Source organism: Falco cherrug, chromosome 1 (genome assembly GCF_023634085.1).
Source record: "Falco cherrug isolate bFalChe1 chromosome 1, bFalChe1.pri, whole genome shotgun sequence".
NCBI lineage: Eukaryota > Metazoa > Chordata > Aves > Falconiformes > Falconidae > Falco > Falco cherrug.
The window spans coordinates 2,764,084-3,917,516 of NC_073697.1; the positions used below are offsets into that span (position 1 = coordinate 2,764,084).

Consider the following 1,153,433-nt stretch of genomic DNA (forward strand, 5'->3'; position numbering starts at 1 on the left):
TGGTACTTACTCAAATACAATTTTTCTTAATTGCCATATTTGTATTGTAATTTCAACTATTAAATCAGTCATCCAGATTTACAAACATCCCTTTCTGTGTTTGGTATATCCATAATTTATAGTCTCACTTGCTTCTGTCTTTATGCTATGCAATGCTTCTGTCTTTTTTTTTATAGCCTGAATCAAATGGGCTGACTCAACTATTAATCTAAGACATCCCACTCACCTGCAGAAGATGAATAGCTGTCGAAGCTTCTCCACATATTAAGGTTTAAACTTTGATCCTGGTTTAACAGCTCAACAACCAAACCAAGCCAAAAAAGCCTTGTGCACCAGTCTAGGAGGTATGACCCTATCTGTCAACAATTAATGATTATCCTAAATTCCTTCCTTTATCTTCCTAGCTTCAATATGTTCATATTCAGACCGTATGATGAACACTCTTGTCCCAGTTGTTTTACTTTACATGAAAAGTACTGCCTTACTAGTAGCCAGGAAAAATTCTGCACTGTGACATACAGTATACTTCTAAAAATGAAGATGTTACATACAAATTCTGTAATAAAATTGATTGCCAGTATTTTCATCTTCACACCTGAAGTACTGTGTTATATCTGGAATAATATGTCCAGTTCTGGACTCCCCGGTACAAAAAAAGATATGGAGAAAGAATTCAGCGAAAGACCGGTAATATAAGTAAGGGACTGGAGCCTCTGCCATAATCAGAGATAAATATATTGTACTAGTCTCTCACTTTGACAACTCTACAGTTAAGTGTCTCTCAGTGCCCTTCATTCTGAACACTGATGTGAGAAAACTATAATTCACATTAGGTTAAAAATCTAGCATTAAATTATTTCTACAAGAGATAAATTATTAAAAATATTATACAAACTACTGTATACTTTTAACAACAGGGAGGATAGCAAGGTGGCACCAATGTATTTTGACTCTAAACTATTAAGAAAATCTTGCAAGAACATGTATTTTATATATAATGTACTGTTTATATTAGCAATATATGCTATTAGACAAGTTCCTTTTGATTTTCTTAATGCTTCAGGGTCAAAGAGTTGGCAGGGTGCAATAGAGCTGCAGATCTAATTGTGTATTTTATCTACTAAAGGTACAGAATTGTTTTTACGTATCTGAGATTGATTTTTTTAAAAAATTCTAATTCTGTGGTAATTATTCTTCATATACAGTATAAGTGTGTATGTACTGATAACTGCCCATTAAAATCTTCATTATCATGTTACAGTCTTTATCCGAGTGGCTTATTCTATACGACCAGTGTAGACAACCTTATGAAAACAGACAGATGTTTATCTGTATATGTATCGTCCAACTGCTTTTAAAGAGGACAATTAATTTGCATATATTCAAGAAAAATAGTAAGTGTGACAGAGAAATCAAGATAATTAACATTCTCTATCAAAGGAATAGAAAACCTTATGAGGCCTGGGAGTCTGGATTTCTTTTCTTTTTCTTTTTGTTTTTTTTAAGCAAAATTCAGACTGAGAGGGGCTATGACTGCTTTTTTAAATACATCATTGGGTAACCACTTAGGAGGAAAAAGAGCTGTAGAAGACAAAGCATATTGTTGGCATGAAAACAAATGTGTAAGCACTAACTAAGAATAAATTTATGCTGGAAATAAGGGAAAAAAATCTTTACTCATCAAGGAAGTGATTCTCTGGAACATTCCAAGAACAATACCTGGTGACCCAGCAGATCACTCCTCATCCTCAGTCTTCAGTTTTCATATGTTTAAAATGTTGTGGGCTGTGGTCTCCCAGCCCTCCCAAACAGCTGTGACTTCTTGCTACATTAGCTAAATGTCACTTTAAAGACTACAGAGAAAGACAAAGGGAAAAGAATTCATGCAGTACAAAAGCAAAATATATTTTTAAAATAACACTAAAGCTGAAAACTTCATTTTTATGGATTTCCAACTACAGTTTTTCAAGCTTTTTAAGTATTTTGCCAGTTTGTCAAAGGTAATGTTGTCCTTGAGGATTTGCCCTGCAGTTTTATAGCTACTAGCTTTTCTTATTTACAACTGCATTAAGCAGGTCACCTGATAGTAGCATAAATGGGTATGAAGCAGTGGTGATATTTAGTCATTCCTAATAAGAATGCTGGCTAGGAGATATGTGTTCCAAGGGGCCAAGAGAATACCGATGAATTACGTTATGGAATACAAAGCATGGAAAACCCAAGCTATCAATTAAATTCTCACCATTTCAGTGGAAAGAACTGTAGATTATCAACAGGATTAATTATTCTGAAATGCTAATGGTGAAGTCTCTGGTAGACTATTAGCTCTTGTCTGTGTTACAGACAAATTTACTGGGACAAGGAATATGTTTGTGGGAAAAGGAGATGTTTATCCTACACTAGGACTGGCTTTTAACAGGGATGCATAGCTGTTTATGCCTATGTATCAGTAGCTGACACACCAGTCTCCTCTTTATAAATAAGCATTACTGTTATTGTAATCACTACTATTTCTTTTCCGTGGTTTGGTTGCATATTTCTACATAAGAGGACACTTGAGCTCCAACAGGATGCTGAGAAGCAAAAAACCTGAAGATTGCCTGAGCTAAGGCAGCTGCACTGTAAGGGCACTGCAATGTCTCGGTCATTCCATCTGTCTAGGAAAACACCCACAAAAAATGACAGGAGTGGAGTTACAGAGCAACTCAGTGCAAATCCAAGAAGGACAAAGGCTGTGTGAAAGCACTTTTATGTTCCACCTACATACATTTCTGGCAAGAAACTCAAAAGGATGTTAGCATCACTAGCTTGTTCTAATGTACAGCATCCACAAATTTGACTCCCTGGGGTCATTGTCTTAAAGAATAGTTTCCCCACCACCCACCATGTACTTGTATTTTCAGATATAGAAATGTGTAATAAGCACTGTAGTTGCAATTCTTAATTGGCAGTCTTTCAAGTGCAATTATATCTAAAAGATTGGCCTTTAGTCTTGCTACACTGCTACTTAAAATGCCTGATTTTTTTTTAATACACTGACCATATTCACTCATTTTAAATATCACTCTGACAGCTCTATACAACAAAAATCACTGGGTTTGAGAAGTTCATTCAATAAATGATTTTAACATTTAGAGTAATACAAAGTAGATATTTTCCCTGTAAAAACTTAAATTATTTGGTTCTTTCACCTAATTAGCATGAAGTCAAGGAAAATAAAGAACTGAAAATATACTTTGTCCTTTATCTAGCTGACTTTTGAAAATAGCTATTTTATTTATTTTCAACTAACTTTATCATGATTACCTATTTCAGAGAAGACAGTTGCTGGAAAGATATCTCCTGTGTTTTTTTTTCCACTTGAGGGCAAGACAGATAAAATATGGCTGCTAGTCACAGTCTTGCAGTTGCTAGAAGATCTGTATCTTGGCCAGATAAATCATAAATACACTATCTCTATGTTTCTTGAGTAATATTTACATTGGACTTTCAGTTTTCTTTAAAAGGAAAAAGGACACCTGCAGCCCTGAGTTTGAAGATTTGTTTTCCACCCTAGAAAACATATTTGAAGTAAACAGCTGATTTCAACTGGAAGACAATAGCTTTAATGAAACCAAAATATTCACTTCCAATATTAAAAAAAAATAAGACTATAAATTGGGAAAAGAAAGCATTGCTACAGATCCAAAATACCCTTTAAACATTTTTCAAGTCAGGAGAAACAGTCTTATTTGGGTTTATTCATGAAAATATAAACAATTAAAATATTGCTGAAATTTCTAAAAAAATACAATTTCATTTTCTTTAACAGCTCAAAATAGTTTACATGACTAATGCTCGGCTATGTTTACAGAAAGATAAACCCCAGCAATTCTGCAAAGTGCAAACTGGCACACTTATGAGTATGTTAATTCCTTAACATATCAGAATTCTTCAACTTATTACAATGTATTACAGGCCTCCATAAAATTCCAATAAACAACCCAATAATGATAAAAAGAATAAAATGAAGACGAGTGACCTCCTTAAACAGCATGTTCATACCTCTCTGCCTTTGCAGGGTAGAGACAAACATGTACACCAGCAGCTGAGAAGAAAACTGGAAGTTCTTCAGAGATAGACAGATGCATGTCTGTGCAAGTAGTATGGTAAGTTTAATTTAACATTTCCAAATCTTCAGAAACTGAAAGAGAATTTATCTATTATCCACAAAGTTGTTGTGGTTTTGTGTTATCACCTTCGGTTCATTTTCTCTTTTCAGAGGCTTTATTCTGGCATTTTTGTCACACTATGCCCAGTGCAAGATTATTGTGACACCTGTGTTATTTTTAAGCATAGGGGGAATGATAATTTTAATGGACAGTATGCATGAAATAAGGGATCAGCAATGGTGGTTTGGTTTTGTGCTGGTTATTCTGCATAATCCAGGAAGTACTAAGAAATTCAGATTTAAAATGAAGAACCCTAACAGGGAATGGGGGAGAGAAGAAGAAAATAAATTCTATATTTTGAAAGAGCAGGATTATATAAGAATGAAAAGGAAAATACTCTTAATTTGGTAAAAGTGATTTATGAAGTTTTATGAGAATCATTAACAGCCTCCTAACATACTAATTTTGCCTTCCAAATAATGTGTACAATGATGAGCAAGATATGTGGAACCACTGGTTTTACTCCACATATTACCATTCTGTTTCTTCTTAAATCAAATTGTTTAGGGACATAATGAAACTGTGCTAATGGAGTGCCACAATTAAAAATGAAAATGCCACTTTGCAGTTCTACTTCACACATTATATTTTCTATGAAAGTCTTAAACTCTTACTTCTTGTAATCTTATTTATTTCTTTTCTGTGTTGCTTAAAATAATTTCTCCCAAGGCAGACTCTAGTCTGTTTCAAGAAGTCTGCTGTTAGAGATTTTGACAGGAAAGTGGGAAAACTTAAGAAATAATAAGAATCATTAAGCCTATCTGTTCATCTGAGAACTGGCAATACATGATTTTCCTGTGATCACGTATGCTTGTTCTCAGGAATTATGTCTCTCTTGAAAAGCCATAGTCTTTATTAAAAGCACTCGTCACTCTGTATTCTACAATTTAACCATATTTAGCCATATATTAGATATACAGAAACATTTCCTCATAATGATTCCAAATGTAATGCCATGTAATGCTATTATGATATCCTCTTGATCAAAGAATGAATTAGCCAAGAAGACAGGCTAGCTGACTTGTAAATATCTCCAGCTAAGTTTAATATAGAAGCTGTTCTTGAATAGTTTCCTAGAAAGTATCAAAATGTCCTTCTTTTAGAGAGTTAACCAGTCTAATACTGTTTTACTCTTTTTAATTGTCTTTCATTCTTTACTGTTCTTGTTGACATATCAGTAAGAACAGACCTCACATCCTGGATGACATGATGCAAGTAGTATGACATAATGCCTTCAAGGCTTTAAGTGCTCTTAGAGTTCATAAACTCAGGAACAGCAGCTTAAACTTGTCAATGGTGAACTGATTCAGAGAAAACAGAAAGGGTTTTATTTATCTGCAGTACAAAGAGTAAGATGTAAAATGTAATATTTTTATCTTCCTTTAAAAACAAGCAAACTGCACACTGTGATAACAAAAATCAATAAATGATTATAAGATGAAAAAGCATGCTGAGAACCAAAATAACTGGGCAATGTTGTCAGTCTGGGGCATTTCATTTCAAGTTTTCCAGTATTTGACATGTTTCATAAATGTTCGAATCCTGGAATCATGCTGTCATAAGAGTCTCTGTTCTTAAACTTTTTATTTATTGTAAAATAAGCTCTGAAGTTCTAATGATTGTGAAAACAAGCTTGAAAATAGGACCATGAAGGATTAATAATAGAAACTGCTTTGAAAAGAGATGGTAAATAAAAAAGATCTGGACTTTTTTATTGTTTTCAGTGCCATGAGAAGTAAAATGTTTTCAAGAATGCAGGGACTTGCCTTATGTGTTGAGCAACAAGTCAGTGATGTGAATACTAGTAAACTTCTTCCTACGTACCTCTTACAGATGGATAGGTTGGAGGTTCTGTTGAGCTTTTAGGAAACAAGACTGTCTGAAATATGTGGGTATATAAACAATCTCCCACCTCATCCCAGAGCTTCCTGGTCCGATATTTTGCTTCCCTCTTCATCTGTTCAGGAGGTAAATTCAGTAAACCCAGGGAAAGCTCAGAGGATGAGGCTCTACATAGGTTTTTCTAATCCTTCTCCATTTCATTAAACTTCTGAATGTAACAGCATCTAGAATATTGAAGAGACGTTAAAGTTGACTGTACTGAAGCTAACAGCAAAACCGATTGTTTACTGCAGAAGTGATTTCTCCTTGCTTTGCAATTATTAAGTAAGAAAAAGGGTATTTCACAGATTAAAAGATACTGTGATCACTTCACATATTATATTTTCCTGGACAGTGATGATGATGATGATAAAATGGCCTTAAAAAGAGGATTTGCTTAGTATTATTTACAGAATACATTATTTAGATAGTACTGCAATTTGTCATAGAATAAGACATTCGCTTCTAATTAAAAAAAGTGTGGTCAGCTTGGAAACTGTTTGAGCACTTTTAATCTAATGGTGTATTTAAGAACAAGAGAAGGCACCACTGAATATTTTTATTGTCAAAGTATTCAACCTGTCACATTTAAAAACACTCAGACTCCAGAGAGCATTTTACATATGCAATAACTGCTGTCGTTGCTTCTGTTACCTTTTGATTTTTTTATCAATAATCCAACACAATATTTAGCTAGAATGTGAGTCCAAAGGTTACCCATAAAGAAACACAAGATTTTTGTAATAATTACTCACCAATTCAACAGAAGAGAAGAAATAATAAGTCTTTTAAAACCCTGAAAATTTCAATGATGTAATAAACCCAAGTTTATTAACAGTATACTTAATATGTTTTCTTCTATAGCTGCCAAAATTTCTTTTAGAAGTCACAGTACAGTATACTCTTAAAAAGTAAACCACCTGACCATAATCATACCTTTCTTGTCTTGGGAGATTCTTTTAATTAATTAATAATTACAATAATCCATGCTTCAATATTACTTTCCCTCTATGATTAATGAAGTGTTTCTTAGGCATTATTAAATTAAGTCTCCTAATACCCTGAGAGATGAGTAAATACTATTATTTCAGCTACAACATACAGAAGAGAAGTTAGGTATGGAAAGGTTAAATAACTTGCCTAGCACAGTGTGAATAAGGATAAACAGTAAGAAATTGGGAGTAATTCCCACCCCTAGAATTATGAAATGGGTTTAAAATCATGTGGATCATATTTCTTAATGTTATTTTTTAATTTGCTTTTGTTCTCCTGGATTTTAGCCTTCAGTTGTTTTTCTAATAGTTCTTTTTAAAGGTTCCTCCCTACAACCAAAGTCTAGAGACTTTTTTTTTCTTAAACTAGACAGAGAAAGAGATAGATAAAATTCTCACATAAAACTCATCCCCAGGGGCTTAGATTTCAAGCAGAGCAACAAATAATTTAAGATTGAAAGAAAAAAAAAGCAAACAAGAAAAAAATCCCAAGAATCCAGTGCAGCAGAACTGAAAACAAATAATTTCTTAATTTATTTTTTTTCTTGGATAGGTCCTAAAGGTGAGCTTTTATATCCACACTCAGGTGCCTACAGGAGCAACATCACTTTTGCCAGCTAATTATACACACAATAGTTTTCCTTGAGTTAATTAGAATTTAATTAAGGCTTAGAACAATTGCACACCCAGGCCATTTTTAGGTGTATAATTGAAGGGTTCTGGGCTGAACTTTAGGTTCCAGTTTCAAAAAAATCTTAACCTGTATCTACTGACTTTTACTCTTATCTTAATGGAACATTTTCCTTCCTCATATTTTTATTTATATTGCACTTGTCACCATAGCAGATTAGGGCAAATTAAATTCCACAATAATTCACCAAAAGCTGTGTGTTCTATTTTAAGATTAAGAGCAGTTGGTTCATTATAATACAATATTTCCATGTTAACTGCATAGTGTAGGAAATGATGAAATTATTTTACAACAAAATTAACACTTTTGACACCTATATCACAGAAACCATAAGTAAATGTGAAGTTAAATAATAAATGTTCTTCCTGAAGCTGTAGATTCTTTTTTATTTATTGCTTTTTCAGAATGTTCTCTAATTAAATTCACGGTTGTCTTCTGCAGTGTAAACAAAACACATGTAAATTCAGCAGGTTCATAATACCACCTTTGGCAGAATTGCTCAGCATGATGATGTCCTTTAGCCTCAGTATTCCCTTCAGCCATTCTAAGTTCTTGTGAAATGAGGAGCAGATAGCCTAATATTTTCGACCTCCAGCAAAAGTTTGAGTGGAAACTACATGAGCTCAGGCACAATTAAGGACTAATATAATTGTCTTCATATAGGAGAAATAAAGTGTCCTTTCATTGCAATACTTTTGTTTTATACTTGAGAGAAAGGCCAAAAGGAGATAAGGAATGATTGCTTCAATGGCCATATAGATCAAATATGAACTTTAGCATATAAGTAAGCACATATCTAAAGGATTGTGCTCTTTGATTTACTCCCGAACCTAGCACTGTCATAAATATAAGGTCAGTCTCCTTTTCAGTGTCTGAACCAGCCATTACTTCTTACTTTATGAACTGTATACTCCATCTCTGTACTGTACAGGACTAAACCTCATTTTTCTCTCTTTCCTAAATAATTGATACACAACCATTATCACAACAGAACTGTTCCACGAAAGTGTTTTCCAGTGTAGCCTCTCCACAAGCAATTTCACCTGCCCTTGCAAAATAGTGAGTGTAATCTACTGGGGCCCTTTTAAACTAAAATTACTTAAAGACAACATAATCCAGATGAAAAGCAGCAACATCTGGTGGTTAAAAAAAAAAAAAGTACATTATAAATACTTATAATTTCTTGAAATATATATATCTTAACTTGATTTCATTTGGGAAAACATGCTGTACATAATGACTGTAGAAATCAGAGCTGAATTCTTTTAATCACGATTTAAACAAACTTTATTTAGGGATATCATGATTATCTTCTAGAGTTTGGGGGGTGGGGGGAAAGGTTTGCATTTCAGGAACTTTTTGCAACTGGTTGATATTCCTAAACCATCTATTTGTTTCTTGAATGTATTTGTCAGTGGGGTTGAAGATCTTGCATTATTATAATTTTTTTTTGGTAGGGACTATGTGGCAGTGAATAGCAAACTGTAGGGGTAAACTCCACTGAAATCAAAAAGATTGCCAGCAGGCAACCTTTCAAATAAATAGGAAGACAATACACTTGAGTGAGTGGCACACATAGCACTCTCTTCTGATCTTTTCCCCTTCCCATGCAGTAACTATTGATTGTTTCTTCCTTTTTTTCTTCTTTCTCCACCTCTTTCCCGCATTGCTGTTGTTCCTTTGGTCATGCATTTCTTCCTCTGCATCATTCTGCAGAATTGTCTACTTCCTCCAAGCTTGGTGATTTACCAAAAGGAATAGTGAAATATCATTATACCTCCATTTTAGAAATTATTCTAATTTCACTGCATAAAGCTCAAACAGGCCTTCCTGTGATATTATAACATCACCATACAACTTGCAAAATCACCTACTACACTGGCATGCACATGTAAGCACAAAATATCTTTCCAAGATACAGAGATGCATGCTGCATAATGACCTCAGACAACAGAGTTAAACACTGTAACTTTAAGTTCTGTGAGTGCTACCATAAGGGAAATTTAAAAAGTGAAATATTTAAGTGTCTTTAAAAGTCCCTAAACCATGTTCTTACTATCCTGCTAAGAATTCAAATAATTATTCAGCTTTTAGCCATATATACATATATTTGGGTTTCTTGTTTATGTTAAAGTTTCTGCAGTAAAAATCCATGTGTGGAATGGTAATACATGTACAGCATCAATAACAATAACTCTTGCATTCTGCTAAAGGCCAAACCACTGTCAAAATGAGATTTCAAATTATGCTTTCGTCTTCTTTCAGATAAAAAAAATATCCATTTCATTTCTGTAGCACATTTATTGTCATTCGTTACAGCTCTACTGTATGTGCTACTGGTGCTGTTTAAGCATCATCTTTTACCTCATCAGCTAGAATGGGATATATGTACATATGCTCATAAACTATTTTACTGTGATTTAGCTATAATTTATTTCACCCAGCATAAGAGGAAAAGGTAGAATGTAGGACAATCTTATAGATGTATCAAAAGTCTGAACTAGATTTGAAGCTTATATATTTCTAAGGCTTTTCCTTAAAAACAAAAAAACCCAAAACTTTATATATAGCCCGATCTTCTCTACAGAGGGTAATATCTATTATTAACCATCAGTGTTTTTAGCATGGAGTTATGCACAGATGATTCAATCAAATTAGCAACCTCACTGTCTTGGATGTTGTGCAAATATACAGCGAAGATATACTTCAGTCCTATATAACATAAAACTGATCGTCTATAAACAGAAGGTGGAGAACAGGCAGTTTAGTTAAGCAAAACAGTTGGGATATAATGAATACAACCGGGATGTAATTAATAATTTTCAATGCATTTGTTTTCTTCTTTGCATAATTTATCCATTTATTTTGTTAACCCTTGATCAAGACTGATGGAGGAAAACTGGTAATTGTAATAACAGATGAGCACAGCAACAGCAGATACTGTGAAAAGAGGAAGGAGAGAACCAAGTCTGGCAGCTGGAACTGGTCTGTTGCTGTATATCATTCGAGTTGTAGTTTATATGCAGAGTAAATTTTTCTATTTTTATTATCATTGCTTTTCAGTGTTGCTAGATAAACTCAAATTCTTTGAGATTCTGCTTTAGTAATGTGGATAAAGACAAAATCTATTCCTAGGTTAACCAGCTTTTACCTTTCCCACAGTCTTAGTACACAGACAAATAAAGTTACCCTCCACAGTGTCTAGACAGCAAGGAAATGCTTTTCATGACTACCTACTGTCATTATGGAAGAAATCTGAGATACTTAAGACTTCATATAAACTACAAAGAGTGGTTTCAATGTGGTTTTTGCGGACAATGCAATTATTTCTTATTTTGACCAACTGTTGACATTAAGAGAAATAGCCCTCATCCTTTTCCATGTTATTAATATAAAAAAATTGCTATTTCTTTCTATGACCTACAGCAGATGCTCCTCACTTCGCAAACTTAATTAAGCTTCTTTCTAGTACCAGCATGCAACAAAAGCCATTCTGTGCAGCTCTTACAGTATACCAAGACAATGGCATAAAGGGATTATTTCAGAAGCACCAAACACAGCAATACTGGTCAGTTTAAATAAAATTATTAATCATCATATAAAGCCAGAAATGATATATAATCTGATGAGTCCTCATGGATTACATTAATTGTTTAAAACAAGAGGGGAAAAAAAAAACCTCAAACTGAGAAGCAACACACAAATAAAAGCTAAAAAGCTTTGATGTGTATAGGTAAAGGTACATATAGGTGTGTATAGGTATAGGTACGTACAGGTGTGTATTGTCTTACTTTAAAAATATGCTTGAATTCACAGTGATAACTCAATCAGCCCATTCGGTGTCACAGAAACCAAGATAGACCAGGCAATCAAAGACCACATTTCATTATTAAAGCATGAACTGTAAAAATTAAAATAGGTTAGTTAGAATGTCTGCTTTTACATGTTGACTTTTATGTAGTGGACATCTTGGAAAATTGTTGGAAGGATATTAATGAGAGAATGTGATTCAAGGGAGAGAATTATGTAACAATAACAGACCATTTCACAGGAGTGTTAGACTAACACTGTCATCTAAAGATTTTTCTGAATTACTCCTATATAGTTTAACAGCATTTACCAGTCACGCAGAGAAATTAGATTGTTCAGTTGAAAACGGATCCAGAAGCAAGAAAACAATGGCAGCCTTGTAATTTTCTACCACAGCATTTTCAGAACATCTATCATGTTCACAAAAAACTTGTATCTCTTAACAATTCTAAGCTTTTCCAAGACATGGTGGATGTCTTGCACAAATCTATAACATCTGTCAATACTCTCTGTCAATATGGATAATATAATTTCCATATTAATATCTGACATCATGGCAGCATCATTACCTGTCTGAAATACTTGCAAAAGTAAGACCAACCCAACCTTCAGATTTTCAATCCAAACATACTGAAGCCAGTAGTCCAAAATTAACTCACAAATGTGCCATCACCAAGCAGTATTTTCTCTAAACAATCACAGCCGTGAACATAAAGATCGATTCATAATGTGACAGTATCTTCATGAGTTCCCTCAATAATTCCATATACCTCAGTACCAAAATTATTCTGTATGTAAGACACTTAGATGACATTTTCATGATCTGAACTTAAAATCTGGAATTTCTCAGTCCAGTAGAAGTTCAGTAATTATGATTTCCCTATGTAACTGTCTCTGGAGCACTCTTAAAATAATGTGACCTTTCAAAATATCCTAAGTCATATCAAAATGGGAACCTAAAAACTTAAATATATAGCAAAAGTATAAAATCATAGGCCAATAGACGAAATGCAAGATGAACAATGTCAGGAAAAAGAGTACTGTATACAGAAAACATACATCAAAATTGACTCTAAAGTAACTTTTTTGTCTGTGAAAACGTATTTTGGGATCACTGTGGACAGTTCTTTGAAAATGTCTCCTAAATAATCCAATTTGATATCTAATTTGATTGGTAAACTCCAATTTGAAGTGATGACAAAACCACCACCACCAAAACATCCACAAACGAAAGCTGTCTAGATTTGCTTAGCTGGTTTGTTTGATACTCTAGCTAAGAGCTTGCCATGAGTATTTCACAGAACATTTAGTGACATGGTTTTGCAGTTTAAGCATGACAATTTTCAGTTTGTATAATTTCTGTCACTCAGTAAGGTTTGTCCTGCCTTTGACATATATGAAGGAACTAGAATTTCTGCTGTAGTAATAGGCTGTCTTAATAGCTGACATTTAGTTTAGTTTTGTTCAGAATTCATGTCACCTTTTGTCACGACCCTGTCTACACACATATAGCTTACTGGTTCTGGCCCTGGCCAGCCTCCACCGTGGCTGCACCCACACCTTCTGTCCATGTACCCCGTGCCCCATTTCAGCTCAGCCCAGGGAAGGGCTGTCTCTGGTCTTGCCTCCTCAGTGGACCTCAGCCCTGTATTGTAGGTACTTGTCTCCTGGATGTTCTTGTCAGAAGTACATGGTAGCCTTGTCTCCAGCTCTGTCCTTGGCCCCATCTCCTTTTCCTCCTGGCAGGGAGCCCTGGACGTCCCATGGAGCTGTTTCACCACTTGCCATATCAAGGCCTGGGTCAACCTCAGCTCTTGGCTCACCTTCCTTGGAGAGCAGCCAGCCCTCAGGGCTCCCTGGCAGTGTCGGAAGACTGTCGACCAACTTGTATAGATGCCAGGATTCTTTTTCTAGGTGTAGAACCCAGGTATTGAAGAAAGATTTAACACAGTCTAAGAAGTATTTGTATTTATATTTTCAGTTTCATTCTAGTTCAGCTTATTAAACTAATCCTGGATTTATTCAACTTCTCTCTTGAAGCTGAAAAAATAAATCACTATCAAATAAATGGCCACTGAATCAGCAGCAGATTTATGTTCACCTGTATTTGTTTATTTTCAGTACAAATTCTCCAGAAGTCACTATGTTGACCTGAATGTATGCACTAATCATATGTACTTAATAATGCACAATATTTATATGTACTTAGTGTACTCTTATATGTGAATATTAAACTATCTAAAATTTCTGAGGAAAATGTTAAGCATGTAGATGAGTCTTTAGAGTGTTTCCTTGTGGACCATGATAAACCTAGAAGATTAATTACTTTAGTGTGCCCATATCCTAGAAAATCTTAATGTCAGCATTTTTCCCCCCGAGAATATTCCTTTTAAATTGTTATTGCATTTTTTATTCTGTCCTTTCTCCAAGATCCTTTAAAGTCTGCTTTTGTTTTACCAGTCTCTACTATTTCATCATCTTCTCTGCAGTTGATACTGACCCTTACAATTCTACACCTTGTAAGCAATATAAAATTTGTTTTATACAGATAATTGAGCTAAAGCTGAATGTACAGTTACACCTTTACACAGTTGGAAAAGCTGAGAGCAGGGAGGTGGAAAAATAGCTCTTCCATCATAGTTTTTCGTATCTCATGCCCTTCTCCAAAATATAATGTATTTCAATATTTTCAAAGTCAAATGTAAGCAAAGCCCTTTTGCAGTATCTTTCATGTAATTCAGTTTGTAGTGTGTTGCTAGGCAGGTAAATCAGTTTCCTCAGCCTTTACTTGGTCTAGTCCAACAGTAACAGCAGAATATTTTACCTCACCATCTTCATTACACATACCCTGAATTTAGTCCATTGTTCATCTTCCTAGTCTTTGTATATAATATACTTATCCCCATTAATATGTCCAGAAAGATTTCCTGTGCTTACAAAACATAAATTGAGCAAATTTCTCTCCATCCTCCAGATAATGCCATGAACCCAATTAACCCTCTGAGCAAAAAGGAGGGGGGAAAGAAATCTATCTGAACATTAAATATTATTTGAATTTGTTTCTGACTGGACACACTATTCTCATTAGTTTTCAACTGAAAGGCTTTGTTTAGTTTTAATTATGTAGATATCCAGTTCTACTAACAGCTACTGTATGAATGTTAAAAAAAATATATTTCATTTCACATTTTTATAGGTATTGTACTAATTCTCTTCATAGAAGAATGTTCCAGATTGCACCATTCTCTAAAGATGAGTCTTTTTCCTTTTAGTCTCCTTCCCACTCATTTTTCTATTCACCAGTCAGATGTCATATAATCTACTGCCAGGTTCTGGGGAGGGAAAAAAAAGTGGACTAATCTTTTGTTTGAATCATTCTGGGAAATCATTATTGATACTAACAAATTTAATTATCTCTTCCCCAAATAGAATAATAGAAACATATTAAAAATTAGTTGCATACCAGTTATGATTGGAAACAAAGGAACACCAACAGGCCTATAGGCAGATATAATATAAATTATAAATATACTTCTGTAATTAAGGGATGGTCATGAGGTTACAGTTACTGGTCAGGTGGAAAACATGTGCCTTTCACACATCAGGGGAAATGGCTAGATGAATGGAATGCCTGTGCATGATCTACCACACAGCCTTCTTACTGCCTGCTGCCATCACTGACAACTTGGAAAAAGTCATCTTATTCTGTTTCTTCCTATCTTCTGTGACAGAATTTTATGTATTTCTGCAGACATTTTCAAGAATGCAATAGGAATATTTGATCTGCAGTTTTAAAATTAACAAAGCTTATGTTAAAATAAAAATACAGGGAAAAGGGAATGGTGGGCACAAAAAGAAAGTATAGAAAGACTTTTCACAGAGTAGCAGGGGAATGCCTAGAGCAGAAACAACGGACTGGGAAATGGACACAAGTCTGGCATATGTGACTACATCTGTGAATAAGGATGTTGTCTACACAGAATTCTGAAGGCCTTTGAAACAGTCCCCCACAATATCCTTCTCTCTAAATTAGAGAGCGATGGATTTGATGGGGGAACTGTTTGGTGGATGAGGATTTGATTGGATGGTCACATCCAGGGGGTAGTGGTAGCACGATTTCCAGATGGAGACTGGGGAGAAGTGGTGTCCCTGAGGGGTCCATACTGGGACCAATACTATTTAATATCTTCATCAATGAAATAGACAGTGGGATCGAGTGCACCCTCAACAAGTTTGCAGACATCAAGCTGAGTGGCGCAGTTGACATATCTGAGGGATAGGATACCATCCAGAGGGACCTGGACAAGCTCAAGAAGTGGACCCATGTGAACGTCATGCGGTTCAACAAGGGCAAAGAACAAGGTCCAGCATGTGGGTTGGGGCAACCTCTGTTACCAGTGCAGGCTGGGAGATGAAGGGATTGAAAGCAGCCCTGAGGAGAAGGACCTGGGGATACTGGTGGATGAAAAGCTGGACATGAGCTAGCAACGTACGCTCACAGCCCAGAAAGCCAATCATATCCTGGGCTCCATCAAAAGAAGTGCGGCCAGCATATCGAAAGAGGCGATTCTGCCCCTCTGCTCTGTTCTGGTGAGACTCCACCTGGAGCACTGCGTCCAGCTCTGGAGTGCTCAGTACAGGAAAGACATGGACATATTGAAGTGGGTCCAGAGGAGGGCCACAAAAATGGTTAGAGGCATGGAGCACCTTTGCTATGAAGAAAGACTGAGAGATGTGTCACTGTTCAGCCTGGACAATAAGGAAAACCTGATTGCGGCCTTTCATTACTTAAAGGGGGCTTATAGGAAAGATGGTGATAAAATTTTTAGCAGGGCCTGTTGCAGTAGGACAAGGGGTAATGACTTTAAGTTAAAAGACAGTAGATTTAGACTAGATATAAGGAAGTGTTTTAGAATGAGACTGGTGAAACGCTGCAACAGGCTGCCCAGAGGGGTGGTAGATGCCTCATCCCTGAGCAACCTGATCTAGTTGAAGACACCCCTGTTCACTGCAGGGGGCTTGGACTAGATGACCTTTAAAGGTCCCTTCCAACCCAAACCATTCTATGATTCTATGATTCTAAATGTTAGAGACCCCAAATGAATTGCCATCAGTATTATAGGTCCTGTTGAAATGCATCTAGCAGCTAGCATATCTAACAGCATTCACATTTAAATGGAATTACTTGCCTGAATGCTTAAGAACCTGGTTTTACTTGCATAAATGAGTAGAAGAAGTTTAAATTCTTTAGAAGCCTGGGCTTTTATATTTGTAAAAATGTATTCTAGTAATTATCAATGACTCAGACCTTATGAATAATAACCACTTCAGTTCAATGAAACCATTAATTATGTTTTAAAATTTGAAACAGTTTCATGGATTTGAATACTCCTATACTTTACCTAAAACTTTAAACTTTTGTTAAATTAAGCCACAAATTAAAAAAATCCTTAAAGTCAAACAAGCAAAGAATTGTTTTTAAAATATTTTTTCCAATTGATACAAATTTCTGATATTAATTGAAAAGTCACTTCCCTTAAAATCAGATTCACTTTCTAACAGCACTGCAACTGAGAATTGGTGACATTCCAGACTAAGATGTGTTTGCTGCTTTTTCTCAGCTCACTGTCTTTTGACAGGTTTTTGGTGTAGTTTCTTGCCTTATTTTCACTCACAATACATCGTACCAAATAAAGAGGGTTTTTTTGGTAAAGAGATCACCAGTACACTCCCACTAGAATTGTGCAGGGACATATGCTGTTTAGCATATTCATAAATTATCTAGGGAAGGAGATGAATTGCAAAGTAAGTTTGCTGATGCTAGAAAGTTACTGCAGGTAGTGAAAATGAAACCTGACTGAAATACTGCAGAGCATCTCATGCTATTGAGTGACCAAGCAAGAAATCCAGAGTTGATAAGTGATGAGCATGTGGAAGTAGCTGAAGCCCCCAGTTCTATATGCATAGAATCATAGAACTGTTGAGGTTGGAAGGGACCTTGGGAGGCACGTAGTTCAACCTCATGCTCAGAGCAAGGTCTGCTGTGGGATCAGAGGTCAGCTACAAGATCAGTCACTCAGAGTCACTACCCAGATCATCCAATCATTTGTCTTGCCTGTTAGATATTCAAGACAGGAATCACAGTTCTGTTGCTCCTCTTGGGATTCTAGGAGTGTGCTTCTTTTGTCGAACAATGTTGTGTTATTTGAAACTATTGTGTATGTTCTGTTGTCAAAAGGGTCTGACACAACATTGTAGGTTTAAAGTAGGTACATTGAAACTTTTCCAAATCTTAAATAGGATGTGTAGAATTTCCTGTAACTTTTTTCACATTTCCATTTGGATATTAGGGGGGTTGTCTCCCTTTTTTTAAAATTTCATCATGTATTCCATAGCATAAAGCACAATTTGCTACTCATTTATTTCAGTGAAACACTGACTACTAGTGCAAGCATTTCTTTTGAAAGCACATTTGAACCCAGTATGCACAGTGCCTAAATTCCTGTCAGGTCTCAAAAGTCAAAGTATTTTTTAGGAAATCTAACCACTTTAAATATCTGTAACTTAATATTCATAAAAACAGAAAACGTGACAAGGAGCTTCAATATGACACAAAGTGAAACTTCACTCATGTTGTTTCTGCTTTCACCAAACATCTTTTAGTTTCCAGCATCAATGCAATCTATGCCAGTCAATGCCATTGATAATCAGTTGTATTAAAATGTAAAAATGAAGGTCACATCAGTCTGTTTAAGAAAATAACTGAGTGATGTATGTCAAATGGAACGAACACTTCAAAACGTGGACTAAATGTTGCTTGGCAACAAAATGCTTGACTAATGCTGGGTGTCTATGAGACTTATGCAGTAGTTGAAACAGTGCTACTTAAAAACAGGAGGTAAAGCATGATAGTAACAGTAATGAACGCTTCAATAATTATTTAAACATCCCATACCTACCCATTACTACTGAAAAAACACAATAATTATGAAATTACAGCAACTTTAAATCACAGTCTATTTTCATTAAGATAGCAGCTGCATTCTTGGCAAGTATTAAGGTGGACATAATAAGAATTCTATTTTCTTTTATGTTTTAGATTAATTTGATTATTCAGTTTACAAAAATAACTCAAATAACCCACAAACATGAGCTCCATTCAGGTGCAATACAGGTAACTCACTTCTTATCCAAATGATCTAAAGATAAGAAACCTGTGAATAAATACAATATTCTGTCCAGCATTTTACATAAGATACATTTTTAGAGCACACACCCACAAGTTACATTTAATTTCCAGGCAGAGAAAAGAAATCAGGTCATTTTTAATGTCTTGAGCTGTTGGTATATTTGCTGAGAAGGTGCTGGGTCACCCATAACCAAAATGAACACTGAGTGAAGTTCTCCTGCAGGTCCAAATCCAAAGGAAAACATTTTTAATGGACAATTTAATTAATTTTAAATTGACTTAGCTCAAGAGATCAGAAAGAATTCACTACAATTTTTTGTAAGACATTTTATCTACCTTGCCTTCTAGAATTTAAGATAAAACTCTAGCCCTAGGGCACTGGGATAGCTGCCTGTGTAGAAATGCTAAAATTAGAATAGTTCTCCTAAAATGTATAATCTAAATTTATCTCCACAATAGTGAGTTTGTGTATCTCTAGCTGCCTGTCTTGAGATAACAAATTATGATCCAATTTAATAAGCTAAGAACATATTGAACAATTTCCCTCTTTAGAGTATTTTAATTTGGGTTAAAAAAAATCGAAGTTGCTTTTGAAATGAGATTGTGTGTGACTTCAGAGTAATGCTGTTCTATGGAGTCGTAAAATATATCAAAACACAATGTGTTCCTATAGATGGTAAAAATACGCTTTGTATACTGTGACACAAATTTCAGGGGGGTTACAGCCCCTGAGTTTATTTAGGGAAAATTGTTTTGCACTTCTTAATATCTCTTTAATATTTCTTCATACTTCTTTTATGTATGTCTTAATTAAGGAGAAAAAAAGCATCCAAATGCATTTCTGGAGAACCTAGCAATTCAGGGCTAAAATGGAAAAGCCATTCTTATCTAACGCTACATCATAAACTCTTCTACAGTGATACTTACCTTAGGTGAAGTATTGCAATACCTAGACACAGCAAGATCACTAAAACCTTAAATTTTGGTTTCAGCTCTGAACTTCTTACCTGTTATAGGTTTGTATTAGCCAGGGTTCAGAATTACTTTGATGTATTGTAGGTATTTTTGGTCCTTCAGTTGTTAAGTGACCATATGTAAGTGCATGTATATACAGCAGAACTATCCAGTCACAAATTACACACATCAGTCACTCCAACAGCTTCACTTCCAACATCAGTAGGGAAATGGAATCATCACAGGGAAAAGCAATAATCTGAGGTTACAGCAAATGTTCTACTCTAAATACAGAACTTTCTTGTCATACACACTAATCTCTTCTTTCATAGGAGAAGGAACGTTTTGCCTAGGTGTGTTACCCTCCTTGCTTGGGTCATTTTTCAGGCATTTCTAGCCCTGCACAAAGAGCATCTGCCAGCAAGATATATATAGCTTAAAAGTATAATGCACTTATTTATTGGCTGATGCACACAGAGATATCTAGGATTAAACAAGCTACTAGACTAAGTATTAATATACACTCTGGCATGATAAGACACTCAGAGCCTCCGCTGGCCAGGCAGGCACCAGCCTGGAGAGGAAGAGCCAGCTTCCATTGCCCCTGAAACAGATACTTTTTCACTGACTCTAGTTTTTTCCTTCAGGATTTTATACCATTTCATGCTGATGTTCTTCCTCTTGAAACCCTGAGCTACTAATGATCCAGTCCCCACAATCCTACTCTCTCTGCAGTTTTACCTTTCTTATCTTGCATACCTCTACTCTGCAGACTTCCTCGCAACTTAGCAGTTTCCTCAGAGGTCTGAGCCAAGGTTATGAAGCTGAGCCATATCCAATCTCGGTCGTCACAGGCAGCTGCACCCTGTGGAGAGTGTGGCCGCGGTTACAGAAGGGGTCACAGAGAAAGATGGGTATAGGTGCAATTCAGTTCATGACCAAAAACAGCAGGAAAAGTGGGCCTGACCTCAAAAAGCTGTTAAAACCACACAGTTTTCCAAAGCCTTCTGACTCCACTTTTATACCCTCCAAATCCTCAAAACAATCAATGCTATACAGCACTCCCCAACCTTGGTGTCATTTACCCCTGCACACACACTGAATCTCTTTCAAATGTGAGGAAACACCTTGCCCACAAGCCCAAACCTCAGGTTTCGGCATAGCTGATCTCTTACTGGATTATTGGATTCTATTATTTCTGTTTCAAATAGTGCTATGTGCACTACAGTACCAGAGATTAAAGTCCGTATGGGAAAACATGGTTTCATTCCTTTCCATTTAGAGAAGAAAAAGAGAAAATAATTATTTTTTTTTTCTCTACCCTCCATATGGCAAAGAAAGACAGTTTGGAAGTAATAAGATCTTTCATCCTTTCACCTTTTTCACCTCTTTCACCTTTAATAGGAGGCAGGGATAAGAACAAAAGGAAATTCTTTTTCTTTTGGCAGAGATGTCAGTCATCTCTGAGACGACTGCCTATGTGGAGTTGCTGCAAGCAGCATAAACATATCACTGTATTTCTTGCTAAAAATTTCTAGCTAGTGAAGGCCTGTCCAGCAGTTTATTTTCTCCTATTAAGTTCTGCAGTGCCCACCTTTGAAAACTCATAAGAGCTTGACCGTGAGGAGTTTAGCAGAGGGGAGGTAAGTTGATCGCATTCCCCAAAATACAGAGTTTAAAACAATCATATGAATTCCATCAGGTAGTTTTCATGCTGATTCACTGTAGTCAGTTCCGGTGCAAACAGAACACTGTGTCCCAGGTATACATGCCTGTCTGGGTTTGAGAGTCAGAATACAGTTTGGAGACTGAAGGAACTTTGTGCAGCTATTGTGCAGTTAAATTACCTTCATTAGATAGGAAGCAATTTTGCTTGTTTGTAGGAATATCTAAGACCACAAAAGAACTACAAAACAGACCAATTAATTTTCCATACCTTATCCCTTCCCAGTTTTAGCAAATGCCAGACACTTCAGACAAAGATAGTTGTACAGACAGTACTTTCCCAGAGGAAAACAGCAACTTTAGTTCATGTGTTTAGCTATTCTTATAGGCAATCAAATAATTATTGTATTACACTTTATTTTATGTCCATCCAATTAGGGTTGGTTTGGACATGAGTAAGTGTTTATTGACTAAATCAATAGTTTTAGCTATGTTACAGTGCACATAAAATAGTTACAAGACTAAAATCAGTTGTTACATTAACCACTTGCAAAAAATAGTCAGGCTAAGCTTTGAACTTAGATTGCTTCATTAGGTTATATTCAAATTAAGAAGTAGACAGGAACAAAAGGAAGTAATTTTTTTAAAAAAATTAGTCTTCCATTTCCTTTCCACACTTTAGATTAATTAGAAGTTGCCACTAAAAGAGCCAGACAGTACAATTAAGTTTTACAGCAACCATATTAAAGTTTTTAAAAATTGAGCTTCGACTTCCCCATAAATCCCAGGGGTACTTACAATTAAATTAGGCTTTGTCATTTGAAATAACAGAATGAGATACATAATATGCCACACACTCTCTGGTACGTGAACCCAGCTGATCAACAGAGCAACCTAGCATATTGCTACTTAAAAAATATAGCAGCAGAACAGCACTAGTCGTATATCTGGAATCACCACTCTACAGAGAATGTATGAATGTACAAGTTATTTCTTGTTCCTTCTCCCTGACACAGCACTGATCTACAGCAGAATGAATGATGTATGACAAATAAGTTATCAAACAGATTTTGCCTCTTTTCCTCTTCCAGTTGTGGCATATCAATGAAAGGATCCAGTTTCTTCCACAGGTATTAGGTGCTAAACAGAATGTGAACAAAACTCATTGCCAAAAGCCTGCATCGTATTTTTAGTTGACAGCTCTTCTCTTTATGGACACAACTGTTAGAATAATACTGTATTTCACAGACAATATCCACATTAATAACTTGTTAATGGAATCACTTTAGAAACTTGGTATGTCATTTGAGAATCTTTTGGGTCATTGACCAGACCAGAAGAGACAAATCTTCTTGCATCTGCTTTATACATAGTGGGCTATAACCTCTCTGAAATAAATTCATATGGATGCTGGAGTATATCTTGGCCTCTACAGCAGAAAATTAGTTATAGGAAAGGATCAAGCCAAAATGATGAGCCCAAGGAAACCAACACAAAGCACTCTAAATTCACATCAAATCCCACTCCCCTCTGGGAATTAGGTGACTTCACCTAGTGGTAGGAATCTTTGCATTTTCCTTCATAAAGACAGCAAGAAACATCAGATATTTCTTTCAAAATATGACCAGAAGATGACTGTGGGGATAGTGAAGCCCCAAATAGTATTTGTTGTTTCCAAAGGTTAAAGCTAGAGCTGCTTCTTTGTCTGATGAGATATTTCATACCTCACAGGAAAGTAATCTACCTTTCAGGCTAAATTATTCAGAAGTAAAGAGGTCTGAGATTAATACGCTCCTGTTATTCAATTAATGTTCTATTGATTAAGCTATTCAGTTAATATTAACTTAGGCATAGAGAGATATGAATGAGAGTTAAGCATGATATACCTGTGGTGACCTGATCATCACAAGCAAATCTAAGGTATGTCTCAGTGTGCCCAGAAATAAACCTTTAAGCTTCTGGACAAATGTAAAGAAATTGCACAGTGACTTCTGCAGTAAATTCTACAAACTTGAAACAAAGCAACAGTTCTGGATTTGAGAAAAGTAAACAGGACTTAGGAGAGACAATCTCCATCTTGAACAATTTCTAAGAAATCAGGAACTGGAAGTGCTAATTAGGTACTGTTTAAATACATTCTGATCTGGTTAGTTGGTTGGTCTTGGGTTGCTGGGGGTTTTGGGGGGTTTTGTTTGTTTGGGTTTGGTTGGGGTTTTTTTGGTGAGGGGAATGATTTTTGTTTGTCTGTGATGTTGTTTTGGTTGGGTTTTTTTTCTGAATCACTAACATTTATGCTTGTGATATTGGTCACGGAATATTTCTAGTGAATCATTTCCAAACTTTTGGCACTATGTAATTGCACATGTCGAGTGCTCATGTCCACAACCTCCACTCAGCTGCCTTTCTAGGCACTTTCCTTTTGTCTCCAGGTTATCAGGAAATAAGCACTCAAATCATGCATTCCTTGAGCATCACTCTGTTATGCATGCTTCAGAAACAACTATTTCCTGAAGTTGCTTTTGCTGCTAATGCAAAATAAATAACAACAGGGCACAGCAAAGGTAAGTTAGCTGCCTATGAGCTGTTAATATAAATTTCCCAAAAAGTTCTTACAAAAGGACATTTGCTTGCAATTTAGATGCTAAACATTTTAAAGACAGACGGTTGCAAAGAAAGTTTTCCAAAGCTGGCAGTGGGTGAGTGAAATGATAGCTAAAGACAGCAGAGATTCAGTGTGTTTGGTTCCTCACAATGGCATTATAGTCCACACAGATGCAGATACCTGATTGTTTTAAGTGGAAAATGAGAGATTTATTGCTATGTTACATATTTTTCCAATTCCATAACTTGGAGCACAAACAGTTTGACCTAGGCAGCTCTCATTCCCACAAAATATCAGCAGAAATCACTGATTATTGGTATTAAAATTTAAAGAAAAAAGTTATTGTGATCCCTTCTTCAACAAGAAAAATATAGAATATATGCATCTTTGTTTTCATTCATTTCAGTATGAATACTTGACACGTCACAGATTATGGATTTTTTAAAAACAGTTAATATCTATCACCCTTGAAATTATATTTATCTTATGGCATCTGACACATCTCTCATGCTTTTCAGTAGCTATTTTAATTTCTGTAGTCTCTGCGATGGATGGCAATATACGATCAGTAATACGGCACTTTCAAAAGAACCATAAACAGGCACTTAGGAACTCAATGAAAGATTATACCATTTTCTAGTGGACAGAGTGCTTAACTCCATTAGTGTCATAGGTTGATTAAATCATCCTACATCACATTTCAAATGCACTGCAACCAGTTAAGTCAGCCTCTGGTAGCTCACTACACCCTTACATTTGTATGGTCCTAAAGATGTGAAAAATTTTCTGAGCTAGCTAGCCTGTAAGTGAAATGAGTTATTGTGCTACAGTTATGCCTAACACAATTTGCTTAACACAATCTTCAATCAGGTGGACTTTGTATAGAAAATAACTGTGAAACAAGTCTTAATTGCACACTTCAGAGGGTTTTTCTGAACTATAGCAAGAAAGTAAAGGACTATGTGAACCAGCCAACTGGAACAGAGAAAGAAACAGGCTACACTCATTTTCATTCAGGTCTCTATTGTGGCCACATCTCCTTGTAACTTTAATATTTCACCCAAATGATAATATTGCCAAGAAGACACTGAAAAGGGTGAATTTGACCCCTAGTGTAACATCCAACTCAATCAATCTAGCCAGAACATTTCAAAAGCATTTCTGATTATTTGGTTGTTTGGTTTATTGCCACATTTCTAACACCACACAGATGCCACACTAGTATCAGAGAAATTACTGAATGCTTTCAGCAGTATCTCCAGGATTCAGCACATGCTCACAATGGCTGTTATTTATCACAGGTTCCTGACTGAAATAAAAAAGCAGGTCACATCTGTACACCCCAGACAGCAAAGATAGAAAGTTTGGCACTAAGAAATGTTAATTTTTCTGACAAAAAACCCCACCCAATTCTTACACTCAATAACCAAATTTTTATGTGGGCTAGAAATGTTTGGTCTCTCCACTCTCTCACCTCTTGCCATTTTGCAAGAATCTGTGAAGAATCAGCATCTAAGGCATATCAGGACACTATACCTCCCCTGCTCAAAACAGAAATAGAATAAATCCTGTCATTCCCCAGTCTGACTTGCATTTTCTTATCAGTCTTCCACCATTATCCCATTATTTTTTGAGGTCTTTGCAGTAGGATCGCTGGAATATACTGTATGCAGGCTTTTCATTCACAAAGTTCTTTAATCTTATTTTGACAGAAACTGGATGTTGCGATGGTTAAAATGCCATTGCTTGATTCACATAAATGCTTTTGTTACACCTTTGCTTTTTATAAGTAAAAGTTTGATAGATGCCAAGCATACTGGGTCTGGCTGGGATAGAGTTCATTTTCTTCATAGTAATCCATATGGTGCTTTTTATTTTACATTTGTGGCTATAACAGCACTGATAATACCCCAATGTCTTAACTGTTGCTGAACAGCACTCACACAGCATCAAGACCTCTGTTTCTCACTGTGCCCCCCCAGCAAGCAGGCTGCTGGTGTGGAAGAGTTTGGGTGGGGACACATCTGGGAGAGCTGAGCTGAACTGGGCAAAGAGCTAGCCCATGCCATATAACATCTCTCCTAGGAATAAAACAGGGAGGGAGTGAGCAGCTCACAGGGGCTTAGCTGCAGACTGGGGTCAAACCAACTGCAAAACTCCTTAATCTTTGCACCATATTACATAGTTCTGTATTTTAGCAGAGATGTTTACTAGGAAGATCTTATCCTTGGATTACATCATACCCTACCCAAACCCATCACATTCTCAATTACATTGTGGTAGACATATCGTTTTACACATTAACAGCAGAAATGAAAAGGATGAGGAAATATACAGGAAAGTGAAATATGCATGGATTAGATCCCTGATACCGTCAAAGTGAAATGCTATCATCCTTAAAGTTAATGACAACATTCAAATGGAGTTGAATGAAGCCAATATTTCAGCTATGAAATTTCCCATCATTCCTATAATTCTATTCAAATATTATTAGAAGCAGACAAATAGGGGGAAATGTCATGTCTACTGATGCTAATTCCTGTGTCCTGGGTGAGAACAAGTAATCATCTCAATTTCCGAGATGCACAGTAGCTTGGGCAATATTGGGATTTAGTAATATGATATTGCCTGACACATTAGTGGACACAAAAAAGTATCCGATCAAAGTATCAGTAGTCAAGCAGAACTATCATCAGGAAAGGACATTTTCATGTTTTATTTAAGTACTATTGTGTCAGTAGTGTATAAGGAGGTCTTGGTGGAAGCTAAGAATTCTGGAAAGTGTGTTCTTTGTGGAGAAAGGGCTTTATTCAGCCTGCCCATTTTCCCCATGATTTTTCTGGTTTTATGACTGGATGTGCACAAATGAATGTGCTGCAAAGGTAGTGACAGTTTCAGGGCAAGACTTTTTTAGTTTATTATTTACAGTTTGCACTGTGGGCCAGGAGAGAGAAGGAAAGAGAACTTGCATACCAAAATCAATACAAATAATAATAGCCTCTTACAAGAGAAGCCTCAGGGGCTGAATATCTCTGGGTTCCTTTTTTTACATAAATGATCTCAGTGGATTATTGTTTCAATGTTTTGTGCTGTCAGTCACAGTCAGCTACGAGCTCTCTTTTTGTCCCATGGAAATCTTCTCACTTCTGTACGCCAAAATAAAACAAAATTACATAGCAGCAGGTAGCCCATGATGGCTTTCCTGAATGTCTTCAGCAGAAGAGTGTTACAACAGAAGCAGTAACCCATGGTGTTCATAGGCTCTTTTTCAGGCACACACTCTGTCAGTCAATGCTGAAGCGGCCAAATGTGTCCCTACATTATGTCTGAACTTTCTCATTCCAGAGCAATTTGGGATTGTAGCTAAATTATATGTCTCTCTTTTTTTCACTTATTTTTAGCAAGCAAAACAGATGGAAAAACCAAAAAGATATTAATTTGGGCCATAAGAACATTCATATTTAATAACATTACTGTCAGTTTAATAGGCATGTGCATTAGGATTCTAAATACCTTGATATTAGGTAAACCAAAGACATTCAGATATCTCTGTATTTTTAGCGTGTGCATATAATAACAATACTTAGTGCCTATATTTTTCCACAGACATTTTTTTTTTTGCCTGAGCAAACCACTTACTTTTGTTATTCTACTTACTATTGTACTATGTACAGAGGAATGACAATTTTTCATATTTTTTGGCGTTATCATAATAGTTTTTTCCTATTAGTCATCTTCATTTGTCTACAAAAATATCCAGTGAATATACAATAAATTAATTTAAATGTTTATAATTTTTATAATTGTACAATTTATTTAGAGGGTACAAAATCTTGCATAAAATAAATTACATCTTTTTTTAAAAAAATAGATTACCATAACCCTGTTTACTGATTTATTCAGTGCTTATAGAGAACATGTTACAGTCTCTGCATTTTTGCATTTTTATTTTACTATTTTACTAAAACAATAACAGTATTTTGCAAGTAGAAGCATATTTTCGTTGAATTCCTTTTGATTTTTTTGTTCCCTTTCATACTCAAATAATTTAGGAACATAGAAGGGAAATTAGTTATGATGTCTGCACTTTCTGGATCCTGAAAGAAGCTGAGAACTTGGCATTTTGACTCATTTTTGACAAGTAAAAAGGTGTTTTCTCTCCAGGGATCTTTTCATAATAACTATTCTGCTTATTGTGCAAGTTGTGGGTCATATGCAACAATGGCAGTCTTACAAACCTACCTTAACAGAAAACGGACAGAAGAATAGAGCTTTTGACAAAATCCAGAAATGTTGCTGCGAGACAATAAAATAAATAAAACAACGACTCTTACTGTATCACCCACCTGTACATACTCACACAGTGTTACTTCTTTAAGATCACATCAGCTGCAGAAACGAGGAGTTTACTGCCAGCAGCTACACAATCAAACTAAAAAGTAGGGAACAGACCAGCACATCAAAGAAATTTTGGTACTTTTGCCTAGCTCCTCAAAGCTATTTTAATACCTAATTTCCATTGCAAGCAGTACCTTAAAAACAAACCCAAAAATCTTAAAGCAACAGAGGTCCTGAATGTGTTTCAAGAACAAAGGTAGGAAACCAAAAGTTCTAGCCCTTAATGTTGCAGTGTTTAAAGATGAGTATTTTCCTTTCTTCCTTAAAAGGATCCTTGCTTAGTTCTAGGAAAAGAAAAAAACCCAAACCTTCTTATCATTGCTATGTGACAGACTATACTGATTGATGTTTACGTCAGTGTCTGCTTTGGCAGAACTGCACAGGACTTTTGAAACACATGATGCTTTTTCTGTCTACATTATCATTGTAGCTAATTACGGAAAATCTATTTTTTCTTGATATTCAATTCCTCTTCCACTTACTGAAATCTTTTTTGCATGCAGTGTATTTTGTGCTACATTCAGGAGTCATGACAGACTTTCTGTATTGTTTATAGTAATCAAAATTACTAATGTTGTCACAAACTTTTCCTCTGCAGCACAGTTTGTATTTTATGATTATATACTATTTCAAATTATTGATACTTATGTATTTGTTTACATTTATGAGAAATCCAGTTTGTCATGCTTTGTACAATATTATGGAAGTTGTATGTACAAATCAGTAAAAGGTAAATGTTTTTTTCTGACTTAATGACAATATTAAAAGTAGGAAGAATAGCATTAATTTAGAGACATGATTTTAGCCAAGCTAAAACTAATGACTGTTACTGTAACTTAATTGAAATATGAGCTAATGGCTTTACATTTAAAGCCTTTAGTTACATATTTAACACAATAAACACAATTTTCTTCCAGCACTTTAATTTTTAAACAAGAAGTGATACTAATTTACCTTATCCCAAGATCAGAATACAGAATGCCAAAACCTTATTTATTACAGTAATATTGCTTTTAAAATTTTTGTACTCTTACCAGTAAGTTAGTATAACTAGGTCATCTCATTTCCTAAATCTGTAACACTTCAGGTTTGTCAGATGGGAATTTAGGAGTAAGAGAGGCACAAGAACAGAACCACACCACTTACTGAGAAGTCGTTTTCGGATGCTGTAGCTGAAGTCCAGTTTCTAATGTATCACATGCACACACATATGATCTGTACAGAAACACACACTAGTCAAGGCCTCCACTATGTGACTGGCCCCATGAACTTCAGGGACATCTGCAGATGCATCTCAGCCCACTCAGGGTTATTGTTTTCATTACTTATTGTTTACAACTGAGATGGTTGCAATGAACTGCCAATAGCTTTGTCAGCCCTATCACCCCAGGACAGTACTATGATGTTTTCCACATTTCAAGCCAATTTACCTGTTGTTAAACTTAAATTAATATCACCTTCTGGCTTCCTGCCTCAAATGCATTATAGGGATGTACTTGTCAGAAGTTCATCTGTACTTCTTTGGTTTTCCCTGTGCATAACTAAACCAATAGAAATGAGCAGATGTAGTTGAGAGCTTTTGGACAATCCTCTACCATAACCACTGTATTTGGTTTGTTTTCCCAGTCCATCCTAGAATCACCTGATGAGTGAAGAGGTGGGCAGATGTAGTCAAGATACCACTTACCTGGTAGAAATTTTAGCTGGAGTTTGCCCCCTGCAAAGCCTTTGCCAAATCAAGGAACAATCTGAGTAGTTTGAACTTATAAAACTATTGGCCTTGGAATTTGAAATTTTTTGCTAATAATTTCTTTAGAAAGTTCTTTTTGTCTTAATTGTGGGTGTCCCAATCTGCACCTTTGAAAAATTAATCTTTACTCAAAGGTCTAGATCTAGACCAGGTCATATTTTATATACCTATGAAAGAAATAGTTATAACAAAGCATCACGGTTTATCAACTCTTAACCTCAAATATTTTGCAACACAGCTGAGTGTGGCACAGCCATCCTCCCTGGTGGCTGCGTGACTACACGCCAGGTTTCAGCTGTTATTTTGCATCTTCAGTCAGGGCTTTCTATGGGTGAAGAAACAGCTGCTCAGGAGATTATTTCAGTGAAGGTCACTTGTGCGGACTCTTCCTCCTGTTTTGCCTGATTTTGAGGTACCTGTGAAGCAAGATTTCCAGGGGAGGTCTCACCCGCAGACACTGACCAGAGATATCTACAAGGCACAGACTCTTCCTACAGCTCACTTCAACTAATACATTTTGTATTCAGCTGTGCTTAGCAGACAGATGCCTTTTGCTGCAAAGGCTCAACAAGTGGCCTGACACAGCTTGTTAAACGTATGAAGTAAAATGGAAACAGGTACCATGCTAATTACACTGACTGATGGCATTAGGCTTTTCTGAGTTCTGGGCTATTTAGGATACAGTCCGCCCTGTGTGGGCTCCGCCATCAGCACGTACACACTGACCTGCTGGCAGCTGGGGGTTCTGGGCCTGGTGTCCCCAAAGGCGACACACAAAGTCAGAGCTGCTGCCTAACAGTTACTGATGAAGTATGCACACACCAACGTTTGGGGGGAGGAAATGGGACGGACACAATATAATTGAAATTTTATATATTTTCTGCATCAACAACCTTTACTTTTCCATTTTCAGCACTCAATGAATGTAAAATACTTGTCGCTTAGGACCTTTCATACTCTTGGTGACAACACAAAAGCTAATAGTGTACCAATTTACACTCTACCAGAAGAAAGACTTCAGAAAGAGCACATTTTAATCTAAAGTAGGAAGAAAACCTTTTTTTCTGTCTCTTCAAGACTTTGAGGTTTATGTATTTGCATTTTTGACAAAGAAAGATAAACACAATGACTGGAACACTTTAAGAACAAGGCTACTTGGTAACCTCATGCAGCTAGTTCTCTGCTAAAGGTTTTAACTTTTAACATTTTTTGTGCAGTTTATACATGAATGGAACTGAAGATGGTAGCTGTCTCCTCAGCTCCCACTTGTTTCCTGATGTCTAAGAGATACTGAGTTCCTTACCACTAATAAAGTGGGTAGCATTCTTATTTAGTCAATACCACGTATTTAGAAAGGTAAATAAATATTAGACAAACTGCCTCTATTAAGTTGTGTCTCTTAAGTAGCCTGCCTGCATGTTTTCCTCTTGGCTTACTGTCTGTCCTACTTTTACTCAGAGAGTTATTTCAGATAAGATTATAAACCCTTAGAGAAAACGTCTTCATTTCCACAAAACTAATACAATGAATCTCTAATCCTAACTACAGTTGTTTATTTATATATAACACAACAGTTTTAAGCTGAAACATGCAATTCAGCCACGGATGGCTTAGCACTATCTGTATATAGTATCTCTTTATTTTCACTCATTATTCTTAATTCTTAAAAGAGGTCTCGTGACATGTGGAAGCAAAGGTAAACAAGGAGAAAAAGTAAGGAAAGAAGCCTCACCTGAGCTATCCTAAGTTGACATTTATTATGATAGTTACATGTGATTACAGCCAGCCACCTGTAAATAGATACTTTGGTGTTATTATAATGTTTATTGTGGATGTACAATTCCAACTTAGTATTTGGGTACTCTTTGCTGGAGGAAATACTCTGTGCCTCAGAGATGACAGTGTCTGGCCCCAAACATGGGACAGATTCATACTTCCGTGTTGTGGCATACAAGAAGTTTAAGAAGTTTGTACACTTCACCCTTTCTTTTTTTTTTAAACACCATCCCTCCTAAACATTTTTTCTTTAAGATTTCCTCAGGATTTCCCATCAATTATCTACTGTTTTGTAATTTTCACTTTCATATTAAAATTTTCTTTCCAAACTTTAAAAGGGGTAATTAAAATTGCATAAATAACGAACACCTTTGTCTAAACATGATCTGTTATGGATGATTTAATACAAAAATATATTTAACAATAAAAAGTAAAATTAAAACTGAACAAATATGCTCTTCTGAGCAGAATAATAAGAAAACTGAACCTATAGAAATATGGTTGTAAGGTGGAATGACTGGATGTTTCTCCTTAAGGACATTGCAATGGGCTTGCCGTTTTTTGAATTACAAACAATTAACATATTATAGAAAGCAGTTTTCTTGCTGCACCACCTTATCTCCAAGTGTCAATAGGATCCATATCTAATTTGAACCAGTCTGTAAAGTTATACAGCGAATTCTTTCTAAATGATAAAATGTCACTTCTCATGACATTGGAAGGCTGCTAACAAAGAAACTGCATAACAGTTCTTTCTTATGCAGTTCTCAGCCTTTGTGGGTTGCTGAATTCAGAGGAAGATGAGTTCTAGAAGCAGGCACTGGAATTTGCAGATCTTTAAAAAAATAAATCAGCAATTCAAACAGTTGTTTAGATTTCTATACAATCTGCTGGCTCAGCCTTGCAAAGTTTGAAGTTCACCCAGGCTCCTGTTAGAAAGCTGCAGATATGCTATTGACAATTGCTTTTTTAAACCCCTACCAAGACATCATCAACACACTTTCATGATATCCTTCGTAACATTTTGAACTTAGAGAAAATATAATGAGAATAATAAACTATTTTATTTCCTGAATGCATTTTTTTCCTGTACTGTTATTTTTTCTTTAGCACAGTGTACTTGGTGTAAGTGCTACTCTTATTAGAGCATAAACTAAGTCACACAAAGCATATTCTTTTTTACAGGATAAAAATTCAAACTCAGTCATTTGTTGGAAAAAGTCTTGTAATGTATTTACTATTACCTCATTGTGACCATTTATAAACTGTGATCTAAAGTATTTCTTTCCATTTTAATTCAGACTATAATCGTAAGCATGAAAAGCATTGTAATACATCTCATTTAGCACAATCTTTACAGTGTATTAAGTCGCACTCTTAAGTCTAACAATCTTTTTTGGCTAACTCATTTGTGAGTATGGTTTCTGTAATCCCTACCCTTTCTGCCACTCAAATTACAGCAGGCAATATTTAGGTGTGTATAGATTTTCTTGAGAATTAAAACATTGTGAAGTTCTAAGAAAATGCTCAAGCGTAATTAGCAGAGTTATATTTACCCCTAATAAAGACAATTTTAATTAAAAAGAAAACAGAATATTTGAAAAAAAAAAAAAAAAAGAATAAATTATTAGAATGCAGTGGATATTGTACTTGAAAAGGCAAAAAAATAATTCCTTAGAATTTTTCACTATTTGTAACCATTTACCTTGAAGACAGGATGTCTACATTTCAAATGAAGATAGAATATCATTTTTTAAATGATTGTTTAAAAACAAGCATTTTTAAGTTCTGTGTTGTGTCCCTTCAAGCTCTCATCATAAAGGCTTCTGGTTCCTCTTTCAAAAATACCAGCACTAATGAATTAAGGAAAATTTTTGCTTAGGAAGCAGAGAGCTGGGCTAATAAATTGATATACTAGCTCATGTCCACAAGTCTTCTATGAGATCAGAAGCAGCACCTACGCAGCTTAAACATCTATCCTACTGTCAGATAAAACCCCCATTTTTCTCAAACCCATCTTCCCCACCACCTTTCCCACCACCTTTCTCAGGAAAACTAGAATTATATCACCAGTGATTACAAAAACAATTTCCTTGACTTTAAGAAGAAACTTTATTAAAATATCCAAACAATTTAAAAAAAAGTGGCTTTAAACACAGACTAATAATTTTTTTTATATTTTAGATTGAATATTGAATGAGTAGTCAGTATGAATACTGAATATTTAAATTACAAAACACTGTTGACAAGAAGGTGCCAAAAACATCTATTTTTTTTTTTAACTATTGTTTCTGAAAAGCTTCTTTCCTGATGAAATGGGAATTTTCAGGAAACCGGTTACCCATCCACAGTAAATCTGCTAAATCTCAACCGTGTCCACATATGGCATCTGTAATTACTAAGGCAACTCATTTCTTTATCACTTCATATGCAATGCCAAGAGTCCAAAATGCATCTGATATACAAGTAACTACATTTGTCAGATACGCTTTCAAATGAGCGTATTCACTACATACTAAGTATAAATTCAGTTTATCTATGCCCAAATTAAGTGAAAACAAAACATGCAATAGGTTACACACAGTACTAACTAGACTGCAAATGTGAAACTCAGAGATTGGGCATCATTGCAGATAAAACTGGAAACCTATGGGAAAAAGAGGATGATTGAACTATACCTGAATTTTAACCTTCTGTAATTCATACAGAAGCAAATTCAACATGTGCAAACTTCCACCCAAAAGAAAAAACAAGTGGAGGGTAGTGCAGATATCCGGCAAATGACTGTTGTTCTCAGCTTTCAGATGTATCACACGTTAGTTGTCTTTCTTACTTTCTCCCCAGAGCCATTTCTTTCCTATTCCCCCAGACCTAATCTTCCTTCAATTTTTACTCTTGTTATTTTCCTCAAATATTAATTCTGTACAATTAATTTAAAAGTAAATTTTGTCTGCTCTCTGTACTAAAAGTAGTTACAATTAACCTTTTTTCTGAAATACCTCCTTTTCCTTCACAAATTAAAGATGCAACATTCATCTACTTCAAATATATTAATGAACAAAACCTTATCCATTATGCCTGCCTGTATTTTATTATTTTTAAACTTGTAGTTATTTACGAAAGTACATTACTCAGGCAAAATGAAGGTAAGAGAAGGAAAGCTTGAATGCAGGCTGGGAAGAACTTTGGAAGAATGGTTGGTTAAAGTGATCTCATACAAGGTAAAGGTGACACCCAGAAGTTTCCCCACAAGACAAGAAATTAAATCCATCTTATATTTCTCATATTACAATAGTGTTCAACCTCTTGCACTCAGTTTTATGAATAAATGAATAGAGTACTTACAGATTCATATAGACATGGTGATTGGTTGAGAAAAAAGTTTCCGCACAATGCTTATGTAGCTTTCTTCCACAGTTCTGCTTATGTTCAGGAAGTGTCTCCACTGAGTGCTTACATACAACTGAAATGCGAAATATATCAATTCATGCAATTATTTCAAAGAAGTGAAGTTTTCCTAATTAATTCTGAAGATAATAAGTGTTCAGATATTGGAAATTTGTATTTTTAAAAATAATTTCCTATTTTAATCAATCTTTGCTACCAGAGGTTAAGATTTAGAATTCCAAATTCGCGGGGGACAGTTTAGAGAAAAGTAAGGGAACCAGAGAGTCTAGATCACCTTGATATAATAATGATTCAGTGGACAAATCATATTCTGAATTGCAATAGGAAAGAGTTTCTTGTTAGTCTCAGTTTTTCCATACATGTCTACTAGCAATATCAGACATTCTACCTGTTGCAAGAAAAGTTACAGTTAAATTTCATTGAGGAGCTGCAGTTCAAGAAAGATTTTAGATCAGAGACAAAAAGAATATAAAAGCATTACAAAATTTTTGGACTAATTATTTTATGTTCACAAAAAGGAATTTAATTTTTACTCAAAATGGAACAGGTGTTTTGTTTTAGACTCACTAGAAGAATTAAACAATAACTATGCATCATAGATATAATATATGGTTAATGTCATAATGCAGATTAAATATGAAATCAGAATGAGAAATTACTACAGCTGAAGCTCTGGCTACATTTGGAAAAAAAATCTTAGTTGTAAGGAAAGGAAGGCAGAGACCATATGAGGACACAGAGCCTTCATCTGCTGCAAGGGCAAGTCTCAGTACCTGTATCTGGAGTAAAATGAAAGCCAGACTTACACATTTCACATGATGAATCCTCTCATAAAGAGAAATTAGTAAGGCTACCCTTTTCTCAGCTCTTTTTAGTTTATCTAGGCTTACTAGATGTAGTAGTATCTTTTTTTCTTGACAAAATATGTTCCAAAGAGAAAGTATTTAATCCTTGCTGTTAACATTTAAAAAAATAAACGTTAAATCATACACATTTTCACATGATAAAGCTCAGGCTCGTGAAAATCTGTAAGACATACTAAAAGCCAAGGATCTTAACAGGTCAATAGTTTGATTTTGGTAAGTCATAAGCACCTAATTTTTTAGCCAGATATTTATACGTAAAATAATTTTATCCAATTGTATCCATCACCAAAAGATGACAAACTCTAAAGTAAAAGACAGCAGCTACTGCTCAGGATAACAGTGTATGAGATTTCAGAAAGGAAAAATCTTTTTTAAAAAATAGCCAAATGACAAACAATCAAATTTGCGTATAAACCACACTAATGAGGATAATATAAAAATTATACGAGACAAGTTAAATATAGGCCAAAAATATGTCATTTTTCAAATGCAACATTAATCAGGATTTCATGGCTAGAACTTCCAGTTTTTATTAAATGTTTCAAGTACTCTTACAACAAGAGGTCTTCTTGATTTCAGCTGGATAATCAAGCAGAAATCATCTTTAAGACCGTGTAATAGCATGCAAGCATAGTAACTCAGAAACGTTATTTTCTCATTGAAATTTCATTTCTTGAGACATTGTTCTTCTCTTGATTTTCTCTTGGTTTATTATGTTCTGTAAGCCTCTATTTGTATTTCCTTAATCAGTTTCTAGTTTGCAGAACAAAAGCCATTGTCAATACTAGATTTTTCTATACATTGTGCCATTTCTGTCTACTACTTAGATAAGCAAAATGAAGATAAATTGTCCCCATCTCAGGATAGCCTGAGATATAAGAAATTATCTTCTTTTTTTCTGGAATTTAGCTTTTGTTCATTTATTATTAATAAAATTCTCTGAACATTCTACAAATTATAAATGTGATCAATAAACCTTTACCGGTATTTTAGGAGAAAAGGTTAACTTTCCTTTATAGGCGTAAAACTTTAGGACATTGTTTGTAGCCTGTATTGGCAAAGGTAGCACAGGAGCCCGAGAGGACAAATGTAGCTTGGAGCATTGATGATGATTTTCAATGGTATTTTACTAAAAAGTTAGTGCATTAAAAGTTTATGGCAAGTAAGATTGCTTAGCGTATCAGGATACTGTATTATCCTTAATACATTCACGGAGGCTACTTGAAGGGCACTTTCAGTGCATGGACCTGTATACATAATACAGCTTTTTATTGTTGACAGAGTATAGAGCCCTGTGAGTATTTTTACAGTACATTATTTTTTAGAACCAATAAATTACTCATCTGAACTATCAAAGTATAAACATGATGACTTTTTGTCAGGCTTGACTATGATACTATTACAATGAATTATGGATTTTAGCGGTTATCTGGTTTTGATGTGGTGCAATAAATCATGATCACTTATGATTGGTTCTAAACTTCATATCAGTTTTTCATATAGTCTGTCCTGAATTTGTAAGGTTCCTCAGAGTTATAGTTTTAAAGATGTCAGACAATTTCAAGATAGCGTTGGACCAATTTACAATTTTTTGAAAAGCATAGACGATAAATAAATTTAAACATATTTTCAGACTTTCTTTCTATTCCATATACAATTATAAGAAACTCACAAATAGTGAACTCAAAATTTATACATTTTTGTTAAAGGACAGGAGAAAGTGAAATTTAAAAAATGAAGAAATAAAAATTGGCCTATATGCTTCAGTTACAGAGTAAATTGGCAGCTACTGGCGGATGATTAATCTAACAGCAGCCTCCAGAATTTTTAAAAAAAAACAACCAAAAAAACCCCCAAAACAAACCCAAAACAAATAAAAAAAAACACCACCAAAAAAAAAGGCTAGACATCTTTAGGCCATACGTGAGTATACCTATACTTCATATCACAAACATACCCCAGAGGGAAAAAAAATAAAAATCTCTTTATCTCACCTTCTTTACATCCAGTCTGTCGTCTTTTCCTATATCCTCTGTATTATGCAGAAATGGCATCACTGGATAAGGAGTTGAGCCAGTCCCCCAGTGGAACTAAGATTTTACCCTAATTCTCTTTCATCCTAATTAATTATTCTCCTGTTCTATTATCTACCACTGAATTTCTGGGGTTTTTTTTCTCTCCTGACCTTTTACATAACTTCTGTTTGGCAGGATGTATCTTTTTTTCTTTGCAATTCTTCTTCCTCATTTATCTGTCTTCTCTTGTGTTATACTGTACTTTGTTATGAATTGCTGCTGAGGCTAGGCCCTTCCTTCTCCACAGCGCTGAAGTTAGATTTAAGGGATACATCTGGTCACTACACTTGATGAAAGATTTTTTTAAAAAAATCTTATTTTAACAGTTAATTATTCATAATAAAAATAATTACTTAAAACCTTTTAAGAACAAAAATTGTAAAATTTTTCCCACCCCACCCAAGGCTGAGATTGTATGTATTTAAAATCTTGTATGATAATCTTGTATAAACTTGTCCATATTTAAAGTTATACTGGACACATAGGACACAAAAAGAGTGACTTCTTTCCCTTAGGGAAGCATTTGTGCAGGCACAAAACAAAATAGTTGTCTGCTTGTCTGGCATCTCAGAATTTGCAAGAAAACTTGTGTTTTTACCAGCACCAGTAGTATCCATCTCAGGTGTTTTGATGCTTTTCTTTTCAAAGAGTACTGGCTGACTCAGTCACCATGACAGTCTCATTGCACGCATCTGTTCAACACAGCTAAATGCATTGAATGCAGATTAGCAGCTTCTCAGTTACAGTTTATTCCTGCTTTACTTCTACTGTACATTAGCATAAGCTATCCATGGAAACGTGTTACCTACAGGTTCTGCAAAGCACAATTCTTTAAGGAACTAAAAAAATAGGATTGAAGGAAACCAAGTAAAGGCCTAACTCAGTGAATAAGCCTCTTTCCTGTTTCCTTAATGTGATTGCTCTAATAATCAGAGATACGTTCTACACTCCAGAGAATGTGTAGGCTGTAGATATGCCTGGATCCTACATCAAAGGGAAAGGAGGGAAATAAAATTCTTCTTAATGCTTCTAATACACGTACAGGGTGGGGTTTTTCTACTGCTAAGTTTGAGTAGAAAGTTGTGTGTTGGTAACCTTTTGAATTTTGTTTCATGCATTTTGTTTCACAGTAACAGAATGACAGATCTGCAGTTTTCACTTCTCTTTAGTCATATATTTCAATAACCCTTATGAAAGAAGGGTTTAGTTTATTGAAGAATCTCAGGAAGAATCCTCTCTAAACAAGGCATTACATTAAAATTTACCCCAAGGATCCAACTAGGTCAGAAATAGATATTAACCAACAAATGCTTAATCTCCTTAGTTACGCATTAAATCTTATTTGTTAATATTCCATCATTACAATAGGAATGCTTCTCTGTGTTGTGTCTTACCTTAGTCTTCCTTACCTTTGTAAGGTAGTAACACTCCTTGCTTGACCACTGCCCTCCCTGCCCCTCACCCACCAAAAAACCCCACAACAAACACCCAAAAAACCAACCAGTCAAGCAAAGGACCACAGTCACAAGCAAGGAGAGGAATAGCACCGGTACCGGGAGAGGAACAGCACCAGTACCGTTATGTACCATTCTCAGCTGGGAGTTAGAGACAGTGCAAGAAGAAAAAACAACTAGTTTCTACCTGGAGCCTGTTTCCTGGCAGGATCAAGCATAGCAAAAGGACTAGCGCAGTTAAGCACATTCCCCGTTCTAACTCATTCCACTGTTGAATACTTAGCACAAAACCACTGAGAAAACAAAACATAGCAAAAGGAAAACTCATCCAAGCAGACCCCTGCCTCAGCAGAAAGCCAGTCCATATGACCATTGCCTCCAGCCTGCAACTGATACCCAACTACAATGTTAAGCTAAACCATCTGGCTGCAGGGAATAATCTCTGCCGAGAAATGGCTGAGGCTATGAGCTTCTGCCTCCTAGTGAGCCTGGTGTTTGCTCCTTCCCAGCTGGAACACGAGCCCTGCCAGAGACCCAGCTGCTGTATGTCAGGCACAGGCTAAGAAGGCAAGTCAAATGCTCAGTGGGAGTGGATGAGGCTACTGTAATTATTGGCAAGCTATTCAACCTCTCACCTGTGTAGGCTTGAAGTCTGTTAGTGGTTCAACAGCCCGAGATTCCAGCCTGAGGAATGCAATGATTCTTTTAAAGTGGTAAGTGCCTGAACAGTCATTGAGCACTTTGGTTGTGGTTTAGATTATTCTACAGTATTTTCTCACACAGAATCTGCAAAATATTGTTTTACCAGCTTGAATGGAACCAAGTAGGACCATTTGTTAACCGATAGCCCTTCTCAGTGTTTCCTTAATATGATTTAGCTCTGTCAATACTAATTTTAGCAGTCTCCAGGATTTAACTCTGCATTGTCAGGCAGATATATGTAGATGATTAGAAATGTATGTGATACTTACAAAGCATAATAAGCACTTTTTTATTCTCTTCACGATGCCATCAGACTTATTGCAATTTCTTGTAGTGAACTGATGGGTTTGCAAAGCATTAATTTCACAAAAATCTGAAGCTAGAAAGATAGTGGAATCCAAATTTAATTTTAAAAATCCTGTAAAACTGTTTACAGTACCCCTGTTTCTTCATCCATATAAAACAGACACTGCAACAATTTCCCCAAAGTAGCACTCAAACATGTGACTTGCTTTGGCTCATGATTTTATTAGATTAAATATTTAAAGCTGACAATAAGCTACTGTCAGTAATTCCTTAGAAAGCTCAGATTTTATATTATGGTTTGTATTACCAGGACCTCTGATTCCCAGCCTGAGCCTTCCTGACATCCATTGCCAAATAAACAGCACCTGTACCTCTAATAGCCTCCAACAAAGGTTACCAGCAAAAATTGCTTGCAGCTCACATCTAAGATCCAGTGTGAGTTAAGAAAAGAGCTGAAAGATTCTTTAGCATTCTGTTGGCACTTGCAAAATATAACACATCTAAATCGCTATATTCCCTTTGGAAGAAAACATGTAGATTATTTCACAGTTTTCAGTGGCTATTGCAATATCTCAAATTCGAGTATAAAACTAGGAAATCTCATGGCCATGGGCATTGTCACTTCACACACTGTTAAAAGATGTTTACTAGCTCTTAAATAAATACAAATAATGAGATTTGTATTATACATAACTTTTGTATGCTGCTCTGAATTTTGTTCTTATTTGCTAGCAGGTAGCCTAAGGAATGTGAGTGTGCCAAATCTACTTCATCTCCAGCTGATGGATGCTTCTACCAGCTTTTCTTTTTCTCTGACTGGAAATAAGTAAAAAAAAAAGAACCAAACAACGCAACAACAACACCCAAAACCAACCAACCAACCAAACAAAAAAACCAACCAAGCAAAGAAACAAACACATCAACATCTGAATCCCATATGGGGGCACAGAAAACATCACGATGATTACATAGTTATGGCACATATGGAAACAAATTTAATAATCCATGACTAAATTAACTACTGGGTCAACGTATCTTACGGCCATTAGGGGCCCTCTATGGCACTACAGACTCACATTAAGAGCCTGGGCCAAGATTTTAGTTCCTTTATGTGTCTGCAAAACTGATGCAGATGGGAAAGGTTGTTTTTCCTCCCCTTACAAAAGAGCTGCTCCTGCTTTTGGAAAAATGTCAAAACCTGAAAGCACACCTAATAAATATGAGCCAGAACAGCAGCAGCCTTGTCTTCTAAGAATCTATCAAATGTCAGTTTAGGCCTGTAATGTATGGCTACTTCTTCAACAGGTCCTGCTGATTTCAGAGATGTGCATACATTCCCAATTGTACCTGTTGTGGAAGCTTAATTTTTTCAGACTGCGGCCTGAAAATAAGCTTATTCTGTGTGCGGTAAAAAGATTATATCAGGCACATCCTGGAAATCATAGGGTGAAAAATATGCAATGCATATAGATAATAAAATCCACTCTTTTGTGTTGCTTTTATATATATTAAAAAAGTCAAGAGTGATACTATTTCTTTATATTGTGTATCCACATGTACAAAAGGTTAATAACTGAACAAGCTCTAAACTATTCTAGAACTGTAGATATAATAAACAAACTTTATTATAACTCTATAAGGACTTCAAAAGAAGTTTGGAAACTCAAAGACATTGCAGAATGCATTAATCTCAGTTGTCAAAGGCATAAACATGAGTTTCCTGGCAAAGTATTTCCGACTCACTCATCAACACTTGCCACTACACAGACAAACAGCTTCTTGATGCTAAATTCAGCAGTGCTAAAGCTAAGAATAGATAGACTATGCTCTTTCCAAACCATCAGTGCTCAGAAGTTCTTGCTCAATTTGTACTCATCACCTCTCCTAGTCGTTTACATGGAAATTATTTCAAGTAGGGTGAGTAAAGACCCAACAACAAGTTCAGAATAATTAACATTTCTCCATACTGAATGGCAATGATACATTATGAAGAAGAGGAAATGCTCCTTCTCCATGAGTCCTTCACGGACTCATTAAATAGAAAATGTTTTGCAGATGAGCAGAGAACAATAATGCATGCAAGCACAGGAAGCAACAAGAAAGTACTGCATTAGAAAGTTTGAGAAAGGTTGCAGCATACCAGCAGCACAGCAAGCGAGGTTACAGTAATTCTGCTTTTTTTCTGTTACCAAAACCATGTTCTATCAGAACAGGATTCCATCTCCAAGCTATTCTTCATAAACAGAAAGCATTTCAGGACTTTTAGGGTTACAGTTATGGCAATGTGGACTGAAATCCTAGAGATATTAGACACACTGAATTCTCAGGGGTCAAGGTACATGCCTACCTAGCAATTTAGTACCTTAAACAATTTGCATCCAAGTTCATACAGGAGAAAACCAACAATGGCTTCCACATTTGTGGCCTTTTTCCTTCAGGAAATACATTGTAAAACCCCAAAAACAAACAACAAAAAAAACAACAAACCACCCCAAAAGCCCACCTCATAGAATAAGTAGGTAAATAAGACAGTACATTAACCATTAGTCATTTACAGGGTTTTTTTTAACTTGTCCTTTACACACACACCAGGAATCCACTGTGTTCTACTAACCATACATTTTAGCTGACAGCTGTTACATTTAGTCAAACTTGCTTGTGATTTATTAGTCATGTTCTCAAACACCCTCAGAGAAGCTCAAAGATTCATCTGAATGGTTGCTGAAATGACATTTGATAGTATAAGGAGTGTGTTGAACATATATAGATAAATCGGATGCTATGTTATTATAATGCTCTTACAAAACTTGTAAGATATTTTATTACTAGTAAGATGCATTTTATGCAGACAGTCATCAAACATAATTATCTTCGGAGGAAAAGGTAAAGGCCAAAGTATGACAGAGCAAGCTGATTTGCTGCAAAATCTGACTTAAAACATATTGCCCATGGAGGACTGGCAAGATGTTCTACAGCCCAAAGTCATAGGAAGCTGTCTTATCAATCAGAGTTAGTAAGTGATAGGGAAGGAAGCAACTCATATGAAACAAAACAAGCTGTTTATATTCAGTGCTTATAGTGTGAAGTGGTATGAAAAAGTTAATGTCATTTCTTTACTTGCTCTCCCTCTTTCAAGGCTTTTCTCTCTTTCTGTGAAATGTTTGTCTCTAGCCAGTAACTTCCATGGGTAGAATCTGTAAGAGTATCATGCATGTACAGAGTTGTATCTCATGTTTCTGTCCATACAAGCCTGTACAGAAGTGTAAGTCTGTATCATGCTTAAAGGGTAGGAATTGAAAATCTCTCTAAAAGACTGCAGAATTTTTTTAACTTTCACAGGCCTCAGGTCTCTAATATGTTCAATTTCTTCAATGCCCAGGATAATCTCTGTGTGTCCTCTTCCAAACATGCATGTCTGACCTTACTTATACATATAAAAGCCTTATTTCCTGTTAACATAGATATGGATAAGCATATGATTCAGTTCAATCTTTGAACAATTGTTCTCGTTATTACTTCCTGCATCTGCGGATGAATCATGGCCCTTGCTATTCCCTTGCATTGGACAATGAAGACTGGGAAGAGCTTTTAGTGTGGTTAATGGTCTAAGAATACAGAAAGAAGATAGAACTTCTGCATATTTGTGGATTTGAAATTTGCTGAATCATCACCTCGAATATGGCAAGGAAACGTGAGCAGTGAATACGATGGCAACCTAGGGGGTGCAGCATGAGAAATCACAGCATGCATTTTATGTAGATCTATTTCTTTAATTACATAGATTTAATAGTATTGCAAGATAATTATATATCAGCAAAGTAATAATGGTAAATTATATAAAATTGGCCTTTTTAATGTTATTGGCATGACATAACTGTAAGATTCAAGAAGACAAACTCTTCTTCAGCTACATATTTCAGTAACTTCATACTTGAAATTCTTTTTATTTTAGAAATTATTTTGGAAATATTCTAATTTTGAAGTTTAATGGGCAGCTGGGGTTTGGACTACATTTAGTTGGACTCAGCCTCCTTCTGAAGTTTGATCTGCTATAGCAGAACTGTTTTTAGCACTTTATAGACCCAACCTTTTCAAGCAGTTACCCAATAGATAACTGCATGAGGAGTATTTGCATGTATAATTATATATGCCTATCTACAATTGTATTTCTGTTTTGAGCACCAGTGTAGAAAAATTTAAAAAAAAAAAAAGTTTCTAAATACTTCAGGGAGAATTGTGCTCTTCTCCTATTGGAAATCTGTTCCGTGTAATTTCTTTACTCCCTGCTACCTCTTATATATCTCCATGTTCTCTGCTTGCAGCACAGGAAAGCTATTTTCATTTAGTTTAAAATTCATCTGTTAGCAGATAATCTTAATTCCCAGCAATATGGCTTACAGAAGCACTGTTGGATGTATACTTCTGTCAAGTCACGACCAGTTCTGCCCTGCTTCAGATCCCACCATTCAGAGCCAAAAAAGAAAAATAAGAAAATCTATGGTTCATGTGGATTCATAAATAAACCATCTTCAAAATAGTTTGGAAATCATCCTGTTCAAAATCAATTTAAATTTTAGTGTACAGAGCAAGGCTGCTAAACCCAGCTCTCCAAGATCAATATATCACTATTAATCAGCACTAGAACACATGCTCCAGAGGATGGAACATGTTTTGAGTGGTGCAATGTCTGCTGAGTAATGGTGAAACTGTAGGTGGATAATAGTAACTAGGTATCTTGGGACAATCCCTCCTCTTTATATTGTTAAAAGGAGAAAGGTGCAATAGAGTCATTAATCTGCACTAGCTATGGAGTCTCGCAATACCCGATCCATTACCAGAAAGGGGTTTTTTTTCACAACAATGATCTCTAATGCTACTAGCAACACTTCATTGTGTATCTCCAGACAAATGAATTATGAGCATACCATAATTGCACTAGTAATAAGAAACTCAACTGATAATCATACAATAGTCAAAATTACTTCTAAAGAAGCTTCATTTTAATTCAAAATTCATTAAGCTGACATAGATGGGCACTTTGTGTAAAGTACTTCTGCTTAATAATGAAAACAACTCCTGATTTTGACCAAGTCTTTTGCCAAGAGGGTTTTTTTTTCAGAAATTACTGGTTTTCTTATACTGAACATGTTATTCAACAAGATGTTGTTAGTAAAGTGGTAGATATTTAGAACCTCAGATAGACATTTACAGAAAAAATCCTTGGAATTTTGCCAGAAAAATATTTATCTGAGAGAGGAGGATGGAAAACAGAAAAAATCTAGATTCTCTTTGGTCACACTCCATGCTAAACAGCATCCTAACAGAAAAACAATCATTAAAGGCACATAATTAAAAACAGTTTTGATATTACATTATGTTATGTTACATTACATTATGTTATGTTACATGTTTGCCTATGCAACCTATGCTACGTGCCCAGTAGAATAGAATTTATTTTTTTTAAGCTTGAGCTAAAAGCATAATCTTTAAAATAAGGAAACTATCTATAAACACATCTGGTTTTGCTGGCACAGGTATATTCCTTAATGGAAATATCTGCTCGCGAAAGGAGCGGCAGCAGTGAAAAATATATTACAAAGAGAGTTACTAGCCAAACAAATAATTTAGTAATCAAAATATCTAAACAAGTTAACTCTGACACATTGAATATAATTAATGATTCTGAAACTAGATAGGCAAATGTACAGATTATGTCTGGTTAGAAATTAAATTGCCTGAAACCCTTCTGGAAGCTAACAAGTCGTAAAGTGTTGCACACTTTTTGGTTTAATCAAGCAAGTAGAAGTAGCTGTCTGTAAGTATTTATGGAGAATATTATTACAATTTGCTCCGGAGACAGACTGAAAGTACAAGGATCAATTCTGTATTGATGCATTCAAACTATATCTAGTAACTACCCTTTCAATGGCAATATAACTATCTGCTTCTGTTGATAATAGTGTTTCTTTTAACCTTATAATGAAACTCAGCCTAAGCATGAGATTATAAACCTGGTTGCATCTGACTGTACTGTGTAAATTAAGCTTAGGAAATTATAATATCTTATATAAATGCAGAGGTGGAAATGTTTAAGCTTAGGCAGAAGCCTTCATGGTTAGCAGATTTTGGGCAGGGACGGATTTTTCCTGTTCCTGAGAAGTTCTGGAGGTAAAAAAGTCTTCTGAAAGTCAGGCTGACAAGACAAAGAAATATTTTATTAGGAATAGTAAAATAAAAAGAAAGTTTAAAAAATGGATAAAAACTAACTCTTTCCCACAAAACACTGTTTTTATTAATTTAAATCTCAATGTAAAAAATTCTGGACAGTTAGCACAAAATAGGCATTAAACTGTAAAACTTAAAACATTAACTTGTCTCTAGGTTCTTTTCTTAGAAAATATATTGGATTTACTTTGAACTTGTACTTAAGTCACTAATAATAGAAGTAAAATGTAATGGTAGCTGGGATATGAGAATGAACTGAAGACTGAAAAGTCAAACACCAGTGCAGTTAGTGGTTTATCATTTTGTACGGGGTCTGGCCGAGCCCCACAGCAGCCCTCCCAGTGCTGTGCTGGTGCTGGTGGCTAGAAAGGCGGTGACAACACAGCAGCGTTGCGATGCCGCTGAGCAGCGCTGGCACAGCATCACGGCTCTTTCCAACCTGCCCCCCCCTCACCTGTAGGCTGGGGGTGGGCAAGGTCTTGGCAGGGGACACAGCCAGGGCAGCTGACCCAGACTGACCGATGGGATGTTCCATACCGTATGGCATCTGCTCAGGTAGAGAAGCTGCGAGAACGGAGGAGGAAGGGGGGGGGGGGCATTTGTTATTCACCATGTTTGTCTTCTGGAGCAACTGCTACTTGTTCCGAAGCCCTGCTTCCCGGGAAGTGGCCAAACATCACCTGCTGATGGGAAGCAAAGAATAACATCTTTTGTTTTCCTTTGCTTCTGCATGCCTGACTTTTGCTATTGCTTCATTAGACTGCCTGTATCTTGACACACAAGTGTTTTTTTCCATCTTACTCTCTCCTCCGAATTCTGCTGAGTAGGGGAGTGATAGAGTGGTATGGTGGGCACCTGGTATCCAGCCAAGGTTAACCCACCACACATTTCTTTTTTCTAGATTTGTGAGGGAGTGATAGAGTGGTATGGTGGGCACCTGGTATCCAGCCAAGGTTAACCCACCACACATTTCTTTTTTCTAGATTTGTGATGATCTTTTTTTTTTACTGAAAACACTGTTGCCTAAATGAGATCCTTTGTTCACAGAATCACAGAATGGTTGAGGATGGGAGGGACCTCTGGAAGTTTTCTCGTCCAGCCCCTTGTTCAAGCAGAGTCATTTAGGACTAGTTGCCCAGGACCATGTCCAGTTGCTTTTTTAATATCTCCAAGGATGGAGACTCAACAACCTCTCTGGACAACCTGGTGCCAGTACTCTATTACCCTCACAATAAAAAGTGTTAGCTGATATTCAGGCAGACTCTCCGGTGTCTCAGTCTGTGCCCATTGCCTCTGGCCCTGTCACTTGGCACCATTAGTAAGATCCTGGCTCCATCTTTTGTATACCCTCTGTTCAGGTATTTGTACATATTGATGAGGTCCTCCCATAGCCTTCTTTTCTCCAGGCTGAACAGTCCCAGGTCTCTGAGCCTTTCCTCATAGGAGAGATGCTCCAGTCCCTTAATTATCTTACTGGCCTTTCACTGGATTCTCTCTTGTACTGAAGAGCCCAGAACTGGACATAGTAGTCCAGGTGTGGAGTTATTAATAGCAGTTTCATGAGATTTGACAACTTTCACAGGCATAAATGCTTCACAATATTATCTGATCATTGAGAAGATTCAGGCTTTTTACCATCAGTAGCTTACCCAGCAGTTGCAGATTTGTACCATTCCACCTTTTCCTGTTCAGAAATAAAATAGAAATGAACCAGTGCAGCAGTAGAGCTGAAGCATCTAGTGTTGGGCATGGATGCCAGAGGTGCAGTGCCAGAGTTGGTACAGCAGTGGTCTCATCACCTGCCTGACCAGCACAGCATATCTTATCTGCTCCTGAGGCTAGCTGACTGTACAACCAGATCTGAAAATATTTTTATGTTGGAAAGGTCACAAAGACACTTTCAGAGTCTATTGCATCAACCTGAAAAATCTGGAAGTATATTGATGGAGGCAGTCAAGGACACTAATCCTTTAAACTGGGAAGGTTTAAGTGTCTTTGGTTTACTATGGCAAGGAAACAAGAAGGCTTTCTTCCATATTATTTGGGGAAAAAAAAGGGGAAAAAATATTCAGGAGCAATGGAAATATACAGGAATTAGGATCACCAAACCTAGCTCCTGTTCCTGTTTGCAACCATGAAAAACATTTATTTCAGAAACTTAGCACTTTCTAAGATTAAACCTCATAAGTTTCTTCCCCTGGAAGATTACCGTAGAATGATTTTCAACTCATTTGTCATTAGTTTTAACTATTGCTTCACAGAAAGAAACTCCTTATACATTTTCTCAGGGTTCCTTAACTTGAAGAGTTGCCTCATCCCCAATGGATTATAAAAGATACCCTTCTGAACTCCTACCCTTTACTTTGTGAATGTAGTTGTGTTCTATTAGACCCTTCATATAAGATATATTTTCTATTCCTCTTGTCATCGTAGCAGCATCTATTGAAATTTGAACTTGAACATCAGTAATCACAATTTCTACTTGATATTGTAATTATCAGAATAGATAGGCCTGAAACTAGAGTGTTTGGGTAAGAAAATCTGAATTAAGCTTTTAATATGCATATAAGAATAGATGAACTATTCTGAAAAAAATCCGAAGCACCAGCTTTACAAACTGTGGATTACATTATTAGTTGTTCTCTCTTCAGCTATAGACAGCGTATGGAAAAGCTGTGACTAAGACCTAAGTAATTAGTGAGAGACAAATTAGATGGCAAAATGGTATCAAAGGAAAATCATGGCTGTAATAAAATCAACTTCCATAGGTTCAATAGTGCATAAATGTATCACATGATCATAAGAACAGTGAGGGCATCAGCACAGGATGGCACAAAATCTGTCAATAGCGCTAATGAGCTCAGCACAGGTGCTGTTAAGTTGCATATTGTTAAAGTGAAAAAAGGATAGTTAAAACTATTTAACTTTTTGACATTCAAGCTGTTAAAGATGATTAAATGTAATGTAGCAATAGATATAGGGCATGTAAAGATCATAAAAAGATGAAAGAGACATGGCGTGATAACCCAACAGTGCATCAGCAGTAATGGCAGAACAGTATTAGTCTACATATTCTTCATACAGCTCTCTTGCTGCTCAAAATCCTCTCTGTCATGGACTAGATTGATGAAACTGAGAAGAACTTTATAAAGGTAGCACTTTGCTGCTAAAAACTGTTAACTATTTAATCTTTCTGTGACACTAATCCTACTTTTTTACACTGTAAATTCTTGCCTGGAAAAATTCTTCATTTTCTGTGTACCTAGAGACCTTGGTTGTTATACATTGCTTATGCTGTTTACTTGGTAATTTTGTTTAATCCGAGCTACTTATTAATCTTTCAGTTGACATGAACATGAACACCTGCCCCACAAAAAAAAAAACCAAAAACAACCACCAACCCCCCACAAAAGCAATGAACAACAACAAAAAAGCCACCATGAAACCAAAAACAACTGAAAAAAGACCATGCAAAGGAAAAGACACATAGGGCTGGATTCAGACATCTTTTTCCCTTTTAACCAGAAAGTTGCAGCCTGTTTCTGTGCACTGATTTGAATTTTCTGGACATCTATTTCCTCCTTAGAATTTATATTTGATTGAAAACACTATGTCCCTATTGAATTGCTTGAAACCGGTCCCCCAACATTTCTGCAAAAACTTAAAAACTTTAATGTTAGAAAATTATTTGCTCACAAAAGTTTAGTGGATGGCATACGTGAATTTCATAGATTTCTCCAAAATTAACCAGATCTTCTTTAAACATTATTAATTCTAATATGCCACTGTGGTAAACAGGTATTTTATAAATCTGTTAAAAGTCCTGTAATACTTCCTCAAAATCTATATATGTTCATGGACTCTGACATGAGTAGTCCATTTGACAACAACGGAATTAGTAGTGTAAAGGCACTCTCAAGAATCCAAGTTTTGCAGTGCCAGCCATAAATTCTTGTAATACTAAATCTCACTAAATACAGAAGGCATTTAAAGGATTGACCTTAAGAATAAAAATAGAGAACCAGAATTGTCTTCCATGAAGAACTGAATGTCAGCATTTTGTTTTCACTTAATTCTCTCTTAAAGCCAGAATCTTTTCTACCATTTTTTCTCTATGAAGATTATATCTGTTAGAAGCTTCTTCATTTCTTGTGTCCTGTTCAACCTCCTCTACCCCAGTATTTGACTTTCCTGTAAAAGCCCTGGTTACATACATATTTTCTTAGGGAAGCATGTCTGTTGTTTCCTCGTAAGGACTTGGCTGTACTGTAAATCACTGCCAATTTCAGCAAGTATTGTGATTCAGAGGGCACACTGCTGAAGGCTTGAAGGAACTCTGGTCTTCCACTAATTTGTCTGTGAGTCCTTGCCACATCTTCTTTCATCCACAATATTATTTTTCAGTACCTAATGGTACTATGCATGAAAGTGCTTTATTTTGCCAAGTCTAAGCAATGCATTACATCAGTGCTACCGGAACAAGAGACTGTCTTGTAGTTTCTGAGTTACCTATCCAGTTTAGCATGATAAACATAGATTACTGAGGGTTTCATTCAGGTTTTAGAAACAATGAATATTTTGAGTTCACAAATATATAGTAAATACATTCCCAAAATATGTTCTTAGAATTTCTTCTCAGAGGCCAGGGCCACTAAGACAAATCCTCCATTGCTGCCTGCACTTACAAGTCTTGAGACTGATAGAAATATCTACACAAAGAGGAAAAAAAGTCCCCAAGGAATATAGCAACATAGGAACAAGGACATGAAAATAGCTGTATGATACTTTGCACAATGATACACTGCATAAGGATTAAATAAACGTACAAAATTTAAGAGTATCCCTTTGGATAAAAATTCCAAGTTATTTACTTAGTCAATCTTACGGAAAAAAAGTCATTATAGGAACACTATTTCCATCATTTTTTGTTTCAGAAATTTATTACTGAGTACCACGCCTTTACTGTAGCTAAAGCAATAAGAGAGGGTTCTGGGAAATGGAAATGTATAAAACCATTACAGAAACATGGCCAAAGCATCTGGTCAGATAGGCCCTCTGATTGAGTCATGTCAGTCAACAGTGGTACAAAGGGTAAGTTATCTGAAAATCACAGCATTTACTCTAAAGTCAGTATGTATGAATAGCAAATGCATTTTACATTCCAGACCTAATTGTGTACACAACCATACAACTGTAAACACAAAAATGTAATTTCAAACTTAGAGTGGTTATTGATGTTTGCTTTTTATGAGAAATTAAATTTTCCACAAATGTTTAAATGTGTTGTACATGTTTGATTAGGTGAGTTTTATAGCTCCTGGGTGAAATTTCTGGATAAGAAATAATAGTACAACAGTATGATGTTTTAGCACACGAAATGCAGGAAATCCAAGTTTAAGTCTTTGTTCCAGATCCTGTAAACTCGGGACTCTTTCATATCTCAGAAAAGGTGTCTTTACCCAATAGGCTACTGCAGAATGGATTATGGTTTTGAGGGTGTAAAGGTATAACTATTTTGGAAAGATCTTGGATTTCACTTTGCTTTAAAATAAAAACAACCCCCCAAAAAAAATCTGAGGGCAAGTTTCACACACACAAAAAAAAAAATAATGCTTTTTTTCCCGAAAACACCTTCTTCCCACCACTACCCCATTCCAGCCAGTATTATTTACAATTCAGAAGAAATTAGTTTTGAAACACACGTGAGGGCAAGGTGCATATGCACAATTCTAAGAGATTAATCATTATTCATGCAAGTGAAGTTGGCATAATTACTTTCAGACTTGATTACTGCTCCTAGAAATCCACCGTTTGATACAGAAAAGGGTGGGAGGTTCATTAGTTTTCGTCCATTCCTAAAACTGTAGGAGTGCTTTGGGGTTGGCATAATATCCTTTCAATAGGCCATGATTAAAATATTACAGAAGCACAATACATGGGTAATTCTATATTTAAGATTGAGATGAGGTTTATGCTCAAGAAAGTATACAAGGACTTTCTTTAGTTATGAATGAAGCATATCCTTCCAAACATTGCATCTTTTATACTACAGTACACAACAATCTTTTTCCTGAGAAGTTACAAAATAAACCAGATAATTACTCTGAGTTAATAGAATTTAAAGAGATTCAGTACTATTTTGAATCATTTGTGGGTCCTACTGGTATTTATAATAGAATAACTCGATCTTTAAAAATAAATGTTTACTGAAAGTCTGTGCTATGGCAACCCCTTTCTCTTCCACTCCCCCATCCCCCATTCTCCCCATCTCTCTGCATTTATATTAAAATGACTGCTATTCCAAGCTTTACTTGGAATGAATGAAAGTTTTTTAAAGAATAGAGAGCAAACTGTAAAAAACAAACAAAAAAATAATTACAATTTTGCATCATTTTTAGAAAGTTATCAATAAAAACAGAAGGTTAGGAATTCACAGAGATCTTTTCTTCCTTCCAGAGATAACTATTTACAATCATTTGGAAATGAAGTAATGCTTTTCATCTGAGACTGAAACCTGAACTTCTGAAAATATCAGTATTTTAAATCAGTTTATTTTTGCCTTCTATTCTATATTCCATGTAATAAATTTCATTGTGAAGTAAACTGCAAAATGAACTTCTAGTTTAGTAAAAATCATATCTGAGCTTGCCAAGGTAAAGGCTATCAGCTGCAGAACGTGGAGGCTGGCCAGAACTAAATAGTAACTATCACTTTCATAATTTTTTCATGTTTCACAGGCTGTAATGCCACTGTTTTGCTTACAGCTCCAAAGTTACCACTTTGGTTACACTTTACTTTTTAGATTTACATTCTTATTAACTTTTAACATGAAAACCTGTAGTTTATGGTCTTTTCTAAGAACAATTCAAACAGTAGGTTAACAAACTAAAGGGATAAACAGAAGCTTGTTTGGACAGGGAAACTTACTATTGCTGTTGTGCTACATTTGCTTTGTTGCATTTTAACGTTAGGTGGCTAACAATGTGTAGCCATGAGATACTGTCCTGCATTTCAATTACATATGCTGAGCGGTATGAATCTGGATTATGTTTAGAAAGCCAGCCTCTAAGACTGGACCTACTTTCAGGCTTTATGTTTGAGAACAAATGTGCATATCATATGAAAAATTCAGAGCAGACCGTTACTATTTCATCAGCTGCCACAACAGTAAAGTATTACAGATATTTTACACGGGAGGACATGCTGCTGTTGTGCGCAAAGTGCTGAGTACAGTGAATTCTCCGTTTGTTTTATTTTGAGCGAAACCCATTTTTTGGTGTCAAAGTAGCCGTGTACGTGTTCACCTGAGGTGTTGGTTAGGCATTTCCATGCAAGAGTAAAACTACATTGTTACTACACATTCTAGGAGGGGGGAATTAAAATGCCATGAAATGTAAAGAGCTTGAAGAGTATGTGTTCCAGCTTCATTTGACAAGGGAGATTTGTCAAGCTGTCGATTGTACTGATTAACCGAATGACCACACAGTATCACTTTTTACCTTTGCTTTTGTAGACTTTTTTTTTCAGTAGTATTTTAAACCAATACTCACTGTTAAAGAGTTTGCACTGAAGTACATGAAAAAAACCCTCCAGATATTACTCAAGAACTGTTTACATGTATTTCTTGATGTTATTTTCCTTCAGAAATAAGAACTGTTTCACTTTGCACTTAAACTGCAGCAAGTGCACTCAGGGTAGCATACTGCGCAATTTAAGTATGAGATGCAGGAAGATAGAGAAAGGTGGTGTTTTCAAAATGGAAAACAGATAACACAGAGTTTATTTATATTAGGTAATTATGCTTCTTATTATCTCTTCCTTTTGGTGCCAGATTGGCTGTTACTCCACAGAGAATATAGGTAAGCACTGTATTTTCAGAATTACCAGTTTGTTATCAGGTTGAACGTCAAGATATGCAGAGCCTAAGCAAGGAATGTTATATTTCCATTGCTTAATAAATGAAATATCTTATTCCCGTTAGTCCTCCACACATTTATGCAAAAAAAAAATCGCTCTTTATTCCATAGCTATGGCTGCTGTCAGTTACCTCGGTGTTTAAGACTTTAGGAAAATTACAATTGCAATGAGCCAGCGGCTACCCAGAAGCTGTCTTCTAACAACCAGCTAACACACTTATGCCCGTATTAGCTAGTCATCCCACAGACCTAGCCGAGTACCCTTTTTAAGAATTTCTAATACCTATTTTTAGAGACGTAGCAGTGACAGACAATATAGGTCATTTCAGAATCCACGTCTGAAGTCATGTTGCTAGTGTTTTCAAATTTGATGACCTCAAAGCTGGTGGATGTTTCTGAACTAAAGTCAGCATTTCTTTTCCTTCTGGCCTTGCTTTCGTGCTGATACTCAGGCACGTTTCCTGCACGCTGGGAAACCTGCACTAAGACAAATTTTATAAATCTCTATAGCGGGTCATCATAGTTGTTACAGCCATAATGTGCAGCCACTCTTTGGTAACCCATGCACCCTTCAGCAATTAGAACAGTAATAATAAACAGAAAGGATTCACTTTTCTAAAGTCCCCAAAAGTTTTGACTTCTAGCATCATTAAATGGCTCAAAAAGATGGAAGAGGTCTGTAAAATAGAAGCTACAGGTCAGGAGCATCCAACCAGTGTACAGGTGTCTAACTAGTGTTCATTTCAAATTGAGTTAATTGCCTAAAGTGTTTTACAAGCATCTGGGAAAATTTTAGTTTCTTGCTGTTGTAGGCTACTTGATCTATGCTAGTTTATGAAGAGTCACTTGAGAGACACATCAGGTATGTGGATTAGAGAAATGAGAATTAGCTCAATTCTAATCAGTTCCAGTTTATCCCATCTCAAACTTAGTCAAAGTTTTAATAATATATTTTCATCCAGCACACTACAGAAGAAAACAATCATATAATTACTTAAAAGGTTATAGCTTCAAGGGGTCTCTCAGCCTCAAGGCCCCTTTGTGTCAGAGGCAACAAAATGCCTTCTAGTAAATATTTTACTAGCATGCTACGTGCAGTCTTATTTTTTGTCATGAACAAAGCACAACCTTAATTTCTCAAAAGGAATCATAATTCTCTTGTTTACATTTCTGTCACTCAAAGAAAAAGTTTTATCTTCCTGCTCTATTTTGTGTTAAGAACAAATTATAATAACAAATACAATTCCCCACTGACTTTTGCCCTCACTTTTTCCTCAATTCTTTCTTGCTTAAAATGCCTGTCAGTACTTTTAACAGTTCCTTCTATCTCCAACAAGACTGGCCTTAGGCTGTAGCTTGACAAAGGCACCCAGGATACCTCCATCACTTCATAGGTGGCAGCTGTCACCTTCCCAATGCTCCTTTTGTTAGGAAAGTGTGTTGCTATTTGGCCTCTTCTAGCTGTTGTAAAGTTGTATAACCAGGATGCTTCAACATGTTAGTATTAGATCATGCAGCCCTTTCACAGCTTAGAAATAACGTCAAGAGATGCTCTTAATATTATGTCAACTTTGTTACTTAGGTTTCTGGCACTTTTTATAAAAATGTTGAGTTTTAACTACACAATCATTAACGCAGGGTAAAATAAAAAAAGGTGCAAGATGTAGTGTTTAAAAGGAAATTATAAATGCCACTTATACCAATACTACCTCATTTTCCTCACAGCCACCCTTACCGTATATTTGCATTCTTGGAATGACTCACTATGTCATCAAACTTAAAAATAAACAACTCGAGGTCTTCCTGAAGATAAATTTAGTCTAACCACCTAATCCAGCATTAAGAATTCCAAAAACCCCATCCTAAATTATTGCAATTTCTCTAAGACAATGATCAATAATGCCTCATCAATGTTTTAAAAAAGAAATCTCAAAAAAAAAAAAAAAAAAAAAAAATTTGTGGAAAATATAATCATCCTTAGTAAAACAGTTTTCTAAATTAAAATAAGGCAGGTAATTTGAAAAAAGAATATATCCTTGTTTACATTTTTTTCCACTACTTGTGAGACAACCAAAGCTGGCAATGGTTGGAGACAGGATGTTGCCCTTAAAATAGTAGCACATAAGAAATCTCTATTTTCTCACTTTCCCACAGATACACTTAATTATGGGGATATTTAGCAGTATAATTCTTTGAGATACACTTCAGACTTCAAAACGTGATTAAGTTAATGATCCTTAGACTCCATCCAGAGCTGTTTTGTGGAAGAAGGTTCCTGTTATTTATACTTTTAATACTAGAAGCAGATTTATGGCTGCTTATGTTTTAAGGCCAGACAATTTTGTTTTATTATTTTATTGCAGATGTTTGTATTTGTCAACACAAACCTTAAAGGCAACCATATTATTGACAAATAGATGGCTTAAGCTCCTTGAGATCCATTCCATGAGGGTCTACAGACCAACCAAATGACTGTTTTGCCCATGCTACTCTAAACTACAAAAATCCTTACTGTTTCAGTTTAACTTTGAGTTCCACATTCTAATCACTTCCCCCCAAATTATTATTTTAATTGAAAATTAAAGCTGAAGCCCAGTCCTGTAAATCCTTCTGAGAGAATTCTGGCTACAAAGGCTCCTGCCTCCACTCCAGCTCCTCTGTATTCCAGATACAGTCAACTTATACCACTGTTTCTTCATTTAGTAACACTAAGGCATTACTCAAAAGTCAATAAAATCCACAAGGAGAAATCCATATTTGCCCATCTGTGCATTTGGTAAGCATGATGACAAACTTGTTGATTTGATACCATGGGGCAGGAGTGAAATCGGACTTGCCAGTGCAGTCTTTGTACATAACAGACTATGCTAATTATCTTGTAGGACCAAATTTAAATGTGAAGTAATAACTCTTCTTCATCCTAGGTGGGAAAGATGAAACCTTTTTGTAAAAAAAAGAAGCATAAATGAGTAGGTTCCACAGAACAGAAGCACTGGATTTGTAACACTTATTATGTGCTTACAGCTGTGCATCCTCAAGGGGCTGTATACGCCCACCTAACTGAAATAATTGTTTGATGACATCATTCTATAGGAAATGGTTTTCAATAGACACACTGTACTTCTGTGGATGTCATTATGGTATGATGCCATCAACACTGTGTGTTGCTGCAAAATCATACCCTCAGCTGTAATAAAAGCCTTAGAGAACCCCTCATTGCACAGCTTCAGGGTCTTTTTTCCCCCTTTCCAAACCATAATGAGTTACATGCCACATACAAGCTAAAAAATTCAATTCCCCTATTTCAAAAGCATAGGACACTATTACCTGAACTACCACATATTCTCATTTCCATCATGCTACTGGGATTTTAAACACAGAAAGTAGACACGATAGCAGGCACAATCTCTGGACCAGATCTTTGGCCTTCAGCTGTACGGGAGAGTTATTAAACTCACAGCAGTCTAGAACACCTCAAGCTTTGGCACATTGACATTTTCAGAGTCAGGAGATGAAAAGTAATGCCTTGTGGCTTCTGTCTTCTTTCTCCAGATCCTGTGTTTGCCAAATACTTGGATCATCTTAATTTACTGTCTTGTTTCTGTTAGCTTCTCCATTTAAGCCTTTCATTGGCTTTGGTCTTGAAACCCTGAAAAGCTCTTTAAAATCTGTTGTATCAGCCCTCTTTTTAGGTGTTTGGGGAAAAAAAAGAAAAAGAGGCTTAATTTGCTAGGCTCGTGAAGTATCTTGAGTGATTGAATGTGGCTTGATTTGTGGCAATACCTGTAGAATGGAAATAGCAAGGAGGAGAACAATGAGGGAAGGAAAAAGGAATATTCCTAAATTAAGTAATCAACTAAAAGACAAAGCTCTAGCTGTAAGGATGAGGGATTTTATGTGGTGTAGAAAAAGGGGACGTATCTTTACGGACTTGCAAAATTATGCATCAATATACTCCTCATTTACAAAACTTCTTTCAGCTGGCCTTGCTGACCTGCCCTATGGCTTTCATTTCTCATGCCATCTGTATAATATCTTTAATTAGATACACTGAGGCCAAAGCCTTACGCTTTTAAAGGATTAGACATTTATATAGATAATGACAACAACTGTAGTTGCATTAGGTAAGATTAAACACTTTTTCTGAAGAGACATAAGCTTCACATTTTATGGAACAAGAGAAGTTCAACTGACAGAAGGAAGAAAACTTCCCAAAAGGCAAATTATTCCATAATTGTTCACTAAGGGGATTCTCCTGCCTTCTTTAAAGTACGACGCTAGACTGCATCACAGATAAAATACCAGACTCCATGGATCTGTCTAAGTCTTTGATCCTATATTCCAAACACGAACAAGGACTATTTTAACTAACACTAACTTATTTCAGTACTTGATCTCTCAAAACTTTATGACTCTTCTTTTTTCTGCATTGCAGCTAATTAAGGCTGTAAGATCCATTGCCTGAAGCCTATTACTATTTCATTGCCTAACAGTGTTACACTGGTAGTAATAATTAAAAAGTATAATCATGATACTAAAGCCCCATAGATGGTATTTCTACCCATAAACACAGGTGCATAATTTGAGTTTTTAAATATATTTACCATAATAAAAGGTATTAGTAGTAATTGTAGTGCATTTAAAGTGGGATTAATGTAAATGTTAATTATGTTAGTCATGTTAATTTTTGGAAAAAATGGTAAAGGTCACCTCATTTTTCTCTTTCCACCTCTTCCTAAAAACTTTCTTTTGCCAGCATGTCATCAGCTGTTAGGTAGTTGCTTACTGCACTGATCAGGTGTAATTATTATATAGTGCTTACCTCTGTGGCTTTCTCACCTAGTATGTTCAGACTGGATCGGTATTATGAAGCACAGGACAGATCAGTTTACGGATCTGTAATCTGTACTGATCAGGGTTCCAGTACACGTTTTTTTTCTCCCAAATTTCAGGCACGTGGCCATGAAAACAATAAGAAAGCAATGTCTTACTGAGATCTACTTTTGATCTGAGATGCCAGATTGCATACAAGAGAGAAAATGATACATTTCTTGTCTTCAACAACAGGGAAATACATACATCTTGTTAAGTAAGCAAGTATTGGTTACCTGGACTCCAATTTCTCTTTATTTTAAAAAGTTCTGAACTCAAGAAAAAAAAAAAATATTGATAGAAATAGATCCTGCTTTCCAGGAAGAGAGATGTAGGAGGCTACAACATCCTTAAAAGACCAACTTTCCAAAATTTATGTGGAAATAAGCTGTCATGGTTTAGCCCCAGCTAGCAACGAAGTACCATGCTGTCACTTGCTCACTCCTCCTCCACTCCCACAGTGGGATGGGGAGGAGAACTGGGAAAAAGGCAAAACTTCTGGGCTGAGATAACAACAATTTAATAATTGAAGTAAAATAATGATGATACAATAGTAACGATAATGATAAAAATAACAATAATGATGAAAAAGAGGGAGGAATAAAGCCCAAAGGGAAAAACAGTAACACAAGTGGTGCACAATACAACTGCTCACCACCCACTGACTGATGCCCAGCCAGTCCCTGAGCAGTGATCAGCATGCCCTGGCCAGTTCCCTCCCAGTTTATATACTGAGCATGACAACCTATGGTATGGAATATCCCTTTGGCTAGTTCAGGTCAGCTGTCCTGGCTCTGCTCCCTCCCGGCTGCTTGTGCCCCTGCTCACTGGCAGAGCATGGGAACCGAAACCCCTTGACTCAGAGTAAGCTCTACTTAGCAACAACTACACCAGAAGTGTGTAATCAACATTGTTCTCATACTAAATCCAAAGCACAGCGCTGTACGAGCTACTAGGAAGAAATTTAATTCTACCCCAGCTGAAACCAAGACATACGCTCACTGATAATCTTTTAAACTGAGTTCATCATGCTTTTTCGTGTACTGTTAAATTTAAGAACAGTGTTAGTGCCCAGAAAGATCCAGGGTTGGAACAATTCTCTGTAAGTTTTGTTCAAGGGGCGCAGCTGATTTTAACCGCCCAAGATGGGAGGTGAGCCTTCCCTTACACAGGCCTGAGAAGACAGATGGAGCGTAACTCAGTGGCAAACAGTTAGAGGCATAGCTGAGCTTTCACAAGATGGAGCCTTTAAAAATAACAGATACAAGTTAAGGTCTATGAACACAGTAGTTTTCAGCTTAGTTAAAGTAGAATATAAAAGTGTGGTTTTCATTTTATACAGTATTTATTTCCGTTCCAAGCTATACCATCTTTGTGGTAAAACCTGCTGCATTCAGGTTAACAGTTTCCAAGATCAAGGATACCAGACCAAATACCACATGCAATTTATTTCATCTGAAGAAACACACCTTCTACTCAAAGCCAATATTTCAGTTTCGGTCTTATTAAAATCTGAGCAATCTAACATTCATAATCCAAACTATCTAATTATTACAACTCATCACCAAAAATCGTACAGGCAAAACAGATATACACAAACTTGCTAGTATTTCTTCCCCTTTTTCTGGAGTTAATACTCACCCTTCCTGTGCTGCCTGGGTACTGAAATGGAGGGGAGAAAAGGGCATGTGTTGTGGATGGAGTCATGCATATCACTCATAGAATAGAAGCAGCAACCTACTTTATTGATATTAAAAAGTGAGTTAACAAAGTTTAATGGTAAACGCGACAGTGGTTTAACAAGATTCAATAGCAAGGTAAACTTGATTATTTACTGTGTGGAGGACGGGGTCAGACAAAACTGTCAGTGAGAGCCTCCCTGAGTCATGAGGTTCAGAAAGAACGCCCTTGCTTTCCAAACTCCTTCTCAGAGAGGAGTCTAGGTAAGGCTGGATCCAGTCCTACTCCCAGACATGGTCAACGCTTTATGTCTAAACGATTATACATGTGCAATCAATCCCTTAAGTCACTTAGCTAAGATGTCAAGTAGCATGCATTTAATCACTTAGCAAGAACCTGTTGTGGCAAGGAATCTCTCAGTCTCAAGCAGTAACCTGGAGAGGTGTCCCTACTCATGGGGGTATCGTGGCGTGCAGCAACCGGCCCTGGGCTACCCACTGTTTATGGAGTAAAATGATTGCCTTGTAGTCATATCTGCATACTAGCAAGACATCTGGGTCACCGTTTCAGACAGCCGATGGCTACCATGTTGCCACCCGTCCCCCAAAGTCCAGAGTAAGCTGGGTGCTGCAATAACAACCCCCACAAAGGGCAGGGGAGCACGAGGGAAGCGCACTGCCAGAGCATGACAAGTCACCAGCATCTCCAGTTCTTTGCAGGATGAGTACGATGATGTCATTGGTTTCTTCCTCCCACGTACTGGAATAATTCTTGTACATATCCTAACAGGCAGCGTACCCTGCTCTTTCTTCATAGGTTTACAACTCCACATTATAGTAGTGGGTGTAGGGGGACCTGTTGCAATGTCCTGTTAATTCTTCACTAGCCTTCAAGTTGTGGTTTTCTGATAACATAAGTAGTGTTTAAATAAATAGAACATCACATCCATGCATACATCCTTGTTCTAGGTCATTTAAATTTCAATGTACAAAACCAATAATCTCACAGAGGTATTAAGGCAACCTCTTGCCACCAATATCAGCTAGCTAAGCAGTATCAGTTACCAATATTATTTTGCAGAAGGACATTTTTTTATATAGAGAGAGTGGTCTAAAATAAGTGGAATACGGAGATAGCGACCTGGTTATGTTTCGATGCTCTCACAGAAATCTAGTGTCAGGGCACTGAGAGCATTTCTGTGTCACTGGGGAGGTTTGGCTGGCAGATCTCAGGCCCAACATGGAGATAAGTGAAGCCAGCAGCCTTGAAAGAAAGAGAAGCTTCAGTGGAGACTCCCCATGAACAGCGCTGCTAATAGCTGCTGTTAACTTAGGCTTTTGGGCTTGCTCCTTGCCTGAATGACATTGGAAGTGCACTGCAACCATGCCCATGCCTGGCCGCATATCCTGACTCAAACCTTAGAACTGATCCCCCAGCTTCACCTCAGAGCTGCGTTATCACTATGAACTTCCTCAGAAATCCGATCTTTTGGCTGAGCCTGAATACTTTTGCTTGATCCTGCTCTTCTCACGTTGCTCAGGTACCATCACCTCTGCTGATAAGACAACTGCCTCTGCCTACCTTGCTATGCTCAGCTCCCAGCACCCCTTACCTTTGGAGCAGCCTGCCCTTGCTGCCCCTTGGCAGCTAGGTGTGAAAAAAAACCCACAAGATTGCACAGTCTGATGTGTTTGGGGCACCTGCTTAATGAGCAATTTAGCAGATCCCTCTCCCAGCCCAATCTAACGCTTAAACTAAAATCTGCAAATCTTAACTGAAGGACTAAAACTTAGGTTCCCTTTTTATGCAACCGTACTTACCACAAGCTAGCAAGTTCATCCTTCTCCCCTTTCTCTCCTGTATCTCAGTACATCTTTAATTATTCTCTGTAAAGTAAAATGGTTGCAGAGAGCAAGGTTAAGACAGTCCTATAACGTTATTATAGGAGTTAGAATTGGCGTACAAGATAGGATTGGCAAATTCAGATCCCTTTAGGCAGGTATAAGAAACTACAAGTGAATTATCTACCTTTAGCTAAAATGGGAAGGCATTTATTCTGTCTCTTGGGATTAGTCTATTAGATGGTCTTTAAAAATACCTATTGGATTTGAGTTTGCAGGCAGGAAGCCCAGAGCTCTACTTCTATCTTCTTATATTCCTAGTAAGATGTGTTTTAATAGAGCCTGACAATGTTTCAGATTTACGTACTCATGGGCATGCATAGGACCAGAATTTCACTGGTTAGGCAACTTTATCAGTAAAAGAATACACAATAATGGGCTTACAGCATCTCCAGGGTTAGATAGTAACTGAAGAGGACTTGTGGATATTTCATACGTGGATTTTATTTTGCTAGGGAAATTGCTAGGGAAGGACAGAAATTAATTAATACACTTTATTTCTCATATACTTCGCAAAATTGCCCCGGATGACTGCTGAGATTTAAAAGACGTCTGCAGAAAGTAACTTTGTAACTGTAGAACTGTTTCAGGGTCTTACGAATTTTCTTGCCAATACCAAGTATTGAAAAAATATCAAGTTATGTCCTGCAAATCACAAGATTAAATTAAAATAATCAAAATTATACTATACCATTAGCTATTATAATGAGAATTCCTTTATTTCTTTCTTACCGTCTTTAAACTTTTCTGTGTATTTTTGTTATTTTATAGAGATACGAGGACAAAAAAGTTACTTTTTTCAAAAATAACCACTTTTTGAAAAGTGGCAAAACTAACAATGCAAGACTTCTGATTAAAAAAAAAAAAACAACAACAATGAGTTGGAGAAATAAAACTATATTCATAAAAAATAATCACATTTCTAAAATGTGGGATATAAAAGTGTTTTATTTATTTTTGGTGACTAAGATGAAAGGTAGTACTACTGACAGAAATAGCACATGATATTTTTAGGTAGAATTTTATTACTGAAGCTGAGGTTTTGTCAGTTGAGCATACTTAGCACTAGTACAACTGCTAGTTACACAGCAAAGCTTCTTAACCAATTATGTTGCACTACACAACCCTATTTGCTTCTGCCAGAAGATCTCTGGTCCTTCAGGGCATGTGCTTTGAACAGCACAAACTAGATGTTTCTGTTCACAGTGGGAAAAAAGAGGTTTTAAGCAACTAGGTTGGGTTCTTGTTTTTTGGTTTTTTGGGGTTTTTTTTTTGGTTTTTTGTTTTTGGTTTTTTTTTTTAATAAAAGCAAAATAGAAGGATATCTCTCTATGGCCTTTTCAGCCCCTGGGAACTCTACAATCCTTGGATAGGTTCAGCCGAGTTTTGTCTTTGTATGGCAGTACACTGTTCCTGCTCCTTTTCCTTTCCTTGTTGCCTGTTATCCTGCACACCCACTCCAGCAACATGTATGGAGTTTTCTGTAACTCATAACGCTGGGTTTCTAAAAGGAAGAGGAATGGGGCTGAGGAGGAAGGTGCTTAAGTGCATTGAGTTTTGCTGAATTTTGGCTTGCTTCAGCACAAAAAGCTAGGTTTGAGGTTCGAAGAGATTACATACAATCAATCTCAAATTAAGGCCGTAAGGGTGCTAGGCAGAAAGCTGGAAGATTGGCAGGCTGAATGAAAGGGGGAATTAAATCAGCTTCTCAGTAAAAGTGAATTGCTACTTTGTGTTGAATAGTTAAGTAATAGAGAAGTGTGAAAGAAGATGAGGAAAAAGGTGAGCCCAGAGTTCAAAGATCATCCAGAGCTAGGGTCTCTCTTTCTCTCAGCTGATAGAAATACGTTGTCTCTGGTAGGCAGAGACTTCAGGCTCCTACCAGTCATCAATACAGTCCAAACTGGGAAACAAAAGCTGGCTTTTCTCACAGGTGAAAGATCAAAGCTCTGTCAGAGACAGGTTTCCCATTTTCCAAATAACTGACTTCCCCAGAAGATTAAATAAAGGGAAACTAGAAATTGAAAGGAACATATCAGATTCCCAGGCAAATACTTTTCACCCCTTCCTGCTCCATACCATGCAATATCCTAGGGTTTCCCTGTGAAAAAAAAGAGCTGTTCGTCCTTTACACTTCTCCCATCACAGTCTTTTTATGCTTAGTAGAACATTTTTCTGATTATACGTCTGCCTTTCATAGTGATCACAACACAGCAAATAGAGAACAGGTTTCTATTAGCAACTTCAAACACACACACACATCTTTTGTGGCAGAATCCAGGAGCCCTTCAAATACACTGCTAAAGACAAACCAACCCAAATTTCAGGGGAGTCTGATCTGTAATTCTGTTTTGGATTTCATATGAAACCAAAGCTTTTAGCAAGTCTTTGCATGTTAGCCTGTCAAGGGACCTGGTTTACAGTACTTTCAAGAATAATTTGCATCTATGAAGTCAGTACTATTTTCTTCAGCTGCAGGAATTGCCTTGGAGATTCCCCATCCAACTAGCAAGCAGATCCACATATTCAGTGTGTCTGAAACAGTAAAAGAATCTGTGTCAGCCAGCAGGGTCAGCCTCTCTTAACAAACAGCTAACCAATTTTAGCTAACCAACCTTTTGCAGTCCCATCTTTCCGAAGGCAGATACTGCCGTGATCAGCAATGTTCTATTGACCAGCTACAAGTGATGCTCCCTTTCATTTATGGAAGCTCACTGAAGAAAACTGCAGCACAGAAGTAAGTAGGAAGTGTTTAGAGACCGACATGGATTCTAGGGCGACTTTATAACTGAAATAGTGACATAACCCAGGAGGGACAAAATCAGCATCCCACAGTTCATGACTTTTCAGGTGACATTTGATAGAGCCTTCAATAAATGCTGCATATGTATATTAAAAAAACAAGGCCACTGTATTATTTTTACATCTAGTTTTATAAAAAAACCTCTTTTTAACATCCCTACCAAGCATTCTCCACATGCTCTTCCCGAAGAAGTGTCTTACATGAGTGAGTTAAATGCACTGAGCTATGCTGCTGTTAAACTCAGTGTTATAATTAGCCATTTAAAAATCGCTACTGTGTATGCATGTTTGGTCGTGATATACTTCTTTGTAAATATGTGCGCACACACATACAAAACCGATAATTATAAATAAAAAAGAGATAGAATCCTTTTTTTATGACATGCTGGAGAAAAGTAGACTGTGTGAATGACAAAGAAAAAGAAGAAAGAGAGAAGATAACTCTATTTTGGTATTTATTAAAACAGTTGTGCCTTTTAGTTGCCCCCTTGCACTTTACAAAACCGACATCCTTCTGTTTAGAAAAAAGAACACCAAAACCTGATTTGTGCTTGTTACCTGAGCTAGCCAAAATACATAACAAACTGAGATCACTGCTGTTCAAAGGAGATTAGGATAATAAATTCCAAATTCAAGATTGGAGTTTTGCTGATAAAATTCTGGGTTTTTTTTCTTTGAACGACCTGCCGGTCTCTGAACTGGTGTGCACTGGCAAGGTATTAGGGTGGTTCTGTGAGTCATCCTATTCCTTAAGGAAATCTTTCTGGCATGAATATAGAGGATCCAATTATCTTTCACCAAACATATATGTTATTACATCCAGAAAAGAGCAATTGTGATAAAAACCTAGAAACACTGTAGAGCCAAGTCAAAATAGTCACGCAGTGACAAGAATAAAGCTTTTGGTTAAAGCTGTATTTGTTCCCATTTAATGCACGCCATGTGACAAGGTTTTATGTTCACACACTGGTTATTCTGAACTGTCACAATGATCATGGGAGCTGGACCCCAGCCAGGAACACAGCACCATGACATAGCCTACATGTAACCACACTGGTGGTTTTTTCCCCACAAGATAACTGTTTCAGTGGGTTTTTTTATCCTGCCCTTTCCCTTGCTGATAATTTCGTATTTCTTTTAATGCCTAAGTCACTTAAAACCTCTTGTATTTGGTTTGTGTGGCAAGGTTTTGGTAGTGGGGGGGGCTACAGGGGTGGTTTCTGTGAGAAGCTGCTTGAAGTTTCACCTATTGTCCAATGGAGCCGATGCCAGCTGGCTCCGAGACAGACCCACCGCTGGCTGAAGCTGAGCCCATCAGCAATGGTGGTAGCACCTCTGGGATAACCTTTATTGGATGTGGCAGGCAACGTTGCCACAAGGGATGAGGAAAAGGCCGAGGTAATTAATGATTTCTTTGCCTCAGTCTTAAATAGCAAGACCAGCTTCTCTCTGGGTACTCAGCACCCTGAGCTGGAAGACAGGGACAAGGAGCAGAATGAAGTCTTCACAGTCCAGGAGGAAATGGTCAGGGACCTGCTGCTCCACTTAGACATGCACAGGTTTATGGGGCTGGATGGGATCCACCAGAAGGTACTGAGAGAGCTGGTGGAGGAGCTCGCTAAGCCACTTTCCATCATTTATCTGCAGTCCTGGCTAACTGGGGAGGTCCCAGAAGACTGAAGGTTGGCCAGTGTGACACATAACTACAACAAGGGCAGGAAGAAGGATCCAGGGAACTACAGGCCTGTCAGCCTGACCTCGGTGCTGGGGAAGGTTATGGAGCAGATCATCCTGAGCGCCATCACATGGCACGTGCAGGACAACTGGGAGATGACGCCCAGCCAACATGAGCATGGTAGTAAATGGAGTTACATCTGGCAGGCAACTGGTCACAAGTGCTGTTTCCCAGGGCTCAGTACTGGGCTCAGTCCTGTTTAATATCTTTATTGACTATTTGGATAAGGGGATCGAGCGCAACCTCAGTAAGCTTGCAGATAACATCTAGTTGTAGGAGGAGTGTTGATCTGCTTGAGGGCAGGAAGGCTCTACAGAGGGATCTGGACAGGCTGGATCAATGGGCCAAAGCCAATTGTATGAGGTTCAACAAGGAGAAGCGCTGGGTCCTGCACGTGGGTCACAACAATCCCATGCAACACTACAGGCTTGGGCAAGAAGAGTGGCTGGAAAGCTGCCTGGAGGAAAAGGAACTTCGCATGCTCATGGTCAGCTGAACATGAGCCAGCAGTGTACCCAGGTGACCAAGGTGGCCAACAGCATCCTGGCTTGTACCTGAAACAGTGTAGTCAGCAGGAAAAGGGGAGCGATCGTCCCCCTGTACTGGGCACTGGTGAGGCTGCACCTTGAATACTGTGTTCAGTTTTGGGGCCCTCACTTCAAGAGGGATGTTGAGGTGCTGGAGTGTGTCCAGCAAGGGCAACGCAGCTGGTGAGGGGTCTGGAGCACAAGTCTTATGAGGAGCAGCTGAAGGAACTGGGGTTGTTCAGCCTGCAGAGGAAGAGACTTAGAGAGGACCTTCTTGTTCTCTACAACTACCTGAAAGAAGGCTGTAGGCAGGCATGAGTAGGTCCCTTCTGCCAGATAACTAGCAACAGTACAACAGGAAACAGCCTCGAGTTATGGCAGGGGAGATTTAGATTGGATATTTTGGGAAAAAAATAATTTAAGGGGTGTTGAACCATTGGAACAGGCTGCCCAGGGAGATGGTGGAATCACCATCCCTTAAGGTATCTAAAAAATGGATAGATGCAGTGCTTAGCAACATGGTTTAGTGATGGACTTGGCAGTCCTGGGTTAACAGTTGGACTTGTTGATCTCAAAGGTCTTTTCCAACCTAAATGATTCTATGATAAGATATTTAAGAAGGAGAAAAAAACCCACCCTGCTGCACAACAAGAATAGCAGTAAGAGGAGTGAGAATGTGGGAAAGCAATCACTCTGCAGACACCAATGTCAGTGAAGGAGGAGGGGGAGGGGGAGGAGGTTTCCCTGCAGAGATTCCCGCACAGCCTGTGGTGAAGCCCATGGTGAGGCAGGCTGTGCCCTGCAGCCCGGGGGGGTTAATGGTGGAGCAGGTACCCGCCTGCAGCCAGGGGAGGACCCCACACCAGAGCAGGTGGATGCACCCAAAGAAAGCTGTGACCCTGTGGGAAGCCCCTGCTGGAGCAGGATCCTGGCAGAGAGGAGCCCACACCAGAGCAAGCTTGCTGTCAGGGCTTGTGAGCCCGTGGGAGACCCAGGCTGGAGCAGTGTGTTAAGAACTGCAGCCCATGGGAAGGACTCTTGTTGGAGAAGTCTGTGGAAGACTGTCTGCGGGAGGGACCCTATTTTGGAGCAGAGGAAGAGTGTGAGGAGCCTCGTCACCAAGGAGGAAGGAGCAGCAAAGACAGCATGTGATGAACTGACCACAGCTCCCGTTCCCTGTCCCCCTGTGCCACTGGGAGAGAGGAGGTAGAGAAAATCAGGAGTAAAGTTAAGTCCAGGAAAAATGGAGGGGGTGGGCGAAGGAGTTTTTAAAATTTGGTTTTATTTCTCATTATCCTACTCTGATTGTTTTGGTAATAAATTAATCTTTCCCCAAGTCGAGTCTGTTTTGTGCATAACAGTAACTGCTGAGTGATCTCCCCCTGTCCTTACCTGGACCCACATGCCTTTTGTTACGTTTTCTTTCCTCTGTCCAGCTCACGAAGAGGAGTGATAGAGCAGCTTTGGTGGGCACCTGACATCCAGCCAGGGTCAACCCACCACATCTCCCCTTCCTTTTCTGTTCCAAGAGTTGCCTTCATCATCTCTTCCTGTTGGACCCATGTATTTTTTTCGCAGTTTCCTCTTTTATCTACTGATACCCTTAGCTTTCACTCCTTGCTGCCCTCCTTTCACATAGCAGGAGAAGCCTTATAAACACAACTGGAACTATGCACCTCATTTTAGTCCCAACTTTGGTGCCAAAATGGTCTCCCAGTAGCAAGCAGATGGAGTGGGTTTTTACTTCTTTCCCTTTTTGTGGCTTCCTACTTGCATATGTTTGTTTGGTACAGAGAGAATCCTAACTGACTTCAGCGCGTCAGAGTCCTATTACTCTCCTTTGATGCACCGAGATTCAGGCAAGGGCATGTTTTCACAACAGTGGCAAAAGACATCATATGTGATTCAAAACCTGCAGACAATGGAGACGGTAAAGGTTCACAGCAAAACAGTTCTCAAATTTCATTACTATTTGATGTCTAGTTAAAGCAGTATTTCCCTATGATCCCTGGAAGCAAACAATGAGTCATTTTGGCAAATGAGGATGGTCTATATGGAATTTCCACGTAATTTCACCTTCATAGATTTTCATCTTCACTTTCTGAATGTTTCAGACCAAAGGTGTCAGGTAATGCAGAAAAACAACCAACTGAAAACATATTCTTATAAGGCTACGTTAACAAGCAACCTTGAAAGTAATCAATCAGTGCTTCTCCAGTCACCTTTGGTATCCCATATGTGCGGAGAATTTCCATGCAGAAGACAGCTTGGACCATCTGTCCTGATGTCCTTCTCTAATCCATCATTACTTTGCCGCTTATGTATAGTTTACAATATTATTTTCATGCCAATAAAATCTGTAGACCACATCATAAAGCTTTATTCTCTATATATTGATAGAGAAAGTGATAGCCGCTGGCAGACTTAAGCATTTTCATGATAATAATCCTTATTTCAGTCATAAACCTTTAACAAATTTTTTCATCCACTTTTCCTAGTGTAAACTAATAATCCTGAAAAATTCTCTCTACATTTTACTATTCATGAGCACGGAAGAATCTGAAACAATGGGTCCCTTCACTTCCAGAAAAAGTGAATTGCTGTCGACATGCAGAAGCCCAGCGAACAAGACTCTGTCTTGGTTCTGCTTAGTTAAAAACAGCTACTTGTGTTAACAGAATAGTCAAAATAGAACTAATGTTTACTTTTCACCAGACAACTATTGACCTTCCACAATATTTGATCTCTGATTACACATGTCTTCAATAGTAGAAAAGATAGCTAATAAAAAACCCATATATTGAAAACTGCTTGCCTGAAAAATATTTGCAAATTCCTACTGATGGAATAAAAAGTTAATTTAATTACTATATTACTCACTTTTATCCATGGTTCCACTTTTCGTTGTAATTTTCACTTCCATGGGTACTAAAACAATGCAAGAACACAGAAAAACAAAGTTAAATTATTTTTTTGTATTGATTAGAAGTCCTTTCCTGTCCCTTTCACTCTCTTAGTATTTATCTAATAATGAATCAATGAAATATTATGTAGTAGGGACTGTGATATTTATCAGTACGTTGCACATAAATAATTGAAATGAGGCTTCACGGGTTGTATTGGAAACAGCCTTCAGAAGTCAACAGCAAAACTTCTGTTGATTTTGATGGGAGCAAAACGGATCCCACGCTCAGCAACTTGCATCAGAAAGTTATCAAGATTGTACCACAACACTGCTACCTTGTGGCGTGACATAGAGCAAAATCATTATTGCTTTTGTGACACTCTTCTCACTTCAGGAACGGGGATGTCATATGTCACAAAATGCTAATGCCTCATCTTACACCTGAATGTATGATTCCCTTTCCATTGCAAGCCTTTACACGATAATTAGTGGAAAGCTATGCCCATTTTACTCATGTTAAGACTACAGAGTTTTAAAAAAGATGCCAAATTACTTTTCCGTTACCGTTCCAATTCATAATGTATTCATTCTTAGAGATGCTAATCATCTGGCAAAATTGTGTAATGCTGATGTTAGGAAAATGGATATAGTTTTCCATTAACGACCTGAACAAGTTTGGAACTAGTTTGTATACCGCAGATAAAAATACCCTTCCCTACTCCGTTATATTTATGTCTCATTAGTTTATGGACCTAAAGCCCTCCAGGGATTGTCACTCACAAATCCACCTAATGTTTATGAGCTCTAGATTTTGCATTTGGATCTCTAATTTAGCCAACAGATATGGAAAATCATATAGATAGAAAACTCCCTAGTGACGACAAAGCTCTAGGTTTTAATAGAGAGGGCAGAAATAGTATAAGCATAATGTTTAATATAAGCCTAATGCTTAGCACATTAGTGGTAAGCTAAACGTATCACCTAGGAGGAAAGACATTCACTGTATTTCTGATAAGTGCAACACTATTCCTTCCAGGACTGTTGGCTTCCAATGATACAGAGTTTAATATGGTTGTGTGTTGATCCCAGCCAGTCCCTGTTGAAGGTTTTTTAATGGAACATTTTCAACAAAAGCAAATGAGGATCAGCTATTTTCTAAAGTGGTAGCCCTAAACTTTGGGGACCAATGGGCCACTGTCATTTCTCCAAATTCTTAGAGGCCATCACACATTCTTTACCAACACTCTCTTTTTTTGCAAACCCTGTACAAAGAGCTCTACCATAAATTACAATAGGAGTGAAGCACACTACTCCAAAATTGAAAGCTGTGTAGGAGAGTGAAAATGCTGTACAGTTATTACTACTCTAGTCTCTGAAACTTCTATTAAACATACATAAATTTAACCGTTTCACTTTTCCACAGCATAACACATGGTGCAGTTGATGGATCCTAACACACGTAGAGAACTATCATCTTTCCTACTGGTACATATATAGCTTCAAAACAACTATTGAGGTACCTATGAAGTAAAATATAAAATCGGGTTTTTTCATCCGAAAAGAGAGCTATGTCCTAAAAGAATGCACATGCCTACAAAGTACAGTTTGGGAAACTGAACGGGAAACATGGGATTTTCCTAAGAGAAAAGATTTAGGAATGGGTAAAAAGATAAAAGACAGATATTTAGCAAGACTTTTTAAAACGATGGATAGTCAGCAGCATTATCATAACAGTAAATGCTAAATAAAAACCTCCCAATATATGCTACAATTCTGAAATTTGGCTAAACTAATAATGCAGTTTTATACTTAAATCAGCCTGTCCTGGCACGAGGAATTTAGTGAGATGGTACTGTCTCTACCTCATGATTACTTTGGCTTTAACTGTATATCAGATGTTTTTTCATGTCAAATAAAAAATTCAAACTAAATGGGAGGACCTCATAGAAACTGTTCTTTTAAGAGAGTATTATTTACTACAAAGGTGATATATGTTATGTTTGTATTCAGTAGTATTTAAAGATATTTTCCCAACTAAGGTCTCCTCTTCTTTGCTTAAGACCATAATGCCTTATTACCATCTCTTTACCCACCAAGACATAACTGAGTAGATATTTCCTGAGTGATTAAAGTTCATATTTTTAAAGGGCTTGAATTTTTACAGGGATTATTTTATTCACCTAGAAATTTTGAGGTAAAAAATGACATGCCTGGTAAACTGAAACGTATCACTTGTACTCTCACTTGAGGTCTGTGAACCAGTAAATAGATACTTACATTATTGTTCTGCCTGCTCTGTGTTAACAGGAACTCAAATATAGTATTACGACCATGATAAATATATTCTGAGTTGCATAACGTGCATAATATACACATCTGTACCATAATTCTTTGAACTAATACCAAAGCTATTGGATTAGGTATTTTATAAAAGTAGTATTTGTAATAAAACTTGCTGGCACTAGCAACCTAACAGCAGATGGGGTTTTATAGAGAGCACATAATGATGATTCATTGCAGTAAGTACTCATGGATCCCTCGGATCTTCTTTCAGTTTAGTTCTTCCTTTGGTTTGTACAGTGATTACCTGGCTACGTAATTATTTTAAAAAGCGAGTAAAAGTGATGTCAGCATTCTGCTAAATTATTAGTAGATATAAGCAAGCTTTATCTTTCGGAAGCAGAATTTTTCCTGTAATGCCACTTACTGATGTGAAATTAAATACCCACAGTTAAAATGTTTCACCAGATATGCTCTCTATTGTGAAGTCAGCAAGTGATCCTTGACTGATAAAATATATTTCAGAAATGTATCAGTGGGGAATAGAGGAAGACAATTTAATGATTAAAATACTGAATGGAGTTTGAAAATCTGGGACTGGTATTCACAAACTCCCTATGTGTCCCTAAGCATGCATATCTCTCTCTGTCTCAGTTGCTCCAACGAGGAGGTAAGTCCCATACAGCTCGATGTCACAGAAGTACTGTGAAAAAAAACACCAAAACAACCCAACATAAATAATTGATACTTTAACCTTCAATAAATTCTACTTCACTGTGTTGATCCCACTCCATCGCCTGATACAAATAAGTAAATCAGTTCCCTCTAATTAAATGCAATCACTTATCTCTAGAGGGGAAAAGTAGGAGGATTATATGAAAATGTTACAGTAAGCAAAAGTTCACTTGCACTCTGCATCCAGACCCTCTCATCCTTGAGACTCGCTTTTAACTTCTGAAGCAATGGAAAGTTTCCTGTTGAGCCTCGGCTCCATGAGTTCTGCGGTGGATGCTCTTCCAGACTGCTCCTCATCTACCCGAGTGCTCATCAGTTTTCAGCTCAATCAAACAGGCAGTTTCCCAAGGCAGCTTATACATCCCCAAAACATCTGAAGAAGTCACCTATACAAGACAAACTGTAACGGGAAGGACCGTCTCAAGCATATGTTGTTTTTCTGAAAGAAGTGGAAGACCTTAAATGTGGGGGGTTTGCAGATGCTTGTTTCACTTCAACAGATTTGTGTGCTACCTCTTGTGGGGCAGCGTTCATGGCATCTGTTTCTAGAGTGAAAATGTTCATAAACATATCTTTTTTTCCTCCAGATTAAACACCAGTACATTCTTTCTCTACTTCATTTTTACAAGCAGTTTTAATAGCATGTTTGAATTTATTAAACAGATCTTCCAGACTAAGCTTGTTTTACGTGTGAAAATAAACAATGGCAAGTATGAATAGCGCTTACCATTTTTCACATTTTATACACAAGGCATTAATCAAATTAAATGAAAAGGATTAAACTCGTTGCTAGCTTAAGAACACTGATGTCACCAGATTTAGAGGAAAAGGAGATTGCTCCCAAATTACTACAGTGGTATACTTTTCTGCTTCTGATTGATTCCCTGTATCTCGCTCTGTTTATCTCAGTATAGGAGCATATCACTGAATGAAATGGTAAGTCAATCACAGATTAAAGATTTTATCTGAAGACACAAGGAATGTTTGTGACTTTACCGTGAGAGTAATGTGTAAGAAGGAATACATCTATCCGGAGTCAAATACAAGAGGTTTACATAAATTTGCTCAAAATCATGACAGGTGTCATCCATATAAGATTCTTCAAGTTACAAACTTCTATCTGACTAAGAAAAGATTTTTATGAAATATATATATATTTAAGAAGTATTACAAGTTTAAGAAATAATGTTTTTTTTACTAACCAGCATCCTGCTCAGGTCAATAGGACCATCCATCTGAGGCATACGAAGCAACAGATAGGAGAACTGGAGCCAAAGTTAGATCAGGTTTGAGGGTTTAACATTATAGTTTTAAATCTGCAGGAAATCAGACATAAAAATAATTAAATTAAATATCTTCTGCTACTATCATACCTGAAAAAGCTTTTGAAATTCAACTGAAACCCCCTAAAAGAAAGATTTTCATCAAGAAGTAAGTCTGAGAAAAGAAGCCTATTAAAATTCTATCTACACCAACAGTTACTTCCCAAATATTCTAGATACAGCTGGTAGCGTTTCTTATTTTGAATCATAATTTTTCCTCCTGACTGATAAACAAACATAGTGTGATCACACGCTTCTGCTACCAAAGATTTTGCCACAAAGATTATCCCAACATCCCCATTTCATTTAATTCTTGATCTCACAATATATCCCCTTTTATTACAGCGTAACGAGCTCACTTAAGCTAGAAGTATTGCCAGTTTTCCAATGCAAAATAAACAGGGATGCACACATAATATCTACACCCCTAAATTACTTGCAGTTCAATGTACAGGATGCCCATAAAATGGTGCAGTACAAATCCCAACTAAAAGACTGTTCCTGTCTCACTTGAAAACTTCACAATCAAACCCACGTATACAGAGCTAACACAAAACCAGAGCTCACAAAGTGATTCCAGCACGACGGCTAAATCATCACGTTAATACCATATTAAAATATTCATATGTTTATTTTTGCATGAGTCCATTTCAGGAGGAACAGGAAAAGAAGTTAAGCTGAGGAGGGAGGAGAATAAATGATGAAGGCGGAGGATGAAACAGAAGTACATTATCTGTGGGGAGGGGAATGGGAGGCAACGGATCTGAGAAAGCAGCATCAGCTGGCACAGGGCACAGAAAATCTACTTAAAGCTGCTGAGAACTCTGAGCAAATCCTTCATAGGGTCCTCAGGACTGCTGCCTCCAGCTGACAGACCAGTTTCTGCTCAGAAGACTAAGTATCAACTGGCTCTAAAGCTCTTAAAACCTCTCCTATATATCTCTGGATCCGTAAACAGTGTGGCCAAGTGGAGAAAACATGGACCTGGAATACAAAGAGCAGCACTGTTATAGGTCACTGACTGCGTAAAGACTTTGACACGGCTCTTGGTAATAGCTCTCACTTACCTGCCTGTAAAGAGATCTGGTACTATGACTGGACTCATACAGGAAAAAGAAATAGAGTTAAATGTTATTACTATATATCAATAGGCAAAAGAAAAGGCAAAACAGTGCCTGAATTAAAAGGGAGAGACTAACGCAAAGAGGCTTTTTAGTGTTCTACATTAGAAAAAGGAAAAATAAAAAGTTGACCAGGTCGGATTAATTTACACAGTAATCTTCCAGGCACAGCTTCAGAACTCTTCTGCCTCATGGACTGAGCTTTAGGCCACAAGAGACTGACAAATATACAGCTGTGCTGCCAGAACACTGAGCATTCAAGGCATTAAAATTCTGAGGCTGACTTAAAAAAAATACTGGAATTAAAAAAAAAAAAAAAAGTAAACCAGATACTTATGGGGAAAGGGGTTTAACTTACTTATTTTTAAGCAAGTATCTCACGTCCCTACAGAAATCCACATTAACTTCATTTGCTGATTGACTTCCTAAATACCTGGCAGCCACAAAGTCACAGAGAACTCAGTGCAGGCATGGGACTTACATTCCTGTAGGAACACAAATTATATCCAGCATGGGGTTGTGAGTAGTTGTCTATAAAAACAGTGTTCCGCTATTGTCATTAAAAAGTGCACAAATTAATTCTTCTTCCATGGTAAAGAAATTTTTGGAGTAGCGGCTCTATGGAGACAATCTACATCCTGGAACCTTTTTGCATCGATTCCCTATACATGAAAGATCCTGCATATGTGTTTGCAGAACTGCTTGCAAACAAGCATTAGCAGAATGTGGTTGTGATTTGTTTCTACCCTCTTAAGAGAAACCAGTGACAATATTACCAGAAGAGGAACAGGCCACCACACGTAAGTCCATGTGCTCTAGTGCACAAGTCTCAGCTGCCCACCCTCAGCCGGACAGTCCAGAGTGAATGGGTAATGTTCCTTAGAGAGGAATGCCAAAAGTGTGATGTTTTAAAATTCTCCAGGGAAATTCAGAACAATGCACATTTTTGCTCTCCAAAACAACTATGACTCCTATAATATTTTTTACAGATTATGTCTATTACACAGCTTTAATCTCCACCACCTTCAACTACAAGTTTTGCCTAAACCATCTCTCAATAAGTCTAATTAAAAAACATGAAGCTATGCAGTTAGAAAATGTATCTACAAGCAACCAGAGAAAAAGGGATTTCCCCATAAATGCATGGCATCATCTTTGTAACTAGTGTGAAAAGGCATTTGTTTCAGCAGCTCTGTAAGCTCCAGCAAAGTAATGGTTAAAGATCAAAGTCCGCATCACATGAAGTGATTGTATATTTAACATTATGTCTTACAATGTTTTACTTTGTGTTTTGGTATGGACTTGACACTTTATTTTCCTATAAGTGTTTTCTGTGAGGTAAGCCTATGGTAGTCTAGCTGTACACTACTATTTGTAGGAGCATTCCATTCTACCCTTACCTTAGAAAAACATAAGCACAGAGTATATGAAGTTTGATAATCAAATAGTAAACCCATAAGTTTCTTAAAACAAAAATGTGCGTAATTGCTTTTTATCAATTGCTATTTTGTTTCCAGATTGAAAATATAAAATGTAGAGTACACATACTTTTTATTCATATCATAAAATCTACAGAAACTACTTAAAAATTTTGCTTTCAATAAAATGTCTCTTTGTAGTAATAAACTTAAACCCCTTCTTTGTTCAGGCTACTTTGACTATTTTTAGTAGTAGGCCTTTTTTATTTACTAATAAGAAAATTTCCCGTACAAAGTACTAGTAGAGCTGATTACAGCTAAACACAGATTAAAAGTTTTACATGTAGAAGTATTTCAGGATGTAATAACAGCTTCTTTAAAACTGCCTCTGTATTTGGGAGTGATAAAAATGTTCCCATTTCCAGTTCTCCTGCACTTCATGGTAAGAAACTGGTGATGCATTCTGACTTGCTGCTTTGGACAATTCATGTGTACTGAGCACAATCCATCACTGCAGAGGGATATGGGAGGTTTTACATCCCTTTCAAACACCGAGTTTTGTGGTGTTCTGAGTAGCAATTGCAGCGCTCTCACTCTGTTTGGCTAATAGAGATGTGTTCTTTGCTGTACATAACAGCTGAGTTTAGAAACTGAAATATGAAATTTCAGTTTATGAGGAGATATGTTACAATTTCTGGCAGAAAAGTCAATGGTAGCAAAAAGATACCATCCTATTTCAAAAATTTATGTGTGTGGTATATAGAAGTCCATTAGAATGTTTGATTCTTCCTTTTTTTCGTTTTGACAGATGCAATTTTCATAGAGAAAATAATCCTCTGAAGAAAAGAGATGGAGATGAATCTAGTGATTCAAGAATGTTTAGGAAATGTCTTGTGCAATGGGAGTAATTCATATAGATAGGTCCTTAAGGAGAAATCCTTAGAAACATCCATATGTTTAGAAAGACGTTATAAACACCTGTTATAAGAAAAGTTGGAAACAGGATTTTTTTTTAAAGCTACAGCTTATATTCTTGTAAAGAGAATTCCAGATTGTTTCAGGTCAACTGCTGTCCTCTGTTGCCACATGTTTAGTGTCCACTCTCAGCCAGGCAATATGAGCAGGGAAATCTCTTTCTGCAGTTAAAGGAGAAAGCCTGATCTCCACAGGAGGGAATATTAGTGCACTTCAGTTTGGTGCTTTCCCCCCTTCATCTTAATGTGTAACCTTAGTCCCAGTTCAGTTAAGCTGTAAGGTCCAGATCAATCCCCTTGTGAATACAGATACACTATCTTACATATTTCAAAGCATCCGGTAGCTGAGATCCACAAGTGAGAAATACAGTATATGCTTGCATGGAACCTATGATTCAGGAGGAATCTAACTCCCACAGAGACCAATAAAAGTGAAGAATTTAAGTACTTTCTTTGCTTCAGATCCTGTGAGTTAAATCATGACTTAGCTGAAATCTTCAGGAATTTCAGCAAAAATGTTCTCTATCTAAGTAAAAGATAACCACTAACTTCTCCACTGAAAGCTAACCTGCTCTGCAGCAGCTTTCCTTCCTGAAATCATCTATATCAGGATATTTTAATGTCTGTTTTTAAGCAGAACATGAAATCAGGAGTGTTATACAGCTGAAAAACCAATGGACATGCAGACATTTCTTCAGCATGTTACGATTTTAACTTTTGTTTTATTATTACTCTTGCAAGAAAGTACTAGAGTACACTGTCTGTAAAGCAGAAAGAATTTTAGACACTGTAGTTCTTGTAAAAAAAGCCAAGTAAGACAAACATCTGTCAGGAACAAATTGGGTATGACTGACCTTGATTTGGAGGAGGATGAGAGATGCATCGACTGAATAGCCACTTGATGTCTCTACTCATTGTATTTTTCTATGATTTCTATGAGGAAAGAAAGTGAAGCAAACTTTAAGCAACTGCTTGCAGTCATAATAATACTTCTCTACATCTAAAAAGCAGCTGTTGTAGTATTTGAATTACCATCATAAGGCACATGGTTTCAAGAAAATGTAATAAAAAAGTCATCAAAAGTCACCCATAACACAAAGGTTTTCTCTGGGAAAACCTGTTCCCATTACTTAAGATGTATTACTCTTTAGTGTGTGTATATTAAGCTGTTTATATTCACTGAATGTGAAATCTTTTCTAATTCTGGGCCCAAAATACATTAAGAGAATGCTAGGCTTGCAAATACAACATAACTCTGCTTTCTTGAATACCTGCACACAAATATAGGACAAAGTTTGAATTTCTTACAAAGGGACATTCTTCTAATTTCCACAGAGACAGAGTAAGCCACTCAAGCAGAGACTGTAGGCAACTGTTCTGCATCCTTTATTATGTGTCATGTAGGGAAGAATAAAGCAATAGATAAATACCTATTATCTCTCAAAGTATTTCTAATGAATATTCACTTATAACAGCTTACTCACTGGAATGTTCTATTCTGTTTATAAGAGATGCTCACAATGTGATTTATCCCATTACACAATGAGTTTTCTTACCCAAACCCACAATTAAACCGTCAGTGGTGGTCTTGGACTGAAAGGTCTTGTTTGAAAAGTACGGCTAATGTTTGTCAGACTCTGAAAACCCCGTCTAGTAGTGAGGGATATTCAGGTTTTGAAGTTAATACCGAGTTTTTCAGCCACTCCATTTCTGGAGCAGTCTAGAAGTCGATATAAAATGCCAGTAAATGGTCAGAAGCTTTAAATCCGTGACCCCAGAGAATTAAGAACCTTGGGAGGAAAGAGACTGTGCTCACAGTACCCTTTTCTGTCCCTGGGGGATTCACGGGAAATAAAGGAGAAAGATCTCACCAGCTCTGCTCCGTGTGCCGAGGACTTTCAGCGCAGGTTAAACTCTAAGCAAATCAGTTCTCTGCCCAATTTCAAGCTTTTTATTTCTTCCAGAATCAGCAGTAGCCTGAGGGGATCTCACAAAAAGAAAATTAGAAGGCAGTGTCTTGTCAAGCATGCAGGACAGGAAGGGGGAAGAGGGAAAAGAGAAGGAGGAAAAGAAAAAGGTGAAGGGTGAAGGAAAAATGTTACCAACTAGCTCTGTGAATTGTACACTACATGATCAATGTGAAGTACGCAAATGCTTCGGGAAGATACATTTATCAATGCATTTTTAAGGCATTTTTTATTTTTATATTATAGCATAATTTATATTTTTCATACACATAATTTTATGGACTAGGTTTGCCTGTCTTAAACAGTTTATAAACAGAAATAAATTACCTAATATAAACTGAGATAAAATACTTGATCATAAAGTTGAAAATTGCCTGATAATTTCAGTGGAGAACAAAGTAATATATACCTTAACTTCCCATTTCTGCACTTTATACTCACCTTTCTATCAATATAGTTCTTAAACAGAAAGTCAGATTTTGCTTTAACTATTAGAGTAAATCACATAGTATGTCAGAGTAAATAAAAATCTCTATTTTTCTTTTATTACTAAAGTACACAAACAAAATTATATATGAACTATGAAATAAATGCTTACCAAAATACCAAAAAGGTGTAATTTAAAGGGACAAGCTATAAGGAAAAAGCTAAAGAAGACTAAAAACGGGTTCAGCATCTTTTGTGTTCCAGGATTTTCCAAAGCATACAGAAAATGGCTGCAATAGCTCTTTATAGTTTTTATAACTGTTCTGTATCTTGATAGACAGACTCAGCAACATGGACAGTAGTACAAAATGAAAAAAAAGTTTTGGGTTTTTTTTTTCACTATGTGAAACACTACATCTATGCTGTATATAGCATGAAACACCTTTCTTAGGATCTTTTTGGATCTTCCTTAGATTTCACTGCCTTCCTGCTGTCTAACATGCAGTTACCTTGCTAATATTCACTTTATTGTGCAGAAAACTTTCTAACATACAACACACTACAAAACATTAAAAAAATCACCATTGATAAACAGGTCTGAGTAAAATGTTTCACCTTGCCAGTAGACACTGTAAGAAGCTCTGCTGTTATAGATGTGGTAAGCAGTTCATGTTACAAAGACCGTAAAACCAGTAAGAGGTTCCCTTGGTTTAAATTTACTCCACAAAGATTTGATCTTTCATAATGCACTATAGTGAATGGCTATCTTAGTCATAAAAATAAATATATAAATAAGTAACATAGACTTCATTTGTCAAATGAATTGAAAACTGATCAATGAACAATAAGTAGAGTTGCTCTGGATTTTTCCCACATTATCCTGCAAACTTTTGGAAAACTTGGTAAAACGATAAGGTATCTCATGGTTGCTGTCCCATAGTGCTTGAAACTTTTCTATTCCTTCCATGGGCCCTGAAACACTCAGCGTGCCTCTAAGTAGGCACAAATGCAAACTTTGCAGATCACTAAGCAAGATTTTGTTACCATTGCCCTTGAAGATCATCACAAAATAAGACAGAGGTCTCTTGGCAGGCATTTACACCTCTGTGAACGCTACTAGTAATTTTCATTATAGCTTAAGTTAAATGTGCATTTACAAAAATAAAAGCTCAGTGAGGCTTACTACTTGACAAATACTAGCTTTTTACTTCAAGTTCTTTTTGGTGGTGTAGACTAAAAAAAAAAAAAAAAAAGAAAAATGCTGCAAAACCTGTGTTACACTGTGAAAAGTCTTTTCCTTCACCTACATTGAACTGGAAATCATAAGAACTGCTGTTATGTCAAACGGCACCAGGGAGGGACAACAAACATCTTAATTTCTGAGCAAATGAGAGACAGACACAAATATTCCTAAAGATCAAATAATGGGACTAAAAACACGGACTTGAAAGTACCTTCTTTGGCAATGATGTGGTTTCAGATCTGATTTACAATACATCTTTTGATTATATTAAAATTCTTACTGAATGAAATTAGACGCTGCAGAGCACTGCATTATAGCAAAGTGATATACTTTATTTTATATATGTTAAATGAACGGAGCTCTGTTTTTGTAAGGAAGAATGAGTTCCATTCAGTTGTGCAGTATTTCAGGCTAATCTTCAGAAGCACTGATTAAGTAATTGCACTGTAAAAGAACTCATGTTCTGCTTCTGACTCCAAATGAAATTTTCTTCCTAGACTGAGAGAAAGTTTTTCGAAGAGCCTGAAACCTCTCCTAATCATTTTTTCCTCAGAGGTCATTTGAAAAGTTTTTGTCCTTGAAAAGTAACAAAGCCAATATTTTTCTTATTTAAAAAAAAATTGATTGTGCTCTCCAGCACTTTAGCTATCACTGTTTTTTGTGTCATGTTAAAAGGCTTTCATGGAAATTCTAATCCATCCAGTACAATATCACATAAGAATCGCATATAATCTATTATTTTTTTTGCCAAAGGGTATTTTGATTCTACTGAATGATGATGGTAGTCTTTTAAACATTTAGTGTCTTTCTGTATATATTTCACCACAAAGTGTAGACGGCGATTATAGAGAAGCTTAAAAATAGCACATAAATGAAATGGCAAAAAAAAAACCCCTCCATTAAATTCTTTTGTATGATTTTGAGGATAATGGGGAAAGCTAAAAGCCATAGCTATGTTTATGTTTTCCATACAGCCACAGGAAATGGCAGAAAGTCACACAGTCTCACTGAAGATTCCGAACAAAAGTGCCGAAATGGGGAGAAAGGAGCAGAGGAAACAATTTTGAAAGGCACAACACTCTAGATAACAATCACGGTAAAGTTAAGCAACTGTGAACCCCATTTTCAGGTGTTAGAACAGCTGAAAGCAACTATTGTTGCACCCCTGGTAAAGGCACTTCCATATATAGGCTCTTAATGCTTAATGGCAATTATTAGGATGGTAGATAGAGGAAAAGAAAGAACAAAAAATAATCAGTCCTTCAGCTACCTGCCCTTTAAGAAGCCACTGTTCTTCGGTGTGTTGATAATCAGAACGGCATTGCAGGGACATATTCCAACACAACAGGGCAGTCACCGCTAGAAGAAAAGTAATCAGAAACTGATTTGACTCAATAGACCAAATCCTTGCCCGATGTTCCTTCAAACCACTGGTCTTTTCAAAAAAACCCTCATTTGCTAGAAATGCATGTTCCCTCTGTCAAGTGAACATGGCCTACCTGCAGAAAGAATTTTCACAGGCTTATCTCAAAAATAATGAGGTACAAACATTTTGTTTTCCCAGAACAGAATTTTAGACGACTCTTTTCCCAGATGAAAAGAAATAAATGTCGTATAAAACGCGGGATGGGGAGGGAGGCGAAACCGCTGATAGGATTGCAAATGCTGTAATGAAGGGAACAGGACTTCTCTAAACTCAGACCAGAATCCTATTTAATCCCACAAGGCACTAACTAGGAACTAACTACCTGTGAGCTCTAACTTGTATTTTTACCTGCTAAACTGACCGTAAAGTTCTAATCCTTACATAATGGAAAATAACAGGGCAAGTGCAAACACCTGAGCCAGAGTAACTTGTCCGTTGCATGGATGGACAGAACTCATGCTTACATGTGAGCGTACACCGTAGCACCAGCCGGAATGAGACATGAGGAAGCACTGCGTGTTTACTGGAAGATGACTTGAGTGCTCTAAGTCCGTGGGAGAAACAATCGATCCAAGTACTGCCAGATACTGCTCATGTTTTGCAATACATCAAAACTCTTCAGCTTCATTTAAAAAAAAAACAAGCAATGAGGAAAAAGCCAGTGCAGTCACAAAGCAGCACACTATTAACAGGATATAGAATATGTGGAACGTAAAGGCAGTTCTAGATATTTCCAGTAACAAGGAAGGAAAGGGTTCTTTTAGATACACAGATGAAATACTTCATGCTCTTTAGCATTCTTCCTCTTAAAAAAAAAATATTAAATATATATATGCTATTTATTAATTTAGTTATATATTTAAAGCATACCTCTACGCTGTCTCTAAAAGCACATATATATGTAAATACATATAGCTCTGTATGTGCAAATATATAAATGCATATGTATATATGTATATCAATTTAGTTATATATTCATATCCACCTTCATTTTGAATCCTCTGGGTTTTAACAGGTTTTTGCTTATTATTTCTTCTTATCCTTAAGTTACTGATATTCTTCACTAATTATAAAACTAGTTTAATCTAATCACTTGTGAATGGCAGGGGCTGGAGAATTTGAGAAAATTTTTCCTTGATAAATGATCTGCTCACAATGAATGCAGAACACAGTCAAAAGCATTACATTAGATAAAATATATATGCAAACAATGTATTCTTTTTTATGATGGATCAAATCTTACTTCAAATCATTGACCTATACCAGGATATTGTTCTAAATAGAAATGATTTAATAGAACATTCAGCTTAAGATTGAAAAATACTAGTGTGTTCATAATTACCATCATATAGAAAATCACCCATAAACCAAATTGTGACCATAAATACTATGAACATATAAAAAAAATCTTGCCATTCTCTGTATTTGTACACATGAAAGATTCTAATAAGATTTATTATACAAATTATTCTGCATACATTGTACACATCGTGTGGGAAAATATATTCAAGCTATTTACAGAAATCAGAGATTGATTTAGGCCATTGTGATTTTCCAAGGAAAATGTCTTCATTTAAATACATATATACATACATACATACACATATATATATATGAATAGTAGATTGCGAAACTGAATAATTCAGTCAAGTATTATTGTTCAGAGACAAATTCAGAGCTCTCTAAATGGTCTATATTATCAGCTGGCTGCTGACTGTTAATGCACTCCATCCACAAGGCAGCTTGTTTTTAAACTTAAATAATTTATTAAACTTATTGGTATTAAACATTTTTTTATAAAAAGACATGATAAAATTCATCATGAAAAGACCCCTTATAATACATTATATTTTACAGGAAAAAATAATTTTTCAATATTTTTTCAGCTGGTTGTAAGATTTATAAATAGGACAAATAGATGTGTGAAATATTTTGCTTCTGTCTTGCAGTTTTCTTGTGCAAAGTTCTAAACACAAAAGATTTGAATGACAGTAAGCAAATTCTGACCTATAACATTATCCAAGAATCTGAAAATTATGTAGAGGAATAAATGTCTTGAAAAGTATTGCATACTCAGTGTTTTAATTTACATCTTCAATTTTTGCCTATTTTATTCTCACCAAAAAAAGACAATGGTGATGATGCAATAAATAAGGAAAAATCTTACTCCCTTCTTGACTGAAAAAAAAAAAAAAAAAAAAAAAAAAAGGTGAGTGATAAGAGGAAAAAACTGTCCTTTCCCAGCCCTTTGCCACATGTGGGTGTGCTCAGGGTTTTAGCTGGAGTTGACAAGTCACCATTCACTTTCCCTATCTCACTTCAAGACATCTCTGTTGGGGCAGACAAGCTTTGAAGCTTCTTTATTTTCCCAAGACGTGGTAGTCCAGGTTTGAAACAGGCTACTCCTGTCAAATTTTAAGCTTGCCACCCCTTGACTGGTAGCTATAATATTATGATAAGATACTAAAATAAATGTTTCATCTTTCTGTATTTAGTTAAAAGTAATACAGATTTTAATTTTTATTCAATTTTCAGACTTTAGCTTACTAGTAAGAGCAAATTTATCTCATGTTTCTTCCTGAAGTTATTATCAATTACTTATTTTGGACCCTTATTCATTAAGAACTGTCAAATGTAAGTTATATTTTACAGACTGGTTCCTGGTTTTGATAGTCATTATTGATCCATTCCATCCATTATGAATTATTTTCCACCTCGTACTACAAATGTTTTCTGTGTGTTTTCATCATTTGCAATCCAAGAATTAACCATCATCTGCTTAGCTGAAGTATTCACCATTCATGGTTTGCAACTGGTCACTTAAGTTGCAGGGATTTGAACACCTTCCAGAATGAGTGAAACCTTTAAAACAAGACTAATGAAAAGGGAATAACAACAAATCAAACATTTGTGTTTACATGGAATATTATGTTTTAAGATCATTTGGTATATAGCCAAGGGAAAGATCACTGGCACCAAAGGTCACAGAAAGCTCGGTTAATATGCTGGACAAGTACCAGTATATTTTTTTCCTACTATCATATTTTCCCCTAGACCCTATCAGAAACAGGAGACTAGACTAAGTGGATTTGTGCTTTGCCTTTACAGGTATTTTTGTGTTACAATTATACCACCACCCGTTCCCAAATCTTTGTGTTGAACAAATGCCTATGAGATAAAATCTCTAAGTATTGCTGAATAGCAAGTAATGAGTAAACAAAGTAAAACTAAGCAACAGGTAAAAAATGAGTAATTAAAAAGCAAAATTTCTCTATGATTTTAAAGAGTTTTATCTCCTCCTTTGAATCTGAATTATTGTGGTACAAATTAAATAATGCTGTGATGTTCACGTGCTAGTTCACATGAACTATCCATGGAAGAAGAAGTGGAAAATATACTGATTTCAAATTATTAAAGATGCTAATTTAATAAGCTAGAAAACTGAATTTTCATATTGCAATGAGTTTTGTCTTTTTCTTAGATAAAATGTTTGTTATTATCCTCTGGGTGGCATTTCTGTAGCTTCTGTTTTGATATTGAAGTTATTAAACTTGCCTTTTCTATTCTCATTACCAGAATATTTTATGGGTAAATCCACTTAAGGAACCTATTGTGCTTTCTGATCAAAGTGGAAAACGAAGCCAGGTTATAATAAGCAATTTAATTTTTAATGAGCTGATTGAGGCCCAAGGTCATAACAAAGAGCACAAAACCAAAAAAATACAAACAGCAACAAAATTTCTAGCACAGAACACTAATGATAGCACCCTACACATGACCTGGGCAAAATAGTATTTGGCAGAGTGTATCTAAAAGCTATCCCAGTTGTATTTTTTATTTTCTTTCAGAACTCTGACTAAGTCTAAGTAAGGTGTAGCATATTAAATAATAGAGAAGCACATAAAAATGCATGAGACTTGTTTTCTGAAAAGAACTTAGCTAGGATGTTTACTGAATTTAAATTTCCCAAGCTCAAGTTTAAATGCTACAGCTACAAGCTGAGCATTTAACCCTCTAATATCTCTTATAAGAGCTCAGAAGGTAGTTAACTACCATTCTGGAGTGTAATTCTGCCAGAATCCTGCACGTAACTTCCACTGAAGTCCTTGGGATTTGGCCTTTCAGTCTTCAGAAACAATAAATCATATGTAAGTAGAATCTTTACATAAACATGGTGTCCTTGCTTTCTTTGCAGTTTGTAAATTAAGTCATGAAACTTTATTATTTTGGAATACAGCCTTGTTTAAGATCTTATTTAGCATATTCTTCCATTTTTACTGAGGGACTTTCTTACAGCTTTCTCTAGCAGCAGAAATATTTATGCCACTAAGCCCTCTAGGAAGCGCTTTATGTCCAAGACACACATCATTTTACCCTGACAAAACTGCTACATGCATTGCAAGTAATGCCCTTATGAAACACACTCTGTCTCATTAAAGGAATATAAAATTTAAAATTAAATTAGATATACCTTTATATCTAGCAGAATATAAGCAATAGAGGAGATGTTAATGAGTTCTGCAGGTTCTACAGGTAGTCCGTGGATCAAGTCCAGCCCACAGGATGCTTTCATCTGCTTTACTAGCTTTTCTCTAGGGAACAGAAGCAACTGTTTGAGCAGTTAATTGCTGCTGGCATAGCCAAACACTCCATCATGGTACTGTCACTGCCTCTACTCTCCCAATGAGAGAGGAAAGAAGCAAAGACGGCAGACGTACCTTTTGCGTTGTGCCAGCCAAAAGTGGTTGGCAGAATGCAAGCCTGACCCCATTCAAAGAGGAGAAAGGGTATTCCTGCAGAGCTCCAAAATAGCGGTTCTTCCTAAGTGGTGACATCATCAAACACAGAAGGAAGCACATGCTTATGCCGGTACCACCTCGCAGAGCTGTGAGTGGCAATTTTTACGACAGTCAGAGAGTCTGAATGCAAAAACTGAAGTCCAGCTCCCATGGGTGCTGCACAGACAGTGACCCTGCTTAGAGGTTTTGCATACATCCTCAAAACACTTATATGTGACAATAAAATGTATTCTAATCCCTCCCTTTCTTCCCATTAATAACAACATATGCCATTTCAGTTCCACCAATAATTGGAAAATACAACAAATATAAGAGCTGGCTACCTGGTAAAGTCTTATTAGACAAGTATCTAACGCGTCTCAGCTGCCCTTAGGTTAGGATTGGAGGGCAGGGGGACAGCACCGTTACGTGATAAAGAGGCTTTCTATGGACCCATGAAAAAACTGAGAACCACTGACTTGTGTGGTCACATCTCAATCATGTAAACACACGCTAATGTGGAAAGCATGAAAATAAACGTCATGTTGTATCCCATTTTTGTATTATGTCATCCATTTCAGGTGTGTTGCAGAAGTGCAATCCCACTTGTTAACTGTCCAGGAGCTAGACATGGCCCTTCTCTCTCCTGGTAACAAGAACAGCTTGTCATAGCGAGTGCGTACTCTGAATTTTATCAAAAGATGTTGTTTGCTATTTCTTTGGATGTTCCCCAACCCCCCGCCTCTCACCCCCCAGTTTCCTTTAAAAAAAACCTTGTGGGTCGGTGCCCCTGAGATTTTGTCTACAAAATTTCTTATTTCCACTAAAATTGAAGAAGTAGGAAAAAGAAGAAGGAGGAGGAGAAGGAGAAGGAGGAAGAAAGAAAGAGGAAAGGAAAAGGAGAGAGGGAAGATGAGAGAGAGATTGATTCTCAGTGAGGGTGCTTGGTCTGTGGAATCCAAAACAATGAGGGAAGTGGAAATGATAGAAAATATAAAAAGTAGATAACAGAAGACTGAGGACTCAGAGCATCTGGAGATAATAGCAAGTTAACCTATGCCTTTCTATGTTGTTTCACTAGGAAAGGTATTGCGCAAAGAGGTGTTGGGATATGATTTCAATATGATAAACATGCAGACTATCCATTACCTGCACAGTGCAAGCTTCTTTACTGTATTCTATCTATATGTTATTGTCATAATGTGTTACTCTGCTGCATCGGGAAGGGGCATCATCAGTAACTCACCAGCAATCCAATAACTGGATTGGAAGACTGCTTCAATTTCATTCTTCTGAAAGTGCACAGAGATGGACACTTTGCTTTATACCTTTTGGGGGAAAATAATATAGATCAGACGACTCCAATATAAAGCACAAATGCATTTGTTTTTGCCGAAGTGCTGTAAGAAAAGCTTTACAACAGCTTTACGCTTGCTGTTGCAAAAGCTTTGAAAAACTTTAAGAAAATCAGAACTGATCAGTTTTGAATTGATTAATATTTGAATCAACATATATGGATGATATGTATTTTTATTTACTTTTAATTTGTGCTACATATACTCTGATTTTTCGTTTGTTCATTTCAGCCTGAATTACATTTTGCTTTATTTTGGGGGACTTCAAAAGAAACTCCTTTCCCATTTTGTTTGGGTAGTTATGTAATTGTGGTAAAAGAACCCAGGCGGCTTCCTTAGTCTACAAACCTAAAAAGCAGTACACTGCTAGCTGATATTTTCCCCTCCGATACCTTTAACTTATCCTGAACACTGGTCAGTTTTCAGGAACTGTACCTCTCTTTTCAAGCCCTGTCATGAATTTTGGATTGTCAGCTGAAAACACAAGCAAAACCAGCAGCTGCAGGTAATAAGATTTGATAGTAGCACAAATTACGAACAGGACAGCTGCCCAAGACAGTACTGGACATGATGGAAGTAGATGTCCATTAACATAGAATGTAGTCACAAAATGGTATAAATACACTTTAAATTAACATAAAGACAACATAACTCCTGAAAGAACTCTGGAATGGCATTGAATCTAGAGAAATCAATACCATTTACTAGAGATAAGAAACTCAAAGCTCAACCTATATTTGTCATTATCAGCCTACTCAATGTAGTCTCTGTACACCATTATATACTTCTTGCATGAACAAGAGAGTGACAGCATGCATACCTCTCCACCTATTACAGCACGTAAACTCAATAAACTCAATAAAATATTTTGGCAAGAGAAGTGTAGAGAAAAAAATCCTTAGACACAGTCCTGGGAGTGACAGGTATCTGTCATAGCCTGAAATTTGTAGTCTCCTGTGTTCAAAATGCGAGAGGTGACTTGTTTAATTTTTCAGTTCAGAATGTTCATTCTTTTACAAAGTCTTGACATTGAATCAGTACACTCAGTGATGTACTGCCTTTGTACAATACAGGTATGGAAAAGATCTGATGGCAAATCACATTCAAAAAAGCAACACGAACACCACGTGCTTTTTTCAGATTATCTGAAAGCAAGAGTCAATTTCACAGCAATTCAGACACCAACGATATCTATTACAAATCATCATGATGCAAACTGTGATAATTATTGTGGCATTTCTCTTCTCTTATGCTAGGAAAACCCTAGCATACCTAAACTGAACAACTCAATTTCTGTTTTCTGTAATGTGTTTTACCAAAACTTCAGTGTGGAGTTATTAAGTAACACTACAGACATGACCCTTTACAAATAGTGTCAAGTCAAATTACAGTCTTTGCTTGCTGACCGTTGACCTAACTAAAGGTTTTGACAATGTAAATTATAAGGAACCCTTGAAGCTTTTGCAGACTTGTGAATGCCCTGCAAATTTTATTTCTGACATATTTAAGTCTTCTGTAATAAGATGATGGTTAGAGAGGTGGAAAATAGCAAGATCTCTTTCATATCATAAACGGTTCCCATACCCCTTTCCATTTTGTCTCTGTTGTTCAGATGGAAGCACTCTGTGCCATTGGCAGAGCTATATTTATTCAGTTTCTTACTGATGCAAGTTGTTCAGTCTGCAGACACGTGTGGCTGATTTCTTCATTAGTGAGCTTCTTTTTGCTGATGACTGTGAGTTGGTAGCTCAGTCAGTCAATAACATTCAATTTACTATTGATGACTTTCCTTGTGCATACTATCCCTTTACTTTTTCTGTGAACTTAAAAGACAATGGAAGCACCAAACCAACCAACACAGAGGCATGAGCACGTGTCACATTTTTGCACTCATAAAAATTTTCGCAAGCCTTTTTTCGCAAGAATGCTTTTCTAGCTAGACATTCAGATACAGACATATCGTGAAACTGCTGCCACATTGCCAATTTTAACTCTTAATTTGAAATATTAGCATATAGACCATGTAGCCACAAGAAGATCAGTCCCCAAACATGCACTGGGCACTTGTTCTCAGAACACTCCAGCATGTTCGTAAGACACAGACAATTTACTCTTTCCACATGGGAAACTCCGTTTCAGAGGCAGTGCCTCTAGTGTGTCTGGAAAATTAAATGACTACATACTTCTAACAGCAGAATCCTTAAATAACAACAAATGTTGAAACCGATGTTCTGATCCCAAGAACTGGCCTAGGGCAACGATTAGACAATATGGCCCGACTCTCAAGTAGTCGTGATTACCTGCTGGTGCTGACTTCTGAGACAGTCAATGCAAACTGCAATATCCTTTGAAAGGTAACGAGAGCATGCGATGCAAAACCAAGCACAAGAAAGCAGTTTACCAAGCAAGAGATTCAGTATATTCTGGCTAAATCTAAGAGCCTATGCTGCCCTTCTGAAGTTTCATAATGATATTTTGTATCACAATGCCATAGACCTTCCCTTTTCCTCGAGTGGAATTGAATAAATTTTCCGTGCTCAGTGGGGTGACCAGAGCAAGGCAAGATCTTGCTGGCCTTTAGACAGCCTGGAGAAAAGTCCAATAATTCTTCCAAATGAAAAAGCTGCACAGAAGCCTGGACTGTGTCCTACTCCTGCAAGTACTTTCTCCTGCTATGATATCTTTCCCGTGACACTGATATGACTTGCAGACCAGGCCGTGGGGTTTTGTTTGGAAGTTCTGGGGTAGCCCAAAGGCTCCTAGTGACCAGCAGCCAGATGCCAAATCATATGTGAAAGTTCTAAGCCATACAGAAACGCAACACAATGTTCAGTAATTCCCTTGCAGCTTTTCTCCCTCCACAGATCAACCCCTAAGTAATAAACATTTCTGCTAAGAACAACAGAGCTAATGAGCTTTACTACACCATATGTCCATCAGCTAGGCCGTAACTACCTCCCCTGTCTACTGCTATTAGTGGCTACAAAGCAAGAAGGAACATTATATTTTTTACAAGCTTGAAGATTTCATTTCCCCTGGAATAACTCAGCTAAAATCCATACACATCCTTCTGAGGTCTGTGAGAAAACTCCCATAGTTTAAATGAATAAAGTAATTGTTTTATAAGATCAGACCATTGACATTTCATGAGAAAGGATTTTTATCCAGGTTTATTTCCTAACACTTTTCCGAGTGATGTAATAACATCCATGTCTGATGGATCTCCTTTTTTTTTAAATTTTAAATAAGTTCCCTTTTATTAAATGACTTGTCACACCAACTTAGTGACTGACCGAAAAGCTAGATTTTTCTAGTAAGGAATCAGTTTGTCTGGCAGTACTTTTAACTATAACTTTACCCATTATTTTCAGTGAAGTAGAGCCACTTAGGAAAGCAATATTCCTTCACAGAAGATATTTCAGATGCCTGGAAATTCCTAAACAGAAATACATAGAGAAGTTGAAATTCCGAACATTAACATTGCCACATTTAGTACTGTATATTTCATCAACACCTGTTTGTTCAGACTTCAAGATCCAGTACTTGCTGGATACTTCTTAAGTCATTGCAATACCTTTGAATACTGTTTTATAACACTTGAAAATTTGCAAAACGCTACAAAAAATGAAATACCGTTAATGACGGAATTTATATCTTTCAAAAATTAGAAAGACTACAGCTTTCATTTCACAAACAGTCAATACAACCAGACGAGGAGCAGGTAAGGAGCAGGGCTGTACTCGCTGCAGAACAGAAGCATTATTCATGCGAAAACATGCAGGAAATCAATAGAAAATTCAGAAACAGAATTCTTAGTTCCTAGTTTCATGTCAGTGTTAAACACATTTTTGCAGTACGTTGAATAAAAGATAATTGTTACATTCTTTAACTTGTATTGACTTGTGTTGACCAGCTAAATAAGTGGACTACAAAAACATGTCAACTGATGGAAAAATAATTTATAAAAAAATTTCCTCCTATAAATCAACTTACTTTTTGCATTAAACAATGAAGAGAAAGACATTATTTAAGTTGTAATTTATAATATCCGTTTTTAGAACAGGCATTTTTCACTTTAATCGCTCTATTCTGTTAAAGACTGGTCAACACTTCTTGTCTGATCAGATTTATGACAGATCTTACTGATAGCAAAGATTTGAGTGTGTATTCATTATGACATGATTTATAAAAATGGCATGTTACTTAAAAGTGTTTATAGTAATATATATTCATATATTTCCTGTTTTGAAAAGAGATAACTATTTGGACTTCAAATGTACTGAGAAAATGCTTTCTGAATCTGAAGCTACACTTTGGGAAAAATTACTTACATGAGTTGAAACTGGTGTTTGTTAAGTATAAATGATCTTCAGAGGAAGCATAATCCTCATTTTTTTTGTGCACTAGAGAGTGTCACACAGACAATAAAAAATTGTAAAATATATACCAAAAAGAAAACGGAAGATATCTAAGGAGATGTTTTAGATGAACCTTTGGAAACAACATTCATTTTCCAGTTCTACTGTAATCATATTATTCCATCAACTCTCCAGAAGCAAACCCTAATATTTTCCCTAGTTTTTTGGAATATACTCCCACTTGGAAGCAGAAGAGAAAAAGCAAGGGAGAGGGAATTCCTTACTATGATTCCATTTCATAAACAGAAACTAAAACCAACAAGAGAAACTTCATAATTCTTCCTTTTGAACTCAGACACATGGTGAAATAATAGATTCACACAGATTTTCTTTTGTATTAATTTATATCTTTTCTTTAGAATTTTGTCCTCTGGCAATGTATTTTGGATTGGGGAAAATGTTTTCTTTTGCTAAAATATTCACTTTTTGCTTATTGTTCTTGCAGTCAAGACGTGACATTCCATTGAAGGAAAAACCAAATGACAAAAAAAAAAAAAAAAAAGAAGAAGAAATCAGGGAAAAATTCATTCCATCCCCAAGGTTAGTTTTCTTGTCCCCTTTAGCTTTATCAAAGGCATTTTCATTACAATTGAACATGCGATAAACATTTATTTCTGGATGACTCCCAGCCACAGCCAGATTCTCTGAAGATTTTTGAAATTTTATTTAAATTAACAGCTGTCTGTAAATTTCTGTGAAGATCTCTTTTTATAAGGAACAAAAGTTCAATCGGTAGTGCTTTGGAATGTTCTACCACTGCCTAGGGATGTTCAGAGAAAAAAAAAATCCTTCTGATTCTTTGATATTTTTCAGTAAGGAAGGAAGGGAATCAAATTGCGCAGGGGAATTTTTAAACAGACACTTGATAGTCAGGGACAAAAAAGAAAAAAAAAAAACACCCCAAAACAACAAAAAACAAACAAAACCCAACACAAACTCCAAACCACATTAAAAAAAGAAAGCACTGAAAAAAGAATCCTACTGAATCAGAAACATAGAATCGAATAGTCTTTCTTACAATCTGCAAAGTGATGACATCAGAAAGCAGACAAGCAGTTAAAGAAACATAATCCTTCACATTGTGATGTAGAGATCTAAACCCAGCAGACAGTCTACAAGAAATTATCTGCTTCTAAAACATATATGTATATAGTAACTACTGCACCTTGAATAATCCCTCAAATCTAAGCACAGTTGTCTATTTTTTTTAAATTTTTTTCTATTTCATAAGTTACTGTATAACCTCTTTAATATTCTTCCCTTTTGGTAGGTGCTCCAAGATTTGAACTTTGAAAATGTCTTCTTTTCATTTCTTTCTGTTTTAATCAAACTGTTCTAAAGAATCTTTTATTCTTAGTCATTAAGAAAAACAAACAAACAAACAAACAAGGGCTCACTGAAAACGATATGGAGAAAGTAAGACATATATTAAATGTTAATAAAGAATTATAAACCTCTTTCTAATGAGCTCACATGCAGCTCTGTAGCTCCCCCTAGAGGCGGAGCTCCACCTAGGAGGAGGAGCAGTAAAAGAGGAGGAAGATGAAGGTGTCTTAACACCTGTAAGAACTTGCTTTAGATTGTCTTTTTTTTTTCTTCTTAGTGCGTGATACACTCTGTAGTGTTCCCTATTCTGTGAAGGGAAGAAATACGCTGAAAAACATCAATTCCAGTGGAGACAAAAAAAATAATCCCAGAAATCTTAAGTATGGTTTCTAAATTCTTAAATGTTCTTAATTATACGATACTTTGATACATTTTGAAAGACAAGTGTTGCAAATTTCGGTCTAAAATCTTATGTAAAAGTAAATTAAAAAGGTTTTAGTCAATAGCACTTTATCTATTGATTTAGATTTGTATATGACTTTGCCCTTTAGCCACTTCTAAAATGGAAAATGTAATATGTAAAATATATACACTTGTTTTGACATGAAGATAAATTATCTTATTTCTGTAATCTATCTCAGCCTTGGACAGATGCAGAAAAAATTCCTGGGAGGCAGACACTGGGTCTTTGAGGCAATGTGCAACATTTTGAAAGTCAGAACACAAATAACCTTGATATAAGGAACAATAATGGTCTCTGCCAATTTATTAAATTGCATCCCTTTTCTACTCACATAACTTCATTGGTCTGGGTTAAGCTTGAAGTGGCTCTTCCCTCAAGTTCTCAATTCATTAGCACATTTGGTCATTTAGTGACAGCTTTGTCTCTTCTTTACAAGAAACACAGAGCTGGGTGTCAATATATACATTTAATATGAACCTCTTATTTTTGTTATCTTGGAGATGTCTGAAGGGTATTTTGAATTGGAAAATAGACAGGTTCAATCACCATGTGACAGCTTTTGAAAGGACTCACACTTCTTTTACCACCTTTAAAAAACAAAACAGAGAGCAATGAAAAAAAAAAAAGTGCATATGAAATATACTGAAAAGCAGTTATTTGAAGGACCAATGTGTAGGACAACGACCAACAACTAATGAATGTGGTAGCTTGAAAATGCTTATACATGTAATGATTTGAGAAAAATCTTGGGGTAAGCAAGAGTGTTTCATTATACTCTGCATGATCATCTGCAATAGTACATTTTTCAATATGTTTTTTTGATATATTTGAGTCGTCTTAACAATATGCCATACAGTACTCAGCAGCGCAATACTCCCATTGTTTCAGAGTACATCTCAGCTTTCAATTTTAATTTTTTGTTTCTCTTGCTGATGACAGATTTTTTCAGAGGCTTCAACACAGTGGAAAGGTGGCAAGGGAAGAAGGGGATAAAAGCAATTAACTTGCTGAAATAATATAATCAACATAATACCGAACCGCAAGGGGTTTCTTATGTAGCTGCGGCATTACCCGTACCTGAGTGAGGAACCTCTAAGCTATCTGTTGCCACATCGCCAAAGTACTGATTGTATTAAAGATGCATCCCAGATGCTTCGTGCTCCACTGATGCAAAGCAGTCAGATGGAACAGTGTACAGCAACTGGGAAAGACACATGAAAAGAGATCCCTCCGAGTGTATATATAAATTCCTGACCTGATAATAGCGGTAGGTGTAGAACAATCACAGCCATTGTAATTACTCCTAAATCCGAGCCTGCTCTTTTATTTCCATTACTGCCAGGATTTTGTTATATACTCATCGCAGTATATTTAGGTATTACCACAGGGCCTGCTTCTGTAGAACAATAGGAAGCAACAGGCATTGCCAGTGCACTGAAATTTTCGACTAGCTGATCTCAACAGCTTGTATGAATGTTAATAGGGGAAAAGCTTAACAATGTTGTGGGTGATGTACATGTGACACTCCTGCAATTTAAATATGACATATTTGTCTGATGGGTTTTGTAGTGAGACTGAGAAACCTGAACTGCATGTGGAGACTCGTAGTATAAATTTATTTGCACGTTAATACACTTTTATCCTATATGTTTGTTTCAATAGCAATACTATCGCATTGGATCCAGCCAAAAGCTTGGGTACATTTTAGATGAATTTTCTGCTTTGATCTCATTTGAAGTTCATTGCAAGAAAACAAATCAAAAAATCATCAGAAATATAAATATACATATACATATGTATTTCTACATGCATAAAAATATAAACATACATTTTAGAAAACCTTAAATCATTCTCATTCATAGAAAGATCTTACTGTACGAGTACAAACATTTCTGCAGAAAAATGATAGTACGTACCTAGAAAACGTAATTTGTATAAGCAAGTTCTGAATTACAAAATGCAATAAAATTAATTTACGCACAGATAATATCCATAAATAGTGCCAGCTTCTTGCACTTCTCTATGACTATTGAATGTTTGCCTTGGTATGAAAATATATATATTTTAAGCGGTTCATTAATTCAATTTAATATATCATATTCTATTCTATATGTTATGTTTCTTGATTCTAAAGAATATTTATCTATCTATCTATCTATCTATCTATCTAAAGAATACATATTTCGTAAGGTCTACATGGCATAATACTTAAGTATGGACTAAACAATGTTGATATTTTCTAGAGCTAACATGATCATTAGCAGAATTTCCACTTTTCTCTGAACTTTACCAAAATGTTCTTTAATCCCTATTTTGCTGCACATCAAGCACTGTTCTACAGATGGAGATCAGCTCAATGGAAAAGACATATGTGCACAGGATTATAAAGAAATTGACCAAGGGGAGATGAAAAAGAAATTATTTCTATCCCACAAATGAGGAAAAGTTGTGATACTGCTGACTTTCAGGTGGTTTTCCTCACAAATAGGAGACCTACCTGAAACCCAACTTGCTATTGAAATAGCAAATATCTCACAAGATGTTCTTGTAACTGGCAGACATTTTTCATTTTAGGTTTTTTGAAGTTCTCTTAAAAAACTTTAAAATGTCAGTCCATATAATCTAAGGACAGTTGTGGAAGGATTAGATTTGCACACAAGCTCTTAGGGTACATTACAAACTTTAGAATAATGATACTATATGAATAATATGACTTTCTTAATGCAAGTAAAGATGAATTTACCACATTTTTACTCTTTTTCCAGTACAAAAATCCTGAAGTGAAGCTGACTTAACAAAGTGGGTGAAATCTGAAACAAAAATTCCTCTGATACCTCCTGGAAAAGTCATTTTAATAAGGATGTTCCACAGCCAGATACACACACACACATCTTAATCTAAAGTAAGTTTAGAAAATCACTGGATTTTTGGCAAGAATACCTTATTATTATAAATCAATGAATAAATATGCTGATCCATATGCTATAAGGCATAAATATACTATTTTCCTCTCTCAGTGACAGATACAATCTTTCTTCTGTATTATTCAATCCTTCTTCTCTAGGAAGGAGCATAATTTCTGGCAGGTTAAAAATGTAAGATGTAAATTAGAAGGACTCCAAAGCACACCATGAAAAGTGAGTAGCCAAAGACATAAACAGTTCTTGAAAACCTAAATAAAGGATAAAGGAAAGTTAAGAAAGAACTGGTGGAATGGCTGGATTTTAAAAGACCACAACATTCCCAGAAGCAGGTAAATGCTTTATTGTGTCACTTTTCTCCAGAAGACGGAAAAAGTAATGTACAAAGTTTCTGAACATTAGTGGTAAGAAAATACTGGAACAAACAGATAAATTGAAAAGCTGTACTTCATTAGGCCTGCATACGGTTATTCACGAGTTCTGCTGAAGCCTCGGAGTCATCTGGCTGAACTGCGAGCTCTAATGCAGTAGTTAACGGAAAAAGAAAAAGGCTGCAGGGTAGGAAGTCTAGTTATCCTGTGCTAGCTATGACTCCAAATTCATGGATACCAGCAGTCAGAAATGATTGCTTTAAAAGAAGATGATACAGAAAAATGTTAAAAACCATTTATGAATTTCTGTCTCGTTTGTACATGGTTAGTGCAACAGGAATATCTTCTACTAAGGAGAGCTAAAATACATACTTTCATAATATAAAATACAAAAATATATTATATTAAAATGTAATTGTTTATTTTCAAAATTTCTTAACAGTAAAACCTGGGAATGCTCATGGGACAAGAGGAAAAAACGTATCATGGAATAAGCCTTGGTTAACTGAAGAGTAGGAATAGAGAAATCAAATAAACTGTTTTAATTCTCTCCAGTGGTTAGCGCGTTAATTAGCATGTTATTTACTATATATTTAATCCTGTAAAGGGTCAAGCAGATACTGAAATTTGCAGGGGACATAGATTTGTACAAGCTGTAATGTCAGGATGGTAGGTGAGTGGAGAAAACAAAACCCAACAACTTACAATGCTCTTTGATGTCATTCTTCCCTCAGCACATGAACTTCAGAACTCATTATCCCATCTTGAAAAAGATAGGCAACGAACAGAAGGGGATTAGAACTGAAGGTTGCATATTGAAACATTTTTCTTCAAGGAGACACGATAAAGACTGTTAGTACGAGGGCATACAATGAAACCCTACAGAATGACAGACACCACGCAGGCAGAGCAGCATTTCCAAAGACTGTAACCTTTTAAGTTTCATTTTCAAGTATCTAAGGAATTTCAAATGCAAGATTTAAGACTTCTAATTTTTTTTAGGTTCTCTGGCAAGTTATACACAAGAAATCAGGTGTTCTTTTCCAGAAAGAACATGGAAAGATTCACTGACATTTAAGGGCAACAAAATGAAAACACACGGAGCCATTTATATAAATACATTTATATTTACATACGTATGTGTCTAAACAAAATGCATAATTGACTTACGTGACTCAGTGTGTTAGAAATTCATGGTAGAAGAGTAGGAATATACATAAAAGAACAGGATAAACCCAGTAAGATGTAACTATGGATAATGATATTTGTCACAGTTACCGTAAGAAAGGAAAAATATTGCGTGTCAGCCTTGTAATCTATTTAGTGGTGAGCTTGCACAAGCAAGCTGAATCCTCTGGCAAGTAATACAGGCAGAAACTCAGCAGACGACAAAATCCTGTACGCTCAGGGAAGGAGAAAAGGCACCTTCCTCCCTCCTCAGCAAAACAGCTTGTTTCCCCTCAGAGGTCACTACCAGGAATTCCTTCAACCAAATGACACACTATTTCACATGGAACAAATTGGTGACATAACATTTAACATGGCAAGGGTTTCTTTTTGGTAGCAAAACCTCAGATTGCTAAGATTCATGGAAAATGTAAGTGGAAAATTAATGTTTAAGGCTTGGAAATTGACTATGTTGGATTAGAAAATGAAAAATAAAAATTCGAAGCATTGCAGGTTAGCCATGGGGGCTGGACGTCAGGGGTTATCTAGTTCAGTCAAGAAGACCGTCTAGGTAGAAACTCATTTTTTGCTGGTTATCTTAGACTGATTAGGACAGGTACAGTGCCCAGCTGGGTGGTATGAAGAGCAGAAATTTAGAAAATGCAGGGCAAAGATATATTAATAGGAATAAGAAAGAAATACAACTGAGGCAAAGCAAACCACAATTTCACACAGGGCTATGGGGGATCCTTGGCTGTTCATTAGTGAGGGCGAGGTATCAGCAGAATAAATAATGACCTTTATGGGGAACTTACTATGCAACTATCCAGTATGATATTTCTCACTAATGGAAAACGAGAGTGAAAAAAAATCTTATGATGATGATGATGATCTGATCTAATACTCTAATTTTTACTTTCATATTATTAAAAGGGAAATTATAATCCTCTAATACAAGTCCTTGCTCTAAAATTCCAAAATGTAATAAAGTACCTCTCAATTTAAAACTTTAACATATCTATAAAACAATTTAGTATCTATTCTAATGCAGAATATTTAGTACCTCTTTTAGTGTAATATTAGAATATATGGACATAACTTTGACCAGTTTTATACATACGAAAGGTTTAGAATCTTCTAAAATCTTTAACAATTAGGTAAGGGAATATTAGAAGCTGAAAGGAGAACATGAGGTGAAAATACTGGTAACATGCATATCAGTACAGGAAAAGTGTGTTACATGCAAATTTGGTGATAAATACCATGAGTTAACACCTTGTTCTACAAATCTGACTCACACAGCCTTATTCTAAAACAAATAAAATTGTTTACTTAAAAATCACATTGATCAAGGTACTTAGGGACAGAAAGAAAGAGGTATATCTTAAATCTATTATTTGGGTAAAGCATAATCTGCACCTCTTTTTATTTGAGTACCTGAGAGAATGCAGAATTTCTCATTTTTGGGGGGAGTTTGTTCTTACAGTTGATCTCATCATGAAAAATACATACTGTATTTACATTTTAAACAGTTCTGATGGCTATCTCCAGGAAGAAAGACTACAAAGTCTTCCTTCATTAGACTGGAAAATTCACCAGTATATAGTATTTTCCTCTCTTACCAGATAACTAATCTGTTTAAATACCCATTCTTAGACATTTTTTCCAGTTTCCAAGCACTTAGGGATCTTTTCTCTAAGCTTTCTACTTTTCAGTTTCATTTTATTGTCTGGGCACAAGAAGCTGATATAACATTCTCCTATCAGCTTTATCTGTACCGTACATGTGAGAAGTTAATCTCTTGTCTCCGTACCACTACTCATTTCTACATATAACAAATGAAGAGAAAAACCCTTTTACATGGAACATCGGGGCAGGGGGTGGGGGGGACAGGACAGGACAGGGACTTAACTATCTGTTATATGACCACTTAATTATTTTCAGCATAATTATTTTCAAGTGTACAATCCCAATTTTGAAAGTCTCACTTATGTATCTAATTTCTCAGCATACAACCATCCAGGCAGCTGTACAAAAGCACTTACTTTTATCAGCCAAACTTTTAACATTCTGAAAGAAAGAATTCACATTTGTTTGACAGGACTTTATCTTCCAAAAACCTTCTGCCTTGAATTCTAGCAGTAATGCTCTGTATTCAAAGCTTTTGATCAGTTATGTATAGAAACCCACCTCACCATTCTATTAGCTTCTCTTTTGCAGCATGGGTCACGTTGCTTGCTTTTTTTTTTTTTTTTTAAGCTTTAATACTACATTCACTGCTTCCAGGAGTTTCTAGAGAATTCCAGGATTCCTCTAAAATGAATAAAGTATGTATCTACTTCTGAATTCAGTCCATATGAATCAGCTGCTTTCAAATATTCACCATAAAAATACTGCTTAATGTTTTCCTTAGAAACTAATTGCTTGGAAAATACTTCACCATCATTATGGAATATGAGTTTGGTCTCTTACTTCTTTCCAGAAAGAGAAAAGAAACAGATATTGAACATTTTATTTTCTGTCATTACTAGCAATTTGATTTTTTTAAACTTTTAATGGTGCCATTTATATATGTAAGGAGATATTCCTTTTCCCCCCTAATATAATGTAATACATGTTCTATTGTCCTTTGCTAAGCCAAGGATTGTTCCTTGGTCTCACTTCCACTGTACTTCACAGCTTCTAGTCCATATCAAATTATATTTGCCTTCCCACTTTTCACACTGTGATAGTATATATATATTTTTTTTCTAACTGGTGTCCTCATATTGTCTACGAAACAAAGCTGGGTTTTTAGATGCTGCTTTTTCCAATCGTGGTACAGTGGTTATGTGGCTAGTTACTAAGCTTCCTCTTCTTTAACTTACCTTTCGGTCACAATCTCATATCTATTTACACTATTATCTCCAAAGAACGTAATCCAGAACATGTTTAACTTTGAGAAATTAGCCTTTTTGAGGTATCAGCTCTCCATGTTGTTGCTAAGGTCCTTCCTCTGTTCACCAACAGTAAGTACAAGCAACGTAAAACCACTGGTCCCTAGGCAACTTTAAACTTCCATTACAATGATTAATTCATCTTTATCTAGCCCAATAAAGTACAAAATGGAATGAGTGCATGTAGAATATCTAGCTATCTATTTCCTAAATTGAATTCCCAGATAGCAATTCCACTTTTCTGAAAAAGGAAAGAAGTGAAGCAAGTAAATAAATAAATATTCTAACCATCTTTTTTCCCCCCATAGCTATAAATGAATTGTCTAAATATAAAATTTGAGGTTTAAAAGTTGAACATGTGCATAAATGTTTGCGGAGTGGGAAGTTCATGAGCAAGGGATTACTAGCAACTGAAAAACAAAGTTGTTCTGAATATCAGCATTATGCACATTACAGAATGTAGTTCCTCTCTGTGGTATTCCAGTTTTTTTAAAACTTCACTATATACATGGCTCCTGTGTGTATATATATATAATTCTGCAAACAGTTCATTTTAGCAGCTATTTGCCTACATACACTGGAGTAATACAGATACAGACCACAACTCTGTAAAACTTAGTAGTTTCATATCGAGAGTGCTGAATGTAAAAAGTGTAACAAGTGGTTCAATTCCTTGATACGAAGCCAACAGGTACAATAATTTCAGAAGGCAAACCAAAATAAACTCAAATGAAAATTATAACATCTACTTGAAAAGCAGTAGAAACCCAAATATTTTCTTTTCCACCTATAAATATCAAATATCTATCATTATATCAAAACTCCAGTTGTGACATATATTAATTCAGACAAATAATATTAGTAAAGCTCTCTTTCAGATATCTCTATTATATATGAGCTTTCATCTTTAAATTTTGCTTGTTAACATCAGTTCTTACTATTACAGTGACATTTTCCATTGCAACTTCTTGATTTCATAAGTTCATAACCCTATGAAGCCTTAAAGCTAACTTTTTATATTTATTTTTTTTCCTGAAGTGCGTATATTATTACAAAACACTCAGTAGGACCATTACAATGAAATAGTATCATTTACTCCAGTATGAGCTGTAGAAGAGGTTCCAACACCACGTAAGAGCAGACAGACTGGACCAAATCAAAGATGCCTCTCACCCAGTACCCCTCCCTGTCAGAAAGCTGTTGTCCATGTAATGGGATCTCTAAGCATATGCAAGTGCACAGTAATGATTTCCTTGAAAACTCTCCCAACACCTGGCACTACATGGCTGAAAAGAGCTCAAGTCAAAGATGTTGTCTATGTTTTTATACCCTTCACTGTATTCTTCTCCCTAAAAACATTTAAGCACCCTTAAGCTGTCGACATTCACCATGTCCTATTGCATTATATCGACTAAACTGGAACTTATAGCAAATGTCTTTCGCTTTTGGTTATTTCCCTATTCCAGAGAGTTAAAAAGGTTAACTTCATCTTCCCTTAGACCTTTATACCAATTAATCTTTCCAGGTGTGAGACGGTTTTTGTGCCTTGCTTAATAGAGTGTGAACCTTTATGTCAATATTTACATGGCCAGCAGGAAGTACCTGGGTGCCGATTAAAAAGTACCACCAGAAGAAGGCATGGTTGTTTGAACATCTATGGTACCAAATATTTTTAAAAAACAATGTATGGTGGAAAAGACTCAACTGGCAAGACACTGTATAAATATCTGCCCGCCATGCAGGACTGCCAAATCAGAGTCAAGTCATGACAGAAACTGCTGTTCTATTACAGAGAGGATTATAAGCATTAATTCACTCCAAATCAGGAAAAGCACGCTGCTCGGGATCAGCTGAACTTTTCTAATCCGGCTCACATCAGTTTCAGCTTCAGCACTTCAGACATGTTTTGCAGCATTAGACCACTCATCAACACGCTCATAAACACATCACTTTGGAAGTTTTTTGGTTCAGCTAAATAGCTCTGACCCAGGCAGCTGGACAAGTGCCAGAGAATCATGACAAATACAATGTATTGCCACAGTGAATGGTATTCAAGCATCCTCCACATATACATAAATGACTCTTTTCAAATCCCTTTATGAAATACAGCAAAATTTACCAATGCCTTTGACACAGATGAAGAAACTCTTCATGGCTGCTGAGGGACACAGGTGACATGGGGCCAGATGTGAATGTTTTAGTGTTGCAGTAATGATATATCTTCATGTTACATCTCTATCTTTCATAGAATAGAATCACAGACTATCTCAAGTTGGAAGGGACCCATAACGATCATCAAATCCCTGCTCCTCACAGGAGTACCTAAAAGCACATCGTATGACTAAGAGCATCATCCAGACACTCCTCGACCTCTGACAAGCTTGCTGCTGTGACCACTTCCCAGGGCAGCCTGTTCCAGTGACCGACCGCCTTCTTAGTGAATAACCTTTTCCTAATGTCCAACCTGAAACTCCCCTGATGCAGCTTCATTCCATTTCCCAGTGTCCTGTCGCTGGTCACCAGAGAGAGGAGATCAGCACCTCCCTCTCTGCTGCCCGCCTTGAGGAAGCTGTAGATTGCAATGAGTAGAAATAAGACTGTAAACAACTCCCACAGCCAAAGGCAGCTGCTCTTTCTCATTTTCTAGAAGCCACTGAACTCACCTGTGGTTGGATGTTTCCTTAGAAGAAATCATTTTCCCCTAACCAAATAGGAAAAGTAAGCAGTGGTCAGACCCAGACCTTACTATTACAATATATTCACATCACTTCAACTTAAGGGTTTAATTTAGGGGGAAGCAAATCATCTCTACTCCAACACAGTAGCCTGAGGGTATCAATATTTTCTTAAAAGGCTACAAAGTTTATTTCTATTTTCCAGTCTTTGTGATGGTTTTCCCCTCTTCCAGATCTGTTTATTGACATGCACTTCTTTTAAAATATGCAACATTAGCACACTTCTCCTAATCAGTTAAATATATTCACCTTTGGTTACAGAAACTAAAGAACAAGCCAAAGACTGAATTCTCTAGAAGCCCTTGGACCGGCTAAGGTAAATTCAGTGCTTTGTCTGTTGTGTCTGAAAAAGGGAAAATCCCTACCTTTTCTTGCTTTTGAAATGCTCACAGTAGTAAAATATTCCCAATTCTGGCTAGCTGAAAAACCTATTCATTAAATCTTCATAAGATTGTAATAATTAGGTAAGATTTCATAACATATTAAATGTTATCCACCCATAAATTTAACATGCCCTCATGGAGAACTCTTGATTCTTCATAATATTACACCAGCATATGATTTTTGACACAATTTAAAAACTCAAACTGCCTGATATATTCTTGCTAGTATACTCAGAGCTTTGCCTGACATATTTATAAATTGTGATCAAAAGCATTTCAGCTACCTGAAAAGAAATTGAAAAAGGACTGGAAACTTGCCTGTTCAGCTGTGGAAGAAAAATCCATCTTTTTTTTGTAAAAAGCCTCCTGCACAGATAAAATAGCTAGGGGTAGAAAACAATGTTTGTTTTGGAGAAACTTCTTACTGATGAGCTGTCTCTCTTGATACTTAAACAGAACTTGCTCAGGTTTGACTGATGCGAATATTTGAAAATATTAACACATGCGTTTAATTTTCTGCTGAGATCATTAGATGCATTTCTGAAATACAACATACTGCACATGACGCGTATTAGCAGCTCCATGTAATATTAGCAGCTCTTTAAGCCCTTAGAAGCAGGATTTTAAGTGTGCAGGAAGAAAACGGGATGTTATATTAGAATAAAGCAAGCCAGTTGTAAGGTTGTATCGGTGTTGGTGGGTGGCAGTGGGGGCTGCATTTTTTTTTATTATTTATTTAGCAATCTCAATTTGAAACATTTAAAAACACCGAAATGCCAAGTGTGAGGTCACAGGGACTTAAGTTGCTGAAAGAAGCCAAATGAAGGCAAGTCAACAGTACCAGATGAAATTTTAGAAGACGTAGCTTTGCTTTTTCTTTCTTTTTCCTTTCTGTTTTTATGCCTTTTTTTACTCCTGATATTCTTAATTTCAGCTATTTATTTGTAGCTTTCTTGTATATTTTTCAGCTATGACTCCAGAACACGGAATGCTATTCTGCTTGCGTAACTATGGTGAACAGTCAATATACTAAGCAGCCACTAAATTCATTATTAGCTTGACGTAGTCATGTCCAAGTCCTGTTGAGGTGGATCCACTTGCCTAAGGTATTAATTTTGATGGTATGTGATCAGTTTTGTTAGGGGTTTTGCCTTTTTTAGGTAGAGCTTCCTTCTCTTAAAAATCCATATATATAGATAGATAGATAGATAGATAAAAGAGAGTCTTAGTTTACTCATAAATATATTGCTTTTTAAGATCTGTGAAACAGTTGAGATTTCAAATTGTGTATTACAGTGTGTCAAAGTATTTTTAACTGAAAACGCTGAGGGTCTTCTCACTGCCTTTGACAAGTGGTTATAGGCCCATCATTAGTAAAGCAGTATCTTCATTAATCTTCCATATTTTGAAAATACAGTAGTTCATTCCAGTGGAAGACACTCTGTGCTCTTCTGAACAAATACTTGCCAAACACTCAAGAGTTTACAGATTAAAATAAGTCAGACAGTCAACTTTTAAATATTGCTCACAAAATGTTACTTCAAGTTGGCGGCACTCTTTCAGTCATGGAACACATCTGCCATTTGCATTTCATTGACCTTGAAGCTTACTGGTTAAAGATGAAACTTCACCTATTCAAAGTAAGCTGTTTAAAACATTAAAATAGATTTTTTTTTAAAAATATATTCCATTTTTAAATTTCCTACTGTTCTTCTTCCATTGAGAAAGCACTGTCTGAACCCAAAGGGATTTCCACATCTAGCTTTCATGCTTTTTGTTGCTCCATGGTAGTGACCGCTAGATTGGCAAATAAAATAATTGCCTTTGAGAGATTTCTTTAAGGACATTACGAGCATGAACTTCATTCTTTTTAAGTAGCTTCTTAAATAAATGCCTCAAAACAAAGTCAACTATTGATCCAATTCTTTGAATAAAAAGTTCTCCCCATTTGACAACAGGATTTACTACTGAAGACAAAACGTACATTAATCTTTCTAGTTTATCGTCTTCAGTTGACAAAGGTAGAATTACAGAGTTGCTGCACAAAGAGAGATTTGTGCCCTCTGTTTGAAATGACAAATCTACATAAATTCATTGACTGTCCTAGGATAAAAGCAATCTTTACATCTCTACGTCTTGTCACCTGAAGAGAAGTAAGGATATAATTTATGCTTTATTGCCCAGTAATATTGTTGAATAACTGTTTATTCTCTGAGCACATTTGTGATTTCCTTGTTTGTTTATTGTAGTGCTGTATTTTTTTCCCCCCTGGAAGCGAAAAAATTACCCAGAATGTCTATTTACTGTCAGGGTAGAAGGGTGGGAATTTTATCCAGGAAACAAACAAACAAACAAAGAAACAACACCCCCACCCCCCACCAGAGCATCTGGAAGAGTTGGTACCAACTTTACTGATTTTACGCTTCTGCCTTCTACCGCTGGGACATCTAATTCGAACCCTAATTTCTAAAGGGAGAAGGATGGGAGAGAAGACAGGAATGTCAATATTCTGTCTGTCACGTGTGTGTACAGCGGGATAAAAACAGCCACTGTGGGACAGAAACGTTTTTTTTCCACTGACAGCTGCAGGGAGAAGCTGAGCTAGGACGGATACTGCAGGCACAGGGAAAGGGATCCTTCATGCAGGCTCACCTCCGCAGCTCGCACCTTACATTCCCTTTCCTTACGATAATGGTAGCGGTGTACTTGGCCCTAAGGAACGGACAGGTGAGACCTACTGTGTTGCTCGAGTTGCATGTGGATTTGGGGGACGGGGGACGAAACGGTCAATAAAAGCAGCAAACAAAGGTTCAGCGGCCGTTAAGACAGGTGAAATAAAGCTTGCTCTGCACCGCTCAAGCATAAGCTACACCGAAACGTAAAAGCGCTGCACACAAAGTACACTGCGGCTGGCGAGCCGGGAGTCTCCTTGAAAACATGCTCCGCGCAGCGTTACGGGAGACACACGTACGTAAACACGCATCACAGCGGCACTTACACACACCCGACCGTGCCCGGAGGCGCCCGCGGCCACAGCCGTACCCCCGGGGCGCGCCCCCCCCGCCGCTGCCGGGCGCACCTTCCCGGCGCCGCCGCACCGCGGCCGCCAGGCTCCCCACGGGCGGGGGCCGCAGCCTCGCCGCAGCCGCCCGGTACGCGCCGGCCGCCCTCCGTCCCGGCCGCGGTCCCCGGGCGCCCCCCGCCCGGCTGCCCCGTCCCTGCGGCGGCCGGGGGCGAGGCGGGGGTCGCCCTCCCTGCCGCTCCCGCAGCCCGGCGCGGCGTCCGAGGCGTCCGGGGCCACCTCCGCCCGCTCCCCGCCTTCGCCCGCCCGCGGCGCGGCGGCTGCCCCGCTCCCGCCCGCCCCCGCTCCCGCCTCCCCGCGGCGCGCCCGCCCCTCGCCCGGCACCCGGCGCTGCCGCCGGCCGCAGAGCAGCCGCGGCCACGCTGCGCGGCGCGGAGGGACCGGGGCTGGCGGAGCGGCGTGCGGGCGGGGAGGGGAGGCCGGGGAGGGGGGAGGGAATGGGAAGTAGAAGGGAAGGGAAGGGGGGGGGTGCGTGCGGAGGGGGAGGGGGGGGAAATCAAATAAATAAATAACCTCCGCACCAATAAGAGAGGCAGCGGCTGCCGAGCAGGCTGGGATCGAATGGGAGAGGTCTTCCCTGGGCTGTATTTGTTTGTTTGTGACTGGAGCCGCAAAGTTCAGAGCCAAACGTGTTGCTTTCCGGCGGCGGCGGCGGCGACCGCCCCGCTTCACCTGCTCCGCTGACGGGGCGCCCGCCCGGCCGGGGCCGCCCCGCCGCTCTGCGGGCCCGCAGCCCGCCCGCCTCCCCCGCCGCCGCGGCCGCAGGACGGGAGAGCAGCGCGGGGCTGCGCCTCTCGCCCACCCGCCCGCCTTCCCCCCGCGGCTGCCGGGGGGCAACGGACAGGTGAGTCCCGCGTCCCGCACTCCTGCCTCACGCGGCGCGGAGGGTGCCCCCGCACCGGAGTCACCTGTCGCTGCGGGAGCCGCTCGTCTGTCAAACTTTGCCTCCCGTCGGCTCCCGCAGCCCGCGCCGCCGCCTTGCCTTCCGCGGGAAGGGAGCGCTCGGGGTGCATCGGTTTTGCGCAGCGGGATGCGGCGGGGGAGGCGGGGGGTCCCGCTCTGCGGAGCGCCGCTCAGCCCGTAGCGGGAGAGCGGGGTCACCGAGCCCCGTGTCCCCCCACCCCCCCGAGCCGCAGCGCGGCCGCGGAGGCGCCAAGTTCGGGTTCGCCCTGGTGGGAGGGGGCCCGTGGGGCCCGCGCAACAGGCGCCGTCCGGCGGGGGGCGGGCGGCGGGGGGCGCGTCGCCCGCCGGCGCGGGGGTCCCGGGCCCCCCCGTCGGACCGCTGCCCCTGCAGGTAACCCCGCTTGGTTCCCAGCGCCCCCGGGGGCGCGCCGGGCTGGGGACCGGTGTCGCGGCTGCTCGGGAGCGCCGGGCGGCGCGCTCCTCCTGCGGCGGAGAGAAACTTGCCGATCGGCGCGGGCGGCGGGCGCGGGGCTGCTGTCAGCCCCCTGCGCGGAAGGGGCGCGCCGGGGCGGCTGTGCGCGCGGCGGGGGCGCCCCCCGGGCGGGCGGCGGGGAGCGGGCTGCGCGGCGGGGCGCGGGCGCCCGGCAGGTGGAGCCGTGCGGAGCGGCGGCGGCGGCGGCCCCGGGTCTGTCTCGCCCCCGCGGCGCTGGCGGCCGAGCCCCGTGGGCGCGGTGCGAGGCGGCCCCGGTGTCCCCCCGCCGTGTCCCCCCGCCGCCGGAGCGGGGGCCCCGGTGGGATGCGGCGGGCGGGTGCGGGAGCGGGCGGGGACGGCGGGCTGCCGTGTTGACATTGTCCCTGGTCACGCGTATTTTTCTGCCGGTGATCGTCTGCCCGTTCGTCACTCCGTGCCGGGAAACTGATGAGATTCTAGGGGTAGTCTGTCTTAATTATCACAGAATGTATAAAAGCGTAATTGCTAAAATTATTCAATAGCGGTTAACAATTAAAAGATTATCCCGGTACTCGGCAGCTAGCGAGGAGCAGACTGTACTAATTGGATAGTTAATGACATTTAAATAGGCAGGCTTTCTCAAAATAGGAAGTTCCACTCTTCCAGGGAACTGAACAGGGTGTATAGAATATTTAATAATTAGACGGCAAGGGTTGGAACGCTTCGGAAAGGGTTGTGGTAATTAAGTTGTTAGCTTGGCCGGCAGCACTGGGACAGACTTTGCACGGTTCTAGAGCGCTGGCTGAGGGAAGGCTGGATTTTCCTCACTTTTCCTTGGATAGGCACATTCAGCTTACACACCGGAGAAATTTGTGTGAAGCCAGATCGAAGGGGAGGCAACATTTTACATACCATCTGCTGAAATCTCCTTCTATCTCCTGCTGACGTAACTTGACCGAATTGATAACGGAACCTGAGTTTTAAGTCACTTTACCGCTGGCTACTCGAGTTTTATGTCACTTCATGCCACTTTACACTGGCTGGAAATAGTTACTGTTTAATATTGTGAAGGCTGCATCAGGGATGGTGTAACAACAAAGTCCTCCTTTAAAAAATAAACAGCTGAAGTAGTGCTTTATTTTATTTATTTTTTCTCCCAATAATAACATGCCGGTATAAACACTACTTCAATAACAGAAGTGATAAATAAATAAACTTCTGCAGGGTTTATTTTATAAACTTATTCTCCACACCTATCATGTTCCTCCCATAACTTGAAAACATTCTATGAGAAACTCAGGCGGTAACTGCATAAACTTGTTGCGTTTTGCTTTAGAAGTTTTCTCAGTGTTATGTGTAGTAAAGTTGACATAAGAGGCAGCACAATGTGATCTTCTGCTTGCTGTGTTTTTTTTTTTCCCAGTGAAGAATTGTTTCCCACTAGCTTAATCAAAGATGTATACTTAAGGAAAACGCCAGAGTTGGAATTAAATAAGAGAGTACATTAACAAATTAAATGGGATATTCCATTTTAAGACCTACTGTAAAGAATAACACATAATTAAAATTGCAAAGTGTGCATGGGCTCTTACATACCTATGCTTTACTCAATCAGTGTTAAGTTTTGTCATCAACATAGTTTTGTCTTCCTTTGAGGTAAAAAAAAAAAATTCCAGAAAGAAATAATCTGTAACACTGGTCTGCATACTGAAAGGGCTAGGAGCGTGTGTCTCCCAAGTCAAGTCAATGAAAATGCTGAGCTTCACAAAAGTTATATCCACAATTGTAAAACCGGTCTGTTTTCTTCTTGTGCTGGATGCCACAGTTCAAAATCTTTTTGTGTTATACCCCAGTCTTGCTCTTTTCACTATTACAGATATCTTTCTCCAACACTTCCTTTATTCTTGCATGCCAGATTATTCAAATGTTTATGAGCATTGCTGCTGACTTCTGAACCTGAATTCCATGCTAGGCTTTCCCAAATGAGGGTTTCTAAAAATCAGAATAATGGAGCTTATTTTTTTTTTCTCTGTATAATAAAAAAAAATCTGTATAAATAAAATCCTATGTCATGTAAAAATGTCAGCTTGAGTGAAGATGGAGTTTAATATTAAGGTTGGGTTTCCTCCAAAACAAAGTATGACTTTCCACACGGCTGATAAATAGATAGCTGAATGTGTTATCAAAGATTTACAAAACACTGATGTCTTGACATCTGGATTTGTGGAGTGTCTTTGATAAAAAATGGAGTGTGAGAAAATGCTGTAGAGGGTTTTTTGAGAAGAAAAAAACCCCAACCCCCAAATAGAAGTAATATTAAAAAAATGTTTTGCATGACATACTGGATTGTATAAAGCTGTTTTGGGGAGTTGTGTTTGTATATATTTTATTATAATGATACCAGCACAAGTTTTCCAATGAAATGAACTCTGCTTGAAAAATCCTTCTAATGAAATACAGATAACTTTTTTTCTGTAACATATACGTATTTTTTTTCCCGATCTTTCCTAACTCTTTAGTGGTAAATCTATGCAACAAGATTCCCCAGCATTAGGAAGCATACTCTTCTGTATTGCTTCCAAACTGTACTGCTTGAAGTCTTTCTTTCACCCTAACATTTGCAATACTAACGTTAAACTTAAATGTCCTTGCTGGGTTGAAAGTACCTTTCTGCTCTTCTGACATTTCCAAAAGATACATACCAATGTTTTACATGTCATCTATCTAGAAACGTTGTATTTACTAAACTCACAGCTCCATATGGATAAACTTAAAAACTTTCATCTCGGAAAATACAGTTGTAGTATTGGGGGTGGGGGGTGGGGCAGGGAGGGAAAGGAGTTTTAAAATCCTGTGTAATTACCATACTCATATTGCTTGTTAACTAAGGGAATGTCAACTTCTGGGCACATGCCTCGGTCATAACAGTAAAATACCCTATGGCTGACTTTGAGGCTTCAGCATACATTGCAACTCATTTCAGGTAAAACAAATATTTAAGAAACGGATGCAAAATATTTGTTAAATCATTGAAGTGAACAGGCTATAAAATTCAGTATCTGAGAATATTTCCAGTGTAGCTAATAATAATTATGACCTGTGATAGATACCGGAATAAGACTTCTGGAAGCCAGTACTTCTGCTTTTTAAAAAATATGTTGGCTTCATAGAGGCTGAGGGATTTTTTGATGTTATAGTAGCATTTTACTGTATGAAAGATAGCAATTGAAGTTATAAAACAATGAATCCTATAGGCTTAGCAGAATCATGGTCTGCAAATTATCAGAATGACTAAAGCATTAAATTACACTTTTATTTGTGCAATAAAGATAATTTCATACAAGACTTGACTTGCAGTTCTGTTATGTTATGAATATGTTCTTTCTCCTGAAATTGCGTTCTTTCATTCTGCAGAGAAACTAAGTTTTGCTTGTGGACCTGTTACTTCTGAACTATGATGGATACTCTAGGACTAGGGTTTCTTGAGGACTAACATTTTATCAGACAGAGAAGACTGTTGTTGGTTTAGCACACACGCTGGCGCTGTTACGTATCCAAATGTGCCTATTTCTGTGTGAGAAGCAGTCTTTCATTTAACAAATCTTAGCAAGAGAGAGAATCTGTCTGCTTTACAAACTACTTAATTAAATTAACCAAGATTATCGAGATTTAATTTACCTAGTGCCTGGTATCCCAAACAATACATCTATTATGAAGTGAGATGGAATTTGCGAAGATTCTTTTAAAGCATGGACCTTGTTTTAACTGTAGCACGTAGAAAGATCAGCTTGAAGTATTTGCAAATACTTTTCCTCTGGATACAGCAACGAGTCAAAGATGATGTTAGTTTTGTTAATTCAAATTGCATCTGTGATCTTAAACTGTTGCACTAGAGGCAGTCTGCCTGTGAGCTCTGCTGAAATCTAGAACTCTTGAAAATGTCTCTTCTAATCACTGCTAAACGTTCCACTGTTAATTAAGAGGTAATGTAAGTGGAATCAAATGTTACAACAGTGTAATGGTGTCCTGTTGAATATAAGTTCCATGGCTAAGCTGACACACTTTCAGAAAACAAGCATATTTCAGCATTGTCTGTTCGATAGGAAGTGTTTCTGCAAAAGCCTTAAATAATCCCTCACAGATGAATCTGTTCATCATGTTTCTATTGTGGCAGTCTAATGAGAGCGGCATCACTTTCCTTTCATTAGTTGAATACGGGGATAGCTCACAGAAACCTGTAGGGTCACACACACGGTGGTTGTCTACTCCGGTTCTTGCCTGCATCAATACCCAAGACTTCTGCCAGCTGAAGCTTTTACTTGCTCTGAGGGGAAGAGAAAGCAGAAGTCAGCTGTATTCCAGGATGCGCCATCACGACCCATGGCTGTTCAACCGCTCAGATCTGCGGAGGGCAGCTCCCGGCCATCCCTTGTGTGCGATCCTGACCCGCAGGGAATATTTGGAGTAGGAGCATTGTGAACATAAAAAGGGATGAAGTCAAGCTGCTCTTCCCTTCTGATAGACACCTATGAAGTGACAGTTCTATTTATTCAGGAGTCATTCCATCTTTCAAGTAGTGTAAAAAAATCACATTGATTTAATCTCTGAAAAAATACGTGATAAATCATTCTGGCTGAATCACTGTTCCCACACTGGTCTCTACCTTTTTATTGTAAACCTGTTCTCCCTTGGGACAGGGTAACATCGCGATGTAGTCATAATGATGTTCAAAAGAACATGGGCCATTTCCAAGGGCCAGGGAGCAGGGCACCATCGGGGGAGGGCAGGCAGCCAGCAAGGATGGAGCTTGTATTTAGCCCCTTTCAGAGCAAGTGGGGTGAGGGAAGAAAGAAGGATGAAGCATGTGCTAATTGACAGTGCCCCTAGGTCACAGCAAGGGTGAAGCTTGTTGAAGTTTGGACTGAAATACCTCCAGTTTAGCTCTTGAGAGATGGTATTTTGGCAGCTACTTTCACTTTATGGTAGACTGGCCGTTATATGTAGAATTTCAGATGAAAGCATTTGAACTCTTAACAAAATTATCTGAAATTGCGCTGATTTATGCAGTGACAACCAGCTAATATTATGAGTGATAAAACCCATTTAAGCACTGTTCCTGCGGACACTACATACGTGTTTAATCTGACGACAAGTCCTGCTTGTATTTTTAGGACTACAACTTGATATAACAAGAGATATGAAGCATAAGCTTTTAACGGGAGCCAAGTCTGTTTAATACTTTTCTTTTTGGAAACTAAAAACTTTAATTTTGATGGATCTCTGGCAAAGCATCATACCTCAGCAAGTGTACTTAGTACTGTTGCAGTTATATGCTAACACCTGTAAATCATCAGAGTATAACTTGTTCTTGGACAGCAGAGATTGCTAAACCTATTCTTATGTTACACTGAAGTAAAAAACTACACTCAAAGAACATACAAGTCTTGCCACGGTGGTTTTTAAGTATTTCTGTTAGCTGCAGTGAAGGGGATAAACTACAGGGATGAGAATCAAAATGGACTAGCTGGTGGTCTAAGGGGAAATCAAGCTTTGGAGAGAAGAGGTGATAGTTAATACATTCATCTTTTTTTTTTTAAATATATTAAATTTCAGTAAATACGCTGCTAATTTAGGGTATGGCACAGGATAGCTTGTGAATTAGATACCATGGGTAAGAAGGTACTGTCCAATGACTTAAAAGTGCCTATTAATTTAATTGGATTTTTAGCTGCGTTTCAGATTAAACTGCACATGTATTCCTAGTCCATTGCCGTAGGAAGTAAAATATGTGCCTTTGCAAATGCAAGACTAATTAATTTTGCTTCACTTTGCAGAAGATTTATTGTGGCTTATGTGTCCCCAGGAAAAGGAATTGTGGATTGTTGTAAAGTGCTCTAGAATGGAGATTTTTTTTTTTTTCTTTTTTAATAAAGATTGACTAGTTAAGGCTTATTTCAGTGAAAGCTAGGATTAGCAACACTAAGGCACAGGTAGAATAAGGGTTAGATTTTACCACCATTCCTTAGACTCACTGCTAAATACTTCTAACTTAGTCTTTGCTCAGATACGCTTTTTGATTTCTCATGCTAAAAATGGGGAAGGAACTACAAAAAATGAGAGGAGACTGCATTGGACTGACTGGAAAACCAGCAACAGCTGTTACAGCAATCAAGGGGGGTGGCAAGTAGTTACTCTTTAGTAGGAACCAAAGGAGTGAGGAATGGATTTAACATAAAGAAGAAAAAGGGGTGATGAGAAGAGAGAACAGCTACAGGAAGCCTTAAAATACTGTCTTGTCAGAAGTTCCTGGGACAAAGAGGTTAGTCAACAAGGGGGGGAAATGATTTTTTTTTTTTTTGTAATTAAAAAAAGCCTTACTCTTTTTCTGGGTAAGAAGTTTGTCTCTTGAAGAGCTTGTAAGGTGCTGTAGGGGATATGGAGTGAGTGAACCTCAAACAGCACACAGATTCTTTGGGTTTAAGCCAGATGGGGAAGAACTATTCTCTATATGCACAGAGTTTACTCCATGCTGTGTGGACTCATGTTCTTGGAGGACAGGAAGAGCTTTCAGCAATTTCTAAAATTTTCTGCCCTTGTTTCCTTTATAATAGACTCTCATCCTACTGACTTTTCCTCTGTCTTTGTTTTCTTTACTTCTGTGATTGAAGAACATGAGGATCTGAAGATAAAATTGACCTAAACTGAAAACTTCCTGAACCAGTAGAATTGACTGGGGCTGTGATCACACTCAATTTCACACTGCTACTAGTGTCACGTAGAGTAATACTGTGAAGGATTCTGTCAATTTTTGGTTCAGCTGCTAGTTGTCATAATGGTAAAGAATCACAGAGAGAGCCACTATCGTCAGTCAGTGAATGAGAAACTTTATTAGAGAAAGGAAAACTGGTATTTTTTCTGAAGCTTTCTTTTTTTTCCCCCTTATTATAAAGCTTCACATAGAATCTTTTCATTTCCTGACTGAATATCTGCAGCTGATTTTCAAAAACTGTACATGACATTTGAAGCCTTGGTTCCATACATATTTTTCCTGTTGGAAAAGTTAAATTGTTCCAACTCTTTGGCTATTCATTTCTATTCTCTAACAACCTTCTCGGCTGAATTATTTAGAGGGCTGCACACACAACCAATCTAAACTGAGTAATTCTGTGGTGCAAAGGGGAAAAAAAACCAAAGCAAAAACCCCAAGATTTCTTTAACCATATTGAGTCACCACGCTGCCCCCAAATAGTTTTGCTGGTGCCCATGTGGGTGCAGAGTAAGGACAGGATTTTCTCCTCGAGGGAGGAGGAGGAGGTGGGATCAGCTTTAGCCAGCATTGTCACAAGAAGGATTTGTAGAACTTCTGCCTTATGCTTGATATCCCCTATACTCTGTAATTAGAAGGTTTTGCAATGATTTCATTATCATCTTTAATATTCTGTGTTCTGCCATAACAACTACAGACCTACTTGAGATTGCAGGACAGGACTCTCTCATGCTAGGTGGCATGTGCATTTAATGAGTAGAGATTCTGTTCTGTCCTTGTAATGGGCATAAGGTTCCACTGTTTGTCAAGATATATGCACTTGTGTATGCAGCATATCTAATAAAACGTGTAAGAATATTTGTTCCTATTTAGGACTTAAGAAAATGTATCTAAACTTTAAGCTTACTCATGTTTGGTTTTGGTGGTGGGGTTTTTTTTGTTTGTTTTTCGCTAACTCATGGAACGTTCTGCCATCTGTTCTTCATGGGCAATTTATTGGCTTTCAGATCACAGACTGAAAGTGCTGTTTTCTATTTATGTATTAATAACTCCTGGTATAGCATAAGTAGTGTGCAGCTATCGATTGTAAATAATTCTTTGCTAAGGAAATCTTTTATTGCTGCTTTTCCTTAGTCAACTACAATGACAGTCTCCACCCACCCAGCAAGTCTTCCTTTTTGCTCTTCTATTTTGCCTCATCTGTTTCTCTGGTGTGCCTGCATTTCTGCTGTCATTGTAGTTACCTGCGTTTACAACTAGTCATTGAATTCGCTGTGCGCAGCCCTGAGTGCTGTATCCTGAGCTTTGTGAGCGGCTCTCCTTTCCTTTCAGTCTTTGACTGTCTCATTGCCCTTCACCTCCCCACAGAAATGCTGCGAAATTGATGCTTCGGAAGCCGAGTCTGAGTCTCAGAAAATCCTTTTTGTGAATAACCTGTAAGCCTGGAAAAAGATCGGTTGTGAAATCTGGGTATCGGCCCTTCTGCCGTATCTTTCTTGTAGAAAGAGGAAAGCATGAGGGAAAGATGCGGTAACGCGATGGTATTTTTAAGAATAAAAATACGATCTATTGCCCAAAATTATACCTTCATTAGTGCAGGTATTATGATCCACTTAAGAGTGCTCAGCGGTCACACCTGCTCAGAACAACACAAGGAGCATATCGCTTGGGTTTTTCTGAAGGCAGGTTGAAGCCAGCGAAAGGGAAGTGAAAAGCTTGCCAACTTACCCAGTGAAAAGCCATGCACTGGGTGCATTGCTATAAGGCTCGATTTGGGTCACTATTGTGGTAATCCATCTCAGTCTTGCTTTTGGGAGGCCGCTTCCGAGTTTAATGTCAATTTACATTTCAGTGAATACCTGGTTTCAATTCAGTTTCTTCGCTGCAGTGAAGGTAGCCTTACTTATTACATGACAGCGTTTCTGAAAATGCCTATCATGGTTGTAAAATGCTTGCAGTGACAAAACACACAGTAAAATATAAACTGTAGAAAATAATATTGCTCACTGAACTGCCAGTACATTCAGCCTCAGTAAAACAAAAGACGCTCCTGAAGTGATCCTACATTTCCCTAACACTCCTTCAGTACTCCAAGATGATGAATGAATGTCTCTATATGTTTAAAGCCTCCGGAGTCTAGACTCTGAGGGGACCCTCAGCAGAAGTTTAAATGTCAGTAGGAATTTTTTTGTTTAAATGCCCTCAATAACCTCAGTAGAAATGTTGCTTCATGGGGAGAAAAATGCATCTCATAAGCAAGATATTTCAGGAATTATGCATTCAAACCACTATCGTGAACTTCATTTTTACAAACCATAATTATTATTATAGTATTATACCTGCAGTTCCTTGAAATCAATAATCATTATGTTATCTAATATAATTTTTGCAAGGAAATATACAAGGACAGCGTGTGACACACTGCAAAGTAAAAATTGTACATACTTTGTTCTCTGCAATTTTGCTACTGCAGCTTGCTCTCTGTTCCTCAGAACTCTGACAAATGCTACCAAATATACTGCATATTATAAGTACAACAGTGATAGGTCCTCAATATTTTATTGTTATCACTGCTGTGGAAATAACTAAACACAAGTATGTTTTATGATAATTTTAGATCACTGATAACTTAAAGGTTTACATAATTCAAGGCTTTTCAGTGTGTACAATGTATGTACTTTGACTCTGGCTATGCCTGCTGATGGAAAAACTGTTGAAAACATCCTTTTCTTCACGTTTGACACGATTATCACATGCCCTGCTCTTCTCAGTTTCTTTCGCAGAACTACTCTTCATGAAACCATCTCTAGCTAAAAGAAACATCACATTTACTCCAGGTATATAATCCTTCCCTTCTAACGGTAGTTCATAATTAAACCAAAACAAACCCAGAAAACAAAAAAAGTCCATTTGTCTCTTAAAAAATTGTTTTTATCTGTATGTAAATATTTTCTTAGCGTATTGGACCTGAAATCCACTATGAAAATGCTGAATACTAAACTACATCAGACTGGAAGCTAAAGTTTTAGTTTTCTGCTGGACCAGTATTTTTTCTTGGTTATTTTAATCTTGTCAACTTCTAGTTTTTCACATTTTTATCTGAAGTTATTCAAATGTAATTAAATAAAAGACTTGAAGATGTTCTTTAAGTGGAAGATTGCTAGAGATTTAATGCTTTCTTGTTGAAATTCACATAAGCTTTTCTGCACAGTTCTGTAAACTGTAATGTTTTTGTAAAATCAACTCCTAGTTGAACTGTATTAATTTAAAAATTAGCAACTGTGCAATACATCAGTTTCTTGCACATAAAGAATACTATTTTTGAAACAAAAATCTGCTGTTTCTAATTTTGTGGTTTACAAAATGGGCATTCTTCAATTCTACTTATTTATTTTGTATCACTTGTCAGTTTCAAGCTGGTTTAAAAAAAATACCCTAGGACCCAGTCTTGCTAATATTCGTGCATATTCAAGCTAGAGTTAAAAACATATAAATGAGAGTGTGCATAAAATAACTTTCAATGCTGTAGCTCCAATCTAAATCTAAAAATGCATAACTTTCAGACATCTGAAAAAATCAGGTATTTGAAAAAAATGGCATGATGCTAACACTTGTTTTCTTTTACATAGTACATTCTCACCTCTTTTGATAGTACCCATAATTTTGCTGTTAAAACTAAGATTATCATGTGGTTCCTTTGCATTGCAAAATATTTCTTACGACGCATTTGAATAAGTTTAGTTTTAAATCCTTCGTATTTATTTCTGGCTTTGAGTCTTATTGTGTCCATGCAGAATCACAGAAAGGCTTGAGTTGGAAGGGACTTTAAGGATCATCTAGTTCTAAGCCCCCTGGTATGTGCGGGGACACCTCCCACCAGACCAGGTTGCTCCCAGCCCCATCCAGCCTGGACTTGAACACTGCCAGGGATGGGGCATCCACAGCTGCTCTGGGCAACCTGTGCCCGTGTCTCACCACCCTCACAGTACAGAATTTCTTCCTCATATCTAGTAGAAATCTGCCCTTTTTCAGTTTAAAAATGGTAACTTGTTCTGTATCTGCAAGCAAATGAGGCAAACATTTTAAAATATTAGCTGGCAAATTGGAAAAAGTGTAAATTGCTCTCTACCTGAAGACCCTTTATATAAAGAGCAACATGGAAAAAAGTAATACTCTAGTTTTCCATTGAGAATTAGCTCTAAGGTGTGCACTACTAAGTAGATAATATAACCTGCTGAATACTAAAGGGTTATATCTCCATTCATTGCAACTAGAAAAAAATTATAAAATATATATGAGAACTTAAAATGCAGGAATAGCTGGTAAAACACTTAACTGAATTTCCTCATTTGTTAGCATGTGTTTTCTTAAATACTGAAGAGCTCGTTATTCTTATAAAATAACTTTGACATCTTAGCCTTGTCTGGTTCTTGTGAAGCATGTCTAGGTCCGATTTGGATTTAAATTCAAAACCTTTGTATAGTTTCAAGGTGATAAGTACATTGAAACCCGTTTTTTTGACTCAGTTGTGATTGTCTTATTGTCCCATTTATCCTCCATATTTTAATTTCCTATAATAAAGTTGGTAAAATTTTCAAGTAAATAATATATAACAGTCTTTAAATTGGGGAAGGATCTCTTTTTTTTTTTTTTTACTTTTATTTGAAATAATTTTATTTCTGATTTATTTTTGCAGTCAACTTAGCAGAAATTAGTGTATTAATTTCTTATTACTTCATTGAATTTTGCATTTACATTAACATTAAATCTTCATGCTTTAAAGTACATGTGGAGCTGATGAGAAACTTAATACTGTCAGTGAATTCCAGATTCAACTAATTTTATTTCCAGTGCACTTTTTTTTTTTTTCTTTTAATTATCTTTTGGACAGAATGTGAAAAGCTATGGAAAAAGTTTTATCGTTACTTAATTTTCTTGCCATTGTTTGATTATCTGATATACAGGAGGCCAGTGGAAGCCTCATTCTCTTTTACTGTGGATTAAAAGAGCTAAATATAACCTTTGTCACTGGCTCTGGAGAGCTCTTGCACAAAGTAATATTCTACTAAATTGAAAGCTTCTCATAGTCAATAATCACTTTATGTAATAGGCATATATCTTATCTCCTAGCTCAATTATCATATAAAGGTGCTTTATTGGGAGGAATTTGCTTAGGTAGGCCGGTTATTTGGTTGAAATCCAGCAATGTGGTGAATTAATTTCTTGATAGCCACGTGCAAAGCTTGTAGACTGTAGTGACTGGCTCTGTAGCCCTCTCGGTCTGTCAATGATACTTACCTATGGATTAATGGTAAAAGCATTACTCCGTTGGTTTGGGAAGCTAATTTAACTTTGCAATCTGAATGGCTAGCCTAAACAAGGTCTCTTGTTTGCTAGGTACCCTTTATCCCTTTATAGTGCCACTTAATGCTGATTTATAACATATTTTTCTTCCTGTTTGTCTCTGCTGTCGGATACTATGCTGAATTCAACGTACAAATGAGCTGAAGATGCTCTTTCCTAATAAATACGTACTTGTCACTGGCTACCTTTGCTGTATATGGTCTGGATTGTTCTAGATATAGCAGGTACGGTCAGGCGCACAATTTAATTCAGGGAACTTTAACAGAATGATCTAGTCTGCCTGGTTAGAGCGCTTTGGCTCTCTGTGCTTCATGGAGAAACTGCCTTTTGAGGTACGGTCAGAGGAGTGCCTGCTCAGTGAGGGGCTGCGGTCAGCCGGCCAGTAGAAAATGCCAGGTGTCCAGTGCTTTGTGTGAAATCTCACATCTCTTCAGGGCTCGAAAGGCTGAAGCAGGGCTGTACATCAGGAGCCAGAAATCTGGAGTTCTTTTTATGGGAGTAAACACCTGAGTGCGAGGAACTTACTCGCTCTAGGAGGACAGCAACAGCCACCGCAGGCAGCTCTTGGTGCTTAGGGCACTTGCACAGACAGCGAGAACGCCAGTTCTTCGGGCTGCCTGCCATCTTTTGAAGGGACTTCAGTTAATAACTCCTGTGTCCTCCAGAAAACAGCAGGTTAGTTTATTACTGCGCAACAAGTAGTTCTGAGAGGAGTGGGAATAACCAAAGAACATTACTCTGAAATGCAGTGAGTGTGAGAGGAGAGAGGAGGTCTTGAGTGTGCCATTAGATTGCTTTTGCTTTTTTTTTTTTTTTTTTTTTTTTTCCATTACATAGTTATTGGGTAAACAGATGAAATCCTGTGAGCAGGAACTAGAATCTGGGTCTCAACTCTAAAGTTTTAAAGCTGCTGATTGCTAAGGTCATCGACGCACAGACATTCAGTGTCAGAACTGGATATAAAAGATCTGGCATTTAGGCATTGTTAGCGAATGTCAGCTATTGTAGATGGAGAATGAATAGCTTTAGAAGTAAGTTTACTGAAGTATATAAGCCACCTTTCTACTATCACAATATTCTTATGTGCTTTACAAAAGCAGAATGTCTTTTTTTATTTAATGTGTTAGAGGGTGTCACAGTTAAAATTTCAGCTAGCAGGGAACTTGAATGGAATTCCAGGATTCAAACTATGTAGATCAGATAACTGTATTGTACCAGATAAAACACTGGGGAAACATTTCTCTACTGTTTTACTGTCAAGCGATAATGTTTAGCAATTTGCTAACAAAAAGAAAATTAAGACTGTGTTTGGGAGCCTGTACAGTGGCAGTCCTAGCAAAGGCTTCTAAGTATTCAACAAAATCACTTTAAAGAAAAAACGCTGAAAAGAAGATGTAAGTCTAAACTCCATACCGCTAATATGTGTCCCCCCTACTAATGAACGCCTTCTGTATTTTGAAAATGTATATTTGGGGGTGAAAATATATCTCCAGTTAACTCTCAGTCATGGTGCATACAGTAGAGTGTCTTACCTGATTTAATATGATCATTTGTTCTGTTACTGCTCATATATTTTTATTAATCTTTAAAGTATTTAGGTCTTAAAAGCTCCTTGGCTTTCTGCATCTGTATACTGATTTTTCTTGTAGTGCCAACATAGTTGTTCTCAATATTATCCCAGTGATGAACAGATTAAATTAAATGGCCAGCTGTCGTCTTCTGTACATTTTTCCTTATTTAATATTCTTATGAATATTCATAGAACTCCTAGATTCATTCTTTATCCAACTGTTTAACCTGAAACTAAGAGTTCTTTAGTTCACTAAAAACTTATTTGTGTTTGTTATTTGATGAGAGAGGTGGTATGGCTAAAGATTGGAATGCTAATTGTGCTGCATTTCTTTGTGGTATAAATATCTAGACATTTCTATATGCTTAAGCTTCAGATATAAAGCAAGATGATCTAATTACGAAAACAAGAAAGAGGTTCAGCTCATAAGCCATAACAAAAATGCTAAGTACTGTTTATTTTTCTTTGTAACAATAACAGGCTGTATGCTGCTTTTAAGATGAAGGAGTGTAGTCTTCATAAAATTCATCTGTCATGCTACAGCTGAATGTGTGTAAAGTAAAATGACGACTTGTATTTGTGTAGGGTATTGTGTATTAAAGAAGGCTTTTGAGGCATCACTATGCTATAACCAGAATTATTAGTATTCGTAAGGACAGTGGAATCAGATTTGGAAGTCTAGAAAAGGGTTAGTGTTTCAGATCATGCTTTTTTCTTACATGAACATTACTCTTTGCATAAGGGTTTAGTTAAATGGGGGAAAAAAAAATACCCTGAAACACAGCCAGCCTTAAAGTGTTGCCACCAGAAGTGTGCCAGCCAGTTTACTAGAAGCTTATGTATGTTTTGCAAATGATGAGTGAGGACTGAAAATACAGTGATTATCGCTTATAATCAATAAAAGGATCAAATACAAAGTGTCCTGGGTATTAATGAGACTGTTTACTATCCAAAGCTCCCTGCTTCACGTATTTTTAAAAGTGGCTTTTTCAGGAGCATTTGGAGAGCGGTCCCTAGGTACACCTGCTTCTGTCACGGGTTAGTTGTGGAATTTAATAAACAGGGAATATAAGGAAAATTCTGTTACGCTCTGTGAGGAAAACATCCAGTCTGTTGTAGGGTGGAATCCAAGTAACAGACTTATAGTTATGGGAAATTCTGATGTATTTGTAGGTACCTACTTTGGAATAGCCAGTGCATGTTCATGTGGAAAATCCACCATTATATTAAGTTCATCTTTCACAAAAATTTGTACCTCATGTAACTATTTGCAGTAAATAACTGAGGACATGAGGATCTAGAGCAAGAAAGTTTGTTGGTTCAATTGGAACTAAAAATATTTTACACTATCAGTTCTGTGTGTGGTGTTCAAGTGCATCTAAAAATATTTTACGCTATCAGTTCCATGTGTGGTGTTCAAGTGCCTAAATATAATAATATGTAATATTAATAGTTATAATTAATAACACATAGTATTATTGTGTATTGCATAGTTGGCATTTTGCATTTAAAATAGTTGAACATGGGCAGTTTTTTTTCTGAAAAGGTACGTTAGGATTGTTGGGTCAGGATTACGATATGGCACTTAAGCCTCCGGCTGTTTTGTTGCTTTGTAAAAGTATCCTAATAGCATTTATTGTGGATTTCTACTTTATTAGCAGAATCCCCAATGATGTTGGTATGTGCATTTGATTTTACTGTTTGGATGCAAGCTACTCGCAGTACCTCTGTAAATTGGTATAGTGTAAATACCTGCTTTATCTAGCGTCATGTGTATCATTTTGGGATCCTGTTCAGTACAGTGGTCTACAGCTCAGCAGATCTCAAGGAAATGACAAGCTGGGGCAGAAGAAGAAAGGACTGCACTTTCACTTGTTACGTTTTATGGTTCTAGGACAGCATATCTACATTCCATTTTGTGCGTCAGAGGTGAGCTTGTGTGTACTGCAGAACTGCAAGGCAAGATGAACTTGTACTAAAAAAATGTGCTAACTTGGTAATACAGGTGTACGAGAGGATCACCCTGTCCTTACACAGCTGGTAATGCTAAAAGATCAGGAAGACTGGAGAAGGAAACCTTGATGGATACCACTGGCTCCACTGACTCTCAAAGTGGTTTTGGGTGGGGAAATTGGCTGAAAATTTAGTGGTTCTGACTCAAGCATGTAGAATGAAACAAGGCTGGAGCATGCCGTGTTTCAACAGAGCTGAAAACTCAACATCCAAAGAAAGTGTTGCCAGATGATGATTATTATTTTTTTTAATCCAGCCTAGAGAAGAGGCTTAGATCCCAACAAAGGGGAGCTAGACACAGTCTTCCAATACCTGAAAGGTAAAGAGAATGGAGGCACTCTCCTGATGACGATGCATAGTTACAGGACAAGGCAACAGGTATCTAGTGCTTCAGGAAAAATTCTGTCTGGATACAAGACCATGAGAACAAACTCGGTAATAGGTTGCCCAGAGAATTGGTGGGATCCTTCTTACTGGATATGAAATCCAAGACTCGGCTCCGACCTTGGTAGGATTCTGCATAACCTAATCTAGGTTCTGCTTTCAACAGAAGGTTGCACCAGATGATCTCCAGAGGTCCTGTCCAACACCAGATTTTCTGGGATTCAAGACTGCAGTGAAAGCCTTATGTGTTCCTTCCAGATTTCTGCCTAAGGTGAATGAGGAAATTCCCTCCTTTCTCTAAGACAGAAAACACTGAACAGTAGCTAGAGTGTTGAATATTTTGTTTGCTGTTTGCAGTAATTCACGCTCATCTTTGACAAATCTAGATGTGACACAATGTTGGATCACGGTGAGCTCTAAAATAGATGTTGTGTGTAGTCGATCGTTCTGCAGTATATGCCAGTATCCTATCACATACACTTTATCATTATTTGGATACTCTTTATATGAGTATATTGAGGGGTGGGGGGAAAGGAGACAACCTTGATCACGTCATGTCCAGTTGCAGAACAGGAAGTGGAGACAGCAAATAGGCTTATAATCGGGTATTTTCTTATCCATAGAGCAAACTGTATATATTTATTTTATCCTATATCTCTGTTGCGGTTTACCCCCACCCAGCAACCAAGCACTATGCAGCCACCCACTGGTTCCCTGCCCCCCACAGAGGAAGGAATGTAAAACTGAATGGTTGAGATAAGAACAGTGTAATAATTGAAGTAAAATCAAAACCTGTAATAATTATAATGAAAAGGAGGAAGAGGGGGAAAGGAACAAAATCCAAAGGGAAGGGAGAAAAGTAAATAAGTGATGTGCAGTACAGTTACTCGGAACCCACTGACCGATGCCCAGCCAGTCCCTGAGCGACATAAGCGAGTATCGGTGGGCTCTGGCCAATTCATGTGTGTGTCCCTCCCCCAGCCCCCCCCCCCCCCCCCCATGTATATAGTGAGCATGGTGTCCTATGGTATAGAATACCTTTTGGCCAGCTTGGGTCACCTGTCCTGGCCGTGCCTCCTCCCAATTTCCCATGCCCCACCCCAGCCCTCTCGCTGGCAGGGTCTGAGGAACTGGAAGGTCCTTGATTTAGCATAAACATCACCCAGCAGCAACCAAACCCCTCAGTGTGCCATCAACATTGTTCTCACACCAGATCCAAAAGACAGCACTGCACCAGCTACTATGAAGAAAATTAACTCTGTCCCAGCTGAAACCAGGACAATCTGGAAGAATTAAGCAACTGCATGTAGTGACTCGGAGTCAGTATATATAACATTTGGTCCAGGACTGATGGGTAACTCTCAGTTTAAAAGAAATGTATTCTGTATAGTTGTAAAGAGTACTGTTTACACAGTGTACTACTCTAAGGAAGGAACAAGGTCCCTGAGCAGACTGGTGTGTACTCATGTTCCTGTGACACAAGAAAAACATGATTTTTGGTGGGGGGTGGGTTGGTTTGTTTTGAGTAGCTCTGAGCTGTGGTTTTATGAGTGGGTTGTGGTATTTTGGGGAGTTTGGGTTGGTGTTTTTTGTTTGGTGGTTGTTCTGAAAAAGTGTCTGAGGGTGTTTGAAGGTGAAAGGACTGCAGAGACGGGCAGGATTCCATCTTGTGCTGGCTGCCTGGGGTGGTGTAGGCTCTGCTTGTGTGGTGTGCATAGTCACCGCCTGTCTACAGCGGACTTTGGAGGGATCTTTGTAATGGTGACTGCATTTCCTCTTAGAAGAGGCTAGAATAACCGGATTACCCTAAAATGAACTCCATATGAACATGAAGGTCATTTTCCCACACCTTATCATCACAGCAGACTTTTCCTTTGGCATCCTAAATTTCAAACGTACTAAAACTGTTATAGGTGCATGTTGCGTACTGTGGGAAGTAAACCCGGACTAACTGTTGAGGTCCAAGCGGTGTGAAGCTATGTGTGAACATCTGAAGAATTAGAGTAGGCCTGGTAAGTTATTTGTAGAAATGGTTTTTGGTTTTGTTATGTGTGTGGTTTTTGTTTTTTTTTTTTTTAAAAAGAAACAGTATGTGTCGTTGCAAGGAATTAAAAATGAATGCGCTGATGAAACAAGCAAAAGATGGCTTCAAAATTATTGCTAGAATTAATCAAAGATCTTTTAAAGATCAGTACATTTATCTTTTAGGGGTTCAGATGATCAGCAATTCAATTTCCTTTTATCTGGTCTTTATTTCTTTTAATGAATGTTTTTTCTGAATTGGGGCACTTGGTTTTCTTTGTTTTCAGCCTCTGGAGAACTAGTGAAAGTGTGATTTATCCACTGTTTCTTGAATGGGTTAACTTAGGATGTGATTATGCATGATAATGTTCAGATGCATTATATGAGAAGGTATGGTCCTTTCATTTCCTTCCTCTGAAATTATTACCAAGTGGTTGACTGATATTATTAATGCATCTGCTGGTTATTTCTTATGTAAATGTCTTAGATCATCTTATATTAAGAAAGGCTTTAATATTTACTAGCCATGTTAATCTTGCTGCCTACTACAGCAGCGTTATATATGTACGCTTGTGTGTGTATATATATATATACGCTAAAACTAAACCTACTATATACAGTTTTATATAATTTGTGATTATTCCTAAAAGATGTCAACAGTTTCTGCCAGCAGTCAAAACTAGTAAAATCATGCCATATGCTTTCAACAGCCTGTTCATAAATTCTGCCATTGAGAGCCTTTAGTCAGTAACAAGTGATATACTTCATGAACATATAATCAATGAGCATTGAATGGTTCTTGCATAAAGCCAACTTGAGTGATTCATGTGAAGAACTACCACTGTACGTGCCTGCATCAGAAGTCCGTTTTCTTCTGCTGCCTCTTACAATTTATTATCGTATATCTGTAAAGCAGAGTGGAGTGATCCGATGTCTTTTGTCTGATACCATGCAGCTTTGCTGGTCAAATTCAGGAGGATGATACTATAATTTCTTTCTGACAGAAACATCCTGAGGGTGCACACTTAATCCATTGCAGTGAGAAATTGGAGTAACTTTTTCCTGAGAGATTGTAATCTGTTTGGACTGCATTAATGTTCCTCAGTTCCTCCTTTTCTATGTCTTCGGGAACTCAGATATCTGTCAGGATTTTGACAGAGCTGTGTATTATGGTCATTGGAGGAAAGCCTGAAGAGGATAGGCTGCTCATCCAGTCCTGATTGACTTAGCAATTAAGAAGAAAAAAAAAATGTTCTTAAATAAATGAGGTAGATGCTTAGCTATGGTGGGATCCAAATTAATGGTAATTTCCCAGCTAGTTATTTAAAAGAAGGCGGTTGTAAATCTGCTGCTGTTTAGTGGTTGATAGTGTTGTAAGTTGTAGAAGAAGATGGTTTATAGGAAGGGTTGCTTATCTGGGGTAAAATAGAAACCCAAAAAAGTTAATTATGCATGAGAAGTATTTTTTTTTTAAACAAATAACCCTGAAACCCCAGAGACCAGTTTGAAAATATCCTTCTGAAGATACAGATTTTATGTTTCTTATAATATAATATGGAGGTATCATATGAAAAGGGAGACGAATTTGACCCCACTAGCTGTGGACATGCATTGATTTATTTAGCGATGGAAAATAATTGAAAATTTTGTTTAAACAATACTGTTTGAAATACAAAATAAGAACATAGCTTGGCAAATATACATGTGACTTGCTTCAATAATTTTACTGATCTTAGTTGGAATTCTGAAAAGCTTATCTGCTTGGTTATCTTTTCCTTTTAAATGTAGAAATTAGAAAAAGTGTAGTGTTGTTTTTGAGGGGACTTGTTGCCGGTTTTATTTTTTAAGCAAACAGGAGAAATTCTATAAGTACATCAGGAGCAATCTAGACTGGCAGGCAGATCTGAAGGGCTACTTCAAAGTTGATTGAAACACTACCTTCTTTGAAGAGTAACAGATAGTTACTGTTTATCTGTAACATCCGAGGGCTTGAAATGAAAAAAACTAGTGATACTTTTACGTAATTCTGGATTTAAATATAAGGAAGTTCTATTAAAAAAAAAAAAAAAAAAAAGGTTTGCAACAGTACTGAAGAGACTACTCAATAAATCAGTTAATATAATAATTCTTTAGAATTGCTAATGTGACGTTTCTAGGTAACTGTGTGTGGAATTACTGCTTGATGAATCAACCAGATAGAACTCTAGTTAGGACTTGGCACCTGCGGTTCGTCCCACTGAATGTGGTGGTGGCTTCTAGCATCGTAGATAAAAGCAGTACATAAATATTTATAGAATAATCAGACACTTGTACAAAAGCTTTTTGATTATTAGCTTACTCTTACATGCAGAAGCTCTCTGAGAACTCTAAAACTTGCTCTCAGTTAAACTGCTCAGATGTCTGGTAGCCTGCACTGGAAAAAAAACCAGTTTAAACTTTGGCATATGCTAACAGTACTTATGCTTCAGTAACTCAGAAATTGCCAAGGATATGACTGTACTGACCTGGGTATCAGTTTAGTCGTTAGTGATCACTAATACCTTTTTTTTTTATTACTGCTCATAATGTCATGTGCCAGGATTTCAGGAAAAATGGTTAAATGTATGTGCAAGATTCTAGCCCCACTGAATTCCACAGGAAAATTCATAATAACTTCTTTGAAGTTGGACCCATGTATTAACTGTTTTTTCTCATATCTATTGTACTTTCACAAAGAATTCTCAAAATATGAAGATAGAAAATGCTGCAGTTACATAATGGACTTAATGTGGAGCACAGCTGGACTATTTTGATCTATTCATATTTAAGTTACAGCTGACTGCTAAATTGTAGGATGTTTGACTGTGGTAAGCTAAGTGGCAGTTACAGTGAATAATGTGCCTCTATCCTCCAAGTTCTCGTAGTTTCCTTCATCCTCTCTAGTTCTTCCTTTCCTTCCTTCCTTTTTCTTTACCAGAGGCTTGGCTTGCTCAAACAAATGACAATAATGTTAGGACAAATCAAAGGAAGTAATGTTGTCTGTTCATTAAATAATGTCAATCCAGACATCTGGGATAATTTTTCATGCTTTCAGGCAGAAAGATCAATCAGTAGTTGCAAGTTTTTGCTGCCATAGTTTTTCATTTCCCCTCCAGATTCTATTCTGCTAATAGCACAAATGTGTGTTATTGTTTTCCTTCTTTTGTTTGTAGGAAGAATAAAGTGTTTGGATTGCCATTGTAAGTTTCCTGAGAACTTGGAATTTTATTTTTTTTTTTTCCAAACAGAAGAGGTCTTTTGCCTAAACTTATTTATTATTTTTTGTACAAGTTAGCTGAGTAGGAAGATGTCTTATCCGTTTATCCATTAAAGTAGAAAAGATGACACTTATGACAAATGATGGATATTTTTGTCTAATAAAAGAGTTTAGGAAGCATACTGCAGTATTTTATATATATATATATCTTCTAGGACTAAATTTTTTCTCATTGAAGGAGAAAGACGGGTGACAAATTTGATCAGTCTTTTGTAGCTTTTTGTTCTGTAGAAAAGCACGGAAGGTGCCTAATGTTTTCAGTTTTTGATCTGAAGAGAGATGTTTGAGTTGTGAATTGACATCACTATTACAAGTATTCATCCTAGAATTGTCTGATACAAAATCAAGATTCAAATCCTATGAAGGGCCAGTGCTATCCAAAAAAAAAAAGACTGAAGAATGCAAAAATATGTAGTAGAAGAAACAACTGGAAAAACTAAATATTTTGTAAAATGTTACTCTAGGAAGCAAAATACTGAAGCCTTAATTGACTGTAAGGTCTGTCTCAAAGTTTGTACTGTTGCTTGTCAACAAAGCCAGACCTGCTGGGCGGATGGAATCCTCATTATCATGTACTAGTGACACCCCCACTTTTTTCCTATGTTCTGATTTTTTCACCTTTCCTGTACCTGTCTTCCTCACCCACACCCATTCTGTTACTAAATTCAGAAAACAGGAAGGAAAGGTAGAACTTTGCTATGAACATATTTATCGATTGTAATCGTAACAGTCATTCCTCCAGTAAGGCGTATCAAATACGCTTTCTCCCCCACTCAAAAAGCCAGCAATTGATGCACAAATACTTTGTTGTGGGTTTTTTGGGTTTTTTTTTTTCCTTCTGGTTTACCCTCGTGCAATTTTTTTTTATGAAAGAGGCTTTAAACAAAACAAAAAGGCGGGGAAGAAATGTTCCTTGTATTCGTCTTTCTAACATTAAAGATGGGATTCTTTTCAGACTTGAACAAAACTTTAAACTCAAATACAGATATATCTGATTAGTCAATATTTACAGGATTAGAGATGAGTAAAGTGTGTGTGTGGGGGGAGTTGGGGGGAATTGATGGTAAATGCAAGTTTGACAATAATGAAACCCTTTCATGTTGCCTACATGAAACATGGTTGATAACACCAAATTAAATCTTCCTCGCAGGACAAATATGATAAGTCCAAAGTCTGAATTACTTTTGGGCAGCTTTGGTTTTATACCTGTTTTGTCTTGAATGTATTGCCCATGATTGTGATATATTTCTTTAGTGAATTGGGTTTTTTGCTTATTAATTGTACACAAAGGAACTTTGCTTAGTATTCACTTAATCTATTATACAAGATTATGTTGCTCATAAATGCAATCTTGTCTCTATGGAATTTTTACAAAATACATGCTGTGTAGTTTAGGAAGCTTTGTTCTTCTGCCTTTGGGAGTAAATTGGAGAGTTCAGCCAGCAGAGGTTACTTTCTCAGAGGACGTAACAGGCATTGATAAGGTACTGTAAACTGTAATTCTGTAGTGACATCAGACTGCAGACTGACAGCAGTCTCTTGGGTGCAAGTGCCAAGGTTGTAATGCTTTCTCAGTGCAGTGACGGATGTCTTTAGAAGGTGTGTTTGATTTCAAAGGACATTTTATGTTTCTTTAAAGATGAAAGCACTTTTTACTTTTCTAATTCAAAGTTACGGCTGTATAATAACCGTGAATAAAATTACTACTCTTTTATGAGATTTATTGTTTGAATGTAAAGTCCATCTTGATTTCAACCTAATTACTACATAATTAAATTGGGGTTTTGTAAAAGGAGGCTGCCTGTTTTCTATTAATAAGAATTGAGAGCAAAATTATAAAAATTTGTGTTAAAATATTCTTTTTATTGGGATTTTTTAATAAGCTTAAACTATTCTATAGGCAGCCTTTATTAAGAATTGAAAGACAAGTAAAATTTCAGTTAATGATTCATTATTATTTTAATTATTCTCTAAATGTAAGGGCTCTTGTATGTGGTACACACAAGGAAACATATTTAGTCACAAATACTGTTCTTGACTGTTACAATACACAACTGTTAATAACTAAACGATTCCAGAAATAGTTTCACAAGTAATTTTATTTGCAACTTGAAAAAAAAAATGCAGTGAATGACACGATTGGACTCATAGAAACTACATGATCAGATCTTAGTATTTGAGAAACCAAGGCCTTTTTTTAGTCCAGCTGAGACAAAGCAAAAGGTAAATGGGTTTTTCATAAACTTTCCAAGTATTTATTTGACCTTTACTGCCATAGTTCATGTTAGCACATTACAATAGCATTTCCTGTTTACAGAATGTTTGTTTTCAAGGGGAAAAAACCCCAAACCCAACACCTAGATTTCATTATCACTTCTTCTTAAACGACATTCTTCTTTATTTGGTACCTAGTTTCTATCATACTTGTTGAGTAATGTGACAGTTTGTGGGTTTGTCTGAGCAGCATCAGGCTTTATACCAGGTCTTGAGCAACTTTAGTTAGTCTTTGCTTAATATTAAATAAGTATTTGTTAAGATGTTTTAGAAAGTTGTTTTTCTTCCATAAGAAAATATCTGCATGTTCTGACTGCTTCAAAATTTTTCTTTTGTTTCCATATCTATTCTTCTCTATGGGGCTAAAAGACTTCAAAATGGACATCTGTTGGAATACATTAATCTCAGTTCTCTATACCCTTTCTCAACTGTTTTTTGACATTCATCATCAAGCTGAAGACAAAGCTTCTGTGTATCCCTTTGATATTTTCATCTCCACAGAGAAGAATAACCTGTGTCAGACCTATATATCCTCCTAGCTTTTTGTATTTCTGTGGTGGTTTTGGTTTTTTGTTTTTTTTTTTTTTTTTTTTTTTTTTTAAATAATTAAAATGATGAAAATCTGTGTGTTCTGGCTCGGTTTGTCCAAAGCTTGGTCATAAACTAATTTTTGTAATATTTACTGTAAACTTCTGCATGGCAACTGCTCAAAAAATGAATAGCAAAGCATAAAAGGAAAGCAGATGAAGAGAACAGATGAAAGATTTATTGAATAAACATTCATTGAAAGAAATCAGTGAATGTAGACTAGTAAGTACTGGTTGCAGTGTAAACAGCTAGAATGTAATACATTCAAATCTGAGGATGAGAAATCTATTTTCTGGTATTAATAACATTTGTCCTAATCTTCTAGAACCAGCTAGTCAATTAGTGTTACGTTTCTTTTTGCTACCCTGGAAATCAAAAATTCCTTGTTACAAATATATTGAGCTTCTCTGTTTCTCTGTATGTGAAAATCTTAAACAGAAATTATAGGGGCACAAGTGCTCTCTCTATGTAAAAGTGTTTAATCTAATTTTAAGATGGAGATATTTCTAGAACCAGAGAAGAAATCGAAAGATGTCTTCACTCTCTACATTTAAGGTGTTGTCCCTTTTTGTCTTAAAAGATGATTTTTCTTGACGGGCAGCTAAATGGGAATGTATACTATCTCCTCAGAAAGAAGAAAGCAATAGGGTCTTAATTTAAATACAAAAACACAGGGAAAAAATAATATGCTCAGACATTTAGGCTGACTGGTTTTCATGGTACAGATTGCTTTTCAGTGCTAGGAAAAATCTGAAGCTTACCAGTGACCAACATAATTGTTAATTGCTTATTTTTAAATAGAGGTGGATATTTTTTTGTTCCTGTCACTTGTCACTAAGTTTATTACTCTGTTATAAGAATAGAAGATCTTACTTTGGGCTCTAATCTTCAAGTTGATTGATTGTAGGTGCTTTGATTGATTTGCTGTCCATCCCTTAAAATTGTCTGTTTTCAATTAAAATGCCACTTTTCCTCCAGAAATTACAGAGAAAGCATTAAGAATACTCTGAAGTTCAGACTGGGCTGCTTTTCAGATCTCAGTGGTTCCACTACCAGAGTTAACTAACGTTTCTGGAGAGGGAAGAGCCAGTCGGTCCTGGAAGCTGCACCAGTGTACGTAATTGCACTGGTGGCAAACATTGTATTCTGGCAAGATTGTTTCTTCTGTCCCAGTCAAGTATCCTTCTGTTTTGCTTTGTAACTACAAGAAATGCATTAAAGGCAAGTTTCAGTAGTGTAGAAATCGGGACAAGTAAAAGGAAAGGTGCTTACTGATACTTCTCTGCAACAGTATTTGTAGTAAACTATTTCTATAATCTAGATCAGTTACCAGCAAGCAACTTTCCTTTTGCCTATCTTAATTCTTCATTCACTCTCCTCTTCTGCAGTTATAAAGAAGTTGTAATAGTTTCTCCTTCCATTCACAAAGATTATTTTTTTTCTCTAGGCATACATGTTGATTTATAGCCATCCTGTACTTAAATACACGCCCTGAACAATATTCCATATGCTTAGATTTTCAGAGATGCAGAGGTCCTTCTTCTGCTTTAGTTTTCATTTATTTCACTGATCTGCAATCATTTATCTCTGCAAGTTTATACAGACCATGTCAGCATTAGTCATTTCCAGAAGATTTGTACAGCAGTGTAATAAATACATGGAAGTTCAATAGTTTTCATCTAATTTGTTGAACATGGTGTTTTTTTCCTTCAGTTACTATGTTCAGAGCTGTATTTTCACTCTCAGCATCTCTAACATGTTTTTCAGAGGGAGGGGAAAAACTGAAACAGTGCCTGACTGTTTGAAACTAAAAAATCGTTAATGAATTGCAATCATGCACTTCAGAATTTTTTGAAGGAGGAGTGACATCCAAAACAGAATAAAAAGCTTAACATTTTTAATAGTAGGAAGCTATAAAACAGAAACCTATGCCGGAGAGGATATAGGAGATGCTCATTAAAAATAGGTAATTTATCTGTAAAGTTTATAGGGATCATGTTTTCTTGGTTTAAAAACTTGTATGTTTCTTAAATCTCCACATGGTAAGGTGTATAGAACATAGAGGCAGCTTTCAGGATATTAAGTACAGTCATAATGTATTAATGGGCTGTCATAGCTGGAGAGAAAAGTTTTTTCATCATAAGGTAAATGAGAAATCAGTTAAAATTTGTTTTATTGTTCCATGAAAGAGTAATCTATCAAGTCAATTTGCACTGCTTGTTGCATAACTTGACAGTAATTAGGATGATAAAGTAAAAATATCTTTGCGTTCTGCCAGTGATTATTAAATCATCTTACATTTTTTACTTTAAATGATTTAGGTTTGTTTACAGATGTATAATAAACATAATATAAACTCCAAGCAATTTTATACATGTGTGGCAATTTGGCAGCTTGAAAATGACTGTAGTTCTTAATGAGAGGTACGCTTGAAATTTCTTTTGAAGATAAAGAATTTGCAAAAGAGTTTGAGAATCTCAGGTGGAATAACCATAAAGATGCATTTCCTAATAGTATTTTAATTGATTCCTGAAGACTGGAAGAATCACTTTTTTGTAAGATTTCGAAGAAGGTCTGTAGTATAGCTACATCCGTTGGGATTTGTGCCAATTTTAGCATAATCTTGCCTCTCGGGGGACTTCTAAGGAGGGCTTTGAATGAAAAAATAGAGCAATCTTTGTCAGCTGGTGGGAGCACCTCAAACGAAAAGGGCAGCCTGGAAGGCTGCAGTACCTGGTCAATGCAAGGCGTGACTTTACTTTTCAAAATATGGAAGTGTGGGTTGATTATGAAAATGAAGTTTCTGTTAGATGCACTAGAGAGCCTGGCTGGAACGTTGGAGGGGATAACCATAAGCAAATGTAGAATAAAACAGAGCAGAATCGAGAGTTTTAGGAGATCTGATTTCCAACAAAAGTTTGTCAGGATATTTGAAAGAACCTAATAGCAAAGATATATGGAGACTGAGTAGTGGATTTTTTAAACATTCATAATAAATAGATCACTGAAGATGGTGAATAGAATGTTTTCAATAAATTGCATGGGACAGAAGACAAATCAGAAGTAGCTGAGGATCAGAATAAAGCCCTCTCTATAGTAATTGTAAACCTAATAATTTTAGCTATGAGAGGTAGATGGATTATTAAAATGGAAAGTAATTGAGATTAGGATTGCTTTTATTTTTTTTTTAAAGGCGATTTTACCTTTATGTGAATGGTGAGAAGAAGAATAAAAGGAAGGGCTAATTAAGGAAGACAAAGACAAGGTTTCTCACATAAATGACTGTAACTGTGTTTATAGCTTTTACTGGGACCTTTGAAATGGGGTATGTCTTGATCAAAAATCTTAACCGGTCACCATCTGATGGGTGTTAATGGGAGGAGTACCCTCCACAAGCATCCTCATGGAGGCTTTGTAAGATGAGTCAAGTGGTGTGAATCGGAGGTAATTGCTGAATAACAGACAGAACTTAGAGAAAATTCAAATAAATCTGTAAGTTGTTATGAATATTTGCCAGCAGTTAGTGATAATGGAGGAAATCTGATAGCTGAACTTAATTTCAGTATCTAAGTAAGTCACACTGTAGTGCTTCATCTTTAAAATTAACAGTGGCTCTCTGCTAGTGTTGGTGCACATGAACATTGTCTCTTTACACTTCTGGAAAATAAGCAAGTAGACTTGGTGAGGGACTTTGAACTTCAGTCACAGTTGAAGTGCCTTCAAGACGCTAAGTTTTGTTCCTTGGGTAGTCTGTGTTAGATCTCTTTTTATTTTTTTATTTTATTTTATTTTTGGATCCTGGACTTGGAAGGATGAGGTGAATTCCAGAAGCCTGGAATGATAAGTGTGAATGAATCTCAAATTATCACACGTCTGATTTTGAGCAGAAAGTGGTTCCTTAAGACTTGAAGTGAGCCCTCCTCTGCTAAATCCAGAAACCATTTTTACTAGCTGCTTCTCTAATGTGTTTAGAAATTTTAAGATCTTTTCTGAAGACAGTTGATGTACAGGAGGTCTAGGAATATAATTTAAATAGTATAATTGCATTAATACTTGTCCTTATATTTTAAATAATATATAATATTACACAAAGGAAGAGAAAAGGTGTACTATAAACAGTATAAACTGCCTCACATGCACAAATTGAGCTGAAAGATTCATGATGAAATGCTTGAGGGAATATTCATTTTCTCTGCATGCTTCTGTAAAACTCCCATTTTTCACTGGCAGTTCCATATAAACAGAATGGCACTTAACAGGATGGCACTTTTAGCCACTCTCCGTGCCTCCTCTCCCTGGCTCTTCTGGCTTTTGCAAATAAAAGGATTGCATCTGAGCCAGGCAGTTTGTAACACTGGGGCAAATGGAACCTGCAGAATTGGAGATAATGAATCAATAAATATACCAAGTAACAAAACTGTTGTCCTGCCAGTATTTTCATTGCTGTTTGCTTTCTGCCTGACAAGTGGCCACTTGGGTCCATTCCTGCTACATGATAGGGAATAATAAAAGTATCTCTAGAGGTATTAATGTGACAAATCCCAATACTGGATAAATAATGAGACACCCATATTAATCCTTTATGACCTTTTGTAATAAAGCTTCAGTGTATATCAATTGGCATTTTATGGTGTTTTCTCAGAAGATAAAGATCTTTTCTCACTGTGGCATTTTACAGCAGTGACAGAATCCAACCCATTCAGCACAGAATAAACATGTAGTAGTTTACACTATTAGAGCTTTGTTGGCAATTTTAATAGCACATACTAGATTGAAACACTTGCAAATAACTTCCAAGAAAAGGAATAACCTTGTACTGGTTCAGTCTGTATAACATAGGTCTCATGAAAATCAGGGAGTATCTAACATCTGGTTTTACATAGTATCTAACACAGCTGTAAGGTCAACCACTTTCTTTGCTCATTTGTTGACTCTTTAAATGGATGTCAGCCTTAGTACAAGTCTGGGGGGCATACTGGTCTTCCGCAATCCCTTTAGAGGAGAGCTAGAAGAAAATACGTAAAGATTATGACAGAGGAAAAGTGAGAAATGTTGTGTCCTGCCGTGACTTTCTGTTCTGAAATACAAAAAAGGCAGCCTGGCTGTGCTGCGTTGCTGTCCAGCAGGTGACTGTTTGCTGTTATATGTGTTTGCTTGTATGTGGTGAGTCATATTTGGTCTGTATCTCTCCCTGCCCTCCTTTCCCACTATGCTTAAGATGTGATGAAAATGGCAAGTGATGTTGTTTTTGAGCATATAAATACACTTACTAATAATAATAATAAAGAAGCGCCAATGAGGCATTCTGATATATTCTGACATAGTAGGATGTAGTGATTTGTACACCAGGACCTCTGAACAGTGTAACAGTGTAAAACTGTATATTCTTCAAGAATAATATTTCTTGAAGATGTAGTAACTTGATTTTTTTCTGGAGTAAGTTATGAGGACTGAATCAAATGTGTGGTATTTCATAGAGTATAAGTAACAATGTCTTCCCATATCATTTAAGGTTTTTTTAAGAGGGAGGGAGGCAAGAAAAGCTTTTAAAGAGTGATGATTCTTTTGTCACATGGTGACATGCCCAAGGACTCCGAATCTTACTGATTCTGTAGATTGTATTGGTTTATCTTTTTAAATATTTGTAATCTTTAAATGCTCTATATCAGAGAAGACACCAGTTTCAGACACTGTTATATTAGGCACACAAGAGTGTAGTGGGAATTATTGACTCTGTGATAGTGATCAAAATTTGTGAAAGTAATTTGCTGCTTTCACAACTGAAATGTAAATATATTTCAGGCACGACAACTGCTCTTAGTACACTTACTTGGTACACTGCAAAGATGATTGGGGGACTGGAGCATCTCTCTTATGAGGAAAGGCTGAGAGAGCTGGGCCTGTTCAGCCTGGAGAAGATAAGACTGTGATGGGATCTTATCCATGTATATAAGTATCTTAAAGGCAAGTGTCAAGAGGATGGGGCCAGGCTCTTGTCAGTGGTACCCAGCGACAGGACAAGGGGCAACTTACTGCTTACTGCAACACAGTAAGTTCCTTCTGAATATGAGGAAGAACTTCTTTACACTGAGGGTGGCAGAACACTGGGACAGGCTGCCCAGGGTGTGGAGTCTCCTCTGGAAATGTTTAAAACCTGCCTTGATGTGACTCTTGTGCAACCTGCTGTAGGTGAACCTGCTTTAGCAGGGGCTTGGACTAGATGATCTCCAGAGGTCCCTTCCAGCACCAACCATTCTGTGATTATGTAGTGAAATACACATTTACCAATATATAAGGCCATCATGAAATGATGTAATCAATAATTAAAAAAAAAAATACAGTTTTGGGAGTTTCTGGAAGCTGTTGGGTTCCCTCAAATTTCAAAAATAATCTACAACATTAGTACTGCATGTTGATGTTAAGGCAATAAAATAGTTTAGTGAGGCACCTGCTGTATTTGGGAGTCTATTTCTGTTGAATGGAGGATACTGAATGTTCTAAATATCTTAATGCTTTTCTAGTGTTCCTGAAACGCTGTTTGTGTTGTGTTGTGCACAGTAAGGGGGGGGTTTCAAACTGAGGCTATTGAAACAAGCAGTTCCTGCAATAAAGAATCATAAAATGGTTTGGGCTGGAAGGGACCTTCAAAGGTCATCTAGTCCACCCCCCCTGCCATGGGCAGGGACACCTTCCACTAGATCAGGTTGCTCAGAGCTGCATCAAATCTGCCCTGGGGGCAGCTGCCACCTCTCTGGGCAACCTGTTCCAGTGATTCACCACCCTCACCGCAAAAAAAAAAATGTTCCTTCTATCTAGACTAGATCTACCCTCTCTTAGTTTAAAACCATTATGCTTTGCCTTGCCACAACAGGCCCTACTAAAGTCTGTCTGCATCATTCTTACAAGCACCTTTTAAGTACTGAAAGGCTACAATAAATTCTCCCCGGAGCCTTCTCTTCTCTAGGCTGAACTACCCCAGCTCTCTCAGCCTTTTTTTCACAGGAGTGGTGTTACAGCCCTCTGGTCATTTTTGTGACCCTTCTCTGGACCATCCCTAACAGGTCCATGTCTTTCATGTGCTGAGCACTCCAGAGCTGGAAGCAGTGCTCCAGGTGGGGTCTCGCAAGAGCAGAGCTAGGGGGGCAGAATTACCTCCCTCAACCTGCTGGCCACGCTTCTTTTGATGGAGCCCAGGATACAGGTGGCTTTCTGGGCTGTGAGCACAGCTAGCTATGTCCAGCTTTTCATCCACTAGTATCCCCAAGTCCTATCTCTGCAGGGTTGTTCTTCACCTGAATCTCTTCACCTCCCAGGCTGTATTGATACCATGGATTGCCCCAACCTACATGCAGGACCTTGCCCTTGGCCTTGTTGAACCACCTGAGGTTCACATGGACTCACTTCTTGAGCTTGTCCAGGTCCCTCTGGATGGCATCCCATCCCTGGCATGTGTCAACTGCACCACTCAGCTTGGTGTTGTCTGCAAACTTGCTGCGGGTGCACTTGATCCCACTGTCTATGTCATTGATAAAAATATTAAACAATACTGGTACCAGTACGGACCACTGAGGGACACTGCTCATTACTGATTTCCATCTGGACATTGCACTGTTGACCACTACCCTCTAGATGTGACCATCCAACCAATTCCTTATCCATCAAAGGGTCCATCTATCAAATCCATAGCTCTGTAATTGAGAGGGAAGGATGTTGTGGGGGACTGTGTCGGAGCCCTCACAGAAGTCCAGATAGATGACATCTGTACCTCTTCCCGTATGCACAACAATATAGCTTTGTTTGCTCTCGTTACAATAAATACTTAACAAATCTCATATAACGCATCCTATATAATACTTTATAGAAGTAAAACGGGGGGGGGGGGGGGGGGGAAGCTATCTAGTTAATTCTGTACTTGGTATTCAGAAGAAATTTAGATTTGACTGAAAATATGCCTACAAAGAATTGAAGACTTTCTGATGTTTATTTTAGTAGGTGGAATGATCCCAGTTGCAGTGTGATTGCCTTCCTAACCTCTTGCATGTTAAGGTTTTATAATAGCTAAACATAATGATCAACACAGGACAGAGATAGCGACCTGGAAATGAGTCTGGGGGACACACGCTGCAGTAGGGGATGAAACACAAAGATCTCCCTTCTCATGCTTAATATTACTGCAATTGCCAGGGTTTTGGTATAGATAGTCCTGTCATATTTCTGACTGTATCCAACTGCAGACTCCAAGACCATTTGGTTTGCAAACTTTATCTCTATTCCTATGTAATAAAATATATAGGAGAACGGAATACTTAGAAGTCAGATTTTTACCTTACCTTATTAAAGACATGTGTAGCAAAGATAGTAGCTGCTACACAAGTTAATATTTCATATGTCTTGGAACTCTAGCTAAAATTTCAGACAGCTCGGATATCTCATATTCAGCAGCAAAAGTATGCTTCTTACTGTACAAAACAAACAAATTCAACAGAACTGAGGTTTACCAGAGAGATCTTGAACTCTACCAAGACATCAATCTTTAGCAAAACCGGCACTACAGGTAATACAAAATTAAGTGAATAACCCCACAACACTCATTCTGCTGTCTTTGAAGGAGACTTACTGCACACAGAGCACATCTCTATTTGTCTTTAGCCTGTACAGAATAAAAGCAACATATAAATGATATATTGTCAAATTATAGTCTGCTAAGTTTCATAACCATTATGTTGTGTACTGTGTAAAGTCTTTCGTTTCTGCACATTTAGCATCATCCAAGGTTATTTATTTTATTATTATTTGGTGATAAACCTCAGGGCAAGCTGTGTCTCACTGATGACATGTACAGTGCAACGTTGAATACTCTAGTATTCTTGAAGCATGTTTGGTTCTGTCTGGTGATCAGACTCATAGGAATCTGGTAAAGGAATTAACCCAACTTAAACAGTCTGATCTGTTCAGGCTTTATAATACAATCTTCATGAAGTTGCTTGAGCAATTCTTCCAGGACGCACTTACAAGCAGGTTATGTTTTCTGTTTGTAAATAGTTCCCATGGTATTTTATAAGCCTGAATTCCAGGAATTTGATCTCGAAATACTCTAGTTCTTCATCTTTCTGATTTTCATAGATCTGAATCCAGACTTAAATTTTTCTGAAGTTAGCTAAACTTGTAGAGAAGTTGGAAAGGCATAATACACTACAGAGAAAATGTAAGCCTGAGGTCTGGGTTGTTTTTTTTAAGAGTGGTGGTGGTGGTGGAGAGTTTTTGGTTTTTTTTTTTAAGTACTACCAGTACTTAAAGAAGTACTTTTTTACTTTAAGTGAGGTTTTGTCCACTGCTGTGTACCTATGTTGAATATGTTTGTTGCAAACAGAAACCAGAAAAGTCCATATGAACCAATAAAATGCCAGTATCTAGGAAACTTTGATCATCCAAGACCTCTAATGAAATTTATAAATGTCAGTGGAAAGACTGCTTATTGACCCCTGTAGATTTTTATTGTTTGGGTTGAACAGTTTTCAAAATTGTACTATTTGATAAACAGTAACTGGTTTTATATGTCATAATATATAATTCCAGAATATTGTGCTGATATTCCAAATAGAACAATTATCTTCTTGGGTTTTGTTTAATGCTTCTGAGAATTGATATTTTTAGCTTCTTTATTTTCTTCTCATATTTTTTTTAGGTTGCTTTCTAATCTTTAATGAAATGTGCTTTATTATACATTCAACCTAAATGTTTATTCAAACAGATGTACATAATTATAAGTGAGAGCAAACAGCGGCATTTTGCTATGTTCTGACCCATTTGTGCTTTCAAATATAAGCTTTCTGTTGCATTTAGTTGATTGTTGATTTAAATATTGAAAGACATTAAAGTTTATTCACTATAGAGTACCGGTACTTTTAGTATAATAAACATTAAATAGTGTTCCCTGAATTTTTTAAGAGACAAACTGTAACACTGACAACTTTTTATTATTGCTTCTTGCCTAAAAAACCTCCCAGTTTATCCGATGTAGTTGATACATAAATACCCATACATTGCAATGTATTAAATGAAACATGATATTGCAATATACTTTCTGCTATTTACCATCTTGAAAAAAGCCCAACCCAACCCAAATGTATATAATATGCCTATCATCTACTGATAACGTTACTGGTTTATCTATTTCATTTCAGTTGTAGTTGTGGAAACATCTCAAAGAATGAGGTAGGGAAATAATTAGTGGGAAAAGAAGTATTTTGGACAGAATATGTAAAACTCCATAATGATTTTTGGGCCTAGGGGAGTGATCAGAAGTCCAGGAAAGTACATCAGTATAAAAAGAAAAACTGTTAGGGCATGGAAAGCAATTAGGAACTTGGATACAAATGTTGCAGCCTGGGGAAGAACATTTGTCTTTCATGGTGGATTAAAACAGCTTGAGCCATTCACGTACTTCCATGTTGTGTTCACGAGTGTGGAAAGTGACTGCATCTAACTCACGAAAAAAAATACCATGTTACTGAAATTAAATATTTAGGGTAGGCAGAAACAGAAATAATAGTAGTACACAGTATAATATAAAATATGAGATTCTTATAGTTGTTTTTGAGTGCCTTCTAATTTTTTTCTCCTATATCTACATTGTGAGAGTACACTTGCCTTTGTTACATTTATTCTGCAGGTAAAATAAGTCTTCCTTTATGGTATTATCAGTTTTTAAGTGCCTATTTTCAGCTTAGGTGGGTTTTTTGTTGTTGTTGTTTTGGGGGTTTTGTTGCTTGTTGTTTTTTTTTTTTTGGGGGGGGGTGTGTGTGTGTGTGTGTTGGTGATTAATCATAAAGTTCTTTTAAAATACCACCATGTGAATTGTGAGCATTTGTGCTTGCCAATTGGCATGCTTTGTCGAGTTTATTCAACTTCTTAAAAGAATTAACAATTTATTTTTTAAATTATGAAAATCTGTATAAAGTTGTGTCCTACAATCGAAAACAAAACAAAAAAAAGGCCATAGAATTTTGTTAAAGAATTAGCATTAAGTTGCTTTAATACTTTGCTTTAAGGTCTGTTCCTAGAGACCCCATCCTGTTCCAAGGCACTGTCTGAACAAACAAAACAGATTTCAAAAGATATTTCCTCATTTGTGGACAGTGAATCTAACAGTGCAGTTGAAAGAATTCAGGTAATGGTTATGCTGTACTTCTAAGTATCATGAGTAAGACTCTAAGAAAATTGATACTAATAAAAAATTACAGCATTCTAAACTGATTTGCAGTGGAGAACTCTTATAGTCTGCTTCCTGAAAATTTTGTCTGCGTTATTTCAGCTTGAAACCAAAATCGATAATCAGTTTTAGAAACCATGCCTAAAGTTAAAAAAGAAAACCAAGATTTCAAGGCTCACAATACAGTTGGGGTTTAGGCAGAACTTTAGTGACATATCTTTCTCAATTTAGTAATGCTTCTGAAATTTGGAATTATATGTATATGCTAAATCCAAATGAGAACACTGTCTTAAAATGTAAATCTGATTTTATTACAGCATTTTGAGTGCAGTTGAGTCAAAACATAGCTGAAGTTATTTACTAGCAATGCTGTTATGCTGAAGTTGTTTTAAAAGCTGAATTATTTAATTATTTTAATACCCTAAATAAGCCACAGACTGATACAGGGAATGTGATTGTGTCTCCTTGTATTCTGTTATGTCACTTTGTTTTAATTTCTGCCATTACAGCATGCTAATAAACAATATCAAGAAGAATGCATTTAGTATTTTGTGACATTTTTTCAGATGTACCAGTAACGGAGTCTTTAAGACCTTTAGCTAAGACACTGAGACTTTTTTCTGCAGTATTTGTCAGTGTTTGTAATCTGAAGTGGAGAAAATGTTAAAAAAAATAAGAAGCATTAGAAATAGTGTAGTATGTGGGTAGTAAAACCACTTTTCTTCTGAAAAATAAAGTTAAAAATTTACTGATGCATCAGTACAGTGTTGTCTAGGTTAACATTCATCTCGGCTGCCTTAGTCATCTTAAGCTTGCATATCTAACAAGTTCTTCAATGGAAGGAGGCAGACACTTCTGAAAAGGCTATTTTTCTTACCTCGAGAAACAGTCGAAGGAATTCCAAAGTCACTTATCATTTGATGTTGGAGCTGTTGTTGGGAGTCTTAAGTTCTCCCCCAAGGTCTACACATGCCCTGAGGTCCAGTGGCGAGACTCTGGCCAGCTCCAGCATGGGTACAGCTGCCCATGAGCTGGCACAGCTGGCTTGGGTTAGGCAGTGTGAAACAGCTGTGTTGTGAGACAGCTGGGAGCTCAGACCCTCACCCTCCATCTTTTCCTAAGTTACGCTGTAGGTAGGACTGTGCGTAAGCCTTTGCCTTGCTCATCCTGACCTCACCTTGCTGACTTGATGTTAGATATGCCTCATTACTGCAGACTTGTCTACTGATCACAGGGCTGTGATTTTTATTCTGAATCCTTGCAATTTGGGATCACGATATACAAATGTCTGTTTGATTAATATCTTCTTATCTGCAATTCTGTACCTGATTAATGGATATTAAAATACTTGGTTTCTAGTCAAGATTAAGTTGGCCCCCGTCGTTATTACAAAACTATATGATTGTGCATTATAACACGCTATTTATTATTTTTTTTCTTAAATACTGAGACTAATACTAGTGTTGAGCTTAATGTCAAAAAACCCTATGAGTTTGCAACATACAGATCTTTAGTTTAAGTTCACTGGTATTTTTCAGATTCTTAAAGGAATGAATGAATAGTAAAGTGCTTTCTGGAACTTAAGCACCGCTATACAACTTTTTTATGTAACCATGGAAAGCTAGCAACCACAGATCCTTAATATCTTTATTCCTTCGGTGCAGTTGCTCTGTCTTGCACTGAGGATAAGTGATGGATGTCTGGTATGGTTATCTTCTGGTATGGTTATTGTCCCTTACGAGGGTGCTGTGTAGCAGAGTGCGTTCTTTTCTTTCTGTTGTGTATTTCTCGGAGGGAGGGGGAGGAGGCCTGTTCCTCTTAATTAGCAAGAACAGACAATACTTTCTATATACTATAACTTGGGAACAGAAAGAATCCATTTCATGTGAATGCTTTTTTTTTTTTTTTAAGTGCTTTAGCTACCTTCAGTTATGTCAGGGTTTCTGCCAAAATTGCTATAGAGGAAGAAGGCTTTGAAATGCTGTAAGAATTCTGGTACTGCTTTTAATAAATGAAAATAGCTATCAGTAATGCATTATAGGACTTTCAAATCACTGCACCCAGGCTGTGATGAATCACAGTATGAAGTGAGGATAAATGTGCTGAAAAACACAGTGAGAGTCTGTTTGCTCCTGCCTTGTTAACTTCAATTGAAAATAGTGTTTTAGAAACTTGAAGTTCTTACCTTAATTTTCAAGATATACTATTGAAAGGGGGTTGTAAGTCACCTAATATAAAGCTTCATTGTAATGAGCAACTATATCCTCTGATACTGTTAAAAAATTCCCTTTATAGCTTTAATCCTGAAACCTTTGTGTTATGTGTACATGTATAAAGTGTCTTTCCACCTATAGATTAACTGTATGTACTACATATCTTTGTAGTTACAATATAGTAACGAGAGTGCTAGGAATTAATTCCTTTAGGTTGCAATGGCAATCAGCAAAGAGAGGAACTATGGAAGAGGATGCTTCCCTGTTGATGCTGGAATCCTATTACCTTTCAAGTTCATGGCAAACTCCATAGAAACAGAATTATGATATATTTTCTTCTTCATTTTAAGTCATTCATCTGAAGGGATTTGATTGATGCAGATTTGCGCATATTGAAATAAGTTCTCATATGGACAAAACACTTTATTTTGGACACTTGTGAAAAGAACTTGCCTGCAGAACACACTGCACACAAACTGTTATACATACCTGATTTTTCTGATATCAGAAGCCTGCTTAAATACTTGAAGTAGTAATTAAGAGGCATGATTGATAAATAACCAATAGCTTTGTGTCATCTATTGATATAACATACTACAGTACAGAAACATATTCATAGTGATTTCACTATGTCATGTTAGTGACCAGACCCTAAAAAAATAATTGTTCTATCCAGAATAACTAAAAATAAAATTACAAACTTAAAGTGGAATGTACATCCTGAAGTATAACTGATTATCTTCCTATTTCTCTGATTATTTAATGGAGGAAAGCCTTTTACTGAATTTGCTAAAGTAATTTATTAAAAGCAGACAAACTGCATTTTTTTAGGAATGCTGTCTCAATGATAATGTAGAGAGATCTGTACTAGCCCTAAGACTATGTCCGTGAAACAAAATATTCCACACTGAGCATATCATTAAACCTGGCTTGATCTTGTAGCCTGACTTGGACAATTTTTTTATTTGTGGACCAATTCATTCTAAACACAGAAGGTTAATACAATGAAGGGTGACATTAAAAGCAGTTCCATTGTTCTTGGCTTAATCATTATTGATTATACAAAAAGCAATCACAAGAAAGAAAAATAAAATCACTCTAGAAATTACTGGAGTTTAGATTATCAAAAGCTATGGTAACCCAAAGACATTCTTCTCAAACCCGAAGGGAAGGAAAAAAAACCCACAAACAAACAAATAGAGAAGCTGACAAGAAATTAAGGGTATGAAACCATTGTAAGGAATATGAATGTTGCAGATTACCCTGGGTTGTACCACTCTGTAAAACTGATTTTCATCTCCTTATCTCTAAGGATTTCAGGGGAAAAAAAACAACAACCAAACCCAAAGAACAAACAACAACAAAGACTCCTGAGTTGTTTCTTTACTCTGAGGAATATAAAAATCCCTCTGACTGGGTAGTACCTTTTTTCCCAAACCCATACATTACAATCCCATCAGAAGAGTTAGACATCTGGTGTGCAAAATGTTCTTTCCTACTTAACCTGCCAACAGTGGCACATACTGTAGAAACGACTTGATTATGATGTCAAAGCAAAACCACTTTGATGTAAAGAACATTCAATTTATAATCTCCTTTTTCATTTTGCAAGATCTGCCAACTCTAAAAAAAAAAAAAATAAAAAAAAATGCCTTTTTCAAAAAGGTTTGCTAATACTAGAAATATGAAATCTTGTAGTAACTCATTTTCTCTGTTAATGCAAATCAGTCCTCTTCCCAGGATATTTATGGTGCCATTCTTAGCTCAACATTGGTCTGACCAAAAGTACATGGGCTATTTTAGGTGCTGAAAGACGGACTGAGGGCAGAGAGATTTATTGCAGGTTCAAAGGTAGAAGACCAGGAAATAACTTTAGAACAGATGAAATACCTGTTAAGTACAGCCAGTTCTCTGGCTTCAAACATCAATTAGCAATCTAATGTTTTCCCGAGAGATTGATGTAATCTTATTTCAGATGCATTGATCTACTGCAACTTTATATGATTAACTAATATTTGATTTGTAAACAGTTAAATATAGATATCTTTTATAATTTGTTCTATCTTCAGCAAATAAATAGGAAACACAGGTAAACATGACCTGTTAATTTAATATTTAGATTAATAAACAGTATAAAAATTAAAACAGTAAAATTTAGTTTTGAATGTTTAATATTTAGATTTCTAGTTTATCAAGAAGAAATAAATATGCTGGAACAAATATAAATACACCAAAAATGTGGACTAAGAAAGAAGTCATTAAAAATGTTTTTAAAAAAATTAGATTAAATTTTCCTAATGTTATAATTTTAAAAGTTATGATTCCCACAGAAAGTTAAGCTTCATTACAGAAAATAGTAAGTATTATCACGTGTGGGTCTTTTGTTTTTCAGAATGGAAATAAAATTCATACAAGTATCATCCAGCACTTTAGAATCAAATGTAAAATATGTGTGTCAGGCAATTGTATCTTTTTTGGCACTTGGGATCGTAACTAAAAATTTTCTATGTTTTAGGATTTGAGATGGAAGATTTGTAGTTGACATGGGATTTTTTCTTTAAAAATAATTTGTCACCATGTTCATACAATATTTATGCTTTAATTTGTTTTATATTTAATGTAGTGAAGTTCTCTAATAAAATGCATGTATGAATGTGTGTACTCTGAACTAAGGGGTTTTTTTTTAATATTGAGCAAATTGGTGGCTTATTAGTCTATCCTTTTAATTGCACATTGCTAAGAAGAAAGCCATTATCATATACCTAAGTTGCTTATCAATATGTTCACGCATTTACAGTCAGCTCATATACGTAGCTGTTTAATAAAATGATCCTAAATAAGAAATTATTGTATATAGATGAAAAAGATACAAGAAACATGCCATAGCTCCTCATTAAATGTATTCAAATGTTTCTTAAATAGATGTGAAATAGGAATTTATTATTGTGAATGACTGATTTTGGAGTAAGAATGAAGGATATAATTTCATCAAAGATTAGTTTCAGATCAATGAAATAACTTCAGTCTGAAATTTTCATTGTGCTATGACTATACTGTTTTCTTTACATGGATTGATTTACTTTACAGCTCCTAATGTTCATGCTGTGCACTGGCAAGAAGACTTAGACTTATCATTTCATATGAAGGAGTTGGACTATGAAGATTCTTTCCACAGCTTCTCCCAGCAGTCTGTTCTATTTTCACTTATAAGTAGGTTGTTGAGGTAGTGGTTTTCTTGGACCAATGTTTTGAAGATTTCTCTCTTGCACAAACTCATTTGAACACTGGCTTACTATCATGAGGAAGAGAACTCAGGGAACTGTACTGTTCAAGAAAATAGTTTATAATAATGCTGTTTGCCTTGGTAGAAAAAAATGCTTAAAGGAACTTACAAAATAGATTTGTTTAAAAATTACTTTAAGTTCCTTCAGTGCTCATCCTTGTACTATTAAGGACTGAAAAATTAAATTATTTCACTCGGGGATTTCATAAAACTTTGTTTTTCATTCAGCTTCTTGGAATCTTTATTTCAGTCTCACTGCTTTCTTTTTAATTAGAGAAGATACAGGGGGAAAATATTTTTAAAAGGTAGTCAGGCAATCAGTGTTTACACTGGTTAAGGCAAGATTCAGTTGTGATCTTCTCTATAGCTCTTGCAGATCAGCTTTTCTTATTTTTGCATGGATACTGTTAGTGGCACTGTCATAGGGGACTGTGACTATGGTTGCTAGTCACGGACAGAGATTTGTTGTATGCTCTGCTGTACTGATAGCTCTAAAGACTAAGGGGTCGGAATCTGGAAGAAAGGGTGTTAGACTTTTCACATTAAGATATTCTGTATGGCATCAGTATTTGTCTCAATTATGTTTGTTCACTTGAAAATCTTGTTTCCTGCAAAGCATTTTATCCCCTAACTGTGTGCGTGTGTTTACACTGGATAAAGTTCCTTCATGGAAAGGGCTGTCTAGCATTGGGACAGGCTGCCCAGGGAAGTGGTTGAGTCATCATCCCTGGGGTTATTGAAAAGATGTGTAGATGTGGTGCTTAGGGACATGGTTTAGTGGTGAACTTGGTCATGTTAGCTTTACAGTTGGACTCGATGACCTTAAGCATTTTTTCCCAACTGGATTGATTCTATGATTTTATGATTAAACTCCTGATTGAAATATAAGATCCCTCACTGAGAAAGAATGACTGTTGAAATCATAGAGCAATTAGACCAAAAACAGTCTGCAAAAAATAATGCTGCCAGTATTTTAATAAGTATACTGCCAAAAAAGTTATCCACAAATGCAACGAGAGCCTTGGTTCTTGGAGAAGTTACATTCTGTGAGATAAGCGATTGAAAGATATGTATGTGGTACTCATCAGTTGTAGTTGCACATTTCAGAAGAACAAAGGCTGTATTGTGATGTGACAGAGAAACCTGCATACTAAAAGGATTTTTTTTGGAACATTAATATTTTGCCTTTAGAAGACTATATTCAGCAGAAAGAGAAGTTGTGATCTGACAGCATGAAGTATCAATCAGCTTGAATACTTTGTGAGAAGTATTAGAAGTATCATACTAAGAAAGTACTCTGAACCACCTGAAATCTCATCATTTCCTGGGGCATTCCTTTAAGGACTGTATTAACAGATAGGAAATGAGTGTTTATTAAGGGAAGACATATATATATATATATATGGCTCATCTTTTTGAAGTATAAATAAGAATTTGTAATGTGTGTGTATACTGCTGTGTAAAAAATGTGTATATATGTTGGCAATGAGTACTTTTGGTACCCAAATCACAGGAAAGATATCAGAGGTGCTTGAGAGAATGAATGCAGAGAGCAGATAATGCCAGTAATGCCATACTATTCTCTTCTCTCCCCAACTCCTGTTCCAAGTGATTAAGTGCCAGGTTCTTAAGTACTCTTACATGGCTGAATAATGACAGAGAGAAAAACAACTTTATTTCTTGCATTTGAAAACCCATTGTGGTGAGAGGACACTCCAATATATTTACTCAAGTCACCACATGGGTAGAGACAAAGCTATTTCAGGTCGACAGGCACAGGAATCCGTTTTAGTAGACGGTGTATATGTCCTGGCAAAACATAGATTTTTCCCTGCCTACCTTTTCTAGTAATGCAGATTAATAGGATTAGACATTACATTTTTTAAAAGGAAATTATTTATTTAATCTTCAATTTATAAATTTATGGCTTTTTCCCATCAATTGTTTTATACTATCATAGAGTAAAAGACAAGGAAGAACTGATTCTCGTTTTGATGCTTAATAACCTGACTGGAGTGGACTGCTATGTTTCATATTAAGCAAAATTTACACCAAGTATGCATTATTTGGCTATCATCTGGGTATCTTTACTAGAAAATGTAAGGTTGCCTCAAATGTAGTTTTGATGCCGAATCCAGTTATCATAAATTCATGGTTGCCTCCTTTAAACTTTTAAGACTGGATGCTTTTATTATCGACATTAATGTTAAATTCTCTTGGGTTTTTTTCCCCCTCTAAACTACCTGCAAGTGCTACAGATTAAATAATTAAACTTGTAATTTCTCCTTTCTGTACTTTTTCTAACTCTGGTGTATTTTAGTGGAGGTAATAAATACTGTGTAGCAGATTCCAGAGAGGGTTGTATCCATGATCCGTAAGTGTGACACTTATGACATTATCTGTGTAATTTTTAATGTCATTCTTCATGCATTCTAATATGCTCATTGCTTTCTTAATCATATCCAAATACAGGAGAATTAACAGAACAATTTATATTATTGTCAGTTAATTTAGATGCCTTTTAAGTGTGTTAGTAGTCTAAACTTTTCCTGCATTAATTTTCGATAGACTTTGATTCAGTGTCTATGATTTTATCACAAAATATTCTTGAACTGGCATGATCAGATTGGGGGGAAATTCCAAAATCAGCATGCTGCCAAGCACGTGTTTGTCTTTCATATTGTATGATAAAATCCATTTAGGTTTTTAGCTTTTAAAATAAATAACATCCCTATTAAAAAAGAAGTATTGATATTCTTTCTTGGAATAATGAACTCATCTTGAGATCACTGTTGGTAAAATAATATGGTGCTAAATGTTCATTATTGCTTTTCATGTGGATTACCTATCTAAAACACACATAGCTATTGCATCATTTGGAAGTAATCACAGCCATCTGGCTTTTGTAGACCAATATATGGCATGTTTTTAAGATGTTAATGCTAGGACACCTGGGATCCATGTTAATAAGTAAAGATTTTTACATTTAGGTCTATTACACTATTTATTTTTCCTTCAGCAACAATGGTTCAGTTTTTTGGTACTAAGTCTTTCTCTTTTGTTCCCCATCCCCCCATCCATGTCTGTCCCGTCCCCGTCCCCCCCCCCGCCCCAAAGTATTCAGTTAGCTGGTCTTCAAAAAGGGAATACTTACGAAAACAGTTTCTGCTGAACTATTTGTACAGTCAGTGTTCTTGCAGTGTTCCTGTATACAAGCCAATTGACTCCCTAATGTGAAACTGCATGAACTTGGATACATCTACTTCTTAGACAGTGAAAACATAAAAATAAAAACGTACATATAGAACTCTTAGTTATTTCAGCGTTACTTGCACATGAATTCAGTTTTATTGTGATTTCTGTTTTCTTTCCAGTGTTTATGTACCTGTATTTTTCCTCAGATTAATATGAAGATACCAATACAAAAAGTGTGAGCTTATGACTCAACAAATGATAATATTTTAGGCAAGAAGGCAATGCCTTGAGTAAAGATAGGGATTTTGTCATGGTATTAAACACTAATTGCCAAAATATATTTATTTTTAATTTTAGATTGATTGTGCATATTCAGACTTCCCTTGTGGCTATATATAGCCCAGTGTACATACGTTCCCTGCAGAATCCTGATTAGGCAACTAATATTTTAAAGGCAAAAATGGCCTGTCCTTAAAGAAGACTCTACCATTGAGACAACCAATTTTGCAGCTAATGTAAAAACTTCATAGGGATAGATTATAAAAAGAACAAAAATTCTTGCACTAATATATCACACTTGAAACTAATGATTAACTCCATACTTTATTGGATAATTTTAATGAATTTTAGTATAGCTTCAAGACATAACACATACAGTCATTTTCAGATTTCTCATTTTTATAGCCATCAGCAGACTATATCTTAATGGCATTTTGAAAAAGAATGATAAAGGAGTTATAAGAGTGGCTAAAATGGATTTCCTCATCCACATACTGTGGTATATGTGACTGGGAAATCTAAAGAACGTATAAAGCACAAACCAGGGTAAGTCAAACATCCATGAGTTAGTAATGCCCTATGTGATACAAGAACTCACATAATAAGATGGAATTGTACAGATACATGAGTTTGGCTATATAATGCCATTTAGCCTCAACAGGTTTTATTAACTGTAACAGATTATTTTGATTAGTAAAATATGAATAAACATGAGTATTTTTCTTCCAGTTGTGGAACTAGCATGGGTGTTCAAAGCATGTGCAGGTGACACCCACGTTCCATTGACCAGCCTTTAGCCTTTCTTTCTTCTTCTCACTGTAATATCTCCTCATCAGAATCTTGTAGACTTTCATCATCTGATCTTTACCTCTTACCACATCACAGTTTCAACTCTGAGCACAATGAGTCTGTGGGTTGGTTTTTTTGTTTGCTTGTTCGGGGTTTTTGTTTGTTTCTTGGTTTTTTCCCCACAGCAATTGAATTTTAGATTTTGGTAGAGATAATAAGCTGTCCTTCCCATTCTCATAATAGAGTATTAACGTGTTAATTTGTCACAATGAAAAAATTTAATTTGGTGCATTTCAATCATGTTTTAAAAAGCCTTATATGTGTATGCTGAGCTATTAAAATTAAGATAACTATTTAGAATGAACACTCATCTAAAAACTACCAAAACACTGGTCTGGTTCCCCCAAATTAACTGTGTTGGTAATTTTTAAAATAGATAAAACTTGGTAGTATGGGCATTTGAAGTAATGTTATTTATCACTCGGGAATAACATCTGTATTCTGCCTCTGATTCAATTTCTAGATTCAGTTTATGCAAGGGAGCTCAAAGAGTTTATGTCAACACAAACACAGCAGTGTATCTCTATTGGTACTTGGCCAAAACTGTCTGTTATGTTTTAATAAAAAAAGAAAACAACCTTTCTTTCATACACCACTAAAAGAAGTGATATTGATGGAGAAATATAATAATAACTAGAAGAAAATCTGTTATATTATTATTGATGTATTCTTTGAAGTAGAATAGACAAATCAGTGGGAAACAATTCACAGAAAGTTCATGTTGTGAATGATAAAGTGTGATTGAATAAATCAATTTTGCATTTTAAATAGAGTTGGGACAAAGGATTTTATATTCAGGTGGCTTTATATCCACCTGTTTTGATGTTATTCAAATGGTGCAAGGCTGCTAACTAAATTACTTCCTATCTTCCCCTCTAGTCTTACTACACCTTTTAAGTCTAAAAGAAAATGAGCTTGGGTGTTGCTCTTGGACAGCTGCAGTAGTATTGAACCATTCTACCCTGTTTTAATGTACTGGTCAATAAAACCTCACATTTTTGAATTAAGCTCTGTGAAACAGCTGGCATTGAGAGCAAGCTTGACTTGATTATGTTCTGAATTGAACAATGTTCAGGAAAATCTGCATTAGTTGTGTGACTTCTTTGTCCATCAAGGGAATAGCCACCATCCACTTTCTTACAGCTACTCTCAAAGATGGAAAAGAGAGAAGAGAAACATCCTCCTACCCTTTTTAAAAATGTATGAATATAAACTTGGTAGGAACTGGAAACTGAACAGGAAATCCCTGTTCTCTTCCCAGGCTGAGATCACCATAATGGGCACAGGGATAGTTTAAGAGTTCTACATTCTTTTCACAATATGAGGAGGTTATTCTTTTCTACTGTTCTCCTTGTTCAAAAGATTAGAGTGGTCTTCATGAGCTGGATTCAGAAACTAACCATTGCTGCCAAAAAGAGGTTAAGAACAGGCATTTTGCCAGTCTTCGTGAGACTACTTTCCTCATAGAAATCAATTTTTCTTCTTAATTCACAACTTTCACATTAGTGTATAAATGAAATTACATCAACATTTAGGAAAATTTAGGAAATATTGATATTATGAATTAGCATATGATTCCTCTATTACACATTGTATTTATTAGAATTAGAAATTAATTTAGTAATGGTTGTTTACTTGGTATCAACTTGTGTTAATATAGAAAAGCTGAAAAATGGATCAGGTGATTCCAAGTGAATGTGTGATAAAATGGTAGTTGAAATTAAAAAAAAAAAATATAGGACAATAATTGAACTGGGGAGAAACAAACTATAATTTCAAATGCATAGTAAGAGGCTTTAAAGGTATTGACTGTTAGGAAGGTATCTTATAGTCTTTGTGAATAGATTTCTGACAATAGTAATTGAATGTTTAAGGTAGTTGTAGCCAGGCAGATAAAAAGTTCTGACTCATGGAAAAATGGAAAAATATCATCAACTACATATGCCAAGTATGGAATAGCATGTGCATTCCTGGTCACCCAATGTACAAAATGCAGTTCCCTTAGTACAAAAGAACGAAGGGAACTGCAGAGACTGTTCAATTAATTAAGACTGAAGTAGCAAAAGAGCTACATAACACATTTCTATTTACCTAAATGCAGCACTATCTGGATATCTTTTCTACATTTCTAAAAGCTTGGTTTATATTTGAACATCAGCTAAAAATTAACTATCAGTAAGGTGATGCTGAAGGATAGAGGAGGCAAGTGGACAACTCTTGTGTTGGTGAAATAATCTAAGAATACGGGAATAAATAAGGACAGAAACTATGTGGAAGCTTTACGTTATTTATGATAGACTGTTTCGTTACAGTATTGCAAAATTGGCTTTTTTCCTGTGTGTACACTAACTGCTGTGTGATCTTTGCTCTTTCATTTGGATTTTTTGCCGTATGTACGTGTGTGTGTGTGTATCCCATTGCAAAGGTCACATTCCTGCCATATTTGACAAATTGTTCGTAAAGAACTACATGACCTTAGCACATGATCCTTAAAAAAGCCCTATTTACCAGCTGCATGTGCGTGACATATCTGCACCTTTGCATAGCCTACAATAACTCTTTTTACAAAAAATGTATTTTTTTACATAGCTTGAATTGTGGCTAACCAGACCTCTCATAAACAATTATGATTAAATCTATGTTGTGCTTTTATAAAGCCAACATCTGTCTGTATCTTATTATTATGTATAAACTGGGGATATGCAATCAACCAGGATGACCTGTCTGTGAAGTATAGCTGAGCTGTGAGTTCAGAGGGCCAGGAGAAAATCCTGCTGTATATCTTCCCTGATGGACCACTGAAAGCAAACAGGTGTAGAACTTAAATTACAATTCTGCTTTCTTCCTGTGGTCTTAGAACACTTGATCTAGATACCTAAGAACCTGCCCCCCAGTTTGCACTCAGTTCTGGGATCCTGTTTCTGAACAGCATGAAGGATGAATACTCTCAGTGAGTTTACTGCTTGACTAATTCTCAGTTTAGCCTGGAGTGAAAAGGCCTTCTTTAAACAATGTTCTAACAGAATATCCTTGCCATATCTTCAAATGACCTTTGCCTACCTGTGAACTGCTCCTACCTTGCCATTCACTTACACCTTACACCCATCTCTACGCTCAATGGTGCCTATAATTTTGTAAGCACTGTCCCACTGTATTTCCAACAGTGGAAATCTCTGCTGCCACTTGATGCCTCTGCTGCTTTGTATGGTTGCTAGACATTTCCACTGCTGTCCTGTCTATCCTGTGTATGCATTTCTGGATATGTGCATGGGAGAAAGAAAGATGGTTATGGAAAGCAACTGTTGATTCAGCCTTAGCAATGCAGATCTTCAAGATACAAAAAGTGTGTCCAAGGAGGATGTGGCTAATTTGTGGCAGCTGCACAGTAGGGAGTGCCTTGTCACAGGCATCCCTAAAGTAAATTAATGTGAAGGATCTGTGGAGAAAAAACAGTGAAGATCAGTGACCCAAATGACCCTTCATACTTGCTTTCTATGCTTTACTCTGCCTGTTTCCACACATCCTCCAAGTTTCCTTTGCTGCCAATAGAAGTCAGTAATTTTTGAAATTTTGGGGTGTATTAAGATTAATGAAAGGGCAGAAGATCCAAGTGTGAAAATCGGTTGCTTACCCTGTTTATTCATAAGAAGTATGATAAGGGAGGAATTAGTTCCTTTGACCTCTTACAGTTTTGCTTCCCTTTGACCAGTATATCTCTATATCAGTCCTGTTGTCTGAAGGGCAAGAATCATATGTTTTGCCCTTACTTCACGCTTCATGCCATATTCATGACAGAAGACTTTCACAGCCTTCTATAATTTAATTGCATGGTACTTTCAATTTACATATATACACATGTAGGCCAAAAACTATAGTTCTGATCATCTAGATAACACAAGCTATAGAATCTTTCTGTTTGCACTAAATTCTTGATATTAACATTTGAACATGAACATTTGGGAAAATCTTAAATCAGAGAATCACAGAGTATCTCAAGTTGGAAGGGACCCCTAAGGATCATTGAGTCCAACTCCCCATCTTGACCTAAATCTTGATCTAAAAAATGGCAATACTGGATATGCTACCAGGTAGATTTGTATGCACCTGTCACTGTCTCTATCACTGTTCTCATTTATTTTTACACTATCTTGGATGCCATCCTCCCCATCTTAAACGGTCCAGTCCCTGTTTTCCTTATTTGGAACCAAGTACTTCTTTTGGTAATCCCTATTCTAGAATACTTATTGTCCAGTCTGAGTTGCCATAATCTCTTCAACACACTTGGAAACAGTCTTTTAAAATTGTTGGTGTACTTGTTTTATGGAGATGACACACACATTTTTTTTCCCTTTGCAAATAGTATATGATAAAAAAAATAAATTGAATAATATTTATTTTTCTTAGAAGTCAAAGCTGGATCTATGTGGAAAAAACAAACAGCAAACAATCCCGCCCCCTGTTTTTCCAGTTGTCTAAAGGGAGAATTTTTCTGTGCATCTCGTTTTGTAACTTCAAAATGGGTACATTCAACTGATGGGAAAATATAATTACTGTCCTTAAGATAATTTATCACCAAACTACATTTGTGACATCAGTCATTATGAGGTCTAATGCATGTAATTGGCAAATGTGTTTGCATCTCATACTTTATTCTAATTGACATCTACCATATTGCTGCTGACAGCTTTTCAGCCCAGATGAATGCTGTTTGCCAAGAGCTATTACTACTTTGCTGAGGTAGTCATACATGGATACGTTATAGTGAAGATACAGAGAAAAAAAAAAAAATCACTATGCTTTTTTACTGCTCAGGTGTCTAGGTTCACTAGTTCTGAATAGCAAGACTTTGACATGCATCGAGTAGATTCTTGACAGTTTGACGATGTGTCACTTCTGAGTCTTTGTACAGTACACCAAAAAGGACCATTGAAATACTGAAAGGTTACTATGTGCTTTGGAGCACTGAATATAATTCATGCAAGATGAAACTTTATAAATTAAATCACTGAAGAAAAAATGTTTTACTAAAGAAACTATCATTAGACATTTTCTCTCTTGTAATAGGATTACATTTTGTCATCAGTACTCATGCAAAAGGACAATGAAAGTTAATTTTATGAGTTAGTGAAGGCCATAAGAGACCTTGTAGAGACATTAAATAGTCAGCATATCTACTACAGTGACATCCTGTCAAATTATAAATAGTGGCCTGTCACTTCGTGGACTAAATCGCAATTGCTGTTGTTTGTATGTAAAGGACTTGGGTAATAAAGATAAAATAATTGTAGCTCTAGTGAGATCAAAATGTTTCTGTTTGGTATCTTGGCTGTAATTATTAACCCAAAAATTTTTAGAGGAAAAAAAAAAAGTTAATGAAACACAGTATTACTGTATTAAAGTTGTTGCACAGTTCAGATATAATAAGTATATTGAAAGTGTAAATAACATTCAGTTGACACAATATAATCAACATTAAAACGTGAAAACTACATGTTTAGCCAGTTTATGTAGACATTTGTACCTAAAAACCAAATCTTTTGGTATGAACATTTGCAGTAATTCTTTTTTATTGTATATTAAGGCATATTTTTCCCTCTGCCAGAGGTCCTTAGAATTTCTTGAATATGAAAGACTACATATGGTACAATTGGACCAAATTTTAAAGTTAGATTAAAGCAAAGTCTGATTTCAGAATTTGAAGTGCTATTAGATTCAAGTGTATTTTAAGTTGCTGCTTTCTGTGTTCTTTGCTACTTCCAATAATCGAGAGCTTCACTTCTAAAAAATAAAATTTAATTTCATTTTAATACACCTTATACGTTCAGTAGCTAAAAGCCAGCCAAGAGCACTGTACTTGAAATATGTTGTTCACAGTAGATAAACTATTCTGAGTTCATGCAGATATATCTGGATTTTATTAAAAACCCTACAGTTTACAAGGGCATGAAATAACTAGAAACCTTCCAGCTTTTTTTCATAAAAGAAGAAATAATTTAGAATAACATTTTTAGTTGTAGTAAGCTTTAAGTGTTTACAAGTAAGTATTGTTCAAACTTCTTGGAGTGTTGGGTAGCAAGCCTTTTTTGCACATTCTTTTCTGATACCATGCTTATAATAAGATACTGATTAAATTGCTATTGCTTTAACTCATTCCCTTCCTAGACAGCATGAATTGCATTGTGAACTCTTCATGGCTTCATGACAGCTTACAACGTAATTATTGTTTAAAGAATTATCTATATAATACTTTCATAGTATCCAAGTGTGAGGTGTGTAGGCTTTCACAGATTACATGTAACTTATTAATAACATAAATATAAAACCTGGTGAAATTTCTTTCTTCCTTTTGGCAATTTCAAAGTCAAGTTTTTAAAACTTCTTGCTATCAAATCCACATTTTCAGGAAGCGTGACATCTAATTATGCAGCAGTGAAGACTTATGATTAAATTCTTCATAAATAAAGTGGTTTGATATTTTCAAACAATAAGCTTACACACTACTCTTCATCTCAAGCTGACTATTTTTTTCAATTTGATGCTTCTTCACTGTCATTTTCTCAAAGATCTTATTGGAAATAAGCTTCATATTTTTAAGATAGTAGTTGGACATAATTTTTCTACAAACTCTGTGTTTTCTGTAACATACACTTTACAAGAGATCTGTAATTATACTTATAGGAATTGAAATCATATCTTCCATACTTTAAAAGGCAAAAAATTATGCCAACAATAAATATGACAATCTCATTTATATAAAATTTTGAAAATGTGTTACTTACACTGTAAATAATAAATCCATAACCGAAGGGAATGCATTGAAGGTTGCTGTAATTATCTGCGTGGAAGATAACTGAAAAAAATGTGAGAAACCATCAAAGCAGATATTTCTAAGAAATCTAGGCAAATTTTTTTTTAGCATTGTGCTAGACAATATTTAGCAACCATTCTCGAACTTTAAATGACACATTTTCTTATACTTTGCACCATTCATCTATACCCTCTATGTGTCTGTTTCAAATAGCAATACCTATTTTTGAAAAGGAATTTAACTTTCCATATATTTTAAATACATGGTAAATAATCATGTTATATCATTTATTTATTTAAAAAAATCAGGTTTTCAAAAACTAACTCAGTAAACACACTGCAATTTTAGGTTTCATCAAAGAATTATTTTTTGTGTCAGGAAGGACATCTGGAGGCCATCTAGTCCAACATCCTGCTCAAAACAGGTATAATGACATCAGGATGGTTGTCAAGTCTTGAACATCCCCTTAATGGGTTCCACCACCTCTCTTGACAGCCTGTTGACTTATTTAAAAATCATCATGGTTATCACCCCTTCTCCCTGAGTATCTAATTGAAATTTCTCCTCTTCCCATTTGCGTCTGCTGCCTCTTTTCCTATCACTGTGCACTGCTGCTGGGAGTCTGGCATCATCTTCTCTGTCTCTTCGGATGAAGTAGCTGTACATAGCAATGGAGTCTCCCCTTAGCTTTCTGTTCCCCAAGCCCAGTTCTCTCAGCATCTCCTTGTGTACCATGCTTTCCAATACTCTGATCTTCTTGTTGGCCTTTTTCTGGAATCACTCTGTGTGCTGATATCCTTCATGTACTTGGGAGCCCAAACCTGGGCATAGTACTCCAGATGCGGTGTTACAAGTGTCAATAAAAGGGGAAGGATCACTTTTCTGGACGTGCTGCCTATACTCTGTCATACGTACTAGGGTGCAGTTGGCCTGCACTGCACAGGCACAACCACTGGTTTAGGTTAAACTTGTCCACCAGCACCCCTAGGGCCTTCTTTGCAGAGCTGCTTGCCAGAGAGGTGGCCCCCAGCCTGCTGCCCCTTGCTGCATAGGGTGTTTCTATCCCAGATGCAAGGCCTTGGCTCTTGCTCTTGTTGCACTCCATGAGCTGCTTCTGGTCAGCCCGTTTACCTGGCCTGTTCAGGTTCCTCTAACCTGCAGCCCTGCCATCCAGTATATTGACTCCCTCCTTCATTTCATGTCATCTGCAGGCTTGCTGAGAGCGCTCTCTGTCATCCAGGTTGTTGATGAAGACATTAAACTCAACTGGCTGCCAGCTGGACTTTGCAGCACTTATCACAGCCCTCTAAGCCTTGGTGGTCCAGCCAATTTTCCATCCACCTTTTGATCCACTTGTCCAGCCTGTTTCTCACCAGTTTCATGGTAAGGAGACTGTGCCAGAGGCCTTGCTACAAGGAAGATGCACAATATCCACTGCCTTCCCCGTGTCCACAGCGGCCAGTCACCTCACCACAGAGAGCGATGAGGTTGGTCAAGCTTGATCTGCTCAGGCAAGAAACCACTTCTAAGATCTGGTCCACAACTTTTCCAGGGACAGGGTTAAAGCTGACCAGCCTGTAGTTCCCTGGATCCTGCTTCTTGCTTGTATCGAAGAGGAGTGTGACAGCAACACCCTTCCAAGTCATCACAAACGTTTCAAAAAGGACAGGCAGCAGCCTCTCAGGTACCTCTGCCCGCCTCATGAACACCTCTGGGGATGTCTCCCACCTGGGCCCATGGACTTGGATATGTGCAAGTGGATTAAGTGATCCACTCCCCCTTCCTCTCCTTCATGCCCGCAGACTCTCTTAGGAGGCTCGGGGGCCTAGGAGGCTTGAGGAGAAGCCTTTACAGTGAAAACCAAAGGGAAGAAATGCATGGAGTACCTCAGCTTTTTGCCAGTTGCTTGTCGCTGGGCTGCCTGCCCCACAGAGCAGCGGTGACAGCCTCCCCAGAGCCACCTCCCTTGTCTGGCAGCAGCACTGGCAGCCTCCCCTCAGTAGCCTCCCCAGCGAGGACCGCAGCCCCGCCGCTTCTCGTGGGGCCAGGGGCCCGCCAAAACAGCGGGGGTGGCGGGCAGCCGCAGGCGGGCAGCGCGGCCTCCCAGCGCCTGCCTGCTGGCAGAGCGCTGAGGACGCAGTGGCCCTATAAGTCCTGTGAAAAGTCTTGCCCTGGTTCCCCTCCAAGCAGAGGTTGGTGTCGCACACTGGGTGCCGCTGAGACCCGGAGCATCGACTGCTGTTAGTGCGCTTCATTTTATTTTCTTGCTGAGGTGTAGAGTGCTCTGAAGAAGTAGGGATGTTTTCAGAAGCATTTTATAGGCCCTGGAGCTGTTCTTTTTGCCCTTTAAAGGCTTTTTCTTTTCAGCCTTAAGCTGCATAGTTGTAAGAGAGGCAGCCGGTGGTTAGGCATAAATTGTGCATAAGGAATGAGAAGTTCATGAGGGCGCATGCGGAGGCAGCTGCCACCGTCGGGAGGAAGAGGAACCAGGCCGAGGGAGGCTGCAGAGCAAGATTAAGCTGATGTGAGAGGCGAGCCTTCAGCTTTCTCGCTGAAAGGGTTTTAGGAAATGTGTCTAGGCAGGTTACCATTTTGTCGTGGGAAGAGAAATAACAGAGTTTAAAAAGCCCAGCTTTGGAAAGGGAAAAGGGTGGGGCTTTATTTTGTTTTCAGCTTGTTTGTTTGTTGTTTTTTGCGTTAAGATTCTTTTATATATAATTTTATTTATTTATTTTATTTATCTATTATCTTTGTGAAGAATGTAGGGTAGAAGCCCAGGCACATGCTGCTTGAAGATAAGAAAAATAAGTGAAAAAGGAGACCAGAATGAACAGATGAATTTCTGGCACTGTTTTGATTGGTATTCCTCATCTGGGATGCTATTATTACAGAAGCAGTAGAATTACGGGGCTGAATGTTTTTTCTTTGAGTCATTTTATATGTTAAGGGTGGGATATTGAAGAATGGATAGGCCAAAGAAAATCTTATGAAAAAATTTAATCTAGTACTTAAAATGAGGTGCAGATGTTAACATAGTCTTCTTGCCAGGGATAGCTGATATTTGTCATTGTTTTTATATGCCAAAGAGATGACTATTCCAAAGCCTTGTTTAAGCAGGGTGCTGTGTGTGGGTTGGGGAGATGGACTTCGGTGCATTAGTGTTAGGCTTACCTTCTTGTGTGAAACTTGCCTTATGCAACGTGCTACACTTTTGCTCATAATCCTGCACTAGGTTTATATGGCACATATTAAGCTTTGTGGAAAGTTGTAGTCCCTAATTTCCATCCTGATATTAAAGAAAGCAAATTAAGCTGATAGACCAGAGAGGACCAAGTGTTGAGAAGGAAAAAGAAGGGTGAAACTGAGCCAGAGTACCAGAGAAGCTGAAAAAATACAGGTGAGAAAGGCATATAAAATCATTCATTTCTATGAACATGCAGTTCAATAATTTACTGAGAGGTAGCCAGATCAATGTCCACATCCTTCACCAGTTTCTGTGACAGCATAAAGGAACACTAAACAATGTGACACTCACTATTAAGCTCAATTTGTTAAGAAGATCAAGTGAGGGATAGGCTGTCAGGGAGATTTTTGTGCACACATGTACAAATGTGGTTAACTGAGACCTGCTTCTGTTAGCTCCCCTGGGAGCTGGCACAGGTGAACCTGGGGAAATGAGACACTTGCTGTGAGTGGTCTTGGTTTCATCTGGTTTTGTCTTTGTGCGAGGTAAGTAGTGTACAGGAAACAGTAAAAAATTCAGGGGGCAGTATTGGAATCTAGGACGAGCAACACCTTAGAATGCAATGATTTAGCTACTAAAAACAAATTAATTACACAGAAAGTTATGCCTTCTCATAGAAAAAAAAATCAGTACAAATTATCTAACTGCAAGGCTATCTATCTCAACTAGAAGCAAAGAACTGTCTTCGCTGAGGTCTTGATTTTGTGCAGAGACCACTGCCTATATGTCTGGTGGTTTGACCCTGGCTGAATGCCAGGTGCCCACCAAAACCGCTCTATCACCCCATCCTCAACTGAACAGGGGAGAGAAAATATAACAAAAGGCTCATGGTTCAAGATAAGGACAGGGAGATCACTCAGCAATTACTGTCATGGGCAAAACAGACTTGACTTTGGAAAAATTAGTTTAATTTATTAGTATTCAAATCAGAAAAACAACTTTCCCCCTCCTCTCCCCTGTCTTATTACTGGGTTTAGCTTAATTCCTGCTTTCTCTATGTCCTCCCCCTGAGCAGCCCAGGGGAAATGGGAAATGAGCATTATGCTCAGTTGACCACATGTAATTTCTGGTGCTCCTTCCTCCTCCCCCTCTTACCCTGCTCCAGCGTGGGGTCCCTCCCACGGGAAACAGTTCTCTGTGAACTTCTCAAATGTGAGTCCCTCCCATGGGCTGCAGTTCCTCACAAACTGCTCCAGCTTGTGTCCCTTCCACAGGGTGCAATCCTTCAGGCACAGGCTGCTCCAGCCTGGGTCCCCCACGGGGTCACAAGCCCTGCCAGCAAACCTGCTCCAGCACAGGCTTCCCACAGGGTCACAGCCTCCTTCAGGTGCATCCACGTGCTCTGGCATGGGGTCCTCTCCAGGCTGCAGGTGGATATCTGCTCCAGTGTTACATCTCCCTGGGCTGCAGGGGCACAGCCTGCCTTACAAAGGTCTTCACAGGCTGCAGGGGAATCTGCAGGGAAACCTCCTCTCCCTCCTTCTTCACTGACGTTGGTGTCTGCAGAGTCCCCCCCGGCTACCGAAACCCACTACAAAACCATATGGAAACCCACTACAGTGTGATTTGTAAAACTGGAAGATATGCATGCATAGATAAACCCAAATATTTATGTGATGCATAGTAGCAATATATTTCAGAACTTAGGAACGATGAAATTTCAAAAGCTTAGAAAGTGACTGACAGTAAGACCTGAAGAAAGATCCAAAGAATTGTAGATAGTTCTCCTGACTGAATTTCCGTGAGGGGTCTTAAATTATCAAACAGTCCTTTCTAAGCATCTGTAAGAGATGGTTAGAATGAACAGCTAGCATAGATTCATAAAGAACAATTCAGACCTACCCTATCTCTTGAAAAAATACTGCAGCAGGCCTTAAGGGGAAGAAGAGTTACAATATAACTTGAATTTACTAAACTGCAGTTTTGGTATCTCACATAGCATTCTCTTAAGCAAGCTAGGGAACTGTGGTGTAGATAAGACTGGTCTAAAGTTAGCATACAACATTTTTGGGGAAGAAAAAAAGTTTTTTATTTATTCACAGTCCTTCTTTTCCTTAGTAACTAGGGGTGCAGGAGGACTGTAATACCATAAGAGTCTGTACTGGGTCTAAGGTTATTCCATAACTTTGTTGGTAGTTTCAGTCTTAGGTTAGATGGCACTCTTGCTGCAGTCATATTAGAAGGCAGAACTCAAGTTCAAAATAATCACAATAAATTCCAGAAACAATAGAAAATAATAGACATACAGTTTGGTAAGAACAAGTACAGACACTAAGCAGGAGTAATTAACTGTACAAATACAAGATGAGGAATCCCCTCTAATGCTTCAGGAAATAATATAGGGACAGTATATTCACCGTGCCATACTGTTATATGTGTAGTTGGTTCCGGATTTTTTGCTTTCTTACTGAAGTGTTTGCCCTCTCTTCGTATTGGTGATAGCAGAGCTCAAGGAATGTTGAAATGCCTGGTAGGTGTCCTTTGGCAGATCTGAAAACATGTAATGCCTCTATCACCCTTTATGAATTTGAGGCATGGCATACTACTTTCTACCTACCCGTTTACAGGGTTGATAGTCCGTGGCAAAGTAACAAAGGGTAGAATATCTGAAACTTCTAAACCACGATCAAGTAGAGCTCTTTCTCCACAGATCTTTCGGAGTGTAATGTGTAAGCATCCAGTAAAAAACCCCAAACTTGTAGGATCAAGTTATCTTAAATTTTCAAAAAGGACAAACAATACAATGTATCTAATTATTGATAGTTCATGAAATGATTAAAGAAGACTTAGAATTGGGTTTAATTAACCTAGGAAATGAGAAGAATGAGGATAGGTGTAGTGGAATGAAGCTGGGTGAATTACCATTGATAATATACAACTGTGGGCTGGCTTCAGAGGCAGCGGGTTGGCCGATATAGATAAGGTGCAGGTGTGGCTGGTTCTGTTAAGCGGTTGGGCAGCCAATGAAAAGACAGCAGCTGAGGAAGAGAGGGGAGGAAGAAGCAGAGAGAAGAGAAAGAGTGAACCCTGGATGAGGAGAGACTAGGAGAAGGCAGCAGAGGGACTGGCATGAAGGGTATGCTGGTATGTGATGGTAAAAGACCTTGTTGCAGCTTGATAGTTTGGAGAGTGCTGTGACAGATATGTATATATAAAACTGAAAAAGGACATCAGCATAAACTGCTGTCTCTGGTTTAGATATGACAAGAAGTAGCAGGGTTTAATTTGCAGCAAAGCCTAGATGCAAAAGTTAAGAAAAAAAGGTATTAGAAAAGTGAAAATGGTTAACTCCTGGGGTAGATTTTTTTTATCTGGAGAATAGTCCAGCTTTGACTTAAGAGAAATTAAACTGGCACTTGTCAGTACTGTTTTAACTGTGAAGCAAGATACAGTTGAACCCTTCTTCCTATAAGTAACCTTATAAAGATCCTCTTTATGCCTTATTCCTATCACTTCAAAAGTCACTTTCTGCAGAGTATGCAAAATAGGAACCAGGAGAAGAAATAGAAGTGGCAGCTTCTATTTCTACTGAAAGAACAAATAAAGATTATTAATTAATTATACTGTTAAAGTAAACATATCTCTTTATTTCATGTATTCTGTATGGTACAGTTGTTCTGCATGCTGAATGGAAACCTGGTTGTGCTGTTTTGGAAGGCTGGACTGGTTCCCTCAGTGGTTGTTATGTTTCTTCTCTCAGGCCACCAGATGGCTGTTTAGGTGTAATGGTAACAGCTGTTTGATTCTACTTGCCAGCCTTGAAACTGAAGAACTCTGGAATCACTTGGGTACTACAGGATTAAACAAAGACAAAATTTAAGTGTTTGTCTTCTATAATGTGGTAATTGCATGATGATGACTAATGGTACAGATTTTGCAGTAAATTATCTCTCAACATATTCTTACTACTTATTTCTAATAATTTGGTTTATTTTCTATAGGTATTTGTACTTACTCTGTACTGGTCATTTCCTAGGTGTATCTACAGAAAGACAGAAAATTAATCAGAGGAACAGAACACTCTCTGGATTTTCTTCCGATGTGCAGACTACACTGATTGAAGTATTGAATCCATTTCCAGCACCGCCTTCCTGTAAGTAGGCTCAATCAGTGTGAAACACATGGTATAAAATTTTGTTGGGTTCCAGGGTGATTCAGTACTCTACAAGGAAATTTGCTAATTTAGTATTCTGTCAGAGAATCACTGCCATATATTTATGTCCACACATAAGAAAGAACAGTGGAGGCATATCTGTCAGAGGATGCTTAAAGCCATCACATTGTCTTTTCTGAAATTCAGGTTGAAAAAGGAAAGTCAAGAGTCACAGACACTATTATCCAGTTTTCAGAGATGATAACTCTGTACCCTATGGGAAATGTAGCAATGAATTTATAAGGCAGGAAATGCAAGAAATAGAGTTGCAATATGAAGGGGCTATAAGTGTAGCTGTATTTGCTTTGTTCTTATCACCACCTCTCTATGTTACTAACAACCAATCATAATATCTTCAAGCTTTTAGATTAGTATTATTTGGTAGCACAGCTTTACAACCTCAGCACTAACAGACATAGCATACACTTATTGCCCATGGTTACTCCTGGTTATGTGCCTCACAGTTAATATTGAGGGACACAGAAAGATAATTCTGAGATAGTCAGAATGACAGTCAATGAGTTTGTTATGATTAGTACATATTGCATATTTGTTCAATTGCATTTTATCACACTGCTACAACCTGAGATATAAACCTCCTTATTGTTATGGGAGTTAATGGCTATTTTGAATTCACAAAGCATCCAGGTGTATAAATTTAGGTCTTCAGTTATTTGTAGCAAGTATTTGAGTCGGCATACTAGTTTTCTGGATTCAGAGTTATTAGATTTTACATACAAAATAACACCATGAAGGTTTTGTGATTAACTGGGGGGTGGGGGAAGAGAGAGACTGTTGTAATGGCTTATTTGATAGGTTGTCATTTTCTATGGCTGAGATGCATAGACTTGCAAATTCTTCTAGATGACAAAAACATACTGTATTGATTAGAGGATAATATACATATAATCTTTGTAAATTTGACTCCTTGAAATAATTGCAATGCAGATATTGATGCTAACTGGAATATTCAGTGCAAAGGAACTAAAATATGGGTCCAAAGTTATGAAACGAGAATTTTTATTGTATTGAGCATGTAACACTGTCAGGATCAAACAGCATAATTCCTGCAGTTTATTTTCTGTCGTATAATGATATCTGCATCTACTGAAAGGCTATTAAATATGCAGTAGTACTGTAAGTTGTTTTGTATGATTTTTTTGCTTGAAGTTGACTTTTTGCAGGGATCTAGGGATTGTAGCTTGCCATCTGTTGCTTAAATCTCTACATTTCCATTGCACTGAATGGATAGTCTTTTTAGCCTGGCTTCATGATTTAGCGATAGGAAGTGATGCTTATGATATCAGGCAGTGTAAGGTTATATTAGCGCTCATTTGTTTGTAACTGCACTCATTACGTTTGAACCTTCTGTGTGTGGCATTTTAAAAGATGGAAAGGTCTCGATACTATGTTTTCTAAAACTTACATGGAAATGCATGGCTGAGCAGAGGAGAGGGAGTCATGTCCTGACTGTCTATACTGTGAGTTCAAACATTACCTTTGTTGTGGGTGAAACTTCAGACAGAGCTTAACGCTTACAGACTAAAAGCATTCAAATACAGGTTGAAAATTTGTCAGAAACAAAGTATCGCATGTTTTCTTAGTGAAATTCCTTGCTTCCAACAGCTATGATAAGCAGTGTTTACAGAACTTTCAGCTTGGATACTCAAAACCTGATGCCCCCTGCAGAAGGCTGACGTTATTTATAAACACATGGAGATGTAGCTGAAGGAACTGAGCTCCATATAATGCCAGAGTACAGTCAAGTGAATTAAATGGTTACCTCTTGTTCTCAGCTTTCTGTTTGGTGTTTTAGGTATGTTTGTAATACTTCAGCATGCTTTTAATGGCAGAGCTGTTTTCCGGTGGTAACCATTTATGTATGCAATAATTGAAGTTCATACAAAAAAGCATAGTTCAATTTACCTGAACATGTAAATTGGCTCGTATTAGTTGCTTGTGTGTGACTGGTACAGCAGTATTCAACATGATAAGTTAGGAAGTGTACAGTAATTGACACATAATAATATTGAAACAAATTGTCTAATACATTAATTTCTTGGACAAAACTGGATCGATTTTAATTTGTCAAATTCTGTACTGCGCTCTCATTGAAGTGAAAGTATATTTATTAAAACAGCAGTGACTGTGAAGTCTGGTGTGTTAAAATTTGATAATTTCTTTTGTCAAAGAATCAAATCATGAGATTAACTCAGAAGTTGTTAAATTTAAAGTGCAAGGTAGTGGGAACACAAAAATGCTTTACGATGAGTTTTTGTCAATCTGTATAATTTTTCAGTTAAGCAGTCATAAATCAAGGAATATTGTATTTTTTGAGGCTCATTAAAGAGACATTATACATTAGAATAGTGAAGCAGTCAGCATAATGAAATGATGAATGCCTATAACTATCTGTATGTAAATGATGTGAGACAGATTTGCTGGTGCTACAGAGGAGAATAACAATCTATTTGACAGTTCCCTGTAGGTGCTACTTCTGGATACAAGTGACAGATGTTGAATGTAAACCTCTTCAACAGCAAGCACTTATTAGCACTCAGTGGGGAAAAAATGGCAATATAGAATAAGACAAATAGCAGATAATGCCATTTAAATAACTTTGTTCTTACAAAGCTTTATTGCCAATGCATTAAAATCTGGGAGGTCGGTTTTGTTGTTTGTTTTTCATTGACTGAGATTAGGTAAGAGAACATTTTGGAATTTAGAAATTTGTAATTTGAAACATTTAAGAAAATTAACTCAATATTATGGGAACTCTTGATGGAAAATATATGTATGTGCCCTTTCATCACCAAACTTTTTAATGAAAAGTTATTTGGTAAATATTTATCAAATCATTATTATCTGTGATAAATGTCAGTACTGTGTGTGTGCTGCCATTACTCGATTTACTAAATTACTTTTAACTGTTTCCTTCCCCCCCCCCCCCCCCCCCTTTTCCCATGACAGAATGGAAAACTGTTTGTCTCTCAGATTTGTAACTTTAATGGATAAAGGGCAGAAGTAATTAATGAAACAAGGTTAACAATAGCAAATACTTTTTAGGATATCTTATGGTTTTATTTCTAGGCCGTTTGTCACAGTCCTAGCCTGAGATGCTACTCCTAGAAGTATAAAATATGTGAAATTCACAATTGGTAATAATCCAACTCTTCAACTGAGATCAGCATTAAAGTAGTTTAGAAGACTATAAAAAAAACCCACTTGATTTATTTCTTATCCTACTTTGTAATAGATTAGGTTAGGGATTTATATTTCTTTAAAGTATGAATCTAGACACATGGATTGATTTTTCAAATTGTCAAAGCTTACTTTAAAGCTTTTTCTTTTTTTGAGATAGCCTATCCTTAATATTTTATTTTCAATCTGCCAGCCAAACTACTGCTTGAAAGGTAGAGATCGCACCAATGCTGAGTGATGCAGTATCTACATGTTTAGATTTCATATGGCCTTATGTCTTCTAGTATGATGAAATCTGTGACACTATTTGTGCTTTTTCTTTGTTATCTCTTGTCAACTGTTAAAGCTACCTTGTGTTGCTTGCACTAAATCTCTTGGGAACTTGGTGTTTCATTGCACCACTGCAGATTTGTAATCCCCTTTCATGGTGTTAAATTATCAGTCACATATGCATTGTGTCTGACTTACTGGACATGTTTATTGTTCCCCTGGCTACTGTGCTTGCTAATTTGTTTCTTTATTGCTTTGCCTTGAGTTAGGGAATACTCACCCTCTGTCCTGTGAATTCTTAAAAAGAATAGCTAAAGTTCATTCCTATGTATTTTTTGCTATTAGTTCTCACTGTTGCAATTCAAATCCAGGTGATTTTCCTCATGTAGCTCTTGATCTATGTTCATGTAGAACAGCTGAGGTTCAATAATGTAGAATGTGAGTGTCATCTCAATGGGGAGAGTAAAGACAGATTTTATGAGATGATATAAGCCATAATCTGTGATTGTAACATATTTCACACGTAGAAGGACTTTTTTTGGAAGTAAAGAGAAGTTCATAAGTCCAGGAAATGTATTTTGATCCTATTAACCTAGCCTCTTTAAATGATCACAGGGCTTAAAACTATTGGTGAATTTTATCTCCTCTTTGCAACACAAGAGTTATAAATGGGAGGTACTTAGTCACATTTAGATAGAAGAGCTTCCTGTGCATCTACTGGCTCAACATTTACTCAGTTTCCTTCTATTCCTCTTCTGTTCTCAGCTGCCCTATAATCTCTCTTATGTGAGATACCACAAATTTTTTAAAAACTGTTTTGCCTATCTGGTTGAGCAGACCTCTGAAATATGTTGAAGAAAGTGAAAACATCTAACATCTATCTTTACATGACAAATCAACAGAATTGGTCCATGTGCTGTACCTTAAAAAAACCCATAAATCAGCAACAAGTGTTCTATAGAAACTTCCTAAAATTATTTTTAGTAATAGTATATTTTTAAATATTTGTAATTTAATAATTTAAAATAGTGTATATTTATGTAATATAAATACATAAAATACAAATTGTCTATAATTTAAAGAATAATAATAGCAAAAACTATAAACGTTAATAATAGTTTGAATATTCTTATAACCCAAAACAGAAGAACGAAAACGGCCTTTTTCTTTCAACAATTTAGAGCTTTCATGATGCCAAACACAGCAACTGGGTTCAGAGATCACTGCATCTGAAATTAAATTCTGTCTGTCCCTCTGAGATTGGTACTATATGATCCTGTACGTTCCTATATGACACAGTATACATTGTGAGAAATTATTCTTTTACTGGCATTTCTGGTGACAACATTTATTTGATGAGTCAATGCTTAAAAGTTATTAATCTGTTAACTATATTTTGGTATAAAATGTATTACTTATAGACTGTATAGACTATGCATAGTGTCTAAATATATGTAGGTATACACAGTATATACATACCTATAAATATAGACTGCAGAAATATTTATTATATTTTGATTTTTAGGAAAATAACTAAAGGTTAATTTACAGTATAATGTAACTGCTTGTAGTACTTTGACAAAATTACTTTGAAATTATTCATTGAACTTCTTTGGCTAATCAGAAAGCATACTGAAACATAAATGTTTCATTACCTCATTACCTTTGCTTAGTGTAAATAATAAATATAATACAATGACATTTATGTAAACTGCTGAAGAATGATGCATATTTTTTTTTTCAAATGTAAGTCAAATCACCAAGGAAAAACCATAATAAAGAAAATTAAAATGAAAATACATGTATATGTTAGATTAAGACTTACTGCACTGCCATTGCATTTTAAAATTGATTTACTTCTCAGTTAAACTAGACTACTTGAGTAATTATTAACTAAGCTTAACATTAGATCTCATCAGCATTATTTCTTTTTATATTGGTTAAATCAGACTGGTAATCTACAAATAGTTAGAATTATAATTTCAAATCTAATGTCTTTGTCAGTTATATTTATCTGAATGTATGACTTCATTAATTGCAAAAAAATGAAAATCTCTTGGGTATTGTTTCCCTTGCTTAAAGAAATCCCTTTGCAGAATGTAATAAGGAAGTGCTACGATGCTCATCCAACTATTCAGCTATTTTTTGTTTGAGCTGGATAATAAATTTAAATGATATTGAATGATAGCTGTACGAGCTGAGTTCTGCTGTGTAAATGTGCCAGAAGAGTACAAAATTAAAATATAAACCCATGATACAATAATGTTTCATTAATGCCTACTTCAAGTAATCAAATAGTTAAACTATTTTTTGTAATCTGTAATTTTTGCTAGTGGCAATATTTTTACACAATAATACTTGGGGTTAACAGAACTGCTACAAACAAAGGGATTGTGGATTTGTCAAACATGAAAACAAAGAGGTTTCATGAGCCCATTCCAGAAGGCCTGGCCTCTCTTCAGGTTTTACAGAAAACGTGTAGAATTTTGCTTGGATAAGGGCATTCTGTTTGAACTGAAACCTCAATCTTCACAAGTGGTGTCAAAATAAAGAATAACAGTGCTCAAATGGGAAAAAGGGTGAGGGAAGGGGAAACCTGTCTTCAGGCAACCTGTTAAACAGTTGTATTGGATACATTTTCTTTATTTAATTGGTTCTATTACATATCATTACAATCCACAAATACAGACCTATGTATGGATCTGCTCATACATAGTGTCTGTGTTTGGGTTTTAATTTTTAGTTTTGAGATCAAACTGAAAAGAAAATCATACATATTCAGCAATAGATCCCAGTCATGCAGTGCTGTCCGGCTGCAGGGGGCCTACACATCAATCTAGACGAGAGTTCTCCTTGGACAGAAAGCTGAAAACTGTTCTTTGGTTGTCCCAACGTACAAGCTTAATTTTAGGGTAAAAATGAAAGGAGACTCATAGGGATTGGTTTGTTCACTGATGATTTCAAGATTTGATACCCCAGCAGCAGGAGTCACTGTAAATTGCCATTCTCTCCCATTTGTCAGTCTGTGCTTTGTCTTTTTAATGTGGGACACACTTTTAGAACTTCATTGCGATAGATGAAAGTTAGGAGAAGACTATGGAAAATAAGGATATGGAAATGAGTGTTAGTTTTATCTTAAGGCTTTTGGAGATTTCAAGAGTACAATGTATCTTTAGTAGTCCCAAAACAGTCTTTTGTTTTTCCATTTTGATATGTAGAAGAATTTTTGCCATAGTGGCTTTTTGTGGAGAGAAAATAGAAAGACAAAAAGATTTATGACTGTTACTGAAGATGCTGTGGGCTGAGCAATTGGATTGCAACATATTCTAGTTTCCTCTTTAGCCATTGTAAAAATTTTGACATTCAAAACTGAGGCTGAAGGTGAAGGACTGTGGGGAAGGCAAGAACTACAATTATAAGGAAATGCAAGAAAACAGTAGAAAAGAATAAACAGTGGAGAAAGTATGACTTTGGACACCATTGAAGAGGATGAGATGAAAGGATGCTTGAAAGGGAGAAAGATAATGAGAGAGAACTTATTTTTTCCATCTTAATTTTAGAGGCTGCCATAACCTAAGGCAAACTGTTTGACATTGCAAAGCAGAAGCAATTATCTGTTTTACTGAAATGATTTTCACCTGAAAGGGATGGAAATTAGAAAATGAAAAGGTGAAAAAACTGGCATAAGAATACTGTACTAGAGAGTATATATTTAAGTGAATCCAAATGAGATACATAATTTGGTAGCAACAGTAGCAAAACTGACATAAATACTATTTTTCTAAAAATATCTTCAAATATAATTAATGATATAGATGTATCTATTTTATGTCCTTCTATATTTACCTGTCTATACATCCATTTTTATAGATTGGTGTGTACACATTAGTAACAGAGTTTCATTACCCTCATTCATCTTTCTCTGGGGAAAAAAAATCCAAAACTTTAACAAAGTTTTTTCTCTTCACAATTGCATTTTATCATTATATCTGAGTGATAAACCTGTCATAGTCCCCTTTGATGCCAAAACGGCACAGAGTAAGTGCTCAGAAACGAATTTTGTCTTTAAGCATCAAAGGTATTTATTTCGTGCAACGTTGGGGAGCTAGCTGGTTCGCATCAGACAAACTAGCTCCAAAGTTTTCAGTGAAAAGTTAGGTAATTTACACAGATTTCCTGAGATGTTATGACATCTTTATGTACATACTCATTTGATTTTGACACCTAATCATTCTGTTCACAATAGGTGCGATCTAGGTGGAGTAAACCTTTCAACCTTCTTTGTTCAACGATTTCCTGACTCTTGGTCTCCTTGTCTCCTTCAGGTGCCCACCTTATCTTTTCTAATTATGCAGAGCACCTTCCTTTAACATTGTCAGTGGTACATTCCTTTAACATCATCAGTGGAACCTTTTCTTATTCAAAGACCTATTCTTGTCATTCAGAGTATGTACCTTTAACATCATCAGTGGAACCTTTCCTAATTATTCAGAGTACATTCCTTTCTCAATACAGAGCATTGCCCAGAGCATTGTCCCAAACTCATCCTGACCAATCTTTTTAAGACCTTGTTCTGTTTCACCTTGCCACATGTTCCTGTAGTAGCCTAAAATACCTCACTTTTCCTCCCTCTTATCTACTGCCCCAGACAAAGCTAGGTTGAATAAATACAGACTTTTAGATGTTTTGAAAATAATTTGAGAGGTAGACAAGAAAGACAAAAATTAGCTTAAATTAAAATGAAAAATATAACCTTTTTATTTTTAAGAGGAGTAGAATTAGCCTCTTTCGACTTATTGGAACATTAAAGAGTTTGCACAAATTATTTTAAGAAAAGTAGTTTTAGATGCACAAGATTCTGGAGTGAGTAGTTTACATAAACTCCCTGCTAGCTATTTTTTATTGTAGTAGATTTATTTCTATAGTAATTGGCTGAAGAAAACTTCTGTTTTGTGTTTGAGAGGATTTAATTCTTCATTTTCCTCTAGAGTAACCATGTGGCTGCACTTTTTTTCTGGAGAGGGTAGTAAAATTTTTCCTAAATCCTGTATTTTGCTACTCTATGGTTAAAGCTTAATTTTTTAATGGAGTATAATCAATAATTAAATATTAATGCTGCTAGTAGTTAGTGTCCATATGTTATATATATCTCTAATGCTAGTATCTACCAATTTTTGAAAGTGAAGACAAAAGCTTGGGAACAAAAAACTGAAATAACTTTCCTAGGATTGCCATTAGTTTAAAATGAAAGGTTAATTTCTGACTCTTTCTGGATTGTGTCCTATTGAGGATAGAAGAACTGATAGGTTCTTTTTCCCTCTGCTGTGTAAAGCAATACAAAACAGAATGAAAAACACGATCAGCATCATAAGTAACTACAAAAAAAAAAGAAAAAAAAAAAAAAACACCAAAAGAATCTAATTTCCTGATCTCCACCTCATTCATTTAAGTTCTTGAAAAATAATTTAACAGTGTGGTGATGGTCTTCCAAGGATAACAATAATCCTAGATAAATTTTCTCTCTGTCACTGCATTTCTCTATCTTTATCAGATCACTATTGTGTCATTTTTATTGCTAAGCGGATAATATATAAATATTTGAACAGGCTGCTCAGACCTACTGACTAAAAACCAGAGCTGAATATTTCTAGTTGTGGCAAAGGTTCCTTAGTCTCTTGTCCTGTTTCCTTACAGACAGGTTATAAGCATTATTACTATTTCAGTTTCACAAGTTCATTCGTGGAACTTCCTTTCCTAAACGTTCTGTTCCTTCTAAATATATATTTGCTTATAGGAAAGCTAGTAGAAAATGGAGATTTCTGCCTTACGGCCAACAAAATCTTGGATTAAATGGTTGGTAAAGGTATCTGTCAGAAATTGCTACTATCTACAGTCTGCTATATGAAGATTCTAAAGAAGAAGTCAGTATAATAAAAATGTATGACAGCTCTAATGATATCTATCACTTGGGTTTCAGTAAAGACTTTACACCATAAAAGATCTGCAAGAGAGAAAGGGAAAAGCAGTTAATATGACTAACATATTCATAAATGATTTTAAGAGCAAACTTATTTCTTAACAGAGTTGGAAACATAAGAGGTAAGATCATGATAAGGAATAATTTGAAGTTTATAAAGTAAACAAAAATACAAAAGCTGTTAGGACAATGGAATTTTGTGGATGTTAAAGTTGAGAACGCTGTGTTTTATAACATGGTATAGGTTAAACACTAATACAAACATTAATTTCATACTGTATATATGCGTGTATGTGTGTCCATATAGATTTAAAATCACTTTCTCTGTGGTGAGATTTGTTTTATGAGTAGGAAATAACACAATCATGCAAGAAAATATTGAGGTAGTGAGTTGTATTACTGTTACTGCAACAGACAAAACCAGGAATAATTCAACCCCACAAGCTTCCATAATTGATTTGATATCTTGAAGATAAAAATAAAATTTTTGAAAGTTCATTATTCAGAAACTCACATTAAAGAAAAAATTGGTTGGTTTTTGTTTTGATTTTCTGTTCTCCATATGTGCCTATCATTTTAATGAAAGACTTAGCTTAAGTTCCACAATCCTGTAGGGACATGGAAACTTATCAATATTTCTGATTTCACTTTGTATTATAACTGTTTTGTATAAACTACTTTGACATCTGACACTACCACTTCTCGAGCAGTTTTTCCAGTTGTTAGCAGCAAGATAGGAGCTCTCATCCTGTGTTAATGCTAAGCCATTTAATAAACAAAGTAGGTTCTCCTCTTGCATAGTCCTGTATGTTTCACTAGAAGGATAATTATTACTTTCATATTACTTTTTGGTGATGTAAGGATGAACACATATGTGTAGCGACATTGAGGCATGACAGTATGTATATGCACATGTGTACATGTAGGTACTGTTTCATTTGTTTTTCATTTAGAATGTAAATAGGGCATGAACAAAAAATAACATTATATCTCCAGCTAATTACGCCGTAAGTGGTGGAATCAGATTTTTTTCTTGTATTTATTTTGGGTTTTTTTTGTATTTTACTGCATTTTTTAACACATCTAATTAAAATCTAACTCTGATTTCATTGGGACCTGTTCACTTGAAAGTGTAAATCACACTGATTCATATGTACCTGTTTACATAACATAGTATGTATAATACTGTTTCTTAGAATTCAGTAAGACACTGTTATCTTGAACAATAATCAATTAACAGAGCTATACAACATGTATCACACATTGGCTCATCATGAGAGATATTGCTACAGCTTCTCACTACGCTTGGCTTAGTGCACCCATACAGTTTTTGTAAATTCTGTTAGTTTACAATTGTGTGTTTTAAGAGTCAGACCTAAGGCACTCTTACTATTTTCCCTTGATCATTGCACTTGAAAAACTGGTCTTGGTGAAGTCCTTGTCAAAATTAACTGTTTATAGACAGTTGTTTCTTAGTTCTTCAAAACAATTCCTTTTCTCCTCTTTCTCCTGCACTTCAAATTTGTGATGTTTTGAAGTTTTTAAATTTCTCAAGCATTAAGTTATTAAAATGCCTGTAAATGTTACATATTTCAAGTTGTAACAGAAAACTTCAAATGACTGCAGAATCTGTGGACAGTTATCAAATTTATTTGAATATAAAAAAAATCACTATAATTGGCACTGCAAAATTTTTCTGGTAGTGCTGGCCTACTGGGATATACTACATAGCTTTCTCTTCTGCCTGATGATTGTCTGGGCAGGATAATGGACCAAATTAATTACTAAGATTTCCTCCAGACCCATTTTCTATGGTTCATTTTCATGGTCTTTTCAGGCAAGAATATAACCATTCAGAAAGTACCACTGAGTTGCAAAATCTAAAACTGACTATAAAAATGGTTGAATTTAATATAGATGGATAAAGCATTTGCATTTTATTAAAGAATAAATACTGCTGTAGTGCCATTTACTTTATAGTGTATACATTATTATCTATATTATATTAGTCAAACCAAAAATACCACATGCTTTAGGTCCTATTAGACCTCTTGGGAACAGGATAAGGGTTTTTGTCCAAATCAATGATTTGGAATTGTCAGTAAACTGAAGGGTAATAGCATTAGAATGCTAAGGAATAAGGAGGTGGTTAGATGGTACTGGCAGCCATTACTTCGGTGGCTTATTATTTGTAATTAAACACCACTTGCTCAGAAATTTGGAATTTTCAATCATTTCTTTCCCTTCAAGATTTGTTTTTTATGATAACAAGTGTTATTGTCTATTAAATTGTCAGCATTAATTATTAATCTGGTGACCTATAGATGCAACTTGTCAAAGTAGGAGATTGGAAAGACTGTATATAATTAAGTTACACATAATGTATTTCTACTTTTTTAATGTATTTGAGAGATTTCACACTTTTTTTTCTTCCTAATATTTTGTCAAAATAAGTCAAACACAATCTCATCCACACTCAGAACTGCCTGTACACAATGGTAGCAGAACAAATCTTAAAACCCACTCTTCATGGTTGTAACCCTTGCAAAATTTGGTTATCAGCCACTTATAGTGATTCTTTCTTGATGTATTTATACAAATTTTATACATAAATATATTATATAACTGTTCCAAAATGTGCTCATATAATACAGTCATATTTTCATGACATCATAAGGACTCAGATCCATCAAAAACCCCAACAGTATGTGTGGAATCAAGGCTTTAAAAATGAATCACCAGACAGGATATTTTAGTATACAAAAAATAGAGCATGGTAATAGTAGTAGCTGACCTACTGTTTTCTGTTTACATGCAGATCATAAGAATAAAATCAAATTGCATTGACAAGACATACATTTTACTTTTTCATGAGCTGAAAGTTCAAGTTTGTTTTCATTTTTGAGCATTTCAAATATTTATCTATTTTCTTCCTCAAATTAAATGTTCTTTGAAAGATGAGTTTAAATTTAAAAGATCTACATGTCTTGCTTTAAGTTTTCCAAATATTTTATGACTAGAATTAAGATTTCAGATACTTTGGGAGAGAGGCACAAAAGGAATCAATTAGCAGTATTAAGACAATTTCATAAAATTTTTTTCTTTATCCTTCTGTAACGCTAACCTTTATGTCCCAGTAGGGTACAATATGTTGTGTTTTCTAACCTGTCAGGATTAAACCATGCAGTCTACTTTTTGGAGAGAATTAGAAGTAGCTAAAGAACTGGGGGGGGGGGGGGGGCAGTTTGGTATAGACCAAAGAGTTTGTCCTTTTCGAGTGCTTCCCTGGCAAGTACCTACATTGAAAATTTTGAATTTTCATATTTTTGCAAGTGACATGCATTAAAATATACGTGCTCTAGGATATTAATCACTGCAGTGGTGATGTAAGTTAGGGTAGAACAAGCATTAGTGGGAAGAGGGAGTAATTAAAATCAGTCTTCTGTACTGGCATTTCATTACAAATAATCCACACATTTCTAATTTCAAAATTAGGATCTTCATCATTGTTTTGGACCTGTATGATAATGATGATACTGAAGTTGGCATTACCTACAACCTGTAGGAAAAGTTGTTAATCACAGTAGTATTTATAGACTTCCCTGCAACTGATATTTTACTTCCTATGGCATGGTATGTATGAGTCAAGTTCTGGGGCCTATCTGTGATGGCTCCCAATACAGCAAATAAGGATCAACAAAATAAAGCGTGTTACCCTCCCTGGGAAATTCAACAGACCTCTTTAAACCCTGTACAGCTTCTAAAGGGAGTTCCTCTTGTCTTATTGCTCAGGCTCCATTTTTTAGTTGAAACATATAACATATCTCTGTGTATGTATAAGATGAGGTAACTGTCTCTTTAGGGAGATTCTTCCAGCACAATGGAGTCTTACGATCTTCTCAAAGTGTGTCTGAGGAGGAAATGCAGGTTTAATGACAAGCAATTGCATCTTCAGGCTGTGCTTCATTATCTGTCACTTTTTCATCACTTCACATTAGATGATGACAGTTTGGGTGCAGTGCTATTATTGAAGGAGTTTCTTGGAGAGAATGTTTGATATTTGAATAATCAAAGAACTATACTGCAGCACCTTTTTTCTGAGAGATTGTGTGATTTTCATGTGAGGTGACCCAGTCCTTGATACTATGTTAGATCAAAATACATAATTTTTTTGATCTTTAAGATGAAAAAAGGCAATATTGTTTTGACGTTAGTATGTACTTATCCAATATCTTAAGTAAACATTGGTTATGATTATTTAGAAGCTGATAGCTCTAAGAAGAGAAATTAAATGTGAGATGTTTATAACTATATTTATACTGTATGGGGTTAATTAAATGAGAGGCAAAAAAGCCTTAAACTCAAGAATTTTAATACCTTAAAACTGGTCGTATTATGCTGTATATGCCATTTTAATCATGGAAAGCACATTATCATTTCATATGATTTGTATGTGCATATGCAATTTGTATAATTTCATGTGTGTACCTGTTTTTCACAGGCAGGATTAGACATAAAGTTTTAGCCTAGACACTGCTTCTTAAAAAGCAGAACCGTAGTTGACCTGACTGTACCTAACTAATGAGGTTAGGTGGTGATAGAACTTTCAGATACGTAGGCTGGCCCACGTATATCTTCACTTTACCTCTCTTGCTTGGTCAGAGGGGTCTAACTCATCTTGTCTCTAAAGAATTTATTTATGTTTCTTCTTTTTCTTTCAACTGTAAGTTTTAGTGTAAATACAGTTTTCTATGTGTATTTTAATAATGCAGCTTTATGTTTTCTACCACTAGGATTTGGTGATTTACAATAAAATATAACTAAATCTAAGTTAATGTTACCTAATGCTGCATCATCATGCTATTTAAAGTAGCACATATGACTATGGTAGAATTGGATGTTACTCCAGTTGGAATCTAATTGGAATAATAATTTTTGTAATTTGGAGGCTTGAGGAGTGAGGAGTAAAATTCCTGTTGTTGACCATCAGCCCTTACATGAGAGGTACAAGCATCATATTAACTACAGAAAATGTCTGGTTCTTTTCAGTGCTTCTAGGGTTATTTTTGGATCCTGCTTACGCAACATTCATATACATTGATGTTAAATATCAATTCCATTTGTCTTCTTTCAGTAACTATGTGTACTTCAAATATGGAAAGATTTGAAAGAAAATAAAGCATACAAATAAAATACTTATATTTCTGTCTTGGAAAAGAACACCATTCTGATCACACTAACATACTTAGCTGTTAAAGGCAGGGAATCAGCTCCAAGAGAAATGGGAATTCAAAACTGTAGTAAGTTCTGGGCTGTGTAGCTAGTATGTATGTATTTGGTGTACTTCAGCCTATTGTCTTTTTTTTTTTTTTTCCTTGTATCTGATTCGTCATACTTAATCATGTCTGGTAGCTTTCAGTGAAAATATGTCACTGTAGAAAACAACATTTCTGTTGCAGGATTGACTCAAAATTTATTATCAAATAAAAATACATATTTTTTCTTGACCTAAACCGTCTTACAATGCACGCAGTAAATGTAACAGTAGACTGTTATCAGAATAATTATAAAAGTGTCTCTTGTCCTAGTAACTTTCCTTAGTGATTGAAAGATTATCTTCTGCTTGACATGGCCCACTTGCACACAACAGTTGTGTGAGTGAAGGAAATATGTACAGCATGTGAAGCCTTTGATTTTAAACAAGTAAAAACTGCAAGTTGTTTTCCTCGTAATGTCATCTATACTACACCTTGTATATTGATATATAGATACATTGATCTATATAGTCAAATACAGTTAGATATATTTAATTTTTGATTTGCATTTCCAATTATGTAATCTTTCCAACATTTTCTTTCATTAGTATTCCAGGAAGTCCCACATCTGTCTCTATGACTTACCTTCCCTTTATACTTAACCTTCTTTAATCGTATTGATGCACTTCCTAGTAAAAAAAAAAAAAAAAAAGAGGAGGATGGTTAGTGTCTTCTGTATGTTAATGCTTAGCTCTTTTTATTCTGATGACTTTTCACATGTTTTTGGGCCCATATGCCATCAGAATTTCCTTGCATCTTCTGCAGGCTGAGAAAAGTTTACTGACAGCATTCAGATTCTGGTTATACACCTGCTGCGAGCAGTATTTGCTGTCAGCTTGTGGTGTTGGTTATAGTATGACCAAGAGTTACGAGGTTTGAATAGTAACGACCTGCCACTGACTGTGTAGCTGTAGAGTTTTCTTGCTCATTTTCAGGAAACATGTACACTCCCCCTGATGTTTAGAGGTAGAGTAGCATTTTATATTTCATGGTTCAGCATGTAGCAGTTAGTCTTTGACTGTTTAAGCAGCACCACACCTCTTGAGATTCAGACTGCAATTCAGTCCCGGTGTTGTCAGTCAGAGAATGTGTTTCAAATATATCCTTAGCCCAGGGAGCTATATTCAGAAGATATCTGGATGAAATTCAAGAAATACAAGCAGGCCAGGAAAAATACCCACAACTGCAGTGCTATTTTAAGAGTTTCTTTACCTGACCATGAATTGTACTGGCAGGAAAGTAAATTACACTGATTATTTCTGTGTGCCACAAACTGGACTTCTCACTGTATTCAAATTAAAGGTAGCTAAGATGTCTGTATACTACATATGGGATATACATATGTACGCATGCTATTTGGTCATCTGGAGTCATTATAAAATTGAAGAATTAACAAAATATTTTTGTTGTAGTGCCATGAACGTTGTTCAGAGATAATACTGTGCAAAATCTTAATAAATGCAGTTTGAAGCAGAAAATATTATGGATACACTAAATGTGTGTATTCTATGCTTCAGTAGGGTAACAATACTGCACGGTTAACACTGCAGAATATTAAACCAACTGGTACTTAGACAATCCAGAAATGCAAATGTTCTTGTTGTTATTATGTATTTAATGGTTCCACAAAAAGATGAGTTTTCTAGTACTTTCAAATTTCTGAATAGTAATCAAGAAACATCCAGGAGACAGAAATTCCAGAAGAAGATACAAAACACAAAAGGAAATAGAAAGGTCCTGACACAGTTCACAGATCATAGGATGTATAAGTTATGTACCTGTACAGCTTTATAATCCTGTACTGTTACAAATACAGATTATATTTAAAAAGAAATTGCTTACATACAGAGCAAACCTGAAATTTGCTTAATTGTTCAGATTTTTGCATGTAGTAATTCCAAAATAGTCAAGAATTCATTTTACCTTTTTTTACCAGAACTACACTGTATTTTGTAATGATTACTGAGGTTCTGATTTAAAAGTAATTTTGAAGTAATAGACAAATCCTCTAGCTCCAAGGATAAACAGCAAACAATAATAATAGCAATAATATCAATAACAATAATGTAATTTGAAGCCCAGACAGATAATAACCTGTTGCCAGAAACTTTTAAAATACGTATCAGTCATCCTCAAGTATTAATGTGAACTAATCTATTTGAAATATCAGTGGATATTTATATTTGGTCTCAATTTTGTGGAGTTTGGTACATCTCACAGTATTGTAATAGTAACCTAGGCTATTTTTAGTTGGGCTGAGTAAAGTAATTAGACCAATATATCTTCTTGTCATTCTATGTTTGTTTTCTAATACCAAGTTCTAGTCAAATACTTACTTTTGTCACATGGAAGTATGATACATCTAGGTATCAATTTTTGTCCTGTCCCTGAACACCACTGGGCTGAAAGGAGCCTGAATTTGGTTTTTTGTACCTTCCCTTGAGATATTTGTGTTGAGTCTTCTGATTTTTCCTTTGTATTGTATAATGCTACATATTGTAGAATATATTGTCAAATTTCATAAAGAATTTTCTAATCACAAAGAACATAGGAAAACTGTATCTGTCTTTAATACTGAATTGGTCTCAATTTTGTTACAAGTGCTTTCTTGGCTTTTTTACATGTTTCAGGTGTTCTTGCTCATGATAATAAAACTGGAATTTATGCTCAAATAATTAAAGGCAAGTAATAATTTCCTAAGTATAGTTAGTCATATCAGGATTCTAAGTCACTCATATACTGTTAAAAGACTTACTATGGCTCTCTTCATTTTAAGTACTTGTTAAAATAGATAGGAAATACATTTTAATTTAAAATAAGATTGGCTAATGATTCATTTCTAAATCTATTTTAAAGCTATCAAGGTAATTTAATTTTTTCATAACAATTCATTCAAATATAGACTGTGAATCAGGTGTTGTTTATGGTTCTGTTATTCAGGATTTTCATTATCTCATTATCATGGTGGCTCAAGTACTTAGATGCTTCAGAGACTACTTAAAATTCTAATCTTGCTGCAGTCCTGTCAGACATATGTCAAGGTCAAGATTCTATCCAAGCTAAGGTGATTGATCAGGCTTGTATGTTTAATAAATACCATAAGACAATGGAATAACTGGCATCATAACCAGTTGCACTTGATTACCCAGTGTTGATGACCAGCCTCAAGTTACAGCTGAGCAGAACCACAATCATCATTGGGAGGGAGGAAAGGTGTAGCCTGAGACTATGAGCTTTGATTTAGAACTGATCTGTTCTTATAACCCTTCAAAAAATAGGTAACCCCAGGATTTTTAGTCTGGCTCTTAAGGAAGCAGGGTTGATAAAACATGTTTCCTATTTTGTCTAGTAATTTTTGAACCCATTCAACCACATGTCAAAGTGAATCAGAAGTCTTAGTTATATTCCTTCAGGTTTCAAAAAGTTAATGGCTGCGCAGAAAGATTGGTCAGACATTTGGATCTGCCTGCCACACCACCTGCAGTCCAGTTTTACTCCAGAGCAGCTTGGTCTGAATACCTGGTAGCACTTGGAATGCATTTAGTGCTCTTCTCAAGGACACTTCCTGGTTTAATTTCATCCTGAAGGATTTGCATGCACCAAGACTTTTCTCTAAAGGAAGCCAAAGTGTAAGTAGTAGCTGTGATCAGGAGATGAGCTTCAAAAATGCACTCCTGATCAAAATTAAAATGCCAGTGTGGATGCATGTTAAATACGCTAGATGCCTGTGAGGCAATTTATTTATGTACATGAGAAACTAAAGGCTGGGAGCATAGGAAGATAAAAGTCATGAGCAGGAACTGACAGATTCTGGGGTAACAAGGAGATACAGAGGACCTCAGTATTTTGTGCACAATCTGAAGGAAAGAACAGAGTGTTAAAATAGAAGAGAAGGATGCTTGGAACGCAGGAATTCATAGAGCAAGCTATACATAGGGCAGTTATTTTCTCATAGAGTTTGTAGTGACATTTTCCTTTATACTTTCTCAGCTTCAGACAGCATTCCTTAACTTACCTGTTTGAACAAAGTTTTTCCAAGCTGGTCTTTGCCCAGGTTCAGTCATGCTTGCTTCCTGCTATCCTGAATGACTCTGCTTTTATTTTTTTATACACATTTATACATGCTCCTTCTATCTGAGGAATCTGTCTGACTGTAAAAGATGAAACGCTGACAATCTCCTTACCATTATGAGGTGGATAAAACTTGGATGTGGCCTTTCTTTCCTGTTAGTGTGAATGCTCTGCGGCACCTGCACGGTACAGAAGACGCAGTAGCTGTGAAAATTCTTTCCTGGTTTTAGTTATTAGTGTTGAAAAACGTGTGCATTTTATTTTGGAAAATACTGATGAAACTGAACTGTAGGTATTACTGATTCTGCCTCTAATATAGGATAAATCCAAGTTGTCTTAGTTAAGACTGAAAAAAAAAAAAAAGGAAAACCATCTGCTTTTTAAAAATAGATGTTTCCTGAGGTTAATTTCTTGTGTACACTTCAATTCTACTCATATTAATTGTCAGGCATTCCAAGGCAATGTCAAACGGTAGCGTTAGGAAAGTAGCAAATTCTGTATATTTTCCTTTAAGGCTGAAAATTGAATCGCAGTACTACAATGATTTCTAAATCTTTTGACTTGTCTGTCATGCTTTTATTGACTCTAAATATGCAAATGATCCAAATGTGTGGTGGCTTAACTTTATCACCTATTTATGTAGGTTCCTACCTGTGTTTGTTTAGAAATAGAGGTATAAATGTGTACATATACTATCAGTTTCTATATAAGAATTAATATCCAATTCATCTTTTAAGTTCTTCAGATAAAGCCTGTGATTTTTTTGAACCTAAACTTTCTTGTTGTTGTGGGTTTACTGATTACAAAATGGAGGCATAACTTTCTTGATTTGTTGGTATCAGCAAATGTTCCCACTGAGTTAAAGAACAGGTTTTAGGGTACATGAAAACTACATGAACGCTTTGTTTTTTCCCCTAATATTGAATTATTGTCAAGATCCAATAATGCAGTCATGTTCTTCTGTAGATATGGTGACTTGTGTATCTTACTGTATCACATCACATGTTTTTTTTTTTTTTTTTTTTTTTTTAAACTGATGTGGTTCTCTTTCTTTTTTCTTTCCCATAAGGGTTGTGAGGAGTTTTTGAAACACATTCAACACAGATTTTCCTGTTTATTTTATTCATGCAAGTACGTTTCCATGGAGACAATTCTGGGGTTCATTTCTGCTGCAGCTCTAGACAGTCATTTATCTGTAGAACACCACCACAAATCAACTTTTCTGCATGTTGTGACAGTCCTAAGACGATTAGTTCACAGGCTATATCTAAAGTTGATTTCCATGTTTGCATTTACACACACAGGCATAGTGTGCTTCTCCTGGAAGAATAGTACAAAACCACCATTTGCTTCTGGCAAATTTAGACACAAGATTTGGGTGCAGTTACAGGTAGATCAATATTAGGGCATGTTGGAGTACTTCTGGTGAACAATCCTGGTCCCATGTTGTCACAGAGACCCAAGAGCCTAGCTTTTTCCTTCAATTCCTTGCTCCTTCCCTGACATCACAGCAAAAAGAAAACTGCAGCACTCCCAGCAGGTTCCATGCTATGGACCAATACTGTGAAGTTTGCTGCTGAGGGAACTTTGCCTCTGGCTGTAAGTACATCACTTTAGATTTTCAGCACAGATAGTGACTCATGGCCCTCAGGCAAAGTGGGGAAAAGTGGCCCAGGCTGCTTAGTCTTATCAAGAACAGATTGACCATATCCAATTTCACTATAGTTTTATCAATATTGTGTTTTGTAGTGTGCTGCTGAGAATATGTATTACTTGACATAAGCCATGTAGAGCATGTTTGAGGATATAAAGCTGGCTGAAGTAATATTGGTGTGCTGTACAGAATGCTACAAGTGGGTTCAGTAAAATGATCTGACAGGCACCCTCATATACCTTAGGTTAGGAACCTAAAGATTCCTGTGTGTTCAGTATAGTTCTGTAAACTCCATGGAGGGATTTATGTCCCCTGTTTTATCAGTATATTTTAATATAGTTACGATGTTTTGACTAAGTAACTTTTTTTAAAAAAGTATTGACTATTCACAGTTAAGTATACTTAATGGAACTGTGGATGTAATTTTGCTTGAACTAAGAAAAAAGAGTATTTCAGAAAAATTAAAGCTAAACATCAGAAGACCAAACACAGAACTGTAAAAGCGCAAGGAACTCTACCCGTTTGCATTTCTTTCTTCCAAATTAATTGAAATTCAGCAGAGATTAAAAAGTCATCCCTAGTAAAAGCCAGGGAGATAGCCAGAGCAATCACACTCTCAAACTTCCCTAAGAAATACCAAGTCAAAAAAAGACAAAACATTTTTGTTACACTTATTCATCAAATATTTTGCAAAATGAAGATATTTGCCAAAAACAGTAAATAGAAACCTAGACGGTAAATGAAACATCACAAAAAAGGAAAATAAAAAATTAATAAGGTGAATGCTGGTTATGAGATTGTTTCTTACCAGTGTTATTTAAGTATATTCTGGAAAACTTTTTGATGGGCAGATTTTAGTGGAACTCCTGTATACTGCTCGGCAACAATGAAAGCGTTGGGTTTTTTCACTTGTCGTTTCACTAACCAGCTGCTCCATGATTATTTTCAAGAGTGTAGTTTCCAAGCACTCTGGGAAGTGTGTTGTAAACTACAGAAAGAAATGATAAAGTTCTAAGAAAAATAGTTTTATTATCTTGCACTATTTGAAAATAAAATTTACACATGTGTAGTAAAAAAATAAGCTGCAAAGCTGAAGTGATATCTTTATGCTTACATTTTGTCTTCTGGATTTTCTGAATGTCTTATTTACTTTGTGAAATTTATGCTCATGCTACCTTGTAGCAGGAATAAAATACTTCATTTTGATTTTCTTAACCTGTCTCCAGTAAGCTTAGTTTGCAGATTTTTTTTTTTGGCTTCATCCATTAGTTTTTAGGCATTTTATAACTAAAACGTGTTATCTTTCTTTCCAATTTAAATGCTGAAAAGAAACTAGAAGGGTTTTGCAATCCATCTGTCTGTATAATTATTCTATGATTTAAATTGCTTGGTAATAGCAGTATTAGTAGTCTGCATTCCTTGAGGCACTGATAGAAAGCATAACCTGTCTTACTTGTGTAAAGTTGACCATATGTCATCATAATACATGTCACATTTTCCTTATAGTCTTTGGGAAATTGTTTTGAAGAAAGTAGAGATACTCGTGTTGCTTATTTTGTAAGGTTTAAATGAATATTCAGTATAGAATACCAAGTATTTTAATCCATTTTCAGATATTTGCTGTTTCTCTTAAAGTGTAATAATTGAATTCCATGCTTCATGGTTACAATTTTTCACTTTCTTTCTTGTTAATTCTCTCCAGACTGACAATGATCTTTGCACTTGTTAAAATGCAACACAAAATATATTTGGTATAAAATTAAGAGGAACAAAACATTTTATTCATTAATATATTTTACATTTGCATTATATTACTAGGATTACTTTTTTAAAACATAATTGGATAGTCCTGAGCTATTCATAAAGGTGATTCTTGCCTTACTTTAACTCTATGAAGATGAAAGGGTCTTACTGAAAAGGATGGTCATTGTTTTGTCATTAAAGCCTGAAGATGGAAAATTATTAGGTTATTCTAGACCAGTCTAGATGGGAGAAAACCAGGCCACAGTTTGCTAAACCCTGTGTCCTGGGAGCCCTAACAACGAATGATAATTGGGTAACTAAATTGGAAATAGATCGGGTTTGTAAGCTTACACAGTATCACAATATTTTCCGACTCATATGCATGGTCTTAACAGAACTAAAAAGATTTTACCATCTTTATAAGAGTTCTAAATATTTATACAGCTTACACTAGGAGGCACTTACAAGCGTTAAGAATTTTTAATTGGTTAGTATAATTTACAGAACAAACGACTGTTACATTGGTATCACTTGCTAAAAAAACCCACAATTTTTTGTTAGTTAGTATACAAACTTTGATTCTTCAACTAAAAGTTAATAATTGTTTTAGGCTTTATTGGAAGAAAGACGTATCACATGGCAAAAGGGAAGAGTATGGCGTATTTCCAAATACATATGTATTTAAAATTTAAAAAAAGGGAAATGAAACATAACACTGAAAGGCTATAGATTTAGTGGATTCTTTCTGATTTGTCACATTCTAAACATTCAGATTCCTGCAGTTTTGTGAAAGAAAGCAGTGATATATCAAATATATTGTTGGGTATAAATTACATATGGTTAATACTCTTATGAATTATGAGGTTTGTAAAGAAACTCAGTAATTAAGCATTTTTTCATAATCATGAAGTTAGACTGTACTAGAGTACTAAATTCTCTTGAAGGTAAAAGCTAAAGTAGAAAACCATAGACTAGCATACGAGACTGAAGTAGCTGATGTGAGTGTTGTAAATGCTGTGGTGGATGTGTAGAGAAGTGGTAGACACAGTATTGTCCTCTTTTCATTTTCTGTGCCTTTCACATGAGCTAAAAGCAGGTAAAATTTCACTGTCCACAAGCCACACTGAGACTTTCTTTACTATTGAATGCCATCTTACCATTTTTATACATTTAAACCTCCTCCAAAACAGTGATTTTTTTTCTTAAAGTATTTTTGACTGGGAATATATATTTTAACAAGGTTTTTTATAGATTGTTCTCAATAATTTTCTAGTATTGATGAGTATATTTACTAAAACTTGTGGACTAGCTTTGCCATTTAATATAGATAGCTCCAGTTTTGTATAATATTTTATTTCCATTTGGAGTAAAAAACAATTTTTTTTCTAATTAAGTGCTTATGGCGGTGGGGGAGCACTTTAACAGTGAGGACCTAGGCATAACACTGTCAAGAATTTCAGAATACAGTCTTAAGATAAAATGTCTGAGCAATGTATTGCAAGAGAGAACAGATTGAACTCATACTCGTTCAAGCCATTTCTTCAAGAATATTGAACACTGAGTAGGAGATCTAATGTATCTCGGTGTCTCATTACAATTCTTAAACAGATGTGTCATTTAGTCAGATCACTTTTAATGAGTGGATGTGGAAGTTTTCTAAAAAATTCCCTGCAGGGTGGTTTCATGGATGTGCTGTTACTACTGGACCAAGTGAGACAAAATTCTGATTTTTTTTGCTGCAAGTATGTCATATTTTCATCACAAAACTAAACACAAACTATGAAGATAATGCCTAGTGACAGTTCATCCTGAAATTTCTTGAAGATGTCAAAGAGGTAGAAGCTAGATAACCAAGGAAGGAGTGAAAAATCAATGATAAAGCTTTTTTGTATCTGTGCTGTTAGAGTGGATGTTGCACCTGTGGCAACAAAGTGAGCATTATAATTTCATGCCATTGAAAAAAAATAAAATCTCACTGAAAGTCACTTACTGACTTTCATTTGCTTTATGAATTTTGGAAATGGGTATGTATCATGTGGGTACCCATTGTATTAATGTTAAAACAGGAAAAATGGTTGGGGTTTGGTAACATATTTTGAAAAATTATTAATGTCTTTTTGAGGAAGTAGGGAAAGGTATTGTTTTGAGATTAGGGGCAAACTGTTCATTTTTCTAACAGAGATGTTATTATTAACTGAGTGACATAATTCCAGAGAGCTCTTGTTATCTGCTTTTCTAGCTGTATGGACTATCATGAATCTATGTAGGACTGCTGCTCACCCAGGGACAGCCAGGGCCTTGAGGGCATCAGAAAAGAATGGGTTTTCTATAGCATTGATGTTGTAGGTCAGCAGTATGGAACAGCAATCACTGTTCAGGTCTGGGCTCCGTGGGGCATTCCCTTCACAAGGAGAAGCCCCGAGTGAGAAATCAAGCCAGCCTCAGAATTGCCTTGCAGTCAGAATAGTTTAAAACACCTAAAGCACGATTTTTAATTGTACTTTCCGTTTTGTTATGTGCATGTCTAAGCAACAAATCACCGGTGCTACAGTGTCAGTGATGGCCTTGCATGTGTTGCTGACATGAGTGTACTAAGTGGGGTCAACTGATTAACTCAACGAAGGGTTCAAATCACATTTCTTCTGAATGCTGAAAATGGGTGGTTGCTCTGACAGTCTGAACCAAGCCTTCCTCTGTGTGTCAGAAAATGTCTCCATGGAAAGGGTATTAATTCTGTTAACTTTAATTGTGAAAGGGAAGACAAATTATCCAATTACTAAAGACAGACTTCCAGGCAATACGAAGTAACATGTTGATTAATCTAACCATATAGGGAGAAAACTTTTTTTTATACTTCAGGAGACTGTTTTGAGAGAAGATGATCGAATCTGTCTAAATCACAGATTTTTTAAGCTAGCAATAAAGTAATAATGAAAAGTTACCTGCAATAAACTCAACTAGCTAACATACATTCAGCTTTAATATAGTATAAAAATAAAGTAACTCTTTTAAAAGCAATTTTTAAAGGAGCTTTCTTCTCATGTGTCTTGAGTCCACTTTTTCTTAAATCATCATTATGAACACAGCTTTTGATATACAGAAGGAAGGGAAATATGTTGCATAAAAATATATCAATCGCCAGAAGCAGATTTTGTAGTGTCGGGACCACACTGTTGTTTTTGAAAGTTCACATTGACTGTAAAAACTTCCCAGTGAGTGGAAAAAGGCAGATGTCAATCCCATCATCGTGAAGGGCAGGAAGGAGTATGGGAGAACTACAGGCTGGTCAGCCTCTCCTTGATTCCAGGAAGATAATGAAGGATGCCTGGGGTGATCACAAATTCTCTGGGAAGACATTTTCAGATACATCAAAGACAAGAAGATACCTGGAAACAAGCAGCAAAGATTCAGGAAGGGCAAATTATGCTTCAGCAATCTGACTGAATTTTGTGATTAGGAGGTAGGCACAGTGGACAAGGAGGATGAGGGAGCAATGGATGCCACTTACCTTGACTTAAACAGGCCTTTTGATATGGTATGCCATAGCTGTGGTTCCTTTTAGGCAAATGGGAAAGAGATGGAGTGGTTGGGTAAACTACACAAGATGTTGCTGCAAGGTGTGTGGCAATCAAGGTGTTTTCCAGTGCATTGCTCAGAGCTGTCTGCTGCAGCCAGTGTTATTTAACATCTTCATCAACAACCTTAAAGCTGGGATGCGCTGCAACTGGAAGAACAGTGACAGATGATGCCAAACTGGGGGGGGGGGGGGGGGGGGCTGCCATTCAAAACGATCTCATGAAGCTGGAGAAATGAAATGAGCTGCTGGAAACATTGTGAAGTCTGATAAGGGCAAATGGGAAATTAGGTACTTGGAATTAAATAATCTTATGCAACAGCACAGCCTGGGTTTGGACTGACAGGTTTGCAGAAACAGACCTGAGTATCCTCATGGACAACAGGTGTGAGTCGGCAGTGCACCTTTGTGCTTAGCTGCATACTGGTCTGCTGTGGGCGAGTGTAGCCAACAGATCCAGAGAACTGATGATTCTTATTGATTCTGCACTTGTGAGGCTGCATCTGGAGGAGTGTGCCCAGCTTTGGTCTCCCAGATGCCAAAAAGTGAGTCCTAATAAACTCCCATCAAGCAGTAGGAGATACATGGTATGCCATATATAATTCATTAAAAATTTAAAATTTTAATTTTTAGTGTCAAAATGCATCAGGTGGGTATATTACTGACAACACATTAAATGCAAAAATCTTACATCTTTGATACCTTTTTGATACATCTGTGACTTAGAATCTAAATGCAGGAAGATACACAGCTTTTTAAAGTTATAGGATTTTTCTCTCAACGTTGTGATACATTCTTATAGAAAAGTAACTTAGAATCAATTAAATAGAAATATATATAATTTTCTAACTAAATCCCTTGAAGTTAATTTTGAAATGCATTATAATTCCTTTTTTAATGAACACATTATGTCCTATTTTAGTAATACAGGTGTCTCTCACTTTACATCTAACAATGCAATGTTAATATACAGATTTCAGAATTTACAAGTTCAAATAATTTAAAAGAATATTGTTGTATCTCCTTCTGGAAGGTGCTCAAAGAGTACATTGGATGGGTAGAGTAGGCTCTGAAGAAAAGAAAAATCTGTTGTTTTTTAATTAAATGTCTACTGCCAGATAATAGACGATCTCTCTATAGTACAACCACAGTTAAGAATACAAATTTCACTGGCTGTTTTTCATACTTTTCAGAAAGCAGTATTTGTAATTTGGTTGTATCTGTATACATCTTCTAGGTCAGTCTTTGTTATGTCTCCACTACATCAGTAGTTTCATATAGAGCTTGATTCTGGGTAGGAGCTAGTGATGAAGGACTTCATTGTTTTGGAGAATAAAGTAATGCAAGAAAAAACCGCAACTGTTTTCAGGGCATTTTTGTGCACTTTTGGCCTTGTTGAATGTGTATCGGAACACACATGACAAGAATTTTCTAATAATCTGTTTGTACTCTTGAACAGATACCTGTTACGAGCATGGACAAACAAATGTGCCTACCGTATGCAAGTAGAACAACAGTTTGGGGGCTCTACTAAAACAAGAGCATGTTCTTTATGTGATTTTATCAGTGTATGTTATGGTAAATGCAAGGCTACTTACCCACCTTTAGATATTAATTATGGGATCGTTCTGTTTGATGGCTGTGGGCAGTTATTCCAAGTTGGTGGGCTTTGTTTTAGCTTCCAGTACTCAGTGTTATGTACTACTTTGTGTTGGGAGGTGTTCTGAAGAAGGCATATACATTACATCCTAAAATTACATAGCACCCAAAGTGATGGAATAGTCTTTGGGAGAGCTGCATAGCATGCCAAATTAAAACCTGGAGATTGTGCTATCTGGATGCATGCTTATCTCCAGTGCGGATGGGTCAAGCCTGCTGACTTAAATAGTATAGTTACAGATTTGATTTCATAATGCCTTGTGGAGTTATCACATGACTAGCATTGGAAATAAATTTGGTTTTTGAAAAGGTCTAGAATCATGGAATACAAGGGACTCTGCCATTGCTAGGTGGCCCCAGCTTGAGAAATAGGGTTGCCACAAGCAAGCAGAGGCTATGGTCAGGAAATATGTTGTGTGTTAGCTTAGTCTTGGGCTAGTACTTCTGAACTCAGCCTAGAGGTCCAAAGCTGTACAGAACACAAGAATTCAGAGTCAAGATGTAGTTGTGTCCATGCTAATATGTAAACTTGCAGTATGTCTGAAACTCCATTGCTTTAAGTGTAATGTTCTGAATTTTACTGCTAGAACCTCTTCTTTTATTGTCATTTTATTCCTCTATTCCTTTTATAAATATTACTGAGTAGTGTCAGGCTTTACAAATGCTTCTAATGTTCACAAAGTAACCAGACTTCAAACTTTTCAGAATTTCTTATTTTGTAGGTTTTGTTATTAAATCGTATCTTGTTATCGTTATTTATTCACTCTTTGCAATTGTGATAGTGTGGAGATTGTCACTACAATTTTCTACGTAGTGAATTTCTATTTCAATAATTTCTATTTCTCCTCAAAGATACCTTTGCTTATAACCCTTTCTTGTATTAAGTTCCAAAACATACATAAGTTTTCATGTTTTAAGAAACAAGGGACTAAACTACTTACTGTGAAAAAAAAATTGTGGGAAACAGTCCAGACCTGGAAGAACACAATTAGATAGTACACTCTGAATTTATATTAGGAAAAATATAGAAAATATAGGAAAGATGAAAAACTACTCGTGCAAAATAGTTTGTCATAGTAATAATTACCATATTAGTTAGTATTTAAGGAATGTTCTTTCAATCCAGGTTGTGGCAACAATGACCTTCTTTGGAATGATTTGATGATGAAGCAGCATTTTTTAAAATATATATATATGCACTAGGATATGTCACAGGAATATTAAATGCTTATTCATGCTGACTGGGTTATTTAATCTGGGGATATTGTCTTCCTCTCCTGTTACTAGTGAGCTCTGGTGTGATGTTGCCACTTTGTTATCATTTTATCTTATTCCTGCTTTCAGTCACTGAAAATTGGCCTCTTTCCTTATGCAGCATCAGCATATCCTTTGTATGACCTTTGGAAAAAGGGTTTGCAGCTCAGCTAGCTAAAATAATGTGAAATGCAATGATAAAAAGAAAAAAAATAGGAAATAATATTATCTCACTCCTTAAACCTATAGCCTTTATTTTAAGTCTTTTGGCTTGCTTCCTTGAATGTAGTTACCAATAAATTCAAGAAGCAAGGATTTGTACAAATTAGGTACAAGTATATTCAAGTGCACAGTATATAATTTTAAGTGTTGTCTCGTATGTTATAACATAATATACCGGAAATAATTTTACAATTTTTGTGTTAGTATCTGAAAAGAACACAAACATTTTTATGTGTGCGTATTAAAACTTACATTTAGAAAATGAAATTATATATGAAATTTATGTAGGTACAGTCTGTTTTATGCCTTGTACACTCAAATGTGTTTATGTGCCTGTATGGAAGGTCTTATATGAAAGTTACCGTTATGCAAAGCACAAAATTGCAGTGGAGGAGCAAGAATGGTGCCCTGGTTATGTAGGTAAATTATCTTTTGAAAATTTTGCCCAGTTGAATGCTCCAGCTCCACTACTGTAGAGAAGTGCATACGTAACAGTTTTGTGCCATAAGCCTATTATATTCCAGTGATGGATTAGTGCTATGTTAGATTTTTGTTTGTGATTTTGAGTTTGTAGTGTGATTTTTCAAAATTGTGTGTGCTGTTTCACTTGAGAAATACCTAGGCTAGTGTTTCTGTAACATGAAAGTCTTAGAAATTGTTGCTCACTTGGAATTTATTTGGGATTGGATCCTTGTTTAACTGTTGAATTCCTAAAGCCAAATACATGTTAGAAATCATTGAGGAGAGGACAGGCAACAAACCACAAATCTGGGACAAAGATGGCAACACCACATTCACTAGATTGCAAGGCTGCAATTGTTTTGCTTACCCTGTTAAACCAATTACTTTGCTTGGGCTGTTAATCCTTTTCCTCACCTGACTTGTTCAGAGATCTTTTGAGCATTGGTTCCTAATACTGCACTGCATACATAGACAACAGAATAGTTACTCACTCCCTTCTAGGAAGTTTCAGATTGAAGGGGGTCAGGAGAAGACATCCTTGTGACTTCTGCAGTAACTGTCACTAAAGTAAGTACTGCTCAAGAGAGGATAAATGATCCTGTGACACCTTCGACACTTAAACTAATTTAAAGAGGAAAAAAAGTACACAGAAACCTTGATTGTTTAGAGAAAATTATTGCTACTTAGCTAAGAAAAAAAACCCCGCACCCTGTAATGAATTATAATGGCCTCAGTTGGGTGCGAACAGTGGTGTGCTAAAGTCTGTCACTTCCATCAATCTATGAAGCAATTTATTTCCAAGAGCATTAACTATAGTATGTGCAAAGCATAACAAGTACCGTAAACTTTTGAAACGTATTATGAGATTGCATTTAGTTCAACACAACTGGACCTTGAGTAAGGCAGCAGTCACTCAAGTGTCATTAGATCACCTAATATGTAAGAGAAAAGCCATCGAAGAACTCTTTTGCTGTAATGTTTCTTTATGAAGTTTTTGTTAAAAATTTAGAATTATTTCATGGAACGCTTACTGAAATAGTGGTTTTGCTCCATGATCCCCAAATGATCTCAGCGAGGTTCTGTTATTTTGAAAAAAAATGAGTGCAGAAAGATCGCACTGAGAAAGAACACCAAACATCTGAACTTCTGGTTGTGCAATGCTGTTATTTGAAATTAACCGTCCATCTTTAAAATCATGCCTCATTTAAAGCCAGCATGGTCTAAACTGCCTTCATTCACAAAGTATTAAATATATTTATTATTGGAAAAATCCTAATGTACTGAGAATACAAGTTTCATAGGTACACTTATGAAAATTTTGAGGACATTACATACACAGTAGCAGGTATTTTGTAGTAGAAGTTTTTCTCTTCTGTTGGATGCATACCAATATAGTCTGGCCATTCAAATAATCTGTAGTACTCAAAAGAGTTTAGAAAAGTTCTACAAGTATGCAAGAAAAACAAGCTATGGAAGCAACAGTGAAGATCCACAGCACAAACCCAGAAAGTGGCACAGTCCTGGGTGGTGTCTGACAAAGAACTGTATCCAGAAGAGGAAATTTTATTTAACCACCATTGTTACTGATCTGTATAGATTGTTTTGTGCACATATGTACTTAAATGAAATAGGATTTTGAGAATCTGTATTGGTACTTATTATAGGGATTTTTGATTTTTTATTTATTTATCCTGTAACACTTCAGGACTGGACTTCATGTTTTGAATGTAAGTAACATCGTAAAATCATATATTTACTTGATAGTGAAATTGAATAGGAAATAGCTGTACTGAAACTGAAAATTCCACTGTTATTTAAGTTCATAATTTACTTTCTAATTCAAACAGAATTCTAGTTGTATATGCTTGTAATTATACTAAGAAATTTGGTAAAGGTAAGTAAGGCTAAAATTGCTTAGTGTGCAACGGATAATCATCCTGTAATACAGAACAGTTTTTAACTAGGAAAAGAAGAAAACTCAGTTGTGATTTTGATAGACTTTCAGTGATATTTCCTTTTAGCTTTTCTGTGCTTAGTGCTTAAGTTCATTGTAGACATTGCATCTCAGAGAGTGATAATTCAATGCAAAGTTTGCATTTTACTCTCCCAGTTGAGCTGACCTTCACTAACTGCTTGTATTGCACTTGCGTGGTTCATATCATAGTGTCAGCAGAATCCTTTGACTGAAATACAGACCTTAATTCAATTGAGGTCATCTGTGATCTTATATACTCATTTTCCTCTGTTGACTGCATATTATCAGGTGAAATCAATATTAATTGCAAATGAAACAATCAGAATTCAACTATATAAAAATGTGTGTATATGTTGGATATTAAAATTATCAAAAATTGTTTTAGTCTCAACATCATAGACACAACTTCAATTTAATTTTTTTTAACGAATGTTTTACACTCAAGTTTTTACATGCCCAAATTCTATGAATAAATTTGGTTTAATTGTTTAGGGCTTAATCCAAACTGCATTGTGGTAACAGTTTGTTGGTAACAGAGTTGATGAGGATAACGACTCAATATTTTTCCACATAAAATGTGTATATTTTCAGAATGTAAATACATGTACACCTGATAACTTTAACATTTGAGCAATATTTGCAGTTTAAGCCAGTTCAATGACCTTAGCCAATGAGGTCAAATATCAGCTTACACTTTATAGTAGTGCAATGTGCATATTCAGGTAGCTAAGTGGAAATGAACCAACCCAAAACCAAGGCTAAAATAATTTTATGCATATGTCACTGAATTAAATCTTTGCACGTAGGGTTTAGGTATATGAGGAGGCTAAGATGGTTGATTATCACATTTTCAAGTTTTGGTGTATGATATAATTGCTTAAGGGAAAAAGTTATCTACTAGTGTACAGTTAAGTTGCTTAGCAGAGGACAAAATTTCACATTGAAGTGTGGTTTCATAGATGTGTTATGATACAGTATAAAAACCAGATATTGACTGTGATCTTTCTTACTGTATATTTCTCCGTAATGATGATGATAAGAATAAAACCTTCAGTAGCTGCAAATACAAAATAGGTAACAAGTTCAAGATGTATACTAATAAAAATGCATGTGTATTTTGGTTCTTTTTCTAAGTTCTTAGGTAAAATCTTTTGCCACAGGGTCTCTATTTAGTTAGTACGCTCTGCTGTTGAATGGAAAAGATCTTTTTTAAAAGCACAGGCATTTTAATATTGCTAAGATACTTTCTTTAATAAAGAGTATGCCTATATCTTTTGGTTAGTTACTTCAGCTGCAGAGGACATCATGCAACTCTTTTTATCATACATATATACTATCAACAAAGGCTTAAGCTTGAGACTGACCTTTCTAGAGGCAGATCTTCAGGGGCGTCCCTCTACTTTGTGCATTTAAATACCAGATACTAATTCCGTCGTTTCCTTTTGTAATTTTCATAGTACCTTACCTTGTGGCTGAAAGCTTGTATTCAATTAGCTTTGAAACTACTGTTCTCATTGGCATAGTTGAATATACAGTATTAATACGTATTTCTTCTTGATAAAGTAACTTTCACTATTATGCTGTATTGAAACACTGCTGAAAATTTTATCTGTATTGGTTTTTTTAGCTGCTAAGCATATCTGATGATTTAACTACAAATCTGTCCTACAAAATCTTGGTTTTATTCCTCCTATGGGGACAAAAATTAGTATGTATGCAGTTCTAGATAATAAGCAATTCAGCCTTGTACAGTGATCTCTTCTTTTCTAGAAGCTGACCATTGCACTATGATGATTCATGGTTTATTCTAAGTAGTTACAGGATATGATACTGCTTTATCATGCATTCAAAGGACATGGAATGGAATAGAATAATTCACCATATGTAAATGCAGAGGATGTGTGAAGTCTAGTGTGACTATTGAGGCATGGATATACGCTTTTACAAACTTGAAAATTACATTCTGTCTCTCTGTCAGTGCTCAAATTTTAGGAAGCTGCAAATCTATCATCTTACATGCTCTTTGTTTACATAGTTCCCATTGGTTCTTTTTTATTTTGGTGGAGTTTTTTCTGTTTTCTTTCAGCCATGCATCATCTGCTCCTAAATTTTATGGGGAAAAGTAATAGTAACTAAAGAATACTGTGGGTTTTCATCATTGTTTATTACTGTTAATTCCTTATTGCAGCTTGCAGAATAAAACCATAGAATATTGTACAATCATCACTGAAGTACATCTCTTAAGTACTGCAGTGCATCATTTCTTACGTGTTCATCTCAGTTCCTCAGGAGATGAATGAAAATACAACTCTCTATTTGTTTTCTTGGGTTGGAGTACTTTTTGATACAAAATCCCAGTCGTAAAAGAAATTTGAAATTTACTGTCTCCTTTGCAGTTCACCTTCTCTTTTCCCAGTTGTGTGTTACCTTGGTCTTTGATTTTTAAACATTCATGGTAAAGCTGAAATTACATTAATCTTTTCATAGTTTATCTCTTGAAATCCATTCTGAAGTATAACATTATTTTCCTATACTAAAAGAATTCCAGGCAAAACAAATAAAAGAAAACTTTTCACTAAGCTGCAATTTAGCTGTTGGTATATGCCAATAGGTTACGGGAAGTTATACTAAAGATAATATCCACTTCACCTTTGTGGCTAACAAGCTCTTAATTGCAGCAAACCTACTGCAATTTTTGAAGAAATTAATTGATTTTGTGCAAAACCTACTTTTGGAGTAGATTTCAAAGACAGAAGATTTTGATGCCACTAAGCATGGGACATGCATAGGAAAAGTATGCTTTCACGACAGCTGCTCAGTATATGGACTTTATTATTATTATGCTTTTGTTCTTTTATCTTACTAATAGTATGTAAAGCTTTAATTTAAAATTAAATTTTCATTAAATTTTATTTTATTTTAAAAGGAAGCTAGAATCTATATTGAAAACAGATTTTTAAAGCTATTAGATGTGATGCATTGTTAAAATTGAATTTATGAGAAATACTAATAGCAAATAGCTTCATATTCAGCATTGCAGAACATGTGCTTTGCTTGTATCACCTGAATGCAGACATATAAGACTTCTGTATTTAAAATTATGCTACAGAGCTACAAAAAAAGTTGCTGACTTGAAAGCTTGCATGGAAGGAAGAACAGTAATTAAATCTGTTATCCTCCAGAAAAAGTTAAGAGGTAAGATGTGCATAATCCTTCTATTGTATATGGAATGGAGAAACATGGGCTTAAAGGAGATTAGAGAGTGAATGATGGGTAAATGGAATAACTAAAAGCAACAAGTACTATACTATAAGTGATAGTTTCTGTGCAAAAATGCACATACATTTGCATTTGAAAGTTGAGCTTGGAATTCTTTTACTTAGAAGAACATTGTGGGTTTTTAAGCATTCACATAGATGAAACTTTGAAAATTAAATGTTTATACTGCTTTTATGTAGAAAGGCGTCTTTGCATCTTTCCAGTTTTTAGCATATTTCTAGACCCGTTGTTTCATCTATTATTCATATTTAGTATTCATAATTACTATTATGAATTCATGTCTTTTTTGACTGTGAGATTTTGAATCACAGTAAAGGAAGGGTGTTTTTTATATTGATAACCATGTTTATGCTCTTATAAAACCAAATTGTCACTGCTGAAGGGAAAAGCTTTTGGTTTTGTTTTATAAACCAAAATAGCTTAAATAGCTTTATAGCTTAATCTTTAAACTATCGACCTTTTAATTTGAGCACATATAAGAAGGGTAGTACCAGATTTGACAACACATTTCATATAATGAAGAATATTGATATCTAATTCTTTTCAGAAAATTTCAAAGTTAATGTATTACTGTCCTTAGAAATACCTTGATGTAAACTGTAAATGCTGACTTTTCAAAAATGTTAAGATACATTTTAAAGGTATATAAGCCCATTCTACATGACTGTTATAGAAGTACAGTTAAAATAATTGAATAATTACTTAATGAAGGTTCTTTTATTCATTTCTGTAAAAATTGTTACATGTGAGTTCTGCATGCTAGAGGCTCAACATAATATTTGTTCTAAATCAGATTTGTCATCACAGGGACATTGCAACTGACTAGTTACTTGAGATTTTCCAAAAAGTGCATAAATACAGACAAGATGAGCAGTAGTTCTACCCTCTGTGGTATAGCAGATGTTGAGATGATCCTAGCTTGGCAGGTTGGGACACTTCACTGGAACACTGTTGGGTCCTCCAATTTGTCCATCGCCAGGCCAGGTTTAGGTGTAAGAGATGTAAACCTGTAGCTGAATGAATCTCCTTGAAGTTATCAAATGCATAGATCAGAGTTAAATGGGTCCTAGGTATACTGGAATTGCAGCATGTGTAGATTACTGATGTAGCCTGTGTGCAGGTCTGAAACATCTGACATGCCTAGGAACAGTGCCTGGTCTGTAATGCAAAGTAAAAATATATAAAATTGCAGTGAGTCTTTTCCAAAGTCCTCTATGCTAAAATTAAACCAGCACCCTAGTGACTCACAAATTCCAAAGAGATGTTCAAAATCTGGCATGCATTGTCTTGCTTTGAATGACTTTAGGACATGGTAAACAAAGCACTTTTCCTAGCAATTTCTTTAAATGCACTTTACCCCACTTTGGAGAAGAATACTAATGTTGGTTATGATGTATAATATACTGAAACAGCGTTTGTAAATGAAGGTGATTTGATAGTGTCCTGAGCCTCCGCCATCAAACAATCCAGAAAATCTTTCCAAACCAGTCTTTGAGATGATGTTGTATGGATGCTGAGATTAGTAATGTAAAGTGTTTATTTTTACTTTTGCTTGGTAGCATGAGTGCTTTATAGAAATATAAATACTAACATTTAAGACATATTTAATGCTGTCTCTCTCCTCTTAATGGAAAGGATGTCTTCTGTACTCTGATTTTTTGGTGCAAATATTTCTCCTTGAAGAAATTTTGAATTTTTTGAAATTTTTCTCCTTGAAGATTGCCTGCAGTTGTAGCATAATTTATATCATTTCCTATTTACCTGTGTAACATAATTGTATAAAGTCATTTCCTTATTACACTTCATACAGATATTCCCAGTGTACACCTAATGCTTAATTATCAGTATTAACACTGCTTTTTGACACACTTTCTCCATCTCTCGGTGCCTTTTCTATATGCAGATATGCAACATTCTCTTTAATACTTGTATGTTACATATGTCATTGTTTTCCCCGCCCCCACTCTTTCAAATGAGTATGTGAGTTCTACATCTTAATTTTTTTTTTGTATGAGATGAATACTGCTTCTGATAACTTCTGTTTGCACCTCAGGCATTCAGTACCCTCTGGCTAGTCTAGATATTTTTTTTTCCCTAGTGTCTAACTGTCTATCACATGTAATTTTGTATTTCTTTGCATTTGATGCCTTAAGAATGAATTCTTTGGCATGCACCCATGGTGGTGAGTTACTCACCATTTGTTACGCACATGTTCTCCACTTGTAGATAGATAATTAAGCTCTTAATTTTTTCTCACCAGAGCTTTTTTTCATAAAGAAGTCTCATCTCTCAAAAAAAGTAAACAGAACCCAACCTGCAAGCAGACACCTTCTCCTAGTTTTGATGTCAGAATTTTCTTTTCCAATAAGATTTTTGCTAATATTCTTTGGAAAAGAAAACTTGATTACACATTGAAAATTAGCTACACCATTCAGCTTAATCTAATTTTCTGCTATTTTTATTCCAGAATCTATTGGCATTGTATTCCTTGTATTTTTTTGCTCAAACACTGCATGGTTCATTTATCCTGCTTGATATTACTTTGGTGTTGATTTCAGTTGTTGATGGGAAGAGGGAACCACATAAAACAGTCAGTTAAACAGGTTTAGGTATTCAGACTTCTAAAATACACTTGATTCTCAGTAATTTGGCTCAGTACACATACCTGAATATACCCAGAGAAAGCCACAAAGAAATATATGTTCTTGAATTACTCCCAGTATCTCTATTAGAAAAACGGAGAAGAAATTACCCAGATGTATCATTCAGTGTAATGCAAAGGCTGACATGAACTCAAGTAACAGAATGTAACTGTAAATGTTTTTTTAGAAAAGGATAGAGGAAAGTCTTATTTCCTTTAAGGAACTGATGTTCTTAGAAGGTGGTAAGAAAAAATGGCATTCTGTATTGCAGGTGATGTGTGAGATAGACTGAGAGCATCTGGAAGGCAACGGACAACAATAAAAAAACATTTTAGATTGCAAATGTATTAATAAGGTACCGAGCATCTAGACAAAGTCAGGATGTGGCAAAGAGACCAGGTAGAAATATGGACAGAAGTAAATAAACTGCCATATTTAGATGCTGTAGGAGTCTGAATGCAGTGAGTATTTTCTAAACACAGTTTTCTTAATTTGTGTTCAGTCTGGTGTTAGCCAAAGCCCGCTGTGTTGAGAACCTTCAGAAAGGTTAATTACTTACATATAAATAAGCAGTACTACTGACATATTTTAACTTAGGTTTATTTTATGAAGGGAAAATATGTTAATGCGTATTTTTAATCTTATTTGAAAAACTGGAGGTACAGTTTTGAGTCTTAAAAAAAAAAGCTGAATTCAATTAATTGTAGAGTTATGCTGAAAATACTTAAGAAATTATCATTTTATCTGCACTAGAAGTTTGGCCGACTGGCAAGTAAGTAGTAGTTAGTTGATGTTAAAGTTTAAAAAATACATAGATATTAATTTTTCAGTTTTCTGGTGATACGTAATTAATTAATGTTAACATTATTTTAATTAAAAATTTTTTAAAAAATACTTCATTCATTAAAGATCCAAGGTTTTTCATAATAATTTTGAAATACATTGTAAATTTTGGTATGTTTGCAGTTTATCTTTTCTACAATACTTTAAGTAGATTATAAGATTAGAATTGCAAATTTGGAGAAAAAACACATAAATGAAAAAACTTTCTGATCCTAGATTTCTGATTAATTTTAATGTATTTAAGTAAATAATTTGGTACTCTGGTCATACATGTTTCTGTATACAAAAAAATATGATTTCAAGGGTCTTGATAACTTAGTAGATTTGAAAAATAAAATCTTCTGGAAAAATACTTTTATGTGGGATTACATTTTTGCAGCAGTATTTTATGTGAAGTAAATCTGCTTGCTATAAGCATAGAGGAATACAGCTGAATTCTGTGTCTATTGAATTAAAATGTGAATTTTAATATAAAGAATATTTTAAGACTTCCATTTGAAGCTAAAAAGTAAATAAATTTAAAAAACAAACCAACCACCAAAACCATAACCAGATTGAATTACTGAATATTGCACTGATCTAATTTAAATCATTAAGAAACTGGAAAAAGTAACCTAGAAGGAGAAGAACAGTGAAAATAAGATCAGACGTTTAACAATTTTTAATGTAAAAAGTTGACACTGTTTATATAGTGTATGAGAACAAATACAGATTTTACAGAAATGATAGTGCATAAATACAGCTTTCTGAAAAAAGGATAGGCTTGTATTTTTTCTGCTATAGACTTCACATAACTTAAATATTCATGAAGCACAATAGTTTCACAACAAATCAAATTTAATTAAATGATGCATTTTCAGCACTTACAAAAGGTTTATTAAAGGTTTACTTGTTCATGCAAATTAAAGTGTTAGAGTAAAAATCCACATGAAACTTGGCCCTAACAATTAAAAAAAAAATAAAAAAATGGAAGATTTCTTGCCTCACTGCAGTACCTTGCCATGTTTAAACTGCTCAGCTTGTCATTTAGAATCTTTAATGAAACCAGGGAGGAGGCTATTTATTTGCATAATAGGACATAATTTGCTGTGGTGAGGTTTTAATTATTTATAGGCTGTCTAAAATATTTAAAATGGCATCACTAAGGAGCATGAAATGTTGGATAATGCTTTCATTTCAGGTTTCCTGCCGATTCTTTTATGGGTCAAGCATTTTATTTGTGATTAGCATATAAGCATAGTAGCTTTAGAAACACAAGGAAAACAAATTTGTTTGGGTATGTTTGCAACCCGAGCAATTCAAATCTGGCAAAGGTCGTTGGGAGCAATCAAAGGTACAGCACATGATAGAAAGGTGCAGCTAGAAGGGAAAAGATTGATCAGATGGGCAAAATAGACCTAATGTATAGTTCTACTGAAATACATCTTTATCACTACATGTTTACCTCTCCTCCTTTGTATTTAATTTTCTTCAGTATTTACCTCTGTTTCCTCATCATTTAGATGCAGTGTATTATTCCTGTAATGGATATAGCAAAGAAATATTTTTAAAAAAATAAGTTCTGTGTTGTTCCCGTTTGTAGCTTGTTTTAAATCACTCCAAAATATTGATGCATTTTGAGGGATTTCACTCATATAATACAGAAAACTGCCTGCTGTTGGAGTCGTCGTTATAAATTGTTGAAAGCAAGGACAAGAGGGAGGAATGGGAATTTCTGCTTTCAGGGAGATTAAATCATAATAGAGTTGATTTTCCCTGTGGTTTGAACATTCATGGAGATACATATAGACTATCAGGTGAAATTTAATCCAGTTTTAAAAAGTAACTGGACATGTTTCTCCATCAGAGATACATGCAGAAGGACATGAAGCCGGTATCCCAGACTGTGGGATAAATTGCATGGCTCAGAATTCTTCAAGAGAATTCAAGAGTTCTGTCCTTGGTATATATCATATGTTATAGTTGGCCCTTTCCTTTAGCCAGGTTAGAACCTTCTGGATGGTACCTTTGCCCTCAACCATATTGGTTGCTCCCCCAGTTTGGTGTTCTCTGTAAGCTTTTTGAGCAGACACTCTGTTGCCGCCTCTGCTAATAAAGATGTTAAGGAGGAGGTCCTACAATAACACTTGCTATATGCCACTCTTTGCTGTCCTCCAAGTAGTCTGACTCATGAAGCACCCTTTGAGCATGATCAGCCAGCCAGTATCATAACCACCTGCTTGTCATCCATCCAGACTTTAATGTTGTAACTTGGATACAACAATTTATTTAATCCTCCATAATTTAACCTCACCAGACATGCAGGGAATCCTGAGACTACAATTAAGACATTAATAATAGTTGCAAAAACCATAAAATTTTTCTTCAGAGAGCTACTTCAGGAAAAATAATTCAATACTTCCAATCTAATATATATATCTATATAAGATGAGAAAACTGTGAGGAGAACAGGTACACACTTATTTTGTGGAACTACTAACTATATGACATCATACAAGAATAAAATTAACATTTATGGAAGTATCATACAAGTGACTCAATTAGAGACAATCTATTATTAGAATGTTTATTTTCAAAGAAATTCTCTTGTTCTTCTGCAACTGCAGTCTCCAAGCAACTCCAGATTTTAAAATCTGAAACAAAGTTTTGATGTTTTCTGCCTTTATGTTTGAAGCCTTGTAGCGTGGCTTCCTGAATATCACATTTGGATCTTAAATTGTTTCACCTGAAAACTGTTCTTCTCCTTCTAGGTTACTTTTTCCAGTTTCTTAATGATTTAAATTAGATCAGTGCAATATTCAGTAATTCAATCTGGTTATGGTTTTGGTGGTTGGTTTGTTTTTTAAATTTATTTACTTTTTAGCTTCAAATGGAAGTCTTAAAATATTCTTTATATTAAAAGTTTTGTTTTCACATGTTATATGATCCTTTCAAGCTTATCAGCTTCAAGCTATTTTCTGATGGTTTTCTGCCATCTTATTAAAGTAGAAGCAGAAAACCATCTTTGAGTCAGCATCAATTTTATGTGAAGCTCTTTCAAAGTTCAGTTAAAGTTGTTACGTATTTAACAGACACCTCAGCAATTTTTGTAAGAGCTTCCGGGCTTTCTTTAATTACAGACTTGTCCTCAAAAATCCAGTTGTTTTATAGTTTAAGGTATGTGAACTTTTGATATTGGATTGCTCTAAGTATATGTACTCTCCTGTAGAAAAATATGTGAGGCATATGTAAAAGTAACTTGTTGGGAGTCCATTTTCACCATTTTTTGAGAGGGTGTCGTCTGCTGAAGGAAGATGAGCTACTTGTGTAATTTCAAGGAAATTTTTGTCTGTCTTCATCCACAACCTCTCAGGTTGCCCAGAGAAGTTGTGGATACTCCATCACTGGAAATGTTCAAGGTCAGGTTGGAAGGAGCAACCTGATCTAGTGAAATGGTTGGACTAAATGACCCTTAAAGGTTCCTTCCAACCTGAACTATACTACGATTCTGCATCTGTGACTCTTTGGTGAGTTTTCTGGAAAAAAATGTGAGCAATTCTGTTAATTTTCATTATAAAGCTATACAATTCAATCTTGATCTCTCTAAAAGCTTAAAAAAAGCTTTTTTGAAAGAATTTTAAATGTTTAATTTTATTCATAATACACTCTTCCTTCAAAGACAGAATTTAGAATCGCAATAACCACAGATATGCAGCAAAAGTCAGATTTGGTTGTCCTGATTTCGAGAATTTTTTCTCTACAGAGTAACAAATTTTTCTCTGGGAAGGTCAAAGAACACAATAATTTCTGAAAAAATCTGGCATATAAATTTCCCTAGTTTGTTACTGGGTTTTATGTTTTGGTTTGGGTTTGGTTTATTGTTTTTAGTTAGCCATGAGAAACATGTCAGTTGTGGCAGATCATGGACAAAATAGCAACAGTAGGAAACCAGCTGTCTTACAGGAGATGAGAGACTCTTTGTTGTAGCTGGGCAACTGACCCCAGCTTCTAACTCCAGATCCTCCCCAGCAGTCAAGAAATGTTTCAGGGCCAATTTCATTCTTAACTTAATGGCAGCAGTAGTTTTGGCTAAATAATTACACAAATTTAAGAAAAAAGAATGTACCAGGCATCAAGTTTATTGCTATGTATTTTTATTCTCTTTAAGCATACTGATACATACCCCAAGTACTTTGAATATTTTTATCATTAGTCATAATTAAGGAAGTTGTGATTACCCTGTTAACAGATTTTTTTTTTTTATTTCAGCTCTGCCAACTTCTTTCTAATATTTACTTCTTTACAATAAATATGATTATTCCAACAGACTTCTATACAAACCATTGTTGTTGTGTTTCCTGGCAGAGGAACTCCTCTGATGGTTGGTTGTCTCTCCTTAACATGCTTTTTTGGCTTAAAGACCAACCTTTTTCCCACTCTAGAGAAAATGGAATATATCTATGGCAAATTTGGCATCACTCAAAAAAACCCCAAACAACCATAGCATATTGGCAATTAAAAAAAAAAAAAGTTTGGAGGCAGGAAATATTAGAATGCACATTTTCATTGTTATAAGTTTATTAAAAATTGCTATTGCTTAACTGAAGCCACTCTGAAACAATGTAGATGTTACTTAATATATTATGAAATTTTACCTTATTATTGTATCTACACTTTCTCTTGAAAACCGTTAGTACTTTCCATATGACTTTTCCTTTCTTTGTCATTACTCTGCTGTGGGCTGTCCCATTTTTTTTCTTTTTTTTTTGGTGTTTGCATTCCCATTCTAACTTTGAAATTACCCATATAAAATTCTGGAACATGTACCATTAATAGGTAAGTTATATCTCCCCTTTCCCCTTTTTTTCCTTTTCCAGTGAAGAGATAAACCTATTTTCTCCAGATCTGATAGGGAAAAAAAGTATTCTTTTGAAATGAGAATCTCAGTGAATAACTGTTTTTTTTCCTGGATACTTTTGCAAACAGATACAAACCCTTGCCATAGTAATAACTAACTAGGCACTTACAAATACTGTTGATCAATAAGAACCTTTCTTACTAAAGATTTTTTTTTTTTTACTTCTATAGTTTGTCAAAGCGTAAGTTTTACATTTCTCATAAAGTGTAGAGGAATGCAGGCAGTGGGTTGATTAGCATTGATAACATGCAGCTGTGGCCTTGCCGCAAAGGCAGTGGATTGATTGACATGGATGATGTGCAGCTGGAGCTCCTTCCGCTAAGTAGTTAAACAGACCTTAAGGACTGTGGGAGAGGTGGTTGGATGGAGAAGGAGCAGTGTGGTTTGACCTCTGGAGGAAGGAGAAACAGTATGGACAGTAGAATCTGACTGATGGTGAAAGCCTTGTTGCAGCCTACTAGTTAGTGCTGCAACAATAAAGGATGTTGTCTTTTTTCTTATTCCAGTTATCACACAAAAATATTGTGTAGAATAGTTTTGACCAGCAGTATTATTGAATTTATGTAGTGTGAAATGGGTTGAATACCTTACACCTTACAGGAATAACAGAGCTTTGCACAATTTATTTTGCATTGCAGAAGTTGACAGTCATTCCATATTTGAAAACGCGAATGCTAACCCACACAGTTTAACTCTGTTGACACGGTGATGGTAACTTGCAGAAAAATTGAGCAGAATGGATACTTAGAAATATAAAAAATTCTAGGTTTAGTTCCAAAATTAGTTCACCTTACTTGACCAAAAACGTCTTCTCAAGTTGTATGGGAAGTGGAGCAAGAATTTTCAATGTGCTATTGCGCTATTTGCTTAACATTTAGGAAATCAGAGAACCAGGATGATAAACTGATATTCATTAACATATTCAGTATGAACGTAGCAAACATTTGCCTGCCTGGATTATTGTGACAGCACTTTCTCATTTATATTCCTGATTCATGTGACTTTTTTTTTTCTTTATGGATTTAGAGATTTGTTACTATAAAGTGTCACCATAATTAATATCTGATTAGGTGAATGTAAATCAGACACCTATGACAATTACAGTTTTCTGAAACCTTAGAGCATATGCCAAAATCAAGATCATGATGGCACAAACTAATACTATGGCTGTATAGAAAAGCATTAAAACACCAGCACTAGATAGTTATAAACTTACAATTAAGATAAATATTAAGGTTTTGTACTGTTAATTAAATGGAAGACATTATGCAGCTTTTAACTTCGTGGATTGATGTTCACAGGACTTTAAGTCCAGTGCATTTTTTCTTTTGAGATACATATCCAAAAAATTCACTCCTCTTTTCATTCTGTTATCACTTTGTTCAGAAGCACTATGTTGCTTTCCATTTGAGCCTTTGCAACAAGCTTTATTGTATTCTCTTTCCATTAAGGTAGCTTCATTTATATCAATTACTTCTTGTAAAAAAAAGGAAAAATGACATTTCATTCCTTTAGTTTTTCAGCTTATTCTGAAGACCAATTACTGCTCCTCCTTAAAACTTTGTCTGGAAAAAAACTTTCAAATGCGCTCATTTTTTATGCAAACCTCAAAATTGATATGTTAAAACTGTGTTTGTTCTGATCACATTTTGAGGTTAAACTTTTGCAAATGTAGGATTTTGTTTTATCTGAGCAGTACCATTAAAAAATCTGTTCTGTGTGAAAGTCCAGAAAGAGGGATTAACTACATCCTGAATTGTTTTGTTTTGATGAATCATAATTTGCCACATGTGAGAGGATTATAGATTAAAGGCTTTCTCTGTCTGGAGCTATTTCTGTTACTTGGTGAGGAAACAAATTACAGAAACAAAACCAATATGATATTACTTTGCATTCATATCCTTACTGAACATTGTACAGGGGCATAGAGATATCAACGATTAATTTTGATCGTATTTTGTAAGCAAGCTGCCTTTTGAATTACATAATTGCCAATTTAAAGAGCTTTCTGCAGTTCTTTCCCCTTATCTTCACTGTTTATATCAGTCATATGTAATCTGGTGATTCTGGGAGTTTTTCTCATTTTTAAATTGTTATATTTATCTCACCAATTCAGAAATTGTCTCTTCCTCTTCAAAGAAGAAAAGCAGGTAACTGTTGCAGAAGATTCACTAACCTACACTGATCCCATAGTGTAACATTTGATTGCAGAAAATATTTTATTAGAACTCAGTGAAGGAAATTTAACAGCAGCTTTTTTCCTGCCAAGAAATACACTCTATTGTCAAGGTAATACACTTATAAAGCGATCTATACCTATCTCACACTTCCAGTACAGTGTCAATATGCTTGTCCAAATGTTATGAACTATTTTTCCATTATTGTCTAAACATCTTTTAAGTAATGTTCTTTCCCTAAATTATTTAAAACAAGTTTCAATTTAGGGTTCTTAAAAAAATTAAATCCTTTCTAGTCTCTAATGATCGTATTTATTATAAAGGTCTAAAACTTGTTTCTGATGGCTTTATTACTATTTTATATTGTCATCTTTTCCCTGCCTCTTCAATTTTGTTTATCTAAAATTGTTTTGATTTGAATTTCTCTTCAAAGATTATTATAGCTTTGCTGTTCTGTGCTCACTGAACAGTAGTCATTGCTCCTCTGTGAAATCTCTGTGGACTTAATGTTGTAGGCAGATTTCCTACAGCAAGTCTTATCTTCTGTAGTTTCTTAATTATTTAAAGGCAATAACAGCAATGAAGAATACCATGAAGAAAGGAGATTACAGACACTGCACAGCGTTACTCTTAGTGGCTCTTTTGAAAGAAAGGTGGTACCCAAAATAATTGTACCTCCTGAATAAATCATAGAAATTAACTGTAAATAACACCAAGAAAAATACATGACTGCCAGTGTGACACATTCAGAAATCATGAGTCCACTCTAAATTTATTTTAATTTTGAAATTTAGTGTTATACATATATATGTATCTGTGTCTATATATATACAGGTAGTCTATATACACATACATATTTGTGTGCCTCTGTGTGAGACGGAGTATCTTTAGTTTATGCAAATTTTTATTTCCATTCTACTATTGAGAAAAAGAGGTACAGTTGATCCATGCTAGCAAGTATTTTTAATGAAAAGCTAATTTATATATCTTTATGGCTCTAAGGGTCTAGTCTTATCACAAATACGTTATCGGTATAGATATGTTTATCATTATCTGCTATCACTGTTACATGAACGAGAGGTTATTTTCTCATCTCTGTGTGGAGGAGAGTTTATTTGAATATTCTCTAGCAAAATCTACACTGTGTATCATTATTCTAAAGTTTCCTGGGCAGTGGAAGCACCTTACCGATTTATAAACTTATTTCTATAACCTGAATTCATATACCTCTGCTCCAGCGGTACAATGAAATATCAATTTAACTTTCCTGCAACAGGAAGGTGTTATACATCTGAGAGGAATTACTGTTCAGGGAAGGTGGCTTTTGGAGTTGGAGAAAGCCTCTGGCTGAAATGAATTCTAGTCTAAGTAGGTACTCCTGGTTGTACAGCGTGCATAGTGGATATAGTTGACATACCTTGTAGCCATCTTGTCATGTTCAGCTAGCAGCTAGCCCGTTGTTCTCTGCAGTGGATAAGCCCTTGTGGCTATTTATAGAAAATCTGTAGCATCTTTCTGTTGTTGTGGCTTTCACATGCCATCCTGATTTTGGCAAGCTGTGTCATGGGTATAGACAGGCATCAACTAACAGTGAGCAAGGAATGTAGGTGAGCTGGCTGTGTATCCCTGGTGGGCCATGCATGGTGGTTTTCCTTGGCTTTGGTGGGGCTCTTGTCCTTTAATTCACACCATTGCTGAACCTGGCCCTGGGTATAGAAGCTTAGTCCCTTTAATGCACCCTTGCAGTAGGTTTTGGTTACCCATGCTTCAGTGGTTTATAGCTACAGCTATAGATAAATACTGTCGTCCACTGGTGAGATGCGTACTGCTAACTTACCCGCTTGGAAGGCATAATTCTGCAGCCATAGTGTCACGGTCCATTTGGATCTCTCAAATTTACATAATGTACACTGTGAATTAAGCTTTATTTTATGAGCTTATTAAGAAATATAACAAACAATAGCAAACAAGGGCTTAATTCCCTTTACCCAGAGTAGTATCTCACACAAATTCACTTCCTGACCAATTAGCAAGGCTGTGTAACTTATAACCCATAACTCTTAATTCACGCACCTATGAGCGATAATTAGTTACCTAGCTGATGGTGAGTGTTCATCTTTCCTCCTCTGTCACGATGTGGGTGTCCCCTGTATCACACTGGGAAGCTGGAAAGCCTCAGCAGTCCAGCTACTGCTGGATCTGCTTCAAAAGCTTATTTGGGTAAAGCAATGCTTGACGCCTTCTGGCTGGGGAGTTTGGATTATACCATTTCTGTAAGTTAACAGATTCTGAGGAAACTGCCAGACAATCTATGCAAAGATGATTGCTTCAGGTGACAGCAACCTGCAGGTGAGAATGGCTCTTTCTGGCCGTGTGTCCTGCGTACACGCTGCTCTCACTTTGACGTAGTGGTGCTGCTCCCAGCATACATCAGGTCTTAGCACGAGCTGTGTTAGCAAGAATGCGAGCAGGTGTTGGAGTGAGCACTCGCTCAGTCATAGTTCCTTTTTCACTGATGTCAATGAAACAAAGCAATTCGGTGTCTTCAGCTCTTTGAATCAAGCATATAGTATCATTTCAGACACCTGGAATACCAAAGGAACCACACAGGGGTGGGGGAAGTGATGCCAGTTTATGGGAAATTAATACATTTCTGTGATCATCGTCATAAAAGGGTTCTACAGTAGAGTTTTAGTTAGGTTTTAGTTTACATTTTTTCTTCTGAAAAAGTGCTTTTAATTTTTCTTTGCCTTCAATTTCACTGATTAAAGCACTTAAACATGAGCCTACCTTTAAACATAGTTAAATACAGTGCTGCAGAAAATGTTAGCAACAAAATCTAGCAGTTTCTGTAACAATAGGAATCACAAAAACACTAAACTGAGAATTCCATATGCCAATTTGTTATTACTCAGTTCCTCTCCAAATCCCTTAAGCTGTTTCTGAGTACCTGAACTTTACTCCTTAGTTTCAATGTGCCCTATACGCACATAGCTGTAAAGCTTATACACCCATATGATATATATCATAAAAGCAAGAGGTATAGCTGTTAATCTAAATTTCTTTAAGGCTTCTTTTAAACAATGATTCTGTTTTTCTTATTTGCTAAATTTATATCCTGGCAAGCAAAGATATTTTGTCAAAATGTTAGTGCACTGCATCTTTCCAGTTAGATTGTTACGAAGTACAAAGTCTTTTTTTTTTCTACTGAAATGGAACTTGTTGCCATTTTTTAATCTCATAAGATTGCATTAGTTATGTCAAAATAGCTCACACTTGGAACAAAATAAAGACTTAAATAAAAAGGTCTTTATGATCCATGGCACAGCTAAAGTGGTGGCATAAAAACACAGTCATGGTTCTCATAATCTCTGGAAAGTTTAATAAACATTAGAACTGCTGGAGTATAAATTAATGTAACAGCAAAGAGTGTGCATATATATGTATGTAAGTTTACAGAAAAAGAATTTACAGGATTAGTGTGACTAAATGAAATGGTGAATAAAATACTTGCATTCTTATTCTATTCAACTTTTACATATTTATCTTAATGCTCTCTCTGTGAAAGTGTAAAGAGATGTGGATGGCAATATTATGAGAAAGATCAAATTATCTTTATGTGTAAATGATTAAGGTCTTTTTATTTTACAGTTATTCAATTTGTATTATTCTGTGTCTTTTCAAATAGTCTTTGTTCTCAGTATTAGCTGATAATGTTTTTGCACTATGCTTAGAGGATAATGACGTATGGAAGCTTATTCAGAGTTCACTGGCTGATTTGTCAGAGAATTGTGGCTTATATGCCGACCTGTTAGAGTGGGTTTAGAGTGCTTAGCTAACTAAACAAAACATAAGTGACTTGCATTTATTTGAATTAAAGCTCCTTATCAGTGTAACTACTGCTGTGTAAGATCTTTATGTGATCATGACTAAAAGAAAAGCAAGAAAATGTGTGTTTTAACAATAATTAAACGAATAGGCAGATTTATATTTTCTATTACTTACTCACTGGAACAGTTACAGTGCAAAATTAAGCTTGCATTTAAGCTCATATATAATTAACCCTCTTGTCATTTCTTAGTGGTGGTTGTAAGGATTTAATTTAGATGCAATCCTGAGAAAATATTATTTTGACATAAAACTCTATCGTAATTTTCTTTGTGAAACGTGCAGAAACATGCAGGTAGTCCTTTCAAGTGTTAAAATCTTTCAAAGAAAAAATGCCAAATATTTTATATTTGTGGGGAAATTGCTAAGTCAGACAAGGAAATATAGGTGAAAACAGGTATTTTATACCTTTTTCAGGAATATGTACTGCTTTTGGGTAAGGGTCCGTTTTGGTTTTTTTCAATTACCTGTTACTTTTAAGCAGTATAACTTAAATGCATGGAAAACCCATTTTAGTGCCACCTTATTGACTGGGCTGAACATTCACTGTCATGGACTTAACAGTTCAGTGCCACAGCGTCAGCCCACGTAGGATGAAGAGTCTCAGGAAATGGGGCTCTAAAATCAATTTAGTAGGTAGACCTTTGGATAGATCACTCAATGTTTCATCCTTATTTTAGAACCTGAGTGGATCCGTACACTGTTATTGATATTAAAAATCAAAATGCTCTTGTTACTCAAGGTCAGGTTTTTGCTCCATTCTTACTTTCTTCCACAAATACAGTTTTGACAATAATGCTAAAATTTATAAAACCAGAACGTAGAAAGACTACTTATAGCAATAAAGTACAATATGAGAAGCGATGAATAGATAACTTTATAATTCATGAGCTGAGGTAAGAAAATCTGGTTTTCTGCTCTTTCCCTTGAAAAATTCCACGTTTTTAAGCCATTTATCTCTGGAGACTACAGCAGCTATGCAATAGAGATCTCTCTGTTCCAAAAGTTAGAAATGCTTTTCCTTTAGGTTTTGCAAGAGACCACTCCCCTAACAAGTTTTTGAAAATTCATTTTGTATGAGCAATGTTCACATTTTTAGTAAGTCAATACTGCTCATTGTAATTACCATTATGAAGAAAATAGGTATTTATTAATGCTTGCCATGATGTAATCTGTTAGATACTTTCTACTCTTTAAATATTGTAACAAGTTACTGAAGTTATTGAATAACAGAGAGATATATATACGATTCACACAAAGATTTCTAAATTCCATTCCTTACATGGGCAATATTGTACAGTTGGATAACATGACATAAAGCTGTGTTAATGTTAACATAATCTGAAACTGGTTTTGCCAGGTTTATTAATGCTTATTTTGACAGTTAGAATATGTTGCCCCCTTATCAAAGATGCCTCCAGAAATATTACTATCCTCTGTATAAATAGTTTTATTAAAATTTAGCTGGGCTGGGAAACTGCTAGAATTAAACTTATGAATACAATTATTTCAGCTCCTCTGTGCATGTGCATTAGGAAAGTTTTTAAATGCAATTTCTCTTTTTTTTTTTTTTAAACCAGGCATAAAACTTAATTTACGTATAAAATTACAATGTTTACTTCAGGAAAAAATATTCATTATTCAACTTTTGGTTTCCTTCATTGCTTACTCTGTGTCAACCTGTCATATTTATTGTGCATTATGTAAAGACTGCTCTGAATACGAAATGGTTGATTCCTTAATAGGGTAAGCGTGGCAGTTGTCATGCAAGTGCTGCAGTACTTCATGAACATTAATAACTCTGTAATACAGATAAACATTAATAAACACATTAGTTATGAGGCTAAGGTCTATTTTACGAATAAGGAACAAAGAAACAGGGAAATTAAATGCAAAACCATCCTCCAAATTTAGTTAATGAATTTGAACTGAACAGAATTTGCTTTTTTACATTACTTCATATATGTTTTCATTCGGTCATAGTGAAGCTTCTGTTGATTCTAGTTGTTCTTCTGTTGCATTGTTGTTTCTCAGAAATCAAAATCCCAAGTATCAAGTGCACTCTATGTGCCCTGAAGACAGGAAGTAATAAAAGAAATAATGGTATATATTAAGTCTTCACTGGTACAAACTGTGCCAATGAGGAGATGACTGTAGAGCTCACTGGTAATCATTTTCCCTGTCATGGGCAGCTATTGATAAAACTCATAACATCTCACTGATAGTTAATTTATTCAGTTAGCTAATGCTGTGAAAGAGGTGAAATTTTTAGTGAAAGATCTGGAAATGTTCGCTAGCAGGGAGAGACCAGGACTTTATTATGTGTGACTTCTTTTCTTCAATATTTTCTGTCTGGCACATGATTTCAGCTACCATTAATGGCTGTGGTATCACACGCAGATAATCCAGTTCTCAAAAGTCAGTAGCTCAATGCTTATACTTGAGGACCCTCTCAAAACTGAATACAGTTGACAGTTATGACTGTGCGCAGTGGAGTTTTTGTATAATCCTGGAAAACACAAAAATTTGCTAAAGTCTTGGGATAATTCGAGCAGCTCAGTTTTAATCTTGCCAGTCTTGAAACTGTCATAAACTGTCTTGGAAACTGCCTTAGAATCCTCACTTTGAGCAGGGTATTAAAAATTAGGTGTTTTCCTATACCTTATGTTGCTTTGTATGTATTGGAAAAGTGTCACTAGACTTCAGTTTTTATTAACCCTGAACTTTATCTGTAGATTAAATTTTGATCTAAGAATATGACATATGACTTGTATTAAAAACAATTGAATTACACTTGCTTTCTTTGCTCAGAAATAAAACACTCTTTTAAATATGAATAAGAGATTGGATAAGAATTATGGTGATTGCTGGGTTTTGCATTGCCATGTAGGTGACTATATCCCCTCAATCAGTTTAATCAGAACTTAACACTAATGAATTTTCTTATGCTTTGTTTGTGGTTTTTATAACAGACTTTCAGAAAATACTGACTCTAAAGTGCCAGTAGAGTGCTACAATACATAATGATCTGCCACAGGCAAATAAAGAGTAATATTTATCTATCCTGAAGTTCAAAACTAAAAAAAGTAATAAAATAAAAAAAGATATAAAAATCATGTGCTATGTATATTTTAACAAGGATATTATGTCTTTTTTAGTGATTAGATAACCACTGAGGCATTTAAACTTAATTTTCCTTCCTTAGTTGATAAAACTTTTGATACAATTTTTAAAACATGTTCTATCACAGGATCTTCAGCCTCTTTATTTTTGTGTGCTTTATTCCAGAAGCTTTTTTTTTTGTCTGACTCTCTTAGAGTAGTTATTCTAGATCGCTCCTGTTCTACTCTTTACCATTTGTAGCCCTACGAAGAAAAGTCAGGCAAGAACTAAAAGATCAGACAACTGCTTAAAGGTGCTTAATTTTTATAACGTTTATGGTGTTTCACAAATTCCTTAATGGTTGCATTGCTCTGAAAGTGTATAATAATGCTAGTATTTATAAAGTACAATGTTACAAGCATCATATTCCTGATGCATGGCTATGACATTTGTGGTAACGAAACTTCAGTGCAGATACCTGCAAGAAATTACATGGGGTAAGCCAAAGCAGTTTTTTACATTGCAGTTAAGAGTATCGATTTTCATGCTACTGCATTAGGGAAAGAGTAAAAATATGTGTAGAGTTTTGAAATCTGAGATTTTGAAATATAAAGCCCATTCATACAGGAAACAGGAAATCTTTAGAACTAAATTGATTTCACTCTTCCAAACAGGAAGATTATATCAGATACTATGTGATAAGAGTATAATTTATGGTGAATAAAGTTATATTAGTTAAACCCAACAAATTGATGATAGTAACATGTACAAAACTATTTTAAGTGTTCTTATTTGTGTCACAAATTGTTTTTAAATAGTTTACTCAGACAAATGTCCAAACTTTACATTTAGTTTCACTTCTGTGTTAATGGCTTCTTGAAAATCTGCAATATCAAGACATATTGTGCATTAATCATGTTAGTAATTTATAGTGCCATATTTATAATTTGCTGTGTAACATAATGTAAATCACTTAAAAAGCTCTGATGAGTGATTTATAGATAGTATTTTGGTCTTTGTGGCATAAATAGGTAGTTACATTAAAAAAAAAAGTTAAAAGAGTATCAAACCCTCAAGTCAACCGTTTCAAAATTAGAAGATACTAAGACTGGAGCTGTTTTAGCAACTGTAGTTCAGCTTTCTGTGCTTCTCGGTTAGGGAGCATCTGTTGCTTTAGGAGATTCTCTACTTGTGAAGAGTGAAGGCTGGAGGGAAACGTACAGACCACTGAAAATCTAGTGAGAGCTGCCACCCATAGCAATCTGAGGTCATCTCAGCGACTGAGGCTGAGCATTTCAGTGCTGAAGAAAATAGACTAGCTTGACTAAATGCAGCAGTTATTAAAGATAATCTGTCAGAAACAGTGCCTCAGCTGCAGAAGTGTGAAGTATTAGTGGGGGGCAGAAATGAACATGTATGTTCACATCATTTTTCAACATCTGTCTTTTAGCTCCTCAGGGAATGTAAGGTTTCATGTTAATTCACCCTTTACAAGATCCTTTCCTGAATAAAAAATAAGTTTCAAATAGACCATTTTAAGATGCCTGTATTACGCAATCTGACTGTTATTTTACAATGGTAATATTATTTCCAAAATGTATAGAGGCATTGCAGTGAAAATTACCAAGCGTCCATTCACTGTGGAAGTTCAAATTTAAAGGATTAGAACATTATTTTTTTTAGTTATTCCTAATTTTATAGCACTTCATATTCAAAGCATCTTTTTAGGTGCAGTTGTAAATACTGAGAAAATGTAAACGCGCAATCCAAAAATCTTTTCAATGCATCTGCTCAGGTTCTACTCTTTTCCTCCTCAGTGCCTGTTCTTTCCATCTACCCCTGCTCTTTGGCCTTTGTACTCTGCGTGTACTTTCAGCATTCCTTTAAGTCCTGTGAATCTAGCAAAGCATTGTCATCCACACCCCCAATGACCTGGTGGGTTTTGCCTTTCCTTATCCCTTCTCTAACATACTGCTTAGTTGCCAGAACACACAGGATTTTATGTTTCTGGTTTTAATCCCAGAGTCCAATGCCTTCTGAGTCACAAGAAGAAATGTCAGAAAAAGCGAGAGCTTTCCGTGCACATGTAGAAAGTAGCATGCTTACCTCTTTCATGAAGAAAGAGTGTATTTCATCCGCAGCAGGATCTGTAGAGAGTTTGACTGACTTCCCAATGGATAAAGTAATTGAAGAATGTAAGAACTTAGCCATAAGACTAACTTCAGCTGCCAGCTAGCACCTATGTAAACTGTGTCCTTGGTATCACCGCAACAATTGCATGCTCCAAAGCACTAGTGCTTCTCAGGTGAACAATTTGTTTGTTTGGTTGGTTTGTTTGGTTTTTTTTTTTATTTTTTCCTCCAGACATTGGAGAAAAACATTCTTTTCCCTTGGATGAACTGAATTTTCTGAATAATGCCAGCCTTTTCTAATGTCTTAGAAATTAATACAGTTACAGTAGTTCAGATAATGATTAATGAAAATTGAAGCTTGTAAAGAATCTTTTACACAAGGACAAGTAGTTTAAATAAATTCTCAGCAAAAGGAGATAGTTTCTTATGTTGCTAACATCATTTTATTCTCAGAACAACTGCTTATATTCAGAATCTACCAAAAGGCATTATATTTTAACTAAACTTCAACAGGTTGTCAAATAACTTACAGTAATTAAGACTCCTAAAGTAATTTAAAATCAAATGGATCACTCAACAGTATTGGTTAGTCCCAACATAGAACTCCTTTGTCATGTCAGTCTCTGATATGTCTAATGGTTTTTAATCAGAGTGGTCCTCTACTTGGTCCTTGCACATCTGTTAAGCTCCTCTGATACAACTTGGTTCCCTACTTTTCCTATGACCTGTTGTGTATATAATTGAGATCTTTTCACCTTCTTTTTATGTTAAGTTTTAACAGTCTTGTTTACGCTGCCCACAAATCTGTTACTGTAGGACTGCAAGCACAGCCCACCCTTGGCAACCAGAGATGTTAAGACAAGGATGTGAGTGTTGAAGGGTATGTGTGAAGGGAACACCCAAAACTGTCTGAGGAGGTGTTTGCCTGAAACTGGTGATGTTAGAGTAAAACAAGCCTCAGATTGCTTAAATGGCAACCAGGGAACCATAACGATGTTTTTGAAATAAACAAGTCCACTTTAAAAGACATTTGTAAAAGGTGTAGCAGGTGGGAAGATACCTTGCAGTGGAAACAGTGGCAGTCAAACCTCTTCTGACACTGCTGGAAGTTTCCCATCACCGCAGTATGGGGTGTGACAAGTAGGGGCTCACACCTCGGGGGTGGGGGGTGAGGGGGTGGGGGGACTGACATGGGGTGCTTTTGCACTGGCATGTGGGTAAGCGACCTGTAGGGAGAGGCACAGCTTCACACAAAGCTAGAGCACTGCTCAGGCAGGGTTTGTGTGGGTAGGTAACCTGCCCTCCCAGGGGAGGGGGTTGTGCTTGTAACCCTGCCTGTGTCTGCAGTCCTGGAACTGCGGGTGTGGGTGCCCTTGGAACTCTGTGGGAGTGTTTAGAGAAGGGTATTTAAAAATTAGGTGGTGTTTATCAACATTTATAAAGTGTCTATTATTGTAGTTTATCTGTTGTATTGTTAATAATGAATATAAAATTCACTGATTGCTAGTTAATTATTTCTCATTAATAAATCAGAAAGCTGCTGATTTGCTCCTTTGAGCTATTATCAGCTATAAGCTGATTAGACCTATGTAAATTGAAGGGTTTTTCCTGCAACAGTTAGCGATTATTTTTTTTTTGCATTGAAATTACATCCTAGCAGTGGTTGCAATATGATTTGCTGTTTACGTCAGTCAAAGAAGCAAATCTTACTTGTCAAATGAAAACTTCTTAGTCAGTCTTAGCAGTCTAATCGGAGAATTATTAGCCCAGTTAAGTGATGTAACTTACAGTAAAAAATTACTCCATTTTTACAGCTTATTTTTGATAAAGCCAATTAACAATTTTCCAGTGTCTGCCCCATTTTTTGGGTTGTGCTTAGCATTCCACTGCCTTTTTAGGTCCTGAGGGCAGTGGCCCCGGGAGGTGGAGAGAGGGAAGAGAGTTGTTTACAAGGAGTCATTAACATTCTATAACTTTTAATTGTGATTGTTCTGGGGGATGTTGAAGTTTGTGTATTCTTCCTGTTCATTCTTCAATACACTTGGGGTCATTTTAATATGCTTAGTAACAATCTGGTTACTTGTTCTTTCGTTGTTGGTTGGTTCTTCGAGGTTATATCCAGAGTCACTGCATGCGGTATGTTTTATCTAAACTGGATACTTGCTTTTTATCTTTGTTGTCCTTAACACTGGCTTTGCCCAGCTCACGAGATTATCCTCCTTTGAGTGTAACTGACCACTGGCAAGTTGCTCATAGCCTTGGGGGGTGTGGTATATCATCCTGTGCTCACACATTTGTACACTGCACTTTTTTTCCCCAGCATCATAGATTATTCGCTGAATACAGAATAACTGCTCTTTATTACTTTCTGTTGGAAAACAGATGTGTTGGAATCAGCATTACAACACAATTGTTCTTATTTGTAGAAAATTGCTATAATAAGTAAAAAAAATGTCTAGGTGGGCCAAGACAAGTCTAAAATTCTTGAAGCTTCAGTTTTTCCCACAATACAAAGCCTTGTTAGAAGTGATGGTGACACCATACAGAAGAAACTGGACAGCGATCCTATATTGTCTTATGTGATTATCTTGTCATCGCTTTTGTAAAGAGTGAGGCAGAACTTCACAAAGTACTGTTATCGTTTGTGTCCAAACTTTTAAGCTGTAAATTTACACTATTTTTCACTTCGGCAGAAGGTTTATCCATGTAGCATTTGTTTAACATTTGTTTTTTTCTTCATGGTGTCTAAGAGGTTTCTGATAGTGATAGGATCAGCATTAATGGAGACATAGTCAGATAGCCTGATTCTGAACATTCTATGTCAACAAGCAATACTTCCATTTTTAAATGTCTTGTTCTGTGAGTTGCTACTGTCAAATAGGGATCTAAATCTGATCATTAATATTTTTCACCATTGATTAAATAATTTTGATACCATTTCCACAAAATTTGATTTGAAACATAGAATCAAATTATGCTTTCTTGGGGGGGAAAAATCAACTCATAAAAATAAAAGTTTTATAGTGTAGTCATATCATTAGCATAGCCAATGAAAGATTTTTATAGAGCAGCTACATAGTATTCTTCAGAAATGCCATGTCTGGACAATCAGAATAATCAATGACTAGCTGCTTCTCCTGAGTATATGCAAGCAGAACTATGTCAGTATCAGTCCATGTACGCATCGGTGCAACGGTTCCTTGAGCACACTTGTACTACAATAGAATGTGTATTACATTAGAACAGTCTTTTTTTCTAGCTTTTTTTACCTCTGTGTGTGGAGCCTTCTCTGGTTTTCTTCACACAGTTGTAGGCTATCAAACTACTTTATTATGCATGACTCTGTGATATTAAGTAAAATACAGCTATATTTTTTCAAATTCTTTTTCTAGCAGCTGCACTTGCCTCCATCAAAAAATAAAAATCTTTGAGCTTCTTCAAATAGATATTACATTTTCAGAGACTGGGCAGTGTCAAAATCTTCAGCAGCTCTCATGTTCTCCACCTTACTGTCCATTCCTATGCTCTTTTGTTGGGCATACTCCTGGTTTTACTTAGCATCTAGTATTGTGGAATATGTTTGGTGATATTTAGTGATAAATCTAGAGTGAAAGGTACATCGAAGTTGATTTTTTTTTTATTTTTTTTTTTTACCGCAACAACAGGCTGTTAGGAAAGAAAACTAGAATGTATGAAATTGAGAGATTCACACACCTTCCTCTGAGTTGGTAATAGCAAATGTTATGGTTTAACCCCAGCCGGCAACGAAGTCCCACACAGCTGCTGGCTCACTCCCCCTGCAGTGGCATGGGCGAGGAGAACTAGAAGGGTAAAGGTGAGAAAACCTGTGGGCTGAGACGAAGACAGTTTAAAAATTGAAATAAAATAAGAATTTTTATTACTATGTTATTATATATACATTACTAATAAAAAGGTAGTAAATTTTTCATTAAAAGGAAAATGCCTTGGATTTTATTTCTCTCAGTTAGGTGATGGAAATTAAAACAATTGCTCACCACCAACTGACCAGTGCCGCCAGTCCTGTGCAGCGGTCCCCTGGCCTCTTCTTCCTAGTTTTATTGCTGAGCAGATGTCATATGGTACGGAATACCTCTTGGTCAGTTGGGTTCAGCTGTCCCAGCTCCTTGTGCAGCCCCAGCCTACTCGCTGGTGGGGTGAGAAGCAGAAAAGGCCTTGACTCAGTGTAAGCGCTGCTCAGCAATAGCTAAAACATCCCTGCATTGTCAACACTGTTTCCAGCACAAATCCAGAACTTTGCCCCGTACGAGCGCCTATGAAGAACATTAACTCTACCCGACCCAAAATCAACACAGCAATTTAGTGTTGTGGTAGAACAGTCACTTCACCAGAATGTTTTTGAGAGCATTACCTTCATGCTGAACACCACTCAAGAGCAGCTAATCTACAAAATGAAACTGGAATTCAAACTCACAACAACAAACTACTAAAAAATCACATTCTCGCAGATTGTGAGGATCCATTCTCCCAGAAAACCATCTTCATAAAGAATTTTTGAATATTTGTTAATAGATATGTATTTTCTTGGCACTTTCTCAATCTGTTTGCCCGCTTAAAGTTTTTTTAGAATTGTCTAGCATTAAAATAGATTAGTAATAATATTACATATATGGCATATGCAAAACCAAAATATTAAATACAAAAATATAGTAATATTTTTTTTTTAGGCTCAGCTTGCAGGTACTTCCATTTTCAATTAATTTTATGTTATATTCTTTGAAAGGGAAATTTCTTGTGGGGTCTCTGCCATGTTTTTTATACCAACTCACTCAAAAATAAGAAAAATATAAAAATGTGTGCTTCTTGATTTTTGTCTAACACACTAGAAAGAATGAAATCATATTTCAGGCCTTCCAGTTACTTTTAAGAAAAGAACAGTTCAGATGAGTGGATTCACAAGGGAAAAGATTTTAGTATTTCCTTGACTCATTCAGCAAGACTCATAGTTGAATCCTAAATCTTTCTGAAAGATGACTTTCCACCATTTAGTGCTTTTTATTTCCTACTTAAGAACTGCTCAACTAAAAATTGCTCCAAGCACTAATAAAGCTGTATTAGAAAATGTGTTACGTATTTATTTATGAGAAACATGTTAATTTGGTTTGTATAACCTGGAATTGCAGCCAATTCTTTTATTCCTAAAAAATTTAAGGAGCTAGTAACAACTACAAGGACTAATAGGCAAATAAGCTAGCATAGAGAAGATGAATATGAGGTAGATTTCCACTGCTATATTTAGTTAATAAAAGGAGTAGTAACAAAATTTTCCAAATCTAACAGTCAATAATTACATTGGATCTCTGGCTTTATAACATAGTTGACAGTCTTCATCAATGTAGTATTGTCACATCATACATTTAATCTGTGAGCAGTAGCTGGCTGAAGTAATTAAATATTTTTTTTAGTAATGCATTTTTTATTAATTCCCTGTAAATACATAAGTCGTATAGTTCAGAAAGTTTGAGAATAACTGCCTAGGCAGTTGTGTTTTCTGAACTTCACTTTAAAGTTGTCAGTACCCTATGACTTGGGTAACTTATTTCACATCATAAGTTTATTTTCTGAATAGTTTGCCCTCACTAGGCTATAATTTGTCATCAACATGGGGTCATAACAAAGTCTGACATAATTTCAACACATCTTCTCAGATTGTCACATCATACAGATTTAAGAACTTTTTTTTTTTTTTCCTGAGAATTTTACAGCAGCAACAGAAATACTCGGCTACTTAACCTGGACAGAGATAGATGTTGCCAAGTATATTTATTTATTTTTCCTTTAATTCAGATATGATCTTAATGGGTTTGGGTGTGTGGAAGTTGCTCAGCCTTCTTTGTCTTACCTTTCACAACATTGTTTTCTCTGTTTCACTCTTTCCTTTGAGCTTCCATGGGAAGAAGCTGCCACTCTCTGGGATATGCCCACACAGATATTTTCAAGTTCACTTGTCTAATACTTTGGGCAGAGAGTTCATTCTGCTTGTGCGCTGAGCCATGAAACCACATGGCTGCAATTAACCCAGCACTGAAATGAAGTATGGTATCTTAGGCTCTGCTATGGGATAACGCCATGTGGTTTCCTTTGGCTCAGAATACACTAGAAAAACTTTGTAAACGTTCCCTTAGATGAACTGTGTGGTGTAAGGTACTTAAATCCTCCACACCTGCTGGCCATGCAGAAATCAAAAGTACCCTGAAGGGGGAAAAAAATCAGAGCTGTACAGGACTGCATAACTGAAAACGGAGACGTTTTGGAAGCCCAGCAGATTGAACTGAACCAAACCGAACAAAAAGGAGGGGCAAGTTATCTAGATGCCTATAATCCATCTGCTTCTGGCAAAGAGGTAATAGGTGAATGGTAAAGAAAATAAATTTTCTTTAAACTTTCCGGTGCTGTTCTCTCTACTTTGTTTCTTGCTCTTTATATTCAGGGATTTGAAATAAATCCAACATCACTGCTCTCTATTGAAGGCAGTCATCTTTTACAGACTAATTATTTTTAGAAGCTATCCAAATATTTTATATGATTATGGAGTTTGTTATTTTGCTTTCAATTCAAAACAAAAAGGCTAACTTTGTCCTTTACCCAACTTGAATTAGTTTTATGATAAAAAAGATTTCTGTCAGTAAGTAAATACAAAACCCCATTCATTACCGAATATGTATTTCCTCTGTGCCCTCCTTTTGGTAGTAGAAATTGCCATCTTGAAGGCAACAATTTATTTAAAAAAGCATCTGGGATTTAGGTTTTAACTACTGATGAGAAAAAATACCTAGTAAAAGTATCACACATAGAAACCTATCTTTGCTGGGTACGCTACTGAGGTGTTTAGTAAACAGCTTCTATTAGAGATCAAAAGACAAATATGGTATTTTATTTGGTGGAGGGTGCATTCAGGTGTCTGATTACTTACCTGTTACTTACCTATATAGTTTCATGTTGTTATGACTACATAAAACGTGAAGCTTTTTGTCTTGTTTTATATGAGATTAAATAAAGCCACAGTTGATTACAGTTTATAAATTGACCACACACCAGTTATACTGAAGGTTTACAAAAGGTAATGAATAGCTCATTGACTGTGTCTGTTTACTGTGCACTCTGCATTGATTTCTGGTTTGTTAGAACATTTCACACATCAGCACTGGAACCACTAGACATAGTGTTCTCAGAGGAACCAGAGAGTGCTATGGGTCAATAACTGAGCCATATACCATACATACCCTACTTAGTTCAAATTAATCACTATGGACCAATTTCAGTCCTAGCATAAGTGGGTAGAACAGCAGGACTTGTTTTTGATAGAGCTTTATTGACATACTAGGATATCTTTTTAGAAATTGGTATCATATTTTTGTTTGAGTTTCTGAAAAATACAAAGCCTTTTTCTGTATTCCTTACATTCCAATATTAGTTGGGTCCTTCATTTCAATTGATAATTGGTGATTTTGCATTTACTGTCGGGTTCTAATGTCAAAATTTTGATGTACTGAAAGCTTCCTGGAGATTTTTGTACATGAAAGGCCACAAAAGTCTCTCATAGTCTGGAGTTCAAGTGTTAAAAGCCAAACCGATCACGCTGACCAAACTGGAACATAAAATATGACAAAAAACCCCGTTTCCTTCATACCATTGATAGGAGTTAATTCCTTGAGCTATTCAGCTGATTGTCAGGATTTCCTAATACTAAGCCTCTGTTTCTTTGGTCAGAATATGCACATCTGATACTGTTTTGATATATTCTTCTCATTCACACCTTTGTCGACTGTTATGCCGGTCACTTCCCTTATTTATGTATCCAGGGACAAATTTACTAATGGGAGGTAAAGCATTTTCACTTAGTGTCCCTCTGTTTCTGTCACATCCTCCCATTTAGGTAGGAACTGTATCTGTCTCCCTCGCTGGTAGGGTTTTGGATGCGTCCTTAATAGTGCTGGCTTTGTGCATTCCTACTATGTGTATATGTGCAAGTCTCTTACTGAATTCTTCTTAAAATCTTTCAGTGTGATCTTGCTTAGCTTTCCATCAGCCTGATTTGCAATAATATTTCCATTAGTAGTTATAGTATATTTTCCTAAGAAGTAATCTTTTTTTATTTTTTTTTTTTTCTTGGAGGAGAAGAAAGGACTGTTTACTTTCTCAACTTTTTCACATGCAGTCACCCTAATTTCTTTTTTAATAGTAAAATAATAATCAAATCAAGTAAGTAAAGATATGTATAAGGTTGTTATCGCCAGCTTAAGAAAAGGCCTGAATTAATTAAGCTTTCTAAAGTTCCTGTGCAAAACTGAGGGTGTCAGAGGATATTCTTTATACCGATAACAAACCATACAACAAAGAGATACAGCCTCTTACAACTTTCAGCCTTTAAGTTTCAGAAGTTTGTTGAAAGCACTGATTGACTAGATTGTCATTCTTTCTGTTCCAGTTTGTAGTATGCTCATTTGGCGTTGAAAATGTCTGAAAGCTTTTTGTTTCTGTCATTTATTTTTGTGAGGCACATTCATAGCCTTCATTCAGTTTGGAGTTTACACTGGCAAGCCTCTGTTAGCATGTGGAGTTGCTGCGGTTGGCAGTAGTATTTTCATGCACTATGGAAGATTCCAGTCGGGTTTTTTGCCAAGTGAAGTGCCAAGTGAATCAGCAAGTGCGGGTGGCCATCACTCACCAGTAAGCTGGTCCTCATTCATGACGGGGGAGAGCTTTTAAATGACTCACTCGTTGTTCTTAAAGGAGGAGGCCAAGGGAATCCCTCTGCTGAGGGCAAGTAGTTTTTTTTATCACCATGGTGGTACAAAGGAAAGACAGAATAAGATGTCATGTCACAGAAAAAGCGATTGTAATACAAATTAGCTCTATAAATTTAACAAAAGGCAGAACGGTGTTTAGGTAAGATTTAAACAGACTTTATGTAGGTCCATGGGAAGGTCCTTCCCATATTTTTCTTGTGGAAGTCCTCATGATATTCCTTGATTTTATGCTGTTCCCTGATGATGTTAGGTGAGGACATTGTTTTTGGTGGTTGTTTGGGTTTCCTCCCCTCCCCCCCCCCCCCCCACTTTCTTACTCTTTCCATCACTCTTAAAAATCTTAGGCACACTGCAGAAATAATTTCTTCTGTATAATGTAGGTCTTTGTGACATTTGTCACAGACAGACCCTCACTTCACCTTCCCTCCTACTTCTTGTAGTCTTCCAACTGCCAAAAACTATTTTCTACTGAGTTAAGTTTAATGCCAATAACGTATTTTATGTTACAGTGACAACTTTTCTCAATTTCTTGTTTACCAATTTATTTTGTCAAATGAGAATCAGGGTTTATAATACTACCTGAATAACAGTGTCTCTCACTGAATATGCAAAATGAATTTGTAATTTATGATGTGCTGCAAAACATGTTGAGGGATCTGCACTTACAGCATAATGGCATTCTAGTTGGGAACTTGGATTAATATGTTAATGTTTTCTTAGTTACTGATTGTACTTTTAAATTAACACTGACAATATGGAATGTACAGAAAAACAGAAATCTGGAAGATCTTCCTGGAATTGAAACTGAGAATTTTCTAACTCTTAGACATAGTCTAGAAAACATATGTAAAACACAAGGGTTTTTTCTGCTTTTTTGACCCAAGTCCACTTGATTTACTTGTAGATAATTTTTCTTCAGAGATTTTTCTTTCCATTTCTTACCCATAGAATATCACACCCATGTTGTAGCAGACCATACATTCTACAGAAGTGAGAACTGAGACATAAAGCTCAGGTATTTCCACTGTACAATACAGAATTGGACTGGCTATATGACAGACAAGTAAATAGACCAAGTAGTCTTGAAATACATTGTTGTGATTTAACCACTCATAATTTCTATCTTAGCTTGTTACCGTGTCTGTATGCAGCAAAGGATGGTGTTTTTAAGGCATCCCAACTTTCCCTCCTTAATCAGATATTTTATTTCTTCTTTTATATCTTGTTTCTTCAGGATCTTGATCTTTTTGTCTTTGAGTAGGTGAAAACTTGTATTTATAGACAGCATTTTGGACAATAATATTCCCAGTTAATCAGAGAGGTTTACATCTAGTTTTCGTCAGTATCTCTTAACAAACAATTTTCAGAAGGTAAGAATTATATGGAAGTGGGAAGAACACTGAGATAATCCTGCCTGTCTGTTAGTATAAAAATGGCTCATTCTCTTATTTCAAGAACAGCTCAGTGCAAATGCGGATGTAGTTCTGCCCTGTAGCTTCTCCTTTGGAGAAATAGTTGTTTCCTGCTCTATGCTTAGATCTGAGCCCAAAAACTTACTTTAATGCGATGAAAATATTAGTATTACATTATTTCCATGTAATTTCTCTTTTAATATAAATTTTCACATGAATTCCCCATATCAAATAGCAGTAGAAGTTTTTCTGAAATTACACATATGAAAAATATCACATGAAAAATCTGATCTCTTTAATTACCAATGAATGTTACTACAACATTTTATTCGGTGAAATTTATGAGGGAATCCAGGTGCATTTTCCTTAAATATTGCCATAACATCAGGTAACACAATATAAAAATTAAACAGCTTCCAATTTGGTCATTCATTGGGTATTTCTCTTCTAGTCAAGCCATTCTCATTTGTTGAAATGCCAGTTCCTAATGTATCTCATAATGTCTGCTGGAGGATGAAATTACTCACAAGAGAGGGCCCTCAGAGAAGGATCAATGTATTTCTATTAATGTAAATTACCACTGATTAATGAATGTTCTAACCAATAAGGAATTAAATCCTTACTGTAACCCTTTTCTGGCACCTAACCTTCCTGTCAATTTTGCAAGTTAGTAGTAAGATTAATTTATCAAGTACAGAAAGCAGGAATAGTAAAAGCCTAATCAATAGTCTCTTCTCCATAAAAAGAAGTACTATTTTGGAGCAGAAAGTAAAATGGAAGTTAAGGAATATACTTTAGTTTTTACAGAAGAATGCATGTAATAGTGCTTATCCAAATCAGTGGAATAAATAAGTATTTGTATTTATGAATGATTAGACTTCATATAAGATTTTCATCGGTACCTGTATATGAAACATTTATTGTGATGTTAGAACAGTGTGAGCTCATGGAAATAGTCATATAGTGTTTGACTGCTATGTGTACAATTTCAAAACCATAGAAAACTACAATTGTAGACACTGAAATAAAATGGTAAAAAACCCTCCACGTCTATATGTACCTGTGTGTCAGTTTGGTTTTCACAGAATTCTTCACCACCTGAACAAAGAAAAAACATGCGGGTGTTGGTGTGAGTATATGTGTACACCACTGCACTGACAAATGTGGTTGATGCTTGTGTACTTGGATTGAAATCACTTGGAAAATGCACAAGAACATATACTTCAGGAAGAACAAAGATGACAGAAACAAGTTGCAATACTGTGAAAAAGCATGGGAGAACAAAGACTTAGTGTCTGTCATGAAAGAAATAGTTTGACAACTGCTTTTTAGCCATCAGACTAGGAACGAAGTCCCAAAGCTTCAGAATGGAAATAACTCCTACTCATACTGTGGGTTTGGCAGAAGAGAGAATATGCAATGCACTCTCCTAAGGGTGTATTTCTGGGCCAAATGCAATATTATTCTGAAACCCTCAAAGTAACCCAGATAATGATCTCCTTATCTGATGTTTTTTTTCTTGATTAAAGCAGAGGAAGAGAACTGAGGTCTGTAGTGTTGAAACCATGATTATCTGAGTAAAATTCTGCATTTGAGGGTTCAAAAAATGCATATCCTTTGAGGGTCAGGCATGTATTCTGTAATACATACTCATCCATCATTTTCATTAACAAATTATTTTTGTCAGAATACTAAGTAGGTATGCATCGTGAAACACAGATAGGTAAAACTTCCTTTATCACGCTGTATAATATGGTGTATGTCAACAGTAAGTACCTTGGCAAAACACATTGCTTAATTCATCATAGGCATCATAGTCATTCTTTTCAGTTTATCAGTTTGAGAAACAGTATCTATTTGTTCATAAATACTCTGAGAAGACTTTCCTGTACAGCTTTTTGACTAGTTTTTATGTCAAGAGGGAATTTCACACATACACGTCTGAATTGTTCTGTTTGGTGTTGACAAAACCAATGCAAGTGGTGTGTGGTTTGAGCGTATATGGAAGTCAGATGCCTGCTTGGTATACTGGATTTCACTCATTTCAAAATGATTTTTGTGGAGATATAACCACGTGACTGTTTTGCACCCACAGTACATATGTGGGTGAATAAACACATTTATAAAGCTAAAAACTATAGAAACAATGAGAATTGTTTTAGCTTTCTGGGCTGTTACGTTATTATATACTATTAAAAAAACTTCCTGTGCACATGGCTGAGAGAACCCAGAAATCGGGAAATATCCCCAACAGATGCAAATAAAACTAATGGAATATAGCTGTAGTGTGATCTTTTCTACATATTCTTGTCTCAATTTAACAGTTGAATATATGATGCTTAGTTTGTATATAAATTTCACAGTATAATTAATGTGTCTAATAATGCAAATAAAATACTATTTCTTTTAAGGTGAAGGTTTGATCTTTATCTTACTGATACAACTTCTTGTCTTTTAGCCATTGAGCATCTAATGATACTTAAAACTTTCAGAACAATTGCAAAAATGTAAAATGTGGAAATGTTAAAAGATCGGTTTTATTAGTATGTGAATGAAAACCAGAGTGACACTTTTTTATTATTTTATTGATTAGACTGCTACAATTTCTGTCTAATCACATATTTAGCAAAATTATGAAATGGCCAACACTCTAGATAGCTAAAGGGCATTAGTTCGTACACGTGTTACGCATCTTACTAATTATGTGAACTGAGAAACATAAATAAGGAAGCAGAAGCTAAGATTTTTTGATGCCTTTCAAACGTACTAGGAAAGAGTCTGTAAGTAAGAAAAGCTCTGATCCTCAGTCACCCAGGGAAAAAGAAGCCATCTGACAAGGGAACTGATGAGCCATACGTTTTCCTTTCGGTAGTTACGATACTGCTTGCCAAAAATCTCATTAATGTTTTGTTAAATAAACCTTTGAATTTGCAGATGAGATCAATTCTGGTGTCTGGAAGCTGATTGGACTGAAATAAGGTGCAAAGGTGTTCAGAAATTCAGCTTTATTAATAGCTTAAGGCAAAGCCTCTTTTCCCATTTCATGTTTCAGTTGACTTCTCAGTAAAGGTCAGAGAAAGGCATTTTGAACCTTCTACTTCTTTTTGACACTTACATGGACTTGTTTTACTCCTGCTATTTCTTTATGTATTTATTAGTAGTATTGTCTGTGTCATTTAAACATGCTGCAGTGCCAGATTAGAAATTACTAAAGCAATACTCCCAGTGAAGACACAATTGTATTTTCTAATTTTTCATGGGAACACTTTCCTCTTTATTAGCCACAAACTGCATTTAAAATTTGCTTTATATTTGTTTAAACACTGCCAGATACTTTGACTGTTTTTTATTAAAGTTGTTAAGTTTGACTACTATCCCTGGCCTTAGGAACAGAAGGTGATTCTTAAAATTTCTGGAGCAATATTCCATATCCTTACCTGATAACTGTAACTGCAATGCACAGGGCATTAGCTTCTGGTGATGAGTGGTAAATGCAGCTTCAATTTGATGAGTTCGTAAAATTTCTGTTTACATTAGAGTCTCAGCCTTCATCACACGTTCACACCATGCATATGTGTAAAAGAAAATAAGCATACCCTGCAAGGCAAGCATTGAAATGGTTGATGGAGGAGAAACGGTTTAGTCTGTTGGTTCTTTCTGTGCGCACATCTCACCTGACTGAGACTGTGACTGACTCAAAATGAATTTTTCAGGTAATGTCCACTACAGTGCCTTTGACTTAATTTTCATCTACTGAAGGAATATAATTTCTCATGTCTTATATTATGCATTATTAATTTTTTTACCACTTTTTTCTCATACTTTCTCAAAGTAAAATCTATAGGAGTTAACATTTTAATAAGAAAAGAGCTTTTTGGGAAGCAAAACATTTTGACTCTTAATGAGCCTTCCACTTCTGTTTTTAGCTGTATAGTGATGAGTAGGTATAACACACATAATTTGTAATGCCAGGGATTCCAAATTACAATAGTCACTTTGGAAGCAATTCTTTCTGAAAGTGTGAAAAACAGGGAAGGCATCAAACACATGAAAATACATGTGTTATGTATTGCCCAAGAAACAAAGATACACTTATGTCTGTTTTCCATAAGAGGAATGTAACAAGGTTTAAGAATTTAAAGGTATATGTTTTGTGTGATATGTTAAGTCTGCAAACTACAGTGTAAGTTCCGATTTTGTACCTTTTATACTGCTAAATTCATTTTTTCATTTCTTATTGTAAAAATTTACTTTTGTCTGAACAGTGGGGTTTTTTTTGTCCATGTAGACAGAATCATTGAAAGCTGTAGTTCTTCAAGGGCATGAGAAGTAACCTATCACATCCAACAGCAAAATCAGTGGACCAAGGCAGTAGAAAGAAGTTCAAATTCATTCTATAGCTGAAATGAATGCCTCTTAAATATGAAAAGTGTCACTGTTTCATATGTCATTTTGACTAGAAGACCAAAAATCTTATAATCAGAAGTGCTGAGCATTTATAACTTAAACTACGTAATTAAATATGCAAACTGTCTAATTTAGTGATGATCAGTCTTTCTTTCTTTCTTTCTTTCTTTCTTTCGTTCTATGGTATTTTGGTTCTTCCGTTACCTGATGGATGGTTTTATCTGTAGTTAAAATCACAAGTATTAACTTAAGCCAGCGCTAGCCTGTTTTCTCATGTATGTCCGGATCTAAACTGACACAGATTCATAGGCTGTAACAGTATTTTTGCTCTGGGTAACACAACTCTCACAAGCCAATAAAATATACAAATCTACATGGAGAACTAGAATGGGTTGCCCAGAAAAGTGGTGAAATCTCCATCCTTGGAGATGCTCAAAAGCAGCCTGGATGTGGTCCTGGGCAACCTTCTCTAAGTGTCCCTCACTGAGTAGGGCTGTTGGACAGTAATGACCTCCAGAAGTCCCTCCTCAGTTACTCTGTGATTCTGTGGTTAAATATTTGTATCTGCTTAGCACTATTTTCTTTAACCACAGTAGTGAGGGTGAACCTATACCTCTAGTATGTTATCGTTTGATTTCAGAATCTTGTATCGTTTTATGAACTCCTTCAATATTTAGCACTCAGCCGCCTGTGCTTTATCTCACTGCCCCTTCTCCAGACTCACAGTCATGAAGTTTCCTGTGTGGTATGAAGGAATTTTTTAGGACAAAGCTGGGAGTTTCTCTCACTGGAGGAATTTGTCAACATTGCTGTGCTGCTCCACTATTTGACTGCTGTAAGCACCAAGCCTCAGTTGTGAGATTGGAAGTTAATCAAGAAGTTTTCACAGTGCTGATATTACTAGAAAAATATATATGATTCATATCCCAAATGGCTTAAAAGTTCCTGGGACGAGGCACAGGAACAAGAAAAAATAAAATTATGTAGAAATGGTATTTTAGATGTAGTACTAGAAAACCTTCAGTTTGTGCAAAATATGTGATCTACATCTGGGCCCTGAACTACTTGTTTACAGAGCAAGTCCTCTGCTTCAGCTCCTGGTCGTCTGAACATAAGTTTCTAAGCAAGCAAACTTCATAATTTTTTAAGCAACAGATTTCAATTTCTCCCCTACACGTGAAATTTTCTTGGGTTGTACAAATCTGGTATTGCACATGCAAGACAGTGTTTAAAAACAAGAAGAGTTGACATATCTCTTCGATCAAGAATGTAGGTTGGCTACTTGAAATCACCCCACTGCTGGGAGACGGCAGCTTCTGCTATGAAAGAGCCTAGTTATTGCTACACAACAATATGTCAATATCTATTCTAGCTATGTTTATTTAATGCCTGTAGTGGGAATATTTAGAGAAACCTTAAGCAGTCTATAAACATAAAGTGTACTTGCAAACTGAGGTTCTGCTGCAACAGTTACAAATAACTAAAAATTTATGGGATTTAGTGGAGCTACACACCCAGCCTTCTGCAGGTCCTTTGGTAGTGTGAAGACCCACAAATATTCTTATTTTCATTATTAAATAAAATCCAAGGGATTAAGGGTCTGAACCCAGTGCAGCTAGAGACTCTGGTAGTCCCTGGGAAAACAAACAGAACAAACAGCCGAGTATAGACAACATTTTAAGTTCAGATGAATGGCCTGACATTTTCTCGTAGACTTTGAGACAGTAGCTGGGCTTGAGTACTGGAGACTACATCCCATTCTAGAACGGAGACATCCAAAAGCACAGAGTTTGCATGTTCTGTTCTGCTTTCGTGTAACTTATGTATAGATTGATGTAATTTAGTTTCACATTAATTAATTTTGCCTATCATTCATCATTACAATACAAGAATTGTCATTATGTAGTAAAAGTCTAAAGATGACCGACATGCTTGTTCCAGGAATCTGAGCAAGCATATATAATTTTATTAGGTTGTATTTGTTATCCTGGGAAGTTGTTGGGCTGGCAAGAGGGGTGACAACAGTAAAACCTGTTTGAGCTCTCTGTACATGTAGCCTGTTATTTCAGTGCATTGACAGCGTCATTACTGGTTTTGTGTGTAATCTATGAAGGGTTTTCAGATACTATCAAGGAAGTCTGTTCTGTCTTGTAAGGTAGTATATCATTTTCTCCTGTTGCTCATACAGTTAATGAAGAAATCCATCCTTCCTCCAGTGAAAGTAATTTATCTTTTTTACATCCTAGTATAACTCATTTAGCTCATATCAAGCTAACTTCATTCAAGATTCCAGTCTCACTGGCATTGTGTCTCACCATAAATACTTTACATATTTTTATTTTTTTGTCTGTCATTACTAATTTCTGAGATTGTTTGCCAAGTTAAGTTCAGTACATGTATCAGATCCTAAACATCTTCCTCCTTTCCTCAAATTACTGGATAAAATCTACTGGCTTATCACTGTATACCAAGTCATGGAGAAAAAAAGGAGTAACAACACTACAAAAGACAGTACATTTTAATTGGCAATGTAGATTTTGTATAACTTTATAGCATAGAAATCTACCTTTCCTTCAGAGCAGGACATTAAATAAGCAGGAAATATTGAAGATTAAAAATAAAATAGCTAATATTATTTTTTAATAAATACTGCAATGGTCAAATTCCATGACAAGTAGCTAGTGTTGTATTAATAAAATAGAGATATAAGCTGAACTGTTAACTATATTGCTATGTGTAATGGTATGCATTTATTCTTACAGAATTACCAAGTGGGAAAATTTATTTTATTATTCACAAAAGAAATAGATTCAGTTTTCCAGAAGAAATGGCTGCTAAGCATCAGCATGTTACCAGTAAACATACTATCAATGTGAAGCTCTTGATTACCTATCACGGACATAAATCTGTTTCCAAAGACAAATGCTGAGGACTCTGAATGACTAAATAGTGAACACAGGTTGTCTAAAACATTGGATGTCTTTGTGCCAAAGGACATTTTGTCACTCTCCTAAGTACATATAATTGTATGTACTTTATTTCTGGAGGCCACATTTCTGGCACACTAATTAAAATACCCATTAATACTTCTTTTCATAAAGAATGGGTTATTATAAAGTCAGTTACAGAAATCCATCCAGACACCTCCAGATTTCAGAATTAATTTCAAAAATGCTTTTCATTTTGTGTAGATTTTTTTAAAAGAAGTCTTCCCCTCAAATATAAATAGAACACATTTCTCGTGTGTGTCTCTGTTAAAGCACTGCTTTAATTACTATGCACAAGTTAATAAACAAACCTACCATATGCTGCCAAATTAGTCAAATGCCAGGAAAAGCTAAATAAAAACAGGGAGACAAACTTTTAATTACACTCTCTGAAAACCTTTGGCAGTAAGTAATATTCTTTACTTGGCATTCTGCTTCAGTGTGAAAGGGCAGAAAATATGACCCAAGCTAATATATCAAATGGTAATCAGAGAACTTTCTAAGAATGAAGGAAAAAAATATTGAGATAGAGGGAAATTTGGAGCACAGAATGTTGTTTTTTATTTATCCTCAATTAAACATCTTTATAAATATGCAAATGAAATGGTTAGACTTTGAATGGTGTTTGCTGAGAAGACATTAATTCAGAACCTAAATGTAATAAAATCACTTTTTAATAAAAAAACTATGAAACAAACCCCACACACAATTAAGCTGAAAAAAGTTTAGCTAATGTAAGTATTGGACTCAACGGAGCATCCAGCAGTGTGGGTACATTCATTGAGGGGGGGAAAAATCATGAAAAAAATAAAACATGGTAAAAGCATAGTTTCTTCTCCTCTCTTATGGCAGTAGAGGATACTCCTACACTATAAATAGTGTCAGTGAATTGAAGAGGACTGACCTAAGCCCACTGCTGCCTTCCTACTGAATCTGATTCCACAAGAAAAATGGACTATATACTTATTCCATAATGTCACTGTACCAGTAGTTAGGGTGGTCTTACAGCTGAAAGGAATGAAGTTCTGTCAGGTAAATGAAAGAACTGAAAGATTTCCCACAGTTGCTAGGTATTTGGACGATTATTGTATTACAGAGGATGTTGTGTCACTTTCTCATCTTTTTCCACATATCTAGAGGAAGACTCAATCCAGTATTAGCTAAATGTTTAAATCAGTCATCAGTGGGAATGATCTGCTTAACAGCCTACTCCCTTTTATTGTATTTATTTTTCATTTAATGTAAATGTCCTCCAAATGAAATTGACATTTAGAAAGAATATATGTTATATTGCATCCTATTCTACATCTAATGCAGTATTTTTCACTGCACAACATTGCTGTTTTAAACTAGTAAAATTTAAAGGCTGTTTATGCAATGAGAATGATGGGGGGAAAGCAACTGATATTATTCTGTTAGAAGGTAGCTGCATGCAGACTGTCTGTTGGGAATGGTTTTGAACCCATGTGACCCAGAACCATTCCCAGGAGTCAGTGGGAGAGTGGCTGTGTTTTTTTCAGAGTTCCAGTGCCTAGGAAAATTTACAGATGTAGCCTATGTGTTCATGAGTGTTGCTCATTATGTTAAAATTAGACTAAGAATGACATTCTTGATGTATTTACATCAATGACTTTATTCCTCTTGCATCAATAAAGCAAATATTTCAGACCACAAAGACAAACTGAAAAAAAAAAAAAAAGAAAAAAAAGTCTCCTGATATAACAGGTTAATACAATTGCATGTGTTATCTTAGAAGTATTGCTTTGTACAGATACATAAGCTGCCTGCCAACACGATATTTAACAACTTAACACCTTTGAAAAATTCTCCCATGTAGAAATAACATCAGCTGTGAATTCTTAGTCCTTTAGAATACTTGGAGCCAAGTTCTGAAAAAAAATATTTTTATAATTTGTCCTAATACTAGTATTATGCAGAATCACTGAATGGTCAGAGTTGGAAGAGACCTGTGGAGATCATCTAGTCCAACCCCCTGCTAAAGCAGGTTCACCTACAGCAGGTTGCACAGAGTCATGTCCAGGCAGGTTTGGAATGTCTCCAGAGAAGGAGACTCCAGAGCCTGTCTGGGCAGCCTGTCCCTGTGCTCTGCCACCCTCAAGGTAAAGAAGTTCTTCCTCATATTCAGATGGAACTGCCTGTGCTGCAGGTGGTGCCTGTTCTCCTCGTCCTGTTGCTGGGCACCACTGACAAGATCCTGGTGTCCCATTCTTTTGGCACTCACCCTTAAGGTATTTGTAGACATTGACATGATCCGCTCTCAGTCTTCTCTTCTCCAGGCTACACAGCCCCAGCTCTCTCAGCCCCTCCTCATAAGGGAGATGCTCCAGGCCCCTCATCATCTCTGTAGCCCTGCACTGGACCCTGTCCAGTAGTTCCCAGTCTGTCTGGAACTGGGGAGCCCAGAACTGGACACAGAACTCCAGGTGTGACTTCACCAGGGCAGAGTAGAGGGGGAGGATCACCTCCCTGGACCTGCTGGCCACCCCTGGGTTCCATTGGCCTTCTTGGCCACCAGGGCACACTGCTGGCTCATGGGCAATTTGCTGTCCACCAGAACTCCCAGGTCCTTCTCTGCAGAGCTGCCTCCCAGCAGGTCAGCCCCGGCCTGTACTGGTGCATGGGGTTGTGCCTCCCTCCGTGCAGGGCCTTACACTTGCCTTGGTTGAACTTCATGAGGTTCCTCCCTGCCCAACTCTGCCCAACTGGCTGAATGGCAGTGCAGCCAGCTGCTGTTATCAGCCGCTTCTCCCAGTTTTGTACCATCTTCAAAGTGGCTGAGGGGACACTCTGTCCCTTCATCCAGGTCACTGATGAGTAGACTGACCAGGACTGGACCCAGTACTGACCCTGGGGAGCACCGCTGGCTACAGGCCCCCAGCTGGGCTCTGCGCCCCTGATCACGGCCCTCTGAGCCCTGCTGTTCAGCCAGTTCTCAGTGACCCCACTGTCCCCTCATCTAACCCGTGCTGCCTGAGCTTACCTGTGAGGGTGTTGTGGGGGATGGTGTCAGGCTTGCTGAGGTCAAAGTACACAACATCCGCTGCTTTCCCCTTATCTATCTGGTCAGTCATTCCATCATAGACAACTATTAGGTTGGCCAGGCACGATTTCCCCTTGGTCAATCCATGTTGACCACTCCTGATAACCTTTTCCTCCACATGCTTTGAGATGACCTCCAGGATGAGCTGTTCCATCACATTCCCAGGGATGGAGGTGAGGCTGACTGGCCTGTAGTTTCCTGAGTGCTCCTTCTTGCCCTTTTTGAAGACTGGAGTGACACTGGCTTTCCTCCAGCCCTCAAGCACCTCTTCTGTTCTCCATGACCTTTCCAAGAGGATGGAGAGTAGCTTGGCAATATCTGCAGCTCCCTCAGCACTTGGGGATGCATCTCCTTGGGGCCATGAATTTGTGGGTGTCAAGTTTCCTTAAGTGATCTCTAACCCAGTCCTTCCCAACTAAGGGAAAGTAATCCTTTCTCCAGACTTTCTCTCTTGCCTCCAGGATTTGGGATACCTGAGGTCTGGCCTTGGCAGTAAAGTCGGAAGCAAGAAAGGCATTCAGTAACTCCACCTTCTCTGTATCTTTGGGCACCGGGGCACCTGGACACCAAGGACATGTCACTCCAACAAAAATTTGCATAGTTTTAAAGCTGAACTTTTTCCATGAAGAAAATGCTGTATTGAAAATCCTGTGGTTCTTACAAGTTATGCTTTGTTTATTCAGACAGATAATCAGTGAAAGAAGCACTCAGTTCAGTCTTGATTGCATTGTCAATAGAAACAGAAGTGGAATATTTCTCAAAATACTACCTAGGAAATGTGATTTGGTTACTCCACATAGATGTAACTTTAAGCTCTCAAATAATGGAGGAACTGTATTGTAAATAAACATCACTAGAAAAGTTAACACTTAAGACTGTGTTTTTAACATTATTTGATGAAACAAATACATGCAATGTCATCATTGTAATCTGAGATCTGTAAAAAAAGAATAACAGAATTGTAGTTTCCTTGAATGCAGTTCAGTTATTTCAATGCTACACTGTCTGAAATGGAACTAAATTATTGCTCCTTCATCGCTGTCTAAAAAACATTAAGATTATAAACAATACTGCAGCTGACTGGGCTATTATCTTAATAGGGTATTCATCAAAGTCTTTGCAGCTTCACAGTGTAATGTTTCTCAAACTGAAATCAGAGTACTATTATGTAAAATTTTAATTTAAATCATGTTTTATAAGAACTTTATTGAAAGCTGTGATGGTTTAACCCCAGCCAGTAACTAATTACCATGCAGCCAGTCATTCACTCCTCCCCTGCCTCGCCCCATAGGGATGCTGGGTAGAACCAGAAAAAGGTAAAATCCATGGGCTGAGATAACAGTTTAATGTAAAGTAAAAGATTATAATAATAACAGCACAGCAACAACAGCAAACAACAGAAAAAAAAAAAAAAACAAACCCAAAAAAGAGAGATAGAAAAGAATAATAGGAAAAAGAAAAGAAACTCAGGTGATGCACACTACAGTTGCTCACCACTGACTGATGCCCAGCCAGTCCCCAGGCAACGATACAGCTGCCCAGCCAGCTCTCCCCAGTTTATATATAAGCATGACAACCTATGGTATGGAATATCCCTTTGGCTAGTTCAGGTCAGCTGTCCTGGCTCTGCTCCCTCCCGGCTGCTTGTGCCCCTGCTCACTGGCAGAGCATGGGAACCGAAACCCCTTGACTCAGAGTAAGCTCTACTTAGCAACAACTACACCAGAAGTGTGTAATCAACATTGTTCTCATACTAAATCCAAAGCACAGCGCTGTACTGGCTAGTAGGAAGAAAATTAACTCTATCCCAACCAAAACCAGGACAAAAGCAGATCGTTACATTGATTTTTTTATTTGCTTTGTCAGGCTGATGACTTGGAGACACAACATGCATGCGCTATATGCCTTTCCTGTGTATAATGTTACACACAGATGGAAATTATTGTGTATTTTTTCAACCGATGGAGAACATTTCATGTGACTGTAATATCCACAGATTGGTGGTTGCTATACATCCAGAGTTCTCTCTATTATGGTTTGATTACCGACTTCATTAGATTTACACTTAACATTTGTTTGGACTATGAGGAGATACCTTGAAATTATTTTCCAGTTGCAGATGTGAAAAGCTAAAAAAAAAAAAAATACTTTATTCCCTAAGTGTATGGGATTTTGTAGGGGAGTCTGAAGTACTTGATCTATATATAGTTTATAAAAATGGATCAATCAAATTTGTGGGCAAAATTTCCTTGCTACATATATGTGTGTGATTCTTACTGATGACCAGGACAATTATTTACACAGGGAGAAGACTACCCTGAATCTGGAGTTTTCATAACACTTTTTTAATTATCACAGATGTATTTTATTATTTTTTTTTACATCATAAATGTTTTTGCTTTGGGGCAGATTTCCCCTTCAGCACAGTGTCTTAGAAAAACTTTTCCACATGCTGAAATTAATGACTTTTTTTTCTGACCGGTAGATTTTAGTGTTTTCTTAGCTATTATATGCAGAATAGATTTGAATGATACTAATTTATTTTGCATAAGATGTTTCTGATATCATATAGTCAGTAGTCACTAAGCAAAGAATATTGGCATAGTTTAGGCCCACTTAAAACAGCTTTACTGATCTACTTAGGAACAGAATCAAATCTGGGAGTCTCATTGTTCAGATCAATGTTTTTGCTTTCCTGTAGTTTAGTAGTCTATGGTTACAGTGTGCTGTTTCTCTATGACAGCTATATTTATCTAATTTTTTTCTCAAATGACAGTTTTAAATGCAAGCTATGAATAGTTTTGTTACCATTCTTAGCCTTATGAACAGTCTTTGTATCAGTGATACATTTGATACTATTATTAGGTTTCTGCTCCTATACTATGTGTATTCATCTGTAAAGTATCATTTTTGCATCCTAAATTCTGCAAATCAGAATTCTCTAACTGGTAGTATGTAGAAGAGTTTTAGCAAACCTACATTGTCACACATAGTTTACTATTGTGCACATAAAGGTTTGAGATTATCTATTCAGATCTGAATATCTGAATTACAAAATGCAAAAATATCAATATAAAATTTTATATATAAATATATCTGAATATTTTTAATATATAAAATATCCGAATATCTGAATTATAAAATATAAAATATCTGAATCTGAAAAAGAACAGTTATTTTTTAGACATGTATGAAGTTTTGGTTTGTTGTTTTTTTTTTATTGGATAATTTAGAAAACCTACTCCTACATAATTGTGGTTAATATCCATTGCATGTATGTGCATGCCATATTGCACTATAGTGTTAACTGGAACCCTATGTCGCACAGCAGTGGAACAGGATCATAAACCCAAGTATATTCTGCACTGATACTGGCTTTTCACTGGTTGAAACTCTTTTACTAAACTCAACATGATTGTGTGTTTTCTTAGTATGACAATGTAAAACCAGGGTTTTGAATTTAACCACCCAACTTTTTGTTGTGGTGATGAACAATTCTCTCATCACTTTTTTGAAAACATAATACAAGCTTGATCCAAAAAAATCCTTTTCTAAGATTTCAAGTTGTTTACTCTCACTCCTACATAATCAAATCTTATGTACATAGCTAAATGATTAGTTGCTTTAACAAAAAAATGGCTGTGCTTATATGACAGTATAAGGAATATGTTTTAATATGTAATATTAATATGTAATATTGAAAAACTACAAAACCTCCTGCATGTAATTTAGCAGTTGCTTAAAATTATGAAACAGTTAGGACAGTAAGCAGATTAGTTTCAGTCATTCATAATTATTGTTCAGTATAAAGTGAAACGCATAATAAATACAAAACAAAAATGTATGCTGATCTGTGCTTTTAGATTTATAATATGTAAAATAGTTTGGACTCAATAAAAAAAATTCAGTACAGGTAGATGCTTTCAAGGGTGAAAATAGCTATATCTATTTCAGGACAGCTGCTTTATCCATATTTTAGGAAATTTTTATATTACATTTCTGAGAGGAATGTGGCTTGTAAAACTTCTTCAGACTTCTCAAGAAACTCCTTTCAATAAAAACGAATTTTAAAAATTCTCCTCTATGTTAAAGGCTCACCTTTTCCCAAGAATTGGTAGGTACGATTCAAGGTCACAATTGCATATGTGCAATTGTGTGTAAGAATCTATAGTTTATATGACATAGTAATATTAAGATTCTGATTTTTTTTTTTTTTTAGTTTGTATTTAATTTTACTGTTCCTGTGCCAATGTTACAATTTTGGCTTGCTTAGCAATGCTAAGATGTTTCTTTTTGTCTGGGAGGCTGTGAGTTGCTATAAAAGTAAGGTTTTAAATATATATTGAAAAATGGCTCGATATTTAATAACCAGAAATCACTTATCTCACCTCTACACCGTGTAAAACCATCTGGTTATCAACTGTGCTTAGGGGTTCATAGTGTGAACACATAGAATAAAACTAGTTTCTATAGGAGGACAAGTATCCTTGTTGATTATCCTTATTCCTTATATCCTTATTCTGTGTTGAGGACAAGTATCTTTTTTTTTTTTCTCTCAAAGTGGATATATTTTAAATCTTATCAAAGATTAATATTAGCCAGACAGATTACTTTTGATTTCTTTCCTGCCCCTTAATGAAAACAAGCTGGGTTGCTTTTTCCTGTGATGCATAAAGGAAGATTGTTTTCCCTACATACAATCACAATAAATACATTTAAACTGAATTTTATCATTTAACTTTTTGTTCATATTTTTAGCCCAGCACATCATTGCAATTTAATTTAAAATAAATTATAATTTTATTTAAATAATCTCTGTAAAATGAATGAATAACAACAATTATATATTACAGAATATCCAATTATTATTTCTTTCAGTATTAACTATGTTGCAAAATAAACTGATTGCATTAGCAATTCTTTAATGCAGAACAGGGTCAATGTGCTTCTTTTAATGCTGAAAAAACCATGTCAAAAATCACATATTAAAAAATCATTCAATACCTTCTCTGACTTGTAATTGCAGGAATCAAGCTGGAAAATATATGTATTATTCATCAGCATTCTATCTCTCCATCTTTGTTGAAAGATCTACCCTCATCAGGAAACTGGAATTAAAATTAATATGCTTACATTGATTTCTCTGTATTCGTTTTTCTTTTTTAAGACTGTGATACTGTATTAGACGTAGAGGCTGGTTTTATTTCTAGATGGTAAGAACCAGTGACTTCCTAAGATGGATATAATATTAGACAAATATTTTAAGTACAATATCCATTTACTTTTTCTTAATTCTTTTGTTGTTCTGATACTGTGTATTTTGTATGATTTTTACAACAGGTCATGAGATCAGAGTGGAGCACTTCCAGTTTTTCTGTCATGTCTCTTATCCAGTTTTCTCCTTATATATTTTGATAAATCTTTTTTTTCTTCTTCTTCATTTTTAACTTTTGTAAAAGAGGAGTGTCACTGTCTTTATCTTTTTGTCTTTAACACATTGGCTTACCAAGATACCCTGATAACGGTCATTGATTATTCCCATACACTGTAATTTGCAACAGGGCGACAAAACCTATTTTATTAGGAGAGCACTGGAAGGTAAATAGGGTGTCTTGGAATGAAACATACTGTGACATGTGACATGATATATAGTGTACCCAGGATGTACATGAACAGTAACGTTAGTGGCTTCATTCCAGAGCCATGGGAAGTCTAGCTGCAGCCTGCCTTTTGGTGTCGGAGCAGGGCGAGGGTAATGACCAAGTTTGTTTCTTTTTTCCTCCCCCTCTTTTCTTTTTTCTTTTTATTTTTAGCTTTTTATAGCAGTCAGTGATACCAGTTCTCAGACTAACTTTTGCAGCCTCTAATATCTGGCGTCCTTGAGGTTTGTCATTTCCAGTGCAACTTGGATGGTCTATTGCAAGGAAGCCCTAGGTCTGTGAGATTAACGCAAGTCCGTATTACACTGGTGTGAACTGCAAATACATTTATTCTAGTAAACTGAACAGGAGAAGTTTGCGGCTGTAAAACTGGAGAGAGTGCTGTGAGAGAAAACCATAAGTAAGAGGTTACAGACTTAAAATTTAGCTGACACTTGCTCTTAGCCCTGTCTGTCACTTGAGGGGTAATCCTCAGGCTCAATTGTTACTAAAGGAGCCAGAGGTTGGACTGCTTCAATGTGGGTGAGTCCTTAAACAGCAAACTGATCACTTTTATTCTAATTAGACATAAGGTTTGTCAGAATCTGTCTAGAGCATATTTAATCTTTAAAGCTCTACCAAAACTGCTTTGAACTACTTATGTTTGTAAAATTTAATTGTTGCCATGGATTGCATTTCAGCTATGTAAAAAGGCAAGTGAAATACTGTTCTTGATTGTTTGTAAAGCTCATCAAATGTACAGATCCTGTGATAGTTTGACCTGTCTCAGTAGAATTTTCTGTCCTTCATATGATACTAAATTGCTTACTTTTTTATGTTGGACAGTGTGACTAACATTGCAACATATTTTCTGGCTCGATTACAATTTACCGATTGCATATCACTTACAGTATTTCCTATGGTTTTAGTGAGAAGATGTATGAAAAGCAATTTTTTAGTCACTGAATTTACAGTGACTTTATAGCACTTAGACCACAGAGCAAAAACTATGCCAGTACTGCAAAAGAACGCACTCTGAACAGTTCAAAGGCATTTAAGAACAGTCTTTCTGGTTTTCCTTTGTTTGAGTGGTCTCTATATTATTATGACCACGAGTCATAATAATTTTACAAAACAAAATAATATTTTTTTTCATTTCAGCAGTACAAGAAGTGGATATGTTTTGTTCTGTGGGTCATATTAGAAATAGGACTTCTGTCCTTTGTAAACCAGGAGACAGTAATTTCTATTGGGCGTCCTCAAAAACCTCTGAATTGCATCAGTCTTACATGCCATAAACCGCATTTAAGATCAGTGTCAACTGATTTTATTGATAAGACTACTTTTACGTTTTTCTCTTTTCTGGCAGAGAAGTTAGACAACTGGCAGCTATGTTAAATGAAAAAGAAGAATTAAGAGTACTTTTATTTCTGTACGTGTGATCTCTTTGAACTTCTGAAAGTGATTTCTGAGGTTAAGCAGTTCCCACAGATGATTGTTGCCGTGAGCTTTAAATATCCTGTGTTGAACAGATCGTGTTTTAAAGCAGAACTGGGCTGACAAAATATGTCAGTTTTGAAGAGCAGACATCAGAGTTCTTTTATTGTGAAACACTTAACCATTAAACTTTTTAAAGTAATTTTAAGTGAAAAGCAAAGATTGCCCCCCAAAAGTGCATCAGTAAAGGTTTCTCATACAAGGGGATTTTGTTAATTTCCAAACACTATATGCCAATAACACAAAGGTAAATTTGACATGCCGAAGCATTTAATGACGTCGCCTACACCTGTTTTCTGAACTGCATGTTTTCAGTTTTGCTTTCTCAAGCTTCCTCAACACAGTGCACACTTCTGCCAACCTTAGCAGGAGTTCTGACTTCACCTCAGCCAGCTTTCCCATTGTCTCTGCTAAAGATAGGGACAAACATCACAGTTCTGAACATTTCACCATGTAACCACAATCACTGAAGTGCAGCATTGTCATTAATGACACCTTATTTTTTGCAAACAGTGGTGTTTCACAGCTGGTTTTGAGATTTGAGAGGTGTATCATTAATACCTTTCTGCTCTGGCAATTCTTTGGTGGCTTCTGTCAACTCTGAACCACACCTTCTTTTTACATTTTTGAATCTGATCTTTTTTCTCAGTCATACAAGACTGCCTAGTAATCAAGGTCGCTGCTGCTGTGGTAGGTGTAGTTTTTCTGAGAAAACTGGATGGCTAAGGGGGTTGACTATTAGCAGCTGTAATGTGGAGTACTCAGGCATAGTCAAGGGATTTGAGATGTTATGGAAAACATGGTTAAGCAGCTTGTTTGGAGGACAGAAAGAGTTTTAAGAATTTCTGCTGCTTGTAGATGACAAGTGTGTGCTTTTCTAAAAAATTGTTTATCGTGCAATAAAATTTTATGGTAAGAAGTACGAATTTCCCCCTGAGTACTAATGCTGTTCTGGCACTACCTTCATTTTCTTCCTAGATGCTTATGAAGTGTGCATATCAGAGAAGTAAATCCCAAAACCTTAATTTCCACACATTTAGCAACAATGTTGATTTGTATTTTTCTTTCATACTTAAACAAAATTAACTATAATTTATGTATGATAAACCTGGAACTAAGATTCTTGACAGAACATACATTTTTAGAATGAAGTTGCATGTACAAACAGCGTAGGCACCAGAAGAAAGGATGTGATTTCTGTAGTCCTTTGTGAATATGGAAAAGGTAACTGGTTAGGCATTATAGTACTACTGCTGCAATAATATTTTAGTGGTTTGTGGTAGTAGAACATTTGTTCTTGAGTTCCAGATAAGAAGCCTAGCTGGCTATCAGTGTCAGAATAATTGTATCGTTTGACTATGACTGCTGTTTTGCATAGTTTGCTAGGTATTAGTTTTGGTTTTTTTGTTGTTGTTGACTATATTCGTGTCAGCATTTTTAATGTTTGCTTTTGATGATACATGTTATGATCTATTACACAAGGTGTAAAATCTCAGTAGCATTTTTGATCCATTTTTTGGCTTCAGATTTCTGCTTTTCTGTGTATTTGTTGATTATAGGTTTGAGACAAAATAGTTTTGTCCTAATTGCCATCCTCTGTTGTTTTAAAATGCCTGGTAGCTACAAAGAACTCTTTGTTTAGTAAATAAAACCTTGAGATACAGACTTTTAAAGAGCACATGTTTGTTTACTTATATCATCCTTAGTAATGTCCTTGGAATCTGGTGTATGTTTTTTTTCTTCTTTTTCCTGTTTGCTATCTGGTAAAGTCCTGACAGCCTCACATGCATTATCATTCTTTTTCCAACTCCTTGTAAATACTGAATTTCAGAAAGACATAAAAGCTTATTGTCTGTTTATTATGTTTTGAATCTGATGGGAGGGGAATGCACAGCTAACAATCTCTAGCAGAAGCCAGTTGTCACACCAGATTACATGAGAGGTCCAGCTCTGCAATGCTAATCATTATTAGTAAACAAGAACAAAATTATTGTCCAGCACTAGATTTTACATGGCTGATTGTGAAGCAGAATTTGATGTTTCATACAGAATCTTGTCAAGCTGAGGAGGCATGTTGCTTTTCTCATGAAAATTCATTCATTTTGTCCTAGTTATAAGCTGAAGAAAATCACAGGGACAGTTAGACTGATTTATACCCTGAAAATAACATAAAATAAGGAAAACATGCATGGAGTTGACCAGTTGTTCAACAGTAATAATAAGTGTTACCTTCTTGCCTCTTGATGAATGAGGTTTTATGCCCTTAGTAGAGAGGCAAATAGAAAATGTATATCCATTTTATGGAAGACTGTACAAAAGACAAGTTTCTTCAGGGCCTCTATTATGTATTGCTTTTATGTCCTACTGATAATTTCAATAGTATTAATAGCTCCATTTAACAATTATTTTTAATAACAAACTGAAACATGCATCTAGAAAGACAATTCTCCAGCCAAACAGTAGTGTATTAAGTAAAAAAAAAAAAAAAAAAAAAAAAAGCTACACTGCAGACGTAATGCTACTCTTTCCAGAGAGAAAATCTGCATATGTAAATTCAGGTTGTCAACAATAAATAGCACATTACTAAAATATTGAAGAAATTCTGCTAAGGGAAGCTTTTATAGAACACTATACCTAGGCCACAAAAACTACAGAACAATAATATGAAATCTATTCTACTGTACAGAAAAAATATATTCATAATACTAATTAGTATTAGTGCTTACAAAATATTCCTGATATCTCTTTTTTTCCCCCTCAAGTATTTCTTAGAGTATCTACTTTATTAGAATGTTAAAGAAATAGATAAATCAAGCAGTAATACATTAAGGAGCAATGCCAGAGGAACAAAATAAAAGATAAAAATAAACCCAACCACTATAATATTATGCCTATATTTCATTATAGTGGGCTTGGTATGACTTCAGAGTATTTAAGGTGTCTGCATGTACATTAGATTCCAGTTACTAACTGATTTCCTTCACCCTTACCTTTACAATTGCTTTCTGAATGTAAAGTTAGTTTGAAGTGTATTTCTTATGTAGTAGCGGTTTATAACAATTAAGTCTGTAAACTTGTTACTTTCTATTGTGTGTTAATGCCTTGATCAGATTTGCATACTAAGCTAGTCAATGAGCCTCAGCAATGGCTCCATTTTTTGTATTTCACCCCACTTACCTTAAAAGCATAATTGAGATATGTTTGGAATAAATACTCAGTTTTCCAATTTAGATATATTCACTAGAAAGATGATGTTTAAATTGGGAAAAAATAATTTTATAAACATGCAGTCCTGGAAGCACACCATGTAATTGTTTTTTATTTTTTAAATATTCTTAGCTTTGAATTTTGTGGAAATTGTCAATTTGAAGTGAGATTTTAAATTATTTTCACTTCAATTGCACTTTATGTATGAGCTCTAGACTAGTGTTTTCTTATTTTCCAAAAGAAAGTGGACTTCTATCGCTCCTTTATGTAGGATATATGCCAGTGGGAGAGAATTAAATTATTACATGTTCCTGTCATATTCCAAGCACAGCTGCCACTTTTATATTCATATTAAAAGTTTGTTCTGTGTGTGTTGTCTGAAAATTTATTTTCCATGAGCTTTCTACCTGTATTTATGTAGCCTTAAGTTTAAGGTGGATTAGATCTGAGGGGCACTAACTTAAGAAAGCACATGACAAATAAAGGCAAAGTTGCAAATAGTGATCAGATACCAAGAAATAGTTTGGGACTGTAAATGAATGAAAGAAATGTGCAAAGATTAGTAGACTAGAACAAGTGAAATGCAAAAATAAAATTAACCAAAAAGAAGCAGAGAAAGGAAGAAAGCGTTGTGCCTGCACAGAATATGTCAGCAGCATTATACAGTCTGGAGCACAGAAATTAAATCCAGCTGACATTACTCAAATCATAACTTCTCTCACTGCAGAAATGGAAAAGGGTGAGAAGGCTGTTGGGGAGTGAAATACAGAACCAACCTCATGTGACTAGGACCTGCAATTTTGCCAGCAGGTTAAAAACAGTCAAGAAGACTTATAATGAGAAGGTGGAATTTGTTGTCTTTACATACCTCTACAATTCTAATTTATTTGAATTAATACTGAACTTGCTTTTCCTTCTTTTTCCCTAGATAATAACTTCTCCAAAACCTGCTCAAATTCTTTTTTTCCCTCCAGATGTCAGAATTAGGTTCAGTCCTCTGCACAAAAATGCTCCTCACCTTTTCCCTGAACATTCCTTGGAAGCGTATCCTTAAGGGTTGATAATTTTATACCTTTTTTTTCATTCTCGCCTGTTTGTTGGTTTTTTTCGTACTGAACTCTGTCAATATAATCACACATAAATAATCTAGTAACCAGTTTATGAGACTCATAAATTGTAGAACAGGTGAAATCCTTCAGAACAGATTTTTTTTTCATTGAAAATAAGGTACTTAATCATTACAAAGTAAACCTTTATTCTAGTATTTAATCACTGGGCTGAGGCAGAAATTTTTAGAAGCTGTCTATCTGAAGTTTGTGAATAGCTTTTTCCTAGGGCCAGCTTTTCAAAACCATCAAACATACACGGTTGTAACTGATTCAACAAAAATTTTGATGTTGCCAATTACCAAACCTGGATACCCCAAAGCATATTACACAGAAATATAGACCAAACTGTTCCTTTAAATACCTTTAGTAATATTAGAAAACAGTGTATATATTTAAATTTTAAAAAGTCTTCAAGGTTGAAACTATTGTTTCTTGTGATTCTGTGATTATGTAGTGATTCTAGAAATGTCTGCTTCACTTGTGGTAAAAGTTCATAGTAGGAGACTGGTCAGTTGTGAGCTGTTCTTTGAAGTTTTATGTTTTAATAAACTCTGCTCAACAGTTTGTTCCCTAACAGTAGGAAATCAGTTGTGGAGGAGCCTTATTCACAATAACTGGATTGATGCAGAAGTGTTCTGCGGTTGTAATGTACATTGATGTGGTTTGAGTTAGCTGTATCAAGTGTAGTCCCTTTCCTGACGATCTGTTGCAAGTAATTTCAATTCTGTCCACCATTGCCTTAGTTTGACCCGGTGCACTTTGATATTCAGAAGATTCCTTTTGGACTTACTGAGCTATCTTCACAGCAGCAGTGGTTACGTCTCCTGAGAAGAGAGAGTGTCACTGAGAAAACCCCTGTGTTAGTTACCAGTGTACTTTAGAGATACTGTAGCCAATTTCAATGAAAAGATACGGAAAGGAGCACTCACTACTTACGTCTTGCATTACCTGCTCTTCTTACTATGAATTCCAATGCTTCAAATAATAGAGGTGACTGAAGAAATCTTTTTCATCGTGATTTTCTTCAGCTAAAGTTTGTGAAAAGTTCAAGATCATTTGTTGTGGTCAGTTGTGTGTGGAGGTACTAAGAAGCCAAAGTTTGGCTTTCTGAATGTAACAATGAGGCTGTCATGGAAGGACATCAAGAGAAGAGACTCTTGGTGTTCAGCTCTGATTCACACTGCAAGTTCTCATAGGTCTGATGACAAGGCTAATAGGCTGGGACTAGGGCCCTGCAAGTATAGTATAACATACAGTTCACATAAAGTCTTTGGCCTGTTACTACTAGTAATGGCAATACTATTTTTACTTAGGCCGTGAGGTACAAAAGCGCTTATTTTGGTTTCAAAATAATAATAAAGTTTATAGCGTAAAAGCTCAAATCTGAAAGTACTGCCACAGCAAGTGGCATAGAAAGTTCTGTCAGAAGTGGAATGGAGATGAGAAGGGCGAACGTTTACACCAAAATGGTAAGGACGAGATTCTGCTGAGAGGGGTGTGTGATACAGCCACTGAAGATGCAGCCAACATGTTGCAGTTAGCATCGGCAGCACAGACTGCTGTTACTATTGCTCTAGGTTTATTGCTGTATGGAAGTGTACTCATACACTTGGTTTCTTGGACACTTTATTATCTTTCAATACTGTTTTTTTTCTGGTTGTGAGCATCATACAGATTCAGCCAGGTTGTTGATAGCCTCTTCTCTGAATGTGTCCAAGACCTTCACAGAATCATCTGAGTAAGAAGGCAGACATCTTCATTTTATAAACGTAGACCTTACAGGGTGTACAAGGGTGACAGTGGGCAGTTGGGGTTGAAGGAAACATGTGGCTGACTGGAGGAGGTCAGTGGAGCCAGATGTGAGATACGCTGTGTTCCTACTGTGCATTATGTTCTAGTGCATTCCTAGGCTGTACGCGAAAGTCTTTATTTTGTTCATTCCAGAGAAAATTCCTCATCATACTAGTATTTTTCTAGTTGTGGCATTAGGATTCTGGTGTCAACCAAGAGACAGAGAAACAAGGTGCATGAGGCCTTAATGTAGTACTTTAGGGTTTAGCCCTCCTAATTTAACTTCTAACTACCTTTATGGTTACTGAATACATATACTATCTAAACCCAGAGTTTAGCAGGTAGCAAAAGAATACTTTATAAAGTCTACTATGGACGTCCGGTTTACAGAGAAACCATTTTAATACTATTGGGATGAATACTATATACATTTCTAAAAAAAGCTTTTTTACAATTAAAGTCCTTGATAATATGTTAATATGTCAATGTTAAACGGCTCTGCAGGAGCTGACAGGGAATATCATTTCGGAATAAACTTCAGTGATTGCTGTCCTAATCATTAAGAAAGAGAAAGGTATTTATTTTTAAGTTTAGTCACTGCAACTTGCATGTAGTATAACATTCTAACTAGATGCCTATCATAAATAAGTAATAAATATCATAATTTAAAGGACAATATTAAACAGAACCAATTAGTACTGAAATGTCTACCCTCTCATCTTAATATATAGTTCTTTATGTGACATTTAAAGTTTCTGTAACTTGATTCTCAATTATAATATGTTATGACCATTCTCATTAAAACCAGCTTTTCTTATAGCACTTACAAAGTTGGACTCCTACGGATAACCTAATGAGGGTAGAATGCATTTTGATTGAGTTACCACTAGGGAGAAATTTAATTTAATTAAACTGGTCTTCATTAAAGTATTAACGTTGAAGTAAAGTAATTATAAAGGCATGTACAGTATTAGAGAAATCGTGCTGTTTAAAAGATAGAGAAGGCTCATTTTAGAATGATCATAATTTTTTTTAAAAAAACCCCTTTGTTCCAAAAGTTATCTCAAGACTTCTAAAGCATTCATACCCTGTAAAATCTGGTGATACATATATGCCATTTAAAGCTAATGCTATTCCATCTAGTTGTAATTTCTGCCAATCTGCCTTTGAAAACAAACTTCTGTAGCACCGTTCTGTTTTGTACAAATATCTTCTAAAACTTCAACATAAAAACATGGATGTTGAATATATTTACATTTTGAAAAATAGATAAAAGCACAAGGAGATCTCAGGTTTTTGAAAGTGAATTAGTTTAGTCTTTGAAAATATACTGCAACACAAGTTCTCATAGGACACATTTTCTCTTATGCTTTCATTTTCCATAAATATAACACCCTATGCAGTTGTCAACCAACTAATGCATGCTCAAGGTACAAAGACAGCACATCTGTTTCCAGAAGTCCATAAGGAGGTTAGGGCAGTTTTCAGGTAAAGTGCAATGACATTCTTGCTCTTTTATTTTTATTTTTATTTTTATTTTCATTTTCTTAACCCCATTCACTGCTGTTGCTTTTTTGTTTCAGGGTAAATTTTCCCATTTGGTTGATTTCAGTTTGTTTTGGCATTGTGGCTGTCAAATACATGGGCAACAGCATGGGCTGGATTTTGGACGGAGCATCTGCTCTGAGAGATAGCAATGACTTTCCCAAGCAGCTGTCTTAGCTTCTCATCATGGTGAAGGCAAGCTGAAGGTTATGGAGCAAAGTTCTGGTTGCTGGTGCAAACAAATTTGCCCACCAGCTCAGGTATCTCAGCTATCACTTACTTCAGCGCAGAGTCCAGGTACGGTAGGCACCAATTGCAACTTTTGAGTGGTTACTTTTGCCCGAAAAAGGGTGATTATGGTCCACAGGAAACAGATTTGAGTTAGCTTGGGAAGAATTTGCTCTGGCCTTGCTGCCCTGCCTTACAATGCCTATCCTTGTGACCTGTTTGCATTGATTGATTTGATTTGCCTTTCTGTGTATGACTGTATGTATTGAGTTTGTGTGGCAAGGGATTGCTAGCTGGGGTACTAAGGGGTGGCTTATGTGAGAAGCTCCTAGAAGCTTTCATGTGCCTGATAGAGGTGATGCCCAGCCAGCTCCAAGATGGACCTGCTGCTGGCCAAGGCTGGGCCCATCAGCAACAGTGGTAGCACCTCTGGGGTAACATATTTAATAAAGGGAAAAAGCCCCACAAACCTGCACAAACAGATTGTAGCTGGAAGAAAGGGGTGAGTGTGTGAGAACAACAACCCTGCAGACACCAACATCAGCGAAGAAGGAAGGGGAGTAGGTGCTACAGGTGCTGGAGCAGAGATTCCCCTACAGCCCATAGTGAAGCCGATGGTGAGGCAGTCTGTGCCCCTGCAGCCCGTGGGGAGGTTAACGGTGGAGCAGGTACCCGCCTGCAGCCCGGGGGGGTTAATGGTGGAGCAGGTACCCGCCTGCGGCCCAGGGGGGTTAATGGTGGAGCAGGTACCCGCCTGCGGCCCAGGGGGGTTAATGGTGGAGCAGGTACCCGCCTGCAGCCCAGGGAGGACCCCAGGCCAGAGCAGGTGGGTGCCCTAAGGAGCCTGTGCTGAAATAGGCTTGCTGGGAAGACTTGTGTCCCTGTGGGGCACCCAGGCGGGAGCAGTGTGTGAGGAACTGCAGCCCATGGGAAGGACTCGTGTTGTAGAAGTTCATGGAGAACTGTGTCCCGTGGGAGAGACCCCACGCTGGAGCAGGGACAGGGTGTGAGGAGCCCTCCCGTGAGGGGGCAGGAGCGGCAGAGACCGCGTGTGAGGGACTGATGGCAGCCCCGTCCCCATCCCCTGCGCTGCTGGAGGGAGGAGGTAGAGACACTGGGGGTGAAGCTGAGGCCTGGTGAGAAGGGAGAGGTGGGGGAAGGTGTTTTAACGTTTGCTTTCATTTCCCATTATCCTACTCTGATTTGAATGGTAATAAGTTAAACTAATTATTTCCCCAAGTTGAGTCTGCTTTGCCTGTGACCATAATCACTGAGTGATCTATCCCTGTCCTTATCTCAACCCACAAGATTTTTGTCATATTTTCTGCCCTCTGTCCAATTGAAGATGGGTGTAATAAAGGAGCTTTGGTGGGCACTTGGCGTCCAGCCAGGGTCAAACCACCGCAATATAATATAGCCTTTAAATTCTTTGTCACCTGATACTGTCATTCTATTCAATTCAGACTTCTATGTTTTTCTTCAATATGTGGAATTTGAATAGAAGTGTATGTGTTTCTGAAGTGGAACCTCTTCTGTTCCATTTCCCTGAAGTCTTTATCTCATTTTGGCAATTAGATGTCCAACTGAATCAGCCTTCAACAATTAAAAAAAAAAAAATCATTAAATCCTCTTTGACAGATAGCTCCTGCATAGATATATGAGGTCTCCATAGAACACACATTAATACAAAAAATGAACAATATTCCTTTAGTCTTAAAAAAAAGATTAGGTCTCATTAGTATCTTTTGGTTTCCATTTTTTAATTATTCCTGTTACTCACTTTTTCCTTTACTTTTGTTTAACTTCTTTGCTTTCATTTTTTTATTTCCCTTTCTACTGAAATAGCATAGTAATTCCAAAATGCAAAAAATAGATAAGAAATTTTTCATACTTGGACCATGTAATAACATTTATTTCAACATGTAAGGTTTTTTTTTCCAGCATCCTGATATAAAAATCTGTTGAACACGATAAATCATATAAAGAGTGGCGTGGGTGGTAATTTGTCAACAAATCAGAGTTAGGTCCTACATCAGATGCTATCCTCTTAATGTGAAAGATGTGTAGCTGATATTTTTTTCTACCTTATAAATTAAAGAAGATATAATTTAGAGTGGTTTTAATGTATATCTAGTTAAATGACCAGACTAACTTGACACTTCTTTCCCTTAGCATTTGAGGCAATTTTGCTTATTAGAAAAGTGCTGGCTCTGTAGCCTATTTTCAGAGAGAGATGAAACCTATTCCTTTACCTTTTCACAATGGCATTTTCAGCAAAATTGGAAATTAGGTGTCAAGATTGTTACAAATTTTGAGTCTTCAGGGTGATCTACAGGGGCTTTAATGAAGATTGAACTTTTGTTTATGAATTCCCCAAACAGAGAACTATATCAGTACTAAAACACAGGTTTGAAATGATGATTCAAAAGGTTATAAGCTAATGTCTCTCTCTACTGCGGTGACTGTTCCCTGTTTACATATATGTGTATGTGTATGCCTACTTGTGTTTATGTTTTTGCATGTGTTGGAAGAATTAATTTTAGAACTTGCTTTCTACCACTTTGGAATTTTTACTTTCTGCTAAATTTCTCATGATACTACTTTTTAAAAAAAAAAAAAAAAAAAATTTCCCATTCTTTTACAGTTTTAAGAAAATAAAACTTATGTGAAATTTTCCAAAAACCCCCTTAAAAAATGCTATTTAAAAAAAAAATAAGATCTTTGTACTCATTCATGTTAATTCAATACTAACATTTATCCTGTGGTGTCTGAATTTATCTTTTCAGTCAAATTTGGATTAATATAATCAGTTTCTCCCCGAAGATTAAAATGTGAATGCAAATCTGCACAATACTGATGTTTTAAATTATCAACTACTGAACTAACTTCTTTTGCTTATCTCAAAGTACATGCAGGTCAATTACACTAAATCCCTCTTTTAACTATTTGAACTATTTTAGCAAACCAGGGGCATGAAGGATGATAGAGAAGGTCCCTCTGGGCATAATGGATGTGCATTTGAGTGTAGTGTGGTTTCTTCTTCAGGGGAATGGAAAGCAGAGGCAAAGTTAGAAAACCCTGAGGAGAGCTTGCCAGAATATTTGGAATATGAAAATCCCTTAAAACTGCATTGTCTCTCATTTCACATCCATTCAACCCCAGCTGAAAGTGCAGGGACAAGCATGATGGTTCAATTAAGCACTTCTGTTGCCTTGTGGTATAATACAGGCCTGACCAGGTTTTTATTCTTTCAGAACATGGCCTTTAAATAAAAACAGACCTTGAAATATACAACCGTAGGCCTTTCCCTGGATTTTATTTTTAATGGAAGCTCCATTTTAACGTATTACATGAGCTGTCCAATACAGCGTATTGTATGTTTATTCCAACTATTTATATATAGGTCTGAGAATTTTTGTTCTCTTTTTTATTTGTTGTAACACCTCCTGCTTTTTGCACATCTTAAATATAATCCAGACTTCACAAAATTAAAGATAGAATTGGTACTACTGATCCTTGTCACATATTTGATCTTCCTGCTTAGCCTAATAGGATGGAGCTGGAGATTTTACTGTATAGTGATCATTCAAAATAACATATTTTGTCCTTTTGGCAATTTCTTGTATTTTATAGTCTACATAACTCTCAAATTGCCTGAAGGATTCACTGAATTCCTTAAATAAGGTAGTTTTAAAATATTTCCTGATTATGGATTTAGAGTCTGATTCTTCATTGTCTTACAGTCTCTGTAGTAATATTAAACACCCTGTGTAATTTTGTGAAGACAGGCTAGATATACAGTGTGATCAAGTCAGAATATGACCATAAGCTGTGGGCAATGAGACTGTGCCTGTATATAGCTGCTAAATTCTGACAACAGGGAGGCTACTGCTGAGCTGCTACCGGGGGTCCTCACAGCGACCCCTACTTCATCTTTGAAATTTCCTCTGTGTGATTATGTCTTTGTTAGTAAATTAAATAGTTCCAAGGAACGTTCCTGGGCACTGGAACTGTATCACATGTACTGCTGAAATGTTATTACGGCCTCTGAAGTATTTTGGGATTGTGGCCTTCATCTTGCACCCTCACATTTGCTCCAGGTGCTGCATCACAGACGTACGGCTCTGACCCCTGGTTCTACCCAAGGGCTGGTGCTTGGTATCACTCAGGTCTGCCTGGTCACTGGCGCCCAGGATCTTGTGCTTCTGTTCTCTGGGCATGGATATAGGCCTTTGAAGGACGGATGGCTCCTCTGGTAGGCCTGGGAGGAGCCCAGCAGGGCATTATTTGGGCTGCCTCGACTTGTCATTGTCTCCCTGGGCTCATTTGTGGGCATGCAGCCTAGCTTTTACCACATAACCTAATGATATTCTTGAATGGTACATAGTTTTTGTTGTGTAAATTGCTTTGGACCAATACATGTTTGCAGTATATAATAGGTTGAAGGGACACACAAATTTATGTGAGCTTTTCATGAGTGTGAAAAGTAATCATTTTGAATCTAAGTAATCATACAAATTCATGTGACAGTCATTTGAGTGAAACGTGAACTAATTTATCAGTTTATTGTATCAATGGCTGACAACTTTACTAGATTCAAGATATAAACTCTTACATGCTGTGAATTTTTCTACTGAAAGTAGAAAATGACCTTCTGAACCCAGAGCTCTACAGCAGGCTTTCACACAGTCTAAAAAACCTCATGTCACACTTCTGCCAGTGGCAGATTCACAGTGGGGATTTGGTTAGAGTCTGAAAGTCCTACATCTGAACTATATACCCTGTTGGCTTCTCTGTAATAAGAACCTTTTCTTTTTGCTTTGTTATTAGAACCAGAGAAAAAAATACCCTGTTGCATGCACACTAATACACATACACAAACATTCATTCTCTCTGTCATACTAAAACTGCAAATTCCTTCTGAACTTTAAAAACCTTTCCTTTACTTATCCTTTTTTTTTTTTTTCCTTTCCTACAAGACTTTCTGGCAGTTTCACTTCTAGTGCGTATTTCCAAATATCTCTGCTGGTCAATATGAGTTGTATTTATGCTGACAGAAGCATAATTTTAGAGTCACAGATAGCACATGATGTTGAAGTCAGAGTTAAAATCATTGTGGTGGGTTGACTTGGCTGGATACCAGGTGCCCACCAAGCCGCTCTACCACTCCTCTACTCAGCAGAACAGGGGGGAGGAAATAAGATGAAAAAACTCACTTGCAGGTCAAGATAAAGTCAGATTAATTAAGAAATAGCAAAAGACAGGCATGCAGAAATGAAGGAAAACAAAAGATGTTATTCTCTGCTTCCCATCAGCAGGTGATGTTTGGCCAATTCCCGGGAAGCAGGGCTTCCATATGCATAGTGCTTGCTCCAGAAGACAAACATGGTGAATAACAAATGCCCCCCCCCCCTTCCTCCTCCGTTCTCGCAGCTTCTCTACCTGAGCAGATGCCATACGGTATGGAACATCCCATCGGTCAGTCTGGGTCAGCTGCCCTGGCTGTGTCCCCTGCCAAGACCTTGCCCACCCCCAGCCTACAGGTGAGGCGGGGGCAGGTTGGAAAGAGCCGTGATGCTGTGCCAGCGCTGCTCAGCGGCATCGCAACGCTGCTGTGTTGTCACCGCCTTTCTAGCCACCAGCACCAGCACAGCACTGGGAGGGCCAGACCCCGTACAATCGTTGAACTGACTAATAGAAACTCTTACAGAAGTTGTTTTAAGATCCCACTGTGATCACATAGTTAGTGTATGAACTTCATGGCTGAAAAAAAGTTAGCTCACATGATACAACTTTTAAATACAAACCAAAACAATGCGGGTGTAAGTGTAGGATCCTCTGAAGAAAAGTGCATACTACAAGCTTTTCTAGATGGAGATACGTGTGGGTCCTTGCCTTAGTACATTCCTGCTTTAGGGGAAGATGTTGCCATCTTCAGATGTAGGCATTCCTGAGAATTCTCAGTCCCTTTACACCAAAAATTCCATATTTTCACTTTTTCCTCTGATACTTGTGTTATCTGTGTTCAAACTAAACGCTGTTGGGAACATACTGAAACAAGCTGGAAAGGATATAGTGGTATCATTTTGCTAATACATAAAATTTGGCTGCCATCAAAGAACTGCTGATGCCTTGAATGGCTTCATTTAATGAACGTTTTCAGATGAGCATCTACTGGTTCCAGTGGAAGAAGCACTGTGTGACTTGTTGCCACTCTTGTGATTTGGTTTTTTGGTATTTTGTTGAAATCAAGTAGCATTTTGCCTATAGATAGCACATTTGCTGAAAGTTTAGATCTGATCTACTGTGGGTTTCTAAAATGATCAGATTATAGCTGAAAAGCACAACTAGACATATCTTAACTGAAATTTGATGCAAAATTGGTAAAATATTTTATATAAGAGATGCAAATTATTTCTGTGTGTGAGATGCACAAACTTGTAAGATTTTTGTAAAAATACACTATCTATATGGATTTGTTCAGGATCAGACAGGTGTCTGATATCCTACAACAAATTCATTAAAAATACAGATGTACCCCTACATTTCATACATAATTTAAAATTATAATTTTTGTTAAAGAAGGCTTATTTTCATTTTTAGTTTTTATGTAAAGAACCTTGAGACAGCTATCTTTTCTTAAAGTAGATTGGTGAAACAATAGTAATATGATTACTTCAATCACCTCAAATTACATGCTAGAAGATAATATAAGAAAGCATACAGAGTACTACACTATTGTTAGTACAACTTTACAGTTCTTAGTTGTTACTTATGCTGCAGCCTGCTTGTTCTCCAGGCAAAACAGAGCCATGGCCCTTCGTTCTTCCTGTTTCCAGAAAAGTAAAGGTCTCCCTGTGTCATACTGTTGTCTCTCATGCTAGCGAATGCAGGGATTACTTAATCCTTATTTATAACACTTCTGAAAATGTCGTACAACAAACCAAGCAAAGTACCAAAGTACAAAATAAGCACTGAATCTAAGAAAGATACTTCTGTAGTGCTTGGATCTAGCATATTAAGCCTACAGAGAAGAAGCAATTTTAAGGCTCGGTCTGGTCTCGAGTGGTTTAAACTATTGTTTCAGCTTGTTTCAGGGTATTGACCCTTTGTCATTTTGCATTGGACTTTCATGTCTGGCAACCTCCTGTTACTTGGTTGGGTTTGGGTTTGGATTTGGTTTTTCTGAGTGGCACCATGTTTTTCATTGGGTGCCTCAGTGGCTGCTTGGTTTTTTGTTTTGTTTTTGTTGTTGTTGTTTTTGTTTTGTTTTTTGTTTGGGTTTTTTTTTTTTTCCCATGCTGATGCAATCCAACTTGCATGTCTCTCAGCTTGTTGCTTCAATTAACTTCTCAGTGGACCCCCTGGCAACTTGCATTGTCTCCCACTGCTGTTTCCTATCTCCCCACTGCTTTTTATCACTTTGCTTGTATTTTAGTGATCACTAACCAGCTGCTTAGACTATTGTTTGAAGCACTAGTGATTCCCTGCTGCTTTTACCACTTATTCCCTAGAGATCTTCTCTTAAACTTAGATTTTGTTCTCTATCCGATTTTGATACTAGATTCTGGCTGTGGGACTGTATAACCCAAGTCCAAGGTACCTTTCCCAGAAACATTCAATCTGTTTAGAAGATAACTTATTTTTATTTGAATTTCAAATGTTAAAAGTGGTTAAAAAATCCAATTAAAAGAAATATGACTGACAACTATTCTTTTATTCTATGACTCTATTTTTTCTGTAGTTCATTTTTGTATTTAATTGCCTGTTGCTTGTAAATTATAACAATTTATAAGTAAACAAGTAGATAGCACTGTATCACTTCTCTGTTTTACATTCAAGACACGTTAAGTATATGTCCCTGCTTGCAAACTTCACTTAATCCTTTACGACATTAATACCTTATTTTTTAGAGTATTTCGTATTTTCAAAAGTTTGCAGGAAACTTACGGTCTTAAGGGAAGGTCGGAATAATGCTATGCATAAGTCAGGAACCGGAATTGAATTGTATAGATCACAAATATTTTAACATTATTTATTTAAAACATTATTATAATTACTTTTTTTTAAATTAGTTTCAGCTGCTCTTCATCATAATGTACACGTTTTTGAAGCAGCTCCAACAAAGAATTCCTCAAACAAACAAAATATAGTGCCTGGTAAAATCTGTTAATTGAGCCATTGGAGGTCTTTTTTTCTTTGTGTTTTTAATAAGATTCAGCTTCCAGGTGATGTCTGGACAATGGCTAAGGAGGTACTTCTCGTGTAATCTAACAATAGATTGATGCAGCCAGTTTTCATCCAACCCTAACAGGATTGTATGTGAAGTTGTGCTCAGTTTAACAGGTTTACTGTCAGCTTAGGCTTCCATTAGCGCATTTATGTGGAGATACTCATACATCAGTAATGGTCCCTGATCTAAAACAGGTAGATGTCAATGTGTTTAAGACAGTATTTTTGAACATCTAGTTCTATCAACTATTCTTGTTGTTACTTACTTCTTACACTTCATTTTGATTTGAGTTTGTTTGAGAGTGGACTCTACAGTGGAGTATGCATATCCACAGCACTAAGGAGACTCGTAATTCAGACTCACAAAATTTCTCAGAACTTTGTTCAATTAAACCTTTTTTCCTACCTACATCCTATTTCTACCAGTGAAATATACTCCTTTGTGTAACTGAAGTTAATTCCCCATCATATCTAAGTGTTTCCTGCTTCATTTCTTCTCCTTGTTCCTCTCTGAACTTCTCTCAACATCCATATCGTTATTGGATGTTGGAAGAGAAGACATAAGTGGAGAACACTTGAAAGAAACAGAAGGCTCAAATAATGGGGGCTCAAAAAGTCTTGCACTTACGACCACTTGTTTAGTTAGAGGAGTGTTTGAGGTTTTATTGTTTGTATGTTTTCCTTGGAGCTGTGAAAACAGATATGACTTTAGCGTGAACTTCAGCGTGGGCTGAGTGTGTTAACACAGCTACAGCGATAATGGTTCTGATTTTGATTTCAAAATAATGACATATCTGGAGTGAATCCACTGAAACAAGTGAAATTAATATTGGTTTACACCATTGCTGAAGGTGAAGTTAGAATACTGATTCTATTATCAGTCAGGCTGCACATTAAATAAGAAGAATGTGGACGGAGAATTACTGATTTTCTCATTAGCTTAAATATGTCAACAGATATGTGATAGGACTTTCTTACCAATTACACTAATGCAATTGGTGTATCTTACATTGTACCTTGACTGTAACAAACAAACTTAAATTTCTGTATGTTTTTCTTTAAGATTAGCCATACAAGTATATACTTTATAGTAGTAATATTTGCATTAAAACGTGCTGGTTGCATATAGCAAGTCTCACTCATCATAAATAAGGCTTAACAGAATTCTGATACAGAACATCATATAGAACACAAATTATACCTTACATTGTACATCACATTTTTATGGCATGGTTTATAATGAACTGGGAGTAGGAAAGGGTTGTAATAGATACCTGTTTCAGCATGGATCCATTGAACTGTTGCACTGAATGCATTTTTTTTTTTAATTATGTAGTTTACATATATTAGTTAGACTGAACAAATGTTCATAAAGCAGCTTTTAAGAAGACATTCCAAAAAACAGATGTCATTATTCACTTCCTTATACTGAAGTATAGGAAAGAATTAAAAACCATAGTGATCATACATATAAACACTGTCTAGGCATGACAATGTGACTTGAAAACAATATGTTTATATATGTAAGGATAAGTAAATTGAATACTATGAATTAATTTTGAAATGGCTATAATTGCAGAAATAAATTGGTAATTCAATAAAAATGGGAAAGTTCCAGTTTGGAAGAAATAGAGGGCATATTTAGTCTTTCAATGTTGCTATTATTATATAAATGTTGCAGAGCTGCTGCCAGGAATGATAAGCTACAGCCACATTTTTATCATGGTTCTTCTGTCTTGCCCTAGAAAATACAGTTTTGTCATATAATAGCCATGCACTGCAGAACTGCAGATTATCCCCTATAGTTGCAAAACAAAAAACTAGGATTCTTACTCTGGTTTTCCAGAATAAGAATTTATCTGTTTTTTTCAGCAGAAGTATAGCTTATGCTGCAGGAAGAGGAACAGAAAGTGCAGACAGGTGCCACTCCTCTAAAGGAAAATAGAACCAAGCCATCCGGTCTCAAGTAAAATCACAAAAATCAGAACTTTTTTTTTTTTTTTTTTCTTCTTTTTTTCCTTGTAGAATAAATGGAAAAAGAAACCTGCAGAACAAAGGCATGATAGTCAAGTTGTTACTTTGTTACTTTATTGGAGCAAGAGCAGATATTTGGATAACCCTAAGGAAAACTTACTTAGTCACTTTAAGAATTCTTTTGTCTGTGAAAGGGAACATGCAGAGAAGTTTTTGGTTCTCTCCTCCTTGAGCTTCAACTTCTGTCAATGTATCTCCATACATTAAGATAAAACTCAGCTCCCAACCAGTAAGAAACTTGTCTAGCTCAACAGCTAGGATTTTCCCTTTTTTTTTATTGAAAAGTGTTTTCTTGAGCACCATCTACTTTCCCAGTGTCATTACTCTGGAAAAAAACTCTACTGAATGAACATGGTACAAATGCCTCATCAGGACCAAGCTGAGCTGAAGATGCATGCAGCCTGCAACAGCCGAATTCTTTGTACTTATAAAGCAACAACCATTTCAAAGGATCTGTTTTTTGAAGATAGATGTATTTCTGGCTCAAATAAATTAGCTGAAAAAGAGCATATAAGAAAATCTGTATCAAATTACATACCTTTGCAGTTTCACGCAGATAGTGCTTTGATGGATGCTGTAGAAATATCTTTGAGTTTCATCAGAATAAAGTTGAGATAATGTATTTCATCTACACAAATTTTCATGATCAAAATTTTCTGTGGAACTGCATGATTCTTTTAGGTATGTGATTGCACAGTTATTTTCTATGTAAACGGTACTACAACATTCAGTTTAATGATTTTAATAGAATGCTATTTCCTTCTCAGTTTTGTATCTAGAAATTAAATAATCATAAACACTTCAGTATTTCATTTCACAGACATAGGTAGGGCATCAGCTTTAGATCTTTTCCTTTTTGTCATTCAGGTCACTCTGTCCAAAAGATGCTTCTCATTCCTACAGCTTGTATATGGACAGAAATAATCTTATGATCCTAAACTTTTAATAGCATACAGAGCATAACTGGTATTCTCTAAAACTTCGGGTCTAATGGTGGAATTTGCTAAGGGCAGATATCAGAAGATTCCAGCTGTTATTACAGAGAGTATTACCATACAAACAAGCCCTCCACCACTAGCAGCAACAGAAACAATTAAGAGACTGTTCCAAGGATGGATCAGGCTGCCATGTAGGCCTGGTGCATATTTCTACAGCTTTGATAGGTAAAATAAACCAATGTATTAGTGCTGTTCCTCTGTGGCAGCAGTCATGGAAGATAATCTAAGGATATAAGGGGAATCAAGAACTCAGACATGCATATTTTTACTCATATTTAATATGTTCTGAGAGTATATTTTACTAGAGTGGTTTCACATTTGTCTTGTGCACTTGTCTACTCTGTCCTCCAAGGTTTGGTGTTCCCTTTACAAAAGCTTGTGTTCCTGAACCCTAGCTAGCACATAGATAGGTTTATATAGCTGATGAAGGTGTTCATATGCTTAGGAAATGTAAATTTTATTTAAATTTCTTATAGATGATGGCTGAGACAACTTAGTGTGTTGGTGTATCTGTTTGACCCCTTGTCCTGGTTTCAGCTGGGACAGAGTTAATTTTCTTCTTAGCAGCTGGTGTAGTCCTGTGTTTTGGATTTGGGGTGAGAACAATGTTAATGGCACACTGATGGTTGTTGCACACTTTGGTTGTTGCTAAGTAGCATTTATACTAAGTCAAGGACTTTTCAGTTTCTCAGGCCCTGCCAGTGAGAGGGCTGGAGGGGCACAAGAAATTGGGAGGGGACACAGCTGGGACAGCTGACCCCAGCTGGTCAAAGTGATACTCCATATCATATGACAACATGCTAAGTATATATAAGCTGGGGGAAGAAAAGGAAGGTGGGGGACACATTTGGCATTATGGCGTTTGTCTTCCCAAGTAACCATCATGCGTGACGGAGCCCGGCTTTCCTGGGGATGGCTGAGCACCCACCTGCCCGTGGGAAGTAGTGAATGAATCTTTGTTTTGCTTTGCTTGCATGTGTGGCTTTTGTTTTACCTATTAAACTGTCTTTATCTCAACCCACAAGTTTTCTCACTTTTACTCTTCTGATTCTCTCCCCCATCCCATTGTGGGAGTAGTGAGCGAGAGGCTGCATGGGGCTTAGTCACCAGCTGGGGTTAAACCACGACACCTATACGTGTTTGAGAGTAAAGTAGCAAATTGCAGTAGTGGAGTACGTGGCACAGAAAATTCTCACATTCACCAAGATTCAACAAGTCATTTCATCAAAACTATTTTTCCAGCTTTTTGCCTTTTTTACCTTTGGCATGTTATGTGTGAAATGCTTTGACATTATCTGATAGAAATCATCATGCTTTCATTGGAATCATTGTGGCTTTTAAATACTAAAGATTCAGTTTTTATTGTAATTAATGCTCAATAATTAGTTGTATAAGAACCAGTGCATGACTGACATCCTGGCTTAAGAAGAAAACAAAGACAACCTGTACAATTGACCAAGGAATCTTTTTACCACAAGTGGTTATAAACTGGCTGATGTGAATTATTAAATGTGAAGCTTAAAGACATTTTAAACCCCAGAGTGAGGAGTATAAATGTAGTAATATATTAGGAGCAACATTCATGGTTTGCTTTAGCCAATGACTAATTTGCAAGTCTCTGTCTCTTTTACTAGGTTCTTACAAATGTGTTAAAATGGAATCTGATTTTCTATCCATCTCATGAGGTCCTGTGGCTGGATGATTTCAAGTCCTACAGTCAAGTCATAGTAAAGATAAAGGCCAAATTAGTCATAAGAACAGAGAGGGAGAGAGGGAGTTCTGCATCAGAGAATGGTAATGAACAGTGTCGAGGTCCCTACTAACTTGTGAAGGGACAGCTCAGTTTATCTCCAGTAATTTGGTCATGGGAAAGTCTCTAGTCCCCACAGAAAACCCTCTCTTTGTTCTGAGTCTTAGTGGACCCAGTGAACATAAATCATACTTTTTATCTGTGTGTGTGAAAAAACAGTCACTGGGTCCACAACTCGGAAGAGAGACCAATTTTAAATTGAAGGAGAGTTGAAAGATAAAAAAACCCCACATATTTGATACATACGATAAAACCACTCCTGTCCTACTGTAGAGTGAAAATGACATATTGATAATAGCGAACTTGAAAGGTGGCCCTTCTAACAGGAGAGAAATGAATACCTCTTTTTAAGAGTTGGGAAAAATGCTCGGAGCGTGCAGATGTAATAAAATGCAAAGACTGAGGGAGATGATCAAAAGTAAATGGAATCTGTCACCTGGCTATTATTATTGTATAGTTAACACCATGTTAATCCTTTCACATGAAGTTTTATGAACAAAGTGTAATCCTAGTTACTAGTTGAATATATCCTTTAAAACATCTGGCAGATCATTGCTTTGATGAACAAAACCACAAATCATCTTTATTTAAACAACACAGTAGTAATAAGAACTTTTATTAGTATTTATCACAAATAAATATTATGTTTATTATTAGATAACCTTAAAATCATTGCAAATCATATAGATAGCTCACAGCAACCTACTGATGTTATTACAAATCCATTTGGCTTGTAGGTCTTTCCTGTGGTTCTAAATACAGATCTGGTGTAAACTTTATTAGGATCTTTGGAGAAGAATTAATGAAGAGGAGTGAGACCTGCCCCTGTGCATAGGGGCAGTTAGAAAACTCAATTAGGTGTTATTAGTTACGGAAAAAATAGAGAGCTGCTAGGGAGAGGAGAAAGAACTGGCTGCTCCAGGGACTGCTGTTCTACTTACACAGATCTCTGCTTTCGTTGAGAAAGGCAGTCACTGTTTTCTGCCTCTAAGTCTACCTCCAGTGGCAGGATTGGGCTGTCCGACCTGGTGGTCGTTCAGTCGGGTTTTCTAGCCAGGCTCTGCCCTTTTCCAGTTTGCTGATGTACCTAAAGCAGAAGCCTGGTGGTAGGGATGTGCCAAGTACGGAAGGGAAGAGAGTGGGAAGCTGAAGGAAGCACTGTGGCTTTGTGAGTACTGGGGAGGAATAGGCGAGGTATGATGGAACAATAGTAGGTGTGGACGGGAAAAGAGGAGTCCTCCAAAAGCTTCCCACATCCCCCATCATAATTACAGTTCCCAGTGTAATCAGCTTGATCTCCCTTAAGCCCCATTGTTCTGGAGTCCTCTCTCTACTTCCCTGGTTGCCCTTGTACCCTTTCTACATCTCTTAAACACCTCTTCTGTCACCCAGCTCCTCAACATGTGTTTTGAGGCTACTGTCAACCCAGGTTTCTCAAGATCTGGACGAATCACTCCTTTCAGCTGTCTTTCTTTTCCTTTACTCCTAGTAGTTATCCGTGCTTATTCTAATATATTGATTTTTGACTGCATGGGGCATGACCACAGAGATAAATCTGAGGCATTACTGGACCTGGCCGTCTTCTAAGTGCAGTCTGAAAAAAAAAAAAAAAAGAAGGCTTGTTAAAGCACTGATCAGATTTTCCCTTGTGACTTCCCAGATTTGCCCAGATTTGTACTTTTATTCTGTTGCTTTGTTGTTTTGCTTAAAATTGAAGTTTGTATCTGTAGGGTCATATGGTCATTTATCTGATTAGACTCAAAATCAAGTTTAAACAACAACAAAGAAATTTTCTTTCCTGGGAGCAGCTAAAAATTCACAGTGAAGGAAAGAAGGAAGACCGTTTTAAACACAGATACTATATTCATTGTTGTAAGAAAATGAGTATGATTCCAGTTCAGGCCCAACAGTTTATTCTAGCCTTGATGTTACACTGCAAGAAATTATGCATAGTAAAATGAAGAGTCTGTAACTCTCACAGGGCTCCTAGCAAAAATATTTGGTAAATAAATCAAGCATTCTGTCATCTCTAAAGGAGCACACACAGGATTCTAACGTTTTTAATGTAGAGGAGTGTAACTATTTTTACTAAGTTCACTTTCCTTGAGGAAGCTTGTAAAGAGAGCAGTTGTACCACTAGAAAAGTTAATTTTCCTAACTTCCTAGAGAAAGTTTTACAGTTGTTGAAAGTAATTTTTGCTGAATTGTTGCTGCCCATTAAGAAATACAACCAGGTTGTGAAAAATCTGCTTTCTAGATCTGTTATCTAGAGTCCAACAGAATGATAAACCAATTTTACAGGAATACACTATGTGATTCCAGAATAAGTACATTTGTGTTGCAACATAATTCACGGAGTATCAACAGAAAAGCTTGTAAGACTAATGTGTTAATGTCATATCTTCAGCAATAAACCTAAGTGTCAACATGAAAGACTATTCTAAAAATAATGATCTAAGTAACACATAATTGGTGTCTTAGCGCTACTGGCAATTGAAAATGATGCAGGAAAACAGTTTTCTGACAAACCTGGTTACATTTTTTGCATAGCATAGAATAATTCTTCCATATTTAGCAACAGGAACTCAAATTAATCTTAGCAATTATATTGTCTATGTACGTGCTGGTCTTCCATGTCACGGTTTTGGTAGTGGGGAGGAGATAAGGGGTGGCTTCTGCAATAATATGCCAGAAACTTCTAATATGTACAATGGAGCCATACCAGCTGGCTCCAAGATGGATGGACCAACTGCTGGTCAAGGCTGGGCCCATCAGCAAAGGTGGTAGCACCACTTGGGTAACATGTTTAAGAACTGGTGAAAAGAAACTGTGGCAGAACAGCAGCAGTGGATGAGAGGCGTGAGACTGTGTGAGAGCAGCAGCCCCGCAGACCCCCAGGTCAGTGAGGAAGGAGGGGCAGGAGGTGTCCAGGCGCCGGAGCAGAGATTCCCCCGCAGCCTGTGGTGAAGCCCACGGTGAGGCAGGCTGTGCCCCTGCAGCCCGGGGGGGTTAATGGTGGAGCAGGTACCCGCCTGCAGCCTGGGGAGAACCTTGATGGCGAAGCAGGTAGATGCACCCAAAGAAAGCTGTGACCCTGTGGGAAGCCCCTGCTGGAGCAGGATCCTGGCAGGGCCTGTGGCCCCATGGAGAGAGGAGCCCACGCTGGAGCATGTTTGCTGTCAGGGCTTGTGTCCCTGTGGGGCACCCAGGCGGGAGCAGTGTGTGAGGAACTGCAGCCCATGGGAAGGACTCGTGTTGTAGAAGTTCATGGAGAACTGTGTCCCGTAGGAGGGACCCCACGCTGGAGCAGGGACAGGGTGTGAGGAGCCCTCCCGTGAGGGGGCAGGAGCGGCAGAGACCGCGTGTGAGGGACTGATGGCAGCCCCGTCCCCATCCCCTGCGCTGCTGGAGGGAGGAGGTAGAGACACTGGGGGTGAAGCTGAGGCCTGGTGAGAAGGGAGAGGTGGGGGAAGGTGTTTTAACGTTTGCTTTCATTTCCCATTATCCTACTCTGATTTGAATGGTAATAAGTTAAACTAATTTCCTCAAGTCGAGACTGTTTTGCCTGTGACCATAATTGCAGAGTCCTTACCTCAAACTACAAGCTTTTTGATCTATTTTCCCTCCCCCGCATAGCTGAGAAGGGCAGTGACAGAGCAGCTTTGGTGGGCACCTGGCATCCTGCCAGGGTCAACCCACCACGATGTTTCTATACTGTTTATACGGCAGGAAACAAATGTGCATGTTTTGCTGAAGGAACATATTTTGTGTTGCTGAAATTCATGTTAAGATTCTTAACCTACCTGGTTTTTAAATTAGTTGAGATGTGTTTATGGTATTGGAGTTAAAATGATGCAGTTTATAGTTTGAAAGTGGATTTGTAATTTGAGTGTGTCACCTGCGATGCAGATTTGATTTGGAAAATGCTCTTTCTAGTTTGAAATTCTGCCCAGAAATTCACTTTTTGCTTTCATTTCTGGTCTTATACTTAACCTGTGTAACTATACAACCCACTCCTGATATCTGTGCTCTAATTCTCTGAATCCACATTTTTTTTCTGAATTTGCATTCAGGTCTGGAGAATAATGATTTTCTCTGTGAAGAGCACAGATTTTCCTTGTGCTTGAAAGGCTTTTTTTCAAAATGCGTTGTCAAGCTGTTTCTTCAAACTTTTCCTATGCCCTCAGCTTTTGTAGTTTTATACCTTCAGTTGCCATTTGTCTTGCATGCTTTGTCTTCAAATACGTTGCTTAGAGAGCCACAACCAATGTTAGTCGGATTCTACTGACTAAAATTTTACTTCTGTATTTTGATATATAATACAGTGGGATGTTAGTATGATTTTGTTGGAGTGTAGAAGGGAGGTGCAGAAACCTCTGTCAAATTATAATATTCATACTGTAATGGGCAACTAAAGATTTTAGGAAGCTGGAAAAGGGTGATGTAAAGCTCAAGATACAGCAACTACAATGTTCAAGAAAGATTTCAAATCATCACTGGAACAATGTGATACATTTTAGAGCTTGAAAAAACTGTATGTTACAAAAAAATATATCAGAAATATATTTACATGTTGGTAGGATATAAGAAACTTATAATTGTCTTTAGATGATCTATGTCCAGAAATACTCTGTGAGCAGAACTAGAATCAGTCTTGATTGTGTATAAGCTATTTTAGTATCTCTGTTAATGAAATTTCAAATTTGTTAAATACATCAGGATGATTCCTCTCATTTCCATTTCTATTCCACTCAATACAGACATTATCAGATGCTTTATCAGACCCATTAGTTTTGAATTGAAATATGAATCAGCAGTTTTTATCAGTATGTCAAACTTTATTATCAAGACTGGTAATTATATCTTACCAATATCCGTCATGTCACCTATTAATGCTCTTAGTCATCCCTCAGATTACTTAATTTCTGTCTTGATTCCCCACCCCCACCCCCAGTGTGAGGAGTCCAATGAATTATCTTACTGCCTTATGTGAAAAGGTAGTGTTCGTGTTTTTTGGTTTTGCCTACAAAATTGTATACGGTAGCAATATACTTAAAAATCTGTATGGTTCATCTGTGACACTGTGTCTGCTGTAAAACTGGATGCAAATACTATGGAGCTCATTCTCAGAAGCATCTGAATATTTCAAGTTTACGTAACACGTATCTCTTGGCTGAGAAAGTATGGAGATATAGGTACTTTAATAGAATTTTAAAGCGTTGATGTGCAATTATGGTTTTGTCTTTTCACTTTCTTTTTGTAGTTTGTGTTTTTTTACACCATACTGCTTTCTTTTCAATAATTTCATCACTCCCTATGTGATAGATATTTATCAAAGTACAAAATTAATGTTACAAGTTGTGAGAACAACAAAAATGGATCATGACTATTATGTGTTTAACATTCTATTCTATTCTAAATTCAAACTTGTTTGCAAGCCCTTGCTGAGGAGAATAATTGTGTATCATTTCCAGGCCATCCACTCAACATACAGTTAACAACTATCAAGACCGGGGGGGGGGGCGGGAAAAAAGCACTTTGATTTTCAGTAATGGTCTTGCATTCTATAAGGGTACATGCTCTGACAGAAACGGTACAGGAAAGTAACTGTTCTCATGGAGTTTGACACCTTCTCTTAGCTAGGTCTATTAGATCCTGCTTTTCTAAATGCTGTGTACAAAGCAACAACACAGTAAACGTGTTAGAAATAGAAATGCTGCTTATTTTTCTCCACGGTCAATTCAGACATAGTAGTAAGTTACAGAAGTACAAAGTCAAAATGCAATAAAATTACCTCATTAGTTCTAGGCAAATATTTTTCAGTGAGTAACGTTTTGTTTGTTTTCACTAATGCTGTTGGTGAGATTGTTTTTACAAATACACATTTGTAAAGTTCTTTGTTCTTTTTTTGTTGTTGGAAATTTGATTTACTCATTTTTTCATATTTGAAATATATGTTGAATACAGACATTTTTAAGTTTTGATTTTTTTAAGGGGAGTTTTGGGTGGAGGAGAAATTAATTGTCCATTGTTTAAACATCATCATTTTCACCAGATTTTTTTAAATAATGCTGTAAACACTGAATGTTGATGCAAATACACCAAAAAATAGAAAAGAATGCACATGAACATGTGACACCACTTTTATTAAAAACGTTTGCTGTTTTTAAATCATCACTTTGCTAGCATGAGAATGAGATCTGTAACTCTTTGCCGCATTAGAGGTCAGGCATAGTGTTTCAGGGAAACAAAAAAAGGGGTTTTTTTATGATCCTTCTCATTTTATACTTGTAGAGAAGAACTGCTGTAATTTTTCTGGCATTAATATATAAAGCTAAACTGAAAGAAAATTTATGATTGAGAGAATCTTTGTACATGGATGTCTTCATCCATTCATCCATCCATTTTGTATTATTTTTATCCTTTCATTCTGTTTCTCACAAGTAGAACTACATAGCTTCTTGAGTTATGGTTTAACCCCAGCTGGCAGCTAAGTACCAGCCAGCTGCTTGCTTGCTGCCCACACCCCCAGTAGGATGGGGAGGAGAATCAGAAAAAGGTAAAACCCATGGATGAAGACAACAGTGGTTTAATAATTGAAATAAAATATAATAATGATAATTTTAATGAAAAGGGAGATAACAAAAAAAAAAAAAAAGGGAGGGGGGTGCTGGGGAGGTGAGGGGAAGTGATGTACAATATAATTGCTCACTACTTGCTGGCTAATACCCGGTCAGCCCCTGAGAAACAATCCACCCTCTGGCCAGTTTGCCCCAGTTTATATGCTGAGCATGATGTCATATGGTACGGAATGTTGCTTTGTCCAGCTGGGGTCAGCTGCCCCGCCTGTGTCCCAGCTGTACCCCCTCCCAAGTTCTTATGCCCCCCCAGCCCTCTGGCTAGCAGGGCCTGAGAAGCTGAAAAGTCCTTGCCTAGTATAAATGCTACTTAGCAACAACTAAAATTACCAGTGTGTTATCAAATTTATACTGATATTAAATCCAGAACACAGCACCATACTAGCTACTAAGAAGAAAATGAACCCTATCCCAGCCAAACCAGGACAGCGAGTTCACACTTCACTGATTAAGTGTTGTCTATGACAATAATGTCCTTGTGGGTCCATATATATTCACGTAGTAGACAAATTAATTTCCTTAGATGAAATTTCATTACAGCAGTGGTTGTTGCCATATGAGAACCCCATGTTTATCTATGAATTTTCTGAACTTCGGTAACATGAATAAACTTTATGTTGGTATTTTGTATTTACTATGAGTTCTAAAGGTTGAGTGAGAGAGATCAATTGAGCAGGACGTTTCAAATGTTTAATCTATATTTATTCTTCCTGAACATTCTTTCTGCAGAGCTTTTTTTAAACTTAGTTCTGAGTTTTCTGTGAAGAATTGAAACACGTATGCAGGAAGAGTTTGGGTATCTAATGTTTTCCTAATGACTATTTAGAAATGCAGATAGTTAGATTTCAATTTCTGCTCAGTTTTGTGGCTACAAAAGAAGCGATCTTTTGTGCATTTATCTGTCATATCTCCATCACACCCAAACCTTCCTCTTGAGTAATTTTGACAGAGCAACTTTGGCTTTATAAATAGCTAAGATTCAATGTGCGTCAGCAGGGAAGTGATGACAGAAGTCTCATTTTCAGCAAGTATAGCCTTCACTTGGCAGCATGCTGAAAGGAGGTGAAGGAAGTTGCTGCTTCATCTTCATACATGTCTATCTACTCCTTCAAAGTGACCAAACCCAATAGCAAATTATTACAGGCATGTCTGAACGGCTAAAGAGCTTGATCAAGCTGGGAAATAGATCTATTCTTGCCCAAAACAGCTTTCTTCTAATTTGTTTTAAAATTAGATTGATAGACACAGAAGGCATTTTAAAAGTGCATTAGAGACTGATACTGTATACAGTGTCTGTTAATTGTTAGTCAGACCACCTTGCTGAACTGGCAATTAGTGTTTTTCTTCTGAGGTATCTGAATGTTTTATAGCAGCTGAAGTTGTATATAAACAACATAGCTGTATGTGAATTGCAGATATCTACAATAGTTTTGCCCAAATAAAGAATCATATAAGGGAAAATATGTTGGCTTTTCTTTTTCCACTACTAGGCTGTGAGGCAGCTCTTGTGCTATGAAGCTGAGATGGAATAACAAAACTGTCACTTGGAAAGGAAGCTTCTTTTGAACATGAAAGTGCTTCTGAGAACAATAATTGCAATTCTGGCCTTAAATCAGAATGCACTTACAGTAACTGCATTGAAACACAGTGTTTACCATGAAGGATTGGTTGAGCTGGGGCTTCAGCAGGTGGCACTATTCATTCAGGATAGTTTAGTAGGAAAGGGCACGCTTTTGAACCTTGTTTTCATTCAGCAAAACCACATATTGAAGTTCAATGCAGATTCTCAGCTGGTGAAGCCAGCACAGTGCCACTGACCAGGGCGGTGACACAAGGCAGACTGGTTAAGGGTCTGCTTGATATTTAAGTTTGGAAAATGGCTGAATTCCACACTAAAAAAAGTGCCAGTTCCTGTACTCCCCTCATGTTGAAACACCCTTCTTTCTTAGTGATAAGGAGAAAAAGGCATTTTAAGAAGAGAGAAATTTCTCTTAATAATGCACAGAATTTTTAAGTGTATGTCAATAGAAGAATTATTTTAGTTATCATTGAGTTTTCCACTGAAAATAGCATTAACTCCAAACATTTGAGGTTTTCTTCAGGAACTGCTGTTACAGCTACTATGTTTCTTTTCAAAGCATATGTCTTTTTAATAGTTAAATATTTTTATATGTATACATATTATAAGCATGTCTCTACACATCCCTTAGATATATATACATGTACACTGCAATTTTGAAGAGTCAGTGTTCATATACAGCCTGCTTTCACTGGTAAAAAAATAAATGAAATTATACAAGTTTGCCTACACGTAACAAAAAAGTGTGAAAATAGCATTTGCTTTATTCAAAAGGCCTTATTTTTTTATTTTTTAAAATAAATATAAAAGACTGGCTTTGGTGTGTGCTGTTGCACTTCCTGTATTTGTGCATCATGTCATAAAAAGATCTCTGCATACACTTAGTAACTTGTCTGAAGAAGAAGCTTAAAATACATTTCATTTTAGCTAAATCAACATGTATCAAAATAGAGGCATTTAGTACATTGACCTAATATTGAAATTTTGCAAGAGTGCTTCCCAAGTTAATATTTGCAATCTCTTTGTAATACATATGGCACTGTATTGATTCAGATCCCATCACTTGCGTCGTCAGGCACCTGAGCCTGCTATATAACAACACTGACATCTGCAGCAGGTAAAAACCATACGGAATGTGTTTCCTTCTAGCATCTCACTTCTTGATCACTAGTTGAGTTGTGTGCATTTCTGTATTGTCTTGGGACACCAAGGAATGTTTCAGCTGCAAAGTAGTTTTTGGAAACATGCTTTATTTGTATATATATATTAGTATTTATTCAGTCTGCTAGACGGAAGTGGTACTAAATACAGAAGTGGGTATTTTTTATTTAAGATACACTACGGAGAATAACTACTGAATTGTATTTAGTGCTTAAAATGCTGTATTATAGCATAAACAGTAAAATAGCCTAATCGTATTGTAAGGATTTTATGCATATCCAGTTCAGCTTTGCAATTAATTATATCAGGTGAAAAATTCACATTTATTAGTGTTTTAAAAGCTTTTTATCATTTTTATTACTTCCTTAGCACAATTAGATTCATGTTATCATTCTCACATGAAATTGTATTTTAATTGTATACAGTATATAGAATTATGATAGGGAGTTCAACATCACTTTGGCAACAAACTCTACTTATAAACGGGTAAAATATTTCTTTGTATGCCATGTTTTGTAGAACGCCAATGAAATAATTTTAAAGAAATACCTGGATTTGTGCCAGTGAATATTAGGGAAAATATGTTTATGTATCTAGAATCTAGAACATTCTGATAGAGATCCTATAGAAATTGAAGGAAAATAAAAATTGATGAGTTACTGCAGAACCTTTGAGTGGCATGCACTAGCACTCTTGTTGTTCAGTTCACTATCAGATATCATATGGTTAGGTTTAGTCAACTAGGTCTTCTATGGCACTTGATAAGGATCCTTCCAATGTGTTTGAAAAGTTTCTCAAGAACAGTTTGTAAAGTAATCTGAGCTGTATTGACCTGTGCAGATCCTATTTTGTTGCTCTTCTTTTTTTCTGAACTTCACTTACTGTAGCCAAATCAATAGTGAAAGAACTCAGTAATTTAGAATATATTTTAGAGAATAGGATGGTACTATAGCTGAAATTTTAAAATATGGGCAAAATTCTTTCCTTAACATTAAAATCTACCCAAATGTCAGAAGCTTATAAATAGATCTGTCTGTTTAGTGTCTGTTGAAGTATGTCTTAAAAGTAGCTTTTGAATATTTTTCAGCACAGTTGGATTTTCAGTCCAAAGTTGTCTTAAGTCAGTAAGAACTTTCATTCATAACATTCATTCCATTTACATGTTTATGATCAGTATTTTGTATCAACTTAGTTTACGGCCTTATGTGAACTATACTTAGTGAACACAGATTCTTCATGCTGAAATGTATGCAGAAAGTTCAGAGTCAAGAAATCACAGCTGAGTACAGTAAATGGCACCTGGTCTTCAACACTTCCACCTCCAGAGAAAAGATGATTATCCACAGTTAGGTGCGGAGAGTGCCAGAACTCAGGAAGGAATTAGGTTTGAGGAGACGGCATGAATCTTAACTGCCTCGGGTTTGAAGGAAACAAAAAGGAGTCTAGGAGAGAGTTGGCTACTTTGGGTAGAAATGGGAAACTTATGGGAAAATAGTCTTTGAGAGTGTGAGTCAGGAATTCAAGTAGGCTGGCCATATACTGGAGCAAGAGATAGCTGATCCTAAAATAAGTGTTGTAATGTATGGTCTTCTTTCATCACTGCATATTAACATCTGCTGTTACCCTTTTTGCAAGTTGTAAACAAACACCTGAATTTGCATTTGTGTTAAAAACAGTATCACGATAAATGGGCATTCGTTTCCCAGAGATCAGGGATCAGGAGTAAAACTGTCTGGAAAGTGGCTTGGGAGCACATATGAAACAAAGATCCTGAAGGAACGCTTACACTTCATGGAATACTGAAACTTCCCCTGATACATGGAGAATTTCTGCATCTTACTGCCATGCTTTTCATGGCAGCATGGTTATCCTGGGAGCTGTGATCACCCTGGGCTTTCTGCTGACAGATTGTCATGAAAATCTCCGTGACAGCAGTGCTCCATGGTAGGGAAAGGGATTACAGGAAAATTCCACCCAGTCTGAAATAGGAGGTGCCTTTCTGCTGGACTGAAAGTCTCTTCTTCCCAGGCTCTGTTTCTTAAAAAATGATGCAGACTTTGTCTTGTTAAATATGCTTCTTTATTTAAAAGCACTGGTATTTCAAGCTACTGTCGCTGCATGTATCAGCCATACATTATACTATAACTAATCAGATATTTTATAATAGGTTTTACAGTTGTCTGTAGTTAGCCAGCATATTCCCAAAAGCTGTTGCATTATTCTTATTGCCCTGAGAATATAAAATGTAACTCCTGAATATGTCTTTGGACTACAAATAGAGTCATAAAAGTAAGACTACGAAATAGTTAAAATAGCCTATGTAGGCTTGTTTACCTATCTTTCTTTCCTTCTTTGGTCCTTTTTCTCTTGCTTTCATACCAGTTGTAAGAGACAGGTAAACATGAGCTTTATGCTTAAGGATAACAGAAAAAACAGATGGCAGTTTAATATAGGATGATAAGAAATCTGAAGTTTTGATTCTTATTCCTTCCTTTTTCTTGGTCAACAGCATGCCAAGAACAAGTCATGGTTTCCCTGTGTCACACCTTACTGGGAACTCATATTATAGCTAGAATGTCTGCCTACTTAGCTAAATAAGTAGTATAAGTAATAACTACTGCCAAATAAGACACTTTTAAACTACTTAGAGATATGTAGAAAAAATGTATCAAAGTATGTTTTCATTTGCTTTTTTTTTCTGGACAAGTGATGAATTAAATTGATTTAATACGAAATACATTTTAAGTAATGCTAAATAATTATGGCTGAAGAAGAATGTAATAGTGTACATGCACAATCTTTAGGTATACGTTTACTGCAACAACAATTTCTATTGTCCTGTCACTCACAGAATGCGAATCAGGATCAAGACCTTAGAACTCATTAACTGCTATAAATAAACATGTTACCATTGCGTACTTTTCTTTTAAGGATGCAACTGCTTCCACCTGCTATAGGACAGAGACCTAAGGTCAGAAACCACATTCCTTTCCTTCTAATATAACTGACAGTCCTCTACTATACAATATCAATGTTTCCTGAAAACATAAGAGTATTGAAACTTTTGTGAAAATGAGCAGCTTGCCCCCCCAATAATCTGCTTTTTTTTTTTTTAGATTTTTACTAGTGTGATTTTTCCCTATATTTTATAAAGCTAGACACATATTCTAAAAAACCCTACTACTGCAGTTCACTTTAGATAGTATGAATCACAACACTGTTTTCTTCACTTATATTTAATAGATCAGTGTATTTAAAACAGCCTTCACTAATTATTTCCATGCAAATAATTTAAAAAAAAAATAAATAAACAACCTCAACAGGGACTGTACCCAAACATTTAGAATACAGTTCCCGCTCTCTACTGTTTTCCTTTTTTCTAAGCATTCAGAAAAGTAATATTCCTTCAGCCTTGTTAGATTCCCCCATTCTCTGCCCTCATATTAGGTAGTGGAAAAAAGCAAAATATTTTCCTCTGAGCTGTCAGTGTCTTTGGCACTGTTTGATATTCCTCTTCTTAGTCATGTTCTTTAGAAGGACTTTTGGAGCAAATAGGTTTTCTATCCTCTTTAAGAAATCCACTAAACCTGCTATACTGGGAAGACTTTATGAGATTTCTCTTTAGCCTTGATGGTTCTTCAGCTTTGAAGTGTGACATATACAATTGATTGTCTCTTCACTACTTTCAGCTGTATCTGGAATAGAACTGAAGTAAGAATAATTGAGGAGTCAAAGTGGGAGAAAACTGGGAAGAGAGAATTTTGTCTCAACCACCCTCCATAATCTTCTTTTGCCCCTCTAACCTTCGTGACACAAACCAGCTCTTCCCTCTCAGTCTTCCCAACCACCTAAATCTATGCAATTTCTCCAGTCTTCCTTTTGAAATATCTTCCTTCTTAAAATACTAATCTTATCTAACAGCTTTCACCTGAAAAGTTACGTATTGAGGATTTACTACAGGATCCTAACCATGTATCTTTATTGGGTCGACATTCTGCTAATACTTGTCCTGTAGTCTTAGTACTAGGTATTTGGAAGTAGTATTAACCCATAGTCCACTTCAAGGAAGCAAGACTCATTTCTTGTCATTTTCATACACTTTTTTTGGTAAATGCTCTGAAAATGTACTGTATGTCTGATCCTGTAAAGTCAGTCTTCTATCTAGATAATGTAAAAGTCATGTCTGCTAAAAAATTTAAAATAGGAATACATAGAATTGTGCATTTTGCGTGCTGTCAAAACCAAATCTTTTATGCAATAATTCATGTCATATCAATGCATTGCAGTACTACTATCATTTTAAAACACATAGTATTTGAAGAAGTATCACAATTTAAACTGGAGAGACAAACTGCTTGCTGCAAAACTGATTTATGGGGTAAGCGTATACTTTAAAATACTATTTTAAAAATAAATTTTATTGCTAACTTCAGTAGCTAACATTCCCAATAGCATAGCAATTCAATTTAATTAATGACTGACCCATATATTGCTCACATTTAGTTTGTGGGACATTACAATGACATCATATCCCTATATTTTACTATTGTTGATATCTCTGTATCTATTGAGTGCAAAGATATATCAATACTAAGTACTTGTATTAGACAACTTTTCCACAAGAACTAAACACAAAAGATACAAACAGCAGCTGTATTTAGCAAATGTATAATATTTATCTGAAAATAGTATTTTTACTTTCATGTAATCAATTAAGCTTATTCAAATTAATCAAAAAGAATGGATAACATTTTAAAAAGAGGTCACACCCTATGTATAACAGTAATCTACTCCTTTTGAAAGTATCATTTGCTGTTTCTGCTACAGAATTTATAAAACACTTGCTTTGTAAATATATTTGCAACACTTCACCTTGTGCCCTTCTGTGTCTTTAGAGAGAACGTTATGATATACGTCATAGTGGACGACAATTAAGTGTGCATGACACACATCCTTTCAGGTCAGCAGTTTCATGTTAGTCCATTTAGAGTATAAAGGTGAAGCTGAAGAATAAACATGGAGTGCTGTCCTCTCCAAGAAAGCAACACAGCTTTTCAGGTGGCACTACAAGATGAATAGAAATTAATACTTTCAAGGAAGAGCAACTGCTGATGTTAATAAAAATAACAGCAATGAAATTGCCAAATGAAATTAGTATGATCACAAATAAAGTATACAGAAGCCTAAATGACAAACATGTTTTGGTTTTTATTCATGTTAGAAAGCCAGAAGTCTCATGGTTTTATGCAGAGGTATTTGTCAATCTTTTATCATTCACTGAAGAATTTTTAAATTGCCTAGGGAATTAGCTCCATCATTTCAATTGCTTGGAATGCTGCTCTGCAGCACTTTAAATCAGTGGCATGTCTAAAGTATTATTTCTTTGAACTGTGTGTAATATACAGGAATTCCTGCCCACCCACCCCCAACCCCTTACCCCCACTGCAGTTTACTGTTTTATTAAGTAGGAGAAGTGTAAAAGGAATGGAGACATGGGATCAATTTAGTAAGTCACATCTATGGTAACACTGATGTGCTTCCTCATTCATACACTTTGGAGATGACAGCAAAATTTGGTACAGGATTCTCACCATATTATCAAACCAATTCAAGATATTGTTGCCCTGCTCTACTGCTCAAATTGAGTTCAGTAGCAAAACTTCACTATTCTGAGGAGCCCCAAGTGATCTTGCTGCCACAGAAGAGTCAGTTGACTAACTTTCCTGCTCCCTAATTTAAGTTATGAATAGAAGACCTGAGCAGAGGAGAAAGTTCTTGTCCTATACATAGTTTCTGATGTGTTCATTGCTAAGGATTCCTCAATTCCAATGTGTATAGCAGAAGATAGGTCTTTGACATCCTCTGTTATTAATAAAATTATGTATAACATCTATGTTAATTGGTAACAGAATCTTATTCAAACCCAAACCTATAAATCTGCCAGTGGTACACAAAAGGAGAAACTAGACAGTGACTGGGATGTGTTAAGCTTAGACTATGTTTCTTAGTCTTGCCACTTATTCCTTCTGAAATAAATAATGCAACAAGACATCAACTTTTGAATTTAACTCAACCATTTGCCTTTTCTCCTTGTGTACTTATTTTTGTCATGTCACATCAATTTTGATTTGAAACTAAGCCTGAGATGCTGAAAATACTAGAAAAGTGTTTGTTCCCTTTGGAGATCTCAGTTAAGTGTAGAAATTGAGGTCTGTACAGCAAGAATACCTTTTGTGTCTTCTAAAGTAAATACTAAAGCCATTAAAGTTGTGGACTTACTTTTTTGTTTGCTTGTTTTTTCATGGTACCTATATCGGTCTGATTAGGAGAAGAATGAATTCCCAACCGCCTGCAACCTATTTTTTTTTCCAGTTGTATTCATTTCAAACTGTCCTAACTATAGGAAAGAAAGAAACTGATGGTTTGAATTATATTAATTAATTAAATACCTACACTAAAATATGTCTTAAAAAGTATGTGTATGTGTGTTTCACACAGACCTGTAATCCCATAAGTATATTTTTCAGCAATCTTCCTTTTTAAAGCTTCTGGTTTGCTGAGAGGAGAAACTTGTAGCAATTAACAGTTTTGGGAAGAAACTGCAATCTGCTTTCGTTTCTCACAGCCCAGGACAAAACTGGCAAACTGGACCCTTTTTGTTACACTTCCTGGGAAACTGATGTTCTGCAGCAAGGCATTTCATCATCATAGCTTAAAATTAAAACAAACCACGATCTTGTGGATTTTACACTCTGTAAACTTGAATTCATTTTGGAATTGCACTGGGCTATTAAAGCAGTGCAAGTCACTCTTCTTTCTCTGATCATTGCAATTGTAGTGTAAGCTGCTACCTATCCTGCCCCAGTTTGTTAATAGGGCTCCAGACTACTACATCTTGCTTATGGGAAATGTATACAACAAAAAATTGTGACATAACCTGTAAACATTCCCATCTCAGGTAAAGCTTAAGTGGATATGAGCAAAGGGAGTCTTCTTCACTATCAACTGGCAGAAAACCAGACAAATTATTCCCAGCTTTCTTCAGAGCTTCCCTTTACTCCATTTGTAACTCTAGGTTATTAAGGAACAGGTTTCTCTGGGAAAAGTACTAGCAATGAACACCTGCCAGAAGGACAATCCCAAATTACCTTGTTAGACTCTAATTTCAACCTAAAATTAATTTAGAACTTAGACACTTAATAAATCTCTCTTTCAAACCATCTGTTTGTTGTTCCCAAACAACTAGGGGTATGCCTGCACTGCAAAAACAGAAGTCCCAAACTGTTTAACCTAGCACAGCTTTAGCCAGGAAGGTTTAGACAGAGCTATTCAGTTCTTTTCCTCCAAAGGTGGCAGCGGAATTCACTGAAAACTCTGGCTCACTGATATCGATCCTGAAACCAGTTGAAAATAAGGAGAGAAGAATGACTCGTATTTTCAAATATTTCAGTTCATATCTCAAATAATTCCTGTTTTCCGTTCCTTCTGCACTGCCCCACATCATGGAAGACTAGCTTATTTTTGGATACCACCATTACAGTTTCTGATTGCTGGGCAAACTTTCCTTTCTGTGTGAGTTTTAATCACCAGTGCTTTTCTAAACCTTTACCATCACCGATTTTTAAATTACGCTTTGAAGTGACTTACGTTGTCACCTTTAGGCCAGTATTTCAGGTATCACATTCCTTAACCCTGCCTTTGACAAGAATAGAGCACTTATTATTCCCTATGTATGTATACATATAAATGCACATATTTGAAGTATTTACATATCTATTCAAATATTTCAGATAGGAGTACGTGTGCAAAAATGTATGTTAAAATTGTATATGTATATGTACACTTTTTTTCACTCTTCCTTGTTGAAAGCTACTTTATCTAAATGGTCTGACCTCTTCCTTTATGGAGAGCAGAAATTGCAGCCAGAAAGTACCCTGTCATAAATCTCATCTGAGTACTCAATTCTCCTCTGCAGAAGAGAGCAATACATAACTTGGAACTGAGCATCCTCAGGGACTGCTGACATTTTTCCCAGGAGACAGATTGCTATATGACCTAGTGTTGTTTAGAACACAGCCTCAGCTTTCTTTTTGCAGCCAGATGTATGCATTTTTAATGTGAAGTTTCTTTGCCATTAAATAGCATAGTTCATAATTTTGCATCCCGTCCCTCATATTCTGTGAGAACCATAAGCAAATGTGATTCACTCTGAATTTCTTGTGCCCTAGCTGTTACATCTTGATTGTCGTTAGTCTTTTTGCAGCTCCTGACACTCAATTTTTTTAATCTGTGGTTCAAGCTACATGTGATTCCTTGTAAATATACCAGTTTTTGTTTCTTTCTTCTGTGCCTAACACTTACCTGCATCCTGATAGTATTTTTTTGCTGTACTAGAATAACATGCAGGTTTTAACTCAAAAACAAATGTTAATACTGGGCAACTGTACTGATGCTTATATCAGTACAACTTCACTGAAGTGAATAGATTTATACCAGATAACACAGCTGAAGTATGGTTCTATTTTTATTGCAATTAAGTAATGATTAGCAAGAACTCATCTAGGAAATAATTGAAGAATATTAGGTTGGATACAAAGCTGAAATAGTTGTTTCTTTGATGACTAGTTTGAAAATGCCTACATGTACTGTTCCAGTAATCTCAAAGCTTTGTTCTAATACTGTCTTTTTATAATAGAGAAAGGTGCAAGTTAATTGTAGCTGAAAGATTTACTGTTATTGTTATAGCAAAAGCTGAAAAATGAAAAGCTATCATTAAAAGGTGTCATTCCCCTTTATAGAAGCAGCCTGTAATATAATTAGGTTTTAGATTCTGTTAAAGGCTGAGAGCAAAAGTCAAAACATGTGCCTGCCCACTCTTGGCCTGGTAGTTCATGATACCTGTTTCATGTGAAGTGGAGCAGTTTCAAACTAAATAATGTTTTCACCTCTGGCTGTGGGAGTTCAGCTCAAGGTCTAAATATTTTATTAGACATTAACTGAACATTTTAAATCTGTTTTTAGGTAGGTTTTTTGCAAGATAAATTACTGCTTTCAATACTTCTTACTATGAAAATAAGTAATTTAATATTGAAAGAAGGCTTATTTCAGTATCAGGAAAAAATTGTCAGAAAACATTGCATAAAGATTTTTTTTTTCCCTCCATGGAAAGAAGAGGTGATAGTTTAAACTAAATAAACATTTTACATTTTGTTATTAATGTGGTTGTTTTTTAAACCACTAAATACTTTCAATTATGGTGCATCTGAAATGAATGTTTTAAGAGTAAAACATGAAAACTACAAGCAATAAAAATAATAAATGCAATCATAAAGCAATTTCCTTGAATCTAACTAACCTGCACTTCAGATTAGATTGGACTTCCTTGGGCCAATCATGTATACAAAAGTTATTTTTTCCTTTGTCAAATGTGTTTTAAAAATGTGGATGTTGGCAATCTTTGCATCCTCGTTCAGCATATCTATTTGACATAGATAATAACATACTAGGCCAAACCCAAAAAATCCGCCATGACTGGCAGATGTTAGTTTTCAGCACTGTCCATTTTGGAAAAGAGACTTGGTTTTAAAAAGGTTACCTGGGTGGAACCTGAATTGATTTCAAGTTGATAATGCTCTAAAGCACTTCATTTGATTTTGCCTTTCATCAACTTGTGAAACCTGTTTAGAATACAGCAGCAAATTGGGGAATGCTATAAATGTGGAAACAGCAACCTTTGAATAGTAAGTACTTAAACCCATAGTTGCAACAAAGAGTTTCTAAGTAGTACAGAGGTGAAATGGATTTGAATGAATTGTTTGCCAAGTCATTTTGAACAGGGTACACATTTGGGAATATCAAACATTTAGTGGTCAATTGATAAACAAAATAAAGAGACACATTCTAACAATTTGAATTCTGAGATGAAATTCTGAGCCATGAAAAATTTATGTTTGGCATCCTTGTTGAAAAAGTATCTTTTAAGTAAGAATTTCTAATGTTCAGAAACATATAAGTATGTGCTTTTCTAGTATACAGAACTTCTCTTACCAAGGATTTGTCTTAAAGTAATGTTTGCTAGCTTTTCTATAGCAGTGCTTGTGCATCATTCATTGTGTACATTAACCACATTTATATTTTACTTTTGTTTCACTTGCACTTTTTGACAGCATGAAATTTTTTACGGTATCTTGGAGTTTCATTAGGAAATGCCTGCAGGCTACAGACTGATAGTCATAAATAAGGGAATATCATTCTGACCTTATCAGACTGCTGTGGACAAATTTTCTTCTACAGCAGTACTTGATACCTTTAATCTGATGTCTTTTATATTGAAAATTAGAATATCTCCTGGAAAAAGCAAAGCTGTCTTGAAATAAGAAATGTTAAACTAAATAAAAATTTCTGTGTATTGTATGGTATGTGTTTAAGGGCTAGCAAGATAATAATTGAGATATCCTGAGTTGCCTTGCAAGTACTCTTTAACATTTTTAAGTTACTGATATACATTTTTTACTCTGGTAACCAACCATAATACCTGCAGTAGAAATGAGTCCTTTTCACAATGTTGTATGGCAATGCCTCAGTAGAAGGAAATGTATAAAACGTAACACGCTATGAACAGAAGGAAAACTGTATGGGAATGACTGTTACGAGGTGTACGGTTGCGAGAGCAAAGAAGTGGTTTTGTTTTACTAAAATTCTTTAAATAACTATGCAAGGGTTTGGGATTTTTTATTTAAAAAAACCCCACACACATGTAAGACCATTTAAGCTAATTTAAAGCTAATAGTAGTAATACATGGGTTTCTTTATGCTCATAATTCACTGTTGTTTCCTTTAAATTCACCACAATCAAATTAATTTCTAAGCTCTGCTGTTCAATTTTTTTTTGGTAACATTTATTAATATTCAAGCAGCAAATGCTTTGGAGGCAGTACACTGATTGTAATCATTCTGGTAGCAGTCTTGATAACAGGTACCTGGTTCAAGGCCATAGATATTTTAGATTTAATTGAGTAAGAAGCATGGAGCTTCTATAACTCATCCTATGTGTCATTTCCTTTATGCAACATCCCTTTCCCCCCGCTTCCTCCATGGTCATTAGGAAAAATTGCCAATAAATATTGTCATTACATAAACTAGGACTAGAAAGAGGAAGAAAAATATCATGTTACTGCTGCAGTTTTTAATGTGTAATTCTAGCCAAAATCTAAGATGCGAGTTGTACATTTGATTCTTTTTTTATGACTGGGCAAAATTTTGTGCATATAAGAAGCTTGAAAATGCATTTTATAGTCAGTGCAATGCCACTGGTTTCAGAAATACTGTACTGGTATGAAAGAGTGGTCTAAAACATTATTTGAGATAATAGATTTAACCTTTGATTAACTTTGGTGATGTCATAAAGATTAGTTTGTCATGACCAGTTCAGAATATCATATCTGTGATAAAATATATACCATATCTATATTTAAATGTCCATGGAGCTGATTCCAATTAAATTAAACCCCTGAAATATACAGGCAAACTATACAAAAGTTTTAAAAATAATCTTCAGTATTTTGGGTGACTTATGCCATGTTTTCCTAGGAAAATACTAAAAATTTAAAATCTTTAGCACTGCAAAACCAACAGTGGGCATAATCAAATTTCTCAGATTACTGTGAATTCCTTCCTTCAAATCTATAGTGAATGAATCTCATTTAATTATGTGCTGCATCACTATTACTTGGTGAAATGAAAGCATTTTTAATATCAAAATGTGCCATCTTCCTTGTAGGAATTTGATTTTCTTTGCAGTTTCCATGTGCTAGGGACAGTGAACAGAAAACTAAGTAGAAAATCTCAAAATATGATTCCACAAATATGATGTTTTAATAAATCTTTACCCAAGAATAAACTGTTATGTTTTTATCTATCACAATGAGTACCACAGTGTTTTGATGAAAAATATAAAAAGAATATAATTTACTTCATGTGTTATTAAACAAACATGGAAACTTATATAGGGCAGCATTAATTCAAAACAAAACTGAAAATGTAATAAAACAGGCTGATACAGGACAAAAAATAATGCAATGTGGCATTTACAATTTTTTTTTTTTTGTTTCTCCTGTACTGAAGAAAAAGAAGTCATTGATTCTTTTTGTACTTGTAATGAGCTTTTAAATTTTCCTTGGTTTTGGCACACTATCTGTATGTGACATATATAATGCCTTAGTTCTTCTAACACTGACAGCTTCTAAGACTAGTTTTGTGATATTCTGAAAGTCATGTTGCTGCAACAAGCTATGTGAAAGTGGATTATACTATAAAAAATAGTTCCATAACATATCTGTAATTAGCATAAAAGTACTTCAGTACTCCTTCAGTTCAGGAGACTTCTGCTTGTAAATCAGTTCAGTCCTGAATCTGTTGTATATACCTGATTTTCTAAGTTTTTTACTAGACAAATAGTATTTAGTCATACAAAACTGAAAATTAGTAGGAAAACTATCTCTGTTTGTTATCCCATATGAGTTACAATTTTTAGAAACTGTTTACATAAAAAGATTTTGAGTAAGGGAATTCAGGACAAAGAAACATTGTGCTGTGTTGCTGATGTAGTAGTGCATATGTATATAATGTGTATGGGCAAGTGTTTGTAGAACATGTCAATGCAAATGATGTATTTTGTCCAGTAGTCCACCATACGGCTGATCTATTTTGTATAAGTACATTCAAAAAAGAAGGGTAGTTGGTAACATTCATAAAAAATACAGGAAGCACATCAAAACTCTGTCACTCACATTGATCTTGATATTTGAATGGTGATGTCAGGCCACACACACAGAAGTTATGTTTTAAATACAGGTTATCATTTTTTAAAATAACTAATACCCATACTAGTAAGGAAAGAACTGTGAACCTTTTTAACATAATTATAGCAACCTGTGTTATAGCGTGATCTCTTAAATATATGTGGCTGGTCTGTAGTTTATTTTCCTGAGTAAAATTTTTACTTTTATTATTGTAATTATTGCCTCAGAATACTATCCATGAGAAAGTACAGCATTCTGAATTGATTAGCTTACAGGAAGACAGTGGTGCAGTTATATATACAAGGGACAGAGAGCAATCCTACAGCAACACATATCACAAGCAATACCATGTTTACCTTACCGTATTATATATTATCTTAAATTGATCTGTTTATCTTAAACTGCTAAGGATATGCTGTATCAGAAAAATTATGAATGAAATTGCATTACAGTGATGACTCCAGTGTTCTGTAGGGCGGTATTAACTTAAAAAATGCCTCTCCTCCAATACCTACCCTTTATTAACAAACCCCTTATTTTTCAATATATGATTTTGAAATAAAATATTTAGGCATTTTCTCTATCCAACATTCTCAGTGCCAGAACTTTAGTCTTTATAGTTTATTTCAACACTTCCACTGGATCTTTTTTCCATATTTCACGCACCACATTATATCTTTTCATGTCTCAACAGCTTTTTTACAAGTGCCAATTTTTAATTTAGGTTAGAATCATTCAGCTGCAGTACTGAAGATTTAAGTTCAAGACTTATCATTAGGCTAACTTTACATTAATATTTCTAATAATATTTCTGTCATTCAGAAATATATCAGGTCACCATTATCTGCTGCCACACAGGCATAAATTTTACATATTTTACATAAACTTCACAAAAAATGAAGTTAGAGGAAAGTCATTCTGCTGTGTGGAACTGTAACATTACACTCAATGTGCTATGTGAACTTCTAACAATGGTATTTCTCGTAATTATTAATAACACCTTTAAAAAACAGATGAAATGCTAAGGTGTTGAGATTGCATACATATTTTTCATGTCTTGTATCTGTAGTTATCTCCAAATAGCAGAATAACATAGATTAACTACAGAAGTTATAGAAGAAATTGGTTGCACTTAATGCATCTGTTGCTGTGTTGTTACTCTACACACAAATGTAAGAAGAGCAGCTAGCTCCAGTCGTACATCTTCGTCTCTCTGCTCACTGCCTTCCCTATATGCATTATAAATATTATCATCTATCCATGCTTTGTGTTGGTTTCTTCTCTAATCTTTCAATGCTCTAGTTAGCTAGTAACCCAATGAGGCTGAAGGGGAGCTCCGAAGGGTGATAGTTAGGGACTGTGTGTGTTTCTGTGTTTCTGTGGGGAATGCTTCCCTACTGGGGATGACATTCTAAGTCATCTGCACTAGAGCTGTAAAGGAAGGGAGTAATAATGCAGCCAGCCAGAGAGCAACAGCACTGTGGAAACTGTAACTACTGGTCCCATCCCTGAAAATAGAGGCTACATTTCCCATAGATTATATTTCAAAAGGTTTGTGTCTGCAAAAACTATCTGCTAGATTTAAGCTTCTTAGAAAACCTCATCCCTGGAGAAAAAGACAAACTTCATTGTTCGTGCATTTGATAGAACTAATATATCTTGTCAGGCTTATTCTTTTTAAACATTCTTTATCAGTCACCACCTGATTCCACTGATTCAACCAGATCAACACTATGAGAAGGGCAATGCAACCTTATTATCAGGAGACGAAGAACATTCATATGGTAGAAGCAGCAATTCTGGATCATCTGCTTAATGCTAGGCAGCCTCAGGTGCGGTATTGCCTATTTTTGTGTACTTTTTGTGATATTTGAAGATACACAGAAAAATTTATACTCTAGAGTATCCATAGATATTTTCCCATGTAATTGCTTTTGGGGTAGTTTTCATCAGTTTTGTAAGGTGATTTAAGACATGCATAGAATAACTGCACAGAGTGGAATAACAGCAGTTTAATAGCAATGAGATTATGACTACAAATATGGTTCTTAGAGTAATAGACTATTCTTGTTATCAGTTATGAATGAAAACTTGAGACCATCGTTGTTTGCACCATCTCCTTGCATAGCATCTCTCAAGGCAAACCTTATGATTAGGGAAGTCATGCTGCTGATTATGGCATTGGCAATTGTCTTTCATAACTGTGGGTAAGGAAGACTATATATATGTACGTTCCAATGACAGCATGAATCAATCATTCTGAAAATGTCCTTTCAGAAAGAGACACTTAGAACAACCAAATCAGCTCATCTCTGGGTGGTTTTGCTTTTTTTTTTGTGTGTGTGTTTTTTTTTAATTCAAATAATATGTTAATTTCCTAACCTTTTTTTTTGTTGTTGTTGTTAATGAGAAATTTAAGCTGAAAGATGCAGCTTTACTGTTGTGAAGTTGTGGTGCCTTAACCCTGGCCTGCCATTGAGCACCCACCAGCTGCTCGCTCACTCCAGCAATTTGGGGGAAAGAATTGGAAAGGGAGAAGTGTGAAAAAATTGTGGATCAAAATAGATACAGTTTAATAAGTGAAGGGAAAAAAAGAAAGTGATGCGAGGGCAGTTGCTCAATACTTCTGACCAGCAGACTGATGCTCATTTCTGTATCCTCTGCAAATAGTATAATATGTTAATCAACATGGCATCTTTCAGGATCTGCACTTTTAAAATGAACTCTGTGCCAACTTTCTCATTACATTTTAAGCTATTTATGTAAACCTTGTCTCATAAAATAACAGGTATTTAATTCCGGGCTCCACTGAACTACAGGGTGCTTGTATATGGTTTTGTTGCTTCTGGCTGATGTACTCAGACCTATCACTTCTAAATATCTAGTCTATACTAGATATAGTATAGACTCCCATGCTGCCTTTGTACTCTGCCTTAAATATCTTGCTTCTTAGTAAATTCAACATTTAAGTTATCAGTAAATTTCCTTCAGTCTGTTAGGCCACTTTTTATTTGAGCTCCATAGTAAGCTGAAAGCAAATAGTTGCCAATATGGAGATCATATGTGGAAAACTTTAAAATTCTTCAGTATCTGAAAAAAGGTACAATAGATGACTTCAATACAATATTTTCTCAGTTTTTGAATCAGGAGACTGTGATTTTGCACTTTTATTTCCACATATTCATTGTAAATTTTTTTGTTTGGTTGTTGTTGGTTTGTTTTGGTTTTTTTTTTTAAGGGAGATCTTGCAATCCAAACAAATGAATTAATAAACATCTGCATAACATTTACTGCCTTGTTAGTGCTGCTCTGCTTATCACCCTTTTACATATAATGACTGTTGTGAACTAGATATGAAATATTTCTTAGGTGCTTTTACACTTACTCTACTTTGCCTTCTCTAGCCATTCAAACAATGTCAGAGCACACGGTGAAGATTACACGGAGCCATAAGAAAGAGTGTGAAATCACATTGGCTCAAATTAGTTGAAGCATGAATAGGGTGAGAATAATTAGCTTGGTACCCTAGCTGTATTTTAAGAATCATATTAAAGCTGGCTTGTACTACCACACTAAATCTTTCCAGTGCAGAATTGCACTGTGCAAGAAAATTTCTTGGTAGAATAGGATGCTGTACTGCCTCTTAAACCTCCTGAATCCAGGCGTGTAAAGAAGAGTCTTGAATGAAGTTGTCTCAGCAGATCAAAATTTTAAGGATGCTAGATTGTCTATTTAAGGTAAAGAGCATTGTAAAAGATATTTCCAAAGCTACTTTACCAGCCAGTTCAAGCCTCTCTTACATTTAATTAGAATCCTACCCAACAATTTCAAAAGAACCAATTTCACCAGGTGGAAGCCAGGCATTTGATAATAACTCAGCAGGAATAGCAAAGGTCTCACAGCCATGGCAGAGCAACTGTCTTTGTTACCTTGCTTCAAAACACAGCCTAAGAATGATTTACTGACCTCATCATCTGTAAAAACTAATTGAGAGAAATAGGATTTTCTAATTTTTTTCCCCAAGATCAATAACAGTATTAAAACCAAGTATGTGATATGTGTCTAGATGCAGAACAGTTGCTCAGCTGATAATAGTTTCCAATAATAAAAATCCTTTTGTTTGAATTGTTTCAAAATTTATTTTAAGAAAGAAGTTTCCATTGTCAAATGCTGTAAAAAATAACCTGCTTAGTTTTGGCCTTTTTGGTTTTGCTGAATAGCAAGTTCCTGCGGCCTTTCGAAAAAAGTATGGAAAAGTGTTGAAAAAAACCATTTTCTACTACTTTATGAGAATAATAAGTGTGCAATAGGATGCATATTATTTTACAATGGTCAGAAGAAAAGCCCCACATCAGGTATCCATATCAAGACATTTCTAGAAATTTCCATCCTCAAAATTTGACATAAAAAGGTAATATTTAGAAAGCTAATGCAACCTTAAACTGTTCTGCTGCTAATAGAGCTGATATAGTCAGATCTTGGCCTAAATGGGATTAGAAGTGAGGTGATCTCAAAACTGTGATGGTAAATGGATCTGTGAATTTCCCAAGACCCTTCCCAGCTTTTAAAACTCTGTGGGCTTGGCTTTCTAAACTCTGTGAACGTCAGGAATTCTCCTTGTTCTGGGCACTTTTCAATCCATAATTCTTGGCTCTAATGATGTATTTTACATAGGAAGGAAAATCTAGTATAGGAAACTGAGGAAAACCACAGCACTGACAACTGGCTGATTCTTGAAGCCCATAGGTGGGGTCCTGGGCTTTGAATGCAGCTGGTGAATCTGATATTTCCATTAATTCCACTGATGCTGTGGAGATCACTTTTACAAATTCTCAATACCAAATAATGAAATAGTAGTTATTCTATGCTTACTTTCGTTGTGAGACAATGCATTTTAGACTTTATTCACCAGTTTCCACTTGAAACGAATACTTCATTCTTCTTATTTCATGTCTTGGATATCCTATTAGTTGATATCTGTAATTCCTGAGCACAAGTATATGCTCCAAAATTCGAAAGATTCATTTTCTGTTCAGGCTGATCACCTGCAGCTGTTGAACTAGATGATCTGTTTTGAGTCCTGATACGAGCAGTAGGGAGGGAATAACCATAATATAGCTGTAGCAAGGTTTGGGTTTGGGTTTGGTTTTTTTTAGATTTCCTTTAAATTTGAAGGCTCCCAATTAGAGCTTGCTGATATATTGCCAAGATGATTATTCAAGGTTGTTTTTTTTTTTTCTGAAATGTTTATGATAAACAGTATCAACTGTGGAGAATCCTTAGTGAATAAAAATGAGTTCCTGTGCTTAAAAAAACACAAAACATTCTTGTAAGACAGGAATAATTCTAAGGATCATAAAGTTTTAGTTTGGATGCTTTGGTTTTATTTGTTAGATGGCACTAGACATTTTCTATGTTCTGGTAAATTGTCAGCTCCAATTGTATTGGGTTTGCATGGCAAATTTCTGGTAGCAGGGGGCTACAGGGGTGGCTCCTGTGAGAAGCTGCTAGAAGCTTCCCCCATGTCGCATGGAGCCAATGCCAGCCGGCTCCAAGATGGACCCAGTGCTTGCCAAGGCTGGGCCCATGAGCAATGGTGGCAGTGTCTCTGGGATAGTACATTAATAAATAATTAAGAAGGAAAAAATAATCTGCACCAGCAAGAGAGTAAGAGCAGCAGCCCTGCAGACCGCCAGGTCAGTGAGGAAGGAGGGGCAGGAGGTGTCCAGGTGCTGGAGCAGAGATTCCCCCGCAGCCTGTGGTGAAGCCCACGGTGAGGGGCCCCTGCAGCCCGGGGGGGTTATTGGTGGAGCAGGTACCGGCCTGCAGCCTGGGGAGAACCTTGATGGCGAAGCAGGTAGATGCACCCGAAGAAAGCTGTGACCCTGGCAGGGCCTGTGGCCCCATGGAGAGAGGAGCCCACGCTGGAGCATGTTTGCTGTCAGGGCTTGTGTCCCTGTGGGGCACCCAGGCGGGAGCAGTGTGTGAGGAACTGCAGCCCATGGGAAGGACTCGTGTTGTAGAAGTTCATGGAGAACTGTGTCCCGTGGGAGAGACCCCACGCTGGAGCAGGGACAGGGTGTGAGGAGCCCTCCCGTGAGGGGGCAGGAGCGGCAGAGACCGCGTGTGAGGGACTGATGGCAGCCCCGTCCCCATCCCCTGCGCTGCTGGAGGGAGGAGGTAGAGACACTGGGGGTGAAGCTGAGGCCTGGTGAGAAGGGAGAGGTGGGGGAAGGTGTTTTAACGTTTGCTTTCATTTCCCATTATCCTACTCTGATTTGAATGGTAATAAGTTAAACTAATTTCCTCAAGTCGAGTCTGTTTTGCCCGTGACAGTAATTGTTGGGTGATCCCTCCCTGTCCTTACGTCAACCCACGGGCCTTTGGTTAAATTTTCTGTCCCTCACCCAGCCAAGGAGGGCAGTGACAGCATCCTGCCAGGGTTAACTCACTACAGTAGCTTTATATAATTCAAAAAATGTTGTTTAAATGATTTTACCTAAAACCCTTTTGTTTGTTAGGTAAATTGTTAATCTTCCTGTTATTTACAGCTATTTTAAGATTTCACCGAGTCTCAAAAGTGTAATTTTATTTTTTACACAGTCAAGTTTGCTAATAAACTAGCACCAGAATTAGTGTACTAGAAAATTCTAGTGCAAAAAATGCTATACCCTCATCAAGGAAAGATTAAAAATATTTCCTAGATTAGGAATATCCATCAGTGAATTATTTCAGAATAAGATAAAGAGTGATCAAATGTCTAATATATATATATACCTTGTAAAGCAGGAACCATATTTTAGTAACTAGGTATGTAACTGACTGGCGTGGTTCCAATGAGTGGCTTCACCAAGTTATTAGACTTTCATCAAAGCCATGGAAATCATGACTCTATTCCCAAGGTGATCACCAGTGACAGGATTACAACTGTGCTCTGTAAATTCCTCTCTGACACTTTAAGCAGTACACCAATGTTGGAAAGCTTCTACATAAAGGAGCCAAAGAACATAATTCCAAAATCCCCAGAATCTGATGCTTGGGATGTTAAAAAAATATTGGATTCATGTCTACTTCTTTCATGCAAGGCCCTGAAATCAGTTTCCCTTTCCTGGATTTTCCAAATAGCTGGGATTTCAGTGAGTTTCATATGTGTTTGGGCTGTAGTCCAGCCCGGACTAATAAAAATCCAATTATGTGGCAGGTGGAGCCAGCTTTTACTCTGGAATATCAGGTCGTGTCTGCCTGATTGTGACGGGAATATCCTGAGCTGTTTGTCGTGCCCTTGTGTTTAACCTACTGGTCTCGGGAATTGATTTGTCCGATGCTTCCAGGGTCGCTTTTTGTTCAGCCTCAGAAGAAATTGTATCAGCATTGTATCTTTTTCTCAGTCTTTAGGAAGATCTGAATAGAGTCTTCCTTCACACCACTGAAATTACACGTTAGTAGTCAGGTCTGGCTAGTAGTCAGGTCTGGCTATAGCTAGCTCTGAAGTCTACCATATCCTTAAGGTGCCTGCAGATCATGGGTTGAGTGCTTGAAAACTATGAACTGAAACAGCTTGTGGCAATGAAGCTTAACTGAAAGCAGGCATGCCCCTGCTGAGAAGCCCTAAGGGGTGTTTGTTTAAGACTATTTTTGGTGTTATCTTTTGACAAAGGTTAAGCAGCTCCCTGCTAAGAGTGTTGGCTATTACAGACCATAGTTTAGGCATTTTATTCTTTCTTTGCTAACATGACTGAAGAAGAGAACCACCTAGCTGCCTAAATTGGACATAATTATCTTGCCAGAGAGACAACAGAAAAATTAATACTCCTAGACAATCAGTGAACAGCAATTAAATCCAAAGTTTTAAGTTTTTAAATATGAGAGATTTTTCAGCACGCTTAGAAAGCTGCAGAGAACTTTCTGGTGATTAATATGAATGATATTTTAATTATCTTTATGGATATATCTATTTTTTAAATACAGCAGATGATGTTTTAACTATACAGTTAGCAGGAATGCTGCTCAATTTTTATAAAGCATTCTAATATTAGAAAAGCATTAAAAATCGCTAGCAATGTTGGTGAATTTAGATGCATCCCTAATGAGTTAATTAAAATGACAGTGTTTCAATTTTAGTAAGAATTCTGTTTCTGTGAAAGAGATGAAAGTATTTGGGCAGATTTTTAGCATCTTACCTCAATGCCCAGTGGACATAACAACAGAAATTAAGCCTAACTAGTTAATACTAACAGAAAAAAAAAAAAAAAATTGTTAAAAGCAATAATTGCCATCTGTTCTTGTCAGTATTATTAATGTGCATAGAATGGCCTTTATTACAAAATAGCTTACAACTGTAGTGTTGACAAAACTTGTTTCTTTCAAAGTAGCTGGACTTGCATTAAAGAAGTTAAGGTGGGCAAACAAATTCAAAATGTTAACACAGCCTAATAGCATTGGTGTATCAGCCAATTTATAATTAGTTGTAGTTTGCAAGGAATGCAGATCTCACTGGAATAAAACCACAGTATCTGATCCTTGTGGATAAGGTTCTGAACCATTTATGTATTATACTTCCATATTCTTTAACTGGTATTCTTAAGCTGGCAATGTAAATTTGATTTCTTGTATTTTGAGGGAAAATTATTTCTTGTTTCAGTTCCCATCCTATGTAAATGTTAGGTCTTATTAGGTTTGTAAATTTAGTATACTCTATATTGCAAGATTTTTGACTCATTTTTCTAGGCCTAGAAGGACCAATTTAATGCTGTTAACCAACGTGATATTTTAGAGTTAGCTATTATCACTTTATTTTTTTAATGTAGTTTCCTAAGGCTCATTTGTTTTCTCAGGTTATCGCTAGATCCCTGCTTCTCCTGAGTTGCTTTCAAACCCTAATTTATGCAAATCTGGCAGAGGAGTAGAGGTCTTTAAAACATTAGATTCTTACCAGATTCATAAAGATTGGGGTTTAGATAAAAAAAGAGGGATTTCGCCCATTATTCTTTGTAATAGAGAGGGAGGGTGTTCTGTGATCTGAGGCAGGACTTGTGTTTGGCAGCAGAGCGAGCGAGTTGCATATGGCCAGTGCTTGTAGCTCATGGACCATCTCTTGTCCCGCCATAGAGAAACAAATGCTGTTAGTTCTGGGGCTCACTGAAGAATGTGTGCTGGAACATTTTTATTAGCACAAGATTTAAATAGACATCCCTATTCAGGATAGTATTTAGACAAATGTATAGCTTTAGGCAAATGTTTATACTGAGATTTTTCCCTTGCTGAAAAACGTTTGCAATACTTTCTGAATTGGGGCAATAGAAATTTGCCTCTTGAGGCAGTGAGCTCTGCAGCTTACCAAATTCATAGAGAGGTTCACAAAGCTATCGGTTTTGGCAATGAGATGGAGAGCCTTGGTGCTACGTCTGAACAAATAACAAAATCAGCCTTGTTGCTAGCTCTGCCCATTAACAACTTCTGTTTCAAATGTAAGGGAGTTTGGTCTGATTTGTATTTTTAGTGTGTGTCTGACTTGACTTCTATATGCCTGTTTTATTATCCTGGTCATACATTGCCATCAGTAATTAAAAGTTTCTTTTTTCAGCCTAAATTTTGTTTTAATGCCAACAGCTTAAAATAAATGCTTTTCAACAGTTAGATCTGTAACAGATCACCAAATGTGTCTTGAAATAAACTGCTCCTATACTCTCTTATATGTTTTCCTGTCTTAAACTTTTGGTTTTCTCATAGTACATTTAATATTAAATCCTTCAAATTGTTGAGCTTTGGGAGATTACCAACCACTTCAATACTTAGATAATAGATAATACTTCTTTTTTTCTATGATGATTCTCACAGGGCTATTCAATTGCTGTTCCTAAGGAGCAGTTTCAGGAACATTAAGTAGAACTATGGGATGTTCTTAGGTTTAATTCATCTCAAAAGTATTCCGGATTTAAGAACATATAGTTCAATATACAGAGAGACTGATGAGCACAGATGCTCCATGCTTCTATAAATACTTTCTCTTTGTATACCAATTTCAGCCAAACAAATAGAATTTCAAATTTCGTGACAGAAATAGCGATGTTTCTCTGTTCAGCATTCAGAATCTGTGGACATAAATATTTTCCTGATGACGACACAGAATTTATATATTCCTTTTGTATTTGTCATCTTGAAAGGCAGCACTAATCACTCACAGCAAAGTTTATAATTCTTAAAGCTCTGGTCTTAAAACTCTAACCAAGAACATTTATGTGATAAAAGATCTTAGAAAACTTTAGCTTATTGCACTGTTCTGTCTCCTTGCACTGGAATAAGAGGCTTTTCTTTTATTTGTGGTATCGAAATAGCAACTTAAGTTGTTTGATGTGGCTCTGTTGTATGTGTCTTGTAATTTCCATCTCACATAGTTCTTTTAAAACAAATAAGGTGCTTATTGGTCTTATTTATGATCTGTTTGGTTTTGATTATTTCCCATTCTGCATATAGTTGCCATACATAGGGTTTTGTGGGTTTTCTTTGACATGATTGACTTTCAGAAGGATTCCAGGACTTTGGGGGCTTTATTTGTGCCCTTTGAAGATTGTTACATTTTGTTACAGCTAAATTCATGATATAATTTATTTTCTGTGGGATCTTAATATTCTTATTGTCATCCTTTCTATAGAAGGTATGCATAAGTGTCAGGAAACAGCTGCTGACAAAGATGTTTTCAACACTCTTGTATTTGAATAGGGTTATTCAATTGCATATCAAGTTTTAAATGATGCTACCTCATCACAATTAACTGCTTGGAAACCAAAGACTAAGATACAAATAATAAGAATGCTCTTGTATACCTCAATAGTATTTAATATTTCATCTATCACAAATGAATGATTTTTATATTATTCTCAAGTATAAAAAAGTAATGGTTTATGACAAAAATGCTTGCTATGCCATCTTCGGGAGATTCACTTACACATTTTTGTGTCAATATACTTATATAGCTCATGGTTCTTGTCAACATTGATAAGAATCTGAAATAACAGAGATGCATTTTTAAGTAATTGTAAAATAATAATAATTAGAACATAGGAGTGTAATAAGAACAATATAATCCTGTTTTATGAACAGAATAGATGCTGAAACAAGATGCTATGTTTTACTTTTTAAGGACCTTCAGCCCCTGTTATGTATAAAATCCCAGAAACAACATGGTTGTCCTTGCCTGTAAAAGCTGACCAACCATTCTTCATTAGTAAATCACCATATTGACTTTCAAAAATTAATAGGGAAATAAAAAACCCTAAACAACTCCACACCCAAGAAAAGTGAAATGAAGAACAAATGCACTACTTTAACCACAAAATAGATGCTGATGGCATATTTGTTACGAAGTTACACACAGAGTAGATGTCAGTGTAGACTGATGGGTGTAACTGATCCTAATTATAATAGCATGTACGCAGGTTGTGCCCTCTACCTTAGGATAAAGCTTACCCCCACAGTAATTCTGTGCAGTAATTCTGTAATATGGTGCTATATTATTTTCTTAAAACCTACGGCATTTCTAAGTAGCTAGGCTTTATATGTTCATAAACCCATGTACTAAAACCAGCACAACTAAGAAGTCATGTGAGTTTAAGGCATACCCTGACTAGGGTCTTCCAAATAAGTGAAGATGTCTGTAAATGGAAATGCCCAGGTTTTCAGCTTGGAATTCCATTATAAAGTTCTTTGCCTAAAAGCTTTGTTCTCATGGTAAGTGTGACACAGAACCTTGGTTCTTTAGAGCAAAATTCTCTGCTTCTGTCTTGAAGACTAGGAATATCACTGGATGATCGCTAGATCTTGTAAGATCATCTTAGTTTTGATGCTCTTACAAGATGATCTAGTTTTTCTGGAAAGAAGTATGTCTGTAGAAGAAGTTTTTATCACTGGGCCAAATTCAAAATTAAGAGAGAAATATTGAATGTTTAACTTCTTAATGAATAACACATGTTAGACTAGATTTGTAAAAAATTATTATGCCATTTGTTGTCAGACCATACTTTTTGTTTCTTATACTTAGTATAAGTACAAAAATAATAAAAACACTTGCTTTTGTAACCTAAGCAGTCCCTTGTCTTCCCCAGGAAGCTCTCTGGTTGCTGGATGTTACTGACAAAAGTGAAAGAAAAATGATCAAGCTTTTTCTATTTAATAGGACATTAAAAAATAATTTAAAGTTTCTGTTTGGGCTTTTTTGTTCCTGCTGTCCTGAACTGGTCGATGGGGAAACACCCAGGAGGAGTCATCTCTGAAGACCAGAACAATTTTGTGTATTTTTAACTTATGCAGTTGTCCATTTAACATTAATTTTCTTTGTTATTCAAGTAACTTTCAAATTAATGTAATCAATAACATTAATGGCCTTTAAAACCCAAAGCAAGTAATGGCAATGGAAAATAAATATAGAAACCTTCTGTGTTTGGTATCAAGCTATCAAACTACAACTTTTTTGAAAAAGGTGGCCTCTAAGAGAGATATTAAATTCTTTAACCAAATATTGAAAAACTGTGTGTGGCAATAAAATAGAATTAATATTAATTTCCCTCTCTTACTTCCTTTTTGTTTCTCCCTATATACAAATTTATTTTCCCCTATTTTTTGTTGTGTATACAGATACAAACAACCCTTGATCATAATTTCTTGTGTAGTGTATGAAAATATTTGGCAGGTCCTGGACTTAAAATTATCACGTCAGCTGCCATTCAGACAGGCACAGGAATGCAATTTCATCAACACTATAAACCCTAATGCTTCCATTGTCTTTATGCAGCTGTCTTGAGCATCATATGTATGTGTAATTATAAATCTGGACTGAACATAAGAAATAGATCTTGGAGCAATTCCCGTATTTTTTGTTTTCTTCTTTTGAGTGTTGCAGTCACTTCATTTTTTCCCTGATAACTCTTTGTACAAACTAAAGTCAAGTAATATGACTTTTAGAGGGAGACATGGATGGAGGCATGATGTGATACTGAACCAAGACTGGAATATCGGTTACAAAAAAAACCCCAACAAAACCAAACACCACCCCCCCAAAAAAAAAAAAAAAAAACACACCGAAACCCAAAACATGTATTTACCTGTATATTTAGGTTTTTAAAACTATCCTTATTGTCTTATATTTCAATCATATGAGTAACAGTTTTAAAGGCTTCAGAAGGATACAAATAATAAAATTACAACACTTGCTGTAGCATAGAGAATGTGTCAAATTGTAGTGACCTGGCTTCCTACGAGATACCACCTTTACTCATTCCTCATCTCTAAGATATATTTTCTAGCTGCTAAAGTTTTCCATGCATTTTGACTAGGTTATAATATTTATCACTTGGCTGTCATATTTGTGCTATCAGTAATGTATAGATATATGTTCTTCTGTAAGTCTGATCCTCAGCATTTACATACTACTTTGTGTAATCTAAAAAACAAACAAAAAATCCCAAACAAACAAAACCAAAAAAACCACACCAAAACAACAAACCAAAGATGAAAAACCAGCATGACATTCAGAAAGGTTATTTTTCATTGTGTTGAGTAATGTTTTCTTTTTCCTGGTTTCTGTTGGAACTTGATGATTTTAAGTTTTATTTGAGATGAAAAATTAGGAGATGGGGAAAATGGCAAGAATTACTTCAATGGAAACCTTTTCAATTTACTGGTAAATTTATGGTAGTGTTAGTGTAAGGAGGGGTGGCTTTTTGTGTTTCCTTTGTTTTGAGACTTCTAACAGAAAGGGATTGAATATTAGTTATTGTATAATAGTGATGCAACTGCAAGTGTTATGATCATAAGGTTGGGTTTTTTCCGGAATTGCTATTTTTTTACCCTAAAGCTGCAGTATAAAGAAATTGTTTCCCATTATCTTAGCTTTTCAATAATTTAGACAGGTTCAGAAAACTTTGTATGATAGTATTTGCAAGTAGGCTTCTTGTAGTTTTTTTAAGGAAAAGCAGGGAATGGTTTATATGGTGTATTTATCATTCTTAAATTTTGTTTTCCATTTAATATGTAAACCATTTTCCAGGGGGAATTATAATTTAATTCCTTTGCTTTACACTTACTTCTTCATTTCAGTTGTAAGTCATCAGTGCATTTGGCAATTCTACAGCTAGTTTCTCTGTCTTGGTAATTTATGTAGATTAGAAGCAATAAAGATCTGAGAACTGACTCCCTTGTGACCCTTTTCAACACTTTACTTTCTAATCACTTTACTTTAATCAGTTCTTTATTTGTTCCCATGTTTAACCTGAATCTTTCCTGCTTTCAGCTTAAGATGAAGACTATCATTTGAGACATTATCAAAGGCTTTATGTAAATCCAAATTATGGTGCTTGTACTATCATTATCAATTTTATTCCTAATCTTCTCATAAATAAAAAATGGCTGGCTGTCAAGATCTTATTTTCTTTAAATGTCTTATGATGGTAAACTGTATTTGTTTAAAATTATTGACAGTTATTTAATGTTCATCATCTTTAAAAAAGTTATATGCTATTGTGTAAACTGAAATTTTAAGGTCAGTTCTCTCTGCTTGGTTCCTTTCTGTGCCACAATGTGTCATGCAGTGTGTGTGTATGTTCACACACATATATTGGCTGTAATGGGGCAAGCACAGCCATCAGTAGCAATTCTTCTGCAGTTTCAGTATATACAAAGCAAATTACCATAGAACTATTGAAGGTTGCAAGGGAGTTGTGTGGCTTTGGTCCTGACAGATCAGATGAGACTGATTATTTAGAAAGTTATAGAAAGAACTACAAAGCTTTTCTCCTCTGCTCACTGCATTTTAGGAAATGCATTTTTAAAAGCATGAACAAAACAAAACAAAAAACCCTGTCAGGTTTGGTTTTTTTGGTTGTTTTTGTTTGTGTTTTTTTTAAATTGCAGTACTTTTGCAGAAACTAAGGTAGCCCAAGAATAAAAATATTATTTTGTGTAGAATGGCCACTCTAGTAAGACTCTGTAAGAACTGAACAACTGTATCTACCAGTAGGAGACAGTTCTAGAGAGTGACCAATAGAATTCCTCTTCTTTCCTCCTGATTGAGGCATATGCATTTTATTTTTTTCTTAGGAAGATAATATTTTGAGATATTACTTATATTTACATGTATCATTTAATGACTGAAAAATTCTTTTTGCAACTACCACTGTATTTATTTGCCACTCTTCATTTTACAGAGGTATTAAGGTCATGCCAGATGTCCAATTTTTAGACTTTTTTAAATGAAAAAATCAATACCCTACTGAACTTTGAATATGAGTGATCTTCGGCTAAGCCTAAAACTGTTGCTAAAAGATATTAATATAATATGACCTATCGCTATTCATTTTTTTTCATTTCCAAATCATATTCTAGACAGTCATGTTTACAATAATATCTTTCTTACAGAATACCTGCATTTTTCATTTATAACTCAGAAAATTTAAGACAAAAAAATTAGAAAGCTAATGCAAAACCAGACAAAAAATTAAGAACTGAAATTAAATAGATATTCATAGTTTTCAGCCTAATGGTTAGTGTCTGATCTATCAGAAAAGATCCTTCTGTTGGCAGCTACTGAAACGGGTTGATTCTGATTAGTTCTGTCAGAAAGATTTGCCTCTTTAATCTCACCGTAAATATAAAAGAACTAGAATTAATATTCATCAAAATGCTGAAGAAGCTATGGATAAAATTTAAGATAATGGTTATTTTCTTATTTTGATTATGAGAAAATTAAATGCATGAATAGATATGTGTTAGATTCAGGATAGTCATGGAAGTCAGGATATTGTGCCACTTGTTTAAATGATTCTGATGAATCCAAAGCAAAAGAAAATGTAAAATGCAATAAAACGAATACAAGTTTATTCAAGCTCTAGGAATCATTAAGGAAACTATTAGCATTGTGGTATATACAATGTAAAGGCCAATATAGTTAGATACATGTGGACTTGAGGACACTGGCAGCATTCAAATTCTACTGTCTCACAGTCACCTTCCCTTACAGATCCTGTGATGCACTCTAACTATTAAATTAAATACTATTTAAATTGTTAAAGACTAACAATTAAAGAAATCCCACCAAACTGCATATTTAGTGGAGCTGTAGTTCAAAAACTGCCATTAAACAGAACAGATTCTTTCACATGTAGAGGTGCCTGATTTCCTGGTGTTTTAGTATGTCATCATAGAAAATCTGCATTCTGAAATACATTAGTATACTTTGCATTTCACAGTATGTAGAATGAATGCATTTGAGAAGAATAACATAGATTAACGGATTCTGAAATAACACTTCAAAAACTCATCAAAATATCTAAAGATGGAAGAACTTGGCAATGCTTTGGAAATGTCCTCTTGTCTACTCAGCTCTGATCTAGTTTATAGTGAGCAGCTATCATAGTAACATATCTAATTTAGCAATTTTCAGATCTACGCTGGCCCTCAATTCTATGAACATATTTTTCAATAGACCAATGTTAGAATAGGAACTTTGCTGCCCATCATTATACCTATTAATTGCCTTAGATAATACAAGGATGTGTTAAATTACTCTTTATTTACCTAGTAGCACACATTTGTATAATACATGTGCTCAAGTCTGGAACAGTCATATTTCCTTACAGTGAGAATGACAAAAGATTAGTCATCATTTACAATAAAAATATCCTTTCCTTTTGCTATAAAATAAACCCAAATAATACCCCAAAATGGAAGGACATCAATGACAGTACCAAATAGTAAAAGACACAGCAGGCAAAAAGTTAAAAAAATAAATGGAATTGACAGTGCTTTCAGTATGCCATTGAGCAAAAAGAGAATGTAGCTTTTATTAAAAAGACTTTCTTCCTTTTTAATAAATGCCCCAAAAAAGTGTTAATTTCCCAGGCTGTCTATTTTTCACCATATGCTTACATGATTTTCTATTTATTATCCTTCAGATTACAGTGTATTACTTTAGCATTCACTCTTTGTTTCCAACTGGGAGTATATGTAACTATCTATTCTGTGATCCCGTAAATAAGCAATTATCTACTCAGAAGCCATTTCAGATGATCATTGCTTGCACAAAAGGACTTGTAAGGCTAAAGGCAGACTGATTTTAATCAACAAACAAATGTATAGTATTTTTAAAAGTAATTTTTTTAAAATTCATGAAAAATGCGTGATCACTACATTTCCCATTGCTGTGTCAGAAAACATTTATTTTTGAAGGTTTGCAGGCAACAGAATACTTGTTGATCTAGAAGTACTTGCATGGTTGGCTTTTTGTTTCTTGATTGGCCTGGGATGACTGTGGAAATCTGCTTCGGAATGATGCCTCTAGAGCAAACTAAAATCTAACACTTGACTTCACTGTTTGTGCATATTTGAAGATTCAGCCCAATGTTTTCTTGTTATATTGGAGTGTTCAGTACCAGGTAAGTATGTTATGCCATGAATACTCCAAAGATAAGGAACAAAACCTATTTTAGGTAATGGGGAGGTATAATACTGAATGTCTTTCTGCCAAAATATGGTTCTTACGCTTTCTGAACCTTTCTCCCACCTGTCTGAGGTGGGAATTTGGGACATTTTTTTTTTCATGTCATTCCAATTAGTAATACAGTTTTTTATGTGAAACTAAATGGGTGTGTGTGTGTGTGTCATATTTTTCCTATATTTCTCAGCCTTTCCCATTATCAAGGCTGACATATTGACACAGAATAGTTTTGTAAATCTATCCCATTTTTACTACATTATAATTCCTGTATTAAAACGTTACTAACTTAATTTTAAAAGAAATTTTAAACATAAAATGTATTTAACTGCAATTTTCTTTGTTTTGTATGTATTTCTGAAGGCATCATGGTTTTTACAAGTAGTTTTAAATACTGTAGGGAAGAGTGAAAACCTTTACCTTATCTTTTCAAATAAGAATTTTTTTTCCTCACCTGTCCTTGTACTTTCCCTCTCAAGAACTTAGTGTTTTTTTCTGCAATGACACTTTGGGAACACTTTCAGTAAAAACTTTGTTAGTGGCAGAAATGAAACCAGCCTACTTTTTACCAACAGACTCCTGAAAATTATGCTTTCAGGACAGAGTGAAACATTGCTATCATAGACATATGCAATCTTGGGGGTATTAGTTCACATTTTCCAATCAAAGACAAAAGAAAGCTTCAGTTATCATTCCTGTACTTTTGCAGTGATGAAAATAAATGAAATACAATAGAAGCAGTGAAGTGAGACAGTAAATTTGATGTGCTCCTATCAAAAAGCTGCATTTATGAGACTTCCACTCTATCGGGATATACCTCCAAATGCTACAGCCTAACAGGAAATAAGGCGAGATTTCAAAGAAATATGTATTCTGTGATTATTTGAGTCATGAAAAGAATGAGAAATAAGTTGATTTTAGTCCTACAACTCTGGAAACTGTGTGGGTGGGGGTGGGGGTGGTGGTGGTGGTGGGTGTTTCCTGAGTTTGTAAATTAAACTTATTTGATGCAGACTTAATCTTTGTATGCACCAAACCATACTACCATATACTAAGTGGTATACAGTATTTATTTTGTCTGTTTATTGCCATAACACTGCCAAGTCAGAATTCGGTTGTCCAAGATATTGTTCAATTGGAGAAATAATAAGTGGCCTTGGAACTTAAAACATAAGTGCTAAACAAGAGGGAGTGCATGAATAGAAAAGGAATGAGATACGAGAAAATGCTGGACAATTTTCTTTGTAGGCATAGTCACTTGGATCCCAGAGGTTGTAGAAAAATCTGTAGGTACATACGTAAAACAAGTACTGATATATGCTCAGACTAATAAAGGTGGTTTGCCTATAAATACAAAAATAAGTAGATCAGCACTTAAGATCTACTTGAATCACATCGAGCATAATTATTTTAATTTTTTTGCAATTCTAAGAGCATATCACATTTTTCAAACCCTGAAGTTTCCTTGATAAAAATTATAGAAATACACTGAGGGGAACATAATTAACATTAATCTCTATATATTTAACCAATTAAGGTGATTTACTTTATCTGTGGATTCTGAGATATCACTAATAATACCTTACTTTCTTTACAACAGGTAAATATTCCATTTCAATAAATTGCCAAAAGGAACTGCAAAATACTTCAAAGGTAAGGACCTCCTTAAAAATAATGCTTCAAATGATCATTCTTTCTGGTTTATCAGTTAGAAAAGAAAATGGAGAATGTTAATTCTTTCTGACTATCTGGCTAATAGCAGAGAATTACAGATAGCATTAATTGGCATAAGCCTTGACTTCCTGTTTTTCTTTATACATTATATATATTATTATGTCTTTTATATATAAAAGAAAAAAAATCACTTTTCTTAGAAAGGATAAATATAATTATTTTGATAACTGTAGAAAAATGGTTTCATTTCTGGAAATAAAATAAATTAAAAATAAAATAAAAATAAATAAAAGGTTTACTTCAGTTCCAAACAAATAATTTTGAGAGCTCTTTTGTTTAGGAATACTTTTTGGTTTTACTTTCAGTTGGGGAGAATAACTCAGTGTCATACCATGCCCAGACTGTTCTTTGTGGTACTTCATTGTTCTTTAGCTACCTTTCCTGTAGCAATAGTTGATTTTTAAACTCTACTGTCCACCCTTATGGAGAATATTCTTTTCTTCCAAGGACACAGGTAATAGGATACAAGGTTTCACTGAAATTGTTATTTTTAAGTCATCAAGTTAGAGTGGGTAATACTGACATTGTGGTCTGACCTAAACTTGGATTTGGTAACCAAAAAGAAAGCAAGAGCAATAATTTATTTTTCTAGTCATTGTGTATGTGCCCACTTCATTTTAAAATGCTGGGGACTTTAAGAGCCTACCATGTGTCATTTATACATATGCTTTAATGCATACACTGACAAGGACAGGAGATCCTGTATTAAATAATAATTAGCCATACATTGCAATATTGTCTTAAAAAAAATTAAAATGTTCCAAAATTGCTTCAGCCTTCCAAAAGATAACTTCTGAATTACAGGATTTATTTCATATAGTTTTATTCCTGTGTGCTCATGGAAGAGAGGGAGAAGTTTTGAAAAAGTTCCACAAGTTTCTGGGAATTAGGCCAGATGTGATCCGAGTACTGGACTTTTTATGGAACAAAAACATGTAGGTGGAGATTTTCACAAGACAAAATCCTAGGGTTCAGGGTGGAGTATCTATTCTGAGTGCAAAAGTCAGAGGCTCGTCTCAGAACATGATGTATTCCTAGAAAGGGCTCTGATAGACCAAGGACTTTAAGCCTGGTCTTAGGTCCCAGAAGAATGCCTTGAAATAGTCAGCCTTTCGCTATTCTGGTTCTCGTAGTCTTATTATTTTTTTATGTTTTTTTTTTTTTACTTTCTTTCAAAAACTCTTTTAGAAATCTATTTTTATTTCTTGGGTGAAATCCCAGAGTCTTGTGGGACGTGGGAAGCCATTCTTATTATACCTCAGTGTGCTACCTAACCTTCTCTGTGTTATTGCAATGCACCCGCAATCCTCAGATTCAGCAAAAACCCTCCAAATTTTCAGTGGTCTATTATACTTTGGAAATTATGAAGGAAATAATAATATTACAAAAAGCTGACTTTTTTGTGTGTGCAGATGTGTTGCCAAGTTTGTTCCATTTTTCACTTTTCCTTCTTAGGTCTTGTCTTTATATAGTAATATAATTGATGAAGTAATTTGTTACTTTTCCAAGTACCTCAGATAGACTTTGATCATGCCAAGGTTTAAATAGTGTTGCATAAGTGAAAATATTTCAGTGAAAGTAGAAAAAAAGAAAGAAGTAAAAAATATGGGACAGTTAGCAAAAAAAAATGTACTCAAGGAAAAAAAAAAAAAAAAAAAAAGACAACCAAAACTCTTAAAAGAGAAAAAAGAGAAGTTGCTGTACTCCATGGCCCTATTTGAATGCCGCAGAGGATGCCTAGGAGAAATATTACTAAAGGACATAAAGTTTCAGGATAAGAAAATACATGCCACATTTCTGACAGGTACAGCTAACTATAAAAAAAAGCAAACAAATCCTATTCAGCACAGGAGGTGAAGAGAAGAATAAAACTAATGACATTACAATCCTCTTGAGAAGTCTTGTTTTGTTTATTAAATAAGCCAGTCTAGTAAGATAAGTAAGAAGAACTGCTTAGTCTGGCAGTGTTAATTGATGCTGCCCTGGGAGTTTATTGTTATGTATTACTCTTTTTGTCCTTTTGGGCAAAGATGTCAGCACATTGTACCTGACAGGATGTATTGTATGTTACAAATTATTCTAAAAGGGATAGAAAAATTGCCATCAATTCTTGTCAGCCTGTATATCTAAGCATGACTGTAATTTATACATAACATTGATTCCCAAGTATCATGTTTATTGTAGGGTATACTTTAAATTAGTACTGTTTCTATGAAGCGGCCTCAGATGAAAAGTAGTTTTATTCCATCCAGTTAAGTTCTGACCCATATGGGTATATTTCTCCACACAAATACAGTGAAAAACGTGGATACAACATGTATGTAACAGGAAACAAGGACAAGAGATAAAAGGAATGGAGCATTTCAAGACTGACATGAGGTACTTAAAAAAAGAGTTAAGCACAATCTTGCACTCCTCCTTGAGCAGGACTAGTATTGACAGCAGTCCTATAAACCAAAGACAGGGACAGGAAAGGGCAAGTATCACTTTATTCTCTCTTCCCTATTATCTCCTGAGTGCATGGAATGCAAGGACAGGCACACTACACCTTGTAAATGTGGTTACAGCAACCTGGGTTTTACCCTTTCTTCTGTAATTCTGGGGCATGCAAAGTTTTGCAGAAATTTTAAAGCAAAATGAATAAATTTCATTGCAGTGAATTATTTCAGTGATGCTATTTTAATCCTAAGAGCAATTACTTCCAAAGAAGATAGCTCTCTATGCTTCTGAATTCCATTTGCATAGTGAGGCAATTTGTAGCCATTTCAGTGTATGAAACAGTTTGCAAAAGTTTGGTTGGTTTTTTGTTGGTTTTTTTTTCCTACTTTTTAAAAAATAATACTGGTAGAGAATTTTTCTGAATTTCAGAAAAGAACTGAAAAATAAAAATAAATACTATTTTTAATCCTGTTGTCTGTAGCACAACTGAGTAATCAAGTGTGTTCTGTTTTGGGTCAAACTGCTCTATATGGAACACTTCAAATACTGCTCTTCCTGGTAAAATGGGATGGAAGTGCTTTGAGGGCAAATATACTAAATATTTATTTATGACATGGCTTATTGCCTAAGTTTTTTCTCCCTAAAGGCACGTATATTAAGTACTACACCATTTCAGTTACTTGTTATTTACGGTCTATGCAATAGGAAGAATTATGATTTCAAGCAAGCGCCATCCATTTTGTTTAAAACCTCATTTGCCAAGCAGGTATGTTTGTATTTGGAAAAAAAACCAAACAAAACAAACTATGCTTCCCACCACTGCCATTTTCAGTTATGCGACTAATTCTCTTTCTTTAAGACAGAAATAGCTGTTGTGATGGGAAAGAGATAACGGGTCTGTGGTTTAGCGAATAATCTCTTGCCAGCCTTATATAGCGGTTTTCAAAGGACTGAAGTGACTTGGGAGCCTAGTTTCAAGAAAAATCAATGTGACTTAGGAGATGATGTCATTTAGCAGGCAAAATGACTTTGGGCAAGATCCATAAACACACTTAGGCATTGCAATGCCTAATATTCAAAACCAGCTGTAGGCACCTACATTCCTTATATATAGTGCACAATAAGAGTAAGCACCTGGGAATGACATCCACAGTCCAGAATGTATGGAGCAGAGGTTTACCTCTACTTAGTTGTTAGGAAATCCTGGGGTATAGTGAAAATGATAGTGAAATTACAGGACTTCTAATCCTCTCAGGGTTCAGGCTTAATGCTACGAAGAGATTCAGGTCACTAAACCTTGCTCTTGTTTCTTTTTTTATGAAATGGAACTCATTACCTTTTTAAAAATGTAATAGGTAATTTTTCCCTGAAGGACACAATTAATATGGATTCTATTTACTGTACTCCAGAATCTTATAACTGTCTGTATCAGGACCCTTGCAAGTTGTTTTAGTAACTCTCATATGTTTTTAAAATATTACAAAAGAAGATTCCTTTTTATATATTCCTTCATGAGCAGAGTATGTTATCTAATCAGGAATGTTGTAGGATTCAAGTTTGATTCCCTTTCTGTGTCCAAGAAAAGTAAATTCTTACTTTCTATCTAGTGAGAGCCATAATCATTAGCAGTGAATTATACTGGGCATCAGTAATTTTCTCCTGTCCTGTTGAATCAGAATTCCAGACTCAATAACTCAAAGAGAAAGGTCTGGTTTGGGCTCAGTGGTTAAATTTGGAGATTAGAGTTCGTTTTTACTGCCATGTGTATGAACCCAATATGTAGTTTACATGAAATATGCGCTAAAATACATAAACATTTACTGGTTAAAAGAGTCATATGGGACTTATTTTGACCTGCCTTTGAACACTCAATCCTGTTCTAAAAATCTAGATTTACAAAAGATCAATTACTTTCTGGTTTTGATGTCCTTACATGCAGACATTACTTGATTCAGAGTCATTAGTTCAAAATATTTACACTTAAATTGTTTTATCTTGACTCATGCAGAGAGGAGAAATACTCTGGTTTTGTTTGCTTTTGTTTTCTGAACTTCACACAGTCTAGCATCGTGCTAACACTGAGGACTGTATAAAAATTTGCAAATATTGTTTCATACCTTATCTATGAAATAAGGCTTCTTGGTGTGAAAATGACTTCTTCTTCTGAAATTTTATAAAATAAGAATAAATTCCAAATCTTCTCCTACGTTTCCTTTGGGGGGATTTCAGACTGTTTTTTTCAAGTGTAAACAGCTGCTTCTGACATGTTAAACTCCGCAGCTGGATTTACATGAACAAACCCTCTAATAGTCTCCTGCTACCCACAGTTGCCCAACAGCAAGAAAAGACAGGAATCTATCCTGCCTTTTCCCGTTAGCATTTGGCATGCCAGTTGAGAGATTAAAATTTAAGTTGCTACAATACATTGGGAGAAAACTAGTAGCAGTCTCTGTCAGTACACAACAATACATTACTGGTCTTTTCTTCTTGAGTTTTCCCATATTTCATCTCTCTCTGTATATTTATCACTACCAACCCTCCTGTCTTTGGGATTCAGGATGTATGCATTTGTACATAGTCTTGTCTGCATCTGGTTGTGCACCTGAGATCCAACAAGCATTATGGAGCAGACTGGTTTGGCAGTGGCTGTATGCTTCAGGGGAAAAAAAACAACCATGTGTAAGTCTCCTGGCCCTTCAGTTCTTTCTTAAGGGTTATCAAGCTCTGGAACAGGCTGCACAGGGAAGTGGTTGAGTCAGCGCCCCTGGAAGTATTTAAAAAGATGTGTAGATGTAGCACTTAGGGACATGGTTTAGTGGTGGACTTGGTAGCGTTAGGTTTACGGTTGGACTCAATGATCTTAAAAGTCTTTTCCAACCAAAGTGATTCTGTGATTCCTATTGGGTCCCACTGAAGCAGGAAACTCGGAAGAGAGCCTCTCCCAGAGGAACTGTACTCTAACCGCTCTCCGTTCTGCCCTCATCCCACCTCTTCTTTCCTCCCCAGTTGGAGGTAAAAGTTTTCAAATTTATTTGTCAGTACAGATTTCCCTCCCCTTCGCTCTTCTTTATCTTGTGCAGTGAGGGTTCCTCTTTGAAATGCTGTGCTATACTCAGGTATGGGCACGTCTTGGAGCTTTCTATTATTTCACAATTCAACCTTCTGGTACATAATTTTAAGATGCCATATAATAATTGCTAGCACAAAAGACTTGAGAAAATGACTGTCATATGTTTCAAATTATTACATGATTTGCAGACTGTAGCTGTCGGTAACCTAAGAACACACTCAAGAATATATCAGGAGTAAATGACAAGCCGTGCTTATTTTATGGCACATAATTTAACAGTTTAACTGTAGACTCATTTAAAGGTATTGCATCATTCTACCTGGAAAAAAAAGAGCAGTATTTATATTATTGCCAAATGCTGTGATCTAGTAAAAGTAATTTAAGGAGATAGAATAATATACCTAATTGGCAATGTTTAATTCTGGCACACTCAAAGATGGAGATCAGATTTCTTATTGCCAAAACAGCACTCTATGTAACTGGATGCTGCTTAATAACACAGGTAATGAAGCACCTGAAACTTAGCTGCATTTCAACACCTCTATATTTTCCAGTTTATTTCTTAAACGTCTTTTTGCAGAAGTGAACTCTTCCTTGCAGCCCCAGTTTTACTTTGGTAAACCAGCCAAGGGAAGTTTAATACGCATGCCTGAGCTCTTTTGTTGCAGGTTCTTGACTTATGCCTCGACTACCTTTCCTTATTCATTCTATCATGTATTTCAATTGAGCAAAACAAATTAAAGCTGAAAACAAGTTTGCTTTTCCCTCTCTTGTTGTTAGTACCTGGAGGTCCTCTTTTCAGAGTTGTGTGTCAGTTTCAGTTCACTGATTGTAGTAAGAACAACTTCAGGTTTTGCATACACACTGTGTAAGCTGTCAGGAGCATCTGTCAAGAAGAAGTGGAGCCATAGTGCATATCTAAACAGGAAATATAAAGCAAAGCAAAGCAAAACTTGGTTTTCTCTCTGAAGGGAGTTGCTTATTCCATACATAGGGTGGGATGAAAGTCCTCAACGTATTGCCTAAATATGAGGCTTAGGCTAGCATGGTCATGTGTCGTGTGCCCCCCCCTTCCCAGGATTCTAATTCTGTAACACACACACACAAAATAGTAATATCAATCATTCTAGCTTCTGAAGCAGTCTTTCATGCCTCCTGGTATCCCAGGCATATTGCTTTGAATCAATACTGGGGTTTGAGATTTGGTCATCAAAGTGTCTATTAATTTCTCATTTCATTATAATTTACTTCTGCCAAGAACTGCTTTCTGTTGATACATTGCATTGTGTTTCCTTCTAGTAACTAATGGAAAATGTTGTACAGAACATCAAAATTTTTGTGGTCTTGATATTTTAACAAGCATATTTTCATCTTATAATCATCGGGCTCTGCTAGCTTTTTATTAGTTTTTATAAAATTCTATTTTCATTGATATAATCTGATTATATCGCATGCATTGCATGCATAGCCTAAAGATCACTTCCTCTCAGCAGTCTGTAAAGGCACAGTTCACATTTTTTTGGTGATTGGTTTACTTCAGATTTTTTGTCATTTATGTTCTTGCCTCTTTAACATTAAAAGCATGAGCCTCTCACAGCTGACACACTTCGCAGTTAGGTGGACACTTTTTCCCTCACTTCTATACTCAAGCTTTGTCCACAAGCTGATACTTCTTTCCTTCTAAAATGTGTCTTTGACGTCACAAGCAGTTCGTCGTCTCCCAAGACTAGGCTGTGTGACTTCTCCATCAGACTTCTGCCCTATAAATGCTGCAGTTTGTGTGAGGCTGAAGGAGTACAACCTCTATGAAAAGCAGAGAATTTATTATCTGTTCAAGTTTTAATTTTTTTTCAAAGAATTGTTATTAGTCCATTTATGATGATAGCAATGGTTTTAGTATTAATTAATTTGCTTAAGACTAATAAACAAAACCTTTCTATTATCTACCTCTTTCTCGGTGCTACATTCACCCTTGCAGGGCTGCCCTGGCTCCTGAGCCCAGTGGCTTCAGGCTGAAAGGAAGAGGTTATGATGAGCTGTCATCATCCAAAGTCCTCCAGGAGGAGAAGGCTGATTTTCATATGGGGAAGTTCCTTCCCTGAAGGTGTTACAATTTATAGATTCTTCTCTTCATGGTCAGCTTGGGGGCATTATGTTTTCGTTAGCATACTCTGCACCTTGCTCTTTTGGCATGAGTTTGCAATATCCACTGAATGTATGTGCTGTGATTTAGATCCTTGGGCTCTTGCTCTTTCTTCTCCTTGTTACCCTTGAAACTGTTTTTCCTCTTTCCCAAGGTTTTGTTTCCTCGATAACCATTAATTGACTGTGGCTGAGTTGTCTGTAACCCTCTGGTATCAATCTGTGCCTCTACTTCAAGGCTTCTGCTAGTATCCTGTGTCTTGTACTCCTCAAGCTAACATTTTAATGAGGGGCCATAAACAGCTCTACACAGAACAAGTATTTGATATTATGATCTGTTAGTCACAAAACATAGCACCCTACTCACGTAACGCTAGGCATTGTGTGTCGCAATTGTGCAAAGCAAAGCAAAAGCTCAATCAAAGTAGGTAGCAGCCACTTGGTCATTAGATAATTTTGATTACAGCTAACAAGCTAACACAAGGTTATAGGCAGGCCAGGACAAGTCCAGGCAAAGCCTGACAAGGCCATGTGGTCAGCATATTGCAAAGCTTGCAGCCTGTTGTCAGAGCACTGTGTTTGTGGGACTACAAGATGACACTTTCTTACCTTATGCTTTGGTTGATGAGTATTTAATATATTGACCATAGTCCTTTTCTTTTTTTTTTTGTTTTTTTTTCTTTGTGTGTGTGATTTTATTGCATGTTATGTTCTGGTTTTACATTAGGGATTGAAAAATGTTTTCAAAGCATAATAATACAATTTCCCTGTTGTAGGATCTATGCAATTCTGCTGTGGCTAAATTTGATAGGCTGAACTGCTTCATAAAACTGGCATTTCCTCCGACCCTTTAGTTATGCGATTTTGACATTTTTTTTTTCTTTTACTGACACTTTTACACATTTCTAAATTATCATTTCTTTGAAACATGTTGCTGAGAAATGCAATTAAATAAAATCTGGTCATGCTTGTCTGGAAAATTCATGCTATCACAAGGCATTTAAGTTCTGTGTTAACAAAGGGATAATCTTTCCAGTTAAAAGTACATGACAGTTTATTACGGAAGCACTGCTGGGAGGGGAACGTGCTATTTTTTGCACTGTGGTAATTGCACTGTGAGATTTGGATTAGGCAGGATTCACTTTAAAAAAATGTTGCTTCAAACCGAATTCCTACATCTATATGGTGTGCCAGAATAACTGCACTTATATTTGGAACTGTTAAGAACTTGGTATCTCCTGCTGCAATCGGTGAAGGCTGCTGAATGTATTCTAGTAGTAACAGCAGCACTATTGCGATATGGAAGAATAACAGCATAGTGGTCTGGGCTTTAATCATTATTTAGACAGATATTTATAAGCATTAAAGAAATCACTGGTTTTTACCAATATCCTACTTTTAAAATAGAATCAATATTTACTACTCCCACCTTTAAATAGAAAGTCTGGAGAAGAAAAAATTTGAGAAAAAGAACTGTGTTTTGGCACAGGAACATATAGTACCTTTTTGGCTTCAGGACTCCATAAGGAATCAATGCTCTTTTTCTCAAATTTTAGTTCTCAAATTTACTTCTGATCAGGTTAGTTGGGTTTGGTTTCATTTTATTCCTTCCTTTCTCTTCCTTCCTCCCCTCCACTCATGTCTGTAATATTCTTTAATGGACCACAGTTCAATTATACCAGAAGATCAGCTAATTATGATGAGGGGATGGTGGTGGGTTTTTTTTCCACTCTAACAGGAATTTTAACATTTCAACTGTTCAGCTGTAGAAAAGAACATCTATGACTGAATGCTGTTTATAAAATGTTTTTAAAGAAATCTGATGTGTGTGTACTGAAAGTGATGATGATAAAGAAAAGTCACTTTGGTGAGTGCAAATTTTAAAAAAGTAAACTTGACTCTTAAAATTCAGTGTACAATGTTGATTCTCTTGGCATTTATCAAAATACTCTAATTTGTGAGTCTTTATCAGCATCATTTACCACCATCATCTGCAGCATAATTTTACTTTTAACCCTTTATCTGCACGCACTTTTGCCAGAGTTTTTTGACAGCTTGCCTGTTACGCAGCCTTTGAAATATATTTCACAGTGTAACTTACTTTTCAATAGAAACCATCATACAAAATTATTGATTGCCAACTTTGAAGTATAGTATTTTTTAGGTTTTACAATAGGAGCTGGAATCCATTATTGTAGATGTTTGAAGTCCTGAAGATAAGGGCCAAGAACTTGCTCTGGCTAGTTGAATGCCCTCAAGATCAGGTTAAAGAATCATGCCCTTTCTTGGGCTCTCTTTCTGGCCGACCATAAATTGAACACTGACAGCACTTCAAAAGCACAGGTATGTGAGATAAGCCTTAAAAATGCCTCTTATACTAATTCAGGAGAGACACAATTGTTTTCTGGACTTCCACAACATATCTAAGTGTATTTCTCCTCAGCCTCTGTAGTATCTTAGAAAATCAGCATTGCTATGGAATGATGTGTTTGAGGAACCATAACATTAAACAGAGGAGCGCTTTGGAGTCAATTGAAAACTGAAGTGTGATTTTTCAGGACACACCTACTAGGAAATATTGTTAAAGCTCTGTAGAATTCTTGTTTGGCTTTGGCCTTCCTTCTTTTTGGAGTCTTCATTCTGATTGATTGCATCTGGAAGCATTTGGCAAAAATAAAAAATGATAATCTGAGACACAAAATTGATTTGCTATTGTTTTGTGGTGGTCTTTGGGGGTTTTGTTTTGTGTTTGTTTGTTTGTGGGTTTTTTGTTGTGCGTTTTTTGGTTTTTTTTTTCGTTCAGGTGCACCTTTGTAAAAGGGCACCTTTGTAAAATGTTTGAGTATATACATGAAGGAAATGTCCTCCTGATTTTGCTTTTAAATTCCTGACTTGCCATTCTTTTTTCCTGCCCTTTCAAGGATTGTGTTGAGTTAATGTTTAAAAACTATTACATCACCGTATAAGGAAACTACCTACAGATGGGGATGTCTTCCCCCATCTGATGACTATTTTTAATTCAGGAAAGCTGCTATAATGCAGCTGAAGTTGAAAGTAGGGGGAAAAAGACCATCACTATTTTCTATCCAGTGCAATGGGAGGGAATGTAAAGCCTAGTATAACATTACTTTCTATGTTATTCTAAAGTACTGGAGAAGTTTAGCCTTTCTTCTTTTTGTTTAAATTTTAACCCATGCAGATGTAAGGGTCCATCATGTGCACCATAATACAGGTATGCTTTTAATGAGACAAAAGGTATCACGTCCAGATTTTCTACCAATTCACAGAATTAAAACATCACAGAACAATTGAGGTAAGAAGGGACCTCTTGAGATTGCCTACTCCAACCTCCTTCCTCAGAGGATCAACTAGAGCAGGTTGCTCAGGGTCATGTCTAGTCAGGTTTTAGATATTCCTGAGGATGGAAACTCCACAACTTCTCTTGGCAACCAATTCCAGTGTTTGATCAGCCGTCCAGTGAAAAAGCTTTTTGTTCTGTTTACATGGAATTTTCCGTGTTTCCATTTTTTACCGTTGTCTCCTGTATCAGGAGACAGTGTGGAAAGACTTGCTGAAGCATTGCTCAAGTTAAGACATCCACTGCTCCCCCCTTGCCTACTGAGCCACTAATGACATTGTAGCAAACTATCATGTTAATCAAAAGTGATTTCTTCTTCTTAAATACATGCTGGCTTGGATTTATTACTTTCATGTCCTTAATGTTTATGGTTCTAAGTGTTATTTCTTCCAAGACCACCTCATGAACTGAATTGAAGCTTACTAGTCCATGCTTCCCTGGATCATCCTTCTTGTCGTCCTTAAAGACAGGAGCGACATTTCTTTTCTCCCAGTCCTTGGGAACACCCTCCAATTGCCACGACTTTTCAAAGGTAATTGAAATTGCCCTTGCTGTGACATCAGCCAGATCTCTGCACACTGGTGGTAGCACACTGATAGAATCCATGGACTTGTGTATGCCCAGTAGTTTAAGTGTTCTCTAACATGATACTTCTCCTCTGGGAGTGAGTTGTCGTTACTCCAGACTTTCCCACTGGTCTCAGAAATTCATCCAAAGAACGTCCTTACCAGTAAATTCCAGAAAGAACATCTTGACCTTTTCCATGTCCTTTGTCAGCATCCTAATCTTTCAACAGTAATCCACATTTTCTTTAGTCTTTCTTTTGCTGCTGATATACCTGCAGAAGCCCAAATAGTTGCATTTCTTGTCCCTCACCAATTTCAACTCTAGGTGGGTTTTGGCTTTCCTGAGCCTATCCCTGCATGCTTGGACGGTGTTTCATCATTGCTCCTGGGTCACCTATCCCTTCTTCCAACTCTTGCATGCTGTTTTGAGTTTACTCAGAAGTTACTTGTTCATTCATGCAGGCTTTCTGCCACCATTGTTTGATTTCCTGCTCATCAGGATGAGCCATTCTTGAGCTGGGAGAAGGTGATACTTGAAAATCAACCAGCTCTCCTGGACTCCTCTCCAGGACTGTATCCCATGACATCCTCCCAAGTGGGTCCCTGAACAGGTCAAAGTCACCTGGAGTCCTGGGTTGCAATCCTACATTTTACCTTGTTCCCTTTTCTCAGGATCCTGAACTCCACCATCTGATGGTAACTGCAGGCAAGGCTGCACCTGACCATCATGTTCCTAACCACCTCTTCTATGTTTGTAATTATGAGGTCCAGCAGGATGCTTCCAATGTGGGTTATATGCATCAAGCTGAAATACAGAATTTTGGAGCCGATAAAGGTCTAAAATTCGAGATTCCAGACAATTTTATGGACATTTATGGTAAATCCTATTGAAAATAAAGTCAGATGAGAAAGGATTTAAGTACATGCCTTTTCTAGGAAATATTAATGGAGATAGAAATGTATTTTGATCATAGATCTGTAAGAGCAAAGCAGAGACCAAAGTATGGACTTATGAAAATTAAGAGATTTTGGTATAATAAATTCATATATAGATACTTACATCTGTTGGAAATGAGTATATATGAGTGGGTATGTATCTGAAAAAGATAAATTCACACGCTTAACAATAAAATCCTATGTGGTACTTTTTGAGTAAGCCAAAACCTTTTTTTACATTGTCTTGCAAGTGTATCACATTTTAAAATGATGGATGGTATTGTAAATTAAAGTTGTTCTTTTCTTATGGTGAAAGTCTGCCAAATTCTAAATATATTTTTTTAATCTGTCACTCGACCTCTAATAATTTTCTTCAAAAAAGCGGACAAACAAAGCCATACGTTTTTCAGACACTAATAAAATACACAATGCTTGATACTCGTCATGTTGGCTTTGCAGCAGCAGTTAATTAACAAATGCTATTCCCATGGCAAGTCTGCTATGTTTGATCTTCATGTGCTAAGATATTTGACAAGATAGGTGCTATACCTACATTGAAATATTTTTTTTTAATCAAAAACATCAATTTTAATGTCAGCTTACTCAAAACAAGGGTTGAGGAGAGTCTAATATTTGCTAAGTGGAAAAAGACAAAAAGGGTATTGGGAAAATGATTATTTTCACGCTTCTAGTTATATACTGCAATCAATGGAGGTTTAAAAAAAAATAAACAAGAGAGCTACTGAGACATCTGTGTCGAAATACACTAATGCTCCAAATTGGTATGGATTTCGCTAGGAAAATTTGTAAAGCTATTTCATACTCAGCTATGGTAAGTAAACTAGATCTGCTCCTCCCCCTTCCCCCAACACAAGCCTGAATATTCACTGCTGTGAGAGAATATTAGCTAGGAATGGAAGGACGATATGTCCGTGTATTTCCTCTGTTTCCAAATGGACCATTTAATTATGTTCTAATCCTCAGAAATTAGGTGGTCAGATAGTTGATTGGTACATAATAAGTGCTATCAGTTTTCAGGATGGAACATTTTGACCAGTGTTAAAGGTAAACTAGATGGGAAACATTTCAAGGAAATAGGTTGCTCCTTTTTATTTGAATTGTGATGTCTTCAGGCAAAAATGTATTTAGAGAAATTTTGCCATAATCTTTTACAATAGCAGCAAATAACATTGATAAGGGTATTACCCCTCAGCTTAACTTTAATATTTGCACTTAATATGATGGAAAGGATAACACCTGTTGCAAGAAGATCTTTCATGAGCAGAATTTACAACAGTAACCAAAAATTGTGAGCTCAACAATGGCCTAAAAAGCCAGTTTATTCATGCTGTTTCTGTATTCCTAGTTCATATTCCATTCTTTGGTTTTATGCTTTTAAGTTATTAATCTCTTTTTTCTTATGCAGCACTTACTAGTTACAGTAATAAGAAATATAGGAAGAAGTAGTCATGTTTGCATCTGTGTGTAATTTCAGAACATCGTTTGTAGGATCTGGGAATATTTTCAGTTACCCCGAGAAATTTTGGTTGGCTGGTCGGTTTTGGTTTTGTTTTAAACTCCAGTACTTGGATAAAAGAGCAAGATTCCTCAAATCTTATTCCTGTGAGGTATTTATTTATATGTCAGTCTAGATGCAAAATACATGTTTGTTTTTTAATTCACAAAAAGAATTCTGATTATTTTACAGATCTATTTACAAATATAAAACCATCACGGGCATGGTTAGAATATACAGGTCAGAGAGGTAATTCAAAATCATCTGCTGTGTAATGTCCAACATATTTAATTTATATCTTCAAAGGCGCACACCACAATTCTTGTTCCCTGGTTATCCAGGTTAGGACACCAATGATAACCACTCCCTCTGTCCTTGCTCCATGAGATAGATCTTGGTTCTTAATTTTTTGCAAGACATACCCTAAACCAGGTCTATCATAGGAATGCAGATTAGTAAATCTGCAAATGCAGATTAGTAAAAGGAGTTGTAATTGATTCAAACTGAAAGAAACCCAAAGAGGTACTCCCAACATTATCTTCTCTGTGTACCCATATCCTCAGAAACTAAGGAATATTTCTGGGAAGGAAATGGAGTGCACTTTGAATTTTATGGTCGAGACTGAGAAAGTTGATCATTTAAGTAGAATTGCTCAACAAATCCCCAATACATTACACAAAACAGTACACGGCCAAGGCCTTTTATCAGCCTGTTTTCCTAATGGAATGCCCTGACTATATTGATTCAACCAAACCCAAATGAACTGAAAGTAAGTCTGCCAAACTGCCCATTTAACATCGCACTCTTCTACATACTGAACAGCAAAATACAGTAAATATCTAAGAGAGACACCTAGTCTTTTTACTTTGACGTTTAAATGGATCTGCAGGCTTGTCAGCCTTTCAGCAGTTGTTTTGTGGGAGCTTAATGCCATAGCTGAGGAAGTGTCTCACATCTATATGATCTTCCAAATGGGCTATTGAAGTGAGTAAAAGCAACTGGGACCCAGGGCATTCTACACCTGTGAGTTTCACTTTCTATTTAAATATTCATGAATTTGATGAGCTACTATGTCTACAACTATTAGGTGGGGCATAGAAAATGCTTTGCTTGGAACAGGTCTGAATATCAGAGAATGGGGTGCACATTATTCTTACTTATCCCCTGTTTTAATCAAAATTGTTCACCAGGTAGCCAATATTTTGAGTAAATCACATTCCTATTTTTGTATTTATACTCACCAAATTTTCTTGCAGAAAGAAAATAATGTGTATATAAAGAAGTTAGCTTTGAAAGTGTCAGTAGTGTGTTAGTATGACAGGTAATGAGGCAATTTGGCAGAACATTAGAAACTAATTGAGCTCAGCTCACATCAATGCAGCTTTTTCAGCTGAGGCTGTCTTCTAAAATGAACAGTAGAATTACATAAGACAATACAACATGTACAATTTTAATTGGAAGCTCTAATTTAAAATATTTAAAGCATGTTTAGAATAATTTGTGAATCTACACAGACATATTCTTATCCAATTAATTAAGTCTCTTCAGTGGGTCATATAATGACTTAGTGTCAAACGTATAAATTATGAAAGTGTCTGCACATATAAATATTCAAGCAACTTTTAAAGAGAAGGGATTTAGCTTTAGAAAGAAGGTCTCACAACTGCATACTGGTATGTAAAATTAACATGGAATTTTCTAAGATAGCCATTAAAATCTTTTACTACTGTTAAAAATACTTTAATTTAGAAAGAGCTTGATTGTCACACAATAAAGGAAGATTGTAACACATAATTTCAAAACATTTCAAAGATCATTAAATGATTTTGTTAAGACTGATTTTTTAAATATTTAATATTAATCTCTGGGTGTATGGTGTGGTGTTAGCAGAACATTGCCATGCATGGTGTTTTTCTTTTAAACTAGGGTTGAAATTGAGAATCAGTTAAGATGAAGTTATAAAGCATAACTCTTTTTGATAAAATGGAATACTAAAAAAAAAAATCGACATAAAATTGTTGTTTAAATAATTTCCATTACGGTTCACTTGTGCTATTTTTAAGTTCCATATTCATTGATGAGTTGCTTTTTTGGAAACATATACATATAATAACATTTCCTTTCTGCCAAATTGTTCAAATTACAAATGAAAGTATGGATATACTTAAGAATATGTAGCATAATATATTAAAACACTGTAGTAAGAAGGCAAAATATTTTCTCTGGTTTTATGGGTAGCAAAGCAGTTGCTTAATAGACTGAATTGATTTTGCATCGAAGTCACCAGCAATGTCAGTGGTAACAATGGGAGCAGAAACAGGACTTCCTGACTTACAGGGCAGCATCCTCTTCAGTGCCTCAGATTCTTTCTCTCATTCTCCTTTTTCTTTTTTTTTACCATCTCTTTTAGGAGATAGGAATGACAAAATGTTTTTATTCTACTGTACAAGTGGTCTGAAGCAATAGGATTACTCGTGAAAAGCACCATGCTTCCCTAATACAAAAATAAGTCTTTCTTGGTAGTCTTTTGTATTTTGTAACATGACCGGTTTTGAAACAATGCTATTTCTTTAGTTCATTAAGGTAAAATGTCTGGGTTTCAAACAGTATGAGTTATTTCACAGATTTTTGTTTCTAAATGTAAATAAATACATTGTTTCCAAAGTAAAGGCATTTTAACAAATTGAATATCATGCAATAATTAGCTTAATCCCTTATTGGTATTACTAAACCTGCAGTATTTAAAATATTAACTCCATCCTAACTGGTATCTGCTGAAAATAAGTTCTTGATATCTATATGGAATCCTGGGTGCTTATGATATAAACTATGATATGTCAAGCTTATTCTTATAATTAATAATTCTGAAGTACAGAATAATCTTGTCTCACAACCGCACAACATTTTGAAACTGGGAAACCATAAGTGACTTTTTAATTACAGTTTCTGAATAGACTCAATTTAGAATGAAATTCAAAGGGAGTTGTCAGATATTTTTAACATTTTTGTACACTTCTTCATAATACCAGAGGAGTGCATCATTAATTATGTCTGGGTTTGATATTACCAACTTTTTCCCAAAAAAGAAGCATATATTTTAGCAAATTCAGGATATATAAAAGAAATTTATGACCACCTATTCACAGCACAGAGAATTGTGCTTTACTTGTTTTGATTAGCTTCTTTGACAATTTTTCAATAACTGTTTACTAGTGACTGCTGCTATGAATATCAATCCTCCTTTCACAAACCGACTCCAGCTAATTTCCATGATTGACTATGAGGGCTTGAATGGCATGGAAACTGGAAACCTGCCTAAAAACATTGACAACTTGAATGATTATCTTGCATCATTCATAGTAACTCTGTCAGGTTGTCTGAGAATAATTGTGAAAGAAACGCAGGTCATTACAGAATGAACATGATGTGTCCATAATGGTTCCCTTGAAGCTGTTGGAGTTTACTTGGTCAATAATCTGTCATGAAAAAAGTGATTCAATATATTTCACTGAAAGGCTGGATGAATAAAGTCTACTGTACTCCAGTATATTTTCAGAAATAGTATCTAGCTTCTTCTTTAAAATTCATTAAATTATTAAAAATTTAATAAAATTATGACATTCTGAGTTGATATTACTACTCTTCTGAATTGCCTTTTATCTTAAATGGACATACAATGATATATAAAGATGTTAAACATAACATTGTGTGATAATTTTTTTTACTTCCTGGTATGAGATTATTTGTCTTGATCCAGAATTTCATTTATTGTAATAAATGTATTCAGTGTCCCAGTGTTATTTACAAATGGAGTTTTGTCCATTGATTCTAAGAAGTGAATTTTTCAGCTTATTCTCTTTAGAAAATTTTCCCATGTTCTGGATCTAGTATTTGTAATTTTGTTTTTATTTTAAAGCTCTTTTTAAATTAGCAGTAATTTTAATAAAGAAATATTTTTCTCAACTCAAGACATACGTAATGATGACTGTCACCTCTTTGGCTTATTTTAGCTTACATATTGCTAAATATGTAGAGAAAACTTGTTATTGTTGCATTTTTTGATACTGCTTATCCATTTCACTACTAAATCTGAAAAGGCCTGTATATTTTTGACTTCTAAAATTAATTTGTATTAAGGAGAAATGTAATATTTTAAGTCAAACTACTCTCTAAATCCAATGCACCTGACACAAAGTAGCAAATAAGATGTGCTGAACTGTTAGAGTTCTGGTGATTCCAGTGTGATTTTATGATTTTAACTAAAGCATTTTAACTAGATAAGCACAATCTTATCATAAATGCTTAAAAATTTGTAGACCAGTACTGCAGATTAATGATACTTTGTAATATGAAAGCACTGGCTTTGCAGCTAAGTGATTTAATGTTAGAAACCATAAACTGTGTCCAGTGAAAGATGATTTGTGTCAGCTAAAATTGTAGCCTGAAGCAAAACTTGGTGGGTTATTACTTTAATCTAGTTATTGCAGCCTTGAACTGTATGTTAGTAAGCTGAGGGTAAAAATGTCAAAAGCACAGTTGAGACTGATCACTAACAGTTTCTCAGAACAACAGAAAATTGTCCCATGTATTATTCTTCTGAAGTTGGTCAACAGAAATTGAAGTCATGTTGACTGTGGGTTATTTTAAAATTATCAGTTATTTCTAGAAAATAATGCTTTTCTTACATGAAAACTTCCACAACCAGGAATTCACATGTAAAAAAGTTTATTGACATTCAAAGAATTGAAATGATGAAAAGTAAAATTTGCCACTGCCATCTGTTTATCAAATGAATGACAGTGTGCTGTGTTTATGGACTGGTAGTACAGCATATTATTAATTCTTTAGTACATTACTAATATATTAAACTATACTTAACGGGGGGTGGGGAAGGTAATTTTTTCAAAAGAGGTAATCACATCTCTGATTACTAATACCTGCACTGAACTGAACAAATTGATTTATACGACTTACACTATACAATGCTTGTCATTTAGAATGTATTACTTGCAATATGCTAAAAATAGGTGAAGTCTAGGTTTCCTTTATTTCACTTAACTGGAAATTGTAAAGAAGTTACCTCTGAAAGTATATTGATATATTCAGTGTTATCTTTATTTTCATTTTAGAAAAGTAAAAAAAAAACAACAATGGGGATTGGACTGAAATAAATGTTAAAGGTTTAGGAGGTAAAACTGAACATATAGGTATGTATATTTCTTAGATATGAAGGGTTTTCTAGTCTTGATTGCAGTGCCATTACAGACAATTTGTGGGAGGGGGTTTGTTATGGCTTTTAGAAGCTATTGTATCTAATAGCATATGTAAAGAGATAACATAATGTGAGAATTTTCAGTTTGAATTACTATAATAAGATACTGGATTTAATATGTTTCATGGGCTGCAATAATTCTATCTCATTCATATTTCAAAATAGTTATGTCAGTCTGCATAAATATCTATGTATTCTTCACATGTATGTTTATTCTAGACATGGTAATTATTCTGGCTAAATTGAAAACCTTTAGCTGTGTTCAAAATTCATAAGTACCTACTAATTTACTATATTTCATTGCTCTCTTTTTTAAAGGTAGTTGCAGCACTTTTTGCACATGTAGCCTGTGTTATTTTCTCACATGTATTTTTAAAAGGGGAAAAGAATGCATGTTTGCCTTGAACTGTCAGTGTCTCTTTTCTCCTGCTTTACATTTGAGATGTCTTCCTTCCTTCCATGGGTGAAGAACACTGTTGTGCTCCAAGAGATGATGCTTACTTAATCTGAACTTTCTACCACTAAATGTTGTGAGGCTGTAGTGGAACCTGGAAAATTTTATATTGCTCTATTGGTACTTCTAGTGACACATTTTTTAAATGGCATTCTTTCTGCATGATACTTCCTTAAAAGTATGAGGTGGAACCACAAATCCATTACATTTCCCAATAACTCACTGTTAATTGCCATGAAAGTCATTGCACTGCACGGTTCACGGAACTTACTGAATGTGGACATAAGCTTCTGGAATAGAACCTGAAAAGCACAAGCAGCAAATTATCAACAAACTGATTTTTTTTTCAGAATTTGGTGCTGAAAAAGCGCTCACACTACTGGAATATCTTTTCCACCCCGGAACACTGACCCTGATTTCAGAAGCGGTTGTACAATTTACTTGATGTGGCTCCATAAATTAATGAGTTCTTTATTGCATATGCTGTGAGATAGCTTGTCTAGAAATCTAAAAGCTGCTGATTGATATTGAATGTAGTATAGAAAAGTGAAATAGTACTTTATTCATGATACAAACAGTATGCCTTCTTCTACAGGCACATGCAAGCATCTTGTAAGGTTTGGTATTGTTGCTGTAAAATTTTTCTGGTTTAAAGTAGTAATACTGTAAAATAAAAATCTTAAATTGCACCATGTTATTAAATTTAAAAAGCAGAGCATGCACATGTCAGAGGATATTCCAGCCATGTAGATAATCCAGCCATGCTTCTTCAAAAAAAAATAAATATCTTGATTCACATAATTTTAAGCAACTTCTTACATACAGATTCATAATATGTTTTCATGAACATACAGATTCATGAATTAGTATTTATACAGTACATAAACTTCTTGTATGGCTTTGTATATCCTAAAAAAGAAATGCAAACTTTGAAGCACGTGGTTTGGTAGTGAGCACTTGGTGTTCTGCTGCTTATAACATTTGTGAACTTTTTTATCACATTCATAGTGATACTACAAGTTCATGGTATTACCGTTTCCTTCAGGCTCCAGTTACTGTTCTTTTTAGTTTCAATAATTGCATAGAAACATGAAATGTGATAGGTCACCTTCTAGCCAAGATTTCTAAATCTGCTATAAATATATATAGCTTGCAGAAATTACAGTTAAACTTCAGAAACTACTGTAAGATCAGGTGAAAATAAAAAGTGAAACTTGTGAAGGCTATATGAATGAATGAATGTAATAAAAGCAAGACGGTTCCAAAATCCATGGAAGGAAACTGAAAGATTTATATTGCTTTCTTGGGACTTTGCATTAGGATTCCTTTTCATCGTTATCAAGGTTGCCCTTACGTATTTCGTCTGTTACAGTTCCTAAGTTTAATTCCTTTCAATATCACAGACATGTAAACAGTACAGTCTCAACTGCAAAGTTACTTTATATACTGGACGGTTGAAGAATGTCTTTACAGCAATGGCAGTTTATTTCTCTGATTATCCTATAGTTCTTTTTCCCCAGGAGAAAAGAATATAAACTATTTTCATGTCATCCTTTTTCCCTCAGACCAAATAAATATGTATAATCCTCATGCATTTCCTCTCCTGGTGACCAGAAGAAAAGATGAGCCCTAATATGTAGACGTTCTAGGTCCACAGAAGGGGCAAGCCTAAAATGGAACTTCAGCTTTAACCTTTGTTCAGTACTCAACATCAAGTTAGGTGAGGACAGATTTTATTTTTTTTAAAGACAGGAGGGGCCATTTTGAGGGCGAGAAGTGGACATGATTGAGAGTGAACTTCTCTTTACTATTTCTAATACATAGGAGCTTTATAGGTTTGACATGTTTTGACAGTGGTCTGGAACTGAACATTGGAAACAGACCAGGACTCAGGTGAAGTAGTTCAAACCAAGCCCTTCTGGGGTTTTTTTGAATTCTGAAAAACATGCAGTTGTGAAAGATTACTGCTACAAAATAACGGTAGGGAGCATTTTTGGCAATGCATAATAAAAGGTAAATAAAAAAATGAAATGCATGTATTTCAGAATGACACGCAAAGTTTGTTTTTTTTTTTTTTTAGCTTGTAGCGGGAGAATTTAGTTATGAAGCAGTAATGGGTAGTAAGACATAAGGGAAAGCCTTACCATAACATGACCAAGATTATATGAAGGTCACCCTCAACTGAAAAAGCAACACGTACTTTAATGAAGTGCAGTAGAAACTGGCCACAGCTTTATTAGCTATAGCAAAACAAATTAAATAATTGAACAACTCCCTGAGATTCAAGTAACTAATTTTGTTATTTGAGTTCATCTGAGTGTCACCTTGGCGCAATCTTTTTTTCAGCACCACATCAACCTCCGTGAAATCTCATCATGCTAGCTACTGCTCAACTGGGAATTTTCAATTCCAGCTGAAAACCAGATAAAGCATCCTTAACAGGAATATTTCTTCTTCTTAAATAAATTTCACAATTAATTCTACAGCTAGAGTGTAAACAGCTTCATTTTGCCACTTGAATTATGGCATTAGAAGTAATCAACACTGGCACTGAACTACTGCACATAGAGACTGTGAAATAAAAGTCAAGTCCTCTTTTAAAATAGGTATGATGGTTTCTCATTCGTAGGTCTGAAACTGACCACACAATATTGTTAATAACTGAAGGCTGCCAAATAGGAGTGTGAGGATGAAAAGCAATGTTGGTAAATTCTTCTACAACCTCTCCAACGTGGTGATTCACTGTAATTCACACCTGCTCTTCATTTTTGCAAGTGGGGACTTCATCAAAAGTTGAGGATGACTTTACATTAGGGATAATTCCAGTTCATGAAGGTGAATAGTCATTATATATTTCAAAGTTTAAATTTTTAAAGTTTTAAAACTGATCATCAAAAATTAATCATTTTGGGTTGGATTTTTAGTTTATTAAGAACTATTACTTTCACAATAGTTCCAGTAGTATTTTTCATACTTCAATAACAGGAAAAAGGTTAAATCCACATTAGCATAGCCCACCTTCAAATGCAGAAAGATCCTTACCCACACATTTCAGTAAGGGTCTAAAGATCTTGAAAACAACATGAGAGAGTCAGCTGGTCAGCTGTAGAATGTTCAGGTAACTCTCATGAGGAGAGTTTTATTGCTCTGCCCAGTAATATGTTTCAAAAGGGAGACAGAATTTTCATCTGAAGGGGAGAAATCACCATTTATGCTAACATGGTATTCCCTAAATTTTCTGTTGCACTTTGTCCACTTTTATGAATAACTAAACTCCTAAAGTCATTTGTGAATCTCTGACAATATTATTCTTGGTCCTCGTACCCATTAACAGTGTTTTCTTTTTTGACTTCACAAGTGTGAAATTGTGTCCACAACAAAAATGTATCAAGGAATGCTTACTTCTGTGAGAAGTGGTTTGGAGATTTGTGATAAATTCAATATAATAAATATATTTCAAGTATGTAGTAATAGAATTTTGTTAGTATTCATACTGTTAAACAGATGGTGTGGAAGAAAATATTTAATTGGTCATCGTTTGTGTCATAATGAGTATTAAAACTAAATGGTTCGTGAGAACACTCAGAGTTATTAGATGTTGATAATAATCTGACAATCGTCCTCTTGTTCACTACTCTTTGGAGTTGTATTTTATAGAGTTCTAGCTTTCCTTTTTGAAGTCTAAAAGCTATTGTAAGTTACAACTATTTTATGTATGAATACATATTGTACATTAGTTTCCTTAAAGTACACAAAATCGGGGCGGGGAGGAAGGAGCACTATATTGTAAGGAGAGTTAACAATTGATTTTGAATGATAACTCTGGCAACCTGAGTCAAATAAGTCTGGAAGATTCCAGCCCTTCCCTCCCTATTTGTAATAAAGCAAAAACAATCCCAAAAGTTCTTGCGAAGCACAGCAGGTAAGCCTCCCCTCCAAAGCCAAGCAGAAGCAGCCCACTATGGCAAGGAGAGAGCACTAGAACCCCAGCATCAGTGGTTGTGTGTGCAAGGTGCATTTTAAGACTTTGTGGTGTGAGGAACCAAGTTTCAGAAGTGCCATGTAGTTTGTGAACTACATTTGGAAGACTGCCAACAGCTGCTCTGCAGAAACTAAAAGCCCCCAAATATCTGAAATATTTATCTGAATGAGAATCTGTCAAAGGCAGAACAAGACTGTTTACAACTGCAGCATTCATTCAGCCAAATTACATTTCCAAATTAGTGTTTTGAAGCTCTAGACCTAAAAATAAAATAAGTTAATGGATTGAAATAATTTTTACTAAGGAAAAATGTATCTATGCCAGCAGCTTGTATATGAAGTTACAGCCTGTTTCAGCCCAATGCGTTTTGAAATGACCGAGATATTAAACTCGCAAACAAGGTTGTCAGACAACAAATCAAGCTGCAAATTAGCCTTCTAATCTCATAATCTGGTTACAGCTGCCAAAGTACAACTGACAATTGATTTGCTGTTGGCTGTCCAGCACAAAATGTCATATATTCTTTTTGATGAGAGTCAATGAGTGCATTAAGTGTATAGCCCATGTCCTCCTGACTCCGTTGCAAATAGTCCTAAATTACTAGGGTTAATATCTGTATGAATGAACCTACTACTAGCAAAGTGCAAAGCAGGATTTATATGTGACTCCTCTGCACTTCTTCACTTGCACAAAATGTGTATTCCTTTTTCAGCTGGTATACAAAGTAGGTCTGCTTGAGGTCATTCAATGTGCTAGCTTTCATGACTGTTATTAAAGTACGTATTTTCGGTTATCTACTTTGGTAGAGTATCATGAATTATTAGAGTGGTGTGTTTACTTGTAGCATTACCTTTGGTAGTTATCCTTAATTTTCTATGCAGTACCTCTGGTATGAATTAAATTAAGTTTTCATAGAGGATATATGATTTTTTACTTGTTACAGACTATAAAACTTCTCGCTTAGAAGAGTCAGGACATTTACTTGTGTTGCGTGGAGCTTTTAAAAAAAGCAAGGAGGAAAAAATATGGAAGGAAAACATTTGCTGGTATAGTGACTGAAATGAAAGAATAGCACTAAAAACCTTAACACTTCAGTTAATGAAAATAATGTTATGTGTGGGAGTAGTTTGTCCTTCCTGTCCTGGAAAAAGGCTATTAGGAAAATACTTCTGGGTAGGACTGTGATAAACCTCTATCTACGCACAAAAGAAATGTTCTCAGCTGATGACAGTACAAATAGAGGAAAACATTTTTATTTTGTACTGTATGGGGACATTGGATAATTAGCTCTAGGGAGACTAGGTAGAAACCTGTGAAAATTCAGTATCTCACTGAACTTCTACCTTACTGACTTTTCTTTGAAATTTGACAGAATGTTCCTAATGGGAAAATTGTCAACAGAAGAATGTCTGTTAATAGAAACCTGATTAGAAAAAAATGAAATTGAAGCACAGTTGAAGTGTATGATTTATCAAAACAAAAAGGAGAAGACATAATAAATAGAAGAGCATTAAGAAATGTTGCCTGGATAAATCACTTAAAAAAAAATAAAATAATTGTTTTCTTTTCAAATATTCTAAGAATAAATTAATACTGCCAGACTAAATTCTTAGACTCTCTGTAGCTAGTTAACCATGGAATTTTGCTTGTTTCACTGGTTTTGTGGTTTTCTTTTATTTTTATTTAAAGTTATAAAACCTTAAAGGCAATGGTTTATGAAATGCTGACATAATTTTAGCTACTGCAGCATAAACGCTGTCACTATATTAATGGATTGCAGAACAACCAACTGTCTGACTAAGGAGATTTGGAAGGAATGGTATGGTATCAAATATAGTGTAGGAATAGAAACACATTCATCTATACACAGAAATATTTGCCTATTGTTTTTGCACCACTTTTTCCATATAAATGTATATAAATATTTAATTTCAAAGAAAAAGAGTAGCACACACTGTATATTCTCTAAAATATAATTGTTTCTTTGTTACTACTTTTCTACCAATACTCATGAATAATAAATATGTTCTGTTGGTGTTTGTAACTGCTTGCATCACTACTTGGCCATAAAGACTTTAAGACAGGTAAATACTTATGTTACTTTTAGAATAATTAGGGCATGAGTGAACGTATGGTCTGTTTGGTGGACAATTTTATAAGACTTTTACTAAGAATAAGAGCAAAGAAAAACAATTGCTCGTAAACTGAGCATCGGAGATTACATGCATTCTTCGATGCAGATAGACTTTTAGAAATACTTAGGAGAAAGGCTGCCAAAGGTCTAGAAGATAATCCAGATGGAAGATAAGAAACTGTACTTGGCATATGAAAAGCAAATAGTTGGAATCTAGTGGAGTAATAGAACAGAGATCACGGCAGTGAAATTCAAAAGAAATAGTAATATTAGGGCACAGTAAGTGGCAGAAAAGGAGTCGTGCTCATATGTGTAACCTTAATGCAATCATATGCTGCTTCAGTTAGCTCTAAACAAAAGATCACGGGAGAAAGAAATTTATATTTGCCCTTGAAATTTACAGCTCAGGCATATCTCTGGCTAATATTCACCAGTGTTAACAATGAAGTTAGGTTAGGGTCTATTCTTAATGCGCTCTATAATAGGATCTATGGTAGATCTGGCAAAAACTCATGATATACTGAAAAAGTTTTAAACTGCTAAGAACAGCAACTTGATTCTGAAGTATGTTAGTAGCTGGTTTTGTTTGCAGAGTGGTGTATAAAGAGCATTGTATCAAAGCTTGTGTGAAGTCTAGAGTTCCTTGTGAATCTATGTTCCCGGGAAACATTTCCTCTACTTTCACCTTCCCCTCAACAGGATTCCGAGGTTTTCTTTTTGATAGTAACATGGAAAGCTCAGTGGGCTTCTCTCTTCCTGCAGTTCTTTCTAGAGCTAATTTTTATTCTCATCTGTTGTACTTCAGAACACTACATTGTTTAAAAAGTCATTTTCATTTTTTTCTCCTCCCATTTATAACACTGAAAGTACAATAAAACAATGTTCATTGTTTTGAACTCTGACCCTCAATCATTAATTTACTATTCTCTGCATGAATACAGGCATTTTGCCTACATATAGAATGCATATGATCTTCGACATAAAGAAAGTAGTATTTTCTGTATTATTTTGTCTCTACCTCCTGTAAAGACTTAATTGAAGCCAGTCAGCCCAGGTTCTGCTTTCAAATTGAGAATAAATATGTACATATTTTACAAAATATCATTTCAAAACAATGTGATATATTTCCTTCTTCTAAACAATAGTAGCACAACCATTAATAAGAAGCTGTGGGATTATATTATGCTTTTTCTTTTTCTTTTTTCTTTTTCTTTTTCTTTTTTCTTTTTCTTTTTCTTTTTCTTTTTCTTTTTCTTTTTCTTTTTCTTTTTCTTTTTCTTTTTCTTTTTCTTTTTTTCTTTTTTTTTAAGAATCATCAAATTAATGTCACCTGCCACAGCAGAAAATTGTGACATATTTCTAGTAAAGAAATCTATCTAAAACAATAAAAGAAAAATTAAATAAGAAAAGGACCCTCTGTATTCAAGCGGCAAAATAAGTGTTTAATTGTATATACTGTATGATGTCGATGGTGGAAATTATGTCAATGTTTTGACTTATTTCAGTAAAGCCAGAATTTCACTGAATAGCATGACAGTCCTTTGACATAAAACCATCTTCCAGTTACTAGGTAATCAGTATAAGTAAAAAATCCTTTGTTTTGACTGATCAGTAGGAGTACTTAGCATTTACGTAGCAGTTCCAGTGTTCACAATGAAAGATTAGAGGTCAGAAAGTATGTCTTCCAATAAAGACATGAAAGACAATCTTACTTTAGGTAAGAGAAGATGTAAGGGACACAAATAGTTGTCAGATACCTGAAGACTTCCTTTAAGAAAAATAATAAATTTTTCTTTGTATTAGCGGTGAGATGAGAAATAATAATATAGAATTTAATTACAATTTTATCTAGGTAATAAAGAAAACCTTCTCTTTTTGTGGACTAACAAGGTCTGGAATAGTTTAGAATCGACAGTGTGGGATCTTTGAATGAAAAGTTCAGCTAAATATTCCTCTGAAGTATTTTAAGTTTGGCCAAATGGTGTGGTAATGGCAAAAAAAAAAAAAAAATCAAGATACATTAAGACACATACAAATCCAAGTTCTTTTACTGCAGAAACTTTTCAGTCTCAATGACAAACAGGTGGATAAAAAGAAGCGGTAACAGGAATGGTGAAGGTATGATTAACCTTCTCTTTTTCTGTATTATTTCTCCATATTATTTTTTTTCCCTTTCACAGTCATGTCTAATGTCCCAACCTGAGTGTAAACCCAGTTCTCAGATCACTTTATTAAGGAGGGCACCGTGGTGTCAGTCATCTAACAGTCCTGCATCCAGTGACACCATTTGGTAGGGTGGTGGTGCATCCTACAAGCTTTGAACTTATGCACAGTTGATCTCACGAGAAAAATTGTTGAGAACCTCTGGTTTAACAGCAGTGACACAATGAGGAATAGCATCCAATAAAATGTGCATTTATCATGAAGTAATGTGTTTCAAGGAACAATGCAACAGAGCTGAAAAACAACAGATGTTGGCCCTTTTTATGTTTGATTTTTTATTAGAAACTTTACAACTCAGACTAATAAGGAAGGTAGGATAGTTTAAATGTACAGTACCATAAATAACAGGACCAAATATAATATATCGAAAAAATCTTTCTGCAATATGGATAGTATATTAATTTCTATAATCAGGCTTTTTGTTATTAAGAACTCTGTTCCTTTGACAGAATTATAACTGTATAAAAGAAAGGTTTCTTGAAAATATCTTGAAAGCAAAATTAGCTAGTAGTCCACAGCAAGAAAACACTGAAAATTGTTTGCAGTATTTATATTTCCATCTATTAAAATAGGTGTGAACAGCAAAATTTGAATACTGTCTTTTGAATAATAATTTTTAAAAGTTTGACCTTCACAGATAAAGATTACAAATTTCATAACCTGATGGTCCTCTCTATCTTTTTGTTACTGCTTGCAATACTGAGCAAGGCATAAAAAGAATTGTGATTAAACCATTTTTGTTGCCTTGGCATAATCTAGAAAGTGCCTACTGCTCTTGAACCTTCATGTCTGCTTCTCTTATGTTCGCTTTTTGCCTTCTAGAATAATTTTGAGTGAAGTGTTCATTGGAAACCGTACCACTCTTGTTTGTTTGTTTGGGTGTTTTGGGGTTTTTTTTTGTTGCTTTCCCACTTAGTTTATTTGCATTTTTAATTTAATTTTTGGCTACACTAGTGCTTGTGTTGTAATAGCAGCCTTATTCTGATGTAACAGCCTAGAAATATCAATGTACAAAAATGTTTCTTCTATGCTAAAAAGTTTTTTTAGTTCGGTACTCTAGTACAAACGTACACAACATAAGAGTAGAAAGCCATTGCATGTAGGCCAGAGGAAATGTCCAAAAAACCCTAAAACTTAAGGTGCTTTTTATGAATATAATCTATCAAACTATTTTATTCCTAGTTCTTTATCTTAAGCTCGCTGCACACTTTGCAGTCTGAGTCAAAAAAAACTTCTGAAGGGCTTGACATCTTTTTGTTTAGACCTTGGGTGTATTATAGCACTGCGTCTGTCCTGAAGCAGGCTGCACACACACACACACACGTACATTATATATATATATATATATGTATATATTTTCTAGGCTTGTAAGATGAATTGCCAATGAAACTCAAAGAAGGTATAAACATCTATACCTTTATAAAATACATTTTTTAACAAACTATGCAATATTTTCCATGGGAGATTTAAATGAAAGGTATTAAGCTAGTAACTTCTCCCGTACTGTTAGTTATGACAAAGTATTTTGAGATGGGCCTAGCAATGACCAAAGTGCTGTTTTCTGGAGGGAAAGGAAAAGGAGTAAAGACTGTTCTTAGAAGTACCAACCTGTGCTTCTCTTTGTCCTTCATCCTTTGCATTTCTCAGTAGGAATATGCCTTTCAAGAGAAAAGGAGAACTTTCCCTGATTGCATACCAAGTTTCAAAGGCAGGCTTAAGGACTTTAACAGCTTCAGATTCCCAACCTAAAAGAAGCCAGAATGCATACCTGAAGTTCTAGTAGCCAATTTTGTCATTGCTTTTCTGACCTGAATGTAGTTTTTGTTGAACCATCCAAACCCTCAAAAATTCAGGACTATACTATTTACTTAAATAAAACTGAGGAAAGGGATTACAAAAAACCAACCAACCAAAACAAAACAAAACAAAACAGTAAAGGATGATGAGATAGAGCATATATTTCTAGTTTAGATTGTTTTTCAATGAATGAAGGTTCTGTGACTGTTTTTGTCAATGGACTTTTTATTCAGCACTTTTAAGTTCAGATTTACATTCTGTAATTTATGACAGAATGTTGCCCAAGGAATGGGTGCGTTCCCTCAAACATAAATTTTGTTTCAGCCCAGTGAATAAGAATGATCTCACTCTCTATACTGTCTCAAACTTAAAGAGCTGGTAATGTTCTACTTATCGTAAAGGTTGATAATTATCCACGATGATTACTGAATACAGTAAATATGGATCTTCATAACATTAAGTAAGTCAACCTACTGAACAAAACTTGTCAGGCTTCCAATAACCATTTCAATTCAGACTGAGTAGTGGCTGCACTCTTATTTTTCAGGTGAATTTGATCTTGCATTTTAGTTTCAGCAGTATCAAGTAAGTATTGTCCTTACTCAATTTTTAATTTTATTGGTGTGCATATACAAATAAAAACAATCTTTGCAAAATTGCAGTCACTGTTTCATTTAGTGTCTTATGAATAGAGTGCTTTCTGCAATTTGTCATGTATTTGAATAATTAAAATGTAGTATAATGTGTGAATAGTTAATTTGAGAAATATGTAATATTTTATGGACAGTGCCATTACTTCTGTGCTATGATAGATCCCCTGCTTTTGCTATCTCTTGCTTGCAGTTTATCATGTGACCATAAATTTTATGCTGGGGGAACAAAACAGAAACTAAAGCTGAGGAAGAGGGAAAAATAAGTATGTGACCTGAAGCACCATCATTAGAAAGGATGCTGCTTTATAAACAGTGTTATTAAGAGGAAAATGTTATGAGTTTCAAAAATTGTATTAATAATCCATGGTATTAATGAAATATTATTTAACTTCTGGATATATTTTTTTTTATTAGTATGAAAATAAGGTAACCATATCCAGTATTCAATTTCTGGTTAAATGTTTGTCAAGATCTATAATTCCTCACAGAAAAAGTCCTTTTGAGGGTTTCAAGCCTGCTTTTAAAATGTGTTCCTGTTTTCAATGGTATTTCTAGAAAACTGTTCACCAAAATTTTCTGTTATCAACATTTCAAAATACAAATGCCGCTTTCAGAGGACAATTGGCCTTCCAAAGTCTTTGTTCTGCTCAGTCAGCTGTAGCTAAAATATCTGCCTTAGAGTACATCTTTTCTACTTGCTAAATGTGCATATTTACATGCAGAAATAAAGTAATTCTTAACAGTATATAGCAAAAGCATGCAAGTAATTATTTATTAGCTGAACCAGTCTCAAACTAGTTGTCTACAATGTTTCTTTCTTGTTTCTACTTGTTTTCAGGCTATGCCTGGGACTAAGGAGGTGGAACATTAGTGTTACATCATAGATAAATCTTAATGAGAATATTAGTAGTTATTGCCCACTTTTTCAAATAATGGGGTAGCTATTCTCGTCCAAGACATCTTCCTGCACTACAGTATTGGTTTGTTTCCCTCTTCTGGGGTCAATTCCAGAAACATTCAGCCTGCAGATGTGTGAGCATGAGTGTTTAGTTAGTTTTAATTTGGCTAGCACTTTTTACTGTTATATGACAGATAAATGGCATATTTTTAAACTACTCCCTTTCTAAGATAGACAACCTTGTAGTAACTTTCCAGAAAAAATAGTGGTTTTATTCCTAGGTGAATAAAATCACTTTTTTTTTTTTTTTTACTGCTATAGGTGGACAGAGACAGGGAGAATGGGAGACAATAGAGAAGAAGCTGGCTTCCTCTGCCATATGCAAGAAACCTGTTGTCTTTAATTCAGTATCTGTCCATGGTATATGGCTATTCAGCTTTTCACCTTTTTGTCCTACCAAGTCTGTGGGAAATAAGAAAGAAATAAGAGAAAACTGATATATTGACATAAATCGCACAGCATCAAAAGCATAGAGAGCTGGACTTTATTTCTACTGGTTTTGCAAACAGCTTCATAGTAATAATAATTACAATTAAATAATTCACCAAAGCCTGGCTCCATTTCCAGCTCTGCCAATGGACTTTGCATAATGAATGTTGCAGGACTTTTATCTCAGCTATTCCATCTATAATACCAGATAATGATATTCATCTTTTTACACTTCTTGAGTTGCTTAAAGTAGGAATTGTATAAATTCCTGAACATTATTATTTTATTTTATGTCATTATGCCTTATATAGATTTAAAACCAAAGTTGAAATCTTCCTTTGTTCAGCAAATGCAAAATTTCTTATCACTTGGTCACCATAAATCCTTAAATGCCAATTTTGTAGAATCACATTTCTGATCATTATCACTTCCAATGCATATGTTAAATTGTCTATCATGTAGAGCAGGAATAATTTAATTCATCCCAACATTGCTTTATGGTACTCAGAGTTCTCCAGCAGTATTGTTGGAATTTTTATTGCTTTAATTTCTACGTGTTTGGGGTTTTTTGGGTGTTGGGTTTTTTTGTTTTGTTGGGTTTTGGTTTTTTTTTTTTTTAGATAATGTATATTTACCACTTACTGACATGTCACAAGAAGAAAATGTAATTTTAAGTCAGTTCTTGTGGAAGTCTGGATAAAACTTGGACGCTTAATGTTAGGTTTTGGTGCACTTCGGTAGTTTCCTATACATAAATTCTAATAGCATAAAATTAAAGGTGAGCAAACAAGATGTTTTATGTGAAGCTACTGTTGTGACGTCTGAGCTGTCTCTTTTTAACTGCTTTGAACAAAATAAGTATTTTCTGTTCTGTTTAGAAAATTTATGGTAGCTTTTCCTTGAGTAGTACAGTCCTCTGCTCTTGAAGATGTGGTTAAGATTCCTGCCTTTTGATGGTTTTGTATCCTGTTACGTGAACCATTTGAAGTAAATTCTACCCATTCTTAGTGAAGGAGATAAAGTGTAGACTATCCGCTTTTTTAAAACTCTTCCTTGACAAAGAATCTGTTCCACTTGAGCAATCAATGATTGTACTACACACTGGATAGAAATAAGAACTCCACTACCCAGGAAGCATTAAGTAAAATTAAACCAAATAAAGGAAGGGTAACTGCAAAATAACAGTAGGCAGAAAGAGAATGGGATTGAAGTCGTTCTTGTCCATCTAAACCAAGTCCTATTGCAGATGCCCTGCAAGGTCATCCTCGCTAATACAGAACAGCAGCACCAACATGTTCTTGTGGATAGTATATCACACACAGAAGCAACAGGTGAGCCATAAGGTCTGAGTTTAGTTTTAATGGAATCGCTACCAAAGCAACAACTCAAACACACGATGGGATTCCTCTAAGTGAAGAGCTATATATATCTTCTCGCAAACACTTACGAAATGTCTAAAGAAGCATGTTTTTAATGGAGGAAAGAAAAATCTTGTAAGAGAAATGAATAGGAAAATAACAACTGATTTTTGAACTACAACAGTTGTACAGTTTTTTTTCCTAGGAAGAGGGTTTTAGTTCATCTGTAGTGAACTCCCTTGAGAACCTTCATTCACATGTTAAGACTTTCCAGGTAGCTACATCAGGTTTAATGTAATTTTTTGTGGTTAGCTGGCCTCACTTTGTCAAACAGCTGATTCTTTACCATCAGCTGTATCACCTACTTCATCACCTGCTTCCTGGCTGATAAATAAGTGTTTTGATACAAGATGTGTATCTTACTGCTTAACCTAGCTGCAATTATGGCAAATGGTCATGCAATCTAAGTAGCTTCGTGACAAATAGAACTTGTGTTGGCAGTGCTTGTGTAGCAGGGGCCCAAGCATGTACATGTGGTTTGTACTCAACTCCTGCAAGCCATTCTGTGTGACTTGGTTTTCGGTTGTTCATGGTGCTTTGGTTGTGTGGCTCCAACTTTAAAACCCTTTCACTTCTTCCTTCTGTCTTACTTTCTCATCTTTATTTATTATTATTTTTTAAATATTGTTTCTGCTGTGGTCATCCCAGTTTTCTAGGGCTAAACTTGTAATTTAATTTTAGAGGTTAAAAAAAAAGTTACCTTCATATGTCAGCCTTCCTAAAGATGTTTCTCCTCTCCAGAAAAGTATAACTCAGAATACTTGTGTTTTAAGCGACTTTGCTTTGCTGTCTATGAAGATTTACTGGACTCTATTTTAGTCTGTGAACTATAAATTCATATATTGCTGTTCCAAAGCTGCTTTCTTTTGTGATTTTGCTGAACTTTCTCATCTACCCTTAGAATCTGGCTTCAGGGAGGCTGTTTCTAACGTTTGCTTTGTTGTCATGAGAGCAAGTTTAAAGCCATTGTCACTAAGCTGAAGAGTAACTCTCCTAAGATGCTGTTCTTGATTTTCTTTCCCATTTCTCACTGGTTTTTTTTTTCTTGTTCAAATAAGCCAATACACTGATTTAACACTATCTGTGTATCTGTGTTACGTTTTCATGCTGTATTCCAATGTTTTACTCCTCCAGTATCACCTGTTTATGATCGTATGTTTCACGCATAACTGGATAGTAACAGTTGCTCTCCGTAGCACTGCATTTGTGTTTTCTACACCTCGTTGTCACTCCTGATCTTATGGTCACACCTTTAGTAACATTATTGCCTTGTCCCAGTAGAGTAGTGACAAGAAAGTCAGACAAATCTCAGCAATATTTATACAAGCAAACCTACCCTTTGACATTATGATAAAAAGCTGGACTGGCAAATGGAAAGATAAGGTATCTATTTCCATTACATGGTAGTCTTAAAATTACATTTCTAAATGTAGAATGTTATTCGTTAGTTAAATTATGGACAGCATCCATTATTAAATATTGATTTTTTTTTCTTGCAATTTCAGATTACTACGGGTAGTAAATTGTGGATGGTTTTTTTGGATTGGCTTATTGCTGCTGGCAGATGCCTTCTCTGTGTTCTTATCAACATTTAATTCTCACGTTTTAATGCAAAGTCATTGTTGGGCACTAATTATTTTTGCTAATGATGGATGTGCAATGATTTACTTTCAGAAATATTTTATTGGTGAATATGGACGCTTTTCCTTTTTACCCTTTCTTATAACTGACCCCTGAACCTTACACAATTTGAAGGTGGACATTTCTTAAGGCCCTTAAATGCAAAATGATCACACCAGAAGTCCATACACGGCAGAAAAGGTGACAATACAGGATATATAAGTACCTTTATAGCGTCTCATTACTTTTGCAACTCTGTTTTAATGCTTTGTTAAAGACAGGTTAATAGATGAAGATATCGCAAAACTGAAAATCACAGTTTTGGCAGAAATGATCAAACAACATCCTCTGGAATCAGCTGTATATTTGCCTGTCCAAAACAATCAGGAGTCCATTTTTTATGTATAAGAAAATCTATGTTGCAGTCAGAACTGACCACGCAGTACAAAAAGTATTGTGTAGGAAGAAACTCAGACCAAAAAAAAAATTCTGTGCTGTTTGTATTGTCCTTTCTGTGGAATCTAGGCAAATACAGGACGTTGGAAAGCACAGTAAGGAAGTTGTCTTAGCTCCACTGGTGACTTCGTTATTTGTCAGGTGATTAGCTTCTGGGCAGACGTGAGATTCACACCCATGCACATCTCTAATCTTACTGGGGAAGTACCATGGCTGTGACCATAGCCTGTGACATAAGAATGAATGGGGTTGTTGGCAATAGATTACTTATATTTAATGTACAGTGTTGTAAGGGCAGGTGGTATAGTTGCTTTCATAATTTCATTCATGCCAAACACTGAACGGAGCATAATAGCTTATTTTTGATGAAAGCATAACATGTTTGCCCTGATGTATTTTTCAGAGGGCTATCCCGTCGTGTTTTAAGTCCATGAAGAGGCAGAGAATCCAAGGGTTTTGGTAGTTTGATCCAATGGTCAAATATTCTACTTCTGAAATTCGTGCCTTACATTCATCTTTCAGCTGTCTGTAACTACATACCTTGGTTAGAATTATTTCTGCTTAAGCCTGGAAAGCTTTATTATTACAGGCACAGAGCCAGATAATCACAGTTTTGTTGCTTCCTAAACGAACTGGTATCTTTGAATATCGTTCAAAGAAGTGGAATTAGTGGCCAGCACTGTACAGAAACACATCAGCAGTTCCTGGGGGACATCATGTGGGCTCCTCTCTGACACGCAGACTCCAAGCTGGTGTCCCCAGAAGTTATCACATCTGCACCCCTTTCTTCTCTTCCAGTGAAGTCAGAACAGGACAGCAGTCACATCCCAACTGAAAAATTGTTCCCCCAAGAGCATTTGGAAGTGGCACTCTCTTACAGAAACTATTTTGGTTCTGATCACGCTGCTATTACAGCTAGCTGTATCTGTGCTTTCTGTGCAGGGTTCTCTAAGTGACTGAGGCTCTGCGTTATCAGGGCTTATGTTTCCAAGAAGACAATTTTACCTTAATTAGGTTAAAATGCTCTTTGGCATACAGGCGGTGTTTGTTTATGGGGGAAAAGCACCTCTGTGTTTCTTAATAAGCTGAGTTAGTCAGCCATTTAATGTTTCCTTTCTCTCACCCTAAAGCAGGTTTTTTCCATCCTTCAATTGCTTTTGTGAGTATTTTTACAGGTTATCTAGGTTTAAAATACTAATATTAAGTATGCATACAGCATTTCTGATTTACTGTCACAAATTTGTTATTTATTGATTAAGTCTAAGCATATCCGCTTTTTATATATTTTTTTAGGAAATAAACCTTTTACCTGCAGTTTTATGTACACTGATTTGCCTTTTGTCTGAGTCGAAAAAGATCACAGCCTTTCCAGAGCATGGGCATTTATACATAATACATATTCTTTCTGTTCTTTGGTAATCGTTTCTTCTTCATCATTCATTATTTCTTTTCTAGTCTGCTTCAAACATTGTATTTTACAACAAATTATTGATGATAAATGCATATAGCACTGCCTAGATCTGGTGGTTTAGTGAGGATTTAATCCCATGAAAGTGTGCTAAAGATGTTGCTCTTGGTGATGACGCCTCTGATTTGACATCTGTCGGTTCTGAATTCATTCCATGCTCACTGCTCAGTGTTGGTTTGTTTTCATGATTAATGTTATTAAGCTCTATCCCTACAAAGACCTATTGTATATAAATGGTTAGCTTCATCAGAAAGATCTGTAATTTTATTAAACAATTTGAAATAATCTTATTATATAATTATCTAATTAGGGATTATCTATAGAAAACCTTCTGTAGGCTGTCTCAGGACTTTGTGTAATGTGGGGAGCATTTATGAAATACAGCTTCGAGGACCATGAGACTGAGTATGATTTTCCTACTTTTAATTTTGTTTTTATCTGAGTTGCTTTTAAAAAATCAACATAACTTTAAAGAAAGGAAATAGAATTCAGATTTTGGAGTTTCTTTGATGCTCTTACTGGTGTATTGGTCTTATCTGCAGTATACAGTGAACCATTGATTCTTCCAAAACAGAAAGTTCACAGAAGATGAACTACAATGTTATTTCCATAAAAATATGTTCAAAATAAAATTGAAATCCACGGATATATTTTTGCTAGAAGTGCTTAAGCACTCATCCATGGGTGAGGTATCTTACACACAAAAAAAATAAATAAAAAAATAAATAAAAAAGCATCTTCTGCGCATAGGTCTTGAGGAGTTCCCTTCACGATCAATTTACAAGTTACAAGTATCACATACAGGAATTTGGCAAATGGTTCCAGCTAATGACTAAATCAGGGAAAATCATGATCTGCTTGTATATATTGTGAAAGTAGAAAAACTGGCTCAATTTTCTCAATAAATTATTCAAGTTACTCATTCATCACTAAAAAATGCTGTCTTCAAATTTTTCAACTATTTGGTGTTTCATATGCAAGAGAAAACTGATTTTACAATCTGTCATTCCTTCTGCTGTTCTAGAGAAAGACTCTAAAGAAAAGCCCTTATTCTCACAGGAAAAGGAATCCTCTGTCCTTCTATCCAACAAATAAAGAAAAATTATTCTAAATTTAATATACCCCAGATTTTTTTTTCGGAGGAAAAAGCAAATCCAGTGCAAAATCTGGCAATGGAAGACTAGAAACCAGGAAAGTATTTTGTAGCATACAGAAAATACTGGGGTGAGCATGTTGTCTCTCCCTGGTGTTTCAGCATATTTGTTCTCATTTAGTAACTCTTTGAAAATGCTGTTAGCTCTAGGAAAAGGATTTTGGAGCAGTTAACATATCTTCCTTACTGTGTGAATTTTCCCAACGTGGCTTTGAACAATATTTGAAGAAAAGTAGCAGGGAGAACTAGCAATTAAAGGACTGTCAGTGTTATCAGAGCCAGTTGAATGTTTGGAGCAGAGTGACAGTAAGGGCAATATAACTTTCATCAGAAGACAACTTCCAGGCTCAAGAAATCTGGAACTTCTCCAAAGGGATCAAATATAACTGAAAAAGTAGTTCACAGGAGCTGGTACATGTTATGTGTGCCACAGCCTCTGGGTGACTTACTAAACTGAGGGGGGAAAAGCCCACACATAATAAAACAGAGAGAAATAAACTCTTACTTGGAGCAGTTTACACATCTAACTGTGGAGACTGAACTGCTACAGGAAGCTAGTATGGTGGACAAGAAGTCCAGGAAAACATAATGTTGGCATAATTTTTTCTAGCATTCAGAAATAATCCAAGAACATTTTCTTAAAGCAAAAGAATTTACACGAAAACTTTTTCAAGGGTTGTTCTGTAACTAATGCTTGAACTGCAGAGGTATACTACGTGCAAATAGAGAACCTATGAATATTGCATAAATTAATCTCCTCAGTACTAAATAGCATGTGTGCTTTCATGCTGTCATTATGAAGCTTCCTGTGTTCATTTTGTTATGTCAAATTACTAATAAATCAGTGACAATTTTATGTGTCTCACAATAAAAAGGGACATTTATTTCTTTAAAATATACCACATTTCTAATTAAGATGATGTTTAAATGAGGCAACACAATGCATATCTTAATTCTAACTTGCGACAACAAAAATATCAAAGAAATTAAACAGTCCATTCCACATCTGAGTATGCCAATGGTAACATTTACCACTACCTGTTTTGCTAAATCAATAAAATTATTTAATTATTTCATACTATCTATTTGCTTATATGGATTTTTCTATTAAATACAAGAATCATCCCCCCCCCCCCCCCAACAAATAAATGGACTACTTTAATGAACATGGTATTCATTGGTTGGTGTTTTTTTTTACATTTTGGACATGTAGTGGTCCATTAAAACCTTGAACAACATCAGGGAGTTAAAGACTTCACAAGGTAAATAATTTAAAAACTAAAGATGTCTTCCCATTTACTGCCTAGAAAGATCATACTTACTGAGTGCCCTGCCAGTTCTTATTTGAACTAGGAAAATATTAAAATACCTTCATTTTCATAGTGGGACAGTTACTTTGAAGTAAGGATGTCTCAAGTTCCATATGATTTGAATATTAGTTTGGGTATTATATAGTCTAAGGCACATGTTAAGGATATAAATGGTAGAGAATCAGAAGGAAAACTGTTGCGTTGTTGTGTACAATGCAATGTTATTGCTTTATGGAAAAGTTTTAAGCTCTTTAAAAACTAGTAAAAAATGCTTCCATCATTAGCTTTCATGCATTTATTCTTTTTCCTACGCAGAGATAAGCTTGACTGATAGCTGCGTCCTTTTATGCATTATTTTTAAGTCTCAAGGTCAAAGCGAAGCAGTTAGGCTGAAATAAAAATTGGAAAGTTAGCTAGTAATAACTTTCAGGAACCTATATATTACAATAGAAGAAGATTGGAGTAGTTATGAGATACTGAAAGTAGTAACTGAAGGGCTTCATCTGAAGACTCATGAAACTGTATTCACAGTGTCAGAACCTGGGAATTTAGAAGATGTTTCTTCTCCATGGAAGGAGGGTAAGATGGTTCTGATTCCAAGTTTACACGTCTTTCCAAAATAGTCATAGAGCATAAATCATAGCTGAGTGGGACTAATGAGAGGAGAAGAGCTTATTATTCCGATTGTTCACCTGTCACTGCCCACCACTGCCTGATCATAGCAAGCACTGTAAAGGAGTAATTTCCTTAGGACGGTTTCTCCTTTTTCCTTCTGTTGTCTGTGTAGATATTGTTATGCTAAAGCTTTAATAATTTAAGATTTTATTGAAAAAGGAAGCTAAAATTAAAGTATATTAAAACTCTTGAAAAATTAATAACTAATGTTTTCTGATATAGTTTTTCATATCATCTGATACAAATTTGGTATAATCATTCAGATAAAATGTATCTCAGTTTATACTGAATATTTGGGAAATATTATTTTTTTGCCTAATTGTATATTCCTGTTTTGCTATGTAATAAATTAATTGATTTTGATCACCATATAATAATGATTTAGTCATAATGTTCTGCAATTTTTTGGAAAAAAAAAAAAAAAGACTAGTAACTTAAGTAACTTAGAAGTTACATGTCAAATAAAAGTCTTATTTTGGTCAGCTTTTCAAATCTAAAATATATGTAGCAATAAATATCTTAAGAGTGTCCAGCTTTGGAGATGTTCAAAACACAACTGCACAGAGCCCTGAGCATCCTGCTTCTGCTGACCTTACTTTGAGCAGGGAGGCTGGGCTGCTCAGATTTCAGCCCTTCCAGTCTCAATGATTCTGTGAATGTATGATTTAATATTTACATTTAATACTCAAAATGTTTGCTTTTAAAGATTTAAATAATTTTTAAACTATTTTCAAATATAGTTCAGTTTCCCTAATAACAGAATTTTAAAGAAACAGGGGAAAAAAAAGAGTTATTAAGCTTATTTTTTCCCCTCCAGAAATACAGTGACATGACAACGTGAGGTTGAGGACTGCTTTAAAGAAAAGCTATTTCTCAGATTTAGAATCAAATCCGTAACATTGTAATAATTAATGTGGTAATAATAGTGTGGTAATACAACCTTACACAAAATGCATGCTTATAATATCCTGACTGAAGTAAAAAAGTCTGCTTTTAATAACTGTAGTTTTTGCTTAAAGTGTAAAATATTGGGATTACTCTTAGTTATTTCATATTAAAAAGAAATATTTTGCACATCTGTGATTTCCCTCGATTTCCCTCTATCATTTCAAATATTTGCTATTGCTGTACTTCTAGAATTTCTTTCAGAATAACACTATAAATGCAAATCTTATTAGCATATAATATTAAATGACTATTAGGATGTAGTCACAGAAAAGCAATGGCCCTGTGCTGCATGATAAAGTGTGTGACTACAAATAGTTTCAGTTAGAGAAAAGCAACTGGAGAAAAGTACATTAGGAGCCTGAATAAAATAGCTGCTCACAATCAGTTACAGCTGAGTGCAACAAAAATTACTTTCTAGGGATCAAAGGAAATTAATGACTGACCAGTGTAACCAGAACATCCCACAGCATGTTAAATATTTAAAACCATGCTACTTGTGCCCAAAACAATCTGAGGTTTGGCATATATCCACCAAAATAACTCATCACTAATTAATTTGGCATGACATTTTGCATAAAATTAGTAATTAATACTAGTCAGCATGTACAATAGTGAACTTTTTTGAGTTAAAGATTCAATCTCAGTAGTTTCAAAAGCTTGATGAAATGGTCATTTTTCATTATTCTTAGAAGAGAACTTGCACACTGAAAAAGGTATTGCAGTCAGAAGGAAGGATATATCAAAGTTTATAGACCAAATTTATTTGAGGTTGTTCAAGGTCAATGAATTTTTTCTCTTCACTTCCTTGAAATTATGACTAATAGAATATGAATAACTGGTACTCCAGCTGAAATGAACTACAGTGATGTGTAACGCTATATTTAGCTGTCTTTTAAATAGTTGCAGTCTCATTTAACAGGCTCCAAATCGAACCTGCATTCTCCAGTGTTTTAGAGGCAACATTTACCCCGAGGTTTTGCAAATTGATTTGAAGAATCTCCAGTAATTATTACTCAAGATGCAGAAATAATGTGATCTTTGAAGAAGCACTTAGGTTAACCACTCTAAGCAGTAGTTTTGAATGATCAAAAAAGTTTGCTTTGTGAAATAAAAGATTGTTATATGAAAAAAGTGGGGATTTGAGGTAATTTTCCTAATATGTTTATTCCCCAAAAAATGAAGTTTTTACTGTAGTAAAATACAATTTATTCTGAGCAATTCTGCAGTCCCAAACCCCAGGCATTGAAATCCTATAGTTAAAAAGCCCAAATAATCATTGAAAGCTAACATTACTCTGTGAAGGTCCGCAATGAGCAGGAACAGCCTTGCAGCAGAGAAGTCAGAGACTGGAAGATCACTAGTAATTAAATTAATAGCAGTGAGCCCAAGGCCGTCTTTCTTCATCTTCTGTTTCTCATATTGCCTCTCATTTTTTCTGTGATACTCTTTTCATCTTTCTTATTCCTAATTAACCCTTGTTAACAGCTTTGGGTTTTGTTGGGTTTTTTTGTTTGTTTGTTTGTTTTTTGGTGTGTGTGTGTCCCCCTCCCCCCCCCCCCCTTGTTGTCTTTGATTTTTTTAATTCTTTCATATAGTTTTGTTTTCATTCGTCTTTGTATGTGTGATTTTCCTCTTGTCTTACCTCTCTGTTCTTTTTCTCTGGTCCTTTCTTCTATTACCTTCCTCCCTTCACTGTTACCTTGTCTGTCTCCTTTTGCTTTCTGGTTCTTTTCATTCATTGTGCCACATGTCTAGCTTCTCCTTCCTTATTTGTATTGGTTTTCTGTCAAAAAGGACTCTTCCAGCACTTCTGATAATGTTTCTGTGTTCCATGTGACTCATTTTAGCAGTGGTATTCAAAGGAATGGGGTTTTTTTCTATCCTACCAAATATTTTCATATCCTTTTCAAAACTGTGTAGTTCAGTCTGCTCTAAGCACATTTCAGGATTGTAGCTGCAGTATAATGTCACAGCAGCAGCTTAAACGATGACAATAGTACCATATAAAATGTGACTGTTATACAGTGGATCTAAATCTCTTAGCGTAATTTAAGATCTTTTTACTAACTAGTCATCCACATGTGCATTCATCTGTGCTGAATTCTCCTCTTTAGAGGGGTTGATGCAATGTCATATAGTGATATGCAACAGTTTTACCAATTTAAATGTGTTACCATGGAAGCTCCCAATCTAATTTATTGGAGGTGGAATTGTTGTGGGTTTTTTTTCCGTGTTATCCCTCCAAGACAGGCAGCGCAGGCCAATGTGCTGAAAACTGGGTCTTCTCACAGAGACTGAGCTTACAGGACAAGGTTATCAGTCTGCCTTTGGATCATTCCTTTAAAAAAGACTAAGCAGACTCAGTCTTCTAGGGTTTCCCCACTCAAGGGAAATGTTGGCATGAGTAGGTCTCAACTTCTGCAAATAGTGACTGTAGCAGGAACTTTTCTGATGGGAAATTGGCATGTAGATGTTGTTCTGAGTGCTGGATGTGATTCTCAGGGTGTGAGTAAGCAGGATAGCCTGGTTTGAGAGCCATGGGGTAACATAACTTCTCTTACAGCTTTAATTTCAAGCAGATGGTTTTTTAAGGGAAAGTAAACTGTGATTCTCTAGGTTTACATATCAAGATTTGGACAGCAAGCAACGGAGGGAACATTTAATATTTCTTTCATTACGCTATTGTCAAATGTTTTGCACTGGAATTATGGTATGTAGTGGGTTTGCATGGCAAGGTTTTGTTAGTGGGGGGGCTACAGGGGGTGGCTTCTGTGAGAAGGTGCCAGAAGGTTCCCCCATGCCCAATGGAGCCAATGCCAGCCGGCTCCGAGATGAACCCAGCGCTGGCCAAGCCCAAGCCCACCAGCAACAGTGGTAGAACATCTGGGATAGCATGTGAACAAGGGGAAGTTGGGGTGGAAATCTGTGCCAGTGAAAGAGGGGAGTGAGAGTGTGTGAGAGCAGCAGCCCTGCAGACCCCCAGGTCAGTGAGGAAGGAGGGGCAGGAGGTGTCCAGGTGCCAGAGCAGAGATTCCCCCGCAGCCTGTGGTGAAGCCCACGGTGAGGCAGGCTGTGCCCCTGCAGCCCGTGGGGAGGTTAACGGTGGAGCAGGTACCCGCCTGCAGCCCGGGGGGGTTAATGGTGGAGCAGGTACCCGCCTGCAGCCCAGGGAGGACCCCAGGCCAGAGCAGGTGGGTGCCCTAAGGAGCCTGTGCTGAAATAGGCTTGCTGGGAAGACTTGTGTCCCTGTGGGGCACCCAGGCGGGAGCAGTGTGTGAGGAACTGCAGCCCATGGGAAGGACTCGTGTTGTAGAAGTTCATGGAGAACTGTGTCCCGTAGGAGGGACCCCACGCTGGAGCAGGGGAAGAGTGTGAGGAGGAAGAAGTGGCAGAAACAGCATGTGATGAACTGACCATAATGGCCATTCCCCATCCCTCTGTGCTGCTCGTGGGGAGGAAGTAGACAAATTGGGAATTAAGTTAAGCCCAGGAAGAAGGGAGGGGTGGGGGGAAGGTGGTTTTCTCATTTAAATGGTAAAAAGTTAAACTAATTTTCCCCATGTCAAGTATGTTTTGCCCATGATGGTAATTACTGAGTGATCTCCTTTTCCTTATCCTGACCCACAAGCCTTTCATTGTATTTTCTCTCCCCATCCAGTTTAGGAAGGGAGTGATAGAGTGGTTTTGGTGGGCATCTGGGATTCAGCCAGGGCCAAACCTCTACAGATACTGTGAACTGCAATGTTACACATTGAGGGATTAAGGAATTTCTGCTAGAACTTGTAATAAGCTTTATATTGTGAACTGCAATGTTACACATTGAGGGATTAAGGAATTTCTGCTAGAACTTGTAATAAGCTTTATATTTTGGGAATATAAAAGAAGAAAAGAAAGAAGAACCTGTCTTTATGAGTCAGAGGATATCAATAAACAGCTACAAAACAAAAAACAAAAAAAAAAAAAAGAAAAAGAGGAAAGAAAAATAATCACTGCATGAATTGAGAAGGTATTTCCATTAACAACAGAAAGAAATCCGTGCAATGAAGAGGAATATTTTTTTTAAAAAAATAAATTATTTTCAGTTTGAGAACAGAAATAAGTTTCTAATTTCTGAGGAGAGGGTTTAGAACTGCTTTCCATGAAGGCAGGGTAGCTAGAAATGAAGATGAACACATGAGTTCCATTTCTAAGCAAAGGTTGCTTATCACAGGCAATAAGCTAGTGATCTCTTCAGTGCTTCCTGTGGAACTAGTGTAGAGGTGGCCACTTACTAAGAAATATTCATATTTCCATCCTCATTATTCCCTGTTATTCACATTTTAGCTTACTTTTTAGAGTTCACATTTGGAGAAGGTCTCAGCTCTCTCCATTTTCTTGAAATCCCTGATACCCTGACATAAAATCAATGGACATAGATTCCCTTTAAACTTAATAGCACTCTTTACGACTTGGATAAGGTTAGTAAGAAGCAGTGTATTTTGTCCTGCTGCATCACTGAATGGTTTGTAACATTGCCTCCTAGTTCCTGATACTGCAGGGAAATAAAAAGCCAAATTCTCATATCTGTGTAATGTAGAGTTCACTCTACCACAGCTTGAATTGCCAGGACATGGGTGGTTTTTTTTCTTTGCAAAAGGAGACATTTTATTTTTTGAACTTTAGGTGATTAATTATATCATAGTACATTAAGACAGTGCTTTATTCCTGACTAAGCTTCATTTTCACTGAGGCGTTGTGATACACAGACAAGCTTGTCTTGACATAAAGTATGATTTAGATACTGTGACAATGTAACTATAGAAGGGAAAATACTTTCTGTAGCCTAAAAGTCAGTTTTCAAAAATTCATCAAGAAATAAACTTTTAAAGTCAACTTTACAAGTGAACAAATGCAGATATGGATTTATGCTGAGCTAGCAGAACAGTTTGCAATTTGGGATTAATTTAAATACTAGTAATAGTACTAAATGAATTTTTTTTTAATCCAAAGAAATAAACTCAATCAACTACTAATATAGATGCCACATAAACATGTTAATGAAAAGATATGAAAAAATGCCCATGTTAATTATTCACACACAATTGCTTTATAGAATTATAGATTCATGGAATCATTTAGGTTGGAAAAGACCTTTAAGATCTCTGAGTCCAACTGTAAACCTAACACTGCCAAGTCCACCACTAAACCATGTCCCTAAGTGCCACATCCACACATCTTTTTAAATACTTCCAGGGATGGTGACTCAACCACTTCCCTGGGCAGCCTGTTCCGATGCTTGACAAGCCTTTTGGTGAAGAGCCTTTTTCCTAATATCCAATATAAACCTCCCCTGGCGCAACTTGAGGCTGTTTCCTTCCATCCTGTCACTTGTTACTTGGGAGAAGAGACCAACACCCACCTCGCTACAACCTCCTTGCAGGTAGTTCTAGAGGGCAATTATCCCTGCCCCCACCCCACCCCCACCCCCCCTCTGCCTTGAGGCTCCTTTTCTCCAGCCTAAACAACCTCCATTCCCTCAACTGCTCTTGATAAGACTTGTTCTCTAGACCCTTCATGAGCTTTGTTGTTCCTCTTTGGACTTGCTCCAGCAACTTGATGCCTTTCTGGTAGGGAGGGGCCCAAAACTGAACACAGGATTCAAGATGTGGCCTCACCAGCGCTGAGTACAGGGGACAATCACTTCCCTTGTCCTGCTGGCCACACTGTTTCTGACACAAGCCAGGATGCTGTTGGCCTTCTTGGCCACCTGGGCACACTGCTGGCTCATGCCCAGCCGGCTGCTGACCAGCGCCCCAGGCCCTTTCCCACCAGGCCCTTCCCAGCCGCTCTCCCCCAGCCCATAGCACTGCGGGGGGTTGCTGTGACCCAAGGGCAGGACCCGGCACTGAGCCTTGTTGAATCACATACAGCTGGCCTCGACCCATCGGTCCAGACCCCTCTGCAGAGCCTTCCTGACCTCAGGCAGATCAACACTCCCCCCAAATTGGTGTTGCCTGCAAACTTTCGGAGGGTGCACTTGATCCCCTTGTCCAGATAGCCAATAAAGATATCCTGCAAGAGTGGGCCCAATACAGAGCCCTGGGGTGACACCACTTGTGACCAGCTACCATGTGTAATTAACTCCAGTCACTACAGCTCCTTGGCCCCAGGCATCCAGCCAGCTTTTTACCCAGCACAGATGCAGCCATCCAAGCCATGAGCAGCCCCTTTCCCCAGGACAACGCTGTGGGAGGTGGTGTCAAAGGCTTTACTAAGGTCCAGGCAGTAACATCCACAGCCTTTCCCTCATCCGCCAGGCAGATCATCTTTGCACAGAAGGAGCTCAGGTTAGTCAAGCAGGACCTGCCCTTCATGAACCCCTGCTGGCTGGGCCTGATCCCCTGGTTGTCCTGCACGTGCCATGTGAGGGCACTCAGGATGATCTGCTCCATAACCTTCCCCGGCACCGAGGTCAGGCTGACAGGCCTGTAGTTCCCTGGATCCTCCTTCCCGCTCTTCTTGTAGATGGGTGTTTAAATAGGTAGATAAGTGAAGATAAGAGAACGTTTGGGGCAAAATATTTTCCCAAATGTGTAAGTAAAAATTTCTAGAGAAAATATTGAAGAAACATTTATAAACATCTAATTCCAAAAGGTTATCATTCTTCAGAAAATTATTAGGATTTTAAAGCAGAATGTAATTGATCTGGTGAAACATGGTTATATTCCTTACCAGTCATTACAGGCTTTTTTTTTTTTTTTTTACTAAGTTCTGGAATGCTTGATAGGAATGACTCAAGATTAGAGCACCTGTCATGGCTATGAATCTTATATCCACTACTTCACCTTAATTTTATTATTGATGTACTAAACCCTGTTACTGTAGAAGTGTAGCATTTTCTTGTTTTTGGAGTAAGCTGATTGGTGTCCGTTTACTTAGAGTCTAAGGGGGCATTTTAAAATCACAACTGGATTTTCAGGTACCAAAATGCAATTATAGATTAAAATTCTATCTTTAAAATTCATTTTCATATTCACACTGATTCTTTTTTTTTCTTTTTTTTTTTTAAGAAAATTATCTTATTCTAATTATTGTATTCTCTTAGAAAGGAAGTGGAATATATCCATTCAAGAGCCCTGTCTTTTGCAACTTTAAAAGCAATCGAAATAAAAAACTAGGAAGCTATGACCAGAAATTAACTCTACTTCAATACTAAAAGGCTCTCTGATGTCTGACATGTCCTACGGTGTAATCCTGAAATATTTAAGTATACATACATGCAAAGTCATCTTCATATATAGAAAAAAAAACATAATTAGGGAAGTAGATTTTCTTCTATCATATTCTATTCTCCTAAAAAAAAATATGCATCCAATATTTTAAAAAAGCTCTTTGCCTGTATTAGTTCCACATGTTTCTTACTTTTCTTACCTTCCCTTGTATTCCAAATCAAACATACTCACATACTTCATTTGGTCTGCAGAATAATTTTGAAACAGGTATTAACGTAGCGAGAGACAAAACATACCAATTTTCCCAGCTTCTGTCTATAAGGTGGATCATACTTTTTGGTTTCTATTTTATTACTAATACAATAAAATCAACCATTAAGAATCCATGATACCATGAAAGTAACAGCATTATATAAAACCAACAAACTTTTTATTAGGAGGAGTTTTTCTTCCTGCACCTGAGTCTCTGGAGTATATTCAGTTTGTCTTTTCAGTCTTTTTCTTACAAGCATCTTTACTTGTTTATATTTTTGTAAAAATCAAGGTGACAGCTAGATCAAGGAGTGGTACTTGTGAGAAAGTAAGGCATTAGTACTTTTCTGATAAAATACGAAAGTTTACCACAGCGTTATAGCTTGTCATAATCAAATAACAAACAAAGAAGCAGCTATGAATAATATAATCAAAATATATTGGTTTGGCCTTAGATATTAATTGTGACAAAATATTTGGTGTCCTTTGCGTATGAGCGTGGAAGTAATAGATGACAAAACATTTCTGACCTCACTGCATCTGCTATTTCCACCAAGAAATTGGTGTTCTGAGGAATTAACTAGTAGGGAAAACATGCTTTGGCTCCTAATTTTGCTAACCTTTTCATAAATATTTTATTCTGTTAAATTTTAAGTGTAAGATAATTTATAGACAATAATTTAGTATCTTTCTCCATTTAGAGCCAAGATACAGCCTCATTGAATATGCAGTGTGAATCTTGGAATACATAAAAACATTATACACCAAGTATGTTATTTACTGTACTTTATAACAGAAGAACATTAATGAGTTTACTTCAGAGTATACTCACAGATAGTAAAAGTTTCACTCATGACTACTCTTCATCAAGGCAGTATAGACCAATTCACAAGCTTTTATTTTAGGAAGGAAGTCACATCAAAATGAAGGCACAAAAGCATAAAATAGGATTAATCAACACAGGCTCAACATAAAGGTCAAAAAACAAATAAAACCATGCACTGTACTGTTCTGTAAGGACAGAAATAGAGAAATTACAACAGAAGCATAATATAGGCATTATCAAGGTGTTTAAATGTTGTATATGTATTTGTATACGTATCTTTAAAGTTGTACATCCATACATATCTTTAAATCTTCTTAAAAGTCTGGCCCCTTTAAGAGCCAGTTTACAACCAGGCCTGCACACAAGAGAAGAGAGAACATTGTGTCCTTAATAATTCTCAGCACTGACACTTCCACTGGAAGAAGTTGAAGATTGTGCAAAACAGTCTCCTCTAGTGCGTTTACAGATCTTCTTCAGTGGCCTTGGCATGTGGAGAAGGTAGATGCTTTCCCTCCACGTAGGTGTTTAATAGCACAGTTTATAAGCATGGTTTCCAAGAGAACTGTCTTGGGAAGTGTGTTGTACTGAACATTTTTACCTGAGACTAAAAAGGACAGCTAAATGGAGATTATAACTTTTGCACCATTCTTCTGCTATGCTATCAGGTTAGCAGGTGTTGCCTTTGCTTGTCTTTACTCCAAAGCAGTCTGCAGATTTAAAGCAATATTAACTAGTGTAAAAAACTAATTCTCCTTTCTTAGAGAAGGAAGACACAAAATAGATGCCCAATAATTGTGTTTTTTTATACAGTGCTCGAAATGGAAGACAAAATAATGAAAAATGAGCCTGTAGATAACTACAGCTAAACATAAGTAAGAATCTTGCTGAGCTCAGCGGGGGCACTAAGATAGGGACTCTTGCCTCACATCTACCATTTAGTTCGGAAACCTTCCCTCACCTGAGAGGCAGCAGTTTCCTCCCATAATTGCAAGTTTTCACTTAAAAACTCAGCAATATCTTGCTGCTATGACAGGAAAGACCTCTCAGCTTCCACATCTTGCTGAGTTGTGGGAGTTGGATGACCCTGGGAGATCAATCTTTCCTGAATGGCATGACCTCCAGGCTCCCCATGAGCTCAGAACTCAGACTGATCTTGCATTGTGCAATATTTTGCACTGGCAGTGGCAGCTGGATCACAGGTCAAGGAGGAAGATTTCTTCCTTTTTTGTTCTTCTTGGCTCCCATCTGCTGTTAGCAAGAAACGGTCAACTAATTTGAAGTAGCTTTCTCTTACTTCTGCGGCAAGCTTCAAAGCCATGCATGGCTCTTAGAGCGGTTGAGTGGAAGCAGAAATGCGGGAGAACAGAGTATGAGAGCACTTCTGCTTTTCGTGGAACTGGCATTTGTAGAATGTAGTGATATGGTGCAAAATAAGCAAGTGAAGCCCCAATTTTAATAGCGTGTATGTATGTATAATAAATCTCTTATTTTCCTCAGAGTCTCAGCTGTCCAAGACTTAAATCTGAATTATGGTGTTATTGTCTATATGCTAAATTTTGTAAAAAAAATGACAGTAAATGTTTAACAGACTGTTCATGGGGCCTTGATAACACCAAATTTGTTAACAAACCCATTTTTTGTGTTGTTCAAATGCAAACTCTCCATTAGGATTCCATGAGGGTTGTCTGTCTTACATTAAATTTCAATATTTGATCAAGAATTTAAAAGTTATTTCCTTCAAGGTACTGAATGTACATCACCTTAAATAGCAAAATTCTTTAACGTGCTAAAACTGACACATGCATTTACGCTTTTGGCTTTAATGGTGTGTTTCAATAACCTAAATCCAATATGCTATTGCCAGAGAACAATGAAGGGACACGTTGCAGTCATACTTTACGTCTAACTGAAGACTCATGAACATTGTTACCGTGCAATGAAAACAGCACGGCATAAGCAAAATTCAATACCAGATGTGTGTGGAGCTGGATTATCAGCTCGAATGCATCTCTCTAACTCTACTGACTTCAGAATAGTTTCGTAAGACAAATTAGTAAAAGATGCTTGATACATTGATACAGAAATAACTGTTCTCCAGTTTTAATCTGAAATAACATGATTTTTCTTTAAGGTTTTGTAGGTTGTTATTTTTAGTAAGTGTATTACATCACTGCAAGATAAATTCCTTTTCTCTTTATTTACTCTTTTTAAAGTGAGGCACCTTCCCTGAGAAATCACTAGTAAGAAAGAATTCTGTGTGCATTCTGAGTTCTTATATCACAAGAAATACATGGAATTAGTGGTAAATGACTTGTGCAATTTCCTTAGGATTTTTGTTGTAAAGATAGGACTTGAATACTCAGTCTTACTGCATGATTTCAATAAACGGATTAAAGTGTTTTACTAGTGTTATGTAATGGTGAAAAAACTAAAAACATGCTGAACTTGTTTCCTTTTTGCCTTTGATGTGCTTGAAATCAGACATTTTGGATAATTTGTGTAAGGCTTTTTTCTTTGTAGTTTTTAAGCGTGAGCTTGTAAAAGGGGGAAAAAAAATAAAAATTAAAAAAAAAAAAAGAAAGAAAGAAAGAAAAAGAAATCCCATTTTAATGGTTTCATGTAGGGTTCCGTGAATCAAAAGTAGGATGTTGAATGAAAAAAGAGAATTTGGTAGCACCTTAGCTCCTACCATGCTGTGCTATCCTTTAAAGCCAGGCAGAAAAACCTCCTCCCCCTTCTGTGTGCCACAATCAGGAAAGCCTTTCAGCCACCTAGGAGGAATTTGAATTTCTTTTAGGTTTACAATAAACATCTTTATTGTAAAGAGCTTTTCAGTGTTTGCTTAATATAAATTGTCTCAACATTTCTTTCAGAACTAAGGCTGTAAAACAGAGAAGATTTTGAATTGTGCTTTCAGAGTCATGAGAGGACTGGGTGTAATCTCTTAGGGAGAAAGAGCACGTAACATAAGAGGGATATGGATGAGAGCATGAGCCAACTAGAATGTGGTACGTCAGGAGTAAAGCTGTAAGGAAGATTTTAGATGTAAATATTGGCTGCAGATAAATGCATGTCCAAAACTGAGCATTAAGGCTCCTGAAGGGATATTGCCAATTTATTCCAAAGAAGGAAATCTGTTCTTAATTTATAACTTATTTTAATTTCTGTGTGCTTACTAAAGGAAACAAAAAATGAAAACATTCCTTCAAAATAACCAGTTGTTAATTAAAGCTCATATTTTATCTTCATACAAAAAACCCCTTTACATTACATGCTTGAGTTTCCCAGCATGCATGTTTCCTCTTTTTGATATTATCCTTAAAGTGCATTTTCATTATTCCATCCATTTTGTACAACATCAGAATTAACTAATTAGACTTAAGAAATTCCACAGAATATCTGAATTGCTGTTTAGGAAGCGTCTTTCAGAAGGTAGCCCTCTCTGGTCTTTTTTTCTTTTGAAACCTACCTGTTGCTGAAGAAGTCTGGTTTTAATTGAAATGAATACATGTATATGACATTTATTGAAATTATTCAGGTTTTCAAATACAGTATGAGAAATCCCATATTTGGTTATTATTATTATTAATTGATACCAGCCTCCCAGTTACTTGCTGTTTGTGAAATTGGGTTACTTTTTCCCTCCTCAAACATATAGTGTTGTAATACAGAAGTGCATGTTTATAACAAACTTCATTTAAAATTCTGGATTGCTTTATGCAATTAGTAAGGTACTGTTAAAAATTATCTTTGTCTCTTGTCTGCTAGTTTGAAGTGTTTTCAAGTCCATTGCACTTCTGTGAGACTTATTTTTCATGGTTACATACTTAGTATTTTTACAAGGTGTAGATTTTTGTTGCAGGGATTTATGTTTCATATTTATTTTGAGATGTTGTGTTTTACTACTTGCTCCACAGGAATTAGCATAAATAGCAGGGCTAACAGCCTGAAGTCATGGCAGAGAGTGTTCTTTGTTGGAGTTCCCTGTTTTCTCCGTGGCATACATCCAACTATCCTAACTTTTTTTTTTCTTTGCTTTTAGATCTCTTTTAGGACTAAAATTAGTAGTCTCCTAGAGTTGGTTTGTAAATGACAGAAATATAAGGAAATTATGTAGTTGTATCTGAAGTTTTTAGGGTATAACACTCACTTGAGATAAACACACTGAAGTTGTGTATCATGGAGGGCTTTTCATTGTTGCTCTGTGTCTTGGGTGTATTTGTACTTTCAATGAAAATAAAATTTTCAGCTTCCAGGAACTTTCCTACATCATTAGATGTAGATAAGCTACTTTCTCCAATAGGACTTGTATCTATGCATCAGTAAATAGTCAAGAACTGTATATATCTGAACAGCTTACAGCATCCTATGTGAATTAACTATTGGTGGAAAATATCATTCACATTCTGATTTGAATTTTCTTTGTTTTCTGTCAAAGCTGTAAATTATATTTCAGAAGAAAAAAATATATTACCGATTATGCCAGGATATTGTAGGCTAAAACCTTGTGGAACCCCACTGGCTTCAAACAATGTAGCTACTATTTGTTCAAGTTGTTAGAATTAAGAATTTGTATCTTAGGTATATGTCAGGCCTCCTATAGACCTATGACATTTAGAAGAAGTGTCTCGATGTAATGACTGCTAAAATAAAACCTGCGAGTGATAAATGAACAGATTGCTACTGTAAAAGTGTTTAAAGGTTTAGAACTCCTACTGATAAAACCACCAGAGAGAGTTTGTAGAAAATTACTCTTTTCTCACCTTTAATTGCATTATTTAAGTTGAACATTTTCTCTGCTGAATGGAGTGCAAATAATAATAAAAAAATTCATTTATTATGCAAAGTCCTTCACAATCGAAGTATAGAGACTATAGGAGTTAGGCTTGCTTTCTTGCACTAAATAACTGACTATCTGAATATCTGCATAGAAGTTCATGGTAGAATGGAAAATTGCGAATTAACTAAACCAATGATATATTAGGACTTGATCAAATGGAGATGTTGCAAATATCTTCAGGAAGGTATTATTAACAAATTCCTTGTAATGCCAAAATAAGCATTTCCAGTGGAGAAGCAAAAGTCTGTCTTACAAAATGAATTGTCTAGAAATACTAGAAGATAGTTCGGCTGATGAAAAGACTGATATTCTTTAAGTCTTCTTTTCTACCTCGTGCTATTTCTCTCCAACAACTTTTTTAAAAAAAAGGTCAGCTTTTTGAGTTATAGAAACAACTTTTGACAGGAAAGATTGATTATGGAAAAATGTAAAATATTGTCAAGGAGAGCCGCACAGCAAAAGAAAAAGTATCATTCCTATACACTTATAACTTGCTAATAAACATAAACTGAGGGATACTTTCTAATTGATTCCAATTACTTCAGAAAAATAAGATTCAGTAATGACACTTTTAAATGTAGAGGAAACACATAAATTAACTTGGTTGTACATTGCATTTTTCAGATTTGCTCATATGTGAAACTCGTTCCATGAAAAACACTTGGGCACAGAAAAATAATAAGCCATGGATGGAAGGATGAAATATACCTTATATGTACAAATGTAGAAGTTCCTCTGAGATAAGGTCTATGAAAACACTCGTCACACACCTAGTCACAATAATGCTGTATATAGTCCAGAACATGGCTTACTTTTTTTTTTTCTTCCACCCATGGGTTCTGCCTATTTTGGTTTATTAACTTTGTTTAATCACTATTCAAGCTTAAGGTAAAACAAAATGGGGAAAAAATCAGAAACATTCTATTTGTTGGCTTTTTCTTTACTTTTTGTCAGTACTGTTTTTTGAATCTTGCAGGAGAAACTGATAGGAGAATACTTTGTGAGGAAACAGAAATTCTTATAGGACACAGAGGGGAGAAAACGATTGCAAATTGTAACAATATATCAAAAATTCTCCATAAATTGATTAGTCACACTTTTATGTGCCATATCTTGCACAGCACAGATTCAGTTTCATTGATTTCTCTGTAATTGACGTAAAATGGTACACTTATTCTTTCAAGTTATTGCTTCTCAACGTCACCATTTTTTTCCATTATGTGACGTACAATCGGTTCCATTTCATGACCAGATATTCTTTTTCTGATCATAAAAATAGGAGGAGATGATATTTTTGGAGTGAGATATGTTTTGCCATCTAGATAAATGAGGATAGTGTGAAAGTAGAGAATGCTGCAGAATTAAATATACTCAAAGAGAAATGTAGCATCAATCTCTTCTTACTATGAATAACAGCAGAAAAGGCCAATAACCCTGAAATCAAATGGGCAAGATCACATAGCTGTGAAGTGTAACCATTTTGTCTCTGATTTAGAAAATGGTTTAACATGGACTTTCTTGTCATATACTTGTTTTCTTTAGTTGAGAACTTGGTGCCTCCTCTCTTCAGCTACTAGCCCAGATCCTGGGGTCCTAAAAGTACTTAAAGTTACTAGGCTTTCTCAGAATTAAAAGCGTGCCGAATAGAACACTGCTTATTTTCAAAACTTGTGAGAAATCTATCTTCTAACAGAGCATGTATGATTTAGTTTCATTTTATTGTGCTATGTGATTTCACAACCTGGTATATATATTCCATTTATCAGTGAGCTGTGTCTGTCTCAGTATATCAAAATTACCCATTCCGTGTAAATTTGTCAGATACAGGTAGGAAGGGAACTCTGTGGTTTGGTTATAATTATATAACGGGATCAGCAGAATTAAAGGACTTGCATTTTGATGGTTTTCATTAGATTTTTTTCTTAGGACATGCAAAGATTTATGTTTTACATTCATTGAGAAAGGTGATGCTTCCTATATAGGAGTCATTGCATTCTAGCACACTAACAGTCATCTTGCTATATTTCTTCATTAGCCAACCAGGCACGACACTTGGGGCAGTCCGATGTATTTCTTGTGCCAGTAGGTGAATTTTATTTTCGCCTTTAGAAAGTTTACTCTGAAGACAGCTTGCCTCATAAGCCAAGATCCCAGGCGAAGGTACAAGTTCAGTAACAAGGCGGGTGGTGTGCCCTCTTCCCCCTGATCTCATCACCAGCTGATGAGCCAGATCATCTCAGATGATGGAGCTGTGTTAGTGGAAGCCTTGACTAAGAGTAAGCTTATTAATGCATGATACACATAGGTTGTTAGTTGTAGTTGAGGGTGGGTGTCTAAATATGCTGGCAAACCCTAATAGGTTTTATTTTCATTTTAATGTGATATTTCAATCTTGTAGTAAGTTAGTAATGCAACTGATATACTGATACGATTTTTCCTCCCACGCAAAGGTGGAATCACTGGTTATATACCAGTAGTAACTACGGAGTACCCAGAGCTACCAAGAGCAGTTCCTCATTTTCCAGGCTTCTGTGTGTGTTTACAGAATAAATAGCTACTTTTGTCATTGAAAGTTCCTGACAGAATGAACTATTTTTAACAAAGGTTCAAGATCTATCCAGCCAATAGTGTACAATGTATGAAGAAAGTAATCTTCCCCAGATGCATACGTTCTATGAAAGAAACACCCATTTATTTTATTCAGTAGTCTATTTTCAAAGAAGGCCATTTAAGCAAGTTATTGTACAACTAGAGGCTAAAGAATGGAAAGAGCCTGTAAATCTTCTCTAGTCACACAACTGTGGATTTTTCCTACTAAATTGGATAATATAAACAACCCCTTGAAAGCCGTCAAGGTTTCTGAACTTTTGCTGCTTGTGTCATGTCTGAATAAGGTAACTGGTCACCAGGATCCAAGATCTGAAGCTACCAATACTTTAATGCACAAGAAGTCACTGATAGCACATCATTCATTTCTTTCCATCACCTGCATTTACTTTCTCTTTCGGTATGACCTTTTGAGGCTCTCAGTAAGATAGTGAGTGCAGATAGCAAAGCTTCCAATCAGTGAGGGACGAAACTTATCTTAGCTTTAAGTTGTTCTGCTCCTTTACATTATGAAATTTTCTCTCATGAGGGAACCAGAAGGAATGTAAGACCATTTTATGCATGCTGATGTTATCACTCACGGGGGCTCTAACAAATCGTGTGATTTCTATAACTGAGTATTTCTGTATGATTCAGTGTAATTGACAGTGCCAGAAACTAGCCCTAAGCAAATGAAATGCAGCACAAAATCTGCTGTAAGCAAATTAATCACAGTCTAAGTGATAGAAAACCTAAACTTCATTTCTTTTCCAGGATACATTTGTAACGGAGAAATAATTCCTTTTTCTTTCAAAAGACTAGGAAGGCTGTCAGGCACTCTGGGGCAATGGAAATAAGTAGTTTATGCCTCCCATAAATAAAGATATGAAATGTTTGTATTTGTGAACAAAGGCCAGAGTAACCTCATAAATTTGATGTTCTAGGCTTTGACTCATGGGCTTAGACCACTGACAAATGGGTTACTGCCCCACCTGTCTGCCCCTGCGCTTCTCGCACAGGCACTTACCTTAATACCCTGTGCTATAATTTAAGGCTACCTCACTAGTAGCATTTTTGAAGACATCTGCTTAAAAGGTTGTTCCCTTCTTATTGCCTGGAAGCATATCTGCTTAATTAATTATCTGTGTTTCCCAAGATTTTTATTAAGAATGCAGTCTCTTGGACTTCGTACAGCAGTGCCCCTGGCCTTCTTGTTCAAGAAAGGAGTTTAGACATGTTTTTTTCTGGATATTTTACCAACCTCTGGATAGATATTTCATATCCTCATCAGTCCTTATTTAGTTGTCTTCTTCTAGTGCATCCTACAGATACACTTTGCACTTTAAATACCTTCCTTTAAATGATTGCAAAGGCAAATAATGGTTTTGTTAGCCTAATTTTATCCTGATGCTTTTTATCACAAAGCTGTTCAACACCTCTGGTCACTTTGATGGTTGGCTTGCTCTTTTCCTTCAGATAGAAACTTCATCTAAGGAGGTCATAAAAAATGTGGTTTCCAGTGAAAAACTCAGTAATCAGGCATGTGACAAATGGAAGTCTATGAAAACCATACTTTCCAAAAGTAATATTGACACTGCATACACCATGCATATCTTGCTAAGGATGCTGGTGGTAATCCCAAGAAGCATGTGACTTAAAAACAAAATAAAACAAAAAAACCCTTTGCAAACAGCCTATATTATCATATATTCCTCTTTGTAAGACAAGCAGCTTTTTCTGAGCGGCAAGCTCAGTTGAACTGTCATGCAAAGTCCAAGAGATTTTGTTCTTAGTTAAAAGCTTGAAACTTAGCTTTTCTAAAGGACATAGAAACTAGGATGGTTTTATATTTTTGCATTTTCCACAGCAAGTGTTCTCAGGCTCTTCTTCACTCAGATTAATTCCCTTCCTCTGCAACGACTTCATTTTTTGGATTAAACCAGTGGCTGGATAGACTTTAAATCAACATGGGTACACTTTTTCATTATACCATTACAAATCTTATCTTTTCCCATTCTCTGTTATCTAATTATTGTATGTCTTCAGAGGAGGTAAGGTCATAGTCCTAACTGTTTGCCTTTTAATATCTATTGCTTTCATTTGCAGGCTCTAATGTTGTTTCTGGTACCATAGCAGCTCAGGCACTAGTATCCAATGAAAAACCAGTAGATATAGCATTAGCTTTAAGACTGCTAGTATAAACACCTTTTATTGTGACCTCATCCTTTGCTCTCATGAGAAATTAATAAGAACTAGTCAAGCTGGTCGTCATGCCCCCCAGCCCCGCCCCCCACCCCCACCCCACCGTATTTGCAAACTGTTTACTGCCATTGTTTTATATCCAGAAGTGCAGCGTTGTTTTTCAGAGCAGATCTGTCATAAACTTCTGGATAGTTTCACATTTTTTTTCTGTATGTCCTCATCAAAAACATATTTTTCCTCTTTCTTGCTTGTGTAGGATACAGTAGTTCTCAAAAAATTATTCTTTGGTTTCATGTTTGACTCTGTGTCTAAGCTAATCAAATTACTTAGAACTATAAATGCATCAGAATCACTTGTTATAAAAAAGCAACTTTCTAAAGCATATCTTTCCTGATTGGTACACATTGCATGCAATTTTAAATCGAGGCATAGTTTGGATTTCATCCAGCTGTTTAGAGTGTTTAACCCTTTGGAGCGAAAAGCTTTTCCATTGTGCTACTCCTTACTTTTCTTATTCTTATTTCTTAATTAATTGTAGTGTGCTAATGCCTAGTATTCAGCGATTACTCCACAATTACAGAAAAATGGAGACCTGCTCCTTTCAGTGTCCCAGTTCCAATTTTTCCATTGCATGACTGACGGTTCATGTACATGCAGCCCTGGTCAGCCCTGTGCTGCGTGTACTCTGCAAGTCCGAGCAACCACAACAGGGGCTACAGGCTTGTCTTCAAGAATTGCTACAGAGCAGCAGTGCTACAGAGTGGCAAAAGTTCATTTGGACATTTGGTTTACTGTTATAGTATTTATTTTGATGTGGTTTCAGAGCTTTATTTTTAATGCTTTTCATTTGAAGTAATTTTTATGTCAGACTTGCCATAGTTGTTAGATAAAATATAGGTTTAATGATCAAGCTGTATGTATGTGTTCACCATGAGCCTCTTGAAATTGCTGATAGGAATCCACTAATTTCAGTTCTGGAGGAGTGTTTCTTTTTTAAACCCAGAAACAATCTCATATAATTGTAAAACCAAATTCACTAATCTTCCTTTCCTTTTAAAACTGGAGTATGTATCAAATGGCAGAAGATTACAAATCAATGGGATATTCCAAACCAAAAGTTGGGAGATTGCTGTATTTATTTCTGAAGGTAGATCAGAATTCATGTTTTAATCAACTTCAAGATATAAGACAATAATAAAAGAAGCTGAAAGACTGGTATTTCCCAGTCCGCTGTCACATCCTGAATGAGGAGCTAATTAAATGTAGTATTTAACTCCTTCTTATCAGTTCAGGGATGGTCAGCAGGGGTTTTTTCATTGTATAAACACAATAAATCCTGCCTCTGCACTTTGGTAGCAGAAGAGCTTTGTAGGCAGCCCTGTGCAGGGTTCAGTGAGTAATCCAATCTCAGAGTGATAAAGGCAGAGCACTCAATCTGCAGGTCAGCACGCAACAGGAAAGGCTGGAGTTTAGCAAAAGTCTATAAATGATAAAAGCTCTCCTTGACCACAGGCTGCTTCCATTGACCAAAATTCACTGTAGTCCCAGATATGTTAAAATAGTATAAAGATACAGTTTATTTGTAAACAAATTGAAGTATTACAAGTGATTAACTTTGTATATTAGATTTTTTTAATAATTATTTTTATTTCTACAGCTTTGTCTCCTCTTTTTAACAAGGTGCTTTAATGTGAAGAAAGCGCCATAATTTGGGAACGGTCAGACAAAACAGAACTCAGATTTTTCTCTGAACAGTTGCTTCATCTTTCCTCTACCACCCCCACCCCCCACCCCCCCCTCAAGAGATAAAAAAAGGTAGGGGCAGGTTTTGCTACTGTACTGCCTTTTTACTCAAACCTTTTATTTGAAAGCTATTTTTAACCCTTTGGATTTCATATTTGGTATTTTTCCCAGTAATCTGGGATTAGTGGATGCTGTAATAAACTCATCAAAAAATAATTCCTTGAGGGAGACAGCAATAGTTCTTTTGCCTAGAGGTACCATAAAGAAAAAATTGATGCCATGATTGAATACTTTCACCGTTGCCCTTTAAAATTACCTTAATCTTAAAACATAATTTGACATCCTGACTACCTGAAATGAAGCTAACAATGGAATACTATATTCATTAAAAAAAAATAAAAAATATCCATGACTGATAGGAAATCATGATTCCTTTACTGAAATGATGTTGACAGATCTTGAAAGAGGCTCAGAAAAGTTTTCTTGCGGTTCTTTGAAGCAGTAAAGAAAAAGGCAGGTAGTAAATACAGGCTAAATCGGATCAAAACAGTAAACAGCAGTAAACGGAAAAAAAAAACAACCCACACACAACCCCTGTAACTTCAAACGTGATGTTGCAGCTGATATCTCCCTGCTATTATCCTTTTCCTCTGTCTAGCTATTTATTGCTCCTAGAACATAGTGTTGAAATACTTAAAATCTCTTGATAATGTCTTGAATTAGGGAGGCAGAGGAAAGGGGTGATGGGGATATGTATCGCGTGAGGAAATCCAATATAGTTTTATTTTTTAAAACTTTCTTAACAGTTACTAACTTGCTCTGGATTGACATTAGTTTATTTTGCTAAAGTATTTTCTGTACCTGAGAATATGAACATCACAAAAGCCTCATGAAAATAGATTCATAGAACTGTATACAAGAAGTTGTATGTTTAAATCTTTATTACCTTCACTGTAGGTAAAGACGCATATTACAGAAATTCACAGGCAAAGAACAGAATCACAGCTATAAATGGCTGAGAGCACATAACCATAGTTACCAGTTCTTATTAAACATGGAGAAAAAATTGCTTTTATGAACTGTTACAGATGCTTAATCCTATCCATATAAACGGCAACTATTTGTCTATAGAATGAGCATAGACAAGAAAGAAGCTAACTGGATCACTAATACTGCAGCACGTAATTCAGTCTGCTGCACTCCTAAGGCTGAAATCAATGACAGTCATGGCAGCCATACAAAGTCAAGCTTAGCATATGTAGAAAGCTGTTATTAATATACTGTGCTCCAGTGTGTTCACAAAATCTACAATTTCCCTTCTGGCATCATGCAACACAAACAGAGGAATTAGGCATTACTCATTCTCCAATATTTAACCATTGCATATGGATATCGCACTAACATTGCCAGAGCTATCTTCCCACCTTTGGAAGTTAGAGTAGTACAATCCTCTCCCACTTACTACTAACTTAGAGAAATATTCTACGTGTGTGCTCCGTTCAGGGTTACCCCCAAAGCTTGGCCCCAGACGGGCAGGCTGTCATGGTCAGCTCCTAAGCTCCGTTTGGTGGGCCCTGGGATACATATATGGTATATGCAATCCAGGCACACGCAAGGTTATTTTCCACAAATGGGGCAGTATGTACACCTAGGAGACTGGGGGTGTACTGGCAGGTAAACCTTACAGACACTTGTAACTAGGACTCAAGTAGGATATCTTGGTGTGGCCATATGGATGAGTTTGTAAAGATGAGAAGATGCTCACCTCCCTCTCCTAATACAAGATGGCTGTGGAGTAGGCAGAGGGAATTTAGTAAATTGTAAAAGGTTAACCATGTCAAGGTCAGAGGCAAAGTAACTTTCAGAGTGACTGGGAAGCAGAGAGAATTGTAAGTTAGCCACATCTTAGCCTCTTCCCAGGGAAATGAGCTAACATACCGTATTTCATCCTGGGCAGACTGAATAATCTGTGTAGTCATTGGCATGAAACAATAATATAATAGTAGACATTGCAGTAAGTCCTGCCTGAAAATTTCAAAGTATCTTCTATTGAGGATATAAATCTAAAGTAGCTATCTTTCTTTTCTAATGCCTTAGGTCTAAATATATTCTGTTTTCCATAGAGAGCATCTATAATTTAAATGATTTACTCTGTGCATAAAGAGTGTGAATTCTCCAAGTGTTCCTGCTTTTATTTCTCAAAGAAAGCCCTTGGAAAAAAAAACCTTAAATATACAATCATTCAAGATGTGAATTCAATCTCTGAAGTACTGCTTCACCTTAAAACTATCAACATAGAAACACATTTTGAAAACAACAAAGTGACTGCTGAGTATATGAACAATATTGAGATGGCAGCATAAGATCAGTCACTTTTCCCAGATCTTTAATATCAAACCAAAGACAGAGTTTGACTGAGATTAAGGTTACCACAAATAACAAGATACAAACATTTGTATTTGCAAGTGGTGACTAAATCAGCGTGTAAGGGTTATATTTTATATCCACACCATGTTGGAGCAGTATTTCCTTCTGGCATTGCACTGCACTCATTTCTCTTGTGACACAAGCTTTTTGGGGTATGTGCAAATGCCTCCCGTTATCTATGAATTCATAGAAAATCATAGAATTATCTATGAACAGAACATCACTAAGTGATGCAAAATATGTAGATGCTGTAAATTACTGACTTCCAGCAATAATTTCACTAGTAACTGGGGGGAGGGCTGGAATAAGGGAGCTAGAAGTAGAACTCTGCTAAATGCTTTTCATTGTATTGCATTTGCTTTTGTTCAAGTGGCTGTTGAGCTTTCCCCTCTCTCTTCTCTTTTCCCCTCTAAAATGGGACTGCAGTTTTCTGAGAGTGAATTACAACACTCCCATAAAAGAAAGATTGTTGCATCACTAATTACATACTAGGGTAACTTACTTTACAAAATGCATTTTTTTGTTATTTCTCCCATTCTTTTGGCTACACATTCATATCTTATTTGAATAGAATGTTCTGAGAATAAGCAGCTAAATATTTCAAAGCATTTTGGAAGAAGAGTCCTAAGGATATTGGATTAAAATGAACAGTGGCAGTAATTAAACCGTTAGGGCTTTCAGTAAAAGTGAAGACCAACTCCTCTCATGCTGGAAGTTTCAAACAGAATTCAGTGTGATCCAGACAAAACCTGCCCTAAACTGGAGACAGATTAACTCAAACGTAATTTAACCAAATCATTAAATCTAACCTAAGAGCCTTAGTATTATGAGAGAAGTCTATGTCCTTTTCCTCCTCGTTTACACCACCATGTAAAAAGGAACAGCTTGATTTCTAATGCCCAATGTTTCAATGGACTCGGTATTATTGTCCAAGTAAATTCTCATGTGTTTACCTGCTAGCTGTCAAGAGTTCCCTAGCATTTAGGGAACTTCCATTAACCACGATATAGCTGTTGCAATGCTCTTTTTAACTTCCCAAGAGGTAGCCCACTGTATGCACACTCTGTAGTGGATGTGTTGTTTTCTTCATCCCCTGTGGATCTCATATGTACAGGAAATCCATTCCTACTAAAATTGTTTCTAGAAAATTTCCTAAAAATCTGTGAATAGAGAAAACTATGCAGCTATGCATTCTGTATGTAGGTCTACATCTATGCAGTAGATGCGTTCTGTATTGAATGGAGTTCTATCTTTTGTCTCATTTCTTTTCTAATGGTGCACATGGGAATGCTTACCTTTGGACAGACTTACTCTCCATTTCTTGTACATATGGTATATAAATGAGCAAATGTGATAAAACTTATTTTCCGGTTTCTTTGTACCAAGCAGGGCTTGTAATTGGCTTTCTTTTAAGAGTAAAGTATCCAAAGCATACATTTGAAATGTACATGTACACTTTGCATTTGAACATGCAAAACAGAATATTGCTCAGGACACTATGGGAGCAACCAATGGCCTCAGGCAGGTATTTGAATTAATTAGCTATTTTTTATTTTTATTTTAACTTCTGAGGCTAAAATATATTTGCGTTATCTTTTTATTTAAAAGTAATCTGCATTTATTTTGTAGTTTTCCCAAGAGGTGATCTGTTAGAGTTATTTAAATAAAAATGAAGGCAATTAGGTGATATCCTAATGACTTCCACATAATTCAGAGCTAGTCTGTCATGTAAACGAGGGGCCTCCCTCACAGGTTAGGTCTTATGTACAAACCTGTGTCAAGGATCTTGCTCATTATTCAGTGTTCGCCTGTTTTCATTCATTCCTAGAACTAATTTATCTAAGCTTTTAGATTTTTAATTTTTGTGGGTCATATTTTGGCATTGCTTTTACTTTCCAAGTTATGAAGTGAAAAATTCGTTAGGAATTTTTATCTATTAAAGCATTTCTTTTTTTTTTTTTTTTTTTTTTTTTTTTAACTTCACCTGTTCTTTCCTATGATTAATGGGCTCTAACTGGTTTTCTTTTAGTAATAAGATGAATTTTTCCTCTGCCATGGCTGTCTTATAAAATGAAGCACACCAAGTTATGCTTCATTCTCTTTCTAATCATTCATATTCAGCTATTGATATTTAAAGTCCAGATGGTTGACTTCCTGACTATCCTAATTCATTCTTCTGGATAGCAACAATTTGCAGATTTGTCATGTATTTTCTCCATGTGTAAACACTTTTGTTATTTATTTGCATTTACTGAATAAGATTACATATCTATGGCACTTGAAAAGATCTCTGACTTTTAAAAACATTTCTTTGGATGCAGTGGCAGGGTACCTGTGTAGGTATCCTATAAATTATTCCAGGATATCTCCAGAAAATCTGACTGGATGGTATACTATTTCCTCCATTTATTTACTTCAATAAAGCCATTTCAAATATAAAGTCTGATTAAAATCTGCAGAATCTAGTGAAAAAGCTGCTGATATTAGTGGACTTGAATTTTATATTGGCTTTATATGCCAAAGGAGATTAAAGAAAGACTATAATCATAATCTTTAGTTGCAATGAAACAATAATTGCATATTCATTCTTGCTATTAACTTATGGGTGGTTCTACCATAAGCTTACTTTATGTCTCAGTTTTTGTTTGGTTTTGTGTATTTTGCGATTTACATGATATTGTGCCTTTTATTGCACTGCCTTCATAAAGTACTCTAAGTACACCTTTAGCATGAAATGTGCCATGTAACTAAAGGTATTACTAGCTGGCATGATTTTACAGAGTATTTCTCTCCCCTCAGAGACAGAAGACTGAGTGTGACAGTAGAAAAATATATCTTATGATAGTAAATTCCTAATACTGTCAATCACAGCAGTTTCCTTTTATCTCATTGGTGAAAAACTTGATAATTGTCTTTAAAGTAATTTACTTAAGTGCTAAATCACAGTGTAGATGTTTACATAAGATACTTCAATAAATAATACAGAATTCATTCCATATTCTCTAATACGTTTCAGACTTTCTCACAATAGCTGTGCAGATGAGTGGGATTGCATTTTGGGAGTCCTACATCTGGGAACACTGTGTCAGAATATAATTATGGGTAAATGGAGCATTTTTGAGCTACCAAAGATATTCTTAGAATGAGGAAGAATAAAGAGATATCCTATATTTAGTTTCTTCAAATGAATATTCCGTCCTATAAAGTAAAATGATACTTTGAAATGATAGTTTTAAAGTGAATTGAAAATATCCTTGATTATGAATTCTGATTTTATTTAAAATTTCAGTGTCAAACAAGGATCTCGATATCTTTAAATTATAGTATATAAATATATATAAATTCTATTTTATATTTGTCAGCTGGGTATTACAGGATATATTGTAAACTTCAATTATAAAGCATCACAGAACTCAAATTTGTGAAAAGATATTTTAAAGGTAGCTTATTTTGTTTCTTAGTCTTTGGTTTGTTTTGCATGAGATTTCTAAAATGGTTTATGCTGCTTCCGCAAAGCTAGATATATTAAGTTTAATTCCCAAATGTAGAATTGTGTTTTCCTGACATCAAAGCCTCCAGATAGGATGTCCGTCATGAATGTGCATTTGTGTCAAAACAAAATTGGGAAAAATGAATTTATTCTCATGTTAAATTTTTATGGAAGTATTTGTTTTCACTAATTTACAAAACCTGAATAATATATTTATGGCAAATGTTTGTAGTGGTCCAAAATAATTTAAAAATACATAATAAATATTTTTGTAGTACATATTATGGATGCTAGCATATTATCTAATATTTTTTTTAAAATAATATAATAAGACTCAACAATTACACAGGGTTATGGCTATTTCCTGTGCCTTGGGGAAAAGGTTCTCCTCATAGCTAAGTTCTTGATATGTATGGGGAGTAGGGGAATTAGCATCATGGCTAAAGTTTTATGGTATATTTTACAAGCCATTTAAAGCAAAGTAGATAAGCCTTTAGATCAAAGACTATTACTAATGACTCTACCAACTATCTTACAAATATTTAAGTTTTTAAAACACAGTAAAAAGTGTAATTTACATGTGGTAGGGCTTTTAAAAGAGTAATATTTAAGTATTTGGGTCAAATAAGCATAAATCATTATTAAATAATATTTTCTGGGAAAAATGTCCTAAATTGCTGATGATCTGAGGTTCTTCAGTTGGTACAAGCGATACCAGTACTGATGGCAGGCATGGACATATTTGCAGAAATTTACAAGCTTGATCACTGAAGACAGTGAAACCAAGTGTCTGTAAGTCTTCAGTTACATGTTTGCAAAAGTGCTTTGAATGAGACTTTTCAGTAATTCTTGTATCCTTTACATAAAGCCTTTCCACGGTTTTAGAATGACAGTATCCTTTAGCAGGTTCACAGATCCCAGAGAGTGATGCCAAAAGCCTACAGCTAATGTGAAAATCTCATTTCCCATTTGTTTTTCAATCACTAAACATGCAGTCAAGCTACTGAATTATTTTCAAATGTTTACTGACCAGGAATCTATAGTTCAAGTAATATTTAAAGAGAGGATAACCAACTGTCTTGTTCAAGTTAATTTGATCATGATTTATTAACCATTTAAAAAAAATCATGAATGGAGAGTACCTTTTTTGTAAATTATATTAAAAAATATTAAATAAATAATCTTGTGAATTTATGCCTGGGAAAATTTTTGTATGAGGTGTTTTGTTTCCTTTCTCCGTCGAATTACAGTCTAACTGTATTAGCACAAAAACTAACATTTGTTTCGCTGACCTTTTTAATTCATTACATTCAGGTTTGTACTGTTTTTTTCTACAGTAAATACAGCATTGCAGTTACTAAAATCAGCAGTTTCAGTGGAAACACTAGTGAACTCATTAAGAGTGCTGCCAGGTGTTGACAACCCCAGGTGTCAGCCTACTGGATAGTGAGATATAAATAAGTCTTTATGGAAAAAACGCAATCTAACAAATTACCCATCTAAAGTAAAGCCAAACAGTATCCTGTGATTTGGTTTGTTACTGGCTGCTTACATGTAGGCCAAATGAGAGGAGCATACACCCCATCTTAGAAGATATAAAAAGAGATTAATGACTGCCTCATTACCAAAAGGCTGTTCCACAGGTATCCACGCAAAATAGAATTTAAGTGCAAGAATGCACTCCAACACTATCTTCCTATTTCTTTTTATTTATTTATTCCTTTCTATAACCAAGCTAATTACAAGAACTGGGATTCCTTGACTACTAAATTTTTACATCCTCTGGACTTTCTTTGTTACTTCCTGTGGGTTTGAAGGGGCGTCAAGGTGAGGAATGATTCAGAACAGCAACAGCAAAAACTTCACGTGCAGCAGCAACAACAAAGTGGGGGAAGAGAGGGTGAGAGAGAGAAGGTTTTACTCATCTCCCCTTTTTCTCATGAGTCAGTATTTAGAAACTCAAAAGTGTAGGAAAAAATTCTGTCAGCCGAGGAACTACAATTTTAATGCAATAAATTGCATTTGATAAGCTTTGCAAAACATTTTGAAAACTACAACTTTTACGAATTCTAATATTCTTTTATGTAGTACGTAATTTTTATTTACCACAAGCCCTTTATTTTTGCTTGGAGGTTAGAATTTATTTCCTATACTTGTATCTTTTTACAACTGAAGTCTAAATCTTACCTTGACTTGCACAGTCCTGCCTTAGATGTAATGTAAGAGCACTGAGTTTCAGGAAAATAACGTATTTTAAACGTACTCTGTGATAGATAAATGTGAATGTTCTCAGCAAGCATGATCTTGTAGCATAAAGAAGCATGAGCGGCAGTCCGTAGTGTTTTGAACATTGTAGAAAGGTGAAAGCGGCTATATTTCAACTAGGCAGATGATTCAGTTCAGTTATGAAACATCTGACATAATATTCTACAATTAAATATTCATACAGATTGGAGAGCTATCTCAACTCTATCCTGCCAAGGAAGCATACCTCCTTTAACAAAAAACATTCACGTGCACTTAGAGGACTGTGGTCACACTGAATGACAGGCCATGACAAATTATTTTTCCACAAGTTGTTTCTGAAGTTCTGTGGTATTAGCCTCTTTTCCAAATGAAATACGAGAGTTACAGATCTTCTTTAAGGACTGTAAGTGACTTAGACATGCAAAATGCTTGAGATAAGAAATTCTTAAGTGGGACAGGTCTGAAATGGATGCTGGTGTGGGCTTTGGCTTAGTGTAAACTCAGTAGGATTAACATAAGCTTGTTATGGCTGCAGCCTCGTTGTGGCTGCAATAAGCAGCTTTGGGACTATCGAGTAAGAGTTGAACCTCCAAAACAAGTGGCTACAAAGCAGATCTGATGTCAACAGTTTTGATGTAATAAGTAATAAAAGGCAAATTTACAAAGCATAAAAGGAGTAGTCTTGAAAAATCATGTCAGCAGAAATGTTGAAATAGCTACTTAGTGTTACACTCTCTTTGTATAAATTGCAATTAATACAGTACTACTACCATTCTTCAATTAATACAGTACTACTACCATTCTTTGCACTCTCCTGTTGGCTTACTTCACACAGATCATAACTACTAGTTTTAGCACTTGTCTGAATTGTCATTCCCTGTGTTCATTTGGAGTTTTTGTCTTGGAAGATGCTTAACCATGTACTCTGCTAATTTTCAGTGATTCTTGTATGAGTGACACCATGGGCTGTTTTGCATTTAAGTTGTTTCAACATACAGAATCAAAGAATCACTGCGTGGTCAGGGTTGGAAGAGACCTGTGGAGATCATCTAGTCCAACCCCCTGCTAAAGCAGGTTCACCTACAGCAGGTTGCACAGTCACGTCCAGGCAGGTTTGGAATGTCTCCAGAGAAGGAGACTCCACAAGCTCCCTGGGCGGCCTGTCCCAGTGCTCTGCCACCCTCAAGGTAAAGAAGTTCTTCCTCATATTCAGATGGAACTGCCTGTGCTGCAGGTGGTGCCCGTTGCCCCTTGTCCTGTCACTGGGCACTACTGAAAAAAGCCTGGTGTCCCATCCTCTTGGCATTCACCCTTAAGACACTTGTAGACATTGACATGATCCGCTCTCAGTCTTCTCTTCTCCAGGCTACACAGCCCCAGCTCTCTCAGCCCCTCCTCATAAGGGAGATGCTCCAGGCCCCTCATCATCTTTGTAGCCCTGCACTGGACCCTGTCCAGTAGTTCCCAGTCTGTCTGGATCTGGGGAGCCCAGAATGGGGCACAGCACTCCAGATGCAGCCTCACCACGGCAGGGTAGAGGGGGAGGATCTCCTCCCTCAATCTGCTGGCAATGTTCTTCCTCCTAATGCGCCCCAGGATACTATAGTAAAAATCTATTAGTCTTGTGGTAATTACAGTAATACCTGAAGGTTCAGGGCTGAACTTATACGTAATGTAAATGGGGAAAGAAACAGTTACAATACTACTTGCAGAATGTAGTTTTAATGTCATTATCATAGAATACCTGCAAAATATGCATGTTGGCATATTTTATATATATAGTTGGCAAACAGTTTCCACAGCATGATGGGGCAGTGAACAAAAATCTAGGGAATTCTGAGGTTTGAATTACACCTAGAATCATGAGTCATCTTACAAAACCCTTTTCCATTTGTCCATTGACTCATTATAAGGAAACTGAAGCTTTTCCCTATGTGAGAACTGGGATCAACCGATATGATCAATATCGTCAAAATGTTCAAAGTCTGTTACTTAAAATTGATAACATACTTGCTTTTACCATATATTGTCATTAACTAGTAAATGGAAGTAAAAATATATGTCTTTCACACTTCTACCTCAGGGTTAGCTTATCTTCTATATTGGCATTTAATCTCTGACATCTTGGCTTGTCTAAGCTTTCTAAATGTCTTAGAAACACGTTGGAAGTTCAGATACCTTTACCCTACCTCTTACTGAGACTAGTCCTCTTTAATGGCTGTTGCCTCCACCAAGAAAGCTGTGGAGCTCTAAATCCTTACATCTAATCCTTACTGTATCATCTTTTCTAAGAGTGATGTTCTGATTGCAAATAATGCTTGCTTCTTTCTTTCAAATTAGTTTCTGCCTGTTTCATCATGTTTCTATCAGCCATCCATCATTATCTTTATGAATGACCCAAACAGTGCTTGTTCACTGAAGCAATAACGAGCTTTCAAACAAATGAATCCAAAATAAATACTATCTATGTGGCGATAACGTGATATTTTTTTTTTCCTCTTGGAATTTCAGTTGCAGTAATTTCTGATAAATGCTTCATTTGGCTTTCCATACATAATGTTTTGATAGAAATTGCACAGTTTTGGTGTGTTTTTCAGTAAGTCTCATTCCAGATTTTAGCAGGGAAAAATTTTGTGTCTAAGATTTGAACTAGGTTTTTAACAAGTATGTCATGTTTAAGGATTAAACTGTGTAGCGAGTCATTAATTGAATATACATTTTCGGATTTATACACTGTTTCAGCATCATCACAGCCTTTGAAACTTTACTAAGAATACATGGGTTTTGATTATTCCAATTAGCACTGTTGTGTGAACTGTTTACACATTATTCAGTAAAATAGTTTCAAGTAACAGGTAGGCATGAAGAAAGATAATAACAGAGTGGAGGGGTGAAATAAACTTCCATATTTTCATATATGTAAAAAATTCTGCACTGTTTGGCTTGCAGACAGAGTGTCTCCTAAAACAAATAATGGAGACTAAAATTGGTAATTTGGGATCCCTGACTAGTTTCTGCAGCCTGTCTCAAAGTAACATACCAGAATACACACAGAGACATATGAAGTCAGAAAATACTCAGTACGGGGATGTATCTGAATTGTTATACCTGAAAAGCATTTAGTGGCTCCTCTCATACAGAATCTGGAACCTGCAGTATGTTACTGGGGACAAGCAGCTGTGTGTATTCCTTGAAAGAACAAAGTAAATCTTACTGTTTTATTTTAAGAAGCAGCCATTATGACGGAGGTAATACTGATTTACATATTTGTTATATTTCAGTGATTCCAGCATTTATCTAGCATGTGGGAAACCCAGATTGAGCATCTTCTTAATCTTTAGGTTAAAATCTCTATCTTTCAGCGCTGTAGACATAGTATCTCTGTACTGAATATTGGTTGTTAGCAGATACTTAATTTAAGGTTGAAATAACCACATAACCAAAACATGGAAAATGTGTTTAATTTCTCTGTCAGAAGGTTACATTATAAGATAGTTAGTTTCCATAGGACTTAGGTAATTTTTAAAAGCTTACATGGTGAACTTCACGAAGTACAAAGAGAAGTTTTACTTATCAATCAGATTAGCAGTACTGGCAGGGATGATACAACAAGTAGCGTTATTTATTGACTTACAATGTGTGATGGACTTCACCTGGAGAAATTGAATTTTCATAACCCAGCAGGCTATTTTATTTTTCTCGTGCAGGAAATAATAGGTTGGTTACAGCAGAACTAGGCTGTGGCAGTAAAAGACCTACAGTACCTATAATGTCTACAGTTGTAGCTGTGACTATTGCAGAAATAGTTTAATAATTATTTTGGCCACAGCTAGATTTATTTGCTAAAAGTTCTAATAGTCTAATACCAATAGCAATAACTGTTTCATCCACTTGTAACTTTTTTAAAAAAATCATGAAATGTATTTAATTAGATTCATTCTTGTGAGCAAAATGAATGTAAGATTGAAGTTCACAAATTAGTAACTCAGTTTCGCCTGTCATCACTTGGTGTTATTGAAGATAGTATTAAAAATTAGCCTCAGTAACTCCGCTGTCTCTGAAAAACAGTGCGTTTGTGTTGCAGCTCAATCTTCACAATGTTGCTTTCAAGTAAATAAAAGGCACTAAAACTCAAAATATAGTTTGTTTGTATAGCTATGTAAGGTGTTATATACTGTGCTGATAAAATTGGTGATGTGTTGATAGTCTGACTTTTGTATTTTTAAACGCACACCAGTTCCTTAATGAAAGATATTTCTTTTCTCGGTATGTTGGTTTTATTTCCATCCTTTTCTTTCTGCTTTGTGAATTCCTTTCCTTAGACGATTGATCCCTAGCTTGTTTAGATAGACAGCAAGAAGAGCTAAGATTAGAAGTATTGCAACATAGGTTTTTTCTGTCTTGAAATTATATTCTATCAGGTGGGGTTAGTCCACTCTGTCTTAGATGGGCTCATCCATTTCAGAGAAGCCCTGAAGAGACCTTTTCACCCAAAGAACACTTATACACTGTGTAGATTTAGTTTGTTGTTATAGAAATAAATAAGTTTAATATCTGTTTATAATGAGCTATGGTTCTTCCTCTTTCTTTAAATATACATGACTTTATAATCATGAATTTTTGAAATCTGCTTGAAAGGTTTAGGGCTAGTAAGTTTGTCCATAGGGCAACACATATTACTGCAGGGAAAAAGCCACAAACCTTTCCCTTCTTTTTTTTAAACTGCCTACAGACATCTCGGGGATGTACAGCAGTGTTCCCAAAATCAGCAAAGGCACCTCCTGTGTTTTGTTGTATGCTCTTCAGAGGGACAGCACCAGTCCCCGTGCTGCTGAAGGGCAGTATGAACTTACGCCTCTCCTTAGCCTGGGCTTTACTAGTACGTCATGTAGAATTCGAAGTAGCTTTTATCCGAATTTTGGCATGAAAAAAAACACTGCTCACCATAATTGGTTATTACAATACAGCAATACAAAATATCTGAGCATTATGTATATCAGTTGCATTTAAATCAAAGTAGCCTTTCAAACCTTTAGACTGCTGTTTGTAGACACTACACAGTGTAGGTTGTGATAAGGCAATACCTCACCATGATGTTAAATATAAAGACTGGGAATATTTCAGCTGCCAGAAAAATGTCGATATCCTGATGTGACATTCACAGAGCAATGTCCTGTTTGAATCATTAAGCAGCTGTCTGGACTGTCAATGACACTGTTTAAAATATTTGATAATTATAACTTCAAGTCCTTAAAGAATTTAATGATGTACATGTACCTTATTTAGGAAGTTTGTGCTTGCACTAATGAAATAATGCATATATATATTTTAAATCCACCTCTCAAAATATTTGTGTCAGAAAGATATTATATGTATATATGCTTTTGGAAAAGATATCAAATATAAAAATATAATGTCACCCTTTATTGTTTAGCAAATTAATGGAGTAATATAAAGTGGTAAAACTGTAGTCCGTGTATTTTTATGCTAGTTTGACATTTTGTCTTGGCCACTGGTATTTTAGACCACGCCTGTCAAGTTCATTATTGAGCATTACTTTTGTTTTTCTGCAAATGACAGTATGGTTACACTTGTTCTGAATTAAATATTTTCTTACAGTACAACAGCAGATGTATTGCCTTCCCTGTTGAGGGAAATTTGTGTATTGGGTTTCCCCATGTTGATTTGCATCAATGTGTTTTGCTTTAATTTTTATTATAACAGCTTACAGTGCAACCACAAGACATGCTTGTAAAACACTTTAATCCTAATTTGAGACAGTCCAAATAATCTCAGCCAGTAAATAACACCACCGTGGCATGGACCACAGAATGTTGTGGGAAAATATTCACTGTGGTTTTCATATTTCGCTTACAAAAGTATCATGTAAATCTAAAAAAATAAAAAATAAAAAATGAACGAGCACTGTATCTTTGGACTGCAAAATGAGAATAACTTTACCATTCTACAGTTTTGAAATTAGCGGAATTTAATAAAAAGCTTTAACAAGCGTCTCAAATCTGCAGATCTAAGAACTCTGATCCTTCCACTTCAAAACCATGGGCCTGGAGCACTTGATACAAAGGGAGAGCTTGTTAGCTCTTGGCAGCAGAAGTTCTTTCCGAGCTGCAGATGGTCAGTAGAGGACAATTTATGCAGACGGGCATTATGCATAAGCCGAATGCCATTGAAGGCAATAGCAAAACACTGTTGTGACATTATGGTGATGAGCATAGGGCACAACATGATTCACAGAAGTGGTTGCTGAGCAATTATCTGTTTTCATGATTTTTTTCTGGCTTGTAAAATGAGACCATTTGAAGAGATGGTAATATCCTGTGTGTGAACTAAAACAAAACAAAACTATGTTTGAGCGAGCTAGAATATCATATCATATTAATGTGAATTTTCTTCATATTTAGACCTTACTTCAAGTAACTTTCTTATGTTTTAAGACAAACAAGTTTTCAGCCCAGACATAAATGTTGCCAGTACAGGATTCCTTTCTAGGTAAGTGCAGATGCTATTGTGGACAAGAACAGTCCTTCAGGCCTCATAAGCATAGTAGTTGGAGGTCTTGAATAACACAAAGAAACAATAACAACAATGTTAACACTTACCCTCTTATCAAAGGATATCCTTAAAGTCAAGGTGCAACTATTTATATCATCAGGTGCAAATGCAAACCTTGAATTTATATTGTCAGAGGTAATTAACACTTGTTTAAAACTGTTCATACATCTCCATTTGTAACTATTTACTGATAAAGCATCCAAACACTCTTCTGGGGTTTAGGCAAAGGCAATCAAGAATAGATAAACCCCTACAATTTCCTGTGAAAAGGTTACTTCTCTATGTATATTTACAAGCCATAATTGGTTTAACTCATGTTAGGAGGCTATGATTCACAGCCATATTTACTTGTTTTCTAAAACAAAAGCTTTAAAGCTTATTCAGCAAAAATACATAGAATAACAGGTTGGCATTTCAGGTTGTGTTTGCTAGTTTATCATTTTTTTTCCTTTAATAAAAAATAAATTTTATAGCTGCCAATTAATTTTTTGGGGTTTTGACAAAACGTGCTTTGAGAGTAAATGTCTTACTCTTATGTTGAGTTCTGTAGTTTTAAACGTGTAAGTAACAAGATATGAAGACAGAGCTTGCTTATTTAATTTGTCTCATAGCAGAAATTTATACATGAATGAAATTTTTAGTTTCTGAGGGTTTATTTATCTTTTATATAATTTTGCATTTCCATTTCAAAATTGTCCTTTTTATAATAATAAACTATTCATTGTGTTATCAGTGTTGCTTTTGGAATAGTGAAGCTCTTTTTGTTGAGAAGCCAATGGCAGGTTTGACTGCTGTTTTCATTACTTTTTGAAAATCAGTTTAAGAAATGAATGAAAGATGTCACAAGAGAATTGGAAATAATTTCAGTACCTACAATGTGAACTTACGTATTTTAACTTGAGTATATATTGAAACTTAAAAAACACAGGATATGTTGGACATACGATTGCTGAGAATGCTGTGTAGGTAAGAACAAGAAAAGCCAGCTGTCCTTGGTTCTGCCTGTTGAGTATATCTAACACAAACAGGGATCCAGTGGTCTGATAGTATTCAAGGTTTTCACATTCTAACAGGTTTAGAGTGATTGAAGTAGACTGGGATCAGTCCACAGATGGATCCTACTGCCTGGCTCCTGTAGGAGGGAACAGAGCCCCAGGGTCTGGCCTTGGGACAGTGGCTGGCAGTGGGGAGGGCTGGGAGCTGGGCTTTTCCAGGGACAGAACTGGGACAAAACAACTGCAGTGGAAGGGAGGCAACTGAAAGGGGAGCAGTCTTGTCTTATCCACCTTCCTGTGTTATTAAGTCAGAGATTCTTCTCAGTATGCTTTTTTGGTCACAACTTAAAATCTGAGCGTAAACTGCATGGGGACTGAGTATTCATGGTAGCTAGAAGACTGACAGGAGATACATAAACCGTGCAAATTGCTGGAGAATGATGCTTTTCATGAATCCCACTTGGACATGAAACTAGGCTGTAGCTTTGTATTAGACACATCTGTGAAATAAGTATTCATGGCCTGGAAACCTTTCTAGGATTCAGATGGAGATGGTCAAATCACTTTTTACTGCTTAAAATCTAATTCTATCCCTACTGATGCCAAATGCAGAAATCAACTGTCACAGGTGTCTTCAGATTCATGAGAGCAAAGAGGGAGCTAGACTATGTATCTTCCTGATTAGGATGAAAGCAAGAGTTTATGTGATTTGCATTGGAGAGAAACTGAATAAAAAGAGACAATAAGTATTGAGAACAAGTGCCAAAATAATTCTAGGGTTTGGACTCACTGTGCGGCTACAGTCATACTTCTTTCTCCTCCCCAGCCTATTTCTGCAGTTTCAGATCTTGTAAAGCATTACATAATTTTAATGGAAAATACAGGAAAATACTGTTTTCATAGATTTGTAGAATAATTGAGGCTGGAAAGGACCTCGTGAAGTTTAGTTCAAGTGCCTGCTTAGAGCAGATCTTAAAAAATTAGGTTTCTCAGGTCCAGGTCCACTTCAGTCTTAAACACTTTCAGGAAGACTCCAAAGCCACTCTGGGCAAATTGTTCTGCTATTTGACCCCCCTTAGTGGTATAACATTTTTTGCTAAAATCTAATTCAACTTAGATCTGTTGCCCCTGATTCTATCTCTGTGAGCAGACAAAAAAAAAAAAAAAAAAAAAAAAAAAAAACCAGAAAAAAAATCAGAAAAGCTTTAAGAAATACAGGAAATGTGTAACTTTAAAAATGAAGCTATAATTGGGCAAAGAAATGCAATTAGACGTGCGTGTGCCTGTGCATGCTGTTTTCATAGCTTAATACAGCTGGTATGGGGAAGAGCTAAGTTCTAGCTATAACCAGCCAGACACTTCTCTTTGCTCTTGATGGGAAAAGGAACGATTAGAAAAGCCTGAGACCAAGTTAAAATAATGAGGTTCTTAAGAACAACATGGATGTTCTGTAGCTTTGTCCCCACTAACACCCCGACCCCAAGCGAGGTCTTGGTTTGACTGGGATTATTTTCTCCTTACAGAGATGGTCTTTGGGTGACTCCTGAAGTTTCCCGAGCCAGGGAGAGATGCATGGAATGAGCAGAAGGCAGTTAAAACCTTGCAAAGCTATCAGCTTTCTGAGTACTCATTAAAACCACAAGAATGAACTGTAGATACTGCTAATTCAAAATTTACTTTCCGCTCACTTTATAGTATAACTCCTGATAATCCAATGATGCCAAACTAGGTTTAATTACTGTAGCCCCAGAATTGGTAGGCTAGAAGAATATCTTCCTTTAACAATGAACAAGAATGTGCATATTTGCAAAAATGTTTTAGAACAATAATTATTGTGTATTTTTTTTTACTTTTAAAATTGCTTATGAAGTATATTTCCTAATTACTTCAAAGTATTTCAAGTCTGCAAAAATTATGCATACAAAAAATTAGCTTTTCCAGAGGAATAATTCCCAAGCAGCCGTTTTTTTCCTGCAATGTACCAACGAAAATTTCTATTGCATTTCATTGATTGGATTTTTTTACAACTTACAACATGAAAATTCTGTTCATAGGTTTGAGTCCTCACATTCTTTTCTGAGGACAGGGAATCTTCATACAATCTATAGAAAGGCAAAAATTTGATGAGGGATTACTGCCACAATTTTATTTCAGGAAAGAAAATTCCAGTGGCCATCTGATAATAGCTCCTTAGTCAGAGGATAAGGCTTCTCTTTCCTTTGGCTTGTAGGTAACCCTCACCCCTAGGGCGAAGCAAATGTAGAGTGTTCAAACACCTGAGTCCATTCTCCAAGCCAAGTTCTAGGTTATTCAACCCTGCAGTGTATCCAGTCTGTCCAGACCCATGGAGAGAGGGGTAACATCCCACCCACCCCAGTGGGCAGTGGTGGCGGGTGGGTGGACTCACACCCACTCTGGAAACCAGGGTTCTGGGAGCAATGAAGCCACCCAAGTTAAATGCTGAGGAAGAGTAGTTCTTGCTGTTGTAGCTTTTAAACTAACGTACCTCGTTATTCCTCTATATAAAATACATAGAGACAGAACTTATCAGGAACTCTTTATATCACCTCAGTGTGACAAAAAAGATCTTAAGACGATACTTCAGTAGTGTGCTGTGCTGTATGTACAAGCAAAATTTGAAGGGTTCATAAACCACCACACCAGACACAGCTGATGCTTTCAAATCTGAGAACTAAAATGAATAAAAATTAATGCAAGCATTAAAAATATATATTTTTTTTTATGTATTAACTATATTAGCTTTTTAAATATTTGCAATTAAAATCTGCTTTGGTCTAGGGATAACTTCCTGGTGAGGACTTGTAAGCTAAGGGAGAGAGGATGGGAATTAGCCGGCTGGAGAGGTTGTTCTTCTGGGAGTCAGGAAAGTTAACAAGGGCAACACACACCTCTTTTAGACAACTCTGGGCTTTTAAAACTATTAGGTGGACAGTGTGACACGTATTTTCAGATGAAAAGTTAAATATGTAATTAACTTTGTTCTATGTGATTCAGTTCAGAGTTAGACTTGTTACCTGTTGTATATTTATTAGTACATCTAAGTTTAAAAGCTCCTGACATTATATTGCTTTTTTAATAACACGTTTCCGATGAAAACATCCATTTATTTATTTATGTATGTATGTATTTATTTATTTATTTAGTTAGTTAGTTAGTTTATTTAGTTTATTTATTTATGTTATTACTGGTCAAATAGAATAGGGGAGACAGGTATCATCAGGTTGGGATATTTCCTTCTTTAACACCTGAAAAAATGTAAACTGGCACTGTCTGTGTAAGAGGGAAAACCAGAACAAAAGTGATTGCACGAGACCTTTCTGAAGTGAAAAGAAGCCAGTTACTACTCTACCTTGTGTATCTCCTGAGACACAGGAACTGACTGTGTGTACAGTCTTAAACAGAAGCAATACAACAGAAAAAAAGTAATTTTCTGTCCCTTAGTTGCTGTCTAAATTAACTGGATTTGCTTCTCATCTGCTGTGCAGACAGTTCCTTCAGCTCAGCTGATCTGTCATGTGTTGTTAAACCAGTAAATTATTTACATACCTAAGCCTGCAGGCTAATGTAGACCAGTGTAAGAGGAGTTGATTCTACCCAAGATGAATTTAATTACAAAATAATGTAAAGGTTTTGAATTCTTACCATAAGCCAGCTGATTCTGAGGCTGAGCTAACATTTAGAAGGCATAACAAGAGCGTGGGTGCAGATTATTAAAATAATCTTTTAGACTATTTCATAGTTTTGTAGAAGTGTGACTTGCATTTGAATTTAATTTCGTTACATGCCTGTAATTCCATTGTTCTTTCCAAAAAGATTTGTAGAGAGGAGGAAAGAGCAGAGTTTGATACTAATGTAAAAGTCTCCATATTCAAAGTACTTGTTCAATATTCCTAGGTGTGTTGTGGCAGAAATCCCTCCTCATTTTCAGAAAGAGAAAAGATTTTAAATTATATTTAATTTAGAAAATATATTTCTATTAGAAATGGCACTGTACTTGATCAACTTTTAGAAAATTCATTACTAACAGAATAAATGCAGAATATTCACCAAGAAAAACACATGATCCAAGTCTTCATCTTACCTCTCAGGGTGTGTCTACCTGACTTCCAGACTTCTGTGGCAGCACCACAACTCTTTGTTCTGAATCTTGCAGGTTAATTCAGCATCTGAGAACACTAAAGAAGAGTCACCACATTTGATTGTTTTTTCCCTCCCGAGTAGTATGTGAGCATTATCAAAGCAAGCTCGAAGTAATGTATCTGTTACATTTTGCCTTCCTGGAGAATATTTGTATCAGTGTATCAGCAACTGAACATAACCTTTTCCCCAGGCTATAAATTCCATCAGCTTACAGATAGATAGATAGATAGATAGATAGATAGATAGATAGATAGATAGATAGATAGATAGATAGATAGATAGATAGATAGATAGGTAGGTAGGTAGGTAGATAGATAGGTAGATAGATAGATAGATAGATAGATAGATAGATAGATAGATAGATAGATAGATAGATAGGTAGGTAGATAGATAGGTAGATAGATAGATAGATAGATAGATAGATAGATAGATAGATAGATAGATAGATAGATAGATAGATAGATAGATAGATAGATAGATAGATAGATAGATAGATAGATAGATAGGTAGATAGATAGGTAGATAGATAGGCAGATAGATAGATAATTTCCCACCATTTTTTTCATCAGGTCCTGGAAAGCTCAACTTAGCAAACTTACTTCAATTGGGGAAAAAAAAAAAATTAACTGGAATCTAAAGAAGAAAACATTTCTAGCTTTGAGATAGCTGAAAACCAATTATATAGAAAAAACCTGAAACAACATCTAGCTTAAAAAAATACATATATGTGGAAGAACTCTTCTTTGCTGATACAGTGGCCGGACGATGTTTCATTTTGCATTCTCAGATGAGATCAGTAAGCACAGATAGAAACAGGAAATTACCTGATTGGCTTGTGCAAATAAAAGCTCTTCCATGGCAAGCTAGTATACACGTATATTTAGTTTAAAAATAGTATTGAAGTTCTGTCACCTTTTTTTTTCTCTTCAGTTATTTAAGCAACTGTTTTTGTACTGAGATAGGGGGAACAGAATTTCCCATCTAAATTCTCCATATTATAATTTTTTATCTTCTCATATTCTTACATGGTGTCTTTGATCTCTGATCGTCAGTGAGTTTTCAGCGTAGTTGGCAATTGTCCTCATCATTTTCTGAATTGTATAGTCTGATTATTGAAATTGAGAAACTGTAACTGCAAATGGTATTTTAAATTAAAGTTGAATATATATAATGGTATTGGAACGTACTCTCTATTATTCTCCATATTGTTTTGCACACATTTGTACATCTGATTTGCTTCTCTGGCTGGGCCTGCGTATTGAATTAAGATAATCATCAAACTCTTTGAAGTCTTTTCAGGTAATTTAAAACACTAGAAATATTTTGTATAGTTTATTTTCCTTTCACTTCTGAATTTATCAACTTTAAAGGTTATTTATTATTTACCTCATAATGCACCTTACGGTTTTGTGACACTGAAGTACTTTATGCTATGCTCCTCTTGAGTAATTAAAACTAGCAGTTACAAGAAACAGAGATTAAGAATAGTTGTTTATGGCTTTCTAGTTTTGTCTTTTGGTCATTTATGGCCAGTTGAAATCCATTTTCCTCAAAGACTGTACATCCAGTAGCCTTTTTTTTTTTCCCAGTAATAACATAATTCTGTAAGAGTCTTCTCACAGTTTTGCACATAACTTTTGATTAGATAAACTGCTTTTCCCAAATTCTGTGGTATGTCTTTAGGATTTATGTTTTCTGAATTCTGCTGAGTTTCCACATTTAGGCATTATTCCCATTCTTTATTTATTGCTAGCACTCTGTTTCCATTCTGCTTAAAACTAAAGCCGTCTCCTCTGCATTAAAAAGAATAGGAAAGCGAAAAACTGTCACCGGCTGGTCTGATGGAACATACAAAATGGATGATTATCTGCAAACCCATCTTATTTATAGGGTAGCCTTTCTAAAAGAAGCTGGGAAGCCTTTGCAATAGAGCATTGTTCACCTGGTTTACCTAGTTCATTCCACATAGTGACTTGGCTAATGATCTTATCAAAAAACAAATAAGCCCCAACCTGCTGTTAGCATTATTAAAAACAGCTAAATGTTACTCTGAAGTTCTTCAGAAAAAAAATCGATGTATCTTCTCACAGAATGCAGACTCTTGATTACAAACTCAGTAGTTATCATTCTATGTCTAGTTCTTTTTAAAGCAATACGAATTATTATATTTTGACAGCTTTGTAAAGGATAAAAAAGATCTTTAAAAACAGCAACAACCGCAAAAAACCAAAAACTTTCAAAGCAGAAAATCTCACTTTTCTAGATAGAAACTATTGTTGGAGGAAACATTGGATGTGACCATAAACTGTTGTTACTAGAACCTGATAGGAAAAATAAAAAAGCAGAACTTCACTAAAGTCTAATCAGTGTCTGTAACAGATCAAAGGTACGTGCAGCATCCTTGATGTATATTTCTTTCTGAATTCTACAAATTCAGTGGATTTATTTGCATTTGCTTTCATATTGTGAGATGTATACAACTCAGGGATAATTAGTAATAAAGAAACATTAAGTGCCAGAAATTAATCTCTGCAATGGATCCTGAATTTTTTTTTAGCCTGGAGGGTTAATTTTATGGCTTTAGAGCAATCATTATTTATCATCTCTTGGTTTACGGGAAAGAATTAGAGTTATTAGCTATTAAATTATCCATGAAAATTTGACACTATAGTAGACCAAACAAACCCTGGGGCTTGCTGATTTTCCCAGTATGAAACATCTGTGACTTCAGCTAGAGAGAACTTAACATTGTCTAATTAGATTTCTAAGATTTATAAGGCTCAAATACTCTATTATTAGAAACCTGAAAATTGGAGCAAAAGTTGAAACTTGCATTTACTGAAGAGTATTTAAAAACATTTTTAACAGCACTACATGTTGCTAAATATTACTAGCTTGTAATTGGTGAAGATTACCAAATAATGTATTATAGTCTGTAACAACAGGAGTTCAGGAGAAATATGCGCTCCCTACAATAGTAATAGGTTCCAGCTTTCAACTTCAGTAATTAAAAATACTTTATTGAAAATGCTGCATTAATTATATGTTTATTTTTATATTCTAATTTAAATACAATTTAGATTCTCTCATGCGGTCTGCTGAAGCAAAAAATCAAGTTGGCATATTTTCTGCTTTGCAATATTATCACTCATGGACAGTGAGTGATAATCATCACTCATGAGCATAGAAGTGGTTTTGTATTGGCTCTGATTTCAAGTCTGAGAGACAATGAATTAGCCGCTGTTCTATCTTTTTCCTTGGAATCTATGACTTTTTAACATGGTAATTAGATATTTCAGTGAATCTTCCATTATTGAATCTCAAATCGCTTCAGAAATTTCAATCTGTTAAAACAAAAATAGCATTATAATTGTAATTGCTATATTAAAAAAAATAAGAGAACATTATGTCTTCAAAACCCACAGAAGTTAGGAAGGCTAGGAATCAGAATAATTCCTCCAGTCTTAATTTGTACCTTTTGCATTTTGATTACAGTTTCCTTTAGTTACAGGATCCCTTTCTTATTAAGTACATAAAAAAAAATGCTGCTCAGCTAATAAGCAGCTTTTTAGTATTTTGTCTTCTCCTCATTGTTCATTGCATTGCCCTGTATATTATTTACTGTAAGGTATTCAGTTCCTGCTCTAAAGAAGAAATGATTAATTTCCTCAGGAGTTCTTCAGTGGTGCACATCACTATATTATCTGAGTTTTTTACAAACTCTAATTAATCTTCATAACATCCTTGTAGGTGAGGGGTGGAATTAACCCCAATTTGTAGAAAGGAAAGAGAATTACTGAGAGTATAAGGTCACAGATCTCTATAATGTGGGTAACATTTACTACTTAAGTTTCTTAGAGTCCTAAGTATTAGGTAAGGCTTTATTCATAGAAAATTTCCTCCACTTCCATTTCATTTGTGAGAAAGAAACATTTCTGCTACCTGGACCACATCATTGAATCAGGTAGTAAGCGGGGGGAAAAAAAAAATAAAGAATATGCAGTATTAATTAAGCATGAGATATCTGTTTTCCTCAATTACTGAAATCTCAGGAAGAAAAACTGTTTCCGTAGGTTAGAATTCAATAACGTGAGCCAGGAAGCCATCATTTTTCTCTCAGCAAGACTGTATTCTATTTATTAGATAGCTCCCATTTCTGTAACAAGTCAGACAGTGAACAGCCTCGTTAATTACTGTGCTTTGATTCCATGGGAGGTCTATTCAGTGTCCTCCAAAAGTTGAAGTTCTTAAAAAATGGTGTATGTGATGTTGTAGTTAAGGAGTGCATTATAATTGGTCTGAGCAATGTAGGTTAGTTAATGTTGTGCTAGCAACCATGGCCTCAGCTCGAGTGCTTGGCTTCATGATTTCCACAACAGTCTTTCCACTGCTGACTTCTTTGTGTGTATACTTGGGGTTTTTATTGGTTTGGTTTTTTGTTTGGTTTTTTTTTGGCGGGGCGGTGGGGTACCAGGAATAAAGCAAACTCAAAAAAAAGCCACAAAATTGTGACACAGGAATATTTTCTTCTGAAAGCGGGTATTTCATTGATATGATGGTAAACCAGAGATTCATGAACTGCTAGTATCACAAATTTCCAGTATCTAGCTCCTCCCTCAGTGAGAGTAGCTGGGAAAGACTGTCATGGGAGGGTTTCTTGCTAGACTGTTCCTCACCACTCTATGGGATTACTTGTGTTCGCTCTTGCTTGTCTATGGAAGGATTTGTGAGAGGTCTGAAAACACTGCAACAACAAACTCTTCTGAGATGTTAAATTAAATATTCCTATTTTTGAAAAGTAGTTTTATAAAAGTGTATGAGAGGTAAATTCTGTAAGAATTTTGCAGCCCAGATATGGGGGATTGACCTTGGCTCGATGTCATGTGCCGACCAAGCTGCTCTGTCACTCCCCTCCTCAACAGAATGGGAGGGGGAATAATAAGAAGAAAAACTTTGTGGAGCAAGATAAAGGCTTATTAATGAATCAATTGCAAAAGTCAAGCGTGCAGAAGTGAAGGAAAACAAAACATGTTGTTCTCTGCTTCCCGTCAGCAGGCGATGTTCGGCCGCTTCCCGGGAAGCAGGGCTTCGGAACAAGTAGCAGTTGCTCCAGAAGAGAAACATGGTGAATAACAAATGCCCCCCCACCCCGCTTCCTCCTCCGTTCTCGCAGCTTCTCTACCTGAGCAGATGCCATACGGTATGGAACATCCCATCGGTCAGTCTGGGTCAGCTGCCCTGGCTGTGTCCCCTGCCAAGACCTTGCCCACCCCCAGCCTACAGGTGAGATGGGGGCAGGCTGGGGGCAGGTGTAATCAGATCTCATTCTAAAATTTCACCTTGCTGCTTCAACCAGCAAGCTATTTTTGCTTACAAAATAGTTTTGTAAAAGTACAATTCCCAAACAGATAATGTCCCATTCGGACCTTGTGCAGTTCCAGTGCTCTTTGTCTATCTATCTCCATCAGTTGCAAAAAGATCCTGATCTTTGAGTCCACCTGCATACAAGGTACATTCCATTTGACAGTGCCCTTTGACATTTGTGTCACATTTGTAGTGCGTGGATGTCTTTCCTGACCATGTTAGAGGCTACCTGAGAGTGCATAACACTCAGACCGGTGTATTCAGATCTGAATTCAGTTTCCAATAATGTCTCTAAGCTTGCAAGTAGGAAACAGCAAATATAAGCAATCTCTTTTGCTTTAAGTTTACTCCCACTTTCCGACAGCTTCCAACTTACAGAATTTCTTGAGATTGATGTGGTTTGACGGTAAGTAAATAAGGAGAACCTAATCTAGCCATTACAAAACCATTTGAATATTATCCATATTGGTCCGTGATTACTTCTTTGTATGCTAATGTTTTGCTATTATCTTCTAGGTTTATATACAAATATCTGTGAAATTATTTTATTGTTCTTCTTTTTTTAATATAAAATTAAATGGTACGATTCAACATAATTTCAAAATACTTTTGGAAGCCAGTAATGTAGTGTGGTCTACTCTAGGAAGGGGATTTTGAGTGGAAGCATTATTTTCCATAAAAAAAATTAATAGCACAAGTGCTAAAGCATTTTTCCAGTGTCACTTCTCTGCTCACTCTTGATACATCCAGCAGAAAATAACACATGTATGTGTGTTTGCTTGCATCACTGTCATTTGCTCTCAGACTCCGATGTATTACTATAAATCTATGCTGAGCCTGGTGTCTGATTTCCCAAATTTTACATCAATTTTCCTTCCAGGTGAAATATGCCACTTATGCTGCAGTTGAAGTTCTTGAAGTGATGAAGCAACAGTTATATTACGTGTTGATCTTAAAGAGATACATTAAAATTAACAGGTTATGCCCTCTGCGTGCTGGCATGCAACAGGGTAGGATAATAAATGCGAGAATACTAAGATTTTAAATTTGCTTTATAAATATGTTTTAAGAAAGTCTATCATCTAGAACATAATAACTTACATTTATTATTCAAAAAACTATTACTGAACACCTATTCCAACAAAATAATCGTAAAATTATTTTAAATTAATTAGTATAACCCATTGCCCTTCATCCCTGTATCCGTTGAGGACCTGCTAGTTCAACTAATCATTTTTAAATTGCAAATGAAGTTTATTTTTAAGAGTAACTGATGTTCTGTTTGATTAGAACTGCTAATTATTAGCATCTTGATGCTGCCACCTTCAGGCGTAGAGGAAGACGATAAGAAGCAAAAACATCCTTAGTTAACTGAAGCTGAACTTCATCTACACACAGTGGGGAAAAAAACCCTACACGCTACTAGTTACTAGATAAGAGGTGCTTCAGCAAGATCTCTAGTTTCATGGCTTATGTGTTTACAGAGTGTCTCGAGGAAACATGTATTCAGGCATATGCTCAACAAAAGAAGTGACAGCTAAGTTTTTGTTTACTGGGGAGATGGCCACAGCGTCTTTTTATCCATAGTGAAACGATTCCTGGGCTCTGCAGGGTGGGCCTGCTTGGGTATATAAACTTCCAGTAGTAAAAAAGCAACGGAAAAGTGTACATTAAAAGGAATCAACATTTTACCGGTTCAAATATTGTCTGTTTTACTCTTCAAAAACATGTAAGAACAGATAGGCCCTTAAGTAAGACCAGAAGTCAGTCTTGTCCGCTATCCTGTCCTGGGCAGTAACCGGTAGCAGTTGCCTAATGAAGAGGGCAATCACATAATGGTACTGCCCTAGGAGAATATCCCATTCTAAAGTGTTCGAGATGCAGGAGACAGAATGCTTAGCTGGAATAGATTTTTCTGTAAAACATTTGTCTTACTGCTTTCATGATTGTATAAACTTTTAGCATTTACCTTTCCAGCTCCTTGTGCTTTTCTAGCTGGTTCCGTACCTTGGCTCACCCTTGTTACTGCTCCATTTCTTTGCTGTTGAGTGCCTCCTCAGAACCAGCAGGAACACAAATTTAATAGCATTTGTGTGAATTTATGTGAAGGCATAGTAATCTTTTCTGTTTGATTCTCTATTTCTTCCCTAATAGCTCCTAACATTTTGAGTTATTTCTTTTTACTGAGTATTGAGAAATGTACAAAAACAATCTATAAAAATCTCAAGATCTCATTCTGGAGTAGTAATAGTCAATTGATGGCCTATGTTGGGTTTGTTCCTTTTTCCTCTTCTTATGTTGCATTGCATTTCTCTGCATTTAATCGGCTATGCCATTTTATTGTTTCAGTTACTCAGTGTTGTAAGGCTCTTAACAGAAAGTACTTATTATGATTCTGTGTAACTTCGTCACAGACTTCTCGCCTCACTAGTCACTCTGTGGGTCATTTGTGGTCTAAATCTCTTGAACAGCATACCTCTTATTCCTGACTCTTCTGCAGCTCAATCAGTAATCCTCTTCCCTGTGATAATTCACCATTACTCCATACTCTCTCTTTACTTTAATCAAATTACTGCTCTGTGTAGGAGACTTCTATAACAACAGCCCGATTTCTTTAATGGAATGTGGTTGATGGAACTTATCACACTTGATAAAAAATTTCAGGTAATCTGCAAGACATGTCTTGCCTCTCAAAAGCTGACTCTTGTCCGTAACATCTTATGTGTCTGTGTGCCTGCTCGTACTTTTCTTCAGAGTAATTTTCACTAGTTTGTTTGGTACAGATGTCAATTTAATGGTCTGCAGTTTTCTAGATCATTCTTGGACCCGTCCTAAAAATTCTTTACCAGGTTTATTATTCTTACTCTGGGGTGGAGACAGTGTTTTACATACCATCATTACTGGTTAAGATCTTTCATCGTTAAGTTCCTTTGAAACTCTTGGATAAATACTGTCTGGTGTTAGTGACTTGTGACTACTTATTTTGTCTGTTTATACCATGATCTCTTGCACTGATCCTTAGCTTCACTTTTCTACCTTCTAAGTCCTCTATAAAAGGACCCCCAGTATAGACAGCTCCCCAGACTGCTGGGCACCACGGATGCAGAACATTCATTTGGCTGTTTGTTCTTCTTTGATTCTTTAAGCCTTTGTTGCCCTTAAAGGCACTGTGATGAGCTTCATGTTTCTGATGTGCTTTAAAAGGATTTATTAGTGCTTTTTGTGCTTTTTTTTTTTACTTCTTCCTAAAACTTTTTAATGATCTGTTTTATTTGTATTTCTTAAAGTGCCAGAGCTTATGCTCTCCCCTGTTTTCCTCACTCAGACACAGCTTCACTTTTTTTTCTCATTTCTGATCATCATTTTAATCCTCAGTCTTTAGCCACACTGGTTTCTTTTTGGAGTTCCCTCATTCTGTGTGCTTTTGCATGTGTTCCGAGTCTGGAGAATTTTATCCTTGTACATTTTCTACAACATCTTTAAAGATTCAACTTCTAATTTGCATTTTTTCTTCTCCTGAATATGTTCTCAAATTTTACTATGGTACCCCTTTTGGAAATGAAGCGTAACCATAATGACGTTTTAATTATTATATACTTTTGGGGTCTTTTTTTTTTGCTCCTGCAAGGATATATTGAATGTGTGTACACTATGATTACTAATAAAGAACATCTGTTCAATAGTAACATCCTATTCTGTCTTCCCTATACACTGCATTGTAGTATTAATGTCCCACTGATTGTCATGCTTCCCTCCAACTTCTGATCTGATTATTATGTCAATAAGCTTATTTAAGAACAGGTTTTTTTCATTTCATCATTTTATTTCTCAGACTTCATGTGTATCATTTCTTCACTGTCCTCTGTTTCACTGTCAGTGTTTTCTGACAATCCTCTTTTGCTTCTTGCTTGAATATTTCCAACTTCTGTCCTATCCTTCACTTGAAGATACAGGGTATTTTGATTTTGTAATTGTCTGGTACATCATGAGCACAATGAACTTCAGCATATCTTTGTTGAAGGCATTCTACAACATATATTAGTGTCCCTCATTTTTAGCTTTAAAAATCTTGTACGAGCCTCTTGATATGAAAATCCAGCAGCCTGGATGGAGTAATATTTTAAGGGAACTCTGGACCTTCCTGCATGAGCTCCCTCCCTTCCAGAAAGGTGTCCTGTTTCTAATAATCTTTATATACCTCCTTTTTTTTTTTTTTTCCCCACTGTGAATCAAACATGTATTTTAAATTCAGCTCCCCAATAACCTTTCTGTCTTGTTTTCTGCACTCTGGAATCAGTTTTAAGAACACTAGTGGGGAGAGCCTGTTTTCAGCTTCTTACATAGCCTGATCCAATTTTGTTTCTGTAGTTTCTGGTTTACTTTTTCCTGTAATGTGGGATCACTGACCAGGACACCAGGATTTTCTGCAAACCTTTTCAAAATGTCTGTGTAGTCCTCTTGTTTTGCACCCACAGCTGTGTCATTGTGCATTTCTCTGTGAGATTGCAAACCAAACCAAATGTTTAAGAGCTGAATTATTCACCCTGGCAGCCAGCCTTCTTTCACATGGGTTCCAGGTTCAGCAGGGCTTTCCCTTGTACAAAAGGACACATGGTCATCTTTTGAGAAGGACCTGCCACCATTTCCCCTTCCACCAGATACATATTTCTATGTGACAAGACAAGGACTGCTGATTTGGAAATGGGACTTTTCTACAACACCTTGGAGAGACTCCCTTATTCCTATTATGTCTTCATTTATTTTGCTTGATGTAAGAGAGAAAGCGGTTGCATTATTTTGTCTTGTAGCTGCACTGATCTGTCGACTTTTGCTTTGCCAGTTTGTCCCTTCAGTGTCCCCCATAGCTGAACTTGCAGTATAGTCAGTCAGCTTTCCCTCTCTTTGCTGAGGGTCATGTCACCCAGGTCAAGGGCTTTGCTCACCTACTTAGCAGAAGCCTCAGGTCAGACTGTGATGAACAGTTCCAAGGAAGAAAGAAAAACATGTTCTCCCAGAAGCTTACAGACTACCTAAAATATATTTCTGAAAATTCTTTAACTTCTCAAGCACATACATAAATTGCAACAAAACCAGAGTGGAAATTGGCATCTAATGTTGGGGTAGCTGAAACAGAAGTAGGAAAATGAGTACTTTTGAACCTGTGTTTATGTCTTTTTTATCTAATAGGAATGTTTGCAAAACCACTAAACACTGCGAGGTGAAGGTATGAAAAGAGTATGTAAATAAAGGAGTGTACCATTCAGTTATCAGAAGATAACCACCTAATGCCATCTAAAATTCCTTGTATCTTGTCTGGCTTCTGATCCAGAGGCATTTCAAAATGCAATTGCTAAAGTTAGTTCCTGTTGACATGGAAACACCTGTAGCAGTTGTAACAACATCCCCTCCATCTTCCCACAAGTTAAGTATTTCAAGCCTTTACTTTATAAACCTCCTTAGAGTTTGGGTCATCATTACTGTTGGGACTTTTTTCTTGCTGCAAGGCTACCCTCAGCTTTTCATCTTCTTTTATGACAGTCTCAGTTTTTTCAATATTTAATCTACACCAAACATGTATGACAGCCTAGAAGAAGCAAATAGAAAACACTAAGAAGTATAATAGAGGTGGAATTTAAGCAGCTGGAGCATGCATTTCTAAACTTTCTCCATCTCACTTCATGTTTGAGAGATATAACCAATAAAAACTTGGAGCGTGATGGTTCTAATTTTCTAAACATCAGACTGTTTCTTTGAATGCTTCTACTTCAACCTATAGCATGATTATAGCAGTTGGTAAGTTGTGAGAAGAATTGCTGATGATCTAAGAAAAAAGCTCCTTAATGTTGCTTTACATTTTCTCTTCTTCATCTGCCATGCATGATGCATTCATTCGACTGCAACTGTGATGCTGTCTCTCACGTTTTAGAATAGGGAGTTTTGTTTGGCGAGTACCCACAAAATAAAGGTTTTAAGGACCAGTTTTAAGGACCAATATTAATTAATGAAGCTAAATGTAATAAATACTGAAGGTAATTATTTTTTTTTGGCTTGTGAATTTATTACCCACCATTGTTTCATCAATATGATTAAACAATAATAAACAATATGTTTTTTTCTAAACAGATATCATCAGTTCTTTTTGTTTAGATTAGGTGCATTAAGTAGATAAACTTCTTCCCTCCTTTGCACGTTCTAGTATTGCTGAATGGGTTTTGTCTTCCTTTCACCTTTTGCTTTTGTGTATTCATGCTGTATATATAATCCCTGTGGAGAAAAATGATAAATTGGTTGTTAACATAAAGTCATTTGTGATGTTGAACGCGGTTAGATACAGGTCATTTCAACATGTAGGAAGAATTTAATTAAAATGAAATTAAATTCTAAATTAAATTCAAGTAGTAAACGGATGTTATCCAATATAGTAAGAATTTAATAAGAAATTAACACTGTCCAGTAAACTGATTTTAGGTCTTGAGGCTAAGTTTTCTAAAAAAATAATTATATGACTACAGAATAAAGCAAACTAAGTTTACGAGTTTGTAGATACCTTTCTTTCAGGAGTGTAAATTGCCACAATATAGAAAATTTAAATTCTTCTCCCAGATTTTTGAAGACTTCTAAAATTCATTACTTCTTGTAAAATAAATTGTATTAAAAAATGTGGCTGTAGAGAAAAACACTGTCCATATTAGCAGACAGCTAAATTGGCATTCCATTTACAATGTTTTTGCTTCTTATAGACATCTCATTATATTTATTTCCAGTCATGATTTTGTGTAGAACTAGAAAGTAGCCTAAAATCTATAAAATATGAAGAATAAATAATATATTACGTATATTTTATCTGCATCCTTTTACTGTTAAAATAGCTAGGCAAGAGAGTAGTTGGATTCTAATGCTCTTAGGAATAGTGTAGGAAACTAAATTATTTCACGGTGGAAAAATATTAACTTTTTTGTCTTTTCATACATAAGAATTAGGAAGTAAAGATGGAAAAATAATGCATTTTCTAGAGCTTCTACTTGCTCTGAAGTCAGTAAGTGAGCTGTACTTAGAACAATGGCAGGCTAGTCTGATTTGTAACCAACTTGCTGAAAAGCTGCTTTAATCTGGAGGAATACATTTATTGCATTCTAGTTCTGTTCTGCAAGTAAGGACTTATTTACAGAGCATTATTTTATCCTTGAGAAAGGAGTGGAAATATCATTAGAAGACAATAACACTATGCATGTCAGTTTAATATCATCAGTGTGCTTTACTTCAGGCTGCAATGTGGAATTTTGTAGGTGGCAGAATGTTCAACTTAGATTTATTTCCTCTTAATGCAGTGGATTTTAAATTGCTATTTTCTTGTATGTGCTTTTTGGATAAATGATAACAGGACATAAAGTCTCATGTTCGTTATATGTTAAGCCATATTTTCTGTTATGTAAAACATGTTATACTTACCTCTTTACTTTTATATCATGGGAATTGTTCAGAGACCCAATCACAGATCTTGCTCTAAACAAAGAAAGAATTACAGAGGAAAAGACTGGAAAAATTAGGTAGATTAGGTAAAACATTTTTTTTTTTCCTTTTGGGTCTCTAAATATTTTATATTGACTGACAAATCTGGATTATATTTCTCATGCTAACTGATAACATGTTAGGAATACATTCAAGTCTGTGAGAAATAGTTTCATATTTTGTGTAAATAACAGTCAAAATGTATGTGTGCTTTCCTAAGTAGTCCTCTGCAGAAATGTTTTCTCTCGTGATTTACCTATATATATAAATCTGCATTTTTTAATAAGCAGGTATTTGTTATTGTGCCTTGAGGGACCAAAATTGGGCTGTTAGACACTAAGAATAGGTGAATTCAAGTCAAGGACTTACACATCCACATTTAATAACAAAAAATCTGGAAAATTATATGAAATCATGAAGCTACCCCTCTCAACAGGAAAAAAATCACTAGTTCAAATGACTGTGACTAGTTTAACTAAAGCCTATCAAAATAAGGAAGGTGCACACTGAAAATATTACAAAAATTACACTACAGCAATGTGTTCCTTTTCGAAAGGGACCAGAGGATCCCATAGAATGCAAAAAAAGTCTTAGTTTTTGTTCTGAAGCCTTCCCCCCACTAAAGAAAAAGCACCAAACTAAGCAGTTGACATAAGTTGAGTGAATGCTTGCTTCCTCCAAAACACATTTTAAAGATAATGTATTTACTGCATCTTCTTCCAATGTGTTGGGTGTTTGTTGTTGTTTGTTTGTTGTTTGGTTTGTTTTTTTGGTTTTTTTTTCCTGTTGTTTTGGTTGGGTTATTTTATGATTCAACTAGAACTGTGAAACTCCAGGCTATTTCTCTTAATCAAACAGTAAATGGGATCTGCTCAGTTTAGAATATTTACCAAAGATAACTTCATAGAATTGAGATCAGTCATCCAAAGACCAGCCCTTAAACTGACAGTTTAACTGAGCTCTTCACAGGAAGGAGGTTGAGGGATTTTATTCAGCTTCAAAACAACCATAAGGACAACAAAACCAACATACACTCAGATTTTTATTCTGCTAGAAAAGCTACTTTGGGGATGCAATTTTTATAGTAGTCTGCTTTAATTTGCGATAAATAATGTCAGCTGTATGTCTAAGACCTAACTGCTGATACCTAACTATATATCACTTGAACAACAGTCTGACTACAAAGTGTACTAAATACAGAATACCCACATTTTAACTGTATATGTCAGAACCAAGGCTATAATTCACTTTGTAACACAAAATTGATTGCTGAAAATTTCCAGTGCCTACAGATCTTGCTGACTTCATAGGCGTTGGTGACTGTGATATCTGCAGTCCTCTTTGTTGATAGTTAGGTCTTTAAATGTCTTAATGTCCTGGTTTCTGGTGGCAAAATACTTCTTCCTTTTCCAGATGTGTAACAGAAAAGAGGTACCTTTGCAAACCAAAGAAAGGCACAAGCTTTCACAGAGAATGGTTTGCCATAATGATATTTAATTTCCGTGCAAGTGCAGGAAGTTATGTTTATGCCGGCAAGAAATGAAAGTGCATATGCATCTTAAGGGGACGAATGAAAAATAAAATTTGGTTGAGCATTATTAGTATGTTAAATTCATTGTGTTCACTGGTGATTGGTGCAACTACCTCTGATTTCAAAGACAAACTTTAGGTCACGTACAACTTACAAGTAAAAACTAAGCCTAAAAAGTGGTCTCTAAAAGATGAGAAAAGAGCTACCTTGTAACCAGAATGAACCTTAAATGAACCTTCATTAAGAATGTTAAGCCAGCTCCTAATAGACACTGGTATTGATCTAATTAACAGGAAGTATATAGCTGAGCTGAAAGGTCCAACAGAATAAATCCTTTCTTGTTGACACAGCGTTGGCACATTTAGGCAATGGGCAAATTCTCTCTCGTCTGTTCTTGCCACACCCTAATACTGTCATTTATGGTCAGATCAGCTGGGAATGCCTTTCAGCATACATACTGTACACTGTGCTTTCAATGCAGAGTAATTTAGAAGAAAGAAAAAAGAAAAAAAGAAAAAAAAATTATGGCATTTAGATTGCCTTATATTTTGAAAAGAAGAAGTCAAATATATTATTACAAACATTTTGTTATTTGATATACTTAACATCTTCTGAGTAACTGAAGCTCTAGCAGGCCAGTAATATTACTAAAAGCCAGAATGTAGGTGTACATGTAAATCTCCTTTATCCAGTTAGAGCTACATCAAGCGTTTTGAAGACTAAATACCTTGCTAAGGTTAGCAGGACTCAAGCTTTTTCTAACTTAAGCAGATTTGATCCTAAAGTTTGAACAGCTAATCCAAAGGAATTTTTAATAAGTGTGTATTTTCATCTTTACTTTTTACAGGTTTCTGTCTACTCTATTAACTTAAACCTGTTGTGATGATTACATTAAACAGCAAGCTGGACTGCAGCAGTTTAATCACAGTTAAGATAAAAATGGTCACTCTGGGGACAGTTTGAATGGTAAATAGGGAGAAAATTTCTGATAAAGAGAAGAAAAAACAATTTAAATACATATCTTGAAAGTAGGACTATATGAGATTATAATACCAGTCTTCTTTTGATGGAGCCATGGAAATTTTAGTTTTAGAGCATACAGTTACATTTTCACCTCAGTAAGTTGTATAATTAGAGAAGTACGCTAGCTGAGTATTTTGAGTTTTACCAAGTGTGTTTCCATTAGGTGAACAGAAAAATTAAATGCAAGTGCCACCAATTTTATACCATTTCAGAACAGTCTTAAGCTTTTCATAAATCCATATTTTATTCTTTTTATTTTTTAAAACATTTGCTAGCTCTTGAAAGAAAATGAATATAAAATATATTGTTTCCTGCACTGTAAGTATAAAAAATGAGGAAATGGCTAGATATTTCTGCTTGTGTAGATCATGGCAATGCCATCCATTTCAGTAAAAATGCACTAGTTCTGCTAAAGAGAACATTTGACCAAACAGCTTATTCATCTTGCAGCTAATAGACATTTTATTCATCTATCAGCCAATGTAAGGACTCAAGACTATAACATACTGCTTATAATATAGTACTACACTCCCGTTCATATTGATTGGTGACTGTCTATATTCTTACAAGGCAGAGGATTAAACAGCACTATTTTTTAAAACTATTACTTTTGTCATAGTAAGAAGGTGAAATGTTTATTTACTGGTTTTCTTTTTTTGACTTTCACATTCCTCTTTAGTTTTCCCATTTTATATGTAGTTTATATTGTTGCTGTAAGTAACAACAATCAAAGTGCGTGCTTTTTATATACCCACCTACCCACATGCACACACATATGTATACTATAGAATACAGGATACAGGGGAGACAGCCACAGAGGTGTGGAGTGTGTCTAGAACTCTGAAATCTGGATGAAAATGAGAACAAATTGCCTTCAGGTGAAAACAAAAGTAATTCCAAAATCTGTAGGACTATAAAATGCTTTCAAAGATTTTGGGAATTACTTCTTACAACAGAAAGTAATTCCTGCTTTTAATCTAAATGAGGTTTGCTCAGAAAAAAAAGTATTATGAAAAACCTGTAGCCTAATTGATGTAAAGAGATAAGACCCATCCCCTCCCTTTTTATTTTACTCAAACCCATCTGTGAACTCACAAGAAATAAAAATAAAGCATTGAGACAGTTTATGATGAGCATTTTGTTCTGTCAAGCCACCTACATTTCTGTTTATTTGTACCAAAAAGTTTCAAGGACAACCATTGTAACTGCGTGTCTCAATTAAATAATGTACTTGTGCATGCATTATTTTTGACTCCTGAATTAATAGCAAAAAAAAAAAAAAAAAATCACATAACAGTTTACAGGAAAATGCTTCAGAATTCATATGAAAGAACAAAAAAAAAAAAAAAAAAAAAAAAAAAGATGGATTCCTGTTAGTTTGCTGCATTGCAGTCCCAAAACTGCATTTTCTTTGGGATACATTTTATAGCTTTAATTTGCTAGCCTTCGCTACCTTTTTGGAGATATTTCCTCAAAGTTGTATATGCTCAATATTACTAGAATTTTCATCCAGGGTAGGTTTTGGATGATCTGAAGTGTAGATTACAGGTTTTCACAGATCAATTGTATTTCTCATTACATTATATAGTAAGAATGGATTTGCCAGTTTTCATCTTTGATTCCTAGTACTGATCAAGATCCTACTTTCACAAGTATAATTCCCTCCAGAGTGAGGTAATTCCAGCCTTCAGTGAATATTTTGTCACTTTGGTTTCTATCAAGAAGAGAAAAAGATATTTTGTTTTGTTATTTGTATGCATATTTTTGGCCATTCCACCGTTGCACATTGCTGATGTAGAATAGTGATAATAATTATGATAACACATTTGCAATAATTTTAATTTATTCATAGCTAGGCATTACTATCCACAAAGAAAACTTTCATGTCTAATGAACTCAGTTTGTTTACTCCCCCTTAGCAAACCTAATTTCAATCTCGTTTGAAAGTTAAGAATGCTCTTTCCATTATTATAGGAAAAATGTTGATTCATCGGTCTTCTCTACATTTCAGAATAAATAGGTTCATATCTACAAAGCAATGTGTCTTCATGCATAGCATTAAAGGATGATAATTTTTTAACATGATTTAGGCCTAGAGTATGAAATCTATGAGCTGCATATATAAAAGTATTTTATGGGTAGTTGTTTCCTGTAAAGTCAACAGATTTTCTTTTAGTATATGAAGATTTTCACTGAATGTATTAACTGTCTAATGACAAATGCAACCAAATTATGGTTACATAATTATATTCTTATTTCTGTCAAGTGAGTCAGTGGCCAACCTTTCTGTCTTGTTGAGAAGAACCTCCATCTAATGTATGTGAGGTATTTTTGTAGTTTATTAATCTGAGATAAAATTTTAAATCTCCTGAAGCCCAACTGTTTAAAATACAGCTTATAGCAGATTATTAGGGCAGTATATGGAAGCTTATGTTTCCTCTATGTGTCTGTAAATAGTTTGTAGATAAAGTGTCCATTGTAAACCTAGATGTTTTAAGGAGTACCCCATTTCTGGCAGGAGTAAGCACACAAATATGACCGATACAAAATCGTGATTTATGATACTGATATATCATTGATTGTGTATTTAAGACTATATCCAGTAAGAAAATGGTCAGTAAAAAACTAGCTTTTCTGTCTTAACAGCTATCCTAATATACTGAAAGACTCGTAACAGAATTTCCAAAGCTTTTTTTCTGAACTGTTACAATTGCTTTGAGTCACCTCCCTGGGTGATGCTGAACCAGTGTGAATGCTGTAAATAGATCAGTTATTTTTGCTGCGTGATGAAAATATATAGTGCATCTTCTGTTTGATTCATGATTTGTATAGCTCAGGAAAAAGGAGGATGGCAAGATTCAAATTTCCTCTCTGTTTCTGATGGGTGTACTGATCTTGAGTAGGCTCTGAAGATTACTCATATGTTAATTGCTTAGAACTTTCCTAGGGAAGTAGAAAATACAGGAGAGGGAACCTTCCAGTTTCTCCTTCAGAGGGATGCTAGTCAGGGGGACCTCTGGTACCCCTACCAGTTTCCACTTAAATCGTGGGTAGGTGTGCAGCTCACCTCCTGGGTATTTACGTTAATAAGCATAGTTTACCACTTAAATCTACCTCTTCCATCGCAGTAGAATCACAGAAACGTAGGATAGTTTAGGCTAGAAGGGTTTTTTGTCTGGGACACTACTCAGAGCCCAGCCCATGCAAATGTTTGGTCAAGTAACTCAGAGTCATTTCCAGAAAAGTTGGATTTGTCTCCAAGGGTGGAGATGGCAGAGCCTCTCAGGCACCCTGCTCATTCCGTGCTTAAGGACACTTAGGGGTGTATTTTGTTTTCTTATGTATAGTTAGAATTTCCCTTGGTCTTGAGCTGCAGAGGCTGAATTTCTGGACATCACTTTCAAGTTGCTTTTCTGAATTTTTAAGTAAAGGTGGTGAGGTTGGCTTTTCAAACCTCATAAAACATGAGACTGTTTCCTATTACAAACTGTATTCTTGCAGTATTTGCTTCTCAGATATTATCCTGTACTTTTCAGATATTATTTGACATTCGTGATTGAAACTACAAAATATTGCTTCTTATCTTGGTGTGTTCTACTTAATCTTTTTTCTCTAAATCATAACTCTGGGACCCTTCACCCTTCATGTAATACACTGGCAGCAGTTTTACACTGATCATAAAATAAATTCTGAGGGCAAGAACACACATAGGAATGAGGGAAAAACAAAACTATGTAAAAAAACACACATAGGTGTTATGTTAATGCAATCTATCCTAGTAATTGTGTCTATAGATAAGTAACCTGTATATCAGACAGAAATAACTTCTGAGAGAAATAACTGAGAGCTAAATCTAGTTGTGAAAGATCAAATTCATACACTGGAAAATTAAGAATGAATGTGAGTGTTCTATTTACGATCCAGGAAGACATTTGTTTTTCTTCTGTTTTTTACTGATTCATTTACTTATCAGAAATATTTCTGGCCAAGTCTGAGCCTTAGAGGGTTTTAAATTGTTATAAGCATAATAACTTTATAGATATAGGCTCTTTCTTGAACAGCACTAGTTCCAGGTATATTAGAAGCTGATTTTCCACTTTTCTAAGTACCGCTGTGCTTTTCCATTTAGATTCAGTGGGTCCTGAGTTTTCGGTAACACCTGATCTGGTACAGGCAGGAACATTCCTAGTCAAAGGAGCTAAATTGGCTTTTCAGAAGGAAAAATTATTTTTCAGAGAAAAAGAACCAGCTGGGAAAAGATAATACAGGACAATATTGCATGATCTGTCTTATGTCCTGAATCCTCAAGAACTACAGCTCATGTAAGTCAGTCCACTGGCAGGCTAAGGAACATATTGTATTGGTTTGAGAACTACACTGATTTAGGTTAAACTGATTAAAAAAGAGGATAGCTTAATGTCATGATGAAAATAATAAAATTTTGGAAAAAATCAAGTTTTTTATTTTTAGAAGCTGTACATCATTCTGACAGTAAATAATAGAAAAAGAAATATTGGTATAGGAACTAAAGTTTAATGAAAATCAAATGTTCACATGAAAGTTGTATAATTGTCTGGATGTGAAGCATTTGCAAACAGTTCTTACTACCTCGACCTTCATCTATCTCAAGAAGGGTAGTTCATACAAAACTAGGTGTTTCTGATCAGTTATAGCCTCCGTGAAAAGAAACCAAAACAAAGTCAATTTTCTTAATTTCTTGATAGCATCTTCAAGGTGGTTTCTTTTTCTAATGCTGAAAATTAGCTCCAGCTGGACTTGAGACACTTGAGTCATTGCTGAAACTGTGTATTTTGCTTCCTCATAGAGTGCAAAGAAGTCCTTAAAACTCTTCTTCTCTGGTTTTCCTTCAGTCGTTATTGGTCTCAATATCAAGCATCCCCTACAACATCTGATACACTTTGGTGAATTGGTGAAGCTGTTTCTGTACTTCCGCCTGAAACTGGATTACATGTATGAGATATCATCTGAGAATGAGATACCATATTTAATGTCTTAGGCACTTTTTGTATCCAACCCCTCTGCCACAGGTAGGCACATCTTTTACTAGATCAGGTTGCTCAAAGCCCCATCCAACCTGACCTTGAATGATTCCAGGAATGGGGCATCTACATCTTCACTGGGCAGTCCTTGACTTCCTACTCCAAAAAACTATACACTTGGTGAAAGATTTTAACTAAACTGAGAAATGCAGAGGAAGAATGTGAGCATAGCTATGCGATATCCTAGGTGTCATTCTTTCACCTTCCTTTGAAGAAAGGTATCTTCTGGAAGGAGAAGAGCAGTTGTGTGTGTGGCTATGCACACTCATTCATGTATTGCATGAGGATTTTAGCTGGATGTTTTGAAGCCTGTGTTTTAAAGGTCTGGTTTGAGAAATAGGCAAAATAGGGCATCTGGTTTTTCTGAAGAATTGAAATGGGACACGTCAGGATTTTTTTGCTAGTTTAGTTTGATTTGAAACTGAAAAGGGGGGGGAAGGTGTTGTTCCGTTGCTTTTGACAAGTCAGAATTGAGCACGTCTGAGATGGTGGGGGGTTTACACACTCATCCTTGTCTAGCTAATGTTTGCTGCTTTCCATCCAGCCATCTTTAAAGATGAGAATCTCCCAAATCAGTTTTATGGAAATGTATTTAATTAATTTTTGACAATGTCTCAGTTATTTGTATTTTACATTGCTTTTCAAATTAATTCATTTGAAAACTTATAGGTGATAACCTCAGAAATTATCACTATGTACCTTAAAATCAGAAGGTGTATCATTTTTTTATTTATTTTTTTAATATACCTCATAGTAGCATTTGAGTATTGTGAAGAAATTGCTCAACAGACTGAGTTATTTGAAACGTATGGAATCCAACCAACCAGTATTTTTTAAGAGTGGCTTTCAACAGATGTTTTTTCACCTTTTACCTACAGGTAGAACCTGATAGCAGGTATTAGACTGTCAGCACATCTCTAAATTTACTTTGATGCAGGCTAGCAGAAGCAATAGGTACTGAAAAAGTAATCTTTCCAATAACATATGTCTCCTAGAAAGAGACAGGACTGTATGTATTAAAAATAGATTGACTGAAGGAAAAAATATATTGACTAGGATTTTCTTATCTGATATTTACTTTTATGTACTGGCAGCCTTTCTCTCTTCTTTAGTCCCATGAGGAATAAAAAGAGGCCTGTGCTACTAGTATCTACGTCTATATTTATCTTTTTATCTTTTTCATTTTTTTATTAATAGTGTAAGTAGTATCTTTAGAAAACGGAAGAAAATTTTTGGTTTTATTTTCCTCTTCCAGTGTTTTGGATCAAAAAGTGAGCTATACCTACTTTTGAAACAATCATACTTCTTTCTACCTCACTGTTGACTAGTATCTACCTCCAGAGTAATACGGTGAATAGTTCTGTAGAAGAACTATTTGAGTTACTGCACATGTGCCTTTTAATAAGCCTATAAAATATGTAGTTTATCTTCCAGATACTGTCCTATTCATTGGAGGTTTTTTTCTCATTTATTAATATGAATACAAAAATATTTTTGAGACAATATTTTTAATAGGAAAAACTTGCTTATGTATATGTAGAGGAGGAATTTCTTAGATCAGTGGTTTTATTTTAATATCAGATTTGGCTTAACTAAAACTAAATTACAAATAAAATATTAATGAAAACGTAATTACGAGGACAAGTAAAATTTCGGATTGTTAGGAGGACAGCACAGTAATGTTTAGGAGTTATCCATTCAGTTATATTGTTGTGTTGCAGTGATCTAAATTGTAAGGAGGATGCTCTTGTATGAATGTTTCATGCCCAGATACAGATCTTTCAGGTTTCCCTACCACCCAGATGCCTGAACTGGCTGAATGGGAAGGCATCTGTCTCCTTGATAGTACTTCTGCTATATACAGGTTCCATCTCAGCTGTTAAAAACCTGGGATTCACTCAAAGCAGGCAGACAGCTGTCTGGCCTTCCCCCTGCAACTCTGCTTGTGTTTCCTCAAAAGTTCATCCAGCCTGATTGTATTTCTCTCTTTATCAAATGGCTGTCACCTGCCCCAGGTAAACCCACAGCTGAACAGCTGAGATTCCTATTCCCATCAAAGCAGAAAACATATTAACTACGTAAAATTGGCACTTAAGCCTTAAACGTTACTTCCAGAATTTGTTTATTTGCTTTTGTGCTTTCACATCTATTATATGTGCTGTAAATATTGCTAATGCAGTAGCTGGTCTTTCTGCTTTTTTTGCTCTGAAGCAGTATAATGGTGTTAGACAATGGCAGGCCACTCCAATTCAGTGACCACATTAATTCAACCTCTCAACATGTTTCTGAAGTAGCGAAATATTATTCACATATTTAGAGATTTCACCTCTCACAAGAGAGGTGAAATTACTTGTCATAACATTTGAAGCAGGAAAGAAACAAGCTCCTGTAATTTTTTTCTGCATTTGGTTGGCTGGGTTTTAAGCTCAGCTGTCCCCCTTCACCCTGAAGAAAGACGCCGGTTTTAAAGCCAGTGTCTGTCTGGCACAGACATCTGCTGTTTAACACTTTTGCCAGGTAATAGTATAGACACAAGATTGTTTCTCCATTCATGGTTTCTCCAAAGTAGATGGCTTCGCCAAACTAGAAATCCAACTCAAAGAGCATGTTGCCTCAGAGTTTAATACAAAATATGCCTTTTCCCCATCTTCTCTCTGCATCGCTATTTTAAAGGAAATAGTAAAAATATGAAAGAGCATCATTCATGCTTCAGAGTGAGTCTGGTTGAAAGTTGAGAGTAAAAGCCAACCCGGTTCTCAACTCTTAGCTCATGAGTATAATTTTCTTTAAATGTCACCTTTTTATCACAGTCAGTGAAAGTGTCAGTGTAAGTGATATTCCAAGGCCTGTACATAACTCAGGCCATCACAATGAATACTTCCCCTCTGACTCGGGCAGCCCTTCGCTGGAATGTCAGAAACAGGATCATATACCAGATACAAGCAGTATACAAAGTAGCTGCGTGGCTTGCAATCTGCTTAAACTCCTTACCTGGTTAATGTAGGAAAGAACAGACCCCGAAAACCTGAGAGTTATCAGAGGAACTGAGTCCACCCACATTTATATCCTTTCGTTCTCTAATTTATGCTGAAGTAAGGTACTGCCAAAAAGTGTCTTCCTCTTCCACTGGAAGTAGATGGAGGTAGCAGGAGATGTCAAGCTCTTGCCTCTCTCAGTTTAGACATCCTCTGAGACTGAGACAGGAGTTGTGTTCACTTATTTTTCATAATAACCTGGCAGCTGGAGCAGAATAACCTTGCATGGAGACCCGAGCTCTGAATGCTTCATAGCCCAAAGCAGACTGATTCCAAATTCCAGGGGAATACCAAAGAGTGTTCTGGTTATGAGCATTTCTGTTCTTTCACTGAATCTGAGGCAGGAAAGCAAATTTATGGGTCAGAGAAAGTACACGCAGTTTGGAACCTGATCCTCACCTAACTCAGCTGGAAAGAGCACAGATATCTGTACACTCTTTAGAAGGGCTTGTTTGTTTGTGTGTAGCTGTTTGGTTTCCTTCAATGGTAGCGTAATGCAAAATTTACCAGAAAGCTGTGTCTGACGCTTCAAGTTTCGCTGATGTCCAAAAGACTCAGAAGTGTGACTGGGGCAGGACCCAGCCCTGCCCTACCCTGGGGTGCCCCTTTGCTAAGACATCTTTTACAGCAGCTGCCTCACTGGGGAGCAGCCACCAGCAGGGTCCCACCAGCAGCTGACCTCTCCCATGATGGAGATGCACAAGGACCTGATCCTGGAGATGCTGGCAGGTATTTATGTGAGGGGTTCAGCCTGAAGCTGGGCTCTGACAACAGGCAGCACACGGTTTGCTTTGCACAGGATCAGCCTAAAATCACTGGGTAATTCCTGAGGCTTATCTGACCTGTCCAGAATAATATCCTGGCTTAAATTTTAAGCCAGCAAGATACCGAACATGAGGAGGCACTTGCTGTAAGCGTGTCTCAGCTGTGGGACCAGCAGACTTTTAAGCCAGAATTGCTGTGATATGATCATCAGCCTGCTACATTTTGCCACACAAGAACCTGTTCCATTGTTATCATCACTCCTGGCAGCTGTATCATACTGGATGCAAAGGTCCAGGAGACGAGTCCCAAGTTGGAGAAGAGGGACATGGAGAAGCTTCAGCAGCTGGCCAGTGCTTAACTGTGTGCTAGGGATGCCATAATTCACTGAATCACAGTTTCCTGGAAATGGGAAATGGAGGAAGAGTAGCCATGGCTGGAGGTCAGAAATTATGTCCCAGATTCCTGGTAGAAAGAATGAAGACAACTGATGAGTACAAATTTGATCATTGTGTCTGCAACTTACGTGGGTTTTAGAAAATATGAGGTCTAGACAACAGGATAGGGTCAGTCACACTGTCATGAAGATTTTATCTTCACAAAGTCTTTTAGCAATACTGTTTGGTAGTATACAAAGCTGAGAAAGTTTAGGGTAGGTAAGCCCGTTATCTTCTGAACACTGTGTTTTGGGATGAAGTTCAATGATTACGCCAAAAACTACCTGGACACTGTTCGCTTACAGTTTGTTAATGAAGTAGATTTTAGTGATTTGAATGTCAGGTGTGGATAAGGAATTCTTCACCAGAAGGAGTTCTCTGACATGCAGTAGGTACCTATAGGCAAGTAATTTTGCTTGAATATTTTTACTTGCTTCTTGGAGAGAAGAATTAGGGGATGAGCCCTACAACTTCAGTGAATGTTTAGGATCTTATAAAATAATTTGAGTAATTTAGTTTGTAAAATAAATTTTAGAGTGTTTCAAATATATTTGCTGTTATTAAATTAATATAAAAAACAAACACAGTTTTAATAGCATGAAAGTACTTTTTAACAAAAGAGAGTTGTACGTTCAGCTAGTTGAAAAACATCTATCTTGATACCTAGATTATATGCTTCATTCCTTTGTTATAGTCTGTATTAAAATGATACCTTCCATGCATGAATGCAGTTGGGAATCAGTCTATTTGGCAGTCTAGCGGAGATATATCACCATCTTCCTCACTGAGTTGTTCCTTATAACCCTCTAGTAGCAAAACTGAATACAATAGAGGCATGTTTATAAAATCACATAATGGAGTAAGGAAAATTTCTTATATTCAAGTGTCTTTTTTTTTCAAGTCAGTTATTAACAACACGTTTTTGTTGCACTCAAACATTATTAATTTCTGTTATTCACAGTTTGTAAGCTATCTCCTCAGAAGGCAAGTATTAGTGTTTGCACAAAACCGTTCTTACCTCATTACTTAGGCTACACTGAAAAATCTGGTTCTCCTACTTATCTCTCCCTCCTCTCCCTTCAGGAAGCTTTAGAGCATGTAAAAGGAACACTTTTATGGGTATTTTTTGGCTCAATTGGTACTGCAATATATTATTAGCTTAGTGTAACTCTCAAAATTTTATGAGGCTTCACAGAGTAGCTGAAGTGAACATAGGTTTTATGTTCCATACCTAACAGATCGTGCAAGTTTCTGTCATTATCAGTTAGGATATGCTTGATCAAGTTCAGAGAGTTCACAAATGATGGGGTGTTTTTTTCTTCTCTGGGTGATACATCTGAGAGTCGATAGAATATTAAGGAGACTGGTTCACAGTTTCAAAATACGGACTTATTATTGTTAACAAAGGTAGATGAAGTTAAATACTAGCAAAAATTATGCTTCCTTAGGTTTACTCACATCTGGGCAGCTGTTTCCTGTGTATATCTATGTGATCCTGTCTGATTGCTATGGATCAGTACATCCCCTTTCACAGAGCGATGATTATTTTTTATTTATTAATAGGAATGAAATCCTATCCTCCCAGAAAATCTTTATATCAACAAAAATTAGGGCAATTGAAGTGGTGTTTGGCAAAGGCATTTTTACTCTAACTGTATACATTTCTGTACTGTGTTTCCTTGTGAACCAAAGTATTAGTTTACAAGATAGTAATCTCTCCCGTTCTTCTTCTGTTCTGTAATTTCTGTCCCTTTATCAAAAGTATTTAACAAGATACTCAATTACCTGTTAGATATTAATATACTCACTGAATGGAGGGAAAGTAAGAGAATTTTGAAAAGTGCAGTAATCATGTAAATATTTTAGATGTATATAAAATATAGGTAGCTAAATAGATGATAAATAAGGTATAATGATTTGTCTGGAAAAAATTAACATATGGACAATGAATACTACTATAATTGAAGATTTTAGCAATTAAGAATTTAATCTTGCTAGATAATGTATAACCAGTTTTGAAACAATGCCACGCAGGTGCTCTTTGTGGGACTACTACTAGCATAATTATGTAAAGAAGTGGCGAATGTGGCTGAAAACAGGTTTTCCAGTTTATAGGTATTCTTTCACTCAGGATGAAAGCTTACTTTCTAACAAGGAATAAACCATGAAGCAAATCCCAACTATATTTTATTCTTGGCAAACAAATATTTTTAGCAGAAACATATGAAATGAAGAGACTAAAAACCCATTTGGAATAAAAAGCTATAAAATCTTACATAAAAATGTTAAATCAGAGGTAAAAAATAACATAAGGGTATAATTCTTTTAATTCCTTGAATCTTTTCCATGCAAACACCCAAAGGTAGGCAGCTGCAGTTAAGTTAGTTTCAGTGAAAAAGAATGTAACAATATTTCTTTGATCCTTATGCTTTTAAAGGTGTATTTAGTGTACAACGGCTTCCCAGGGAGACTCAGTATGTTTTAAAATACAGTTATTTTACTTTTCTAAAAGTATGTGTGCTACTGATAGCAATAAGCATATGAAGCCATTAAGGCAGCAGAATGTGTCTTTTTTTCTTCCAGTCTTTCTCCATTATGCATTTCTGAACTCATATTTCAGTTTTCCTATGAAAAGCATAGTAGAATCCCCATGATCAGTTTGAGTACACCAGAGAAATGACTGTAAGATATTGCCTTTGATTCTGAAGGAAATAAATTTGCAAAGAGTCACTATGCTTTATATCTACGCTGTTGTTTCCCCCTCCTCTGCCCAGCTGCACCATTGTTCCTAAGGCTGGTGTACCTGCTAATACCTAAGAATCATCATTTGAGAACTGAACGGGTGGCATGTTTCCCCTTCTTTATTAAAATGACTTTGCGCTTGGAATGTAACCAGAAATTTCACTGTAACATGATAACAGGAATAACTGCAAAATAAATGTATGCAAGTCAGTGTACAGAAAAAGTGAGAACATTTAATGAACAAATCCATTATTTAAATATATGCTATTCCAACTAGGACATGTTAAGTTATACATTAGTAAATTGCCTTTTCAAAAGGTTAGTATACAAATACATACACTTTGAAGAAACAAATGTTAAAAAAAGAACTTTAAAAGAAATACTGTGGTGACCATGAACGCAAAATCTAAGATAAGACTTCTAAAAGCAATGTGCAATATAGATATCTTGAGGGGGAAGCTGTAAATCTGTCCTGCACTACTTATACAATGCTTACTACTCCATTGCTACCAGAAGTAGAGTACAGTGTCCAAAAGGTGGATTCACAGTTGCTGAATTTCAGCAGGATCCATCTTCAGTGTCTCTCATCTCTCCTAAGCTAATAGAAGCACTGCTTAATTAAACATTTTCAGAAAGGCTCCTAAAGGATTATTTACCAAACCCTTTCTTTCTTAGGTCATTAGGCTTCTTCCCTAGTTTTATGGAATAACCCATGTTCTTCCTCCTGGGCTGTCTTCCATTGTCCAGTTAACTATGGATGGGCTCAAAGTTCTGCAGAAGTGTTTCACACAACCCCAATGCCACGTTTTGCTTTTTGCTGGGGATAGTGGCTGAAAAAGGAAAGCAAGTGGAATCAGGAGCTCAGATGACAAATATTCAGGGAGGTATTAAAAAGCAAGTCACATGCAGCAAAACATCCTTAGCACATCCACTTCTCACATCTGGCAAGTATGGTGCCCTCAGAGCCAAGTTTTGAATCTTTACCTGTTCTGACTAACACTGTATAACTTAAAGGCTATGAGGTATGTTTTAAACAAACATGCTCATCATCTTTCCTATTATTTTCCTTATTTTTCCCTTAGAGCTTCTATCCTCAAAAGAGGCGGAATGGTATCACTGGAGCATAGAGGAGGAATCTTAAATGTAGGAAGTGAGCTTAGAGTAGAGTCTTCAAGAGAGAAAATTACGCAAAGAAGACAGGTCCTGATGTAAGCATTCTGTTTATCATGAATCAGTGCATTTACTTTTTACTTCACAAAAATGTTTCTGATTCCTTGGTACCTTACATTGGCATTGGGATTTTGGGTAATAGCTCACCAGGGAATAAACGAATTCAGCCCTAGCCAAGCTTTAGCAAACTACCCTTCTGTACATACATCCTGCTTTGTGAGACCTGTAACTGTCAGGACAAAGTAGTTCATTCTCAGTGTCTGGTCTGTTCTAGAAGAAGAAATGGGGCGGGGTGTGTGTGTGTGTGTGTGTGTGTGTGTGTGTGTGTGTGATAGAAACTGGGAAAGTGATACATAGGGAATATTGGGTCATAAGCTGCTATTTGCATACTAAGATCTTAATTATAGGTAAGTGCACTTTCAAAAGTGATGTTAATTTCAATTATATGCTCCACTTGGTCCACTTAAGATCCCATTACTTTGTTCACTCAGTTATCACCATCATGAGGATAAAATTAGGTTGTCCTGTGTCATAGAAACAACTGTACCGCCCTCGTTTTGTGCGAGGCAATGCACAAATACTGGAGGAGACCCACTGCATCTTTTACCATGGAGGGTGCAACAGTAGCAGTGCTTTGTTCGGTGTTGGAAGTGGAAGTACTCAAATGTGCAACATGAATGACTGCTCAAACAGTTGTCTCTAATGTCTTTTTACTCTATAGCAACAGTTTCCACTAGTGTGTACGCTAAGGTGTGACTTGCTCACAGCACAGGTACTGTACAAGACAGGATGTTATTTACTAAGAGCAACTTTTACTTGTTGCCTATTTTTATATGCCTATTGTTAGTAATATAGGGAAAAAAAACCAAACTCCTTTTTTAAAATTTCCCTGAGGTCTAAATATGTAACAATACAATATGAATGAATATATTTAGATTAGTTGGATTGAAGGTAGAATTGTTATTTTTTCCAGTCCAGAGCCGGGTTTATACTGAAGTTCAACATAAATGACCTTCCCAAATGTATTAAATATCTGAAGGATGGAAAACAGAATTAATTGTGTCTTGAATATCTGACTATTTGCATGTCAATGGCAAACATATCTAAGGTGAGTTTATTATGAAAAAGGAAACCTTTATGCCCTTCAGCCAAGGCATCCTCCACCACATGCATTTACATGAAGTAAAACATCCCATGAGGCTTAGGAAACATCCAAGGTAATAATCTTAGTTGTCCTGTCCAATACATTATTTCTCGGTAAAATAGGAACATTTAGTTGAGATCTCTTAGTGAATAAAATGAACTCCCTTGTTTGCCTGCTAATGAATTGGCAAGCCATATTTAACTTTGTGAAGTACATAGGAATGATGCAGCAAACCTAAGGTAGAAATGAATTTTATTTTTTTAAATTATACATTTCCTAAACCTTTTAATCAAGACTAGACAATAAAACAATCTTAAAAATCCACTCCTACCTTTAGTGTTGTTTTTCTTTACTAATATTTCAACAAATATATTTTCACTGTAATAAATTATGGGCTTAAGAAGATCGCATTTACAATTTTACACATAAATGATAATCTCATCTCCCAGATAAGCAGTTAAATAGATAGCTTTCTTATTAATAGCACAATGATACAACCAAATGATGGGTAATCTCTATTATCTTTATAAATAGATATGAAGTATATAGATGTGAAAGAAGCATTGATGTGGAAAATGTTAAAATAACAAATCTTATTAGAAGAAAGAATTTAGAAATAACTTGTCAGGAGGGTAATGACCTCAATTTAATTTTATGTGAAATTATAATTGGCATATTTAATAAAGGAATGCTATTGCAAATTACATATTTGATATAATATTACAGGACATCTTATTTCCTCTGACTTGTATTTATATTAAATAAAAATCTTTGAGATAATCAAGGAAGATAGATAATTTAGAGTTTGGGTAATCTGCTGAGATGATAGGTTTACAATAGCTTTCAATTCAAAAGAGGGAAAGTGGGGAAAGTTATCTGAAAGTGTTCCTTTTGTTCTTTTGCCCCAAAAGATGCTGGTATTTAACATAGTGTGGTACATGTTCTTAGATGTAGTCCAGACTGTAGCATCTTCAAGATGTAGTCAAACGAGCTCTGTGGTTTTTTTAAGACATCTCGTCTGAGGCCAGAAAATTCATTGTGTGCAAACTGTCTGAGAAATACCTGAGAAAGTTCTAAAAATGACCCAGTTTTCATCTCTTGCACACACATATATAAGGAAAGTATAATGTCTGTCATTATCATTCTGTCATGTGCTTGTTTCTAATCCCAAACTAATATTAGACTAGTAACTTCAAAGTAGCTCTGCAAATAATATCAAAGTTTATGTTGGGGAGGAGGAGGAGAGGGTGCCTGTGGAGTCCTCCAAAACATCGCTCAATATAAGGATTTAGTTTCAATATATCCCAAATTCAACCTAGATACCCTTAATGACATGAGAATAGTGAAGATTTCAAATCTGGGACAAATATTACAAACAGAAAAGTAATCTGAAACCATCTCTCATTGTTTAATGTTTCTCCTGTGCTTGCATAAAATAGTACTAGAAGGGCTGCAATTCTAGACATAATAGTCTCACCAAGACAGGCTCACCAAGAAAAGTCACTATCACAAGTGACCTGTGAAATTGAATGTGAGTTATTTTGGAAACATTTCCAAAGAGGGAAGGAGAACTGTGGCCATGAGGAATCCCTCAGCATTTACTTTTTAAATTCTGAGCTGATACATAAATGTAAAAACAGATAAACTGATGTTGTTGAAAAAGAAATGCTTGTTCTTACATGGTGTCATTGAAATACTGTCATATGTATGTAGATATGTTCATAGACATGCTTGGGTTTTACTGTAACCTAAATACTAGATTCTGATATAGTTTTGAAGATGAAATGTTTTATGGATGGAGAGCAGAGTACTGCACCATCAAAGCACATTCCAAAAGACCACTCTGGGGAAGAGCCCCTATAGCTGTTTTGCAGATTAGTTGACATTTGGACATATAACACAAAAATCAACCCAGAAATCCTATGTCTCACCTAGCTTTGGAGATACCTAAATGGTTCTTATATCCACATTTTGGGCAACGGTTTTTAATTCATCTAAACTGAAGCTCCTTACAATCCTTGAGGATAATGCTTAGTTCTCATAAAACACCTTTGTGATCCATTATGATATTGAGAACTACCTAACTAGAACTAACTCTAGAGTGACCTTATACATGAAATAGTCATAGAAGAGTTAGTTGTAATCAGGATGAAACATACCAGCTGACCTTGCAACTGAGTATTCAGTTGGTTCACTTTTCTTCACACATGACATTGACATTTAATTATTTACTTAAAAAAATAATCACAATTCTCAAAATGTTAATGAAGGGATTAGGTTGTTTTAGCAACCCAGAGGTCTAAACTGATCACCACAGTCCACTGTACTTTCCAAGGACAGCACATTTTAAAAAGTTTTGCCAGATTTTGTTTCTTCTTTCTTCAAGATTGGTAATAGAGTGCCATTTGAAGTTTTCATTTATTCATAGAATAGAATCATAGACTCATAGAATAATTTCACTTGGGAAAGATGTTTAAGATCAACAAGTCCAACTGTTAACCCAAGACTGCCAAATCCATCCCTAGACCGTGACCCTAAGCACCACATCTGGGCAGTTTTTAAACACCTCCAAGGATGGTGATTCTCCAGTTTCCTTGTGCAGCCTGTTCCAATACTTGACCACCCTTTCAGTGAAAAAATTTTCCCTAATATCCAACCTAAACCTCCTATGGCACAACCTGAGGCCGTTTCCTCTTCTCCTGTCACTTGTTATTTGGGAGAAAAGACCCACCCCCACCTGCCTGCAGCCTCCTTTCAGGTAGTTCTAGAGGGCAGTAACATCCCCCCTTGAGCCTCCTTTTCTCCAGACAGAACAACCCCAGTTCCCTCAGCTGCTCCTCAGAAGACTTGTGCTCCAGACCCTTCAGCACCCTCATTGCCCTTCTCTGGATATTCTCCAGCACCTCTGTGTCCCCCTTGAAGTGAGTGGCCCAAAACTGAAGACTGTTTGAGGTGTGGCCTCACCAGTGCTGCGTACAGCATTTGCCTTGTCCTGCTGGCCACACTGTTTCTGACACAAGCCAGGATGCTGTTGGCCGCCTTGGCCACCTGGGCACACTGCTGGCTCATGCCCAGCCGGCTGCTGACCAGCGCCCCAGGCCCTTTCCCCCAGGCCCTTCCCAGCCGCTCTCCCCCAGCCCATAGCACTGCGGGGGGTTGCTGTGACCCAAGGGCAGGACCCGGCACTGAGCCTTGTTGAATCACATACAGCTGGCCTCGACCCATCGGTCCAGACCCCTCTGCAGAGCCTTCCTGACCTCAGGCAGATCAACAATCCCACCCAACTTGATATTGTCTGCAAACTTTCTGAGGGTGCACTTGATCCCCTTGTCCAGATGGTTGATAAAGGTATTAAACAGGAGTAAGCTCAATACTGAGCCCTGGGGTGACACCACTTGTGACCAGCTACCATGTGTAATTAACTCCAGTCAATACAGCTCCTTGGCCCCAGGCATCCAGCCAGCTTTTTACCCAGCACAGATGCAGCCATCCAAGCCATGAGCAGCCCCTTTCCCCAGGACAACGCTGTGGGAGGTGGTGTCAAAGGCTTTACTAAGGTCCAGGCAGTAACATCCACAGCCTTTCCCTCATCCGCCAGGCAGATCATCTTTGCACAGAAGGAGCTCAGGTTAGTCAAGCAGGACCTGCCCTTCATGAACCCCTGCTGGCTGGGCCTGATCCCCTGGTTGTCCTGCACGTGCCATGTGAGGGCACTCAGGATGATCTGCTCCATAACCTTCCCCGGCACCGAGGTCAGGCTGACAGGCCTGTAGTTCCCTGGATCTTCCTTCCCGCACTTCTTGCAGTTATGTGTCACACTGGCCAACCTCCAGTCTTCTGGGACCTCCCCAGTTAGCCAGGATTGTTGATAAATGATGGAGAGTGGCTTGGCGAGCTCCTCCACCAGCTCCCTCAGTACCTTCAGGGTGGATCCCATCCGGCCCCATAGACTTGTGTCTAAGTGGAGCAGCAGGTCACTGACTGTTTCCTCCTGGACTGTGGGGACTTCATTCTGCTCCTCATCGCTGAATTCAATGCAGTGTTTGAGGTTAAAAGTAAACTTTTTACAGACCACATGTTTGACAAGTGTTTCTTTGCTGTATAAAATTTGCTGAACTTGCCTGGAACAAGCAATCTGTAGGAAGCAATGTTTCTGGAGAAAGGAGTGCTTGCGGTTGCAGGAAACTGAAATGAGTAGAGACACTTTGAAAGCTGTTCTGTTTCTTAGTGAAACTTTTCTTGTGTTTTCTGCATACTCACTCAGAACACTACATTACTGAGCAATATCTTTTAAATTAATGTATATTTTGCTATTAATTCAAACTTATACTGTGTTATATCAACAGTTTTTCAAATTTAAGATACCTTACGGCAATATTTTTTTTTTTTTTAATACTGAAAATACTGTTACTCAATATATGGCTAGGCAGGTGGTCACCAACAAAAGATGTATGTTATCCATGTCAGTCAATGTTTTTCTACTTAATTTATAGTACTATAAAAATCACTATTATATAAAATACCACAAGATAAATAGCAGCAATATTTATAGAATCATAAAATCATAGATTCATTTAGGTTGAAAAAGATGTTTAAGATCAACAAGTCTTTTTAAGATCAACAAGATGTTTAAGATCAACAACAGCCAGGACTGCAGTCCCTAAGCACACATCTATGTGTTTTTTAAACACTTCCAGGGATGGTGATTCCACTGCCTCCCTGTGCAGCCTGTTCCAATACTTGACCACCCTTTCAGTGAAGAAATTTTCCCTAATATCCAACCTAAACCTCCTATGGCACAACCTGAGGCCGTTTACATTTGTCCTGTCACTTGTTATCTAAGAAAAGATGCACCCCCACCTGCCTACAGCCTCCTTGCAGGTTGTTCTAGAGGGCAGTAACGTCCCCTCTGAGCCTCCTTTTCTCCAGACTAAACACCTCCAGTTCCCTCAGCTGCTCCTCATAAGTCTTGTCCTCCAGACCTTCAGCAGCCTCATTGCCCTTCTCTGGATACACTCCATCACCTCTGTGTCCACCTTGAAATTAGGGGCCCAAACTATTGTTAACTATTCTAATTTACACTTTGGGAAGTTATTTTGTATCTCAGTGCCTTATTTTTAGGTTTTAAAAATATTTTAAATATTGTTATAGATATGAAATTTGTAATAAAATTGCGTTTCTGCCCCTTCACATACCCATGATGATGCACTCATGGTCAAGCTCTGGAAGAACTGGGGGATGAAATCTTTTGGAAGGTATTTTGATTCACTATCACTACAGCCTACAAACAGCCTGTCAAGAGTACTTCTAGCACTGAGGCTGTGTTGAATTTGTCTTTGTCAGTGGAACTACCACTTTCTACTAGCCTAGTATGAGACTTATCAGATGTTTTTAGAGCTTGAAGCAATACATACTGCTATAAAAATTCTGACTGCCCAACAAAATCCTGAACAGAGGCTGCTATAACTTGGAAGCCCTGAATCTTCTAAATAGTACCTAAAACATTTTGAACTGACTAAAGGCCAAAAACTGGAGGACAGAAATGTAAATCAAGGATCTGAGTGTCCCCTCAGCAGGTTTGCTGATGATACCAAACTGGTAGGAGCCGACACACCAGAAGGCTGTGCTGCCATTCAGTGAAACCTGGACAGGCTGGAGAGCTGGGCAGGGAGGAACCTCATGAAGTTCAGCAAAGACAAGTGTAAGGTCCTGCACCAAGGGAGGGAAAACCCCACACACTAGTACAGCCTGGGGCTGACCTGCTAGAAGGCAGCTCTGCGGAGGACCTGGGACTTCTAGGTGACAGCAAGTTGCCCATGAGCCAGCAGCGTGCCTTGGTGGCCAAGATGGCCAAGGGGATTCTGAGGTGCATTAGGAGGAAGAGCGTGGTCAGCAGATCCAAGGAGGTGATCCTGTCCCTCTACCCTGCCCTGGTGAGGTCACATCTGGAGTGCTGTGTTCACCTCTGGGCTCTTCAGTTCAAGAGGAAGATGGTCCAGTGCAGCTACAAGGTAACTGGGGGACTGGAGCATCTCCCTTATGAGGAAAAGCTGAGAGAGCTGGGCCTGTTCAGCCTGGAGAAAAGAAGACTGAGAAGGGATCTTATTGACGTCTATAAATATCTTAAGGGCAAGCATCAAGAGGATGGGGCCAGGCTATTTTCAGTGGTGCCCAGCAACAGGACCAAAGGGAAACAGGCACCAACTCCAGCACAGGCAGTTCCATCTGAATATGAGGAAGAACTTCTTTACCTTGAGGGTGGCAGAACACTGGGACAGGCTGCCCAGAGAGGCTGTGGAGTCTCTTCTCTGGAGACATTCCAAACCTGACTGGGCATGAACCTGCAACCTGTCAGGTGAGCCTGCTTTAGCAGGGGTTTAGACTAGATGACCTCCAGAGGTCCCTTCCAACCCTGACCGTTTGTTGGTGATTCTTTGATTCTGTAATCCACATATTATCCTTTGTTCATCATCAGATTTCAGTTATAACTTCCAGCATTGGGGTGGGGTGGGAGGGTGAGATGCCTTATGCAAGAATAGTAACATAATTGACCTCTGTTTACATGAATGAATTACTTCTGATTTCTAAGTGGCTAAACCCTGAGACCACAGGCTAAGTATTGCATTATGATAACATAAATTTGTTATGTCTTAGAACAACATTGTAGCAAAGATACCACTACACTTCTAAAACAAATGCATATATTTCAAAATAAACAAACCTTTCTTTCACACAAACATAAAAAGCCCAAGACCATTCACCTTTTCTGTGGTATCTGCAGTAGACCTGAAGTAGCTTGTAAACTCTAATTATCTCATGTCACCAGAGTGTAGACTTGAGGGAAGAGTGACTGACATCATCTGCTTGGACTTGTGCAAAGCTTTTGACGCTGTCCCACATGACAGCCTTGTCTCTAAACTGGAGAGATGGATTTTATGGTGGACCACTTGGTGGATAAGGAATTGGCTGGATGGTCACACTCAAAGAGTTGCGGTCCATGGCTCAATGTCCAGGTGGAGACCAGTGACGAGTGGCATTCCTTAAGGGTCTGTACTGGGACTGGGTGCTGCTTAGCATCTTTGTTGGCAACATGGACGGTGGGATTGAGTGCACTCTCATTAAGTTTGCTGATGACAACAAACTGTGTGGTGACACCAGAGGGAAGGGATGCCATCCAGAGGGACCTTGACAGGCTTGAGAAGTGGGCCTGTATGAACCTGGTGAAGTTCGACAAGGCCAAGTGCAAGGCCGCACCTGCGTGGGTGAAAACCCCAATATCAATACAGGCTAGGTAGATAATGGGTGTAGAGCAGCCCTGAGGAAAAGAACTTGGGGACACTGGTGGATGAAAACCTCAGCATGGCCTGACAATGTGCACTTGCAGCCCAGAAAGCCAATCAAATCCTGGGCTGTGTAAAAGGTGTCACCAGCACGTTGAAGGAGGTGATTCTTCCCCTCTGCTCTGCTCTGCTCTTGTGAGACCCCACCTAGAGTACTGCATTCAGCTCTGGAGCCCCAAAACATAAGAATGACATGGACCTGTGGGAACGAATCCAGAGGAGGACCATGAAGGTGATCAGGCAGCTGGAGCACCTCTCCTATGAAGCCAGGCTGAAAGAGTTGGGGTTGTTGAGCCTGGAGAAGGGAAGGCTCTGGGGAGACCTTACAGCAGCCTTCCAGTATCTAAAGAGAGCCTACAAGAGAACTGGAGAGGGATTTTTTTACAAGGGCATGTAGCGATAGGCCAAGGGGTAATGGTTTAAAACTGAAAGAGGGTAGATTTAGACTAGATATAAGGAATAAATCTTCCACCGTGAGGGTGGTGAGGCACTGGCACACTGGCACAGGCTACCCCGAGAAGCTGTGGGTGCCCCATCCCTGGAAGTTTTCAAGTCCAGGCTGGATGGGGCTTGGAGCAACCTGGTCTAGTGGAAGGTGCCCCATGGCAAGGGGGTTGGGCCCAGATGATTTTTAAGGTCCCTTCCAAACCAAACCATTCTATGATTCTGTGATGATTCTATGAACCAAGAGTACATAAACTGATATACCTTGTTTCTGATACACCATCTCACCTAAATGAAATTTCATAAGAAAGAATGACTGCCCTGATATACTTATTTCCTGAAAATATAATATGAAATTGTAACCTGGGAGCCATCTTCTAAACAAAGGGCTTTGAGATAGTATGCTCATGGTCAAGCCATCAACAAGTATGCAATATGAAATAATTGACATGTTCCATTAAGTGTCTGCATGAAGTTTATAGATGCTCTTCAGTATTCATTACTATTTTAGGATTTTCCTTTTCTGTTCTTTCTAATTGCATGCTTAGGAATTATGTTTGGGGCTTTTTTTTTTTTTTTTTTTTTTTTGTTGCTGGTTACTCAGAGGTTTTTTTTCCCATTTGCAAAGAAACTGCTAGCAGGATGTACACAGTGTCTAGCTAGGACTAATGAGCCTGCAGGATAAGCATCAATATGCTTGCCAACCCACATGTAAGACCTTATGTCTGTGTTTACTCAGACTGATCTTTGATGCTGCTGCCTTGTAACTCTTTCAGTTAACTTCAGGTTTTCATACCTTTCTCTAGCAGTATTTTTCTTCTTGAATTTTTGGGCAGCTATTCCTATCTCAACAGTCTAACCTCTGCTTGAAATATTAACTTTCTTACCATTTGTAGTTGTTTCCTGTGGACTTTGGCAAAGTTGTTCATAATTAAACAACTTTCTCTGAGCTGAGCTTTTGCAGCTGGACTGCATCAAAAAGACTTTGGAGTAGGCAGTGGAACCTTTTGGAGAACAGTTACAATAATACTTGTAAACAGACAGTACTTTGGAGGGGGTAGAAAAAGAAACACTAGTAAAAATAAGCAGAGTAATGCTTTATAATAAATTTAATGAAGTCATTAGGTGAGCTTCACCTAATTCTTGGTTGTAATTGAGAGCAGAACAAACATAACTTTTTATGAGACTGGATTCTTTAGTTAACACAGCAATATGGAGAGGACAGGGGGCCTGTAAAAAAAATTCATGTTCTTAGTTCTGTAAAAGTAAATGATCATTGTAGCTACCACAGATGAGAAAGAGAGAGGAAAATTTCTCTTGTGATGCTTAAGAACTTATAAAGAGAGAAGAGAATAAGTTTGCCATGGGGAAAACCCACAAACTTCATCTTTTGTTGTTGTTTCGTGATCCTCAGATTTGAAGAAGCTCATCTTAGAATTTAGGTTTATGCTAAACCAAGCTAAACCCCTGTTTTTCTTTACTAGGATTATATTTTCTGTTCAGTAAGTCATTTGCAAAAATATATCTTTGTCCCTCTGCTTTCTTATAATCTTGGCCAGTATACCTTTAAGTTGCTCATCCATCACAGTCAAAAGCTGTCTTCATGAATCACTTCTTGGTGTCAATGATTATCACTTATTTTGCAGGCAACAAGAAACGGGATACTTTTTCAAGGTAGATGTTTCATTAACAATTTATCCTTTGACAATCCAGATTATTCTCAACACTTTATAGAGAAAATTAAACATTTTTAAGAGAAATATTAACCTTAAAATAGCAAACTATTCTCTGCTACTTCATATAAAAGATCCATATATTTAAGTATAAACCTACTTGTAAAGGGTTTATAATTTGATTAGATTTATATTGCTCAATTAAAAGTAACAAAGTCCTACCAAATGTCATACTGAAGTTGTTTTCAAAGTAAACTCAGGATTAGGCAGAGCAGAGATGAGTGGGGAGAGTTGATTAGTTACACTGCATTATGATGCAAAGCTATAAAAAAATCATTTATAATATTGCTGTTTATATTCCAATAAAATCTAAAAGGTTCACATTAAGATCATCCCCCCGGCGCTAGACCTTGTACAATCAAAGAATAGTAATCAGTGTTTGCTAAAGAAGCTCTCAGTCCAAACAGATTAAAGTGTAGGAGGGAAAAGATTATTTAAATCTCTTCTCTCATAATTGTCTCTAGGATGATTGCTAAAGTATATTTCAGGTATGAGAAAAGTCAGTTTGATAAAGGGAGAGCATCATGTTATTATTATTAATTTCCCACATCCTATGTGAATATATCCTTTGGGCTACTCTTTAACAACTACCCTATTTTGTCTGCAAGTCATAAGCTGTGGTCTCAGATCTGGTCTGTGGTTCTTAAAAAAATGGTGTTAGTGAATCAGTCAGGATAGAAAGGACGCATGAAAGTATACTTTATATATAATCTGTCTTCAAAGTCTGACATAGCTGTCATTGGGTCTGTTGATAGACTCCCACTGTCAAATCAGTGTCTATAAATATAGTAAAAGAATTGGCAGTGCAAGTTTCTGTACTCTTAGTATTGTGTCCCAGTTTTTCAAAGATCACTTAAAAGAATGACTTAGTGGTTTAGTTTTCATCCTTATTCTTCCCTGTCTAATCGCTAAGGCTACTCATAAGGAAGAGATTTACTTATGCTTGCTCCTAGACTTTAGGAACTTAAACTGATATCATCATCTTTCACTTGAAATTCTGACCAACTATTAGAAATTTTATGTCTTTAGTGGGATGGGCTAGAATTGATGACTTCTATTCCTGCCACTGAAGAATAGTACTGAATAATCCTTCATACTGAATTGGTTTTCTCCTGCTCACGTCTTGTTTCACATTAGATGTGTTATGTGCAAATAAACACCAAATCCCAGAAAAATCAGGTTTTCAGTATGCAACATCTTACATACTGTGGGTGATTAAAAATGTCTAAAGAAAAAAAAAAAAAAAAAAAAAAAAAGCCAAGCCACAACTAAGAAGTAAAAAGTGAAAAGTAAAGTATCCCTTTGGAAGTATGAATTGATAGGCCCTTATTCAGGGCCTATGGAGAAAGTATTTTATTCTGCTCAGTTGGTTCTGAAACTGGTGCAGGGATATCAAGAAAATGATCATATTCATAGCACCACACATGCTAGTGAGTTAGTGCTTATTCCACAGCAAAGCTGGGTTTCTCTGCCCACCCCCCAAAAAACAAAACACCAAAACCAAACCATTATTCTTTTTTTTTTAATAGGAGCAATGCTGCGATGTTTAGAAAAGTTTTCACAACTTAACTGGCAGAAGATGCTGACTTACGCAGAAACACGCACATATATTTCTTTTTAAACTTTGGCGTAAACCCATGGACTTGAATGAAACTACTCACATAAAACTGTGTTTAATACTTTGATGAATGAGGAACATAGTACTATTTTTATTTCTGCTGTGCCCTAAAGCTGAGCTTAAATTTAGAAAAGAGGGAGGATAAGAGTGTGAAAATAAAACCCCCCTTTTCTGTAGTCTCTATAGAAGCAAGAAAAAAATATAATAAATGGCTTATTGCTATTGTGTTTTTTCAAACTATTACATTTTAATTTATTGGCTGAATGAATCCAAGCTGGCATATTGTGTGAAGTATTTAAACAGAAGTAATATGAAGTGATCTGAACTTAAAGTGCTTCACTTGAAGTTATCAAAAAGTTCATCTGTATCTTTTTCAAAGTCTTGTTTGACTGTAGCATCTTCAAGATGCCCTGGTGAAAATTACCGTGTCCCTTGTTAATAGGTAATATCTTCAGACTTGCCATCCAGTCAAAGCTTTTTCATGTACTCTTGTTCTGAGTGGAAACTAGCCTACAATTCATAAATGGTTGTGAACCTGGACATAATCCCAGTTAGTAGGGGATTTTTGCATTGTGATCTGCATGATAATTTACAGAAGCTTACAATTCTAAATCAGATTTTGTTATGGATATTTTTTGTTAGAATATTTTTTTTTTAAGCTAGATGAGTAAACCCCATCTTCTCTGCTCTGATCAGTTTTCTGCATTTTAGTGCTATAGGCAGGAATTTATATGTATTATAGCAACTCTTAAAATAAGTGTTGCTTTTTTAAATATCCTAAAAGATCCATGAATTTTAAAATATGAATCATAAAGTAAGTATGTGTATATATATACACACACAGATGCATGAAATTGTACTTGCATGTTTTTCATTACTATGTTCTGTGATATTAACCAGTTGTATTGGTTTATGAACTGCCATAAACTCACTGAAATGTAAGACATGCAAAATACGGTTTTAAAATGAAAAAGAATAATGCTTTCAGCTATAGCTGGGTTTAGACCTGGAGACCCATCATTAAACTGCAATAACATGAAATTATGCACACATCTGTATACACAACATTTATTTGAACCAATTTCTAGATCATGCAAAAACGATAGATCTTATCAATCTGGTCTTCAACAAAGCCATACTGTAGCGATGCCTTACTGAATATGATGAAAGTGTCTGCTGATAGAAAATTAGCAAACATAGAAGTTAGAGTAACTGTAATGTCAATAAAGTCTTGAGCAAAAGAAAGGGTGAGACAACACTCCAGATTTTTCTCTTGCAGTGAAGAGAAGTTAACCAGCAGAGTTTCTAAAGACTTGGATGGTTGGTCAATATTTTCATGCAGGATGACACTAAACATAGAAGGAAGCTAGTAATGTTTTGTAATAGCCCAGGTTTGAGAGTCGTCCCTGATAAGGAACAGAATTAAAATGTTGTACAGGGAGAACTGAATGATCTGAGGAGTTGGATTAGTGTATATGAGTACACAATGGCATAGAGTGAACCTTCATGTATCTAGGGACTGAAAAGAGTTTCTGCAGTTAAATAGGTTTTCAACAGATACAATAAAGAAGAGAAAGTTGTGTATGTTAAATGTAGTCAATGAATGAATGCAATGAAAAAAATTACAGCAGACAACATACTCCTTGTACAAGTGGACAAATGGACAAATAACCAGTGTGCTTTATAACACATTGTCTGGAATATAAATTTCAGTTATAATAGATGTGAAGGTCTGAACCCGTTTTTCAGCAGAGGACAGGGAAATAAAAATTCTAGTTATACCTAAGGTAAAATTTGATATCAGGATTGCCTGAGGAGATGCCGTCTAGTCTTTTTTTTTTTCCCCTCTTATTCAACAGTAACTCCACGCTGCAAATTTGTTTTCTTAGCTGCAGTTAGAGGACTGCTATCAGTGTCTGACACCATCATCCCTGGTTCTCAGTCAAATACTGACTAGATGTTATTCTGAATCAGTGTGTCAAGAATAGACTGATAAAGGTTCAAATAAGTGTAAGTTACAGCTTGGGTACAAGTTACAGGGAGACTGGGAGGCAGATATACAATTGCAGCAGAAGGACCTTTTGGGTATCTGCTGCAAGAAAATTCCAGGTGAACTGGAAAGTTGGTGCTTGAAGCAGTGGGGAGGGGAGTACCATGAGTGTATAGGCACAGCTCTTAAGCAGCAATATTTAGATCAAAAGACATGTTCACATGTTCATGTTCACAGTAAAGAAAGAGGATTTATAAGCTAAAATACAACACTGCAGGCGTGCTGCTTCCAGACTGAAGCAGTGTGGTGACATGCTGCACTAACTGGGCCAGGGAGAACTCAAGGATCCGTGCCACACTCAAGTGGCATATTCACTTTTCATGAAAGTACAAAAAAAGAAATACTATGTTATGATTCCAGCTTCTATCATCTTCTTGTTACATTTTCAAACCATCACTTCCATGCTTTCTCGCACAGAACTTTCTATAAATATCCCCACTACTATTTACTTGACAGCTGCTAATGTCTTGAAAGCACTGACTAACATCATGTATATTATAAGAATACTAAATATTTCCTCACACTTTAGAGTGTTCCTTCACACTTTTCCTTGCCTTGTCATATAAAAATAATAATAAAACAATACAAGCCAGGTATTTTTTCCTCTATATTTGTTTACTGCTTGCCAAAATGGGTTTTAGTTCCATTACTTTACAATTAAAATGTGTGCTACTGGGTAAAAAGCATTCGTAAATATGCAGGTTATAAAATGTCTTTTGGAGGTTCTTCTGGATTTACTCTTCAGTTTAACACTTTTGTAATCTTTGCTACAGAATATTGCAAACTGCAGAATGTAAATTGAACATTCTTGCATAAATTCCCTTGCAGCTGGATAGAAAAAGGCTGGTCATTTAAGAACTGTGTTAGACAGAGGGGAAAAAATGTTCACTCTCTTAAAATGTTTGTAGTTTCTTCCTTCTGTATCTATTTTTCAGTTTCAGTACTTCCAGAATTTTTTTTAGACTTCTTCATTTTCTAAAATCTAATCTTATTTTACTAATTTAAGTTACATGTAGAAGAAAAAGACTTATATTTAAAAACTCATTGTGTACACTTGATGCCATAAATCTTGGAAACTCAATAGCTTCCAATAATCTTGGAGTCTCCTATATGTATGGTCTCTGTCAAATACATAATGTATTTAGTTTCTTTATTTCAAAACTTCAATATATATCTATGTTTTCCTTCCTGCTGCAAATGCCCAGAACAACTTATTTACTTGTTGACAGAACGTGCAACAGCTTATTTTTTGCTCACTCCTTTAGAAGTGAACTATCGAATAAAATTGGATCCTTTGCAAAGGACTGCACTTCGGGAGTGCAAAAGAATGTGCATCACTTAAGCCTCATCTAAGATTTAAAACCAATGATTTAAATAGATTTTTAGATGAGTCATAATTACTATACAAGCATTCTGCACGGAAGTGAATGTGATTTACCTGCATATTTTCACTCAGAATGTAATTACTTGCCAGTGTATTACCTCTCAGTTTTGATGAGTCTATTTTTAAAATTAAATCATTATGTGTGCTTCTCCTCTCACCACACGGAGGACCTGTGCTGGGATGTCTGTGCTGCTGAACTTCCAAAGCCAAGGCTCTTGGAGGAGTCCTCTGAAGTAAGATAAATTGCCCATAAGACAGGATTTAGAGTAACTGAAGTGATTTTATACACAAATCGTTTTATGAGAGATCCTGAGAAAGGGTGTTTTGGTTACCGGAAGTCATGTCGCTGGATTAAATATTAATTGTCTCTAATAGAAGCTTCCTTGGGAATCAACGTGCCAGAACGATGCAGCAGGCAGAACTTTATTTCAACTTTTAAGTACACGAGGGCCCTTGGCTATGAGGTGGCCCATCCCTGCCCTCATCTCAAGCTTTTTTTTGTACTAGAGAAATAAGCTAGTCCCATTCAGAGTGTCTAAACCCAGCATAACTTCCTAATTATTTTATTTGAGCTAATGAAATGTTAAAAAGATTTCACCTTTTCATCTTCACTGCCCTATTTCTCTCGCTGTGCTATTTCACATGCTCTTTTTGGGCCTCCTGAGCCTGACCTTCCTTTCCATTTCTGGCAGCAGCACCCTGACTGATTTTTATCTACAGAGCCAGAAGCCATCACTCCATTTCTGGACTTCTGCTGGGGGTCAGTGCTCTAATTAGCATGTTACTTATTCTCGTGTGTTTTTAATCAAGGTTAAGGGGTCTAGCTCCCCTTTAGGAGCTAGCTAGGAAAAATTTCTCGATTCCCGAGGTGCTCCTGAGCATTCGATAACATATCTATGACCTGGATTTCCCAAACCACCTTCTCTAAAATTCTCATCTTGTTCTCCCAACTGCTTTGTGCTTTGCATCTTTCTTTTTTTTTTTTTTTTTTTTTTTTCCTCTTTTTGTTTTTGTCTTTCCTGTGTTGCTATGGTCTTGTCTGCATCTGATTAATTCAGGCACAAAGAACAGTGTAAATAACTCCAGAAACTGACCTTAAATTGCCTTTACCTCATCAGGCTTACCATGAAATGTGTTATTTGCAGGGAAACTTGTCGAGTTTAATCTCAACATTGATTTCGTTAAAACAAGGAACCAGAGAATAAGGCATCATCAACTTTTTTGTATTTGTCATTCTAAGGATTGACAATATGAAGCAAAATATTTCTGTACTTCAGGAAAACATTCCAAGACACTTTCAGTAATGATTATAATGGAAATACAAATTTTCTGGAAAAAAAAAATATATTCTAATTTATGAAAAGAAACTGTATTGCAGTTTTAATACAAGGCCTCAGCTGTAACAGGTTTTTTTCTACTGACTTTATAATCTCAGCACTGAAGATAACTTTTTCCACCAATATAGAATATCTAAAGTGGACAGCCAGCCTGGTGCAATAACTCAGTGTCACTGCACTTGTGTAAAGCAATTCCCCTTGCCCCCTGCCCCATATTTCTAGATCTTAGTGAAAAAGTACCTGAAAAATTAAGTGCTTTCAATCCTTTATATATATGACAGAAAAGCTGGATAAAGAATGGGCTACAGACAGCAAATTATTTTACCATTGCTACGTAGGTCTATTACAGAAAAACAACTTTCCACTGGAAATACAACAGAAGGGCTTCTTTGATCCATAAATATACAGTCTAAGCTCATTTAACACAGCAAGTAACCCAACCTGATTTCTGATCTGGCACTAAATGCTAGACCAATGTACTCAGAAATGGTTTCTAAGGCTCCAGGTATGATGAAATAAACCACCAAGATGGAGATAGAGGGCCGTACTTTCCTGGGTATGGAGAAAAGAGCAGAGAAATCTGAATTGCTTTGTCACGAGAAAGGTTTCTGTTTGATTTTGTCCAGCAGTAATTATATTTTCCCACAATAACAAAATGTTCTTTGCTATAAACACATGCATTTGTCATTTGACCAACTTAGTTTCTCCACATGTGAAGACGTCTTAGGTATCAACATTTCTATTCCTCTGTTGTGCCACAAATAAAATGTTTACCATAGTCCTGTCTTCACACTGAGACCTTCTTCTTTCCCATACATTTCCAGATTATCCATTCCCAATCCTCCCATATTATTTCAGTGATACTATGTTTCGTTTTATTTTTACATCCAATTCAGAAATCACTTTTTCTTCTTTTTTTTTCCAGTTTCAGAAACTATATGAACTAGTACATTAACTTCAGCAATTTAACAAAAGGAAAACCCTTCATCTTGTCTAATTCTTCCATTCTGCTTTGAACCAGAAAAATACTACTATTTGTCAAAGCTTTAGTTTTCATTTGGGCAACTGCCTAAATATGACTGGCTAAAGCATGTTTATTTAATTTTACTGCAATGTACTATTCAGGATGTGCCCCAAACTGTTCCTTAGCATTGCCTTGAGGAGCAAAACTCCAAGTATCTGAAAGCTACTGATAACCTCTAGCCAAATGAATAAATGTATGTTTATGAATTTTCTCTGCAGATGAATTGCAAAAGGGACAGCACAGCAATTCCAGTTGCTGCTATAAATGAATAAAGTTAGTGAGTGAATTATTCCTAGTCTAGTAGGATAACCTGGAAAAGTCTTCATTAACTAATACTTTTCCCCAAGAGAATCACTTAAATTCTGTTTGGATTCTAGCATAATCAAAATGGATTCTGGTAGTGCCTGACTAGGCACGTACCTCGAAACATTTATTTTTCAGTATTTCAAAAATATGACAAGGGAAGGGGATATGCCAAGATGTATGCAAAGTGACTACATTCACCTCTGAGATTAAAATTACATTGAGTGTTATATTTTAATGTCAAATGAACTTTGTCCTAGGAAGTGTTATGGTTGATGAAGGGAAAATAACAGATCTGAGAACTGGGTAGAACAGCTTAGAATTGTGAATTCTAAGTGTATTGGTCTTGCTAAGTGAGATTGTGGGGGTGTGTGTGGGTGTGGGTGTGTGGGTGTGGAGGGGTGTATGGGTGTGTGTGTGTGGGTGGGGGTGGGGTGTGTGGGGGTGTGTGGGGGTGTGTGGGGTGTGGGTGTGGGTGTGCGTGCGTGCGTGCGTGCGTGTGTGTGTGTATATATAACTGCTGTTTTGGAATACTAATTTAATGCATATTACTTTAACTTAGTTTTCTACTGGTATGGAGAGTTTGATTTCAGAACTTTTTCTCCCCTTTTGTGAGGCGCTAATGTGTGACAATGTTCTCTTGATTAGAAGGGTGACTGGATGTACTTCAGCAAGAAGCAGTGCTTTATTGGAGTGAAGAAATAATGATATATACCTCTGTCTTATAAAAGATAGTTTTGAAGAAGAGGGAGACTTATCTTCTGAAGCTGTGAAAGGTTTTGTTTCTCTTGAACGGGGCCCGATTGCTGGAAAAAACAAGGGCCAGCCATTCCGGTGCTGGTGGTTGCTTCTGTCTGGCAAGGCTGTGCCTTCCACCTTTTTTTAGTTGTGAATAACATGCACATTTGGAGTATGCTCTAAATTAATATTGCGTTTTGAAGACCCAAATATATCCTGCCAGAGGATTATAAGAAGCCATTCTGTGGGCTTTTTTGTCAGTGAAGTGACTTTAGAAGACCCAAAAAGCAGTCAAGGTTCCTTGGCTTTTATTTGCTTTGGTCCTTTACTTTTCCTTCCTTGTCACTATTCATAAGCCTTTAGGAGAAGTTCCCTGGCTACTTTCTGGCTCTGAAACTCTCCTTAATAAGAGCTCAGGGAATTCCTCACAGCTAACACAGTGAGCTACTGCAGTCGAGCTCAGTGCCACTGTGTGTTTCTGAGCTGGAGCTGCTCACATTGCTCTATGCCTGACAGTCCTGGAGCCACAAAATAAGTGCCACAATGTGGGGGCAGGGGAGGCTGCTTTACATTTGGCCAAATGACAACAGCTGCTAGTTGAGGTTTTGAAATGTGTTTTCATATTAGGACATGAACAGCATCCTTTGAATACACTGCAAATTTTGTGTGCGAATGCTGCTTTGCATTTGAGTCAAATATTTCTCATTTCTGAAACATGCAGTCTCCTTCTCACCTTATACCCTAGTATATATTTTTTCAAAGTCAGTTCATCTCCATTAATATTTTACCTTGAAAATGGCATGCTTTGTGATTTCCCTGTACATATACTAGATATAAGGAAGACACAAAGATTACAGTTCTCCTATTCTCATAACTCAGTGGCTGAAATCCTTTTCCTTCTGTCCACGGGAATGGATCTTACAATCAGTATCTGTATCCATTAGATTTTAAAAAAATAATACAGAGTAGTCTTTAGCTCTCTCTCTGAGTACTTACAGCTTCCATTTTTATTCTCTTTCATGGTGGTTTTCATACAGATGTTAATATTATGACACTAACAATAGTGTCAGGAAAAATATTTTGTGTGAATTGGATTTCCTTGTGAGTTTTCGATATACATTCATTTTTTCCATACATGCTATATGATATGAAAACAACTATTCTAAAAGATTCCAGACAAGGAAATTTTATATCAGCTATATTTAAATATTTCAAGAGGAGGCGATAGACTGGCTACACTTCCAGCTGTGTCCTTCTCTTTTACATCCTCTTACTTCAAAGTTTAATCTGCCTGGGTTTTCTGAATACTGCAAAGAAACTATATCATGTGAAACTGCCACTAAGAAAAATTACCTGAGGGCATTCTGACTTTCTGCTTAAGCTTTATTTTTTCATTTATTTATATTAACAATCATTAAGCAATTTAATAATTATAAGCCTCATTAGCATTTTAATGAGACTAGTGGCCATTGCTAAGTGTAATTAAATTAGTTTTATTGTATGGTATTTTGAAGCTGTGATTAAATTAAGTTTTACTGTGCTTTGAAGACTAAACCTATAGAGATCACTCTTCAGTAACAGTCTTGTTAACTTATGAGAAGTCTCTAAAATAGACATACCCAGAAAAAAAGGCAAAGTGTTCTCTACTGGAGTTAATCATAGAAATAGAAAAATCAAATGCTCCTGCTGCTACCAGCTCCAAGATTACCAATATATTCTTAGTGATAATATTAGCTTGTTAAATAGCATTCATTGTGTAGCTTTGTGTAATCTATTTTTAATTTTTCAAAATAGCATCTAGATGCTGTGGTGAATTGTTCTTTATAAATCAAGGAGAGAATCCCATAGTGCTTGCTCAGACAAAACTCCCATTGAGTTCAAATGGAATTTCACCACAGTAAGAACAGCAGGGTGTGTAAAAGCTAAGTATTATTAGTGGTTGTTGTTGTTATTATTATTATAGTTTTAAAAAGATAAATTGGGTAGTGAGGCAAGACAGTGAGAAGAGGAAAAGAGGTGCTACAATCAGAATTAGTTAAATTCCTACAATCTATCAGTTAATTTCCTATTAAAAGATGCACAAATGTAAGATTAGGCAGACCTCTGTCCATGTCCTACCTCTGTGAATTCTTTAGCAGAGTGCACCGTCCTAGAACAGGTTAAGCAGTGGGTAAATGTCCTCACCCATCTGCCAGGTAAGAACTGCTGTCTGTCTTCCACTAGCTAGTTCTTGTCTTCTCTTGTCATCACAATTGTACCTGAATGTGCTGCACCATTTATGTGGACTTCAACTAAGATAAAGTTTGTTAAGAAGGAAATTTCCATTTGCTTATTATATTTTGAAATGTTAAGTGTGTTTATGGATGCATAACTTTTTCTCCATTTTAAAACCATTCTGTCAATGCTTGTCAAAGTTGAGCTGTTTGAGATTACATTTTCCAATTGCAATTCCAACTGGAATATCTGGGGTTTTTTCTTTTAATCAAGATGCTCTGCAGTGAGACAAAAATGCACAGTTTCTCTATTAAACAACACAGCCATGTCCTGGTAAGGTTCATTCCTGAGTGTTTTGAAGCAGTGACTTCATTTTGGACAAGTTTCCTCATGAAATGTCCTCACGGTGTTGCAACATCATAAAAAATTCCAAATTCGTTCCAGTTTGGGAAAAGATCATTATATACGTATGTACAGTGCATCTTTGTTTCAGTTTGATTATTGCCAAAATTAATGTGTCCTGAGTGTGTTCTTCATAGCTTCAGTACTGTATCTTGTGTGTGCCACGTTTCTAGAGTGACATGGGCTTAGCAAGACCTGCAGTTTCTCCTAGCAACACTGTGATGTCAGCCCAGAAAGTAAAGGAGGAGAACTGGAGACAAAAGGCAGGGAGTTCAGGAAAAGCACATAGAGAACAAGAGCTGAAAGAAGTAAAAGGAAAAAAAAAACCCAAACAAAAACCTCGGGAAATAGTAAAAGGCAGAGAGGAAGAATGGAACAGGCATGAGGGACAGGAAAGAATACAAAATTTGAGCAGGAAAGAGACAGAAGAGGACCACTCGCATACTAGAAGATCAATGAAAGCAGGAGGGAGAAGCATGGAGGGTAGGTACAGAGACAGAAACATGCAATCATAGAACGGTTTGGGTTGGAAGGGACCTTAAAGATCACCTAGTTCCAACCCCACTGCCATGGGCAGGGGCACCTTCCACCAGACCAGGTTGCTCCCAGCCCCATCCAGCCTGGCCTTCAATACCTGCAGGGATGGGGCATCCACAGCTGCTCTGGGCAACCTGTGCCCATGTCTCACCACACACACAGGAAAGATTTTTTTCCTAACATCTAATCTAAATCTGCCACACTCTTTTAGTTTTAAACCATTACCCCTTGTCCTGTCACTACATGCCCTTGTAAAAAGTCCTTCTCCAGCTTTCTTGTAGGCTCAGTTCAGATACTAGAAAGCCGCTATAAGGTGTCTCCAGAGCCTTCTCCAAGCTGAACAACCCCAACCCTCTCAACCTGTCTTCATAGGCTAAGACATCTTTTCAGGTTTTAGATTTGTTTGGGCAAAGATTATTGAAAGAGTGTAATTTTCAAATAGTACTGAAATGTAATGCTGAGACTCCAAAATCTTTGGAGCAGGAAAATCCCTTCATATCTATTCACAATATTTATTAACATGTTTATACTTATTTATTGCTCTTCATTGTTTTTATGCTATTCTTCCTTTTGTTATTACTCAGTGCAACGGGAATCATTCCCCTCTGTCTATGGTAACGGTAACTCAAACGAAAGGACACCCCCCGCCCCCATCCCACCAGATTCTCACATCTCAAAATTAAGAATTGCAGAGATCTGATTTATGTATATTAGTACAATTAAGTCAGTAACATTTAACAATTTTCCATCCACGCCCATCAAACATTGGAATGCTACTGAAGTGGTTAAGAAGCACTGTAGTGTAATAAGAGAAGGTTAATTTAAACTTGTAGGCATGACTTTAACACCTGAAGAGATGACAGTGGAAAAGTCAGTAAGAAAAACAAAAAGTAATGAACACAGAGTAGAGCAGAAATAGGTAATGGGCAGTGCCCATGGACAGGGTTTTTGAGAAACAAGTAGCCTGTAACTCATGAAGACCATTGCCTGTATAGGAACCAAATTCAGGATCCCCGCTAGTTTCATAATTTCAGGCATAACTGTGTTTCCTCTGCCAGTCATGTTTGGTTCATGTTTAAAAAAAAAAAAAAAAATTAAAAAAATCTTTGCAGTTTTATGTTAATATGTTAGTTCAGATAACAGCAGGCAGCGATGCAAATCTAAAGGTTCCAGTCTTCTTTATGATCAGTAATTGTTAAGTATAGTCAAAAGGTTACATTGCTTGGCCATTTCCTTATTTTTCTTATTCAATAATGAGCGTGTTATTTATTTTTGTGTGATTTTACAACTACAAAGCTGAGAAGGTAAAGGTTAGGAAGCTGCTAGGATTCAGGTAGCCCATATGCATATACATTAGCTGAGGCCAAGACAGCTCTTAGGATAGTGCAAGTCGGGGAATCCTGAAAAAAATTGTTGTTATCAGATCAAATAACTGTAAGCTGTAGAAAAATGTGTCAGGAAAGCGACCAAAGCAAAACGGTGATAATTTGTAATATTGGGAAGTTGTTGCTATTTTCAACCTCAGATTTGCACTCCTAAATCAGGGGTAATACATATTTGCTTGTACTTTTACCTTATCTGTACTTTAAAGAAGGACTATTTAGCATCTGTAAAACTAATTACGCTGTGATAGCTGACAGAGTATAGACCACACAGGACTTCTGCCAGTAAGGCAGATGACTGACTAAATCACAGATCAACACTATTAGCAGCTACATTATGAGCTGGGAGAAAGTCTCCAGATTGGATATATGGGTTATACAAAAATACTTAACTTGTGACTAGTCTCATGTATTTAGAGGGTTTCATCCCAGCCTGGATGAAACATTTCTACAGCAAGCCGAATTCCTAATTCTTTTCCTGTCTCTCTTCTCATAATATGCCCTGAATCTAGTCAGGCTTGTACATTTAAGGACAGAAGTGCTTCTGCGTTCAGCTCACATGTTAAGGATAAAACATAGCACTCTATTTTTAGCGACATTGTAACTTTTGATGAACTGCAATTCATCAAAATTAGGAGTATTGCAGTGAGTAAGTCTTTTTATCGTCTCTAGACTGTTCCAGTAGTATTTATGTAATAAAGTAAAAGTTCATAGTACATAAAACCACTAAGAGTGTCCTTAGTGCCTGTGAGAATAATAGGAGAGAAGCAAAGATTTTACACTGAGAAAAAGCCCTCTATCATTTATTACTCATCTCTGACACTGTAAGCTTGTTCCCAGAAAGTTTTTTCTAGATCTTTCTGTGTTGTTTTAATAGCACTAAGAACCATCTTCTCTTCACTCAGGAGATGTTTCCGCAAAGTCATCAGTGCTGAGTGTGGAGGGAACTCCTCCCATTGCAAAGCCCAACCGTTCCCTCTAAAATTGTTTTTTTCTCTTTCTGTTAGTTACAGATAGAACAGGGTTTAGGAATTCTGTTCCTGTGATGTTTGTTTATTGTCTTCAGATACCTGAAGAGGGAACCATCACGTCTCCTGCTTGCTATTGTTTGCTCTTAGACCTCGTTTTAACTGATACTGCTGGTATTATGGAATGAAGTTTGGAAATACCCTCAAGAGCATAACAAGATAGTTGTGTTTTCTGATGAATGGCTTTACAGAGAATGTAATTATGCATTTTACAGGATAGCAATTTGTATACCACATAAAGCACATGTTTGCTTGTGGGAATTGTGTGGTTTTGCTGTAATTATTAGAGCCTATTGATTGTCTTCCATTATGTTAATGTTTCCAAATTAAGCAATATGAAACAATTTTCTGCCATGCTGTAACTCAGAAGCCTTAGGGATATTATCTGCAACTTTTACTGCAAGTCTAGAGGCCTCTGTGAATAAAACTTATAATTCACTTCATTGTAAGTTTTTCTCCTGATTGTAATCAATGAACCTTATACTGTGGAATATAAATGAGGTGACAAAGGAGGAAATAACCCTTCTGAGGTAGGAAAAGGGTGATGGTAAAAGGCACAATGAGCATTCAATTGACTTCTTAAACAAAAATACTTTTGCCCTTTCTTTTGAAGACTGGCTACTTTCGGATAATCATAAGCTGTTTGCAGCTATGACCATTTTAGAAAAGAAGAATAATTTTAATGATGAGTCATTACTGTAATTGCTTCAGCATTTCCTGCACTAGTTAAGATAGCTTATTTCTGGCCATATAGTACTTTATTGGCTTTTGAAATACTGTATCATCTGTTCAATTTGTGGAAAACTATCAAAGGAGAATAACTGAATGTTAGGGATGGAAGCACCAAAAGATTTCTGGCAATTATTTCCAAGATCAGCTGCAGTCAACTTGTCCTGATTTTACTTCTTTTAATCTTACTTTAAAAATACAGACATGTTCTCTTTTCATTTTTGGTTCTACAAATTTCTATTAGGATAATTCCTGCCACTAAGTATTCCTGGTTTATAGGTTTGTATTTTATTCTCACACTTTGTATTATTTAATTCGTTCTCAATTTTTGCACTTGATTCTTGACTTTTACTTCATTTCCTATTTTATGTATCTCTACTTTTATTTGTTTCTTCCTCTCTCTCCTTCCTAGATTTGTTCTCTTCCTTACCATCCTAGCTGTTTTATTTTTTTGCTTCTCGTTACTCTCTTTTATATTTTTCCCTTCCACTTTTGCATGCATTTCCTATTTTCTTTCATGTAGTACCTCATATAAGAAAGAGAGAAGCACAACCTGTAACATCACAGACATAATTATAAGGTGAAAAGGTGGTTTTTCTTTTCTGTGTGTCCCAATGTCCTTGGAAATTTAAGGAAATAGAAACATTCAAAGGTGTCTGTGTGTGTCATATGTTTTTGTAAATGAATGTGTAAACACATGCACCAATATTTGTATATTGCTTTTGAAAAGGGGAAGAATTGCCTCAACTTCTTCAAGTAGTCAGAGGATGAGAAATAAATGTATTGGTAAATTTATGGCCATACAAATCTGTAACTTCCCAACAGTTATTTTTTAAGAAAGGTAAAGGAAATAGTTGTGCATTCTGAGCCCTTCCTAGCAAGAATTTTAAATCTGGGAGTTTGCTGGTACATCAGGGAAAATATGATTTTTCTTTTTTTTTTTTTTTTTCCCAGAGTGATCATTACCACAGAGCAAAGTTTGTATGCAGAATCCAAAGGAGAATATCCACATCCTTTGTTTAGAAAATGTAGTAGTGTAGCAATGTATGAGTTAGCTAAATAGCAACTTCTCCCTTGGTTTCTTTTGTGAGGGGAATTGTGGTCATTTTGTTTTCTTTGGGTTTATTTTGCTAATAGATTTTTTACATCATCCTTTAGAGTGATTGACCTATTTGAACTGAAATGTTCTATCTCAGTCCAGTTCTAAATAAGCTAGCTTTGACAGAATGAACAACCACCAAACTGAAAGGAAAAGGCTGAATAATCATAGAGATTGACAGGAATATTTTCACTGAACCTGTGGATGACAACTTACATGCCTAGGATCAGTGGCTTGTTTCCCTTAGTTGCTTCTGTATTTGGGATGAAAAGATAGGCACTGTCAGAATGATTTAAAAAAAAAAAAAAAAAGCCAACAAAACCCAACAGGATAAAGAACAGGACCACTCATTCACAAGTTCTTGTGTTTGTACACAGAAGACTGTAACCTGTAGCCCACAAGAGGCCTGAACCCTGTTCAGAGTTTGCCTGGTTACAGAAAACATTCCCTGCCTGGAAAACATCCTCACAGTGAAATGAAAGAAGCTTGAGTACCACATAAATCTACACAAGAGATGGGATTCAGCCTCACGACTTACCCATTCTGGGATAGGTTTAATGGTGTGTGTTGCAAGGAAGCCACCACAGAGCCCATTGCTCTGTTCAGCCCTGTTTTCTGTTACAGAAAGAACACTAAAGTAGATTGCAGTGCTGCCTTTACACTTTTCAGGCATACGGAACTGAAAAAGTGAACACAACAGGATAATTATGTCTTAGGTCCATAGCACACCACAGGGTAGACGCAGGGCCACACCACCACAGCAGCTTGATCAAGCATTTTATTGCATGGATGTACCAGGCTGCCTTAGAGAAATAACCTTTAGCAATATGGACGTGAGCCAAACTGTATCACTCTACTGGAGCAAATGCATTGATCAGTGCAGACACAGCCTGTATTTACCAGGTCTCTCAGTCCTAAGCAAGACTTTGAATCCTACTGTCAGCATAGGAATGTTCTGAAGAAGCGCCAGGAGGCAGCTGAAATGTATTACTCTTTTGGAAACAAACATGACAATAACTGAACTTTCATGGGTATGGATAAACACTTCTGGACAGTAAAAGTTTTTGTTTATTTGTACTAAATCAAAATTAACTTTCTGTTTGTTGAGTCATTTCATCAGACTCGTTGCCTTTTATATTGCTTTATCATGCACTAAGAAGGAGTAAAACAGCATACAAGGTGACTGATGTTGGTTTGCTTTCATAAAAGCAATGAATATCAATGTTTCTAAGATGTGCTACTTATGATGAAATCTTCATAGAGGAAGCAGACTTAAGAGGACACTAGATTTATTACCAAGCAGATGGACACACCCTGACTCTGGGTTTTGTTATTCTTTTTTTAAAAAGGAACCCTTCCATTCCAGTTTGGACAATGAGGGGTAGTAATTTTTGTTTTAGTATAGTAGTATTTTTTTAACAAGTGCAACGGTAGGATATGGGAAGCATGTATCCCCCATTCTCACACTCAGGATGTTAGGAGAAGAACTGGGGTTTTTTTTGCTATCATAGAATCATAGAATAGTTTGGGTTGGAAGGGACCTTTTAGAGATCATCTTTCATTAGGTCAGGTTGCTCAAAGCTCCTGATCATACAGCTGTCTTCTTGGTACCTATCCTAAATAGATCTTTCACATTCAAATGAAAGAACTTATGTTGAGTCCTCTTACAATGATTAATTGGGAAGATTTGGAAATTTTGGAGGTTTTCCTGGAAATTGCAGAATATTTTGGTATCTCCTAAAGAAGAAACTCAGTGAACATAAACACAATCCTTCTCAGTATGGTTTTAATCCTGTACTAGTGACCGCGCTTGCACAGCATCCATATGTCAGATTCTCTAATCTGTGATAAGGATTCACCGACTAAGTGTCCTGAAGAGGTGTAGCCGTACACAAGCCCCGAGATTAAATAACCATTCATATGTCTGACATCTGGTAAGGGCACTCTTTGGGTTATAACTGACAGTGAGTGCATACATCCATTTCAGTGTGAAGGTCAAAGAGAGTAACTGAAAACACTGGTCAGTATGTTTCAGGTAGGCTACGGTAAGGAACAGAGTCTTAACCTGCCTTTCACCAGATTAATCCACTGCTGCTACACCTTGGTATAAATTCATGCTTCTGAGCATGGGGCATTTCAGTCCGCATGATGAGAAAAGGAATTAATTTTGTTGGTTTACCAGAATTCTTTCTGTTCCTTGGCAATACTAATGGTTCAGGTATGTACTAAGCTACTAATGTGGAAGCAGTTAGTTGATGTGTTGTGTCTAAATCCAGGATTAGATACGTAAATTAAACGACTCTCTAGACATGACCTCTGTTTTTAAGGTGGTGTTCACTAGAAAAGCTCCTGACAAACTCTCAGACTTTGAACACAGAAGTTCCTTTCAAGTTAATAATTAAGCCATTTAAAAATAAAGTAGTAGAATGCATTTGATCTAGCTTTTCATTCCTTCTGAGTATGATAAACAGAGTGCCTTGAACAGAGCTGCTTAATTCAAAAGGTTATATATAGGTGTGAAGTAAAATAGTGCCATCTGGTTTAGAGGAGGAATTCATGCAAGGGAATGCTCAGCCAGCGTTACTCAGAACCATTTACACCAAAAGATAGAGACTACATTAAGTATTGTTTAAATCATTTTTTAAAAATAAGCATACTTTTCAAAATTAAAGAAACTAGATTTTTTTTCTCGTAAAAGACATCAGCAATCTTCATTCATTCTTTTCTCCTAATATTTGGTACTATTTATTTAGAAATTACAGAAGGACAAATATGAGGGGAAAAGACTGAGAAAGCAAAAGGGATTCTAAGTTTAATTTAAAAATTATTCTTCTAAGTTTAAAAAAAATACATTTTTGCAGCAAAGCTTATATAACATTGTCAAAGGCAATTTTAATTTGCAGAATTTAAAAATTATTATTTATGTTTTGAATAAATGCAACTACAGCATTTAGGAAAATCACCTTTTCATTACTTCACTACCTCCAAAGCATACAATATAATTTCAAAATCCTGTTAAATAGGCAAAAGTTACCAAGTACTTTCCTAAAGTCCAGGTGTTAGAAATAAAATTTTTGGCATATTTTTTATTAAAACTCTGCACTGTGCCTTGAAATTTTCTCATTAAAATGGTCACTTCATGTATTTTTCACTTGCTTACCCAAGTATTTTTTCCGTTTTCTTTCTTTTCAGTCTCTCTCTAATACAGAAACTACATACTGGTTTTTAAAATCAAAATTATTATTTTTATGATACAGAAGAGACGTTGGTAAGAATGGAAATAGAGAATATTTCCATATAATAACAACAAAGTCCCTAGAATTGATTTTTCATGTTTCTCTATAAACAAAGCCCTCAACTAGTATCATTTAATTTCTGATCATACGATTGCATAGTGGCTATCAGCAGCTATGATAGACAATTAAGACATTTTTAAAACTCTTTTCAGTCTCAGAAAATACTAAAAGTAGCACATCTCTGAATACATTTTAACAGCTTAGTAGTAATATTTATTCAGTGTAACATTCTATTCATTGTCACATTCACTGTAAAGAAAGAATTCTGTGATAGATGTAGGAAGTGATGTTACTGTAGTTGCAATTACTAATCTTATCTCAAGCATTAAAAAATAATCTTAAGCATCCTGTATTCCATGAATGTAAACATCTTTGAACCATTGTACTAGTGGTGTTTAATTTTCAAAGGTAAATTCTCGCATTTTGTACAATCATAAAGGTTTTGAAATAGGTCCATGGGAAGTAGTATATAGAAACTAGGAAAAACCTAGAAAACACAATAGAACTGCAAAAAGATAAAAGTTATAGACCTGACCCTTCTACGTTACAGACGGTCAAAGTACGTAAGATGAAATATTGTACCTTACATAACAAAAAGTGAACTTTTACTGGCACTGATATTAAGAAACGTTCGCATAAACTACTTCAGAAAACATACCGAGATTTTTTTTTTTTTCATTAAATCTATTTGGAAGAGCAACCTATGTTGAATTTTCTGGTTCTAATGGGATATTATAAAGTTAGGTAAGATTAATTTCCTAGGAAATACATAATGTAGTCAAGTAAACAGAGCTGGATATGAACAAAGGAATAAGCATAGATTATGATAACCAATTTAAACCTCTTTCTAGTAGTGTGTCAATGCCAGTGTGCGGATACAAAACCTGAGGTCACAAATTGAGGGAAAAGCAGAACCAGTAGCAGTTACATGTGCAAGCGTCATGAATCTAGAGATACTTAGAACTGCCTTTTCCTCATTTTTTCCTGTTCAAATACATGTCCATGTTCAGCCTAAGTATTTTTGGCATATATTTTATAAACTTCTATCATTGCTATCACTGTTACCTGCAAAGATAAAAAGCTTCCCGTGAACACTCAGAACTGCTTGAGCATTACGACAACTATTCTACAAAATGTAAAACCATTTGAACTGATTTTTTGTATCATACTGACATTTACAATTAGAGTTCTTTTCATCAAGATTAAAGCTTGAATAAATTCTGAACCCAAGCAATTTCTAGAAACTATTTTTTCATTTGACTTTTGAGCTCTGAGAGAGGAAAAACTAGGAATCCACTTTCTATAAATACTACAGAAAAAGGAAAGGTGCACACAGCTGCATATGTGACATTGTCAGGGAAGCAAAGCCTCAGCACTTTTTTTTTTTTTTCTTTTCATAACAATTAAAAGAAGTAGTTAAAACTTTATAGATTTGAATTGTTTTGAAACTAGAATTTTGTTTGGAGAAAGTGTGAATAGAAGTCAGTCAATTTCTTCTAATTTACAGGAATGTAGTATGTTTACATGAACGAATATGCGGTCTTGGAGGGAGTTTATATACATGAATAACCTATAACAACTCAAACTTTACATCATAAGCAGCTTTCCACAGTACTGAACGCACTTCCTTAGTGTTGTCTGTACATCAAGGTTCTCCTAATTCCACTATTGAGAACTCCAGTAACTGTCTGAAACCACAACCTTCCTACATCCAAAGTAAAAGAAACCATCTTTTTAATAATGTGATGAGCTATGCTGCAACTTTTCCTGTCATTACTGTAATTCTTTCCTAACAATATATTTTCACTTTGTTTAATGGTAAGCCATGCTTCACATTATTGTTTGCATTTTCTCAGGAAAGCATCTGGAGATAGATATGTAATGGTGTTACTCTGGTTATAACTGTGTTAAATGACTGCAGAAAAAGAGATAGTACAAAACTATTATTATAATTCTGCTGCTGTTGCACTTCAGTGAAGATCAGGGCTCCAGTTTGCTATATAACAAGATGCAAGGACTTAACAGTGTGAATACCCAGGTGAAAAAAGGGTTGCTAAAACCGAAAGTCATGGAGTGCTGACTTAAATATACCGTATTTTTTATTCCTTTTATTTTATTTTATAAATAGTTTAAGCAATACATAGAAAAAAACCACCAAACTAGGAAAAGCATGGTGAGAAGAGAAAGTAACAAAAAGATGCAAGGAGAAAAAAAGGAGAAAAGATTGGAAGCCTGGGCAGAAAGGATGTTCTGGAGCATTGTTCAAGGTTTACAGTCAGTGGTACATCTGAGCAAAAAAGTGTCTAAGACCATCCTGGTAATGCACAAGCAATCTCCACAGCTACTTCTGCTGGCTACACCCCGCAGCTGATGCCCCTAAGAGTACCTTTCCTAGTAGATTAGGAAAATTATTATTCTGCTACAGGAAACATGCTCACCATATTAAAATATTTATTATAACAGTGACAACATATTTTCTATATTAAGCCCTTGCAAAGCAAATCTAGCATGAAGCCTTACTTCACTTTATCTGTGGGGTCCATTTTTTTTTTCTGCGCAAAGTCTTAGAACCAGTGCACTTGAGCAGTGGTGTGGCATTTCAGCAAAGAGAAGGCTGGGTCGGGCAGGTGCGTTGCATTAGAGGTCAAGCTGGAAAGTTTGGAGCAGGGAAGGAGGAGCAAATGCAAGACCATGAGAGAGGGAGAGTAAGCAGGGGATACTAGTTAAGGCTGATTGAGCACACCTGGGAAGACCACTTCCCAGTACACCTTGGGAGACCACTGAGGGCTTGCTCTGAGGGAGGCACATGTCTGGGGTTTGTTGCTTTTATTAGTTAGAGGAATAAGGCTGTTTGAGTTACTTTGGAGAGTTTTGTTTCTAAATGAGGTCTGCTATATTCTGAAAACAAATGAAGTGCTGACCTTCTTTAGGAGAACAGGCAGATGACATGGTTACAGGCTGTCCATGATTTGTAGAGATGGCTGCAAAACGGGGAAGAAGCTGAACTAGCAGAGAAGAAAAAGGAGAAGTTTGGAAGAAGAGTCATTTGAAAGGAAGATGTAGATTGCACTGTAGTAATGAAAAAAACTGTAAGAGTAGGTATCTGTGATTGAGGGAAAAATCTCGATAAGCCTATGTGCTCCTCCTGTAAAGACAGCAAAAAGCACCAGGGCTGTGTTACTTGTGACTGAGCAGAAGATGGTATGTCAGCAGCAGAGTACTTGCAACTTGTGGAGCAAAACAAAAAGAGCCTGATGGATTTGGAACTAGGTAGGTAGGGGCCTGGATGATAAATCCAACTGCTTAAAAATAGTCTTATACCTTGCATGAAAAAAGGAGCTGATGCTGTGATGACTTGACTGAAGTGGTCCTATCTTTTGTTTTGTAAAACTTAGTATATAAATCCTGAAGAATTCTGGAGGAAATTTTTGCATCCTCATTTTACCCTGTGCCCCTGACTAGTCCTGTCAGAGGGGAAGACATTGCCTATCCAAACTGCAGAAGATCTTGACAGAAAGATGAGTATGCTGGCAAATGAAGCACACCAAATACAAACGATTCGGGACAGGAACAGTTTTAATAGTGTCTTAGTTGTGCTCAGTGTGAAGCAGGTGATGGTGATTGGCACTGAAATGCTGGGTATAGCAAAGAAGGGAAGTCCGTGTGGGGATGAAGGTAAGGTGTGTTAAGTTGTCCTGCTTTCCTCTATACTCTAGTAACTGTTTGCAAGACCATTCTGGTAAACTAACAAATGTTTTGGGAATAGCAAGGCAACTGTAAACAGGACCTGTCAGAGGTAGTTCTGACTGCTGGGTTAGTTACAGGAGATGAAGGTTAAAGGCCATGTTTCTTCAATGGGCTGAGCCACTCTGTGCAGTGTTCTTAAATTAATAAACATAGTTGTGAAGGAGTGATGTTGCAGGAGTCCTTCCCGGGCTAGGGTACTCTGTGGAACATTTCGCTTCCTCTGGTGTAGTGACCTCGGAGCCTTAACAAGTAGATAAAGCATATTGCTTGCTGCTTCAGGTACTATTCCTAGCATGCGCTCTTTTATTCTCGCACTGTATTTGCGCTGTGCCTTGTAACATTTGCCATTCTTTCCAGCCAAAGTCTAATCTAGTCCCTTTTCCATCCTGTTCCTTAACTCGTTCTTTCCCCTATATTTTTTAATTTACGTACTTTTTTGATGTTTTCCTCCTTGAGCACATTCTCATCACCATTCATTTTTACTTCCACCTCGCCTCCCAATTCCTTCTTTGTGTCATTTTCTTTCTACTCCCATTTTCCCACATCTCATCTTGTTCTCTTATCTCATTCTGTTCTTAATATTTATATATATATCAGGTTTCCTAAGGTAAGAAGAAAAAGAACTAAATACTTTCCCATTCCCTTCTAAAGGTCTTTCCTCTTATTACTAGCAAACCAGTTGTACTTGCTAAAACAAATTACCAAACCATGTTTTCTCCTGCGATTCGCTTGTACTTCATTTATGTATGTAATGTTAATGATGAGCTGGTTTACAACATACTCAGGCCTAAGTGAAGACATCTGTGTGAGAGCTTGCAAGAAGCCAGTATTTTTAACATTAAGTGATTTTTGGTGGGCACAATTTCTAATTGCAGGTGTCCATATGGAAACTGCAGAAAAGCCGATTCCTTAGTCTGATGACAGCCACTTGGCCAACAAATATTTGCCTGGTGGGAAGCAAACTGAAATATGTGAAACACCTGAAAGAGTGTGAATTAGGAAGTTACCTGTAAATAGTGTGGGTTTTTTTTCTTAAAAGGCAACTTCAGTGATAAAATTAGAGTAAATATCAATTCACTGTTATGTCTATGATTTTAAAAGTTATTAAAACCAACTGGCAACAATGGAAAGCTTGGTCACTTCAATTAGTCCTTCCTTATAAGAAAACTTGTTTCAGTCTCTCTTTAATAAAAAAAAAATCAACATTCTAAAGGTATAGAGACACTGTTGGAAATGTCAGATACATGAGAAGTGAAAGAGAAATTTCTTTATGTATTCTTTTTTGATGTTTTTAAAAAATGAACTTTCCTCTTCTCACTTCCCATTTCTTCCTGATTGTTGCTAACCATAACTCCGCTTCTTGTAACCCTATTTGAAATGACACACTATGGATCTCTAACCTATACAATAGAAAACTTTTTTTTTTAGAAGTATTATTTATGTAATCAATCCTTCCAAGTTTTCTAAATTAGTGGTGGGTTGTTTTCTTTAACACATTTATTGCACTGTATTTGGCTTGTGTGACAAGTTTTTGGTAGCAGGGGGCTACAGGGGTGGCTTCTGTGAGAAGCTGCTAGAAGCTTCCCCCATGTCACATGAGCCAATGCCAGCTGGCTCTGAGATGGACCCACCACTGGCCAAGGCTGAGTTAATCAGTGATGGTGGTAGCACCTATGGGCTAGCATATTTAAGGGGTGGGGAATGGTGAAACAAATTTCAGCAGAAGAAAGGAGTGAGACTATGTGACAGCAACAACTCTGCAGATGCTGAGGTCAATGTGAGACTATGTGACAGCAACAACTCTGCAGATGCTGAGGTCAATGCAGAAGGAGGGGGAGGAGGTTTCCCTGCACAAATTCCCCTACAGCCCATAGTGAAGCCAATGGTGAGGCAGGCTGTGCCCCTGCAGTGCAGGGAGGTTAACGGTGGAGCAGGTACCGGCCTGCAGCCCGTGGGGAGGTTAACGGTGGAGCAGGTACTGGCCTGCAGCCAGGGGAGGACCCCACACCAGAGCAGGTGGATGCCCGAAGGAGGCTGTGACCCCCTGGGAAGCCCCTGCTGCAGCATGTTTGCTGGCAGGCCTTGTGGCCCGGTGGGAGACCCACGGTGGAGCAGGGGCATAGCGTGAGGAGCCCTCCCGTGAGGGGGCAGGAGCGGCAGAGACAGCGTGTGAGGGACTGACCCCAGCCTGGAAGTTAGGCCTGGTAAGAAGGGAGGAATTGGGGGAAGGTGTTTTAAGATTTGGGTTTATTTTCTTATTATCGTACTCTGATTTGTTTGATAAGAAATTAATTGTTTCCCAAGTAGAGTCAGGCGAGCGATATCTCCTTGTCCCTCAACCCATGAGCTTTTTGTTGTATTTTCTCCCCTACCCAGCTTAGGAGGGGGGTCACAGAGCAGCTTTGGTGGGCACTGGGCATCCAGCCAGGGTCAACCCACCACATGCGCTTTGATGGCTGCCTACTTCAGGACTGAAGAGATTCTTTTCACTTACAATCCTTGAAGTGTTGCTGTCCTCCGAGGCCTCTTTTTCTTTCTCCCTTTGGGAAAGGAGCACTGGTGGAAATGTGAAAACCTGGGAAAATAAGCAATAAGCTTGGTCTTGATGGTAGGTAATGTGGTTTCAATAGCAAATTAATAAGCTGCAGATGTGATTTAGGGGAGAGGGAGGAAAAAAAACTGGGGGCACAAGGTGTTACTTATACCCATTAAAAAAAAAAAAAAAAAAAAAAAAAAAGAAAAACCACTAACCACCTCACCACAAGGCAAGGATATGTTGACACCATTCAGTGGAAGGTAGATGGGCATGTGAGCCTTTACTGTCCTGAGTTCCTGCACCTTGATGATCCTGTGCGGTATGATTATATTGCATGCTGATGATACACCTGCCTTACTGATGTGACGGATATGTAGTAATACAAACCTTGCCCCTGAAATGTAGGATTTGTTAGATCAGGTGCAGATCTATACTGAGATTTCTATGCTAATATATATCTTTGGATTTGGTAACGTCCAGGAGATGCATTTCTCTTCAGTACTCTACGTTGTACTGAAGATGTGCTTGCGGTTCCAAGCCCTTTTCTAGATAGTTTGGCTTAAAAAATTGTTTCTCTGTCATATTTACTTGGTTTTGTTTATCCATATTTAGTTGCTTCCATTTACCAATGTGTGTATTTTCAAAAATACCCAAGAAATTTCTACCCAGTCAGTTCAGCTTCTCACTACCCTTGTGTTTGAGCTTTTGTGAATTAATTTAACTGTGACTGAGGCACTGTATTAAATGAGTAGATGTAAAATATGACTGAAGCACAAGTGGGACCTGTATTGAAATAGAGTGAAGTTTTCCTTTCAGTGTCCTATCACGTAAGGACATACCTTTGTTCGGACAAATGTGATAAAAACTGCCTATGCATAATAAAAGTTTCACTTCTTTATGATTTACCATATAAAACTGATTTCTATAGAAGTTTTTTGCTGACCATTGCAGGCTTTTATTACTGCTTTTTAGATTTAGTTCATTGTCCCTTAAACCAGTATTTTTTCTGCCTTTGTTCTTCGTGTGTTTGTACAGTTGTCATGGAAGGGATCTCCCAAAAGTACTAAATATCTGTTAAGTTTTTATGAAGTGATAAATTAGTAATGTTTAATATTATAATAATTAGCAACTTCAAATGGATATGAACTAATTCTTATTCTGCATGATTTTTTGTGTATGTTTTCATATCCACAAGTTCAAGATTGGATACGTATTAACTTGATACCTTTTGACCAGCAACCTAGCAAGCTGCCTGCTGCAAAGTCCTGCCAGCAGCAGACATGAGGGAAGAAATTGTTTTTTCTATGGTTAACTCCTTCTTTTAAAGCACATTTTTATTGTGTTTCAAGCCTGTGTGAACAGCATGCTGTGTGCACCTTGGTATCTTAATACATATTATTATTATGTTATGTCTTAATACAAAAAAACTTGCTGTAATCTGCAGACTTACAGCTGCCCTAGGTGAGGAAAGTCTTGGTGTTCATGTGGCTGTGCAAGAGTACTTTTACGTAGGATTCAAAATAGACAAGCCAGTTACAAAGCTTAGAAAATGTAGAAATTAATAAATGGTTTTGATGGAGTTAGGCTGAAGTTCTGTTGAAAGCCTCATCTCCAGGGGTCCTGCTTTCCCTTTTGGGCAAGGGGCAATGAGGGATTTGACCCAATTTTCCTCTTCGGTCTGCTCAAACCTCACAGGCAGGTTCAGTCTTTCAGTTTAAGTTCTCTTTTTATATTGGTTTTTGTCCTGGAAATAGTCTGGCCATTTAGTTAAAGTAACCATTGTTTCAGTCTTACAAATGTGTGTATCTCTCTACTAGAGCAGTGCTATCAGCTCTACTTGGCCTGTCGGTAAATAGTGCCTTGCTGCATCTCTACCAGCAAGTTGCAAGTTTTACGTTGTGCTTTGCATTCCACATCAAGGTGTACGTGAGCAATTTGTCATACAAAGGTTCAAAAAGGGTAACTCATTACTAACTAGATATTGTGATAATTAATTACTTTGGAATACCTGATCGCCAGCTGGTTTCTTCAAAGCAGACCTTCAATATTAACATGTTTTTCTGTTGCACAGATTAGTTGTGAAAAGCAATTATTTTGGAGGATATGTATTGTAAAATTGGAAGTAAGTTCTTACAGTTCAGCTTCTAATTTTCTGTTTTGGCTTTTTTTTTAGTTGAGAACTTATTTACAGTGTATGTATCTTCTAAAAAAACCTGAGTGTGAACTTTTTTTTGGTTGTTTTACTTTATATGGTGGTTAATGAGTTAGTGATCAAATATATGTTTGGAATAAGAGTCCAGACATGGTCTCGGAGCAATTGATGGCTCTTTTTTTACTTACATGCTTGTGTGCATACTTCTGTTCAGAGGTGCACTGAAATGACCCGTGACAGCCACAAAGAGCAAACCAGAACTTCCATATCTTACAGAAACTAAAGTGGAAGAGTTGAAATGCAGTTGCAAAGGGTTTGGGAGATGAAGGAAGACAAATTAGAAATGTGCCAGTACTATCAATTTTACATAATTTAGACACTCATGAATTGCAGCTGGAGAGCTGTGAGGTTTGAGGATTTATTTTTACAGCTCTACATAGAACTCTCATGTGGTAACATGTCTTCATTTGGCAGAGGTGTGTTAAGTAATGACAAAATGGCCCATGTGATTATCAGAGGAGTACCCTGAGTAATTCCCACGTGAAGTTCTAGCACTGAGTTGAAGCTTAACTATGAGAAAAGATCTCATATTGATGTAAGTTCCAGATGGATGGAGTACCTTCTCAACAACTTGATCAAACACTCCGGTCGTTATTATCCTATTCTGTTGGATCCAGGTTTTAAACTTCATTTAACTTCTCTTTCTAGACATAAATGCTTTAAGCATATCAACAATATTAGTCATCTTTTCTTATGTTGCTATTATTTTTCTCATAATCTTATTGATAGGCAAAATAGATTGAGCTTCTATTAATGCACAGTGTGTCTCCTAGTCCTTGTGTACAATTGTGTTACTTTTAAGATTTTTTTTTTTACTCTTTTTTTTTTGTTATTTTTTTTATTATGGTGAAAAGGGGTAAATGTAACATGGCACACATTATACTTCTCTAATTCTACTTCAGCTGGGTGTATCTTGTAATCAGGCCCTTATACCACATGAAGTCAGTCCCAGGTAGATACAGCTTGGATGCTTTTAAAGTATGTTGGATTTGTATATTGTTTGTCACTTATATAGCTTATGGAATTCTTGGCTGTGAGCTATTTTTTATTATTATTCTGCTGTAATAAGGCAGCTATCTGTATGTTACAGTCCAAGTCTATAATGTAGTCCAAAAAGCAAAGTAACTATATGTACAGGTCCAGAATTTCACTAAGACAAGTAAACAAGGAAAGCTTTAGCAGTGGCTTTCTTGAATCAATAGAGTAGAAGATATTTGCAAATACCAGTCATATGGTTGCTTTGCTCTGACACCTGCTGCAGGTCTGAAGCTTGTCAGTGCAGGAGCGTAAGCAGAGATCCATTGTTCCAGCCACTGGGTTAGCAGGAGAAATGTTCGAAGTTATCAGGTTTGAACAAGTTGATTTCTGAGGTTAATGTTGAGCATGTCTTCTGGGATAAACATCTTTGAAAGGTAGCTTATTAATATTCCTATTCAAGGCAATAAACTGATGTTTAGCAGTTACTGCAAAGTGTTTTGATTTCCAAGCGTGATTTTTAACATCTGCTTAGCACAGTTTTGATGTCATGCTGCTCCTATTCAAGCAGAAAGCTTTTATTTGGAAATCAAGGTTTAAATAGAATAACAAACTTAATTGAAAACTGAAAACATTATTTTGCCAGTGGGTCAGGTCCAGCTTCTAGGCTGTATTGTTCTCCTTTTCTTAGTAAAGACTTGTTAATTTTGAATCTTGAAGAAGTAAGGAGGACGGTCAGCAGAACTGCTCCCCTGGACTTTTGAATAGCAGACTTCATCCTGTTCAGAAGCCTGGTTGGCAGAGTCCCATGGGAGGCAGTCCTGAACGGCCAAGGGGTCCAGGAAGGCTGGGCATTCTTCAAGAAGGAAACCTTAAATGCACAGCAGCAGGCTATTCCCATGTGTAGAAAGATGAGCCAGTGAGGAGGAAGACTGGCCTGGCGGAACAGAGAGCTTTGGCTGGAACTCAGGGAAGAGAGTTACCACATTTGGAAGAAGGGGCAGGCAGCTCAGCACAACTATAAGGATGTTGCGAGGTTATGTAGGGAGAAAATTAGAAAGACAAAAGCCCAGCTATAAAATGGGTTGGCCAGTGCTATAAAAGATAACAAAAAATGTTTTTACAAATACATTCGAAAAAAAAAAAAAGGAGGGCCAAGAATAATCTCCATCCTTTATTGGATGTGTGGGGATACGTAGTGTCAAAGGATGAGGAAAAGGCTGAGGTACTTATTTATTTACCTCAGTCTTTAACAGCAAGACCAGCTCCTTCAGGGTACTCATGTCCCTGAGCTGGAAGACAGGGACAAGGAGCAGAATGAAGTCCCCACAGTGATTTCCCCCTATACTCTAAGGTATAAACACTAAGATTTGAGAGACAGAGGTTGTTTGGTTTTCATTCAGGCATCTTAACCCATACCACATCTCCTGTTATAATGACCTAGCAAATCTGGAAACAGTGATCTATTAATTGGCTGAATTGCATGATCTGAATGAATATCACTGAGTAATATTTGAAAAAAACACTGTGTATGATGTGAGTTATTACATATTATATGTTTTTTCAACATGTACAAGAAAATAAAAGATGACTTCACTTTTATGTTTTAGAAGCCTAATCCCTCAATACTCCTAGCATTTAAAATGGCCTTTCATTTTGCAAGCTGTTTCTAGGTTTTCTCATAGTGGAAAATGTTTAAAGAAAAAAAAAAAAGAGAGAGAGAAGATTTTAATTTCACTGCTGAGCATGTTATGACTTTCATTTATTACTTCTTACTATGCACTTATCCTGACACTCGCCCAAAGTTCTGCTGGTCTATACTTGGTTGCAGTCTTTTATCCAAGCCTCTCCTAGTATAACTTACTGTTTTCTCCATTTTGATCTGGAGGCCAGATAGAACTTCATGTTTTCTTTCATCTCAGTTATATTCTTGATAAACCTTCCAATAAAGTGTTTCTTTTGCAGGATAACTGTATCTCACCTTTTGTATTCAATCTCAGCTTAAGTGTTATATAAAGTATGTAACATGCTGGTGAAGTTTAAAGCAAAACACTATTCTCTCTAAGTAATCCTAGAACTCTCACGAGGAGGCAGGAAAATGGAGTAACAATTGAGCTAAGATATCTTAATAGCTGTAAATACATACTTATTATTTTAGGTCTAAAAAAAAAAGATAGTTTTCGTCTAGAATTACAACTTACCTTTTCATTGGTTGTATAATTTTGGGGTCTTAATAGCTGAGGGCACATGGCCATGGATTTTTCATTCTGTTGGAGCATGTAAGGAGTCACTTTAAGAATTCAGAGGCACTTTATGCATTACAACAGTTATCTGTGGGCTTAACGGCTTTCAGGGATCTTCAAGGCCCGACTTGGTCAATGTGTAAAAAAAATCATGATGTTTGCTATTTCAGTTACTAGAAACTGATATTTCCATATAAAGAAGGGAAAATACAAGTAGGATTACCTGTACAATAAATGATACGAAATGCTTTTTCGTTTGCTTCTCTTTATTTTCTTTTTGCTTTAGCGATACCCTTTTTACGTCAAAACTGGAATATAACAATGGAAGAGAACCCATTTTTGCAGTATTTGATCACTAGCTTTACATGTAAGAACTGTTATTGGCAATCTGATCAGATTTATATTTTTCTCAGATACGATATGTTTGATAAGTCTAACGGAATAAGTGATGAACTGGTGGTACTGTGACCTTGATTTCAATGTTTTTAAACGTCACCAGAATTATGTCCAATGCATATCTTTATTATCTGGTCCTAATCTTTGAATTTTACTTTGCCAGGAATAAAAGAATGTGTCCTTACTGTAATAACTTGTGTCTACTACTGGAGTACTAGAATGAGTTAGAGCTTGTTTTTCATTTATTGGGGTTTTATTTGTTCACACTCTGAAATACTGTTATTTTTTTTCCTATGGTCCCAAGGCAGCATTTCTTAGCTCATTCTGTGACAGTGTCTCTATTAAGACATAATTTCCACTTGTCCTGCATTTGTGATTCTTAATTCATGAGGGGAGACAAAAATAAAAGGAAATATAGATCTTATTGTGGGTATATTTCTTATTTATAGTACAAAAAGATTCTTATTGCAATTAAAAGTTTATTTTATATTAAATTAACATATTCATGTTGTTTTGACTTCTCAACAGGCAATAATTTGAATTCTAACTTCATGCTTTCATTGAGAACATAGATTCTACAGCAAGGAAGTAACGGTAAGTGTTTACATGTTATAACTTCTCTTCTTTTTTTTTTCTTGTGTGCGGTTTTGTTTGGTTTTTTTTTTAAATAAATACGTTTTTTAGAAGTCTTTGATGCTTACTCTAAGTGTGTCCTGGAAAACCATTATGACTACCAGCTACAGGCAATACGGAAATTCTACAAGTAGGGTGTCTGTTTCAGATGATTCTTCTTCAGAATATTCATTTATCTTTCAGGAAAAGGAAAACCAAATCGGAGTAAAGGCTTCTATTTCACTTGGCTGTGATTCTTAGTGCTTTCACTGAATACCATAATTGTATTTTTTATAAAATATTTTTTAAGTTATTAGAAAATAGTGGAAAAGTTTTACTATGTTTTAATGGGTAACAGGAAACCTGGAAAGAAGAAAGATGTTATGTTCGTAGTGTCAGTGTTCTGAAAGAGTAAACAAAGGTACAGAACTGGTTCATGATAAGTGATTTCCTGGTTATTGCATTTGTTTTTTGCAGCCAGGGTTAAAAATAACATTGGACACGTGCCATCAACTATCATTTTTAAGTCTTCATTCTCTTTCCTGAAAACACTATTCTTTTTAAGAGCTGTTAACAGTCTCCATTCAAAACAATGCACAGTGAAGTTACTGTGTATGTTAAGACTTTATATCCTTTGTAGATGAATTTTAAACACATACCTGTTGTACTATTGAACATAAAAGTAAATGCGTTCCGGTTGCTGTGTTTATCACCAAGGGATTGATTTGGGAAGTTTATCTTTTATTAGCTTCCATTTTGGCTTCAGATTTTATTAGACATCAAATAAGTATTGTTGGAGGGAAACAGGCAGTCTTGCACTGAGAAGCAGAGTGGGATGTTGCTAGTTGGTGTTTCTGGCCTAAGGACATCACAGCCTGGGGCAATGTCTGGACAAGATCATAAAAATAAGCCCTGTAGTATTTGGAGGGGTCTGTAACAATCAGTGTCATTACAGAACTGTACTATTCAGTCTATTTTTGGTGGTGGGTTTTGGTTTCTTGTTGTTGTTGGTTTTTTGGTGTTTTTTTTAACTTAATACTAAATCTCTACCTGTGAGGTATCAAAACCAATTATACTAATCATCCACCTCCATAAGTTGTGGTACGATGAGTTGAGATAAAAATCTAATTAAACTTTTTAAGGATGCTTAGTATATCTCTTTATTTAATAAAATTATCTCCAGCAATTTTGGTGTGTATATAAATTGATGTAGAATCAATGGTTCGCTGTTTTTTTAACGGAAGAGTCAGTGGTATTGGGAGTGGGGGACAGTGCATGGAGGGATCAGAAATCAGACTAATCTGCAACATGAAAATCTTGGACTGATGTAAGATGCAGCGTTTTAGGAAAGGCTTCATAACCTTTCCCACATCAATTTCTTCTTATAGGGTGGTGGGTTTTTTTGAAGATTTATTATTTGTTGCTGATGGTCTGTTGTACTTGAAAGCAGCAGAGACCTTCTGAAGGATCTCTACAAATATTTACATAAAATGCAAACTGCATCTCTCCTGATCATCGCAAACTTGTTTAAACTGGCTTCCTGATGGCAGTGTGGTCTGTGCGGCGAGCAATGGTCTTTCTGCATGACATGATACTATTATTTTTTGTAAATATGCTGAGGGTGTTCAGGCTTTGTTTTCTAATTTGTGTAATTGAAATGAGATTGGGAGTGAGCGGGTGGGAGCACATAACCCTACCGTGACAGTGTTTATTGAAGTAGTTGAGTTTCTTCCAAAGAAAACCTGGGACTTGTCTTGCGGAGAAATCGATAGGAAGAATTAGGTTTTCATTTTAGAGCTTTGTGGTACCTTTTTTTTTTTTTTTTTTTTTCTTCCTTGATACTAGCTTTTATTTTTAACGGGGAAATATGTTTGTCACCAAATGTTATGGCATGATTGAGCCAAGGCATACCACTTGTCTGTAAGCAGTGAAGAAATACTAAAGATGAAAACATCTGCTAGATGTAGAGGTGATATTTTGTTCCAACATGGGGACAAATGCATTTTCAGGGTTCATAGGAGTTGCTTAACAGACAATATTTGATCTTGGGTATGAAGATCCATATTCTGCTTAATGGCTTACAGGTCTATCCCTTGAATATTTTTGGATAAAAAGGGAGGACTCTGTTGCTTTCCTACAACATGATACTGAAATATTCTTGCCTCACTACCAGTAAAGAAATCTTGTTTTGTGGCAATGTCTAATGCATAGACTAAAAAAAAAAAAAAAAAAAAAAAAAAAAAGGAAGAAATGATAGCAAAGCAATTCTGTCCCCTTCTTTCCCCGATTCTTAAAACATCTAGAGGCCCAGTTATAGTTTATCCTGAAAACTCAGCAATTCTAATCCATTTTGTTTAAAGAGACCCTTTGAGGATTGCTCCAGTAACTAAGGTTAACTTTTATTTGTTTTCTGCATTCAGTTATATTTTTTGCCTGTGTAAAATACCCTATGACTTGAAGGAGATGAACAGCAGGGAACCCATTATCTAGCTGTCTCTTTAGATTACTATTCTTATGCATACTCATTGTTTAACTAAAGAAAGTTGAATACTAGAAGGGATATTGCATTTTCAGTATGTTACGCAATACTGTAGATGGTTGGCTTTCATTGAATCAGTAGCCTTATATTCAGAAATAAAGAGAAAGCAACAGATTATACTGTAATCAAAACCTCAAAAAATCAGTGGGTTTGGATGCCGCCTTGGAAGTTTTCTCAGTGGGAGTATAATTGAAAAAACAGTTTTAAATACTTGAATGGGCAAATTCACTGTATCCCCTGGAAAAGGAAACATGAAATTTTGGTAGAAATGTCAGAAAAGGATACCATCCACCATTACTGCATTACGCTAGTAAAATTACTCAAACTTTTTTCAGTTTTTGTATCTTCCATGTTTTAAAGTTCTATAAATTCTGATCTTTCTAATGCCTGGTTTTGGTGGTTTTTTTTGGTTTTTGTTTTTGTGTGTGTTTGTGCGTTGTTGTTTTGGTTTTTGGGTTTGGTTTTGTTGGGTTTTTTTATTATTTATTTTTGGTATGTACATCTCTCAGTTCTATTTGTGTGGTGTTTCAGGTATTTTTCCTCTCCAGTAATTTGCTATATTATCTTTGGTAAAATGTGTAAAGAATTCTCTGTAGTTCTCAGCTCACCCTGAATCAGAGCCAGGGGAAGGGGTGGGAATAATTCATGTGAGATTTTTGTTCCTTTTTTTAATAGTACAGATTTAGCTACCAATAAAAAAATTAGAAAGATTGTTATCTCAAGGTTGAAGAGTCACAGTGTGGACATGAAAGTGCTTCTCCCTTGATTTTTGCATCTCTAAAATGTGAGGAAACTGGGTAATCCATTTTGTTTCTACAGAATGCATTTTACTTCTGTCTGCCCATGTAACCCATCTATTTCTGGTGCTTGCACAGTTCAAAACCCTGTTGTTACATGTAAGCCCAGTGTACGGAAGCACAGGCCCCTTAAAAGGAACACTACAATAATTATAGAAAGTTTATTATTTAAATATAGTAATGTCAGTCATTTTGGGGACATTGCTTTTATTTTACTTAAAAATGTAAAATAGTGTATTCCAATTCACTTAGGTGAGACTTTTGTAGAGCAATAACTGATAAAAAGATCCTGTGATACTATTGAACCAGATGAGCTTTGAGATGAGTGCATGATGCGTGTGGATTGGGGGGGGGGGGGGGATTAGCTTTTTTGCATAAAAGAAGCATTGTTAGCATGGAATCAAAATTATGGCAATAGTCTGGAAGATATGCTTTCAAGGGTTACTTTCACAAATGAGGGTCATAACTAAAAGGCTCTTCAACTAGCACAGAACACATTAAACTGGAAGAACAAACAAAAAGCTGGTGTTGGCAGATCAAAGAAAATGAAAACATAAAAGATACTCTTAGAAGATCAGTTGGCCTTAATATCAGAATTGTAGTAATATCTTTTCTGTCTTATTCTCTTCTGGTTTACCACTTTCATGTATACCTTGATTATTTTAGCCACTGGTATAGTTTCCTTCAAAACGTTGTCTGTTTGCTGCCTGGAATTTAATGGGATAGTGAGCTTCAAACTTATGAGAAGATACTTGCATTCTTGTTTGAGAACAAAGTGTTATCAGTCTTAGGAGAATTAATTAAGTTCATGTTCTAACGGGAATAAAATTTTTGGCTGATTCTCTTTTACTTTGTTCAATTAACTCTAGCAAAGGTAAACCAAACATTGAGGAGTGTATCCAGCACATATAAAATGTACTTCTCTGTATATATGTAACTATACGCACAGGGACTTTAGCACATGATAGCTGTAGAAAGTGAGGTGATACCTGGCTGTTTACTAATAGTGCATTTGTTCAGATCAGTCACAACATGCATTTCTGTACAATCAGTAATTTAAAAGGTTTCAGGTGTAGGTGCTTCTAGACTAATAAGGACCATCTATGGTCTGAAGATAAAATTGAATCTGTCAACCCACAGACCATTCTTTACCTCTCTCCTTTTCTTTTTCTGTTTTTTCAACTGAAATTCTTTCAAATAGATAGTGAATGAGAGGCCAGAGTAACTGTTCTTGCTGTTTGTTTTTTTTTTTCTTTCATAAGGCTTTTTCACTCATTCATTTGACTGAAAATAGGTCCACGCTATAAACAAGATAGTCCAATGTGTAAGCACTTTGTATCTTTTGACATTCTGATGAACTTACTACTCATGCAACTGGCTTTCTGCATGTGACTTGGGCTAGGTGCCAGCCTCTACGTTAAGCACAAATGTCTTGTGTAAGAGGGTTGGCCTAAGCTTTGATAATTACAGCTGCGATTCTGGTCACGCAGGAGTTGAGGGGTCAGGCTTGAGATTGTAAAATGCCTCTGTGAGACTGTAGCCTATGTCCTGACTAAAGCTGGGCAGACGGTCACTCTTCTAGCAAGGGAACTTTTTCCTAATTAGGGGGCAATGAGCTGCTCCATTACAGGGAAATCTGTGTCAAAAAGACTGAAATGAAATATAATTAATTTATCTTTCTATCTTGAATTAAGATGGCATTAAGCTACCACAGAGCTTCTACATAGCAAATAGAAAAAAGCACCCACGCAAACAAACCCCCACCTTGGGCGGTCCCCAGATTTTTAGGAGAGAGATAGTAGGGAAAAGCGCTGGTCCAAAAACCATATATGTAAATAGTAATAAACTCGTATAGTGAATGTTCTTGCTCATAGTTTATGCATGTAAAAGTACATTTTTGCTATTACAAATAAAGTCACTCTTGTTTAGCACAAAATATTTTCCTCTTGTCATCGAAATGTAGACTGGAACATATATATCAGTGAAAATTTTCAAAAGATGTTGTTGTCGGGAGCACTGCTTGTTGTACCATAAAAGCCGCTGCTGGCTGCAAAACTGAATGGGACACAAATGTATTACTCAAAATATTACCTATACAATTTAAAATTAACATCAATTTCTGCTTCCATTAACATGTACAGATTAGCATAAAATAAACTTTGCCTTAAGAACTGTGAGGTAATTAACACAAAAAACCAAAACAAAAAAGATTTCCATCTTGGGAAAGGCTCTAAATGAAGATGGCTGGTGGCAAAGCAGTAAAGCAAGCATGATATATATTTTGTTATGCACTTTCCAGGCATCTACTTTGGGCCAATTTTTCTTTTTTTTTTTTTTTTTTTTTTGGATGGGGGAGAGGACCATTTGCTGGGCAAGGCAGGCCTTTGATTTGCTGCATATGAATATCACCGCAGAAAAAAAATTAAAAAAGCATTATTTCAGATTGCTGTAGTAAAAATACATTTTAATTGCTGCCTCCCTTCTGCAAGCCTTTTGTTACAGAGTGGCAATTATGGGAATCATGCTACAGTGTGTGTTAGTTGTCACTTTTAATGCTTAGCCATTAGCTACAATGTCAAGTTAAATTATGAGATTTTGATATTTTTCAGATCATCTGACACTGCTTTTCCTCAAACATCAAATAGGTTCACTATTGCAGAATACCCAGAACAGTCTACAATTTTCCTCTTTTTTCTAAGTGGGGAATATTTTTACGACCGTATTCTGGTGGAGTGCACTTTCCTGTTTAGTGCAGAAGGGTTTTTTTGGTGTCAAATGGATAGAGAATCCTATCAAATCAAGGGATCATAAAAGCTAGTTACTTGACACTGTAGTATAAAGTATAAGATGGGAAGTACAAAACAGTGGCTTTGCCTGGAGAGCTCCTAGCACCTCTCCTGTACCAAGGTCCTGAACTTCACCAGGAAGCATGAATAAATCCCCTGCAGTCACTAGAGACAGATTTATTTATTTCTTCAACAAATTAGTCCAACAGCTGGACATTTTAGAAACTATTATACCTTTCTCTCCTGTTAGTAACAGGAAATACTGCTTGTGTGGCATTCAAATGTGTGGGTTTGCCTTGTTCATAGTATGTAGCCTAATAATTTTAAAGATAACCTCAGCAAATATCCAATATGCAGTTCCAATGATTAGTATTACATACAGTATATTTTAAAATGAATCAGTATAACGCTGCATCAGCATTTCAAAGACTCCTCATGATTACTAGGGCCACAGAGGGGAGAATAAAGTGTGGAGAAGGTAATTAGAATGACCTTGCATTACTGAGCTGGTGAGTGGTACTGGATCTTTGTCCGCAGGTAATGCAGTTTTTCTGTAAGACGCTGCTTATCAACAGCGTATGCATACAGATATCAATGAAAGGTAGTGTGAATACCTACTTGTGAATATAAATAACCAAGTATTGCTTATATTTTCCAAAAGATTTACAGTTTAACTGAGCTATTAATGAAGTATTTTTTTCTTATCCTTATTTTTGTTTTCAGCATATTCTTTAATTATTACTGTGTTAACAAGATTTTTACGTTAGTGGTGCTTTAAATTGGGCAGTGTGCCTTCTCTAACAGTTAATAGCAGAATTCAGGTTACAATTCACTACTATGTGTTTAGGTTAATAATGGTTTATAACTTACCATGCCTGAAAATTTCTATAGAGGTAACACTAGATCTTGGTTATCTTTAAAATAGATTATTAATATACATAATCTACAAATGCTTTTTTGCTTCTTAGTTTGCATTTTGTTTTTAGAGTTAGGGAAATGCTAACATTTGTCTTAAGTGACTTGTTTAAAAGTAGCCTACAGAATGCTGGCAGCCTTCTAAAATACATGTAAAGGAACACTAATTTTAGTTGGGCATTGAGTTGTATTTTCTCTTCCCAGTATTTTTTGCCGTTTACTTGTATTGTAACCATGGTAAGCTATGCGGAACTCACTGTGAAGTGGTCTACTCAGAATGTGCCAGGTTGTCTGTAAGCAGCCTTGGGACACGAACGTTTGCTTTGCGACTACATAATTGCTGCACCAACATTTATTTACCCAGGATACGAAGTGATGTAATAATAGTGTTAAGTTGATTGATAATTCTGAAACTGTAAGGTTTATCTGTTGACCATTCATTAAATTTTTTTTTGTTTGTTTTTTTCTTTTGGTTTCAGGTTTTGTTGGGTTTTGGTCTGGTGTTTGTTGGGGTTTTTTGTGATTTTCTTTTTTTTTTTTTTTTTTAACTTCTGATCGCTGTTTGTATATTGACTCAGTTTTGAATACATTAATCTTCTAAAGAACAATTGGACTTTTTGTCTAAAGTACATTGTTTAAGATAATTGTCTAAACCAAAACTGATGTGGCCTCTGGTATGGGATTTTGAAAATTAAACCTTGTAGAATGGACTAAATAGAAAAAAATTCCCACTTTTCTTTCTCTTCATGCAAGTGGATTTATGTTAGCCCACTTCCTACCCATATTTCACAGTCTTGGCAGAAATGAAGTATCAGCAATGCAATGCCTAACACATGTTTTTATGCATTTGTTATTTTTTATATATTCTATAAATGCATATTTATATATAATGTATTCTGTATATTATGTAACTCACGGATATAAAGCTGTCTGCTTTATATCCGTGAGTTTTCAATGCTTTGTACATTGAAGATCCATGTATACCAAATAACTTAAAAATATTACCTGCATAGGAAAACTACTAACAAACTCCCAAAGTATTTCAATACATAACAACAGCAGTTACCAAGAACAAGAAGGTGTTTCAGCTCCACAGAAGGAAAAACTAATTGTCAGGTAGAGGGGAAAAGGTCTTAGGAGACAAATACATTGCTAAGGGCAGAATTTTCACCTCAAGTCTATGGAATTCTATGGAGGATTAATGTATGTCCCAGTTTCAACAAGCTCCTCTGGAATTAAAAAAAAAAAAAAAAACCAACACAAAGGAAATATTATAGGTTCTTTGGAAGAAGAACTAAGCTAAATATGAAATCTACTGAAATATGAGGTCCCTGTCACAGGGTGATTTCATCCTATGAGCTGGTGCAGTTTACAGGGAAGGGAAAAGATCGACAAACTGCCTAGCTTTTCATTTGCAAATAGTTATTGAGAAAATGCATCATTTTGACAGTCTTCTGATTTTATGCTAAATGAAATGTTCACTTGGGATTTATCATCCAGTTTAAAAGATTTAAAGGCTTACTGGAATAAAAACGAAACCAAACAAACCCCACTTAACTGTAGAATTAAATTAGTTTCAAATAAAGCAAAAAGTAATGTTGTGGGTATTTAATTTTGACTATTACAAGTTCCATTACACATGCACTGGAGTTATCTTTGTTTTGTGTATCTCACTGGTCAGTTGGTGTGCTGAATAGGAAAATTTATCATTTGTAAATCTCTAATTTAAAATCTATTTATGAGGAGACCAGTGTTTACAATACAACAAATATAAGCCTCTTCTCAAAGTTGTCAAGTAACTATTGTAAAGGGGTTTTTTTACCACAATTTAAGTGGACATGTCTAGGCTTGCAAATGATGTATAGAGCAATCCATTTCTCTTTCCTTATGGCAAACAAGGTGGCATTATGGTTTGGCAAGGCACTGTACGCATAGAGGTAAAGACCATCTCGAGGTGACAGTAACAACTGAAGAGGAGCCACTCCTGTTAGTGGTTGTAACCTTTTAACGGGGACTTGTCCTCGTTGTCATATTTGTTCTTTTAGCTGGTACTGTCCAGTACTACTTATTGCACCAACTCACACAATTGTGGAGCTCGAGCAGCAAAATAGTCCTTGAATTGCTTCAGCTGTGATTTGAACCCCTGTTGAAATGTTCCTGAGTACGTTTCCCTGCTTCCTGATCTCGTGTTGGGCATTACAGGAAGACTAGATTCAGATTCACACCAAGTCTTGTGGATTAATTATGAGATTTGTGAGAAAGAAATGTCAGAGTTTAAATAGATTTTATTTAATTAGATTTTTGCAGAAAATATATACACAAATTAATTCCCCAAAACAACAAATTTGGTTCTTTTCTTCAGTGTATATAGACTTCTAGTTTTACTCAAAACTGAGAAACTACACAAGTTATTTGCTTCTACTGTTTAGATGTTGGCTTTCTTTAAAGCAAAGTTGGAAGAAAAACAGTGACTGAAATCTAAATTTTCTCTAAAAGTATTTCAAATGTCAAGGCTGTTGGGGTTCTAGTACGTAAAAAACCTATAATAGGATGTATGGGTATTAATTAGTGCGAGCCAAGCTACAAAATCAGGTACCTGCACCTGTAACACAAAAAAGAAATGTTTTCCCCTAAATTCAAAATACTGTAAGGCAAGTATTATAAAGCTTAGTATAAATGCAACATAGATCTCTACCAGGTGTTTTATTAAAAAGACACCTCCTAGACTATACTAATCCATTGTCTGAACTGCAATCTTGAGGTCTTTTCTTCTAAAACCAGGAAACCACTTTTTTCTTTCTTGAGACTTAATCTTTAAAAATCATCATGCTAGGGTACTCCTGAGTTCATGTTTGTTACACAACTTTAAGTGCATTCTTTTGTAATCCTTCACTTGACACATTCAAGAATTTCCAACAATCAATTCACTATACTACACTTAAAAGCATGTCTTGTAATGTAGCATATTCCAACAGGCATTAGAAGAAATGTTTTCCAGGACAATTCAAAACTACATTCAGATGAGAAAACTAAGAGGTATAATATAGTGTAGTGTTATTTTTCATGGCTGGAGATATTTTTTTATTATTTTTTTTTATTTATCAGCTGAAGTGTTCTGGGAATCTTAGAGTAACTATGTACTAGTAGAAATGATTCGAGGAACAATGAGGCACATACTCATAATTGCTGTCCTAGTTTTAAATTATTTCACAAGAATTCCCCAAGGACTCATATTGCTTTTCATAGTTTTAATATGGAAGTGGTCCTTCCTAAGGAAAAACTTGTAAGTATAGACAAATTAAACTCCTGTTCTCTATTACTAGCTTGTTTTGCATCCACGATTTTAACTTTTTTTTAATCATCTTGAAAAATTCCAAACTTGCATGACACAAAGACAACTTTTGTGAATTAATGCTTTGTATGGTACCTTAGTTTTCTCTTCTTTGCATTTATTCTCTCTTTGATATGTGGTGAACTCCATAAAAATGTGATCTATAGGTGAATTAGCAGGGGGGAGGAAGTAATAATTTTAAAATCCTACAGCTTCTTTCTGATGGCTCTAAGAAATACAAGAGGAACTGGCAACAACCCTATGATCTGAAAAAGCATTTTATCAGCAGTTTGACGTGGATCTATGTAAAGAATTAGCATTAAAGCAAAGTCTGGCTTTCTCCTCTAAGAAATCAATTACGTTCTTTGGCCACAGCTGTGTAACGGCTAGAGATGAGTATGGCAGTGTTGCAACCTGGTTAGTTTGAAAGGGACGAGAAATCAGGATATAGATTTACTCAGTGTCTTTTATTGGGTAGCAGTTCTGCCACTGGTCTTCTGTCCATCACTGTTCAGAATTCACTGAAGTCTTTGGCTTCACTAGCTCCCCCTTTTCACTCTTTGGTGGCTTCAGACTGTAGATTACTCCAGGACTTAGGGTGAATATCTCAACCCAGACCCAAGGTTTCCTGTTCCACTTATGTCTTTCAGCTATGTGGCTAACTCTGCTTAAGAACTTCTGGGACCTACAGAAGGGTAGTAATTTCCATTGTAGAAATTGCACTCATGAAAACCTGAAATATGAAAACACTCCGTATTTCATATCCAGTGAGGAAGATTTTCAGAGGTTTTGAATTCTGAAAACAAAGCAGACGCAACATACTGGAGATTAGTCATTACACAAGCTAGAATGACTTTTGGAAATATATTAAAAGCTTGCAGGACCATATTATATTTTCAAATTTGTGATGCTTTACAAGCCTAGGTAAGCTTGGGAATTCTGTTTATTACAGTATGCTCCCTTTACACAATTTGCTTAATAATAGATTGTGCAGATTTTCAGATCACTTTCTTAAAACCTGGAATTGAAACTGATTCCACTAAATATGACTTAAATGTGTTTTAAGTTTGTTAAAGTAAGAATATAAAAGTAGGAGCACGGAGGTCTTGCTAAACTCCAGGTGCTCAAAGTGAGAACAACCAATATGTAAATTATTGAGTTTTCAGGTCAAATGAAGCTGAGTATGTTTCTTGAAGCAATTCGCATGCAGATTGTTACAGAAGGCACAGATTCTGAATTAGCAAAAATCAGGATCTCAAGTTAGCACTCTATTACTCTTCAAAATCAAAGAAACAATAAGAACTATTTTTTAATAACTCTAGCTGTGTAGAAGGAGTGTTAGGTGGTTCTCTTTTTTTAACAATGCAAGTTCTAAAGAAACATGTTAAATAATATGTTCATACTTTTCATATTTGGTTTCATATTTCTTCTCATTGTTAACCTACATGGATATAATTCTTAATGGTTTTACATACTGCAGTAATATTGGTTCTGCAAAGTAGACCAGAAAAGAACCTTGTTGACCTTTCTTTTTGATGAGGAAGTTAATAGTAACTTTGACAAGTTCTATCTAAGTGTACATGAATACTTCATAGAGCTGAATGCAGCTCTTAATCTTAGAGCTATTGTGCCAAACTTTCTGCAGAGCAACTTCTATATTTTTTTAAGGATTTTGTCAATGTGAAGACTGAGTCTAAAAACAAACGACAAGTGAGGTGACTTTAAAAATATTCTATATTTTTTTAATACTTGTGAGTTGCTAGTGTTGCATACTGATTCATACAGATTGCTTCAGAATTCTGCTAATAAAAGATTGGGGTGACTATTTTTGATGTAACAGCGTGTAACACTTCTGTAACATGTATCATCCTTTGGAGGGTGGGGAGAAGTCTTACTTTCATGAAATACAAATACTGAAAATATCCTAGGTAATGCTAAACTGAGGTCTGACTCAACATCTGTGGGTAACGAGTATTTGCACTAATGCAGTATGCATCGCTTAATGTACAATGGAGTTGATCTAGACATACAATATTATTCCTTAAAACTGTCATTTTTACAATTGCTGTTTCTGATTTTCTTTCAGTTGTTTGCCATGCAGTTCCCAAATGTATGCTGTCATATCCCATTTTCTTTAGCAAGTGAGGGATTTGAGGTTTTATGAGTTTATTGATCTCTGATACAAAACTATACTTTTAAACCAAAAAATCCCAATATTTTTTTTTCTATTCAAGGCTATGTCCATGCTTTGTGTGTTATCTGATAGGCACTTAGTAAGGTTTTTCACTTAAGAGGTAGGGAGAATCCTTCAAGGAGCCATATATTCCATGTCTGAAGAAAATTGATTTGGTATAAAAGCAGGTCCTCACTGAAAACAAGCTAAATAACTGGCACTGAATATTCTGGTTTGTGTGAACTTGTTAGCAGTTTTTGTTTGTGTACTGTTCAAGTTTTTCAAACCAACCTAACCCCTGCCCACCCCACCCCAAATACAGTAAGGATTTTATGCAGTACTTCAAAAAGAGTTGTGTGATTACCTTTTCTGTTTTTTTTCCCCCTCCCTCAATTCCCCACTTTCCCAAGTCAAAGAAAATATTAATTCACCTTTAATAGGTAACAGTAATCTCTTTTTAGAGACATAGATCTATATTTATCACTATGGATGCAGACACATGATCAAACTATAACAGCTTAATGAGCTGCGAGGCTTAGGCAACTGTGGTAGGTGTTGTGGACGTGCCTAAGAGAGGTTTCTGATGGACAGAAAGGGACATTTCAGAACACACAGAGTCAGAAATGTCTGCTCCCTGCTAAGTTTCAACTAAGCCAGTTCTTGTTATGCTGTGAAACTGATGGTGTTGTATCAAATTCTTGTGTTTTGCTGTTGGTCTTGCTTTGGGCGAACCCCTACTGCTCTGTGTTTGTTTGCCTGTGTAAAAACCCACATCTGTTTACTTTGAATTGTTAGGAATTGTTAGTATAGGGTTTTCTTTGAAGGTTCAAACTCTTCTGGAGCAGGATGCATCCCTTAAGAATGCAACCACCCTTTTCCTACTCTGTTATATGCAGCCTGGCCTTTTAGGGCAGTAAGGGATGCTTGGGAGCATCAAAAGCTCCCTTTTATTTTTAATTTTTAAAAATTTTTATGTTTTTTTTTAAATATTTTTTATTTTTTAAAAGAGCCTTTTATCAAAAGCACTGCATGGCAACACCTGAATTCAACCTGCAGCTCTCAAAACATGACAAGGCAAGGAAATGCTTTTTGGATACACTGGTCATAGGATGTAGAGACTTCTGCGCAGGGGCAATCTATTATTTTGGGAAACTTGCCTGATGTTAGTTTTACAGGGGATACTAGTAATTGCTCACAAAGCAACTGTGACTTTGGGGGCTGTTATGGCCAACAGAATAGAGTGCTGGAATCAAGTAACAGAAACAAGACAAGTTAAATGGGAGCCTGTTAGCTGTGTTTTGGGGAAAAAAACGTCAGAATCCAAATTTAGATCACTTTATTTAAAATGGCTACTGGGACACTTATTAAACTGCTCTTACTTTATACATGCTTTTTTTCAGGGATCCTGTTTCATGTGCATGCACAAGGATGTATGCAAAATGTGCTTATTCTAAGTTTAATATTGAAGTACTGTATTTGGGGTGGTATTATCTATATTAATTGAAAAGTTAACACCCACAAAATGTATCATTTTATAGCTAGAGAAGACTAAATTTGTTTTCTCACTGTGATATTACTCATTATTCCCTTAATCTGTGATTCTCAGATGAATTAATAGGGTTTTATTTTAAGAATGGGAGCATAGACCTCTGAACAGGGGCCCTGGGATAACTGAGTCTTGGACTTGGTTTTCTCTGCATATTTTCACTGATTTAAAGTTCAAGTATAGTTCTAAAATACAATCAGATTCCTCAGGAGATATGTACTCCTACCCTTTGAAAAGGGGTTTGTACTTTTGAAATGAAGTGGTATAAAAAACAGGCATTTCTTTCTAGTATATGCAAGACAATCTTATTCATAGCTTTATAAGTGAACCCGTGAAATGTAAAGAAGGAATTCTCCAGCCTTGTTAGTTTTGTAACCTCCTTTAAAAAGGAAAGGGTCTTTTCCTTTTAGATAAGCATGCCGCCCTAGTAGTTTGGTTTGGGTTTGTGTAGTGAAAAGCAACTTTTATTTTGGGAGGTGTAATAAATGTTAATTTGTTTACTGTTTTCTTAGCTCTGCAGAAATTGAGGCTAAACTTCCAGGGTAGGTTGGGTATATTGCTGTAGCTCAAGGAAGCCAAGCAATAAAACAATTGTATACACTCCTTACCTGTGAAATTACTGGCAGTGTGCTTTACATTAGCACAAATTAAGAGCCACAAGAAGTAAGTTATTGCTCCTACTCCAAGTCTTTCCTTTCTGTGCAGTTCAGCCTCCGTGGAGGGCAGGCAGAACAGCTGGGTGTCTGCAAATGGGCTCAACAGGAGCAATCTGTGGCTCAGCGCGGTGCTGCAAGCGTGGTGTGCTGTGCCGAGGCCAAGGTTCAACAGCAGGCTGAGTCTGGCTTTAGGGCTCCCACTCTAATCAAGAATGTTGCAGCTACGTGATGATAAGCACTGATCCAGTACAAACATATTCTGCTAACTCGACGGTTTTCTGGGAATTTTGACAAGTTAATGTTATTGTCAGGCTTTATGCCAGATTGACTATTATCTGTTCTACTATAGCTGTCGTGTAACCAGTGTAGAGAATAAAGCTATCACAGACTATATTGTCTGCACCATCTAATTTGAGGGGAAAAATGCCGTTGTGTTCTCATGTCTAACACAAATCAAATCTGTTCTGCTTTGCACAGATCCAGTATTAATGGTTATGGAACTGTAGCTTGAGAACATTTTTTTTTGACTGTGTTCTGGCTAGGTATAGGCAGGATGAACCTGTCCTTGCAAAATACCTTCAGTGCAGTGTGAACGTACATATGCACATAATACAAAAGCATGGGGATGACATAACATTCTGCACGTTTGAGTGGGGACAGAATGAGTAGTGTGGCATTCATTGTAATTCACTGCCTTTAATCCTGGGGGGCTTTTTTGTGTGTTCATCGTACGTAGCATACGTGTGTAGTCACAAAAAATATAATGTTTGGTAGGTAAAAATCAGAATGAAAATATGCTCATTCATCTCAACAGTTTAGAAATTAATACTTTAAAAGCATTGGGTTCCCTATACTAGTAAAGAAGTACTGGGAGGGGAAAGGCAACTTTTATGTTGCAAGAGATATTTTTTTTATATATATCAATGCAGCATAACAATATTTAGATAATACTGTGGGGATCAGTAAAATAGAAAATTCTTACCTTTAGTTGCAATTTGTTATGTTTGATCTAAAGGATAGTACACTTTCCCTTCTGTTTACATTCAATTATGCTTGTGTTGCAGACTACAGCTATAATGCAATGTTGTGTTTACCGTCCAAAATGATACATAACCGTATAACATGTCACGCTGAGTCTTTTAAAGTATCAAATTGAGTCAAACATGAACAATCTATTTTTCCTCAGGTAGTAATGAGATTTACAGTGCAATGTAAGTTACAGAATGGTGGAATTTTCTTCTTAATCTGTACACAAAGAAGCTAATAGCTATGACTGAACTGAAAGTATGTAAAGGTTGTAAAGAAGATTCCTCTAAGCAAAAATTATGTGATGGTAAGCCAATGAATGTTGCATTTTTTGTAAATATTTTATGGAAAGCTCTATTAAAATGTAGATACGTAATTTCTTGTGAGTACAACATGCTAAGAAGTGATGCCCCGATCTTAAGGATGAATAAGGGCTTTATTTTCTCCATCTCTCCCTAGCAATTTTGAGACATCAGATACGATTTCAGCTTTAATAATTTCATTCCTCCCCCCCCCCCCCCCCCCCGTCTCCTCTCTTCTTGCAAGAAAAGGCCTCAATGAAATCTGGTTTCTGATGTCACTTTTCCACTTCTTCTCTCCCCTTCCTTCCCTCTGTAGTATAACCATGGCTTACTTGCAGTTTAATCTTTTTTCTTTCCATGATTTGCTTTATTCTACCTTGGGGGACAGGGATGTAAGAAGAATGGCAGCATGATGGGGAACTGAACTGGTAGGACACCTCCTGAATCGCCTGTGGAAGTTACAGACTACTGCAGCCTTGTAGCAGTCTAATCTGTTCTCCTGGTGCTCCTGCCTTGAATTTTTCTAGACTGAAATAGGAACAACAAATTTAAACACTGTAAAATGATATGCAAGTGTAAAACCACACTTGCATAAACCCATGCATGTATATATATACACACACACGTGTGTATATATATATTTATTTTCTTCCCATGTCTGGAAAACCATTGTTATCATCATTTATTTGTTTTAGCATTGGTAAGCATGCAAATCATAAAATCACTGGATTTGTTTTTCTCATCCCATCAAAACTTAGTGTTTTTTTTTTTGTTGTTGTTATTTATAATATCTAATAAACTCTTTTAGTTTACTATTTTTTTTTCCCCAAAATTCATAGCTAGGCATTATGCACAGCCATGTCTTGGCAGAGGAAAATATTTCATAATGGTTTTATGTGACAGGTACAACTATTTTCTGTTGGTTAAAAGTTGGAAACATATCAGCATCCATTCTGTATACTTGGAATAGAAACTCTTGTGTTTTGACTGAAAGGCAAAAGACTAGCATATGTATTTCTAGTTTCCCTAGTGTACTTTGTCTGCAAAACAAGAGTGGTCTTTAAAATTGCCACAGTTAAGGTTTCATGACTAAGTATGGGAGCTTCCAAAAGCTGTGATGTACATTTCATCATAACGTGATATAAAAGACTAAAGAAAAAAACCCAAAGGTTAGTTAAGAGCAGCTGATTTATTTTTTTTTTATTTAATTGGCAAACTATGAATTAAATAGGGATTTGTTTTCAGAAACATTTTATCTCTTGCTGTGAAAATGTTTTCATCTTAAGTATCTGTAACATGCTCTTTGGTTGAAAGATTTACAGTAGATATCAGGGTCACATATTTCAATTTGTGCCAGAGGTCACAAACATATGGAGTGAGGGTATACTTTCAGTGGCTGGGGTTTTGATATATACATAGAACTCCATGATGATTTTTTCTATTGCAGTGCCCCCCTTACAAAGCCAGGAGAAAAAAACATATTTTGGCAAGTACTAAGAAACTTATTTATAGTAAATTGTGAGGTAACTATATCCTTCAAGAAGTAATCATGAGTACTTTTCAAAGTGGGTAACATTCTTATTTAGATACAAGAGGAAAATACTATTAAACAAAAGAAGAAAAAGGCTTCCACTGAATCAAAGGTAATGCATTCATAAATATTTGTATTTCTTTAAGGAACAATCTCTATATATAATTTCTCAATCTATAGTAGTACAGGGGTAGACAAAAATACATGGAAAAATCCTGGACACAGACCTTTGAAAATAATAAAAAGTGTAATCTGACCATTTCTTTGTTGTAATATAACTACAGCAAGCCAACATATGCATTAATGTCTTGTGCTTTTAATGAAAGAAAAAAGAGATTGGGAGAAATAAATGATAAAACAGCATGTATCAGTATTCAACATAATGTTTTACAGCATCAATAAGTGAGAAAAGTCTTGAGGCTTTCTGATATTGCAAGCATGCCTACATCCACCTATCAGCAACCTTTACAGTCAAACCACATCACAGCTGTTTCAAATAATTTCTAATATGACCAATATAAAAAATTCTTTTGCATGTAACTTCACAATTTATTTGTACAGTAGATGCATCCTAGCATTCTTAATTGAGTTTTGAATGGTAACCGTGTTTAGATGTGATGTCTCCAAGGCACTCAAATTTCTCATCTATAGCTTTTCTTGTCAAATATATATCTTCTGTAAATTCAAAACCTGAGCATCTGTAATGTTTTATAAAACCTTTGTGAGGAATTTTAAGCACAGGGTGTCACTTACACTGAGCCTTATTATCTAATGAGCTTTACATTAATAGAAGCTATGTTGATAGGAACATTATTGTTGAAAATTGTGTTCCTCCTGATTTCTGCATAAATAGCTACAGTGAACAGATAGGTAGTATTTTGATGAAATGCTTCCCCTGCACAGTGCGTTATGTTGTTTCATTGTTGCTGTTGAATAAACAGAAGTTGTAACATGGCCAAACTACTTATGAACTGAACCATATCGACAATGGCAAATTTTAAGAACACTGGTAGCTCAAGACTGATTAGGAAAGGTGGTATGCCATAACTATTATTATGAAATTAGTCATATATGAAGATATCTGATACTAGTAGTAGTAGAAGAATCTAAGTGACTCTTAACCCATTGGTTTCCCAAGTTTTCTTCCAAATATGCCATTTAAGGATGTGTTTAAATATATATGTATATATCTTTGAAGCTTTTTTTATAATGCAGCTATCACTGTCATCTCAACTGGAGGGTTCTTTCACTAAATGCCAGCTCTTACATAGGAGTACTTCAAGTTGAGAAAAAGTGCTAGTGTTTCTGAAGTATTGTTTTACCTTCAGAAAAATGTCTTCAGATTTGTTTTTCTGTTATTGTGTGTATTGAACCTGATGTGATGCGAGTCAGATGAGTGTAAAATATATTAGAAATGAATAAACTATAGCCACAGAATTCAAAATGTTTTTTAAAAGTGTATGGGTAAGACAGCTTTTACTGCAGTTGTATTTATTTTTTCCTGAAACAGTTGCATTTTAGACTTAGCTTTATGAAAAACAGTACTGCTTTATATTCACAAAATTCAGAAATGTTATCAAAATTGCTTTTTGTAATCCTCTACAACACTGATGCTTTTACTAAAACACCCCGTCTATTTGTTTACTGGAGATTCATCAGACCAGCTACAGATGCTAGTTCTACAAGATCTTCCCTAGAGTAGAGTTTTAATTAAAACAACTGTTTTTACCCCAGCTGTCAGTGCAACCCATATAAAAAGCAGGAAGCTTATTTTTAGAGAAGAGTTTGAATGCTTAGCTTGTCCTAAAGTCTATAACCACACATAAAATGAGGCATTGAATTTTCTACTTCTCCGAATTCGTTTTTTCCTTAGCAGTTTGCAGTAACTTTGTTTTGCAGAAGTTGTTTTAACCCTTTTTAAAGCTTGCTTGCTTCGTAAACAGGAGTTCACAACACACATGCATTCCATTCAACTGGAAAATAGTTTGCAGGAAGACTCTAAACCTATCTTACAGATGGCAGGAGTTGTACAGCACCTTGTGCAACAATTTTTAACCCCTTGTCACTTTCATATGAAGTAGTATTTCAAAGATTCGCATCCTTATAGAGTCAAACCATCCTTCAAGCTGGAAGTTAGTTGAATGACAACTTAAAAATGCAGGACAGAGTGGAAAGTAGCTTGGGGGGTGGTGGTGGTGGAGGGGGGAATATCATTTACCTGCTTATGAGAAGACCTGAGTTGAAATGAGTCACGTGATCTGAACCAAACCTAGGTAGCCTAATTCCTAAAATCCTTCAATCCCAAAATCCCTTCTGATCTTCCACCCCTCCCTCTAATGCCAGCCTTCTGCTTGCTCAGCCCCAGCAGTTGCTAAGCGCCACAGGTGAGCTTGTCTTCAAAAGTATTTACCACAAAAATGAATTACTATAATGGTACTGAATACCTGTATTCTCTGACATCTTTCAACTGCTTTTACAGAGTTTGGCGTCAGTTCTAAAAAACCTGCATGAGAAAATTTCTAGTTATTTTGTCATTATTTTACAGCCATTTCAGAAGTTAAGAACTTTAAATAATTTCTCCTTTGCTATTAGTTTTTAATCTTTGACCATAGAGTATGGGTCTACCCAGACTCTTTTTGGTTCTGGGTTTTGGGGTTTTTTTTGTGGTGTTTTTTTGTTTGTTTGTTTTTTGGTGGTTTGTTTTTTTGTTTTTTTGTTTTGTTTTTTTTGGGGGGTGGGGTGGTGAAGTTAGCTTAAAGGATCATTCTCTCATACGTTTCATCCTATTCTTCTTCAACCACATATGCCTGTTCTGCTGTTTTAGCAATAGATCTGTAGTTCCTTTGTAACGACTGCTCCGTGACAGCCTACGTGACTGATGTATGTCTGCCTTCAGTCTTCTTACCGGAGATGAATGGGAGTTGTGTGTCATCTATAAATGGTTTTCTACCCCTGTCCTTGGTCTCAGCTGCTTTAAGGCAGATATCTTAATCCATGCTAAGGAGGTTTTTAAATTATTACCTCTATCTGTAACAGCTGTGCTGACATAGCATGTACTTAGGAACTAGTAAGTCCTAATATAAAGGAGGAAGAGAGGGAAAGATAGTAAGGCAGAACATTTACACTGGCTTAGACTGCCGTAGAACTACACCACTTGTACAGAGCCATGTTTTAAAATCAATCAGTAATCTGGTTCAAAATACAGTGTTGTGGGGGTTTTGTGGATTGGTTAGCTTTTTAATTTGAGCACGTTGTAAGCTGGATAGCAAAATAAACTTGTGTATAGTTGTAGCATCTTGAGATTATGATAAACTGGTTCTGAAGACTGGTTTACAGTATCTGGAAGCCAAAATATTGTGGAAAAAACTGACTTTCTTTTGAAAAGGAAGGCAAAGAAGTTTGAATGACAGACTTCACACTTCTCAATGAACCAAGGCTTTCTGTGGTACCTATTGCTTTGAAAACCTGCTCAATATTTGACCCTACAAATGTTCTCTCAGAGTTCAAATCCTCTCTCTAGAAGACACCTGTAAAAGTTGGGTCTGTCCTTTGATGGTAAAGGATATTCTAAGTGTACACTATTCAGAAGCCAGGCTGTTTTACAAAAAGATAAAGATATTCATAGTCCTAGAAAGAGCGTGACTTGTCACCTAAATGTGAAGGTGCTCCTTTGTGTTAGAGGAGATGGATTTCAGTCCTTGCTTTCAACATATGCACTTCACCCAATAATTCAAACTAAAAATGTGTTTGCAAATTGTTAAAGACAACTAAAGCATTGTCTTTGTGTCCACTAGACCAGAGGCAGTGCCGGCACTGCAAACACTAAGGTACAAGATCTTACATGATTGTTGTCCTTCAGTTCTGGGTCTGTTCTTTAGAGAAACTTTGGGTGGGGGGGAGGGGTGGGAATAGTAATTTCAGTTGGGTTTGGGACAGGAATTCTTGATAGCAGAACTAGGAATATATGGAATTACTTTTAATGTGTTTTGGTTGTCCAGTGACTTCAGGGACAAATTTTACCTTCAACATCTATTTTGGCATGATTAAAGTACTATATTATTGAAGGCTACTCTTTCTCTTTGGGTTACGTGCAGAAGCATATGCTGCAATAAGCCCAGATCCTTTCTACATCTCTCAAACTCCTTAGACTTCTCTCTTTCACAGTACCTTCGGGGTCCTACCCCTGCACTTTGTAAACTCCTGACAGTGTGTTTAGCTACTTCGCTTACGCCTTCACGACCAGATGGATGAGGGGAAAGTGTATTCTTAAGCTGCTTTGGGACCCTTCATGGACCAACCAGCAACTAAAGCACCAGAGCTAACTTTCAAGCTGTTCCTCAATAGGGACTGCCTCTTCAGCTGGTGATGTGAGAAACTTGATATCATAAATATTCAGTAATTATTAAAAATATGCAAAAGGTTCCAGACAGTTGTGGAGGGATTAAAATAAAATGATTGCAGAAGCCTTACTTCCACAGGATATAAATCCCAGCTTTCAAGCAGTATAAAACAAGGCCTATATTTTCCAACACAAGTACAGCTAGTTCCTCTTTATAAAATTAAGGTGGTCATTAAAATATACTTTTAAATACATATTTATCTTCTGTTGGAATCGCTAAGTTGTCTCTAAAACACATGTAAGTTTCTACTTTGAGGAAGGACCATGAAAGCCATTAATAGACTGGAATCTCTGGCTTGCTGTAGTGAATATCCCATTTTGGGGCTATTTCAGAGTCGCACCAGAACTCCTAGTATGAAATCCAATTTGTTGTGTAAAGGTCGGTAGGCAAATTCAGGCATTTTAGGGGAAAAGAGGAAAAATTCATTTCTAAGTTGTAAAATGAAGAAGCACACGCAGTGGGTTAGCTGAGTAAATTCTTAAGTATCGGTGCTTTCTAGACTTAATGTATTGCTACTAATGATACCTATATTTTTTTTCTAAATCCTGGCTATACAAAGTTTTCAAATGTTGCAGAAATTAGACAAATCAACCTGAAAGGCACTTTTTTAAAGTTTTCACACTAATTCTTAGTTTACGCTATTCTTTTAGTTTGGTTGTGTTTCTTAGCTACCTGCTTATCTTTGTGGAGCAGAGGACAGGCAGGGTAATTTGCATGATAAATATGGATAACAGCATTTCTAGACTAGTCAGTACTAGTCTATTATATGGATACAGCATTTCTAGTATGTTGTGCTTAAAGGTTGCTAGAAATGCTTAGTAAGATCTGCCCAAGGGATTTTCAGGGTTTAAAGTAACTTAGGGTTACCAAGAATACGCTTATGTCATGTTTTAGTAGTTTTTAGCGATAATACTTATACAAAGCTGTCCTAAAAAAATTTTGATTTTGACTTGAAAATTTATTAACACAAACCATGAAATAGCTAGGTATTTAGAGAACTGAAAGATTTTTTTAATAGCAATGATCCTGTTTTAAGTGGTTGCTAATGGATAAAGAGACGTACTGTGGGAAAGATTTCACTAATTCATAGCCATTTTTACACTTATACCTTTAGATATTTTGTAATTTAAATGCAACATTCAAAGTAACTTTATTATCCTTTAACTATATGAATGCAAATTTTGTTTTAGTGCAGAGAACAGAACATTTGTATCTAAGCTCCTTTTAAGTAGGACAGTAGTACTCAGTTCAAGATCAATGTAGAGGAGACAGTCATGATATAGCAAAATACAAAAACATGAACGTTATGTAAAAGAGTTGGTAAAAACTGAGAATATAAGAGTTCTGATAATTTCATTACTAAGCTGCCTGTTTAATATTTTTTTTTACACCTTCAGTTTATCTGAATATTACAAGAGGATTTTTTCATATGTTTGCTTTATGTCCTTAGTTTTGCTTTCTAGGCAAATTTTGTTTGTGTTTTTTTGTACGGTTTTGGGTGGGTTTTCAGACCTTGTTGTGTGGTGCTTTTTTTCGTTTTATTAGCTTGTTTTATATATTTTGATATTTTTTAATGTAATAAATTTTTTCTAATGGAATTTTTCTTGGTTTCTGCATATCATAGCATCATTTAGCTTGATTAGCTATGCTAGTTTGTGTCATAAGATTACTTCACATGATTATCTTTATCATCATTTAGAGAATCTGATAATAACTATTTATGGAGACATAAACTGAAACTTCTAAATGTGGGGATCTAAGGCTAGGTCTATGGGCCTATCTACATCAGCATTTTCATTCAGGTGGGATGTGTGCTTGTGAATCTGCTCGCTTAAGACACATCAGTCTGTATCCTGGAACAGTCTTGGAGACCTTGCAAATGAAAGTGAGCCAGAAGGTGCCTTCCAGGGGCAGAGGAAATGTGCTCCAGCCTCTGCTGGGCATTCACACACAGAACCAGGCTCGGATGGTCTGGGGTAAACCCTTGTGAAATGCACGCAGTGGAGGCAGGGTTTCTTCAGCACCAGCTGTGAATGCATTGACCTGGTGTCCTGCTAGGTATAGAAAGAGGAGGCGTTTTCCCTCCCTCAGTTACAGACGTCTCCTAGGAAGGCTACTCTCTTAGTTAAAACAAGTGTTTCTGAATATTATCTCTTAAAAGCACCTGTAGCTATGGAGAAAATTGATTTATTTATTATTTTTTTTAAAGAATCTGGATTTAAACACGTGTATGTCTTTTGAAATGTTTTGCAGTATCTTACTGTACTGCTGTCAGTGGCCACTGGTAGAAAGTTGGCAACAGAACCATTACTAACTTCCTTTAGCATATTCTCCTTTGGCTTGTCTTTAGGCGGGGTGTAGAGCAGGATCAGTTATTGGGGGAAGCAGACAGCAGTGTTGCCCAGGAACACAGATCTTTAAATGGGATTCATTTAAATCAGTAGCTGGATCAGGTGGCACATGTCTCTTCTATGAGTTTGGTTGCTGTCTCATTGGCTGCTTAATACAAAACTCATGACTAACTCCACGTGCAAGGGAATGGATCACAGGTAGATATTATTTTTTCTTCCTTACCTAGCACATATCAGCTTTACATCACCATGGCACAACTTTGAAGAGAGAATTGTGATCTACAGCGATTGCCTTTCCTAAAATTAGCCTCAAGCACGGTTAGGATTAGAGAAAGGAACTCAAACCTCCACAGTAGTAGGGAACTGCACCAGAAGCACTGTATGAAAATTGATTGTCAAAGCTGATAACTATTAAAAGAAGGAAACAACAATTTATTGGGAGTGGTTTTAAAGCAAACTGATAGCAGCTGAGCAGACCTGCCATCTAAGTCCTTGAAGACTGTATAAATTTAAGTGAACAAGGAACTGGGTCACCTCAGTTTTGTCTGCATATTCAGGCCCACTCAAAGTACCTGAACATTCTGAGATGGGTTGTTTTAATGTCTGCCACTGATATTGTTCAGGAAATGGTTTGCTGGGTCACTGGAAACTGGCATCAGCTCTAAGTTGGAATGCCTCAATGGAGAGCATGGGACACTGGCACCTACCAGATTTCTGTCAGGCTGCAGTGGAACTAAAACCTAAGTCTAATTTTTAGGTGCCAAAGTCATTTATGGATGTGTGTGTCTGTCAGGTGGAGTGTTGTAGAGAGAAAAAAACTGTAAATGCAACTGCAATGTCCTCCCACCCCTAACCCTCCCCAAAACCTCTAAAACTTCTCAATTCACATGGTTTCCATCAAATGGGTACTGAAGATTGTAATGCCACAAAAGTGCAACTTCCCATGACAACCAGCCGCCCCCCCCCCCCCAGTGGTGTGCACCTTCTTTCCTCACAAACACACCACCCTTTCTGATTTGATGTTTCTTTTATTTATACATGCCTCATGTTGGAGATAAGTATTTTTTGTGTGCCTGTGCTGTCCCTGAAATCCATGTGCTGATGAGAAAACACCCAAACCTCCACATGTACAGACCGTGGTGGGGGGTGTGTGTGTGTACCTACATATTGCACAGTGTGTGTCACTCCAGCTGCCGGAGGCTCTCCCAGTGCCTGGCAGGGAAGGTGCACCGAAGTGGACACGGCAAGGTCGGTGCTTTCTGCTCTGACAGGATTCGAACCAGGCTTTGTCCTCTACTTGTTTTTCTTCGTTGTCCCTTCCATTACAAATATTTATTATTCCTTTTGGTTTTTTTGGAGATGACTTTAAAACCTCTTTGTAGACTCCTGGTTAGTTTTTAATCTGACCAAGGGTTGTAGTCTTCTCTAGCACTATAATTTTTGGTCAACTGCACTCACAGACAGTTCTGGACGTTCCTTTCACACACTTTTTACACTTGCACCCTTGCCATATCAGCTGCTATTATCCAAACCGTGTGGGTATCCCCACAGTGAACTGAATTTTTTGTTTTCTCCATGTGTTATATTCAGGAAGAAGATAACTTTGAGAATTTAATTACGTAAATATCAGGGAATTGACTGAACTGTATGGATAGTGGTGAGGGTAGATGAGCAAGAAGGCAGAAAAAGACCTCTGTATTGCAGTAGTAGAGACATTTTGGATCTTTCAATTCTTTTTTTTTTTTTCTTACCATACTGAGCCCTGATACCCAAGTCACCTTTCTGTCTCAGTTTTATATACCGCTGTCTACATTTCCAGTTTGTTTTTAGAGGGTTTTTAGGGTGGTTTCTTTCCTTGCAACATACTAAGTCTAGCCATTTTTCTTCCTTAGAGCTATTTGTTCACATCATACATAAAACAGCTGCAAGGATTCTTCTTGCCTTTTAAGGGGCATTTGCATATACTCCTTCCTTTCAGTTTTCTAGTAGGCTCTTGCTTGACAGGTTAGTCTCTTTTTTTTTTTTTTTCTTTTCTTTTTTTTTAATACAAAAATATCTGCATTCTTTTGTTAAATAGGCAACAACAACAACAAAAGCCACCCAAAAAACCCCAAACCTCCACACCACCAAAAAAAGCAACCCAAAACACCCTAACCCTCTAAACAAAACGATGCATAATATTAATTTCATTAAAATGGAAACATGTAATAAGTCTTAATGTTTTAACAGTAAGCTTCTAAGGGTCTAGGCATTTTGGGGGGAGATAGGGGAGAAGACAACAGTCTGGTTGCATAGAAATAAATGACTGAGTTATGTTAGAAGTTAATTTAACTCTATAGTGGACCTTATTATTTTTTAATGTTTATAACCTGTTAGAGTATTCCAAAGACTGAAATCCTCAAGGTCTCAGCTGGTAGTTACCTAATTTCTGTGTGTCTTCATGCACACACCTGTTTTTATGTTGCTATCTCTCTGTCAGGAAATGGAAGAGAATCAACCCCAAATATATAGGTTTTCTCATGGACAACCATTGGAATGTATATCAAGGTACCCTGAGCTGTTAACATTATAGAGAAGACATTCCTGTTCACTTTAGAGCCTTAAGCAACAATGTTAACTAGAAATGTTGGTCCATGGAGGAGGAAAGAAGATGACTGAGTTCTCTCTACACTATTGTTGGTCCCTAAGCTGTCTTCTCACATCTGAGCTGAAATAATTGGTTGAGAGGTTTTACCTTTCTTTTTCATTTGAGTTGAAACTTGCTTTCAAAAATATACATTCTAGCAACTATACCCCCCAAAATGGGAAAAATAATTCCTCTCTCTTCTTTACCATCTTTGTTTGAGGCTGTACTCTTACAATTTCCATGTTGGGCTACCTTCAGAAAATCAGTAAAATAACTCACCAGTACTGCATACAACTGCTTGTAATTTGGGGAATTCTTTGAGCCACTCTACCAAGTGAAATCAGCTCATGGAAGAGATTCAGTTAGTGCTAGAAAAAGCACGAAGAATGGAACAAGGTTAGGTACGGCAAAGAAGGAAGAAAAGAATAGCAGTATAGGAGTGGGAGGAGGAAAGAGGGATGAAAACTGCTTCTTTTCACAATATTAAATTGCATGTTTGTTACATATGTACTAAGGTTTCAGGGACCTGAAATCAGTTCAAGGAAGGTTTCAGCGGGGCTATCATAAGGCAGACTTGTGTGGCCCAAAGAAGAGATGAGAGGAAGTAACTGAGGTGCTATCCTTTCAGTATGGTTGGGCTGCTGTCAGAAGCACCATATTCTTGCTTTCTCCATCAAGAAGAGTATAGCATAGATTTGCCTTAAATTTTTTCAGTATTAGCACTTATATCAAAATTATTCAAAACTTCATGGAGTAGATAGCAGACACTATGCACATGACCTAGAGTAGATTAATCAAAAACAATCCCTCCAAAAAGTCAAATGCAACTTGAAGTCTGTATTTGTAAAGGACAGTATCTGCTTCCTCTTGCAGAGTTCATTTCTGCAATTCTCTCAATTTTCCCTTAAAGAACTAGCTTACTAAAGAGCAGTGATTTAACTCACCCTGACTATGTCTTTGAGGACATGGTCACTGTTTTCTTTAAGGCTACAGTCCTAATGCTGCCACCTTCAAGGTTTTTGTGTCCCTTGTACCAATGAAATATGAAGTTGCAATGCAAACATGTCATGCCATTCCCTCAGCCCTGCAGAGACAATGAAAGTAAGGATAGTCTGTTGTGTTTGATGAACGGAGGACTAAATGTACTCTTTTTATTAAGATGTAAGATTAAAAGTAAGTAGACTTTAAAAATAGTTCAGTTCCATATCCTGCATATATTGGTCTTCATCTTCCCTCTCAATTCACCAAGTATTTGGAACATGGAAAAACTAAGAACAGTTTTATATAGCGTTTATGACTGAGTAGCAACAAGCTTAATACAAAGTGTTTGGAGAAATTGTCAACCCTTATACCTCTGTATGCGGAATCTGAAGTTTTTTCAGGGCTGTCAAAGGAAGATGGACTGTATTTAATTTTTTTTTCTTTCAGTTTTGTATGAAGTTCAAGCAAACCTGTCTAATCGCAAAGCAAGTAGTCACCCCACTGTCCTTTTAAGAGATTGTTCAATCACTGTATTTAAGTAATAAACCATTGCTTTCCTCCCCACAGCTAAATATTTCTGCAAATGGCCTAGACTTTTTTTATTTTCTTCAGAAGTGTGTGAAGGCAGATAGTAGCATACAAAACTTTAAGATGAAAGATTAAAATTTGACAAAGTTTTGTAAGCACCTGGGGGGGGTGGTGGTGGGGGGGGGAAGGGAGGGAGGAGGCAAACCCCAAATTTGTCTGCTTTTGAAGCAGAAAGCGGGCAATAAATGAAATAGTAACACAATCTTCTAGGAGTTACATGTATGCACAAAACCATAATTCATAAAAAACCAGAAAATAAGAGGGCTGAATTAAAAAGTAGTTCTAAATTGTCTAGTGAAATTTGTTTATTTAGGAAATTAGTTGTATCTTTCAGTAGGTGGCATTATAAATTGTAACTTCTTTACTAAGTAGAAAACACTTATTTGAATGTATTTTAATAAGTAAACCTAGACTTGACAACAAAATATTTAAGCAAAAAATACTAGTAAACTATGTCTGGCAATGACTAAGGTGGCTTGAAAGTTTTCCAATTCCTATTTTTGCTCTGACGTGTCTGTAAACGTGAGTTCTTATTTATCTAATCCTGTCTCACTTTAATATTTTTTTTCAGTATGGCTTCAGAATTCGTTCACAAAACCATCAATTTTGTAAAGGGTCTGGAGGACATGCATTGTTGTTGTTGTTTCTGTGAGATTGTGATACTGGTTTATATAAATCATAGCTGATATGCACAACCTTGAATATTTAACTGATTAAAGTGCTGATTTTTTTGGTTTTATTCCTTTTGTTTTGCAATGCAAGTAACAATAAAAAACCATGAAAGTATCTACCTAGCCTTCTTCAGGCACTTCAAGTGACTTTTTATATTTACTGTTCCTTGTAAGCTTCATTAAGACATTTTTGGTCCCAACACCCCCGTTCTACTTCAGGGACTTAGTCTAGTATTTTAAAATGCTTTGAGTTTTTCCACTTCTGTATAATTTCTGGTTATTCATTGAAGACAAGTGGAGTCATATTGCCCTCAGCAGGGAAAGTGCAGAACATAATTTTATTCCTCTATACCAAGCCCAAAACACAGTGCTGGATTCAAGGAATGTGCATTAGCAGAGCAATTTTTCAGGAATATATAAGTGTAGTATATAAACAACCAGTCTAAATTTAACATGTTTTAATAACAAAATTTATTTTTTCCTTATCTTCCTGAAACTTGTAGCTTGTTTCGGTACACAGAGCAGTAGTTCACATAGAGGAAAAAAATTAACTTTGCTTTCTAAAATGTGTTTTCAAGACTGGTTAATACATTTTTCAGGTTTGTTTGTTGTTTTTGGTTTGTTTTTTTTTAAAAAAAGGATCTAGCTTGACAATCCTTTGTTGTGGTTTAACCCCAGCTGGCAACTAAGTATCACTTGCTCACTTCCCTGCCCCAGTAGGATGGGAAGAAGAATCTAGAAAAAGGTAAAACTTGTGGGCTGAGAGAAGTTTAGTAGTTGAAATAAAATATAATAATAACAACAATTTTAATGGAGAAGGATGGAGGAGAGCAGCAAAACACAAAAGGAAAAAAAAAAAAAGTGATGCAAAATACAGTTGCTTATTGTCTGCTTGACGGATGCTCAGCCGGTCCCCAAGCAATGATCAGCCAGCCCCAGCCAGCCCCCACCCCAGTTTATATACTGGGCATGACATTCTATGGTATGGAATATCCCTTTGGCTAGTCCAGGTCAGCTGTCCTGGCTGTGTCCTCCCAATTTCTTGTGCCCCTCCAGCTTTCTCTCACTGGCAGGGCCTGAGAAACTGAGAAGTCCTTTGCTTAGTATAAATATTACTTAACTTTTTTTTTCTTAGTTGTTGCTATCAATATTATTCTCATACTAAATCCAGAACACAGCATTGGACCAGCTACTGAAAAGCAAATTAACTCTATCCCTGCCAAAACCAGGACACCCTTCCATAAGTATATACAAAATTCCTTTTTGTCATAGTAACTAGAGTCTTTTCAATAGAATAAAAAAGATAGAACAAAGTACACAATGAGGTGGTTCTTTTTATAAAGGAAAGATTTTTTTTTTCCATTTAGGAGGCAAAAATCTCCTTCTTGGGTATAATTTATTGAAGAATTGTAGATATAATTGTTTTAGTTCACTTACAATTTTTATTAATGCTGATTATACTGTTTTGTGTGTAAAAATTCTATATCTCTGGTCATTACGTTCTACAGCCCTGTTGACTTCATTCTGTACTAGAATCCTATTCAGCATTCCTGTGTCATGATTAAAAAGCTTCTTTATATAAAACATATGAAACATGGCATGATTTTTTTCCTTACCTTGAGTAAGATAATCTTTTGATACAATCTTTTCAACATTTTTCTGAAACTGGTAAAATAAAGAAAAGTTCACATTGATAAGTCCTCTGACATATCACTTGATAAAATGGGATAGAACTTACTTCTGTTAAACCTCAAAAAACCTCTTCGTTGCCACATAACAAAGAATGTTACTTTAAATTACAAGTTTCATTGGACCTTGTGTACCTTCTTTGGACTTTAATATAGTTAGAATACTTGATGTCTGATAAGATACTCAAGATTAAACATTTCTTTCTATTAACATTAAAGTAGCTGCATCTGTAAGACTTTTAAACTTTTCTTGGGTAACCTTCTAGATCTAAAAGCTTATTTAAGTATAGGTGGTTGGACAGAACACTTGCTGTGCTTGATGGCAGGCTCAGGTTGATTTTCATCTTGTTTGTGTTAACAGAGACGAATAGCTTAGTTATTTCTGAGAGTGTAGCTGAAGACAACTGCTGATTTTGTATGTTTAAAAAAATCTGATGGCACTTTGTGACTGTGGTCACTGAGATTTAGTAGGTACTTAAAAGTGAGCACAGTGCTGGGATTTGTGCCAGGCTGCGTGTCTTGCCATTTTGTTGCTATAAGCCTTGGGAAACAAAATCATAGTTTGAACGTGCTCTGTTGGCATGCCGGTGGGACAGTGATGGGACTGAAAACTGCTGGTAACTGAAAGTACTTGTAAATCCTACTGCTGAATGGTTTTTCCACGTGCTCTTCCATTCTATCATAGCATGTGGTCAGCCAGACTATGTGCTAACCTCAAACACCTGCTTTTTCCCTGAAAAAAGGCAAATCCACATTGTGTTTGTTAAGGGTTTTTATGCTGGGCAGCATGTTCAAGAAGCAGAAGTAATAACTGGGACTGTCTCTCTCAAGATCTCGTAGCTTTTTTAGCTCTTGTCAAAATAAAGAACTTGAATTGTTTCATGCAAGAGTTAAGGGAAAATGCATTGGGAAGTATGTTAAACTGGAATGGACTGTTTTGGTGGTTAATCCAAGAGAATGATTCATTGCAAAGGTTAGAATGAGTTGTCAAATTACACTGCAACAAGTGTGGGAAAATATGGGAATTGGGTCATTTTCAAGTCATGATTTGTTGTTCAGCGTTTGGCACATGGGAACAATTGAATGACAAGGCTGTAGTATAGTCTGCAAAATAATCACCAAGGAACTCTGTTTCTGTAATTGTCTTGTTTTTCAAAAAATAAATACTGCGGAGGGGTGGATAAAATTGTGACCTAATTGCCCCTTACACTTGGTATTCCCAGTACGAGTACCTGAACTTACATGTTTTTCTAGTGCTCCTTTTAACTTGTTTTATGAAATAGTAAGAATAGAGCTTTAAAAGAGAAAAATGTTATTATAGAAAAGAATACTGTGTCCACTTACACAGATACCCACACAGGGAGATAAATACAATTTAAATACATGTGTACCCTCTCTCCGTGGTTGTAGTGCTTGAACTCAGACTGTCGAGGGCTCATCTACACATGACTTAAATGAGCTTGGTTGCTGAGATAAGACACACAGATTTCTCTGTTTATAAACAGCCACAAGGGGCCAAGTTACACACACACTATTACAGTTAGGTGCAACTTACTTTAAAACTAATTTTCTATAGTTACTGACTAAGCAAAAATTTCAAGGACATTTAACTACAGACAATTTAAAACTGCAGATACAAATTGCTTCTGCGCAAATGCAATAAGCAAAAAAATATTAGAGCCTGGAACTGCAAATTGGAAAATTTTTAGTCTAGTGCTTCTCTGAGATTTTTTTTTAATAGCACCTGGGAATGATAGAAAAATTGAAAAAGCCTCAACAATTTAGTTGTATTTTACTGATTTATACATGCTAAAAGAAAAGCAGAATACCCAATGTCAATTGTGATATTTTTCTGTCCTCCTAAATAGCTGGACAAAATAAACCTAAATAAAATAAACCTATATAAGCCTAATAAATAGACTAAATAGATACACTGTGCTGAACAGCCTTTCTATTTGAGCTTGGTCATTGCAAGTCAATTATTTGAGCAGAGATGATTGCTGAAAGACAGAAAATCTTATTTCATAATCCATTTCTAAAGGATAGTAAGAGATTAATTTCAGAGCAAAAAGGAAGGGGAGGGAATCACTCTATATACTCCGTAATATTTTAAATAAGTTGCATAAAACTACAGAAAAAGTTAATATCCACTGACAAGATGTTAGTATAGAAAATGTAGATTCCTGAAGATGAAAGCAGTGTGAAGTGTTTTACGCAGAAGCATAATCACTGAATTGTAGTGAGGTGCAATGGGTAAAGTCTCTCACATCAGGTTTTTGAGACACTGAAATATAGAAGAAAAACAAGAGTTAGTGGCATGCTGACTTATTGAATATTAAGAAGCAGTTATTGGTTCTAATTTGGTTGCAACAAGAAAAAAAAAAAAAAACAAAACAAAAACAAAACAGAAAGCTCAAAAATATTACGGTTCTGAAGATTATTGTCATGCATAAGAAAAGAGAATTGTTGGGAATGTGTTTATCCTGAATTAGGACAAGGTACAGTCGATTTCTGTCTCAGCATCTTCTTTGTAAATATGATTGCAAAAGTGCAATAGCTGTTGTTTGATCCTGCAAAGGCTGGTTTCTTTGAACTTTGTACATTGTTCAGAACTGACACAGAATAAAATTTTAGGAGATACTGAGTTAGGCTGACAACCCAGGTCAGATTTTGCATGCAGTTTTTACCCATTCTATTGAAATCCAGCACCTGATGCTTCATGAGTTTTTTTCAGCTGTGCATTTGTTGTGGTACTTTAACACTTTGTTTAGAAATGTCCTAAAGTGAGAGGTAATGCAAGTAAGTGTACTTAAATTCTCAAAAAGTGTGCAGAGCCTTAACATCTCCAGCAACAATCATCTACTACTATTCACACTTATTAAAATATGTTTTAAGATAATTTTGATAATTTACTCATTTTGGAAAACTAGTAATTGGACCAGAACACGTTTTCATTAAACTTTGGACATGTACCACTTACATATAAAAAACTTCAACACTATTGTACATAGACAGGATGAAATTCACACTTCTATATAGTACTTGAAAGAGTAATGACTATACAAGACAGTCTCCTGTACCTTCTAGATTGGCTCCTTCTATTACATTCCTTAGCAACTACTCTGCAACTCCTTGCATCTTTGAAATGTTAAGAAAAACGACCCCCAAAACAACCAAAAAGCAATAAATCTCAAACCCTATGAAAATTTTAGATACTCCATATTTTTAAAAGCATTTTTTAAAAAAAAAAAAAAACCAAAACAGTACTCTCAAGCATATATTTTTTTAACTGCAAATCACCAATAATAAGTGTGTGTGGGAAATATCTTAAATTTCCTCTCCTGTCCATTCCCTCAAGCAAGCACGTTTTGAAAAGCAGAATAGTTTTCTTAATTTGTATCTAATTTCTTGACATTTACCTGGAACTATAGGTTCTAAATGCTACATTTAGAATATTTCTAAGTCCTTAAGGGCTTAATTTAATGGAGAAGGATTTTAAAGTTTCATGGATATCATAACAATATTCACAGATAACACTTAATATACTGTCCAGCTTTATTTGAATAGGATAAATGGAGAAAATATTGCTGGTGGGAGAGACCTATTTTAAATACATCACGAGCATCAGCATACAATGTTAGCCTGACATTCACCACTCACTTTAAAAATACAGATTTAATTTAAACAGTGGGTTGAACAGTAATTATTGTATATTAAAATGCCCAAGTTTAACTGTATGTAATCATATGTTTTCCTAAATATTTTTTTATTTTATTTTTATTTTCTTCCCTTCCTTTCCTGACACTCTTCACTCCTCCAGTATTTTTTATTCGCTAACCCTTCCTGGTAATGATTAGGACATAAATAGGTACTTCTAAATATATATATATTTTTTTTTAAAAGCTCTTTACTGGATCTTAGCAGAAAAGGGACAGTTTTGTTATAATTAGGGAACAGAAGCAAAACTTGATTTACTTAAATTGGCAATTAAACCACGTTGGTCTCAATCAATTCTCATTTTTATTTGGCTCAGGACAATGAGAATACCCTGTGGAGGAAGCTGTGTTTGTCAGTCCTCTGCAACCAGTAGAAAACTCCTCACGACACACAGAGCTCATGGGAGTAATGTGGTTATGGTGGGAGAATATAAAATGAAGGGCACGTTGTTGCTGAATTCAGCAAGCAAAATATCATCATATCAAAACACAGTGTTATTCAACATTAAATTAGTTCACTCACAGGGATAAACTGAAACTTTGGGTTTGTTTTTTAGTTATCTAGATGTGGAGGAAGAGAATTATACAGGTATATTTTAATAAGCATTTAATACAGGTAGTGAATTAGACACTACATTCAAGCCCACGTTCTGTTTTCTTAGGTAGTGAAAAAAACTATGTAGGGAAAATTTTCATCCTGAGGATGGATACCCCAAAGTAGTACCTTTTTCCTGGTAACCTTAATAAATGTATAAATGCTTGCCAAATGGCAGAGTTGGCTCCTTCAGCACATTAGTACTTTTGTATGTCCTGGGTGGTTTGTTGTTTTTTTTTTTCTTGTAACCAAGCAAGTCAGTATCTTTCTTTTCTAAACTTTTAACTTTAAAAAGTTGATAGTTTGCTTTTACTAAATTTTTGAAATATTGTTTAAAGATGGAGCTAAATCCTTTATATCGTAACAGATCTTTTCCTTAATAATCATATTTTGCATGCTATTTTAAATTACTCAAGTAGAATATCAGTTAAAAAAAAAACCATAAAAGATTTGTTAGCTTCTTTTCCACTAAACGGTATTTCACAGCAGTGGTGATTTGCCTGATTAAGAGATTAGTCTCTCAGAAGAGCATATTTGAATGAGAATGAACTCCAAATGCTCAGTGGTACCAAGAAGATTATTTTCCACATGATGGAGGTGGTTCTAATTATTTGCACTCACTTTGATTGCTATATTGTGTATTCCTATTTGGGTTACTGTATTATTGACATAAAAAGTACTGCTGCGGTGGCAAAAATATTATTTTTTGATACAGAGAAGCGCGGAGATACAGATGAAATGGAGAGGTATTATAGGGGTTTTAAAGGAACATATGAGTTACATGCTAGTTCCTGAAAGTCTACAGACTTGGTGACAGCATATACATTGAGAATTATAAATCATCTTGAAAAATGCCATCAAATCTATAACAAAAATTCAGTTTGTTTATTTTTATTTTTTTTTTTAGCACATGAAACTTTATACAACTTCATTATTTTCCACCGTCAGTCTCTAGGTCCTTTTTTACATTCTCAGTTGTTTGTTTTCTTACAACCAAAGAGAATTCTGCCTTGGCGGGGTGTTTTTAATTCATGTTTTTGATGCAACAATATTGTTCACAGTGGACAGCGTGTGTCCACAATAGCTCAGGGAAACCTGGAGAGTGCTCTGTAGCCTGCACTGCAGAGCTCCTAGGTCTCTGGACCAAAACTAGACTATTAGTATCCAGGCTACAAGCTTCACTAATACTGTGTGGCATCAAATTAGTAACCGTAATCTATATTTATGTCTCACTTGCCCTAGGAGGAGCTCTGTTAGAATTTATTTAAACCTGCATGATCTTTTATTTCCTAGGGGTAAAATATGAAAAGAAAACAGCTCTTTTTCCTTTCATAATAACTTTGGAGTTAAAAAAGATGTAACTTACTACAGGGAAGCATTCTCTCTTTTTCTTAGATCTTCTGTGTGGTGGGAACTTCTGAAGGAAAAATCTCTTTTTTTATAACACCCCTTCAGTTTAAACTCTTAAGAGCAACCAAACAGAAGTTACCTTCTGATTTATGTAATAGCATGGAGTAGAATGTCCTGTGCAAGCACAATTTATATGAAACAAGTTAACACTAAATCAGTATTTTACAGACTGTGAGTGTGTGGTTAAGGGATAGAAACAGCATGAGAAGTATTTCTTAAGTTATTAACTGTCTCCCAGAACCAAAACCAAATAGCTGTGTCAGCACAGGCCTATGCCGACACTAATTACAAATAGAGATATGCTTTCAGAAGTGATATGGGAAGAGAATGCAGAGAAAAGCAGCTTGGGAAGTGCAGCATTAATAATATCAGACCATAGAATGTTGCCTGAGTAAAAATCCTTGCTGAATCTATCGGTCATACTGTAATACAGTCTCTATAGAGTAGTCTGAAACCTTCAGGTGTTGCAAGAGATGTAGATCCCCAACTAATGTTCTTGTCAAGTGTGGAGAAGTAAGGTGTTACTACATTACAATATGCAAACCCACTGGAAAAGAGTATCCAGTCTCTCCAAACCATTTGGTCTATATGACTTTTCCTAGGTGCAGGAAAGCTTTATAACATAGAGCTGTGGGAAAATGCATTGATGTTCTCAGGCTACAGGCCAAAGGTCCCAGGATCACCCAGCGACTGCCCAGCTTTGTACAGAACAGGGGTGGGGGTGCTTGCTCATCTAGCTATCTGCATGACTTGAGGCATTTGTCTGTCCTTCCTTTGTCCGTGACTTTTTTCATTGTTAGTGTAGTGTACTGTGTATAATGGGTGAAGGTATTATTTTTTAATATATTAGTATATTAGTATTCTATATCAAACTGTTTACAAAAGAATATACTGAGATTTAATGTCTAATCTAATTAGCTGAAACTTAATCTTAGAAGCTAGATGAAGTGGCCATGTTTTTCTAGTGTTGTCTGTGCAGTTCTGCATTTTAAAAATGCTTTTTATTACTGCCCTTCTCAGATTTTCTCTCCCTTTTTTTTTTTTCCTCAAAGCAAAAAAACCCAATGATTATTTTAAGGGCTTTAAAAATAGCAGAAAATATATGGCTATGTATTACTTGCTGTGCTCATGTTTCTGCTTTTGCATGGTTACAACATGGCAAGATTATTGAAGTGTAAGTCAATGTACACACCAACACAATTTTCCATGCATAAAAGGAATCTAAATTAAAATGGAAGCTTTTAAACTCAATATGGCATGTGACAAGTTGACAAATAGTAAATAAAGCCTAGTAATAAAACCCAGTTAATTTTAAGTCTGCAAATGTATTGAAGTAGTTGATCTGGTAAACAAAGTTATTGTCTCATCCTCAGAAAATGAGAAATTAATCTGAGAATTGCCCAGATAAAAACTGGTGTCTCTGATCAATTTATAGAAAAAAGAATGTGCATACTGTTACTCTGAGAACTGTTTTATGTATCTGAACACGCAAAGTTTTTCAGAGAGTTTGAGATTAAAAAATAATCAAGCCTTTCTTAATTGACTCGGGATGAATACTTATAGTTGCTAGCTAATCCTCCATCCTTTGAAATTAATTCTTAAATCTGAAGAATAATGTCTAGACCTTCATGTTCATTAAGGCATAGTAATAAGCTCTTAAAATCAAACTCCTTTTCTTTAAACAGTAAATGCTTACATATGTGCTCTGTAACCGCTTAGATTTATTTTCTGTTTTGAACTTCAGTTTGTTTGTTTGGCGGAGCACAGGCACACCACAAGTACAGTCTGCAAAGCACTCTTCCTGCTTATTACTGTAGCTGACTTGGCAACTGTTTTTCTTTTTAGGAATTATTCAAAGTGTTGTAAATACTTACTCAAAGAGTGATCTCATCTGTGTCACAGCTTTCTGTGGACATATTCACAACATTAAGAACTGATGTCTCTTCTTTTCAAAATGCAATATACAACTTGAAAATTACCTTAGGAGGGGAGAGGGGAAGACCCTGCACCTTTCAGAAATAGGTGGATTATTGCTGAAATATTGAAATATTAATTTGTTGAAAACCTACTTGTGTATTTTTTAGAATATTAACAAAGCAAGAATATGCCTATATTTTGTGAGCAATAGCACCTGAAAAATTCTGTGTTTGTGTTTCAATGTATAAACCTTTTAATCCATATAAATACAATACTTGATGATTCATACCAATAAAGAAAAAGCTAGCTCAATAATGCGGACTGGTTGCAGATATTAAGCCATGTTGTATTACTGCTGGCAGTTAGTAGTCTTAGAAATGTTCTTCCTTAAAGATTTTCTTAAATATTATATAACAGCTTCTGACTTGATGAACCCCTATGTGTAAGAATATCAGGCAAGCATTATACTTTCAGTGTAGATGTGATTTACATTTAGTGCTTTTTTATAGTTTAAAAAATTATGGGGTTTGTACATGTCAAGCAGACTGATTTTTCTAAAAGCCCTTTTTAGTCTTAAACTGCCCTAAGTAACAAAGGTTATGGAGGATAAGAATAGCTACAGGAAAGACTGAAAAATTCTACACTACTTAAAAAGAAAAAAAACCCAAAAACAAACAAAACAAAAAACCCCACAAAAAAAAACAAACGACCAAACCCAACAAATCCAACAAACAAAAATCCACATCAAAAACTACACATGAACAAATCCCCAGATATGTAATGTTTATACAGTGGTGCATCACAGTAAGCAATACTAATGTATATGATGCTTATAGTAAATTCATTAAAACTTTGAAGTGTGTTTTTTTAGTTTCACTTTGTCTTCAAATCTAAAATTGGAGGGGGGTGCGGGTGGTGACAAATACATGTTAGTGGTTGGATGATTAGCTGGCTAAGGTTTGCGAATAAATACATCATCTGAAGTTATTACAACAATTCACAAATTCATCATGTTAAGGTGCTATATGACCACGTGCTTTGGATTTTATGCATCTTATACATTTTTCTCCTTTCCTGTTACTGAGAAATGTTAATGAGGGGTAGACCCCAAAAGGGTAAAACTTGATGTACAATTATCAAGGAACAATCCTATTTTACAGGATATGCTTTAATATGATGACCAGTGCTCCCCTTTAGTTTGCTATTAGGTATTGTGATACTAATGCTGTTATTCAGTGAAATAAAGAAGTATGTATTTTATCTGATGCCGTTCAGAATTACGAAGTGCTTAAACATCCACATAAGCTGTAGCTGTAAGAAAGGGATTGTGTTAGTCTTAGTTTTAACCCTGATTCAAATAGTTATCTTCTACATCTTGTCTGGCCTTCTCCCTTTTACTTTAATTTTGAGTTTGGGAGTTTGTCTGCTGTTCGAGACTCCCACCACCGTTCTGTGTCCAGAAGCAAAGCGATTCCAACGAGGCATGAGACATAGTTTCATTAAGTAGAAAAGTGCTGTGCTAGAAATAACACCAGCCCGTTCCATATGCTTTTCTTGTAAATTAAACATTTTAAACAACTGCCCTGGGAGGGGGAAAAAAAATGCAAGCTATTCGTCCATGTTTCAACAAGAGAATAAGATACGGCAAGCATAAAGTGAAGCCACGAATTCCTGACGCTGCCTTGCTCTGCTATCTTTGTGTGTGTCAGCAGGTGGTGCTGAAATGCAGTGCTGTAGCTGAAAGTCACATACACACGGTCTTCATCGCAGCATCTTTTAAGTCAGGTTATAAAACTATTTTTATTTCTAAATGTTAGCAAATTGTGTAAACTGCAGTGCGTTTTTCTGTTGCAGCTGGCCATACGGAAGTAGTCTTGTGAAATGCAAATCACTGTCAAACGCGTGCTGGTTTTGTGACATCTGTGACAACAAAGGACACATAGGCAACCTGGGTGAAAGATGAGAGGGGTGTATGGGTTCGTGAACGGAATAGTTAAAAGCAATAGGGACAGTGAACTCATTCCCATGATGCTTGCCACAGACCCATTAAGAAATTGTGCGGAAAACCCACCATCGCTATTCTGTCCCAGACTAAGGAAGGCTTCGGATGGTAAAAATACAGAGGACCGGTCTATCTGGGGATTCATTTTCATAGTGCTCTGTCACCACTCCTTTGAGTGGGGGCAGCACCTGAAAAGTGAGCAGTGCTTTTAAAGTCTTTTTGCCAATAAGTGACACTCCTGCCTTATGTGTAGCTCCCGAATGTACATATTGAAAAGTATCAGTTCCATTTAGGAAAGGAGGTACTTAATTTCTTCGGAATTGTGTCTTTATTTTCTCTCTCTCTCTCTCTCCATTTTTTTTTTTTTTTTTTTTTTTTTTTTTTTTTTTGGCCAGAAGCAGCTCAAGAAGTAACTAACTAGAAGCAGTGGAGTTTGGGACGTTGTTGGCAAAACGGCACGTGCTGTTGATACAATAGTTAATTGCACCATTCAGTAGCATTTTCCCTTGTCTCATTCAATACGCTGGATGATTTAATAGGAATATCAGCTTTCTAGTGTATCTTTTACTGCCATTGCATTGTAAACCTTGAGCAGAAACTCTTCCCAGCTGTGGTCCCACGCTCCAAACTTAGTATGGGATTACTGGCAATTAATCAAATAAGAGAAAAAGAGGTAAAGCATTTCCTCTTCTTGCCACTCCACATTTTTATATGATCAATGGTATTACATGTGAGTGTTTTGTTCAGTGGCAAGACAGTGATTTTAATACATTGAGAAATGTGAACATAGAGGCTAAAGTCGAGTGATGCTTGAGGTTTATTGGCAGGACCGTGAATGTATATATCATTAGGGTTTGGTTTGGTTTTTGTCCAGATAAAATTATAAATGGAACTATAAGATTTATTATCCTAGGTAGTATAAAACATAGGCAATTTATACAATTTATGATTGGCATAAATTAATACCTGAAAAATTCTATTTCTTTCCTGATACTGAGTTTCATTACATTTTGCTATAGTTGTTACATGCTTTGTTTGCTGTAAGTGCATTGCTTACAAATGAGCAGGTATGATTCTTGTAGAGGTTGTGGCTTGCCCGCTGGCCAATTCAAGACTGACAATGCATGTGTTTACAGACTTTTATCTCCTGTTTTTCAAATAGTGGCAGTCTAGAGTGATAGAAGGCAACAGGTGGCATATACTAAGAATTAGCGGTGATTTTTGTGTTATGTAGTTTGGATGGGTCTGATTTTTGGTCTCACTCAAGCTACCTTAGGTGTTGGCTTTTGGAGGGTGACAGTCAACAGACATCAAATTGCCAACGTTTTCCAGAAGGAAAGGAGTTCCCCAGAAATGAAGATGAGAGTTCATGCAGCATGATGAAGCGGAGGCCACGTACATGTGCTTCCCGGACAGGCTGTACTATTGCTAAACTATTTATTCCCACCACAGATTAACACTCCTGGTAATGTGTTACTTTTCTTCCGCTGCTTTGTGTCTCCTTTGTCCTCAGCAATCATTCCTCCATGCACTTCATTTTCCCCCAATAAGAAGAACTCTATGTTCTACTTACCTGGGATGAAATACAATAAAGAAACTATAAATTCTAAATAGTATTTAAAATTTGTTTCCTTTCTTCTGAAGTAATTTCTTGCAGAGCATTTCCAGGCTTGTATCAAGAGTCAGCAGCTGGCCAAACTCCTGTTGAATAAAAGTAGATGGCCACAGCCTGATATTTCATGTCACTTGTTTTGATAAGAAATCCTGTGTGTTACTTGTGAATACATGCATGTTGCAAACCATTGGAGAAACAAATAGAGAAATAAGCTCTTTTTCAAATATTTTCTTTTTTTTTTTTTTTTTTTGACAGTTGGAGTGCTGTGAACCATCTAAGATAAATGTCTATGTAGAAATCAAAACGTTATTTGAAGAGATGTGAATATGAGGAAGATATTAAGTGGAGATGAAGAAAGATTAGATGCCTATAATATAAATAAAATAATGCAGACTTTAAAAGAAGTTCTGTCATTTGCAGTTCTTCAGCAAAAAAAGAATCATAAAATTGTTATATGCAAGCTTTTTGTACTCAGGGATTAATTCCAGTAAATAGTTTAAGGACTGTATCAACTCTCAAATCAACTCATATCAATTACTATGTCATGTTTTGAAAGGAACTAAACACCCCAATGACAGAAGAATTCTTACCCCATATTTCATACTTTAAAGAATTGTTAAAAATCCAGCTGCACATTAACCACGCTTCTCATGAAACACGTGTTATCTACTTTACCACTCTTGACCTTATCATATGGTAATTTTCTAGCTTTTAAGATGTAATTTTTGAGATTTTTTCAGAGGTACTCCCGGTTTCTTCCTAAGGTGCTTTTGCTGTCTTAAGTAGTCTTTAAATGATTTACTTCTAGTACTTTCACTTTATATTTCATGTGTTGATTGCTTGCTGAACTTTTGCCTTGATGTATGAATAGTAAACGAAGCTGTAAAAAGCTTTAAATTTAATTTGCATCAGCTTCTGAAGTCAGATTATTTCATATTGTGACAATGTGTTTCCTTGTCTTTACTATATAAACTATACAGAAGGTTTAATAAAATTAAAAATAACTCAAATACTTTACTACTTAAAAACCATATGTTGAAAAGTCTTTGGTTTACTAATGATTTCTTTGAAAAAATACTCTTCTGTTTACTTGGATGATTTATGTATAAACATTTTCCTAGAAAGTAGGAAAAGAACTGTGTTTCTTTTTCAAGGTTTTCAGGAAATTTGAAGAAGGCATCTCAGCCTTTAAAAAATTAAAACATAACAAACAGCAGCAAAACCTTAATTGAGCTGATACGTATTTAGGATTTTAACATATACTAAATTTCTTGTTACTGCTTTCTTGAAAATCTTCCTATTTAAGGCTTACAACTTGAATTCTCCCAATGGACAGTAAAAGTTTTGATAAGCCCAGTTAGTTGTGTGGCAACGTTTTCAGTGAGCCCAGTTAGAACCATAGAATCATAAAATCATATAGGTTGGAAGGGACCTATGGTCGTCACATAGTCTAACCTTCTGCTGATGGAGGGCCAGTTGTGGCAGGTTGCTCATGGATCTGCAGAACTGGATTTTCAGATAACTCCAAGGGTGAATGTCACACAATCTTCTTTTAGCTCCTGTTCCAAGACTAACTGCCCTCACTGTGTGAATAAGCTGTTTTCCTTTATGTAGAGTTAAAATTTCCCACGTTCTCTTGTCTGTTTTAGCTTGTGCTCTTGCATCTCTGAGAAGTGCTTGGCTTAATCTTCTCTATGTAGTTGCAAACATTAACAAGTTTTCCTCTTAACTTTAAGTCTGAACAAATTTATTTCTCAGCTTCTTGTACGTTGTGCCCCTGGCCAGCTTGGTAGCTTTGGCTTGGACTTCCTTCAGTATGCCTGTGTTGTTTTCTGTTTTCTTAATTTCTCCTCAATTACTACTTAAACTATCACTATCTAGTCTGTTCCTGGGCCAGTTCATTGGGACTGCTTTGAGTTCCTCCATCCAGAATACATTCTAGTCCCCAATTATTTTTTTTTTTTTCTGAATACTATGTCCTTTCTATCTATGTAGTTGAATTGCCCATAGGGAATGGAAGCTTTAATGTCTCGGAAGCTAGATGATCATGGGTATGGCAAACATGATTTTAGCCCTGCAGATAGCCCTTCAAAATGCTGTATTCTTCTAGCCAGCTGTTTAACTGGCTTCTACTTGGAGCTAATCCCCCTTTCATGATCATTCACATTATGAAACCAGCATGCACAAATGATTGTTACTTTTTGGGTTTTTTTAGACAAGTACTTTAAGGCATTTTCTCATGCAACCTGTCCCCTTGGGAAGAGTTTTATGTAAACATATAAACATCCTTAGCAGATCCATTGCTCTTCTTTAAATCCCTCCTTAAAAAGTTGTTTCTGGGATGCTTAAAGAAACATGATAGCTGTTAGCTGTGTGTCTGCTAAAACCCGTCCAACATTATAAGTGAAATGCTCTCAGAGGGAAGTGGCTAGAGGTTACTCATACCTCTAGCTCTTGGTCTGGATTTCCTGCTCATTTTTCTGACCCAAGAGCTAAACATCCTAAATGACAGCAGAGACAGAGTACTTAAAGTGTCTAGTTGCTTCATGGGATTGGAGTTTTGGACAGAAAGGCTACTCCAAAGAATAATTTGAGAAGAGCTACATTCATCCTTCTTTGGAGGAAGTGTATCTTTTCCTTATTGACTGTACAGGAAGTCAAAGCAAAACACCTCCCCGAATGGGATGCTAAAGGTATTATGATGTGTTCTCCAGGGTTGGTACTAATCTTTATAATGTTTTATTAATGATCTCCTAACATTATACCATAAAGTTTTTGAGCCAAAAATGGGCTTGTTTTGAATTTATTTACGAACAGTGCTTACATAACCTTATCAACTTATTGGCTGTTTTTATAAAACATAAGTATTTCTAAATTCAGTCAGTTATTACAGTGTGACAGGGAGAAATTCTGCACATCTGATTTAGTTTGTCTTATTGAAGTTTAGAGACAATTCTGTAGAATAGCCTAGACCATGGTGTAAAGCTATATACAGGAAAAGTTTCTTAGTCCTAGATGGTCTAAGAAACATCAGTGAAAAGCAGAACAGAAAAAAAAAAATGAGCCTGTAAGAAGTGATTATAGGGGCCTTCAGAGCAACCAACAGAGACCACTTACAAAGAGTTAAAAACAAAAACCCCAAAACCAAGTATGAAAGATACCAGACACTCAAAACATGGAGTAATAAGCATCAAGAAGAAACTTCATTTCTTCAAAATAGTGTGAAACTGCTATATCTAAGTGTTCTTTTATTTGTGTAGTCTCAAAGAATAGAAGCAAATGAACTGTAAAATTATATGCTTTCTTTTAATCCAATATATGCCAAGGGTTGTAAGGGTTGATGTCAAAGTATAAATCAAGGTAAATACATAGGGTTATTTTTGCTTCTCTTAAATTTTGAAGGGACATTTGTATTTAATATTATTTTATAATGCTAAGGGCTTAACAGAACTTGATCGAAGGAATTCACTAAAGGTATGGTCTCTCTTAATGCTGCATCCTGTGGACCATAAAAGCCCAAGAAGCAGGTAGTAAGTCCCATGTGTCTTGTCGGTACCATTTGAAAAATTCTTCAGTGTAGTCTGTTAGTTTTTTTGAGATTGGGTGTTAACCCCACTGCAGTGGCTGCAGGAGATTAAAAATAATAACATTTCCCCTTGGAGACACTGGCTGCTAAATGCCCCATATGTAAAGATTGCTGTTTTGTTACAAAATATCTTTTAATTGTTTTGAAGGTTTTTTTTTGAAGTTATATTTCAAAGAAAAATGTCTGAGTAATAGTTTGGATAAGAAATATTATCTTATGCCCTGCAGATCCTTGAATCACCACTATGAGCATGAATAAGTGTTTTCTGTTTTGGATTTTTGTTTCATATTTAAATGTATCATTTATTTACTTTCAGAACAAAGGAAAAAAAACCAAGCCCCACAATTACCACATTTAGCCAACCACAGTAAAAGATAATTCAATTGCATTTATTATGGGGACTTCTAGACAAATGCTATGCCACAATAGATCAAAAGGAATATGCAAATTTTGTTTCTGTCAATTGAAGTAAACATCACTTTTACTGTATGAATTGTCATCATTTGTACCAGTTAAAATATGCAAAGGTTGCACCAGAAAGTATTTAAAACAATATATTTAGAAGTTTAAAACAGTAATGAACAGTCCACTTTTTTTTTTTTTTAGTTCACTACAATTTGTCAACTTATAATTTAGCTAAACACTTCTGAAATTAACTTGTCATACAGCAAGGAGTAAAATATCTGTGTAACAATAACAAAAGCATGGTTTCCTTTACTATGTCTACTAAATCTGGTCTTGATCAGTTCTTCCAAAGCAGTTCCAGCTACTAGGTTACCATGATGCATTCCCAGTTTTTCAGCATTCATACAAAGTTCTTAAACTCATTCTGGACACAGATGTGCAATTACTGAAAGTACCTCAGGCCCTTCAAGTCTTGTTTTGCTTATGAATTTCTAACTGGCTTGTTCTTTTTGTATTGATGTTGCTCTCCTGACATACAGAAATATTTATATTTATATAATTCTTTGTTGCTAATCATCAGTTTTACTTTTCTACAATTCATACATCACTGATGTGCAAGACCACATGCTGTTTTGTGTGATCAGCAGGGCCGTGATGTAGCCTGACTTCAAGTATCTCTATTTCTACTGTAACTGTATTTCCAGGAAGTAAATACAGTAAAGCAGGCACTAAAATAATTTTTTATCCATAATTTTATAGCTGAATAGTTCCCCTTTCTATAATAGATGGCTGTTTGTGTGGAGCTGAGACATCTACTTTGTAATCATAAGAAAGGGAAAGGAACAGCTTTCAGGTCAGTGCAAGGTCACGTCCCTGGGCCTGGTAAAACCCTCTGGAGCCACTCAGCCAAATGCCACTTCACGGCCCAGTTTGGCTCCTCACTGTAACGAGAAGTTCCTTTTGCCCTGCACTGTTTCTAGAGCAAGATTTGTCCTTCTGCTTTCCCCTTCTACAGCTTCTTCACCCCTTCCTTAAATACAATTTAAAAATATTTTTAGGAGTGACAGCTGTAACATATCCTCATGCTGGTTTTAGGAACAACACCTATAGAATAGAAACATCAACTCATTCTGACAGGAGTCTCATCTGAGGTTTCCAGCGAATAGACACACACACACAAGAAACTAATTACTGCAATAATTAGGCTGGACCACTTCAAAATACTGCAAACCTTTGGTGTTGTGCAGCAAATGTGCTAGAAATCCCTGGGGTTTCAGCAGGAAAGAAAATTTAGACAGAATACTGTTGCAAGATATTTCGGCAAATAAGGTATTCCAAGAATTAGTTATTATTAACCATTAAATAATAATAGACCTATCACACTTCTTCACCTAACTTTTTTTTCAGTTAGACAAGAATTTCATAAAACATTGAGTAGTATTTCTGAGAAAATGCAAATCCCTAGCTACTGTTGCAGAGTTAAGAAGAAAGGGAAAAGGCTGGTGCGCCCTAAACAGTGGCTTACAAGAGCAGCAGAATCGTTGGTGATTTTATTTCTTTTCAAAAGGAAAAATGTTATTTCCTGACCAACTCTTAACAGGAATTTTATAGAAGAAGCAGAACCATTGTGCATGTCCACTGGTAGTTCACTTATAAAACCAGCGTGTTTTGTAGTCCCTTGTTACCGTATTGTTATCGTCCATAGAAGTCCCTGACAGCCACTCACTCAGAAAGCGTCACAATACAAAGGAGAAAATAAAGAAAGAAATAACTGTATTAAATTTGTCTACCCTTTAAATAAAGTTGCCATTTTCCCCACAATCTGTCACAATATAATTGTTTTGCTATCTAGCTGTAGCAAATTTTATCAGCAAGAAACTCATTATTAAAAGGGCTTTTAAATTTCACATTTTATCTCATTCAACAGTAATCTTTCAAATTCTGTTCCTTTATTCTGCTAATACCACTGACTAAATTGCTAGCAACATATGATTTCTCATTTGGGTTGATGTTCAATGCTGAAGAAAGCTGTAGTCCAACATGCCCTTGTTCTTGATTTTGTGGCATTTTTAGCACAATATTCTTGAATACTTTTCACATACACTTAACTCCTTAAGGCAATTTGCCTGTGAGGGAAGGAGAGAACAAAAAGTCTACTTCTTTAGGTATGGGGCTATGTTGAAAAGCTAACTTTCCTGCACTAAAGTTTGAATTTTTTGATTGATTTTTTTTATTATTTTTTTTTTAACCTATGCATACTTTACCTGGGAAGTCTGCATTGCTCTGGAATGAATCTGGAAATGTGTGGGTGTGGGTGGGTGGTGCACAGCTGAGGCAACAGGCTAGGTTCTTCCTTCAGGTCATGGTAAGACAATAATGACCATTAAACCTGACTGTTTGTACTTTCCAGTTCTAAAATAAATACTGATTTTATGACACATATACAGTGTTCTAAGTGTTTACGTGCATCTGGAAAAAAATAGATTAAATTAAGTTATAATTTAATGTGTGGGAATTTTTATAGCACTGAAAAGCACAAATACCACCCTTTGATCTTGTATAATTATTTGTCAATACCTTCTGTAATATTTTATGCATTTATGAAAAAAGCACATACCCACTTGTACATCTCTCTTGTATTCTGCCTATTTTGGTGTAGTTTATAATCAATGTGTCTTAGAAAAAATAATTCCCTCATTTCTATGTTAAGTCTGAGAATTATTAGAATTATATTGTTTTAAGTAAATGACACTTAGTGCTTGGAAAGTTTTCTGAACAGCTGCTTCTAGCTTCTGCTGAGAATGAATAATTCTTTTTATCAAACTGTAAGATTTTGGGCACATTTTTATATACCATTCTATATATATATTATTTACAAAGCAATTAACCCCATAATATCCTAACATGTTTCCTACTGAACATTCATATGACTAAAGATATTATATAATTAAACTTTGCTATTTTTTATTATTTGATGCAGTTACACATATCTTTATTTTTTATGTCATCAGTATGCCTTCATAACAAATATAAAAACCTGTTAGAGCCATTAAATTTTTATTAAAGCATCTTGTACCATGGTTAAGTGTTAGAAAGATTAGGGGGTTTTATTAGATGTTGGGGGCTTTTCTCATTATTAGGTATGGGTTACTGTCTCAATAAAAAGGTTTCAGCCTTCTCTACTTCCTCCCTGCTGGCAATGAAGAAATCCTTTTAAATACTTGGTATTAGTTCCCTGAAGACTTGAGTAAGTTTCTGGAATGTGCTGCTTGCAAGCGTGTAAAGGCATTTTGCAGCTGCATAAGTCCAAAGGGAACGTGTGGAGCTCAGTCCATTGGAGTTACTTTCATTCTCCTAGGTGAAATAAAAATCTGATCTGAGACGGTTTAGGTGGGGATTTCTGTATTGATTTTTTTCCTGAGAAAAATATATTTTAAACAAATAACCTAGTGTTATTCTCAGAATGGGTTGACTTACCAGACCAAGGCTTGGGGGGGGGGTGGGGGGGTGGCGGGGAGGTGGGGAAGGGGGGCAGGTAAGAACCAGCAAAATGCTGGAATAACATTTATGCCCAAAATGGGAGGACAAATTAACATTCTAGGAAAATATCATTTTGAGGTTTAAAGCTATTAATCAAAAGTGATAACCTTGTACCTTTTCTTCTTGGATCGGGAAGTTAATCCATACACTGTAGCCTTTGTATGGCAAATGAGATACAGATGCCTTTTGCTGAAAGGAAACAGTTTTTATCCACATTTATCTAAACCATCTGCAGGAGTTTGTCAACTTAATTGAAGAAGAAACAAATTATCAATAAGATATAATTTACTTAGCACCTAACTTTGCTCAGAGGTACGTTCTGGTAGGGTTTAGCTGCTCTATTAGGTGAGATTATATATAGATAGATACGTATATATATTTTGTATAGTTTTTGCTTAGGCAGTATGTATTTTCAACATGCATGTGTAATGTAGCTACAAAACCATAGGCAAAATATGCTGCAGAATCAGCCCTTCAAGGTGACTTTCTTTCACGCTTTGGTGCTTCTTGCATTTCCATTCGTCTATGTGCCATATCTTGCTTCATATCCAGCTGGATTACACAGAAATTGATCGTGATTTTTAAGATAGAGCCAGAACTCCCAGGAGATCGTCTTTATGCAAATCACATTCTCTAGAGGAGTGAATAGATGCTTAGAATAAAGGAAAAGTGGATAATTACCTGTTGGGTGGTAAATAATCATATGCCTAAAAGAAGACAAAAAAATAAGCACTCTGTGTGTTTGATATCTTTCCCTTTGATATAATTTAGAATTCTTGGTATAGTACTTAATATTTAGAGACAAAATGTCATTTTACAGACAGAAGAATTTAATCCGATTATATTTTCTCGCTCTATTGCACATCCTTAATTTGTTTTCCCAATCTGTATATTAATCTCTGTAAATGTGCTTTTTTGTTGGTTTGTTTTGGGGAGGGTGTTCTTGTTTCACTTTTTTAAGAAAAATAGATGTATTCCAAATTTAAAGCAGTTTGAGACTGGAAAATCCTGCCTATCAGACAAGAGTTGTCCTAGTTTGGGTTTCTGGTTTTTTGTCTGTTGTTTTGTTTGTTTCTTTATAAGAGACAAAGCCATTTACAAAAGATTTCATTTTGAAAGATTAAGAAAAAAATAATTATCAAATTATAAATACTTTACACACTGACTCTACTTCTAATGACAAAGTACTAAAGATTAAAATGGCTTCTTAAATTTCTACTCTATTACAAAGGGATTATAAGGGGGTTTGTATACGTAAATTGTATATGTAATACTTGAAAGCATTGATAATCTGAGGTACAGTTTCAGATAGATACTTTAGAGGATTTATGTAAATTTTAGCTTCAAAGGAAACAGTGTCGCTCTTTCCACTGACCGTTCCTCAAGTACAATGTGCATGTGTGTGAAGAGTACCGCTATTACAGAGTGCAAATAGAAGTGAGAGGTATGAGATGAGTTTACTGATTTTTAGCAGTTGCACTGAAAAACTTAGGTCCAAGTTCTGAAAAATTTTATCAGTTGCTTAACACGTATCCATATCTCTCTATGTAGGCCTAATACCTGTATGTATGCATACATATATTCCTGGTTTGATTACTTTGATTTTAGGAAGATTATTCCTATGCTTCAAATTAAGCAAATATATAATTCTTTTCAGGACCGGAAATCTGTCTATTTCTTATAGGAGCTTATTAATAAAATATCTATGAAAACAAATTCTACAAATCTGTATAAATTCTGAACAAATCTTTGAAGTTGCAAGAATTGTACTGTTGGGTTTTACTATTTGTTTTTATGCTACTATTCCTAGTTGCTTTTTGTTTCTTTTGATTACTCAATGACAACTACAGAGACCCAGCTAGTGTAAATTCATGCTTAAGCCAGTTCTACAGATTTTTCTTGTGAAATATGACTAGGTACACATGAAAAGGGTAAAACAGATACCATAAATAAAGGTAAAATTATAATTATTTTTTTAGAGGAAATGGCAAAAGATTATTTTTCCCCCATGAAATAATTATCAATCTCTGCTGGTAATGAGTAAACTCTGATTTCCATGGTAGATAAATTTCCTCATGACAGGTTTCACAAACCCACTACTAATTAAGTAAATGATTTTTTTTGGTTCTTAGATGAACAAACTCACCGTTTTCATTTGTAAAGATAGTATTACAGAATCACAGAAGGTCAGTGTCGGCAGAGACCTCTGGAAGTCATCTGGTTCTATGCCCCAGCTCAAGCAGAGCCACCTGGAGCAGATTGCTCAGGCTCATGTCCAGACAGCTTTAGAACATCTCCCGTGATGGAGACTCCACAACCCTTATGCTGAGCAATTTGTTCCAGTACTAAGTCACGCTCACAGTTAAAAAGTGTTTCCTGAAGGACCTCCTCTGTGCTGCAGTCTGTGCCCATTGCCTCTTGTCCTGTCACTGGGCACCACTGAAAAGAGCCTGGCCCTGCCCTCTTGACACCCTCCCTTCAAGTTATTTATATACGCTGATCTGATCTCCCCCAGCCTTCACTTCTCAAGGCTGAAGTCCCAGCTCTCTCAACCTTTCCTTGTAGGAGAAGTACCATTAATCAACTTGGGAGTCTATGAGAGTCCTTTAATCATTTTAGTGGCCCTTTGCTGGACACTTTGCGGTAGTTCCATATCCCTCTTGTGCTGGGGAGCCCAGAACTGGACCCAGCACTTGAGACTTCACTTCTGCAGTGCTGAGTGGAAGGATCACCTCTCTCAACCTCCTGGCAGTATCTAGCCCACTGCAGCCTGGGACATCATCTGCTGCCTTTGAGGCAAGGGCACATAGCTGGCTTGGGGTCAGTCTGTCCACCAGGAACCCCCTAGTATGTATCTACAACTTTAAAATTTAAGTGGACTTAAATTTCCTAGATATTTTTTTTTCTAAACCATTGATGGGACTTAACTGTAATTTTTCTTTAAAAAGAAAAAAAAATAATTAATGAAATTGGTAGTTAGTTAAGAACTGTCTGGTTGTATTTTTTGGTATTTGTAACTTTGCTGTTATGTTTTGCCTTTTCAATTATTCTGCTTCTGTACTGAAATACTTCCTAGGTTATTGTGTCAGGCATGATACAAAATTTAGGTTGTTTTTCATATAAATTATTTTCAAAGAATATTAAACGCAGTACGGTCTTTATTTTGCAAGATATCAGAAATGGTGTTTATTATTGTGTTAGAATAGTTCCCAGAGCGCAAAGAGTAGGTACAGCTACAGTAAAAATTGAGCAGATTGCTTTCTGTAAATCAGCTTGTGGAACTCTTGCTCATATTGATAAACACTTCACAGATAATTACATTCTACTAATCTGCTATTCAATGTGAAGAGACTAACAAGGCATGACCCCCCAAACTTCCAGTGCTTTTGGAACCATTGAAACGGATGTTAACAGGTATCTCAGTGATAAAATTCTTGACAGACAAGAAAATTACAAATATGTTATGATAGGTAGCTACTTCAATCCTCAGTGTAATGTGGCTGTAATTAAATGAGCTGTGTAGGAATATTATTAATTTATTCTTTATAAATATTCACCAAACATTAAAGATAACAATATTTAATAAAGGGAACTTCACCCCACACTATGTGACTTAAATATATCCCAGGACCACCTTCTCCGACATACGGCTGGAATCGCACGGGTCTGGGTCAGTCAGTTAACCCCACTGTTGACATGTACTGTATAATTTTTCACAAGTTCTTTGAGCACTAGTCAAAAAAACAGTGATTGGTCCTTGTTTCTCCAATTTCATCCCCACCTTCTGATAACTTATGTGTTCTGTACATACCTCTTACCAACATTCAGGGCCTCTCTCTATAGGATTCTGAGTAAGTTTTCTACATTCTAATCCTGTAGCCTTACAGACATTTTTACTGGGGGAAACACGGGAGTTAAAAAATAAGGAAAACATGGTTCCTCTTTTCTGGATCTCCATCGACTGATCTAAAAGGGTGCAGCCTTGAAATCTGTCTGCAGCTTGTTTTTCTTTTCTACAGTAGTTATCGCTTCGTTTCCTATGAGGGAGCAAAGATATGATAAGATAAAAGAAATGAAGCTTTAAGTTATCTTTTTAATCCTCATTCCTGAGATTACTTTTAAAGAAGGCGTTTTCTCCTATCTCAAGGGATGCTCCAGTGTAACTCCTGCTAAAATTTATTTTCGAAAACATATTTTTTGTAGAGATTGTGAAAAATAAGACTAAGAAAAAAATTCATATCATAGTTGAGAGTTATGCAGAATAATACAAATGTTATATATTGTAGTCAAAGCTTGGTTCTTTAAAAGGGAAAAAGCAAAATATCTCCACCATTTTTTCCTAACAATTTCTTATGTAAACTTTGTCTTTATACCCTTCTATCTTAAGATTCAGCTAAAGTAATATTTTGCCACTAAAAAGGTCATCTGTTAGGCCATCAGTTATCTTGTTAGAAGCAGCATTAAGCTTATCCTATGTTTTTTAATATTTCATAGGAATTTCATGGGCAGCTTATCTACTCATTTGAAGTAGTAACCAAAAAGGGCCATTTTATAATGGGAAAGGTTAGGATCCCAGGCATCAGATTTGTGGATCGGTGTCTTTAGCTTTAGACTGGAAAAGGTTGGATTAGACAGTTGATATACAGCACAGCTGTACTTTCTATAGGAAGGTCTTATAATATACAGAAAAAAAATCAAGGTAAAAGCTGGCAGAAATATGGCATTAAGGGACAAATAGGCATTCAAAAACCCTAAGTAAAGAAACTCAATATCTGGAGTCAAACTCTGCCCAGTTGGAGACTTTACAGTTATTTTCTTTCTTGAAAGTAACTAATAAAAATAACTGGGTTTCTATTATGTTAAAATGAGCTATGCTTTAGGCACTTCTACAAGCATAAAGACATTTGATGCATTGTTCTTATCAAACTCACATGCTGTCAAATTCTGTGCAACTATTTCAAAGCATAATTTACTACTTTGAATGATAGAGTTCAACCATGATTTATCAGGTTTGTCTTGTTACTTGAATAAGCTTTCACATCTGAAAAAAATTACAGGCATGTCTTCTTTTTTTTTTTTTTTTTTTTTTAAATCAGGAAGATTTGCCTAAGGCTGCTAATGTTAAATCTTACCTCTTACCCTTTCAAAATTTATAACTTCCCTCTTAAACAATTCCAACTGAACTATCACAAAGCTATGAAATTCTTTTGCTATAAAATTTATTCTTTTGTAAGAAGCCATCTACCAGTTAGTTGTAATAACATTTCTTTTTATTATTTATGCTATATCTTATATTAAAAATATACAAATACAGCAGGTCATTTCTTTTATGGATGAATAGTTTTTCTTTGCAGCAATTTCCTAAAATACCTTCAGTCTTCTTAACTAAATAGAAACCTGTTCTTTATCAAAAAGGAGTATCATGATATGGCAACATGTGTGACTGAAAATTTAAACAGTGTCAGAAAAATTCTAAGAAGTGTTATTGGAAGGAAAGTACCATATTACAATGCAGGAAAAAAAAACACATAAAGGAATTCAGAATTCCTAGGAAAACTGATCATTAACTATTTCAGAAATGACCAAGAACATCACCGTTATTTTATAATATTTTATCCATAAAAACCTTTCTTTTATGTTCCAAAAATTAGTCTGTAATGTTTGTGAAGAAATTGCAAATGTAAACTTTATCCGAAATTTAGAGCTTGAGAAATTTGGTTTTGTCTTCTGTTTGGTTCTTCATTAAGGCACAGTACTTGCTTTATACTTTCTTGTCTCAACTGCACCATCATCCTTCTGTAAAGAAAGGTTATCTTTAATCATAATAAGATTATGTACAATTTTAGAATAATGCTTATTTTTAAGTTCTAGTTCTTTTTAGTTTTCTTTCATTATTTGTTTTGCAACCTTCTTTCCTACTTCTTGTGGACTTTGCACTTAATCCTGTATACAAAATGAAGTTTTTTATTACCTTTTATTTGTTTCCCTTTTAAAAATGTGTTTGTGTTTTTATGAAACATCTTTAGACAGAAAAAATTAGAAGACTGGGTATAAATAAAGTCAGCTTCTGCAGGGCATTTTTTATTTTTTTTTAAATCATTTCTCTCACTTCTACAACAGTCTAGAATGCTCATTTATAAGCATGTTGGGAAAACTGGGGGCAGCTTGGATGTGTCTTGTGTGCCCGGAGGAAGTAATCCTTACCCAATGTAATAAATTCAGCGCCTCTTAGCTAGAATCATTTCTGTAGTCTGACTAGTCGGTATGTGAAGACAGAACAGCTCAACAGGTAAACCTGATGCTGGTCTTAAAAGGAAAAGCAGGCAGAAAGGAAGCGGGGGTGGGGGAGCACTAGAGATGCAATCAGAGGTAGCAAAAAAGCTCATCATTGCCCTGTTTTCTGTAGTACCATGGTGGAGCTGATCCTTGCTGAAAGAGGCATCACCAGTGCTGTGAATGTTCTTGTGATTGCTTGTATCAAATGGTGAGCAAGAGTTCTGAAGGTTTCTTCTGAGGGGTGTTGTGTTTTTTCCTTCCTGCTAACACACTGACCAAGCCAGCTTATTAATGATCCTTCCCTTTATGGTGAGTTCAAAAGTGAAAGGAATATGCAAGATGTATTTGGATGCTAGAGAACAAACACAACTCCCGTATGCACAATATAAGCAGCAAGCAGGTTTTGTCTTTCAATATGCACATGCTATTAAACACCAGCTGGTTTTGTTATTTTGAAATGATTTTAGAAATCCTTGCAAAGTCTTGTCTGAGATTTCCTTTGTGTTATGAAACAAGCATCCCTCCCAGGTAATCGTGTCCAGCATCTTAAAACTTTGACTGTTGTTACAAGAGGTCACAAGGATTTTATAGCTGCCTTAGAAATCCATGAGAGAGACTAAAGCAGCAACCTGTGAGTGGAAGTGCCTTGGGTTTGTATTAGTAAATTACAAATTGTCACCAGACCTAATAAAGGTTTAGCAAAACTGGCAAAATATTGACTGTAGGGAAGTACTGTATTTTGTAATTATAGAGTACATGAGATAGTCTTTTAAGAGGGTTTGGTGAGAGGCTGTGAGCTGTATTGTTAGCTGATGATGCTTGGGTGTTGGGTTAAAAAGTCAGGAGGCCACTGGACTCCCTTAAGAAAGCAGTCATATACAGTTTCAAATGTAAAAAGAAATTACTTTTAACCTGTTCACTGAAGTACCCTGAGTTTAAAATGTAAAACTGCTGTATTTAGCTAAATACGTCTTGTATATGAAATATTTCTGACACTGCTTTCCACTTGTGTCCGAATTTGTGGCTCCTAACCCAAGTAATATAGACAAATTGTTCACGTAGGTTTGACAAGTGCATTTTCTGGCAAGCTTTCTGATCAGTGCATGGGATAGATTTCAGTCTGAAATTTGTATTTTTAGATGTGTTCAGCATCTTTTTTAGATTCTCTGTTTTTCGTTGGTTGTTGAGCGTGTAATTTGAAACATTGCGTTTAGTATAGAATATGTTTGTTGCCCCCCTGTATTTGGAGAAGTCTGTCTTTATTTGTTAGGTCTGTCTTTTTTTAAGCTTATCTTGATTCCAGAGACTAAATGGAAGACTGAATTGATTCAATAGAATAAGTTTTGGCATGCAGAAATCATTAATAAATCATGTAGTATTGTAGTAAGTAAAGGGCCTGAGAGCATAGGTTGAACCAGGAGGCCCACCATGTAACAACCTGTTAGATTAATTCAGTTAAAATGTGTATATATATGCATATATATTTGGTAGTTTTCTTATTATGAGGTTTAATCCTTCCTAGAGGAAAAGCTGTATCAGGGAATACTGTGTGTTGCATTGTTTTTAAAAGCTGATGGGAGAAAATGGAACTAAATATTTTTAAAAGCTTTGGGTTTCCAAGACTGTTACTTTAAAAATGATTATATTGTTCTTGGAAACCTTATTATAACATCTTCGTTAATTCACAAGAAATCTCAAGTTTCCTATCTGTTACCTCTTTACCTTCCTTTCCTTATTGACAATGAAACAGTAAATAACCAGTGAGAGATGTCAAATTCAGAGGAAAAAAAAAACCAAATTGGTCTTTGAATAACAAATTCCTTCATATAGACATATAGTTACTACTTTTTCAGTCTTAGGGGGCAGTTTCATTTAAAGTATAATCATAACAAATATGTGGAATAGATTGCTTTCACCTCTACAGTAGCTAATAAGCCCCCTTAACACCATGACAGCACTTAAATCTAGAATAGGTTTGAAAGAAGAAAATAAATTTGTGGGTTTTCCACCATGGGAGATTTGGATAGGCTTTAGAAGTTCCCAACAGATGAATGTGTTTTTCTGTTGATTGTTTTGTGCTTATTTTGCTGCTGTGAATAATGCTGTGTTCTAATAGATATTTGGGGTCAAACCCCTGCAGGCAAAAAACACGATGAAACTCTCAGCAAGTAGTAAATTCAGTTGCTGAGTTACCATGTTACTGTACTACTACATATGTCTTGATTTCATCTGAGCAGTTGTGTTTTGCTGTATTTAGTGGTGTAAATATACTTTTACTTCACTACATTTAGCGTTGTAAATATACTTGATGTTCTGTATAGGATGTTCTTTGCATGTGCCAAAAACATGGAACTGTATAGAGAGTACCCTGTTAATTTCTGCAGATTTGGGATGAAACCTCTAGATACTACAGTACCTTGAAGTTTCTTTTCTAGCACTTCCATTTGTGAGCATTAGCATTTGGTATCTATTCTGTTCCTTGTGGACAGCAACACAAAACCCCCCAAATTACCTTTTTAAAAATATATTTATATATATATATATGTAATGTAAACTGAGAAAAATCTTGTTACATACTAGTTTTTTTTTTAAAAAAAAAAAACACCTGTGTTTTGAGCAGATCCTTACTTATTTGAATATTATTAGCTAGAAAGTGTGAATTCTAATTTTGTTTTGCCACTTTTTGGTGAGGCTGATCACAGCACTGTTTTTTCTTTAAAAAAAAAAGTGAATTGATAGTCCATAATCAGTGCTTATTGATTTCTGATAACTACAACGTTTATATCCAGCTGGTACAGCAGACTTTCTATCATTATCTGTATATATTCTCGGCCAAAACCTGTTGTGTTTCATCTTAAGATGTAAATGACTGAAACAGCAAGCTCAATTACTAATTAATATTAGTAATTAACAATATACAAACAGTATACATTGCTCTTGGCAAACAACTGGGAATGCAAAGCCCCTGCCTAGAAGAACTTACAGCTAACAAAATACAAAATGGGTATGATCTGTATACCAAAAAAAAAAAAAAAAAGAAAAGACATATTTATAAATAGGTGTGTCAGCATGGGTCTAAAATGTGTGCAACTCTAGATGTATAAAAAACTTGGCATTCTTTTCATAATCTTGTAAAAATTTTAATTTTGGCCTAACTACTTGTACGTATTGACTAGTAACAAGAGTTTTCATTATTGTATTTATAATCATGTTTGTGGCTGGAGCAGAGTTTGTCCCAAGGAATATTAGATGAATAAGTGTAGAAGTAGAAACAACTATCTTGAATGTGACAGTTCTCCTTGTGACACACAAAAAGGGCACATGTATATATATATATATGTTTCCTTCAAATGCATTTTCACATGCAGTCAACATGCTTTTCTTTTTGAATAGTTTTGCCTTTCAGCCTTTTTCCCTACCCTCTAGATCTTTGCATTTAGCCATGCATATGCTTGCATGTGCTATATTTAGTTTTCCAGTGTATACAGTGGCATTTATAGTCATTATGTGATGAAGTGTCATATGCAAAGTTAAGTAGCAACTGTCTTGGAAGTTTGATTTGCAAGCTTGAGTTTGCCATTTATGGTTCCATGCTTTCTGTACAAATGTTTTAAACCTTAAATTCAGTTATTCCAATTAGTGGATAAAGATTTTGAAAGATTCTTATTTGGACAGTTCCATTAGAGTTGTGGCCTTTGTCTCAGCCTTACTTCAAGCCACCACAATTCTTTCCCTTCCCCCTCTCCCCCCTGCCCTTGCAGCTCTGACTCATTTATCTCCTTCATTCCATGCCAAATGAGTTGTGCACCTTCAGAATGAATTCTCCATGCAGTCTTCCCAATTTCTAAATTAATACAGCCATGTATATAAAGTGGTAGGACCCAATTAAAAAACTATTAACTCTGAAACATTATCTTTACATCATTTTGTCCCCATATGTTTAGTTTTCTCTTCTGTTTCATTTCCTCTATTCTTTGAAGTCTTCTTGCAGTAACAAGAATTAACTCTTTCTTATGCCTTTGAGTTTTTACAGTCCCCACCCATATAATCTATGGGGCTGGAGCCTCAATGGCAACAGACTTCTTTAGTTCCATGTGCTTGTGACAAGTTGTAGTCGTTACTCAGAGTTACTATAACTTGGCAAAGCCTCCACCAGTGACCTACACGTCACAACACCTGTCTAGAGAACTGCATACACTCTGGTCTCATCCTGAGCTACCTGAAAATCTGGGGATATGGGCACTGCCTGTCTCCTGCGCTCCGCTGTACCCTGCGCAAAATCTCTACAAGAGAAATCTGACAGGCTGCCTTTCTCCCAGGAAATCAGTACACGGCAATAACTGTACGAATTGCATCTCAAATCACAAAATACTGCATTTAGTGTATCCCATCAGCCACAGCTTCTAGTATCTCTAATGTACCGGAGGGTTTCTTCAGGGGGAGGCTCTGCTTCCCAATCAAATTGGTGTGTCAGAATTAAAGCTAGTTGCTACATTGGAGACAAAGATGCTCCATGAACCATACAGACTCACAGAACAGGCAATAAATATCAGCTATATGACGGTACCTTGGGACTTTTCTGTCATTTAAGAAATGTCCTTTGGTCTTTCTTCCTACCATGCATAGCTGCTTTAGCCGCTGCTTTGCCTCCCTGGATGAGAGTAGTTTTACATTAGTGTTTCCAAAGGCTTTTTACTGTTGTTTGTTTTTTTTTCCCCTCTTAATCTGGACAAAGTAATTATTGTGATCTCATCACTTTCTTTTTTCTTCCTTTTTTTTTTTTTTTTCACTATTTATGAAAGAAATTTTCCACTTTTAAATTTGTGACTTTTTACAGTGTCTTAATTAAGGAAAGCAGCTGACCAAGATCAGTGCTGCAGCAAGAAAGCTTACCAGCCAATGGTTTGATATACTGTATTAAACCCTGGAGCAGCACAATTCATTAACTCTCTCTCTTTTCAATACTGCCATCTTGTAGTACTGTCTTTAAGTCAGTTAATTTCAGTGATTATGGTTTCTCCGATTGGTGCAAGGTCTTTAGACATGTTGACATTACAATTCTATAGTGTTGCCAGAAATATCAGCAGGTTTTGCGTAGAGAGCTAAGCAACAGAGGTTTAGGTAGGACTGACCCTATCTCTACAGGGAGAGGGATTTCTGAGTCCAAAACTACGCAAGTATGTGAAGAGGTGGTACAACTGCTGGACACGGGTGGTTTGGTTCTCAAGAGAAAGGCAGCCGGTCTTGGGAGTGCTGCTTGCAGGAGGCTGCTTTGAACAGTCCAGTCAAGAACTGTCTAGGTTTTTACTAGCTGCATTTAATGAATTGAACAAAACAACTTCAAACACAACCTCAATTTTAAGGGCAGTCTGTTGCAGATAAAGGTGCCTTAAGGTTGAATGGAAAAATTCAGCATTCAGTAGCAGGTTGAAGGATAAATTGATTTAATCTCTGTACTTCAGAAGTGAAATGTTACAGCAGTCAGGATCAGGATGGCCTCAGATTAGACATTTCTGCAGGCAAGTCCAAATTGCGCTCTATCCACACAAGTTTTATCTCTGATTCCATTAAGAATCACCTTGCTCTCTTCAGCCCACCGCTCACTTGCTGTTGGTTTGTGGCGGTGATGTTCATTTCTCCACAAATGCCTTTGCTCTGCTTCAAGGCTACCCTGAGGCATCCTGCTTCCCGCCCCTGTCGTGGCACCATGACACGGCTTCAAAGTGGAAGTCTTGAGGCATCCTGGAGCACAGCAAAAAGAGCTGTACCTGGCTGAATGAAACAAACACACTTCAAATTTCCCAAACTTCGGTGCCCTGGGCAAACACCCTGTTCGCTTTTCCATCATTCCCCTTCAGGGCCAGCTTTGAAGGAAACAGTGCTGTGCTAGGCATCGACCTAGGAGGAGCAATGGTACTGCATGTTGTGGCAGATCTGAAGGTTTTTTCAGTGATTAGAGGATTGATCTTGACCTTAGTGTTTCAAGGGCTGAGCATGTACATAAATCAGCGAAGGCCTTTGCAATTGAGGAAATAACAGTAATTTGGAGTCATGCATTTGTTTTAATGCCAGTTGAATGATAGAGGCAGTAGGTAAATATTTTATCTTCACCACTGACCAAAATGTAGACCTTAGTACCTGGAGCATGGTTTTGTATATTTTATTTTTTTTTAACCTGAACAATCCAATAATAAAATAAAGATATTCTAAAATATCCAAAATAAAAGTCATCAAAAGCCAAAACAACAAAAAATTCCCCCTGTACTTTGCGAGTTGCAGTATGTGGAGCTAAAAGTGTCTGCACATTGCTATAACCACAGTAAAGTTATGATTCAAATGACAATGTAGTTAATTAAAAATTATTTACAGTCATTTGCCCAGCTACAGAATTACAGAATTCATCATAAGCTGCAAAATCCAGCTAAGAAACGGTACATATTTGGATAGTTAACCCATCTCAAGTCTATGTTTAATTACATTGCTGACTTGAACTTGAAAGAGCAGAGGCAGAACTGACATACCCCTAAGCTGATTAAGTTGCTAACAGCTGCTAAAACATGTTACGCTGCCATTCCACTCCTGCCTGCAGCTTAATGCTTTTCTTGCACTGACTCACGCTGCATCCATGTTAGCCAAATCAGAAAGTAAAATCAACACAAAAAAATCAAAACAAGAAAGAAAGAAAATGACAATAGATAAAGGGAAAAAGACGGAACAGGGGAATATTTTTTATTGCTTTAGATTCCTGAAGTGGGACTACTTCAGGAAAGAAACCAGTGCTGGTGCAGAGGAGGGAAACATGGGGAAAAAAAAAATAAATCTACTGAGATTGACTTTAGAATAACAGCTTGCATGCGTACCAGCATAGCTGTTGTATGAATTGTACTCTAGATTGTTTTAACAGTGCTGGGTGTGCTTACAGCATAGCCACGGTGCTGGCTGCAGCGGACACACACAGGGGAAAAGCTCAGGCTTCACCGCAGTTCATTTTCCAGCACTTTTTTTAAAGAGCCCACTTCTTTTACTGGAAAGTGACTTGAATTGACAATGCTCTAGGTTTACGTTTACAACGCTTAACACCCATGAATTCTTCATCTCTGCTGCCCTGAAAAAGAAAATATGTTTTGCCATTGTCACTAAGCACTGTAACACTGACATGCCCAGAAAGAAGCTGAATTTTCTTCTGTGAATTACAAAGTCTGCAAAGGGTTTTGTTTCATTCCAAGTAAATGGTACATAGGGTTGTGCAGTTTAAACAGTAACCTTGAGTGCTATTAGATATCACAGCAAAAGATTTCTTGAGAGTACAAGAAATCTTATGAATGATCTAATGTACGTTGCAAATACTCGATTCCCTGCTAAGCTGGAGTAAACAGAAAGGGTGTAAAAACAACTGCAGAAGAGATCTCAGTATGAAAGACAGCCATAGCATTTCATCAGAATCACCCTTTACTTTCAGCATTAAGGACCACAGTAGGTAAACTTACCATCTTTAAAATAAAAGCTAATCTATGGAAAAATGTGGTTAAGGGGCATGAATTCTTTATTTGCATTACTAAATGAAGGAAGCAGAGGAGAATAAATTGCACACCAGATATTCTAGAAGGAAATACGTTTTATTCTCATCCCATTTTATCAGTCATACTTTTTTCCCCAAATAAAGTTGATTTTACTAGTCAAGGCTTTGTACTGAATAATGCAAACATGGTCCCATGGTTTTTCAGAACTGTTTATTATCTAAAGCTCCTATGGACTTTGACTGGACCTATGCGTGTTTAGCACTCTAGAAATCAGGTCTGTAATAGCTGCACCCCTCTCTACTGCTCATATTATTTTAAAAACACTTAGAGAGAGACTGTCTGAAAGGAAATTACAAATTCAAACACTTTTCTGAGAAAAATGCCACCAATTATAATTCTTTCTCACTCTGTAATAAAAGTCACAGCAATATTTTCATTTGCTGCATTTTGTATACACACACACGTATGAAAATATATACAAAGATGCATGACTCAAGCTGTGCAAATAATGGATTTTTGGTCCAGCTCGCAAACAATGTAAAAGACCCAAAGATTTATTCTTACTGAGCCCAATTTTTTCTTTCCAAATTCATAATGAATAGATAAGTTGAAAAAAAGGTCTTGTGTGAAAAGAAGCCTCTCAAATTAAAAAATAATGTATGTGAGGGAAGTGTTAGTTGTCTATAATTTAGAGACGATGGATAGCATTCCTGAAAGTAACAGAATGGTATTAAAAGTGAGAAAGGTTTTAAAAGTGAGAAAAATGCAATTACAAATCAGTCAGTTTTAATGAAATAAATAATTGGGAAAAAACCTCAACTGTTGTACATTGTTAGAAAACGGAGACATGAATAACAGCTGGAATAGCTTTATCAAAAATAATTCATACTCAAGCAATTGATGTTGAATTTGTTACAGAATAATGAGCTTTGTGGATTGAAACGTACCGCTGGATGTCACATAGCTTAAATTTATTGAAGTTGTTGATACTGTCTCAGATGAGATTCCTATAAGCAAGCTGGGAGATGATAGTTTAGATAAACCCCTGGTAAGGTAGGTGCAAAACCGTTCAGCAAACAAGGTGTTTTCAGAAAGGTTAGATAGTACCTGCCTTCTGGTTAGATAGTATCTGACTTAAGAAGGGACATAGGCTACCAGATTGACTTCTTATAATCCCTTTTGGTCCAATTTTCCATTTGCGTATGGTCTTGTCATTTGTTGATGACATTTCTAATACGCACACATACACCCGTAAAGACATATTTAAATGACTAAAGATATTCCAGTATTCTCTGGCAGCTCAAGAGAATGGGAAGTTACATTTTTGTTTGCAGTTCTAAGGGTAAATCTAATCATAGTTAATCAAATTGTAACCTCTCTTCATCTTCTACCTGTGCTGTAATTAGGTTCTCTGGCTGTTATTGCAGTTTAAGTTTTTTCTCTGTAAGGCTAATGCTGTAGAAAGATAGGTCAAACATCACTAAATTGAAGGAGAAACACAAACAAAAAAAGCTAACAGAAAAATACTATTTTCCATTTTGCCAATGATAAATAAATCTCAATATAAAAGGCAATAGATAAACTTGGTAGACTGTCTTAAATCTATACATACAGTTTCCTAAATAAACATTATTTCAGTAAGTTTAAACTTAGTGTCTTTTTTCCTCAGCTTCTGATACAGTTAATATTTTTGGTAATTAATTGTGTGATTAACTGTTTGACACCTTTACCCTCCAGACATGTTTGACAGTGTGGAAGTTGTAAGATATTTAGCTATGGCCTTTCATTTTCTCTGTATTCTTTCATTTCCTTAGTATTTGATAATTAGTATTCTTTCTGTATATGTACATTCCCAAACACAGTGTATTTCGGTATTAGAGAAAGCAACTTTAATTTACCTTTACAGCTAGATTATTTTTTGTTTCTTCTATATATTCTCTTGTATTGTAATGTGTCATTCAGTAATGAGACTTATCAAATCTAATGGAAATTCACAAATCGTGTTAAATTTTCTGAAGAATTTACAGGAATTCTTCATAAGGCAGTATTTTTTGTATTGCAGTAGGGCAAGAAGAGGCATGCATTGCACAGTGCTGGTTTTTAATTGAGAACATTGTTAATTTAGGTCTTTCATTATTCAGTACTTGTTTTAATAATGGTATTACATCCTTCATAGTTTTTTTCTAAATATCATAGTTTTTAAAGCAGGGCATATATTATAAATATTGAATTGCTTGCCTGGATATGTCAATAGTCTTTTAGACTGTAGTCCTGGCTATGAAATAAGTGTCTAAACCAGTAAACTATATGAGGAGGTGGGGTGGGAAACAATGGAAAAGCAATTATTTGCTCTCAAAACTTCATAATGTCAGGGCTAGCATGTTGCACCTTTTGGCTCCTGACTCACTCTCCTCTCTTGTCCAGGACACATTAAAAAGAAATCTAGATGAGCACCAGTATTTAATTTTCCCCATGCTAAGTTTCAGACTTCTTCACAAAGCGGTTCAGCTGCTGAGAGTAAGAAGGGAATATTAGATTTTTGATTGTCTGTTCCAAACACCGGAGGCCCAGGATTCCATTTAGTGACCCTTCTGAACCTTCCTCACGCAAAAAGTGTTCAAGCTTTCCCTCACGGCTGAAATGCACTTTTCACTAGGCTCGGAGTTTATTTTCAGGATTTTAATAGAGCAAGTGCCAGACATGGGATTGTTTTCCAGACCTATTTTATTTCAAATTAATTTGTCCAGTTATAGGTGAATATCTCTTCCTTTACACGAGCAGGTGGAACTGCTGCATACCATCATCGGCTGTTTGATGATTTGCAGTTTGCACTCCGAAACTGAAGTCCTACAAACTTTCTAAAAGGACGTGTACTTAGGGATTCCATTTAGACTTCATTTATGGCCGCTACAGGGTAAGCTGTAGGCTTTTATCCTTAGTAATTGCTGCTTTCCTTATCAATGTCTTTACATTTCTACCTCTTTGGTTCCTAAATTATGTACAAAGAATTCTTATAGCCCTTTTCAGTGGGTCCCAATTCCCCTCAAAACAGTTAAACTTTTTTATAATGATAATTTTCTGTTCCAGAGATGGAGACCCTGAAACCAATAATGTGATTCTCACACAGAATAAAATATTTAGGATGCATTTTAATGTAGTACTACGTGTTTTTCCAACATCTAAAAAATAACTAATGACTTGACTTTTGCAATTTATTTATTTAGTGACTGCTACTATTTTATACCTCTAAATCAAGAATGAGAATTAATCTTGAAACTTTCAGTCATGGAAAATATCCCTTTGTTGCTAACTCTGTGTCATCAGTAAACAAAATTTCAGTGTTGGCTTTTCAAACTAAAAGGCCATGACTAAATCTGTGAGAAAAAATATCAGAAGGTCCTTTATGTCCTGTGGCAGTGTGAAATTCCATCCTACAAGCTGTTCAAATTAAAACATCTCTAAATCCATATTTGACCATTCTAGAATAAATATGCATAATCAACCCAACTTTGTAAGTACTATTATTTGTCTGTTGTTATTGCTACTTGTTTTGCTTGAAAGAAACACTTCCTACAGTTAATTGGATGTCAGAGCAAAAAATATATGTCCTGAAGTCTGTGTAATCTCTCAAAGTATTTAGGTAGGACTTACCTCATCTTAGGTCGATACTCTAAACATCACCTTCATATGTCTCGTAAGTGAAATATATTTAATTTGTATCATTACAGAGTAGTGCTGGTTACTTTGAGAGGAGTAGTCGTCCATGAATTTTTACATACAATCCATGCAGGGGTCCAGAATCATAAAACAATCTCACATCTTTCTCAGCAGGAAAGCTTTTCTGGTTGAAAATGGTGTTTTAATTCTTGACAGTAGGCTCTATTAATGTTTTAGCATGTAATAATCTTAGACTCCTGTATTTTAAGACATTCTGAACTTTGTACTTTGAGTAGCATTTTAATTTTGTTATCACAATTGTTATGCAGCAAGTTTTTTCATCTTCCAATAGTGAATCAATCAAGTTAGATACTGAGACACTGCTTTGTAGGGTGGGCTAAACATGCAGAAATTGTATAAATCAAACTGCTTAAGTGCAGAATTCTGACATGCTAACATGAACTGTTATAGTAAGTCTGTTCATTTACCTTAACGAAAAATTTACCAAGCTTTTGTGAGGTATTTAGGCTGTCAGTAATAGGTCTACAGGGGTGTTTGTGTGAAATGAGGAAGTTTGCTGTATGCAGGTCTCATAAGCAATACGTATTCAGATGGGTTCCTCTCTTCATATATATGTAATAGAGGTTGCTGTTCATGAAAGAGGGCTTCAGGCATCAATCCAGGAAACTTGTAAAACTGTCGTGCAAAGATGCAAAATGATATTTCATACGAACTGAAACTGTGTTCTGCTGAATCAGAAATTCCAATGGGTTAAATGTCTGGCTGTCATTTTTCCCTTTGAAGGGCACTGTAAAGCCAAGAGAACTTTTTTTTGGAGCATCTAATCCTTGAAGGTTAAAGATTTGTTGTACTCTGTTCATATGCAACACACAAGACAGAGCTTCAGTCCTGAAGGATTTGTTATGCTAAATGTAATATTGAAAAAAAATCCTTCCTCTGATAAGATATTCTGAATGCATTGTTGCATTTTAGATAAATAATTAAGACTGTCTGTTCTGCTATTATGAAAATGATGATCTGAGTGGAAAACCATTCTGCAAAAATAAATATATATATTGCCAAACCTAACATGAAGAACATTGCATTCTTACTGAGGGATTTTATCAACATAATCAATATGCTTGCTTTCATTTCTATCTATTTCCAGTGTCCACTAAACTTGTTGTTATGGCTAAGCAGCAAAGGTTTAGTTTGCTGGTAGTTCCTGTAGCATTAAAACTCTGAAACCCAGTTAATCACTGGTTTCCCAACTAAAGCCTGAAGTCTGAAAGGTAACAGTAAATCTGGATGATGAGTGAACGTGAGTGAACCTGATCTTACTGGGACAGATTTCAGAAGGCAATATTATTATTTTTTTTTTTTTTTCTGATATGACATAGCTGTTTTTGCTTTCTGCTGTGGCGTTTTCAAGAAATTTCAGTATAATGGCTCTTACAGCTGGTGAAGAATACAAAAGGGAGGAGAAGGATGTGATATCCAGCTGTGCAGGCAGAGAATCGATTTGCCATTTAGGGAAGTTCTTTTGACCTTACTGTCGATTGTCATGTGCAAAAATTAAGCTCATACATACAACTTCATAATATCAGCCTTATGCATTGACAGCCATATTGAAGCCTTTTCGTTTCTGGGGCAGGGTATCAGGATTTCGCCCTCCCTGGTGCATGCAGGGAAAGAGGTAAATAAGGTGTATTTTTCTCTGTTCCTACTCACCATAGTTGCCTGCTTAGGTGTTGACCTTACAGTGCAGTGGATTCTGTTCCCAGAATAAATGGGATTAGTGATAGAAAAGTAAAGGCGATTTTCTTTGCTGTCCTCTCTTTAGGCTTTAAGATCTCTAAACCAAAAATCTTTATTGTTCTGCTATTGCTTATGGAATTTATTTCATATCATGAAGTCTGTGTGTGCTAGCACTATGTAAATCCAGTCGTTTGAGGAAGTATGTAGAAATATGTGAAAGGACATAACAAAGAAATGCCTTAGAATAACAGCTGTTACAATAGAAGTAGCTGGGTAGCTCCTTTATCTGGTTACAAAGCTAATGCATATTATTTTTTTATTTACCATTACTTGCCATTAAGGTAGAAAAGAAATAAATTTCTCTGTTCTTCTCCCTTCACCCTCTCATTAATAGAGAAAATTAAGAGATGAGGGCACTGCACATGCCTTTTTTTTGAGGTCTATTACTCTTACTAAGGAATTAGAAGCGTACCCTTACAGACAGAAAACCTGATCACAGTGCAAACTACTCAATACCACGTTAAAATTAGTATCTTACAGCTGTACTCTGGGGAAAAAATATAGATTCTGTACCTGAGGGCTACATGCCCTTTCCACAGTGCACTTCACTGTGGGTTTTGTCTTTTTTTACATTCTCCTGTTGCGTAGTTCAAGACAAAATCCCCCCCCCCCCCTTGATTTCTTTCCCTAAGGCTAAAGAAACCCAGTTCTCTCAGCTTCTCCTAGTACATTGTGCTCCAGTCATCTAATCATCGTGGTGGTTTTCTGCTGGATGGAATGTACAGAGGGCAAGCAGAAAACCAGAGGCTACTGACAGTAGAAAGCAGAAAAATAGATAATCTTTTTGTAGGTAAACTCAATAAGAACCTTTTCATGTTGCACACTGGGGCAAATAGAATTACCTGTTGAATGCCTGAATGCATTTTCTGTAAAACCTCAGAAATCTGAATGGACGTGCATTACAATTATCTTGGGGAAAGTCTCATACAAATTGCCTAAATCCTGTATATTAATCATCTCAAAAAATAATCAATTTTTATGCACAGAATTAATCAATTTTTCAGACTTCAGATTGTAATAGACTGTTTAAATAAAGTCCATTCTAAAGTTATGCAGAGCAGTTTGTCTTACTCGTAGCTAAAAGGTCATTCTCATCATCTATTTGTCACATCATTTGCAGGGTATCTGAGATACCCAGCAAGGAAAGCAGCGTACAGTGCAGTACACAAGGAGAGTGCATACAGTACCAGCTTCACATACAAGAGCTATAATGGGGAAAATTTATAGTTACTCAGTATATTGTTACTTAACACTGAACCCATATAATTCATGGCATTTATCAAATGCAGAGATTCTGCAAGTCATGAGTCAGCACAGGTACACTGAAGTCTGTATCTACACTCTTGATTCTTCCTCAGCCTAAATCAATCTTGAGGGAAAAACAGTGTTAGCAAAAGAGTTTTTTAAATACTTATATACTTCTACTATTTTAGTCTTTTAATTTCTTTCCATTTTTATTTTCTGTGTAGATTAATCCACACAATTGTACTAATGATTGCCTATCCAAGAACACTGAGGATATTTGAGTTAAAATTATTATGTTTATTGAAGCCGAAGGGGGAGAAGAGGGGATGGAAGAGTTTTCTGAATTATTGCCTAGTAAAGTAGCACAAGGTAATCAGTTTAATGATAGTGGAAATTAATATGGTGAATTCTGATTCATAAGGTAAGCATAGTATTTTCCACTGGGAAAGTATAAAAAAAACACCCACAAACAAGAAGCTTTTAGACAAATGGATATAGACCTGGATAAAAATAGGTTGCAATATGGCTTCATATGCAAATTTGTAAAGTTAAACTATTCTGTCCTTTATTCATATGCTTTTTATCTGATGTTAATAAACACCTAGTAGCTAAAAGCAGATTGTGAACTGGTGTATTTCATATTTAGCAGTAACTTAAAAAGTGATTACTATCAGAAATATTATTTCTTCTTATATACCTACAGGAGTCTAATGAATAGAAGTATCTCAGAGGGGACAGTTTGGGTCTCATTATTGTGTTTCACCTTTATCAACATTCTAATGCTCACAACCTGAACTAAGCCTTGTGCACCTCAAAGAGACGGCTCTCCACCTTCAAAGGGTGATTATTTCTTATTTGAGCCTTCTATTTTCATATTATCAGTCATTCTATCTGAATGAAGATCAGCATGTAGGCTTGGTTTGAGTAATTTAAAAAACAGCTACTGTTAAAATTAACAAAAGAATCTGACTTTATCACCTTTAAGCTAACTTGAAACAAACTTTATGTATTAACTGAAACGCTAGCAGAATTGTAAGTGTTCTATTCCTATTCAGCCTATAATTTGAGACAGTAGTTTAGTAAATCTGATCCGTTTAGAAGATTCAGTTTAATGACAGATAATCAACATTTTTCATTGATACTAGCTGGTTTTTATTTATTGTATTATTTAATATTGTTATCTATATATATAATAATATGTGTTATATTATATATATTACATATAATACATAATAATTCAATATCATTGTATTATTTAAATACATTAATACATTGCATTTAAAATTCAATATAATTGTGTATTAATATGATTAATGCATAATTACATTGTGGAAATTTTAATATGCTACTTGTTTGGAAAGTTCTTTTTCAGTACTCAAGATCAGCCCTCAGTCTTGTGAAGGAAGGTGCCTGTTTCTCTTCAGATGGTTATTGTACATTACCTCATAATTCAAGAGGAATTTATGAATGCTTGCGTTTACACTAATAAACAGTATTTACTGACATGACTTTGAATGTTGTCAGAAAATGAATTTATGATTTTTTCCATAACATTGGTCTCTTGAACTATATACTTTTGCATCATCTGTAACAGTGGATGATTTTTGGTTTTGTGTCAGCTGCATATTTTTTTGTCTCTAAAAGGGTTGGTTTTAATAACTCGTTCCCTTCGACAGGTAGCTGACAGCCTTTGAAAGACGTACAACATGCAGTAGGTTATGTTGAAGAGTGAGTTTTTGCTTAGGAAGTTGGTTTGGTAGGATCTAGAGATATAGGTTCAAGACACACTAGATTACATTTTCAGTAAACGTCAAGTTAGCAGTTAAAACTGCTGTCAGGGTTACCTTGATAAAATAATTTGAATATGTATTAGTGATATATGACTGCATATAGAATAATATCTATACAATAATGTTTGTTCTTGTAAAGCACTAAGTACTCTCAGGTTCCATTATAATCAGCTTTGCAGAACTCAGAAGTGTAACTAGAGAAGAAAAATGTATTTCCTCTTCTTGCTTAAGTATGGTAAGAAAATACTTTTTAAATTCTATGTTTTGCTTCAGAGATAGAATTGCTGCAAGTGAATTTATCTAAAAAAAAATCTTAGTTAATATCTTTTTGCTAATGAAAAAGGTTTCATGTTATTTCAATTTAAATAATGATACAGAGACCTTTCAATAAGAAATTTTGGAAAAAACATAAATGAGAAATAGGTTTGTGCCTAGAAGTATGTAGAACATTAGTTCTTGTGCCAACAAATGTTAAATCAGAAGTTTGTTTAAAAAAAAGAAAAAAGAAAAAAGAAAAGCCTATTGGTAGCTAGGGAACGCGCGTAAGCAGAAAACAGCATCCCGACCAGTACCTTCAAGTATGGCAGAAGTAGATATAAAATTGAGCTGAAGAATACTTTATGATTAAATATTTATCCTATAGAATATATGCTGTATTTAGATTCTGTATTGGAGAATATCTTTCTCAGCTTGGTTTATTTATTGCTGAAATTAATAGATCTTCTTTTATATCTTAGAAGTAACAGCTGAAAAAATTTTGTCCTGAAAAACATAGGATAAGATAGAAAGTGTAAGGAGCCAGCCATTTGATTGGAGGAAAATTGAAAAAAGATTGTAAAAGACAAAACTGGAACTTCATATATGATTTACTCATCCTCGTTAGTGAGGCTCAGAAATTATCTCATTTTATAGTCTAGTGAGACAGCAGAGCAATATTCAGAATTTCTGATATAAGCGTAGGACCAAAAATGTATTTGCTTTAAAGCAAGCCCGCTGGATGGGAATAGCCATTACAGTCAACAATGAGGCAATGAATCTGTGCCTAAAGCAGTGTAGCAAGGCTTTTCATAACTTCTTGTATGCATAGGAAAGAGTAAATTTGCTGGAGCATCCACAGAGAGTTAAATTAATTTCAGAAAGAAAATTATTACATTAATTTGTTTTCTACAAATATAATTTTGAATTAGTTATTCAGTATGGTTTTCCCAGTTGCCTTTAATAAAATGATAGAGATGGGCTTATGGGGAGAATCTTAATTGTTCAGCTTTCCATTTCTGTTTGAGTCATTTTCAAACTTAGTTATTAGTGGGAAATAGCTGAAGTAAATGAGTGTTTGTGAACTGTAGTGCCTGACTACAAGCTTTTGGTTGGGCTTGTTAGAAGGTTAGTAGATGTTTAAGAACACATTTTAAGAACATTAAGAACACAGAACATTTTAGTTTCTCTCGAAGTAGTGTTCTCCATGGAGCTCTGTTTAAGAAAGAATTTCACTTTAGGAAGAAATTCCCTGTGTAATGTCGCATAGTCAGAGTTTAAAGTGAAGTTTATAATTCTTTTGACGTTAAGAGCAAAGTGTGATAATTTAAAACTGAATATTGCAGCTCATGTTACTGTGACTCAGTTATGAGCAACAGCGGTTAATATTTTTGCATAGTATTTCTCTATTATAGCATTTAAACTGTGCAGGGCTTATGGTGCAGAGGAGAGTAAATGAGGAATACTCAGCTGTCAAATACAAAGGAAGAATCAGAATGATTATAAAGAGATTATTTTTCATTAGTAATTTTCACCTGAAGGACATAATTATACAGACCACTGATAGGATAATTTCTCATCTCTTCAACAGATTAAAAGTTGTTTATTCATTTGCTTTATGAAGAAACTGTGTTTCTGTAAAGGTTAGGTTTGTACAGTTGGACATAGGGAAAATCAAACTGTGAATCCAGAACATTATGGTATCAACATGATACAACACTATTGCTTAAGATGAGAAAAGGGTCTTCTAGAGCTATCACTGTAATTCTGCCTGTGAATTCAATTTTATAGGTATAGAATAAAAATGTAATGATTACCTTATTACTCATATGATTATTATTCCTAATGCTACTGATTTGCCATAAAAAAGTTACAGGTAGTTTATTCCAAACTGAAAACTCAGAGGATTTACTAATCATGTTTTATAACAGAAGTTATAATAACAATAATTTATAAATAGCCTTTTATTTTATCTTTCTTTCCTGACATGACTGTTCGGAACAGCACTGAACACTTTCAGCTTGCTGCAAACTGTGTATAGTTTGTCAGTTAAGGTTTGCATTAGTCAGACGACATAGAAGCGTTTGAGGTCATTAATCTCATTTGAGTAACTGAATAGAAATCAAACAAGTGGCAATACAGTAATTATACAAGGGGTTTTCTGTAGGATATTGTAGGTTGGACGTATAAAAAATACCTTTGATTGCCTGCAAGAAACAGCAAAGGCACCATAACCTGTAAGTTGGACATCAGCATGAATAAGGTCGTGTGCAGTTTAAAATCGCTTACTTTTTTTTTTTTTGTTTAAGTGCACTTCCTGTATCTGCTATTCCATTTTCATACTGTAGTGCAAATGAGAGGTATGTAGTATGAGTGCTGAATAAAATTTACTTCTACTTGTGTACCATTCTAGGTGGACAGCACACATGTGCATACGGCTAGAGATTACCGTATGCAGAGATGTTCTGCTGATTATGATCTATGACATACTTCTTATAGTATTTGAGATGCCAACCTATCGAAAATGATGAAAATCCCATGTATTAATACATATTGCTTTTGTACTGTTGCACTCTATATTTCTGGAATTCTAAGTTTTGGAAGGAGAGACTGTCTATGTGATTTTTTTAGTTTGAGATTTTTTTTTCCCGATTATTTCAAAGCATCTTAGAAACATTGGCTGCCAGGGATCTCAGAATGCAGGTCGTTCTGTCCAGCCTCATACTGGGAGTGGGACTATTGCCAGCACTATGGCAGACTAGCTATGCTTTTGTCTAATCAAGTCTATAAAACCTTTACAGGTTGGAGATTCCACAACCTCCAGCACTATGACACCTTCCTAGCGAAAAGTCATGTCGTAGAAGAAAACTTTCCTAATTTCCTTTATGAATCTCCAAGCTGCTGGGGCTGTTGTCCTTTATTTTCTGTTGCTGTTATGAAGAGCTTAGCTTTGTCTCCTCCTCCAGTTCATATTTACTCAACTACCAAATGAGAATGCTTTTGTCATATCATCAAAAGTTTTGCTAAACTTGAGGCATATTACTTATGTGGCTCTCCTACCATCCCTACGGCCGATCATTTCACCCCAGAAGGCAGTCAGGCTGGTGACGTGTGATGTTCCTTTGGTTAAGTACGTGTTGGCTGTTCCCAATTTTCTTCTTGTCCTTCATGCCTTTAGAAATGGATTCCAATAAAATGTGCTTCATAATCTTTCCAGGGACTAATTGCTTTGTTCAAAGCTGATGATAAACACTTCAGTAGACCAGTCGTTCTCAAAATTAATATGTAGTACCTTGAAAATCTGCGTCCCATCATAGTATTAGTATATATTATATTGCTTGTAGTAAATTAGCCACCTTTGTGCTGGTGACTGGTGGCATAATAGCGGGAGGGTATGTTTAGCTTTTCAAGGAAAGATCTAATTGTTTAGTTCCAGCCTCTGTATAGTTGGGACTGATAAAGCTTAATTTCTCCCTTATATCTAAGGCAGATTTTCAGATGAAAGTCTTTACACAAATAGGAAATAAAAATTCCAAGAAAGGGGAATAAAACCATGATCATAGTAAAGGTTAATATTGCTCTAATTATAATTCATATTCAATAATGAACACCTTGTTCAATAATATTTAATTGAAATCATGATGCTGAATATAGAATTACATATTGAGAGAATTCATTAGAAGTTTTTTAAGTAAGCTGAATAAATGTGCCTCAGAGAATGTATTTGATGAATCTGTAAAAGTATTTAAATTAGATCTGTAAAGTATTATTAAGAATCCACAAGGGATGCACAATTAGGTGAATAAGCTGTTCAGGGCCAGGAGCTATTGTGTATTTATTGTACAGTGTTCTCTCGTATACTGTTTATGCAAAACAGGTGAATGGCAAAAAAGTAACACTATGCAAAGTTTAAAAGAAACTAAGCGGAGGTGAGGGCTTGAATAATAATAATTAAAAAACAAACAAACAGCTACCTTGTGTAGGCAAAGACTGGAAAACTAATTACATTATTGCTGTAGCACTGAACTAATTAAATGTAGGATAAATTATTAACTTAATGTATGCACATTTTGTAAAACATATAATTTACTGGCCTTTTGAGTTAGCCCATTCATAAGCTGGTTGTCTTTTCCTAAACATATATACTGGCCTTTCTGAATCAACAAATATATATATATATATATATATGATGGTTGTAATACCTTTATTGAAAGCATTGCTATCTGTAAATATACACCATTTTAAGAAGGCTATTTTAATTCTTGCACACTTTGTGTGGTATTTATTATTTGTGTGCAAGAGATATATTTGCAGTAGTTGACCAAGTATGATGCGTATATAGTATTTGTCTTTTCTCAGGGTTTTAGTGGATGTTATGAGACTTGCTGTCTTATTCTCTCCTACGCTTTCTTGATAGGTTTGCAACTCAAGATAAGTATCTGTAAAGTGAGTATGCTGTGGTAGCATGAGTGGGCACAATCAAGCTAACCATATGGTAGTTAACTCATGCCACGAAGGCTACAGCACAGGGTTTCAGCTGTCGTTCAATACTGAGCATCCTTGCTAGAAGTGTGCCATATCATGTGCTGCTGCTTTTTCTCAGTCTTTGCTACCAAGCTAACTAGCAAAAGGCCAGTTTTTATGCCTACCTACATGCAGTCATACCTACTAACTCTTGTAGCGACACAGCTTGAGAGCTTTCCTCTGATTTTTGTTCACAACTGTCCATCTTTTATTTTCCATGGTGCATACTACGTCATTACGGCTCAGGGACTATGAGTAATTACATCAGTCGTAGTGTTCATGGGTCTAGTTATTTTTCAAGTGCAGAATGGCTGAAAATATATTAAACTGTGAAGGCCTATGTTTAGATGTTATTTTTTGCTCCTGCAACCAGATTTTTGTAATTATTTTTTTAGTAAGAGGTATGTATTTTTCCAGTGGCTATTACCTAATTGTCTGTGTGAGCAGACTTAAAAGCAAACCCAGCAAAGTGTGTAGTGTAAAATCTGTTGCTAGAGATTAGTCACTATTAATAGATTATCAACAAAATGCATCTGAAGAATTTCTCCAGGCAAGGCTGTACCTATGCTTCTTGGGTAGGAATGGTTGTTTCTAATCCTAAAATCCTGTTGTTCCCTAGGGAGCCACTCCTACTCCCTTTCATGCAGCAGAAGTGACAATCCACCTGCCTCAGTGAATCAGCAGTATCCACTTAACCTCTTCTCAGCAGGATAAGCACCTGCTAACAGCATGGGGTATTGCTGGGAAAATTATGAGCCTGCTAGCTTATATGTTAACAGTGATTAATATTTGGTATTACTGTTTCAATATGTAGGAGGCATTACTGCTATTGAAAAACTGCCTTAACTCCAGCTGCTATTCCTACAGAGATCACTCTCATTTAGAAGATGCAGTTATGGAATGCTTCGACCAAGAAAGGAACCAGAAACCTCTGTCAGGGCTTAGAAAACAGAGACACTGTTAAAATACTAAGTGTTACAGGTAAAAAAAAAAAAAAAAAAACAAAAAAAAAACCAACAGAAAAAGACAGGGTTTGAATGTCTTTATGAAACATTGAAAGGAAGGACTTGGTGTCTTCTAAAGTGTGGTGGTGGAGGGGGCATTAATACTTGTCTACTTCTGTAGTTTGAACTTTTTTGGTAGTCTATGGAAATACTTGTTTTAGTTTCAAGAATATAAGCACACTAAGATCATGAGAAGCCAGTAGTGTTCCCTATTTTCATCATAACCACCCATCTTCCTTCACTAAAAATAGTATTGCCATTTCCTTAAATACTATGTTGTATGTAAATGCACCAGGTGCCCAGACAGTCATGGTCATTTTTTTTAATAAATTGGTTGCATATTGCAGCTAATCCACCCAGTTCCTATGTACAATTAGTTTGACTGGACAGTTTCTCAACTACATAGAGCAAATAGAAGTCATGAAAATATGTCAAAGATTTGTGTTTTCTTTAACTTTAAGGATAATGCTATGAGCCCTTCAACTGGGATTTTAATATCTGCACTAGCAAATATCAAAATTTACAGGAAAACTGCAAAACTTGAATTGTATCTGTCCTTATTATATCTACAAAAAGAAAAAGTTATGATTTAACCAAGTTTCAAAATGATTTTGTTAATTTGACGTACATGCCTTAAAAGGGCTTTAGTTCAAATGGAAATAAAACATTACATGTTTATTGTTGTAGCAAACTTCTACTGATTCTTTTCTAAACCTTTTTCCCTCTGTTTTATAAGTGCAACTCCATTTGTATCTGGGTGGGTTTTTTTGTACATGTGATTGCTTCAAACACACACCAGAATGCATTCATTCATTTCTTCACACACACCCCCACCACACACCCCCTCCCCCTGCTTTTTTGGTGTTTCTTTAATTTCCATAGTGCTAGGCAGTCTTTATCACCTCCTGTCATCCTTCCCTTAGTCTTCATTGACTTCATATTTTGGTAACATAATAATTAGTAATACAGAGTTAGCATTACCTTGAATATTCTGTAAGCACTAAAAAAAAAAAAAAAAAAAAAAAAAGGCATGATTTAATGAATATAGACATACTTAAAATTATACAAAAATCTTCTGTAGTCCAGTTCTTACTTTCTTGTTATAAAACCACTCTATATCCATGTTAATTGGCTAGACCATTTTAAAATAGTACTACATTTATTTAAAAGGCCATCATGCTCCAGCTTTCAAATATGCCAGGCTGATTTTGTTTTCTCCATGAATCTCCATTCCAGATTTGGTTGGCTACCAGAGGCAGAATTATCTCAACATATGGACGTTTTCCTGATACTTCTGGTTTCTTTGTCAGTCTAGAAGTATGCCCAGCCTTTTAATGGGATTTGTGTATAGATTGCAGTGATTGGCGGAGTTGCAATGTGAAGAAACACCGCCAAAATATATCATAGTTGTAATACATGAAAACTGGCAGTAACATTTTTAATGATTAGAGGAGCTGAGGGCAAAATTGTATTTGGAATGCCAATCAACCTGACCGTATCCTCTGAGGAGTACAGGGCAGGTAACGGATGCTGTGCTGATTTCAGCTTAGTTGAAGCGCCCTGGCTCCTTGATCTTACGTGACTTTGCTTTAAGCCCGTGCTTCTGGGAAATGTCCACACTTTGGAATTGGTTTCTTTCTCTCTTCGTAATGTACTCCATGGAAGAACTAACAAATTAGGAATGTACTGACAATATACACATATGTGATTTATCAGCTGATAAAATTCTGGCAGCCCTGCAGCTTCTAAATGTAAGTAAGATGTAAAACCTAGAGAATTTCTAAGTATTTATCTAAGAGGAAAAGTAATAGTGCAAGAGACAGTGCAATTTTCGCACTTTGACATCTGGAAGAAAACATTATATAGCCCTTCATTGCAATTTTATAAACCAGTGAACAGGAAGAAAGACTGGGGGGAAGAAAAAAAAAAAAAAAAGCCAAAAAACCCAACTCCCAAACCCCTGCTAATAGTGCTAACATCAATACTTGGCAAAGGAATATAGTTTGTCAGAGTGGCTGGGAAAAGAAATAGATTTTATTCATTATTAGTTTTTAGAGCATAAATTCAGCATGTGCTTGTATGTTGTTTGATGGGGTGATTTCTAACAAAACCTGCTGTCTAGTTAGGAATAGAGCAGCTACTGGGGAGAGGAGGGAAGTGTATACTCTTGGATACTTTATAGATAATTAAATACATAACAGAGAAAGAGTCCAGTTGTGCCTTAGCTTGTTATGACCTTTCTTTGAATTCTTTGCATAAAAACCCTTTAATATTTTGTTATTTCAGAACTGAATTATTTTCAAAGGTACAGTTCATTTATAATGATATAGAAAACTTATAAAATCACAAAAGTGTATCTTTTTGGATCAAAAGTTATTAAAAATTAAGCTGCTGAAGTAAAATACCATCGCTGCCCACAATACACTACCCACACCCTCATATTAAAGTTTATTTGCTTCCAAACTTACTGCTAGTGAATAAGTCAGAGTATCAGTAAGGTCCTCTAGTTCAGTTCTTTGGCTTCTTTCTGTTGGTGTCACTTCCATGGAACTTCTGTGTGTCTTCCAGAAATATTTAAAGAACTCTTTTATGTGGAGTTTACTAAAAGGGGTTAAGGTATTATCTTTTCAAACAGTTTTGGGTTTTTTTTTTCAGAGAAGAAACTTGGGATAAATAAATGCCGATCTTAGTGGCTCCCTATGTAAAACAGGTGTTCATCACTGTGTAATTTCCCTTGGTGATACGTAATATTGCTACAATAAATACGGAATATATACATACTCATAAGCACTATTTGCTGGCACACTGCTAATTAATTTCTTATGCATAGATGGAGCACTCTTGAAACATGCTCTAGGAATTGTCTTTTGTGACTTTTGTCATCCTATTGTGTCTAAATATTTTGCATATTTTGTCATTATATGGAGTATGCATTCCTCAAGCAGAACTGTCAGGCAGCTGCAAACTTAAAATGCACGTAGCTTCTAGCCAAGAGCAATGAAATTCAATTATTATTCATACTAAGATGGATAATCTTAAAAGGCAACACTTTTTTCTTAAATAGGAAGGACTGCGTTTTAATTGTAAAGTTACTGCTTGGTGATGTATATATGTATCTTATGAGCAAAACTCAGGTACATCATTTTATAAAATATGTGATTCTGCTCAGTTTACCTCCAGCACTTTATTGTGAATGTACACAGACTTCATTTGGATGCTCACATTGGTACAGTTTATACTAATCTAGCTCTATTAAATGAATTACTGGGAAAAAGCATCTTCTCTTTAAACCTGTGTTGTCTTTTGAAAAATGCAAGCTGTTTGTACATACAGTGAAACGTGATTTTGGTTCACATTAACACTTGTACCCTAGCTTCTTTTATTTATTTTTAGCTAAGCTGGAAAGCAGTTTTTCCTTGTCTTAGTATTGTCCCCTTTTTTAAATCGTTAATAAGACATAAGTTTTTATTTCTTATTAACATTATAAGGTTGCAAATATTTGTCTTATATAGTGAAACATAGAACTCTCTGTATGTTAGCACCCATTAATAAGGTTACTGATCTTTCTTGCTCATCTGTCTAAATCCTGACATTAGGGCACTCATCGACAGATTGTGAACATGTCAGGTTGCGTCAGTTCAATACAGTTTTGGATAAATCATAATTGTTTTCAGCTAGAATACACTTGTTTACAATAAGATGATCCTAGAAAGTTTAGAATGGATGACAGTTGTACTCAAAAAGAGCTCACTTTATGTTTCATCTTACTGAATTAGTACTAAAGAAGCATAAAAAGGCTTCCTCTTGTTAAAGAGAGCGCAACGTGTCAGGGAGCCTTTAACACATACTGTTCCTTTTCTCAGTTATAGAGTAGTTCATATGTCATGGCACCAAGGAAAAAAGTACAAAATAGTGCCACTGTGAAAGTGGGTGATTACCTCTTGCCGTTTGTTAGCCCTGTCAAAATAGGGTATAATACATTTTTTACATCACAATTTTGAAGTTTTCTAACCATACAACTGGTAAGGATAATATAGTTTCTTTACTATTTATAGCAAAAGATTCGTGTTAGACATGACATGGAGATTAGATTCAAAATACTGCTATTTAGCAATTTGCAGGCATCAAGATGAGGAACCTATTTACCAGCAAAGTCTAATTAGAAATGTTCTCGGACAATCCAGAACAAAGCACGAAGACAAAACTAGGGCAGTGGACACAACCACACCTACCCAGTCTTTCACCTTCCTTTTATAAGAGATGTGAAACCTTGGCTCTTTCTCAAATACATAGGGATAATCACAGAATGAAGAAGGTCTAAGTAATATATAGTTTATTTGTAGTGGCATTCCCAGACGGTTAAACTTGCAAGCTCATTCCAATGTGAGCAGGAGGATATGAGCTGCACGAGGACATTACAGCAGTACAACTAAATGTCTGACACTGTGGGCTAAATGATTTTTTAGCTTGATGGGAAATACACATCTAATCATTACATTGGGGAAACTTGTATTGGGCCAAGAAAAAAGAAAGTGTGCAAGCCTATTAAAATATCTGCAACAATAAGAAGCTAAAGGCATGTAACCACTATTAGATTTGAAATAGAAGTCTTGAAGACATTAATGTGATGAAACTATTGCAACTAGGTTTGGGTTTTGTTTTGTTGGCTCTTTGTTGTTTTGTTTTGTTTTAATTTATCAGGCATTGAAATAAGAATCCGCAGCCTTCTCTTCAATTTGAACTGTTTGGATTTTGTAAAAAAAAATTGACACTGCTATCACATATTTTTCTCAGCTGAGGTTTAAAAGAATAAAAATATGTAGATCTTATTTTACATAGCTGTTTGAATGAATTCATTCCTTGTAAAACTGGAAAAAACAACCTTTAACTAAAGGTCAGGTAGATGGCATAATATTGGGACTTTATGACTTTCTTGTGCAATCCAAACACCATCTGATTGGAAATAATAAAATTTACATGCCTATTTAACTCCTGATAACTTCGAGTTAGCAACAGAAGCCGCACTTAATTACAGGTTTGCTAACAATCTCTGTAGCACTGATGTGGATCCACATACTTTACTCTCCATGAATTCAAATCAGCATGGACGATAAAACATTTCATGATTGTTCAGTCTGTCAGGAGCCAGTGCTAGAAACAACCCTTTCTTCATATATAAAGACTTGTCCTTAATAACAATAAGCATCACTCAGTTTCGAGTATTTGCTACAGAAGCAGAACTAAGGGTCACTGCAGCTAGGTGGACACCCAGAACTGGCACTTGCTTAGGGATATAGCTCCAAATCCATATATGAGGTAAAGAGAGGAAAACAAAATGATATTAGTCCTCAATTATATTATTTATAGCTGACCATACTTCATTGCAACATAATAAAGCCTACTAATCCAGAAAACCGTTTCTTCTCCGCTAGAAAACAGAATCTGTGACAAATATCTTTAGAAACCATGGTAAATAAATTAGTTATCTCTATTTAGCAGTTACAACAGGTGTGTGTGTGTTCTGATAAACAGGCGGTGCATAGCACGTTTATTGTGGATGCAGGTCTGGCGGATGCTGATTAGATGGTAATGGATAAAATACATTTTAGCATTGTGTGATGCCTATGCAGTGTAGCCCATAACGTAGCAGCATATTCCTGCATGCTAGAATCCATTGCTTGTTGAAGGTGCCAAGACTCAAAATCCACTTTTTTCTCTCAGCTTAAAAATACAAATAAGTAAAAGTTGTTGGCGGGTAAAAGAGCATGAAGTGGCATCTGTGCTTTAAAACTTCACAAAATTCAAGTAGTGTAGCCTTATCCTGAGTATATAGGACCTGCGAAGCCATAGAACAGTTAGGTGGATCAGAAACAATTTCCCTAGCCAGTGTTATCGAACCAAGTGCTATGACAGGTTTCGCACGGAGCCAGCTTTGAATATCCAACTCCAATGACCATTGAGCGGTGGATCAAAAGGCAGTCACCATCTGTGCGAACTCAGGAAAAAGCGATGAAGTGAAATCTCGCAGTCTTGAGCGTGACTCTGAGCCTACCTGTTACTGTGCAGGGGCAATCTGCTCACAGGAGGTGCGGTGTGGAATCCAAAGATGTGGCCACTCACCCAGAAGCACCGAAAGTCTGCAGCGAGTGCCTGGAAGTGTGTTTGTCCTTCAAAACAAAGGAAAAAAGCCAAACAATTGCCACATGTTCAAGGAAGGTCACAGATACCAGTGTTTCTAGGTGGCTTTGCACTTCATCCAGTACCCTTTAATGGGTACTGTCTAGCCTTTAAGGAGAGTCAGGTTTTTTGTCTATTGTTGAGAAAGAAAAGAAGCAAAATTGGAAGAAGCTTCAAATTTGTTTTAATATATGACAACACTGTGTGGTTGGGGACACGGACAAATTGGTTTCTAATAGTTTTTCCTCTTTTCCCCAAACACAGTTTATGCTTTAAAAGTATTTGAAACTAACTTGGAAGGAAATTGCTGACCAGCAGTTTTACGACCTGATTTGTTTTAAAGCCTAAATGGCTTAAGGAAATGTTTTACAGAAGATATAATCCATCCACGTGGAATAAAGCCTGGAAAATTAGGTGGCATAAACCTAAAACACAAAATATATTCTCATGACTTTGCACTTAAGCTATTGCTTACTGAACTAATTTAACTGTGGCTATGTACTGTTTATTGCCTGTAATGACACTTTCTGGAAGTTGGATGATATTTTAAAAGTGCTTTAGTCAAAACCCTTTATTAATAAAGTCTTTGATCTAGTTGTTAGAATGTCTGTCTGACATACGACTTTGATCAGCATGTGGAATACTTGCAAAGCCAGTAACAGTGCTACTCTCTGTCTTCATGTAGCGACTTCGTCAGCAGTGCTGTAAAATTATATTTCTGTGTCCTGTTGATTCCTCATTTTATAAATTGATTCTAAATTACTTCCTGCCTTTGTCATCTTGCCCTCAGACACAGAAACCTATACACATCTAGGCAAGGGAGGATATTTTGGAGTGCTTTGTAACCTTTTGTTTTTCACAGTTTTGTGTATATTTTTAAAAGTGGACCTGCTAATTAAGCAGTTACCAATACAGCTTTTTGCAGACTTCAAAGCTCCTAAAACTGAACAAAGGCAGTGTTGATTTTTCGTCAACAATGCATATTTACAAACTGAGTCCTTTGAGTTATAGATGTACATCTATATATATATATGTAACCACCATTTTTTACATACTGATATACTTAGTGTCAGAATGATGCTGGGGAAAAATATTAAGTGTGGAGAAGTGATGACTTATCTGAAAGCAGCGTTAAACAGTTGCTTGCATCTGTGTTGACACATCCTCTGATACCGAAGTTTTTTGAAATGGTCCGCTAGATGTGTTTCTAGATTTGGTATTTAGTTGATTTCAAAGGGGGCTAGGATGATTATTAGTAGATAATCAAGTGCTGATAAGGCAGGTGAGGGTGGTCAGTTCCCCAGCTGCGTCTTTCACAGAAAGACAGCTAGAACATGGTGGGACAGCAGGCAGCAGAACTTACAAAACCTGGACCAATTGAGGTATTTGATTATTTGCCTTGCATATTTAGTTGGGCTATTTGTCTTACTGATTTTCTTTTGTAAAAATGAATATAACCATTTAAAATAATTTGAATGGGCTAGTGTACAATTGTGTAATTTAATTACATTGCAAAGCGTCATGGATTTGTATTAAAAAAATGGATATTTATATTGCTTTGTGTTGATAGGAAGACTGATGCATTTCTTATGTGTTTTCAGTACTATACCTGTGGACAAAAGAAGTTGGTTTTGCATAAGCCCAACTGCACTAATTATTGACAATTAACAAAGAAAACCTGTTCTATTACAAACACTTAGTGCTCTATATGTGTTATTGAGCAATACATATTTAATGTGCATAAATTTCTTAATTATTTTAGTGGTTAACTTGTTACAAATCCAGGGAGCATCTTAGAGATATTGTCATGGTTTTACCCCAGCCAGCAACTCAGCCCCACACAGCCACTTGCTCGCTCCCTCATCCCAGTGGAATGGGAGAGAGAATCAGAAAAGTGAGAAAAATCGTGGGTTGAGATAAAAACAGTTTAATTAATAAAAAGACACAATAGTAATAATAATAAATTCTAAGGAAATGGGGAGGGGGGGGAGGGGAAATAATGGAGAGGAAAATAAAACCCAGGAACAGACAAGTGATGCAAAAGAATAATCGCTCACCACCCACCGATGCCCAGCCAGTCCGCAGGCAGTGGCTCCCTGGCCAACTTCCCCCGGGTTTATCTGCTGAGCACCAGGCCATGTGGCGTGGGCTGCCCCTTGGGCCAGCTGTGTCCAGCTGTGCCCCCCCAGCTCCTTGTGCCCCCCCCCTGCTCGCTGGTGGGGGGTGAGGCGCAGAAACGGCCTCGGCTCGGGGTAAGCGCTGATCAGCGATAAGGGGAACATCCCTGTGTTACCAGCTCTGTTTCCAGCACAAACCGAACCCAGAGCCCCATACTAGCTACTGTGAAGAAAATTAACTCTGTCCCAGCCCAAACCAGTACAAGTGTCTATCAAAAGCTGCCTTAAAGCCTGTGATCAAAAAACAAACCCTACCAACAAGTGAGGTGTTTGTGCTGCCTATGACCAAGTCCTTTTGGAAGGACTGACTGCAATGCTCCTAAAGCTCAACCTCAATTAATCAGGTTCTGGTTTTAAGTGAGTTACAAACAGTGGTTGAAAGTAAATTCAGAAAGCTTAAACTTGAATCTATTAGCTGCCTTTCTTATTTAGAAGACAAGTTGTTTGGGGGTTTCTTAGAACATGCATAAGCACTGATGTTAGTAGCTTCTAAGAAACACATATCACTGCATTGCCAAGTCAGTATATCATAAGGCATGGAGCTGGTTTCTTTTAATTCTTTGATTACAATTGACTTCCTTTGAATATAAAATGGTTATTTAGTATTTGTTCAAATAGGATTATTTTGTTCAATTTTTGTAACTATATCCTGAAGGAGATCACACTCTGTATCAGTATAGCCCTCTCGTTCCAAGTGTTTTATTTTTGACTCTGGTTTGTTTTATCCTGAGCTTTAAAAACTGCTTTAGCTCAGATGTGCAGTTTTCTTAGTGTGTCACAAATGGGTGACATGGGTATTTCAGTAGTAAGTTCTGGACTATTTGAGGTCCAAATATTTTAAAACAATTAATAAAGAAATACATAAAAGCTCAAAAAAATCTGGGATACATTACACTTTGTCCATCGTCTTTATTTTAAATGTGCAGGGGCTGTTGTCAAATTAACTAGAGAGGAAGATGACTAGTTATCTGTAATAAAAATAGAAGGCGTATTAATGTGCACAAGCAACACGTCAACATTAAATAACCCTGTAAAAACTATTTGGTTATAGTCATTAGGATTACCTTGAAAAATGAGTAATATATACCCTAGCTATTTAGAGCACAAAATTTCTCATGAAAGAGTGACGTCAAATATATAATTGTGTATTTTTAAAAATAGATATGTTGAGAAAAGCAGCGCTGTTTGTAACTAGATGTTTATATTCTTGTTATCTCATTGTTATTTAAAATCAATGTAACAAGTTGCTTTTTGCTTACGTATCACTTGCCTTTTTCGGATGTGTATATAAATGTATATATGCAGACGGTTAAATTTCGAGACGATTTCGCAATTACAGCAATTTCCACGAGGTGGTGCTCAAGCAATAAATTTCAAACTGACAGTGTAATAACTAGGACTTAACAAGCTGATTTTGAAAATATGGCTGTCAAACAGATGTTCTCTTTGATGCTACATCTAACTTAAGGAGGGAGTGATGAGGTCGGGAAGGCTAATTGATTTATGGGCTGGAAAAGTTGTTACTTCTTGCCCAAAAGACAGAAACAATGTGATTTTTTTTTTTTTTTTAATGGCATAACACTAGGCGTTTGTGTCCTTTTTGACATGGAATTCTCCTAATCCTTTTCATAGCTCATAGTTTTGTTATTCTTTATATGCTGTCCACTTCTGGTTATAAGTAAAGGAACTAGCATTCATAAAGAGGTTATAGCAGGTGCTCTAAGCAAAATGTTAAGAGTTCAATATATTTAAATAAATCTGTCATAGAAAAATACGCTGGATGCCGATTCACTGATCATTCAGTAGTAAATAAAGAATGTAGACAGTGCAATAATGCAAGGAGGCAGATGATGTGAGAGAATGGCAATGACTATAAACAAAGCAGACAGTTTGGTGTAAGTGTTTTTCCCACTTTGATCAAATAGAGCATCCGTAGTTGTTTTGCTTGCTAAAGTGCTACATTTAGGTTTGAACATCCTCTGCAAACCCCTTATTCATCTCCTTCTTCAATTTATACAGACCATTTATAATTTAAAGTTCACTGTGACTACCTCTGAAGAAGAGTCAATAATTAACGTTGCAGGCTTTGCTGTTGTTTCATTCTTAACCATTGATATGGCAAGAACCCTATCTGCAGTGAAAGCTTGTTTCTGCCTTCCACTTTTGTTTCTCTTCTTTTGGCTGGTTGGTTTGTTGCTTGCTTTTTTCTTTTAACTTGTGGCCTTTGTTGTTGTTGTTGTCTTTTAACTTAACTGATCAGCACAAATGGCCTTACCTGTACAGCAAACATTGGTCTTGGCCAGCTGGTATGCTCATCTTAATGTAATAGCCACAATTCTAGTAGATTTTTTCTTTGTAACAATAGTAACATATTTAGAATACAGTCTACTTTCCTTTTTGTTGATTGCTTCTAATGCTTTCTAATAGAAAACTATTTTTAAAGAGCAAACAGGTCTCTCCTAGTTATTTTACTTTGACAGCTGATAGAGCAGTAATCATCCTATTTGAAAAAAACTTGAAGGGTCTGTGAATAAGGAAGACTCATAACACTTCGATATGCAGCCAGTTGGGAGTAAAGTGATGACAGATCCATGAAAAACAAATCAACCTTCCCCTTCTACTTTTATTTAGATACTGCACACGGAGGCCGCCTGCTCCTGCAAGGTATTTAGTCACCAAACTCCTACGCACATGTGTTTGAGGATCTGAGTCCAAGTTCATTGATGGTCCGTTTTACAGATATTTGGTTCAGCCAACTAGAAGAAATAAAATCATTTGCAAGACTTCCATCTCATTCAGATGTTGAGCAATTTCATTGCTGGGATCAATTTGCATCCCATATGTAGGTTTTACCTTTATTACCATATTATGTCTGTTCATTCACTGGATCTTTGTACAGGTACATTCAGTAACTCGTTTTGGCTGGAAAAATCACTTCTGGTAGTGACTAAACTTAAATATTTATCTTGCTTTCTTTTCATTATTTTCTAACTTATATTTACAGCGAGTAACTCCTGACAGACAACATTGATTAATTGTTTAGCTACTGATCAATAAATGCAAAAAGGAACAGAGCAAAAGTTATACCTTAATATCTTTGTAATCCATTGTGAATATAGTATAAACATCCATTATAAGTATAATGCTTCCTGGCTTGCCCATAACATTTGAGAACAGCTAGAACTTGTTCTTTCTTGTTGAGTCCCGTTTGGGAGTCTGATTAATATTTGTCATTCTGAAGCTCTGTGATTCCTTTTGTCTTTGAGAAATGGTAGGTAAAGAAAAAGGTTTTATAAATGCACTTTGATTATAATTAATTAAATTTGAGGGTCTCTTGTCTTTACATTTTTTTCATGACCATTTTTGTTAATCTTTGACAGTGCTGTAAATGTGCACTCTTGTGGATGAAAGAACAATATGGACTGTCTGTGAGTAAATTAATTTCATCAGGACTCATCTCTTTAGAACTTGCTTGTTCTGTCTTCTAATTCCACAGTCACTGTACAAAGGTAGAATTACAGTTTTCCCACTGGTACTGTTAAATTGCTTCATTACAGGCTCCTTTGTATCTTTCAATGTTTTAACAGCTCAAAAAATGGTTTCATTCACTTATTATCTTATGCTCTGCATTAACTGCCTACACGTTTGGTTTTGACCATTTTAAGTTTGTGTATTTGTATTTCTTTCATCCTTTTCCAGTTCTTGTGGGCATCTGCCTTCACTATCATGCCAATTGAAAACTAATTAAAATGCCTAGTTGAAGTATATGCAAAGTTGACTTGGCCACTGTCCCCTGGGAGTTCACAAAGGCTGTATGTGTATATAGGTTTTGAACACAACCGAGCAAGAACTTGAGCCCCTCCTTCAAAAATCTCAAATAACTGTGGTAGAAGGCCAATAGTTCTGACTGAGCACTGAACTATTGCACTGAGTAAGTGAACAGCCAGCTCAGAATCAGTTTAAAGTCGTGGCTTAATTGCAAGTGAGAAAAGGTTAAAGGGCATTAAATATAAATATATATATATAAAAAAATAAATAATCAGTGATTTATTCTTAAGATGGGAGAAAATAGCCAAAGAAAAATGAGTGCAGAAACTTCCTAATTTTACAAATTTTACACTGTGGTCTGTAATTCTTTTTGATTCACAAGAGGTGAATTTTGAAAGCAGGTGGAATAGAAAAAAATTCTCAATATAAACATTGAGAACTGTCCTTTTGTTTTCTAAAATCACTTTAGTACTTGTATTTCAACTAATGAAAAGTTATACTTATTTTCATTACATTTAGCTCTTTTTTTTCAGTTATCAAAAAAGAATAAGGAAAGAGTCGATATAGTAGAGATCCATGAGAGGATATATCTTTGTAACAGGTAATTGGAAAATTTGTTAAGTGAATGCTGACATAAATGAAGTACATGCTTTGAGTATTTATCACTGATGTGAGAGTGCAATATTTTTTGATGCAATTTGACTTTCTCAGAAGAGCCTGGATAAAATCAGTGTCATTAACACCACAGCTCCTGAAAGCCAGGATGCACTAAAGGATAACTAATAGGGCCAGTAAGGCTTACACAGAGCTTTGAGTGCCCAGCATGGCAGAGGAGTGGGTTACTCATTCAAGGTATTCACCTCCTAGTGAGCTGATATTAATTCTTCTAAAGGAAACAGAGGGACACCTTTCTGTTTTTACCTTCTAATGAACAAGTGAATGTGAATTTATTATGGGTGTGTGGGTGGGAAGGTTCATTCCAGTTCCTGGTATATCTCCTGAAATTCTTGACAGCCATTGGTATCGTTTACTTACTGCAAAAGCAGTTGCTGAAGTCTTTAATTAGGTAGCAATTCAGGAAAACTAGCAGAGTCAAGGCAGCCTGAGGAAAAGTTTCCCATGTTTTCTCCACCTGATAGTTTTCCACTGTTCACAAGAGTGAAAATGTGTCAAGAGCTTTAAATGACACGTTGCCTTGAGAGCATCCCCTTGTGCAAGTATCAGTGTCTTCTCACTGTTAGTCCTTTTGTCTACTGCTTTACATTTTTTGCAAGAAGAATTACAAAAATTATTTCTTAAAATACTTGTTTCTGTGGTTTAGCATCTTTTGATTCCCTATACTGATTTAACAGGAACTAGCTTTGACTACTGATCATATCCTACCATATTTTCAAATGTATGTAGATGTATAGATATGTGTAAAAGCTATGCGAATTTGAATGTAAGCAATTGCATTTTAGTCTTCTACAGTAGGCTTCTTCCCGGCGGGTTTAGCAGAAAGCTTTTAACACTGCTTTGTTTTAAAGTGTTTAAAATAAATTAAAAAACCCCAACGTTTTGCAGATCAAATGTGAGGCCCTTATAAGAAACAAGCCTCTTGTCTCGGGAGTTTGAAGCTTCCTTGGCTTCAGGTGGAGAGGGAACAATTCACCCACTGACACTGCACCCGTTGTACAGGCTGGTAACAGAAGCTCCATATCTCTTATTTGTACACAGACAGTTGACTGAAAGGGCTTGCAGGTTCAAGAATGGGTCAACCATGCTGTTAATTCCTCTCTCTAAATCTTGTGAGCCCAGTGGAACTTTTTAAGACCGGATTAGTTTGAATTGTTTACCAAACAGAAGCCTGTTTTCTTCAATGTTCCTGACCCAAATATGTCATGATAACAAATATATCATATAAAGACATAGCGAATCACAATCATTAAGTGGTGTGCGAGGCTCGAATAATTTTTCCTTTTAACAATTCAAAGACATCTCTACTTTAGTATGAAAAATAAACTAGCTGAAACTGTCGGTTGTCATATTGACAGATTGATCGTTACTGTTGTCATTTTTAATCTGTACGTTAACAATTTTCTTAGACAAAAGTTGTGCCTTGTTTTAAATTTACCTTTTACTTTCATGTTTTCTCTCTTCTTCTTAATCATTCTACTAATCCTCAGAAATGACACAAAATTATAGTCTCCTAAATGCTTCTGTGACAGCCGCCTCTGAGTCAAGCCTTTCAAAAGCACCCAGAGCTTTACTGCAGCACCCCACTGACGGAAAGTCAGGTAGCTTTTCTATGTCTCCCCTTCCCTTTTACACAGAGCTTCATTTTGGTCATGAGTTAGTAATATAAAAATCTCTTTGCTAAAGCCATCATTCACAGGAGACTCTATGATGTAAAATGTGTAAACATTACAGAAAGCCAGTTCAATGATTCAGGCACAGTCCTTTGGGCTCAAAAAGTCCCGTGTTCACTTTCATCCTTCTGCAGATGTAATTTGGAAACCAAACCCAAAATTTTAAATATGTGGAAGGCCAGTGTCCCCAGATGCAGTCTGTTAGTCTTTGTTGTTCATGTGTTTAATTGCTGCCTTAACTCTTCATCAGTTTCTTTGTTTGAGGTTTGTTAGAACTTTAAGCCACTGAAATAGTGTAAACATTAGCGTTCTGTACTGTATTATACATGGGAGAAAAAAAGATCATGAAAAACATCTATCTTTTCTACTTAAAAGATGAATCATATCTATGGAATAATTTTTGCTTATGTTCATTTTTACTTTGTAAATGTTAGAATGGCATATAAGTACCTCTTTCTAAATTAAAACTAAACCACATGTATTTCCTCAAAATGTCAATAAGTAAATCTCCTGCTCATCTAACTATGCTCTTTACCTCTGAAAATCATGCACGAGGCTATGCATGTGGAGTCAGCTGAAAACCATCTCTTGTGCCTAAATAATCACTTTAAAAGGAAAAACTTTGCATTCTTTCTAGCAAAGCATAATTATATTCCTTCTAGGAGGAAGATTAGAATGGTAATTCTATAAGTAGGTAGTCATTACTTTATCATTTACTATTAGCTATAATAATGTTAGTCGTGATGAACTAATATGGTATTAATATGGATTTCATATGTACTCTCTTAGGAATGTGTAATTGCAATTTACCATTTTATTCATGTTCAGATTTTCTAAGTGTTACTGAATTAGCAGATCCACTTAGCTTTAATCACTACTCACCTTATTTTATATCAATAACAACTTTTTCTTATGAAGACCTTGTACCACTGATAAAACTGGAGTGGAACCAAGAGATTCCAAGTATTTAAAACCAGAAAACAAACTAATAGTTGGGAAAAACATAGTTGATTTTTCTAGCGCTTTTGCTGGGATGGAGTTAAAAGGTAGCTGCTTTGCAAAGAACAGCTAAACTTAGAGTGATCATTAGCCTAAGGAGAGTCTCAGACACTCTAAATGTAGCTGTAAATCAGGAAGGAATGACTGAAATGAGGAGCAGCTTAAGTAACGTGAGAAATATGAACCTTGTTTCCTTACACCACTGCAGGGAACCCCCTATTTTTTCTATTGTCTGAATCTCTTCTAGTTTGGTTTTGGTATTAGATTTTGGGGGTTTTTTGCCTTTCCATAAATGTAATCTGTTTCAAGCTATGGGTGTTTTCGTAGTTCAAACTTTTAAAGCTTTGCAAGATGTATGCATAAACAATTTACTTTTTTTAAAGCACTTCAGGACACATCTAATAAATATATAAGTAGGTGCCGAGATAGCTGATGTTATGCATCTGGTACTACCTATCAAATTGCTGGATTAAGAGTCTAGATTGGTTCTATAATGGATAATTAGAAATTAAAAGGATGAAAAATCTCCAGGTTGAGTAAAGAGCCTTCAAGAGCTACTGAGTACGAAATGTTTTGACTTGGGGACTGTAGCAGAAGTTCAAAGTTACCTTTGACGTGAACGAATCCTAGGTCCATATTCTTCTTTATTTTGCCACTTGTTTGATGTCCACTGTTCATAGTCAACACTTAACAGAGCCTTGCAGCTATTCATTCCAATAAATTAACAATGCATTTCAAATTATTTTTTTCTCCTTTGGAAACCTAACAAGATACTAAGGATTATCAGGAGTATTAAGTTCTTTCTGGACTGTATTAGGTTTTGTTCTACAGTGGTGCATCCAATGTTACTGAGTGTTAATAGCAAGCTATAATTTGCCTAAAAAAACCCTGAGTCAATCTACCTGCAGGCTCTTGATATCTCAGTATTATTTCAGTAGCCAACATACTGCTCAGAATCAGATTCCTTTATATAATTTTGCATATTTTACAAATACATTATGCTGAGACCAAACTACATTATGAACAAGATGTATAGGCTCTCTTTATTTTAAGAATACAGTTTATTTTGAGCTACACCAGTTTGAGTTCAAATGCTTTAAAAGGAAACATTCTGTAGCATTTGGGTATGGTTACACAAATTCTGGCTGTATCCACTCTAGCAGACTTACTATAAAATTATTGAAGGAATATCATGATTCAGCTTTGTACTATGAAACTTTGGCAGCATCTGTTATTTTACTTTAAAATGCAATTTCTGCTATTCCATAAAAGTTCAGCACTTTTGGGGGTGATTTTGTTTCTCTCTCACTCTTTTATTATTAAAAAAGGATTAGGAAAAAACAAGCCTTTGAATGCAGCAGGAATTACTTTGTGATTTTATTCTAACAGCTACCAATAATAAGATTTTGAACTAACAATCTTATCCTTTATACTACTTACAAGGAGAAAGGATTGTAAGGGAGCTCATTATTAGCTGTAGAGATGAAAAACATAGTTCATAATGTCAAATCCTATCGTGGCTGGACATTAGCTAAATATAGCAGAATAGTATGTGATACGTTAACTGGAGCAAGGCACTTAGATACTATATCTTATCAGCAAAATGAGAAATATAAACTAGCTGCTACTAGAATAAGCAACCAGTTTCCTTTGTAAAAGCACAGGCAACTTAACACCAAAATTTATTTTGTCATGTGAAACCAGTTTCAAGTGATTTGTACCATTTTAGTGGCTATTTTGCTGTTTTCCTCCTAATTATATGTTTAGCTTTAAAAAAAAAAAAATCACAATAAAGCCACGAAACTAACCTCAGGCTTATGACACATCTGCAAATATTTTATAATGCTTAATTGTTTACATTCAAAAGAAATTTTTCTTTTAGTTTTATTGTTAGAAAAGACTATAGAATAAGCTATTGGCACATTTTATTAGTTGAATTAGGTTTTCATCAATGTCTTTTTCCATGCACAGCTTCAATAGGAACAACATCTGGCTCTTTTCCCATAATCAATATCATCTCTGGAGTTCAGTTTCAAAATCAGCTGCAGAGCGTAACAATTAGAGGGTAGTAGACTTGATAGGTTTTATAAGAAGCAATTATGTCATTAACAAATTATCAGGTTATCAAGCTGTCTCGGAGATAATATAGGAAAAGCTGAAAGCTGCTGATTGTACAGAAAAAGCGATGTGTCTGTGATAGGAAGAACATGTTATTAATTGAAGTGAGCCACACAGAGTTAACCTTTAAAGCTGGGAGTCAGGTGTTACATCTGCTGATGTATTTTAAAAGCAAATCATAGTGATCCTATTTTGTTACCTAAAACTAAAGAGTTTAGTTGGACAAGGGGAACCTAAATCTTCCATTTATGTGATGAAAACCCCTAGATTGCTATTGCCCGTCATTATTATTTACAAGCTTCTCTGGCATAGAGTCAGGAGGTACCTTCTGTGGAAAGCTGTAGGTTGTGAGCTGTGGGCTGCCTGTCTGTGCTACATGAAACAGAGCTCAGACAGACTTGATCCTTGAATTCTGCATGGCCGATGGAGCATGAGATGTCTTAGTTTTACATTCATGCCAGTATAGTGACTCTTGAGGGACTTGGGAAAGCTAGTTGTCCTGGGGGAGGAGAGTCACTCAGCGGCATGTTTCAGCTGGGATCTTAGTAGTTTTTTCCTCTTCTGTTTCTCAATTACCCGTAAATCTGTCCCTAACTATCTGAAAACCTGGATAAGATGCCCTCCAAGGAAATAGAATCTCTGGATTTAAACCTTTCAGTTACAGCAACGATCTGAACTTTCTCTTCCACTTTGAATAATGCTCCAGCTGCTATTCTAAAGGTCAGCACCTCAACTACAAGTACCCACATTGTAAATGAGGAAAAAAAGCCCTGTTCATTTCTTTAAAAGATGAGAGTGCAGGTATGGAAACATTGGAGAGTTTAGAACCCAGGTGGTTGACTATGTCTCCCTAAAATGCTGAAGAACTGTTCAAAACCAGTTGTGGATAGCTGCTTTCCCCAGAACTACCCTCTGGGCTAGTTCTTGGAGACTCTTCTTCAAATGGCTCTTTCGCTGCTCATTCTGCATGTTGTTCTCTTGTATTCTGTGCAAAAGTGTCTGGTTTACCAGCTTGCAAATGAACAGAGGTACTTTGCTAAAATTTTGGGTTACATCTCTAGTCAGGTGTCTACAAGACTAAGGATGTCTTATGTTAATGCACCCCAAATTGTACCATTAGATCTGTTTCCTGATGTAATTATTAACAGGTGGGGCTTTTTTTAAGAAACTGAACAAAGGGAATCACCATTGTATTTTCTATCCTACAGATGAGCTAGAAGAGCCAAGCTGACTTCTCAGCTCATTAATTTCTGCCTTCTCTCCCACTATTTTTTTCATTTTTCAAAAAACACAAACAAAACTTCCAGTCGTATCCTCCCCTTGAGATACTGATAACTATTTAGATACAGGAGAATCCCCCTGCATGGTACTATTTAGTATTTGATCTTTCTAACTAGTTTGCTCCCTTCTCTTTGAGAAATATGACAAGTTTTCTCCCCTAAACTTTTTTGGTCAGCAGATTGTTTATGCCACTAATGAATTAACAGACAAAGCAATATTATATTAAAACAAAACAGGCTGCACATTTTTATATAAGAAAATGCACTTTTTTTTCCAAATTTGAGGGTGTAAACAGCAAAGCTATGGAAAATTATTTAACAAGTTATCTAAAATCATTGCAAAAAATCTGAGTGATTTAAAATGGGCATAGGACTAGGGTGGGTCCTTATAATTTACTACACGCAAAGAAAAATGATCAAAAAAATCAAAATTTTGGTACCATATAAAGCAAAAGTCAGAAAGGAACATAAGATTACAAAAGTAGAAGAGAAGGGCGATTTTAACTTGACTGTTTTGGAGTAAGATATTTGGTATGACTAAGCCACCTGAGCAGAATTGACTAAAACTGCTTGTGTGTATTCAGTCTACGAATTCATACACTTTAATGAGCACTGCAGGGATCTTCAGTCCCTATGAACCGTAGAGGTAAACTTTTCAGATAGTATGGAAAAATAAATCATGTATATGTCATACTTTCTGTTATATCCCAAGATATGTATGTCACGTCATTAAAAAAAAAATAAAATATCTAAAATCAGAACCGTGTTAAGCTTTGTAAGAGAAGTCATATGTAGCTTTAAGGATAGAGAGAAAAGGAAATGACACAGATATCATCCGTATCATGGGATATTCCCATTCCTAGCTCAGGACTGTACACAAAGCAGAGGTAGGAGAAATAGGGAATTCCATTTAAGGTATAAAAGGAAAAAGGTGTTGAAAATGGCAAACATCTAAGCAACTGAAGCAGGAAAGTTTTTTCCTTAAGAATTTTATAGTTTCTGTCAAAAGTTGGGTAAATCACAGGGGCAAACTAGAGACTGCCTGAGCTGCTAATTCTTGCAGCTAAGTATAATTTAAAAAAATAATATGCATTTGGTCACTTTATCCTTTTGAAATTTTGTTTCATTATCAAAGGTTATGTTATCCGTGGATGCGGCAGAAAATTAATTATATTATTGTTCCTATGGATGTGGCAGTACTTATAATTCAGGTTCTGAGGAGCTGAAGCAGACTGCTGAGCTCTGAAAGACTAAAGATATCAACAGAACAACTGGATGCTCCTCTATTAATCTTTATTGTTCTTAATTCTAAGAGCAGGTAAAGCAATTACTAAGTTTAGAAGTAATGGCTTAAATGAGACTATCGTAGGGTAATTCTTCAGTGTACTGGAGAACAGTGTATTTCTTGTGCAGAACCCAGATTATCTATAAGTGAATACTGCTTTGCAGCTCATTATTTCCATCTCTCTTTCTGATTTCTAATTCTACTTAATCACATAACACTATACATGAGACCTTACAGATGTTTTTTTCTAATCACTGTTTGTTTGTGTGGGTTTTTTTATTATTTGTACTTAATTGCTTTTTTTTCTCCTTACTTTTAGAAATTTTATTCTTCTAATTTTAATACAACAAAACTACTAAAAATTTTCAAGTAATGCTTTACTTGTGTTCTCTAAGTATTGCAAATGATTCATTCAAGCCAAATATATGCTGCAGCTAACATGCATTATAATTACAAGCTTTTATATAACTTTGAAGAGTGTTAAGGATACTTAATCTTTGAGTGACATCAATATGGACCCAATTAGCACAGTTTTCAGCCACTTCATAATTCAGAAGAATGTGATCACTCAGCTGGAAGCATATTTGACAGAAACTCCATAGTCATGAAGGTAAAAGCTTGCAAGATCACCCAGTAGGATGGAGAAGCTGTCATTCTTTCATCAGTGCTGTTGAATACTAATGTCAAGGTCAGAAGAGTGTAATTTTAGGCTGCTGAAATATTGTTGGATTTGATCTGCTAGCAATGTTTAAAAGAAAGTAACAAAATAAAAATTTATATACAACTTTGATATGACAGCTACAAAATTTCAGGTGCTCCCCCACTGTAAATATTCTGAATCATTTACTGCTTTGATTGGCACTTTTGTATGTATTTTTTCTAATTCTAATATTTGCTTTAAATATCATCCTCCTTGTGTAACATAAAAATTGCAACTGTATATGTATTTTACAAATTCTGCATGTTATTTTAAATGCTGATGTGGGCGGCTTTGTCTTCAAAATATTTCACAACTATAGTAAAGACTTGGATGTAAAAATATCTGAATGCTTAATTTAGACATACCAAATTGGCGTGTATAATAAAATGACAGTTTTGTCTTTACTCACACTTTTCATTTACATAGCATGATCATGCTAAGCCGGGATTCTTACTGCACTTTCCACCTACCTAATAAGCACGTATAGACAAGAGAGATCCAGGCTGTTCCCAGAGTATCTTCTGAATCATGAAAGGATGAGAGGCAGTGACCACAGCTTTCAGGAAGGCAAATTCCTACTAAATACCAGGGAAAACAATGTCACAGGGAGGATGGTCAAGCATTGCAGCAGGCTGTCCGGAGAGGCTGTTAAGCTTTTATCCTTGGAGACAGATGCTCAGAACCCAGTTGAGTGGTTACCCGCAAGGTGTCCTGAGCAACCCGACCCAAGTTGTCTCTGCTTTGTGTGGGTAGGCTGGACAAGATGAGCTCCAGAATTCCCTTTTTCCTTCCAACCTCCAGTATTCCATGATTCGGTCATTTACATTTTGATAAAGCAGTTGTTTATGTAATTGATATAACATTTTAAAAGGTTATCAAGTAGGAGTATGTTTTTGAAAATAATTAGAGCCTTTTTTAATCCTTAGGTTATGAGAGATATTTAGAAACTAGAAAGTTACCCCTTTTGTGAAAGAGTAAACCTCTTCCATGTCACCCTTCAGGAAGTTTGCCTTTAATTCTCAAGTTCACGGTACGTCTTTGCTGCTACCCATATCTACTCTTTCTTAATAAGCTTCACTTACTCCTCTACCCAAATAGAAGGGTTCCCAAATGAAGTTAATGGAGTTAAATCTACAAACGGATACCACTGTAGTAGTTTAAATCTTTACATAATTATACCATGTTTGATTACTCAACTTTCTCAACATGGAAGTTCTAGAAAAACAAACTGACACCTTGTATTTTCATATCAAGTAGGTAGCTATTTTTTGTTCAGTTTAGGGTTTATATTTAAGTGCTCTTCGGTTTTGATTGATTTTTACATTACATGAATATGTCAATGAGCAGTGGCAAACAATACCTCAGTAGGATTGCTTTTCAGATCCAGATACATCTTTGAAAGATGTCTAAAATGACATGTTTGCAGTAAAATATACATGGCCGGGTGAACTTTTCTGGTCTTATCTTGCGCCTCAGTAATTTTAAAACAGAAACCAAAGCCTTTGTTCTGATAAATTAGACATTCTCCTAAAATATATTTATTAAAATGAAATATTCAAAGATTCCAAGGAGCAAGTATACATACAGCAAATGTGTTATTCTCCTCCTGTGCATGGTTAACTTTCATTCATATTAATGGGGTTATGAACATGCTTCAAGCAGAGAAGACTATAATTTTTAAAACCTGTCTATTGAATATTTGGTTTGGTTAAATTTATGTTGTCTGTTTACTACAGTAGGGAAAAATAGTTCCTGGAAGGTAATCCTTCTTTTGAGTTTAAGTCTTTTATGAATATCCTTGTTTCTGAATTTATTAGTGCATGTTTTGAGAAAGATTTCAGAGCCTTGAGAATATTTGAGAAAAAGATAACTATATGGCATTTTTATAATTAAAATCTTTTCTACTCCAGAAACTCCACTATCTGACACTTTTTGCTTGTTTTTTTCTTCCTCCTAGTCAGACGAGTTCTTTTCTCCAAAAAGAACGAGCAAAGTTTATGCAAATCTAAACCAAGTATGCTGATCCCCAGTACCTTTAAGAGATATTGACACCAAATTAAGAATATTTCAAGAATATTTCATTATTTTTTTTTTTATAAAGGAGAGTTATTAAGGAAAAAAAAATACAAACCCATACCTAGTCAGCTGTGAATAAGGACTGAAAAAAGACTGATGCAATTTGAGACTTCAGTCAGAAGCTGAGGTTGCTTACATGTTGAAAAGAAACAGTTACAGAGGTTGGCAAAAATATGTGTCTTCTCTACATTGTCTAATCATGTTCATAATGCAAGCCTAATATCTAAAGTCACAGTCTTCAAAATAGTTCTTCTGTTTAAAAAGCTGTTTAGCCAAAAGATCATTATGACTGGTGTCCATAGTTTATTTGAAATAAAACTTGTTAGTTTTATTAAGTGCTGAGCCATTTGCTGTGTTGCTGAACAACAGACCGTGCATGTTTGTTTCTTATTGCTTTCCTGTCTAATTGAGATCAAATTCAACAAATCTTTAGGTTTTACGTGTAGTTGAAAGACATCTGGAATCATATGATTCGTGTTTTAGGTTTATTCCTTAAACTGTATAGTTTAGGGTATGAATGTTGATATTTTATTGGTATTCTGAATGTTGGATAAGCACCAAGGTAATTGTCAGTGACAAACACACTATCAGAAAGACAAATTCTCGAGTGATTTGTGAGACAGTCTCAAAAGGGTGTCTTGGTAACAGCCAATGCATGTGTGATACTGCTTTCAAATGCAGTTACGTGTTTAAATGAGTTGAGGGAAAAGAAAACTGACTCAAAGGACTTTATTTTATTGAAAATGTAGTGGAATTGTTATATCTATATCTTTTCAATTCACAGTATCTTAATAGGATTCTATAATTACTCTTAATACTGTATCTTCTGCAGTGAGCTCCTCTGTACAAAGAAGTGACTTCATACAAGTCTGACACCATGCAGTGGACATTTTTTTAGTTCAGTATCCCTAGCTGATCTCAGAAATGATGATACTCTAAATAGTTTATTATTATAATTTAGAAGTGTTCATCATTCTTATGAATTCAGTGTTTCCATAGTTAAAGTGGTTATCAATCAATTAATCTCTGTGCTAAATACAGAATAATGAAGAAATATACCACAATTGCAGTGTAAATTCTGAAATTTTCCAGGAGTTTTCATGCAATTTTGGCACTCTGTAAATGGAACACTTTTACAGAACCGTTGCTAGCAACCTGCTTGTACATTTTAATGGTTAAAAACATGCCCTTGAACTCTATGGTGCATGTCTGAAATCAATGGCACACATGCATTTCTTTTATGCGTCTGTGTAGGGATACACATATGTATTTTTAATGTTTGTATAAATGCGCTTAGTTTTAAGAGTTCACATATATTTTCATATATTCAGCTTTCCTTTCCATTCCCTTTGGAAAGAAGTATGATTTCTGGTTTTATTCTAGTTTTAAAGATTACACTTATTGAAAAGATTACAATAATTTTAGTTAGTTTTATGTAATTAAAGCTCACTGTTACCTCTCTGAAAATCTGAGGCGGTTAAACATACAGCATGGATGATACACACACGACCCTTTGGCACAGTACATCCGATAGTAGCTGTTTATATGTGCAATAAAATCCTGATCAATCTCTGACACTTACTACAGACTTCCTGCTGCTTAGAAATGTGTACTGTAATAGCATTTGTATGTTTTCTTTTCCCCTAAGAGTTCAGTATGCTGCTTCACAGGAGCAAAGAAAATTAGAAATAACATCACAGACACCGTGATAGAAATAAATAAAGCAGCAATTTGTAAACTCTCCCAGACCGAGCTTTCCATATGAATGTAGGAGTCTGTCTCTGTGTATAGGTATAATGTGAATATAACTTAAGTAGGGATTAGATTTATATTTGTGTTTATAAACACAGTTATTTCATTTTACACGTTACTGTTTACATTGTAAGAACCTGACCTTTTTCTGTCTTACCAATAACTAGACCACAAGAGACACCACTTAGTACACCACTTGAAGATGAAATGAATATCTTAAAATTTTAGAAGGTTTTTTGTTTTTGGGGGTTTTTTTAAGGGTTTAGGTTGAAAGAATAAAAATCATTAATCATTTGGTGAAAGATAATATGCTGAATTTTAATAGGACAAAAATGAACAAAAATTTTCAGTTTGTCATTGATTTTACCTTCCTAGTGTGACAGGCAGGTAGTACAGTTTTCTGGTATATGTGAACATACAGAAAATAAATATAGAGAACATAAAACCATTTAACTGGTTTAGAATAATACAAATTAACTTGTAGGAAAAAGAGTAAATCAAGGGAAGGGATGGGGAAAATAACTTTGGAAATATAAAAAAAAAAACAAAAAAAACCCAAAAAACCACCATGTTCTAGTATCAGTACAAATTCAAGTAGAAGAACCATGTGTAAGTTTATCCCATCCCATATAGCATCAACTGCTTTTTCTGACTTTTCACTAATACAAAGATGATTATATGCACCATAGAAAAATATATAATTCATTAATCAAATATTTTAAATAGAATTATTAATTTCCATTCTTACTAATAAGTTATGTCTGAAATCCTGATGAAATTGAAGTTACTGAAAGCTTCAGTATTGTTTTTAATGGGTAGAGGGTTTATTTCTGTGAAATATAAAGTGAGTATTCAAGGAATATCTAATGATCCTATCTGGCTTCGTATCCAGTCTGAAATCTGTGGATGACAGAGAATTTTATGTTCATGTTGCAGATGAAGAGCTGCTACAATGCTCTACAGTGTTTATTCGTATAGTTTTGTCCCATAATTTCCTTTTTATTTTTTATTTTTTATAAAAATGTTCTTTAAAAATTGTATCTGTTTAAAACCAGAGAAAATTTAAAGCATGTGTACAAAATACCATCGCAAGGAATTATGCCAGGTATTTTTTTATCATAAAGAAATATTAAGCTGAAAAGTTAGCTGCTATAATTAGCTGTGATAAATATACATACAATTTGAAACAGATCAAGCTTTTAAAGTATATACAATATCCCTGTACTAAATCCTTCATGCAATTTATTTCAGTTAAAGTATGCTGGGCTCCAGTATGGTTTAAGAAGAGCCATTTAGGGAAATATTTGATTCTTTCCCCATCCTAATAGTGTGATTTCCATGTAACTGAGGTTTAAAAGACTGCTTATTTCCAGTGCTAAAAAGGGAATTTTGTACAGGGAGTCTCTTCTTCGGTTTATCTTTTTTCATCTCCCTTAGACTGCCATGCTTCAAAACCCTGCCTAATAATCATGATCTCTAATTTAAAAATTAAATATGAAGTAATATCTAACTTTTGTTAACATGCCTTTTGGCTGTATGAATCCAATCCACATGAAGATCACTGTGCAATATTTCAGTACTTCTCTCTAGTATACTCTAAGGCTCATTTACAAATAAGAAATAAACAAAACCTGATATAACATAATCTAATATTTTTGGTTTTCCCGAAAAGAATACATTTGATTAAACTTTCACAAGTAGGATCAGCTTTCTAGAATTATGGCTTGCAGTGGGAAAAGCTGCATTTCTACTCTAGGCTATTGCTGTTACTACAGGTTATTGCTACTGCTAAAGACCCAGCTGCATGGCACACTTTAAAGTAATGTGAAACAGTTATAGTTAGTCTACCCCAGACGTTTGATTTAAAAATACTCGTGGATTTAATATGGTAATCTTTACTACAGTACTTTTAACACTGGATGTGGTATCAACTTTGGTCGGTTAAACAATGTATGTGTAGCAAACAGGCACAATTTTGTATATTTTTGGGAACTATTGTACAAATCCCAGCCTTTTATTTCCCAAATTCCCACATTTTTTTTTTTCTCAATGAGTCACTTGTAGAGATTGTTGGTTCCTTGCCCTTGCACAAGAGAAACAACACAGGGTAACACTGTAATAAAGCAAGCTGGAATATTTTACTACAAAATCTTTATGAAGTGTTTAAGTTCCTTTGGGGCTTTTTTATTTTTTATTTTTTTATTCCCAGCATTTAAGTGTCACTTTTCATTGGTTACAGGAATCTGTTCTGTGGTTTCTTTCTGTGCTATAATTTAGTTTTACCATTTTATTGCACTTTGCAAGGCTGTTTTCCACTCTCTTTTTTAATACAAAGTTTAAAAGAAAGTGCTTATGTACTGGAAAAGGCTTCTCTGAACACTGAGTTTCTGTCGTTTGATACCAATCAGGTCTTCTTTATTTGGGAGTGTGTTGGGTTTTTGTTTGTTTTAAATCTTCTGGTAAGTGTCTTCAAATTCTGAGTGATGCTGATGAAGGAGAATCCAGAGGAAAACACTACCAAAACATGTAGACAAAAAATGCACGTGTAGAATGTATGTTTGCAACCACTACTAGGAATTTTATCAAGGCTTTAAATATTACTTTATCAGCACGTGAATTAGAAGAAAACTAAAAAAAAAACCAAATAAACTATGTTCTAATATTTGCTTTACTAAAGGAAGCAAATGCCTGCACCTTCAATATCAGATCTATACAGCCTGTGGGCAGTAATTTTATTATTCATATGGGAGTCATACTCATTCCTCGTTCCTAGCTATTTGGAGTACTCCCTAACTCTTCCTGTTTTCCATTCATGCTTTATGAGCAAGTGGAAGTTGCCTTTTTGTGATATAAGCCTAATTATTGTCATTCCTGATTGATCATGTTGTATTCTTACTAAAGTATTATAATGCATTCTGCAAAGGCTATAATGAAACAGCCATACATTATCGTGTTCTGTTAGTTTTATTTATTAAGTAGCATTTTACAAAGTGCCTTGTCCCATTGCACTTTAGTATGCACTGGCTTACGGGGTGCTAGAGAATGGGAGGTTGCCTGTGATCAACAAAGCATTAAGTAACGTAGTATTTGGCTGTTGAGACCTTTCGTTGTTTAAAATAATTTATAGTCACTGTGAGTGGCGACAGAAACTAAAGGTGCTAAAATAATGTTATCAAATAAAATGTGCACATCTCTTAATACCTTTTACCTACAACTGTTTCCAGAAGCACATTCTTTAAAACTCTAATCTGCACTTGCTAGCAGTTTGAAATTGATTCTAGTTGAATGTACTAGACATAAATATGTGATTACAGTTACTTTAAAACCAGTATATTTAGATGAAAATAACAGAATCATTAAATCCGCAATTATTTTATGAACTGAATTCATAAAAATGAATCGGGCCTATTTCATTCAATGAAAAAGCTATTAAAATAATCAGCTCACGTGTCAAAAGGGAGGGCAAATCTCACTTGAACCTGCATCTTCTCTCCTTTCCTGCAAGTACCTTGATCATAACACCTTCAGACATTTTCTTTGTTGATAAATTTCCAGTGTATATGCCATATATACATATTCATTAGCATAGTAATTAGAACTTGGGTTTCCCATGTAAATTGCTTCAACGGATGGAATAGAATAATTTTTACTGTCGCTGGCTCATTGAGTATAGGAATATTTATTAAAAGTAGTAAAAAGTTTCATCAGAAGAGACAGAAAACAAACTCCCTATAGTATTATAGTTGAGAGAGTTTCTGGGAAATAGAGATTAAATAACATTCAGGTGGAGCTGAAATGTAAAGGTGAGATCTCCATATAATTGGTGCTTGTTTGAAGAACCATGTTATTAATCAAAAAGCGAGGGACACATTAGTGGTATCTTTTTTCCCTTGTTCCTGTGAATGGTATCTATGTTGAAGTTTACCATGTCAATGAAAGGAATGGGGGGGGGGAAGAAAAGTTCATTTGATTTTCTTTGAGCCATAGCTCACTGATGAAATATGTAGAAACTCATTTGCACAGTTCCCTAATCTCATTTCATTTTTGCCAATAAGATATTTGCTTCCCCTGTTCTTTGTAGGGAGTATTTCTGTACACAGTAAAAAACACAGAATATATTAAGCTGGAAAACTTCAGGTAACAGGTAACAGAAGGCATCTTATATCCTGCTGCAGCATTAGAAATGAGTATCACAACCTTTTAAACATCATTTATCTTAACATAATGGATGTCCTCTCTAAAGTAGGGATCATTATCAGACCATTTTTTACTCTAGTCTCATACTACATTATTTAATATTGTTTAGACCAGTTATACTGGCAGAAAAAGTACAGCAATTTTGTTTTTTTAAAGCTTTTTAGACCGAGGCAAGATGAGGAATATGGGAGTGGCTGACTGTATTCTGGACCCTTGCAATTTTTGGTTTAAGTTATAAATGGAACCCAGTGTAGCCCTTTGAAGATTTGGAAAAAAACCCCACATACAACAAGTATATTCTTAATCAACAAACAACAGATAGAGGAAACTCAAAGATGGAAAAAGAAAACAGAACAAGAGGATTTTGTATTTGTGACTATAGGTATTATACCTTTTTCTTTTATATATGTATGTAAATCGGAAAGGTAACTTCTGATAGTTCATGGTCGTGATATTGAGAGAGAGATATATATATATATATGTATATACCCGAAGACCTGCACCTAAGTCACAGATCTGGCAGGATCTTTCACATTGACAGAAATGACACATTTTACCCTTAAAAATAAAATAAAATAAATTTGAAAATATGAGTAATTACAGAGGAACAGTCAAAAGCACTGTTAAATCCTAGGGGAGAAAGAAATTCTTTAAAGATGATTAATGGTTATCAGCCATAAAAATAAGTGTTTTTAAGCTCTGTCAACTTTGCTTTTCTAATGAGGACTTATCTGCTCCTAAAGTAAAGCCTTTATCCAAGCTGTGTTTTGTATTTCATTTAATCAATGCTTTGTATAGACACAGCTACTGTCATCATAACTTTTCAGTTCTTGTGTTTTGGCATCGCAGAGATTTTGTATGCAAGTTTGAGGCTCAAGGGAAGCAAATTTAGCTGAAATGTCCAAGTACAATTTAATGTGTGATGTGGAGCCATAGAACTCCTCTCAGACTTGCTTATTGTTGCAAAGAGAGCCTTTGTAATTACCAGGGGATTATGGCAGAATATGAACGACCTTGAAAGCAGCTTTCTTGCAGATCAGGAATGTTCTGCACAAACCCTGAAACAATCAGCTAGACTAGTGAAGCAGAAGTATATTAAAATGTGAAGAGTTCACTGAAAAGGTCCCGATAGAAATTCCTAATTAAAGAAATAAAAACCGACGTTAAAGATTGTGAAAGATTCTCTCCTCAGTAAAAAAAGGGGTCTTGTGAGGACTGTAAATGAGATGACAACAGAAATACAGTGGATCATTCCTTTTTTTTTTTTCTTAGCAACAAAAGTAATGAAAATTGAGTTTAATGATACATAAATAAAAATAATTAAATGGAAGCTAGTTGTAGTGGTACATTACCTGAATTAATATACAAGATTAAAAGACCAATAACCCAGAAACAATTTAGTTACTTTTCTGTTGTTATATAAAGTAGTGAACAATTTTGGACAAAAGTATGGTGCAATGTAGGACCAAGCTACTTATCATATAAACTTTCACTTCTTAATTATTTTTCTCTAATTATTTTTTAGTCACTAAAATTCACTGTATTGTTTCTGAAGTAATTTCTACCAAGAAAAGGTTGCATATTGTCATACTGAGCCATAAACTTTTGTGTTGTCCTTTCCTATTTCAAAATTCAAAGCCGACAAAAGCAGTAGAGTATTTTATTGTGTTAAGTGATGAAACTAGTCTGCATCAGTGTTGTAGATGTGATTTCTGTTGTGTGTGGGTTTCTTTGGTTGGGTTTTTTTTGTTGTTGTTGTTTCTGATAAACTCATGCACCCAATCCTGATCGTAGAGGATTTAATGATAAAATTCCTCTTCTATGATGGAAGCTGCATTGGCCTGCATTTAGTTTTCCATTAGTGCTTCCTTCTCTGTGATGGTGAAATTAAAGCACTTTAAGGTGAATTAGCATTCAGTAGTGAGCAGGCAGGAAAATCATATGGTGCTTTTGGAAAATTACATTTCTAAATTTAACTAATACAAATCCAAATATTTTTTTTTCATGAAAGTAGTAAGTGAAACTTGAATCTTTTTCCATTTTGCCTATCTATTGAATGCACTAACATATTATCATTTTATGAGTATTTCTGAATAACATCATAAGAAATGGTTTTTTAGGATTTTTTTTCTATGCTTTAATCAATAACAAAAAAATAGTTTCAGCCCATTAGGCCATATTTTTCTTTTCTGAAATATTTGTCATATAGTTCACAGGCAAAATTCTACAAATGTGTCAGGTTATTGTTTATGTGAAAGCACCTCTAGATCACTGTGTGTTTATCGGTAGTCAGTGACCTGTTACAATAACCTTTAAAACCTAAATAACAGACTCCACTGTTATTGATACTGACACTTGCTCCATCTGTTTGTCATATGAGGATGAACTTCCCCATAGTTCCAACTGGTTTTCATTGAATATTTACCCCATGAACGTATTTGAGATACAAACAACATAAATTTTATTAGTATACACCATTTAGCAATAATTCTTCATTTTCCATTACAGATCTTAAATATTCATATCAAAGCAGAATAGTATTAAGGTGACTGTGTTTTTATTGGAGTCAATTAAAAATTAGGAATTTCCTGCACTAAAACATTCTTTTTCCTCCCCTGAGAAATTTGAATTGAAAAACGCATGAACTTCCTTAACTGGAAAAGAAGTTTAACTTTTTTGGGAATGTTGGTGGGAGAACGGAACATGGAAAGCATAAAATATTAGATTTCCCATGATAAAAAAAAAAAAAAATATGCAAATAAGCATGTTCATTTGCAAAAAGCTAGACTGGAAAAAGTAATTTACCCATGTTATTAGCAGGCAAAATGGAAGATTGTACTGGTTTTGCATGCACTCATATTTTGAAAAAATAAGGAAAACCAAGCACTATATGAAAGCAGCAGCATGTTCTGACATTCTTTTTAAGAACTGAATAGTGAATGTGTGTGCTATATAGAGGCAGAGACCAGCAGGCAATAATACTATATAACAGTGGCCTAAGAATGATTACTTAACGTTTATATAATAAGCAAATCAGAAATTATTGAAGTAACATTATTAAGCTGAAAACACTCCTTTATCCAAAGTCATGCTGTATTTCTAGCTTAACATTTCAGATTTACCAGCCTTTTGCTGTTTAAACCCACTTTCTGTTTGAAAGATTTACATCCAGTTAACTTGTCATTGATATCCCTGGAGCTTCTGAATGCTGTCAGAAAAAAAAAAAACCTTGAATGTTTTAGGAGTGAAATAGTGACAATGAAAGAAAAAAAAAAAAAAAACAAACACATTTAAATACCGTAAGTGATTTTTTTTTTGTTTAAATTTAGACAGCAACAAAAGATAATCTGTATTTAATCTTCAGGAAATCAAATGAATTCACAGGTCAGTGCTGGGCAAGTAGTAGGGAACTCAGGTACACTTTTCTGTTATTCAGTACAGTGATATTTTTTTCATAAAACAGACTTGGTGTGTTTGGAGGCAACACATAATAAATGAAATATAAAGTACTGCATTAGAATAGGAGGCTTACAATGATAAGATCATAGAAATCCAAGCTAATATTGCCAGATGAACTATACTGACTTCTTTATGTCCAAAGACGATCTCCAAAAATGAAAGTGTGACCATTCCTTTCTCGTTTACTAAAAAGTATGATGAATATACCCTGCACAATTTGAAATGTTAAGTTGATAGAGCTGCTGTAATATCTCCCTTTTGCCCCATGAGTTCTGAGAACGTAATCTGTAAAATAGTTCTTAAATGGCAGTCAATCCTAGCTCCACAAGGGTTAGTAGTGTATATTACAAACATATATTAACAGAAAGTTCAAATTCATGAGCCAAAAAAAAAAAAAAAAAGGGGAGGGGGGGATGGGGAAGCAGCTTAATATATGCAAAAGAATTTAATCCAATTTTTAATTGCCAGTCTAATCTGAACCTGCATGGAAGACCAAGTGCTTTCACATCAAATATCTGAATATATTTCTGGTAAAGAAATTGATAATTAAAACTTAAAGAAATTGTCAATCTAATTTTTTTCAAAATTCAAACTGAATTAGAATGACTTTAGTTTTTCTTTTTGTAAGAGGGAATAGATTCACAAAGCTAGAAGTGAGGGGATGACAACAGTTTCTCCTCATTGTCTTCCTCTTTCCAACCCACTCACTTCTACCCGCACAAAGCTGAGGAACTCACCATACATTTTTTTACGCCATAACCGCTATATATACAAGACTAGGTTTCAACTCCTTCCCCCCGACTGGGATTTAAACCCTTATTTTCTACCTTCTAGGGAAATCACCTAACCACCAGCTATGCTGCAGCACTGTGCCCTCACCTGAGCTATCTGAACTGCTTCTTTGACCTAGCTGTGTGCCTCCCAAGTGAACGCTTTAACCACCAGACCAAAGAGTCATTCTCTCTCTTTGACTTAGTATTTAAATAATCCATGCAGAACAGCTTTTTTCCATGGGGATCAAGAGAAGCCAATTATAGATTTCTCACTGGTTTAAGAATTCTTCTGGGAAAGTGAAAATGTGGGTTCAAGAACATGCAGACAAAGAGGGTCTTGAACCTGATTGTCCCACATTGTGTATCAGATGAGGCCCTAACCGCAGAGCTATTGAATACATGAAGGGGGGGTGTGTGTGTGTGTCTATTTCCATGAATGATTTACAAAGAGTGTGTAAACCTAATCTTTCATTTCCAGTTACTTATGTGTGTGTTTAAATAGCTTCTGCAGGGTTGCCTATGTCTCTGGCAAGTGTATTAATGATTGGACAATGACACTAATTTTAGGAGTAGTGAAGGGTAATTCTTCTCCACAGTTTTTTTTTCCTAAATATTTCCTGAATATTTCTGTCAGTCGCAAATGAAATCAAAGTATGGTTTTCTTTGGTTGTAAATGCAAAATTTTAGTTAAATTGGGGTGTGGGAGTGGCAGAGGAGGAAGACGACTGACTTATAATACCCCTTTAAAATCAAACTGGAAAAATTATTAATACACAAAGCCCTGCTGCATATGCTTCCGTGTTTCCTAACACTTCTTAATTCAAGAACCTGCACTGAACTAGCATGCTTTCATTAAGAAGGTCTAGTAGAACTTGCTAGCCACGAGAGTGCTCATTTAAATTCAGAGACAAAGACCAATACAAAACCAACAGTGCCTGTTTATGAATAGTGAGTCGTATTTCTCTACCGCTTACACTGCCAAAGAATGTGAGGAAAAGCCAAAATAAAGTATAGATTAAAATTTTGATAAGGAAGGGGAAAAAAAGCCAACAAAGTATTTCGGGCAAAGGTCACCTATTGATCACTTGCAGGAAAATGTCTCAGTAGTGTGTAGATACAGAACAAGTTGTTAAATATTGCAAACCTGCCCGGAGTCACACAGCAGATTTGCTGATACCAGTTGTGAAACCCAGAGTTCCTGAGTCTTAATTCAGTGAATGGTCATCCCTTCCTTTAGGGCTGTAGTAAAGGAATAAGAATAGTAGTGTGCCATCCCCTAACTATAAAGAGAGCTTGGGTTTAATCTTTATTTCCCAACCTATCTTTTGCTTTAAATCAGTGAACAGATGGTCAAGAACATAACGTATTTTCATCTCCAGGAGATAAACAAGTGAAAGATCAAGACATAATCCAAAGAGCTTACTAAAACTTCATAAATTTGTTTTTTCAGCTCTCAGTTTCAGAATTTTACCTGGGAAAATGAAGAAGTTCTTTTCTGATTACATGTATTCACAGAGATCCGCTGTGCATTTCATGGGGGAAGGGAACAGTCTTTGCACATTTAGCGTCCTAGATACCCAGATCTGCTGTGGAGGGCAGATATACCATAGCAGGCATTTAGGCAGCTCTGGTGCTCTCACTTTAAATTGCAAGATTTTTATGAAGTATCTAACAGATCTGTTGTGTTGCTGGTGCTTTTTTTTATTAAATGCTATTTATATGAAAATGTTTTCTGAACTACAGGGGTGAAAACAATCATAAAATGCAAATAATCAATCTTTATTTCTTTCCTCCAACTCCCACCCCCTTAGAATTGAACAGCATATAAGAAAAATGGTAATAAAACCGTGTAATAATAATTCTTAGACATGTTCTGTATGTTGTTTCTTATGTAAGAATCTTACCTTTATAGATTTCACAAAATGAGAAAAAAACCCCCACGTAGTTAGCAGTATACAAAATAAGCACCCAAGATATAAATCTCTAAGGTGAATATCCATTCTTATAAACTAAATCCAGATATGAAGCATTGGTACATGGGCAACTTCTGAACAGACTTCAGGGTTTGAAGAAACCTGTAACATGTCTGAAACCAGCAGGGCACGCGAACAGGGGTGTGTTTCTTCTGTAGTGCCTATCCAGCACAGCTGGGGAGCTAACTGGCAGCAGCAACCAGACGCAAAGTTAACAGGAACAGAGCAGGAGAAGGTGCTGGAAGGATCAAAAAGTGAATTGTTGCAGTGATTATTTTTTTTTTTTTTTTAGAAAATGTCTTTCAGGATATCCCTCAGTTATCTCAGCATGTCTCTTTCAGGATTTCCCATGGTTAACTCCCCCCTGGTACACAGTATGTATTCTGTATCAAATCTGCTTCCCTCAACTTAAATACTGTGCTATCATTGAGATAAAATCTTCAACAACGCTTGCCCCCTGAAATTGTTTTCTTTATTTTAGCTGGTATCAGAAGACTAAAATTAATATTTGGAAAAATCTGAGAAAGAAAGAAAAAAAAAAAAAAAAACAATCCCACAACCACCCAAAAAACCCAAAACTGAAACTTGCAAACATGTGACCCTGTCCTGGCTTATTTTCCTCAAAAACAAGCAAAATTTAAGAATGTAAACTAAGAAATATTTTATTTAAATTAACCTAATTAACATAAAGCCTGCTTTCTTCACAATGCATTTATGTTGAGCACATATGAAATTGCAGTTCTTTATGTTCTTCATTAGTAAGCAAGCTTTTAAACATGTGGTGGTTGACTTAGTATGTATTAGATGATCAGATGCCTCGAGCTTTCTGCTTCAGGGCCTCTGTCTTCTTGAGTCAAGCCTGTACTGAAGCCTTAGTTATTTTTCTGCCTGTCTTTATGTTATTTAGTAGATATAGTTAATCGCCAATTACATGAACGATGCTTTGCAAAATGATTTTCAAAATCCGTAAATATTTACCAATTGGAATAATAATGCTCAGTGCTTAAGGTTTCAGATATGGACTACTGAAGTACATATTTATTTTGTGTGAAATTATGCTTACAGTCTATGGGATGTCCCTTCATTCACAAAAAATAATTAGAAAGTTTGGGTTTATGTTCTTGCTCAAACAGTAAATTATTTAGGTCCCAAACAAGGAACTGGAAATATATGACAAGTGCAACTTTTAATAAAATATTTCTAATGATGTTTTAATTTGGTTTATACAAGGCAGACAAATGTTCACTCTTTGTAGAATTGATATACTGCAGTTAAAATCATGGGGTTTTTTTTCTTTTCTTTTTAAATTATTTTTACTTTTCCTATAAAAATCCACAATCTCCTGAAGCATAGCTATGTAGAGTAGAACTGAATCTTTCTACTACATATCCCCCGCCTGGGTGTCACACCAAGGCCACTTAAGTCACTTCAGCACCAGAGATGTTTCGAAACACTTCCTCTGAGTACTTTAATTGTTCATCAAGATCTAACCCTTTGAACATTGCTTTAAGGCATTTTGCCTCTGCTCTGAGTCACCGAAGCAAAATTGGAGCATCTGGATGCAGTGTCAAAATAGCCCAGGCAGCTTCAGTGCAGCACCCAAGTGGATAATCTCAACACAGAATACAAACACTGCATTAGCGATTGCCGGGAGGCTACAGTTCATCTTCCTCTGAAATACAATACAAGAAAGTACAAGAAAAGTTAAAGGACGATACTTTTTTTTCTTCATCTCTTCTGTTGTGTGAACAAAGAATCAAGCTGTGTTTCGATGCTTTGTCAAGTGTTTGGCAGCATTTTCAATCCTCGTTTGCCCTACTAATTCACTGATTTTTCTCTTTGGACAAAGCAGTGAATGATTTCTAGCTACAGTTTATGCTGTATTAGATATGTCAATGCAAAAGAGGCAAGAAGGTATCTAGTAGATGATCTTACCTCTGAATCAAAGTAGTTGAAGAAAAAGTATGATAATATTTTAGTTGTCTATTAGTAAAATAACATCTAATTATACTCTGTGAAGTTGTACATAAAATTTCCATAATTCTGTGGGTTATGTGAAATTATGTTCATTTTGCTTTGTTTGCTTTCACAGCTGGCAGCAAAATTTTATTCCCTTGATTGAAATGTGCATTGTAAGTAACTCTCTTTGTTTCTCCCGTTGAATTAAGATTCACATTTTATTCTTCCGAATCTGCTAAAATCTTATGGATAAAACTAGGTTATTTCTTGAAAACTGGTGCACAATTAATACTCTATAAGAGCCCATGAGACATCTGGCATGTGGCTACAGGTACAATCCCCAAGACAGATTTCTTTTGCCATAGGCAAGAATAGTTTATGTAAGGCTTAGGCCAACAGGTCAAGAAATATAAATGCAGAAGCATGCTAAACATACCACCTGACATCAGGCTCTGCCTGGAAATACTGTATTCCAAGTCTCTTACATGGTTGATCTGTAGAGTGCATACCAGAATGAATACTGGAGAGCAGAACTGGGGCACAGCAGCATATATAGTCTGTTTCCCAGCTACTTAGTTTTCTGACTATACGTTTAGGATTTTATATTTTATATGTATATACAGTGGAACTACATGCAAACAGAAACATCAGACTGATTTGAAGCCTTGTTATTTTTATGCAATTGAGGTAATACATGTATTTTGTGTATATTTATAAGAAAACAACATACAAAAAAATCATTAGTTTTTCAATGATACTAAAAAAAACTCTGCTAAACACACTGCTTCACATTGCTATTAAAACTATTCACACTACTCTTACAAATGCAGTACCCAAATATATTACACTTGGAACATGTCAAGTAAATGGGTGACACTTTTTCTAACGTGTCTAACTTCTATTAATTTAGTTAGTATTCATTGTAATTACACTGATCATAATGAATTAATTTAGTGTTAGTGTGAACATTATACATCTTTTTAGGAACACCATTATAATTCAGCAATAATTAATGTACATATTAAATGGAGCCTTACTACTCAATGATTTTATAAAGCCATGTTGTTTCATTTGGAAAGCTTTAAAGCAAGTTGTGTTTAATCTGATTGGTATTCTGATTGTTGCCAAGAGGTATTCAGCAATGGCAAAGGGCAGTTCGCATTGAAAGACTTGTTAACTTTTCAGAGAGATTCCACGTTTGCACTTGTCTACTGATCCACTTATAATTTAGCATTTGAGGCAAGATACTTCGTGGCCATGATGGTGCAAAAAAACTGTCTAACTATCCCAAACCATGAAAAATTTCTGATGCTTCAGATCTTATCTGATAAAGAAGACCTGTGTGAAGCACTGTAGAACCTATGTTTTATGATTTTTCTTCCATTCTACCCTCCAAGACTAATCCAAAACTGAGAACCAAGTATTTTCCATATATCACACATCAACACAATTAGGTGACTCAAAGGCATCTGTGCCTGCTTCAGGGAGCTACATAAAAATAGTGAGTAGAGGAAACATAGCAGAAGAAAAATAGCCATATTGGATTAGGATAAGAATTGTCTGTCTGGTGTCCTGTCTCTGGACAGAGATTATTAATGCCCACAGAAAGGTAGGAATAAGATGATAAGTTTCCAAACATTCCCCAGCCACCAACAGTTTTAGCCAAAGATATTTCGTCACACGTATATGGTTTCCAACGATTAAGATTTTATTGGCTTTCTCTTCCCTTAATCTAGTCCCATAAACCTATTTAAACCCTAGAATAGTGCGCTTTAACAATGATTCTGCATGGGTCTGCTACCCTGTTCATTTTATGCATTAAGAACTAATCTTTTATTTATTTTTATTGTGACTTCTTTTAGCTTCATTTGAGTCAGTATTGCATTGGATTTGATTGAGCTGGAAAAACAGTAAACAGTTAACACTTATCCATTCCCTCTTTGCCACCAATTGAGAGTCTCATCTACATCCTTCTTTGAAGATCTTATTTTCAAGTTAAGTATCCTACTCTGCTACTGTACAGAAGCTGTTGATCATCTTTGATACCCCTTTTTGGGTTTTGCAGTTTTCAAAGTATGAAAGGTTCCTAGGTTTATACTGTTTCAAAATTATTCCCACAGATTTTCTTCTCAGTTTCTTACTGAATACTGACATTGAACAGTTATGCAACTATTGGCTCATTTCTCCACAAATTGTCAGCTCCCAGCCCACTATGTTATATGCAATGTTAAGTTCCCCACCTCCATCTCTCTCCCTCCCCCGCCCTTCCCTTGTGCATCACTTTACATTTATTTACAGGGCATTTAATCTGCCATGGTACTGCCTTGTCACTCAGTCTTGTAAGTAATTTCTGGAATTCTACATTGTCTGTCTTTTTCCTGACTATCCCATATAATTCTGATCAGGAACATTCTTCGCCAACTCTCATGCTGTTTCCTAGATCATTTATGAATGTTGAACAGCACAAGCCATAGAAAAGGTCTTTGCAAAAAGTCTGAAGGCAATGTCTCTCAATTTGCAGGAACTAGATATTTACTCCTAACTTGCTACTACTTGGCCTTTAAAGTATGTTATACATGCCTGCCTTCTTATCCAGTTACTTTTTTTAGTAGACCTTTTTTTAATGGTTTTGTTGAGAAACCTAAGCAAAAGCCTTTTGTAAATCCAGGATAGACTCCAACTAAGCAGCTCCAGGCAACCAAATCATTAGTATTCATGTGTCTGTTCAGCAACACAAAGTACTTCATTAGGTCTGCAAAGTAGGAATTTCCTTTCCAAAAGCCATCTTTACCCTTCCAAAGTATAGCATATTTATCCAAGGTCCACTCCAGTTTTCTATTACAGTTTCTACTAACTTGCCTAATATGGACTTAGTCACACAGACTGTCTTTGTTTACAACTGCTATTTAACTTTTTAATCAAATTTATTTTCACTGCATTTTACATTTTCTAGCTCTCAGTACCTTCGCAATTTTAGGTGAGAGAGAATGCAACATCAATAGTCAATAAGTTGTTTCACCTGTAAATTCTCTAATAAATCTTGAGTGAATACTATCTTACCTAGTGATTTGTTACTATTAATTTTCTCATTGCTTCCCTTCTCCTTCAAGTGGATATTCCCACTGAGAGTTATTAGGCTACATACATTATTACACAGCAAGCAATCTTTACCTGTAGTTTTACTAAATATGTCAATGCAATGTTAATTAATAAGAAGTCAGTTGATCTACGAACTTCTGACTTCTGTTCTACTGATATATATGACATTGGGCAAATCACTTAACCTCTGCACTTCTTTATTGTTTCCCTTCCTAAAATGGAAATAACACAATTAGTGTTCCCTTTAAAACTGTTGAGCTTTACAGATTACGTTGTCTAAGTATTCTTATTTATTTTTCACACTAAAATTAATTAAAATTTGGAATATAATAGTGGGTAAAATAGAATAAATTTTAACAGTTATGAAATAGATACCCCTATGAAAGAGAGAATCAGAAACTAACTGGAACTGCCCTAGAATTAAAAAAAATAAGAAAGTTCTTTGGTTACTTCAGAAAAATAAAAGATGAAAACAAATGTTTTTTTACACTACATGCTGAATTTCCCTACTTACATTTATAAATGTCCTGTTTTGGAGTGATGCATTAAGGTATTAATTCTCCTCCTAAATCTTTATTGTGGTTTTATGTCATATAGACGTATACATAGAAAATCAAGATGTATCCTGTCTTAATTACTCAGAAATATTGAAAATACTTGTTGATATAGTGGAATAAAGTAGATAGACCAGCGCACTTGCTGCAAGTGTTGCTTCTTATTGAACTCCGCAGCTGCCACATGTGAAGTGTTGATGAAATTTTTATCCTCCTCTTGTATTAGAATCTTCTCTGTCTTTCCAGTGTTGAAGTATCCTTCTCCCTTTCTCAGGCAAAATTAGTTCATCCAGTAGCTAGCTTACTGCTTCTATATATAGGAGACTGCAGCATTAAACTTCAAATAGATCCAAATCAAATCTAGTTACGTTCAATATGTAATGTTTGAATGTGTGTGTTGAAAGCTTGGTTTTGTAAAGTAAATCAGACAAGCATGTTCTCAGTACTGCTGTTCCAATTGCGGTATGCCATCCAGCTTTCAGTGTCATCAAGCGCTTTTCTGTTCAGATCTGATCTTAGACTCTATGGGAGTCTTCTACTAATTCTTTCTTATAGTCTAGTGATGGTTAAGAACAGTCCTGTCTACCTTAATGTTGTTCCATATCGTGCTATTGGATTTTTTATTTTTTTTAATAAATAACAATTTAAAAAATCATTAAGATTTTAATCATTAAGATGCATTTAGCTCCAGTTACCATTAGTGACTCACACCTGTTTGCAGAGGTACTGAACTCTTAACACCTATGGCTGAAATGCAAAGGAGATGTTGATTCAAAGTACCTGTAGGAATAAGATTGCTAACACACAGAGCTGCTTAATGTTTTCTAAAAATTGTATATCTTTTATTCTAGTTTTAAATTTTATTAAATATATGATTTGCTATTTCTGTGAAATACTATTTTGTTCTTACTTGAGAAGGATAAACTGTTTCTTTCTGTCTTCAGAGGTGACAAAAATATTTAAAAAGTTCAATGACAAAATTAGTGACATTTGAATTTTTTTGTTGAAAAAATGCCAATATGTAGGAACAATTTAATTTATTGTTTTCCATGCATGCTTTGGAGACACACTTGATGTGATTTTTACTCATGCTTATTTGGTGGCCCTAATGAAAGTGTGGATTAGGCTCACTCCTACCTATCTGGTTTGGCCTGGTTTGGATAGATAGTAGGTTATTCTTCCTTTTTAATCTGATACATTAATCTATAGTTTCCAGGCAATTATACTGTCTCTTTTCTTTTAAAAAGATACTCCACATTCTTCCATCTTGTTTCCATACATCTTCATTTTGGATCTGACTCTATTAGCATTTGTTCTTTTGTTTCCTTTTTCTTTCAACTCCTTTGTCACTTTTTAAAGGCCTTTTTTCTGACTCACAGTTTTTCCTTTCCTGACCAGTCCTGATGTTTACCTTTTTAAGTACCTGTATGATAGCTGTTGTGGAGCTGTTCTTTGGAAATGCAAATATTTCAGTTTCATCAGTCTCTCAGTAGTGTATCTAGTTCTTTTACAATAGCATAAAGGAAAGATGGAGAAATGACTATGTGGGAATACTCATGTTTTCTCATGGAAATACATGAAACCAGATATTAATCCAAATATAAATTGTCTTTAAACTGTGCTTGTCTTGAATCAATTTAATTAAAAGGAATTTAAAGGAACCAGGAGATTTTTTTCTTTCTGACTGGGAATCCAAGCAAGGAGGCTCAGATTGCAAGTTAGGTGTTGTGTGCCCTGCACCGAGCACTCTTAGGGATTCTGTTCCATTGCTTTCACCGAAGCTTTGCTTTTAAAGGTGATGATTAGGACCTATCTCAGTATAGGAATTCAAAGAAATAAATACCTAAATGCATGCTGTCTAAAAAATACATAATACACCATGTTTTGGCTCAGGGCCCCTTTCTATAGTGTTATGTAAGCACCCAGAAAAATGGTATTCGCAATGAAAACCTTTAAAAATCTTTTCCCATGCTTGCTTGCATGCACTGATTTAATGCTAATGTGACAGCTAAGATTTTGGTGAGAGACATTTTTATTTCCTTGATAAGAGAAGTGTTACACGTTCTGAAAACCAGACAGATTTTTCTGGCCAGTGTCTCCTCATGTTTGTGCCAGTAGGGATTTGCTGACTACTCAAACTATCTTTCACAGGTTAACACGTGTCTATCTTATACAGAAATGTTTATCTTCCTTTCTGACATTTCTCTAAATGGTCTTACTTTTTAAAAAATGAAAACAGACTTTGTTGTTGTTAATAAGTGGCTACCTAATGCTCCCCCCCAAAAAACTGCTAGACTTTTATAATGCAAGACATCAATTTAGGATGAGCTTGCATTCTAGCAAATAAAATTATATTTCTTACACAACATATTCACAATTTGTAGTAGACTCTTTTCCAAAAATAACAATGAAAAGACAATATTATAATCTTGATAATGTTTATAATATTAGAAAAAGGTTTTGATACATTAAATTGAGCTCCACTGTATTTCAACTGTGATTCTGGATGAAAAGTCCTTTATTTTTTATTTGTTCTAGCAAGGCCCATTTATACATTGATACTAACCACAAAACATATTATTTAATCTTTCCTGTGGTCATTCAGAAATTGTTGTCTATCACACCAGATCCATATTTTATATATCGTGTATTCTAATGCATATATTCAAATCTCTGTGCCACCTTAATATTTTTCATTTGTATGTAATTTTGTGGTTTTGAAATTTATAATTGAATTTATTTCATGCCTTTGCCAAGTTTTTTAACCTTTGTGGCAGGACTTTCATATAATGGTAATTGCAGTTTAGGGGAAATCTTGAAGAATCTGAATGGAGGAAAGATAATACCACTCTCTCTCTACCTTTTTTGAACAGGAAGTTTGGATTTGCTTCTCAGTTTGTGTGTTTCAAAGGTGATGTATTTGGACCAAAGCAGAAATTCCTAGCAGTAATTTCTAGGTTTGGGCCCAAAAGTTTAATACTTCTCTATGTTTCACTCCAACATTTAAGTCCTTAATTGAGTAAAATGAACTTCTGAACTTACTATATGCTGATAGATCCAGCAATTGTATTAACATGTTTCTACTAAAAGTGATCACTTCATTCTGATATTTAGATGTCAAACAGAATTCAGTTACAGGCCCACAGAAATATATGGAACTTTATAGTTAAATATCCCTAGATATTTACAGATAGAGCAACTGATTATTATGAATTAAAATCTATTAATATTTTCAAAGTTCTTACAACTGTAAGAGCTATAGATTGGATTTCCCTTTTTGAATGAAAACTGAGAATTGGAAGACCGGTTGTACTTCAGCTAAAAAGAACTCCTCAGTTAGGCAGTGATTTGTGTATGAGGCTTCTTCTCTAGTATGACTTTGCATTGTTTTTCAGAAAACAATAAAAAACAATAAAACCCAGAAAACAATTAGTCATTTTGGTCAGGTAGACAGAGTATTCCTACAATTGTCACCGATATCATCCCGTATGACATTTTCATTTCTCAATGCAGCGTCTAAAGCCAGTAATCCTGAAAAGTGTGATGAAGTACTCTTATCTGTAATGATTCTGAATCAAAAGAAACATGTTTTCTGTGTGTTTAACCACTGTGCCAGTTTTCCTAGTTTGAAATCTTAAGAATTGTTTTATAAATGTATGGTTTGTTCAGATAAACATTTTCAATAGGGGTAATGATAGAAGTGATCCATTGATCTGGAAATGGCCATGGTTCTTTCCCAGTTTCTGTTGCTTCTCACCACAAGAGACTGTGAGAGCAAATATTTCACTTGGTATCAAATTCCCCCATTCAGTTCACTATACTGTTAGAACAGTACTAATTCAATCCCCAGGTCATTATCAAGCTGTTAGTGTTACCTTGATGAGATAAGGTGTCCTGAACTGTGGATACCATGGAGTTCATACTGGTATTACAGCTTGCTTCCATTACCTGAAAGGCATTTTCTTATGCTTAAGTTTAGCTAAACAAGTATTATATTTTGGAAATAAAAAGTATCACAAATTTTAGACTATGAAACAAGTGCAGCATTTACATGTATGAACAAGAAAATACCAGCAGCTTCCTCAGGTTAGCAGTAGTCATACATGCTCACTGTTTTGTGTTTCAGGTAATGCATTTGCATCTGAACCTATTTCTTATTTGAATTCACGTGAAAGAGATATTTCAGATGTGTCTGGAGTATCATCTACTACATTAGATGTTACTCTACTAGTCCTTTCTTAATACATAGTTACGTGTTTAAGCATTTAAATGTACTGTGGAGTTGGATCTACCCTGTCGTTTGTCTTAGTCGTTAGTCTTCAAACAGCCTCTGCCTCAGACCATGGTACAAAGCAAGTGGTTGGAGTTACAGTATCGTTTTCCTTTGAAGCCTTCAGCCTAACATGATATTTTTATCTTCTTCCATGTGCCAAAGTAGAGGTATTTATCAGATTTTTGCAGAAAAAAAAGATTCTGACATATGTCATTCTTTTGTGCTTTGATGAGACTGCCTTAAACAGTTTCATTTCAACTTCCACACAAATTCACAACATAATTAATTAGACCAAGAAGCTCACTGGCCAAGCAAAGTCTATTTTAAATGAAATCAGAACTACCAAAGGAGAAAACTAAAGCATTTCAGAAAAGGATACTGTGTTTGCAACAAATTTCTTCTGGAGGAAAAAAGCACTTCCCAGTTAACTGTGGCTTTGTTATAGTTCAAATGGCTTTCTTACTGAATTAAATATGCTTTAGACAAACTGAAGATCTCTTAAGAGGGAATGTATACGGTTAGCACAGTGTAATAACTTAGACTGTTTTCTGCATTGCCCTCTAAGCCAGATGTCAGAGGATAAGAAGAAAAAGGTTTAAATTTCATGACCATCACTGAAATACTTTCTTTTCTTCTGAGAGGCAGGAAATAAGCAATTAGATTTAACAAGTGAGAGAGCTTCTGTTATATCTGGTTATAGTTATTCAGTCTCTCTCTATATATTCATTACCGTATATATTTATTTAGTAACTAAAATGTGAGGCTATTAATACAATAACTGACCACATAATCAAAGTAAAATGCCCTACTTTCATAAAGTTTTGCAATTTCAGTTTATTTTTTTAAAAATATAGTTACATTAAAAATTATGCAAAATGTGTATGTATATTTGTATGTATAAAAGAACAGTTTTCTAGTTCTCCCCTTTTTTGGTGGGAAGGGATTCTAAATTCTGTTCATACTTCTGTACAGTGGTAATAGAAAAGACAAATAGTCTGAAATTTATTTCTTGCAAAGTTAAATACATTAGTTACATAAGTTACTTTAGCCACAGGGAGCATTTGACCTGCTTCATCTTATTCTTAATGAATAAAGCTACTAGTGATGAAAGGATCTGAAAAAAACCCCAAATAATAATATCTAGAAGGATGATTTTCTATACAGTGTTCTTTTTTTGTCCAAAAAAATTTCCAAATATTGTCTAAGGCTCTTTTCCTGCATGTTCCTGAAGATAAATTACTATACCACAAATTGCTGTAATCTACATCCAAAGATAACTGATCTGTTAAAATTCCTTAAATGTTGCCAACAGTACCAAAAAAATAACTTCTAACTGAATATTGTGGACAGCGACACAAACTGAGTGCAGTATTTCTTGCTCTCCTACAGCATCTGAGATGTAATAACGCACATTGCTGAGAGTACACCTTCACATAGACTATGTTTCTACTCTATTAAGCCTGTTCTCATTAACCTGCAAGGGTTAATTTGCATGCATTTAACTCAGTACATGCCAGTCCACGTTTTTTAAAATGCCTAATTAATTGTGAAGAAAGCTTGTCTTCAATATTATCCCTTAAAAATAACTCCAGTGAACTGTGACTGAAAATGATGTTATAGGCTATTAGGTATAATGTGGAAAAATAAGCGCTTAATCTGTATTATTATATTACTCTAAGTGCCGATGGCTGAAAGACTTTTCTACAGTGCCAGTATTCTTACATTTGTTGACAGTTTATGTGCACAAGCTGTGTAGGTGAAAGGGAAAATTTCAGCACCTCTTATAATCTGGTATATGTTTAAATTTCAGTAGAAAGGCTGTACAGCTATGATTATTTTTTTACGTGTTACTTTAATTACATGTAAATCTGCTTGAGCATCTGCTTTACCAAATTTGGAGGACAAATGTTAGAACAACTATTAGGCCCATCTTATCCCACACATAGGTAGACTCATGCCCTTATATACTGATCTGTACAAAGCAACTCTTTCCCTATCAATGACTTGAAAGTGTAATGCTAAGCAAGTTTTATTTGACCTTAGTTTTGATTTCCACAACTTTACCTCCTGTCCTTTCTTTGTCTTCATCTTGAGCAGCAAAGGTAATTTACAACAAATTGTTCTTGAGAGCAGAAGCAAATTAATTTTCTAAAGCATTGTCAGCACCACTGCAAATCTCTGCCAGTACTAAACTTGGTAGGGATGCTAATAGTTCATAATTTCTGATCTAGATATCATAATCTGAGGGTCTACAAAACGTATTTCCTAGTTTGTATATTAAATTCTTCATTATGCTCAGCTCATTTGTCTAAGACTGCAACTTTACCTCTGTTTTTTTTGGTTTTGGGTTTGTTTTTGTTGTTGTTGTTTTGATCAATTTATTTAGACCTCAATTCAAAGCAAAACTTCATAATCTGCATATAGACACTTGTAATTTGATCTCAAGCCGTTCCTGATGCAGATGATAGTCACAAAACTTTTCACATATTGCATCTTATTATAATTGCTCAACACTTGTATTAGCATAGCACACACTACTTTGTAGTCAAAAATACAGAGAAAACTCACTATCCAGAGTCACTTCCAGTAAAGTCTAAGACATAAACTTAATCTATAATTTACCATGTGTGATGGTTAAGGGAAAGATTATGGTCAACGGCTTCAAGACAACTGCTCAGTCTTCAAGTAAACAATTTTTCAAATAGCAAGAATCTATATTCTAGTTAGTTATTAGAGCTCTTAAGGCTTAGTGCCTATATTCCCTTCTACCAAAACCCAGTCCAACCTTACAAGCCAAGTTCTGTTAGCCATGTGTCTTTCTAGAGCACTCAGTAATGACCTTCTGTCCAACTGCTCTTGGTTCTCACTAGATTTGGATGCAGCTGAGGTAGATATTTGTCGTTCTCTTCTACCATTGATTCTGGGCCAGCAGAAGAGCCATATGTCTGTAGGGTATTAGAGGACTGCTTTTCAGTGGGAAACCACGTTGGTGAAATTTTTAGCTCTACTCTACCACAGTATGATTATGTGTCACTAGTGAATTAACTGGAAATGCAGTCCTGAGCAAAAGAGTGTGGATAACCCGATTCATGTTCCTACATGCTGCTCTTGTAAAATACTGTGGTACATAAAGAAAATTGATAAGTGAATGTAAGTAGCAATTTAGAAAACAACTACTATGAAAAAGGAGTCAAATCATAGATCCATTAAAGTAAACAGTGTAACTCCCACTGATTTCATCCGAAAGAGTCACCTGATAGAACAGCACTGGTATATACTGTCCTAAGATACTGGTTTTTACAGCTTATTGTTGATGCTGCTGCCATTTTTAGAATAGGTGAAGCTTTACAATTGTGTTATTTTTTCATACATCTTAAAGTGTTTTTGCATAAAGATCCTGAATAGTAGGTAGCGTATTTTCTCCATTATACATATTTGCAAATAAACTAAAGAAGAATTAACAAAACCATTACACTCGGTTCATATATTCTTTAAGAATTGTCTGAATTAATTAACTCAGTATGAGAAGATTTTTATTTTCTTTTTCCACTTACAAAAAAAAAAGTATAAAGTGCAACACTACAGAATAATAATAGCAACATTTTCTCTCAATATTTAGCTCTGTCAGCATTAAGAATTGTGCTAAAACTAAGGCCACTTTTATACCGCTACCTTCTTGCACAGTTACAGATTTTCAGGTAAAATGCACTAGATGAGACTTCCTCGATAGAGGAGCAGTTTTAGTGTTGTCAGCTGCAGTTTTCAGAATCCAATGGGAGATTGACCAAAACTTTTCTGGTACTGAAAAATGACATTGCAGTATAGATGTATCTGTCTGCGTGTGCATGTACGCATGTAGGCACGTGTGACAGTCAGTGCTGCTGTCTTGTCTAAATGCATTAAGAACTGCAAATTTTTTTTTGTTACAAAAGCGCTGTCATCCTCCTCGTCCTCCCGCACTTTGCTCAGCAATTATTCCCATCATCCGAATTCCAAATCAGTCTAGTCTGCTCCACCTCCACATGAGTTCTGCCCTTCCCCAACTCACGTCTAGGCCTACCAACAGTCCTCATGTCTGGCTTGCTATGTCTGAATTCCCCTTCCCTTCTGTCACTACCAGCTTCTTTCCTGGCTATGGTGCAACAGCAGCTTGCTGGCTGAGTTATTACCCTTCCTTTTCCATTTGTTGTTCCCTCCTGTGCAAGGTGCCCAGGAGGAAGCTGGGGTACTGGTCCATTGTTCACCAGGAGGCGAGGAAGAGGGCGGGCTGTACTAAGCAGTTTTCACAGCTTTAACGTGGAAGAAAAGTAGACTGAAGGAGCAGGGACAACGCCATGCCTGCTTCCTGCGCTACTGAGAAGATGGAAGGTGGATAACTGGACAATGTTTACTCAGGCAGGGCTAAAATTCATCAGATTACCTTAGCTCCCTTTGTGGCACACTAAAAACTTAGTGGTTGTGGTTTGGGTTTTTTTGTTGTTGTTTTTTTGTTTGTTTGTTTGTTTGTTGGGTTTTTTAATATTAAAATTAGTGTCTTTATAAGAGACTTTTTCTACTGGTATTAGTTATACAGGTCACCTGTGAGGAGAAGAGATTTTTGCCATGAAGTGCTCAAAAATTTCCAGTCAGTTTCCATTGTAATCGAAATATTTGCTACCTAAAGCCAGTTTTAATTAATCTGCAGGTATAAGACATCCTTATTATTCCTTCTTACTTCCCATTGTGTAGTTTCTGACTTAAATCTATCAAAAAATGTCCTTTATGTTTTCAGTATACAAATTCTCAAAATGTATCATCAACAATATCAGAAATGCATTGTGTTGCAGTAAAAAGGCTCAGTATGTAATAAACATTGCAACTCTTTCACATGAGCCACAGGAAAAGAAGAGGCTAACTGCTACTGTACTTTATAATTTCCAAGCAGGATATAAACTCCAGCCCTGCAGAGTTGTTAAATCTCACTTATCTTGTTTATTATATGGTATTAGAATAGTAGATGGTTCTACCTTCAGATATCCCCTGCAGGAAAATTCTCTTATTTCCACTAAAATCTAAAAACTTTGACAATGTAGGAAAATAATTCTTATTAGAGCAGAACATTTTTTTTATTATATCCTAATGTAATATACCGCTCTATGTTATTAGAGCATTTAAATTCATTTAGAGTTGCTACTGCTATTTTGTGCTTGTTGTCATAGGTGGTCTTTTTTTTTACTGTCATTGTGAAAAAAAAAGGAACATACAGAGAAGTCAATAGGGTAATACAGAAAAAGTCTGAATCTGTAAGTGATCCTTGCTTCTTTTTACTTCTTGGAGCAAAGCACTGCATAATACAGTTAAGTCTAAACCTTTGCCCTTTAGTCTAGTATAACGGAATTTTCCAAATGGTGAAAAAAATAAAAAGGAATCCTTAAAGAAATGCAAACCAAAATCTAGAAATTAACTAGCAGCACTGTATATTTTTTAAAAAAATAAAAATAATAACATTTCAACAAAACAAACACCACACACATATATCTTCACACTTTTGATAACCAAAACATACAGTTATCTCAAAGTTTGGTGCGTCTGTTGGGGCTGCTTCAATACATCTGTTTTTTTGTGTTTAAAATATTGTGTACGGAAATGTTTGAGCCTGCAGAGTTTACTTGTTTCTCAGAAGAAGGGCTCTGCAGGAAAGAGTTTCTGTCCTGTGGAGATTATACACTCTGCAGGATCTTTTGCTCAGTGACCCTAGTTTATCCACAATTCATTTGTGTGAGTGAATCTTATGTCTCCCAGACAAACAAGTTTCAGATCATTAAGGTTGTACTCTCCTTGTTAGCAAGAATATATTATTGGCCAGAGGAATGCTATAAATTCCTTTTCAAAAACAGGGAAATAATGATTATAGAATTTGTTTTCAGTTTCGTTTACAACTTACTTATGAGTTGCTCCTTCTCCCGACTCAAGAATAAATTATTGATGAGGTTTCCCATCTCTGGACACAATTTTTTGGTATTCTCTTTGATCTTAAAGAATTTGCAGGCTTTTATGCAACATGGGGTAAATTTGGATGTCAACTTAACCTTCATAAGAGAAGACATAAAAGATAGCAGCAGTATCTATATAACTGTGAAATCATAATGATTTAGAAATAAACCCCCCCCACATATAAAACAGGAGATGTCTTCTATCTAATATATTGTGTGACTAATGTATAAAGTTTACAGACTGGAAATAATACAAGAAACTAAAAAGAAAGCTTTGTGGTTGAGAAAAAAACACAACACTACTTTCTTTTTTTTTTTTTTTAGATCTTTGGCATATAATATCAGAAAGGCATTTTGTTTTAAATTGCTCAGATTTACAATTTATCTTTGCCCATATTAATTACAAAAATTTATTAAATTCTAAAAAACAGGTTGTCTAGTAATGCATCATGTCAAATACACATTAAAGCCATATATATCAAAAGAAGTGTATGACTATTAACGTTATGGAATACTGAACAGCAGCAATTTTTGAAAAGACTATTTTTAACAAGTAAACTGTCCAATGAGTGTGTCAGTGTAATACATACTGTGCATACTCATAATAGTTTTGCAGTCAGTATTATGTATTCATTAACAAGTAATGTAATTTGTTTCATATTGAATATATCTCCTGTGCAGAAAACATAAAACTGGATTAGTTTGATTACTAAATATAATGTGTGAATTTAAATTCTGTTATTGTCATTCCTCCTATAATATGAGACCTAAAGCGAAGACATACTGATTTTGTTACTCATTGTATTTTAAAATTTTCGTAGTTTTCTGTACAGTGAGCAGCAAAGAGAATCACCTGCTTCAATAATCAGATTTTTAAATTCACCTATTCTTATAAAATATGTGAAAGACAATCAAATCACTATGAAAGCAAAGATACTCTCCAGAAAGATTTCACTGTTACTGATATTCGGCTTGATTAGGCATACTCTCTCTGTTTACCCTAGTTCAGAAGACTGGGTTCAGCTTGAGTATACCAAATCTAGTTGTTTTAAGAAATGTCTATAACTAGAATTACATGCGTGAGAATTAAATGACTGTAAATAAATAACCATTTGCTTCTATTTAAAATGGTCATGCATGCATATGACACCACTGGCCAAAATGCAAGCCTTCAAAATATATGGTGTTCTGTGATTAAGAAGAGCGAAGGAGTATAGGAGATAAATCTGTAGTGTAAGATTTCATCTCATGTTGCTGGTGTTATTTAGATCTCAGATTTCACCATGTATTTGGAATGATACAGAAAAGGAAATTTTCAGAGGTGCGATTTATTGTCTTTGTATGATCATTCTATTTTTCATTCGCTGTAATTTTTTTCTTGATTTGTCCCACTTCATCAGTGACTCTTTATTTTGACCAGTACTATATAATAGCAATTAGGGCTTATATACTGCTGTATTTTCTGAAATTCTTAAAAGAATTCTCATTTCTGACTTTTGCTCACCTTTTTGTTCTCCATTTCTTGCAATGCAGTATTGCAAATACAATTTAAATGTCAATCATCTTTTGTCCTTCCATTCTTTCACATCATGTCTTTGAAGATAAAAAACCTCACAGTGACTTTAGACTTGCCAGGATTAGCTCCTTGGTGTTTCTGGAAAGCAAAACAAAGAGGCTGGGGAGGGAAAAAACGGAATAAGATTTTCTAATGCAAGAGTATAATAGTCATATAGTAGATTGTCTCTTGACTTTCTGAGCTCTTTTTTTTTTTTTTTCCTTTCTTCCTTTTTTTTTTTTTTTACTTTGTCTACAAATATCTCTAACGTTTTTATGTGCTTCATATACATGTTGTTGCCCAGCAGATGCTTTTCTCAGTTTCCAAATGGCATTTTCAACTTCAGGGAAGTCAAATTCCAGTGAAGTGCCACTCTTTTGTATGCAGGTGCTCATTCATCAGAAATGAAATACTTCAAGGAGGCATGTCAGTTCCTATACATTTCTGCCAAAAGGTAGAAAATTTCAAGTGGCAACCTGTCTGGTTCCCTGTCATCTTACACAGCAGTGGCCGCCCTGGTCAGCTTGAGCACCCCGAGTACCTGACTGCTTACGGCGGTATGACAGGGAGTGCCCTGTAGCTTAAGACCTGGGGCTTCCTCCTGTTTTTTTCAGTAAAAGAATATGTTTGTGGTCTACTAAGCCCCCAGCTAAAACCCTTCAAGCCTGGAGTCAGTGAAACACTGTTAGGGATGCCGAAGGTTTAAGGTCTCCTCAGTTCTCAGGAGGCTCTGTGTGTGTCCCCTGGCCATTACCCTCAGCACCACGTGGCCTCTCCCACCCTAGAGGGGTCTCGGCCAGGTCCCCCCACAGCTAGAGGATTGGGTAATGAATACCCAGCTCTGATTGGCTGAAATTCCCACCACACCTGGTGGCTGGTGCTTGCTGTGAGGGCTCTCTCCGCCCACCCGCTCACCCTTCTGGAAACTTCCCCATGCACCAGCCATAGTGGAGCTATTTGCAGGTGAGTGATATAAGGGTAAAAAATGTTTTAACCAGTCTCAACTCTGCCCCAAACTGCCACCCCATCCACCCTCTATCCCATACAGAGTCCTGTAACTGTTCACGTAGATTGGTTTATCTGTTACATTCCAAAACTTCATGTATGTTCATTATAAACTCAGTGCCTCATCCCTGCGGACAAGACAATAGGAATTAATATCCTTACTACATTTCACAAACTTCACCCTTCTCCCTTGAGAAATAAATTATTAGGGTTAACATTATACATATTTTGAAGGAAGTGTAATTAAAAGAATTCTTACTTTCAACAACTGCTATTTTATGGCATGGTGATTCAGTCTTGATAAAGTTTATAGTGGCAAATAAAGAGCATTTTGAGTGGCTTTTATCATAGGCTTAATCAAATTACTAAAAGGTGAAAATTGATGAAAAATTTTCTAGGGTTTATTCTGAAACTAACTCGATTTGTTTCCAAGAATTAAAGGCACAGCAGAAGTCTTTTTATGCAGTCCTTTGTGTGGCAATTCTTCTCATGTCCTTTTCATGTGAGCCTGCACAGATGTACGTTCTTTAACTGAAAAAGGAAGGATTGCTTAGTGAAGTTTGACAAGAAGTAACATGTGCTACCATATGTGTTAAAAAAATTGATAGTGTCTGGATTATGAATAAACAGGTATTTAAGTGCATAAATCAGTAAATTGATAACACAATGATTTTGAGGTTGTATTGTGCACGTAGGGCACATCCTATATTACCTACAATTTAGTAGTCAAATATTCTGTCACTGTTTATAGACATTTTCAAGACATGAAAGATGAATATTTATTCATAATTAATATACCATTCTCTTATAATAGTAATAATATTATAATAGTCATACTATGGTTATAATACCCTTCTCTTATAATAGTAATAATAAAGGCAAATTGCATGAATCATCTTCAGTTTTTTTCTCTTTACAGTTAGATATTTCTAGAAACTAACAGAATAAGATGTATTTTATATCTCATGTGTGTTCATGTGAATACATGTACAGATACATACTGCATGTTCTTCACGTCATGTAAACATTTTTACAGAGACACATGTTCATGCCTCAAAGCTTGAAACAAGGAAGATTTCCCTTGCAGTATCCACAGAGGACTTTTTCTGACGTGCTCTGTCTGACTACTCAGGGTTTGGCATACAACATGGAAACACCACCACATTGCAGCTCCTATTTTATTGTTTGCCTTTCCTGCTGAGACAGAGCCCTTCTGCTTCTGTTGTACCTTGCTGTTCAGCTACCTTTCCTTCCTCCTTGGCATTCGGTGACTTCACTAAAGGCCTTTTCGGCCCTATGCTATCTGGGACAATCGCATCCCATTTCAACCTATATGGCAGGTGTTTGTGCTGCCTCAGAGTGCCATGGCCAAAATCCTGCCTGTGGTGCAAGCCTCAGGCAAGATGAGCAGGCAGCCAGGCTCTAGAGCTTTTTCCTTTAGCAGCCACAGAGCTCTCTTCTGACATCAGAGCCAAACAGCTGCTCTACGTCAGCCAAACTGCATTGATCTTTAAGGCATTGATGACTCAGAACTGTAGGAACTACCAGAACTGTAGGAAAAAGATCATTTCTGATTAGGTGCCTACATTGTTTCTTCTCTTCCCTGTATCGTGCTGTAAGACCTGAGCTTTCCTGGGCCATGCAGTCCCCGTGATGAATGAGGCGATCCTCTTGACACCATTGCATCGAAGTCGAAGCTAAAGAGTCGCATCATCCTGAGAGACAGAATTATCACCTGAAGACTGCTTTGGCACTGTTCTCTGTAGCATTAGTTGTGTCTTTTCTTCTGTTCTTGATACAGTCATAGATTAGCTTTTGTTAGCTGGGCCTATACTCAATTATAGTGTTCTATCAATTCCATCATTCATGCTATGTACTGGGAACAAAGATTTCACTGTCAAACTTCTCTATCTTGTAAATAGTGATACTGGCTACTGGAATAGGCCTGATACGCAGATACTGCACATCAATATATTTGATTCTTGGGTCAGATGAAAGAGAAATGTAATCTCTGTTTGACCCGTATTCTAGAACCAGGAATGAACATGGACCAAGTTGCATAGATGATCAGAAGGGCTTTTAAGACCCTACTTAGAAGTGCCTGTCAGGACATTTAAGTCCATCCTCTTCAGAGAAGTGCCTGAAATTTATCACAGGTTTATGGATATCCTCCACTGTTTTATTTCCCCTAAAGTTTCTCTTCCTATCAGGGGAGTCTCCTTGGAGTGAGTGCATCCGGTGTTGCAATTGCAGTCATCACCTTAACGAGTAGCAAAGGTGGTGGGCCACAGGAAGATGGACTCACATGGGCTCCATTGTCTTTTTCCATGAGCACCTACCATCTTTCTTCATTGCAGCTGAGGGCCAGAAATATGCTGCTTTTCAGAATGAGAAGAGTTGGGGGGTTGGGTGTTTCATTAAATTAATGCGTTGTTTGGTTGTGTTGTTTATTTTTTTTTCTAATTGAAATTTTACATGCTTTTTCTCTCTCAGAATTCACATCATCTTCCTGTCAAATGACCCCTCTCAAATCTCATGTCTTTCCTTGTTCCCTCTTAGCTGGTTTTATTACTTAAAGAGAACTAATAATCTACACATAACTTAATAATACAAGGTATAAGCAAAGTGTCATTACTGTATTGCTTACACAACAAGGCAGAAGTCTGAGTGTAAGGAGGAGTAGCTGAAATTTTCATTGCAAAATGAGTGACCTATAAGAAGCTTTTTGTCTTCTAAAACCAATGTATTTAAATCCACCAGTGAAATATGTGTTGCTGACGCCAATGTCTAGGCTGTTTTCTAAACTAATTAAGCAATATTAAATCTTGTAGACATAGACACACACAGGTAGGCATTGAAGTAAGGAGCTGTAAATTGAAATAAAACTCTCTCAGTTCTGAAGTATTTGCTTCAGTCTGCAGAATACATCAGGATGGGACAGAACAGTGGCTCTTAAAATTTTTAAAGAGGTCAAAACTTGGATTAAAGGGGATGTTTTGAGTGAATAGAGTTGGAATCACCAGAAACTCGATTTGATTTGCTATTACAGTTAGAGAGAAGAAATTTGGCTATCATAGTGGGATATAGAATAATGAGAAGCCATATTAAGTCCTTGTTGCCTGTCATAAGGAACAATGATTCTTCCCCCTTTTACCACTTCTTTTCTAAACCTACAACCTATGGGAAACAGAGCAAAGGCTCTGCTTTGTTAAAATTCTCTCTTTAGAGCTATCCAAAACCCAGCAGTTTTCTTTCTTAGTACTTTGCATCTGATGTAGTCTTTGCACCTCAGGCAGAAGCAGTATCTTTCCTGTTCCTATTTCTCCTTCATAAATTCTAATTCAGTGTTTTAAGTCTCTTTGCTTTTAAACATTTGGGGGCTCTTTTTATGCTGAAACATATTTTAAGACTTTGAAAAAAGTTAGTGCTTTTTCTGGTTAGTTTAGCTACTGTTACTTGTCTGGGAGGTAACCCTAAAATTCTTTACTTGCACTGGGAAACATTTACTCTTGTACTGTGGAAACATAAGATGAAACAATTGATGTAGCTATGTAGATTACCTCAGCAAATATTGATATTACTTTCCTACTTTTTAGACTAAATTAAAATCCCCTTTTTAGTCATTACAAATGTGTCTGATGATCTGTCTTCGTTTCACAAGAGGTTCTAAAATGGAATATGTAATTCTAAAACAGTATTACATATACAAATCATTTCAATCTCCATTATTATTGATTTTATAATTTATAAATAATGAGTAGTCACCTAAGCATATCTTTTGTGAAGTAAAATGAAGACAGAAATTCTAACACGTTGGAAAAAAAACAGTCATTACTATAATTAGCCATTTTTCTTGGTTTGTTTTGCTTTCATTTTTTTTTCTGCTGAAGTAACATTCAAATCAAAGTGAAATAACTTTGTTGACCTTAATATTATAAAGCTAAGTTGCAATTTGGAAGTAGGGTCAGCAGTAACGTATCATTTCTTTTCAGTTTCTGGCATACACTTGGTTGTGCTTTTGGTTGCACTAGACTTGCTATTTCCAAGTCTTCTTTTAATTGTATGGACTACATCAAGTATATATTGAAGAATTATCTTAAGAGATAATTTATGGGAAAGCCGTTTATTTCCCATGTGGGTAAAATCAAGCCTGAAACAAGGGTGCAAAAAAAGTGATCCAAAACATACTTAATATCATTCATAAGGAGATATATCTATTTTAGCAGTAACTAATTGGAAGAGTGCTTTACTTATGCATTAAGATGGCCCCGATTTAATGTTTTGTTTACTTAAGGAACTCAGGTTTAAATTTGTGTTAAATATTTAGAAATATAAGTATGTTGATTATAGATTATTAATTACATTTGTTGCCCTGAAAATAACTATATTAGATTGATGTTAGTTGTACTAGTAACATAAAATTGAAATTAAATTATAATTTTGTTATTCAGATAATTAGTTCACTATTTTATTCCCTGTGTATTCAAAGTGCCTATTTAAAGTAATAAATTAAGGTACTTTTCAATAGATAAGCTTATGTGCAGTCATCTTTTTCTCTCTAGGACAGATCTCTCCTTATGAAGGGTCTAGTGGCCAACCCTACAAATGCATACCCAAATTAATTTCTGTTTTGTGGTCTTTTACAGCATAGGCATGTTAATCTAAGTGCAATTTCAAGTGATCTTTCATCCTATTTGTATTGAAATATTTAACTTTTTTCCTCCAAAATGATGTTGTTGCTTTTAAGACACAGTTAAATATAAGTGGTATCAGAAAAATTATGGAACCTACATTTCTGAAAGTTTTGAACATGTGTGTTATTCAGAATTATTACATCACCTCAGATATTTACCGTGCCCTGCCCTCTGGTGTATTCCTTATTGCTATGAAACACAATTTTCTCAATCATTCACAGACTATGAACAAGAAAATGACAATGTAGAATAGTGTTCACCTGGGTTGTAGTTCCTTCTCTGAAACAGTGAGACTGTCTAATGAGACCTCAACTTTAGAGCAGGGGTCCTCAAACTATGGCCTGTGGGCCGGATACGGCCCCCCAGCGTCCTCAATCTGGCCCCCGGTATTTACAGACCCCCCACCCCATCCTGCTGGGGGTTGGGGGGGGAAACCAAGCCGCCGCAGATGACCTCCTGCCACTTCATCCGCGCTCCGGCCCCCTGTTTAAAAAGTTTGAGGACCCCTGATTAAAGATACAAGAAATAACTAGAATGATAATAGAGAAAAATAAGATGAATGGAATCAGATTTTCTCTGTATTGTTTGGACACTTGAAATAAATTTGTGGCTTAGCTACATTTTTTCAATTTTCTTTCATTTCAGCTTTTCACAAAAGTATTGATAATATAAAAAATAAATAAATAATATTTCCACTTAGGATAGAAAGAGCATTTTTCTGTGCTTTCTGAGTTTTGACAGTTTTTTAGTGAGAAAGGGGTGGTTATAACATGCTTATTTATGTACTTGTTTTACATCATATATAGAAACACGCATGCATAGGTGCACAAGTTATGATGGAAAGAAAAAAGCTTGTACAAAGCTACCCAGTATCACCGTAAACCAAAGGCACTATTTAAAGTAAGTCAGATAATTTGATGAGTTCCTTTTTGGCACTTTTATTTTCAGTGTTTTCCCACTATTTATGTTAGAACTGGAATTTATTACTAGATAAAATATAATAATTATGTCCTCAATTTCTTTTTTCATTTAGCAATTTTCTTCTCTTGAAAAATGACTACTTAAATACATTTTCCTGATTCTCCCAATAATTTTTAGTATTAAGTTTGAGAAAAGGAGCTATATATAATATCTTAAGTTTTAAAATTAAAAAACAAGCACAAAGTAGTGTTTGATTGAGAGATGTGTCTGGGAGGACTCATGATGTAAATTCAGTCTATTTGGAATCTCAGAATTTGGGAATTCTGATGATTTATTTGGACCAGATTAAATTCTGCTCCTTTTATTTATAATACTTTCCCAAATCAAGAGTAAATTCTGTGCTAAGTGTGGACTACATTCTGTGCTGATGGTAAAATTGTTGTTGGCTTTTATAATAAGGGATGGATCTATGAATAAACATTCAATGTCAGAGCAAAATTGTCCCTCATTTAATTGTGCAGAATCAATTCATGTTCAAAAGAAAAAAAATCATCTAGAAATCTAACAAAACAATCTTGAAAATTCTAGTTAAAAAAACCCAAACAAACCTTTTTTTAATGTAAAAATTGACTATTGAATAATTGCATTATATAAAAATTAGTAACAGAGAAAGCAATGGGCATTTATTCGGAATAAATACTGTTTCGAATGACTCTAGGATGGCAATTAAATTAATTATATATAGCACTTAATACCCATGTGCCATTTTCCCTCAGTTAATATAGTTTGTTTTTCCTACTTTGTTCATAGATTGTTTGTGATCTAGTTTGAAAGAAAAGCCAGAGGAGGGGAATTACAGCAAGTATACTGCAGAGATGACAAATGCTGTTGGATCAGTTGCAGGCTTTGGTAAGGCTGTGCTGTAGGGAACCTGCAGAGGTATCACAGCCTTTTTCTAATCAGAGGATAGGTCTTATGCTGAGAACGTTTTGTCGCTGAGTGAAAGAAGGAAGAAAGGAATGGAAAGGGAAGTGATTTAATTTCTACACAGAATCTTATAAGTAAAATACTTTGGATAGACCTCAGAACCTTTGGAGAGCATTCCTATTCACTGTATATGATTTTAAATTTTATGTACACAATGAAACTTTCCCTATTTTTCTACATCTTTGGGTTTTTTAATCAGGTTTATTGTCTATTTTTGCAATCTCTTACTGCTCCTGCATGGTTATAATGATAATTTAGTAAAGTATTGTCTTTCTAAAGATGTGGAGAGAACCTTTATTTTTTATAAGAATTGCACAGGAAATTACTATGGCTGGTAGCAAGTTGGTAAAATACAATCCTTTTATTTAATATAGTAAAAGAATAACAGTTAATTTACCTTCTAAATTAAATTGCTGATAACTACACCCAAGCTATTATTTTTTAAATAGTGTTTCTCTTCCATATATCAAATCCTGATACAACAGAACTAGATTCCCCCAAAGACCACTATAAATGTAAATATAGCATATTAAAAAAAAAAACACCCAAAGAACAAGCTGATGGGATGGCTATCTTTTCTCCAGTAATTTGGTTTCAACAGCATAACATGATTAAGTAGTTATTTATAATTCATTATATTTAAGGTGACAGAATTTGCAAGAGATTTTAAAGAACATATGCTAAGTTGCCAACGTAAGGAGTAAAAGAAAGTGTGCTATGAATGGTTTAAAATTCAATCAGCCTAAGCAGCAGTGTTTATTCAGACTCAGAAATAAGAATAGGTAGAGCACAATTTGTTCACAAGTATGCCGAGTTTTAGTTCAACCTATATTGTAGCAAGACTTTTCTAAACTGTCTAACACTGTAATAGAAACAGTAATAGAAATCTCCAGATTGTCAAAATGATCTAAAGTTATATCATGCAAATTTTCTCAAAAGAAAACTCTGAGAAGATCATTGATTTTGGTTTGAGGGTCGAGGTTCTGAATGATTGTACTAGGCTTAATTCTCTGTCCTGCAGTTACAAGCAGGTTTCATCTCCCAGCACTTCTGTTAACTCACATAGAGAACATATATAATTGAATTCTTTACTAATGTAGAATTAATATTCTAAGAAAAATTAAAAATAAGGACAAACCGGTATACTACTTAGAATTACTTATATTAGCAACCCTGAGTAAATAAGATAGAAAGGAAGTGAAAAATGGTGATGAAAGCTCCATGAGAGATTGATGACTGTGTTACAAGAGAGCTTGAGAGTCTGTTACCTCGCAGTTTAAGCAAATCAGATTCCTGAAATAAGATGGACATTGCTGTTTTAGAGTCTAATAAGATAATGAAACACCTACAATCCTCAGCATTAACAGGTTTTGAGCAGAATGATTAAATCTTTCAATCTTCTGAATAGGTATGGAATTATTCAGTTAAAAGAGGTAACAGAATGAAAGCCTTGGCACAGTCACTGAATTGATTGCACAGGACAGTACACTCATAGTTTGCAAGGTAGTTTTATTATTAGTGTGGTTAAAAATTATATTCAAAATGTATTTACTCAAATGTGTTAAAAAAGTAATGAATGTGAAACAACTCTTAGGGGAACTAAAAAAATACATTATTACAGAACAGCTACTGACAATGCCCCTCATAGTTTTCATAATTATATTTAGGAAAGCCTAGATTTCTAACAATTATTCGAAACAGGAGTTTCTGTACAAGTAGTATAGCTGCTGGCAGTGGGGAAGACGCAGGTTATTTTTCTACCCTTTGAAAGATATTTTGGTCCCAGCACTTCTGAAGTTTTCATTTCCTCATCTGTATGCAGACAAAGATGTTGCTATGTACTCACTGGTCCTTCTATGCCAAAGGCAGTGCAGAACAGAATATGAAAAGATCCTGAAGGGCAACATTTTTGTATTTTATGTATTAGTTTATACTGTTGGTGATCTGTCTCATAACTGTTGTCCATAACTGTAGTGTCTGACAGAGTAATTCTAAAAACTGAATTACTTCATGTATGATGGAATGTTGATGGGAGTTTCCCAGAGAATTTGCTGGTACAAAAATGAATATTCATGATTCAGCAAATGTCATCCTTCCATCTGGGTCAATATTGAACTAGTTATGTGCCCATGACTTTGGGTCACAATGTTGCTGAAGATAGATCTGAGATAAGATACAAAGCTAAAGACTTTGTATTGATTATTTGATTTTCAACCTTGAGGTGAAGGCACGGAGGGAGCCAGTGTAATCTTTACAGAATGTTTCTCTGTCCCTGTTCTGTGTCCAGTCATCTGATGTTTGGCCACAGCTACCAAATGTTTTGACTCACTGAAAAATAAAATGGAATAAAAAATTACTTCAAGAATTAAAAAGAAATAGTAATATTATGATATCAGTAATCTCAGGTTCAAAAAATAATATAATTTAGCTATGTTCCAATAATTCAAGGTTAAATTTGTTTCTATATTCTTTTAATTTAATCTAAATTGGAGCGTCAAATTGACTGATTGAACAACCTTAGCAAAAGACAGAAGTTTATCGTAAATTTAGGTTGAACAGTAGGTTCTGTCAACTACTTTAGCAAACACTGGGGATATGTGCTGTGTTTCATATTTTCAACAGTTACAAGTTTCATAGCAAAAACCTACAGGATTTGTACTATTTCGTTTGACTTTTTTTTTTTTTCCCCTAAACCAGTTGTAACAATTTTTTAAAACACCTCCTAAATTATATGTTTTAAAAAGAGATAAAACTATAGTATATTATAAAGTAGGTATTAGCATGTAGCAAGATATTTTGCTGACCTTCAGGCACAGAATATTTTTACAAATTCTTTCATTAGAAAGCTCAGGTTCCTTGCACTAAATCTTCTAGAAATTATCAAAATCCACTGAGGTAAAATCTATTTTGTTTATTCCTCTAATCCAGCCCCTAGAGGCACTGTTTTATGGATGTCTTACCCACTACATTAAGAAGCCCATTCTTGTTGTTTCATGTGTGCTGTGTTTAGGCCATCAACAATGAACATGGAAATGGTGTTTTGTAGCCCTCCAGGGAAGTGGAGACTTGCTAAGTACCCACCCAGTGCACTTATTTCAAGTGATAAATTAAAACAGAAGTAGAAAAACACAGAAGCCACAAAATGATACTGTCAGTCTGAAAATCCACACTGAGTTGAAAATGCTAGGTGACAAGAAACCTGATCAGCAGACTCATCTTAGGCCTCTTGGGCTCAATTTGGAAATGGAAAAGAGGAGCAGAGAAGATATCTTGCATTAAAGCAATATCTGCTAGCAGTGCGATGTATGGTGTTGGCATTTCCATTAAAAAGCAGTATCTTCAGGGAGGTTCCCAGGTCTCAGTCTGACCCAGAATGGTGGGATTTTTTATATTTATTTTCTGGTTTTGCTTGGTTGATTCGGATTTTTTTTTGTATTTGCAAGACAAGGAAAAATATTGCTTGCATTTTTTAAGCTGTAAAGAATCATTAGAGTGTACAGTTTAGGTTTAGGTGTTGTTCTGGTTCACCACTGAATTGAAGGACTGGCTTTGCAGGCATTTGATCTTTTGTGTAAATTCGCAAGATTACATATCTATTGCTAAATGAACATTAAGCTAATTCTGTTTTAGTTTCTTTAGCATTTGATTTCTTTATTTCATTAAGTAATGTAATATTAAGGTTTGTAAAATGAGATATTTTAATACTGAGCCATTTAAGAACTATAACAGAGATCTGTACCACAGATAGCTACACAAATATTTTTGCTGGCTGCCCTCTGATTCCATCTTCAGTGAAATGACCTGTGCATTCCATACTATTTTAAAGTGGCCACTATCAAAAGTGGCTACTGATCTTTTGTGCTTTTGATTTCTTCTGTGCCTCAGCTTAAAAAGATACAAACATGTATGTTTATGGAGTCACAGTTTGGAAAATCTGTTTTACATGACATTACCAAAAAACGGGAACAAAAAAAACCCCAACAAAAACTGAAGTGCAGCAGGAGAAACAGATTGGCTTAATTATTTTACAATATTAAAAATACAGTATAATTAGTAATATCATTAATTTCCCATCCTGGCATAGTAGGTGATATTTAGCAAAATAACATTTAAACTTGTATAATACATGAGCATGAAAATAATATGCAGCTCTGTTTATTTTTCATATATGTATGTGTATGTATGAATATATTTGCAAGAGAACATCTTCAGAATTCAGTGTCTAAAAGAAAAGAAAATGCTGTTTGAGCAGTTATGACAATCCAACACAGCAGCAACAGCAGCATCCGAATATAAAGGAATCTCCAAAACTCACAGCATAACTGCCTGTGGAGTCTGTCATGGAACCACATGCTGCTACTCGAAAAATACCTTCTACCTTGCTGAAAAGTGGTGAGATGAAGTAGCAATTAAGAATAGCAGGATAGTTTTGTTCACCTGCATGCCTGGGCATTTTCAATATTTTTTTACTGTGTGGGTGCATAGAAAATGCCCATAAAATGAGCTGAGGATGGTCCTTTCCTTTCAGTGATGATTCTGGTTAGTTCTCAGTGCCCTTTAATAAGATTAAGTGTATTTTTCAGTCTTATTTTTAGGGACTTGCTGTCTTTGTCTTACATTTTTATTTTTCATACCAATTTGGGAAGACTGGAATTAATTATATGGTGTTTTCTAGGTGATCATCCAGGGCAATGTGAAGTTAACAAAACCACTCTTTAACTGCAACAAATGCAGGCTTCTCATCAGCAGAATACAAAATCTACCATCTTGTTATTATATTTTTTGTGTTGCAAACACAAACAAGGATAGAAGTAGAATATTCCGGTGTGTATTTAATATATAGTTATTATCTCTGGCTTAGAGGACATTCCTCATATACAGGTCACCATTTCCCGTGGAGGGTAGGACCATGAAGCTTTGCTTTATACGTGCCCTGGTTTTATGCTACTCTCTAGACACATCACTGGCCACTGCTGGAGACAGGATACTGGCTATATAAACCTTTGATGTGATACACCCACCTTTATATTTCATAGAATTCTGTAGTTTGAATTCAGTTGATTGACAAAATTAAATCTTAATGACTTGAGCAGCTTCTACAGTAGTGGAACTTGTCCTTTCGGTTTCTCTGTGTCCTGGAATACTGTGCAGTATTCCGTTTTACATCCTAGCTCTTGGTGATTTTTTAAAAAAACTAGTTGGGAACTCTTTCATTATAAACATCATTACATTGATTTTAACTCAATTTTCCAAAAGTACTTGGTTGAATTGAAATTTTCTCTTCAAAAGCATATTGTTAAGGAGTTACTGCTGCTAGCTTATAAACACCTAGTGGATTACATGGCATTTTTTGCTACCACACGTAATTACAGGAGTTTCCCTTCATTTGTCACAGGTCCTTTTGACTGCATGTGTCGGAGCACTCAAAATGACTCATTTCAGTGGCCAGTCTCTCTTTCATATGTCCACAAATCTTAAGCCTTTTTTTGCACATGGATATATTTTGGCCCAGGCCTTTGTGCATAACACATACCATGTGAAAGTTAAGGGATGCTGCGTTATCGGAATTTAAACCAGCATTCAAATATAGTTTCTAATTTTTGGTAGCCAGCAAATTGTAGTGGATTTTTTTCATACACTGTGAGTAATAACTTTTATAGAAATTAATGGTGTCCATTAAAAGTATTGTCTGTAACACATGTGCATTAAAGGATAATCATTAAGGAAAATGCACAGAGTGCAAAAGGTATTTTAGCAAATAATTTTCAAAGTCTTACTCTCTACACTGACACCATGTGAATATTTCAACTTTCTTTGTGTTCTTTTTCTTCTGAGTTTTTCTTTCATCTTTTGATCTGTTTTTTTCTTTTATTTTTTTCTTTATGATTCATTACACATTTTTCCCAAGGTTAGCATCTGTTCATTTTTAGCATGAGTGTGCTTTAGCAGTCAACTAAGTAGAACTTTCTAATCCCCAGTAGGTAAGGTTTTATCTCAAGTACAACATATCTGTAGTATCTAAGCTATAAGTTACCTACAATAGGTGTATCTCGGGTTTGTTCATTCTTATTTTACAGTAAAAATTCCCCAAAACCGGGTTTGTGATTCTGTTTTAAAAATTCGGTCTTTAAAAACCATACCTTTTATTTACTATCCAGGGTATGATAGAGTATCGCTGACTATTCTTTTTAATAAGGCAGTGTTATAATTTGTGTACTATGACCTAATTAATCTCTCTGATATTGAGGTATTTTCTAGGTTTCCATCACAATACAATACTTCTGTGTCAGTCCAGTTTCACTTTGAGTCATTTTGAATTGTTTATATTTCATTTGCTTTAAGACCATCCTGTCCAGGAGTTTTCCTGTTACACACTCTGGTGATAGAGAAGAAATGTTTTAGTTCCTCACTAAGAACCCAGATGGTTATTCTGATTGTCGCTAGGTCAGAAAGCATGGCCTTGATTTCCTTCTCTTGATTTTTAATGGAAACATATTATTAATACACTCGGGAGGATTCAGTTATTAAAAGATGTTGGAATGAACCAAACCAGAAGTGATGACCAAATCCTATTTTTACATGTGTGCACTCTGATATTTGAGAGAGAGGGATCATTCATTCCTCTTCAGCCATGTATTTTCAGCATTAGCTAGAAACAAAAGGCTGATTTTGGGTATCACGAGAGAAAAGATAGACAGGTTGGTGAACATGGGCTTGTGATGTGGGAGAAAAAAGTGTCAATAAGTAGATTATCTGCCAAAACCTATGCAAGTAACAAATGCTTCATTTTTCTTCCCACAATGCTTTCTGTTTGGAGGCAGGTGGTATTCAGTTTTGCAGCTCAAGCAAGTTCAAGCATTGCATTATTTTAAATACATAGGCATAGAGGTCTAGTGGAACATTTTATTAACCCAGACCCCTGTTACCTATCCTTGCAAACAGTAGCATGTCATTTCTTGCAGAAACAGGCCACACACCCCCACTAAAACTAATTGTGCTTATTTCTGCACTATGACTAAGAGGTTGTAACAAGAATACGTGAATCAGCTGTTCAGAAGTTTTCTCATTTCCAACATCAGCATGTTAGTGGTCTGTTTATAATCATTATTGCTTTGTTTCTATCAGTGCTTCTTATACTTTTTCCTTACAGTATTCTTAAATATAGTAAATAGACAAGATGGCTTTAACTTTTCTTCATCGGTTTTTGGACAATTTAACCTTTTGAGTCTTTACCCTAGAACTTTTTTTAAAAAAAATTCTGGAATACATACACTATATTACATAATTACAAATATATATGTTTGAGTATTTATATTTTAATATATATCTGTTTACACACACTCACCCCTGGTCCGAAAACACTTACTAATGAAAAGTAAATTCAATAACTTCTGTTAATATTCAGGCTAGATTTGGGAAATAGTTTTCTTGTGTATACTGAGAGAAACCTGCCCGTTTGTGTGCATAATAAGCTACTTGATCATTTTCTTTCTTCCTTCAAAAAAACAAAGGTTTTGGGAGCTGCTTTTTTGTACGTCTTTATTTGCATACAACAGGTATAAGATCTCATCCTCATTATTGTTAGATGATGGAATGTGTACACTGTATTGCTAAGCAGAATAAAAGAGTTCAGTAAGTGCAGAGCTTCTTCAACTCAACAAAATTTAAACTATCTTGAAGATGCAAAATAAAACAATTCTCATCTCCTAATAGCCTGCTTATTTTCTTCTGTTAAGTTACAGATTAAAGGTATTTCAGTTTGTGTGTGTGTGCGTTTCTTGTATGTTACGGAATATAGATAATGAACTGTAATCCACATGAACTGCAAAAAAAGTACTCATTGTAGAACTGCAGAAGAGCTCTTGGTTATTACAACATGATTCCTCTGTTTGCTTCAAGTAAGCTAACTCTAAAAACAAGCGAGCAGAAAATGAAGTAGCTGCTTGCATATGAATTCCCAAAAAGTACTATAGAAGTTACAGATGGCAAAAACTTATACGGTCATTTTGCCAATCCTCCTGCCTGTAGGAGATTGTTCCCTGTGGTACATTAAGAGTTTTATAACTTTCCACAAGATTTCCTGGGTTCCCCAGGGAGAGGATTTTGGTCTGTCAGGAGTGGTAGATGAAGAGTTCTTTTACTGTATTTTACAGCTGGAAAACCTATCTTTTACTGACAATTGGCATTGACACTAGTCTGAGGACCACAGTATGTTCCTGTAGATGTGAGAGTTTGGCAGAAGCATTAGAGTGACTGAAGTTTGATTTAAAACAAGGGAAGCTGGAGTCAGAGATTTTTCTCTGTAGCTTCAGTTAACTATATTAATCTTATCTTATTGATGCACAGAAATATTTTTTTTAACAAATCCCAGGTGTAGGAAGAGCCACTTTAAATGGTCCCAACATGCAGCATGAAGAATGCAGGGGATTAAGTATTTCTGTAGTCATATCTCCAGAACCTATACTAACAAAAGTAAATATTATAAAATACTTCTCATTTGGAACGGATTGATTTATATCCCTGTATAAATGCACAACAAAGATGAATATGTATTTAAATTTTGAGAAGGCTTAGTCTCTCTGAGTGTAAGGGATTACTCACTTGAATGAGGGTGAGCAGGTAAAGAGGTCTGCAGGATCGGTGCCAAACTTACCAATTTATTACAGGTCTGCAAATAATTTTGCAGTATAAACTTAAAAGTATTTCACCCACTTTCTAAGAAGGACAGTGAGTGAAAGATGTCCTCATTTTGTGATATTTTTTCTACATATATATTTTATTAATATTCAATATATTTAAATAAAATATAGAAGTTGAAATGGATATGGCACTGAAACAACCCAAACCTGTATGGCAGTTTATGCACAGCACCCTTCTTTTGCATTCTTTTGGCAGATCCTCGGTAGCACAGTTCCAATACAGCAATGAAGTCAGATACTTTCTTACCCGAAAGCTGTTCTATGAGTGAGAGTTGGAAGTTTTTCTGGCTAAATAACAGTTAAAGATATGGAGTACATCAGAGTGCATCTGCCAACTACTTGCTTTAATCAGTTTTCAATACTTTCTAAAACTGTCCATAGAAATTCTAGAGAAACTTTACATCTGGAGGTAGAGTTTATGCTACAGAGGTATCTCTTCATGTGGGGTTACAGAGTTTGCTCAGGGCCAATAAAATTGTCTTATCTGATTTTGGGGGGAACGTGTACTGACTGCTTACAAGCATCAACTTGGGCAATTTGGCCTGGGGTATGAACTTTTAACCTAATGTTTTTCAGGAGTATTCAGCTTTTAAATACAGTGGTGATTTATGATAAGTTTTTAACTTTGCAGCTTCCTGTGAAAGGGTAAATATGCAGACTCTTATATTCCTTTCACCAGAGAGAAAAGAGAAAAAATAATTATAAAAAGAAAAGGAAGAGTGGAATATCTTTCACATCTCAGACCAAGATAAAACAGTAATAGGAATTTCTTGCATATTCTCTCCTTTGATTGTGTTCCCTTTGGCTGTTGCCTTTCAAACTTTCCTTCGGGTAGCTAACAGAACTAATCTAAAATTAGTTTAGTGTTGGTCTAGAATAAGGTCCTGTTACTCATTTTTGTGAAGTGGATTCCTACTAAATATCTTGCTCTAAGGTCTCAAAATTTTAATCACTTTGAACATCCCTGCAATTAGTTTTTGTTGTCAGCTATGATATTAGTGACAAAACTATGTCAAAACTGAGAAGACATGAAGTATAATCCATTGTATTCTGTTTGAAAAAAAAGTTCCTGTTAATTTCTACCTACCTTCTTATACCTAGCCTGTACACAGTAAATTCTTCCTTTAGAAGCTTTAAAAGTTTACCCGTTTAATCCTTAAGAGAAATGACTGTGTTTATACTTTCATCCTTAATTAGCAGAATGCAATATAAGTTCTCTTTTTGCCTCATGAAACACTCCTATCACCATAACAATGCCAGTCATCCATAGTAAACTGGAATATCTTTGTCACAAACCAGTGTTATTTTCATCTGTGTCAGTATTTTTCATCATGGACTTCCCTGCTATTAAATGTGCTATAAATATTCCAAATTAAATTTCTTTTAACTTTTTATACTTTAGACTCAAAATTCGAAGTCCCATTTTCAGAGAAATAATTATCTGTGTATGTGCCTTGTCAAACTGGATGTTTTTAATAAGAGTTATATTTTTAGTGATATCTGGCTTCTTATGGTTGTTTTTTTTCTTTATAGACAAAAATCTAGATTAGCTGTGTTAATGGAATGATGAACCATCCAATAAAATTAGCAATACTAAACTTTCAGACTTCATATTTCAATTTTACATCAATGTTATTTTAAAAAATGTGTTTAGTAAACATATTTTGTTAACCAAAATACAGAATATATTTCTTTTACACATGAATTATTCTATAAGTAGTTCTGTAATGGACTAATGAGGAAATAAACTGCCTGAAAGTAATCGTCAGCATATCATAGCTATTGTTGTGGTTTGAATTTGCCATTATAAGCTAGCACTGTTGATGGAGTCTGGGGATTTTTTTGGTTTTGGGGTTTTTTGAGAGAGAAAAATGTGTAGGACATTGAAGTGTTCAAGTAGGACAATCTTATTTCTAGGTGGAAAAGGTTTGGAGATGTTCCATTCGTTTCACTGGATGTACGCACATGCAAAAGTGAATTCAGTTCTCTTGGAAATTAGTGGTTCTTGTTTAGGATAAAGAATGTCTCTATTATTTCACTTTTCTTGCTGCTTATGTATTGTGTTGAATTTTTTTCAAACATGTTATTTGACAGGTTTATAACATACTATGAGGAAAAGATTAATTTTACATAGTTTTGATGATGCTAAAACTGTAAGTGCTACTTTACTAAGGTTCTGTAAGTGCCTCATGGGTTACTCTGTTGTAATAGCCTTCAAAAATTTAATGTTTCTGGAATAAAGCCAAAAACCTAGATATAACCTGAAGCTCATGAAGTTTGTCCCCAGATATGGTATGCTTGTTTGGACCATTCAAATTTACACACTTTTTCAAAGCTAGATTATGTAGAGTCTTCAATGGTTTACCTTCTACAAGTGGTACACATTTCTGTATAACATCAATATTTTGATTGCATCAATTAGAAAGGAGATTTGGTTAGAGACTGAAGGTGTCTGAATACATCACAAGGAATTAATTGAGGAAATTTTTGTTCATAAACCTAAGAAATATGTAGAGATCATGCTGAAACAACCACAGTGGCATGCTACCTTCTTTGATGTTTGCCACCGAATGCCTTACAAAGGCACATTGTTATTATTCATCAACTGTTACTATGTACTTCACACAAGAAAATTATTTCTAGAAACAATGCATACTATCACACTCTTCCAGGCCAATGAAAATCAGATTTTCAGTACTTAATATGAAACTTCTTTTAACAGGGTTATCAATTATTATTTATGGTAATTAATGCTTTCCTTCTCTAGATCTTCCTTTTGTGTAACACCTATCCACTACCCCTCCCGTTACATTAGAAGTCAGGTATGTTCATTGCACTCTTAGGGTCATGTTAATTTTCTTGGTATACCTAGATAGGATTCCATTTGAAAATATATTTAATTTCTCAAAAATAACACAGCAATTAAAATTCATAAAATATGCAGATGTGCAATATATGTACTACCTATTGTCCTTGTAAATCCTTGAGCAACTGTTTATTGGGAAAATAATATGAGTACCTGGGTAAAGACTTTCAGGCATATCAATATTTTGAATAAGTCCCAAGTCAACTATCACAAATCATCTTGGTTCAAGGCTGATTTACTAAAACAATCTCAAAACACATGCTAAGCAAGTGAAATCCATAGTGTCTGATAATCACATAACAAATTAAAGATTATTCTGCTTTCCTCTGAGTTCATAAGTTGTCCTTCTAGGGGCATATCCTTTTGATTATTTTTATTTAGGCAATCTCGCTGTGGAATGCAAGGATTGATTCAAGTCTTTTCAGATCAGAACTCATTAAGAAATTTGTTGTTAATCTCTTGCTACATTAAAAGAGGCCTTCAGTTCCTGAATAAATATTTTTCTGAGGAAGGCCTTTATAATATTAATGGGCTTCTAGCTTGAATTTTCAGGAAGAGTAGTATGTACTGATACAATATAAGTTCCTGTAGAAACTGCAGAATTTTAAGAAACCCAGTTTGTATCAAAAGATATATTAATATGCTTGACTGTGGAAGTGACACGGGTACAAGCACACAGTATAAAGTTTGCCTTTAAGCATCATGACTGACTCAACAAATTGCATAATGTGTTTTATTTAAAAAAATTTGAGCATAATTCCTACCAGCAATTCAGCGGAATTTAGTAGGACTACTCACATATAAAGAGTCAAGCATATAGCAGAGTGTTTTGCTGTATAGTGGACACAAGTTCCTAACAATAGAGTATATCAAATGCTTAGTATGCTGAATATTCATAGTTGGTGAAAAGTAGTAGTGAGTCCAAATTCTACATATTAGATGATGATTGCAATACATATGCATGTATTATAAGCCAGCTCTGGTTGACAGCACAGAGGTCTTAATGTATTCTCAGCATGGCAGACCTCGACACGTTAACTGTAGTGTCCCTCTGTGTGTTTTCTGTGAATTTTACACAGGAAAAGCACATCATACTTTGGATGTGAGTATTCACCACTGTTGCAGAATGTATGCAAGTCTGACACATACTGTGCTGTCACACCGGCACTCCCCAGTATGTTCTCAATTTTTTTTTTCTAATACTATGATATTGATACAAATTATAATTACAGGGTTGTCTACCCTTTAGAATATCTAATGAAACAAAAATAGGTATGCATTTTACAAGATATTTTTCTTTATAATTATGTAACTATTATAGTAACACAGTATTTGTTATAGCATAATGACTAGCCTTTTAGTAAGTTAATATTAGATATTATTGAACTGACCATAAGAATTTTTGTTTTGATTAGTATTGTAGAACATAGATTCCTGACTTTTTTTTTGTTCCAAATTACCTGCTACCTCTGCACCTTTATTATTAAATATTATTGCCATCTTTAGATAATTTTGCTATTCTCACCATCCTTTATTTTGTGGTCATCACCTGGGTTTTCTTTTACACCTTTCCTAAATATTATTATTCCAAACACTTGATTTATATTTCTGTCTAACCTTATCTTCCTATGGTATCACTCTCGTTTTCCACATATGTCGACACCTCCTTGGCTTTATGAAAATCCTAAATATGATAACATTTTTTAGAGGCTTTGTTGTACTGGTGATGTCACACAGTTAGCAGTAACTCTTTAAACTTTTACTAATAGCTCAACTGCTGCACAGCAGTGTGGAGAAAATGCTGTCCAAGTGTGACTTTCACAATTTTGAAGGAACAATTTTTTTTGTAACGCAAAGCCAGTAGTGAAAATATTTTTAAAAACCTGGGTCGTTCTCCTTTGTTATTTCTATTTTGCTGCCAAAAAGTGAGCTGAAGATGTTCTTGTTGGGAATAGATTTATTTCACTTCATTAGGTTTGTTTTAGAAAGGCTTCCAACACAAAAAATTAGACTTTAAAAAGAAGGTTGAGAGTGAGAAGGATGAAATTTTAAAGTTGTAACGTCAATCTGGAACTGTTTTGCAGTATTTAATGGCTGACGGTGTGGTGTTATTAACCTCTGTTATCTTACTAAGAAAGTAGACACTGCATTTCATGACTACCTTGAAGCTTAATAAAAGGTTTCTTTGTTACTGTTGGAAGATTCCTTCATCCTAAATTCTTGTGCGGGCGATTCAGAATTCAAATAAGTATTACCCTTGGTAGGTGACCTCATGAAAACTTCATTGTTGATTTTTGGAGGATTTGCATAATTTCTTATGGTGTTCACTAGTTCAGTATGGGCCTTTCACGCATGTAAATGCAACTTTACTGCTCATAGCAGCACTGGTGGTAGTATAACTCACTTAACAAACAAGTATTTGGAATAGTTTCATAAACTCAGTTCTCACAAAGCAAACTATAGGTGATGTAACTTAAACGGTATCAGGAAATTCTGCTGGCATGACTATATTTGGTTCGAAATTGTGAGAAGTATGTGATGCAGACCACTTTTCCTTTCCTGCAGGGAGGGAATGGAGTATTATTCTGCACAATTTCCTGTCACTGGGAGAATGGAAGAACACCCTAGATGGGGTCATCCCTGAAATGTGGCACTGCTGAATGTGGTCTATTGTTTTCCCATATTTCACAATACCGTATCAGTAGGATTAAGTAGGACAACTGCACAGTTCTTTTAAAGTGAAGTACAAGTAACCAGTCTGAGAAAATTGCTAATAGCAAATAGAGCAGCTGGGCAGTTTAAAGGCTGCTTTGTTTTCCAGGCTGTTCTCTGAGCTTCCAGCCTCATCTGTCACCCCTTTCACACAAAGAAAATTATTAACTATTATTATGGTTTTTAAATAACTATGAAGAAAAAGCCAGCCTGGTTCTTCAAATGCTACTAACACTTACAGCTATGCTAGAAAGAAGTCATAGGTTTATTTGGAAAATACTTCCTGACTGGAAGATCAGCCCAGTAGATGTTAAAAGGAAGAAAAACGCTGCTTTCCCTGGCAGCTAAGCTAGCTTAGACTCAGCTTTCAAAAATCCCTTAAAAATGGCAAGCAAAACCAAAAATGACTGTATTTTCTGTCTTCTTTTCCAATCCGCTGAGACATTAGATATACCACTAGCAGACTTTAAACAGCAAACTGATCTGATAGATCAGAGTAGATATTCTGTGTAATTTTACAATGATGTTTCATTAGACTTTAAGCTGCATTTAAAAATTGACAACTGTAGCTGAAACACAACAAATAAATAATTAAAATGCAGTGAATATTGTTGTTTTCCAGTTAGGAAACGAAAGCTGCATTTGATTATTTTGATCAGTCAGTATAGATTTTTAAATGTACAGACATTTCTTTTTCAAGTGAAGCCATTTTACACGGTTGAAACCACACACTACGTGCTAGAAAAGCTGGTGTGAATTAACCCTGTCGTTACAAATGTATACATCTAGGGAGAAGGAAAGGTGGGTTAAGGGAGTTAGCAGTGACACTCCTGCTTAAAATTTGCTTCCAACTTTTCACTATCTTGTGGGTCATATTAAAAGTAGAAAGTTGATATTGGAGTTACCATTTTGTGTAGATGGTATCTTTCATGAGGTCAGTTTTCTCCATAACTTTTTTCCTGTCAAATCAATTTCAATGTAGTAATTGTGTGTTAAGGTTATGTAAAGGAAGTTTGTGTGTGAAGTGATCATTTTATTGCTCTCTTATTAACAATATTTTCCCTAAATCCATTTTTTTGTCTTCCAAAAGACACAGGTGTTCTACTAGGGTTGTGGGACATATTATGTGACAAATAGTCTAACACTTTGAAAACCAAAAGTCTAATTATGGCTCAGGAAGAAAAACTAGAACTTGAAGATACCAATAATTTCAATTCTGTCTTGAAAAGCTTTGCTTGCCTAGTTGATTTTTTGAAAGTGCCATCTACCATCAGTCATAGTAAGGCAATACTGTTGACTTTAATGGATTTACTCCCATTAGTAAAATATCAACCATAAACTTCTTTCTTGTTATGATGTGAAAGTACTCCCTGCTCCTGTCCGCGGTAATAGATGAGATTTCTGTTGGCATCACAGGAAGTGCGACAGTAAGCTACACAAATACTGGTGTTTACTGAAGCAACAGTCAGTAGGAAATGTAGACTTATATTAATTTAATAACTTAGCAATTTTTAAGGTAAATTGATGTTTTGTATAGTATATGCAAAATTAAGATTTTTTTCAAAAATCTCAATATCTCAGTCTCAAAAATATTAACTTTTTATGGAAGAAGAAAAATAGGGTATATTCAGTTTGATTAAAACACCCCTTAGTCCGATGCCCTGTCTCTAATGGTAGCCAGTCAAAAATGGCAATAAAAAATAAGAACAGATCAAGCCTAACATGAAACTTTCCGGCATGTGGCAGTCCACAGCTTAAGGATTTTCCAAGCTGAAGGATATATTGTGAAGGCTTCATTCCATGTATTTCTGATAGGTTTTCAAATCTATCAGTAAAGTTTTGACTTCCAGAACATACAGCTACAGTGATTTTCTCAGTTTAACTGTGACGTGTTTACACTAGTACATATTTATTTTTATTTTTTTGGCTTTTATGTGATAATGTTATCTGAAAAAAATGGTGAATATCATTATTGACTTCCCAGAGGTCAGTTATCACCTCAGTTACCATTCTTCTGGGCAGAAGGGTCCTAAACTACTGAGTTGGCTCTCCTGCAGAAGTGTTATCTCCTCAGTGACATTTTGATGATCCTGTGTTTTTTCTTTTTCTTTTTTTTTTTTTTTTTTTCAAATGGCACAGCTACTATCTATTTAGTCTTTGTTATGAGGGTAATTTTCAACAGATTTTAAAATCTGTATTCCTAGCGTAAAAGGGTTTCATGCAACCAGTTAAGTGCTTTTAAAAGGACACAACAATTTGACAAAAGCCTTGGGACAATGTGTTGACGTTTAGCATGAAATGGTGAATATTCTTGCTACATATGGTAGGATGGGCAGAGATTTGGGCCAAAGACCCCGAAGGCAGAGGAGCTTATGAAAATTTAATCTTTCATTTTCTAAAACAGAAAGGTCTTGGATTTTGTGGATGAAAACTATACTGAAAAAATTATTTTGTGTGCTATACAGATAAAAAGTGAGTGAGTGTACCCTGGGTGAGGAGAAGGTAGCAGAGGGACTGGCATGAAGGGTATGCTGGTATGTGATGGTAAAAGACCTTGTTGCAGCTGGCTAGTTTGGAGAGTGCTGTGACAGCCAGGGGGTTAGGAAAGCTTTATAATTATCCTGGGATTCTTGGAGTTGGAAGTATTTTAACAACTTAAGTCTTAAAATATTTCCCTGAGGAACAGAATCTTTTGCTACAATTTACTCAAGGTATGTGAATTTATTATGACAAGTTTTGGGAACTTAAAGTGTAAAATCACAATGTGAAACGTGGTTTTGATTGATTTGAGATAGACACTGTGACTTTGAGAGGCAACTCAGATACACACTCTTGCAAAGTTTCATATACCAGATGAAGTGTAACGGTACAGTTTTGCTGCATTTTTAAATGGTTCTGCATCTCTAAATATTAATATTGTCCTTGTTTCATAATTTTACATATTTCTAGAAAGATTTTATCTTACAGCAGGAGCCAGAATGTTCCTCAGTGGTTTGGAAACTGCATAACTGTTGCCATTAACAGTGAGAAAGTTCTGCATAGCCTTTGTAATCATAGGTCAAAACTCTCTAACAATAATTAGGAAAGATACTGTTTATTTTAAAATTAGCTGTTTTAAATGCTCTCAAATTTGTACATTTTTTTTTTCTTTTAGGTTAGGAGACCCAGGCTCAATCCTTTTTATAAAAAAAAATAATCTTGAATTAAATAAAGAGTATGTACTCCCTAAGAAAATGAAAATCTGCCTTTAATGTAATAGCACCAATGGATTCACAGAATCATTTAGGTTAGAAAGGACCTTGAAGATCATAGACTCCAACCGTTAAACTAGCACTGCCAAGTCCACCACTAAAACAGGTCCCTAAGCACTAGGTTCACACAGCTTTTAAATACCTCTAGGGATGGTGACTCAGCCACTCCCCTGGTCAGCCTGTTCCAATGCTTGACAAAAGTTTTTAAGTTAAAAAAAATAAAAAGAGAGAGAAAAAATAAGTAACCTTACTGAGGAACACAAGTACGTTACTATTTCTGGAACCTCTGAATGCATGTGAAATGCTAAAAGAAAAAAGACAAGCATAACAAAGTTTGCCTACTGTTTCTGCTGAATTTCTTTTGTAAAACAGATGATTTAAATGCTCATAGCTTAGTAAATAACTAGACGTGTACTTGAACAATACAAAAATTGTACCTTTAAAAATACCACACAAGTAACCTGTAGTATATTTTTAATTTTTGCCAATCATGTTGGTGAACCACATTAGGACTTTTTTCACCAGAAAAAAAGTTTAATAATGATTTCTCTGTTAAAATATTTGTTTCCCATTATCAGAGCTTTTAGTATAAGAACCCCACAAACCAGTCTTTGTTTCCGCTTCAATTTCTCCTACAGCTTCTGTCATTGCATTGTTTAAAAATGGTTCTTTGGTGACATGTGTTTCCTTTTAGTGGAAAAAGAGAACTTTTTTTTTTCTTTTATGCAATGTTAGGATTATTGTTTATTTTAAATTTGGGTTTACTAGCTTTGTTAGTAACAGTAGATTTCTGAAGGTGAAAACCAGACCCCAAAAGTTTCAGTACACATCAAGACCCAGTTTTCTAAGTTTTGTTGAACAGTAAAAGGTATTTTTGGATAGACTAAAAAAAAAGAGTGACTAAATTTGCTTTTCCTTTTCTGTCAAAGGTAGATGTACTACCAGGAAAGAGGCTGAAATTAACGGAGTTCAGTAATAATTAATTCTCAAAGATAGCACAAGACCACAAATAGCAAATATTAAAAGTAAATGTATTCAGAAAAGTAGGGGCAGTGATGACAAGTTATCTCTTCTCTCCCCACCTCCCCCTGCCCAAATTATGCTGGATTATTTTTTTATATTAATCATTATTTTACATAAGCAGTTAGCCGATTGAAATACAGTTATAAAAACTGGATGAAACTTAAGGAATATATGGCCCTCATATCAAATAACATAGTCTTAGAAAGTAAAGTACTGAAACTTCACACTGTCACCTATTCAGCTTTAGTAGTCCTTTTACAGACCCTTAAGTCTTACTGTGTTTTATCAGTTGTAAAACTTCCTTCTGACTGTATTCTTTTTGCTCTCTCTGAAGAACTGTCTTCCAAACATGTATTTATGGAGAATGCTGTTTCCTGTATTTCTGAAGAGCTTAGTTGTTTGTGGTTTCTTTTCAAAGCACGTTTCAATTACAGATTTCTATGAAAATAATGATAATATGTACTGGTTGTCTTAGTGGTAGGCAGTCTGTGGACTTCTTGAGTGGCTGAGTGGAGATGTCACCATTGTCCTCTCCTAGATAATTCATCCAAGGCATATATCAGTAATCCGTTGCCCGGTATCTATTGCTGTGTCATGCTGGATATTTTAAATTATTATTTTTTCTCTTCCTTGGCTCATATGTTTTGTTATGTTATTATATATAAGCAAACTTACAAATTTCTAGCTCCAAAATCTGAAATATGACGAAGTTCAGAAAGATTAGTTTTTGGTTTTGCCTGATTTTATTTTTCTTCTGGGTTATCCTATAATATCTTTGAAACATTGTTGAGACTCTCACAGAACAAAAAAATCATCACGATAGTATGATAGTAACGGAAAGGCTGTATAAGCATCATGAACATAACCTCATGGGGTTTGATCCCCTCTAGCGGTTTGTAATCTTCCACTTCTTGGGTTTAATGCGAGTTGTTTGTACCTGCTGCTCACTGGCTGCCTCTCCCTGTGCTGAGTCAGCATCTGAAGAAGCAGGGCAGCCTTTGTCTCCTGGGCCCTCAGCATCCCTGCCCTGAAAGGCACAGAAATGTGGGCTAAAGGAAGAAGAATTAGTGGAAATAAAAAATGCAGGGAGAAACAGCAATATCTGGAAGCTACTATTGTGAAAAGAAGACTCAGTATTATATACTATATATTATATTTTCATTAATTTTACTTAGAATTTTATTTAATTAATAAAATAGAAATAAAATATATTTATATTTAATTATACACTACTATTTATCAAATATATACTACTTGATACAGAATCGTGCAAGAATCCAAACACTAGTAAAATACAAAGTACAAATTTTTTATATCGTGGAGGCCAGAGGGTGAAATAGTTTACAAACCATTTAAATTCCTTGGTCCCCTAGAGCTTCACAGTTTCATACACTGTGACACCTCTCAATGACTGTTGTACAAGTTGCTTAGCTTTTCTGTCTCTCATTCTTCATGTATCAAACGAGGATTATCTTGTTATAGATACAACAGGATTATATATATATTATACTACATATATAATCGTAAATTCTATATAAATATCTCAAATTCTCTAGAACTAAGTGGGGCAGAGCTGATAGAGAAGATAGCTGTCTTCTGAGTTAGGATCATTCTCCAAATCATCCTCTCGAGTCTAGATCTTCACAGAACTTGGAAGATTACCTTGCCTCATCTCTCCTCTCCATCCAAAGGGCTGAGATTAGCCTTTGTGAAGCTTGTGCCCCTGAAATAATGTTTTCAAATTTCTATTAAGATTTTTTCATATAACAGCAGTAGTGGAATTTATTTCCATATGACAGCATTTATTTTTAAGATCGCCTTCACAATGTTGATCTAGATGAATTCATGGTTGACTCTGATGAGCAGGGGTGTGGCAGCAACTCAGGTGTGTGTTCACACAACTTAGTCACGATCGGCCAGATGCAGCCTGGAAGCCTGACAAACCTTAATATTCGGTTACAGAAGAGCCAACATAAGTTTATTGTGACCTTTTAGTTCCTGTGGGAAGTGTAAGTGGTAGTAATTTTCTAGTGTAAGTGTTCTTAGCATTTTGGTAGACATGGTGGTAGGATTTCCACCACTGTGTGTTGAGGAAAATAAGTGCAGGTTTCAGAATTAGGCTATCTTTGATTGAACATGAAAAAGAACACACACTGGATTTCTCATCCACCGTTTCAGGACACTTACCATAGATAAAAGTACATAGAATATAAAACATGAGTAATATCTGTTTGGTGAGGCTTGAAATCACCCTGCTAGGAGAGAGCAGAAGACGAGGGGGGTGTGAGTGGAAAAAGAATGAACACAATCATTGTAAAATCTGTCCACAAAACACACTTTTCACTGAACACAAAATAAAACAGAAATTTTTTAGTGGGTCTGAGCAGTCTGCCCTTTTATAGTCTTGGTTGAAAAGGATATTCCCGAGAGCAGTATTACTGATGAAAGTAAGTGGATAAAAAGGTATATATTTTCTCAGATTGAAGCTTAAAGATAAGAAGTGTAATAAAATTATACATAGTTTCCATTTTATTGTTGTTCCTCTGTAAAAAACAAATGCTAAGTAATAACTGAAAAATTTTCCTAAACTGAGGAAAAGCCCCTATTATTTCCTAAGTTCCTGTTCTGTGTTTGACTGTTCTTATCTCTGTTGATTCAATAAAAAAGAGTCGGTTTTATTTTCAAAAAGGTCAAATGACCTGCAATCTCAACATCAATACAAAAGCTGTCATGGTCCTAAGGTTAGTGAGATTAAAGCTGACATCTTCATATTCTGACTGTTTATGGTAAATAATTTTAAAAGTAGAATGGTAAAACAGTCTGTAATAGAAAAAAAAATAATCTAATTCTTCAAGCTAATTTGCTTTAAAATACAATTTCACATGCTAAAAGATGTTAAAATAACTAGATATGTAACCTGTTTGCGTTTGCATGTCAAATGTAACCAACATTAAAAATATTAATACCAAAACACCAATGAAATGTAGATTTGAATAATTTAGCTCAAGATTATCTAAACAGAAACAAATGTATTTCCTTCTCATTCAGTACTGAACATGCCAGCTTAAGCATTCTTCCTCTAACTTTGAGGTCTGGGAGAGATGTGTTAGAAAAAGTTTGTCTCGCCCAAAAACCAAAACAACAGGAAGGCTGGTGTCATTTACTATTTGGACTTGCCACCACCTCAAACCAGAACTACTACATTATTGTACAAGATGCTATTGTTCTGAGATTTCAACTAAAGATTTGCATGGAAGGAGTCAAACTATTCATAATTTTTAATGCCTATTTTTGTGGTTTTTGAAAAATTAATGAATTATAAGTGGAAGAACCATTACTCAATTAAGAAAGAGGGAACTTTGTCAAATATGGTGAAATGAGAGCAAGGAGGCAGATACAGGAGAGGATAAAGAGAATTACAGGGTTGAGGAAGGAAAGGTAATAGTCAATGACAGTTCGTGAAGTGAGGAAAAATGTCTGAGTTCAATACTTTGAGTGCTAACATAAAGAAATTATAATGATTCTTCCTGGGTATTACTGTTTTTTATTTGAAGTGGTTCGGGAAAGATTCCATTTGAAAAAAGTGTCGGTGACACAGGAAGATGCTGATTTTTCCTCAAATTTGGAGTTACCTTTGCTTCTTTGAAGGATCTCCAAGAGCCCAGTATTAAAGCAGGGTTTCTAAAAATCCCACCAAATTTTAATGCTGCGTTCCATGCGAAACTTGAAGATATCACTGTCTCCAAGTTTAGGCTCAGGGCATCATATTTAGCACAAAATAAATGAAAAAGGAAAAATGAAAAAGGAAAAAGGAAAAAGACTTTTCATGCTTTACATAAGTCAGGTGGTTAAGGAGCTCAGAGCAGATGACTTGGGAATGAGACTGAGAGAGCTGGCTTTTTTTTTAATTTGGTGAAAAGGAAGCGAAGGGGCAATCTAACAAAAGCTTGGAGCTGTTTGATGGGCAGCTTCAGAGCTGGTGATGCCAGACTACTTACTCCCTGTAGTGCTTGACTATGAGGTATTATGATCACTGTTGGCTCGTTGGGAGATTCAGAATAGGTCAGTAAGAAATATCTCTCCCTCACAAAGGGTAGTGTCACACCGCAATAGGTTATCTTCTGAATTTTTCAAGATTTGACTAGATAAATCACTAGATGAGGTGATAGATATCAGTATTTCTGCTCTAAGCAATAGATAGGAGTAGGTGTCCTGCACGGATCCCTTGCAACCAACATTTCTGTAATTCTGTGGTAGTCTTCTCCTGCTTCTACTGAAGTCTTGTATAGTTTTTTTTCCTTTACTATGGTTAGAGTAAGTTGCCACTGTCAAAGATTTGGGGCACAGACTCTCCCTGTCACCATGCATACTGAGCATTTTGAAAGATACAGCCATGAGGCATAAAATATGCAAAGAGGCATCTTTGAGTTCACCACAGAAGACCTTCAAAAAAATGGTGATTTGCTTTTCATTAGTAGCATGTACAAGAAGCAAGCAAAGTAGAATAGTGATCATCTGAAAGATTGTGCTAAATAGTTACAGTAGTAGAAAAGGCATTAGTATTCTGTCCACACATCTAGGGTTAACTGTTTTCTGCATCCTTAAAAAAGGGTGAGAATATTAGCTACACATTTCCTGACACACAGTTGTTTCCTCTGTTAGATTCGTGAGCTAACAATAATTATATTCACACATTTTCAACCCTAGGAATCGTTTAGATTTTTCAGATTTTTAAGGTGTTTAGAAAGAGCAGTGTAGTTTTTGTGTGCTTCAGTGTGTGTCTGCAAAGCATGTGGATACTAATAATTTCCAATATTCAGAATGGTCGCTATTTGAAAAATATCAGAAAAAAGACTGCAATAGGGCATTTTTTTCCTGACTATCTGACACTGTTGAACTTTCTGATTCTTAAACAAAGAAACATAGTTATCTATTTAACATATTAGAAAATGTAAATGTAATTTAACTATGGTCTCTGTTTTAGACACATGCCTAAACTTTCCATAACTGAAAACCAACAGTGAGCAAAATTCCCCAGGATTCATGCAGGTGTGTTCTAAAACAGTAGTTTATTTTGAACCGGGGCAAAATGTCAGACCAAAATAGTATGAAATTGTCTCCAGACAGCTACATAGAACCATAAAATCATTTAGATTGGAATGGACCTTTAATATCATCAAGTCCAACTGTAACCTAACACTACGAAGTCCACCACAAAACCATGTCCCTAAGTGCCACATCTACACATCTTTTAAATATCTCCAGGGATGGTGACTCAACAACTTCCCTGGGCAGCCTGTCCCAATGCTTGACAACCCTTTTTGGTGAAAAAATTTTTCCTAATAGCCAATCTAAGCCTCCCCTTCTGTGACTCTTATTCTATCACTTGTTACTTGGGAGAAGACCAATACCCACCTCGCTACAACCTCCTTTCAGGTAGTTGTCGATAGTTATAAGGTCTACCAGAGCCTCCTTTTCTCCAAGCTAAACTACTTCAGTTCCCTTAACTGCTACTCCTAAAACTTATTCTCTAGACCCTTCACCAGCTTCGCTGCCCTTCTCAGGACATGCTCCAGCACCTCAATGTCCTTCTGGTAGGGAGGGGCCCAAAGCTGAACACAGGATTCAAGGTGCAGCCTCACCAGTGCCAAGTACAGGGGGACAATCACTTTCCTAGTCCTGCTGGCCACGTTGTTTCTGACACAAGCCAGGATGATACTGGCCTTGGCCACCTGGGTACAACAGTGGCTCATGTTCAGCCAGCTGCTGAGAAACACCCTCAGGTCCTTTTGTATCAGGCAACCTTCCACCCACTCTTCCCCAAGCCTGTAGCTTTGTCTGGGGTTGTTGTGGCCCATGTACAGGACACAGTATAGCAGCAATATTATTATTAGTAATAATAATAATAATAGTAATATCAACATAAGAAGGAACCAGCCTCTATGGAGAGGAGGTTATTTTGTCAAAGATGGAGAAAAATATTCTGTTCTTAGTGTTATACTTTCATAAAGATCAAATCATTGTAATAATCAAAAATATCTTCTTTAATTTACCAAAAAGATGTGGTTTTGATTTATCTGTATTTATATTATGAAGCTTTGGCAAGCCACATAGATCAACTTGTCCAGCATTAAGAAGTAGCTGGGGCAGAAAACCTGAGTTTGTTTGCATATAGTGTTCTGTAAAAGCGAACTTATGGTTGTACTTGCAGCAAATAGCTTGGGAACTTCATTGTAACAGGCTGAGACAAAAATAAAAATGTCTATAAGCTCAGGCAGTGCTTATTTTTTTCCATTTCTTTGCTTTTCAGCCTGTATTTTTCAACGGATCTTAAATTTTCTGCATTTCTTTGTCCCTCTAGAATTCATTAACTCTAGTTCTAGAGCATAAAGGAGACAATTTAAACGTAGCAATGTTTGTGTTATTTTCATTTTGAAAGAAGTCGTCCAATCAACACCTGCAGACTGTGTATGTATTAGTTTACTCTGCATGCTGCCTAAAAGTGTAGTCTAATGAAGTTTTTGATAGAGTAAACATTTGGAAATGAAATTTTTATTGTATATATTTTCAGTGTTGTATTAATAAAGCAAATTAATCACCCTGGCACCTCTTTTCTTGTGAAATTAACTTATTCTGATTTTCATTTCTCTTTCACTCTATATTTAGATCTCTTGCTATTCAGACTGCTCAGTCACATATGCATTTATAGGTAATATGGATTATTTGTCATGGTATTTTAGCTTTAAAGCACTTATTTCTAAAAAACCACTTTCATCTAAATATATTGTCATGGCATTGTCCCTATTAATGTAAGCAGTGATATTTATGAACATTGTACATAGCAAAGATTATAAGAGTGTTCTCACCAGGAATGTGTTATAGATTTTTTTTAAAAAAATGTTACAAAAAAACCCCCCATTCTGTTAGATAAAACCATTTCAAACTTCTTTCGTTACTTGGAAGACGTAACATTGTCTTTACAGATCTTTTGAAGTTAGGATTTTTTTAGATGGTTGAAAAAATTCGTCCAATATTTGAAAAGATCAACTTAAAGAGATGGCTGGTCATAGAACTTCAGGGCAAACCCCAAGAGGGTTTTGATCCACGATCCCTTAAGGTGCTGTACATTTGTGTTTTCATTCATACCACTGCCTTCAAATACTTGACAAGTTTGAAAAATACATGTCTTTGTTTTATTTCACACGAAAGGTTTCATTCAGAGAGGCACTGTAAAATAGTATATCCTCTTTATGTTGCTCTTCTTGGGAGTCAAGGAATAGTATGGCCTAATGAGGTACAACATAGGTTATCAACAGCATTATATGATGGACTTCAATAGCTTTACATCGGAAGCAAACTTAAAGGCTTATAAGGAAAAAAAATTAAGTGAAGAGTTAGTGCCCCGTGATACCATTTTCCAGGAAGAGAAAGTTCAATAATAATACCAAATAAAAAATACCAATTAACAAAACCAAATTCTTAATGAGATACTGTGTTTGTTCTGATTTGGTTATGATTGCTGAATAAATAATTCCATGAATTAAATATTTAAATATTTCTGTAATCTTCAGAGCTAACAAGTATTTTTTAGAAACTTCAAAATAATTTATTTGAAGTAGTTTAAGTGACAATTTTCAGAAGAGCTAAGGAAAATGGTATCATTTATGAAAAGCAATAAACACAGTTAAAGTTTTACAGCACTTGAAATGTGAACATACTATATTAATAGAACCAAAACTGATTACCTGACACATATATTGTTTATTGTCATTCGGCATATTCCCCGTAGTTATTATTTTATTTCTGAAGAATGCTTATGTCATTATTTGTGCTTATTTGAGCTAGAATTTTATGATTTAAATGTGGTGGGTCTAGAATGCTGGAATATAGGGATTTTGCTGCTTTTAATTGGTCTTTTACTCTGTATATCCTTAGATGGCATATGAACATAGGACTGAGCTTAGTCTGGTAGTTCTGATTCAGCTGTGATCTTTCCTTTTTGAAATGAATCTATAGTTATGTGCAGAATGAAGTAACAAGGATGAATAAATCATAAGCTTCCTCTTAATGATAAAATTAAACCTAATCACTCATAGCTTTTAGACCTAATACTTTATGAAGTCTTACATTGTTAAATATATATTGAGGCAGTTTGGTTTACTATTAAATATCTGAGACAATATAATGAGATTTGATATGTTAATGTGTAATTTTCACCAAGTCCCTGTTGTCTCTTGCCTGGAACTGCTAGTACAAACAAATAGATTTTTTTTTTAAAAAATAATAATTATGAAATGGAGTATCATTATAATATTCTTTTTGATCGTTATCCGTGGCTGGCATGCTAATGAAGGTAATGGAACAATGTAACCAGTGTAAGGGTATTCAGACATTCTTGGACTACAAGATAAAGCTTATTTACTTAAGAAACCAGAAATGTGAATTGGAAAATTTGCACTGGGTTATGTTTGATGTCAGGAAAAAATGAATTCTGAGTATCCAGTTTAGGCCAAATCTGTTGTTTAACTCTGCTCAAATGCTGCATCTGAAAATACAGCTAAAATAAAGTGGTTCAGTAAAAAATGTTCTTGCATTCTGTCAGGATCCCACCAGAACTGTGCCTCCCCTGGTATATCTTTGCAGTTTAGCTATAGGAAAAACTGAGTTACAGCATAAACACATGAAAAAAACTTACAGTACTGAGATCAGATCAAAGCTCTGTCTTGCACAATATTGTGTTTGATCAATTATGAGTACCTAGGGAATACTATGAAAACAGGGCAAGTATATATTGATAGCTCCCAGCCTACTTCCGCATAGGTGTATGAATCTGCTTCCAAATCCACCGCCATCCAATTTTCCCTGAATGGTTCTAATTCATTCACAGCTTAATTATTTGTGTGAGAAGAAATACCATCTTTGTTTTGAGCCTGTCACCTGTGGCTTCATTTAATATCCCCTAGTTTTTGTATTAGAAAAGATAAGGAATTGGTTATTGCCAGATTACTTTCTCTATACCACATGTGAATTTCTAGATACCTGTGAAAGGGATTCCACGTTTAGATTTTCCAGGCTGATGAGTTCTGGCAAACTTAGTGTGTCTGGTGCATTGCGCTTGCAGGGAATATAGAATGATAGTATCATAGAATCACAGAATGGCTTGGGTTGGAAGGGACCTTAAAGATCACCTAGATCCAACGTCCCTCCCATGGGCAGGGACACCTTCCACTAGACCTGGTTGCTCAAAAGGCCATCCAACCTCGCTTTGAACACTGCCAGAGATGGCGCACCCACAACTTCTCTGGGCAACCTGTGCCAGTGCCTCACCACCCTCACAGTAAATAATTTCTACCTTATCTGATCTAAATCTACCACTTTCTGGTTTAAAGGAATTGCTCCTTGGCCTGTCACTGCATGTCCATGTAAAAAGTCCCTCTCCAGCTTTCCTGTAGGCTCTGTTTAGATACTGGAAGGCTGCCTTCTCCTCTCCAGGCTAAACAACCCCAACTCTCTCAGCCTGTCTTCACAGGAGAAGTGCTCCAGCCCTTTGACCGTTTCTGTGGCCCTCCTCTGGACCCACTCCAACAGGTCCATGTCTTTCCTGTGCTGAGAGCTTCAGACCTGGACACACTGCTCCAGGTGGGGTCTCACAAGAGCAGAGTAAAGGGGCAGAATCACCTCCCTTCTCCTGCTGGTTATGCTTCTTTTGATGCGGCCCAGGATTCAGTTTGCTTTCAGGTCATGTTGAGCTTCTTGTCCACCAACACCCCCAATTCTTTATCTTCATGACTGGTCTTAATTCATTCTCTTCCCAGCCTGTATTTGTGCTTGGGATTGCCCCAGACCACATGCAGGACTTTGCACTTGAGATTCACATGGACTCACCTTTCAAGCCTGTCAACATCCATGGGGATGGCATCCCTTCCCTCCAGCACGTCGACCATACCACTCAGTTTGGTGTCATTGGCAAACTTGATGAGAGTGCACTCATTCCTACTGTCCATGTCACTGACAAAGATGTTAAAACAGTGCTGGTCCCAACAGCAACCCCTGAGGAATGCCACTTGTCACTGGTCTCCGTTTGGACATCGAGCTGTTGACCGCAACTCTTTAAGTACGACCATCAAGCCAATTTCTTATCCACAGAGTGGTTCATCCATCAGATCCATGTCTCTCTTGTTTAGAGACAAGGATGTCGTGTGGGACACTGTCAAAAGCTTTGCACAAGTCCAGGTAGATGATGTCAGTTGTTATTCCCTCATTCGTCAATGATGTAACCTTGTCATAGGAGGCCACCAAATTTGTCAGGCATGATTTGCCCTTAGTGAAGCCATTCGGCTATCACCAGTCACCTCCTTATTTTCCATGTACCTTAGCATAGTTTCCAGAAGGATCTGCTCCATGATCTTACCAGGCACAGAGGTGAGACTGACTGGCCTGTAGTTTCCCAGGTCTTGCTTTTTTCCCGTTTTTAAAAATGGGGGTTACATCTCCCCTTTTCCAGCCCATGGGAACTTCACTGGACTGCCACAACTTCTCAGATATGGTGGACAGTGACTTAGCCACTTCATCTGGCAGTTCCCTCAGGACCCACAGATGCATCTCATCACGTCCCATGGACTTGTGCATCTTCAAGTTTCTTAAATGGTCTTGGACCTGATCTTCTCCTATACTGCGTGGCTCTTCATTTTCCCAGTTCCTGCCTTTGCCTTCTGCAACTTGGGCAGGGCGGCTGGAGCAGTTGCAAGTGAAGACTGAGGCAAAAAATGTATTGATTATCTCAGCCTTCTCCATGTCGCAGGTAACCAGGTCTGCCATTTCCTTCCAGAAAGGGACCACATTTTCCCTTGCTTTTATCACTGACGTACCTATAGAAGCTTTTCTTCTTGCCCTTGACATCCCTGGCCAGATTTAATTCTATCAGGGCTTTAGCTTTCCTAACCTGATCCCTGGCTGATCGGTCAATTTCTCTGCATGCCTCCCAGGCTACCGGTCCTTGCTTCCACCCTCCGGAGGCTTCCTTTTTGTGTTTGCGTTTGTCCAGGATGTCCTTGTTCATCCATGCAGGCCTCCTGGAGTTTCTGCCTGACTTCTTCTCTGCTGGGATGCATCACTCCTGAGCTTGGAGGAGGTGATCCTTGAATATTAGCCAGCTTCTTGGGCCCTTCTTCCCTCCAGGGCTTTTTCCCATGGTACTCTACCAAGCAGATGTCTGAAGAGGCCAGAATCAGCTCTCCTAAAGTCTGGAGCAGTGATCTAGCTGTGCATCTGAATTTCAAATAGCATATGATGGTGGCTGAGGCCATAAAGACTAACTTTTAAGTGTTCGACAAATTGTAGAGTCATAGAATAGTTTGAGTTTGAAGGGACCTTTAAAGGTCATCTAGTCCAACCCCACTGCAATGAGCAGGGAGTCCTATTGAGTAATTCCTTGAAGAGGTGGAGGTTTGCTTTCCTAAAAATCAGGGCCCTAACTTTACTCTTCGCCTGACCCATGTCCCTCAGGATTGAGAACTCCACCACCTCAGCCAGGCTGCCTCCAATCTTGACATTACGAATTAGCACACTTGTGTTCATGACCAACAGGTCCAGTGTTGAATCCCCTCTGGTAGCACTGTCTATTACGTGGTTTAAGAAGTTATCCTCAATGCATTCCAGGAGTCTCCTGGATTGCCTAAAACTTGCTGTGCTACTTTTCCAGCAGATGACGGAGTGGTTGGAGTCCCCTAGCAAGGCAAAAGCCTGCAAGTGCAGTGCCTCCTGTAACTGGAAGTGAGAAGGTTTCATTAGTATAGGGTGGCCTGCAGTACACACCAACCACAAGGTTCCCTTTATTGCTTGGGTCTCTAGTTCTTGCCCAATATGACATTCTGATTTGGATCCATTCCTTCCGCAAATATTTCACCTTGATTGCATTCACATCTAATAAGGATTAAAGGAAATTACTCAAAATATTGATCTCCTGTGAAAGTTTTTTTTTTTTTTTGAAACCATATTCTGCCGAGAATAAAAGAGATAATTTGGATAATTTTGAACTGGTTCTAGACATGAGGAAGACAACAGAGACATTTCTCTTTCTTAACTGTACTGCATCGCTAAAATCCAGATGCACAGGCACTGTCGTATTTATCATCAAGAACTATGGCAGGATCACTCAAGCTGGGCTGAGTTTTGAGTAAAGAGTTATATTCAAAAGAATTATTGGAATTTTACATGTGTCTATAAATAAATCTGTGTATATTTCTATCCATAGACAAAATACATATAAAAATATAAGTTGGGTGTAAAATTTATTTTGTAATTACCCTTAGAAATTCACCTTTTGCTTAAAAAAGACCATTTCTCACCTACTTGTAAAAAGATATTTTTGTATTTTGTTTTATAGTTTTCTGACTTTTAAACTTGATATCATGTTTGGAAAGCACATGCAATATCATGGTTTATCACTTTTTAGATTTACCGCTTCCATGGCTTTCATAAAGCTTTTCAGAACATTTTATATTTCTTCTACATAACTGTTTTAAATCTAATGATGTATTTAAAGATTAATGTCATTCACTATTAGAAAAATGCATGTATTTTTAGTTTAAAATATTATGTGATAGTATTTAGGAATGTATTTCATAAATTGCATTCAGAGTAAATGATAATACTAAAATAGTGAATTTAATAACTTTTATATATGTTTAAATTTTAGGAAAAGGTCATTAGAGCTGTTGCATGTCTGTCTGTGTTTACCTTAGTGAATAAGGAATTTAAGTTTAAAAGTACATGTTGGAATGTGTTTTGATTCCATTTCAGTGCAACTGTATATTTTGGAAGAAACTGCTCCTGAGGTGATGTGGGATAGGTTACGTTGCTAATCTCACAGCTGTCCTCTAGCTATCAGTACTCATAAATCACACAGTCTGTAGTAAAAAGAGTAAGTTGAAGAGGTTAGAAATCCAGAGAAGACTTTGACAGAGGTGATAGATTATATGAAATTACTGCAATCTGAAGATTTTGTATGAAAGGGAATATCTTACATTTGAAATATATGCTTGTGTTTGTTGCCCTTAGGGGTCATGTACCATATGCTAGGTACACGGAGTATTTTTTAATTGTTATCTGATAATTTTTATAATCTTGTAATAGAAAATTATGAAAGTTCTCCTAAATCTCATGGATCGCATTCTTAGGTTAATTCCCACTTATAGGAAAAGATTGCTTGGTTTATTTTTTAAATCCCAGTTCATCAATAAGGGGGGGGAAGAATCCCAATACCTGATGTGGTAACATGGTTACAAATGCTTTTATATTTGCTGAAAGAACTCATGGCTGATCTCAGTCAGTGAGTAAACTGTGAGTTCATTCCTTAAACACCTTATGAAGCCATGAAAAGTGATTCTGCACCCATCTATTGCATATTAAATGTGTGTGATACAGCACCATATTTACTAAACAAAACTCAAGAGATAGTTTGAAAATTCTCATCTTCTGAAAACACTAGAAAATAAGTTTTTGCTTTTTTTTCATACAAGAAATAGTTATATATGTAGCTGGCTGAATAATTTACAATGTTCTATTGTAATTTCATAATTAGTGTCCACAGCATGTTTAAGAGGGTCTGAATGGTCTTGCATGCACAGATTATTCATTTTTTTTCTTAATTTCTGCAAATAATTCTTTATTTGTATCTTACTTGCATTTGTCTCCCAAATACTGAGCTTTCATTCTGAACTAGGTTATAATTGTCCTGATTCAATGTATGTAAACAGTTTCTCATTCTTCATTTAAGTTTAAGGACATAGAATATTATAAAGCTTCTATGCATCGATTACTTATTTTATTAAAATAAGAAAATATTTTTCATGGCTATTATGTAAAATCTAAAATCCACAAAACATAGTTCAATCAACTGTATAAAATTAAGAATATTAATATAAATTTTGCAGGTTTTGCCTAATTATAGAAATGTACATATGAATGACCTACAGAAAAATTCAGCTGTATGTATGGTATGAAATTCAACTTTATCATTATGTGGAATAGATTATAGAGACTTTTTTCTGTATTTTCAGAATTTTTTTTCTATAATTTGTTCTTAACAGTGCACCTTGATAACTTATAAGCTACCCATTACATTGAAATAGTACACTGTGCCAATTTCTACTTTGGTTGAGGCCTATGATGTATATTCAAGCTGCCAGGAGAAGCAAAAATTAATATAAAATTTATGAGACAGATTGAGACATTGCAATGTTTTGAGCCTCAAACTGTCTAAGCACAGATACAGTATACACTTCTGTAAAACTGTCTTTAAAAATCTTTGATTAAAATTGGATTCAGTTCTGTATGTGCTGAAATAAAATACTGTGATGAATCTGACCATTTAAGTGCACACACATCATAGAGGAAAAGGATGTTTTCTTGCAAGTGATTTTTTAATTGTAAAACCTTCAGCAAAAGGAAACATTTCTAACATAGATATATGCCTCAATTGAACAAGGAACTTTTCTACCTTCAAAATCAGAGCTGTAGTTATTAGACATACTTTTAGTTTACTTACATATGTGGCTATCTAGCAGTCTTTTTTCGCTGTCTTGTTTTCTACTTTTTTTTCTTTCTCTGAAAAAGACAAGCATGTATTACTAGTTTAGGAAGGATTTTCTTGGCCTGAAATTGTATCGAAAGACATTTCAACATCAGCTATGAAATGGAGACAGGGATATCAGGTAGTTAGTAGCTAAAATGCAAGGCATGAAGAAAATAAAACAGTAGAATATTACGGCTCTAGCATATATAGGTTTATGTACTTGCTATTATTTATTATTTGTGACATTAAAGTATTGGAATACTTGAACCATGGTCTCTGATTCTTGCATTGGCTATAATAAATAAATAAATAAAAGCTCAATTGAGCTCATTCAAAACTACCACTGATCTCAGTTAGAGCTCTGTGTGTAAGCAGCGGCTGAACAGAGTGTTTCAAAAATATAACACTTTGTGTTGAAATATTTTTTTTTAATAATCCCTACTGTTGGATCCTGAATAGGAAGGGATATCATCTTTCAGCTGTCTCTAATTCAGGAAAGACAATTTAAACCAGCACAGACTACTTTAAAATACACTTTATAGTCAGTTTAATAATGAGGTGTTAGTCTTCAAATACATGTTAGTCAAAAGAACAGATGTTGAAAATTAGTGGCTCATTTTTTGGTTCAAAACTTGTAATTTTTCAGTAATTTCTTATCACATGTAATGACCTCTTCCATTGGATATTGCTGGGGTTAATGAGAACGTTTAACTGAGAGTTAGCAATTTCTCCTTTGCACTTTTTTGAAAGGGAATAAATCAGCTCAGATTAATGCAACTATTATGATTTAGTGTTTTAACAACAAAACAATTTTAAATGTAGGAAGATTACCTGTCAATAATAGTTATAAGCTGCTGAAAGATGGGGTGCAGTTTCTAGTCTTAGGACACCTAGCTAGCTGCCTAAATATAAGCGTTTTCTTAGCAAAAAAACACGGCCATTATATCCTGGCAAAAATCTTTGAGGTTGACAAAGTTGTTTAGTAGTTTGAATTGCACTTGCTTTCAGTGTGACTAAGCTCTTTCAAGAATTTTGGGTTTGGTGTGGAGACAAAGACATAGGGTACATGGAACACTGCGCAGAGCCTTAGCGCTACAAGGATCTGCTTCTGGAGCCTGAAGCAGTATAGCTGCAGTGATGGGCTGCAGCCCTATTACGGGGAATTTCCTTCGCTAAGAGCCCACACTGATTGGCCTCTGTACAGCGCTAGGTTAAAATGATGGGAAATGAAAGCTGATGACTACAGTGAGCATGCACTCTGCCATGTAGGTGTACCAGCTCTTGGAGAGCTGACTTTGGAAGCTTGAACACAGCAAGCAGTCTGTTACGTCGTGTAGACAAGCCCTGAGTAATTCAATGAATAATGATCTAAATTGGTATTATAGATTCTTCAGCGTTTTTATGGTGGTTTTATTTTGATACCTGTAGCTTTTAGAAGTGCTTACTTTTGGTTCACCCAGTTAATGGCAATATCAAAATGCTTTCAACACTTAGAAAGGAAAGTAGAAAAAAACTGAGTATTTTTTGGTAGTAGTTTTTTACAGGTAGTGTGAATGCCCCAATTTTTTCTTTTAGAAGTTAATGATCACAGTGTAAGTGTTCTGCAACATAACCCTATTATCAATGGAGCCATGAAATTCTTGAATGAAAAGAACAATATGAGTTAATTAAGGATACTACTATCTCTGTAGTTACTAAAACGTCTTTGTATTCTGTAAATAATTCACAGAGTTGTTCTGTTCTGTGTTCAGGGACTGAAATTTCTCATATGCTTACATTACGTGCATATAGTAAGTGGATGAATACTTATTATTTATACCACCGTGGAGTTGCTCTAACATTTAGAGTGAGTAGCGGTAGTGCTATCACTCAGGTATTATAACTGAAATATTTAACTTTAAGTAAATCAGTATCAAAAGGCTAATGACATCATGTAGCAGCTGTGCTGCTTTCTAATTCAAATACTTCAAGTATGAGGTATTTCTAGTCAGAAATCATTTATTTTTTATCAAGCCTAGTTCTTCTAGGCTCCTGAGCTATACATAACTAATTATTTTTTCAACTAAGACAAAAACAAATAGTACTATAAATATTTTATACTATCTACAGTACAACAAAGATGACTACAGAATGTATTTGCAGTCATTTGTTCACATGGGGTTTGCATTGTTTTTCAGAAAGTGCTGGGGAATATGAATGAAAAACTCTACATGTATAGATCCAAATAGTCATTTGGAGTTTTACATAAAATGACCTGCTCTCTAGACATGGCTCAGTAGAATATTTCAGGTGTACTTTTAATTATTATTTCCTTATAGTCTACATATAATTACTGCCACAGAGGTGGTACTAACTAATCACTCTTCCTCTCTAAAACCAGTGCATATTTTCCCAGCTGGAGATTAATGCATATTAGGACACTTTACTGATATTTTGCCATTGGAATAATAGCTATTTATCTGAATTAGCATCACTAGCATATTGATTCCTTAGCTTGGAGCATTTGTAGTCCCATGCAGTTATGAAGCATGAGAAATAACAATACTAAACCCTCAGTGAGAACCCTCGCTACCTTCAGGTTTCTGTTTTCAAGAATACACATAAACCATTTTAAACTAACCTTTGATATATGTATTAGGTTTTGCATAATCTTATAAACATTTCAGATTATTAGACCCAACAATTAAAATCACAATGGGCATTTAACTCTGAAAAATATTTGAAGAATTCATTCTTTTGTGTCCATACAGTCTGAAGTCCCAGGAAAAACCCACGACAGTGAGCCACCAGAGACGTAGCAGACTGGGGACTCTGGAATTCCATCTCAGATATTATGAACATGTACAGGGATGAAATATTGAAGTTCAGATAATAGTTTTATAATCAGTAACTAAGTATAGTCCTGACTGTTCCCTGCCTGTTAACACGGTCACCAGATTAGGGTCATGGTCTGACTTTACCCAGGTATGCTTTCCTAGGCAAATAAGTCTCAGTAACTATCAGTACTTTCATACTACCTAGTTTACAATGGAAAGCATCGGTCTTCCTGGAGCAGCAGTCAAACTAATCAGAAGGAAAAAAAAAAACAAAGCAAACCAAACCCCCAAAAGCAACACCCTAATTTCTCTTAAATGGAAGTTTAGGAAAGGGATTTGATATCTGTAGAAGCAAGTGACTGAACATGATAGTCCTAAAATCCTGCTTTGTATTCTTTTGATTCTGGATCCCATAATAAGAACTGGACTGAGGAAACAGGACAGTGTATTAGAGAGACTGATAATCACAGGTTCTAATTCCAGTAGTTCAGAGTAAGGAAGTGGTTTTCTGGCTTTATGTGGCTTTAGAGGTTTAGCATGGTGAGATGAAGATGGAAAATGAGCAAAGAATAGATTCTGACAACATTTTAATGCTGTTATTTTGGAATAAGTAAATTATTCCAGTTTTCCGTAGTTCACAGAGATTAATTATTAGTGAGGTTTGTTTACCTTTATATTGTATAAAATAATAAATTGCAATAGTTTCTTAAGTAAAGTAAAATTAAGAAATGTGGACAATTGACAGCAGGTTTCTTAGGATCCTAGTCTATCCTCTTTGATGCCCTTTCCTCCTAATAGCCCTTCCACGACTTATGAAGCTGAAAAAATGGTCATGTAATCTGCTAGTGCAAAGTATTTACTCACTAGAATGAGGAAGAGACTATGTACTAGTTGGATTTAAAATTACCTTCTCTTTGGTCTGCTCTTGGAATAGAATGACACACATTACATCTTACACAATCGACTTCTTGACAATCACTTGAAAATTTCAGGATCTAGGTAAATTTCAGGAAAATCTTGTCATCAACCTTCACTGGTATGTTGGATTTTACCTTACTCATTAAGGTATTATATAAGATCAACCTAATTTAAAAATTAAAAAACAAAAAGAAACAAATTTTCCTTCAGACTCTAGTCAGATTCTTCTCTATATCATAATTCATCTCTGCACTCACATCTTCTTCTTAATGTCCTGTGGAGCCAATGTGAAATGCTTTAACAAGATACAGGTAATTCAAATTAGCACATTTTTTTTTAAAAAAACAACTATTTAGCTTACTTTAAAACTATCAGATTGCCATCACATAGTCTATGAAAATGTCTTTTTTTTTTTTTTCTTTTTTCTTTTACCAAGTCTTTAAATCTTCTTTGCTTCAATATTCGCTAAGGTCTTGTTTATTCCATAATTTTATCCTAATACCATAGGAAAAAATACAGCAGATTTCTTAATATGTTACAGTTATGGAGGTACATACTGAATTACTGTTCACACAAGTAGCTTCTCAATGTTTTTGTTTCATGATCCCTAGTACATCTGCTGATTTCAGAAAAACAAAAGTAAGTACTGTAGTTCATAATCATAAAGATCTGATGAATTGTACTTAGATTTAATATGCTTTATTTAGAAAGTTATTTCAGGTTTTGTACAATTTATAGAATAGAAAGTATTTTGAAGGAGTGGAATTTGCATAAAAACAACATGCAAATCACAGGAATGTGTGGCAGAAGCTGAGCTGAGGTTCTGAGGGTAGTCCTCACACTCACTGTTACCTGTGCAATGCACACTGAGTCCGGAAGGCTCTATTGAACATCCAGTCTGATTCCATTCATCACAGGTCACAGAACTCTCCAAACCTTACAAGAAAGTTTTGACTAAATACCTCACTGTAGGATGTTTGTTTTCCAGTTATCACATAGAGCACAGCATGCAGTTATGACAAGCATATTACATTTATAACATGTCAATAGATTATACTTACTGCCAGAAAACTGAGCATATGCATACCTAAAACAAAATGGCAAACTGAAATGAAAACAAAATGAATGCCAAAATAATGCCCATGAGCATCTCTACCATATGTGAACCTGAGCAAGTTATATTATGGAAATAATATCAAAAATTAAAATGATTAGTAAAAATACTGACAAGTAATTTTCTTTATGTGAATAACAGCTTAATATTGTCATCTTGAATCTTTTTTTGGAACCCTAGAGATGCTAATGAATTAAAAAATACGTGGGAACAAACCACCCCAATTGGTACATTGAAAGTCATTTAAATCGCAAGAGGATTCTTCGTTATTGCATTGATATAGCAAATAAGTTGTTTCATGAAATGGCAAGCACGCTCTCAGTGAAACATACTCATGCTAACCAATGTTGTGTGTGTTTAGATGTAGACAAAATTCATACGGGACAATAGAAGTGGTAAGACAAACTGTATTTACCTTGTGCTGTGATCAGTTTCAACTTGTGCTTGTAACTAATCCACCCGTACTGCAGCCAGTCTAACCTTCAGTGTCTAAGCAGCTCATTTAAAGTAAAATCTGTTCTGTCATGCCAAGCCCCTAAATAATATAATGGAATTGCAGAGTTTTGATGAGCAGTTACAAAGACATAGTTATGCTCTGCGTTTACTCCACAGGTGGAACTTAAAACTTATTTTCAAGGTTCAGAAATTCTCTTTCACTAGAAAATGAAGATGTTGGTTTGAAATCAAAAAGAGTATCCAGAGAGATAAAAGAAACAAATTTTAAGAAACCTAATTGTACAGGAGATAATATTACCAATATATATCCTATGAGTTTAAAAGATCTAAGGTATTAAACTTGCCATTCTCAAAAAAAGAGAGAAAGTGTATAGATGTCATTGTTGCGTTATACAGCAAGTCAAGATTAGTACATATGAATTTTTTTCTTTGTTGATTCTCTGGGGCTAACAAGTTTTTTTAAGGAAGTTTCTAAATAGCTGGCATTTGCTTAAATTAATGACTCTAGGAATTCAAGAAATGAGAATACTTACAGTGTAGTAACTCCAGGTAACGTGAAAATACTTATTTTTAGGAACTGACATCCAACTTCTGTAAAGTAAGAGATTACAATGACACTGCTTTAAGAAATTGTATCACTAAAAACACTGTATGAGCTATCCATGTTACGTTAATTGAAAATAAGAACTTCACAAATTCTGAATTCAAATGTAAAATATTACAAGCTTTAATTTACCACATACAGCAGTTCTTTATGCTGATGTATTATTGAATACAAATATTAGCATTACGGTATATAATGTGATCATTTCAAAAGGTGTTTCATTTTCTCTAAATTTCCTTCAAACTTAATTCTGTCTGCAAAGATATTTCAGAATTCAATTTTTTTTATTGTGGCTGTGTTTACATGAACTTGTAACATAGCATTCTAACACTATGCAATAATCAACAACATAAATTTCTGTCCTGGTATAAAGTGTTTGCTTATCATAGCTATGTTGGTTCCCTGTTCTGTTCTTCAGCACTGAATCTGACAGACGCACTCTGTGCCATCAGTGGCTTACACTGAACTGTGTAAGGAGGAAGCTGCCAGAGCATTTTGTTTCAAAAACCTTCTAAATTGACTTCAAAAGTATCAGAATATATCCAGGGAAAAAGATAAAGAAATCATGAACTTCAAAAACTACACTGGTTGCTAATAATTATTAAAGAGAACAAACAAAAAAATATATGTAATATATTTGACGTGTCTGTATATTCCTTCTCTGTAAGCTGTTTTTCCATTTTGCCATATTGTGACTATGAGAATTAATAACAGCGTAGAGACTCAGTGTGTGAGAACCTTTCACTATTGATTTTTATCATTTGAAGAACATTTGTATCAAAAGGGTAGATTTCAGCTTCCCTGTAAGGTGCCGCCTGAGCTAATTGGGCCTCATACAGAAAAACCCTTGAAAATCCTGCAGGTGACATGGGAAGGGGCCGTTCTCACCCCGTTCACCATCTCAGGTGCAGCACAACACCTTTTTTGGTGTTTTTCTTAAAAAAAAATAACTCTTTGTTTTTCTTCACCCTTTTTGAAGGTTTTCTGTCCCAACAGACTGACAATATTTTAAGTATAATAAATAATCCTATCATCTAACATTACGAAGAGCTGGAAATTATTTATTAACAAAGTAGATTTTCTTCCTGACAAATGCAGCAGAGACTTACCTGTCAGGCTACTCTGCTTTCACACCCAGAGTACCGTTCCCGTCACTGAAGTGATACAGGCTGCTTTTGCCTCAACAGAAGCGCTAGTTATTGTCAAAGCTCTGCAAGGATCTGACAGCTGTTAGCTTTCAGGAACAGCGCAGAATGAGACAATGTAGAATACATGGATTTTAGCAAAACATGGAGCAAAGAAATTTAGCAATAGGAGGAATGAGGGGCCACATAGCTCTAATACAGGTGATAAGGAAGTATTAGTGTATTCAAGAGAGAATAGCAACCCAAAGAAAGCAGCAAATACAGCACAATATTATGGAAATGAGTTACTTTGACACAGGCTTACCTTCTTCTGTCAAGTGTTATCAATTCCTTTCTTCCCTTTTGTGGCAAAAAGGGCATCAGACTTTCTGTACTCTATAATATGCACCTGCTCATGATGGTATGCTCGCTTATGGGATCCTCTAAAAAATCATCAGAAAGATTTCACTCAGATTTTATTCATATCATTAGTAGTTACTTTCAATATTGTACTTTTACATCCTGACAGAATAACAAGAAAAGTATTTTTTTCCTTTCCTACTCTAATCTTGTTTCTAAGACATTAGGCCTAATAGCTGGATTAAGTGCATGATAATTAAACAAGGGTCTATTTTACTGATTCTCTATTGTCCTCATTGCCATCTGCTAATATCTCAATTCAGATAAATGGTAAAGCAAAACTTTTGAGTACTTCAGATAATTTCTAATATTTCATGTTTGGGGGGAGGATCATAGTGCCTACCTCCAAGGGGGGGGGGGGGGGGGGGTTGGAGGGGAGAAAAAGCAATGTGAAATAGTTCTTGAAACATTTTTTATTTTGTGATTACTACCCCATATGGAACACTAAATTTGGTACTGATGTGAGTAATTGAACTGTTTATAAGGTTAAGCATATCTTTTTAATGTTTTAATTGAATCTACACAGCTTGTCATATGGTAGCAAACTTCACTAAGGGGTTCCTTCCTCTGTCCCCCCATGGTTCTGGTTTAATCTCTGATTTAAATCTATCATTTAATGTCATGGTTTGTTGTAATTACAGAATATAGAACCTAACAGTGCATGAAAAAGCCATGAATCTGTATTAATCTAAATACTCTAGACACAGGAATATTAAGGAGGAACATTTCAGTCACCAAAATTTTAGAATTCTGATGTACGCTAACTTTGTACAGTATATATCTTAGGAAATGGAAATTAGGCTATTTTGGAAAAGAGAGCGAGCAGCTGAGATATTATGCCTTGCTGTTATACTTCTCATTGAACTCATAATTTGGGTTTACATTCGCTTACTCCCTCTTCTGCCATCTTCTGAAATAGCAGTACCTTATATCAAATAATTGAGGCAACATCTGCCAACAGTTTTGTCTACAGAACGTTGAACTACTGGATCAAAACTACACCTTGGAGAGTTTTAGTATAGGTATCCTAATTTTCTAGCCAAGTTAGATATTCGTTTTATGGCATATAAGATGTAGGTGTTTATAAGCAGTAAGTGTCTTTTGATGCAATAAATTACTTGCATTAACCTCTTATGTGACAATGGTGCAAAAAGAGATTTATTTATTTTTTCTCTGCCAAGAAAGGTGTCTGAGATCCTCAAGATATGTAAGAATGTGCAATATGGCTGTATAACTGTCATAGTATCAGCATATGAGTGGAAACAGACATTGGATAATTTTTAATTTATTACAGCTCTTAAAATAATTTTAGGTTGGAGGGGAGAGGGGAATTAATCTGAATTTATCATATTGTAAATGTGTTCTCAAATGTTATAGAAATTATTTCAGCTGCTGCTGCTTAGGAAAAAGAAATCAATAAAGGAAGTCAGACATGACAAATGAGAATTTCAGGCCCAGTGACAGTAGACAGAGACCTGGGTGCCTTATATCCGCACACCTTTCAATCAAGTAAGATGTGTACTGCAGTGGAATAAACTGAAGACACTCTGGCAGCCAAGTAGACTTTGATCACTTTTGTTCATAGATGTGACTCATATTTCAGTAGCCTCTTTTTTTCTAAGCTACTGATCTTCCCTAAACTTTGCAGTGAGCGCTCAGTGAACTTAAAGAAACCTTTACTCATTCTGCAAACAGACTTTAAATACTCATGCTGGGCCACACTGTTTTTTTCTTAAAATATCAGATGTAGTCTCTTTGTTACAGTTTTTCGTCCAATGTCCTTCACATTCTACAGGGCAAAGTATTGCGAAAGACAAGTTACTTTTTATAATCCAGTGCTCTCATTATTTCAGTTTTATAGCAGAAATTAAGTTTGAAAATACTCATTTGCCTACATTTATTTTATGGGGGTTTGTTGATTCATGTTTTTTGTTGATTATGCTTATGGTTTTTGTTGATTTCATGGCACATTAAGAGACACAATTAAAAACAAAGATGATAAATATGCTTTCATAAATCACCCTAGTATGTCTGAGGGGAAGACTAAGAAGAGTTCATTTTTTCCCAGTAAGGATACAGGGGTATAGAAGGTATAGTGGGGACTGCTTCATTCTTTTGGTTGGTTTTAATGGTAGACTGCACCCTGGAAAGCAACACACTGGTAGGAACATATGATGTAGGTTTTGGTTCTGCTGTTCTTGTGCCAAAGTGCCAAACCTGGTGCACTGTTCTCTGTATTACCTGTTCAGTATGGCCTCTGGAACGGGCTGTGCCCTGTACTGTACAAATTTTAACTTTGAAGGCCAAAAAAACAAAAACAAAACAAAAAAAAAAAAAAGAAAAAAGAAAAAGAAAAAAGAAGGAAAAAAAAAAAGAAAGAACCTAAGAAAGAAATAATGCCTGAGTTGCAGATCTATGACTTGATAGTGTAATCAGAGCCTTGCTTTGCTCTTACTAGATCTACTTTGGCATTGCCTTTTCCAGTGGTGCCAAGTCTTTCTACCTCTCTACCCATGACAGCAATTGTTGACCTGCTGCAGAACACACACTGCGCTCTCCCTGCCCAAGAATGAAAAGCAGCAATGTTAGCTACGTTGTCTCAGGTCTCCCAGAGGCGTTGTAACTATCAGAAGTAGAGTGCTACCCAGAAGTTCTGGGAGTAGTGCTGCCTTGCTACACCTTTCTTTTTTTAATGCTGCAAGAGTCATAAATAACTTTCCTTAAACCATCTCAATATCCGGTCTCTCTAGGGAAAAACCCTAAAAAAAGTACATGTGATACGGTCATTTATAGCCAGAAGTACCAGTTTAAGAACACAGCATGGGAAAAAACAGGTGAAAACTGAAGCTTTTTGCTTTCAATAAAGAGGGATGGTGAACGTTATCCTAAAAGAGATATACAAAAATATTTGGTTTAGATTTTGAGCTCTCTTGGAAGCCACCTTGGAGATGACTTTCTGAAACACTGTCTTGTCTTCTACTGCCCTTTAGTTAATGTTGTGTGATAATCCCTGGTATTCAAATCCAGAGAGAGAGTTTATCATTCCTTTTATATTAATTTGAAATTATTCATTATATTCACACTTGCTCATTCCTTGGCAATATCAAAAATAACTATTAGAAGTAATCATTACAATGGTTTACAGCAATAGTGATCAAAGAAAATCAGCATTCTATGCATCATTAGATTCAAAAAAATTTGCAGTTTTGCAGTGATTTGGATAAAAGAAAGAAGCTTGCCAAGAAAATACAAATTCTTCAATAAATACTTTAATTTTTTAGGGGCTATATAAATAATGATTTTGAGAAACTAAGTATACTTTCTGCTTTGTTCATATTTTAGTAGTATACTCCTTTTTGCTGTTTCTGTAATTAAGTCTTATGACATTCCAGAAAGCATAAATCCTGCTGAGATGTTTAAGTTTGGAGCAACCTCTTGATGTACAAACAAAATAAATAAATTAAAAAAGACACCCAGGATCTTAACAAGCTGTTTCGCTTTTACCTTTGAAACAAAATTGAATGGTAAAGCAATATGGCCTACTGAAACTGTTCTAGTGTCGTTGTTAACTAGAACCTTCTTTTGAAATTCATTGCCTTCAATTACATTTTTTAAAGAATTTTAATTATGTGCCTGAAAAGAATAAAGATGCTTCAGGCTCCATTTGTTTATCATGGAAGGCCTAAAAAAAATGAGGACAGAGCTTCCCAGCTCATGCAGAGGTTGCAGAGAGAAAGAGAAGACTTTTAATTCGACAAGTTCAGAGAGATTTCTTAGTTTGACGTGCACAGCGGGGGGTCTTTGAGTGCCTGGCAATACTTCAGCATTCTGAGCTTTGAAAGTCTTTCCCTGCAGCAGAAATTGTATCAAAAGCCAATGATAATATTCCCTGCAAGGTAAAGGACCCTATTGAAGATTTCTAGAGCTGTTTATTTATTCATCACAGTTTTTTCTTTTAGGATGTATCAGCCATATAGGTAATAATTCACACAGATGCTAGGAAAATGAAATAAATAAATACATAAGTAGGAATCCTTCATTAATCCTTCACCTTTCCCTTTAGTTTTCTATGGGCCACGTTCACCTATAGCTGTGTTCACCTATAAAATTTCTTGTTATTCCCTGCCATGTATTCTGCAATGTTCACTTCAAATCTCAGCTTTTCCTTATTTTTAACAGAATTGTAATTTCTGTCTGCCTTCTACCACCAGCTGAGTACATAACATGTTTATGGCCATTTCTTTCCACTAAACCCTCAAAGTGATTGATTAATTTTACAGGAGGATATTCAATTTCTTAGTGGTCTTTTCAAATCATTTTTAAAGTAGATTTGAGGTAACTGTTTCAAAGCCAAGATTAAAGTGCTATTTATATTCTAGACATTGGAGTTTTAATGTTTCAGCATTACTTTTGTTTGAAAAGTATACACATATTTTTTCATTCTGTTTTTGTTTTGTTTCTGCAGTAGAGCTGGGACTGTGAGACTACGACAACCTTTCCCTTGAGTAATGTCAATATCGGCTATCACTTTGGCAGAATCAGCCAGCTCAGTGAAGACAGAAAAACCCTCCTTCCCTCCTGTTTTTTCATCTGCTGGTGGCATTCAAAGTGACCTTCCTTTATAAATATTGGTGAGTGACCACATGGGGAAAGCAGTTCCTTGGTGCAAAGAAACTTGTTTCAAAAATCTGTGTTGACCTGAGGGGTTTCCTTTTTTTTTTTTTTTTTGTCTTTTTTAAGCATAACCACACACACACACACACACGTGCAGGTGTTTGGGATTTGAGGGGTTTTTTGTTTGCTTAGTTTTTTTGAGGTATTTAACAACACTTTTTATTTTAGATTTATAAGCCTTTATAGAACACTAGCATGTGCTACCTGTTCAAACTATATGAAACAATCATCCAAAATACTAATTTAGAGAGAGAGAGATACTTCCTGACAGCAAAGAAGGACCTCTCCCCTCTTCCTGCTACTTTGTGTTGGCTAAATGGTGTGGAATGGTATAAATTTGTCATAACGCCCCAAATATGGCAAGACAAAACTTTCCCAAGTGTAGGAGTTAACTAGAGGCTGTATTCTAGGACTCTCTGGTATAGGAAGCATGCCTAGGGTGAAATCATAACACTGCAGAAATTCTGATACCCACAGGGCAGTCCAGGAATGATGTAGTAACTGTAGCAGTTCTATAAGGCTGTCTAAATTACATAGTTTGTTACTGGAAAAGTTTTCAGGTCATTTAAGACTATATCAGCCGATTTATCCTGCTTGAGATATCCAGTATGCCTAAAGAAATTTTCAGTGTTGAAAACAGGTGTGAAGATAGTGAAATAGCCAGCCACCCATGGCTCAGGAATATTTACGGTACTGTAACACAGAACATTACAAAGTACATACCCAGATACAAAACATACTTAGCCTGGCTGGGAACACTTTGGAAGCTGTAAATGTAAATATGTACAGGATCTAAGGCTGGAAATTATTTAAGGATTACATGTATTTAATCTAAAGATGTTGCCATAAAGAGTCACTTAGCCAGCTGCCATTCAGTATTAACCACATTATTGCAATTATCTCCTATTCAGACTACAGTCAGACAACTGTGATGTATGATTTATGACTATATGATAAGTAATGTTTGATTATTTTTTAATTATTTTTCTCAACCATATGTGTACTTGAAGTATGTCAGTTTAAAGGACCAAAGAAGCTTCAAAAGAAATATTAATAGGAGCATTATCATGGCACCAGCCTAACAAAATAATGCCTTTTCATCAAAGGAACCCTTCCAGCAAGAGGAAAGGCTGGTATATGTTGTGTATGTATATCTTGCTTAAAGAATGAGTAGGTGTGCCATTTAGACATTCCTCAGGTATGTGTTAGCATTGTCACTGATTTCCTTGGCTACTAGTAATCAGGGGACAGAGCAGAGAAGAGAAGGAAGAGGGCAAAAATTCAGCAGATTTGCGTAAATGGCTATGCTCTATCAACGTTCTTTCCTTCTGTATCAACTATGTGACAGTCTTAGTAATTTTGGGGGTAACATTTGAGTATACAGGTAAATTAGTATCAGGCTGGGTTTTGAGGGTTTGGGTGAATCTCTTAGAACAGAATTAAGTGTTCATCTTGGTCTGGGATCACAGTAATAATTTCAAAAAATGAAGGAACAAATGCATTGGATGAAGAATACCTTTACTGCACCTTTTCATCTAGTAACATTGTGGTAGTCATAACCACATACTGCAACATTTAGTTCAGTGATGTATGATGGTAAGGTTGCATTTAAACCGTGAGGGCAGGGTAGACTTTCAAACCATTCATCTTTTGAGAAACCACTTTAACTGTGTTTCAATTCTAAGGTTGTCTGTCAACTCATTTTTATATCTTTCAAGGATAGTGCGTAGCTTTACAGTAGCTGTATGGAATAACTTGCTGTTTGATCATATATTTTGTGCATGTAGCTGCTTTCCTTTAAAATGGATAGGGCAGAACTTTAGACAGTCCAACAGTTAAAGACTCAGGATTTCTTGTTTTCCATGCAAGATTCCAAGTACAGGCATACAGATCAAACTCATTGTTTTAAGTTATGATGATATTTTTTTGAAATCTTGCAAGAGCAGCTGGTATACTAATAACAGGTGATTGGATGATCATAAGCTCTGTTGGGACCACAGCAACTGCTCTGTCCTCAATAAGAGAGTGTAGCAATTTTGTAGAAGTTAGGATGTGACCAGAGATGATCAGATACAATGGTTACCATTTCTCAGTGCTTCTCTGGTAGCTCAAAAAATGGTGGATTTTTTACTTTTGCCTACATCCAGTTTTAGAAAGACGTGACAAAGCATGCCAGTAATTTGTGATATTGTTTTCCTGTTTTAATTTCTCTTTGATACAGCCATGCCTTCACTGTCATCTGCCAGATGGTTCTATACTCAGTAATATACTGTTTCCATTTCATTTTGCATGTATTCGGTATTTTGTTCAATTCTGACATTTTACAAAGTGGAAGGGGACTTAAATCAAGAAAATTGAGAAGCGTAAATTGATAAATAAATATAGTAAATGTTGTATGTATATGCTTATAAATCTTCTCTCTACGTGAAGGTGAGATTGAACGCAATCTTGGTTTTAGCCTATTGTGTCACAGTGGGATTAATCCACCTCTGAGTGTTTTATTGGGGTTTTTTTAAAGCCTCAACTATTTTTCAGGAGTTTCGTGAAAAATCCAGTGTAAACTCTAACACAGAAAGCCTTAAAGGCCAGTTTACCCCTCTGAAGCCTGTAGCTCTGAACTAGACACAAAGGCTATAGGGGGACACTTCCTTGCAGCTTTGTTCAAAAGTTGATTGATTGTGTACATGGCATTAACTTCCAGAAGTATAAACTATCATTAAACAGTGTTGCTCTCAGCTAAGTAAAGGACTTTGCTCTAAAAGAATTTATATTTTTTCTTTGTATTTATAAGTTGTCCCTTCATTTTTATTTCATTTTCTTCTTTCTAAACTCAAGAGCATGCTGAAAATAGAATCTTGGATTGTAAATAAAAAAGTCACACAAACTGCCAACTAGCAGAAACTTGATGTTTCAGGAGCTAGAACTAATAAAGCCAGCTTTCCTTTGGAAATCTTGGGGGTTTTGTACTGTAAGATCACCAATTTCAGCTGCAACCCCAATTTCCCTATTTCTCTTGTCTTCTGTTACCCTCTTTGGCTGAGACACGAGAGCTATGCTTAGTCTGCAGCTCCATGAATGCTGAGTAGCCCAGCCAGCTCCTTTCAGAATGCTTGGATTCTACCCACATTCTTCTCCCTGGGGGTATTAATTTGGTTCTCCATCCCTGAAACTTGTAGGGTCTTAATTATCTTTTAGACTTGCTTTTTTTTTCTGATTTGGTTAACCAAATCAGTGGAGAGAGATACAGGACACACATACAGACTGGGATTTTAGCCTTAGGTAAGGCTAAAATGTTCAGACATAATAAAAAAGATCCAAGAAGTAACTGGAATCCCCATGCTGCCATTGGTACTAAGAGAAAACTCAACAAAAAAAAGTTTACAGAAATGTTTTTCTTAATTAAAAAGCAAATTTTTGTGAACCGTATTTATGACTCTTAATGACTTATTTGATCTTTTGCTTGGTAAAAAGCAGTTAAAACAAAACAATTCCCCCTGCCCGATGTTTTTAACTTAGAAAATACATAAAAGTGATTTGCTGATGTTGAGATTTTACATTGATTATTTAGCTACATCATCTCAACTGCTCACGTGTAAGTCTAACCAATTAAAATAGAGAACACTAGTCAGTGATGGTTTACATAAAATATTCAGAGCTCAAAGATACTCACAGATAATTCTCAGTAATCAAAATATTCATATAAAAATCTCAAAAATGCTGGTAAATACTTGAATAACATCTGCAATTTATCAGATGTGACATTAAAATTGTTAGCACACTGCAAACAGAAATGGAAAAAATAAAATTATATATATACATGTAAATCATGAAGGTAATTTATTCCTTTTCAAAGGGAAATATAATTTTGATAATATTATTTGTTTGAATACTTTAAAATACTGAACTACTTTAAAATATGAATGGTGGTACTACTTCCTCTACTAAACTATGGGGCAATCTAAGCTTAAGTGTGGAAAGCTGCTGTGGAAAGGAAGTAAATGAGAGGGCTCTGAAGAGGTGTCAAAGCCTTTTGAGTGACAACATTTAGGAAGCACTAGCTATTCATGTGGCAATATTTTCAGGTAACTAAGTAGCCGTCTTGTCTACTATTCAAACATCTAGGTCAAAGTTATGCATATATTCTTGTTACTTTATTACAGTTATGCAGCAAAGTTGAAATAAAGTTGGCGTTATTATTTTGCAGATATCTTATAGCAAGAGGAAGGAGGAAAAGATATTTCAGAAATTTATTTTCATTTCTATTGTTCTGTTTCTCTTTCTTTGCTTTCTAATTTTACAATTTTGTAGTGACTGTAATAAGGGACTTCTGTGCAAGCACCACAGAGTACAATATCACTTAGCTTTCAAGCATCTAATACTTGGACTGGCATCCAACTCTTTTACGTACTGAGAACTAAGTGATGTATTTCAGCATAAGATGCTGAAAGGAGTCAGGTGAACTGGTTAGTAGAAAGTGTGGCATTAAGACAGATGCCACAAATCTCATGTTCCTGGCCTAGGAAGATGCATCTTTGTCAGAGTAGGAGTTGCAGCTGAGTAAGAGTGAGAACATTAGCAGGGTGAAGGTGTCCAGATTCATAGCTAAGGCTGATCTGTAGCTCACTAACCGTTCCTAATCTCAGATTTCTGGCCCGTGCTGTGTTACTCTGCGTGTCCCTGGCTGCAGGCACAGGCCTTTCCATCATGAGGATTGTGAGGGAAGCAAGCTTCCAAATGAACTCCATAGAGATGCACAGTCTAGTCATCATTGTTACACAAGTCTCCTGTATTTATCACTAATGTTGAGAAACTTTAGAATATGAAAGGCGATAGAAGGATCAGGAAAAGCTCAACCCTAGCCTCATGGTTAGTATAGGCTCCACGGAGAAGAAAGGAGAAACCCCAATGTCAGTTTTAAGGACAGCTGCTGAATTTTTTACTGAATAGTCATTGGTAAAACACCTTTCAACTTAGGAGTTTAACTTCTTGTAACAAAGAAGATGCTGACTTAATGAAAGTTACTGAAAATTCACATAAAATAGAATTCATGTTATTTGGTTTTGTATGTTATAGATACAAGTCTTTGGAAGCAAATAGTCTTTTTCAATATTTTTTCCCAGCAGGTGGGGGAGGGGGGAAGGTATCTTATATATCCAATATACTTTGCTTCATATTCTTCCGTTGGGATTTCAGAGACAGCATTTCTTCAGTACTTCTCTTTCTGTCAGGTGTACAGGTTTTCTGTGTATGCTTTTGTGATTGTTTTGCAAAAGCATGTTTAAAAGGCATTCTGGACCCTTGACTACATAAGATAGTTAAAGAAACCTAGCATGCATTTTATCAGAGTGCACTGTCAATAGTCAGATTTGCTGTGAAGTAGGTCCTGTGACTCTGGCACAAATGTTATCCTGAGTTTGAATGTATGCTAGTAAGCTATACCGAACCAGCACAAATATACAAATGAATGGAATGCAATTACTGAGGTTTAAAAAAAGGGAATTTAAGGCCAAGGAGATTATTTTCTTTTTCATTACCAGCTTGTTGCTTTTATTCCTGGTAAATATGTTCTGACCAACGCTGCCATTGCGTTACTGTTAAAGAAACCAAAATGAATAGAGCATCAGTCTGCACTTGCAAATCGTCAACAAGCTGTAACCAATTGACAACAAACAGCAACCAAACTGAAGGTTTGCCAGCCAGGAAGATGTACATCAATTAGTTTCTTGCACAGCTAAATATTCAAGTAGTCCAAAGCCGGTATCAGAGATTAAGGTAATTTAAAAGAATTATATTCCTCTTTAGCCACTTTCAAAGGTTTTGTGATTTACAGCTTTATTCATCTCTGTGTCTGTTACACTGTTCCTTACTACATTTTTTCAGGAACTGACCGCAGGACGCACTAAGGCAACTTTAGTCCTTGCAGACATAATGGGCTCAATCAAAAAGGTCTTCCTCCCTTCTGTGTCCACAGCAATATATGCCAACAAATGACTTCTCCACTAATTTAAAGCATGAATTTGAACATAACTGGCAATCTGATTTTCCTTCAAGTAAGGTTCTCCATTCTCCTGGTGCTAGATTTATCTCCAGTATAATCCAGTATGTGTCCAGATTTTGTGAGCCAGTATCAAAGGCAAATCGAGACAGACACCACAGGAGGTAAATTTTTTTCTTCAGGGCCAAGTGCATGATCTTGTAGGTGCTGCCCTGGCAGTGTGGTAGGGTTTCTGGCACAAAGGTTAAGTTATTTATGCTAAATAAGCAAATATTAATTCTATAATGGAGAATAATAAATTTCTACACTTTAGGAAAAAGATAGAAAATGGACATTTCTCTTTCAGTTAATATTTAAACATACTCACGTGCCAGGCACAGAAAAATGTAAAATGCATTCATACTAAAGGTATTTATATATTATCAAAGAAAATTCATGCTTCTGCTTCAGCTTGTGGGGTCTGATCTACTCATCAGAAACTTCTATGGTTATAGATATTCTTTATGCCTTATTATTTTCTTGTGCCAATATTAATATTGATTTTTAATGCATAATTGATTTGTCTGCCAGCATGAAATTCTGAAACTAAATGTACTTAGTTTTCAGTTGAAAAAAGTTTCAACAATAGAAAAATTAGATGGAGAAATTTAGGTCTTTAGGACTAAATGAGCTACAAGTCTCGTTTAAAACTTTCAAAATTATACATACTTAGTTTGATTATGAATATGATTTTAGACATATTTAGACATGTGGAGTCTATAGTTTGTTTTCAGATTTAAAAAGTCACCTAGCTTTTTTGTAAAGTTCCAAAAATATTATCAAGGTTTTTTTTCCATACGATATGTTAGTGAATGTTACATTCATAGCAAACTGAGATCCAAATCCTGAAGCTATCCTAATTCCTTAAAGACTTTCATGCAGGTAAAGTAATTTTCAAGATGTGGATGGTTATAAAGGCGAGGCCTTTGCTCTATTGTGAAGTGCCCTTACTGTGTTAGGGCAGAACTGTACCAGGAGAATACTGAGGTCAAACTAGCTTCAGGCATTGATAAATGCTAAGTTACCAGGAGCTGAACACTGGGAGGACGTATTTTCCCATCCAAGTATTCTTTACTCTCTAACAAGAGAGGTGAAGCTGGATTCAAATGAATGCACACTTTTTTTTATTAAAAAAAAAAAGCCAACAAAAAAAAAAAACAAACCCAAAACCAAAAAAAACCCCAATAGCTCACCCACCCAGCCAAAAATAAAAACCTCACCCCCCCCATTCTTCATCTGAAAAATTTGGTAAGTGTTTTATTTAACTGACTGCTTCCTACAATCTCCTTTAAAAAAGAAATTAGCTGTTAACATCATGGGAAATATTTGTGTTAAAGGTCATATTAAACAAAAGTCAAATCTAGAATATCTGAGGAGTCTGGAGAAGATGTTTAATGCAGATTTTTTTTTGAAAAAAAGATATGTGTCACTGCAGGTCATCTCTGAATATTCTTGTTGGGGTTTCTCTGTTGGATATGCAATCTCAGCTAAATGTTTTGAAGAGGAGGAATCAAATAAATTGCCCTATTTTGGGTCTTTCTCATCTGTATACAGTTGTGCAGCTCTAGTAGACCTGAAAATTGCCCAAAGACAAACTTTTAAAAAATAGAGTGCTTCTGAGGCAGAAAATTGCTTTTCTGCAGCATGGTTTAAGGGACAGGATGTGACAGGAGGACCAGGAGTTGTCACTGTGTAGTGATATTATAAAGCATATCTTACATAACAAAAAGGATCATTTGTTTCTTTTTCCTTTCATTTTAAACTACAAGAGATTTAATTGCAACAGCTGAAGGTATGCCCTAAATCAAGAAAAAGCCATTATAATTTACAATTAAAACCGAAAGTTCCTCCCTTAACCCACCTGTAATAGCTATTCATTGCAGAGTGCATGTGGTATGGGTGTGTGCCTTATTCTCAAAAGGAAGAGTGAAAAAACCCCAAAAGCTCATTGTACATGCATGTCAAATATTAGCATGATTCTTGTAGTATAATAAGAAAAGAAAGTGGTTTGTGCTTTTGATTATCCTCTTGATGTTTCAGAGTAGTTTTGCATAGCTTAATTTTCATTTTTATGGCAGTCTGTACATATAAAACAAAATGAGGAAAGGAATAGAGGGGGAAAGAAATGTGCCATTTATATACTAAGGATATGAGGCCTCCTTTGGGCCCATTATACATTAATGGGTCAGCTGAGATTTATTAGGATATGTATATTAATCTTTATACACATTCACATACTGTAATTGTTCCTTTGGTACTATAATGTGATTAGCTGTGAATTTGTGCAATATTAACAATAATATGGATTTCCATATTACAGAACAGTAATAACAAATGCTTATTAAAAATGCATGTAAAGTATGGGATGTGAAAACACTTCCGAACTCACAGTAATCCGATTATGTTCTGTTGTTTTTAAATACCAAAATGGTTAAGTCTTTACCGTAAAGTAAAATCTTGTATGAGAAAAGCAAGAATTTAACATTCCGCAGTACTGAATGAATGAGTCTGAAACTGAAAAAAAAAATTAGTGTCTGATCCTCATGAAGAGCTAAGGTGTGGATTTTTGCATTACTATTATTTAAAAATATAGCAAAAAATAGAATATCAAAGGTAACGATAATGTTCGATTGTAATGTTTCCCTAGTAGGTTGCTCTTGTATATAGGAATGAGGTGCAGTGTGGAAGGAACTGTCTAGGATCCCTGCTCCTTCCCAGACAGCAAGTTCAGCATTGATCCTCCACACTGCAACACTGAGATCAGTTTTCCTCCCGTGTCTGGAATGGTATGAAAACATTTCCACCCATAAGGCAATTGTTGTGTGATACACAGATATAGTACAGTAGGAATATAGAAAGGCAAAACTATTAGTTTTAATCTTGTGAAGCTGTTTGTTTGTTGTTTGTGGGTTTGGGTTTTTTTTTTCTCCTTAAATGGTGTAATATAGAGAAGCCACTTTGAGTTCAGATTTCAGTTTGCAGCAGTAGTAGCTCTATATGGGACGGGGTTGTACACCCTTCTCTGTTACTCTGTGTCTGCTTTCTGATCAGAAGTGACAGGCGTCCCTGAACTTGGCTTATAGAGAGACAAACAACTTCAAAACCTTTTTATATTTTTCTTACAGGATACATACGCCATCCTTAAAACATTGGGAGCTTTTCTCTCAAATTATTTTCATAAGGTAGTGATGTTTGTTTAATGAAAACTAGTTTACCTTCCCTTCATGACCCCATAGTTGGAGGGTGTCTTTGACCCCTCTTTCCTGAATTTTCCTGTTTCCTGTGTTCACCTTTTGTACATTTGGGGTAATAGAAGGAATTTCTTTATTATACCTTCTACCATTTGCCACATAGGCTTAAGATTATTTTTTTATTATTTATTTCCAAAGCTCTTACTAGCATCACAGTTCCAGCTTTTTATTCATCTGATCTGAGAAAGTTTCAAGATTTATGAATAGATCACATACTGTAAAACCTGACCATAATGGAGGAAGGCAATCACTCATTTTTGGCTTCATCTTCTAGAAATACCAACTTTAGTATTTTTTGGTCCTATAGGCCCCTGTTCTTCTGATAGGATGTGGCCTCGATATGCACAAGGTAAAACCAGGACTATTTTTTGTTACACATTTAAAAGGTGTTCCTTAGACTTTCTTTGTCCTGTATATTGTGTCATTATATGGAATCCAATAACCTGGTAATCTCAAACCTGAGTAAGTTTTCATGGACTGGAAAAGGCTACTCGCTGACTTTGTGAATGCTATTTTCCTGTATTTCCATTATCTGCTTCAACATTCAAAAGTCTTACAAAATAAACAATGTTAAGTAACTTCAGTGTAGGGTTTCTAGCTGGTTCATTGTTATACAAACTGTAGAAAAAAGACACCTACCTTATCCCTACTCATGGCAATATGCAATTTAAGTAGAGGTACTTTTGTCATGCATTTTACATGAAGCTGATGAGCATTCCATTGTATTCAGATGCTTGTGGAATTGCTGTAAAATGACATACAGCAGGTGGGCCAGTGTCATTTCTGGAAAGTCTCTCCGAGTTGCCACTTGAGCTGCTGATGTCTCTCATTGACATACCATACTGCTGCAAGGCAACTACTCTTTGCTTGCTTATCTATTGCGTTTTATTTTGGTGGAAATTGGTTCCTTACAGTCAATTCAAATTTGGCCTGCCATTTGCTTCTGCTTATTAATTTGTGGCTGCAAAAGAGAATAAGTAAAAGGCAATCATTAAAAGCACAGTTCTGTGCAGTATAGTTTTAACAGCAAGGTGGTATAGTCCAAGGCCTGTGTTAAAAGTGCCTTCTCTCATGGCTGATTGGACTTGAAGGATGTTTCTTTGAAGTTTGTGGCAACCTATCTAAATATTTTGTGCATTTTAGCTATGTCAGATTCTCCTGACAGCTGTTGTGAAGTCTTCTTCACTATTTTACAGTACTTCCTCATAAATTTACTGACATCTTCGGGAATGTGTATAGCCAGACAATGTATTGATATGGATACTTACATACCATTATGGGTTTAACACTAATAATATAAATTAATCTCAACTTAAAGTGTGCATACGTATTAACAAATGCATTGGAGAAACAGATTAAGAGCATTTTGAGCTGTTTACAGAACTGACATAATTAACACTGTAGAAAAAACATTATGGATAATGAAGTTACCTAATATCTGCTTTATTTTGGACAAATTTTCATTATCTTTTTAATTTAGATTTTCAGTTATCTAATCTAGAGAAGACCATTTTATAATCACAAAAATATTGGTTTAAATAAAATTAAGTAGAAGATTAAAACTCCTCATGTTAGAATATTGATTACTCCATCACATTCCTGTCATGCTCTTCTCTTCAACTATGGAATCTTAAAATAAATTATTCTTTCAGAAACTTCATGGAAGTTACATTTCCAAAAGCTATAACAGGATATTTTCAACTATCTATGGTACTTTTGCTGATTCAACCTCATGAAAACACTTGGGTTGGATTCCCTTGTTTGCTATCTATAAATATTTAATAATATTTATGGAATTATAAAGCCAGTCAAAATACGCCTGAAATTAAGCCATTTTGTTTTCCCTGGAAGGGAACACACTGAATACTTTGCAAGCAGTGCAGGAGGTCTTGAGCTTAGATCTTCAGTGGAACTCCACTGCTTCATATCTTACCCTTATACAGCAATTTCAGTTCACAGGCAAGGTCAGGAATGGTTTTTCTTGATTCAGCTTTGATTTTGAAAAGTTTATGAATCCAAACTTTCATTATATTAAATAAGAATTATGTATAATAATAATAATAAAAACTAATAATAACAACAACAACAATAATAATAATAGCACTGACATATTTTGAAAATATCTTTTGTCTGCTGACAAATTTATTCCCCAGTGCTCCAGCAGGCTTTTGTCTGTTGAGTTGCCATTTCTTAGTGAAAGGAAGTGACATTTCTGGATGATCCAGAGAAATTGTGTTTAGAAATATTTGTTAAATGTTAGAGATCATACTTTCAACCAATTCTACTTAAAGTGTAGTTCACAGTCTTACAGTGTGGTTAGTATGCCATGACATTCTTCTTCAGGGGTAATTTTCGAGGCAGCGGGGTACTCATTGGGGTACATCCTTCTTCGACACACGCTACAGACCTCTGTTAATTATCTAATATAGGCTAGAGTAATCCTTAAGGTTTCTCGAGCTGCGTCCCATGCTGCTGCAGCCCATCAGAAAATGTGAATCCAGAAGATTGGGGTTGAATGTATCCTTAGCTGCCATAGCCCAGAAGGAAGCTTCAGGTGCCATCAGTGAGGTTAGAGATACTCCAGTTTCTTATGATCTCAGAACATTCTGGCACATCACTTGCACCTGGTAAACAGACCTCATGTTCTGATGTTACTCGCTGTGTGTGAGAACTGAATACATTATATTTATAACCTCTGGCACAGCCCAGCCGTGTTCAATTACTACTAAAATTCACAGCAGTCACTTACTGATGCTTGTGAAGCATAATTTATACAATGATCACCTTTTAAAATGTGTGAACTTTCCTCGATGACAAAATTACAGTTTCTCAGTATTCTTAACAATACTGTGAATAGGCAGATAGTGTTATCTAAAGTATAGCAGGAAAATTCTCATACGTTATTTGTATAGTAGTGTAATTTGAAAATGAGAATTCTCTGTTTTGTATAATAATGTTTTTTTAAAAATTTTTAGAACTCACTGCAGATGTTAATGTGTCTGATAGAGTTCAAAACAGGTTAAAATTAGGCCACACACTGAAAACTAATAATGTTTATCTCTGACATTTAGATCTGCAGGTGTGACTGTATTCAGCAAATTAATCAAACTGCAGCAGCTTTGCTACAGAACATAGTTTTGATACTTTTACAGCTTCGGTAGAAAGGACAGAGGAAGAATAAAAATTCAGAGTACTGAGTGCATAGACATTTCCATTGGGCAAATCTGATGTACTGCATCTTACAACTAAGAAGGTACCTTGCTGCAGTGCTGCTTAGAAAAGTACTTCTTGTTTTCTTTACCTGCCCTGCTTCTTATTCTTTCTTCACTTCTTTTTTCTTTTTTTTTTTTTTTTTTTTCTTATTTTGGCTTTAACTACTTTGTTTTAAAAACACTGACGGTTTCTGACCTCTACAGAAATAGGAAGAAGACAGTTCTGTGCTACTGATGGACCAGATTTTCTGAATCAGTGACCTATTCCAGTATACAATGCAGATTTAGGAAATTACTTTTCAGGAGACATATGCACTATCAAAGTAACAATAAAATAATCAGTGCATTTCATGTGACAAGGTGCATTAACTTATTTCCAGCAGAAGTAATTTGAGATCTGTATCAAGTCAGCTTTATAATTATATTTTCCTGTATATGTTTGGTCATTTGTCATGCTTCTAACTAGTTAGCAGGTAATGTCTTCTACTTGCCATTAAAACAAGATTACTTCATGACTGAAAACTAAATGATACATCTTTCCATACTTCTTGCATCTATAAATTATTTCTTTGGCAATAGGGGCGTAAGCACAGATACATTTGACTTTTAAGTTATTTTCAGACTTCTCCAAATACTATAATTTATTCTTTTTCTTTTAGCCTCTTGTGGTCTTGTAGCCTAATTTAATTATTTTTTTACAACATTTATATTATTTATAGCAAGGAACAGACTGTAATGTTTTTAGCAGAGAACTGTAGGCTCTCAGGGTGAACAAAAGAAAGATAAAATGTCTTTGGATTTCTCAACTCTTTTCTATCAGAATAAAATTTGACTCAGTGTGGAGACAACCTACACGCAGCCTTTCTCCACCTGACAACCAGCCCAATGGAACTTTCTTTTGACTCAGCTGGATATTGCTGCTGCTTTCATATACAGAATGATCATCTTTGATTTTGTACTATATTACTGGATAAAGAGCAGGGAGGGACAGGTGAGGCACACAGTAACTATATTGTTGTCACAGTTACAGTTTGACCATGGTCTTGTGGATACAATCAAGGGTTTGCTTACTATTAAAGAAAAAAACCAAACCAAACCAAAACACTTTACATCTACATTCTATTGAGTGATACTAAAGATTCTAGAGTATTTAATCTAAAGAATCTGCATCTGAAGTGTGATTTCAAACTGGTCAGAATCTCAATTGACCTTCGCTTCAGAAAAGAAGGATTTGGCTCTGCCCTTACTAATGGAGAGAAGTAGTTCAGGCTTTCTCTGTTGGTGATCTCCTTTGTCAATTACATAATCTTTGCAAGACTCAGTTTCCTTTATGCTATATGTGATCTATGTTCCCTGGGTGCTTTTAGCAATACAGTGCTGCTATAAGCTGTAGTACCTCAATATAAGTACTTAAATAATTCAGCTTCCATAAAAATATAATTTAATTTTATACCGTTTTTTGTTTTTCTTGTTGCCTGGCCAGCAGAAATGTGAAGGTGGTGCTCCATGCAGCCTCTCCAATATTTGGACATGAGAATATCCATGGACAAATACGGTTTCCTCCTGTAGTGAAATGAGGAATGTCCAGTTTCTCTAGGAACACATAGACTGTTGACTCCTTAGGTCCATGTCTTCCCCAACAGAGGTCCCTGGAATATTATAAGAAGCATGTACCCTCATATTCTTGAGGTAACAGTGGACTCAACTTACCAGAGATATCAAAGAGAAAGTCTCTCAAATGAGGCTGGTCTCACATATCTCTCTTTTGTCTCTAATTTGTGAGCCTTTTGGGCAGAGCTTTTTTAACATGGGCATGTAACACCTTTAAATAGCAACAGAAGTAGTAATGATACACACGTGACAGACAGGAGTTCTTTGAATCCATAGCAGAGCAGTTCTTTATGCAACTCTTTTTCAGTGAAAGTGAAAGTCACCCATTGTGCCTTGTGCTAAAGGCAACAAAGAAAATGCAACCACCTTGTTAGAAAGAAAAGGTTTGATGTTTTACTATCACCGTTCTGATGAGATTTAAAGAAAATAGCAAATAAAATTAAAATCTACCAGAGGAGAAATTGGCTATTTCAGTTATTGTCCACAGTTGTGTGTTTTTCAATTATTTAATTTCTTTCATTTACCCAATCCACCTGCAAAAGTGAACAGAAAAAGGGAAATGTTTATTTTTTTTCTGATCTCTGTGCAGAAGGACCAAGCTTCATGTAATTTCAGTGATTGAAAAGAGAGGAAAGAAAACTCATTTTTCACCTAAATGTTTCTTTAATGTTATAGAAAGGAAATAATCCTTATGATATGAGTCTTTTCTGCAAGCAAAAAAAATTATTACTATTGAGATTTAATTTAATACAATTTAATTTAAAACTGTTTTTGGAGTTTATACATTTTCTTTTACAAATGGGCTTTAAGTCACAGTTTTTCTGGCTTTCCTTGGAAGCTGTGTAAGTGAAAACAACAAACGATATTAACCATATTAAACTTGCACAGAGAGGTGCCATTACCAATGGAAAAAACGTTCTTTTACAAAACAGGCACCTCTCTGACTTCATTCTCATCGTCTTGATGGACCCACACACGAATTTCATATCACAACAGTGGGAACTGTAATTCACTTATTTACCATACACTAAAAATCACAGATGTGGATATTTGGTTGTTTCTAAGACATAATATATATTTTCACTTCCTTACAGACTTTTACAAGGGAAGCTGCCAGTCCGTTTATTGCATGTCCTACTACCTCTATCCCTTGCGAGTGTTTTTCTCTGTAGTACCAGTTCCAACTTCTGTCAAATCTTCTAATCAGTTATGATACTGAAGTTAAATTCATCCATTTAGGTCCATACTTAAAGTTTTCTTTTCTGTCTCGGAACTGAAAAATGCTCTGTGCCCAAAAGCCTGTAGTTAATGGCATGACACAGAAACGGGCTGAGGTCTAAGCGGTTCCTTTGTCACCTGACTTCAGGGCATTCGGTCTCTTTCGAGATAAGACCATGAAGGAGACAAAGTCTGTGATGTCAATGAGGAGGAGTATTTCTACAGTTACTGCTGTTAGGATTTTAGATTTAATGTTCATAAGATCATACACCGACTGACTTCATAGAAACTTGCAACTACAGTTTCAATGGAGCTGCTACAGAATTAGAACAAGCATTGTTTGAAGAACCAACAAGGCAGGGTTTCCTTTGGGAATTTCAAGTGCTGTAGCAATTAATATATATGCACCAAACTGAACTCCGTTAAATGAAGGTCTGTAAGTATATATACTTTATTGCAGTTCTACCCTGCAGTACAAGAGTTTTATAAATAGCAAGAGCATCAGAAATGGAGTGATTGTCCCATTACTGCAATACAAAATAAAACCTAAAATCTAAATATAAACCAAATATAATAGGAAAAATTACCTTCAGGAGTTATTAACATTCACCAGACAAAAAATAACCTGTTTTCCAGACAGCTGTAGGCACAATTTGTGCATCACAAGCTTTGTCAGAGACGTTCCATATCTTGTAGTACCAGTAGTAATGTTTCGGCATTTCTTTTTCTATTTTTCCCTAATACCTTCTACATAACTCTTCTCTAATCAAAGAATAGCTCTGAATTGATACATTTTAAATCACATAAATCTCTTTAAACGTGAGACTTTGATACAGTTTTAAATAAAAGTAGGCTACCTCTTTTAATCCCTTATTATATGAATTCATAATTTAGTGGTAGTAAATTAGAAGTCTTTGAAACTAAAACCAGGCTCTGTAGTGCTCTATATCATGTTGTTTACCACTTCCTTTAGAAATAATTCTGTCTTAGTTGCATTTTTCCTGCAAAGTTGCTGTGACCTTGAGGAAGTCACTTAGCTTCACTCTGCTTTCACTATGTATTAAAAAGGATAATTTTTATTAAAACAACCCACATTATTAATGAAAAAATACAATGCAAATAATATGTATTCCGTTTTCTTACTAACATATGCATTGGTTGATATTCCATGTTGTAATCGGTGCGTTCAGAATTCAGCCTTAGGCAAAAGAAAAGATGTAATGAATTCCTTGTCACACCATTGTCATTGACCTTGGTTTTGTGTCAACTTTTCACAACTCCACTCATCAAGTTGTACTTCAAAATGCCACATCCACAACGCAGCACAAAACTGGTTCAGCCCAGTCTACCACGTGCCTTCCATTTCAAATTAGCTATGATTTGTCTGAATGAGCTGCATTAGTACTTATGAATGTAGTATAGACACTGGTTTTATGTAGCTTTTGAAAATTATTTTTAAAAGTTCTATGAAGAGCATATTAGTCATTGCAAACACTTGCCTTCTTACAGTCTTTTTGTAAACACACTGTGAACTAGTTATGTCACTGATATCTGTTGTTTAAATGCTGTATATAGTTTGTTGGTTTTTTGTTTTTTTTTTCTTTTAACAGGCTACTCAATGGGAGCATTGTTTTAGCACATTTTGAGAAGTTTAGCTAATGTCTCAGCAGTGTTTATTTGTTTTGGAATGTGGTCTTAAATACTTGTCACTTCCAGGAACACACAGATACGCGTAATGTTGCGAAGAAAATCTGTTCAGTCTTTACAATCTAACTTACAATTATGATTTGCTAAGTGTTATTATGACAAACTGTTGATGTGGCATGTGAAGGAAAGGAAGGAAATCTTAAAATCAGACTTTTGGAAAGATGGTTTTAAAAATGTGATTAGTTAAGGCAAAATGTGGGAATAGTTCTGAAGGAAACAACTGTGATGACAAATACGCAACATTCTTTTTTCAAATTCAAAAGTCCTTTTGTTTGCTTATGCTGGACTCCGGGTAGTAATGTGCTAGTTGTGTGATGGAGTTTTTATGTAAGCTGTATCCATGAGGGAACTCTTCGAAGCCATGTCCCTTTGCACACTGTCCACATAGTGAACAGAACTCGTTTAATCATAATTCCTTTCATTGCTTGGCCAGATCAGAGCTTTTCTTCTCGATGTTCTTGAAGTCTGCTGTAGTCCACTGTATCTTTGTAGCGCATTCATGATTCTGCATTAGCTACCTGCTTTTCCTTCCAAGTCTTGCACGTTTCTTTTCCTATCTTTGCTTTTAAACCAAACTGAATTCCTAGCTTCATACACATGCCTTTGATGCTGTTTGACTCTTTGAAGCCCTCCCCCCCAAAACCTGCTCCAGTTTCTTTGAAGGAATCAGGGAAACTAATAGTGTCTCTTGACCTGTTCTCTTAACTTTGTCATGCCATCTTTAGAACAGGACATGAAGAGATGTTGGCATCTGAGCCACTTCAAAAGCCACAAAAAACTCCTCAGTTAAGTTACTGGCACGTGGGAAGAAGAAACAGCATCAGGTATTAAACTCAGTTTCCTTTAGTAGCAGTACGCCCTTGTAGTTCTGAGACCACAAAATTCCTCCAATGGAAATCTCAGAATATAGCCCCACTGTGTACAAGTTATAGTCCCCCTGTATGCACGCACAAATATTTATCATTCATCTGTCAGTATGTCACTGTCTAAAAATTCAGCAGTGCTGATTCATTGAGTACCCTGGCATCCTCCTTCAGACTCCTTAGCTGCTTATGAGGATGCTGCTCGTTCATCAACTGCTAAACTGTTTGAGCACATCTGATGTGGAAATGGAGTGGAGGGTCTTGTTCCCTATGCTTTTTCCCTCCTCTAACTGTATGTCTTGGAGAAGAGCAGACTGCCAGTGCTGAGAACCCTGTGGAACTCGGGTCTCAAATACAGGAAAACTACAAGCCCTTACAGGAACGGGAGAGTTGTTTCTTCCTTAAGCTTTTCTTGGAATCATCTCACTTGTTAATGGATATTTTCTACCACTTAATTTTCCTTTAAAGGTAAGACCATTACTCTGAAGACAGAAATATTGATGCTCTCCAGGATGCTGTATGGGTCATTTTGTAAAGCTCAGTTTCTTGTGGGGCTAGATCTCAAAGAATAGATAGACTAAGCCAGGAGAAAATACATGCATTTTCTTTCTTCATTTTCTACAGTAAGCTCCTGCTGCAGGAAGAAGTTAAGCTGACCTATTTCTTTCAGGTCATCTAAACAAATTAATATTTTTCTAATGTATATTTCCATTTCACTTCGATTAATTTCAATTCCATACTGGAAAAGGGTTTGCTAATTACAGAAATAAAAGTTACTATTCCAAATAAGTTCTTCTCAGATCTCATCCTACCAGTTTTTAGGCAATATTTTGATTTTGTCTTACTTTAAAGTAAATTTGTCTCTAGGATCCTGCTTCAGAGTATAGTTGGTGCCTTTGACACCCCTGGGTCGTCAATAGTGGCAGCAGTGCCCTGAGAAGACACTTCCTCAGAATATGCTATTCTCTGTAAAAAGTCTCCTCTTTCATGTTAAACATCCATTTAACACACAGCAGGTCTGTGTTCAGCAACAGTCTCTACCTGAAGATCTTATGCTGTGTTTCCACCAAGAATCGTTTCTCCTTACATTATATCTATATGGGCTATTGCTCTTCTGATATAAATTCTGCTCAGACAAAGCAATCGGAATCCCATTGTTCGTTAACTAAGGGTTGGTGGTGAGTGTCCCTGGGACCTACACTATTAGCACTACAAACTTTGCCTTCAATTTATAAAATGTGTAAAAGTACACTGGAGAAACTTCTCCCTCTTACAGCAAGCACCGTTATACTCTCTTTTTCTAGTGTTCTTCGCGTTTGCCGGTCAAAATTGCACCACCTGTGAAAGCCTAACATACCAGACAAACAGGCGTTGTACGCTGTATGCAAACAGCTGTAGAGTCCAGTTTCTGGCATATTGTTCTCTAGTGCTCGCTCCGAGTCTTTTCTCACAATATACTTCAGTACAGGTACAATCTGAACTGTATTTAGAGACTATATAACCAAACCCCTTAAGAGATAAAAGGAGTTTTAAGACAACAGCCCTGTATAAATTTACCAAAAGTGATTCATGCTGAATACTTATTTAAAATAGAAGAGTCTAAATGCTTAAACTAAAGTTCAGTAACCCCTTCGCTTCGACATTGGATGTTGCTTTGCAGCTCTCGCTGCAGGACTTTTCATCGCTCGGTTTTCACATCAGAAATCCCTGCAAATCATGCTAGGCTACTAATAGTTGGCCTGTTGTCAGAAAAGAGCAATTCCTGTCCTTTATCTTCTTATGTGACATCCTTTTGAATCTTTTGAATGCCGTCTTCTGCATTTATCTGTGAAAATAGTCTTTACAATCTCTTCTCTACAACAAAGATAGCTGAAATTCAAGCTCTTGCAGTTAATTCCTTTGCACTGTTTTCCATAAGGACAAGTGGTAGGATCCGTCTGAAGCTTTTACCTAAAGAGAATTCTGATTTTCATGTAGTGAAGGTAGTTAACTTGCCTGTATTCCTTCTTAAACTTCACACTTCTGTGGAAACAAATCTCCAAAAATTAGATGTTACAATGACCTTACAAGAACAGATTATTTTTTATCAGAAGCTGAAAGACCCAAGGAACTGCCAGTCTTCTCTCAAAGGCATTTTGTGTGTAAAAGAACACTACCAAAATCACTGTTTTTCTTATTAAAGGTCCACTTGGCTGCAATTCAAGCAGAATCAATGGCTTTCCCATGAACTTTCTCATATTTGATATTTGCCGTACAACCACCTGGAGCCTCTTTTCCCACTTTTGCTAAATATTATGCACTTCCTGAAGTGTCTAGAAAATCTACAGTCTCTGAGAAGTCCAACTACAAGTCTTAACTAGAGACTGTAGAAGAACTCCTTCAGGTTTTTTGCAAGGGATACTACTTGGAGTTGTTACTGTGCAAGTTTGCAAAGGAAAAGGTATTGAGAAAGTCATATTACCTCTTTGTAGACAAAACAGGTATATAGGTACTTCCCTTACATTAGCAGAATTTCATAGCCCTCCATCTGTCCATGGCATAGGTCAGGTTACAGTCCTCAAAGTATTAAACCAAAAACGTTTTTAAATGTTTGGTGTTTTCACCCACTAGGTAGATGTTAAAGGTGGCCTGTCATTTTCAATAAGAGATTTACATCCCAGACCCATATTATTTCCCCATCAACAGTCCTCAAAGCAGGTAAATATATTTTACTTATTGTATTTTAATGGTTCTACTGATCTATAGTTCAGATTTAAACATCAAGTGAAATACAGAATTAGCTCCATTGCTCATAATCCAAGATCGTACTTCTGACATACATTTCCAGCATCAGACACTTCAAAGTATTGTGTAATACACATTCAGAGTGATGTGTAAGACTGCTAAATTTGAGAGGAATCAGTTAACTTCGGATACAAATCTCTGTCAAATTCTAATTTGTGGTACTTGATATGTGTTGAAATATTTAAGATGGTTTTCGGGTTGGGGTTGGGTTTTTTTTTAATGTTTGCTGTGGAAGGCAGGGAAGAATTTTTTTTTTTTTTTTTTTTTTTTGCTTTTCTAAAGAAACAGATACTTGAATTTATAGTCAGTGAACAGAGTGAACAGTCACAATAGGAGAGCATTATCGCTGCCTGATCCACTACAGACCCCACTGCTCTTCATTGATTAGTATAGTAGAAGTGATTAGTTGATTAGTGGTGTAGAAGTCAGGTCTAATTCCTCCATTAACATCAAGCCATTGAGAATTTCACTAGAGGAATTACATTCTCAGTTATTTCTCTCCAGGACCCCTCTATTTTGTGTTGCCTGGATAGGATAGGATGCACAGATGTGTATAATCTGAGAATATCATTTACTGTAGAATTTATTCTTTGCTCTCATCTTCTTTGGTAGCTCTTCTAAAATGCTCCATGGCTATGACTATCACAGGTTCATAATAACAAATGTGAGAAAGGTTGATGGTTATAAGCGTTACAGTTAAAAGTACTACGTCTGTAATCAAAGTTTCTCTGTGTTCTTGAACTGAAGGAATGAATATGTTTGCTTGATTTTTATTCTTTATTTTGTATCCTTTGATAACATCCTGTCATTTCTCTTAATGCTAAAGCCAGTATTGCTTTTATTTCAGTGGTTTTTGTCTCTCCAGGTTTGTCACCTAGGTCTAAAACATTTCTTTTTCTGAGCTGAGATGTTCATTATAGAACACAATTACAAATAGCAATGCACAAATATTTTTTTATGTGTTTCTTTTTTTTTCCTTGTTTTATGTGTTGGTTTGACAGTTACTGTTTGATTGAAGACATTTTTACAAGAACATTTCTTTGTAAGAAGTTACAGTTGGCTTTAAATTGAGCAGAGAGTGATTAAATCCTGTTCTTTTTTTCCATTTACATTAATCTGGAAACGAGGGGTTGGGATGTGGTTTCACAACTGAGTTTCATCTGGCGTAACATTATTTATTTGCATAGATTTGTTACAGAATTTTGAAATTCCTTACCATCTTCTCTGGCTGCAATATAAGCAGTTGTACAAAAATTTAAAACAGGTCACAATTTGCCGGCATAGTCTCATAGGACTTGAAGACCTTATCTCACAGATCTCAAAGCATCTATTTCAACCTGATTTTCCTATACTGAAAGACAAAACAGTGCCTCATGCTTTTTAAAATCAGCAAATTGTGTCCAGGTGATTCTAGTGGTTCTATCATTCTGCATCCAGTGTAGGAAAATTTCTTTTCATCCCTAAGTCTCACAATCTAAAGAGGCGAGAAAGGTATCATAAGAAAGCAGATTTACCGTACTAATTTTAAGCACATCTATCTTAACCGGTACTATGGTTCTAGTTCTAATGCCAATGTATCATGATGGTTTGTCTGTCTCCTTAACAAAGATGGCATCTTGCTACACGTAATTTAATTACATCTCCAGAATTACAATTTGTGTTACATTCAGCAGGATGCCTTTGACCTGCATGATGTGTTTAGTGTTTTCCTGTCGTATCGTTGATTAATATTTTTGTCTTACAGTAGTGGTGCTTTCCAGCTCCCGAAATGTCATATGTTAAAATACAAATTCAATAGATTTCAATTGAATTGTATCTCCTATGAATACTTAATTTGTGCCATTTTTTATTTACACAAAGTAGATATAAACAGGACATTGAAATCCAGAAAACTCATTTTTAAGTCAGTGGTTACTACTTCATTGTTCATCAAAGTGAGTCAAATGGTGAATTCACTGAAATTGGAGGACAAAATTTTAATAATAGAAATTATTATCTGTTATTTGCAAGAATTATAAGGGTATTTAAATCATTGCTTCAAAACGTTTTTCACAGATATCTTCCAAAGCTGAAATAACACATGATTACATATTACAGACACAGAACAGTTTGTGTTTAGGGGTCAACTTTTAGTTCATAAGCTAAAGCTTTAAAAAAAGTCTCTATGCTTTTTTGTGTAGGTTTCATGGATTTAGATTCCCACTTACTAAATGGAATTATTTAACCCTGAATTTAATTTTAATAGTTACCTCCTTTCTTTCCTTTTTTTTTTTTTTTTTTTTTTTTTTGGGGGGGGGGGGGGTTGTTGCTTAAGGGTATGCATATTTTTCTGTAATTCCTCCACAGTGTGTGTGTTAGAAACTACAAGATAAATCTGGATAATTATATTATATTATTTTTTCTTATCGTCTCCTGACACATACAAAAACTGAATTACAAACTTGCCTCTGAATTGCCAGAACCAATGACCTTGTTTAATATGCTTATTGCTGAATATCCCTAGTATTCTTATTTGCTTCTGACTCAGATCTAGTCAAGAACAGCACCTCTGCTAGTGTTGCAAGTCATCCATGGATTATCACAAATATGAGGAAGTGCTAATATTGTTTTTCCCTCACCATGTTGCTGTTTTCATTCAAAGATGGTGAAACATTCTTTCTCGTGGTTTATATGCAAAGAGCAAAACCTCCTTTAATATTTAAACTTCTGACATTACTGTACTTTCACTGGGAAAATATGTAAAGCCTTCTGCATGTATCTGTTCATTTTCTTGGTGATCATAAATAGCTTCTGTATGACTTGACAGCTTGGATATTCCCTCCTGAATTAAGTTCAGGCCATTTGTTGGGTAGCAAGGGGAAACTCATATGACAGATGCCTACACTGGCAAGCCTAGAAAAGTTCTAACAGCATAAGTTACTCTTCAGGAATTATTTCTCTGGTAACAAAAACCCATTTCCCCCTAGATAATTAAAAGAGCATTATTCTAGTTCCAAAGTTATTTTTAGATAAGTTGTAATGCAAAAGCTGTCCAAACAGACTTGCATTTTAAAATATTTAAAATATTTAAATTTTTCTATAGGTTTAAGTATTTGAAAAAATACTATACTTTTATGGCACACATTCAAAAATGCAATATTAAAAAGCACAAGCCTACATTACTGCTTATTGATACAAAATTGTACACACTTCTGCTATTGCCCATAGCTTCAGACATTTATTTTCCAATAAAATATAAACCCCTCATCTCAAACAATCTATAAGAATAATCTTTATCTGGACTGTCTCCAAAACTGAATATGTATGTTAAACAACAGCAAAAGGTTTCTGCCAGAATGTAAAAGTCTTCTTGACTGTAAGTGGCCTTTTAAAGTTTGACAGTATTGTCCATCTCAAATATCGTTTCCCAATTAAAGTGAAAATGTAAGCAGTTAAAAATAAGTTTGTAGGAAAAATGCAAATGCCTGCACAAAATTCTTACATGCTTACTTTCACAGGAATAGAAAATAATTTACATAGGCTCTTCATTCCTTCTATCATACAACTGAATGGCAAAATTAATAAATGCTCTTCCCCTGTGAGGACTCAATTACCAGTGTATCAGCTGAAACAACGTTCTTCCCGTGTGTGTGTCTGCAGTGCTCCCTGACTACATTATTAACATGCTGGAGACTAGATTGCACTTTGAGACTAGAGCCACCTGGTAAAAGAACAGACTGCAAAATGGCTACAGCTCTAAAGAAACTAAAACTTTAAAAAGAGTGGAGGGTGGACTAGGTCAGATGAGTCGTTTTGTGAAATACCAACCTGCCTGTGAGACACAGAGAGGAAGGTTCAGCAACAGAAGGAAAAAAGGCATAAAGCAAGTAAGATTTGCTCATATGCATTCACAATGCCTACCTCCAAGTACAACTTTAAATTCAGATAGCCAATGTGTTTGATTGTATTCTTGTTATAGATATATTTATTTATTTTACATACACATATATATATGTATTTCTATATATAAAATATACTTTGAACTAGAGGACCAGGAACTACTACTGTCACTTTTATATATATGTGTGTGTGTGTGTGTGTATACATATAGATCAGTATCATATATATCATATATACATATCTATCAGTATGCATGCTTCGGTGGTACCTAGAAACTCATCTGTTCTGCACTCATTTTTCTGACAGTGTTCATCTAGTACAAATGAAATAGCTCCTGTATAATTTTTTCCCTATGAATTGATGACATCTTCCTGAGCATCAGAAAATCTGTATCACTAAGTTTTCAGTGAATAGACAGATTGCACGTGCATATTTTATTTTTTTTTCAGTAACACTGGCCTATCTTGACATCTTTCCCACTGATTCTTGTTTCACAAAGAAAACAGGAGAAAGGACAGTTCATCTTTTCCATGCCACTCATCCGAAAGCTGTGATGTCAGACCCTGCTCTGGGGAATATAAAAAGATAACTCTTTCAACTTAAATTTTCTGTGTTGTTTTACAATAAACTATTAATATATTCTAAATATTCTGTCAGCATTGTTTGGTTTTGGGAGGGAGGGTGTAGAATAATGTGTTTCTTCGATAGCTTCTGATCACTTATTAAGGCTCCAGCATGTTGTCTCGCTCACTAGCCCTCTTCTGTGCCACCTCATTTTTTCATTCTTTTAACCTTAAATTCTTTGAGGACACTCACAAAAGCAGAAATAAGTTAATTTTTATCAGCATCTTTGATGGACTGTTTTGACAAACTTCTGAAGAACTGATGAGGTTTAAATTTGCTGTCCTGAAATACAAGGCATTTATGTACATACAGTAGAAACCTGTTCCAAAGAGTGAGCTGTGTAGGTAGCCCCTAAAAGAGTAAAGAAGAGCTAAAATATACTCACACGCATTCATCTATTGCTATTGTAATTAAAGATATATTGTTCAAGTAATATAGCAGAGATTTTGCTGTTGCTGCTTTCAGACATAAACATTCAGATAAAAGGCAACACAGGATCATTTTGAGACAGTCAAGTTGAAATCAAAGAGAATTTTCAACAGGTTGGCTATCCTTGCATCTAACTAAAACCAAAAGCTCTGGTCTGATGTAATTTGGATAAAGAAGTGTTTGAGGCTTTTCTTGACAAAAAAGCGAGACTAAAGCTTTCTTGTCATATGAATAAAAAGGTTTCTGTAGCTCAGTAAATAACGTGGTAATACTTCCTTCTCACCCCAGCTCCTCCCCCAGCCCCCAATCATGGGTGAAAATTGATTTTAAGAATTTGGTGATCTTGAAGGTGGTCTAGTACACAGGAATTTAAAAGAGAGAAAACCAGTGATTTTACTACAGGCGTTTCTACCTAAGTAAGTAGCAAGAGATGCAGCCAGATGATCACAGTTAATTCAGCATTTGTCACAGTCATCCTTCCCTACTGTTGGTGAGACCCACACCTGAGGTAGTGGAGGGTCTGAATCGACTCTCCAAATTAGAGAGAAGCTTTGCCTCTGCATGAGTATTAGTGACATATTTTGCAGTGCATTATGGGGAAGCTCCTTTGTAGCTTTTTGTATCAGGCGTAGGTTGTGAATAAATGGAACGTCAGTTTTCCAGCTTTTACCTGGTTGAAGTAATATAAAAATATGTCAGTTGTGATACAACAGAGGCTGGCTTTTAATAGCAGAAATTGTGTGCGTGTGCACCTGGTTTTTTTGCTTGCTACATGTGATCTCAGCATTACCGTGAATTCTGTGTGTTGCCTTCACGTGGGAAAAAATGCAAATCTTCAGTATTTAGCTATGGGTGTGTCTTTTCCCATACAGATTTTTATTGAAATCTACTAAACATTCCTTCATATTTTTAAAGGCACATCCTTTTTACCTGTAGTAATTCAGTGCCATATATTTTAGAGACAAGACTAAGAGTCACAATTTCATGTGGGGTTTTTTTCCCCTGTTAATTTCAGTCTTTCTTGGAAATGGGAAGTGTTACCCCTGTTATTGAATTGCTGAATATCGCTGAGCCAGGCATCTAGTCAGAAAAGCGCTTAATTTTATTTATCATGTCCAAATGCAACTTAAAACAGAGCAGTTGTACACTGGTGAATAAACTTGATGTATTGAGGAGTACCCACAAAACAATCCAATGTAGTATTTGGACTGTGAACCAACAAATCAAATAATCAACATCCACACTTAGTTCAGCAGTAGCAATGTTTTACATTTATGGTAATTTCAGAAATATCAAATGGAACTTGCCAGCTTACTGATAAAGAAAAAGCAAAAGGAGAAAAAAATAGCGTGTTCAGAAAGATCATTTTTTCAGAGTTTTCCACATTTTCAGTCTTCAGAATTATTTTGAGAGGAAACACTTCAGCTAAACAGATCAGCTACAATATAATCCATTATGGAAGCACATAAAGATCATTACTGTTTTTCAGCTGACTGGCTGACCAGTGCTGAGGTTTTTGCTTCATCACAGGCAGGCTATTGTGTCACTGTCAGCAGCATTAGTAAAAATAGTAGCCCATGGCCATAGCCTTACCTTGTGGTTTTTAACAGAAATTTGTTTCTACAGGCCTAGTTCATGCACACTGCCTTTAAAAAATGAAAACAGGGTATGCTGTGATATCCAGCTTGAGAGACGAGAAAACCATCTAACTAATAAGAAGTAGAAAATCCAGGCTAGATTGAATAGAACAAAATGTCTGCTGGACTTAACTTTGATTTCTGTATTAATTCAAAATAATAAGATTAAATAATTGCCTCATTGGGGACCCCTGCACAACTCCTGGAATTTTCAGGTGCCAGGAGTTTATTTCAGGTGAATAATTAAATTCCGGAATTTATATTTCAGGTGAATAATTAAATTCCTGAATTTAGAAATGAAAGCTGAAAAGAACATATTTTTTCACCAAGATTAGTATTTCTGCTTATATGTGGAAACCAGCTGACCAACTTTGCTTACTCATTTACAAGTTTCAGCTTCAGCCTCAAGAGTGGAGGGACTTCATACAGGAGTATGTATCTTCATGCTGTTGTGTGTACATTGTGTGCAGCTTCATATACTGTTATACTCGAGTCTGCACGGTGAGGGAACTGCCTTCCGTGTAGGGAAATTCTGTTACCTCTGTGAAACCATCTTTTCTAAATTCAGACTAAGGAAATGTATTTTCACGGCATCTGTGCAGGGCAGCAGTTTTGATAATGGAGGTTGTAGTGCTCAAAACTGTGAGGCACTCATCTTCAGAAAGGGTAATTTTCTCAAGCAGTAAGATTGTCCTTCAAATTCTTTCGCTGTTAGAGAGAAATCCCTAGGATGTCCAACACAATGGAGTCTTGCAAGAAGGGAAATAAGCCCACCTCATTTGGAAGCTCATAGGTAGAGTGGATCCCTGGACTTTAACAAAATAACATGTTCAGGAGCTTTCTAAATCTCAGAGACTTCAGAGAAAAAGAATAACTGAGCTATTATGAGGTATTTTGAACTACCAGAAATTAAACAGCAGAAATATTCCTTTCACTGTTTCCAAAAGACATTCCCTAGTTTTGACCTGGTTTAGTTTTGATAGCTTAGCTTCTCATAGGCAGCCTTGCTTCATCCCTTGAGTTTAATTTTACTTGACAAGTTGAGATCTTAATATTTGTTAATTAACAGTTCATTGTCTCATCAAAACTGCAGAGCTCCCAGATGATTGGCTAGTATGTCCCTAAAGTTGTGCCAGACATAATTGTTGCACCTGTTACAGTCTTAGGGCCCTGCAAGTCCATGGGATTTTGTTCATTCTGAAGTTCAATATATTAGTGCTTTATTTTTCTCTGTTTAATAAATTCTTAGCCTTGATATTGCATAAGTCATTCCTCTGCATCTCAGTTGTCATATGCCAGTGACAATTTTCTGACAGAACTAACTGAATTGTTACACCGTAAAGAAGTCTATCGTCCTTAATTAATAAATTAGAGTAGTACTATAATCTTGTTATTCAACTCTGATGATTTTGAAGATGTCATTTATTTTTGCCATGTTCCTCAATCTGTTTTCATAGATATTAATGGTGATATTGAAAAAAATATTTATTCTTTCTACATGTTTGTGTGTGCAAGATTTCCATCAATTTTCAATTGCAGAAATGTAGTTACAGAAAGGCAATTATATTGTGTCAAATTATGCAGTAACATTTCTATCTGACCATCCAAATTAAACATTATAAATGAACAAGGACCTTACCTGAATTTGAAAATGAGATATTGGTTAGGATATGTATGAAGGAATAAATGAAGACTCTCAAGTTGATTTAACTGGCAGCTTGTAATTTAATTAACCATTAACCAGGACAGTATAGACTCCCTCCAAGTTACCTCCCAGGTTTTTAACCAGCTCCATTTAGAAACATCTAGAGAAAAGAACAAAAAACTAAATCCCCGTGAGAGAGGTGAACTTCATTTGATTTATGCCCATTTATAGCACAGGTATGGTTTTGATTTTGTTCTTTTTGGTTGCAGAATGATGCCTTCATCTTTGGTCTGACACATACTTAGTAGATGGGTTATACCTGTATGAGATCCCATTGCTCTTTTTTCTGGAAGCAATACATTCTGCAGTCGATCCAGCTGAGACAAGGGTGGGAACAAATTTGTACTAGTTAGCAGAAAAAATTATTAGTCTCAAAAAATGAAGGAAAAGAGTTTTTGGAAGTTACTCTAAATGCTTATAGCTACAATCTCTATTCACTGTGATCACTGCAATTGCTGTTATCAGGCAGTGAGATGCATATAATTAAATTTGAGAAGTGTGTGATTCAGAATTTGTGACTCACAAAGATGTTTTTCTAACAAACAAGCCACAGAAAAAGTAAGAAGACATGGTAGCAACATCTCTGAGATTCACAAAAGGTACATGTGTACTGAAGCACCTGTCATTTAAAAAATAAGGATTTCTTAAGGGTTTTTTCTAGATTTGTCATTGAGGAAAACTGAACTGTTGAAACTACAGGCAATAGGATGCCTTAGGCAGCCAAGCATGTCAAAATATGGTGCATGGGGTGACTTTTACTATGTCTGCTATTTTAAGTCCTATTTTCATGAGCTTATTAGTGACTAGTAATCCCTAAGGAAAAATACAATTAAGACTTAATCATACCAAAAGCTGAGGTTCTTCTGATTCAGCGAACTTGTAATCTTTTGCATTTAGTAGTTTACTTGTAAATGCCTTAGTACTAAGAATCCAAGATGCATAAATTAACTTCAGTTTGCAATAATTCTGCTCCTCCAAACTCAGATGGCAGATTTTGTCTATGTGTCTGAATACTTCAAGGGATTCTGACTGGCAGCAATATTTTATTTTTTTTTTACATCAGAGAAGAACTTTTATTCCTTGAAAAATCATATTGCACAGCCTCCCTATACATAGTTCTGTTCTCCACAGACCATTGAGGCATTTAAGAAAAGGTAAGTGTGAAGAATACAAACAACATTTAAAGAGAGTCTGTGCACACAGTTGTGAAAATAACTGGTTGTTGTGGCTTTATTTTTTTCCCCCTGAACTGAAAACTAAGTGAAAATTATTTGAAACAGATTTTTTAAAAAGTTTTAATCTCTAGATGAAATCCAAAATGGTGAAAAATATTTGAGGAAATTAGATTTTTCATTTAAAAACATGGAAGTCAAATATTTCTACTGGAAAAAATATCATAGTTCAGTCAGTTCAATGTAAGTACTTTCATTAATGTTTTTATATTTTTTGCACTCAGAAAGTTTTTGCAGAAAGCTATTTCACACATCTCTTCTGCGGTATGACTAAATTGTAGAATGATTGTAAATGTACAGAACTTTGCAACATTACTGTGTAACGATACAGGACACATCCCCTTTTCCTATGTTGGCTCTTTCCAGCCAACCTCTGAATAGAACCTTGGGCAAACCCTACTCCTGCTATTGCTTTGATTACTCAGTAAATTAAAAAAACAAAAAACACATACAATGAATAACACTGTATTTCAGTTCTCTTGTGTGCAATACAGAATTTTTTGTCTCTTGGATTAAGAGAAAAGCAGTTGCACAAGTCACAGCATTCTAATCTGAACCTTTGAACTTCTGACTAATTGCACTAGACTAAGTTAATTATGTAGTTGTCACTTACAACTGCTTAAATTAAGAAAAGAAATTTAAAAATTGAGAAAGTTATTTCACTTACTGTGAAATGTTCTTGTTTCAAACAAAGAAGCTTTTTTACAGTGATTTACAAGATTTTTGACTAATTGGAATAGGAATAGGAATCTGAGGTCTCTATTTACTTTCTCTACCACTTTTCCTTAAATTCTGGCCTGTTTGCTTCACATTTAGATTTCCATGTTCAGTCTCAATAATGAGCAAGCATAAACAGTTATTTTCAGAAGCTAAACATCTTCTTCACTTACTCTTTTTAAGATAAAATTCTGACAGGCCATTTTTCAAGGTACAAACTGTTCACAAGACCAAAATTCCAGTAGAGTCTGATTTTGTTCATCAAGGGAGTCATGAGCTTTATAAAACCTAGAATTTTTAAAATGGGGAAAATAGTTCAAAGAAAAAAATATTTATTATTATTTTTCATAGTGGGAGTTTATAACAGCATCCTTACTAGCCACACTCTAGGAAGAAATACAATTAAAAGACTCAGAGAGAGTCTTTTACCTTTAGTAATTTTAATCAGTGATACATTTCCATAAACACATTTTTTTCTGTAAACAATTTGCAAGGGAATGTATTTCATGCTGTTTTAACATGCTGAGACCAACTTTATTCTGATACATTCAGGTCTTTTAAAACAACTGAAATAGGACCCATTCTGTGCTTGCTGGAGGGCACCATGTCACGAAGATTATAAAACTATAAACTGCATTCTCCCTATGACTGGCCTTGAGACATCTAAAATTAGTTATTATTAGACAGTTTGCAAATAACCCTTTCAAATTTTTCACCTCATTAAAACCGTACATTGTTGGTTACCATACCAGCTGTACCCTACAGTTTATCCTGTCTTAAAGAACTGTCTGATTTTTTCCACTGGTATGACAAGACAGTTCTTTTAACTCTCCTGAAAGTCAAAACAGCTTCGCCACCCTGTGTGTGGTCTAGTCCTGAAGTTCAGGTGTAGGATCATAGAGATCATGATGTCAGAGATGTTCTGACATACATGAAAATCTGGTTTTCCCTAATCAGTAGACTCATTCCCCCTAGCTAAAAGAGAACAGAAGGGATGTTCTTACTTATAAAAAGACCCTTCTATCAAGACTTATCTGATCTTCATCAGAGATATTCATAGTTATTCATCAAGGTATTTAGTAACACTGTTTCCTGGCAAAGCCATTTGATACCTAGAAATTCCATATAGTAAAGGAAGGAAGAACTTTTTAAAATCCAGGGAAATCATGTTCTTTCATTCAAAAAAGTGTGTCTGTATGAAGAATTTCAGCTCTAGTGATGGTAGGAAAGAGTTCTTTTGAACTGGTTTGGAATTGCCTGTTCTGTTCAGCATTCAGACCTTCAACTATGAGTTTAAATATTGGCTTTGCAATTTCTGTTAGGTGATATGTCCCCTAAAAGAGTATCTACAAAACAGATACGCTTTCACAAACTTATATGCGGTTAGTTTCGTATTATTCTTGTATCAGCCATGCCTGCTTTTCTTTAATCTTTGATTAAATCCTAAAGCACTGTTCTATCATAATAGGTATCATGTAAGTTACGCTCTGGCAGTCAGAAACAATTTGTACCTCCCAGACACAGGCAAATAAAGAGAGCAAGAAGTGGGACTAAGCTGCTAAATCCATCTGGTGACTCAAGATTTCCAAGACTTCTTTCAGGTGCAAGGAACAACCCAGTTTCTTTATAGTATTAGCATTTTTCTATTCTCCTTGTATCACACAAGCATCAGGGAGGGGAAGGGAGGAATTCAGAGACCACTAGCAATATAGGTAAATGATCTGATAGCCCAAGTGCACAGAGCAGCAATATCCTTTCTGTATAAAAAAACACAAAGAAACATCAACCCTCATTACGAGACACACTGTTTCCTGGGTTACATTAACTAGCAATAAGAGTGGAACGTGCTAATGATTGTCACTTTACCAAGCTCCTTTACCAAGAAGTTTCAATTTCTTATTCAAAGACAGTTTAACAGGATTACATCTTCTTTTTTCTGTCTCCCATTTATATTAGACTTAAGTGTCCCATGACTTCTAATTGCTGGAATTTACAGCCTTTAATTTATTTTTACTCCTTTTTTTTTTTTTTTTTTTTTTTTTTTTTTTTTTTTTGATATGGCTTTGTTTAGGCTGTGGTGATGACCTGTTGGTTATAATGTCTTACTGTTCTGGTTTCCACTAAAGTACCAGCACACTGTTTTATCTGTCTCATTCTGGTTTGTGTGTGTATCATCTCCCTCATCCTATTATATTAAAGGACCATTTACAAATCAGCAGAATTCCTGCTTTTTCCATCAAACCCACCAGTTTAAACACCTGCATCTCCCTTCATTGTCCCATAGGTTACCACACATCCAAACATACATACACAGACATGTGTATATGTACACATATACGTATAAAGGATACTCTGGAGAATATCTGGTTTTGTATGTAGCAGTGTAGCAAGTGGATCAGTGAATGTTTTCAAACAGAGTAGAAACAAAAATAAAGGTTTTTTTAAAACTAACAATTGTTAGTTTCTATACCTTTTCTGTTGTCATCTCTATAAATATCCACAGAATATTTACAAAAGTAAATATGTTTTTAATGTAAAGGTTCTAAAGATGAGTCAATTTAACAAAACCTTTTCTTTCACAGGCTTATCCTGTGCCAAAATATTATGCTAGGAGGTGTGTGTGGGGTCATTGTTTTGTTTCTTTATTCTTATGACTAATTATATTTTGTATCAAGTTTGACATTTTGCCTTGCATTTTGTCTGTCTGTGACTGCACAGAAAATGAATGTGCTAGTATTAATACTGTAGTGTTACATACTTTGTAAAGTAATGCAGGAATGAATGACAGGACAAGATTTAAGACAAAGGAAAATCAAGAAATATCATAGTGTCAGTTGTAGTTCCATGTCAATGTATACAAGCAAGGGTGGCAGTGAGGGGTATTTTTAATAATAAATTCTGGTCCATTGCCATGTTTGTTGAACAGTAGAGAAGAATCAGTAACTAGCAACAGTCATCAAATAAAATAACTTGGAAATCAACTTTTTTTTTAATGATTTTTATTAAATTAGTGACTCAGTCATTGTCGTGGCACTGACTAGGCTCAACTAGGGCACAAGCTATTTCACTTCCAAACAACCTGATTGGAAGGATTTCTTTTGTTATACTAGTAGATGTGACCTTGTGTCCCAGCGGCTCGTTATGTTCTGTGTGAGTGACTTCCTCCCTCTCCCTTTGTGCACGTGTGCATAGTTAGTGATTCTGTCTATTAGACCAACCAAGTAAACATTGTTTGCCTTTTGGGAGCAGAAATGTGACACTGGCAGTGGTCTACAGTTGCTCCCTGACACTGGTTTTTGGGGGGTTGGTTTTTTTCCTGGTTTGCTTACTAAAGTTTTTGTTTGATGAAGGAAAACATTTTTTACCTGGGATAAGATATAATAAGGCAACAGCTATACCATCTGTTTTTATATATTTTAATTAGGATCAGAATTACAAAATTCAGATTAAAAATTATTCAAAAGATGTTTTTAGCTTAGTAGTTAAATTTTCATTCAGTAAAGACCCTGAAAAAAGAACTTTACTATCTTTTTCTATATGTGAATACTAAATTTTCTTGAAAACTATAGGCATGTCATGAGGTTTTTTTGAACCTTAGGTACTTAGGTGTGTACTTCTTGCCAGGGGATTTTTCTGTATGTCATGGGTGGCTGGAAAACTCCTCTTGTGGTCCACATCCTGGTGATTTTAACTCTAAAGGAGTACATGAGGCTGCTGTGGTGACTTCTGAATGCCACAGAAGTGTGTTTTGAATTCAGATGTTTGCTAAGACTTTTACTGTTCTATAGTCTGTTAGGTGAGAAACACAAAAAGATAAAATAAAATTAATTCCTGGGAGTGTGCTTAACAATAAACATTATTCCTTACCGTTAATTAACCTAAAATGTCCTATTAACTTAAGCTTGAATTCTTTGCCTAAGATATTTCTTCCTTTTACTTCACCTCTAATTGTTTACCCCCACCCTCCTCTGAAGGGAAGATAAGGGCAAAAGGGGCTAAAGACCCTTCTCTGCTGTTCTCATGCATCAGTCGTGTTTATTCCCTTCATGAAAACATTCCCTCTTATTGTCTGTCTTTTGATACCCAGCACCAATTTTGTGGAGGTGAACAGTACCCTTCTACTCACTTCTCCCCTTCTTCTTAAGATCTGGTAACCAATATTTCATTTGAATGTCTACATTCCTCCCCCTCCTCCTCACGTTAAGGCTGCTTGTCCCTCTAGAGGCTCCTGAATGTGTAGTCTTCATACCAGATTTAGACCAAATCTTATTCTATAAGCATTATTGAAAGACAAAATATGCCTTTACAAATGGGGAAGGTAGAAATGCAGTGTCTAATGAGAGTTTTTCATCTGCACTCTTGATTTTCCTGTTCTCTTTTCAGATGCTATACTGCAGTACGGTGATAAAGCTTTCCCATGAAATCTAAATCACTCTCTGTACCTTGATTTTCCATCATTTGATTCAAAGTCATTTCCTGTGGTCTTTATCTGTCCAATTTGTCTTCTGTTATTCCATATGCATTTTAAAAAGCTCGTCTTTTCCACATAGCTTTCATGTGTGTTTTTTAATGTACCACATTTCTGTAAGTCAGTTAAATTCATTAATAAATACATTATTGTTCATTAAGTGAAAGCTTCTTTATTGCTATCCTACTGCTTATATATTTGAGAAGCCCACCAAGGACTGAAACACAACCAGTCTACATTGCAATGCAATTCTACTGTTAAAAATGGTAGCTTTAAAAAAAATATATATAAAAACATAGATATTTTTTTTAAATTGCACATTTACCTTTGGTAAACATTGTGCTTATTTACATTTAAATACCAAATAATATTTTTTTTAAATAAAGAAAAAGACAACAAAACTTTCAAAAACACTGGCTGTTTTTGTGGAGACAGATCCTGTCAAACAATAATTGATTATTTATTTTAAGAAAGGTATATATTTACTCATTAAGAAAATAAGGAAGGTCAATTTGCTTGGCTCCTGACTCTTGCAGTGAGGTATCTTATTCATGTTTACTATAGTACAAATAGTATTTAAATCACATGCACTGCACATTAATACAATAAATATCTTTTTATTTGTATATGTGTACATATTGACCAACAGAGAACTCTTAAGGTGCTCCTATATACACACCTGTAAAGTGGGCAGTTTGACTGTTTAAATAAGTGAATAAATGTTCCTTTGTAAATAGCTTTGATATTGACCAGCTCCTAATTTTTTTTTGTTTGTTTCTAAATAGTTAAAGCTTTGTGTGTCAGCTATCTTTTCAATAGTAGGGGTAGGGAAGTGTTATATCCTACATAGCAAGGAATCTTGTACAACAGGTGGAAGGAAAGCAAACACAGTACTTTTAGATTGCACATATGAGCAGTTTAACAGTAGATTTTCTGCTTGCCCATACTGTGCAAATATACGTTAGGAAATTGGCGTGCCATGCCAAAGTATGTAAAGTAGAATTATTGCCAAAAATAAGTTAAAATATGCCAGAGTTAAAACTGCATAGAATAAAAAACAGACTGATGACAAGATCCATGTGATTTAAAAATAATTTTGTGTCTAAAGCATCAAAATCAGGATAATTTTTTCACCTCCTTTTAATAAAACCTTTCCAAAATGTGGAGCTGTTCCCATTAGAAAATATACAACTTTAAAAAAAAGAAAAAATAATTTCCTTGTATTTGCTCTTGCTGTTTTCAACCAAAATTCTGATTTGTCTTTTCTAGTCACTTTGTGGTCTTTTCTCCCAAAACTGTATAATGAGAAAAAACGTATTGCTGTTTACTAAGACCAGAACAATTACAGACAAAATAAAAATAATGCTGCAAACTTCATTAGAATTTGAATACTTTGGATAATTTGTCTAACTGACCTGTAATAGACAAAAGAAGAAAACACTGATAAATATCTGAGGAACATTTTAGTGCTAAGCATGGACTAATAGATTTCTACCCCACTCCATGAGGTTAAAGCAGTAGTAGTTCGGCAGGAATTAAAAATAAGTATTTAGATTTGTGCAAGATGGGAGATTGTTTTTTTCCTAAGTTATGAGGGATATATTGTTCATCTTGCTTCAGGATATGAAATAATTGCCTTGCCACCAAAGACTGAGAGGGAATTCTGTCCTACTCTCGTGGTACAGCAGTCTAGGTACATGGTGGGCTTTTCTATCTTCTTAGGAGACACCAGGTAGAAGCCTCTGCCTGAAGAAAGGTAACAACTGGAATTGATAGGCCATCATAATTTTCAGTAATTTGCTCTGATTTAGCACAGAAGTATTATCTCAAATGAAGAAAGATCATAGTAATCCATCTATCGGTTATTTTCTATTTAAATCATTTAAGTTCTTTAACTTTACTAGAAAAAATTTGTTTCTCAAACTGGCTTTTGAACTGAAAGAAAGGAAATGGAACAATGCAAAATAAAGCTGCTAAATGTAAATCTGTCCAACCTTCTACTATATTAGCACTTTTACTCAGAGTTTGAATGGCAGTAAAATCAAGGGACTGGCTACAAAGAAAGCACGTTATCCATTGCTATGCGTGTATTCCCAGTGTCCCATTAAGAGAACTGCCTTTTGTCTCCTGAGACACATGTAAGGCAGCTCTATGTATGATCTGTACCTTGAGAGGACAAATCTGTCTTCTTGAATTTTTCTTTCCAGAATTTGGTCTTGCATTGTAACTGCACTGAAACTCCCTACATCCAGGCAGATTGGTTCCTGTCTTCTACCTGAGGTCCATAATAATTCCTGCTTCTCATAATAATGGCAGAAAGATGATCTAGTGGAAATCATAGCAATTTATAATTTGTAAAACTTTTTTTTTTTTTTTTTTTTTTATAATTTCATAACTGGTTTTGTGAAGACAAATCCTTTAAGAAACAGCAGGAATGGCCTGGAAGGTACTATTTATTGCTTTATATGGTACCTAGTCACTACTTATTAAACAACACTGCTATTATCACTTTTACCTTTCTTCCTCTGCAGCTTATTCCCCAGCATTAAAGCATTAAAGGTATGAGGGTTACATGAAAATGAAGACGAATTTTGTGGTTGTCTGGATTTGATAAGAAGAAAGAAAATAAAGTTGGACTTTTTCTTTATAATCTATTTTTGGTAGAGTATAGCAGTTGCTGTACTATACTGAGTCTATTCCATCATCCTTTCAAATGCTGCACACATAAATATATATTAATGGCATCAAACTGTGAATATAGGAAAGAATCTCCTAAAAAATCAGCATACTTGTTTACACTACCTGTAAATAATCCCTGATTCTAGACATGTTTATTACAAGATCATTAATTCCACATAAAACATTTATCAGTAGGTCTAGCGGTCCTGTATAGAGAATGTCGATGTCATTTACTCAATAATCTGTACATATTTAGTGACAGCAGGTGTATTTTAGGATTCAGTACTTACTGTGGTCTTGACTTTTGAGAAGGAGCTGCTGATTTATAGATCATATATACAATCACCAAAAAGCATCTACTTTTTTCCCTTTTGCTATCACATAATCTTAGAAAATTTTATCCGTATTACTGCATTAATCTTGCTCCAGACTAATTAGTGGCTGAAACAATTGAAAAGAGATGCTGTGCTTCTGAACCAAAGAATAAGTTTTCTGTTGTGCTAGAAGCAGTGGTTATTTTCCTACTTTTTTCCTTTTCTGTTTCTTTTCTGTCTCTTCTATCTACAGTTTTCTGGAGTAATGGTGCATGGTTTCTAACATGCTATCTTACATTCTTTATTCTTGTGCCTGCTGGTACATAACTTTTAATTGCCATCCAGTCAAAACATATATAAGCTTACTGGTTAGTATGAATTTGTTTTCTTGAAGAAAGCATTTTAATTGTACGTAAGTTAGGGGTTTTTTTTTATATGAGAATTGGTGAATCAACTCTCCAGAGTATACTTACTTAGGAAGAAGGATTTGATATGGGATGGATTTTTCTAAGCATGCTTAAATGTCTTTATGATTTTAACACTGTTAGAAAATTATAAAGAAGCTAGTTAATTGCCAGGTGAATGGTTTTTTAAAACATGAGAATTGAGGGAGCCACACATAATTTTAGACTGTTGGGAAAACACTCAATATGCATACCTTCCTTTAGAAGACTTTAACTTGTTTAAAACTTTCATTGTTACTAATGAAGCTGATTTTGAGCAGTTTTAGAGGAAGAAATTAGGCCAGTCTCTAGAAACATCAGTGCCACTATGTGGAAATATCGTAGTTTTTTGTAGTCAGTTAATGGCAGAGGTTAAGAGAGCTCAACTGAATGATTTCTTTCCATCCCTTATAAAACAAAGAATGCTAATATTGCCCTAATAAGTATATCAAAAGCCAAGCATATAATAACAAATTAGATTCATAACTTTCTTTAGATTCACAGATTTTTTTCTTTAGATTCATAGTTGTTGGTGTATTTAATATGCAGTATGAAAGGAAATTATTATTTTTCTGGGTTTACGATAGAAGTTGGTACTGCCACACTGCAAATCTAGAGTTTATGCTTTTCAACAAATGCTGCAGCTTTGTCTTGTGCACTTTTGAACACTCGTTCCCTTTTAATTAATTAAGCAAATTTTAATTTCCTTACCTTTTCTAAATAAGAAACTCCAGGGAGCACTTTCAGCAAATTTCATTTACTACATATTCCCTGTTACCAACCCCATTCAGACTGAATAAAAGGCAGAGTATGCAGTTTGGATTTCATTACTTTGTATAACCTAGATTGTTAGGTTCCATATAATGGAAGCTGTTCTGTTGACTATGTTTGCTAAAACACTATTTCAATCCTATTTATAAACCACATTCTGTATTGTGTGTCCTCCTTCTCAAATCAGTTTATTTCAACGATCTCTATTGTCTCTGTCGATGTGCACTGTGCTGTCATGCCCTCTTTTCCCTCTCAGATCCACTCTGCTTGAGCAGGGCACTTGGCCAAGATGACCTCCAGAGGTCCCTTCCAACCTCAAGCATTCTATGATTCTATGATCTTGACAGTCAGTGTAAAGCAGTAAGGGGGAGGCTGGAACCTTCTATTGGAGTTCCCAGCTTTACACTTTTAATTCATTTATATGAATGCTCTTGATTCAATATGATTTACTTGATGTTGTGGAGTTAGATTATGGATACATCCTGCCATGAACACCGATCACAAACATAAGGGATGGAAAGAAATCATTCAGTTGAGCTCTCTTAACCTCTGCCATTAACTGACTACAAAAAACTACGATATTTCCACATAGTGGCACTGATGTTTCTAGAGACTGGCCTAATTTCTTCCTCTAAAACTGCTCAAAATCAGCTTCATTAGTAACAATGAAAGTTTTAAACAAGTTAAAGTCTTCTAAAGGAAGGTATGCATATTGAGTGTTTTCCCAACAGTCTAAAATTATGTGTGGCTCCCTCAATTCTCATGTTTTAAAAAACCATTCACCTGGCAATTAACTAGCTTCTTTATAATTTGCTAACAGTGTTAAAATGTTAGGCTGCTTCCATGTCCTCTAATTCGCTTGGGATAATATCTGGGAGCTAGGCTGTTATTAAACAGTGCCTTAAATTTGGGGGTTTGGGTTTATCATACCCTTGGGTAAGTGCCATTGTCTTCAGATTAATTTTTAGTCAAAGCAGACAATATATTCATTTACAGTGATCCAGATGGATGGTGCAATTAAAATGTTTGTGAAAAATAAAGAAAACCACAATGAATCTAGTTGCATCCAAGAGACTTCTGTCCTCATGGCCATGGAGAAACTACATATGCTTTTTTGATTCAGTTGCCAGGAATTTAGTCTTAGTGCGCGCTTTTTATCTCAGGTTACATACCTGAGAGGTAGGAGCTCTCTGTCTTGGAATATAACCACTCAAGGAATCCTATAGGATTACAATCAGCTTGAATTCACTTTGCTCGTCTCCCTTTCCCCCTGCTAAAGTATTATTTCACTTCTAATTCATGTAGAAAGTAGTCTTAATAGGCTGCTTTTGAAGATCCAAAAGTTAGTTTGCCAAACGAGTTTCATTTCTTGTACTCCATATAACGATTTGATTTAACAACAGGTTAAACTCCTCACTAAACTGAATCAGTGTGTAGCTTTTAAGTGTCTCTACGTACTCAGCGATGTATCTCTTACCTAGCTGTACATCAGCAAACATGCCTGATGAAGTCTCTAATTGTGATTAATAGTTGTAATTCATTATGACTAAAACTGGATATGATGGCCTCTGGTGGAAAATGGTTAGGAAATTATGAGGTATTATATTCCAAAAATCCATCATTTGAAGATGTTAGCTTCACCATTTAGCAAGCAGTGTATTCAGACTGTTTGGCCAGGTGGCCATTGGCAACAACAGGTACATATTGGTCTTTGAAAGGTTTTGGGGTGTCTGGAAGAAGGACATGAGGCAACCTAAAAAAATGTGTATTCCTAGTAATAAAGTCGGAGTTAGAACAACCATAACACATGCCTTAGGAATGTCAGAAAAGGGAATGAAAAACAAACCCACCAAAAACAGCTGGATGATTTACAAAAAGTATTTGCTTGGCCACACTCCTGACTAAGTCTAACTGGTTATTCCCAGGAAGCATGGCATATGATAGCTAAGTCATACGAGATGCAGCATGCTTTATGCAGCATTTGAAAAGACAAAAATCAACAGGAAAACCAATGGCAGAGCTTATGGTAGAGTAAAAATGCATTGACGTAAAAATACCAATTAATGCACACTAGCAAATAAGTAGTTGTGTTCACAGGCACACTGAAGAATAAAACTCACTAAGAAATCAGGGAAATAAAGTGGACTGCAGAAGTCCACAAGTTGTGAGCGCTCTTCTTGGTAAGGGGTGTTTTAGTTTGATTACACCTAACATCATTGTTGTTACCCATAGGCTTTCATATACTAATTTTTGAAAGTCACCTAGCAATTTGGTTCCATCAGCCTTCATTTTTGCTAGCTTCTAAATTTGGAGGCATTTTTATACCTTACATGCATGCAACAATACAGTACCTGACAAACATGAACATCCAGATGTGTTGACTGCAATAAGGTACCATTTGAAAATACTTAATAGAAAACAAACAAACAAAAACAAAAACAAAAAAAAACCCAAACAACAAAACAAAACTCACAAACAACTTGAAATTCAGAAATAATCCTGGAGCAGGCTAGAAACATCAGGGAATGTCAGTACTTGTAGACTGACAGATGCTTCAGATTATGACAGAAACAATTCTGTAGACTTGATACCACTGTATGTGTGATGTGTGTACAGTGTTATTTTTTTCTTTCTCTAGTACCCTCTGTTACTGTCTGTGTACCACTGACTTCTCAGGATGTTTCATAAGTCTACTTGAACATATTCAGACACAAATGAAAAAGTGATTGGTGTGCCTGCACAGTTTTCTATTTTTAAAAGCCAGATTTCTTTAAAGTCTTTTGCAAAAGCAACAACTGAGAATACTCACCCTTTCCTTTATGCTCAATCAGGTTTTGAACAAAGACAAAATAATCTTTTCATAGGCTCTACTGGGCAAACATCTTGTTCTAGTTGCACTCCACCATGGGTAGTTAGAAAAAGAGTGTAAGAACAGAACTATTGTCCTCAGCTTCCAGAAATCTATAGCTTAGGGAAAATTGTGAGATAGAAGTTGTGTGTTTGAATTTACTAGCCCCTCATCAATTTTTCTTCCATTAATTTGCCTAAGTAAGCTCATCTGTCCTCAGTATTTTCCATGCTGTGGCATGCACATTTAGAGTGTAGTAATGGAGGTTACTTTCGATCTTACTGTTTTTGTGGACTTACTTTTAGTATTTATGCTGTAATCACAGTTACAGTTCCTGGTTTAGTGCACATGTATAAACTACTGTACTTTTTATTTTGAAGTAAAATGGGAGCAAAAAGAACTGTTAGCATCTGGCAACCACACCTTGATTCATTCTAGCCCCCAGAGTCTTGGTATGGTGCATTAATTTTTCAGTTTGTAATTTGCCAGCTGCATTTAATGGAACCAATTTTCATTACATCTGTTCTATGGTTCAAAGAGCTCTTTTAGTTGCCAAAGGGGGCCAGCTTCACACAGATTCAGAGAGGGTGCTAATATACTGTATCTTGAAGTATTAGATAACTAGGGATGGTTTTGTAGCAAACAGATTATTTTTTATAGAGGCAAATTCTATATTCATGACTTGCCAATATTAGAATTCAAGTCCAAAGTGCTTAAGTTTCTTCCTCAGGAACATGATATTGATTTTCATGTAATTTTCTTCATAATGCTCTCTGATTACTTGTCTTTTCAATCAATGATATATTTCTGTTTATTGGTGAAAGAAGACATACATGAGTAAACCCTGGTTTTAAACAAAAAATTGGGAAAAGTTTTCTAATGAAATACTAAAAGATGTGAGGGATAACTGTGATTTTCAGCACTAAGACAAGGCATTTTTTTATGCTGAAACAAACTCACATTACCTGGACAACTGCACACATTGTGCATAATTTTAATCTTCATAAAATGTGTAGCAGTTGTATGTTATTAAATTCAAGATTCCAGTTGACAGCAACTTTCAATGAAAAGGTTTTTCCTCATGGGCTGAGGAAAATTTGAAATGTTCTACTACACTTTGAAGTTCTAAAGCATCAGCCATATGAGAATTATAAAGCATTAATCCTGAAGAGTTTCCACCTGACAGTCATGAAATAGCATACCTGTGTGAAAAGTGACTCAGTTTTACTTCCTCAGGCAATACTTTCCTTTTTTTCTGCTGCTTCAGAAATATCATGCATCATGTCATAGTGAGAAGATGGCCTTGGAATGACTGGATCCTTTAGAAATCATTGAAGTCTACTGTATCACTCTATTTATCTGAGACATTTCAATGACATTTATAAAAGTTGTTTATACTAGGAGTTTTATTCTAGTTTGATGAGCCATATGAAAGTTGCTCAAAAAAGTAATCAAGAAGTTATGTGCACTCTGTGCTTTTAAACAGTTGTTTGTAAGGCTAAAAAAAAAAATTATAGAAGGAGCAAATGTATTAGTAAGAGTTTATTTGCAATTTAAGAACATTACAGATAACATAATGTATGCACAATACTGCCTTTTGCACTAGTTCGTTTGCTTCTTTGATACCATTGGGATTATCTCCTGGTGATTTCAGTCAGAATCAGGGCCTAAGATAACAGGTTTTAATTTCAGGAAAAAAATATTTTTTTTGTCTGTGAAGTATTTCTTTTATGGTTTGTTTGTTTTGGGGTTTTTTTTGAAGGACAAAAGCACACATGTGCTGTGCCCCTTTGACTTTAGTAATACACCTGTTCTGCTTCAAAAAATGGTATTTGAAGACTCCTGTTTTTTTCTCTCTATTGCAATAATACATTGTATATATTTCTTTTTGCAAGACAGCATTCTAAGAAAAGTCTTGCAATTTGATCTGTATCAATTTCATTCAGATCCTAGTCTGAAATAAAGCTGTAAACACGTATTCATGATTGTACTGTAATGGAATGAGTCCTGACATGGGAAGTTATGTCTATATTGTTTCAGCAATAAGCTGAAAGCAACGAGACCTTTCTCACAGCGCAAGCAAGATCAATCACAAGCTTGCCATGTGGCCTCCGTTTGGCCTTTATATGGTCGTTTTGTAAGGTCCACGTTTTAGCCTTTGGGTTGCTTTTTCCAGGTAAGAGTTGAAAAAAACCCAAGAAACAGTCCTCCAAGAATTATCATCTTTCATCTTTTCTTATTACATGGAAGCATAACAAAAGGGTTCTTAGTGTTTATTATGCACTGTGGCAAACAGCAGGACAATGATGTAGCCCCCTTCCTGTCTCCCCCAGTTTATTTTATATAATTGGCTAATGATCACATTTACATTTTGCAAAAGTAAAACCAAATCCTTGCAGTGGCTGGTGGCATTTTCTGTCACTGAAACAGACTGAATGGGGGTTTAAATACGAATTACCCATTATGAAGTAACATTACAAAAATGCTTGGAAGAAGGAAGGGACTTAGGGGAGGGGTGAAGGACACTCACTCCAGGTCTGTATTTCAACTGCAAGATTTGATGTCACAGAATTTATACACCAGGAAGCACAGAGAGTGAGCAAGAACAGCCTCAGAAGGGAAATTAAGGCTTCTCAAGTGGTTTTGTGTTGCATTAATTGGTACAGAGGAATGCTTCATACTCACTTTAGATTAAAATTCACTACAAAAGCAACAGCTGGAGGTGTCTGTTACCCCATGCATTGTGACAGCTGGAGACTAACAGAATAGGAAAAGATTATAAAATGTAGTTAAGTAAAATGAAGTTTACTAGGTTTCATTGAACAATTTGAGTTTTCCTGTACACAGATGGAGTCTAATTCCTTCCCACATTACTGTACCTTCTATTTCCATTTCCTAATGGTTTGTTATATTTAGATGTATATGGAATTAGCTGTTTATATACAATAAGCGTCAAAATATTTCCATTTGAAAGACACAAAAATACCTGCATGTGTAAGTTATATGGTCATTTGTAAATGTCTTTCTTTTTTTTTTTTTTTTTTTTTATGAAAAAGCCTGAGTATTTGATAGCATTAAAATTCTGACACCCCACCTTTTCTTGAGATCTGATTTTACTATCAAAAAGGTCAACATATGAAGGCCTTTCCAATCTTCCACTGATTTTCTTTAATTTCCTATCTCAGAACTGCTTTTGCTTCAAGTACTCAGAAGATCCCAACTCAGCTTTTTCCTTGAATCCATAACAGCTGCTAAAAAAAAAAAAATAAATATCAGGTTTTAGCCAGAAAGCAACGGATAGGAACGACAGCAGGACAACCTCAGTCATCCTAACATTGAGTAGATGCATGACTAGTGAAAAGGAAAGCAGAGGGACCAGAATTAAGGGATTCTCAGTACATTAAAATCGACAGATTCCCGTCCATAGATTCAGTTTCACCTAATGTCACATCCTGGGAAAATAAGATTTTAAGGATAGAAAATCCCTTGAAGGATATCTTGTCAAATAAAAATTCAATCTAAAACATTTTTTCACATAAATTTACCTAATAGTATTCAATTAGCATTCAGCTATTTTCCTCCATTTTATATAACTAGGGGTGACATTTGATGCACAACATACTAGATATTAAGTTAAACATTCAGTGTACTGATAAATAAATATTTATTTTGGACTCATGCTGAGAAACCATGAAAGGAATAGAAAGGTATGGATATGTGCTCTAGATTGGACTACTTACTGCTAGGAATAATCAGGTGTTCAAGATGAATAAATGAACAGAGAGACTAAGGACTGTAAATACTGTTAAGAGACTAGTAGAGCACATGAGCTCTCCTTGCTTTTGTTTGCTGTTTTGTCTTCTGTTCTTCTAATAGGTTGACTAGTTTGTCTATAGAAATATTCCTTGATAATTCATGAGGGAAAGTCAAGTCATCTAGAAAGGGCTTCTCTAGCCCTGTAGAGAGCACACTTTGCTCAGTGTGCATTTGTGATGGCATGCCTCCTTAGGTGCTTCGTCACTTTTCCAAAGCACATAACTTCTAAATACACATAGTATTCCAAAATGCAATGCTTTGTTCTCTATAGTAGAGACACTTCTGTGCTGAGTATGGCTTAGCCCACATACCCACATACTGACTTTCCACAGCCTGTCTTTTAATTATAATTGAACTCTTGTGATTTAGATACAAAACAAGGGTGGTGTTCTGTCAAAATCAACATGGTGAAAGTTGAAAGAAATAAGTAAAAAGAACTTATATTGTTATCTGATGCTACTTATTCATCAAAAACCTGCAACAGTTTCTTACCAATGGATGCAGTAAATTTAATATCCCTTTATTATTAACTGGACTCAGTGACATAATGAAAGGTACTAGATGCAACCAAGGACTTGGGAACCTATGATGCAGAACCTGAACTTTAGGTTCCCCTTCCTCCATTCTACAGAAGTCAATGCTAACTTCTAACCTACAGCATCGTGTTTCCTCCTGTTTCTATCTTTACTTTCTGGCTCCATCCACCATTCCACTTCCCAACCTGTAGATAGCTTTGATGGCAGTGGCAGGGCTACGGAAAAGCGCATTTGAGATTAAACTTTTAGGCTCTAAATTAAACATCAGAACTATCACATCTTGATTAGTACACTAGGCTGTCTGTAGATGATGTGAGGAAGAAGGGTAGGGGTGGACATGAGGAAGCACTGTCCATGTCTTTGCGACATACCTTAAAAGTGACCATCAAATTTGTTCATTTTCTCTGTTTTAAACAGTCCACTGATTTCAGATCTTTAAAGAATGACCTACATTTTTAATTCAGTCATGATAAGTCACAAATTAAGTACAGAGGTCTTCTAGAGAGGGTTTTCTCTAGGCATGTATAAATAAATGCACACCACAGAGCTGCAGAGAATTTGGGCACTTTTGTGCATACACAGTATCTCTGAGGACATTTTAACTACTCTGGTTTTCTACTAAAATGCAGAAATTTCAACCCTCATCCTTCCTGGGGTGCCTAAGGTTCTTCATGTTGCCCAAGCTTAATATGTTGTCATTGTAGAGATTAAAAAAATGCTGAAAAGTGAATGTTATATAGTAAAAAAGACAGCACCTATACTGTACATTTTATAAGAATGGACAGTCAGATCTGTTGTAGGTTGGTAGTAAAAAATGTAATCCAACCAGCATTTTGGCTCAGATTTTTTGAATATATGTTAGTGATAAAAAATGTACATGTTAAATGACCCACATATCTGTCAATTATGATTGTGACCAGGAGTATGCATAGTTACAGAAGTTTCTTTGTTTCTTTTCAGCCCTTCCTTAGCATTGGTCTTTATTTTCTTCTAAGAAGCTGTGAGCACTTTCAGTTTGGAAACATACAGGAATTTAGGTAGTGTAGTGTGTCTACCTTTTGCTTGGAAAGAACCGGTGTGCTAGCAAAGAGTCAATGCTGTCATTGAGCACAGAGCTGTGAAACAGAAGCTTCATGAACTTCTAATTTTTTAGCTAGAAACAAAATGTTTAATCACTAACCTCTGTGGATTTTAGTCTACTATGTGTTCAGATCATCCTTTTTTTTTTTTTTTACTTGCATATTTCTGTATCAGATATATGACATTATGCCATCTGATTCTGATTTTGAACTTACACAATTCCATTGGGAAGATTGTCTTACATGCATCACCAAAATCAAACTCCAAGCCTTTCTAGGTTTATTTTATTTAACAAAAAAAAAAGTATCTTGAGAAAAAAATTGAATTAGTTTTTGCATAATCTGTAACACATAAACCAGTATCACAATATTTTCACTTTTGTCTGGATCAATCTTAAAAACGTTTAATTATCCAAGCAATTTCCAAGACACTGGAAGCAAATTAACATTCCTAAATTGTATTTGCTTATTTTTCCCCAGCAGTACATACCTTCATTTACCATTTAGTCTTCTGTTACTTCATGTAACTGATAACCATTTGGATACTGCTGCTGCTGTTCTTTTTTAGCACAAAAGGCTGAATTTGTGTCTGCTGGTTTGAATACATTGAAGTTGTCTAAATAGTCTTTAAGGTACTGTCTTTCCCAAGGCTTTCTCATCACTCCTTTCTTCACGTTTTGCCATTATTAAAATCTGTTTTCCATTATGATTTTCAGTCCAGACTGAAACAGAAGCTCTCTTTTGCAAATCTTTCTTCCAAAAGTGACCTTCCATTTAGTGATTAACTTTCCTGATGTCGTCTTATCTTTCATTGTGCTCCCCTTGCTCTATGTGTGCCTGAATGCAGCCTGTGCCTTTTTGATATCTTTTGGAATACACCCTTTTGTGCCTTATTTGACACAACAGTTGTTTTTTGTTAAAGAGTGTGGTCTTAAAATACTCTTTGGTTATCTGTGTTTCTTTCCTAACTTTTAATTTCTCTAACATTTCAAGTCAGTCTACCAGCGCAGAGTAAGATGCAGAAGAAAGACCACAGAATAATGTCTTTAAGGCAAGATTTTTCCCTGATTTATGTCTAGAAAGTATATCACCAGTGCTACCATAACTAGTTGTTGTTCTTGTTTCCTTTGTGCATATGGAATAAAACTAATTTTTCAGCAATGTCCAAGATACCTGACAAATTTACTACTGTGAATGTCTGTCCTGTTAGCTTTTTATAAAAAAATATAAATTGTACATTAACATTTTAAAATGGCAGTGCTAGCAGGCATCTTTCTATATTCTTATTACTAGTATGGTTGCATATAAACAACTACAATAATTATGACCAAATATGCAACAAATCTGTTTCTGCATAGTAATACCCTGAGCATCCCATTGACTTCAGGGAGTTAAAGTTGTATTACAACCCAGAATCGGACCAATTAAAAATGAATTAGATTACTTTTAATATAGTTGAATAATGTTGCATATAAGGAATGCTGAAATAACAAAAAATCATTTATTTGAATTATTATATTATGTTTAAAAAAATTAAATTCCTCCCTACTTTGATGGTGCAGTATGTAATGGTGTTGCTCTGCAATATTTTAGTTCAGTTAAATATCTCATTAAGAAAAATCAACTTGCTGATTTATCATTGCTTTGCAGAGTAAATTTTAATGAGTGAAATTTCACTAATGAGTAAAATCCATTTTCCAAAGAATAATTTTTCTTTTATGGAGGCTGAGTGCATTTGTAATAGGCATGTTTAGGTTTAAAATTATTATTGCTCCTACATCGGTTACTATTCAGCGTATATAAGAAGACTCTTTCAAGGAAATTTAAAAAAAAATACTCTTTATTTTATATTACTTAATTATGTTATATATTTGAAGTATTTATAAAACTGTTGAACTGCTACCTTCCAGAAGTAAATAGGTTTTATGTATATTTTAGTGAAACAATCCACATTTATATATTTATGTCAACTGAAAATTACCAAGTTATTTGGACTTGACATGATACTAAAAAAAAGCCTCACAACCTTTTCCATACTGACACGAGGCATTTGGATATTTAGTTTGAGATTTATTCTTAACATGAGATATCACACTCTTTTTTGTGCACACACAGAAATACATTTCTCTAATTTGACAGAACAACGCCCCTCTCATTGGAGCAATGTATTCTGCAATAGAGAACAAGGAGGTGTGCAAAGGAAAAATTTCCCCCACCATTTAAAAAAGAGGAATATTCAGTTCCGCAGCCTAAAAAAAAAGATAATTTCCCACATGTTTCTGTTTTCATTGTAAATGGGACTGTTTTTAAGACTCATACAGAAGAGAAACATGGTAAGAATCCGTTGTTAATTCACGTTTGTGTTACTGTCAAGATGAGTTTTTAATTATAGGTAGACCACATAGCATTACAGTTGTCTCCAGTTGCTTTAGTTTCATTTCCTTGTAACTTATGACAGTTGTGAATTGTTCATGCAAAAGTTGTCTATTCCAATCAGTTTGAATCAAAGGACAGATAATAAATGCTTGAGAAAGACCAAACGGTTTATTGGATGGCTGTCTATTCTCTGAATGAAGTAGATATCCAAGTTGCAAATTGTCATGTAATTTCAAATGCATTTGGTTTTTTTCAGTAGTTTAAATGCATGAATAAGTATTTAAAGTTTAGTCTTAATTTTGGAGATTTGCAGTTGTGAATGCTTTGACCATCAATATGTTAATCCTAGATAAATCTTGCTTTTGGTTTCTATTTTTCTGATGTAGTATGTTGTTTTATACTGGCATCGTAACACACTAAGGGATTGGACAATACATAATATATAGAGAGACAAAAAGCAGGGTAATTTTATGCAGAAACACAAATGCGGGTAATAAGAGAACTGAAACATATCTTGCTAATTCTGGTCTATTTTCCACTAACATATCTACTTATGTATCCATCTGCTAATTTTACTCACATGAGGAAGATACATATTAAATAGATACAAATACTGGGGTACATTAATGGGAACAAGAGAAAAAAAGGAGCAACGGGAGCATCAAAGACAGATGCACACCTTAGGTTGAGAGGTAAAGAGGGAAGAAGAATATGACATGATACGACAAGGCATCACCAAAAAAAGTGGGAGAGCAAGTGGCGTGGGAAAGAGGATGAGGGGAACACTGCTCTGTAAGCCCTAGGTATTCCCTACCTGTCAGCACCTTGGTTCTGAGACTCATGAGGCAGAAAGGTCTGCTCTACAGTGCTAAAGCATGGGTTCCTCTTACAGCAGCACAGCAACAAGGTTCAGGAGCTCACGGAAGAAGTGTTCAGGAAAGCAACGGGGTAGTCTTGAAAATGCCCAGATGAGAGCCTGTAAATTATAAATCCTCAATCACTAATATTTAGCATTTCTACAAATAGTTGTGACGAGTTTCCACCAGCTGAAGGTTGCTCTGAGTTGTTTAATGCTGGTGAGGTCGGTTGCTGGTGAGGGCTCGCAGGTTTTGTTGATCATCTGCTTTAAATCCTGCAGCTCATGTGCCCGCAAGAGATAAACTGTAAGGAGTCTCTAGTTTTATTTGGGTAGATCTGTTCTGTTGCCATTGTAGGTGATAGGTCAACTACCTGTCAATATCAGTGACAGAAACTTATTGATATGAAATTTATCTTTAAGTATCTGGCCCTTAAAGCACATGTAGCTCTTTATCAGTCTTATAAATTCAATACCAAAATCTCCACAGTGCCGTTTTTCTCAAAAGATGCTATACCTGTTATATTTTCTTCAACATAGTATTCAACACCATTTGAAAGACATTGTCATTCTCAAGGATTTCTTTCAATTAAACATGGAGAAAAACCATGAACAAATCTTCAAAAATGGATCAATTTTAGGCATTTTGCATGAAAAATTAGATTTATTTTTTTTTCTCTCTTCAGAAATAGATTTTCTTTATTTAAGAGACTATAGATAGCAGTTACTTTAGAAGAACACATTTAGACTATCTAGTTTGCAAAATTCAGGACAAAACATTGGAATTTTGTAAAAATCATGATAGTAAAAGGAGGAGTCTCATTTTGAAGGCCATATGATAATGATACCTGTATGGAGTTTCCTAGTCATTAAGAGCATAATGGCTACTCACATTTCCCAAATGCAGTCGTCCAATGTTTACAAAAATCTTTATTAAGAAAATGACCAGACATAAAAAGTTCTTCTCTTGTAAGTGTAGGCACTTAATTGACTGCTCTGATCATTAAAATAAATTAGACTACATTCTCCACAACTCCCCATGGAACTTTTACCTCAAGAGAGAATTGTAAAACAATTCACTGTTGCGACGCAAAACAGAAAACCGTTTCTATACAGTGACTGTGCCCACGTATGTGCATTTCTTTTTTCCCTTGTCTTTGCTCTGTCTTCCCTTAAACCAGATTACTTAAGGTACGTTTGCTTCCTTTCTCTCTCTCTCTCTTCTCCACAAGACAGAGTTAAATGTCTGCTTCAGTCTTGTAAGTTTATTTTTGAAGTTTCAATGAAATATATTTACCAAGATAGTTTTAACTTTTTCATGTGGTGTAAGAGCTGTACTTGGGGTAGCAATTCTAGTAAGTATTGCTTCCAAGATGTTGTGGTTTAACCCCAACTAGCAGCCATTTCAAAAAGAGACAGAAAAAATATAGTATCACCATATTATCAGATTTCTTAAAGAACTCTGAATATCAAGCATCAACTTATTGTTTTTCCTTTTCATTATGGCTCCACTTGTTTCTTTCAAGGTTCATTAATTTACACTTTGAAATGCAGCTAGTAACTTTCTTACATTTCATACAAATATAATATATAATTGTATTGCTACAAATTAATTACAAAAGGAATTAGACAGGTAATATGCAAAGGAAAAAAAAACAGATGTAGATGCTAATGTAGAAATGGTTAGTCACAGGAAGAGAAAAATATGCCTTTTCAATGGCACAGTTATATTCTCTGTTGATCAAAGTATCTTTTAAGACTTGTCATATGCTGAGGAGGTGAATGAATAGATATAAGGTATCACCTTCCCTCCCTTCATGAATTTCATCTCCTTACAAAGGTCTCAATTAGAGGTTGATTTTTTCATTTTCACCAGTGTCATGGTTTAACCCCAACTGGCAACTCAGCCCCGCGCAGCCGCTCGCTCACCGCCCCCCACAGTGGGATGGGGGATTGAATTGGAAGGATAAAAGTGAGAAAACTCGTGGGTTGAGATAAAGACAGGTTAACGGGTAAAGCAAAAGCCGCACACACAAGCAAAGCAAAACAAGGAATTCACTCACCACGTCCCGTGGGCAGGCTCATGGTGCTCAGCCATCCCCAGGAAAGCCAGGCTCCATTATGTGTAATGGTGATTTAGGAAGACAAACGCCATCACTCCGAAAATCCTCCCCTTCTTCCTTCTTCCACCAGATTATATGCTCAGTATGACATTATATGGTATGGAATATCCCTTTGGCTAGTTCTGGTCAGCTGTCCTGGCCATGTCCCCTCCTAATTTCCCGTGCCCCCCAGCCCTCTTGATGGTAGAGCCCAAGAAACTGAAAAGTCCTTGACTTAGCATAAACATCACCCAGCAACAACTTCAAATATCAGTGTTACCAACATTGTTCTCACACCAAACCTAAGCCACAACACTGCACCAGCTACTAAGAAGAAAATGAACTCTATCCCAGGTGAAACCAGGACAATCAGGAAAGAAAGAATAACACGTCTTAGATGCTTTAAGACTATAACATTATATTTAAGTATCATCTGAGCTTTTAAATAATGGTGTCAGGTGTGGGTTTTTGTGATGACCGAAAGTAAGTTGTAATTCAAAACAAGTTGTTATGTTCTTGGCTGTGACCAGTTCTCAATTTAAAATAATTCATTGCTTCTCCCAAATGCAAGCTCTTCCAGGCTAGTGTAAACCAATGAGGAGAGAAAAGTAAAGCTATTTTTAGAAAAATAAGCTAGGGTGCTTATTCATATGAAAACTCTTGAAGTTCTTCAGGCTGTATTCAGCTGGACTAAGGCGTGAGTGATTTTGAACTGTTTACTTTGGCCATATCAACATGAGGTTCCAGATTTAGAATATGACATTTTGGGGGTGGATCTTGCGTGTAACTCCTCAAATTCAACAGATTTTTCCCTGGAGACTTGCTTAGTAGCCTGCAACTAGTAGAAATGCAGTTATTTCAATAGTGGGTTTGTTTGAAAAACCTAATATTGTTTAAATATAATTAAGTCTTCATTACAGAACTTAAATAAACTGGTGCTTACCAGAACTTAAGAGAAATGCATGTGATGCAAGTGCCTGTGTTTTTTCCTAGCTACAGGTTCTCTCTCTCACCAAAGACAGGAGGGATTATTCTCTTTTTTCTTCTTTCTGCTCTCCCTCACTTCGTGTTCCCATCCCCCATCCCCAGCCCCTGTATCCTTTCTGTGCCTTTTCATTAGCTGTAGTATTTCTATAATCCTTCTCTGAGCCATTGAACACTTTTAAAAGGCAGAAAATCATCAAGGTTGAGTTTTACTGCCATTTTAGTGAATTACATTTGCCTTCCGAGGGGTGCAATGCTAACATGGTAATGTGGAGGGTGGAATAAATGAACAAGAACTCCCATTTTTAATGACTGTGAGGTGTCCAGTTGGTTCTGTGGCTCTCTTGGAGCCATAGTCTCACTAAGATGAATAAAAATTCTGCTTGTCTCTGCAAATCCTGTTTTCCTTATCTCCACAAACAATCATGTCTTCAAAATGCTGATTGGCAAAAAGGCAACTTTTATCTAACCTGTAAATCACTCATTCCTAATATATACTAATCATGATTTACTTTGTTGTTGTCACAAACAAGATAATTTAATCAAATAATCAAATAGGAAAAGTCTTCAGCTGCAAATAATGATTTAGCAGTAGAAAATGCACGATATTGTTCTTTGTGCAATCTTTTCTGGAAATCAAAGGAGATGCAGTCTTTGAATATCTCTACACAAACGTGCAGTTTGCAATACCAAAGCAGACATAGCTAAAATGTGCATTTCATTCACAAGGTATGACTAAAATTAATGTAAGAGGAGATTGTCTAGTTAATTAGCGAGCACAATTACACTCCAAGAGCACAGGAAGGAGAGACTTCAGCAGTTAGAAGGATGATGGTTTTCACTTTGCATGTTTAGAAAAGCACACAAAATAACACGGTTTTGCGTGTTTTGGCAATGAAGAATTTTTTTTTTTCCCCCGATAGTGGAGATTGGCAATGGGGGGGAGGGGCGTGTTCACATTTTTTCCTTTTGGTGGAGCTTTTCCATTTCCATTTTTGGGTTGTTTAGGGTTTTTTTTTTCCCTTTTCCCTTTTATTTCCTCTGTTCTTCAGTTGTTCAAGACTTTTTGTTTACTTAGGCATTTTTGTGGGTTTTTTTGTAGGTATTTGTGAGGCTGTTGTTCTTGCTCTGGTTTTTCTATTTGTTCTGATTATTATTATTTCATTGTTAACCTAAATTTCTGGTTTTAGTTGCTTCTGGTGCTTTCTAAGGGCCTCTGCAGCTAAGATTTTATTTTAAGCACCTGATACATGTAAAATTGTGACATCCCTTTTCAGAACGTAGGCATCACGCTTAAATTTAATGGCAGATGACTGTTGATAACTGTTCTGTAATCACACTCTCAAGGAATTGCAACATAGTAAGCAATTGCCACATCATACGTCTGACATATCAAGAGTAATGGTAAAGGTGATAATTACTTATCATTGTAACCATTCAACTTCCAGCAGAACAAGTGTTGTGTTTAAATGGCATTTGTAACTGATACTGGTATACCGCATGTTACCGTGGTGGCAAAATGGTCATTTTGGCCTGCCACTAAAAACATATAAGTTGTTTGGTTCCCAAAATAACTCCAAATAAAGCTCAAAACCAGCCAGACTGCCAGACTGCCAGACTGGAATGTAAAATAAGGTATTACAGACCAGCAGCTGGGTTGTTTTATTAACCTATAGCAACCTTCTCTAAAAATGAAACCTTTTTTAAGAAATGCAAATATATAATATAAATCTGTAGATATTACTATATAGGACTAATTTAAGTGGTTATTCATCAAAACGTATTTCTTTCAAATGGCCGTCGTCTATCCTGCAATAACAATTATCGTTCTTCACCAAACATCAAAGCCATAAAGCACAGAATACAAGCACTGTAGATCAAAGAGGGGAAAAAGTATGTTTCAAAATAAGCACTTGACAGAAATAATGAATATTTGAACTTGAAGACTGAATTAAGAATATTGAGCTAACTTGATGGCAACTGTCTTGCATTGTTATATAAGACTGAGATTTTGTAGTTGTTTAAAAATCCTATACACTTAGACACTGCTAGAGTTGCCATAAAAATGGTACTCTCCATCACCAAAAATTAGCTGATATTATTCACAGAATTTCTTTTCTCATAAAAAGCAACATGAATTCATGAAGATAGGGGTGAGAAATTACTTTTGCTCTGGGAAAAATTGCAGTTTAAGAGGTAGTGGAAAAACTCAAGACTTCACTTAAAATAAATCAGCTACCTGAGTTTATGGCTCAGAGCAGTGAAAACTTCCCGTGATACATTTCATATCATAGCAATAGATTTATTTTGCTTTCCAAACAGATATTTCAGACCTGTCTAAAAAGTGGTCACAGGGGAACTTGCACATATGATCAGCTGCGTAAGTTGGATGAATCAGAACACTCCACATTTGTACAGAATTTTTCTTGTGTGATGTGACCACAAGGTAAAAAAACCCTGTAATTCTGGACTATATATATAGATATACCTATGATATTTAAATTTATGAAACCTGAAACATCATAGCTATCGTTCATGCTGGAGTTGAATCTGTTCAGGGATGTCAAACGCAATGAGAAGGGCTTCTATAGGCACATAGGCGTCAAAAGACTGTAGAAAACACAAGCCTGCTGCTGACTGGGGCAGGGGTGCTGGTGACACAAAGCATGAAAAAGGCTGAGGTACTGAATGCCTCCTTTGCCTCAGCCTTTACTAGTAAAAACTGCCTTCAGAAATCCCTGCTGAAAACCATGGAGTAAGCCTGGATCAAGGAGGATGTACCCTTGGTGAAAGAGTGTCAAGTCAGGGAATACTTAAGTGAACTGGACGTAAGTCCATGGGCCGTGATGGGATGCAACTGGTAAAGCTGAGGGGGGTGGCTGATGTCATTGCAAGTCAGCATTAATTCACAAGGGGAAGTCAGGCATTACCAGCTCGGTAACTTTCTGTGATGAAGTGACAGGCTTGGTGGCTGAGGGGAGAGCAGTAGATATTGTCTACTTTGGGTTCAGCAAGGCTTTCAGCACTGCAACCAGTAACATTTTCATAGAGAAGCTGTTGGAGTGTGGGCTGGAGGAGCAGACAGCCAAGTGGACTTAATGGCTGAGTGGCCAAGCACAGAGGGTTGTGATCAGTGTCACGAGGACTAGTTGGAGGCCAGTAACTAGTGATGTAGCCCAGGGGACAACACTGGCTCCAATCCTATTCAACATCTTCATTAATGGTCTGGATGATCGGTGAACTGCAAATGCACAGTAAAATTCTTTCTTTTAGTTTAAAAGCGATATTGTTGAAGTTTATTTTGTTTGGACAATACTGGTTTGCGCTCAGTTAGCTTTCTGATTCAATGGATGCCATAACGTTAAGAAAACTATAGTTTATTGTCTTTTGATTCAGATGTCTTCTGTTATTTATGCAGATTGAGCCTGGAAAGCAAACATACCTGACAAACTCTTTCCAGATAACAAAAGCAAAGGAAATCTTGGCTGCTACTTAAAACATCAGGGATTATTTTTAGGCTTTCAAGATTCATTTTCATTTTTATAATTATCAGGTTTTCCCTTCCCAATTCTTTTCCTCTTTCCTTTCCCTTTCCTTTCGTTTCTTTATTTTGTGCTTGTACAGTGTTTGTGCTTGAGCTGGTAATGAAGCACTTTTGATCAACACTAAAAAGGTCTACTGGTTCAGTCCTTAAATGCAAAACTTCTGATGAGAATAAACTTCAAGGTCTTAGAATGCACTTATCAGATCTACTGTATGAATAAGTGTCAGGTCCCAGAGCAGATTGCATAAATCTTTTTCGTTGAACTTGGTGAGTGCAAAGCTTAATACCCACAGGCTTGCAATCTTTTTGAAGGTGATTATAATTCAGCACCAGCTTTACATCCTGGATAAAGGTTCCCCTTGAACACAAAGTATGTTACATGCTTGTGTGCTAGTGATCAAAATACCCAGAAGGTTGTTGCTCTTGCAGTTCTTAAACCTCCAAACTGATGTTAAAGTGCTATATCCAATCAACTACGCTGTAAATGAAATTATTGTAGATTTAAGGTGTAGTTCTACCTCATATTCCAAAAACTATTTTCAGTCATAGTATTTGTTACCATACTCCATGGTGTAGCATAACTGAGGAGATGTACTGAAAGTTTATAAATGTTCAAGATTTTGTAACAGTTGGGTTTTGACTCTTCATTTAAGTAGCTGTCCCAAGATCATCAATTTGACAATTCTACTAAAAGATTTCTATTGTGATTTTTTTATTTTACTGTGAGAACTGTATATTTTTAATATCATTTGCCTCCAACTTCTCACTAGCAAAATACCGAAGAGATTAGTGCTTATTGTCGTAGCAATCTATTAAAAAATACTTTCTGAAACTGTACTCTACATTTTTAACCTCATTAAAAAGATTTTGTTTGTTAAACTGAGGATATGTGTGATCTCAAATTTTATAGCATATACTACTGAAAATTTCCTACTTTCATCATAAGGCATAAATTGAAATATAGCTAAAAATAAATTCACAACATACTATTAGTAATTCTTTATCCTTGTTTTTTCTTTTTATTACAAAATAACAAATGAATTTGCAAAATTCAGTAATTCACATGAAGTCTCATCATCGTGAAAATCTGTGGGATTTAGCTGACCTTTAAACCTTACCGTTCTGTTTTTAAATTCAAAGGCTTCTGTAATTAAGAGTGTAGTAAAATACTGTACAACATTCCTCTCTTATTAGTTGTTGGCCAGCTGATGAGATAGAGAGTCAAAAGGAAATTTGTATTTTAGTGTAATACTGTCTTTTGTCACATATCTTGCAATCAGCTTCCAAACCTTGATCAAACCTAACTTAAACCCAGTTTAACCAAACAGTTTCATCTCCTCTTGGAAGTAAATTCTTAAGATCATTTCCTTTCAACCTAACTACTTTCCTAGAAAAGGAATATAAGCCTCTTCGCTTGGGAAAGAAGCACATTTGACATCCCTGTACACTCTTGGGAGGTACTACAGAAAACTTCTTTCCTGGGTTTGTAGTCACATCCAAATATTGACTATAAGGTTAAATGAAGAGCAAAGTGTGCTATAAATACGTAGACTAAAACTGGTTTCTTGGAGTTGACTCACACCAAAAACAAATAAAATGTTCTTAAGAGTTGTAAGCTATAGAGACACTTTTGGAAAAGTATACTGATATGAGCTACAATGACTCCTAGCATGTAGTTGTATCAGTAGTTATGCCATACTTCTATGTCTTGGTTTTAATTTTATGTTGATTTCAATGAAGCTATACATTTGCTGTAAATGTATGATTAATAATGTGTGACTGTACCATATCTAACACACGAGTGTTACATGGATTTTAGGTCCTGTAATTTAGATAAATAGCGCCAGAAAGGATCTTATCCATCACAACAGCATGATCATAAACACCTAGGTTACACATAGGTGTCTTAATATTAACTGATACTTACATTCTTATGGTTTCCTGTTTATCTCTCTCTCCACATACAGATAAACCTGTACATACACACAAATATTAAATTATATGCATAATGTGTGTGTGTGTGTTCATGTATGCACAAACATGCTGATGTCTTATTAAATGTTCCTTGGCAATTTTACCTTTTCTGTTGACACGTAGAGTTTGACCAGAGGCTAAGAAAATTCATCACTGAAGATGAGTCGTCTCTTCTTCTTCAACCTATCCATCAAACTTATGTACAGTAGAAAATTTTAGTGGCTTAGCTGTAGTCATAACCGTATTTATATTTTAATTCCATTTGGGATGCTGTGAGGAAGTTCCACTGAAGTTTTCTTAGTTTTCACTCTTATGTTTATACTTAAATCAGTAAAAATAATTTTTATACTGATATAACACCAGTTAAAGTAGGGTCTTTATTATTAATTTATTATTAGGGTCATCATGCATTAAGATCACCATTTTCTTAAAAATAAACACCTATTACAGTGTCTGTTAGAACAGCAAAATTTCTTAAGTCCTGATACCACTCTGGAGGTCATGTTGTCTTGCTACTGAGAAGATTTGGATTTCAGCCTAACCATCAGTATTGAATCAATTAATACTCATAAAAATCTTTCACTAGCCATCAATTCCTAGTCTTCTGAGGTTATGCTGAAAACCAGAAGGATCTTTTCCTGGCCAGGTAAATTTTGTACAGCTATGGGAAAACTATGATCTGTACAAAAGAAGTAGGATGTTTTGAGCTGGGGGGGGAAAAGTTGAGTTTTCAAAAAAAAAAACCAAACTCAAATGAGTTTTCACTTTCAGAATAAAGGATTTTAAAAGTTCTTCTGTGTGCTAAAATGAAACTCTGCCTCTCTCAAATGTGAGGAAACCATTTTGCAGAGTTACCAGTACTGCCAACTATGTGAAATTAGGATCTGGGAAACAGAAGGGATTGCCGTTCTTGTGTGCAAATCTTCATATTCTGCTGGGCTTTTAAAATTACTCTTATTATATATGATAGCATATCTCAAGGAGAAACATAAAACTGTACCACAGATTTAAAAAAAAAAATAAATAATAACATTTCCCATTATAAGAAGGAAAAGAGGAAAACAAAGGAAAAAACAGGATCAGAGAAATACTTTCACGTATCAGCCAGTTCTAAAAAAAATTGGAACAACACCCTAGTCTCCTGAGTCCACTGCAATGCTGGCTCTACAGCAAAGTTCAAGAATAATTATGGGGAAAACACTGAAATCCTTTTTTAGATAGTTCTTCCTCCTTTCACCTTTCTTTTATATGCTAAAAGCATAACCATTTTGTGGAGTAAGCTCAAGCAATGAGGGCACCTTTCCATGGAAATAAGATCCTCACTTGACAGTGGTCCTTAGAAATGTGAACTGAGATGCTCCACTCTGGTAAACCAGTAGTAACAAAGGGCACACAGTGCAGCAGAACTGTAGGTGCTTGCTGTCCCTGAACTGTCTAAGGAATGAGGTGAATAGCTGTCTTGGCTCTGAATATGGAAATTCTACCTTAATAACACTTTGTTTTCCCAAATAGTTGTCTCAGTCTCTCATCTAGTCAGTTAATGAGCCCAGAGTCTTGTTTATTTCCCTAAGATCTGTATCCCACTATGGTATTGCTTCCTCTGATGTGACTTTGGGTGCTATTGTTTGTGATAAAGCTTCGTATCAGTTTTATCACTATGTTCTGCAGGGCCTGTCAAAATGTTAGGAAAAGAAACAGGAGCAATATGCTCTGACACTGCGTTCCCTTTTGAAACACTTGGCACTTCACCTCAGAAAGCTAGTAGTGTTGTTTATTTATTTTATAAGTATTTTTAAAACGCCTCATCCTTTGAGAATGGCCATCAGTATATTTTTTTCCCCAGCTGGAAGTGGTGTCAGTAAAAGCATGCCACATTTACAGCTAGTGACAAGTTCTTGACTGACTGTAGCCAGCGAGGGGTGCTTACGAATGCAACAGTCAAACTCTTTTTCCTGAGAGACCGCTTTTTCTTTACGAGGTCCAGCTTCTACTGACTTCGTGATCAATTTGATATCTTGTTTCAAACTCACTGTTTTGAGCAGGTACATTAGACGACATCAAACTAGCCCCTCCAAGAAAGCTTGTTATCTATGAATATCCTTGACCTTATCTGAGATGTTATGGATGTGGTTCAGGTAGCATTTTTGTCGTGTTGCGAGGGGCAAAATTGTAGTTGAACTTAGAACTCCTGCTGGTTTTTAGAGCATAGGTAATGTATTGCTACTGAGAAAAAGGCAGAGGGGAAGACAAATGGGAATAAATCCCACTGCTTGTAGCTCCTGGGTCCTTAAAGCATTCAGATTGGGTTGTTTTGTTTGGTTGGTGGTTGTTTTTTTTTATTTTTTTCAAATAAATGGAGCACTTATGTTTTACAACATCTTCATTCAGAAAAAAAAATCCTGTTTTTTTACTTCTTTTTAACTGATAACTTTTTTGACTAGTGTTTGTCTTTACAATAATTGAAGCTAACAGTTCAAAGAATAAAATCAACAGAGTGCATAGGAAGAAAATCCCTGCTAACATTTTTTTTACCAAATTAACATTTGTTCGTCATAGTCCTTCACCACAGTTACCTCATATCTGGCCATGTACTTCCTCCAGTTGCTATCTCTGATAATTTGTCTGACTCTTCAAGCTACTAAACAGCACACCCTTAATAATATCAGTGATTTAAGCTGGAATGCTTATCTCAAAAGACACGTGCCCATTTGTGTGGGGCATTTAAAAAAAGGATACGTTTAGTCATCCTGATGCTTATACTAAGACTGCATTTTTAAAATAGGAACCAGAATTACTGTATGGCTTAATACAAATATACCAAGAACAGTGTTTCCTTACAATATTAGTGGTAACACACATTTTTCAAAATTTATAAATAAATAAGACAAATTTGTTCAGCTATACTCTTAAGTCTGATCTGCTGGTATGTACACATATGGATATACATTTCTATGGCAGTCCTGCCCTGCTGTTTTTGGTGGACTGAAGATGGCAGTTTAGGTAAACGTGATAAGAATAGAACAATCAGAACAGGATCCTGAATATCTGTGTTAATGCAGAATCCTTAGTGACTATAGTAAATATTTTTTCATGTCATTAAACTGAAGTATTTTTATGTGGCTGTTAGTTAAATTCAAATGGAAATGTTACTGCAAATTGCATAACGGTTTCTTATGACAGTATTTTGTGATAGTGGAAAAAAATCCCTGCAGAGACTCACGTGTCTGGTCCACATCAAAACAAGGCAGCTTACACAAATAATCAGTGTGACTGCAAATACTGGTTCATGTCTATATTAATTCTTAACATAATTTACTATAATTGCATTGGTTTAAATGAAAACCAGTGTTTTCCAAGAGTTGATTTTTTTTAAAATAAGGAAAATTATAGAGCTTTTGACAGTTAAGACACAATGATGGACACTATCTATATGACCAAGACTTGGATTTGAAAATAATTGAAGGACATGCAGATGAGGGTAGTGGAAGTGTTCAGTATTATTTTGTTTTTTAAAATATAAGTAAGGCATGATGAATTTCGAAGCAAGACAGAAATACATTCTGCCCCTTCTCCTTGGCTTCAAAATTATGGATACTGGTAAGGGCATAGCAAAAATGGGTTGGAACGAGACAGACAGCAGTTCTAATAGCCATGTGAGTCTAAGCGTTCCTACAAGTAGATTTCTTTTGACAAGTTAAAAACATGACTTAACACGGCAGACCTTCGTGGTATCAAGAACACAGACTGTAAATGCGATTGTTGTGAACAGTTTCACATACTTCTGCAGCAATACTGAAACAGCAGGCATCAAGGAATGTTCAGTATAATTAATGTATCAACCTGAAGGATCTTTCACATGTGTCTGTGCTGCTTATTATCCAAAATTGAGCATCCTCTACTGTATCCTCTGTGATTACTCAAAGTGATTAATTTCCCACAGATTCAGAGTGAGCTCCAATTCTGAATTTATTAGTGTATCTATACATATGTGTTGTCTACCCCAAAAAAAAAAAAAAGTCTTTTGGTCAAAAATTACAGGAGTCCTGAAGTCTTCCTCTAACATGAAATGAGTAGCTAGTGTGTTTTTAGTCACCCAAAACCACAGATGGAGCAAGAAAATGCCTAATACAATCTGAAGTTCTGAGCGTTTGGGCTTCAGTGAAAGTACAGGCAACATAAAGTCCAGGGCTAAGGATCTACAGCTGAGAATATTTTAACACTAACCACAGAATTCAAGTTGTCATAATTAAAGTTGACACAGTAAACGTGATCTCACCCCTTCCTGTCCTATTTCTATTTTTGAGGTATGTAAACTTCAATGGCAGTAAAGAATATTTTCCTTCGATTACAGGAGCGGTATCTTCCTCTGCAGCACATGACAATTTTAGGCTTTTAATGGGAAATATGGGAAAAGGCAGAGGAAAGCATTCTGCGTATGGCTGTAGGAACAAGGAACCACTTGCCATGTGTTTGGTCTTTGGCAGACTAACACTGACTCCTTTAGACTGTCACATCTGTACCTGAGCAGCATCCAGACCTTTGTCTGTACATTCTGGTCCAAAAGCATATTATGGTTTCTGGCTTTGGAATCGTAGGCTTTAAATCTCTGTCCTCTTTGGGAAAGGCATGAGTACTCTGCTGGAAAAATATAGGTATATCTATATATATATATATATCAATATAGTAATCTAATTGTCAAAATAGCATTTCAGTCATTATTATTTCCTAATTTCTATGCTATTCCATGTATCAAGTTGAAACATTGAAATAGTAGTCAAGATGTTTTGAGATACATTGTGAAACCTTCCTATTATTATTTCAATTTGTAAAAATATAGAATATAAAATAAATAATAATAATTAACACCATCATCAATACTCCCTTCCCCCAATTAATGAATGTTCATTGGTTTTTCAAATCCCTGAATAGTATACTATACTTTTAACCTCTACTTCAAGCATAAAATATAACTCAATTTTAATTTATAAAAGGAGGTATTGGAGGCAAGTATAGGAAGCATGTGCACTGCAAAGCAGATTCTTTTCAGCCTTAATCTTGCAATACACTTACTCAGGTGTACTGCAAGAATTTGTCTCCCATTGTATCCGGCAAGATCTCAACATGCTGAAGAGCTCTCAGTAGATTGTAGGACCTCACTAGATAAGTCTCATAAATATGAGAAAAAAAAATGGCAAACTAGTATGGGCAATACCCACCAAAAGACTCCTACAAAATTATTGGTAAGAAGATTTAGAATAGCCATTAATGGATTGTGACAAAAAGTAATACATTTAGCAATTTTTTAATAACAGCAGTTGATTTTGCAAAGAAACAGAAAGGTCTCCATCTGTGGAACACACTGTCTGTACTGAATACTTCAAAGGAATAATTATAAATTCATATTAAGAAAAATATTTCTGTGGTTAGGAGCCACATTAATTCCATGTAAATATATATTTCAGTTTCCTTTCATAACTGGGAGATGTGCTGATGTTTAAATAAGAGTAATGTCATTTAACTCTCAGGCAAGATTTTGCACTGATGAAAAGTTTTATTCATATAAATCTTTTTGCTTGTCCTGGGCTAAAGTATGTATGATTTCTTTTCAAATAGTTTTAAAAAAAATCAGAGGAAAATTTGAAAGCATACTTGACAAGATTTCATGTCTCTGCACTACAATATGATTATGAACAAAAGTAAATGCTAGAGCTTGCAAGGCCATAACCTTATTACATCTTCTCTCCTAGCTCGGAGAGTATGTATTGATTGTTTCCACATTAGCAACTCTAACTCCAAGACCATTAAAGGATTAATTTATATTCTTAAAATTGTATATTCCATTATATCCAAGCAACAAACACAGGCACTCTAGACAGAGTAACTAAGGGTGATACAGAAGATTTCAGTCAATAAACTGCAAAATTTTACGCCATCATTGGATTTTATCCTTCAAGAATCACTCAAACATTCTTGAAATAGTTGATTTAGAAGTACACACATTTATTAGATTCCTGCTATACCATGGTCCCCAGGCAAAGATTTCATGGGAGAAAGAATTTTCCTTGGAAGTGGGCAATTAGCTAAAGAAAAAAGATTCAATTTCTTATCACTTGGCCAGAGTCATAGAAGTTACTGCAATCTCTCATATCTATTTTTCATTTAAGGCTCCAAGTTATTTGCTAAGCATGAAAGGAAGAAAAAAGGAAAGAAACTTAAATCCACTGGGTGTCATATGTCAAAGAGAAAGTTTCCACTTGCTGAAAAAACAGGATTAGTACCTCTAAAGAAAAAAAAAAACAACACCAAAATCCAACCTGTCTGCTAAATGAAGGACCACTGCTATCCAAATAAAGAATAACATTTACATTAAACATCTGAAATGATCACAAAATTGACTGATTTTACTTAAGGAGATGATGGGCATGGGTTTAATATTTTGGGAACGATACATTTACTGTCATGTGTTACGTATGTGTGTTTGTGAGTACAAATGCACATATATAGCAGTAAGATACAATGCAACAAGTAATTAGAACCATCAGAACTGTTTTGGTTAGTAATGCAGGTTTGGTACAATTGACTCATAACACTATTATTTTAAAGAAAAACTTAGTCTTCACTAAATCAGTTGAAGCAATATGCCTTACACTATGATTCTGCAAGCTGCAATAATGCTAGTAATCTCTTACCCCTGCAAAGAAATGCATCAAGTAATTTATTATATTGCAGTCAGGTCATGTAAGCTATCCAGAGCTATTTTATAAACACTATTTCACAGAACCCTGAAACACAAAATATATTTCTATTTTGTAGTAATGTAATAATTATTTTCTACTGTGGTACCATTCTGCATTTAGTTCAAAGTAGTTTGATTTGTGTAGCAGAGTATGAACTGTGGAAACACATACATATGCCATATATTTTTTAGAAACTGTCCTAAGTACAGTTCTTTTGAGTAATGAGGATAAGTAGTAAGTACCTCAGGATATCATTTCAGTAATGTACCCTGCTTAAAATTAGAAGTTTTCAAAGTAGAAGTCAACATAATAACGATTTGGGATACACCAGAGTACACTCAGGCCAACGTTAGGATTTGGCACTGAAACACTTGTATTTTGGGGAAAAATTAACAGAGAAAAAGATTATGTACAGTAAATCACATTATGAGTGGACTGAAAGAGATGTATTTAGCTTCATAAGAATTTCTGTTTAAAATAGTAGTCTAAATGGTTTTCTTATGTAAGAACCATTTTTATAATAAAGTAGTCACATTAAAAATTTTCTAATATCTCACAGTAGAGATAAATTGTATGTATATTTTGTTGTATTAAGCTTCAGATACTGGGTTTCAATTTAAACATAAATTATTAATCATATCAAACAAATTACAGAATTTTCTGGCGTCATTAGAAATAATATCAAAAATGTTAGGGGACAAAACCAAGAAATATTCTCTAAATGAAACTATATAGTTCTATTCCAGTCACTATATATTTTCATGCAGAATAGAGTTTGGAGAAGCGTTTGCTAATTTATTATTGGAAAAGCCCTTGCTGGTTTAGTCAAGCAAGAAAATTATCCCCAAAGCCCACAAGATTTATAATGCTTAGAAAACAAAAAGAAAAAAAAAACTGCAACAAAAGAAAAGGGCAATTCAAAACCTAATGAGACATTTTAGGCCTCATTTACATCTCTAACCTGATGCATTTCTTCAAAACGTTTTTTCTTACTAATTTGCATACTAAAAGCTTATTCTTCCCTAACCAAAATGATGATGAGATTTCCCCCACTATACTGAAGTAGTTTAAAAGCTATTTATAGTCACTTTTAGAAGATGACTCGTGTTCCATTCTTAAATTCACACTTCTATTAGAGCTGGTAGTGCAACCAAATACTTTTTTTTAAAAAAAATATGATGCCTGTAAATTTAAAACAGGAGTCCTAGAGATCATTACTACAAAATACATTAATTTTTTTAACTGAATAGGCTGTTTTGCTAGACAAGTCTAATTTAATTTTTTAATTAAATTTGAATTTTAAAAAAATCCAAGTATGTGGATAAGTGTCTTTTGATTGGGTAAGCCTAATCTGTTTGATAGTGCATACATGGATTTCCAAAAGGCTTTCAATGAAAACCCCTTCTCAAAGGGTTTTAGGGAAATTAAGCAGCCATGACATAAGGAAGGTCCTTGCATGGATAACTAATTGATAGAAAGTAACATGCCAGGCATATGCTCCCTGTAATCATTAAAGCATTTTGAAAAACTAAGGCTCCCTTCACCAAAGTATACCCGTCCTATGGCCTACATATGTCCTTGCAAATATACAGTTAAAGGATCGGTCTTCTACTTCTGCTTATATTTTGATTTTCCAATTGCAGTTTCACTTTGAATTGAAATTTAAAGAAGAAAGGAGTCCCCTGTGAAAATAATCACCTGGTATTTTCAGAAGTGGAATAAATGCTATTGTTAAAATAGTAAGGGATAAATTAATATCAATTTATTCTTCTTGACTGCATATGCATTTTTAATCCGGTTCAAAGGTTAGAATATTTCCTTTTAGAAATATAGGATTGAGGTGAGTAAAGGAAATACTTAATGCACAAGATAAATAATTGAAAATATGGAATATTTTATAATGTGTTCAAGCAGACACAAGATAAGTGTTAGTAGAAAGGGGGGTTGATGAAATTTACATGTTCTGTAATAAAAAACTGTATTTGAATTGGCAAAAAAATCTCACTAATAAAAATCTCACAGCAAAATGACAATTTACACAATTTCTGTAACAGCAGTTTATCTATAATAAATCCTACTTCTTTGCACTAAATAACACAAAAGTAAAGTTTTAATGACCTAAATAACAAAATGGCTGTACTTTTAACAAAGTTTAGGTGCAAATAACAACCATGAGTGTTATCAAATGTTATAAAATGATGAAAGTTATAAAATGTATACATGACATGGACCTAAAATTCCTGCCACAGCATAGTCTTTGCAGAGGAAAGTGCTTTTTAGGATAAATGCTTACCTAAGAATTGGTAAATTTTTCATGCACAGCCCTGAAGCGAGAAATCTGTCACCTGAAATTATCTTATGCTTTGTGTGTTTTCACACTTTTGTTAACAGTGAACTGTTAATTGATATGCTTGGGAGACCCTGAATAAAGCAAGATTTTGGATAGCTTGCTCCCACTTTATGAATTAAAACCCACAAGGCTTCCTCCAATAAGTAATAATAAGTAACTTTTAGTTTTAAGTTAGCTTTTTACATCATGCTCATGCTTGGAATATATTAAAACTGTTGACCAGTTTTAGACAAAGAGAGGAATGGAAGTCTGAAAGAATTTTCCCAAAATGCCCCTGAACATAGATATTTGAGCAGAGGGAAGAGATCCAAATTAATGGCCAGTTACACTGATGGAGTAAAATGAGCTTAACTATATTATTGAAATTCCTTAGATATTAGGCAGCTGGAACGAAAGCCATAGAAAACTTTGATTTTTATAAATGTGCAGCTTATGGAAGCATGTGTTTCCTAAACAAGTGAGATATTACGATTTTTTTTAAAAAATGCCTGCTGAGTAGTATACGCTAATGTGAGGACCTTAGAAACCTTTGCAAGCTTAACTGAGCCCTTTGACAGATGTCATTATTATCCTAGGGGTGTGTGGTATAAATAGGAGAATAGATAATTTTGTCTAACACTTCCTGAGGCATATCTCTTATCTATGCCATATTAAAAGTATTAGACCAAGGTCCGGAGAAAGGGACCCAAAATGTTCATTAGAAAAAATTTAAGCCCCTGTGTCTAATATGTATTTCTGAAAATCCTTTCCTAGTTACCGCGTGACTCTGGAGGCACCTTAACTCCAAATACACTGGATTTTGCCTACAGTTTAAAGTAACTAAAGTTCATGTTCCTTTGCACAAAAATAAATGCTTTGGTCTAATGCAATGGAGCAACTTTGTATCTAGCTCGTTCCTAGGCATTTTTAGGGAGCCTGTGGTTTTATTCAAGTCCAAGAAGGCAGTAAGTCCAGCGAAGCTTGTAGGGTTAGGTCTGCCTTCTTATAGACATCTAGCCTCACAGGCACTAGATGTCACATGCTGTCTCTGGATTGAAACAACAATTAAAAAATCTTCATCTCATCCTAAAATTATGCACTGCACAGAACAGAAGGCAAGGTTCCTTGGGTCAGCAAAATAGCAAAAATACAAGTTTAAATTCGTAGCCCAAAGCCAAAAACAGTTAGCAAGGAACAAATAAGCTTGGCTTTCAGCACTCTTCTTTTCTGTGCAATAGCTATAAATAAATATATAAATATATATATAAATAAAGGTAGTACAGGTCAGCTCCTTTGTAGTCCCTGTTTCCTCCCTGTCCGCAGGGCAATTCCCCTGAATAAACAGACACATGTCTTTCTTCCAAGAATGTATATTACACAGAAGAGGAGTGCATCCTCCTGAAATAGCACTATGAGGGGGGAAAAAAAGGAACTGTCCTCTTCATCATTTTGGGGAGAAAAAAAAAAGACTTACAGCCTCAAGTTTTAAAGATGTTCTTAGATTCAAGATCCCAAGTTGAAGGAGGAACCTCATTATATTCCTGTGCCCTGAGATTTCAAGCCTCTAAAAGAAGTTTCAAACAGCCTGTCGTAGCAGTTCCCCATCACCTAGCCTTAGATACCTGCACATAGACTGGGTTTCCCCCAGGTGACCCCCAGCTCAGTCTTTGATTTGTATTGTGCTTTGTTTTGAAGAACCAGACCTCCCCCATCCCGCATCAGAAGCCTTTGTTTCTCATAAGAGGGTCTGTATTCCATACTGCGGACCAGTTGACTAAACATTACCTGTTACAGTATTTAACTTTCAGCCTTCTAAGTGCCTTCTAGCTATTTTGTTGATTTATGATCATTGTGAAAAAATTAGACAGATTTCTCATCAGTACTACTAAGAACCCTGCCCACTGCAAATTTTCTAAGCTCTTGCGGAGTGCAACCACACCCTCTGTAGGGATTTCAAAATCTTAACTGGCTGCCCTTCAGTGCCAGTGACCTTTTGTGATTCTCATGCTTTATAAACCTCTCTGTCATAGTTATTTTCAGTGCTTCTTACCCTTCTGTTTCTTTCCTCACCCGACTACATTCATGTTGGCGTACAGAACTCATGTTATTTTCTGCCCATATGGTCTTGGTGAGTTAATCCATTTCTAGATTGTTGTACGTCAGTGCTGAGCACTCAAATATTTTCTTGTGCGTTTCCATCTGGAAGTCAACATCTCACCTCCTGTCTTTCTAATATCTTTTCGTAGCAATTTCATAGATTCCTCAGAGCACAGGGAAAATTGAAATTGCCCCTTTTTACATTCTCTTTCTTTTGCTCTGCCTCGTTCTGCAGCACTGGTAACTGTTGTGTTATCATCCCAGATACTTCATTTTATTTGAATTGTATGTGTTAATCAGTGACAATAATATTTCAAAAAAGTAAAAAAATAGGCCTGCAGATGTGTTTTCCTTTAAAAATTAGTTTTATAATTGCTAGGGGTTGGATGACTGAGAAAAGACAAACCTGTATATAGGAATCTCTGTTTATATTCCAAATAGAAACATTTCTCATTTATTAATAATAATATAGTCTTTACAGTTCAGTCTCCATTGCTTTTGGCAGTAATCATTGCATAATTTGCTAATTTAAATGAAATAATTATTTGTAAAATTGCAATATTTTAATTGTATTTTACTTTGCAATACCACAGAACAAAGCTGTTACACTTTCCCCCTTTAAAGAAATCTGACAGAATCCATAATTTCAAGATTGCAGTTGTGCTCTTTTCAGAGATTCTGAAACACTTTACACTTCATTTTTTTTTTATGCTTTCTTTATTCTTTATTTTAAGAAAATATATTTGATGTCCTGAATTTTTTACAATAAATTGAACATCAGCTTAAGCATCAACAACCTAAGAATCCCTATGGAATTTTTTATTTATTTTGATGTGTAACAAAACTTCCTTAGAGACCTTTGTGGCAATGACATGCATTAATCATGGTCCTGTAAAACTTGCATTGGTTATTCTCATTATAACTTTTTTGTTACCTTTCTCTTTCTTTTTTATAAAGGATTAACTTTTAAATACACAGTTTGAAGTTCTTGTCTTATCCAAATCAAGAAAACATGAAAATATCTGAGGAAGTTATTCATAATAAAGGACAGAGATTCATCTATCACTTTGTTTGCTTATTGACATTTAAACATTAATTAAATGTGTTTACATAAATGTATCTTTCGTATTTCTTTTTCATTGTTACCATGCTAACATGGTAAGTCAGAGAAATAGTACAGTGATAAATTCTCAAGAGCAGAGCTAATGCCTCATGCCTTATCACTTGTCCATTATGGCTGTGAAACCAGAGCAGCTAACCCAGAAGTGCGGCTGCTTTTTTTGTCAGCAGAGAGTGTCTTGTCATAAACAGCTGTGGTTTACAGGACTGTACAGGTATCCCGTTGTGTGACAAAGTGTGTACACTGCTTCCACTGCAATGGAAAGTTTGCCTCACCCCTCCCTACCCCCTCACCAACCCCCCACCCCTGATATATCAATGCCTAATCGAAAGTCTGAAGGTATTTTTAAGTATTTTCTTCAGCCCGACAAAGGTTGGAGTTAAAGATTTCTTACGTGCTTCTGATCTATGGATGCTATACTGACCTGTGAAATCTGGTAGCAGCCATCATAAACTGAGTACTCTGCAGCCTGCCATAAATTATACCAGAACCACAGCAGGGTCGGTACTGGGGAAATGCAAAGATCGCAGTTACTCATATCCATGTTCCTTAGCCACAGATGAAGGTTTTCTCATATTTGCTTTCATAACCTTTGTTAAACCTTTTGATTTTGAGAATTATTTTAAAAATTTTCTAACACAAACCAATTGTAGATAATAAATAAATGTATACTCTATGTGTGTTATAAATTGTATGGACATGATTCCTCAAAATTACACTTTGAAGCTTTTTCCAAGCTGTTTCTATGGATTTGTTTTTTGCATGTCAAATGTGTATTCTACATAATACAAAAACAAGCTAGACTTAAACTGAAATACAGCAAGCTTTTGTGTACTCCATATCAAGTTATAGCATGTCTACTATTGCTTAGTGTTACTAAGAAGGCTACTTAGAAATTTGTCATTCCCTTATGAAAAATAAAATCTTCTAGGTAGATTTATGGCTTTGCATCAAATTCTTTAAAAGAAGGTAAACAGCATAATAATTGATAAGTAAGCTAAACAATAAGCAGTACAAATCAAAAGAGAGACCAAATACCTCACAACCTGTAATCGCTATGATACAGAAAATAATCCTGAAATTTTTGTTCCTCCCAGTTCTAGCAATTACCTCCACTCTGGTAAAGCATAAGCCTCTAACGGTAATACAGAAATTTCAGAAAACAGGAGCAAAGTGAGGATGCACCAAACATCGCTATAAGAGGTTTGCATCTTCAGGTCTTGCTACTAAAAAAATCATGCCTGTTATGATAAGATTAGTAAATAGGACAACCTAGCAGGAAGTTATACTTGATAAAATTAGTGCTTAGAAAAAGAAGGGTCTGGAGTATCTGCTGCATGACTGAAAATAACAAGTAGAAGGCCCAGTTTGTAATCTTTCCTGGAATATACATTTCTGTATCTTCTGTCCTAATTAACTTTTATAAATTTTCCCTTCCTTTCCCCTAGCACACTGAACAATTTGTAGATGCTATGGAAGATACTTCTGCTACAGAACTATGAAGTTGCTATGATAACTCACTTAAATGACTAGTAGAAACATTATTATTATTATAAAGTCATATAAATTCTGTCAGTGAAACAGAAAGAAAAAAACAAGAATTATTAATGCCGCAAAGGCACATTTTCAACTCTGTTTTCCTTGTATTAAATCTAAATTAATGAACCAGTGCTGGATGGAAAAGGTGATATCAAAAGAGCCTAGTAATCTTTGTGAACTAACTTAATTAGAGCTTTTATGCAGAATGCCCAAGATTTAATATATAACCGTCACCACCCCTGCAAAGCAAAACTCAGAAGTATATATATAATGTAAAGTGATTTCTGGAGGATGGGAGGAGAAGAAGTGTGAATATTGTTTACTAGAATTCTGGACCTCCTCAGAAAACTACCTGTACATGGTGCCAGGGGCAACTGGGTGTCAGATAGCCCTGGAGCATGTCCAGTAAACACCCTGCATCCCTTGCTACCTGCTGGTCCTGAGGCAAGGATTTCTATGACTGCTCCCACATCCTGAGATGTAGGTTGTTACATCTGGCTCTGCTATTTAAATGTACACACGATGGATGTTATAAATATCATCTTCTGTAGTGCAAAATAAAAGTTTTATGGACAGTTGCAAGCCATATGTTCTCGAAACGAACTCTTTTCCAGATGAACTTGTGAAGTCAGTTTGGCTTTTCCTCAAAATTAGTATGTAGCTGCCAAATTTTACATGGTATTCATCATTCATTTTTGTCACATCTCTAATTCTATTTCGTATGAATCCTAACGATACTAAGTTTGAGCAAAACATGAATTCTGAGTCCTGTTTTGTTAGCATTTTTCTATTAGTCAAATGGCATTCCAAAAAAAGCATATCTTTACCTTTTATATTTTATTACATTTAGCTCAATGAAATGGACACGTAAATTTACTTAGCACAGAGTTACAGATATGAAGATCTGGGTTGCTTGAATAGGCAGAGTAGCATTTTGGAATCAATCATTTATCATAATTTAATGAATTTGGTTTAGAGGATAACCATTTACTATTATTCTTTACCTCATTCAGTGACCCAGACTGACGTCTGCTTGCTAATTGGTGCTTATTAGGAGGGAGGTTGTGATGTTTTGATGACTTCACAAGGCATTAGATTGAGAAACCTCCAATTTATTTATCATCTCCTGCTAAACAGCTGTCAGATGGCCAAATCTTTTTGTAACTCGATTTGGCTATGTATTTGCTTACTGTATATATGTGAACAGTTGCTAGAATACTACATAGGCACGCAAAGTTCAAGCGCTAAAATAACTGTTTGCAAAATTAAGGCTTTAGCAGTGGAAACTTCTGTCTGCCATTGCTTCAACAGACCCTGTGCTGCGTAGTGAAAACTGCATTATGGTGGGCAGAATCACGTAGACCCTAATGGAATTGTTGTTACAAAGGAACAGTATCCAACAGTGTGATTTGCATCATGCTGTGTGAGCCGCCTACACTTTTCAGCAGTTGGTTCTGTGTCTGTAATTTATTGCTCTAGAAACCATTATAATAATACAAGAAATACTGCAGCAAGTGTAGAGGAAAGAACACATCGCAGTCAGACTGTAATGACTATTTAGACTATTTAAACTCACTCAGCTTGTTTTACATTAGAAAAACAAGTCCTTTTGAATTACTTATTTTATGCATTCTATTTGGCTTTCTGGTCTCATTGTGGTTGAGATTAAATACACTATTATGCATTTTAAGACAGTTCATGATCATAACTGCTCAAAAATGCAAAACATGGCCCAAACAGAAAATGGTAAAATCAAAAATTTCCACGTTGAAGAAAAATGATGACAGCTATGCTATTTCCTGCATAAGAAATGGTCTGATTTTCATGTAGGTACTCCACAATATATGGTGGAAGTATGCTGAAATCTCTCTGTACATCAGCTGTACAATTCATTGTGTTAGTCTTTTTAGTATGTGACCATTATGGGCTTCTTCCTCATTAAGTAGGAGGGACATAGCCAGGATGGCTTCTTGTTGCTCAATCTTTCACTGGTATAGTGATCACTGCAAGGGGCAATAGGAGAAAGAAATGCCCTGAGGCTGCTAAGAATCCATCAACAGACCAAACTGGGACTTCCAGCTGGTGGCTCGATATAACCTTTTCAGTCTTGATTTGAGCACAGGACATGGCCCATAATTTTTATCCTCTGGAATTTTTCTCCTACTTTTCTCAGCAAACAGCTTGCTTTTGTGTTTCTACTGTCCTGCAGAATGGAGAACAATTTTTGTCAAAATTGCCCTTTTATCTTCTGCAGGATAAACCCGACCATTTGTAACTGCATACTTCTTCCTCAGGTATCCAAACGCGTTATGAAGAAGTTACTTTAAGCATTGTTGTAATATTCTGGTTTCATTCCTTTTCTTCTCCCTTTCTAATGACTCAGCCAATTCTCTCTCTCTTTTTTTTTTTTCATTAAAATTTTCTTAATTTTCTGAGACTTGTAAGCTGAAGTATAGCTGAAAATTTTGGTTCTAGAATCCCTTAAACTTTTTCTCGTGTAGATTGCTATACTGCCCTTTCCCAAAGTTTTCTTTCCTGTCTGTCACTCACCAGTTCCACTCCAGTGAACATTCCTTTTCTCTTTTGGCAGAGCTCATTTACAAACCCTAAATGTTCCTCTCTGTCAGTTTACCTCTTTGTCTCTTCTATTACTGTTGTTCTTCATTCCCAGAGCTCTTTTCTGTCACATCCTTTGCTTCTAGACTGTTACTACCTTTCCCTAAGCTATTTCTGCGTTTCATTCATATTTAATGTCTCCACAGTTCTAACATAAGTATAGTCACTTCCTTAACCTCCCAGCATAAGTAATTTCTTCTGCCTGAAATACTCTTTTTGAAACCACATATTGCTTTGCTGCCATATGCTTACCCTTTTCTTGGGGATGTTTAGCAGCCAATGTACATTTGCTTCCTTATCCCTTACCTGTCATGTGAATTTATAGAAAGCTTCATGTTTTCTTAGCATTCTGTACAAAAACTAGACAGACAAAAGCCTGATGTACCACACAGGATTGTATTGTAGCAAAACCCCCATATGGAAGATAACTGCATGTTTATTAGGATGCTGTGTTTGATTATATTTTTTTCCCCTGGCCTGTTTCCAATATAATAGTACACAGCAATGTGGCAGATAGGAAGGAGTAACTGCTAGCACCAGGCCTAATTTAATTTTCACTGATATAACCCGAAGGAAGCAAAATACTTAAATGTTAAAGGATTTTTACCAACTCAGTAAGGATCTCTTCAGAAAAATAGATACTGACATCAAGGTACTGACCAACTAGAAGCTCCAAGGGCAATATTATGTTTTCATCCTCTCATGTATTTCGTGCTTTGTTTATCTCTGAATTGTTCCCTGTGGCCTGGATATTTTTTTTTTTTTTTTTTTTTCTGGATAAAATGCATTGAATAGTCTATTTTAAGCCCTTGAGTGCATATGTGAAATTTGAACACAAAGTATCAGCAAATTGGAAATACAATTAAATTTAACATTTAGAGAAAAACATCGGTGTAGTGATGGTTTTTGGTCTGATAGAAAATAGGAAATTTAAATCATTATTATCTAACTTAGGAGAAAGTTCAGAAAATTACTTATGGGTATGTTGTATTCCTTATCAGAGTCTGACTGCATATGAAGTATTTTTCCTTTGAGCAGAGCACAATTTAGAAGCAGTTTTGTCACATTTTCTAGAACTACTGGAAAAGTTCAAGAAGCTATAAACTACAGAAAAAAGCAATAAAACAGTAATAAAATTGTTAACGTTATCTATATTTAAACAGAATAACAGCCCACTTTTATATTTGTTTTGTGGGGTTTTTTTTTCACCAGTGCATTTACCATTTATTTAGGAAAATACAACTAACTATTATAGCAAGATAGTGCTAAGATATTTTAATGACTTTAGAGGTTTGGGCTTTTTTTTTTCCTCTGTATGTTAATTTTTTTATGACTCTTATAATTTACTTTTGGTTTTTCTTAAAAAGTGTCACTGGAAATTTTTTCTTGCCTTCTTTAAATTATTTACATATGCTCCATAAGCAGGTGCTCCAGGCAAGCCTGTAATTTTTCCAAATTGTTGTTTAGTCAAATGCATTACTTGAGCAGAGATGGGCTATTGCATTTCTCTCCGTTAAATTATTAAAATCTTATTTTTATGAACTTGTTAAAATTAAAATACTTGGTTTTCAGCAGTGACACCTGGCTTAGGGTTCATCTCTGGTGTTCTGCTTCTATCCACACCAGGCACTATGCTTTTTGCTTCTGCAGTGTGATCAAGTAACATGCAAAATAATTCATATTGAAATTAGAAAGAAGGCTGCTTTGAGTGTAAAAACACTTGCACAGATCTGGCCTTCACTAGCCATTTTCCCAAACTGTTATGAATCAACCCATGAACTTTTCTTACACATCAAAGCTTGTTTCCAACTGGGCATTAAAATCATCTTAAGCCATAACAGGTCCTGCCTGATGCAGGGCACCATCTGCACCATTTCTAGTACTTTATTGAACTTCTTTTCCATTCCTTTATCGGTAATTTATGAATGTATGTGATATGAAATACAAGCATTTGAATTTCCCACCCAACTTTTACAGGCCACAAAAGATAAAGTTTGACTACATAACTGATTGTCTATTATTGCTATGTCTGTTGCGAGGAAATATGTTTTTTTGATTGTGTAGTCCACAGCATTTTGGAAATCTTGGGAATTTATTCTACTACTTCAGAACATTTTCTGCATTTTGCCTGATTAGTTTTCTTACTTCCTTTCCTGACTTAGTCACATTAGCTCAGCTGTTCTTCCCTCTTGGTCATTACTTTGATCCAGTGATTTGTGCTGCAGCTGCAGACATCTCCAGCACAATGACAGATAGCGACACCATCTCTTCATTTACATAACCCTTACCGCTTAACCTTGAGTGTGAGCCGCACTATACAGAGCTTATGAACAGGAAGGAATTATGGCATCAGATATCGCTATGCTTAAGATCAACAGGTGACATTAGAGCTGTAGGATAGAGACAGGAGGCAGGCACCTGCTGTTCATGCTATCTGTGATTAAAGGACGGTCCCTTTTAAAGGCAGCTGACTTTCAGTAACCTGTGTTCATAGTCCTGCCTGAGATGCTAAATGCTATATAATAGAGACTGTCTATCTAACAGTTTAATCAATGAGCCAAAAAAACCCAAAACAAACCTGTAGTCCCATCCAGCAGTTGCATTGAGGATATAAACAGTTTATGAAGGAGTTTGTGTAAATTGAAATGTATTTCTAATTTAAGGTAAGTGACTCACCATTTTCACAGATGGATAATCACCTTAATGGCAAAATGATATAATGATACAAGGCCACAGAGGCCACTGCATCCAACCTTATCAGAATATTTTCATCTCAACCCAAAACTTTAATTGCAAACATTTATCCCCATCTGTGCACTGATGCTTTTTTTTTTAATCCATTTTATGACAATCAGTAAACACTTTTTAAAAATTAATGGTGAACTCAGTGCAGGTCAGCTGGCTTTTGGCTGACCCTGAAATGACTGACAAGTGGCAGCATATGTTGTGTTTGTAGGTCTAGCAGGAGGAGAAAGTGAATGTTTAATTTCCATCATGATTTGTGGGGCTCAGATTTTTTCAGGCATTCATTTGACAGAAATTGTCAAATATATGAGCATTAAAGAATTTTGATTAACTTTTTTTAGGATTTTATGAAATACAGTAATATGGCAGTGTCTTTTACAGTATACCCCTTTGGGAGTGTAAGTTTAGCTATAACTGTATTGTCAACTTCTTTATACTTCATTTTTTTCTTTTGGTAGAAGGCTCTTTTTTTCCTTTTTTTTTTTTTTTTTTTTTTTCCTGACTCATTTATAATGACTAAAATGAAATAGTTGTTAGTTACTTGTACCTACAAATGTCATTCTTGTCTCCAAGGACTAATAATTGCTATGTCCTTATGTAGCCTGCATCTATCTTAACATCTTCTCCTCACCTTGTGAGCCATGCTGATATTGTTAGGTTTTGTAATGCAGAGGTGTTTAGTGATCACTGTAAGTTTCAGAGCTCTTTTGTGGTGAATTCTCCAAACTCAAAGACAGTCCATACACCAGAAAGCTTAAACACATGCTAAAAACACATCCAACAGGCAGAGCCAAAGATCACAGCAGAGAGGATAACTTGTGAAAATACCACCTTATTTTTATTATTCAAATAGAATGTGACCAGTTCCCAGCTTGCCCTTTCTCTTCTGGTAATTTTCCATGATCGTTGTAGAAAGTGGGTTCTGAGCAGGAGTTTTATTTACTGCACAGCAATAAGTGCATGGGCTGTTTCTGTAAGGATGCCTTTTATATAGGGGATTCTGTAGAAACAAAGATACAAATGGTGAAATTGAAATGGACAATCAGGTAATGAAACAAGGGTAAGTAAGACCAAAATTAAAAACCAAAAGAGAATTTTTAGTGGTGATCAGAAATAAGGAATTGTGACTTGGAGAGAATGATGAAACAGGTCTTAGCAATGTGGTTTTGATTGACTCAAGTTACTCAGTGAAACAGAGTTTGCAACTAAAAAAGAGCTGAGGAATTAGATCAGACAGATAAGAAACTTCAAATGTAAATAAGGTGAGAGGGGAATATAAGGAAGAAGAAAGGAAGAAAAAAATAACAATTTCTTTCATTTTGGGGAAGGCAAACACACAAAGTGTGTACAGTAAAATGAAGTACTTATTGCTCTGAGGAAATGTGAACTTTTTAACAGTGTGAAAGAAAGGAGTGACTGTCTGCTTTGGAATATGCCAAATTTGGAAATGAAAAATACCGGTTTAAGATTACAGGATATTTCAGGTAGAAAGGGATCTTAGGAGGCCTTAGTCCAACCTGAAGCTCAAAGCAGGGTCAGTTATAATTTCAGATTATTATTCACATTAAAATTATTTATAAAATAGTTTCTAATAATCCAATATCAGAAGATGAGACATAGTACTATTCCTATCACAGTCTAGAGAGTCTATCATTATATATGTGGTGTTTCTCTGGATGTGCTTGCATGTAACAGCTAGCGCATATTACACTGATCTTTTCATTATTAATTTTTCTTGTATAAATGAGACAGGATCTCACAGGCAACTTCTTTAAGTCAGACTGGATTGTTGTGTATCAAGGTATGCCAGATTCTTGAGCTCCAAAAGAAACTCATCGAGGTATCAGACTCTGACTCCAGTTTATCTGTTGGGTTCAGCAGCTGTAATAGAAGCAGGAAATGGTGTGTCATGTCCTGTCCTCTGCCTTCCTTCTGTATCTACTTAATGTCTAAATGGCTTCAAAGTTGTTAGATTGTATACCGAGCAAGACACGATGGAGAGAGAGCTGGAAACACAGTAAAGTTCAAGGAACAAGTGAGGCATGCTAGTCAAAGGAAGATGGAGTCAGGTGGGTGGCAAAGTTCAAGGGAACAATGAGCTACCTTTGGTCGATGTGATAGGAATTAGCCTCAGACAGCTGCAACCTAGCGATTGTCTAGGGGGGAGGGCTGGGTGGGGTGTTTATCATGGAATGTGGAAAAGAAATACTTGTAAACAGGATTTTTGAAGGACAAAATGGTATCTACACAGTACATGGCAGACAACAGAGTGGGAAGAGGCTATGTCAAAGTTTTACTGATTTGTAGAAAGAACCCTGCAAGGAACTCGTTTGTCCACATAACTAAAACTCTTAACTCAGTCTCTTTTCACTGAAACTTTTCAATGAACCCTGCCACAGCAAACACAGCAAACCTTCAGTGACTCTCTTTCCTACCCTTTCTAGTGTACCTGGTGTATTAAAAAGATACCTCTTCCCAATTCCGGTGAAGTCACACGCTGTTTAAAGACAACGTCTGTTTTAATTTGGTGAAAATCTTTCCATTGGGCAACTCCTTGGATGTTACTCAGTTAGTTTTGATTGTGTATATATGTCTTACCTATCTTTGAGGAATATTTCCACAGTTATTTGTTTTATGAACTAAACCATATAGCATCCGTTATCATGATGTTTTGATAGAATAATTCTGTATTTTTTTTTAACAGTATATCCCACGTGTAGAGCCAACCACTGCTTATCCTGCCAGAGTGTTATACAAATGACAACTCAAGGAAAAAAAATGTGCCTCTGTAAATGGGTGACTAGTGCACCACCCTCTTACTTGAGGAAAATTCTTTCGTAAATAAATCCTCACCAGCTCTTCAAAGTAATCTTGCTATAGGTTGTCATTCTTTTTTGTAGACATAGATCTAAAACCCCCGCAGTTACAGCTTAATTCTCCTTATTGTTAGAACTGTAGCAATTAGTTGCACATTCATACAGGCCTGAATTTCCCAGTCTTGTTGATGATTTTAAAGGTCTTGTCACATTAGCAGGTAGATTTGCTGAGTAAATGAGAGCGTGTTCATGAGTAGGTTGTTTTGCCTAGTGAAAGAACAAAAGGCGTGACAGCAGCTCATGACATTTAAAAACCAACTTCTCCCACAAATAACCAACCAAAGAGAAAAGGGGCTTTTCAGTTAAGCGTCCGTACTAAGATCTAAAGCTTTGTTTCCAATAAATAATTACATTTAAGGAGAAATCAGATGACTTTAAAATGCTGTAACACTAAAAATGTATGTTTTTATGCAGTTTATCTTTATTAGAGTAATCATCCAACAGAATTACAGAAAGATTTGTTTTCTGGTTTTAGCTCAGCATCCAAATACCTTGTAAACCTCTTTACACTCCTATGTATCTCGGCTTCCCTATGTTTAAAATAGAAAGATAGTTCTTACTTGGCTGTGAGACACTTGTAAGGTTCATCACTGTTTGTCAGATGGGTTTGATGACAATCACCATAACATAGCACAATCAAAATTCATGTGAAATTTTAAAATATGCAGCTTTTGGTTGAAGAGAACACTTGACAAAATGGGGAATGTCCCTGCCACATGGCACTGGTCTCCTATTACTTGAATACATATTTAGGTATAAAAAGGATAGATTGCAACCATTATCTAAATGATTGATTAATGCTTCTAAAAGGAAAATTAGTTTTGCTTTTAACTAATGACTGTAAGTCTCTTACACCAAAGAATGATTCATTTGAAATGTCATGGTGTAAAAATTCAAACAATATATTCAACTATAAATGAAATTTTCAGTTGAAAGTCTACATGCTTTTCTGCTGATGGTGAAAAGAAACAGCTTTTTATGTGAATAGCAGTCAATAACAATGAACTTTTGCTTTATTTGATCTTTGCCAGAGCAACTGTAGTTTTTTTCCGTGTGTTTCACTCCTGGGTTTTGTGCTTTGGGTTTGGTTTTGCTATTTTTAATGGGATTACAAAGAGTCTTTATTTGATGGTCTGCATATAATAAAGCAATACACCAAATTACCACCACAGACTATATAAAATATTTCTTCATGTGATAGTGCAATTTAGGATGGGAGATGACTTGGGGACCAATGACTAAAAGCATAAAATCCGAAGAATTCTGAAAGAATATTTTTTCTTGATGCTTAGAAGATGGCTGTAGAATATTTTTTTTGCCATTGAGGCATATTTGAGATGTGAGAAATGTTAACAATGAGGAGGGCTTTAGGTCAGGATCACTCTGCATCATAGATGGCATTATCTGCTGATTTAGCTGAGCTGAAAAGTGCTGAAAAATAATCCTTTTTGTGCCCTTGTCAGTGGCTTTGGCCTAGAGTAATAGAAAATCAGCTTTACCTGAGTCAGATAATCATTACAAAATGAATTTTGTTCTTGACTCACAGAAATAATTTGGAGAAAAATATATTTTATAGCTGCGATGAATATTATTTTAAGGTAATGCTTACTGAGATGTATAAAATACTAAGTGCTGCTGGTAATTGAGCAACTGTAAATTAGCTGCTTGAATTGAAAATAGATGATTACTGAAAGCACTTTTTCCCCCTAGAAAACTTGCCGTTCTCCTTTTCCTTAGCATTCGCAAGGGGTGTTCAGTTAATCATACTGAGGTCTCTCCCTTGGTGCTGCAGTAGCTGATTACCCAGCAGGAGGTGCAGTTCCAGCAGGGTAAGTCAGAATGGTGTTGGTCGTTCCCTGGGGAGGGACATCCTGTAAAAACACCAAGGTTGAGAACTGTCATATTCACAGCAGTAGGTGCATTTTTCTCAGAAATTAATGGAGCAAGCTGGGCAAAAATGTTTTTAAACTACATCTTCCCTAGAGTAAGATGCAAATTCAAAGCTCTTTTGAAGCATTGGAATGAAAGTTGAAGATAAGACTTTTTAGTTTTTGACATTGATGATATAGGCAACACTAGCACTACGAATATTAAATTGAAATGGAGGATAAGTGGGGCAGATGTTATTCAAGCAGCTCCCAAATGCAGTCCTACCTATTTCAGAGCTAGTTTAATGTGCTTGTAATTACGGTTGTTATTATTGCAGAATATCTGTCATAGATTTCCTTCCTTCCATTTTATTAATTGGTTGGCAATGCTAGATTTTTTTCCTAAAACAAGGGGCTTAAAAGTCATCTTGCCAACTAGACTCCCATCCAACAAAAGAGGGTCTGAAAAAGGAGAGAAGCTTTGAGATGCAGTTTTTTTTCAGCAGCTGTCTGTGTGCTGTTCAGCAGTACGCAGCGATTCTAGGCTGCTTTCCCTATTGTCGGCAATGCAGCACAAAGTGATTGTGATCTGTTTACAGAAAAATTTTATAGAAACATTAAGCACCTTGTTTGCTCTGTCCTATTGAACAAAGGCGTAAGAGGGGTCTTTTTATAATACACAGTTTCTACAGATTTCTTTCTGATAGAGCAAGATAAATCCTCAAGGATTGTCTCTAACAGATTATGTAAGTCCTGTACAACCTGGTCACAAGTTCCCTCCCAAAAGTTTTCAGCCCCTACGGTCTTGCCCTCTTTTCTTTGCTCCAGCTCGGTGTTGCCATTTTGGTCCTTCTGTTTTGATTCCTGTGTAAGCTCTTACGCTGTGTCTGTTACCACTGTGTGTACAAGAACATGAATGGCCATACCTGAAATCCACCCAGCCTGATGCACTCTCTCTGGGTGGCTACCTAAAACAGAATTTAAAATGTGCAGAGACACAAAGCTTGCAAGGCTTTGTTTGGTTTTCGTTTATGCAGATTTTTACTTCATCTGTACAGTAATTACTCTCAAGGAAATAATATTACAAGGTCAAATCTGTAGTTAAACCAATGACCTTTAAAGTAATTCTGGTATACTCTATAAATTATTAACTATCATAAAATGTTACCCCCAATTTTACTTGTCACCATATCTGTAGAAACATTTCCATCAGTCTTTTTATTTAATGCATACATGTATCTGATAGCCCATAAATGAAGCCCTCAGTATTAGATATATTTTTAAAATAGCTTTTATTTCCTATTTCTGCTTGATGTACCTAATATGTTTTCATATCCATAAGTAAAACATAGTCTGATATTTCTAGGAAAGGGAGACAGCATATGAGATGATAAATGTGAAAGGTGACGTCAATTAGGAGTTCTGTGTCACCAAACAGTATACAAATACTGGTGTCATATCTCCGAAAGCCAAGTGACAAGGCCTTCATTGTTCTTTAATAGGACCCAGTTGTTATGAACATATGGGAAGCTAGCTTATTAATAAAATTTTTCTTCCCTAGTCATCTCAATTCTGCCAGATTGTAAATTATGCAGCCAGAGTGAATTAGAGTTAACTCACTATTTCCAGACATTCTGAGAGATTTGTTCGGTAAAGAAATTAACCTAGGAGGTTTCTAGCTTCTCTCTGGACATTTTCTTAGGCAAATTTATTGCGTACTTCTAGCAATGTGCTTAAGGATAAATATACTTTAAAACCCAGTGTGAATAAACAGGAGATTGATATGTTGAAACAAAAAGGGTCTTAGTAGGCAGGAGATCTCAAGTATCTAATCAGCCTACTCACACAGGGAGACGGGTCCAAGTCAAAACTCTAGACTGAAAATTCCCTGCTGCATTTTGCAATGCAGACCTGAGCCAAATTTTGCAGTCTGACATAATCTCTTTTAACACTTTCCAATTAAATCTAATTTCAGTTGTAAAATAAATGTTGTGTGGAAGTCTGCACACACTTTAAATATGCACGCTGATTCACATGGTAAAGGAGCATAGCCTCCCTGACAGCAACGCCCTTTAATATATTGCGGTGTTTAAATTTAGATGTTTGAGGCTCCCACTAGACAACAAGTTATTAAAACATCTGCCTTTCCATAAGCCATTCTGTTCTCTGCCATTCCACATGTCCTTTTCTACTTCACCAGGCAAAATTGCCCAATCTAAATTTCAGCTCAAGTGTTTGATGGCTTTCACGCTGAGCTCAAACTGTTAGTGCTTCCCTGAGAGAATAGAATTGAAACGGGATTTAATCTAAAATAACAAAATAGAATAAAGGTTTTACATATAAATAAGTAATGCCCCGTATATTTTTATGCACACTTTTCTTTTCTGGATTTTGCATGCAGTGAAGGTAAATGTTAAAATGCATAGATAACCCAAAGCTGACAGAAAAAGAATGTCAGTGCATGTTGCCTCTGTGCTCAATTAATGCCTATACTAAAGTATATTTTAATTCAAATCTGTAATAACCGTTACTACAAAATACATTGCAGAAATTGTATTTCTGTTGCTAGCTTTTTCTCAGACTGCTAGGTACTTGTTTACTTTTTCTTAAAAAAATAAAAAATAAAAAACACCAAAACAAACGTGGATTTTCAAATAGCATTCCAAAGGCATTACAAGCATGCTGTCTAGTATTTTCAGCAACAATATTTGGGGTTTTATCTGCTCACTGTTCATGGAAGATTCATATTTAGAGCTAGGTATTTTGCACAGAATATGAGCAATTCACCTTATAATAATAAAATAATAATTAAAAAAATTATGAACTACCTGTTAGCAATTGATATTTCAATATTTAATGATGGGATACTAAAAAAAAAATATCTGGATTTCTGCAGTAAAAATTATGGGATTGATTCCTATAAGTAATTAAAATCATATGCTTGATAAATGAAACAAAGCAGGGTTAAGCTCTTGTCTCTTACCTTGCCATTTTTTTTCCACATTGAGATAACTGACCATTAATTACAGCTTCTCAGATAACAAAGTTTTTAATTTTATCACCCTCGTGGCAACGAAGGCTTACCACATAGCGGGGAACAGCATAACCAGCAGGCTGAGGGAAGTGATTATCCTCCTGTATGCAGGACTCGTGTCCAGTTCTGTCCCCCAGCTCCAAGGGAGAAAAACAAAGTATGATCTACAAAAGGAAGCGGAGGAAAATGTGTTTCTTCAGCTTGCAGAAGAGGAAGCTAAGAGAGAAGCTAATTACTGTTTTGAACTGTATCATAGTGAAGAAGAACATGGAGATGCGTCTCAGAGATGCATAGTAAAAGGACAAGAGGTAGTACTCAGCAGTAAAATGAAGTTCCAACTGGTGTAAAGGATTTAGTTTCACCAGGCAGGAAGGGCTAATCTGTGGAACAGGGTGCCTCAGATATTCTAAACTGGACTGGATAAAGCCCTGGGAAACATGTTATAACTTTGGAGTAGGGGGTTGACCTAGATGACTTCCAGAAATCCCTTCCAACCTGAACTATTCTGAGATTCTATTTTGCGATGCATCCCACAAAGAAATTGCTAAGAAAAGTCTTTGAAACCCAAATTTTTCAGTCCAGAATTCACACCATTAAGAATGTCCTCAGTTTTTGATTCCCTTTTTTAACATCACGCTTCTGTTCTGCAGTCTACACGTGTAAACAATCCATCATCATGGTCTTTAGATTGTACAGGTCTAATTGCGTGATTTGACACCCAGGTGTTATGAATGTTATACAGTCATACAAAGGCAAACTTCAAACGTCCCACAAGGCAGTCTTTTTTCCTGGTAATAAGTATGGGCATAATTTTAGGAGAACAAATGTTTGCCTATGCCCGATATGACCTGATGGCTGTGTGTATAGAGGTCCAAACTAATGACTGCTAAACTTACTACAATTATATGTTTCCCATACTACTTGGATAGACATGAGCTGAAACTTGTTTGTTGAATAGCCGATCTTCTGTTTTAACCAGATGAATTAAAGATCTGGCATTCCAAACAGCTATAAATTTAGGAAGAATAACAAAAATAAAATTTTCACTTTAATTTCATTGTTCCATAAGACAGGATAAAATCATAAATTCTTCACCATGCAAAGTGGCAGAGCATTTTCACAAGAGGCTGAGACTTGCTAACAAGCTGATCATGAACTGCAATTAAACTTTAAACTGTGCAAGGCTAAGATTCAAATCTGAAATGAAATTTGCTGTCTGAAAGAAGTGTCACATTTCACCATAAGACTGTTTTAAAAATCTTCTGTTTTAACTTAAAACACCGATCAGTCGTCAATGTACGAACCTATAGCATTGTCATTTCATTAGTTGCTAGATAATCAGACTGTTTAACCATACTTCTTTAATTGAAAGCAAATTTTACAGAACACAAATTAATTATCTCAAACACAACAACTGTGCCTCAGATATTTCTGTAAGTTCCTAACTTCACCTAAATTCCAGAACTGGAAATGTGAAGTCATTTGCAGTTTAGAGAGTACAATCCAAGTTATGCCATGCATTACTTCTGTGAATTTGAACAGGAAGCCATTTATTTTGTCAGTCACTAATATTTTCCACTTACCCTCGCACAAGCAAACGCCCATGAGGAGAGATGGTGCTCCTAGCCTTAAGGAGTAAGCAAGGGAGCCAGAGGAGCAGAATCCCAGCAAGGAATATCTTGTCATGCCCGCTGGGGTACAACATGAAGGTGGAAAGCTGTTATGATAAGGCCTCCTTATGAGACAAAAAGAGCAATTATAAAAATACTCATCATCTGTTCTACCATATTTACTACACATAGCAATACACTATACATGCTGTAGGTGGTATAAAGATACCATCTTTTCTAATCTGGAAAGTTTCATGAGTCATTTTTTCTTATCTACTTGGTGGCTTTTTGCAGCTTGGCCCATGCATCCCACTTGTGCAAAACTCCAGACTTCAGTGTAACATCATTTCCTTCGTAGTCAGTAATTTAACATTCCAGTGGGCGGGCGAGATGAGCATTTCAGAGAATGGTCTGATTTTCCTAATGTGAAATGTCTACGTAGGGCAAATATAGTAAATTACTTGCTACCTTTGGTTACCGTGCTCAGCTGATGAAGCTGAGCTGAAGTATTATTATCTTTCTTGATGACACAAAGTCATTAAAACACTTCTCTGTGGTTTGAGATATAATTTCAACACTTGTAGGAAATAAGAGTTTTAGAAAGTGTGGTGCTGTCAGCTTGTATATTATCAGGCACACAACATATACCTGCATGTTGTAAGGCATGAACAAATCGAAAACCCCATAAAATGTGTTCTGAAAAAAAGAAACAAAACCATAACTGTAGTAAAGATTCAGGTGGCATAATTACTTTTTTGGTAGAAATTAGAATAATGGACATTATTCTTGAAGGAGGATAATTGTTTACCCCTTCATTTTTTTCTAGTTTAAAGTTGATGTTTCACATCTGTCAAGCACAAAATCACAAAAACTATCATTCATTTCCTTAATCTGTGCCCTTTCTTAGCCTACATGACAATATTATTTTTTTTATTTATTTTTCAATCAACTTTTTATAAATCTACTAAGTTGGCTGTATTAATGAAGAATAAAGTGTCAAAAATTAGACAATGTTTTCATTAACTTTTTAAGGATATCTTAAGACTAATATAAGTTTTAGTTCCATATACGGAAATAATGTAAGCAGGTGAGTAGAAAGCTCATAATAATTGTATGTGTGACCCTCAATATAGGCCTTTTTTGATATTTCCTTTTCTGTGTAACCTAGCATATTGCCCATTTCCCCAATTTTATTAATATCCCGTGGATACAGTACTTGTTTGAAGCTGAATGAAAGTCCACAAACTCCCAATTATTTTCAATTTTGCACTTGTTTGATTAGAGTGCTATTGTCTGTAATTTTTACCTTTTTTTTAATCTTCAAAGTGCATGATTCATGCCTTGAAAATGGGTTGTTTTGTGTTTCCCAGCACTGCTTTTTTTTTATCCCTGCCAGTTATAACCTGATAACCTGATTTCATACTGTGCTTTAGCACAACAATACAGTCATCAAACTAAAGCAACACAGTAAGTGGGCACATTAGCCATCATTTTACTTGATCACTTGGGAGAGATTAAATTTACTCATTTTCAGAACAGATAATGAAATATTTAAAACATGTTAGAGTAAACGGTGGCAGCATTTTGAAGCTCTAACATGCTCTTTGCCAAAGCAGTATACTATATACTGTGCATGTAAGACTCTTGTGCAGATGTTTGGGAAATTTCTGCAGCTTTTGTTGTCGTGTTTTTTTCCATAGACTCATTTGCATTTAGTTTATCTAAAGTGAAATCCATTCAATTTTATTGAACTGTAATTCTGGTAATTTACAATATTTACATGCTGTGGTTAGATTGAAATCAGTCCTTAATTCAAATTCAATCTAAATTTACAGCATAGTAATTAGGGCTTTGTAACTGACACTAGGGGCCTATTGATTTAATGAAAAACTTAACCTTACAGTAAGTGTTTAATTAGTTGCTGCAGTAGATTCTATGCTGTCCTAAATTGTGGACTTCAGAGAATTAGGTACTAATTTAAATTACATTCCTATATAAAGATCAGAACTATTTTTTTAAAAGAGCATGTAGCCTGACAGATGAATTAATTTCTCAGTCTTTGAAAACGATAACAGAAAAAGGCAATAATGAAAGCAATTGCCTACCCTGCCTGAAATTCAGGTAAAGCCGTGCTAGGTATTCTGGAAATTACTACCTACATTGGTAAAATATTGATTTAAAGAGTAAAAAAACAACAATAAAAAAAACCTCAGTGAGATTTTCTTCTTAGATGTTTCCCCCAGGAGATAAAATTTGAAATTATATATATTGAAGGTGTCCTCTTCAAGCTGAGATAAAGAAAAAATCTAACTATAAAAACCAATATGTTTGTGTTCATAACTGAAGAGATATATGACAGAAAATGTGTAAACATCCATTTTAAAAACAGAAAATGATATTTTCATTTACAAAATACTCAGATGTAGTAAGCAGATATTGTGTATTTCTCCAGTTCCATAAAATGTCTCGACCTGGATCAATACCATAAGTCTGCATTTTCAGAAAGCATGAATTACCAGTAACACCAGGTGTTCCTTTCTTCCTATTTCTCCCCATTTTTGTTATCATGGCTGGGTATGGCATAGACACCCAGTCACAAACTGGAGGTAACATTTTGGCATGATGTATAGCCACTGGAACAAATTACAATTCATCAGCAACATGTCAGTACACACGTGTCTCAAAGCCCTTGCTAATAAGTTTTCCACTCTTTTACTGGTTAGCAAACCATCCAGAAGCCACATTGGCATTATAGTTTTTCGCCTTGCTGCCTATGTGTGTGCTTCTGGCCCCTGGTAAACATGAAGTATTTTGTAGTAGGTACTCATAATATGCAAATTTTTATTGAGTCATAAATTTTATATTCCTAGAGGATCACCTAGACGGCCATCATGGATTTCAGTAATTATGATTCTACTTTTTATTTGCCTAATCAACCTGAATTCATCACCCATTTGCACCCTACGCTTTACTTTTTGGAGAAAGCAGAAGAGATCATTCAGCCAAGCACTACTATACTATATTGTATGTACATAAAGACCAAACTAATGTTAAACAAGGGCCTGTAAATCTGGCATTCCATGGCTTTTTTTTTTTTTTAAGGAGGCCCTTAAAAGGCCTTTTCTTAGGGGACTGGAGAATTTCCAGACCTGAGAAACTGAGCCAGTAATCCTGCTTCTTCAATCACATCCTTCTCAGTTCCTACAACAAGAGGACAGATGCGTTTGCTGGTACTGCCTGCTCTGCCCAAGAACTGCGCACTCAGGGGACAGGGGAGGTGTAGGTAAAAAGAGATAATATAAGGTGAAGGCAACTGAAGATCAGGAGCTAGCCTAAACTCCCTCCAGTCCCTCTCTGTTTGCTGTGCGTGCAGTGAAATATCATTAGGACCTACCTCAGTCAGCAGCGATGCTATGGGAGCTATTGCAGGAGGAATGAAAAAAAGAGCTGTAATAGTTTGCAAAATTGTATGTTTTCTGGGATAAAAAAAAAAAAAAAGAGTAGGAAGGTAATCTGAAAGACCTATCTTTACAGAAAATTACACTCTTTTCTAACACTTGGTAACAAGACAATGATCATACAATGAATTTTTGCAAAGTAATGGTCTGAAATATGTTTTATAATAATAAAGTGAAGCAAGATAAATATAGCAATAACTTAATACTCACAGCACAGCCATGAAGTTTTCTGCAGGTATCATACTGAGGCACAGAGAGTTAGTATTTTTTTTTCCCGATTCACAGGCAGTCTGTAGCAATCTGAAGCATGTAACTTTTCTAACTGATTTCATAGAATGTGACACAAAAGAAGCAGTGAGGCTGGCAGAGATGTAAAATCCCTATTTTTGTCCTCTTCCAGGAACTACGCTTCTCTATGATAAGACCTTTTAACAATTCTGTTTGGATGACATCTCTGCTGAGCTGCCAATGTGCTGAGCAAGGCCTGGTATGCAATTAAATTTCAATATATATCTGAAAGACTAATAGAATTCAACTAAACTCCATGTCTTTTATTAAAACTTACAATATTTTCACTTAATTTCCAAGATACTGTTTGGTGTCTAACCTAAGGGGTCATAGATTTTCATGTTCCTAAGTCTGGATTTAGGACTAAGGAGTAAGTCTGGACATAGTAATATTCACATGTGAGATTTTTACACAAAAGCCGTGGAGCTGAGTAATCTCCTAATACACTGTTGGGGTATTTTTTCTGTTCTAGTAAGGAGGGGAGAAAAAATTTATTTTATCATTGCCTTTTTTCCCTGCTGGTGAAGAAAGGCATAAAAAAACCACAGGTACAAAAGAACAGGTATTGACCTACCTCAACATTTATTGTAAAAATAAATAAGACCTAATCTTACTTTATTCTTTTAATCAGCAGCTAGCCATCAAAATACACAGAAACAATTGACTTTCCTGTAGTCGTAAAGCAAGACTAGAAAGTCGCCGTTTTGGGCCTGGTCTTGGTCATTATAGGCTAAGCTACACTGCTTCTCTTGATCTTTATCATTTTATGAATAGGTCTGCACAGTGTCACACTGAACACTTTCTATATTCAGAAATGATAAATGGCTTCTGCCTGAATTAGCATTACAACAGGGTGACATACATCACCATCAAAAACAGTTCTTAAAGCTAGAAGTCAATGTGCAGTTTATTGGGCAGGTAAAAATCGCAACTGTAACAAGCAGATTAGTTTCAAATCTTGCCATTTCAAGGAAAAGGTCTTCGTCTTTTTTTCTCCTTTTTTTTTTTTTTTTTTTTTTTTTTTTTTCCCCAAAGTAAGGAAAAGGAATACAGCAACTGAAGAATTTAAACCCATCTCAAGTAAGTGTACTGTGCTACATGTCAAAAGAAGTAACGGCAGGGAAGGGAAAGGAGATACTGTGTCTGTAACCTGGTACACAAAATTGCAAAATAAAAAGATGAAGCAGCACTGTAAAAACCCAAATAATGTAGTGAAACTTTAAAGAATTATGTGCATGGAGACTAACATCAGAAAAGTCACCAGCTCCATCTTAAAACATCTCAGCCATGTTTTCCCAGTAGTAGTCATCTGTGATACATTTTTTTCTAGAGGGTTATTTAGGCAGAAGGCATTTGAAGAGTCCTAGAAGCAGCTTCCACCAACACTGCTTTTGCCAAGCTTTGCTACTTTTGATGAGCCAGCACAGTATATCAGCAAAAGCAGCTTCATTAGTCAGTACGTTAGGTATGATTTCAACATGGAAACTCACCGTATTTGTTACTCTGTCATTGTTTTACCCTTTAGTAAGTTAAAACATAGTGAAGTACTATATAACGTTGTGGGTAATGCCTAGCAGTTTGCAGCAGTAGACTCAGCACACTCATCCAATTTTGGCTTTCCTGAATAAAACTGCCAAATTAGAAGCCACATTACCAAAATCTCCATAGGTTGATCTGGTGAATATTCCCAAGAAAAATAACTTAACTGTAGAATTTCTGTGTCCTGATGATCCATAACTTCTGGAATATGCTTTTTTAGGAAACACTGGCAGTTGGAGATAACATTTGTTAATCACAAGGTGCTCAAAATTTGGCAGATGGTCGAAGTGATAGTTTGGCCTTCAGGACAAGGGAAGAGGTTGTTTAAAAGCATTTTTTGTTTCTTCAGTCTCCAGGTTTACTGGAATGGTGAATACAGATGCCTTTGTTAGGGTACACAATAAATAATTTTTGAAACAACAGATCATTCTGTTAAAAATTACTTAGAAACTACGAAAACAACTTATTCTTCCATAAACAAAATAGCCTTGTTTCTTTTGAGAGACTTTCAAACATGTAGCGCACCATTCACAAAAACAGCAAGGAAAAGGAAGGCACTCCGGTTTAGTGCATTTTCTTTCCTGTGAGGTCTGATCATCAGGTTGCTCACTCACATTCTGGAAAACCAAGTCATTTCCTTTTCTTCCAACTCAGAAGAGATCTGAATAGATATCTACTCATTCCAGATGAACGCTTTTGACTCCAGAGTTTGCTGGTGTTGGTTGCTGTTGACCTTCACCTATTGCTTTTGTTCCTGGTGCTGAATGAATGTAGATTGCAGATGAGTGCTCTAGCTACAGGCTTCACTATGTGTCGATGAATGCATGCAGGTGTTCTACAGAAAATTAAAAATAATTAAATATGCAAAATCAAGGAACCTCATCCCAAACCTCTTGTAAAATTTCAGGCTAGGTATGAGCAGCCACCAAAGGTACACTGAATTTTCACAGGTGAGACAGTGTAGTTTACGCCATTCCTATATTATTGGTGTACCAGGAGGATTTCTTGGTATGGTCCAGCTAATTTACATACCCTAGATGCTGTAGGAGTACAACACTGTGGAAAGAATAAGGAAAAAATAGCCCTTTTGGACACTGCTGTGTTACGGTTTTCAAAGCTTTTAGATCACCAGGCACTCAAGATGCGAGCACTGTTCAGCTTGGATTTGAGCTACATTTTTATAAACTTTTGTCCAGTTTTATTTGAACCTTTTCATGGAATGAAAGTATGCAAATTTAAAATTGGGATTTTCTTTTTTCTAAAAAAAATACTTCTCTGTGTTCTACAACTTAGAAGTGTTCTAATAGGTTGTCCTGCAGCAACCTTCATGTGCTAGCCTCAAAAATATACAGGTTTATGACGCAAGCTTTGGGGATTTTTTTCTTTTTTTGTGACTTAGAATCTTATTGTTGTCTGAAGCGAAGTGCCCTTGATGTCATATTGTTGGAGTTCTCAAGAACTTCTCTGTGACTGGAAAAAGGTGATTTTTTTCTTTATAAATGGATCATTTTTTTTGTCATAAAATATCATTAAAGTAGCAAACATTATAATAAATCTAACATGCTTTTCTGCTACTGCCAGTCCCTCCCACAAAAGTACACATCAGTGTGATAGAAGAATGAAAGCAAATGTGATATGGTAGTTTAAGAGAACTTCAATATATAATTCCTTGATTGTAATAGTTTTCATCTAAGATTAGGCAATTTCTTTCTTTTCTAATACAAGAATTTTCCACTTCTATTTGCATGCAGCAAGTCAAAGACAAGGAGAGTGTAACAGTTTCTCTATCTTAAAACATAATAGATTTTTCCCCAACACTTATATTAAGTTAAATAGTATAAAGCTTTCCACAAGATCATGGGATTTCTACTTCAATGGCACCAGAAATAAATGTGATCAAATGATGAGTGCTTTACCCTACATTTTTAAATTTGTGCCATTCCTGCCAAAGGCAGAATCAGCACACTTGAAAGTTCAATTCGCGTAATAGCAAAAAAGAAATATTGCAGAGCAGCTAGCTGTACAGTTTATGATAATAGTCAGTTGCTCTTGAACATCTTTTGCATTTTCCATAAATTTCCACCAGATATATATACACGCACACACATATATATGTATATTTATATATACCCATAAATTTCCAGCAAACATTGCTCTTATAGTGGCATAATGGCTAAAAAGACATTGTCTTATTTAAAATTTAATGAAGATTTTTAGTTCACAGTGATATTCTAAGAACTTATTTTTACAATAAAGCACTGCTGAAATCGTTCCTCCCAGGACAGTGGTAAAATACAGTCTAGATATGCTTTCAATAAACGTGGTGTAAAAACAATTAGTAATCTATTATTATCCACTGTCTTTATGTCAAACATCCAAACTCTGTGCAAAAGGTCTTTTTTCTTGTTCTTTCATCAACTCTTCAGTTGTATAATACTTTCTAATTAACATAGTACAGGGTAGTGGGGGTGGAAATAATATGTAATAACTTTTACAAACTCTACAGTTTACCTGCTTTTCAACTTTGTCTCACTTGATTTGCATAAGGTGAAGCTAGTTAAACTTTTGAAAACAGTAACAGGATTTTTTTATTAATCATCGATGCTTTTTGTCTGACTTTAATTTTTACAGTCTGTTTTATGGCAAGTCAGAATAGTCACTAGTTCCCTGGTCAAGATTGTAATCTTCCTATTTGCAAATCATTTAACACAGCATGGGGTAATATTAAAACATTGAAATATTCCTCCTGCCACACTTATTACTATTATTTTAGTTGGATATAATTTTTTTCTATTAAGGGCTTCATAATAGGTCTAACATCTTCAAGTGATTTTTTCTGAAATTATTATTTTATTAAAGAACCATCTATAACCACTTCACCTGTTGAAAGGGACCTGTATTTTGCAGAGCTGGACAAGTAGGTCACTAAACTACAGAACAATTGCAGATCCTAGGGATAACTGATGTACACCTCACATATTTATTTGTTTCCCTAAGAAAAACTATTCCGGCTTGAGGTCAGGTCCAGTCTGAAAACCAGTTTTTCTCCTAGCGGTAGAGGAGATACACACGTGCTCTAGTTCTCAAGGCCAGAGAGCTGCGGGATTCTCCAGCTGCTTGCCTGACCATCCAGATGTGTAAGGCTCCTGATCCACACTGGTAGGTGCAGCCATAGGCATTCTGTTCACAAGTCGCATGCAACTTGCCTGGCCAGCCAGGCAGCCGGGGAAGAGGTTCATGCCTGCTAATTAAGCGTGGAAACACATTGCCTTCCACACTCTGATTAGTGTATTTCTTTCTGTGGAAAGGCTGGCTTTCCACTCTTTGTAAAGATAATAGGATTTCCTGTGCACAAGAGAAAAAAACCTTTCTTGTACTCATATGTGGTTTTTGTCTGCTTTCCCAGTTTTCTGGCAAATCAATCTGTTCCTTTTTCTAGTATTTGGGAAGAGGGATTTCAGAGTTCATGGGGGTTGCGGGGAGAGATAGGAAGAAAGAGAACAAGTTTCTTGTAAGGAGTAAGGTAAGAAGAAAGATTTAGATACCAGTATAGTATTACAGCAGAGGGCAAGGATATTGCAACAGTAAGACAGAGCTGAATGACAGTGGGTAACAGAAACCCTGAACATTATAGACCAGTGTCAACTCTTGTGAAAATTGTCCTGTTTGACAATATTGAAATTCTGTCTTCATGGAAACTCATTTTTGAACAGGGAATAGACTATTTTCATCATTACTTTGGAAATGTTCCCTCTCCATTTGTGTTCTAATTGCATCTAGTAGTTGTTTGTACTGCCAAGATACTGCACTGTTCAAAATCTACACGAATCTGAGAAGAAATCTGGAACTGTTCATTTGGTCTCCAATGGGAAAAAAAACTTGACAGCACTGTATGCTGTACTTAATTACATAAAAACTGTGGGTTCTTTTTGCTATTTATACTAGGTTTATGTTCTGTCACTGTCTGTTTGAAAACTTTTTAGTGAAGTATTGCCACAGATGTACAGTATAACTCCAAGCAAGTACTTTTTATCTCATAGTGCCTTAGTCTTTCATCTGATAAATGGGGCTATTTCTCTTTGCTTCTTCTTGCTGTTTGACCTTCCCGTTTTCTGTATTCAGATTTGGATTTTTAGCACTGATAGGAACAGCGCCTAACTACAGGAAAGTGCAATATGCATAAAGTAGAGCCCTTCGTGCTGTTGATAAAGCTGGGTGCTAACGCAGTGCAAATACCTAAACTTTCTTAGGCATTTTGTGATTATATAAACAGTTTTTCCACAGTTCAAAATACATGTTGTTTACCAGGTTTAATTAAGCAGAGATTAGAAGCAAACAGTGGATATAAGTTGAAAACTCTTTGAGTTTTTATTGTACCTGTGCTGATTTGAGTCTCTGCGTGGCATGCTGTCCATACACCTAAAATGGTTATTTTATGGTTCAGGTTAAGGAGCAGCAAAAATTTCATGAGCATAATCATACTTGAAAAGTGTCATCTATGCATGGCAGGATTCTCCTAACAGCTGAGCCTGGAAGATTTCTGCCATTGAAGAATCCAATTTCTTGATGCACCTTTCTCCAAAGATCTCAAATCCAGTATCTTTTTCATGTAGAATACATTGTGCACTCCCAAAGCTATGCAATTCTTAAAACCTCAGAGGTTTCTGATAAACATTCAGATAACAATAAGCTTGCTAAATTCATTTTATAATCTCATTAATCTGTGACCATCTTTCCATTTCAGTTTGGAGAATGGCTGAGAGTATCACTGTGCCTTATTGCTTAAATATTAGTACCATGTTTGCTTTACTTCTTGATGTGAAGAACTGTCAGTATCTGTAAGGTTTTATATTTTGTACAGATTTCCTGTTTTGGAAAGTTCATATTTTGATCACTCAAGATTCTGAGAAGTCAAGATATTTTTACTTGTACATTCTTTCATTTATTAATTAGGAAAGAGAAAAAAAAAAAGTAGAAATCCTTTCAGTAAAAAAGATTTCAGTAAATCTTTTGTACAAAATGAATCAAAAGTCCTATATATCACAACTTTATTTATTACACAGCTCTTGCTCCTTTTCAGAGTGCCGTACATCCTGTGTGTTGAAGATGTGCATCTGTTGCATATATTATGCTTGGAGCATGCTTCTGCTCTGTCCCAAACCCTTTTCACATCTACATTGTAGAAATATTATCCTGTCACTCAGGCAAGAACTTTAAGCAAACTCATTAGCACACCAAATTTACGCCTGCACCAACATTCGTCATCTGTTTGCAGTGTAGGCGAGTCCAAGCCATCTGCACACTGTAACAAGGATGTCCCGTATACCCTGGCAAAGAAATTCAAAGCTATTTTGAGACAGACAAGAAAGGACACTGCTACAAAGGAAATGTGGATTTATAGTAATGGTGAGGGCACACAAAACAGGTCTGCACATATCCTATATTCTGGCAGCATCAGAAGCTAGTTGGGAAGCAGCGTGAAAACACTTGCAGGATTAGGGATTGTAGTCCTCCATCCAGCCCACTTGGCACAATGTGGTTTATGCGGAGATAATGAGTCCTTCCGATTCCTCTCTATGCCAGACTGTTTCCTTAGCTTTTTCCCTCCCTCTCCAAGAACTAATGAGACAGTTTTACTTCACACCTGGTCCTAGAACAACCTTAACTCGTTAGAAAAGCAACCAACCATACAGAAGGTCTTGTCCAGCTCTTACAATGTAGGATTACAACATTCTTGGTCTATATGGTCTTCAGATGATTCAGCTGCTAAATTCTGAGCAAGTCTCTAGTCAGTTTATGCAAACTGAAATTCCCAGAGAATAGTAATGTCCAAACCTGTGCTGTTTTCAAAGGGTTAATGGCAAAAATTTGCTGGCACACCCCTTAAGATTTCAGTTGTCTCCTTCAGAGAACAGAAGGTGTCTGACAAACCTAATTATACGTATTGCTGCTTAATGATGATGTGAAATACGGCTGTCTATTTTGGGGGGGGTGGGAAGGATCTTAAACAATGGGAAAGTGCTAGCTTGTTAAAATGATCTTTTCTCAAAAGCCATTAAGAAAATGATGACTGAAAGTTTTGAAGTGAAGAAGATCAGAACTCAGTCATTGTTCAAATAAGGTAATGTCAAATAGAAAAACATATAGTTAGACCTCAAGACATATTCTTTACCTCCAGGATATTAATGACTAGTGGTGAAGGTTCAGAAATCATACATTTCTGTTTACAGTATGTTCATCATTCTGGCTGTGTCGAAGAAATTGAGGGAAGGCAAATACTTATTTACTTTAATCGGTACTGCATGACCAGACACTCCTGATTTGTGGTTCTGTTGATGTGTCTGTCTCCATTCTTAAAATAGTTTTATTCATTGGGCCTTCCTTGGCAATCGAATCTCAGAAAAGTCTTGCATGTCAGCAGTGAGAGTCTAGTAGACACTATTTCTTTGAAGTAATTACAAAATTTTTTTACAGCATTCTGCATCCCCTGAGTCACCCAGTAGCATAAAAATGGTATACGGTGTTGTATACATTTCAATAATGTTCTTTAGCTTTCACCTAAAATACAAAAGAAAAATTATAAACTTATTGTGGGAAACATTAGTTGAAAATGTGAGAAGTGCATTTTAAATATATTGCACAGCAGATAGTAGTAGTGAGATAAAAAATTGAATCAGTGGGACCTCTTCTCCAATTGTTTTTCAACCTGAGTTAGGATACTTGAAATGGTTTCTTTTGTCACAGTTCTCAAAAGTGACTAATTTGGGGTACCTTGATTTTGATTCCTGAGACAGAAGAAGGTCTGGAAGTGGAGGAAACATTAATCTTGCGTCTCTCAAAAATTAATGCAAGCCCTCTGAGACAACCAAAAAATAGTGGCGCCAAAACATTTTAGACATTTTCCAGTAAGCATATGCCTATTAGATATGCATTGACTTAGTTTACCTGTACTTTAATATAAGAATAGTATTTACAAATTGCTGTTGATATTACCTTTAACAGTAATTATACCTGGGCATTCTAAATACAGATTTTTATTGTTTTGCGTGCTATTTTTAGGAATGACTACCAAATTTCCCAGAAGTGTGATGCCAGACATCATAGTAGTCCTGTATTCCTTTAATTTAAAGAAATTACTTGAAAGATCCCTGGTTATACTACGCACAGGCCATAAGAAGTGTTTAAAGTTCATCAGGACAGGCTGCCCAGGGGAGTGGTTGGGTCACCATCCCTGGAGGTATTTGAAAGATGTGTAGATGTGGTGGTTAGGGATATGGTTTAGTGGTGGACTTGGCAGTGCTAGTTTAACGGTTGGAGTCTATGATCTTCAAGGTCCTTTCTAACCTAAATGATTCTGTGATTCATCTTAGGAAATGGTTTGAAGCAGGGACTCCTTTGTCCCACCTGAGACTCCCTTAATTTCCGTGGAAACAAGAATATCTGAAGATTGTTACTAGATAGCTAAGGAAATAAGTCAGGAAGTTTCTATATTATAACTACTATTACGTTTTGTTGGAATGATGAATTTTCCAGTTGGGAGTGTTTTATCTAGGACAAGCTTCCGAGCTTGAATTGTTGCACCACCCATGTTTTCAATCTTGCATGTGACATAAAGAGGAATTTCTTAGCACCCGATGGTTCTTGGGAGCGGTGCTGATATATAAGTGAAGGAGACAGTTCCATTGGCACAAACACAGACATTCTCCGTACGCGCCGCTGTAGTCACTGAGTGCAGGAAGAGCAAGGACAGATACAGACATTGCTGCTATAAAGCTGAAGCAGGTAACATGACAACCAATGGCCACAGTCCTTTTCATGTAAGCCAAAGATGTTGACAGGCAGTTTAATTGAAAATATTCCTAGGATATGTGGCATTAAGAGGTTACTGAAGTTCTATCGTGTTCAGAGTTTATTGCCTCAGAACAAGTTACTGCAGAGCTTCACTACCATATGATCCCTTGGTCACTTTTATGCGTTAGATTGACATCCGTGGTGATAGTAATTATTATAAGAGCTTGTGCTTGCATATGCCATGTATAAAGTGTGCTGGGGGAAAGACCCTTAACAAAAAGTGTGGTAGGCTAAAAAAAGAACTGAAAGAGAGAGAAACCATTTCAATTCAAGACATCAATTAACACTGATTTGCACTGGAGTGCATTTGAAAGTACATGCAATATTCACGTGCCAAATGAATTCATTAAAGACCAGTGTGATTACAGTGAATGTCAAATGAATTAATAACAATGGGACCTTTAAGTGTTACCATTAATTTCACAGTGTGTTGCTGTTTTATACTTATGGGCTCTGAAGCTAAATGACACTCTACAGTTGCCCTAGTAGATTAATTGTGCATTAATAATCTATGGGTGGGCCAGCAATCTGGTGGGCACTTACATTTTATTGACACTTGGATACTAAAGCTCATCTTCATTTCCAGATTTCAGTCGGGAAAGTAATTTTAGCTTTAAAATAGGCTCACGCCATTTCTTCTATATTTGATTAGAGTTCTTAAACCAGCATTAAGTTTTTGTATTCTAGGTCCACATTCAACATTAAGCTTAATTAAAAAATTAAATCCTTCTTTGGTTTTTTTTCTGTACATAGCTCTCTATCTGGGAAATATGCCAATGATTTCTGCTTGCTAGTAGAGGTCCTGGTCCATTCAAGGCATTTATTTTGCTGCTAGAATTATCTCTGCAAGTCTGATTGTTTCAGTTTTCCTCTTTCTTTTTTTCCATTCATATCTCAGAAAGTGCATACCAGTTTATTTACCCAATATTTTTATATGCCCTGTCTTGAAGGGAATAGAGCCTAACTTAAGTGAAAGGCTGTTGTGGTTAACCCCATTCCATTCAGCAACAAAACTACCACGCAGCTGCTGGCTCACATCTCCCCCCTAACCACACCCAACCACCACCAAGTGTGATGGGGAGGAGAATCAGAGAAAAGGTAAAACTTGTCGGTTGAGATAAGAACAATTTAGTAACTGAAATAAAATAAAATGTAATAGTAGCAGCAGTAGTAGTAATATTAATAATAATAATTGTAATGAAAAGGAGAGAGGGATAAAACGCAAAGGAAAGAAAAACCAAAACAACAAGGGATGCACAATACAATTGCAAATGACCTGCTGACTCATGCCCAACCAACCCCAGAGCATCAATGGGCCCCTCCTGGCCACTTCTCCCCAGTTTATATGCTGAGCATGACAACCTATGGTATGGAATATCCCTTTGGCTAGTTCAGTTCAGCTGTCCTGGCTGTGCTCCCTCCCAGCTTCTTGTGCACCTGCTCACTGGGCGAGCATGGGAAACCTGAAGAGCCCTTGATTTAGGGTAAGCATTATTTAGCAAAAACTAAATCATCAGTGTGTTCAGATCTTAGTGTAGCAGAACTGATTTTATGGTCGTTAGGCCATTACATTTTGAAAGAAAAGTTAAATCGACAAATTATTTTGTCTTTTTGTTCTTCTTAAATGACACACTAGTATTGTAAGCTGTTGTAAACAAGTAGACCTCAGGAGCCATGTGAAGATCCATTGAAATTAAATGATCAACAGTGTAAGTCAAGATTTTGAAAGAGAGACAAAGGCAGAGACAGAAAATGAAATTTTGTTACATCCACAAGTTCCCAATAAAAGCATGTTTGATCAAAATTTTATCTCATTTTTCAACTTTGGTCACTTCTTCCAATATAAGATATTATCCTTCTTTACGAACCTTGCCTAAAGTTTTAGATCTTCATTCCTGCAATAAAACTGAATACTATAGCATTTGAATCTGGACAGAGTTTGCAAAACGGTTGTACAGGCAAATGTTGCTACATACTGAAAACATCTCTCTCAGAGAGATATAAACATACAGATAATCTGATTGTCACATGGTGAACAGGAAATATCTAAAAACAATGAAATCTAACTCAGTTTTGGGGGATTTTTTTGTTTGCTTGCTTGGTTTTGAAGCCAACAGAAAGTTAATTGATCTCAAACCTACTTAGGAATAGATATGACTGCAAAAACTCACTCTATCGGGCATCACCCTTGTACAGATGTCTAAAGACTCTTTTGGATACTCTCATACAAAGGCAATTTAATTACTCAGTAGTTCAAGTTTACCAAACTAGAATGGCACATTCCCACTTCATTTGTACATTTGTTAACAGGCCAGTATGTGCTACAAGTGGTTTAAATGAAACAGCAGTGAGTATTATAGTAGCCTTCAGGAAAATTTATTGTAACACCTTAAGTGCCAAAAACATAATCGTAAGATCTATGTATGTAATATAAGTCACTAATCAATTTTACTAATTGTCTAGGTATTGCATTTCTTTCTACCTCAGTTTTGTAGGCTAAGACTCAAGCTCAGGATATATACACACATATAAACACTGAGATATTCTATTTGTATCTTAACAGGAGTTGATAAATGGCCCATCAATCACATATTTTTAAATTTAATCTATTAAATATTTCCCATGACACATACTTAAAGAAGAGATAGGAAATCACTTAAGAGTATTTTGAGTTTAAAATTAGAGAAAATATTGTAATCCTGAAGCTGCTTCTAATTCTAGAAATGTTCCACTTGTTAAACACACTGGTCTGACTCAGAAACATTCCTGCATGTTATGCAAGCTCCTACGTAAGGGTGAGCAGATACTGCCAGTTTGTGATGATGTCACACAGAATATACACACTTACACACACACAGATACACATGCAGAGTTTGGGCTGCATGTTCTGAGACCATATGTGTGGGTGTAGGAAAGGGAAGACAGATCATCAATCAAAACTTTTTATGTTTGAGATATTTATGATATATTAATCATTGCTATTTCCATTGTGTAAATCAAATATTTACCACACAATCATAAGCCACAGGAAAAAACATATAGTCATGTTTTGCAGTTGCTGAAATGAAATATACATTCACAAATTCCCTATTCTTAACCTGCTGATGCCTTTTATTCACCTAAGTATTTACATTTAATGTTTGATGTAATGAATGGAGGTTGCCACTTGTTCAAGTTCATTCCAGAAAAAGCTACTAACAAAAAATGCATTTCAGTTTCCAGGTTTTCCTGTATATGTTTGTGTGTTTGTATATATATAAATATATATATATATGAATGGCATGAGTTCAGATTTGTACATGAACCCTAAGTTGACTTTAGATTTTATGAACACAGCTATATAGCTTTAATTTTCTAACAGCAGTCACAAACAGGAGAGAAAGAAGGAAGGTGTGGGAACTCCTTCACTGCACAAGCCAAGGAATGAGACAGCAGATCCCAGCCCAGACAGGAGCAGCGCCCCATCCACAGCTTTGTGGAGGCTTCTGAGCCCCACCCCCCCCGAAAGGAACACTAATCTCAGCAGGGCTGCCCACATTGCAGCGTAGCCACAGATAGAGATGTTATTTTCTCCATAAGCCAGATCTCCTTCCCATGCCCATCTTAAGGGAAGCTCTCCTTACCTCCCTCTACCTCAGCAGCACTGCTTGAACTGTCTTGTTATGGAAAGGAATATATTAAACAAGATTTGTAGGCTGTGGTAAACTGACTGGGTTTATTAGACCCAGTAACAAAACAGTCAATACAGGGAGTTAACAAAATATTGTCCTTAAAGCATTCTTATTAGAATTTTAACAGCTTCAAGGTATGAAACAGGCCTAAAATCTTTTTTTTTCTCAAAAAGGCTATCAGAGCAGCTAAATGAAAAATACTTACATTTGGCAGCTGTCATTTCAGGTAATCTAGGCATTCGAAATTGATACTGAGAACCTCAGGTGGTGTTTTTGTTTGTATGACTTGATTGTTATAGGACTTCATTGAAAACCCTTTCTTTTTAACATCTCTGACACTGCTCCAGAGCCCTTCATCCATAAGATTGCACCAACAGTTCTCCCACAGAAGTTGAGTGGAAGCAATAAAAGCCTTTATTAATCTTATTTTTACATATAGTATCTACTATAAGTTTTCTTGATCAATTACAGATCTATTCATAGTGCTTCCAGCCTAATTTTGTGGTAGTTGACTGATGGCTATCACTTCCCTTGGGAAAGCTCCTTCCTCTTGGCAGAGGAATCTGAAAGTCCAGTCTTAGGACTATCTGTATGGTATTTCATGTATCTGTTAAATAGAAACGTGTTTCACCTTGCCACAGAGATGCAGGATAATGTTTTGATGGGAAGGGGTTGGGGAAGTGAGCTTTTCACCTATTCTATTATTTCATACTACTTTTTTTTTAACATTTGGATACCATCCACCTCCAAACCTGCCTGTTCATTAGCAACAGCTGCGTGCCCACGCGGTCCCTGCACCACTGACAGAGTGACAGGCTCTTTGGAAACTAAATATTGCTCTATGCTTGCTGACAGTCTAAGAAGCAGTAGCAGTGGCATCTCTCTTCCTCTGCAGCTGATAGCAGTGGGGGAGTTCAGCCTACCCGAGTTAAAGGCAGGCAGAAGTACATCTCCAGTTTTGCCCTTAAAACCGAGCACAGTCTTTTCTGTTAGTCATCTGTTCCTTCTCCTCTGGCAGGTCAGTTACCTCAGGATCCCTGTCCTATCACGTAAAACACCAAAATAATGAGCAAACCTAGCATATGCTTAGGGGTTTTCCTCTGAAGCAGCTCTGAAGTGTCTCGTATCGTCTAGACAGCTAGCAAAGATCTGTTTGAGTTCACCTGTTCGCGGGGTGTTTCACTTTTGAAGAAGATCAGCTGTATCCTCTGTATATAAGTGTAAGCTACATATTTATATTGCATAATCTGGCTTTCTGGGGGTGGGTGGGAGGACAATTTCTGATATGAAACATGCTGCATCAGAAGTACCTGTATATCCTGATCAGGGAGTTCAGAAGCACTCTGAAGTCACTAATTTTAGGCAAATTTTTAGTTGTGAATGCTTTTTCAGAGGCAGGGCTACAGTGCTGTAGAGTTTTTTGGAGCTGTGGCCATGAGTCATTATTCCTTCTGCATGCAATGTGCTTGTTAAAGAGAAAAAAAAAATATAAAATAATTAAAAAAAAAAAAAAGAGGCATCTCTTCCCTTGCAGCCAAGAATATCACCCCCAGAAAATTCAGGGTTTATTTTTTTTCTTTTCTTTTTTTTCTACATCACCATTTTTAATTTTATTTTTCCTAGTAAAGTCTTCAATCAATGTTTACTATTTGGATTTTTGCCCTCACTGCTCCTTAACTTAAAATAGATAAGACTTCCGTTGAGGTAAATGGTAAAAGAGACATAAATGGAAGAAAATCCTGGCTAAGAATACTGGGAAATGATGATAAAATTAACTGAAACACAACCAAGTCCAAAATACTTTTTTTTTAAATTTCACGAAGAATTGAGAAAATCCTCAAACTTTTTAGCTTGAGCTGTATGAGATTTTTCAGCACATTGAACTGCTAGATCCTAGCAGAATAGATAAACTCCCTGCAATGTACATATGTTTTTGTCTGAATTTAAAATAAAACCAGTCCTCAGTTATTGGGGGGAGGGAGTGGATTGGCATGAAATCTTCTGCTGAAGAGAGTAGGATACACAGAAGAAGCTTGCATTTTTTATTTTTAAGTGACTGAATGAACTAGAGAAAGAGGAACCCAAATAGGAAAAACTTGCATCTCTTACAGTCCCAAGAACAGCCATGTGCAGCTCTGTTAGAATCTGGATACTCACCAGGGATCTTACTGGCTCCATGCATCAAGAAGAAATGTCTGTCAAGCTCCTACAAACTTTACTTTCCCAAACAACTGCCATATGCCAGAACTAACAGCTTAAAGACGCTATGAATCAAGCCCCAACATTGTGAGATTTAAAGGTGTTTGTAGATTTTGTAAAAGTTTCCATTAAACCTTTTCTCCATTAAACATTTCCTCAGTTTCCCGGGCAGATCACAACAGCGGAGTGCTCAGTAATGCAAGATTTAATCCTTTAGTCTTTTGGTTTGATGATGTTTTGCCATTAGAGGAAGTTCAGCCGGATTCTGATGAATCACAACACTTTATCCTATTATATATATAAATATATAAATCAAGCAGACTGACACAGGGCTCCACGCTGCCACAGTGCATCCTTACTGCAAGTGTTGATTCCAAAACTAAAAACAGTTTCCTGCCTGCAAAGCAACTATCGTCATTAAAAAGGAACTGAAACAAGCTGTCTCCCTCTCTCTCTCTTCACTAAATGTCTTAATGATACGAGCCTAACAGTTCTTTGGGATTGCTTTCAGCCGTAGGGTGGAAGAGCGCATTATTCACCCCCTAGCCTTGTCAGACTTCACTTCCCACAGGCATCAGCTACACCCTCTTTGTGAGCCTGCGCACCCGGCAATCCGTACGGAAGAACTGTGTCAAATGGTTAAATAAATAAATAATGTGCAGCAGGCCTGGAGCCAAAATACTCTCCCTTTGCACCAGTGAGAGAGGTAATAAGCAAGGAAGCTTGTGCTCTGATGTTACTACAACTAATGGAAAAGGTAAAGGCAGCAAGCTCGGCATGTTTGTCACCTAATATCACATCACAGCGGCTTATGATGTGGTGTTAAATATGTCTGCAATCTCCCTATTTTTCTGAGCCTATTTAGCATTGCTTCCCAACACAGATGGAACCCTTTCTTCCTGCACATATTAATTCATTTGTTATTTATGCACTTCTGATCTTTGTGACATTTTGTCCTTTGGCCTGCTACCAAGTCATTTTTTATACATGTTGTGAGAAATGGTGGCCCTTGCCCTGCAGTGAGCCTCACAAATCCCTGACACACACATATGCATTTTTTATTGTTCTCACATGTTGCTTAACAGTCTGCATGATTCCTGCTTTACAGCATAGCAGATGGGTTCCTGCATAGCAGTGAAACAGATGAGATGTTCAAATCGATTGTTTTATCAACAATCAGTTGTAGATAAAAATCATTTTAATGAGAGAAATTAATGGTGTTTGCAAACATGATGTTAATTAAAGAACATAGCTTGGGCTTTTTTCCCTCCTTTTTTCCCCTTGCACACAATTTTTGTTACCCATGACATCTTTCATTATTGACTCATGCCCCAAAGAAAAGGCGATTAAAATCTGCTTTTGTTTGATGTAGCTTTTATTGAAGAAAGAAATAGATCTTTCTGAAGCTTCCTGGTGAGATGAAAGTCTAATTATCTCCACAAATGAAAGGAAAAGCTTTAATTAGGCCTGTGCTGAATCTGCGCACTGTGAATTTGTGCATTGTGATGGATGGAGCCCACATCTCCTCAGTGACTGCAGTTGAAATAATGAAGAAGGAGAAGAGGTAACCTGCTCCCATGATTCAGCTGGCAGAGCAGACTTGGAGGTACACCTGTGTTGTGAGAGCGTGCCCAGAGCAGCTGCCACAGGCCATGTTTCTGTGCAGAGCATTCGGCTGTTTTACAGCCTCCTCCTGAGCTTTGATCTCTTTTCAGACAGCAGGGGTCCTAACAAATCAAGCTTTTCATGTTTCACTCAGTTTCACTCTCTTTTGCTTCACCATTCATACTTGAACTCCAAAGAGGACGGGTAAAATATTGTCTTTTTCTGAAGCAATTAATGATCAGCAGCGGACATGACTGAAGTGGGGCGTTTTGCCTTTTGCAAGGTGTTTTAAAGTTGACTGTGGGGTAAAGGCTGCAAAAGAATCAGAAATCACATTTATTTATTTTGCCATATAATTAATTCACTATGCTTTTAACAACCTTTGCGCGTAACAATTCATCTGCTACGCGCTTTGTTTTTGCAGTGCTGTAGTGTCTACCCAGTTAGGAAAGGTGACATTCTAGGGTAGTGTTAGACTGCTAATGGCCCCCAGGGAGAAATCTGAATTATAATAATGCACTATCCCAGATTTTATAACATTTCCAATCTATTTTTTCCATGTTGCATGCAGCTTACTCTGTCTTCATGTAGTCCACCTGATATCAGGAAGGTCAAACCACTACTTATTCACATCACTTGCAGCCAGCAGATTCTTCTTTGTGAGTCATAAAGCACCTCTGACATCAAGGGCAGTCAAGGAGATTACCTCCACACCTTTCTGAACAGGAGAGCACTAAAAAAAAAGGAAGATATAATTGAAGACAAAGTTAAATCAGCATCAGCAATCTAATCTTTTATTCTTTTTGTCAGTATATTCCGTGTTGTTTCAAATGTATTGCTTTAATTGTGTACCAGCGTCTGGAACCGAGGAGCTTAGCAGTCAACTGGAAACATGCAGAAATAGAAGGATATGGGATAAATGGGAATGCATCCCCTGTTGACTTGTTTATTTAAGGAAAGGAGGCACCTGAAAAAAACAGCAATGCTGTCTTTCAAAGCAAACACTCTGGGAAGTCTTTTCATAGTAGATATACAGCATCTATAAAGCCTGAAATTGGTGAAAGCAAATGGTGCTGATTCTGAGTAATTCAACAAAGTGATAATATAGATTTTAATTTAGCCTGTGTGAAACAAATCTCTGCTTGACAGTTCTCTTTATAAACACAGCTTTACGTACTGCTGTTTTAAAATTTTATACATTAACAAGTTACTCACTAGCTGAAACCTTACTATGTATGTTTTCTCATTTGTTTAGAGACCTTTAAGGTAGCTGGCACTTTTCTTATTATAAAATACCTTGATTTGTTCTTTCCACTCTCCCCCCGCCCCTTCCATTTCACAGTTTCTTTGTGTAGATTTGTCTCCTTTGTTTATGCCTTTGTAAGTACCTCCCTATTGTTAGCACTGAGTTCACAGAGCTGAAGTCAAAAAAACCTGCCTTATACAATATTCTAAACCTTAGGCCATCAGGGCCAACATCCAAGTCTTGTGCCCTGGAATTACAGGGATGATGGTAAACATATAAAGGTCCCAAAGCTCAGTATAGGAGAAAAAAGCCGGGGGGGATGCTGTTACACTGGAGCGCAGGTCTGAGCTAGGGGGCACAGCCAGGGGGGAAATGAGGAGGCAGTGGAATTCTTGTTAGACTGCTGTGCAGAGATGAGGAGCAGATAGTAAATTAGGAAGGAGCACTGCAAGAACACATCTGAATCAGACCCTCCAATTAACTGTTCTCTTTCCTTCTTTCAAGTTTGATTTCCTTTTAACCTTTTATTTTATTCTTTTGATCTCAGCATCTTTTTCTTCTTGTTCAAGTGAAGAGCAGTGGTGCAATAATTTTTGTTGAGGAGGTGTTTTCATTGTCAGCTTCTCTTTCCAAGCACAGCAAGTGATGAACAAACACTGGAAAAATTCACGTATGCTATCACTCAGAATATGAGCCTGACCAAAATTTGAGACCTCTGTGTGTGTGTTTATATGTGCATGCACACAAATACATGTATAGAGCAATGGAAGTTTATGAAAGAAAATATTGTACAAAGCAGGAGCAGTAGTATTCAGCAGTTATATGCTGGAAAACAGGAAAACTGGCCATTACTATGTAAAGAACCTTGTAACTTCCTTTTACACATCTCTCATTTGGGCTATGTCCAAATTCACTGCATGATGATCTCTGAGAGCTTGGGGATAGGCAGGAAAATCCCTGTGAGAATCCTGTAACGCACTTCAGCATTAGTAACGTTGGTACAGTTTCTATATATCTCCTATAGAAAGCTGTAGCAGCTCCGTCCTTCTCTAAGGTAAGAGCCACCCCAGCCTTGTGAAGTACCTTGAGGAGCTAAATCGTTGCCAATCTTGTCAATATTAAGAGAACTATTGTCTTTGTTCTGAGGCACCCCTCTCTGCACTTCCAGAGGACTGTAGAAAGAAAAATACATTACAGAGGTATTCTTCTATTAACCTGTCTTCTGCAAAGTCTGGAAGAGCTGTGAATTCCCGTGATGAGGCATGCAGAGCGCACAAGGTTTGGGCTTGTGTTTTGGTGGTGGTTTTTTTCTGACAATGTTACTGGCTGGCTGCTGCATGTTAAGGCACACACATGGTACTCTGAAATTATTCAATATTTATGATTTTGAAGTTTCCAAATTAAGAAAAACACAGACATGTTCAATTCACTGTGAACACCTGCTGATTTTTAGTTCTGGAATATCTAAATGGGTATTTGTCCTTCTACCTGTATCTTACAGAATCGAAGAATGGTTGAGGTTGGAAAGGACCTCTAAAGGTCATCTTGTCCACCCCTTTGCTCAAGCAGGATCAACTAGAGCAGGTTGTCTAGGACCACGTCTAGCTGGCTTTTGAATAACTCCGTGATGGAGCCCCCACAACCTCTCTGGGTACCCTGTTCCAGCAGTCAGTCACTTTCACAGTAAAAAAGTGTTTTCCTATGTTCAGATGGAACATCCTGTGTTTTAGTTTGTGCCCTTTTCCCTTGTCCTCTCACTGAGTACCACTGGAAAGAGCCTGGCTCCATCTTTGTACCATTGCTTCAGATATTTATATACATTGATGAGATCCCTCCCCCAAACCTCTTCTCTCAACCTTTCCTCATATGAGAGATAGTCCAGTCCCTACTTGTCACAGCACTCTCCAAACTAACAAGCTGCAACAAGGTCTTTTACCATCTCATAACCAGCACACTCTTCATGCCACTCCCTCTGCTGCCTTCATCTCATCCAGGGCCCACACTCTCTTCTCTTGCTTCTTTCTCAGCTGCCCTCTCTCCATTGCCTCTCAACCCCTTAACAGAACCAGCCACACCTGCACCTTATCTACATCGGCCAACTCGCTGCCCCTGAAGCCAGCCCACAGTTGTATATTATCAATGGTAATTACACCCAGTTTCATTCCTCTACACCTGGTCATCTTTGTGGCCCTTCATTGGACTCTGTCCAGTATATCCATGTCTCTCATGCAATGACTAGACATACTCCCAGAACCGGACACAGTACTCCAAGTGTGGCCTCTGCAGTGCCATCCCACTCTCTACTCATCCAGCCCACAGTTCAACAACTTTTCTATGAGGATCTTATGGGAGAAAGCATTAAAAGCCTTACTGAAGTCCAGGTAAACAATATCCACTGTTCTCTCCTCAGCTGCCAGGCCAGTCGGTTTCATCAGAGAAGGTTATCAAGTTGGTCAAGTTTGACTTCCCTTGGTGAAGCTATATTGATAACTTCCAGTGATTTTCTTGTCATACATGTGCCTGGAAGTGATTTCCAGGATCAGGTGCTCTATCACCTCTTCAGGGATTGAGGAGAAGCTGCTTGACCTGTAGTTCCCTGGGTCTCCCTTCTTGGCCTTCCTGAACATAGGAATGACATTTACTTTCCTCCAGTCTTCACACACTCTTCCTAATCTCAGTGATCAATTAAATATTATTGAGAGTGGTCTTGCAATGACATCTACCATATCCCTCAGCACTTAGAGGTGCATCCCATCAGGCCCCCCATCCGGTTTGCTTAACTATTGCCTGACCTGATCCTCTTCTACCAAGGGTGCATCTTCCTTGATCCCAATTTTTGTCCTAGTGTTTGGGGCCTGGGATTCTTAAAGGATGGTCTCACTTGTAAAGACTGAGACAAAGAAGGCATTTCATACCTCAGCCTCTTCCACGCGCCATGTAACCCTGAGCAGTGGGCCCACATTTTCCTTGGGCTTCCTTTCGTTACCTGTGTACTTATAGAAGCCCTTCTTGTTGTCTTTGACATTCCTGGCCAGATTCAATTCCATTTGGAACTACTATATACTACTAAGATTGTATATGCTAGGAAATCATACAGAGTAATTTTATTTACTGGAGTGAAGAAGAAACAATGAAGCATAACCAAGGTAAAACACATTGGTGCTTTTAAAAGGGCAGGGGCAGGGACAGCTATGATCTTAGGGACTTAGCATCGACCTGAAGTGTTTACAATTGTCATAATTTTCTTGAAACAAGTGAATATTGTAGAATCTGTTGTTTTGAAGTGTCTTTGGTCTGATAACTGTAAGATTAAAAGAACTGCAAAGTAATACAGCAATTTTTCTTTGCTTCTCCAGCAAATTATTAGTTTACTTTGCCATTCTCTGAATATTATATTACAGACAAGTCAATATTATTCTGGAGTTTATAATTCTATATTAATATATTATATAAATAATTTAGGACATATTTAGTTATAGGCCATATTTAATTACAAGACTTCCATGCAAGATGGAATGTTATGAAGCTATTCCTTTCATAAAGAAAAAAAAAAAAAAAGAAAAATTAAATTGAAACTGTAGAGAAAAACAAAGCCAAATTCTCTATGTATTCTTCCTTCAGGTTGTTGTCCCATTTACACTTTATGCTCTGGCATTTTCCACATTGCCACACAGGTAGGCATATAAAAGTATGGCTCCAGAACTGCCAAGATTTAAATATGTTGTTGAGCTAAATCTAAGCAGTAGGAAACACACCATATTGAAGTTTCTAGAGATTTTGTACTTCTGATAGTCATACTTCAAAGCACTCTTAGTTCAGGGTTTTCTAAAGAAGCAGAAGGTACCCAATCTGGAATGAAAATTACTTCTTGCTGAATTCCAAATAAATGCTGTTGATGTTCACCTCACATTACCCTGATATTTTGGTTCTACTGTCAACATTCTAACATGCTGTTGTGCTTGATCTACTTAGTGGGGAATTAGGCAAACTTTTTGATTTGTTTTGTTCACATTGTCATTACAGGAGGAACACTGGACCTCAGTGAAAAATGAGGTAACTCTATTAGAGAGCCATAAAACTATGTTCTAACTAGAAGTATTATCTTTATTAAGCAGACCGAGTAAGGAGGTAGTTTCTTCACTGTACCATTCATACAGTGACAGAAAACCTTTAACCAGATGTCATTGTTCTCACAAGAATAACAGGTTTCATAGGCCTTGAAATCTTGGTATTCAAAAGTTCACTGAAGTCCCAATGTATGTAGGATTGGAAAACAAATCTTGAAGCCAACCCAAAGTTCCATTTTCCTGGGAACAATTGCCTCTCAAATTCAAAAAACAGCATAGGGATCTTCCATTTGTTATTAAAATTTTATATAACCCTTTTTTCTTCAGCTAGATATTTTATCACAAATGGGTTTTTGATAAGAAAGAATACCCAACACAGAACACACGGTGCCCCGTTAGTTTCAGCAGTCTTTAGGAGGAACACATACAACCCACACCATTCCTCATGGCACTGTGATATTACAGAGAACTGATTTCTTTCTCACAACCACCAGCTGCTGTATGAGAGCTGAAGGGCTTCTCAGAATCCCTTAACCTTATGTTTCCTTATCTGCAGTTCGGTTTCATGCCCGATTTCCCAGAATTTGCTTAACATTTTCAGAAGAACGTCATTCTCCCACTACTTGTAGCTGGATTTGGATTCATAACTCTTCTGAAAAGAGAAAGTGGTGAGATTCTCCATACCCACCAACGCATGATTTAGTCAGATGATAATTTTCTTCTCATCAAAATACGACGGAGGAACTGAGTCCTCCCATCCACCAGAAAACTCTTAACCAGATTAAGGATGAACATTCTGGATGCTCTTTCACAAAGATAAAAAATGGGGCTAGCCATCTGGCAGCTCTTGAGGCTCTTTAAACACAGAGACTTTTTTCTGGAGAAAGCATAGCTGTCTTCTGGTCTTCTAAGGATCTGATTAGGTTTTTTTGGTTTTGTTTTGGGAATTTTTGGCTTTGTTTGGTTTTTAAAGGATTTATTCTATATCTCTGTATTTTAAATTAGTTGCTTTATTCTGAATGCCAGCTGATACTTACTGAAGGTTTCTACTTTACAAGATCCTTGATTAAGCAACTAGCTCCATATTGCAGAGAGGCATTCAGCAAAGGCTCAGTTGCACTCGTTATTGCCTCCCCAACTGCAGCCTATACATGTAGGGACTGGATTCATGCTGGGATCCCTAGCATCTGCCCTGTGCTGGGAATGGTTGTACTCTTTTTGTATGAGGCACCAGCTTTCACCTCTTGTATCTAGCAAGAACCGATTAGTGGTAATGTCTGGGTTCATGTTCAGTTGTTGGTTAAGAATTCAGTGGGAGACAGTGCTTCATTCAGGGGAATGTCTTAGGAAAATGAAAGTTTCTGCTGTGTGGGGGATTTGAAACCATGCCCCCATCCCTTTTGTTGCACTGTTGCAGAGTTTAAGAGTCATAATTGTAAAATAAGCTGAACCGACTATTACAAACTTTTTTTTTTTATTCACACTGAAGCTGAAAAAAAAGGCCCTTTTTTGTTTCATGCTTTCTTGCAAATGAGAATATTATTACATCTTTAAGGCTGGACAAACAGTGTATGTACAGTACTTATGGATAATCCTCATTAGAACTAAGAATATTTGTAAGCCTGTGACTGAGCAGGCTCTACATAAGTACAGAAATTACACTTGTCATAGCAAGTGGTTCGTGCTAACCAGGAGCTGATGGAGGTCATATTTGAGATGTTATGCAAATTCTAAACTCACAAATACAGACTATGAAATAATAATTAATTACATTTGCACTTTAATTAAAGATTAAATCTCATTTTTTAAAAAAGAGGTGTTTTTATATTACCTGATATAGAGAGGTACTCTCCTAGATGGCCAAACTTAGAACTGCCTAGTATGTCCTAGCAAACCTGTGGGAAAGCCTGACATGTGTTAGCAATCGTGGGTTTGTGTTCATCAGAAAAAATCATTTTAAAACAATGTGGGAGGGGCAGTCCTTATCTTTAAGGCAACTGTTGGATAATTGACCTCCTTTAGCATTTAATTTCTCAAGCCTCTAGGAAGCTTAATTTTCAACATCAAAGAGGTACCTGTGGAAGAAACTGTTCCAGACTGGTGAGTAAACAAATTAGAGTTAATAGGGTCATTAGCTTTTGTGGTAAAATTTCAAACTGGGTATTCCTCACTAAGGAATGTAAATGTCAATGTTTTTAAGTCTTCTAAAATATAATTAGACATGCAACTTGAATACAAATGTTACATATCCTATTAACAAACAATGTTTTCCATTCTCTGGGCATTATTTTATTAACATTAGGGAATCTGTTTTTCTGGTCCTATGCATTGCTAGCCAGACAATTAGAACAGAAAAAAAGTGCAAAGCTGCTTGGTTGATAATACACTGTAAACATTAAGGATGCTGTATGTTCCCTGTAATATAGAACATGCTAGCTAGCTACCTTTAGAGTAAGAGCTGTAGCTCTGTTTAACCCTTAGATCTCTATGTAGGAGTATAAGAGCTTGAAAAAAAACAGAAACATACACACACACACAAAAAAAAAAACAACCCTCAACACACCCACCACAAAAAAAGCAGTTTACATTTCCTCATTTGGATGATGGATGATCTTCTCATCTCTACTTTCTCTTGGTTCTATGGCTACATAAAGGGATAATTGCTGATTGAATTTGGAACAGAGAATGCAGCAAATTTAATTCCTACATCCTCTTATTTCACTTCTTGCACAATACTGAAGTCTTTTATTCAATTATCCTTGCATATGGTAATAGAAATACTGTTCCGTTTCTTCCACCAAACTCTGACAAGTTGCTAGTCCACCCACATTTCCACACCTTTTCCCACATACCTACCTGCAGGCTATGCACTCTCTTATGTCCATTTCCCCTGAAATTCTTGCTGCTAACCCTTCCCAGCAGCTGCAATCTCCTGGAACTGAGGGTTATCAGATCAAGTTCCCTTTTCACTTTGTAATGCCAAGAAATTTTAAACTGTGGGGTTTATTCTGTCTCTAGGAGGTCAGTACTCAGCAATTGCTTCTTTTTAATCCAGTAAATTGGCTGCTGCTGCAAGTGTCATAATTTAAACAAGTACAGAGGAAAATTTTGTCCTTAAGTAGTGACATCAGATCAGTATAACAGTTTGTGGAATACAGACTGATGAACTAACTGGCAACACCACAAATGCATTTAGCATAGAAGGAAATGAAATGTTTGCTAGAATTGTCAAAGGAGAATTGCAGAAAATTTTTAGACTGGAAAACTGCAGATGGGCAAGCACATCCAGTGGTAAACCACCTCCTCCCTGTGAAAACTGATTTGTACCAGCAGGGTCTGAGTAAGTGCTACAGTGAATTCTACCAAAAAAAAAAAAAAAAAAGGCAGGGGTGGTGGGGAGGAATTTTAAATAATTGATCATAGCTGTATCTGTGATTATAAGCATTGAATTTTTAAGTCATTAGCCTGACAGAGCAAAGACTTTAGGAAATATCAACTCTCCTCACTATATATATAGTAATGAAGTTTAAGAAAAAAAGATATTTTTTCTCATTTGGCTATCATAAATCATTTTGTTGTGATAATCTTGTTTAGTGGGCTGACTTAATCTTTTAATCTCCCATTCTCCCTCTATAGCAACAATTTCTTTTTGCTTAAATAACACCAATAAAAGTAAAAAAACCCAAACCTCAAATGCTTTTTATGTAATGTGCATCATGTTTAAGTGATGCTTAGAAAAAATCCTTGTCTGTCAGAAGGAAGCTTTTTGCACTAGGCAAGTTGTTATGACTGAGTTTTTTGCAAAGTGATTCTAGTTGCAGGTTATTATTGGTCTTTAACAATGTGCTTCAAATAAGAATTTTTAGTTTGCCTCCACGATAGTATCTCATAGAGTTTTAGAAGCCTTCATTTTTAAATAACCATTAGTTTTATTTCAACCTCCTACAGTGTTTTTGATAGAATGTTACCATTTTCACACAATATTAATTTATTTCCCACTGTAATCCAGGTAATAGATGAGTATTACCATCCCTATTTCACTGACTTAACTGATTTTACTCTTGGAGACACAATATCGAATCAAGAATCATGTAATATGTCTATCACAAATTTGGGATCATATGCAGATCTCATGATCTAACTTTCTATGGATATTGAAGGGTAAGACTCATTTAATCTCACTTAAGCCACACAAATGTTAGGCATCTCGTCCTCCTGCTATAGTCAAGGCTGAGACAAGCACCTCCAGAGGACAAGTCATTCTGTCACAAAATATCAATAAGTGAAGCTTTGCAAGAGAAATAATGGTAAAAGATTATTTACCCTTCCACCAGCCTAGGCAGCTGAGGAGGTAAACACTTCTGCACTGCTCTATGAAAATGTTTCATGCTCCAGTATGGTTTGCCCATGAATGTAGTAAGGGAATGAGACCATTGCTTCTAGTATACTGATTTTTTTACTTTTTGACTGAAATATTGACTGTGAAGTATTCTAAAAAGATTCTTCCCTTCCTTCTTTTAGGATTGTTGAAACTACACTACCTCTCTGGATATAATGGCAAAGCTACTTTCAAAGCTTCAAGTAAAAGCAAATAGAATAAACAGTGTGATTTGCATCTTGGATGGGTGAAAAAGTAAATTTCTAAGATTTTTGTTAATTTGGAAATAAGGCATTTGTTTAAACACCTTTGGCACCATTTTAATTATTAAGGAGTAAAAGAGTAGGCACAAGCAAATACTGATTTTTTCAAAATTAAGTGTAAAACTATTTAATACACAGAAGGACCCCTTTTCATTCAACTTGTTACAAAATGCAGAGTTCAATAACAAGCTGGAAAGTTTTAATCATACATATATGGGTCAAACAAAGTTATGAAGAATGTGACTTTCTATTGCAATTTTTAACCTATTCCCAAATACATATCATGGCTTTTTCTTTCCCATATCTGTTCTTGATCCCTATCTAAGGGGTTATGTCAGACCAGACTAGAAAGGTCTGACACCAGAGGGTGCAGAGGTGCTATTCCATGTCTTCAGCACATCATCTGTAGGGTATCCTGACACATATTATCAGGAGAGGTGGTCTGGCATTAACCTTTTCCACTCTTGGAGGATAAAATGATAATGAAACAACAAAAACAGATAATGAGACAAGGGAGCCCAGCTCTTGTGATGATGGCTAGGGAGGTGGGGGGATGGGGTGGATGTGGAACAACTTAGAGCCGACTTTCAGTCAAGCATTACCAATTCAAATAATAAATGGAGTAGATGTAAGTAGATGTAAACCCAGACAGGCACCTGAAGGTAACACCTAGAACAGGAGTCTGTTAAGGACAGGAGTTGGTTAAGTTTGTTTTTATGACTGGCTACCACTTGACAGACAAACAACTTTCCCCCAAGAATATTCAAAATGTAATGATTTGTTGACTTGATTAATTTGACATCCTTAGGGAGAATCATTCAGTGAAGCAAGTGAAACTCCAGAATCTAACAGTTGTAAACAGCTACAAGATTTTGTGTTTTGCTTAATGCTGTCTCTGCTGAAGCATGGTGCGTCTAACAGCAGCCTACAAACCTGATGTTATGTGGTGGTAGCAAAAAGGAAAAATGCTTGTTCACTTTCTTCCATGGCTTTATGATCTGGGGGGTTTGCCACATTTCTACCATTAAGAAACTCCTCCACAACAGCTTTACAACTCCTAGTAATAAGGCAAAATGTGAAGATCATGTATTTGGTGGAATGACAAAGCAGATAGCTCAAAAGGCACAGATAAAGAAGCAGCCACAACTAAATTTGTACATAACAAATGCAAAGCGAATGAAATACTGGGTACAATGGAATTCATCCCTTGAAAGAAGTGATGGTGTTGGCTAGCTCAAAAAAGCAAAGATAAGAGTAAAGCAAAATTGCTCAGGCAAAAGTCTCAAAAGCTGTGTGTAGCAAAAATGATATAACGTTAATAGCTTTCCTTTGTTTTGTCACATTGACAATTTGGGCACATCAAAGGTTGCATTTATGCTGAACTTATGTCCATGCATTTTGCACACCAAAGCCCTGGGCATCTCAGAAAGTTTTCAAGTTTGGTTTGGTTTTTTGTTTGGGGTTTGTTGTTTTTTTTTTTGATCTGAATAGAAGTTGCACTGTAAATTGTGCTGCGTGTGTTGCCATGTTTTACTCATGTCTCTCTGGAGTTCTTAACAGCTCAAAAAATAGGCTTCTTCAATGGGAAGCGTATGCCACCAGGGCCTTTTATCTGAATGCTTCAGATTCAATCAAAAGGCACAATCTGAGCAGCCATGGGCCAAGGTGAGATTCAGCTGTTTAAGTCTCTGAGCCTGGTGATACACTGCTTGAGTGCCTCTACAGCACTCAGGCTATGTCTGGTAGGACTTAATGTGAAATACACTCATGCACACCAGCTTCTTTCGTGCCAAGTGGGTTCCAGGGTTTTTTCTATTATTCCCTTGTATGAAAATTGTAACAGCATGTCGAGTTACTACTTTCTGCAACAGTGTCATAAATACTTTTAGTATTTACTACACCACCCAAACCATGTATATATTGCTTCACCACCCAAACCATGTATATACTGCTTCATTGTACGTAACTAGTTTGAAATTGCTTTATTTTAATACTTCCAAATACTTAATTCAAAAGGAAGGAAACCTGTATGACAACACACATAATGAAAGGAAACAAAGGCTGCACAGAGTCTTTTTGTTCTTCAGAAAAAAAACTGGCACATGAAAAATGAGTACAAAATTCTTGATATTCATAAACTGTATTGTACTGTAAAACCAGATTTTAAAAACTGAAATAGTCGCACTACTCTTTTCAGGCTTAATTATATTTCTTCCTATGAATAACTGATATGGAGAGCTCTATAGGATGCCCACTCAGAATGTCACACAGGCTGAATAGCCTGTGTAAAAGTATAATGTGTTCGGCATTCACTCAACTGCTCTGTTCAGATCTCATCATGTTGAGCCTGTGTGTTTTAAGGTACACTGGAACTCTGGAGACTCTAGTCACCAGTTTGGAGGTTTTCCTTCTCTGGCCAACTGACTGGCATAGATGTACTCTGTCTGATGTGATACGAGATGCTGCAAAGCTGGGTTTTTTCTGAAATCTGGGTGCAATGCAGCCTTCTGTAGCACTTCCTGCGTAACTTAACAGAGACTTTCCAGAGCTAACAAGCTTTGTGATCACGCTGATTTTATAGCTCGCTTCTTCAGACATGTCAGTGAAAAGAGGAAGAGCTTTGAGCTTTGAGTAAAAGTTCAAGAAAACTTATTAAAACTTGTTTCGCTTTAGTTCATATAACCAATAAAGACACATCATGAAATTAATGAACACCTAATAGTAAATACCTTCCTACTCAGGTTTCCTTCTTTTCTTAAGAATTTTACATTTAAATTCATATTCCTTTAAGGAATTAAGTAATTTTTCTTTCTTCCACTTTGCTTCTCCAAACATAAGCCCTATCCAAATTGATGATTTCCATTGTCTTTTGTCTAGTGATTCCCTAAACGGTTTAATTCGATAATCAAAGCTTGTGTTTATCACATTCGCATTTAAAATCCATTGATAGGTCAACCCAACAAAAGAATAATTGCTTTGCCCATGCTCTGCATGGTATCCTTTTTATTCCTGGTACAAAAACATTGAAACAACATGACATTGCTATGATTACCAGAGATGTTACTTTCCATTTTTAAAAAGTTGGTGGAAAGAAGCTAACCCCATAGATGACAATTTTATAAGATTAAATAGGCAAATTGAGTCACAGATATTGCTTCTTAGAAGTAAAAATTGAGCTCTGTCAAATTCCTCATGCAGCATAGGTCTATGCCAGTTCTCTTCCCTGCAGGATACTGTTCACTCTTCAATGTATTAGAGAAATGGGGAGGGGTGGGATGATTACTTTTTAACTTAAGCAGTGATTGTGATTTTACATCAATATGTGTCCTGTGAAATCTACAGTAATAAAGATGAGCACATTTCTAGCCTGCAAACATAAACTATGATACCATACTCATTCAGCTTCTTATGTTCAAATATGCAGTTACTACTGTGTAGTCATAGGATGACAAACATCTGTGGTAACCCTTTTGAAAGACAGATGAGGCAAACTCTTGATAGTATCCCTCTGTATGAGCATGAATTCCCTTACAAACCTTGACAAATCTAGGCTTTTAGTGACCTTTGGCTTCAAAAAGCAGCCAGCTTGACTAGTAACACTGCCTCAAAACTACATCTGACCATGAGGTTCCAAAAGGCTGGATTCAGTTCGTATACTTAAAACCATCTATATTCTTTAACTTCTGAAAAAAATATTTAACTGTTCCCCCAAAACATTGTGCTCATTATCAGAATTGTAAAAGTGTGGCATTTATTCAAACTACCAGTTTATACTCGCACGCCTGTTAATAACTGGAGGAAAATTAAAACCTAGTCAGACTGGAATAAACCACTTTGATTTTGGATTGTGGAAAAGCTGCAGCTGTGGCTGTTCAGTCCTAGGTCTTCATTGCAAGATGAAGACTGAAGAACAATTGAATGAGTGGAGCAAAGCAAAGAAAAAAATATAATTTGGGCATTGATAACACTACAAATATTCAAAAGTATGCCTAATAAATGAAACTCAGTAAGTTGCCTTAGTGACAGCAATGACTAAGTCTTTTCAAGTGTGAGGCATCGCTGTAAATTTCTTTTGATATTTATTTTTATTCTCAAACTTACATTTGTAAAAGGATGAATCACCTTTATGATTTATATAGTATGTTTCATCCAATAAGTCTACAAGGTAGGTATTTTCACAACCTTGTCTCATTTTGATAGTAACAATATAATTTCTTCACGTAAATAAATTTTCACTCCAAGCTAAACTATAGGCCAAATTGCCAACCTATTTATTGTTTTACAAAACTATGTTTTTATGGTAAAATATTTTTACCTCATGAGGACAGTAGGCCACAAGCTTTCAGCTCACCAGCTTCAAGGTGACAATAAACCCCCTGATTTACAGTATATAAAATGAATTAGTGATGCTGGTATTCCCAGAACTCCCACTCTGCTAATGTCAGTATCACAAAACCACTACCAGAGGTGCCCCCATGCTAGAAATCAAGAAACTTGTTTGGACCTTGACTAACTGGACTACAGAGACAGACCTCTTCAGCTTATAAAAGTAGTCCCTTCAGGTGGAGAACACGTTGGTTTAATATTGCATAATTTGCACTAGCCCTATTCATCTTTTGAAAGAATTATTTCAATCTCAAAGCTGTCAATTTGGCATTTTCATAAGAACTAAATCAGGTTTTAAAAACTCAGAAAGTTGCTTTCTCTGTTTCTCTTCTTTTGATTGATTATCTATGGTTCCACAGCATATTACTTGATCACAGCAATGTTCTTTGGAGATATAATCATCAAAGAGCATTACTCAGCTGGGGAAGTACATGTGAGGGGTGTAAATAATGAAACAGAACAGGGGGCCATTAAATATATTTTTTTTTGTTTTCTGTGCTTGGAGGCTTGTTTACAAGGTAGGGGGTATGCTGCTTAAAAAAAAAAAAAAAGAAAGAAAAAAAATACCCAGCAAGCAAGACTTAAATTGTACCAACGAATCCATCTGTTCACATTGGGAGCCCTGCAGACCTGGCAAACCTTGAAGGTTTATCAGTATTCATTTTGGCTTTCAGACATGCGCATATTCCCAGTATTCCCAGTGGCTCAGAGAGCTTTAGTTTATATGTTAGGAAGTATATTCCCAAAGCAGGTGTTTAATTTTTTAAAATTATATGGCCCTTGTAATCCAAGTTATATAGTGCAGGATATTTTATGAAGCCTATTTGTGTGTAGCACATCAAATATAAAAGTTTGGAACTGTTAATTAAAGTCTTCAAACATGTATGCCCATGGCTTGTAGAAGAGTTGAAAAGTAACTGATTTTGTATGGATAATTGCCATGACTCAGTTTGGCAGACCCCTATTGTTATCAAAGTTGCAAGGCTGCCCCCTAAACTGTTCAAACATGGATCTCCAACATTCATGTCAAGAAAGGCCAGCTGCTCTGTTAACATTCATTGCCTGTTTGTTTAAAAATACGTATCTTCTTTCTGTGTCAGTATTCCTGGGATTTTTTAAATAATATAGTTCCACAATTTTCTTTCAAATGCAAGCTTCTGTCACTAATCTGAAGTGTCTGATACAGGGTCACCTGATAATGATCTTCCTTTTACATATCTGTGTAAAATAAGCATCATTAGGAGTAATCCCTACAGAAGTCTATGATTCTTATTTACACTACAGCTCTCTCTCATTCTTTCCGTGTAAAGGAACTTTGTGTACAAATTGTTTACAAATAAAATGAACTTGACCTATGTGAAATAAGGGGATTTCAAGAGTGAAAATTAGGCTCATTAGAGTTGAATAGTAAAAACATTGCAAGTGAGATCAGAATAAAGGTTACTGTTTGGATCACTGCTGTTAATATTCACATCATTTAGAAAACCAGAAAGGTGTGAAGCCTTTGAGGAGATCTGAAAGCAAAATTCATAGAATTCAATGCTTTTTGTCCTTAATAAAAATATTAAGAGACAGGAATAATAGTATGTGTATGTCTGAATCTAGCTATGGGGATGTTTGACTGGATTACTGCTACTATCATACCCTAAAAAAAAACCCATAAAGTTGGTAAACCAGATTGTATTTACCAGCCTTTGCTGACTGAGATTATATCAGCTGAGATAGATATGTAAAGAAGTTTCATTGTGGACCATCAATCTCAACTTTTGACTTTTTTTTGTTGTTGTTGTTACATAGTTGTAGGGTTTTATATGATGTTGGAATTCTGTGTATGTGAAAAAGGGGTTTAAAATTCTTCAACTGAATTTGGTATGATTTCACATCAATTTTTATAGTTGCTTATTGAAACACTAATGACTAAAAATACCAGGTAATAACAACTCTGATCTTGATATGGACCATGTAATAGTTTTTTTGACACACTGAAAAATGGTACCTTGGACAGAGTGAGTTTAATTCATGTTTTCAGATGAATAGGTACACAGATTTTTTACACATGTACCGTTTTTATTACTGACATGACATTAAATTGAACTTTTATTTTGAAAACAACAAGTTTCATGTACAGTAGGGAAGTGATTCTAAATAACAAATTAAACCACACATCCTACCAACCAAGAGGCAGGAGTGCAAGGCATAAGAAACCTTCTAATTTAGCATAGAGCAGTCTCTCATGCATAACTGCTGTCCTCTGATTAAACCATGCTTTTTAATCTCAAACAAGGAGGGGGGGGTGGGGGGGTGGAACCTTGGTAAAAATTACAGCTAAGAACATCCTTTAATGGAGGTGGCAATGACGATATAGAGCTAAAAGAAAACCAAAAAGTAGTAGGCATTTTTTGAGCTACTACAGGTTAAACTGTGCAGCTCAAAAGTACGCAAACTGTGTTCTATTCTGAAAGAATACAGGAAGATCTGCTAACTGGGACAAATACAAAAAGATAATTTTGCGTCTGTCTGTGAGAAGAGCCACATGTGTAGTACTTGTTAGATCGAAACATTTTCTGAAGAAGTATACTCTTTCTGCTCCTCTAATCTTAGCAGATGTGGATGTGAAATTTACCCATACTGATATACTGTAAAAAGTCCCAGCCTTCTTTTTTATAGTAAATGTAAGTTATAACTCACAGTGCTGATGGTATCAAACTGAAAGATGATTAAACCAACAGATAGGCCAACAGTATAGGACGTTTTACTATAAATATTTAAATCTCTTTGTAGACGAGTGAGAAAAATATTTTATCTGTATTGTCCTTGCTGTGGCTTCAAATATTAAAGTCCAGACTAGTATTTGACTGGTTCAAGGCCCTCCTACCAAGGTTAGAGGTGCAGGCTAAGGACCTGTGTTACTAGACAGGGTAGAGTCACAGTCAACTTTCCTTAAAAATGGTATTTTACAACTATTTCTTTTTAGTCTAATACTAGTTTTGTATGCCAAGTATAAAGATGAGAAAAGTGGGTTTATATGATATTAATCTTCTTCCTGGGGTAGAAGCCAGGGGTGAAATGGCATTCCTCTTACCTTGAAGTTAAAGCAGCAAAATGAGTAAATTTTGTTCATGCAGCATTTCTGTATGGACTCTGACATCTTTCATTTCCTGATGGCTAACTAATCCAGTGGGAGACCCAACAGCTATAAAAATCTGGCAAATCACCTAAAGGATTGAAGATCAAACTTTTAAGAGTTTAAAGTACTGTAACTGAAAGAACTGTACTCATCTAGTCTTCCTAGTACATTAAGCATCTTTAGTAGTTCTCAAACCTCAGCAAGTTGTATAAAACATTGCGTGTAGTTGTTTCCTTAATTTGTTCAGTGGATAGGAAATAAATAATGATATATTTTTTTTTAATGCTGCATCCTAAATATGAAGCTAAAGTGTATTAAACTATTATTTCTTTTTGTGTGCCCAGAGAAACATACTTCTTTAAGGACAGCAGAATGACTAAATGACCCTACACATATTAGGTAATAAATAAGACGGATGAATAATTGAAATCTTGTACTATGTGGGCATCAATAGATTAATTTTTACTAGGGAACTTATTTCCAGTAATGATCTTGGGAAGTAATCTCTCATCAGCGAGCTGTCACAGTGAAGGAGAGGATTTGGACTTTTGCTTAAAGTTGTACTAACTGTGCTGTGTTCTTGTGTGCTCTGTATAATTTTCTCCTTCAGTTACATACAAAGCCAAACAAGCAATACTTAGGAGCTATGAAAAGCCCCTTTTAAAACCTGGCAGTTTGATAGTTCAAACAACAGCTAATACATTTTGAGATAGCACCAAACTTTTAAAACGTCTTTTTATGCTCCTTTTAATAGAAAAAAGAAAAGCATTTCAGTGTAATCATAGCTTTTCATAACATGAATGAGAAATTGATCTTTGGTGTCTGTTGATGCAAAGAGGAAAAGTTTGTCTTGAAATGCAATATTCTTTGGAAGAATTCAGTTATAAGGCCTTCCTGGAAAACTTGAACACTAAATGAAAAGGCCATGAAGTCACTGGAAAATAGTTCACTTGAAAATATGTAGATAAATTGTTACATTTTGGGCCCTGGTTCCTTAATCTGGATCCAGTATACTGAGTGTTCCTATATTGCTCTTTCTTTCAATGTCTTTGACTATCATTCTCGTTTGAAAACCGTCGCCTCTTCCAGATGCATAGACATATACAGGGATAAGGTTTAGCCTACTGCAGTCTGGATTAGCTCCTTCCTATTAAGATCTCATAGAATCCATTTTTTGTGTATGGAACAAGAAATAAATAAGCATACATTAAGTATCATAAAAACACAGAAGTTCAGCTGGCCTATTATATGGATTAGAGCATTATATAGATTAGAGCATGAAGACTGATTGCAGAGACTAATTGTTAAGTTTAAAAAACCCTAGAGAAATAATTGCCACTGTCTGCAGGTCAAAAATTTGAAGTTGAAACTTATAACATTTACCTAAACCCCAGCTAATTAGATCAGAAGTAGATCCCCTTCAAAATCTGAGGTGATAATATACACAACAGAGCTGTTAACTTCAGAAAACTGAGAGCTGAAATAATCAAATGAGGAAGCTGGGTTTTTTTCATCTGTATTTCAAGAAAGATTCAGATCAATATGTTGTTCTAGTTGATTCTCACATTTTTACAGGTAGGGTAGCCAACTCCATAAAGTAATACCCACCTCCACTATAAATCTTTGAAAAGTTCAGCCTTGTCCAGTCTTTTCTGGGTGCTATAAGGAATTGACTAACTTTTAAAATTAATTTTCAATTTCATATGTTTTTAAAATTTTCTAGTTTTGAGTAAATTGTTCAGAAATCACATTTCCACCACTTTAGATCTAGTGTTAAGAAGTCATGTATTCCCCCTCTCAGGCTGTATTTGCACCTGGTTTTAATGTTGTTATTACAGAATTACAGAACTGCTTTTAAGAGAGCCAGAAGAGTCTCTGTCATGCAAAGGTGTTCACTATAATGTACACATCATTTGGCTATTGAAACCACTCACAAGCAAGATTCCTAGGGAGAAACATCCATACCACTAGGAGAGCAAAAGTCAGTGATAATTAGAAACATTGTTGGAACTTCAGTGCAGTAACAGTCACTAGCTGAAGTATCCCCTCAGTCTTAAACGCGTTCCCTCCCCTACATAAGAAATGAGCTGCTTTATTGTATGTGTATAATAGTATGTGAAAGACTCAACTGCTCTTGTACCTGCCCATTCGCAGTTTGATAATTCCGTTCTCCGTTTCTGACTAAGCAGATACATTACACCCCATTCTGTGAAACTTGCTGAAGCTATTTTGAACTTACTGGACTAACCATTTCCAAAGAACTCTTGCTTTATAGCTCTTTTCTGATATATTTTGTTGCAGGTTAGAGAGTCTATTAAGGGAGCTGAAATTTCTCCATAATTTTTCCTCACAACTTGCATTGAGTTTATGACTGGGCTCTCATGTTTGTTTTGCCCAAGACCAACAAAATTCAGAGACCATAATCATCAACTTCTTCCTGGTAATTGCTGATTTCCTCCAACTCAGCATGGTAAAGGAGAAAGATTTTATACACTGTGGAATGTTTTAACAATCTTAAACGTGTGCGTGCAGGCAAGAGCACACTTGAGTAGTACCCACTGATTCTTTGGTACAGTTTCCTGTCCAGATCTCTGCATTTGGTGTCTTCTTAAATTGCTGTTTATATGCAGAAGATATGCTAAATTAGCCAAATCTGTAGAGTCCTGACCACAGAAATGTTGAGTATGCCATCTATACTATTGTATCAGAACATTTATGCATTTGGATAAAGTATGCTTGAGGCAGAAAAGGTTAATGGTGAAAGTCTCTTCAAAAGAGATAATAAATATCATTAGTCCTTGGTTTTATTCAGGTACTGCAATTAATGCAGTATGGTCTATTGCAGAAGAAAAATCCAAGTATTTTATGGAAATCTCTACAATAATTAATGTACATATTCCATACTACTGGTATTAACTGCACTTAATTATTCTTTGTATGCTATCATCAACAGGCATACAATAAGGTTAATAGAAATTATCAAAAAGTGACAGATAAGAGCTAAACACTGTTTACTATTCCAGACATGATTTGAAATTGATTTTGAAACGAAGGAGCTGAAATTATCAACAGCTACCAACAGAAACGAGAAAGGCAAACCTCATTACCACTATGTGTGGGTCCTTTTTTCAACCACCCAAGCTCGCTTTAAATTGTTCTTCCATTAACTCACTGTGCTGCCTGCTTCTAGCCCTTGCTGAGCAAACTTCAAGAGCTGCACCCAGCATGTATCCTGTAGCTCAGAACAGGAAGCACTTTGGTAGTCTGTATTCATAGGGAGAAATAGGAGGAGGGAGAAAGTCCATGGGAAAAAAAAGAAAGAAAGAAAAAAATCTAATGCATAGGTTACTAATAGCTGTTCTTTATTAAACTGAACACAAAAATGAATCATTTGACTTACTATTTAGATGGGATAGATTTATTTCCTTCACAATCGGTTACTTATTTCTGTACTGTTGGCACTGTTCTGGATACATTAACTAGCTAATGGTTAACACAATACCAAATTCAAATACAAAATAGCTTTTTCTTTGTATGCACTTGGTGACGCATGAAAAATTTAGATCAAACTGTTGCTCATCGGAAAAGTATGGAACGCTTCTTTTGAGTGCAGCAGCAGCTTTGCTTTGACCAATTTACCTTTATTTCCCATGCATGGCCAATTATATTTATTTTGCTTTCAGCACTGAGCCCAAATTTCCAGTCTTCCTTGTACTCAGCTGTGTAATTCTTCCTGAACAGATATTTGACCATTCTCTATTTCTTCATTGGCTATATAGATGATGTAACTTTTGTGAAAGACACTAACTCCTCACAACTCATACATGCAAATGAAAATATAAAATATTTATCTCTATACACATCGTATTAATTTACAAGAAAGCATAGCTTTATAGAAAAAAACTACAGTCAGTCAGATGGAGGGAAACAGAACTGACAAATGTTTTTAGTCTTATTCCTTCCTCAGTAAGAATATGAACATTTAAATGTATGCAGCAGAAGCAGATGAAATTGCATTCTCTGACACTTTATAACTCTGAAACAGATACGTGATTGATTGCAAGGTGGCGTAGCTGCTGGCATTTTTTGTCGGCACATTTTGATTATACAGATTCTTAGGTGAACTTCAAGTACATCAGTGACACATACAATGTTTTAGACACTTTGAGTGATTTCAAAGCTAATAATTTATGAGAGCTTTTGGAGCTAGTTATTAGGTTTGTCTCAGGAGAGATCGATATTTTTTTTAATTTTTATTTTTTTTATTCCTCAGTTCCTCACTGTATGTTCTGTTTTTCTCATCTTATTTTGCTAGAAAATAAATACATAGAACTTTAATTCAGGAATGCCTGTTCTTACTATGTGTCATCACCTTAACAAGGTTTCTTATATGGGATGCTTGGACTTCAGAATGCCCATGCAGCAGATGAGTCTAGAAAATGGTGAAGAATATCTGGAATGAAGTACCACAGATAAACTTAATTTTAAAATAGCAAAAAACATAAAAGAAAAGGCTTTAACAAGTTTAATACCTTATGTGTGAGACTGTTAGGCTCAGTATGATAATACTGTCTGGCAGACCAAATCTTCTCATATCTACATCAATGTAAATCAGAAAAAAATGGCACTAAAATTGGCTGCCTTTATCTAGCCTGTCCATAGTTTTCTTCAGGAGTTCAGGAGTTGATATCAAATCAACTACAGTGGTGGGAACACTCCAGACAAGTATTAGCTGATAAAAAGCTGAAGGTCTTTCTCTTCCAAAATCCAATTTGTATCCAATATTGAATTACTTGACTGGAGAATTCTGAAATATAACTGAAGGAACAGTAATGGAAGGAAGACAAGAAAATTGATGAATTGCTACTGTAGATTGTGTTTGATCACAATGTGATATATTTATTTCAAATTATTTTAGAAATATGGAAGAACATAATTAATGACTCTGGAATACAAAAATTCCACTGCATACATAAAATTTCTGTTTGCTAAGTTTTGCCACTGGAATTATTGCAAAAGAATCATGTTTTATGTCCTTATATTCCTAGACAACTGAATTGGAATTCAATTTCTACTCAAAATGGTCAAATTGAATGAATCAGGCTGTAAAGCTTTATTTTAAACTAGTCATTTCCTTATAACAACACTAACATGTAGATCTGCATTATCTTTTATGCATTTCCTTAAGAACCCAAGTGTACTCATTGGAGTGGCAGCTTTTCGATTAGCCAAGAAGAGTAGCATCTCTTCATAAGACATGAACATGTTGAAGGTATTTAAGACAGGTTTAACAGCCATGCTTCATGTGGCTGGAAAATAGTGGAAGACATGAGATTAGCACTATGCAATTGACTTCAACGATTTTGCTGCAAGCAGAAAAGTTATAAATAAAGGATGACTAGCACGTTGTATCATTATTTCAAACAATAATTGAGTACTTGTAATAACATTGTTGTATTATTCACACACTTAAAGTGTCAGATTTGCATTTGGCCTAAATGCAGTGATAGCATTAAAGCTGCTCCAGGGATGAATTTGGCCCACTGCATTTTGATTCCAGGTATTCCCAAGAATTTCACACATAATTACTACACTTAGGATTGAGACCTCTAAACAATGTGTAAGAGAATTAATCCCACAAGAAATCAAGCTAGATAATGAGAAAAAATGGATTATCAGACTTTGTATGACTGCTAGAAGATGGATTACTGTGTGGCAATGAGCCTCTGTGGAAAAGCAGGTGACAGATGAATTGCCTAGGAGTTGCAGTGAAATATGCCCATTTTTCATCTCTGTAGTCCCAAAATACAAACCTCATGGCCACTTGTTTTGTTCTGTAAAAAAATGAGCTTTCTTCTCATAGTTTTGCCTATAAAGTAATTATAATGTTTTCAAAATATTGGTAGAATGCTTTCAAAGTATTCACTAGAATTACTGGCTTTTAAAAGAAGTTAGACTTATTTTCACTGTCAAGAAATAATGCTCAGTTATTCTTCTGGTAGATTTTAAATATATCTTCAGAATCTATGAAAGTGAGCTCTCCTAGAAATTACAACAAAATCCTTTGCAGCTGACCCACCGCTTGAGTTGCAGAAGATCCCTCACTTTTTTACCACAAAATCTGCAAATACATGCAGCTGAATGTGTTAGTGCTTGTGAATTTTCAAATACAATATGTGAGCTTACATATTAGTATTGAAACTGTGTAATTAAAAAAAAAAAATGTCAGCAAGGTGAAAACACCAGCAAAAATACTGAACAAAGTAAGTGTTGTGAAAATAAGGCTCAACTTTGAAATTTTTGAATTTGTAAAATATAGATGAGAAATATACACACAGTGCTTAACATTAGCTAGCACTCAGTTCTTCCTAGTAACATTCTTTTTGATCATACTAATAATACACTATGAAGCATCACTCTGTGGGATGCAGTTAAAGCCTATTTAAGCCAAAGAAACTATTCTCACTCTCCCAGGGGAAAATATCGGAACATTTTTATTTTTACCTCAATCACTCCAGAAAACTTCATGAGGGGTAGTCTTAACCAGTGTTACAGGGAAATTGCTGCCACCAGTATGCCTGGAAAAATGGGAGAGAATGAAAGAGTAAATATGGTGCTGAAAAATTCTGAATAAGATAATTCAGAATTAAATGCTTAAGGCTTAGTTGAGCTTCAGTTGTGGAAGGTTTATGCAAATTAGGCAGTTAATAGATATTCTTGTCAGTGATCTTTGTAGAAAATGCAGATAAAAAAATCCCACTCTACCTCCTCTCCCCATTCTCTTCCTCAGCTCCCAAGAGCTAGTTTTCTGCCACACAGGCTACAAATTTAGCTCTCATTTTTTCAGTATTTCTGTTCTCATAAAAAAATAATTTAATAGCACTTCATGTAGAAAGCTGCTTCATTTTATTTTATTTTGGCTTTTTAAAAGTTGTGACATTTAACTGTCTGTGGGGTTTGAGGTTCTTTGTTTTTTTTCCAAAAGAAAAACAATACTAGAAATAGCCTACATATTAACGGTTAGTAGATGTATTCATAAGTAATATGCTTAGAGTCTGGGATTTTCCCATTCTGGGTAAATAAATCAGGTTGAAAAGTCTTCCCTTATGCAATATCTTTACATCTAGAGGGAGAAAAAAATGTGGAACTAATACTGTTAGCAAAACAGATTCTTGTTTAGGCACTAAGAGACAAATCAAGCAAAGAACCAAAGCACTAATATAATGAGCTTTGCTATACTGAACTTTTAGTCCTGAGCAGAGCAATTAGATGAAACAGAAAAATACGATAGAAAATGTATCTCTTTGTTCACTGGAGCCAATTTCTGTTACTCAGTATAATTGTTTAACTTTCATAGACAGATCAGACTCCATCTTAATGGGAACTGGCTTCTGAGTGCTTTATTTTTCTTCACCCTACTATTGCTATTGCGAGGCTGTTCCAGATCTTCATTGCTATCTGATCATTAAGAATACTTTTACCCTCCAGCCTAATTTTATTCATGGACAATTTACAACATTTTTCTTCTGCCAACAGTGCCCTTTAGTTTAAGTACTCCTCCTTTCATGGCATATAATTCTTTTCCAAACATAATTATTTACAGAAAGTGATTATATGTCTTCTTAACCACTATATGTCTTCTTAGCCATTATTTTGCTAACTTAAAGAGGATAACCGCTTTTATTCATCCTTTGTATGATAGGTACTCTATTACTCTGATCCTCTTTTCAGCACCTGTTCAAGCTTGGTTTCCCCTCTGTTATGTTTGACTGGATTGTATATTCCCTGGGATTCACAAATCTTGAATGGAAAGCCAACAGAAGGAATGCAAAATGGTGATCTACCTTTGGAAACCAGCTAATAAATTCTAACGTTTGTGGATCTCAATTGGAAGCATGTGTCATAATTCTTATTATGCTGAAGTAGTCATTGTACAGGACTCTAGACATTGTATTTGTAGATAGGAGACTGTTAAGAATTCACAGCCCTGGAGTTTGCCTTTGCAGGTTAGTGTCTGTGACCATTCTTTCAAAAAATTAACAACTCTAATTTATCTTAAAAAATACTATTAGGCAGGGGATAGTTTTAAATCAGTTAAGAGACTGTGAATGTAATATTTCTCTTTAAATGATGTATGAAGTTTTATGACCATCTTTAGAAGGCTGTAATAGGGGAAGCCAGCCTTAGGTAGGATAAATTAAACAGTTTGGTAGAAATGTTAATTAAGCAGCTTCAAGGAAGAAGAGAAGAATTATGTCTTAATCCTCCACAGTAACCTGTGATATTTCAGTGCTCTATTACAAGCAATGAACATGGAAGCAAAGTATTGCAAAGGAGCAAGTAAACAAGTTCACATCATTCTGTCAGGCTAGAAAAAGTGGAGGTGGCTCAGAGTGGCTATTTTGGTTGCTCTGGTTGCCATCTTTAACAGTAAGAGCACAAAAATATTACTTTAAGAACACTTCAAGGTTTGTAAATTTGGAGGAGTTTTCAGAGACTAATTATGTGGTCACAAAGTCTAAAATCCAGCTGAGATGCATGAGCAGCCAAGGTATATCTTTATTCCTTAGGTTACTGTTTATAATGAATGCATGCTGTTATTTTAAGTCAATAGCATTCTTCCCATTATTTGAAGGTAAGCATATTCTCATATTCTCAAATCTTTTATAGTGGTGAAATTGAGTCTGAGTAATTTGGTTCATGCCGAACGCTCTGTGCCTTTGGGTCACTATTTAAAGGGGAACTAACAAATTTCCAGTCTCCTCTGAAGTATGAGGGCCTCATCATAGGCGGACTTTAAGAATTGCTAGATTTTGTAGAATTATTTTTCTGAACTCTATTCTGAGCTTCCAATAAGGGAGAGGGAGAGCTGCAATTGGAAATTACTCCAAGTTTCTGCTAAAGCCTTGCATAACCTTCTGCATACAAACTCAATTATCAGAAAATGTCCTGAGGAGATGATAGACGGAGGTGTGAGCATTCCACTTGCTGAGCAGTGCTCTAAGTACCAGCCTATGAAATACCCTAAGATAGGAATGCTCCCATTGTCTTGTCTCAGATACTCTACTTTGCTTGAAATAATTAAATATTAATTAGCTCAGAGAGAATGCAGGAACATAAGCAAAATGAGGATGGAAAAGAAAAGAGAACAGAAATATAATTTTGTCAACAACTTGAAAATAAGAATGGAAATACTTAAACTACTTTTTTGTTAAAGGTAACAAATAACTTAAAGGAATAATATGAATGACAGGATTAAGATCACTTTAAGAACAGTAATTTGGTTGAGTAAAATGAGAAATGTTGACTAGGACAAGAAAAGAAAAGAAAAGTGGAGTCAAAGAATCAAAGAAAGAGAAAAATACAGTACTGAGAATGACACTGAAGTTATAAGTTTAACAGATCAATAGAAACAGAAAATGCCAATTTGTCAAACACAAATTAGTTACTGAGACAAGGTCTCTTTTGACACATTTCCAGATCTGAAATCTTTAAACACTCCTGTGTGCTGACAGCTCAAGCCCTCCATTTCATACTAGCAATGCAGCATTCCAAGGGGCAGCAATACAGCCTTCACAGATCCTTTGAGCTCAAAAAGTAACCACAGTTATGTTGTAGAACCACAGGAACAGGACATGGGACCCCAAAGTGGTTCAGGAGCGCAAGCTTTTTGGTTGTAGGTAGGCTATGCTAATGAGGCCCAGAGTCTAAGATTGCTCATGGGACCCGTTTAATTTATCGGTGTAGGCAGTCTCTGATATTTCAAAGACTTGGTTAGATACAGCCTTAGGACTTATTCCAAAGTGGCAATGATTTCCTAAGGTGTCCTGCTGTTGAAAAGTGTAAGTCTTCAATGACTTCTTGGGTTCTGGACACATATGAGATGGTTCAGGTTTTGAATTAACATCTGGGGAAAAAATGTATGAAAGATCAGTTCCGTAAGTGCTTCATAGGAGCAACAGTCAAATATGAAAATCTTTTTCTTGACACTGAATACGACTGTAGAGCCAAAAATATGTCAAGATACACTGTCTTGAAAACAGAGCAGAAGCAGAATATAGATTTGGGCTTGCAAGGGATGAAATGAGCAGCTGTTCTGTCAACAAAGTGATCACTGTACAACAAATTTTAATACAAATGTAACCAAGACATTTACAACATTTTTACACGATAGTTTTCCTTCAAGCTGTAGCTGAGACTATTTTCATGAGTATAATTTTGTTAAACACAGAAAATAAAAAAAAAAAAGAGAAAAAACATCAGATCTATTTTAATTCTAAATTTTAAGTTTTATTTAGAAGCAATGAGGTTTTCTTCTGCAGTCTGCCTTCTACTGCTGAGTTAGGTAAACAAGTTATTTTTATACTTGGTAGATACGCTGTCATCAAGTAAAGGCCTGATCAAAAATTCTCCAAAGTCTATAGGAGTTAAGGGGATTGTGGAGATCAAGAAGTATAGTTTGGGCCCTTTATGCTAACTTTTGAAACTGTTAGTTCTGTGGGCCTGTAGTAAAGCCTTTGACACTGTCTCCCACAGCATTCTCCTGGAGCAATTGGCTACTCACGGCTTGGACGGGTATAATTTATGCTGGGTAAAAAGCTGGCTGGATGGCCAAGCATAGTCACAGTAAATGGAGTTACATCCAACTGGTAGCTGGTCACAAGTGGTGTCCCCCAGGGCTCAGTATTGGGGCCCACTCCTGTTTATTATCTTTATCAACGATCTGGACAAGGGGATCAAGTGCACCCTCCGAAAGTTTGCAGATGTCACCAGGTTGGGCAGGATTGTTGATCTGCCTGAGGTCAGGAAGGCTCTTTAGGGGGATCTGGACAAGCTGGACCGATGGGCCGAGGCCAGCTGTATGAGGTTGAACACGGGTCAGTGCCGGATCCTGCCTGTGGGTGACACCAGCCCCCCGCAGCGCTACAGGCTGGGGGAGAGCGGCTGGGAAGGGCCTGGGGGAAAGGGCCTGGGGCGCTGGTCAGCAGCCGGCTGGGCATGAGCCAACTGTGTGCCCAGGTGGCCAAGAAGGCCAACAGCATCCTGGCTTGTATCAGAAATACTGTGGCCAGCAGGACTAGGAAAGTGATTGTCCCCCTGTACTTGGCACTGGTGAGGCTGCACCTTGAATCCTGTGTCCGGTTTTGGGACTCTCACCTCAAGAGGGACATAGAGTGGCTGGTGCATGTCCAGAAAAGGGCAACGTGAAGGCTCTAGATGACAAGTCATATGAGGAGCATCTGAGGGAACTGGTATTGTTTAGCCTGGAGAAAAGGAGACTCAAGGGAGACCTTACCACACTCTGCAGCTACCTGAAAGGAGGCTGTAGGCAGGCGGGTGTAGGTCTTTTCTCCCAAGTAACAAGCAATAGGACAAGAGGAAATGGCCTCAAGTTGCACCAGGGGAGGTTTAGATTGGATATTAGGAAAAATGTATTCACTGAAAGGATGCTGAAACATTGGAACAGACTTCCCAGGAGGTGGTAGAATCACCATTCCGGGAGGTATTTTAAGAATTCGTGGATGTGGTGCTTAGGGACATGGTTTAGTGATGGACTTGGCAGTCCTGTGTTAATGGTTGGACTTGATGTTCTTAAAGGTCTTTTCAAACCTAAATGATTCCATGATTCTATGATTCTAAATCCACCACAGCACTCTGTACCTTGGGAGGAATCATTTCAGTCTCCCACTAAATTTTGTATCTTCTGCCTTAGGTATTCAATATGAATATGCATAGGACTAGCTGCAGGATTTTAAAGAGGCTCAGTATGATTCCACAAGGCTTTTTTACAGTATTAGCTCTTTTTGTTAAAAAAAAAAAAAAAAAAAAAAAAAAAGGAAGCTATTTGGATTATGACAGGTAACTGCCTCTAAAGAAGGATTCAGGGAATTTTTATCTGAACACAGAGGATTCACTGAGCATAACCCACACACGCAATGCCTAAGTGGACTTTTCTTTTAATGTTAAATCATCAGCATCTTTTCTTTTAGTTACTTTTTTGAAGTCCAGAATAGACAGTCTTGTGTGTTATTTTCCAGTCTTCTTCATGGGTGGACATAGAAAATACATGGATCATCCAGTCTGTCTCAAAAAGAAAATTAACCAATGTTTTTGACCAAAATTCAAATGAATCGCTTTAGCTGCCTAATTAACACAATGACACAATTAAACTTGGCACCAATCAAATTAAGTATCTCAGCTATTCACACAGTGAATATAAAATATTAGACACTTCTGTTGCATGAGTAGATAGCCTGCATGCCAAGCAATATACCTAGAGATATCCAACAGAGAATATACCAGGGCATCCAAGGACTTCTTGGTCTGTATTCTAGTATGTCTTTGAGAAATTTCACACCTTCTTGAAGTTGATTGCCTATGTAACCAAAAATAGAAAATTTCTAGGATTATTATATCTATTATTTAGGTACAAGTTAGATAAAGGTCTAAATTTACATTGCCAAAAAACAGTAAAGCTATTGAAAAGAAAAGCTGCACACACAGGTAAAGATGCCAACTCTACTCAGAAGTAGTGTAAATCATGTAAGAAGATTTTTACATCTTTACAGTGGTGGACATTAAAAATCAGCATGACATAGTTTTTCATTAGAAAGTACTTCTTTATCTTTGAATCCAAAAAACCACAAAATTAATATCTATTAAATCTTATTAAACATTAACTTTGTGATAGTAGACAGTAATTAATACTTCATAGCTGTAGTAAAAAGGTTTATTATTACACAGATGTCTTGAGAACTTATGGTCACATTTAAACAATAATTTTAAAGAACTATGCATTTAGTTATTTTTATAAACTGTCATCCAGAATGTTACTTATTCACAGGAAATTATGCGCTTCATTCTCAGCACATATTGTAAATGCTCTCTGAGTCTTGTATCTTGACCAGGATTTTTTTAAACATGTAGGTAGTGATATTTTTAGAGCACTTCCTCTTTAAAAATTTTGGGTACTCAGAAGTTATTATAATACTTACTTAAAGTAACAATATTTTAATTGTACTATATATTGTAATATATAACATATTTTTTTTCCTTCATATTCTTGTGGTTCTTATTTGCTATTTGTAGAAACATTGTGGCATGGTGTGAACAATCAGTGTGTTGACAGCCATAAAAGCTTATCAAAATGAACATCATTACAGTACAAAACCAAAAGTCTTGTAGAAAATATTCTCTTTGAAACAGTCAGAGATCTGGCCTTTTATATAAAACTGCCAGTGCATGAAAGGTGGAGCTCTGGCAGTGCTGCTTGCTGTATTTTTGTGTTGGAATCAAGGGATGCTAGAGCTGGGAAGGGAGTGCAAAGGAAAATTTTCTGTGCACTGACTTTATGAATATACTTTAAAAGAATGTTTTCCTTGACATTTCCATATCATTTTAAGAGTCAGTTTAGGTAATGTTGCCAGGTAGGCTGTCCTTCAAATTTGAGTTGTAGCTACATTTTTTTAAAAAGCTAATTCACTCAGCTTTCCCTTTTGTATGAGGTAGCTTTTCACATAAACCAGGAACATACCCAGACCTGAGAAAGCCTGGTATCTATTTCTGTATAGGGAGCATGTCAACTACAAAAAGGAGCTAATGACTGCTAACGCTTTAAGTGAAGATTTCTGGGGAACAGATTTTTTTTAAGTTTTTGTAGCTGTATAAACAAGTTTGAGAAAAGCTGGAGGAAGTTTGGTTACATGTTAGTCTTATACTTTGATGAATTGGTGCTGTAATATTTTCTTGTTGTTATGCTTATAGCTAATTCCCCATCACGTGCTTGCTATAGCAGCATGAGGATAAAAAACAGCAGGAAGAAGGAAGCTGAGGATTTTTATCTGTCATTCATGATATAAACACGTAAGCCATGCATGCACTGCTTGAATACAAACGCAGAGCAGCAGTAAGGCGATCAGTGATACTCTATCCTTTAGCACATTTAGAAACAATAGTCAGAAACAGATATTCAAGGATGTGTGCATAAATGAGAGGTGTTAAAATAAATAAAAAATATAGCAAAATATGCATATATCAGATTGAAACCTTGAGTCAACGACAGTTCTGAAATGGGAGAGTTCCAATGCCCCACATACACACTTTTTTTTTTTACAGTGGGCACACAAAAAAAGCCTCCAGAAAGCTTCTGTTTGTCTTTTATTAAAACATCCAAACAGCTAGTTAGTGAGAATCCAGGCTCCCTGCAGGCCAGGCCCTTTCCCGCCAAGGCAGGCCCTTTTCCTCTCTGGGCAGCGCTGCCGCCTCAGGGCCCGCGAGGGGTCCCTGCAGCCACCTCCTCCCGCCCAGGGCTCCCCAGGTGTGGCACTGGGCTCATCGGGGGGTATCCCAAGCTCCCAGTGCTGCCTTCCCGCCCAGGGCTTCCCAGGTGTGGCACTGGGCTCATCCAGGGCTATCCCAAGCTCCCAGCGCTGCCCTCCTGCCCCAGCAGCTGTCAGGGACAGCCGCCCGCTTCCTCCCCAGAAAAAGCCACCAGGAGGTAAGGAGATGATTTTCCCTTTCAGCTTCTGGGCTGGGCCTGTGGCAAAACAGCCAGGGACTGATGAAGTTTATACAGTAAAGCGCCAACAATATTTTCTCTCAGACACACAGCAGTGAGGCCTAGTGTCATGGGCCTCTCCTGGCCTGTGGTGGAGGGGTCATGGGGCAGCTGTGGAGGAGCAGGTCACATTCCAGCTGCTCTGGTCACAGAAGATCTTAACCAGACTCTGAAAAGTGTTTTGTACACTGAACAGAGAAAAGTAGAAGTTTATTACGAGTGTATGCAGTAGGGAATTTGCATTAGAGTATTGAAAGTTTGGAAAAGGAAGTCTTTACCCCTTGGATAAGGTAGGGAGATGGGCACGTGTGTCTAAGAAAAGGTCATTAAAGAAACACTATCTTATTTCTGGTTGAAAGTTTGAGGCTTTAGTGAAATGAATTCAGTAAAAAATTAACCAAAATCATAGCATGTTTCAGTCTAGCTTCCACTGAGCCTTAGAGCTTTAGCAACCCCAAACTTAATTCACAGATTTAGTTCTGTATTCTAGTAAGTCATTCGTTATATATGATCCCACAATGTTACTTTTTCATTTCTATTTCTGTTCAAATGCAGAATATTAAATAATTGTCCTATTAAGTTAGCACTGAAAATGCTGTAAAATTAAGGAATTTTATATAGTCAGTTAAACACATCTTGATAGAGTAAGTTAGAGCTCTTTGGAAAAGTTCAAAGTTTGAACTATTACATCTACCATGTCTTTACGTGACCATTTTATTTTGTTCATGAACACGGCCTAGAACTCAGTAGCTATTATTTTATTCAGCAGGAAACAATAAGCAAATATAAATGCTCACACCCATATTTCCACTTCTTCTTTTCCATGGGAGTGGAAAACTTACAAAAGGAAAGTCAACCAAAAATTTATTTGAAAGTGACAACCATAATGATGAGCCACTCTAATGCAAGCCACAGCTAGGTACTGGTGGAAAAAAATGCAGTGTTGTGGATGAGGCCAAAAAATCTCTGACCAATGATGGTTTTAAAGTGAAGGCATTTATTATTTCTGCATTTTTTAAATATTAATTTATTTTCTTTCAAATGTTTATCCAGTAGTTTGCATAATTACTGTTTAATTAGTTAGCATCATACCTGAAAAAAGCATCATAAAAGTTGAATAAATGGAAAACTTTATTAATTTGCAGTAGAGACAGCTTTTTATAACAATGTCCTATATGAGGATCAGGACAGTGATATAGCAATGAACTTGCTCCTATTTTTTACCCCTTATGTCTTGTTCATCATTATTACTCATTTGAAAAAAAAAGCTGATCTGCAAGCAGTAATGCATCCAGCTTCTGCAAGGAGCTAGAAAAGCAGCTAGCTAGCTTTTCCTTTTTCTGATATAATTTTAATCTTTGATATCTGGCTGTTGCCTCTGAATTCAGATTAGATGCTATTGCACTGTAGTTTGGCAACTCCCAAGTGAAGGTAACATGAGCTGCTGTATTCCAAGACCAATTTTCACCCATTTAAACTTCCAAGGGGGAGGAAATGCACACTTAAGTTGTTATTTCTCATTCTTAGTCTTAGATCAATGGTGGGTTATTTTGGAAAGGTCGAAGAAAATAACAGGAATCATTTTTGAGTGATTATATTGTGAAAAATTTACATGTTCCAGTTTTATGGAAGTGGTGTGACCTTTTTTTGCTCTCCCATATCTCAAAAGAGTTTGGTGTTAAAAGTTCAAGCTTGTCATGCAGTTAATCCTTGATGAGAACAAGTGCATGTGGCATGTCTGAACAGATCTGATTTAGAAACAGAAAAGTTACTTTTAGTCCTAATTTTTTAACCCTTTCATCTTCACCAATCCAGAATGGAAGTTAAACAAGCAGTTCCAGATGCCTGCATGTGACATCTTTAGCAGGCATGAACATTTTCCATCATCCTTACCAATAATTCTGTCCTGTCTTACTCTGAGTATAAATTAAAAGAGGAGGGAAAGAGGGTTGCACTTCATGTTGTGTCATTTCTCAAATAATTTAGTCATATTTTACACATTTGATTATTGAAATATATTCTAATTATAACATAAATTTACCAGAATACTTCTAGTTATATTTATGAGGGCAGAACTACAACTACACCAAACCAAAATGTGCCTCCTTAAAGCATACTTTGAGGTATGACACCTAAAACTCTGCCTTAACATAGAACTGTGTGAAAGAATTGATTAGTCTTTGAACCTGGAGCAGGACAGTGGATCTACTCAAACCACATGTGTTAGCACAGTTCTTCAAAAGTACTTATTTCTTATGACACTTATTGCATATAGCCCTGCATTTAAAAAAAAAATATCAAAAATTGTATTTTAAATTATGTCCAATACTGAATCTTGGAGAGGTGATGGAGTTATTTATACAGACTTAAATAAGATTTTAGTATTTTCAACTTTCTAGCATGAAGCTTTCTTGCTGTGAAAAATTAAACCCTAGGATTAAACCCTAGCAAACTTTTCTCAAAGCATCCAGATTTATTTGAGGTACTCTGATTTGGGACTTGGTCCCAGAGAATATCAGGCATGACATTTCCAGATTCTCAGAGATGGAGCTGGCTTTTTTTCCTGTCTTGTTATAGCTAAGCAGTTTTGCTCCTATGACTGTGGGGTACTTGGTTCCACACCTTTCTCACAAATCACATAATGACTGGACATGAAGAAATGGATGGAGTTTCTTCTTGTATCCATTTACAGGTTAGGGTGCAAACACAGAGATTTTGTATGAGACCTGTAAATGGGTCCAAACAAAAAGGTTTTTTTCTGAAGTTAGAAATAATTATTCAAGTTCATTTTATTTTTGCTGGCAGACTTCTAAGTATACAAGATAACACATATCTTTTAGTGTATTTATTTTTCTGTTAGATGACAACTTGTTCTTTGGTGACATTTCATTCACTTAAGTCAGTGATAGAAGTCAACTTAACTGTCAACTTCATGGATTCCCATAGAACCATGCTGGTGGGAGTGTAACTGTTTTGTCCACATTTGCACTCCAGTTTCACATCTTTTCCTTCCAAACCCGTTGCCCCCAGTGCAGTGTCGTAACAGAGCTATTGTTTTTCCTCACTGATTTCCTTGGGAAGAAAAAAAAAAAAAGACAGGTTGCATGACTGACCTACAGTGATCTTCCAACAGATAGGAGAAAAAAGAATCCAAAGCATCAGGAATCCTTGGAATCCTACAATTCATATCATAGTATAGTCTTACCTAGTAGATTCTTCGTCTGGACAATTAGAGTATATGTTTAGAATGAATATTGGGTAGTACACTGACTGTTTACAGCCTATAATGAAAAGTGTCTGAAAATCAAAAAGCGGCCATAGTTCCTTCTACTGATCAGCATTGCTCCTATTTATTTGTATGGATTACTTTTATATGAATAAAAATTTTTTCTGCAGTATCAATAGGTATTCCTAAATACTCAAGTGTGCAATAAATGTAACCATCTCTTTTATATTTAAATTAGGTATTTGATATAAATCAACAAAGCTCAGTGGTAAAAGCTGACAACTCCATGCATAATGCTGTAAAGAGAATGATTTCTGAAATATTTAGTGCATCTATAATTTTTTACATGCTGGCAGAAAAAATACCAATTGAGTATCCCATACATGTATATTTTATCTATTTTTTAATTTGTGTCATTTTAATCCTCATCGTACCTCACTTTTTCTTCCAGTAGACTAAATAAGAAATCTATGATTACTTACAGAGCCCTTAACAATGGGAGACTCTATTAAGCATGCAGAGAAAACAAATGCAGCCCATGAATTTAATTCTAGTTTTCATTATCTTTTATTTGTGTATCACACCCTAAAGCTGTCGATTCTATTCTCATATTCATCTTTTTAGTAGAATGTTTGGAGGCAGAGGGGAATTCACTGAACAACTAAGTTGTTGATTCATTTTAAGTGAGAAGAAATCCCTGTATTTTAAAAACAATAATGTCTTAAGTTACTAATGTATTTTTACAATATTTGTCACTGTGGAAGGGTACTAATTCCTGACTGTAAATTAGTAAATTGTTGTCAAAATACCATCAATATTTTATGCAGGATAAATTACCATTAAACTGAGAAATCTTGATAGCTAATGATCCTATTATAATATAACATCTCAAATTCTGTTAAGAAATGTTCTGTCAGTATGGTGGTGTATTTTGCCTCTGTTCAACCTCTTGAAAACCATTAAGAACACTCTTTATCCCTCCTTTATATAGTCCGCTTTTTACACTTTTTTTTCCCTCAGTTTGTTTACCCAAGAGATAGCTTGACATAGATGCAGCATCTGGCTTCACTGAGGTCCTGCTTTTTTGCGTTTTTAAGCTGCATTGACTGAAGCAAAGGGAAGCTGAATGATTTGCCCGAGGTTGGCTCAGTGGGGATTAGAACCGAGAATCCTCTCGCCCACAGCCGTTTGCTCTGAACAGGAAACCTACCTGCCTTCATATAACCCCAGAAAACCAGAGGGGCATAGCTCACATTTAGTTTATTTTATGAATTATATCTAATAGTTTAAATTCCCTTTTCTCATTCAGCTTTTCAGAGATTTTATTTTTTCTAGTCCAGTCTTTTTTGGAGATAGAACACAAATCCTTTTTTTGGTTCATATTTCAGTTAGGGTTTATCTTTTCAGGGAATGTGGTACATAATGACATTAATAAACCAGTCTTGTTTTAGTATATCTTCATATTTAGGCATGGATAATTTCTTCAGTGCTCAGCTCTTAGAAGGAATTTCCAAATAGATGTATGAAAAAAGAACACCCAAGAAATGTGGGGTTTTTTTATTACTTGTGACACTTAGAAGTAAATAATAGTAGTAAATACTGTACAAATGTAGACTTAAATGCACATATTTATACGTATGCCTTTACACATGTGCATTTATGTACAGTGCTGTTCTTCAAAACTTAAGTTTTAGATAATGGCCAATGATTATGACATTTTTTAGGAGGAAAGTCTCCAATATAACATTTCTATTTCCCCAGTACCAAGACATAAGGCTTACAGCCGATGGAAGGATCCCTAGGAGTTCTAGGCTGTCTAGCAATGAGTTACAGAGTTTCCAATAATTCCCTGTAACAGAGTCTTCCCCCTTCCTAACAAAATCCCCAGAGCCAGGAGTGTACTTGTGAAATTTTATAGGTTGGAACTGTTAGAATTTAGAGCCAAAGCTATGGCAGAGCAAATTTTTCTCATAGATCTTTTATGCCATATTCTTACCAGTAATGTTATAGTCACAGTTGTTTTTCCAATTCTGAATGCATAATTCAAGTGCAGTTTTCAGATCTGGTTGTAGAAGACACACTGGCCTTGAGGGATTGGTAATTATGAAGAGATTCCTAATCTATTATACATGACAGTAGGAAGAGGCAAAAATAAGGAGCAAAAGCTAAAGGACATCAACCTAAAGTCATCTGGGAACAGACAGGGAAGTACACAAGGTCAGTCTGTAGTATGCAAAATTTCTCTGCCAAGTCAAACAAAAATACCTTAAGTGGAATATGGAATAAAGCAGGAAGGCTTTTCTACTTTACTTCTTTCCTCTCTCCCCATAAATGCAGAAGAGCTTCTGTTCTGAGAAGACTTATTCTCCTGGGCAAAAAAAGAAAAGCATGTGTCATGTGACATATTTTAGTCACATTTTTTTTATGCATTCAAGTGGAAAACATGCTATAGAACCTAAACAAAGCAGAAGATCTGTGTTCTCTTGATAGGAAAAGAGAGCAAAACTATATTTTTAATGATTTTGGAGGTGAAACTCTCTGTAACCCTGAAAATTTACTTTCCTCAGTGCCTGCTCGTTACTAAATCTAGAAGCACCTTACATTTCTTTGGACCTGACAAGTTGCCCAGCCATATCTCGTTTCCATATCAAATAAGACCAATGGGCTGAGTTTTTGATCCGTGAGCTTTTTTTACATAAAAATGACAGCCAGATTCACAGGCTAGGTGGAAGCTGAAATTCACTTTCATAGTTCCCTCCATCAGAATCATAAAGGACATATTCTTCAAGAGCATCACACTGCAGTGAGTCAGGTGATCCCCACAGAGCCTCCAAGACTTGTTTTAAATGTTATAAAAGATTCCCAAGGATTGTTTAGGTCACTAGGAAATTTCTTAACAAACTGAAGCAAGGAAACCAAGTAAGAACATGCCTAATTTGTAAATAATGTAGAAAATTAGCATCATTCTGACCAATTCAAGTCTACTCCAGCTTGTGAGGCTTAAGGGAGACCAGATGGTCGTAGTGCATTGGAAGGTATCCAAAATTGCTTTTGAGTTAATTGATATAGTGGAGGGGAGATCTCTGGAGAAGTATATTTCCCCAGATAGTTGATTGCTTTGGAATTCCAGCAGAGAAGAAATGTGTCAAAAATGAGGAAGGAAACATAAGCTATTGAGTGGTTTATAACTTAGACTTGGCCCAGTTAGTTTCTAGCCAAACATATATTAAAAAAAAAAAAACCACAAGAATTTTGCTAAAGAGAAAAGTGGTCGCTGCAGAACTAGAAGGAAGTGACAGAATAGCCTGTTTACCTTCAGCATTTCATGTATTTACACTTTATTTTGATTGTGTTAGTGCTTAGAAGTAGAAGACTTATTTTTAATTTGAACCTCTAACTTTTAGTCAGAATGGCAATGGTGTAGCTGCTCACCATATGTCGTTACATACTGCTAAATGAAAGTGTCCATGTACTAAATTGGAACTCTCACCGGAGGTTGTTTAAAATCTCTATAAAATAGATCAAATGAAACTGGAAAAGTAATTGATAGCTACAGTGAAACTGAAAGTGAATATAGAATTTAAAATCGCAGAGAAATCAGGACTTACATGGTGAACATTCATTCTCTGAGGCTTCCTAATTGAACACCTTCACTCAGCCCGCTTGATAAGCAAAGAATCTACTTCTACCATATATTCAACATCATGATGAATACTTAACAGACATTGAGCATCATCTTTGGTAGCTTGGGCTAGTTTTATTTTTTCATTTTTTTTCATTATTTTTCCTTTCCTTCTCATTTTCTTTCTTTCTGTTTCCCTTTTTCCTTTCTCTTTTCCAAATATTTGTAATTACATTTATTTAGTTTTTAACAATTAGATAAATCTTCAAACATTTTTATTAATTTCATTTTGGAAATGTTTCATCAGGAGACTCAGCATTTTCTGTGCTTTCTTTCACATGATCTCTTTCAATCTTTTTAGTGTGCATAACATTAGAAGAGCAGTCAATGTGACCTTTTTTTATGGGGCTGATAAAGAATGCACAGTTTCATAAGCTTGATTCAATTTCCTTTATGTGAGCATGCTGAATAAGTGACCATTATAGTATTTGTCTGGTTTTCTGTGCTTCAGTGTGCAGTTACCGACCTCTTATATGAATGACCACATCTGGTGTGCATTTGGCCACGTAAGGTGAGACAAAAGCAAAATAGATTTTCCTTAGCATTAAATCAAATTTCCACACAATGTACTCTCTAATATGGATCTAAAATGTATCAGGTCATACATTATTTATCTGCATCGCATTTTGTGCTTTGTTTAATTCCATCCCACATTCCCAGTTTTAATAAATGCATGAGTAAATGCAATATTTGAGCTTTATATCTTAGAAATTCAACACTTTCAACAGATTCTTCAGACTTCAAAAAATTTAATATTAGCATCATAAAAGGTCTTTTGAAGAATAATACTGGAACATAAGAAAAATTACTGCATGAGTGTGCCCCTATCATTTTGAAAGTGTTTTATTGCTTTAATTTCCTGTCTTAGTAAGGTAACAAGCGGCATAATAGAAGATATACTGTAACAGAGTTTGCAATTTATTAGAAGTCTTGAGCTGGCTGAAGACTTTATGTGATGCGAAAAAGAAAACCTCTATTTAGCTGAAAAATGGAGACAAGCTACAACATTAATGTTGCAGCAGTTTTAAATGGAGTACTGTCTCTGACTGATAAGTTGCTTCTACAAGCCCAGTATGTTTGGATAGGATAAATCTATAAGTATAGGCCTCACTGAGTGGTTGTTGTGTGTAGATAGGCTCCAGGAAATGTAATGTTGTTTCATCCATGTGGTGTATATGAGATGATGTTGATATTTGGAATCCACAGAACAAAAGTACTGTTACAGCTATATTGATCCATAAGACGTCTTTTCATTTATATTTTTCACATATACTTCCACTAAATTTAATTCTGGACTTTAGCAATCTAGTGTAGTGAAATTCTAAGCTTTGCTAAGTTTTTAAAGTAAGTTTTACCTACTTTTAACTCACCCTTTATAACATGAATGCTGGAATTCATCCCACACAAAAGTTAAAAATTCGTTTTTTAAAAGTGTAGAATGAAAGGTGTGATAGTAACTAACCTGTAAACATACAATGCAAGATTACTTAATCAGTAGAAGCAGTAATTTCCCTAGAAGAAGCAATAGACTATCTAGTTGCTTTTTACAGTGTGTGTAGCAAGATACGCAAGCATGAATCTGTATGCTTCTGATGGAAGTTGCATGTTTATCAGTGCAAAGCAAGAAGTACAAGAATCACAGGGGCTTCTTAATCCCACCACTGTTCTGCCACTGAAGGATTACAAAACAGCTGGTTGTAACAGATTGCTTGGTATTTCCAGAAAACAAAACAAAACAAAAATTTGTAATACCATGTAGCCAATCACTTCAAAACAACAACAAAAAAAATGCTTTAGCTGGAGATATTATTGATAATACTGTTTTTAGTGGGTTGCAGACAGTGTGAATTGTTTTGAGTAATTTTATTCCTATTTTTTTTATATTTGGTAGACTGTTGAACAATACTGCTTGGGTTTTTTCAGTTGAGACACTCCAAACTATATCTTAAGGAGGGTAAATAGTGTAAATCATATAATAGAAATCTAACTTTAAAAGTTCATGTATTTAGGACTCCTAGGGGCTCGAGTACAGCAAAAGTCCAAATATTACTGGTATCCTCAGTTATCTATGTTAGTCTTTGAAAGAATAATGATTTGCAAGGCATATTGCTAACTGAAGCACAAAAGATTTCCTCTGGGCTTGCCACAGACAATCCTCAGGCACATTAGAGGAGTCAGCTAGAGTTAGTTCAAAGTGAATTGCTCCATTTTAATCATGGTGACTTTACCCTTTCAGTCAATATGCTGTAATGGCACATTGTCAGAATTTTTTTCCTTTTAAATGACAAGTTTGGTCACTTTATTTTAAAGCATATTTTAGAGTGTTTGTGAGATTTATAGATTCAAGAGCTCTTCAAAGAGACTTTCTGTCTTGCTTTACAACCCTGAAATTTTGTATTGCTGCTATTTCATCACCTTGAGGCAGTTCTTAGTTAAAATATGTGGAGATGTTTTACAACTGAATGAGTTCTTAGTATGATATATAACCAATTATATAGCTATAATGAGTCCAAATTTTAAAATCCAAATAAAAAATGTTGCACTAAGGATTACTAAAGACTAACATTACCCACTCTTCATTTATTTGCAAATAGGAAACAGGTATGTAACCACAGTACTCACAAATATTACTGTCATTAAATTAAAAAAAATCAGCAATTTGATTACTTCAATACTTTAGTTAATTAACTCCGAAACCTTGGAGGTTTTTATGCATTTTCTAAATTCAGTGCCAATTTCATATACACTAAGATCACTTCCTAAACTGCTAAGTTGTTCAGGATACCAAATAGTAATTAATGAACAGAAAACATGAATCTGATCTTCTATCTTTTTTTTTTTTTCCAACACATCTGAGACAGGTTGCTGCTGGGATGTTTGTCTTCTTTATAGTGTAGCTTATTAACACTCACTGAATCTTCCAGGGAAGATGTAACTTCTTTGTAATAATTTTCAAGAGTTTTAAGAACCATCCTTATGACATGAGGGACCAAACACCAAACGCTTCCCTCCCATTTGTGGACTTGAGTCTGAGTTTTGTAGAGTAAAGGAATAGGCTCTATAGTTACACAATCACTTCTGTATTTTTTTGTTAATACAGGTTATAGAACTAGTGATGATGATAGTCTTTCCCCTTAGCCCTTCCTGTATATATGTCTCTGGTCCAATAACCAGAGGGGTCATAGAGGTGCATTTTATCTTCATTTTAGCCCTCTTGATATTGTTTTAGCCCAAAGGGGAAATCAAATGAGATACAGAAGATGCTAAACTTGCACAACTCTCAGGTCATTAGCAACTAATTGGAAACAGCTTATGGATCTCAACGATCCTTTAGGTAAAATGTGAGAGAGGAGTCAGAGGACATTTAACATCTTCACTTCCTTATTCTTTCCAGGCACCGACCAAGTATATGACAGGAGTTGCTGACTTATTTTCTGTTGTTGCTTTTTCTACAATTTGAATATGTATTTTGCAGTGACAGAGTAGGTGAAGTGCCAGAATATACTGAGATATTCACAGAATTAATCTAAACAGTAGGTCTTTCCACTATGATTTCATTTAATATTACTTACATGTTAAGATTCGCTAAATAGATAAAACCCCAAAATGTACCTAAAATACAGCTTATGTCATGTATAGATGTATATTAAAAGAAAAACTGTTGTACTATGGAAAACTTGAAGGATAAAAATTAGTAATAAACACACTGTTAATATTAACAGTTATTTATTAGATGTTATTCAACCCTAGGGTTAGAATGCTAAAGTCTATGAAGTTTGTGACTCTTAGGATAATCTCTGCTGTTACATCTTAGGGTTGTAATGTGAAATAGCTTCCTTTTTGGTGAGCATGGATGGTTTTGTGGTAATGGAATGATCACAGATCTACAGTTGTGTGTTTTGCCTCTTGAAGGTGCCAGGAGCCGCACTGGGATCTAGGTCACTCCATAGGTATTCTTGCCTAAAGCCTGGCTAGCATTTCATATATCCAGCAGATTTGCAGGGGCTAAGCTGTAATTTCTTTCATATAAAGTCTTTCTACCTTTGAGATGCAAGAGGTACTTGCCTTCTCCCTACTCCCAAAACCACACAGTCTCTTGTGCTTGAGAATGTCTGTGAGGAAAACTGCTGACTACAGATGTCACTCACTGACATGCAAACTTAGTAGTTTGATCTGTCCATCTGAAGAAAGCTGACAGTAAAACTAACAATAAACAGTTTTATTTTGGACAAAGTTGTCCTTTATTTAGCACAACACCATTTTGAAATGTACATGTATTCATAATAAATCGAGCTGGGACCCAAAAAGTGGAATTAGTCTCCTGTGGAGAAAACTGACCTTTGATATTCCAGCTGGCCAGTCCCACATCTTAGGGAGCCACAGAACAGTTCATACTCCAAGTTCTGTCAGTCACTAGACCTAAAATTCTTTAATTAACTGTTGATAGTACTGAGATAAGGAGCTTGGCAAAAATAAATAAATAAATAAATAAATCACTCTGGTGTCTTCTCCTATATTTAAGTAAATGTTAGATTTTCATGCCTCTGTTTCTTCTGTTGACTGATGAGAATTTCTGGAGTATCCCTGATCTTTCTTTCATTCATTTCAATCATTATTTGTCTTTCTCTTCCATGAATTGACCTTTGCCTAAAGAAGATATCTTTTATAAAATCATGCAATGTTTTACTCAATTTTATCCTCAAAAGCCCTATGCTAGTTTATATATCACCCTTTCTCTTCCTGAAAATGTTCTGTATCTCCAGAAACTCCTTTCTTTCCAACCAACCTTGACACAGCTAGTTTCCTTCCTAGGATGCTTTTTAGCATGGTTATTGTTTGGTTGTTTAGAAACCAGTTACTAAGGTTAACAGTTCCCTGATGCATTTAGACTGAAAAATACATGTTGCAACCTGTCAGGAAACAGTTGATCCACATCAAGAAAGGAGTTCGGACTTAAATATTTTTACAGGCTGCATGTAGACTGATTCCCTAAATCATCCTAAGTTTTTTAATGCATTTGTCATTAAGAATTAATGGATTGTCATACTGAGGTGCATGTCATCCTGTACTCTCTCTCCACCAATGAAAAGCCTCAGAGGTGTTACAGAATGACAAACACGCAATCATTTAGCAATTATAAACAACTTTTACTGGTTGTTTTCATTGTATTTTACATTCATTAATGTATTTGGTGGGTCTTCTCATCCACCTTTATTGTGACTTATGCAAATATACAAAACAATAGGTTAAATCCAACTATCTTAAGGTTGTCTATAAAGGGACACTATAGAAAGATTGTTTAAATTAATTTTAAAAATTAATTATAAAAATAATTTTCAAAGTAAAGAAAGCTTCATCCCAATACTTTCCTGTACTATTAATGGTGCCAAGTATGAGGTGACAGCAAACAAAAGTTTAATATGTATCATTTGGGGAAGCTGAGCAAATCCCTCATGCACAATAGTGAAAGAACAAGAACAATATGGAAGGAAATAGCAGCTCCATTACAAGGATTTTTGATGAATCTATTGAACTGTATGTCATACAATACCATTGGAGACCAGTAAATATTTCAGTCACAGTTTCCATTATCTGAATTAGTGCTGGGCTGGAATGCCCCAGATAATGAAAGAGCATATTTCTGGCCACCAGCTTGGCGTTTTCTGGCCAGCACATCCCATACATAGCATCCTTGCATATGAAAGTTTGTTATTTTGAGTATGGCTTAAAGGCTTCCTAGTTTAAGCATAGCATGGAACTAATGCAGAGTCAAATGCAATATTCCTGTGTTCTTGTTTCCTTAAAAAAATAAGCATGGGAAAGTATGAAGGGGCAGTCCAGAGGAATCTTGGCAACACAATGCAGATGTACCTGAATGGACTCTGCATAAAGCTGGTACAGTCCAGCAAAGATCATCAGTTTGTGCCTATTTACCATACAGCTTTAACTACACCACAGCTAGTACAAAGTATAGCTAAATTTGCATAGATTTGTTCAGCTGTCACTGACTCCACAAACTGGGTAGTCTGAAAACTCAAGTCATGGATAATAAAAATAATTACTTACACCTATATTTAAGAAGGTTAAGGAAAAGGAGAAATTACTTTATCTGGGAAACTTTAAAGAATAAGGAAGTGCAGTTCAAGCATGCATGCATGCAATTGAGGATGGGATAAAATGTGATGTGGCTTTAATCTAAAAACCCTTTGCCAGATTTTTTTTTTTCTCCCAAGAGACCTGTTTTGTGTTTGGTTGGATGGTTGGTTTGGAGGTTATTGGTTGGGTTGTTTTGGTTTGGTTTTTCCATAAGGAAAATGTGATAGATATGATCTGTAGGGACTTCAGCATATTTGATGTATTGCCTCATAGGAAACTATTAGTGAAGATGGAGACGATGGGGATCAGTACAAAACCAATAAGCTGGTAAAGAGCTGGCTAAAGAGAACTGTCATTTGTGCTGAAAAGCAGAAGTATGAGTTTGCAGGGAGATTACTAATGTATTTTTTTAGAATTAATGACACTGTATGGATATTGTTATTCCTCAGCCTAATCTGTCCTTCCTGTATAGTTCATAACTAGGTATTACATTACACTACTACTAATTTTTGTTATTCCATCATATTCCCAAAATGCCTTTTATGTGTAGGTTCCCTTTGTTTCCCAGCGCTCTAGGTCATTTCTATGCTATTAGGCTTTTTTCTTTCATGTGTGAGAGAACATATGTATATGATTTTATCTTTTCACAGAAATTTTAATTTGTTTTTGTTTTATTTGGTACCTTTTTTAGTGATTATGTGTGTGTGATTAGCTATGACATCTATGTGAACCCCTATGTGATTAGCTGGACATCCAAGAGCTGTTTTGGACTCAGGTCAAACAAAATGTTTCTTTCCTTCTCTAGCTTCCTCTGGCCCTCTGCTTCCATTTACCAGCAGCTAAAATCGAGGAGGTGCAAATAGGGCAGGAAAGACAGGAAGAAGTAGGAAGTAGGGAATCTGGAGTTTTCAGAGGTTAGTAAATAATGATAAATTAATGGTAGTCGCTGCAGGCCTAAGACATACTGACATGATTGGATTCACAGACAGACACAGCCACTTCTACTGAAACAGACACTAGGAAGCAGGAGTCAGATGAGTACTTCCTCTTCAGCCTGGCAGAACAGTAATTCATTACAGCCCTTACTTCAGATGGGAGGACCACCTGGATCAGAGTTCTTAAGCTGGCAAGCTGAATGAAATACTCAAAGAACTTTCTTCTTCTGCTGTGTCCCTGTAGAAAAAATAATTCATGATTACTGTGTCAGAGAGAGAGGGAGCATGAGTTAGGAGTTCTGTAAAATAATAATTGGGAGACGAAAAAGGAGGAGTCCTGGGTTTCCAATCCTTGTAAGTCATCCAGTGATTACTTAATATAAAATGAAGAAATAATTCTGAGAACACAGGAAAACAAACAGGGAATTACTCAAATTAATTGTCTCCAAAATCATACATACCATCCTTTTTCTTCCTCTTTTGTTTTGCCATTTCCTATAATATGAGAAAAAGCATGCCCCATAACGATTTGGTATTCTTCAAGGGAAAAACATGATTTTGAGATCAGGCTAAAATGTAGTCTCACCATATTTTGGTGAGTGCTTTGGTTGTCAGTCAGTTGGGTTAGGTGGGGAGATAGGAGAAAGAGAAAGGGAATATTAATACTATAATTTGCTCCTCTTCTGGGGGGTATTTTAAATAAGTGATCCTTGTTCTGCTCCCGAGAGGACTGATTTATGTCTCTAATTTGAGGGCAGCATCCTTGATTGCAAATTTTACTCTGCCACATGCACAAACACTTAAAGCTCCAAGAGTGGTTTTAGAGTTGTCTGTCTGTTACCTTTCTGAGGTGTTTCTGTTTACATTTTTTACAAGATCTTAGAAACTTCATTTAGACCCACAAATTTTACTAACCAAGTAATAAAAGCCTAACAGTGGCTGTCACGATCCAAAAGGAGATGTTCAGGATGACCTTCTTTCCCTTGGGACTAATGACCAAGTTTGTGACCCTCTTGAACTGAATTAAGGTGAAACGATACCAGCCAACAAATGTTATGATTTATTAATACACAACACAAGGCCTGTAGGTAGACAGAATAACTCAATGGCAATTACTTAACTGGATAAGCAAATCCCATGCCATGCATTTCTGAGAAGAGAGGAGGAGAGAGAGATAAAGGAAAGAGATATCACCACCCGTGAATCCAGTGGCATCCCATCAGTCCTCTTCACTGTGAGTGTTTTGGTTGTAGGTGTCCCGCCTGAGCTTCTGGTGGTACCATTTTTACAAAGTACAAGTCCCAAAATAACTGGTTCCAAGAAACTTCATGCATATGCACAGTGGGTGTGATGCTATGTGAGGGTAAGTGTGCTCTGGTTCTGCGCAGGCTCAGTGTATCCCAGGTGGTTGCAGGGGGAATAATTTGGGGTCACATCAGATGAGACCCTCCCCAAGATCGACAACCTAGTACCCTGCACATGTGCAGTTAGCTGTTTACAGGCACCAAAACCACGGGATGAGAGGGCGGAAAAAATATTCTCTCAGTCCTGCATCTGCAGGGTCAGAAACCAGTGTCTAGTTCTTTCCTGTAGTTTCAACACCTGCTACGTGCCTGAGTCAGCAAAGCTCACACCTTTTTGTACCAAGAACACATTTAAGGCAAATGTCCATTCATCCATCCACCGCAAGTGGCACGCAGGATTTTTATCTCTGGGCCTTTTTGTCTTTTGGAAGATCTTATGATGATACTCATTTTTTAAAGCTTATATCTAATGCCTAGAAATACCTGCCTCAAATCATTGGTTGGTCTTCACACATACTATGAAGTACTCACATTTATTGAATTAGCTTCCTTGTTTTCTGCTGTTGGTCATATATAATTTCAAATAACACACCTTGTAGAGACCTACCTTTCTCACAAACAGCTACTCACTGTCCTGGATCATGGCCCCTAATAGTTGTGATAGAAGGTTCTAAGACTTAGGAATTTTGACTTGGATACAAATGCATTCTTTCTCAAGAGAATAACAAACACTAGACCTTCACTAGATACATCCAGGGTCAAACTAAGTTGATATACTGTTAAAAGACATTAACTCATTGAAAATTAGACATTGTAAAAGAAAAAATAAAATATCTTTCGACAAGAAAAATTAATTTAGTTTGATCTCCAAGCTGGTAAGATACTGTCATGTTAAAGTGACTTGAAATTTAGGTTTGCTGGAAAACATAGCTTTTGAAATAGTTTTTGGGAAAGGCAGGATCAACTGATTAGATTGTAGATATAAAAGCACTGCTGTAAAAACAGTTTCGCTTTGTTTTGTTTTGTTTATCTATAACATCTGTCAATACAGGTAGTGTACTTCTATGTCTATTCTGAATTTTCCTTCATATGTTTCACAGGTTGCAGTTATTTATGTGAAGATTATTCATTGCATTTGAGAGTATGGATTTCCATTACTGAGTAACTAGTTCATGCTCTTTGTTAAGATATAATTTTTACATATCAAAGGAGAGCAGTGTATGTTGAGGTCTGAATGACTGCCATGGGGCATAATAACGCCCTATGTTAAAAGCTGCCACATGCTGCCTATAATCCTCAAGTTTACCAAAATGGGCCCGAGTCATGTTTGAAGAACTTTCTTTTGAGAGGAATATTTTTGTTTGTTTTGTTATGAAATTAACAAATCTTTACAGGATTTTACATATCCAGGCATTTTACTTCTTTATTGAAAAAGTAGCAGCCTCACAATAGCTTATCTGAAGGATCCTACTTTGCAGAATCTGTACCTTATTCCTAATAGGAATAACTAATAATAATAGTAATGATAGAAATAAATTCTACATAGTATTCCATGAAACCAGCAACACTATATCCAAACAATAAGCCATATAAGCAACAATGCAAACAGATTAATCATTTATTGCTCAGATAATTTCTCCATCTTCCTGTCCCAGGCTTTATTCACAGACACTTTTCTTGTATCTCAAGGACACAGAGGACATTTCTGTCTGGATTTATGCTGATCTTTTTTCAGTCTTTCAAACTCAGCATCACCCAAAAATTTTCTATTTCCTTTTCAAATTTAGTGGAGATTCCACCCATTTCATCATTCTCTTCCTCTTTTGCAACTGCCATCCTTATGTGAACCTAGTTTGATGCTCACCAGTTTTAGGAATTTGCATTTAAACCAATAACATCATTTTCATTTTCGCATTAAGACAGCTTTTCTCATGACAGTTGCTTTACTGTCATTATAATTTACCACTGTTGAGAGTTTTTATAAAGATGAAATTACTTGTAAATTCCATTCTACATTTCTTCCAAATACAGCTTCAAATTATCATTTGAGTCAGCTTATCTGTCCCAGCATTATCCCTGAAGTCACATTAATTTCAGGTATGGAAGCCTTAGAAAGATAAAATGATTCATCTGTGGTTTTCTACCTACGTAAAATAACACCACAATGATTTTCCTCTAGGTTTTTTATTTACATTGCAGGTTGATACAAAAGGCCTGCTCCTATTAGAAGCCATAAAAATCTCATAATGGTCATAATGTTGTAGCAAGTTAACATACGATGTAGCTTAATTGGAGCTTCCTAACATCAGACCATACTCAGAGCTCAGATTTAGCAATCTCTGTCAAAACCTTCCCTTTGTGTAACAGCTATAAAGCTGTCACATATGATGTTCGCGCTTCTGTCTATCACTACTACCTAGTTATTCACATATTATTCGGACGTCCTCTTTGGTACATGTGTTGGACTGCCTTTTAGTAGACTTGCACTAGTTCTGACAAATGCTTTCTGACAGCAATAGGAGACATTACAATTCAAAAGAAAAAGAGAAGCAAGATACCCCTTGTAACTCAGTTTTATGGGACATGTCTGTGTTTACTTTGTAACCTGTTCTCCCTTCCATGCTGCTGTCAGTTTTTTATCAATGTAAACTGAAAGGTTCAAAGAAGCTGGGGATCTGTTAATCCTCTGTACCTATACACGTTTTGGTGCAGAATAATGCCTTACATCAACAGTAAGCATGAACAACAAACAGATGCTGCAACTTAAAGTATTTTAATCTTGTATGGGTGCACTACAGAAGTGGAATGTATGTATAGGCATTCTATATCAAACATTTTCAGCTGTAAGGTCAGTAAATGAATAAGGGAAAAAAAAAGACTAAGACCCAGTTAGAGGGTAACTGAATTCCAGCATGATGCAGCTGTGAAATGGATAAAACAACTCTTAAGATCTCTTAGCAAGATATTTTTCAATAAAGGTAGGGAGCTATCATTGCATGTTTCAAATTTCTGATGTTGTGTGCAGGTACAGACACATGTAAAAAGAAAGAGATCCAGAGGAAAGAATACCTATTTTTAAAATAGAGTTTTTAAAAGCTCAGCTTGTTTAACCTATGTAAATAGAGACTTAAAGGGAGTATATTTCTTTACTGACATGTGTTGAGGGTGAGTAAGTACCAAGACAGGATGAAAATCAGTTGGATGAAGGGATAAAATTGTTAAAAAAGCAAGAGATGTAAAACTTGCCATGAGTAAGTTTAGATCCAGAATTAGAAGGTTTGCAGCCATCTAAAGAGTGAAGTCTGAAGTTCCTATAATCCTCCAATGGAGCAATAGGTGCAAGATACCAAAACTGTTTTAGATAGAGTCTAAAAAGCATGTAGAAGGGATTATGGAGCTAAGTAGGAGAATTCTCAGAGATATAATTTTACACCCACACTGTGAGCTGGGATTTCTAAGGTATTCATACATCCAAAGGCGGTTGACTAGAGACTGCATTATTTGTTTGTATTATTTTCACGTGGGTAGGGCTTTTGGGTAAGAAAAGAATTGGGACCATATTTTCTTGCCTCTGAAGCATGGACTTGTCCACAGCCAAAAAACTCCCATATATAGGCTGTCCTGTTGCTCCTACTGAATCCTAAATGTAATTGAATACCTTGCCGATATGGTCTGTTCGGGTTTAAAGCAGTTACTGGACTTGACTTGCAAGGGTTGAGCGTTTTTCCCCCAAGTACCTGTGTTTTAAAGCCTCATCTTTTTTAAGATGTACAATATGCAATATTCCGTAGAGTCATCCAGGAGGTTTGTTTCAGAGATTTTTAACTCTTGCAGTAAATTTCTACATTAGCAATGTTCTGAATCCTTCCTGCTCTCCTTTTGTGTCATAGGGTGTTTGTAGGTTTTAGTCTTTCCTGCAGGTCTTGCATTTAGTACAGGGTGTTGAGAAAGACCCATGGACTCTGGAGTGGTGTAGAAAAAATGTGTTTACACAGAAAAAGAATCAGGGAATCATAGAATGGTTTGGGTTGGAAGGGACCTTAAAGATCACCTAGTTCAAAACCCTCTGCCATGGGCAGGGGCACCTTCCACCAGACCAGGTTGCTCCCAGCCCCATCCAGCCTGGACTTGAACACTGCCAGGGATGGGGCATCCACAGCTGCTCTGGGCAACCTGTGCCAGTGCCTCACCACCCTCACAGTAGAGAATTTCTTCTACTGAGTGGTTCATCTGTCAAATCCATGCCTTTCCCATTTAGAGACAAGGATGTCGTGTGGGAAAGTGTCAAAAGCTTTGCACAAGTCCAGGTAGATGATGTCAGTTGTTATTCCCTCATTCGTCAATGATGTAACCTTGTCATAGGAGGCCACCAAATATGTCAGGCACGATTTGCCCTTAGTGAAGCCATTCGGCTATCACCAGTCACCTCCTTATTTTCCATGTACCTTAGCATAGTTTCCAGAAGGATCTGCTCCATGATCTTACCAGGCACAGAGGTGAGACTGACTGGCCTGTAGTTTCCCAGGTCTTGCTTTTTTTCCCATTTTTAAAAATGGGGGTTACATCTCCCCTTTTCCAGCCCATGGGAACTTCACTGGACTGCCACAACTTCTCAGATATGGTGGACAGTGACTTAGCCACTTCATCTGGCAGTTCCCTCAGGACCCACAGATGCATCTCATCACGTCCCATGGACTTGTGCATCTTCAAGTTTCTTAAATGGTCTTGGACCTGATCTTCTCCTATACTGCGTGGCTCTTCATTTTCCCAGTTCCTGCCTTTGCCTTCTGCAACTTGGGCAGGGCGGCTGGAGCAGTTGCAAGTGAAGACTGAGGCAAAAAATGTATTGATTATCTCAGCCTTCTCCATGTTGCAGGTAACCAGGTCTGCCATTTCCTTCCAGAAAGGGACCACATTTTCCCTTGCTTTTATCACTGACGTACCTATAGAAGCTTTTCTTCTTGCCCTTGACATCCCTGGCCAGATTTAATTCTATCAGGGCTTTAGCTTTCCTAACCTGATCCCTGGCTGATCGGTCAATTTCTCTGCATGCCTCCCAGGCTACCGGTCCTTGCTTCCACCCTCCGGAGGCTTCCTTTTTGTGTTTGCGTTTGTCCAGGATGTCCTTGTTCATCCATGCAGGCCTCCTGGAGTTTCTGCCTGACTTCTTCTCTGCTGGGATGCATCACTCCTGAGCTTGGAGGAGGTGATCCTTGAATATTAGCCAGCTTTTGTGGGCCCCTCTTCCCTCCAGGGCTTTTTCCCATGGTACTCTACCAAGCAGATCCCTGAAGAGGCCAGTGTCTGCTCTCCTGAAGTCCAGAGTAGTGAGCTTGCTGTGCACCCTCCTCACTGCCTTGAGGGTCTTGAATGCCACCATTTCATGGTTGCTGCAGCCAAGGCTGCCCTTGAGCTTCACATTCCCCACCAGCCCCTCCTTGTTGGTGAGAACAAGGTCCAGCATAGCACCTCTCCTTGTTGGCTCCCCTATCACTTGGAGAAAGAAGTTATCAATGCATTCCAGGAACCCCCTGGGTTGCTTATGCCCTGCTGTGCTGTCCCTCCAACAGGTATTGGGGTGATTGAAGTCCCCCCGAGGACCAGGGCTTGTGAACATGAGGCTGCTCCTATCTTGTCTGTAGAGGGCCTCATCTGCTCAGTCTTTCTGGTTGGGTGGCCTGTAGCAGACCGCCACTACAATGTCACCTGGCCCTGCCCTACATTTAATCCTGACCTGTAAACTCTCGGTTGGCTCCTCATCCATCCCCAGGTGGAGCTCTATGCAATCCAGTTGGTCATTGACATAGAAGGTGACATCCCCTCTCATCACCCTGCCTATTGTTCCTAAAGAGCCTGTATCCTTCCTCCCCAAGACTCCAGTAAGAGGAGCCATCCCACCACCACCAATTAATTGCTCACTACCCGCTGACCGATGCGCAGCCAGTCCCCAAGCAAGAATCAGCCTGCCCCAGCCAGCTGCCCCAGTTTATACACTGAGCATGACGTGCCACGGTATGGAATAGTCCTTGGCTAGTCTGGGTCAGCTGTCCTGCCTATGTCTCCTCCCGATTTCTTGTGCCCCTCCAGCCCTCTTGCTGGCAGGGCCTGAAAAACTAAAAAGTCCTTGACTTACTATAAACATTACCTAGGAACACCTAAAAACATCAGTGTGTTATGAACGTTGTTCTCACACCACCAAAGCCAAAATACAGTGCTGTACTAGCTACTAATAAGAAAATTTACTCTATCCCAGATAAAACCAGGACAAACCTAGAGAACTAGCCTAGCTACCTGAGTGATCCATATTGCTGCTGGTTTTCTACCACTCACTGCCAAGCAAACTGAAGTTTCCTTCAGGAAATTTAAACTGCCACAGATACTATCCACTCTTTCCAAATCCCCAGAATACATAATTCCAAGGTAAATACTACCTTCTTTAATAATCTAAAATTTTTACAACCTCCTTGTGATTTACTTATGCCCTTGGCATCTGGATTCAATATAAAGTTCAGCAAACTGAGGGCAATTAGCTGCATATCTTGGTGATAAAAAGCTTTTAATGTGGCCTCCATAATCTCATGGTCCTTAAGATCTAGTGATTTTTCTTGGAAATAACTCAACAGGGTTTTCTATACCTGTTTCTATATGTACATCATACAGTCCAGGTTATTACAGTGGTTTTCTGTGTAAATTTTAAAATGCAGTACATAAGAGTGAAAAAAGATACCCTATAGAAGGAAATCATATGTGATCAGTTTTCTTTGATATTTTATATTAACATTTCTGTTGTCTTAAATCTGAAGAAATACAGGTTTTAATTTTATTTCATAGGAAACCATGAAATGTTCTTCTTTCAGTCGTAGGTTAATGTACAGAAAAGCTGACCTTCTCTAGTAAAAGACATACATCTTACATTAATATTACAGTAATGTTTTAATTTGGATGCTTACCTGATGAATTTTATTAAAGTAGTATCATTTGATTGTCAGAGAACAATGCAGTTATGGTAGTTCCAGTCCTCTGATTAATATAACTGTTTTGATTTTTTGCTTTAAATCAATTTTGCTTAGCTGATTAAGCCATTTAAAAGCAAGCATTTATTATTAAATATTAACCATAGTTAGCCTTATATCTGTGGGAAGAAAACTAGAACATTATGAGCAGAACAGTAGGTAAGAGGAAAACAGGACAATGTTATTTTTCAAAGCATCACAAAAATACCTGCAATGTTATAGGCATACAAAACAGCCAGTGTCTTGTATCTCATCTTCTCCATTAGTGGTATCTCAAAACACTTTAAGGAATTAAATACATTTAAGAGCAGAGGAAGAGACAGAGATCCTTAAATGCAGGAAGCTATTTTTTCCCCTTGCAAATTTGTGCTGTTAAATTGAAGCTTCATAACTACATAAGAGTTATCTCTGTAATGTAAGGGTTTATTTTCCGGTTGATACAAGTAAGGTTTTCCACAGGTAAGCCACAGGATCAGTGCTGGGTCATGATGCATCTGCTTAAAGCTCCTGACACATCAAGAGGAAGATAGATGCCTGTTGTTGGAAGGAAACATGTTAGACAACTGCTCCCTAAGGCTCTAGTGTTCATAGTAATTGTTAAATCATTTACATCATACATTATCAGGAGCAATATAGCTACAGTAAATGACTCACACGTATCTGCCTTTTTGTATTTACAGTGGAGAGATGGTAACTGCCAAGTTTCATAGGTGCTGATAAAAGCAATACACTGGTTTAAATAATCTTGTGCTACTTCACAATGTCCAGATCTAGTAGAGATTCTCAGAAAAATACTGTAAAATCCACTTAAGAATTAACTCTGCTTTAGTATCATTGGCATGAAAATACAATCTTTTAAGTGAATGCTGTAACACCTCTCTCTCTACTTAAATTCTAATTTCAGTAGTTTAGATTTATTTTATAGTCTATTCATTCTTTAGAAACACAATAGGGACACAATTCATGTTTCATAATATGTACAAGGTTACAATTTCTAATCAGTGTCTTCAGAGCTTTTTCTGGAGAACAGGTAATAGATTTGTGAGAAAACAGAGAAATTAACTACCATGATAATGGTGCCAGGTGTAAAAACTATATATATATTAGCAACTGGCTTTAATTTTGATTGATGCAAGTTTTCTTTCATGAAAATATGGTACTTCAGTACAATTATGAAATGCTGCTTTGTGGTGCTATTCTACCTCTCGAGCATTTGTTTTAAATATTTCAATTTTGCTTACCTACATTGAATAATATAAGTATGGAGAAATTCTCCAATTTCTGCCTTTACTCTCTTACTGATAATTAGACCCAAGGGATGTAGGAGCAATGCAAAAGCAAAGTAGCCTGCTTCTCATGGAAAGAGTCCCACATAATGTTAGGCAGGAACAAAAGATCTGGAGAAAACTAGGCTGATGCTACCTGCCTGGAAAGAAGATAGCTGCAATGCGAGGTTTAGGGTCAGAGATGACTAAAATAAAGAATTCAAAATTCCCCTTAGAGGACCTCTATTAGGGAAACGGGGTGCAGAAGTCATAATGCTGTCCCATGTTAATACAAAGTGAATGTAATGGTTTTGAATGAGGTAAACTGGAATGCAAAGGGTTGGCTTGTTGTGGGGTTTTTTTGTTGGTTTTTTTTTGTTTGTTTTTTTTTTTTTTTTTACATTGGAAACTCACAGTAACCAAAGGCTTTAACTGTGACCTTGAAACCATAAATCCAACTCCTAATCAAAGGTGTGATGTAAAGGAAGTAATGCAGTTTATCATGTACATTTCCACCCCTCCTTGATTTCTGCAATAGAACTTTCTTTCTGGTAACAAAGCATTACACTTTTTGCCCTGTGGTTTCTAAGAATTCAGAACATCAAACTGCAAAATTCCATGTATTCCTCTTGTCTGTGTTGACAGGAGAGGACACTCAGTAACTTACAGGAAAAGTTCTTACTGAGCTATTATGTCTAAGTAATAATACGCTAACGCCTTTGTTGAAGTTACAATCATTTGTTTAGGTGCAGAGTTCCAGTACTTCAAGTAACTTTATATGAGTACAGGCATCTGTTTTCATAGTCATTTCCAGGATGATATCCAGGAACTATTGAATCATGGCTTAAGAAACACTGGTAGCTGGTGCATTTGTAATAAATGCTAACTGTGTTTTCAACACTTTGCAAAACAAAGACAAAAGCCAGCTCCTAGTCCTGAAACTGTCCTTGTGTGTTTCTATTTATGGTGCTTCTCTCTTTGTAGCATCTAGATACTTTTCCTATCCTGAGCTATGATCTCCCAGTATAGATGGCAGAATAATAAGTGGATAAAAAGGGTTTTACTTGTATACAATTTCCAAACCATGTTCTAAACATTCTGAAAGGTTTTGTATAATAGATATATGAATAACCTAACAGAGACAATACCATTCCAAGTCTGATAAGCTGAAAACAAATAGACAATTCTTATTTTTCTGAAGGAACTGTTTGAAGTCTGCATATGGCCATTTAAAATCATTATTGGCAATCATTATCGGCCATTGTAAATCCTAAAACAGAGCTATGGCCATCCACACCTAGAAAGCTGAAACAATAGTATAACTGATGCCTGAATCTGAATTAAAAATACAAAATAAACTAAGGGGTTTTTTATTTATTTATATTATTTATTACAAAATAAACACAATTATTTTTCATGTGAACAGAAATTACTTTGCTCTTCCTAGGAAAATGCTAATCTTGGGAGTTTTGATTTTCAAAAATAAAAATAAATCACTTTGTGGATGGAAAGGATAAAAGTATAACTTTCAAAGTAATGTGTCAGCAAGGTAAGGAATAATAGGTTTCTTTTGCATATGTTTCAGTATTTCTGTAATATTCTGAAGTTAATGCAGCATTTAAAGATCTTGAAAATTATCCTTGGACTACAGAAAATAGGCTACATTTCAGGAAGACCTAAGGAACATTTCCTGATCATTTTCTGCTACTTAACAAGAAGTACAATGTTTAATTGCTGATTTGATTTAGTCTTTTTCACAACAAAATTGTTTTCCAATCAGAATATGCATGCCAGTTCATATTACTGAATGACATGCCTGACTGGAAAAGGTCAAACAATTTATAAGTTGCTTTTAAAAAGTGAAATGAAAAAAAAGCTGTCAAAAGCAGAAGGTGAAGTGAGTTGATTCTTCACCTGCCAAGGTTGAATGCATTGAATTTTAAGCAGAGTTTTAATCTTATATTAAGAGCTGTTCTCTGTTCTTAGTTTATTACAGGCTGCAAGCTGTTATGCTTTTATTCTTCTTGAAAATGTTAGTCATAAGATAACATAGGCTTGGCCTTCTGGCCTCATCCTTTGCCTTCTTTACAGATTCATCCTGTATAGCACCAGCTAAAAGGGCAGATGTATAGTCTGGGAAGTTTTCCAGATTCAAGCTACTTAACACTGAATGCATACAAAGTATGCATTGTGGGATCTTGTTAGTCTTGTCATAAAAATGCACCAAGGCTGAACAGGTATTCTGCTTCTACCAATGCTTGTATGCATCTTGGCCTGCTACTTTATTTGCTCCTAATCTAATGAGAGGTTCCTTTTTTTTTACAGAAATACAGATTTAGAATTTGGGTTTCATAGGAGTAGTGATAGGAGGTTTAAGTTTTATTGACAAAATGATGCAAATATTCTATTAAAAATTCCTATGGCTGAGGGGACTTCATGTGGAATTATTAGATCCTGTTGTATGCTGAAAGTATTGCCAGAACTGGTGCTCTCTGTCTTTCTACCTAATGATCTAGCATCTTAATTAGACTTAGAAAATTATTTGAGAAAGTATCCCTCAAATCACATGAATGGCCTGAAACTATTCTTCTGCTTCTTCAGAAGGGAGGGTGATTCAAACGCATCAGGTTCTGGATAACAGAAAATATTTTGTCACTGATTCATTAACCTAAATGAGAAAATTAGCAAGCAGTAATGAACTACATATAACCACTGATTTTACAAATAGGATTTAGGGGGTTTTAAGTAGCACTCTTCATCTTCACCACAGAAATACATTAATATGCTATTTTTTGAATTCTTCAGACAATTTAATGAAATCTTCTAGGGGTTGTGGTTGGTTTTTTTTTTTATTTTGTGCTGTTGAGAGCAATTTCTCAGTGGATATGAATACAGGAAGAGGCTGTGTACGAAGTCCTGTTAACACCAGATTTAAAGACAATAAAGATTTGGTTTTAAACGTGCTGTGAAGACAGGCTGAAGAATTTACTTTTGTTAAGCCTGGAGAATGATGACTTTGGGGAGACCTAGTAGCAGCCTGTCCATACCTGCAGGATGGTCAGTGAGAAACTGAGCCAGGCTGCCCACAGCAGTGTGTGGGGGGATGATGAGACAACAGTCATAAACTGAAGCAGGACCATTTTTGACTAGCTAAAAATTTCCTTCACAATAATAATTCAGTATTGGATTATCATATCAGGCCCGTGAGAGCTCTGGCCCAAGTAGAGAAAGCCCTGAGCAACCTCTGTGAAGTCAGTGTGGGTCCTTTTCAACCTGAATAATTTGTGATCATACGATATACAAAAGGCTTGGAAGAGGAGAGAAGCAAGAAGTGTAATAGTCTAACATTTAGAGATATCCTATGTGTAGACATTACTGTTTTGTAAACACAGGAATTTGAAAATTATGAGGAACTATTTTTAATAGAAGAACGGCAAAGCCAATTCTACTGCCTAATGCAAGAGAAAAAAAATAAAGGATTTGGCGTAGAATTATTACCTTCTGAACATGACACAAATATTATCCTATTTTGTTTTGCATGATATAGTATAGATCTTTAATTAAATTTGATTCATCTTGGTAGTTTCCTTCAATATGATGATTGGCCTAAAGCGTGATGAGAGTTTGTTAGATTTGGCCTAGGTCAGCAATCAAAATCATCATTTAAAATCACTGAAATTGACTTAAATTGAAATGTAAAAAGCAAAAGGCCTGGTGAAATGACTGAATCCACTTTTTGTCTTTTTTAAGAATTAAGGCTTTCTAGAAGAATGGCACCTGCAATTACACTAATAGAATAAAATGGGACAACTTTACAAGGCCTTTCAGTCCTTAGGTTTCAGAATAATGACTGGGAGTTTTCTAGTAGAAGCTTTTAATAATGCTCTATTTATAGATACTTAGGGATATTATACTTTTGTGGCATTTTTTAGAAAACACTAGAAAGAAATCTGGAGTAGATGTCCCAGTATGAAATACATCAAACTCAGCATTTCACACATTTCTTGGTCTCTGGTGTGCTACAAGAACATCTGAAATTAACTCATTTTCCTAATTCTGTAACTGGCTATCCAAGATTGCATTAGGAGTTACAGATTCATAAAAGCCTAAATTATTATCACCATAGGAGTTTCTCATCTTTCATTTTCATGTTCTCTGAGACCTTTCTCTACTGTAGGATATGTTCTATTCTTCTGTTGTGTCTTGGGGAAAGAAAAAGCAAAGGCTTTATTTATGTAGCTTCCCTAGCCTTCCCCATCACCACTACATCTATGTAAAATGCACCAAACATTTTTATATGTCCTTTCTGCTTCAGTTTTCATACATTACATACATTATTAATTTTGATTTCTGTATGGTACAAGGCCTGATTTTTCTTTTACATTTGTAAAGTACCTAGCACACAGCAAAATACAGGCAAGCAACATAAGAGAACAGCATCTAAAAATGTTATATCAATCATTTCCATTATGCAACATTTTCATAGTGGCATATGTTTTCTTATTTTTTTTCATATGCTATTTTATTAATGTATTGGAGAGTAAAATAAGGTGAGAGATGTAAGGGGTTTAATTAAGGATAAAAAGTTTGGCCTTCAGACAGGATACTTCTAATGCAATTTTTTTATACTAAAATACCACCACAGGTTTTACTATATAGCATTGTCCATTTATAAAAATATGAAAATAATGTGTTAGAATCTAGGAAATTATTCTTATTATTGGTTACCAGCATTTTTATGTAATCCAGTACATAGTTCCAGTTATAATTGCTATCAGCATTCCTTTAATTGATACATAACTCCTGACTCATTTTGATTAACATAATTACAGTCTCTTATTGTGTTAGATTTTGAGACTAGGAGGGGGAAAGGTAAGGGTTTATATTAAAATTACTATCAGAGGTTCGATGCTATGCAAATAATTGAAATTTTATGATATCCTGTTTGTTTACTGCTTCCAAGTGAAACCTATTTCACAAGGATGCAAAACGAATTCCAAGCAGAAAAAATCTTTGCAAGTAAATATATGCAAATAAATATGTTGTTCCAGAAAAGAGAAACATGAGTTTGTTCAAAAAAAAAAGAATTAATAGTCATATTGTCTTCAGGTAACTCTTTTATTTTTAACATTAGATTTTAATAATTTTTTGTGATATCCTCCAGGATGTTTGGGGTTAGTACCTAAAAAAAAATTAAATAAACCTAAACAAATTAATTATTGCACAAGACTTCTTTGCTTTATGTTACACAAACATAAGATATCTTCTACTTAATAAAATCTTCATCCTTTATTTTAGCTTCTAATCTCTTTTTGTTGTTTTCCCCCCACTGCACATATATTAAACTATCCTGAGGTAAACATATGGAATTTTAAGTATTTTAAGCATATCAGTTACATTTTGAGTGGAAAGCTGTTATCATTTTGACAGGTTGGGCTTGTCTCCGCACAGAGAATTTTTTCCAAACCATGAAGTGTTGCAATCAACTACCTTGTATAGAATAATATTTTACTCCTGTTGCTCTGTTTAACCATGGCCATGCATTTTTTGCTTTTTATGTGATTGGTGTTTCTATTTAAATGAGACACTGTACTGGGAGAGTAAATTAATAGTTTGAGATTTTTTGTATCTCTTGGGTTATAACCTGTCACTGTTGATATGAAACATCAGAGGATTACAATAAGGTACTGAATCCCTCCTGTAAAATGAAAGATGGACATACGGTATAGGCAAGCACATGAGCATTTTTAGAAAATCATTGTGAAGTAAATGAATTTTCCCAATGACTTAGAAGGGATTATTAATATGGAAATGTATTTCTAAGATTGTGTTTTCACCTATTATTTCCTATTATTGCTACAGTTTAAAACTTTTATCTATTTTTTTCTGTTTCTAAAGATTTTTCTTCTTCATCTTGCAGTTACCTTGACCATATCCATAGATCTTCCTTAAAGCTGCCCCTACGTCTGCTCTACAGTTCCTGTTATGTTTCTTAGTAGTAGATTCTACAAGGCATGGGAAAAATTTTGTAAATGCTTTTTAATCATAATAACGATTAAATAATAATTAAAATAAATCAAAATAATTTAATTTCAATCAATAAAGGGAGATCTGTCTCACTGCCTTTAGTGAGGCAAGCCAAGATTGAAATTCCTGGATAAATTCCAAAGAGCTCCAAATCAAATTTCTGTCGTCACTCATATAACCAGTATGCATGCACTGAGATGAAGTACAGGATATATGGGATAGAATTATGGTCTTTAGCTGCTCTTCAAATGGCAGCTTGTGCCTTCTCAAGTTTTGTGTAGGCTTATGAGCACTTCAGTCCTGAATCTGAATCAGTGATCATATTTTCTAATGTTCCAGCTATTAGAAGCTACCTGGTCTTTCAAATTATTTATTAGGACTGTAGACAAATGCATTCTATCCTTTAACAATCCTGAAGGTTAAAATAAACTGCTTGACTGTCTTAGCAGAGGAAAAGCTGTAATCAGAGAAGACTGTAATACAAATGGAAACAATATGATACAAATTGCTGCTTATTGACACTGGTTGATTTACAGCATAATAGGCACATAAAAAATTAATTTTAACTTTTCATACATTTTACATCTGGTTTTCTCAGTCTTCATTGTGTAAGTTGTGTTAGCAATCTGTTCAAGCTCAGTAGTGAAAACAATAGGTTTCAGTAATAAGAATTCAAACGACTGTGTGAGGCTGCTTGATTTTCGACGATGCTTAGATCACGGTGCTTATTATAGGCACTGCATGAAGAACACAGTAATTGCATGGGAAGTTCATGAAGGCCAAAGGAAAGTTTCAGATTCTCTGAGACACATTCAGAAAATGTGTCACAGGAGATTGTAAGGGCATGCAAGCAGGGAAAACTCAAGTTTTCAGTTCATTTGCAATGAAAAGTTTGTTTTCAAATCACTATAAGCTTTCCTTTAAGAAGTGGGTGGATGGCATCTACATGGCCCAAAATTTTTAAATTTACCTAAAGATAAAAATATTGATACTTATAAATCAAGGCCAGAAATTACTCTTTTTTTAGTAGTTTTGAATTCTCTCATTTATAAATATTTTATATTGTCCTAGAAAATGTCACAATGAAACACAGGTAGAAATAAAGATCTTATCTCTTCCCCAGTTCTCAAAAACAGTAGTAAGCTCCTATGAAATACTCTTTCTTGACAAAGTTACATGTTCAATTTTTTGCATTTTGGGGGTTTTTTTGGTTGTTGGGGGTTTTTTTGTTGGTTGTTTTTTTTTTTTTCCAGTGGAGGTTGACTAAAATAATTTGTAATTGAATATAGGGAGAACATTCATACTTCCAGAACATTGAGCTCGAAGACATACCATATTTCCCAGGCACTGCATATTCAATAAAGCCTGTATCTGGAAGTGATGTCCACTGTCAGCTTTTTTTATAAGAACCCAATATAGCTCATGATTTCTGTTCGGCTATGGAAATAACAGATATACAGAGATGAACTAGTGGAATTGTACCACCATTTCCATATTGAAGTTTAACATCATCTAATTGTGAAACATGTAAATTTCTCAGGGGAAGGAGTGCCTTCCTACTTCTATCTAGACCCAACTCTAGAGGAACATCAGGAAGTTTTCTCAGTTCCATTCAGAGGCAACTGAAGCAATGCTCACCAACTTGGATCATCTTGTAATTGTACCATGTCAAGCACAGAAGTTAGAATAACAAGATATAAAGAAAGCCAGATTTATTTATTTATTTATTTATTTATTTATTTATTTATTTATTTTTACAAGATTAATTCGAATACTTTAAGTTGGAGGCTGTATTGCACATACATTTTTAACTTGGGAGTTTCTAGAGATTGCTTAGGTTTTGAGCCAGTGTGAGCAGCCTGGATAATACAGGTGGCTTTTGCTTTTGGAGGAGACAGTTCTTGAGAGGTCACACTTCTGTGCTCTGCCAGACTGTAATTTTCATGTGTTTAATAGAGTTAGAGGTCGATTTAAAGATATACCTGAACAAATAGCTTTTGTAGGCAGAACTTTATAGTTTTTGTGCTGCTGTAATTAAAGGAATAATACTAGAATGATTGCTAGCTATTAGAGGCTGTAGAAAAACACATTTCAACCTGTGACTTGCTGTTAAGATTTTTTTTCAGGTTAGTCAGTAATGCATTAAATTGCAAGTTGACATCAAATCAAAGTATTCCTCCTATAAAAATTACGTTGAAAAAAATTCTTTGCTTTTACATCACCACCAATGACCAGAGACAGATGTATGCTGTATTTTTATTAATGCGTTTCCTAGTAATTTGGTTAAGCTTTAAGCATAATGCCAGTTGGTGATCACTTTCCAAACAGCAATGCAAAATGTTCAAGGGAAAACAAAGCCATTGTGAGATTATTTTAAAAAATTAAGCCAATGTTCTAGAAACATGCTTCTAACTTCTGGCTCTAATTGGAAACATTCTAATCCAATGCTGCAGAGCAAAGCTGATTGCAGAGTTAATTGCTCTTATGTAACAACTAATATCTGTCAGTAACACACACTAGATAACACTGGCAGGTTTTGAAAACAGTTTGGTGCCTTTGCCCCTTCTTTCTTTGTTGTTCTGTTTACTGTGCCCGGTTAATGTGCTCTTGTGCCATAATAATCTCTAGTTAAATGGTAATTGCTCTATTGACAGCACTACTGTACATTTTTGACACATCATTATTCATACTTAACCACTTGACCTGGAATAAATGTTAAAGCAATTACTACTGAGAGCTTTTCTATGAGAAAATTGAGGCAAAGTTTAAAGATAATCAAAATGCAAAGCTGATCATGATAGCAACTGGAAAAATGGCAAATCCTATTAAACAGATTTTTATTAGCCAAGTTGATGCCAGTAGATATTATCTGGTAATTTAGTCTTATTAAAAAGAAAATAAAGCAGCTAATTGTTTACTATTCTGGAACTTATTCCAGCTTGCAATTTGCAACTCAAATTAAGCTTTATGTGGCTCATCTATTTTGTCACATTGAAATATGAAAATCCTTTGGTACAAAAACACATCTGCTCAGTCCTTTCCATTTTACTGGCAAATCCTCATTCAGTGTGTTTTATACCTGTTGAGGCATCAAATTCATACATACAGCATCAATATTTTAGATATTTGTCTCATACAAACCTTGTATCTTCAGCTCTTAAAACTCTTACTTAATATTTTTTCTCCATTATACATAAATTTTACAACCACAAAAAATGTGTGAGTATAATCTGTTGTTGGCTCAGAGACTCTAGAGGGATTTTGGAAGTGGAGAGGGACAGAGTTATTGCTATGCAATTGTGTGAAAATTGTCCAAATCTCCCAGACCAGCATTTTATTTTGATAGTTAATTGCATATTTGCTGTAGTTGTGTTTGTGTTCTAAAAGGAAAGTAAATGTTCTCCAGTTTAGTTGTTTAAAAGGTGGCATTTACACTAATCTCAAATCATTTCACAGGACTCAATTGCAGCACAATGCCTTCAGTACAGTGCTTACAGTAAAGGCTGTAATTATAAAAGAATGCCAAAAGACATCAAGAAAGCCTTAAAGGGATAGCATAAGCTTTTACTGCCCCCGTCTGAACTATGAGGCTTGCTTGAAAACCACCATTAGGATGCAGAATACTGATTGTTGATATGTCACAATTGCTGTCATGGGACAACTGTTGTAAAGGCCAGAAAGTTACAGTGGTTTCTATATTAATGAAGCTTTTCCACACTTAATGAAAGCAAAGAAAGATTGGAGGTTTTTAATTAATAAAATATTTTTTAAAGGGCAGGAAATCTCTTTTCATGCCAATCCACATTCAGAACAGCAACAAGAAATTCTGCAGAAGTGATTTATCAGACAGATAAATCCTTTTTTTAAAAAAAAAAAACTCAACTCTCGATTAACTACTTCAGTATACTGCATGCCTATCAAGCTGATAAAAGATTGTTCAGAGGGCATTTAATAGCTTAATTCTTAAACTTTTCATTCACATTATCATTTCTAATTACTGTGTTCTTCACCACCATGAATTTTCTAACGAATTTTCAAAAAATGGTAGGCAGAGTAAACTCATCTACTCATCTAGTTCTCTCCTATTGCTGCTGTGATTCTTATTTATAGCTGAGAAAAGTTTTAATGATATATTGTCTGGAGCATTATCAAGTATGTATTTACTGTTAACATTAATAATTTTTATAAGTTGCCAGCCTTCTAGTGTTAAGGCACTTAGGAACTAGTTCCATGTTTGACTTCTCATTTTTTTATCGAGCTTCTTACCTCTGTGTGCATCAGAATTTAAGCACTGCAAAGCATTTCCACCAGATAAAACCTTTTGTTTGGCTGATTTTTGCACCTAATTTTCCATGATTTTAATTCCTATTTTGTGTCCTTTCCCATTTGTTTTATATGCATAATATTTTAAGCCTTGCTTACTTTATAGCCATGGATACAGAGATCAAAAGTCCTGTTGTGTGCTTCTGCTTTCTTCTTTTTTTGTAGAACAAGCATCTTTTTATCTCAACAAACACTGATTCAGGCTTCTAATGCATGCCTTTTATGGTAATGAGTGATTATGTCATAATTTCCAAATTGCATTTTCATTAATTCAGATAATACTTCATAAGGGCTACTTTTTGCTGTTAACTGAAAGACCACCCATCCTATAGAACAGCAAACAATTATCAGCTTTATTTCAGCAAAGAGGGTTGTACACAGTAATTTCAATCAGGCCATATCAATTTCTATACTTCTAATAGAATTCTTCTCACTCCTTTTCTTCTTACCAAACTGAATGGAGCATAGTATTTAATATGTGTTCCTCAGATACAGTAAAAGACAACTACCACAACCAATATACTGTTGTTCCCTTGTAGCAGAGAGGACTGAACTGGTAAAGTGACTAATTTCTGTTCTTAGGCTTCACTGGTTTGGAGAAGAAATAATACGATTGCTCATTAACATCCTGAGATTTTTGTACAAAATTTGTTGTATTTTCCAGCCTTTGAGTCTTTATTGTTATATTTGTTATATTTTATATTTTTATATATTGTTATATATTGTTATATTTTCAACTCCTTATCCTGAAGTAGGTGTGCCAAAAAACACATTAACCTTTTGGAGTTTTTGTCTAGAGTTTTCTGAGGATAAAGGGAGTAGGAGGAAAGGATCGTAAGGCTGAAACTGTCACGTGAATTGAGATTTTTAGGGATTTAAGGAAATCAGCAAGATTCACCAAACTAACTATACATTTGTAACAATTACTGACATTGGAAATAGCCCCAGTTCTAAAATATTACTCTTGTTGAAACACTGTAACCATCCCCAAAAGAGTTCAGATTTTTCGTAGTAATGTGTAGCTAGTACCTAACTTGGCTTGGCAGATTCATATGGGATTTTTCAGTACAGTTTTGGGGAAAATCTGTACTATCTGAGACTTTGCTACAATATTAGAATGGCAAGAAAAGAGGTAATTTCTCAATCTTACAGAAGATTTTGTGGAAACACATTAACACTACTGTGTTAACAGGGATCCTGCTGCTTTTAAAAATGATTGCTTGGAAGACAGTAGGAGAGAATCAAGAAGACAGGGAAATCAGGTTCCCTTCAGAAGAGGACTGAAGCATGACATGGTGTAGCTAACACAGCTTAACACTCCTACCTTTTATTGAGTCCCTCCCTGCAAAAGATGTTGCAAATTTCCAAATAACATTTTTTAAAATTCAATAAAATAATTTGCTGGTATATTTACAGGCTTGGAAATCACATGTGAATAAGAAAGCAAGTGTAAATAAATTATCTTATGTAAGCTATAGATTAAACTGTAAGAACTATGAGACAAAGAAAGGTGATTGCTTGCTCATGCAGCTTGCTTTTTATTGTGAGGTATGAGGATTCTTGGGTATGTCTTTCTCCAGCTCAGGTATTTGGCTGAATTTTTACTTGGGTGAACTGTAAATCTCCATGTGTATTTTATAAGGGTATTTCTGAATCAGATCTGTTCCAGGTGTCAGGAAATGTTCTAGGTGTCAGTGAACAGAGCCCTGATGGTTCAATAAATAAATAAAACTAGAAGAAGGAAAATAAGTCGCAGATGTGGGTCCCTGCTCCTTGTATAGCAGAGGTATATCCTGAAGCACTTCTGGTGTTGTGAGAGTATCAAAGCCCTCAGCAGCACTCTTTCAATGTTTTTCAGCATAGCAGCCATCGCTTTTGTCCATCTTCCAAACATATTTTTGTCACACTGAAAAAAACCACCCCAACAAACAAGTGTTGATAGTGGGACACCATCAAATCAAAAGCTGGATAAGGATGGGAGTGTGGCAGAAAGTGGAAGGGAAAACCACAGGGTGCTGTGTCCTGGCTAGAGGGAACCCTTGGGTAAAGGTGGAATGGACGTTTTGTTCACAGAACTAAAGACAGCAAGAGAGTGCGGAACAAATAGAGCCCCTGATTTTAGGGAGATGATAGGGGAACATGCACATGTCAGACAAAGCCTTGTGTTGGCTGTTGTGGGTTGGGTGAATAAGCAACTCTGGACTTTGCTAGAAGGTAGGCAGTATGGAATCCCTCAAGGTGGATAGACTAGCATCTCTGGTTGGATTGGTTAGACACATGGCTTTCAGAAAACCTATAGAAGACAGATCCAGGCAAAGATCTCATATATGCAGTGCACACTGCTGCCTCGTTTAACTGGATGATTATACATACGCACAGAGCTTTGGTTTAGAAAAATAAGTCTCTGAAAGAGAGTGTAACTAGTTGATTTGACTGTATCATCTGCAATGTGATTTGGTGCTGTTGTCTCACCAGCTTCACTAGAAATGGAAAAACTTTGAGGTGTAACTAGTCTTCTCCAAGATGGACGAAGTAGATGTACTTCCCCCACCCCCCCACCCCCACCCCCCGACTGAAATTTTCAACCCATGTTCTCCTATCATAAAGATTGCTGGGCCGGTGTTATTTAGAGGAATGCCATATGGATCTAGTCTAGACCAATCTTTAAAATGCTTTAATCCTCTGAAACGTTTTCAGCAAGAGTACAAATAAAATTCTCCTCCTAATCCACATGCCTCATGCTGTTTAAAGGTTTATATGTGCTGGCTTTTTTCATAACAACTAGATATAATTTCATAAGAGGGGCAGCACTTTTCAGCAACAATACAGTTAATATTACATACATAATCATTTTACTCTTTATTCTGTCTTACAAAAATGAAGATTATTCTAGGATAAGAAAACTAGATTTTCATTTTATTAATGTTTGAAAGTGTTGCTAGGTGGGTAGGCTGCATTCATTGGCTCCCTAGATCATGCATAACGTGGTTTAATTGGAGTGATATCAAAATGCTGATTGGGTGCCATAGTCAAAAAAACAAGTATACAGCAAAACTCTCATTTCACTGACATGAATGCAGCAAAACATTGTCTTTCCTACAGTTACCATAGGACACTGCAAAAGAACTTAATAATCTTACCAATGTAACTAACTTTGAAGAACTCACTAATGCATTACAATCTTTGAGATTATTTGTTACGATGTCTTCTAACAGTATAATTACAAATGTGCTTCAGAAAATGCTGTTCTCAATTATCTAGGCTAGACTCTGAAAATCAAGCTGGAAAACTACCAAATATCTTGCTGTGCAATTGGCATCCAGAATAAGGCACCTTGAACCAATAGCACATTTTTAAATTTAGATACTGGGTAAGTGATTGGCTGAACACTGAAGATGGCAGATCTGGAAGCCTCCAGATGTGCACATCAAGTTCTGCATGAGTAGATTTCCATTGCTTTGCTTGCTTGCAGAGAGGTGCCAAAAACTTGTAGAGGTACCTGCAGATTGCCATAACAGACCTTGAGCCCTTTAATGTTTAAGGGCATTAGCAACAAGAAATGTATCTTATTAATGAAAAAAAAAAAAACCCAAACACAACAGTTTGGGGGTTTTTTGTTGTTTTTTTATTATTATTTTTTTAACCTATAAAATATGTGGAAGGCTGAAAGCTTTCATATTAAGAGCTGATATATGAGTGTTTCAATTTCAAGTAAATTGACTGAATTTTTACATTTATACTATTTGGATGAATGAAGCATTGAACACTTGGAGTTAATGAGCAAGCATCTTTATTGAGTATACATGAATACTTATATGAAGGTTGGGGTGCATGTTCCTAAGTTTTATCTTTCAATTTCAGCACGTTGGCAGCAACTGAAGAAAGCAGCCAATCTGTTGCCATGTTTTATTTCCTGATAGTTCAAGACTAGTAGTGCCCCAAACTACAAAATGATACTGATATGTTAATCCCCTCTGAAAAGGAAAGAGATCTAAAATGTAATTTAAGAACCATGTACTTTAGTCCCATCTTGAATTGGTTGATCCTGTTGTTCTTATCACAAACAACAACAAGTGTTAAAAGTATATAGAATTTGTGTAGAGATAAATTAATCAGGATACATTTTCTTTCTGTGAAATACCAGAAATGCTTAAGAAAGTGCCTTGCTTTGTTACAGTGCTAGTATTGTTTTCAGCAGAAATATAGGATGAAGATATTAATTGGTGTTCATTTTAGAACATTAAATACTGCATGTGCTACTTCAGCTTTCAGCACTGATTTAGAAATAGAAACACAACAGAGAGGCCAGGACAGAAAAGCTACACCTTATTTGTCTGTTGTGTCATCTGGTGTAGATCAGGAGTAGTTTCTATAGTGTTTCTGAAGTCTCACCAGTTTAAAAGACAATATAAATGAGATGAGGACTAGCTCCATTGTATGTAAAGTAAGAAAGGCAAAGAATTTAAATGATAGTTTTATGCCAGAGCTGCCCTAGGGCAAATAAGAAGTACATTAATAATGCAGTGTTTATTTTGAAATAATATGATTTTCCTAAAAATATCCAAATAGGGGGAAAAATAGCCAATAGTACACATGTTCAGCATTTAGGACATTTTTGCAATAAGATTCTTGGCAGACTGTATGACTGTATCATTTCTTTTAGTACTTCACCTGTGACACTATAAATAATACATATTTGTTTAAGTAGAGCTATTATACATACTATTTCTGTCGTACATAATTTATAGACAACGATCTCCTAACATGTGTAGGTAATGTTCTCTATGAAAAGAAATGTTCAGAATAAAATAACTTTAAAGGAATGAAGCAGTTACTTAAACTAAATTGAATCGAGAGCTGCATTTTGAAGGCACGAATTGATAACTGTTTTTTTAAAGAACAGTATTAACTTCATTTTCAGCCTGTGAACTTTAGCGTTACAATAATTTTCTTTTAAAAATTGGTGTGAATCATCAAATGACAACAGAAAATATAAGTGCTTATATCAGAAGTATGATTACCACTGAAACTTCAGAGATACTACATGTATCCCAGATGATGTCAAGGTGTTTAATTGGAAATGCATCAGTACAGAATTTCTGTATATTTTTATGCAAGTTAAATGGAACCGTGCCCATAATACACTGAGATTGTAAGATCATCATTGCATCCATGACTAAATGCAGATAGGAAATTGTCTGGGAGTTCTACATTCATGTTTCCTTGGGGGAGAATGGTATTAAGAGTATTTTAGCTACTGTACTGCCTGTAATAGCTGTATTTATTGAAATCCAAAAAGACAGTGATTTCCTCTTGAGAAAGCAGAATAGTCTTTATATTGTAAATCTGTTCTAACTTTTGCATCTCATGTGTGGACACATTCCTGTGTGCCTTACCTTTTCCAGGACAGTTTGGAAAATTACTTGTATCAGGAATAAAATTCCACGTTCCCTATAGAAATGTCTTTATGCATAGTTGTCTGTTCCATGGTCTTTTTTTACTATTCCAGCCTGATGTTTACCATATTTTTTTTAGAAGTATATGGATTGTGCTGGGAGAAACATGTTGGGCAAAGTACATCAGAAAGGAACAGTAACGTTTTAAAGTTTAATCAGTATTTTTTACCTCACCTACAGGTACCCTGTTTTTAATAAGCTCCGGTGTACTGTGTATTGGTAGCTATGTTTTCTGAAGTCTGGAACAGGTTACATGGTAAATGTCATTGTGAAGCAGCAGCTATGTTTTGCCAGGTTAGGCACCAGAATAGCATTGCATTCTGTATGCAATCTTTTTCTCTTTGGCAGGGCTGAACTCTGTGTTACGTATTAAAGGACCAATCCAAAGTTCTCTAAAGTCGAGTGGAAGTTTCCTATTGACTTTTTCAGTTTTGGCTCAGGCTCCAATGTCTGTTCTGTATCCTTTCATTAGGAGGATTAAAATGTAGTCTTTCATTAGTTAAGTGCAAACTGAATTTCAAACAAGTCAGAATATATTGAAAGTAAAACTGTCAAAACATTGGTATTGATTTAGACACTGTTAAACAAGGGGCGGTGCTAACACACAAGGGTTTATTCTTTGTTACAACTTGCTTATAACCCCCATTGATGATAATGGGAATTACAGGCATGTCCAGAAGGGAATGCGCCCTTTGTAAATTCCCTATAAGCCTTAGATTATGGAGCTGCAGTTCTGTGAGAGTTCAAAAAGTTCTTGTGTGCAGGCAAAACTATGTGAGCTCTCCTGTGTCCTTCCTTAGCAGTTCTTGGAAGGTAGACCTTTCAGAAAGAAATGTATCCCAGAGCTGTTGTCTTGCCTTTCCTTATCTGACAGGGAAGATGCCAGGAGATAGAGACACTTTTGTCTGAAGTGTGTGGCAAGAAAAATTAACACAGTTTGTACAGGTCCCTGACTGGTAATACAAATTGGTAACGTTGTAACAAGGAAAGGTTGTGCAAAACTGGTGGTAAATAAAACATGTAAGTTTAAGTTTTGTATTTTTTTTTTTTTTTATACTAGGGTGTACACATCGGAGACTAAAGGGATAGTCAGAATAGGGTATAAGTAAAATATTGTAATAATTTCTGTTAATAATCATATTTTCACTGCAGTTATTGAGGATGCTCACCTTAGCCTTTCTGAAGTAACACACTGCCTTTGCTTGGTATAGCATTATACAAACCATTTCATTCCCCAGCTACTGTCCTTGATATCCAGATCAAAGGCTGTTTGGTTCTTGTATTTCCAAGCATTTTCAGTTCACACATCATCGTGCAAAGCAGAAATGGGCCTGGGGCCAGGGGGAGAAAGGAGGGCAGGGAGGAAGAAGATAGGTAAGGGTGGCAAAAAGGAGCTTAGTATTGCTTCTAGGAGTTTACAGCCTAAATCAGACATACACAAAGAGGTGTAAAATAAAATAACCACAAATAAAATATACCTGATACATTAGCAGAACCTTTCTTTAGCAGATACATGTATTCATCTTGCTGAATAAGTTGTTTACAAATACAAATGCAGATTATCCAGTGTTCCCAAGTATGTTTGTATCTCTACCAAAAAGATACTGTTTTAACTACAAGACAGCATTGGCTATGTGCAAGGTAGATAGAAACTAACTGACACCCTGGTGAGTCCTCATAGGTCTCCAAATCAAGCTCATTTTCCTACCTGTCCCAAAAACCACTTACATGGCAAGCATGATGGCACACAAACGTACCTTTTCATTAGTTTCATAGTTTATGGTTTCCAAATCATTACGTCTAATAACAGTAATACATGTATTTAATTTAAATTTGATGTAAATTTGTCCATCACGATTTGTATGTAGTGATCTGCTGATGACAGACATTAGGCAACTCTCTGTTTTTAAAACTCTATGACTGTAAAGAAAGAGAGAAAAAGAGAAAAAGAGAAAAAGAGAAAGAAAGAAAGAAAGAAAGAAAGAAAAAGAAAGAAAAGAAAAGGAAAAAGAAAAGAAAAGAAAAAAGAAAAGAAAAGAAAAAGAAAAGAAAAGAAAAGAAAAGAAAAGAAAAGAAAAGAAAAGAAAAGAAAAGAAAAGAAAAGAAAAGAAAAGAAAAGAAAAGAAAAGAAAAGAAAAGAAAAGAAAAGAAAAGAAAAGAAAAGAAAAAAGAAAAGAAAAGAAAAGAAAGGATGGAGACACACACAGAGGCATACACACCCCACACCAAAAAACAGCTTTGGGCAAGATATACAACTGTAAAACTGCTGATTCCTCCCTATTGACACTGCTGCCTCAGAAGTGCACCTGTAGCCCTTACAGTGCCAGAACTAGGTATTGCTTTTGTGTTTGTTCTGCTAATCTTAGGATGAAGGAAGTTTTGAATTCACACCCCCTATCTCTTGGGTCAGTGCTGTAACAAATAAGTCATACCAAATGGTACCCTAACCTCTTTTTTGTACTTTTAAGAACATCTTTCTGTCAGGGCTCTGTGGGCACTAACCAGCCTTACTGTCCCTGGCCAGCCTCCCCAACCCTGCTAACAGGCCCAGGGTGCGATTTCACCCATCCAGGACCCTTGCCTTTGCTGCAACGGTGCCACAGGCCTGCTTGCCCCTCATCCTGTCCCTGGGAACTTTGATTTCCCACACCAGTCTTTGACACAGCTTATTGCCTTGTCCTGGCTGACACTGGCCGGCCCCCCTGCCACCACCTGAGTGCCCTGGCCACTGGCCTCCAGCTATGGGGCCATGCCAGTGCGTGAGGTGATGGTCTGGCTGCCTTGCAGCCACCTGCCGTGGGAATGCAGCCCCACTCCTGCTGCCCCCTGACACTTTCCATCCTGCTGCATTCTCTGCCAGATCTCCTGCTTGAGCTTTGGGTCTTGATCTGTAGGACAAACTTCCTGGTCATGCCCCAGATCTGTCATCAAAGCCTGTCTTGATCTCCAATACACCCAGAGGGTTAGCAGCTTTCTCCTTACCTCCTCTTCATGTTGCTCAAGAGGGTGATTGCTGAAATTTCTAATACTCCCTCAGTGCTGAGCTTTTTGAATCTTTCTTGGAAGCTAGACAATAAAAGCCACGCATCTGCATCCTCTCCTGAGTCTAGATATTTGTTCCAGATCCTATTTGAAGAAATCTGTCTTCAAGAAAGCAAAACCATGTAGATGAGCTAGTCCAATGCAGTCTGTTCTATAATGGTACAACCTTGCAGACTTGGCTCTCCCTGTACCCCTCCCCAGTCTGTCACTCTCTATGAGTGAAAATGCTACCAAGAGCTATTCTTTGGAGATTTCAGACTACTGAAATAAATAACGTATAAACATATTTATTAAAAACAAAACTTGTTTCAATTATTATCCCTTGTATATATGGTCCCATTAAAGAATGTCCCACCAGACCAGATACAAACAATATGACGTTTGACAACTGCAGGTTTGGAAAATCATGTACTTTGTCAGAAAGTAAAAAAAAAAAAAAAAAAAACCAAAAAAAACTTCAATTTCCTATAGGACTTTAAAATTGAGAAATGCATAAGGGATTGGATCAGAGGCAGGTCAAATGTGTAGCACGCTTGCAGGCGATGGATAGCTCTTGTACTTCGTTTATCAGTTGGCATTAGTTTGTAAAACCAAAAAAACCCTACTTCTTTAGCAGAGCTCTAAGATTGTTTGTCTGCTTGAAAAAAGATTTATCTCTGTTAAAATTGTACTAAAAGGTCTTGTGTTAAAACAAAGGAACTACTCCTTTGCTACATTTGCTTCAGTGCAATGCTGATCTCCAACACATAAACAAAGAGTAACTCCGTTGGCTTGACTGAAAAGAGTGTCTGTGTGATTAGAATCTGACACCTTGCTATTGTACAAACCTTGGAATTTGAATGATGATTTAAAAAAAATACTTACAGATTTTTTTAATACATGAATTATGTTTCATATTTTGAGGAAGACCTAGTAGGCATTGGGGCAAATGTATATCTGTCTGCATCATGTAGACTTGCAAATACTAAAGTAGTGCAAGGGGGGATCTTATCCTCCATTTTCTTTACTCACCTGGATGCTTTGCAGATTTGGGGGAATTTTTTCTGGAAATCATGTTATATATGTTTTATTACACTGAAGTTTGAACATTTTTTATTCCTTAAAAATAGGATTAATATCTTATAATTAAATTCATCCACTATAAAAAAAAAAGCAAAAAACAAAACAAGTGACTGAAACAAATGTTGGTGTTCACAAAATGTATGGAAGTTGATGAATCCAATATCAGTGTTCAAGAAGTGTAATGTATCTGTGAATGTATCAAGAAGTTCAAGAGGTGAAATGTATCTGTGAGAATGTAACTTTCAGCATTTTGTGATCATACCACCTATGCTAATTTAAAACCACTATTTTTTAATAAATTCAATTGTTTTCTTCAGAAGGATTTGATTTTTTTTAATTTATTTTTTTTTAGGTTAAACATGTCATACAAAAGACAATTGAAATCCTATAAACATTTCCCCATCTGTTGGAGAGTCTTTCACAAATGCGGTTTAGCTTTTAAAATATAGTTTCAAGAGAATTGCTACCATTTATCTGACTTGTCATGACATTTTAGTGACTGAGATTTTTTGTTTCGGAAACAAATGAAAATCAACCAAGTAAAACCACTTTGCATATTCTTCTGAGTCACTCTGCCCTTTGCTGTGTGAGGGCAAACTAGTTTTGCTGTCCTGTGCCGCCTCAGTACAATGAAGTCTACTTTACAAACAAGCTTTTGAACTTAGTTGAGTCCAAGTGGTGAAATGACTCAAATACCAATAAGCATTATGCAGAAATGTTGGCAGCCCAGCTCCAAATGACCAGCATTGTTCTGCTAAAACTTTTCCCATTAAGTTTTTGAACTTTCCAATGCCACTCTGATTTTTTTTTTACCGAAGTAAGTGTGTATACGAAGAACTTTTTTTCCCCTCTTTCTAGTTTACATATAATTGAAGCATATCTGTTTGGACTTCTTATAATGTGGAAGATTCTTTAGATTTCAAACATACTACATCATCTAATTTGTCAAGGAATTTCTTTGGCAAGACCTCCCATATGACATCTTACTCCACCAAAAAGAAAAAAGAAGTATGCTGCCAACATAATTATCCTTTATTTCCTGATGCAATAATTTTTAAAAAAGAGATGACATATTCTGCAAGCTTTCTGTAGGGAAAATAATGATTTCACCCACTTAAAATGATATCCTCATTTGAGTTCTTATTAATTGACATCTCTATGGCAGGAGGAAGAATACTCTAATACAGCAAGTGGAACTAGTATTAATATACTCGCAACAAATCTATAAATAATAATTTGTATGATTTCTGAGGTTTTAAATTCACTTAGGTTTGTTTTTTTTTTCTTTACTGCATTGTTTTTTTCTTAACATAGCAAATACATTCATGTTTTTTAGAAGTATGTTACTCAATTCCACATTCAGATACTCGCAAAAATGATGTTTATTTCCCTCCATGCTCCTTGATTAAGTGACTAAACACCAAACATGATTTCAGTAGTAATGACAAAATGTATAACCCTCACAGAATAAATATTCACATAGATTTCAATATTTTCAAAGGAAAATTATGACTTTACAGAGTGAAATAAGAAAAGATAATAGAAAACCTCATAAAATTTATCAAAAGCTAAAAAATATTAGTTAGAAAATAAGCTGCTCAGACTTCTGCTTCTGTACCATCAGCAAAAAAGTGAAAGTGAAATATAAACCAAAAACGTGTGTATTAAAAAAATAATATGTAGGAGGAGAAAAGAAATGTAGTAATTTGATATAAAACTAGAATTCATAAGGGTTTTTATTTATTAGTATAGGTTGAATTTATGCCGGATATTAAAGGTTCAAATTCATAAATTTTGGAAAGCTTTAAGCATATAACACCTGTTGATTGTGCCTGGAATTCATAGAAAGCCAGTGAGGAAATGAAGGTCCTCATTTCTTATTAGCTTTCTGAAAAGTGATATGTACGTTACTCGGTTAGTCAGACACACTAAAGCTCTTGATTCCCGTATCAGTTCCAGGGAGGCTAGTCCTAACGTTACACAAGTTATGTTACTGGTAGGATAAAGATGGAAGAATTTCCTACATCACTTTTCCTTTACAATAAAATTAATCAGTTCCTACTACTGATAACTAATTTTATTTCACTACAAATAAATGTTTGTTGAATGCTTACACTATTTTTAATAAAGAAAACAATATATCTAAAAGTGCAGGGTTTTCTCCTTCACTAGCAAGATTTTGTTCTTTCTGATCCCTTATTTACTCTTCCTAAAATTCCCCTAGATTCTTTTGAATTAAAAGAATAATAATAAAATTCTTCAAGACAACAATTTGTCCCTGTTTTCTGATCCCCTCATTTCAAAACAAATTATATCGGGTAAGGGCCAGGACTTTCACTGAGAGTGTCACTGGTGGTCTGTCTTTTATACGAACATGAAGTGATCAGATAATTTCATCCTGTGGAAGGACCAAACAGGCAGCCACAGATTTACCAGCCAAATGGCAGAGATCTCACAAGCTGGGTCACAGTGTCTGACTCTTCTGTGCAGCTTGTCTTTACGGTGCAAATAATACAAGTAAAATTCCAGGACTTTTTTTCAAGTGGATGATAGAAATCCAAAACCTTCTTTTCTCTCTTCATGTTACTGAAATCCCCCAAAGTAAAATTATTTTCTCCTGAGAGAAACCAAATGATATGCTGTATCCACTGGAAAAAAAAAAAAAAAAAAAAAAAAAAAAAAAAAAGCAGCTTGTTCAGAACCAGTGCTTAGGGGTTTGCTTATAGGTGTCATTGTGTCTCACATCCCTGCTGTGAAAATCAGCTTGCATTTGAATGTGCATCTTGACCCATAAATGTCACCCTGGTCCACTGAGCATCTTGACTTCAACATTTCCTGTTGTAAAATGGACAATGGGATAACACTTCTTTTTCTGAAGGAGGGACCTGTGACAATGTGTGCATGTGTGCAGTCAGGAGAAACTGCAGCACTTGGGATTTAAAAGCATGTCACCAGCCACTGAGCGGGAGATCACAGGAGAACGAAGTTGGCGGACAGTTTTTGAAAAACACAAGGATTATCATTTCTTTTTCCAAGCCACTTCTCCTTTTCACAGCCCTGAATCCTTCTTGGCCTCCCTCCTCAATGGCTCAACGATGTGCCCCATAGTAGAGTATGTCCAGCTGTGTGGTAGAACAAGCTGCCTTTGAACAATGAAATAAGAATGCTGCTGCTCCTGCACACATGTTGTTTATGTTGCTAGCCATTTCTTAATCACACGTATTTTCTGCTATAAAACATCTTAACATTATGCTCAGAAACTGAAATTTGCACTGAGAATGCACTGAAGGTTCATCTAGAACTAAAGAAGTTCCGGCTTTAACATCTTTTGATGATTGTTTAACAGCTGCACATTTTTTTTAAGAAAAAACATATTTTCACTTTTAATTCCTCGCCTTTTCTGTTCCAGAAGATATTTAAAAGTCAAGTTATGTTCTTCAGGACATTGCTTCAACACCAGAAATAAGCACGTTTCTATCAGATTGTCAACCTCAGTCCTTCATATTAAAACAAAAATGCATAATTCTGTTACTGTAGAGACAGATCTTCTTGCATACCTACTTGGAATGTAAGACTTCAGAATTGTAAAAATATTATATTTTTATAATAGTATTTTTAGACATTCCTGAAGACATGGACAGAGTACACTGGTTCTAAAAATGTTCATGACTATGCTTTTAGAAACTACATGTGGCTCTTATAAGTTAAATTACACAAAAAAATTAGATTGTATTTTCAAGATGATTTAGAATTATTAAACAGTCACTTAAATATTTCCATTGCTCAAATATCAATTTTCACCCCACTGTATCAAAGTAATCTAGATTACATTTTTTATATACTTAAAACCATGGGGTCGGGGTTTTTTCCTTTTTCAATTTTAAAAATACCAAAAGGTGTCTCCATTTTTTGCATGTCTTCATATATAGAGATACCAACCTGCATGTTACCACATCTTTTCTTGTACTCAAGTTTAAATGATTTTGAGTGATCTTTTCACAATGATCAATATCATTAACTAGAGAGGTTTTAAATACAAGCACAGGGAAAGATGTTTATTATTAAAAATACGAATCATAAGAACAATATCTAGTGTTTACACAGATGTCTGTATTGGGACAGCAAGACTAGAACCTTGATGAGATGCAGAAGAACCTGGTAGAAGCCCAAATATTGATGCCTCTCTTATCAGAATCTGAAATTTTCTGATTAACACTGGTACTTCATGCACTGAGACATTTCTACAGATATTCTCAAATGCAGCATTGAAGTGTTTGATAGATCTCATCAGAGCACTTTGATGTCTCCATTCTTTATATTCAGAAGGTAAAAAACTCAGATTACGATAAAGTTGGTCAGATGGATATAGAAGAGCATATTAGGGGGAAAATGGTATTGCTTATGGCTAGTTACAAAAAAAACATTCAATAATGAATCAGAGAGATGTAATTGAACTATATGCAAGGTTTTAAACTGCTATTTGTATTTCTAAGAATACTTTGATAACATGTATGAGTATATTTGGCTATATACATACCCTTTTAAAAAATATTGCTCATTCAGATTCAGAGAAATTAATCAGAAAAAGGAAGACAAAATATCCTTGAAAGAGAAAGGAAATAAATTACCAGTAAATCATAGAACAGTGCTAACATGAATGACAGAAAAGGTACTAAAACTTGTGATTCATGTGTTGTATAAAACCCAGCCTTTTGTGGATTGACAGTTGGAGGAATAAGAGATAAAATATTAGGCATAGCATAAAATAGTGTTGTTTTGCCATTGGTTTTTATCTGATTAACTCTAAGAACTTAATTAAAGAGGCAAGAGAGGACTGCAGGACTTTTTTTTTTTTATGTAACGATTTGTACTTTTAAAATCCTTTCAAAAGAAATTATATCACATGCTCATTCCTTTTAATTCTGCTTATTGCATAAAAGCTATACACTCCTAATAGCACGTTTCTTTCCTTTCCTTGAGGTTTTGCCTGTAGATTAGTTACATCCTAAATGCAATCACTGCAATACAGAATCTGAAAAACAGATGCCAAATTATTAAAAAAAATACTTGTATATGTCACAATTATTTTGACAAGTAAAACTAAAGTTCCTTTTTAACAGTGAACATAAATGCAAGTCTCTAAAACTTGTACAGTTTGTAAGTAAGCTATAGGTGCCTACAGCGGTGTCTTAAAAAAATACCAATATTTGTGCGGCAGGTAACTGATGTAGAAATTATGGATTCTAAGCTATTGAGCCTTAATAAAGACAACATGTTTCATAAATTTGACTGTTAAAATCTTTATAAACTATTAGTTGCACTTTTATTTTTCCATGCTGATATAATAGGATGGGTGTACTGTCTTAGATATAATATTACAGGAGATCATTTATAACCAAAATGTTGTCTATCAGAATAAAAGCCTTCTGATCCATTGTAGCTATGGAATAATAAATAGGAATAGTGTACTTCTAAAAAAAAATCTACATGCACATTTTATGTGCAATTTAGTGTACTTGGTACTCCAAGCTCAATTCATTCTCTTTAAAGTTTTACTTCAAAACAACTTCATTGTTTTAAGTGACTAAATTAAAGCTTTTTAGTGTTTCCTGCAATCTCCCAAAGCAGAAATAAAATCAGTTTTAATTTATTTTATTTGCTAACACTGTGGATATAATTATTGCTGCAGAGTCTTTTTAATTGTTTTCAACTAGGTGCTTGTCTGTAAGTTGCAATAGACTTCTAATTCTACATTGTTGATATTCCCCTGTTAATTTTGACAAACCATCATAAATCCAGGTATTTAGGCTTATTGAATTTTGAAATTAGGTGATTAGTTGGAACATGGATGAATGAACTGATGCAAAGCAAAATGAATTTTATGATTTACTGTCATTTACAAGTTCCTTTGGAACCATTATGTGCAAATTGTAAAATGTATTAAGAGGTAAGATATCACAGTTATAATCGACAATGTAAAATTTTCTCAAAAAAAAGTATTCAAGCAGTCCTCCAAAAAGAGTAATTGTTGAATAAGTGTTTGTTATACGCAGTTAGTTCTTAATATAGATCATGCTTTTCCATTTTAACATTTCAGTATGCAAAAAGGTATCTTAATAGACTTTTAGTAGCAGTCAGTAATGTGGAAGTTCCAAAACTGTTACCATTATAATTTGCTTTCAAATATTCATGTACTTTAGAAGAGGCATATTTAAGATTAAATAGTCCATTTATCAGTTTTTACTTAAAGTTTATAATGGTTATTAGCTAGAGGTAACAGAAAACTACAGTAATGTGTGCCCTTGTTATCTGGTCATTGGTATTTCTAGTAGTCTGGTGAATTTGTGGGGTTTTTTTCACTAGGTTTGAAAGGAAAGTGACTTCAATAATTTTACCTGCGTAGTACAAAGTGCTAATACACGTGCAAGTATGAACTAAAACATGGATGTGTTGGGCTTTTATTTCCAATTAAATACATTCCTGAATTTAGTTATTAGAAAAGAGAGATAACCTAGATGTACACTCAGAAACTGAAGTTTAAAAGTCAGAGAGCTTGAACTTCACAGCTTTGTAGCTGCTTATGTTTTATTTTAATTTTAGGCACAATCTGAACATAAAGGACTTACAGAACCCCAAGAGCTGTTTCTCTCCATTTGAATTAAAATTCAAAGACCAAAACTTTCCCTGAAATTTGAATGAGTTGCTGCAGGCCTTTAGAAAGGCAAATTATGAGACACGCATGTAGCAGTTCACCTGTGCTGGTGCAGGAAAACATAAAACCAAGCTGTGCCTGTTCTTCTGATTACTGGGTTCCTATCTGCCCTAAGGTGGGAAGTGCAACAGCTACATGCTTTCTTGCTTCCAACATCGAAGTTTGGGTATATCATTCCAAATTTGCCGTCTGCCTTTTTTTCCTAAAAGCCAAATAAATCTAGATGAAATTTTATAGAGTAAAACTACTTTTTAATCTAGTTAAACAGTAAAAAACTCAGAATCTTAATGTGCAGCATTTGCTAATGAGCTTCTCCAGACATTTTATAAGCATTATAAGAAGTCTTCTATTTTATATTTTATTCTTTTTGTTGAAGTCCCATATAACCATTTGACTTTTCACAGTAAATTTGGTGCGTATAGAAAGACATAAAAGTTTCTGTACAAAAGTAAAAGTAAAATTTTGTTATTTGATATGCTAGTTTTCATGTCTTATGAAAAAAACAACCCACAATTAAATTTGTTCTCTTGCCATATGTGATGTTTTTAATTCTGCATTTGCTTTCTTTTATTTTTTTTTTTGTTTGTTTAGCTCTTTGTAAAACTGTCTTGATAAATCTGCCATACAATATACAAAAGTAACATACAACAGTAACTGGATGCAGAGCAAACTCTGGATGTAGCACATTCAAAGTTCTAGCGTGCCGGATAATTACTATGTGATCTTCCTACCTAAAAACCATAATACCTACTTTTAGTTCTTTTCTCTGCTACTGAAAGCAATACTTAGCAATTCCAAATGGCCCCGTCTCTTGTCCTTGAGATTAACGGAAACAAATTCTTCAGTTCTGTATGGGATGGGACCAGTACTACAGCCTCAGATCTGTAACTTTCATATATGCTATTTAATTAATTATGCTGTAAATATTACTGCCTTGGAATCTGTGCCACTCGTACTCCTGTTCTGGTAATTTGTGGAGACATTACAGACAATGGCAGGATTGTTCCTCTTTGCAGAGTAGGAGGAATCATGAGGGAATAGTACAAACAAGGAATGTGGGGGGTTTATATGGCAAGGAGTTTTACTCTGTGTACATTTTTGCCTCGATTTTGTCCTGCATTTTATGTGCAATGTGAACTTCACTGAACCTGAAGTATATTTATATTGATTCTGGTAGAACAAACCCAGAAGTTTATATGCACCTTTGCAGCAGTGTTCCATTGGAAATGGCCATTCACATACTTTGCATTCTTGCATTTGTGGTGTTATGCCTTCACAGTTCTATATTTAATAAAAAATTTGTGGAGGGAGAGTTATTTTGTCAGTTTAAGAAAGGTGATGGAATCTCTGCCTGATGAAATGATCAGACATAATTCTCACAGGGAACAAAGATGTGTTAACAGGTGTGAAAGCAATTATGAATACTCTTGAAACTGATTTTTGTTTGTTTTGTTTTTCCTGCAGTCTGTGTTGATGTTTTGTCAGTCAACTGTAACTTCAAGGACTGTTTTCAAGCTTCCATTCTGAGTTTCATTTGGTCACATTTACCTACACTAATGGGTAGCTAATGTCAGTCAATACTCACATTAACAGAGAATGTGTTTAACCCTGCTAGATATTTACTGGAAGCTTACCTCACATTTACACAGCTTCGCTACAGGCAGTCTGGTGCTAGTTCAGCGACACTAAAGTTACTCTCAAAACTTCAGGGCTTATAATAACACCATGCACCTTTACAGCAAAGTGCAGGATGCTGAACCACTCTGCTGTTTTTGGATGAAAACGAGATGTACACACTCCAGCTACTGAGTAATGATCTAGTGGTCAGCTGGGTACACAGTTCCTTCAAAGCTGGACTCTTTGGCTTATCCAAATTTAGACCCTTCATTACCTATGTGCAAGGAAAACCTACTCTGATAAGAGTTCCAAGGTTGTATTTTAAACACCTTGACAGAAAACATGGCATTTTTTGGTGTTTTATTCAACCTTTGTTTCAGAGGTGAAAACTGTATCATTATATTTAATTGGCTACCTGCAGTTCATTAGTGGCAGCATCATTAAGTAATACTGGAACATTTGTAGTGGCTAATCTTTCAAGCATTAAGCATTCACGATGACCTCATTAAAAGTAACAAAGGTCAGGCTTCAGTTCAACAGAGTCGCCTGTTCACCAAGGAGGCTGGCATGGTAAAGTAATCTCCGTGTGTCACTTTTCATTAATCATGCTACTTTCCTCTTCATGAAATTCCAGCAGATAATTGTTACTAAATGCGATTTGCAACACCCTATGCTGTGGTTGAAGGACCAGAAATAGGCAAACAGATAAAAACATTGTTTAGCTTGCAGGCAGCAAGTGTTTGCTATTCAAAGGTACATCATGCATAAACATTGATTTAGCCATGAGCTGACACTTATAAAGCTTTTGCTGTTTCCAGAAAGCCCTGTGGTCAGGCTAAGTAATAGCCAAGGGCAAGTACTTTTACCTGTGTAGCAAGGTTAGATGCTATTTAAATTGTCTGATCCTGAAATAAATCAGTTTTCATAATGTTAAGTTGCTTCAGTATTGCCATAGGTCACAACAAAGTACACTAAATGAAACACTTCTGTGTGGTAGGAAATGTATTCCCACGTAAGTTCACCTATGATGATATTGAATAAATATTTCAGTAAGAACATAGTTAAGAAATAATTTACTGGGTTTCCTCTATCTCAGAACTTCTTTGCGTGAGTCTTCTCTATGTTGTGAAATTTCTAGCATGAATTTATCTTTGTTTCCATCTGCACTTTGTAAACTTTCATGAAAGCTGAACAGTTTATAGAAGCATGCCTGTGGAACTCCATAGGAAGAGATGTTTACATTTTTGTCACATGGCCCAAGGATGCAACTTATTCAAAACCTGGCCAAATTCTGTCCTGTAAAAAATGTAGCTGACAGAATTTTTAGACTTTGCTTTGGTGTTCCTCAGCAAAATGCAGGATTTGATTGCTACTAATGAAATGGAATTGCAAAATGGTATTTGTGCAAAATCTTAATCTTACTGACCTGCTTGTTCAGAAAATTAAAGTCAACAGCAAAGTAAACTATAGTTTTAGTGTGCATGTTTTAGCTCTATCACCTGCATCATGAAACAACTGGCAGTAAAAATGTTTTTATTCATGCGTTCATCATATAGGTTTAACTTTTGACTTATAGGAAATAAATTAATGCAAAGTCAAACAAAATTCAGGACTCAAGCCTACATGTGTAGCAAGTATGAATTTACTTCAGTACAATATCTCCAAGATACGATTTTCAAAGGTGACTGGAAATGCCTACATTTCTTTTGAAATAAGAAAAACATTTTTATTCTTGGGCTTCTTATGTTTAGACATAAGTTACAGTAGTCAATTCTTGATTATTCAAGGTAATAGTACAGCGTAATTCAGATAAAGCAAAAGTATTGACAGTGGAAAAACATTTAAACTAAACTCAAAGAACATGTAATGAGGGGATGGAAAAATACTTTATGTATGTGAAGAACTGACATGATAAATTATTATGAAAACATCCTCATTTAAATGAAACAGTATGTACAGTGTGATCATTTATGATCATTTCTATTATAAATGGTGAATAATGGTACCAGACTGTACATTCTCCAGGTATATACCACATTTGACTTGAGTCTTATTTAATCGAGCAATCAGAATCGGCAATAGTGCTTGACATTAATAACTGAAACATAAAATAGCTTTCTAGGAGTGCACAGTACGGTTTATACTATATCTATATGGCATTTCTAAGCATGGTGACAGTATTTTGGTTTGAGGTTATTTTGTTGACGTTCTCTAAGTGCCTTGTTTTCTGAAAATTCTATCCTTTTTCTAGCATTGGGCCATGACAAAATTTACCTTTCCAGTCTTCTGGAGCCAGATGTGTCTGTTTTGCATTTAGTAACCCTCACCTACATGCTAATTTTAAATGTTGAACACGATGCCTGCTAGCTTCATTTGATATCCTCTATTTTTTTCTATTAGAAAAGAAATTGGACAATTAATCTCTATCCATGCCTATGAACTTCTATCACATTTCCCACTCAGTCATTTCTTTTCCAGCCTGAGAAGTCCTGGCTTACTTAGTCATTTCTTGTATAGAAGCATTCATTCTTGAATGGTGTCCAAATGTGATACTGTTGCAGTATTTAATTCCAACTTAAGTACCATCTGCTAGTAGAATATTCTGTGCCAACATTTCTCTCCACCACTTCACAAGAAAGTTAGTACTATCTAAAAACCAAGAATAGGTTGTCAGGTAGTTTGTAGCATGTGTCTCTTGGCTTCTCCAGCAACTGGTAAATTCAGTATTATCCAAAGGGTCTGTGTTTTCCTTTTATTTCAGGGACTGGCATTTAAAGGTTTATCTTTTGCAGCAAAGAACATTTTCTATGAACATTCATGAACTGTTTCTGTTTTCAACCTATGGTCAAGCAGCACAAGTGGCTTTAAATAGAACGCCATATTTCTAAGAGGAAGAAAATGAACAACAATCTTATGTAGTACAAAAGAAAAGGGTGAGAAGAGTTGGGAGAGTTTGGATTTTCGTTTGATTTTACATATTAAATTTTGAAGGTCTGGCAATTCTCACCTGCTATTCTTCAGAAGTAGTCGAGGTTAAAATAATTCAGCTGAATAGACAACTACGCAATAGCTGGCTGAATAGCTCTGTTATTCATTTATTGCTTTTGACTTTATGGTATGTGGAAGAATGAAGGTCAGAGGTGAACTAGAAAGTGCTTTCTTTCATAAATGGATTGAAGAATAGATTTCCTAAGGCTAATTTAAGGCATCTTAATCTAAATTGAAATGTTTATATGACTAAGGTCTGCCCACATCAGCCCAGCCCAGTATGCTATTTGCAGTTTACATATATCTGTATACATGCATACAGTTCTGCAGAGCTGAACTTTTTCCCAGATATACACCCCAATTACAAATTACAAAAGTATGGTGTCTTTTACTAGTATAATACAGAAGATCAATTCTAAATTATGTGGAACTTCTTACCATGGACTATTTTAGATACTCAAATTTTATATAGTTCAAGAAAACCGCTGGACAGATTTGAGAAAGAAAGGTATCAACATTTAGGGAAATCACTGAGTTATAACTTGCAGAAGGCTAAGATCATATTATAAGATAGTGGTGTTCCCTGACCACAGAAGCAGTTTTTATCTGAGAAGACTGAAAGGAGCAATATATAAAATATAAGTAATGTTAAGATTTTGGGAAGGTGGAGAATGGGCATGAGAAGAGATTATGCATAAGATCTGGAGGGTGCTAAGTGTCAAATATGTGCTCAGCCAGAAGTGCATGGCAGAATTTTCAGCTTAACAGAAGTGGTGGGTTTCATGGAACCTTTTTTTCATTTTCAGGATGGCAATGATACTACATATCCAGGTGAATATTTAAATTTGATAGAGATAATGTGAAGTTTTATTTGTATCTTCAGGATTTATTAAATAGTTATTTACATTTTTAGCCATTTATATTGGGAGATACACGCTTATCGGTAGGAACTACATCTGTGCAGTATTTTGGTTCTCTCTCTATCCTTATAAGGTGAATCTTTCCTGAGAAGGTAAATCTTTCTCAGAAAACCATAACAAGAAATCTTCAACAGAGACAGCTTGACATTTGCACAAGGTGAAACTAAGTAGCTGAATGTCCGTGGTGATATAGTAGTGTCAGAGATACCGTTCAGGAACCCCCCATGACGCAGAACTGAAATCCTAGGTTTCCTGTTACTAATTGTACTGCTGTAACCCTGTCTAGGCTGATGGCCCTGAAGAAGAGAGGTAGGCTGTAAATACATTGATATAATCTTGTTCATTGTACTTATGCAAATTAGTAAATGTAGACAAATCATTAAAAGGCTATTACAGAGTTAATTAAGATTTGTAAGTAACAGGATCAAATTAAAACTCATTTTTAAACACAAAAGGCTCCTCATTCCTTTAATAAAGGTAACACAAATTTGAACTGAATTGTCAAGGGCCTAGAAGATAAATCCTTGGACTACAACCTTTTGTGGCTCAGCTGAAAGAAAGGAACTGAAGAAGTCAATGCAGTTTCTATCAAGACTTCTGTGTTTGAACACATTTTGAATAGAAATTCAGTTTGCTATTCTCCAAGTGAGGAATTTTAAAGGTATCATCTGGAGAAGGAAACAATGGCCACAGCATTGATGAAAATAGGTAGACAGAAAATTATATTTCAAGCTTTATATGTTTTTAAGCTTTTGATTCAGTAATTCCAAGGCAGAAATCCTTTTCTGATTGTTAAATAGTACCTGTTAAAAAAAAAAAAAATAACCAACAAAAAAACAAACACACTTATCTCCTAGATTTTCTAAAATACTTTCTAAAAAACAAATATTTTTTTCTATCAAATTTTAATAGCTACATCTGTTTTAAAGGGGAACAATATGTGAAATAGTCTATTCTTATTCTCATTAGATGCTACAATCAACAATTTTAACAAGTATTTAGAGAAGCGTTGAAATTTTAATACAAGAACTAACAAAGAGAATGAAGCCTTTCCATAGGGACATTGAAAAAAGACTGATGATCTTATTTGTTTATTCTATATTTTTGTTGCCCTCTCGGCAACCCAAATAACAGCAGGTATCTTCATTTTTAGGATAATACAGTTGGATACTGTAGAAGTTCCTCTATAAAACTCTCACTGTTCACTTATCATGTGGAATTTTATGCTTTCAGAAGTATAATGGTCCTCAATGACAAAGCAATATACACTGGCAGCCCAAGGCCATATCAGCTGTATTGTTGCAGCAGTTCCCCAGGGCTAGGACAATACTGAAACCTTTTATTTATTCTAGTTTGATAAGTATTAGAAACATAAACTTTTAATAACAAGCTGTATTATTGTCAGACACTGAAAACCTCTATACCTTGGCTTATCTCTAAAAATATTACTTATTTCACTGCAATCATATACGGATGTGTTTCATGTTAAGGACATATTTACTTAGTAAAAAAAAAAATATCCAGGTTTGTGTTGGTTGCAGGGATAGAGTCATTTCAGAAAAGGTAAATTAAAGATGAAAATTACTTTACGACATAAGCACATACTACATTACTTTTTGTGATTAAAAAGCAAACACAAAGTAGTGCATCAAGGGAGAAGTTACCTATGTGATTTAAAAATTAAGAACAGAAAGCCATGGATTTCTGTAAAAGTAATACCTAAAAATTTAAGTATTTTTGCACATGCATGTGGAAAAATGCATTAGTATTACTATACCAAAGAAATATCCACTAAGCCTGTACCTGGGTACATTATTTTTTTAGAATATTTATTGATGTCCTTTGCAAACTAATTTGTGGGTTTGCTTCTCTTGAAAATTACAAGGTTATCAATAGCTTGTAAAAATAAATAATGTCTCCCATCAGTTCACTGGATAGCTATTATTTATCCCAGACCTCACTTCAGCTGTGGAACTATAAAAGGTATACTACTGCAACAACTACAATAATTACTTTAATTATACAGTAAATAAAACAGAACTTACATATCCAGGGTGGGGTTTTTTTCAGATTCCTCTAAGGGCTATAATGGTTTAGGGAGCTTTCACTGTAATGTAGTGGCAAAGTATATTTTATTCATTTAAGCCTATTAAAAAGACAACTGCAGCAGTATAAACATCAGATTTATACAGTATAATAATATTATATAAAATGTTCTTTTCCCCAAAAATAAAATCTATTTTTCCATAGTGTTTCTTTCAGTTTCAGATCATTAACACACATTCTTCCTAACTTTGGTGTATAAACAGACTTGGCTTGTTTAGCCATTTCTGATACTGCGACTTAGAGCTTTGATTTGATTCTGATCCCTCAACACATCATGTGTTCAGGGATGTGTAAATTTGAATCTGGAGGTTGCCTGCTGACTTCTAAGTAAATAGGAATTTATGCAGGCACCAGAATTCTTATAATTATTTTGTTGGCTGTCTTGCTGGCTCACATATAAGAAGCACAAGAATAATCTAAGAAGTAAGGATATATGCAAATATGTTAACATAGACAACTGTTTTGCTTTTATCTCTGTAAACTGTAGATTATAAAAAAGGTTTCATTATTTCAGTGGTTGTGGTAACAGCTTTGGCTAGGACGCTAAAAGCCTATAAAAGTTTTCTTTGTAGAAGTGTTAAAAGACAACTCAGAGGACTCTGGAACTTTCACCCTGTGTGTGACGTTGCTTTCAGATTCTCCCCTTAAGTTATGAAGGTCGTATGTTAATAATAGTCAATCTTATCTCTGAAATCTGCAGGGATTACAACTTTTTGGTTTCTGGTTCCTCCATAGTTTTTCAAAGTTCTTTCAGTTCAGTCTGCCTTCTTCCATACTAGAATCTGTTTTTAGAGAGTTTGTTTACCCCTGAAGCAATATAAAGTGTTGTCCAAAAAGGACAGTGGAATTTGGATGCTCCCTTCACCCCAGCTGATCATCCCATTCTCCCTGCCAACACCACTTTCTTTTGTGCAACCCACTCTCTGAGGTTCAAAGGAAAATGCTCGTCTTTTTAATGTTATCCTCATCTCTTCTGTGCATCCTGGCTGTCTCTTAATAGAAAGATACATGTTGTCTATGCGAGCTACCTAAGCGGAAGAAAAAAATCTTTATAGCCATCTCCAGAAATCTTTACTACAGGTCCTCTAATGTTCACATATTACTTCTAGTACGTATTTCCAAAAATTCCAGGCTTACCTGCATAAATTCATTACCTGGTGTCTCTGCAGTTGTTAGAACATTACATAAACCTGGAAACATAATTTTAGACAACTACTGGACTGTAACAACACTAAGTTGCTTTAAGGTTTTTCCACTTGCAATTGCTTTTCGAACCACTCTATCATCAAAAGAGCAGAAATCCTACCTTCTTCTATCACAGCTCCTACGCACAGAGAAGCAAAAAACAGGTATGTCCTTCATAGCTTGTCCTACATTACTATGGTGTTTCCTTTCCTAAAGGGATTTCCCTAAATCCTAAAGGGATTTTTCTTTTAGGTAGATTTAAGTCACTTATGTGTCACAGACTTAGGCCAAAATTGCTTTAGGAGATGCTTTCTGCCAAAAAATTGAGAATTCATTAACTAATTTTTTTTTTTTTTAAACAACCTCAAGAGCTCTAATGACTTTGGTATATAAATAGTCCACTGATATAACTAGCTTCTGTCATCTTGTTCATGACAATTAAAGACCTGCCACAGCTAATGTGGCAGTGTACAGCTTTTTTGTTTCTTCTTTACCTGGATAGAATTATTTAAGAGAAACTTACTATTGTATTCTTTATTTAAACATGCTACTGGAACATGTATTTTCAGATAACCAAAACCCACTATATGAAGAACAGTCTTATTTTATTATATGCAGATATGGAGCTTTGCAGAAGGTGAGAAAGTTTGAACTTAATGTGGATGTGTTCAACATTTTCTTTATTTCTCTCTCTCATTCCACCTTAAAACATTTTTTTTCTTAGAGGACACTTGAAGAAAATAAGATTCTTACTATGTCAAAAGATCCTAGCAATGTTCTCTCTCATTGGTATAATTATAACCCTATGCAAGGGGAAGAATGTTAATGCACAACAGTTTATCACAAGAGACATCAACCAACTAATTCATATTAGGACATGAGTAAATTAGCCCTGTGCATTCCATATGAATAGTGCTGTCACAGGATATAAATATAAACTAGAAATAAATGTGATATGCACTGAAATCTTACCAGGCTCAAACAAGTATTCTAATGGTGCAAGTAAGAACAACTGCTGTAACAAGGGGCCTTGGTGCCTGCAGGCAAGTCTTTGATTCTGTACCTTTCCGTCTTGTAACGTTCTGCACTGAATATCCTTGTAGTCTTTCTCAGCACAACTTAAAAGACCTCTAATAATTAAAAAAGACAAGAAGAGTATCACCTTAGCTACAATTGTAGAACAGATTCTATTACTGTGGATATCACTTAAGCTGAAAAATTAGGTGGACAATACTAACGTAGTCACTCTTGCAAATTTAACTGAACATACTTAAAGATCAGAATATATAATGGCTACCAAAACAGCGTTTTGGTAAATAGATCTGGTCTTTGATAAATTATATAGATTTATTTACAAATTAGATATGATCAAAGCTAAACATAACATATTTGATTGCCCTTAATCAAATGACAGTAAGTGGCTTCCTGATTTCATCTCAGCCAATACAGCCAGAACATCTGTTATGGTTGAACCCCAGCTGGTAATTAAGCACCACGCAGCCGCTCGTTCACTCCCCCCTCAGCCAGAGGGATGGGGAGGAGAGTTGGAAAGGAATGTCAAACTCAAGGGTTGAGATAACAACAATTTAATAATTTAAATAGAATGAAAGCACAGTAACAATGATGACAATAACAGATATAATGAAAAGGTGAAGTGAAAAAATAATATCCAGAGGGAAAGGAAGAAAGGAATGTGTGGTGCACAATGCAGCTGCTCAGCACCTGCTGACTGATGCCCCGGCCAACCTCTCAGATATATACACCAGACATGACATCCCATGGTATGGAATACCTCGTTGGCTACTTCAGGCTGGCAGACCTGGCTGTGTCCCCTCCCAATTCCTTTTGCCCCTCCAGACTTTTTGCTAACAAGGCCTGAGGAACTGAAAAGTTTCATATCAAAGCCAAAACACAGCATCGCACTAGCTCCTAAGAAGATAATTAACTCCGTCCCAGCTGAAACCAGGACAACATCCAATACAAAAACCAGTCTGCAGGCTGAATTTGAATATGAGCAGCACTGTTCAATGTTCTTTGAACTACTCTCTTTGCAAGGGCAAGACTACATATATTCATTATTCCTTGATAGCTTGGTGGTGTGAAGAGCAAGAAGGGAACCCTGACAGAACCCTGATTTCTTCATTAATTTTTAGCCAGCATACCAGGTTAGTTCCAAAGTACTTAAGTATTATGTCCCTTTCAAAAATAAGATATCAGCATTTTGAACAACAAATAACTCTTAAATCTTCATGATATCCAGTTTTATTCAGTGATGCCAACCAGATGCCATACAACTCCATAAGCATGTAAGCATGTATCAGCTCAAGTGGGATCTGACATAACAGATTTGAACTACACTGACTAGTGAGTAAAAGCCTGTTTGACTGATACAGCACTACTGCCATTTCTCAAGGTTATAAATTATTCTAAATATTTTTTTCTTCTTTTCCAATACGCAGCTTTTCAGAACACAGAAAGGGCCAAGGATTTCTCTTTCTTTTTGTGTAGCTTTAGTTGGAGACCTGGAACCTGCAGGGATATGTAAAGGGTTGTACCCAGGGTAAATGAAAACAGCTAAATATTACTTATGATTCTTCTTGCAACTTCTGCTAGCTGATTGTGGACCAAGGAGTATGCTATATAATTTAAATGGCAGCTGGAGAGCAAGTAAGGGCTGTCTGTGAGACATGACACCACAGCACTGTCCACTACTGCTTCTGAAATACTGTAAGTCCTCCCTGTTGTCTTCTACAGGTGACATCCTGAAACCTCAAGGACAGGCTCGCTTAGGACAGCATACACTGATTAACATGGCTGGTTCTTTGTTGCATTCATTCCTATTTTATACATCTTTTATGCAGGGTGTTTAACTGCACATTTGCCTTTATTTTGTTTTAGGTGCATCCGATATGTCACCTCTTGTTTCTCTTGCAAACACAATGTAATTTCTGTCTTTTAACATTTAACATGTAACATCATAAAGGTACACAGTATTTTCAAAAGCTACAAATTCTAATGTTTCTATACTGCATAGATCACATGCTAAAGGCAGCTCTGCAAGAGCTAGATATCCCCCAGGCACCTTCGTAGTCATAGCAGAATGCTGGGTGCTATAGCAGACAAACAACATAGTTGTGTAAAATTCTGTCTTGTACAAGCAGGTACAAGAAAAGCATTAAATGTCAGGTAAATCAAGGGAAACTTTTTTTCCCCAGAAAATATCTTATGCTTCTCCTGATATTGCTGCTATTATAATTTTTTTGGGGGGAGAAAAAAAAACCAAACCCTCTAGTTCAGATTATTCACAGCAAACAGTAAAATTTTTATTACTTTTTACCCAGCTGCTGTGTTTCCACATGTCATTTGTGCTTTCCCTCTTTTTCATTATAATCTAAAAAGTAGAAGTCATTATTTTGTTAAGAAAAGGAGCAACCAGAAATAAAACATTTCTTTGTGCAACTTAATTTTATATAATAATGAAGAGTGTCTATCCAAATTTGCATCCCCAAGACTAAAAAAAATCAGTGCCAAGAATGAAATTAGCAGTTGCTGTAGGTCCCTGCGTCACATAGTTATGAAGTATGAGTAGTATTGCACAAACATTTTGCAAATTTGTTGTAATATTTATTCATATGTGGGTTTATTTGGAATGTAAATGTCCTTGCATCTAGATCCAATCCCTGAAATACAGATGTAGTATTCTTACTCTGCTGAAACTATATATTTGATTATAAAATATTTTTAAACCGTGTCTTTTTGCTTGTCATCTTGTGTTCCATTTCTTGCATTCCGAAAGATAATTTCAGTGTACTGATTATTTCAGGATTTTTTAATTTATTTTTTTTTATCCAAGAGGTTGGTTTGTTTGCTTAAGTACACAGCAAAACATTAATAATATCTTTCCATTTCCTTCTTCTACTTGCATCTCTTGCCTTCTCTCAGTATGAACAGCAGTGGAAAAAAAACCCAGTGCACTAGGGAACAGCTCTTCTTCAGGCTTCAGTTATTTATTATGTTGCTTAAATATATACATAAATTGACCTTGCAGTATTGAGAAGTCCCATGAAAAAAGCTGTTGCAGTACCCTTTCCTGTAAAGCTGCTGTATACCATCTAGTAAAGTTCTCTGTATTTTTTTTAAACCTATTAGATAAAAATAGTCAACAAAAGAACTTTCATGTTTCAAAATCAAGTGATGAGGAGTTACAAATACTAGAATCAAGTTTTTCCATGTAAGTTTTAGCTAGATGCTTACTGCATATCATATGCTACAGTCTTTAGCTGCACGATTCCTTGCTATTTTTTCCAGATCTTTCCTTATTTAGACCACAGGAGCAGTCTGGGATGACTGAGCAGCTTTCTGGTATTTAGTTGAATCATCCTGGCACTAAGAGTGGCCCAAGGCATTTTTGACTTTCAGAGTTCTGAGTCTGTACTCAGTGTAGTTATTACTTTCTGCCAGAGTACTTACCACTATTGTATGAGTTTCACACATTACTATTAATTTAATTTCAAAACCCACCTATGGGATAGAAGGTTATTGCCCTTATTTTTCATAGGAGTCAGTACAGATGGATGGGGCTGGGTGAGACTTGGCGGGGGCAAAGAGAAGGATTCACAATGCATCCTGGTATAGATTCTTCACACTTACTCCAAAAACTGCAGTGCTTAAAAGTCAGGTTTCCTACAGTTTAATGAATAAGGTCTTCTCAGTGCCCATGTGGACAAGTATGTGTGCCACAACTTTGATTCTGGTGCCATTGCATGGAAACTGGCCCAGTAAGACCCTGACATTTCAGTAGCCAGCTCTTGCTTTTCTGATGGCAGCACATATACTTTGTCCTGATCTATAGATCAGTGTTAAGAGCCTGTCTATCCACAGGCAAACTAGTGAAAAGGTATTGCTTCCCTTTTACCTACCTCACAGATAAAAATTTTCATCTGAGAACTTTAAGCACCTAGCTTGGGGTTAAAAACTTCAGCGAGAGTCAGAAATCCAAGAAGTTATTTATATTATTACAAGGGTAAGCCTAAAATCTATAGTGTCAATCAAGCATAGAGAATAAAGTAAAAGAATCCACTGATCTGAGTACACAGTTTAAGATGCTGACCCCTATTGGAGGGGGGTGGGGGGGGTAATCAGCATCTTATAGGTCTTTTTATACTCATGATACAGCTTACTATTACAGCCACTTCAATGTTTGAAGTTGCAAATGTTCATCATTCTTCAAATAGATGACAAAGTCTCAAGCCAGCTCCATGGCCCCAGAAACAGCGAATACACTACTTGGTACCAGCTCTAAGAAACAGATTTTAGGGGATGTGCAGTATCCCCTAGGAAGTCTATGATAGGATCTACAATCCATGTCTACATAGCAATAGTTTAATTAATTGAAAAAGCCCTTCTGATAACATCCGCTTTCCTTATTACACATTTCACAACTTCTGCCAGAAATATGAAAGGGGTCTAATAAGTGACAGCACCCTTCACTAAGTGATCCCTGTTCACGCCCAGAGCACAATCCTTGCTCAGTGAGGCAGAAGAGCTGTGGGAAAATGGTATATAATCATGCAAATATAGAATATATCAAAATGCAGATGCTCACGAATCAAAAACCTCATTTCTCAGAGCTTGCTTTTACAACTGCAATAATACTCCGAAAATTTTTGGTTTGGTTTGAGCTTTTCCTGTTCATACAAGAGAGAGAAGTGAGTGGAGGTGGTTAGGGGTTGGGAAAATTCTTAGGTTTATTTTTTTTTCCCTGCCCTTATCCTTTCCTGGTGGAAAGGGGCAGCAAGTAAAGAACAGCTTGGTTTCACTTCTCAGAGTTTCAGTAAAAGATACAGGATGACATAATGTCATAGTCATGCTTTATTTCACTCTAGCTGTCAGAAAAATCTCTTTGAACTATATTGGGATTTATGCCCTGTTTCAACGTGTTGCTGTGCTTTGGTTAGATTAGAAACAGTGACCAGTAAATTACCATTGCCATTTTAAGTCAGCTAAAGACTACAGAAAACAAATGTTAAAACAATAGTATTTAATAATAATTACATAAAAGTGAATTTTGTAATGAACTTAGTTTCTGCTGACTTGCTAGCTAACCATATGGTTAACTTCAGAATCAATCAAGAATTTCCTTGGGCTTTACTTAATTGGGTGACATATGATTTAAGTACATGAAGTGTGATAAATACAAGCTGTCTTGATGAAGATCACTCTGTTGACTTAGATAGTGATTGAATAAGGGAGACTGTAATAACAATATGCGCATAGACATTTTTAAGTAGAAGTCAAGCCAGCCTATTAGAATTAGCAACAGAAAGTTTAATATGGGTATCACTCCTCAGTTATGTACAGTGGGCAGAAGCACTATCATGCACGCAGAAAGACATTATCACACTTGCTATGAGCCACAGAGTATAGGCAATGAAAGATAAATTTTCCTTACTTCATTACTTTTTACACTATTAACTGATGCAAATAAAAAGCTGAATGTTGCATGCATTTAGTCTATTTTTTAGTTTACTCTTCTGATATACAAGGCTGTTTCTGTTGCTTTGTTTTAGTGAGACTGAACACCCTATTAGGCTATTTTTATTTTGATTCTCTGGGAAGGCAGTTTACAGACTTGACTCCAATGATGAGAAGGAGCAGATACTCTTGCAGATCATTGCTTGGCTAAAAGAACAATTTCACCATCATCATTCAGATCATTTTGTTTTAAATCTGTAGTGTGACCTAGATGTTCTACTACATTGTCTAGACACAAAGAGATACAGAAACAGCATACAGAAGAGAAAAATTGACTTTCTAATTAATATTTTGTGCCTACATGACTACTTTGCAACAGTGGTGTGATCCTTAATCATGACTCATAAAGCTGGGGTAGCCTCTGAACCAGAACTGTGGTACTTGATCGGCAACAACTGAGATACAGCTATAAAAATAACTGCTATGTTCAATTTGAAGACTTTTGCAAGGTTAGGTTGACAACAATTTTGTCTGCTTTTCCAAGCCTTTAGAAAACTTTCCCACTAAGCACTGATGCTACAAAGACATACAGTTAACAAGTTCCACTTTTACTTTGGGCTGTGAGCAAGTTTACCAACTATAGGTAGTAAACAAAGCATATTTCTGGTTATTGAAGTAATTTAATAAATAACAAAATCCCTTTAAATTTGCTACTAGTTTGTCAATGAAACACTACTGCCAAGCTTTGTGGCATTAACATGCATGAGTAGAGGACTGTAGCAACAACTTTCCTCAAATGTTTCAGGTTTCACTATTGCTGGGGAAAGGGAATATGTTGTGGTTCATTGAAGGATACTTCTACAACCAGAGGAGGACACGGTACTGCTGGAAGGCTGTGTGCCAATGTATTCAAGTTCCTGCAGTACTCAGCTCAAGCAGATTGGGGGGGGGGGGGGGGGGCGGGGGGGAGGGGGTGTGTGTGTGTGTAAATCCTAAAATTAATTCTGCTAAAGTATTTCAACTAAAGTATTTTTTAAAATCAAGGGGGATTTAATCAGCATTTTCTAGACTAATCATAAAGGCTGGCAGTAAAAGTGCTATGTACAACTCTGCACATTATGAAAATACAGAATTTTCCCTCAGGTTCAACATTCAGGTGAAAAATTGCTAAAATAAGTACAAACTTCTTTATTACTCTGGATGAATTTTTAAAAGTTCAACTTTTTTTTTCAATTTCTGAAAATGAATTTATTGCCATTAATCATTTTTCTGTTTATAGTTCTCCACAAACTGTAATATAGATCTTGTAATGAGCTACTCTTTCTTAGCGATGTATCAGGTTGCTCAAAAATCCACAGGAATTAGTAAAGGCTTGTCTGGCTTTTAATTCTCCCAGCTGGTATAGACAAGCAACAGTTTAATTTTTCCCAACTGAACATGATTTATAGCACCCATTACAGTTATACATTAATACTACATTTCTAAATCATTACAGGCTGGTGCAATCACAGTACTACAGTATCAGGAATATTGCTGCTGTGCCCTGCTCTTTATCACATGGTTTTGCCCCAGTCTGTATTCAATCATGCCACCATCCAGACCTGCTACTTAACTAGCTTGTCTCTTTGCAGCAGGGGGGAGAGGAGCAGGACAGTTTCTTCCTGGCTTCCCCCAGAGGGTAGAACAAACCTACTAAAACAAACAAAAAGTAATAGAAGAAAGGAGGCAGAATGTCCATAGATCCCACATAGAGAATACAAAAGGGAGAAATCAGTCACAGAAAGGGAGGTAGGTATATGCTCCCAAGGATGCTGAGAGATCTGGAACCCTGAATTACAGCCTGCAACTTGGGAAGAAATCTCCTATAGGCAGGTTCATTCTTCAAACAAGTTAAATTAGCTGGCAAGTGCGAGAAAAAGATGCTCATATCTTCCCCAACATCCCAATGTCCAGAGGGATATCATTACACTGCAGAAAGCAGCTCTACTGCAAAGTCTGAGGTTTTTTTGGGTTTTTTTACTCTCCAAAAAGACTCCAAGGGTATTACCCTGGCCTGACTTGTATTTGCTGGTGAAGAAAAGTGACTTCAACAAGGTCTTTATTTTCCTCCCCTTAATACCTCAGCCAGCCAACCCAAGTAGGGAAGTGCTAATTTATTACTCTTTTCTGCCTTGCTGTTAAGGCAATGCTTCAACACCAGGTGAAATGATTCAAGGATGCTAAATAGTAACACAGAAAAGCTGTGGTGGCCAGGTTTAATGCCTTTGCTCATTTAGATTACATCCTTAAAACTAAGGGGTGGATTTATGTTTGAAGATATTGCGTTTGTTTTGAAGGTTTGCTCATCTGTTAGAAGATCATTTCTAATAAGGTGCTCTTTTTGTCTGTGAGAGCTACTGAAGGTAAGTAGCAGAAAGTCACCTTTATTATGTGAAGCAGAACAGCAAAGGGTAGGCTGAGAATGGCAATTGGCTGCCATGTTATTAAGCTCTGTGTGTTACAGCCCACAAAAAGATGGTGTTACAGAGGAGATGTATTCAATGTGCAAGGTTTATTAGGGAAAAAACAGATAGCCATAGAAAGAACCACGCTTTTTTTGAGGTTTAAAGTTGAGGCTGTAGCAACCTTACAACTGTAGACAGAACTGCTGCCACAGGAGCTTTCTGTAGTTAAGCAGAGTTAATGTAGAAAACTGGTAACAGGCAGATCTTTCTCAGAGTAGCAAATGTGTCCTGTCACTCATATTCTACATATGGAAAGTTAAAAGGATTTTGAGGCTCTCAGCAAAGCCATCACAATGGGGTGGTGGGGGGGAAGGAACTGGGTTTAATTCCAGTGCTGGTTTCACTTGCACACACGGTAGACTATTAATGTGGTACATAATATGTCTCCAGCTACCTGTCTCCTTCTCAAAAAAGGAATTATACCTGTTGTTTCTTTTCCCATTGAGACATACACAGAGCATGCCAAGGGTGCACTATATTAAAGACTGTTCAGAGACAGAAGTAAAAAAAAAAAAAAGATTATTCAGATTTCTGAATAATCATCTTTTAATAGCTTTTGTGTCTACAGCAGAAGGAGCTGGATAGAATGAGGCTACATCTCAATCCAGATCTTGTTCTTTCAGCTGAAATTTAGGTTTTGTCCCACACATAATCCCATGATCAGCTGGATTCACATATATATTCTGAATTGCAAAGTTTAAGTACATACCTTGCCAGCAAGGAAGAGGATAGATGATGGGGTGATTTTTTGTTTGTTTGGTTTTGTGAACTTGCTACTTGCAGGGTAGATTATTATTTTTCTAACAATACGACTTGTTGATATATGGTGATGTAACTAGCTTCTGCTTTAAATAACTTCTGTAAGAAGGAATAAAATAACCAGGCAGTGAAAACTGGATCACTGCTTTCAGTACCAGCCTGCCTTTGCCACAGCTGCTGTATCTAGCATTTTGAAATGTCACTTGTTTTTGTTTTTTAATGTTGTGTATCATCACTGATAAATCAGTAGTACAAAAATACTCTTAATATTCTTCCTACAGCTTCTGCCTGAACATTTACTGTGACACCGCTTTTAACTACAGGACACAAACTATTTCTTACCAAATCAATGTGTTTTTAAGCACTCTTTGTAACATTAAATAAATGTGTAGCATCTATTCAGGACAGTATAAAGTACTTCTCCAGATGGCTTGATCATGACAGATAACCTTATTTATTGTTCAGACAGTACAGGGGCAAGCTGCACCTGTGGTCTCTTCCCCAGTCTGTCTTGCAGGCTTGTCTTTCAAGCGGCAGACCTTACCAACACTTCTGCAGGATTGAATCCAGCAGCTGACCTAACTTTAGACTGTATTCCTGCACTCAAATTCTTGCCCCAGTTTCATGCCAGTCGGTGCCTTATTCATCCTTTACAAGTGCTTCTTCAGATAGTGTGCCACTATTTCCTCTTTTATTTTACTGTTCTTAGTCTTGATCTTAGGACACTGCTCGCTTCTTTGATAAGGTGAACCTTGCGAGCCCAACTGTAAATTTTGATGTTGTCTCAATGACACATTTCTGTAAGGTTTTGTGACAAAGATCAAAGTTACAAAGAGTATCTTCCTATAAAGACATGTGTTATCCATTCCCTGTGGAAATACATCACAAGTACAGAAAAGGTTGAAGATTGTAATAGGTTCTTTTGCCCAGGTCAGTGGAAAATGGCAGCATGACCGTGTACAAGTAAGCACGACATGTTGCTTAAAACATACTATTTTTATATGGGACCTGTGGGAGCGAGTCCAGAGGAGGGCCACAAAGATGATCAGAGGGCTGGAGCACTTCTCCTGTGAAGCCAGGCTGAAAGAGTTGGGGTTTTCAGCCTGGAGAAGGGAAGGCTCTGGGGAGACCTTATAGCAGCCTTCCAGTATCTAAAGAGAGCCTACAAGAAAGCTGGAGAGGGACTTCTTACGAGGGCATGTAGCAACAGAACACAAGGGAATGGCTTTAAACAGAAAAAGGATATATTTAGATTAGAGATAAGGAAGAAATCCTTTCCTGGGAGTGTGGTGAGGCACTGAGGCACGGGCACAGGTTGCCCAGAGCAGCTGTGGTTGCCCCATCCCTGGCAGTGTTCCAGACCAGGCTGGATGGGGCTGGGAGCAACCTGGTCTGGTGGAAGGTGCCCCTGCCCATGGCAGGGGGTTTGGAACTAGGTGGTCTTTAAGGTCCCTTCCAACCCAAGCCATTCTATGATTCTGTGAATCTAGCTGAAATCAGACAGACAGAAATTTCTCAATTAGTAGTTCTAATTTTCTCTTAATAAGTCTTGGTATTGTTGTATTATATCTCATTTGAGATAATTGGTTTTGCTAGCAAAACTTTATCCATCAAGCCAGAATTATATCAGACTGAAGAATACGAAGTATTTATAAAATGTTATGGATATCTACTTTGTCCCCCACAAATTAATTATAAATTTTATATTACAATGATATATAAGAATAATACCATAATGTTCTTAACTTCTTCAATTGTTAACAATATAATAATTAAAACAAAAAAAATCCCAATCTATAATAAAGAAAGTACAAATTTGTGATATTTCTTTTGTCATGTTTCTGCTGTGATCCTATGAACTAACACAGAAACTGAGATTAGGAAAGTTAAGAAAAAATTGACATAGAAAGACTAATTGGGTAGCAAAACAAGGCAGCAAAATGCTGAAACCAGAGTTATCACATACAGGTGCATCCTAATTTAAAACAAACTCTTCTGGTATTCATTAAAGTCAGCAGTGGTGGTTGTCTTGACAGTAGAAAACATTGTAGTACTGCTGTCTGATTAATAACTCCATTTGCAATCTGGGTGTTGCTGACTACAATAGAATCATTTTCAAAGTGACTCCAATGCTATATGACAAATGGATGGATTTCAGGAAGAGGGCTTGATCCATAGACAATGCTGGCCATGGAGAAATAGCTGTGTACGGTTTTGCTATTACTGAATTTTGTTTAAATTTACATTCATTTTTCTTTATACTTTTATTTTGCAGTGTCTTATTATACAACTCTGTACAGTTCTTGCATAAATACTTACCTGACATCACTAGCATTTCAGCAGAAACTACTGAAGATTACAAATGTTAATAGGGGTTAAAAGCTACATACTCTCTTTATTGGCTTATCTCCACCCTGTGAGTATATTGATATTTAGCTTTAATTTTAGATTCTTACAGTGCTTTTCAAGAGTAATCAGTTTGAGGTGTCATCAGTTTACAAAGAATGGACTATGATCCTCAAATACCAAATACATAGTCTGTTTCTAGATTGAATGGCAAGCATGTATGCCATAGACTCCTCTTCTCTGATCACACACGAAACTATACTTCTTATAGGAAACTATCAGAAATTTTATTGAACTGCTAGTTTAACCAGAGCAAATAACATATGGATGGTGGGAAATGGATCAAAATTTTATCATTGCTCTGGTGTCTTTTTGAGGAAAGAAAAAAAAAAAGTAGGATAAAATTAACCCAAATACAGTAATTATGTTTTTTCCCCAAAAAGAGTAAAGTCCTATGAAACTATATGAAAGATGATAAATACACTGAATTATAAATAGAGAAACATTTATAGTTCTTTTGTGTTACAAATTTTGCATTTGGGAACAGGAAAGGCACTGATCAGTAGCAATGGGAATCAGGAGCTCCTCACAATACTGTCCGTCAACATTTGGCTAGTGTTAGAAAAGTTGGGAAGAAGATGGAACACTATCTCCTGTTAAACAATTGTCTGCAAATTTAGATGTTAACGTTACACAGAAATTTAATTACTAGGTATCTCTGAAGATCAGACTGTAGGATGTAGATTAATTGCAAGTAAATACTAAGTACTCACCAACGTGCCAAAGTTATGAACCTTCGTGCTCAATGCTCCCACAATAAGAAGTAGAAAGACAGAAGCTCTTGTAAGCCTGGATTGATCTCTGGAGATGCCTTTCCATTCCTCTGTTGACCACAGAGGAAATTTGGGACAAGATTTCAAACTTTCAACCTTCAATAAAGTGTTCAAAGCTGGCCAGAAGAGTGCCTACAGTGATTTTAGTCTTGTTCCTCTTTCTGATTGTCTGTGCAATATAATTTTTTTTAATTGCTATATCATGCTTTTCATTGTTAAGAAACATTTTGGAATAGCTATTTCTTAATTCCCTTTTCATGTGAATTCCTCTAGCCTTAGAAGTTATTTTAATGATAATACATGATACCATGTGGTTTTCAGCAAGTTTTGTGTCAAATATTTAGTACAACTGTGTTGACGTTCTGCCAGGCTCTTGGTGAGAGCTGCTTGTAAAAGTCTTGTTGTTGAATCTGATTCAGTTTAAGGTAGGTCGCAAATCTCGGTCACAGTTCAGCAGATCATCCAGATTTTATTGTCTGAGTTAGCCTCTTTTATGGCTGGCTTCCAAAGCAGCATACTGGAGTGTGAGTTCAGAAGAGGCAAGCTAGGAAACATGAAGTAAAAGACTGAGAAGGCACCATGCTGCTAACATGCAATCCATACTTTGCTAGCAGTCCTCTGGTTCAGTTCTTGACACTGTCCCTTGTGAATAACAGCAAATTAAACTGTAATAAAATTCATATCATTCTTTAGGGGAACAAAGATTGTCTGTCTGTTCTGGAGTTTAGTGTGTCTATTATCTCTGCCATCCTCTTAATCAAGAGAAGCAGCTGACGAGAAATGTGCTAAATATGACTAGCAGGAGACTGCAGATAACAAGAGTCAGTACTTTGCTTCAGGTCAGAGAATACAAGTGACAAACTTTGGATAAATCCCTTTCCATTTAAAAATACCTACCCATGGTACCAGCCAATATTAAACATGACCTTTCCTGATATCTATCATCATGTGAAAAATAACTAAGGTCTACAGAGTAGATATCAGATTTAGTAATATATATATATCCATAGCAGTAAGTTATATTCTATTTTGCACTATAATACCTCAGCTTTTATTCTGTGATTTGTTACTGAACTCTTAAAAAGCAAGTTTTAGTACTTGCATGCTCAAGGGCATATTGGTGTGTACTGCCAATACTACATATTTGATGGTCTGAATTTACTCACTGAAATCTTCTAGTAAAGACAGTAATACTCCTAGTCAGTAAATTCTGGGGAGTGCTTCTATATCTATTGTCTAGCAAAAAATTCCTGGCTGAAAAAATTTGGGAGAAAGCATTTTGGCAAGAATTATTAGAAATATTTATTAATGACATTAACATAAATATTCTGAATTACATTAACATAAATTATTGTCCACATTTTTCTGATTTTTTTAAAAAGATTGATTGCACCCTAGCTATAGTATTGTTTTCTTCTAAATAACAGCGTGTGAGGAAACTAAACAATCTACTGGCAATTGCTACAGCTTTTTTTTTTGTTGTATTTGCTGCTAGATTTCATTACCCCTCAGATATATTGATTAGGTGGGAAATTAATAGCATGTGTTTCTCAAACAAGTGTTTGAGAAAAATATCTGTCTCTTAAAGGTATTTATAAATACCTTAGTAAAAGACAATAGAATGTATTAGCAATTAAGAAGGTCATAACACTGGTATTATAAGATGCATAGTAAATCTTTTCCTTTTGATGTGCCTCCCTATTCTGCTGTTTTTCTGTGCAATAACCTTTATAAATATTATTAATTATATAATGTATCTGTAAGCTTCATCCTTCACTAAACTACACTATTTGTAACACTTAAATCCCATTTTTATACTTCTCGATTTCCATATTGGAGCTTGATTATTTTTTTCTTTGCCTTGTCTAATCCTTCCTAGATCAGTCTGTGGTGTTTGGGGTTTTTTTCTTAGTTCATTATAATTCTTATTTCAGCCATTGACAGAGAAGTTGTTTTTTGTTCTCTAGAACGTTAACTTACTTCTTCTCTAAATTTTACCCCTTTTCACGCCTGAGTTGTTAGCTGACATGTTTATTTTCCAGACCAGCTTTTAAAATTTGTTTTCCTTCCTTTAATTTATAAATGATATAATCCATTATTTATACATTATTTCCCTAGTGAGTCCTAGGCAGAATATTTGATTGTCCTCAGATAAGTCATGCCACAAGCAAAGCACTCTCGGGCAGCTGACACCAGTTAGCCCATCTAGTTTTTAACCCTCCTGAGCCTTGAGATGTCTGAGGCCAGCTAACAACTGCCTGCACACTGTATCGCTCTGTCAATGAAACTGATGCATTGTATGAGCCCGATCATCCCCCTTTTGCTTACCTGGCATTGTTTTGCCTGTTGCATATGCAGTTGGAAGGTAGCCTGGGCAAAACAACTGTCTGTAAGTGAGAAATCCAATCTAACTTCAGCTGTGTAACAGCCTTCCCTCCGCATCACCTCAGAATCAAAAATTTGATGCGAGTCTAATAATCACATTGGCATTCACATGACCTGGCTGAGATCTGAGTGGTATCCACACAGGACTACAGAACTTGTCCATTTTTTCCAGGCAGACTTACGTACACAAAAATACATATGTATTCTGGATTTAGGTACAAGCAAAAGAATCGTGCTCTTTGCATTGTTACTAACAATGTCCCATAGCTGTTCATTTCTTAAGTAAAGAACTAGTTTTATAAGTAGATGACATACTGTCTTCTAGACTCTAATTAAAACTTATCTTTGGTCCTTAGGTGTAATGACTGCTCTTCTGAGATGAGCTCATAATTAATGCACAGAGATCCTGAAAGTCCCACCTCTCAACAGTAATGATTGACATCCAAGGATACATAAATTACACTAATTGAGCTTTCCATTTATACATTTTTCTGCAGCCAACTCATCAGAAAAGGTAGGAGAACAGACCAGCATAAGAACAATTATTTTGCTGTCATCTGCTTTTTTTCCCTGAGGGGGGGGGAAATCTTGCAGAACTATTGAACATTTATTACCAGGGGTGTCAACTCTCTCTTCAGGTTTTAGATGTAACAGTTGCTTTACTATGAAAATTAGCATTTTTAATTCAGTGATATACAGTTGAATAATGAATGACAGTATTCACTATTCAAAAACAAGAATGGCTTCCAAGTCAGTGGGCAATGCTTTGGATTGCAGATAATGTTACATAGCAGTCTATACATTCTGAACAGAAGTTATTTGGTATTAAAACAATCTATTTCACTGTGAGTAGTGTTTTGTTTGTAAGTGTTCTCTTAATTTTGACCTACAGTCAGAAGAAAAGATTTTACAGTGTTTGTTAAGCAATCGTTTATTTCTAGGATTCAATTTAGTACTTCAATAATAAACTTTACTTTGCATTTAATTTAACCGTCTTATTCTGGAGTCAGTTAAGTAGAAGTCACTGAAGTCATTGAATAAAGTCCAGCATTCTCATCTGAGCTGAAGTCCTTTGAAACAAACAAACAAAAAAAGTACTGATAAGAACATGGTGGATGGAAAGGAACAAAAGGCACTGGCATGTATCGGAGAGATATTTGGCAGAGGAATCACATTACAAATGGTATATAGGAAGTACTAGAAGCAGGCAAGGAAAAAAAGCCTGCAAATGAGGCCAAACAGATGCCTGCATGAAGATTTATCTGTATTTTAAACAGTAATCCAGGGTACAATAATAACTACTTGATCTCAAAAATAAGCTTTTGTGTGACCATGTTTTTGGCTGTCAAGATAAGTTACAACAAGTTAAGATGAACTTATTTGATCCTTATTTATACCTTTAATTTCTGGTGACTTATAACAAATTTCAGTGAAAATGGGTCTTTTGAAATAGGCATCAGACTTTTATTTAAAAAATTATCCAGTTTCAGTGTTTGTGTGTTATGGTTACCTGCTATCTATACTCTTTTCTAGAAATGGGAAGCATTCAAGCTATGGGGAAAAACCCAAGCTGAACATATTTCAGAGATGATATTTTAGGATTCTAAAAATGAGCCAATGGTTTAATTGGCAGTGTTAAGCTTGAGGGATAGAGGAATTACACTTCCTTGGGGAATATCCATATTGGGGAAGATTAAAATATGAATACTTATTGACTTATACTTAAATCTGGAATCTAAACAGATCTAGCTGTTTGTATCTAGATGAAAAGTGAATTGATATATGGAAAAAATGTAAACATATATGTGTGTGGATTGGGCACTGTTCAAAGTCTGAGATGTTTTACTCCTCAGCTGCAGCATAAAGGCTATAGAGAAAGGCTTTAAAAGGAAAACTAAAACCAGGATTGCATAAGGCAGGTGCTGGACAGAGAGGTCTCATCAAAGCAGTGCACTGACTTTGCAATATCCCCTTTGTGTACACAAGGTTATAAAAATGTGTATTTCCTGTGCAAGACTACAGAAAAAAGCTGGCTGGGAGTAGGGGAGCAGAATGACCTGGAGTATTTCTTTCAGTAAAAATATGAGGACAAAATGAAACAAAACTTTAAATTTAGAGTTAAGAGTATGGAGATAGTAGAGATGACTAGGGGAAAAAAATGGGGAATAAAGAATAAAGTATAAGAAAATTGGCTATTCCAAATGCCCTTCATATCTAGAATAACTTAGTACTCTTTGGATTAGGGCAAAAGTATTAGTAGATCTTCCATGAGAATGTAGTTTCATCTTCTTTGGTATAACTCTCTGTCCAAAGTAACCCATCGCAAACTTTTATATTTACCTATAATTTGTATTATTACTGTGATTTCCATAGTGCGTGTATGAAGACATAACATCTAGGTATTACGTAAATTTTTATTTTTATTGCTGGGCACATGGAAAGAATGTGCATTCCAATTTGGCTACTTGGAGAAGGCTGAATTGTTTAAAATCTGATCAGTTTGTTAGAACCAAAATGTTTTAACTTAAGAATGAAGATGCTTCTGTATAACATAATACAGCTACTACTCTGTCAAGGTCTAACTTTATTATCATGCCTTCAGAATATGTGTATTTTTCTACTTATGAAATGGTAGATGCTCAGTGTAAGTTTCACTAGACTGAATATATGTGGAAATCTCTATTAACAGGAAACATACGTTCAGAGTGTTGACAGCTATTTTAAACTGTAGTTAAAATGTATTTTGTGCTAATTCACAGTAATAGTTCTAGCTACAGCACTAGCTTTAAAGATCTTAGCAAATGTCAGATCAACTGAGACCAATATATGCCTCTTGCTGATGGTAATCAATTAAACATTAATAATAGGTGTTTCATTTTGAATAGCTGCAACAATAAATTATTCTCAGGGCTAAATGGTGGAGCCTAGTTCCCATTGGCTTTTGGAACCAGTAAAATAACAGAATATCAGTCAAGTTAGTAAAGTGTACCATTATTACACATTCTGCATCTGTACATAAGCTGCCAGCATATGATCAAAGACTGCAGCTGTTTCAGTTATATCACAGTCACATCATAGACATGTCATAGTCACGGCAGAGACATGGTTCCAGGGACAACCCAGTCACCTTGCAGAATACAGAGTTCAGTGGAATCTCATTAAATTGCACCTCAATATTATATGAAACTGGTAGCGCATCTATTGGTTATAAGAGATATATACTTTCGTTTCAAAAATTGTTATTTTATAAATTGTTATTCCTAAAATGCATTTCCTGTATGTCCTCTCAAGAAACTGAGGCTTTTGTTCACACAAAACTTCGGTCCCATGTTTGCATATTTTAATTTTAAATTGGTAGTTCTCAAAAGTAAAGAATTATTAATATTCAAATGGATGTGTTGTATTGCACACATTCAGGCCATGTGAAGGCATTCATAAAATATCTAATGTTAATTAAAATAATTATAATGTAAGCTGGAATATTAAAGTATGTTTTCATAGCTGTTGACACATTTTTCCATTTCACCTCATGGACGAATGTTTCACTTAATTCAATGAGTTTTGCCACTGACTTTTACAAAAGTAGAATTTCACCTAGTCAATTTTTAGTAATAATCATATGTGGTTTAATAACTGATTAGCTCTTTTGTATTATCAGGTTTCATTGTGAGAAACATCAGTGAGGGAGAGATCTTAATAAGAAAGTGATTGGAGGAGTTATTTCTGAAAATAAGTTTTAAGAATTACTTAAGGTTGAACACAGAATAGCTAACTGCTATATTGCAACAAAATTAAACTGGGAACATCTTTGTCTGGAATTTTAAAGACACTGTAACCTCAGCCTGGTTGGTTTAGTTCCACATTAGAATTCACTAAAACAGTATAAATTTACCATTTAGGTAGCTAAGCAATACAACAAAATAGAGGCAGCCAGCTAATCCAGTATATCTTAGTATTTCTGCAGGAATAAATTGCTGAAGCAAAGCGAAACAAAAAAGCCCAAGTTTATTTAAGGAATAGCTATAACAAAAAATACAACCTTCTGTTCTTAGCTACTCTTCCTAAACCTATTTTTCACACTTTACAGTTAAAGAAACATATGTGTATTTTTTCTGGTAACTTTCAGTGTATATACAAAAAAGAATAGGTTGTAAAACTAAAATATGTTAGGTGGGATAATAATCTATTATGGTAACAGTCAAATTGCTTGTCATGTCATGAAGGGTTATGCTTTAATTAAGCAATAAGGCATGACAGGGTGTGAATTGCAGTGTAATAATTCTTGTCTAGTGTATTGTTAGGCAAGAGGCCAAAGGCCTAGTGCCACTGAATGCTGCAGGAATGAATTACTATGCTGTAATTTAAACAATGCAATATCAGATTGCAATAATTGTAAAATATTACATTTTAAATGAAAAGATACAAATTATAATTTTGCTATACCTAATTACTCCCACAATAAACTCTTTTGCTGCCAATGCTATAATAGAAAAGAGAGATTTTCTATTTAATATTTTTAGATGTCAATTAAACTTTTAAAAAGAAATGTTTCTGGGAGATATGAAGGATGCTATTGTGATAGCATTTTTCCTGAAATAAACAGAAGACATACAGCTCTGAGGAACAAGTGTTCCCTACGTTTTTTCTTCTCATTGGGCAAAACAAGTGTACAACCATTAAAGAGTTTTGTGAAACTCCTCTTACCTAGGAACCTTGCATTTAGCGGAGCTTTGTTATTACCTTTACCTTTTAAAAGCACAATTTTTCTTCTTCCCATTCGTCCTTATTGACAACTTCTCAGAAGAAACCTCATTTATAAAACCCTCCATATTCAACTTTCAGATTATTTTTACTAAACTGTGTTTTCTATGACTTATTCCTGGTAATCAAAGGAGAGGTCAATAAGAAGAATGCAAAAACACAGGATTGAGAGCCTCTATTGTATTTCTGTGCTACAAAGCATAAAATCAAAGACACTGTAAATAGTTAGAAATGTTGAACAAAGTGACGAGTTCTGACTGTTTTCTGCATTTTCATCTCTTATATGATATAGGTAGCAAAACCCACATAGTTAAGTCTTACAATGCATGATGTTTACCACTGCTAGGAAATCATACCTTATTGTCCATTTTGTCAAGTTATTTCACAGTTTACATGTCTGACTGGAAAAGGTTCAGCAGGTTCCATGCCTTAATTGAGATGTGTGTGCAGTTTCCTTCTTGAGAGAAATTGGAAGCCTCATCCATTGATACATTTGTTTGTAATAGGGCAACATCAGTCAGGTTAGTGGTCTCAAAAAAAAAAAAAAGGCAAAAAAACCCCCCACAAACCACCAAACCAACCTATTTCTTCTCAGTTGCAAGATTCGATAGAACTGGACTAAAATGTGGAGGTTTTCTATTACTTCACATTGCATTTGTGCCAGTGATGTAAATCAAGACATCTTCCAGAAGTCACAGGTCTGCTGTACAGTATCACTCCAATCTAAATCTCTCTGTCTTTCACTTGTATGTCACTTTAATTTTCGTGTTCAATATGACCCTGGCTATTTTCTGATGCACTACTAAAATTCAGATATGAGACCAATTTGCAAGTTGCTGTTTGGCTCCTTAGTTTGTTGTCCTCAAGTAAAGCCATAATTTGCCAGTTGAGTTAATCTTATTACAATTAATATACTTCCTTTCAGTGTTGCACTATTTCCTATGGTAATACCATTACTAGGTAATACTGGGGGTTTTATCATCACTTCTGTACTGTACTGTAGCTGTAATAGTAAAAACAGACCTCATGTAAGAAGAGAGTTAGTGTTTAGGTTGGTACATGAACAAAGAGACAATTATTTTTTTTCCACAACACTTGAATTAAAATCAGATTTACCTTCAAAGGAATCTTTGTATGCTAAGAAAATCTGTCACTATGACAGAGTTCGCAGGAGGAAACAATTGGTTTAATTTTCACAACAGTTGAGTAGCTTCCTCTTCTTCCTAAGCACAATTCATCAGAAATAAAATATATTGCACTTCTGATAGGGTTTACCACAGCCAGCTGACAAATTTGCTTTTGGTTTCACAGTGATTAGGAGGGTATTTCTACCTGTTAGCTTTCAGCAAACAGTTGTCTTTTATCTAGACTGCAGTCTTGGGTTAAAGTTCATAGTGATCATTCATCACTAGAACATGTTTGATGCCTTTAACTCCTATAAACTGATGCTTTGACTGACTTTCTCCATTTTTGTAAAGTACAAATTTGTGTAAATACTCCATAACTTTAACAGAAAAGTAAAACGGCAACAGAAAATGTTCAGGGCAAAGGATAATGAACTGCCAGTTGAAGCTTCTGTTTTGCCAAATAATAATGCTTTTGAGATTTGATTAGCAATGACAGATTATATGACAAAAGAAGAAAAAGGATTTAGAAATGGAAACTAAAAATAGTCATGTGGTAATTTAATAACCTGGCAGATTTTATTCCATCTGCTAGGAAGAGTTTGAAAGCCATTTCCTGCTGCCACTCACACCGCAGAAGCTTCAGAGTTCAGAGATGGAATCAAATACCTGATGTGAAAATCTGCTATTATGATTCATATCCAAAGATTCATATCAATATCCTTGCCTAGAATATTATGTAGGGTTATTTAAAAAAAGAAAAAGTGAATCTAAAAGTTTAGGATTATTATTTAGCTCATTGTTAATACCACACCTTGTGGCAGAAAAGGACCAAAAATATTCATCCCTTTCAATTTATGAAATTTGTTGAAACTATTTCACCTGACTGGACAGCTCAGGAAAGCAGTTTTCTCAGGTATGTGTTCCAGTATTCAAATTCCATGAACTTACTTTCAGAGTGACAGCACAATATTATATTGATCTGTCGTTTATTGCCATCCAGAATCGATAAGCAAACTGGTGGAAGAGAACATCATGTCAAATTATGTGGACAGAAGGTATGAAGGAGAACACATGTAGTGTAAACCTGTAGCTGATGAGCTGGCCTTCCACGCCACCATAAATAAGTACTGACATGCACAGTGTGCTGGTGATGGGTTAGCTGCAGCAACCCACGTGTAGCTGTATACAGCTGATTAGGTACTATAATTGGTTATTTCTAGATGATACTTCATAGGTGTTTGATTGATATGAGAAAACATAAATTACTTTTTGTCTGTCATGACAGAAAATCTGTAACACTCCTGGTAATGTTAATCTTGTCACTGGGAAAGAAAGAACATAAGTTAGAACTGAACACGGGCAAGTGGTACAAGCCACTGTAAGCACTATTTCACTTTTTACACAGAAAAATGTCTTTTACATTTGGTTGCTCAGGAAGAGAATTAGCAGGAGCATTGAAACTTCGCTGGCAACTTGACCTTTTCTTTTTCTTTTTTTTTTTTTTTTTTTCTAAGCTGGCCAGAAGAAACAGATAAGTGTTTTTATATCAGAAAATGTAAAAATAATCTACTTTCCTGTTAGATAAAGTTTTCATGAAAAATTAAAGCCCTTATGTAATGCACTTTCTACCCATTCACACATTTCCATGCTTTTTGCAAGTCTTAAAATGCTCTGGCCCAAGATTGTTTTACTTCACCTCAACTTCTTAAAAAAGAAAATGAAATAATCACAATACAAAGGAATACTGACAATTGTAGCTGTGGGGATTTTTTCATTGTCTTTTTAAAAAAGTCATTCCTAATTTCTAGGAATCTTTTCAGGTGTATGATGGAAGTGGCATGATTACTTATTAAGTTCTGAGCCCTATATGAGAGGCCAGTTAACGTCATATTGAGTTCTACAGGATGGGCATTTGCTTAGATACTTCTAGAACTGGGCTACAACAGGGATATAAGGATATAAATCCTTGTGCTACGTTATTGATCCACCAAGCCATCAGCTCTGTCAGGATATACTTCTTTCCTGCCTGGTTCATGCAAAAAAAATGTGATATTTACAAATGCAGATCAATCGAAATAACACTGGCATTAATGATTTTCACAAGCATTAAAATCTCTCATTGTAAATTGTTTCATGCTAACAGCTTTTATCAGGCCTAAGATTAACCTGCTGGAGTAATTAAAGCATCGTAATAGGAGATTATGTTGCTAAAGCTAAACTCACAGCTTATTATTACTTGGGTTAATATGTTTTCATGTGATGTTGAAAAAGATATATAATTTTTTTTTGTCCCAGTGACTAGACCTTAGATGTAATACAACCAGCTCAAGCAAAGAGATTTCTTAATGTGCAAAATGTGATTTGTCTGTGTTAGCTGGGCTTCTGGAGAAGGATGCATAACGAGCTGTAAGCAAAAGGTCTGGAAGAACTGGCCTGTGTGCCCTTCAGACTTTAAGTAGAATACAGACTGCAGTCTCAAAAAATGCATTCTTAAAACTAGCATGAAGATGCAGTTTTCCGTGTGGAACAGCAATATTCATACGGTTTCATTATATAGATCAGGCATATAAGCCTTCCTCCTATAAATCAGATCCAATTAATTAAAACTTCTTAAGTTTAACCTTTCCTTTGTACAAAACTTATTCTGAGTGTTCCTCCCCTCACCCTTTGACCCAGCATTAACATTTGGACAGGTATACCATGGGGTAGAATATTTACCTTTGTCACTTGATTTTGGCATAAACAAATGGCTCCCAAATGTGACTCTTTCACATGCATGTCCACATTAGCACAGTGACTGCTAGAAAGAAGCAACAAGAAATTCAGAATCTAAGTATGTATTTATACCTGAAATAGATAAAAATTAATCTTGAAGAAAAGTATATAATTAAGTATTGCTAATGAAGTAAAATATATGACAATTAAAAAATTCTCGGGCATTGCGTTAATATTATTTATCTAATCTTTCTAGCTCCTTTCAGCTGTGTATTAGATCATTGATTGGCTCAAACCAGATTTTTGCCTTTTCATTTATAAAGCAAGGATTTTTTAGATCTATAACTGTGTGTTGTGCACCCCAAGGTGGCTTGAACAGCCAATAGGAGTAACAGGGGTGATTAAACCTTGTCACAGGAGGTTAGATGTGGTGCTTTCTTCCTACATGACAGGCTGTGACAGTCAAACAGCAATGAAGCAGAACAAACGACAGTGGCAGTTTGCTGCAAGCAGTGCTACTGTCACAACTCCCACTAGAAAGCTAAATGCTAGGTATTCAGCTCAGAGAAGTTTCAAACGGACCATGCAAATTCTGGTTTCAAAAATTTCCTTGCAAATAAGTAGTGACATGCATTAACTGCAAGTGATTCTGTTGTTAGGTGAGTGATTGTCCACTGCCTGATGCTGGCCATGATCGTAGTTTAAGAGCGACACTGTTGATCCGTTAACATTTGTGCATAGCTGTTCCGGTTATGGGAAATCTGCCTTCATTTGAGAGAGCTGGCCTACTCATGTAATTAGAATAAAGGTTATCGTTGCTCTTTAATGACTGCACGTGTTTGTTGCTGATTAATTGTGTACAGGATGCCACAAAAACAGTGTACCTAACTGAGCCCATAAAATCACATATATTCAGACATACAAGCTTTCGTTCCTGATATAAACAGACTGACTTCATGAAAACAATGGAAGATTGACCTTTGAATTTTAAACAATTCTTTAAAAGGCAAAAGCTAACCAAGAAACGTGCCCCAAAATTCAGTCTTTTCAAGTGTAGAGTTCCAGGCTTTTGTAACACAACAAGAGAAACAGATTTAACAGAAGGACAAAATTAAGCTTCTTGCTAGTCTGCATAAGGGAGTTGCATACTATGAATATTTTGTTTTCTCATTTTAACCTTAATTTAGACAGTGTTCCAAACACAGAAGAAAAGCAGTGCTGTGAATCTACATACATATATATTTAAATCTATGAAGATGGGTAGAAGGGATTTGGAAAAAGTTCAAGAGCTTCTACAAAGTCAATATACGTAAGAATGTTTTCATTATTTCAGGGTACACTTTTTCTAACTAAAGAGATCTTTTCTAACTAAGGAAGTGTTATACTTAGATTTCTTACTGCTTTACATAAACTTAAGTAATTCTGAATAAATTCTGGCTTGACACTTTCAAGTTGCTGTTTGTTGCTGTTAGCAATAAGATTAGATGAAATTTTCTCACTTAGCTGTGGATGGTTAAGAAATCAAAGGTTACAGCAGTGAAGTTGAGCTTGCATTGAAAATGTCCCTTCTAGAAGGACTAAACACCTCCTTTTGTACTTCCTTAAAATTAATCCAAAATTTTACCATCTCTGTGAAGAGGATATTTTAATCTTGGAAAATGTGTTTTTCTAATACTACTAGTCTTTGCTATGAAGATGGTTAGCAATTAGTTTTTAAACATTCATTTTTTCAGCACATTTTGTTTTTTTTATTTCTGCTAGCTATAGATATTAAATGTGTAAAGCTTTGCATGTGTAGTCCCATTTTCACGTATATTCACATCATGACTGCACAAACAGTAGCCTTTTTTCAATGTTTATAATAAATTATGAAAAATTCTATCTTAGTAGGGTGAGAATCACCAAAACGTATCTTGGATCTGGTCATGTGCATCCATTCTTCAGTGTGCTTCCCTTGCAATGCTGGGCTTGTTGCCTTCTGGCAACTTCTGAGCTCTGCTTCTCCATTATACCCAAAGCAGTAACAGCTGTGATATTTACTGGTTGAAATACTGATATGACACTCCCCTTTTTCAATATAGGGCATCTTTTTCACTCTGTTCTCTTTCTGGCAAATTAGATAATATTTTGCACAGAAGAGATCCATGCTGAAGTATGAGTTCAGTTTCTTGGACATACCTGTCCTTTCATCAGCCCTTTAATGCCCTTGTTCCTGATAGGAATTGAGACATGCTGGGAGGGAAGGATTTGTAGGCAAAAATGCCTGAGAAACTATATAGGGAGCATTGTTTCCATCTGGTGAACATTGTGTGGTTCGCCAGAGAAAAACTCCGACCCATCTGTCTTTTCTGGGTATGTCAGAAGAGGTTGCTCTCTAATAAATATTATCAGTGTTCTGGAGAGCATTGGGAGTGGTTATGAGACGAAGCAGGACTTTCACCAAGCAGTAGTAAATTAGAAGTCTCCTTTCAGAACACCTTTTCAGCTGCTGGTGTGTTTTCTTCTCACTTCTCTTCCCAGATTTTTGCAGAGCCTCAAAGACTTGGTCAGGGGGGTGTCATACTCCAGTTAGTATATGTCACTGAGCTAGGACTTCGTGCTCATTCATTAGAATGGGGACTTACAAGACAGGAGGAAGTGTGTTGTTGCCTCAAAAATTACATTCAATTTTTTTTTAAAAGTATTAATGCCAACCTCAACCACGTTAATTTGTCTGCTTTATCATTTCTGTCCATGAAATTATTACCTAAAATGTGAGGTTAGACATTTGAGAGACATTCTGAAAAAACAGATGTAAGCATTCTGTTGGAGTAAAAGAAGCCTCTTCTGCTCAAATAACAATCAAGAGTATTTTCACAGACCACTATAATTTCTTTTAAAAGCTGCAGGTTTTCAGCAAAAAGGCTGCGGAGGCTGTCAAAATCAATATTAATTGTTTTTTAATTGCTAAAATTAAGTTAATAAAATTGAAAGCAGTTGAGTACAGAGTAATCATGTTTAGAAAGCTACTCAGCAGTTTGTTTAAAATAAGTCATTAAAGTCATGATTTAGATGTTCTGTCTTGCTTACCACCACACAAGTAGTTAATACAAAACATTCCATTTTATGGTTATGAAAGAAAAAATTTTTTTTTTTTAAAAAAAAAGAGCTGTAAATTGGGTTGTGCTGGAAGCATCCATTTTCTTGCCTCCATCACTGCCAACTCCCACTGTTTTCTTTGATATATGATTTGCAGACTACTATTATTATTTATGTGTTTTACAATTACTGCGAATGACACCTCCCCTTCCTCAGCCCTAAACCACAAATCTGAAATGAATAAATGCTGTTTATTGTGACAGTCTGCCTTTTGTCTGTGGAACAATGACAAACTACACCACTGACAGCCAGTTGCTGTTTTTAGCTACTGCTCTCGAGCTCAGTCTTCAAGTGTTCTTCAGAACACGACAACAGACAGTCTGGAATAAAATAAGTTAAAATGTATTGCATTTGTTTAGCATGCCGTGACACCATTGTCCAATACATTGAGTAAACAAGAAGAATAAATTACATAAGTGTGATAGGTTTTAGTTCTCTACATTTCATTGAGAATTGTACAACTGTGGTCATATCAAAATTAATATATTAAATGTGTTTTAGTATTAACATTTTGATATTCATCTAGAGAATTGCCTTCTGACTAGAATGAAGTGAGGGAGGAGAAATAAAGAGAGCACTTTTAATAATCTGTGAAATCTAAGAACATTTTTATTCACTCTGCCTAAGCTCTTCAACAGAGTTAAGGTACCATGGAATGACTTTATCTCTATGAATTTTGTGAATGTCTTCTGACCTGCAGCTAGTCAGTATTTATGAAATATTAGAATGACCTGTTTAATATCTAACTGCACCTAGCAGCAGTGTTAGTAAGTAAATCAGTTCATATATTTTGACTTGACCCTGGCTTCTGTCTAATTGCAGACTTGTAAATGTGCCAGGTATTTATTTGATGTCATTTTCTTTAAATTAGCATTTGCACATAAATGTAGCATTTTGCCTTGAAACTAGATTTATCCCTTTGTTTATGGTTCTTCCTCCCCTTACCGCACCTGGTGCTTGTGTGTGCATGTGCACATGCATGTGTGCAAGCATATGACAATGCTAGCGTACAGTCCTTTTTTTACGTATTTAGGTATGTTTGTATATACATGAGTACTGCACAGGGTTGTTTTGCTTAACTGTCCAAACACAAAAACATCATAAAGGATTTTCTGGCATTAGTAGTATTGTCATAGAATGCTGTGATACTTTTAATAATGGAAAAGCAATGCCTAGTGTTTTAAATCTTTATTCAGTGCATAATGTTACGTGTGTCCAGTATTTCATGAAAAAGGACTTTTTTCTGAGTTACATGTAATATACTGATCAATATAGATATTTTAAAATTCCTCAGTTTGTGGTGTTTAAATTGTTTTTTTCCTTTTCTCAAATCAAAGATAACGGAGAGAATATAAGCAAATTCCAAATCTGCATTGGTACTGCCAGCTTGTAGAAAACATGTTTCTAATTAAAAAGACATAATCTATAGTCTTGCTTGGAACTTCCCATAATTTCGTACATTAAAATCTGCACTTAATTTTTTAATGCAAAACTCAGATGAATAATTTGCCTTTTCCTCTTCAACTACCTGTATCTCCTTTCTTTCTTTTTTTTTTTTTTTTTCTTCTTTGCTTTTCTCTTTGATGTCCCCTGTACCTGTTTTATTTCTTTGACTTCCTATCTTCTGCCTTATGGAAACACCTGGATACATTCTTTATGTAGTTTTATGTCTGTTAGAGAGGGATTTTTTTATTATTTTTATTAAAAAAAAAAAATACAAACAAAACCCATGAAGTAGGAAGCAGGGTAACTTAAGAGTTCACAGAATCTTGTCCTTGCAACAGTCATTCCTCCAGGATTGCAATTTTTATACTAATACCCAAAGAAAATCCTTGAAGTAATATAGAGAGTTATATATCTTTGCATACTGATTAATAGATGATATAAATTGCTACTCAGTTCATCTGTGGGTCCAGCAAAGAGAAATAATATCCTTGTATGTTTGAAGGAACTGTTTTGTGAAAAATTTTCTGAGGGTAAAATATGTTAAAGTAAATTATAATATAGCGTAGCAATATAAGCATGAAAATATTCAACTGGTAGGAAGGTATGTGTGTTTTATGGGCAAGAAGTCAGAGCTGCAATTAGATTCCCTTCCCAAAGTGTCAATCCACACTAAACTCTAAAGGAAAACTCTCTTATTTCCAGTCTTTCTATCTTAGTATTTTTTTATGGGCTTGGACAGCATGAAATTTATGAGTAAATAATACAGGACAACAATACAAGAGATAAAGAACAGGCATACATACATTTAGTAAGGAAAGCTGTTTTGACATTCTTTGCTGGGTACTCTAGTCCCATAGAGAACACTTCATCCTCTTGTGTTGCCTCCTGGCTGCCAAACACATTCCCATTTGAATAAACCATGTTGTGCTCATTCATAGAGCTTAAGTATCCTTCCTAAAGACATAAAGTGTGGTTTAGCTATTTCAGATAATATCTAAGTTATGGCCATTATCTAGCTATAATAAGCTACTTGCCATCAGTAGAGCTATCCAAACATTGAGTTCCTTTCCATTCTGGAATTAGTTAGGCTTACAGGTCAGTTTTTCACAGCTGTATATTGATTTATTTATTGTTTACTTTCGCTACAAATTTTACTAAGATGATTTCAGAAAGTCTTCTCATTAGTCATTTCCTGTGTATTGTAAATGAAACAGTTATTGATAGTTTAAAAACACCAGAAAAAATGTTTACACAAGGACAATGGATTATCTCTCAAAACATCAACACAAAGATATAGTAACCACAGCTTGTGATATTTCAGATGAAAATCTGTCAAACACATGTTCAAAATTAAATCTGTGTTGACTGGTGTTTGAATGTATGCGGAGAGAGGGATAAATACTAGTAGAAAGGTCAATAACGCATATGCAGCAGGTACTTTACTGATCTAACAGAGAGATAAGGCTTCTTGCTTGCTGGCTACTTCTGTTATCAATTTAAAAAACTCCAGAAAAGTAGTTTGGCCTGCAATATAAACTGCCCAAACTTAATCTTTTGTCAGGAGTGTAACAATGAATTCTAATTATCAGGCTTTAGGTTCCTAATGTGATTTTACACATTACAAGCTATGTAGAAATAAATGACAGTTTCACATGAATGTAAAAATCCATTTGAGTAATAGTGATCTGATTATCTTTGCTGCAATTTCTCAAACCTATAGAGAATGTGCAGTTTCACATATATGGAATAGCTGTAAAGTAGCTTGAAACAAGCTACGATAGCAAAGCTACTATTCAACAGAAATCTTTCTCATGCTTGTGAAACTGTTTAGTTGGGGTAGATGTAGTCACTTCCGGAGTAACAGTCCAAGGGGATCTTTCTTTAAAAGCAGAAATGTTGAGGTCCCTTCATTATAAAAGCCATGGCTCTTCCCCAGTACTCTTGCCCAATCATTCCAGCTGCAAAAGCCAGAGCTATTGGTATTCAGCCCTCCTCAGCTTTTCCTTTCCCCTCGCTGGTTTAATTCATTGCAGAGCTGGACAGCATGGGATCAATGAATGAATCCTCTTTCAAGTGACAATATATTAATTTAGAAATAGGAACATACAGCCATTTTGACAATCTAGATTGGATATTCTAATCTAATAGAAAAGCTTTCACGCACTTTACATTGCCTCTTGGCAGCCTAAACAAATCTCCATCTGTGAAAATAGCGCTATGTCGATCATATGACTATGCTGTTTACACTTTAATTTGAATACATAAAGCAAGTTTTCAATTATAAATGTATTTCTCTTCCTTAAGCTTCCTTGGGCCCTGGGGTCACTAGAGATACAAACCAGGAGCAGTAACAAGGAAACTGTGAGAGGACCAAAAAAAGAGACCATTAGTTCAGACCAATAACCATAAAACCATTTTCCTAAGCCAGTCACTTGAAACACCCGCACAGGTAGACTACATTAGTATTTGCCATTGCAATTTTTACTCAGCATTTTTTTACCCATCTTTTTTCATCTGTTACTATGAGTATTCTGTAAATGCTACTCTAAACCTCACGTTCATAGAGTTTACTGGATCTTTAGCACGCAAATCAATAACCAAGAAAAACAGAAGAAATGCAGACATAGGATTTGACTTGTGACTTCCAGGCAGTCTAATTTTGCTGCAAAGTTGCCTTTCGGTAATAAATCAAGAGCTCGCAAAACAACATAGCAAACACCTTCTGAACTGAATGTGACTATAATTAATACAGTTACCAAAATGGCATAAGAATAATTATCTCTCAGACCATTTCAGTTTAATTCCTGATCTTAATCTGTGAAGAAACTACTACATCACGTCCAAATTAACACAGCAAAACAAACCTGAGACAAGCTGCCATTTTATAGCCTGAAAGCAAAATGAAATTAAAATCTCAGAAGCCTTATAAAGTTTGCCAGAGTTTTCTTGTTAACTTTCTATACAGAATATCAGAAACCATTGTGAAAAGGAATCCATGCTTCTGGTGAAATTCATGAATTGTCTAATTTGATAATACATTGAGTGTATGCAATGTGCATTAACTTCAGCTGTAATGGGGCACTATAGTTTATGTTTCTCAAAAGGATGTCATAGAGCTAAACACCTGAATTCTATTGATGTCAGTGGAGACTACTAAATATTCTCAAAGACTTGCAAATGTTTTTTTCTGTGTGGTCAAGTCAGTGCTTCCTGTGCCTTCACTAGTAAGGAAAATTACAAAACCTAGGTCTGTGTGGTCAATAAGAAATGCACCTCAAAAAATGTCATATAAGGAAATGTAATAAGAAATAAAATGTTTATCTACAGATGTTCTTTCTTTGATTATTTTTTCATCAGCACAAGAAGCCACAAAATGTGTAAAACTTGGTTTTGCGTTCCCGTGCTATCTTCAGAATGCTAGGGTGTTCTCCAAGCACCAGAGCAGTGTAGAATTTCCAGTGCAAAGAGATTTACAGATAAAAAAATGAGGGATAAGAAGATTATAACAAAAATATGTGCCATTTTTGTAGAATATGTAATTAAATCCCTGTTAATATGTAGCCTTGAATATGAAGCTTCAGCATGGGTCTCAGACTTTGCAGAGGATCTTTTTGGAGTAATTACATAAATATGCAAAGGAAATCTCTTTAATTGCTCATGTTATCTGCTAGAAACTTACTAAAAATAGCAAAAGAAATAAAACTCTGGAAGAAAGCTAAGAATTGCTTTTCTCCAGAATACGCATTGCAACTGCTGCTGCTAAAAACCTAGAGGAGCGAGCAGCTCAGTGAGGAGGAAATATTTGCCAGTGATGAAAGTTTATATGGATTATTGAAGACTAAGGAGAATTGTGAGGAACACCAAAAGAACCTGAAGCACCTAGAGAAAATAAGTTCAATGGTGGCTGTTGAAATTCATCCTCCCTAAGTGGGAAACAGCACACACTGCAGTGAACGAATTACAGTGTCCTTCATGTACTGAGGGACTCTGAATTAGACATAGCCTCTCAGGGAAAAGATCTAGGCATCACTGTAGCAGCTCAACGAAGATACCTGCTTAAAATGTATCAGAGGTCAAAAAAGTGAATAATATTTAGGCTGTGTAGGGAATATTATGGAAAATATTACAATGTTACATAAATTGATGTACATCCCTACCTTGACTGTTAAATTCCATTTTGGTCAACGCTTTTGTGAAAATTATATGGAGAGGAATAGTGAAGGTTATACAAGGGCATATATACTTTGCTCCTGCTTAGAAGGGAGAAAAATAGAGAGATATAAAATTCTGAATAGTAATCAAAATCTCAACTGGATGTTTCCCTTTGTTCAATCTTAATAAAGAGATCAACTAGAGACATGTGCTTTTATAAATGTATGGTTGGTCTTTAGTACTTAGTATCTTTTCTTTCTTTCAATTTAAGATTTGTGATAGTGTTTAATTAAATGCTACATGTCTGGGAATAAGAATTGAGTGTTTAATACTGGCAGAAAAATACAGATTAAAAAAAAAAAAAAACTGAGAAAATTCATGTTTTAAAACACGATACTATCATCTATTGTGTCCTAGAACCGCATCGTTTCTGTGTGGTTTTAGCCAGAGAGTTAGGTATTTTTCGTAAATAACCACCATTATCTTCCACCTCTAAACTCTTGTCTGTTGTTTCCTCTCTTCCCAAATTCATGACGTCGTGCAGGTTTCATTGGGTGGGAGAGTGGGGGTGATGACACACACCCAACCACAACAGTTATTAAACATCCCACAGTACTTTGTTAAAAAACTACCAGTGCAGTGGAAAACTTTTCCTCAAATAAAGCTTTGATACGTTTTTACTATTCACAACAAAAAGTTTTTTAAGAACTGGAAGTTAGAGGAGATTAACTGTTCAGGATACTTACCTAGACTTCAGTCCGTATGCTGTGCTAGAATGCTTTTCAGATTGTGATGGTGAAGCCTTGTCAATTCTGAATGAACTAAAAGGCAAAACCAGTCGTTGAGTGCTCCTGTAGAGCACTTTCCCAAATACAATTTCAAAGCACTGTAATGCCAATTAGCTGACAGCGGTTTGAGTTGTTTAGGACAGTGTGCACATGTCTCACTTGTGTAGCATGAAGACTCTGAGATAGCTAGAGGCATGGATTAGTTACTGTAATGGCTGTTTGAACAAAAAACAGCTATCAAATGTTTTATTATGACGTGTCAGAAGGCAAGAAGATCTTTATAAAGGGAGATACAGTCACAATTATCTGGGTAATCAAACATCAGAACATGAAGGAGCAAAAAGAGGAAAAAGCCCAGGGCCCATCTTTCTACCTTCCCTAGGTTTTTTTATTTCCATTTTTCTCTTTTTCTCCCTCTGTTTCTCTCTTCAATTTTCTTGAGTTAAAAAGATTCTTAATCTACTAAAATGAAGACTTCTTGATTTGTTTTGGTTTTTACACTGTTAATTTAGTACTTCTATGTACAATATTTTTTTTTTAGTTTTTTCTTATTTTCTTGTTCTTTGTTACTAGAGGGTTTGGTAGAGTTACTTCAGAGAAAATTACTAGAACTCAGCCTTAAAACAATATCAAAAAAGAATAAAAACTTAGTACGATGTCACTTATAATGTTTATATTACAGATTTCTAACAATAATATTATTTACCACATGCAAATGCTAATAAGAAATATAAATGGAAGTGGGTAGTCCTGAACTCTATCAGTTTTTGTAGTATGAAATAAAAATATTTTGTCAATTTTTTTCCTTAAGATACTATTATGCTCTGCATTAGCTAAGTTTTATTGAACTTCAAAAAAATGTTGAAAGAGCCAAATGAAGGAATGAGCTCTCTGCTCAAATACGGGCAGGAAACAGACAGCCACAGGTTTCAGGGCATAAAGAATATCAGAAGAAAATTTGGCGTACTAAGGTGTGCTCTCTGTTGCCTGACAAGCTTTTATCTGATAGTTAACTAGTTAAGTTAAAATGTTGTAAGTTCATCAGTAAGATAGATTTTGATTACTGCACTTGCAGCAGTTCTCCATTACCAAAAAGTACTAGTACAATTCTGGTGAGAGGAAAAGACTAAACAATTGCAGTCTCATTTCTAAAGTCTTTTAGGGCTATTGTATAAAAATTGGTCAAGAATTATTAGATCAGTTACATAACTTTATTGATAATTGAATCCATCTCTTTTCCCATTTTACACTTCTCTAAAAGAATAAATGTAGATAAGGGGGGAAGTAGAAGTTTAGAAACCATCTGCATAGTAATGACCCTCTTTTTCTCCTTCTAAGATCTATTATTTAACCAGTACTTCCACCGTTAAATATGTGTGAAAATGATTGTATGTGGTCTTAATTTGACTAAGCAAGATTCTCTGCATAGTCAAGTTATATGCCTCACTGAAGTCAGAAGCTCTTACATTCACAGTAAAACTCTTATCATTCAAACATCTAAGGATATGAAAAACTGATGGCTTTGTTTTGATAAAACCTGTTCTTCAGAAACCCATCTTGACTAACACCAGCTACGTTATCTTCCTTCTTGTCTTTGATAATCCCTGTAAAATGTTAGTGTTTTACCTGACGCTGTTGTCAGGTCACAGGCCCACACTTGTAAGGACCCTCCAACTGATTCTTTCACATATTGACATGATATCTCTGCCACTGTGGTGAAAAAGTTCAGCCCAATCAGCTCCAACACATAGCGGGAAAAAAATGTTATTTTCATCTAGAGAACTCATCATGTAATTCTTTCAAAACTCTTTTACTTTATCTGACATTCTGATTTTAAAATGACAGGTTTAAAAACTGTGTTAAACACTATCTCTAGTTACTGTTGACAGGGAAGAGATTTCATTACCATCATCAAGTATATCATGAGCTTTCTGCCTAAATACAGAACGAAAGTATTTATTGAATATTTCTGACATTTTTATTCATTATGTTTAACTCTGACAGCCATAGGTTTTTTTCCTTTGTCTATATTATTCTTACCTTTCTTGTAACCTATGTTTCTGTTAATTATCGTTTTTTTCTAGTTATTGCTGACAGTTTCAGTCTAATCTCGATTCCCTAACGTATTCTTCTTGTAACTGGTTTCGATTTCATGAAGTGTTTGTTCTTAAGGGATGAAAAAAATTATATTTCTCTTTTGGACTTCACTTTTAGCACATGAAAATTATATAGTCTAGCAATCTGTAGTAATGTAGTCCGTGCTTTATGACTTATATGGCATGGTGAATAATCATCTATCTACCTATGAGGTCGTTTTTAGGAGACTAATTTATACTTAGAACTTTTATTGTTTTAGAAAGAATTTCACAGAGTGCAGGCAAGCAGAGAAATATCTTCAAAGTAACCAAGATTTTCCTCAAAGGAGTGGAGTAGAGTTTATTGAAGATCAAAAAAATTCAAATCTATTAAAAGTGACTCTATGTGATAGAAATCTACTAGAGAATTACATGAAAGTGGCAGGAGAAACTTCTGAAACGTGTAAGATAAAGCTGAAAAATAAGCTGAACCTCAAGCTCCCATTTATTTTCCAGCTCAGTGATGTCACCGTGCCTGTCACAAGCTGTGCTGCCTTGCACATGGGGCTGGAAGCCTCATACAGTAAATCCTTGTTCCCCCTTTGATTCCTCTATGCCTTATCAGAAAAGAAATGCACACATACAACTCTGCATAATGCAAGGCAGTAATATTTAACAGAGTGTTCCTGTGACATACACAAACCACTCATTTCTTGTTAATATGGCAACAGCAGAAAGCCTCCAGAGGGTTGTCCAACCTTATAATGAGAGGCCTGCGTTATGCGCAGTTCTGTAGCCTCAGAAGTGGCCATGGATTCATCCCCTGCTGTGAAATTTGGCTGCTGCCTGAGGCCCTGTGGAAATCATGTTTCTTGCTATGCCCGACCACATGCAAGCCTCCCCGCTGAGAAAAGCAAAGAAATTTGCTGAACTGCGTTCATCTATTTCTCTACCTCACCATCTGAGACAGAGAGAAAAGAATCTGCAGGGCAGTATTTCCTTCCTAATTTTTTTTCTTCTGAAGAAAGGGAAGTAGGAGGGTTGTCAATATATTTCTGAGGATTAGTTGATTGCAAAAGTCAGTAAAGAACTCAATTGCAGGACAGTCATACACTAGCAGATGGAGCAGAAACTACAAACTCAGCAACCACCAACATATTGAAAAAAGGAAGCCTTGAACATTCTCTTCTCTTCAAGAGGTTCCAAGACCAGTGTGGGAGGAAAAAAGGAAAGGTGTAGCGTGAACCATCCCTGTGCTTGCTATGATGTGCTGAAATCAATGAACCAGTAAAGTCACGTGTCTCTTACGTATTTTACACATCTAATCTCATTTTGTTGATGTCTAGCCCCCTATTTTTCACCTTGGAGGTGAGTTCCAAAAGCCAGTGAACTGTATGGGACCAAACTGTGAAGAACCGGCTGTCAAGTTATGTGTTTAAAAACACAAAATCATTACACGCACAGGAAACGGTGCAGCAAATAGTATTTTGTATGCTGCAGCGCTGAAGTATTTAGAAAACAACTAGTAAATAATAAAACTTACTAGCTTCCCCCAAAGTGTACAATTAAAGGGCTTCATCTCAAACACAAGGCATGTTCAATATCTGATGGGATCAGGGTCCCAAACAACAGCAAACCTGGAATGAAAGAAAAAAGATGTTGGACAAGTCTAAATGGAAACTGCTCTTCAGAATACTGTTGATAGCAGCAAGAAAAGGCAGTTTTATTTGCTCTGTGTTCTTTTTCTTAGCTCTAATGTTTCCTATTAAAATCCTGGGAAGAGCTTGTCTGGCATAAATAATAAGCGTACTGAAATGAATAGAGCTGTCATAGTATATAATTATTTGAACTGGTCAAAAGAAAGGTAAAACATTGCTGATAATGCTAATAGCAATGTTTTAATAAGCTAAGGAAAGGTAACTTTTGCACGCAGGCAAAAACGTGGGTTTTTTGTTTATTCAGTTGTGCTGCAGAAGTAGGGAAAAGCAAGCACCAAGGCAAGACTGGGGACAGTGTAACAGGGGTCTATAGCTGGAGAGAGACCCTTCACAAATGAGAAAACTTGGCTTGTTATGGTGGGAGAAAAGAAGGCACTAAGCAAATACACGTTAAAGAGGTGTGAGCTGAGAACAATTTCAAGTGGACTGAAGGGAGAGGATCACAAGAAGCCAATGCAGAAGTCAAGGATTCCCTTCTCAGTCATTCAGAAAGGAAGAGTGTCTTAGGACTGTTAGAAAGAAACAGAATCAAGCAAAAAGAAATGATGTAGCTCCTACCAGAAAGTAGAAGGCAAGAGAGTAATGTAATAAGAACCAAGGAAGGGAAGGGTTTCAGTTTTATAAATTGTTTATAAAATATTTTTGTATGTATTTAGCCATGCGTTTAACACAAAGAAGTATCTAGTCTAGTCTCTTTCTCTCTCTCTCTCTCTCTCTCTCTCTGTATATACACACGCTCACAAGCAGGTGCAGTATAGGTGTTTTCAGTGTAAATGCTTTCTTTCTTTTAAGGAATAATGATGAAACATAATAGGTTTTGTAAGCCATAAAATATTACATTTGCAGATTGGTCTGTTACATTATGTATATATACATACATATGCTATTATGGATCTTTTAAGATATTATTATTTTCTCAATGTATTTTGCAAATACAGCTTATGACCTAGTTCCAGGCTGTTGAGTGATAACATTTGTGGGAATCCTGTAGGATTCTGAATTATGCTTTTTTGCAATAAGGAACTACTAGAAATTGTTTTGCTCCTGCCAGACTGCTGGGTGTGCAAAATATAAAGCTAGGTGCAATTCGTTTCACGTTATGCGCATAATAGTTTGAGTAGAATGATAAGTATATATAATCAAGCCATATTTGAAAATCTTATTTCCTGTTTCATATGACATGATAAAATATTCTTTTTGGGGGGGTAATTTTTTATTGTTGTTTTTTTCAAATCAAATGACGATGATATATCATTACTTAAGGTCAAAAAATTGTCACTAATCAGATTAGCTTTTGTTCTGAGGCAGAAAAGGAAATGTACAGTAAATAAATTGAAAGGTTTTGTCTGGTGATTCTGAATTAGTGAGGCTAACAGTAGGTAGATACAGACAGTGCAACTAATGAAGAATAGTCAAGTGCCTCAAAATTTAGCTTGAAGTATAAAGAGGGGAAAAAATGTTACTCTGGTTGGTAATTGCATGAAAGTTGAAAAAAAAAACTTCAAATATTGCTGGAATCCAGTAATTCTGCAGTATATTTATACAGTTAATATGCAGTATTCTGATTTTTTACTTCCCTAGAGTCTACTTCATTTAGACCACATGAACAAAAAAACAAAACCTTCTTCATTAGCACTTAAAACAGCACACTTAATCACAACAATTGTCAGCTTGGCTGCAATATCTGGATTATATTTTCCTTTTTTTAATTAAGTGTTATAGATGAATATTGACTTACAAATACTACTATAGTATTTCCAAATATAGTAAGATTTTTTCCTTATTATTTAATATCTATTATTATAATGCTTGCTATTTTTTTGGCTAGTTTTAAACTGCTGTATGAAATAACTTACTGCAGTCTTCCTCAGCGAATTTTTGCTACCTCAAGTGAATGATTTGCAGGGAGGTTCAGTTCAACTGCATAACACAACAGATGAAGGGCACCTTGTCATTGTGACCACCACCTTTTCACAGTGTTTCACCTCAAATTTTAGAAAGAATTAAAGAACGTTCCAGGTAACAGTATAGTCTGATATTATGGGGGTTTTTTTCGTGGCTTTGGGAATAAATCATAGTGTGGGAAAAGCAGCTGAAAACATGGATAAAAGTCAAATGCAGGATTATTGTAGGCCCTGTCAAAATAAATGGGAGAATATTTTTTAGTATGTAATTAAATGTCAAGATTTTTGAGTTAATGGAATTTCTGTAGTCACATCAAGGTCAGACAAGCAATTACTGTTTATGAATTATCTGAAATCTTGTATAGCCTCTTCTAGCTAGTCTTACAGCATCTATTTATGAGACATCTTTGCCATTTCTGATGTTTCTCCCCCATAGTTTCTGTTAACAGCAATATGGTGCATTTTGTCAATTCTGTAGTTGTTTGCAAAACCTTCCTTTATTTCACTGAAGAGCTTGCAATTAGCCCACTTCTCCCTATTGAGAAGCATCTTTGTAATAACAGCTTTCCTGGCAGAGCTTTTGTTAGGCAGATTTTAAAATCAAGAGTCTACAAAGGTTGGGAAAAATCCAATCATACAAAAGTTCAGCAAATCCCTTTCAAGGTCGTATCAGTTAAGATTACATAGACTTCCCACTTCAGCAAACATTAGTTTAGCATTTTTAGGGAGGAATTCGGAGTGATAGAATTAATAAAATAAAACAATTCTAAATGAAATTGTTTGCTAAGCTCAAAGAAAAGCCTGGGGTCTTGCCCCCCTCCCCCTCCTCCATCTTTAGTGGGGTTACCTTTCTCCCCCATGTAGCCTCTTGTATCACTTTCTTTGAAGTCGTTCACAGCATTTGCTTTGACAGCCACTGGGTGTGGGAAGTATAAGGCTATAGCCTTATATCTCCATAGCATAATCCGCCCAGTCACTGTTGGTCACTGATCCAGCTGCATGCAGCAGCTTAATAGTCAAAGGGCATGGTAATTCCCTCCTTCTGCCTCTTCTTTCTTCCAAGGCAAAATCTTCACCTGGTGTTTTTGATTCATGCATTCTAATTATGATGGCTGCCATCATCAGCCCTGTGGGTGACACTAGAAATTCTCTGAGCCAACAGCTAATACCACAGCTTGTTAAGCGACCATGTCAGCCTGATTTTAGGGCCCATTTTGCAGTTCACCGCAGGCCTATCTAAAAGCATCAGGAGTCTCCGTCTAGCAGGACAGGCTCATTGTCTTTCTAAATGTCTCCTTCTGATAAGCAGATCCAAATATGGTTCATTCACTGTGGATTTGAAGGCACAGTGGGGAACTTGGCTCACATAGTGGATACAACAAAATGCTTAATATTTTCACTTGGTATAGAGCTAAAGAACCCAATTTCCAATTTCAGGATAAAAACATTTACTCCCTGACTATGATCAAGAGTTTGAAATTTAAATCAGAAGTCTTCGAAAGCTATTCTAACTCTCAAAGGAGCAGGCTTTCCCATACTTAGCACAAAGAAGAAAATCCTGGGTTTGTATCCGAGTTTCAGTCACACAGAATTCACACGATGACCAGAAATGTCCTTTGTTGCCTAAAGATATAGAAAATTTTTCTCTGAATAATTTTGTGTGAAGTATGCAATTCTAGTGGCTGTATGGTTGCTAACAGCTCTATGAATACTGCAGTCTGATCTGCCTTGCAAACTTTATTTGTTTTTAAATAAGTGCTACAAATGCTTTACTGCTGTATGTAGTTCTTTTTAATGTTTTGGCTGACCCAAGCTTTGGCAATAGAAGGCAGTGAATATCTTTCAGTTGCAGGAAATGAGAATTTTACAAAGAGGGTACTAACGTAGCTCCCTATGTTTAACTGCCTCTCTGATCTGCAAACTATTCTTTTTCTACATAGAAACAAGGCTAGGTTTTCTTTGACTACGCAGGCATTTTGTCATCAGAATTAATAGAAATTATAAACTTGTATTAAGGATACAGTGAGTTTTCCATTTTGTGCTAATAATTATATTTGAGATTGTATTAAAACCCGGCTCCATCAAAATGCTACGGCTTAGTTCCTCTAAGAATCAGTAAAGACAGAAAGAAAACAAATAGCTGGCCTTTCCTGTAGCATAAATCCTTAGTTATAATATTAACTCAACACAGTTTTTGTTCTCTAAGAACAAAATCAGTTACTTACCAATGAGGTATGTAAAAGTGCTTATCTTGCAGAACTATCACTTTGAACCAGTATGCATATGGGATGAGCTAATTTAAGAACTCCACAGGAAATTAGAGTGGCTCTTTTATTATCAACATCCATTTCCTAAATACTGTGTTACTTTTAGCTTATATTCCATTGACCTATAACAATGATGATGCAGACTTATTTCATCTCTTTTTAAGTTGGCAAACTGGCAGCCATGCCTGTCTCTAAGCTTCCATGTAGAGATAACTAAGAAGTCCATTTTGTTGCCGAAAAATCCAGTATTTTGTAGCCTATGTTCCCTTTAGTGATTGTGCTTTCATGTGTAACATGCTATTGGAAAACTTCTTCCCGCTTATAAATTCTCCAGGGACTTATAGGAAGAGGGATTTCCAATGTACGTGATATTTGTGCTTTGGCTAACGCATATATTTTTCTATTTTTTAAGTGTAGATTCACTACCGTCACCAAGAAACTCTGGCAAACGTTTGTTTGTGGCAGCCTAAAACAAACAAAAAAAAAAAGATACAGACTTGACTGTGATAGATCGGGGTTACACCTCACAAAATTTACATATCTCCCTACATATAAAATTTAACTGCACAGACAGAATTTCCACGTTCCTTGTTTTCCATCCATTTTTTCTATAATATGTCTAGGTGACTTTGTAAACTTAGTATAAAAACCTGAGTACAGGATGGGGTGCAAATTGCAGTGTGGAACAAGAGGAAATATAGCAGGCTACGTGGACTTAAAAAAAATAGAGGTATGTCTAAATGTCTAAAATTAACCAAACGGTACATGATCGTTCAGAAAGAATGTATGAGTGCCATCACGTGGCACATACAGGACAGCCAGGTGATCAGGCGCAATCAGTGTGGGTTTATGGAAGGCTGGGTCTGACTGGCTGACATGATCTCCTTCTATGACCAGGTGACCCACCCAGTGGATGAGCAAAAGGCTGCGGATGTTGCCTACCGAGGCTCCAGTAAAGCCTTTGACACTGTTTCCCACAGCGTTCTCCTGGAGAAACTGGCTGCTCATGGCCTGGACAGGTGAACTCTACACTGGGTGAAAAGCTGGCTGGACGGCCGGGCCCAGTGACTGGTAGTAACTGGAGTTACATGCAGCTGGTGGCCGGTCACAAGTGGTGTCCCCCAGGGCTCCGTATTGGGCCCACTCCTGTTTAAGATCGTTATCGATGATCTGGATGAGGGGATCGAGTGCACCCTCAGTAAGGTCGCAGCCAACACCAAGCTGGGGGGGAGCGTTGATCTCTTGAGGATATAAAAGCTCTGCAGAGGGATCTGGACAGGCTGGACCGATGGGCCGAGGCCACTTGTATGAGGTTGAACACGGGTCAGTGCCGGGTCCTGCCCGTGGGTGACACCAGCCCCCCGCAGCGCTACAGGCTGGGGGAGAGCGGCTGGGAAGGGCCTGGGGGAAAGGGCCTGGGGCGCTGGTCAGCAGCCGGCTGGGCATGAGCCAGCAGTGTGCCCGGGTGGCCAAGGTGGCCAACAGCATCCTGGCTTGTGTCAGAAATACTGATGTGGCCAGCAGGACTAGGAAAGTGATTGTCCCCCTGGACTCGGTACTGGCGAGGCCCCATGTTGAATCCTGTGGTCGGTTTTGGGCCCCTCCCTACCAGGAGGACATTGAGGTGCTGGAGCAAGTCCAAAGACGGACACCGAAGCTGGTGAGGGGTCTAGAGGACAAGTTGTATGAGGAGCGCCTGAGGGAACTGGGGTTGTTGAGCCTGGAGAGAAGGGGCTCAGGGGAGACCTCATCACTCCCTGCAGCAAGGAGGTTGTAGCGAGGTGGGTGCTGGTCTCTGCTCCCAAGTAACAAGCGATAGGACAAGAGGAAATGGCCTCAGGCTGTGCGGGGGAGGTTTAGCTTGGCTATTAGGGAGGAAATTCTTCACCGAAAGGGCTGTCTAGCATTGGAACAGGCTGCCCGGGGAAGTGGTGGAGTCACCGTCCCTGGAGGGACTCAAAAGGTGTGTCGATGTGGTGGTTAGAGATGTGTTTTAGTGGTGGACTTGACAGTGTTAGGTTAACGGTTGGACTTGATGTTCTTCAAGGTCTTTTCCAACCTAAATAATTCTATGATTCTAATATGATATCTTTTATGGTAAATAAAAGACAGCAATAGGCTAAGGATTTGCTCCCATTGCAGTGGCATAGAGCTACTTATGGAGAATTGTATTACATTGGAGCTGCTAATGTGGCTTTTTAACCTTCCGCTTATTTGAATTATATTGATTCTGGTCTAGACAGGGCCTAACAGAGCATAAACTTGAGTATAACATCTTTTTCCCTTATTCTTTATACTAAAACATTAAACATCTCTTCTAATTATAAACATACCATCTATCACTGCAAATATTTTTAGATTAGGGTTAGGAGTTAACACAGTCAATTCCAAAGTGAATCAGACAAAATACTTCAGCATTGATATTTAAGGGTCAAGCAAATGACCTCATGAAAACTTCACACAGTGCTTCATCCACAGTCAGTTAGCATACCGTTACAAAGAGCAAAGCCCCGCAATGATTATGAATCGGATTTCTTCTTAACGTATAGAGAATCTTAAAACTTCTATAAGCAAGGCTAGTATTTTTCCTTATGACTTTATATGACATATTGTTTATGATTTCAGTACTTGTGGACTAGGCTACATGCTGTCAATCAAAGTAGCCTGTCTGGACTTTGTTATCTCCCTTCATTCTTTCCAGCAGTCTGCAGGCTGCTTTCAGGACTCTTGAAGATATAAACCTTTCCTTTAAAAATAACCAAGAGCTTAGCAATGAATAGTACTGCTTCCTCAGTTCCTTCCGTTATAAAGTCCTGCCTAATGCTTTTCACTTTACCTTTCATTTCCTTTGTAGTGCTGTGATCTGGGAAAATTAAGATCTGTGGTACTCCATATTCAGGCATATATTTGAGACTTGCAGCTTGCAGCACTCTCTCATGATCTCCGCTATTAGTGAATGTAAAAACAGTTTCTATCCATCTCCATCTTCCTATTTGCTGAACTAATAGATCAGTGGGAGAAATTTTCCATGCATAATGTGAAGAAATAGTAGCTTAGCTCAAGGATTTTTTGCTTTTCCGTGTGTTGAGGAAGAGGATGAGAATCCAGAAATTTCATAATATTTTCTTCACAACCTTCAGTCTGGACTTACGTCTCTAAGAATAATATAATGCTTTTCCTGGTGAAGGTGCTGTCAAAGAGCAGTTAATTTATTCTGTAATCTGATTTTAATGAGATAGCAAAATGCATAGATGACTGTAGGAAAATACCATAAGCATTGTTTTGGAAAACTTGGGGGAAAAAACAACCACAAAGCATTCATTTGGCTACAGGTCAGTCATAGAAAGCTATCACATTAGACTGTTAACATTAAGGCTAATAAGCAGGTATCAAAGGAGATACTAGAGATTGCCATGTATGTGCAAGTCCTAAGCATAATATTCTTTATAGAACTAAAGGTTCAGAGGGTGTAACAGCTCTTTGCATTACATCCTGTTTCTTGCAAAATACATAGCTATCACTGAAGGATCATTTTTAGGAAGAAGAAAAATACTTTATTTGCTACATGCTTGAGCTTAGTCTCTGATTCTGTTTGGGACTCCAAAATTCTTTCATTTATGCCACTCATATAATGCTTTGCTTCTTGTTGCAGAGTGATCTAACAACACATGAACTGGATACAGAATCATAGACTCATAGAATCATTTAGGTTGGAAAAGACCTTTGAGATCATGTTGTCCAACCATTGACACAGGACAGCCAAGTCCGTCACTAAACCATGTCTCTAAGCACCCCATCTATGCATTCTTTTAAATGCCTCCAGAAATGATGATTCCACCACCTCCCTGGACAGCCTGTTCCAATGCTTCAACACCATTTCAGTGAAAAAATTATTCCTAATATCCAGTCTAAACCTCCCCTGGTGTAACTTGAGGCTGCTTCCCCCTTTCCTGCTGCTAGTTACTCAGAAGAGACCTACCCCCACCTGTCTACAGCCTCCTTTCAGGTAGCTGCAGAGAGTGATAAGATCCCCCCTGAGTCTTCTCTTCTCCAGACTAAACCACGCCAGTTCTCTCAGATGCTCCTCATAAGACTTGTCCTCTAGAGCCTTCACCAGCTTTGCTGCCCTTCCCTGGGCAAACACCAACACCTCAACATCCCTCTTGAAGTCAGGGGCCCCAAACTGAACACGCTATTCAAGGTGCAGCCTCAGCAGTGCTGATTGTCCCCCGACAATCACTTCCCTTGTCCTGCTGGCCACATGCTCTTTGCCTTCTTGGCCACCTGGGCACGCTGCTGGTTCATGTTCAGCTGGCCATCAATAAGCACCCCCAGGTCCTTTCCCACCAGGCAGCTTCCCAGCCACTCTGCCCCCAGCTCTGCAGCATTTCATGGGGTTGCTGTGACACAAGGGCAGGACCCGGCCTTACTGCTTGTTGAACCTCATACCGTTGGCCTCGGCCCATTGATCCAGCCTGCCAGCTCCCTCTGCAGAGCCTTCCTGACCTCAAGCAGATCAACATTCCCTCTGCAACTTGGTGTTGTCTGCAAACTTACTGAGGGTGCACTTAATCCTCTGTCCAGATTGTTGATTAAGATATATACAGTACTGGACCCAGTACTGAGCCCTGGGGAACACCACTTTTGACCAGTCATCAGCCAGATGTACCTCCAGTTACTACCACTCACTGGGCCCAGCCGTCCAGCCAGCTTCTAACCCAGCATAGAGTACACCTATCCAAGCCATGAGCAGCCAGTTTCTCCAAAAGAATGCTGTGGGGACAGTGTCAAAGGCTTTACTAGGGTCCAGGTAGACAACATCCACAGCCTTTCCCTCAGCCACTAGATGGGGCATCTTGTCTTGAAGGAGCTCAGGTTTTTCAAGCAGGACCCACCTTTCTTAAACCCATGTTGGCTCGGCCTGATCCCCTGGTTGTCCTGCATGTGTCATGTGATGGCACTCAGGATGATCTGTCCCATAACCTTCCCTGACATCAGGCTGACAGGCCTGTATTTTCTCTGATCCTCCTTCCTGCCCTCCTTGTAGATGGGCATCACGTTGGCTAACCTCCACTCTTCTGGGACCTCTCCAGTTTTTCAGGATTGTTGATAAATAATGGAGAGTGGCTTGGCGAGCTGCTCCACCAGCTCCCTCAGTCCCCTCAGGTGGTTCCCATCTGGCCCCATAGATTTCTACACATCTCAGTGGAGCAGCAGGTTACTAACCATTTGCTCCTGAACTGTGGGGACTTTATTCTGCTCCTTCTCATCCCTGTCTTCCAGCTCAGGGGGCTGAGTACCCGGAGGGAAGCTGGTCTTGCTATTTAATGCTGAGGCAAAAAAATCTTTAAGTACGTCGGCCATTTCTTCATCTTTTGTGGCAATTGTTCCCTGTCGCATCTAATAGAGAATGCATATTATCCTTGGCTCTCCTATTGTTTCTAACATATTTGTTAAAACATTTTTTGTTATCTTTTACAGCAGCAGTCAACCTGAGTTCTAGCTGGGCTTTCACCTCTCTAATCTTCACCCTGCAGAACTTCATGTCATTCCTAGAGTCCTCCAAATGTTATATATCTTTTGGTTAAAACAAAATTTGAAGATGTGCTTCTAGCAGTGTATCTTATCTGCTCCAATCCCTAGATATTTAGTCTGTGGGTCCATAGCACAGTCTGAAATGTGTGATGTAGATAATGGGGTCTCAGTACCCACAGCTGAGCTTTACGAATCTACTCTTACGGGATCAAACCAGTATGAAGTCATAACCGTTGTTTCTTCTGTTTCACATCATTTTATTTACCCTTATTGGTAACTTAGTAACTGTCTTTATGATTACAAATTTCGGGGAATCTGGGGAAAACTAGAAGTGCCCTTGATGGGTCTCTTAGCACCCAATGGTATTGGCAAGAAAAGTCAGAAAAATCAAATCTCAGCTTTTCTCTTTTTTATCCTTTTGTGTTGGTAAACACACTTCAACTGAGAAGAAATTGTAGCTCTTATTTTTAAGTCAGTGACTTTCCTGAACTTATTTAGCCAATGAATGTTTTGTCCTTAATTCCTAAAACTGATATTTCATTTTTGCACTTAGTATGTATGTAGCAACTTTCAAAAATATTTAGAATAGTGTAAGATATATTATATGCAGTGAGAAAGGGCAAAACCAAAATAGTCTGTTCTTTCCAAACATAATGAATCCTGTAAAAAAGCAGCTCATCAAAGATGTAAATGTAACTGCATTACTAAGTTCTCATTTTCTGAGTAGCGGCAATTAAATAAATTTGAAACTGGTGGCTAGAATCCTCAAGGTTGGATCTGATTAATAAAGCAAGTGATAGCCTGCTGATTCTAAAGTAACAAGCTGAATAAATACATGTTGCCATTTTCGGCAATAAAGTAATAAGCAGTTTAGAGTAAATGTGATTGGCATAAAATAATGTTAGAAACAATGTCAAATACACTCATGAAATAGCTATTGATGTCAGATTTGTAAAATAGAATGGCTTTGCAACAAATATATCCACAGTTTAAATCAGAGTTAGGATGACAGATATGGTAACAAATTATTCATGGCAAATTTAAATTATGTCCTAACTAGTGCCGCAATAGCAATATTTATTTAATCAAACCATGATCATTGTTTGACAATTACTTTTTAAAAATTCTGTAAAATCAAATAGATAATATTTGTACTATTGTAATAGCTGAACTATGCAAGCAATTGGAAAGCTTGCGCAGCTGTCCAAGGGACTAAAGAACCTAGAATAATTTGGCATGTCAAATCATTGCAGTATGGTAGCTAACTAAATAAAACACTCACTATTAAATGGAACTACTTGCATGTTAAAGAAATTAGAGATTGATATTTGATATCTCAAACATGAGAACAAGCTCACAAGAAACAATGAAGCTGGTACCCGTTGGGGATGATTAAAGAACGGGTAGTTTCCTTTCCAGTATGGCATGTTTCTGGGAGTGCTTTAACTCTTAAGAATATACCAGTGGCCACAGCAGATCAGGCAATAGTTCCATCCAGCCTATGAGTCCGCCACTAGGAATGGCTGTGCATGGATACACAAGGAAGAAGAGCTATGCAGGCATGTGATTCTTCCCCTAATATTCTCCCAGTTCAACTGTTTTACGCTTAGAAACATAGAGGCAGATATGGTTGTATGTGTTTAGTTATTCATTGATCCCTTTTCTGTCTCTCTTTTCCAGTGTCCTTTTGAGCCCATATAGACCTTGCATATACGTAGCTTTCCCTAGCAAGGACTTCCATGAGTAGAGTATCCTCTCCTTTTGTTTGTAATGTAACTTCTCGTTTCATTACGAGTCCTCAGTTTTTGTATTGTGAGAGATGACCGGTCTCAATGCTCTTTTGATGTCCTAGACTTCTGAAATCCACACAAATACATCTTTTAACAGATGGATGGACCCTAGCTCATGCTGTTCTTCCCCCTAAAGCAGAGCTTCCATAATTTTGATAGTTATTGAACTCCCTTCTGAAATTTTCTGAGATTTCTGAGATGGGCGATATACATGGTATTCAAGGTGTGGCAGAGCAATAACTTTGGGGTATAATGAAAACACTACAGTGATGTTCATTGTGTTGCACTGTGGTCTGTTCCTAACACCTGGATTACTTTTGGACTGATGCTAATCTTCATTTGCCCTTTGGTCATGGATTTTTGTCAAAAGTCGTTTGGAGATTAATGTTATCTCAACTACCTTCAAATGGATCGTACACATGCTTCATGATTCTTCCAAAGAGCTTCAGGATTTGCCTTTGCAAAAACTATGCTTCCCAAGTAAAAGATATCTATTCATGTGACCATTAATCAGAATATATATTTACCTGGCACAGACATCAGGTTTACACATGGCTATGAAGTTCCCCAGATTTCCCTTCCCCTCCCTCATGTCCTCTGCTATCAAGACCGATTTAAGGAAGAAATGTTATACCATCACAAACAGTACAGGCACTTCTCCTAGAAACCTTGAGTGAACACCATCTGGCCCCAGGTGTTTATTGACTTTCATTTTTGGCAGTGTTTTCTGTAATAAATTCTACAATCTCTGTAGTGTCAGATCCTCTGATGATTCTCTGTCAGACAGGGTTTAACGAGGGATTGTTCCTAGTTTCTTCCACAGTGAAGACAGGGAATTATTTTAGTTCCCCTGGAACGGCTTTAGCTGGCCTGACACACCTTTTGTACCCGCCTTATCAACTGGCACTATAGAATCTATGGAATACATCTTTCTCCTGACATTTTTGAAGGAAGTTTTATTATTATTATTTATTTCTTCTACTAGTTCCTCCTCAAGATCCCTTTTTAGACATTGATTATGCTTTCACATTTAATCTGCCAGAGTTCATTATTCTTTCCATATTCTTCATTTTAATATGATCTCAAGTATTTGAAGGGTATGTCCTTCTTTGTCATAACCTCCTTAACCCTTTTTTGATTGGTAATATGCACCTGTTTGGGTTTTTTTCTGTTACGGTATCCTTAAATAATTTCCATACTATAATTTCCATAGTGTCTATAAAGATTTACTTCTCTTAGTTGCCCTCTGTAGCTTCTTTTCAATAAGTGTCCTCATATTTATTCTTGAAAAGCCTGGCAAACATGGTTCCTGAAATCTTCAAGATTAAGAAGGATACTGTTTCACAGTGGGAAGCATATATTGGACATATTGCAGCATCATTTTCCATAATTTATGCTGACTGGGGTTATAATGACAATATTATTTTTCAATTCTCTAACAGGAGAAAAATATCAGCATGTACCAGAAGGAAATTATTAAACATTTCCTATCAAAAAAAAATAAATTCCCTGTTTTCTGACCTTCGTTAAAAAGTTTTAAAGTTTGATCTTGTGCTTCAGTAAAAGATCCCTGATAACAGGGAAATATCAGAGTTGTTAGTGTAGCCTGTTGTCTAACAAAGAAATCATTTTAGTTTTCCAGGTCACATGTCTTAGTTTTAATAGTGTGTACATGCTGCCTTGACACCAGGGCAGCCATTCCTTCCTTGGTTTTTAAATTATGGCACAAACATTTCTCATCGATTGCAATTTTACAGCCATTTCAAAGCTCAGCTTTGGCCCCATGATTTTACTGTGCCTGTACAATTGAGGAGAATAGCTTCTGTGGTGGGTACTATTATGGTCGTTGTGTTCCTGTGAGGTGGACCTAAGCCTCTGTTGAAGCTCGACAAGATGTATAAACATCTGTAGTCCTCTGGCTATTGCTGAAGGATTTCTGTGAACTCCCAAGATGTAAAGAATGTGCTGTTTTCCCTGCTGCATGCAGGCTATGAAAGCATACCATTTTTTTAAAGATTTCCTATTTGCACCACCACTTTTTGTTTAACGCTTCATTTCAAGAAGGAGGCTATGTAAAGAGAGGCTTTGCATCAGACTTTATGAGTTTATGTCATTAAATAATCATCCTCTGATTGTTTGAAATCAAGAGCTAAGTGCCTTTTTCCACTGTTACAGTTTCTTAGGTATCCTTCTTACTGGGTGCTTTTTGCCTGAAAAAAAATAAATTCATGAAGTGTATTCTTGTGGCTACAGATTATATTTTGAGTGATTTAGCATCTTATGTACTTAACATATTTAACGTACATAAACTGTATATTGATACACAGAATTTTGGGGAACTGAAAGTTTCAGAAACCTGTTTCAAAGCAACCACTTCTACTTCTGCTGCTCCAAGCAGTATTGGTACTACAGTGTAAAAATCATATTTACTAATATCTCTTTCAGTATGATTTTACAAACTATAGACAGTTCTTTTCCTGACTTTTTCTTTTTTGTTGTGAATTGTTATCTGCTTAGATGTGTTCCACACAAACATTGGTACTAACATAATTCAAGATATAACCCATGAAAATTGAAGAGTGGTTTCTCATGAAAACTGCAGCCCTTGCTAGTGATCCACAATATATATCAAGAAAAGACAGGTTTCTAATAGACCTGTTCTTACACTGTTACACCTGCATGTGCTTTGGGCCACTGCCAAAGACAAAACAATTGCCTAGAAGTACTTGTGTGGCCTTATTTGTGAAACTTTAGGAAAATAGTAAAATTTATGAATACAAAAATCTAGCAGCTGAATGCTTAAGTCAGCTGTCTAAACTGATGGCCTGCATTTTTATGTTTCCAAGCACTTCAGGCGTGAATTCCTCCTTGGCCAAGAAGGGAATCTTTGTTACAGAAGCTTGAAAATATCTGGAAAGTACTTTTTGTTGTGCTGTCTAGGTGTTTCACTTTCAGTTCCCCATTCCTGTGTAGTAGAATATAAACCCATGCAGTCATAAACACTCTCAATTCCTTCTTCCAGAGCAGGTTATACACTTTGCCTATTTTAGCTTTGTTTGATCCTGTTTGGAAAGTGCAGAATTTAATACTGGTCTAAATAGGAAATAGTTAACCTCTAGCAGACATACTCCTGTTGGAGACGAAGCTAGTTGTTAGTCTTTTCTGTGTCTTTAGTAAACTGAATGGAGCTAAAATCCTGCTTAAAATTCCAGTTTTGAACTTGTTGGGATCTACTGCTTGCTTTCCTAACTCAAACAAGGGATCTTCCACTTCCTTTCTAGGCAATTTGGTAAAGCTCTTTATCTCCAAGTTCTCCTTTATCCTCCAAATTAAACTCATCTGTGCCTGCAAAAACAGGTGGGGAAATGAAGATTCTGAACTATAATTATTCTATATAAACTCCCCAAAATAATTGTTTTTTATAGGTTACCTGTTCTATTAGGCAGAAACAGTAAGATGTCTGTGGTGTACTTTTTTTAATTTACTTTGTTCTGAACAATCAGTTTTATTTAATAATGTTGCTTTCTTAGCCTTGCTACTGTCCCACAAGTTACAAAATCTGCCTTTTAGTTACTTCTTCAAGATCTGAATGTTGTGATCAAATTCTCTATCAAGGAAATATTTTTTTTTTTTTGTAGCCTATTCATTATTCATGCATGATGACTGATTTAATGAAACAATGTGTGTATTTCCAGGTTATTTTACGTATTGTTTTTCTCCAAATTTTAGTACTTTACTAAAAATAATTATGTCAGCCTAAAAAGTCAAGGAAATCCAGTAGCTATTAATTAACTTCTCAAAGGCAGACGTTAAAGGATAATCATGCTTTATCTGCACTCTAAATTCAGATTTTTTTCCAACTTTTAGGCAATTTGTTCGCAGTTTTCTTCCTAACCAAGTCATTATTTACATAAACTAAATTACATGATCTAGTTGAGTAGTTCTGAGATACTCACTGGTGATAATCCAGAAAAATAAATAAAAAAATCATGTGATTTCTTATTTGGGGATGCTGAACAGTTTTCTGTTTGAACTGTATTAATAGAAAAAAGGGTGTAGCTAAAAAGAAATTCGAGAACTTTTAAAAAGTAATCTCAGTTGATCTTATAAGCTCAGAGCTTTGCGCTACATTACTACAGAGTTTCTCAGAGTTTTCTCACATCTAGCCACCTTGATCTTTAGGCCACGTACACCCAAGGTCTGTCTCCAGGCATGTGTGCAGATACGCTTTCAGCTTGTCTCTTTCCTCCATCTTCTACTATCCTTCTTTCCCTCTCTTTGAAGAGCAGACTATACGCTTTTTCTTCAATGAAGCATGAAATTCTCACTTAATCACTTTAAAAAGGGTACTGGGAATTTACAAATATAACAACCATTGTGAGGCTCATTTTTTTTCACTTTGCTTTCCTAATTCCTATCAACTGTGTTACTGTTAATTGAAGGAGCAGGTATTCTGTTCTTTCACACACACAAATACATCCATACTTATCTTTCTGTGAAGACAGTTATTTGCTACTCTCTGAACAAACCTCACTATTTCAAGCTTCTTTCCAAACACTACATTTTCTAGGTCACTGAGACCTCATTAGATATTTCAGAGCTGTGTTTGCAGATTCCTAATACTTGTAAGCCTGAAGAAAGTATTCTATCCAAATGCTGGGAAACAATCTGTAAGCTTCATTCAAATGGCGTGTAGTTTGTTGACTTTTTTTCATTACATGTCAATTTATCCGTAAATCTGTAGGAAAAAAAATGTCTAGCCAGAATGTTTAAGGCTTTAATAAAAAATAAAATCCTCAGATTATGACATTTTTAGAAGGATTCAGACCAAAGTGCTGCAACTCAAAATGAGTATACTCTTACATTGCCCATTAAAGTTTTCTTTTGAGTTATTTTATTAATTTATAATATGCTTTCTAAGGTTAGATTCAGTAAATTGTGTTAATACTGAGTGCACATTTGGATGTCAGTTTATAAATCCAAGTCAGATTATAAATCCAAGCCATAAAAACATTTCAGGATACATCGCAATTTTATAGTTCTCTGGTCACCAAAAATATACTGTTATGAATATGATGTAATTTATGGGGGGATTTCCTCCATAACTGCACCTGCTGAACATTAAATTGAGTATATAGATTATCTTCTGGATTGGTTATAGTCTCTATAGACTTGAAACTACATCATGTAAAAAAAATATCTGTATCCAGACTTTAATCAAAGATGAAAAGGATGAAACAAGCAGTCCCCATAGCTATTCAATAGAACTGGCTATTGTATGTTCAAGAATGGCACCAGGAACCCCCATGGGGAAGTGACAGGATGAGTCTAGGAAATATTTGTGACTAACAGGATACAAAAGAGTTCTTTCACTTTCTAATGTAAACAGGTTCAAATCGGCCATAGTATAGCATTTCCCCTGGGATCCACCTAAATATTTTAACAAGGGAGTTATAGAAAGAGGACAGAAAATCTACCATGCATTCTAGTGTCCAACCACAGGTAAAAAATTGATTACAGTTCTGTTGGTTTTAAAGGTTTGTAGATAACAATTCATACTTCTAAGTCTCAGCATGATGCTGGAAGTGTAAACTGTTGCAACAGGCACTTAGAATTTAGGAGCAGTTCATAGTAAAGTTTATATCTCTTCATAGCGCTGACTTTCATATAGTTAAATGTAGAACAGATTACATTTACTTCTAATACCTCCTATCACTGAAGAACATAATTTAAATATGTCATTGCCAATTGTTCTCTATCCATTTTAATGTATAATTGTTTTTCTGATTATATAACGTCATGGTGTTTTGGAAAGCATACAGTGCTAATTCACAGCGGTCTTTAAAGTATACTGCAGAATTACCAACCGAGATTGAACTCATCAGAACCAACATCATTCAAAAGTTCACATCTAAATTATATGAATAATTTATATTATTATTCATGTATATCATTATATAATAATATATAATTACAATTCATATATAATAATATATTATATGATAGTATATTATTATTATATAGAGATTATATGAATGAAAATAGATATAAATATATTTATAGAGATTTAAATTCTAAATATGGACAAGGGAATGTCTATGTTTCAGGAATTCTTTTATACAAACTTGTGTTTGGAAATACATTGACTGTTAAAAGCATGGGATCACCCAGTGTCAATTTGTAGAAAAGTACTTTGTGCTAAGTTCTTAGTATTTCTTGTAAATTCATTTCTGTCATCAGAAGGAATGCTGGATGTGGTGGGAGGTAGCCATAACTCCGGATGCACGCTTAGGAGAAACTGGCATCAGATCCAAGCTCTGAGTCTGTGGGTCTTATATGAATATAAAAAGCACAGATTGTCTAGTAAAGAAACAATGCTCTTGTAAACACAAACAGAAATCTCTATGAATCTCATCTTGGTTACACACAAGCGGGGTGTATTCTCCACTGAAGTCTGATGGGATGTGCATCGAGGGGAGAATAATACGTGCTATTGCCTTGTTTGCTAACAGGTGAAGGGTAATACAGATGAAATTGGAGAACTAATGGGCAAGGCAGTTCTCATTAGCATATACAAGGCAATTCCACATTTTGCAGCAAAGTAAAGGCAGAGTAGTGGCATAAACCAAGGAAAGATTAAGTCTAAGACCTGCTGTCGATGTGATGAAAACAACTTGACATTTGAGTCTTTCAAGTGCTGGTTTATCACATGAGTGGCTCAAATGATTACTTTCTCTGCAGAATCTAACAATGAGAGAACCTGAAGGACTTGCACACCATATCAGATACGGTGCAAAAAAAACGTTGAACTGTATGAATTTGGAGACAGCCTGAAGTTGGCATTGTTTTGCACATTTCTAACAAATGACTAAAGGAAGCCACCTGCCTAAAGGAGTAGGAGTGTCATTTTTTGCCAAAAGATGGATAGATCAATCAATTGATCAACTGATCAATCTTTTAAACCCCAATCAATTCAAGACTTAAGTCAATGATTTTTTTTCTGCTGTGAGTTCCAAAGGTTGACAGTGCATACAGACATGCTTCCTCTTCTTCCAAGTCACATATAAAGCAATTTTTTCCATAGACATTTAAGGGTAAATTGCTCTTAAATGTGGCAATTCAAATACATACCATATGATGTTTTAAATGTGTTTCTGAAACTTTTTAATATTGTGAATGGATCTTTGATATCTGCCATCTGGAGAAACACATATTTTTATCTGTGTTCTCTTTAAAAAAAAGATTGCTTTTTTCCAAAAGGTCTTGCAAAACTGCTGGTCAAAGATAATTATGTTCCAAAATCAAAACATCTCAAAAGATATTTGTAGAAATATTAGGAATATATTATATACTGCTCTAAATATGAAACAAACATATAAGACCAATTTTATTACTTCTAGTGAATAGCTCCAGAAGACAGAGGACCTTTAATTTAATTCTAATTGGTTCACAATGAGGCCATGGGAAGTCAGGTATCTTTCCTTTGTTTATTAGAAATAACAGAATACCTGCATAGGGTTTTAAGTATTCACTGATATCAATTAAATGCTTTGAAGCCTTTTCTCCTACAGGAGAATATACTCATAATCATCTGTTTGAAATTTGTCTTCTAATAATTCATCATATATTCTAAAGATCTTTTCTAGACATAACAAGAAGAAATTAAAAATTCCTTGGTTGGAGCAAAATGTTTATTGCGGTAACTTACTGCACTATGTTATTGTAGCAGTACTCAATCTCTATGGAAATGGGTGACAGCTGGATACGTTATCTAAAATATCTATCTGTATACTGGCAAGACCTGTATATTACATAATCATAATTTACACAATTCCTTGAAACTGAATAGTCAACGTAATGCAAGATATATAGACCTCTAAGACTGTGAATCTTTGGACTATAGGAGATCATTTCTATAACTGCACCTCTGCATACACTGAGAGAATGATAGAGTAGATTCTTCTATATAGTGAGCTTTCAAAGAAATGTACTGATTTAAATTGATTTTGTTTAAGTGTATCTTACTAGGTTACCATAAAAATACTTTTCATTTAAATATAAAGGATATTTAAAAAAATTAATCAAATCTCAATCCTGATTTAAATGAACATTAATTTTATGAGATTTTTTAGCAATCCAACTGACTTTGGAAATCCACCGGTGCTGAAGCTGTAGTAAACAAATTCTTGAAACAAAAACTCACTAAAAAATTCATTTTATCTTTTAATATTTTTAATTACTATTCCTGTTGTTAATTTCTTAGCTAGAAAAATACTTTTTGTGCTATTTGCACAAAGCTATATGGGGATGGTTTAATTATTTGAGGTTATTTCTGTGCTGCATTGACATTTTAGGCAGTGAAAGACATGTGTGTTAGATTTAGGTTAGCAGGAAGGACTGTAATACATATTCTATGCTCTTGTTAGCAGCCAAAAATATTGCTGGGAAATAATGCTGAAGAGGAAAGCCTGAACAATTGCTTTGCTCTGTAGTGTAGAGCTGGAAGAGATGGGAGATAAAAAACCAGTGTTCCAGGATAAGCTTTCAGAGGCACTGAAACTCCCAAAACTATATTTCGTTTTTTGCTAAGCATTGTGGCAGTTCAGTTATTGCGTGCATTTGGAGGACAATATATTCATAGGTGTGTGCACCTTTTCTTTTGCTCTCAGCTCGTATAGGTGATCTGCTTTATTCACAGAAACTAAAGAAGGGGCAAGCGTGATATTTCCTCATTATCACTTCATGCTGAGAAGGAATAGTAGATCTTTTAGACCTATTTGATTTTGACTCCCAGTTTGCAGCCCCTGTCTACCTTTGCTAGTAGTAGTATTAATACTAGTAGGCTTGTTGTGTCTAAAGACAAATTCAACTTGCACAAAGCAGGAACAGGTTTTTGTCACCATGCATCATGAAGGCTCTATTGCAGAGGACACATTTAACCTTGATTGAGGTTTTTTCTTATATTGCTGGGCTGACACCACTACTAAGCTAGGTGCAGTATACAAATTTTCTGCTATTTCCATGCTCTTTTAATGGTAGTAGAAATAGTGGGCCTGGCCAGGGGGAGCAGAGTGGGGCTGCTGATGGTGGGCACTGAGCAGGTGCAGCTGGTGGGGGTCACTCAGGCACGTCCCTCAGCACTGGACAACTGGGGGGGGTGGGGGGGTGGGCAGTGAGGAGTGAGGTGCAGGGCAAGGTCCGTTGTTCCTGAGTTGGGAGTATTTCCTCTCAGCCATGGGACCAGGTGCTCCCCTCTCAGCATAATCTGCCTCTAAAGGTAGTTTGATTCCCATATTGTGCTGTTCCAGAACTGCAAGTACCCTTTTTGTCAAAGAAAATACAACAATGAAAGGAAGAAATAAAGAAAATGTTCAAGTATTTATTAATAGCAATAGTGTTTTCAACTTACTTTCATTTAGATATGAGGTTTTCTAGGCTGCAAAATTGTATCAAAAGTGATTTTATTTGTTGGGCTACTATTCCAGTGGCACTATGAACAAATTTGACCAGGTGATCTATATTTTCTTGAATTTTTTGTTTCTTAAAACCACTCTTGTTGCCTTGCATGTATGCACGGCAGGACATATAATCCTATCTGCAGTCACAGAAGTTGTATCCAGAGATAAATTAGACCACGCGTTTTCACAGTATGTTATTAAAGGAGCGCAAATCTTCTTTGACAAAGGTAAATACAGAACACTTATAGTGAAAATTAAGATGTTTTATTTTAAAATAATTTTTAAAAGACCTTCAAAACAGCACTGTCAGAATTTTCCAAACCTAGGCTTGGGTTCTGAAGTGCCATTGGTAAAGACAGCTTTTAATGGGCAAAAATTGCTCAGAGACCTGTCTCAATGCATAACATTGTAGGACAGCAGCTACAGTAATTTTTAAATTGTATAATACTGTGCTTATACAGAGTATTTTCACAGGTTTTCTTTAGGCAGCCTCTTTTGCTGTTTAAAGACAGACAGACACAGGCCCCATTGGGTGGCCGGATTTTTAGTTTCCTGCCATTAAGCCCAGTCCCCTGTTATCATGAGCATCCATGTCACATAATCCCTTCCATCAGGACAGAAAGCTAGTCACAGATCCCTAATTCTGAGGTCAGTTCTGCTCCAGTGCCATCCTCGATTAGAACAGCCAGGGGTAGAAGTGCTCTAATTTGTACCTTCTTATCCAGGCTCTAGAGAGGTTAGGCAGCACAGCCCACTGTGGCCACCCCCTGTGGAAGCACTTCTAGCAACCCAACACACGCTACCACGCGTATTAAAGCGTGCTTCATAAAAAACAACTTTCTTTTTGTTCTAACCACTTACCCAGTTTTCCCATAAAAGGCAAACTTTGATTTTAGTGAAGGGAAAGTAAAATAATCTATGAAAACACTTGTGCTATTCATTACTGGCATATTTCAAACAAATATGAAACAGATAGACCTCCCCATCAGAAGGTGTAAAAATCACCTGCAGTTCATTTGGAGGAAGTCAGTTGGTTTTGGTGCATATTTATGTGTATTCCCTGCAATATGGTGCTTTTTTTTTTTTTTTTTTTTTTGGCCTTTATGATTTTTATAAATGTATTACACACATCTATTATATGAAATTGAACTTCTGGAAATATTTGTCAGACAGAATTAGTGCTGTCTGCATGCCATCAGCCCCCTTCCTCTGCAACCAAGGGGCTCATCTTTCACTGCCTTTCGCTGCCGGTGGTCATCCACATGTACAGTGTAAAGAGCTGAGTGCACTCCATTTAAGAATTTGACATACCTGATTTGGTAACATGCACCCTGTTTTCATTTGTGTTGTGCAAAATTGAATGATTAAGGAATATCAGAGACATTATAGGCTTGCACTTTCTATTTCCCAACATGAATTTCCGTGGGGAATTTCTGAGCACGTAGTGTGGAACCATCTAAATCTGTGAAGTGGTGATATCAAACTGGAAGGGATTTCTTGACATCAGCATATACTCCATAAATAGATTTTAGCATATTTATGTCTGACAGATTTTTTTTCAAATGGCTGTTTGAAAATTTCTTGCACTTGATGTTCCTGAAAAAGTGGCATTTAAAAAAAAATTTACATGAGACAGTAACAGAATACCTATTTTATGCAGATAGTCACATACAAAATAGTACTCATTACAAAACCAGAGAATCATAGAATTATTTAGGTTGAAAAAAACTGTTAAGAACACCAAGTCCAACCGTTAACCTAACACTGTCAAGTCCACCACTAAAACACATCTCTAACCACCACATCTACGCATCTTTTGAGTCCCTCCAGGGATGGTGACTCCACCACTTCCCTGGGCAGCCTGTTCCAATGCTAGACAGCCCTTTCGGTGAAGAATTTCCTCCCTAATAGCCAAGCTAAACCTCCCCCGCACAGCCTGAGGCCATTTCCTCTTGTCCTATCGCTTGTTACTTGGGAGCAGAGACCAGCACCCACCTCGCTACAACCTCCTTGCTGCAGGGAGTGATGAGGTCTCCCCTGAGCCCCTTCTCTCCAGGCTCAACAACCCCAGTTCCCTCAGGCGCTCCTCATACAACTTGTCCTCTAGACCCCTCACCAGCTTCGGTGTCCGTCTTTGGACTTGCTCCAGCACCTCAATGTCCTCCTGGTAGGGAGGGGCCCAAAACCGACCACAGGATTCAACATGGGGCCTCGCCAGTACCGAGTCCAGGGGGACAATCACTTCCCTAGTCCTGCTGGCCACATCAGTATTTCTGACACAAGCCAGGATGCTGTTGGCCGCCTTGGCCACCCGGGCACACTGCTGGCTCATGCCCAGCCGGCTGCTGACCAGCGCCCCAGGCCCTTTCCCCCAGGCCCTTCCCAGCCGCTCTCCCCCAGCCTGTAGCGCTGCGGGGGGCTGGTGTCACCCACGGGCAGGACCCGGCACTGACCCGTGTTCAACCTCATACAAGTGGCCTCGGCCCATCGGTCCAGCCTGTCCAGATCCCTCTGCAGAGCTTTTATATCCTCAAGAGATCAACGCTCCCCCCCAGCTTGGTGTTGGCTGCGACCTTACTGAGGGTGCACTCGATCCCCTCATCCAGATCATCGATAACGATCTTGAACAGGAGTGGGCCCAATACGGAGCCCTGGGGGACACCACTTGTGACCGGCCACCAGCTGCATGTAACTCCAGTTACTACCAGTCACTGGGCCCGGCCGTCCAGCCAGCTTTTTACCCAGTGTAGAGTTCACCCGTCCAAGCCATGAGCAGCCAGTTTCTCCAGGAGAACGCTGTGGGAAACAGTGTCAAAGGCTTTACTGGAGCCTCGGTAGGCAACATCCGCAGCCTTTTGCTCATCCACTGAGTGGGTCACCTGGTCATAGAAGGAGATCATGTCAGCCAGTCAGACCCAGCCTTCCATAAACCCACACTGATTGCGCCTGATCACCTGGCTGTCCTGTATGTGCCACGTGATGGCACTCAAGTTGTTCTGCTTCATAACCTTCCCTCGCACCAAGATCAGGCTGACAGGTCTGTAGTTCCCCAGTTCCTCTTTGTAGATGTCCGTCACATTTGCCAACCTCCAGCCAACCAGGACCTTCCCAGCTGGCCAGGACTGCTGGCAAATGATTCAAAATGGCTGGGTGAGCACTTCCACCAGCTCCCTCAGTACCCTTGGATGGATCCCAATCAAGCTCCATAGACCTGTGCATGTCTAAGTGGTGTAGCAGGTCGCTCACCACTTTCCCTTGGATTATGGGGGCTTCATTCTGCTCCCTGTCCCTGTCTTCCAGTTCAGGGGGCTGGGTGCTCAGAGAACAACTGGTCTTACTGCTAAAGGCTGAGGTGAAGAAGGCGTTAAGTACCTCAGCCTTTTCCTCATCCTTTGATACTATGTTTCCCTGCATATCCGGTAAAGGATGGAGATTCTCTTTAGCCCTCCTTTATATGCTAATATATTTATAGAAACATTTTTAATTTTCTTTTAAGACAGTAGCCAGATCAAGTTCTAGCTGGGCTTTGGCCTTTCTAATTTTCTCCCTGCATAATCTCACAACATCCTTGTAGTCATTCTGAGTTGCCTGCTCCTTCTTCCAAAAATCATTAACTCTCCTTTTTTCCTGAATTCCAACCAAAGTTCAGTGAGTCTGGTCTTCTTCTCCACGAGCTTGTCTTTCAGCACATGGGGACAGCCTGCTCCTGCACCTTTCAGATTTCCTTCTTGAAAATGTTCAGTCTTTCTGGACCCCTTGGCAGTTCTGGGCTGCCTCCCAAGGGACTCTGTCCACCAGTTTCCTAAACAGGCCAAAGTCTGCCCTCCAGAAGCCCAAGGTGGCAGTTCTGCTGACCACCCTCTTCCTTCCCTGAGGACTGAATATCATTTCATGATTGTTATGCCCAAGACAGCATTCCAACCATTGCTTCACCCACAAGGCTGCCTTTGCTCATAAAAAACAGGTCCAGCAGGACGCCTTCCCTAGCTGGCTCACTCACCAGCTGTGTCAGGAAGTTCTCTCCCACATGCTCCAGGAACCTTCTAGGCTGTTTCCTGTCTGCTGTGTTGCATTTCCCGCAGACACCTGGTAAGCTGAAGTCCCCCATGAGAACAAGGACTAATAACTGTGAGACTTCTCCTGGCTGCTTATAGAACATTCCGTCTGCCTCTTCATCCTGGTTGGGTGCTCCATAACAGTCTCCCACCATGATATCTGTCTTGTTGGCCTTCCCCCTGATTCTTACCCATAAACACCCTATCATCACCATTGTCAAACTCTAGACCGTCAAAACACTCCTGAATAGACAGAGCTACCACACTGCCGCTCCTTCTTTGCCTATCCTTTCTGAAAAGGGATGAAATATATCTAAAATATATATACACACACAAGGAGGCACTGAACACAAACAAGAAATGCATTATATTCTTTAGTTGTGTTAAACTCATGCCACTGTGAATTTTTGTGAGAGCAAAGGACGGAAACTTTCTTTGCTAGACTGAAAAGCTGTTCTAAGGAGGTATATATTCTTTCATATATTTTAGTCTTTTCAAATCCTACTTCTTCATTTTCTCCATCTTTGCCATTTCAGTGTAGGAGATAGAAAAAGCTTTCACAGTGCTATGAAAACTCCAAACTGTTAGAAGAGACATATAATCTTAACAAAGCAAATTCTGTAGGACTCTGTATAGAAGTATTGTATATTATTATTATGTAGTTATTTGTATAATATATGAGTATGTTATGCCAGTTAACTACTGTCTGATCTTTTTTTTTTTTATGTATTTTAAGATTCCAGAATTTCTGTATTAAGAACTGGAAAATTGGTAAAATCTTATTTTGTTCAGTTTTTAAAACATAGTTAATGAAAACACTTATCTGAAAAGGGTATCTTCAGCTACATAGCTTCAATAAATGTTAAGGGATTTTTGTTTATTTGCAAAATATATAAAGGGCATGTGTTTTTTCTCCCCTCCTCTCCAAAAAAACCCAAATTTTTTTTGAGGACATTAAGAATGCTTATACTGAATGAAAAGCAATGAGAACTAAAATAGCTGCATGATTGAAAACTTTATTTACATGTTAAGATCAGAACACAAAGTGGGAAACTAACTTTATCAAACCATCATACAATGCAGTAAAAATCAGGTAACGTTCTATTTTTCCATTTATTCCCCTTAAATTCTGATTTAATTAGATAGTTTAAAATAAATGTTTTCATACCAAGCCAATCCAGAGCGTAATTCCTTTCAAATGCTAAGAAACTAGAAAAAGTTATATCTTCATTATACAGAATTCTTCTCATCAAAGCTTATTTGCCAGATAATAAAAGGGCCCAGCCATCACCTTTCTGTTATTTTATTAATTCTTTGGCAGGTAAAGTCAATATTTTCATTTTTTTACGTTAATTAGTAGAAGGAGATGTTCCGAAAGAAGGAGCTGAATGTAAATCATCACTAAAATAGAATATAATGGAAAATGGGAAAGGGAAGGGAAAGAATATGCAAATTCTAAATAGCCGCCTTTAAATTATTACACAATGTGTTTTTCCTCAATCAACGTAAATGTTAAACAATATTGTATAATGACACTGTGCAAAATGATAACAGCAATAACAGAATCAGAGAGATTAATGTTTTGAATGTGTGAAACCCTTAGGAAAGCTGATAAATAGAAAAAGAGAAAACAGTTATCACAAATTAAAAATACAAGACAGAAACTTGAACAAGATTCAAAGGTCAGTTTAAAGCATATTTTTAAGGAGCTCCTATCATATTCCTCATCCCACACAAAAAGAATTCACTTACAGGTTCTTTTTCTAATGCTTCACACATATTTCTGAATCCTAGTAGAAATATCATAGTCTGGTTATGCTTTTATAAGCAGTGAAAATAATAGCAAGGGCAAAAGAAGAATGAGAAAGACATGCTATAGGCAAAGCAAAGCTCTAATGTGGTGTTTACCAAGGTCCAGAAGGAGGCAGATAATTCAGATATGGAAATTACTAAACTTGCATATGTGTATTACCTCCTCACTTCTATCTCATCCTTTTTCGTAACATTATTGACACCCATATGGCATCTGCTATATTTTCAACTAATTATTGGTCACATGTTATATGATTCTGAGAGGTTATTGCTTTATTATATAATACTACTGCTCGTTATGAAAGACCTGAAAGTCATGGGTTTGGCTTGTACACTTTCTCTTTTCTACAGTCACAAATGTCTGACCTTTTGAGACACAGCAAGTTCTCCCACCCTTCCTACCCTCACCCATACAGAACTACATTTGGAACAACAGCTTTCTTCCTCTGTGACTGTTGTTCAGCCACGTGGCTGAAAACAGTAGAATTACATTGGTACTGAAGTGCCTAAAGAGTATAGCTATCCTTACTTTCAGTAATACTTTTTGGGTATTTTTTATCTGTTCTTCCCATTTTGTAAGATTTTCTTCTGCTGTAACCCTCACCAGCACAAAACTGTTCAATCAAATGAAAAGTTCAGCTGCAGCTGAGTGTCTGTTTGCATCCTAGCAGGCCATAGTCCAACCATATTAGGGCCACGCAGCCCTAATCATTGGAAATCTTTTTTTTTTTTTTTTTTTTTAATTTTTTATTTTATCCCCTCAAACACATCAGAAAATATTTTTTTCTATGAAAAACCTCACATCAGAATTTTTTTTTTTCTAAGTCTCCATTCCTAGACTTTACTACAGCACATGGATAATGTCCTAGTAAACGATATTCAAGGTGGGGAAGAGAGTGGTGCCTGGTGAAATGGGAATCTGGCATTTCTAATGCTGTGTAGATGTGCTAACACCAAGAACGTAGATCAGCGGTCTGACACAGCCCCAGGTACTGAAAGTGAAGACAGCAAGTGTTTTAGTTAGATGAATAATAATCCCAGCCAGGTGGAGTTTGGGCAAAGCTCATAAATTCTTTCATCTTTTACTGTCTTTTTATTGCTATGAAATCTAACAGTGATTTTTCTTTAAACATAGTGCTAATTCAAGAGCTTTGTAGAGCAGAGAATCACGAAGTTGTGCCCCTCCATCCCTCGCTACGTGGTATGCTCTGCAGTGTGCTAGTGAAGTTCCCAACAGCATTTGTGCTGCATAAAATACATCTGTGGAGGGGAATATATACCTTGAGGTTCCAACATTCCATCTGCCTGAAGGATTCTTATAAATAATGCAGTGATTTTGAAAGGACAATTTAAATAGTTTGTCTTAAATTTCCTTAATCTTGGGTGTCATTCTTCTCTATGCTTCTTGATCATCATAATGAGCACATCATATTTTTCACTTTACGTCTTGCATCTCCGGATACGTGCGCTAGGTCTCCTTTTTCTGTTGTCCAGAGGGTCATTGTTGAAGGACAGAAGGCTTTCAGGGTGAAGGAAAAGATGTCATTTTAATTTTAGGTAAAGGTTCCATTTCAGGCTTCTCAACTGTGACTGTCTCATTTTAATGGGAGTTATATGCACATATCGAAGAAAATAGCTACTTAAATATCTATTTTGATTGGCTGAATCTCTTTAAATAATTTATATACAACTGTGATCACAATATTTCTTGTCTGATGAGCTTATATGCTTGATTCAATGATGGGGAAAAAAACCAATAGGCCAAGTTGTTGATAGTAACTCCCAGGGAAAATATTCTGTACTGAAGTATTGCTACTATAAGTATTGAAAATCTTGAAATGTTACAAAAATTGAAATTATAAAACCACTGAAGGAAACTATTGCATGTAATCACCATAGTCTTTTTCTCACAGCTTGACTCTATGACAGTTTGATGGGTTTATTGCAGTTGGCAAGGATTGCTTTGGCTGAACTAAATGGGAGCTATCTCACATGCCCTTGATTGTGTTCAGATTAATCAGAGCTTTTGAAGTGATGGCTTTTGTGTGGTTTTGAAGAATGATGCATTTTAAAAACTGATATATCAAGACATTTTAAAATAAAGGTATTTCAACAAGACCTGTATTGCCTCAATGAACCCCTACTGGGAACTATCTACTTCTCTCTTCAGTAATATGAGGCAAAGATTAGGTTAGTTCTTTGTTATGACAGTATGAGCCTTTGCTGTTTTTAACAAGTGTATACATTGCTTAAAATGACCATCTTATTCTAACCAAATTAGTTCTCAGTCAGATCTAGAGATCCTCAGCACAAAGTCTGTTATGGTGACGAAAATATAATTGGCTTAGATGACAGTTACATAGAGACTGGGGCTCTATGTAACAACTCACAAATGATACAGGGAGAATCCATATTATAAAAAAAGTTTAATGTTAAAGTATTTAATAAAATATTTGTTCTTTTTTTTTTTGATCAAAGCTTCTTCTTATAGACAGATAGAAGAAAGATAAAGAGCATGTAGGCAGTACATAGCCTTTGTTAGCTACAGCATAAACCATCTAAGAAGAGAAGGGGTTCCTCTCAGCTACTTCTTGTGAGTTAAATTTATTCAACTCCTTTTTCGTTGCCTGATGGGTGACATACATAGTCCCTCAAAAAACAAGGGCAGTATGATTAGCCATCATTTAGATTAATTCCTCTCCATAAATCTATCAGCTCAAACTGCTGATATCTACATGTAATGCACTTAGCATCTAAAGCTTTACATTATACATAGTAAATCATGATGGAAATTTTTTATTACATTGTCTTCTTTCTGCTATAGCAAAATTCCATAATGACGTGCCTTAAATGTTTAGTCTAGTCTAGATATTAAATGTGTCAGGTGATGTAGCATAATTGCATTGGTAAAAACTCCTCTTCCTCACTGTAGTGTAATACCTTACCCTGTGACCATCCTTCTTGATCCTAGGGGAGCTAGGATGATGTGCTACTGTCCCACCCAAGCAACAGTCACAGAATGTCATTAACATCATTTTCCTTTTCTTTGTCTATAGGATTTAGTCAATTCCACCTCATAGCCTTTTGCTGTATCCCCTCTAAAACACCTTCAATTTAAACATGTTTGTTTCTCTTCAGGAAATTCATGTAGGGAGAGTAAGAAAACAAATCATCATAAGAAGTGTCTCACTTCTTTTTCCTAACCTTCCCTTCTTTCTGGAGCCCCAAAGGTGTTATGGCCTACACAACACAACCCACTTTCATATGCTCCCCTCATACTAGCCCCTCGCCTCTAATTTGTGCAGTACTTGGAGAAAGTCACAACCTTGCTGGCTCCTTCTTCAGCCACTCCTCATCTCACATAGAGATATCAAGGCTGTAGTGTTTCCTGTTCTTTTTCTTATATACCCTTATCTGTCAAGAGTCTTTGTTGAAGATACATATCATGGAAGACTGGACTAACGCTCCCCTGGGTTGCTGTATTAAGTTACCATTAGCCTTTAGTTGAAATACTTAATTTTATAGAATATGCGATTAGATTTTGATCTCTGCAGTGCTTGAATATTTTTTCATTCTCTGAAATCCCTCTAATTTTCAAAAAACTTAACCTACAGCTGACCTAATCTCTCTGCTCATGTCACTAGAATAATTCCAAATCTCTGAAGGTAAGTCAAAATGCAATGTCTATTCTAGTACTGCTGAACACTTCACCAGAGTCCATCTTCCCTGCTACTGAGGACAATTGGTTACATTCTCCCTCACTAGAGGTCAGATCAAAGTGAATTTTGCTAATTAGTGTTCAGCATCTGAGCTGACAGTGGTAAAAATTAAACTGCCAGACAGAAAAAGAAATAAGTAGTGAGCAACTGTCAGTGGCAATTATTTCTTGGTTGCAACATCCATTTTATTAACAGTAATGGAGAAACCAGGGAAAGTGTTTCAGGGTTCAAAGATGATAATTAGGGGGTTTGTCCCTACCCTTAAGAGGCTTGACTTATTTTGCTTTCCCTTTCACCTTCTTCTAAATTTTTTCCAGCTCCCAGCGACTCCTCTCTAAAATCTGCTGAGAGCATCGACGGTCCCTGTGCTATGTCTTTCTTATGCTTGATATTAAAGCAGAAAGTTTCTTCCGTATTGTAGGTTGGAGCTCATCATCACAACCCTCTTTGCCTCAGTTGAGACTTGGCTTTAAAGATGTGTGCTCATGTATAATCAAGTGAACTGGAATCCCTCCAGGAGGAGGTTTCAACAACAACCTACTTAAGTGCAAGGTTTGTATCCATAGTGGATTTTGTAGTGGTGTGACAACAGCGAGCCTGAACTAGAAACAGAGGTGTCACCTACTGCAGCATCAGCAGACACCTTCCTTCAAAAAAAATAAAATAATCAAATTCTGTTCTTCGAGACAAATGAGTATTTACTTCTGTATATTATAGTAAGGGTAACAAGGTAAAAAAAATACATAAGCATGCAAGTAAAAGTTATTGTAAGGCTTGCATCCAGCTCTCCAGTATGACATCCATTTGCATCAGTTACATTTCTTGAGTTTTTTCTCAAGGGTGTTTTTCTCTTGGGTTTTTTTCCTCAGTTGCGACAATGAAGACTGATATTTTTTCTCTCTTTTCTTTCTTTTTTTTAACAATAAACCCCAAGATTTCTGTGTCATCAGATGGTACCAGGAGCAAAGGTCCTAGGCACAAGCTTTTAGTACCACTGTCTGAAACTCATTATATTTCCCTGGTATTTGGGGTAGTCCTCACTTAGATTTTTAGAAATCTCACTGTGAGAAATCAAAGAAACAGCATACAAAAGAGAAATGCAACCACAAGATAAAGTAAATCGCTTTTTCATGGATGGAGAAGAAATACATGCAGGCTTGTGTAACAGCTCTTCTACAGAATGGAAAGAAGATATCTTAATATTTATTTAATTTTGTCAGGAGTGAAGAAAGCTTGGCTTACTAGGAAAATAAATGAAATACACTTTTTTTTTTTTTACTGTTGAATTCTGAATGATACAGAATGATTGGTTTTACAGCATTATTTTTCATTGTATACTGTTATAATGTGTTTGTCATCTGGCTTGAAATCTTCAAATCTAAGAGATCATCATTTCCTTCAGTAAACTGATTCGCATTGCAGTGTATTTCAGTGTAGGAGACATACTTTCAGTTCACCCTGTTGAATGACTAGCCATTGCCATTGGATGGTGGCCTGCAGGAGTATTTATCTTGCCCTCAAACTCATCAATTATTTTCTTCAATGTCAATGATTAAAAAAAAAATTCAACCTGAACTTCAGCATTTGTACACTTTTTCTGGTGTATATATTTTTAATATGAATTCAGCATTCATTCTTTATAAGCTTAATAACATATTCTAGGTAGTACTTAAATATTTGAAAATTCCTTCAGATCACCCCCTCCAATCTGCCCATAACATTGCTTCTGTCAGTAGTTGCTCATGCTTTTCCTTTTCTATCACCTTTTTCCTTTGTATGCTTCACTACCTTCTTACTTGTTTATATTTACATTTAGTCATCTTATCTTTGACATTGAAGTTCAGTCAATTCCCAGTTATTTAACTGAGTACCAGACTGACCGTATCAGAGGCACAAAGTTGTTTCCTTGCACAGCTGGGTTAGGGTCAGCAGAGCTTTTTAAGTGCAGACACAGCATCACAGGGACATAAAGGCATTACTCCCAAGACCAGCACAGGTGGGTTTCGTTCTGATGGGAAGGCACAGAGACTTCCAACTATTGCAGAAATAAGCTTGAGCCTTGCCACATTCATAAAGCCCAATACAGTGCTGTTCATGCCGAACCTTGGCTGACTTCAATAACCTTTGTTTACCTTGTCTCTGCCATTCCCATTGTTTTCTAGATTTTTCTATTACTCAGGATAGTTCGTCCCTCATTAATGAAAACTGCTTCCTTTCTCCTCTAATTCCTTGCTGTCCTACCTCTGAGTGTTGCATCTACCTATATTCATATTGCATTTGTATTCTGACAGGGTTTCTCCTGTAGGTGTTTCTCTTTTTTCAGACTTTGTCAGAAGCGTCTCACCAACATCTCCTTAAGTCATATTTAAGCTCCTGAGTATGACATCTTTGACTAATAGGATTGTAAGCATCATGGTTGGGAGGACCTAGTAATTTATACTTGTAAAGCACATTCTGACTTCTGATATTTTACATTTAATAAAACATATTCTCTATCTATTGCCTTGTCTCTCCTGAAGGAGGAGGGGAAGACTAAAATGGTAAAACAAAACCAGATCAGCATTCTCTGTAGATTTATACCTACTCCTGAAAGTTACGTGATGCTTGGAAAGCTATTTCTTCTTCTCCTGTATTGTATTTTACTCTGCATTGTACACTCTGGCTTTATTTAGAATCAAATGCAAAATTGCATCCAATGCAGATCATCACTTTCAAACTGAAACTCAGCCCCACCACCTTCAGAGTTTATTTTTTTTCAGTTTGGAAGTGCTGACATTTTAATGAAATATCCTGTTCTGATTGTGTATGAGGATCCAAGTGGATTAACTTTACATATAAACATATATGCACTTGTCATACTGGATTGACTTACCAAATTGGTTTTATTTCACCATTCTTTACAAGAGTAAATTACCTCAGTAGTTTCAGCTGCAAGTGAAAACTGTTGTGGGTTTTTTGCTATGGTATAATAACTTGAGACCTGGAGAATATTTGATATGACATGTTATTATGATCATTCATTCTTCATGAAATCACCGACGAAGTCAGTATTACAGACACAATACAAATCTTCCAAACATGTATCATCTGAATACAATGTGCTCGCTAGGTCTCTATGAATTGAGTTGTACATAGTGTAATGACCTTTCATTGACTTCATTGCTGGACATATTTACAGTTGTTAGTGGCTTAATTTCACACATTTAGATTTCAGCATAATCATTATTGTCATGATGATTACAGTAGTTATGGTAATAATGTGGCTCCACCACATATATTCAATGGTAATTGAAAAACTACTCTAAGGATGGTCAAAGTCAGCTACTTCTAATAACCAAAACGATCAGTTTCAGGTTGCTTGTTACAAGTTTAAAGTTATTATGTGATTATTATTGTGTAGTGAACTGGTTAATTCACTCCCTATTTGACAGGTTGTTATATCCACAAAAGCTGATACCACAGTGGGCACTCTAGTTTGCACTATAGATAGAAACGCTGAGGGCTGAACAGGGTATACAGACCACACTGTTGTCCTAACCATCACAAATAGTGGTTCAGTGGAAACGATTATATACACCAGTGGGAAATTGGGTACCTTTTTTCTAATGTGAACACAAGGCTCAGGATTTGAGGGCTGTCCATTTGGTGCCTTTCGTAAGAACAAAATAGGTTGCAAAAAGAAGAAAAAAAATATTAGCACTATGATTTGTCATACTTAATCACCATATGTTGGAGCGTACCAAGTAAATATACTCAAAGTTGTCAGAAGGATAATATTTTTATTTATCCATATGATCTTCAGAGCTTTCCCAGTGGTCAAGAGGGCTTCTGAGTATAAAATAATATAGAATATATTGATTGTAGTTACATATATTAATATATCAAATAAAAGACATACTACTTGTACTACTCTGTCTACATACACTGCAACTACAGTAGAACTTCTTGTATACTAAAATGTGACACCAGTTTGGGGGTCCCTCTTTTATTAAGCAGGGGATTATATCACTATATCAGTAGGCTTACATAGAACCATTACAGAGTGAATTAAAAAAGCAGATACACAAGACTGTGATTGTTCATATACTAGCAATTCTTTTCATTGGCAGACCCTGATAATTTTGATCAAAACCAGAAGGGAATGGACAGAGATACACGCAAAGAAAAAAGGAAGGCACTCTTTCATATATAAAATAGCTTCAGGATTCATAGACTTATAAAATCATTTAGGTTTTGGAAAAGACCTTTGAGATCATGTTGTCCAACCATTGACACAGGACAGCCAAGTCCGTCACTAAACCATGTCTCTAAGCACCCCATCTATGCATTCTTTTAAATGCCTCCAGAAATGATGATTCCACCACCTCCCTGGACAGCCTGTTCCAATGCTTCAACACCATTTCAGTGAAAAAATTATTCCTAATATCCAGTCTAAACCTCCCCTGGTGTAACTTGAGGCTGCTTCCCCCTTTCCTGCTGCTAGTTACTCAGAAGAGACCTACCCCTACCTGTCTACAGCCTCCTTTCAGGTAGCTGCAGAGAGTGATAAGATCCCCCCTGAGTCTTCTCTTCTCCAGACTAAACCACGCCAGTTCTCTCAGATGCTCCTCATAAGACTTGTCCTCTAGAGCCTTCACCAGCTTTGCTGCCCTTCCCTGGGCAAACACCAACACCTCAACATCCCTCTTGAAGTGAGGGGCCCCAAACTGAACACGCTATTCAAGGTGCAGCCTCAGCAGTGCTGATTGTCCCCCGACAATCACTTCCCTTGTCCTGCTGGCCACATGCTCTTTGCCTTCTCGGCCACCTGGGCACGCTGCTGGTTCATGTTCAGCTGGCCATCAATAAGCACCCCCAGGTCCTTTCCCACCAGGCAGCTTCCCAGCCACTCTGCCCCCAGCTCTGCAGCATTTCATGGGGTTGCTGTGACACAAGGGCAGGACCCGGCCTTACTGCTTGTTCAGCCTCATACCGTTGGCCTCGGCCCATTGATCCAGCCTGCCAGCTCCCTCTGCAGAGCCTTCCTGACCTCAAGCAGATCAACATTCCCTCTGCAACTTGGTGTTGTCTGCACTCAATCCCCTCATCCAGATCACTAATGAAGATATTAAACAGAACTGGTCCCAATACTGAGCCCTGGGGGAAGGTTCCTATCCTCCCTAAACTAAAAATTGAGTTTTATACTTAGATTTAAATATTTTTCATAGGTTCTTCTTATTACCTTACTTGCCAGATTTACCCCATTATCAGATATTCAGATCTATCCCAAATCAGTAACTATTGATGACTCATGTCTTTACGATGAAAACACACTGCAAGTAGAACAAAGCAAAATATTAGAGATGACCAAGTAGCAAAATTTGATATTTAGTCACTGATATTGGATATTTTCAATGGGTCGTGAAGTTGTACTAAAATACACAGAAAATACAAAGTAATGTGTATATGACCTTACTGTTCCTCCTGGTGTTTACCTCTTATTCTAAGCTAAACGAGCTGGAGATACAGGTCTGCCAGTTTTCTATTGCTTTGCTATTGCAGATATTCTGGGTGGCAGTACAGGGTCTAGCAAGCATGCTCTTCCCATGAAATCATTCCTTTCTCTCACAACTGAGCTACGGAGAATGCAGACTTTTGTAGCAGACGGAGAATTGCCGGATCAGTTTTATTTTTGCTCAGCACTTGGAAGCAAATAATTAATTATTTTTAAATGCTTTTGAGGAACTGTATGAATTCCTACGCACTTCTGAAGACAAGCCATAGTCCTTGTTTAGGCATATTTTCATTTGCAGTTTAAGAAAAACTGTTTCCCACATTTTTTGTTTTGTGTCTTAAAGTTGGTCTAATAATAATATAACTATTGATTACCACTTACAAGGTTTGTGGGAGGGAGTGGCAATGAGTTGGAAAATACAGATTATATTAACTTAGCCTGCCTCATTCATATTTAAAGTAAAACAGAATCAAATAAGAATATTCAAAATGTAGATATACAGCAGCAGTCCCCAAAACCAATGCTTGTAACACTGGTCCGGCCTGAGCACAGATTCTCAGTACTCCCTGGACACTGAAGGTATCCACACCCATCCCACTCCCTACAGTGGTGGCTTCAATAGTGCTTCTGGAGGATCCACATGCTTTCTGAGTAAAACAGCTAAATCAGGCCACATTCTGAGCCCTCCTGGTGGTCACTTTCTCTTCCAGTGGTTAAAAGGGAGGATGGTGACAACAGCCAGGTCAGGTTACTGCTAACTCACTCCTCTCTCTACTGTCCTCTACTTAGTGGTGACAAGTAGGATTGCCTAGGGTAAAACCATACCTTATGTGCCATGACTACTCACTCCAGTTTCTTCCCTCCCAGTATCATCCCATGCAACCAACCACGCATCATCCCAAATCCCCCATATCACTTCAGCTCCTCAGCATCTAATTCCAGTATATCAGTCCCCTCAAGCCAACATCATCCCGCTTACTTTCACTTTCCGACTGCTACATTCCAGTCTCTGTCAGCTTCCTCATTTTTATGTATGTATTTATTTGATGAGAGGAATAGGGAATACATTATTTTTCATAGGTCTAGGGGGAGTTTCTTTTCATTCAAATATCATTAACTAAGGTGCCAATTTCTGATGTAGCCTTTTCTGAAAATGTTAGCATCCTTATTACACTTGTGTTATTGAGCAGTATGATAGGAAGTTCATCCCAGAGGATGAACAGCTGAATACTAGCATCAGAGAAGAACGCTATGGAAAAGGGGTACTTTTCATCAATTCATAGTTGTTTGATGCAAAAGCTAGGAGACAAGGAAATTGTGAAATTGTGCTTTGCTGACACCCAGGAAGAAAATGAACCCTTTAAAAAAAAAAAAATCACACCAAAAAGACAGCTTAGGTTGTGAAAAGAATTGGATCAGCTAAAAATAAGAATCAGGCAGGTTTAAAAAAAAATAGCCTTATTGTTGCTGAGTAGATTAATAGCTGTATGACTGTACAGTTCTTATATTATGCAGCTTGAGAAGCATGAATGCCGCTTACAGGTAGACTATAAAAAAACAGTTTATTTTGACTGGTAGAGAGGTCACAGCTGAATAAAGCAAAACCTAAACTTGTATAATAGCTACACTTAATTATTACCACGCTTTTTGATGTATAGGTTGTTTAGGTATTTTATCCATATTTCATGCCCAAAAGAGTAAGTTGCACATCCTATATCTCATTTTGACAATACCAGCTGTATAGAGAAACACCTGTACCTGAATTACTGTGATGAGAATTTTTTTCTGAATTGGAGCCTATGTCTTTAACAGGGGTATATATGGCTATAATGTTGTAATTCTCCGTTTGCTTCCCTGAAGTCACAAGCTACTTGCTGAGTTGTACTATAAAATTTTAATACACTAAATTTCCAGTGAGGTACCTCTAGTAAATTCAGAACAGTATCCATATAAATCTGGGACTGTTACCTCCAGGTAGTACTTTGGATAAGGCATTTTCAGCTTCAAGAGCGGTCAAGGAACATCCCATGGCAATGACCCTGCATTCCCTCAGTCATCCCACCTTAAAACATCAGTGGGCACCCTGGGATGTTGGAATTTCTGTTGCACAGTTTTGTCTTGGCTACATTTTTAAACAATCCCTCAGATCTGAAAAGATTCAACCTACAATATTGTTTGCATGGTTGAACACAAGAACTGATGCTCTTTGGCAACGTACTTGCTATTGAATTAATTGTGACTTTATGTTATTAGCTATATGACTGGCCATAAGTAGTAGCAATCTACACACAAAACTTTAGTAATACAAAAAGCCCACACCAATACTTCAATACTTTACATTTTAACAAACAAAAGACCCATCTGTCCCACCTTCCCATTTTACACATACATAGTTTTTCTGCAGATATTTTCAGAGATTCAATAAGACACTGATGGTAATAAGGCCAGAGTTTGGGCCTACAAAACAACAGAGTGCAAAATAACAGCATAAAATACACATATATTAAGTTGAAATCAGTTGGGGAAAAAAAAAAGTCATGCTCGTCAAGGAAAATGTTGGCTGCTTAAAACATAAAAGGAAAGTGAACAGTTACCATATTACAATTAAAATACCTTTTACAAGAGGAAAATATTTTCTTCAAATACAATCTCTTAACATTTTCGCATTTTTCTTTTCAGTTCTTAATTTTAGCATACTTAAAATACATCAGATCTTATGGCACTACTAGATTATATAAATTGTGGAATTATATTTAATGGCAAATAGAATTTAACATCTCATTAAGAAAATTCTGATAAAAGAAAAAAAATTATATAATATTAATTATAATTTTCCCTGTGAATGTTCACAAATGTGAGAACATTTTCTATCAGTGCATTTGATACCAACTATATTAAACCTAAGTTTTTTCATGTAGGCGGCCTTGAGAAAATAGAACATCATCTAGCATAGCCTGGTTTTGAACGCTATTTGTGTTTTGTGTTTGTAGCTTTAAATATTTGTAACTCCCAAGAATTTTAAGAAGTAGAACTCATTTTACATGGCCTGTCTTTCAGTGGAACCTGCAGGACTGTCATAACTGTTGAATTCAATACCAGTTTCAGGTATTAGTTCCACATGTCTAGTATTTTTACCTCTTCTGGTTTAAGTTCGTAAACCATAACCTCATGTGTAATTTAAATCAGTCTTTTCTGGAAGTTCATAAATATGTATTTGATGCAAGGGATAGACCAGAACTCACTCCCAAGATGCTGTTCGTGCTAAGTGGAATCTCCTTAGGAACCGCTTCAAAGATCAATTCCTCTTGTCCATAAAAAATAAGTTTAAATTGTCTTCTATGAGCCTGCTGTTAGCAATTGTACTGTTACATTATGTATGATTCTTTGACTGCTCATTGCTTCAACAAACTGCACAGTGCTCCATTAGTGATTTTCAATTTCATGCTAAGCTTTGCAATTTATTAGTGTTGTTTAGGCTAATGTTCTATTATTTTGCATATTTTATATCATATTTCATTTGCTATTCATATGACCTAACAGTTAAGTATTGGGGATCAATAAGCCCTCTAATATTTTCCTAATATTCATATTAGGAAAAAGAGGGAAATCTTGCAGGCATCCCAATACATAGTTGATTAGTACAAAGTTAATTTTTTTAGCAATTTTCAGTTTCCCCTCCAGTTTGCAGTTTTGACTGCAGATTTCCAAACAATGACATAATGGTCAGATGCAATTGAAAATAATGAAAAGATACATGAAAATAATTTGTTTTAGTAATGATCCACTAATTGTAGATACCTGGACCATGTTTGTGTGGATTCTTTGCCAGTGTGCTCTCTGTATATAAATACCAAGATTAAATTCAGCTTAAACACCACCTACTTCCAAGAAGCAGGTGCAGTTCCACATTTATTTTGGTTTTGATTTTTCTCTTTTGCAGAGCTCTGCACTGTTTCAGAAAGGGAAATATTTACTATTAGTCTGAGGAAAATGTAGTCCTTCTCCCTCGGAAGGTTGTATAAACTCAACATTTTTGTGTGCTTAGTTGCTGTATCTGGTAGAAAAGCATTAAAAAAAATTAACAAGCACCAATTCACATTTTTAAATCAATTGACTTCACACCTTTTAGATTCCCTTTTCTTAAAAAAACAGGTTTAGAAAGCAGCAGTGCTACAAAAATGGAATTTTAAGAGCATTTGTAAATGGTTTGAAGTGTTAATGGAAAATATGTATGTAAACATATGTTAGAATTGCTAAAAAATTGATGCAAGCAAGGAACAAAATGTCAGCTATCTTACTGGTACATTGCAAAGAGGGAGTAGGACTGAAATTTTGAATGTTCCTGAGCATGTGGATCACGGCACTAATGACCATTCAGTAAAGACTACAGTAGAATCAGTATTTAAGAGAGTTAGAAAGCACTGATACTCCTGGTTTCTTTTTGAACATTTGTCTTTTGTATAAAATTTAGTACATGGAGTTTTTCAACACAGAACCAACGATACAAGAAATTTTGAAAAAGCAAGATATGTATTAGTTAATAAGCACTAGATGATCTCACAAGGTTCTACTACTTTCCATGATCTAAATATTACATCTCAACTGCTAAAAATTCATCAGAGGGTTTTCATTCACATTCAGCAAAGATAAAAATAAAGGCCTAGCTTCAACTAGAAACTTTGCATTTTCCTCATGATTTCATCAGCAACAAAACTTGTATGTGACTTCAGATAATTTTTTTTAAATAATGAAAACTGACTTTAAAGTTTTCATGTTTAAAATCTCTACATTTATAATGGAAACCAAAAATACCTTCAACCTAAGCAGATAGTTTTCCAAAATCGTTTCTGTTCATTGACTTCCAAAAGACACATTGTAAGGAAAACCTTCAGCTGGTCTGAAGGCCCAGGATCTGCAGGACGCAGATACAGCTGCTTTTTAGAGTCACCAGGTGCCTGATTCTCCTGCCTGGGATCTTTGGTGTCCTTCATCTCCCCAGCTATGAGCAACCAACACAGCCAGAGAGCTCCAGGAGCAAGATCTGCAAAATCACAGGTATCAAACAAATCTCCATGTAGCCGGTAGGAAATAAGCCCTTTTCCTCAAAGCTGCGTGTATCCACAAAGTATGTCTGGTTTGGCACTGCACCATAGCCAAATGAAATTGCATCTAATTGTTTGAAGCCAGCCATGTGTAAGCACACAGACACAGACTTATAGATTTATAAGCCTAGTATCTTCAAAGCCGTAATTTGAAAGTTCACCAGTTGTTAATTTATAGGCATTTTACTAGTACACTTTCCAGCTCCATGTGTTTCCCATACTTGTATATAGGAATGCAATAGGCATTTGATGACATCCATAGTAAAATCTCTGACTCCTTTCCTTTATATCCCTGTCTTCCTCATTTAGACAGCCACTCGGAGCTTCTTGGCATGCCAGTGGCTTCTTTCTCTCTCAGCATATGGAGAAGATGGAGCTCCTTTCTCCACACTCTCTGACACACGCAGCCCTCATTTTACCCATCTGGATCTGCCATGAATCCTCATAAACGCCCAGCACATTTCCTTCCCACGGCCAGTGTGGGGAGAGTAGTGATGTAACGCCAAGTGCTAAAACACCCTCAAGATATCGGGTGAGAGCAAAAGATTCCTTCACAAGGGCATTTTTTTCATGGTATTGTCCAAACTCGAGATAGTCTGATCATGTCAGAACAGCATAAAGAGAGATTAAGTTCCTATTTAAAAAAGGAAGTGTTTTCTCAAAATCTGTGAATAGCAGCAAGAGCTGTGGCTTTGTCAGACTACAGAAAGCATTACAAGTGGTACAGCTATCACAATAATTGTATTTGCAGTAAATTCTTGGTCTAGACAGGGCATAGTTAAACTTAGGTAAGTATTTGGAGATTTGTACATATCTGTAGTGATTAAAGATCTGCTTCAAAGGATTATTTTGGGGGTTTGCTTTCTCTTCCGCTGAAAAATATACACGTATGTATAACAGTGGGTCAAGCAGAGATAGACTATTAAGAATGAAAAAGTAAAGCAGGCGTCTGTGCTGAGAGATAAATGGTTGTGGTTCACAGCACTAACAATCTCTGCTGATGCAGCTGGTAGAGATCGTAAACCCCATGATGAAAATATCTGCATATCCATATTATGATGCTCTAAAGCACTGCAGGCACAGATGGCAGAACTTGTAAGTTCTCTCAGAAACATAGTTATGGTTCACAACATTTTCAGATTCTTCTGAAAGAGCAAGTATAGCTTGTAAGCCCTGAGGAGAAGTTGATGGCACTTACAAACTATGCCAGTTCAGGTGGCAGACCTCGTAGACATTGAGAGAAAAAATAACTGTGATTCACGATGCCTGTCAGAGAAGTGCTAGCGTTTGCAAGCTCTGATGACGCAGTCAGCAAAGCAGAGTTTTGGCATGTTTATTTCAGGATGGCATCTGAAAAAAAGGGGGGGGGAAACCCCACCATGCTGTAAAGTGCCTGTTTAGCCATCTCAGGTAGATAAAAGACTGATTTAGTCTTCCTCGAACTTCCCCTGTCAGTCCTAGGTAGTCTCATTAGTTCTTCTTGTACCTTTAACAACAGATTGAATACAAAGCTATACAGAAAACCTTTATTATGTTATGCAAAACAGCAAGTTACATAAGACATAAATGAAAGAGCAGCACCCTGTAATTGTGTTCTCTAAATACCTTGTTTAGAGAGAAACATGGATATTTGAATACCTTTGAAAAAAGTGTCCATATCAAAGGCCATTCTTTTATTTGAGAATTTATTCAGGAGAATTCTATTGTGAATTGAATAGGATCTGTAATGAGACGACCTATGAATTTAAGAACTCTTATTTTTTCTTTCTTCATGTAGCCATTTCATTTTTGGGAACAGTTCTAAAATCATTTAATTGTTGAGGTAATATTTTTGATGTGAATAGACATTTAAAACTCCGGTGATTAAAATAAGTAACTGAGTCACCAGTAATTGCTGGTTTGTAGAGCATGTTCAGAAGACTATTGAAGACAGGAATAAGTGAAAACCTTTGAAAAACAAGGGAAAGCCTTTGAGACAGGCAGTATTGCTTTGCCAACCAGACTTTACCACTTGAGTGTTACCCAAGAGCAGATGCCTACCAGTTGGAAGCACTGAGGCAGGAACTGTTGTATGTGCTGTGAGGAGAGTAATTTTAATAATTTGGTGTTCTAGAGTACCTAGAGAGATGTGAAAATTAAGTAGCTGTGACTTAACAAGTGTGAGATTGTTATCTGGCATACTAAAAGAAATATATGTATGTTTTAATGAGACTATTTGCAATCTATACATAATACATTTTATGTCTTTCTAGCATTATTTAAAATATACATAAATGCCTGTATGGAACAGCATTATTGAACATTGCCCTTCAACTAATAGGGGTACACAAATGGATATTATGAAATTTTTCTGGTTTTCTTTTGTGTTTGAAGAACAACATCTGAGTGATCCAAATCCTTTTTTGTGACTAAAAATAGATTGAAACTAATAAAACCACTTTTAAAAAATTAAACAAACAGAATGGCCACTTGCCATAATGATTTAACATTTAAAAATAATAAAAAAAAATTACACACCCACAAAAAAAGCCAAAACAAAACAATAAATAAATAAATACATACATACATACATATGTACATGGAAAAATTAAAATATGTTCTCTGGGGCTAGAAAAGAGTAAAGCAGGACAAAGTAGGACATAAGTAATATGAGAAGTATTGGACAATACCAAAAGGAATCATTTAACAGTTAAAAATTAATTTCTAAACTATGAATCACATCCTGTTGTCAAGCAAATAGAAAGTTTTGAAAGATGAATGTGAAAAACTTACTAGTATGTAGAAAATAATTTATTTTCAAATTTCTAAAATATATTATTTTGTATCTTAGATGGAAATTTTTCTTTTTTGTATTTTTGTATTTTAGATGTCATTTTTCTATTTTCTCAGCACTGACCCAATCTTCATTATTATTATACAGTTTACATATTATTAGAACAAGATTGTGAAAGTTAGGATGTATTTTATTAGTCCATCTTCAGTTTCGCTGACTTATTTACAAAAATTCAAGTGATAACAGAATACTTGGCAGATACAGCCTTCCATATTTACATTCTGGGGATAAAATTCTGTCTGTGTTCATAGGTACAGATGTATAGAACACATACTGGTCTTCATTTATGTATATCATAAAGCATGACAGTAGGGTAAACTGCTTTCCCCTTCCAGTAGACATCTATTTTTAGAGTCAATCCAAAACTAAAAGCAGTGCCTTTTGAGGCTTGAAAGAAAGGTGCTCAGAGCAACAGTATTGGATTTTGTATAACATATCCAAAACCAAGCCTGAGATAGATTTCTTAGTCCTTTTCCCTGTGACTATAAAACTCAAATGCAGCAAAGAACATACTGAAACAGTTTTGGAAGGAATTAACTAGGAGAGAGAGGAAGAGTTTAATCTCTGTTGTTATTTTAACTAATAATGTATAACCCAAATGAACTGATAGCAGGCTAAATGCATTAGTAGCATTTCAATATACTACTTGTTCTATGCACATACTACAGTTTTTGCTGTCAGATAAATATGGCTTTTCATTCATTCTCTGAAAGATACTTTTATGCTTTAATTTCTGCTCTCCCATAACATTTCTTCATATATTATTCTCATATAAATCTGTTACTAAGAGCTGGAGAAAAATAAAAAGCTGGTTTAATTCCCCTCTCCCCAATAAAATATCTTCATATATTGTTTTCATATGAATATGCTATTTTATTAAGGGCCAATGAAAATAAAAAATGTTGTTATTTCCCAAGGCAATGTTCAGGATTTCATGGAAATTTCAGTTAAGATACTACATTATACTTCTCAAGTATAGCTCAAATACTAATTAATATATTTCTGCAAAATCCATGTAAGCATATTGAATAAATATTATTTTCTTTTTCTCACATCTGTGGAAATTAAGGTGCAACAATGTTAAATGACATGTGTAATGCATAGTCAAAAGATTTAAGTTTCATTGTTGCAACATATTTCGAAACATTCCTTTGATGTTCCAGAGGAAATATTTGTTAAATGGAAATGCCTCTTGTTGCTGAGTCTTCTTCCTATGATAGTCACTACTCTCAACTCTAAGAGATCTCCGGGGGAAAAGATTAATCAGATTTCAATTATGCTACAGAAATATGTACTTTACATACTTACATTCTGAAAAGCATTGTGGTTTCTCTAATGTGTTTGAAAATTCTAAAACATTTTTAAAAGCCACTTAAAAAGTCAAGCCAAATTCAGGCTCATGGAACACAGTGTCATCCTTGCAAGTGATGTATTCTCTATTCTTTGAAGCCTTGCTGTATGGCATTACACACATATTGTCTGAATTTTCTGTGAATCATTATTGAATTTTTTCTAGGAGATTAGTCAAACCAGTTTATAGATGTAGAAGATTATTTCTGCAGTCTTGCATGGCTTTTAAAAAGGAAAAGAAACTTCCACACCTGAAACACTAGGAAAGACCCTCAATTGGTTTTGGTTCTACATACAAAAGGCTTACTTTGTCTCTAAATTTTATTATCACTTACATTTTCTCACAAACTTCTGGTATTTCAGTCTTTTTCTCAGGAGAAAATCAGAAATCTAGGCTTCTCATATATTGTTAGCTAGTACGGTATAATTTTATGACATTAAAACAAAGTTACAAAAAGGTTTTTTGTTTTTATGGTGGGGGTTCAGTTTATCCTTGATATTTTTTTAAAAAAATAAATGTTTGAAGGTTAGTTTGACATACCTTCTCTTAAGTCTCTTTTAAGCAAAACCATATGTGAAATATGACCAAACAGAAAAATTGTAAAGATTAGCCTAAAGAAAAGTTGACTGTTCTAGTTGAGTAATATAGCATTGTGATTACACAATGTGTTTGTGTAGAGATTTATTCTATTTGTCACAGAAGAATGCACCCAGAGTTTACAAGACTGAATTAGCATCTATATTTTAATCTGGTCTTTTTCAAACTTCTGCACCAGGCCTGGCTGATCTGTGTATAAAAGTGTTTATCCCAGAAAACTGATCATTCCCAGTTCCCCTTTATTTATCTTTTCTTGTTGTGGCTTGAAGCTTTTAGCTTTCCTCCTTCAACAATTTTGTATTTGTGTGCTTCACCTTACGCAAGGGGCTAGCATCAAGCTTTTCCTGTTTATCTTTTACGTCTGACATTATTAGAATCTTAAACTATTGTTCAAGTGACAGTGCTGAAGTTCAAAACCTTTCAATCTCTTAGAGGGGTCAACACACTGGTATGTAAAACCAATGTGCAGACATTGAGTGGTTTTGATTTGTTTTAAGTAGGTCTCTAATCTCTGCAGATAATGAGTGTGCATTTGTCACAGAAATTTGTTTCCAGCCTAGATCACAAGATGTTAGACAAGAATTTTGTTCTGTCGTAAAGAAGAGAAAGACATTTATTACGCCTTTATTAAATCATAAGCTTGTTTACTTTAATAGTCAGCAGTAAATGTCTGGTTCATTTCCAAGCAGTACAAAATTGTAGACAGAGCAACTTTAATCATTAATAGAAACAATACATTCCCTTTTTTAAAAATGGCTGTGTTAATTTCATTATCAATAACTTCATCCCAAAGGGGGATGAGTAGTGTAAAGGCCAACTGAAACAAGTAAGTGGAAGGCTACAGGAGTGGTTGTATGAAACAAAACGCTCCCCAAACGAGAGCCATGTCGCCGTGGACATTTGGGACCTTTTGGTTATACAGGCCATTACCTGGAGCTCTAGTATAGAGCTCAACCAATTTAAATGGCTTTATGAAGGCTCTCAAAGATCTTAAAACGATGAGGTCCACTAAAACTCCTGGAATTAATGTACCGCAGAATGTTCAGTGAAATACACTTCAGCAGCGGCAGCGCTAAAGACTCATTGCAGCTCCTCCAATTTTAAGGATATGAGACAATAAAACAGAACAGAGAGTAGAATAGAATAGAATATTTCAGTTGGAAGTGATCTACAGTGATCATCTCGTCCAACTGCCTGGCCGCTTCAGGCATATTTTCATAAAAATGCCCCCACCCTCCCCAGTAAAAATTCCAGCTAAGATTGATGCTACTCTTAGCAGTACTGGACAGCTCCATGTCCTTAGCACAGAGCACTCTTTATTTTTTTACAGCAATTTAGAAATTTCCTAGTAATTGCTAGGAGAGTTCACCTTTGTACTCTTGTTAAACTCTGTAACACTTCCCCCTCCAGGAAATGTAGTTGACCCCTTCTGCCCCCTTTCACCTGAGTGTACAATCCATCACTGCCAGACCTTCCAAATGACAAATCCCCAAACTGCAAGGTGGCTGGTTCATTCTTCTAACTGTTGGAAAGTTTTCTGGATTCTCTGTAAACTTTTAGCATGTATGAATCCTGTATAAAATTAAGATGACAGAAAGCATGTTTTTCTGTGGTTACATTCCATTACTTGAATCAAGTTGTGTCAGGCTGGCTGCATGCACTGCTGGAGGAGAAGGTCAGCCTTGGTAGCCAGCAGGCTGGCTCTGCCTCCCTGCACTTCACCAGCCGGGTTACCCACCTACTTCTCCTGAAAAAGCCAGGAACTGAAAACAGTTCTGCCTTTTGTTCTCTGACAACAGGGAAAACAAAGCAACACAACTGTTTACGTTAAAGCCATTGTGTCTGTACTTACTATGTCCTCTCCCTTCCAAATGACCAGTTTCCTTTTCCTACCATCCAGGCTACTTGAGGCACTTGTACAAGTAAGCCAGAAAAACGTCACTGAATTTATACAGTAAGAGAAAGACCTGACAATAGGATAGGATGTATTGCGAGTCTAGTTTTATACAGTTAATGGACATTTATTATCTATTACTGCAGGGAATGTTAAAAATAAACTTACTAGTTGTAAATCTAAATACTTGTTTAGAACCTTGAAGCTCTGAAGTAAAATTCTAGAAAAGTTTTGCTCTTCTTTTAGCCAAAAAACATTCAAGAAAATTGCTTTGTATTCTCTGTCTATTTTCCCATTGCTTTAAGGCCAGAAGAAGTGTTTGTTTCTCTGTAATTTATATTTTATGCCAAAGTTTTTGGAATAGTGCATTGGAATTGAGCTCACAGAATAGTATATATTTTGTGGAAATGGGGCAGCTCAGAACCTAGAGTTCAAAGGAAGATGTTCTTCCTTATCTTAAATATGAACCTGCCATTTGGAAATTGAAATTGAGAAAGAGGGAAAGAGAATTCTGGGGATGAGCTCAGCTATATCAAGTTGTTGTTACAATATTTTTAATACTTTGTTCAGGTCAGCAGAATCATCTCCTATTGCAAAAGACCTTCCTCAGAGACAAATGTTATAAAAATTCTGTGGAAAACAAAGACAGGTGTTCAGTCCATCTGTTTTAGGTATCCAATTTAAGGTGTATGTGTAAGTTAGTTTCACTAAGCTTGCTCCATAGTCGGTGGAGAGAGGGAGGCTGCTCTAGGAGCCGATTCAAGCACTCCTGCCTCTGTGCTGTACGGTGGCACAGCCTGTCTCTTTCCACTGGCTGCCTGCAGAACTTGGCTCCTGATTTAGAAACCCAAAGTTAAATGCATAAATTAGACGTTGCGAATACCAAAAAGAGCACTTCGTGACTTAGTTCATATCCATGTTGTATATGTATATGTTATAGCCTTTTACTTATGCCTGACATAAAGGTAACTGTGGCAGTTTAGAGTTCATTTTGTCATTAATGTTTTGTGTATAGGAAAAGGCATGTCATTATAGAACGTTTTTCAAAGACTAGATGCTTTTATATATGGTGTCTTTCTACTGTACTAACAAAATAAGAAGCAAACCAAAAATCAGTGAGCTATGGTTGATATTTAATAACACAGAAAGAGGAAATACACATATTTTTAAAGGGTCTAGGAGAGTTAATATGAGTTTCTTCGACAGATTGCTTTACCCAGCAAGTTATTTTGTTCCAGAGCATACTGGCAAATTATGCTGAACCATCTGATAAGAAAATTTTCATTTAAGTGTTCCAAGGATAAAATTGTCACCTTTTTCTACAGAAATTTTTTGTCAAAAGTACTGTATTACAGTCCTGGCAGATCTTTATTTGCTTAGAGCATAGTACAGATTATTATACTGTTGGAAATATTTTAAAATATCCTTAGAAATACATTTTAAAATCACAGCTTGTGCTTCTGTCCCTCAGTTACCCAGGCTGTGTGACATCAGGGACACTACCTTGATAAATTACTGATGGCATGATGATTATGGAAACGGCCATTAACTCATCATCAGTCACAATTTATTTCAAATCAACATCCACAGTCTGAAGCATTAATCAAAGTTTTATCTAAAGATGTTTAGTATGGCATAGCTCTTCCTAGAAAACTTCTGAAGAGCATTACAGCTTTGTTGGGCATCATCTTCTGTGCATGAATGGAAACACTGAAAGACCACATGGCCTCAGGCAGTCCAGAGTACTTAGAAGATCACTGGGCTACCACATACTCACAGGAAAACTATTGGCAAAATGCAGTAATTCAAGAACTAGCAAATGCCAAATGCAAAATATCTCTCTGGACACAGAGAATCTATTTTTATTTCTTTCCTATCCAATTGGCAATAAATGATAGCATATGAATCTAATTTGCTATTAAATTGCAAGTAAATTGTTACTGAATCATGACATAATGGTCTTTCATATCTCTTAAACAATTTCTGTAGCAGGAAATATAATTTGTACATTTTTGCAGAGACGATGTACTGTTTCATTATTTCTTTCCAACACATTTAATAATTGTAGTAATTTTAGGTAAGTGAAGCCCAAGTAAATGACTCCCAGCGGTATTATTGCTTACTATTTTCCTAATTTCTAGTTCTTTACCATTTGCAAAGGATTATCTACATATGAAACAGTGAATAAATACCCCATGTAAAGATTTTCTTTTAAACAGGGAGGAGGGGGGCTTCTAAGGCTTCATTTTCTTCTTATTTGTCACTTGAATTCAGTTGTTGTGGACCCTCTCCAGCTGATCAGAATTATCTTTGAAGAAAACCACTTCTTTTTTTTATTTTAAGGAAGAAGATGCTACCTCACTTTAACAGGCATCAAATTTCCTTTTGATTTAGCAGTTTGTACTAATAAAAAGGCACAAAAGATATCCAGAACGTGCACAAGAGATAAGGTTGCTATTCTGCTAGGAACTTCTCCAGCTGCGCAGCAAGACATGACATCTTTTCTATGTATTTACTGTAAGATAGATCTGGCAGACAACAGATGGCCAAAAGGAAGAACTAAGAGAAACATTTATATAATGGAATCAAGTAGCAAAGAAATTTTTCAAATTATCACATTTTCATTGGAGGAAATACGAATAGTTAATAGTTTTCCTGAATATCAACAGTATTCACAAACAATTTCCCAGTCAGCGTAAAGCACTTAATTTGCTTTGTGTTTATTATAAATGAAAAATAATATCAATGATTTATTTAAATTTTGCTTAATAATACTAGTTACTTCAAACCTATTATAAATGAGGACAAAAAATTCTTTTTTACAACTTCTTAAATACAAAGCAAGAAGAAATATAATCAAGCATATACAGTTTTCTTAGAGCACAGGTCTGTAAGGAGCTTATCCATCCTCTTTCCCCACAAAAAATATTGGTATTTTGTCTTAAGTAACAAATTTTATTTTCATCCATAACTTCAGTTTCATTCTGTATAGCTAACACCTTTACACAGATGATAAGAAAATTTTGGAATTATTACTTCCTTATTTAAATGGCTTTGTCTTCAGATTTCCCTAAATGTAAATGAAGTAGAAAATTTAATTGAAATTTCTTCTTTAGAAATCTTCTGGGGCTCTAGCTTTTTTTCTAAAAAGCTCAGTATAATCTTTTTGTGTAGTTAGAGAGTGGGAACATAAGAATGAAACAGGGAGTGAAGGTAGCTTCTATTCTTCATATGTGCTCTCACCGTTTTTTGAAGCCTCCTTTGGCTCCCTGGCTAACCTGTGATCTGACAACGGGGAAGAAAGGCAGCCAAACAGCTCGTTATAGTGTTCAGCAATATAAACAGTCGTAAGCTCTCTGGCTCATAATATTGGGCACAGAAAATCTATAATCATCAAAAAATTATATATATATTCAGTTCCACGTTTTGTATCTTTGGAGGTTTCTTAGAAAATGTGAGAACAAATCTGAGAACAGACCATGGAGTGAAAACTTCTGTTTGGTTTGGGGTGGCTTTTTTTGTCTGAAACTCAATTATGTGTCTTGTTTTCTACGGAGAAACACAAAATACCAGTACACTTAGGAAAAACTCAGCTGTTGCATAAGATTCACTAAGACAAGTTGAAATCAGGGAAAAGTGATGTCAATCAGAAAGTAAATTGCTATAAGGGTTAGATAAAATCCCTATTCATTTAATGGTCTAGTTGGACTTTTACTACAATTTATTGACAAGGTTCGTACACATCTCAAAATGGTTTCTCTTCCTTCCAACTTGTTAAAAAGTATCTCTCCTGTTTCTGCATGAAGAACTACCTATTATGAACTATGCATCTATTATCCTTGATCTGGATAACCGAAACTCACTATATCAGAAGCTTAGTGTGTAGTCATAGACAGACACAGAAGATATTTGGACACCTTTTCCATTGCATCTGTGCACATAAAGCCCACGCTTATGTCCTCTGCTGGCTTTCAGTAAGCTTCCGATGCCAGTCTGAGGCTTTGATCTTCAAAGTAATCTTCAAAACAATTAATGGATTAATTCCTAGCTAAATTATGAGAATTAATTTTGATGTACATAACCCCATTCTTTTTGCTCTCCTGAAGAAGAAAACACATTATTAAATCCAAAGTGAGAATAAAGGATGCACAATCAAGGGGATCTGTCTATAGAAAGAGCAAAAATCTGGGTAACAGCAGATGTGTCTAGAGCTTTATGAACATCATCTTTGAAAAGACATTTCCATCATAAACACAGTTGTGATATCATGACAGCTCTTTTCACCTAATAAATCCCTGCCAAAAAGAAAAGAAAGGAAAAAAAGAAGTCTTTAAGGGACTGGAGGAAATTCTGGAGGCTCTTTGCAATCCACTAGGGACTTACTTGGTTGTCACTATTTATTTCATGTAGAAGGAATTCAAATGTTTCAGTAAGGGTAGCTGTCTTTAGAAGAGAAGACTTACCGATTTTATCACTAATACAGTATCAGTCACAATAAATATTGACTGAGACTTAAATTACAGCCCATTATTCTTCCATGAAAGGGGAAATTATTAATTGGATATTATGAAGAGCATGTCCTTTACAAAGTAAGCAATAATATTTTTTCCCAAAGCAGAAAGTGCATATAATCATACCATTGGCTTTACCCCTTTTAATTTGCATATGCCTTTCTCGGGGCTGATAGTCTATTATTTTCTGGCATTAAAAAAGAAAGGCAAGAAAATAAAGAAAGAAAAGAAAGAAAATTCTTCATCGCAGAAGGAGACAAAAAATTGGCTACTAGCACAGTGTTTCTAGCTTCATAAGCACAGCCAGTAAAAGAAACAAAGAAACGTGCAGTCTTCTTGTATAAATATGACTACCGTGACTCAAAAGCAGAATTTTAGGAGAGAAGACTTCACAGAAATAGATGATTTACCAGAAGAGTTTTATTCATCCTATTCAGTGCTGTTGATTTCGCAGACAAGTACAGCCCAGCCTTTGTTCAGCCAAAACCCTGTCCCCCGTCATTGTGTGGTCTGGTGCACACACCTCATAGGACAGTTATGTGGTGAATGTGCATTTTATCACATAATGAGAAATGAAATGTAAGGTGGCTTTGAAAAACACGTGGCCTTCTCATTCCCCATGGTTAGAAGACCTCAGGAAGGAGGATGTCCAAGAACGGGCTGTGGAGCAGACCGTTCTGCCATGTCAAATGGAGCATGCACACAACAGCATGGGCACTCCTCTCCTACAGAGTTTGTCCCAGTGTTTTGAGTGTCAAAGAGGTGAACTGGGTGAAAAATTAACATTTCTGGTAATTAAATATGCCTAATTTAGATCTTGGTAGAGACCTTTTGTAGACCTAAATGAAACGTGAATCAGGCCCTGAAAAATTAATTTCACCTAGAATTAACAAGTGGTTTCCTGCATTTTGGCCAGTCTTCATCAAGCTACTCAGAAATCAAGCAGCTGCAGCTTATTAGTATGTTCAGCCTGGTATTCTGACCAGACCCATGAAAAACTTTTCAGTTGTGCAGTCCAGAGGTAATCATAGATAGATGATTCAAGCAAAGACTATATAGAGATTTTTAGGGACATCATAAAGAAGAAAAAAGTATTCTTAATCTTGCAAATCAAGTGTCCAAAAGCAGAGAAAATTAAAGAAGACCCCAAGATTATAAGTCGTCTTTGAGGGCCTCTGCATTAGTGCTTTTGTTGAGATCATGATGTGTGCTTCTGAATTAAATCTCCTGATCAGTCCCACCCACTGTTCAGATTTAGTTCACATTCAGTAGCTACTCAGAATGCCTGAAGTGGATCAAAGCTAAGTTAGAAGATGCATCAAAGTGCACCTGAGACACCCCTACTGTAATGGACATTCAGTCCTTGGAACTAATGTACCACTAGGCCTGAGAACTGCCTCTGCCCTCAGATGCCTTACGCGGACATTAAGACATGAGCACCAACTGTCCGACTGCAGTTTTCCTTCTGCTGGGCTGCTTTAATTGCTGATGGCACACATAGCCTTTGACAACAGCTGAAGCAATGCTCCCTTAATACATACAGCAGCAGATTTCTTTGGCTGCTATGAAATGCCTCCTACACCAGTGAGCACATCTACTTCCCCGGATCAAGTTTCTGCCATGTGGCTTTCATCCATCACGCAGTCCAAAACAAACATCAGGAAAGATATCTAGAAAAGAAAAGTGTGCATTTCAAGCAATGCACAGACTGTTCAACATGAGTAGGAAGCATAATGTACCCTATCCAAGAGAGTAATTTTGTAAAATTGGGTAAAAATTGGGTAAAATATTTGATCCCATTTGCTATAAGCCTAAAGCATGGCACAATGAAATGGAATTTCTTTCTTTTCCTTTTTGTTTAATCCAGATGTTTTCACCAGTACTGTGGTTCTGCTGCCACCTTTGAATCCTGAACCTACCACAGAAATGAATAATCTGTGCAATGTAATATCTGATCAGTGATCACAATGGGAGTGAAAATGTTCCATTGACTTCACAGTCTTTGCAATGTCATTTACATTGCTCCTCTGCCAATATAAATAGAAGAACTGAAGCAATATAGGAAATTAAATAAAAAAGGATAGCTCAAGTGCTGAACATGCACCCCAAAATCCCAAAAGTAGTGTTACTAGTTGTAATATATACTACATATCACAGCAATTACCACATCAATAGATTAGATATTACATGTGATGTGATAACCATTTATTAGTAGTACATATATTTAGATTTTTGTAATATACAGATGTACTATGTTTTTCTCATGCAAATTCTATAACATCCCAAACCAGCCACCAACTAAATAAATTATAGGTACCTAGAGATACAAGAGGATGTAAAAATATTATAGAGGTTTACAAACCCTGATATTTGTCAGAGAATTCCACTTGGCAAAAAAGTAAAGAATTGATGCAATTGACAAGGTGGTACAGTATACATACCTTAAACTCTATGAGATAAGTTTCAAATGAGACATTATAGCATGTGTTTCTGCATAAAAAAGGAAATAGCCACCAAAAGTCATGCTGTAGCATACTGTCTTCAATGGACATTACTTGTTAAGATACAGATTTTCAGGTACTTGCGTGACTTTACAGTTGATACAGCTATCTGAATTTCACTTGGTTGTTAATGAGCAATCATTCACGACCAGCATTCGGACCAGTCCTGTCACCCCCTTAGCTGCACGGTTAGCAGAGACAACAACAGCCAGTCTCAAATTTCAGGAGTAATAAACGGCAACTCAAACTCCCACACAGAAAATTGGGAAAATTAAAATAGTCTTGCTGTTGCTCAGTCAGCTAATTTTCTCTCCTTGCAAATATGAATCAGATGGCTTAGCTGAGAGTACTTTATTGAAAGGAGAAACAAAAAGAACAGCAGGGAAACACTGCAACATACAATATCTAATTACTCCATCCCCACCATAACTGTTTACTCTTCTGTTTGGTTTCTTGGTAAAGCAAGTGCTAGGCCAGCTGGCCGCTTCCTACCTCCTGCAGCAAAACCTCACTCACAGTTTGCAGTTCTCAAGTTTCATGGCTTGGTCCCCTATCCAGCTGCACAGTTTTAGCTTGCTAACAGATTCTGTTAATTCCTTTTTGCTCTTAAAAAAAAAAAAAAAAAGTGTAAGGATCAAGACACTTTCCCTACCACTCACTTGCAGGGGCCTTCCTGGACAGACGCTCCTGTCCATCCTTTTCACCATGTCTTTTGCCTTCCAAGGTTGCTAATAACTACTCACAGGCACATTAAGGTTGTTTTTCAAGACATTTACACACTGTTACAAGACCTTTGCAAGAGGAAAGTTGGTTTTGTTTTTCTGCCTAAAAATACAGTGTTTGAAATGCACTATTCTATTTACATTAGAATAGTAAAGCAATTTAAGGTAAGTCTGTCAAACTTCATGGTTATACTGCTCATCAAAACATATCTTCTCTAGAGAACCAAATAACAATCCATGTTTACTGCTCAAATATGAATATTAAACCATGTAAGAATTATTAGACTGAAATCTTTCTAACCTAAAATAGATTCCCAGTATTCTAAAAGGCAGAAAGTACATGCCAAATTCCAGTTAGTGAGTGTTGTCCCTTTCACAAAATATTCACAGCAAATCTAGCAGCCTATTTGGAGGGCATCAGAATCAAGAGGAAGCAATATTTGCTGTCACTTCATCTTGTAGCATAGCCTTTCCTGATTGCATATAATTTTAAAATTGCAGACTCATGCACCCCTCTTTTTCTTTTTCAAGAGGGTGCATATATGCATAATTAGCAGTATACTTCACTCAACATGCACAGTTTGAACAACTGCCTATAGTATATTAAAAGGTCTTTTAAGCAAAGTGACTTTCCAAACCAAAAATTCTTCATGTGACTATTAAACTACAGTCTGCTAGTTACAACTCACTATTTAAAAGGTAGTGTCTGTGATTGATTTGGGCATGATGCCACTGCTTAATTTACTTTGGCTTGATTTTTTTTCACCCTTCCTCTGGCTGCTCTAGCAAAAGAAAATATTTAACACAGCAGTTACCCCTTTGGAAGGGAAAGATAAACTGAATCCTCAGGAATGCATTTTTAGTCCACTTTAGAAAGTGTTGCATGACTATACTGCATTTCTTGAGCCACTGATAATGAGAAATAGGCAATTCAATGGCAAATACAACTGAGGGATTTGCAGAAGCAGGAGGTTTATGGAACACATATGATTGTGAATGGATATAGAGATAATGCGGTTTATGGGTTGATAACTGCATTCATTTAGCTGGTTAGTACTTTAGTATTTTTTCAGGTTTCTAAGATTTTATAAGGGTTTTGGTATTTTATAATTTTTGCAGATACAAGGGTCCTACAAATTTTCACGTAAAATTCATAATATAATGATTTCTATGATACAGCAATGCCTTCTAGGGTTTTTATGAGAAAATTTTAGTTAGATCTTTACAAAGGAGCATTTTTCTTTTCACGTAATTTTCAGTTTGCCATGCTAGACACTATGTATGTATGAGTGTCTTTGCTTTTCAGCAGACTTCAGATGTTTAAATAACGTTTGGGGATTCATGTGCCTACGACTTACTCTACAAAATATATACACTTAGATACAAACAAAACATATTTTGAACGGTGTCATTAGTATTCGCTTGCCTTTAGTTGAATACTTAAAGTTTTTAAAAATTAATAAACAGCCCATTCAAAAGACGATGAGATAAAGTACCTACTAAATATATCACAAGTATCATTGTTGCCATTTGTGATTGTCAGATTTGGATTTGCCAGTGCAAAAAGCACTTGATAATGTACCACTTTTTTCAGGGTAGGTTGTAAACAAAACCTTACTAATACTATTGTGATCGTATGTGTCAAATAAAACCTTTTCCACCCTCCAATAATAATAGTTTAATAGTCTTCAGAGCCATATAATTTTGTCCAGAGCTATTAGTGGCACTTTATGTCATATAGTCATCAAATGCATTTCTATGAAAGAGAAAAGAATAAATATTTCATGGCTACAGCTTTTGAAGAACACTCTGTCTTTCAGTCTTGGGCCAGTCTTTCAACATACGTGCCAATCAGAAGTCTTTAGCAGATGCAAAATGCATCTTGTCTCCTTGTCAGTGAAGAATGTAAAGATTGCAGGATGTATCTGAAATATTCATCACATAGGCAAAAATCCGAGGAACTGCTGAGCTCTGTAATCATGACTTACCTGTTTGCTGTCACCTCCCCATCACTGGCTCTAAAACAGTGAAGAGCAAGGCTAGTCACATTATTTTGGTTACATAATATATCTTGACAATCAGTGACTATTTAATATCGTGACCTTACAACTTTTGTCTTATTACTTCCTTTGCTTTGGACATGATTTTGAGTGAAATCGGGCCTACAACATTTTCTAGTTATAAGCTTTTATAGTTATTTCCACTCATGATTAATTTTTGCAAGATAACTGAGCTTCCAATGTGTCTCTGGAAGAAGAGCATTGCCGATGTCTGCCATATTCCAGTCTTCATTCATGGGGTAAAGCAGGACTGCTGCAGACTGTTAGAGCAGATCGTACACGGTCTCCTCCCGTTCTTCTAGCTCTCAGCTAAATCCAGGGCTGATATAATCAACCATAGCTCCAGTGTATTTGCATCTAGTCAAATCAAATCTATTTTTGTACTGTTACCGTGTGAGAGGGTTTATGTGCACCCTGCCCTTTGAATGAAGATGTGGCCTTCTGTTGCAGTCTGGGCTGGCAACTCCGTCACCGGGCACTGCTGGAAGCTATTAAATCACATGTTGCTTTATCTCGGTTAAATGTGGTTAAGTGAAAGGACATTATTTTAACTGGCTGCTGTGTCAATGGAATTTCATGAAGCGCTAGCTCACAGCATTTCAGCTCAACACTGTGCTCTGAAAAGTTGGGAAAATGGAAGCTTTAGAAAGAATTAAACCTTTGATTAAATGCATTAGTTTTTCAAAAAGAAAAGAAAGGTTGAATTCTCTTTCTGTACTCCAAGTTCTACACTTTAAATGGTATTTTTAATGTCTTTTTTTAGGTCTATTCATATTCTTTAGAATATGAAATTTCTTCATAGAGGTGAAAGCAATGCATTTTTAACAAAATCATTGCTCATTCCATTGTATTAGTGATTTATCATTACTAATACAATGATATAGAAACATGGAAAATTGGAAATAAATGTAGAAAGAATGCTGAAACATGTTTATTTAATGAAAACTACCCATGAAAAATGAACCACTGAGATCATGGATATGGGAAAATGTGAATGTGACACATTCAAATTTCTAAATCTACATTTTCCTAAACACAGATTTATCAACTGAAGTCAGTAAAGCTTCTCTCATTTTTCTAGCACCTAAAAGCAAGAAACCAGAGTTACAAAAGTATTTCACGAGCATGGCAAAGTCAGGTCTTTAGCTTGTTTCAGGGCATGGCTGTTTGATTGCAGGCAACATGAGGACCTGTATATACTGTGCCTGATTATTTCTAAACTTTCAGGGAGCATTCTTAGCACTACTGATTATTGCATTTAATTGAGATTTGGAAGATCTGAAATATTTGATTAAAAATGACTATGCAGTCATGTAGATGGGAAGAAGAAAAGGCGTTTTCTTTATGAAAGTTATGAACTTTGCCAGCTGGGAAAGCAGGGACTTGAAAAATAGTAAGGAGGGATCATTGTCTGGGAAGGTGTGGTACAGGGAGGGCAAGATGCAGAGGCTGGTTATGAGTCTGTGCATGATCAGAAAGGTGTCAAAAGCTCTATTAAATATCTAGACTGTATGTATCAAGCAGACAAAATCCATGTGTAGAGAAATCTCGGATCTAGGGAAGATGTTGATTTGAAGCAGATTTTGCTGATTACAGAACTTAGTGTGACAGAAGTTTAAAGAAACTGACTCTGGAAGAAGGCATTTGTGGCAGGAGCAATTTTCTACAAGGAGTTTGAGAGAAATTTTCCTGTGCGGCAAGTGTGAATTTCTATTGTGGCAGGAGAAAATGAGGGGGCAGGATAGTGAGGAAGTGGGGGGTAAAAGTCACCCTGGAAAGGAGCTAGTGTCCCTGTAACTCATCACATATCAGTGCCCTCGGTGGGTCAGTGCAGCCCATCCCCTCTCCCTGCACAAGCCTTCCCCCTTGCTGCATTCAAAAGCCTGTTTTAAATCCCTCAACTGCCAACATGTATCAAAAGCAGTAGATTTCTGTGCCACTCAGCCTCGTTGGGCATAACGCCCAACCTGCTGAAGCAACGCTCTGTGCTAACTTCTACCAATTTATGCTTTTGCTGCTTTCCTGCTATGATAATTTTCCTTCATGATGTTTGAACACCCGTAACAGCCATTTGTGACTGTAACCCTAATATGCCATCAAACAAACAAAAAAAAAAAAAACAAAACAGAAAACTGTGCTTGGTTAACTGAAGCTACATGGTGTAACTCATTTATTGGAAATGCATTAATAGCCATATTGGATTTAAATGAAGTGAATAGCTTTGCTAATATCTAGTCCTCTTATATCTAAAACTTTTTTTAAACACTGCTTCTGTTGAACCCAGTGAATAAGAAATTGGAGTTTGTTTGTTAGGAAATAAAAAAGCACTACTTATGCGGCTCTTTTCCTTTATGGGAAAAAGGAAAAAACACTTAAAAGATAACTGAACATTGCTACTATACAGGCGTTAAATTTGGTGCTTATAAAAAAAGTCTCAGATGATCCCTTTAGTGTTCCATCACTAGTCCATGAATGCCTGAGTGCATAATTTACTAATACGAGTGAGCAATGATAAAGTGATTTAGTATTTTCCTTATTGATTTAACAAGGAGTGACACACTAATCACCAGTTCATTAAATCTTTTAACACCAGAAAGAAATAGTTTTCTCTTTCTATTTTGCTTTGAGACAAGTGGTTCCTGATCACCACATGTTGCCCTTGATCTCTGGCAACTCGGAATTCAGTCACTGTACTTGCCTTCCAGTTGTTTTTATCTTGGCTGCCTAATGAAATGAGATCTGTCTGCATGCATTCTGTCTGTCTGTCCATCTGTCAGTCCAGCCCGCAGGTAGAAGATGGTCCATTGTGCTTAGGAGTATCCACACGTAGGAATACTTCAGTGATCCTAATGCACTGTGAACTTCCACTTCACCTTACTAACGGTAACTGCCCCTTGCCGATAGTCCTGCTATCTGCTCTGCCTCTGGGAGCCCCCAGATCACTGAAGGCTTTCTTAAATATAGAACTGACGCACTTCTACAGAAATAAGACCATACATATCCTGTCAGTTATATAAGCATTTTCATTTCAGGATATTAAGAACTGATTCCTTTTATTTTTTGCAAATGAGATGTTCTGGGGGGGTGGGGGGCGGGAAGTAAGAAATGGTGCAGGCAGCCTAAAATACCATTTTAGCCATTTCACTTAACATGTCATTTTTCTTGTTTAAAAACCTGACATTTCTTTAGGCCCACCAGCATAAAGGCCTACTATTAAGTCTGTACAGACTGAATTTTTCATCTTCCAAATTCAAGCTGGTGACAGCTTTTCTGTCCACGCTGAGTTAGACCCAATGATACTGTTGGAGCAAAATCATCTTTTCTTCTGGTACCATAGGGGTATTGGAACTTTTATATATCTATATATAGTATAACAACTTGAAAATATATCGTGAAATATTTTCTTTGTATGTTCATTGGAAGAATTAAAGCTATTCAGATTTGGTTGGACACTATGAATGGAAAACTTAAAAATAACAAAGCGCTTTTCCAGCTTCCTATTTCTTGAAGATTCCCAGTCTTTCACTGTAAAGTACTCAAACCATACTCAGCATCTTTTGTTATTAATCACAGAAAGTTAAAAGGGACCTTAGGAGATCATGTAGTCCATCCCTGTTGTCCAAAACAGAATCAGCCCTACCCTGGTCATTCTTGATAGATACCTTCATAGTTGACCTCCAATACTGTAAAATCTATAATCTTTCTGTGAGTCTGTTCTTAATCCTTTCCAATAGAATTTTTTCGTGATGCCTAAGCAAAATCTTTCTTACTGCAATTGAACTGCATTATCTCTGGTTGTATTCATCATACGATATGAAGAATACAGTTTATTTTCTCCTGTGTGCAACAGCCTTTTCTATTTATAAAAAAACTCTTTGTGCGCCTCCCCTCCTGCCTTTTTTTTTTTTTTTTTTTGGTTAACAATCCCAATCTTTTCAGCCTTTTCTCATAAATCATTTTTTTTAAACCAGTCTTTATATTCTGAAATATTTCCAAACAGATACCTTTGCTTGGTGTATGGCATTCAAAACTGAGCTCACGATCTTACTTGAGCCGTCACTAATTCTGAAAAGCACATAAGGAAAATGCCTGCTATCTTGTCAGTTGTACTGTTGTTCATATATCCCAGTTCTGTCATTTGCCTTTTTCACAGTGTAAGGTTGTTGGCATATTCATTGCTAACTCATCACTTTCCACTTTAGCCCTGAGATCCTTTTCTGAATAATTGCTACCTAATTAATTGATTCCCTTCCGTACTTGTGCAGCTGGGCATACCTGCCTGTCTGTAACACTTTTCACCTGTTCCTATTGCAAAGTCACCCTTTCTTTTCCAGACCCTCTTCAATCTGTAAGACACATAATAACTGAATTTTAATCCTACTCCCCAAGATATTTACAGTCTCTCCAGCTCTGGTGTCTGCAAATTTAATAAGTGCACCTTCTTTTCCATTGTTGAATAGTGTTGGACTTAGGATACAGAGATTGAAGCTAAGTAGACCAGATTATTCTGGTTTTTTACCCTTTGAAAAATAGCAATCCATTTGCTCTTTTTCAGTTCTCCAGCATCTCATCTGTCCTCCATAATTTTTCAAAGACCACTAAGCCTTCTGAGTCTATTTTAATTAGCTAAGTCCCCTAAGATGAAGTTTATCAGCACAGATGATCTGAGAATATCTGTGTTATTTAAGCACTATGTAACCTTTCCTCTTCCTATTACAGAGTGAGATCTTATCCCTTTTTGCTCGTATTATTTGTGTCTGCTTGCAATTGATCTTTTCATGAAGGATAATGCGAAAGAGGTATCAAATTGTTCTTATTATATTATGAGTCTGTAGATCACCCTCTTTGTTGAGTAGCAAACCAACATTTTCTTTGGTTTTCCTTTACATAAAAGTAAATTCCTTATAAGCAATTTGGCAGACTAAGCAAGAGCTTTCAGTCTATATACAAACACAGAACAGGAAGAGATCTGAGTTACCAGTTCCAGGCAACGGCATCTTACTTCATGTAGTCATCCAAGTGGTATCTGAAAGACGTTACATTACTCGCTCCCACTCTTCTTGTTGAAAAGTTGTTCCAAAGCCTGATAAGACTGATAACCAGAACCTTCTACGTTTCAGTCACAATTTGCTCCTGACTACACCATACCGGTGGCTTGTAAGTGCCCTGTGCTTGATCCAGTCATTCAGAATTTCCTTTTCTGAGGCTGCCAGATTAGGGCAGAATTTTTTGTTCTACCACCTAAGTAAATTTAGCCCAGGACTTTTGTTTTACAGGTACTTTCCTCTGCAGTATTAAAAGAGAATATTCAACAGCCATTAAATTTTAACAGTAGATCAATTATTAATGAATGAAAAATCATAACATTTTTAACTAACTTGATTTTTTTTTATAATGTGGATTTCAGAAATAAAGATCTCCTTTATATGGTCTTTTGTGGGCCAAATTCTTAGCTGGCCTTCATCAGTGTTTTGCTGCTTAAAATCATGATTTACACTAATTTTTAATCTGTCCTTAAGTGCACATTGGCCAAAAATTACAATTACTTCGAGTGCAGAATGTTCAGATCTAGTTTATTGACACAAGAGCTCATACACTTGACAGACACTGGAGATCAAGGTGAGTACTGAAAAGAAGCCTACTACTGCTAACAAAGCACTTTGTGATTATATCAAAGGCTTCATAGTTTCACAAATCAGTAGACTTGGGCACCTCAGTAAAGAACAGAAGAGATCACTTTTACAAAAACATTTCAAAAAGTATGCTTCATTCATAGAAAATAAGATCCAAGCTGGCACACAGGATCTAAAGCCCCACACTGTTTCATAGCAAAGAAATGACTAAATGGTACTATTATTTGCAGTAAAACTAAATTGACCTGTGTAACCAATTTGTTGGCTGCTGAGATGAAACAGCATTATTTGTTCTAATATTTTCTTTTAGCAGCTAAGAAGTCATTTGCAAAATAGTATTTTTTCCCAGGATATTGGTTGCTACAAATTGGAGTGCAATAACACATGTGCAAGCATAGAAATAGCAATCCTCTCAGAGGATCTTTTGCTGACATATTGTGAGAACTGTGCGATACATGTATACTCAATGTTCATTTACTTCCATACCCTCAGCTCTTTCTACCCTGTGACTGATGTGGCTTAGGAAGGCATCCCTCCAGCCTCCTTCGTACTCTTCCTTCTTACCTCTGCTCTAGGTTGCAGTGGAGGGGCAGAATACTGCCTTCAACTGGAGACAGATGCCTGTTAGGGAAATACAAAGAGCTTCCAGGCAGGGTCATAAGAGGATCCTCCCTGGGGAGCTCCAGGAGATGCCTTCAGTGACATCTTTTTCCTACTCCAGAGCTGGCAAATTATGTTACCTTCTGAGGAGGCAAGGCTAAAGCCAGGCTTTTATTTTCTGTTCAGACAGCAGAAAAGCAAAAGAAATGAAATTGCAGCTGATTTAAGATTGTAGGGAAACCTCCTTTATTGTATTTCAGGTCATTCTATCTGCAAGTGGAACCACAAATTTAACGGAAGTGATTCCAGATAAAAGCAAAATTAAAAGATGAATTTGAAAATCAAGAGACTGTTCCTGCTTCTCTTTTTTTAAATCAGATGGTCTAGAGTTCCATTTAGCTTCAGCTCAGTGCAAGTGCACAGTGCCAATAAAACTTCAAGTGATAATTTGTAAAAGCCACTTGCTATAAAAGAAATACTGTGCATCAATGAACAATGTTTATAAAACTGTAGTAACTCAGCCAAGTCAAAACAGATTTACCTCATAGAAAGTCAGAAACATTTCTAACTTATGCACCAAATTATGGAATTTTTTAAATTATTTTTTTTACTCCTTCTGGGTGGAAATGTAGACCTACCCAAACAATGACCCAAAGTTTCTAGGTAAAACAAAAATGCATTTCTCCCCTCAGTTTTGTGATCTTAAAAATATACCAGCTGAATAAGACAATACCACTTTCCTGACAACAAAAGAATTTGTATGGTTTGTCACAAATGTTTTGAATTTCCTAAAGAACTTGTCTTTGACACAACAAAATGTACAAAATCAGTTGTTCAAAACCATCACAAACATAAATGTTGTGACTCTCTTCAATGCACTTTTAAAAGTTAGGACATAATTGGGATTTTTAAGATCTAGCAAACTTCAGGGGTTTTTTACTGAGATTTTAAGGAAATGGTTCTCTCGTGTAAACAGGGTTACAGAGAAAGACAAAGGTTACAAGCTTGAGTGTAATATGCTTCTCACTTTAGCCTGAAAATAGACTGTAATGATAAAAAAGAAAATGTGACAATAATCGTAATATTGATCACAAATGGGCCACCTCCAGTTCTGTCTATCCATTATCACTAATTGCAAATGACTTTAAAATTTCTCCTTCTGTGAAAGTTTGTTCCTAGAGCTTTTGTTTTAACAAGGTGCCATCTAATTTTGTAATTATTCAGTTTTGTTATTAGTCAAACAGTTTCAAAAATACTTCTTAATTCTGAATATTAGTCAAACTGAATAGAAATATAAAGGATATCTCTAAACTAGTAAATCATTAATATCTTGCATTTTTGCATTTTTCATTTGCTCACTATTATGATGCCAAAATAATATTTTGAAAGAAACTTTAAATAATTTTTAAATTACTTTTCAAGAAATCTGTTCATGTATGCAGAAGTACAGATCTAAGCAAGCAATTTGAGGGAACATTTACTTAAATTGCAAATTCTGAGTTTAATCATGAGAAAATATGGACCTTTCATCATTTGTTTCATAGTTTCAAACATTCAGTAATTAAATGTTTCATTTGATAAATACAAGGTGGGGGAAGAGGGCTGTAAAACATTTTAGACTGGCTTGCTAGTCAGAGCTGTGTAAGTTACCTGGAGAAGGTGATGAGGGTATTTCTGATGCAATCTTTTACTTACAAAGTGATGCAGAATACAGTGGATTAAATTAAAGATACTTCTTTCCCAGCACCAAGCCTTTTTCAGCTATTCTTCAATCCAAAAGCTTTTTCTCTATTTTTTTTCAAAATCACTCTACTTCTGCCACTTGCAGGCATCAGGGTGGTGCAAGTCCCCCACAAGGACCAGAGCGTGTGAATATGAGGCTTCTTCCAGCAGTTTGAGGAAGACCTCATCTACTTTCTCTTCCTTATCAGGAGGTCTGTAGCAGATACCAACTACAAAAGCTTCCCACTAATATTCACCCATCAGCTCTCTACTGACCCATACCAAGGCAGAGATGCATGGATCCCAGCTGCTCTCCCTCCTTGCCTTCCCATCCTGCCCTTTCTAAGAAGCCTGTATCCCTCCACTGCAGCACTCCGGTTGTGTGAGCCATCCCACCCTGCCTTCGTGATTCCAGTGATGTCGTAGCCCTGCAGCTGCACACTGACTTCTAAATCCTGCGTGTTCCCCATGCTGCATGCATCAGTGTGTGAGTGTTGCAGAGGAGCATTACACACCCCCAAGTGTGCCAATTCCCCAGCACAGGCTTGAGAGCTTTCCCCACAAACTTGTTCTGCAGGCACTGTTTTCTCTACTCATTGTTCATTGCTGGTTCAGACAGGTATAGAAACTTCAGTGAAGGCAGACAATTATCCTTAATTTAGAATACTACCGAAAGGTGTATCTGTCCTCACCCACATTTTTTCCAAGTTGCATATTTGAATGTAAGCATTCAAATTCATCCTGAAAATTTCCATCTAAATACTCTGTTTCATTCTATTTAGGCCAAAATTGTCTCCAGACATACCTATGTCTGACCTCAGCTAAATTCCGCTAATGCATGCTATACTAACCTTCTGAAAATAAGTGACAGTAAAAATAAGTGACAGTAAAACATGCTATACTAACCTGAAAATAAGTGACAGTAAAAGAAAAAAAAATGACAGTAAAAGAGTGGGTAAGCCTATGTCCAAACTGAAAATTCACACTACATCCTCAACAATTTTCCAATTATGGGAGGATACAGCATCATTAATGGATACAGAGAAGCACTCTTACCACACCGGGAGGAGGCTCATTGTGTCCCACAGCCATCACCCAGCAGATGCTCCTTCAATGTACAAACTCCGAAGCGTTACAAGAGAGCATCCTCCCGATGCCAGCACACTGTCTTGACCCTCTTTCTTCTTCTCTCACAGAATTCAGGGCTCCCGCTGCTTTTATTCTTCACAGTCCCACACAGACCATCCTCTGGTTCAGCTTTCTGAAATCTAGCCCCAGAGGAAAGCAGCAGCCACTACCTGTATTCTGGATGTGGATCCTGCGACTAGCTAGCAAAAAAGTGACAGTTGGAACTAGGAAACCTATATTTAATGTCTGTTTGGTTTGCTTATAATTGGAACAAGATCTAAATGGCATTCATTTCTCATGTATGGCTGCGAGGTACTGCTGGAGGCAGCACAGCTAGTTTAGTATTTGGCATGGCTGGTTAAAGAGCAGTATGGTCCGTTAGAGATTAGTCAGCAAAATGCCAGGGCCCAAGCGTGGCAGAACACAGGCTGCAGGGGTAGATGCGGCATCAGGGATGGAGAGAGCACAAAGGACCAAAGTATTTAAGTCTGACAAAACTTCTTCATCTATGAGCTAGTAACCGCTAAGCCTATTTTTCAAGCTTTGCGTGTAACAAATGGTGTACTACCTCTGTTACTCTGCTCAGGTAATCCAGGTAAAGCAGTAAGTATTTCATGACAATTTCAGCTATCTTCATCTTTTTATTTTTGAATTCATGACTTCTTGGGTTTAATATTGTTAATTTAAGAACTGAAGGCCTCATCAGGAAGGATCTGCTTCTGTAACCCCAAAAGGGAGCTATTACAAGAAGCAATGTCCTTGGACAATTTCAGAATTTAAAAAAAAAAAAAAAAAACCAAAAAAAAAACCCAGCATGAAAACTTTAGTTGAAAGAACATCTGTTTTCAAGGACTTCCTCAGTCATGCTGTTTCCCTTGCAAGGTAAGCTGGTGTATTCTGACTCCCTAGGTTGTGGTACTGCAACATTAGGTAAGCCCTTCGCGATGGGCATCTGTTCAGTTGTAGTTCAAACACCTGAAAGAGATTCTAAACTGCAGATATGAACTCATCAAGTAATTGTTCCTTTACAATTTGACTGGGAATTAATTTAATATAGCTAATATTTTTATTATTATTATTATTATAACTTGCTCCCAGCAATTCTGACCATGAGATAAATTAATATTTATATTGCTAAATAAGAAGTCTTTACTATGTGGAAAGTAGCAAAGAAGTTGGGTTTTTTTCAAATTTACTGTAAGGAGTTAAAAACAGAATATTTTTCAAACTGTAATGATTGCTGTGGTTTATTCACCAAGTGTGGAGTATTTACAACTGAATCTAAGCACAAAATATTATTAATTATTAAACACAAGATTTTAAAATGCCAGGGAAATTGTGGTGGTTTTAAAATGTTGAGGCTATCAACACAACTGGGGAAAAAATAATTTGTTGCTACAAAACATGGAATTAAAGTGCAGACCCATTGCCTGCTACGATATGCTGCAGGAGTTCCCTACAGCATTTCCTTCCTAAGGTTATTGCATTGAGCTCACCCTTCCCATGAAGATCTAAGAGCAATGAGTTTTCAAATAAAAAGAAAAATTAATTCCCTGCTTTTAATTGGTAAACTTATGTCAACACAACTTGAAAAGGAATGGAAATAGTCCAAACTGCTCTATGATACTTACTTTATTCAATTCCGTATTTCTCATAGCTGATGTGTTTCGTTAAGTTAGGAATATGTACAGCAGATTAATTAACCCAACTAGGGTTCATGTTATACATGCCAGTTTCGTAAACTGAGTTTCACAGGTTTTAAATTAACATATGTTCTACACAGTGTGTTTTAATGTATAGTCTACTGTGACGACAGCTTCTATGTCAAATAATACAAGGTAAACCATATTAGCATTCATATTGTTCTAGTAAGTTTATTATTTTCAATTCTTGCTTCGTTCACCAAGACTCTCCTGTTCTGTTGCATTATAGGGGCTTTTTGGTTTGGTTTTGGTTTCATACTTGCCATTCCTCTCAGGAACTGACTTCTGCTGAAGGTGTTTTTCAATGAAGAAAGATTGCTCCCTTGAGCCAACACAAACGAAATCTGAAAACTAGAAATATATGGAAAAACTATCCAAAAGTACTTTGACTAGTCAGCATTCTGAATATTCTTCGAATACCTTACTGCACATTCTCTTACAGTCTGCTGCAATAAACTGGGCTTGAATGGTTTATGTTTACTCTGTAGTTTTTCTGCTGCCTACCAACAGCAGCGCATGAAGTTCTGTATTATTTCATGTTGTAGGCATAATGTAACATGACACATCCTAATGTTAAAGGCATGCAGGAATAACAAGCTACTGCAATACCGACAGGGAAACCTCCTACATGGATATAATCCAACAGATGCAAGTTTACTCTGCCCAGCCTCAAACCGATGGGACACGAGCCAACTACAGTCAGGAAAACCACATAAATGTGTTAGTGTGGGGATTTCAGCGGCAGCTCAGGAGCTGCAAATCAGAACCAGCTTTTGTCCATTGGGACGAGGATGAGGCAAATCAGACTTAGCTCTGTAAATGTGTTGCTGTCACTACTGTGTCTACATGGAGTTCTTTTCATTCCTTGCATGCAGTCCACATTTTTTGTTCATGTTTATCTATTTCCTGATTCCATGATTTAAAACAGACGCCTGATGAAAACAATTACCCACAACTTTATATTGATTTAACTGTAACTTTGTATTTTAAAGTCTCTAAAGCTTTCTAAATTACTTCCTTTACAATGAATGCAAAACAGTGAACTTCTTTCTAACATCATCATAATATTAGCTTCTTCTTTGCATCATCTCTAGAACAGTAAGGAATACAAAAAAATTATTAATATATTGTGACATCCTCCATAAACACATTCTGAAATATTCACAATAGGAAATACCACATTCAAAGTCACAGTATGAACAGGATTATAAACAATTTTCCATGCATGTTTTTCTTCTATTTTTTAATATGTCCATCTAAAATTGTAATAAAAATAAGAGAATTTGGAAATATTTCTATAGAATTCCTTACAAAAAGCTGTGCAAGCTAACACCCTTTTAACACCCTCTCATAAGAAAGGCTAGTGAATATGACTTTTTAAAATCCTGTTTTGTTCATTTGCAGGATACATTTGTGGAATATTCCTCATAGTAAAATGTTAGCAATTCTTGCTGGCTGTTTACTACTTTAAGTCCTCTCACTTCCCTCTCTGCCCACTATTTCAAAGAGGAGATCAAACCAACATATCCTTGTGGCCCTGATACTTTCTCCTCTACCTCTGCTTCACTCCTCCTATATCAAAGGCTGCCTTTTACACTTTAAAGGCACTGCTTGTCCCACTAATTTCATGTACTGTTGCCATCTAACATTATTTAGACCCAGCTGTTCACGTTACTCTCTCTTCAGTTTCTTCCTCTTTCTCCTCCGCACATCATAATAATGGTCTCAGCAAAAGCAAAGTAAAAGCTCAGCTACTTTTGTCAGGGTCTTCTGTCTCATACAATGTCCTTTTGACTTTTCGCTTTAGGCACTTACCTTTTGTCAGTGCCCCACGCAATGGTCTGTTCTTCACCCTTCATTCACAGGAGCCACAGCCTTTCCCCCCTCTCATTATTTGCCACACTCTGTTTTACTGTCAGAGCTTCACAAACGTTAGTTACTCTTCCGTTCATTTAATTTTGACTAATGCTGTGTTTTGCTGCCCTCTTTTTCTATCACCCTTAAATTGCGAAAAGCCCCACTCTTCTTCTTTGATCCAATCATTCATCATCTGCCTCCAAATATGTAAATGCCACTCTAATATACTTCCCACTCACTCGGGTTTCTAATCTGGTTCTCAGCCTTAACTCTGCCATCCCTTTGAGACGAGAGTCCTAAACAGATTCCAGTCTTTCAGGGACAAAGTCTTCTGTTAATGGATAGGTGATAAATAAGAGAGTTACACGTTACCATCTTGCAGGTGATCAGCCCATCAAGAATGTAGCAAAGAAGATTTGCAAAGGCAGGTCTTTCCTGTTCCCAGATGCTGGTGAGTCCCTCACACAGTGGTAATTCATCCCTCTTGCTGATGACTGGGACATTGCCTCCGTGAGTGGCAGAGGTTCCTGCAGAACACTTGGTCCATCCCTTTTTCCTCGTTTTAACCACAGGCTGCAAGCTGACTAAGAGAATAGTCCCTACGGGGGTTTTCCCCCCTTCTCTATAAAAGTATGTAAGATATTCCAATTTGTGATACTCTTTCACTCATTTCACAGAAAATCTAGAAGCCAGGTTTTGGTACCAGGTTCACTGGTGTATAATTAAATTCATTGGGGTAAATCAAATTGTATTTAAGTGCAGCAAAGAACAAGCATAGATAAGAAAAGACCTATGCTCACAGAGGTTCTCTTTGCAGAACTGGAGATTCTGCAACCAAAACTTCTTGCAGAAAGTTATGTGCAGAATTTTGGTTGCAGATAGAGTCTAGTTGGGTTCAGTGGGATCTCTGAAAGAGCGTATAGCATACTTTAATGTGGAAATTCTTTAATCCTGAATACTCATCTTATTTTTAACCTGCCCAGCTGTTTTAGAATAGCTTTTTTTATAAAGCTTTTTTTCTTTTCCTAGCAGGCTGTTACATACATATAGGTATGTAATCTGAGATTATCAAGTCAGTTGAAATAAAATACTAATTATATTGGGACACAGCTGCACTACATGTATAGTAGACAGATAATTGGAAATTTTTGTCATCTGTAGGAAACTCCCAGTGCAATAAAATATCTGTAGACTAAACACATTTCTTATAAATCAAAAGGAAAATAAAAATCAATCCTATCCTTTCCAACTGTGGCGTAGAAAGACAATTTTTGCAAAGTTCTAAAAGCTCCTTTTAACACCATGGCTCCTGTTTGTGTTGCTTAGATTCCCCGCAATCGTGCCTTCCTTTACAGACCTGACATGACTGATTTCACCAGAAAAGTTGTCCGTTATTGGATGGCAGGAGATAAATGCATCAAAAGGTGTGACAAACAAGTAAGAACTTACTTGAAGAGTGGCATTATCCTATTTGTCAGGAAGTGTGAGCAAATAGCCAAAAGTTTATTGTATTTACAAAGAGGCAGACTGTTCAGAAATAGATTTTTTTTCTTCTTTTAAGGTTGTCTCTTTAATCTGGAGCTGCTGCAGCGGATTTGATATTTTTTATAAATGATAGGTTTTATCAGGAATACGGTAAAGCATTTTACCAAGTTACCTTCCTCACATCAGTGACATGAAACTAGAAGGCTGGAAATTATTTTCTCCTCTAGTTTCCAATAACGCATGTCAGTATTTGCAGTCACAAATTGATGGTGGCTCACTTTTATTGCTTCTCCCCTGCAAGACAACAGCTATATAAGAATATGTATATAACCACATATAAATCATGCATGTTCATTAGACAAACTATTTACTTTGTTAAATTGTTTACTTTTTTCAATGTATGTTTAATTATATGTTCTAAACATTTTTGCCTATATATGCTATAAGAGTAATTCAATTTAAATGTACAGGATAGTATCTCACCTAGTAAAATTTTCAGAAGTAACAGCTAAAGAAAGATATAGATAATTTTTAAGGTTTCTGTTTCTTGCATTCACTTCAAAATACTCTGATAGTTTTTTATCCAGAGTTTAAAAAAAAATATTTTATACTTGTTTAATATTTCCCCAATGATTTTGTTTGTCTGTAAGTAAACGGGAGTTCACACACACACCCAACAAAGCAAGTCTGCTTTATCACCAGTTATATTGGCTTATCATAGAACAACTTTCATATACCTTGCCTCATCCTAAGGACAAGCCTGTCAATACATTCTGTTGTTAAATCATTATGGTCCTGATGCCTATTTTGGACCACATTCTCATGTTCCTCATACGTTGGCTTTTAGTGAGATTTATTCAGGAGTGCAGTCATTAAGATTTTCTGTCCCTATTTATGTCTGGAAAACCAGATCAAACCTGGGATTCAGGGCTTTAAAGGACTCCCATTGCACTGGCAGCATACCTGTAGTTCTTCTCTTCATACTGCAGAACACGTGTTGTGGTAGTCTCTGATACTCAAGCTATTCTTTGTAAGCAGAATATGTAAGTGAATGGCCTTCAACTTAAGAATGTGGTTTTGGAAAGTATATGTTTCTGCTTCACATCCTTTGCAGAATTTTGATCATTTTTGTTAATCATTGGGTCCCACTGTCTCTCTCTGTGTATATAGATTTTGTTTCCTGTGGGAGAAGGGAGTATATACATGAAGTTATATTTATATAAAGTAATATTTATGGGCCCTCCTAAGATCTTCCAGCTGAACAGGCAAAGTAAAAACACTAACCAGAGAAGGGGAAAAAGTGGAAACAGGGTATTTTTGTGCTTCCCCATGAGTATATGTGAAAAATCTGGCACAGAAGAGCGCTACTTCTAGGATCTCTGAAATCAGTGTTACATTTGTAGAAGCTCACAGGTTTCTTACTGAGACAATTCAGGACTCTACTGTTGGGGTATGAGTTACAGTACATTATGTTTGAGGAAACAGTAGTAAGAGATACAGAGGATGTAGGCCTGGTGGGTTCGGGTGGTGGTTTCAGTGAAATCTGTGTGGGGTTTGTGCTGAGATGTGCTACCTGTTGGATCTCAGTTTGAGAAGATGCAGCCTTGCTGAACATTGATCACTGCACTGAAACTAGGAATATCACAGCTTGCAGAAGATTACAATAATATGAATATTAAACATTTGCCCTATCTGGAAACTTTCAGTTCTCAGCTGATGATATTTTTCTACGCGAATGTACTGACTATCAGTATCTGACAGGAAAACAGTAATTTCTGACCACATTCTCCTTCTGGACGGAGTAGGTGGTTCAATAGCAACAACACTGAGATGTAATTGCTGGTGTAGTGTATTGAAACTAGTGAAAAAGCATGGTATTTTCAGCTACTAACCATGCACTTTCTCTCCCTCCCTTTCTCTCTCTGGCTCATTCACAAAAAGATCAAATTTTCAGTGTTCCTATCTTGATACATTCTGTAAGAATTTACATGTAATAGAATTGTAATTGCTGAATTCTTCACATGTTCAGAGGAAACATATTTTAGAAGTTGAATATAACTACAGTAGGGCTGCTTAAGAAAACAGTGCAAATTATTGTGAAGGGGGCCTGTATGTGCTACCTCCACTCTACTTGTTTAGAAGTAGCACTTCTGTTCTGAAATGCCATGAAGGAATCATACTGCTTGATGTATAGCTGTCATCCAGTTATCTTACAAAACCTTCTAAAACCTTACTGGCTTCTAAAAGACAGTAGATGATACTTGTATATAACACTTACATATTTTTTATATATATATGTTTATATAGTACCTGTAATGTAATATATATATATGTCTTACTATATATAATACTACATAATGTGTGGTGGGTTAGGAAAAAAAAGTATAGCAGTGAGGGACAGGTCTGATTAAATTCTGAAGCTGTATGTTGGTACACAGAAAGATAATGTTAATGGAGAAATTAATCATTATCAAAACTGTAGTTTTGGTGCTCTTCATGGTAACGGTAATATGGAGGAAAAAAATACGGTCAGAGAAGTTACAAAACAAGGAGTGAAAACTTTCCCGCAAAATAGGAATCGTTCTTTCAAGTTGCTTGTGTAGAAGAGTCTGGAAAGCAACATAAAGAGTTTAATAGCATGTGCTTGAACATCAAAAGCTTAGAAGAGTAATTGGAGTCCTTTCGCAAACTCTTTAAGATCCTTTTGCTTCTCTGCTTCCTATCTTTCTATAGTCTTTACATCTCTCAGTGATGATGGTTTTACTCCACCTTTTGTTACATTGTATGCCACAAAGACTTCAGATGATTCTTTATGCACTTGAAGTTTCAAACAGTGTTTTATTTTACAGGCAGAAAGAAAAAGTGGGGGGAAATATAAACAAATATACATAAATGTCATCATTATATTTGTTCTGTTTAGTCTGTTCTCTTTATCTATTCAACAACTAGAATGCAGGTCAAAGTAGATTTGAGTCCTATTTTCTAAATAATAACTCAGAAATTATTTTGGGAAAAAATCCTGATTATTCCCCCATGAATAACTATTGCCTAATTTCACTATTTCTGTATGCAGTTCTTATCAGGAAGGCAGGAGGTCTTCAAGATGGATAGGACTTCTTCGTTGTGTAACTGAATAATTAACACACACGCACATGTATACACATACTATCTTTTTACAAAAGAAAAAATTAAATTTTAAAAGGGACGTAGTTAGCCTTAAATTCTATTGCTGTCTGGATAATGTCTGACAAGAGGAGACAGTGCCTGTCTATTTGATATTAAAAGTGAAGAGGTGAAAATAGCTCTGCACCCAATCCCATTAGTTACCTGAAGATGAATAAACTGAGAGACTGAGAATCCCTTCCTGCAGCACCATTTGGTTCGTAGCAATGGTAAGTTTCGGTGAAACAAAAACAGGTTTTAGGAAGTCTACAGAAGTGTGACATGGTTTCCTGACATCCTTTTATATTCTGGAATTTTCATGCCTGAAGTTACACGGCACTGGTAGTGGTGTCAATGTGGTGATCTGTCTCATGGATACTCACTGAAGCCAGGCAGTAATCCCAAGAAATACCGTTTGCGTTAGTTAACAATTTTTATTAAGTCTTGTAACCATTTTCTAACCAACTTTGCCCCCATAAGGACTTTCTGTCTTCTGATAGAAGAATAATTGTGCATTATGTATACATGTGAATGAAGCCCCTGGACCTGAATTCCTTTGTATGTGAATGGATTTCTGTAGCCACATGCCCTGATTTATGCCACAGCTTCTCGATTCTGGCCAGAAACAGTCTCCATTCATGAAGGTGCTGAAGATACTTTTTAATAGTAGATGACATAATTTCTATTTTAGTATTCTGCACCTTCCAGTATAAACCTTGTGATACATATATACACGCATACAGTGACATAAAGGCACTACACACTGTATCCAGACCTTGTGAACCCCACAGACTGTAAATTAAATAATTTAATATTTGAATTTTAGACTGGGCAATATTTTCTTTGGTTAGGACAGCAGTTTTCTGATTAATGTTTTTAATTTTAAGCAATGTCTAATACACACAATAATAAAAGTGACAGTTCAGCTTCTAATGAGTTAAGGGTGTTTCTGAGAATACACAAGAGGTTTTAAAGAGACTTTCAAAGTTTATGTTTACAGAACAGAAGCCCACAAATTAACCCAAATACATTTTTCTCATCTTTTGCTATGTTCGTGGATCTCTAGCTTTAATAATCTCAATGTTGCATTTATAAATAGTGCTTGCACTTTCAAGGCTGTGTTCCAGTTAAAACAGTAAAATAACATTAAAAGAGTAAAATAATATTTGCAATTGATTGCAGTGATAATGAGGAGGAAAGTAACACATGCAGGACTATTAATGGTACCATTTCATCAAGCTTAGTACAAAAATAATACATGTTGAAAGAATGAAAGTAACCCATGCACACACACCACTTTTTTCTTAACTCCCACAACTCTGATGTATGTCAGTGCTTCATACACAGAATCCACAAGTCCCATTTGGACCTGGGTTACGCCTTTCACTATTGACCCACTTTTCTGGCACTGGAGCAGGGCTACTTTTCATCCTTTCGTGTTAGTCTTTAACTGATGTGGAGGATCTCTGCTCTGTGAGGTGGAGGATGGCATTGCCCTCAAGTATTCACCCCAGCCTCTGCATTTGTCCAATTCCAGGCGAGTGAGATGAATGTCCTGCTGTACAAAGAAGTGTCTTAAAACCAATTGTGCAATAAAATTGTTCTGTTTAATACTGTTAGGTTTACCAAACCAGCTTTTCAGATGTTAGCCTTTTCTCAGCAGCATTTACAGACAATGTCAGGAAACAATAGCCTATCTCAGTGGATATTGTACCTCGTGGAAGTGAATGTATTAAACATAGGGTAGACAGCAGTGTCAATCCCCATGCCGATGTAAATATAAATAAACACCCACTGTGGTTTTTCTGTTTTCCCCAGCTGACCTCCGCTGTTGTAGCTGAGCTTTTCTCTTGTGATATTTGCCAGGTTATATAAAAAAGAGATGCCTTCTGGCTGAAATGCTGAAACATAAAGCCTGTTCTCAGACTGTGGAAGCCTGATGGATGTGAAACAGCTGGCGGTCTGTGGCTGGGCTCTGAAAGGAAATCTGAGAGATGCAATTGGTGCTATGGTCAAAAGTAAAAGATGAATAAATTTTTCAGATTTAGACTGATGTATAGAAATCTGCACCATGTGAATCTGCTGATTCAGGTATTTTTAAGAACATATATAGAGATGATTTATTGGAGCGGAACATTAGAATTGGGTATTTCCTGGTAAATCGAACTGGCATTTAACATACAAAAGGGGCAATATATTACAAAAATATATTTTTGCTTTGAAATATCTGGCATCTCAGGTAGCCTGTGCTGCAAATAACTGAGGTATGCAGATCTTACTAGAAAAAAAGTACAAAGAAGTTTACTTGGAAAGAAAAGGGGAGTGGAGAGTGAAAAATTTGATATGAAGAGAACAGAAAGGGAAGTCTGTGATGCATCCAGGAAATGGTGAGAAAGAACGAGGAAAGGCCAGAAAAGAAAGTGGGGAAGTGCTGTCACTGACAATGGACAGCAGGCACAAAATCAAAGAAAAGACAGCATTTAATGCTCTAGATACAAATCACATCGTACTGGCTGTTGGTTTATCTAACAAGAGGTATAGGATTTGCTTATGAGGCTGATTAAGGAAAGAAAGTGCTAGTATGTTATCAGGGAATACAGTAGAAGTGAAAACCTCAGGCATCTCCAAGAGCAACTAAAATGATTCATGAAGTAAGTGAGGCAGACGTAAGATTTCTTTTTCTAGGAGGAAAAAGTTGGTCAGACAACAAAAAACAGAAAAATATTAGTTGGGGAATAAGATCATGGAAGAAATAGAGATAAAATTAAATAAGCTTAGATATTCTAAGGATATTTCAGAATGTTCAGATAGGGAACAGGCAGGGTAGAAATGCAGAATTCTTAATAATTATATTTACCTCACTGGAAAAGACTGTAAAAGAAAGATAAGGTAAAATCAGGATTCTGCTGAAGTCAGTGTCCAAAATCTTCAAAAAAGCCAGGATTTCACTCAAAAGGCACAAAAGCATGCAGAAGAATTTATTAGAAATCAGCAGATAGCAACCTAATGAGCTAATAAAAAGGAGGAAATGGTTTAGAAGTGTAGAGACAGGAAAGAGAATACACTTGAAGTAGAAAGTTCAGAATAGCAATCACAAATCTCAGAGAAGTTGTGTTTTCCTGGCATGATATAATTGTGATTTAAACACCAATGAAATTTATAAATGGAGATTTAAAATTACTTCTATTTCATGTGTATACAAAGCTGAATATGTATTTGGTGTATTCAGATAGGTGAGTTATGCATTTGTGTATATATTTAGCAAATTTAAGTCAGGGCTGATATTTAACTAGGCGTTACAATAGACCTCAGTTAAAATCACTTATGCCTCAAAGCTTATAGAAATCACTTATGTACAGATTTAGAATACAGTTGCAGAAATCATCTTTTTCAGAATACTCTAAAAAGTAGAACTGTAACTATGAAAAAGTTAAATACCCTTTTATTTATATTATTAAATACCATTTTATTTTATAATCTATTATACTTGTTATTTTTGTTTTCTCAGCATAAAATGGCTGGTAAATAGTCACATACATTTAATCTCTAAAAGTTTCCTAATCTGCAAATATGCTGAAGGACCTTTGGATCCTACATGGAATATATATGAAGTACAAATAGCTGTCTGACATCGTGACCTGCAAAATCTCTTTTCAGCCAGGTGAAATCCTGCAGAAATTTCAGCTTCCTAGAATTTTCTGGGTTTGTTTTGGATTTATTCACAATAACCTCACCCTTTCAGATGTGAGAAGTGTATCAATATGCAAACTTGCTTGTTCTTGCTATGTCTTTTGAAAAGTTTAATCCGGTATGTAAACTCAGATCTCAAAATGCAGATGCAGCTACATCTCCCGTTCAGCAAAGTAATTCCATGACTAACACACCAGTTTCCTTTGGGTGATTGGAATTAATGGTTTTGTATCAAGGTTTTATCAGGAGCTCGCCTATTTTCAGACAGTGGACACCCAGAAAGAGTTGCTAGGACCACCCTTGGAAGTGGGACAGAACCTTAAAGCAAGACACTGGATCAAGGATTTTCCAACAGTGTTTCTCTATGGATTCTACATGTGATCATGGTATACCTTCTTGAGAGAGCACGTAGGGTCTCTTTCTTCTGGCTTGCTGTCTGACTTCATGAGACATTTAGGTGTGTCGTATTTTGAGAAAATGTATCTTTCTGCCAAACTGATTAGAAGTATCCAAGAAGTTCAAAAGTTCCCAGGAGACTAGAAGAGAAGTGTAGAGATGGTGCAATCACATAAAACTAATTCCCTGTTATCCGTTTAATCATATTTGTAGGTTTAAAATTCATCCCATCATAATGAAAATAGAAGATTAAAAAAAAAAAAAGTGTGGTATTTTTGAGCACACTTCTGTAATTACTGTTTTCTTAAAGGAAAAAATCCAAGACAATGTCGGCTGCATCTTGAATGCCTTGTCTGCCCTGTGCATGTTGTGTTTACAGCCATATTTAACACAGAAGTCTTGCATTTAATTTATGGAAGAAGCTACGATATGATACATTCCCAGCTTTCTAGCTTCGTAGCTATCATTTAATGATCCAGTAACTGTTTCAGTGCCACACAGTATTTCAGGCATTATCTAAAGTATGGTTTTTATATGCTTTTATACAATGCAGGAAATTAAAATCAAATTAAGGGAAATTCTATGTATATGTAGAAAAATTATCGTTATGTTTCCTTGACATAGTCTTAAACTGACTTTACCAGTCAAGTTGTCAGAGGGAATGCTCACATCCATGTTACACAGAGTTCCCTTGTACATTAGGAAAAAGGTATATTATTTTATAACGCTGGTATATAACGATGGGCAGTTGTAACACAGACAGGAACTCTTCTTAAATATTATTGTAACTTTCTTTGCGTGACTGACCAAGAAAAAAACAGTACTAAAAGGTGGGTGCAGTAGGAATAACACTTTCCTTGGAAAGCGAGGATCTTCTGACCATGTTTTCTCTTCAAGCCAGCGCTGCGTGCCACAGCCCCAGTGGGTACCGGGTGCCGCATCCCGGTGGGTGCCGCATCCTGGTGGGTACCGCGTCCCAGTGGGTGCTGCATCCATCCCGGCGGGTGCCGCGTCCTGGTGGGTGCTGCATCCTGGTGGGTGCCATGTGCCGCTCCTGCGCAGGCACTCAGCCCTGGCTCCAAAGCTCTTTGCAGGCGTTATTATAGCGCTGGGGTGTATTTGCCTCTTTGCATTGCTCTTGCAAAATCACGAAGGCTTGCTTGCACCTTTGAATACCAGATTACCTTTTTTCTAACCCAAAATTCACATAACTGATGGGCTTTTATAGATAGGACTGCTCACAGTCCTGGGAAAAATTTGTACTCCAGCAACTACATTGCTTTGCCCTGTGATTCTACCCAAGGTTACTGGCAGTGCAGTAAGGGAGAGTTGCAGGGAATATTTCTTCAGTTTTTGCAGTATACAGCTTGGCACGTGTGCTGGCTTTGGCTGGGACAGAGTTAATGTTCTTCACAGTAGCTAGTATGGGGCTCTGGGTTCGGTTTGTGCTGGAAACAGAGCTGGTAACACAGGGATGTTCCTTATTGCTGATCAGCGCTTACCCCGAGCCGAGGCCGTTTCTGCCCCTCACCCCCCACCAGCGAGCAGGGGGGGGGGCACAAGGAGCTGGGGGGGCACAGCCGGCACAGCTGGACACAGCTGGCCCACGGGGCAGCCGATGCTCAGCAGATACACCTGGGGGCAGGAGAAGGAAGGGGGGGACGTTCGCAGTGACGGCGTTTGTCCTCCCAAGTCACCGTTACGTGTGACGGGGCCCGGCTGCCCTGGGGATGGCTGAGCCCCTGCCCGGGGGACGTGGGGAGTGAATTCCTCGCTTGTGCATACGGCTTTTGCTTTACCTATTAAACTGCCTTCATCTCAACCCACCAGTTTTCTCACTTTTACTCTTCCGATTCTCTCCCCCATCCTGCTGTGGGGACAGTGAGCGAGCGGCTGCGTGGGGCTGAGTTGCCGGCTGGGGTTAAACCACGGCAGCATGGTAGGTTAAACAACTAACAAGAAGACTTGCTCTGCTACAGAGGCATATAAACTGGAGGACCCGAAATGCTCCTTTCCATTGTAGGCTCCTCTCAGCAACCCACCAGACAGTACAAGACGGTCTGCAGAAGACCTGAGGCAGGCAGTTAAGGGAGTTTATGTCCTGAAATGTCTCAGGAAAGACTGAGCAGAGGACAATCCTCAAAGCCCTTTGACCATTTCCAGCGGGAACTACTAATAGGCATGCAAAAATATATAATATGAAGTAGAGCTGAAAATAAGCATGTTTTATCAAGAGTCATAATAATGAGTTGCATGTGTGTAAATTGCAGCCAGTTTTAAAACAAATGTTGAATTTTGATTGTTGTGAATACAGAACACATTCTCATTTATATTGTTTGATTAAAAATCATTACTTCGCCTATAATTGCCATAATTTATCACATTGTTAAAATTTGCCAGTAATATGGTACTATTTGTCTACAGTTCCACTCTAATTGCACATAATTAATTATTCTCTTTGCTCAATTGCTAATTGCCTTTAACATACACTTAAATACAAACATAAAAATACCACTTCAAAGAGACCAGAAAAATAATTTGTTAAACTTCTTATATCTGTTATAACTGTGTTTTTTTAAAGGAGGGATTGCTAAAAGTATTAAAGGAGTAGATCATGACTGTGTAAATGATGAGGGAGAAATTCCCACGCTCGGTTTCTATTCACTTGAGTGTAACTGAGCTACATAACCAGGTAGATTGCAGTGTACGAGGTGACAGTTTATAGGAGGTATGAACAAAAAATCTGGTTTCGAATATCAATAATCTTACTCTTACCTCTTTGAAAACACAGGTTTTATTGTCCTGAGGCTGAAGGAGGGAAGGCCCCAACCTTGACACAACAGCGCTTGCTAATAAAAGCCTGGTTTACAGCACCATCAGATCCATGGGTTTGCCCTTTTTGACCAAGGGGTCTTGTGCAGCTGTAGAGAAAGCAAAACACTTGGTATTTTCTCAGTGCATCAGTGTGAAGAAATAAAATTTTATGTGATTTCACTCAAAATTACACCTTTAAATGCAATTTATAACACCATGCTTAGAAAGAACCAAGTAATAGTCTAAGCAGACCAAAATCATAACATCAAAATATAAATATTTTTCCTGAAATCAGCTACCTCTAGAACTTAGGAGTGTTTCATAGTCAGGTAGTTACTATAATCCAACAAATACCTGTTATCCCTGGTGCATATATGTATGCATGTATGTGTACATTTCTAGTCCTGCAGTCTGAGATAAGCTTGAGAGTCTCTCCAGTTCAGATTTAATATGCTGTGTATCAGTAATCAGTTTGCACTACTAGCATGTCTCAGGTATTACTAAGAGGAGCTGTTACAAGACAGCTGGTCAACAGAGTTGGGTTTTCTTATTAGCTTAAAAGTACAAAAAACATGTATATGTATTTTATAATAATTATTTTGAGAGTAATACTAATTGGAGAAAATAGTTTAATGGACTTATAAATGGATAAGAACAAACTGTACCTTCAAAGATGATTGCAGCTCGCTTAGGACTCAGAATGCAGTCCCATTTTCATTCTCAGTATGAATTGAGATTGTATTGTACAGTACATAAATGATTTTCCTTGGCTTTTTAAAAGGCAGTATGTATTAATATTTTAAACTGAAGTAATTGCTTCTTGTTCAGCAATGGGTTTCATTTATGAGTGTTTATCTCCAGCAAATGGAAAGTATGGTTAATCTAAGTTAAAAATGGATTCTTTAAATAGCTCTAATTACATTCTGTTTATATTTGTATGTTTTAGACACTTAAGATTTAATCGGTAACAGTTCTAACAAACCATAATGTTTATTAGCTGGTTTTAAATTATTGTTATGGATGGTAGTTCAATGAGAAAATAAATGATGATTTGTCTACTATAATGCATGGTAAATAAAAGATGGACCAACACAGAAAGAGAAATTATATATTATATCATTTGATTTCTATATTAGAAACACAGGCAGAATGGAAGAAAACTTGAAAAAAGAAGGAACCATCTTCCATTTCTCAATTCACTTTTACAAATTCTTTGTAATTTTCCATGTTTGCTTGTTTGAATCAAAACTTTGGAGCATTACTGTTCTTTTAACTTTATTTTCCATCTAATCGCAATTAGATACTGGCACTCTCTTAAACACTATTAACTGTACACTCCCAAATCATATCTTGTAAACTAGATTTTCAACAGCAACTGAAATTACTATAAGCAATTATACATTCTTGAAGGGACGAGGTACACAATTATTACCAAAGCCCCTATTTTATTGTCTTGCATTAACACCATGCAAGTAAGGAGATGAGTTCTTCGATAACCAGAAATTTTTTTTTTGCAATGAACTATTCACATCAGCAGAAAGACATGGCACAAAGTATATAGTAGAATAAAACGGTAATCTTAAATCCTCTTTTAGCCAGACCTATCTAGAAAATGTATAAGGACTGACTGAAAACTAATTATCTTAGGTTGAATAATATATGATATTTAATGAGATTACTTTTTAAAAATAAACTATCAAGAGGTTGTTTACTCAAATACTGTAAAGCGCAATACTAAAATACATTGAATGTTGAAAGGTAGAAAAAACTCTCAGTTCTTTTAATTAGAAGTAATGAATCCAAAATGAAAATGAGCCTGGATTATATTGGTGTTACATATCTCTAGACATTCAGGGTAGAGTTCTGCTGCTCAGGGTAATACTGCAACCAAAACCTGGTGACTTAAATACATGGAGCCAGATTCCCTGGTTGGCTTTGCAATGTTCTTGGGATTTCCGGAAAGAGGTTAGAAAGAGGCTGTTGCAGTACATGTTTGCCTGGCAGTGCTCCAGAAGGTTGGGCTGTTCAGGATTACCAGCATGCCCTGCCAAGAAATGCCTGACGTACTGTGTGTGATGCTGGAACGGTGGGGGTGAGCGGGCAGGGTATGCCCCCTCCACATCAGCAGAATTCTTCTTCCATAAGGGGAGTTGTCAGCAGAGTTGTATCTGCCTTTTGTTAACACGATTTCATGCATTTTTTAATATAACTGAATTATATTAATCTAAAAACGGGCAGTGGCACTATACATTTGTTCAATGTTTTCAACCGATTTTCTGTAAATACAAAGTCTTGCAGTCACATTATGCACTTCTGCATTTCCATCTACTTCTCTCCCACCTCCTCAATAACTTTGAAACTCAAGTGCTTAAACTAAATTTAACAGGGGCTAGAGGTCTCAAAAATAATTATGTTCTTACAACCTCCAGGAAAAGAGAACACATATTGCCTCTGAATTCCCCATTAGAGAGAAAACAGGCAACAGGAGATCAATCCCAGTCAGACACTGGAGAACCTGGGCGGGGGGAAAATGCATTGGAAACCTCCTGACTAAAGGAAACCTTCAGCATTTCCACCTTCTTAGACAGCTAAATCAACCACAAGTCCCAGTGACAGTGGAAAAGCGTTTGTTTTTTTCTGGTACTTCAGAGTTAGTTATTATATGAACATTCAGAGGAAAAGAATACCTTTGAATTGGTTAAAAAACATTTAATGATTAATTCCAAGCTATTCACTGGTGATATTTGAAAGCATTCTTTGAAAAATACAATTTCTACAATCTGTAGAATTATTCTGCTTCTATTACAGTTACACTGTGTACTTAGACATTAAATGGAATAGCTCTTTGCTCCTAGTTAAGCTTATTTGATCTGAAAAAATTAACAAGGTTTAATAAAATCTAACTTTGAATTAGTTGATTAAAGCTGAGTCTCTTAAAGTATGTGATTTCCCTCTGTGCTTCAGATAATCTTATTTTCTTATCTGATCTAGTTGTTCAAGGCCATATGGAGATTTCCAAGTCACTAGTAGAATATTAAATTAATTTAAGCAAATCTGATTTGCTTTAATTTCCCCTAATAAAATAGTAAAGTTCTGATTGTAAAGTAAAGGTTCGCCTTTGTGTATATGAATAATCTTGGTTTTCTTACTGGAAGTTGACTGTGGGAGGGAATTGTCTGCTGTTAAAAGAAGTGCTGTCAGAAGGTTAAATAATGTAGTTTTAGACATTTAGGACTTGCTTATTATCTCTCATAGAAAAGATTAATAAAAGGCAGTATTACTGAAATGATTAGATTGTGTCCTCTTCCCCTGTAGGAAGAGAGATTTTTACTTAGAATGAAGAGAAAAATTCAGACAGGATTCCTTTACAAAGCTGACAATAGTTGTACAGCTGGAGGAGCTCAGCTTTGCTCCTGTAAATAAATATTCATGGAAGACTAGGACATTGTATATGCTTCTTAAATTTAGCTTTGAATCTGGTCGTCAGATATGTAAAATAGATGCCAACATCTCCCAAATGTGAATGCCTCAACCTTGCCCGAACCTGATTTTATTCTTTTTCCTTTAGACCCCAGAATTTTTTTTTGCCTTCTGCTCAGGGACACCCTGGCCAATAAATTGCTGGAGGCTAACCCAGTCTTCTGGAAAAGTATCTCAATACACCTGCCCTATTTTTACGCTCTTCCAGAAGTGTCTATTAATGGCTGCTGCTGGAGACAGAACATCAGGCTAGGTCAAGTGTTGGTCTAACACATCGCACCTGATTTTATATTATTGTTTCATGGTCAGTATCTTAAACTCTGTGGCTTTTCATTTTGCTTTCTGAATAACTCCAATGAGGTATATTCCAGATCTCCTTACGGCAGATTGAATCAGGAATGTAAGCCTATTGCGATTGCCTTAAACAACATTTATTTGTTATTTGAGAGATGGTCTTTCTCAATCTATTCATGTTGGAACTGTTCTATATTGTAGAATTAGTTAATATCATGATAAAAAGGAAAAACTGATTGCCGTAATGGGTGTAGTACTCTCTTGAGGTGTTTGGTCTGATTTAAGGGGAGAGAGGACTCTAACTTCTTGTCAGATGGTTGCACCAATCATTGGCCTCTTTTATGTTTTTGACAATCAATTCCTTTCTTAGAAATTTTTCTAGGTGGCATTGGGTCACGTTCCCTCGTATACATGACAGTTGTTATCCCCACACAGCCAAGATAGAGTTTTCAAAAACTTAGAAGAAACCTTAAAATCACTGGGCTCTACTGTCATTTATTCAGGGAAAGTTATAAAGGATTGATTAAGATTAAAGGTCTTAACTCTAGGGAAACATGTTTGGGGAGAAGGAAATTTCTTGAACCTTCTGAAAATATTGTAGAGAGGCGCCACTGCACATATGTTTGGGGAGGCATGCTAGTGGCCTCCTGAATAAAGGACAGGTGGCAAATCATTTGCAGCTGAGTCATGTATGCCATTTACCTTAATTTCTGTAAAAATCCTAAATATGTTAAGTAAGCAGGCCAAAACTAAACAGTTATCACATTTGCAATATTCTTCTGTATCTGTGTACTTATATCTAATACATACATCTAATACATCTAGACAGGGACATTTTTTTGAATTATGATTGCATTGTCCCCTTTATGTTTACATTTTTAAAACAAATTCTGTGTACCCAAGGTCATATTTTTAAGTCTGTTCTCCATGCTGTTGCCCCTAATGACCAATGCTCATGGATTCTGTATTGACTCACGTGATGGCACTTTGCCATACTGATACGCTTCTTCAACCCACCTTGGAAGTTGCATTAGCTCACTATAGATTTTGCACAGAAGATCAAATAGATTTAAATTTATTCATATGCCCTATGAATCTGGTGATGTTTTCCTCTTTTGTTTTGCAAACATGACATTTGCTTTCCAGTCCCCCAGCTCGAATAGATTTTGCAGTTTGAGAAAAGCAGAGAGAAAAACATGGCAGTACCCCTTACAACTTCTTTCTCATGGTTCTTTTTTTTTTTTTTTTTTTGTTTTGCCTGATGTTATAGAATCTTCATCACTGAGATTAGAAATTACCAAAACCCCTTCATCTTGACTGAACAGACTCTGCTCTGCCAGAATGATTTGCCTTTTAAAATAGTTAATTGCATACAGTTAGTATTCTTTGCCATATTTTCCTGCATTCATCAAATTCTGAGTGAAAAATGTTACAAGACAAAGACTTATTTTCAGCATTTTAGAAAGCTGTTCAGATGGTGCATCGATAACATCTCAGCAGGTGGAAGTCCCATATGATTCCACCATTCAAGAGAACTTCCTTCGTATGTGATTAATTCCAAGACCCATTTAATCCACCACATTATGGTGGTCAATTTGGGGCATCTGTGCTGATGAAAATGACTTTTGATTGTACCTAAATGGCTTTTACATGCAGTACTCCATGCCGGTTTACTCTCCGGTTCAAAGTGAGATAAAAGAGAGTCCATTTTCTGGATAGGGCTGGTTTTTTTACTGGCTAGCTAATCAGCATTTATATGTCTTATATCGAATTACCTAGCTGGTTTTTAATCTCTGATTTAGAAATATTCCTAGATGCTTCTAGGTATTTTGCTTTTAAAAATTAGATCAGTGGCATTTTGGTTTTATTTATCATCACTTCTTCTATGTTACATATTAAAATGTATTTCTGCATTAATAAAAAAAAATAATCCATCATATGTATATTGGCTCAAATAAGCGTGTACCTGTGCAGAAAAACAGATGCTCTGGCCAGAAAATTTAGTAGGTTCTGTATTAGAAATGGACTCCATGAAGAAAGTGTTCTTTAAAGGCAGTGTGTATTAGAGAGTTTACATTGTACCTCAGTTCCTAAACTCTGAAATTCACCTTCAAACTGATTTTCGATGTGCTGGTCATCTGGGTGTGAACTGAATTCCTATCTCAGCCAAAAACTAGACTGTAAAATGACTCTGTTAGGATTAAGCCCTTGGTGACTACCTGATAGGACGATGCAGTCTATCTTAACTGATAGATTCAGCTGATACCACTCAAAAAAGTAAATTCAAACTTAATTCCCAGCTTTAGTTATCTGGTAGTAATTCTCAGACTCTTCCCCCAGAAGGTTCTTGCAGTCTCTCAGGCTTCTAAACAAATCGTAATTCTAGGTGCCACTCTGTATAAGGATTGGGAAAAGAAGGAAGAAAGAGAGAAGAGTTTGATGATATTTTTTAAGAATGTAGCAGAGAAATTGGTCTGGTTGTGTTATTCCTGATTTAATATTTTAGACATGAAAAATCAAGTAAAAATATGGAAAATAATAAAAAATTACTTGTATATTTAATTGTTGATGAAACTCTAAGCTTTATTTAAAAACTAACATTTTATAAGGTAATGGCATGTGGAAATTGTGAAAAAATCCTGGAAATGTAAACATTAAGGTTTTGAGGAAAAGCTGATATAAGAAAACACTCAGAAAAGTCTATTAGGATTTGGGGTTTTTAGCTGCTATTAGCGGGTTTACAGTCTATAATGAAAAGTTAGAATTCAGTGTCAAGTCTAGTTAATAATAGTACATAGAGAACGTTCATTGTGCATACTTGCATTGTCCTGTAGTAATCTGAAACATATCATGAAACATCAAAACCTTGATTACAGGTGTTGGTGGTTGATTAATATTGCTAAATTTTATTGTGATTTCCATTTATATAAAAATAGGTAATAACTGGCGTCTCTTTGTACTTCTAATTTTGTTTTTCAGACTCTGAAATCAATCTCCTAAGGTTATCGAGACAGACGTTAAAACAGTGCTTACTAAGTCCTATGAGCACAGCCTATGCAGTATCACTTGTATTTGCCATATCCATTGATAGAGATTAACACTGGAGGCAAATATGGTACAGGCCTCAATTACTGTTCAGATTTCTACCGTTTTGAAAAATGATATTGCTTTAAAGAAATCCACGCAAGAACTCTTGCAGAAAAGATCACCGATTACCAGCCATACTGCACAAAAGGGAGTCAATCCTTAAAAAAAAAACAAAAAAGGCAAGGGAAGACAAAGAAATACATGCATTAAGTTCAAAAAAACACTTTAAGAAAATGTTGTTTTCCCTAACAAATCACAAAAAAGGCATGTAACTTACCGTTTTGTACTGTGGAATTTTTTAGCAAACTACATTCTTTGCAGTGAAGCCACAAGCAGCTGGAAACTATTTTAAAATGCTGTTTTCTTTCCTTTTTTAAGCACTAGAAGTCATCACCACATGCAGATTTCTTTTAATCATGATCACTGTACATTTGTTTCAGTCTCAGCATTTAGGAACAAAAATTCTTTAGTGATGTAGTTTGTTACGGTCAGTGTTCTAACACAGAACGGGAAACTCCTTTGCTTCCAGATCATCCCATTAATTACTAGGCTGCTTGAATGAGTAGGAGACAGAAGAACACGACTGTAGACTTTTGGCCTTTGGGAATTCAACTGAAAAGTCAAATATATGACAGAATTTCCACGAGGAACCAGGACCTCCCTTTGAGTTTCTTTGAATCTTTAATCACATTCTTTCTAGGTTAAACCCATTGTACTTCTTGCAGAGGTGTCCTCTCTGAAAATTTAGACGCCCTTAACTTCATCCTTCAATGAGCTAATAGACCCTGTACTTGCCGGCTTGAGCTCATTAACTTTATCTTAAGCTGTGTGTGGACGTATGTTACCTTTCCTGTGAAATTCAGTAATGTGCTTTAAAATTGGTATCAGGACTGTATCATGGAGGTAATCTGATTACTTTTTTTTTAAGATTTGAACAACGTATCTTTTATGTAGCTAAAAGCCAAAAGGAACACCTCTTTATTGATCTCTTGAATATTGAAGCCATCGTCTAGTAAGGCTTGTGCTTAACCCAAGAATTGGTCTGGCTAAAACAGTTTTGCAAGTACAGCTTTTATTTCTGCACTGAGACCATAACACAGTGTCCTGCTGTTCATTCTACTGTCTGGTTTACTGATACATCTTGTTAACTGTCAGTGACAATTACGTCTTACATATATTAAGGTGATGACAAGTTTGTTCTAGTAGATGCTGTCTTAAGAACCATAAAATGTTCTACCTTTTAAGTCCCCTTTTGGCCTCTCAGACGGTACCTCGGAATCCAGAAAATTTAATGAAAGTAGACTCTCAGTAACGGGTTTTTTGAAAATCAGTTTTTACTTTAAACATACAACGTGATGCACAAATAAAGAACAATGTCATGCAGATAGGATATGGAAGATTCATGTGGTAGATTGCATGGAATTCATGCATTTTAGGATTAAAAGGATAACAAGGAAAACAAAAACAGAAGGTGGGGTGTAGAGGAATGCAGGCAGTGGGTTGATTAGCATTGATAACATGCAGCTGTGGCCTTGCCGTGAAGGTGGTGGGTTGATTGACATGGATGATGTGCAGCTGGAGCTCCTTCCGCTAAGTAGTTAAACAGACCTTAAGGACTGTGGGAGAGGTGGTTGGATGGAGAAGGAGCAGTGTGGTCTGACCTCTGGGGGAAGGGGAAAACAGCATGGACAGTAGAATCTGACTGATGGTGAAAGCCTTGTTGCAGCCTACTAGTTAGTGCTGCAACAATGGGTGCCCCGTGTGAGGCTGCCTGAGTTGGACTTCAGCTACAAGAACTGGTGCCCAATGTATCTGAGACAAGGAGAACCTGTGACCCATCACAGACACTGTGAGAGGTGAGCTGTTGACTAACTGATATGGGTGTATTGCAGTAATTGTTGTCCATCTTAACTCAAATGGCAACTTTTGGTGCCCAGTGTAGATGGGGACTAATTGATATGGGTGCAAAAGAAGAAAATTCTATGTTAACAATGCTTATAGATATATTTGAAAAAAAGAAGCCTAAAGTATAAGGAGAAGGCAATAAGAACTTTGCTAGGATGGTGCAAGGTAAATGATGTGCTAGTTACACCAAAAAAATATCTCCAGCATTCAGACATGGCAAAATGCCAGAAAGTTACTTTTTGAGGCTGCTTTGAGGGGGGATAAAATTGCAACAACATCGCTAACAACATGGAGATTAGTCTTAGACTTACTAGAACAATTAAAAGTGGACAGGGAGACAAATTCTATATTTGCAATGCTTATGGATATATTTGAAACAAGAGGTTTGAAATATGATAAAACAGCAATAAGAATTCTGTTAGTGTGGTGTAAAAAGTATGATTTGCCAGTTACAATGAAAAAGTTTTCCAGTGTTTAGACATGGCAAAGAGTTGGAAAGGTACTTCTTGAGGCTGCCTCGAGGGGGGACAAAATTGCTACAGCCTCATTAACAGCATGGAGATTGATCATAGATTCGCTAGAACGGTCAGAATTGGATGAAGAGACAAACCCTATATTAACAATGCTAATCAACCCACTGCCTTCATTCCTCTACAGTGGAGTAAGTGTTCATGTTTAAAACAGAAAATTTACTTCCAAGAAAGCTAATAGGAAATGAAGCCATAAGGGGGGTGTCTTGTTCAACTGAATTCAGAAAGTAAGTTTCAAAGAAGGTTACTGGACATCTGCAGATCAGAAAGTCTCTCATGAAAACAGGTTAAGTGCCAGATGAACTGTTCTGAAACCTTATCGCTAATATAAAATTATCCAATCCTTTATTAAATTACCATAAGTTAACTAATATATCCCAAAGACAATATAAAATCCAAGCCAGAAATCAAATTCATCTGTTGGCTAGTTTGCAACAGCTGGCTTTTTGCCTTTTCTCTCCTAAAATACAAGCTCATTTCTGATAGTCTTTCATCTCTAATGTTTCTTGGTCATCTTATTTCTTTTTACTATAACTAAGGTTAGCTGGGTAATTCTGCCCAACAGTTGTTCCTTATAATTGCTAAGGTAATAACATGGGTTATCTTATTCCATATCTATATCCATTCCATCTCTTAATATAGTCTTATATTGATTCCTGTGCTATCTGAAGCTAGGCGATGGATGCAGGCCTCCTGAAAGGCTGAAGATCAAAAAAGAGGTCCCCAGACTTGTATCTTTCTGTTTCTGTCCTCTAATGATAAATTCTTCACCAAGACTGAGGATTTTATGCTTTGGTGAGCTAAACATCTTCTGGCTATCCTCCTCTCTGCAATCCCTCATCTCAAATTACCATTTTGCTTTCTTAACCCCTACTCTTCAGGACTTTCCCTTCAGGATATTAGCTGTATCTCTGTCTCAGAGCAGCTGCTAAAACTCCCCAGTTCCAATTCCTGGAAGCTGACTTAGATAATTGGCCATAGAGTGTCATCTTCCTTAGACACTTGACTACATGGCATGATCTACCTTAATCATCCAAAACAAATTAAGTATTCAGACTCTGAATGTATCTCACAAAGTCAGGTTTAAACAGTAGACTAAATAAGATTTCTACACAGTGACATTTACTTTAGTATTGCTAAAGCCATTATAGATGATTCAGTGCAGGTGAACAGGTAGGCTAATCTGTTTCACTGTGATTTTTTTTTTAAATATTATATATAATGTAAAATAACATTATTTCAAAAATAAAAATTGAATCATCCATTTTGCAATCATTAGCATAGGAGGTGTGGAAAAATTACAATTTTCTTTAATCTCAAACCATAAATTTGATCAAATAAGAAGTATTTGTATTCTTGCATATGTCATTATCTAACCAACTGCAGCTGTTTTCCTGAATAGTTTGATCTCATACAAATAGATGAATACTATATCAATCTTTACTTTTTCACTGTTTTCAGATCACACAAAATTAAGAAATACATGATTCTGAATCCTGCTTTGCATACTCAGAATTAAATTTATTTTCTTATGGTATGGCATTTATCACTGGGTAAAACAGTCTTAAATCAGGGTAAGTAATTTAATTTATTGTCAGTTTACATAAGCTTTTAATTACTGATTCCAGTATTAAGAAGGAAAGAAGACATACAGAAAGTTAGAGAAAACATCTCACCTTCACTCCAGATACCTCTCCTTCCCCCTTCCTCATCCCAGTGCCTCATGCCACACGTTGCGCTCAGTCCCGTAATTGAGGTGACAGGTTGTCCTGGAGATCGGTGTGTGGCACCTCCTTCCTTTCTCTGCTCTTTGTTTCTTGCTCCTTTCACCTGCTCTGGCAGAAACCCTCCTATGAGCTTTAGACCTTTGGGGGCCATCTGCCTGCTCTAGCAGGGTTTCCTCCATGGGACACAGCTCCCCTGTGAGGTGCAGCTCATCCCAGGTCATTTTCCATGTGTCTTTTCATGCGTGGGTGTCTGCTGCCCCTAGAAGTTACCACCCTTTCTTAAATGTGTTTTCACAGAGGTGCCATACGCTCCCATCCAGCTTTGGCATGTGGGAGGTTAGTTCTGACCGTGACAGACTAGCAGGAACCAGCAGTGCCTGGAGCAGAGCATCCCTGCCCTTCCTCCCCCGTGTCACCCTGAAGACCCCCACTAGCAAAGCTTTGCCCATTATGCCCAACACAGAATTTTAGTCCATTTATTAAATGGACACAGTGAGAATCTTGGAATAGCTTGTCCCATCATGGTCACAGCTTTTGGAAGAGCAGAACAATCCCTGTGTTAAGAAATTAATTAGAAAAGTGATTTTTAGAAAGACTATTTTTTGTTAACGCACTCTGCAGTTTTAAGACACAAATAATTTGTGCTTCTAAATCAAAATCTTCACCTCTAACAAGATAAGACCTTTTGTTTTCATTAATTCTAGCCTCATGACTAGCATGTTATATCAAGAATATTAAATATTTGTTGTAGGTTATTTATTCCTGCTTCCAAGTGGGTTAACAAATGTGTGAAATACTCTACTTGTGTTCCTACTGCAGTGTGCAGAGAGCAAAGTTTGTGGCAGTCACTGCTTACTGGTGTTTTCACACGTCATTCGTTGTATAAATCAGTGAGACAAACTCGATGCTTAAATATCACGTGCCACTCTTCCTCAAGCCAGGACTTGTATCTGTGAACTCTTGCTATCAGGCTTTTGTTTTATGAATGAGACAAAGTGGAAATCCTATCCAGCTGCTGGTTTTGGAAGGGGAGGAGGGACAACAAAGGTTTGGAAGGGGAAAAAAACAACAAAGGTTTTTTTAATGCCTATATTGTTTTGCAAAAAAACACGTCCTTGTGGATGGTTTCCTATTAGGGCAGCTGTCCATATAATGTTTTTAACTACGATTGCCATCAGACCAGCTACATCCTCAGTCAAATATATTACCCTGCAAGGATCAGCAGGAGATCGTAAAGCAATGCAATAACTCCATAGATTGGATGGTGAGACAGGTAGGAGAGGCAGACCACCCATTTTCAAATATGCAGTTCAAAATGATCCCTGTTAGATGAGCAATACAAATGCCAATTACACCATGAAAGCCTAGGTAATGGCTTAGATTAACGAGGTGAGTATATTCTTTTTCATTCAACCTCATAGGGAGGCTATGTAGGAGCGCGAATTTTGTTAGAGGAAGAGCAGTAGTCTGGTGCCTCTGGCAATGGTCTTAATTCTCTGGAGGAGGACAGTATGGCAGCATATACAATTGTAGGCTGCCACTTCACCTGTGCCCATAAACAAGGCTGTTGAAAGGCCAGCCAAGTCTCAAAGACCTCCAAACTGCAGAATCGTGTAGAAAGTAAATGTGTACATTGCGTTTATTTATACCAGTGTAACTTTAAACTATAGCTGATGTGCCTTGTCAAGACATGAGAAAATGAAATACTCTTTCAAAGAATTGTACTCCTTTAACTCATGAAGTTCATAGTACATCTTCATTCCTTCTTCTTGTTTACATTGTAAAAGAATGTACATCCTATATGAATGGTACATACACTGCATAAAAATGGTACATACATAAAAGCCAGGCATATAAACATTTGAAAATGTTTATACTGTAGCCTTCATAAAGTTGCTGCTCATTCTAGGAGTTTTGTCTTTGTGGTTTTCTCTTTGCCATATTGCATAAAATCCAGATATTACTATTTACAAAGGATTTAGAATCCAAAGGATCTGGGTTACTAACGGTATCACACCCAAGTTAATACTCTGTTATTTTTCCCTTAGCATGCGTTCTTTTTATAAAGCTACTTCAGTAAGACACTGGATCAAAAATTGCACAATTAATTGTGATCGACCCTAGTGTCTTTCATTTTGTAATATGTAAGAACAAAAGATGAAAAAAGGGTTAGTTTTTTATACCTCTGTGAGTATCTAACTGGTTAGTAAGTCTTATTTTATTTTTTTTGTTGTTGTTCAAATAGGCAGAAAATTGTCAATGCAATGAGTTAAATGTCCTAATATATCACCAGGCTTGTAACACTTAGTGTAAATTACTGTAAATTAAGGTAGTGATGCACCACTTCTAACATCCAAAAAATTCAAGCATATCTACTTCATACTACTGTGTTGCCATAAACCATTACTGTGGAAAAGCTGAACTCTCTAAAGCCACAGAGTCCACTACTGATTTTGATGAAAAGTAATAATGAAACTTGTTGTAACTCTATATGTTAAACCTGTTTTGTTATTATGTCCTTCATGGATTCAGATCCCAACTGAAAATCCAAATTGTAATAAGGTTGTGTTAATTTTATTTAAGTGTGTTTGTTTGGGAGGGGATTATGTTAACAATATATTTAATTATGAGTTTTTTCAGTTATGCTTGACATTTTCAGGGAAAGTAAAAAATTAACTTTATTCCTTGGAAAACATTAAGAAATGCCATTGGACTTTGATCCACTGTATTTTTCTGGACGGTGTACCACTGCAGGCTGTGTGTCTTTTAGCATGTCGCTAAAAAGGAAGCCAGTGTTTATTACCGTGGGGAAAAAGCAAAATGAAAACCAGGTAATTCCTCAGTGAAATCCTGTCACGCATCCTTTCTTGACCTACTGGTCTTGTGATTGTTTCAGTTCTACTTACATACGTAAGAAGCACTATTGGGTTTTGTTCACTTATTATTAGAAGTGAAAATCGGGTACTTCAAAGGTAAATAGGTACATTAAATATGGCTCGTTGGTGAGCTTCAGATTTTTACTGCATGTTTTAATCCACACAAATTAGTGGTGAAAGCTTGATTAAAGTAGATTTTATAATTTCGGTTTTACTTTGCATTTCCAATGAATTTTTACATTTATCTCCCTGTGTGGGGAGACAAATTTGAATCAGGTACAAGTATTTCCCAATCAGTTTGATTAGGGGGCTGAGGTGGGAGAAGCAGTTTCATTCCTACAATGTGATAAAGTTTATGCAAATACTGCAGCCTTACAATGGCCAAATACATTAAATATATATATATATATTTGTCAGCATTTGTATTATGTACTGCTTTGGTTTTCTGGTTTAAATGAATTCTAAAAGCTATAAAAAATGAAAAGTACAGGACTAGGGCTTGGCCCAGTGTAGCCCGGCATTCACTGTATAAGATAGGAATCATGGTCTGGAGGGGTGAATGTTGTGGGGGAAAGTTTGAGGGTAAAAAATCGCTGTCATGGTCAAACAGAAAGAAGAGCTGTGTCAGCCATAAAACAGTTTAAGAACACAGGTCTAACCTCTGAACTGAGCTTGACATAGTATCACGAAGTAATTATCAAGTCTGGTGCTACAGTCACCTCCTTTCAGTTCTAGAGACACTGTAGTGCCAGGCTGGTGGGTTATCCCACGACTACTTCTTTTAAGCATCTGTTTTTCTTGAATGAAGTTTATGCCATCTGTCTCTTACTGGTCATAGAAACTTTTCACTTTCTCTCATCCTTCCACAAGGAGGGTATAGCCTTCCCCTTTTAGAAGGAAAATTAATGAAGTCTATGAATGACGGTAGAGGATGGCTTGTGTCTTTTATGTTCACAGCACACCCTCATTTATGTGCTATACTTTGGTGGTCTCCCCAGCCCTACTAGATATCCTGAGGTGTACAGACCTTTTCCAGAAAACCTGAAGGGTTTGAAGGTGCGGAGCTTAAAGGTGTAAAGGAGCCAAGTCAGGCAATACAGTCAGTGTAACTAGAAATGCTTGAGAGGCAGAAAGAAGATAATGAGGGAAAATGTCAGCTGCTAAAGAAAGAAAAGTTTTTCCTGCCACCCTCCACAGATGAGGCAGTGAACCCTTTCATGCTACCTGCAAAGACGAGTTCTAAGTATGTGGGATATGAGGAAGTGAACAGCTATGCCACTGAAAGTAATACAAAAGAAGCAGAAAAATTGCAGTTATCACACATTTTTGCAATACTTGTAAAAACATCTAAATTAACAATACATGTTTGTGTTGACCTTGATAACCTATAGAGGAAAGTAAAGCCACAGTTATTAGGCACGAGGGGCAAACCTTTTCACCAGTGGAATAAACAAGGTGTTGTAGCACAAGAAAGGAGAAACACATTAGTTGGAGCCCTTGGTTCTCGCCCATCCTCCTTTCTTCCCTAGAAGACTGAGGGTGGCCATCGCCATTGTGACGATTAGAAAAGATAGTGTTGTAAAGGCATAGGGGCCTGGAAGTCATTAAGACTCTAATTGTCCGGTCTCACAAGCTTGCTGAGAAAATGAATCACTGCAGGCAGGTCATGGTGGTCGAGTTAGAATTGCATTGTCCTGATACGTTTCTGTTCTGCAGCAGTTTTTAGAATGGTAAATCTACTTCCATTCTTCCTGTGAGAAAATGAAGTAAGCTTATTTTTCGTTATCATTTTATTATTATAAAATACTATTATTCTAAAGCTCACGCTGACTGACCAGTACTGTCTGTAACTTATTTCAGAAAGAAATTAATTAGGCTATACGCTAATTCTGGAATAAATGCTAATTCTGGCATGTTGGATGATGTGTGTAGCTTCAAGCATCCCAGTCAGGTTTAGGATTCCCCAGTAAGCCACAGGCCAGCTACACAGCAGGGAGCAGGCAGCGAGCTGACAATGGCATTCCACTGGAGAAAACCAAACACGTCACTTATTCTGAACTCATAGTGTCATGTTATGGAAAGGTAGTACGATTTTTGGTCCCTGGAAGTCTCTGGGTTTGTTGCAGAAGTACTTAGGTTAGTACAACCATTTAGACACCAGTCTTCTGACTGCTTGAACTTCCAGGAAAATAAAGTTACTGAGGAATGTGGAGTGATCCCACTGAATACAGCCCGCTGCCTCTTCCTCTGCTATGCTGGAGTTAATTGCTCATTGAGGAAACTGGTTTAGTGAAAATGCTCAAAGTGCATCATGTGATACTTTTTGCATCCTAGTCCTACTTGCGTCTTCGTCTTGGCAACTGCTCTTTTATTTAAAGACTGTTAGACTGAAAGCGTCAGGGATGGACACGAGTGCAGGAGCAACTTGAACCTCTTTCTAAACTACTATTTTGTCCCTTTTCAAAGAACTCCCAGAAGATCCAGATAGAATAAAAAATATGACACCTTGTGCAACTTATAGGAAAAAGTTTGTTGATTCAGAAAGGGGGTGAAATATGCATTATTTCTTAATCCAAAATAGAAATATATTGCCCATCCTGGGACTTTGATTTCTTGAAAATTTGGCTTCCCAAATCTCCTCATTGGAATTTTTTTCAAAACACCTCTAATCCATAAAGCATAGTATCCTGGTTGTACCACTCATTACCAACGTAGAATTGTGTCCCTCTGTCTTTCTGTCGTACTGGAGACACTGGGCTGACCCGCTGCTCGTCAGAGGGACAAGAAGAAATCAAAATCTGTTAATTTAGTTCAAACTGGTTTCCACCTACAGAAGTCTTCAATATGCTAACCATAAAAAATGGTTGAAATCCAGCAGCCAAGAGCTTGCCTTCCACCACAGAAAATCCAGACATAAAACCTCATCAAAAAATTTCAGATTCAACAGGAGTTTCACTGTAAACCCCTCTCATGCCTCAAAGGCTTTCGCACAGAGGTAAGGAGGATTCTAACAGAGGTCATTGAAGTTGTGAAAGCAATGCCTGTATAGTAAGTCGATTCATTTGATGGCAATGGTGGTTGAACTTCCATGAAATAAGCTGATTTTTTGTTTTGGAAAAACAAAGCATTTTTAATCTGATAGATTTAGACAATCAAACTGAAGAAAGATGTGGGACATCCTATCACAGCTGTTTCCTCTGCCTTTGTCAGTTTTAGCAGTTTTAGGCTATTTCTTAGCTGCAACTTCTGGTGCCATAGGAATTTGTATAGCAGGAAGTATTTGCACGTCTGTGTGGTCTGTTTCCAGTGTTTACATGTTTGGGTCCTCAGAAGAGCATCAGTTGCTTTAGCACTTGTGCTAAAGATTGATTCTTTGCTCTATTATTGGGGAGATACCACATTTCTGAATGTGTGCAGCAAAGCCTGTAGCTATAGTTTGATGCATACTTGATAGCACCTTAGGAATGGAAAGATAAATGAAGAGCTCTTCATTCCTGCCCTTCTTGTTTATTTAATATTAACATTGTGGGAGAAGGCGCTGCAAGTAGGACAAATTGCTTAAAATGACACCACCCCTTCTGAGCAGTCTTTTGTGCCTTTATACTAACTTAATGAATTGTCTAACAATAGAACACATTTTCAAAATCACTCAGAAGACTTTAACAACATATGACCAGAAGGTCAAGAGCAAGAGAGACAGAGCAGATTCTAAAGCAATTCAGTACATTTTATGATTGCCAACTGTTTTCTGTACATGCACTTTAAATCAAAGTCAAGTTTCAAATTAATTTATTCTGGTGATCTCGACTTAGTGTTGTAAAAGAGTACATACATTGCAGAATTACCGCATGTTTTGGCACAGTTATGGAAAATAGTTATGTCTAAGTGAATAAGGCTGATGTTTGCTCAAGCAGTGAGGAAGTTTCCCAATGTCTGTAATTTTTTTGCTTTAACAGAGGATACCAGCTTCCAAACCACCAGCATTCCTCTATGTGATTATTGTTCAAGAACAGCTTGTGTGAGAACCTGTGAGCATCTGTTGATAACATTTTTAAAATATGTTGGCTTATTAGACTTTTTTTTTCCACTGGTGTGTTATACTCCTATTTCTTTCTCTAGTGAGGATGGTTGTGCAGAATACCACCTGTTGTTCCCACTTCTGTGAAAGGTTTTCAAGCTTCTTGTTAGTTATAACACCTTTCCTGTGAATATCATTCCAACAGAGTAATCCAGCCAAAGGGGTACAAAGATACAAAGGTCTCACCGGGAGGAAGACATGACAGAGCACAGAGTTCTAGCTATGTATATATAAGCAATTATCTGTAGCTACTCACTATTTCAAAATAATTGGATCAACAGTGTATTTTCTTTAAGAACGGAATGACTCTTACTGCTAGTGTGTGGCCACACATTGGTTCCTGTTGCAAGCAAGGCACAAGTCTCATAGGTAATGAAAGTTCAGAGCAAGCTAGAATGGAAGGTGTGTGTTTATCTAGTATGGTGTCTATTCTTATTATAGATTACTTCAATAGGATAAAGCACACATTTATTTTTGGTATGCTGGATCTTAAGAAATACAACTAAATACAAAAATTCTTCTTCAGCACTAAAATAAGATTATACTGCTTGGAGATACTGATTTCTGGGCAAAACCCTATGTGCTTCCATTTTAACATATAAAGGTTCTGAACTCTCCCTCCAAATTTAAAGCTGACTTGCAAATAGAGTTAAATTAAAAAATTTAATAGCTCCAAGAAATTTCTGATTGTGCTGAATGCTTTCAATTAACTGAGGTAGGAAGAACATTGAGCTATATTTAAAATATAGGGGGTTTTAACACATGGATTAGACAGCATAGCATAACTGCTTTAGAGATTATATATCTGTTTAGAGAAGGAATAATTTATTCTCTTTGGATAAGAAAAGCTAATTGTGTGTTTATTAGGATTATTGCCAGCTGCTTTTATAACATCATTAATAAGTGCTCTTTGCCACTACCTTATTTTATCATTAGGAGAAACCTAGAGAGGATCTCGGATCTAAAAATACAGATTTTTTCATTGTGTACATACAATGCTATTCATTTTAGAAGAACTTATTTGATTCCCTGTTTCCTTTGCCTTCATGTTAATATATTATAGCAGGACACAATGCCACCTATTCCACTTAGATATAATGAGAACTACAGAGATGTTATGTTAAAAAAAAAAAACAACTTTTTCTTCCATGTTTCCCTATTTTTTGGAATCACTTCCAACCTGTATCTAGTGATAGGGTAGAATAATGCATTTTTAAGAATATTTGAAATTATAAAAGTCATGCTACTTTTGCTGTTTTTTATATCAGCATCAGTAAGAATCAAAGCTAATGCTTTTGATCAGAATTTCAGTACTTGGTCTGGTTCCTGCAGTCTAGATTACCTGGGTTTGTACTGGAAGTAGCATTATTACTGGTTGGTCTCAGTGGTGTTTTGCCAGGAACTGGCATTATCCCAAAGACTTCAACTCTGAGCTTCAGGGGTATTAAGAGTAAGAATTTTTGTTTGCAACATAGCCTTAAAATTTATGCCAGAGTGAGTCTAGCTGTAATGTTTGAGCATATGTTACTTCATACTGCCTTCTCTTTCACCTTAAAAGAATTATCTGATCCAACTAAATTCAAAACACAGGGCTGAGCCCACACAAAATACTGCTGCTGACCTTGGACTGTGCGGTGCTTGCTTCTTGCCAAGCAGGATCTTATCCCTCATTCAGACATCAGCCCTCTAGTTCCAGGCACCTTCCTGTTGCACAGACCAGAGGAAGAACACAGTGTGTGACACAACACGCTGAAAGTGCAAATACTTCAGTTGTAACCTGTATGGAATCATTTGAATATTCTTTTTGTGCTTTTGTGATCATTCTTTTTTCTTAAGAGTTAAGTTCTAATCGGCCAACATTTTGCTGATTTTCCCAGATCTTTCTCATGAGCTCTGCAGCCAACAGAATCTGTCTAATCACAGGATGCTTAGATGCATTCTTAAGTACTTCTTGAAAATTATGGCAATACCATGCTGTAAGAAAAAAATAAGGTAAAAATACAAGAGGATCTCCAATTTCTTGGCTGTCTCATTCTGTGACTAAAATTATTTTTTCTTTTCTATAGTATTTTAAAAATTGAATATAAATTACTTTTATTAAAGCTAAAAAAAGGCACTATTTATCCATAATGTGTGTATATTACTTTTAAAAATAGCAATCTCTTCAGTATCAAAATGAGCGAATGCTTACCTCTTTCTCAGCAGCAGGCTCAATAATTTTGGATGATTAGGTAACAGCTTGTTTGTGGCTTTGTTCATCTGTGAGCTTAGTGGAAGAGGAGAGGATAAACAAAGCACTGCACCAAGTTTCAATATAAATCCTTTTCTGAGGAGTGGAGTTGACAGAACCAGTTCCTAGCTGTCCCGTGTTCTGCCATTTGAGTCGGAGCATGGCATGCGTAAAATGCTGGTAACAGTACAAGCGACTATAAGAGTTGCTAGGCTTTTATTTATTTACACAAGTGTAATTAAACCATGTACAGCACAGAGGAGAATTAAGTCTTAACAGCAAAATTACTTTATGCTGCAGTAACTATTTTTAAGTAACGCAAGAGAAATAGAAACTATATGAGAAAATATGAGGAAGCAAAGTTCCCATTTGCCTTGATTAGTCATTAGCAAATTGTTGTAAAGGATACAACAGGAAAAAAAATGAAAAGTTAATATGACCTAAATGTGATGGATCATATGGTTAGGAAGCAGAGGCCTTAAAAGAGCATAAGTACAGCATTTTCCAGGAAAATGGGGAGCAGCTGTATTTGTCGTGGTCATAATAAAAGTTTCATAGCAGTAAGGCTGGTACCCAGCAGGGCAGTAAGATTTCAGGTCACAAGTGTCTGTTTTAGGTAATGGATCTTCTCAAAGTTCCTGACACTGAATGCTGAAGGCTGATTTTGCTTTCCCTATTACCCCGGGTAGTCAGCCATGACTTGTGTTTGGTTCTGAGCCTCATCCCTTCGTTTGCTTATTTTGGACCCAGTAGCTGTGTCTAGAATTCTGGTTTGACACCTGTTCAGTCTTAGGAAATTGCTCATTGGTGCCTTCTCTTTTATCACTAATGTGTCCATGACGCAGAATTTCATTCCTTCTCTTTTTTCCGAGTTTTTTTTTACCACTGAAATCTGGGCAAAGAATCTGAGGTAAAACCATGAACGCTGATGCATTTTTCCCCCCTTATCTTTTTGAAGCTGTTAGAATACTGCATGCACTGTTGAATATTGTCAACATATGACAAGTACCAGCAGAGGCTTAGCTGGCTTTCAGCTAGAAAACGTGCATTAGCCACAGGCCACAGAGTACACATAGATACAGGAAAAACATTCAGAAGGAAAACATGAAAATTAACATATATAGCACAACAAATTTTTATAAAGTAGGTATTAACTCTCTCGGTGCCAGGTGTTATAAGAGGTACCCATGAGTGACACAAGGTCCTGGGGCAGTTTAAGTCCTAAGTGGTCTTAGAAGGTAATTTCTACACAGCAGTGCTTCTGTATGTTAGGGTTCTGCAGTGATGGGCATTGTCCTAAATCTAGTATTAGATACAGAGAAGTTGCAGCAAGGAAAGGGAATATGAAGCACTGCTGGAACTCATTAACCCTTACAGAATACATATGGCTGGCACATTGTCTTTCCAGCACATACTGCTCTAGGATGAGCATTGAGCTAACAAGGCTGTAAAAATGGCATGATCATACTCCACAGACCTGCTTGTGTGTCACCTATAGCTGGTATCCTGAGATGCAGAGGTGGTAAGATTTGCAGTGGCCACAGAGAAACCTGTATCAAAAGCTGAAATTGCATCCAGACAGTCCTGTGCCTTAGTTAGGTTCCTTGGGTGCTTTCTCCCCACAGTGATTATTACTGCTACTATCTTAGTGCTGCCTCATTTGAAAGTTAGGAAAGAAATCTAGCTCGCTCAAGCAAATTTTGCAGATCTTTCATCGCCCAAGAGCAAGGGAACAACAGAGATGCTTTTAAAATGCTCACCATTTCTTTGAGATTATGCATGATTTATTCCTCATTAGAAGATGAGCTTAAAAATCCTTTTTTTTAGAATGTGTTTTGTTTAGAGTTCATAAAAAAACATGGCTATAAATGTACAGTCTCTAAGCAGATAGCTATTCTTTTTACAGATTTATTTTTAATTCAGTTATTAGTGTGTTTTAGTTTTGGTCTGTTAGAAAAGTGACTTACAAATCTGGACTGCAAAAGGTTCATAGTGTGGGCAGATACAGGGTATATCATGAATCATGGAGGAAGCTGTGAGGGCAACAGGGAAATCTCAAGGAGAGTTTTAAAAACTACATGATGTTAAACAGGTAAATCATATTTTAGGTTAAGACTTGGGGAGCTTAAGTTTTAAGTCAATGTCCAGAAGTTTTGTTTTCCTATCGTGACTGTTGAGTGTGTATATAACATTTTTCTGTAGCGAAAAAGAAAAGTTACAGGTGGGTAAAATTAAATTTGATGGGTTAAATATTAAAGTTACACCTTGATCCAGCCTCTTAGGAAGATGAGAGAGGAATTTTGGTGCTGAAGTATAAACATACACTAGGTCACTCACTGCAGCTCTTATTTGTATATGATTTATTACACTCGGTATATGTTGGTACTTCAACAGACAGAAATACAGAAGGATGTACAGTTGGCTGTATTGTAGCACCCCTGTGTATCGCTTCTCTCAGAAGCAGTTTCTCCTTCTAATTGACTGCAGATAGTAGATCTCTTCCTTTTAGAACAGTAAAGGCCAGAAAGTCATAAATGACAGCAGGCTGATTGCGTTTCCCTTTTATGACAACTTGCATAGATTACTGGTTCTCTGAAAAATATCTCTGGAGTTTTAGAAACTTCTGATATATGGTAAAACTATCTAGAATTAACAAGCATTTCTGTGCGGCAGCTCTTTTACACACCAGTGTAGCGCATTGGAATTATCTTTGCAGCTGATTTTCAAACTATATTTAGGCTTTTTTTAGCCTTAGCAAAAGCTAAGACAAAGAGTAATCAACTTCATCATCTTCTTTGGAATCCTCAATTAATACATCAGTTACAGTGTATATAATTATAAAATAATTTCCCTTCTTTATTTGGGAAATACCATTTTGTGGAATGGAAGAGCTGAAGTTAAAAAAGGCAGTTCTATATATTGTCTGCATATCTCTCAGGAATATTATCAAGAGAAGTTTCAGGAACGTTGAAAAGAATAAACATAAATTTAAAAAAAATAAGAAATCCAGTGACCCTTAAAGAACTAAAGATAGAAATACAGTAATAAAGACACCAGAGATTTGACTCAAAAGATCTGTTATACTCCTGCCTCTTATGTTTTCCCGTGTAGTTGCAGGCAAATCTCTTTGTCTGTATTTCCATTAACCTTCAAAAAACAGCAATACTGATTACTGTTTTGTTTTGGTTGTTTACTTAAGCGTGCTTACTAGAGGCACTAGAGAAAAAAACAGCCATTTTTCCATCAATTCCTGGCTTATTGTTCCTATGCAAGCTTTTCTTTGCTTTCCAGCCGTAGAAGTCAAACACAGATCCTGCAAATCTACCAACTGCAGGAAAAAAAGTTTGGCTCCCTCTTTCCAGGAGGCCAGTTTGACAACAATTTTAATCGCTTTATAACCCATGGTGCACCATTAGTTGGGGGATGGAGCATAGATCTGAGTTAAATAAAATGCCACTCAGTCAGGAGTCCTTTGGAGCTGTTACCATTACAATAAGATATTTTTATTACTGCATGAAAGTATTGATTTACGGGCACGCAATTAATCCAAAGAATAGTCACGTTTACAACACGGAAGAAAGAAATATACCAAAAAAAGAAATATAAATTTCTTCACAATGTATTTTTTACAATAGGCAATGTTTCTAATGAATAAAAAACTGTATCATAAAAGTGAAATGATAGGTGTAGTAACTAGCAGTAAGACAGTAACATCGTATAAATTCTATTGTTTTCCAGGAGTTTTTAAGTTCTTCACTGCCAGATTGCATTTAAAACCAGGCCCAATAGCCTTTGTCTTTCACACAGTTTTAGAGGAATCTCCTGAATGGTTCAGGCATTCTTCTACTCTTACACCTTGGTGCAATGTTGACACAGAATTTTGTCCAAAACACACAGCAGACTGCCTCCTGATTGACATGTATCAGTATTAACCCATTTCTTCTAATGGTATTCTGAATGGATTTTTTTATTTTATGGACCATGGAAGTTATCAACACAGTATATCTGTTACTGAATGGATGCCAACAAATACTGAGGATGCAGATTGCTTTTTATCTGTATGAAGCAAACCCTTTATTAAAGATGCATTGGCGCTACTGCTTCCATTTTACAAATCAGAAAATTGAAACATGGAATGTGTAAGCTATTAAAAGATTTGCAGGCAGAACACAGCTGTCCTGTATGGTTACTTGTTAGCAGAGCATGCTCCTTCCACCAGATTTTCTGGTGATAATTACAGTATAAAAGGCTGACCTAGCACATACAGTAGATAATTTATCACTTCAAGGTGGAAATATAGATTTTTTTTTTTCTATCCCATTGTTTTTCAACTGTTGTCACTTTCATACACACGCACGCAACTAGGGTCTTCCTTGTGAATTGTTCCATTTTTGGCAGGAAAATAGGTGAACTTCCAAATACTCTCTCATTATCTGTTAACAATACAGAAATAGAACAAGTTCACTGACACTGTATTGTATATTATTGACACTGAAATGAAAAGATTGAAAGTCTTATTATCAAAAAATGAAAAGTTGTTGTTTGGCCATCCTGAAACATATAATTTTGATTAAGTATGACCATTTAAAATTCTTTCCACTTAAAAGTTTTAAAGAAAGTTTGAAAGAAAATTGATTTCCAAGCTATACTCTAATGTTCTGAGAATACAAACATGAGTTTTTCAAGTTCTCTGGATCTTAAGGGGGAGGGAAGTACTTGGAAAAATTCTTCACTGGTGACATTCACTAGTTTTAGAAGAAATAATTTGGTTCCAGTGATGCACTCTTAGCTCAGTGCCCCTTCCCTGACATTGGTAAAAGTCTCTGCCAAATACCCCAAGGTTTTAAGCACTGCTTAAGCCTTTGAAGGTTTCAGTGGGTCTTAATTACTGCCAGAGTCCTTATGCTGGTGCACAGCCTGGGGTGAATTTCACTTTTGATGGCGATAGCTGTGAATCTGTCAGCTTTGCAAATGTGTGAGGGGGGCAGAGCAGGGTGCTGCACTCCCCAGGCAGCTGCTGAAAATGGGGAAACAGAACTGCTGCACTGGAATCAGGGCTATGTGTCAGCAGGCACCACCGGGGTGGGTGGGGGTGTGTGTCTGTCCATCCAGCTGTCCCATGGCATTTGACTCTCCTCTTTCTGCCCCGGAGCTTTCTGGGAATTTTAGGTGTTTTGGAAGGCACGTTTCCACCATATGGAGCACCTCTGCTACAGGTGTCAACCCTAGAAGCATGAACACTGCTTCTTTTTCTCCTCTTAGTAATTCCTCTGTTAGCCACAATTTGCCATGTAAACGTGGCGACTAGTAGTTACACTCGGGAGTCTTGAAAGTAAAAAGGTTATGGGAAAAAAGCTTTGCAAATGAGAGAGTGTAAATATTGAAATGCTTTGAATATTGCAAAATCAAGAAATTACATCTGTAAAGCAACAAGCATTTAAACCTTGTACTAAACTTTTAGTCTTCACAGAAAACACATGACATCTTGTTCTCTATTACTATTATTGAGAATGTTTATCTTAATATTTTTGAAGATTCAGCCCTATTCTTTGACAGGCTTTTCAAGAATGGATAATAAGCAAAACAGACTTTTTTTTTCCTGCTTCCTGGAGAGTTTAAAAACAATAAGAAATATTCAAACGTTTTTTTTCTTCATTTATTGCCTAATGTTGAATAATATTTTGTCATGTGGCGACTGAGTGACCTAATGATTATTTAGCTAAGAACAGGCACAGTAAAATAAATCAGCTCTTCTGAGCGTTAGCAAAATTTGGGCTTACTTGCTAAAAAGATTGCTGACCAGTAGACCTGCAGGATTTTTCACAGCGATTCGTGTCGCCTCCATGCTGGCGACATAATCTAACGCTACCCCAGAGCCAGCAAGAGGGGGGAGGCAGTGGTGCTGCTCCATGAAGTCCCTCTCGCTGCACAAGAAGCAGAAGCTGCAGCATGCCCTACGTGCTCTCCTTTACACCTTGTCCCCAAATGCAGGTACATTGGGAGGCCCCTGCGGGTCTGGGACCTGCGAGGTCTGTGGTAGGTAACAAGAGCGCAGGGCAAGGAGCGGGGACCAGTCTTGCATTGCACCCACATGTTTTAACTAGCCCAGTCTGCAAAATAACACAAGTACTTCTTTAATGTAGTCATCTCTAGTTCAAATAAATGTTACACCTTTCTTGCCAAATTCTTAAATAAAAAAAAAGGGGGGGAGATGGGTATAAAAGCAGCAATTGCACTGTATGTTGGACTTCTGGGTGGATTGAGGTGGTTTGTTCGCAACGTACCTCTCTTTGTCTATCGAGTAACATCCACTGGGACCAAGATACCTTCCTGAAAAATTGCTCTAGTTTCTTCTCTATCTGGAGAAAAAGACATAGCCATATTGTGGTGAATATCTCTACATAAGGAATTTTTCTCTGTGTTCCACTGTCTCACGCTGTATATTCTGGAAATCAAAAACTCAATGAAGTGTGTTAAGAATGGAATAGCCTCCCGCTGCTTTAAGGCACCTCAGATATAGACTTAGTCTTTCCTGAACTCCTCTTTCTTCCCTGTTAAAGTGTTTCAGAAGACCTTTAAGGTCAACTGACCCACGCTTTTTTTATTTAGATCCTTTTCTGTCATGATTTATGGTTTTAGCACTGGGACATTTTGACTGCCAGTAAAATACTCCTTCTGGCCACTCCACATCTCCTCACTCACCCCCTTCGTGTTTCTGTGATCCTCATAAAGTGTCTTGGGCTCCCTTTAATACTTTCTCACTTTTCTGAACTCTGTTTTTACCTTCCACCAATTCCCTTGTGCCATCCCCATTCTGTCAGCTCCCTTAAAGAACATTTTTCTTGCTGTCGTGCTCTTCCTCCTCCTTGCCTTCTTCCTACTCTTGCACATAAAGCATACCTGATTGTCTACCTGCAATTTTTTTCGATACACACAATCAAATACAGAAAACCCCATAACTGAAGAAGATCGTTTAGCTTTTATGATTTCCTCCAGCAATATTTGCAGCCTTGACATGAATTTATTGGCTTTTACTGTGGAAGTTACAAATATGGGATTTGATTCTCCTTTCATTTACACCTAATTTAATATAATTCCATTTGATTCAGTGAAGTTATACTTAATTACAGCAATATAATTGTGAAGTTAATTGAACTAGGAGGTCAAAAATTTGGATCTATCTTCTTCCAAGCCTTTGTAATACAAGACAGAATATTCCCGAGGAGAAGTTAAGTAGAAGAAATGTTACAGCTTGGGAATAGCTTTTTCTAAAAACTGTTTGCAAGGCTGTTGGCTATGCATACATTTCTTTCACCTCTTAATTTTTTCCTTTCTGTTAACATAAGTCCAGGATATATCATAAGAATTTTTTAATGCTGGGCATAGCATATATTGATCTTGTTGAGGACATTTTCTGCGGGTAGATATGAAAAGAAAAAGTGACCACTGAACCATATATCTGATCAAAACTGAATGAACTAATTTAGACTGCAAAAAGAAATTATTGTCATACATCTTGTTTCCTTCTAATATTTCTGACCATGTTAGTTCTACATAGAAACTCAAAGTAAAAAAAATTTAAAATTTCAGTTTAACATGCGAAAGAGGTTCCAGAGTGTGTGCAATGGAAGTGACTTTGTACTGTAGATCTTTGGATTTGTATTTCCAAAGAAAAAACATTGATGCTGATTAATACAGACTTCACATTTCATTTCTGCTTAGAATAAGTCATGAAGTTTTAGAAATATATTATTTTTTTAATTCTGTCATCAGTGCCAGTCGTGACATAATTGCAGACAAAAAAAAGCCTGCATATCTTACTAGAATCAATGGAGACTTCGGCTTTGGTAATTTACAGGAAAATACCATTGTTTTTGCAATTTATAATATAAAAATATTTATTCAGGCAAACACTTACTTCAAAATTACCTAATAGACTCTTATCTGAATAGCTGCTTGATAGAAAAAAGGATGGTTCATAAAAATACTTGATAAATATTAAGTACATGTACGGCTAGTAAATGAAAAGTATACTACTAGATATGCTATTGAAATGCAAGTAGAGACAGTTTGAGAAAAAATACAAAAAGAGATTAGAAGTTGAAAATGGGACAGAAAAGAGGCAAAATGAGGGGAATGATCTTGGAGACAGGAAGAAGATAAAGCAAGAACTCCTTATAAATGCATTGCCATGTGCAAAATTGTCACAAGCTAACACTAGTTCTTCATAATAACTAATTAAATAAAACAAAGGATCTGATTTTTTCAGTTCTGAATCCTGTCAGCCTTCTACTTCGTTGCAGTACCTTGTGGTGTTGGAGGAAGTGGGGTAGCTTATGAAAATGGCTTAAAATTTATTTGGTGTAGGTACCCTGGTCCAGTACTTTAAATCTAACTTTCCCATTATCTAACTTTATACACATTTCAACACAATATTTTTTAGTTTTTGTCTCAGTCCTCGTCTTGTCCAGAACTATATTTTATCTTGTTCAGCCTTACCATAGTTTTGTAATGTTCTGCAGCCTCATCTCAAATCCAGGCAAGTTTATCACCTTCCAGATGCAGTTTGGAAAAAGATGAATGCGTATGTTACAATCACATGCTTCACCTATACTGCATATTATCTTCATGTGTTGCAAATTTATGTCTTAAGGGGAATCCAACATGCAGTTAACTGGTGTTCTAGTGCTAAAGAGAACTTTGAGATCAAATACTTCAAATAAAGACCACTCTGATGATACTACTGACCTTTAATTTTAGTGTATGTTTTCTCATTTTCTAAAGACCTTGAAGTCAAGCCAGCTTTAAAAAACTATCTCTTTTTTTTTTTCTGACTTCTTTGAATTATGCACCGGTATCTCTGCATACACTGAGAAAAAAAACAGAGTACTTTAAAATTTACTGATTTAAATAAATTTATTATACATAGACTATAGAAGTTTTCTCTCTGTTTTCCCCATGTGCTGCAAAATGTCACTTTGGGAGATGTAAAGAAACGTGTATATCTGCTGCTTCATATGCTTAAGAGTTAACCACAAATAGTGTGAAAACAAAGGAAAACCACAAGCCTCTTCTTACGCACTTTAACACTAGTTATTCTTTGACGTTTCGTATGTATTTCATTTTTGTTATGGTGGAAGATGGGTGTTCAATTCAGCAACAGTCCTTCATATTTGTTCCTCATTATGTCATTTTACTTATTGTCATGTTGTGTTATTCCTTGGCTGGCTAAAAATTGCACACCTTTTGAAGAAAGGCTTTGTTTCCCTGGTTATTATAAAAAGGAAAGATACAGAGGCAAGGAAAAGAGAGGGGGCTTAATCATAGGCAGCCTGCTTCATTTCTGGCAAATTGATTAATGTTGTTTTGAGAAATCAGACTTTGTTCAAATAAAACTGCTGGCTCAAATAATGTAAAAACACTTGAAGCAAATTGAAAGCTGTTATTAAATATCTACTCCTTACGTGTTGCAAAAACAGTCTTATCCTATGTTAACGTTCACTTTGCTAATATGAAGACAACTACCATAACTAATATTACTAAAGCAGTTCAGGAATAGGAAATCTACAGTAACCTGCGGGTATCTTTCTTCTTGTGGGATGTCTTCAGGTAAAAACGTGTTTGGATATGGACAAAAAACCAAAACTAACTGGTGTCCCAGATAAACTGGGAATGAAACACTTTAAATGTCCCTTTTCTTTTAGGGTCACCTTAAAATGGAGTGTTCTAGACCCAGTTTTTTTACAGTATCAAGCATTCTGGTTTCATGCAAATCTTAGAGCCCACTCTACTCAGAGACACTACAGCTATCAGGTGCACATATTGTGTGTTGAGATATATCTATAAAGCAATCAACCATAGGTCATAAAAAATGTAGAATATTTGGTTCATCTACAAAGGATTTTTTCAAGTTGTCTGTTACTAATATTGTAATAAGATTTAAAATATTTTTATTTTTAATTTTAAAGTAAGTTAAATTTAATCTGGTTTTCAGATTAAAACTTCACAACCTTTAGATAGTTTGGGCTTTCAAATGTTCCAAAGTTCTCTGATTTATTGATTTTTTGGTAGCTTTTTTTTAACAAAAGCAACAGATGCCCATTCCTTAGCTGTCTAAAAATCATCTGTGAAAATTCCACTTAATTTCACAACAAGGACCAAATTACAAAGACAATCACTTCACCTTCAGGATTGCAAAGTTGTAAGAATTCTAGCTTGATTTATATAATTCAGAGATAACAAAATGAAAGTGACGATGGATAGCCAGCAGCTGTATTTGACTCCACAATGTCTTTGGAACTAAGGCACAGAAATAGGAGTCCACAGCTACTTAAAAACCTCTGCTACAGGATCCGTTAAGGGACATCACCTTAACTGCAATGTCCTCTGAAAGCTGAGCAAAAACATGGTGTATTTTGCCAAATTTATATTGTTTTGGGTTTTGTTGCCTGTTCTGTTAAGTGTGTCTTGCACAGTTCTGGCAACTGGGTAGAATTTCCAAAGAGCTTGCGATTTCTTTGAGGCACATTTCTATCCCGTTCAATAATTTATTTAGTATATAATGCTGCTAAAATTTAAATAGGCGTGAAAAAAGACAGAAAAGCAATAATAGATGTATTGTCCCATTAGTGCAAGTGGGGCAATTACTAATTCACAAATATTGAAACAAGCACTGATTGAGATAAATTCATTTCTCATAATTTAATAATGCAAACCACACTAGCAGTGACGACCTACCGCTATTGGCAGTAAAGCATTGTGAATTTTAGTACAGAAATGTAAAGTTGTTAACATTTTTTCTCTGCATTACATAAAATTATGTTGTTAAATACTTCTTTGTTTTATCTCTTCTGTCTTGCATTTCTTCCACTATTTTATCTATTCTAGAATCTTTGAGACGTGTCCTTCCAGCAGACAACCCTATTCTGTTAGTCATGAGTGGTTTTGTAGTTGAATGCCAAAGCAATTTCAGGGTTTTATTTTACCCATTCCATATTTCTAAATGGCATAACATTAATGTGACTTGGTGTCATTTAGTCATTCATCAACTGCTCTGAGTTTAGTTTTCTTATTAAAAAAAGAGGTTGCTTCATACTGGAAAATAGTGCAGTGACTGTTTCTCTTAAAATTATTTAGTAAATTCTGATACATTTAAAGCAGAAGAGAGAAATTGGTTTTATAGTCATCCATATAAGGCTAATGAAAATGAACAAATTTTGAGAATGCAAAAATCAGTGTCTTTATAACTTTTACTTCTTAGCTGATAAAATGCCTTATTTTGAATGTAATGTAAATGACCCTGTAAGTCCAAACTTCTACCAAGAAGCTTCATTAAAGTACATAAATTACTACAACTGTCAGAGATGGCATTAAGTATTCAATAAAAGTAGACTTAACACAATTAATAGCAATTAAAATTATACTTTTATGATGTCAGCCACCAGCACTGTAAAGACATAATTGCCTGTAAGGACTTCTCTACCATATTTATCCTCTAAAACTGTCCAATTTATATGAAAAATGCCAAAAACATATCCCAAATGGGTACCATTATCTTCTTGGATTTTTAAAAGTGATCTGTCTTTATCCAGCCTGTGCACATTAAGCTAATTTACTTTAATTAGTTTTTTCCTCATTGTCTTAATAGGCATGTTGATAAGGTTTTATGGGGGAGGGGGAAGGGGGGATGTTGATTTTTTTTTTTTCCCTTCTCCCAACTGCAGATGTTAAACTTTACTCATTAAATATCTTTTAAGAGACTATTACCTGAAATCCCACACTTGGATTTTTGCTGTTTATAGTCTCTCTTCTGTCCAGTTGTCACTTACAAACTTACTGAATAATAAAATCTTTAGTATTTTCAGAAATGTAAAGCAACTGTGCTTTGGTTAATTAACTGGTAATTAAAGAAGAACAAACAACATTTTGGGCTGGGCTGTGAAAAGGAAGTTTGCTCTGGATGTAATAGATTAAGTGACTCTTTCCTAGAAAAGTAACTTACATCTCTAACATACATAGAATATCCATGGAAAAAATGCCAAAGTTTTCCAGCAATACTAAGAACAAAATACAAAGATGTAATCACAGGTTGGTGTCTGACTTTGAGATCTAGGCTCAGCCTTCTAACTTAAACACCTGAAGTTAAGTTCTTACACCTCCCCGTGTAATTGGGAGCCCTGTGTAATTGATAGCAAGAGGTGAGCTCCCAATCTAGGCGTTTGGAATTGCCTTTGGAGACGTAGAAATCACTCCGTTGACTGTGTAATTGAGTTTCTTGTCTTTCATCACTGAACTACCTCAAGTCTAGATGTGTGAAGTTTAACAGACTGTCTTACTCTCTATATTGTCTTCTAAAATATCCTCTATTGATCAAATAAAGTTTGCAAAGGTACGTCCAATGTTTTGACAGCATTTCTACAGGTCTGTTTTTATATTGTCTTAATGTTTGCATTCTGTAAATTTTCCTTATACAAAATGTGAGATGCCAAACCATTAGCATGGTTTTATCAGATTAGACTATGACATACTAATACCTTTCCAAGTACATTTGAGGTCTAGTATGACTGTTTTGCAATACACAAAAGACAAATTGATATCTAATTTTTCTTACTGGGTGGATAGTTCAATTTTAAACCAGCATCGCCACACAGTCTAAAAATCAATAGCCCATAAAGATGCAGAATGCTCAGAATAGGATTACATACAAATTTATGGGAGTGATTTCTGATTTTGAAACTCAGCAATAGCCATGTATGTATTTTGAAGTTGTGCAGCCATAGAATTTTAAAAGTGTTTAGGATTCTTTAGAAATGAAAACTTTTTTTGCCAGAAATCCCTCAGAAAAGCATGTTTTTAATGATGAATAAATATTAAACACTGCAGAACCAGCCCCTGATTGAGCTGATAAGTTTAAGAATAAGAAACTTCAACTTCATTTTGGACACCATTAAAATAACGAGCTCACTTCCTGCTCTTGAGCATTTCCATGAATTTGAAGAATGCCAGAGACTGATATCCTGATGCATAACTGATAGACAACTTTAGAAATAGGTAACAAGGACTTTATGAAATCATTTTATACTCATGGGATAAAATTATTTTCAAAGTGATTAGAAAGAATTCTTGGTAACTAAAGTATTTGCATCAAGCAAATGTAAAAGTACAGTTGGGGGGGTTAATCCCTATAATAGTGTATTGCTGATATCATATTACATCACATTGACTTAATTATTCATAATTAATTTAGAATACTTTTTTCATCATGTCTATACCTTATGCTAGAGGAAAGAAGTTGATTAGTTATATGTTTCCATACTGAATTACAAACCTACCCCACAGGTGATTTTTAAAGAGGTGGTTTTGCTTTGCTAGCCCAACTTGAACTTCGCTACACTTGTAGTAAGACTCAATAACCTGCTTACTGACATAACAAAACATAACTGTTGAATCAGAGACACATTTCATACTCTTATATTAATAAAAGAAAACAAAAGAACTTTAACTGGTAATTTTCATGGCTGAAGTCCTTTGTTCCAATGCAAACTGAAGGTGAAACAAGCTTATCAATAAAATTAGACTAAGTCAAGATAAAATGATCCTATGTATTGTGCATGTGCTTCTGTGTATGTAAATGTTTTCAGTACACTATAAAATTCTGAGATTAGCTTCTATAATAAGTAAACTTTTCAAAGTCTAGTCACTGGTTATTTTTCCGTATAACTATTCTTTAGTAACAACAGGCAAGAATTAAAACAAAGTAGGGGGAAAAAACCCTAAGTGCAAGAGTAACACAGTTCTATTTGAAAATGTCAGTTGTTATCTGAGATGGTTCTAGCGTATTGTGAATAAATGTACAGTTCTGTCCTGTAGAAGGTAAGGTAAAGGCCTGAAATTGTCTGTTCTTATTAGACATTATAGCAAGCTAGAGAAGCAAAGTAGATGTTTGAATTTTTTTGACAAATGTTTGAAAAGTTATTATAAAGATTTTAAGGTAACTTTTAAAGGAGACCTGTCATGTAGGAACACTCAATGTTGTTTGTAACAAACTTCCTTGAAAATGTAATGTATTACACCCCTGAGATCTAGAAACTGCTAGCTTGTTCTTGTTATGTGCTAACATCCAAAGGTTAATCATTTTCTGGTCCAAAACCTAAACTTCAGACAACACTATCACATGAAGGAGCTGAACTTCCATCAGTCAGTTTAGGTGGTGTTCAGTTCCAGACTTTTGATATCCTGAATTCGGTATCTGATTTTGCATGAACATCCCTGCAAATCCATCATCAGTAAAAGTTGCGTAGTAAGAGTATAAGAACAGAGCCAACGTGTACAGCGGCTTCTGGAAGCAAGTCAAATCATACTCCTAGGGAGTAGCACCTGAGCCCCCCGTAGAAGTTTTGTCTATAAGATGTATGTAACTTAGGCAAATTACACACCAATTTTATATTGCCTGCTTCTCAGCGATGTGATTTGTAATTCATTTAGACTACTTCTGCATCTAGTATTTATCTAATAAAATCACTTGTCATAATGGAATTGACAATTGAAACTGATGACATCGAAAAATTAATTACCATTAGAAAATAAGTCTGGGGGCTTTCTTATGAAATCAAAACCATTCCAAGGGAAATGGCATAAGGAGCCATAAGTGTTCTAGATGGTAAATTAGCTTCTATATAACTTATAGATCTATCTATAGAAGATCAGCTTTTTTATACGTTTATAAGATCTGCCCTGTCTTTAGCTTTTTAGTATTGCAAAATATTTTCTTTCAGTGATGAAAAGATATCAAGAACTTATTTTCTGCGGTTTATGGTACTGACATTAATCAAGAAAGGTCTCAGAGATTGGTATAACTCTGGAAATCAGATAAGGCCACCAGTGAGTATACAATCGCTGTATACTTAAAAATTACTTGAGTATTCCTCTGTGTTTGACCACATGCACATACACATTTCTCCTACAGTAGTAACTGAAGTCTGGTAGAACCTAATAAATATTTCTTAAATGACTCTGATGATCGTATAAGAGAGGTACTAGAACATTGAAGGTGGTTATTTTGCACAGTAATACTAGGAAATCTGGATGATTCACACTATGTAAGAAATTTCAGGATTAAACAAGGAACTGAAACCATAAGTTTAAAAGGTTGAGAATTTTTTAGCCTTTATTGTTTTATTAGAATTTACAATGTTATACCAGAGTCTTGAAATCAACTAATACAACAAATCTTCTCAGTGGTTTCCAGATATTTAGCTTCCAGTTCCTAACAGAAATACTTTATATATATAGTCATGCATTACTTATTTTTGCATTTGATCCCATTTTTATTACACCAGTCCTCAAGGTCATCCATTGTTTCCTGTATGATATAACAGTCCTCTTCTGTATTGGAGCATCTCCACTTACATTGTGTCATCAATACATTTCATCAGCATGCTTCTACTATTTTTTCTGACAAGGCCACTAATAAAAATATTACATCACATAAGGGAAAAATCGGGCTCTAAGAAACTCCTCTGTCTGGCTTTCACCACTTCCAGCAGGTACCTCACCTTCAGAGAATTCCTTACCTATCTAACGGCTGTTATCTTGAGCTCAGTTAATGTGGCATTGGTTTACTAATGGTGATGGATGAGAGCTACTGTATTTCCTATTTCCAGAAAGGAAACAATTACTTTATTAGAGGAACCAGGTTAGTCTAGCATGATTTACTTTTGATGCATAAGGTACAAACATTTTGAGTTGAACAAGGAGGAGACTGCTAAAGAAAGAGTACCAGAAGCATTTCTGGGCAGTTCTTCCCTGTGTATACCAGCTCACCACTTGGCAATCAGTGGCTTGAAGTGTTATTATGTCAGAGGTCAGATTTGGGTTTTTATGATTAATAGGTATCAATGAACCCACTAGGTCTTTTGAATTATTCAGGCCTTTGGGCTGCATCATCTTGTGATTTGAACAATTTAATTATGCTTTTTGTTTAGGAAATCTTTACATTTGTTTGTTAGAACTTCTCTTGTGATAGTTTGATTGAAAGATCCCTGTTCTAATGTAACAGCAATGAGAATTCCCTATATATCACTATATAGGCCTTTATTGTATCCTCCAATTATCTGTTTTTCAAGCTGAAGGACTCTGGGTCATTACGCGGTTCTTCCAGTATGGAATTACTTCAAAACCCCTCCATATTCTTCCTGCCTTCTCTGCCTTTTCCCTAGCTCTGATGCATTTTTTGAGATGATCAGAAATACAGCGTTCAACATGAATATACAGTGGATGGATTTACAGCATTTTAAAAAGTTTCCTGGTGTGGGTTTTTTCCCTAGCAATTTCTAATGTTCTAATGCTGCTTTTTTGGCTGAGGTTGGAAGCCGGTGCTTTTAGACTAGTCACAATGACTCCCAGGTTCTCTTTTTAAGCAGTATTTAGAATCCACTGTTTTGAATGTATAGGAAAGGGTATTTATTCCCACACACTGGATTGTATTTATTGACACAATTTCACTCATTCCACTTCTGTGTACCATTTGCAGCTGTTGTTTCAAACAAATAGCTCTCCCTGATGAAGCAGCTCATCACAGATGACTGTTGAATTATGTGTTCCCAAAGAAATCTCCAAAACTTTTATAAGGGCGATTACAGTACGGTAGTGATACACCTTTTAAAGTACCCTTAATTAGCAGCGTTGAGTTGAGATTTAGCAAATTACAGTGATGTAAAATTGCAGCCCTGACACTGCAATGCCATGCAGTTGTCATGGAATAAGTAATCTCTATTTGCTTGCTCTTTGTGAGAGAAAGAGAGAGACAATACCTTTTAAAATCATCATGGTAGGGAAGGAGAAATAGACTTGGAGCCTGGATAGTTACATATAATTTTTCCAGATTACTATGGAGCTGAATGAAAACTTGCATACAAAATAAACCCGAAAGAGAATTAAACCTAAATTTTCTTCATTTCTATCCTTCGATTTCTATTCACTTCCTAAATATCAGCTTTCAGACTGCAAGTGCCATGGAGCACACGTGGGTTTTTTTGTTGGTTTGGTTTAAAATTTTTTGAAGGAGTTGTAACATTTTCAGGACTTCTTGGCTACTCCTACAAATTATCTTTTATACATATATATATATATATATATAATCTAGCTAGCTAATTGAGATCAGTAAAAAACTTTCATTAATATCAATGGAGAATCAAGGTAGTAATGCATATAAAGCTATGCTACCTTTCAGCATAAAAAATGAAATTAAATGCCATGGCACAATAGTTCTGTTGTCTTTTGAAGATATCACAAATATAAATGCACAGAAAAAAACCATACAGAAATCAAGCTCTGTTTCTTCTAATGTCCTTATTTATTTTCAATAAAACTAAAAAATAAAGATCATAAAATCTACAAAATTAAATTATCTACCTTTTAGTTACAAGAATCTCTGTCTTATCTGCCGGAAGAGAAATACAAGGTATAGAAGAACTTTTGATGGGACTTTCACTGTATCCACTGTAATTAGTTCAATGATGGTGAAAGAGTTAACTTTGATTTAGCACAGAGACTGCCTCATAGACTGTAATTGTTTTGGTAGCAATATATGTTCCATATACCGCAGTGCACAGACACCTGTATTAGGTTTCTAATTCTGCCACTTGCACATAACAATAAAGAGACCTTATCTAAAAATCCTTTGAAACATCATTAACACTTCCCACATCCCAGCTGAACTTGTTGATTCTTGTCTGTATTAGTTGAGTCTGTATTGAAAAAAGTTAATCACATTTTGTCTTCTTTTACAGGAAATGTATGAATTTCTTAAACAACTTGAGACCAATAAAAAGACATAAATTAGTTCTAGTCTGTGAGCAAACTTTTTCAGAATAAACATGTTTTCCACTGAGTCAAACACTGTGCTGGTCTTTTCTATTGGTATTTTACTCATAATAATGTGTACATCTCTAGGGTAAAAAGGAAAGTATATATTTGCCATTAGGAGAATAGAAATTCTGCCAGTAAAGATCGTAATTCAAAAGCCGAAGCATCAGTACTTTGGCGCGAACAATGAAAGCTGCTCTTAGATTTCCTGTCAGTGCAAACTGCAGGAGAAAGGTGAATACTCCAATCTACTAAATGTTGCAGTTACTGTTGATTTTTTGCACATAATGTTGTTTTCTGATGAATCACACATGCACATAACTTGCTGTTGGTTTGCTCTAATTATCATAGATCATCTTCATGATTTGCCACTTGCAGCCTAATATGTTATGATAGTTGAAGGCATATGTCCTGGTTATAATTGGTTGCCCACTATTGATATGGGTAATGGATCTCTCCTGTGAAATACAAACAGTAACTAGATGCACAGCATGCAGGTGAGTTAAGTACCCACACTACCCAGGAATCAGCAGGTATTCTTCATGACTTAGTCTCCAGACATATCTTTTCTGGAAGCTCAGCATATCTCTAATTGCAATTATATTTTGTGTCCATCTTGTCTCAGATCTTAGGAAAGAGGTTTCTGTGTATAAATATTCAAGTATGAAAGTAAAAGGCAATACCAAGCACTTTTCTGCAGACTTGGAGAAATATAAATGGCATAGATCTTTTCACAGAATTCCCATTTATATGAATAGAGTTGGTCTCAAGGATAATTCACATCCTAAAGAGGAAAATCAAATCTTTAAACTGGAGACTGGAAGCTACATTTTGACATGAGAAGTCTTCATGTTACATGTTTAGTTCAGTGTAATCAACAGCATTAAGTTGTCAGTGGGCTGACTAAATTCTGAAAGGACTGTAGCTCTCACGCAATACGATTTCTGTGTTCTCCATGTGAACACAAACACTGTGGTTAAGTGCACAGTTGCTGTAATATCAACTTTTTTTCCTGATATCTAGCCAATGTGCGTTCAGGGTTGACACGGGCAATTACATCCCGCTGGTGTCCATCAGTAACCGTATTTGTCTCGGACATGATTTTCCCCAAAATACATCTTGGATTTTAAAGCCTACCCTCTTTTACATGTTCTATTCAAAACAAGCCAGAGGCAAAATTTACATCCTCGCAAAGTACTATTGAATTGATAAAAAAAAATGCTTGAGGCAAATGTTTGTGGATCAGAATAAGGTTTTTAAATATTTTACTTGGTTTCTTTCAGTAAATCCAGTTACAGGTGTTGAAGAGCAAACCATCAAAACCTTCAAAGGCTTAGCCCCTCTTTTCTCATCCTTACTGTTTCACAGCTTTCTAAAATGACTTCAAAAATAAAAAGAAGTGCAAAGAACATTGCATCCAACACCACACACAGGTTTAGCCTAGGGTGATCAGTTTTAGTGAACAAGGTCTCATTTGACTTTGCGTATTTCAAAACTTAGACTTGGATATTACTTTTGTGACATCCATTGCAAGAAATCTTTGAAAAGAACAACTTGCATTCTATTAAATTCATTTTTATTTATTTGAGGCTTTTACTTTACTGCTAAAATATATGACACAGCAGTTTTCACTGAATTTTCTGCTCTAATTACAACTTACTTAATACCAACCTGATCACCTATCAGACAGTGATTCTATTTTTGCATAACTTGCAGATTTGATGGAAATACATGACACAACACAAATTAAATTATTTGAAGGAAATGTGCAGTTCATTATAATTTGTCAGTACCATAGAAATAGCTAAGTAGATACCACAGATACTACATAGTTAAAACACAATAGAGAAATGAGAGAACTTAGGGTTTTAGAGGGGAAGGGAGAGTGTTTAACACTTCAGAAAAGCTTTTCAGAGTCTGAATTAAGTACTGTGTGTCCATATGTTTAAACATGGGAACTGGTGAAATCTATGTATCACCTTCACTGATGTTGGCAGCTGGAATGAGAGGGCAAAAACCACTTTTAAATGTTGCATGTTTGGGCTGGGGTCAGAGTTGTGAAGGTCTTGGTATTGCAAAGCATTCATTTTCAGCATCTTGTTGGCTCTTGTTAGAAGTACTGCTTTTGATGGGCCAGAATTTAATCTCAAAACTGATTAAAATAGTAATTATTTGATTAATCAGTGAAGAAATAGAGTTCCTTTAAAAACCAGGCTCCATTTAATTAACAATAATTTGGTATTTTAGACGCTATAGATCTGAATACTAACATTCTTTGACAACTGGCTTTCAAATATATTAGGTTTCTCTCAGAACTGCCCAAGTTTATCCTGCTAAGCATTCAGCATTCATGTATGGTAAAAATCTCCTTGTTTTATCATTCCATGCATATCAGCTGTTCACAGCTTCATGTGAATGTTCATCATGATCTAAACACACAGATTCAAGGGAGGGGCAGAAAAGTGGGGTACACATACAATAATGATGATACAACTTAACTGAAAGTAAATGTAAACATGTAATCATTATATTCTTAAAATTGTCTTCATATACAGAGTCATCTTTTGAGTTTTCAAGAATATGTATCAATACATTTGTAGGTACAGCCTTGCTAGATAGGGTGCGTTTTTCTTAGTGCCGTCAGCAGCAAAACTAATCATATACCCTGAAAGCAGAAAAAGAATTCTCCTGTTTAAGGAATAAATCCAAGCTGAAAAATAAGGCATATTGTTGGTTTATGCTTATTCAGAGCTCTGTTGAAAAGTTAATAAAAGTGCAGAAAATAATGTAGTCTTGTTCACAATAATTTAAGCAATTAAATATTGCAGTTTGTTTTATTTTTTTTTACCTTTACCCCTGTTTCTCTTCCAAATTTTACTCTTTGTTTCTATTAAGAAAAAGCCAGTAGATATTTCATAGTGAAAGTGTAGTTTGTTTTTCTGTTTGTTTTTGGTAGTGGACTTTGTGTGACAGTGTTGTGAAGTTGAAAAAGTTTCATGGTATGGAAGAACATGTGATTGGAGGAAGTGGTCTTTTGTTCACGAGAACCAATAGTCATAGCATGAAATTCATACCTACAAATAGTTTAAGCAAAGCCAGGTTTGATACGAAAAGGGGTGCACAGTGCTCTAATTATTACACATTTTTAACACATGTTCTGCATTATATCAGGGACACCTGTTCTTTAATGTTACTTTTTGCTGTGTTACTTTTCCTATGATACCAATTATTTTAAGCATGTACGATGAGTAACTGGCACCTTTACAGCTTTGAGGTTGCATCTCAGCAGGTTTCACCAGTAGTACTGTGAACATGAAAACAGTATGTTAAGGATCTGTGCTATGGAAAAAGATATCGTAGACATAGAAAATGCCCTAAACAACCTTTGACTAAAAAAACCCCAGTCACTCATGTGCTGAAGTACATAGTTTCTAAGTAATGACACTTCAAGATTAAAATGTTGTATATTCCAAAGCTGTCTTTCCAAACTGTTGTTCAAATCTACTGTCAGGAGCTCTAGTGGATGCACCCCACTGTTAATAACCAAATGAATTAACAGCATGTTGAGGTTCTGTACACACCATACAGATATAGTCCTGATGCAACTAAATAAAAAATGCTGTTCTCTGTGTAGTTAGAGGGGAATCTTTATTACTAATAGACAATTATTTATTGGGGTTTACAGTGAAAAGGTTGTGTGTATAGAGTTTACTGGTTTTGTCACACAAGCAACAGTGTAACAAGTTGGTACAGAAAAATTATATGTAGTTATATATAATCAAAGCTGTATAAAGCTATGGATTTATATAAATATATACACATATATAACTAGTTATACGTAACTATAGTATTTTACACATATTTGTTCTATGCACACTATATGTATTGTTACATATATACATACATTTCTATATTTGAGTATTTAACTATATTCTTTTTATTTTAACTTTACATGAATTGTACCTAAGTGGATTTACCTGGACCCAAGAAATCTGTTCTTAATGCGCCTTTTGGTTTTAAATCGTTGTTTACATCAGAGCTTCTGTTCTCAGTGCAAACACTGGTGTCTGGTGCTTTGCAGGGCGGGGGTAACGGTAGGAGACTTGCTTACCACCATAGGCTGTAAGGTCCGCTCATTCATAACCGAACGAGGCTGGTGATGAGAACCTGGTGTTATTTATTCTCCATAGAACTGCAGCTCTTAGCTATTTCTAATCCATCTGTTACCAACAACTTTGGATCAATTGTGCCAATGATTCAAGTCAATAAACTGGTAAATAAAAATGCCCTACATGATCCTTAGCTCAGGACTCTTTCCAGCTGTGTCTAGGCGCATGGCTCAAACACAATTTACAAAAGAGCACTGTTCACATAAGTTGCCCGGATGCTGCTTTGAGATGATGATAGATGTCTAGCTCTATCCATTCTATTCCATATAACTTCTATTGAAATCCCGTGTGGAGGGTCCCATTTTGTGAGGAGGTACTTATCTGCTTAGTTTCTGTGCCATAAAGTGTTGCTTGTTAGATAACAACATCAACTCTACCTTACGCTAGCTCCTTCTTGATTTACAGATACTCGAGTCATGATTAGGGTTTTCAAGAGTCCCTACCAACAAAGGTGGACCAATAATGTTTGAATGGAAAAACTCACTACCCGCCTTTACCATTTCAACATATAACTGAGTGGGAGGTGAAGTCCAAGTTCAGTGCCTTCAGGGTGTAAAAAACTGAAAATCTGGTGTGCAAGGTATTCTTCCCCAATTAAAATCGATGTATGGTTTCTCATAGATGTTAGTATAGCAATATAATCACTAAAGTTCCAAGTTAATAGACCTTTAAAGTTAATAGTCAAAGAAATGGGATGTGCTGGATCATCTCAGTGTTTTATCTGGCAGGCAGCAGTAAAGTTTTATAAGCTTTTTTGAGTCACTTTTACATAAAATAGCATTGATGTTTTACAGTCTCTTCTATTTTACATTTTCTCCATGGGATGAAAGGTTCTGTCTCAGTATGCATAATAAATGTTCCACTGATTTTGTGGGGGTGGTAAGCAAGAATTACTATTTCTGGTGGATTCCTAGAAACTGATGCCATTGTCTAACCATAGGTGTCTTGTCCCCCAGGGATTAGGACCTACAGGAGACCTGCTGCCTCCTGGAAAGGCAGCTGAGGCCAGGCAACCATATTGCTGACCTGTTCGCTGGACTAGGGTCATTGTATGTGACCTTCCATAGTCTTCTTCCAGAAGCTAGTTAGGAACAATCAGATGAATTTTTTATTTTCTTGTTGAAGATTGGCAGTTTACCCATTCTGTTAACAATAACTTCCTCTTCCTTTTCTCACACAGCAGTGCCTTCCGCGATGCTGGGATTCTTGTCCCAGCTCTGTTGTGAGAGTTTGTGCATGAGCTGAACTACTATAGATTAACAGTACAGTTTTTGAATTTTAAAATTCCTGATCACAACCCCTCTGCTGAATAGTACATTTCCCATTAAAACCAGCAGGCAGATTAATCAGACTGATTCTGGTGAAACTGAGAATTCCACATCTGAGCACCTCAAAAGGAGCTGATCAGGAATGAGCTTCCATTGCTATTTGTTGGACTTTAACTGGCTGCTATTTTCAGTTTTCCTTCCCAAGTTTCTGAGGGCAACGCGCTTTGATCATGCTCCAGTAAATGAAGATCAGAGCATCAAAGGGAGTTAAATATGTTGGCAGTGTCACCAAGCTTGACTTTCAAGTGTGCAGCGCTAAGAATATATTCAGAAATATGAGTTAAGTGAATCAGGGCACTTAGACACCTAAGAAATGGAATCATGAAGGGAAGAATTTTGAAGCACAAGGTCACCTAAATCTAGGAATAGGAATTATTGAAGAGAGCGGAGTTATAAGAATTCCTGCTTTTTCTTGAATTTAAATATCTATTCATGACAGCTGTGAACTCATCACTTAGAACTCATCAGCCCACCCTCCAGAAGGGGAAGATTAAATTCCTGCAACTGAAAATACATATAGAAAACAGAAGGATTAAATTTAAGATTTTTGCCATAGAGCTCTACACATTAACATTTTAGGTTTGCCTTCAAGCTCCTTCGTTGTCTAGGGTTCAGGATTCCTGAAGCAGGCTATGGTAGGATCCGTGGTGCAGGTACTCTGGTGACACAAATAGGAACGCTTAGACACTCAGTCGGGACATTAAGCAGAAGGCTGTTTATTTTGTGTTGTGTGTTATAAACAAGCACAAAGGTCCTCAAATAGTGTGAATCTACAATTTGGTAACCAGTTACCAAGGATTAGGACATTTTTAATATTGAGCCTTTAGTTTTTCAGTACCTTGCCCCCATATTGCTATAATTATATTTTGGTATTTAAGCGTCTGTCATGTTTATATTGACTGTACAGTCAAGCTATGTATTCCTTTTCATTTAAAAAAAAAATAAAATCATTTACAATCCAGGGCATAAACTTAGAGAGAGATGTGTTGTGTCTTAGTACCATGTGGGAGAGTTTGCACTGACTTTTATTATCCCGTTTTGTATTTACAGATACTGTAGGAAATGCCTTTTATGTTTCAGGTATAACTTGGGTGCCCAGATCCAATATCCATCCACATTTTCAGGCTGTAGAGCCAGTCAGTATTATGATCTAAGGCAGTATGCACTCTGGTTACCCCAGAAGGTAAAAATAGGATGTGGATCCTGTTTCTTAATCTCTGCCTGTCAGAAGTTTGGAGACACTATCAAGAGTTAACTTTCCTGGCTGTTGCGGATTAACCCCAGTAGGCAGCCAAACCCCACGCAGCCGCTTGCTCACTGCCCCCAGGTGAGGTGGGAAAGAGAATCAGAAGGGTAAAAGTGAGAAGGCTCATAGGCTGAGATAAAAACAGCTTAACGAGTAAAGCAGAAACTGTGTGCATAAGCAAAGCAAAATATGGAATTCCTTCAGTACTTCCCATAAATAGGTAGATCTTTAGCCATTTCCAGGAAAGCAGGGCTTTGTCGTGCGTAATGGTTATCTGGGAAGACCAACGCCATCACTCCGAACATCCCCTCTTTCCCCCAGCTCTTACTGCCGAGCACAACCTCCTGTGCTGTGGGATATCCCTTTGGTCAGCTGAGGTCCACCACCTCGTGCCCCCCGGCCTACTCACTGCTAAAGCAGTGTGAGAAAGAGAAAAGGCTTGAGCTATGTAAGCACTGCGCAGCGACAGCTCAAACGTCCCCGTTACTAACACTGGTTTGGCCACCAACCCAAAACATAGCACCATACTAGCTGCTACAAAGAAAATAAGCTCCGTCTCAGCCAAAACTACTCTTATTTGGATCATATTGGTACCCCTTCTTCTGGTTCTTTGATCAGTCAGTCCAACACCTACCTTTTGATAAGCCAAAAAAAAATACAGAAAATGCTGAGCTTTTACACATCACATATTTTGCTTGAAATAAAAAAAATTACTGGTGAAATCTCCTTCACACTACATTTTTTAAATGGTGAAAGCACAGTGATATGAAAACATTTTGTCATGGGAAAAATATTTACACAAACAAAGGAAGTGTACATTTTTTTAACATTTGATCCATCATAAGTTATTATTATCACTTGCAAAATCGCAGCATTATTAAAGCTCAGAGAAAAATTGTGTAGGCTGTTTGGATTCTTATTTGAAAAGGATCTGTAGAAACAAATTGTTGTGCAGTTCAAGACGTTGTACTTTCTTTTTTTTTTCCCCTTCCCTCTTTGGCAGACAGTACAATGTGAACATTATTAGCATGTAAGAATGATAAGAATGAAACACGATTTTCAGATACTGTTGTTATTAGCAAGGGCTTTATTCCTTGTATCCATTTAATTTATTAATGCTCAGTCTTTATGCAAGAAATACTCTCAAATTCCTGATTATTAAAACAGAAAATCATTTTATAGTTAATTTCAAAACACTGTAAGCTTGTAAAACCTATGAAAAATACTGTCTGAAAATAGCTCTTGGTATATATTCTAAATGCTATTATGTTTCTTTTTCTTTAAGAAATAAGCATTATCTTTTCTATATGTTTTATGTTTATTACTGTTGAATATGTTGGTTTTGCAAAGCTATGGCAGGAGGATTTATAATGTATTTGCTGGTACATACATCAACAAAATTGCTAAATTGCAACTGAAAATTCGTATCATCTGTGCTAAAGCTAGGAAGACCTTTCTCTTAAAATTTATTTTAAACGCTCAGGACACATGATCAGTTTTCCACAGTAGCAGAAGGAAAAGAATATTCTCATGTGTGACCTGAAGGAACAAAATGTGAAAGTAAATGATGTACAATGAACATGGATCTCCAAAATGCCATTTTTACATTTAGTACTCAACATACAACCAATTCTTCCATATGGTTCAAACAAATACTATTGCATTTTACAGTGTAGTAATGTATCAGTCCAACAGCAACTATAATAAATATTTTATTACTGAAAATCTGCATCTTATTTAGACTTTAGGAAAGATACAGAGCTTATCAATACATTGTATATCACAATGCAAAGAGGAAAATAATTATACAGGAAAAAAATCTAATGTTTTTATTTTTGAAGTTACTGTGGTGTTTTGTAATAATAGTTAAACATTTAAAAAATAAAAATATGTTTAGTGACCAAATTGTTCCTAATCTATTTTCATTGCAGATTCCTGGATCATCAGACACCACATAGAAAGCTGGAGGTAAGATGAAACATCCTATAGACTCAGGCTCTAGTAGGAGCCATATATCATTGGTACTTTTGAAATGAAACGCAGTTGTCTACCTGACAGACTAGAGCAAACTACAAAGTCAGAATAGGCTGGTATGTGCTCAGTATACAGTGTTCTACTGACTTACCTGTTATCAATAATTTCTGCTGCAGTATCTAAATTACTGTTGTTGCAGTAACAGTGTCGGTCAAAATACAAAATGTGACAAATTCATATAGTGCTAACTTTAACAGATGTATTTTGTTCAAGAAGGAAGATAACTTCTCTACCCTGTGACCAGACTTATCAAGTATAGAGCATAACTGAATAAATAATTAAATTCTCAAAATGACTATTAAATCTCTTGTGAGAGTTCTCAAGTTTCCACAAGAAACTACTCTTGCCTCTGTATGCCATATTGTAATGTTTTTTAATGATGCCCCTCTTTAGATTAATAATTTGCAAATGACATTTGTAGCCATGACTTCAACTCCACTGAAAGCAGAGTCCCAGAGCTTTGAAATGGCAGCTGTCGGTGCCCACTCAGAATTGTTTGTATGTGGCAGCCGTCTGGCCGTGAGCAAACCTTAATCTGTCTGATCAGTACTCACATAGCAACTGTACTGAATTGAAAAAGTACCTGGGTTTTGGGTTTTTTCCTTGGGTTTTAGCTCATTGATTTTTCTCAATGGTAGCCAAAGTCAAGTAATTTAAAGCTGTGAACCTCACAAAAAGGTTCATTTAAAACCATATTCTGCATCTTGTGACACCAAATGGAAAGTGTGTTCTTCTATATGACTACAAAAGATTTTAGAACAGTGATCAGATACACATTCTGCTCATTAATGTTTGTACAGTATCCTGCCTTAAAAGAGCCAGAGTTTCCTAGAGCAAGTAATTCAGAATTCGACTGCACTCTTCAAGTTTAATAGCTTGAGCTCTTTGAGTTCCCCTACCTCCTCCTGATTGATGGTTTGTTTCTTCTTTTAATACAAAATTCAGTAAAATTTCCCACAGTGAAAAGGGTCTTTTAATTATAAAACACCAGCGTGTGGGAATGATTCAATTTACACATCAGAAAAGTTCAGTTACTTGACCATAATTTATTTTTTGTGCTGATCATTTACAGACCACAGATTCTTCTTTCCGCCCGCTGCACCCCCTTCTCACTTGCTCTCTTTCCATGAAAAAGAATAGAAATCTCAATAACCTGGAAAAGGCTTTAGATATTGTACCACTTCGTCACCAGAGCTACAGTCTTCGATATCAGACTTTTTTTACCAGTTTTTTATCCCTTTCTCATTTCCTAGCTATGTTGTAGTTTTTAATTTAAGTGCCTTCTGGAATTGCTGAGTCATACACTTTTTTCTTGAATGTGGCAAAGGGACAGTATAAGTAAGGAAAGGTAAGGTATCACACTTAGGGCACTGTGAACATAAGAAGTATTACCTAAAAAAAGATATTTGCAGTTCTGATGTTGCACACAACATAACTGACCACTATGGCCACCTTCAGTAGCCCTCTCCAGCACTTTAATTTGCCTCCCACAGAAGATAATAAAGCTCTATGCTTAATTTTTTTTTTTAAGGATTAATTAATAAATAGTGAAATAAAGGTTTGGAAGGAATGGAAAATTACTATGTATTTTCTCTATGCAGTGTTACCTGTCTTTATTGGTTTCTTTTCAGAACATAGAACAACTCTTCTCCAGGCTGAACAACCCCAACTCTTTCAGGCTGTCCTCATAGGAGAGGTGCTCCAGCCCTCTGAGCATCTTCACAGCCCTCCTGTGGACTTGTTCCCACAGGTCCATGTCCTTATGTTGAGGGTCCCAGAGCTGAACGCAGTACTCCAGGTGGGGTCTCACAAGGGCTGATTAAGGAGGGAGAATCACTTCCTTCGGCCTGCTGGCCATGCCTCTTTTGGTGCAGCCCAGGATATGGTTGGCTTTCTGGCTGCAAGTGCACATTGTCAGGCCATGCTGAGCTTTTCACCCACCAGCATCCCCAAGTCCTTCTCAGGGCTGCCGTCCACCCACTCTCTGCCCAGCTTGTATTGATACTGGGGGTTAACCCGGCCCAGGTGCAGGACCTTGCACTTGGCCTTGTTGAACTTCATGAGGTTTGCACAGTCTCACCTCTCAAGCTTGTCAAGGTCCCTCTGGATGGCATCCCTTCCCTCCAGTGTGTCAACCGCACCGCACAGCTTGGTCGCGTCAGCAGACTTAATGAAGGTGCACTCATTCCCACTGTCCATGTTGCCAACAAAGATGTTGAATGGCACCAGTCCACAGTATAAATGCTTGAGGAACACCACTTGTCACTGGTTCCCACTTGGACACTAAGCTGCTGACCGCAACTCTTTTGTGACCATCCAGCCAATTCCTTACCCACCAGGTAGTCCACCCATAAAATCCATCTCCCATTTAAAGACAAGGCTATCATGTGGGACATGTCAAAAGCTTCGCACAAGTCCATGTAGATTAAGTCAGTCACTCTTCCTTCATCTGTCAATGCTGTAATCCTGTCATACAAGGTCACCAGATTTGTCAGACACAATTTGCCCTGTGCCATGGCGAAGCCATGCTGGCTGTCACGAATCACCTCCTTATTTTCCATGTGCCTTAGCATAGTTTCCAGGAGGATCTGCTCCATGATCTTGTTGGGCACCAAGGGGAGACTGACCAGTCTGTAGTTTCCCAGGTCTTCCTTTTTTCCCTTTTTAAAAATGGGAGTTATGTTTCCCCTTTTCCAGTCCATGGGAACTTCACCGGACTGCGACAACTTCTCAAATATGATGGATAGTGGCTTAGCCACTTCATCTGGCACTTCCCTCAGAACTCATGGGTGCATGTCATGAGGTCCCATGGACTTGTGCACCTTCAGGTTCCTTAGATGGTCTCAAACCTGACCTTCTCCTATAGCAGGTGATAGATGGGTTTGAAATCATCTCTGCCATCAAAGCTAAGATCCCCATCTGAAGCCTGAGGTAAAAATCAAGTTAGCCTGTGATTCACAGACCTGAATTCCTGGACTGAATTGTCTTTCTGTACGGCCTACTTCCCACCCTCTCTGTTCAAATTAGGGTCAGTGTTAGTAACGGTGCTGGTTCCTGTCTTAAGAAAATGGCTTCCTTGAAATTGGAAAAACTTCTGTTTCTAGGTCCTTCTCAAAACCACATCTCACTTCTGAGCAGTAGCCCTAAAGACTATGTTTCATGTAAATGGTTCTGGAAGGATGGATTAGGGCCAGGATTCTGCTCACTTGGTAAAATTCCACAATTTTCTCCTATGATTATCACGGGAAATTTCTCTCTCTACCATTCTTAGTCATCAGGAATTCAGTGTACCCCCAGAGCACAGCTCTTGTTTAAAACTTCTCCTTGAGATGTATTAATTTATTAATCCAATCTCTCAAGCCAATGAAAATATTAAAGCTATTAAATTTTAGTCTGTTATCATCACAATCAACATCATACTTTTAATCAGAAGTGGCCAGAGCCATTTGATCTGTAATGAGCTCAATCTTGTCAGGCTATTAAGCAGTTCCTGAGCCTATCTAACTTAACCTGCTTAACAGCAGAATAAAGTGAAGAGGCACCTCCTTTGTAAAGCTCGGATGGCCTCAGGTGGAAAGTGGCTGCTAAAAAGCATTTCTCTTCTGCCACATGAGCAAGACCCTGAACCTCTTGGGATTCCAGCAGAAAGTGGAAATTAGCCCTCACTCGAGCCTCAGTGCAACCTGCTGGCATAGCCACGAGCAAGAGGCAGCAGCCACAGAGTTTGTGCTCTGTTCCACCTAGGCAGGGCTGACCTATCCATACAGGTCACCAAGTGACTCGGTATGAAGCGGTCGGGGAGATATCTATCTGGGTTGTAGACCTGGGGCTTAGGGACACGGTTTAGTGACGAACTTGGTAATGCTAGGTTAACAGTTGGACTTGGTGATCTCAAGGGTCTTTTCCAGCCTAAATGGTTCTGTGATTCTGTAATTTTTTATTCTTTTAATCTGAAAATTTGAAAACTTGCCTTTGTCCTTAGGAACAATTTCTGTCTGTACTGGTAGGATTCTCCTTTGGAGCGTTTGCAGAGGTAACAGGCAAAATCTTCCCTTTCAGAAATGGGAAAAACTGTGCCGAGGGAGGTGCTGCATCAGTACAACCCAGGAGTTTCACTTACTGTCTTTTAGGGCTCTTTACTGTCTGGCAACACCTGCTTTTAGTTCTATACCTTGTTGCTATTAACAGAGATGTTGCTCAATCCAGGATCAGACAGTAAATATCCCAGGTGATAAATTCAAGAAGATACTGTTATTGCTGGTCTCCAAAATTTTATACTAACTGGAGAGTAGAATAATGATATTTTAGCTTCTATGTAGAAAAACAAGGGGTTTTTTTCAGAAAAAGATGTTTACAATGAAATAAAGCTGGGGGTTGTCAGGTCTTATGAATACAGCTGAACTAATTAGGGTGTGGGTGTTTTTAGTAGTGCATTAGATAAAAAAAGAGCAGGGATTTTTCCTTCAATAAATCTCCCCCCTCCCCGCCCCAATTTTCTTTTGCTCATACTGTTTATTACTTGCATGCCAAACAAGCAAAACAAAAAATAAGGAAATAAATTGAAGGTTTTGTTGGTTTCTTAAGCAAAATGCTAAAGAATGCTGATAATCAGTTTCACTTTTGCAGCATGGTAATAACATGTCTAAAAGCAGTCCAGCTGATGCTTTGAGTTGCCACAAGTATTGCAGCCTTATTATTTTAAGATGCTCAATGATTTTTTTGAGCCACTGTACTATTGTTTCAAAGAGCATTTTGTTATTTCCCTTCAAGAGGATAAAAACCCTTTCTTGCAGTTTGTTATGGCTCTTTGAACTACTTTTTAAGACTAATTTGTGATAGATATCATACTGTGATTTTTATATTTAGTCTACAGAATTCACCTAACCTAAACAGCCCAAGTCAGGAAGCACAGAAATCAGGAAAACCTGAAGCCAGTACTTCAAGCTGAACCAGAAGCTAGCGTAACTCAATTTTTCAGTGAGAAATTTGCTGGGATAACAAAGAACTGTTGGTGGGATGGGTGGGTGGGGTGATTTCTAACGTTCTCCCTTTGTGTTTAAAATTGTGATTTCTGCATGTATTGTGTAAAATAAGAAACAACATTTCAGTGTTTGCTGGTTTGGGGTAGATGGAGTTTAATGACCTCTCCAGGAAGGGGTGGAGCTTCCCAAAACTGAGATTTGACCTCCAGATCTACTCTGGTGGGGTTTTGAATAGGTTTGAGACCTTTCCTTCAGTTAAACACAATAGAAAGGGACATTCATGCATGCTACTTGTCTGAGTTGGTGGAAAACTGATCTTGGGTTCAGTTGTATCCATATCCTTTTCTCCAGCATCTGGCAGATACGGAGTGTATGGCAGATAGGGCTCAGTATGCTTGAGGCTACTGTACAAATTATGTTGTTCACAAAACTCATTTTAACATTATAGTAAGACAAGCAGAAAGGTGAAGGGAAGCTTTATGGGTGTCAGTAAGATGGTCATTGACCTGGTTGTCTTTTAGTGGCGAAAAAAATAAAACAAGGACAGATCATTTGAGTGATGCAAATCAATGAACCAAGTGGAACTCATTAGAAAACAGGCAACTGATTGGTTATACATAGACTTCCCAAGAATTGTTCAGCAGTATATGAATTAATGGTATTTATTATTTATAAATAAACCAAAATCCAGATGCAGAAAGCAGATGTAAGATACAAGCTCCATGTTAAGAGTTTAATTCACTTGATAATACCTGTGTCAGAGACTATGAAACAGTATAACATATATGCTTCATTTATTAACTTGTTATCAATCACATGAGTAATGCTGTTTATGTAAAAGTAGGGATCCTTAAACGGGTCCTACTGAGTTTTGGGAAAGTGTCCAAACATTGCAACTCCAGCAGCACGCGTGAAGCTGAGTGTGAGGTGTGGAGTGTACTATACACAGCCCAATGCCTATTTGGTTTGGGGGTTTTTCAGTGTAACTTTGATATGTAGTATTTGATATTTTACACCCCTTTTGTCAGCAACAATGTTAACTATGCTATTAAAAAAAAAAAATTAAAAGTGAAGGACTGTATTCCTCTAGTCTGCTCACTACACAGCTGGTAAAGGTAGTTATGCAGTCACCAAGACTGAACCTGCTGTAAGAGGCAATGCAGGCTACCTTCCACAAATATCTAAAAGATATGGTAACTGTGTCTAAGTCCAGGAGCTCCATGTGTGATTTTGGAGACTTCGCAAGTATTTCTATTACTGAATACATATCTGTCATGTGGGAAAAAAAAAAAAAAAAGGTCTAATCTCAGCTGCAGATGCTGAGAATTACATGTCATTTCCCTTCGAGCAATAAATGCTCTTTTGTCTATCTAGATTCTGTTCTATGTTTTTCACAATAATTCCTAACAGTGCTGTGCTATGTCATTAAAATATCAAAATCTAATAAATCAGCTGGCAATAAATGGAAAAAAATAGAAAGCCATAGCAAAGATTAGTGATATCTAAAAGTGGTTTATGGGTCCTAGTGGGATTCCTCCTTTTTTAACAACAAAGTGCAGAGTGAAAGAATATGCACAGCTTACTTTGTCTTCCTATTTCTTTTGATCTGAAAGAACAATCAGATAACGCTGATTTCTGAAGACAGTTCAGAATGAACAGATTTCAGTTGCCCCCAGTGATAACCATCATTGTCAACAGGAGGCATTCCAGGTACTGACACTAGAGCCTTAAATGTTCAGATACTGAACATTTTATCTTTTATTTTAAAAACTACTGCTGGGAACTCTCTTTATAGAATGCAATGGATGACGAGTATTTAGAAGAAGAATGAACCCTGAAGGAGAATAAAGCCCAAACCTCAGAGACTGTCAGTGAACACCAGAAGGACAGAATAATTTAAGGTTAAGGTGGGGAATTTCATGCACACGGAAAACCTGAAGCTATGGAAAATGGAAGCATGGAACTCAGAAGTTACAGGCTACAAAACCAAAATTAAAATAGTTTAGATCCCCTGGCCCTAATGGGCAATTGTCCAGATTAGTGAATCAGTACAATCTGTTGGAGTTCAGCTAAGTGCTTTTTCGTAGGGAAGGCTCAGAACTTCAATATTTTGAGGTGTTGGTAATCAAAGTTGAGGTATCTGGATTAAACCAATGCACATCAATGCTAATAGCTGCCTTCTGTAAGCCACGTCATTTAACAAGCGCTGTCTAGTCCCCCTAACACGCAAGCTTCAGCTCTCCATTTTCAAAGAAATTGTTGATTTTTGGCATGGTGTGACAAGTTGCGGTTTACGTGACTCACGTACGTTGTACAAAGCTCACTGAACATGGCACAGTGCTATGCAGGGTATTATTAAAACTCTTTACAAATACAATAATGTTTTCCTGAATTAAGGGTATTTACACCCTGCCTGCTGCACAGTGCTGATGATTATTTTTTAAGTTAGTAGCTAGGTAGCTTTATGATTATCTAGGTTAGTAATTGATAGCTTAACGTACCTCAAAACCAGTATAAAATGCACTACTATCACTCACCAAGAATAACTAATTTTGAATGAGCAGGCACAAATGAATTCATAATAAGAAGTTTTCTATGTGCTTATCACTGCCATTACAGTTTAAAAATGTAGCTACAAAATGCATGTTATTCCATATCTAGTCTGCCTTCAAATCGCTTGCTCTGTGTACCAAACCCAGACGCGGCAGTCAAGCATGCCGACTCTAGTCCCCCCACTGGTGCAATTGTTGCTTTCATGGGGTTTTAAATAAAGTCCTTCACCTGTTTTTTAAACACATAATTTGGGCACAGCTCATCAGTTTTAGAGAGTTGCCAAAGATCGTTACTAATAGGAGCTCCATTGCCATGTGTGTGTCCCTGACACACAAGAGAAATATGGAATTGTTAACGGTGAAACATTTTACTACTGGAGAAAGCAAAGGAAAATGTAAGCAAAGGTACATCATCATAGGAAGACAGGGTGGGTTCAAATGACACACCAACACTGGGAAATACAGGTGTAGCATGCAAGGTCACATCACTATCTGGTGTAGCAGGGGTAGAGTCGAGGAACTGAGTCAAACCCTACTGACATTTGTGAGCACGTGCACAACATTTCATTTGTTTAAATCTAAAGAAGTCTTGGAATTATTTGATTTTTATTAGAATCTGACTAGACTTGAGAAGGTGGTGAATCCTGTAGTCCAGTAGGATTTTTCAGGCTGTTGACACAGCAAATGCAGGTTGTGATGAGTTGATGGCTGAGTCTGTGATTGCAAACGTCTGTGGGTAGTAAAGAAGAAAAATCAATATATTTGAAAGTTGCAGACACTGAGGAGTATAGCTAACAGTCTCTTCTTTTCTTCTTCCCTTCATTATCTTGATTTATTCCTTAATCCTTTCACCAGTTTCTACTTGTGTGAGGAGCACGTGGTTTTTCAAACTCATTCAGTACATCCCTTTGGGTTGGCTGTAACTAAAGCCACTGCAGCTAAGCCAAGTTACTGCCAGCTCTGACCTGCAAGGAAAATGCAGTCCCTTAACTTTCCTGTATATCCCTCAAAACCAACGAAAGTCTTTCTGCAGGAAGATCAGGGCAAGTAAAGTTAGGAAGCACTAGATGACTTTTGGGCAACTCCATGTGTGTCTCTCTGGCATTCATTTTTTCCACTACTCAGCAGTGATATTTGTTAGGTAATGATCCAGGAATACAGTTTTACACGAAGAGCTGTACATAATGTGAACATAAAAGGGTTGCTTTGATGGCAGGTGTGGAATACGACCTCTCAGTTACATAACCTGAAACAAATCTTTCAAATGAAAATGTGATATACCAGTTGCAAAAAAGTTAAACGAATATCTGTTTGGCTTGTTGTGTTTTACTGAACAGTTTCTAAATATATGTGCATGAAGCCAATTGAAAAAACTATAGAAAATGTGTTGCAAATACCTGTAAACTTTAAGATGGACTCTAAGTTGCGTAGAATTTGGTTTGTGATGGTGAAACATATCTTAAACAGAGGCATTTAAACTGTAAATCCAGTGAGAGTGTCCTCTTTAAATAAGCATAACCCAAATTTTAGCCAGCTGAGCCCTTCAGAATTTTGACAAGACTTGTGTGTATCGGGCAGATAAATATGACCATGGCTCTGGTGTTCTATGCTGCTAGCAAACATTCACCCTTAGGAACTGGAGACTGAAACCATACTGTGGGTTTGTATAAGACTAGAGTACTCCATCTCACACTAGAAGTATGTAGAGAGAAAAAACTGATGCACAAGAACAACATATTTTCCCCATATATTTTCCCCTAAAAGTGCAAAAGGTCTCTTTATGTAGCAAGGTTTTATCAATGACACTGATCTAAAAACCCGCCTTGCTGATCTTTTTTTCATGACTGAAATACCTGCACATTGCTTTAATTTTTATGTAAAGTTATACAGTGTTGACATGTTCTGTAGCCCTGCTATGAGAGGGCAGTATGAAAAACCTCACTTTCCATGCCGAGTGAAGAAATCATCAGGGTTAAGTGACAGGGCTCTACAAGTGATTTGCCTGTCACGGAGAACTATAAATTGCAGCCTGTCTCCAGGATAGTGTTTAGACACATTCCGAGATTAATGGTTTTGCATAGACACTTTGGGCTTCAAATGATTTTGAGATAAGCTTCATCAAGAAGATGCTTCCAGTTTTAGCTCAACTGAAAGTGCTTTGCGTTTTAGCTATGTTTATACAGAACGTTGTTGGTATGGAACGGACAGTATCTGATATGAAAATGAAATGGTGTCTTTTATGTTCCAGACTACATAAAAATTTTAACCTCCAGGTTAACAATTTGTGACAGATTTCTTTTTTATGGTAGTTCTTCGCACTCTCAAATAACAGACAGCAATGAGTCATCTTATTTACATGATTGAGCAGGCTGTAGCATTTGTCTTAAAGGAGCATAGCTGGGAAGGAAGGTCTGTATCCTAAATTTAGGGAAGAGGAAGCTAAGGTGTATCAATCACCTGGGAAAATATCTCCATTTGAGAATGTGCTAATTCATTCACTTTTCAGAACCTCTATTGGTAATTGATGTGTGTTCTGCAATGAATGAGAAATTATGATTCAGGAACTCTAACTGAAGATTGTTAGATAGTGATAAGGTGGGGTTTTTTTGTTTAATGTGGTTAAGAGAAATGTTTATCAGAAGAATGTAGCAAATATAGGCATTCCTTTTTCATGTGTTTTATAGACGGCTGATGTAAAAAAAAAAGGGGGGGGAAAGAAAACACATTTATGATTATTAGCAACCAGTTTTCAGCTCTTCTGAATATGTACTGAAAATTCTATGGTTTCAGTAGAATATTAGTCAGTCAGATGCCACAGCAGTGGTGGAGCCATGCAAGAACCAGCATAATGGGCTAAATATTTCTATCTTTCTCATAAGTAACCCAGAGTTCATGTACGTTGCCTCTCCCTCTGGGCCAAAAGAAGCAATCAGTTATTACTTAAACAGGGTAGTCATTGTATCATTGATCAAACATACCCCACCAGGTTCTGACAGCTTGTGGCCTCCTTGCATCACCTGCAGTAGGAATTGTCCCATCAGATGACATTGGGTGTCTTCCCTGTTCACCTTAGTATTGGTGCAGTTATATGACCTCAGGTTTCTGTGTTGCATCATGTGATTAAAGGGGAATTAAAAGGTCTTTTCAGGAAGAAAAAATTAAAAGTAGCTCTTCTTTTCCAAATGATATGCAGATTTGTTCAAACATTTATGGCAACATCTTCATGATTTTTTTTAATTTCAATGTCTACATTTTTACATAGAATATTTGTGAATCATATTCATATTATTTGTGACTGAAACATTGGTTAAGATATAAGAAAGACTGAGATGAAAAGAAATGGATTTGAACAGCGGGTCAAAAGTTTATTAACTTAGCATGCCAAACGTGAAGCGTGGTCTGTGTGTGGAATTACAGGACTCCCACAGTAAAATCCCGCAATAAATGTATAGTGTCTTCAGTCAACCTGCCAGAGATTGGAACACCCTCTTTCTCCTCCACAGCAGGTAAATAAGGTACAAAAGGGGCACTCTGGCTAGCAAAGACTTCACATCTCTGACTAAAGGGCTAAGGTCCACCAGGAGAATGCATGAAAATTCCCACTGAGTAACTGGAATTTTATTCCTAGTGAGCACAGGCCTCAGCCTCCTAGTGACTGCTCAGCAGCTGTGCTCTTTAAAAGCCATTTAAAGAAAAAAAAAAGTTCTATCCATTACATTGTAAGACAAAAGAATCCAAACCGAGGCAAACTGAAATCAGTTTGGGTTTAGTGGGAAAACACTCTTCCAGTTTTGTGGCATGGCAGTCGGTCAGAGCCACGGCCAGTTACGGGCAGAGGCCCTATAGCACCATTCTAGTTCAGAGTTACGTGAAGCAAGTAGAAGTGAGAGGCTTCTGAAGCCCTGGGGTGAAGTTTGAATGATGAATGCAGTAAATGAATTTATAAGCCTCTATTCCCCTTTGACACAGAGGTAAGACCATCTCACAGGTGGAGCCAGTTCTTGTGTTATTCAGTGTGCACGATTCTCCCCTTTAGAGATAAGAGTTGTTTGCGTAATGAGGCAGACTGCCATTGCCTTCACTCACTGAAAACTGGATAGGCAAGTGATTATTTAAATATGATTTTTTAAAAAAGGCAACCCAAAACCCCATGTAATATATTAGTATCAAAATACTTCAGTTATAATAGCTTGTTTGGTTTAATGCAGCTATGGGATGTAGTTGACGCTACTTTTCTTTTTTTAACAAACAGAGCCAAGGCTTACAAAAAATATACAACACAAATAAGTGTATGTAAAAAATCCTATTCTGAATGTGATTAGTACATGCCACTTGCAAATGTCAGCAGTTATTTTTAGTGGAGAGCATTTGTAAGATCTGGCAGAGAATTCTTGAAATGTCAGGAGGGTAAGAGAAGGCACAGCAGAAGCCTGATACATATACAGGTATGTTAGAGGATTGTAATAGTAAGTCCACTATTTTTTAAAAAACAAGATGGAGTTGTCTTGAACTGACTTAATAGATCATCGTTCCCTTCCTATATCGTAGGCATTGTGTTGACATGACAAAATCACTTGAATTTCTGAGAGAAGCTTGGTTTCCTTGTAACCTGAGGAGAGAGCTTGTTCTCCCCCTCCCTTCTTGTTCATGGACAGATTGGTGGTGTTAAATGGTATATTGCACTATATTTTTAAGAAATATGTGTTATGCTTTTGTATTTTCTTTCTGGTAGCTTTATTATCAAGATTTGCCTCAAAATATCTAAGAAGATATATACTCTATCTTACATATATTAACAAATTGCCCATTCAAATCCCACTGGAAGCTACAAAGGGAAGGGCAGTTCCTCGACAGCATTATTCACAAGCTCGGGGATGGGGCTGTCAGGTGCTCTTGCTGTCTTGCTTGATACAGGAATAGCTGTAGACTTGCCAGGTATATGCTATTAACAATATTTTCAAAGTGAAAGATGGGTCAGATTTGCATACAACAGCATTTCAAGCACATCCTTCATGTCATGCATGGTTCTGATTTTCTCTACTGTTTCTAATAACTCTAATTACATATTTCTGCTTGCATATAACCAGGAAAGCTGCTGAGCTGTTATTGGTGCAAAACCTGATTCCTCTTATGATTAAATAATTTAGGTTTTCATTTGTGCAGGAATAGCACTTTCTTTTTAATGAACATTGTGCTCATGGATTTCATGTCATCCAAGCTGAAGTATGGCATACTTACTCACTGGTTAGGTAGGGTTTTCTGTCTGCTGGTTCTTTATTCCCAAAGCCTCATACATAGTTCCCATTGTAAGTCCCGTGTTCTCCACACTCCTCAGTGCTGCTGTCTTTGCATCAGAACCCTGTCCTCAGAAACCAGTCTGGATCCCTGCAGTTATTATGGTCTCCTTGGGCAGACTCCAGGCTTTGGAGTCTTTCCCGCCAGGAACAGAAAGCTTCCCATCCCTTTCCTATTGTCCTCATTGATTGTTGGAAAATTGCGGGAGGTATACCTCTAGGGAACGAACGTAATTTGAATAATTTGACAGATGTGACATACTTTATTGCTTTCTTGGTTTACAGGAAAGGTAATTTGCATCCTTCAAAATTAGATCAGGTTATGGAAAATTACACTTGCAGTTGGAGATAAAATGGACCAACTGGGTAAACAAATGACATACTAATGGCCAAAAACCAACTCTGATTCCTCTTCTGTTGCAGTGCATGTTCTGGGAATGAACATATAGACTTATTGATAGGCCAATTGATTTATGCCTACGATAGAAATGACAGGACTGACCATGATGGAAAATGGAAAAGCAGAATAAGCAGTAGCTTAATCGCATTAATGCAACTAATAAATTTAAATGTGACGCATATTTCCTGTTTCAAAGCTATTTTAAAAAAATTTTCCAGAGTTGCCTTAAAAATATAAAGCAAGTAAAAATTCTTCTCTCTGCCTAGTTCTGGAGAATTTAAATAAATAAATAAACAAAGTAAATAAGAAAGCTTAAGGGACACCATCAAACTTTAACACATCCAAAATATGACCTAAAGTTAAAAAAAAATAATAATAAAAAAAAAGTTATATTTTTATATATGCTTTGAGCCTAAGAATCCTGCCAAAATGAAAGTTCCAATACAAATAAAAAATCCCTGCTAGGCAGCCAGCTCACACTAATGCAATTCCTTCTTTGCATTTGCAGGTAAATCTCCTTTATCTACTTACTGCCTTCTTGTGCTAAATACTTCAGTACATAAATACAACATTCTGAAGCATTTAGAGGCTAACTCCCCTTTCCTCTATTACAATAATACAGCAGGCAGGCAGGCAGAAGACTTCTATGTTCCCAAAGAAAAGTTTACTACTATTATGAAAATATATGTGCGAATTAAGCCAATGTTGTGAATTTATTTTACAAGTCTAATGTAAAACAGTGTTTTCCCTCCTTGTATAATTATTCTGTGAGATTTCAGCTACTTAATATCAAAATCTTTGGTTAAATACTGGTTTTGGTTTAGAGCTCTATGACTCTATGCAATGAACTATGGAAAAAGGAAAAAAAGACACAATACAAGACCATTATTTTTTGCATTTTATTCATACGGAATATTACGAGTTTTATTGTTGATGAAACTGAGACTGAAAGAAGATAGATATCAGAAGGCAGCTCCTTTTGTACTGGTGTGAAAGAAAAATGGCTCACTCAAAATCAAATAAGCCTGGAACTATAAAAATACTGAATATAAAAACATTTTTTGTGGGAGGGCAGGAACTTTTTTTTTTTTTTAATGGGGATTGGATAATGGTATAAGAATGATTCAGAAATTGTCAAAGTACTGTTCCAAGAAAAAATATTAAGAGGCAAAACTGTGGCAGGGCAAAATTAGAAATAAAATTAGCAACCTGAGTTTAGGATCTAAATCCATATTCAAACCCTTTGTGCTAGAGCTGATATTCGAAAAGTGCATAACACTCAAGTTTTGCCATTGAGATCAGTATTTTAGAACACTAGGGTCCTAAGAACCTGAGCATGAATATAGAAATTTAACTAGTCTCCTGTTTTTTGTGGCTTTTGATTAATATCTAAGTAAATAAATAAGGCAATATAAAATGTAGAGGAAGGATCTGTTGCATGGGAGAGCTATGCTCTTCATCTGAATCCATGGAAAAACTAGAGCAAGAGACTTAGGAAATTTTAAATTGGCGTTACCAAGCAGATCTAGTTACCAGGAAGAATGGAGAGGAGACTGTCACTTTTCAAAATGTGTTGTCTTGGAAAATAAATCAGAGATTAATTAGGGCAGCCACAAGCGATGTAATGTGGGGGAAAACCTGGAGCTCAAGGAAGCCTAGAAAGAGGGAGCCAAAATAGAAAGAAAAAAAATGCCATAGTGGGGAGAAAAAAATCCATTATGCAGAGTTCATATGAAGGCAGAATTTGTTCTCCAAAAAATGCTAGTCTAGCACAGTATTATTTTGCCTACATATTTTGAGCACTGCGTAGGCCATGATTGCAAAATACAGATATTTGTAAGATACATGTCTGTAGTGTGAATATATAGTATTATAAGGAACTGAGAGACATAGGGCTATGAATCTCCTCTTTTTCTGTCCCATATGTCATTCCTGATCTTTACTTGACCAAATAAGTTATGAATATATCTTAAAAATGCTTGAATCTGGGGGGAGGGAAAAAAAAAAAGCCTTTGGAGAATTTATACATAAATTTGCAGAAATTTTAGCGTGCCATTTTGCAGTTTAGCAGATTGACTTTCAAGGCTCTTGGCCCACACTACTCTTTGAACCTAACAGAAAAAGAACACTGCTGTTGCGTTTGTATCTCAGCACAGTGGAAACGTATTGCTGACAAGTTGGATATTTTGTTTTTCTCAGGGAGTTCAGAAACTGCTAATAACTTGGAACAAAACAATTAAATAAGAATATAGTGTTATTTAGCTTGTCAAACAAAAGGCACACAGCGTCATTTTAATTCCCAAAAGAGCCAGGAATGTGAAACTGGCTGAGCATGTACTTGTCCAGCCCACCTACCAGCTGTGGCTATTCCTTGCAATCCTGGCTATAACTGTACTTCTGTTGATTTTGTGGAACTAGAAAAATTTTCTTCAAGAAAATGTAATTGACGGTAGTCTGGTTCCTTCTGAGATGTCAGATACCTACTTTATTATAGCAAGAAAGTGACAGTCAATTTAAAGCAGATTTATTGAGAACATTAAGAGCTGGAAGGGCTTTGGCTAATCACTGTAATGTCCCCAAGAAATGGTAAATGAAAGCATGAGGAAATTGAGTTAACACAAGTTAAAAGTTCACATATTTACTGAATTATATTAAAACCCCTATAATGTAATTAAACTATCTAAAACTCCTCATTTCAGTCTGTCCTTTTATACTAGTGAATGCATATGATGGTATTTTCTTAGACACATAGCAGTTGACAGGTTTAGCATGAATCAGATAAAAAGCCAATGAACAATCTCGAAGGGTCAATTATTTACTAATGTCTGATATTCTGAATAGTTACGCTCAGCGATGAGAAGAGTTTTGCATTGGTCCTTGTTTATATCCTTCATATTTGTAACTTAAAAAAAATCAGTATTGTCCCAGCTAGAATTTGGTGTGGTAAAGCTAGAGAGGGTAATTAACGCAGCACACTGTGTGTTCTGTCCATAGACAGGTATTTCAGCTATGCCCATATCCCTTACAATTGCAAAAGGTGTGTTCCTGGTTTATGTACCATTACACAACTTCATGAAGATTCTTACAGGCCTAGATTTTATAGTAAGATACCCCATTTAAGGTCACATTATGTGAGTGTCTATGTTATCTTACCAGAATAACCTTTTGATTATTTTTCTTCAAATGTAAAATAAAGGGATAAAAATACTTCTCTGGTATAACTGGCAAATTTCCTACAATCCCTCCTACAGATTCAAGATTTATTGAAAACACAACAGTTACAGAAACTTTGTGTGGTTTTATCTTATGGCATAGCAATTTGTATTTGAAAACACTAGGCAGATCTGTATCTATGGGAAATGTGATTCAGCAGTCAGATAACAGCACGTACACGCAGTAGTATTCCCACTTCTAGTAGCACATGGGACAGTTTCAAGAGAAGAACTTCTGGATAGTGATCAGCAGAATTTTTTTCAATTTGAAGAGGTTTTGGGTTCATGCATTTACTGGCTTTGCTTCCTTGGAATAAAGACTATTACACAGAATACTGCTCAGTCCTTTGGCTAACCACAGAGGACAGAACCATCATCTGAATACCTTCTGCTGGGAAAAGTCAGGCACCACAGAGGACTCATATCTATCACCTAACACACAAATGTGTGAAAAAAAGTTATTGATGATGGCAGAAAACAGACAGTTTTCAGCTCAGGAGGGGTGGGGAAGTGACGGTATGACTGTAATAAAATATCAAAATGGCATTCCAACAATGTTCAAAATTGGATGTATCCCATAGGAAGTCTCATCTTTTATTTCACCTTGAGAATGTATTTTTCTTCCCAACTGTTACTTAGAAAAGTAGTTGCTTTCCAGAGAGAAATAGAGTTGCTTATTTGTTTCTAACTGCTTGCTAAAAGAGAAAAGTGAATGTACAAATTAATTTTTTTCCACACTGTCAGAGAAGAAATCATTTTAGGAAATGAGAGGACCTGTCCACTCCTATTTAATACTTCTAAGTGCTTGTCTACCAAAAGGAAAGGACATCATTGTCTTTTTATTGCTGACTTCAAGATTAAAATCAAGAAACTATTTCAGTTTGGCTTCTGTAAAAGCAAAGCTTCTAGAATTCATAGCAATCATTCTTAAGTTTCCTCCCTGATGATTAGTTTAACATTAAGACTTCCTGACAAAGAAACAAAAAGCATTATCCTTTTCTTTTGCTTAAAAACCCGTATCTGATACTTTAATATCAATTCATTTACATGTCTTACTGTTAAACTCTGTGAAAGGTAATATATGTATTTGAAATAATACTTTTTCTGTGTAACAAAAACCTACTAGTTTTGATGCTGGATGTTCATGCATGTGTGCGCACACACACACTCTCCACCACCAAGTAGACAAATAAATGAAAAATAATCACGCTACACTATAAGTAGCCTACTTTGGCATTTGTAGGTAGCTTGAAACCAGCTTTAGGGAAGTCTATGAACATAAGTATAGGTTTACTTCTTGTAAATGCAGAAACACCTTCATTTAAAATTAAGATTTGTGTATGTTTTCCCTCTTTAGAGAAATAAAACCCCATCAATTTCTCAATCAAAAGTGAATGGAAGATAAAAGTCTCTGGGAGCACAGACCAGCTTAGAAAGGCCATTACAGTCTAAGAAAATGTCCAAACCTAGAGTAACATTCAAATCGCCAGTGAGCTGTAAAAGCATGAAGAATTATTCCAGATCATTTTGGAGGGTTGCTTTTTTTTTTTTTTTTTTTGGCTTTCAATTGAATGCAAGGCATTGTTTTTAACAAATGAGAAGAAGGAAAGAATTATATTTCATGGCTTTGAAGTGGTTTATGAAATTCCAGCACCTGTAACAGGTAATCAAATTCCCCTCGCTTTAACAGTAAGCTGCTCGCCCTTGATGATGGATGGACATACTGAGAGACATAGGGCTATGAATCTCCTCTTTTTCTGTCCCATATGTCATTCCTGATCTTTACTTGACCAAATAAGTTATGAATATATCTTAAAAATGCTTGAATCTGGGGGGAAAAAAGGATATAAACAAGTACCTTACCGTCCTGACCCACCTCTCTGCTAAGTTCAACACCAGGGAAAATTCCAGTGAAATCAATGCAGTTATACTGATGTAAAGCTGGGTTAACACAATGAAGGAACAGGCCCTGAAACTCAAAATTCCTTACATAGCTGTCAAGTAAAAACAGTCACTGCTTTTAAAAACATTTTCCAGAACACAACTGTAGATATTTTAGTGGGATTTCCCAAGATCTTTTAACATTACTTTTTCCTTTAGGTTGTCCAAGTGTAGGTCAAAAATCCTTTCACTTCACCCTCACGGGTGTATACACTATAAATCTTTATGTTTTCACCGCATTATGCAATTGCTTTTGCTCCTGTGAATCCCACATAATACAGAAAAGAGTATTTTCTAATATATAGCTCAGATTAAAGCAATAGGACATAGTATATCAGGTTTCTTATGAGTAAATTCTAATAATGGCTTACATAAAAATGAGTCCCTTAGCTTTGAATTTAAGAAGTATTGCAGTATCTGTAAGTATCTCTGATTGCTGCATAGGCATTCATCACGTTAAATGACTTGCCATGCCTAAACAAGCTTGAACGATATGAAATTTTAAAGATACTGTGGTAAACCCATTATTTAATTTTACTATAATAATGAAAAGCATATATTATTTTAGTTTACAAAACATTGAAATGCTAATTCAATGCAGTAATGTTTATTTACTACACATATGTTGCACTGTTGTATGTGGTATTAAAAGCTGTTCCTCTTTTTACATTTTCAGTTTTTCCTTTTTTATCTCTTTTGAAATAGGAATTTCTAAAATGTACAGACTTGTTAAAATTTTACCAGAGTTTCAAGACATTATCATCAATTTAAGCTTTCTGATGTAAGAATATTGAATATTGAACATATTCAGCATGAGTGAAATATGAGGTTTTGTTGTCAACAAGTAACAGTGAAACGAGTAGAAATTTATGTAAAATATGCAACATCTATGTGTGTTCAGATACCAGATGGAATTAAAGTAAGAAGATTACACAGCAAGCAAGAGATAGGCCCAAATTATTAGTAGGTAAATAGAAAATCCTAGCATAACTAGAACAAAGTATATAGAGATGAAAATTCATTTAAATTATTATATTTTAACAGAAGAAAACTATTTCACCATTATTTATGAAAATCAAGTTAGAGCAAACTATGTATTCTGTTTATCAATTTTCTAACTGCCTTTTAGGCACTTTTTGATATCCAAAATGAAACATTCAGTCTTAATTTTTCTCAGCAATGGAACTTTACCCTTTAGGAAAAGATGATCCAGGGCCACTGCTATAATATCTCGGATGCAATGAGTTTGATATGAAATTTTCCTTTTCAAATATTATATTACTTTTCTCTTGTAATAGAACACATTTTGTATGCCATGTCAGGTTGCTTCTGGTGGGTTTCCATCCAGATATCCTGTTATTTCCACAATTACCGCCCTGTGTATATCAGCAAATGGCTTCTCTAGTTTTTTTACCTTTTTTTGTTCTAATTAATATAGTTTCATATTTTTTTCCCACCACCAGCAGCAGCTTTTTTTCTTCTCCAGCACTTTTCTCATCCCTAGAGTGCTCTTCTCCAGAACTGCCTATATGCAGTTGCTGGGGTTCAGAGGTAGCTGCTAGACTTTGTTCTGTATTTATGTAGAGTTACTCAGGCATATAAGAATCCTGAGTATTGGGGTTTTTCTTGTTTGTTTGTTTGGGGTTTTTTTAATTAATAAACATTTATGGAAAAGTATTTTAAGTTTGGGGTTTTGTTTGTTTGTTTGTTTTTCCAAAAGTACATATAACATTTAAACACATAATGTATATGGTTTTACACTGGAATTTATATGAGAACTGGGAATTTCTGTGAGAACATTCAAGGGGGTTGGCTAGTAAATTCAATTACCCAGCTGTAGTGACAGGAATGCAAAGCCTTGCATATGCAAAGATTCTCATGATTTACAAAAGTAAGAATTCAGTCCGAGATGCTTATCCGCACAGATTTTCCTGTCAGATGGGTATACTTCTACTGCTTTTAATGGCATTTCTTGTGGGACGTGGGATTGATTCTCCAGCATTTATGTAACCGAACTCATAGTAACAAACTGGAAGCTTTTAAGTATGGGGACTGCATTACTGATATCTGAACACATTTTCTTTTTGTTTTAAATATACCAGTTGTTTTTAAAATAAACAGATCCTTCATGTAGTAAACATCTGACCTTATGTTGTCACCTTCAGACCATGAAGTCTGAAGAGATGTTATTGAAAAAAAGTGCTTTGCTAACATATAAGGCCACAGTTAATAATTCAGAATAATAACATATTGCAGAGTGTGTTTGATTCTCGATGTGAATACACGTGCCGTTAAGCACTGGAGCTCTTTGTCCTGTAAGTTCTTAGTGTGTACTGTACCAGTCTGCTATAGCTGAAGATGATATTAATATTAATGAAGAATGGAAGCTGAGATATAGCGACTCTCCTTCCTTCCCCAACCCCCTACAAGCTAAATCCATTAGTATAGATAGATCAGCATTAATAAACAAGGAGGACAAAATAGCTCTGAATGCAGGGACAGTTTTGCATGACCTTTGGCACGAGAAGCTTGTACTCGGTCATGGTGATGCTGCAAGTTGACCTATGCAGCAATGTTAAATCTAATGTAACCACAGAGAAATATTATCAGTGCTTCATGTGCAACTTTAGTGTTTTGAGCTGCTGAGCTTTAAGGGAAAGAAGTCTTGAGCTTTTCTGTTTGTATATCATTATACTGATTAAAAAGGGGTTTCATTCAGGGATCTCAAGTGTAAATCTACAGAAAATTAGTTGTCAGGCTCATTAGGGAAAAGATGCAGTTTATTGCTTTGTATTAAAAAGATTACTTTTAATATGCTGTGCTCTTCATAAAGGCAACACTGACACAAGATCCAACTTGTTTCTGGACATACACCAGAAGAATTATTTTTAATACTTAAGGTTCAATACAGTCCCAACAGATTTCAGTGTCTAAAGAATTACTCATCTCCTGATCAAGTTTATACTTCTAGTCACTGAGAAGTTGCTTGGAGATTAAAAACACTAAAACCACTGTACTCTTGATGCATTTAAGGTCTGTTGAGAACACTGTTTTCATGAGTTTTGAGAGCTGCCAAACTCTCAGAACATTTTTTTTTCCAGTCTATGACTGGGGAAAAAAAGCATATAAAATATTATGGGGTTCATTCAGTTCTAATATTACACAAATGAAGCTTTAAATGTAGCTTTCACATCTACAGTTTTAGAAAGCTTCTGTCTGGGTACTGCAAGGCCAGACAGAGGAGTTGTGAATAATGTTGAGTGTCCCAGAAAACTGACAAAAGTATGCTTTGATTTAATGTGTGTATAACAGTAGAAATTACCATGCTTACAGCATATTAATGTTTCAAATCACAATTGGTACTTGTAACTCACAAGGTAATTAACTGTTGTAAAAGAAGGCTGTAAAAGGAGGCGAGTACTAATTTTTAAGTGTTAAGTAATCTTTGTGCGAAGCTGCAGGCAGAGTATTAGTGAGCATAAAAGCAGGGCTAAGCATGATCCCCTGAACCAGGATTTAGAGCGCTAGCTTCAATTCTTTCCAAAAACTGTTTAGTGTGTAAAGCTACATTAGCACTTTCAAATGCATGCGTTTCTACTTATGCTTTTCTGAGTATTGCTTTTTGTGTACAGCCATCAATGGCACTGCGTTTGTGCAGCCTGAGAAAGGTACCCGTGTCTGTACTCAGCATAGTAACTGAAAGAGTATTGGGTTATTGGTTGAACAGTCTTAGAAAGCCCTGCACTCTAGAAGATTCCCAAGTTTTCCAGGAACTGCATTTCCAATTTCACCCCGGTCCTAGCCTGAGAATTACCACCACCAGCCGAACTTGTCTTTGTTTTTTCTCCAACTCCCACAACTCCTCCCTGTTCCCAGCATTAATATTCTTGGTTGATGTGCAGAAATACGGACATAGTCCATAAATCTGAAATAGTCCTATTTCAGATTGCAGCAAAATCTTACACTATGACCTTCTGGGGCAGAGGAGGAATCCTGCTGTATCTGTAATAATGAATCTGTCACTAGGCAATATAGCTGGTCTCTGAAGAAATCTCCCTATGTGTATTTTCCCTCTTATGCATTATTAATTCTGCTTTTTAGATCCAATCTAGCTTCCCCTCCTTTCCCTCCCCCCCCCTCCCCCCCCAGTACTTCTGTTTAGTGTAGTATCTGGATTCTAGCTAGCTGCTTTGGCTGGCTGATGGAGACTGGTGTTTGCAACCCGTTGTCTCACCAGGGTACTTGACTGTTCCTGAAGCACTGTCTCTGCTATTGGAGCGAGGACAGTGCCCTTCCCTGGGCTGAGTCAGCAAGATCTGTGGTAAATATTTTTCAAATTAAAATATTTTTTGTCAAAATTCAAATCTAAAGGAAAGAAGTGAAATGTTATTAACGTTGATAAAGTGAGACTCAGCTAAATTTGTGTATTATGTATCCCTTTTCATTCCATTCCAATCTACCAAAAAACCTTAGGCATGCTCTAGGGGTAAATGCATAGCTCAAACCAGAAGAAAACTCATTTTGTTAATTTTAAGGCATTTCAAATTAAACCCACATTAACTTCAGAAACTCTACATTAAAAATACTTCCCAGTATTTCTCTCTGGACTGTTTCTTCTGTCTGCAATCTGCTTACTTTTATGACCAACAAAAAAATAATCAGCAAATCAGTGGATCACACCTAGATAGTATATTGTGAGTCATACAGCGGGAACATGAGTGCAAATTTACATTCTGGATGCCTTGAGAAAGGTCATCATTCACAAAATGCCTTGTAATGTATACTTACCCCAAACATTCTCATGTTCTGAGTGACAGTATTAGATGTTACTTTAGTAAGTTTGAGGCCTGAAATATTTTAAGTAAGTGCTGGCAATGAGAGAAAAGGAGGCGAACTGCAAATAGTCAAGGAAGAAACATATATGAATTCTGAACTCATATCATTTGTCTGATTGTTACTTCCTTGGGTATACAAAAGTTAGAGCACCTACATAAGCATGTATTTACAAAGTTCTTGTGTTAATGAATGCAACAGCTAAAATTTAATATAATTACAAACAAGAGAGTGGAGATTGCTATCACACATGTTAACCAGCTGGAAGAGAGCCCTTGGCACTCTTACTTGGAACAGAAGCATCCCACTGCCTCCCACTGTGCATGTCCAACCTCACAACTCCTCTGGAAGAAAGCCTTTGCCTTCCAGATGATAACTGCTGATCTCTCTTTCTTTGGGTAACCCATATTACTAACCCCTTCATGCAACTCTGAAAACACTCTCCCTCTTGAAGCCGATTCCTTGGTGTTAAGGGCTTCGTATGATTTATTTTACAATTAGGAGTGTAATTATATAGAAGTATAATGTTAGCTGACTAGTTTGCAATCTTCGTTAAGAGGAAAGCATCAAAAATGTTATTAGGTTTTATAACACTTTTTCTTATCCCTATCCTAATGCCTTATTCTGCGGAACACACATCCTTTTCTGCTCCTTGCATTATTTCTGTTAGCAATTACAGCAATTTAGTGTCTTTCAAGCAGAGCAAGCAAGTTGTCTTTTGAGCAGCAGCGCACCATAGGTTATTTGAATTAGGATGTTTCAATAATAATATAGCTGTCCCACCAAGATGAAGTATGTCACCTTGGTAACATGCTTAGCTTCCACCAGCCTTAGATCCTTTATTCCTTCCTGAACCCAGTCAGCTGGTTTTTAAATACAATTCACTGTGGCCCAAGACCAGCTGCTTCTCCACTCATTTAAGTAAAATCCATATTTCTCCTCATGCCTCAAATAATTTGTTTTCTTGTCATACCGAAATCAAATCATGCAGGTACCACAGTGGCCACATTTGAAAAGGATATGTACTTCCAGAATTATTCTCTCTTTTAAACCCCTACTTTCAATGGCATTTTCTGAAGGATCTGTGAAGTCTAATAGTGGCCTTTCTAGTTCAGTAGGAACCGCCACTATTTTTGTCGTGGCTCCTACTTGTCTAAAAATTGCTTCAATCTTTTCAATACTACAAGGAAAAGACATTGCAGAGAAATCAGAAAATATGTGTATCTTTAGCTGTCGCTTTTGTAGGTTTTCTTTTTACATACAGAATATACTTTTAAAATATCACAGTTTTGTCCGGAATTGTACATTAATCAGAAATTTAAGTGATCTCTGTATCAGTAAGAAAGGGATCAAAACTTTTTAGAAAGTAAATTTTCAATTTTTAATCTAACCTCTGATCTATAAATAGATACCTTTCCAATCAGCTTTTTACATAATAAATTTTAAGTTTGTCGGTACAATTAGTAAAAGCATCTATATTTCCATATGATTAAGACTAATACGACTACATAAGACCGAAACACTATTTGGCTTAGGAGTAGGGTTTCTGTATGTAAAAAGTTAAATGTCTGCATTCATGAACATATATCTAGAGTACAGGAATATGATATTTCTTCACTAGGAAATTAATATGGAGGGCTGTGGCATTAGAAGAGACTCAATTAAAAGAAATAATATCATGGAATTGTTCTTACCTCATAACAATACAGAGCAAATACCAAATCACTTCAACCACACTATAGCCCCTTCAAGAAGCTATTGACACATGAGAGCTACTAAACCCATGTCCTCTCATTTAACTGTGGGGATTAGATGTTGTAAAGCATATCACCAAAGAGTTTTGACTCTCCATTTGCAGTATTCTGAAGGAAGAGTAGGAAATACAAAAGTAATTGCTAAGAAAAACTGTACTGGCAATTTTATCTAATAGGGAAAATACACTGTTGGTTCCTCACTTAGGTCAGGAATGGCATTTTTATTTGACAAATACTGATTTTTTATAATTCAAGATTAAAACTGCATATGCAAAAAGGTCCTATTCAGATTGGCATCTTTGCGTGAGAAAAGGGCTTGTATTTCACACTGTGCGTGTTGTTTTCTGATCCTGAGAAATAACATGGGCTCTGAAACTTGGATCTCTTGCACACAACTTGCGAATACGCTAATGGCACCTTTCTTTTGCAAACAACAAGAGCAATTATAAGCAAATGACTGGACAGTTATAACAAAAAAGTATTAATATCACAAATATGTCTGGAATTCTTGAATATTAACGGGAGACAAACATAAAAAAAGGTGCATCTAGTTTTGGTGCCTCCTTTTTGCATGCTTTGATTTATGTCATGATTTACATTTGAGGCATATACACTGTAATGACTCATTCTTTAGACTAGGGTGTTTTTTTTTTAAAAAAAACACATTTATTCATAATGTACTAGAGGGATGTTGACCAGTACAATACAATTAATCCTAGAGATGTGCATTGAATTAATGTTCCTATTTGCAAGCTTAAAATCATAAAGTGTATGAATAATTATCTTATTAACTATTTGTTTGTTTATTTTTACATAATTATACAATTAACTTCAGTGGTTACTAAAGACTTGAAATGGGATTACTTACAAAGTATCTCTGTAAACATGAAGTGAGCTTTAACATTGGCAAAAGTGATAGCAATCCTATTTATCAATAAAGACTCAAAAAAAAAAAAAAATCCTACATTGTCCAGGGTAAAGGATTTCATCTTTAACTGAATGAAGTTCTTTAAATCCCAAAACTTATATTACAATTTCCTCCTCCATTCCTTTAAAAAAGAAATAAATAAAGGGGGAAAGTGGGGAGGGATAGAGAGAGAGGAATTTAATCTAAGTCTCCCAGCATTGGTTTAGGAGTTTTAATAGTCTGTCATTTAGGAACTGGTAGAAGAATTTAAAGGTTAAAGTCCCATGAAAAAGGTGAGTCCTTTGTGAATTTTTTTGCCTTTTAAATTCAGGCTCAGTTTTTGGTTTGTTTCACATGTAATAGAAAGTATTGGTTTCCCTATTTTACAACTGGAAATAAAATTATGTGTGGAATATAAGCATTAAAAGAGTCTGTGTTCATACTTGAAATGGCAAAATTAGCCAATCCAGGAGTTCTTTAAAAACTGTGAGTTTTTATGTTATTTTGCTTTCCCTTCAGCCCCCTAAAAAAGTTCTTCATGCTTTTGGAATGCCAGAATTATCAACGCAAACTGAGAACACTTCTTGGGTGACTCATCCAAACCTACGTAATTTTCAAAAAGGAAGCAACTTTCACTTCCTACCTTATGAGTAGCTCTTCTGGGTGAATCACCTAGATGCTGATATTTCCAGATTTTAAAAATATCGTTAATTTTACAACTGAGCAGGATCATTAGACTGATATTTAACTATCATGTACAAGTTATATGAGATTTTTAGATGTGCCTTTAGAAATAACCGCACTGCAAGGGCATGGGGTTTGTCTAACAGAGCAGCACTGGAAGGTGGTTTCACTGCAGTTCCACCCTGGCTGAGCTGTATACCCTTTGCCCCCCACCACCCCCCCAGTTTGGGTGAGTCTTTTATCTCCTCTGCATTTTGGTTGGCTCCACAGTGAAATAAAGATAGTAATATTCTAGCTGCTAAGCCTGGTTTTTGAAGCTTATCTTCTCAAACAACTTCTGAAATGGGCTTCACTATCTTCATGCCTAATAATAGCACCAGTAATAATCATGAGGAAGAGAATTTTATTATGTGAAACTGCTAATTTTGATTTTGTTTGTCTTGAATGGTAAAGGATGTTGACAGTGTACAGTACTTCAGCAGCTGTTCTTACTGAATGTGTATTTTTGATGATCTTTTCTGAAAAATAACTCATGGGAAGAAGTCTTCGTATGTATTTGAATATATGTATTACGAGAAGCACAACTCGTTGCTCAGCTCAGGTGAAGACTTCATTGCAAATTGTAATCAGTATCACCTAGCCTTGGGTGTGCATCTTAAAGCTTTAAGGAAGCTTCCCGGGCCACAATCTCTTTTGCATGTGCTAAGCACCATCGTAAAACCTCTAGTCATGTTCGCCTGAGAAGCGCGGTTGCTTTTGTGCCGTTGGCTCATGATTTTCTTCCCCGTCACTACAATGTTAGATGAGTGATGATAACAAAAAGTGCCTGCAATTCATAGTAACAGATCAAATCGGATCATGAGAAAGTGCATCCTACTGTGCTTTATGTTTAGGTGTGGAATTAATTTTATAGCATAATTATTAAGCCACGAAAAATAAAGTTTCTACTGCAACTACTGACATGGCTTTAATCATAATAGCATAAATGCAGCACATGTAAAAGATAAACCAAAGGAGTTCAGAAATTCCTATGTGAGCTGTGCTATGTACAGGATAGAAGGATGGATGGATAGGCAGACAGAAAGGCGGCTAGGTAGATATCAGACATTATAAGGCATAAGTGCCATAGGGCAAAGGAATGTACAACATGAAATTAAATATGTGTGTTAATGAAGTAGGAAATGGTATACATTTAACAGTTGTTCATTCTTCATTCACATGGCTGTGTAAATACACAGAATACTAGTACCTGACAAAGAGCTAAGAGGAGGGTTAACATCCAGTGTGAGGTGGAGTGTTTAATGGATGAACTTAAAAGCAGATAACAATATAGCATCCCATGTATACTTTCATAATTGCGTGTCCCTCCAGAGATAATGGATATCATTATCAGCGGCGCCTGTCCTAAGAAACTTGGCAAGGTTATGATTGTTTGTTACAGCTTTGGTTATATTAACATACACATTAATATTTATAAATATTTGATGTCATGTTAATTTTTCATATAAGATGATTTATGTAATGCCGCTGTGCCCTGTTAGAGGGCATTTGCAGTGTGCTTCAGAAGGGAAGAGAATTGATGCATGTTCTTTAAGAGGACTTGCCCGTGTATTACAGCGCTCACAGTGCATTATTCTGGAGAACAGTGATTTAAGGATAAATTATCTGAATTGCAGATACACTCCATTACTTTTTAAATAAAACATAAAGAAAAGACTGCTCTAACACATACAATAATAATATTAACATGGGGGGTTTCCTTATTCCTAAATAATGAAAAAAAATATTAGTGTTAAACTCCTTGATTTGACCTACATTCCAAGACCTGGTTTTTGTTTTATTGGGGGAAATTAATAATTACTTTTATGGCCTAGTTGTAGGAATTTGGGGGGAAATACTGCATCAACTCTCCAAGTAGTTATTACGGAAAGAATAATTTTTTATATATACACTATATATATAAATACACTATATATATATATACACAGACGCACACACATCCTTTGATAAGGGAGATAGATAGCTTACTACAAATCCAACCATAAAGAAACAAAATTGAGCTCTGTCTAAGGCAGTAAGTATGATATGAGAAGTGGCAGAGGTGTAAATAATTATGCCATTCAGCTTCACAATCACAAATCATTGACTGTGAATTAGTGGATATGCAAGCAAACACGATGCAAGGATAGCATATCGCAAAATGTAGGGGGGGTTATTTGACAAATGTAGTTTAGTTTAAGTTATTTATAATACTTCACACTTGGGGGGGGGGGGGGGGGGGCGGGGAACAAAAACCCAAAACAAAACACCTTACAGGATATTTTATAAAACTAAAGTTTGCGTAACAGGACATCTTACTGCAGCACATTGCCTGCTAGATCTTTGGGAAGTGGGCAAGATTACTTTTTGTGCATTCTTGCAAGTTAAATTGATTTTAGTGCAGCAGTATCACATAATGTATTTGTTCATATATACATTTTTCTGCAGAGAGCCACATTATTAATCCATTCATTTTACTTTTGTATATTTGTATCATGAACAAATCTTGAACAAGAATAAACAAATTGGTAGAAAAGAATTGAAAAAAACCTGAACCCAACAACAATGATTTATATTCTTTTTTGTTTATTTGTTAACCAGGTATTTAACGTCACTTCCAACTTCAATAACTGCTTAATAATGATATCTGATATTTTGTTTGGCTGTCTGTAATAGCGCTGTTAATATAGGGCTATTTCATTCGTAGAATTTTATTTCAAACCAGATGTCATATAAATATTGCTTTGAATAAGTCAGTGGTCGCAGACTTCTGAAATCTCGCACATTACTGTAGAGCATCATCCTAGGAGGATCTGCAGGGTGCTGCCACATCCCTAAAACAAGCAGCAGTAAGCATCTTCCTTGCTGAGCCAGCAGAACTACGCTTTGTATTCTACCCTCTGCTGAGCAGACCTCCAAAAAGTGCTCAGTTGATCCTCCATAAACACTAACAGTAGAACTTGGTAAAAATGAGACTGCTAGCCCCGAGTTAGTAATATAGTCTTGTAGGTTTGAGTGCAAAACTTCCATTCATTATCCTAAAAAAAAAATTCATACCTTAGTGGGGTTTTTTTAGGTTGTAGATTATAAAAACTAAGAGTAACTCCATAAATATACATGGAATATGTTAATGAGTTCTAATCGCAGAGGTTTCAGCTGATAATGAACTATGACCGTCTCTAATGTTATACTTCCTCTACCATGTGCAGTCACCACCTGTCTTACAACTAACAGAATTTAGTTTTGCCTTTTGAATACTAGGATGTGGTTGGTAGGGAGCAGATTTTCTCTTTCACAGATTCACCGTATTGAGTCAGGCCAGTTATTTAGGGGTGATGTCTCTAACTTCAGGTCCTGTTACATATTCTACTAGCTACGTACCTGCTTTAACCTAGTCGGGGGAACAACTTCTACAGCTGGTACAGAGGCAGCAATGGCAGAAAGCAGCTCATTCCTCCCTACGTGGGTAGCAGTACTAGTATGTAATTCTTGTTTCCATTCCTTGAGTGGAAGTTAGGCAAGAAAAACTGCAGCTTTGAGATGAAAATATTTTTTTGTGGTAATGAAAATGAGCTTTTGGAAGTCAGCATATGCAGAGGATCCCTTAGCTCTGCCAGCGTAGGAGGCTGGTCTGCTCTCCGGAGATGCAACAATCACAAGCTTTCTGTACAAAACCACCATCTCTCTTCCCAATCCTGCTGAGGAGTTTCCTGACAGAGGAATTCAATTCCCAATATCTGCCACCAGGCCACTCTCAAATCAAGGTACAAGCATTAGGAAAAATATCAATGGAGTATAATTTCAGAACTCATAAATTACAAATATGACTCTTTCAAAAAGTGGATGTGATGGATGAGTTAGTTTATGGAGAAATATTTTTTTTCTAAGATATAACCTATGGTTTTCCTTAATAGGTAAAATATTATAAATCTCTTACATCTAAAAAATAGGGTTTTAACACAAATGGCACTGGTCATTTTAGTTGTATGTCAGCGTCTAACAGGTGGGAGGTGGTTCCAGGTTAATTAATCTGGAACCAGCAATAATGTTTAGTATCTCATGGTTGGCAACTGATCAAAGCACAGCCTGTGACAGCAGTACACAGGACCATTTGCCCAGGAAAAAAAAAAAAAAAAAGTAAAGGTTTTCTCTGGATATGGATGTTTCAAAAAAAATGTCTTTAAGGCTTCCAGATTGATTTGTTAAAATATTTTATTTGGGGAAATTCACTGGAAAATATTTTACAAGCAATGTCAAAGGAAAGGCTTGTTATCAGTTTTAATAACAGGAAGCGAATACATTTTTTTTTTTCATAGCACTCAGATGGCACGTCATGTGTCCTGACTTTGCTATGAGTTTCTAGAATCTCTGTAACGTGGACCATAATTACCCAAACACCCACCTTTGTTACTGCAAAGTCTTTTGTCTTTTGAAGTCAGCTGATGGGATTTCACTTTAAATCATAGATGTGAATGAACAGTATCTCTTGATTTTGGGGCATCCGATTTTAAAATATTCCACCCACTCAAGCTATGAAATACAAGCACATCTTCAAAAACACATCTATATTACACAGATTTTTGCCTTCAGGAATAATACTTTGATGAATTTGTGATTGGATTTGGTCCACTAAATTTATAATCTTTTAAAATAAAATAAAAACCTGCAGCACTTTGACCCAGAATTGGATTAGATAATGTAGTGATGAGTGCTGTATAAGAACCTATGCTCTCTTATAGTGAGAGTACCGGAGAAGAAAGTATACATGGATTTAGGCTACTATTTCTTAAGTTCTCTTTTCAATTTTCAATACCAAATGAGAATTGCATCAGAGTTAACTGCCGTGGAAGGAGAGGGTGAGGAGAAATTACATCGAATCTCTGGGCTGGAACATGATTAAGTAGCCATACAATACGGTAACTGAAACGACAGTGGACATTAATTGGTCTTCGCGGTGGGAAATACCAGTGTGGGCAGCAGATGCTGACAGTAAGAAGAAACAGCAAATTTGTGCAAAATATAAGCACCTATTGTCTAGTGAAACTCTTATAATAAATTTGATCATTTTTAATGTGGAGATTGATTTTTTGCAGGGTTTAAAAAATAAATCGATGTTAGGCCAAATGTATGTTGACAGTATTATTAGGAGCATATTTCACATAAAATGCAAGTGTAAGGCGAAATCAACAAAAATATTCTGATCTTTTTTTTTTGACCAGTAAAAACAATTATTCTTAATCACATATTTTATTGATGAAATCTTAATGTTGTGCTAGAAAGAATATACAAGGGCAACGCTTTATTAACTTTCATTACCCAGGTTGTGAGAAATTCAAACAATAAATATCATATATAATGACAAGTACATTGAATAATCAGAGGGGGAAAATTATAAGTAAATCTTGAGTATTATTAATACCAAAGGGAGGCATTTGCCATATATTTGTACAGTTTGTAGCCTTTTAAGTGCTGAAAGCCTGCCTGAGGGGTGATCATAACTATGCATTGTCAGTAAGGGGAGCCAAGGAGGCACAGTCTTCCTGTATTTTAGCTCTAAGAGCACAGAAGCAAGCGTCCTATTTTGGGTGTAGCTTGAAGTAAAACCGCATAATACCAGTCAACAGCTAATTTCAGGTTTTAAAAATTCACATATGTCAAGAGAAGTGATTCAGTGAGACGTCCTCGTCCACATTTTTTTTTTCTTTTCTGTTGTGTTACTGGGCAATAGGTAGAATATGAGGGATCCAGCTAAGAACAGACATGGTAGAATGGGGTGGAGAGAAGAAAGCAAAAAAAGCACTTGTTGAGAAGATACCCTCAAAGTGGTTATTTTTTAAGGGAGAAGTTCAGTAATCGATGCCTTCAATCAGGCAAACGGGGATGCCTCCTGACAAAGAGTGGTCTGGAACCTGTCCTTAATTTACAAAGTCAGAGGTGGTGTAAAGTCCTACACTATCCAGGTTATTATACTACAACAGATTAAATGTTGGTCACAGTACTGAAGGGAAGACAATTATTATAAAAAATAGCAATACTCTTTTTAAGCAATGGGTGGTTTTAAATATTCATTTTAATAAAATATTCTAGTAAACAGAAATACCGCAAATGCTCAGTACTCAGTACAAATCAAAGTAAAATACAAACACAAGTAAAATATTTAACATTTCATTATAAAATGGTAATATATACTATAAAAATACACAAACACAAGTTATTAATGCATTGATGGGAAGGCATCCAGTTGTAAATGACATTTCTATACAACAGCAACAAAGAAAGGTGACTAATCCCTTCCCATCAACTTAACAAAAATTTGTGAAGTAGGACAAACATTTAATGGAGCTTTTGCAAGGTAAATTAAAATACTGGTTCTTTCCACTTCTTACCTTTTGATAGAGTTGTGTTAAGTATTTTTTAAAAGCTGCTGCTAGAAAATTGGGTCCATATTAGTAACCAGTACAAAGTGAAATCAGTAAAGCCATGCTCATTTATTCTAACATAAGTGATTGAAATTCTCAACTCACTTATATTATTCTTCCCTTAAGTTTTGGGTTGGGTTTGTTTCTTTTATTATTATTTTAGCTTATTCTAAACGTATTTTTTTTCTGCTTAGGGAGCTTTATTTTTTTTTAAGAAATATTAAATATTATTCAGATCCTTGCTTTTTATCCTGATGTCTATTTTTTTTACTATAAACTATAGCGCTCATAATGTGGAAGTTCAGCCATAAGTGGGGGGAGTCAGAATTTTAACTGCCTTCAGTATAGTGTGAAAATTAGCCAGCGTGCTGGCTATGACAAGGGACGCTTTCTCTCATCTCTTCAATTACTTGTGGATAGATTGGTGTGACAAGTGCTCAACATCACAAGTTACCACAAGCTAATCAAAGGAAGCCTTGTAATGAAATTGCAAACCTCCCATTTCTCTTCCTTTGCCAGCACGGGGCTGGAACTGTAGCAGCAAAGCGACAGCCTGGGCAGGTGAAACCCTTTCCCATATTTGCCCCAAACAAGGGAGGAGGATCAGAGGAATCAACAGTAATAGGAGGTAGGAGGAGGTCAATGATACAGATTTTCTACAATCATCTGCTGCTTAGGTACATTCATTATGGGTTTACAAGCTTGTAAGTGCTGCTGCTGTTTTCCCTCTCGTTCATTCCGGTCTTCCTCCATACGCTTTCTCGATGACACAGATCATGTATTCTTCTATTTTCTAATTTTTACCAGTTGTAGAAACAGGGCTGGAAGTACTGCACTTGCCAGCTGTCTGAACCTACAATATATTCTCCTGAAAGTTTATATCAAAGCACTGAGAGTTTGTAATTCCACAATTACATCAGGGCTTGAAAAGAGTAATTTATTTTATCATTTGGTGAGCTACGTTACAAAGCGTCTTCTAGGAAAAGTATGAGATTACGTTAGGCAAACTAAGCAGTCTTACATCTAACAGCTCAGTACTAAATGCTTGGCACAGCTAAATGAGAAAATAGCCTAAAAAAGAAGATTTAAATCCAACTACATTTGAATATGATGTTTAAAAAAAATTTGACCCTTTCCCTGAAACTGTTTCTTTTCCTTTCATTGAGATTTAAATTTAAAAAAACTGAAACCTACTAGACCAGCTCCTCTGGTTTTGCAATGCTCAGAGGAAGTGCCGAAGAGAAAGATTTTAAGTCATTTCTGTGTAGTTAGCTGAAGGTTAAAACGGTGCTAGAAAATCTTCGCCTCATTTTCTGGTTATTCTGAATTAAATGACTCAGAATGATGCCACAAGGGCTACCCAACGAGCCAAGAAGAAGCTAAATAACTTCAGTGATACCGGTACACTGTAGAAACCTCTTTTAACACCAGCCTTAGCGGCTGAGAACTACTAGCAGTGACGAGGTACAGTGGAGCTCAGTTCGGGACGATGTCCCCTGCTGGGAAGGAAATGTCCTCTTTGGAAGGTGAGGTTTCTGAAGATACTGTCTGAACTGAAATATTTCCTGCTTAAAATTGCAGGAATTTCATCCCAGCCATTCTGTCTGGTTTCTGAAAGGGCACTTGATGATGAGCAATGGAATTTAAAATAGAAAGATTTTTCTTTTCCCACTGTGGTCTATCTGCTAGTCCCAGCACAGTCGTATTTTAGTGAGTCGATGCCCACACATCTCCTGTGGTCAATTAAAGTGTAAAACTGAAGAGGTAGTATGAGACCAATGAGAGCAATGTGAGTTGGATAAAGCTATGGAAAAAAGTCCGAAGCTTAAGGAAGTTGGACTTGGGTTTGACGTCTGTGAACTGCAGGGGGTGTACTTTGGGGGGGCTAGCGAATGCCCCCAGGGAGATCACTGATTAAGTCTGATGTCCAAGCAGAAAAATATGAAGAGGAGAGGACTGTTTCAAGTAGAACTGAAACAGAATGATGGAGAGGTTTAGTGGCCAGGGAGACTGGTTTACTAATGCAAATTTTTTTTCAAGTCCAAAATGAAAAAAAATCTTCCTTAGTTTCCAGTTATTTAACTTTGATTTGCATTTTGCAAATTTGTCAAGTTGTTGTTTTTCTGCTAAGAAAGGCATTTTGAACTGAAAATTGATATTATTTATTTTATTATTATAACATATACCAAAGCATTTCATTTTCAAAATGTTGACCTAGAAAAAAAATCCAATATTTAATATCTTTTTCATTTAAAAGAAGCTGATAGCTGAAACTGAAGAGAAAGAGAATAGAGAGGTTTTCCCCTTCACTTAGTCCACAGAGAAACTAGCTACCAATCATACAAATTTATTAGTTAATACAGATTTGTTGACCAAAGGATAAGATTTCTGGGTACTTACTGTGAAAACTAATGTTTATACACAGAATACATTTTTTGGTTTCATGGGTTTTTTTACTCAGAAGCTGTAAGAAGAAAGTAAATTAACATTGAAATCTGCAAAGCTATATTCTACAACTAAGGAAGCAGCAAAATGTGGGGTGCCTGTGAAATATTATTTCTGTGGTGGTGTTACATGGTTCCATTAAATGATTGCTGCATGCACAGAGCGGCCCTCCTATAGGAATGAATCACCAGTTTGTACTGGATGGGTTTCTTAGGATTTTCTTAGAATACTTTCTTCTTTAGTTGAAAAATATGAATATGTGTTTGTGATGGATTGCAAGGCAAAAGGTGATTTTGTGGTTAGGGAACATTACATATCACCTGAAGAGTGATCAGTTTGCCTCTGCTAGAGTTTTTTTATATAATTCTGGGCAAGTCTCTCAAGCCCAAATGTTCACAGTTGGCTCTTCCTGGGTTAGGGATTCTCAAGAAGCATCTACAATGCTCACAGTCTCAAGAAACACAGTGCTCGCTGTCTTCAGCCTACTTGTGTATTCCAGATTAAGCACCCGCAATTTCTAGGCTAGTCAGATGATTCTAGAGTTTTAATTCTGGGCCCCAATGGGTTTATTTCCAATGTAAAATACTAAAAGGTCATGTCCATATGTAGGCACAGAACTGCCTACAGCAAAACTGATAATGTTTTTATTCAGTGCATCATTATAGTGGCACATAGTAAGATCAGGCAAAACCTATTGACTGTAGGAGATAAAAGTGCACGGTGACTACCTACCTTTCCTCTAAACAAGACTGGGCTCTACAAATGTACAAAACAGATTTTTGTTTGTTCCTGCAGCCCAGAAAACCAGCAAAGCGGGGAAATTGTTCATTATTTGTATTTGTATCGTTAAAAACATCAAGTATTTGATCATTAAAGAGAGTATTCTTATATCTAAAAGCAGGACACTGAATTACAGTTACATGGGCAGCCCTGATTATTGATGGCGTTGGCTGATTTTTGATTGGTTGATATAGCAATCACATTGCTCTTGGCATATAACTTCTCATCTTCATGTGTAATAAGAAGTACATGTTTTACAGCAGCCTTATATTTACATGAGGATGAACACATGCAGATGTTAAGCCCAAGTAGTGCTTACACATACAGAAAACATAGAAAAATGAGGAATACTATCAGCACAGACATGGAACCTATTATCAAATTACCAACGGAAGTGGTGTGTGAATTTGATTATTGCCAATGTTGTTACATATTTGTATTGCCGTGGCTTCAACAAGCACTCAGACTGTGAGAGCTCTCAGACACCCTACATTAGATGTAGCGTAAATGGGAAAAGACTTTTCCTGCTTCCAGAGAACTTTACTACGCTTAAAACAAAAGCAACAAGGCAGTGCAGCTAACGGCAGCGCCGGGAGTATGGGTCAGCACAATTGCAAATACCGTCCAAGCTTTTTGAAGGTATCACGGGAAAGAAAATCGCTAAGAAGCAGTTAGAAAACAAGTGAGATATAGCTAGCTTTGTGGTTTTCACAAAGAATTTCTTCCAAGTGTGAGAGAAATCATGGAGAGAAAAAAAAAAAAAAAAAAGCAGAGAGATGCATTTCAAACTTTAAGAGTTGGCAACAGCGACTGGCATCATATGCCAGGCTGACATGGGTGTTGAGCTCTCGACAGTAAGAAAGCAATGACTGGCAGGATGGGAAAGGGCAATGGGAGAATCCTTAAAATGAAGACAAGTAGCTTAAGTTTGGTAGTAGAGAAGAGGCTGCCAGGAAGAAAGTGCTATTGCCACGGTGCCCAAAACAGCCAAAGTGGCAGGCTGTACAAATACAGCCTCTGCAGGAACGCTTGGGAAGGTTATAAGCCACATAAGACTGGATTAATAGGGGGGTTTTTTATCGATTATTTTACTTTCTGTGATAGAACTCCTCCTGACAGATATTACAAGTTTATTGTTCTAACATTATTTTGAGAACTATTTATTTTATAATGGAAAAATATTAATGTGGGGCTCTGGTTTTGCCAGCACATGAGCGATCGATTTCTGCGGCTGCTTCTTTGTTGATTTTCCATTTCTTTATGTTTAGTCTAAAAACAGAAAAGCTGTATTTTTATGATATGCATATACAAAGGAGTTTACTAGTTTTCTTCAAATACTGAACATTTAAGAAAGAAGAACTATAGTTGTGTACTTTAGAAAGCTTCCAGAAAGATTTATGTTGTAAAATGAAGCTGGTAAAGAACAATTTCCTTTTCCGTTTTGCCTTGTTGCAAGTCCTGTTCCCAAAATAGTGGGACAACTTTTCTCTGAATCAGCAAATTTGGAACTGGCATTAGTGCCGAACTTGGAATTGGATTTTCTAAGATTCCACCCTTTTGTCTGAATTCAGGCACTTGCTATGATATCATCAACAAAGAAGTTTTCAGTGGTCTGATGACAATTTCAGCTTTTTTAAAATCCTGCCGTTATTCATCTTCTATTGAAAGCTTTGATGAATACACTGTTTTGGAATTAGTCTTGATCCAGTGTAATTCAGGAGAAGTAATGTAGAATCAGACATGAAATCAGCAACGCAACTGTTGCACTGCTATGGTAGTAGCTGAGGATTTCAAAAAATGAAGATAATGAAAGCAAAAGTGGTTTTGTTTGGGTTTTCATCCTCCATTCTACTTCATTTTTCTATACTTAAGTTCCTGGGGGGAAAAAAAAAAACAAAAAAAACCAAACCAAAACGAACAGAAAGAACTCATACCTCCAGAAGCTATGGGTGTTTCAGCGTGACCTTAAATAATATAGGCAGTATTTAATAGACAACTGAAACAAAACACAGACAGGAAGTTGAAAGCATATGATAGAAGGGACTACGGCAGTCCAAATTTATACCAGTGCCAAAACTGTCTCCGCTGTTGGTGGTTCTCCAGTGCTGAGGTGAGATGTGTAAAAGAGTACAGAGTCCCGCTCAAGCTGCTATGTTTCTGCATGCCCATATGGAAGTTACATTGTTCTGAATACGAGATGAATATCACAGAATCCAAATTTAGGTCACTCTGACTGAATTCAATTCTGTTAGAACTGCTATTTGGGGGCAGAATTATCTGGTAGACACTTCTTTTTTTGTATAATTCTCACTGAAGACATTTGGAGTTTTCTGTATTTAGTTTCTAGTGATTTAAGAATTCTATATATTCAAGGCAATTCATTTCAGTTTCCAAAAAAAAACCCCAGTCTGTATTTTTAATGTGTTATGAACTCTCCTCAAGCCAGAAAAATAAATACATTTGAACAGAAAACACTTGGAAATCCAGAATGAGGATTATTTGTATATCCTGAAATAGCATAAATGATAAGTTAAAAAACTGAGTTCTGGTCTAGCAAAGTTGATACAAGGGCACCAATACTAGCATCTGTGGTAAAGTTTGCAGTTGCTCTGTCAGTATATATGAATACTTGTATTTCTGTGTCATGACCTTGGTTTTCCTAAATGGAAATCCCTCTAGAGAGGATTGGCTTTCTGCATTGTATTTCTTGCAACTTTTTAAAAAGCAATGCTGATAGATTGTGATGCAATTTACATGCCTGCATATTAACAGAACTCTTGATTATAGTTGCTATAGTACAACCAGTCTGGCACCAGAAGGAAGGATTAAAAAAAAACAACACTCTACCTAGTAAACTACCAGAGTTACTGTACTCTCATCTTCATACCAAATACCTGCTCGGTGGCATGGTTGTAGAGCTGACCTACTCTCTGTCTGTGTCCTTGCTCCACAAAACAGTAGGTAAGAAGTCTGGAGGAAGGGGAGCATACAGCTTGCTTCCCAAGCAGCGCTCCTTCTTCCTGGGTTCCTCCATCATCAGATGGCCCTGCTTTTCATAAACAGAAAGAGGACCCCTAAGTCGTTAACAGCAAGCCTGTGGGGCTTCACATATGGTTATCCCAACATACATAGCATAGTGCCATACCAATATGGGAAATTAGCATTTTCAGCTTATGCTGTTCCTTTCACACAAGAATCTTGGTTTGAATGCCTAGCAGTACAACCTATTTCAACAACAACAACATTTTTTAAAAACAATCTTTGACTAAGAAGTTACAATCCGTTGCCATGGAAACACATGATAAACCCCTACAAACAGGGTTCAAATAGGAAATGTTTAGGAACACAGGTCCAAAACCAGCTGGACCTACATACATTGTTCCTCAATAACAATACACCATTTATATGGCTGCAAGTGAAATGTTTTGGGAATATATGAGAAACAAGGATTGTAAAAAACAGTTTCTTTCTCTGATTAGCTGATATAGCTGGAAAAAGAACACAAGCTTTCAGATATGGGGTTCCTTCATCAGGATCCTCTGTCAGGTAGGATAGGAAAGTGTTTCCATTTTGATTAAAAGATAAGATACCCCTTGATAGGGAAAGTGAATGTATAGATTTATATATTTTAATTTTATAAAGAAGCACTGGAACATCCAAAGCTTTTGTGAAATCAGGGGGGAAAAGAACTCTATGTTGAGGCTGGAAAGACCCAAGAAAGCTGTGGACTAAACTGATATTTTTTTTATAATATGAAGTTCCACAGTGTCTGCGTGTACACAGAGATGTTGTAGCCCCATGGTAAATATGTGATGCGCCTCTGTCAGGCTCACTAATCCAGCTCTTCTGAGGCAACTCCTGTGATTCCAAACCTCTGAGCCACTTCAAAGAACTCCTGTTGTAAAAATTATCAAAGACATGCTGGAATGAAAAAAAAAAAAAAAAAAAAAGTTTTATCCTCTGAATAGAGAACGGTACCTGTCCAGTGGTCCTAAAGAAAAGTAACTGGCAGAGAATTGTATAGAGGAAGCAATATTTAGGCCAGGACAAGTACTTAGTTTAGAAATTGCAGCCCCATGACATACCAAGGCCTTTGTACTATTAGAAAAAGAAAGGGAGAGTTCCCTCCGCCAGCTACAAATCAGCGCTTGCTTCTGGCACTGAACATCCATGCTGCCATTCAGGAAACAAGAACACCTCTTACTGACAACCTAGAAAGCACAAGGCTCCAATACAAAATAATTTTTACTCTCTCAAGCAAGTATTAACAAAACAAACAAAAAAATTTACAAACGTTATTTCTAATTTTTCTGGGGAAGAAACATGAGATCTGCATAAGCCCTTTACAAGCAGAAGAATACCAACAGTTTGACAATTTTCTACGGAGCAGGCGGAATACTCCAAATACAATAGCTGTTGTAACGGCATTCGTTTGGAGCAATCTGCCCACCTCCATCATGACTTTACTGTTTTGTAGTGCATATCAATAAAACCAATGAGCCACAGCGTCATGCGCTTTCCTTTCTGGAAGACAAGGCACCAGCATGAGTTTTTAATATATGTGCATGTTTGTTATAAACAACACATACATTAGTGAAGATATTTTGGGATCTTGTGGTGCAGCTTTTTCTGTGCTAGGGCAAAACGATTAGACTTAACATTGCTATTTGTAGGAAAGACATTATCACCCGATTCTCCTGTAAACATCTTCAGCTACTATTTATTTTTAGGCTGCTACAATTATGCCATATATGATTTGATTATTAGGGTTAGCAGAACCATGGCTAATGGAATCAGTATCATGGCTACAGCAAGCTTTGTGAATTCTCCCTGCCACTTTTCTGCATAACTACACTTATGTCACTCAAGCAGCACAGGGGTACTCTAACAATTAATTGTAAACCAGGGGGAAACTTTTAATGGACCTCTTCTTGAGATCTTGCGTTAAAAAAAGAAAAGTTCCCATGAGTGAAGTATAAGTTAGCTTTTCCAGAGGGAAAAAAAGGAATGAATTACATTTCTCTTCTTGTCCTTTAAATGAATAGCATAGTTTGGGTGAAATTATCGGGCAATTGCATGCCTTTTATGCAGATAATGCTATTTGATGAAAGCGGTGTTTTGATCTGCTGAGGATAATACAGATCCAGGGTTGGATTCATTGGTGAGAGTAAAGCTGTCTTCTGTGATAACTTCATCTCAGCATGAGGTCAGACGGGGAAAACTGGGATGGGGGATTAAAAAATGACACAGTCGGAGCAGTATTCAGTTCCCTGCTGTGCTCCTGGCTGCACACTATAGCTTATGTTTCTGATCTGTTATGGTATTGTCTGCTTTTCTCTCCCAGAGCAGAAAGAGATTGCTTAAAACTTTTCTTTTTTCAGCTAGAGGGATTAGTTCAGTGCAGCTTTTTTAATTAAAGAAACTGTATCTTTTTCAATGTAATTTAAGGCTGTACAAGAAGGCCATCAGCATTCATAACTTAGCACTATTACCTGTAACAAAGCCTAGCCATTCATTTTACATTCAGAACAAGAAATCACTATTAAGAGTTTTGAGGGTTAAAAATTGATAATTGGCCCTAGGATTGAAAGGATCACAGTTAACCATTATCTCCTAAAAAGTTTTCTGTGGAGGAACTTCAGACAGCTTTGCTGTTAGTTTATCTGGGCTTTCTTAATTAAATCTCCATGACATCAAGAGAGTGGTTAGAAAGTATTCTGATATGTGGAAACAGACCTAAAGCATATTTTCTCCACAGAAAAAATAAAAATAGTCTCGAATATTAAAAAGGCATCTATTGAAAATGTCTCTATAATACCAGTAACTTCCTCTTTATATCCACATTTATTTTCACACAACAGAATTTCTAAAAATATAAGTAGTAACTCTATTTATTAGCAATAATATGCAAATAATTGACACGTTCATGATATCAAACAATGGTCAGTGCAAATGCACGTCTGTAGATGTCTGCTTATGCGTATGTGTATCTATTCACATACACACACACACATGTATATTCATATATAGCTAAATATACATGCACACACACTTATATGTATTTTTCAGCTCGGGGAGTTGAATTTACAGCTCGATATAAACAAGGTTAATGGCTAAAACCTTCAAATGTTTCAAATAAGGCCCATATGGTGATCACTTTACAAAGCATACAGGGACTGTGCTTAGGTTGCAACATACACATTTCCAACTAAATTCCATGCCAGATCAATTAGAAACAGTTCTCCTGAGCAGACAGGAACAAACACAGATTGTTACCACTCTACTGCCTGAGCTGTTGTCTTCCAGGAATGAAAGCAGTCACCCTGAATACAACATATTTTACTACCAACAGCCCAAGAACTGTTTTAAACCAGTAGTATTTTAATGAAATGTCTGTTTAGGCACATCAGACAGAGCAATTTACATTGAATTATCAAAATAAAATAGCAGATCATTGTCCCTCATTAGAGCTTTTAGTTAGGGAGGTATGTTTCCCAGACTGCATTTATTAGTGATGACTTCTACTAGGAGGAATACATGGCAGGGGATTTTCCTTCTGGAAATCTTCTGGAAAGAAACAGACAACAGAAAAGCACATTTGGTTTCTTTTTTCCTCATTCTGTGTGCTTTTCTTCCCCTCAAATAATCTTTTATGTAGTTTTCCTTTATTTGAACAGTTAATTAGTAGAATTTCTTATAATGATTTTTTTTTCATACATCTTTCAGCCAGAAAGCTATAAAGGAAAAGCCGCAAAAGTCAATTACGGGTATGAAGCTTATTTAAAACAAGGCCTCTTTCTTCTTGTAAAAATCATAAATTCTGAATAAATGCAATTTCATTACGTAAACCTCTGTATGCGCATGTAAGTTCTGTATATTGACTTCCGAATTGCTATAAATACTCTGCATTCCTTTTGTTAATGGAAAATATGGATAGTTACCCCCAGCTATAGTTTGCTGGGAAAGCCTTATACCAGCAAACACAAATCTTAAATTTTTCATGGCCTCGTGTACTAATTTGCCCTGATGGCAGTAACAGCGTTTTGTGATAGCTCCTACATATGAATACAAGGTGATTAAAATGATTCTGTGCTTGACGTTAAGGCCATAAGTTTAGCTTGGGCTGGAGTTCCTAATGCAGTATTAAGAGGGTATGAAAGACGGTTTTGTATTCCAAATCGTACGCAAACTCCTTAGGTCCCTTCCTGAGAACCCAAGGAAGAGGGTCAGTGGTTGCTGAGGTGCACGGGTTTCACCAGGGGTCAGCTTCCCATACCGCTTTGTTTTATGCGGTGGAACACAAACTAATGTAGTGGAAAAGCATGACCCCCATTTAAAGGTTGATTTGTATGATAATCAGTACATTTAGTGGCTTCAAAATGAATGTGTGTAAGGCCCTATCTCGCTTTAATTAAGGTAATTAAGACATATTTCCCTCTGCAGACAGCTGTTTATTTTTATGGCTTTGTCAGTGATCAGATTAGAATATTTGTTTTACAGTTTTACCACAATTCCGTGCCGGGGGACAGTGCCTTTCTCCAGCTACTTGTGGCAGCAGGGCACGCTGGTGCAAAAACCGGCCAGAGCGCGCAGCTGCTCCCGCGGGGCGTCCGCGTTGGAGCTGCGCGCCCCCAGCGCTCCCGAGTTACTCATCGGGCGCATCCCCCGCGCAGCGGGGCTCGCCCCGGCCGGCGGAGCGGTGCGGAGCCGCTCCTGCCCCTCGAAGTTTCCCTGGCCCCAAGGCGAGGGGGGCGGATTTCGCCGGGGATTACGGCAGAGGGTGGTCTCGGCCGGCTCGTCACCTTCTGACCCGGTCCCGGCACCTTCCCGCCCGCCGCGGGCTGCGCTGCGGGGGCTGCGCGGAGGCTGCGCGGGGCGCGGGCTCGGCTGCCGTGCGGGACGGGGGTGTGTGTGCATCGCGCCGCGTTCTCGAAAGCGACCGCTCGAGCCGCCGCTAACCCGGTCACTTCCCGGGGCTCGCACAGGAACAGCAGCCGCGGAGCTAATCGTGCGAGGCGCAAATGCGAATAGTTGCTGCCATGTTAGGATCAGACAGCAAGAATTGATGGAAGAGTGGAAAGGAGCTTTTTTTTTTTTAATTAGGATCGTGATGATGAAGTATCCTGATGCAGGGTAATGCTGCCAGTTGTTTCCATCCCATTGTGGAGGCAATCCCTACCTAGCTGCGCTAAACCGCATCTTGCCGCTTACCGAGAAGGAAAATGGGTGGTTAGAAACAGTTTCTTCCTCCATGAGCTGTAGATCAAGGACCTTTGACAACGCAGAGCTTTCGGGATCTGTTCTTTTCAGACACGCGAGTATCCTAAAGAGTGTGGAGTCCTGGGAGCAGGCAGGGCTGATCTGATAAGCCTGGCAAAGCCCGAGTCACCGCTCAAGTAAGGAAGGAGGCAATAAGAGCAGTTTAGGAAGTTTGGAAAGAACGTGACAACGTCTTGAATTTGTCTCTTCTTCTGGTTAACTGGTTACTGATGAGTGCTGTAGCTGGGATGTCTTGCACCAGAGAACGTCCTGCTCCGTTCTTCACCAACACCTACCGTCCCAAAAGATGGGCTGATAGTCACGTTTAAAAAAAGTCTTCCCAAATCGATAAGGAATGCATATCCCTTTGTTCTTTCTCTACTGAAATAGGAAGCTTATTGGCAATCCAAAAGAGCGAGGAAGGGCTGGACTAGGATTTTAGAGAGTTTAGTCACATTTACTAGTTGACATTAGGAAGATACTTTCCTACAAAGCTCTAACACAAATGTGAGTGCACACTTTTCAAATTAATCTAAACTCTGAAGGCTGTAATCAAACGTCTGTAAGCCTGGTAGTGCTGCTTCAGTTATGTTTAAGTTAGGAGCACCAAAATAACTTACTCTGAACTTCAAATGCTTATTTGTAAGTAGTTGACGTTTGTTGTTTATCCGGTGGGCTTTGCACAAGGAAGGCATTATATAATCTTTCCATTTATAATGGGGGAGCGTCTTAACTCACTGTGTTTGGAGGCAGTAAAAAGTTCAAGTCAGTACTAGATGAATGGATTTAGCTATGGTAATGCAAATGTCTGAAGTAGTGGTGCAAAAACATACCACTTTGTATGTTTGCATTTGCAAAATATGATTCCTAATTTTGTGTTAGAGGGCTGTAAGCCAAAAAGAAAACCGTATGTGAAGCCCCGACTCCACAAGATTCGCTTTTAGTTTAGCAGAAGTGCTATTTCCTATATTGTGCAACAACAATTACAGCACCTGGCGTAAGTTCAGGGTTAAGATTATTCCTGTGTGTAGCTCTATGTGTTTTGTAATAAAGAATTTTGTGCGATTCACATTTTCACACTTCGAGAGCTCTCTTATAAAGACTAAAACCTCTGCAGGGTATTTAATGTGAAAGACAAGGTCATGACGATTCCAGTTCTACCTGTATCGTCTGGGCACTTACCTACACAGAACTCTATCTAGAGAGGTCTCTGTGACTCCTACGTTTTAAAATTAAATCCCACCACTTCGGAGTCACCCCCAAAGTCAGTGCAGATTGTTCATTTCAATCCCATTGGTTTAGCTTTGGTGTCTTTAAAAGAATTTATCCAAATGTGTATTTTAAAGTAGTTAGTAATACCACATCTTTCCCGGGGATGCAGGCAAGTTATATCCGTTATAAAATACCTGTTTGGGATGTTTTTGTTTTTGTGTTGTTGTGTTGTGGGTTTTTTTGTTGGGTTTTTTTGGGGGGTTTTTTGTTTGGGTTGTTTTTTTTTTTTATGCTCAGTATTATGAATCACACATTGGCTGTCCGCTTAAAAACGCTCGAAACATTGCCGTTTAGGTTTTGCTACTAAACTTGCTGCGAAGGTGCTTTGTGATGCGGGCGGTGCGCGTGTGCGCGTGTGCGTGCGCGCACACTACCTGCTGCCGTTGCCAGCGGCTGGTCTCAGCACGGCTCGGTTTAAACACCCGGGTACCTCGCTCCGCAGGTCGAGCCCGGCCCGGTACAAACGCAACGGGAATCACAGGGGTAAAACCAGCCGCCTGTGAGAGCAAACGGCTGGACGGAGCATAGGTGCACCCCTGGCCGTGCCCGCCGGTAACATCTGCAGTGACGTGTGTGTCACTAGGAGGTATCGCCAGGCGTTTCGGGTCAGGGGAACGCTGGGGTTTTCCTTGGGATGTGTCACGTAAAACACAGCCGCGCGTCTCTCGTTACGGAGTCGGGAGATGTGGCAGATAAAGTTTGGAAAATCAAAGTACTGCAGCGGGCGGGCAGCTAAGCGCTCGAAGCCGCCCATCTAACTTCCCCCGGTGTTGCGCATCCCGCGTGTGAAACGCCTTTGAGTTTGAAGGGAATAGATAAAGGAATAATAATAATAATTATACTACTAATAAAAACAGAGAGTGGTCCTAGATATACAGATAGGCGACACCTCCGCGTGGGAAAAGTTGCAGCCTACTGCTCCGAGCCGGGGGGATGCTGAGGAGGCAGGGAGGAAAAGCGAGCGGGAGCACCCTTGTACGCCAGGCAGCAACGCCTCTAAAAGCAGATGTTTTAAGCTGCCACCAGGTCACCCAGCACTGGCTCCCGCCGAACTCCGAAAATCGCAGGGTGCGGAGGAGAGGCCGCGGGTGCCCGGGCGAGGGGCGCGCTGCCGGGCCGGGGGGCTCCGCCGTGCCTGCGCTGCGCCGCCGTGCGCGGGCTGCCGAGGCGGGGTGGCCGCGGCCGGGCTCGGCCGGGCTCGGCGCGGCGCTGCGGGGAGCCGCGGCTGATTTCCCCCAATTCTTCCGCTCTCCTCGTAAAAATAAACAGGTCCCCGCGGAAAACAAACCGCGGTGGACGGGAGCTCCCTGCCTGCGCCGGGAGGAGGGAGCGCGTAACGAAGCCGCGTGCGGTTCATTAGCGTTGGCCATCAGGAGCACGCGGACAGCTTCCCCGGGGCAGCCCGCCGCGAGGCGCCGCTCACCGGCCTGCAGCGCGGCTCGCGGATGGCCCCGACATCGCCGCCGGCGGCGCGCAGGCACCGGTGGGCGCAGCGGGGGAGCCGCGCCGCGGCAACCGGCGGCGGGGAGGGCGGCAGGCGGGGGCGCCGCGGCCCGGCCCGGCCCCCGGCGGGTCCCATCGCGGGGCGCCGGCGCGGCCCTCGGCCGTGTCCCCCGCGCTACGGCGCGAGTAGGTGCCGGCGGCGGCGGCGGCTCCTCCCCGCGCTCCTCCCCCCCCGCACGTTGCCGTGCGCGCCCCTCCGCCCTCCCCTCCCGCAGGAAGAGCGGCCAAACTCCCTGCCCGCCCCGGCGGGGGAGGAGGCGGGGAAAGTGAACTCCGCGGGGCGCGCAAGCCCCCGCGGCGGGGGGCGCGGGCAGCAACTCGCGGCCCTCCTCCCGGCCGGCCCCCGGCCCTCCCCCCGCTCCCGCCCGCCCTCCGCTCCCGCCCGCCCGGCCTGACAAAGTGCCGGCGTGCGCCGCGCTCCCCCGCGCTGCTGCCGGGGCGCGGAGGCGGTGAGGCTCGCAGCGCGCCCGCGGTAAGTGGCGCGCTCGGTGCCCGCGCGGGGGCGGCCGGCCGGCAGCGCGGAGCCGCTGCCCGCCGCACGGCCGAGAGCGGGCGAGCGGGCCGGGGGCCGGTGCGCGGAGGACGCGGGGGGTTCCGCGGCCCGCTCTTCCCCCCCTCCCCCCGGCAGTGGCACCGCTGGCGGCGGGACCTTCGCCGGGCGGCGGGCGGGAGCCGCGGGGCGCCCCGGGAAGCGCGGCTGCGGCCGGAGCGCGGCCCCAGGTAGGGTTGCGCGGGGGAGCGGGAGGGAGAGGCTGGGGGCGCAACTTGTGCTGGAAACTCCGCGGGGCGGGGCGCAAATTGAGCGGGGGGTGGGGTGGGGGAGGCAGCTCTGCCAGCGGCGCTGCGCGGCCTCGGCCGCAACTGGGCTGCGCCCCGCGCCGCGGAGGGGGAGCGGGGCCGCCCGCACCGGGACCCCCGCCCGCGGCGTGCGCGCTGCCGGCTGCGCGGGGCGGCGGGACTCGCCCCCGCGGCTGCCTCGGTGCTGCCCCGGGTCGGCTCCGCCGCTCCGGAGGATCGGTGGAAGCGTCCGTGCTGCTTGTTGAGCGCAGCGGCCGGGGCGGAGGCGCGAAGCCTCGTCCCGGTAAGTTTGCGGCGGGTGTTGAACTTGGCTCGTGTTGCCGCGGGTCGGGGCGGGCGGGGGCCCCGCTGTCCCGGGAGCGCCACCGGGGTTCGCCGGCCCGCTGCTAACGGCGGGGGGTTCTGAGGAAGACCGGCAGGGGTAGCATCTTTAATGACTTGCGCGGTAAACTGTAGTGAAAATAGCGTTACGGTGCAGCGAAAGCACACGGTGAGCGAGAATAACTGTCGTGGTGGCGTGAGGAGGGCAGGGGGTGCGTGGGGGTGGCCGTCCTTCTCGTGAAATCACGAACACTGCTGCTGTCTGGTGGGGTTTTGCTTCACGTGGACGTAGGAAGCCAGGTCCGTTGTTCCGTGGGCTTAAAAGTTTTTATGTTGTGAAGTTGCTTCAAAGCAAAGCAGTGTTACCAGGTAAAATGCACAGAAGTGCAGCTTTATGTGCTCGCACACGCTGTTAAAAGTTTAAATAGGCGCCATTTCTGTAAGAGGTCACACACTTCTGGGCTCACCTAAATTTCGAGATTTAAAATACTTCGTTTATGAGGAAACTTCAGCAGTTTTATTTTTGTACTTTCTAAAAATCATGTGTCCTTTACGTAAAGCCTTCTTAGTTGGGTGCTTGTTTGGTTTCATTTGGCCGTTACCTGCTGTGCTTTACATATAGTTCTTCGTGCAAAGTGTTCTGCATCATGCCACTGGAGAGTGACAGTAACATTGTGTGGATGCTTACATCCTAAAATTCAGTCTAGTAAAGAGCACATTGGAGCATAAACATTGCTTGTCTGTGGTCTTACGTAAGAGTTAATTGTAAAACACTTAAAGACACTCTCCCGTGAGAAGTACAGCTGCTCTTCCCTTCTGAAATAATCCAGGCGCTATCCAGAGGTATTAATGCATTCATATCTAGGAGGTTGGCTGAATAATGTATGTAAGGAAAGATTTCATAATGTGTGCTTTGATGTAAGAATAGTTGGGAAGAATGGGCCCTATATGGGGATGAATATATGAAAAATATATCACTTACATTTGGGGAAAATACAGCAGGTGGAAAAAAAATTATGTTATTTTACAGTCCCTTGATTTGCCGTTATGAACTTGCTGGGTTATTTTCAACAGTGTGGTAAATGAGGGGAGGAAGAAAAGCCAACAGTACTGAAGTACTACGTGCGTACATCAGATTAAAAAGTGAAATGAGTTTACATGAGTGAGCACTGAGATGAAAGATGTTGTTTGGTAGAAGAAATACTTGACCACGCTAAGAAGATTCTTCTGTGTAATATTTATTGGAGGAAAAAAAATCCAGAATAACATTCATAATCCAGTTAGCAAGTTAAGACTGGTACTTCAGTCAAATCACTTTGAGCCAAGGGTAATTATTCTCTGTTCAAATGGAAAAGGGGAAAAAAGGACTTAGTAATAGGAACTAGATTTAAAGCTGCAAATCAGTCCACGATAGCTGCTTTTAATAAGCAGCTATTTGATATGAATACCATAAAATATCACAAAATGAAATAGTAATCAACCTGGAAATACATGTTTTTGTCATCTCCTAGCCCCAGAAATTAACAGATCAGTCATGGCTCGGTAAGATACCAAGTACCTTTACCTTCAGTTAAAATTGGTGAGCCTTATGCAGGCTGATGCCCATGTAGATTGATGCAAACACTCCCACTGACTTGCCTCAGTTTTGGATTAGGCCCAATAAAAACTGAGAGTGCTCAGCAACTTGGAGGATCAGGTGCTGTTTGTGAAGGAGTATTGTGCTATACAGACGTTAAAGAAAACACCTGAGACTTTTTATGCCAAGACTTCAGGTCACAAATACTTCTAATTTTAGAGCGATACTGCATTTATGGTACTAAATGCGGCATCTCTGTTAAAAAAACCTCTTATCCCTGGCAGTGTAAAAAAAAAATAAATTAATTATAAAATTCTTAAAGAGAAATCTTAAAATATTTTTTTCAAATTCCTAGGCAAGTATGTTGCACTTGCCTGAGATTCAGAGACTGATTTCAACTGTTGTACTACATGTTAGAGATTGTTAATAAGATTAACATGTGTGTATGATACTGACTTTTAAGAATAGCTTTACTGTATAATCTGTTCTATTAAATGAATACATGTAAAGTAATTAGAGTTACTTTTTTTGTAAACATAACCAAATCGTGACTTTAGCTCCTGAAAGTTTCTGCAATATCAACTGTACAAAAAAGATCCACAGAAATAATTTTACTGTGATACGATAAATACATTGGTTTGATTAAATTAATTTTTCTTCCCAGGCTAACTGATTCAATAAGTAAGTTCTTTCAGGATGCCTGCATGCGATTCTTCTTCGTAGGCTGAAGAGTATCTTGTGGTCTTCAAATAAACCTTTTAACTTTATAATAGGTAGTATTATTTGCAAAGAGTTTTACCTTGTGGTAAAATATATCAGAAACACAAAGTTAAGGTATGTACCCACAATGTCAGCTGAATGATTAAAACAAACCCCTAAACATTTAATTTTTTGGAGGTTGCAGAAGCTTTAAAGAGTACTGTAGTAAAAATGTGCCGCTTTAACAACCTTTCCTTAGTTCTAAAACTGATTAATTGCTGTGTCTTATAAAACCTGATTTATTTCATACTTTTTTCATACCAAGCATTACCATTATGAAGCTCTCCTTATAATTGAGATTAATGTTTCTGAGCAAAGAAGTGGTTTGGAGGGCTGCATTCATTTTGAGTGCTGTTCTAATCAATTTTAGATACAGCATTTCACAATGTATCAGTCTGCATCCAAACCTGCCTTATTATGTGGAATTAACTTGTTAGTGATTGATAGGAAGCCTGCTCCATCTCCAGAGGTGATTTGCTTCAAAACAAGTGTTCGGGCTTCCAGGAGACTGAGTACAGGGTCAGGCAACTCAGGTGCCCTTTCTGTGGCCTGACTGAACCTCCTCAACAAAGTAGTTTAACAAAAAAAAAAAAAAAAAAGGAAAAAAAAAAAAAAAAAAGGTGTGCTTTTATGCAGTCTGCCCCACCACCCAAAAAAAACCCCCAAAACAACCAAACAAACCCAAACCAAAAAACCGACAGCACCTTCCCTCAAAAAGCACCAACCCAAAAAACCCATGCCAAACCAAAACCCCAAACCTTACACCTATATTGAATGGTGTTCCTTAAACTATGGTATTGTTGTTCACACATGGACTGGAGTGACATACAATGCACAGTGTCTTTGTGCATCACACGGACTGTGACAATGCATGTCTGCATGATTATTTTGAAGAACAGCTTTAGGGTTTGAAATCAAAACTCATGAGGCTAGTTTCATTTCCAAGGTGTACGTCCGCTGCATATTGCCTGTGTAACTAATGAAAGATGTGCTAATTCTTTTTTTCTCTTTTAAAAGTAGCAAAGATACTGCTTGTTTCAATGCCTAGTGAAATGTTTGCACATTCCTTCTGTGCACCTTCTGGTCTCAGCTTCGCTACCATTTCATTCTTAACCAATAGTATATGGTCACACGCGACTGCTGAGTGTGATACATAAATACTTAAAGTTCTGGAAAAACTGATTTCTTCATAGTGAGAGAAAAAAATAAGTTCAAAAGGCCAAACTTAAAAAAAAAAAAAAAGAGAAACCTCTGAAAGTAGTAAACAATTATAAGAAGATTTATGTCTGTGTGTGTATTATCAGGATAGTGATTTAAATCTAAATTGTAGTTATGTATATGTTTCTTGGAAGACATGCTCACTGCATTCAGTAGGTTTTTTTAAGTTTGCATGCTGAACTAATTACGTGAGTCTTTTAGTTCAAGTGTACATGTAAACAATATACAGAATGTTGCAGCTGAGGTATTGCATAAAAATATTTCCGGTCTTATGTAGATCAGAAGCTAATAAAATTACCAAGTGTTTATGAGTACGAGGCTGTAAGCGCTCCATGCTTAGCTTAGTCTTTTGCTATGGAAGAAACATTTTCAGTACAGGTTCGTTTTAATACTGTAACCGAAATAGCTGCTACTGAATTAATAAAAAGGGAATAATCTTTTAAACGTATTAGAGAATACAACACAAACTGTGTCTCTTATTACCTTCTTAGATGGAGGTCAGTCCACATGATACATACTTTCATCCTACAGTATATTTACGATTGTTGTAAAATACTCTTTATGCAAAGGTGATGCTTGATAACACAAGATGGAGAAGTAGTTTGAGCCTGGAGCTGTTTTGTGCTGATACACACCGTGGGTCTTGCAAAGGGGTGGGCATGCTTTTCTAATTTAGACTAAAAACCAACATAAAAGTTCAAGCCTATCTGGCCTAATTATTTTAAATTTTGCAACTTTTGTCTGTGTGACGGGTTTGAGGTTGTTGATACTTGATGTGTGTGTCTGTGTCTGCAAAAAAGTTAATTGACAGTGCCGAGAAATACAGAAAGCAAAACAGTAAACTAGAAATTGGAAGGTGCTGTAGTAAATTCAGCGCTGATTAAGGTACCCTGCAAATCCACTGAAATCAGCAAATTACCTAGTTTGCCATGTACTACTGAACTGGGAGGCTGTAGGATCTCTTTGTGTTAAAATCTTTTTTTTTCATCTGCTAAATGTGCAGTATAGGTTATAGTAGCAACTTTGGCGTAGTTCTGTGCTAGGCTTTGCTGAATACAAACACAATCTTTATGCATAAAAGCAAACAAAACCAGTTTTCAACACGAGAAAATAAGTGCTGTTGGGTTTTTTTTCATTATTTTTGTCTTTTTTAATCTTTTAAACACAATTCTGGTAAGTGTTTAAAATACAAATCTTAACATGTTGGCTATGGATTATAATTAGGTAATAATAGAGTCTCTTGTTTCTCTGTTTATTGTGTTTGTTCCCCCCCTCCCCTGGCAAGACACTGGAATGATTACAGAAATTTTTAGTGCAAAACAGGTTTGCCAACTTTGTTTACTCTTTCAAGTAGTTTATTTTAAAAGGAAGGAGAATATCTTTCTATAATGGCAGTCTAAAATCTGTATTCAGTAATTCTTTTAAATGCAGAATTTAATCTTTACGTATGTATTTTTGCATCTGAGTTATAGAAGTGTAAACCAGGAATTTTAAAAAATCTTAAGTTATTGCAATTTTAGTTTTTCCTGTGACAGCGCAGAAAAATGTTGAGAAAAACAACAAATATCACAAAAGCTCTGTTGGTGTGGAACTTGGTGTGTGCTGTATTGAAATCAGTAGTGCTGTTGGTGTTATTTTCCAACATTTTGTTGAATTTCTGATAGTATTTTTTGACAGCAGTTAAACCAACATACAAAGGCACTGATGAGTCTTGCTTTGTTATTTGAGTCTTGATAATTTTTAGTGTCTTAAGAAAACTCTTGTCAGTGGTAAAATTGGTGAAATACAGATTTTAAATATTTGTTGTCAGGAATTGTAATAGAAAGCTGCATGTTAGGGTTTTGTTTTTTTTTTTTTTTTGGGGGGGGGGGCGGGAAAAGTAATCAGCACATGATTTACCACAATACGACAATAGTTTGCCAAATCATAGAAGTCCTTGATACACTTTGTCTGGGTCATGGAATGGGTGACTGCTTAGTGGTTGGAGAAATCATCATTGCTAATAAGTGTTACTTTAGATTAGCAAATGAAAGACTGCATCGTCCTTCAAAGGCCTCATCCATTCTCATTATAATTCTTTGAACGTTTGTCTGACCTTTTTAAAGAAATCCTACTGAAACTTTATGCTTAGGCTGCCACATAAATAAACTGACCAGCACTTGTCTCAAGAAGTTTGTAATCTAATGACAGGAGCAATAATATATCTTTTAACACCAAAGTACTTGTCACAGCAAATTGTCCATTTACTTAAAAATCTCTTTTCTTAATGATGTAATGCTTATGGTACCAGCGAGCAGCTTTATAAAATTAAACTGTATCGCAGTTGGCTAACAAAAATCTAAAGCCAGATTGTATTGCTAGTATTTTTCCTCCTAGCTGTGTTACCATCTATACATTCGCAAAGCTTGGGTTGATGGAGTAGTTTTGTTTTTACGACTGAAAGTGTGAAGGTTTGTGAAGCTAGGACAGGCCCAGCTAAAGCAAACCAGCATAGCTCTGCTCACCTCAGTGAAGACGTTGTCATTTACCTTGCAGATGACAAAGGCTAGGCCTTGTGCCCATCAAACACTTTCAGTTTAGATTTCACTTTAACTCCTTTGAGAGCAGTGTACGTTATGTTGCTAATTTGAATAGGCTTTGGTGCCCCTGAAAAGTGCCATGGCTCAGACGTTATTTTCAACTAAAAGAAGAAAAAAATCCCCCGCATTCGGTTAGTGAACTTGGCAAAGCAGAAAACAATTCGTGTTATTAAATCAATTTTTCTTAGAAAGGCATTCTTTATTCATGCTACTGAATAGATAAAATACTTGATCTCTCCCTACTCCCCCTTAAGAGACAGTCTTGATTTCGAGTGGCACCCTCCAAACCTATGCAGCTAGAACCGTAGAAAGATTTGATATTCCAACAAACCAGCTGGTTGAAATTTTGCTTACAAGTTGTGAGCATTTGTGTATTGCATTAGCAGCAAAGGCAAAGTCACTGGGAGTCTTAACATTCAGGCAGCAGTTCCCAAAGAGCCATTTGTTTGCTGTTGTTCCTGTCTTGGAGGGCAGAAACGTTAGATTTTTATAGCAGTGGTGGAACTTGGGAAATACTGGGTTTCCACAAATGACTGCCTGAGCTTAGACCAAACAAATAAAAACGTAGTTTGGAATGCTGGGGGATTCTAGCTTGCGTTTGGTAAGTCAGACTGCTGATAGGTCTTGAAATTTGATTTCTCTTCATCCATAACTAGTTAGAAAATTAAAACTGAGCAGCAGAGAGCCCTTTAGCATTATAGCTTCTCATTTTTGTTTTGGGCCTGATTTAAGAGGTGATTTTGTGAGTGAGATAGTGTAGATGGTAGGAAGGATTCTTTTTCTTACCTTGCTTTCCTGCTTGTAGTGGTGATACACAACATTTTAAATTGTCTAGTCATCAAAAGTAATAAGTGAGTTTCTATCTAAGTTGGTGGCAGATGAATGAAAAGCTTTCCTGGCAGCTTTTAAAAATGTGTGTGTGCGCGCGCGCATGTGTTGATTATTCAGTAGTTTGACTTAGTAAGCACGACCGTACAAAATTGCAGGCGGATTCCCCCCGCTTGGTCTGGCGGTTGCAGAAGTGTGTGACTTCGGCAGAGGCCGACGTGCTGGGAGGTGTTGACAAGCCCCTGGAACGCGTGGGGTCAGAGTGCCGTAGTGACGTCTGGGTGGATTGAGGGAGCAAAAATGCACGTCACCTTTCAGAAAGTTTTTCAGCCATTTGTGTCTTGTTAGACCACGAAACAAGACCCACCTTGTAATGAAATATTCACCTTACTGGCCTGTTTTAATCTTCCACATTTTTCTTGTGGTCAATAAGAGTTAGCAATCTGTCTGGATGTATGATAACCCAGAAATACGTCTGTGAGTGACTGTGCTCTACAGGAAACTTAAAAGTCCTAAGTGATCAGAAAAGCTGGGGTTTTATTTTCTCTCCAGTGAAGAATATCTTAGAGTGAAAATGGAATATCAGCTCCTACTTAGGATGAAATAGTTATAATTACATTTAGAAATGTTTTAAGTGGCTTCAAAATGCATAGCCGCTTATATTACTCTTCTGATAATTTTATGTTAATTGTGGAATGATACAGGGTTAATGATACAAAATGTTAGCACTTCTAATGATATGTTTAAGAACAGTGCAGTCATTAAATTCAGTAAACTGAGTATGTGGGCCTCATAAATAAATGCTAAATTATAATACAAAACACACCATGACCAAATTAATTAGTATGTTTAATCTAGTGAATTCCAGCTAGGCTGGATACAATATGGACATGTATTTAATTTCTAAATTTAATATTGGCTGCATAAGTCATCTTTCACTTATTCAGTGCAGAATTAGTAATACAAATTTAATATCTTGTACTTTTTACATAAGCTTTATTTTGAAACATAATGTTTTAATTCTGTTAGAGATTTTAAACATCGTCATTAAAAAAGGGATGTGAGTGGTGATGTTCCGCCCTGCTCTCCCCATAAAATGTCGTCATCAGGAAGTAGAATTTCTGAGGTAAAGAATAACAAAATCACTCCATCAAAATGGTGACACTCATTCAAATTCAGTCAGCAATCTAGGGCAGAATATTTTGTATTTACTTATTTGATGCACTTTTCTGTTGGTTGCTTTGTTGTGATCATTGTTGTATCAGATCTTGTTTATTCAGGGTGAATTAAAATGCCAGTAGATCCACCTTGATTTTTCATTTGAAAGCCTTATCTTTTGTCAAAGACTAATTTTCTTTTACCTGTGAGTACCTCAGTGTTTTTTTCTTAAATTACATGTTTTTATCACGTGAGTTATAGGGCATACAGATATCCTTAAACTCCACTTCTCAATTCTTAAGAGTGTGAGTTTAGGACAGAAGTAGGAAATCGTGTGGTTTTGATGTGTTTGTTGTTGAGTCTAATTTTATAAGTCTCTAAATAATCTATTCAGCTGGTGGTTCCAGGGACTTCAGTGAGATTGTGTAGTGAATAGGCATTGTGCCTGTGATCAGTGGCATACAGGCTTAGGCTCATTGCTTTCAGAGGACAGTCAAAGATGAGAGTTTGAGAATAATCAGCATGTTTTTTCTTCTTTTTTTTTTTTTTCTTGCTAGGGGATTACACTCCACCCATAACCTTTGATATAAGTCTACCTTTGCATTGTGTGGTGGTTGGTTTGTTTTTTCCTCCCCCCAGTAAATACTTGACTGGGAATGACTTGATGAGCCATTCAGTTTTTACAAAGATATCATAAAGCAGTTGCCCACTTAACTGTTTCAGCACTTGTTTCAAACTCTATAGAATTGCAGTTAGGTGCAGTAAGTTGCCGTGCACTAGAAACTTGATAAAATGAATTCAAATATTAAGAAAGAAAAAACTAGCTTAAACCTGCTAATTATGACACAATGCTAACTCGACAGGATTTAAGTTTACTTGTTTATGCTAAGTGTACGATAGCTAGCATTGCTGTTTATGGGCAATATCATGTATGGAACCCTAACAGCTTCTTGTTGAGGTTTTTATTATGAGCCTGGGGTAAAGATGGTCTTAACAAGAGAATCTCAAATCTGTAGGGTTTTTTTTCTGAAGTTAATTTTTTCATGTGGTTTGTTACAGAATGGACAGGAGTAACAAGCTGCAATGCTGTTTGTAACAGTAACGAAATAAATAATTCAGTAGCTCCCAGCTTTTTGGATGTGAAGAGGCTCAGGTTACACGTAGCTTTGGCATTTAGGCAGTATGTGCCACATCACCACTTACCACGTGGATGTAAAAACACTCACAAACTGTAGATGAGACTGTAAATCACGTACTTAACATGGGATTGAACAGCAGTTAGGTACCTGAACTGGGAACGGTGGGGGCTGTAGTCCACTGAGCACAAGCAGTTAACTGAAACCTGAAGGCAGGTGCCTTATAAAGCACTTTTTTCTGCAGTGCTTCAGTTTCATACCCACTCAGAGGAAAGTAAATGAAACCGCCTACAAGGGATCTTGTCTGCCTGAGGTTAGGCGCCCAAACGGGCTATCTTTGTGAAGGTCTTTAAGGCATGTCATGACCTTCTCTCCATTGCTTTGAAAGCTGGACACTTACTGCAGTAGTGCTGCTCTGTGAGATGCCTAAAGCGTAGGCTCAGTTTAGTGATCTGAGCTAAACAGACTGGATTTCATACGTCCTGCCTCAACCAAAACTGCATCAACAGCTATGAGAGCACTGTAAAAATAGTTTGGATGTTAAGTGTTTCTTCAACTGGAACTAAAATAATTATTTTCAGTTTTGCTTTATTTTTTAAGGTTATAACTGAAATCGCATTATAGTTATTTCCAAACTGTTTCATCATCAGTTTGGGGGTTGACTACTGTCCCCAGGTCAAAAAAAGACCTTGACTTCTACATTAACATACATGAACTGCACACTAGCAATAAATGTTGCTGCAAATACATAGGAGTTTTCATATACATCTTTTAGGCTCTGGCTTAGATTGATACTGTCTCAGGGGAAAAAAAGAATAGTATTTCATTATAAACTGATAAGCAGTGTATCTACTGCTGTTTTGAATATTTTGGCTAAATGCAATTCGAAGAATTTTAAATCAGAAAATGTGCAAAAATTGGGTTAAGTGCATTTAACCATTGAAACTCTTCTAGCTCATTGATATTTTAAAAAAATGTAAGTAGACAATGGCTGTAGACATTTCCCCCCCCCCCCATAACATTACCAACATATTCAGTTTAATTTCATATCCTACAAATTGCAAGTACTAGGGATTCCGAAAGCTTGGTCTTCATGTTTTTTTCCATCTCCTTTACTGTGCCATTCCTATGACTGTCTCACTCAGCCCTGTTATATTTCTCCCTGATGGCTGAAAACAACTGTTAGGTACCAATTTCTACTTCCAGAAGATGGGTTATACGATTTTTGTGTGACAAGCGTAGGAACTGCTTGTTCTTTCATCTCCTCTATGGTGGTTCATAACTGTCTTAAAAAACAGCAAGGCTTTGGTTTGATTAACATTTTAAGCTTTCATAGGCTGCCAGCACTTCCTTTAAAAATAAAAAATTGCCATCCTGTACCCTTTACAGCCTGTCCTCGGCTCCATTGCCCTCTCCCTTGTATAAGCTCAGCTGTTTTCTTGGCCATACAAGAATTCAGAGTAGCAGCACAGCTGAAAAATAACCATTCAGAATGTATTCTTATTTTTTTAATTTTTATTTATTTTTTGCCAGGTTGGTACTCAGCTTACTGACCCAATGCAGCAGGAGCCACAGCATAATGTTAGGTGCAGGGCAGGAATATAAGGAGCATAGGACTGCCTTTTCAGTTTATTATTTTTAAAAAAGGAATAACATGCCGCCTACGTTTTCCTGGGTTGTTAAATTAGAAACACCTTCAAGGAGAAAAGAAGTTCCTAGAAATGGGCTTGCAACTTATGTTTTTCCTGTCTGTGAATTGCTTTGTTTCATACTCAGCATCACAGCAGAGAACTTTTGGGACTAGGCTAACCAAGAGAAACCATAAAGAAAAGAAAAGAAACTGAAATACAAGACTACCTTTTTTTTCTTTTTCCCTCCAATAACTATATGTGTGCATGCATACAGCAGGACCACATCTCTCTCTCTTTTAAAAGAAATGTGTTATTTTATAGAAGGAAAATCAACGATACTGAGGTTCCCTTGCTCTGTAATCGAATTGCAGTCCTTCTCCAGGAATTCAACCGGCAGCAGCCGAAGGGATGTCACAGCAATCAGCACTTGTTTACAGAGTACATAAGAGGGCTGATTTCTCTAGACCACGCGTTTCTGTATTTGATTTCTTTAAAAAAACCCAGATGTTGTCAGTACAATGTCAGTGCTATCAATGCTCGTGTTGGTGGTTTGTGCTTCTCAGTTTTCGAGGAAAGAGTAACCTGGAATTGATTGTTTTGTGTAAGAAACAAACCTGAAAGGGGATTGTATTTCATAATGCAGCTTTCCCCAAAGTCTTTGCTGATCGTTTAGAGCTGGGCTTCAGGGTTGCACAGAGAGGAGGTGCAGCGATTTATGCAGCTTTTTCCTCTGCCCACCCATTTCTCCTTCCAGACATGGATATATAAGGGGATCACAGGGTTTTTCACACTTTAACCCTACCCTTTAGTACCAGCTAATGTGACAGCAGGTAATTCTGCATCCTGTGATGGACTTACGGCTATGTCTTGTGCAACTTTGCTGTTTTGAGGCGGCACAGTTCAGTTCTTGTTTTTTCCTGGAGAAGGTCATCATCGCTTAGCTATAGGTTATGATGCTGATGCTTTTATTTTTCCTGTTGAAGCTGTTCGGCTTCCCATGAAGAACTTAACGATTCATTGGATCAGAAGAGGGTGAAGAAGGGGGGATGTGTCATTGCAGCCTGGTGCCTAGGGCAGGCATCTGAGAAGGAGAGAACTTACAGCTTCTTTTAATCTGCCAGAAGTGTCCTTTTCCTTCATTCCTGCCACTGCTCTGGTGCTGACATGAGTACTGGTATGCCTTTGGGCTCAGCCAGAATTTATCTGTCTGAAAGATTATTATACACACACCCCCACACACCCGCCCCTGAAATTAACTTTCCTTTTTCTTTTTTTTTGAGTTAGTCTTTACTAGCTCAAGTTGCAAACTGTCTCTTGGTGCCACAGTATAGTTGCTAGTGCTGGCATGCAAGAGGAAGGAATCAGTAGCTGAAGCTGGGAATAAGAAATTGCTAAGAAGGCTGGGAATGCACTTTTAAAAGGGATTATATGGGATTAAAGTGAGCCTGTAACTACGACTTGAATGCATATATATTAAAAAGCTAGGATGGGCAAAATGTGGGCACTTTCTGCTTGTAAGGGATGTTACTTACTTCCTAGCTCAGATCAGTTTCAGTGTGCATGTCCCTTTTTGGATCCGACTTCTGCCTTTCTGGGGAAATGGCTGCCAGTTTGAGCATTGGGTCGTGCTGTGGTCCCAGACAGCATGAAGCTGGTTTTGTGCATGCAAAGAAAGGGAAGAAATATAAAATGAAAATAATGTGGTGAAAGAAATGGTTCCAAAATTAAATATAGTAGATAAGGATTTTTTAATTTTTTTTTTTTTATTTCTAATGTTGGTAGCAGCATAGTGTTTCTGATGTAATTCAGCAGGTTATTCTTGTGTGCAAGGGTATCCTAGGCTCGCCCTCGAAACACGTGTGTGCTTGTCTCCCCCATGGAAGGAGCAGAACGACTGCTGTCATTACAGGTCCAAACACAACTGTCACTACAAACCCTTTTCAGTAGCTAATGAATAAAAGTTACTGGTGGAGTTTATTGAGTGTGATAAAACCTAGGAAGTTTACCATTATTTTACAGACCTGAACACCGAGGCAATGAAAGATGATTTGCTTGTAGGATCACAAGAACTTACAGTAGAGCCCTCGTATAACCGAACTCCTAATTAGACAGTATGGAAGATGGTTTGTATTCTTTATAGGCTATTTTTGGCTTGCCCGTAATTTTGACGTGGTGCATTAATCGGTCTTAAAATTTTCTGGGAGCAGTCACACATACTTTTGTATAGAATGAGGATAATGTGTCAAGCTGTGGGTTTGAGTTGCTTATATCCTCAAATACGGCCGTGCATCAAGGTGGAAGATATTTTTATTCAGGTCTGTTGGTCTGAAAATCACTCACTACTGTTGCTTGCTAATTCCAGTATGATAAAATTTCCTTGCAGAGCTTTGCTGGCTATATTTGAAGAAATGAGGTGCTGACTAACCATGTTATGTTTTTAGGTGACAGTCTCAGCAGCTCACACATTTTAGTACTATGAGTTTCTTGCTGCTGCCATTAGTGCAAACTGTGAATGTTTTTAAGTGCATATGGTAGCGCAGACATGGCCTTAAATTAAGTAGTCTCAAAAATGTTCCCGTGAAGGTGCGTAGTGCACCTTCTGAATGCACATTTGTTGATTATTTTTTTCTTCGTTGCATCTTGCCCCATAAAGCTATGAACCAAAGACGAAAAAGTCATTGAGGTCAAATGTTTTCTATCTAGTGACTGACTGAGAACATCCTTTAATTTGGATAATAGAAGTCTGTTGTTTTGGTGTTACAGAACTGTTATTAGGTAGTTGACTTCACAGATTTGTATAGTTCACAGTTAAAATGAGTACAAAATTAAAAGTTATCTCCCTCCGTTCTCTCAAAAGTATAAAACTGTGCATTAACAACTATATGAACCTATTTCTATATGACTTAGAATCTACTAGTAGTAAGAAATAATTCATTTTTAATTTAAATGTATTTTTTTAAGAACTTCCTAGGCTCTATTTTTGGATCAAAAGCTTACTCTTATATCTGTAGTTGTAACTTAAGAGAATTTTGATGCCATCTCATAAACAAGGTAGTTATCAAGGAAAGGAAACATTAGAAAGGTAAAGATACTGACACTATATGAGGCCTAAGCATACTTCTCTCTGTAAGGGAGCACTGAAAAAAAAAATAATCATGTAAAGCAGCATGTTCTACCCATGCACCACTTTGAGTTACCTATTCAAAAGAAGAATAAAACAGTGTTGTCTAATAAAACAATGGTAACTGGTATTTTTCTCCTTTTTGTCTTGTGAACCCAGACTGAGCAGGTGGGGTTCCAGTCTGTGTGCATATTGTTGCGTCCTGAGGAGAGGATTTTTACCCTCTCTTACCAGTTTACTCACTGAATTAGTTAACGTTAACCTGGTTTCAAACAGCATCTGAGCTGTGCTGTGTTGAGTTGAACGAGGTTGCATGGAGGCAGTTGAGATCCCGGTTGAGTGGGACTCCTGGGTCTGGGGGAGGGTTGCATGCAGGACTCAGGCTCTTCATGTCCGTAATCTGCGTCTGTCATCCCCCCTTCAGCCTCGCTGTGTGAAGAGGCTAGTGATGGAGGATGCAGTGCAGCAGAAGGGATTATTCTTCCGTTGGGAGGGGAAAAACTTCTTTTGGGATTTCCCAATCGGGTGATGTGTTCCCTGTTTGAGAACTTTCTAAACATACAACTACTGAGATTAAAAAGGCATACTTAGTGCTTAAAACATTTAGTCTCCAAAGTCTCCTGTGCTTTATGAGATTAAGGATGGTTTACTAGCTGAGAGAATGTTTCATTCAACACCTTTCCTCAGATTTCAGTTATGCGATGTCCTTGGAGGTACTTGGAAAAGTAAGATTAGAGAAGTAAGATTTTTAATCTGTCTTTCAGAAGAGAATCATTTGGCCATGGTGAACTGTGAATCATGAAGCGCAGCTTTGCATATTGCTTTGGTCCGTGGGTCACTGTCGAGAAGGCACTGGAATGAATGTGGTGTTCTCCAGAGAAGAGTCAGAAAATTGAATTTCAGTTCTAGGAAATACCCTTTGTCTGTCTTCTACTGTCAGCTGATCATTAGCAATTTGTGATACATGTCTGAGATGGTTGGTTTTGATTTGTCCGTAAGGATGCCTAGATCATTCTGTGGCTCTTTCAGCTTCACTTTTGTAGGCTACTCTGGCTCAATGTCAGTTTGATTTAAATCCTTACTGATTTCTCAATTTGTTTTGGTGCCATTTTTTTTTACTGCTTTCTCATTTCCATGTGCACTTCTTATTTTGAAGTGATGTACAGAACATGTCTGACTGTAGAGTTTTTAGCATTTAGCATTGCTGAAACATTTGATGTAATACTTATTTCCTGGAAACTTGAGATACCTAGTGACCCTGTTTAACTATTGTAGTTGTCACTTACTTCTTGTTTTAGATGTCAGAGTGACTGGAAGGTCTTTGCGTGCCACACAATGAACTTCTGGTGCTGGAGTTTCTTAGCGCTGTTGCACAAGGAGTGGGTGTATTCGGGACGAAGGTAAAAGCTTGTTCAGTTGGCACGGGGTTAACAAATGCAGTGGGCTGCAGGAGAGGTTGTGCAGTTCTGGTACTGATGCCAAGCAATTATGTTAGGGTTTTTTTCAGCCTTTGCCAGATTTGAGGACCAGATGATTGTATCTGCTGACATCTGTGTGAATCATAGCGATGCAGCTCAGTCTCCGTGATTTTAGTGAAACAGAAGGGTTTCCTCCCAAGGTGAGGAATTCAGGTGTTTGGCTAGTTGATTGTGTAAGTAACCTGGAAGTCTGAACATGAGACTATCTGCCAACTGAAATCGATATTGCACATGTAATTATTGGACTGTCAGTGTAGGATACTGTGCCCTCCTTAAGCAATAGGGATGTTTTAGTTAAGCTGTCTAGTATGAAGGTAGACATACGCCTGCGAGGTCTGTGTCAGGGTAACAAGCATGCTTGAAGTAATATGTCTTCAAAAGCTGACCTAGTCTGAACAGCGACGGTGGAGTGACCTTGCAAGTGTGCATCTGCTCTAACTTTGATACAAGGGTCATTTTATATGCTGTTTCCTTTGTAAATCAGGTTGCCTTGTGCCTTCTGCAGAGTCCACATTTTTCTGTTTCAAAATACTTTGTGTAAACATCATTTTTACCTTAGATCGCAGAAATATGTGAGATATAGGGTTAGATTGGATTTGAAAAGAAACAAAGCTAGCCTTTGTAAATCACCAGTTCAATCTTTTTAGAGTATTATGTCACTAAGAAAATACTTCTACTTATTCATATAGCATGCAAGCAAATTATATAAGCATATAAACATTTACAAAGAAAACTAATAATTTTATAGATACCCGTTCCACTACTTTGCTATGCTGTTTCTTCCTCTGGGTTGTTACTGTGGATTACAGTTGGAGTGCGATATGTCAGATGTGCAAACCCCCCCTAAACCTCAAATAAGTTAAGGCAGGTTATTTTTTTTTTTTTTAATCACAGTGATTATAGTTTGTATAGAATTTTGCCACAAGACAACTTTCTCCCAGCTTGCATCTGTGGGAAAGTGGTGATGAAATTGATGGAACGGTCTGTCCCTGGTGATGTTCATTTCGATGCCCCAGAATATGGTGGAATATTTTAGTGCCTCTGCTGCCAGAGCGTTACCCTAGTTTGATGAGACAAAAGAAACAGCCTGGGTCTTCGTGTGTTAAAGTGAGGAAATGAAATATTAAATCTCATTTAGATTTGGAACCAAGTGGGCTGGCAATGTCTGTGGAGCTTGAAAGGGGGAGGTGGTGGCGAGTCTTTATTTTGCCCTATTGTGCAACCCTCTGAAAGGGTATGGGAGAGTTTAGTGGAGGGTAGAAGCAGACAAACAGGACAGCTTTTCTTGCAGTAGCCAAAACTGAAAGTCCAGTGAAAAAACATGTTGAATTTAAAATGTATTTCAGGAAATATTTGAGAGGAAAAAATGTCGTGCCATCTGCAAGGAGAAAACATCTCTGGCATTACTAAGACCAATGAGCTCTTCCTGTGATCTGCTGAAATGCTGAAGTCTCTAGGGCAGCCCTAATCCATCATCTAATTTTTGCAAGAGTTCACAGAATTCCCTGTAAGGGAACAGGAATCATATTGCTCACATGCAGTTTTTGCTTCTGCTTCCAGTTTTTCCACAGTGATGGGACCTACCTCTGCTCTCATTCAAGCTGGAGAGGAGGCTCCTGTTGATGTGGACAATTTAGGATTGGGCACTTTTTGTGAAGGAGATAATGTAGACAAGGCAATTGCAACATTACTTATAATATCTTCTTCTACTACTTACCTTAATGTGAAAATGCCATGAAACAGGGTCAGGAATGTGCACAGAACACAGCTTTGAGACTTGGGTGTGTGCTCAGTCCACATAAAGCATAGAGTGTGTGTATAAAAAACTTTATTAATTTCTTTAATCCGTTATATAAAGATGCTGACTTTTGTTCCATTCACAGTCAAAGCTGGAGCTGTTCTTGCTCCCTCAGCCCCACTGAGATAGATGTGGTAGGTGTTTGCTGCAGCAAAGTGGAACGGCCACCCTCCTTCCTGGCTGGATCAGACTGCTTGGTTTTTTTCCTAATGATAAGTTGTCACTCCATTCATCAGTCCTCTAACCAGACGGCTGAAGTAGACAGCTCTGCAATCGATTCCTGGCCTTAGACCTTTATGACTTAGGTGAAGATATTAGGAGCTCCAGCTCCTGTCAGCATGGTTCTTGGTTTCAGTAACGTACCTGGGGTGTTCAGTCATATCAAGGACCCTTCCCAAGGAAGATCATTCTCATAAGTATGTGTTTTGATTTACTCGTACCTCATTTGTATAAATAATGTTTTTATGTAAGCACGCACAGATAGTGGAACAGAAAGATAATTTAATTTTTTTCTGAAGTTCGTATTGTAGAACTGCAGGATGTAATTACTTGTAAGATTGCATAAAATTATGTAAAAGTAGATTTTCCTGTAGCCACAAAGTAAGCTTAGCATGTTCCTCAAACCATGTGATATTTAAAAATACCAGTTTGTCTTAAATTGCATCCTTCCTCCAGCACTTCTCCAGAGGAAAGCCAAATATAGCATCTTTGACCTTTTTGTTTATCAAATGAACTAATAAGACATCTCTATTATAATAGTCTCTGACGTACCTTACACTATGTCTTGCTAATAGAGCAAGTGTGTTCCATTGGGGGTTAAGAATATTTAATCCTTTAATGCTGACATATACAACACGTAGCCATGTCAGCTACAGCTGTTTCCAAACATCAGTAACAAAATTATAGATGGTTTGAAGCTTCTGTGGTGGAAACGAATACATTTGAGGATTCATCTTGCTGACAGTGTTTATGTAATTTAATCTTGCCATCTGGAAGAAAGTAAACATTTTTTAGGAAATTAAAGTTAAGGTAGCAAGTCCCTTGTGTCTTCTGGCTGCTGCAAATAAGTTAAGTTGAACCAAGTTGATGAAAATCTTCAATAGGGAGAAGATCATGGTTATATTTAAAAGATTGTTATACAGGTGCACTGATGTATAAAATTGTTTCAGAATATCTGCTTTATTAACTTCCCTACTTATTCAGTAGTTAGAAGCCATTCTTCTGCTCAGACAAAACCAGCATGTTTTTCAGTGAAATGTGAAAAAACATAGGCAGCATATGCATGCAGAATGCATAGGTGTAACTGAAGCAGTTGCACGATTGCTTTTCTCATTCTTCTGTGCTTTTTTCCTTTTTTTTTTATTTTGTATTATGTTTTGCTTCTCAAATATCTACTTCTTTTTTTCCTTTATTCATCTGCTTTATTATACCCTGAGCTTGTTATTTCTAAGTTTTTACCTTGATTTTCTAAAGAAAGAGTTCATGATGATACCTACCTATAAATAATCCTACCATTTGTGCATCGGACCCACTGTAATAATTTGGAACTTGTTAGCCAATTTCAAACAAACAAGAGAGTCACAAAAAGATTCCAAAGGCATTGGGTTCCCATAATGTTTATGAGTCCAGGTGGCTTGGTAGAGGGGAGGCATCTTAACAGTGCCCTACAGCATGAGCTATATGGAGAGAGAAGTAAAGACTGGAGATACCTGTAGCAAACCAGTGTTTATTAACTGTGCTGCGCATAAACCAGCTTAAATGCTATCCCCTTCCCTTTCCCCGATCCATATGTTGTTTGTTTGTGCCATCTGATGAGATGTTTGGGGTGGGTGGGAGATACTTTTCATGATTGTTGTGGCCTAAAATATTTGTATGCATCCAAGACATTTCTAGTAGGAAGCTGATTTTAGAGCTACGCGATTTGAAGGGATGGACAGTGTCAGCCGTTTTACACATGAAGGTTGTGTGACTGGAAGGAGTGGATGGGGCAGAATCGAAGTGGAGCACGTGAAACTTTAGTTTGCCTTTAAGATTATCTTTATTTTTGTGAAGGGCATTTACCCTTTTTTTTAATCTTTAATGAAATCTTCAATTTTCACATAAGTTGTTCCGTTAAGAAAATCTCTCAACTATGCAGCATTTGTTAAAAACCCTAGGATTTTGTGACAAGATCAACAAGCACTCAACCAAATTGTAGGGTAGTGTTGCCCTTGGTTCCTGAGGGGAGGAAGGCAGGAAAAAATTTAGCGGAGGTATGAACTCGGCAGAAATAGCTTGGTAATAGTAGAATGAGAACAACACCGTTCAGTATTCTGTAACGGGTCTGTAAAACGAGGAGAAAGCTTTAGGCTGTTCCTGCTTAACTTTGGTGATTTCGGCTGGTTCTTTCAACCTCTCTTTTCTCTACTGTTTGAGATCATATTCGCCCTTCCTTCTTGATGTCTAAATCCTCTTGCTTTGCTTTCTTCTGCTAGAGGCATTGATTTATTTACTTAGGCTTGTACAAGCATGCTACTGTTCTGCTAAAATTAAAAATAGTGTTGCCATATAGGAGCTGGTCAAGTAGTGGGATTTTAAACTAAAATATCTAACTTCATATTCAGTGGAAGCTGCCTGTCAGCATCTTTATAGGTCTGAATAGGCTTTTAAAAAGGATCTAGCTCTAAGCCTTGATAATTGAACTTAAGCTCCTAAGTTGCTTATCTACTTCTGAAATTTAAAACTGATCTGTGTTGTAAAACTGCAGTGAAGATCTACATGAAAATGAAATGGCATGTTAATGGAGAAATTCTCATTTAGGTTTGCTGCTTAGCAGTATAAACAACAATTTTAGGAGTGTTGATCTGTTTTTTATAGTCTTGCATATGAATTACTTTAGAAAGCTAGCCAGTTGGTGTCCAAATCATGCCACGTTCCAACTTTGTCAGTGTGACCTAGACATTTTGCTTGAAATAAATACACAGACTGGTGAGTTTATAAACATTTATAGTTGTGCCCTGTGTTAAATAAGGACTATGCTTTATTTTCATGCAATAAAATTTAATTAGTTGTAAGTCAGGTTTTGCTTTAGTTGTAATTAGTTTAGCATATAATTATTTTGTCTAATAGCAATCTGAAATCTGCAAGCATTTTGGTCTTATTCCAAGTTAAAAAAAACAAAACAACAAAACACAACCCTCTTAGATTTGTTCAATCAGTAGCTATAATAGAATCTTACTAGTCAACCATATTACAGACTGTGTAGATCTTTAAGTGACTGAAGCAGTGTTTTCACTGATCCTTGTGGTGTGTTGCTTTAAGAAGATATAAAAAAATGTTTTCTATTGGACTTGTTTGTTGGTTTTTTTTTTAACTGATTAGGAAAAAATCAATGATTTGGATTTTCTTGGCAAACCCAGTATTTGCTGTTTGATACTTAGCTTTTTTTTTCAGTTCTATTTCAGAATTAGTTTTAAAGTTCTAGCTTTCATAAAATGTAACTGGGAACTGTGTGTGTGGAAATAGTAATCCTTCAATTTCAATGAATTATATGTTGTAAATATCATCATTTACACACAAATATTATTGCTTATTATTATTTTAGGTATTTGTATTATTAAAAGTATGATAATGTTCATGGGTATTTTTTTGAAGTCTCATGTCTCCTGTCTCTCAGTTGTGGCTGGCTGGCATTTCTAAAGAAGTTGCCCTGCCAAGGAATTTTCTGTCATCTCTGCTTATGGATTTTTTTTAATGGGAACAGCACTACAGCAACAGATAGATGCAGAGCCTGGTGTGCTGTTAGCTTCAGCGACGTAACGGGGAGCAGAGCTTTTGTTCTCACTCCCAGTCCAACCCAGCTTGCTTTTTTGCAGATATCATAACTGGTAATAATTTAAAATATTACTTGCTAGTAATGTTCTAATTTAAATTTCATCTGTGTTATTAATAGTAAGGTTCATACGTTTGCTCCATAAAAGGGCTGATCTTGTTCTCCGCTGATCATTTCATCAGCCTATAGGTCAGGAAATTATGACCAATCAGAGCATAGAGACTGGCACTCTTTAGGATACTGAATAAATGAGCAGTAAACAGCCTCATACTTGATGGATATTTGTCTTCTGGAAGCTCTGTAGTCTTGACTGGGAGGGTTAAATGACTTCACAACTAGAAAAGAGATGCTTAGATACTGACATTTATAAAGGGATACGTACTTTTAGAATAGGAAGGGATTGCCCCATTTTTGGGGAATGGGATTTTCAGATCCTTCTCTGCTTTTGTGGTTACCTGCCCCACAACACTCAAAAAACTTAGATTTCTGTTACGTTTAGGTGACACATCATGTGACTTAGAAAGCCTAGAAGGGCGAATGAGAAGTTACTTTAGAAGGATGGGTAGAGTACCATTCTTAATTCTGTTTCATTTTTTTCCCAGAGCAATCGTATTGATATTACCTGGCATATTTTTGAAGTATCTTGTAAGAACAGTATACTTAGTGTATATTATTAAATGTATAGTCGTGTATGCATAAATACTTGTGTGTACAGGTATTATGTAATTATAGAACTCAATAGTATACATCTGTGTGAATATATGCATAATATAGAATTCTAAGCTTAAAATAAACTAGAAAATGTATATTTGCACGTGTCCAGTTGTTAAACACCATTATGCTAAGGCCTTAGTGAAAGACTTTTGAAAGCGCTAATAAAATTACTGTTAACATAGTTTAGTCACTTTTCTTGGTGGTTTGTCTGCCCCTCCCCAATGAAATATTTTTAATTATCAAAAAAAAAGGGAAAACAATCATGCTTATAATAGAGCTGTACATTGGTGGTTTTTTATTTACATCTAGGCTACTTTAATCGTTGGTTTAAAAAGGCCCTTTTTTGACGTCATTGGGATGACAGTCATTTGCAACCCAAATGTAGTAATAAAAACAGAAGTCAAATATATCCCTAATATCAGTCAAGATTGTGGTTAGAAGATGGATGTAGAAAGGGCACAAAATATCCAGCTGCTTTACAACAAAGGCTAGTCTAAGTATAAATAAATGCTTGGAAACGTTTTGTCTTTAAATTGAAAGGAGGGTTTTTTTTAAAAAAACGGGGGTTCAATTCAGTGTGACAGATGAAGTATGAATTCCATTTTGAAATAAATAAGGGGTTTAGTTTTGTTCCTTTAACCGTGTTTTACCCAAACATATGAATATTGTATTTTGTACTAAACAGTTTCGGAAGATCAAAGTTGCCGATCATTGGAGCCTCTGTGCGTTTTCTAGGCCACAGCCACTGAGCTGACTGAGGGAAGCAGAGATGTGAAAATCTGGAATAATAGAAAGCATTCACATTTCGTAAACCTGAACTTCAACTGGATGCTTGGAATTAGAAAAGGGCAGATAAGAGGGGAGGTATCTCCTCCCCAACTCGGAAGCAGTCTCAGAGGGTTTTGCAGCCAATTAGAGCACTTCCTACGGATTATTATTCATTGCAGATCTCTGCGGAGGAAAAAAAAAAAAAATCATCCGGGATTTTTCTCATGGGATAAACAGACAGAAACTCCCCTTTGGAATCAGTGTGAACCTTGTATTTTATGTAGTTAGAAAGGTAAAGCATCCTATACAGAGAAGAAATTACTAAGTCTCCATCTCAAGAAATCAGAATATAACTACCTTCCTTTTTATTTGTGTTGGGGTAGCAGTGAGCAGCACTGTAGGAAACAAAAGCAGTATTTTGCTGGGTGTAGTGTAGTAGAGCTCAAGAGCAAAACAAGAGGAAAAATGTTTCATTCTTTAAACAGATTTTCTAGAGCAAAGACCTTGTGATTCTGTTTTTCTCTCGCCCCATCCTTCGAGGCCACACGTGATCCTGGCCCTGCTGCCTGATTAATTACTGAGCAGGAAGTCTTCAGGTTGATTTATATGGGGCTCCTGTTGGGTAAACAAGCTAGAAATTTCCTACTTGGCAACTTGTTCAGGTGAAAGGGTTTGGTTTGTGACATTATTTGCATTTTTGTTGTTCTTTTCAGGGTATAATGAGCTGGAAAACATTTCAAGGCCTGAAAACTTGCATGGGATTTGGAGATTATAGGAGTATGTTACGTTTTAGGGGCTCGCGGTAGAAGAGGAGGTGAACTTCTGGAGAACAAAGGACAGAAAAACCCCAAGAGCAGGTTAAGCGAGTAGCCCAAGGAAGATGGAATGGGCACCAGGTGGCACCCTTTTCCCATAACAAGCTAATAGTTGATGGATGGCAGATGCATCAGGTAGTTCTGATAGGCTTCCAGAAGTTTCATTTTATTGACATAAACATCCTCTCCCCACAGTAACTTCTCACTTGTCTTGTCTTTGATTTTTGGAGGTGTTGGGTGTGGGTCAGCTACTGGGGAGGCAGCAGATGCCGTGATTGTTGCAGAGCTGCTAGGGTGCTGGCTGGCTTGTTGGTCTGGAGCTAAAACTTATGTCCACTGGCTGCTTCCCCAGAGCTGCTAGAGGGGGAAACCAAACAGGCCACCAAAATGTCTGCATCAGATGAAGAATGTAGGTGATGGTCAGATGAAGAAGAGGAGGTGTAGGGGGCTAGGTGAGAAGACAACAGTAAAAAATGGGAGGAAGGAGGAGTCAGGAATTTATCAAAAAGAGGTAAATAACTGAAAACCAATTCTGTGGAAGGGAAGTAACAGAGAAATATATAGGTAAGGTGACTATGTAAGTCTGAAGAAAAGAAAATAATGGAAAGAAGAAACAGAAAATGTTGTGTCTGCTCATATTTACTTCAGGCGTTTCAAGAAAAAACACCCACCCACCCCCCCAAAATAAAAAAAACAACCACAACCAAAAAAACCCAACCCTGTTATAAAAAGAACAATAGCCATAAGAGGAGAAAAAATCTAAGAGAAAATAAATTTTAATATATATATTTATTTTTTTTAAGGCACTTTATGGAGAACCTACTTTAGACTCTGGTGCAGGAAGACAGAAGGGACAGTTGAAACAAGAGTATTGGATACCTGACTATACTGATGTTTTATCATCTGTTCAGTCCAGCTTAAACCCCTGGTTGTTCATGATTATATAGCAGTAGCTTTTGCAATTGATAGCCAAGTTTGTGTTCTTCAGATTTGCATCTCCGCAGTTAGAATAGGACAGTTGCTTCTGACTTTTCCAGAGAGGCTTAACGATGCCAAGGTAGAGACAGTAAATATTGAAGATGCCAAGGCAGAATGCATTTTGAACCTATAGTTACAAACATCTCTTGTTTCCAGGTAGTGCTGCTTGCTGAATCCTGAAGTATGTAATATGTGTTGCTTCAAAAAGCATTTTCTGTCCTTAAGCTAGAAAAGCATATTTCAGCATCTGATAACTAAAAAGGAACTTTCCTAAGGCTGCTGACCCAGACACTTTAAGACAGGTTTGAATTTAGTTAAATTTCATTTCAGGCTGCTTTTACCAGCCTTCCCTCCCCCCCCTCCCCTTGCATATTCCCTCGGTGGTCTTTCAAAAGCCAGGTGTCTGGGATTGTCTCCAGCCTACTCTGAAAGCACCCCAGGCCTTGGATTAATACATGAGAGCTGCCTTTTATTTAAGTCCATCCATTTACATAATGCCTGCTCAGTCAAACCCACTTGCAGTGTACAGCCGAGCTGAACCCAAACCTTAGCAGGTCAGTAGTGCATGGTCCTGCTTTTTTTTACTGAATTTAGACTTAAAACGTTGCACCTTTTGGTGGTGAAAACCGCAGAATATTGCAAAGGCGTTTTTGATTTCTGATTCACGGAGGGATTTTTAGAGCTCTTTGCTGATCTTTCTGTAAAAGAACTGAAGAAAGAGCAATATGTAATAATAATGTGCTCCTACTTAAGGGGTGTGAGTATAGATCTAATGTCAGGGTGACAATTTCAGTGTGTATCTGCGGCGTGACAGCGCATTGCTAGTATCAGAAATACTTTCCATAATACTTAGAACAGCCTGGACTGCATCTGTGTCGTTCTTTTATAACAACTTCTCACTCTGAAAGCATTGTTTCCACTAAATGAAACACGTTAGTAGAAGAGTCTCACTTTCTAAATGCAGTTCTGAATTACCAGTATCTCAAAAAAACCTGGATTTCTTGTTATCCTTTGTTCCAAGCATATCGAGCTACAGGTTGGCTTTTTGCTTTGGGTTTTTTCTTAGTTTGGCCTTTTCTGATAATCCCGATTGTCATCTTTTATACCTTGGCATTGCTTTTTATTAGACTTCTCCTCAATATTGTTGAAAGTGGGTCACGGGGACCTGGTTCAGTTAGGAACGCAAGGAACAACTGCAGAAAATGGTGACCCTGCTTAGAGTGTGTGTTCAAAATGTTCACGCTGCTGAATTTGCAAACAGATGGTATTATTAGCGATTGTTTTGATTAGAGGTGATATCCAAGTTCTCCTGCCTGGTTAGCACTTGAGCAGTGAGTACACAAAGTGCAGGCTTGTGTGAAAATAAAAATGACGAGGTAAAAGAGCCACATTTTAGAATACTTGATACTTAGTGATGGGCTTTCTTCTCACAGGTTGCTTTGAATGATACATTCAATCATACTAATGAACGATTAGTATGAATGTATTAGAAGGGCGTTATTTTTGTAATATTTGTCTGTGCTACTTTTTGTGGGTTTTTTTGTGGTTTTTTTTTTTTTTTTTCATGAAAACCCAGTGTTTGAGTCATCACTTGATTCCAGGACTTAAGGATAATAATGTTGGCACTTACACAATACGGCACTGCTTGATTTCCCTAATGAGCATATATTATTTCCTGTACTTTGTTCTGTATGTAATTCACATCTTTATGGATATATTTCTTTAGACTGGAGTGCTGTATTAATAAACTGTTGGTATGAGATTATTCTTGCTCTTAATGTACTATGCTATTGTTTATAGTCCTTCAATGACTTCAAAATGATAGTGATTACATTTTACTACCATTTCTAAACTATCTCGTTGATGAATGTTATCTGACTTGAAATTTTTAATTTAATAGATACTTCAATAATACATGTGCAAAAATCTTGATTTTCTGTTGCTCTTTTTTTACCTGAATTATCTTTGTCACCTTTAAAGTTTGTGGGTTTTTCCCTAAAAATAAGAAACTTTTGTGACGTTTTCTTCAGAATTTCAAGATTTTGTGTGTGTCCTGTGCATATGAATAAAGCAAAGACTCATTAGGAGTAGCATAAGAACACACTGTTTACTCCATAAATTAGTTATCCACATTTTATTGTAAAGTTCTGAAAAACATAACTGAAGTTATTCTAGAAGTTTTTAAGAAGGAGAGCAGCTGATTGGGTCTAATGTGGGGGAGATAACTGTATGAAATTCTTTGGGTCTTGGTCTCTGTTACAGTAAATGGTTAGGCTAAAAAGAAAAAAAACCCTACAAATCTTAACATAGATTATGAAAAGAGATCTAAATAGGGACTAAGTGTTTACAGGACTGTGAAGGTTGTATTACAAGCTATACATAAGAGGATGGGTAACAGTGACAAGGAAATAACAGAAATTAAAGTGAGAAATTGTGCATTGGAATAGAAATTCAGCGTGTATTTTGAAATAGAAATATTTGTTAGGTGGAGGTTTCATAATGTGTTGGTGGAGTTGTTGTTATGGTAGGACATCATGTGGCTCACAGATTTACTGTTCATCATGGTGTAGAGTGGAAAATATAGAGGATGTTAGGATCCCTGATGGTATTCCCGAGATTATTTTTTCCCCCCTTGTTTTACCACACTGTGGTGTATCTGAAAGATAAATACTAAAGAAATTACTGTGCTCTTTTCTTAATTTTAATATTACTGAAAGGGAGAGACTTTTGAGAAGGAACTACCTCCCATCTAAAAATGTCCTGTCAACACCAAAAATGTCTGCATGGCAAAATAAGCCTTTGGAATCTTAAATTTTTGTTGTACTTGGCAAACCGAGAGCAAGCCGTGATCCATTTAAGAGCAAGTACTGAACTTACCATGGAGGTCAAGATTTGATGGCGATGCATCTCTCGTGCCCCAGGGAGGAGGGTTGCTTTGCCTTTCAAAGCATACCTCTTGGCCCACACTTTAATGTCTGTTGATATCACAGTGCTTTTGGTAGTCAGGGGCCCGAAGTGTCCAAATAATCCCCCTTTGCCAGGGGTTCCTGAAGGGAGTTGTCTAAAGCAATTGGCATGGACTGTGGTGGAAGATTTCCAGTGCATGATGGTTGTGGCTTTACACCAGCTTTGGCCAGCATCCCCAGCACAAATGGTCCGTAGAGCTTTCCATTAACTTCTGTGAATACTGAGGTCCCCTTTTCACTACCACCTGCCAGTCACGAGGTCACCATCTGTTGTGAGAATTGGTATAAGATCTGCAGTGTTTTACATAATACAGAGGGCAGTTTACTCCTCCTATCGTTCCTGCTACCTTTTTATTCCCTGTCTACACTGGTTGAAGGCTTATTTGACACATCTCAGTATGCAAACTTCCTCTGAAAACAAAAAAAAACCCCAACAACCAAACCGCAAACCCACAACCCAAATACAAGTAGCTGACAGCATGTCAACAGAAAGTGCATACTGAGAACATGTTCAGTGCCATTTCAGAAAGCTTAGAGAATGTCACTTTAAAAAAAAACCAACCAAACAACATCCCCCCTCCCCACCCCTCCACTCCCCCAAAAAAATCCCAACCCCCTAAAACAGTTAGAAATTTTTAATACCATTGGAAATTTGGTTCTGTAATCATATTTTGTTGTTGATAAAACACATTTTGTGCTTGATAAAACATTGCAGTCCTGGTTTCAAAATGAAATTTAAGAGGTGTGCTTGTGTTTTCAGTGTATTTCACTAATGCATATTTTAGTTAAAAGCAAAAATTTCTGAGCTTTATTAGTTGGAAATCATTGCTGTAGAGTGGGTGAGGAAAGGTTGAGTTTGTAAAGATAGCCTGAGGGAATGGGCTCAGACAGAAGTTTGGTCATTATGACTGTATTGGTCAGAGAGAAAAAGAAAAACCATTGTGAGTAAAGGTGGGGAAAAAAAAGGGTGAAAAGGAGAGAAATGCTAGTAATAAATGGGTTGTAGGCATCTGGGGAAAGGGGGAGGATTTTGTGGCTCATGGCACAGAGTCCTAGATACTCCTAGGTCCAATTTGGGGAGGGGAGCGCTGCTAAATTACTCAGTAAAAACTCTTGGGTCAGAACCCCAAGGTAAAGGACAATTGTGACTTAAATAAATGTGTTTGCATAAGTGTATTGTGGTTTGACATTAGCTCAAAGAGTCATATTTGACAGAAATCAGATCTGCTTTCTAAATATTTGGGATTTGACAGACATATCTTAAGGTTCAGACACTAATTCCTTTTGTTTATTATTGCTTGATTATCTGGCATTTAGAGTTTGAAAGATGACTGCACAGTTTGTTTTTTGGGGTTTCGTATAGAATGCAAAATAAATGATGGAACAACGGGGTATAAAATACTCTATTTTCTGGGTTTTTGTTTGGTGGGTTTTTTTGGTTTTGGTGTTTGTTTTTTTTTTTTTTAGAGGTTAGAAAATGTTATTATTGGAAACTGTGAAACAATTTAAAGTGTGAGTATGGTAAGGCAGGATCCTTGATTGAACCACTTCAAAGGACGTAAATACATTATAAGCAGAAAGTTTATATACAGAGCTGACAACAGCCAATTGTGATCACAGTATAAAAGTAATCTATTTCACAAGGCTGAAATGCACTCAAATGAAGTATGTGACTTTAAACAACTTAAGCAGTTGTGTTTCAGCCTGCAAAATAAATGACATTTCTCTGGTAGATTTTCTTGTTAAAAAGTAGGTTTTGTAATAAGAGTATTGGATTTAAATTAAGTCAATACAGATGCCTTTTGGATATTATTATCTGTCAAAAATTGTCCGTTAATTAAATTTGTTATAGCATGCTGCGGTTATATAATATATATTATATGTATACTATATATATAGTATAAAAATTCCTTAGTAGACTGTAATAATACTTGATTCTTCCTTTATGCTACACGCGCCTCAGCAATAATGAGAGGGTGGGATTTTTTTAATTCGTATTAATAAGGCTTGTAAACTTCCTACCCCCACCCCTTTTCTTGATCTTTGAGTCATGCTGTTAGATTTGGCATTTTCTTAAGCTTGCATATGGAGATTTGTGATGTGTTTTGGATAAGATGGGAGGGATTAATGGTCTGTCCTGGAGATACAGACTGGCACCTTTTCAGTTCCTAAGTATCAAGAGTAGACTCAACAATGGGACGCTAGAAGAAAATTGAGCTTGGATTATCCTGACAATAGTTACTTTGAGATGAAGAAAGCATATGGAACTTGCTAACAGAGAAACCTTAGCAGCAGCCCTGCTCAAGAAAGCTTCCGTTGTTACTGATTTTCTTGGCTGGTGTTGATGCTGTGTAGCAATGGCTGAGGAATGGGTGATGCTGAAAGTCATGGCTTCCAAGGAGAGACTTGGGTTCAGTCTGGTCCTTCAAGGATAAATTCTCGTGGTTTAACCCCAGCCGGCAGCTCAGCCCCGCGCAGCCGCTCACTCACTGTCCCCCGGTGGGATGGAGAGGGGGTCGGGAGAGTAAAAGTGAGGAAACTGGTGGGTTGGGGTAATGACAGGTTAATGGGTAAAGCAAAAGCCGTATGCACAAGCGAGGAATTCACTCCCCACGTCCCCCGGGCAGGGGCTCAGCCATCCCCAGGGCAGCCGGGCCCCGTCACACCTAACGGTGACTTGGGAGGACAAACGCCGTCACTGCGAACGTCCCCCCCTTCCTTCTCCTGCCCCCAGGTGTATCTGCTGAGCATCGGCTGCCCCTTGGGCCAGCTGTGTCCAGCTGTGCCCCCCCAGCTCCTTGTGCCCCCCCCCCTCGGGCTCGGGGTAAGCGCTGATCAGCGATAAGGGGAACATCCCTGTGTTACCAGCTCTGTTTCCAGCACAAACAGAACCCAGAGCCCCATACTAGCTACTGTGAAGAAAATTAACTCTGTCCCAGCCAAAGCCAGCACAGAAATACAAGAAAGCTTCCATTAGAGGTATACCTCATACTTCAAGGTGTAGTGTGTGAAGCAGACCTTGAAAAAGAAATCACGCTTGACAATAGACTGCAAACTTTAAATATGAATGAAACATTGATATTGTGTCATGAGAGAGTGGAAAAAATTTCTTCAAGAGGCAGACTCTTAAAATTCGGTAGCTTTTGAGCAAGTGCAAGTTGTTCACCTTCTGTGGAAACAATTGGGTTACTGCCTGCGACTTGCTCTACATTGGCTACGACTGGGAGTAGCAGTGGTCTCTTTTAGAAGTAAAAACTGAATCTAAATACATGACTTGCATAAAAAAAAAAAAAAGGCTGAGTTTTTATCTCTGCTGCACAAGTCTGGGTCTTATTTTACAGTAAGTTAAAATCATTTTTCAGTTGTAGTAAAAGTAAATATTGGAAATAAACCACAAATTGTTAAAAATGTTTTCAGTTGTAGTAGGAATGTACTTGATATCCCCTGCTTTAGCCTTTGGTCCCTTAGGATATCCCCTGTGCTGGGACAACAGAGCTCAGCTATTAAACAGTGGTTGTACAGGAGCAAGTGGAAGGAAAGAAGAACTGACCAGATAAATTATTAAATGCATGAAAAATAGTAGTTGCTTCTTGGTTTGGAATAGGGAGTAATTGAGCAATACAGGTATAATGATTAGCTGGTTACCTTTGCTAGAAATATATATATATTTTTAAAGCCTTTTAAAAGACACTAAAATCCTCTGTGACACATGGTTTAGTGTTTGGTTGTTTGGGCATATTTTTTGGGGGGTGGGGGTGTTGGGGTGTCGGGTTTTTTGTATATCTGTGCTGGTGTATTTTTCTGGCCCAAAGAGGCACCTTTGTGATATTCTTTCATGGTTGTTTTGGAACAAAGTGCCTTATTCTCATTATCTGTATAATTCCTTACTTTATGCAATACATGTCATACTTCATAGTTGGTTGTTTGTTGGGTTTTTTGGGGTTTTTTTGTGGTTTTTTTTGTTTTGTTTTTTGTGGAAAAACTCTGTCACCATGTCAGGATTTTCTGTCAAAAGCACTTCAATTTTGCTGGATTTAGCACTGCTATACATTAGACACTGTTGCTATGAGGTGGTCTATATACAGAGTTTTGCAATGATAATGGTTACATGTAACTAACTCTGTAGCCTAAGCTGCAAGCCAACTATCTGGCTTTAGGAGCTTTTTATCAGTTTCCATTTCTTAAACACTTCTGTTCACTATTTTTTATTCCCCCCCATATTGGAAAGCTGTATATCTGAATAGCCTGGCGTTTTCACTGTACTTTTCTACCTAAGATGAGTCAGTTTTGAGTAAAGCGGACCGCTCTGTGTACTTTTTTGTCTTTGAGATACAATCCTTAATTCTGTATTCTTTAAAAGCCTTTTTTCATTTTTCTCATGAAAATGAATACTAAAAGGCTTGAAAATGTAACCAAATTGCATGCTTGAATGATTTGTTTTATTCATAGGCTTCTCTATAGCCGGTTGTGTGAGCCACATAGCATATTCATATATATACATGTGTAGTCATTTTCATCTGTTGATTGGAGGTTAGTAGGTTTGAAATTGATGGCACAGCAGAATAAACAGCACAGTCTTTATGAACATTTGAGTGTTTGACCATAAAGTGTTTTACATCCTTACAGTAATCCATTGTGGAGACCTTATCGTGAACCTGACCAAAGGTACTGAGTCACCCAGGTTCTTCTGACTTTCAGAACGTAAGGTCAGAGTTTGAGTGAAGCCCTCAGATAGCAAAAATACTTCCATTTTTACTGAGACAACAAAAGCCTCTTCACCATTGCTGGGTAGTTAATATTTTCTGAGCGGTCTCCCGAAGACAAAGCACTTGTTGGTAACGATTCTGTTATTGCTCTTCCACGTGGTCTGACAACCCTGTACCCTTCAAATGGAGGAGAGCACTGAATTTTACCACATGCTGTTTCTAGTAGTCTTTCCTGACCAAGTAAGTTGCGGGGGGGAGGGGGGAGGGAAGATGGTATTGAAGATTTTGAAGCAAAATCCTTCCCTTTGGGGAAATTTCTTGCTACTGGTTACTGTGATCACCTGATCTGTAAGTGAAACATACGCCTTTATAACTGTGTACAATTTACAGTGTAAGATCAAATTGTTCAGAAGAAAATACTATTTGCCTATGGCAAATGCACAAAAATACGTCACCTGGGTTATTTTTAAAAAATGGCAATACTTTTAATATGTTCTGCTGCAAGAAAACAGGAGGTTTTGTCGTGAGCTCTGAATCTGTCTGAGCTGTAAACCCTAGGATGATTAGAATAACCAGTCTCTAGTCTAAAATGTTGCTATTAAGTAGTTAATGTGAGGTAGGAAACAGAGCTCATGTTTCTATGCAAATAGATGATGTAAAAATAAAATGTTTTATTTAATTAAATACAGATAACATAGAAGAGTTCTGGGGATGAAATTCCAAATGTAAAGGCATCAAAGGGGTCAACGGGTTCAAAAGTATTCTGAGATGCTTTAAAATATGCAAATGGACCCCCAAACCCCAAGAATAGAATAATGGTGATGTAAATAAACACTATTTCCAATTTTCAGTTGTTTTCATGATGTTATAAATATACCCTAACATGTACTGGGCAACTTGTTTATTCTGTAATTTCATTAAACTAGTAACAGATGTTAGCCTTTTCAGGTAGATATGGCTGATATTATATTTATATAGTATCAATTATATTTGTCTTCTATATTTTGAAAAGTAGAGTACGCAATTTCAAGATACTGTATTTCTTTCATCTAGTACATTCTTTGGTTTGGGGTACACAGGAATGAATATTACATTTCATCTTGCAAGTGTGGTTTACTAGTTAAGCATATTTCTGCCTGAAATCAGTATCAACATTACAAGTTAGACAGTTAATGGATATTTAAATGTATTAAATTTGATCTATAGAATACAGTAAAGGTGTCATAATTGTGGACTTTGATTTTCTTGTCTGCCACTGGATTTAGAAAAATAACCTGTCACCCTGGTTTTCCCATTTACGGAACAGGAGTACTCCCAGTCCTGGTCAAGTGCTTTGATGCTTGTGGAAGATAAATCTGCTGTGTGTGTGTTCTGTACTCTTAAGTAGCATTATCATTATGATAGTAAGAATTTGTTCAGGAGAATATATTTGCAAGGACATTTTTTTCATTTTGGTTACATAATCTTTATTTTGCTTCTTTGTATACAAATTTAAGGCTAAAATGGGGCTCATGTCTCAGCGTAATAGCTGATGAGCAGAATTTCCTCTGCTGAATAATAGTGCAAGCTACATAGCACAATTCCATGAATTGGAAAGGAATTATTTTTAACATAATTTTTGTACTTTTAACACTTCAGTCCTTGCATTCAGAAATGTGTCATCTCTTACTTGCTTCTTATTGATGCCTTGTTTCAGCAAGTGGAAATAAAAATAACTTTCCAATTTGATCCCAGTCAACATTGCCCTTCTAAAACAACACTCTAAGCTTAAAACAACTTCCAGTAAGTGTATGTGTTAGATAAGTACTTTAGAGCTTTTTCATTTTCAGGCATTGTGAGAACAGGTATATTGCTGGGAGAAGAAATACTCGCTGACATGCCTAAGAGATGAAAGATAAGCATTTGTAGGGAAAAATGAGAAACTTCAGAAGAAGATGACAATCCTCTTGAAGTTTGTTTTTCCCTGCTTATGACCAAGAGAGCCACAAATAATAGTGGAAGAGATTAAAAGATGTTAATACGGGCTAGAAAAACTACAACCATGATTAAACAATTATTTTTTTCCCTGTAAAATAAAAGGGTTTGACTTGTTTAATAATACCCACCACACCCAACCCCCCCCCCCCCAAACACAACACACTCAAACAAAAACCCAAAACACCCAAGCAAACAAACAACAACAAAACAACAAAACCCACATGCTCTCACATGGCCTCCCAGAAATCAATTATTGGAAATTTAGCCCAGGAGAGCTAAGGAATAGCTTTGTTTCTATTGCTTGGCTGTAATGTCCAGTAAACAGTATCCCAGTTAAGAGTGAGTTTTGGGATTCTTAGGTAGAAGAGTCCAGTGCTCAGTAGCCTAATTAATAACTGATTTGGGCGGCTGCTCGTGTCTGTGTAGTCTGTCAGCTGTGTAGCGTGGTGTGATACGGAACTGTAGCTGTAAGGCAGCTGAAGATGGTAGCAGATGAGCTGCATGGGTCTTGCCTTTCAGTCTTTGTCACGGTAATTTATACAGTTGGAGTTGTGGATAAGACCCCCAGGTCTGGGTGCTTTTGTTGGTAAAGGAAGAGTAAACAGTGATAAGCTGCAAATTGGAACAGGTGATAATCACTAAAAAAAGTTATTTTCAGACTCCTGACAGAACTATTTCAGCTGAAGGGTTCTGGGAATGTGGGGATCACCCTGGGAACTGTTACAAGCAAATTTTTTGGCTCATTTAGTAATTTTTTTTATTTATTTAAGAAAAAACCAGTAACATAAGGATAATTCCATTGATACCTCAAAATGCTGCTAAAGCTGTAAAATGGGAACATAAATAGGAAAAGCTAACACCTTTATTAGCTGAAATGTCTTATAATAACATTTTTCCTAAACGTTCTAGTGCATAGTATTTTGTGTTAAGAGGTTGAAATGGATTCCTTAAGACAGCTACCAATGTGTTGTCTGTTGGATGTTTTATTTCTACAGAAGAAAAAGAATTAAAGAAAATGTGGCATTTATATTTGTGATGTCTATAGCACAGAAACTACCTGCACATTCTAAAGCCAATGATAAGATGGTGCTTGGGTTTTTTCTGCTAGTTTGGCTTAATTTGCTTCCTTCTTTTCAATATGTGTAATCAACAAAAATAGAACATGTCATTTTGCTTAAGAAAACACACTAAAATTTTAGTTACGCCTTTATGAAGCATGGTACTTCTCTGATGTAAAAGATGTCAACAATTCAGATGAGGATTATGCTAATCAATGTTACGTGGGTTGCATGGCATTTAACAAACAAAATAGCTCTGCGTCATTAGCAAAAAAGTATTTCTTCATTCCTCATAACTGTGAGTGCCTATGCAAGCCACGTGTTTGTCGTTTTGGATTGTACACTTGCTTTTTTCAGTCTTGCTAAGTTGTAGATACTATTGATTACCTGTGCCGGGACCATGTGTAGTATGATAAACGGCTTGAACGGGCCAAACTGTATTAACGTCTTAATAGCAGTATGTTCGTATAGATCGCTGTGTAGCAGATGGAATATCCTACACAGGTATTTGCACTAAAGTATATAATCTAAAGGACTGTCAGGTGTGCTTCTGAAGGTGTCTGCAGGTGAGTATGGAGTACTTCTTGTCTATCCAAACAGCATAAACATGGAAAAATCAACTGCAAATTTAGAATGGGAGAAAGTAATGTCTTGCCTGATGTGTGATGTTCATGAATCGGGAGCGCTTTTCGTTAATTATTTGTGTACTGGAGATGGAGTGTACTAAGCCTAGTCTTCTGTTTCAAAAGGTAAATAGAGATTGCTGGTTGTTTCCTCCTTCATCTTCATAAACAGGTGTGAAGTGACAGGTTTAATTTCCGGGAGAGAAAAATCTGGCATGTTAGTGTTAAATTTAAGGTATTGTCTGTTAGCCACATGATCGTTCTGCTCTGCCTTTGTAGTCCAGATGCACAGTGGAGATCTGTCCATAGAAAATCTCTTCTGGAATAAAAATTTGCAGCAGAATTAAATGCTACATACAGATTCGGGGGGGGGGGGGGGGGGGGAGGAATTTACATGGGGGAACCTAAAATATTGAAATATTCTCTGGGGTGGTATTTAATGATACCCTACAATCTATAATTAGATACATCAATCAAGCTGTTTTTATGCTACCTTAGAACTTTCCTGTGAAAAGTGACAGGAAGTTATGTTGTTCTTTTGTAGTATGTAAGGCTGTATCCAATGACGAGTTAAATGTAAGAGGGGAAAATAAATAAAATTATCAAGTATCTAGATTATTCTCACAGCTATAAACCATGGAAGAATACGCTGTGAGATTCACAAAAGAAATTAACTATGTTGCCATAGGGCTTTCCCTGGAATTTGTTCCTACAAATAGAATATGGGTGTCTAACAAAGATGAGTTAAGGAAGTTAACATGAGTTCTTCCTTAGGAAGAACACGTAAAACCTTTTGAAAAACGGGTAACTTTCCCTCCTAGTAGGAATTATTTTGTCAATCAACCTACCAACTTCCTTGTCTTGGGGGGTGGGGTGGAAGGGGAGCGGAGATGGGGGTATTGCAATTAAATCAGAAATAGCTATGTCAACAAAGCGAGAGCATATTCCAGGTGTCCTGGGGGCTGTTACCTCTCTGGGTGTTGATCTCAGAAATTCTAAAATGTAAGATTTTCTGCCACGTGCCAATCATTTATTAATTTTCCATAGATGTTGAAGGATGCCATACTCACCAGGCTCCTTGCTATGGCAGGAGTACAGCATGCCTGAATGCGGAGGTTGTATTACTGGCAAAAGAATTGCTGTTATGAATTATTCTGTGATAGTATGCGAATGTGTATGTAAGTTGGGAGGGACGTCCAGAGGCTGCCTGGTTCAGCTCCTTGCCCAGCTCAGAGCAGGTGTGGTTAGACTGGGGTGCTCAGTGCTGCGTCCAGCTGAGTCTTGAATGCCCGCAGGATGGAGACCCACGGCCTCTCTGAGCAACCTGTGCTGGTGTTTGCCTGTCCTTACGGTAAAAACTTACTGGTTTCAGATGAACTAGCAGGTAGGAACTGACTTCATTTTTCTGTTACTGTTCCCTGGCCCTTTTCCCTCTCCTCTCTGAACCAGAGCATAAGCCAAAGAAGCTGCTTTTGTACTGCAGCCCTTGCTAGACTGCTTGCCTCTCCTCGCGGCAGAGAACGCTTCTTACACGTGGGTACTTAAAAAAGACACATCGTCTAGATGTAGTTTTGTGTATCGGTGAGAAAGAGCACGCTTTTTCTCGTAGTTGATTCTGCTTCCATGATTGGCTTTCTGTTTTCCGTAGGAGTCTATTGCAAGGTGAAAGATGGTCTAGCAGATGCTGGCAGCAGTCAAGCCCACTGTTCTTTAGCTTTAGGGGTAGGCTGTCATTACATGTCCTGGTGGGCGTCGTATTGGAAGGGGAGTGAGAGGAAGCTGGAAAATGAAGAACCGTGTTCCAGAAGGATGATGTTTCCATGTATAAAAACCGTTTGCCCTTGGCTGTGGATGCCTGTAACCAAATAACGTTTGTGCTCATCCTTTTACTGATGTTACGTAGTCTTGCCCTTCGTTTATTGAGACGCAGAACTTCCTACTTCCCTCACCTTTAGCTGGCAAACAGGCATTTCAAAAAAATATGCTTCTTCCCTGTCTCACTACCTGTAAAAAGGTAGTAATATAGTTGTTTTGTTAGTTCCTCACGACGAGAATGTATCTTAAAGGAGTGTATAGCTGGGGATACATTTTTTGGCTGAGGCAAGGTGAATCATACTTTTTGCCAGCGTAGTATTTCCCCTAAGTTTCTCACAGTGGAAAAAAAAAAATAAAAATGACTGAAGATGTGTTTTACCTGATTCCAAAATACTCCAGTGCCCAGCCCCTATGCCCCAGGTTTAAAAGCTGGGAACTTGTCAGTTGTGTAAGGGTTGTAGCAACTCTCGGTTTAGGTCAGGGGGAGATACCAGTAGAATGAACTATTGATTTGTTTATTAACATCTAAAATACTTAATTTCTGCAGTAACACAAATATAAGGAATATGATGGAATATAAATCTGACTAATATTTCTTTCCAGAGAAAGAACTGCATAATATGATTCTGCACTGTGGAATGCTACAATTTGCTAGGCTAATGATATACTAAAAGGTTAATCAGGTGTCCTCTTTTTGTGAGGCAGCTATTTCTAGGAATAGCTGTTTCTAGGCTTTTCATCCCAATTTCCATCAACCAGATTTCCACAATGAACAGCTGAAAGGAGCATAAACAGCACCTTCTGTTGTGGAGTGCATTTCTTTTATATTTTAATGCAATGATTAACCGTTTTTAAAACTTCCTTTTGATGTGACCAGACAAAGAGACACTCATATAGCCCTTTGGGGTTTGCCGGCAGTGAACCTTCTTCAAAAATCATGACCTTGGCTGTCCAAGTGACAAGGCTCTCAAGTTGTTAAAGTAGTTTTAAACGAGAAGAAAGCAGAATGTCAAATACGCATATTTGTTGCTGTAGATGGGGTGTAGCGACTAGCAATACTTTTGTACTAGCTGAAGCTAATACGTGAGCGTATTAACCGCACGGGTTGTTAATGACAGGACAGGAAAAAAAACCCGTAATGTCGTGCAGCAATACAGTGGGACAAGTATACCAGCATCCTCGTATCTGAACTTGCAAACATTTAATACATGAAAAGGAATGTAGGTTATGTTTACTTTTGTCTGGGGGTAGCAATATCAACAAAGCCTTTCTTTCAGTAACAAGGACATTCTTTGTAATGCAGATATATGTATACCTTTTCCTTTATGGTCATAGCAACTTCTTGTCATATGAACCAAAAAGTCCCAAGCGAGGCTTTCCCATCACGGTGGAACAAGAACTCAATAACTTGTTATTCAAAACCCTATGATACAATACATTTCTGTCTTCAGAAACCGGGTTCTTTATACATTTCCCTGGGAAAAAATGCACTCCAGTGATTGTTTCAATGTATGCACTGGGTTATAAAGGGAGTTTCAGAGATACTGTACTTATCAGCTGCACATGAACGGTTTGTGGTTTGAAGAGGGAACCTGGGATGGAGAAATCCAGCCTTCTGTATCCAATTTTACCCAGTGGAATATGGCATTAAACAGCCCTGTTGTGTGTTTAAAATTTCATTTTGTCTGTTGGAACACTAGACCATATGGTTTATCTGGAAAAGCTTATGGATAGTTTGTTCATCATTGTTTCCTCGTTTTCTACTTTATAAATCAGATAATGTGAGGAAAAATACTGCGGTAATCAAAGGTAAACCTTAGAGTTCAGCGTGGTGTTAAACTATACCTTATGTCTTAATTATTTTATTGGCACACCAAAGTTGCGCGTTTTTTGTTTTAGGTTGTACATTTGAATTAAAGTCAAACCGAACTGAGGACTAAAAAACAGATGACTGAAATATTTAATTAGGAAAGGGCATGGATGTTCTGTTTCACAAGAACTACTTGAAGACTTAAATATCCTCAGAAAAGACATTATTACTCCTTTTAATGTGTGAACCAAACTTGGGCTATATTTTCTGTCATCAGCCAGTCCTTCTGATGGTAAAGAATGACCTGGTGGGTTTGGTTTTGTCTTTCCACTGAGGCCCTCATATATTTACTCATCCCGTTTTATACATTTGTTCTTATATGTTAGTTTAGAAATGGAATATTTTCTTTAGGTTTATATATTCAGGATATAGTGTAGCTAACCTGTAGAAGTGCATAAGCTATGCAGATAGAGCTCTGTGTGTGAGACAGATTAGAAAGCTCCGTATCGCTAGTTACTTGCTGTTTATTGCAGTTTATTTAGATCCACGTTTTGAGCATGTTGCAGTATTTCTTGCTTCTGAGACATAAAATTTGAGTGGAACAGCCTCACAAAGAAATATCCTTTCATGATAAGATTGCAAAGTAAAAATGAATGAGCAGAGAGAGTATGCCAGGACTATAATAATGTTTGTAACATTCATTAGACTTTTGTTAAGTAATGTATTCCGCCTGACTAGTGTTTCCCAGCTTCTCTATCACCCATTATGTGTTCTAGTAAATTAAAGCTAGGAAACCTTTGTTGGAGTTATAATACTCAAACTGACGTCTAATTCCCCCAGACAATAGGTACAAGCCTGCAAGCCTCTCTAATTCTTTCCAGTCTTTACATCTATTGATTCTTTTGTAAACGTGTTTCATCCAATCTATTACAAACAGCACTGGTTAGAAGTGTGAAGTTTACCATGTTTGACCTCAGGCACATTAAAAACAATAGCTATCTGGCATACAGTTGTGCATCCCAGACTTCCTTTTAATCAGAAGAAAATTTGGATCTGTAACTGCTCGACTGGTTTGATACCGTGCTTTGCTTAGAACTGACATATTAATTCTTTGATCTGACCGGTTTGGATCTGAATTTTGTTCAGCTGTCGTTCATATTCTAGGCTCTAAATGTTTTATTACTGGTGCTGGCTTATGTAAGTGGTTTATTTTGATTCAAGGCTTCACTTTGACTAGTCTTGAGTAATGTTTTGCACATACGGATTTAAGTTTCTTACAGCAAAGTATGGATGTAATCTTTTTTCCCCACGATGTCAGCTTCTTTGCATCTCTTATTATTGAAAAGTTACCAAATAGTGCTTTCGTAATCTCTGAATGGATAGAAAGAACAATAAATTTTAATGTAACGAACATAATAAATTTTTATTATTTCTGCATATCTTATACTGTAAAACATATGTAATGAATAATTGATAGTAAACAAACACATCTTATTTTTTCCCACCATATTCATCATCAGTTTCAAAGCTTTGAAGTTCAGTAAATAATTTATGATAGTTGTTAGTGTAAGAAAATAAAACTGTACTTCTAATCTGGCTTGTTTTTTGTCCTTGTTGTTCTCAAGCAGATTTTTGATTGGTAGCAAAACTGAATGATAAAGATTGTATGAATAACCAATGGGATTCATTAAATAGACTGAAAATCAATTCATATTTTTATTTTAAAAAATAATTCTTTTGAAATGCATTATCAAATTTTTCTGTTCTTTAAAAATTCTGGAGTTCTGTTGTTGGTTATGAATTGTATAAGACAATGATGGACGTGAACAGTGCTAATACAAAATGGAACATGTTTTCAGTCTGGTTTTGTTCTCAAAACTTCAGAGTGTCTCTTAACCTGGTTTAGATATCTTGCTGAGACCTGCTGTATTTGCCGAGAATGAAGAAAGATGCCAGGATACAAAAATTAAGAAAATATATGGGTTTGGCCTTCAGTGAAATGTTCCGTAGAATATTTATTCTAAATTCCTTCGTTTTCCCTTGTTTATGTGGAAAAGCGATAGACTTCGGAGAGATTTTTTAATTATTTTTTTTTAAGCATTGCAGAGATTTTTTTTTTTTTTCCAGGTCATTCGGGCTTTTCAGGATGGCTTTTATTTACATGTTCTTGTAAAAGTGCTTAAATACTTCAATAATATGTTGTCAGTTTTCACCAATTACTTACATAAAACTTAAAATAAAGCAGAAAAAAGTTACTTCAGGCAGAGATGTGTAATTTTGTAACTTCCAGGTACCGGTTTGTAAGATCTCTACACCAACCTTCAAAACAGGGTGAGATTGGGACAGAGCAGAGTGGTTTGAATCCATCCTGGTTTTGGCTGCGAAGAGCAACTCGGCATAAAACCTCACGTGTAGTTTTGCCAAGCTGCGTGGGGAAATGCAGATGCCTGATAGCAGTTGGGCTCGGGGCGGCAGGACTGCCGAGGAATCTGTGGCTTTTGTCACTTCTGTGCGTGTGGCTACAACCTGGAGCATTTGTCTCATTGTGTAGTTGTGCATACGTGAAGCCCTAGGTTTTTGCTTTGTTTCTGGCACGGGGTGGGAGAGGGAGCAGGGGGTATTAACAGGTACCGCTTTGTACGGCTGTAATTACAACGAGGCATCAGAGTGAAGCTTTAAAGGGTGTCTTCAATGCAGGGCTGGATATATTGGGCACTAACAGAGCCAGGCAGTTATTCCATGGTATAGGATCTTCTGGGTCTGAGCTGTAGGCTGTTCTGTGAGGCTTTCTACATAAAGGTGTTTTATAGGTATCATGAGCTAGATGTTGTGAAAGTTACCAAGAATAGCAAGGATAGCTATCTTGTTGTTGCCTTTCAGGGGGTGCTTGTCTCTCGAGTTCCTGTACACCACTGTTGCCCTTGAAATCAGTATGAGTCCTGCTGTTGGCCAGACCACATTTAAGCTGGTATCCTCGTTGGGTCACTAATTTTTCTGGTGTGGCAGATGACAGAAGAGGAATATTTTGGGAAGTTTCTAACTTTGACAAATATGGTGATGATTTCACTTTGCAAAGGCACATTACTACTTTCTCCCAATTGAGTAGTAATAATCTGCTCCAAAAAATTAATGTGTTAGAACATTTCAGGAAAAAAAAAGCCACCATATTTTATAGTTGAAAGTGGTAACCTAAATATAGATGTTATTCTCAACTGCTTAGCGTTGTTGGACAGTGGCATATAGTTTCCTTTAGGGATCTGTAAATGATGTGATGAGCAAGTATTCAATCTTCACTTGGCAGCTCTAGCTGCTTCTTAAAAAGTACTTTTCCTTAAAAAGTAAAAAAAAAAACGAAACAACCTCTCTATTCCTTTTTTCCCCCCATAGAGTCTGCCACGCTTGTTTTGTCTGTGTTTAACTGCTACATTGTAAAAACAGCGATGGCAGTTGATAAACCTAGTCATGTTTGCAGATGAACACCCATATTCTTTTGGAAGCTTTAAAATTGTTACAAGTATGTCTGCAAACACGTTGCAAGAGCATGACTACAATGTGACCTCGTGCATGTTAATTTTTCAGTGCAAGAGGAACCTGTATACTTGCTTAAAGCTTTGCTGGCTCCATAGATCAACCTGAAGGATTGGGGCTTGCTTTTTGTAAGAAACATAGAAGGTATTTGTCAGCCGCCGCTTCCCTGTTTGCAACAATACATCACCTTCCTATCTTTGGTCATAGAATCTGCTGACAACAGGACTATGATAGAACAGGCCACATCCCCCCATTGACTTTTTACTTTCAGTGTCACCTTGGGGCATCATGTCTGATTTCCAAGATAATGATAATTTATTAATGTTTTTTAGTACTTTACTTTTTTGTTGTCTTGTGCAGCCTACCAGTTCTTCAGGGGCTGAATTAATGTGTTTCACAAAGTGGATGCAAAAATGTGTAATAGTATTAATAATAATATTATCAATAATGATGATATCAATAATATAAATAGTAATAATACATAATAGTAGTAGTAATAGTAATATCAATAATATCCATAATTTTCAAGCTACCTCTTTTGTAGTCAGATATTTTGAACACTTTCAAGAACTCTGTAAATTCATATTAAGCTGTAATCTGTCTTTGAAAACATCTGGATTTCTTGGTGAGGAAGATGGAGCAGAAAAGGTGGGGAAAAAAGGCAGACTTCAAGGAGGATAAAATCAACCTCGACTAAAGGAAGCAGGTTAACAGCCATCCATCCATCCATTGCCAATGTTTAGGCTAGGATATTGTTCACACAAACCTTTGTGCTATCTGCAGAACGAAGGAAGATCTTCAGTAACTATCCATACAGAAAGATCATAGTAGTAATCTTCTTGACCACTAGTAACTTCATAAAAGGCAAGATATTTATGAATGCAATGCTTGGTTCTTTTTATTGAAATCTTTGGAGTTAAATTAATAAAACGAACTTGTGCAGCTATTGGCAATTGCCTTCATGAACTAAATGTTCCTTTTTAGGTCATTAGAAGCACCAATTACTCAAACTATCAAAAGCAGTCTGCTTTAATTAAAAATATTTTTTTAGTGCAAATCTACTTGAAGAAACAAGTAATTCACAGTAAAAGAGATGGAAATTGGAACCTGGCAATGCGAAAATTGGAACCTGTACAAATGTGTATTTGTGCATACCTTCCCTACAAGTGTCAAACTGTCATTAATGTGTTAGTTGCTAAATCAAGTCAGGTGTCTGAGGTGAGAACTGGAGAGCTGAGAGCAAGTATTTATAGTGGAAGCTGATAACAGCCTCAATTAAGCTGCTGCTATCTTTCCATGATGAATTTAGTGCTTTTCCATAAGTCATCTGACTTAATGTCCCATTTGCATCCAGGAGTGTTTGATTTAGATGGATTTCTTCAGGAGGTCTGCAGAGGTCTCTCTGACAGTCCTAGCAGTCTCTTGTTGAAGAGCAGCCCAGGAGCTTTGTTTCTGCTGTGTTGCAATGTAGAGAAGGAGGTGTATATTGACCTAAAGCTGACCTCTCAGCATTTAGCTTTTCCAGAATTGACATGCTCTGAGAAACATTTTTTTTTTCCTTTAAGAACTAATGCTTCTTTGTTCCAGTTCTTGAACCCCAAATTCCTTAATCTCCCTCAGTTACCGCAGAAGGTAAAAGATGAGATGTGCAAATAGGTGGATAATAATTGTCCTCACTAACACCTAGCAATGACATTTATTTTACAGAGGCTGTTCCATGCAGCTGTGTCACGTATTGAACGTTGCATGCTGTGCTCGCTGTGTTAGGTTCACAAAGAAGGACATTGCCTTCTGAGGGCATCGGGCTTTTGTTTGTGGCCAACGTCTATACTGACAGAAACATTTCAGTGTATTTGAAATTATAGTGGGGAAGAACTCAAGTTGGGTACTCTCAGAGGTTAAAAAAGAGTGGTTGTTTGTTTTTTTTTTTTCATTCAGGGTATCATAATCTGCTAGTGTAATGAAACAAGCCCCAAATCTTTATCTTCTAGACTAAGTTGCAATAGTGGAAGGTAGGAAAAAAATGATAGGTGCTGAGCAGCTGATGTTTTCTCGTTGTGGCAGGGTTTTTTCCTGGGATCTGTCTCTGCTCCTGGGCAGTTGCATAGAAGTTGTGCTTTGATAGTCATTCTGCCCATTTGCCTCATGTCCCTGCGCAGATTTCACCATAGTTGCCCATTTCATCCTCATATTCCATCGCTGCACGCTATCTGTACCACTGTTCTAGAAAACAGGAGTAGCTGAAGAAAACTTCTGGTGCTTGCTTCATTCTAAGAAGTTTTGCCTTGAAAACTTTGGTTAAAAAGATAATTTCAAGCGTAGTTTTAGAAGCTTTGGTGAGCATAGTACAAGGCAACTATATTCCTGTACTGTTAACTGCAGCTAAACTGAACGGCTTTGAGGTTGCAACTCATTTGGTGGATTTTTTTAATAGCGAGTTAGTATTATGTCATTGGATTATTTGGATGGATTTATTTTTTTCTTTGTATGTTGCTTTTAGGCATTGTACGTGTTATAAATGAGTTGCTAAATCATCAATGACTAAACTGTCTGACAAAGACACTTTACATTTTACTACTTTTCAGAAGAGAATAACTTGAATTGAAAGGCAATTTTTGTATTAGAACTTTTTGATCAAAAAATAGGATGCAAAAATAAGATGCAACATCTTCTTCAAGTCTAGAAATTCTGTCTTTGTTTCTGAGCTAGACTTTTTAATAGTATTCTTCTGTATAGTTTATTTAGACAAAATTAATGGGAGCGTCCACTACTAATCCTTGACAAAGAACAAATAAGCGGTACTCAGAAACTGTAGTTCTTAATGATCCAGGTTATTTCAAGTTTTGATGACCATAAGTTGATGTAAACTACAAAAGTCATGTGCATGTTTGCCTTTAAGTACAGCATTCATATATTTTATACAAACACAAAACACAGAAGAGTTCTGTTTTGCTGGAATCTGAGAACTGGTTTGAAAAGAGAAGGAGCTCTGAGCAAGAGATGTGGAGGCTCTGACGTCTATGGCCACTTAACGAAAGAAATCAAGCTTGTTCTGACGTATTTCTGCTGGCTATGCTTATTTGTGCTGACATTTTTTCTTAGCTCTTGCCTGCTTTTAACTTTTTTTTTCTTCCTTTTTTTTTTTTTAAATTTGGTATGCCTCTGGGTGAATTTTTAGGGTTGGTTGTTTTTTTTAAGTATAACCTTGGGAAAAATCTGAAGTTTAATTTTTTTTTTATTTTATTTTGTGCGTGGGTGTGTGCATGTCTGTTGCACTATGATGCCACTGATTCAGCAGTGTTTCAGAACTTCTGAAGCGTTAGGATTTCTTGGTGTAGTACCTTGGCAGAGGGGAAGCAGAAGCTGGTAAGAAATACTCACCAATGTGCACAGCTGTGAAGTGCTTAAAGTTACAACAGTGATTTCAGTTGCTCCTTAGGCAACCGCTACTTGCGAGAAACTGGTGGGTAAGTTAAATATTGTTAGATTCCTTATCAATCATAAAGGTGGTGGCCAGTTGAGTGGAATTTGTGCCTGGAATAATAAATTTTTGCAGTGACATCTCTGGATGGTGTGTGTAGTAGATGGTAATGTATATCACAGAAGCAGATGAAAAATACCATTGTGAAAAAAAAAAAAAGTTTATGCTTCTCTGGTCTGTAATTAATCTGTTGTGAAGTCTGTTTGTAATCTGATTAGTTGCATTTTAAGGAGATTCATGCCTTTGGTCTGTTTCAAAGTTTCTCCATGCTGGCTGATGGTGTTTTACTGAGGTGGTAGGAACACTTCTGGACAAATAAATTCTCTGTTTTAATAGTTCTGCGTACCAGCAGGTGTAGGAGTATCAAAGAGGAAGATGGAGATCCAGAACACACATGGCGTTTGTTCTCTGCAGAGATCCTCTGGTTTGGGATTAGAAAGCAGATGGATGTAGGTGACTCCTACAGAGGAGTGGATGTCAAAGCCTTACTTCGTGGCCTTGCTCCCTCAGGTTATTTACTGCCCTCTTTACTTGAGTACTTGGCAAACACTTCACTGAGGTGCTGTGTTTCTAAAGAGCTGCTGAGAACAAGCAGATGGCTTAGTCATTTATCCATCCTGCACTATTTACTTCTGTATTTCTCTGGAAACTGAAGGTAATTGATGTTAAGCTGTAACTTCCTACCTCCCACTCCCTTCCTTTTTTTTTTTTTTTCTGTTTTGTTTGTTTTTGTTTGTTTCAGAGGAGAAAATAGAAACCATGTTTGAGTTCTTTGGTGTTTGGTGGCTGTTTTTTCCTCTCCTAGTCATGGATATTTCAGAGCTGCAATGAGCCGTCTTTGAGAACTTCTGGAAGATGAATTACCAAAAGACTAAAAAATTAACATAGACAAGTCAGTTTATTCTGTTTATAGAAACACACATGTCAAGGTGATGGAAAGAGTATGCCTAAAGTACAAATCAGGATGGAAGGTTTGGGTGGGTTGTTTTGGTGGTTTGTTGGGGTTTTTTTTTGGGGGGGGGGCGAAGGGAGGGCGATGACACCAGTCTAACCTGACTTCCTTCCATGTTGGATCCTTTTGGTCAGTGTGGATTTTTCAAGACTTTTGATGACGCCTCATGTGAAATAGCAGCAAAAACTACTCCAGGTGGATTCGGTACTGCTTGGAGAGCTCTGCTTACAAATTAACGCTCAGCAGTTCATTACCTGTGCAGAAGGCTGTATCCAGTTAGGTTTTGTGTGGCGATCTCCAAAGCAACCTGAATTTTTTTTTTTTTCATGTTTGTTCTCATGAGATGGCAGAAGAAGAGACTGTAAGCTTTTTTTGAGCTTTGCCATCAGTGCTTTAGTTTAAGGTTACTATTAAACAGTCTTAACAAAATGAATTTATATTCAGTCGGGTAAAAGAGAAGATTTTGCTGTTCAGAAAATACTGTTTATTTGGAGTAGCGGACCACTCTGTATGGATGTGTTTAAATTGCTGCTGATGGGCAGGAGGAATAAACTAAATGACTAGAGGGTGGTGAGCAGATACTGACCACTACTATAGTTTCAGTAGAGAAAAATACGTAAGGTTAGAGTAGGTCCCATTGCCTTACGACTTGGAGGCGGGCGTTGAAAAAATGTGCAGGCAGCTCCGAGGCTGAGCTGAAGTTCATGCTGTAAGATCTGTGAGCTAATCAGTATCTCTAAGACTTGAGCTCGAGTTGTGTGTCCTCTGTTGGGCATAGTCCTTCAAGAAATAGTATGATCACCCAAGAGCTATGTGGATAGGCTTAATGGGTATTGTTAAGTGTGGAGGAGAGGGGCTATCAAAATAGTAATCAGATACTGGTAAGGTCATTGCAAAATGTTTCGGACGCTGGGGATCAGGGTTACTTGCTTCATTTGGTGTCATTTCTGCCTTAGTCTTGCATCAGTTCTGTTGGAGACAACGCTGTCTTTCCTGGTGAGAACATCAGATGTGGAGCAGGGTGAGCAGTGGATGTGTCAGGCCAATGCCGAGGGGGGTCGGGACTGCTGTTCCTGGGAGGCCTAGGATCCCCCTCCCTTGGCTTCCCGCTCTTGCCTCTCAGTTTGCATGCTGGTTCTTCCCCTCTTACAAGTTTGTGGAAAGCGTAGCGTGAGTGAGAGAGTGGGCAAGTAGGTCTGATCCACCGTTTTAAACATAGACTCTGTGATCTTCTGAGTAGCTGTTTTCAGCTAGCATGCCACCTTACGTGGTTGCTTCATGCCGTTGGGAGCGCTTAACTGGTGGTGTTACAGCAGAAGGCAAGCTAGCAACTAGCAGAGCCGTTACTCAAAAGTCTTCATGGCTCTCAAATTCCCAGTTAAAAGAGTTTAACGTGAGCACAAGAAAACAAAGTGGCTTATTTTGGGAAAGGTGGCTGCATACTTTGTTGTGATTGTTACGTTGTGAGTGAATTTTACCACTGTTTTATGTGGATGCTGCTACGTTTTGAATACTGTTTTTTTTAAAAATCATTTTTCTTCAAATGCAAATCCTGGGCTGGAATAGAGAAAGGACACAGTCCTTGATTGACTGCCCATAACATAGCAAATGAGAGAGGAGGAGACGGGTCCCGTAGCATTGCAACTTCTGTATGTCTCTGGAAATTCAGCTTCTTTCTTCTCTTGGATCTGATAGCAAAGAACTATGAAGGCAAGAACGATATTGCCCGTAAATTGCCTGACGTTAATTTCTATTCCAGTTCTGTGTAGCACATGTAAGTGAAAATCTTGGAAATATGTTTGCTAAATCATGTGGTAAATGGTCTTGTTGATGACTGCAGAGTTGCTCTGGGGATGGAGTTGTTAAGCTCTTATTATAGGAATCCAACAGGGCAAATTAAGAGAAACCTGTGTGTGTGCTTGTTATTTTAGGACTTTTATGCTTGTCTTCGGAGAGACCTCATGTAGGACCTCATGACCTAAAAAGATTTGATGTCTTTTAGTCAGAGGTTAACTTCTGAAATCTCAGTTACTGACCTATCAACAATGAAAGTAATCACCTCCAAGGGAGGGTTTAGTATTATTATTCTTCAATGCTAAATAGCTGAATATTGCTGTTAATAACACATATAAAATAGCTTTTTAGCATTCTGCTTAGTTGTATGTGGTGTTTTCCCTTATAACTGAGTCCTTTTATACTTGTAAATTAGGGGGGATATTTTATGTTTCATTTTAGGTAACTGCTGAGTGGGTTTCTTATTTGTTTGTAACACCATTGCAAGCATTTCCTTAATCAGTGAGTGTTCAGATGCAGTGGGTGGAATGTTAATCTGTATTCAAGTGTTCCTTGGAAATACTATTCCAAGTACAAAAGAACAATATGCATGGCAGGATTTGCCATTATGGTAAATTCTATCATGAAAGAACCAGTGCATGGTATTTTTTGCTGGTTTTAACTGTCATGTTTCAAGACTTAAATGTGCACTCCATTTGAAAGAAGTATTACTGTTGTTTATACTGATTGGTGGAGGCTTCTCCAGATGTGCATCTTTAAAGACTTACTGATTTTTGTATGCTGGTATACAAATGTGTACTTCTATATAAAGTTCAAATTTCAGTATGTATGGAACAGGTGAATAATTTTTCTCACTTTATTTTTTTTTCCTAACTTCACTTAGCTAATCTCATTGTAGAGAAAGTTACCTGAAAAACTCTCGTCATTGTCTAATGCCATTTTTGTCAGGATCATAAGCATTTTCAGTAACCTTTGCGAGTAGCTTAGCTGACAGATCTTGAATTCTAGCTGAATCAGTTAAGGCTTTTGATGGCATGATTATTTTGCCTGTCATGGTTATTTTAGCAGTGAAACTTCCCTTTGAGGAAAAAAAGGATTATCCATCTTTTGTAAGATTCATACATGAGCTTTATCAATATAGTAATAAAATTAATTGCCTGCTTGGTGACCACAAAGGACTCATACCACTGGAAAATGAAAAAAAGCCACACTTAGATAGATTGCCATGTGCAGGTAGGTTAGTTATAGGATAAGCACAGGACAATGCAAGTGTAGCATACTAATAAAGAGGGAATGTGTGTTTTGTTTCAATTTATGAATGCTGAAAAGTTTAAACAAAATCTTAAAAACAGCTGAAATGGCGTTCTGTCCTTCGTGGTTTACCTCAGATTCTTTTGATAAGCTTTATAAAATTGTTTTTTAGTTCTTACCTGTGTGTAATGATCTAATATTCTAGGACCCTATGTTGTCTTTAAATAGCACTTTTCCACCATCCTTACCAGTTTATTTATAAGGCTCTGTATCTGCAACTTGCATAGCCAGCGCTTAGATGGCTTCTCTGTAAACTGTATTCTAACCGTGTATATTCACTAGTATTCACTTCTCATTTTCATCTCTGTATCTTGTTTGTAGTATTAATGGAAGCATCCAAAATTAGTTTTATCTGTGGTTACAGCATGATTAATTCATGTAGAAGCTGATATCAATATTACCTTGAAGAAATTCATACTAATTCATATTGCTCTTGTGAGACTGTAAAACTATCAGCATTAAATTGACTTAAGATGATGGAGAGTTATTATTTCCAATGTTGGGGAAAAAAAAAAATCTTAGCCCTTTTGGCTTGTGTAATATTACATACAGCATGTGGTATAAGGTCTCACTGACTGCATTGTCATCAAGGAAGGATTTTCATTCAGTGGTATTTGGAAAATTTCTAAAATTCTGAATTGATATCTTGAGCTGTGAACTGTGGTAGTTTTATTGTGGTACGTTTGCTTCCGTTACTACTGTGGGCTGTTACCTTCGAGCACAGGGAAGAGCTGTACAGCTCAGGCAGTAGTCCTGCTTTAAAGTGCAGTGGCCGACCTGAGCAGGTTTGTCTGCTATGCAGACCACAGTGTCCTTATGGCTTGGAAGTCACACTGACTGTAAACCTTGACAGTACAGAAAGAAGAGGAAAAAAAAACCAAACCCTGAAATCTAAAAAAAGCTGGGGTTAGGACATGTCAGGGTTTTCTTCCATGGTGCAAAGCACTTTCAGTTTGTATTAAGGAGGAAAGTGCGTAGCATTTAAGCGGTGGTATGCAGCAGCATGCAGGGATGCCTGGTAATAACAATACACAACATTTTCCCGATGAATGCTGAAAGGAATTTCATGCTTCTGTTTGCCTAGGCAGTAATGGAAAGGAGAAGTGAATGGGGTGAAGAAACAACTGCCCTTGTCGTGTACTAGGACATAAAAAGTACTCTTTAATTAAGATTTTTACTGAATCTGGTGTTGATATTTCAGATGGAGCTTCTGTTAGGCTTTTTTTTTTTTTTTTTTTAAATAAAGGCAGTTAAACACATGCATTGAACGTGCATTAAATGCTAAAATAAATAGAAGTCATTGGCTGCACTTAATGAAGAAATTGTTGGTGTTGGGAAGTGTTAACAGGAATTCCTTTAAGTTAAGCAAATTTGCACATCATCCCTAGCACATTAATCTTTCTAGGTGATACCCGTCTCCTTAATGTTTTCCAAGAGCTACAGGTGCCTAAAGAGAAACAATAAAGTAAACGTTGCATGCGTTCATCTTTGATGTTTTGTTGTCTGACTGTTTCCCTCATCGATAGAAGCTAATTTAGCTGGAACCTGATGGCCTTGTAAGTAGATCTTCTACCAAGGTTTTCAAAGAATTCCTGAGATCCTACTAAGTAAATGGAGGGGGAAAAAAAAAAAAGAGAGATATTTTAGTCTTGCAGACTGCAGCTGCAGAGGACTTCAGAATATCATGTAACAAATCACTGCAAGCCGTTTTGTACAGATGATGAAACCAGATAAAATACCCGATGATGCTGCAGAGTATTTTAAAGAATGATTTCAATATCTTGAACGTGCTAAAATACCACATACAGATTTACTCGGTCAAATTTGGATTTCACAGTTACACTGCTGTAAAAAAGAATTTCTGTGCAAGGTAAGTTGTGAGCAGGGGAGGGGGAATCAGAGTATAGTACAACATAAACTAGGTGAGAATTAACTCTTCCTAAGATACATAACAGACTTGATCATCTAGCATGCTGTTAGTAGCACAGTGAGTTTTATGGTGCTTCTGTAATTTAGATGCTCTGATCTGGAGACTAATTAAATTCCTGTGCAATGCAGAATGTCTTACATTCTTAAGTTGTGTAAAGACTATGTGAAATAATGGGGTTGATATTAACCTTTGAAGTTTCATTTTAAAAAGCTTATTTGAAAATATTTTAAAAATAAGCCTTAGTAGAATTTGATGTTTGAGGAAAAATTCTGCTCTTAACTATTGGTAATCATTCAGTCTGGCTCTATGTAATAGATAAAATAAATTTACATTTTATCTTTTCCTGACCTCCAATTACCTGTGTAAACTAAAGGGTTAAAAACCTTCCACTTCAACTTGGAAGAAGCAGCTGCCTTGAAATTCAGCCAAAAAAAATAAAATAAAAATTACATTTAGGCAGTGAAAGAATACTGACAGAAAAACTTAAAATCAGGAAGGCACAGTATATTGAATTACTTTTGTATTTCAGGAAGGGGATGCCAATAAAAGTGTGTTGAGTACTTCTAAGGCTATCAAAACTGGCAAGAAATACTTGACTTCTGTTTGTGTTTTTTATAAGCCATAACTCACATTTGTGAAGTTGCTGTGCTGTTGCTGTTTAAGCAAAAGTAAGGCAGGCATGCACTGTTCTTTCGTATTGTTGCTGGTGCTTATATAAAACCATTCAAGACTGGTTCAGAAAGCTGCTCAAAGCAAATATTAACCTTAAGCTCATCTTATTTCCTCTGATATTGTGACTATTTTCTGAAACGGTGCACCTTGCAATCATTAAAATGTCAGAGCAAAGGAAGGGACCCTGTGGACAGGGCAGCAGGGGAGGATGGCAGAAGTATTGCCTTGGATTGATCTAAATTGTTACAAAATTTCATTAACTTCACTAGACTGGTGTGCCTGGGATTCTCATCAGTGTGTGGCTGAAAGGATGCTGTGATGTGTCAGGTAATCTGATGTCTTCTGTGGATTGATTCTGTTTGATACTGGGCTGGGGAAGATGTACAAGTATCGGGCTTGAAAACACCATGGGAAGCAAAACCCTCAAGTGGTTGCGTGCGAAACTTTCGCCTGGCATAGGTCTAATAATAATGTTAATATTTGACTTTAGTTTTAAAGGGAGCGTCCTCGGCAAAGGAATGGCTACTGGGTAGATGAACTGATTTTTCACATCTGAACTCAGCAGCAGTTAATCATGTCTTAGGTGGTTTTGAAGACATTTGTGAATCTGATCTCCGGATCGTCATCCAAACAGAACTGAGCTGTAATGGGAGCAGCATTTCCCCAGGCATTTGGGGAACACCCCGGGGATAGGAGGAATCCGTGCGGTCTGGTTTCAAGGGAGCAGAGAAATTCCCTGATGGAAAGAAAAACCTATGTTTATGAGAAGTTTCGATATGCAGAGTAATTTTGGCTTGAACGGTTTGCTCTCACTGGTGAGGAAACAGACAGGGAAACAAGGGAGCCTTTACATTATTCTGTGTGCATGTGTTTAACATTAGCTGAAGTTCAAAACCGAATTTTGGAATCGCTGTGTGTTTTGGTGCCATCGTTTTCACTCATTTTCCTGAAGGTATGACCGGTAAATCTAGGATGCCTTCAAGTTTTGGAGCCCTGTGAAGGGCTGCGCACACAATGAAAGGACTTTGTGAGGTCAGGCTCTTACTGGGAGGCTTCATCACCTCCACTGCAATGCCTGATTTGTGGGAAGAATGAGGATGTTTGCCAGTGAGGCCAAGGATGGGATCTGTGCCAAAGCCTCTTCAAACAGATCCCTAAGCTCCTGGGACCTGCAGTCCTCTCTTACCAACTGTCGGAATAGTAAGTCTCTATTAGTTTAGTTGAAGACGTTCCACCTGATGTGGTTTTTTTTTCACCAGAAATCACCTTTTCAGGGTAGTATTCAAATACAATTTTTTGTTTGTTTGTGAAACTCATTATTTACATCTTGAATGTGTATTTTGCAGTTACAAAAGCTCTCCTTAATGTCTCATTAAGGAGTTCTCCAGTGTACAGGAAGGTGAATCAGGGAATAATTTCAGTTGTAAGGGTATTCTTCAGGTCATCTAGTCCAGCCGTTTGCTCAGAGCAGGGCTACCTTCAAAGTGGAGTCAGGTGGCTCAGGGTCTTGTTAAGTCAAGCTCAGAAAATCTCCAAGGATGGCGATTTCACAGCCTCTCTTGGCAGGCAGTTCCAGTGCTTAACTGTTCTCGTCACAAAGCTGCGGGAAGGAGTTTTGCAGTGTATTTTGCAGATTTTGGAACCCGATGCAGATTTGGGTGGCCTATTTTTTTTTACTTCTGGGTAAGATGCAGATTATTTTAACGTACCAAGCCTGTTTGTTCTGACCTAGACCTTTTAACTGATGCCCTTTAAGAATACCTAGGTAATCAACCTTCTTTGCTTTTATATCAGTGTTAGGATTGTGCTTGCTGGTGTCTGTTTTGATATTTTTGAGCCGCTATGGAGTGTTCTCTAACCCCTGAAAAATTTAGTTCTGTGACCTTAATAATATTGTTCACATAAATTTTATTTTCTGTTTCTTGACTGTGTAATGAGAGTCCTCATTCTGTGCTAATGCTGAGATGTGAGGAGCTTGCACCTATTGCTGTTTTTTGCAGCTATCTCTGTAAGAATACCACTGTTTTCAGCTGGCTTTAGAAAAGTGTTGTGGTGTGTGCATCAAGTTGCATAGCTTGAGAATGGTAATATTCCCAAGAGAATAAAGGATCTGAAAGTAGTAGATAACCTAGTTAAAACATGAAATTGCTGCTATGTGTGTTCTTAGAGGGCAAATAAAAGGGGGAAGGTGTAGTTTTTTCTCACGCAATACTAGCTAAATCAAGGGCTTATAAAAATCAAATATGTGGTTGAAGATAAAGATATCCATAAGGTTTTATCGCTTTTCATGTCTGTGGAAATTATTTTTTTTTCTGCACAGCATGAACACTACTATTGTTTGAAGAAACTGACTTGACTGTGGTGTTAATGAAGTGCAGAGAACTAAAGCTGTCACTGTTGTAAACGATATTTTCAGGAACAAGAAGTTAGTTTACCTGATACCTCATAGCAAGTGTCTTCAAAAGTCTAAGGGGCTGACTTTGTGAATTACGATGAAAACATGGAGAGAGGAGGTGATTATATAGTCTGTCTTGTATATCTTTTTCCAAAATATATCATGAGGTACATATTTTGGGAAGTTCCATTAAAGCAGTGTGTTTAGTACAGGTTTTGCAGTTCTGCTCCCTGAGTGAAGGGAACTCGCAGCCGATGAATTAAGCCGGTCATTCCAAACGTCTGCCTGAAAAACCCATCCATGTACCATGTTCTGGATGTTTTGACCACCTGACTGAGAAACTGTTATAAAAAATATTTTAAGAAATATTCTAACATATATTTATAGAAATGTCATACTGCATATAGAACTAAACTGTTGTCTTTACTATGACTAATTTGATAGCTTTTGAGAGAAAATAGTTTGTGGTGTATTTTTCTAACACTTTTTTTTTTTTTTTTAAGATCCCATAATACCTGTTCATACTAGAAGCAGAATCTTTAGGTCTTCTCCATAGTATAAACCTGGAGGTTAGAATGTGTTCTGATTTAGTGGAATATTACAGCACTTCAGTTTACCTGAGATTAACTTGGTAGGTCGCTGGATCATCATTGCAAGGGCCAAAGCGAATAACAGCTATGCACCTGGTACGCTTACAGTTTTACGTCAGTCTCTAAACCTGTTAAAAGCCACTTGAAATGAAAACACTTGAAGTGAATTGCCGAGCATGGACCCAGCCTTTGAAAATGGGAGCACAGCCCCCGATCTGAGCTTCAGTAAGCGTCTGTCAGGAGACAAGGGTTATAGCCCTGTTTGTACTTGGGAAGTTACGCAGGAGTTGGGCATTTGGACTTTTGAGAGTCCCTGGGGACACCTTTCCCACATCTGAAGGGCCCAAGGTATTTGTAATAATCCAGCTGCGAGTCTCTTATTAATTTTTATCTTTTCGTCATCTGTTATCAAAGCACAGATAAGTGTATATCTGTTCTTTGAGACTGAATATTATACAAGAAATAATACAAATGTTAATAAAATCTATTTCAAAGGTTGCTGGCAAACTTGTTGCAGGCGGTGTCCTAGTGGCTCCGATGCGGGCTTCCACTGTTGTGCTCCGCAGTGACCTGGGCTGACGTGGTTGACCTTGATGCTTCAGCGTTTCTCGTTAGCATGTTTGTTTGCCGATAGACTGTTGTGGGAAAGAGCTCTGTTGCGCTGCAGATAGTTCAGAGATGAAGATAATAGTCCTTGCCTTAGGAATACGTAGCGTTACAGATAAATCTGGCACATGAAGGCCTCTAGCCAGCCATGTGAGTAACAGGTGGGGATGGGTGGAGTATGTATTACCAAAACCAGTTGATTTTAACATCTACCTGTATGGGAAGTTTTCCTTTAGTTAGTGATAGTAAGTACGCTATTACCTAAACTTCTGCTAAATACGTAATTGAATCTGAAATGCTGAATGCCAATATTTTTTTTCCCTGATAATACAGTATTGTTTGTATCTTAAAAGAAAGCATTAGAAATGCAAGAAAATCCTCAATTGATGCACAATTTTGGTCTCATAATCCGGTGTTTCCTGAAAATGTGAATAGGTGTGCTGATCTTGCATCCAAGTCTCTTCTTTTTCACATTCACCTTCCTTATTTACTGATCTAAAACTGGGGAGGATACTTTGTTGTTGTGTTGCATCGTCGTTTATTATGGGTTGTTCAAATGCTGCATAGTCATTTGTTACAGAGTTAAAATCTTCTATGGCTGTTTGTTTGGGAGAGTTAAAATGTTGACTGCAGCAGTAAGAAATTGAACTCTACTTGGTTTAACTCCCCCCCCCCCCCGCCACCCCACACACACTAATTGATATCTCAAGTGAGAGAACTGTCATTTAAAAGTAGTGGGCTGCTCTAACAATATCTGACTGTCATGAACTCGTAGCCATAATAGAATTGCAAAGATATATACTGGATAACAACAGAAATACGGCTGGGGAATTAATAGCTATAATTTACTTTCTGGTTATGCTGCCTCTTCTTTCTTAGAAAATAGTACTTTGATATTTATTACAGATACATGTTGCCAAGTGGCAATTAAGTTGTTTTTCTTGTGCATAAAAAGTCATAAATTTATTGGAGAATCACTGGGCCGTATGGGAGGGAGAAAGTCGAGTTTTAGCTTTGTTTACTCCATCTCTACCCCACCTCCTTGACACCTGCTTTTTCAGCTGTGGCATTGGTGACTTGCCCTCCTGTTTGCTGCTGTGGCTTTTGCCCAGGGGTCCAGTCCTGCATCGCAGTGGCTGGGCTCTGAACGCTGCACCCTGCTTTCCATCTTTCCAGTCACCTTCAAAATATGCTCTGGTTTAACAGTGCAATAAATCAGTCACCGGAGTATCCAGTACCCCAGCAAAATGCCCATACAGTGCAAATTAAGTCAATATTAATTCACTCTTCTGGATAATTTTCCAAGGGGTTTTTTTCCTTTTTTTTTTTTGCCCTTTTTTTTTTCCTATCTTTTCTTTCTTCTTGATTCACTTTCTATAAGCAGTTTTTATGTTGTATCGCATGTCACCTCTCCATACCATTCTGACAGTGCAGAACCGGGTGTTGTCTTGCTTAAACTTGCATAAATTCCATGTAACACTCTTTGGCTAGTTTTGCAGGTATAATAATCTTATGCTGAGGTTCAGTCCTCCAAGTCAAGTTAGTACCGTTAGGTGACGGAGCTGTGCTCCTCTCTGCTGCTGCCATTGAGGAATCGCCGCCTTGTTAGCTCAGTCAACATTTGTAGTTAGAATGCTGACCATTCATTCTGTCAATCATTGACAGAGGTGGCTATTAATAGAGAGAGAAAATGGTCCAGCAGGTGTTTTCCTGCGTTCTCTTTTACAGCCACCAGTCTAAAGGCTACAAACTGAATTAGACTTTTGGGTCTGATTCTGTGGAGTTGGTGTTAGAAATTCTGAAGTGGCCAGAGAATTCTGAAAACAAATACCTAGATAGACTAAAAAAGAGATATTGTAAAGAACTAAATGAAATCTTTTCCTGCAAAAGTGTAGAAGTGGTGATAGCAAACAGTTTTATGATTTTGCTGCAAGTTAACCACATGGTTACTGTAAGAAAGTTAAACTTCTCTGGTTGAATGCAATTTTCAGCTCTGTTTTTAACGTAAAGGAACTTAAAATCAAAATAGAATAGTCTTTAATTCTTGCACCAGTTTTCTAATGGGTCTTGCATGTCTCTGTCTTGGGGCATTCCCCCCTCATATATTATAAGGGCGCGGGATGCGCATTGTTTTGTTTAGAGGAAGAGGATGCTTTAAAATTTCACAGAGGGAAACTGAAATATCCAGAAGACTGTGGGGTTTGGGGGTTCTTGTCTTTGTTTGGCTTTTTTGTTTTGGTTTAGTTTCGTTTTTTTTTCCCCTGAGTGACTTCTTTCCTTGTGCCTATGCCCAAATGAAAAATACTACACAATCATATACTGAAGTCGTCTTCAGTTTCTGTGGAGCATCACATTCCATTGTTCGTGTCATATACTCTATGGCATAATTATAGAATTTATCCAGAAAAGAGGAAGTGCCTTTTGGTTTTTGAGACTTCCTTTAATTTTTCACTGTCAGTGATGTAAAGATAGTGGCATTAATGGTCGAGTTGGCTAGACTTACAGGATGCATCCTAGGAAATGAAACCTCTTCCAGACTGAAAACCACTTTATTATCACTGTCTCATTTCTATTATTCATGTACATCTTTTTATGACAGCATTAATTGTTAAATTTCATAAATGCAATATATATAATAAATAAATGTAATTCAGTTTTTGAAGTAAAGTACTGTAGACACACAAAGTTTAGCAAGTGAACAAAATGAGAGGTGGATGCTGGCAAATACAATCTCTACTTCTGTTTCCTTGTACATGCATCCTGTGGTATCAGTCGTGGACTCTGTAGCAAATATGTGATTATGTAATTAAAGATTGCATCGCAAGGCATAAAAAGAAAAGATCATTTTTTTGGTTATGTGTAAATATTTAGTTTTAAATGGGAAATTGCACTTGCCATCATGTGCATTTCATTCCGTAATTTCTAAATGATCACCTTGCAGTTTGGCTAATGTAGTTCTTAAGTGCCGTTTGTAACAGTCTCCCATATGTACTGCAGAATTATTCAACAAACACTTGGAGAAGACCACTAGATTAGATTTAGGACATAAATATGTTTGAGAAAGCTGGCTGGGTTTGCTGCTTCTTTCAGGAGTTTGACCGGTTCCTTAAAGGGCTCCCCGAGTGGACTGGCAGCACCACGTGTGCAGCACAGACCGAGTGGCTGTTGCCTCAAAGAAAATCCTGATTGCTGCGGCGATTCAGGTGTTCACCCCCAAAAGCTAAGAGGTGACATGGTGGTTGCTGTCTCCAGTAGCATGGACTTCATACTTGTGTTTTTATAAAGAGCGTGATCTCTCTCCTATGGCTTTGACTGTGTTTTTGCACTATTAATTGCTTTGGGGCTCTGGACCATGCCTTTAAGGTATACTGATAATACTTGGAATGGGTCAGAATTTTACTAAGCAAGACATGAAAGAAAGTTGAGGTTTCTGACAGATTATAACCAAGTTGGTCCTAAATGGCTGAGCTGAAGAAAGAAAAGGTACCTCTGTAGCTTGACAGACCTGTTCATTCAGAGTTTCAAAGTCCGTCCGTACACAGCGGATCTGTTACCTCTTTAAAAAGTTACCCTTTCAAATTACAGGGATAGCTGGCAGGCCTTCCGAGCCTCGGGTGTTCCGTGGTATGCCATTCCGCTTCCTTCTGCCACTGCAGGGGCAGACCGTAGCCCTCTAGTCACGAGAGAATCACCTGCATGAACCAGCGGGAGTCACGTGCAGCTGAAGTTATGACTTGTGTATCACTCACACCGTTACCTTTATTTTTGGTATTTAGCTGGGGGGAAGGAGACTCTGCTTAAGCAGAATCTTCCCTGTCATAAATTGATCTATTTTTTTCCTGCCATAAATTAAAAATATGTAATAAGGAACTTGACCGTTCTTGGCCTGATGGTGTAATAACTGGCAAGTTTTGTAAGTTGGTGAAAATAGTGAATGCCATTTTATGTGACCTTCACTTTCCAGTTTATTGAGAAATTACTAGGAATAAGATCAGTACTGGTGTTTATAAATACTTTAGTAATACATACCACTGAAAAATGTTACCAGTTTCCCTGCACAGAGTTGCTCATTAACATGTTTGCTTTCTAATGGATAGTTTTGGTTGTAAATCTGTTTTTTTCTTAAAAAAAGTTATTCCTCTGACAATTTTAGAATAAAGCTGTTTTTCTACTGTACCTTTAAAAGGTGTAATTTGAGACACTTGTAGCCGTTCTAGGGCTCCTTCTCATACAACTATGTTTAACGATAAGTATCAAAACTAACTAAAATATGGTGCAGCAAAAAAAAATAAAAATCTTAGAACTGGGAATTCTTTCTTGGTGGCATCTAAGTTTGTCAGACTGAGAGCAGTGACTGTCTCGTAGCCCCTGTTGAACTGTTCCGGTCTTTGGCAGCTGGATCATTTACTGACCCTTCTCTTTATATGATTTCTTCTGGCATCAAATAGAGTACTGCCACGCAGAGCGTTTTCCAAACGGAGGGGGACCGAACAGGAGGCAGACTTACCTTAGATTGATGACTAGATTGATGGTAAGCAGCACAGAAGGTTCAAGCCCCATGCTAGCATGAAATCAGATGACAGATAGAAATATTTGCTTATAAATTGAAAGAGTAGGTAATAATAGTGTTTTTTATTATTACATTACATGATATTTTATGATTACACAGACTAATAGCTAGCAGATGGCAGAGTATACGTTTTACTTGTTTACCAAAATGATGGATGGCAGTGACTGAAAACCATTTTTTTTTCCTTGTTACATTACTCTGAAAAGCTTGTAGTGGACAGGCAATTTACAACATGAGTCAACAGTAATTTGTATCTGCTCTAGATTTTTTGGGGCATCAGTTACTGGTTCTTACTTTATTGGACTTTTTTCTTCTTTCAATGATATTTTCCTTAGGGGGGGCGGGGAAGAAATCTCTTTGGAAAACCAGGCCTTTGAAAGGATGCATCTGTGCTTTACAGCCCATGTATACAAATACTATCTATTTGTATGAAGAATAAATGGTGGGAGGTTTCTTCACTGTTCTGTTTCAGCGTTTATCATATTACTCAGGCCTTTTGACAAAAAGAAATATGCTCTGTCTTTTGTTTAGGCACCTCAGCACAAATCTACGTTGTTATATTGCATGCTACCAAGATAGTTAAAGCTATCCAGTCACAATAATAATTGCAGTGGTTTTCATCCTTTTATTTAATTGTTATTGACTTACTCAAATTATCTATGTTTATGTTTTATACATGTCTGCTGTTCAAGTGTTGTTTTGTTTGTTTTTTCTTAGGTACTACGGCTTGAGAATACTCCATAAATATGAATTGGGTTGTTCCATGAGAAATAGACCTAAAACCTGTTTGTTTGTTTTCTCGTTTGTTCCCTATGTTTTTTAGTCTCCCACGTAAGATGCCCAGCTCCCTGCCATGTCCCTAAAGTCTGCCATTCCTTTCAGCCTCTCTGTTTTTTGGCCTGGTTGGGAGTGGTATGCTTGTGGTTTCAGCAAATAGTACCTTAATTCTGATTAGCTAGTAGATTGCTGTGTCTCTAAGGGAAAAGGGACAAAGCTATGGTCACTTTTCCCTCTAGAGTCACCATGCTGAGTCTAATTTTTCAGTAAGGTCTCTAACTTCTGGGAAATTCATATCTGTGACATCTAGTATTTTGCCAAATTTGATAGAACTTGGGCAACATGCTTCAAATGTTATGATTTTGTGTTTAGTCTTCTCATAATAACATTAGTTCTCTGGAAAAATCAGGCTAAAACCATCAGATGGCACCAGGGTGTCTTTTCTCCTTAAAGATCATGTATTTCTATACACACACCCCCCCCACCCCCTGCAGCACCACCCCCATCCCCCTCTTACAAGAGGAAGGGAAATCATTGCGATAATTACTGTGACTGGACAGCATAAAACAACAAGATTATTTTTTTCCAGATAAGATGACTCTTTGCCTTTCAGCCAGAGGATGCTCCATAATGTATATGCCTCTTTTCTAAATATCGAGTCTCTTGAAAACTGCTCCTTAAATTCCCTTTATGAATTTACATACATGATAAGACCTGAATGTACATTAGTATTAGGAAGTTCGGTTTCATATCAATCATAGATGGTTCCACTGAGTCCCTGTAATTCTACCCACTTACAACTCCTGTCTCTCAAAGGATTTTCATCACTGCAAACTGCTAGTGGCCTTACAGCAGGGAGCAAGCCTATGATATTGTCTTACCTTTTGCCGTGGGAAAAGAATAAAATATGTTTAGGGAGTTGTTGGCAGCTTTAGTGAGCTTGTTTTCCATAGTTCGTATTCCCAAGGTGCGCTTCTTTCCTGATCAGCAATTTATTTGTTTCCTCCATCTTCTGTTTTTCACAACTGCATTCGGGTTTGGGTGGCATATATATATATTTATATTTATATTTATATGTGTGTGTCAACAATTACTATCTTGTTCATCTTCCCTACCTTTTATTAAATGTTTATTTAGCATTCTCTGTAAGACCCAAGCTTCAGACCACTGTGATAATAGGATACTTTCCAGCTTGTATGTGTAAAGATGAAATGGCTTTGGTAACGATGGCTAGCTTTAGTTGTAAAGAAGAGAATGAAAGATAAGCAGTAGAAATGTAGCTAGCAAGAGCCAAAATCCTCCAAAACCCTGGGATTTTTATATGGGAACCTGAATTCTCTACCTGAATTTTCACTGGCAAGTGCTTGAGGTTGGCAGGTATGGGAAGAGAAGAGGAGTAGACAAGAGGAGAAAGAGCAATGTTTGTCTGGCCTCCTGTAATTTTCATGGTGCCCTTCCTAGCAGAAGATGAGTACTTCACCAAAAAGTGAGTGTGGCGTCAGAAATAGTTTTCAGGACTGGAATTTGCAATTCCCTGTGTAATGCTTGCTGGATTCAGATTATGAAGCCAGGTTATGAGGTGAAATTCACAGCTTCATGAACATTGTGGGTGTCTCCACCTGTGCTTTCAGGACTACTGTGGGCTTATACTTGTGTAGTTTCATAAAAACTAACCTTAATTCTGTTATGGAGAGACATATGCAGATTTCTGGATTAGAAGATGACAGTGATTGACGTGCATGTGCTGTTCGTGTGCAGATCCCAGAGTTTTGTCAGGATTCTAGATGATAAACTAGGCAGTAGGTCTTAGTTAAAAAATATGTAAAATATACAATTGACTTCAGTTGTCTTTGCCCAGATTTTTATTAGGTTTTTGTTTGCAACATTCATTCTAAATTACGCATGTAGTCTGAGGACTGCTAGATCCCCTTTGTAAAATTCTGTAGCAAAATTTTAAATAGAGGCCTTTTCAGAATACATGCTTGTAATCTATATCTTACTGCTGCAAAGCTACACAGTAGTGATTTTTAAAACTATTCAGTCAGTCCTTTGTTAAAGCTGCTTTTTTGTATGTGACTTCTGTGTTTTAGTAGTTCTCTTGTTGAGAGCAAAAAGGACTTTGCATCTTGTGCGTGTATCTAAATTATGCCTTCATGGTTTCATTACAATATATTAAGTTCTATTTTTATCCTGTTTACATGCCTCACATAAGTCACTTTGAAACCCTTCTAACAATGTAATACCTCCATTAACTTTCATCAGTAATTGCAAACGGGAGTTTTATTCATGTTGGGTATCAAATACTTGAAATATTTCTAAAGAACAATTTAAAGACTATATCGCAGCATTTTTACCAATTAACTTGGCATGTAAGGTGGTATGAATATTGACCAGATTTCAGAGTTGAACCTCTGTATTTTGGGAAAGTAGTGAAAGTTAACCGCACATTGTTATAACTAATGTGCTTTATATTTAGTCAGTGAAGTGTGAAGGCATTTTAAGAAATCTATGGAAACATTTTATTTCATGTTTCAGACCGTTTAACTGTTGTTTTCCCAGAACCATCTCTTTCCGGGTACACCTTTCTTCAGCCAGCTTTGCGGGCTAAGGGAAGTTCCTAGGGATCGTAGAAGGAAGCACTGTTGTCTGTCCAAAGCAAAAAGCTACCATGTGTACTTACTCACACGCAGTTTTGCACGCGTTTGTTCAAGTACCTGCATGCTGCTAATTGGTCCGCTGCTAATGTGTGCATCTCCAAGGAAGGTGGTTCAAGTGTATCTCAATATTAGAACAAATGGATTTGGGTTTTCTGACACGAACCGACTGCCTTTCAGGTTTTAGCTATAGATTTTACCTTTGTATGGGAAACAATGGGTTCCACAGTAAACTGTTAAGAGAGAAAAAATGATTAACGTGTAAGTAAAATTTGTTAGGGTCTTTGCTTTTTCTTTGGTTTCTAGAGAAGACAACCTGTTGTTTTATAGCCTTTGTGTCAGTGAGCATGCTTTAGCTTCTAACCAGAACTGCAGGCATATTAAAATGGTGTACTGGTCCTTTGGTATTTTCATAAAACACTGCATCAGACTCCTCTAGCTGATCGAGGATGACTGCTTTTCAGATTTGCAAAGCGCTACTTCATGAGGACAGCCACAGCAATTAAAGCGGGAGGAAGAATTTTCCCCACTCTTTTTTTTTTTTTCTTCCATTCCCCCCCCCCCCCCCCCCTTTTTTTTCCCCTTAGGCAAAAGGTCTTCAGCATTTAAAAAAAAAATAAATATTTGCAGCCTGGCATAAGACGATGTCTAAGTGCCCTATTCAGTTAAAAAGAAATGATTTACAATATTCTGCATTTCTGACTTTTGGAATAGAAGTTATCCATTGTATTCCATTCCTTAGTCAAAAAGCCTCAAGTTCAATACCAGTGCTGATAGAAGGCTGTGAGACTTATGTATGAAGAGACAGGGGAAAACAAAAAACTACAAGGGGAAAAGTAGCTCATACCTCCATGAGGTATATTTTTAGTTTTGAAAAGACTGTTGTATATTGTGCCTTTTCCATCACACTTCAAAATTAGGCTCTGGTATTTGAAGTGGATTTTAGTGGAATTTGCATATTGCATGCAGAAGACAGAGAACATACACAAAGTATATGTGTGCATATGTATATTAATTTATTACAGCAAAACAATTTAAAGTCTTATATTTATACAAGTTAGACCCAGCCCTGTAGGTTTAAGAAAAAAAAAGTGAGTAAACGTTTCCACTGCTGTAGTTCCACAAGTGTCTAGAAAAAAAGTAAAGGTTCAAAAAACAATTATTGTTCTTTCCTTCTGTCTGTGTCATTGTGCTGTCCAGTCCCACCTCCCCTTGCTAAATGACACTGATTGATTTGTTCGTATGTTTTGGTTAGGAAGGTAGGCTTGATGTTGGTCATGTTCCAGATGCTAGTGTTTGTGAGACAGGAGCAGATACCTTCTTCAAGATCACAAAAGGCAAATACTGTTTCAGGAGTCTGGCTCCAAAATTCGTTCTGTCCACTTAGTTCCCTGCCTGCCCTGTGAAAAGCTTGTTTGAAAAATCAAGTGGTATCCATTTGTGCTATCGGTTTCATGTGAGGAAAAAAAAAAAAACAAACTAGGATATTGATCTGGATGACTATCCCAATATGTAAAACATTCATTACAGGCCTTACAGGCAAGATCACACTTATTCCATTTACTTAAAAATAAATAATGATTACCCCACCCACCCACCCCTAAAATGGGTGACTGTATTTTAGTTCAGATCAGTTACACTGTGTTGGGGAAGTTGGAGGGGGAATTGGAAATGCATCCACTGTATCTCTTGTGTAAATGGAGTTTTTCATTGTTTTGATAGGAGATAATTGCTTAAACATGACAGTTAATTTTGTGTTAGTGTAGAATTTTCAAGAAAGTGTGTTACAGTGTGTACAGCTGACTACTTTAAATTTTCTTGACTTTATACCAGAGGAGTCTTTTTTTTTTTTTTTTGAAAGTTTGAAGTACAGAACCCTACATATTTTTCCAGTATGCTAATACTGTAACCAGTGCAAGAAATAGAATCTTGGGTTTAATCTTATTTTATAAGCTACTGGCAATGACCATTTCTTTGCTATAAAATGTTACAAAATGGGGGAAACATAATATTTAATGCCTGACTTTCAGTATATAGGGTCAGAACATCTGACCTGAAATAGATGTTTCCAAGTGATGAGAAGTACAAGAAAATCTATTTTCTATCAATAGCCTGTAGACAGATATGGTTAAAGGACTTATTTTTAACACCTCTTCATCTCTTTATCGGATGTATTCATTTGATATAGTATGTGGATGATTAGAAACAAATATATTTTTACTTCATAATAAACCCCATAGTAACCTATCCTCAGATAATAAACAGGCATTAGCATTCAATGAAATAGTAAATGAGTGGATAATAGTATTTATAGTTCTGGATATAAAAGAAGAAATCCCGATCTTCAACGTTAGTCTGTCAGAATCAGTTCTCAGGTTTTGGTGTTCGACGTCAGTTGAAGTGGAATAGCTGAATTGCGACATAATGCTGTGTTGTTACAGCTCAATCCTAAATTGTGTTTGTGCTCGGAGCAGCTTGAATAAAGTCAGAATTTCCATGGAAGTGATGCTGCATAAATAATGAGAAGGTAACAAATTGTGGTGTATTTGATCGCACTTACCTTGATGTTGCAGAAGAAATGGAAAGTATCTGAGTGGAGAACGAGCAAGGAGATCTGTGGCATCAGTTTGCTGTAGCCCTTTGCAGGGGCTCCGTGCCCCTGCCCTGGCGCATCCTGGAGGAGGAACGCTGGTGCTCTGGGGAACTGTTATATAGATAGGCAGTCTGCTGAGGGTCAGCAGTTCACTAAATGCTCTGCCATTACACAGCCCTGTATTTTAAAAGTTATTCTTAAATCCAAAATAGCGCTTTGCCCATCTTTCAGCACCTCGTTGCGAGAGCACGGTGTTTGTTGTTAATTCTTATTTGAAAAGATGGTTTAAAGACTCGGTGTGCTTTACCGTTGTTCATAACCAACAGAAATCTCAGAGATATTAATGTAGTCACTTCACAGAAACACTGGCGGGCAGACACTAACTTTACAAGGAGCACTTTCACCACTTCATCATGATGAGAAATGTAGCCTTAATGATTCCGAAGACCCGAAGTAATTGCATGCGGTAGAACAGTTTAAGGAGAAGTGTTAGGCTTGAGAAAGCACTGGTGATCTGTGCCCCTTGTTTGATGTTCATCGGTTTGGATTCCTGAGGTATATACCATAATCCACAACACAGCTGGTGTTCTGGGGTGGGGTGGGCTGCTCTGCATAACCCATCTTGGGTTCCTGTAGTTCATGGTGTTGGGGGGAGCTGGGCTTTTCCTTCTTTCCCACCTGCAGCGAGGGTGGTGTCAGCAGGGACACACCAGCTAGGAGCAGAGCACCTCGGGGTTTCAAGAACGAGCGTAACTTACCCTTACTGTGCTTATAATCGCTGTACTTGTGAATGGAAGTCTTCACTAACGGCCCGTATAATGGTGTTTTACAATATCGTAAAAAAAGTAAATTTAATCATAATTTGGTTGCTGCTACGACAGAGGCTCAAAAACGCCACCCGTGCTCCTTTTCCTGAATAGATTTATTCTCCTGTAGTCGTAGGCTTTGGCTACTGACCTGAAAGCTCTGTGCAAATGTCAGAGTGGTGCTGTATATTAAAATATATCGTTATTCCTCTTGGTACCATAGCATGATATATCTGAAGTAAAAGATTTTTAAAGGCATACATACATCTTCCTGAGAGACAGATTTTTGCAAATCTGTCTCCATTTACTCTCATTAGTATTAAATCAGTACAATTGATAACAAATGTCAGACTGTAATGTTTCTGGTGAAGCAGACCATCTGCCTGTTTCGTAATACGAGCAGTTATGCTTACAATCAGTGTACTTCAACGACTGTGTCTGAAATGCCAGGTAGCAATGTCTGTTATTTGAGGTCTCTGCATACATTATGTATATTGGAACAATAATTAATTCTATGCTTTCTGGCAAATGTAGTTATTAAAGGAGATTTCTTTCTGTGGATTGCTTGCCCCCCTTGAAAATGCCATCCTCCTCTTAAGCCCCTGTTTTATTTCCCTGGGATTGTTTGTTTCTTACCAATGATTTCTTTTTCAAACTAGTTAGCCTGTCTTTGAATAACTGAAATTTGGGAAGGCTGCTAGTCTACCAGCAAAAGTAATGTTGTGATACTGGAACGGAATCATGTTGCTATCAACTTACAGTTTGTTTTGATGGAAAGTTTTTGATTAAAAACAAACAGTAAACAAACTAAAAGGAGTACAAATATCTGAAATCCCTCAATTAAAGCTCTCAGGACTGCCATATAAGTTGCTTTTCTTCCGCAAAGAGCAATGGAAAGTGAAAGATGAGCTGTATTTCAGATGACTCGGTTTAGTCGTCCTTTCCCTGTTGATGCATATGCTTTTAGTGGGATAGTTGGAAGCTAATGGGCTTCGGTCTTCTCAGTTTTCCCTAAATCTGACTTCACATCAGCAGTTGAAATCCATGTATTTGTAGCTGGACGCTGCCGGTTCTTGGTTCATGTTGCCATTCCATGTGCTGGATGTTGCGAGTGGAATGAAGCCACCACGTGTGGGAGAGCTGGGCCGAGCATGGTCCTGCTCACCTCCGAGGGTCCTGCAGCATGGATGGCATGGTGCAGCTGCAGGACCAGATATGGGGGAAGCAGGGAAGGGTTCAGCACCGGCTTGGTGTACAGAAGTTGCCCAGAAAACACATTATGCCCATCTGGACAGGTCATTTACTTGGTAGGAGGACTTTACGGAAATCACTGACAGAGATGAAGAGAAGATGGGAGATAGATTTCTGCTGGAGCTAGTTTTCCTCAAGGGTTCCATGGAAGAGGAGACTCTTCAATGTCTTTGTGGCTGTGGAACCTATTGAGACTGGTACAAGACAGGGGGGTTGTGTTGGGTTTTTTTGAGACCAGTATTAGTCTGCCTAAAAGGAAACTGGAGAATTGTGGTATATTACTAGCAAAGCTGCATACATTATGCAGACGTTTTCGGCACTAAGAAACACTAAAGAAAATCAGTGAAAAGGTGCTATATGTATTCTTTTTTTTTTTTTTTTTTTTACAGTAACCTTTTCAATTTGAATATGAAAAGGTGGTTAACATTATGCATTTAGTGGATAGAGGTTTGCTGCGTTATTGCTGTGAAACATAAACTGAACCATGTATTTACTAAATTTCTTGCAAGTTGTGATCTTTCTCCATCATGATTTGAGAATGAAAGCTAAGATAATCGAGCCATTCTTTTAATTTCTCAAGATCAGATGACTTGAAATAGTATTTGAAAAAAATAAACTTTTTTTTGTCATTGTGCCGTTGGCTTTCAAATACTGGCAAAACTACTTGTCCCACTTGTGGCATGTCACACTATCTATGTTTTTAACAAACTTTCCCCTCTTTGCTGGTTTATTCAGTATTTTCAGAGCAACATGTTACATTCCCAGCTTTCAAAAGCTTTGACTTGGAAACCCGCACTGTTTAAAACTTGAAAATAGGCAATAATCATTCATACATTCATTTGTTTATCTACTTATACCACAAGGTTTCGTACAGATTTATGTCTGAGTAACTATGTGTGTAACTTGTAGGTATGTATATACTGCATGTGTTTGAACACTTATTTACATATTGAATGTAGGCTTTTCTGTAAGTACTTAACATGTGTTTGTCTTTACCATTTGAAGCAGGGTTAGAGATCTGTCCTGTAAAATAAAAATACCTGTGTTTCTGTAAAGCATCTGTATTTCCAATTTATCCACTGAGCTTCTGAGGCTGCACTGTGGACTATTTTATAAATGCAGCAGAGATCTCTTTTGTGTACTGAACATTTAACAATTTTTGGATGCTTCAAATCATCAAGATTTTGGGGCAGAGGTGTTTTGTCAGTGAGCAAAATAAATCGGACAAAAATTTTGCTTGAGATTACTCTAGTTCTTGATGCCATGGTGCTAAGGAGGAAGTCTGGTAACTCATACAGAGTTACAATCCTACAGTAAAATCAGGGTCTGCAAGTTCTGCCAAGGTTCTTAGTAAGTAAATATTCAGCAGAATCTGTCATTTGATGTTGAAGAATGTAAAAGGCAGCAGATATGCAAAATTGCAGCAGGTTTTAAAGCTGTAGAGCTGCTTCAATAGAAATAAAATGTTTTAAATCACAACAATATATCATATGCATTTCCTCATGGAACACTTAAATGTAATCATATTAGTGTTATGTTTTTATGTGCTCTGTAACAATATGCATGTGATGCATCTTTGTGATGTAAAACATTTTAATCTTAATTTGCTCTTTTATTGTCCTAGTTTTCTTTCTTACTCCTGTTTTCCTGATTTCAGTAATAAAAAAAGCAGCTTCTGATATTCCGTTTTCTTATTTGTTTGGAAGGCGGCATTTTGGCAAATGGATGCAGGAGTTTTCATATTTACAGGCCTGCTTGTCGAGGTGAGCTCTACTTAATTCATGTAAAAACTGTGAGGCTGGAGAGGACATTTTTACCTACAGCCCATGTGAAAGACATACCAACATACATATGCCATAAATAGATGTTTATATGAAGTTTGGAACCTAGATCTGTTCCCCAGGCTGCAGAGTTAAGCATCCGCCAATGTTCAACTGATATTTAGATAGCAAAAAGATAAAGAAACTTTACTAAAATTTGCTGTTAGTTAAGACTTCTTTCTTAACAAAACAGATAGCATTGTCTTAGTGCTTTAAGTAGGTTTGAACAAGTTGATAGTATCAGTCTATTTTCTTATTAACAATTTTATACTATTATATCATTATACCAATACATGCTTATTAACTGTTTATACCATAGGTGTTTCCTGTGATGACAATTTGGTTTCTTCAAGTAATAAGCATATTGTTAAATCTTTAGTTTGAGAGAAGCAAAGGGATAATCTAGAAAACATTCAGGTTCTCAGAGAAAAAATCTGACATAGACTGAGTTGCTAGTTAGTCAGATGCTTGTGAGAGTCTTCAGTTTTGGTTTATTCCTGAAGTGTACAGCACCAATTATAGCTGATACGTGCTGACAAGTGATATTTTCACTTTACAGTTCTATCTAGTTAGGTAATTTAAATAAATGGCTAAATGTACCCAATACCTGGAGTGAGTTTGCCTACCTGCTGCTTTGCTTTGTAAGAGTTGGCTTAGATTGTTCAGTTAATAAAGGTTTTAAAGGTCATCTCTATAAAAGGCCTGGTATAAAAATCCTCCAGCTAAGAAACATGTTTATCATGAATTGGTTTGTAGTGAGAAGAGAATCTACTCAGCGTTAGACCTTACTCATAGTCTTTTCCAAAATACTTGTTGAGAAGTTATATTTGAGATTGACCTAAGGATATAATGGTGCTGCCCTGAGGAGCTGTGCAGTCCCCGAGTGCAGATGTTATTTCTTTCATTTTTCTCTTCCTTATATAACAGCTGTGTTTCTACAAATCTCGCATCCAGCTGCCTGCCCTATCCTTTTTATTGTGGACATTTTTCTACACATCTCATAAAAAATAAAAGAAGGTGTATATTTGTTCACTTCTTACGTGACAAGACCCTTGTTCTCTTGAGTCCCTCTCACAAGGGTCACTTCTGGGCCATCTGCTCTTTCCTATATACCATGTCTAAACTATACTGCTAACTGACAGTTATGTGCTCGTGATTCTCAGCTGTTACATACTTCTTGACACCTTTAATGACTCTTCTCTGTTCTCTTTGCCTGCTTGTGTTGACTTTCCCTCTAAATACTTCGCGTGGATGTGTTTCTCCTGGGGACAAGTCAACCGTTCTGCTTATATAGTTGCTATTTAGACTTTCTGTGAATAACCTTGGTGTGACGTTTGATCCTGAACTTCTCAACTGATACCTTTCTTCTACCTGCGAATCTCATTTGCTATATATGACATTGGCATTTTTTATTACCTTGTGGTTTGAACTTCCTCTCTTGACAGTGTAATTTTGCTCTGTTCCTTCTTTGCCTTACTATTTGCTGCATGTGAAAGGAGCATTAATTCTTTTTCTGAGTGCCCTATAGCTTGGCTGGCTTCCAACTGATCAAGATGAAACAATTTTTTCTTACTTAAAATCTAAATATGCTGTCTCATGTATTTTGCTTTCAGTGTTTTCCTTTCATTTCAGCACAGATCTTAGTTACATGAGAAAAGTGTACTTTAACAGGAGCTCTTGTGTTGGATGTATTCCTTCAAGATAACTTTAGTCTGCTTTCTTCCAGCTACTGTATCATGTTACTTGGGTGTATAATTTTCTTAAAATTTAATTTTCAAGTTTTTTGGGGTTGTTTTCAATTGTTAGATTTGGAAGTCTTAAGTAAACTTACTGTGATTCATACATCATATTGCATATGATCCTTCAGTTTCTGGAGAATAACAAAAACCAGACTCCCTCAGCTGTGGTAGCTGTTTAGGATATCCCTGCGTTACTGAGTCCAGTGTGGAGGCCCTTGGCTTGTTGACTGGTATAGAGGTCTGCTAATTAAATATAAAGTGCATATTGCTTCCTGCTTCTACATTCCTCTGTGTAAAGCCTCAGGATGCTTGGATCTTGTAGAGCTTATGCTGTAAGGGCCTTGTTAGACTTGCGCATGTGCGGCTCACTGGACAGCCTGCGAAGATTGCTCTGATGCTTGGTGTGGGAACGACTCACAGTTAAGGCTGCTGGGCTGCTTCAGTTTTTGACTTTAAATCAATGTTTTCTCCACTTGTTTTCACCCCTGAAGTTTCTTTGCTCAGAATGATCTCTGAATTACTGTTACAGACACCTTCCAGACCCCAGACAAAAAGTGAACGTTTTGTAATCCGCTTTGATTTGTTCCAGTATCAAAGGAAGCTACTTGAGATCCAGTCTACAAATTCCTCATGACTGCTTTGTGTACTGATTCCTAGCCCTTTCAGTGTCTTCTCTAATTTAAAATTCATTCCCAGCTTACATTTGCATTCAAAGAGTCAGTCTGCCTGCCTAAGATGTTCTGCATTCTTACGTATTTACCTGGGACTGCGGGGAGCTAGAAGCTGGTGCTTCTTGTGAAAACAAGACTTTGCCACTATGCAGCGCAGTGGAAGCTAGAAGCTTTCACCATGAGCACCAGCCAGTTTGACAAGCAAGGCTCAAGGACCAGGGAACAACTCCCAGGCCATGGTGCTGCGTGACACCCGTAGAGCCAAACAGCTACAACAGCTCGAGCTCTGAACTTGAGTCATACCGATATTTGACAGCATCATCTGTAGGGCTGATACAGTGCTCCAGACATGCAATAGTTCCTGCCATCAGATTCCAGGCAAAGAAAGCATGTTTGGTTTTGTGGTTTTGTGGTGTTGTGTGGGGGTTTTTTTTTGTTTTTTTTTTTTTCTTAAATGTCAGGTGTTAAAGCATTTTGGAGACTCTTGAATGCAGGCAAATTGTTCATTAGTGTGCTGTTGCTGTCTACAGCTGTAGAACTTGAAAAGATGTGATGTGATCAGTTAGGCAAAGAATACAACTTACTTGGAAGCTTGTGTTTCAGTCAGTGCTTTAACTTCAAATGTGAACTAATGAAAATTGGCTCCTACCAAACTGGTGTTCACATGTTGTGACAAACGCAGTTAGACTTCATTGACTGACCAGAGAGTAGCTCTGAAAGGTATTCTGTTTTAAAGCTAATTCTATCCAAACCTGTACAAAATGTGAACAGATTTTCAACACAAGAGCCGAATTTGCCCCAGAAGCCTTTGAGAGTTCTTTACGTCTCCTACTTTGTTTGAAAGTGTATAATTACCTTTTTTGTTACGACATTTTTCTACCTTACTCTATATTGTAGACAAAACATTATCTTAATGATTTAGGAGTATGCAGAAGTCTGTAGTTTTTTTCAGATGTAATTTAGTATCTCCTTAGTGAGGGAGGTAATTATTAGGAGAACTTTTTGTTGGCATTAGTGTTCCAACTTGGCAGAATTCATGTTCTCCTTTTAAACAGAAGAGCAGTTGAAGTGCCTTTACGTGCTGTTTTGGCTGGGATAGAGTTAACTTTTTTCTTAGTAGCTAGTACAGTGCTGTGTTTTGGCTCTGGTGTGAGAACAGAGATTCTGCAAGGCTCTGACAAGAACTTCTTTATCATTTAGCTATAAAGGCAAGAGGAACAAGACATCTTTAAGAGTTGTTTTGGAATAGGAATTGAGGATCAAAAATTTATGGCATAATATGAAATTGTGATATCTCTGTCGGTGTACCCATACAGTTATTATTTTCATTAAGCTTACCTACAATAGTGACTTCAGTAGGAATAAAATTTAGGTATAATTTGTAACTAAGATAATATTAGTTTCTTAATGTAATCTGGAATATTAGTTTATGTATGTTGACTTTACATTTTGAGGCAACAGGGAGAAAAATAGTTTTATTCAGTTCTTACTGTTGGTCTACAATGGGATGTTATTCATGTGAATACTGGTCTAGAGGAAGTGGACAGTGAACACCTCCCTTATTCTTTTGTGGAAATTAATTTCTTTTGCTCAGTGACAGCCCTTTTTTGTTTTTGAGCTAGATTTCCACCACCACTGATTTTCTGCTTTGCTCTTGTGGAAGCACAGTATATTGCTTCTAGAACTTGTCTTATTTTTATTGCTGGTGTTTATCAACAATGCTTGCGAAAATGCCATGAATCTACTATTAAAGTTACTACTTTAATTTTATAAACTGGGTAATAAGATGCACTATGGTTCTGAAATGCATTCAGATGTTCAATCAGAGTGATTCTTTCATGGCTTTAAAATATGAACAGTAAGGTGTAAACATTACTTTTTTTTTTTCTTTTTAGTGTTTTCTAAGCCCTGTGGCTTGCTTGAACATTTCAGAAATTCCTTTCTGTACATGGTTGTGTCATTTCTTTTTTTGAAGCATTTTTTGGTTCATTTGTTTTTAAGTATGGGTTACACTAAGGAATTTAGGAAACATTCAGTTGAGATTTGATATTCACTATTTCAAAACAGGTTGTGTAGATGTGTGAAAAGGTGATTGCCGTTACGTGCTTGTATTCTAGTAACCATGTCTTTGAAGTATGTCTTTTCAGGGTGAATGGCAGTTTTGCAGGCACGAAAGTTGTTGAATCCAGGTATGTGTTTCTGATACCAGAGGCAGTCACAGGATGCACTGTGTTGTTCCAAGGTGCATATGGTGAAAGCTAGTCTACGGCATGTGTGGCTCAGTTGTTGAAACCTGGGGAGAGCTTCAGCGAAATCTCCGAAATGCCAGGCAAAGTGTCATCTCCAGGACGTCGATTGTAGCAGCAGGAACGCTTCAATATGTCTAGTTTGTATTGTAGTTGGAGCTTTTATGTTCAAGCAACACTGGACACTGGAGCTTTATGATGCTTCTGCTGCTGTCATATGTGTGTTATCTCCTGGCCCACTTGCAGAGCAATGTGAGGTGGTGAATAAGAGCACAAGCAGGGGCACTTCTATCCTCCCACAAGGTATGATAATAAGAGTTTGGGTGTAGAGTTGATGCTTCTATTTTACTGTCAGTTCTAGAGCCATTTCAAAAGTACAGTTTGGGAGGAAATTCAGTTTCAGACTTGATGCATCCCAGTCAATTCAGAATTTAAAGATGCACAGAGCCATTTTTGCATACGTCTGTGCTAGCCCCATTTGACGAGGGACAACAGACATGTTTTGGCCATTAGCAGCAGGGGCTTTTCCATGGGAAACTAGGAACTTCCAGTGCTCTGTTCCTGCTGGAAGGTGAGCAGGTACATACACAGGGCATGAGGAAGGTACTTCTCACTGTCAGTGTGCCAGTGTGATCGTACATGCACAGGAGCTCACTGGTATTTTAAAATGTATTCATTTCTGATGGGAACTGTTAGTCCTCTGCCAAGTAATAAAGTGATAATATTTTTCATCTCGAGAAAGGGTTTTTTTCTCTGCTGTTAAGAATATCCATGGTCTGTTGTCACTGTCATGCACAAGGATGGTCTGGTGGAGAGAACAGTGACTCAGTGATACAGCTGCAGATTCCAGGGGGGAAGGGCTTGTCTGCCTTTTTTTTTTTTTTTTTTTTCCCTCTCCATCCCTTTGACTTCTCTCCTGCCTATCACTTGCTCCCATTTGACATTGTGAAATGATGATCAAGAGCCTTGTCTGTCAGTATTTCAGGAAACAAACAGCTGCAGAGCCTACATGCAGTGCAGAGGCAGGCTGACACAGGTCCTGCCTAGCCATAACCTGCAGACATGAAGAAGCAAACCCAAGAGAGTTCTTTTCTCTCCTCTTTCTTCATTCTTGCTCTTCCCCTAGGACAGTTGCTCTGACAGTCAAGGTAGTGCATCGTACACATCAAGGTAACCCTCTTACTGTGGGCCTCAGACGCAGTGCTGGATGCTCAGCTCCCCTGGCTGCTTGTGTTGCTGTCACCAAGTGCCTGATGCGTTCCTGGGAACGCATTCTCCCTCCTCCTGGTTTGTAGGTGGCAGGGCTGCAAGTACCAAGCTTTGGTATTTAGTTTGTCATCAATAGTGTAAGCAGCTTTTCAGCTCTGGAGTAGCTGCTGTTGTCTTTCACTTTCTACTACACGAATGAGAGCTTTTCCTACAGCTAGCAGCTGTGTGTGTTGCATGTGTTTCCATCTGCTGGAAGATGACGTTGCAAACTGTCTGACTGTAGAAGTGTCCAGCAGCTGCCCTCTGAACAACGCTCAGGGTTTGGCAGGTGTTACTTGGAGCACTCTTAGCTAAAGATACTTCGATGTTTTTCACATTCACAAAGTTAGAAGTGCTAAATGGCTGTGACGTATTGGTGGAGGCTGGGGGGCTGGCATCCACACCTGGGCATCTGGGATCTGCAGGCAAGCCTTCTCCTGCCTGGACAAGGCGGTACCACAAGAGGATGCCAGTAATCTTGGCGTCCTTGATGCCTTCGCGTGACCAAGCTCAGTGACTGTCAAACACTTTGTGTTGATACAGAGAAGATACCTCGTTTTTCCTACCTGAATATTCACAAAATGAAGAAACTAGTACTGACATTTTTCATGCTAGTAAAATGCTGCGTGACTTCCCAAATCTAATAATTATTCTCTTTCAAAGGAACAGAACACGCATGTATTTCTCTTAAACCATAGTCGTCTGTCCGTTTCCATCGTGTGTCAGTTTGTAACATACTTGGGCAGGGATAATGAGATGTACCAGGACTCTGCCCTTCACTTATCTTGTACTAAATTTCTCTTTTAAGCTCATGGATTTAGTTTTAAAAGCTGTCTCCAAAGTTCAAGGTACGTCTTGCAGACTGTTGTTAATTAATTAGGTTAAATCCAAATGCAAATAGACTTTAATTGTTTGATTATTTTTATATGTGCAATTTATTTGTAGTAAAAATAATACAATATTGGAAAAATATTTGCAGCTAGGGTAGATGGGGAGATAAAAGACATTTGAGCAGAAAGTTAAGTTTGCTTCAAACGGACAGTTTGCAGCACAGTTTTTTTCTATCCTAGAAGTAGAAATTAATACAATGACTTCACCAAAATATCTTAATTAGAGCTATGGTTATTACTGTCTCTTTAAAGTTAGGCACTGTTAAGAATCCATCACTTAGAAATTCATTTTTTTTTATTCTTACACATTTTCAAAATTGAGATTGATTTGATCTGCCAGTATGTGACCTTTACAAATCACAACACTACTTTATCACTTGATCCCTTTTCTGAAGAAAAACTACTTAGATCGCACACCTACCATCTATTATCTTGCAATCAATATATTCCTTGTAAAACTCTGCTTTCTGGAAGTTGCCGTAAATATAAATGTATAATATGGAAGTAATTTCTTTAGGACAATTGTGAATGTAAGATTTGATAAATATACAACAACTGAAACGAAGCACAATTAGGTTTGAAGAGTCAGATATTATGAAAAAAATTATAAGCAGTAGATTTTATTTTGGAAGTATGGAGATGGAAGTATTTTTTCCAGTGGATATGATAGCTATTTTTATTCTCTAGGTTTCAAATAAGGAGTAGTACACAACTGTAAACCAGCGACATTGTGTGTTAGATAAATACACTTTTCAAGCTGAACAAAATACTTTCTGCATGTGAAAAATCTTCACTTGCCTGTAAGTTTTCAGGTTTTCTCAGTTATTTCCTGAGTCTTCATTGCTTTTTTCTGACTTCATCCAGAAAAAAATAAGTGTTTTGTAGCTGCCATTAATAGTGTTAATATAATATTTAATCATGTTCTTTTATATACACTAATCCAGGTCTATAGTCTGTCTTTTTGGAGTATATGTTATGACACTGAAAAAAAGAAAATCACAGACAACCTACTGTTTGTTCATGTGTTTTACTAGTGAGGATGACCTCAAGATACCAGCATCAACAAATGTTGGTGGATTGCCACGCTGAGTTATGCAGAAAGAGCTGCATAAATGCTGAATCTTAATGAAAGAGCTGTAACTACTTTATTGGTACTATTTCTTGTTTTCACTGAGTTCTTCCATCAAAAACTAATTTAAAATAGTTTTTCATATTTATGCCTGATTTTAAAATACAAATTATGTTTTCCCCTTGCTAAAACACATTTCCACGAGAAGGGAGTAGTCTCGACTTGAGGGATTCCCCACATACACACACTTCCCCCCCCCCCCCCCCCGCCCCCCTCGTATTTTTTCTTATTTAATGGTGGGTGTGTGAGAATTAACAAATTCCCTGCAGCATGCTTTGAGCTCTTAGAGAAAATGCCATATTAAACCCAGCACTCTCAGTCTGAGAGACAAGCTCCCTCTGGATCACCAGGCCCAAGCATGCTCTGTGGTGTCTTCGGTGCTTCATATCCTTCTTATTTCCTATCAGATGCTTGATGATGTTCATTGTCCTACATAAACTAGCATGCAGGCACACTGGAGGTGTCAGAGAGTGGAGCCAAGTTAATTCCCCACCACCTAAAGAGGCCCTTCTGAGCTGCGCTGTTCCTTTCACTCCTCGTGCCTGCTCTGGTATTCGGCACGGTGAGGTGCTTCAGCTCACTGACCCAGTACAAACCTGTCCAAGCTGAGGAGCTTCCACGTGGAGGGGCAGAAGGAAAGTTTTCTGTAGGTTTCCCTAGAATTAAAATGCTGTTAACAATAACATTGAAAAACAAGCCATGCAAGAGTGAAGAAAGGTGTTTCTAATCTACTTGCAGTAAGATTAAAATTATGAAACTGCCCATTTTTCAACTGCTTTTTTCTGACCACCTTCTTGCTATTTGCGTATCTTATGACTCTCCATAGGAGAGAACAGTGTTCTAAGCGAACACATGAACTTCTATAATTCTTTTTCTGGAAGGCATTTTTTTTTCTCATATACTACCTCAGTGCACTCAAGAAAAAAAATAAACCCAGTAAAACAAATAGGCTGATTTTCTTGCTCATAGTGATGTACGACTACTAGACAAAGCCCTGCAAGTATATGGGTTGGGTAGAAGAGCAGTGGATACTATTTTTGGCAGTGGCATCTTGGTGGTTTGACTTAAGAAATGCTGTGGCATTGTGCTGTGGGGGTATTCTAAAATAAAGGTATAAAGATAACTGTACTAGTCAGGCGAAGCATTCGGCTGTTTTAATATCCTGTTCCGCTCTGTGCACCTATGTGAAAAGGTATGAAGAAATCCCTATTTCTTGAGCTGTAGGAGACAGTGAATTATCTTATCTTCAGTCCCAGTAAATTTTGTGGCCTTGCTATTAATCTCTCATTAGTTTTTAGCACAAGTCTCTGTGGGACCTTTCTCCGCAGAGAAAACACTTATTCATACCCTGTTTTGCTATCATCTGTCTGTTGGTTTGTCTCTAGGAGTATTTTGTGTTACACCACAGCAACTTATATTTTTAGAGCCTATCTTGCAAAGAACTTTATAAAATGTCACCTTTATCATGCTTGTTTTTACTGATGTGAAACAGATTCTTCTAGAAATGTGAAAGATCTAAATTAATTTTTACAGACACTTGAGTATTCTCCACTACATCAAAGGAGTATTATATCTATATATCTATATATATATATCTTGTGTGTGTGTGTATAGACAGACAAACCACGCCTTTACCATTTCTTGACAATTACTGTTATTCTTTAAAAATCTGAATTTGATCATTGCAATTCAATAAGCTGCTGAGCTACTGTGGAGTCTAAGACCTGCACCTCTTGTCCCTCATGCAGTTGTCTGACAGATGTCTCTAGGACGTTGTTCTGAAATGTCATCAAATTATTGGGTCAGTGGTGGGAGGGTGGAAGAAAAATCCTTCCACAGATTCAGTTCAGACTTTCCCATTAGTTGGTCTCTATGCCTGTGCTTTTATTGTATTTACATTCTCATAACTTCTTAATATTCTGACATAGTTTTCAGTTTGGAGGGATTAGAAGACAACATCTATGAAACTAGGCATGACAAATCCTGTGTTCTCTTGCAATTATAATTCCTGTTTCTGATCCTTTTTTTTTTTTTTTTACATTTATTTCTTTTTTGGCAAGGAGTATCAGTCTTGCTGTATGTAGGGAGGAAGTAGATTTTTCTGAGGTAATACAATCTTAGAATATCTTCTAACATAAACACTGTAAAACATTTGTTGTTTTGCTGATCACAACATTCTGACTGAAGGAAAAAAGTTTTCTATCCTTTCAGTTACTTGGAATATTTTGGACCATGCAGCTGGTCTTGTCTTCAACTCTGTTCTCAACAAGCTGGTAAAAAACCTTAAAAGTCACATTTTACCTCCAATATGACAAACATTAGCTAGCCGTAGTATTACTCTTTAGAGATTATGATCAAAACTGGATCATTCAGATCATTTGCTTTGCAGGGAAAGTTGGGAGATCACTAAGGAGAAGGCAAACATTCTCGTCAACTGAGCAAGCTGCATATGGGAAATAGTGATATTGAATTCAGCAGCTCTGTAAAGCCTTTTTACAAAAGACACCTTCGTAATCATCCGTTGGGTTCTCTGTCTGTAATGTATGCCTGAAATCCTTCTTCTCTTTGCCTGAGTTAAATTCAGTGGTTAGCAGGGGAACCTGAAGAGTACCTGGAACGGGAAGAGCTGTAGGAAGAGAGGATGCTTGCAGCCCCTTTGCTGTGAGCTTGGCTTTGGGGGTTTTGGGTTGTAGCAAACCTTGACCTGCTACAGAGGATGGGAGGGAAACCTCCGCTTCCCTCAGCAACTGCTGCTGGCTCCCGCTGGGAGAAAAATCGGTGAAGAAAGGTGTATGAATTGATAGAGATTCCAAGACCGGGAGAGACGGACTTGTTTTGGCACATAAAGGTAAATTTTTATACATTTAAATAGTTTACATTCCCCAAGAGAGTGCTTCAAGCCATAGTTTACATGTTGTATCTTTTACTGAAGGCTGTGATTTGTGATTGTTTTCTGTCTGAAACATGGGTTTCAAAGTCTTACGCACCAGTGGAGCTTCACTGACAAGTATTTTTTACGCTAAGTAACCTTGCTATTATGTGTTCTTTAGGTAGTTGTTTGTAATGTAACTTCTAAAAAAGGGCAAATTTGTCATAAATCTTAATCTGTGTTGTCTATTAGCTTTGCTTTGTTGCCATGAAAAGTGTATTTGGAAGACTCTTGAGAGGCTCCTGAACAGCTAGGTATGAAAATATTACGGGCTTTGTGTTAGGTGCTTTGGATATTTTCATACAGTAATGTCCAAGAATATTTATTTTTTTAATAGAATGCACAGCTGCATATGGATTATAAATGATTATGGAAGGCAATTAAATAGCCAGGAAAGACACAGCTGTGGTAATTATAGATAGCTTCCATACAGTATGTTATAACCAATGTTTTTTCCATACCCATCGCAAATTCTGTGATTCTGACTAATCGCTCTAAGGTGAGTTGTGAAAGCTTATTTAAAATTGGAATACTGGAATGTAAATCATTCAGCAACCAAGACAAGTTTTTCAGAGTGATAGGCTAACTCACAGACATAAGTGTGTGACCTTGAAAACTGTATGTGTAATTTTGTTCCAGACATTGGACTCCTAGCTGTAGTAAGATTAAGTGTGTATGTAAGTATTAACAGGTTTAGCAGCATACGGTTGTGTACGCATTCCAAAATTCCGTTTGTTACCATTTTTTTATTTAATGCCTGTTTTCCCCTAAGCTTGGTCCATAGTGCCCTCTTCCTCCCTCCTCCCTCCTTCGATAAAAATTAATGAACAACGGTTTTTTTACTGCTACCACTAAGCTTTAATGATCTTAGTAAAGAGACAAGCAATTAATTTGTTGAAATTCTTTGACGTTTCAGCACACGATTCAAAGTGTGAACATATTAGGAGGAGACAATGGGAATCTGATAAATGGCAACTTCCATATAAATATTTTTTAAGATTTCATGTTGCAACTCTCACTGAACTTACAAACTTTAAAACAATTAACAATGCAAAGCTTTTATGTAGGTGTTTTCCATTACTCGTCAGTGTTTTCCAATTATTTTGAAATTTAAGAATAACCCTTAAACTGAGATGCTTTACTTACTTTTTGCTAGCGACAGTTTGGGCATATTTCCTAGATGTTTCCTTAAAAAAATCCAACAATTGAGATGTAAAAATCTAAAGACTGTATCAAGATTGGTAGTGTATTACATTAATATTTCTGCTATACATACTGGCTGTGTTTTAACAACAAATTATAAATATTTAATTCATTTTTTTTCATAATGTAGTTTGCATTGGTGCTTGCTGTTACAAGAGGTATAGTAAATAAATGTATTGTACATGGCGGTCACTATACCAACTGGTATTTCTTGTTTACAGCTGAGGATAAATTCCTGGCTCTTCATTTTTGTTTGCCTTCCTTTTTCAATATGGTATGTCACAAAGATTACTGGTGGTAGGCAAGTCCAGCGGGGGGAAAAAAAAAAAAAATCATGTTCATGAGTACTGGTTATTGGTGTTCGTTGCAGTGGTGCAGAAGGACAGGGCTCGGAGCTGGACCGTAAAACCTGCTGGTAGAAATGTATTTAAATACATTGGATTGAATGAAATGCCTCCTCTGCTCTACTGCTCAGTTTCCTTCCACACTTCACAAGTAAAAGTGTGAGAAATCCAAACTTTGACTCTTCACAAGGAAGATCACCAAAATACTGTGCAGAGCACGTTGGTGTTACTGGTTATTGGCTTGAGACAAAACATTGGGATAAAGGAGTTAATTACTTCAATTTCTGAGTTGAAAGTCTTGGTCTAAATGGGAACTACTACGCCTATTGATCTGTTGGATGTACTCTATATTGACAGTACCTTATTCTTTTTTGTCTCCTGTTTATAAAGCTAAATAGCTGCGGTACGCTGCTGAACTTACAGTGTGAATTTCTGGATGTGCCTCCTGTATGCTGGCTGCCTTACGCTGTCACAGCCTTTGCGGAGGTATTTTGTCCTGAAGAGGCAGGTTGACTTCTAAGGCTTCAGTGTATGGTTAGGGTGAGAGAAAGCGGCCTCAGGTTGCTCCAGAGCAGGTTCAGACTGGATATTAGGAAAAAATTCTTCACCGAAAGGGTTGTCTAGCATTGGAACTGGCTGCCCAGGGAAGTGGTTGAGCCACCATCCCTGGAGGTGTTTCATAGACCTGTAGATGTGGTGCTTAGGGACATGGTTTAGCGGTGGACTTGTCAGTGTTAGGGTAGTGGTTGGACTTGATCTGTTCCAACCTAAATGATTCTGTAAGTCTATGGGTTGTGTGGCTAAGAGAGCCTGCAGCTGCCTTTTGTGGGCTAGAGCTCGTATCATTCCCATCTGTAAGTGCAGGAGCTGCTCTGTTAGTTGGTAGGAGAGTAGCCTACTCATCTGAAGTATTCTCGGTGTTCTCCCTCTTTGCCATAGAATCATAGAATATCTCAAGTTGGAAGTGACCCATAAGGGTCATCGAGCCCAACTCCCTGTTCCTCGCAGGCAGCATACCTGTCTGAAGTTTTTTTTAAAAAAAAAAAAAAAATCCCCACAACCATTTTCCTTTTTTAAGCTTGGGAAGATTGCTCTATTGTTTTGAATATATAGAGTATACATATAAATCCTACCACAGAAACAAATACTTGAATTGCTTCTTTTACCAGACGCCTAAGAATAGCTTGTTACTCTACAGTTTTGTAAAGGAACCTGTGCGTTTATTAGAATCTTTCAGATCCTGACATAATCTAGATCTACACTTAGCATGAAGGTAACTTTTTTTAGAGATGCAGAGATGGTAATACAACATGATCAAGAACTCGGAATGCGCTATGATTGTCCGGATTTACTCATGTTTTACACAGGATGTTTGTAATGGGAGGTCGCAGACATGCAACCAAAAGTTTATAACCACTTTTGACTCTTAGTGCAGTATGCTTCTGACAGTCTGTCTAGAATTGAGATGTTTAGGGAGCATTTAAATTAGTAACAGAGACTCTTCAGAATGATAAGTATCTACTTGTGGTATTTTCTCTCAAGAAGGTATTAAACCAAAATTTAGAGCAGATGAGTAAGTGCACACTGGTTTTTGTTTGGTGTTTTTTTTTTTTTTTTTTGCTTTGTGTGTTTGGGTTTTTTTGTGGGGGTGATTTTGTTTTTTTGTTTGTTGTGGGTTTTTTTGTTGTTGTTTTTTATTATTATTATTTTTGTGAAATGGTTAATTTTCAGTGAGGTTTAGGGAGGTGATTCTGAGTGAAGGACACATGGGACAAAAGTTACCCTCCTCAGGATAGAGTGCTCTTGTTCTTTCTGCTGAAGTCTGAGAGAGGAGTTCATTGATCTTCATAATGGAGACATTGAAAAGTCCTTCAGCAAAACCAGGGAGACCAAATTTGACATTTTGTGATAGATCTCAAGTTACTTGGCAAGAAGGAAGGAAATGGGGAAAAGATGTCAGGTAACAAACCAGAACCTGCTAGACCTTACATAAATACTGAGGATTGGGGAGGGGAGCGAGCAGTTTGTTCCCTGAGGAGGGTGTTTGTGGTTTGTTTTTATGCTTGGTTTTTTAATTATTTTTTTTTGTTGCGGTTTGAGAGGGGAAGCATCGTAAACTCTCATTCTCCCTTAGGTGGTCATCTTCCTTGACCATCAAGGTTCCAACCAGAGGAAGAAAAGAATGAAACAGATGAGTAAAAATACTGGGATGCTATGCTTTGCTGTATTAACTGGCAGAGGGTTTTTTAGTATCGAAGAATATTCTAGCTTTCTTCATGGTTAAGCACAGACTTGTGGTTGAGTGCAGCAGCCTTCCAATTGGGTGCCTGTTAAAGAGTTCAATGAAAGTTCAAGTCAAAACACTTTTGACCAATCATCTTAATTTGGAAAATGAAGCATTCACTATAATTCAGATCCTCTGCGTATGTATTTAAAATAAGCCTTCTTGGCCAAAGAAATTGTTCTAATTTAAGTGAAGGGAGGAGAAGATTCAAGTAAACAGTAATTAATCCCTTTAAATACTATATTGCATAAGTCTGTCTTGCTCTGACAGATACCATTTTCAAAGAAAACTGCTTATTGTATGTGTATATATTGACAGCCTTCCAGTGTACTTGTTAATCACAAGATTAAAGAGGAAGTGGCAGTAAATTTACAGTCTCTTCAAAAAGGCCTGAAGGGGAGGATTCTCAAGTGTTAGTCTTTGGAAAACAGATGATTATACTGCTCCTATTTATTTTTAATAAATGTTTTTCAAGTACCACTGTTTCTGTGCATCGGTACCAGATTGCCTGGTTGCAATACGTATGCTGACATCTGTCTATTTTATAATTAAATATAGGCCTACAGTACATCAAGTATCTGAAATAGCTACAGTAAACGTGAGCGCTGGTACTGTGTGTATAACCGCTGAAACTTGTCATTCCTTTGTGCTCCTATTATTTTTGTACTCTAAGCTAAACAGACTGACTGCTGCTAAGAAGCTGTCAGGGGATGCATGTCAAACACTAGGTGTATCATGCGATCAGACCAGTGCTGGGATGGAAAAGTCAGTGGTTGGAAGGGGGAAAAAGTGACCTTTTTCTCTCAATGTTGTCTTTACACTGAAAGGAACAGATGAGTTTCTGAATTATTCACAGTACTGAAAGCTTATAATCGTTAGCAACGGTGGCAGCAGCAGGGTATAGAGACAGGGGTTGGGTTTTTTTGTTAAAATGCCTGATTCTGAAGCTCATCAAAGGATTCATTTCACAAAACTGTCTCTGGGAATTTGGGTATTTAAGGTCTGCGAGAGTGAGGGTAGTTTCTTCCAAAGGATCAAAAAAGAGAATATTTTCTTCTTACTTTTGTAAGGATCTGCATTGAAATAAAGGTTAATATTAATCACAGGTCTTACACAGTAGTGGAACAAAGAAGCTCCGTGAAAAGCATTTGCAGTTTCAGCAAGTAATCTCTGTGAGTCAATTACAGTGTTAGTAATAAAGCAGGTCTTTTAACCCGTAATATAATGACTAATACCTAAATTACCTATCCATCTAAACAAGTAAACCAATTCCCATAGTAGTAAATGTACTTCAGAGGTAGGCAGTAGGATTTTTTTGTTTATAACTGGTATGTGGTGGAAAGTAAGGCCTTTCTTGATGTCACATAGAGTTTTGCCTGCTTAACGTGTGGGCTCTTTATAGTTTCCTCGACGCAGTTAGCTTTTAACAATACAATGTTTAAAATTCATTTCGGTAGGTCACTTTTAATACTATATACACTAAAGTTTCTTCTTTTTTTTTTTTTTTTTTAATTCTGAAAGCTTATTACGTATTTGGAAAGTGAGCACTTGGATGCGGTGTGTAGCAATTATGCCGTGATTTGGCATGCATATCCTTAGTATCCCGCAACAAACCCTCGTCAGTCAGATGCAGTTGCCCAAATGAGAGCTTGTCTGGCAGCATCCATTATTATCATTACTCTCTACTACGTGTTGCTAAAGATAAAGGTTTTGCATATGGAAAGAGTAAGGAAAAAGCCGTGGAAAGTGGTAGGAGAGCTAATCATCTACAGCTCTTAGGAACCCAAGTTTTTTTAAAATCTTCCAAAGCTTTTCAGGTTCTCTTACTTGCTTTTAAAAGCTATTCCTTGTAGATGGGAAGACGTGCTTTATTGATACTGAATCTTCTTAAGTTATAAAAGGGCACGTGACATAGATAAAGACCTAAAAATTTCTTACTAGTCCGGTTCACGTTTTAACAGTCTGATAGCCCATCGTTACATAGAAAAGCCTTATTAATAATACATTTAAAATTGTTAAACAAAACTTCCAAGCGCCTACCCCTTTCTGGTGTTAGGCTCACCCTTCCAGTGTTCCTCTGGGTTGTGAAGGTGCAAACAAATTGGCGGGGGGTGGAGGACAGGAGGTGTTTCCACAACGTCACCAGCATTCCCTGCCCTCCACCGCAGGGATCAGGGTGTTCACGGTGGGGCTGGCTTGACCTTGGTTGGCTTGGGGCTGGTTCGGTATGTTTTATTGTAGCCTGCTTTCTTCCTATCAGTTCCCAGCTCGGGTTTTGAAACTGCCCCGAAGCCTCCCCCAGCCTCAGCTGAGGTAAAGGGCTTCCCTCGGCTGCCCGGAGCCTGCCGTGGGGCACGCAGGTCCCCCATGCTGTTCTGGGGGACAGGCTGGGCAGTACCTGCTCGACCGCGGGCAGCTGTCAGAAGCAGCTCACGTGAAGCCAACCCCCACAGCTCCCGAGAACTCTGTGCCGCCAGGTTGCTGCAAAGCCTCTGGCCTTTCACCGGCATTGGCAAGGATCACATTTATTGGGCTACTTCATATATAGAAATATAATTAGATTAAAGCTTTCTGAAATCATGAGCACCTGGCTCGTATATCCTGTCTGAGGGAGCTGTGGGGGTCAGCACTACCAAATGCACTCAGAGTGACTGAAGGAATAGCTGCAGGTCAGAAACTTCCTACTTAAACCTGGCTAAAAAGGTCCTTTTTAAAAAAAAATAAAAAAATAAAGCAAAACAAAGTTGATACAAGCAGTAAGCTAACGCTGTGCTGCCTATTTTCTCCAAACCCTATCAAACTCCTCCTCGTTGCTCTCCTGGCTTCCTGGTGTGCCACACCGAGCGCCAGCTTCAGCAGGAGAAGGGTGGGATGATGCCGCGTGTGGTCGGGTTTGCTTGGTGGTAGAGTGCTGGAGCACAGGTTTGCTCCTCTTGCAGGAGTGTTCCAAGGAGGGCGTCTGCAAAGGGGAGAGGGGGGAAGGGAACGCTGTTACAGTCGCTATAGCCTTTCATCTCGCTTTTTTAAAAAATAAGAAAAGCTGTTCTGTTTGTGGGTTTGGGTTTGGTTGGGTTTTTGCCCCTGCTTTTTCCCTAAGTTTTAAGCTTAATTTCTCATAAGCATCTGCCAAATCCAGCTTGGTCAATAGAGGGAACATACAACTCCCTCAAAAGACTCCCAAGTATTTTTCATGCAGCCACAGAAAAAAAATCCCCAGCCAACTCTAGAATTTTATCACCAGGATTTTTGGCCAACTATACTTTAGGAATCTGAAC

General features: G+C 36.5%; 1 long non-coding RNA gene across 2 annotated transcripts; it reads left to right on the forward strand.

Moving 5' to 3' along the window:
• Positions 1–110,636: 110,636 nt before the first annotated feature.
• Positions 110,637–742,509, forward strand: LOC114017579 (uncharacterized). Of its 2 annotated transcripts, XR_008730720.1 has the most exons (7): positions 110,637–110,984; positions 170,830–170,946; positions 315,350–315,402; positions 467,086–467,151; positions 582,126–582,165; positions 650,096–650,261; positions 670,811–670,897. It is a non-coding gene; the product is annotated as an uncharacterized LOC114017579 (long non-coding RNA). The 2 variants fall into 2 exon arrangements; XR_008730719.1 differs by lacking the exons at positions 582,126–582,165; positions 670,811–670,897 and adding an exon at positions 742,427–742,509.
• Positions 742,510–1,153,433: the final 410,924 nt, after the last annotated feature.